We start from the raw sequence: 1,123,905 nt of genomic DNA, 5'->3' as shown, positions 1-1,123,905 counted from the left end.
CTTCAGGCTCCCTGCTGCCAGGAGGCAGTGAGATCAGAAGAGGTGGAAATTAAGGCTTTGAAGGAAGCAAAGGTAAACTTTTAGTAGTGAAGGGACTCCAGCTGCTGGTGCTTTCAGATCAGCCCTGCCCGGGGTGCACAAATCCCATGCCTATGGCTGGATGCAGGTGGAAGAGGGTAAAAATTAACTCCTTTATGGCTTCGGGGATGCAAATTTTCTGCCGCCTGGTTATCAAAACGGCTTTGTGGACAACCTAAGAAAACAGAGACCAGTGAAAGGCACGCTTCATGATCGTTACCAAACTCTGCAGCTCTCTTCTCCAGCACTCCTGAGCAGCAAACGTGACCCCTGCTCCCTGAGCACGACAAGAGGTAGCGGGACGGAGGGAAGGAGGGGTGGCGGGGGTGAAGGGGACAGGGGACGTGCAGGGAAGCGGAGCAGCCCTGAGCAGCGTGTGTCCCTCCTCCCCTTTCATCCCTGGGCTTGCAGCCGCTGCAACCAACTCCTCTGACGTGCAGCGAGCTGCTCGGGGCATCGAGGGAGCTGAGGGGCCGGGTGCGTGCCATAGCGAGGAGACTCGCAAACGCTGTCACCTTTCCCGGGCACCGCGGGGACATTCTGCTGCCGGGTCCCTTGCTTGGGCTGGGGAGAAGGGCAGGAGCAGAGGTGGCACTGGGGACAGCTCAGGAGGCTGCTGGAGGAGGATGCTCCCCATCCCTTGCTAGCCCACACGAGCGAAGCCTCAGAGGACACCAGGCTTGTAAGTGGACGGCGGTGGGGGCTTGGTGGTGGCTCTGCCACCCTGGGGAGGTGGCTTGGGCTGCAGGGAGCTCCGTGTGGGGGGGTTCCCAGCACTGTCTCAGTGCAGCGGGGACGTGGGCTGGGGTGTGCAAGGCGCTGCCTGCACCCACGCAGAGCATCACCCGTGGGCACACCATGTGGGGGTCACCCCACTGCGGGGCACGGAGGGCTAGCTGGGGGGAATTTCATCTTCTTCTTCCCTGAGGCAGGGCTGGGACTTTCCATATGTGCATGTCTGTGAACTGAGCGGGTGTCAGGCGGCGGGTGCGAGGGGTGCTGGGGCCAGACGAGCCCGCAGGGCATCTCACACTTCTTAGAGAAATCAGCTCCCAGACTTCACAGCTCCACAGCAGCCTCTGCCTGTAAACGCTGAGTTCCTCTGATGCTCTCTGAAACCAGACGGTAGCACTTGCCAGCAGGAACCTCAGCCAGGTGCTTTATTATTGATGTTATTATTTTTTTTAAAGAGCAAACCTTAATTTCCAGCACAGGGATGGGCGCTGGCCATGAGGTAAGGCTGCTGCTGGGGTACAAACAGCCTTGTACACACACAGCCTGCCTCGTGCTGCTGCCTGACATCTCCCCATGGGGCTGCCTGGTCCTTCCCTCCCTGCTCACCCCCCTGTCCTCACCGTGGGGCAGGCAGTGGGAGCAGTGCTGGTACTCGCTGTGGGTGCTGTTGTCCTGGCCATGACCGAGCATCCCTGGGGATGGGGACAGCACCTTTCAGGGGCCACGGGCAGAGCTGGAACCTCAGGCTGCTGTTCACCACCATCGTGTCCTGCTCCGGGCACTCCTGGCTGCTCTCTGCTCTTCCAGGTCCCCGGCGCAGGCGTGTGCCCGTGGTCTCCTCGCGGGGAGGATGACGGCCAAGAGCAATGGCCTGCACCGCTCCCCGGCCGCCCTCAGCCCCTGCCCGCCCGCCCCAGCCCCTGCAGGGCCCGACGAGGAGGGGACAGAGCTCAGCACCACCAGGTCAGGATGGACACAGCAGGGTGGTGCTGGCAGGGCCAGCTCGGGGTGTGCATGGCCGTGACCCCCCTTCTCCACACCACAGGACCTGCTCCACCCAGGATGAGGCCTCCTCGGAGCTGCAGAGAGGGGCTCCCATGGCTGGGGGGGAGCAGCCGGCTGCCCCCCTTTTCCAAGGCAGGCGAGCTCTGGCCAGGTACCCGTGTGTGCGGCTGGGCTGGGTGCCTGGGTGTGGGGATGGCTCCCAGAGTATGGGGAGGAAGCTGGCGAGCTGCTGCGTGGGCTCTTGGCTGAGCCTGGGCCTTTTGTGCCTGGCTTTGACACGCTGGTGGTGCGTGGGGTCGGGATCCCCTCCTGCTGTGTAGGACTTTAGGGCTGCACCTGATTCTGCCTCTCTCCCTGCCCAGGATAGTCCGGCTGGTGCTGGTGCTGAGGGACTGGGCCAGCAAGAGCTTGCACGAGGAGCAGCAGAGGCCTGACCCCTTCCTCGAGCGCTTCCAGGGCCCGGAGCTCCAGATGGTGGCTGCAGACGCCGGCAGTGATCCAGAGGATGAGGAGACCGAGGAGAAAAGCAAAAAGTAGGCTTCTTTCCCTGCGACTGTGCGTGGTGCTTGGGGTCTCCCAGCAGTGGTGGTAAATGGGGCAGGTAGGGCAGCAGCCGTGGGAAGGGTCCCCCCTGACCTGCCTGACCTTGGAGCAATTCAGCACCAAGGCTGGTGTTTGAACCCAGCCCTGGGTCCCTAAAAAGGGGTACCTGCAGCCTGTGCACACGTGGAGCTGGGGAGAAACTGAGGAAAGTGGGGTCGCCCCCCAGGAGACGCCAGCGAACCTGTGGGCTTCTCCAGCCTCATTCATCATCTCAGGAGGAAGGGAGATGAAGGGAGTGCGTTTGCTGCCTGTTTCCTCCACCTCCAAGGGCAGACACTGTGACGGCAGCTTTCTGAAAAGGCCCTTTCAAATCCAGCCCTTTCATCTCCTCGGCTCCCGCTCCCAGTGAAAAGCAATAACCTGGCTTTTCTTCTGCTGGCTAATTAAAGGGCAGAGCTCACGGACTCGCCTGGACCCTACCATTACACATGGTAATTAAAACACCAAGAAATGATTGTTTTCAATAGGAGGAAAATATCTGAACCTTGTATCTGGGTTTTTTACTAGTCGTGGACAAAAAAGCGCTCTGCCCTGTGGGGTTAAGGGGAGCTTGTTAATTATGGGAGAGGCACTGAGTGTGCCATCAGAGGGCAGCTCCCTGCCGGTGGGCTCCTCGCGAGGAGCTGTGCTGTCTGAGCTGAGGATGCGTCTGCGGGGGAAGCAAGAGCAGAGCCAAGTGCTGTCGCCTTACAGCCAGTAAATGCCAGCCTGGCTTCATCTAAGGGATGGGATGAAGATCTCTGCACTGGGGTTTGTATTATTTGGTGCTGCCCTGCAAACTTGAGAAAGGAGAACACTGTGGCTCACTGGGATGAGCTCCTGGGGAGATAGTGGCAACTTCTGCTGCTTTCCCAGTCCCAGGTCCGGTAATTCTGAGCATGGAGCTGCTGATCATGGCACGGAGAGCTCCCAGGGCTGCAGAGCAGGGTGCAGAGCCTTCAGGGCAGTTTTCCCCCTTTCTGGGCTAGTGCTGAGCTAGTCTGGGGTTTTCCAGCCCTGGCCCTGTGGCCAGAGCATGCATTGGCATAATGTCAGTGACTGCAGCACTGGTGATTTAAAGCTGAAATTACCAACCTGACTAAGGCTGTGACTGAGGTTATTAGTGCCTGTGATGCGGCGTTACAACAGTACTGCCTGGTGGCAGGTGCTGTACGTCCCAGCGAGCAAGGTGTCCCTGTCTCAAAAAACATCAACCCTTATCTGAGCAAAACGCTGTCATTTTCTCCCCACTTGCAATGGGAAGGTTGAGCCACCTGCTTGTCTGTGGCCGTGCCTGGGGTGTATGTGAAGGAGCGCCGCTGGCTCTGCTCCGAGCACCAGTCCCCACGCCGCGGGCAGCCTGGGTGCTGCTGGGGAGGGAGGCTTCAAGGCAGAGGTTTTGCTTTTGAAGCTGTTGGAAGTGGTGAGGTGAGCGCAGGGAATGTGTTGGCAAGTGGGCTGTTCTTCCTAGCGCTGGAGGGAGTTTTACGTGTTCAAAAGCTGGGAGTGAGGGGAGGATGGGAAGGGAGAAGGCGTTTTGCCCTGGCAGGTGGCAGCAGCCGTGCCTATCAGCCAAGCTGCAGAGTTGCCGTTCCCCTGCTCCTCCGGTGAGATCTGGCCATGGGAGCACAGGCTGCTTATCTCAGAGCCCCAAGACGAGCAGGATCAAATGCTTGGGAGCAGTTCAAAGGCTGGACCCCGGACTGAGCACTGACTGCAGGCAGGCAGTGTGGCGATGGCAGCCCTGTGACACCGGCCACCGCTCTGGGGCTTGGGCAGCCCCTCCTAGTGCTCCCGCTGATCTGCAGCATGTTTTCCTTCCTGCTCTAATTAATCTTCTTCTCTCAGATCTGTCTGGCACCAATCCATGCCTCATTTGGGAGAGGCGATGCCATCTAACAAGAAGTTTTCTGGTCAGCCTCTTTCATACATCTGTCTGGCTCTGCCTCTGAGGTGCATGTAGGCCAGCTGCTTTGTCTTGCCACGCTACAGTTTCTCTTCTGGTACGTTAATAAGCTCTGTTTTGGGGATAAAGGAACATAAACAGTGCTGGACGTTTTTGCTCAGCACTCCTGGGATTGGTTTTAACTTACAGACTACACTCGAGCTGCAGCTACGTTTGATCCAGTCTAGTGCAAAGGATGAAGGAGATGACTCAGATGGTTCCTTCCACACCTGTTTTCTATGTTTAGCCCTTTATTCACACATTGCCTGCTCTGCCTTCTCTCTGCTTCCAGGAAGAAATGGCAGATCTTTGTGGTGGACCCCGCGGGGGACTGGTATTACCGCTGGCTGGCTGTCATTGCCGTTCCTGTCCTCTATAACTGGTGCTTGCTGGTGGCCAGGTGAGCTCGGAGGTTGTAGGGTTCCTGTCTCCTCTGATCCTCATGTTCACCTGGCTGTTGTGGCTCAAGCAAGAATCAGACGACTGGTGCTGGTGAGGGGGGAGAGGGCCGGGGGGTGCCTAAAGAAAGGGACCTTCATCTCACAGTGGCTGTGGTGTGTAAACGCAGAGCACCCCTCATCTGGCCCTGGCTGGAAAGGACTGTCAGCTCGGGGTGAAGTTGCTTGCAGAGCTTTTGGGATGTGGTTTCAAGACATGGCTTTATGCAGGTCAAGGCATGGCAGATTCTTCAGAGAAGATGGTTTTAACTTCTCTGAGTAGAGGGGCAAGTGGCCAAGCTCTGTTGCAGAGTTACAAGCCCCAGAATCAGCCTATATTCAGCTGTAACAGGGACTTACTGGTCTCACTGCCCCATTGTATGGTCCTCTTCCAGGGCTTGCTTCAGTGACCTACAGAAGACCTACGTTGTCCTCTGGCTGGTGTTGGACTATGTCTCAGACTGCATCTACATAGGGGATGTAGTGATCCGCCTGCGCACAGGTAAGCAGCAGCAGCCTCCTGGCCTGCGATTGCTTTGCTTTGCTGCCCTAAAGGTGGAGGTGAACTGCAAGGGAGGGACCTAATCTGCAGCTCCATTAGAAGGAGGGTTTTGTCTACCTTGGCTCTAGCTTGTATGAAGCAGTCTCCAGAGAAATAATCTAATTAAGAGATCTGAGAAATGGAGTAAGTTTGAGAATGAAAGATTAATCATCCTAGCTTTCAACTTCACCTTTGAATAATTGTACAAAATTACCCACATTACTATTAGTATTCGGGCATAGTTGAAGGTCTGTATCTCTGATTTTGCACAAGTTCAGCTAATGAATTATCTACATGGAAAAATGGTAGAATTTAATGTTCTCGGAATGGGGCAGGTGGCTGTGCTTTCTGTCCAGAACAGCGGTAATTCACGACCAGAGGAAGGAAACCTTTGTGTCCCTATTACTTCATGGCAACAGAGTAAATCCTTAAGTGATAGCTTTGCATGGCTTTTGCCAGATGAGGAGCTTGCGTGACAGCAAAAGCTTGTAAACAGAGTAGATCAGGTGCAACTGGTAATGTTTGGATAACTGTGTATATGCACAAATATGCATGGCATATTCTGAAATATTTATCAGAAGCACTTACAAAGCCAGTAGAAGAGTTGAACATAAGCCAAGATCATTCTGTTATTTGCTTCTCTGTTAGGCTTCTTGGAACAGGGCCTCCTGGTTAAGGACCTGAAGAAGTTACGGGATAACTACATCCACACCTTACAGTTCAAGCTGGATGTTCTCTCCATCCTGCCCACAGACCTGGCCTATTTCGCTGTGGGGTTGCATCGTCCTGAACTGCGATTCAACAGGCTGCTGCACTTCTCCCGCATGTTTGAGTTCTTTGACAGGACGGAGACCAGAACCAGCTACCCCAACATCTTCCGCATCAGCAACTTGGTTCTTTACATCCTGGTCATCATCCACTGGAATGCCTGCATTTATTATGCCATCTCCAAGGCCATAGGCTTTGGGGAGGACAGCTGGGTTTATCCCAATGTAACAGACCCTGAATATGGGTATCTCACCCGGGAGTATGTCTACTGTCTCTACTGGTCTACGTTGACTTTGACTACCATCGGAGAGACCCCGCCGCCTGTGCGTGATGAAGAATACCTCTTTGTGATCTTTGATTTCCTCATCGGTGTCCTCATCTTTGCCACCATTGTGGGGAACGTGGGATCCATGATTTCCAATATGAATGCAACCAGGGCAGAGTTCCAGGCAAAAATTGATGCCATTAAACACTACATGCAGTTCCGCAAGGTGAGCAAAGACATGGAAACTAAAGTCATCAAGTGGTTTGACTACCTGTGGACAAACAAGAAGGCAGTGGACGAACGGGAAGTCCTCAAAAATCTCCCTGATAAGTTAAGGGCAGAGATTGCCATCAACGTTCACCTGGAGACGCTGAAGAAGGTGAGGATTTTCCAGGACTGTGAAGCAGGTCTACTGGTGGAGCTGGTGCTGAAGCTTCGCCCTCAGGTGTTCAGCCCAGGGGATTACATTTGCCGTAAAGGAGATATCGGGAAAGAGATGTACATCATCAAGGAGGGGAAGCTGGCTGTGGTGGCGGATGATGGCACAACACAATACGCTTTGCTCACTGCGGGAGGCTGCTTTGGCGAGATCAGCATCCTCAACATTAAAGGGAGCAAAATGGGCAACAGGCGCACAGCCAACATCCGTAGCTTGGGCTACTCTGATCTTTTCTGCCTGTCAAAAGAAGACCTGATGGAAGCAGTCACAGAGTATCCTGATGCCAAAAAGGTCTTGGAGGAGCGGGGCCGGGAGATCCTGACCAAGGAAGGGCTGCTGGACGAGTCAGCTGCAGAGGCAAGCATGGAAGGGAAGAGCGTGGAAGAGAAGCTGGACAGGCTGGCCTTGAACCTGGACACGCTTCACACCCGCTTCGGCCGCCTTCTGACAGAGTACAATGATGCTCAGATGAAGCTCAAGCAACGCATCACTGTTCTGGAGTCCCAGCTGAGGCAGCAGGATCTGGAGGACTTCTTCTCGGATAGCTCAGACAGTCTGCCTTAGGCTAAGGAAGAAGCCACAGCTGGTGGGATGCAGTGCGGGGGCGCAGAGACCAGCTAGGTGATGTCTTGCCCTGTGTGAGATGTTATTTCACATGGCAGCACCTTTGGCTGCCTTGCCTGGACTTCTCTCAGGTCCTTAGCACTGCTGCTGCCACTGCCTCAGTGGCAGCTTGGAAGGTGGCTCCAAATCAGGTGTCTGTCCTAGCTCCTCCTCAGGCCTGTCTCTGTTCTCATCACCTCCATGCGAGACCTTGGGCGTCCTCCCGGCTTAGCAAATGGTCTCTGCCTGACTCATTTCCCTGTTACCACTTGCCTTACCAGGAGGTGGGACATGACCCTCGCTGGAGGGGTACCTGGATGTGCTGCCCTCCCCTGTGTGTCAGGGAGGTCAGAGTCTCTGCACACACAACCTGCCACGTGCCACCCACTTATGTGCACCAGGGCAGGGGAGGCGGCCTAGCTGCTGCATTCCTTGCAGATAACAAAACACCCCACTGAGAGAGACCAAGCCACAGGCCAAATATTTACAAAGGCATTTTAGGTCTGGCTTTTATAACTCACTTCGTGTAAATACAGCGTCTCCACTGAGTGCCTGCAGACACCCGGTCTGCACGGAGTGACTCTGTACCCGCAGGATACCCAAACGCAGCTAAGAAAGCCCGATCTGTGCCTCTGATGTCTGCAAATGAGGAAGCCTGTCTGGGTCACTGTGACTCCATAGGTCAGCTTCACCTCCTACTCTGAGGCTGGATATCCAGCTGGAAGGGCAGGCAGCTGCTTTCTTGCCATTCTGCTCTTCTCCCTTCTGCTATATTCAGTGCTCGAGCTGTCAAACTGCCCCGGCACGAGCAGCTGGGTACCCTGCACCACACTGTCCTGGGGGACAGCATTCCTGAGCCCTCCTGCTGCAGAGGTGGAGTGATTTCCTTCTGGACTGCGGAGGGCTCAGATGACAAGTACAATATTGAGGTAGAGACCTCTCCGTGCTGAACGACGATGTCTGTTACGCCATGTGCAGAAGGACGACAGTAACTGTCTCTCTCATCTCTCTAATGATGGCTAGATGTGCCAGGAAGGCTTTGGCTGAACTGACTCGTTCTTTAGGAACAAAGCAGTGATGGGACCCAACTGTGCCCGTATTTGCTTTACCGTCGGTAGCTCGGAAAGAGCGCAGAACACATTTATTTTCTTAGGCAGGAGGTTTTCTTGAACTCGGTGGGAGTTTTGGGGCCTTGCAGGCCAGTTGCTGACTGTAGGAGAAATGAACGTCAGAGTCACGGGGATGTGCCTGCAAGGACGAAATCCTGGCACCTGCACAGCCACTGGCAAAGCTCTGCCAGGCAAAGCCCCGCGGCCTCCGTGGGGCAAGCAACTTATTGGCAAGAGTGCAGTGCAGGAAGGGCCACCAAATCCCTGCCAGCCCCCTTGCACAGCATCCTGAGCACTAATGCTACCCATGCCCCTAAAGGGAGCTGTGCAGGTGCTGGGAATGGGGGCTGCAACCTCCCTGCTTGCTTCTGCCACGCAGCCCGCCGTGACTGCATGCACACCCCTGGGATCTCCTGCTCCTGCCCACCGAGTCCGTGGGGTGGGATGGTTTACAAGGAGGAGGAATTGCAACGGAGAAGGGAATTTTGGGGGAAATTCGTGCTCTGGGCCAAACTCAGCTGATAGTTTTCTGAGATAATGCGGTGGGAGCACATCAACCCAGAAAGGCTGGTGGTAGAAAACCGAGAGGGTTTGCTTTGTCCTTTCTTTTCCCTCAAAACGAGACTGCTTTTCTTCGTTATGGGTGAGGCTTTTCTGTTTAAAATGAAACACCCTTGCTTTTTGGGATCGCTGGGCGAGGGAAGGTTAAATTACCAACACTAGAAAGTGGAGTGAGATCAAAACTCCTTTGCTGCCCGTCACCGAAGTGTCAGGATTTTCCATTTAGCTGCTACCCAGGCGGGTTGGGGGACGAAGCGGCTGCTGCTCTGCCTTTTCCCTGTCTTGACACCGGCATCCCGGCTGCTCGCTGCGGCCGCGGGCTGCAGCCCGAGGATGCCGGCACGGGGCCGGGAGAGGGAGCTGTGAACCGCGGAACCGGCTGCAGCTCCCGGGCATTGCCCTGCCACCGGCTTTGGGCACAAAATCCCAGGGTTTTGCTCCTCTGCTGCAGGGGATGAGGGTGTGCTGCGGGGTGCAGCCAGCCCCGGCTGGGTGCCCAGCTCCTGCCCCCTCCCCGGCTTGGGGAGCTGCGGCAGCTCGGGGGAAATCCCGGCTTCTTCTGAGGGATAGGAGGGGAGAGAAAAAATAAATACAGGGCAAAAAGCCTCTTCCTTCCCCAGGTTTAATCCGAGGTAATAATCCACTCGGGAAACTCGAAGCCTTCAGACCAATTACCCCAGAGGATGGCTTTGCAAATGCAGAGCAGATCCCGCTTGTTTTCCTCGTGGCGGCAAGCCAGGAAATCATAGATTGATGAACCGCTTGATGGGCCTGCTAATGAAATTAGCAGCAGCTCCATGATTTTTCCAGTGAGCAGGACAGGCAGATGCTGGCGAGAAGCAGACAATGGCACAGCTGCGCTTCTGGGCTGCCTGAATTCCCAGCCCAGTGGACAGGGGGCACGGCAGATGCAGCTTTGGGGCTGCCTGTTTTACAGGTGGCTTCAGTACGAGCCTCTTCTGTGTAAGGCTCCCCAGGAGATGGGGAACAGGAGCTGCCAAAAGCTGCTCCTGGGGGCTGGCAGCTGGGGGGACAAGCTGAGGGTGCGAGGGTCTGCTCAGCGCCCCGCAGAGGTTTGCCCCTGCACCGTGGTGCATTAAGCTGCTTTGGCTTTATATTATCCATACATATTTTTTTTCTAGATCTCTCATTGCAAAAAATAATCCCCAGTACAATGGAGGCTCGTTCTCAGCTGTGTGCTGTGGGTGGGAGACATCAAATATGGAGCCAGTTTTGCAGTTTTGCCTCCAGAGAAGGCAGACTGAGAGATTTGGGGGTGCCTCACCAGGCAGCCACCCCTTCCAGTGCCATCGAGCCCGGGGAGCCCCCTGCCTTCTGCTGCACTTTTCTGCAAACCTGCTCCCAAAGGAGGGTGTCTCCTCAGCCCTAGCCTGCCTCTACCAGAGATGCAGGAAAAGGACTGGGATTTTTGGGTGAATCAGCCATAAGAGCTCTGTGTGGCACCGGGCTTCCCTCCTCCTCTCTGAGCACCATTTCTAGGAAAGCAATCATCACTGGATGATACCCAGAAAAAGCTCTCTTGTGGGCCTCTGGGAAATGTAAGGACACATTTCAGAGCTGAGGGAAATGGAGCCATCTTGGCAGGACAAAGCAGCGATGACTCCTGCCTCTTGTCCACCTGCTTTTTGCCTTTCTCAGGCTGCTCATGAAGAGCTGTGTCTGCTAGGGGCTCAGCTGAACCGGAGTCTCCCGAAGCTGCGAGCTCTGCCCAGGGGTCTCCGGTGGTGCTGGGCAGTGTTTGCAGCACCCTGATGGGTGTTTGCAGCCCCTGGTGGGTGTCTGCAGGCTTTGAAATAGAGAAAACTTCCTGAGATGTTTGGGTGAGTCTTGATTCACTGAGGACGGGTCTGCCCTTTCTTGTGCTTTCTCCCCTGCTCCTTCCCTGCTCAAACACCTGGGTGCTGCCGCCTCCTCGGTTAAACAAGCAGAAGTACCCATTCCTCCTCATTTCTCCCCGAATCGGAGTCTGTGTTGCCATGACAGCAGCTCAGGGTGAGCAGGAGGTGAAGGCACCCAGCGGAGGGAAAGCCCCGGGATGCCTCCCCGACACACTCCTCCCCTCAGCCCACTGCATGCTGCTGGCTGGGAAAAGAAGGTTCCCAAGGTGGGAAGTTTTGGAGGAGCTCCAGCACTCCTTAGAGGAGCTGTTAGAGCATCTCCAAGAAGTCCTTGCCTGCAGGATCACCCTCCTGAGTCCTCGGGTGGTGGTGCTGCAGGTGGGTGCCCTGCTCCGTGAGGCATCTGCTCGGTACACGGGATTAGAGGGGCCGGGAGCTTAAAAAAATAAATCCACAGGGCACGCTGAGCTTGGTGAGTGTTGGTACGGAGCTATGTAATGGCAATCTGGGGGCTTCTCTGGCAAAGAAAAGACCTGGTGTTTTGGAGAATTGCCTCCCAGAGCAGGATGGCTGGAGGACGAGAGCGTTCCCCACGGCAAACAGGCGCAGGGGCACTGCAGCTCTCTCGTCCCCTCTCCTGCTCGCGGGCTCCTCATCCCTCCTGGCCCTCGCGGGTAGCTTTGAATGCCACATGAATCGATACTTTTAATTAGCTGCCATTCCTCATTTCCGCCTTATTGCTTGGGTAAGCAAATTAAAAGCCAGCATGTTGTGGTGAACGGTTCCCCGGGGCGGGCTGCGGGCAGGCGCTGCTGCTTGCCCCGGGGGGGCCGGGGGGCTGCCAAGGGCTGGGGACAGGGGCTGGGGGTGGCAGGAAGGGCTGGGGGATGGCAGAGGAGCTGGGGGAGCCTGTTCCTGGCCCTGCAGCATCCTTCCAGCCCTGCTCAGAGCTGGGATAATGCTGCAGCTGGAGCTGTGCTGTATGCAGGTGGGAAGCCCCAGCAGCCACAGGGGATGTTCTCTGCCCCAAAAAAGGATCCTGCTGTTCGCTGTGTATGGGACCAATCCTCCACCCCAAAAAGGGACCCTGCTGATCGCTGTGTACGGGACCAAAGGGCCCTGCTGCTCCAGGGGCTCAGCGTGGTGTAAAGTTCGCAGGAGCTGATCTGAACCGATGGCACTGCTGCTGTCTGCACGGGGACAGAGGTGCTTCTCCGTGGGCAGGCTCATCCCTAGCAGACTTTTAAAGCCTGCCTCTGATCTGGGCAGCATTAAGGACATGGCTCAGCCACCTGGAGCACGGATCTGGCATGACTGCTATCCTCTTACCCTGCCTTGCAGCAGTATCCCTTCTCCCTCCTCCCCGGTCTCTGCTCCCCGGCTGATGGCTGTCCCAGGCAGGTGTCCCCGTGCCACCAATGGAGGAGGACCCTGCACATAAAGTGACACGTAACAGGGACATGGAGACCATGTCCCCAGCCAGCAGGGACCCGGAGACCTTCCCTCCTCCAGAAAAGGCTTCCAGAGTCCGACCATTTCCCAAATCTCTGCCCTGCCTACATGTGGGACGCCACAAATCTTCCTATTCAGTGTGGTCCCTGCAAACCTCACCGCTGCCTGGATGCTCTCCTGAGCATCTCTGTCCTGCTACCTGGAGGATGCCTGCCTTCAGGTTTCCCACTGCTCCTGTAGCTTCTCCCTGGGAATAAATTTAATTGTAAGGCTTCGACTGTGTGAAGTCCTGCCTGGTGCTGATGCTCTTAGGTAGTGCAGCGGCCTTGGAGGGGAAACTCCATTAGGAGAATAATAAAAAAACACATTGAATGCAAAACCTTGAACGTAGCTGGGAGGCAAAATGTGGTCTGACAGTTCCTTTGGCTTGTCAGAGCCTCTGAGTGATGGGCGCCAGTGGGCTGCTGTCTTTAAAAGTGACCTTTTATGAAAGACAAATTGAGGGAAAATGTCTCATGGGAGAATAAAAAAAAAAAGCACCAAAAAACAAACCGACCAGCGGTTTATGGAAATGTCTCTACTGCAAAGCAATGGCAAAGGTTCCCTGCGAGCTGGCCTTGGCTTGATTGCTTTCTGTCAGACACGAAGGGCAAAGCGAGTGCTTTCTGTGAGAGCTCAGGCTTAGGGACCCGTTTGCACAAACCGCTTGGCTTTTATTCCTTTTCCCTTCCCCAATCCCTTTTTTTTTTTTTTTTTTTTTTTTCCCCAGCCTTTTCCTGGTAAATCCTTGGGTGGATCTGGCATCCTGAGTTTTTGAGGGGAAGTTCTACGTGGCATTTGGGAATGTGGTCATCCCAAATTGCCCTGATCCCGAGCTGTAAAACCCAGGGCTGGCATTTCCCAGCAGTGCTGGGTTGCAAACCCTTTTCTCTCAGCTGCAGCCTCCAAACCCAGCTCTGGCCAGGACCTTCAAGATCTCCAGTGAGCTACACAAGCTGCTGTGCTGCTGCGCATCGACCCGCTGAGCTTCCCTCTTGCTCCAGCAAGGGACATTGGCTGTTGGTTTCTCCTCGTGCCACCGTGCCCTCGCAGCCCCATGTCCCCAAAAACCTGGGGTGCAGGGGAGGGGAACCCCATCTGCTGGGTGAGCCTGGCATCTCTGGAGGCTTTCCTGGAGCAGATCCCAATGCCTTGCACCTCCCGTTGCCCAAGTTCTCCGTGCTCGGCCTGGTTTCCCTTTTTGGAGGGGACGGGCTTTGTGCTGTGGGATGTTCCAAGAGTCAATGAATTGTGTTGATGCTAATTTTCTCTGTAAATTCAGGGAAATTACCAGATGAATATTTGATGAGGCTAATTAAGGCTGAATGACTGCCCTGCTCCCCCGTTCTCTGCTGCTTTTATCTCAGGAGTGTGGGTGAGTGTTTGGGTCCCTAAATTGTCCTGCCCCTAAAGCCCTGGATTTTGGCAGCCATAAACCAGCCATGGTCCCTATAGGACCACAGCAGAATGTAAAACAACTCGGTCAGCTCAAGAAGCCCTCAAAACCTCAGTTTGCAGGGACATTGGAAAACCCCAGGGCTGCTCCCTCGGTGCACAGAGGTGCTGGGGCTACAACGTGGGGACAGTTTTTGCTGGAGGCATGAATCTTCTTGAAACCCTTCTCCTTCCCCCATTCCACTCGTGGACCACAGCCTGCATTGATGGTAATGATTTAATGAGCCGGGGTGAGTGACAGGGCTTTCTTCTTGGCCTCCCTTTTTCCCAGTTCACCTTTCCAGATGCGAAAGGTGAAAATCAAACAAGAGCAGCTCAGCGGGCACACCTCCACCCTCCCCTTTCTCTCAGCCCTTTCTCCCCTTTCATCCACCTCTCCCTGCTCCCTGCTGTGCCCCGCTATGCCCCGATCCAGGCAGCGCTGAGAGCTGCTGCTGCTGTCAAGGATGCCCTTATATGCAAGGGTATGGCTTGCCTTTCGGATTCGGAGCCGGCATTAGGATCAAGGCTCTGACTAATCTCCTCTGATAAGGCGTGCCACAGCAGGGCATAGGGTCCGACGCTGCTGCTGCCTGATCTGTGCTTATCCCCTGCCCGGCCACAGCCAGGGGGATGCGGCGGTGTCTTCCAAGGGGGTTTCTTCTCCACAAAAAGCTGAGTGTCCAGCGGGCTGCTCAGCTCCCAGCCCCTGCCCGGGAGCCGAGGTGAGCTGCCCATGGTAAAGCAGCACAGGTGTACTGCGGTAAATGGAGTGGCAGGCAGAAATAAGCACAAAAGAATTAGATGGATAGACAGGAATGAGGGATTGATAAAGCGAGACTAAAGATAGCAAGCGAGGTGCACCGAGGGCTGTTGACAGAGAAATAGATGTTGCAGCCGGAAAGATCCTCGAATCAGAGAAACATCGATGAGAGAGCCGAGGCTTTGAGAAGGGTCACTCTAAGTGCACTTCACTTAGGGCCAGGATTAGCCCACACAATACACGGCTAATGCTTCCTTTTTTCTCTCCCTGTTTTAACCCCCCGGAGAGGCAGGACAGGAGCAGCACAGCAGCCCCCTTTCAGATCTCCATCTCGGCACCAGCCCGTCGCACCTGCTGAAATGATCTTTTCCACGCTGGGATGCTGCCATGGTCCTGAGTGCCCCTGAAAGGCTGCTTGGAGAGATCTTGTGGAGCTGGGCTGCAGAACAGCCAGCAGGGACAGAAGGAAGGCAGAGAACAAGCAGCACGGGGCACTCAGGTCATGGGGGTCCTGCAGGACACAGCAGGACAGAGGGATGCTTGTCGGAGGGGAGTTTGGTGGGTGGGCAGTAAGGCTTCCAGGTGCTGATCTCTGGCAAGTTCATTTGCTGCACTAAGCCTGGAATTGACTGGATTTGGTTATTTGTCACCAATCTAATGGCCAGTGAGCTTGGCAGCGAGTCCTGGAGGCATCCTATAATACCTGTCCACATGGGACCCTGCTCTCCAGGTATTTTTTGAGCATGGCTCTCTACCCAAAGGAAACATCCGAGTCCGAGGCAGCCTCATGCTCTGGCGTTGCTTCATCTCTTTTCCTAAGGGCTGGTCTGGCAGAGGAGCGAAAAAGCTCAGCAGCTCCACAGCAGCTATTCATTTCCTCTCGTTAATTAGGTGATACACTCCCTCCCCATCTCCCTCCTTCTCTCTGGGCATTTGTTTAAACCCCAAGAAGCCACTGAAGGGAACTGAACTCCAGCTCCCTCTTCATGTACCCGGGGCAGCCCAGTGGGGCTGGAAGGGGTCTCTGTATGGAGGTGAGGGCGTGGAGGGGGTGAACCTGCCCTGCCTGGAAATGCTCCCGGTGTGGCCCTTCCCCAGGGAGGTGTCTGTGCTCAGGGCACTTTGTCCAGTGGGCTCGCAGTGATCTGGAGCCGTTTATCAGTCCTGATGCATATTTAATGCTGAAATGGTAAGCAGAAGTGGAGTGGTGTTTGCAGGCAGGCGAGCGGAGGAGCTTTGCCACGGTCGCTAACAGCCCTGCATTAATTATGATAGGATAAATAATTCACAGGGCTAATAACAAAGGCTTGTTTTTGACAGTTATGGAAATCCCGGCTCGCTCCTGGGAGCGGGGTGAGGAAGCAATGCCCGGCTGTGCTCTAAGCCAAGCAGGCAGCGGGGCGCGAGGGATCTGCTGGGGCTGCCGTGCTGGTGGGTGAAACCTTGGGGTCCCTGCGTGGCCCTGGGGTCCCCTGGCTCTTTGCAGAGCTTGCCAGTGTGTCTGGGAAGCCTGGGGGGATAGGGACAGGAGGGATCAGACACTCTGCTGGGGAGCAGGACAGCAGCCACCCCTCCTTCTTCCCACCTGGTGCCAAAGACTGCCTAACTTTGCCTTGCCATATAACCTTGTCCCGTGGGCATCGTGTGGACCCCAGCTCGGTGGCATCCCCCTCTGGCAGGATGCGGTGGGCACAGCCTGCATCTCTGCCCTTACTTCAGGCCGTGTCTCCCTCCTTTCCTTCTCTCCATAACCTGCTCTTTTGCTCCTTTAGGCATTAATATGGATGTTTTCTTGCGCCACTATTGTCCTTCAGCTTAAATAGCTTTTTTTCCCCTCCCTGATGTTTACCCTCCAGATGTATTTATAGAGAAAAAAAAAAAATCACATCACTGCCAGTTTGCTTCATCCAGGCTAAGCGAGCTCTGTTCCGTACTCCTGCCATACCGTGTGCCCTCCATCCCCTGGCTCCCCAGCAGCCCTTCTCTGCTCTTTGTTATCCCCCCTTAACGTGGGCAGCCCTCTGGCTGAGCCACCACTGTGAGAGTGACCTTGGGCAACTCATGTCACCTTTCCTGCCTCAGTTTCCCTACGTACAGAGCAGTGGCCCCATCCTGTGGCATGGGGTGGGCTAGGCGCTATAGCAGGTGCAGGAGCCTTCTCCTTCCCAGTGCTGAGCCTTTCCGGGGGCTCATCCAATATTCTGTGCATTTACATCTCAGCAGGAACATGAATCCTGCCCCAGCCCCTTGCAGGCAGCCACAGAATATCTGAGCAGTCCAAACGAGCACCCAGGGTAGGCTGAAGGACTCACCCACACGCCGCTGCTCATCCTGGGTCCTGCCAAAGACCTTAAGCTGGGGCAAAAGCCATGATCAACAAGTTTTCCAGGGCAAAACAACAGCAGCTGGGACCTTGTGTGATGCCACCTCTGCAATCGGTTGCATACGTAAAAAATATATACCAAGTATGTATTTTAACCACTTTTATTTATTTTTTTTTCCTTTTATATCCATGCTGCTCACCTCCCTACTGTTTTGCAGCCCCATATGCTGAGAGGGTGCAAGGAGCAGAGCACCCCACAGGCTGCCCGTGCAGGGGATGTGTTTGCACAGATAAACAGCCGCCCTTGGAGTGTTCCCAGCCAAGAAAACGGGGGGGCTGGAGGAGGCTGGGACAGCCCCAAGCAGGCTCTGTTGACACGGGAGGATGCAGCAGATTTCACCTAGAAAGTGGCTGTTTGAACAGAGGAGTGCTGCACAGCTCGGAAGTGCTTATGTCTGGAGAGTGGATGTTTACACAGGGGAATAGCGCATCTGCCTTGCTATTAGAGCACAAAACAAATGTTTGCCCAGGTAAGTGCAGGGCCCCAGCTCCGGTTTTGCACTGGGTGTGTGGCTTTGGGGTGTACACAGGGGGAGGCACCGCCTGGGTGCATTCACAACAAAGCCCACCTCACTCCCCTGCTGGCTCAAGAAGCAAGAACCATTAAGCTGGTGAAAAATTGCTTTTAATATATATTTTTCATTAGATGCAGTCCTTCTCTTTCTCTTGTTCCACAGGAATCAGTGGAGAAAGCCCCTGAGGGAAGTCCTCTCCTTCCCATCGGAATCAAATTAATGTATCCCCAAACCACCAGATTCTTATCCCACCTCCCTGAGCCTTTAGAGAAACTTCTGTGGCTGCCACTGAGGAGCAAATCGCTGGGAGGTGGCATCACATTCAGCCATGGCAGGACACAGCTGCAGATGCTCTGATTGTTAATGAAGACAGCTCCCGTCCTAACAGGAAAGGGAGTGGGCTCGGCTCTTTGCTCAGGAGGGAATGAAAAGAGCCAAACAGCTCCGTGAGCTGCACCTTCCTGGGGCCAGAAGCTGCCCCCCAGCCATCCATGCTGCCAGGAGCATCTCTGCAGCAGGGGGTCACTCAGGGGGTTGGGGTGATATCACGCACCCAGGTGAGGCTGCACAGGCTTTTGTCGCGGCAGACGGTGGTGGCTGTGGGGATCGGAGGGAAGCGAGTGCCAAGACGGCTGCGCTGAGGGCTGCTGTTGTGGTTTCTGTGCTGGAGCTTGTGGGCTGGAGAGGAGGAGGCAAACCAAAATATTTATACCATGAGATGTGCACTTTTTTTTTGAGCTGAAGCTTGGGCAGCGTCCCAGCCCCTCCATATGTGCTCGTAGACATGGCTTACCTGATTTCCTTCCCTGCCGGGAGAGCGCAGCTCGGCTGCTAGGCAGAGGGGGACGCGGGCAGCTCCTGCGGCTGGGCACCAGACACACGGGGGCTGTGCTGGCCGTGCTGCTCTTCCCCTGTCCTCTTGTGCCTTGGTGTCCCTGGCTGAAACACCATCCCCTGGCTGGAGCTGGTGGGGCTGCAAGGACTGGGCTGGGGCAGCGGGGAAGGTCCGTGTGGGGTGAGTGCACCCCGGTGCTGGCTTTGCTCCCTGATGAGGGGGCAGCTGCTTCGTGCCCCTCGTGCTGCCGAGGGGAGCAGGCTGCAGGGCAGGGAAGAAACAGGAGGTTTCCTCCTTCCCATGGCCGGGACGAGCAGCAGCAGAGCAGGCTGGCAGTGCTGCAGTTAGTGAGGGCTGTGGGAGCTGGGCTGGAGCTCAGCACCCAGTGCTCGGCCCCGAGAGCCTGAGCGGGGGGCTTGTTCCGTGCCCATGCTGCGGAACAACAGCGTTAAATCTTCCCGTCTGCACACCGGAGATGGCCCCTCTCATCCTCCCCCTGACAAGATTTAAGATGGTCACGGATAACTGGCTTTCATTATAGCTGTGCTCATAAATCCTTCCCATATCCTCTTTGGGGCGGGCTGCTGCCATCTCCCACACAGCGCCCGGGCTCTGTCTGCGGTGGCGGGGACCTCCCCTGCTCCCTGGCTCCCACCACCCCTATCCCCCAGAGATTTCCCCCATTTCCAGGTGCAGTTTCTGCTCTCACCCTCCATCTCTGGGCATCTCCCTCCCTCTCGTTTCTCCGATGGCAGCACAAACTCTGCAGGAGCAGGAGCAGCACCGGGGCGATTCCCCCTGCTGTTGCCCATCACTCCCCCACACCACGGCGCCTGGTGGCCACGAGTTCTCCTCTCCCAGGCACCGATCTCATGAACCCCATCAGGCCGGGGCTGCTCAGCCAGGCAGGGCACGCTTTGGCCCTTCATCGCTCCCTGGGGGTTTGAATGGTGTCTGTTACTTTCTTCCAATTCCCAGCTCGTTTCTGTCATGTTTTTGGCTCCAGCTGCCCGGTGGTATTGATTGGACTTCTTATGCCGTGAGGGTTCTTCCTGTATATAGTTATCATGCAAGATGCATTTCTGTGGTACAAGAGCTACAAACTGGAAAAAGAAAGAAAAGGAAAAAAAAATCACATAAAATCAGACCTTATGTTCTACTCCTCTAATTGCCTGTGAGCGGAGAAGGCAAATAAAAGTTTGTCAAGGTTTCTTATTTCATTTTAAGAGCATTGATTTTTGCAGACCTCTGGCCCTCAGTGCGGGCTGATGAAGGTTGGGTTGGGGTTTGTGGAGAGCCCACAGTGGTTTCCTCACCCCATTAGAGGACGGTAACCCTGCTCCTGCCTTTCCCTGGGAAGCAAAGCAGCATGGACGAGTATGGGAGTTTTATGGCAGAGGATGTATTCGAGGTTTGTGTAAGGGAAGAGTGATGGTGGTTTGCAGGGACTGGTGTTTAGAGGTGGCCATAAGACCCCTGCAGGTCCCTAAGAGCCAGCTCTGGAAAATCAGCGTTGCTGATGCGGCTGACACGGGGCAGCTGCTGTGTGAGCGTCAGGAGGAAGGGATGGTGGCAGGAGCTGATTAGCACTGACTGCTAACAGACCCCGGCGCTGAGGGGTCAGCAGGGGGAGGTGGAACAAGCATGAATCAAGCAGGAGGGCTTCACGGAGGGAATGGTGGGGAAAGCACGGAGAGCTGTGGCCGCTGCTTTGGGGATGCTGCCCAGGGAGCAGGGCCAGTGCTGGTGGCCAGCGTGGGGCCACCGATGCCTGAAACGGAGCAGGGATGGGAGCCAGCGAGGGAAGAGCTGCTGGGCACTGGGATTGATGTGCCCAGGTGAGGAAGGCCCAGGAGCTGTGTGGGGGAAGCCTTCCTCCCTGGCCTGGATGGGGACCGCGGTCTCATCCACACAGCCTCTCTCTTCCCACCCTGCCAAAACATTTCCATTTGGGGCACGGGCACCTGCCAGCCAAACTGGGCTTGGCCAGGGCAGCTCTCTGGAGTGGCCAAACAGCCCCGGGAGATGGAGCAGGGCTCGCTCGCCATCTGTCTGATGGGCTGCCATGCTGGGTCCGGCCGGAGCTGAGGCTGGCACCAGGACTAACAGGGCAGAGACCCCAGGGACCAGGTCCTGCTCTGTGCACAACGCCCCAGCAGCACAGATTGAGGCACTCGCGCCAGGCACTGCTGCTCACCCAGCTTGGGCAGGGGGCTGGTGGGGAAGGCAGGAGGAGAAGAGGAGTCCTGCATTCAGGGGGTGCCAGTTTGGAAGGAAAGCGTGGATCCTGGGCCAGTTTTCCACTCCATTTGGTTCCCCTGTGGCTTGATGGGGACACTAAATGGCAGGCGTTACGTGCCAGGCTTGGGCATTTCATGCCTGTGTGGAGAAGCTGATGAAGAGTAGTTCTCGGGCATGAACACATCTATAATCATTAGCGGAGCTGACTGTAGTCATCGAGGGGACTGTCTGCGGTGAGAAACAGCCCGTGTTCATCGCGGGAGCTCGTGGCAGGGGAAGTTTGGGTGTGAGACCGAGGGCTTGATCTGTGAGCTGCAGCAGTCAGGGGAGAAAATGCTTCTGGAAGTGGGCTCTGCCTTGCCGAGCCCCAGGTGGGCCATCGCCTTCAGCGGTGTGTGCTGGGGATGAGGGTGTGCAAACCCGGGATGGCAGCACAAGGACTGCACATCTCCTGTCTGCCTCGAGCCCAGCCTCGGGCTCTCTCTGCTCCCAGCAGCTGCACTCCAAACAAGGTGTTTTTCCCCCGTAGTTGTCTGCTCATCGACTAGATTTTCAATAAGATCACTGCAGGTCTTAAGCAAAGTTTCCTAAGTTAATCCCCCTGCACATAATCATCAGAGAAAGCCTTGTTTTTGCAAGGCTGTGCCTTACGCTTGTTAGGAGGTGAGCGGCAGCAGCTGTCACTGAATAATCGTTCTCATTAACTCATCTTTGTACCTTACTTTTGCCTGATGAAACCCTCTCTCCAAAACACAGCCCCGAGGGCTGCTCAGAAACAAGGCAGACAAACAAAGCTGGCTGACAAAGCAAACAAGGACAACCAGGGCTGAGAGGAGAGGAACCCTTCCACCTTCTCCTATGGAAAACGTGGATGGAGAATGTGCCCCAGTTCCTGGTCCCTGCCCTACAGGGGCAGACGGACCTGCTGCAGCAGGGACCCTCGTCTGTCCCCAGGCTGCAGGTGGTTCCTGGGCCTTTACACCACTGGGATTTTCTTCTCTGCCAGTCTCCAGCTTTTCTGGGGTCCCCGGGAGCCCCTCGTGAGATGAAGAGCTATCTGCCTCCTCCTGCTGTGGCTCTCAGGGACTCTGAGCATCTCCAGCTTTCCTGTGACCAATGGTCTCCTGCAGACAAGGAGCATACGGACAGGGAAGGAGCAGAGGGAGAAGCCATAGATTAGCCTTAATTGACTAGAACAAACGGAGCTGACCTTCAGAGAACAAAGCCATGAATCTTTGGACAATGGAGTGAGTGCTACACGGATTTACCGTCCTCTGGCTTGAAAGGCCTGACCTCCACCACCCCCCTTGTTCCTGCAGGAGGAGAAGGGTGAGGAGGATCTGCTGGGGAAAGCCCTGGATTACAGATGTCACTTAGCACATGTGAAATTTCACGTTTTCCTGCAATCTCAGCACTGGCTGGCCCAGAGAGAGAGCAGACAGGCAGATGGACATGGAAACAACACTGCAGTGGATGGATGGACACAGCCTTCACCGTGGTTTTCTCCAGGCTCCTTTGGTCCCAGATCTCTTGCTGCCTTTGGGACAGGGTGCTGTGCTTCTGCCAGGGCAGGGTGCCACCTCTGCCTCTCCCTCTGCCCGACCAGACCCTGTCCTCGAGGTGGCTGGGAGCACTGGGCAAGGCTGGCTGCCACTGGGGCTCCGGGGCATGTGTTGCATGGAGAGGGATGAGAGATGGAAAGTGATGGTAGGGTCCTTCTGTGCAGCCTCCTCCTCTGCAGTGCCTGTAGTCCCCAGGAACATGCTGTTGATGCAGGAGGACTCGTATCAGATGCTTGGTCACTCTGAATCAGGGATGCTGCGTTGATTTGTACCAGCTGCAGCCTGCCCCCCCTGCAGACTCCTGGTTGTGCTCAGTACCATGTAGGAGCCAAGAGAAGGAGGCACAAGGGGGAAGGAGAGGAAAGGAAAGGTGTTTGCACTTTTTAGGGTCTGGGAACAGCACATCTGGGCCCTGGGCAGCTTGCAAGGGCTATCAGGGCCAGGAAATCAGGTGGCAAGAGGGGACAATGTTAGCAAGGAACAACCAGCAGCATAGCTGCATCCTGAGCATGCAGGAAGCTCTGTGTGTGTGGTTTTCTCACTTCTGGACCACTGTGTCTTGGTGCTCAGCTCTCCTCTCTGCTCTTCCTTGGGGCAGGAACTGATCCTATGAAATGAGGGAGAGAAACTCTGACAAAACACATCTCCTGCAGGAGGAAGGCAAGGTTTCCAGAGGGCAGCACCGCTGGCTGGGCTAGTAGGCAAGGCAAGCTTCTGCCTGGCAGCTCCGTGCTTTGCCATCTGCAGGCGAGGAAGGAAGGAGGAAGAGGAGATGGGCAGTGACAGCCCCCTCTGGGTGGTGACTGTCTGCACAGAGAAGGCACTGGGGAAAACCCAGGACTAGCAGAGGGCCTCTTCTCCAAAGGCTTTGGACCATCATGAGGATGGCTGGGGACAGAGAATAGCAGGTGCTGATTGCTCCCCCAGGCAGCGATCAGACCCGTCTGAGAACCTTGAGCCCTGATGCTGCTTGGAGATCTCTCAGATTTTGCCGATCCTCAGGCACCAGATTGCATCTTCCTTGCCAGCACGCTTTTGAAATCCTGCCCTGTGCCACAGAGAGCCCTTTGCCATCATTGCCCACCCTGTGACGCATTGAATTGTGCATGGAGGATGAGCACAAAGGGAAGCCCCTTTTGTGAGAAGGAAGAGAGAAATCTTCAAAAGGCATGTCCAGGGTTTAAACAAGCCTGGGATCCTTCTGCCAATTACTCCTCTTCCAGTAAATTGGTTGCTGTTTGTGTATTCTTTTTCCCAAGCTTTCTACAGCCTTATACAAACTTCACATTATAAATATGCATTGAACTGGGGACTGCTGGGTTAAATCCTCCAAGTGGTTTTTATTTTCCTTCTGCCAAGTGGGACTTCTGGAAGAATGCAGTCCCCTGCACACATTTAAATGATGCAAAAGTGCAGAAAACCTTTTAATCTCTCCTGCCTCTGTTTTGTTAACCTCTTTGCTTTCTGAAGGACTGGCAGCCTCATAAGGGAGCAGATTTCCTCAGTACAGGGTGCTGTTTTCAAGCCTTTCAGGAAGTCTTACCAGAATTCAGGGCTTCAGAGTCTGCCTGCTTCTACTTTCCACATCCTAAACATTATTATTATTGTTCTTGTTGTTATTATTGGTGAACCTGCCCAGCTTTTCATGCATTTCTTCCATTTTCAGGTGCTGTTTCCTACTGAAGAAATACCCACAAGGAAATCCTCTGGTTCCTGATCCGTGACCCCCAACAGACTTGCAGCACCCCACTAACCTCTGCAGGGTCTCTCTGAGTATTTGCTCTGTGGTTTCCTTTGCTCAGGCAGTGGCTGGCACATCTTTAACTTACCGTTCTTCCCTGCCAGTCTTGCCATGCTTCAGGCTTACTCTCATTTTTAGTGCTTGTATACTCCTGGTTATACCTGCTCATACAGGGACGGTGTTTTGGTTTGGTTTTGCTTTCCCCTCCCAGACCTTGCTGAAGGAGCAGGTGTGATCGCACACGAGTGCAGTCTCCTTGCCAGCAAACAAGGCATTGTCAGTCTCCTTCCCGTTACGCCTTTTGGCTGTTATCTTGGCACAGCATAAGCTTGTAAGTCAGACTTCCCTGAAGAACTTCCCTGCTAAGCAAGCACGGCAAAGGAAGGCGAGGGGAGGATGCAGCATTCTGAAACGAGGTTTTTTTATGTTTGGGGGTGTGTGTGTAAGTTCACTGGAGATGATGAACAACTGGGAGTAATACTACATTTTCAATTATCTGTCATATTGCTCAAAACATACATATAAAATAATAAACTCTCAGTAGTCGTGGCTGAAATGATTGGTCTGAGAAGCAGTTATTAATTCTTAATCATTTGCATCATGTACTGTGCCTCACGACTGCTTGTACTGTTCAAGGCGGATGAGAGAGCAGGCAGCATGAGAAGCACGGCCCCAGCAGCAGACACCGAGAGCTGCAGCACCCCGCTGAATTTGGGAGGATGAAGCTGCAGAGCAGTTAAAAGGGATGCTAAACCAAGCTGTTCTGGGAGCAGCAGAACACGTGCAAGCCAGGGGGATTCTCCAGGGTCTGCAAATGTGGTTGTGCCCTGGCTTGGAGATGGGAAAGTGCAAGGTAGGATCTCCTCCCTCTGCCCAGCCACCCATGCTCATCACACAGGGGGGATGTTGATATCCTTTAGACCTCCTTCTCCAAATTTGACTGATCTGGACATTGAGGTGTGATGGTGGCTTGCAGAAACCACAGAGGTGAGCAGGAGAGGTCTGTCGGTGGCTTGGGTGGGCAACAGCACCTGCAAGGGGAACCGAAGATGCTCACAGGGGGCTGATGTGGTGGGTGGCTCCACAGCTGGTGGGCAGCACAACAGAGCTCCTGGGGCTTTCATCTGTGACATTCACAGGAACGAAATAAAATCTTAGATGCAAGAGTGGCCAAGAGGAACTCCTGGGAGGACTGTGTCATGGGTAGGAGGGCAGCTCCTACAGCAGCTCCCTGCTGCCACGTCTCCGGGGGGTTTGCCCACATATTTGCTGGGACACAGGAGAGGATGGAGCAGCAGAAGGAGGTAAGTGGAGTGGAGCTGCAGAAGTTTTCCAGTTCAGAAGAACATTTTGAAGCTAAAAAATAGAAAACTAAAATCCCCTATTGGGAAAGCCCTTGGAGGATATCAGAAAACGAGGCTGAGCAGAGTTTCTTTGGATCCTGTGGAATTTAACACAGATTTGTCATCTAGCTGTCAAACCCACTGGAAACGTCTCACCCTATTAATAGTTTCATAGATTTTAGAGATTTTCCAGCTCAAAGGACCATTCTGTTCGTCTCTTCTGGCTTCTTGCACAAAGCGGGCCGTTTCTGTATCAGGCCCTTCCACCCCGGCTGAACACAGCCGTATCTTTCGGAAGGATCTCCTCTGAGGTTTAAACACTTCCAGGCACAGAGAATCTGTCACGTACTTGGTGAATTCTCGCAGAGGCTAATTGCTCTCACAATTAACCATGTCTTTCTGAACGCATCCAGCCTTCCAGCTGCAGCTTTTGATCCTGCAGGCAGGGATTCAGCTGGGTTAAAGAGCTCTTAATCGTGAGGTTCGCCGTCTGGGGACTTGTTCACATCAGCAGCTTTTAGTCTGCTGACCTGCGGGGCCTTTCTCAGAGGGTCTCAGCGAGGAACCTGGGAGAGGCCGGCCTGTCAGGAGGTTTCAGTTAATTACACGCAGGTCACCACCAGGAAAATATCAGAGGTCTGATAGAGAAAAAGCCGACGCTGCTGGCTTGTGGGGCTTTGGAGAGCTAACACTGGGATGCTGGTGTTGCAGCATCTGCGCCCATGTGTTACCCAGGGGATGAAGGAGTGAGTTTCTGGAGGGAAAAAGGCAGAGCAGGGTGGCTGTGTGCTGGGACGGGTCTCATCCAGCTTCTCAGGGACCCCACCAGTCCCCATCTCTGCAGTGTGCAGCCCTAGACATGCCAACACACACACAGCTTTGTGTGAAATACGTTTGGTGCACGGAGCCTGCGATGTGTGCTCTGTGGTGTAACAGCCCATCTGCCCCAGAGGTGGGTGCACGTCCATCCCACCCAAATTCTTGGGGACCTGGGCCCTCGGTCCTTCCTTCCAGGTGCAGGAGCATGGGGAGCTGCCGCAGGCGGCGGCACGGTGCCGGAGCGCTCCTCCTCGCTGTTTTCCAGAGCACCAGCTGCAGACACTGGTGCCAAACCTCGTAATTAAGAGCCAGTAAAACCTTCCCCTTGCTGCTGTGGCTTCTCCATGTGGCTTGTTACGGCTGCGTCCCAAGAAGCTGATTTAGAAGTGTTATTGGGGCTGGGACATTTTTACGAGGTGCTGTTTTCACACCCTACGGCTTGGGAAGCCCAAGCTGCCTTAATTAAAGACCTGGAGGGACGCAGCTACTGGGCTAGTGAGAGATGCCTCTGCAGCATCTGTGGCCTGGCTCCCAATGCGGGATGACTGCTGTCCCAGGACCCCCACGTGTCCCACTCTGCCCCAAGGGTCCCAAGGGCAGGGCCGGTGCCTGGCAGAGCAGAAGGACACATCTCTAGTGCAGGATTGTTTTTCAGGGCTTGTCTTCTCAAGCACCTGGAGCGTGGTGCTAGTTCCGCCTGGGGATCATCTATCACAAGACAAGTCTCTTTGCTGCACTGGGCTGTATTTCACAGTGATTGTCCTTGGAGCCTGAGTAGTTTGGGTGTGTGACTCCAGCAGCAGTGAGCCCCAACAGTAAATGAATGCGGCTATGGGCTGGAGTGGGTCTGCTCAGCCTTTTGGTTTAATGTAACAGCTGTATTTTTTTTCCAAATTAAAATGTATTCTGTTATCAGCCATACCTCTGCCTGCCTCTTCAGCCAGCTGAATGCTCTGGTACATGACCTGCACATGGACTGTACTTAAAAAATGGTAACAAAATGACGTATTAATTTTGTTAAATTTCTTGAGACAAGCAGCCAGGATTGATATGTTCAAAGCAAAGATGATGACAATAACTCATATTTTCAAAAAGAGCAGCAAATCTAATCTGTCCTTTCTGATGGAGAACTTCATGAATTGCATAATCTCCGAATGCTCTTTAGTCATTAAATCTAATTACTGGAGCTAGTGACATCCAAATTTACATTTGCAACTAGGAAAGCAAGAAATCTAGGTATTTAAACAAGCATTTGTCAATTTTGTTAACTCTTCTTCTCCCCGCAGAGAGCCCTGTGAGGTGGAAGGACAAGTCCGAGTGACCTTGCGTACGGGAGGTACCCAGCTTTCCAATTGCCAAGCAGGTACGAGCTGCAAAGCTTAATTTCAGTAATGAGGCATCTTCTTTTAGTTTATTAAGAGAAGGTTAGAGGTGATGTGATAATGGTCCAGAAGTACCCACATCCAGGGGGAGCCTCTGGGAGGCTCTTTAATCTCTCAGACAAGAGCACGGTGAAACCGGAGAGCTGGCCACAAAGAAAGGTTAAAGGTAAAGCATGCGATGTGAGTTTAATTAGCCAGAGGAGCGGTTCTCTAAGGGCGATGTCTGCTGCTTTCAACTCATTTTGGGAAAGTGACGCAGCTTGGATATGTGTCGCATGGGAGCCCCAGCTGCCCTGCAGCTGCTGGTGGGGTCCCGTCCCCATGTGGGCAGAGCAAGCACGTGCCTCTCGGAGCCCATCTCAATTCTCAGGCTTCCAGGTGGGACTGGCATGTTGTATATCTATCCCAGGGCTTTGCTCAATTGCTTTATTTTCGGCTTCCTCTTTGATGCGTGGTTCATAACGGCTCCTCGGAATTTATGCGATCATGGGACGAGCTGGTGAGTCAGGAGGCAGCCAGTCATTAATTCCCAGTAATGCCTTGGACTGAGTTCATTACTGTTATCAGAAGATGAAATGATGTGGAAAGTAGATTTATTTATTTTTCTGAGGCTGATGCAGCTCGCTTTTGGAAGGCGCTGCTCTGGGGAAAAGCAGTGCCAGGATGCTGGCAAGCGGGGAGCCCGAGTCCTCTTGCAGCAGTTTGCTTGACGCAGAACTGTTTGCTGGGTTTGAAGCAAGAGGTTGTATCAAGGTCACCCCACTGAGATCCAGCTTTGCAGCCTCTATGAAAGCAGAGCTCTCAGCATCCTTGTAGATCTTTTTTACTCCCCTCTGCACGTAAAAGGCAGGTCTAGCAAGCTCTTGCAGGAAGAATAAAAGGTTCGCAGAATGGGACTCTTATAAAGTGTCCTGCTATAAAGGGCTGCTCTGAATCACAAACTGCATCTGCTCCAGAAACTGTCCCTGCCTTTCCCCCACCTTCCCTCTGGGTTCAGCCTTTGCCTCTGCTTTATTGCCGGGGGCAGCTTGGTGGGTGTGAGCGATTCAGTGCCGCTCTCCCGGCACCAGACCCTGCAAGGGGGTGGGAGGAACTGGAGAGACACCCATTTGAAAAGCATCTAGCAGATAATGATAAAATGAGTCTAGCAGTTGCCATAAACCATTTGAGAACTGTCCTGATGGAGTGTTTCCCTTTATTTTTTATTTTTTTAGCATCGCACGGTGGGTGCAGGGGTAGCGAGACCTGCTGCACTCCCTGCTGCCGGCCCAACGCAGGCAGGAGCTGCAAAGCCATTTCATTCACTGTCACACCGGGCTCAGGGTGTCAATCTTGGTTTGAATTTTATTCCTTTCCTTTAACTTACTGCAGGCAGAGTGTGTCCTGGTCTCCCTCCTGATGCCACAGCAGCCAGGATGCCCAGAGCCCCCGGCATGCAGCAGGACCAGCCTTAAAGCTGATGGGGACGGGGATGAATCCAGCCCCTGCTGGCACTGAGGGAGGGACAGGAGCAGCGATCCAGGCTGGAGGCTGGGCAAACAGAGACACTGATCACTGGAGAGTTTTACAGGGATAATAAAGCACATCATAATAAATGGCCATGAATATTTCATGGCAGGAGTAGCACTGATATGATGTATCATAGAGGAGCAACGAGGTTTTTCAACATTTGGATGCAAATGGAGAGCTTGCTCCATATTTTACAGGTTTCTCCCCAGACACGCTATGTTTTCTGAAAATCAGATTGACTGGGAACTTTTGATATGAGAAACAACACCAGGGCTCTGATTAGTTTGAAAACAACAGCAACAACAACAAAACCCAAGCAGTATCAGAGGATTGTCAGTGCTAGGGATGAAAAAATCATGTAGATGAAGCAGCTCATGTCCCTAAACACCAGGGGACACCAGGTGGGAATCACTGAAGGGAAATCAGCTGCAGTGCTGCGTTTGGAGCAGAGTGTGGGAGCAGAATACATCCCTATAACATCCCTATAAACACCCCCTCCCTGTCGGGATGCCGAAATGGTGAATGGTTGTGGCATGGCACTGGTACCTGGGAGAGGAGGTGGAAGCCAGGAGCTAAGTCCTTTTTCCTCATTTGCTCCTCACTGACAAATATTGGGCTTCTTAGGATCAGCCTGGGGCAGACGGTGCAGGAACCTCCTTCCTGGAGGGGACCAGCTGAGGTTTTGAGTTTCCCCCGATCCCACATACTGGCACCGTGCCTGCCTTCTGAACAGGTTCATCCGCAGGGACCCCTGCTCCAGCTCCCCCTCGCCGTGCCGATGGCACACACAGGGGTGCTGTGCCCAGGGACAGCCACCCAGCACCGGGGAGAGCCCCGCAGGAGGCAGCCCCGTGCTCCGGCACGCGGCCAGAGGGAGCTGCGTTTCTTGGGGTTTGTTTCTTGCTCTGCCAGCATATGTTTCTGCAGGAGCACGAGCATGTTTCAGGGCAAATGCTTGCTAATACATAATCCCTTGATAGCCTAACATCTCTATACCATCCCACACAGGAACACAACCACAGATGAGCACAGGCAAGTGCTTGCAGCTGCCAAGGCTGAGGCTGTGCCTGCATCCAGCAGCGCTGGGGAGGGCTGACAGCTCGCCGTTTCCTTCCCTTTGCTGACGCATTCTGTGTAACAGCAGCCTGCTCCACAAGCACCTTTTGCGTGCTTGTCCCGGTGGAAGTCCTGCCTCCCTCCTTTTAATGACTAAGACCACCAAACCCTAACAAAATGCAGTTGGGTGTTCACAAGCCTGCATGTTGCCAAACCAGCTTCTAACAGTCTGCTACCATCTCCTACCTACAATGTTGTCTTTCGGTACAGGTGGCAGTGTTATGGTCTGGAATGAGACAGGGCAAGAGGAAAGAAGCCTTTGCAAGGTATGATTTTGCCCTGGTGCTCATTCCCCAAAAAGGTTGCTCTATGTCCTTGCCCTCTGTGGTGTATTGGTGGGCTTGGGTGCCTCAGGGCCATGCTGCTGCCTTTCCAGGGGCTCATTCCAGCTGCCCACGCAGTGTTACCAAGGTCTCATTTCACTCCTGGCCACCCTGCTAAGGACACAGCACCTGCACCAGCAGTTGTTTGCACCAATGTGCCAGTGAGCAAGCAGGTCACAGCCCCCAGCGAAGGGAATCGGCAGGGCAAACCTCTGCTGGGGAGTTCAGCCAGATGGCATCTCAGCGGAGCCGGCCCCATCAAACTGCAAGTACCTCTCCCAAAAACAAACAAAACAAAAAAGAAAAAAGAGATTAAATGCACTTGTTTTTATACTCTGAGATTGAACGATGCTGTGAGCTAATTCTTCCCAAATTGGGTGTTGTCAGCTGATGAAAACTCTTCTGTAAAGGTGTTAAACTCACTGGCTGGATCAGAAGTATTTCTTCTTGGAGAGTGCTGATGAGATCGTGCCTCGATCAGCCAAAATGGGCCTGATTTTAATGCGCTTTACTACAAAGCAGTCATTACATTTCTCTTTAGGATTCAAACGAACATTTCCTCCATATTTCAGCCGTGCTGAACTGGCTTTGCAAAGACCCCTCCAGGCATTTGCTCAGGAACTGGTGAAATTACCCTGTCTAATGGCCTTCAGAAGTGAAGGTACCCAAGCAGAAAGTGTGCCACGCAGGTCCCAGGAGCTGCGTGAAGCAAACGGCACGTTGCTTTCTGTGCCGGTCTCAAGGTAGCAGCTGAAGCATAAACCGGGGATGGAAAAAGACTTAATACGCTCACACTCCTTCTTGTTTTGCTTTAGGGCTTTTTTTGTCCATTTATTTGCCAGTGCTCCTCCTGGAAAACGCGCGGATGGGAGGAGAGTTTGTCCGTTTGTCCCATCTGCTCTGCTCACACCTCGGGTCAGCAGGGCTGGGGCTGCTGGCAGCGATTCCCATGCTGAGTGCCCCAGGGCCCCAGTGGGGATGGGGCTGGCTGTGCAAGCAGGGGACCCCCTCCTGCCTCCTCTCTGACTGCAGGACCCCGCAGAAAAGTGCCTCAGGCTCTCGCCTGCTACAGCCAGCAGCGAGCTGGCAGCACGGCCAGGTAGGATGAGTCCCAACGAGCTGTTTTAGGCAGTGTTTCCTTCACGTGGAAAGTGGTAGGGTTAGATCTGCAGGGATGGACCACGTAAATGCCTGTCGGCTGGGTGATGGGTGATTTCTGGCTGGGGCTCTCCTCCTCCCAGGGCACTGCAGGGTGAAGAGCTCTCTCTGGGCTGAGCAACATGCTCAGGTTTCCTTTGTAAAAGTGTAACAAGAAAGCCCGTTTCAGCCCCAAAATAGCTAGCAAGTTCCAGGTAACATTTTCTGCAAAAATTGAATCAAATCAGACAGAAGATTTCTTGATTAAATCTCCCCAAGTACAGAGTTATAGTTAGGAGCTCATGGGAGTACTTACATGTTCTGGTTTGTCACTCAGAAAACAATTGGGGAAGAGAAGGAGAGACGCTGCTAACCAGCATCTTGTCACCAGCTGCAAGGCAGCTGCAGAGAAGTCAGCACCGTAAATATGGGGATTTGGAGTCGGTGTTGCCCCATTCCCCTTCACAGGGCTTCTCGCATTTCCCCCAGAGCAGGAGCACAGGTTTGCACCAGGGCTGCGGCCCCTGGCTCTGCAGGGGCTTCTAGACCTGTTGAGAGTTTCAGCACGTTAATTATGAATTGAGGATGTTAATTATGAATACCTGTAGATTTTCACTCAGAGGCTTCTTGACTTGAGGGCTCTGCCCTGGGAGGCGTGGGGTGCCGTGCTGCTTAACCCGGTGCTCCTGCAGTGACTGCCTGCCCATGGCGATGTGCCCAGGGGCTCAGAGGGTGAGATGTCCCATGCAGGGTGAGAAGAAGGTAGAGAAGCAGAAAGCTATATAGGAAGAAATAGGGACAGTTTTTGGGGAGCACCCCCTCAGTGGAGGGATGTGGGTGCCACTGTTTTTTGGGGGCTCTGCAGCCCCTCCCCTGGCAGAGGGCAAGGAGATGGTGGGCAGAGGCAGTGTTCTTGGGAAGGAGGTGTGCAGTCTCACTGCTGAAGGCTTCTTAATTTTTTAAAATCATGTTACCTGCCTAGATTTGGCAAGTGCTATCGTGCATGTGAAAGGGGGAAGCACAATAAAGCATCATCAGAACGAGGGCTGGCTGACTGGGAGCTCCAGCACCAGGCGCGTTCATCTTCTCCCTGCCTTGGTTTACTCAAGAAACTCTGACTTATTGCGGACCTCTGAGATTTGCTCTCCATATTTTTACAGTGAATAGCTGTAAAAGCAGACATCTTTTTCACTTCTACTGTGTTAAGCACAAATGAAGCACTTCCCTTCTAAAAGCATTTTAAGATGAAATAATTAAAAAGCAGGAAAACAACCACCAGTTTGGAGCCTTGTGAATCTCTTTATGCTTCCCTCAGGACCCGTCCTGTCTCTCATCCCATTTCTCCTGCTTCCCTTGCAGTTTACGGCCCTGAGCTGGTAAATCACATTCAGACCTGTGCCTCACTCCGCACGTAAGCAGTGGTGTGATCCCGTGGAAGAAATGTGTGTGATGGGAGCACCTTCAGCGATGTGCAGCCCTGCTCCCCCCCTGCATCGCCCCCGGGCTGGGGAGCACTCGGCTCGTAGGTTTATTATTTATCTCGGTGAGCTGTGCTCAAAGCCGAGGAACTGACTTCACGGCCCTGAATTACTGCACCAAATGTGTGCGTAAAGACCCGTGTTTCAGCAGTGACTGATATGAATAGGTCTGCCTGCAGCTAAAAATAGAAAGCACGGGGCAGGCTTCCTGGCAGAGCTGTAGTAACTTCTAATCCAAGGTGGCTCGGCAGCAGTTCCCATGGCGAAGCTCCCCTGAGGCGGTGGGGACGGCTGTGCCGTGCACTTGAGCCAGTAATAGGCAACACAGGTTCCTGTTGGGAAAGGGCTCGCAAGGCGCAAAGGCCAACATTGAGGTTTGAAGTTTCCTTTTTCCCCAGCACAAGGGTGCCGTGCCCTGGAGGGATGACTGCTTGGCTTTGTATCTCTCCGTGCCTTGGTTTCCCCTCTGTAAGGTGGTCTGGGTGCTGTGTGGATGTGTTTTAACTGCACGGTTTTCTTGCTCTCCCTGCAGCAGGGTGGCTGCGGTGCCTGGCCAGACCTGGAGACCCCATCCCGCTCCCAACGCACCCGTCCTGCCCTGCAGCATCCTCCTTCACTTCCACTCCTCCATGCAAGGGTTTGCTTCTTCCCCCACTCCCAAACCCAGGGAAAAGTGTTCTTTCTCACACCCCTGGCTGTTCTGCCCCAGCTCTTGCTTGCAATGAACTGTTTCCTTCCTTGCAAGGCTGGACATGTCTGTCGGAGCTCTGTAAATCTCCCACAGCACGCTGAGGTTATTTCTCTGCTCATTAGGCCTTATCTGCTGTGAAAATCTGCTCCTTCCCCGCTCCCCCAGAGTACTCGTGCCATCAGTCATGACAACGGTTCATCACGGCACTGCTAATCGCAGCGAGTGGCTCGTTGTCCCCCGTGCTGGAGCATATGGTCGCCTGCCTTACCGCTGCCCCGTGCAAAGGTTTCTGCACGAGGAGCAGCTGTGAGAAGGCTTAGCGGTTCTCCCCCTGGACAGCCAAATGTGATATCCGCAGCTGGACAGCTGGCACGAAGAGGCAGCAGGAGGGCAGGGGCAGCTCGTGGAAGCGTTGCTGCAGCCCCAGTGCGGCTGCCCCCATTTGCCCAGGTGCGAAGGTGTCGGAGTGCAGCTGCCTCTGGGGAGGAGGGTGGCAGCGAGGTGGCATGGGCACGGGGCTGGGCAAGGCAGGGGGAGGAGGAGGCCTCACTGCTGGGCTCGGCTTCGTGTTTGTGCAAAATGAAAAGTGTTGTGAGCCTTTCAACCCTGCCCGAACAGCTTGCCCTTGGTTTCTCTGGAGCCAAGGGGAGGTGTCAAGTGGAAGACATCCTGGGGCTATTGCACAGACCACAGGGTAACTAGTGGGGCTGGGACCTGCACCTGCAAGGGTGCTTAGTCCCTGTGTCAGCATGAAAATTGTAAATGTGTGCAGTGGAGAAAGGAGAAGTCACTGCTCCCCAGGCTGTGTGGCAAGCACATGCCCTGGGCTGGTTCCTCTCGGCTCTTCCCCAGGAGGGGAGAGACTTAACAGATGGGATCAATTTGACTTCAGATGGAAAACCACCCCTCTGTTATTTCATTTCTATGATGTATGATTTCCCTCCTCCTTGCACTGGGCTTGGATGCACGAGGTGTCTCAGGGCTGATTAGGGCTCATGCAGCATCATGTCTGCAGGGTGAAGTGAGCAGCTCCAGAGCAAGGTGGGTGCCAGGGACATGCAGGAGGAGAGGGCTGCCCAGGAGGGGATGCAGAGATTAGGGGCGTGCTGTGGGTAAAGAGAGACTTTTTTTAGGGATGGGAGCCCTCCAGACCTTTGCTCTCGTGTTCCCCTGTTTTCTCTCCTGTCCTCAGAGAGCTTCTGGGAAGCCCCAGGACTGTCACTTTCCAACACAACAGAGGCCGTGCTGGGTAAGCACAAAATCCTCCCGTAGGAAGGCTGTCACTTGCTGTTGTGCTCATGGTCCATCATTTGATGCTGTCTCTGCTGCATCCATATGCAAGGCGGGATGGAGATGTGCTTGTGGCTGCTCACGAGCCCTGGTCACTCACAGACCCATGCCCAGGGCAGCTGTGCTCCCCAGAGCCCCTGCTGGGGGGCTGGCTGGGGGGTACGAGCAGAGCCCGGTGACCTCCCCCATCTCTGCCTAGAAGGTTTGGCAGCATCTGTAGGGCACGTTTTGATGTTGCTTAGAGATAGACATGCTACCGAAGGTGCCTTCCTTGATTTGCTGTGATAATGGCTTTAGGACCGTAGCTGGCATTCTTTGAGTTGAAGGTGCACCGGGGGATTTTAAGTCATCTTTTCTCCTGCTCTGCTTTGTGTTTTTTTTTTTTTTTTTTTTTTTTTTTTTTTTTTTTTTTTTTTCCTTCGCTGACATTCCACATCCTCTCTTGTTTCAGCTCTCAGGGAGCTTTCCTGCCTGCCATGAGTAGGGTGGGGTGGATTTGTGTTCTGGGGGTCAGTGCTAGCTCCCCAGTCCCATCCCAGCTGAGAGGGGACACTAAGAAATTCCCTACACTAAGCCAGTGACAGATTCCACTTGGTGTCTTCAAGGGTGAAAATAATAGGAGGGATGGGCTGCAAGACGGAGAGCCTTGTATAGATATAAGGTGGTGGAGCTGCAGATGCTGTGGTTGCTGTGGCTTGCAGCTGGGTTAGGACGTGTGCCTGGGTTTCACTGTGAGACCCTTGTAGGATGTGGAGAAAATCACTTGATGCTGAATTTTACATCTGGACAGGGGCAGGCAAAGGGCGCCCTGGGCAGCTGAGTGCCACGTGTCTGTACCACTGCTCACAGCAGGAACAGGAAAGTCACACTGGCTGCTGCTGGGAAAGGGGTTGGCAAACACACCTCTTCTTCTGGTGTGGAGAAAAAGAGCTGAACAAATGGAGATGTGCAGGTGATCTACAGTTCAGGGACTTGCTTTCTGTCTTTTTTTTTTTTTTTTGGCTTGTTTTGTTTTGTTTTATTTTTTATTGGTGAGCTCTGAAGGGATTTGGATGGTTGACTCTCCCCAGCCTGCTGGCCTTGGCAAGAAAGAAGGCTTTAGCTTCTCAGGGCTGAATAAGATAACTGCGCAAGCTCGAGTGTTTCAGCCAGCTTGGACGCCGAGCTGATTTATTGCTCAATAGAGCCATTGAGGAACTGGAAATTGGATGTGATTTGTACTCAGGGCCAGCAGTGGCTTGCTGGGATGAATTCTGCTCAGGGAGTCACCTCTGTGACTGCCGCCTTCCCTCCCCTTCACTTCCAGAGTAATGGTATGGAAGGATTTCACAACGGACCCCCCCTTCCCCGTGGTGGGGACAGCTGAGAGTGGGGTCCCCACTGCTGCCCCCATTTCCTGCCCACACAGGATTAGCCAGCCCAGATATAATCTCTTCATCCCCACTGAACTGCTGAGAGATCCTGTGCTGGCTGCTTTTGGGCAAAGAAAGTTCTTTGCAAATTCACAACGTTGTGAAAAAATAACAAAACAAAAAAAAAAAAGAAAAAAAGAAAAGAAACTAGGCAGAATAATTGGCTGATTCCCGGCGTCCTCAATGGCTGCTCTTAAGCAATTACGGGGACTCAGCAACACCCGTACCACAGCACGTTCTCGGAGATTAACCGTCTGCTCAGCTGGCAATTAGAGCTGGTTAAATGGGAAGCTGCCACTTAGTTTTGACTTTGCAGCGGCTGTTTTCACTTCTCCAAGTCAGGCTCCAGGCTCTGAGGGGAGGGGTGTGAATACGTGTGGGGAGGATTAAGTGTGAGCAGCCTTTCCTGTGCTGGGAGAGAAAGGCTTGTGGACGTGGTGGCTGGCAGGGAATTAAAGCAAGGCTCTGGTTGCTTTGTTAGCCCCTCCGCCCCTTTTCCACCTACCTGGGAAGCACAGCCTGTTCCCTGCTCCCTTGTTTCTTCCCTAACTTTCCCTCATCTTTGTCTGGAACCTTGCAAAACGACCTAGCTTGCCGATGCCATCGGTGAAAGTGCCAGTGCTCTGTGTTTATGAGCAAAACTCACCCAGACAGGAAAATCACTGAGCTGAGATGTGGGCTCACCTCCCTGCCCAGGCCCCAGCCCTCCTGTGGGATCCTAGGGAGCACTGACATGGCTGCCTCGGCACCACAGCCTCTGGTGCCTGCCTCTGGTGCCGTGGTGCACCAGGGGGCCTGAGCGATAATAAATCCTTTAGCCCAAATTGTTTGGGTGACTGCTGGTGAATTGCTTCAGTGCTTCACGCAGCCACACTGACCCTGATGAGGGTGGCAAGCCTTCATCTCTGGCCTCTCCGGGGCTTTGTGGGGCTTAGTGCTGCACTGAGGTAGTACCAAGACTCCAGCCTACCTCCTTTGGAGGAGCCGAGTGTCTCAGATAATGACACTGCAAGGAAAGGGCTGGAGTACAGAAGCCACAAGACCCTGAACCCCAATTTCGCCTTATTTGCTGGCATGCAGAGGCTTGGTACAGCCCAGATCCCTGAGCGTGCCCTGGGAGCACGTTGCCTGTCCGGCAGCCACCTCTGTCCCGCAGAGAAGGTCCCCTGCTCGTGAGGAAGGCCGTGCAGCCACCTGCTTCCCTTGGCTGCAAACCATGCTGACATGAGGGGCTTCGGCAGCTGCCAGCCATGGCCAGGCACAGGCCGTGGTTCCGCTGGGCAGCAGGGAGGCACAGCGGGAGCCTCTCTCCTGTGGGCTCAGCAGGAGCCTTGCACTACGGAATTAGCTTCGTTTTTTTTTTTTTTTTTTTTTTTTCTTGCCGATTTCTCTTTTGAGCTTTCTAGGCCAGCTGTCCTCCTTTATTATCCTCACAGTACCTATTTATCTCATCTGCCCCCTCTTCTCCCCGCTTTCCTGCCTCTGGTTGCCTGTCCGTTGCTGAGCTCCTGCCCGCCAGCAAAAACAAGCCTCGGCGGCGGAGCGTGACAGACCCCGCTGGAGACACATCGGGCCCGACAGCCGGGACCGAGTCAGCAAAGCCGGTCCCCGCTCACGCTCCCCCAGCACCCGGACGGGGCATGGGAGGGAGCTCCGTGGTGCCCGGTCCCTGCCAGCTCCTCGGACACATCAGATGTCCTGAAGGATTGAAAGGGCAGATTGCAGGGTGGTGCTGGCCGCGCTGGGCACCATCAGGCTGCAGATCATCCTCCTGGAAGTCTTCAGTTGTCACCCATGAGCCTCTAGACACAGCCTTGGTGGTGATGGTACAACCCATTTGTACACAAATAGGAACATTTTGCATTTTTGTCTTCTGTGCTGGGCATTGGGGCTTTTGCCAGAGACTGGCCAAGGGGATGAGCTGGAGGAGTTTGAGGCCATGTGCAGATGAAATAGTCTTAGTTGTCAGACCCAGAGGGGCTGCGGATACAAGGCAGAGCCCAGGGCCCATCATCTGGCCAGCCAAAAATAAGAATCACCTGTGGATGTAGCTGCCACAAACACAGCCTTTGCAGCTGTCTGCGTTGACTCGCCCCTTGCTTCCACATCTGCTGCACTCCAGCCACCATGCCCAGGCGTGAACTAAACTGCAGGGGCCATTAAGTCAAAGGATCTGTGGAAGTAGAAAGATTAAACCCTGCCCCAAAATATACTGCATTTAACTTTGCTCCCTCGTGTCCTGCAAGCCAGCGGTATCCCACAGCAGCTCTCATCTGTAATCAAAGATGCTCATCAGAAGTAGCCTGGTGCTTCTGCGATGTGCTTCCACTGAGGCTGGAGAGGAAAACAAGCCTTCATTGCCCACAGCTGTAGGACACAGCTGCTGATGCCTGGCCCTTTCCAAAGGCATTGTGCCTGTGTCAGAGCTCTGCTTTGGGGAAGCTTTGGGCTTGCATATATGTTGTCTGCAAAGAGAAACCTCAGCACCTACGGGATCTCAGGGGAAGGCCAGAGGGCTGACTCAGGTGAGACCTTGTATTACAGCTGACTTACAAGCTCCAGCCCTCTGGGACAAGGCTGTGTAAACACATAACCATGACGATGCCTCTGGATGTGCAGAACACCATCAACCCCTCTGGCGAGGGGAACAACAATGAAATTGAGATTGAACTGAACTTTCCTGGTCACACTCCCTCCTTTATCTCTCCAGTCCCCCAGCAAACACAGCCAAAGCGCACGTGTGACTATAGGTATAGTAGGGTGCTTTTTTGTAGAGACACTGATCAGACGTAGCTTTGTGGAAGTCATTATCAGCAAGTCATTAGCTAAAAGGTTAGACTTGATGATCTTAGAGGTCTTTTCCAACCTACTTGATTTTATGAGTCTAAAATTGCTGTGTACCATTGCACTGGGCAAACTACACTGGGCAAACTGTCTGGCACTCTGGTGGGATCTGCTCTTACCTGGGATGCTGCACAGCTAGGACTAAAGCTCAGGGGAAGAAAGTCAATAAAAGGTGCCTGGTGCTATACAGAAGACAGGAGCTGGATCTTTCTTTTTCTTTCCTTTTTTTTTTTTTTTTTTTTTCTTTTTTTTCTTTTTCTTTTTTTTTTTTTTTCCTTTCCTTTTTCCTTTTTCCTTTTTCCTTTTTCCTTTTTCCTTTTTCCTTTTTTTCTTTTTTCCTTTTCCTTTTCCTTTCTTTTTTCTTTTCTTTTGGTTGATGGAGGTGGTGTGTTCATCTCTTTTCCCTCAGTGCCTTATCCTGCCACCAGAATGTGCGCTGAGTGCACCAACACACACATCTTTTTGCAGGCCACTTGTCCATGATGAGCTGGGGTACTTACGTGCCATTTTTTCAGACAGCTGAACTTCTGCAGAGATGGAGGGCAGATTTTACTGTAGCATGGGACTGTGGAGGCTGGGGATACTTGGGCTGCTTGGTGCCATTGAGTTGCGCTGGGAGCTGCAAGGGGGTGGTAACCTCCAGCAGGATCAAAGAGAACATGGAAATGAGAACCCCGAGTTTGGATTAAAGACATTTGAAAATCTCTTGTATCAGCAAGCTCTTTTCTCTGGAAGAGATTAGGCGTGCGGTTTCTCTCGCCGTGCTGTTAATCTGGTCCCCATGGAAACACGGTGATGTTAGTGGTGACGCGCTCCCCTGCACGGCTGCTTGGCAGCCCTCTGAGAGGGGGGAGCCTTGCTTTAGTTTTTCACCCAAATCTGATTAGCTTGTCCCCTGTCAGCCCCTGACGGCTGCTGCCAGGGGAGTTTTTGCTGCCTGTTCTGTGCTGGTGACACCTGCACCAAGCTCCTGTGCTGCAGGTATTTTCCTGGTGAGTTCACAGAATCGGGTCTTCACACCTCGCTCAGGCAGCCCAGAAAAAAACTGCAGATGTTTACACAATCCCAGCTTTACTGAAAGGCACAGGCTGTGGCTCTCCAGAGCTGTGTGTCTCTCACCCTCCTACAGTTCCCAGGGTGACAGAGGTACCTCCTTATCCTGAGACCATATTCAGGAGATGTACTGGGTCTGCTGCAGTGGCCACTCTTGAATGAGTATTGCAATGCAGCCTATGGACAGTGCAGCCAGAAGTCACAACACTTGCCTTGTCTGGAGGCAAATCCAACCTTGCAATGCCCAGCAAACACAGTTTGTGTGTCTTTGCTCTGTGCCTGCCGGGGCTGGGGAGAGGGGAAATGCCTGTCCCAGGGTCTCATCCCAAATGCTGGCCAGCCTGGCCTCTAAATGCAAACTGGAGGTGCTAATGTGGCCATCCAGGTTAAGGGTGAGGTAGTGGGTGGCTTGTAAACGTTCCCTGCGTTTTTCTAAATCCCTTTTCATCCTGATTCACACATGGAAGGCGTGTGGGTGAGTGTGAGTAGGCAGAGAGAGAGGGATGGGAGGGCTGCATGAATTTGGGTAAGCACATCAGCTATCAAACATTGTGCAAAATTGCTGTGAAAGCAAGGAGAAAAGATAAGTTTCATGTCACATTTTTTCAGATGATGAGCTACTGCTGTTAATATTTTCTCTGTTAGAGGAGTTAAAGTTATTGGCTTGGATATTGAGATGAACAAGGGGTTTTCTGCACCTCATATCTTCCTATCCTAACCCTTTCTTCTTTTTTTCTTCCCACTGCTCCACAGTTATGTTTCCCTGGAACAAGTCCATGGGTTTTTCCTAAAGAACCCACTGCTTTTTCAGCCCTCGAGAAAGTTCTTACGGAAAACATGCCTAGTCCAAATAGCCACTTCAGTTTTATTACACGAGAGAAGGCAGACAAACACCAGCTACAGAAGCACGTCCCAGCCAACCCCAGGGAGCTGATCAGAGAGGCCAGACCTGGTTTGGGAGATGGGGCTCCACACACCCTGCCCTGGTGGTCCTGTCCCAGCTCTCAACCCTACAGAGGGGTCCTGCAACCTCCTGTGTGGTTCAGAGTCATTCTGCTCTGAGAAGCAGGCACCAGCACCCATGTGGGCTATCCCTCAGCAATCTCTGTTCACCCCAGTTTACAAATAAGATATTTTTCCTTGACTGCTATGTCCCAGTGACATCTCCAAGTCAAGCTGTGATCTCCATGTCCTGTGAATCATCACCGATCACGGCGATCCTGCTGGCTGACTCCGACTTTTGCCAGCTGTACAGCACCAGAGATGGTGGATACACCTCACACCTACTTCTCCTCTAACTGGGGTCTGGATAACAGTTCTGGGGCTGTGGCAGGAGTCTGGAGAGCATTTACCTTCCTCTTTTAATATATGTAGGGCAGGCAAATAGTGGGAATATGGGCGTATGTAGTATGCTGCTACCAGCAGGAGCTGGGGATCCACCCATGCTTGTGCTGGGGGCACAGCTTCTGAAGAATATGAGGCTGTTTTTACATGGATGCTGTGCTCCCTGTATGCTCAAGGCTGCAAGAACAGCCTGGGGAAGAATGAGGCAGGGAGAGCTCCCTGGTGCTCAGGCAGTGGAAAAGGTCTCTTCCTTGTGGAGCACAGATTGCTGGAGGGATGCTCTTATGGACAGCAGGGTGGTACAACTCCCTTTCCCTTCTTAAACATTCATGCTTTCTCCTGGTGCCAAGACCAGCTGATTTTTCTCCCCTCTTGCCCTCAGAAGTGTTCACTGCCTGGCCTAAGTGCAATCGTCTCAAGCAAAAAGTGGAAAACTTTGGCTGTTTTGGGGCTTCAGTATCTCCTTCTGCTTGTCCTTCTGCATCATCAGCATCTTGGTCTCCATTCCTGTGGTTTTTCTCTGCTTGGTTCAGAGCTCGTGTAAGTTCTCTGCTTGTTCTGTGTCCTCTTTTTCCCTTGCTGCAAATACATTGCTCTTCATCAGAATGAAATTAATTTTAAAAACTGTGGGGCTTAGCTGCAGGAACTGGCACCAGCTAAATCTTGTGGTGTGAGAGACCAGAGCCTAAGCATTTGCTGTGCATCACTCAGATGATGCTGGAAGGACTGCCTGGTCTGTCCTGGGTCTGCTGCCTGCCTCTGCTACACCTGTCTGATGTGTCTGACGGCATGCCATTTAGTCGCTCTGCATCTCTCTTACAGCCAGGATCACAACACCTTGTGGGGGTGAAAGTAGAAGTTCATTGGCATTTGTCATCTACTCCGCTGCAAGCACCCAGGGGAGACCTATAAATAAGTGAGGGGCTGTGATTCAGCAGCCGCTGGAGAAGCAGCAGCTGCCACCATGTCCGTTTCATGATTACTTCAAAACCCTAAATGCTTTTTTTGATGTGGGGCAGGGAAGGCGGTCTGCTGTGACTCCAGGGAGGACGGTGTGGAGGTAACCACAGACATAATGACGCAGCCCATGGGACTGATTGCAGGCTCGCCACAGCACCCTCATTCCTTATTGATGTGCACCTGCTTTCATGTTTCTTTCTTCTTGTTTCCCAAGATGGGTTTTCCTGATGCCTCTGATCGCTGGGCAGAGAGAGGCACTAAAAGAAATTGTTTAGGTCAGGCTTGGGGAGAAGCAAACAGGTATCTGGATGGGCTTTGGAGGTAGCAGCACTGTTGTGTCTGCAATGACAAGGATGGGTTTAATGTGAAAACGAGTGATCTGAGCAAAAAGCAGAACTGTGTACACCTCAAGGCTCCAAGCAGCAAAATTGCAGCTTGGATTTAAGTTCAGATTGCTGAATTCAGCTTTGCTTATCTAATTCACTCAGTGCTTTGGGACATTATTGACAGTCACGCTTTTGTAAAGCTGTACGGGCCTGTGTCTGCTGGGATGTGCTGAAGAAAAGATCCTTTTCTGTGCTCACACTGGGGAGAAAAAGTGTCTGTGTGTGTATGACCTTCCGTCAGCTATAGCATCTCCATTTGGGAGGGAGGATATGTGTCCCTTCCTTATGTCAGAGTGTAAATACCCCCAGAGTCTGATGAGGTAAAGCTTGCCCAGCAGAGTTGTCTCTTTCCCCACTGATGAAGGTGGGAAGGTGTCTCATGGGACAGCAGGAAGGTGAATCAGTTGGTCCAGAGGGAACTGAACAGTAACCTTGAGAGCAGGCAAGAGACCTGCAACACCCTAGATGATCCTGGTGATCTTCCACACAGACCCAACCGCAGCAGCACCAAGCTCCACCAGTGGCTCAGAAGAACCCTGGCCATCAGTCCCATGACGTGTTTGCACCTTGGTGAACAAAGATCTGCTCTGCACCCTAGGCGAGAACGTGGGGAAACAGCCACAGAAGCATCGCACAGACTGCTTGCTGGAGCACAGCCAGCAGGGAGGGAAAAGCTCTCAGCCAGGTCATCCTGTGGCTCTCACCCTTACTAATGAACCTTTGTTCCTGATGGCCACTCAGCCCTTCTGCTTTCAATCCAACAAATTACAAAAGAGGTAAAAAGCAAAGAGGAGGAGAAAAAGACAGAATGATGTATTTTTGTGCACACTCTCCCTCTCCCTCTTCATTCCTTTGAGCCATTTTTAACCTAAGCTAATTCAGCTGGAAATATTAATAACCCTATAAGGACGCCACCTCCTTGTAATGAAGTGTAAAGGTCACTTCTGCTCAAATCACACAACTCTTTCATTTTGTTCTCTGCGAGGAACAGCTCCTCTCTTTAATTATTCAGTTTGCTTTTATATTGCAGTCGCTGCTCTCTTGTCTCTAATCTCTGACACTTTCCCATTATGCAAGTCCCGGGGAGGCTGGGCGAGGAGGCCTGTGGGCTCGCTCCGAGCACTGCGGGTGCTCTGAGCAGCAGCTGGGACCTGTCCTGGGGGAGGATGGAGAGGCTGGATGTGGAGAAAGAGAGGGGATTCTTGGTTTTCAGAGTTCTTTCTTTGATGCTGTGGGCCCACCAGTGTTTCTTCAGGGTGTGGGCGTTGTGAAATTTTTTAATTTTTTGTGGAGTTAAATCCGTACTTGTAGGGGCCAGTTAATGGAAGCTGGGCTGGAGGGAAGTTGGGGCATGAGGGGTTCACCCTCTGGGTGGCAGGTTTGGGGCTGGGACATGACCTCCAGCCCTTGGCTGCCCGCTGAGGAATACAGCTGCTGACAAGGCCCTGAGATGGTGCAAAAACTCTCATCAGCACAATGCCCATAGGCATTCCCTGGCCCATGGCTAGGAGGGACAGAGGGAGAGCTCACAGCAACATGCTACTGATGTGAGCCCTCCTAGGACAGGCCATGGGAGTCACCAGCATAAAAATGGATGGTGGATTTAGGGAGAGCCACTCTCCGGGGATGATTTTGGGATCACGGGCAAGATCTTCTGGACAGGTGCCCAACAGAGGGCTGGGGGACAGGGCTGGCAGGACCAGGCTGCAGCTCCCCATTGCTCCCAGAGGGGCTTTGGTTTTGCAGTCCCTCAGGGTCCCTCTGTCCTGCATGGGAAATCTGTGAGGCCCTGTGAGATCTTCAGAGGCTATTTCAGTGGCTGATAAGATTATTTTGCGCTTATTATTACTGTAGCATCCTAAATAATTAATGGCCATAGCTAATTGCATGGACACAAGAGGGGTGGAAACAATTTTTGTGGTGGCTGTCAGTCCTCCCTCCCCCAAGCACCGCTCCCTCCCTTCAGAACTTCTCCACGGTGTTTTATCTCCGTGAATGTCTAAATGATTTGAGCAATGTGGGGTTTCATCCATTTTCCTGTGGGACCCTTCATTCCCTGGTCTAATCGTAGCACCACGACAGCTATTAATGCCCACAAACACACACAGGCCCTCGGTAGCTGGATGAGTTAAGGTTTATATAACCATGTGAAGAACTGAGAGCTGAAAAGCTTTCCTCTGTGCACCGCATTAATCATTTAACAGGAGCTCAACTGATGGTTTTTACATGTGTGTGTGGTTATTTTCTTTTCTCCCCACTCCCCACGGAGCCCAGCTGTTGCTGGCTGTGTATGGCGCACTTAGCACCAGCCAAGTCATTGCTAAAGCCCAAACGATTTCTGCAGACTCGTGTTCACATTAAGCTGGTGAGTGCTGGCTAAAGAGCCAAATCATAGTCTGTGCTGGTAGTAAAGGAGCATACCGAGACCTCTGATGAGAACATGTAAAGGTTTTGCTTGCTGATGGTAAGATGTATTTCACAGCCTAAGAAGTTTGATACTGAAATGACAGAACTGGCATGGTTAACTCAAGCTGCCATTCTAAACTTTCTTCTCTCTTCTGTCAATCTGTCCTCTCAGATGTTGCCTGAATGCTAGGCTTCAGCAGCTCCCATCCTTGACACAACGAGTTGCAGAGAATAAATTTTGTACCAGCACCATCCCTCCCTCCACTTCTGTGATTGCTCCTGCAGGCCGTTAACAGCAGCACAACGTGCAGCAGCACAGACCAGACTGGGGCACAGTTTGCTCTGTTCGGGGTCCTACAAATGTAGCTTGGTTCCACCTGCATCTCTATAAAACCTGATCTTAAGCACACTCCATTCATTCATTCAAAATCCCACAATGACATAAAATCCAGAGTTCAAGCACCGTGACTTCCCAGAGACAGGAGAGGAAAAAACAGCTGTGATTTTGTAGGTGAAAAGCCAAAAACGTTTGACTGTGGTTTTGCAGGTGTGATTTCTGTGCTGCGTCCAGGATGAGCACTGGAGGTTACAACGTGAAGTTTGACACCAAACTTGCAAGCATGGCTTGTGGTAACAACATTTGGGGATAGCAAAAAGTCCCAAAGAGGTAAGGAAAGATAATTGTGGACAGTGTGCTGACACTCAGGGATGAGGCTGAAAGAGTGTGCAGGGACTATGCCCAGGATGGAGGAAGTGCTGCTTCCAGAGTCATCAATAAAGCAAATCCAGTCTTCCGACTGAAGATGTGAGCTGTTTTATAATGAAGACACTGGGATTAGAAACAGAAGCTCGGAAAGCAAGAGGACTTGCTCATGACTATAAGTAGCAATGCTCTGGGTAATTCGTGTCCTAAACCTGTTTGTTGGAAAGCAACTCTGCTGAAATTGATACGGCAGGTATTCCTACGGTAACCATATGTTATGGTGCCTTCTGGCCCCAGCCAGAGGCATTGCAATTAAGGAAACAAATGCTGTCTTTTTCTCCTGGTCTTCCTTAATGCTCCAGATGTCTGGTGCGGCCGTGTCTTGCTCTTTGGTAGATGGTCTGTGCTGCACAGTGACAGCCCTCGCCCCAGTGGAACTGCTAAGCTCCGGCATGCAGGGGCTGGTGTAGCTGTCTGTAACCTGAGGGAACAGATGGCATGGCCTGACAAATGCAGACTGTCCCCCCCTCTTCCCTGCTCCTTTCTGCTGCAAATTGAGGCCTTAAAAAGGATTGATGGGGCTAACAACAACCTCATCTAGGATGACTCTTTGGGGGATTAATGACTAGTCGCTGGGGAAAGGTTTAATGGTCCAAAGAGATCAGCAGTCTCAAGCCAGTTTATTAATCAGCTGGGGCTAAGGCCATTATAGCTTAATGGCTCAGCTTGCAAAGGGGCAGAGGGGCAGCAGTGATCCATCTCCGCACAGGAACAAACCAAACAAAGCAAGGAGATCCCTGCAATCCAGTGAAGACTCACTGGTGGGGAGGCTGGCTACCCAGCCAGCTTTGCCCCTAGCCATGGCCACTAAAAGTGGCTAGTGAGGCAGCACCCCGTGCAGTGGCCTGGGCAGTTGGGAACTACTACTGGGAGAGGAATTTTCTTTAATTTCTTTCTAACATGTTCAGAGATCAGGTTTTTGCCCTGCAGCATGAACACTGAGGTTCTTATTATTTTTATCACAGCAAGTCAAAGTACAGAAGCTATTCTTATTCATACAAATGTCTAATCCTACTCTGATTCCTCCTGAGCTGTTGCATTTGCTTTGATTACTTTTTCCCAGTTATAGCTAAAATAAATTTTGCAATATAATAATCTGCCTTTACGATGCAGCAGTCACTGGGATGAGGAGAGAAGGCACTGAGCAAGTCCTGCTAAGGACCATGTCCCACCTCTGGCTGCCCCGCAGAAGTTAGATGCTATTTGTATGGAGGAGGGGGAAGTACTATGCCTGGATGACCTAACGCAGGGTCTCAAAGCCCAAATCTAATATTTTCTCTTCGATCTAGACCCTTTGCAGACAATCTAGTTGTTTTGGGTCAGGTTGCCTGAATACGGTGTACAGATTAAGAGGTTTGCCCTGGAGCACAGTGTGGACCTGTGCTACTATTGCTGGGGAAAAAAACAAAACAAAACAAAACAAAACACCTGCTCTGAGGTGTTTGTGGTCTCTGGAACAAATTTAAATTGCCTGTGTGCAGTGGGATGGGGTAGGATTTGCTGCCTTCTTCTGGCCAGGTGTCCAGGAGCTATCACAGCATGCTAGTATGTGCAGCCTAGGGTCAGCAGGCTCTTTACTTGCTTGAAAGTGAGTAACTTTCTTCACACTCACAAGTCTGTTTTAAGAAGCCTACAAAGAGTTTGATCTTCCAAAGAGAGGCCTGGATTTGCCCTAGAATCTGATCACAGTGAGAAATTGCTTCTCTTCTGACATGTTTTTAGATGGTTAAAATTTTACTTTATTTTGGGCTATTTTTTTTTCTCCGTGTGCTTCACCCAAAGTCATAAACTACCTGTAAGAGCAGATGCTTTAACTGCTTTTACCAGAGGCCTTTTGGGGTAAAACTTCTGAACTCATATTTTGCTCTTCCTGTAAATTAATGTATAAGTTATATACATTTCTGCTCCCTTGAGAAAGAAGACAGGCACTAGGGACAGGCTGAATTTATGGGCTTCCTTATCTGGAATGCTGTGCGTGGAACCTGTTGCTTTTTCCTATCTTTTCACTAGAGGGACAGTGTATGTGGACCCAGTTTTGTGTACATTTGGAAGCCAAGACTTTCAAACTAGTTGTGTCTATTGCTTGAGCTAATGAAGAAAAGGGATCACTGTGTGTCACACCTGGAGCTGTGATCCTACAAAGTCAATAAAAGTTTGGTTATGAGACTTTATAACATAAAGTGGCAGGGCTTTATACCGCTAGCTCAGCTTACAAGGTGACAGTTCATGATCTTGCTTTTTATGGCTGTGGAGGCTCATGCTATTGAGTCTGATAATGATGTTGGCACACAGACCTATCACTGAAACTAATCCAATATAAAATCTGTTTTTTTTTCTGATCCTTGAATACCAACACCTATAGTGACTTGGGGAGCTGTAGGAGCCACCAAGTAATTCCTTAACATGGGCCTGAAGTCTCTATGCACTCAGTGGAAGTGGAATAGCAGAACTTCCTCAGATGAGGTACATTCATCCTGCCCTTAGACCAAAGTCAGAGGTTTCCTGGGAGACAACAAACCTAGTGAGGAAACCATGTTAGAAATATGCTGAACTATATTTCAGCTTGCCAAGTTTTCCCCTAATATAAACACGTGGACAGGTGCTGAATTTAAATTCAACTCCTAAGCACTGAAAAAATATTGGCTATGTATAGTCCACATAGAATGGTGACTCTGTAACCCCTGAAACCAGCAACATGAATTAATGACTTATCTGCAGTCTCCGTGGCAAACAATTCAGTCTCTTCAGCCAGAGAGAAGTGGGCTACTTTGTGAATATCAATGCAGATCAAATAAAACTTACCTCAAGGACAAATGTATTTGTTCCAAAAACTTGGCTAAAGAAATCAGAAATATTTCTTTAAAATGTATCAGCCCAGAGTAAGTTTTTATCTTCCTTTTTGATCAGTAAAACATGGTGACCAAGCCAAAATTTGAAATATGTGATAGGGTATAGTAAAATCAATGCTGCAGAAAATGCCTTGCAGTTTAGACACATGGATCTGAAGTTCTGACAAAAGCGTGCTGTCTGTTCTGCAGATATTGCACTGTTCTTCATTTGACTTCTTATATATGTAGCCACCCTGGCTTGCTTTGCACTGCTGACAACTGCTTTTGTATTCTCTTTGCTGTATTAACTTGTGTGGTGTTTGTCTGTTTAACACTGGGCACAACAGCAAATGTTTAGGGAAAGGGATAGTTGTTTTAATTCATGCACTTGGCATAAGTGGGCCATCAAACTCAGAAGAGCATATACAAGGTGGATAAGTAGAGAGATACAAGTATGCAATTGCTCTTTTCTTCTGTTACTTACAGAAAATGAAAGTAAATTCTAACAGTTTTTTTTTTTTTTTTTTTAAAATCTCTTTTCTCCTCTGGAATGAAATGGCTTGTGCCTGCAGCAGAAATAGGTACCTTCTTGCTCTAGGCTGCACACAGGAGTCCTGGGGCTATCAGCAGTGTTGGAATGGGAGAGGGAAAGGAAAGCTGATGACTCACAAAGGTTTCCCTGTTTAATTTTGTTTTGTTGTTTTGTGTTCTCTGGATGGTTTAGGGAGAGATGCTTTTCCCTCATCTATAATTTGTTGCTAGATGAATATATTGAAAACAGAATATCGAGAGATCTTGGGAAACTAATGGGAAATAACTGAATAAACTTAGCATGTTTTTCCACTGGGCTGTAGGCTTTTGTATCACAATGTCAGAGGGAGCATGCAGGGACTTTGAGATGGTTCCACAAGAGCTATGTGGTTTGTTTTGCTTTGTGGTTTAGTACCCACTTGGCCAAAGCACTCACACCTGGTCTGACTCACAGATGTAGTCACCTAGCATTGTACATGTTCCTTTTTTAAGGTGTGATAGTTCTAGCTCACAAAATTCCTCCTGCAGCTTTTTGTTCTTACACCTTGCCTTGGCTTTCTTCCCTGAGCTGTTGATCTCTGTTGGATGCTGCTGGGGGCTGGCTGGAACTGTGATAAAATGATTGGTGAAGGACATTTACGTGAGAGGAACAACAGAAGATCTCCATTATGGCACGGACAGGTTGCAGTGTGAATGCCTGACTTGTGCCATGGGTATGTCTTTGACCAGACCTCATGTATTTCTCTGGGAAGAGTGACGTATGCAAGGCAGCTGGTACTGCTCTCCCAATTGGGAAGTTTTGTCTCCAGCTCAGCTCTGACTTAGGTAGTGATTTACCCTGCAGGGGATGTAAACACCAAGAAAAGCAGAATAATGTGAGGGAAATGTCTGTGTTTCACCTTGCATCTGGAAAGAGGAAGTGTCAGAACAGAATGCCTTAGGATGTTTGTCAGGGCCAGTAACACATAAGAGGCACAAACCAGCCCAGCGACAGCCTGGGAATGGCTCACTTTCCCCACAACCTGTTTTACTCGTGTGTGTGATGTGTGACAGAAGCTATTGCAAAGCTGGCTTTCTGTGTTATCGTTGTACGTAAGGCATGTATCACCTTCCTTGGGCCTTTCCTGGTGCAGATTGATGAAGAGCAGGAAGCTTATGGGAAAAAAAAAAAAAGACATTTTCCAGCAGTTGTGAAACACAAGTCACTACCTGGTTTCTCCCTGGAGTCTGTGCCTGGGCTTGGAAGAGCATGCTGACAACCATGGGTGCACTCTCTTGTCCGCAGTGGTTGCTTTCTCTTGGAGCCCTACAGACCTGTTATGACATACGTATCATCTAGAAACTTCATTTGGGGTTACCCACCATATGCCCTGTGGATTTCACACCATGTGCAATATGCATTAATAAGAGCCCATGCTTTTCCCCCTGCCCCTGTACAGCTAGCTGGAACATCTTAGACCTGATGGCCTTCAGCAAAATGATCTGATTGCAGATGTGCTGCAGTGTCATTCAGGAGCCAAGGTAGGAACCTTCTGCTGTGGTTAACCAGATGGCTCTGCCATTTCATGCCAAAGTTGTCTGCCTTGACACGTGGTGTCCTGTGCCTTGATTTAGAAGGCACTCAAGAGGCCTTAGTCCTCTCAGATAAATGGCTCAGCTTGGAGCACTGTGGCTTGATGTTCCTGAAGCTGCTAATCCTAATTAACAGCTTTTCTGAGTCCATTTTATACCACTCTAGCAGCCCAAGTGGGCTTTAAAGTGAATGGAAATGACCCCATGGAGAGCTCTCTCTGGAGATGTTGCTATGCCGACCTGCTTACAGCGACTATTAAGGTTTCGGTTGCTCTCTCCCATCCTGGAGTGTTGTTACTGTCATATGGGCTCAGATGATGCCAGAAGTGTGGCTGGGATGGATGAGACCTGGCCTCTGTTATTTACTTTTTTTTTTTTGGAAGATGTGGGGAGAAAGTGGGACAAAAAAAGTAAGAGGGGTAAAGTCATGGCAGACAATGAGATAAAGAATCTGCAAAAGGAGGAGAAAAAAAAAAGAAAAAAGAAAAAAAGCTGCATAGAACTGAGATTCCTCTGGAAAAAATGGGTCAATTTTCTCATGCACAAGTTTTTTTAAAAAAAAACTTTTTTTTTTTTTTTCCTAAATGCACATCTTCACTGAAGGTATGCAGGCAATAAAGCATTCCTCCTGGTTTCTTCACCCAGTGTGATGGGAACACTGGGAGCTTAGACATGTTCCCTGCAACTTCAGTGCACCTCCTGCTCCTAATGGGCTGGCGTAGGTTGTGCGGTGCTGTCAGGCAATGAATGCCATTTCTCCAAGAGGAGTTCCTCTTGCTGGGAAGAAGAGGTCATGCCACCTCTCTCCACTGACACATTGCAGCAGAGAAAACCAATATAATGCTGTGGTGTAACAGTCATCTGGACACAGGTCTGGGTTGGCAGCACCCATCCCAAATCCTGCTGGGATTGCAGAGGTGGAATTGTTTCTGTCTGCCTTCTTGCCCTGCAGTACAGAGCTTGAAAAATTTTGGCTGTGCTCATTCTCCTAAATCCAATCTTCCCAGAGCCCATAAATCTGAGATATTAAGAGGAAGACATTACGAATATATTTTAGCAATATAGAAAGTAACGACTTAATATAGATTCCCCCTCATAATCTCATGTTTTTAACATTTAGAGAACTGTCAAAGCTTGAAGTTCTGAAGTCATGTAATGTGTGCCAGAGTGAGAGAAAGGAGGTTTTCCCCTTCTGGGATGGTGAGAACTGAGGTTGCAGAGAGTTTCTCCCCTTCTCAGTCCTGCTAGATCATGAACAGACGTAACTAAAGACCACTGGCAAGTAAGGACCATGTGCTGTGCCTGCTCTACTTTTTCTAGGGTTGGGCAGAGAAATGGTGCATTTCAGCAGAAAGGGAAGAACATCTTGTTTTATCATTGACCTCCCTTTGTATGAGGCACCGTCTGTGCAGCCCTGCCATGCTGGCCTGGCATTAAGGAGAAAAAGAAATTCACTTGAGAAGTGGCCAAGAGCTTTGGGACCCTTTGTCCTACGTGGGCCTGGCTGGGGCAAGCAGGCCGCTGGCAAGTGCCAGGGCACGTGGGCAGCCCGGCCTTGCTCAGAGACTCAGCACTCCCTTGCTGCAATTCAAGTAAAAATAACAACACCTCCTGTTAGCACTCAAAAGGTGGAAAAAAAAAAAAGAATAAAAAAAAAACACGTTAGAAACACAATGATTTTATAGTTTGAGCACTGGCAGCAGCTCCTGGGCCTAATGGTTTCCATGACAATGGGGAGGCCCTGCCGCGGCCCTGCTCCGCGCGTGGGAGAAATTGTCCTGGGGATGGCAAAATGCACACTGATGTACCGGGAAAACTCCGGGCAGCCCGGGAGCGGTGTGGGGCAGGAAGGAAGCCAGAAAACAAGACCCATCCCTAGACAGGCCCCATGTGATGCTTTCTGTATTAGGATGATTTTACTGTAGTGTTTTGGGGGGAGAGCTTTTTGATTAGCATCAACACTCCCTTTCTTTCAAAATTCCCCCAACAACCAACATTTTTCCCCAATTTAGAGTAAGAACTTTTTTTTTTAATTATTATTTTTTTATCCCCCCACACTCCCACACCCGGGGAAATTAAAATATTAATCAGCTCCTGTAATCACAATGGGCGGGGATGGGGAACAACCTGTAGTCTTCTTGCACCATGTGGATAGACAGTATTCTTGGAGACAGATAGTCCATACTGTTGTTTATTATCTATAATAAATATCATCCCAAAAACTCAGTTAAGGATCAAGCCCTAGAGTACTAGGCCCTGTACAAACATACAATAAGAGAGTCCCTGCCCTGAAGAGCTTACAGTCTAAAAATGGTCCCTTATCTGGTATAATTTGGAGGGAAGGATAGGAATTGAAGACAGAGATGTGAGAAATCAACTTTTTTTTTTTTTTTCCTGACTTATTTCTTCTTCTAAACAAAAGCCATAAAACATAAATGCTGAGATAATCATTTCCAGTTCCCCTCATTAGCCAGATGTTCTCAGGCTGTGTCCCCTGGAGCGAGCTAGTCAGACTCTGGTAAAAAGGCAACATCTGTCCCGGTCTGAAAGATGCTACAATACCACAACCCACCCCACTGTGATGACAGAAGCTACAGCATGCAGGGAAAGGCAGGTGGCTGATGCAGTTTTGGGAAGGGAGCAGTGGGGCTTGGCTCCCCCTGCCTGGCTGAGCAGGGTCATGTGTGGCTGCTGAGTGTCTCTGTGCCCTGAATTCCCTACACCTGTTTTCAGAAGACTGGAGCTTTGCAAAGTAATTTCAAAAAATGGTGGATTTTTCTTTCTGTCTTTTCTTGGCTTTCCTTTTTTGAGATATTGTTAAAACTTAACAACATGCTTGAATTCGTGCATGCCTTTATTTATTGAGCTATTTATGATGGGCACAGATTTCCCTAAGCCAAAAAGCCCCCTCCCTCCTCCTTCCCCAGCCTTAGTAATCAGCTTCCTTGTGCTTCAGCCCACGCTAGGCTATTTTCCTCTGTCAAAGCCTCCATCATTGGTTAAATTACCTAGGTGTGTGTTGGCTTTATCTTTTTTTTGGGTGAAATCTTATAATCTTTCAAGTCTACTTTGCCCAAGTCCCTGTCATCCTCTTAGGCTGCTTGTACACTGTGCTTCTCTCCTGACTCATTTTGTTAAAGGTCTAATTTCAACGTGCTGCTGCTCTCAAGGCTGAAGTCTTTCCTCTGGTGTCCATGATGATCATCTCTATCCATCAAGGCTCCCAAGTGCTCTGAGGCTCCAACGAATTGGAGATGTTTGGACTCTTTTGGACATGTACATTGAATTTCCCCTACAGCAGTCCCTTCTTGCATGTTACCTTTCCAGATTTTGCTGTCTGCGTTCACTGCAGCCTACATTGCCTGCACACCTTTTATGCCATAGTACTGTTAATGAGCATACTTGGCACAGGCCCTGGTTTACCGCCAGGGCGTCCCCTCCCACACACACACCAGCAGCTGCCTTCTGACATGTGGAGACACGCTTCACTCAGAGGCTGTCATGTGAGCCAATTTTAATCTAGGATGCTCTTTCCTTTTGGCTCCCCATAGAGATCACAGGTCCCTGTCTAATCCAGCTCCCTGTCAGTGTACAGTTGAGTCATAGGAGGCTTTTCTATTGCCACATCTAATAGCACTTTGCTATCAGGAGCAGAACATCAACCCGCCTGGCTGGGAGTCGGCACTGTCACCCAGCAGCCCTCCTTGTCTGGAAGTTGTTTTGATTCTTTTCTTAGACTTCTCCCTCTCTGTGTCTCTCTCTCTAAAACATTAATTTCCTCTAATTAGAACCTCCTTAACAATTCTTTTTCCCCCTCTCCTCAGTTAATTTCCTGTAATTAGAACCTCCTTAATAATTCTTTTGCTAAATCAATTTCCTCAGTTAGAACCACCCGCCATAATTTCTTTCCATCCTTTCAAAAGCTGTCGGAGTAGCTAAGCAAATTATGCTTCTGGGTAACCTTTATCTCTTACTTGGTATTTTAAAAGAACTGTAACAGGTTAGACAGGCACAATTTCCCTTTCCAGAGCTATGCTGGTCTGACCCCATTAGGTTATACTTAGCTGAGTGTTGTACTATTGTATACTTAATTAGGCGCTCTAGCTGTTCCTCTGCAACCAAGGTAAGGCTGTATTTATGAATGAATTAAACATGACACTTCATTATTCAGATCAGATTTAACAGTGTCAAAATCCATCTTTAAAACAGATCAAATTGCTGTCTAAGAATACATAAAACCTCCTGCCCGTGTTAGATGTCCTGCAAGCGAGCCACTCCTAACTTTTCTCTGCAGCCATGCCTGCTTTCTTCTCACGACAAGCTTTTTAAGTAGCAATTGTTTCTAATACGTGTGTTTTAAAAAGAATGTTTTTGTTTGCAATTTACACAGTAAGTAAATATTAATGTCACATTGCTTTTCACAATCATGCTGTGGGCACATCAGCAGTTGGTATCAATAGGGAGGCAGCTGATGTACACATTATGGACCTTGATTTGCCTTTCCACATTATACAGCTTCAAAATACAGTTGAGTCAGTATTTTGCATTTTGCTAGCCCTTTTCCTCAGGGTTGCTGATGAATCCTATTGCAGTGGACAGGGTCCTGACAAGCAAACGAGACCACTAGGAACCATCTCTTTCTGTCTGAGCTTCCTGAGAACTACACACTTGCTCCCCTTCCTGACGTTGGGAAAAAAAGGTGTAGGAATTGGTAACCCTCCAAGTGGAAGGAGCCATACAGTTTTATTGAAATCTATCTTTTCTTTTAAATATATATATATTAAGAAAAAAAAAAAGAGAGAGAGAAAAAAGAAGAAATCTGAGCTGCAGGAACTCTCTCTCCCCACCACTAGTAGGTGCAGCACTGATGATAGCGTTCCCTTCTCTAGTACCGCTTTCTAAGGTTAGCACCTATTATCATGCACAGATCTGATGGTTTCAACAAGTGTCCTTGTGAAAGAGAGCACTGCCTCTCTGTGATGCATGGTAGAATAGGGCCCTGCTCACACGAGACAGGCCAAAGACAGCTACCACTCAATGGACTTATGAGACTGCTTCTGGTCTTCACAGCATAAGGAATTTTCTACATGTTTTGGCTACGCTAAACATAAGTGGCATACCCCCTGCTCAAAGTCCTGATCACAAAGCAGAATACCACCACGGGCCCTGTAAAAGTCTGCTCCAGTAAGGCAGATAGGCACTCCAAACTTACGAGGTGCTTTTCACCACTGTCTGAGGAAAAATGCCTCACTGAGTGGATGCCTTGGTTGCCACTTGGCACAACAAGTGAAGCGATCCACAAGCAATGCTCCACAGATATCCTCTGGGGAGCTGGTGGAGGCTTTCAGCTACTCCATTCTTGTCTGTGCCACTGTCAGCTTTATGGGCAGGTTCAAAACATTTTCACCAAGCCCAGCTACTGTGGGAAAGCTGTATTGCCACCCTTGTTCACCCTGCTCTCCTTCTGACCTAGAAGCCCCCAGGCAAGCCTCTAACACAAAGTCTATTCTGGTCGAGATGGTTCAGAAGTTGTAAAATCTGCTTTATTTCCTTTGCAGACTTAGCTATGCAGAAAACTCCATTTATAATCATTTCCCATGAATTTTTGCAGTGGGAGTGGATGAAAAAATTAAACATTAAGGATTTAGTTCTTGACAAAATCCCTAATGTTTTGGGGAATAGAACTTTCTGGGCAATCTTACAAGGAGTAAAATGCTGGTGGTGCTGGAGAGAGGGTTTTGGGGAAGGGAAGATTATCTAAAAAGATAGAATCGGGGACTAAAAAAAAAAAGCCATCTGGTTCTTCTCAGAAGAGATGAGAGAGCAGGATGAAGGAATTCACCAGGCTGGATTGTTCAGAATGACAATCGACTAAATGGAAGAGACACTGTCCTCTATGCTCCTTGAAAAGCCTGTCTTCTGGCTTCCAGTCCGTTCCAGCTGAGAAGAAAGGACAGCTAGAGATAGAGATACGCAATCCAGTAGACAATGTTGAAGAGCAGGAAGGCGGTGGGGAAGAAGACACGGGAATAGGAGTCCAGGCGGGAGATATGGATGCGGACCCTCCCCTCCCGCCACATCCCTGTCTGACAGTCCTCAATGCAGCAGAAGAACCTCTCACATTCCTTCCCTTCCAGGCACGGGGAGCCAGGGTCTTCATCTTCATCATCCTCTATCTCTGGGGGCCAGTGCATGATGTTGTTGATGTTGATGGCAGTGAAGGATGGCATCACCTGTGCGCCAGCAGGTGGCTGTAATGAAGAGAGAGAAGTGGGTTAAAGAAAAAGGCAAGAGATCACATTTTAGACACCCAAATTTATCCAACTGGCAATTAGGCAGTTCATAACATAGGCACAGTTCAATGGAGGGAGGTGACTGATCACCCCCTATCTCTGCACCTGGTTGCAGATAACCACCTTGGCATGCTGTGAAGACTTGGCAGCTCCCTGCATGAATGTGAGTTTCTTTTCTGGCATCCTAGGGCATGGCTTTAGACAGCAAAGAGCTACTTGCTCTGATTCCCCAGCTCTGCCACTGCTAGTCAGCAAAGGGGCTGTTTGTTTTCAGCTGTGCTAGCCTCCTCCTTCATTCCTCTGATCTCAGCGATCTCTGAAGGCAGAGCACACAGTGCAGATGTCTTCTGGTTGCTCTCACCTGCTTGGGGGCACCTCCTTGTTTTCTGGGAGCCTCGGTGTTGTTTTGGTGTTGCTTTGTTGTTGTTGTGTCTCACTTTCAGGGGCTCTGACCCTGCACAGATTGGTCTGAGGACTCTATGAACACAACAGAGCCCACGCACTAAATAACTTCAGCAGTTTCCAGCACAGGCTCAGGAGGGATATTCCTAAATGGCTTGGGGTTGTAACAATAAGCAGCTCTGCTAGCCCCTTCAACCTACCAGCCTGGCTTTCCTGCTGTTGTGCTCCAGTGGTTTCTTGTTTCCCACCAAGTAGTTGAGTGTAGCGTACTCCATGAGAGCTGCGAAGACGAAGATGAAGCACACAGAGACAAAGAGGTCCATGGCTGTGATGTAGGAAACACGGGGAAGGTGCTTGCGGGAGATGGTGCTCAGAGTGGTCATCGTTAGCACGGTGGTAATACCTAAGAGGAAAAACGAGCTGGTTTGGGTAATGAAGAAGAGCACTTCTGTCTTCTGCATGCGCCCAGTCCCCAGGACACCTCTGTTTCCCTTCTCCTGGGGGAGAGAAATGCTTCTGGTTATCTTGTCCCCTTTTTTTTGCTCTGCTTAGCCAGACTGTGGTCCTGCAGTGACCTCTGACCATGCTCCTGTGTTTTTAGGATGTGGAGGAGCTGCAGTAACTCTTCCTGCACTCTAGCACTCCTCTAAATCCATCTGCCACCCATTTCTGTGCTCACCCCAATGGCTCTGGGTAGGAGCACAGCAAGAGCTTTCTGTATTTTCCTGAGGTGTTTGCATTAGCAGCTGCGATGTGACTTCCCATACATTTGAAATGCCAATGGAACTGGTCCGGTTTATGTCTCCCTAACGCAGGCTGACGGGCTTCAAATGTGCTGGGGATCATTTGTATAAAGTACAACAGGGGCTGCTGAGAGAATACATTACTCTTGATGTGCGGAGGTCACTTCCCACTGAGAGGGCCTGCCTTCTGGGGGAGCCTGCCTCTGATTTTTGAGACGGGCACCACAGTGGTGTCTTTTTGCCTCTTGCTGTTCATTCCTTCCCCAGCCAAGGACCATGGCATACCCTCACCTCCATTGGAAACAACACCCCAGTCCCTCTCCTGCCCTATTCATGGACACGAAATGAATTGGTTTTGATGGGGAGGTGGGGAGGGCTGGTCAGAATGGATGGACTTTGAATAGCCCTGCCTGATGCTGACAGCCCCTCTCCCTCCCTGCAGAAGCCTGCAGGCGGGATGGGAATACAACCTCCAATTAAAGGGAAAGTCAGCAGGGCTGGTGGGAAGGGCAGCGCTGGGAAGCAGAGCTTGCTGCAAAATTCAGATACAGCCAAAGAGCTTTAAAGATTTGTAAAGCCCTCTCCAGCTCCTATCAGAGCAGGATTCAATCAACATAAGCTTTATTCTACCTCACAGAGCAGATTGCAGAGCAGATTTAAGCAATAGGTAGATCTTCCTACCAGGCTTGCAGCTCATGCCAGAGCTTGGGACTCTGTGGATATGGCAGAGCAGCTTTGCTCATTAGCCTACAACCTTCATGTCACTGGACCTACTGAGCCCTGGGGAAGTCACGAGGAGACACAGAACACATGCATGTGTCAGGGGCCAGCATTGCAATACCACAGCGCACTCCTTCCCTCTCCTTTTTGGAGCATGAGAACACCACATTGTCAGCTTGGAAAAAGCTGTGTTCAGGTCTCAGATCAAGAAATGGTAGTCATTATTTAATATATAATTAGAGGACATTGCTACAAACAGAAAGATGCAGGAGTGGTACCCTTTATTAAGCTGAATAACTCTCAAGTGTTTTAGGAGTTTCCATACTCCAACACTCAGTCTGCTGCCCTTGCAGCAGTCAGCATGCAAAAGTCTGTCTCTTACCCAGAGATGTCCTGGCTGGTGTAGAGTCTCTCTTGATCCAGAAGGAAACCCAGGACAGGACAACAGTCAGGATGCAGGGAATATAGGTCTGAATGGCAAAATAACCCATACGTCTACTTAGGTCAAAAGAAACTGTCATCACCATGTACTCCCCTAGGAAAAAGGGACAGAGACATTGGAGTCATACCACGTGGCTTCCTAAAACACAGGAATAAGAACACTTCAGAATTTGCAGTGTTTCTGTGGCCACCTGTCTGGCAGGCTGGCTCTGTGCCTGCCTGACTTTCTGGCTTTGTGACCAGTTTAAGAACTGATTTTGTGCTTGCCTAACTGGCTGGTTAAGTGGCCACAAGGCTGCATTTGTACTGGCCTTGCTGTGTATCCAAGCACACTGAACAGCACACCGTCTGGGAAAGTTTCAGGGAAGAAATTGAAGAGAGTACTCAACCTCAGCTGATCGCTGCAAGGGCTTCTTTTTTTATAGAAAGCTATTTAGCTGTAGCAGACTACATGGCCTGACTTGTCAACTAACTACCTGAGCCGCGACAAAGGAGACGTCCTTCAATCACTTCCACTGACTCTGGTTCTACCCTTGGAAAAGACATATGGTGCTACACATCCTAATTGCTCATTTGGCAACTTACAGCTGAGGTTCGTCCTCTTTTTTCAGAGGCTCATAGTGTGTATTGAAAGAAAGCAACCCGACAGCTCTGGAGTTAAGATGGAGCTTGCAAGCAATTACCAAGAAAGAGAATTACAAACATCAGACAAACACTAATGCATTCAAGACACTTTCACTGCACCACTCCTATTCTCAGTTTGTGCTGCCCAAGTTAAAGGCTGGCTGCCAGTGTTGGCAATAGCAACATTCTCTGGATGGGAGAAACACTGCTTGAAGTTGCTCCTTCAGAAGGCTGAAAAATGTAAGCCAAAATACGACCCCACCTGAAGGAACCCAAAGAGGCTTTCCTCAGTTGTCTGTGGGAAGGAAAGGGGATGTGAGGAGGAGCTGAAGAGCCCCCATCCCCTCATTTCTTAACCCACACAACACTGTTTCTGGCTCTTAAATTAAAATTCAGGGGTTTATCAGCCCCACACCACTTTACATAAGGAAAGACTGAGACAGGATTAAGACCTGCAAGTTCTGATTTCTCCATCCGTGTTCCAGTTACAGTCACCCAGGGATCTACACAGCATGCCCATACTCCAGCTAGAGGGGACCTGAACTCCATCTCCTCTCCATTCTGACCCTTTGATTAGGGATTCATTCACATCAGCATTGTCACCCTACAGTTCACAGATGTCTGTAGTTCCAACCTACACTTGCTTCAGCATCCCCTCACCTTTCATCTCCATTACTTCTGCTCCTTCTAGCAAAGGTCCATCTTTTCATTCCCATGTTCCTCTAACTGTGCTCTTGTGACCTCTCTTCCCACCCACGGAGCTGTCTGGTGACTCCTCTGCATCCCGCGAGGTCTCCGACACAGTGCTGTTTCTGTGGGCTGTCTCCCTTTGCCTCACCTGCCCCAGTCCGGAGAACTTCCGAGGTGTTCCTCAGCCCTGTGAAGTCAAACTGGTAGAGCCTCCAGGTGCGCTGGTCAGAGACCTCAATGGAATAGCGCCGCCAGCGATAGACTATCTCCTCCCGTGGGTAGCCGTCTGGGAAAAGGGGCAAGGACACAGAGTGCATTATAGAATCATAGAATTGAATCACGTAGGCTGGAAAAGACCTCTGAGATCTTCGAGTCCAACCATAGAAGTTCAAAGTTTTGAGTCAAACCCTGATTACACAAGCACTTGCATCTCATTCCAGGTGCTTTGCTAACATGAAGTTTTCAGGCAGGTGTTTCTTTGGTCAGATTACCTTAGGCATCCCCACGTGCAATGGGAGCAGGGATTGCAGCTCCCTTTGGGGGCCACTTTGAGTCGTAGGGAAGAGTAAAGCAATGCTAGAAACAGAGCCTTTCTAAGTACTTCAATGGTGGGAAGTAGACTCGGACTCTCCCAGCCTGAGATCTTTTAGGGTTTCAGCATCCTGAGGCAACAAGGGGCTACCAGTCCTCATGGCTACTCTTCCTTCCCAGGCATTAGCACACCAAGAATACAAAGCTGCCAACATGAGAAGAAGCATGGCTGGGTCTGCTCCAACGGTCTCTGCACCTCTCACCCTGGGAGCTGATCTTTGTAAGGTGAAGAAGAGGTAATGCACCCTGGGTTTGCTCCATGGGGAAAGAGACCTGGCTCCTGTGGGCTGGAGCTTGGCTTCTCCTAGCTTTGGCTTTCTTGGCAAAGACATGAGCCTACTGTCAGGCAGGGACCTCAACACCTACAAGCAAGCTCCTCCGAGGAGGGAAGGAGCAAAGCTTGGCAGCTAACTAAAAGTGTGCTTCTAATTATCAAGAATGGATGGCATGCACTGTTAATTAGCGAAGGATGAGGGGTGGCGGGAGATGCGGTGGTGTTATCTCCTCAGCATGCTGCCTCCCTCTGAAGCACCTCAGTGCCATGTGAGCTACATCGCTTCGGTGGCAGGGGAAGTGGGAGCGGCCAAAACAGGGCCACCGTGACTAAATCAGATTTCCAGCCAACGCACGAAGGCAGGAATCTCTTGGTGCAGAAAGGCAAAATTACCAGTGGAGATGCGCCAACATCAGCAGCCCTGTCTACTGATGAGAACGTACAAATGGGGACTGAGGGGGTGTGTGTGTGTGTGAGCTCTCCTCCTTTTAATTGCCTTTGGTACAGCAAGTGGGCTTCTCTCTGAGGGTGGTGTCTCCCTTGGTCTGGAAAGCCAAGCTGTTCCCTTGGGGAGCAGAGGAGCGATGATGCAATGTAGCACTTGTGTTGTTGGTCTGCCAGCTGAAGGGATATATCACGTTTAGGAGGTCAGAGTGACCAGAAGGTCAGTGAAATAAACACCTCCAACTGTCCGCCCTAATTAAGAAGAAACCCAGAGGTCTGTGAATCTGCACCTGAATAACTGCTGGCCCAGGACTGTGGGGATGCTCCAGGGAAAGGTGGGTAACCACTTAGAAAGAGGGACATAGAGGTGAAAACGTAGCTAAAAAGGAAGATGGTTTCCTCTGACGAGAGTTTTACTCTACTCAAATTTCTCTACTTGCCTTCTAAAACTATTTCTGAAATATGGATACTCACAACTAGAGAAAACCAAAGGGCAGGAGTGAGTGTCCATTGGGAAATTCTGCAGCTGCAGCAGGCATTCAGCCTCGATCGTCAGCCTGAGAGAGAAAAGAAGGAGAGAGAGGGAGAGGAAGGCTGAGATTTTGTGCTGGTGAAGGTGGTTTGATTTCAACACCATAATGTGACAAAAGGATTCTCGCTTCCTTGAAAGAGAGACACTAATTTGTTGAAGATCAGTCTGTTTGCAGGAACATTTCAAAACAGCAGCAAAACCAAGCATATGTTTGGATATTTTCAAAGTGAGGAAAAACATCCAATTTTCACATTCAAAAAGGCTTTTTGTTTAGTGAGCTTTTCAGATTCATTTACGAGAGTGGAAAATTATGGGAACTAAAGCCAAAAGTTTATCATCAAACCAAAATAGCTGGAGTGACCAACACAAACATTTAAAGGATTTTGGTTTGGGAAACCTGTAATACTTTTGACCTCTTTATTGGTATGATACAGAAAAATAGTTTGCTTTTTTTGGGGGGACCCTTTGTCTTGGAAGAGGAGGCCCATTCTGTGAGCAGTGCTAAATGTATGATAACATCAGCCCTGGGAGGCATCTCCACTACTCTGCCCCAGGACAGCTGGATCTCTCCTCTGCCTTGATCATCTCCCTGGTCCCTCACCTCCGCAGGCAGATGAGGTGCCTGCTGCACCTACCTGAGCGTGTAGAGCACTTTGCCATCGTTCCAAATGCGGAGGAGCTGATTAGGAGTGGTTATCCAGTGGGAATCAGCCCGCTTGGAGTTCCTAAAAAAGGTGTCTGGGATCCAGATGCGGCTCACCATGTTGGTGTTCAGCGTGAGGGCCTTCAAGGTGCTGTTGAAACGGAGACGCCGGTCGTACCACGTCTGAGCAAAGAATATATCAATGGTGTATTCCTGTGGAAGAGAAGGAAAAAAACACATTTCTGAGAGGGATGCAGGCAAAGCTGAGCCCTGTCCCCTGGTCTGGAGGCCACCGGTTTGGAGTCACAGCCAGAGCATTTGCCTCTTTTGAATTTGGGAGCTGGTGTTGGCAACCACCGACAGCTTTCCTAGCTCACCTCTACCTCAGGGTTAGGACACGCACAGCGCAATTAGGCAGGCCCAAGCACTCTGTTGGCTGGTGGGCTGAGCTGTAACGTGTTTGGTCTGACCCACGGATAGCCCAGACAATATGAGCAAGGGTTTGGGTTTCCTCTTGCTAGATAACACAAGGAGAACACTCCTGAGCACAGGCACGGAGGGGCAGGGTGCACAGTGGCTGAACCCAGTCCTAAATTAGGCTACACATCTCACGCATAGGCAAGGAAAGCTGCTTGCCAGATTATCCAAGATAAGATACAAAAATTATTTGTTAGTAGCTCAGCAGTACACGTAGCAATAGTATTGGTGTACATAAACCTGCTGAAAATCAAACCTTTGAATACAGAACTTATAGTGTAAATCATTTATATAAAAACTTACAGCATTTATACTGTAAATCACTTTTATATAAATCTGAGGCACTAAGGGTTCCTGGGCAGATACCCCTTGCTGAAGATTAGAAAAGAAAGGTGGGGAGGAGCTGCTATGGACCCAGCTCTTTTTTTTTTTGGTGCAACCAGTTCAAAATTTGCTTGAGTATTTTGCAGGCAGAAAAGAGAGTTTCCACCAGACTGAGAACCTTTGGTTTTGGTGAGAGGCAGGGTGTCTGAGCTCACCTAGCTAGCACTGGCTCACTAGTTCCCGTCTGGATTGGACTGGCACTGGTCCACATCATTAGCCCACCGTTCTGCTGCTTGCGGCCGCTGCGAGTCAATTTGCTCCTTCCCCTCTTTTCCAGCCTGCCTGAGAAGGTGCTAATTAGTGCCGTGCAGGAGCACGTCTGGCACTCAGTGGCTGTCTGAACCAGACCCCCAAAATCCAGGTCCACCAGCCCATACTGAAGGTTTTCACCTGCTTCTGCCAGCTCCTCTCTGACTTGGACTTTGCTCCCTTTCACCCCTGTTAAACAACCACGACCACAGAGGCATCATTTCCCCCTCTCCTGTGTGCAAAGACGAACAAAGCCTGACTTGCCATCTCCCTCCCACTCTCCTCGACCCTCTATTGATTTATCTCCGTGGAATTTTTATGACCGCAGCATGTCCTCCCTCCGCTGCTCTCACTGCTGGTTCGGAGCTGGCTTTCTCAAACCGTGCCATTAAAATAGATGTGGTGCTCTTAGGACGCTCCCCTGGACATCGTGTCCTGCTTGGGGGAGGCAGAGCAGGGCAGCGCATGACTCCTGCTTCATTTTCCTTGCCCTCGTTCCACTGTCAGCCAACCGGTGATGAGTGATTGCTACCAAAAACGTCCCTTGCATAGAAATGAGATCATGAGAAAATAATATTTGCCATCAGGCGGTCAATTCACTCTCTAGGGTGATACTTCACCCTGGTTAGACATAGGGATGAGCCAAGGTGATGGGGATGAGGTCCTAATGTAGCTCTAAACAGGGACAGATGCTGCACATTAAGCTAAAGCATAATAAAAGTGATGGCATTGTCTCCACAAATGATTCAAAACAGATGTGAGGAGGCACAGCACTCCCTTTCTGAGGCACAGAGCTAGGATAACGGCAGCCCTCAAAGCCAGGCACATATCCACCCTCCGAACACAGGAGGTGGGGGGAGCCCACTCCTGCATTTGAGTGCTCTGGCTTGTCCTGGGTGCTACTTGGAGGCACGTCTTAAGATGTGAAACAGTGAGATAGAGCCCAAAGGTGGGCAAAGAAACACTGGAACAGCAGGGACAAGATCGCATAGTAGGAGCCCAAGAGCATGACATTGAAGGTGAAACCTGACTTCATTCTGCTTATGGGCATTTTCTTTTTCTTGCCAGCTGCTGGGGCCAAAATAACACAACACCTGACATATTCTCCCCTACCTGGGCAAACCCTGCTTGAGCCAGTATAAGCTTACACCGCTCCTCCTCAGGAACACCTCTGGTGTAGGAGAAAGCATCGAAAACTGCAACGATAAATCCAGGTTAGACGCCACCATCATTTTCACCTCTTAACTGGAACAACCTGTGAGAGCTCAATTCAGAGCTGGCTGCTCAGGTCAGAGGCCCTGCTGTGAAATTCAGTAGTCAGGTCCAGGATAACCAGTGCTAAAGTCCTGGGAGAGCTGAGGGTCAGATATCCCAGGGTTTTAGCACTTGCTGTCAAGCCCAGGCTTTCAGAAGGGATCAGCATTAAAGAGCTCCTCTTGTGCCATTGATAGCCCGCCTTTGCAAAAAGCACAGCACACAAGTCATTCAGCTCCTCTGTAAAATCTGAGCTGTTATTGTCACTGTCCTGTCGTTTGATCTAATTTTGGTGGCTATTATAAGCACAGTTATACACGAGGAAGAAGTTATTGGCTGAGGTAGGTGCCTTGCCTTTATGCAAGGAATCCTTTGGGAGATGTTGGTATTTACAAATGGATTTTCATTCAGAATTAGCCAAGGCAAAATTTACACGCATGCCCTGGCTTTTGGCAGTAATTCCTTCTAGCTATTATTATTCATAATTCATTGCCTTCCCTGGATGGCCAGATCTCTGACCCACGGATAACGTGCTTGCCATATTCCTCCTCCTTCCGAGGAGCCCTCCGTGGATACCTTGGCTAGTGAGGGGGGCACTCTGCGGTCGTATGAGGACCTTCTGACTTTATCTCCGTGTTATCAGAAGGCTATCACTTACATGGCTGGCTGCAAACTGCCCAAAGCACCAGCTCTGGGCAACAAAAACAGTTTGGAGAGATGCTTTTCCTTTGCACAGATCCTGCCTCAGAGATCTCGCACACTGTTTCGGTGAGATGCATTCCACAGAGCTACGCACCCAGAAAGCAACCTGCTGCTCTCCTAGGGACTCGAGGGCAGGATGAGCTCAGCCCTAAAGCTTACAGAGGTGCTGTTTGTTGAACTCCTGCACCTGCGGGTTCTCTCTGGCACTGCTTCATTCTCAGGCATCAGAAGGACACTTCTCTATGCCTCAATTTCCCCATGTGGAAAAAGGTTATTGTCAAATACGCCCCCAACATTACCATACCATCTGCTGTGTGGCACATGGAGGCTGTTAACTTCTCTGTAACAGCACGGGCTTTTTAGTTCTTTCAACAGAAGGAACTAGAGAAAGAAGAGGGATCATTTTTGGAGTTAGGCTGTGCCATATGGATCACGTGTGTAGTAGCATGCACATGTTGGCATGCATGCCATCTTACACCAAACTTCAGTCATAAAATAACACAAATTGCCAGTAAGGCAAACACTGAAGACTGCCTACCCTGAATACTATCACGTGAGTTTATCTGAAGCCAAGGAACACCCTGCAGCATCAGCATTGCTGGCTGTGTGGGCCTGGATCCAGCTCAGCCTTACAGCATGTCCCTGCTGGCTCTTGGGTACCCTCATCACCTGGCACTGCCGCACATCACTGATCAGTCCTCGTTTTCCTCATGTGGATGGCACAGATGCTGATGGAAGCCCAGTTTCAAAACTAAAAGGTAAAATTTCAAAAACATTCAACAGAAAAAATCAGTCCTGAAAAAGAGCATTTGGGGACATAAGGGGGTGTCACATAAATACAGGAATATTTAATCTGGGAAAGAAAAAAAAAGTCTAAGTGAAAAGCTATGGAATTTAATTGTGAAAAGCCATTTAAGAGAAAAACCTGACATTTTCATTCCCAGCAGCTCTACTTAGGATCAAGTCCCACCCTGCGTTCAGGGATGATGTGAGTTAAGGCCATCCAGTTTCAGACTAAGAGCTTCAACTCACAGGGTTAGCACGACACAACCTGAAATCCGCGTTTTGTTTTTTCAGGTTACCTCGTACACCAAATAAACAGAGCTGCACAGTGCCAGAAGATCCCTGTGTTGTGTAATTTGCAAATGGCTCAAAGGATGTTTGTGTGTGTAATCCAGCTGCCACCCCTCAAGGGTGCAATTAATGGGGTACAGAGAAATTGGCACCCTAAAGTCCCCCTGTATTCATCTATGAGATTCTTCTGTTTTCTTTAAGAGCTCAACTTTATGACAAATGCCAAAGAGAACGGGAAAGCCACAAGATGAAGATGTCTTCCTAAATAAGGATAAAGTTAAGGATTTAAAGATTTTTTTTTTTCTACTGCACTTTCATTTAATAGCAACAAGAAAACCTCCAAATAGAGGAGACAGAAATCTGGAAACAGGTTATTTCATTTTCCTCTACTTGAGAGAAACCTTGAAAAAATCCTAAATAACAGCCAGGATGAGAGATTAATACCCTAGCCAGTCTCACTCTAGCTTTTATTGTTCTGATATTTTTCTCTGTTTGTGGCACCCAGTTCCCTCTGCACCTCCAAGCAAATCCCTGGTTGCAGTGCAATAAAGCAGGCTGCTTGCCTGGGAAGCACAGCGAGTGTTTCGGTGGGCTGATGTGAACCTGGTGGGTCCATGCTGTCACTTGATAAAACACTTGCTAAACAAAGCAACTATTTCATGTAAACCCCTCGGGATGCTGCAGTTCAGTGATATCTCAGGAGTTACTGGAGGAGACCCAGGAACGGGATATATTTCCCTCAAGGGCTGGTGGGTGTCCCTGAGCAGCTCAAGGCAAGCGAGGAAGCTTCTCTTTTGGGCCGAACCGCACTGAGCAGCTCCCCACCCACACAGCCTTGTGCAGGCGAGCGTTTTCCTCTCCACGACATCCCACGCATCCCTCCCTGCCTGCAAACAGATCTAACGGCACCTGGGCTGCTCGCCGCAGCCAGCTCCACGTCACGGGGAACACTCAAATGGTCTAGAGAAACTCTCCACGCCCTGAGAACTAAATAAAAAAACCTTATTTCAGAAAACTCTTCGAATCTGGTGCACAACTTCTTGTCCATGCAGGGTGTGGGCAGACATGTGCTTCTGGCATGACACACGCAAGCACTGGTAAAAGGCAGTGAGCACAAAGTACATGTGCTAACAGCACAGGGAATGCCTGCCACTGAGCTCTTCAGCCAGAGGCAGTGTCAGGCTTCTCTCAGGCCTGCCACGGACCCGCCAGAGATGTAGGACACCCTAGAAAGCATCCCTTTCCCTGCTCTGGGACAGGTGCTGCTCCTCAATGCAGGGTGTGCTGGAAAGGAGGGAATCAGCCTCGGGGGCAACAGGGCTGTACAAACCTCAGCGTGCAGGGAGGCTGAGTTTTGTCTTCCCAACACAAAGAGCAAAAGAACGAGAGTCGAGGTTCCATTATGCCTGCAAGATCCTCCTCCCTCCAAGTGACACCCCGGAGAGCTTTCTGACCGTGACGCCGTGGTGACTGGGGGAGCTCACAAGGACAAAAGGAGCAGAGCTCTGCCGGTCTGTGTTTTCAAGGTGACACGCTGAACTTCCCATCTGTTTCACTTCTGCAGCAACACCGGCAGTGCTGTCCTTGTCTGAATGTCTTTCGCCTCTGCCCAGGGAATCTCAGTTGAGACACTGTTCTTTTTATAATACCAACTTGCTGTTAAAAAAACATCACCATGTCCTGCGCTCTTGCCAGGAGCCTTCAAACAGGACTTGCTGCACATGCTATGCTGCCGACTGCATACTCCCTGGTCATGGCTTGCTCACCCTTGGAGTCTCTGCAGATGGGAACCGGACCGGGCTCTCACATCCAAGTGCTGCCCTCTGAGATTTCTGCCCGCCAGGCCCCCCACACCTCTGCTCATGCTGCTCCCACACACGTGCAGGCAGGGACAGCATTCCCAGTCACTGCTTGACACAGAGAGACCTACACGTTGAGACACCCTTTCCATGGCACAGCTCCCTGTCCTGTTAAAGCTTCCTTCACATAAAACTGGCAAAGAAGGTGAGGATGAACCATAGAGGTACCAACTCCACAACACGTAACCGGGGTTCTGACATTCCCCGGTGCTGTAGAGCATCCAGGGCTGGCAGATTAATCGTTTCCCTGGCACAGAGTGCCCTGAGCATGTTTGAACGCTAGCTGCTTGCTGGCCACCCCACTTTGGAGTGCTAACCAGGAAAAGCACGCTTTTGTAACAACAGCCAATGACCCCAGCGTTTTTCTTTCCCCCAAATCCTTCCTCCTGAGCTGTTCCCCTGTAACACCACTTACTGCCCTTCAGCAATGCTTCTCCTCACGTGAAACCCCTGAGACAGCTGCTGATCTCCGTGGTGCTTGTTCCTCTTTTCGTGGGAGCACAGCCTGGCACACGGAGCCCGGCACCGTGAGCCCCAGGGGCGTGTGACCTAGACGTGTGCATTTTAGCATCTGATTAACAGTCATTACCCAAAGGATCAAGGAAAGTCCTTGAGTCGAGACATGACATCAGCCAGACTCGGGTTTATAGAAGCACGGTCTGTCTGCACTGTCCCTGACGAGGTTATTATTGAAAAGGCAGAGGCGCAGACACGGGATGCTGTATGCAGATGGGGCAGAATTAATTACAGGGGAAGATACTGAACACTTCAGTGAAGTATTATGCAAAGCACCACAGGGAAGGAGCTGCCTCCTTTCAATTTTTTCCCACCACCCTCAGGACAGAACATGGTCTGGGTGGAAAGTTCTGTGTGAACACCTCCTGATGCACACCAGGACGCAGTCCAGTTACTGTGATCTCCAGAAAATGCCTGGGCTGCTTGCAAAGCAACGCCACACATACCCAAAGTCTTGTCTGCCCATCAAACCTTGCTGATAAATGCTGAAATGCTCCCCACGATGCAGGGCTTGAGGCAACTGCGTGCCAGAGAAGAAAGCAGGTGTGGGGGGAGAAGAGGTGAGGACAGAAGCAGGTAGGATAATGGGAAGAGAATACCTAGCACTTTGAGCAAGTGCTCCTGGTTATTTGTCCTTTATGCTGATGAGGTGTTTGACAAGACAAAAACATTTCCTTTGAAAGGGCTAGAAGAGAAACCTCACTGCATGCTATCGACACCCCAAGGCTGCTCCTTCAGCACAGCTTGGCAAAATTCAGCCAAGAAGCTGGAATTCCTTTAACAGCACCTCCCATCCTCAGGCTACCTACCACGATAATAACGAAACACCCAACCAGTTGCCTGGTACTGCCCAGGACGGGGGAGCAGCTGCTGCAGCGCTGCCTCCCCAAGCCAAGGAAGGGCGGAGGTCCCGTGAATCCCCCGGGGTGTCCTGTCTTAAAAATTCATAGAGGTAGAGAAGTCCACTATAGACCTCTGTAAAGGTCCAAGCACCTTTCCCATGTCTGGTCAGAGACTTAACAGCCCAAACCTGCTGCCCAGTTCCCTTTGCTGTTATTTCATCTTCCCAGGGCTTCTTTGATTTTCTCTCTTTTCCCTTTATGCCCCATCCTACTCTTCCTCCTTCCTCCTCTCCAGGCCCCCCTCAGCCTGTAGCTCACCACCCTGCCTCAGCAAGAGGCATTTCCACCCTGCCCGTGCTCCACCACGAACAGAAACAGCACACATTATAACGGTCCTATTCAAGCATCACACAGTTTCCCACCCCCTTCCTATCTTCTTATAGGACTTTGCTTCATCTCGTAAGGCTGCAGGCTCTCCAGAGCAGGGACAGCTCTCTCTGTGGACTGAAACGTGCCTAATGATCTCAGCTGGATGCCAATTGTCATGCAAAGAGAGCAGTCCCTCCCACTCCAGGCTTAGTGATGAGAAATCCCTTCAGAAGCCGTGCTTTGAGACCAAGACAGAAGGAAAGGGTGGCAGGGAAAGGGAGCTGTAAGGGCTTTGTGGATCAGAGCTGGGATCAAGCTCTGTGGATCAGAGCAGGGAGCATTCTCCCAGCACAGGAGTCGCATGGCACGGCACAGTAGGGTGCAAAACCAGAGGGGGTAAGGATGGGTGGGCAATGTCAGGCACCCAAGAGAGAGGTGCATGTCCCAAACCCTGATGCTGCACTGTCCTCTCACCAGAAGAGGTGAGCACCCCTGCTGCCCATGTCCCTGGGTTGCTGTTCTTTGTACAGAAACGCCTGTGCTGGCCAGGAGGAAAAACAGTGTTGGCCTGTAAAAATCCCTTCCTACCCCTCACCCTCCAGGTAAAAATAAATAAATCAAAGAAAATATCTGTGGAAGTTCTGCTTTCACAAAACGGGAGGGGTTGTGCCCTCTGCACAGAGCATCACTCCTGGCGCTGTTCTCTGCTGGCCCAGGATGAAGAGGCAGCGTGTTCTGCTCCACTGACTCTTTCAAGGAAACCTGTTTCATGTTGTCTCTCATGCCCCCTTGCTGTGCTTGCCAGCTTTCTCTTCTGGCCCTGCCAGTTCCTCGATTTAGCTCCTTCTCCCTGCTTCATTTAGTTTGTCCTTTCTCAGTTCTTCTTTTCAAGCTACTGCAGAATCACGGCCCTTCCTGCGCATGGAGATGGGATGTAACAGGCACAATATTCAGTGTTTGGCACCAAGGCACAGAGAGGTTCTTGATGCGTGTTGCCTCTGGTCACCCACAGACACTGAATCCCGAGGAACAGCCTCTCCTGCACGTTTCTTGCAGGCAGATTTCACACCAGCCTTTTAGGGGAGATGGTAGGATGGCTTCATCTACTGAAAAAAGTTTTGCTGAAAATAAACTAAAAGCGTCAAAACCTAAAATGAATTACCTCAACCGTACCATTTCATTTAGAAGCTTTTTTTTTTTTCCCCTTACTTAAACTAATATTTTGCCCTTACCTGGTTCATGTCAACTTCTATTTTCAAACACTCATTTTGATGCTTTAGTTAGAGGACACCATTTATCAATATATGGAGATCAAATCAGAACAATCTGAGGATACGAAGTAAATGTTTTGATTGTCCATAAACCCATTTTCCCTCAGAAATGCTGAGGAACTTTGGTCATTTGTCCCAACTGGGGGAAGAATGCAAGTGATACACCCCAGATGGTGGCTGTGCACCCCCGACCAGAAACCCTGGCCTCTCAGCAGCACACTGACTTTGCTCTTACCTCCTACACCTTAAATATCCAGAGCTCTCCTGTGCAGAGATCTAAAGCCTTCAGCTCAGATAAATCAACCCTGCCTTAAAAATAATTCAGCCCACCAAGTGACAACTATCGGTACAGCTCAGAGCCTATATCTTTCAGATTTGACGCAGTAGCACTTTCCCTTTGACTTGGAGGAATCAATTTAATGAGGTTCAGAGCACAGACCAGTACCAGAATCAAACACATCCTTCCTGGCCTGGCCACAAATACACGTCTCGGTGCTGAGATGCTGAAGAGCAACTCCATCAGCTGACACTGATGTGTTTGCAATGACGATGGCTGCATCCGTGCTCTCCTCAATGAGCTGCGGCTGTGTGGCTGCCCTGAGCCCATGTCCCCCAGGCACATGCAGGTGGCATTCCCACCTCCCAGACATGGGGGCCATTGCCCATGCCTGTGCAGCCTGGAAAAGCCTCTTCTGATGTTCTGGCAGAGGGCAAAGCTCCTACTGAACCGAGAGACAGGTCACACTGCAGCTCGGGTGCCAGCACAGGGGATGTCCCTGCAGCCCCCTGCCCTGGCTACAATAAGAAGAGAAACCAAAGTGTGGGACCTCTGGAAAAGAAGACCCAGATGCAGCTGCTGCAGTCACAACCTCAGTTAGAAAAGTTTTCTGGGGGAAAGGGTGAGGAATCACACATCACAACACTCCCAGGTCGTGCCTGCGAGCACTCAGGCTGACCGCAGCGAGCATCCTTGAGGGCTCCAGGCAAAAAAAAAACAACTTATATTAAGACTGGCTGAAGAAATTACAGTTTTATCCAGAGGCTGGCACTACATAAATGTGGAATTGAGCCATTGCTGCCAGCAGAAGGCCAGAAATCATATCCGTGGAAGACTTTGCAGAAGCCACTCACTTAATTACATGTGTTGAGTTACCCCACATTGCCCGAGGTCCGGAGGCCACTGGAGCGAGGGGCTGTGTGAGGCACCTCCTTGCCAGGGCTGATGCTGCAGCGTAAGGAACCTGGCTGAGAACAGCCACCATCCCCATTTAGCACCTGCCTGGGGAGCACAGATGTTAATTAACTTTGGGGCTTTGCTCTCCAGAAACGCCTCTGAAGAACAGCACGTTTCCCCCCAGGAGCAAGCTGTCCACATTTTCTTATTTTATTTTGCTCCAAATTTTAGAGGGGAAAAAAAATAGCTTTTTGTTCATCTTCCCTGATAACAGACTCCTTGTGTCTTCTGCACAATAAACAGCCTATAAATAAAATACCAACATGGATGTCACACAGAAAATATCTGGAGGGGATTAGTGTATGTTCTGGATAATAAATGGAGCCAGTTGAATTATTCATAGTGAATAAATCAGCCCTTCTCTGGTTTGGGAGCAGACCCTGAAACTTGTGGAAGCTCTTGGGGTACATTCAGGATGGGAGAAACTCATTTATTTCATTAGACCTGCTGTGTGGCTCTCGGTTTGTCCCACAAGTCATACAAGATCAGTGCTATTCCTCAGTGGCCTCATGGTTGTTTTTTTTTTTTTCTTTTTCTGAAGGCTATGCCAAACGCTGGCTACAGGAGGGATGCTGCCCTTCTCTGCATGCCTGGCCTCACCACGTGAATACGAGCAGCTACATGGGCAATGGTCCCTTCTCCTGACACCTGGGCATGCGGGATTGGGCTCAGGTGACCATTCCCAAATGTCAAGGAGTCAAGAGAGACGAGCCCTCTCCAAGCACACAAGTATTTGTGGAGCTGCTATAAATGTTCCTCCAGCTCCGGCTGGGAGCTGCGCGGGGCCGTCACTCAGGCGTGGAAACCAATGGCCAGAAAAAGCCCCGGGGCCCTTCACAGCCATTTCCCACCACTTTAAATTTCCGTGATATACATCTTCATCACGGACCAAAACCCGACCTTGCTCATTACACGAGTGCACATCCCGTGCGACTCCGGGGGATTTATGCTGACACCCGGCCCTCGCTGTGTGCTGGGCAGGCCGAGGGGAGCGCACAGCCCTCGGCACAACGCTGCTGCGTGCTTCAGGCATTGCCATCCATCCCAGACGTGGGTGCTTCTGGGCTATTGCCTCCTAAACAGATGAATTGCGAAGCGTGTTTAAGTCCTTTCAGTTGAGAAGTGCTGTGCAACTGCTGGAGTCTATTATTATCGAGGAAGGAGGGGGGAGGTAACAAATTTCCTTTACCTATAGGCTTATCTCGTGCTCCAGAGCAACACATTCAAGCATCTTAAAAAGTGAGCCATTTTCATTTCATTTCCTCCCTACTTATTCCAAAGCAGCCGAAGCTAAGTATAATCAAGACTTAAGTGTTCCTCAGAGCCAGACAATTATTACCGGTCTCGGTTTCCCCATCTATTAAGAAGAAATGAAGATATTAACCCAAGCCTTGCAGCGGGACAGCAGGGCTGTAACCCGGGGCTTCCCACAGCAGCTCCAACCCTCGCTGCCTTCCAACAAAGCTCGGCTGCCACTCCTCGGGATGCGGCTCTGCTTTGGCGTGGAGCTGCTGCTAAGTGCCTAAAGGCTCTCAGCAAGGGTGGCTTAGCCCTGCAGAGCCCAGCTCCCCTCTCGGAGATCTTTGCTGGGACAGCTCAGCCGCTCACAGGCAGCTGCCAACGTGCCGCACGCTCCGATAACGCGGCACCGCCGGGGATTTTGCTCAAAGAGCCGCGAGCCAGCCTCTCAACCACCCGCAGCTCCAAGCGGGGAGGAAGCTGTCCTTGGAAGGGGTTGTGTGGACAGCCCCAGCCTTCCCACTCCGCTAAGGCAGCCCTGCACGGAGAGCACCTCGACAAAGAGCCCCGGGTCCCCAGGGAGGCGCGGTGGCAGCAGCCCCCCGCACAGCGCTGCCCCTCGCCAGCTCCTCGGGATTTACATGAAAGCAGTCAGTGGGGAGCTCTCCTCATTCACGCTGTGCTTACACTTCTAAATTATAAAGTGTGTCAAACGAGGGTTTAATTTATATTTAACAAGACAACGTTTGTAAATTAATTATTCATCAGCTGATAACGAATAAACATTCCCCCCTTTCCTCGCCCCCTCCTCGCCCTTATTTCCCAGGGTTTTCACAACTGCACCACACATGCACATCTATTAAATCTACCCTGCGATACTTCAGTCACGGGAAAATACGTTCTTCGTTCTCGATTTCGTTAGCGTGTTGCATGGTAACTACTGCAGCCAGGCTCAGCAGCATGAATTTAGCAGTGCGCAGCTTCTCCTTCCCAGGGAGGGAAGGGGGGGGATGTTCAACACGTGCACTTGGACGTCTCGCCCTCCTCAGGCTCCAGGCACCCCCTCGGAGGGGGGGCTGTGAAGGTCGTATGCTGCAGTAGTGGGGACAGGAGCTTAGTCTAACCCCGTGGAAATCACAGGGCAACAGAACCTGGCCCTTGGTGAATGCCAGAGACCTTTCTGTCTTTGGGTCACAAAGTAATGGGATTGGGGTGGTGCACAACCCCAGCAGAGGGGCTGTCATCAAGTCTGGCTACAGGATTTGGCACACTAGGGCATCTCCTCTGCTTCTAACACCCTCACACGTACCACGGAGGAGTCTCCAGCCCCGAAACTACCTCTGAGCCTGGGCACTCGAAGCAGTGACAAAGGTCAGTCCCTAGCTGAGAAGCACGTGTCCCTTTGCATGGGCCAGGAGGCACCACGCTATGTTGCAGTCCTTGAGCCTCACGCTTGGATTTGTGCAAGAAAAGAAGAAAAGGACAACTGCAGTCAGGGCTCCGGGAGGAATGGCAGAAGCTCTGAGCAGGACTTGCTCCATCCTCAAGCTAGGAACAGAGGCACTTCATCAATCCCACCCGTGCTGACTCTCACGGACACTTCATGGACGTCCTCGGGACCGAAAGACACAGCCCCAGCATTTGGCAACTGCCCTGTTTCTACAGAGTCATTTCCTGAGAGTCATCCCCAGAGGAAGAACTCGAGGTGCCCTTGACATGGCCATAATGCCATCACAAAACAAAACCAGGAGTAAATCCCTCCAGCAAACAACCAGTCAGCGAAAAATCTGAACCCAGAGCCTCCTCCCTCGGTCCCTGCTACCGCAGCCCTCCCTGGCGCCTCTTCCCGCAAACACGCTCGGAGAACCACGGCGGGTTTTTGTACCAGGCTTAGCGATACACCAAGGACACCTAAAACCTGCCTGCATTAATGGGAATCTAATTGGGCATCCAAACCCGTGGCACAGCTTGGAAAGCTGCGGCGCTGTGGGGGATAACTCATTTGGCTTGAGGTGCTGCTGGCCGGCACCCAGAGGCTGCAGGCAGCCCTGGAAGAGCTCATGGCCATGTACCTCCTTTCCCCAAGGGCACAAGCACAGCTCCCCATTGCCCCAAGTATCCCCAGGTGCCTCAGTGCCACCCAACCACAGTGGGTTCAAGGGCACAGGAACGCTGTGCGTGCCCCTTTGCAAGCCCCAGCCTGTGCGGTGACTGGGACCTGGTGGAAACATCAGCTTTTCTACAGCCCTCTGCTCTCAGCCCATCCTCTCTGCTCAGCCAAGCCCTGTTTCTCCGTAGACCACAAGCTCCTAAACCACTCTCCTGCCATTAACCATCTCCGTGCCTTCTATCTGATAACCGCCCCAGGGCTGGCACAGAAAGTCCTTTACACAGGGCGGAGGGAACATAAAATGTACTTGGCTACCTAAATGGGGAACAAGACTACTGTTCTCATCTACAACAGACACCAGGAAATCACTTTACGTTTCTCCCCCCCTCCAAACCTGCCCGTGTTCTGCTGACTCCTGAATGTTAATGTTATTTATGACAAGTGATTGATGATGGGGATGCAGAATCCACACCCGGCACAGGACATTTTCAAATCACCTATTCATTTTTAAGGACTGGAATCAGTTTTGCATCCTGACGTGATTTATCATGGGGAGGTTGAGCAGTGGCTACGCAGGACCAGCTTCCAAGCACTGACAGAGCATCACCAGCACGAAGGCAGCCACGAGTGGTTAACCCTTTGAGGGGTGAGCAGAAGATGACAGGACACCAATATCTAAACTACACTGCTTGGATTGGAGCCTTCCCTTCACCTGGGCATCAGGACTCTCCCGCAGCAATCAGCTTTGGACTACACTAACCTAAAATAGTAGCCACAGCCATGGTGATTTATTTCTTAAAGGAAGAACTGGATTTTTATCTTCTTCGTGGCCTGGCTAAGTGTGACCTGAAAAAGATCAATGGGACACATGTCCTCCAATGGACCTGCAGCTTTCCCAAGGCTCTGTACCTGGGGCAGGTACCACAGATTCTTTTAGGGCAGAGCACCTAAAAGAAATCTCACCGTGGGCTCTGGAGAGATATAGCTCCGAGTCAAATTCGGGTTCCCTTCCCATAGAAATATGCATTGCCACGACTGCAGCCAGTCGTGACCAGCAACACGGGACCCCACAAGCCCTCAACGCCCGTGTCCAGCAGTTTCCTGCCCTGCCCAGCAGCTCCTCGCCGTGCTGGGTGCACTGACACCTTCCCCAGGTGGGGAGGCTTTGGCTGGGTAAATCAGCTCCGGGCAGCAGCACTCTGCCTGCAGTTCTCTGGTGTCTAGTAAGGGTTGAGTCCTCGGAGGGAATGGCTGCTCTCTCCACCTCTTTTCACAAAATACTGGAGAAACTGAATATGCCTGAAAACCCCGCTGCCACATACGGCCGGTATTAGCCCAGCGGATCAAAAACCACTGAGGGGCTGGGATGGATGTACATACGTTCTCACATATGCATCACCATGGCATAAGCTTTGTTTCTTAGGAAACCAGCACAGCAGCAGTGTCTGGTAGCCCCGCTTAGGAGAAGGGATAAGCTCCGGATGCAAGAATGGGTTTTCTAAGCCACTTTCTGCCCCCTGCACAGTCATGAGTTGCTCCAGGAGGAGCGGAGTTTCCAGGAGGGGTGGAAGAGGGGAAGGGAAACAGATGAGGAGGAAAGAGGAGGCATGAGGACGTGCACTGTGCTTTGGCTTGGTTTTCTCAGCACATCCTTGGGCAACGCAAAGCAGGTGTCTGCAAACATATACCTATCAGATTTTCACTTTTTTTTTGGCTTAACAGAGGCTGGTTTTGTTTCTGCTCCATTTTGCACGGAAAGAGAGCCTCCCTACCCCACTGTCCTGTGAGCCAAAGCTGACAGAAGTCAGCTTTGTTTCCTGCTAGAAAACATGAAAAATGACTTCACACTGAAAACAATAATGGAAGTTTCCTGTAAAAAAAAAAAAAAAAAAAAAGGCAAACAATAGTTACTGTCATGGCCTGGAGGCTCTGCAGCGCAAAGAGCACCTCTGCTGGGTATTTCCAGTGCTCCCAGTGCAGCAGGGGCCTGAGCCACACGCAGAAGCCATCACAGGCATGGTGGCATCAGTCTAGGGTAGCAGGAGCAGAAGCAGAGCTCTTGCACCTGAGGCACCCTGCCTGCACCTCCCAGCACCATGGGCTGGCCTGGACACCCAAATATTGCACCTTCCGACCACTGCCACAGCAACCACCGCTCCCTCTCTCCCAATTATCACAGCATTGCCCAGTGCACTCCCTGGGCAATACAGAGCCAGCAGGCAGAGGTGTCGCTGGGGGAGGACACAGAGCATCTCTTCCCCAGGCCTGTGATGATGTCAGGGTCACTGAGGGCACCTATAGACATTGTTCCTAACCTGGGATGGCCACCAAGCCTTCCTAGCTCCAGCTATCAGCCTGTCAGAGTGCCTCGTCCCAAGGGAAGCAAATATATCCACCTTTCCTTGCAACACCACCACCTTTGCACCACCAGGACATGGCACCAGCGGCGGGCCAGCTGCCCCCATAGCCCACACTACAACCCTGCAGCACGGGCACCACCACTCACCATCTGGATGACAGACACCGGCCCGATGCTGTTCACGTAGATATCCACATCGATGAACGTGGGCTTGACTGCAGAGAAAATAAAAGAGATGTGGATGAGCTCAGGGCCAGGATCACTGGCTAGTGAAGGGCGGAGGGGCAGGGGAGATGGAGGTGAGCATCAGGGAGCAGAGGGGCTGCACCTGACCAAAAATCCCAACTACAGCAGCCACAAAAGTATGGAAAATGTGGGACAAAGCCTGGCCAGGCCATCAGTGGGGTCACTTACTGCCAATGTCAGGCCTCAGCTTGTTGTCATAGTTCTTCAGCAGCGAGTTGAGGATCTGCGTGGCATCAGTCTCCTGTGTCTTGGGGGTGAGGACCCAGGTTTTATTGATGCTGAGGTAATCGTAATCATACTCCTCTGTGCTCTCACACCTGGAGCAGAGAGACAAAAGGAGAGAGACATCACCGTGACATCTCTGCGGTGCGCTGTGGGAGTGGGGGCACAGCTGGCTTTCAGAGATCCTGAAGGGGGGAGGAGGAGCTGAGCGTGAGGAGCTCAGGGATCTCATAGCGATGCTCTAAGACCTTACCTGGCACCTTTGCTCACTTCACAGCCCCCAGACAGGGGCTGCCTGTTAGCTCCAAAACCTCAGCTGCTCTCACTGCTGCTGCACCTGAAGCGGGATTCCTGTCAGTGACCAAACAGCATTTTGGGGGAGCAAAATTTATAATAAAGGCACTTCAGAGAAAAGGGGTCCTAAAACTACCATGCAGACAGCAGGCACGTCTGGCTCGCCAGGCACCCAGCCATCTGCCCTGCACAGATCCTGGGAAATTAAAGCCTTACGCAAACTCCTCTGCCCTTGGGCCATAATCTGCCACAACCCATTCCCATGCTCACCAACCCTTCCACCCCAGCCAGCTCCCAATTAAAGATGCTCCACCTTTCTGATGGTCCAGTTCCAGGCCAGAAAAATTGTGTCCTCCTTCAGATGCAACGTACTGAGCAACAGCTTCTCCCACTGCCTTTTAAACACACCCTCTCCAAGCCCTTTGTGCCTCCAGGTTTCCTAAAGAAGTCTTCCTACACCCCCTAATTAAATTAGGTCCACATGGTCACAGGGGAAACTCCAACCACCTGCCGCCGATCTGGGCAGCTCGTTCGCAGAATCATCCCTGGAAAGACACAGCCATATGGGGCAGAGGATGCCGAGCAATCCTGCACCCGGCACCCCCCTCAACGTCTGCTGTGCCGACGTGTCACCTGCTGCAGTGCCTGCAAGGGGCTGGCAGCGGGAGCTGCCACGTCCCAGCTGGAGCCTCGCAGCACCGAGCAGGCACCGCGGGTGCACGGCTCCCTTCGGCACCAGGGGAGGCAGAGCCTGGCAAAGGCGCTGGGAGAGAGGAAGCGAGCATTAAATTGACACGTTGCAGTTAATTTATCAGAAGCTCCTCTTCTAAACCCCCAGATGGAAGTTGCTTTCACAGCCACTTTAAGACTCTTCGCATCTCCCCAGCTTTCAGGCGCTGGGACGCGGCTCCTGGCAAGGGCCAGGCTGCGCGCAGCTGCCCGCCTGCCGCTGCATGTTAGGTGTTGGTACATCAGCCTCTTGTTTCCCCTCTGATTGCGTGCTGCACTTCCTAACGAGGCTTAAGGAGTCTTAAGCAAGGCTGTCAGGATGCGCTTCCCTATCCGAGTGGCAGTGCGGGCTCGCTGCCTTCAGGATGCAGCCGAGCCAGCAGCTCCGATGTGCCCAGGGGCAGCAGGAGGCACAGGGATCACTGCTGCGCCCACCCCAAACCTGGCCAGAGCTGGCTTCCAGGGACAGGAGGGACAAGGAGGGGCACATCTCTGCCCCCAGACCAGCAGGGGAAAGCCAGCCTAGCTCCTTTTCTTCGCTGCCTCTAGAAGAGTGGGAACAATTATGACTAAACCTCATTTTAATGGTTGCTTGACCCTGCTGGAAGCCAGCCCAGGGCATGTTACCTGCCAGCACTGAACTCTGCCTGCCCTGCCGTCCCACCAAAATCCAGCTCCTGCAGCCCTAAGGCGGTACATCAGAAGATGTCCCAGGGGGATATTTAGGCAGAGCTCTAAATATCCCCCTGGGACTGAAAAAAAAATGCACTGGTTACTCCAACCTCAGCCTTCTGGATTTCCTCCAATTTCTCGTTGCTGCTGAACACCCTGAGGTTGGAAGTAGCATTTTCAGGGAGTCACATTCCCATTACAGATGCAGTGACACTACCAAATATATGCTTTTTTTTTTTTTTTGCTAATGCAGTTAATTCTGGGCTACTAAACCACACTAAGCCATTTTAGCATAAGCAAGCCAGCTTGTGCTGGAGAAAATATGCTTTTGCTGGGTGTATGCACAGACACACAGAGAGCAACTCTTGATGGTCAGGAGTGATTCTCGTGCCACCCTACACAGTCCCCTGCCTCCTCCCCAGTTCAAATCAGGAAGGGAAGAGTCCAGGAGCTATTGCAGAGAAGAGAAGTGAGGGGCAGAGGGCTGTGCATGCCTCTCCAGCTGCATCTGGGAATGTCACACTGCAAACCCACAGCGATGCCCTGTGAGCACTTGCTGTCTGGGTGGCTCTGTCCCCTTGCACAAAGCGACTGGCTAGGTGACAGGGGAAAGCCAGCTTCCGTATGTCTCCGTGCAGGCAGGAGGAGAGGCAGAGCAGTGTTTCCTCACCTCTGCTTGTGGAAATGTCAAAACAGACACCTTGCATTGCTGCCGCACGCAGCCCTGGGGCTGGGATGCAGCTGGGAGGAGAGCAGGCACGGGAGGGCTGGGGCACCGCAGGGCAGGGCTGGGGGCTGCCTCTGGCCGAGGCAGCGTGGCACAAAGGTGTCCTTTTGGATGTGCCCAGGTACGCAGATGGGGTTGGACAACCCTCCTTGGGCAGCCCTGGGCTTTTCTACAAGACATCACTGTTTGCCTTGCCTCCCGAACTGTGTTTCACTCGAGCAGGCACCTGTTTTACTGAGGGCTCCGAGCACACCGACGGGCAGATTAAAAGCAGGGCCAGAGAAGTTGTCCCTGCTGGCATCCTCCTCCTGGCAGGAAGGTCTGGGAGGAGATGCTGACCTCAGGCTGTGACTGTGCCACCCCTCTGCAAACAGCTCAAAGCCTCACCTGCTCCACAGGAACAGACAGAGACAAAAAGCAAGGACATTTCACCTGGGTGAAAAGCACGGTGCTCAATCCCAATTACCGCATGCTAATGTGTCCTTGTCACCCATACCAATGCCTCCGAGGGCTTGCAGACACAGGAATGCTCAGGCAAATTAATCTAAATTAGAAGCAGGCAGAAAAATTAGGGACAGAGGGCTCACTGAACGGTACCCTACCTGTTTCACATGTCAGCGTACCTCTCCTTCAACTTGCTCAGTGAAGCCCTGTTGGTTAATTCTGCACAGCCCCAACCATCCATCAAGCCCAGCTTTGTGGTGGTGTGATGCTGTGCAGGATCCTGCCTTCAGGGCTCTGAGCTGGGTGCCCGGGTCCCAGCTGAGGCAGAGCTCTGGGAAACGCTGGTGAATTAGCCTCTGTGGTGGGGAAATCGTCTGGGGAGTGCTGAGTCACCCAGCACAGAGCGTGCAGCCCACCCCAGCACCAGGGACAGGTCTTGCAGCACATGCTGGAGAAGAGCTTGCACACACTGCTTCGGTGTGGCACCTGCACCGTGCTCCTCACCCAGGCACCCACCCAAGTGCAGAGCAGCCTGCACGCAGGAAAAAGCAGCAAATGCAGGACAGGACCCTGGTACAACTTGCTCCTTTTCTCCTTTTTCTCCCCCAGGCTTCCTCTGCTGCTCCATCACCCCCACACCATGCACAGGCGCTGCTCCTGGCAGCTCGGTGAAGAAGCAGGCACAAGGGACAGGGCAGAAGGGAACCTGGACCAGTTATGGGGCAAAGCTTCCCACTCAAATGCACGTGAACACAGGACTTAAGGGCACCTCCAGGTGATTTTACCGCTTACAACTCACCCCATCAAAACACAGTGCTGGTGGCACTGTGCTGCAGGGACAGCAGTGCACAGGGGCTGGGACCACCGTGAACCCCTCGCTGCCCTCAATCCCCCAAATCCTGCATGCTGGAGAGGCTGGGGACCAGGGTGTGAGCCACAGGGCAGCTCTCGCTGTCTCCACGCTGGCGAGGCTGTGCCCTGGAGGACAGTGGCAGGGACGGGGCTGCTCGCACCCGAGTTCGGGGAAGCCTTGGCAGAGCAGACCGTTAGTAGCAGGATTCATGCTCCCTGCCCCTGCCTGCATTTGTAATGGGATTTGATCGGCTTTAAGGCGGCTTATTCTGCCAATTAGCTTCAGCCAGTGAAATCCCTCTTCCCTGGAGCCCCGGGGGCAACAATCTGCTGACAACATGTTCTTTCCCCGATCCAGCCATTAAACTCACCAGCAGGGCTGCCAATTGTTAAAAAAAAAATAAAGAAAGAAAAAACAACACCGAAACTTGAAAAACCCCCTTGTGCGTGGGGCCCTTCATCACCGGTTGCATTACAGCGCTCCGAGCCGCTGGCCCTGGGCGAGCACCGTAACGTGCCAGCCCCACGCCGCCGCTCGCCCCGGGGCCAACCTGTGGAGCAGGGCAGGAGCCTGGGCTTTGGGGTGGGCTTTTGGGGTGCCGCGAGCGCGGGACTACGGGCTCCTTCCCACCCACCACAGCTCCGCGTGGGGATGCCCCGGTGGTGCGCGGAGCCGCGGTGCCGAGCCGCCCCCGGCCGTGTCCCGGCTGCCCCCAGACGGGGCTCAGCCCCCGGCAGCACTGGGCCGGCGAGGGGGCGGCGGGGTGCTGGAAACGGGGTGCTGGAAACGGGGCATCCCCTCGCTTCTGGGCACGCAAAGCGGGGACCCGAAGTGCAAAGCATCCCCCGGGCGAGGCGCAGAGCCTCGGGGGCGGGCAGGATGGAGCGGCCGGGGGCACGGAGCCCGGCGACCCCCCCTCCAAATGTCCGCGACGGGGAAACTGAGGCAGGGAGCGGGGCGCACCGCGGCCGGCGGGGTGCTCACCTGGAGGGGCGCAGAGCTGGCCCGAGGGCCAGGCAGAGCAGCAGCACCGTCCCGGACATCTCGGCGAGGAAAGAACCGGTCCCGGGCGGGGGGGGGAGCGGCGGAGGCGGCGGCGGGGCCCCCCCTGTGCCCGCTGCGCCGCGCTCCAGCCCCGCCGCCTCCCGCCCGGCTCCGCGCTCGGCGCCGCCGGGGAGGCAGGGGAAAGTTGGGCATCTCTTCGGCGAGGGGAGGAGGGGCTCCGTGCAGGGTCCTAGCTCCACGCTCGGGGGCCCGTGCCCGCCCCCGGAGGGCCGGGCAGCAGCTTAGATGGGGGGGGGGCGCAGTGCTGAGCCTCCCCCTCCCAAAAAATCTGCCAGCGCTGCGCCCCCGGGAGCGAGCAGCGGCGGGTGGCACGGTGCTCGCCCTGCCCCTCTGCGGAGCCAGGAGTCGTCGCTTGCCATCGATACGTAGGAAAGAAGGCTAATTAAAGAAATAATTGAGGGTAATTATTGTTACAGCATGCAAGGCAGCGGGCCCCGCTGAGTTGCCGAGGAGATGCAGCCGGCAGCGGGTCCTCTCCCACCTGTAGGGCCGCTGGCCCGTGGAAAAAGGGTGGGAGCGTGTGAGTAGGAGCAGGGGGTGGCTGGGGCTGCAGGGGGCTGAGGGTGGGTTGTGAGTTTTTGAGCTCTCTGCTGCTGCTTTCCCCGGTTTGCCAAGCAGCCTTGGGCAGTTCTTTTCACTGCTGGCATCCGGCTTGTAAACATAGATAGCAGATTCCTCCTTGGCATGTTTTGGGTGAGAGTTACTGGGACCCAACTTTGTTACAGCTACATGCAGGAGCAATAATTGCCCTTCATCATCTGGTTACAGCCCATGCTTTGCAGGAGCCTGTCCCCTGAGGGGCACGGTCCTGCCTCTCCCAGAGGACCTGGTACCATCGATCACAGCTTGGGACTTGATACCATCGGATGTATTGCAGTGGCACCATGGACAAGTGGCTCTCCTGGCCCTGCCACAGCCTTTCCCACACAAGCACAAGCAAATCGCTTCCTTTTCTCTGCATCATGCCTATAACCACTGCCTCATTTGCTCAGCAGGACAGGGAGATGTCCCTTCCCCACACGCATTCAGTGCCTAATAGCCAGGGCTGGTCTCAGTGGGGACGAGGGGGCTACAGCAGCACAAACAGTAAATAACAGCAGCACACCTGGGTGATTTTTCAAGGCTCTTCCTTCACCAATTCTCCCTTGCCGATTCTAGCAATGATCACCTCAAGCCCTCGAGCATGAGATCTGAGCAGCATCAAAGCCATAGGAGCCAGCTGCAGGCAGCGCCGCTCCGAGATGGAATTTCCTCGTAGCGGAGCAGCTGCAGATGATGTTTCTTTTTAGTGCAAGCACAGGAGCCGCTCTGGGATGGTGGGTTTATAGGAAGCACATGTCAAAAGAGTAAATAACGAAATCAAAGCAACGACGAAGGTGAAAGAACCCTTTAAACTTCAAAGCGAGGCACCCGATTGCCCCAGAAGTTCTGCAGGGATCTGGATGAAGCTGAAGTTGGGAGAGATGCACCGGTAGCCGCGGGGAGGATGTAGCTGTTGGGAGGTTGTGGTCCTGAACGGATCACAGAAAACCCAGGGGTTCGTACATGTGCTCTCAGCTCCCCCTCAAGACGCAGGATGTGAAGTGGCACGTGGGGAAATTCACTGCACCACTTCGGTTTTCACTTGCACCAAAGGGAAGAAGGAAACACGTCGATGGCGCGTGGAGGAGAGCAAGAGGAGGGCGCTGCTTTTCAGACAAACACCTTATTTACCAACAGCACAGGCTGAGGCAGGAAGAAAGCCTTTTCAAATTCAGCAAATTATTTTGAACAGGAACGAACCACCCTCGGTCTGAACACTGAGAAGCACAAGATGTCCCACACCAGTGTTTGGGGAGGAAAGAGTCCCTGTTTCCCACTTTGAAGAGACATTTGTTTCAAGGTCTTGTCACAGGATTCTCCAAACTTAAACAGGAGACGAAATATTTCATTCAAAATACTTTTTGTCCCTTCTGGTGCTGTTGGACAGTCCCAGCCACTGTCCTTGGTGCTCGCTCTCCTCACAGTAACAAAACGGGGCTGTGCTGTGACCTGGCCATCGTGTGCTGTCCTCTGGGAGCCACGCAGGTTCCCACACCAGGGCTTCCAGTGGGTTTCCTCTCTCTGTAATGGGAGAAGTCCCAGGAGAAGCTGGCTACAGGGCCTCTTTGGAAAACTTCTATGATAAAACCCCATACGTAAGCCTAAACTCTCTTCTCTGAACTGGGGCACATCCTGTACACCAGAAACATTTGTTTACTCTACCAGGGCATTTGTTTGACACCACCGAGGCTTTGTCTGTTCAGCCTCACCGGGCACAGCAGCAGATGCTCATCGGGGCTCACACGACATCAATAACTGCTCCAGCTGGGCTCTGGCTTCCCACCGACACAGACAGCGATGATGTATGAAGCAGACAGGACACGGTTTGATTTTTGGGTGCAGGAGTGAACTGGCAGTGCTTGCGGATAAAAAAGAAGTGCTTGGATCCTGAACAAATGTGACGTGAATGTTTTCCAAGGAGAATGAAAGGAGTGGGAGGACAGCCCAGGTCATAGCAAGAGCTGCTGCACGTTGTCCTGGAGGGCGATGGGAGCGCTGATGGGAGCAAAAGCTTTGCTTTCAGCCTTGGCTGCTACATCAGGCCAGGCCTGAAGGAGCCTCCAACATCCCCTTCCACCACGGACAGTCCCTCATTCAAGCTACTTTGTTAGAAGAGATCACCAAATGGATATGTGATCTGATCCTGGGTGTCAAAACGGTTCTCACTGTCATCCCTGGATGGGAAAGATGCCATTGCCTGCTTTTTCTTTATGGCTCTGCTCTTTTGGCAGGCTCCCCAGCTCAGGGCTTAAAATGTTACATTCCTCCTCGGGATCAATACGTGAGAAGAGAAAATGTACATAGGAGAGGGTGGGGAGGGGGAGAGAGTTGGCAGTACTTAGCAAAAAAATAAAAAAGGAAAAATCTCAGCAAATTGAGCACGAGGTGCCTCAATGCAGTTTCAAACAGGAATTTGCAGCTATGCCATCCATCCATCAGATGTCCAGCACAGGACCACGAGCTGATAGTTTGGTGAGCAACCACCAGCATCACTCCCAGGAAGGATATTCCAAACGGTCTGCAACTCCTGACACAAACCCTGGGGACAAGCAGCTGCAGGAACAGGAGTGATTGCTCCTCATAACTGCAGAAACACTTCTGCCTCTGGATCAAGACAAGCTAGCTCCTTGTCAACATCAGTTCAGGGGAGGGGAAAAGGAACCAGGAAGGTCAAGGACAGAAGATGGTGCTCAGGACCAAATCCCATGCAGTCCCTAACCCTAACCAACTCTCTCCATGCCTGCTGGGAAGCTGAGGCACACCATCACCCACCAGCCTGGCAGGCTTTGAGAAAGGCAGAGGGAATCACAGTTATGTTTTTTGTTAATACCTTTAGGGCATTTCTGCCTGGAGATGTGGGAATTTCTTTCCACACTGCCTCAGGAACGTTTATCCAGTAGTAAATAATGCCCACTTGTGGCAGGGTTCAGCTGCCCGCAGTTCTCACACCTCTTTTCCTCTTGGAAGCTCCGAGGGATTGCAGGGTCTCTTTGCTTCCCTTCCCTGCGAAGCTCTGGTATCACACCAGCAGGAGGGAAATGCCCCGATGCCCTTTTCTCTCAAGTGCCTGAACCTGAGGGATGCTTTTAGGAGGGGCTGGATTTTGTCATGCCTTAAGGCAGTGTTTGGGTTGGTGGCGTTCACAGAGCCACCCCAACAGGGGTTAGTGAGAGCTCTCCGGGGAGGTGGCTGCCCTTTGCTGCCAGGCTGCTGGACCTGGTAATTGCCAGCACGTCGGCAATGAGAGATCTTCCCTTAATACTCGCTAAGCTCCAATCTTAATCTTGTTCGTCGCTGTTAAGTCTCAGGGAAACCGGGCCGATGCGCTGAAAGGAGGTGAAGTTAAAAGATTCGAGAGGAAACTGAAGTCTCTTCAAAAAAAAATGAAGAGAAATAATCTTCAAAGGTTCCCACGAGCCCGCACACCCTGACCTGCATGAGCTGCACAGATAAACACTGCGAAAGCAGCCAGAGCCTTGCAGGGCTTGTTTCTTAGCCTGATATTTTGTGAGAGAGACTATCTGAGGCTGGAATTGGAAAGCAGCACTGGGAACCAAGCATGCCGGGCTGGGCAGTGGGGTTATGGGGTGGATAAGTAGGTGTGGGAGCACACGGCAGGCTCCCCATGGGGTGCGGTGCTGGGGTGCCTCCGCTCTGGGTATTTCCAGACAGCCAGTGCCCTACAGCAGAGGTGGATTCCAGAGCCAGGTACTCATCACCTGCCATGGGTACTTTGGGAAGCCTGGGAAGGGAAACCATCAGCTCCTGGGGGAGCTTGGCAGCAAATTTCCCCCTTGTCTTCAGACATGGGTTTGGTGGACAGGGGACTCCTGCCTTCCAGGAGGCTGTTAGAGAACGCCTTTCAACAGCAGTCAAATTCACCAAAAAAAAAAAAAAGCAAGCCATAATTACACCCACACAGCTCTCCACACACTGCGCTAAGCTTCACCCCCGTCAGAAATGCACCCGCACTGATGGAGTGGATATGTTGATTAAAAATCCCCAAAAATGAATAGATCAAGAGAAATCTGCCATATCCCTGCAGCAAGGGTGAAGCGCTTTTTAATTAAGGACAAAGAGATGCAAATGTCCTGAATCATCACAAGCAAATAGCAAAATAGCACCTGTCAGAATATTAAAAAACAAGCACTCAGCGTTCCCTTGTGATCAGCTCGAAGGAGGCCTTGAGTTTAAAAAAAAAAATTAAAAAAAATAAATCCCACCGAGAGTTGAAAAATGTAACAGGCTGAGATAGAGGGAAGGGCTCAATGAAAACAAGCGGGTTCTGCTCGCTGCTGGTTCTGGTGCCAGAACAGAAGGGTCAGAGCCGTGCTCCTGTGTGAGACCTGCCAAAAGCAGAGGGGATTTCAGGTTTTTCAGGAAATGAGAGCAATAGGGATGGGATTAGGAGCTTTGCAATGCGACCCCTGCAAACCCTTCTCGTCTTTGTTGAATTGAAGTCGCAGGCCCCAGGGCCAAGGGGGACACAGGGACAGGAAAGGCAATGAAAGGAGCAAGTGTAGGGACGCACGGCAAGGGCTGGCACAGCCCAGAAGCAGCGACAAAGGGCTGTGAAAGGAAGGCAGAGCGAAAGGGAAATGCCTGGAATAATAAGTGACGGACGGATGCCTTTGAAGGGGACTCGGGTATCTCGGGTCTCCAGCCTGACCTACTTAAAACTGTCGTAATCTGATGAAGGAGCATCCTCTGGCTCTAAATATAAACTTCGCTCCTCTTCATTTAAATCCCTTCCCTCTGCCACCGAGGGTGGGACGGTGCTCAGCCACGGGGCACAAGGCGCTGTGTGTGTCCCATAGGTCCTGGGGTCATGCAGAAGGGTCTCCCACCAGCTGGGGACCCCAGAGGGGCTGCTGGGCTCTTTCCGCATGGGAAACAGAAACACAGCAGCAGGGGCATCAGCACGGGGCTCAGGGACGTGGCGATGGCATTGCATGGGCTTCTAGCAGCCTGCTTAGGAACAAGGGTGTCACTGTGCATTGCCTGTAGGGGAATTAAAGGTTGCAGTACTGTCAGGTAATGATTCTCGGTGCAAGCAACACAAGGGACCCAAAAGTAAGGAGGCTCCTCTTAGCTCCTTGCATATGTGTGGTTTGCAGTCAGACATTTCCGTGGTTTTAAATGAACCACAGCTCTGGTGCACAACAGAGGCTTGCAGCATTTGAACAATTAGCAAACTTAAGCAGAATTTGGCAATTAGTTTAAGCTAAAAGCAAAACAAACAGAACCACAATCCAAGAGAAAAGAGCAGCAAAACATTTTTTTTCCAATCTGTTTCGAAATGAAACATTCTAAGAATACCAAAACGTTTCACCAATCCTTTTTCTAAATGAATTGCTTCAAGTTTTTCCACCTCAGCACACCATCATTCATTTAAAACGTGACCTTCTTTAAATAAAAAGGGGAGAAAAGGAACCACTGTTTAGGTTTGAACAAAATATCAAGATGACAAGATGAATTTTTTTCATTTTTCCTATTTCACTGGAAAGCCATATAGGGGGGAAAAAAAGGAAAGAAAGAAAGAAAAAGCTTTTGAATCAATCTGAACCAAATTCACTCCATCCCTCACTCTGCTCTGGAGCAATTTCCACATCCGTAATGGGTATTCCCCAGGGAGCCGCTCACTGCAGCCCCTTGGTGTGAGAATGAAGGGGACAGCTGAGCGACTCGGCAGAGTGCCTGGGGCAATCTGGTCCCTGGCATGAGCTCGGGGAGAGCTGGCAGATCAGAGCAAGACTCATAATACTCTTTTATCAAGGGCTTTCATCGAGCCTTGTGCCTCCCAACTCCCTGAGAATACCAAGTTTCCAGCTCATAGACTCTGGGACTGTATGAGCTATTTGGGAACCTCCGCATGCTCTAACCAACTTCTTCAGCTTGGTGGTGAAAATGCGTGTAGAATTAGTAAGGAAAAACAATTACGTTAAAAAAATGTCATTACAGAAAACTAGCAGGCTGTACATCTCAGTACCACCAACAGACCGAGATGGGCTTATTCCCTTTGTGGAGACAGGCCCCGTTAATTTCCTTGGCAGGATCTCCCATGCTAAGACAACAAGGAAAATGTTTAGTTTGACTTTTTTTTTTCCCCCCCAGTGTTTATGAACACTGGGAAGCTTGGGGTTAAAAAAAAGCTCTTAATCTGAAATGCTACATACATTAATTTTTGCAAAGCTCAAGTTTAGGGTAAAATCTGAACTGACACATTCTCCTTGAAGGAGGAGGGGGGGCTGAAGATAATATTTACAAAAGAAAAAAGATCAAACAGGCAAAGTGGATTTTTTTTTAAGCTTGCAGGAAGATACTAAGCTCAATAATCAGACAAGAAAGGCAATGAGCAGTTATCAAAGCAGCAGCCGTTTTAAGAGCTGCGCTCATCTGAAAGCGACTTTTAGTTCTCGGGAAAACTGCCGCCTCAACAGCTGTCCCAATTAGAGCCAGCCGGAAATTTCCCAATAAACCAACATTTTGTCAGAAAATAATTCGCTGAGTCTGAAGCGCTCGGAGCTGGCTGAACTTTTGTTGGATGCCAACGCGGGGCTGCGGCGGGGGCCGGCGCTCAGCTGGCAGCTCTGCGCCACCAGCAGGAATGGGGACAGGAAAGTCAATTTTGGGGAGCAGCTGCAGGTGCCAGGAAGCGCCTAGTCCACGTCATTTATGCCTGGGATTTGGTTTGAAAAAAGATGAAAAGGCAACTGAGTTTTCTTATGAACTTGAACTCGAGCCAGGCGGATTCGTTCCTGCCACGATCCCATATGCCTGACCCCATTTTAGGAGCTGGCGACTGGATCTGCCAGGAAAGGAAAAAAAAAGGAAAAAAAAGGGAAAAAAATACTGTGGAGAGGCCAATGCTGGAAGTGTCTCCTGGCAGGAGGGGATGCTCATGGCCATGCCCAAGTCTGCCTGGCTCTGAGGCCAGCAGGTCTCCTGGGGGCTCCCCATCCTTGCAGTGGCCTCACCAGGAACCTCCTGATGCCTCCTTCCCCCTCTTCTTCATTTCTGAAAGCATAGCAAAGGCAATAGCTACAGGTGTTAGGCTTCTCAGCTGCATCTTTGAAAACTGATGTGTTACCACTGGACACCTCACTGGGCTTGTTCCAGCTGCCTCACTGCATGAGAAACTTACAAAAAGGAGAAAACCCACAAGACTTAGTCTAGAAGATCCTGCACAAAGCTTCACACGAGTATGGAGAGATGTTAGCTGGCTGTATTTAGATTATAAATTTTAAAAGACACCACACAGGACTGCTCAGACCACCTGCCACAATCCAAGGCACTTGCTGGGCCCAAAGAAGTCCCTGAGTAAAAAGCTGTGAATGCCTTGTGTGTGCCCTGACCAGCAGGGAAAAGCCTTTCTGAGAGCGGTAATCACTGATTGCTAACAATAATTAACCTATAACAGCGAGGACTGAGGCACACACCCCATCACATGCATCTCCAAATGAAAACAAAGCCCCTCCTAGAAGGGATTTCTTGTTAAAAACACCTGGAAATGTTAATTTGCAACACAAGCAGAGTTTTTCCCAGCACAAGGGAACCAACCAGGGCAGTTATCAGGGCACAGAGCCCGCCTGCAGGCACTGGTCCCCCTGCCCACAGGGCCGACTGCTGTTCACAGCGGGACCCATCGTGTCCCTGCTCCTGTCCCCCTGCACCCAGCCTGCCCACTTGGAGCTGCTGCCCTCCCTGAAGCCAGAAAAACCTGCATCTACTGCCTTCCCCATCTCATCTCACAAGCTGTGAGATCCCACCCCTCTCGCCGCCTGTCCCTGCTGACAGCCGTGCTTCCTACAGAGCAAATGGGCTTGCAACTCAGCAAGCAGAGTCATTTGCATTGATTTCCATGGCCTGGATTCTCCGCTTGGATTCTCCCAGTCCCCACAACCGCCCCGTGCCTCCGGAGCGGGAGCACCACAACCCCATCCTAGAGCTCTGCTGTGCTCCTGTTTGCTCCCAGAAAAGAGCGGTGACAGCGGCTCACACTCCCAAAAAGGATCCCTACAGCAGTCAGAAGAGCACCAGCACAACAGGAAGACTGTGCAAGAAACTTGAGCGTTGTTTTTTTTTTTTTTTTTTTTTTTTTTTTCCTTAGAGAAAATGCTTCTATTTTTGACAAAAGGACTTTCTGAGGTATGAAACCTCTTATGAAATTTCTCCCACGTCGGTGCTTTACATAAACTATTTTGCTGCAGTTGTGTTATTCATTGCACGCACTTTACACCCGTGTGAACCAGTTTATCTCAGGAGAGTGGAAAGTGAAGGCTGGCTGTAGGATGTCCTGCAAGTCCCAGATCTTCATCCTCTGTAGCCGTGCTACAGAGTGAGAAAAGGGTCTCACCAGCACAAACATCACCACTAGCCCTGCAGGAGCAGGGTGTAAATGGGCCAGGAAACACCACTTGGATGCACCGAGCCACAGCCCCTGCCAGTGGAAGCTGCAAGGGCAAGCAGCATCGCACCGATGTGCTCCTGAAGAGCCCGTGGCTGCCGAGCACGGTGAGAAGACATCCTCGGAGGGATTAGCAGGGTGAAGAGTCCATCCACCGCATTAGTATCGCAGCCTTAGTTTTTTTTCTCTGGGCCCGAGATGTCAGGGCTGATAGCGGCGCAGTTTGTTTCACACCAAATGTACAGCGATAGGTCAGGAGAACAAGTGAAAATGCCACCTTTGAGGGGAATTGGATCATTAAAATGTCACAGCAGTATCTTGGGAAGCCAACCGGAGATTCCAGCTGCAACTCCTTGCTCCCTCTGCTAGGAAAAATAAATAACACCTGCCAAGCGAGACCGGGCCTTTCTTTTCTAAAGAGATTACTGTTTTTTTTTTTTATATCACTATTTTTTTCACACCATCCTGCCAGAGAGTCGTGAGCTCATTTTCCATTGCCACAAAGTTCGACTTGGGGGGAATAAAACCTCTTCTCCAATCTGGGACTAATAGGTGAAGGCTACATCCTGGGGATAGTGCAGAAGGGAAACGTGCACACCACTCCATCTCCCATCGCATCAGAGAAAAATCAATGGCAGAGCTATGATGGGATTTATTCCCTTTTCTAGCTTTTCATCATCACTGCTTTTTTTTCAAGCAGCAAATTGTCTCCTTCTTTCTGCTCCCCCCCCCCATGCCACGTTTCCCACCATGGCTTAGGTCACACAGGATGGAGGTACAGAGCCAAAAATATCCCAGGGCAGCACCCAGTTCAGTCAGGCTCCCTGATCCATCCATCTGGTCACAGGACAGCTGATGGCAGCTGCTGCCACCTCTCCAGACCTTCCTCTGCTTCCCTCTCCTGCTTTCCCTCTGGAGGAGCAGCTCCAAACCTTCCCAGATCTCAAAAGACTCAGGCTCTTACAGTGGCAACCCTCTGCCCTCCCTCCGTGCTGTGCTTTGGTGCCTAATTGTTCTAATAGTTTCCCAAAGCCCCCATTCATCTTCTGCCATAATTCAGGTCTTTGTTCCGCACTGTGGAGCAGAGAGAGTAAAGCAGTGTGAGGACAATGACAAATCAGACTCCGAAGGGCAGATGACTCCTTCCCTTTGACCATGCACACAAGGAAAAATCAGAGCTACCTGGTCTATTGTTTGTCAACACCCATCTGGTCCAGGCAAGATAATAACCACAAAAGTACAGAGCTGGGGCACAAAGAATGGGGAGGGAGCATGCTATTGTGGCTGCCTGAGTGGTTCCACTGCTGGCACAACAAAACCTTTTGTCCACTGATTTTTTTTTTCCTTGCAGATTACTTTATTGGTTACCTTCTGTGTTTTCCCTTCTCTTCCCAAGCATCTCATTACTAAGTTTTGAGGAGGTTTCCAGAATTTTAGGGCTGGCCTGGAGAGGGCCATTCAAAGCCAGGGCTTTCTGGAGCTGAACCCCCACTTCTCTTTGCCCTGGAGCTGGACCACATCACTGGAATTCATCAGGGCAAATTTTTAACTCTTTGCCCAGTACTTGGGATAACCGATGTTCAGCCACTGATTAGCCACCAGGTTCATCCATCTGCAAGGTGATCTCTGTGCCGCAGGATGGGCCAGTGAAGCCCCAGCTCATCCTTTCCTGTCCTTGATTAGATGACGCTATGATTTTCTAATCAGGAGAATCACAGATGGCAAATAAATGAAATGGTGAAAAAAACAAATTAATATTTATTTATGCTAAAATGCATCATCACTTTTATTTGCAACATAACCATGCATCAGAGAGATTGAACTTTGCTGACTGGCTCAAGCCCTTTGTGCAGGAAATAAGCTAGGAAGATTTGGAGACAGGCCATACAAGCAGGTTCAAGGCGGAGAGACACCTTAAGAGATGAATATATTCACATCTGAGGCTTTTATTTTCCAATCCTACTCCTGGTGATTACAAGAAGGAGAGAGAGGGATTGTTTAACTTTGAAACTCCAAAATGGCCTTGGTGTCCACAAAGGTTTTAGAGAGCGCTTGCAACACAGCAAGAGCCAGGGATTAAGCTCTAAATCCATGTTTTGTCCCTGAAAAGCTGTCCTGATCACTAATAAAGTGAATTCTCTGCTCTCAAGAAATATTTATCTACATCATTAAAACTCCCTGCTATTGTTGGGCACGACTGGCAGCCAGCAGCCGGGAGCAAAACCATAAAAACCCTTTGGTGTGAGATGGAAGTGCCCCTGCTGAGCAGAGCAAGGGCAAGGGAGGATGGGAGAAGCTGAGTGTTGATGGGGACGGAGGGGCCTGACAGCACCATTAGCAGCCCCAGCCAGGACAGCAGGGAAGCTGGGGTCAGGGCAGAGCTGCAAAGGGAGGCTCGGAGATGGCAGCTCCGAGCACCCTGCTGCCCCCATGGAGCTTTCATCGGTCCCTCCTTTATGTAAATCTCATTTACTTCAAGTGCTGCTAACTGAGAGCTGCAGCCTGACAGCACTCTCAGTCGGCTTCTGCGAAAAGCAGCACTCTGCAGAGCAGGCTCCTACAGCTCCTTCTGGGGTGGAGAGCACCGAGGTGCTACAGGCACCGCTCCTGCAGCCTGTGGACTGAGCTCGTGTGCCACATGAGATGTCTCAGTACACTCTGGAGTCATCCAGTCTGATTTTTTGGAAATGTTGCCGCTCACAGAACTCATGCTCAGGTGCACTGCACACCCCACTGGTCACAAGAGGGTCCTGGCATGGCAGCACCCAGGTGCTCTGCGTGGAGCAAACATCACCAAAGGCACTCCAGGAAGCCCTAAGTCAGACACTGGGCAACAGGCACACGTCTGAAGGGCACAGAACTGGTACCACATTAACCCCACCTTCCTGGGCACATGTACGTCATGTTGCTGCTCCACACCTCTCACCTTCTGCTCAGGAACAGCTGTACTTGGAGGTATGAAGAGAAGAAAGCAAATCTTGCCTTTGTCCGCCGTGCTCAGCACAGCTTGTCCATGCCAGGTCACATCCTGCAGCCGTGGCTTCGCAGCTCCCTCAGCCCCCAGAGCCATGACTCCTCCAGCTGGAAGAGCTCTTACGTGGAGATGAAGGGCCCCAAGTCCAAGTGTATGATTGCATGAGGTAGGGAAAGGATGGACAAGGATCCAGGGCTCACCTTCTCTTCTAATGCAAGCTCACCAGTGGAGATGCAATGAAAGGGGGAGAAACAGACCCAAAGCCTAACTAAAAGTTCTTCATGCCACAAAGCAGCAGGAAAACTCCTTTCTGCAGGACGTGGACACGGCTGTTATGGGGTTACAAAGCTACTGGGCCAACTCACAGCACAGCAGCAGGAAATCCAGTGAGAACTATTAAGCACAAGGGCACATCTTTTACTGGCAAATCCCTGAGCCACAGATTGCTGGAAGCTGAGAAAGAACCCCAGGGAAGCTCTGCAAGATGCTTCCTATAATCTTAGGCTTTCACTGTCATGCATCTGCTGTTTGACTGCTACCAGAAACTGGATACTCTTGTGACAAGCATTTTGGCTCTCCCAGTATATCAGCTCTTCTGTGCCCATAAATTGTGAGCACAGGAATCACCTGCACTAAAGCTGGGCTAAGTTTTGGAATACCTGCCACAGAGGTGGCATACCATACCATACACAGAGCTGGGCAATAACTTCTCAGCAAATTACTTATTTACTTTATATACATGCAATTTCCAGGCACCCAAAGTGATGCAAAAATTCAGGTCAAATTCCCTGAATAGCTTCCACCACCAAAAAAAAGCAACCACCGCTCTGAAGGGTTGGGCAGATCACATGGAAAAGGGTTGGAGTCCTTCCGAAATGCCTTTTTTTTTTCCTTGCTGTTTCCAAAAAAGCTTCTATTTCAGGCACTGTCTATATACGCCAGCAAGAGGCTCCCTGCAAGCATGACAAGTGCAGACCCAGTTCCCTGCCCTCCCTGGGGTTACGTGCCCCCACAGCTCCCTCCTCACCACTGCCGCAGGACCTGCTCTCATCCTGCTGTGGCCAGTGCAGTTCTCCGGAGCTGCCCTGAGCATCCATCTGGTTGGGGAAGGGTCTTGAACAGGCAGGAGCTGATGCCAGCTCTGACATTGTATTCAGTGGCTTCTGCTCCCTGGGGATGCCAGCTGAAATAGCACCTTGTGCCTTTGCCCTGTGCCTTAAAGGCTGACTTTCTGTGCCTGAGTTTAGGTGCCAACTGATTCTTTCACCTCTGAAGGAAAGTCGACCCTAAATGACCACCTGATTCCAGGCAAAGAAAGAGATGCAGGATTTCAGGCGGGTGTCAGGGTCCAGATAAGTGTTCAACCCACATCCTGGTGGTGGCAGTGCACCAGCTTCTCCTTACACAAACAACTCCACCCGCAGACCTTTGGGTGCCCCCACAGACAATATTTAGGAGGCTGCAGAATCAAAGCCCCCAACCAAATTGCCAACATGATTTTCACTTTGAAATGAAGTCAGCACAACACAGCTTTCCCGGATGGCACATGGCATCTCCGAACTGGGAGTCTCTCGCCAGAAGCCCAGCCCTTCCCAGGCTGAAATGTCTCTCTAAAACCCCAGTTCAGGCTTTCTGATATCCACAGGGGCTAACATTGTCCAGGTCTGATTTTCACAGAAACCATGAGCACTTATGATGAGAATACTGTGTAATAAGCACAGATATCTAGCTATGAGGGAGCCTTCCAAAGTATTTTGGCTAAGGTAACACACTTTGATCCAATTTTTGGGAACAAATTGTTTCTTTGATCCAGATAATATAATGCACAACAAACATGGGGTTGCTTTTGAAAGCAATTAAAGATTTCTCTCATCAGATCTGCATCCATCCCTCTCCATGACCTCTGCAGGTGCTGCCCCCCACAGCACACAGGGTAAATCCCTTTCCCTGGGCAGCTGTAGGGGGGACCGTCACCCCTTGCAGGGAAAGGGCATCTCTACCAAGCTGTTTTGGGGAGCAAAGCAGCATCAGCACACCCTGACTGCATTAAACTCCCGTTAGTTGGCAGAATGCTTCATGAAACCTTCATTTTTAGAAAAGTGTTTTCTCCAACTAAATTCCGCCCCATTTTCCTCAGGCAATAAATGAATTTTGTTTACAAAGTATTTCAACACGACTTGAAATTTCATTTATGGAAAACCGGTCTTAGACTTCTGAGGCATTTGAAACCATGCTGAAATATGGCAATTTCAAGCACTTACCTGTCTCCTTCCCGCAAGTCTCCGAATCAAAGGTTGCCATGACAACAAAGCCCACTCTCGGTCCAGCAAAATGAATTGTTTTTAAGTGACGTCATTATTAGCCAGGACCCAACAAAATTACGCAAACGAGCTCCCCAGACAGCAGGGCTGCAAAAAGCCCAAACAAGCAGCAGAACAATTACACTCCAAACTTAGCACAGGAAGGGAAATGTCACCCAAATCCTACTCATTAATTCTTTAAAAACCCTATGGAGGAGGCCAACTTCCTCCCAGCACCCCTGATGGGGTGCAGAAGAGGAGCAGCTTTGCTCTGCCACAGGCTTGCTTTCCACCCTGGGACATGGCACAGCCACCTGCACATCCCAGCAGACAGCACTGGTGTTCCCAGTACTCAGGAGCTGGTTTGTGTTTTGCTGCTCCTCACCACCCTGAGCTCCTGTGACCACCACGTAACCCACCCAATGTTCCTACCCCAGTACCCAGACTTTGCACATCTCTGCTCCTCACCTAGGCCACCACACCACCTCCATGAGATAACAAACCTCCAGGAATTCCCCTGCCCAGGACCATTTACAAACCCCACACCTCTGGAGCAGAGCTCTCCCAAGCCAGCTGCTTGGAGAGATGCCTCCCTTTATAACCACAGTCAGCTGAACCCAATCCTCTCCTCCCCGAGTGAGGCCTTCCAACACCAGTTGCTTGAGGGGTCACACTTGGTAACGAGTGTATTCTGGCAGCAGCTGTTCTCTGGGAGAGGGAGAAGTAAAAGGAATTGGAGTTGGAATTGGAGTGGGAGTCACTCAGTGCTGCATCGCTATAGATGGTCACTCAAGCTTAATAAATCCTCCTTATCAACCCTGTCTCAATGCCCCTCATAATTTAAGCTGGATGTAATAAGGCAGCGTGAAGGTAAAGGCCAGCTTTACGGTCGAACTGGGGATTACAGTCTGGCGCAGATACTTAAAGATTCACAACAGCAAAGAGGAATTGTAAGAGGAGCCTAAACAACCGCCCTCGAGTGCCAGAGATAGGCTGATGAGTTACAGTCCTTTCCAGCACAGGGCTGTGCTGATGTATGGCTGAGCTGGGATCCGACCAGAGACTTACTGCTCCTTGTGCAAATGCAAAACCCATGTGTGCTGAAAAAATTGCACATTAACTTTAGAGGAGGTTTCTGTCTGTACCCTATGTATTTTTATCTCCCTCTTTTATTTATTTTTTTTTAAATCATGAACATTGCACGATTTTTTTCTTCTTCTGAATAAACTCAGCAGTGCTATTATGTCTCCTGTTCTCCCCCATTCCTCACAAAAGCCTAAGAAATACCTTTTCCCCTATAAGCGGCTCGCTAGGCAGCACGGAGCAAGGAGCTTTTTCTCCCCGATTGCCTCATTACCAAGCCAGCCCAGCCCAGCCCTTTACAGGCCTAAGCTTGAAGTTTATGGCACCAGATCAGAAGAGGAGTTTGTGGTCTTGAAAGCCTGGCTTCTTTTCCCTGGCTGTGCTATCTGGGTAATAAAAAAAATATTTCTTCCTACCAGCCTTGCCTCACTTATGTCCTTAGACTATCACGGCTGCAATACCACCTCTGCTGAAACCACTGCTGTCAATTCCTAGATTGCTATTTATCAGGGATCCCAAAATGCTTTTATAAAACGCCTAATGCTCAGCTAGCTCCAACGCCTCTCCCCTTCGAAAGGAAACCACCCAGTGCTGTTTTTCAAACGTTTTTTCTCTGGGAGCTGAAAGGGTGGCTCTCCCACTACCAGGAGCTTTTGTGTGGTTGAAACCCATGCCCACAGCTCCGGGCACATTGCCTGGCAAAGGGATGTGAGCATCCACAAATGGACCTGAGCAGGTCTGTGCTGGGAAGCAGCCTGTCTTGCTGCTTGGGCTGCTGAACCTGTACCCCTAACATGAAAAGGGAAGGTGCTGGGGGCAGGCAGGAGAGAAGCCGTAGCCACTTTTTGCCACCTCCAGTTCCCAGGAGCGTGTGCTTCAGGTGCCAAAGCCTGGGACCCCCCACGGGGCCCCCGCGGCCTGCCAACGTGTGAAAGCTTAAGGGAGAGTGAATCCCAGCAAGCCACAAATCCATCAAGCGCAAACGTTCTCCGTGGAGTGGGGCGACCGCAAAGTCTCAAATCATGTTCCTGCTGACAAGCTGCTGATGGATGAGCTCGGTCAGGAGGAACCGGGCTCTGCAGGCAGAAGTGTCGTTCACTCGCAGGCAGCAGCACAGCGATGGAAGAGCCCCACGAGTGGGAATCCTGCGGTGTCAGACCTACTCACATTATGGGGAGAGGGAAGCAGAGCTGAGAGCTCCTTCCACAGGGGGAACCCCAAGCTGATGTTGGGGTTTTTGATCCCATCACCCAAATGCATGAATGCTAACTCCCGGCTGGCTTTGGGGCTCTTACCCCACCCCAGGGGGAGGCTTCTGGAATAGCTACAGAGGCTGAGGACCCTTGAAGGGCAGAGGAAGAGCACTGCATCCCAGGGGACATTTTCCTTCATCCGGCTGAGTGGGGCTCTGGGCTGTGTGGCTGTCCGGGCACAGGGGACACATTTATCTGCTCCCAAATGTCCTTCACTGCAGGAGCCGTACATCAACAGTTCCCCCTCTGAGCGCTGCTGTGGTATAAGCACCTAATAATAAAAGCTGGCTATTGCTTCCCTAAGACACCTGTCAGCCGGAGTGTTAAGTGCCAGGGTAATAAATACTTGCTCTGCTATGCCTCTTCTTTGCGAATTCTCCTGGCTCTGCCTGTTTTCATTAGTATTTCTTTTCTGTGGACACTGCAATTACACTCTGTTCCTCTTCAGGGCCCTTGTTCCAGGTTCAAATAGAGAAGTGATAATGCAGGGAAGCTTTTTACATCGCTGTTTATTTTTGTCTCCTGAGTCAGGAAGATCTTTTCAGGCTGGGTCCAACCCTGTGCAGTTCTGGTGGAGGGAGGACTCGGGGAAAGGGGTGAAGGCTTCAGGTCCCAGCTTTTGTCATTGAAAACATAGCGGGATTCTTCCTCGCATGCTCTCGACGAGGTCACAGGATATGCCCCTTCCTCGGGAAGACATAAGTATGCAGCCTGTACCGCCAAGACCCGTGATAACCATCCATCTGCCACGGCAGCTGCGAGCTGCTGCTCCCAAGCCTCCTCTGTCTTCCGAGTCTCTAAGCGAGAGGGAGGATTCAGCTGAAAGCAGCAAATTCAAGCGTGCAACTTTCCTGCTCAAGGTTGCAGTATGTTTGGAGTTATTGTCCCACAGGCAAGTCCCTGGTTCAGCTTCCATCTGGTGCTCAGGGAACCCAGGGAAGAGGGGAAGGAATTTCACTCCTTCAGGAGTGAAAAACAGCTGGCTATGGCACTGAAATTATTTCCTTCTCCTGCTATTTCCCACTGGTAATTGGAGGACCAAATGAAGTCCCTATACCTTAAACTTCCTCGCTAACAAACAGCACAGCCCCCTGGCCACACACGGCTGCTGGCTGAGTGCCATGGCACGGTCAGCTAGGTGCTATTAAATCTCCAGAACCAGGATTGCCACAACCAAAACTCCCTGCTGCAAAGGTGTCTGGACCAGGGTGAATCCTAAGTCATGCCTGGAAGCTGTGTGGGTGACCAAAGTGATGCTGGCAGTTGTTGTAGCAGCTGAGCAGCGCAGCAGTGTGGGTCGAGCTGCCCTCAACCTGTCCTTGGTATATGTTCCCTCTACCACACGGCCACTGACATTTGGGTTGAGGGCCTCCCATGTCCTTCTTCCCACCAGGGTCTCTGTAAGGGATGATTCAGCTGAAGAAGTGTACATGGTGGGTGGCATAAGCCCGGGTTTTGGGCAAGGCCTCTTCTGGTCACCCCTAGAGTGGCAGAAAGCTTTGTTCATGTTGTACACGGAGAAACGCCAGAGAATTTTACTAAAAAAAAACACAAAGTCTAACCACAGGCAGCACTGGGGGGAAGAAGCACACCCCCAGCTCTCCCCCTGTCCACCTCTCACACCATCATCCGAGCTTTGGGGCAGACCCCCAGCTCCCCATCCAACCGGCCTCAACCATATCTTGTGCCCACCGCTCCCCTACCATTGGAAAGGAAATATTTTAAACACGATATGATGGAAATTAGGGAATATTTTCTCCAGGAATACTTATTTTTTCCCAGGTAGCTTTCCTGCTCACCACTGGGACAAACTCTCCAGCTGTGCAGGTACCCAATGCCCAGAGAGCTTTCTCCCCATCACTTGCCTTTGAGAAACAGACCCTGGAAAAAAAACAATAGTGCAGTGCTTTTTTAAAATATGATTTTTTTATTTGTTTTGATCAGAGTTCAAGAGAGTGGGTAGAGTGGAAAAGCGGAGTGATTTAGTTCAGTGAAAAGGTCTAGTCCTGCCTGGTGTGTTAGGCCAGGAGGCTGGTAGGTGGTCAGAAGAGTCCTCCTCATCCACTCAGCTTGTCGATGTTGTTCATGTTGTTCCGGTTTCTGATGTTTTCTAATCTCTCTTCAGAACTTCACTGTAAATTTTTGAGACATTTTTCTGTTGCTTTAACTCACTGAAAAAGCTAAAAGCTGAAAAAAATTGCAGGACTCAAAATCCTGCCAGTTAGAATGGGCTTTTTTTTTTTTTTTCCAGCAAAGGTTGAAAAATACGATTCAAAAATACAAACAGGCATTGAACAGTGCACCAAAAAGCATTTGAAACACAAATCTCAGAAAGAGAGAGAGGGAAAGAAAGGGAAAACACTGAGAGAGAAAGAGAGAAAGAGGAAGGTCACAGTTTCCATGAGAAATCCCTTAAGAAAGTGGCTACCAGCTAGTCAATAGAGAAAATAAAGTCAACAAAAAATTAAAAACTGTATTTTTTTTCTAGTCGTTAATTATTTACAGCTGTAATAACAGGATTGTCATGCATCAAACTGCTGCCAGCTAGATTCTTTCTCATAGTGAAGTGAAGAGAGTCTCACAAGATGGCAAACAAAACAGAAGACGTACCAGGGGCACGGATTCAACCTGAGGCAGTGAAAATGAGCGTATTTTCTGGCATTTTGTTGCAATGTGTTCTTTCTTTCGATGGGCTGCCCTAGTGTGATGTTAATGCAATTCTCCCCAGTGGTGTATGCCAGGGCTCCAGCAAGAGAAGCAGCAGGCACCTTCACTGACCCAGAGCCAGCTGACAGGGAAATTCTTGACATGGGGGTACTTGTGAGGAGCCCTTCGACTCCAAACACACCCTCACAAAGGCAATGTGACAGATGCTCAGGTTTCCCAGCTCTGCTCTTTTTTGCGGTTGCAAAAAAACAAATTGTTCTGTATAGGATTGCCTTTATGTTTGCTGGGTTCCCTGCAAAGAGACAGGAGGAACTGACAGACTTTTCAGAGGAAACAGAGAGCTGCCAGCAGTGTAACGTGAGCCAATGGACTTATAAAGTTGACAGGACCTTCAAGCAGCAGGGGAGAAAAGAGCCAAGAGCCGTCGAAGACAGCGAGAGCATCCTAACTCACGTAGCAAACTGAGGACCGGGTTTCCCTCTCCAGGCAGACAGCATCTTAAAAGTTGCTCTGCAGAGATGCTCCTACCTGCATCTTTCCTCTGGCCATCAGGATCCAGACAGGTTTTGTGTTCCCTCCTGAAGCATGCTCAGGGTGGGGACCTCAAAACCCCTCACGATGCTCAGCCACACACCCCCTGGTTGCGCTGTTGTGTGGGGCTAATGGCTCGTGGGATTCAGCTGTTGAAAAAACAAAGCTGCCTCCCTGGGAACATCCTAGTGTCTGGGGCAGGCATAAAAGGGCTGAACTGGAGAATTTGTGATGTGTGGCACTAAGTTTTCCCAAAAGGTGCTGGGTGGTGCTGCCAGCAGTGACCTTGGTCCCAGGTCCCAAGAGAGAAACTCTTCTCCTTTGTTCCCCTTGTTCCCTGTGCCCCCCAGACCTCCCAGAGCCACCTGAGCACCAGCAGAGATGGATGAACCTCTTCGCAGAAGATTTAGCAAAGAGAACGAGAGGGAAGTGAAACAATTTAAAGCTGCCATTTTCTCTCTCAAAAAGAAAAAGCTTGACTTTTAGATATACTTTGTGAGCATAAATATACACACACTCCCACATATATATGTAAAAACCTTGGCTGACTGAATAATTACAAGGTCAAACCGTAAATATTTATACCTTGAAGCTATCAATCTCATCTGCGCCGTGGCATCTAGCCAAAAATGCCTTCAGGGGTAGTTTAGCTTGATACAGAGAGAGGCTTGGTGAACCGTTCAAAGTTTTTCCCCCTACTTCAGCATCAATAGAGCATTTACACTGCATGAGTGTGCTTCTCGCCCTGGCTGAGCCCTCCCCACCACCAAGGAGGTCTGCAAAGCCCAGGTGGATACTTGGCGGGGTGGGTTAATGTGTGCTAGATTGCTCTGTTCCCCCAGCTGTTGCAAAGGAGCACTGCAAAGAGGCTGTTTTTATAGCAGCCTCTGGGAGAGGCAACAGCTCTGGGTTTTAGAAGGTCTCAGAGAGCTTCTCAGCAGAACAGAGGGTCCTCCCAGACAAGATGACCTGCAGCAAGAGAAATACCTTCCTGACCTGTGATGCAGCCCTATAACTCTCCCCCAGGGGGCAGCTGAGAGGAATCTAAGATGTAGATAAAAGAAATCAAGGCAGCAGATGAGAAATGGATGTACCTTGTGTCCACAGGATGGCTGCTTGCACAAACAGGCTGGTCGGGCCCTTGTTGGCATGCCGGGCTTGTGTCTGGGGTCAGCAAGCACGGGGGCTGCTCACACGGGGTGGTCCTACAGAAAATGAACCGGGTCCCCACCAGTGTGACTGAGCTGGTGGAGATCAGGAGGGGATGAGCTGTGTTGGCTTCAACAACTTGTTGTAGAAGTTAGGGAGCAGTGAAGCTGCCTTTGCTCACAGAGAGCCTGGTGCGTGGAGAAGAGCCGGGCAGCTGAGCCCCGGGTGTCACGGCCCTGGCTGGTGATGTTCAAGGAGTGTTTTCAGAGAAGTCATATGGGGATAACCCCATCAGCCCTTTAGAAGCACGGGTGGCACCCAGTGACCCCTTCTCCCTGTCCCTCACACTGCAGCACTGACCTGGTGCTTGCAGCCACCACGAGCTGCCTCCCCTGACCACCTGGAGGACCTCAACTCAACCATCCCCTGCCTTCCCAAGCATGAAGAGCACCCCAAAAACACACCAATTTGGCCCATGTGTGGTCTCAGAGGAGAGCGGGGGCAGGGTGCCAGTGCCAAAACACCCACCTGGCATTGTCAGGAGGAATGCAACCGCAGGTTGGGACTACAAAGCAGGAGCACAGGCTAACAGATCATTCTGGTCACTCTTAACGCCTTCTAATTCCTTCCTGGGAGACTCTCATCAAGTCAGGGGGCTTTGGGCCTTGCAAAAAGAAAAGAAATATTGAAGCATCGAGGTTCACAGTGAATGCAGAGCCCACTCTGTGCATAACTGGCTTTCTGTGGAGTAAACCGTCAATGGTTGCGTACAGCCCAGTTATAAAAGAAGGGCCCCATAGAAGAAGGGCCCATGAGCAGCCTCGTGTTAGCTGGGAGGGAAATGTCCCAGTTTGAGCCTCTGACAGATTTTAAAAAAAGAACATTATCTTCTCTGTGATGTCTGCTGGCAGGAGATGCTAAACCACTTATTTATAACTATCTTCCCGAAATGCTTCCCTGATTGGAAGCCAAACTACAAATCCTGTTTGGTTTGTTGTCTTTAACCAAAGGATGCCGGTATTTCTGCTTCCAGCTGGCAAAAAGACTCGGGGCCAGTGCCAGGCTTTGGTGGGAATAGACTTGGCTTTCAAGGCGTGCTAACACTGATCCAGGGAGGGAGCCTTTTATCCGGCAGGGAGCAAAGTTTTCAGAGCTGGGGAGAGCAAAGATGGGCCAGCAGGTGGGTGCCACCGGCAAGCCAGCCTGGCGGACTGTGTCCTGCAGAGGAACAAGGGTCTGGGGGCAGCAGGAGGGAAGGAGAAGTGGAGAAGACAGGCAGGAGGCTCACCCCGACTGTGCAGCAGGTAGGGCTGCCCTCAGGCAGAGGGGATTTTGGGGAATGCCCAGGCTAGTGGAGGGGGCTGAGGAGGAGACTCAAGTCACTGGATCCCATATTTAAGCTTGGCTTTGACATAATTCCGTTAGTAAACACAATATCCTCTTTGTTACCATTTTATTGTGTTTGTTTTGCTTTTTATAGGGTTTCTATTTCATTCACTTAGGCCTGAGTATTATAGTGACATGAATGTTTTATGAGATACACTTCATCTAGCTTATTTAAGAAATGACATCCAAGTAGTCTCCCAAACAAGCAGCCTGACGGCCGGTTAGCTCAGCGGTTACAGCCGGGGAGCTGGGGGGTGGCAGCAGGGGCACCCACTGCTGGAGGGGATTCTGCTGGCATGGGGGGAGCAAAAAGGGCACAGGGGTGCAGGGCAGTGCTGGGGCAATGCAAAAGTGGCGGGGATGTCCCCCCTGCCCAGCAGATTTGGGGACAGTGCATCCTCCCTCTGCTCCTCCAGCACAATGCTGGGGTTTTCCCCTCCTCGCTGCCTGGTGGGGAGCCCTGGGGATGAAAGGCACTGTAGAAATGTCGCAGGCGGTTTGGGGTGCGGATGGCACAGCTAGAGCTGGTTTCCTTCCCATCTGCTTGGGGGATGTGCCACATCTCGCCCCACGCTGCCTGCTGGTGGACGGGACACGCCGGGGGCTGAGCTGAATGTCTCCAAGCTCCTCTCCTTGTGCGCTGCTGCTGAGCCAGCAAGAGAGGTGAGGGACGGGCAGGACATGCACAAACAACACGCCTGCTGCAGGATGAAGCATCCTGCACTGCCCCGCTCCATCCTGCCGTCCCCATGGATATTCCAGGTGGGGCGAGTCCTGCGCCTCATGCTCAGCCCTGCTCCTGCGCTGGCAGGGGGTGCCGAGCTCGGCGCAGAGGCTCAAAGCAATGCTGAAGACATCAAGCTGGGGGTGCTGGGGCCCCGAGCTGGCTGCGTGCGCCCAAAATGTGCAGGGGGCAGGTGGAGGGGGCAGCCAGTGACCAAGGAAAGAGGTGGCGCATCCCGCCCCAGGAGCAGGGCTGCTGGCAGGATCAGTGCCACTTGTGGGATGGGGATGAGCACTCAGACAGAGGACATTGCTCCTTGCAGCAGGATGGTGTGTCCAGGGGTCCAGGCACCAGGGAGGGGTAGGAGGGACAGGGTTTGGATGCCACCAACTTGTGCTGCTGCTGGGAAGGGGGCAGCTGCTGGTTTGGGACCCTGACTGAAGGGCCACGAAGAGAGAAAAAGCCTCTCTCCGAGGTGCTGGAGGGCTTTCTTGGATGAGTTTGCAGGTATTAGAGCCGTGTCTCATCTCAGCGGGTTTGTGAGATGACATCTGGTCACACATCTCCCTAGGACAGCAGTATCACCACCACCACCCCATTTCAAAGATCCCCTTCTGCTGTTGTCCCCCATTGATGAGGATGCTCAGCTGCATTCACAGGGGACAGGGGGGTTCTTGGGGACTGACTGGAGCCCCAGGCACCCCCACAGGTGTCAGAATAGTTCCCGATGTGCTGGGGCAGGAAAGGGCCTGAACCAGCACTGCTGCTGCTCAGGTGCATGAGAGCAGGAACGCACCATGAGCTGGATGTCCTGGGGTTATGCTCCTCCCTGGCAGCGTGGCTCCCCTGGGAGGCAGGAGCTTCTCTGCCTAAATCCACCCACAAGCAGCGAGATATTTGTTACTGGGGGCTGCACAGTAGCCAAAGGAAGATGAATTGGGGAGCAGAGAAGTCAAGAAGGAGAAGTGGATTGGGCCAAGAGAAAGTGATAAACCATCTGTCTGAGCTCTATGGCTTCCTGGTGCTGAATGCGTGTGGCATCACAGCTCCTATCTCCTCCTAGGCATTAGAAAGCTCCAGTCTTGACCTCAGTCACTCACTGACCCTGAGAAAAATGATTTCTCTGGTAGGAAATATCCCATCCTCTAACATGAATTGCCCCAAGAGTGCAGGATGTCAGACAGACAAGACCTTTCTCACCTGTTCTCATCTGGGGAGCATGGAGGAAACCAGCAGCTGGGCTTGGTTGAAGCAGCTGGTGAAGACAGAGGAGGAAGCCTGGTAGATACCTACAAGGTGCTGTCACCCTGTTCCACACCTGCCATGGTTCTACCAGCCCCTGGCAGCTAGGGGCTCACCCCAGCAGGCAGTGGGCTAGGAGCTGGCCCATGCAACACCACTCCCTCTCCAGAGCAGCTCCCTGCCCCTAGGGGAGCACAGCCTAGCACAAAACGCCGGGCACTGAAAACCAGCCCAGTGACTGACTCTGGAGGCCTCCACATCCTTGAGCCCATGCCACCAGGAGTATCCACCACGCTAGGGCAGTCCATCGCAGAGGAGGAGGAGGGAGGCAGCCCCCAGCAGAGAGGAGCGTGAGATGGCAGTGGCATGCAGACCGTGGAGGAGGAGAGATGGAAGCACAGGGTGACTTGGGTGGGTGGGGACATCAGATTCACGATGTTAGAGGCACAACTTGTTATGATCCTTTTTTTTTCCTTTCATCATCAAAGAAAAACCAAACCAAAATAAAACAAAACTAAATGCATACGGGATTAAATTAAAATCACAGTTTTGTTTACATTATAAAAGAATTATCTAATAGTAATTTCAAATGAACAATAATTAAACAAAACAGGAAAGAAGAAAGCCCTGGAGAATTCCTGCCTGGGTGGTGCTCACTGATGGAAGGTTTATTGGACTGGTTTTATTGTTTGGGGATCATTCCTTTGATAGCTGACTCCCGGTTTACATAGGTAGCCCAGTAGACTAAGTTGAAAATGGCAAAGAGGACTGGAAAGACGATGCGGGACATCTTGTCTACCTTGCTGACGCTGTTGTATGTCTTCTTACTCTCTGGGAGCTTCTCCTCTAAGCGGGGCATCTTGGGGGGCACGTTGGTGGCCGTCGCGGTGGCAGCAGCACTCTTGGAGATGGTGGGCAGGCCGGGGTCCTTGGCAATGTTGAGGGCATATGTGGTGCCAACTATGTTGTAGGTGTTGTTGGTTTTCTTCGCTAGTGCCACCGGTTCTTTTTTCTAAGGAAGGTGGAAGAAAAACACAAGAGAGATGAAGTGACTGTAGAATTGCACAGAGAATATTTTGTCCTCTGAGTTTACCTGCCTGTCTGGATGAGAAGATGGAAAAGGGTGCGAGGAGCAAGAGACCGAGAAGGCAGCATTGTGGAAGGGAAGGAAGATGTGGTGAGAAGATGGCCAGAACCCATGACATCTGCCACATGAGGGCAGCTGGAGCGGTGGGATGTGCAGGTCTAGGGTCTCCTTCAGTTACACTGGCTGCTCCGTGTAAGCTTGGCACGGAGCACAGAGGTCCTGGACTGGCAGCTGGTTGTTAGGCATGGCTGCAAGCCAAATAACTGAAGCCACACAGCTGGGTTTACAGTCTCCTTGCAACCTCTTAGATGAGAGCAGAGGTATAAAATGGTGTGTGCAGCTGCACTTGAGCAGTAGCTGCCCAAGATGGGTGACTCCTTGACTGGCTGAGTGCTGCCAAGTTTGTGCTGTATATTGCTAGGCCAGTACAAGCAAACGCAAGCTCAAACTACACACGGACTCCTTGACTTCTCCCTCAGCTCGTTCTGTTTTCTGTTGTATGTAAGGTTCAGCCACGGAGAGACGAAGCAGGAACGCGTTCTTTAGAAAAGCATGAGACCCAGTGTGGTCATCTTAGGGGAAGAACTTGATTTTATGCGTAGCTGGTCTGTTTCCTGGATCAGGTGAGAGGAGGAGACATCACAGATGCTTTTTTTTATATTTTTTTTTAGGCAGAAAACCAGTGGCCTTAAGAATGTGGGTGACAGCACTGCAATGCTTTTGAACCATGATACTGAAAGGCCATATCTTACACTGCCTCAGTGCCCTGACCGTCTCACATGGAATACCTCAGAATTTAACGTCACGACGTCCACAACGCCTCTGGGATATTTTAGTTCATCTCATGACCTACCCAGGTAAGATACAGAACAGACAGAAAAGATTTGCAGTAGCTCTGGTTTTCAGAACTCCAGATGCTATAAGGGCAGAGGGGAGCCTTTCATCTTGCCTTCATATCTAAGGGTTGCTGCAAATCAAGGGAGAAAAGTGCAGCCCTCCCCCAGGGCTCCAGGGAGAGCAGAGCTGTCCTTGCTGAGGGTGGAGAGCTTGCACAGGAAATGGAAAAGACACACTTGCGTTTGACATGGTGCACTAAAGGATGAAGGAGGATGCTTAAGACAGACAGTTCCGATGTTAATGAAGATGAGTGGATGGGAAGACAGAGCTAGAGAGTCATGATGGATGTTTCCCCCACCCCGGGGATCTTCCTGTTGTTGTCAGGGACTTGAGACCAGCTGCACCATAGGCCATATTGTATGAAGCAATCTAGGTCTACCAGGAGATGCCTGTTGAATTAAATCTCTTCCTGTGCAGCTATCAGACACCCAACACATCCCAGCACCTGTGTGTGTCTGTGTGGTGTCCGCTGTAATTACACCAGGAGTCAGAGCTAGACACAGCAATCACTCACAGTGGGAATCTAAAATCTAAACTCAGAACAAGGTGTGACTTCTTATCTCATTTTCCATTCAAAAGCAACTGAAACACAAAATAATGTTCATTCAGTCATTTCCCAATGGTGCTTGGCACTGTCTTCTATGTACGTAGGCATGCAGACACCACGTGCAAAGTAAGGGCTGGGAGAAAGGGAGAGTGCACAGCCAGCAGGATGTGTTCATCTCTGCATCCTAGCCTGAGAACCAGAAAGGCTGGATTGACCATCTGACCTGCAGAGATACTCCAAGGGCTTTAGATTTCAGGCTGTACTTCCGTTGTAAATGTGTCCACAATCACCAGGGATATTTCTGGTTACCTTAGGAAATGCATTTTCCACAGCAATTTTCAGTGGGATGTTAAAAAAACAGACTTCTGCACAATCTTTCAGCCCCTCTCCAGTAACATCAGAGCTCTGAATGCAGCCTCATAGCAACTCCAGCAATTACAGAAATTAACCTGCTCTTAGAAGGAGGTCTAAATGTCTAGAAGAGTCCGGATCTGACTAAACCACTGATCAGACCATATTCATAGTCCTCTACGGATAATATGGGAGAGGTTGTTATGATCTTTAATGATTAACTGTGTGACTGATTTCTGCAATCATTAGAGCCATGTTAGCTGGTACCCCCTGCACAGGTGAACTTTTCCTGCTAAAGAGCTGATAAGAAGCAAACAAAGGACTAAAGATGTTTCACCTAAAACATTCAAATGTGCTTTAGCATGATTAGTTATTAACATAGCTACAGGAGGTAATAAAATAATTAATAGTACGCAATGAAATGAAAAACATTGTTTGTTGTTTGTAGAATGTAATTTGAAGTGCACTGTGATTATTTGAGTATTAATCAGCCATGTTACGTGAATAAGATGACTATTAGTGACATGACATTTTCAACCTGGCTAGCTTTTCTGCCCCAGAGCTTGCAAAGTGGATCTGTCTTGTCTAGCCAATGGCACTTGAAAACAGAAGGCTGAAATTGAGGAAATTCAGGCTAAAGTGAATGCTGTGGGTGTTGACAGCAAGCAACTGCTCCTATTAATGTGATTCAGAGGCCCCCAAGATTCTGCTCGGCTTCTCTGGACCTCCGATCAGGCTGTTCAGGTAGTGCTGAGGCTTGGGAGCCTACAACCAGAGACATTTTTTAGCTGTCCACAGTTGCCCTGGTCAGTGCTGGGAGCCTGGGCAGTCTTTGCTAAACAAGCAAAGTACATGTTTCTCATCAGAGCACACACGTGCAAGAAAACAGGCTCCTGAGATGTCAAAAAAAATGGTTCAGCCTGAAGATACTAGACTGTGCTTTATAAATAAATGTTTTAGGCAAGGTTTTGACAATCAAATAAAGCAGAACTTGCTTATTGCTGTCAGCTGCAAAGTAGCCCTCAGCTTTAATAACCCGGCACGCTTATCTATGAAGAGTTCCATGTTGTATTGAATCAGAAAGAAGGAGCAGAAAAATAAGAGGAAACCCCATATTTACACTGGAAAAACTGGCCTAGTTAAAATGTCTATGTTGAAAAGCTATTCTTGTTTTTATGTCCCAGTTTAGGCTCAGGGAGACTGAAGCTGCTGCAGAAAGTTATCTTCCTGAGCTGCTCTCCCAAGGGAAAAGCTATGAAATCTGGTCTGAAGATAAATATGGTCCCTGGATAGATACTGGAGTCTGACAAGTTCTTCCACAAACACACACAGTGGAGTACAATAGCATTTCATTACATATTCTTGTGCCCCAGACTCTCTGTTGAGGTGCTAAAGGCTGAACATGTGAAATTAGGGGACCTACTGGTTCTGCTGATGGTTTGTTGGAGACTGAGCTCTCTGCACCTCCTTCCTGGCAGCTCAGTATCTTTCTTGTAGTGAGAGGCCCAAACTGAACCCAGTATTCCAAGTGCATCACTCACCCCTCCCATCTCTTCTTCATTCTGCTAATGTGGAGCTGACCTCAATGATTTTACACTCTCTGTATCTCCAGACAAAAACTCAGAGGTTGTATCACCCCCAGACACCATTTGGACAGCGTGGAGAGAAATAGGGTGAAATGGAGTCAATGAATGTTACATGGAACCTAGTGAAGATGTTGAAAACATAAATCCTTTGCAGTGCTACGGGGAGCCACAGATGAATGTGAATGCAGCAGGACAAAGAAGACTGGGCTGCAGAGCATGGTCAGCAAAGGAAAGAGTCACATTAAAACATATTTACCATAGTGAGGCAGAAAAAAAGGGTCTGAATCACCCTGTGAGTCTTTGATTGAAAATTGTGGTCTATGAAGGTTGGTTCTAGCTCCGCTCTGTTGGAAGGAGGGGACTGAAACTAAGATGCTATACATTACCTGGTGCAAACAGCAAGCATGTCAGACACCTCCAAAAAACAAGGAAGAAAACTCAAGGATGATAGTATCAACACAGAGGTTTGAAGGATGCTCCTTATTGAATTTTCCTCGGTAAAAAGACATATGAAAAGCATATAGAAAGTTTGGGCCTAACGTTTTCACCAAGATCTACCCATCATGGTTAAGTTCTACCCAAAAACTGCTTTGCCTCCCAGAATCCTCCATCTAAATTGGTAGAATGGATGAAGGGGACAAAGGAAGAATAGAACCTGCCACGAGAGAGTGAACATGCTGGGAGTGCCTGTCAGCAACCCGCAGCTTTTGCAAAATAAGGATTTCTTTTAAATAGGATGGGAAGCATTGCTGCTGCCTGAATTTGAGGTGAGGGCAGGGCTGACATTTATTGATTTATTTTTTTTTTCTTGTTCATGCAAGGAAACAATCAAACCTGGAATGAGGGTCCTTGCCATCACATCAATAAAGAACATTCTTTTTGGCTTGGGGGAAGGCTCTCCAGAGACCAAGGCTCAGCCTGGGCTTGTCACTGGCAGTTTTACTCCTGGTATCAACACTTTAAAATGCCGATAGTTATTCTTTTGCCTCCTCTTTCTTTAGTGGTTTCAACCACCTGGCTTGTCAATTGTTTCAAGAAGAGCTAATTAAAGGCTGGAACTGAGCCAATGTGGCACCTTCCTTGCGTAGCAAATTCACTGCTTGGAAATATTCGGTGGAATAGAGATGAAAGCAAATATGGTGACGCATCATATTCACAAGCTCCCTGAAAGTCCATGACTGTTCAGGATGTTATCCTTGAATACGTGATTTCAGATGTGATTGTTTGCAGCATATATAAAAGCAAAATAGAGAGAATGAGGTAGAGTGAGAGCTTCTGAGCTGCAGAGACCAGGGTGGGTTAGCCTTTTGAGTTTGCATCAGATAAGGAAGAGGGTTGGCTTGAAAAAGAATCCACAAATTTGGAGTCCATTGCAATTCTTCAGGCTGACACCAATTGCAGCAAACTCTCCCAAGGAGCGCTTTCTCTGAAACATTTCCAGTCCTGCTTTGTTTTCTTGTTCAATTACCATGTGTGCAAACGTTCTGCCTGTTTTTACCCTATTGCTTCAGCATGGTTGCTTTTGCAGTGCTGGGTCAATAAATAAATCGAGGAAACTGCTTCTTTTATCATAAATTGAAGCTTTTAAGCCTTTGTTGCTTCTTTGGCTGTGCTCAGTTCACATAACTGCCCAAGGCTTTGTGAATCCTGACTTTGTGCTGATTTACCCATCCCTGAAAGGGATAGGGTTGCTTTGAGGACCTGCTCTGATTTTTTGTTCATGCCAATGACCTGAGAAAGATTCCTCTCATCTCTAGAGGCCCAGCTAGTGCTATTGCTAATGATGGATGTGGAAGACAACCAACAGTCCTCCTCTGGAGCCCTTCTGCCATGAGCCTGGTGCTCAGACCACAGCTGCAAAAGCAAATGGATAGAAGGAGTCCAAGAATCACAAGACAGAGGCATTCAGCACCCAGTGATGGCTATGGTTTTCCACAAAGCCTCCGTTCTTCTGCTGTGACCTCCATACCAGAGAATTGGCTGGCTGACGTCCTCCTAAAAGTTACTGCAGTTCTGCCAGGTATTTGCATAGAGCCCCACAACAATTTTAAACAACACATTGAAATGCAAAGGAGAAAAATATAGAAGCTCCAGAACCGAGAACAAGGACAAATGTGATTTTCAAATTGATTCAATAAATATAAACAAGGAGCAGCATGCTACAGTAAGCGATTTCTCTGCGCAGCCCAGATTAAATCAGTCAGGAGGGAGGGGGCACAGGCAGGGCTAGTGATGGCTGTCAGGAAGGATGCTGCCAGAGAGGCTGATCCTGAGCAGAAGGAGAAATGTGGGTGATGCCAGGCACTAATTTACTGCCAATTTACTGTGTGGCATGCAGGAGAGATGGAGCGGGGCATTTATGGGTTTGAGGGAAAAGAAGAAAGGAGACCACCACCAGAGCAAGAGCAAAACATGCACGTATTCTCATTCCCACCTGCAAACAGTCATGCAGAAAGGCACAGGGAAGGGTGAGCAGTCTGCTCTGGGTGTTTTTCACCAGCTGAGCACAGTGACCAGCCCTCCTCCCTCGTTCCCCAAGAACCGCTGCAGTCGAGACCTGAGCTGGGAACCCCAGTAAGTAGCACCCAGCCTCCCGGAGTGCTGTGGGGCTGCATGCTACCCACTCCTGGTCCCAGCGCAGCTCTCTCGTGCAGCGTTTCTTCACCATCCCCGGCCTTGGCCGTGGGGCTCACCTTCATCTCTTGGGCCTCCAGCACCTTCTTGCCATCCCAAGCCCAGCTGCGCTTGGTGAAGTAGTTGACGGTGGCAAATTCGATCAGCGCAGAAAACACAAAGGCGTAACAGACGGCTATGAACCAGTCCATGGCCGTCGCGTACGCCACTTTAGGCAACGAGTTTCTTGCGCTGATGCTTAGTGTGGTCATGGTGAGGACGGTGGTGACACCTGTGGGAACACAGCAGGAGGCAAGGATGCTGTCAGACCATACATTTGCACTCACCCACCCCCAGCATCTTTGTGCCCTGCCCTTTCAGGGGAAAAGCCTGCAAGAAACCTTGTCATGGGTCACACCAGCCTGGCCCACAGATGTACTGGCCCCTTGAGAAAGGGGGGCAACTTGTCCACCACACACATGGACAGGGATACAAGAATTGAAGAAAGCAGGCTCCTGCCCGAGGTGCTTCCATTGCATATGGATCTACCAATATCAAAAGTGATTTGGCCACAAAAGGGATATATCAGAAAAATACCCCCACTGCCCAGAGGGCAGGGAGCAGACCAGGCTTAAGAAGTGCAATTTGCTCCCCTCTCTGCCACTGACATTAAACCAGGCTTTGGTGAACCACTTCACATCTTTGTGCTTCACTTTCCCCACAAAACACACAGCCGGCATTTCCGTCACATACCTTTGGGAGCTGTCCTCTAAGCTATGTGGCCCAGGTTCCCACTGCAATTAAGGGACCCCTAGCCAGCACAACGTGCTGTAATTAAGGGACCCCTAGCCACACCAGTCCATGGTGCAATTTGCAGAATAACAAACAAGTTTGGGTTGAAAGGGAACTCAACTAGTCCAACCCCTGCTTGAGTCGGGCCAACTGCAAGGCCTTCTGTGGGCCAGTTCCAAATATCTGCAATTCATATAAACAATGGCACACACATTAAGGTAAGAGGAATCTGACCCAAACTCCACTGAATATATTTCTGCTCATTATAAAAGAGTCCTAGCTCAAAGCTGAGCACCCACATTAATTCAGGGAGTTTAATTCCTCATATGTGAATTCCCTGACTCTAAGCCTAGCTCCCTCACATGGAGGCTGGTGTGGAGAAGCCTCTTGTTGCTACTGCAATAAAATAAAACAACAATAACAATAATAAGGTACAGCTAAATAGTTAGGATTTAATGGAGAAGCAGAAACTGGCCACTCTCACAATGCAGATCTCAGAATATTCTGGAAGAAGTGTTTTGTGGGCTACATGGATGAACTGTGGGACTGCAGGCCCTGCCTGCATGGCCAGGCACCCATCAGTGGCCCATGCTGCCAGAAAAAGTGTCACAAGGATTTATCTTTTAAAATAATCTGTAGCAAAATGCCTATTAAAGCTTTTTTCATTAAAGCAAGCAACCCTTGCTATCCATTTTCCTCAATAATATGCTTTTCAATTAAAAATGCATTAAAAACATTATAAAAATATTGACTAATTTTCACTTCCCTTAAGCTATACTCCTGGTAATTGAAGAGTTTCAGTAATATCGTTGGTAATACTTTCTGAGAGGGAAAAAAAAAAAAAAAGAATAAACAATTGGAGTTCTCATTATTCTCTTAATAGCAAAGCAAAGCAATTTGGGAGTGAAGACATTTTTCACAAAAGTAGCTTTTAATTTTTCAATCAGCTTTTTCCTGACGAATCTGTGCTGCTACTTGAGGAAACCTGTCTAATTGCAAATATCAGGGTAACATGAGAGGGAATCAAATAACCTCATAGAAGGGCTCAGCCCAGGCATTGGGAAAGCAGAGGTGCTCCAGAGCTGGTGCAGGAGTTTCTTTCAAGAAACGCTCTTTGAGGTGGTGCAGAGCTTCACATCCTCCACTTTATGATGTGCAGGTCTGCATCCTCCCTCCAGCCTTTCCCTGTTGCAGTGCCAAGGCTCTCTCTGCCCCCTGGCAGTGGGGTATGGTGGGGTGATGGTTTGGGAATATAGATCCTGAACTCCAGGTCTTGGCAGGAAAGCACAGAGAAATTCTGTTATTATGTGTTTGCTGAAGCTATTAATACATGTGCAACGCCAGCCTGACACTTTGCTTCGGAGAGGGGGTCTGAAACCAGCTGAAGAAGATAATAACAAAATATTTACTGTGCAGTTAAACTGCTGCAGCTCAGGATCCTGTTCCGTGGAGTCTGACCAGGGGCACATTAGCAACTTCAAAGGTAGAGCATTAAATGCCTCCCCATGTACCCTCCCTCTCCTCAACTCAAAAGCTCATACAGATAAGCAGACACAGCCAAATGCATATAATTAGATGATCAATACCTTGATTACTGTTAATATTTATGGCTTGGCTTGTAGCAGAAACATGGACAGAAGTATTTTTACAGAGATTCTGTGGAAATTGAAGCACTGGAAAGACACTGAGAGCTATTATGGGAAATGGCCAGCGGCTTCACTGATGCCAGTCAAGGCTGGAGAAGACCAGCTCTGATGGCTGGTCCTTACTCCCCTTGTTTCCCAGCCAGCCCTGAAGCCTGCCTCTTTCTGTAGCCTTTCTCTTCCCAAAGAATCATTTTCCCCTCTGAGCCGTGCTCCAAGCAGGACACGCTGACTCAACTTGTGGCAGCCTGTGTGTGCTGGAGCAGGATTCTTGATAATTTAGCTTTTTCTGCCAGCTATGTATTAATAAGGCATCCCAGGAAAGGAGAAACCGTCCACTGGGGTCACGAGCCAGAAACTCTCTGTAAGGCAGCAGCCTACACTGCCTCAGCTCGTCTCCTTGCATGGGGCATGGACATTGGTATTTGGAAACCCAGACCTCACCAGCCCCATCAGCCTGGTGCCAGCTGCCTTGCAAACCCCCAGGCCAGCAGGGCAAGGGGAGCTGGCTCTGGAGCATGGTGATCTTGTCCACCAAAGGGATGGTGGAGGCATGGATGGGATGGGGAGGTGAAGAGCTCGTTGCATGCATCAAATTGCTCTGTGCTGTGAATCTGGACAAAGCAATTTCCCATTGCTTGCCTTTCTCCCCTGACCAGACCAGAAACCATGCTCCCAGACTCACCAAAAACCGTTCGGGCAGGGACGGACTCCCTGTTGAGCCAGAAGGAGACCTGGGACAGGATGACAGTCATAATGCAGGGCAGGTAGGTCTGGATGACGAAGTACCCGATCTTCCTCTTGAGGTGGAAGTGTGTGGTCATGACGACGTACTCCCCTGCAGAGACAGCCGGTTAGAGACACAGAGCCACCGCTGTGCTCCAGGATGGCACCGACTGAGCACCAGTCCCTCTCCAAAACACCAACAGTCTGTCCTGAGAAAACTTGCAAACTCCAAGATGAAATTCCAGTCTGTGAGTTTTATTGGTGCTGGATGGCACGATTTTGTTTTTTTTCTGACAATCCTGACAATATTTTGCCTCTCCTCACTTTAACTATCTCAAAAAAAAATCAGGGCAAGTTCTGTTATTAAAGGTCTGGGCTGTAGACCAAAGGAGCAGCCGTCTCTATTTTCCTCCAGTACCCTATTCCTTCACTGAAAGCAATGCACCAAAGCTTTGGATATTTCGCTGGGTTATTGTGCCTTTTTGTTGTGAGCGTTGCTCTGCTAAGTCATTACATGCAGGAGCCTTTAGCAGCTTTCTTGCCATTTCAGGTTATTCATCTGTACATTTTACTACAACTTAAGTAGAGAGATGGGCCAGATATTATGACATTTAGTCCTCTGGACTCCCTACATTTCCCCAAGGGAGGTGATATGAGTTGTTACAGACAGACACTATTAAAATCAAGTGCACCAGAGAGGAAATATTCTCAAATGAGAGAATTACTGGTGCATACAGAAGGAAAAAAAAAAAAGGCAAAGAAGAAAAGAAAGATGAGAGAAACACACGAGATAACAGAAACTATCAGTACCTGAATTCAGAAAGAAAGGGAGGAGCAGCAGATGGGAGAGAAAGATGATTAATATTGGTCATTAATCAGAGGAAACATTTGTTTGGAAGAATCTTCTATTAGCTGTGATAATATTTGTGTAAGCAGATGCAGTGAAAATCACACAACATCATGTTGCATTCACCTCTCCTGCCCGCAATGCTCTCCTGACAGGCTGAAAAGGGATCCAAGACAAATGAGTCTACAGTATCAAGGACCAGCTGGGCAAGATGGGGCAAATTTTCTGCACATCAGGTCATTTTAGATGCTTGAAATCAGTTTTCTAGAAGGTACAGGTAATCAGGCTCTCTCCGTAGAACCCACTAAAAGCTAAACATCTCAGTGCCTGAAGGTCACAGCCCCAGATGTCCTCAGCCATATTCTCCAACATCACAGGGCTAGAGAAGCACCATGGTCCTCATCGCCTCCATGTACTGCCTGCATAATTACGCAAAATCATGGCACTCAAAGCCCATGAGTCTGTCTTGCCTGACAGTGTGCTCAGCCCATACATCTCGTCATGGTCCCACACGTACCTGTGCTGGATCGAACCATCTCTGTCCCAACGACATGGCCCAGCAGGTCATACTGGTTCAGGCGAGATCCACCCTTTGCTACTTCCACTGATTTATCCTTCCCCAGAGTCCAGGTATAGATCACCTCTGTCTTTGTGTAGGCATCTGCAGAGGAGAAAGAAAAATGAAGTTCGTGCTTCTGGCTGACCTAAAATATACCAAAATTAGCCTGTAGCCTGCAGCCTCCTTGCTGTACATTCCTCAGAGCCACATGGCTGAGCACAGCCAAGCATGGCCAGAGACAAAGGCAGCTCAGCAACTGCTAATTGAATGAGCAAAAGGGAACAAGGGTTTTGGGAAGGGAGCTGGAAGGAAGATAGGGGCAGAGCAATGTCTCTGAAAAATGCTGTCGCCTTGACACAGTGGCTCTGCAAGGGCTGGCTCCAAGCAGAGGCAAAATAGGAAGGCATCCAGGCCAGCATGGTGCTGGGGCAGCAGGACGAACACCACCCTGCCATGCCAAGGGCTGGGACAGTTACGCGGTCAGCAGCTGGCAAGAGGGGTTACACACAAATGGGGTTGAATTTCAGGTTGTTTAGTTTAAAATAAATAAATGTAAAACTTTACCTTCAGGTGCAGCTGTCCCAGCCTCACAGCCCTGGAGGTGGTGTGCCCTCCCACCAGTGTGTTCTGTGCACTGTGCAACCCTATGCCTGCAGGGCAGTGCTGGGAAGAGCCTGCCTGCACGTTGCAGAAGACAGCAGGCAAGTGCTGCTGAGCTGCTGCAAGGGGCAGTGCTGGGCTCGCAGCCAGGGCAGCCTTCCAGCGACTTGCAAGCTTCCCTCTCCATCCTTGCCCAACACCTCCCTAAAACACACATGGTCACCATCACCTTCACAAGCCTTTGTGACCAAAACCCTGCTTGTTCCCATAACTGCTCTCTTTCCCACTTGTTCTCTCAGTGTTGCCAGTCCTCCAGTATCTAGAAATTAAGTTTCTCCAGGTTCTACTAGGTGCTACAACTCTCCGTAATGCTCAAGCTTCCTGTCCAGGCCCACTCTGCAGTAATTTTCTAGGCAAAAACAAAGTTCACTATCTGCAAAGTCATTTTAACAAGTGTTTTTCATTCATTTTTACCACCAGCTTCTTGTATTAAGATATTAAGACATCTCTGGCTAGCGTCAGGCCAAGCATTGGGTCAAGTCTACTATGGAAATTTCTCAGCTCATGCCTTGTGGATGATTGTGTCCTAAAACAGCTAGATTTCTCTGATCTTTTAAAAACAACCATTGTTATCCCTGCACTGTGGGTTTTGGCAAACCTGCTAAACACTAAGCAGGCACTGTGTGAAGCAGGGGGAGTGGTTTTGATGATCAGCCAATGTTGCTCAGCATGCCACGGTGCTGCTTAAGCACTTCAGATGCAGACTGGCACTTCTCATCTGATGTGCAACACTGCTTTTCCAGCTCCTCCTTCCATCTCTCCACATGCTTCTGGAGAGCACCTTCCTCCTTCAGGCTTAGGTCTGTACAGCTCTGCCAGTGCTCCTCTGCCCTGGTGGACAGCACCTTCTGCTCTGGCAGTCACGGTTCTCCCACCACCACTCTCAGTCTGCAGAGGAAACCTGTCCACATTTTCAGTTACATCCACTTTCCTTCATACGTGAAAGTGCAGGTTTCTTCTCATCTAGTTGTCCTGTTATACCTGCTGTCATGTAGCCACGGCACGGATAATTGGAACCTATTTAATGCCAGGAATCTGTTTTAGTTCTGTTCAATGACCCACTTGCAATGCAGTCTAGTCCAATCCAAGGACAGTTCTGTAACACTTAGTGGAGCTGATAAGTCTAGCAACATCTTCTGCTTTCCTAGTCTCAGCTGCTATACAAATCTCCTATGACTGGCTTAGAAACAGTTGTTCTCTGCTGTGCTCATTTATCTCTAGGGATAGTGGGGAGAGGTAAAGCCATCACCTTCACTACACTTCTGGCACAAGGAATGAAGTGAGCACATGGTGTGCACTTGGGCAACTGTGGCTCTCTGAAGTGGCTGATCACCCTACTTCTCCTGCAAGCTCTCTGCTTTCCCACTCGGGGTGCATGCCACTGTGGCACAGGGACAGGAGGCCTCTGATAAGCCATTCAGCTTGAGGGATCACTTGTCACCAAGGCAAATTTGGCTATCCTTTGAACAGCACGTCTGGCACTAGCACTGCCCTTGTACTTACAGAATCTGAACCACATTAAGCTTCTTGCAAATGAGCAGCTTCCAGCTATGGGAAGCTTTTTGGTGCAAACAGTGATTTAATCCTACTCCAACATAAGAGAGGTGAACTCACATGCTATGCAAATGGGTGCTTTAGAAATATTCATAGTAACATTAATCAAGGGCAGCTTTCTGAGCTGCTTGTGTCAAAACTCCCATCATTTAAAGGGCAAATCAGTAAAAAAATGCCCAGAAGAACCCCAAAGGGTGTTCCAGCAGGAATATGCACATTAGTCTCTTTTCCTCACCAAGAAAGTAATTAGATATAGAGTAATCTGCCTTCCTGAAAGTCTTGTAATAATCCCAAAGTTTAGGCCTGAGGTATGAGATTTTATATCCCTCCTCACAAGGTCAATTAACATTAATAATTCATCCTTCTCTAAGGCTTGCTAATTTACTGGCCTTAGTTATGTCTTGTGGCAATGAGTTCTACATTTAATAGAAGAAATTAAAATTGAGAAAATACTTCTTTTTAGAAGTTTTGAACAATCCAGCTTCATGGATGTATTTTGTCAGAAGACAGAGGGGCAGATGCACATGATAAACATGATTTCTTCTGGTGTCAATCAAATTCTTTCACTTTCCACAGATTTAACCACAGATTTGCTCCCTGCTCATTTGTGATGATGGCAGGAATTGTGTTTGAGATACCAGAAACAAATTTTTAGTCATGTTACCATTAGCAACTATGCTACAATTAATAACACCATTAATAAAATCATGGAAGACACTGGCCACGCGAAGGACTGTTCTTTATCTCTGAAGCTACCACCTTACAGGGGCTGATCGAGGTACTTACAGCTCCCAAATTTCAGTGGGCAAGCATGCACATCCATTGGGAAGTCCTCCAGGTGCATGGGGCACTCGGCATGAATTGTTAGCCTACAAGACAAAACACAGGGCATGATCAGAAACACACGGCTGCAGAAGCTCCCACCTGGCCCTTCTGCCATGACATCTTTACACCGCATCCATCAAAGGCCTCAACGTGGTCCCTAACTCCTAGGTCTTCAGGCAGAAGGCCATCAGCTGTGGAGAGAGCAGAAGGCATGCAGATCTGGCTGCCTTTCCCATTTTTTGAACTCAGCACTATTGACTGAGTTCATCTTTATCCACTCAGTGCAATCAGAAAATCTGCCAAAGGCCAGGACTTGTGTTTGCTTCTGCGCTGTGCAGAGAGCTCATTAACGCCAGGTGCCAGGGGACACCTCATGGATGGTGCTGGAAAGCAGAAGGAAGGGCTTCCAGGGACACCTAACACGGCCATTTCTTCCCGATGGGCTGGGAGGAGCCAAGGGCTGGCAGATTATTCACCAAAGCCAAAGAATTAAGGGGCATGCTGAGCAAAGTGAGAGCCAGGAGGTCGCAGGTGGCACTGCAGGGCACAAGGCCGCAGTGCGTGTGGGGCACCACAGCCCACCTCCCGTGGCGGTGGCATTGCAGAGGACGCACACAGGCAGATGTAGAAGTGCCCATCCCGGGGATGCTGGCAGGAGTGCTGGACTGCTTTTGTGCTCAGTGCATCCACCAAATCCCAGCGGGATGCCTCATCACTAAGTGGTTTCATCAGGGAGGCGCAAGCATAATCACAGCACGCTGCAGAACATGGGGCCAGGCATGAAAGGATCCGTTATAAAAGGCTCTAAAAAAGGAAGCTCTGAACTCTTCTTCTTCCTCCTTGAAGTACCGAAAAGCCTGCGGACTAGGAGGGAGAGCCAGAACAGATGGCTTCCCCGGAGACTTCTAATATGATCTCCTCTGGAGGAGCAGTTTTGTCAAAATGGACCCGCTTCTGATGGCTCAGAAAAATAACAAGGAACAAATAATCCGTGATGGGAGCAAGGGGTGGGTGCAAAGGGCAAGTGCACAGACTGAAGGCTGAAGGTGGCTTGTGGAAAACACAGGTCAAGAGGCACGGTGGAAACCTTCCATCAAGACATTTTCCTTTAGCTGGAAAATGGCCTTTTAACCAATGGGATATGTTCAGGTCAGTTATTCTCCACAGGAAATATTAAGGCTTTGTCAAATGCAAGACAAACCTCAAAAATAATAGAGGGTTCAGATTTTTCCTAGCAAAAAAATAAAAGAAAAGAAGAAAAAAAGACAAGAGAGGAAAAAAAAATAGAGAAAAAAGAAAGTTAAAAAAAAAAAAGGATTTTGTTTTCACAGGAGCAAGCCTTAAATGATTCTAGGGGGAAAAAAAAAAAGAAAAAAAAAAAAGAGAAAGAAGAAAAAGGAAAAAAAAAGAAGGACTTTTTTAAAGTTATCATCAAAGAGTCCTGCTGGATGACAGCAAACACTTCCCAAATCACTCCAAGTACCTCTGTAAGGAAGCATAAGAGTGGCAGCATGGCTTGGGGCCTCCAGAGAGGATGGAGGCGGCAGCGGCGATGGTGGCCGCAGGCAGCAGATGGTGCTGCGGCAGGCAGGACACGAGCTTTGTGCCAGGGAGGGCAGCAGCAGCAGATTCCTGCAGAGCTGCTCCACGTCAGCTGCTGTATCCTGGAAACTCCCCTCCAGCGATGAAGTTTGCTCTGCCACCGCGAGGGAACGAACCTCGTGATTTTGGAGCCACATCCAGTATCATCAGTTCAGTTCCTTTTCGAGGAGCTGCAAAAGCTGGCATCCTCAGCCAGGCAGAGGTGTTAAATCAAGAAGCAGAGGAGCAGAGCTGGAAGCTGACATAACCTCAATGGGGTAGAGCTGGGTGGCCAAAACCCTCCTGTGTGACGAGAAGCCCCCACAGCAGGGGTTTCAAACCCTGCAAACCCAGCCTTTGGGTTTTCTTGCATGAGATTGCAAAGGAAACAGGTGAGGAAAGTGGTTTCCTGCATGTCTTCTGCATCCATCCCCACCGTGTTTCAGTGATACCTCCCTGCTCTATAATGCGACAGCAGCAAATATTTTTTTTCTGACATTTTCCAGAGCCAGGTACAACTGCCCCATCTCCACCAGGCACATCCAGCCAGGGACAACTATAAAAACAGCAGCTCCCACAGGCAGGACGGGCTCAGTTCTGGTAAACAGGTCTCAGCAGGATGTGGCCCCATACACCCCGTGTGGATTGTTAAGGTCACATTTGCTGCTGGGTCTCAAGGGCTCTCAGCCCAGCCATGACTGATACGATGCTCCATACTCTGGCCACGTTAGTCAGAAGGGGTTTAACGTGTCTGCACAGACAGACTCCACGTCTAGTAGAGGAGGCCAGGAGGTGCTTATGGGGAAGTACAAAACCCGTGCATGTTCTGAGCAAGTCTCTCCTTGCTGTCCTCTCCCAGAGCTGGTGGTTTACAGCTACCACGCTTCAGAGGCTGCATTTAGGCTTTTGAGTGCACAAGAGACCAAGGACCTTACCTTGTCTGTGAATCCTTGCTGAGTAGGGGCTGGTGACCACCATGTCTGTGGGAATTGTTCTACTGAAAGAACGGATAATGACATTCCTACTTTCATTTTGTCTGGCCCCAGCTTGGCTTTCTCAGCCTACCCCACAACAACTGTGTGGACAACATTGCTTCCTTGAAAGCAAATCTTCCTCTGACCTGCTGATCTCATTTTCACCTCTGCGCTGAACATACGTGCCCTTACATGAGAGAAAAGCAGGGCTGAGCTTTAGGACGTCAGCCAAGACTTACTAATTTCAACAAGCCTATGAGCACATTGCTGCAATGACTTTCTGCTGGGGACCAAATGCCACCACCAACTGCTCTTTCACTTTGATGTTGCTTTTTTATAATGTGGGTGAAGATTAAGGTTTCAAGAAGTGGGTATAAAAACCTGGTAGCAAGGCGTAAGTTAAACAGTCTTGCTCCTCCTGTTCTGTTTCTTGAGTGATGCTTTCTTTTTTCCAGCTTGGAATTTACCTGGGGAGCTTTGTTGTTTGTAAGCATGTCAAGCATATCCTCACTGATTTTACCACTCAATTATTTCTGTTTCCTTTCCAACTGCAGTGGACTTTTTGCTTCTAGTATTTGTCACTGTCACTTGCATAAAGGAAATGTTGATGCGTCTGCATGCAAAATTTAGCATTCCACCTGTTTCCCTCAGGAGGCCACACAAGACTCTTCCTTTTAACCTTCCCATTGCTGCCATGGCTTCACTAACTGCTTTATCACTTCAAAAAGCTCTTAGCTGGGTGTTCACAAAGTCGGCTTTTCCAAAAGCCTTCTTCTAGTCAGTGCTTTCCTTCTGATTTATCCTGAACTGCCCCAAAACAGAATGGCCTTTTTCATCCACTGTTCTGGCTGCAAATTTTGGCTGTGATTAACAGCTACTAGGGATAAAGCTGAACATGGACAGCTCAAGGGACCACAGATTGTGGGTCCGGTTGCTGAGTGCCATTTAGAGCAGCCAGAAAGAGCCTCAGAGGGGGCCAGGACAGCAGCAGAGACCAGGTGGGCACAAGCTGGCCTTGGCCATACCCAACTGCCCACTCCAGGCCATGGCCAACAAGAGCAACTGTCATCAAGAGAAGGACACAACTTTATAACAATGCCAGATGACTCCGTGGCTGTGTGGGAAAGCAGCAGTCATAATTTAAATCTGAAGTGTGTCTTATTAGCTGAGCCAGTAAGCAACAACAGAACACAATAAATATATCAACAAACTACTGAAAAAAGCAACCTAATCCACCACCTCCTCCACCCACAACTGAAGAAGCTGGGTCTTTTTTTATCTTTTTTTTTTTTTTTTAAGTCTCCTGAAATTAAATAAAAGCAAAATGCCGTATCATCCCGGCGAGATGAGCGTGGTTCAGCAATTTCAACCAGCCTGAAGTCAGCACATTCATGGATAACACGTGAAGGCAGTCAGCTTCCTTGCTGAAAAGAAATGGAGCACGGGCATTCCCCCTCACAGCTATTCTCCTTGGCCTGAAACCTCTTTGCCTTTGCCCCGTGTCTGCTGGCCCCAAGGTGCTCTGTCCCACGCACTATTGCTCCTCCTTACCCCCACGTCCCTCAGCTATCCTTCACTCCCCTTTGCTGTGCCCTCTTCTCCTGCAGCCTCTCTCGCACACACTCATCGTTCAGAGCACTAATTAGCAGCAGCATTAGGTGAGCTGTGGCATCAATCACCGCTGAGGAAGTGCCTGTATTCCTCTTTCATCCCCCCAGCTCTCCCCACAGCCTCCCGTTGCTGGAAGAGGGCTCCTCAGCACCATATGCTTTGCCTAATGAAACGTCAAAATGTCAGGCTAAGAGGAATGTACCTCGCTTCCCAGACAATTACCACTGCCTCCGTGGTGTTTGTGCTAAAGAGCCTGTTACAGAAATTCTCATCTTTGCCCCTGACCCCGTACAAGAGAGCTCATGGCCAGATAGCCACAGAGGTTTGCTTCATTGCCCTGGTGTCCTGTTCAGGTCTGGACATCTGAGCCCTGAAATGCCACTGCAAAGCCTCGGCAGCATGTGAAAAAATAGCCAAACTGCCAGCAAACACATCATCCAGCTGCTGTATCCTTTGGCTCATCCATCCCAGTCACTAACAACAACTTCTGCAAACCTGTCTTGGGATGAAATCACCAACTCCTTGTGCTTTCCTTTGCTTTGCTGCCACAGCAGCACCAAAAGTAGAACATCCAGTGGAGAAGCCATGTTTTTCCTCTTTAAAGTCACGGGGAGCCCTTTGAACTGCTCAACACAATGGCAAGAAGCGTGAATCAGGCTAAACATACCTCTCCCAGGGCTGGCGGTACAACAAACCTCTTCAGCTGCGTTCTCATGGTTACCGGCAGCTTAGCAGAGCCTTTGATGTGTCATTAGAGCCCCCGTCGCTACCTGCCTCTGCCTCGTGCTGCAGGATGAGGGAGAGCCTCGGTCCAATTTCTGGGACGCAAAAGGCAATAATCCCTCGGTGTATGTGTGCTCCAAAAACATGACAGCACCCCGCACAGCGGAGCCAACTTTGTTTATGCCGGGGAGATTGCTTGAGTTTTGTCCTGATTTCTCCTCCAGGAGGTTTGTTAATAACCACAGTCAGGATGAATAGGTAGTGTTTGCGGTTTGGGCTGTGTGCAAATCTAGGTTAGGTTTAATTGCTGGGGTTTGAGTTTGAAAGCCAAGTTTTTTTCTAGGATCCTTGTGCTGGATCTGAAAACACAGAACTCACTTTGCAGCCATCCCCCGGAGATTTCAGCCCATGATGGCAGAAATGCAGGGAGATAAGGCGATCCCTGAAGATTTCTCCCTCCTGGGACAGCTTCCTTACGAAAGTGTGCCTGCATAAAAGCAAACCTGGAAAATAGGTCGTTTCTGCCTTTGGATCCACTCAGGAAACTGTATGGAAGGGAGAAGCTTCAAACTGACTCATAACATCTCACCTCATCTATTCAGGGGCTTGTGTGCTCAGCAGTGTAACTTGGTCTGCTTGGGTCCCTTTATGCTGTTGCCTACACCAAGCACAAGGTAGGGTGAAGCCAAATAGCTGCAGCTCTGTACTATGCAGAGGAGCTGGTTCTGGGATGCCTGAGCTACTCCTCTTGCAGAAGGGAGAAATATGGTTGCACCTCTACTGTACAGGAGGGTTTTGCAAGATGCAGCCTCCAGTTATCACAAATTACCCAGGGGTTAAAACAAAAAACAGGCGGTAAAGCAACCCAAAGCTTTTGCTGGGAGAGATCCTGCAAGACTGCAATTTCAAACAGCAGCCTGGGAGTCACAACCCCCTAAGCATGCTGCAGCAGGTATGGGGCTTGTTATCTAGGGCTCAACCACCTCGTTGGGGCTCCACGTGCCCTGGGTGCCCTTGTGCCCATCTTTCCCTAACGCTCTGCCTCCACCTCACACAGGGCTGCACTTGTCCTTTCCAGGTGCTCGTGCACTGCAGCTGAAGACTTTACATTGTCTTCAGCAATACTGGTTCTTCAGGCAAAGTCTTTGGGCATGCAGTTGAATGTGTCAGCCTGGCAGTTAAAGAAAACATCCTCTGAGTGCATAACTTGAGCACATATTGTCTGGGAAACACTCTGACAATAACCACAAAGCCTCAACACGCCACTCTGACAGTGCCTGTGAAAAGTAGAAGAGCTCTTTAAAACCTGGATTCACAAAGTTGAATCCCATCGGCACAGCATCAAGCTTTTGCTATTTTCATGTTTCAAGGCCAGGAAGAACCAGAACATTATCGATGTGCCCCACACAATTTGAGCCAGAGATTACATCCAGAGATTGCTGCAGCAGCTGAGTTTTTGTCTGTACCTTATGTAAATCCACGTGCAATCCCCGGTTTGTTGTGTTCAGCTCAGACACCAGAGCTTTGAGGCCTTAACTGGGCTTTTGTGAGCTACTTAGATCTTGTAGGAGCTCCAAAAACAAGACAGCAGAGGCAGGGCTACATGACAAAGCTGTGTTCCCTGCACTCTCTACGGCAGCCAGAGCAGCAGGGAAGAGGCAGGAGGATCAGTAATCCTGTCCGTTGCTCAGCAGCCAGAAGGAAGGGAAGAGAGAAATACAATTTTGTGCTGCGGTCACAAAGGCCATCTTGTCACCCAGGTGCCAAGGCCTGAGTCAGGGATCAGATGTCTGAACCATGGTGCCTAAGGGATCTGCGCTGTGATGTGACTAAGGGAAATCTCTGGACGCCCAGCTACAGCTGGTGTGCAGCTCCTCGAAGCTCAGGTCAGTGATAAAGAGGCTCTCTCCAGGAGCCATAAATATTGTCACACTGGTGTAATTTTGCTGGATGCATGTGTCAGAGTTGCTGTTCCACCAGAGCAACTTCATCTATAAATGTAAGCCTTGACTAAGAGAAGTGGGCTTTCACGGCAGGATAAATAGCAAGAGACATGCCTCTAATTGCACATCAGCAGAGCTGATCCCTCAAGGATATTGGCTGGTACAAGGTAAAGGAGGAAGATACGTCTCAGGAGTCAAACCGCATGGCAATGCACCAGCCTTGACTGAGCCTGCAAGCGACTGCATGGGACAGGCAGCACGCAGCCCTGACAGTGCTGGGAAAAGCTGATGGAGGTCAAAACTCACTCCCCAGTCAGCAGCACAGTGTGGGCCTTGGGGATTTGCACCTGGCTGGATGGCAGCTCTGTGTGGCTGAGACTGCCTTCCTGCTCCCTCCTTTCAGAAGGACACACGTGTGTGCCACTTGGAGCTAGTCTGGGATGAAGGAAGCACAACATAAAATGAGACTTCTTCCAGCCCTTTCCTGGGAGGAGGTTTCAAAGCACCTAACGAGGGAGGGCAATGCCATCACCATCGTTTTACAGAGGAACTGAGGTGCCTGTGAGTATCTACAAGCCCATGGCAGAGCCAGGTCTGGTCTCTGAGCCTCAGCCTGATCACACGCTGCGCAGCCTGTGCCCTTACATCTTCTTCTTTCTGAGCTCCCACCCAAAAGACCCTGTGTGGCCCTGAGTGAGCTTTTTCTCCAGCAGCAGGGAGAAGAACAATCATCAGCTGTGCTGTGACAGAGATCCTGTCCTGCATGTATCAAACAGCAAATCAAAAAACGATATAAAACCTGCTTCATCCCTAGGACACTGTTCTGTGCAGAGCTGTGCTTTCCAGATGCCTTTCTGGCCAGCTCTGACCACATCTCCAGCACCAGGCTGGTCCAACACTGCTTGGGGCCGCACTGGAATAGTTTCACACATGCTATTGGGAAAGTTTGCAAGTAACAAGCTCTGCTGGACAAGCAAGAAGTCTACATGCACTATGCCTCCTGGTACTGAGCAATACAACATGACATATCCAGTCCTCACCTTTGGGTATCTCTGAGTGGGCTCTTCACCTCCTGCAAAGACTTGGAAGTACATTTACGGGGGGCAAAAGCAGAAACAAAGGTAGGTCCCTTTGTGGTCTCCTTTGTCCCCCCTCCTTCCCTGGGAGACGGCTACACTGAAGGATGTGTTGAATTTATGTAAAACGCCCTGTGACTCCACTCCCTCTGAGAAGCTCATTCCCAAGAGCCTCGTGATGCTGGCACCCTGGCACCTTCCCAGCTCTAAACGAAAGAGCAAATTCAATACTTCCCCAGTCACACAAAACTTGCTGAAGGTAATGGTTATTTGCTAAATAAAGAACAAGTGAAATGATATAAATGCCCTGAAATTGGGTCCTTTTTTGCTGCTTTATGCCAGTAGCTCCTATAATGCTTTGCAGTCAGACAGGGATACAAACTGGGGGAGTGTTAGTCATCTGACATGCAGGTCAGACAGCCAGGAGCAGAGCTGAGCCCTTAAGTCAAATTGGGCTTCTCCCTTCATTTACCCCATCTGCCTCAGTAACGTGAGATCACTGATGTTCAGAGACCTCCACCCCCAGGGCACTGGCAGGATTAGCTCATATTTGAGAAGTGCTGCACAAGAGCAGAGCATTGTTTATCAATGTAGGCTGTAAAACTTGCTGACACTGTGTAGATTCACAGCCAGCTCAGCTATGAAGAGATGAAATCCTGTCTGGTCCTCGAACAGCAGAGGTGAAAGTGCAGCATCTCGGCACACAGCATCCACAATGAAGCGTGTTATTAGTTTGGGTTGGCTTGAAGATGGAGGCACAGAAAATAATTTTTGAAAACAAGGATTTACACCTTGCCATAAACAACTCAGTACCATTCTTCTGCATCTCTGAGTAGCTTGCTGTTTCATTTATAGGTCCATTTACCTTGGAAGGCAGATTAGTACATCAACCCCAGGTGGCAAACTTTAGTTACATGGGTGAATAGCTTCCAAGCATACAGGAACAACTCAGTAATTCCTGAACTAACATACAATTAACCCAAAGTTATTCCTCCACGTTCTCTGCCTGTTGCAGTTTAGTGGCAAGTGTATGTACCAGGGCTGTTCTTGAAACATCCATGATCCCCCAGGCATGGTTCCCCAACAGCAACCTGTGCCTGGAAGGAAGGCCCCAGCTTGTTAGATCTTGTTAGATCTTTTGGAGGGTTCTGGAGTAATATGCTAACAAATTCAGAGCTGCTCTCAAGCTGCTGGAGAATGCCAAATTCTCCCATCCTAAAGTTTTTCTGCTGTTACCAAAAACCTGACTTCATATCCCATCAGAGATCAGGAACAAAAATCACTTTGGTGGCAAAGAAATTGCTTAAAGTACAGATCCAAACCTGCCTGCATGGGACTCTCGTGTGTGCGGGGACCCGGAATGCCATGGCACGAGCTTACCTCATGGTGTACAGGAGGGTGCCGTTGTCCACCAGGCGCAGCAGCTTGTTGGGTGTTGTCATGTTGTGGGCGACAGATTTTTTCCCGTTGTGGAAGAAGGTGTCAGGGGTCCAGATCTTACTGGCCAGCAGGTTGTTCAGGGGGAGTATCTTCATGGGACCATCAAACTTCAGCCTCTCGTCTCTCCAGGACTGCCGGAAAAATACATCAATGGTGTATTCCTTTGTGGAGAAAGGAGAGAAAAATAAGTCTTGTATTACTTAACTCCTCATCGAAGTGCTTCAAGAAACGGTGAACATCTTCGATCATTGAGCAGGTTCTGTTTGGGCAGTCCTCAGTTGATAAGAAGCCTGATGCAACGAGAAGGGGAGAAAACTGTGAAGGATCACAAGCGTTTGCTGCGTTTTGGAAAGTGTTTTACATGTGATGCCAAAACCTGCGTCTCAGTGTTTGTGACAGACTGCAGACAAGCTGCAATTCAGCCTGCAGTGCAAAGCAGTTAGTCCTGGGGACGCACTGCTGCACCTCTATCCAGACGTCACAGCAGAGAGGACCATTGTGTGCTGCTGTGTGGGAGTTTGAACAGGCAAAAATGAAGTCCCATGATGTGCAAGTGGGCAAGGATGCCTGTAATTCTACTCCTATTCCTAAAACAAACATACAAATAAAGTTTCAGGACATCATTTTAATGTTCTTTTGTTCACCAGAACATCTCCAGCAAAACATTGAATCAAAGACCACATAAACTTGTCATTATACAAGATTCAGTGACTTCTGTTTTCTTTCTTTCCCTTTTTTTTTCTTTTTCTTTTTCTTTTTTTTTTTTTTTTTTTTTTTGCTTTTCTTTTTTTCTTTCTAATGTAGAAACCCATTTCCTAGGCTTATTTCCAGCTGGGGCAATTAGAAGCTATTTCTTTGAAATCCTGCAGCTAGAGACAGCTCACAGTTTCTCAGTGTTACTGACAAAATGGATTTTTGCCATCCAAGGAGAAAGCCAGAAAAATAAACACCAAATACACCTCAGCCTTCAGTAACAACATAATGTTGAAGGGGGTGCTGGAGAAATATAACTTCAGCAGTTACCTCCATGCCTCAGCCCCTCTCCCAGTGGCGGGGCATTCACTTATCTGCAGCTCTCGTACCGTGGAAACGGTGGCAAGGTGGAATCAAGTGTGCAGGGGCTGAAGGGTCAGCCCTGCCCCTGTGCTTCTGTGCACAAGACAAGGACTGTCTTCAAGTCCTTCTGAGAGGAGAGGGGAAAAACTGGGGAGATTATTTTCAAGTTGGGTGCAGAAGGACAAGAAGAGGTGCAAAGCCATACGAAGCCAGAGCAGGGCACTTTGTGCAGGAGGCAGGGCTCCGTGGTGATGAGCAGGTTTCACCTCACAAGGATGCTCCTCCTGACCATTTTATTAGCAGTTATGCAAGGTAGCGGGATGCACCCCAGCAAATATCACCTCACCGAGGTGGCAGACTCACGTCCCCAAGGCCAGGCTCACAGTGTCCTCAGCCTCGGCACCTGACAGAGCAGCAAAGGCACCGCGCTCGACAGACACCCCGAGGTAAAATTAAATTAGTCTCAGGTGCCTGGCATGTGGGGCTGCCATTGCCTCTGACCCAAGCCACTTGGCGTGCTCTTGGGGCTCACGGCCCTTGAGGGAACTGCCTGACCCCGTCAGCATGAGATGCTCCACTGCTCACCTCTGTGCACACACCTTATCTGGCTAACAAAGGATCTCATTAGCTCCCAAGGTTTGTGGAGAGAGACAGGGACTTTGGAAAAGCTGTCCCAGCTGTTCTTCCCCTGCCGTTGCAGTTTCACAGTCTTTATTTATGGGCTCCTGGAGGCTGCAGAACCAACTAAACTTATCATTGTGAGTGATTTCTTTCCTGCAGCTCTTCTCAGCAGCATTTAAAAGCTGCTGCACATCAGTTTCCTATAGGTCATAGAAATTCCTGCAGGTTTTGCAGCAGATGGCAGCTAAGTGAAAGCATCTCGGTAAAGAAATTCCTCCCTGCTCCCTGACCACAGAGCCACTTCTGCCCAAATGTGGGGTTTCTGGAGCCTGGCTTGGGGAAGGAAAGAGAAAAGACCCTGTGGTCACACAGGCTCTGCCCTGTGAGGATATTCTGTCCCTTCACAGAAGGCGATTATCCCTTAGTGGTTTTAAACTCAGTGAAAAAATAAACCCAAAGGAATGAGGCTGTGTCTAGTTCCAGGAGGTAGGTTTGGGAAAAGCCCTGATCAGGAGAAAAGCTATCTTATTCAGAACGCTCTGTTCCTACTTAAAAAAACAAAAAAATACTTTTCTGATATATTCCCAGGTCCTGCAGGTCTTCTTTTAAGCTAAGGAAAGATTCCTAAAGAAAAGAGAAACTGTGTACAGATTCTTCCCCTCTTTTCTATCCTTATTTCCACGAAAGCATCATTTCCAGGTTACCCCTTCCAAGGAACACGCTTAGTTCTAGGCTGTGCTCTCCTCCACCTTCTAGAAGTGGCTGAAAACATGAAGACTGAGCTCATCCATCAAAGCTTAAAACTCCTGGGATTTATTTATTTTTATTTCCTGGGGACTAAGACAAAACTGCAAGAGCTCACTACTGCAGATTCAGGCACATGTCAGGTCCCATCAGGCTCTTTCCTAACCAAACTGAGTCTAGAAGGCCCTTGGAGCATCTCAGGGAGAAGGCGCTCATGTCCTCCTCCGTGCTCTGTAATCAGCCGCTCTCCTCCGCGCTGCACGGCAGCTTTACCTCTGCTCCATCACCATCATCACAGCCTCTGCCTGCACCAGGACGCACTGAGCAGCTCTCCATGGCAGTGAGGAAGGGCTGTGGGAGGAACAGGAGCCAGATCAGCAGGCAGATGCGAGCAGGGAGGGAGGGACTTCCCCACGCCGAGATGAAAGGAACCACCGCAGAGGAGCAGGCTCTCCCACGCTTCCCTAGGAGATGGGGTTTCTCTCTCACACATCCGAGTGCATTTAACACCGGAATGGCACGCTAAAACACATTCGCTATGCATTTGCAAAATACACGGAACTAAAGCATGCAAGGGGGAAATAATTTATTATTCTTTAACTGTCTTCCTAATTTTAAATTCATTTTGTCAAATCACATTGCAGAGAATACCTTCCTCTTTCCAATACCTCATATTTCTTCTTCACAGTTCATTATACACGCTCCCTTAATCAAATATGCTCCACCTTGGAAGTAATTATCAGATACTCCCCAAGGGCTGAGATTGCTGAATATATTATGGGTCTCCGCTGCAGTAGGAAAGCAAGCGAGATAGAGAGAGAACTCAGATGAGATTAATACTCTCGGCTACACTGACATTAACTCCTCACCCTGGAAGGAGTGCTCCTTCCAAAGCCTCATGAGGCTGTGCGGTGGGGCTAGCACTGCAACGAGATGTAATCCTCCACTAGCTCCTCCACTTCCTAGCACCGGACAGTCGGTGAGGGAAGCCCCAGGTTCACAACCTTGTGGGCACAGAAAATGAAACCCTCCTGGCTTCCGAGGGGCTTCAAGAGCTGCAGGACATTGCTTCTACTTGCCCCAGCTGTTGAGAGCACTGTCTGCTCCCCCTCCTGTGGTGGGCTCCCCCCAATATCATCCCTGCCCACCTCCCACCCAGGTCACCCCAGCACCAGGTCCCTCTGGGACCAGCATGCAGAAGGGGCTCAGCACCAAGCCTGTGACCGTCCTCGTGGGGAAGCCCCAAAATGTTGGGCAGCCACCAACAGCCAGCTCCTCCCTGAGCGGCTGGGCGCGTGTGGAGTACGAGCTGCAAGAAACACTGTGGAGAAAGCTCACTATTAATTATGCTCCACAGTCCTGTTTTAATTGGAAGACAAACTGTTGTGGGAATACAAGCCTAGATTCAGACCTCAGGCCTTTTCATTAATAATTTTCCCTGAACATGTCAAAATACTGCAATCAGTTCGCTCTTTTTCTGTTTCCTATTTTGCCTCCTTTCTTGTTCAAGCACTAAGGACCATTTCTTGGTGGAACCTGTTCTCTCCTGGCATTGCCATCAAAACAAGCAAGGTTCTGGCATCCTCCCTTCTTCACATGGAGCACCTTCCTTCCTCCGCACATTGTCAGGCTGAAGAAAGCTGTGCTTACAGGAGATAAAAAGACCCTTGCAGTGTTCTTGAGTAGTGCAATGACATCAGCTCTTCAAGTTTGCGTTTGCCATTATCAACATCTGATGGGACAAACCATCCATGCCCCGTGAGGCAACCAGCCAGCAGCACTTACCATGTCTGTGTCTGAGACGGGGCCAAAACTTGTCACATAAATGTCTGTCTTGACTTCAGTTACGCTATCTGGAATGAAAAAAAAAAGGGGGGTGGGGGGAAGAGGGGGGAGGGCATGTTTAAAAAGCAATTAGAGAACAGAATTCATTTATCCGGGAAAGGTTTTGACATGGTGCACTTTCATGGCAAATGCCACCCTAGCGAAGCCCTTGGTGAGCTGGCATCACACTTTCTGCTGTACCCTGAAGAAGGGCTGATTTATCACTTGTAATTGGGCAAATTCATCTCTGAGCAGCTCTGCTGCTTTCCACTTTTACACCAAGGATGAGTAGGTCCCACGCAGCCAGACGACGTGTATTTGCAAAATGCATACAGCTATGCAGTACATAACGTCGTGCAGATCCACACATTTTCAATGTAGAGGTAAAGCCCTGATGTTCTGAAACTCCTTTTAATCTGCAATCCCTTTGTGTCTCCCAGCCTGATAAATAGCCTAGCAATGTTCCACTGGTTTTAGGAAACCCTGGTTTTGTTACAGCTCCAGGCTTATCCGTACATAAAAAGAATCAATATTCTGATTGCCTTTTACTCCCATCGCGCTTGTTTTCCTGATGAGCAGCTGCTGTTGCAAAGCTGCTGCTCCTGTGCATCACACGAACACCCACATGCCGACACACACTGCCCCTGTGGGTGCTGACCTCCAGACACTGCCCAGCAAGAGCCCTGAGCCCCATTTCCTGCCCTAAAACTCAGGGCAATCTTACTCATATGCCTTCAGGTGGAGATGGACCAAAGTGCTGCCCAGAACATGGCCAAAACAGCACACACAGTTCTCATTCTGGCTTCCTTCATTATGATCTCGGTGTGTTTCCCCAAAAAAATATCTCTGTTTGCAGGGAAATGAAGGTACAGAGTGGGTCATTTTCCAGGTTTACAGCCCTACGCTCTCTGCCCACTGGGTTATGCTGAAAAATGATGAATGAGATGAGCTTAGCACTATGCTACCATAAATCCCCATTGCTTTAGGGATAGATCATGCAATTGTGCTCCTTTTGTGTGGCATGAGCCGGCTCGGAGCTGCTTTTTGAATAATCAAATTAGAGCCACAAGTAAGAGCTCATGTTTTATCTGTAGTATCCCATTCTGGCCACCGCAGCAGTTCGCAGGTAGCCTGGATGGCCCATTGCTCAATTCAGTTATGGAAATCCTTCCATCCCCTGACAGTTATTTTGCAGTATTACGAAGCTTAGTCTTATGCTTCAAAGTTTTGTATCCAAAAATAAGATAATGCATTCTGGCAGAGTTTTCTCCTTAATGGCTAAAATATACATATACATGTCCTTAGTTATTATGGCTGGAAAGCATCTGATGCAGCCTGTGGCTGATATTGCTGTGCTGTATAAGTAACCCTTGATTCTGTCTCGATGTGATAAAAAGAAGGTTAAAGAGAAATATGTATGTGGTACACTTTCTGAAACACTCAGAAAGCAACGAGACAGCATCCTGAGCAAAATGAGCTACTTCTGTAAGACTCAGGGTATTCTCTCCATCTCCCACCAAGCAAGTCCTCAAATGAGATACACAGAAGAAAACTCTAGTGAAGCAAGGCTCTTTAACACATGCAGCGAGAAAACTAATTATATTTTAGAGAAAACTCGATCTCTCTCCCCTCCCGTCCCCTCCTCCCTTCCTAGCATTCAGCTTATCTACAACAAATAATTTGTAGTCACGGCTCTCAGAGCAGACCTGTGGCTGCCCATGCAAGGGGAACTGAGCTGGGCAGAGGGGTGAAAGGACCCCCACTCTACAAAGGGACCCTCAGGATCCAAGCTCTGGAGAAGGGATTTGGGGAGCAACAATGAGGTGAAAAGGCAGGACTAGTTTGGGGCACCTTTACATACGATGATGATGTCCTTATCATACTGTAACCTGGCTGTCACAGAGCCCACAGACCCTTTCCCACCCCATCAATCTGGCAAACCCAATCTAAGATATTTATTAAGATCCTGTGTTTATAAAAAAAAAAAAAAAAAATACATTACCTAGGACTGACAGACAGACAGACTGCTCACCCAGACTGTCACGGATGTTCTCCTGCCCAGCAGGATGCCTGCACCCTTCGTGGCAAAAGCCTCACAGAACTTCCCCATTAATATGTGCTCCTAAAGCAGGGCATGGACTGGCCGGGATCCAGAGGGATTTCTGAAATTAAATCGTTCCTGAGCAAGCAGGGATTTCAACAGAGCAGGGAAATCCTGAGATCGGTAAAACACCAGCAGAGCTCCCCTTCCTGCGTGGTGCTGCAACCCAGGAGCTCCCACACTGCTCTGAGCACCTCAGCCCATGATGGTGACACCTTCTGCTGCAGCGATGGGGAGCTGCTCAGCCAGCCTCTCCTCCTTGCCCTCACGTGTTCCCCCCTCAGCCCCGACAAGGGGAAACCTCACTTATTTTGCGGCAGCAGAGAGAAGAGCATCACCTGCCTCAGTTCAGGGACACCCTAATCCCCAGCCTGGCTGCTTTTTGCAATTCCCACCAAAGATGTGATAACTAAGGGCTGTGCTGTAGTTAGGTGCATTCCCTGGGCCTGCTGCAGAACGTTAAGTGGTGTTTTTCCTTTCCTAGCACTGCTGTTCCTTACCGCTTGAAGTTTTTTATATGCAGGGTGAATTGAGCCTTCAAGCCCACTGGGAGGCAGGTGGATGCTGCCAGCCCTATTTTATCGCTGGGGAAACAAAAAAAAAAAAAAAAAAAAAGGAGAGGATTGGCTCAGGTGGGAAGCTGGAGCAGAGCACAGAGCAGAACCCTGGGGGCTGCACCACTGCCCAGCACAGGGCGCGCTGTGCCTCTTGGCACTCGCACCCTCAAGCCCCACAATGGCCCTGCAGCTGACACCTGGCGACTGGGAATGAAAGAAAATGCCTCGAAGCAGATATGAAACAAGAAGAACAAGGGATTTTCAGGTTCAGTGTTTGAACATTGGCAGAGTTTAGTTACCCAGGTGGTGTATCCTGATCCCAAGCCATTCAAGGCTGGTTCCCTTGTCTGTGCCTTTGCCCACTTATAGGCTCGGTTTATTCCCAAGCCTCAGCACACCTGGGTTTCCAAAAGCGTGTGAGCAGGAGTGAGGCTCTGCAGGTCCCTCGGAGCTGCCCCTTCACTCACAGGGCACAAAGCCTGGCCCCTGCCTGCCAAGCACCGTGCTTCGCTCCTGCTGCAGAAATCCCCCACTGCCAGACAGATCTGCAATGCAAATGTAAAACAAAAGCTGCAACATCCCTTCCCACAGTGTTACCATGGCATTCCCTACACCTGCCTGCTCCTTAAAAGCTGCTCCTCTCCTTCTCCAGGAATTTGCCACACCACATCTAGCTGCTTGTGCAGGCAATAAATATCCCTATTAGCATTGCACAGAGGGCTGGATTCTGCCACCCCATGCCAGCAGGGTGGGTTGCCTCCCTTTCACGTGCAGGCTGCTGCGGGGGTGCTTCGGGGTTCCCATTTCATAGCACACGCTCCCCCCAGTCCCCTGCTGCTGCCCAGAGTCCCCTGTCCCCTCCTTCCTGCGCTGGCTCCCTGCAGTCCTCTGCAAGCGGAGAGGCAGAACCCCCCTTCCTGCAATCCCCCTTTTAAGTGCTCATGACTCCCTAGGCCTGCGAGGAGATCGTTATTATTTACAAAACGACCGAGTGCTATTTTTACTCTCTTCTTGGAAGCAGCGGCAGAGCTGGAATACAAATCACGCCGCCTCTCCCAGCCCGGCTGTCGATTGCAGGGCTGCCTCGACAAGTGATTACAGGAGGCAGGGGGGCACGGGGCGGGGGAGACCGAGAAAGCTCTTATTAAACATCCCGCTGCACTCATCAAGCGCTGTTTATTTAAGATTCTGGGCCGGAATATAATCGACTCGGTCGGTTGTGTTTCAGCTCTTGAGGTTTGCGGGTGTGCCGAACGCGGTCACGTTTTCCCAGCCGGGGCTTCCCAGAGGCTGTGCCGCAGGCTCGCAGGAGCGCTGGAGGTTCCCTGCTGCTGCGTGCTGCTGAAACAGGGGCAAAGCAAAGCTGCTGCGGCTCCGTGCCGGGGATTCCTGGCTGCGGCGCTGACGTAGGGGAGGCTCGCAGCCCTGTCTCGCAGCCGAGCTGGGTGAGCGAGGGGACGGGGATCTCCATGGGCTGCGGAGGCTGCGAGCCTGGCGGTAGCCGTGTTTCTGAGCCCGATGGCATGGATGGGGCTGGAGAGGAGGATGGTGCTGTCCCTGCTCTGCAGCACCCAGGGGTATGAACCCTAAATCCGCTCCAGAGCAGTGTCTGGATGCTGATGTTTCTGCACCAGGCTCCTACGAACTGCCACAACCTGAAAAGCACAGCGACAGGCTGGCAATGACCCTTAATGCTCCCCTAGGCTGCACTTAGCCTTGGCTCAAGACTTTCTCAGCTTGATGAGGTCCCTTATTCAGTGATCTTCCTCCAAGTACCTGTGCGGTGTCCCCTCAAACACACAAAATCCTCCAGGAAGGACTCCCACCGCCCTGTGGTGAGGGCAGCATCACCATGCAGAGAGAGGGGACACAGCACAGCTGTCCCACATCAGGCAATCCAGAGTGAGCATATGGGACAGGATGGGGCATCAGAGCCACCACAACATCCCCAGGAAGGGAACCACAGAAGAGGAGTTCGTACAACCAGCCTCCACCGCCTGCCTTCCCCCAGGCACTTGCCACACTAGCTAATTTTTGCAGCTGCACGCAAGCTTTTTGGGTGTCTCAGTCTTCGTTTTCTCAGTCTCCCACTGCAGGGATTTAATTTCCTTTCAGTTTTAGCCTCAGCCCAGGGCAGGTCCCAGGGGGCTCCCTCCCTGCAGAGCACAGCAGACACCAGCACTGGCCAGAGCCAGCAATGGGTCACAGAGGGATATGGAGGGGACGGGGCAGGTTTATTATCTCTTACAAGAACGTCACAAGAGACATTCAATAGAATTGAGCCATCTGAAATCAGCAAGGTGCTCAGCAGCACAGCGCACAGCCTGCACAGCCCATGCACAACGGCAGCCATCACAGCCAAGAGTGTCACCAGCAGGGCTGGCAGCTGGCCCGTGCTTTTCTGACTGGACAGAGCTAACGGCAGCGTCAAGTTTAATTCCCTGAGCTACCTAAAACACCATCCAACCCGCCGGAAATCTCACTTGGGTGGAGGAGACAACATCAAGAGACAACAGAGACCCTGCTGACTCCGTGTTGTCCATGGAGGGAGGGGGATCCTGAAGGCCACCCAGACCTGACACCCTCTGGTGGCATCTGCCTCTCTCTAGTGAGCAGGGAGGGACATGAGGGTGAGTAGGGTCCTGCTGATCATGGCTGGCCTTAGCCTCATGCTCCCACCAGCAAAAAGCAAGTGGGCATGGGGTTAAAGATAATGGGATGCTTGTCCACTGCAGAGTGGGTCAGCCAAGGACCGAGCATGGGGAAATTTGTACCCTGCAGAATAAACCACAGAGCAAGGAAAGAAACAATACAAATGTCTGAAACAAATGCCTTATCTCAGCAAAAGCAGGGGTGAGTAAGAGCCTGCAGGGGATTGCCAATGAGACCTTTGGATCAGATCCGTATCTGGCTCTGCCTATATGTCATGAACTATTTATTTAATGCGGTTTTGCTCAGCTATTTGTTTGTTTTCAGAAGTGGTCTCCCTGTCTCACCAAGCTGAGATAACTCAGCCTGCGTAACAGATCTGACCCCCCTCCATTACGCTCCCAGGGTCTTCTGAGGCCTTGTGATCAAAAAAGCACCACAATTGTAGAGAAAACGAGAAAAATTGCTGCTCTCCTTGAAAACATCAGGCCTGTCCCTCTGTCCTAGGGTGCCGAGGCATCTTCTCACAGGGATGCCTTATCACCCACAGCTGCTGTTTGAATCCCCCGGGACCACCAGCAGTTCCTGCACATCTCCTTGCAAAGATGCTGCTCCCCGAGCTGCGGTGACAAATTGTGCCCGGGTGCGATGGCAACTGTACGTCCTCCAGCCAGGCTCGAGACAAACCACTGCATCTGTAAGCACAGATCTGCATGTGGTGCCACTGCCAGCAGCGCTCTCTCCTTTCTACCCCCCAGCTTAGATATTTCAGCACAGGAGGGGCAAGAAGTTAAGAAGAATTTCAGGGAACCTCTCAAGAGACAGACAACAATGAAGCCAGCGCAGCCTGCAATTACAAGTGTTCGGTTTTTCAGCCCAGATGAAGCGAGGCGGTGCCTGTCACATCTCTCAAGGAGACAGCCTGCTGCCCTGGCTCTCCTGCTTAGCAGGGCCAGAGGAGAGCTGATGCAACAAAGAGATTTATGTCCTGTCACACACAGCTCACGGTGTATGCAGCTTTGTGACCCAGCTGCACCTAGTGTCCTCTGCAGGAGCTAGACATGGGACCAAGAAGTGACCCAGTCATCCCTTGAGCATGGCTTGTCCGGGATTAATGACACCACCGTGCCTAGGTGGTTGTCTCATTCCCAAGCGACCCCTGCTGCCACCTGGGGCTCGAGCTCCTCAGGTTATGTGGGGAATCTTCGGGACAGAAATCACCAAGTGGTCTCCAAATGCTCGTGGCTCTGAGCTCTCTCTATACCCGTGCAATATTGGCTGCAAAGTTTGGAGAGGCTCCAACAGCCTCCCCGAACAGACGGGGGCTCCAACCAGCCTAGGAGCGATTCTGCTCTACCAGCAGTGGGACCAACAAACCTTGCTTGCCTGCAGATCAGCTTTTCCTGCCTGTTTTGTCCTGATGCCTAACACCAGTTGATCTCACCCAGCAACCCTCTCTCTACTTTAGATCTTTTCCCACTCATCTGCATAATTTCACAAATCTTGCAGGGACTTAAAATCTTTGATATCTACTTTTCAGTCAGCCTTTGTTCAGATCAGGAAACCAGCTCAAGAGCTTTTAGAATACAAAAGGCAGAAGGAAAGACATAAGCCTCGCCCCATTAGGAGCCCAGGAGAAAAAAAAAAAAAACCCTACCACACGACTCAACAAAACCATGCTTACAGCTCAGGTAATTTAATTTAGCTTTCCCTCATTGCTCCATGCAGACAAACACATATTCTTATTACTGGGTTAAGTGAGTGACATTAAATACACATCCAGAGGCTAAAAGCAGTATGTGGTGCAAGCTATTGATAAACAAAGTCCAGGCAGAGGAGACGAGAGAGTCAGAAGCAGCAACCGCGCGAGGATGTGCAGTCATGGAGGCTTCACACACACCCCTCGTTCTCACACATCCAGACTACAAACAGAGACTACAAATTAGTTGAGCTATTTTTGCTACAGACAGAGATGAAAAAAAGAATGAACAAAGCTACTGTAGTTACTATTTTAAGGACTTAGGACACCCTCAGATGCTGTAAAGACAGAGGAAGAATACGTATGTGCGAGTGTGCTTTGAGAGCTACAGCTCTTTGAGACCCTGTGGTAATGGAAGAGATGCTACGTAAACATGTTTGTTATATATTATAAATACGATGAGAAGATGTGTGAATATAAATTAGCATACATAATTAAGCATACTCAGTATTGATGTCTGCCCGTGACGGCTAAGCCAGAGGCGCTTGGGGAAGACAACCCCCATGCAGACAGCTCGGGTTCCTCCATCAGGGAGCGTGCAGACCAGCCCTGGCAGGTTATCACACACTCCCTTCCTAACTCGGTTTCAGTGAATCTTTCTTTAACACAAACTATCACCTCTGAAGTCCCAACAGGCCACTCACATGCTTGAATAGGAGCTGCAAAGCTACAGATCATTGCCAGCAAAATCCTTCGCTTTGTAAAGCAATTACAGAGCTCTGTAATTCATCAGAGCTCAAGGCAGATCTCCAGGAGAAAAGATAACACTAGGGTGCAATACAAAACTGCTATTTCTAACCTGATAATCATTGATACATAGAAAATCACTGAAACACTGGAAAACAAGCGGGGAAATGCAAGAAAAATCAGAGAGACTTGCTGCATTACATTAATTTTATGTCATTGCAGAGAAAGACAGAATAAACAAGCCCACTAGAGCATGTGGATTGCAGGCTGAGCCCTGAGCTCCAACCTCATCAGCGCCAACCTGCCCTGAGAGCACAGTGCAGCTCTGCTGTGCCTCAGTTTCCCTGTCTCTCAGCCTCAGCACCGCCTTCCCATGCCTCTGGCTGTACCATGTCCCAGACTGCTCTGAAGGCTGAGGGCTGCCAGGCTGCATGACGGACAGTAGCATGCAAAAGGAAGTTAAAAACATAAAAATAAAGGCGGCTCCTGGGGCTTGCTGTACAGCTGAGAGCAAGAGTCCATTTAATTCTCAAGCCTGTCCCCTGAGGCCAATGCCAGGTAGTGAGACGAAGATACAAGAAAACCATAGCAGGGAGCAACGCAGTAATTTGCACACCGGTTCCCTTATCTCGCCCGCTAGCTCCTGCCTGGCACGTCCATCAGCAGGAGAACTTTATCAGCTCCTGCAGCGGCGTGCCTCTGGTGACACCACTGGCATCCATCACCACCCCCAGGGCAATGGCAGGCGGCGCGCTCCTGTCTGTGCGCACCCCGATGCTTTCTGTGCCATTTGGAAAGCTGGGCTGTGCACACAGCCAAGGCCTCCACCGAGCTGTCTCCACGCCGTGATGCATGGGTCACTTGGCTGCATGGTCACTGCTCATTTAGTTTGCAGCAACGCCGATATGCAGTGCAAATAATCTCTAATTCGCACTGCTTTGCGCTGCTCACTGGAGCTTTTTCCCTGATGCTGGAGTCCAGCCCACTGCCTCCCAGTGCTGCCCATGCCAGGAGCACTGAGGTGCTCCACAGCAGGCTTGTTTGTGTGCTCAGGCTGCTGCTTCATCCCCACATGAAGAAAACCTTCTTGGAGTAAGTTCTATGATGACTGTAAATCTTTTACTCCACAGCAGTTTCCAGCTAATAGCGTTGTTTGTCCCACGGACAGGGAGGCTCTTCGTTTACCACTTACACGAGGCAATAGATAGCAAGTTCTCTGTCCTACCCACTACATGAATTACGACATGCTGCACCGTACTGACACTCCCATCAGAGATGAGCAGAGGGCAGATACCTCCAGATGTGATTTTTAATTTCCTTTACTGGGGGGAATGTTTTCTTGTTTCAGTGACATGCACTCAAAGCGTTCCAGTTCCCATGGCAACTCCCTGCTTCCATTTAGATGTCATCTTTCATCCCATCCCTTCGGAATTAGACATCTCCTAGCAGAAGTTTTGAAGAAATGTCTCTCAAATATATATTTATTAGAGTCAGAGCGTACAAGTGTGCTTTGCTGACACGTTTCTTAGGCAATTCACAGCCTACAGAGGAGAAGCTGTCTCCAGAATATGCTGGCTGCCAAGCTGCCTTTTCTCAGCCTCTGTCTTCAGCCAGAACTCTCCCTTTTTTTCTGCCACATAAATATTAGTTAGAAGATACTCTTTTGCATTTTTTTCCTCCTCTCCCTCAATTCCTTGTTCCCTTTGCTCCTCATGCCCAGGCTCAGCCCAGCTCTCTGTTAGCCTGGGGGGTGCCTGCCCAGTTCCACACACTCTGGAGGTACCTGCAGGGCCTCCGGGGTATCCCTGTCCCACTGGGGTAGGGATAGGAGAGGGGAGAGGAGCTGGTGGCAGTGCTGCTGCCTGGGTACCTCCCTTGTGCCGTGTTGAACCTCTCCCACCAGATCAGAGAGAGGCAGCGCCAGACCCGGCTGGAAACCACGCTAGTGCTCCCTAATAGAGCTGTAACATCACAGCTTCAAATTGCCTTCCTTCAGGAGACAAATCCAAGCAAGCTAATTGCTGGGAGCCGAGCGGATCCGGAGGCTGATGGAGCTAATCCCAGGCATGTTTAAATGCAAAGGCCCAGGGAGTCTCACTCAAACCCTACGTGATCACTAAAGCTCGCTGCTCTGTCTGATTCTCAGGTGCAGCCTGCATGGAAAACACAGAATAAGGCAGAGAACTGGGAGCAACAGCTTCAAGGCCAAGACACTGGCCCTCGATGAAGCTGCACACAAGCCAAAGAGCACCAAAGCTGCACCTCCTGTTCACCCCATTGCAGACACCACGCAGATAAACAGCCCCGTCGTCCCTCAGAGAAGTTTCTACATGTTTTCTTAGCCCAGCTTCCAGAAGGGACACACAGGCCCAGGGGACACTTCTTGCTGACTCCAGACTTCATGTTAATTGTACCATCCCACCAGCCATTAATCAAATGTCTTCCACTGGCGTTTTTATTGGAAATCAATTTAATAAAGTAGGTGGGAGTCCACATGCTTCCATAACACCGGATAAATATTCATGGGGACTTGTGCTGCTTTAGCTAAATGAGTTTTTTAAATTTAACTTGTGCAATTTCCCTGTTCCAAGCTATACAGCTTGGCTTGCCCTTGGTCAAGACGCTCAGGAATAACGCGAGGTGGGACATGGCCCTGCGTTGGCTCACTCTCAAGCACACCAAGGAACAATCCCTTGCTCTCTGGCCAACATCTTTTGGCAAGGATGCTGTCATCTGTAATTGGAAATAGGAGTCTGCTGGGCTCACTGCAACCCCAGCACCACAGCAGAATTCAGATGTCCACCTGGAGTTCAAACCTCACTTCCAGCCCCTAAGAGTATGTGGCAACCTCCGTATGTTCACCATCTGATTTCTTCTTTTCCCTCACTGTTTAAGAACCTCATGTGCTCCAAAAGCAAATAAATGGACACCGTGGGAAATGCTTTTTCCTGATGCTTATTGAAAGAGATTAAGGAGCTTCCACCAACCAAAACATCTAACAGGCCAGTGAAAGGACTGAAATACACCCACACAAAGCTTTGAAATGCATGGGATGTGAGTCCCAGGAGAAGATCTGAGCACCAGGCTCACCCTCACGGAGAGGATCTCCCTTCTGCAGCCTCTGAGGGAAACATCTGCCCTGGAGTTGGCCCTCATTGCCTGCAGAGCCAGGACAGCAGCAGTGACCACGGCTCTTCTCTGCAGTTCTCCTCAAAGGCAGCTATTAGTGTCCAGACGGAAGAAAGTAAAGTCTGACACATTGATCAAATTTAGTAGAAAGGCAGGATTCAGACAGCCCTTATCAGCAAGAGATTTTACAGCTTCTAACAGCTTCATTGTTAACTGGAGCAGTGAGGAGCTGCGGCTTCCAAAAAGCAGCAATGCAGGGCAATTCAAGCGCTGCCAGGACTCCTGTCATGTTATCCTAGTGATACCCTTCTCTTGAAAGGCAGTGCTTTAGAAATCAAATGCATCATCATTTTGCCTTTGTTATTAACACAAACTGACTTGTTTTCATCGTTACAGCCTCGACCTAATTCCCTGCGCACACGTTCCCTACAGCAGCTCAGATCTCTGGACAGGATTTGCTTTCCCTGGGCTTTAATGACATGAAGATTGTGACTAGCCCCAGAGATGTGCTCAGAAAGTCTAAGACCAAGAAAAAGGTGCAGAGAGCATTTCTACCCTGTACACATCCTCACGAGCTAGTGACAATCATGTTTCCTATGGCCCAGCTCCAGGCTGGAGATGACACAAAGATGAACACAGCCCATGAAGAACCACCACAACCCCTTCCCCTCATCCCAGCAGCTACTGCTGGGGCAGAGGTGGGCATGAGACAGTCTACTCACTTAGTCCCATGAGATAATCTAGTCACTTAGTTCCTCCAAAACCACATCTGCTACATGGACAGCTCTCCTGCAAACCTCCGAGCCCTCCAATCTCTCCGATTTCGCCCCTGTTAAAGCAGCAGTCCTTCTTCTGGGAGATCATCCTTGCTGGAGACAAACTGCCTGTCAGCAAACAGCATTAAATATAGGGTATCATATTCAACAGATAATGGCATGCTTTTAGTTTATTCGCTCTTGGATGCAGGTCACACAACTAATGTCATCTCTAAACACTGAAATCCTGGATGTGAAAAGGTAAAGCTTAATTGCCTTGAACAGCAACTCTTGTATTGACTCCAACAGAAGGCCCATAAATATTAATACAGCTATATTTAGCCCCTTTCAATTATACATACAAAATTAAACATCTTTCTGGGAACAAATCAGTCAGGATAGGGTTCAGGGGTTTTAGTCTTTCTCTTTTTAATGCATCGTGCATCAAAATAATAATTCTGATAGAGCTGCAGCTCACAAAAAAAAAAAAAAAAAAAAAAAAGGAACAGTTGAAGGCAGAGGCTTAAAATACCTTCACCTGGCTCAAGCAACTCTCTCCACACATAGTCACAGGCACCTGCAAACCCTTGGTCCCACCTACGCTATGGCCATGCCCAGGCAGTGCCTTCTGCAGTTCAGGCCCATCTCATTTGTACAGAAATCACATCTACCATCCTGATTTGCAAATTAATTATACTTACCTTTCTTTGCCAAAGTGGACTTAATGGTATTAGTGTTACATGACAAAGGGAAGCAATCAGAAAGCCTCTCTCATAATGACAGCAAGATCAATGAGGAAAGAAGAGACAAGGTTTCATGCTTTCGTTCTTTAACCCTTCTACAAGCAGAAAGAACCCTTTCCTAGGAAAAGACTTTACCAAATTCTCAACATGTGAACAGGTGAATCTGTCCAACAGAAAGGGCTCTAATCGTTCAAACAAATACCTGTAATTCAATTCACACATATGCACAGTCCCTTTACAGAAAGGGCAACTTGTGGAAAGAGAAGTTTGCACCTTCATTTTTTGCATGACAGGGGCTTTATCTGGCTAAAGTGACATTCACAGCTCTACAGGCAATGTGTCTGCAAGTAAGTAGGAATTCAGGACTGCAAAAACCTTATCTGGTCTGTATGGATACAAATAACTTACTTGACAAGAGTTCAGATGGGTGCAGTAAGCCTTGTTCAAAGCCTTTGCCTCCTACCCCTTCGCAAATTGCTGTGTCTTCTTTATGGTCATCAGCTCCTTTCCTTGACAAGTTTCTTCTATCAGAATTGCAACTGATCCTCTAGAAAAGAGGCACCTGAAATGACTTTTACAGGGTTGAAATAGTGTCTGCAGAATTCTCAATTTATTTTCCTCCAGTCATGAATCATCCCATCCACTGATTCAGTCTGAACTTTGTCAGAAATAGGATCTTCCAGTAGGCTTGGGAAAAAAATCACTTGTTTTTTCCAAGCCTGTTGTTCTCATCGTTTTGGTTTGAATTATGTTCTCCCCAAAGGTAAAGTGAACAGGCTGTCCCTTTCTCACAATGCAAATTGTAGATTGAAAACTCTCTAGGCTATACTCTGTGCTTGTAATTCCCAGTACTCCACAAAACATGCTTAAAAAAAAAAAAAAGAATATTAACTGTATGTCTTTCAGAGACACGCTTTTAAAGTAAACTACAGGTTAGTATGCACAGACAAATCATTACATTTTTGGCCCCACCAGAGTCTGTAAGGCTTGCCATTTACCCTCAACAAGGTGAGAATTTCACTCTGACTTTTAGCAGTGTTTGGCCAAGGGACCCTGTACCATTCAGCCTGCACAGCCTTAACAGCAACGCGCTCCCCAAAGTCCCCTGCATCTTCCAGAGCCTCACGACCGTTCCAATACTTTTATTTAATCCAACAATAACCTTTAAATAAATGAAACAGCATTACCACAAACTGGTCTGAATCAGCAGCGTTAATCCCCCCGCCACAGGAGGCCCACATAGATGTGATTTGATCTCTCCTTCCAGATGGAACCAGGCTGAAATCCACCAACACAATCAATGACAAAACATCCTCCAACAGACGCCATCAGTGCCTCTGTATAGGTACATGAATGGCTGCAGACATACTATTTTCTAGCTCAATGAATAAAATACCTGCTGTTTTCTCAATATTTGACCAGTTGTTTCTCCATCAGCTTCCCTGAATAAAACAATTAAAGTTGTTTTTAAACCCCGTAATACCTAATATAAAACCTTACTTCACACTCTGAATTAAAGACACATTATAAATCCTTTACATTTGACTAAACGGATGGAAATTCAAATAAATGACTTGCTGCCATAGTCCAACAGATCAATAAAGACATCCTTGCAGGCAGTTTATGGCCATCTATAACACCATCTACTAATGTTCTTAGAGCCATCTAACACATGTTCAACATGCTTAAATGTCGGCTCACGCCTTCCGGAGTCATTACAAACAAATAGCATCATCCTGTCTCCAGCACATACCCACCAGCTTCCCTCAGGGCAGGGATGAGCTGCCTGACATTGGCAATGGCTCGGTGCAGGTGCTTGATGTAGGACTGAAGCTCTGAGTTACTCCAGTAAAATTTCTGGCATTAGAAGTCCTCCATAGGGGTTCATCCTCCTATAAACTTCTCACCCTTTGTGGAAATCTTTCTTCTTGCCCACATACATGGATATATGGAGGGGTTAGTGGGATGGACTCCTCACTGGAAACACACAGCAAGCTAAGCCACTACCTAAAGAGCGGCACACAAAGCAGAGTGACAAACATCTTTCCCTCCCTGGTCCCTGCAGCCCAAGGACTTGGTTATTTCCCCTCTGGAGAACCCAGGAGCCCAAGGACAGCTTCACTACGATGCTCAGCTTAGGCTGCACAGCGCCTTCAGGGACCTGATGCCATGCTTGTCCCCTCCACCTGGCCATGGCTCCGATTGCCCTGAGGGACACGGCGCTGCCCAGGTGCCATTTCATGCTAGAAATGATCAATCTTTTCACAACGGATTTCTGACCCCTCTGGAGTGTTTGTGATATCCCTGAAGCTCTGATACAAGCTTGTTGCCCTAAGCAAATTCATAACTTATTTAAGAGAAGACTTTCACCCTTAGGCATAGCTGTCAAGCCCGTACTCCTCACTCGCCCTCTGATGTGTACATGCCTTTACGCGCGGAGCTCCCTCTCCCTCTGCTCTGTGGATTTAAGCAGCAGCACCAGGGATTTCTACATGAGAAAGGAGAGCATCAGGGGCTGCACAAATCCACGGCAAAGCTGCCTTCAGAGAACTGCACTCGAGGGGAAGACAACCTCTTTTTTTTTTTTTGTATTTGTTCATAGATCTTAACTTCAGAAGTTCGACAAGACAGAGCAGGGTCCCCATTGCCCAGAAAGGTAAATAGAAGAAATCGCTGTTCAGGCTATGCCTCGGCTTCAAATTAAAACTCATCAAGGAATCTCAGCCAAAGACAAAAATCTGAGATAAGACATGGATTTTCTCTAAGAAAGAGTTAAATTCCTCCCTGGAGTAATCAGTGCAAGGCATGAAGTCAGATCAGAGAGAAAAGATGAGAAGTTCGGAGAGGTGGAACACTCAGAGAAAAACAGGGTAAACACAGTCCTGAAATCCTGGAAATCACAACGAAACACACTGGGTTTGTCATCTGGTGTTTCTCTTGCACAAACAGCAGATCAGGAAACTGGTTATGACGCAAACCGTACGTAGGTTCACAACACAGGTGAAAAGACAGCATCCTGGTGAGCAGAGGAGCCAGAGGGCCTTGGTTACTGGGGATCAGCTCCGCATCAACAAGGAGCAGTTTGGGAATTTTCCTACTCTGTCTCAATCCTTCCTCTTTGATGGTCACACAGCTGACAAGCCCCTACCTGCAGGTCAGGACAAAATAACAGAGGCATGAGGATGCAACACACCGAGCACCAAATATCACTCAGGTGTCTCTCAACCTAAAGAGAGGCACTCTCAACCCAAGACCAAAACTTTTCGGCTGTCAGCACTTGAATCAGGGAAACACAGGTGGCAAAACATGGATCCAGATGTTTCTTGCTTGCTTAGAGGCCATCATGCAAACTACACCATCATCAAAAGAAGAGAAGACACCACACCATGGAAAGAAAACAGGAAAAAAAAAAAAGTTGCAGTGCACTTCAGTTACAGAAGAATAAAGGGAATACATCATCAGGATAAATATTAACAGGTGGCTACAGATCAAAACCACTCACAGGGCAGAGCTGACAAAACAAACCCAGATAAAAGGCACCCGAGGCCCGTGGTGGGCAGCCCTGATCTGAGTCCTACTGGCAGAGCCCAAATCCTACCTTACCCAAATGGTGTCTGTGCTGAGCCCAGCAAGGGCAGGGAAATGCTGACACCGTGCCATGAAAAGCAGCCTGGTGGAGGTGAGAAAAAGGAAAAGAAGGCAGCCACGAGCCCAGGCTACTCTCTCATCCTGGTACACCCAGCTGTGAAGACACAAAGTGGGGCTTCCCCTCTGCTGGGGGACCTACTTGCTGCCAACCCTGAGGCCAAGGAAGGGGTGCCATGCTCTGTCCCCAAGAGAGAAGAGACCAAGGGGGCCACATGCCTTGTTCTCCTTGCAGGTGAAGCTTTAATCCAGTTGCCCGTGTTTTCTGGTCCTGGTAAATCCCATGCTCTTCAGAAGGCTCCTAACCCTTGTCACAGCACAGGGACACAGGGCAGCAGGATGCTTGTCCTGCCAGTGCTCCTCCAGCAGGACCAGGCCAGCCGTTTGCAGGCCCCAGAAAGATGTAGAAGCTTCTTCAGGCAAATACTGAGAGTTATGCTGCAGGTGATGCTGCATCCAGGAGGAACAACAACCATCAGTAGCAGCCCAGCTGCTACAAATTGCCATTTAATTGCAGCAAAGAAACTGGCTCATCTAGAAAGTTTGAAGCCTATCTTTTCAAAGAAAATGACCAGCTACTCTCTCCTTGTGGCAGCCCCTGGAAAAGGCCAACAACTTTCTGGAGTCGAGGCTTCCCTGGTCACCAGTATGGAGATTTTGTCCAGCGCTGCTCCACATGTTCTCAGGACCTCAGCCTCACACCAAACACCGCAGACACTGACACCCTCTCCAAAGCAGAGATCCTCTGGCTGAGAGAAGAGAAATCCCTACCCTGCTTTGCAAAGAGCTAGACACACACAATATAGGTGTGTTTAGGTTACAACACAGCGTACCCAAACTCCACCAGTTCGGAAATAAGGCTGCAGGAGGTGAGAGCTGCACAGGGACCACTGCTGAACCCCAAACCACGAAACCACAAGCACTACATCCCCTCTCATGGTGCCAGGCATCCATCTGGCTGTGTAAGGGTTGCACATCAATCACTCCTCACAGAAAGCAGCACAGGAGCATAAAGGGTTTTCTGTGCATCGTTCTCAGAGGATCACCCAGTGCCTCATCACTCACATCCCACTCCCTGAGCACCCTTTCTTTTCAGCTATAGGATGCCTCTCCCTTTGACTGCCATTTCTACGTCCACGTCTCCTGCCTCCAACCCTCACAAGAAAGTCGAGCTCTGGGTTCAAAGCAGAGACCTCTCTGCACGCCGGCTCTGCAGGGAGCCCCAGCAGCAAAGAGAATTTGTGGGCTATAAATAGATGCCCCTCGCCACAGTCCCGCAGGGCCAGGACAGGATCCACATGAACGCACAGATCCGGACCAGGAGGGGAGGCCAAGGCTGCCCACAGAAACTCTCTCAGCAGGAGATTTTCTTCTCCTGCAAGGTTGGCCGTGACAGCAGATGTCTGTATCCCCTCGGGGTCCTTGTCTGTTCCCCTTCTGACTTAATAGCCCATCTGCACTGTGTTTTCTCAGGGGAAAGACAGGTTATCTGCTGAAAGTTCCTTCCTCTCCAAGCCCCATAATGTGACCTGTTTATAAAGCTGCCCCTTTCCCAAACCCAGGCTGTAGTTCAGTGGTTGTGGGACCAAACTCAGCACAGGACTCGGCCCTGATCAGAGCAAGCCACCAGGTAGAAACAGGGAAGAAACTTTCTACCAGACATAAAAGACTTCCTGGTGACACAAGCGGTGGTGTCCCCACTGCTATGGGGTTGTCCAGCAGAAGGAAGGGGCTGACAGATACCTTCTCCCTCCCAGCCAGGAAAAACATCCTTCTTCTTCTAACCTCAGTGTGTGCTCACAAACCTCAGCGTGCCGTCAAGACTGCGAGGACTGCTGGCTCGAGAGGATGCCCTGAGCCCCATCCCAGGGCCAGGCACAGCACAGAGGCACAGGGACACCCTCCTGCAGCCCCGGGTGCTCCGAGCAGGCTCAGCGCCGCTGCGCTGCGCTCCGTGCCGGCGGCATCCCGGTAGGCAGGGGAGCGCTGGCATGGCAGCTATTAGAGTGGGTGGCAGCAGATGGTGAGAACAGAGGGGATAGGAAAATAAATACAAAGAGGCTATCTTGAGGGGAGAAGTCACCACATCAACACTCTGTTGCTTACACAGACTTCTCCCAAAGCCTAAACAAACATTGCTCAGTTCCCAGCGCGCGTGGAGGAGGCTCTGCTGGGTGAGGGGGCAGGTGCCTGGGCACACCCAGCCCCACAGCCTGCTCATATCCTGACCAAGGGTTTTCAGAGGGATGTCTGTGACAGAAAGCAGGGAAAATGGGGCCAAGAAGTGAGCCTGCATGTCCTGCTGCCCTGTTACCCACTATTTATTTAGGCCAGTCCATCCTTCCATTAGCCTGTCCCTGGCACAACCCCACCATATCTGCCCTTTTCAAATACCAAAGCAAGACTGCATGGTGTTAAGAGATGCTTCCTCCTGAATTCCTCACAAAGAAAAGCAAGTGGAAGATATTCCCAGGGGAAACAGCAAGAGCCTGGTGCTGGGTCGACATGGGTTGCCCCCTGCTATCTCACAGGCAAGCCAAGGAACCGTGCAAGTCACCAAACCACCCAGCAACACAATGCTTGTCGTGCTAATCTGGAGCAAAGCAGTCCCTTTCCCAGTTTTCACATAACCTTGGACAACAGAAACTCACCTCACGCTAACAATCACCCCAGAACTGCCGATTGACCCCTAAGCCTGCAGCAAGATGGTTTCTGCCCTTCTGGCCTCCAGAGCCCCCCAGGCCTGTAACCTTTGTCAAAACTTCCCACCTGGGTCTGCCAGAGTGCTCCGTGAGGGGAAATCAGAGGTGAAAGCACTCTTTGAGCGTGCAATGTCTGGTTCAGGCAAAGGCAATTTATTATGTTAAGCACATTATTAAAGGATCTAAAGCAACAGAGCAGAGATATTCCAAGAAAGGTTTTAACTTTCCCAGCAAGGGGGCTCCTGGGAGTCCTCTTGTTAATACTTTGCACAGGGTTGTCTGCAACCAAGCCTACAGTGAACATAAATGCCCCCTCAGTCCCCTCTCAGAACTCGTTTGAGTTAAATCAATACAGCCATCGGGGAGACTTGAGGAAGCAAAGCTATTAGTGGGACCGCAGTTAATTCTGGGGGAAAGAAACAAGCAACAAAAGCAATAAAGCTGATGGATGGCCTATGCAGATGCAGTAACCCTTTCCTGGCTGGGCTCTGCAGCATGGCAGCCTGTCAGAGGTGAGGATGCTCACTGGAAAAAACCCTTCTTCACCAGATTATGCATGGTTGCTGCTTGGGGCCATAGCTGTCCTGGAGAGATGTGAGCAGAGGGACAAGGCAAGGGCAGGAGAGGGGACTGGGCAGAGGAGCAGCAGGTGCAATTCCAGCCTGTTACTACTTCACCAGAGCCCCCATCAGTATGCAAGGGAGAGAGAAAGCTCATTCCCAACCCCCCTTGGCAGCCTGGCCTTCAGGGAATGGCAAACACATTGCAAGTCCAGCTCTGTGTGGGAATCGCAGTCCAGCAATGCACTGGGAGCAACATCTTCCCATAGCTTCTCGCTCCATATGCTATGCTAGGTGCGTGCCATAAGCATTAGAATTTGACCACCAATGTTTTTGCTTTCTAAAGCACAGCACACCGAAGAGCTCCCTAGAGAGTGGCTACATAGGAAACAGCTGAAAGGACATCAAGAGAGGCTGTGCAGCAAAGCCTACGATCTAAAACGTAATACCAACATGATTCAAAGGTTCTAGAGACTAGTAGAGTCATAATTTAGGACATCACAATATCTATTAAATTAGTGGAAATAAATAAAATCCTATTTGCTCCATCTACAGGCCTATCAATGTAATGTCATAGCAGGCCACAACACGCATGGAGACTTGCACCACTCTTCTCACAAAACACCGATGAGATAGCACAGACCAAAATTGGGGAAACCAGCAACGGACTGGCTCTAGCACTGAACCAGACTCTTCTCCCAACAGGGGCAGACCTGTTCAAGCCCCCTGGGCAGCCCCTCTGTCCTGAAGCTACGTGGCTGCGGAGCACGGCATCACTCCACCCAACTGACCTCCGAGTCCAGGCCTGAGGCGGTTGTCGTAGCCATCCAGCAGCCTGTCCAGGATGCGGGTGAAAATGGTGATGTTATCTTTGCTGTCATCAATGACGTCGGAAACATGCTTCTGAGAAAGCCTGGTGCATTTGGGGAAAAAAAGAGGAGAGAGAAAAAAGCCATGATCAGAAGAGAAACGTTCTTTATATTCTCCGAGCACTTATAGAAATGAAAAGACACTGATCTGTTCCCCAGCCTGCACTGCAACAGCCCCAAATTGCAGGATGTGGCACATCTGTTGATAGGACCACATGCACGGGACCCTCCGCAGGGCTCCTCAAACCAACCTGCCCAGCCTTAGGCTGCCCCTAAGAAGGATGTTGTAGGAACAGAGGCTCCAAAACCTCAGGGTTACCCGAGTCCTGGTTTCTCCTTGCAGAGTAAGAGGTGCCAGTAATTTACCCTATCAGCCCACTTCCAAGTACTCTGCTCCTGGGAAGAGGGATGGGAGGCAGAAAAACTGAAATCGGTAAAGCAGGATGGGAGGCTGAGTCCATCATTAAAACTGTGAACCGTTTCTGCAGTTTGTTGAACTTTCCCTGTTTATAAAATCAAATGAGTTCTCATGTACCTATCTCCACTCAGCCCAAGAAGCCCAGGAGCCCAAAATAAGATGATTTCCTTGGGGCATTTTCTGCCCCGGGTGGAATAAAATAAGCAGCAAATTTCTCAAACAAAACTCATATCACCAAACAAAATATCCAATGCAATTTTGCAAGCCCAAAGGGCTCAAATAGTAAATTTGCATTTTGTGTCTCCCTCTCAATCAACGGAAAAGGAGCCCATGGAGCCTAGTGAAAACAGCTGCTTCTAAAAGAGATTTTGGACAGCACAGGGTATCAGTGCTGCAGCTCCAAGCACAGCTTTTCCCAGCAGAAGTAGCTTTTGGGACTAAAACTAATGGAAAGGCAGAAAATTAAGCAACAGAAAACCAAAAGAAGTAAAAATCTATAGAGATGCAGAGATTGCAGGGAAGATGGAAAAGGGAATAAAACAGACACCGATTAATAAAAACAAGAAAAAAAAAAAGAAATAAAGAAATAAAAAAAGGCAGAAACCCACATGACAATGGAAGAAACCCAGCCAACCCCCAGATATAGATTCTGCTCTCCATTTTTCTGTATGGGAGGCACGAGCAGCCCCCAGAGCACAGAGCTCGCTCCAGCCCACGAGGCTGCCTCAGCATCCCCTAGCAGCTTGTGGGGTGCTGCCACGGGTTTAAGCAGGAAAAAGCAGGGACCGAGAAGTAATTATGGAGAGAAAAGAAAAGGGGGTGGGGGTGAGAATGTCAGTGAACCAGTTCAGAGCTTAATCCTGCAGCATCCCATCTGGTTAGACCAACCACCCCTGACACTCTGGGTCCATCTGCAAATACTCTGCAGAGGGCTGAGAGGGTGACAAGAAGCAAAGCTGGATTGGAGTTCTCTGTCAAAATGTTCTAACAGAAAACCCAGCTTCTGTTAGATAAGGGACTAAAAAAATGTTTTTAAAAAAGAAAATGGAGGAGGGAAGGGTGTGGGTAATTTTAGAGTCAGGCTGAATTAATGTTATTCAGCACGTTGTCACTAATTGAAATATTTCATTTGGGGCGATTTTGACATTAATCAGTCAATGACCAAACACTGTGGGAAATTGCTTTCCAAGTGTTTGAGGTTTATTTCTCTGGGGACCAGATCCCTCTTCTCCTGAGGCTTCTCGGTCTATAATTTTTGGCAAACCACTCACTCATGTTCTCATGTTGAGAAGTGGCCAAGCCAGGAAGCTCAGCCTCCAGAAGCAGGCGTGAAGTGCTCGAACTGCAGCTCCCATAAGCATGGGGCAGGGTGGGGAAACATCCCCCAGCCCCAGTGCAACCAAATCAGTTCTGAAACATCAAAACACCCCTGCTATTATGAACTGCATCGCAGCCTTTTTAGACTCACGTGAATCAAAACACGGTTTTGGCTTTGCACCTGAACTTGATCATAAAGCAGAATTGAAGGATCTGCACTCCCCGATGGTAAGGAGGATTTTAAGGAATTTAACAAACGTCTACAGTAATTAGTGAGGTTTCAATTGTGTCAGCTTTCACTAGATGTCATGGTTAAAAGCAATCTGTACCAGAGTATGCTGATGGGTATATAACCATCTATAACTTATGAATAGCTAGCATGCTCATGAAAGCTCATTCATTAATGTTTTATAAGCTATCTTTAAAAATTACCCATAATATAAAGAGGGAGAGGACAGATTTTTGTGAAGGAACTCCTGGCAGAGGCTCAGCAGCGATGGGAAAAGTGAGTTTACAAATTTCAAAGCCACTTTAGCTTAGCCTGACATTTGAGGCTTTGACTTGAACGCGAGCAGCGTGGGATCAGCTGGGGAGGCACCGTGGGAGCACGGTGCAGGCAAGGAGAGGATTGAGGGGCTCCGGCAGGGGAGAGCCACCAGCCCCACTGAAAAACTCAGAGGAGTTGTGCAGAGGTGTGTGGCTCATGGTTTAAAACCAATTAAAAGCCTTTAGGCAGAGAAGACAGTTTTACAGCAAATTTAATTAGGAGAGGCTCGAGGAAAAGTCATTGCCTCACCGCTCATCCCTGTGCACATGCTCTCTGGAGAGCTGGCTGCCACGCTGGCAGGTTAGTGTCTGAAGAAGGGGCCCCTCGTATGTGATTTAGGAAATTAATCCTGCAGTGGGGACGGCAGGTGACAAGGGAGCAGCAGCAGCAGCCATCAGACAACTGGAAGCAAAAGGTCAGCAGGAGGGAAGGGGGAGGCAGTGACTGCAGCTGTCCCCCGGCGGCCAGCACCACGATACCAAGGTCAGCATCTGCACGTCCAGGCATACACGGGATGCATTTGTTTATGCAAAATTGGGTGCAAGCAGCTGAAGTGGTAAGAGCCTGCAGCTGGGCAAACAGCTGCATGCAGAGGGGGCACGGGCAGAGCACTGAACCAGGACATTGGTTCCTGCATGAAAGTCCTCGAGTGCTGTTGGACTTGTACACAGCAGACATTTGTGTCTGTACTGAGCACTCTAAAGATAATTTTCTAATTCTCTTATAGAAGCCACATATTACTTGCATTTCTCCCCCCCAGCTGTGCCAGGGAGGGACCTGCCACGCTTCCTCAAAGGGCTCTCCAGGCTCCCCAAGCCTCAGCAGAGGCTCAGGCAGGACAGGAGGAGGGTTGCCAGGGTTGTCACAGTCTAACAGCCTTTCACCCACCCCTAGAGGCCAGGAAGAAAGGCTGGTGGCAGCGTCCAAAGCCAGGAGGTCTCGGAGGAACCAGGGGCAAGGCTCTGCATTTATATTAGGGCACCCAAGGAAACAGATTTCTTAGTATTTTACCCTGGACTGCTTCATCCAGGAACCAGCTCAGGTATATTCAAGCATAGCAAGGGGACTGCAGCCTTAGCCAAGGCTCTCACCACCTTACCCAGCATCAGCAGGGAGAGCAGAGAGCAGGACCAGGACTCCAAGGCCAGTGAGACAGACAGACCCCCTTCCCGGGAGCCTGGGCGCCATGGTCTCGGCACACAGCCACTGGGTCTTCACAACCTGGGCACAGAGGGGAAGGAGAGAAGAGGAAAGATGTTATTTATTGGCAGGAAAACAATCAGGTTAATTCTGTTTTTCCCAGCAGTTCGTGCCTGTTGGCCAGAATTCAGTATTTCTGGGGTCTCCAATGTGAAGTCCCAAAGGCCCCACAGGGACCAGCAGCACTGCCTGCAGCACTGCTGGCTCTGGAGAACCTTGTGTGGGGTCAGAGCCAGGGGTGTCCATACACAGAGCTCTCCAGGAGCTTTGACACCTTCGAGTCACTGCACAGTTTCACTTCCAACACCTCTTTTTACACCCATTTCTTCCCCCTCCTCACCCCATACACCCAACCACCATGCCCCCCTGCAGCAGCTCCCTCAGCTCATGCTGCTTGGAGACACATGTACAGCAGAAACGAGTCTTAAGACCCATTTTTTCCCCAAATGTCTTTCTGGACAGTTAGACCCTCATTTAATCCGGGTAATGACGCCACCAGAAACTATTACAAAGTCTGGTATGGAGGCCCAAGCAGTGGGAGTGTTCAACTGTACCACGCGTAGCACGCGTAGGTTTTTCATTAATGCTCAGTTTTCCTTTTATTGTGATGTTATTACACATTTAACTGCCTTTCCCCTTTTATTTACCCCATTATGTTGATGCACCTTGGAGCAGCAGCCTGTATAAATACAGCTTGTTGTGATGCCTGCCCGAAATAACACCTCCACTTGGCACAGGCTGGTCAGTGCCGCAGCAGCCAGGCACGACCATGAGCTCCCAGAGCCACCAAGGTGCCCGAAGGTGAAGGGGACAGCTGAGCAGTGAGAGGTACTGAACACCAGGGGTGTGCAGACATGGGATCCCCCAGCAGACATCCTATACAGACAGAGCAGGGTGGGAGGGATGGTCTTGGAATCCAAGTATTTGCTGACGAAGCACAAATTAGGGATTGAACATCTGCTCAGTGGGAAATTCCAACAGTTTGGGGAAGCGTGTTCCAAGTCAGAACAAGGACAGCTAAAATGTTGATGTTTCTTAAGAGGCAAATCCAGAAGTCCTTAAATTAGCAGCTCAACAGATTTCATTTCAATTTTCTTAAACTTGCATATTATACAATAGGATTTAAACACTTCTTTCTGAGACAGCTTCAAGCAGTAGCCAAAAGCAGAAATCCAGTGCTCGCTTCCCCCTCCCTTCCCACACCACCACTGAAAAGACTCATTGAAATCAACACTTGCCCATTCAAATGTGGATTTAAATTAATGGTTTGTTTTGGCAGGATTCGCGCTGCCAGCAGTTTTTGACCAGTACTATCCACATGAACCAGGACCCTCCAATTTCTCAGCAGTGCCTCCTGGTTCTGCAGGAACTCTTATTTGGTGAGACCACAGGCTGGGAAGATCATACACCAAGTGTGGGACAGAGCAGCTGAAGAAAAGAGGACCAGAAAATGAGGCACTGAGGTAATGCAGAAAGAGATCCGGCCAGGAACAGTGACAAAAGGCACTTCTTAGTGTCTGAGCCAAGAAGCTCAAGACAGCCATGTTTCCACCAGACCTTGTTCGTGCAGTTTTCCTTCATTATTATGTGAAGATGAATGGCTAATTTTGTATTTTGGATAGTTCTATTGAAGGTGTGAGCCAAGAATAACAGGGCTGCCTGAAAAGAAGTTAAATGCATGCTCTGGTCTCATTTTCAGCATCAGGACCAATTCTGCATACCTGCATTGGGACAAATTCTGTTTTCACCACTTTTCTGAGTGACTACTTTGCCAGACATGCCTGTTTTGCTATGGATGCTCTTATGGACTCAGGAAGGACTGTGCGGCATAAAAAATAGCTTGGCACTGCTTTCTACCTCTTTCCTTTGGTTCTTGTTCCATATTTGCCTGGGGGAGTTGGAGAGAAGAGGCTCTGCTGCATTTTCCTTGCTCTTTGTCTGTTACACTTAGATGGATTGTAAAACAGACCCAGTCCTGAGGATCATGACCGACATTCCTGACTAACACAGGCTCTCTTACTGTTGGTGATGAACCCTGGTAGCACTGAGACAGAGCCAGGGCTTGCCAGGCAGCGCTAGGACAGCCACAGAAGCAGTTCCCCCCCAGCACTGTTGCTCATCACCCCATTACTAGACAAGCACCATCTCTGGAGTGGTAAGGAAGCCTCTGCAGGGGAGGTTTTCACTCCTTTCCATAAGGCATACGGTTCTGGGGCTCTTTCAAAGCTCCTTTGTACATCCACCTTAGCCAGAGCCCAGTATTGTTGGTTCCCATAGCACTGCAGCTCCCAGCATCACCTCTGTAAGGATGGTGTATGCTCAAAGGGCTCTTCACTTCCCTATTCCATCTGCCCATGGCTCATTTCTTAATGGCACACTTAGCAAATGCATTCATCACTAATTCTGCAGTTGCTGGTAACCTCCCCAGCTGAATCAAATGCAGATTTTCTAAGGAGCCCTGCTAACATTTTGCAGCTGGGATTAAGCAACACTTGAAGTTTACAATTCAGTACACTCTGGGTTTTGGCAGGTTTCTTTACAACCAGATACCTAAAGGCATTGTAAATATACCCACTCCTCTCCAGCACATGCTGTCTGTCCAATCTCCAGAGCACCACAGCGAAACAAGACTCCCAGGAAACAGCTTTCCTCCTGGCTGTGCAGTTTTGGACAGAGGAACTGGAAAAGCTTCCCCAAAACATCCTCCAGCTCCTGTTCCTCCTGAGGTGGGTTTGGGAATCAAAAACACGCTGGTACCTTTTGGATCAGCAAGGTCCCCTAGTACTGATGTTAACATCGGGGCTCTCCTGACTTTGCATACCAGGTCTGATCCTTTCAGCAATCCTTACTGTAGGAGCCATTAAATATTCTGAAATGCCTTCCTAGGAAAGAGTGATTAACACAGGCTTAGTGCTGACAAGGAAAAGAAAGCTCTGGAGGTGGAGAAAGAGGTAAAGCTTTAAAAAAAAATAAAGAGTAGAGCTAAGAGAAGGAGAATGCAGGCAAAGGAAAGTAAATGAAGAAAAGGGTCCCCAAAACCCACATGGGTACATTTATGAGAGTCACATTAGTATCTCTCCCAAATTACTGCCTCCTTGAAACACGCGCAGCCAAGGGAGCAATTTGATTCACTTAGCAATAGTCTCATCATGCAGGTGGCACTTGTGAAGCAGCAGCCCAGAGGACACATCTGCCCCTGTTACACACCAGGAGGCAGCGTGCCTGCAGCATCACCGCTGGTGTGCCCACGTGCCGTGCCGCGCACCCATAGCGGTGCCATCAGCCAGAGGAGTGCTGAATGCTTACAGCTCCCTGCCAGCCCCCAGGACCTGCAGCTGCTTGGCATCTTTGCCAAATCAGGTACCTCAGGGGCATGTGAGCAAAGAAGGGCTGGTGCTGGGAAGCCAGCTGGGAAGCAGAGGCAGCCGCAGTTCGATGGCTCAGATACAAGCACAGGAGGAAGGGGGTGATCCAGCCCCAGTTGGTGCTGAACCATCCGCCCACCTGCACAACTGAGCATAGTGCTGTATGCGACCTCAGCACCTGCAGGTTTACCCCCAGATCAGGTGCACAAGCAGCTCCTCAGAGCTGCTCCCTCCCTCATTGCACCGCAGCCTTCACAGACCAGGTCCTCGGTATTCAGGAGAGGTCCTCTGACGTCCTTTACGGACTCCAGAAGCATCCAGCCACAAACTGTGCTGTCCCTGATCCTCTGCAGACACCCCAGCCTTGAGATCATTGCTGCCATGCCTCTTCCAGCACTGTTTTGGGTACAGCTCCGAGCCCTCCTGCAGCGATGGGCAGCCAGCAAGCACTCGGTGCAGCAGAAAAAATGCAGATGATGCACATGCTGCCCTGTGTCCCTGCTGGGGTGGGTTTGCTTCAGTTCTCAATCATTTCAGCTAAAAAGGAGGATCCCTTGGAATAAAACTCTCTCCTTTTTTGGGGTGCAGGGCTAGCAGTGAGCAGACATATTTTGTCTTGGAGCCTGGAAATGGTAGGATAACACTGTGGTGTTTCACAAGACCTTGGTCCGACAGGCTCTTCACATCCCTATGTTGCGAGATGAGCTCGCTGGGATGCACACATGTGCTGCACAGTGCAGACACCAAGCCAGCCTGTACTGGAAGCAGTCCAGCCCCGCTAGCAGCGCGCTCTACCTGCACCAGCTAGTGCAGAGGAAGGCTTGGTTTGTCCGCCTGGACTCTGCTTCCATCCAACTTGGCTCTCAGTTCAGCTCTGTGCTAAATAGATATACCACCAGAAGACCAAAAGCTACCACAGCATTTATAAGAATGTGAGAACAAGAACAAGGCAGCAGCGCCCTTGCCTACCTGAATCAAACTTGCTGTTTGCCATCTTAGAGAGCCAGCGCTGGCACACAGCAGGCAGCTCATGGCAGAGGAACCAGGCTTTGAGTCAAACGTGAAAATGCACCCGAGAGGTGCACATTGAGCAGTCCTATAAACACACACTGCACAAGCCATAAATCACCTTCCCATCAATCTGCCACACAAGGTACAAGGCACACGTGATGGTTACCAAACGCATTGTCTGCAGCTCTGCAGGAGACACCAGCTTAAGAGGACACAAATCCAGAGGCACAAGGGAAGGAAATGTAAAGGTTCAAATCAACACAGAAATTTTGAAAGCAAGCCTTAAATTGGGTCTCTCCTGCAGAAGGTTGGTGATATTGAGCAAGCTCCATGCCCAACTCTCAGCCCAGCTTTAATTTTTTCAAAATGGGAAGCCGCTTGACAATTTCTCAAAACAAAACTAATCCCAGTATTGCAGCTCTCTGCTTGAAAACACATCCAGAGGGACTGTAGAGTGACTCACACCCACAACCGCTACAGGAAACCGCTTGCACTCACAAGTGTAACAAGCCAACACTGATTCACCCACATAATTACAGGCAGACACTGATTCACGGCTACTGCAACTGCAGACAGACTGACTCACAATCAGAGCAACTGCAGACAGACTCCAGCTCCCGAGCACTACTGGAAATACAACCACGCTGACAATATCCACAGTCAGCAATCGTGTTGTATGTACACAAACCCCTGGAGAACTAGCTCACACCCTAACCAAAGCAAAGAGCTAGGCAACCCCTTTGCTTTTTACTGGTGCTCTTGACCTTCACCCCACAGCCATCTCTCCTTCCCCAGTGGAAGGATATCCATGGCTCTGTCGTTCCTCCCTGACCTCCTGCTTGCCAAGCAGTATTGTCAAAGGCTGGACCCAGGAGCAGAGCTGTATGATGCACGCTCACACACACACAATGCATGCGTGCACAGTGCAAGACATCAGTGTATGTCTACTTCGATACCATATGTGTGTGCTAACTGTGCTGACTTTGTGTTTCCATAATATAAGTAAAAGCAAGCCAAGTATAATACATTTAGCCCAGGGGTGAAGGAGATGGCAAAAGACTCACCACTGGGCAAAAGCTTGAAAGGCAGGATTATTTACTACACTCTCTGGCTGGGTATGCAATTATGTCAGCATTCAGCCTGGGTATTGTGCTACTTTTTGTAAACAGTTGGCAGGAATGCTCCTACTGAGATGAGGAGCTGGGCTTCTTCTCTAGTGTTGAGAGGGAGCAAAGTGAAGAGGACGAGGTCTACTTCAAGAAAAAGAAATGTAGGTGAAAGAATGGATTAAGCAGAAAAAGGCGAAGGGGAAGCTGACAGCGAAGTGGGACAGGTGGCAGTCTACAGACAAAGAAGAAAGGAGAGGAGAGGAGAGAACAGAAGGAGGAAAGCTGCGTGATGCAGACTGATAAAGCTCCAGAAGCAAGGAAAGGCAGCAGCCTCCCAGTGCTGAGCAGGTCTCGCAGCGGTGCAGCAAATGCGTGTGTGCATACCCCTAACACAGAGCTCTGCTGTGAACCGGGAGGAGGTTCAAGGGAAAAGGTTGCAGCCCCCAGCCAAGCATGTGCCATTGGCCCAGGTGCAGCCACAACTGCTCCAGCTGCTTGCATCTCTGGAAAAAAAAGAGCAGGAGCAGAGCATTTGCGTTCCCTTGCCGCCGCACTTGTGTGCGCACGCGTTGCAGGGCACCCAGCCACCACAGACCCAGGCTGAAGGACAGGCAGACAAACTCCACCAGAACAACAACATCACCTCAAAACAGCCGGAGATCCTTTATCCGCCGGGGTAAAGAGAAAGTTAAGAAAGACTAGAGAAAACAGATGACTTGCCTGAACCACACGCAGCATCTCCTAGTTGTAGGCTGGACCTGCCTCTCCACCTGTTATTTTTCTTCTTCACACCTCCCCCAAGGATCAAGAGGTGAGGGAACAAGCGTGCCCTGCTGCCACTGTCAGAACACCTCAGGTGAGCAGGGATGAGAGCTGCTCTCGCCAGTTGGCCCACGACAGCGGCAGTCTCACCAGAGGGTCCCGGATCCCCCCTTCTGCCCGAGGATGCTGCTGTGTATGCAGGCAGCCAGCGGATTCAGGAGAGAGACTATGGATGCAATTGGCCAGGGAAATGAACTATTTGCTCAATTATGCTTCCCTCATCCAGACTAGAATCATTCTGGCAGAAGGCAAAGCGAAGAACAATGGATAAACGTTGCAGTGGGGACTGTCTAATGCTTAATTGCATTACGCTACTCCCTTTAAATGATCCGTATCTCAGTCCCAGTAACTCGGGGGGGGAGGGGGAAGGATCTGGAGCTCTTTTCCCTTTCCTCCCGTACCAGCCTTAGAGACCGCAGCCCCACAAAACTCCTTTCGCCCTCCCACCTTCCCTCCCCACCCCAAGTCAGCATCAGTACCCATTAGGCCTGGCTGCAGGATTCAGGGGGAAATTTGACTTTGCTTTTGCTACGCCGTCCTCCCCGATCAGCCCTTCCCCTACATCTGCTGTCCGGCTCTCCGAACCGAGCTCGACACCGTCCTTTTGCAGACATTCCCCCCGCTGCCTCTTGCCCCTCTCCCCGCTCCCCAGGCGGGTGCCGAGGCACGGCTCGCCCCGGACCACCACGCTCCGGACTTGCTGCGGGAGCAGAGCGGCTCCGACCCCCCAGCCACCCCCCCGAGCCCCCACCATCGCTCTCCCCCCACCCTTTAAACCAAAAACCGATGGGGAGGAGGGCGCAGCTCCGAGGGTCTCCCCCAGCTGGGGGGCTCCGCACCGCCCCCAGCATCCCGATGCCTGCCGGGGGGTTGCCACCCAGCTCAAGGGGGGAGCCCCGGGATTTTTTTAGGGGGGGAGCCGCCGCGCCCCGCACGCACTCACCGCCGCCGCCGGCTGCCCCAGCGGGGGGGGACGGAGCCCGCACAGCTCCGCACCGCTCCGCACCCCCGAGCCCCCCGGGCCGGGGCTGCCAGCCGCCGCCTGCGCGCTCCTCCGGCCGCGGCGAGGGAGGGAGAGACGGATGGAGGGAGGGAAGCAGCATCCCCCCGCCTTCCTCCTCCTTCTCCTCCTCCTCCTCCCCGCTCCCCGGAGGAGGGTTTAACCACCCGCTTTGTGCCGAGCTGCCCACCCCGCGGCGCGGGCGGCGGATTCCCCCACCCCAGCCCATCCCTGCCGCCCTCCCTGCTCCGAGCGGTGCCCCGGAGCTCTCGGCCAAAGCCCGGCACGGCCCCGGTCCCCGCCATCCTTTCTGCACCGGAGGATGAGCAGAGCACGGCTGGCTGCTCGCAGCGTCTACCTGTTGAAGGGTGGGAGCTCCCCAAGGCGCTGCTGCTCTGCGAGGAGGGGGCCGGCACCCTAAAAGGCACCGCACCCCAAAGGGCACCGCAACCCAAACCCTGCCAAAATGCCTCTTCGCTGCCAGGCTCGGCCAAAAAGCCCCGGTCTGCCGGCGGGGCAGGGAAGTTTAGAGCACAAGTTGGGATTGCGGAGGTTTATATCGCAATAAAACAGCATGCGGAGGAAAACAAATGCAGAGGAAGGGAGGAGGAGGAGGAAGAGAGGTTAAAATGCTGCAAGGAGCAGGCAGAAAAAAAAAAAAAAGAAAAAAAGAAAAAAAGAAAAAAAAAAGAAAAACAAGAATAGGGTGGCAGTGCGGGAGTCCCCGAGGAAGCTCGGTACAAGACGCACTGGCCAGGGCTGGCTGGGCTCAGGAGGTTTTGTGGAGCCCCGCGACTGAAGCTGGGCAGACAAGAGCTGACAGTAAGGCGCACTCAAAATATATTGTCCCTGCAGAGCTCTCCTTGCGAAGCACTCTGCAGGACTCAGCCGCAGCTGTGCCTGGTACATAACCTCCACCCAGCGTGGAGGAGCTGGGATGAGATAAAGGTTCATAACTGCAAGTACCACTGACAACCTCAGAAATACCTCTAGCACTTATTTTTGAATATCAAAAGTAACGTGCAAACATCCTTCACAGCAAGAGCCCTGAAAGAGGGCACAAGAACAATTAAATCCAGTCTAGGAGTCAGTTCTCTGCATTTCTGTATCAGAAAGTGACCCAGCCCTTGCTACCCAGAAGTTAGACACAATCACTGTTTTACCCTGTTCCTAAAGACCATCCCGACTTTAGTGAGATAGCAGTATTTGTTCATATGTGCTCCTGAGCAGCAGGAAGTAAACAGACTCTTTTAAAGCAAAGAGTCAGTTCCCTGTGATCTGAGCAGTTTTTGCTAGTCCGTATATCCCTGTACCTATCTATACATCTGTTAGCAGCAGTTCAAATGCCATCAGAGTTCAGCTTTCCTCTACTACATAGGGGCCATAAGCAAGATTTGACAAGCCTCACGACACAGATCTGAAGACCAAAATCTTGACCAAGGACTTGAGGTTGCACCAGCACAGTGCCCCCACAATCAAGTATGACACCTCTCGGAGCAGAGGATGGAGAGCCAAGTGTTATTGCAACACTTGGATCTCTTACAGGGCCTTTCAGCTACCACAAGCCATAAGCAATCAAGTTTCTCCAGCCCTCGACACCACACCCAGCCCTAGCCAACAGAAGCAGACAATTTTGAAGCAAATAGGCCTCCAAGTTATGTTCTGGTCTGATAGGTATTTTGTCTGAGCTGCAGGGACCTTTGCCTTTGAGATCCCATGCAGACAGGTAACATTTCATTGTCCTTAGACTACTTCTGCATGAATGACAGCAACCAGTGTATGGTGCGGGGCTGTTCCCATTTTAAAAAATCTTTTTTCTGCATTGGAGTCCTCCTACAATTATCTAAAGCATCACTCCAGAGGAGAGTGAGCTATGCGTGCATGCCAGCAGAGGCGCTTTTGCTGTTCTCCACAATTGTGGCAAATCATAGGATCACAGGAAAATTCACATCGGAAGATATCTCAAGAGATCATCCAGTCTAATCTGCTACTCAAAGCACACTCAGCGAAGGAAGAGCCCAGGGAGCAACACAAGCTGGCCATACTTATTCACACCAAGTTTCTGTTTACTTCAAGGCTTTTTCAAAGGCACATCTCCTTCTGTTCCTGATTTATAGGCTTGCAAACAAGCGTTGGCAAGGGAACAGGGAAAGCTCAGAGGAAGACCCAAGGCACAGCCATTCACTCAACAAAAAACCCCAAGGACCTGGTCAACCACCTTCCTACTGGCTCCATTGGAGAACAATTGGAGAACGCTGCTGTGCTAATCATGCCCAGAAGTAGGACCATGCATAGGACCTGGCTAACTCAAGAACACTGATTGCCTAGGGGATCAGAGCAGAGGAGGCCCTAATACTCGCTCTCCCTCCTTTCCAAACTGACTCAGCTGCTGGCATGAGCTGCCTTGGGTAGGAGAACAGGCATGAAACAGAATCAGCGAGACAAGCATATCCGGAGACAAGTGACTCAGGATTTTAAATGGCTCATATTGAAGAACATTCCAAGATTTACAGGTTTAAGTAGTGCTAACAATAGTCACAGGCAATGGAAACCATGGTTCTCTTGAGGCCTGTTCATCCACAACCAACAGCAATACAGACTGCCCCAGGAACACCATAGCTCACACCACTCTGACATGCCTCCTCAGCTCACTCAGAGGTCTCCTCTGACACTGCCAGCAGCCTGAAATAGTCTTAGGCATGAGGCCCTTTAGTGAAAGTTGTTGCATTTTTATTTTTTTTTTCTATCAGTCCAAAATCAATTGAAGTCCCTCCCCTTGGAGCCATACCATGCAGCAAGTTCTCCTTGCGAAGGCAGAGAGAAGTGGCTGTGACTGGGTCAGGCAAAAGTACAAGCTAAAAAATTACAGGGATGTAGCCATACGAACAGTGAGCTGCTGCCAGCAGAGCAAGAGGTACCATACCTAAAAGCACCCTAAATTAGAAGGTCAGTGGACTGGCACACTGCAGCCCTCCCTGCTCCCCCAGATGTGCTGGATTCAGGCCATATTGGCTCACACAAATCCTTGGCAGAGCAGGCACTTGTGCTCCACAGCAAGGCCTGCTTCTAGCCAGCCAAACAGCAATAATCAAAATTTCACCAGCCAAATCCCAGCCATCACCCTTCCTGGGCAGGCTCCAGAGCTTTGTATGACCTGTGCCCCTTCTGGTTTGGCTGCAGCGATAAGGGCTGGCCAGTCCTTCCTGCCAGCTAGCCCTGCAGGGACATCACAGGAGGCCCTGGACAGGGAAGAAGTCATTAGCTAGCTTAGGAAGTCCGGCTACAGGAGACCTTTTCTGGGGGGCAGAGGGAAAGCAGCCTTATCAATAGCTGGCCTTAGTTAGCCAGAATTGTCTTGATCTTCACCCTGTTTGGAAGATATGTAACCCTGACCTGAGAGCATCAGTCTCTGTGGGGAGCATCCATCGATGTAAGAGTTATAAAAACATCCTGTGAAACCAGTAAGCAGTCATCTTTTAATGCATGCCTCAATCATCAGTATTTGGTTTATTTATTTCCTTAAAATATTATACACACCCCCAAATCCTCCTTCACTTGTTGGAATGTCTACCTGAACTCTGACACACTCCAGGAGGAGTCTGCTTTGAGGCAAAACCCTTCTTAAAGTGATCAAGGTTAAACCTTAAGGCTGTCACCATATTGCTGAAGAGTAATCTCTCAAAATGGGAGTACAGCAGCCTGGGAATATCTTGCTAATAATTAGCTAAGCCTTTTCCTCCTGCCACCCTGCTCAACCAGCCAGAATAAAAGTGTGCTTAGTTTTAGGTCCATGCTACAGTGCCCTTGAACTGAATGGAGCTGCAGATTTAATAACCGCCAGCCCAGTGAAGCTGTTAGACTGGACAGGTCTTTCTGTAGGTGCAGGCTGGAGCAAGGGATTTGGGATGTCCTCAGCTCCTTGGAGGCAATCTTGTGCCATCCCCATTGATCCCAGCTCACACCCAGGCCCAGCACCCATGGGAGCAGTCACATTGCAGCAGCCAGGGCAGGTGGCTGATCCAGGGAACGGGTGATGTTCCCCAGTGCTGCGAGGCAGAAGCAGCAGTGTGTGATGGAGACGTGGCCCAGTGACACACAGCTCCACACATAACCCCACACGTAACCCAACCCTGATCACGGCTATGAGTCCTGTGTGCCAGCCCTGCACCAGGCAGCCTCTACCAGCTGACATTCCCAGCCACCTTGAGGCCCACTCGTGCTGTGGGGGAAGCACCCAGCCCTAGGCACTAAGGGAGCGGGCTGCTGATGCAGGCAGGAGGCCAGAACAGAGTGCCCGAGCTGCACATGGGGCCAGCTCCTCCACCAAAGGCTGCCGGTCCCACACACCCCTAAGGAGCACCATGTTGAAATCCCCCTCCCCAAAGGGCTGGAAGAGGGAGGATCTTCCTCTCTTCACCTCCTTCCCTCTCAAAGCACCCAGAGCCCTCTCAAAAACCCTCCTGGTGTCCTGCTGTCCCGGTGCTCGCCTCCTTCCCCACCAAATCAGCTGCCCCTTCTCCCCACCCACCCGCTCGCCCGCTCCTTGCACCCGTAGCAGGGCCGCCATCGGAGCCAGCTGCTGCCTGGTGCTTTATTAGCTTGTCTCCATGGCAACTCGCCTACAGCTTAACTCCGAGAGACCCCTATCTCACCACAGCCATAAATCAGCCACCCGCCTGCAGCCTCGGTCGGGGACGGGGGTCACCGCTCACCCCGCACGCTGCCCGGCCCCGCTGCTGCCCTCGCAGCCTCCCCGCTGGGGCTGCCCCACGCAGGCAGCGGGCACGGCAGAGCTGCTCTGCACCACGTTTGCAGCCCTCAGGCAGAGTCTAGCCGTGAGACAAAGCAGCACCAAGAAGATGGTGGCTTTCCCAGCTTGCAAGCAAATTGGAAGCTCCCATGCAAACCAGCACTGATCTGGTACTCGTCCTCCTTTGGACAGGAGGAAGAGCCTTGGGTTAGGGCCAGGTGCAGTCATGCAGAACTGGGGTCCAGTTCCTACAGCATGCAGGAAGGCCATTCCCTAAGAAGCAAGCACAGCACTGGGCTGAAGCAGAAAGGCAGCATCTCCTTCCCTCAGTGTAAGGAAGCCTCCTACCTCTTCCACGCCAGCAAGGGCACAGAACTCCCCATATCCAGGGTAAAGCCCCCAAAGGGGACAAAAAGCCACCTGAAATGCTGTGCTCACTCTGTTCTCCAGAAACAGAGCAAAAGCAGCCTATGCAAAGCGGAGGCTCCCCTTCAAAGCATGCTCTCATCAGCACTGCCCTTAGGGTACCACTTTTCCAGCAAACCCACTGCCTGACATCTTGTTTCTGCTGGGCAGTTAGGAGGTGGTGGCAGGCAGGAATTTGCCTGTCCCTGCCAGCAGCAGACTTTCCCACACACTTGTTCCCTGTGGCCCTAAGAAGGGATTGCAGGACACACTGATCTTTCCATCCTCTCAAGCAGAGAAAACACATCCCTGCTGCTGAAACTCTCCAACCCTAAATATCAGACCTCAGGAAAGGAGACAGCTATCTCTACACCCCACATAATATATTATGCAGTCTGTGACTTCACTCATACATCTCAAGCACCTGATGTTGGGAATAAATCTTGGAAATAAACACAAAGGTAGTTTCCACCACAAGGAGTTTAGTTTACAGAAAACTGGCAAAGCAGACAAGAAAGGAAGCATCATCTGTAGATGTTGGTGCATTGCAGCACTGCTGGTGGGAAAAAGGAGGGCAATGGGCCAGGGCAGAGTTTTCTAGCGATTCACTTGAGATTGAAGATAATCCATGACAAAATAGATAGGTTTAGCAAGAAGATGGTTGTTTTTCCCCTCACTTTTCCATAATCCCAAGGGATGCTTGAGGTACAACACAATGTTTATACACAGCATCACAGTCCTTGCTCCTTTAGATAAGATCTGGGTTTTTACCCAAGCTCAGACATGCCTAGAAGTGGCCAGACATCCAAAGAGGCCATTGGGATGGCCATATACCTTCAGTTTATATAGATGCTCAGCTCGTATATCCACCCAACAAATCAAAGACCCCAAAAAACTTTATAGCACTTTGTTGAACTCCATGTCTGTGTCCTAGCAGATGCTGACAGAACAAAAGAGCTAGACTCTTGTCTCTATGACAAAGTGTGCCCATCCATATCTCCAGAAGGCAGACCCAACTCCATGGAGAAGTACCAGAGCTCTTTTAGCAGGGCTAGCTCACCGTCTTGAATTTCAAGAACTATAAGCTGGCAGTGGAACAAATTCATAAAAACTAATGGGCCTGAAAGAGACTGTATTTGTCCTGCAGTCCCTTGGCAAGGGCAAAGCTAAACCTGGAGAGAGACCTAGTCACAGACTTTCATCTCTCTTGCAGTTACAATAGCAGCATCAGTTCAAAAATCCCCCTGTGGAGTCATGAGGTTTTAGATGCTTCAGCATTTCTATTTCTAACACCACACATGCTTGTGAAATCCAAATTACTTAAGCATTTTAGGTACCTAAATACTCATCTAAATCATCTCTATGGGAAGGCTAGCTTTAGGGAGGGGCTGGCTTTTTTGTTTTTCTCATCTGGATCCTTCTGGATTCCTGTTTCTCTCTGCACCTACAAAACTGAACTCATTTTTTGTTTCAAAAAACTTGGAGACGGGTATGAAGACAAAACCTGGAGCTTGAAGCAGGGCCAAACAACAGAAGATTCACACCAAATTGCAGGAGTTGATAGCATCAGCTAAGGTCTTTGGAAAATGCCCTATGTTTGTATTACATAGAATATTATTCCAGGTCTCCCCTTCCCTTCATAGGTACCTTCCTCAGCCTTGTATATCAGCTTGAGCCTCTCCTTTGAAGGAAATCCTGATCTCATTACAGCTTGATAGAAATAAGCTATTTCACAGCTGGACACCAAACAGCAAAGCTCCTGGCTGAAAGACATCGCTGGGCTTTGGGTGCAAAGGCCATTACATCAATAAATTCCGAGGGAAGTACGAACTCTGTGTACACCAGAACTTACTGCATTTGGAGAATGGCTGTACTTTCATTGAAACAGCAATTTTAGGATCCTCTCCATCAAGCAAGACAGTTAGCCACACGATATGGTTGTAGATAAAGCCTGTCAGCAGGAGAGCAGAAGTTTCCTAAAGACATCAGCTGAATCTGCTATTTTAACAAGGGCTCTAAATGTCACCACATTGCCTGTGCTATGGTCCCTGAAAGGATTAATATCTTGCCATGTTTGGTAAACTTTACAAGGACTGCAGGAAGCCGAGGGACGGGAGACCGCCTAGCACCGAGTGGATCTCATCAGTGCTAATTAGCTGAAACAAAACAGCAGAGACCCAGGTAATAAGAGCTCTTCACGATATTAAGGTGAGTGGTGGCTGCAGGAGACAGGACATTCCAATCTCTGCCTCCTGGAGGCAGCCACATGGGAAGCCGATGTTGAGCCAGAAGCTCAGCACTTAGTGAAAGAAAGAACTGCTCAGAAAGGCTTGCATGACAGCCTTCTCCTGGCATGGGATGAAGCAACCAAAAAAGGGACAGTCAAAGCATGCTCAAGGGCTGTCTCCCTGTCACTCACACAGCTTCTCACGCATACACTATCTGCACTGCTGCTGCCAGGGGTGGAGGCATGCAGAAGCACTAGCTTGGCCACTAGTTCAAGTCTCCTCTGTCCATAACTACATCACCATTGACAGTGAACATTCACTCTCGGAAACACCTTCACATATATACATGATAGAAACCACTGCACCAGTTGCCCAAAAGAACTGGGGCAACACCAAGGCTTAGGTAAGCCTGATGGGCTGCAAGAACAGGGTCCTGTCAATCAGAGCCCTCTGGGACCCCTTCACCCTGACCCTATGCCAGTCTGCCATGCCAGCAGACAGCATCAGGCTGCAGGTCCCAGGGCAGGCAGCTGGGACTCCTCCTGGCACAGTGCTTCGGAGTACCCAGCTGCCTGTGGCTCTCCCAAACGTACCACCAACAGGCAGTGCTCTCCCACGGCCTGTCTCCTTCAGGTTTTTTAGTGTGAACAGATCAGAGACAAGCAGCAAAAGGAGTCGTGCATTTGATGACAGGAAGACACGGCAGAGCAAAGCAGCTATGCACAGGAGGAAGAGCCACAGGGCACTGAGGCAGGCAGATGTTGCGCTGCTGCTATCAGCTGTCTGGCAGTGGGATGCAGAGCCTCTGGAAATGCCTGTCAGCCTGAGCCAAATAGGAACACATGGACCCAGGGATTCAAAGGACACTCGATATGAGAAAAGGGATGCTCTAACTGCCCCAAAGCAGTGGTACTGAGATGAGGTTGCATGACCCTACAGAGGGAAGCCCTGAGGTTGGTGGGACTGCAATGTGGGTCACTGCTTCCACTCAGCCCCACACCCCACCCTCCAATTCTGGGAAATTTGAAAGAGCAAGTTTTAAGTCTTCTCCCTCCTACAACAGCTGGAAACAGAACTAAATGGTCCTATATTAGCTTGGTCAAACACCTAGCAAGGATCTAGGGTAGTCATTTCCTTCATACGCCCCCTAGTCCCAGGTCCTTGGCTATTAAGGGGACTAAATAGCATTAAGATGACTTCAAAAAAAAAGCTGATAGCTTGAGCGAGAATCCTGGCTCTGAGCTGTCCCTAGTTCTGATACACTTCATCTACAGTGCTGACTTGGATCCCAGCTGTTAGGAGCCAGCTGCAGCATCTGAGCACCAAATTTCTCAGGATTTACCAGAGCAAGCTTTATTTTGTTTCAACTGATTGCATAGAATGGGAAAGGATAACAGAATTAGCAGGATCCATTCTGCTTTTCCCAACCTGCCCCCATTAAGGATGAAAGCTCCTCTTGTCTGGGAGCCACTGCACACAACACCCTCTTGATTTGTAATTAGTGGAATAGGAATGCTCAGTCAGCTGGGAAATCTGCCTGAGTAAATGACATCCTCAAGTGTTTTCTAATCCAAGGCATGCAGCCTCTCACTTTGCTGCTAATGGGCTGCAGTGGGGAGTACCAAAATTTCTGCTGTGGACCCACAGGCATCCAGAAACACCTCTTTAGCTAATTCTCTCCAGGATTCATGCCAGCAGCCCCAGTCTGTCACCTGGGAGAACCTGCTAGGTCCTGCCAAGAGATCGTGTCAGTAATTAAACCACCTCAGTCTCAGCTCTTACTACCCCAAGGCATCATGAGCGTGCACAGTTTAAGGAAAGATCTTTGTCAAGGAATATGGGAGCTACAGAAAACCTGGGGGCAGGTTCAAGGATGGCCTGTAGTGCTATTAGCATGGACAGGACTTTAGATTTGGAAGAACAGAGGTTACGAATCAAGACAGAAGCTGTACAGCACCTGGAAAAATCACACACCAGAATATTAACTAAAATAACCTTCTGCCTCATCTCTTTTAAATTCAGATGCACAGGGGAATCCATCAAGGTAATTTATGGTGTGTAGCTGCTGATATGCCAATCAAAGGAAGCCCAGAGTAACAAGTGTGCTAAGAGACCTCATTGATCGTTATCTCCACAAACACAGGCTTAATTCCCTCAATCCTAGTTAATCAGGCTACTTTGTTACATTTCTTGTACAAATGGGTAAGTGATCAGTGGGAAGCATTAGACATTAGATACACAGCCCCCAGATAACTTCAGTCGTCTGGAGGCAGGATGTGGAGGTGGTGTTTAGGAGGAAGCCTGAAAGGTCTCCACCCAGAGGTTTTCAATAGGACATCCTTTCATTAGCAGAAATTTCTTCACATATGAAACGCCAAGATTTTGATGAAAACCTGATAATTTGCAGAGGTGGAGATTATTAGAAAGGCAGGAAAGAAAGCTTTGCTAAATTCTAAGAGCCCACAATCAACTTACATAGAAGGAGCAGGTTCACATTTTTCCAGAAGCCCAACAGATCTTGCTCAGTGGATTGCAGATCTGAAGATGCCAGAAGCTGCAGTGGGAAGAGTAATCACTACAGCAGCTTTTCTCCACCTGCTGTTCAGCAGTACAAGCAAAGGCCTCCTTGTCTAGGTCCAATATCTTTTTGTTCTCTACTTGAAAAGGAAGCAATTCTGACCAAATTGGTAGGGACATCCTCACAAGGAAAGATGAGCTATTGCATCACTATAAGCTGTAACGTAACAGCACACTGAGAACTGGGAAATATTGAGAGGAGGTAATGCACAGATCATGACTAGATGTAGCCTTATGAAATATCATAATTACTGATCTGGAAGAGGAAATTAGCAGCATATTAAATCTGATGAGGATCTGAAAGGAGTTGCCCATAACAGACTAGGAAAGCCTTCAAGAAAAAAAAACAATCGGGTGACAAGAAAGTAGAACAACCCATCAGCAAAGGAAAAGACACTTAGGAGAGGCTGTGGAGGAGGTGGGTTCAACCTGACTTCACTCTAATAGTCTCCAGAAGCCCCTTGCTCATCTTCACCTTCTTCCCAAAGCCTAAGCAGCTCCCTGTCAGAAAGAGCTTGCACACACCCCTGCAGTAACGTAGGCCTCCCAAGGTGGTGTGTTTTTTTAGCATCAGCACAATCAGGAGGGAATGACGGAAGCACTGTCCAAAATAAGATGGGAAACCACTGTCCACTTTGACTAAATTGCCCTTTTAGAAAGCCGTGAAAATTAATGCCACCTTCCTACCTTCTTTTACATTCCTCTCCCACTTCTTGCTCATATGCACGCTCCATAGCTCTGATGCTGTGCCAACCCAACCATCTATCCACAGGAAAAGTAATCCCATGGTATTGAAGTCCATGTCTGTCTTGCACATCCTTATTGCTGATGGAGCATTGGCCAATATCTGTATTAGCAGAAGTGAAAAGGTGAAGGACAAACACTTCCCATGTTGCTGCAAAGAACCGGACTCCACTCATCCCCCAAGCAACATTCCTGAGTCCCCCATAAAAAACAAAGGCTTAAGCACATCCTGAACATGCCTAATTTCAGATTAAAGGGAACAAGAGGGAGGTCAAGTAGGCCAACAGCTCTACCCATGAAGTCAGGGATAGGGAGCTAGGAACAAGAATAGGAACTGTGACAAGAATACATAGAAAAAAATGCTTGGCAGAAGACGTAAGACCCTAGACTGTAAAAAGCAGCCAGGGCATGCAGGGAAGAGATCAGATTCCATGAACTGCTGTGGCCACAAGTGCCTGATGCCAACAGTCTGTGAAGTCTCTCCAGAAACAATACCCACAAAGGTGCAGAGTCAAGCACTCAATCAGCAGTGCCAGAATTCAGAGCAGCCCTGCTGCCCTCATACAGACATAATTAAACTGTCCATAATTTGCTGCTCTTATGTAATCCTATTTACTTCACTACCGGACCTCCAGCTCTTTCAGCCAGATGCATCTATCCCAGACTGAATTAGCACAATGAAGTACAGCAGTTCCTGTTTACATGGAACTGTTATTTAATACAGATAATGAGGTATAAATAGCAGATAGCCATAAAGCTGCAGAAAAGATAGTAGATGCTCATCTAGTGAAGGGACATTACAGGAACAGGTTCTGCCTTTGTCCATTTTAGAGTACTAGGGGAGCCACTCAAATACAATTACTGTGCTCTGGTCTCCAGAGGCATAAGATCTCCTGGGTCTGCCTTACAGTCACTACCGTAAGTCAGGAGAAGCTTCACTGCAGTATTCACCTTAAGTATTCCAAAGTCATGACCCTACATATCTTCTGTTTGACAGCCAAAAGCATTCACTTTTTTTTTTTTTTTTTGCTCTAAGTTTTGCATGTCAGTTTTCAAATGTAAAAAAAATATCCTGACTTCTAGTCATAGCAGTGCGAAATTAAGTTCAGTACCATGTGTGATGCAACAGGGATGAGTACTACTGCTCAGCACTTGAATAGGCAAAGAAGCAGATCTTATAACAGGGGAAAGAAGAGACTTAACCACACTGAGCACAAGTACTGGGAATCCTTAGCGAGGCAGAGGTGCTTCAGAGAAAACCTATGGGGAGGTCAGGTAATTGGCCTATATTGATATATATGCACACCGTAGGGTGGGGGTAAGGTAAAAAGAAAGTGGTTTCAACTCCCAAACATTAGGATTCACTCCCTGAACTTCTCAGTAACATCAGCACGCAAAGTATAAAAGGGTTGCTAAAAAGAAGGTTAAAAATGAAGTTAAGAAAAAGGAAAAGTTGGGCGAGAAAGACTATTTCCTAGATTCAGGTGCTCCTAATCCCTTGTAAGGACATTGAGAAAGGATTGGAAGGGTCAGACACTCTGCAAAGGAGCAATATAGCTGAGGAGTCACTGCCAGGAACCAAACAGACTTCACTGCACATCAGCTGCAATGGGCTTCAGCACTGCCCTGCTAGCAAGAACCAGAGTTAAAAGGATGTGTTGCTGGCAGCTTCTTCACACTACGCTAGATTCTGTGGGATATTCTATCCTTTTAAAAAACTGACATCTCAGTGGCTTTAGAAATATAAAATGAAAGTTTCCAAAAAAACATTTTTGTTTAATGCCTTACATTCCTAGTTTAAGCTGTCTCCCAGAGCTACAACAGCAGTAAAACATTTTTCAGAGGAAACAATTTTCTTCCTTTTCATCATTCTGTCTCCACCTGAGCCACAAGGAACTCAGAATATTTTCTGAGTAGCTACTGCCTCAGCCCCTTTCCCCACTCTCACTTTACCAAAAGTAATGTGGTGTTTCCCATCACTGACAAAGTTGAAAGGCCTGATCAGACTGACAATGAGAATAAATAAATAAATCAGAATAAAAAAGTTTTATCAGGTGAAAAGAGATGAGAAAATTCAAAGAAAGCTACCTATTTCTCATCAAGAAGCCACTCACTTAAAACACCTTCAGCTCTTTATCTAAGGCATTCTCCTAAAGAAGAGGGTTTAGTACTTGCTGCTAAAAATACTTTTAACCTGGGCCAATATCAATTAAATCTGTAAAACCTTGTAAAATGAAGCCCTATGATGTACAGAGACAGTAAATCTGTCTTCACCACCTCACAGGAACTCAGAGCCCCAGGAACCAGGCAGTACTACACACTGATGGCTACACTGCAAAGCACAGCTCCACCCCTTGTCCTGGCCAGCAGGACAGGGCTAAAGAGCAACACCAACTGCACAAGGTGTTTCACAGAGGGGTTAAACACCAATGAAAGCTACCAAGAGATTGTGAGGGTATAGCCTGTATGAGAACAGCCTTCCTAAAACAAAAAGGGAAGGAAAGACAACTGGAGCGGCTTTGGGGTGTGCTGATCATGGCTTTTTTCCAAGCAGGACTGCCATCCTTTGGAAGTGACTGGCACCAGAGTGCCTTGTTTCAGGAGACCTAGAGAGAGGCATCCACGAGAAGGTTACTGAGGGATTCCCTCAGCTATTGAGGCACTGAGATACTTGGCAAGATGCTCTCTGGAAACCGCAGATACAGACGCTGTGCAAGCTCCCTCTGGGGCTTTTAAGTAGTGTCTGACTCAAATGGAAATCAATGCAAGGCTGGAGTCAACTACTCTGGAGAGGAAAAGCTCTATTCAGAGCCAAGCACAGGACAACCTCTGTGTACCATCTTGGGCTAAGAAGCAGTATCCCAGGGCCCCTGATGGCTTGTGGGGAGGGAGCAGCACACCAAGGGGAACCCAGAGGGGCTGCTCCATGTTTCCCTTCACCACAGCACTGAGTTTTCCCCATTTACCTGCCTTCTGCTCTCTTCCTTCCTTCTCTTAGGCTCTACTCACAGCCCTTCACCCCTATTCTTAGGGACTGGTCTATGTCCTGGTCCGAGTAGCCCATGACCAGAAAGACACAGTGTCATCTGCAAGGAAGCAGCAGACCTCCTCCTGGATATCACAGCACAGGCTGACAGGGTTTAGGAAGTTTGTTTTGCTTGAAAAACAGCCTCTTCCCCCCAGTTCTTAGAGAAGGCTGAAGAGGGGAAGTTGTAGTCATGCAAGGAAAGCCCCCTAAATTACAGCTGTATCAGGAGCCACTGCAGTAACAGCCTCAATGAGCCAGCCAGGCCACTGCCCCGCTGGGGAAGGACATTACTATGAAGCCAGTTCCTAACACGAGACAGAAGCGCATTCACTCTGGCTAGACGCACGAGCAGAATGCCTCCTGCAGATAGCACCAACCCTTTAAACAAGCACAGAGACCAGGACAAGGGGCATCACCGGTACCAACAGCACCCGCCCGCGGGCCTGCATATGGAAGGAGCCCAGAGGGACACGGGATAACAGCGGAGGAGCTCAGCAAACAGCCGGGCTCCCCGCAGCAGGCTCTGCCACCAACCGTCTGCCGGCCCCCACCGGGCAAAGCTCCCCAGCACCCGGGCCGGGCGAGCGGCGCGGTCCCCGCCGGGCAGGGCGCAGGGGGCGCGGTGCTGCCCGCCCCGCCCCGACCCCTTCGGGCTCCGCCGCCGTTCCGCGGCTTCTGCTGCCCCCTGCCAGCCACCACGGGGAAGTGTGCGGCTGCGGCGGGGCCGGGGGGAGCCGGTGCCCTCCGGACACTTTAGGGGGAACAGCCAGCCCTATACCAGAACAGACTCCCAAAACAGCATCCAGCAGGAAGACCTCCGTCCCTCCCCATCCGCCCCGCAAGTGGCAGAGCTCAGAGAACCACATATCAGCCAGGCCACAAAACACCCATCCAGTGCTCAGAGCAAGGCGCTTGTTTAACAGAAACTTCGACAAGATCCCTGGTGATAGCAGGTTACCAGATGAGCACCAAAGAACAAAAGCAGCAGGGATGTGGATGTACAAAGGCACAGCTCGTTTTATTTTTATTTATGCATATTTATTCCTGCAGTGAAGTGACCAAAGAACAAGCAGACAGGTTGTTCCCTGGAAATCATTGCCTAACAGGGATGAGATTTGTTTGAGAACTGCTTGCTCTCCAGAATCCAGCAAAGCCCCAGTTCTCCAGTTAAACAGACAGTCCAACTTCTAAGACTACCTCCCCACACACACTCCTCTCTTTTTACATAGTTCCTCTGGCAGCTCTTTATACATGCTTCCCAGAATATCTTGGCACCAGTCACTTGCTCCAAAGCAAAGAAAAACTGTAGAACAATAATAGCATCACCTGCAGACATGTGCCACAGCCATTGAGGTCAGACAGTGCATTTCTGGTAACTGGAAATGTCTCTGGGAGACCTCTGCTTTCCTGGATTAACTTCCACTTTAAAGTGAAGCTTATTCAAACATTTACATGCCAGTGATGCATGCAAGTGTCCCTCTTGGTAAAATGACCATAAGATGCTATTTTTGTATCCAGGCTTTTAAAAGCTGATCTTGATCAGCTAACTGGTAGCTTGTTAGCATTTTTCAGGGACAGTCAGTGTTTAACTTACAAGCTCCACTAACCTAGACAGGGCAGACCTCAGCCTGTAAATCAACCCAGTAACAAAAATGCTAAAGCCAGCAGAACTGCTGATTGCCCCCCCAGCCCAGCACATGGGTAGTTCCCCCAACCCACTCTGGCCCTAACCTTTGTCTGTGCCCACCATAAGCCACAGAGGCCCCTCTAAAAGTCTGCTTCTTCTGTGCTTATTAACCAGGAACCTCTCCAGAGTTTGTATAAGACCCTTGGTTTTGCTTCTCTTTCATATTAGGACTTTAATTACTACTCACAACTTGCAGGTAAAACCAGTGGGTTCAATCCCTCAGTTGAAGAACCTTAGTTTGATGTCCAAGAGGAAGATCAGTTTTTAAGAACTACTCAGAAAATGGCATAACAGGGCATCTATTTCTTCAGCAAATCTGCTTCCCTGCATTTGTTTGAAGTCTGACCTGATTATTCTTGCAATTGTATTTTTAATGCTCATCAGGTATCCTTTGAGAAATGGATAGTCACTTTTTTTTAGATCATGCATATGCAATCAGACAAACAATATATAGCTCACCTGCTCTCCACAGCCAAAACCACATCCTTAACAATTAGCTATTACTTTCTTTGGAGCAGTCAGATCGGACAGGGAATCACTTTCTGATCTGCCTTGGGCACACACACCAGAAGTGCCATCTGTCTTCATTGCAGGGAAGAATGCTATACTCATACTGAAATAAGCCAAAGGAAGTTGTCTCCCTGCCACTGTGTTTACTCTATTCATATTAGGTCATACAGTGCTTTCCTGTTTCCCTTTTCCCTAAGTAAGGGCCTCGCATTTGTACAAGACCACCTAGATGATTAAATTGGTCCAGCTCCTTCATTCTTTTATTCTTGTTCCATACTGTCTGTTAACCACTGCCTGGACATGGCACAGGGATGGTTAGGATCTCTTGGCACTTTACAGGGGTAACTTTGCCACTGGTGCACCAGTGAAAGGAGAGGCAGTGTAACTGAGCAGAAGCAGCAGCATTAGACACCAAGTGCTGAACTGGTGAGGTGATGCTTACACATGCTGGGTCACACATCCTCCCCATCAGGCAGTATAACCTTAGCACTGGGAAAATGAAGCAGAGGGCCTGTAAGATCTGCTGAGGAGGCAGCTGCTTACACTCTGCCAGACCAGCCCACAAAGGGAGCCTGAGACATCAGCTCCAGCCCATGAGCATGCCCCAAGCTCTTCTGATCTGAGGCTTGTCAATTTTCACAGTTCCAGGGCATACGAGATTGAAAGGCACCTCCTTGTGGTTGGGAAATACCACCTCACTCAGATGTCACATCAGCTCAGCCCCCAGTGACCCAAGGCCAAGTTTGCACTTCTCTCAGCCTTGTTGTTGAGCAGCTGTCAGATTGATGTCCCATCTCAGTTCTTCCCTCAGCACTCACAGTGCCTCTGTCATTGCTGTCAAGCCTCCCAATGAGGCTGGGAGCAGGGACAATAAGCCCAGGGATGCAGGGGAGCTCCACACACACCTCAGCAGCTAGAGCCACAATAACTTATGCCTGAAGGGGATTTAAGGCAAAAAGTTTGAGATGTTGTAAAGTGCTGCCATAAGCAGAAACCACAGACACAGCCAGCCTCTGCACCTCATAAATCATCAGGAGGGGGCAGAGAACTGGCCACCATTTCAGTTAATTACAACTGTTAATCATATTTTCATTAACCTGAAATGAAACTGCCAGCCTTCCCTCCTTCCCACCCTGCCATTACCACCCCATGCCCCAAATCCCATTTCTCAGATAGCAATTCCTTGTCAGCCAGGACACACGCTGTTGTTTGCAACATGCATCTGGGCAGCATCCCATTTACCAGGGCTTCTAGACCTTGCTGCTTTGCCTCCTCCACACCTGCATTCACACCCCTTCCCAGGCATCAGTACACACACACTGCCTTTGTGGTATAGATGGCGTGTTTATTCCCTACTCACTCCTTTTGCCCTGCTCCAACAAGCTCTAGAAGACTCTGCTCACAGCCACTGCCACTCTAACATAGCTTAGTGTGGAAAGCATATGAAGACCATGCTTTTTTTTTTTTTGCTGTTAGACTTCCTAATATACTAAACATGTTGCTATAAGAGAATGCCTGTCTTCCTCTTTTTTTTTTTTTTAGGGGACTGATGCTACAGGCTTGCTCCTATAAAGGACCGATCTCACCATACACACCTGTACACCAAGCTGCTCATCCCAGATATCCTACAGGACTGAGAGAGGCAGGAGGCATATGAAAGTCTTGGCCCTTTCCACACCCCAGGTCTGCTCATAATTCCCTGTCAGCTTCCACTTCTGCTCTCTCCATGAGAAGGGGGTGTTGATTAATGTCAAATGAAGACTTGAGACACTACATTTTCCCCCCAGTGTACAGAGAAGTAACTAGTATATTTGAGAACCTCTTTGCCTATGCTGTTAGAGCAGTGTACCTGAAGGGACAGCTCACCTCTGGGGTGAGATAGATTCAGCATCTCCCTGCCTTCACTTCTTGCCTTTTCCTGCTCTGGGCCTGGAACAAACCCTCCTGCAAGCCGAGGCATCACACCCCTCTTCTTGCCCTTCTGCTCTCAGAAAAGCAGCCCTTGAGCAGAGCCAGACACTCCTCAGAGGAGCAGCACTGTCTCCAGCCCTGCTATGCTGGGAGCACCATGTCAGCTGAGCAGCACTTAACAGTGCAGGAGAGGGAGGCAACTGCATAAGTAAGAGCTTGCTGCTCTGCTTGCTTCTTTGCTCTTTGTTTGCACAAGGTCACTCCCAAAGTGAACTAGGTGGGTTGAGAGGAGATCAACTGCTTGGCTGAAGCCAAGGGGCAGGACAGCACTTCCTCAGAGTGCTGCCAGATTTCTTATCCAGGGATGTCACACCTCTTCCTCCTCAGTTTCTTAGTCTCTCCACCCACTCTTCAAGTCCAAGAGTGAACTCAACTTTTTGCTGTTACATTACCTGCAGGGCTGAAAGGAGGTCAGAAAGCCAGCGAGGGAGGGGAGGAGAGCTTGGTTGTAAGCCAGGACTAGAGGCTCTAAGTTCCACAGCTGCTTTGTTATCTCCCTCTCCCCCACTCTCCAGGAGCATCAGATGCGCTAAGCAGCCTGTGAAGGTGTTAATGGAGAATGTATCACCTCTGTCACAGCTGCAGTGCAACAGGGCACCCAGCACAGAAATGAGGTATAAAGAGTGTACTTACTCTCAGTGTGAAAACTGCTGGGTTAAATATAACGGAGGCTTGCTGGCTCCAGCAAGCAGAGCTGATCTCTTCATTTGATGGCAGAGTGGTTACTTTGCCAAACATAGCCCTCAGTCCCCATGGAGCTGGCAATTTCTCCTGTGTTAAATGTGTATATACATTACCAGGTATGATAGAGGTGCATAAATTGCCTTCATTATATATATTTCCATGGAAAGTGTCACAACATCTCAGACAAGCCCAGCTTTTTTGTTCACTACAGTTTGATTGGTCTGAGTAACAGCAGTTCCTGCAGAGGCAGGTGGATTGCAAAGAAGGACTAAGAAACCTTTTACACCTGCCTGGCAGCCTTGCACTGAACTTGCCATGAAAACCCATTCAGAGAAGGGTCAGGAATTTAGGGAAAATTGTAGAAGGTCTGTGTTCACCTTGGTGTCCTGTTGAACAGCAAATCAAATTCTTTAGCTGAAAAGAAACAGATTTTGGTCTTTGTTAGTGTGCTCAGTTGAGTAGGAGGGAGGAAAGAAAGCAGAAGTTGGTCTGTTATAGGAAAGCTTTTTCTGACCCTATTTCCCAGGCTTCTTAGTCTACATTGCTCTCCAGCTCCACAAAATCAGTTCCATGTCCCAGAAGTGCTACATGAGCTCCTGCCCTCATCTCCCAGAGGCACCCTAGAAGTATGCAAGGTTCTTAATAGCAGAAACCACAAATCCCATCAATACCCAAGTTCTTCCATCTTAATGCCCTACCATAAACAAGCTACCTGACCTAGGCACATTGGTAATATACAGCAAAAGTGGGTTTTGTTTTGATTCTGTAGTGAGATAAACGCCCTATTCTTCAAGTTGATAGAGCCTGTACCTCCTCCAGGCAACTGCCAGGGCCTCCATCCCTCAGCCACACACAGCACAACTTTGCTGCAGAGGAACAGTGCCTGGGGAAGGTGTCTCCTATGACCGTACTGATCCAAGACCCTTATCTTAGGATAAGAGAACACCCAGCTGTTGAACTGGAGAGGCTTTTGTCCAATTTGCACTGCTGGCAAAGCATAATTAGATCAGAACACACCTAACCAGTGCAACAACCAGTGCTTTCAGTTTCATGACTTCGGCTTAAACTGTCCAGAAAGATTGAAGATTTAAGTTAATGATTCAAAGGAAGACACCAGGCATGCAACACCCCAACTTGCCCTCACACAGAACAGACAGTACAAGATGAGTTGAAGCTATATTTTAGGTGACCTTTCAAAACCAAAAGCTGGCACAAGACATGAAGAGAAGTACATTGCCTCACAAATATAACCACTGCATTCAAGCAGAGGCAACACAGCAGCAGACAAGCCTTGAGTGCACATACGTTTATTAATAACATACAGAGGAGATGCTCTAGTGTTCAAAGAGCAAGCCCAGTGCTTGGTTCAGAAAAGCGTTAGCAGCAGCAGCAGCTGTGCAGTGACACAGAGCCCAAGGGCCCAGGGAGCTCTGCTGCACCCCAGCAGGCAGAGCTGCTCTGCTAACAGACAGGACAGTTTTCTGCAGCTTTATTTCACAGCCCTGAGAGGCTCTGGCTGCACAAAACCAGCCCAGGTAGGGCAAGGACACCACAAAGAGACCCCAGGATTGCTGTAGGTCAGGGTCTGCTTCTGTGGCAGCCTTGACAGTTAGCACCTGCCTTCTGGTTAGAGCTTTAGCTACAGATTTCCTCAGCCCCTTTATGCTTACCTGACCCATCATGCCCCAGACAGTCAGAGTGAGGATAAGCTGCATTTGTAATATCCCATCACTCTGACAGCACAAACTACTTGGCATTCACCCTAGGTCTCCCACAGGATCATTTGTAATCCCTTGGACTTCAAGTCCAACACAGGACATCCTTATCAGCTACCACTGAGGAGAGCTTAAGTGCCAAATAAACACTCCATGAGTTACAGACCTGCTCTCCCAGCTAAGCTGCTCCCACACCTTGCACCTGTGCTAGACCACAGGTACTCACCATCATGTAAAGCTAACCTTCAAATTCAAAGCCCTCTAAATTTAGCAGTGAACTGAGTTAGTTTGTTCCTCTAGTTCCCCACAGAGAAACAATACTTGCTTGCCTCATTTCTGAAGTCAAAACTAGCCTTCATAGTTTGAAATTAGACAAGGAAAAAAAAAAAAATCAAAGCCAGCATTTTTAATGGCAAGGATAATTAAGTGTTGCATTCACTGCAACTGCATTCCCTATTTACCTGATTGCATGAGTTTGTGTTTATGAGAGGTCTGCAGATCTAAACTGCCCTTGCCAAACATACTCTATCTTCATCCACATGAAGTTATTGGGCTCAGCTGATGAGTGTTTATCTGAAATTTAAGGACCCACTAAATAGAACTTATCCAATCACCTCTGGCTTCAAGCTCCAAGAGCTCAAGCCTTGCACTCTTACCAGGAGTTGAGCTGCTAAGCAATTCCTTTTACCAGACTAACTACCAACAACATAGGAAGACACTTACCTTAAAAGTGCATTAATATTTACTAACTGAAGGCAAACTGCATAACAGCTCTTATCTGTGCTGCTTATCTGTGCCAGGTTTAAGAGCAACCCAATAAAGGCACAGCAGCAAGACTTTTTGTAGAGATACATTACATCTGACCCAGGGATGTGCCAAGAGAGCTTGTTTTAAGTGAGGATCTTTGGGAAAGCAAGGAGATTCATTGCCTTAAATGCGTCGTATAAAACTGGGTTAGACAGGACTGCTCTCCCTAAGGAGCTGGCTCTGCCAGTCACCTGGGGGAAGTATCTTTTAGATATAACTCAATAATTCTCAGTTACTGTCGCGTTAAAGGGGTGTAGCTGATTAACTGTTACGGGCCCGTTTGGATTCAGAGTACTGAACCAGTCGGACATTCACCAAAACTGGGGGTCCGTTCGGACATTCACCAAAAACGTATTAACCACCTGGGGGTCCGCTCAGACATTCACCAAAAACGTATTAACCACCTGGGGGTCCGTTCAGACACTCACCAACAATGCATTAACCGTCTGGGGGTCTGGTTAGATTCAGAACACTGAACTATCACGGATAACCACCCTCACCCTAGTTGCATTAATGAGAGCTATCACAATGCAATCAAGTATGGTTTATTACAGCAACAGATAATCAGGTTCTTTTGGATTGCCGGTGATAGTGACTATCTGCAAAAGCAAGCTAGTATGCATGAAACATAGAAACGTCGGTTCTAGGTGTCGGTTCTAGGTGTCGGTTCTAGGTGTCGGTTCTAGGTGTCGGTTCTAGGTGTCGGTTCTAGGTGTCGGTTCTAGGTGTCGGTTCTAGGTGTCGGTTCTAGGTGTCGGTTCTAGGTGTCGGTTCTAGGTGTCGGTTCTAGGTGTCGGTTCTAGGTGTCGGTTCTAGGTGTCGGTTCTAGGTGTCGGTTCTAGGTGTCGGTTCTAGGTGTCGGTTCTAGGTGTCGGTTCTAGGTGTCGGTTCTAGGTGTCGGTTCTAGGTGTCGGTTCTAGGTGTCGGTTCTAGGTGTCGGTTCTAGGTGTCGGTTCTAGGTGTCGGTTCTAGGTGTCGGTTCTAGGTGTCGGTTCTAGGTGTCGGTTCTAGGTGTGCAGCCTAGAAATAAACGCGTTAAAAGGATCAAAGACTCTATAGAGATTTATAAGCAAATACTCAGATCTCACCCAAAGGCATCCCAATGGGGGGGGAAGAGAGGCTCAGCCCGTCGACTGATCCCAGGAGTCAGGAGGTCCTAAGGATGTTGTATGTCCTCGGGATGGTATCTCCCCTGACGATGGTATCTTCCCTAACATCCCCTCTCTCTTGGGCCAATTTATATTATTTTCTATCTTTTAGGTGGAGCTTGAGTGGCTCTAGTCAAGCATATCTTAGTTATGATTGGTGTAAAGTTTTCCCGTTTCCGTTTAAAGTAATAGGCTCCGAGAAATTCAGAGCGCATGCTCGGTGAGGGGTGGTCGCACCTTGGAGGCGGGTAGCTTTTGGGATGGAGGTGTGTTTTGGTATTATAATGATATTATAATGACCAAAAAGTACACTAGGGTACAGCATTTGTCAAAACATGACAGGTCTTTGGCTTAGGGTGGCAAAAAGTGCAGCTTTGTGCACAAGAACAATCGAGGCCCCACCTGATTACAGAGCCTAGCCGTGGTGTCTCCACTCCACTCTACGCTCCGTGGTGTTCCTTAGAGCTAGCACACCAAGTTTCCCCAGCGCGATAGCATCTAAGGTTGGGAGCCTAGGGAACGCTCAGATAATGCAGTTATGACCTACCCTGAAAGCCTCTTCAAAGCTGTACCTTTTCCTTAAAAATGTGAATGTTAGTTTTATTTTCCTTCAGGCATTTACACCACAGTTACCCACTGCATTTTTAAAATCACAGCCCTCTACTAACCCAGCTTCCCTCCTTGGCCAGGAGCACCAGCTTGGCAGATGCCACCCTCAGACCCATGTTTTTTCCTAGGGTGAGTGGGGGCACACCACAAGAAAAGGCTACTGCCCTCCTTGCTCCCCTGCCACAGCCCACACCTCCACAGCAGCTACAGCTTCAGTATCCCCTTGCTTCGCAATATGTCAAACTAATCCAGGTCACTCTCCATAGAAACCCCAAGGAACAGCTGCTAGCACATCCCAGCCTGTTTTCAAGGAAAGGCCACGTACAGGGTTTGCCAGCTTTCTTATATCCATGATAATTTCCTCTTCATTTTAGTACCTAGCATCGTGACACAAAGCAACACAGCCTGTAGCTGGAACACCGTGCTCAAATTTTCAGCTGCATCTCAGACAGCAGACTCGCTGCCAGGAGAACTGAAAAGCAAGATGCATATTAGCCTTGTTTCTCCAGGCTGAAAGTAGTGCTTTGAAGACACAAAGGGGAAGGTTTCAACTCACCTGAAGCATTTTGCTAAAAATAGCTTCCCTAACCCCATCAGATACTTAGGTTAGACTGTTGGAGAATTTTAAAAGAAAGGCTATACATACAGCTTCCTTCCCTCACCTCACCAAATTCCTGATCAGCAGCTGCTGTGCATACACAACACCATAGCAATTCTGCCTTTAGGGCTCAGTCAAAATTTAGGTCTAGCTCAGACATAATACAGCTGCTATGGGGCAGTAATAGCTCAGGTCCCCTCAGCACTTCGCAGGGGAACCACAAAGCTTGATTCACTGGAGAAAGAAGTCTAAAATGAAAAGCAGAAGCAAGGAACAGCACCTAGCTAGAGCAAAGGCTAAAATCAGGCTCTGCAGTGCAGACACCTGCCTCTGAGGATATGTAGCTGCACTGCTGACACAGGGTCCCTCAATCCAGGTCTAGGTTTACTCCTCCTTATTCCACAGACCCACCACAAAGAAACTAAATCCAGCCTGACACCTCCCACAAAAAAAAAAAAATAACATAGCACCACCATACAATCAAGATATCTGATTGTGGTCAGCAGGTGATTGACTGCAGATTTACTGCAGTCTGTGGGCTGGATCCAGGGGCTCCCTACAGTACCACAGGTGGGCATGCTGCTGGGGGCTTGCACCTCCCTGTGGCTAGAGCGGAGATGGATGCTGGCAGCCAGAGCTGCTGCTCCCAGGATCACATTTGTTCCTGCTCGGACTGGGAGAGCCCCAGGTGAACACAGCACTTTCCTAAGATGACCAATGCTTAGAATAATTCATTAACAAACACCCCACCTGGAGAGCAAAGCCTTCCTCGCCTATGTCCTGTTTTTGCAACAAGATGTTTTTGCAAGAGGGTTTTTTCACTAGGCTTTAAAGTCATCTTGTCTGCTCCAGATCACCAGTGAGAGATGATGTTTGTGCTAATGCTCAGCTACATATCCCAGGGCAAAGGCCAGGGAGAAATACTGCAGGAGAGTGGAGAGGGAGGGAGAGGAATTCCCTGAGCAGAAATTATTTTGAGCAGAGAAAGCTGCAGAGCAGTGTGGAGTGAGGCAGAAGAAATGCAGGAGAGGGAGGTGGCTGTGCTGGGGGAGATGGAAAAGAACAGAAGAGGGGAAGCTCACAGGGCTCCTCCAGAGAGGAGGGGTGGGTAGGATGCTGCACACAGGGGCTCTGTAGAGGCTCCCTGTCAGGAGCAGGCTGGGCTTAGCCGTGCTTTCCCCTGCAAGGGGATTCCCTCTGCCACCTACTATTGGTCCTGGCGCAGTGACAAGCTGCTGGAGTGGATTTCTTTCCCTGCATACATGGTGGAGGTATAGAAAAACAGCAGCCTCCCTCCTCCCATGCAGAGGAGCAGGATTCCCTCCCCTGCCAGGAGGGATACTCCATGCTAGGGCTGGGCACTCACACAAATCCAAGGGACCTGTCCTCAAGAACCCACTGAGGGTTGTGCTCAGCCTGTCTGCAGGATGCAGGGGGAAGGGTCCTGTGCCAGCAGGCTGCTAGGAAAGGGATTCAAAAGCTCAGTCCCTGGTGACAGCCAACATCTCAGCCTGCTGACACTGAGATGGTCCCCACCTCACAGCCATGCTGGGATCCTGCCTGTCTATGCTGAAGACAACACCCAGACATCAACTTGCCTCACAAAGCTATCGAGCATGCAGAAGTGGCAAGCAAAGCTGCCCAGGAGATGCAAGGCACATGCTTCATGCTTTGCACAGACCAGTCCTTAGGGCTTCCCACATTTGTGAAAAGGGGCTATGATCTTCCATCTACGTATTCAAAATAGTGCCCCATCATAACAGAGTGCAAGATTTTTACAGCCTAAAACCCTACCTTAAGTTCAAGCTGCATCTTAACAGCTAACCACTGATTTTCTCTGACATAGACTTCCTGAGTGACATCAGGACACTCACTTCTATTCTAGCTTCTGTTTTTGGAGGGAAGATCTTCACGTGTTACCTTAAGGTTTGCTTAGGAGCAGACCCCTGCTCTGCCCAACCCCACTGCAGGCTCTGTTCAACTATGAAGCATTGCAAGAAAAAGTGCAGTGAAGGGGACTCAACAAATGTCTCCTTCCCAGGAGGACACTGGTACCTGCCTTTCTTTGGGGATAGGAGCTACAGAAGAGTCCTCAGAGGGCTGCTCCGACCAAGCACCAAGGAAGCAGCAAGAGCAGAAGAGGGGCAAACCAGAAACCAAGTGACCACAGTGCAAGCAGAGCCCTCAGCAGCCAGGGTGCAGCCCCACCATACCTGAACAGGGTGAGCAAAGTCCCGCACAAGGCAGTAACTCAGGCCCAGGATATCCAGCCAGAAACAAGGTTGCAATGTGTACCTGAAGGCCCTCAGAAAGAGAGATCCAAAAGCAGCTACAGCATGGCCCCAAAAAAGGAGGAGGTCCAGGAGGCTGAGCTTAAATGGAGCCGTGGCCATGGGTGGGTGTGAATGGGTGGTGGATGTCCCAGATGGGGCTTGTTAGGGCACTCAGGACTCTGTCACAGCTGCCACGTCGAAGCAAAACTCTCCAGAGGCAGCTGTGTCCTGACAGCTGTGCATTTTTCACTGTCACAGATGACTTTTCCTCTTGTCACTTCTTGCTTTATGCTGTTGTGGTTCAGGAAAGAGCAGCACACATGGAGCTGGTGTAAAGTGAAGGCCTTGCAGAGCTGTTGCAGAAAGCTGGGTGGTGCTCACAGGCTGGGAGGGAAACCTCACCGAGCCCTTGAAAGAGACCCAAAATGCAACCTGCAGCAACCTGTGGACCCAGCTGGGAGAAACCAGAGCTAGGTCAAAGCATCCCTTTGAAATACCTGGACAAAAAGCAGCCAAATATTTAGCCTGGCACCAAGAACTATGTAAAACTACCCCAAGTTATGTGCTTGAGGGTAACGCGTGCCTGCCTGCTGCAGGTGCACGTGCAAATTTCTTGGGGTCAGTAGCAAGTCACAAGCAGCATGGGAGCAGGGACACTTTCAGTTGCCATTTGTGCCAAAGGTCCTGGTGTCCTCACCAGCATTTCAGAGATGCTGTGTGGAAGCAGTGAAGGTTTTGGCCATGCAGATAGACCTGTTTTTTTACTGCCTCTACTTCTTCACTCTTCTGTTTCTTGGGGAACACCCTGCATGATTTCTAAGTGAATAAGTATTACCTAAAGCTTGAAAAACCCAGGATCTTGAACCATTTTTTTAAATGTAATTTAGGGTCCACCCTGTAATGGGGAAAGGAAACCAGTCCAGGGTGGTGATGAGATTCGTGGGATGCTATAGCCCAAACAGAGCCTGGGACTCATGCCTGCACCCCAGATCCTTGTCCACTGATTGACTTTGCCTCCCCAGGGAGAGTTGCTGGGAAGAGAACAGGGGGATATCAGGAAGAAAGTGGTGTAACCCTCTCTCCCCTCTCCCCGACAGCTTGGGCACAGATTATGCTGTTTTTCTCCCACCACAATAACATCGTTATTCAACTTGGCAGCACAAGGTGGAGTGAGTGAGTGAGAGAGGGAGAGTATGTGCGGCTGTGGTGGTTTTTTTTTTTTAATCTCCCAAACACTTCCCAGTTCTGCCGATTGCGAACTCCTGCCCGGCCATCCCCGCCGCAGCATCCCGCGTTGCCATGCCGACAGGGGCTGACATCCCCGGGTAGCAAAGGGAGTGCTCCACTTTGCTGGGGGCTGCAGGATGGGAGGGATGTGCATGTGCCCGACTGGTGCTGACATCTAACCAGGGCATTTTTATTTTATTTTTTTCCCCAGATATCCCAGCACTGGGCAATGATTTACCCCTCATCAGCCCCTTTAAGGTGTCTTCAGCAGCGCTTGACTTAATCAGGATGTCTTGGCATGATAAACAGCCTTCTCCTGACCCTGGTGCTCCCACTGTGAATTAAATATAGCAAAGCAAATGGTTCCTCGCTCCCTGCAATGCCTCACCACCTCCCTGCCCTTGTGGCTGCTGTAGGGGGTAGCAAGGCTGGAGGGAGCCCGCAGCTCAGGGCAGCAGAGCCCGACTGCCCGGCCTGCTGCCAGTATGGTTTCTTTTAAAGCGTGTTTAAAGCTCCAGCTTCCCCGGGAGATGTCCTACAGTGCTGGCCAGGAAATAAAGAAGAGAAAGTTTGATGGTTTTTCATTTCTTTCCACCAGGGCAAAGACACCAGCGGGAGAACTACAGCTGTAGATCTGAGTGCTGCCGCCAGGAGACAACAGCCTGCCCAGGGTGCCGGTGGGATCTGGGGAGAGGGAAGCAGTAAATCTGCTGCCTGGTCCCATGCACACACCAGGCTGTCCTTTCTGGAGGCAAAAATATCCTCGTGGCCATCTGGGGAAGGGACACAGGGCTCATAATGGAAGAGAAAGCAAGCACGCTGCTAACCAGCACTCGCCTGAGACTGGGAAAAGAGGAATCCGCTTGGATCAGGAGTGCCCCTTGTTGTGCCTGCTGGTCACAAGGCATGGACGGCTTGCAAGGGGAGGGGAGGTTGGATTGGACTAGGTGATCTCCAGAACCCCCTTGCAGCCAGTGTTTCTGTGGTTGAATCTCTGGGAATCACTGGCTTGTTGGTTCAGGTTTCTCTGCAGAACTGGGCAGATATTGGTGGAGGGACTGTGTGCTGATGATGAAGGGAAGAGATGAAGGTCTGGACCCAGCTTGAGCTGTGGGTCACTTAGGCTTTGCAATACGCTTCCACTGGTGGTCCCAGGGGAGGAAGCAGTGGGATTTGCTTTTATTCAATAAAAGAAACAAAACAGAACGCATCGCTAATATCTGCAAAACCAACATGGCCAGCTGCTGGCTTTAGAAAATCACAACCAGACAGACATGCAACCACACCATGTCCATTCTCTTTGTGCCTGTTAGGATTTCTGAGCCTAGCATCAGGCCACTTACTACAGCCTTTTACTTTATAAATGATGGCAGAAACTCAAAAGAAACAAAAGAGGAAGGTGAAGTTTCCAGGAACTGGGAGCTCAGGATCACACTTTGCCTGTGGGGTCCAGACCAGCCAGCCCCTGGTGTGGGTACCCACTGCCCACCCAGCCCAGCACAGCCTGCGGTCCTGCTCACCTGGGCTGCTCCTGCCTGCGAGCCCCTACCTGCACATCCCGCATCGGTGCTGAGTGCTGTGGCCACTGCTATTCCCATTCATAAAGGAAAGTGCTTTTCCATCCCAGAGGAGTTTTGTACTTAAACTGCATTGCAGGAACACATTACAGCTCCCTTTCCAGTCGCTTTGTTCTCCTGCTTCCCTGCAGTTTCCTTGGAAAAGTTCATTTTCCCTGTGGACTTCCTTTAGATTTAAGCATTTCCCCTCAACGGATTTGGTGAGCAAAGAAAGCTTCAATTTGGAATCTGAATAGAAACAATTTGTAGCACCTTGGTGTACAAATTATGGGCATACATTAAGAAAGCTTGTACACCTCTACCCATGTCTTGGTTCACAATATGTATGAGACACAGCCTCAATTTCAGTCAATAGCTTTCCAAGAGCTCTTGTGCTAGCTTCAACTCACTTTCTACTACTTTCTGCAGCAGCTGGCACCAGCATAAAACAAATGTAACATGCTACTAAAGTGTTATGCACTCACTTTAGGCTGGTGCTAGCTGCAGCAGGAGGTGTTGGCTGGTGGAAAATCAGATGTTTCTGCTATTGCTTCAATTATAGATAGCTCTTCCTGTGAAAAGACTTTTGTGCCTGAGAAAAGGGCAGTGGAGTGAGAGGACAGTGACCTGGCACGAGGAAGGCTGGGAGAAGCTTCACAGCTCCTCTCTGCCCTGCATGGGGAACATGCTGTAACCTTCTTCTTCAGACAAGTTTTCTGGCTATTGCAATTTAAAAATATATATATATACATATTTCCCTAACAAAGCTCACAATATGGCAAGGACAGGCATGTTTAGTGACACAGCTGGCACAGGCAGGCTCAGTGTGGCCACCACACATCCTGGTCTCCCAACTGCTTCATCCTGTGAGTGCCAACTTCAGCCCAGAGGAAAGTTCCCATTTGGCTCTTGGGCTCTGTGCTCAACCCTAATTTGTAAAGAGAAAACAATGGATTCATTTTCTCAGGAAACACTTGTGATACTAGATGGAAATGAGAAAAGATTGCACAGAGAAAGATTGATTTTTTTCCTAGATGTTCATGATAAAAGATTATAATACATTCTGTTCTGATAAGTGTTTTAGTCCATATCAGTTTAAATTTAGTATTGCATGATATTAGAAATTACAAGAAAGGTACAGATAAAACAAAACTTTATCCCAAACATCTTAGAAGTAGCTGCAGTTAGGAAAAGTTTTTGCTTTCCTTTCCAAGTTGGGATAAATCAAGTCCTGAACTTGGAATTTCCTGCCGGCAGTCCTGTTATAATGCTGTTTTCAGTCAGGCTGGATGGAAAAGCATCAAGATGGAAAGAACCGAGCTAAAAGGTTTATCTTAATTATTAAGACTGTGGAGCAGAGCACAGGGAAACCACAGTCTATTGCAACCCTGCTACTGCATCGCTGTGTGAGTGCGAACAAGATACCTTGTTTTATGTGTCCCAGAGGCAACATGGATGGATGCCTCCTCCTGAGAACACTGCGAGATGGTGTGCTTATGCTAAAAAAGCAAAAAGGGAAGCAAGAGAATGGCCAAAGGGACAGCTGACATCAGTTATGCAACATATTTTGTGCAGGGACAGTCTTGTGCAGGGTTTAGTGCTGAAAGTGTGCTGAAATGCAAGCAGAAAGAGGTGGGGAAACCTTGTACACAGGACAAAACAACATCCCCAAATATTTCTTTGGGATGCCTGTGGCAGAAGTCTGCAGCCAGCGCTTGTGGTGCCATGCTCCAAGGGGGAGAATTTCAGGCATGAGGTGCAGCGAGACCTGTGGCTCTGAGTGGGGTTACCCAGTCCAGGAGCATTTCTTGTGGATGGAAAGCAGTTGCTCTTGCCTGTTTGCCCATGCCTTATATTATTTTATCTTTTTTTTTTTTTTTTCCTTCCAATTTTAATTTCCAAACAATTAAAGTAAAGAAAATGGAGAATAGACTCACACCTTCTGTGCTGACTGAGCCAGAGCTGTCAGCCTGAGCATCGTCCTTTAGGACAGCCTGACTGGGGCTGGGTTCCTTTTGGGACTGGCCAGAGAGGTGCTGTTACTCCCAGTGAAGCCTTGTGTGGATGCTCGTTGTTCAGGAAAAAAGTCCCTCAGCCCAAATCAGCGCAATCAACCTTGAAACTTGGGTGAGGTCTCCAGGGATTGTGATAACATCAGAAGTTTATGAATTCCTAGGAGGAGAAGAAATACAATTCAGAGGAAACCTGCATTTTCCTTCAGTTCCTTGGGGCAAAGAGAGACCAGAGCTCTCCCTGGGAGATGACAGCCATGAGCCCTTGCAGCTCAGCCAGTGCCCAGGTGCCTTTCCTGGACCCTTCTTCCACATCCCCTTCTCTCTTTTCCTCCATCTTCACTGGAATTTCTCTCCGTCATGCTCCCTGTCATGTTCCTGTGTCTGCCTTTGCTCCAAGACACATCCCTCTCTGCCGGGGTGTGCTCCCCTTCCCTGTGCCACGTGCATGCAGCCGGAGGTGCTCCTCTCAGCACAGCCCTGCAGAAGGCTTGCCCTGTGCTCCATCCCTCCCAGCCTGTTACCAGGCAACACAGCATCACGCAGATCTCACTCCCAACCTCCAAAACAAAATGTCTATACGGGGGATTTTCCTCTTGCTCCTCCAGAGAGGAACCTCACAGACACGTTGGCTGCTGGCTGTGCCTGAGCACTGCTCTGCCTGGGGCAGAGGGGAGGCACCTGTAACTCCTGGCACCAGCTGGGACCATTTCCTTTCCCCTTCCCTGCATGGTGTGCCCATGCTTGACATCTTCTTCCAGCTCTGCATGCAGAAGGGATTGACAGGAAGGCTTCTGCCAAACTGGGGGACCAGTGCAGTGTTTGCCATTACACTGGTGCAAATACAGAGTAATTCAGTTCGGGTCAAGGCAGTTTCTCACCAGCCTAAGGAGGAACACAGAACTCATCTCAGTTGTTTTCTCTTCCCTGGCACGAGCACATGAATTTGGGGCTTTGCACACTTACACGGGAGTTTTGTTTTCATGTCTACAGAGTGCATGCTCAAACGACTTCATAAGTTGAGGCTTGACCAGAGCTTACTAGCTGTCAGCAGGCTGATGGACTGTCAGACCTATTTCAGGAGCAAGACACATGTCACACTGTCTTCTATCCTATAATGTACAAATTGCATTTCATGACAGCAATATAACACTCCTGAGAGCAAATTTTGGCACAATTATCATCCTTCTCAGGTCGTAAAAGTCACTCAGCTCTTGGCCACCTGTTTTAGAGCTGTCAGCCAAAGCCCCTTGCAACCTCCGCAGTGGCTGAACACCATGGGAAAGCACACATGAATATTAGCTCACAGAAAATACCGAGTTAACGAGGAGAACACATCATGTGCCCGGTGAGAACGTTTTACAAATTCCCTGTCCCAGACAGGAGCAGTTGTAGAGGAAACATGTATCTGCCTCAATTTCCCACTTGAAAAATAAAACTGAGAATTTATGATAAACAAAGGAGTAGGGTTGTTCCTTCTGCATTCAGCCTTGGAAAACTTGAAAGCAGTTTTGTGTTCTCTCTTTCGTCTCTGATCAGAGTAGAAAGCCCTGACGGGCACCTCGATGTGTGCCATACCAGTGTCCTTCACCTTCCAGTGGCCAGACTTCGTGCGTTTGCTTCTCACCCTGGAGCTCTCAGCCTTTGGGATGCTCCCTTCAGTAACATGTCTGTGTGGTCCTCCCGTGACATTGCCACTTGTTACTGCCCCATAGCATCACAGGTCATCTTTCTTTGTCATGTCCAGAGCAAACACTGCTTGGGTCCTCCCGAGTAGGAAAGGCGTGGGAAGGAGCCCCTCTGTCTCCAACCACTGGGTCACTGCCCATGGAGGAGGCCATCAGGATCTTTGGGATAAATACAGATGAAAACTTGCTCACTCCTACATGCCTGTGTAGATGGGGACTTGACCACCATCAGGCTAATGGGGCAATTGGGTCCCCTGCAGCATGCAGGCACAATTTCTTTTACTGCGTTTGCTGCAGCTCACAATGTATGAAGTGAATGCAGTAAAGCTTTGGGAGGAGACATCTTCAGGTAGAACCTGCAAGGTTTGCTCAGGAAACTCCCTGTCTCTGTGGCCAGCGAATCCCAGATGCCAATTTTTGGCTCCTCCTGCCTCCTGGGTGGTAGTGCTGAGAGGGCCTCAAAGCACAAGAGCTGCATGGGTAGAGGGAAACAGAGGGGCTGAAGCCATCCACTCCTCCATGTGGTGTTCAGGAACATTTTTTTTTACTTAGATCCTTGCAGCCCACTTCACTACAACTTCCAGCACATTTTTTTTTTTTTTTTCTGGGTCTGGGACTGCACCCAGGAGATCTGGCTGTGAAGGAGGCTGATCTGCTGATGCAGAGGGGAGGGAACATCCCCAGCACTGAGGAGTGCCACAGCCTCTGAAACTGGGGAATGCCCAACAGACACGCTCCGTGTCAGAGCAGATCCCCACCATTAGCAGTAAGGAGCGGGGAGGCGTTTTTTGTCACTTCTTAATGGTCTGCAGGGGCTGGAGCTCCTTGTCCTTGCCTTGGGCCCTTCGCACTGCCAGTGGTAACATGATCGGAAATGCCAGTCCCAAAGGGCACCGCTGCTGTTCTGAATCGCAGTCACGGAAATTAAACTCGGGGCATTTGATGTGCTAAGCTCCAACCCGAGGAAACCTTTCATACATTCCAGGGGTTCACAGCCCCGAGGTGGGATGTGCAGGTGGGATAAGCTGAGGACACGTCGCTGCAGTAAGCAGGAGCGGAAAGGCTCACATGGCCGAGGAGCTGGCCCCGATGCCCACGCAGAAGCCAGCATCCAGAGGACATAGAGCCATGCATGCACTCGTGAGAGGACTGAGGGTCTGAGCTCTACATCCCCTGGCACAAATGTAGGAACAAACTCAGGCCTCCCCGGGTACCCCAGCTAGGTTTCCCTGTGGACCCAACTCCCTCATCTCCCTCGTCACCAGCTTACAGGGCAGCTGCAGGTACGGCTGGAGCAGGTTGTCCCTGTGCCACAGGCCCGGAATGGTGGCACTGCCACTCTACAGGCTGTCCACATGGCTTGTGTGGTTGTGGCATGGGGACACCACCATGCAGAGAGCTGTTCTTTCACTGTAGACCCAGCAGTTAAAGCTTCTCAATAACCACAGCTGTCACAGCACTTCCACACCCATAATTGAAGGGCCTTCGCTTGGCCATACCGTTTTTCAGATGAAAGAAAGCTCAAACCAGACAGGGCTTGCAGACTTGTAATAAAAGATGGCTGAAATGGGAGGTGGTGCATGAACCCATCTCTGCTGAGAATCCTTCCTGCCACACTTTCCATCCTCTGGCTAAAGAGATTTGAGCACAGGCGAGATGCGCGGCTGCGTGCAAAGCTCTGCTCACCAGTTCACCCATTCACAGCTCCTAAAAATAGCAAACATTTCCGCTCACTCCAGAGAATTCTGCACTATCTTGCAAAGTGATGAAAGATCTTTAACTCAGCAAAGATGGAGAACCCCGGCTATAGACTATGCCTTTGGGATATTTCTTTGGAAATATACAGCTTCTAGCATGTGGTGTGTCCAGGCACAGCGGCTCACGGGGCTGATATGTTTGGGAGTGATTTGTGACAAAGGGCACAGATTTGCCAAAAATGATGGTCCCAGCTGTCCGAGCAGTTGCTGGTTGCTGCCTACCACATCAGTACATGGGGGTAGTGCCTTGTGGTCTTCTCTTCCAGGGCCAAAGCCTGAGGGTGATTACGTGGCACTATAATTGCTGGTGGAGCCTTTGTCCAGTGGGATGGCTTGAGGAAAAACCTTTCCTGCTGGGAATCCAAGTCCAGGAACCACAGAAGGAACAGCACCGCCTTGCTGCACTACTTGTGCAGCCCCTCAGGGCAGCGCTGATTTCTCTCTCCCATGGCACGAACCCAAAGATGGAGGGGGCACATGGACAGACATGCAGCAAGTGCTGGACAGTTAAACACCAATGAGAAAATTAAAAATAATAATAATTAAAAAAAAAAAAAAAGTGGGGGACAAACTGCACTGTGGTGGCTGTAGACCAGAAGCCATGATCTGCCATGATCTGTAGAGGCTTTTGGCACAACACTGTCACACTGCCTGTGACCCAGTGACTTGGAGCCAGGGGTGGCCACAGGATGAGAAGGAGGTCACGGTGTGGAGCTTGGAGCAGAGCAACAAGTAGGGGGGGAGTTCACGTGAGTGATTTAATAGCGGAGGACAGCAAAAGGCCATGAACAAAGTCCTTCATGGCCTCTTTGGGATGATTACAGCCACAGCATGTCATCTCCAGCAGCCTTTCATAGCTCTATTTGGATTCAGAATATGAACTTCAGGAAAAAAGAAACACTGCTGGGCTTCCTCTGGAGAGAAGAAGGGGAGGGAGACACAGCCCTTGGGGTTTTGGGGGGAGGCTTGAGGCTGCCAATCTTCTGGAGGGAGAGAAACAAACACCTCAGTGAGCATCTTCACGTATCAAATGTGCATCAGCCCTAATGAGACTCAGCAGAGATGGGTGACTAATTCCAGAGCAGTCATTTATTCGTGAACATGGCTTCAGGTAGATTATTCAAGAGCACACAATGGTTTCTTTGAATGCATTTGCTGCTAAGCAATTGGCTTCCCAAAGTTTCACGTTGTGGCTGAGTGGTCAGATAATTCATGTGACACGGTTTCTGCTCCCGACTGGGTGAACTTGCAAGCACAAATGTCACCATTTGTGAGCATAATTTTCCCCTTCATGTATACCTCTGACATTTGCTTTCCACTTACCTTTTTGCCAGTAACATGCAATCACAGCTGGTGGGATGGAGCAGTGCTAACGGGCCACAGAAGGAAGGAGGGGAGCGGCCCGGGGGGGCTAAATGGGGCCTCTGGTGCCCAGAGAGAGGCAAATGCTGCTCGGCTCCCCCAGGAGCTTCTCTCTGGTACCCAGCAGCTTAATTCAGAATAAGTGTTTCAGAAACATGCTGCTGCCAGGAGACCTGCGCACCACAGCAGCAGTTGGTGAGGTTAATACCACACTGTGCAGGGCCGGCAGCGAGGGGAGCTGGGGCTGCTTGTGTCAGTCTCAGGGGTCCCAGGGGCACATGTGCACGTGGGGGAACATGACAGGGTCCCCACGGATCAGTGCCAGGGCTGGCTGTGTCCTGCAGCACGGGGCTGGGCACTCTGGATGAGCCATGAGCAACCAAAAAGGAGACAACCTGCCATGTGGAAATGGTGGAATTGTCTGATTTGGGGGTTGGTAATGAGCCTGGACAAGCACAGCTCAGATCTGCTGGGCTGGTTCCTTTTCTGCAGGAAAATATCTGCAGGAAAATTCTGCAGCAATTTTCCAATTGCTTTGGAAGAGCCCCTTAGATAAGGTGAACCCCTCCAGCCACAGGTATGATGGGAGATGAGCAGGGCTCACTTTCCACCATCAGGGGTTTTTGGGCCTCATCCTGCCCAGCTGCAGCCTCACATCTGCTCTGCCCTCTTGTCCCAGAGGACTTGGAGAGCTTCCACACACAGGTGTCAGCCACTGTCGGCAGGGTACAGGGGAGGGGAGCCCCTCTCTGAGGGTCTGCTCCCAGCTGCCCAGACCTGTGGACAGGAGAGCTGGTGTGGTTCCTCCTGGGGCTGCAGCTTCTGCTCTGCACCCACAGTGCTGCTGGGTCTCTTCCCAGGAAGAATTCCTCCATGGAAATCCGTCACCACATGCTTGATCTAGAGATGTCAAACTCCTTAATTATGTTACTTTTTAAAGATAAAAATCAGAAGCTGATACAAGGAGATTGACTGTGAAGGTTTCCATAAGGTTACCATTTCAGGAGGCAAAACTATAGCACTGGGAGCTGATCCTCATCAGCATTCCTGGAAGTTTAGGCTCCCTTTTCCCAAACATTGTTGTACCTGTAATGTAGCGCTCCCTGGGGAAAGCTGAGTATCCCTGCTGAGATGGGCTTCCCTGGCCTGGAGAAACTCCAGAAGCTTCATTAGATCTTCCTCAGCTCCCCAGGAGTCCACCAGGCCCCTCTGCCCTGGGGCATGGAGGGACTTTCAGTAAATCATCTTCTCCTTTATGTCTGTGGCTGAAGAAAGAAGCCCAGCCTTTGCTGATCACACCATTTTAGACAACCCCAGCACCCAGCAGCTCCTGCAGCTCAGCCACTCTTGTCCAGGAGCATCCCACTGCCTGCCAAAATGCTCCCACCTTTCTCTCCCGACCTCTCCCTTGCTCCCACCTCCCCAGGAAAGAGCACAAATTCCCCTCTGCAAGCCAGCAGGGGTTAATGCTGTCAGCCATGACGTCAGGATCCCAATTTGCCCGGAGAGTCCCCCTCCCCATCCCCAAACTCCCTCTCTCCTCCCCTCCTCTTGTGACTTTGCAATGAGCAGCAAAACTCCACAGGAGCTGCGGCAACAGCACTAGGGAGAGATCCAGTCCTCCCTCAGAGAGCAGCCCTTCCCGCAGACAGGGATTTATTTATTTTCTACACATGCATATATGCATTTCTTCATTTACCGGGTTGCGTTTGATTTTCCCTTTTCCCCCCTTTTTTAACCCTTTCAGAAAAGCCCCAGGCCATCCAAGCGATGAGCCCCAGCTTCCCGTAAAATAAAACAACAGCACGGTGGGGTTGCCTTGCCTCCCCTTCCCCCCTGGAAAATAGAGGGAGGGGGGAGCAGGTAGGTAAAATCCAGAATAAAATTGTGTTGCTAGATAACTCACAGCTCCCCCCTCGCGCGCGCACACACACACACACACCACTCTCTTTCTCCTCCTCCTCTTCTCTGAAGGTGGGTAGCAGGAGCCATGCAACATCTGCAGAACCGGATGGCAAAAGAGCAGGAGGAAAAATAATCCAAGTGGAGTGCTCAGGGGACGTTGAGTTCTTTTTTTTTTTTTTTTCCTTTTTTTTTTTTTTCTTCTTCTTCTGCGTACCTGTGAGATTCAATTTCACATTTTGCTAAGCCCATTTTGGGGCATTTTATTTTTCTTTCTCTTGGGATTTTCTCCATTGCCAGAGGATGTCTCTTGTTGAGAGGATGCTGAAAGGAAGAAGAAACGAATTCTTTGACTGGCACTGAAGGAGGGGGGGGGATATTTTTCCCCCACATTTTTTATTTTTTCTCATTATTCTCTTTCTCTAGGAAATCACTAACTGGGGGGGGTTGGTTTCTTTCTTTCCCTCCCCCCCTTTTCTTGGAGGGGGATTTCAGGAGATCCATCCTTCTTTCCCCTCCCCTCCAAAGATTTTTTTTTCATCCTTCGTCTTTGTGGAAATGTGGACATTTCAGGCAGACAGATTGAGTGGAATTGTCTCTGCTTTAGCAGCTCTTTGTCTCGCCTGCTGTGCGCAAAGGTAAGGATTGCGATCCCAGCCTGCAGGGGCAGGGGGGCTGACACAGGATTTGTTTGTTTTGTTTGGGGGGGTTCTCCATCGATCTGCGTGTGGGAAAGGGGAGGGGGTCCTTTCCCCAGATCGCTTTCCCTGCTGCCTGCTGCTGTTATTTCCCAATCCGTGACATTTTAGGGGGAGGAGGGATGCTCATACATGAGATGTGGAGCAGGCTCGCTGCAGACGGAGCCCACCTCACAGCCCACTTGCAGCACGTCCCCCCCCCCTCCTTGCTTGACCTGGGGGAAAATGGCAAAAGGAGCTGTTTTGCTGGGGAACATGGTGTCCATGGAAGCTGAGAGAGTGCATGGCACTGAGCTGTGTGCATACGCAGCTGGGCACAGGGCTGCCTTGGCCATGCCTGTGTGTGTGCACACACGGTCCACACGCAGCCACACTCACATCCAAACGTGCTGTGCCTTTACCAGAGCCCCGGCTCTGCGGTGCACAGGAGGCGATGCCTACGTCTGTGACTACACGCAGATTTATGGCATGCCACATAATCATCCGGGGGGGGCAAGCCACTCAGATACATCCCTGCATGTGCGCATTGATCGGTGCCTGTTGGGGTGCACACGCATGTGTATCACGACACACCAACAGCACAACACGGGTTACCTGCTCTGTGTGTAGCCATGCAAATGCTCTAATTCCCTGCATACTCGAGCTGCAGCTGTTCCTGCTGCATGCCTTGAGCTCTCCGAGCAATCCCAGCAGCCGGAGGCGTAGGCACCAATCCAGCCTGGACAAGGTGTACGGAGCACACCTGTTTGCTCCGGCACAGGCAATTACCTGCCGCCTTCACACGCCAGAGCAGCGCTGCCTACTCCTCACCCTCCCTTCTCACGCGTGTGGGCAGGTGCCTTTGAACCTGTGTGCACCAAGTCTGCTGGGGTGGGAGCTGGGGCATTGCCTTGCCCAGCCACGCACGCTGAGCAGCGCGCTCCCGAGGCACATATGCAGGTCGCTGCCCAGGCTTGCAGATCTGTATATACAACGATTTATGTTCCCATAGTTATAAACACGCACATGCGCAGTCATGGCCACCTTCTCCACACCATTTGGGCATGGTTCTGCTGGGTACGGACGCACACACAGGCATGCTTAGAGGCGGTGTCCAAGCAATCATGTAAAGAGCAGTGCCCACATCAGTAGCCTGTGCTCAGACACGTCCTTGCATGTGCGTTTGTATCTGCTTGTATCCTGGACCGAGAGTCCCCTGTAGTCCCCATGTACATCCCTGCACATCCTGGGGACAAACCACCCTGCCATGTGCACATGCCTCCAGCTACTCCCACACACCCCCGCCAGCAGCACGGTGTGCATGTATGTGGCTGTTTGGCTGCAAGTGTACGTGTGTATGTAAAGCACATGCACACCCACTCAGCCAGGGACACGGTATTCAAAAATTCAGTTCACAGGCTGGATGTACGTGCTCCCTCGGCGGATGCAGACCCACATTTGCCAGGAATAGCACTTGGATGCAGCTGCTCGCCCACAGCTGGGCAAATGCACAACTTGCCTGTGCAGTGGGAGGGAAGTGGCTTTTTGGATCAAAAAGAGCACTGAGAGACATGAGACCTTGCCCATAAACATGATGCCAGCTTATACCCTCACAGGGCCAGCTGGTAGCTGAGGAGGAGGAAGGAGCCCTGCCTCCCTCTTCCCACTCTGCCCCTTTCTGTAGGGCCCCTGGCATGTTGCTTGCTGTCCCTGCCTCGGTTTCTTTGCCTCTATGAAAGAGGCAACCCAGCTTCTGAGCTCGTGGCCTGTGAGGGGCTGAAGGGAATTGTCTAAACCCCCCTGAGAAACACTGAATATGGAAATCTATGAATATGGAAATGTGTACCCAGGAGTGACTATCTAGAGATAAATAAATGCTGGTGCACACTATCAATCCACAGTGAGTGCATACACAAAAACACAGTGCAAAAACTCACCTACCTGCATAGAAATCCACAGGTGCAGCCAGACCTTGCAAGTACAGGCACTGTGCTGTGAAAATGTCCACCTGTGTGCACCTCTCTAGCCTCTTTTTCAGTGAACAAAGTGATGCAATCAAGAGCTATCTCTTTGTAAGCTGCCCAGTCAGGAGGGCAGCTCAGACACAACCCCAGCACAAGTGCTGAGCAGTTTGTCCACGCACAAAGCTGGGCCTGAGAGGTGTGCTGCCTCACATTCGCACATCACTGCTCAGCTGAGAAACCCCTGCACATCCACAGCCTGGGCATCCAGAACATCAGTGCATGCCCAGCCTCCCTGGTGGTCCCATTGCCTCCACCCACACCTGTATGGGGAGCCTGGCCACCCGGGAGCCCAGCCTCTGGCACCCATAAAAGCCTGTTTACATGCACCTGCACAAATCTCATCCACACCCCAGCGTGGACATCCTGACCTAACCCAACAGAGCAGGTTCTGCACCTGTAACCCCCTCCACACAGACCTGGAGGTGGTCACGCACATGCACACATGCTCGAGCACATCTGCCACAGCTGCAGCCCTGACATTTGGTGCTTTCCTGTGTCTGCGTGTTTGCGTGCCCACGCAGGAGCCCGTGCATTCCCTGCAGAGTCAGCAGAGGGTGCAGACCTGGCTGTGTGTGTGCAGATGCACAGACGTGTCAGCACAAACCCTGGTGTCCGGAGAGGTGCAGGTCTGCCTGGCAGAGGTAGTGCTATGGTGCGCCTTGCTTTTGCCTTGGATGGATGTGGGAGGCAGTGTTGACAAGGAGACATGCTGTTTTGGTGGGTGACTGCAAAGAGCAGTGCCTGTCAGCGGCAGGGCCCCTATTCTTATGCAAAACAAGGGATGGAGGTTGGCACAGGGGCTGGGTTTCAGATGAGAGAACCTATATACCCCGCAGCACTGAATAGCTTCAATATTTTTAGCATCCTCTGCATTCTGGTTTCCCACCTTCAGCTTTGCATTGGCTCGTGGGCTGCTTTTACAGAGAGCCCCCTTCTTGCTGGAGGGGCTGGAGCAGAGCTGGGGAGGGCAGCAGCCCCCTGCCCTGCTGTCAGAGGGCTGGGAGGGACAGGAGCCTGGGCACTGGCACACAGAGCGAAAGATGGACTCTCCTTCCCTTCCCTGCCTCTCGAGTCGCGTTGCTAAGAAGCCATGGTGATGCTGAGTGGCAGAAAATGAATGTTCACATGCCAAAGTCTGTCTGTGTGCTACGGCCAGAGGAGCGTTGCTTTTTCCCGTGCCTCAAGAACACGAAGGCACAGCTGGGCATGCAAGACAGCAGCGCTTGCATGGGGATGTGCTGGTGCAGGCTGCGTGCTGGGGGCAGGTGTGCAGCAGGGACATCAGGGCATGACGGCTCCACGTTGTGTTGGGTGAAATGAGAAGAAAGTGGCCATCGAGGTGGGCTGGTGGCCAGCAGCACAGGGCAAGCAGTGCCCACACAGGGGTCCTGCAGGATGGCCAGGACACAGACCTGCACCATGAGGCAGCATGGGGTGCGTGGTGCTGGGGGGTGCGGGACATTCTAGGGGGTCCTGGGGGATGCTGTGGGACATGAAGGGTGCTGAGGTGGTGCTGCCTGGCTGGGACCTCCACTCACGGGGCTGGGAGCACAAGGGATGACGAGCAACATCTCTGTCCTTTTTTGTTTCAGCCCCTCCACTGGGAATATTTCTGTGGTGAAAGAGATCGTGGACAAACTGCTGAAGGGCTATGACGTCCGCCTCAGGCCTGACTTTGGAGGTATGGTGACCGACCAGCAGCGTGCTCCCTCCTGCCTCACCTTGCCTTCTTGCCTCCTGGTTTTCCTCCTCCTCTCCATCACCCCTCTCCTCCCACCCTGCCCTTTCCCATCCCTGGCTCCCTGGTCTCCCTAGTGGAGGTCCTCCAGCTCCCGTGCTGGGTGCTGAGCTTCGTAGTGCTTGGGTCAGCCAAACTCACTTGGGCCGGGTTCAACCTTGCTGAGAGCCACTGGAGAGCAGAATTGTGGGGGAAAAAGAAAAAAAGAAAAAAAAATTCCATATTCACAGTTTCTGTACACAGATGGGGGATTGTCCATGGTGGGATGTTTCTGGGGACTTTTGGCTGGGACAGATGCTCTGGATTTTCTCTGCTCTGATATTACCTCCATCAAGGACCACAGGTTACACTTCTACCACTTCTGCTGCTCCCAAGGCCAGAATTTTTGGCTGTTTTTCCTGCAGAGGGTTGGGGTGTCCACTGGCAAGGCTGTCAGTCAGTCTGCCAGGCTGCACCCCCTCAATAATGATATTGGATAAAATAATCTGTTATTTGCCACCCTGGTGGGAACAAAATATGAAATAAACCTTGGGTATCATCATACTGCCGGGTACTGCTAAGGTCCATTGTTGGAGAGAAGCAGGCAGGGGAGAGCTACCATGGTGGGGGGATTTGGAGCACTTCTGGCTTCACCTCCCAGACTTGGCTTTTTCCTGGGCAATGCGAGTTCCTCCTCAGGAGGATGAGTGTGGAACTGGGGGAGCTTCAGCCTGCAGGAGGACACGAGCCATGGCCAGGTGTTCTCCAGGCAGCTGCTGGGAAGGGGATTTCATTTGTGGGATTTTGAGGGGATGCCAGGGCCAGGTCAATGGTGGGCAAGGAAGGAATTTTATCCCAAAGGGACTGATCCAAAGCTCTGTGCAGCTGGGGGCAGGGGAATATCCCCACTGATTTCATCAGATTTTGAAGTCACCCTGGTGCCAGGAGGGCAGTGTGAGGTGCTGCTGGCCCTGGCCTGGTGGGGGCTGTGGGGTGGGGGTGATGCCCTTTCCTCTGTGGGGCAGCTGGGTGGTCACCTCAGTGCACGGGGTATGGCTTTGGGGGGCTTGAAAGAAAATTGGATTCCCCCCTCTTCCTTTTCTCCTTTGAATGTGGGATATGGCTGGATTTGATTTAAAGGGTCTGTCCAGAAAACATAAAATGCCCTCTTAACTGACCAGCCCCAGTCACGAGAATTGGTGCAGTCACATTTTATGAGGGGGAAAACTGCAGAGGTAACATAAAAACTGCAAGGGAAACCACCTCGTAAGCCGCCGAGGTGATTACAATACAGGAAAACAGCAGGTGACCCGGCTCCATGGGGACACGGAGCAGAGGGGCTCTGGGGGAGCTGTGGGGAGCCCTGGGGGTCCTGGCACAGCCTGCACACCCTGCCCATGCCCCCAGGACAGCCAGCCCACCCCGGGACACAGCGCCCCATCCATCTGCCCAGGTGCTGGCCATGCTGCTGGGTCTGTGCAATGCATGGGCTGGGCATGCATCGCATTTCTGGCTGTAAGATGGATGATTTGGGGAAACCATCTCAGTTTATATGATTTTACCATGAATACCCAAAGTACAAACTGCATTCTCCTCAGACAAGCAGAGAAAGGGAAAGACAGCAGTAGCTCTCTTTCCCTGTATGCATCTCACCATCACCTTTCATCCTCTCTTGGCCTTCCCTCAGCTCAGGAGTGCAAAGTCCCGGCTGGCAGCACCCACAGTCATGCCACTGGTGCTCAGTGTGCAGGGACACCCTAGCTCTCAGTGTGTCTGGCCCTCTGCCCTTGAGGACGAGCTTCTGTGTACAAAAATTGCCCCTGCAGCATTTACAAACAAGGGAAGGGTGGGCTGAGAGGTGGGTCTGAACGCTGCAGATCGTTTGTGTTGCACACTCCTGGAAAAGGTGTAGAGGTCTCCTCGCACCATCGCTGTCCCCAGAGCTCACCAGTTCCCTGGGATTTGGGGCCAAATCCATTGCCAGGATAAATCCAGAGGGGTAACACGAGGGGCTGTCTCAGGGCTGGCCCCCGGTGACTGCGGTCTCTGGCTGGACAGGCAGCTGCCTGCAGGAGCGGGCAGGCTGGAGCAAAGCGGCTCCTCTCCCCTGCTGGCACTGAGGAACACGCTCCCCTCTTTCACTCTCCCACTCTGGGTTCTTTGCCTTCTCCACAACCATGATCGGACCCCGGTCCACCTGCAGTGCCAGGCTCAGATGGGTGCAGAAATCAGCCCACTGGCCTCAAAGCAGAGAATGCTGCTCCCCTCCTCTCCCTGCGGAAGAAAGGATTCCCAACAGCACCTTCTTGTCCTGCTGTCTCCATCCACAGGCCCTCCTCATACCAGCACCCCCACTAACCCCTGGGATGTGGTGCTTCAACAGCTCCAAAGGCAACTCACAGTTCCCCAGTCCTCTTTTATTTTTATTTTTTTTGAGAGAGAGAGAAAGAGAACTCCGACTAATGCCAAAAGGAGGACAGGCCTGCTGGGGATTGCAGTTCACTTTTTAATTTTGAGATGCCTCGTTAGCTCTGGGCCGAGCTGAGTGGCTGAGAAGCGTCAGCCACTCACTCGCCTCCCCTTTCCCCCACCCCCTGGAAACCCATCAGGGCACGGAGCAGGTCGGCTCTCAGGGGCCTGGGAGCTGAGCTGAACAGGGGAAAACATGGGAGAAAACGGGAAAGTTGGAGCCAGGTAGGGATGATGCCAAAATCTGGGAGCACCTCCTCCAGAAAGTCTCCCTGGATCAGCAGAGGCAGCCCAAGGGAGTCCCAAGCCAGGAGAAGTGGAGTGAAGAGGGTGCTGTTGAAGTGGATGCTGTGGGACCAGCAGGTACTCGAGTCTTTGGGACACAGGTGATAAATCCTTCTAGCCCATGGAGCCCTGGACATTCCCCTCTTACCTCCCAGTCACTGTCCCCCAGACCCCAGAGGAGCACACCAGGCCAGGGAGATGTAGGACACCGGCAGGGTGGGATATATAGTGACCACAGCTCCCAGTGTTCAGGGGCTGGGCAGGGACAAAGGGCAGGGTGTCACTGCACCACGGGTCTAAGGAGCTTGGCCAGGACTGTGGTGGGGCACTGGGATGCCCAGTTCACAGGAGGGATCTGCAGGGTAGGAGGAAGACCCAGCCAACCATCTGCTGGAGATCTCTGCCCTGGTATTGCAAGAATGTGGCAGCGGTGGGGAGCGAGGTTTTTTGGCAGGATGAGCTGGGGAGCCGGGGAGTCTGTCTTACTGGGACACCAAAGGGCAGGCGGGTGGGATACAGCTGGCCCGAGGGATGGGCAGCACAGGGGGCATTGCCACCTTGCAATGGGTAGGTTGCAAGCCAGGCCACGGTACCACAAGCAGGATGCTCGTGATTTAGGACTGGAAGAGCAGAGGATGCTGCAGATCAGGTCTGGGAAGCATTGCAGAGCTACGGGTGGGGGAGAGGGGGAGCTTTCAGCACCCTGTTTCCTGTAAATGCTCTTAAGTACTCGCTTCCAGAAGCATTAGTTCCATAGGAGGGGAAAAAAATGAAAAGAAAAGAAACAAGAAAAAAAAAAAAAAGAGGAAAAAAAAAGGAGAAAGTAAATGAAGACTGTCTTGCCCCAGGGTAGAGAAGGCAATGAAGGACTGGCAGGAGGATCCCACTTGAGCTCAGTGACTCAGCTGCTCTCTGTTGGTGCAACATCTCCAGCCCAAAACTTTGCAAGAGTTTCAAGCAGATCTTGTCTCTCCGTTTTTCCCAGGAGCTGATGGAAAGGGGACCCTGCATGGCTTCCCAACATCATTTACTGATCTTAGCTAAAAAAGTAAGGGGAGAATATTCTCTGCTCCTTGCCCCCAGCCCACCTAGAAATTATAGGGTTCCTAGTGTTTCTCCTGGGTGACATGCACAGTGCCTGAAAATGTGTGGTGAAAAGGGCATGATGGGGAAACCTTCAGGATTACGCTGTAATTCCTGTGTTTCCACGCCTGTGGGTCCAGCAGCCTCCCTGCTCATTTTTATTCAAACCTCCCTAAGGAGAATTAGAGCTTGGTGGGGGGTCTGGGATCAAAACAAACCTGTGCTCTGCTCCTCGTCTGCTCTGCAGCAGGGACCTGTCTTTCCAGCTTTCTTCACTCTGGCCCAGTATCACCACTCTCCTCTGAGACACGAACCCGTCCTCACCTGCAATACCTTGCCCTCCCTGCTCTGCTCCTCCTGCTCTCGCCCCTCTGCTCCATCACTCCTGCACCCTCTCGTGGTCCCAGCCCCAAGTTCAGCAGACTTGGCAGTGAAATCCTTAGCCACTGTCTGCGTAACACTATCCCTTGAAGCCCAGAATTGTAAAAATAAATGATTGCTGATGCATAAAGTGTTGCAGTGAAGCTCCGTCGGTGGTTCAGGGCTGGGGAACCAGCGGGGCTGGCAGCGGAGCGGCTGTGTTGGCTGGCACGACTGCGGCAGGAGGCGGCGGGGGCCCAAGCCCTGGCCCACCAGCCCTGCATGCCTGGGAAACAACTGGTCTTACTGGTGCTGTACTGGAAGGGAAGGGTATTTGGTGCCTTACGTAGTCAAGGCTGGCAGTGTTGCATATCGCTAAGGCTCCCTGAAAAGGTCCCTGTTTTCCACTGCGTATACAGCTTGGCCACTGAGCTTGTGGGTTTTTTGTTTTGGTTTGGTTTTTGCTTTTTTTTTTTTTTTTTTTTTTTTTTTTCCATGTAGCTAGCTTGCTTTGACTTTTCTGAGGGGAAGGGGGAAATTTTAGGCAAAATGATTCAGACATTTCTGAGAAGGAGCCAAGGCACATACGTGCTGGGTTTTTTTCCTCCTTCAAAATGTTGGGGGGTGAAGCTGGCAGCAGGGCTGGCCCTGGTGCATGCTCAGCCAAGTGCCCAGCACCACCACCAACCCAGCTGGCACCAGCATCTCAGCCCCACCACCTCCACCCCATCACAAAAGCCTGGCTAGACAGGAAATATCCCCTTCCTTCCCTGTACCCAGCTCTGGGTCCGAAAGCAGAGGGGTAAATATATAAATCAGAAGGGAAAAGGGAATAAATTAAGGAAGGAGAAGCCAGAGCTGTCTGGAGAAGTCAGCAAACCCCTGTGCCACCCAGGGCCAAAGCAAAGGTGGCTATGCCAGCAGGGCCACCAGTAGCCCCACTCCCCTTCCTAGGGAAAGGTGCTAAGCAAAGGGTGCTCTTGGTCAGTGAAACTGGCTGCAGCTGTGCAGCCCCCACTGCCTCCCCCATTTACATGACTTCTGGCTCCAGACCATGGGTCACATCCTCTCTAGGGCTAATCCAGAAGGAAGATGACAACCTCCTGCTGTTGTGTCTTACTTCATTAGCTGAAGTGGCAGGAAATGAAAGGATCCAGTCCTTCTTGGGACATATGTGGATGTTAACACATTGCCACATGATGGGATTTCTATTTTTTTCACTTTGCTCTTTTTATAGGAAATACATACTGTGATAAGGGCTTTGAGGCTGTAAAGTCTCAGGACTTCAGAAAAGCCAGAACTGAGGTTGCTCCCTGTCTCTGTGTTTGGTCCCCTTGTGAGGGTGCATCCGGAGGTGAGATCCAGCAACATCTTCCTCCTGCACGCCTCTCCAGAGGACCCAAGAGATACCTTTTATACATAGAGCTTCTCCTTCATGTTCCCCTCATTTAAAACCAGCCCAGGCTGGGAGCATGACTGTGGGGACTAGCTGAGGTGGTCACAGAAGATGATTAGGACAGGTTGAGACAACAAAAAACTGGAATGATCTGCAAGTCTGGTGCAAAGCCTAGGACTGAGCAGGCGTGAATGTGTTTACACTTCCCCACTGGGACACAACCAGTCTTGGAGAACAGGACCCAGCTACACAAACAGCTCCTGGCCTTTCCTGGAGGCCTCCCCCTCACTCGCTGCACGGCTATCAGGTTCTTCAGCAAAGCAGGCAGGGACCCCACTGGCAACGCTGTCCTTCGGTACATAATCCTGCGTCATCCTCGGAGTAAATCCATCCTCTATTGAACAAGGAAGAGGAATGAACAAGGATCCTGTGGATTGTTTAATTAAAAACTGCCTCCGTAAGATCCATGCAGCAGCGGGCATCATTCTACCTAAATTTTATCCCCTTTGTTTTTTTTGGGGGGTTCAGTAATATTTTAGAATATTACAGCAGTCCCTTCCTCCAGTGTAACAGAGCTTGCGACTCCTTTTTTTGTGTGTTGAGCATATTTATGTGTCCTTCTGTGGCCCCACGAGATCCTTATTTTCTTCCTTTGGAGACAGGAAGCTCTGGGTGGTATGACAAAGAGAGCAGTGAAGGTGGGTTCCCCCAGCTCTCAGCACAGAGTAAAATTGGATTTGGGTGTCTGAGCAATCTGGATGCCTGCCCTAGATCAGTGCTCGATAGCACCAAGTGTTGTTTGCTGGGTTTGGTAACCAGTGAAGGACATGGAGCCCTGCTGTCATCCATAGAGCCACTATATTTTCACAGCAACAGGAGCTGTTGATTCTCTTGTCTGTGACAAATCCGACATAGGATTATTGCATTCAGTTGCCTTCCTCCCTCCTTTTCTTCCTTTCCCTACCTTCCCACCCCTGACACAGCCACTTTCCGTGCTGCTGGAGCACATCCTTGGCAGTGCACTGTGGCTGGTGGAGGGCTCTGAGATCTTTCTCCCTAAAAGAAAGATGTCAACATTGTTTTTGCAAAGCATTTATTCCATGATTTTTGCCTCTTTGCTTAGTCTCAGATTTTTTTATTACCAAAATAAAATGTATTCAAGTTATTGATTAGCAGAAAAAATCCAATAATTCTTAATTAATTAACTGATCAAAAGCAGGCTGTTGTTTATAACCAGACTGGAAGATGCTTGCCATCTCACCTGGGCACATCTTTCTCCTTGATTAATATCTACATAACATTCAACCATTTCTGAGTCTATTCTGCCAGTAAACTTGCCTTCTAGGGACTGTCACTGCAAGCAAAATGTGAAAAGAGTGCAAAACCCATTAGTACAAGTCTTTTTGATTACTCAAAATATATTCCCACAGCCCTAGAGCTGTTCATCAGAGCAGCTTTACATATCTGCATTGTTCATTTCCTAAGACTCCCAATATCCCAGCTAGGCAGAAAAATATTTTTAACCCATAGAGCATGAAATGTAAAAGACCAGGGATAAGCTGTAGCTTTACTCTTACATGAAACACAGGCTACGTGTGCATGTCAGTTTTCTCACCTATGTCTGGTTCAAAGAAAAAAAAAAGGCAGGAGGCTATTAAAGTGTCAGGCTGAACTGATGTAATATGGTTCTTCAGCCATAGTGACAGCATTTGGTGTGGAAGACTCTAAGATTCATTCTTGCAGATAGCCCTTGGTGGGGTTTGTTAAGTGTCTATTTATATCTTGATATTTCATGTGAAATACCATGCACTTGTTAAAACATCACTAGAAACACGGGCAAGACAAATGAAGTGCTTAATGATGGCATAAAGCCCATTAAAGGGATTCACATCATATACGTGAGAGAGGGAGAAATGCTGGATGGTGCAGCCCTATAGCATGAATAGATCTGTCAGATAAACAGGTATTCTGTTGATCCAGTGATTGATCCTGTTCCCATTAAATGGAAAGCAACAAAGCTCTGCTCAGCCAGCCCTTCCTCCCAGGCTGTAGGTGCACTACTGTTTGCTTTGAGCAGGGTATGAATTTCAGGCTGGTTTGGAGAACACTGATCATGCAATTCCTATAGGCTATTCTTCTGATTTGGGCATTTATTCTTGGTTCTGTGTCAGAGCTAAAAACTCTTTTTCTTCTCTGATCTTCCCTCCCTCCCCTTTCTGTTCCTTTCTGTTTCTTCCGCTCTTTGTACTCCTGCAGGAATAGTGAGTGCTGTTAAGTAATTGTGCACTTACAGACGTCTGTGCTTGTGACAGGGGTGAGCCTCAGCCAAACCTACCAGGGCTTGAATTTCCCTCCCCAGACCTCAGGACCTCTTAGTTCAAGTCTGGGATGGCTCGGAGTACAGTTATGGTTGGAAAAGAGCCTCTGTAAAAATTACATCTTGTTGTTCCATATTTATTCTCCCTCAGTGGTTTCCATGTCAAATTTGCTCAGTTTACCAGTCAAAACAAGATATTTCTACCTGCCAGCTCTGCCAGCTCAGCCTGGGCTCTGGAAATCAAGCTGTGCTCTCTCTGCTCTGGACATCATCACCAGCCAAAAAGGATTCTCGAACCGGGGCTGAGCTGGATGTGATTTTGATTATGCATGAATATAATTTGTTCTCAGGTAGTATTATGGGCTCTGTGTGACAGCAGCGAGGCCTCTGTGCTGTACAAATATTGACTAACAAATCTTCCACACAACTGGTGGGCCGATGGGCTTCTGCTAGCTCCATTTTACATCGAGTGGACACCAGGAGCTGGCAGCCTGTTGGGAACGACACAGAAAAACCTGGGGCAGAGCAAGGAATAGAATTGGGAGGTTCTGCTTCCTGCTATTGCTATTTATTCACAAGAACACACCTGAGGGCTGTCAGTGCTCTGGTCCACTGCTTGGTCACCAAACCATGACCTTCCCTTTGACTGCAGTGGCCTGTGAAATCCCCGGAGGGAACGGGTACAAGTGCCCATTTCTTGCTGCAGGGCTTTCTTTAGGCAGCTTTGCCTCAGTGAGACCACAGTAGAAGACTTCTTCAGATTGGGGAAAGTTGTGTTTTGGGAAAGGCCAGTTTCAGAGGAGGTACTGTGGCTCTGAGCAGTTCAGCAAGGAATGCACACAGGAGACTCTTGATTATGGTTTCCAAAGCTCTGAGTGTAAGATCAGAGGCTTCACTCCATGACCAGAGGCCACCCAGGTAATTTACGTGTGGGATCTCACAGCTAGAACAGTGTTAGGTGAGGAAGGAAACCTCCTCCAAATGGGGAGAGGAAGCTCTGCTAGGCAGAAAGGCTGTGTGGCAGGTCTGCAGGAGAGCCCAGTTTGCTGGCCTCTAGGGAAGGGTCTCAGCTTGGCAAGAAATTTTTGGAAGAAAGGGAGAGGGTAGACTATGATCTGATTTTCTCTTCTTATTCTCTTTTCATAGCAAAAATAGAACATTCATCACAAGTTCCCCTACATGTTTTTCTTCTCTACTGCACACTAGCTCCTTGCTAGTATTTGAAGCTAGAGAAAAAAAAATTGATGAGTACTCAAGTTAATAATGCGTGATTATTATGTTGATGAATTGCTGGAGATGAATATATATGTAAAAGCTCTGCAAGATTCGCTCATCCATGCATCCTGAGTGAAAGCAATTATTTTGGTGAACAAATTGCAGTTAGTCGTATCTCTTAACAAGAGGTACTGGGGTAAAAGGTGGCCTGGGAACTGGTCCTGCTGAATCTCCAGGGCGTTTTTGCAAACTGTTCACTACCTGATGCAAACACCAGCCTGATGGTCAGTCTTTCAGAAGTGACCAATGTACAAATCTGAATTCTTCTTCCTACAATGGTCTTGCAATTTTCAGTCGTCACTGAATTTAGTGAGATTTTTTCTGTCTTGACACTGGGAAAGAAAAAAAAAAAGCAGAACCTGAACAAAACACATCCAAGAAATTAAGAAACTGGGAGATGAAAAAGTATAATCCCATATATAACATTTGGAAAGGGGGAGGCTTGTTTGTGTGTGTGCTTTGCTTCTCATGATTTCTAACTCAGGCTCATGATTTTAATGTGAATGTCATGATATTTTCAGACCTGACTCACTGCTTTTTTCACTGGCAATACTTGCACTGTAAATTGTCCTGACTGTCACAAGCCTTGGGCACTACAGGACCCCAGAGCTCTGCTGTTGAGCTGAGCCACATGCTTGGGAAGGTAGGGGTACGGGAAGGAGCAGGTGTGTGATACAGAGAGGTTGTGGGGGGAGGCATCCGAAGGCAGCATTAGCAAAAGCCCTAATAGCAGTGCCTATTGGGAAGGACAAGGTGGACACTGAGAAAAGCTATATATCCACTAAGGACTTGACAGAGATAATGATAAAGGAATGACCGACTCTCCCGTGGGGACCCCAGCCATCAACTCTGAGCTGTGTTGGAGGATGAAGGACCGTGCCCAGCAACAGCAGGAAATCACCTTGTGGGAGGGATGGCAGGGTGGCCACAGCAGGGCTGTCCACTGCTCCCCTGGGATGTCCCAGCCCTGATTTCACTATTTTCACAAGTTTGATGTGTCCTGACCTGGTCATTGTGTTTCCTTCAACTGGATTCAACCCAGGAATTAGAGATAGTGGCATCATTTAAAGACATGTCCACAAGCAGTGATGAGGACATGTGACTAACTCACTAAAAATTGAAAACAGGGTAAAAAGGAAAACACCTTCTAGTTGTCACTTTGATAAAAATGATAAGTCTAGATATATTGTTGTTGTTGTTGTTGTTACAAATACTTCCAAGACAGAGTAATAGATTGGATATGAACAGAGAAGCTTGTGTTAACCCATTTAAATTAATTTGGTTCGGCTCATTTTCAGCTAAGGGGATTAGATGGCTTGGGATTTGGTAATGTATGAAAAAGTGTTTTCCCAGAGAGGTCACATACTCAAGTACAGCCTTGGTCTGCAGTTGTTTGGGAGGTATTTCCAGGGTATCACAAAAGAGAACCTCCTCCACAAAGCAGACATTTACAAGTAACATGCCAGAAAAGCCCAGTGCTGAAGAGGTGAGGCAGGACACCTCTGTGCTCTAAGCCCTCTGATGAGATGGGAAGCAGACTGGTGGGCAATGTGAGTTAAGTTTCACCGGTTGTCAGCTTGTATGGGGGAAAAAGGACTAAATGGCCTCACCTTTGTGCCACCTGGAAGCCTCACCCAATAGGCCGAGGTGGGGTGGGATGCCCCACATATATAGTACCACCTCTGGGCCTGGGGGCTGTTTGGTTGTGGGCAGGAGGGTTGCAGTAGCTGCTTCTGTGGTTTTCCCAAATATTTATTTATTTATTTTTGTTTTATTTTACTTATTTTTGAATTCCCAGCTGCTGGGCAGCTGCAGATGTCCCAGCACTGGGCTTGGACCTAGTGGATAAATGCCTAGCTCTGTCTTGTGGAGTCCAAAATATTTAATGTCTCTGCAATTCTTTCTAAATTTCTGCCCCTGTCTGCATGTCTTACAAAGACAAGGAAATGGCAGCAGCAGGGTGTAAAAGGCTTCCCAGCCTGCCTGAGCTGGAGTCAGGTGGCTCTGGGAATACAAGAGGTGACAAGGAGATGCAGAAAACCTGAGCACTGGGGGCCTGAATAAAAGCAGAAGGGATGGGTTCCTCCTGAGTTCTTCATAGCTTCCCTGGGTGGGCAGAGCTGTGCCCTGCTGCTGTGCTGGCAGGACTTGCAGGGGAAGAGGCTTGCCAGGATCCTGGTGAAGGTAGGTAGGAGGGAGGGAGGGAGCAAGCTTTCTTGGGTGGAGAACTGTGGAGGTCAGTGTGGGTCTGATGGTTCACGTTGCTGATGGAGGAAAAATGCCTGACTTGGGTTGATCTGCTGTTGGTCTACAACATATGCTTGTTTGGGAAGCCCTGTTGCACTCCTGCTACCAGTTTTGATGGGGATTGAGAGCTGAAGGAATCTGGTGCACTTGGTGCTTCTGTTTTTCCAAGGTCCAGCTCTGCAGGAAAGGGTATAAAAGCAAAAATAATTAAAAAAAAAAAAAAAAAATTTGCTCTGTAGACTGCAAGGCCAGGAATCTGGTCTGTGTGTGTGCCCTGGAGGACATATGGAGGAACGTCCCCAGAAGGGAAGGGTGGGTGACTGATCCTTGCTCTAGCAACACGGTGCTTGTCCTCACCTCCTGATGGCTGGATGTGGATCTACCTTCTGCAACAGCCCTGCTCTAACAAAGAAACCAATGGTGGTGGCGGCCCTGCAAAGTAAACTTGCCGTGGTCTGGCCTGGGCATTGCCTATGTCGAGAGATGGACTGTACTTGGAAATTGGTGGCTTTGGTAAGGTTGTTCTTTAAAAATTGATTGCTCACGACCCACTGGTGATGCCAGGTTGATAACTACCAGGCTAGGTAAGGTGATACAGCTGTGTATGTCTGTAAATGAGAACAAATATCCAGTTTCTTTTCCCCTCAATTTGCTGTAACCTTGACAAATGTATATCAGCCAGGCAAAAGATAAGCCTACAGAAGGCTTTGGAAGGCTGTCTCATCACTGAGGGTGAAATAGCTTTAAAAGTCTGTCTCCTGAATGCTGACCTACAGTCTGTTCTACTGAGAACTCTGGGAAGTCAGGATTTTTTCTTCATACTGAAAGTCCTGTACATGTACAAGTGCTTTGCTGAACTGAGCTTGCCAATAGTACAAATGTTGTAAGGGTTGGTGTCTACTTTCTTGTTCCATTTTTAAGCCTGTACATTAAGATCTTGTTTTTATTCAGCCTGGGTAGCTGTCTACCAGCAATCTTTTAAAAATCAACCTTGATTTAGCTTCCTCTGTAATCCTTCAATACCTCTGGGACAACCTTTACACTGTTCTTGCAGCCAGTTGATTGTTGTCTCTCACTTCCAAATTTTCATGGGATATTTGCAATATCCCACTCTAATACCTACTAATCCATTAAAAATACCCATGAGATAGATTAGGTAATCCACTGTGCCTTGCAGATTGTGCTCCTTAGCTCTGCTTTCCCTGGAACAGTTGCAGAATGAGCATTACATCTGCATTGGGAGAGCATTGTTCCTCCAGAAGGATCCCTCAGCACTGGTTCCCAAGCAGGTACAGCTTGCTTGAGAAAATCTTCTGTATTCACGTCTACAGGGACAGACAACATAGTGAAACTGTGGCTGTTATTTATCAGCATTAGCCCTGTGTTTGCAGAGGGCATCATGGGGTAGTACTTGAGTGGTCAGTTCTGCCTGCTCTGCTGAAGAGTCAGCTTGATTGCTTGCTTAGAGATAAGCCTGTTTCTTACTGAAGTCCCCAACTTCCTCAGTGTTTGGATATTCCAAAGATCTGCTCAAGAAATATTCTAGTCCAGCCCTCCTGGCTTGTGAGTTGCCAGGGCCAGGAGATAGTATGACTCAGAAAAATATATCGCTTGATTATCCCTTAGCTGTTCCATCAAACTTGCGTGCCACCCTTGATGTCACTGTCTTGGCGAGAGCTTGTTCTACCTTCCCATTTGTCTTGGGAAGTCGCTAGTATTCCCTCTTGTTCAATGAGTAGTGCAAGTTCAGCCATCTGACTGGGTGAGTGAAAAACCAGGCTGTCCCACAGAGCAGACTGGTGCAGGCTGGAAATCCTCATTAGCCTCCTCACCCAGGGTTACCCTGTGTCTGGCCTGATGCGGATGGATGGCGAGCCTGGCAAGGTTAGGCACAATCTTGTTTAGTGTTAGAGGCTCAGTGGCTTAAAACGTGCCAAGCTATGTCCCTAAGAAAGCATGGCAAAAGGCAGCAAACCTGTCAGGAAGAAGAAACTGTTTTCTGCCAGATCCACATGGAGACCAGCTGAATCGGTGGTGGTGGATATCCCTTTGCCCCTGCTTAACAGTGGGGAAGCAGCAGGCGTGGCCAGACCTATATATTCTGGAGATCAGAGCCCTGTCTATTAGCTCAAAAACACACTTTCTTCATACGAAGTAAGCAGATTCCTTAGTAGCAAGAGCTCACTCAGCCCCAGTGTTCCCCCACAGCCCTGAAGGCAGTGTAGTAGTTGTTGATTTGCCATGAGACCATCTCTGGTAATGTACTGCAGTGCCTAAAGCCCCCTTTTGCTCTTGTAAATTCAGCAGATGTTGTGGAGTGACCCGGTAGGGGTAGTGGGAGATCTGATGGATGTGTGCGACAACTCTGGCTGTTGTGCTGAGGCTGGCAAGCTTACTGCACAGCTATCGGCTGCGGGTGGGGGAAGAGGTCAGCAGTGAGTCATAGAAGTAAGAATGAAATAGAGGAAGAAAAGGTTTGGATGATGTTTAATGGATATTTAAGCCTAGATTATGTTGGAAAAGTTTACGTAGGTGCTTAAGAGACCCTGCTGAACTTGGCACTTCCAGATGTCACCACAAATCAGAGATGCTGGATGAAAGCTGCTCCCAAAACATTTGTGCTCTCATGATATGTGGTCAACTCTTCTTGCTCATCCAGCAGTGTTAATGCTTACTGAGTTTGTGGTTAATGCTGTACCTAAGCTAGAAGGAAAAGAATGGGGAAGTTATTATTGGAAACTTCATGATTTGACTTGTGTTGCCTGCTGGGATGACATCTTGTAGAAGTTTCCTATTAACTGCTGTAGCAGAGCCTTGCTCTTTCTTGAGATCTATGAGCACAGCAATTATGCAGATAGCAATCTGCAAACTCCTCTTACAGTGTTCTGTTGTGAAAAAACAGGAGCATTTTCATTCCCATGGTGCTGGGCGATAGGTGTGGGCTCCTCCACAGTGAAGGAGCGCCCAGACAGTAAGCTGGGCTCAGAGTTATCTTCTGGGAAGATTTAAAAGAAACTATGGCCCAGGAATAATTAGTCTGTGAGCTGAATGCTATCTGAGAGCATATGATTTGGGAAGGGCAGTGGGATTTCTTAGGAGGTTGTATGGCGGCATCCCTGCAGCAGCCCCTCTGCTGGCAAGCTGAACATGGCCTGTCGTGCACCTCTGATACCTGGCAGACCTTGCCTCCTAACTAACTGTGTCTGTCATCCCTTGTATAACCAACTCTTCACTGCACGTAGCAGTGACGTGGGCTGTGGTTTTAAGTTGTAAACAAAGCCAGGCTGCCCTGAGGTTCAGTGCTGTGAACAAAGCAAGGGCAGTGGCTCGGGCCAACCTTTTTCTGCAGAAAGAGCAAGTAGGTACTGAACAGTTCCGCCTCCTGCAGGAAAGCAGGAATAACACTGAAGGAAAAAGTCCTGGGAGTGAAATTAGTCTGTGTGCTGGTCATGCCTTTGGCAAGCCTCAGAGTATCTTAATGGGGGGTAGATGGGGATGGTGACTAGGGGAAGGGGAGGGGAATCAGTGAAAATACAAGTAAGACACTGCAGTCCCATAGCAGATATGTACCAGGAAACCTTGCCCTCTCCATGTCTGTCTGTTCTGCCCTGTTTTTGCAGAAACATTTTTACTAGCCAATGCAGGGCAACCTTGTCTAGGACTTGCTGTTTCTGGGCTCTAGTGCCACAGCTGTCCTCTGTTTTTTTGGAGAGCTGGGGAAGAGGAACATGCATGGGCATTGTGCCCCTTTGTAGGGTGAGGCACAGCCCTGCTCTATATGTAGATTTAGTGGGTTAAAATTCATTTTTCTCTGACTGGCTTTGTTTATTCACCAGAAGACTTTAAGGCAGTTTTGATGGTATTGCAGGAATCTTGGAGATCAGTGATACCATAGGCAGATTCCAAACAGGGAACACTGGGGCTCATGCATAGAGCTTTGAGTGATCTTCTCTCTTAGCCAAAAGACAGTGCTGCACTCCTTCTTTCTTCATGTATTGCACTCAAATGGCAAGAGTGGGGCTGTCCCATTGACATCTCTAATCTCCTGCACAAATTAAGTAGGTCTCAGAATGGGTGTAGTGGATTTGGGTGTATTCATGCCCAGAAGCCTCTCCAAAGTGGTTTTAGGAAAATATACATTGGAGGCTTTTTTATTTCTGTGCTGGTGACATGTCATCTTTGCTTCAGTGTCTGGTTTCTGGCTACCATGCTTTAAAATAGAGATGTAGACAGATTGGCAAAAGGCCAGAGGAGAACAGCACTAATTGTTATAGCTCTAGAAAACATGACCTCTGAGGAGAGGTTGAGGAACTCAGGTGCATTTAATCTAGGAAAGACAGTATTAGTGGGGGAGGGAGAAGGATGTCATGGTTTCTCCGTACATAAAAGCTGTTGTCAAAGAAGGATGATTGATTTATTCTCTCACTATCATTGGGGGAATGATGAGAAAAAAATCAACTATACTTGCACTGCGGAGAAGGTTTAGTTTAGATATTCAAGAAAAGCTTTGAGTGCAGTGAAATGCAGGAGGAGATTGTCCAGGAGAGCTAGGGAATTTCTGGTATTGGTGGTCTTAAGTCTGTAGTCTGCTCCTGTGAAGGCTATGGTCTGTGTGACCTCCCAAAGTCCTTGCCAGCCCTTTGTTCCTGCATTTTGGGCTAACAAGTAGGCTTTAGGCTGATGCCTGTCCCTTAACAACTGCAAGCTTTTGCTGTGCCAGCATTGCCAAGTTCACGTGGTCAGAAATGCATGAGCCAGGCTCCTCAAAGCATTGGCTGTAGTTCATAAAAATGAGTGTCTTAGTAGGTGATAATATAATGTAAGTTCTGTTTACCTGCCCACTGTTTTAGAGCCTTGTCTGTGTTTGTATTGCAGTTGGACATCTGATGGCAGAGAAACCTAAGCTCACTCTAGTTTAACTTTCTGGGTTGGGAGTGAAGAGAGGGCAGTGTGGACTTTAATGCAGACCGGTTGTACAAGTAAGCAGTGAGCGTCTGGAGACCTATTACACAGAATTTTGTGCTGTAGTCTTTGCTTCTTCCTGCAGCTGAACTACCAAGCTGAGATCTGCAAGAGATGTCTTGATCCAGGTTGCCATCACCTTTGGCTGTAGTGCAGACAGACCCAGACTTGGAAGCATGACCCTTCCTCTGCGGTTGTGCTACAAGGATGGCTTCTGTAGCAACATGATTCTAGGTTTTGGGGCTTTAAAGCATTATAAAATAAAATGTGAAAGTAATAACTAGTTGCTGGAAAAATATTGCAGATTAGCACAACTTGTTCTCTACCTTGGCTGTTTTTGTATGTGACAAGTATCACTTGCAGAAAAAGGGCTGATTTTATTATAACTCCTTTGTCTGCTTCCCTTCCAACTTCCCCTGAGTACATTTTTCAGACGTCAAACTGTTTTGAGGACAAAATGTTGGTGACTTTTCCAGTGGTGATGAGAAGCGGAGATGTGTGATGGTGCTATTCACCGGTGGAAGTGGCAGAATTTCTCAGACTCCCTCACTTGTGGGCTTGCCTACAAAACTCTTCTACACATAAACATTTTCTTTAAGAGGGGAAAAGGTCTAGTTTGCATACATTGGTAAGGTACAGATAAAAAACATGGATCTTTAATGTCAGGATTTCTTTTGCATCTTTTCAGATCCACAAATGCAGAGCTCTGCCTTTTGGACAAAGTCACAGATGACGTTATCCTGTATTTTAAATACCCTAGTTTTTGTATCCCTCTTGCCTGAGGCTATTAACATTGGCAGAATTGATGTCCTTTGTTTATTTTGTGTACTACTTACAGCCTGAATGTTGGGCACCAGTTGGTCTAGTTTTTCTATGGTCTGCGGAAAGAGGTAGGGCAAGCTTGTTTCTGCTGGCTGTGTACGTACGTGCGCATTCATCCCTCTTCTGAGGAGACAGACTGCAAGTTGGTCTTCATGACAAGGATGGAGAAGGTGAAATGACTTTCCTGCAATTAAGCTAAGAGCAAATCCAGTAAGGGCAGGACTTTTGCATACCTTCATCTTGAGTGCTAAATGACAATCTTGTGCTTGTGCCTGCAGGTTGACGGATCCATGCTTGAGGGGCTGCAGGCAGGTGATAGAGCTTCCCATGTGCTGTGATAGATGGGGCACAGAGGTGTTGGCAGTGCCCAGAGGGGCCATTGAGAATATTGTTGACAGTGTGGGGGAGCTGGGTGCAGGTGAGCCCAGACTGATGGGGAGCTGTGCGGCCAATCTCTGCTCCAGCACTTGTCTTGGAGCTGGGAGGTCTGGATCTTATCCACGGCTCTGACACTGAGTCACTGCATGACCTCAGGCGCTCAGATACCATGGTGATGAACACAGCACAAATGTCTAGACAGATAGATTAGATTGGATAGACTCTGAATTTGACAAATATTTGTATATCACCACTGTCAGGGCTCCCTTGTTATTGCCACCCAGTCCAGTTGTTCAGTGGGTTTTTTGCACAGTAGGAGGAAGAGACCTAATTTTTTGCACCGAGGAAGGGACACCTAACCACAGTACCACAATGACCAGTGTTGACAAACTGGAAATAAAGCAGGTAGTAGGGCAGCTCTTGGAGGAAATACTGCATGGCAGAGGGGCTCAGGAGTGAGCTTTTCCCCAGCTCTGTGGCAGCCCTGATGTGGCCCTTCTTTTCTCCTGTAGATAATTAGTCTCTAAGGTCCTCAGGGTAGTGGCAAGTTCTTCCTCCTGCAATGGCTTCCATTACAACAGGGCCCTGGCTTCAGAAAAGAAGACAAACTACCAGAAGTGAGACTTCCTGAAGAGCTTCAGTGGTGCCACTGTCAGCTTCTGGCACAAAGGAGGATGCAAGATGATCGGCTCTCCTGGGGTGTCTTGTGGTTACTTTCCCACCTAGTTTCCTGGTCACAGATGAGCAGAAGAATAAAGCAAATAGATGGCCAGGAACCTGCCCTGCATGGGGATTTCTGAAGGCTCTGCAAAGTTTCCTGAGCACCCCTCTCTGGTACCACTGACAATGAGCCAGAAGTGCTGGAGAAGAGCACTGCCTCTTTAAGGGGATTTACATAGCAGGGCCTAATTACAGTTGTTGATTCTGATGTTTTCAGTGTTGTTCATATTCCATTAAAGGATAATGCTGCTTAATTTGCAGCAGAGGGTCTCGGTTAACAGTGCACCCAATCACAAGGCAGCCCTAATGACACTACTTCCCTACTTCTGGTAACACATAATTAAAAAATCACTTCATTTCCAGTTGTGTGGTTCTCCCCTCTCCCCCAATCTCCTAATTACTTTCTAAGCCATTTCATGATTATCTGCAAATATTTCAGCACTTAGATCTACTAATGAGTCCATGGAAGAGTTAATACCTTGAGTGGCATCGTTGTTTACCATTCCCTCTCCACTTCTGCATTGCAAGGAATCATTTTCCCACTGGCACGTGTGGGAAGGGGGGACTTGGGTTGTGGTGGGATTGTTTGTGCTTTGGTTTTGGAACTGTGGGGATAACTAGAGATGGGTGGCATTCAGAAACCCCATCTCAAGCTGCAGGAGGTCTTTTGCTGTTTTTAGTAGTTGCTGTGTATCTTTGCAAATAGTTTTACACAACTTAAATCCCGCTAAAGGGGCTGTCCTGTTGCCTGTCTGTGGGAGCTGCATTTGGACAAGAGGGCAATAGGTTTGGCTGTGACAAACCTTGGGTGGTATCTCTTCAAGCTCATCTTGCATGCTGCAGTCAGTGGCATTTACTGCAGTGTGAGAGTAGCTTGGTCGCTGGGTAAGGGAATATCTGCATTTCCCAGAGAAGTTGTATACAGATATCTATAAGAGCCCAGTGGCTGTGGGCAACAGGATGTGGGGTGGGATGTCCTGATACCAACGGTGAAATGGGGAATTTGTTCTCTAATCCCAGCTCTGCTCTGAAAATCCACCGTGCAAATGCTGCTTTCTCACTTCATGGGTCTGGTTCCTGTACTTGTCTGGTATCTTGGGTATTAAAACTCACTTGGGCATTTCAAACGGTGTGCTGCAGAGCTGGCAGGGTGATGGAGGAGTGATTTGGAGTATCTTTCCTGCCCACGTGTTACATGGGCTTGATTGCTGTGTTCTTTGTATGGTCAATCAGCAACACCTTATGCAAGTCCTCTGGGAGCTTTCTGATGTCTCTGAAGGCGTTATTTGGAATAACCAGAGATAATTGTATAACTAGGGGGTAATTAACTTCCAGGAATTAAAGAATCAAGCTTAGTCTGCGCTACCCCTAGGGGTGAGTCTATAAAGCTGGGAGTTAGAGAAATCTATTCCTCTTTCGTCATTTGAGCACATGTGACTTTGAAATTCTTGAGACTTGGGGAATGTGAGGCTGCTTCAAATCATATCGCAGCATTTCTAGTCAATGCTGTAATAGCAGACGAGAGGAGAGCTTGAATATGATTCTAATCCAGTCCGTTTGTGTTTCAGGTAACCCTGTCACAGTGGGAATGAGCATCCATATCTCCAGCATTGACCAGATCTCTGAAGTCAACATGGTGAGTCTGGGAGGAATTTTTTTTTAAAAAAAAAAAAAGCCTAATAAACTATTCTTCCTCTCTCTGGTTGAGAGGCACACCCAAGACAATGGTTCCTTGGAGTCACCTGAGATCTTAGGGTGTCCTTCTAAAAAAGAATAGCTACTCCCTGTTTCCATAAACTCATTCTGCAGGTCTTCCCTGCAGCTGGGAAGCTTTTGGAGGAAGAGTGGTACTTGTCTGGTATTGAATAAGTGTTTTTTCTTCTGATTTGGACACAGGATTCTGAGGGATGATGGGAGCTCTGATTTAAGACAGTTCTTCCTCACTAAAGCATATGCAATTCAAGCATGATTTCTCCATATGCAGTGGGATGAGAAGTTAAACATCACCAGGCTGTACTAAATGAGTTTTCCAAATTTCTTTCTCAGCATACTGGTTTTAGTCTGAGCCTTCCTCTTTCTGCCCATTGATTGGCCTTTGTCACTGGGACTGCCTGTCAATTGGCACCACAGCCCAGCTCCAGGCTCAAAAAAAAAAAAAATTAAAGTTTTGCAAGACAAGGTTGGCATGATGGACCTCTCTGGTACACTCTTACCTTTGCTGGCAGTATTTGTGATGTGATTAAAAGACTGTAGTTTGCTTCCAAAGGTGAAGTAAATTCTAGTAGGGTTAGTGAGTGTCTCCACCAGAGATGCTCCTGTGAGCTAGTGTCTGGTGTTGTGGATGGAGAATCTCAGCTGGCCTCTCTGGAGCTAGTTGTATCTTATGCAGGGCAGATTCTCATCCCTTATCTTTCTGTGCTAGTTGCACGGATCTCTCCAAAATATTAATGCTTATTCCTTAAAGTAGGTTCTTATATTTTTCCAGTGACACAAAGGCGGTAGTGGTTTTACAGTCAGCCTGTGATTCCTGAGTTGAAAAGCAGGCAGTGGCTTTGTATCCTTTCTGGTGGTAAGATCGCCTTTTCCAGATCTGTACTGGAAGGGAAGGAGTCTAATTGTGATCTGCTTGTTTGGGGTGTCATTGATAGGCTGGAGCTTTTCATACCACTGATGAAAAACGTCCTCTGATCAGATAACAGATTTTACCCCAAACCATTGCTAAGGATTTTGGTTATGGATGGGATCTGCATCTGGGCTTGTGCTATCTCTCAGAAGCCCTTAGCACGCAGCAGAGGACATGTATTGTACTAATCTGTCACCTAGCCCTGCCTTCCTCTCTCCTGTGCTCAGAGGCTTTTCTTCCAAGTTGCTTTGCTTTCCAGGAGGCTGGGTAAGGGAGGAAGGCTGACAGGGACCATCGGGAGCAGCTGTCCTGTTCCTCAGTTCCAGACCCATGTAGGAGAATCCTAGGCCAGTTTACAGCTCTTGCTCATTGAGCCAATTAAAACCTTGGTCTCCCAGTGCTCCTGTCCTATTTATCTGATTCTGTACTCTCCTGACCTGTTTCTCTGTCCCACCAGCTATTTTGCTGTCGCACTGGGGGAGGAGGGGAGATGAGACAATTATCTGACTTGTCAATTTGTTTTCCAAACTGCTTGAAACTCCTGAATGTATCTGTTGATACAAGCTGAAGGGATGACCATGAGTCTTCAGGTTCCCATATAGAACAGTTTCTTTTATATTTTCTTATACAGAAGAGGCTTGGAAAGTGGAGATCAAACAAACTTCTGGGCCTTACTGGAAAAATAAAGATGAGCAGTGCTGATCTATGGGTTAAATCACTACCAAATACTTGCTGTTTCTTATTATTTTAAGCTATGGAACATGCGGCAAATTGCAGACTCTCCATTCACCTAACCTTTACCATCATCTATATGGCATGTTACACTTCAGTGTTAACATACAGAAATTTGGGTATGGACCTATGGCCCCATTGCATTGGGAGCTGTGCTTGAGGTTAGGCTCAGCTTAGAGGAGACAGATGGCTTAACCCAATTGCATCTATCTTGCCTGTCAGGACAGAGCTCATCTCTAAGTCACCTCCTCCCCCGGTCTCAAATTGGATCCGAATTTTCCCATGTGGTGAACGAGCTGTCACCCTCCTTGCTAGAGTCAGGCTGAACACTTTGGGGTCTGGGAGCATAGTCTAAGACCCTAGCTTGCACAGACCTCACTGGAGACTATTTGCCTGCTATAATTGCCCTTATCTTCCACTACAGACATGAGAAGAGAGCTAGGTGCTGCAGAGGCAGGTTCAGAATGAAGCTCCAAGTGAAGATATGTGTGGGCTAATAAAGGCTGCTCAAGCTCTTTGCCATACACCTGTTGTCAGGGCATGCTGTGTCCTGGGCTAGTAGCCATTCTCTTAGCAATGCTTTCAACCCTTTCCTCATGAAAGCCACGTTCTCCCCTTTCTGGTGAACACCTTGTTTTCCCCTACCCCAAATTCCTGGGGCAAGAGGGTGTTTGGGGCTGGGGAGAAATCCACATCATTGTGGTATGCAGAGGAGAACGTTTCCCAACATGGCCCTTCAACGACGTGCTGTTCTGGGTATTACAGGGTTCAGGCAGCACTGTTGATGGACACTTTTTTTTTGGTAGTCATGGCTTTGTTATAATCAGGCTGGGCTCTAGGTACTCTGAGTTTATGCCATGTTCCTGTTGATGCTGCTATGGCACATCACTTCCATGCTTTTCTCATCTCTCCTGGCCTTCTGTACAAGTTGACAAGCACAATCTCCCAGCCATCCTTCATGTGTAAGTTTGGGAGGCTACTCAAGGTCAAGATCTATGGGCATCTTCAAAAGGGGTTAAAAAATCAGAATCATCTTAAAGAACAAACAGGGAGTGGAAGAGTTCTTGTGTGATGCAAGTTTCCAGGCTGCAGAGATTTATGTGCATTGTTCTTTTGTGTGACAGATGCCCTGGGGAAAGGGCTGTCTTACCCCTGCTCTGGACATGGTTACGGGCAAGAAAAACAAGACATTTTTTGGCATTGTGTGTGATTGGGGAAGGGACTGTGCAATGAATAAATTAAAGGCACACAAGTGGAGCTGGGTTGTCACGGCAACCAAATAGCTTCTATTGTTCCACAAGGAGTGTTATTACTTACTGCCCCTTGTAGGATAATTAATTAATCCTCAGACATCCTTTCTGGAACAATGGCCCTGGGGCTGGGCAGGCAGAGGAGAGCCCCCACCTCTCCCATCGCTGGGCTTCCTGGCACCTACTGGCTGCGTGATGGTGGGGAACAAGTGCTGCCAGGGACTTGCCACTGCATGATTCAAAAAGTTGTTTTCCATGGGAGTCCAGCTGGACACGGTGCTGTGGAGGAATACAGCTCCATCCGTGATCTAAGCAGCACTCTTTGCCTCCACTCCCATGGGAACTGTACTGCCAAAATGATGTGGTGACATTTCAGTCCCGGAGGCTACAGGGCTCTCTGCTAAGGCAATGCAGCTATGTCTTTATACTGGAGGTTCCCAGACACTGATACACGGAATGCATTGCAATTGCCTGTACAAGCTCAGTGTGTCCTGGTGCCTTGCTGTTACAAAGGCAATGCCTCTCCACCGCCTTGAGGGCCATGCCCCAGTGCCATGCCATGGTATAGTGCAAGTGGAGACGTGTCAGGTTAAAGGAGGTTCCTAGGTGCACTGTAATGATCTCCCAATGATGAGGAACCAGAGTTACTGCTTTTATTTAATAAAAAGACCCCTTGTTCACTGCAGCTGCTGCCTGTGTGGTCAGCCATATTTCCAAGCTCACTTGCTCAAGTAATGTTTTATTGCTGTGTACTCCTCTTAGCCCTGCTAAGCAATGCTGAGCTGCAGCCTCTGTTCTTGTCAGTGATTAGCAGGATTATTTGCTGAGCCAAGATCAGTGACATCAATTGAAATGCCTGGGAAAGAATGCCAGGGGCCAGGCCGAACAGGTATTGGGGAGGGCACGTTTGACTGGCAGACCCTCTGGGAAGTGCTGCTCCACGAAGATGAAAGGCCTAGCTGGAGACTTTTCAGATCCTGTACAAATTTGCAAGCTGAGGATTTAAAGGCAGACTGAAAGGAGAAATATCGTCACAGTGATGTTCTGTAGCTTAGATGATATGCTAAGCAAGGAAGAATGGTATCTCCCAGTTCTCCTTTAAGGAAATAGGCTGGATAATTTATCTGGCAAATGCCATTTTGCTACAGGTGGTTGAGTTGTTGTAAGTGTGCAACAATGTGCAGCTATTTACAGATGCTTGGTCACATATATTGGTGCTCAGTACTATGTTCAGACCTCTTACTCTGGTGTCCAGTTACTGAGGAGTCTAGCAGTACTTCTGAACCAGGAGAATGAGAAGTGCTGTCAGTCTGGAGCTCAAGTCACTGCAGCTGGAGAAACATGTAAATTTTGGTCCTTGTGGTATGTGGCCTTAATGCTGTCTAAACTCACCATCAGCTCGGTGCTCTGGGTCAAGCAACCTGCTTTGCTGGATCCAGCTCTGATGGTATCTACTCCCAACTGCTTCAGAAGGAGCTGGAAGTCTTCCCCTGTATGCCTCTTCAATGGACAGCTGAGGACTGGCCTGTTCAGGGTGGACTGCACTGGCTGCATGGTGGGTGTAGAGGTTGGTGCTTCCAGCCGCAGCCTTGTCTCTCTAATCTTTGCGGACATATTTTTCCAGTATCAGACTGTTCAGACTCCCTTCAAGCAATAATGAACTATTTCAATAAAGAAAACAACCAGAAGTTTTTTATGCATTTAAAATAAGAGATGGTTACCCTTCATAACGCTTCAATTTTCCTGCCCTATGATCTGTGCAGTCCTAAACCTGCTCCCCCCTGCGTTTCTGCATGCCATAAACAGCTTGGAGCACGCAGCCTTTGTCGTCGTGATTTCTTTGTGGCTCCTATAATTTATTCATCCCAAGATGCTCTCCTACATCTGCAATAACATTGTTTCAGTTTGTTATAGCACTAGCTTTAAAGTTTTATAAACCTGGTGACAAGTTGAAAAGTTACAAGAGAATTATTGTAGAGGGCTAGTGTAAGAAACAAGGCTTCCAAATAGAAATGTCTGCTGCAATATACAACATGCTAAATGAACGATACCTGCAGGATGGGTGATACCTTTTGCTGGGGGACAGCCTGCAGTACAGACGGGTTAGTGTTTGGTGCAGAATACTTGGCAAAGTGCACCTTGATGTTTTGCTTCATTACCTCCTATTCCTGTATCATCACCTCTTGCCACGTTGCTGTCTTGTGGGAGTGACTGTGCTCATGCTGGTGTGCTGTACTTGGTCACTTGGGGGCTTACAGAAGGAAGCATGTCTGCTATTTACCAACTTCCCAAAGCTTGTTTGAAAACAGTTGTCATGTTAAGAAAATAAGTTATCCCTGATCAGGAGAGAAGTAAACTATGCCCAAGAAGTCTGAAGGCTGAGCACTAGGTGTTTTAAATTGCCTTTTAACACAGGACAAGATGGATTGGGTGTGTAAAGATGTTCTTGACCAGGAAAGATCATGGTACAACTGGTTATGCCATCATCACTTGGGCACTACTCTTCACTATGTCAAATTTTCTCTCCATCAGGAATGTTTGAAATAGCCTTTGTAAAGGAATCTGTCCTGATAAGGCATTGCTGTTCTGTTTTCCCTGGAGTATGAATATGCACTGCCTAGCTGAATCTCACTTCACTATAACCAATGCACACTAATAACTTATTGTCTGCTGTCTGGTAGGCATAGCTGGTGAAAGAAGTCAGTGTGAATGGACAGACACAGTATGAGAGTCTTTGCACTACACAGCGATTTCTTAAGCTATTTGCTCATGGACACAGCTCTTGGCCTTTGATCCATTTCAGGTAGACCCTCTGTGTCTGCAATAGCAGGCAGGAAACACCTTTGCTGCAATATGTTTCTGAAAAGGATTTTCCATTGATATGGATATCTTGAGTTTTTTAAAACAAGATTTATTTATTAAGGAGAGGTTTCTGCTAGCAACATTTATACTACCATGTGTTCTCTTCAAATATATTGATAGTTTTTATTTAACTAAAATTGTTGACATATTTTTTTCAATGGAAAAATTACATACAGATATTTTCTAGTCAGTCTGTTCTATGTTTCTGGACATCAAAAGGTCTTAAAACAAAGGTTAAAGCATTTACACCCTACAGTTAGAGGCTTCTGCAGTTATATGTTATGAAATACAGCAATGAGTGTCCTGTCACGCTTATAACTGTTTCTCTGTAGCCTCAGGTATCTCCAGGCCCATGACACTACAGTCTGAAGTGTGTGTGTGTATACACTGTATGTAAGGTTGCTGAATATCGAAGACTGCCAAGATATTTGAAAATTAAGACACTCTTAGTGCTGAGCTTAATGGGTGGTGTGCTGTCATGGTACAGCAGAGGCTGTAGGATTGCTGTAGGCTCCTGAGGTACTGCACATAGCAGAGGATGCAGTGGTGCCTTGGTGCTGAAGAAGGGCCAGGCTCTCATACTGTGGCATAATGAGAATGGTACAGCTCTGATTTACAGTGAGATCCCTAGATTTTGTGCTGGTACGGATGGATAGTGTTGTTTTTCTTCATATGCTGGGGGCTTGTGTGTGCTGTGAGTTAAGATATTGCAAGCATGTGGCTGAGATAGGTTTCTTCAGAGCTGGCAATGGTCTGTGCCTTCTGCTGCCAATCATGGCTTCAGTGCTACTTAGGTCATGAGGCTATTGTCGCTTCAAGTCCTCAAGTGCAGCTCTGTAATGCACTGGGTGGCTGCTTGGAAAATCAAATGGTGGCAGTTCTGTACACAAGGCTTGGGGCTCAGCACTAATACAGTCTAAAAAGCCAAGATGTGTATATCTGTTCATATCACATTATATTTTAACAGATATCCCCCTGATTGTGCTGAAAAGATCCCTTGTACTAACATAGTACATGAGGACAAGCAAAGTACCAGACCTCAGGGCAGCTGTACTCTGTGATGGGATGTGGGAACAAGTACTGAAATTCAAACAATCAGTGGTCTCCTTTCTGCCCCAAAGACAGGGATAGTCCTTCCACAAGAGGGTGGGGTTCTTGTACAAAACAACTGAGAAAAAAGCAAACTACTGTGAATGAGTCCAAAGTACTCCACATTTATAGGTCCCAAAATTGGTTATGAAGAGATTGGCCTGGCTTAAACTAGAAAATAGGTCAGTGTGACTCATGTCAATATTTACTGCATTTCTGGCAACTTGTAGAAGGGAAAAATCTTGCGCCTTCCATAATATTTTGGAGATTATCCTATTCCAGTGACAAAATTCTCCCTGTGTCCTTGGTCTTGATGCTGGTTAACTGCAGAGGCAGCCCAGTAAATTCACTACATCTTAGAGTCAAGTTGCTAAGTAACAACCCAAAGATCACCACACAATCTCTTCAAATACAGTGGCCAGCAGAAAGCCAGCATCTTCACAAAGAGCCAGCAGTTTCTTCTGAGATGGAGGTATCAGATTTGGTGTGTAGCAGAGGGCAGTCAGGTAAAGCAGCAGTCCTGTGGGGAGGTGGCTCTGTGTGACAGGGGACAGCTTTAGAGCTTCTCCTGCAGAGGAGTCCCCTGTGTTTGTGCTGAAGGGTGCTGATGTCTTGGTTCTTAATGATGTCCTTGAATGAAATATTTTTGTTGGTTGGATTGTACTGTTTTGATATGGACATAGATCAGCCGATAATGAGCTGTGGAAACCTTGCTGAAACAAGCTCTCAGCTGAAGACAGACTAGGAACTGCTGGACTGGAGTATGACTCTTTCCCCCTGAGGCTTTCTATTCTACCATGCTGATTTCCTCCTAGAAATCCTGTAGCATTCACAGGATAGCTTAATGGGAGGGTTTGCAGGAAGCCTTTTATCTGCATAACTGGAAATCCTTGGCTATGGGCAAGCTGTTGGATGGACTGGCTGATTTCTAGCCTAAACCCAGGGTTTTTCAGCACTATTAAAACATGGTGGCAATGCTTATTGAGAATAAACATTGATGTGCTTATTTAAGTAAGCACCCCCCCTGCACATCTTTCCATGATGTTGTTTTCCCTAAGGAGCAGCTCTGCAAGTGCCCCAGTATCACAAGTTTGAGCCTCAGGAGGGCTGAGTCAACCCTGCTTCCAGTACTGAGAGAGTCCAAATGCCTGGCTCGCTAGGTGATTTCCCCAGCGAGAATATTTCTGAGCTTTCACTGAAGAGACTTAAGTTCACTCTGCATGTCGTAGATGACTCCACCCCACAGCAGGAAAGAAGTCATATTGGAGAGGATGAGAATCCATGGCTATATGGCTTGCAGCACGCTTTCAGCTGAACAGTGCTATGTATTGCAGTGCTCCATCTGTTCCTGTATCAGCCAAGTTATCTTTAGATCTGAACATGTCAGTGTATGGTGGTGGTATGAACCTCTTCGGTTTGCACTCCAGCATTCTTGTAGTAGTTAGAATTGTTACTGCAGAAAACTTTGTCCAGGATAAAAATGACTTTTTCTTCTGCTTAGGTTTTTATTCAGGTTTTTACACAGGCGGAACTCCCACAGCCTTTATATATATATTTATATATATATTTAAAAGCTGCATGTATTTGAGAGCAGTGTTCCAAATGGCCACCTGTTTCAATAGCAATGCTGCAGCATTGGAGAGGATTACTGCAGAATGCTAAAGTATCTTCCCCCAAGTGAGAGCTTTGTCTGGTTTGATTGAAAACTGAATTAGACCTTGAGGATCTGACCTGCTGACATCTTGTCATATATACATTTAAAGCGTGCAGCAATAGTGTACGTGCGCAAGAGTGCCAGCACCTCAATATAGAACCTAGATTGGAATACAAGTGCGTGCATGTCGTGTTGCTATTTGAATATGTAAATAAATGGGGCTATATATAGCTCTATGCTATGTACATGTTGAGTGAAGGTGGCAGATACGGCAGCTGAATAGCTTTGCTGTTTCTGAATGCTGGTAGAGGCTCCCTGCTTGCTCCCTACATCTCTCCTGCTTGCTCCTACCCCTATCTGCCTTTCTGCTATCACAATTTTCAGGCCTCTGGAGAAGATCGTGTGTGGGGACAGGAGCTGTTAATATTCTGAGTCTGTGCTGAGTTGCTAGGCTACAGAGAAAAATGAACATTCAAGGAAAAAGGATGGTGAAAGGGAGAGGATCTGCTGAGCTGTTTGGAGACCCAGAAAGGCCCTCTAGTCAAATGAAAGGGATCGTTTTGGGGAAGGAGTCAGCACATGCACGTGGGATGAAATGTGGGCAGTCCCTGCTGGCCTGGCACAAGCAGACTCAGGACAGTTCCAGACAGAAAAAGGGCAGAGGAAGAAGTAAAAGGATCCTCCAGCCCCTGCTCCCTTCTACATCACTGCATGCAGGGCACGTGCAGCTGGCTGCCAGGGTGCAATGGGTCACCAGGCTGGGGTGTACACTTTTATTCCAGGTTGGATGAGGTCCTGGGCAACTTGATTCAGTGGGTGGCAGGGGGTTGGAGCTGGGTGGGCTTTCGTGTCCCTTCCAGCCTAAGCTGTTCTATGATTCTATGGTTCTGTGATGCATCCCTCACCCCTTCTTTGTAGGGTGCTTCACATGAGGCTCTAGTGAAGAGGGAAGCAAACCCAAAGCATGTTCACAGCTTTCAGGTTGGACTTCATCTCCCTCTCACTGCAGCAACCTACCACCAGAAGATCTCCTTTAACCTCAGTGTGACTGCAGGGGAAGGCAACTCATGGCTTTTATCTCCCTGATAAAACCTTTGCATTCCTAGGTCATGGATACACAACGTACTGACCCTTTTATCCATCAAGAGTTTTCAACTGAGGTTCAAGCAGACTTAAGGGTTTATAACACATCATCTGCAGTCTGATCCTGGTTTTTCTGGAGCCCAATCTGGTTCCTAAGCACTGACCCTCTTCAGCTGTTCCCCTCTGTAAATGAGTGTCAGGTATGTAGCTGTAGAGGCTGTGAGCCATCAGACCTATGAGGTGTCTTGTCTTCCTCTCTTCTGGAAGGCTGGCTTTGCTCTGTGCTCCCATTCCTGTCTGCAAGATTTGTTCCCTCTCAATATTGCTGGCTGTATCAGAACCCTCAGAAAAATTAAACAGTGCCTTCGGGTATTTTTATTATCTGGATACTTTATTTACCGAGCTCACATGGGCTCCCTGCCAATAACTTTCAGCCAGCTCTGCAAATAGAGCTCCTTGGCTCCAGGACTGTTGGTCCTGGTACTGCAGAGAGCACTCACTCAGCATGGACAAGGACTGCAGCTTGTTCTCCGCCATCCAGTTGGCCGTGAAGTCAAAGTCTGCTTGCTTGTGGACCTCCACAGCCTGCTGAAATCTCTTCTTTAACTCCTGCGTCCTGTAATAAACTTGACTTATTCAGCAGGATTGGGAGTGTTTCATACAGCTGTATTTTGAATGCTATTGTCAGCTGCACTGCACCCGTCCATCAGGTTCATGTTCCCCCAGCCAAGACCTGAACAAATAAAGTGGCATAATGATGGCATAGGCCAAAATGTGTGCAGTGCTGCTGGTGGCACTCTGCTTCCCTTGGCTTTACCCTGGCTCAGCCAAAAGCAGACTAACCCAAGACTACTGGGGCTCTCTATTTCCTGTACCATTTCCACACCACCTTACCTGCTTGGTCATCCTTTACAAGATCAAATGCTTGGGCTTTTTAAAGGAAACTAACACCATTTTCTAACCTGTTGATCAAGCTACTCTGTGTCAAATTAACATTGAGTTGGAACAGATGCACAGGGGTGTTATTTTAGAGTACCTAATACCAGTGGGTTTCTAAGTCCATTAAAGGATTTTGAAGTCTCCTTTTCTACTTCCCTTTCCTCTAGCCTCACTTCATCCAGTCTCTGGCAATCAGTGTCTATGTGAAGGGCTGCAGGACCTCTCCTGTCTGGAGTAGGGCGTGATTAGATTGGTGTCCAGTAAAACCATTGGCAAGATGGTGAAAAGGATGTTTCATTAAAAAAAAAAATAGTTCTGGGAATATTCTAGTGAAATCACATTTTTCTGTTACCATGTTGCCGCTGATAGAAGCCTATAAAGTGTTCACCACTTGAAGTGAGCATTTCTCAGCAGGCAAGATGTAAGAAAGTCACTACAAAATTCTCTGAAGGTATGTGCAGAGGCCTTTGAAAGGGTTTAGGGAGCATCACTGGTCTTCCAGAGTCACTTTTCACTTGGCATAATCCAGTTTTCTTCCCCCAGCCTTTTGAGGGCTTTAGAAACTGATATCTTCACTAGTCACTGCTTAAACATCTCACTCAAATTTAATTTAGCTTAATAGGCTAGTTGTTGCATGTTTAATTAAATACAAATGATTATTAAAAACATATTTTTGAGCTTTAATGGCTGTATATTAGATACGCCCATATGTGTATGCAGCAGGGCACTGGAAACAGATGCTGTAAGGCAGAAAGGGTAGTGCCTGGTAAGCAAAAAAAGATGGGCTGGGGGAAGCTGGGTGGGAAATGGAAGAAGGGGTGGGATACAGGCACCAGCACAGTTCCATGGTTTGTGGGTGTGCAGAAGGTAAATATGTAGCATATCACAATAGTGCAGACAAACAGCAGCTTGCTGCCCTCCCTACAGTATCCTAAGCCAGTTACCTCTCTAATGTGTCTCTTCCCTGCAAGGAATTGCTCAGGTAGGGACTTGTCTGAGCTCCCTTCTGGTTTAAGTGAGCATCTTACCTGCTTTTAGCTCCCCCATGTACTACAAGGAGTCCTTACCAGTTTCCAGACCATCTATCAATGTAATTTTGATTGTGCAAGCAATATCCTTTTGATTTTCTGCCTGAAAATTAGTCAAACTCATGCATCAGATACTGAACTTTGAAGGTGTGACCTTGCTTCTCTGGCAGTAGTTAGCCACCTGGACAAAGCAAGCCCTTCTGCGCTGGCTTGGCGTGGGAAGGTATAGGCACCAAGCATGAATCTGACCACCTCTCGTTCGGTGACTCCTCACCGTGAAAGAGGACAACTTCTCAAGTTATGATGAGATTTGGAGTGAAAGCTGGCTGGTGACTCAGAAACGGGGAGACCAAACCATCCTGCTTTTGGGAGTAGAACAGGCTCTGGGTTTTGCCCAGCCACTAGCTCATGTGGAACTGAGCACAGAGACCAGACCAGCCGAAATAATATGAAATAACTCAGAGATTCTGGGGCTTAAGAATAGAAACTGCCTGGCAATGGTGTTAAGGTCTTGCCCAAGGAAGATGGCATGCTGCAGGTGGTGACTTTGGGTTTGCTGCCTGTACGACTGAATGAGGTTGCTGTTTTTTTGTTGTTGTTCTCCCAGCAGGTGCTATGCTGTAGTCTTCTGACTTTCTCCTTTCAACCTCTGCATCCAGCTCGAATGGGGCTGTTAAACAGACAACATACAGTGCTATTCTGTGCTCAGATGGGGCTTTGATACACAGGCTGTGAAGTCTGAAAGCCTTGTCATGGGCAGGCCAACCCCCTTTAGGCAAAGGACCCAGCTAGGTATGTCCTGTCTGACATCTGTGGAACCAGCACCAGTCCAGGTGCTGCAGAGATGGGGCATGGCAGGAGAGAAATAGGGCAACAAGATAACACTTCACTTTCACACCCCTAGTTGTGGAGGATACAGCTGATATGTCCCAGTTTCTGGACATGCATTCAGCAATTAAACACATGCAAATTACTACAAAAGTAGATCAGATCAGTGAGGAGAAACATCTCCATGCAAAGTTCTTCTGAGGTCCTAAAGAAAATGAGTTCAAGAGCACAAAGACCTGCTGTGCAGGAGGGCACAGCATGTCATATTTCTGTCCCCTTGCACTGTGGACAGGTTGTGGGTGCAAGGTGGTTTTCCTGCTCCCCAGGTCAGGTGGACAATTGGGTATTTGAAATTAAGAGATGTGGAAGGAGATTCTGGTTTTCTCACCTGCTAAGCTGAAGCATAAGGAGAAGGTCAGTATCTAAAATAGTTGTCGCTTTATGTATAACAGTTGTCAAGCAGAACTTCAGACTTGTAAATCAGGCACTGGCTTGCACCAGAAGATAAATTAAAAGCAGAATAAAAGCAGAATGTTGGCAGAATACTCTCCCTATGAAAAGCACAGTAAGTACAAGAGCTGCTGCCTCCTGCCCTAGGCAAAGGTGAGGATCTAAAGCAGACTTTGTGCTGTCTTGGAGCTGGAAAGATTGCTATCGTGTGTTTGTCAGATTAACTGGTGCTTGTTAAGGTCTAGAACCCATTGATTTGTCTTATCTACGTGGAAATGGACAATCCATTAGGAGGGCAAAGTAGTTTTCTAAAACAAGCTTGCTAAGTAAGGACTGTGGACACCTTGCTCTGTCCTTCCCGTATTGTCCTGTACGTTTTACACAGCTCTGATTCCTTTCAACTGATTGCAGGCACATTGTTTAAGGCTCCCCTTAAAAATAACTCTTATTTCCCCTAACACCTCCTTAAAATGAAACATACTCGAGGACTGCTTTGTCCTTTAATTTCTCTCCCAAGAATGACGGGAACAGGAGCTGGTGTTTAATCATCAAAGAAGTCGAAGCCAACAAACTGTTCATTAGTCTCTGGCAGTGGCAGCTTGGTTTTTACTAAGTCAGATGTTTCATTTTTCTCCCTCTTTCTGGAGCATCTTGGCTTTCCTAATGTTCTTTTATGATCTTGGACAAGGAGACCATATGTCATTTTCTTATATGGGGTAGGACTTTTATTTGGTCACTTCTCCAAAAGGAGGTGATTTATCAAAGTCAGGGGTGGAGGGGAAATGGGGGACAAAGTGAAGTGGCATGGCTAGTGTCAGAGGTAAGCTGTAAAGCCTCTTTTATCCCCCTCATTGCTTACAGTACCTTACGAGTGTTTGGTGGAATGCTAGCAGCCTGCAGTAGTCACCTTCACTTTTAAAACTCCCCCCAGAAAGGTACCAGCTGTTTGTCGTACACAAAGATGGACTAAGCACAGGAGAGATTCATATTGCTGGAAATAGTGTTCTGAGCAAAGATTTGGTCCTTTCTCACATAGTATTTCACACCATTTCTAGATTTGAGTCCACTGTAGCCTGTAACAAGGATGCAGACTTCTGCCTCTGGTAATATTTAGTACTGGGGGCTGTAGAGGTCACAGGACAGAAAAACAATCTGCCCCAACCTGCCAGTGACCCATATCTTCCAGCAGCTGTGCTGAGGGTTCATGAAGCAGCCTGCTCAGGAGGGATGCTTTAGGTGACTTTCTGTTGGAAGCTGGAGCTCCTGCCATGTAGCAGGAGCATCTGCATCCTTGGGTGGTTCTCCTTTCCTGTTAGTCCCTCCCCTTTTACGACTCGGAGGACTGTGTTTTCCACATTATGCCTACACCTTTCACAGTACTGCTAAGTACCTGACCTCATGCTTTTTCCATAGGCTCTGTGGAAAGTTTTTTCCATTACCTTGCCCTCAATCTGTTCTTATATAGCAACCTGCTGCTGAAAGTCAGATACTCTCATTGTACAGCTGTTTTGTTTTTAACCTGTGCAAAAGTTATTTCCCCTTTGCTGCTTCCCACTTCTGTCAGAGCCTTCATACTATTTTTGAATATTTACTTTTTTGTATACTGCTCAGTAACCCTCAACTATCGAAAAGTGTGAGACTCTGTAAGCTTAAGTAGCACAGGGTTATGATTACTTACTGACTTAATACAGCCACTACAGGGAATCAGATAAGAGTAAGTCTGGTCTGTACCTATTTTTAAGTGATGTAAATACAGTGGAGAGCTAAACTGTAGAATTTACTACCTACCACAAGGCTGCAGGTACCAAAGGCTGAGATATTCTGAGATGAGATAAACTCTCAGAAGAGAAACTGAGCATCTCCAATTAAGAATGTATCAGCTCTGGCTCAGGAGATCATTAAGCCTGAAACAGCTGCAGAATAAAGTATCGCAACACAAAGACCCCATTTTTTCTTATATTTCTCCATTCTGTTCTCTTGACTGGTGCTGGAGACAGGACACTAATGTGTGATGACTTTTGGTCCGACACAGTACCACTGTCTCCGAAATGAGCACAAGCACACTTGTAAGAGTATCACTTCGGGCATAATGTGTGCTCTGTACACTCATATATCACTGCATTTATTGTCTTTGGGGTTCTACAGGAAACACCTTCCTCCATCCACATCTCTCTTGTGCCAACATTTCAGCTGATTACTGTTGTGTCCTCTTACATCTTTTTTGTTTTGGGGTCTCTGCTGGGTTTCAGAAAATACTGTAGTTATCAGTCTCTTCCTCTTGCCTAGAGATGTATGCCAACAGCCCTGTCCTCAGTAGCTGGTAGGATGCACTGTCACTTTAGCATGTGAGGCCCCCAGGTAAGCTCCTCGTTGTTCTCTGGGGCTTTTCCTAGCCCCTGAGAGAGCCGTCCCCTCTCCTCATGGGGAAGCAGCTCTGGAGTGTGAGTGCCTGCTGCTCCACATGTTGCTCTCACCTCTGCTTTGTGGATACATCATGCAGCGAGGAGGAGAGAGGGAGCAAAGCCTCTGCAAAACCTGAGATGGAGGAGGCGCAGGGAGGGGAAGCTGGGGCTGACAGCTCTCCGCTGCTGGGCAGAGCAGGGTGAGCGGAGGCATGTGAAGGGGTGTCCCATGGGGATGGTCACGCTGAGCAGATTTCCAGCAGGCTCAGGTGCTATCTCAGCTTTGTGAGGGGCTGAATGGGAGCTGCAGTGCTGAGCACAGCTCTGCATGCAGCTGGGCCACGAGGCGTGCCTTGCAAGGCAGCATGGAAGTCTTGTAAATAAATAGAATGGAAATGGTGCATCGCTGGCTGCCTGTCCCACAGAGGAGAGCTGGGTACCAAGTGGGGTTAGAGGCTCCAGAAACTCAGGTGCTCTGCTCATACTGCAATGCAGGTCCAAAGTCACTGGGAGGGGTAACCAGAGAGAATATTTTCCTTAGCAGGGTCTTGACCAAAGTGAGAATGTTGGTGTCCCTGAGAGATGGACTGTGCTTCTGAAGCAAGAGCTTAGCAATCCTTTAAAAAGCAAAGTAACACAGTTTCTTGGCCAGAAACCTGTCACTGTTTTTGCTCTTTTCAATATAATACAGAAGGTGACAGATATAGCTTTTGTATCCAGACTACACCACAGATTCGCTCCATGACCTTTCAGATACGCATGTGGGTCTGGATTTCTGAATCATAGTTAGATACCCGAAAGCTGGCATACCCATACTGTGGGATTATTTGAGCTTGTTTTCAGAGGTGCTAACTCAAACCTGGCTTTGAGTAAAGTCAGTGGGAGAAGACGGGCAGGCAGGATGCCTCTCTGCTCAGCCCAGATGTTAGTGCATGAGCATGGTCCTTGCCAGCCCCTGGCACAGAGCTGGCAATGCAGAGCAGAAATGCCCCTCATGCATGGTCAGGAGGATTCCTTTGGCACTTTAAGTATCTGCTTAGGAAGAAACAACGTGTCTCTGGCCCCAGCAGTTCATTTGCATGCATTTGCAGAAAGCTTTTTATTTAAGGACTTGTGAAAAGTTACTGGCTTCTGTAAGGCTGCTATCAGCAAGACTTGTGAGCGCTGCTTACCCTGCCCACTTCCTAATCTACATCTTGTTAGCTGTCTTACCCCAAAAAAAATCTTGGCTCCTAGCCTATTTAAGACCTGTTGTGAGAAGATTTTTTCATTGATGTGTACAAGACCCCTTCCTGTACTACTCATTTATCTGAGAGGAAATGATTGTACTTCTAGCACAGTGCTACAACACAGTCTGTGGCTTTATGGAAAAGCTGATCTGGGGCCTCTGGGTCTCCCCGGGATGTACAGTTACTGTGCAGCATCTAGAATTTGTTCTGCAAAGCTGCAGCTGTAGGCTACAGAGCAGCTCTCCCTGCCCTTTGGAAAAGTCCTGACTCAGCAGAACTTTTAAGCTTCAGCTTTGTGCTGTGGAACAGGAAAGGAAGAGGAGACATGTATGGCATTGTGGTCGCTGGGGATGGTGAAGGAACTGCCCTTTACCCAGTGGATCATGCTCCACTGGTGACAGATTTCCTCCACATATGTCCCTCTCTGAGAATTGCACTGAACTCCCAACTTAGCTCATACGCCAGGGCAAGTGCTAATAGTTTGTCATGGTTGGCCGGGGTTGACTCTGAATCCTTGGCCTAGAGGTGAGATTTTCCATGTGCCTTTGGGAATGTCCTGAATTTCTGCTCAGAATGAAAGTGGACTTTACCAAGTGTATTGTTTCCATTTTTGTAGAATGAATCAGTTCTGCAAAATGAGTCCCTTCAGCTGGTGGAGGTGCAGACGCAAACGTTTGGGTGCCAACAAATGTGGAGACCCACCAAAGGTCTCAGCAGTGGCAGGAGGGACTGGACTGCTTTATGTCCCTGCCCTGAGGCCAGGCTGTGACACTAGCATGTTTCTCTCCTAGGACTACACCATCACCATGTACTTCCAGCAGAGCTGGCGGGACAAACGCCTGGCATACAATGACCTTCCTCTCAACCTGACCCTGGACAATCGGGTGGCTGACCAGTTGTGGCTGCCTGACACCTATTTCCTGAACGACAAGAAGTCCTTTCTGCATGGAGTGACCGTGAAGAATCGCATGATCCGGCTCCATCCTGATGGGACTGTCCTATATGGCCTGAGGTAAGTTGGAGGGGAATTCCTGTTGGTTGTGGCTGTGAAAGATGCCTCATCTAAATTTCCTCCATTTTGAAAGAGATTCTGGTATTTTCTTCGTGCACACTGACTACACAGATTCTGAAGTGTTGTGCAGGTTTAAGCACCTGCTCTTTCTCCAAGCTAGACGTGGTTGTTTCCTTCAGGCCTCTGAGGTTCCCTGTAGTGCTGTAGACAAATATTGGAGATGGGAATAGTTGGTTCTGTGTGTTTCAGGTCACTGTCATTCATGTTGCATAACACTTCCATTTGAAACACTCATTTTCAGTTCCTTATAATTTTCTGCAAGTTTGGCCTACGGAGATGAGACTTCATTACTCTGGTATCTAATGCTGAATACCTGTAGCACTTGAGTAAAATCACTTTAGTTATTTTTGAGTATGAGATCGTAGACGTTTTTGTACCATTTAAAGAAAAAAAAAGTCTCTTTACCAGAGCAATTTTGATAATTGAGCTTTGAAAGTTGGTATCTAGTAGGGGAATGGTCCTCAGCGAGGAGGCTTTTTATGGTGTCTGGAGTAAATTTACTGGCAAGTACAAAGGCTTTTTGAAAGTGTGTTTGTGTGTAGGGGAGGTGACAGAGTTTGGCCTCGCTGTGATATCTGGATCTGTAGAGGTGCCAGGGCAGGTAGGAACATCAAGTGGGAGAAAGAAGAGGGCTAAATGGGAAGTTTGCAGCTGTAGATAAGTGTGCACTTTTGGATGTTGTAGGTAAAATCTAAGCAATGATTTCCCCAATCCTGTATTTGTCTGCTTTGAGCTGTTTTCCTAGTGTGTTTTCTTTGTTTTTGTTGTTGTTGTTTTTTTCCTCCTTTTTGACTACCAAAATTCACAGCTGGCTTTTAGACCTGCCTCCACATTCACAACTGATTGTGATAGCAGCTCTGGGCTTACGTCCCAGTGCAGCAAAGGGGGAGGAAAGACCTTTCTCTTTCAAAGAGGGTACACCCACCATTCCCATTTACAGTATCAGCTCCTCTGCTGCTTCGTGTTTTGTGGCAAGGACTGACTTTCTATGATGATTTCTTCCTTTTTAAGTAGCAGGGCTGTTTGGGGGAGGGTGGGGCTGGATGTAGGCACACCAAAGTAGGAGGCTGCACAGGACATCATCCTGCTAGGACAGCAAGGTGGCTGTGCCCAGTGTTTCCCTGTGGCAGAGCTCCGGGGAGATGTAAGAAGCAGTGAATGCTTGTGCTAAGGGACAGGCAGGGGTATGCTCCAGCCTGTCGTGAAGGAGGGGGCACAGAGTGCTGTGAGGCTCAGGCTGCTGAGCCAGCCCACCTGAGCATGGAGCTGCCTCCCCCAGGCTGGTGGGCACCCTTAGCGTGTACCTGCGCAGTGCATGGCGCAGAAATACTCGTGTATTTTTATCAGCTGCCATTTAGTCAGCTCTGACAACGAGCAGTGTGGATCCTGCTGCCAAGCAGTGGAAGTCCATGGAGGGTTTGCAGGGCCAGGCTGTTGTCTGAGCACCTCCTGCACCGTCCCTGCCCTTGCCCTCCTGTGGGGCCCTGCAGTGCGGGTGGGGGAGCTCGGTGCCCTCCCAGACAGGGCCTGGGTGAGATGAGGAAAACTGCATCCAGGCCAAAAGAAAGAAAATGACAGCTGTTTGCCCCTGTTATTTCCAGGGCCATAGTAAGAGCCGCCTGTGTTGTTTTAACTTTTGGCTGGTTTTCCTGGAAGCTGCTCTCTTGCCCCTGGAGAAAAAGGCAACTGCAAAAACAAAGCAGTGAGCAATTGCAACTGCTCTTCCCTGGCTGTGCCTCCAGCCAGGGTGGCTGGCTTTCACTGCCCTGAAAACACTGGGGCTCTAGGGAACAAGCCAGGTGCCCTGAATGCTTGAAGTCCCTCTAGATTTACCCATAGTGGTATGGGCAGTGCTTTCCTTAAGGCTTGCTGTCTGGACTGACTCCTGCACCTGTGATTTTGCTGACAGCAAAGTGCTAGGTGCAGTTTTGCAGGTGCAAATAATTGTGGTCGTATTCAAAAATACATAGACATATGCACAGCAGGTGCAAGCAGGTAAGAAAATGGTCTGGATATTCACCTGTGCTCCCTTCATCTTGGTACAAATACACCCATGCTTGCTCTGCAAACAGGAAAGAAAGTGCAGGTCCTTCTCCTGCATTATGAAGCCTTGTCTTCTCTTGCATTTTTGGAAGGATCTTTAAAATGGAGTTGTCTTGATAGAAGAAGGCCAAAGGAGGCATTTTCATTTTTTTTTTTTTTCATTTGTTTACCTGCTTATTTGTTTTTCCTCAGGCAAGATGCCACAGCTCTGTTCCTTCTCCTGCTACCTTCTCACCAGTCGCTTCCCCCTCCTTTGAGCTGATCCTGTAGCAAAGTGACTCAATCGTGCTATTTGTGGCACAACAGTCATTTTTCTTTCCAGCAGCCTCTGATGTCAGAGACCGGGGAGGATGACACCCTGGCAGGCCCCAGCTTTCAGCGAGTGTTCAGGCAGGATCAGGCTCAAACCCCGGATCAGACCACAAGGTCCGAGTTAGCTCACATGGAGTCAATGGGTATTTCGTTTGACTTCAGTGAGGACAAGATCAAGCTTCAGATAACTTGTTTCCACGAGTAAATGAAGCTCTTTATTCTGCCGTTCTGCTCCATTGTGGAAGTTGCGTGTCAGAAAAGCATATGCTTGTTTTTGATAGAATTAACGAATTAGTGGATGAAGGGAGTGCAGCAGATGTAATACAGCTACATCTTAGGAAAAGCGTTCGATACAAAAGCTTACTCCAAAATTAATTCACACTGGGCTGGGATTAAAAGCCGGTTGCCAGATCTCCGACAAAAGGAATGCATAAACAGCCACGGGCTGTGTTGGGGAGGCAACGCTGGGCTGCGGGACCAGTGCTGGTGTTTCCCAGCTCCGTCCCTTCCAAGCTAGCAGATGGCCCAAATCCCGGGGTCTGGAGCCCAGATCCAGCCCCGGGGATGCTCCAAGCAGCTGAGGATGTGTGGTCTGCTGTGGGAGGATGCAAACCCAGCAGAGCCAGCGGGGTTTTAGGAGATGGAAGGTGGTGAGGTGCGGTTGTGTCCACACTCCTCTGACCCCCAGATACCTTGAAGGGATTAAAGGTACCTGCAAAGTATGGGAGAGGTGGTCTCCTGGAGCACACAGCAAGGAATGTGCTAAAGAAACAAGGAAAGGCTGCAACAGGAAGGGAGGCTTAAAGGAGCTGCCCACAAAGATGAAAAGCAGTCAACTGTTGGTGTAGGGGAGGGAGGTGGATAAGATAGTGAGGAAGAACTGTGTAGAACCAGCTGGATTTAATGTATTTTTCCTCCTAATGGCTTTTTGTCAGAAATTGCATTGGTTTCATCAAATTTTAAACAAAAAAAAATTAGGGAGAAATTTTTCATTTAAGAAAAAAAAAATGTTTCAAAGTGTTGATGTTTCACTCCTAATTTTATGCAGGGAATTTTTCACTTATGTCAATAATTCCCTCTCTATTTCATGCCGCTTGCACTACCACTGCTGGAATTTGAGAGTTATAGGGAGAAACATCGAAGCCTTTCTCTGAACCCCCAGAGACTGTGTAGCCTACCTCTGCCATAATATTCAATAAGCTTTACGTTAGCACACATATAAGCTATACATTATGGTCTGATATCTGTATTTCCTTTTCTAGACTATGCAGTTTCCATTTGGTAGTGAAGCGAGTTAACACTCATCAAATGTTGATGTCGTCAGTATTTTCCTATGTTTCCAGAGACCTAAAAATAGAAAGAGCTGTAACAATGCTGAAATCCTCATATGGTAATTTGAAATCGCATTTGAAACCGGCTTAAAAACACCCTTCGGGGAAATCTCGAAGCTATTTGATTTCGTTCCAATTAAGGACCAAACTGAATTCCAGCAGAACAGGTGCCTCGAGGAGCTCAGCATCCCTGCGCTCACGGGGGAGCGGAGGGCCGGGGCGCGGGGCAGCAGGCGCGGAGCTGAGTGGACAGCGAGCGAGATGCAGCGCCTGGCTGGCAAGGAGCCCAGGCGATGTGAGCTGAGCAACTGAAAAACTGCAGAGGAATTTGATGACGGAGACTAAATCCTGTGCAGGGAGAATGAGGGATCTCCTCCTGCGAAGGTGGTGTAGCGGTGGGGGTGTGCGTGTGTTTTGCTTTCTCTTTTTTTTTTTTTTTTTTTATTCCTGCCCATGATAGTCACCGCAGTGAGGTGTGGTTTGGAGACGAGGCAGTTTGTGTAGATGCAAAGGAGCCAAGGCACAGCAGGGCACTGAGCCCATGGGGAACGCAGACCCCTGCTTTCCCCATCAGTGTAAATGCCTGTTCAGGGCTTGAAGCAAGGTGGAGAGAGCTGTTATAGATCAGACATCTCAACACTTGCAGTTTAAACCCGAGCGAAGCTGGATGTATTTGCTTTGGCAGCACATGGTTTCTGCTTTTCACGGGGTTAAATTCCCAACAGCCAGCTGCTCCCTGCAGTGTAGCTGCTCCTGGGGGGTGTCAGCCTTTGCACTACAGCAAACTGACCCACTCCTGGGCCAGGCAGCAGCCTGAGCACCACTTGTAGCTCACCTTATTCAGGGCAGAGACCCAGGTGAGCTGAGGCACGTCCAGCATCCCTCCCACCCGCTCACCCTCCAGCCGGTTGCTGCGTCGTGCCTCTGGGGCTGCCCTCCCTGCTCAACATGGTTTGGGCTCTGCTGGAGCTCATCTTCTTTATAGCACCCATTTCCAGCTTGTTTCTTGACCAGGACCCAGCTATGTCTGAATTACATTCCCCAAATTCAGGCCTGGGATTATTGGTTCTCCAGTTGGTATAAAGGGTTCTCTCTCTCCTGTCTCGCTCGGAGCCTGCTGTTTGCAGCCATGTCCTTGCTCTCCCTATGGGTGTTCTCTGATTTTTATGGAGTAGGGACCTGGCAGGTTATAACTGAGCAGTATTCTCTACACTGAGACCCCTGAGCAGCAATTTTCTCCTTCCATCTTGCAGGCCAGAAGAGAAGAAATCTGCAGTTTTTCTCTTTGCTTCCCCCTCCCTCCCCAAGAGAGGTTTCTCTGGAAATGTGCGAGATGATTCAGTCTCTACCCTGCCTCTAGCAGCTCTGCCTGCTCCCTCCGCAGGTTAGGCAAAGGCAACAGAAATCTTTCCTTTGGCAGCCTGGGTGTAAGCAGCTGGGCTCGTGTCCACCCAGCTGGGCTCCAAAGCTGGTGCTGCAGCCTTGCACTGCTCACACCACCCAGCTCCAACACAGAGATCTGGGTGTGGGAGAAGGGTTTGTTCAGTGGGTGAGGGGAAATGAGAGTTCAGTTGGGAACCTGACAAATCCCCATGGGTGTTTTGGCCTTCTAAGGGCCAGAATGAGGGACTTAGCTGGAAGCACTAGTCGGGCACAGAAGTGCCTGCATCCACACTTCAATTCCTATCCCCTGAAAACACATGCTTTTTCCTCTCCCAGGGTGGAAAACAGGTTGATTTCGATTACTGGTACCCTGAATACTAGTTTAGAAGAGCTTTTTTTTCTCCTTGTCTAATTTGAGTTCTGCGCATACTGCTGTTTATCAAAGGATGCCTATGCAAGCACAGATGCTTTTGGAAACAGAGTGACCTTAGCAGGATTGTGCCAGGACTTATGGAGTCGGTTTTAGGCCAGCAGACACAAGGGGAAAATATTCCATATCCTTGCCTTGCTCTTGGTTCTAACATGACCTCCAGGAGTCTGCAAAGATCAGACTGTGTTAAAAGAATGGCAAAATCCACCATGGATTTATAAATCCCTCCAGGCCCTTCAAAGTTTGTGCTTACTGCCAGGCAGAAGGTGACATTTGCCAGCATGATTTTTATGACTGACTCTGAGAATGTACAGAGTAAAAATTTGATTTCATTTTTTCCCACATTCAGCAAAAGAGCAATTTTGCCTCTCCTACTCTCAGTTATCAGAATTCCTGTACAAGACTAACTTATCCCTTGAGGGGGGTCTGCACATGTCCTGTGAAACTCAAGCTACTTGTGTGCTTTCTCCTCATTGCTACAAATTGAGCTCTGGGTGTCTGTATCACTGGGGACAGGAGCATCTTCAGCTTCTCAGGTAATCTGAAATCCAAAAGGTTTCAAACAGCAACTTAAACTTTTTTTTTTTTTTTTTTTTTTTTTTTTTTTTTTTTTTAATCTTTAGCTGTGAGGGTGTTTGAATATTTGTGTTAGTCCCTGGGTGATGAAACTTACTCTGTACCTGCAAAACAGACAAAACTGTAAGTGTAGGCACATGCTGTTCCAGTACCACTTAACATTGACCCCAGAAACCAGTTTCAGGCACATTTAGTTCACTGATATACACATAGTTATGATGCAAACAGTGAAGTATGTCATTTTGTAAGGATGAGTTTAAGGAGAAAGGGACCCTAGTTGCTTTAGGAACCCCTCAAAGGTGAATGTCTTTGCTTCTCTCCAACCCAGTCCTCCTTAGAGAGGCTGGACCTGCTCCTTTATGAATCAAATAATGTTTTGGGGAGGTCATATTTTGTCCTTTACACTCATAGCTGATGAATTTGGTTCTCTCAACACACTGAAGATGATCCAGAGGATGAACTAGTGGCTGAGGGCCTCCAGAGCTGAAGTTTGGTACAGGGAGATCAGACCCGGGGAGCTGAAGGGACAGCTCCTGTGGAGGAGGCAAGCAACAGGGTAGGAGGGAGATGGAGAGGAGACATTCAGCCAGGGTAGGTTTTAATAGGTGGGAGCTCCACGCTGCTCTGTCTTTGAACTTATATAATCATTCTAAATAAGACAGAAGAAGCCATTAATAAGTAAACAGCGATGAGGAGGATCGGAAAGGGAATGAAAAGGGTGGTGGCGTTCAGGTCAGAGAACTCACGGAGGGCTGGTGGTGTGCAGGAGTCTGAGCTCTCCCCTTGGAGCTGCAGCTGTGGTGGGATGGTCCCATGGTGATGCTCACGGAGCAGGCAGCAGGCTGAGGCTGCATTGGTTTTCCGTGGCTGCCTCTGCCTTGGTGGTACCAGTGCCAGGTGGGCATCGCCGCCTCCTTGTAACAGAGACCTAGCACTTGCCTGGTGGGACTTGGAGTTTTGTGGCTGTCCTTCTTGAAACGATCCCTACCTCCCCTGGGGCTGAAGGACTCTCTCCATGGTAAGGTATCTGTGTTGCCTCAGCTTCTGCTTGGATCTGCTAGGTGCTGGCAGAGCAGGGGGATATCTATCAGCACACAGCCTGCCAGAGCTGCTTGACAACTCGTGAATGCACGTCCCTTCTTTTTCTTTTTGGAAATGTACAGTGGTTTCTCCCTAGCCCTGTCTCCCCTTGATGGACTGCCTGCCAGCTGTGCAGCAGAGTAGCAGGGAGGGCACTGAGGACTTGGCTGCTTTGAAAGCCTGCAGACCTGAGGAGCAATGATTAGGGCAAAGGCACAAAGACGTCTTTTTTGTGGGGAGGGAAGTGTGAAGGTTGTGATGCGAGGGGGATGACCTGGAGGCCTGCAGAGGGGACAGAAATGGAGGGAGGAGAGGGGGGCTGGAGGTGGCGGGTGGTGATGGCCAGGCTTGGATGCTTCACTGAGAGCATCGTGTGAAGGGCAGGCGAGCCTCTCCCCTCTGATAGGCAGCGTCTCTGTGAATCGCCATCAGAGCAGATGGAATTCACACCACACACATTTTTAAATTTAAAAGGGGAGGGATGGTGGGTAAAGAAGCAAGAGAGAGGGTAGGGAGAGGGAAGATGTGGGCTGGCCAGGAGCCAGCACCTCTTGCCAGTGCCACAGGGAAGGTGGCACCCTTCCCTGGCATCCCCTCCGGCCCCACACTCCCTGCTCTGCTCCACTTGGGTCACGTCTCCTCCGGGCACTGCACTCTGTCTAGAGCTGTTTACAGGGTGATGGTTTGTTCTGTCTCCTCATCTCCTTTCGCACAGAATGAGTATCCACTCTGCTTTCTGTCTTTTAACCTCTCCTTCTTCTCTGGCTTTCTTTCCCCAGGCTCCTTCACCTCCTGCTTCCCCTGATCCCACCCCTCTGCTCCCTTACCCCGGTGGCCTCCTGTCCTGCATTATCTGCTCTCCTGCCCCTCAGCTCTGCCCCTGCCTCCCCCATCACCACTTGTGCCATCATCACTCTTCTGTCTTCTGGGAGCAGGCAAACAGAGCAGTGATGCTGTGGGTCACCCATGAGCAGGGTATAGCAAAGGGCTGTTGGGGTACAGGATGTTTTTCAAGGTCCAATATATAAATAATTAAACATCCTTCATTCCTCTCTGTGATGCCACTTTTCTTATCCCAAGAAGGGTGGTTTATTAAACCTTAGGAAGCCCAGAGTCAGAACCCAGCACCTCAGGCCAGCTGCTCCCCACCTAGTTGTGCTGCAGGAGCCAAACACCCAGGTGGTCCCACGGTGCCAGTGCCCATGGCCTTGCTGGCTGCCCCTTGCTGTGGGTGCAACACTGCAGCTGAAATGCTCCAGACAAGCAGGTGGCTGCAGTCCAGTGTTTCTCTGCTAGAAAAATAGAAAAAAAAATCTGTGTGCTTACTTGGTCCCAGTCCTCACCTGTCCCAGCACTGTTATGTGGGCAGGTCAGCATGAACCTGGGGCCTCGAGCCAGCTGGGGTATCTCTGTTGGATGCTGAGCTGTGCAGTGTGGATGTGCCCACCCTTTAATTGGAGGGAAAGAGAAATTCTTATCTGATTTTTAAGGACTGATGCCCTCTTAATCTCATTTTTCTCCTTTCTGTCCTATCTGTCCTGAAGTTCTCTCCTTTTTGAATCAACAGGGATAAATCCTGCTCTGATGTAAATCTCTGCTGATGTAAATTGGTGTGATCTTGCAAAAATCATTGGAGTGGCTCTGGATTTATGTTGGCTGTTAGTGTGAGCGGGATTTGGCGCATGGAGTGTGGTAGCCATAGCTCACTGTGTCGTGCTCTGCATTTCCAACCAGCACTGCAGGTGACGAACAAATCCTGCCGAGAGGCACGAGGGTCCCTCTCCATCCAGAACAGGCTTCCCCTGGATGTCCTTAGCGCAGCCACGTTCGCCAGCCAGGCTGCGACTCGGGGATGGACACCGCGGAAAGGTTTTAGCCTGCAGGGTCCCACAAATGGGGTGGAAAATTTTCATTTAATCCGTTTTTGCATCGCACACTTTAGGGAAAATGGGAGAGCGCGTTTGTCGCCGCTGTTTCCCAGGGGTGCGGTATAATGCATACAGTACAGCCGTGTGCGGCACAGGGGATGACTCACACCCGGCCGTGACTCCCTGGTCTCTGCGCCCGGCCAGGATGGACCATGCACCTGCCACCGTGGGCTCTCCAGGCAAAGTTTGGCTCCCCCAGGTGTGCCTGGGGCTCTCCCCCGTACCCAGGTGGGTCAGGGTGGGAGAGGCATTGGGTTGCCCGCAGTCCTCCCCGAGGTGCCGAACCCGGGGGTTGTGAGATCAATGCGTGCAGTCCCAACGCCGCGGTGATAATTTGTACGTGGCTCCTGCCCTGTCATCCTTCTCCCCCCCTGTGCTTTCTCCTCCACCCCAACTGCATTACGGATAAAAGGGTTAAGAGCTCGCCCGGGCCCCCTGCTCGGAGAGAGGGCAGTTGCAGTGTTGTATCTAGACCCAGCGAGGATATATATAAATTCCCTCCGTCTCTTCGGATCTATTTATAGCACGGCAGGCAGTGGCAAAGGCTCTCCTCAAGGCTTCATCTCCTACAAACAGTCTTCACAGACAGCAGAGAGATAAATTTAGCACACGAGATTTCTTAAAGAGCCAGCAGCTCCGCGGGGCCGCTTGCCCGCCCTGCTCTGGCCCCCACCCCAGCACCCCCCGAGCTGTGCTCTCCCACGGGTGCTTGCACCCCCGTTCTGCCACCACCCCCCCTCCAATTTTCCATCCAGCTTCACCCTTCCTGCCCCTCCTTCCCCTTTCTGCTCTCTTTTTTTCTTTCATTGATGCTTTTTCTCTTTTACTGGTTCGCCATCTCATCCTCTCCGCTTTCTTGTCTTTTTTTCTCCCCCCTTTTCTCTGTCTCCCTGGCCACAGGGCTCAGAAGATAAAGCTTTCTTGTTAACAGTTCACTGGTTATGCCTACATAGTAAAAAATGTGTAGCTTGATTAATGCCTTCCAGATGGTTAATTGAAAAAAAGAGGGGGGGGAATGCACCAATCTCTCCCCTCTCTTCAGCACTCTGCACACATACACTGCATAGGAAGAAAACTGCATTGAAGGGTGAGGGGAGCAATATATTTGAGAAATGGGGGCAGCCTGCTAACTGTAGGGCTGGTAAATTAGCGGCTGTTCTGCTCTGTGCCTGCTTCCTACCCGTTCCCTCATCTACCCCACTGCAAAATGCCCCATCCCAGAGAGCGACGCCTCTCTGTAACACACAAGCACCCTCCTTGCACACACGTGTGAGCGCTCCATGGGCACTGAGTGGCTCTGACACCCCCAAAGCAGCACCAACCCTCTTCCTCTCCCCGTACTTATTTTTATAGGAGATGTGCACACGTGCATTCATGTGTCAGGCAAATCTTGCTCACGAAATCACTCACACAAGAGTGAATCTGTGAGCGGAGCCGCCAGCCCATAGTGCAGGAGCAGGAGGGCAGTAGGTACAATGGAAGGATTGGGACTGCAGTGGGGTTCTTGAGGCAATTTGGGAAGGAGAACAAGAGAAAAACATGGTCAGTCATTCTTCCCCCTAGGTCATGGCCAGGCAATTTAATTGATGCATTTTCAGTTTATGGACATGTGTCCTCTGCCTCTCTCTAATAACCTGACATGTCTCTCCCCCTCTGCCCATAGCTCTGCCTACTCCCAGTTTCTTTGTCTTTCTCCTGGAGAGACAGAGGAGGAACACAAATCCCTCCCCACCTCGCTAATAGAGACACTGCCTTGCTGACGTGAGTCACGAAGGGTTTAAGCCATGCAGTTGAGGGTGAGCTGCATCCAGCCCCCCGCACACCTCCCTCCCGCCCTCCCACCGCGGCTCTCCCTGGTTTCCAGGGAAACAGCGGCCCCAAATGCTGCCTGACTTTCACGTCTGCCTTTCATTTCTCCTTTTTTATTTTTTTTTGGTAAAAATAATAATAATAATAATAAATATATATCCTATTTTTTTCCCCTTCTTTCAGGATCACTACCACGGCTGCTTGCATGATGGACCTGCGGAGGTACCCCCTGGACCAGCAGAACTGCACGCTGGAGATCGAGAGCTGTGCGTATACCACACAATGCCATGCGCCAACCTGCCCCAGCCAAGCCTTCCCACCCCTGGGCTGCCTCCCCCGGGTGTTAACCCCCATCCAAGGGTGTGCCCTGGGTGGGACCGGGCTTTCCCATCCAAACTCTATTCCCTGGGGACCTCATGGGTGAAATGCCCAGGAAAATAGAGATCTAGCAGCAGGCTGGGCACTAAAAGCACCATTGCTTTTGGTAGAAAAGCCTCCCTTAGACCTAAGCAAGCCCTGGAAAGCTGTCCTCACTGGTGGCTGAGCCTGCTCTTCATGGGAGGTGGGACCAGAGCTCTCCACAGCCCCTCCCTGCTTGGATTTTCCTTGGACTCCCATGAAAAGCCTCCCCTGACCGTGCTGGCGAAGGGAGATTGGTCTCTCCCTCATAAAAATGCACTGCAGTATCCCCGCAGGAGCGGTCCAGAGCAGCAGATCTCACAGTAATGATGATGCAGCTTCAGTGGTGATTATCAGAGAATTGCTTTTTTCATAAAAGAGGTCCCACGGCATCGGTAGCCGGCAGGCACGGTGCTGCCTCCCCAGCCCTGCCCGCGCCTGGCAGCCCTGCTCCCGCTCGGGATGCGCAGCGATAGCAGTGCTTGGCGTGGTGGGTAATGGGATGTAAATGAGGTCCTCCTGGAGGCACTAATGGCATGTCATTTCTGGCACTCCTTCGTATTTTGAGAATAGTTTACGGTACAACCAAGAAAACAGAAGGCAGAGAATTACCCACAGTTCCCCATGTTGCGATTTTGTTCTTAATGGGACATGTCAAGCCAATTTGTTAGTTGAAGTTACACTTCCTTACAATATTTCTAAGATCTACGCAGAGATGAAGAGACTCATGGTTCCCTTCCTAAGAGCTTTTGTCTCTCACACTCCTGCACATCACAAATCCACAGGGCTCCATTTTGTTTGCTTCCACATCCACACAACTTTGGAACAACACTCCTTTCATGCCTGGCTTAAAAAAACACACTGAAAACAAATAAGCAAGAAAAACAAACACCAAAATAACCCTTTTGTGTTGCGGGAGCTTTGGGTTTGTGAAGCAGCAGCATGCAGCTGGGGTCTCCTTCCCCACAGCAGCCTGTGGCACTTGCCTGCAGGAGGTAAGCCCAGGCTGGCAGTGCCTGTTGATCCAACCCCCTGTCCCGAAAACAGCCCTCACCCCATAAACCCTCTCCTAGCTGTGTGCCAGGACTGAACAAAAAAGCGATGAGGCAGGCAACAAACAGGCCATTAATCTGACATTTCAAGACATTGTATCAATACTTTATGATATTTCAGGTTGAAATGACTTATCTTTGTGAAAGTTCTTTTGCTTTTTAACATTAAAATGGAAACTTCGTTTTCCTTTCTAAAGCTGCAAATCAAAGTGGAACGTTTATTTTTAGACTGAACAACCTTTCCCTTTAGAATCACTTTAAAAAATGGCTTCTCGGAAAAAAAAAACGTGTTTGATTTCACATTGCATAATAACCAAAAAAAAAAAAAAAAGATTGGTACCCAATATCAGCAGGTCGTAGAATAAATGGAATAGAGCTAGTTAACTGTGAGATATCCTAAAATTAGTTACTGTAATTTGACATTTTCATTGCTGATCAGGAAGTAAATTTGAAGTCACTGCTGTTAAATTTGTGGATGATGAAGATAGCAGCCTGCGTGGCTTGCTTGCTGCACATTTGAATACATCCCGCATACATCTGAACACAGCTCAATGCAGAGGTCTGGGCACGGGACTGAGGGACAGTCCCTGCCTGAGCATTGGCCGGGGGAAATGATGGAGGGATCGCAGCCCTGAGCATCATTGCTGGAGGTTTCGTGGCAGGGCTCTGACAGAAAAGGCTGGAGTGAGCCTCAGTTATATAAACCAGGGGAGCAGTGAGTCAGAGCAGGGAATCGATTGGCCTCTGAATATGTTGCTGGTGAGCCTGGGAAAGGGGTTCTGTCTAATTTTGGTTTCCATAATTTAGAAAGGAAGTTGAGAAATCAGAAGAGGTTGAGAAAAGATGCTAAAAACCGTGCGCGAGCTGGAGCAGATGTTTTGCAGTAAGAAACTTAAATAGCTCAGCCTGGCTTGTTTACTGCAAAGGAGGTGGAGAGGTGACTTGTTTACAGGCTGGGTGCACCTCTGCAGAGGGTGAGCGCTGGGTGGAAAGAGCTTGGTAACCTCAGAAAAACACAGAGCGACCACCAGTGTCTGAGAGTCTGAATTCAGGTGGAAACTCACACACGATGTTTGTAGCTGCGAGCATGTTTGAGCCACTGGAATCAAGTATCGGGAGCAGTGAGGGCTTTGCTTTTTCATGACCCTTTCCACACTTAGTGCCTTGCTCTGGGAGATGCTGCAGCCAGATGCAAACACCAGGTCCTGTGCACAAAGCCAGGGTAACTGAGGCAGGGCAGCAAGCTGTGACACCTCGGTGTCTGCAGCAGGAGAGATGACCTAAGGGTGCCTCTGAATCCCTGTGGGCTCGTGAGTCTGGGTGCTTTACCACTTAGGGCCATGGAGCAGAAGCAGCTGTCAGGGAGGAGGTGGAGGCCTGGCTTGACTGATTTTCACCAGCAGCAGATCTGGCACAGCGTTTGGAAAATGCTTATTACTTTTTTAGCACCTGTGAATAAGCGCAGTAATGACCGTGAGCACAGGACGTGGGCTTGGACACTACAGAGTCATCAAATAACTCAGTTTGGAAGGGACCTCAGGGTATCTCCAGTCCAGCCCCCAGCTCCAAGCACGGTCAGCCATGAGATCAGAGCAGGTTACTCAGGGCTTTGTCCACTCAGGAGCTGCAGCGTGACACCATCCTCAGAGGTTCAGATCTGAGCTGGGGGAACCCTTGGCACTTAAGCTGAGGTAGAATAATTCCTCCTCCTCTATTCAGCAGCTCTTCGTTCCCCTGCTGTCACTAACAACCTGGTGCTGGCTCTGGTGGCCACTCTCTGTAGTGGATGTTGGCCTCGCTGGATGCTGCAAGCCACCTGCCTCTGCTGCCAGGGCTTGTGGCCGAGGCTGGCCGTCGTGCTGCAGCTCAGGTGGTGAATAAAAGCTGTCTGTGGGTACAGGTGAAGTTTCTGCTCTGAACAAAGCATTCCACAGTGCTGTACTACAGCCTGTGTACGTGTTGGTGCTTCTCTGAGCACAGAGGTGCTCCCATGCAGCTCTACCCTTTGCTTAGAATAAGAGGACACCCCTTGTCCAGTACCAGCCACGGTGCTGCAAAGCCTAGCTTGCCAAAAACAATGTTAATTTTCAAGTGGAGATGACTCCTTGCCCACAAGGGCAATAGGCAGGGCTGTGACTATCGCACTAATGGGAGCAGAGCTGCATGACTTTGTCCCCTGCGCCTTGCTCCCAGTGAGGCCAAAGCACCTGGGCAGTCTTTCTCCTGGGACTGTGCCTGTGGGCTCCTCAGCATTTCCAGCCCATGCAGCCCTGCTATCTATAGTTCAGGGTCAAAGCACGAGGCTGTACCCTCAGCTGAGTTAACCTCTGAACAATTCCATTATGCTGAAACATAAGGGATGAGCATTCATCACCATGCTGCCTTCCCTTCCTTTCTTCTCTTGTTAGCGCTCTTTCAGCCAGTGCCTGGCAAAGGCAGTCTCCAATCTCAGAAGCTCTGTCCACTTCCCAACTCCAAATTTTGACTGAGAGTATTTAAAAGAAGGAGGTGCTCTGATGCTCAAATTCCTTTTCAATCACAGTTGTAAATATTTTATTTTATTTTTTAATCTCTTGGAGTTTTTAATACTTGGAGGCTCTGTTTACCTAGTCCATATCAGAATGTATTGTGTGATCTCCCCCTTCTGGTAAAAGGAGGCAGTTTATAAAAAGCAAATTGCGGTGTTTGGTGCATCTGATACAGGCTTCAGATGCTCAAGTCCCTGTCACATTAGCCATGGAGATTATGTAGCACAAGTCAAGACTTGGTGGACCATTTCCCACGTTTTTTTCCTGAATCCTAGCCAGAAGGGGGAGTTTTGACCTTTTTTTTTTTTTTTTTCCTCTTCTTTGGGGGACTGTACTGCTAAGCTCAGCTGAAGAAAAGTACGTCAGCAGGGAGGAGGTCTGCTTGCTGTCTGATGGTGTGGGCTTTCTTTTGGATCCTCTTCCAGATCACCTTAGAGAAAATGGGGGTGTCATCTGCTGCAGTTTGTCAGCTTAGTTTTCTCTCTGTGCTTCTCCACCTCTGCAGATGGTTACACGGTTGATGACATTGTCTTCTTCTGGCAAGGAAATGATTCTGCTGTCACGGGGATGGAGGTGCTAGAACTGCCCCAGTTCACCATTATCGAGCAGAGGCTGGTCAGCAGGGAAGTGGTCTTCACCACCGGTAAGTTTCTGCCCCAAGGGTGTGATCAACCCTCTGCTGATCTAGGTCAGTGTGGTTGCTCCTCTGATCTAGATGCTGAGGCTTTAACTTAGGATCTAGGCTTTAGTTTAGGGTCCTGTTCCTTTGAAAGAGAGGCATCTGCTATATCAACCACGTTTGATTTTTTTGGATGCAGTTGTTTTAATTTCTTAATCAAAACTCCAGCTGAGCTCAAAACAGAACCTCCTTAGAAGGTTCTCAGACTTTACCTTATTTTAACATGGTTTGCAACTGGCTCCTAAAGGCAATGTAGGTGTAGCAGCAAACAGGAGAATATTTCACTTGAGAAGCAGGTGGTCTGTGGAATGAAAGAAACCCATCTGCACACTGCAATAAAAAGATCTGGAAGGAACGCTTGGGACAATTCAAATACTGCCAGTTGGAAAGTTGGAGGGGTTTGGATTTTGGTTGCTCTGTTCACTTTGATCTGGCATGGAGCTCACTGCCAAAGCAGCGAGCCACACACCTGTTACATGGTTTTTGGAAAGCCGTGAAATCAAAGCCAAAGTCCATCCGTGGTGGTGGCAGACGGTGATGTTGCAACGGTACCTCAGTAGGCATGCCAGGGGCAGGGTCCCATTGCAGTGGTAATCTAGAGGTCTATAAGAGGCAGTGTTTCTCCAAAAGGAGTTTGCAATCTAGATAAGACCTTCAAAAAAAAGGACTGGTGAAGTACTGTATTCAAGCTGTACAAATGGCACACGTTGGTAAGAGAACATAACCTCCTTTTTCCGAGTCTACCTCCTTGATCATTAAAGAATGTTGTTCTCCTTTTAGCTTAGCTGCCAACCCACAATTATACTCATATTTCAGGCTGCTGTGTTGCCTAGGGAAGGAGGTGAGAAGGAAGAATGGCCTGGAAGTTGTTTCAATGAGAGGCACGGCTTCATCCCTGTAAAAATGACCATGCTCCAGTGGAAGGACAGTAAAAGTCCTTATTGTTGTCACTGTCCCCATTAGGTTCACTAAAAGATTAGGAGGAAGTTGCAAGAACTTAAAAAAAAAAAAAAAAGACCTACAGATTAACTAACAGTACTCTATTTGCATATGAATTTGCCCAGTATGACCATAACCCATTTTTAGAACAGCATGGGAAAAATACAATTCAGATCTTCATTGTTGTTTGGAGAAAAAGCTAGCACATGAAACAAAGGAAAATCGTCTCACTGAATCCAGATATAGGGTTAAAATCTCCTGTGTACATCTATGTCTTATTGGAACGTACCATAATGGCAGTTTCTGCTGAGTACTGAACAGACATTATCCCATGATGTCTGATATAATAATGTAACTTATGTAGAACTTCCTTTCTTCTTAATATTCTGAGCCAACTGAGCAGACTCTGAAGAGCCCCTCCCTAAAGCTGATGAGTCTGCAAAACCTAATGAAAGAGAGATTCCTCATTATCACTGGCTCTTGAGAACATTTTCCAAATAAAATTTCAATTTCTAACCCAAGCTCCTACCATAAATACAGCCTCACCCACCTCTCAGACAACATCTCCCTGTAATATCTCATTGACAGGTTCATATCTGCGCTTATCCTTGAGTTTCCGGATCAAGAGAAACATTGGTTACTTCATTCTGCAGACCTACATGCCATCTATCCTCATCACCATCCTGTCCTGGGTCTCCTTCTGGATCAATTATGATGCTTCTGCTGCACGAGTGGCGCTGGGTAGGTATCTTTATATTTTACATTGAAGAAGGTGTTTTTTTGAGGGAGATCAGACAGTGCAGCTCTAAGAAAGAAAACACTTTTTTTCTTGATGAGGTAGCAGCGAAACAAGCCGTTATCCCAAATGAAGAACATTTTTTCTGAGAACAAACTGGAAGCTTTCATCCTGAAGTGTGACTTTTTTTGTTCAGAAATATTATCTCCTAAGTCTGAGTCGGTAAAAGTTACATTATAGATTTTTGTAGGTGCAGGTTCAGACTCTGTAACAAAGGCATAAATGCTCACAGCTTCTCAGACATGTGAGATTGTGACATGCGATGAACCCACCAGTTCCCTCACTCTAGTTTGTACTTGTTTTCTGAAGCAGAGAAATCTGGGCACCTCTTGGCCAACAGGTGTGCTGGGAGCAGTTTAGTTAGATGGTACATGCTGAGAGTGGATGGCCAAAAAGCAGTAAGTATAGTGAGTGAATGGCTAAGCGTTTAAGAAAATAAAGAAAGTAGCATTACACATTTTTGTGATATTTTAGGCCCTATACAGACACTTTCTTGTAGCTGAAGACCTTCATAACCAAGTCAAATGTGGGACAGTAAAGTCCAAGTTTTTCTTAAGCATATGTTCCCCTAAATAGAGATGTTTTCCTACGAGAGGAAGAAAAAAAGAGATCTTTTAAGCAACAGAAGGGAAGTGGGGGTGGATTGCAGATGAGGATTTTGAAGAAGGAACAGGAGAAAAGGGGGTTGGCTGGCATATGAGAATGGGGCTGTGCAACATGATAGAAAGTTCAGAGGAAATAGGAGAGCCAAAGAGGGAGAAGAATTTCAGCTGGGGGGGGGAGGAGGGTTAAGACTCAGAGAAGCAATGAGGCACAGATAGAGGCTGGGTCTTACAGAGCAATTTGAGGGTTTAAATTAGCTCTAGAAGAAGAGAGAGTTCGTGAAGGCTCGGAGGAAGCGTGGTTTGTACAGAGACACATAAAGAGATGATTTGGCTGTACTTGTTTGGAAAGTCTGGAGCAGGAAGGGGACAGGAAGAACATGGTAAATTAAAAAGGTAAGTTGCAATGACAGGAGTATAATCAGTGAGAAAAGAAAAAGAGATCATGGCAGACATTGCTGGCACAGTGAGAGTATAAGCAGAAGGGTGGACACGAGATGCACAGCTGTTGAATTTCTGCTGACATCTGGATTCAAAGGAGAAGACAGAAGCAAAACATCATAGGTCAGAACTGCAACAGCTCTCGCTAAGCCATTCCTGACAGCTCTCTATCTAACTTGTCCTAAAAAAGCTCCAAAGAAGTAGACTCTGCAAACACCTCTGGGCACTGTACCTTCAGATTTGCCTCTTCATACAGTCAAAAATCTCTTCTTTGCATCTATCCTAGGTCTCCAGTGAAATTTGTCTGGTTTTGGTAGACACAGAGAACATTCTATTCCACCTCTCTCCTTCCTCCCCCCCCTCCTTTTTTTTTGCACAAAGCTTCTGGATATTGAAAGACTGTTGTCATATATCCCTTCTGTTTAGTCTTCCATGGACTGAAGACTATGTTTGTTTAAGATGCAGGAAATATAACTAGGCCTAAAAAGGAAAACAGAAGAGGAGTTTGTACAGATAACTGAAGTAGTGAGGGGTAAAGCTGGTGAGAGGAAGGTGCAAATGTATAGGGCCAAGGATGTGGACAGAAGCCTATGAGGCAGGTAAAAGGAGAGCCATGAAGTAGGAATCCCTTCTCTCTTTGTCATATTCATGGCACTGGAAAGACAAAGCAGATTAAAAATTCATGTCAAGGATACTGAGGCATTCAGTAGTGCCCAGGGAAACCTAATGAGTTCATGAAGTAGAAAACAGGGAGAAGAGTGAGAGACTAAGAGAAAAAATGTGTATTTCCTATCACAGTCAGTAAAAGAAGGACGATCAGAGAGCACTTGGAAAGCTGAGGTCCAGAGAATGTTGATCCACGTTGTTCTGATGATACTCAGCTTCAACATTTTCTCCCACTATTGATGTGGGTTTGTTTGTTTGTTTGTTTGTTTTGTTTTGTTTTCTGCATTAGGCAGGTGGGCTTAGAATAATGACAATTTTCTGCCCAATTGCTTCCAACCTTTCTGAGGTTCAGTCCAGCTGGGAGGAGTGATGGGGAAACTGAGATGGGCATTTAAGGAAACCACCCCACCTTGGTAACAGAACACCTACCCTCTCCTTACAGGGGTCACCACGGTGCTTACAATGACTACCATCAACACCCACCTGCGAGAGACTCTCCCCAAGATTCCTTATGTCAAGGCTATTGATGTTTATCTCATGGGTTGCTTTGTCTTCGTGTTCCTGGCACTCCTGGAGTACGCTTTTGTCAACTACATATTCTTTGGGCGAGGCCCTCGGCAGCAGAAAAAACAGAGCGAACGGATCAGCAAGGCTAACAATGAGCGCCACCGTTATGAAGAGAAGAGGGTGAGAGAGCAGGTTTGTCCCCTTCTTTCATTGTGGGAGGAGAATCCAGTCTCTCCACTGCTCATTCAGTCCTGGGTGAGCTGTGGTGCAGCCTTTCTCCTCATCATGAGAGAGAAACTTCAGTTCCCTCGTGTTGTTAACACAGATCCACTGAAGTTTGCAGACAGATGCCCAGAAAGACCTCTCCCAGTGATTACTGGGACTTTTTTCTCCTTGGTCATCATCCTCAAGCTAATCTCATCAGGACCATCCTCTTACAAGGACAGGTCTAGCCCAGAGTACCCCTGTGGCTTTTGGTCTAATCTGCTGGCAAAGTCACGTTGCCCCACTCACAAGTTTGCTGCAAGCACAGGCTCCAGCCTGTGGGCAACCAGCATTGATAGACAACCCTTGCAAATGCAGAAGACCAGCTTCAGAGCCCACTGATAATCCAACAAGCATTACTGGTACACAGAAAACAGTTCAAAATCATCCCTGGTGACATAGCCATGTGCACACTGTGCACAGGACAACCTTGCTACCTTTCTCTCTGTCTTCCCTGTTCTAGGTTGACCCCTACGGTAACATCCTCCTCAGCACTCTGGAGATGAACAACGAGCTGCTGGCCACGGACATGATGAGCAGCGTCGGCGACTCTCGAAACTCTGTCATGTCCTTTGAAGGCTCAGGAATCCAGTTCCGGAAGCAGCTGGCCTCTCGGGATGGATTTGGTCACCACCCAACCCTGGACCGCCACGTCCCGCTGACCCACCATGCCGCAGCCCGCAACCGTGCCAATTGCCGTCTCCGCCGGCGGTCATCTAAGCTGAAGCTCAAAATCCCAGACCTGACAGATGTCAGCACCATTGACAAGTGGTCACGAATCATTTTTCCAATCACCTTTGGATTCTTCAACCTTGTTTACTGGTTGTACTATGTAAATTGATGCCTGCAGCCTCCAAGAGAGATAGGGACAGACACTCAGACAATGACAACACAGGAGTGTTGTGGTCTTTTGGGTTTGGGTTTTACTCTTTACTATCATTATCATTTATTCCTTTGATTCATTAGATTTATTCTAAGCTTACTCTTCTCTTTTCAGCACATGTAGAACCACGGAGTGTTGGGGGGGATAAGGGAGAGAAGGGTATATGGGAGGGGATTTGGTTTCAGGGAGGGATGTGTTTGTCTTGATTTTGGTTTCCTGCTGAAGGACTTAAATCATTGTAAAAAAGAAAAAAAAGAAAAAAAGAAAAAAAAAGAAAAAAAGGAAAAGAAAAAAAAAAGAAAAAAAAAAGAAAAAGAAAAAAAGACATAAAAAGAAAAAAAAGAAAAAACGACAACAAAAAAAGAAAAAGTTTTAAATAGGGGGGGAGGGAGATTTAAAGAAATTGAGTCAAAAACTGGTGGGGGGGATAGGTTATCTTCGGCTGTGCTCACTAATGCGCTATCCTCACTTCCATTTCACTACTGAATTTCATCTTTCTCTTCTCAGTATTATTATATTTTTTTAATCTCTCTTCTGTCGCTGTTCTTAACCCCTTCATGTTTATTCTTTCATAGATTCATGAGATAGTGGGTTTTCATTCTCATGCTATGAGATTTCTCTTTTCTTTTTCTCTCTCCCTCTCTCTTGCTTACAAGCCTAAAAGAATCTTTTAAACCAACAAATAAAAAGAATATTTATTTTGGAAGAGCTGGGAAGGGGGGAGGACAGGGCAATTATTTGGGAGGGAAGGGGCAATGTGGGGAATAGGGGGGTGGGAGGAGGGAGCTTATCAAAAGCAAAGGCACATTTGCAAGTTGCCTTTTTCCACCTTCAGGAGTCTGCAAGATGTTTTTCCTGTGTGAATGGATGTGGGGGTGTGTGTGGCGCATCTGTGTGTGTGTGCGTGTGGATGTGGATATGGATGTGTGTGTGCAAGCATGTTTTCTGGGGTGGGGAGCTGGGGAGGGGGGTTTTGTAATGTCTTTTGTAGAAAGAGAACTCAGATGACATTTAACCGGCAGTGTTTTGGAGGGAATAGCAGGGTTTTGTTTGCTCATTGCAACTTAGTGAGGTTGGAGGTTGGAATCCCAGCTTGTACTAGAGAAATAGGGCTGGGGACAGTAGATTGTGCAAATATACTTGCTGAGGAGAGAGAGGGCTTTGTGGATCAGCACTGGGATGGTGCCATTGTCCACTGCTGGCATCTGATCTAAACTGGTTTAGTCCTGAAATGAGGGCTTGTTCCTAATCATTTCCACCCTGCATCTTTCTTACTGAGTTTTTGGGAGAAAAGCAGTTACAGGACTCTGAAAACTCAGCCATTTCCCCCCACTACCTGCTCTTTTTGCCAGACAAGGGACTTTACACTCCAGTCCACCAGGTAACCATAGCCTACAGCAAGGTGCAGGAAGGGGTGGACGTTGTTTAACTCGTTGTGCTTCAGGATGAAAAAAAATCCAGAAATGATAACTATTCCCTTTCCTAAGAACTTCAGAAGCAAATAGTGGGCTGGCACCCTCTGATGTGTACTGCTTCTATCTGGCCTTGCTTTGTGTCTGTTAAAACATGCGGAGTGTAGAGAAGAGGACTCTGTGTTCCTTCCTGCAGAAGATGCAACTAAGGATACAGTAGAGTTCTGTGGAGCATCATCCCTCTGGAAGACAATGGTCTTCAAAAACTGGGCAGGCTGAAGGTTGCAATGAAAATGCTGAGCTTGTCTGTGCTTGTGGAAGCCCCTAAGTCTGTAGCAGCTTACATCCACAGGCATGTTATTAAGGTACAGAAGGGTAACTTGGCCTTGGATGGCAAGGTCAACTTTTTTCCAAAGGAGCCAGTGACTTTCAGAAAATCACTGAATTATTGGCCACTTTGGCAATCACTTATGATTGATAATCTCCCTTATAATGTTAATAAAAGCCATGAATATAATAAATTCACAAGTGCAAAACTTTAACCTTAGGGTCATTCTGCCATTCCTGGAGTAATGATGAGAACCTTTTTCTTACCTGATAGAGGTTTTTACATGCCAGACACACAGACACAAACACATGGCCTTGAATCCAAACATCCCTTTATTTTCCTGCAAGCATTCTCTTCCTTTTTTCTTAGATCCCATTGTTTGGGAGAGCAGAGTGATCCGCTGAGACCAGGGAAACTCCTGTTTTTGAGATGCCAGATGCATCTAATGCACAGTTTCTCATTTACTAATTTATGTCTGTACAGTGCTATGAAAATGTGAATCACTATAGGCCTGACCTAGTAACACTGAAGTCACGGAAAGTTTTGTCTTGACTTGGATGAAGTAGGATCAGGGCTCATCAGAGTAATAAGTATTGTTATTTTTATATCAGTAATGTGTTTTATGCATTTTCTACTGGTAGAATCCTAAACATAAATGTAGAGCATTCATTCTTCTTGGTCATCCCCAATCTCTGTCTCCCTCTCATGTTCATGCATGCACGCATTTAGTCCAGGCCTCCCTGGACTCACCAAGGTTTTAGCACAACTCTTAAATCAGGATTAGATTCCTAGCTGCCCTGCAGAACAGTCTCTTGCTGGTTTCCACATTTGAGTGATACTGTTGAAACTGGGTTTTCCCAGTGTGGTTGCAGTTTATTGTTGACATGGGTCTGTATAGGAATAAGAGTGAAAAGTGAACAGAGCTGGATCATAGGACTAGTGCTGAATCAGGTAGTTTTGTCTGCCTGATACGTAGGAAGTTAAAGGTTGGCCAGAGAAGAAAGTTACACTTTCAAGTGGGGATAATTTGGAAATGGCTTTTAAAACCTTTAATGGAAGTCATAAAGTTGTATTTTATGACATCAACAGTATAACGTAGGTGGATATACGCATGCCAGATGGAGGCTGTCTAGCAGCAGGTTTGGTTTTTAAGGGGAATCTAACTAGCTGATTGGTCATTAAATAAAATATCTAAACACTTATCCTTTATATACGTGATTGCAGTGTAAAGGGTGGTCAGAATGACAGAAGGAAGAAAAAAAAAGGCAGTTGTAAGAAGCCTGTTAAAGACTGGAGGGAGAACAAATGGCCACATGGTAAGAAATGATGAAGCTGAGGGAGATGACTCAGGAACTCCGGTAATATGGTAGCTGTAGTAGAAACCTGACAAATCTGTGCCAGGAGTTAGGCACCTGAGAGCTCTCTCAGCTGGTCCCAAAGGCCAGCAGTGGCACACAGATGTGAAGCAAAGCTCAACTATGCTCTTTGCTGCTTGGGCACAGAGCCCTACAGGGAGGGGGCTCCTGCCAGCCACTTACAGACCCATCCAGCCCTGCAGGTATAGCCCAAGGCCTCCAGCAGCTGGAGATCAGGCATGGGGGCGCCTGTGTTTACTCTTTGAGGCTTCAATCAGAGATTGAGCCCAGAATTTCATAGTGACAATCCAAAAGCTTTCCAGGGAAAAAGCACTGCTCAGCTGATTTCTTCACCTGCTGGGATTCAAAGCCAGGCTCCTTTGCTATTGCCTCGGTTCTCTGTTGGCTGGGTTCTCTTTCTTATCAGGAGTCATCCTAGTTTCTCTCTTTGAATGTTTCTGACCTGTCATTGCCAGGCCAGTTTTACTTCATAGAGTCAGTCTTAGTATATCCAGACATCTGGACTATTTGGTCCTACACAATAATCTTTGCCAAAGAGTGTGCGGTCAGGACTTTTCACAGTTCAGGAACTGCCTTATAATTTCTGGTGACAGAGCAGGATGCTTGGAGAACAACTGAGTCCTGTAAGTCAGATGAGTAATAGAAAATGTGGTCCTGGATGAGGAAGGATTGCTGAAGGCCTTTAGACATGCCCTCCTCCAGGACCTAGGTGGCACCTCCATTTTCCCCCTCCATAGCTATGTGTCCACCCCTAAGACAGGCAACAAACCCATGTGTTGCTGTAAGGTCCAGTGATCCAGAAAGGAGACAGTGGATTAAAAAAAAAAGAGTTTTAATCAAAGAAGGCTGAGAGGTTTCAAGCCATCACAAGCATGAGGAAAGGAAAGGCACAAGCCTCAACGCAGTGGGTACAAAGCTCGTGTTATTGGAAAGTTGGAGGAGATTTCCACTCTGCACTTGTGTGCCCATTGCTGTCCACCCTTGCTTCATGAAGGGGGAGCAGTGGGAAGGAAAGAGTGTGAGCGCTGTTCTGAAAAGGAGCTGTTTCTGGCTTTTGCTGGAGTGGTGCAAGAGGCAATTCTGAGTGGAGCTTGGTTTGTCTGCAGCCTGGGACAGGGCTGCTGCTTGCCGGGTCTTGGTGTTTGGGCAGACTTTAACACGAGCATGATGGAAGCACCAGGCTGCCTGAGGGAGCTGGTCTGGAGAAGGTTTTGCACCTTTCCCATGCATAACAGCCTAAGGCAGGCATGTGGAGGAGGAGAAGGAAGGGGAGAAACAGAAATGAAATCTCTCTCAGGATATACATGGCCAACATAACTCTATCGCTTCATTTTCTGATACTGTATAGTGCTGTCACTCAGGGACCTTTAGGAACTAGGACCTTGGGACTGTAATCCTACCTGTCCCTCTCCTATCCCCCCTTCACCTTGAGAATTAAGAACTGAAGAGAGAACGAGAGAAAGAGCAGAAGAGGAAAATAAGAGCCCTGGTAGCAAACCCCTGCTATTCCATGGGTGAAAGTAAAGCTTTGGTTACTAAGGTAAAAGGAAAATGTATACCTTTATATTCATGTCTTCAAGCATAAACCAGCCCGTAGTGTATATAGGATAAGTTCACAGTGCATGAAACAAACAGGACTATAGGTCTTAACTGGCATCCAGCTTTCTTGCATGCACATCTGACACCATGCCAGCAGCTTATGTCTTGCAAATAAGTAGGGAACCTGCCAAGGCTTGGCACTTCCTCTGTCCAATGGACAGCACATCCACTTCCCAGAAATAGAGCCATGCGGGGAACTGATTGGGCCAGTCTGTTTGACCAGATCTGCTCCAGAGGCCCTGGTACGAGGAGATAAGGGGTGGGGGAGGGAGTTGGTTTTGTTTGCCTTTTTGTGGGGAGGGGGAAGAGGTGTTAAATCTCTGAGCTGTATCAGGCAGAAGCAAACCTCTGGAGCTGCAGACCAAAGGACAGTGGCTTTAGGAAAGGTGTTTGCTGAAATCCTGAAGGAATGGATGGGATGAGGAAGAGGTGGTTGGAGGGAGAGAGCTGTAATCTTAGAAGCAGAGCTGAATAGAGAGAAGTAGTGAAAATACATGTGCAATACAAAAGGTTTGAAAAGATTAGAGCACTGGAAACCGGGGACATGCAGTGAGCCAGACAGGCTGGGTGCAGCTGCAGGCAGCACTCAAGGAAACCCAGCCATGGCAGCAGTCCCTGGTGGGCACGGACCGCAGACTCTGGGAGATGGTGAGGGCAGGTACTGGGAAAGGAGCTGGAGACTCATGGTGCTCTGCTGTCAGAAAGAGCTCAGTCCCTTTAGGCAGGGACAATCATTTGCATCTGGACAATGTTGCAGGAGCTGGGCTGGGATATGCAGGAGAGCCACCGCCATCCCAAGCTGGGACAGCGGCCGAGCTCTGCCCTGGTGTCAGAGATAAGGGAGAACCGGGTCAGAAATGCCATGCAGGTTACCAAATGCTTTGTTGGAGATGAGACTGGGCTTACCAAGCAGGGTGGGATGTCTTTACAATAGGCATGGAAACTGGGTCGGGGCATGGGTCAGGCAAGAGATGTGAAATCTATGTGTTGGAAGCAGGACCTAACGCAGATGCTGGGAGGGAGGGAAAAAGGGTGGGAACGAGGGAGGAAGGGAGGGAGGGAGGGAGAGGAGCGGAGACTGGGAAGGAGAAGATGTATATAGTGTTGGGGCTTGGTTTTTATTTTGTTTGTTTTTTGTTTGTTTGTTTGTTTGGGGGTGTCTTTTTTATTTTAAAGAAAATACATGTTTTATTTCTAATGTCTTGATGTAAACCAAATAAAAATGGTTCTGTACATTCAGAAGTAAAGAACAGCTGAAAGGTGACAAGTGTAATAAAGAAGCACTGTCCTCCAGGCTGGTACGATAACGCATTTCCCCAGACTTTTCCCACAGGGGTTGGAGGGCAAACCTGTGCCTGCACAGAGGTGCAGCCTGCCGGGATGGTGACCTTACGGCTGGTGCCCTGATCCACCTCCGAGTGTAGTAAAGAAGAGGTGGGCAGTAGAGGTGGAAGTGATGGTATGTAAGTAACTTTTCAGTGTTTGATCCCACCACCCCTGAGGCCAATGGGAGAAGGCTGTGTATTAGACTGTAATCTCTTGCACATATGGTCTCTTCCTGGAGAGCCAAACTGCACTATGCCTTACTGTATCCTGGGATGTAGTAGCAAAAGGGTGAGGATGATATCAGGTATCACTTGCATAATGAAGTAATGCAGGTGGAGTGAAGGCAGCATAAGCCTGAACAGTCTTGGAGAAAATGCTGCTGCTGCTTTCTGCCTTGTGACTTAGTGTAGGGTGACAAGAGCTGGGAAATGCCCAGCTGCTCAGAAAGTTACCAAGGAAGCCCTTGAAGTTGAAAGATTTATCTTAAGACCCTTTACAATTCAATAGACCTTTGCCTGTGGGTTCCCAGCTGTTTGGGAAGAGATGGTGAAGGATGGGTTTGGAAGAGATAATACAAAGCAGCGACCTTGCATTAAGCTTAGCTATCTGTTTTAGTGGCCATTGGTCTTGCAGAGACAAATTCTTCAGCAGAAGTACAGAAGGTCAGAAGTACAAATGAGTGGGCATTTGTGTAGGGCATTGATTGAATTTGGTCTGAGGTACACCTGGTTTCCATGCGGTTTCCAATTAGCAGAAATGAATGATAGGGAAATGCAATGGATGATAATGGTGGTGGGTCTGAGACCTACTGATAAACCTCTGTATTATAGTCCATCTTTGCCTGGACTGGGAGGAGTGTCAAAGGTGTTTAAAAAAAAAAAAAAAAAAAAAAAAAAAAGACAAACTGCTTATCTGTTTTATCTTAAGCTTAGTGCTTTGGAAAAGCAGAGAACAGTCTTGCCTCCATGGGGCAGAAGTGTGGTTTCTACAGCCAGTAAATGTTGTATTGTGTGTATTATTGCAGCAAGGATAAAAGAAAAATCTTTGCATGGAAGTCAGACCAGAGGGAAGTCTCAGTCTTCTTAGGAATGGCCATTCTTCAGCAGTAAGGCTTCTCTCCACTGTAGCTGCCACTCCAGCTAGAGTGCATCGGTATGGGGCAGACTGCACAGCCCTGACTCAGCCTTGAGCAGCCCAGGCAGGACTGGTGGGTACACAATGACAAAATAGGAAGGAAATGTGTGAGCATGAGTTTCTGCACCCCATTGCGCTCTGGAAGGCCCTGGGGGGGGAAAAAAAAATAAAAAAAAAATGCTCCATCCAATAAGATTATGCTGTCATCATCCCATCTAGAGACACTGAATCTGCCATTCCACATCTGTTCTCAGCTCTGTGCTGTGGGCTGTCCACTCCCATCTAAAATACCCAAAACTTGTCAATGCCACAGGTAGAATGAACTTACTATTATTGAATATGTCTGACAAAATGGAGAGATGAGAGGTGGTAGCCTCATTTATGATACAGGGGTGAACATTTTATCATTTGCACATGCTGAGCTTGGCATTTATAACAGCATATTTTTCCCCTAGAAAGGATGAGATAACACAGAGGAAAGCAATATTATTATATGAAGAGGATGATGATTTCTCCTCCAATGTGTCTTAAACAGAGATGATATTGTTTTGCCTTCTGTAAAGGCTAATTGCCATACTCAGATGCTGGGTCCAGGTTTTATTTGGGGACCTCAATGGTCGTCCAGTGGATAGAGTGTTCAGGCAGGAGTATTGGATATTTTTTTCCCTGACCTTCCCACCCCTCTGAATGTGTCTTTGACCTCAGTGTGCGTCTCTGGGCAGGCTGTCATATGGCTCACGTTGCTCAGCTGCACACAAAGCCCAGATACTGCTGAGCCCAGAGGAGAGGACTTGGGGACAAACAGCCTGGGAGAAGCCAGGCCAGCAAGGAAGAAAAACGTGGTTGCCTTTGGTGTCATGTAGATACCTTGTGGGGATTGAGATGCTCAATGTCCTGCTTTTTCAGCATGAGGAACGCACTTGCTCAGGCTGGAAAGGGCATTTCTTTCCATGGCTAACTTCCACTGGTCTGCAGAGGAAGGAACTGCCCTGACAGATGCCCTGCTCCACTCTGGGAAGGACTCACTTGACCCCACTCAGTCCTTAAATGGGTTGTTTTTGTTTGCTGACAGGGGATGGTGGATTTGGTTGATCTCTCCTTTCTCACCACTACCCTCTGGCTGTGCACAGGGCTGTGAGGCCTGTGGTGTTGCAGCACCAAGCCTTGCTGAGGCAGAATGGCCGTTTCCAATGAAACCTGAGGGGCTCAGCAGTGACTCCTTGCTGCAATGTGACTGTCACACAATATCATGACATGTTAGGCAGGGGTCCAAAGAGGAGGCACACCTTGTGAGAGAGACTGTGCTGGCGTAGGCGGCGATGGTTAACTTTGTTTCTCCAAAGTTGGTGGCCTACAGGACCCATAGTTCTGGGGATCATTGTACTACCTGCCTCAGGGATACCTGGGGACCCATTATGGATGCTTTAAACAGAAATTTGTCCTTTGCTAATGCAGCTTCTAGGCCATTAGAGATCTCAACGGCCTTGTGCCCCACAAATTTGGAAGCAGAGAGAGGGGAGACATGTCCCAGGGCCTCTTAAAAGGGGAGACTGGGCAGAAAGAGTTTCAGGTTAAGACTAGGTGTTGTTGAAGAAAGTGTCGGGGAATGGGGTGTGAGGTTGCCCCAGCCTTTTCCCTCTCCCATTTTGATTGTACTGAGGCAAAAAAGAAATGGGCAAAGCAGAGGAACAGGGTAGGGCGCAACCCACACCATGCCCCAGTCCAGCAAAGCCCAATCCTGTGCTCACTTCTGAGCAGAGGAGCAGTTCTGGTGACTGCTCATCTGCTTAAAACCATGCCTGGATCCAACATATTCACAGGGCTGGGGCCTATGTGCTTGACAGACTAAAAGAGATGATCTTTAGTGAGAAACCCCATAGAAAGGTTCAGCAGATGTCACAGAGAAGAGTTTTGAACACCTGGGAAGATGACTAGCTAGATGCTCGAGAAGAAAATGGAAAAAAATGGAAATAAAGGAGAGCCTCGAGAATTACCAGGAAAGTATCACCGTTTGGCAAGTATATGTAACCTTGGTGGCATGACCATTGTCTGGTCTACGGTATTTTTTCTTTCCATTGCCTGGCATGTCATAATATTGTGTCCTTGTGTGAAATCACATCCCCTTCCAGAAGTGAAACTTGTTTCTGAAGGACAAATGCCCACTTGCAATATGCTCACCCAAAGGGATGTTATGCCAAGAGGTATGAAAGCAAACAAGATTAGACCTCTAAGTCTGGGGCATCCTTCCCAGGAAAATGTAGACCATTAATGCCAATGTATCATCCTCTCAAACTCCACTCATCCATCTTCCCTTCAGAGATGAAGAAGCGGCAATGTCTTCTCTAACTGGGGACATCTTATGTGGCCAGAATTTCAAACAAAACCTAACTGAACAACAATGACAACAGAACAGGGAGATCAATGGCAATGTCGATATATTATTAAAGGGACTGCTGTGAACCATCTTGACATACTCTGAGTGGCTGCGTTGCATCCTGTACAGCGTTACAAAAAAAAAAAAAAAAAAAAAGGCAACAATGAAAAAAAAACAGAACACCCATTTTTATGATCTTTAATTTGCATTTTCTGCATGAAATAAGACCTTGATCCTTGTCTTTTTTCACAAAAGCAGATTCTGCTTTAAGTAATGTAAAAAAGGGAAAGAAAATAATGTTTCTAGCAAAGTGATTTAGATGTAGAAATTTTTGTAAAAAAAAAGGGGGGGAAAAAGAAAAAAAAGGGAAAAACAACAAAGAAATAAAATAAAATGACCTAAAGAGCCATCTTTGTCTACTCTAGAGGTGGGAAGGTGTGATTGGTGGGTGGCACTCTGCTCTCAGAGCTGTCCTGTGTCAGTCAGAGGGGAGCTGGAGGGCTCCCAGGATGGGCGTGCTTACCAGTTACTGCCGGGTGCTTTCAAAAACTGTCTCCTTCCATCTTCTTGCAGAGAAAGTGGGCAGGAGGGCAGGGAGAAGGATAGGCAGGGGCAAGGAGAGTTGCCTTGCTTTTATTTTGGGGTTTAGTTTGGGTTATTCCTGCTCCTGCAATGACAGTTTTTGAAAGGCAATGATGAACAAAGTAAAAACAAACTTGAAAATAGTTTACAATTTTGTACAAACCATTATAAATATTAACAACAAATGTTTTTAAAAATGGTCCATACCAGTGCCAAACTAATGTAACGTGTACATTAATTTCTTCTTTCTTTCTTTCTTTCTCTTTCATTTTTTATTTTTTTTTTTGACAAAAAGTGTTAAAACACTAAAGATATTTCATTTTTTAACAAATGATGTATGTGGACATAAATGTACTTGAAAGCTGTTAATTATCAATTGGTTAGGAATCTTTCTTGGGCTTTTGGGTTTGCTTTCTTTTTTCCTACCCAGAACAAAAGTAACATATATAAAATACAATCTTTAAAGGAGAAAACAGTCAACTTTTTTTCTTCTGATTTGAATGTAAGAGATGTCCATTTTCAAGGCACTTTCTTTAGGCCAAGTCTGCCGTACTGATCTCTGAAAAGCAAAGAACGTTACCATCCAGAGATCTCAAACTTGTCCTGAACTGTGCAACATAACTGTTACGATGTCATTTAATATGTGTGTCCAAAGGTGTGTGTATCTTGCTAAGAATTGAGCAAAGTTTTCTGCATACCTATGTGTGCTGCTGGGTTGCACCAAGAACTGGGATGCACACAAGCTCTATGATATTGCCTAGAGCAGAGGGGAAAATTAAAATAAAACCTCAGTCTTATTTTTCCACCATGAGGTGAGTAACTTCCCATGACTTTGAGGAGCAAAAATCATAGATTACAATTTCAAAGGCTCTTAAGTCCTATCTCCACGAGCAAAGGAAGTACTCAAGTATTTCTGGACCTTGCCACTGCAGAGGGGGGATGCGTGGTCAGCTGTGACCATGGGTGAAAGAAGGTAACTGGCTTTGAATGCCTGCTTCCTTGTGGTGCACAATGATTTTACCACCCCACATTCCCTTGCCACAGCTGCACCAGGTGTCCATGCTCCATCCAGGCTGTGTTCTTCACAGGTCGGTCTGCTCTGCACCTCTGTGGCTTTGCACCGCAAGCATAGAGCTGAGGAGTAAAAATACAGGGAAATGAGTACTGCAGGGATGCTGGTGGTTCTGCTGGTGCTGCAAGTGTCCTTCCTGCTGGTAGAAACATCCTTGATTCCCTGAGGCAGAGAGACAGTGCTTTTCCACTGTCAAGTAGGGAGGAAAAATGAAAAAATTACATTCTCCAGCTGGGCATTCAGGTGCCTGTACTTCTTCTCAGCCAAGACCTACTGCCAGTGGGATCAGAGTGATGAGAATTCAGAGGATGAGAAGTCAGAAAAAAAAGTCATGTTAGGAGCTGGATTCAACATTGAACATGTGAAATCCAGTCCTTTTTCCCCTCTCCAATCCCAATCATAGAATCATTAAGGCTGAAAAAGACCTTGAAGATCATCTAGTCCACCTGTACCCCTCCCACCAATATTACCCACTAAACCATCCAACCTTTCCTTAAACACCCCCAGGGACAATTAGTTAAATCAGATTAGTTCCAGACTCTGTAAGAATGAGCTGACATTGAATTACCAACTTTGTGAGAGGACAGCCTCAGTCGAAGCTCACTACTGCCATTCAGCAAAATGACTCAATGGCTTTTGGCAGGTAACGGGGAGGAAGGTTTCTTTTTTTGCCATTGAATCTTTTTTTCACTGAGTCCAAAGCCCACAGATAACAGCCATGGTGGTGGGGTGGCCCTGACTCCAGCTCTAGCAGCACCCATGCGTTTCCTTGTGCCCCTCTGCCCCCCTCTCTTCTTGGATTTCCTTCCCACTGTCCCCATATTTGCTTAAAGCTGAAGCTTTTTGAAGCCAGTCACATGAGCCAGTCATCCAATCCTCAGTCTTGGGTGTCCAAACACTCGAGGGGCTCAGCCCTTCATGGTTTGTTCACCAAAATCAGAAATGAATGGCTCAAACTAAAGAGAATTTGCCCACCCAGTAGGAAAAGTAAAAGCTAACTACATAATATATTTGAAAGAGAAATAACAAGTGGATAGAGTCTGCAGTATTTATGCTTAAGTAATGGGAGAATAAGGCAGAGGGAAGCAGCACTATAGAAACCCTTTTGAGCTGTGTGGTGTTACAGTTCCTGCTAACCTGCCACTCCTGAGAGCTTCTATGATGTTCCTTTTCCTCCTACCTTCATTTTATTAAAGAGATAACTGTGTATATGTTTTGCTGCTGGAAAAGCTACTTCATCTTCCTGTCTCATTTAATTTGAAGTGCGATTTTAGCCCTGTTAATCTCACCTTGCCTTCCTGTTCTCTTCTGTTTAATCTATTGTACCCTGGGTTTCCATGGCAAGATCTCATACTGCAACAGGGAAAAGGCTTTAATGATTACTTCCAGTTGTAGTTCAGGAGAAGATACTAATAACCCCTTCACATCCACAGACAGTCTTTAGGGGTCAGAACTGCCCAAGATAACTGTCCTCTATCCTGTTAAAAGGAATGTTTTGTCTAAATTAGAATTTCAGCAATTTTACTTTGTTAATCCGTATCCTTAGTAAGCAGCACCAGTATATACCCAGCCTTCCTGGAAGCCCAGATAAGATAGATTTGCTGCAGCAAACATGCCATTAAATTAAATAGCTGTCTACCTCTGTTATGGGTAGTGAAAGGACTTTTGTTGCTAACATCAGGGATATTGTTAGCATTAATGGTGCTAGTAAACCTATGAAACATGCAAATAATGGTAGAGCTCCACATTTTCTAAAGCCATTAAGTGATTAAAACAGCCAAGTTCCTCTGACTTTTCAATAGTTTGGGCATTTTAGTTGTGCAATAGTAATATCCGACGTTTTTAAAAACATTAATATCATGTTCAGATTGGTTTATTCTGGAAATTCTCTTTCTGTTGAAAAGAAGAAATCCTCAAGATCAGTTTTGATAATACCATGCAAAAATAGGAATATACTCCCTCCTAACTCTATTTACAGGAAGTACCACTGCAGATCAACCTCCAAAAGTTTGAGAGGTAACAAGAAGGCAGAGCTTAGTGCATCGATCTGCCAGCTAATATACATTACAGTGAATACACCCTCTTAAATCTGAGAAAGAACAGAGATTCTAAAAAGAATTATTTTAGAAATTTCAAACTAATGTCTTTAAGGTAACAAAACCTTTTCTGTAACAAAAAGGTTTCATCTTTTGTTGATATATCTTTGGAGCATTCATGTCCAAGAACAAATAATGTTTTGACTTGTACCAACAAAATATGCATTGACTAATTTCAGGCAGGCAAAGACAGACGGAAAGAAATTCAGAACAAGAAAAACTGAGAGCATGGTTACAAAGCTTGAAATTAAATATTTATTTCAAGGCAGCTGAAAAACATTTCATTGGAATCATCATGACTTCACCTTCTTAAAGTTTTTGAAAGGCTGCAGATTTTTGGTGGAAAAAATAAGAAAAACCCACAAGCATTGTCCAGCCAGTTGCCTTGTGAAGTCTAACCTAATAGAACTTGTGCTGAAAAACCCTTGGAAGTCTCTCTGCCTGGAGAGAAGGAGCTGAGACGACTCAGCTGCAGCCCAGCCACGTGGTTTGAGGGAGCCTAGGCATTTTGTGCTGGCTGTTCAGATCATGCGGCTTTCCCCCAGACAATACACTTCTCCAAACGAGGGTGACGCTGAAGCAGCTGTCTAAATCGGGCACTGTGTCAACAGTTTAAATATTAACTGTTCCATGTGCTCTCACCAGCCTGTGGGAAATGCACTATCAGCCGGAGGATTCAACCTTGAATCCCTCACATGGATTTTTTCCCCCAAACAGAGCTGTTCAGTTACAAACAGCCTGGAGATAGCTCACAGACCCTTCCACAGCCAGCTCTGTCACTCCATTTTGTACACCAAAAGAGCTATGTAGGGAGACAGCCCTTTTCCATGGCTGCAGGGTCTGCTTGGGCAGGCTGCTGCAAACGCAAGGCAAAAGAAACTCAGCTTGCCAGGATGTGCCTGCTGAAGGGATGAAGGCTCCTTCGTGAAGCTGTTAGCTCCCAAAAGAGTAGGTCTTGGACCTTTGGCTTCTTGGCAAAAAAATAATAAATACAAATAACAAATAAAATAAAATAAAATAAAATAAAATAAAATAAAATAAAATAAAATAAAATAAAATAAAATAAAATAAAATAAAATAAACCTCCTTCCTATAAACCATGAGGCAGCTAATGTGCTTGGGGTCTAACAACCCAGCAGCAAACACTGCTGCCAAGCATAATGTTGGGATCTGTACCAGCTACGGCTGATGGATTGGCTTAAGTTTTGACATTGTGCTAGGCACAGTGCAGGAGTTTAGCATTGCAATAATGAAGACACAAATTACGAGAGCAAGGCCTGTAGCTGGAAAAAAAAAAAATCTCCAGAGGAGCTCTTGGTTAAAAAATGTGATTTATATAAGCTGTTCTTGATGCTGGTTTTGTATGATCACCTCAGTTTTAGGAATGAAAATTTGACTCTGATGAGCTGTATGTAAAATATCACTCTCATTCATGTTGTGTACTTACAGGTCCTAAATCAGGATTTGGATGAGCTTCCCTAAAACTTATTGCACTTCAAGAAAGGGCCTAACTTCAGCCTGTATTCATTATATGGAAGAAAGATCTACCCATACCTTTCCCTTGTATTTGCACTTGTGTGGTAACACAAGCTCAGATTTATCCATCACACATTCTCTTAGATCTTGTCAAATAAACATGCATGACCAATTAGAAAATATAATTCGCTGAAGTAAGAAGCAGTATCAGCAGATATAGCAGATATGAAGCTGCACTTTTCATGCTCCTGGTCCAAAATCTCTGCTGTACAGACCCCCAGGAAAAAGCTCTCTTCATGCAGAAAATTCCAGCTTCATGGTGGGAATAAAACCCCTCGTGACATGATGCAGAGCCCTCAGCAGAACTGCTTGGAGATGGCCCATCTACCATGTACCCAGTGCCACAGGGTAGATCCATCCTCACCCACCCACATCCTCACACTGTATATTCTCTCACTCTGTGGGTTTATTGGTGAATGATGAGTACATTTTCAACTGGATTCCTCTTTCAGTTGCTATGCAGAGAAGCACCCTCCTCAGGGAGCTGTGAAGATCACAACAGGAGCTGCTGCCCAGTTTGTTAAAACTCTGAGTTTAGAGACAGACGCTGCATGTACAACTGGAGCCTCTTTTTAGGAGAGGGGCACAAAGTCAGCACTGCAGAGCAGTTCTGGTTGCACTCCTGCTGGAGCAGGAATTGCTGCCGTGTCACGGTTCTGCACCTGGACATCATCACCTGACAACGACATCCCACCCCTGCCGTGCACCTGCAGGCAGAGCTGCTGGCGAGCCAGCTCTTCTGCGTAACATTGGATGACCAAAGAGGATGCACAGATACTATTACAATTTCATATTTCTATTTCTGGTCTCAGTTCCTTTTCCCAAAGGCAAGCTCTTTTTTTCACTTTTCCTCTAAAGTTTGAGCAAAATCCATTCTGCCATTTTGAAGTCAGATGAGTGAAAATGAGCCAACTTTAAATCAGAGTTGCCAACTGGTTTAATTTAATTTGGTGAATTAATCATGAGCCTAGTTCTAAGTCCTTCAAAAGAGAAAAAAAAAAAAAGAGAGAAAAAAAAAAAAAAAACAACAACATGTTCTTCGATTCATGGGAATACATCCAGGGCTGTGTTTGCAATTAAAAAACAAAAAATAAGTTTCTGTCATGGAGACAAGCTCTCACTGATGTGACTGGTGGAGGCTGTTATCAGAAGATAAATTAAAGGAATCTGCCATTAAATGTTTATTAATCGCATAATAACTTTTGAACTATAGGTTAAAAGACATTTGGTCAAAAACAAGATTTTGGGGAAGTGAAAAGGCAAGTAACTAATAAAGTAACTAATAACTACTGAATATGTGTCTAACAGTTTTTCTGTACTTATTCCTGTAGGTACAAACCAGTGCCTGACAACATTCAAGAGGCATTTGGACAATGCCCTCATTAATATGCTCTATTTTTTGGTTAGCCCTGAAGTAGTCAGGCAGTTAGACTAGATGATCTCTGAAGGTCCCTTCCAACTGAACTATTCTATTCTGTTCTGTTCTGTTCTGTTCTGTTCTAAATCTCCTGAGGTCCCTTCCACTACAACATACATGCATGTGTACACACACACACACATGCACACCACAGAATTTAACTTTTGCATCTGGGGCTCTCTGAACAATGCTTCTAGTCAGCTTTGCTGGACAAGGAATTGTCTGTATGTTATCTAGTGGAAGCAAGAGTGGCAGAGAAGTGCACGAGCGCTCATTTTTACATTTTTGTTGGATAAAGTTTCCACTTGGCTTCAAGTTATGAAACAGTGATGATGATTCACACTACGGGAGCATGTGGATGCCCCAGGAAGGATGTAAGCAGAGCAAGAAGGAGCACCCAAGAATGGCAGAGACAAGAAAAATAGAAAGTAGATTTAGGTCTCCAGCTTCCCTGTACTGTGTCCACTGGTGCACTGCAGAATCAGAGAGGGTTTGTGGTCTCACTAGGGAGTTTATAAGGATTCTGCTCCAGAGAAGAGCTTGCTCCCTCTGCAGTGGTGGTGCGGGAAGAGGAGATAGGGTTGTTACCACATCAGCCCATTTTATTTACTGGTTGAGCTGTCCAGCTGGAAGGGGGGAAGCACTGCACTTCCTTGGAGGCAAGATACGGTGTCTGCTGTGTGAGTTAGGGGGAAACTACTACAGAAACCTATTATAACAACATGAGTACTGCATTGGTGGAAGCTGTTGGGCACTCTGGGTCTCCCTAATGGTATGAAAAATTTATCCACAGAATGGCGTCAAGAAGGATGAAAGAGAAGAGGATGTTTCACCAATCTTCTTCATTCCCTATGTCTTTGCACATGTACTGACCCACTTGCCACCACGCATGCTTCCTAGACAAAGTCATGTAGAAATGTTGGGATAGTGAAAAGCATCTTCACAGACCTTAGAGTTGAGTGAACAGCGTTTTACAGCGGAGGTTTCTTTCCCTTCAGATCACCACCTTCTCATGATTGCTTACAGCAGGGAGGGGGTTGATGCATACACAAGCAAAAGAAAGATGAAACTGCTCGCTGCTGAAGAAGTCTTTTGTAATTTCCCCTCAAATGTGCCAAGTAACTTTTTTCAAAGAAGGTCATTCACAAGAAAATCCCCTTCCATATGCAGCTCTCTGGAGCTTGCTAGATGTTTCTGTAGTGCTCATAAATCACACAGGCAGCTGTTACCATCAGCATTTTCCTTCTCCCTTGAAGTACTAGCAGCAGCAGCAGCTGCTGAGCCTGAAGTTAATTTCACAAATTAACCTGAGATTCCCTCCACAGTCCCAGGACTGCAACCCTACCTGCTCCACGCACCATCCTGGGGGGACTGAGCTTGCAGCCTCAGCACTTCTGCAAGCTTTCAAACAGGAGGGGAAAACCTGAGGATGGGGAAACCTCAGCTGGCTAAGTGTTTCAGCCAGAAGGCAAATGGAAAAGACAGGATGCATTATGCAGCAGCAAAACACAGAGGAGAAATAAAAATGAGAGAAGAGAAAGGCTCCTAAGAGCATGAATGAAATAAAGGAGATGCAGAGTTACCAGAAGAGGAAAAATACTGCAGGAGGACGGAAGGAAGGAAGGAAGGAAGGAAGGAAGGAAGGAAGGAAGGAAGGAAGGAAGGAAGGAAGGAAGGAAGGAAGGAAGGAAGGAAGGAAGGAAGGAAGGAAGGAAGGAAGGAAGGAAAGAAGGAAGGAAGGAAGGAAAAGACAGAGACTGGGGCCAGTGACTTTTTTTTCCCTTCCTTTTTCTTCCTATGAGGCTAAAAAAAGAATTAAGTCTTCTGTACGAAATGACTGATTCAGTGTAAAGCCATTGACTCTTTTCCCACCCTTCTGTGAGAATTACTTTTTTACCTTGACTGACAAAAAATAGTGTGTTTGTGTGAGCACAGCCCTACTTAGAGGAAGAAATGAAACTTCAGCATCATCCACAGTTTTGGGCTTTGATATTCTTGAACACAATGTACTAAACGAAGAGTCCAAGCCACCCCTTATAAAGAAAGGGGTTATGTTTGGGATGCATATTTAGCCATGCAAAGTGTAATGCTGAGGGAGGTTGAGCACCTGCAGAGTAGGAACTGGTAGAGCTGAGGTGACACCGTGCAACCCTCGTTCTTGCGATGACCAGAGAGAGGAATTTGCTTCTGTTTCAGCCCTGCTGGCCCCTGGCTGCAGGACCTGAGAGGGATGTGTGCTTGAGGAGATCTGAGCCCTCACATCTACTTACATTTCTGCTTCCAAGAATTGCTCTTAGGTAAAGAACACTCATGCCTTCGATTAAAAGAACTAATTTACAAAGCAACAATAAGCAAAGAAAACCCTTCTGTACAATAGTCACAGCACCTCATTGCTACTGAGCTCAAAAGACCAACTTGACATTTTGTGTTGGCTCCTGTGCTGAAGCAACAGGAATAATGGGGACCAGCTGAGTTCAAGCAGACCTTCAGTCCTCCGGGTCCTTCAAAAGCCAGCAACTGTGAGAGGGGCCGTGGTTACCCCGGAACAACGTCCTGTCATGAAGCTCGGGGGTAACAGTCATTGTGCCCTTCAAACTCCTCTTCAGGAGGAGTTCCCTATATAATAGCTCATTAGATTCCCACCTCCTATCTGCTTCTCTATTGTCTTCTTTAATAAATATGTTTCGAGCCTCTGTTTTCCAGTTCTTTTTCTCTTCAATGTCTGTTCAGGCTTTCTCAGTCAGGGCCTTCATGGAGCATCATTGGTCTCACAGCTGTAGGTCCACACCTTGATCCTGCTCTGATACATCCCCTGGCACCTTTAGATGTCAGAGATGACATCCTCTGGCATCTTTAGGACCTAACAGAGGGATACTAAGGCAAAGAGCATGCAGCTCTAATTTTGGTTTTCTCTTCACACATCCCCTTCTGCACCGTTCTGGTGCAATTCATCAATTAATCCCCTGTTACACATGCTTCCACATAATGTTGCTTCGGTGACGTTAATTAAAGTGGTGACAGATGCCATAAATTTTGGTTTGCATTCTGTTTTTACCTTGGGTGTCCATGGCTGGAAGGAGAGCACCTTAGCTCCAAGTGGAGAGCTGTTGTGGTTATAGAGTGTGTGGTGGCACCATCTCAGGAGGCCTCTGCACAATACTGGAGAGAGGAGACAGTTCTGTAAAGGGCTAGCTTGTGGAGAGGTTGCTTCCTGAGGGTTGTATCAGTGTCTGTAGCTACACACATCTTGATCTGGAGCTGGACCTCCAGGAAGCCTGACTGTGATGCTTGGAGTGAACCCACAGTGCTCAAGGCTGAGGCTGTGCCGTGTACTCTGCTTTTCACAGAGGACTGAGAGCCCTTCTTGTGTCTGCATACACTCTCTCTGATTTAATTTGGTCCTAATTAATTTTCATAGTAATAGGATGAGAGGCAGAATCGCAACAGAGGAAATTCCATTAGATAAAAGGAAAAAAATTTCCAAGGTGGTCAGACATCAGAGCACCAGCTCAGGTAGGCTGTGGGATCTCAGCACCTGGAGATGCTCATTGCTTGATGGGACAGGCCAAAGCACCTAAGTTAATCTCACCTTAATGGAGGTGGTGTTACACAGGTAACCTGTGTTACTCAATGATGTGAACTGTTTCGACTCCTGCCTTGCTTTCCTCTGCTCCTTGCCCCATGCTGCCAGCTTTGAGTGCTGCCCCAGCACCACGAGGTGCCAGGACCAGGGTCAGACCAGGGGAAGGGCTGGGTTTGCAGGCACAGCTCAGGAGTGGGACTCAGTGAAGCACACTGAGCTGGAGGGAGGACAGTAAGCTGAAGAACTGCCTTTATCAGCTGTCTGTGTCCAGAGGCCAAGGAATTAAACCAGAAACTACACAAATGTTGTAATGGGAACTGGGGAGTGACTTAATCAGCGGGAATTAGCTCTGGGGTTTGTCACTTCAGCTTTTTGTGTTTGGAGTGATTACAATTAAAATGCAAAGATCTGACTGCTTAAGTGCTCCATGCTAATTGGGGGATCAGTGAGCTTTCTTTTCCTTTTCTCCTTTAATTTATTTTAAGGCTTTGTTTCCAGTGCAGAAAGTATGGCAAACCTAAGGATCTGAAATGAGGGAGAGAGGTGGGAAATACCACATCAAAACTGTGTGGGCAATCCCTCCAGATCTGGGGAGAGAGGGAATCACCAGGCTTTCCCTGCAGAAGGAACAAATCTTTCCAAAGGGGTACAGTCACCCTGCTTTCTTCTCCCCCAGTTACTTTTTAATCTCTGGTTGAAAAGCTCTGGGATTTAATTGAGTGAGATGGGTTGGTCAAGAGTGTGCATGTTTTTGCAGCTAGTGTATGGGCTGGGGCAAAGCACTCTTCTTCAGATAGAGCAGGCAGAGTTTTTTGTGATTTTTTTTTTTTTTTTCACTCTTGGGTGTCTTTTCAGTGGCAAGGTCCCCAGTTTTTGGAGACAGCAGCTGAAGAGCTATCACACTGATCTTTTTATAGACATGCTCTCATACAAGCAGCTAGCAGCCACGGCTGGCATTCATGCAGTAGGATGCTGCTGCTCTGATGGTGTGACCCAGGTTGGCTGCTGGACCCCAAACCCTTCTGGGGACAGCTGCATGGCAATTCTGTCACCACTTTGCTTCCAGGCCCTGACAGGCCCCTGCTGGCTGGCCCGCAGTCAGCTGGGCACGCAGCGAGTGCAGACAGCAGCTGTATTTCCACTTGGGTGGGTGTCTCAGCTGGCTCTGCCAAGCACTGGCTCTCGCTGGGGGTGCCAGGGTGTGTTTGGGGTGACAGAGCCAGTGCTTACAGCCAGCCAGAGCAGATGGGGGGTCTGGAGCAAGAACCACATGCAATGAAGTGTGGAGGGATATCAGGAGAAATGACTTCATACACACAGCTCTCACTTCCCTGTAGCCTCCAAAGCAGGGGGTTTAATGTGACATGGCAAGGCAGAGCTGGGATGAGGAGGAGAAGCTGTGGTTGCCCTCCTGGGCCAGACCAAGTGGGGTGTTCCTCTGGATGTCTCCAAGCTGTGGAGCACAAAGTGCTTAAAGGTGCTTGTAAGGGAAACCTAACATGGCAGCTCATGAAGGCCAGCCTGAGAACATCCCCAGCCTGCACAAATGGAGAGAAAATTGCATTCAGAGAGGACACTTTTTGCAAAGTGCTGTTAATTGTTGTTGCTGTTAAGGGTGGAATAGAAAAGGGAATGTTTTGCCCCCAAATGAAGGTGAAAGTGGAATTCCAGCTCCTGGCTCTGGTAATATCTTCTGACTATGGTAAGCCCATGTAACTTCTCATGAGGGCTGGTTCCTTACCTCAAAAGTAATTGGGGCAGTAAGATGGGGTTAGCCTCTTGTGTCTCATTGCTGCCCAACAGGACATGTAACATGAACCACCAGCACTTGTTCTGTTTTGAAAGAAACTGGGAGCATCCCCAGAAGCCAAACGGTGCCTCTGTTGTGAGGCTTTGGGCTCAGCTGTGGCTGGCACCGAGGTGCTTCTGGAGCCAGGAGGGAGAGCAGCCGCTCAAAGAAAAAGTCAGCTTCCTTGTTCTCCTGACAAATGAATTTAAATTGGACCAGAATTTTGAGTGAAGCTGATAATAGCTGTGCTATTTTAATCCATCCGTGTCTCCCTTGCCTCAGCATCAGCGCCGACGTCAAAGGCTGCTCAGCCAGGAAAGACCCCGGCTGGATCTCCTGGAAGCTGGCGCTCTCAGCAGCAGCACGGGAGGGCTGCGATGCACAGACGGCTGCAGCCCTGTCTCTGCTAATTGGCTCTGTTCCTCTGGATGCTGCTGGTTTATGCCCAGCACTGTGAAGCCTCCGCAACTGAGCAGAAAAAAAAAAATGTTGAGGAAGTTTCCTCCTGCAGCAGCAAATCTCAAACCCATGGAGCCTTGATAAATAAATAAGGATCCACGTTCTGCTCCCAGATGTCACTGTGAAAAGGCAGAATAAGTTCAGTGGATGTATTCCAAAGATACTAGTGTCAGGGAGAGCCAAATTTAGCCTGAATGGCAGAAGAGGGAAATGGGATGCTTTTGCTCACCGCATTGAAGCATAAACATAATTTCCCATGTGAAGTTTTATAGTGATCTTCTGAAATATAACAAAAGGAAGCCGTGGCTCCTCAGCATCATTTCTTTAGCTGCCCATCACTGATGGTACCAGAAACGAGATGTTACCCACATGCAGCACCACAAAGGAGCCTGTCTTTGGGACTGTGAAAGCCCTGCGTGTCTCGGGGGAGCTCCCTGACGTCAGCACTACAAGTCACGGCACAAAGAACAGCAAAATGAAAGACCTACCATGACCCTGCCCACAGGCTCTTCTGCCTAAATTGAAACCCCATCTCTTGTAATAATCAAGAAAAATCTCTTTTTTCCATGAATTAGGGCAAAGTCTTCCCTGGTCTTTGCATGAGGCACATCAGCTGAGTACAGGAAAGTTGTAAGAAAGGCAGAGGTAATGTGGTTTTAATTCATCAGCCAGTTTTGCCTTGTAACTTGCCCCCTTTCATTTCCAAGATTATTATTCTGAACTCCATTATCTTTTCCCTTATCCAACCTAATATTTATCGGAAAGTTGTATAAAATTAAATAAATAAATAGCATAAAAGCCAGGAAACAAAACAAAACAACAACAAAGGAAAACAATGCAAAAGAGTTTCTTTGTAACCAACTTGATGCCAGCATCTGTGGAAATGAAATATTTAGCCCAAGATTCAGTGCTTGTCCTTCTGGTGTCAGCTCTAATCTGAGCCACAACGTAAGAAAATGAACAAAACAAACAAAAAAAAGTAGTTTAACCTTTTCCCTGATGATGAGAGCTTCAAAGATGTAAATTCAGGACTTGTAATTATCATAATGAGTCTCTCTGCATTTACCAGATTGTTCGGGGGAGCATGCGATGTCCCGCCATGGCTTCTGCGCCTTGTCTGCACACCTGCATCTCATCCCTCTCTGCCCCCAGCTCCCTCTCCCAGTGCTCCCACCCCAAATGCTGGTGCTGACATGCCCCATGGGAGTGGGGAAGAGCAGCTCTGGGCCCTCAGAGAACCGAGATTTTGGCCCTCAGTAGCTTTGTTATTTGCCATCACTGCTGCCCTCACCCTCCAAAGGGTGGCTCTTGGCTCTGGTGGGCAAGGGAGTGTGCTGGCAGGGAGGACAGGGACTTGCACCTCTCCAGGCCCTTGGAGAGCTCCAGGACAGGTTCCCCATAATAATACATCTTGTGGGGACTCTAAACTGACCTTTAAACTCTCCCTTATGGGATTCAGTTGAGGGTTTGGTTTTGATTTATTTCTGGCAGCAGCAACAACCAAAAACTCAAATGATATTTTTAGCTTTGGGCACCCCAGGAGCCTTAAAAAATCCAAAAATATTCCTGAAAAGCAAGACAGCGGTGGTCTGCTTTTCCCATAAAAGCCACAAAAATGCTAACCCCAGGAGAAACATTTTTTAATGCTAAAAGCGAATGTATTTTCAGCCAGAATAGAAGCTGCTGTAATAGATTTGACCTTTCTCGCTTGATCCTGCATGATGCTTGTGCTTTTTTGCTAACACATTGCTAATCTGGGGCCTCTCCACACCACGGTGTAACCTTGCTGTATCTCAGACATAACATGTCCTCTTCCACGAGGCAGTGAGCCAGAGCTGGGGGTGCAGAAGGGCCCACCAGCTCCAGGATTTGCTCTTCTTGGGGGGAACCCCCTGAATCTCTGCGGCTGGCAATGCTGAGGACATCTGGCCAGCCTTCCTGGGGTCCCCTTCAGGAGGCCATTGGATTTCCATAAGGTGGTGGGAGCTTTCTGGGCAGTCCTGCTGCTCAGCACAGGGCTGCCACATTCACTGGACCGGGTCAATGTGGCTTTGTCTTGTGATAACCCAGTGAAACAGCAGTGGTGATGGGAAGCTAAGGGAATAACAGGATTTATTTCTTTTCCAGCTGAGGATCTTGCACCAATTATTTATCTCTTGCGACAGACAGGTTGGTCATTCCCATTTTCCAGGGTATGTCGGGTCTCCTTATTCAGAGGTCAGTCTGGGCAATGCCTTTACTCGTTCAAACAGGCTGGTTGCCCCCACCTTGGAAAAGTCACAGCCTCCCCAGGGAGCTGCCAGCTCTCACCTTGTCCCTCCGTGTGTTGGTACTGGGAGTCAGCATGCTCTGTTTGCTTTTAATGACCACAGCAATGTTCTTGCTGCTGATGAGCCTGCATATGTTTAAGGCAGCAAAATGAAAATCCCGTTGTCCCCCCACCCCAGCCCAAAATGAAAGTACATCAGAATTGGAGGGGAAATGGCACAGATGGGTGTCCTGAGAGCTCACCCTTGCTGGAGGCTCCCGTGGGGTTTCTCAGAAAGGTGACAGTTCCTACCCAGCCCAGCCATGTCCCCCAGGGCCAGGGAGGGAAGGGGCACTGGTGGGCACGAGGGGATGGGCAGCAGGGCAGTGGGGACTATGGGAAGGACACGGAGTGGAGAGAACCAGAAGTGGGTTGAGAGGCTGTGAGGGAAATTCACCATGCCATTAAAATGATCAGCTGGGAAATCAAACATAAAAATTACCAGGACAATGCTTCAACAGCCCAAATGTGCTTATTTGGTTCATTTTAGAACTTTTTTTTTCCACTTGAAATTTCCATCCCCATTTTGGCTGAAAAAAAATGCATATGCAACATGGAAACCACACCTGAACTGGAAAATATTATTTCCCTCTGCTTTTGAATGGCTCCTTTCCCAGGCTGTCAGCCACCCACCCAGCTCTTTGCAAAGTCCCCTTGGGCACAAGCAGTCTGCCAGCAGCTCATTTCTGCAGTCCCAGGCCTGCAAAGCGCCACTTCTATTCCCAACCAGACCTGACGTCTCAGTGGGATGCCCCAAGAAGCATCTTGCTGATAAGCCACCGTGTGCTGCTGGGTGCACGCTGCTCCCTGTGCCCCCAGCCTGCCTGCACCTGCCTGCAGTGCTGGGCTCCTGCCAGCCAGAGGCTCGTGGTGCCGGTGGCTGGCTTTGTGCCCTGCTCTCCACATCCCTCTCTCGGGTTATGAATGTAGTGTCACAGTCCTGGCCATGGCAGGAGCTTGCAGAGCCCCTTGCAAGGCCAGTGGTGCTGCTGCAGCCACCTAGCTGAGGGCACTGGGGGGCTCTCCTGGCACCGTGCTCCTGACTCTGAAAGGAAATGAAGCCGGTAGGTACCTGAGCCTTGCTGGCCAAGGGAGGTAGGACTGCAAGGGAGAGATTTGGGGCTGCTGTTCCCTCACTTGGGGCTTGCAGTGAAGCCCTGAGATGAGCAATGCTGACACTGGGAAGCAGGAGGAGGTGCTTCTGGCGCTGAGAGCTTGCACAGGGGGTGCCAAGAAGAGGGTTTGTGCAGGTGTCTGTGCTGGCTGCAACTTCGTGTTATGTAAAACTGATGCAACTTGCTGTGCAGATGGAGTCTCTCCTGCGTAGAAAGGGGGTAGGGGGGATACAGGTTTGGGAGAGCACAAGGAACAGAAGGGGAAGGGTGGGGATCTCTGGCCCATCACTGGGAATATCAGCAGCTGCAGAACAGCTCCTGCGTCTTGGGGAAAGGTGACTCTCGCCCCCTCACAGGACCTGACTATGCCAAAACCCAGCTGTAGTTAGAGCAGACAAAGGTGCCATTCTGTGCTTTGGACCTCTGTCTCCCTGGGACATGTTACTGCAAACCTCAGCTGCTCCTCCCCAGACTCCCTGAGGAAAGCAAAGCAGCTTCTTGTCTCCAGCTTTACCTACAGAGCAGAAGGGACAGCCCATGTTAGACTGAGCACTGTTTAAACTGGACACCAGAAAAACAATCCGGGATAACTCCTACCCCTGTATTCTGCTTTGTGCAAACAGCTGACAGCCTGGACTGTTAAAAGGACAGGGGCCAGATTAAATAGCTGGGTGGGTCATTGCTCTCTGCGTGGTGAGCAATCCACCCCCACCTCCCTCAGGTTCTGCTGCACCAGTTACCTGGAGAGGTAGCTGCTGCAAGGGAACAATGTCTGTCTGGATGTGCTCAGCTTGGGTTAAAAAGTGCTTGATTTGGAGGCAGGCAAGTTAATTTTAATGTTTTCTACATGGATTTACTCTAAATTGCAATAGGAAATTAGGGCATCCTCACAGCATTTGCATAGGTCTAATGAAATGCATCTAAAAGCTTAGGTTCAAAGCTCATTTAGGCATTTGTTGATTTCCTTTCTGAGGCTGGTTTAATTATATTGGTTTAGAAAACGAGGTCTTCAGTGTGTTGGATGCTTCTGTGAAAAAGTTTCTCTTTGTCTAGTTATTTCACTAGAGTTATGCTGCTACAAACACTTCACTGAGCATCTGGAAAAGACAACTGGGAAGGACCAGAAGTAATCAGGACCCAAGCACACAGTCGCCTACCCGGATCACTCCAGCATGTTTACGTGAATATGCTTGACCTGCTGGGCTCAGCCTATTGAAGTCAAGGCATCTTGACACTGGGTAGGTGACTGCAGCGTGCAGCTGAGCTCCCCAGGGCTCCCCAGCTCCAGTGCAGACTGCAGGGAGCACCACGGGGCAGGTGCCACGGGCCCTTGCATCTCCTGAGATTCTTGGACTCTGTTTTTTCACACTGACCAGAGCTCAGAAGCAAACACCAAGAGCATGTTAAACAGCAGGCATGTGAGGAAAGCAAGTTAATTCAATTGTATTACAGCCTAAGGTAGATTACATCTCCACAAAGCCTGGCGCTGGCTCCTATTTTTCACACCAAGTGTTCTCTTCAATCTTATAAATGGCTTTGATATGTGCAGAGCACCGGAGAGGCTGTGATCAATTTGCTAGAATGAGTTTATTAAAGAAGAGAATTCCCGGAAGAAGAAATTGGGAATGTGGCACTTGTAATTATCTCCATCAATTGAGATGGATTCTGAAAACAGGAGTTTCCTCTCTCTGCCTTTCCTGCAGCACTGGTATTTTGCACGCACAATGCATCTGTGAGCACTGTACCTTGTCCTCTGAACACTGAGTGATACCCTCCTCTCCCCTCCCCACCACACCAGGAATAATCAAAATAAATACACTAAATTGCTGGAAAAAAAATGTTTTTTTGAGATAGGCACAACCCGTGTGTGAATTTGGGTCAAATTCCTCAAATGATTTCAGCTGAAAGCAGGCAGGACATGTTGAAATATTTTTATTTTGACATCAAACTGAAATGTTTTGAAATGGCCTTTTTTGAAATTTCAAAACTGATGCAAATTTTGTTTAGCCCAAGATTAAAAAGCAGACGAGATAATAGAGGAACTTTTCATATTGAAGGAACCACTTAAGTGGTCCTTGACTTTAATGATCTTCAGGGTCTTATTTTGTTTTGCCAAAATGTTGACCCAAATTTCCTCTGAATTGCTGTATATTCAGCCACTCACATGAAAAATAGTCTGTGCACCCAGATGTAATTCATACATCTCTTCCAGTTCCTTGCCTTCTGCCCTGGCTCTCCTCCAGCACGGTCTGTTTGCCGCCGTCCCCATTTGATGCTGGTCCTCAGCAACCCCCCTCCATTTGTGATATGCTACCTCCTCTCCAGGCTGTTTCTCGGTGGAGGGTCATTTAATTGTTTGGCGTAATTCCCTTATTATTCAGCACCACACATGTATGTACACATAATAGGAATGAATAATGGATGCTAATAATGCATAATTAATTAACGATAAGTGTCTGTTACAAAGGCAGCATCAGGAGTGGGATCACCGCAGGGAAATTCCCTGTCTCCTCCTCAGGTTCCTGGCGAGGGGCTGGAAAAAACCCCACCGAACTCAGGGTGCCCATGCCTGCTCCTCAGCCCTCCCAGCCCAGGACACGGCACCAGATCAACAGCAGCTGCTCTCCAAGCTCCCACCAACATCAGGGAAGAGGGGCAGATCCTGAACAGAGCCCTAGACCTCCTGCTTAACTGTGTTTGTTCCCCCGTGTCACCATCAGTCTGGTTGGCACTTGCAGATGACAGCTTTGATCTTCCTAACTGTGCTGCAGGAGGCTGGCAGGGCCAGGGCTGCCTGCTGGGGACCATTAAAGCCTACTTGTCAGTGTACCTGGTGGCTGAGGCTCTTTGCACCGAGTCCAAGAGCCAAGGCTAAGCTTCGAAACGAGCACATGTGAGTCCCTACAGCCTCCGACTCCTGCGCTGCTGTCCAGGGAGCACCCATGCCTCCTCCATCTCTTCTGCTTTCCACCAAGCACGAGCAAGGCCACAGATGGCCTCTGGGTAGGACCGGCCAAAAGGATTTGTGATGGGGAAGGAGGTTCCAGCACTAAGGTACTCTGCCTCCCTGAGCATCACTCTCTGTTCAGAGCTAACAGGTCCTGTCCCTGTGAACAAGGGCAATATTCCTCTGGAGTTCACAGGACCTGCTTCTGTGGCATGTATGGACTGAGAAGAGTTCCTAATTTGTTCCCTGGCAAGAAGGCAGAGCAGTTTTATCTGAGTGGACTGTAAGCGTCACTGAGACCATGATTTCATGCCCCTTCAGCCTATGCATTTCTCACTCAGTTGTGCAGAAAAGAGACGCAGTGCAACATAGGTGGTCTTGGTGATGGCCTGGAGAGGAGCTCGGCCAGGCTCTGACCTTCTTCACAGGCATGCAGGACCCCAGCACCACCCACCACCAGCTTCTGAAGGCAGCAGGCATGGGCTCTGACTCATGTCTTGGAAAACCCTGCTATCACCCTGCTTCCACTGCTGCAGCCAGGCTTGTGAGGATCAGGGACTAACAACAGCTTGAGATGTCCTCACAACAGCACCAGCGATGCCAGCGCTGATCAGCCACTTGGAGCCTTGGCTGAGACATTCAGCAGCTCCTCTGCTGTTCCCTTTCCCCTGACCCTGCTCCCACATGTCCCCATTCCCAGTTCAGCTGATGCCAAAGCTAACAAGCCGTTGCAATGCTGCTGCTCTCCATTGCTGCTCCTTCTGCTCCTCCTTCACGTTCAGCCCCACGCTCCTTTCCACTTGTCATCACCAGCAGTGGAGCGGCTGCTGTCAGCCAAAGCCTTCCTTTGGGAGAAAAAAAGTTGCAATTGCTCCAAGAGGGACTCTTCCAAAGGTTGGCTGGAAGAAAGTGAGTTTCTTAACCAAATAACCTTCCTTTGCACACTGCAAAAGGAGAGGCAGGAGGCGGAAGAAATCCCCCACAAGATGGATCAGATCCTGAGCTATGCTGAGGACCTGACCTGTGCAGGACTGCCCTCTCCAGCAGAGACAGGAGGGCTTGGGTCGGAGGCGGGTTGTGAAGAGCCCTAATTAATGGACCTGAGGGATCAGCATCTCACCTATGGAGCTGCAAATACATTTCCTCCCAGCATAGCGTGCATCCAATTTCCCAGGCAGAGCAAGGCGCGTTTATCCCACGCTGTGCAGGCAGCCACCTCCTTGCCATGGTCTGTGCATTCTCACCACGGCAAACTGCTCTCTCCCCAACCTTGGCACATGCTGCCTCCAAACTCCCTGCCTCAATGTGCTGCGATACAGCACCAGCATGCTAAAGGTCAGGTTTCCATTATAAGTGATTCAAGGCATCAAAGCTGTACCAAGCACAGTAAAAGCTCGTGATTTTGCACCACGTTAAAAAAAAAAAAAAAAAAAAAAAAAAAAACTGTACAAATGCAAAAATGTGTTTGACAAATCCATCAAGCTACATCAACATAATGCCTGGTGTTTCTGGATTTCTCCATGCAAGCTACTGAGAGGAGTAGGAGTCTGCCAGAGGCTTTCACCAAAGCAGAGCTGCCCCCTGGAAATGCAGCTTTCCGCAAGCTAAGCCTACACTCATGGTCAAGCACATGAGCTGGGCGGTCTTACACCCTCCATCTTTCTGAGGTCAGTTAAATTGCTGTGCATAGTACATGAGAAAGCCTGGTTCATTGTATTCCCCAAGCACCAGCTGACTTATTTCTTTAATTTGTAGATTTGCTTGGTTGTTTGTACAACCATCACAACCTGGCTCAGCCTTTGCTGTTTATCCACACAGCATGAGTGTGGGGGCAGGATCTTTTTCCTTCAGTCCTTCTTTTCCCATCTTGCCTCTCTGAAATCTGTCAGGAAAAGAAACCAAGGAAAGGGAAACCATGCTGTGCCCTGCAGGCAACCACAGCACACAGCAGCAGCAGTGCCCTCACCAGCCAGGGTGCAAGGCCACCACGTTGAACATGGCAGACTGGTGACAAGGAGAGGATCTGCTGAGCCCACGGTCACCATCAGACAAGGCAATATGTTTGCCATGCAGCATTTCAGTCAGGAATAGTTGAAGGCAAAGCTAGAAACTGTGCCAGAGCTTAAATACAGCTCCTGGACTCATGGGTGGTGAGGGAAGCAGGGGAAGGGCAGGGATGCTGACAGTGCCCCAGGTGGGGAAAGCCACGCAGATAGTTGAGTGAAGCACGTCCTATCCCTCCCCATAAAACTCTCCAGATACCACTCACTAAAGGGAAGGCTCGGTGAAATGGCTGGGAATGAGGTGAATTGAAGTGCTGGTGTCAGCCCTCAGCCAGGACATGGTCCGTATGCCAGGAAGAAGCAGACCAGAGCCACCAGGGGCCGGCTGGCTGCCACCAGGTCATTGTTCCCCCAGCACGGAGCTCACAGCGCTGGGCCCCCAGCCCATGCGACTGCCACTGCCACAGCTTCTGCAGGGGCTCCTCGTGCTCTGACAGGGACACAGAACAGAGTACAAAGGGTGAGAGGCTGGCATCCGAGAACAAGGCATATGAGCTGGACATCAGACATCACGGCATGACAGCTCTTCAAAAGCCTGCCTGGAGAGAGATGCTGCCTTCAGACAAATCCGGGCTGGGGCAGCAGAGCCAGCTTTGCTGCATCCAGAAACCCTGTGTGTGTCTTTCCAGCCCCCAGGATAAACACAGGTACTATTTTCAAATAAATATTTAGGCAAAGAGTAACCTATTATTTAAATCTCTGCTGCTTCTCCTTCCTGCCTGGCTGCCAAATCTCTCCTTGGACAAATCTAGTTGTGTAGTCGGTCCTGCACTGGCCTCACTGGAAATGCTCCACTTCAGTTTCCCCCAGAACCACTGTAATTTGGGGTAGGTGGAACAAGATTTCCCCTTGGATGCTCACTTAGAGAAACACCAAGGGACTTGTGGCCATCTGGCCATGGATGATAGCAGGGCATATTTCTATGGGAACTGTATGCCAGGGTGGGGGTAGTGTCAGAACGTCTCGATGCTCTTGACAAGAAAACTTATTATTTTTCTTTAAGCGGTGCATTGCATGTGGTTCCCTCGCTTGAATCACTCGGGTATCACGTTGGATCACATTGTACCCAAACTAATCTACTGCATCTATCAATCCATCTGTTTGTGTTGAAGAATTCCCAGAATGGGAACATGTCTTCAAATGTTTATTTAAAGTATTTGGCCTGGTTAAAGACTTCATATAGTCTTCAGGGAAATGAAGAACATTGCCCTGGGTTCAGCTGTGCTGCAGATTGCAACAGTAAGTGAAGGGCTGTGTGCTCTTCTGGGCTAGGAAACAGCTAGATGGGCTGGAGGGAAAGGGAAGGTGGATTGCTTAAGGATAGGAGATGACAGATAGCTTTGACAACTCACAGATTAGGAGCGATATGGAGAAGGGTATTTGTTGCTAGGAGAGTTATGTCCCAGTCCCCAAACTATTTTAATGCTGGGAGCAAGCAGCAGTAGGAGCTTTCTGTATGAGACCTGCACACACTTTGTGGAGAGGCATCAAGCTCTGCCATGCTTCTATATAAACAGTGCTTGCTAAATGGGAAGTATGCTTCTCCCCAACTTCCTAAAATCTCAGATTTGGAGAAAAAATAAAAAAGATGGTGTGTGATTGTCCCCTTCATGCTTCAGGAATACCTCCTATCAGAAGAGCTGGTGTTCATATGCACAGGGCTGCCTGTCACCCTGCTGCTCACCTGCCCTGTTCAATCAGCCCTGTTTGCTGCAGCTGTCCTGAGTTAGAGATAAAAGGGGTAAATCCCACCAGGCAGGGTCTGCTTTAGGAGGAGGGTTAAGCTGGTGGTGGGTCTTGGCAAGCCTTCAGGTGAGTGTTCAGGTGTGCTGTGTTGCTTTGTTAGCTGGGGGCTGAGTTGGGGCAGCAGGGTTCAGTGTGAAGATGAGAGTCTGAGGATGCAGAAGTTGCTGCTAAAATGTTGCCTGAGATGTTGGGTGAGGTGGTGAGGAGGAGCAAGAAAAATCAGAGAAGAAAAGGAAAGGTAAGGAGTGGCTTGGAGAACAGAAAAGTTGTTTTTTGCTGTATCTCAAGTCTGCAGATCAGAGCTGGGGGTGCTTTGATTTATTTGTTTATTCATTTCCCACCTACAGCATGGTTGTGGGGGACCAGAAGTGGGAGGAGAGTTTGGTTTTTACTGTGTTCACCATGTACCAGCTCTGTCTGAGCCTAGCCTGAGAGAGCCTGTGGAGCTTGTGGTCTCTTTCTTCTACAGCGTGATCTCTGCTGGTGGCAGTTTGATTGTCTGATGCTCTGTTGACAGTTAATGATTGCCACAATTTAAAAAAAAAAAAAGTTATTTACCAATTTTCTTTCCCGTGGAGCTGAAAATAATAGCAAAATCAATTTAAACCACATAACGCTAAGAAAACAAATAGATTATCCAAGATGACCAAATTAAGCTGCTCACAGAGCTCATGGTGATTCCGTTCAGTGGCTGTTGTGGGGCTATGAAATAATTACTGCTGGCTGCTGACTGTATGTTGGGGCTTTCAGGGGAGCACTGGGTCTTCAGGAGGTCAGAGGGCTACCCCATTCAGTGGGAAATGTGAAGGTAGTTGCAGATACCATGTAGGCTTAATAGCACTTTTTATTATTATTTTTAACTATTCAAGAGAAATACACATATAACAGCAGTGATATGTGGGGTTCTTTCCAAGGTGAAATGCAGAAAACAAATTCACAGTAGGAACAAGTTTGTCTGGTAATGGTGTGAAGAGTCAGTTTTCTCATAGTAAAAGGCTGCGTGGGGTGGTGGGGAGCCAAAAGAAATACTAGAACAAAAACATATTTTAGGCACAAAAGCGGAAGAAAGGTGAGGAAGAGAATCAGAATTGGTGGTGGTGGTTGTTTTTTTTTAGGCTGTCTCACTTGCAAGGCCACATTAGCTGTGGTAGGGTCAGACTGCTAGATCGCATGCTCTTGAATTTCCTTGCTCTTAATGATTTGCTCCTGAAACACCGGTTTCTGGTGTTAGAGACTAAGCTGAGATGCAACATAAGGGAAGGATGAGGCCTGGAGCACAGTGGGTTAGTCAGAGAGGGGCTTCTAATGATTAAAAAAAAAAAATGTTCTCCTCTCTTTGGAGAATGGTAAGTCTTTAACAGTGACAGTGTTGGGCTGTCACTCTGTGGGGTCAGAGAAGGGAGGAGAGGGACAATGCCAGCTCCCCTGAGGGGACAGCTGCAGATGGGGGCAAGAAGTGAGGGCGCAGTCCCAAGGTGAAGCATTTGCCCTAGTGCCAAGCCTGGGGTGATGAGTTTTGTAGATGTGAACTTAGTCTTAGATGGGTTTGGGGCACAGACTGTACCTTCTAACTCAAAACACAGCAGCAGCAATCAGCACTTTGAATCTGGTTTGCTCAGGTATTTTTTGCTTTATCCTCTTGCACACCTGAATGACTTAGTGGTGATGTTAGACCTCCCCTGGGTTGTGTGCTCAGCGCAGGCCAGGTCCTTGTTCCCAGCAAATGCTGGTCACCTGCCTCAGCTGGGCAGCTTTGCAAGATGTGCAGTCTTTGGGTTCAGCATCCTGCCCAGCATCGATTGCCTTTGCATCACTTGTGATAGGGCTGGCCAAAAGTCCAGCCGGGTTGTGGGACCTTGTGAGCAGCCAGAGAGCCCTGTTAGAGGACTCCAATGGCCTGTGTAGTGCTGGGCTGGCAGAGAAGCTGGGAATGTCTGCTGGTTGCCCAGGGTCAGGGGAGGGGTGAATTATTGTAAGTCACAAGGGCACTGTCACCACAACTGCTCATCCCAAGGTTGAGAGGTAGAGGCTGGTCTTTAAGGAAAAGCTCTAAGGAAGGCTGAAATGTGGAGCCCACCAACAATTATTCCGAAGCCTTTAGGCCTTTTCTCCTCCAGTAAACGCTGAGACACCTCTCTCATCACACTATGGCTCTGTCCAAATATAATGCAGTCCCATTTACACTTAATTTATTTTTCTACTACTCATGTCCTTTCATAGAGAAGAAAGACAAACTTGCCTAGATTTAATAAGAACAGTTATTCTTTTTCCTTTTTCTAATGACACGGCTTGAGGAATTGATGCAAGCTTGCTGACTTTCTTCAGTATAAAAAAAAGAAAGAAACAGTTGAAACAGTTCCCTTGGTAAACAACAGATCTAAACACCTGGACACTTCAATGTGAAGTGGCATTCTTTATTTGAAAATTGGCTTTTTTTTTTTTTTAATGGGGGTGAAGTAACTCAAAGAGAAATAGAGTATCAGATGAAAGTGCTACCTTGAGAAAGTGCTCCTACTGCTAACTGCCTGTCCTGACATTGGGAAGATGCACAACTCTCTCCCTTCTTGATGAAAGCAGGTGGCTTTTTTTTTTTTTCAGTCTTCATAGTGGAGAGGAAACTGCTTTTGGAAAACTTCTGCTGCTTTCCCTTTGACACCTGGGCTTCTGCAGCTTAAGGTTGCTTTTAATGTTATTGTGTGTAATTAAGTGGAGGAAGAAAGGGGCTTCTGCAACCACAGTGACGATCACTTGAATGTGGAGTACACTTAAAACAGGATTAGCAGCAAGCTGATTTAGGGGATGGAGTTAGACAATGCAATCCTCCCAAATCTGGCTTTGCATATGGAAAAGCAGCTTGAGGAAGAAGGGGCTGAGGGCAATCTTGCTGCCTGGCTAGTTCTAGGGGGGCAGCCTGGAGGAAAAACCCATGGGCTCAATGGGGAGGCATGAGCCTGGCAGTCTGGGAGGCTGCTTCTGCAAGGAGAAAGAGGCTGGCTTGCTGAGGGCCACGGGATGGGTGGGTATGCGCATGTGGGGCTGCAGGTTGGGTGTGAGCAGAGGAGGACATTGAGCAGGCATTGTAATGCAGCGCACCGATGCCTGCTCACTCTGTTGCTGCACCTCCGAGACACTTGCTGTCTGGCCAAGGGAGATCTGAATGTGCAGCATCTTAAAGAGGTGCATCCCATCTCTGGATGTGCTGTGGCATTCTCTGGTTGGGGATGACTGTGTTTACTGGTTCCTGAAACAGCAGACCTCCCACAACTTCTGATAGCTCATCACCTCCCCAGCATGACATGGGGATGAAAAGAAGCCTTTCCTGGAAAGATTAGCTTTCAGACAGGTAGGATAAAAGGAAGCAGTGTGTTTATCCACAAATCAGATTATAATTCCAGGAGGCAAAAGGGAGGTGTGAGAATGCTTGGAGTTTGAAGTTTAGATTTAAAGGAATAATTAAGGGTTTTGCCACTGAGCGATAGCAATGAGCTGGCTGGGAATAAATCAGATTGCACTTGGAGGAAGTGACCTGGAAATATATTACTGCCTGTCCTCTAGCCAAACCTCATCACCATAGGGCGTCATTGAGTGGTGGTGAGGTAACCCAGGCCAGAGCTGGGGAGGGCTCTGCCAGGGGCCAAAACCTGCTGTGCAGGGCTCTGGGGACTGCTCAGTGGCCTTTGTTCCTCCAGACCACAGAAACCTCTGCTCTGAGTAGACCGGCCCTTGTTGGTACAGTTCTGTCTCTCAGAAATGCACACAATCTTTTATTAAAAACCCTACAGATGAGTTAACAGCTGGGAGAAGCTGGAATATGATTAATGTCTTGTGAATTAGCCCTGGAGGTGCTTTATGGAAATAAGATTTACAACACTATTACACGTGGTCCTGAATGCATTTTACATTTTTAAATGAGGAGAATGAATGTTTCTTTGCTCTGCTCCCTTCCCCTGGGCTCTTGCAGAAGTATGTGCCTGCCCGATGTGGGACAGGAGGCTCTGGGGCGGGGGGAGGCACTGGACCGTGCAATTAATTGAATGATCTTACTGGCCCTGGCGCTTTATCAAGCAAGAAATCAAAATGCACCCTGACGTGTAGGATGTGATTACAAGTCATTAACAGAGGAATTATAGATGCTAGGATGGAAAGAAGGGATCTATTGGGCTGCTTTGTCCATCCTCTTGCTGCCAACACAGGATTGCTCTTGACAGCATATGCTTCGGTGCTTCCAGAATAATTTCGCTCCTGACACCTTCCGAGCAGCACAGTGCTTCAAGCTCTCCCATTTATTGCAGCGTTTCAAATGCTCTAGTTCTGAGTTTCCTTTCAGACTTCTCAAGCCTTTCTAGAGGGAAATGGTGATCTCTGTGGAGGCCCTGCCTGGGTACGTGCCCCCTACTGAGGGGAATGCTCCTGGAGACCTTTCTTGGGATGAAAGACCGCTCTGGGCAAATATCCCCTCCTGGGAGCCCTCTGCAGCCAGACCCGTGGTACCCTGGGCTTACCTCACTACCAGAAATAGAGTGAATGACCTTATGTAGCAGTAGCAAAACTCCCTCATTCTTTGTGTCACTGCATCTAGAAGAGGAGATGGACTCCTCTAGTCATCTTTGGGGGGAAGGTGACAAACCAGAGGCATCCACTTGAGTATCTCTAATAAAGCAATTGTTTTATTGGTGATTAGGTGGTGGAAGAAGAGCTCTGAACTGGCTTTGAGCTCATACTGATTTGGGAGAGCTTTCTGTGCCCCAAATTCTGTAATTTTCTAAGAGAACCTAGTGTTTTACGGAGTTGCGTCTAGGTGGAGACTTGCCAAAACACCTTGCCATCTGTAGGGGATGCTCAGGCTTGGCAGTGAGCCTTTCTGCTGAAGTCCTGGCTCTGCCCTAGGTGATTATATTGCCCCCCTAAATGATGCTACCCTATTAAAGGTCCAAGCAGACCCACCTCCTTGTCTGGGATGATACCCTGCCACAGGCAAGCTGCAGGCTATAGTTACCCACTGGCTCACAAAATACTTTTCAGTAGGTGAATCAATCCAAGAGGAATCGGGATCCTCGTGAGCAGCAAGAGAAGCCCTGTTGGAGCAGCATAAAATCCAGATAGCTTCTGGGAACAACCATAACTGCGTGCACATGGAACCAAAAATGTGCCCAAAGCTGCTCAGCAGCAGTGAGCAGGGGCACTACAGGGCACGGTACCATGGATTAGCTTTGTCCTAAGAGCAGTCTGACTGCGGCAGGAGGCGGTCTCGTCCTGCTGGGCTCCCAGGGGACCCGTCTCTGCCCCCTGTGCTCGCAGCAGGGCAGCGGTGCGCTGCTGGGGCGCTCTCCTCGGGGCTGGCAGGGGTGGCAATGCCTCGCCGATTTTAGTTTGTTTTTTCTTGCCATCTAGTGGCAGAATTTGGGAACTGAAGTCACCCTTAAAGTTGTCTCAGAAGGTTCCATGGTATAATCTCATAGCACAATCACGTATCAATGAGGCTCTCGCCTCTTCCCCCCCCCCCCCCCCACAGATTTTATCTTCCATTTGGTATTATTCTTCCATTAGCTGTTGCTTTCCCACACATTCAGCCCGGAATCTTCCATGTGGAAGGGATTACATATGTTAGTTTAATAACCCATGGTTCCCTTGGTGTTTCAGCCCCTTGCATTGCACAGCTTAAAGGCAGCAAAAAAAAAAAAAAAAATCCTAAAGATGAATATCCTGTAAATTTTCTGGAAGACAATTCAGAATAGATTGAAGAGAAGCAGCTGACCAGGGACTCCAAGTGTGCTAATGTGCTATTTTTGACCTTACCTCTGTACTAGTTTAGGCAAAAGAGCACTAATTCTGCAACTAGCAAAGCTCACATTGAAGTGTAACAGATAAGTAAATATTACTGACCTTTGTTTTTTAATGACTTCCAATACAGCTATGTATCAGTGTATTTCTAAGGTGTATCTCCACTTTGTTTTTAAAGTCCCTGGATTAAAATATAAGTTCTGCCCCCAAGTATCATATGCATTCACACAGGCATACACCTGCAAACTTTCTATACCGTTGCTGACATGAAGTTCACAAGTCTTTAATCTGAAATTGAAATCTTCCAAGAACCCCTATCTGAAGCAACATGAAAGTCACCAGGCACAGACCTGTGCTTCTACCACAGAGGCAAATAATCCTGGAGATGTACTTCTATAAACTCTGCACTATCTACTGCAGCTCTCTTGAAGTTGAAGAAAATATTCCAGGCAGAAGGTCTCCATCCTTGCTGTTCTTCCTACAATAATAAAAAGGATTAGTGATGACTGTGTTTTCATAATTATAAAAAAAAACTTCAGAAATGTTTGCTGGACGTTCTATACCTTTACCATAAATCCCAGTGTCGTAGCACTTGCCTTCTGGAAATCTCTTCTTGTGGCCCTGGATCCACTATTCTCAGACCCTCTACGGCTAATCATGCCATAACTGACCAGATTGTACACATGAATATACACACACACGGTGCTGATTGATGTAGTGTAGTTTGATTTATGGCAATTGATTTTGTTGATAGTTAACAGCATTACAGCAACTAGAAGCAAGTAACCTGCAACAGGTTGCTGATCCGTGACTTTGTGTTTTTACAAAGGGCTCCTAGGGACGCATGTCAGGCAAAGGTGCTAGAGATGGCTTAGCAACCTCAACTATTTTTTTTGGGGTTTGGGGAGGAATGGAGGGGAAAGAATATGACTATTGGACAGAAGAGGGTCTTGCTGCTAAAGGTACAGTAGTAGAATAATAAACCTGTCCTTAATCATACATATGAGTGGGTGAAGATTGCAACTCAAAAGCAAAAAAGTTGGAAATTACTGGCATTAAAAAAAAAAAACAAAAAACACCACCCCTGCTATTTCTTGTGAGGCAGCACAGCTCTCTGTGCCTGTGCTGAAGAAATGTGCTTGCTGCATGCAGGAGTTTTCCATAAGGTGTGTTAGGATTTGCTACTTAACTCCTGTTGTGTGTTTTGGTTTTGTTTGTTTTTGTTTTGTTTTGTTTTTCTCTCTGTATTTATACAGTGCCCTGCCTGACTCGGGGTTGCTGGATATAATGAACGATATGGAATTGCAAAACCTGAATTTCAGAAGAAGTACAGAGGTGCCTGGGGCATAGTCTTTGCACATCTCTCCAAGGACAGGCGTTTAGTAAAGCAGTTGGAGGAAGCCTTCTGTCTCATGCAATTTGGGGTCTATAAGGCACTGTTTTACCTGCAGTCACACATGCAGAAAGCATCTTTCTGCTTCCCAAAGTTCACTATTTAATGGTTTCTTTCTGAATATTTAAATGAGAAATACAGCTGATGGAACAAGGCTAAGTGAATGGGGATAGAAAAGATGAGGTGCTTCACTATTGGTTTGGGGTGGATTTTTTGTTTTTGTGTTTTTTTCTTTTCCCCATATAAAATTTTGTCCTTTCTTCTCCACAGCATTTGATACTGCAAAGCATGCTTTTATCAGCTGCCAGAATGATGCGTGGTCTTTGGGTGTGCTCACAGAAGTGGATATGTGTAAGTGAATCTGCCCCCACCGTGTCACAGTGTGCTATTGCCTTGTAATATATCATATTCCTATGTATATAGGAATTTAAAACAGCAAACACTTCTGGTTTAAACGTGCAGTGTCCATACCAGCATTTTAGCCAGGCTCACATTGTTGTTTGGACTCTGATGTTTTTGATGCAGTGGCAGAGGAGATGTTTAATGTTCCGTCTCAATAGGCGTTTGGAGGTGAGGTGGGCTTTGGTCTGCCCGGGGAGACTAATGGTCAGTGTCCTGCCAATTGGCACAACCTCTTGAGGTCCCAGAGGGTTTTAGGAGGGAAGTGCAGTTTGCATTCACCCTGCTGGGCACCCGGAGGCTCTTGGCTTGTGGGGAGGACCCCAGCTGCAAAGGGAGTTTCACTGGTGAAGCCATGGGCACCCATGGGTGGGATGAATCCAGTTCCTTGTTCTGCTTCAGACATGCATGGTTCAGATGTCTCCATACAAAGCTTTCACCCAAAGCTGTGTTTGTAGGCTTTAAAGAGAAATAAGCACTTCTAGAAGATGACTCCTTCCAGTCACTGCAGGGAGAGATGTGTTGTGCTTTGGGAGTGGTGTAAAATCCTGTCTGTCCCTCTTCTCAGCCTGTGACTTTCTTAGGTCAGGCAAACCATTAATCTATTTTGTGCCTTAACTCGTTCATGATGATAAATAGAAAGTATGTCAAAAGGGCTTTGCTGCATTATAATGAAGTATTCTGTATTTCCATCACACTTTCCTGCTTTGCATCGTGCCATGAGGTTAAGACCATAAAAGCCATGTAGGAGATTCCGACTCCCCCTTAATGATCTTTAACTTCTTCAAATGGTTTTTGTAAATCTTAGCTTACGTTAACTGCTAGCCTATATTTATGGCTCAGCAACCATAAGCAAGTTATAGCTGATAAATGAGGCAAAAGCTAAAAAGGGAAATTTTCTGACATCACAACGGATTTAAAAAAAATCATTTGCATCTATTCTGGGAACTCAGCTGCCATGCTGGCACTACATGCATTGTCGCTGCAGCTTGAAGAGCTGTCGTAACTGTATGTGGAGGATTCAGGCAAGCAGGATTCAGTTTTGTCCCTGCTATCCCATTTCCTACAATAAAACACCTGTAAATTGGAAAGAAGTAAAGCCCAGCCAATGTCTGGGGTGAGGGCAGTTGTTCTAGCAGCCTTAGCAGTTTCTTACAGTCGTATCCAGCACTTAAGGCTACTTCTCTATCATATCTGCCTCCATTTTGTGTTTTCACTCCAAAGGGCAGCACAGCTCTGCCAAGAAGCAATGCTGCTTGGTGGTGCTGATGCCTAAAACAGCATAAGAAAAGTGTGGCCACCTTCTTTCCAGTTCCTCTGGCAGCAGGACTGGGTGGCTGGGTACTACAGGGACTGCCCTGTGTCTCTGGGCTGATTCTGGAGATGTGGGTTTAGCACATCCCACTTCATGCACGTGGCCAGCACTGAAGAATGGTAACTTAGCAAAAAACACAGAGCTGGCTTTTAAAACTGAGACATGAAAAATAAGTCAAGTGCACTTCATGCTTCTCTTTCAATAGCTTTCTTGCTAAAAACACTACCATGAGAAAAACATCTTTCTGCCAACCAGTGCTGTACAAAAATGTAGCATGCAGGCATCTCGAGGCCTGCAGAAGCCTTCAGATGCTTACAGTTTGCTGGCTATACTAATGTTTTGCCTTGCCTGACCTATCTCCCCAGGGCAGCAATAAATATAACCAGTTTTAGTCCACTACTTGGCTGCTAATAGTCCACTTGTAGATCTCAGTCCCAGCTGGGCCTGCTTCTGCCCAAAGGCGGTTGTGTTCAGTAAGTGGCTGCGTGCATTTGCGAACAGCCACTTACAATAGAAGCAGGTGGCTGCCATTTTTCATGCAAGAAAGCTCTTTGGAGAAAAGGAAAGGAGGGAAATGGAAAGAAGAAGGGGGAAAAAAATGCAAGGCATCTATGAGAGGAAAGTCTCTGTGCTGCCCTGGTTAAAATGGATAGAGACAGAAAGTGTACGTAAATTAAAAGATAAAGAGAAGCACTTTCTCAGGACATAGGAGGGAGAGGAAGAAATGCTGCTTCCCTGCCAACCACAGCATCCAGGACAACCCTCTCTGTTTTCAATTTCCATCAGTATGCAACACCTAAGTATTTTGCAGTGAAGCTGCAGCCCCCTGTACAGCTAATTTAAGCCTCCTGATTATGACTTCCTTCAGTGAGTTACCTTGTCTTGACAGCTTACAAGGAGTAAGTATTTTCCCTGAGGTGCTGCAGACCAGAGGTGGAAACCTGCAGCTAAGCACAAAGAGAGAAAATGGCAAGAAATCACTTCGCTGCAAGCTTCAGAGCTCTTCTTCCTTGAGTAGGCGAAAAAGGAAACTTCTAAACTGCCTGTCACATCCTCTCACTGGTAACAGCCATCACCTGGAAAGGGGACAGCACCGAGCTCATCTCTGGAAAGAAACAATAGAGGGAAAGTGCTGCAGAATGTTCTTGTTCAATGCCACTGCTGAGCAGGAGCTGGGTTTTTTGTATCAAAGGAAATTCTGCTATTTTTATTTATTTTTTAATGCATAAGTGTCAAAAATGAAGTCTTTGAAATGTCTTTGCCTTGTGACAAGTTGGGGGGAGGCACTATCAGTCTATCAAAAGACTTGATTTTGTTGTAATATTACACTGAATTCCAGTCTCTGTTCTGTTCTACTACTCAATACCTCATCTATATGCCCACATCATTTATTTACATGAGCAGATTAGAGAGGGTGGTTAGCCACTAACCTTTGACTTCCCTTTCACTACCGCCATCTGAAGGCATCACACGAAGCCCCCAGGAGCTGGAAGCAAACCAACGCCTGTGGTTCTTCACTTGGTGGTAGCTGACCCATGGGTCTCCCTGCAAAGGGACAGCACAAAGGTAAAAGTTTACATAGGATTGAGGGGAAAATGGAACTGAAAGGATTTTGAGAATGACAGAAAAAGTATTGCAGTCTTGCCCTGCTCTTATCTTCCTTCCCTTTGCTGTTGGTTGATGTTAGGAGATACTGGGACCGGTGAACAGTGGTGTGAGTCATTATGATGCTCTCAAACTTAGAATTTTGTCTTATGAATTTTATACAAGTATTCTTTACTATAAAAAAGTACTTTACTTTTGGAAAGTAAAAGATGAATTCTTACGAAATACTTTAACTGATGTGTTAGAGTATTACCAACTAAATGTTTTTCATTCATCTTTTAGAATAAAATGTCAGTTTTGCATGTTGATATTCCATAATTTCACAAGATGTTTTTACCTCTAAGCACACATCATTTTTGAGCCACAGTCAGTCCTAGGTCAGGAATTTCTCAGAACAGTGTTTAACATCAACTCCTTAAAAAAATGAAATGTGAAAAGCTATCCTGGGTGCAACTAAGATTTGAATGAGTTGTAAATGCTAGTTGTACTGGTGTGTAGATCATGTCATTCCAAAATAACTGCAAAAAGTGCACTTTTCAGGGATGTCTGGATTGGGGGAACCTGCTTGAGCTACCATAAGAGGGATTTTTCTAGTTATGAGTATCTCATGACTCTGGTAGTCAGAGGGTACAGAGGCTTCCCTGCTCCTCAAAGGGCTGAGGTTAAGACTGACAGTTGGCTATTCCCACTGTGGATTTCATAGCTGGAAAGTACAGCCCTGCTTGTTCATCACTTCTGGGCAGGAGTGTTCAACACCACTGGTTGTGTGTTCACACAACACGCAGCTGCTCCTTGCTCCTTAGCAAGCATTGGCTGGGCTGAACACGGAGGGCTATGCTTTACAAACTGGGATGCGTGCTGAGCAAAGAAGGGTCTCTGTGCAAGCTCACCAGTGATTCTGTCTCCATGAACAAGTACAAAATCTGTTGTTGTGTACCTTACCTTACAGGGAGTCTGAAGATTGATGGAGATGTCAGAAACTGGCTGGAGCACACCCAAAGCAGCAGGAAGTTGAAGATTGCTGGGGTGTCCTCACTTTCTAAATCACAGGTGATAATTTCATTATTACTTTTGCAGATGTATCTGTGGGTATCCAAGCAGTAGATTTCTTCTTTACTCTTCTAATTGGGATGAAGAAATAAGAGGCTTTTTTTATTCACTGGGATTCGGTGAGGATTGTGGAGATGAGATGGATGCTATTGCTCTGTCAGACCCTAACAAACTCTTTCCTTCCAGGGAGCTGTGAGCTGCTTTTCTGCTTGGGCTGGACTGACCTGCAGCTGCCTGGAGCTCTGCAGCAGCACCCAGAGCATGAACATGGGGCAGTGACAGACCCTTTGGACCTTCCCTGCTCAGTAAGTCTAGATCTGCTTGATGCATGATAGATTGAGACAGCACAGAAAGCAGTCATAGGCAAATCACACAGTTTGAGAGTCAGCAGAGCTCTGGAAGGAACAGCCTGATGAGAGCCACACTGAGCATTACCTCTGCCATTCTGGCCATGCCCAGTTGCTGCTTACTAACAGAGGGAGGAGAAAACTTTTTTTTTTTTTTTCCTCCCAGCCTAGATCAGCTGAAGCCAGTAACAAGCTTCCATCCTTCAAAAAATTATGTATAACTCAAAAACTATGAGACTCAGGGATTAACACTAATTGTATTAATATTTGCTCAGCAGATTAGCTCTGAAGAGCTGATAATTCATCAGCTCTTTGTTCACTGTGGTTTAGTGCCCATAAATTCCCTCTCTGGATGTGGCTTGCTGCAGCATTTCTGTCTTTTGAGGTCAATGTGATGAGCTGCGTGGGTGTTTTTAAGCACGAATCACATGCAAAAGGCTTATTTTTTTCTGACATACTAGAGAGCTTTTTTTTAATAATAATAATAAAAAAAACCTCCAACTTCCTTTTCAATTGAAAAACAGTGCAAAGTTTCATATTCGTTGATTTATTCTCTGTGCTCAAGAGCTGTGTAATTTTTCATTACATAGAAAGGGCTGGTGTTGTATGGTTTCAGAAGAGATGTATCCAGTTGTTACAGAAAAGGGAAGCTGCCTGGGTGTTGGGTCACCTCCCACCTGCAAGAAGCTTCATCTTGATTAAGAAGTGGAGCAGCCTCCCAGAGCCATGGGCCCTTCTCTGTAAGTTGCATGGATATACATTATTCTGTTGGTGCTGTAGTGACTTCATTTTGGGTCTAAGCTAGCAGTTTGGTCATTTTTTCTGTGCTGTTTGTGTTGTCATTATTTAAACTGGGAGTTGTCTGACTGAAGCTTAGGTCTGTTTGATGAGTATAGTGACCCTGGGGCCACAAAAATTAGCCTCGCATGTTACCTGCATCTGTGTGCAAAGGAAAGGTAACGGTTGCTGAAGCGAAGATAGAGCCTCAAAGGCAGAATAGGGATTATGTTCAGCTTGCATGGTCTTCACTTTCTGGTGGACCATGTGCCCAGTGCAGAGAATATAGCCATTGAAGGCAGTTGTCACAGGGAGGTGGAAGAGCCCTAGTTTGCCATGGCTGAGCCTGTGACGCTGGTCCTTCTTGCTTTGATCAGCTGAATTACAACCTGCTTTGTGGTGTTTGTGGGCTTGCTGTGTCTTTCAGGAAGTCAGGAAATAGATTATGTATGTCTTCAATCATAGCTCAATTACTGAGCACTGCTGACTCCACAGGGATGCTGGGGGCCCCTACCTCTGGCTTTTGTGCCTTGGGTACCTGAACTGAAGCACGGATATTCACAGTTTCTCAGTTTAATTCCAGCTAATGTAGGCTTTGGGGTTTTACATTGGTTAAAATGACACTTGTAGGATTGGAAAGCATAAGTGCTTGAAGAAGAGATATCATCAGGTATTAAACTCTCATTTGAAAGTTATAAATCCTTAGGCAAATAATATCTTTTTTATTAAAGGAACACTGGCAAGCATCACCCTGATACTATATTTAGCTTTTAAATTAAGCGTTGTCTGAGATCTTCATTTGCTGAGTGGCCTAAACCCCTTGTCTGCAGCACTGAGGCAATAAGTGCTGTATCTGTGAAGAGCTCTAGGACCTGTGGAGACTGATGTCAGAGCAATGCTGGGAAGAGGCTGCGGAGCTGCAGTGCCCTTGGGGTGAGATGTTTAGCTGCTTTTAAGGTAAGTCATGGTCCGCAACCTCTCTTCCATCTTTCACCTTCTGGAGTGGAATAGTTATGAAGAAGCTTTTAGTGTCTGCATGTGTTAATACTTAAATGTTTGGGCATCCAGACTTATGTTTCTTTGTGACTTGGAATGCTGAATATCTTCTTCTTTGATTCAGGAAAGAGAGACTGTGAGGAAAATGGACACATTCAGCCTTTTGAGTAAGAAGTATCCTAGAGGTAAGGTGAAGCAGGTTGGGGGGACATGCAGACGACACACAGGGACATGTGTCACCTTTAGTACCTTGCTGGTGTGGCTGCCAGGCAGAGGAATAAGCTTTTTCAGATGTATTTCTGTAGTGTTTGGTGTACACCCGGAGCAGATCTACATGTATACAGACCGTGCACTGAGCAGTGGCAGAGGGATGGGAATACGGTAACAGCTTCTTGGCATGAGGGTACCATTAGCTGGCACAGCTTCTGAGCTGTGCTGCTCTGTGCCCTCCACTGAGTCAGTACAGCTTCCTGAGGACAAGAAGGCAATTGTTAAATAGGCACCAGTTTCTGAACCGTAGTGGGTAATGTCATAAAATCCCTGGGTATGTTACCTAATGGATCTTGGTATGTCCTAGGCTCACAGCTGTATCCCACTAGCTATGAGAGATACCCAACACACAGAACATGGTGCATCACTAGAGGAATTAAAAGGGGTGCCCATGATGGGTCAGAGGTGTTTCAGCTTGAGAAGGGTCACTCTTTCCCTTTTCTTACAGGAAAGTATCCTTTTCTTACAGGAAAGTATTGGTGTGGAGAAAAGCATGAAGAGGAAACTTTTGGACACCTTGGAACTTACAAAGAATTTCTTAAGCTGCCATCCAGCAGGTAGGTATAAATGCTTCCTAGACATTTGTATTTCTTAGGATACATCTCACAGGCCTCACTTCTGAGCACAGCAAAGGAAGCAGGAGCCATCCTTGTGTTTTGCCACGAAACCAGATGCTCATGTCCAGCTCAGTTATTGCAGGCTGTAGCACTGGCTGTGGGCTGACGACTGCCAGAAGGGGACTGCAAAGCTTTCTGTAAGATTGTCCCATACCCTTAGTATAAATATATATATTGCATAGTGCAGAAAAGACCACAACCTGACTCTAAATTACTCTGTTCTTAGGATATCCATGCATATCACCTATTTAAAGACTTAACATGTTACTGAAATGATGCTATCCTGGATGAAACTCAGGCTTGTGTTGTAAGCAGGGGAAAAAAAAAAAAGGAATGTGTATGGGCACGGGAGCTGCCAAGGGGAAATCTCACTGAAGAGTTACTTCCTTCTGGCTGCAATTTTGCTTTTTGCCTTTTTTTTCCTTCTTCTCACAAGAACCTTTTGTCTACACAGATGATGCTGTGTCAGTGCAGCAGAGATGGAAAGAGCTTGAAGCCTCAGCCAGAAGCAAAACCCCAAGCCAGACAAGGAGTGCTGGAGGATACAGAAGAGCCCCGAGCCGGTGAGTGAACAAATCTAAATCCTAACGCCAGGGACGCACAGCAGAAGCAGGGCATGGCATGGCTGAGGCAGCCTGCTAGAGCAGCGCTCTTACCTTTGGGAGCATCCTTGTTGTTTTGCCTACTTACTTTAAACTGAAGTGCAAGGCCCAGGTGTACCTGTATGGGTTGCACAGCCCCATTCCAGCATGAGATACCCTCCTGGTGCTAGGACAGAAGAACTTGTCTTCTTCTGAGGCTATTTCTTCAGTCTCTTGTAACTAGGTGGTGCAACCCCTCTTCACAGAGTGTTAAGCTTTCTCTTTGCTTGACTGACTGCACTGTGGGTAGAGTGAAAGTGCCTGGAGCATCCACACTTCATGTTTTCATATTCTGAAGACCAGGCTCTAGACTTGTCCCTAGTTGCAGTCTCTGCGTTACCCAGGAAAGAGGTATTTTTGGACACACAGGTACTTGTTGCTGTTGAAGAACCCATAACTGATCTCTTGGCAAAGTTTTGACTTGCTGTTTGGGACCATCTGGAGATTTAAAAAAAAAAAAAAAAAAATGAGCTTGTTTTCCAGATAACTCTTCAGAAGAAGCAGTCGCTAGACTTGATGTGCATTCATTACACATCAAGAAAATGCTGCAGAAGTAAAGAAGCAAGCCCTAAAGCATTTACTTCTTGCAGCACATTTTGTGTTACCCTCAGGCTCTGCCTCCGGCAGCCTGCACTCCCCTCACTCTGGAGCTGTTCCCACAGGAAAAGCCAAGAACAAATCCCATGTTAGCAACATACAGCATCATTTGTGCTCTTGGAAATCACATTTGGAGAAAACCACAACTAAGCCAACAGGACACTTGATTTGTTTAATGTACTACTAATATTAATTAGTAAATAAGTAGTGATTGATTGAGGCTTACTTATTTAAATAATTTAATTATTGTTTCCTATTGTAGAAGAATCCCAGCTCTCAGAACAAGAAACGACAGCTCACCTTGCTCCTCAGCTGCTGCTTGCCACCCATGTCTGTGTTGGGAAGATCACTGCTGTGCTGCCAGAGCTGAGAGGTAGCAGCTGCCGGTCACATTTGTCTCCCAGATGCATCACTCCTCTCCTTTCAGCGCATCACAGCTGGAAAAGGAAGTGGCCTCCCACTGTTTCCTTCCCTCCCTCCCTCCCTCCCCTTTTACAAATGATGTTATTGTACCACCTTGACTCTTTCCTTGTTTTTACAGGTAGTCCTGACAGTAATAACTCCAGCTACTTCCATTAACAGGTTCTATCTGGAAACCTATAAATTACTGTCATAAACTGATATCCATGTCACTGTTTTAATATGAATTGGAAAGTACTGGAAAGTGAAAAATCCCTCTGTTTTCTTTTCCTTGTTGGAGTGTTGAGGGAAGCAACTACCACTCAGACATGTAAGTTAATCTCTGGCTTTCCACCTTTCAGAGCTTGAAAAAAGAGTCTTAGCTCCAATTAGGTCTGAGTGCCCTGCCTACACTTCCTTCCCCCCAAAACTGCCACCTTAATCTCTCAGTGTGGCCAAAAAATGGCTTTGTGGAGTGAAATGCACTGAGCTGGCTGGGCAGTGGCAGTGCAGGGAAGCACAGCCCTGCTCTCTCAATGTGAAATGGTCCAGCAGAGCCTAAGGACAGACTGGCTTGTTTATCCAACAATTCACTTACCTGCAGTCTTCAGCATGCAGGGCATGGCTTAAGCTCTCTCACATCTCCAGGGAGGCTGAAGTACACCTGGTCTCTTCCCCACTAGACCCTCAACAAGACTCTGTACAGTGCAGCTGCTGGAGGCTCATGGTGCCCTGCACCCCAGGCTCTGCTGGGACAAGGGTCCCAAACTCCTCTGGGAGCCCTTCCCAGCACAGCTCAGCTCTGGCAGGGACTGGAGAGCTGCCCAAGCATTGAAAATCCCGTTTTTCCTGCTGGAGAATTGAGACAAGGGAGAAAGCTAACAATCAATCCAGATCAGAAGGCTTCCTATTCATTAAGCTGTTACTACTGAGGTAATCAAGTTCTTACTGTGCCCTGCAGCCTTCTGTCAGCCACATGATGGCAGAAGAAACAAAGATCTGCTTTTAAAATAGCTGCCGCAAATAGGGGAGGTACCTGCCTCTGGATGTGCTGCTGAAAATACACTTGTCTCTTACAAGCCCAGAACCCAGCAGGAAACCAGCCTGGTCAAGAAAAGGGGGTGGGAGGGGGCTGTGCTACCTGTCAGTTCATCTATAGCATCTCCACAGAGAGGTCACAGCTGCATTTCTCGTGCAGAAAGCCTCACATCACATCATCATAGAATATCCCGAGTTGGAAGGGACCCATAAAGATCATTGAGTCCAACTCCTGGCACCACACAGGTCTACCCAAAAATTCAGACCATATGACTAAGAGCACAGTCCAAACACTTCTTAAACTCCAAGAGGCTTGGTGCAGTGACTGCATCCCTGGGGAGCCTGTTCCAGTGCATGACAACCCTCTCAGTGAAAAACCTCTTCCTGATACCCAGTCCAGATGCCACACAGGACCCCTGTGAGTCTCCACATCACCCAGTGACCAAAACAGCATAAAAAAATATAGCTCCAGTATTTCATAACAACAGGCAACTGGAAATTCAACAGCACAAGGCCCTGAGCCACCTGACAGAACCAGACCTGCTTTGTCCCGCAGGCAGTTGGATGAGTGACCTCCAGAGGTCCCGTCCAACCCGAATTACTCCATGGACCCATCTGTTCCAGGTCAACCTCTGCAGACAGCTCTGCCCCATCCATCTCTGCACACTCTGCCTTTGACAATGAGGTGTCAGACAAGATGGGTTTGAACTGGAGGGGCAGTAGAGGTCACAGGTTATCTCCTTACTACAAAACTATTGCTTTAAAAGCCCACAAGCTATGCTCACAGCCTGGAACAACAATGCTTTTCCTTCAATCACCTCACAGGGAAGAAAATCCAGACGCACCAAGTCACATTCAGGAGATGTCTTTTCAAAAGAGACAAGCTCCGCAGTAGAGCCCTAGGTGCTCAGAGTAACAACCTCTACATCAAGCCATCATAGCATGAAAAAAATGTACTGCCCACCATCATATGAGAGAAATCCAAAGGGCTGTCAACATTTACAATTCCAATGACTGTCTATGCCACCAAATACCATGAAATCCAAAAAATAGCCTTACCATATGCTGGTTCAATTGCATGTTGTTCCAAAGACAAGATGCGTGTTGGTCAGCCTTTCACCAGCCACACAACACAGGAGAAACATCAGCATGTGTCTCCAGGGCTGGGGGGTGAAGCCGGTCCTTTCTCTTCTGCCATGTCACATCCATTCCTCCTGAGGTACCGAGCACCATCTGAGTGAGGAACCAATGCTCAAAAGCCTGCGCTGCTGCCAGCACTTCAAAAACAGTTGCAGGACACTGCAAATAACAACAGTATTTGAAGAAGGGTCTGATGGACAGTTCAGTTCAGAAAAGCTCCTGTCAATAAAGGCAGCCTCTGAGTAGCTCTCATTTACTCTCCCACTCATGCCCCTGGAGGTCTAAAGCTAACTGACCACTGCTAACCAGCACCAGTTTCTGGTTTATTCTGCTGCCGTGGGCTTACACCAAAGGCTCAGAGGCTTGTTATTCTCTGAGGGGATTTTGTTTGCCAATGAAATTAACTGTAACTGCTTACCATAATGTGCCAACTGAATTGGTTTCAGCCTAAGTAAAAACAGCAGTCTGCCTCTTCATTTCAAAGAAGCAAGTAAAAGCTCTCTGCACAATTTTTAGGTCTCAATGAAAAGACTTTGAGGCAGCTGCTCCCCAGACTGGTTCCCAATGCAATGAGGAAAATATTATTCATTCTTCAGGAGAAAAAAAAATCTGCTAAAAGGCTATTTATATATATATATATATATATATATATGAGATATATTATATTATACATTAAACATATATGAAATATAATACACAATATATAATATATAATATATTCTATTATATTATTATATATTACATATTATATTATTATATATCATATATTACATATTACATTATATATTATATTGTACATTATGCATATTTATGTATATATACAAATACTTTTTATATATACATATATATATTTATATTTATTTATATATAATGTAAATATAAAATATAAAATTATATTAAAAATATATAAAATATAATATAATTAAATATATATAATGTATATATAATACATGTTATATTTATATTATATTGCATATAATATAAATAGAAATAATATATAAAAAATAAATATAAATATATATTACATAATTTTATGTAATATATAATATCCATAATATTATATATGAGATATTATATATAAGTATATATTATATTATTATAATATATAAAATATATACATTATACATATTTAATACATTATATATATTATATTTATATTATCTATATTATATATTGTATATTACATTATTTATATTTATTGTATATTATATATGTATTTATTATTATATTATATATTATTATATACTGTATTATATATGTTTATATGTATTTAGTATATATTATATATATTATATTATATATTATATATATAATATTATTGTATATTATACAATATTTATGATTATATATAATTTAATATATTATATTATATTATAATATAATATATAATATATAATGTATAATATATAGTATATATTATACATTATATGTTATTATATATAATAATATATTATATTATATATATTACATTTATATATTATTTTTGTTATATTATATATTTATATTATATATATTATATATCAAAATATTTATGTATTATATATAAATCCTCCTTTTTAATATATATACATATATATATTTATATTTATTTATATATAATGTAAATATAAAATATATGTAAAATTATATGAAAAATATATCAAATATAATATATATCATATAAATATATATTATATTCATATTATATGTTATATATAATATATATTATAGTTTATATTTTATATATTTTTATATTATGTTATATAATATATATATTATTTATATCCTGTATAATATATTATGTATATTTAATATTATATATATTGTACATATATATATATATACAAATCCTCCTTTTCAATATATATACATATATATATTTATATTTATTTATATAAAGTGCCTATCGCCGAATTGATAAACACTCTTTGGATATACTCTGACGGCTGGGTTAGAACAGGAGTTGGCCTGTTAGTACCTCAGCACTTCTGTTTCCAACAGAAAAAAATAGAATTTCCAATAGAAAAAAATTTCCAATAGAAAAAAAGAAAAATCAACAATACTTTGATCCTTTAAAATAGTCCCCAGATGAAGTCCCTTCTGAAAACTCTGAGAAGCACAGAGCTTACTTACCTGCACATCCAGGACTCCAAGGGCCAACACATGTAGGAGCCTTCTGCCACTGCCCAGCCCCAATATCTCCGCCAGCAAGCTGCTGTAGCAAAGCAGGACATCAGGACATCATCCCTCCTGGCCATACCGGACTCCAGATGTCTCTCATCTGGCAGATGATCTCACATAGGGACATACATTACAGGGTAAGATGTAAAATTAAGGCAATAAAAGTTGAGAGAGGATCTCACACAAGGGGAAGGTGCTGTTTAGCTGTGGTCTCTCTAACCAAGGTAGTACAACTCTCACAGCTGTAAACTTCCACAGATTTCATCTGTTCAGACACAGCTGGGCAGGGTGTGCAGAGGTGTGCTGGGGACAACTATCAGCTTATGTGCACAAGCACTGGGCAGGGGAGGAGATCAAGATGTGCAGGACAAAGCCGCTTAGACTTCACATGCCAGCAGGCCCATAGCAACTCAGTGGCTACCAGGATTTGGAGCAAAAACTGCCGTCAAATTCCCGAAACAGTTTTACTAGGCCTTTGACCTGGGCCCTGGAATGTGTCTAGCAGCATGCACACCATCACACATCTGTCTCACTGGGGGCTGGCTCTGCACCGCAGAATGATGATGCTTCAGGGTACACAACAGTCATACTGAAATGCTGACTTTTCAGACACTTGCATACAGAGCCCCTAGCATGCACTTTGACAGACAAAGCAGGGCTGCTGTTTTCATGAGCCACAGGAACAGAGTGTTGTACTCCTAAACCCTCCAAAACTAGACTAGCAGCTCACAGCTGAGGCAAGGTAGCCCATTCAACAGCCAAGATTTTTGTGTCACTGTGTGGAACAGATGATTCACTATAACTTCCTTACTCAAACAAAAAAATGCTATTTTTCCAGAGATATGCAAAGCTTCTGGCTTGCACATAACATACATTGCTGGGACAGTCTAACAAGCTTTGTTTTTCACAGCTGTGACTTCTCATCACAACAGTGGTTAAATTGCACCTCAAACACTCAGTTTCTTCTTCACGATTGTCTAAGCTGACTTCTATAAAAGAATGAAGAGGTATCAGCATTCATACTGAAATTACATCACATCAACCTGGTCTCTACTGAGATTCGGCAGCAGCTAACAGCCACAAACAAGCATCTTTTAGCTCAGCTGTTAGACCATTCCCTGCCTGCAGCGAGGGCCAGCTGCTCTCTTAGACAGGGAGCCAGGATCTAAGGGAATAATACATGTGGCAGGACAGGACCTCACCAGCCAGGACTCATCCCACCATCCCAGGGCAGGAGCCAGGCAGGCCAGAGGGGCAGTGAGAATCAAGCAAGAGCCCAAATCACCAAACACATCTGTGGGAACAAGGCAGATCCAAGGTTAAATTGGGAAGCCAAGCCTTAGGTTAGGGTCAGGTCCAGCAACAATACCTAGGGCCTGACAAAACCCTAGGGTGGCCAAGCAGGGCCGTGGTGATGAGGCAGATCCAGTGCCACTCCTGGACATTAGCCTGGGCTACCAGCTCACTGAGCAACAGGACTGAAGCACAGGCAGCAACATAGCTGCAGCTAAAACAAAACCCATCTTCCCTCCCCAGCAGCTCGAGCAGGTACTGAAGGTCTGGGGTTGGGCTGAAATAGGGTTCCCAATCCCTGGGGCAGGGTGTGGACAGGAGGCCACAGGTGAGGCTGTTCAGGATCATTAAGGCCCATTGGTGCCATCTGGGCTCTGACACTCATTGATCAAATTGGTCTGCAAGATCATATACTGCTGAGAGAGTCCTGGCTGCCAGACAGATCATTTTTAACACATCATTTTTTTTTTTTGCCATTCATCTTTTAAAACAGGAAATTAATATCCTCAATTTATATGAATTAAGATTTTCTTCAGATTAATAGTGGTGATTAGCTGCTCTCTACCTGCTGAAATGATTGTCTAAAGGCTTAGGTTACAAAATTTCACAAAATTTTGGTACTTGTTTTAGATCAAGCACTTATGAACAATGTCAGTATAATAGACATCTAAGTAGTTTCTTACAAGAAAAAAAAAAGAAAAAGAAAAAGAAAAGAAAAAAGTAAAAATAACTTTTTAAAGCTGCTTTGAGCTTGCATGATAGAGCCTGCTCTGCCAGTTCTGCTCTGGGGCTATCTATTGCACATGGCATGACTAGAATTCTGCTTCTGGAAATGAAATGAAATAATAAAATAAAATAAAATAAAATAAAATAAAATAAAATAAAATAAAATAAAATAAAATAAAATAAAATAAAATAAAATAAAATACCTTCTGTTCTTGTTTGAAAAACCCAAGCAGAATAAGATTCAGGCAGTGACTCCTTTTCCCTAGACAGACTGTATTAATCCCACCAGCGCTCCTCCCTCTGTGGCATTGTGGACATCAGTGACAGCTACAGAGAGCATTAACTGAGCTCTAGGTTTTAGCTGAGCAGTTAAAAATAAGTTTGGAGGTGAAGTTAATTGAAAATATCACTGCCTGCCCCAAAAGCGCCTCGCTCAGTGCGATGCCTGCGGCAGGTGGCGCTCCCCATCCACAAATACAACAGAGCCGGTCACCGGCTGCATGCTGAAAAACAGAAGCTGGGTGAAAAAAAGTGTGTTTCCTTCCCTTCCCAGCTGCAGTGAGGAGCCCCTCGCTCTTATCCCTACGGAAGCCACAAACTGGATCCAACCCTCAGCTGTTAGAAATAAAGGCAGGATTAGTGGTGGCATTGGACACCTAGAGCCTTTTGGACAGCAAAATGAGAAGGGTAAACTTCAGGCATTTTGTGTTCTCAGAAGTCTGGGGTTTTTGGCAAATACAGCCACACAGATCAGCAATGCTGCCTCCTGTAAACTGAAATGCCCTCTTAATTCCCCTGAAAAGAGAAAGACATGAATGCAGTAGAGAATAAATAAGAAATGGTGCTAAACATGGGAACATTGTGCTGTCATGAGCAATTATCACCCTAAACATCACTGCTGGCATTCAGCATCAGGAATTGGTGACCTATGATAATGAAAACCCTTATGCTGACTTCCTCAGGTGGAGGCTTGCCTGATTTCTTTAGATGAATAAAAATTAAAATGTAGTAGAAATTTGGTGACAGACATGGAATACATGTATGAAACATATCAAGAAAAAATCACATGCACTATTGTACAAATATATCCAGCTGATTTCCCTGTGCTTTTCCAACTTTCACAGAAGTTTGGATTCTGAGGGCTATGATGGGTAACATTAGGTTGATCTAGTCTTATCTCCTACATATACAGATTACACAGTTTTTGACAGAAACTGAATTAAATGTATCTTGGAGATGGATTCCAAACAATGACAATCTTTCTCATCCAAGCAAGATAGTTCAATGCACCAGTTCAATCTTGCTGGTAGGAAATGGCACCTTCACTGAACGTAGCAAGTTTCTGCTTCCAGCTGTTAAACCAGACTAGGCCTTTTGTCAACATAAACAGCAAGGTCTCCTTTCCAACTCTTGTTTTATAAATAACTCAATGGACAATTTACCTCTTTACTATGGTTTAATAAACTGAAAAGAGACAGTTTCTCAATTTAACTTTAAAGACTCATTTTTTTTGTTTGTTTGTTTTTGTTGGTTTATTATTATTATTTTTATTTTTAATTTTTTTTACATTCCCCTTTCAAGTTCCTTTGAAATCTCTCAAGGTATTCCAGATCCTCCTACAAATTTCTATGCCAGAACTGGGCTCCCTTTCAAATACACAAGATCCTTTGTTTGATTTTTTTTTTTTCTTTTAACTAAAATACTGCAGCTTTGACATAGTCCTCCACTGACAAGCACGTGCAGGCCTCTGTACACGACAAACCCAGTCACTGCAGTTCCACCTTTGGGAAATGCTGCCAGTGAGCTGCCATCTGCAGTGGTGCGTAGCAGACCACATCGACAATCCCTGAACAGCACCTCTGCACAAGAGGAGCACAGCAGATGAGAAGCAAAACCAAAACAAAAAGTGGCAACCAAAACATCTTTAAGTCGCATCATCAATTGGATGTGTTTCATTGATTACAAACTTACAACATTAAACAAGTAGCAGCACTTGCGAGCTCTTTTTTTTTCACATTATTTTGCCTACCATCTGCAGTGAGCTGACATTTGTAGGTCAACGTAGTTAAGAAGGACAACAAAGCCAAACCAGGTGCAAATTTGTGTGCCTTCACTTACTGAAGGGAAATGACTGACTAGAAGCAGTAACATACTTTGAGAAACTATCAAACTTACTCAGTGTTATTTATTTTTCCCTTTCCTTGGGATTGGCATTTTGGGAAACAAAATTCCTCCTTGGTGTTGGTAGCTATTAAGCTTTGCTCAGCCCCATGTGTCAAGCAAGCAAGCACAACCATCTGGAGAATCTCTTTGCTTTGAAACCTCTTCCTTGCCTGGACTGAGTCCGTCCTTCCTCTGTGGTGCTGCTCTTTGTGCACTGCACAGCTGCCTCTATTGACTCCTGTGACTTCCTTGGGTACTGCGGGAGATGGAGACAATTTCTACTTGGGTTAATTAGAAGAAAGAATTTTTAGCAGGAAGAACAAACAGCAGATGGATGAATGTGACTTACGTCTCCAGACCTAGGAACAGGAGCCATGCTGTAGGACTGTTTCTTACGTCTTTGTGTCACCCACACCATGTTTGTTCCTCAGACCACACAGGCCACCAGCAATGCAGGTCTTCTACATCCTAAAGCAAAACACAATCAAAGCAATACTATAAAGAGAAATGGAAGTTTTTTGGCACTCAAGAAGACAGAGGAAAAGAAGTGGTGTGGGGAGGGAGCAGGTGAATTTACTCTACAGCTGCTTCAGAGCATGAATAAGACTATTTGTGCTACTGGCACATTTTATATTCATGCATCTGATACTGAGCCATTTGTGCAGTGTCACTACTAGGAATTAAGAACTAGGAATAACAAATTGTGCTGTTGGTCAGACACGTCTGGAGAAATCCCAACATATATTTGTGTGCTTAAAGCAAGTGACCTGACCAGAGCCAGAAAGTTAAACTGAAGCTGAGAAGTCTCCACATTGTAAAACATTTAAGTTGGCAATACTGGGCCAAATTTACTCTTGTGACAAGCAGCACAATTGTCCTTCAGTAGACATACTTCTATCAAACCCCAAAATCATCTCTATCACTGTTTATAATTTAGTTTGTTTAGTACAGCTATAGAGCAGAGCTTAACATGTCCTTTCCAAAAGCACATTTTCCATTAAGTAACTTTTTTTCAAACAAATAACTTTTCATGAGAAGATGAGGGAATCTGCCTAATGAAATATTGACTCCCCCGATACATATTAAATTTTCAAGCATCATTCAACAACTCTGAATTGACTAATGGCCATCACAGCAAATAGATTTCCACCTTAATCTTTAGTTCTTGTCTGAATGATATTAATACACACTGTTTATCACTAATGAGCTCTAGAATATGATGTTAACAGGAGCAATTAAGGGCCCACCATAACTGTCTGCAACACTGTGCTCGAGCTGAATATACAGCTAATGAATCACTTCCACAGTTCTGTTCCAGTTTCCTTACTGGAAATTATGCTTCACATGAGTTACGCTCATCTTAGCATCCAGGCTGTTAGTTTTATCTTTAAATGCAAGAATTTCTATTAAATCACTTGTGTGTGTTTGGAAGATTGCTTACGTAAGAAAGAATCATATAGGTCCTTTGAAGACCTGTCCTATTTGTTTGTTTGTTAATTTATTGTTCAGTGATAGCAGCTACCATCAGTGAGAGGTGCCACAGTTAGAGTAGCTTTTCCTGTGCATGGCACAGATTTAAAGTTCTCCTAAGGTGCTTCGGTTCAGGAGAACAAAGCTCGATTCAGAGGACTGTTTAGCCAGGACTGCCAGAGCCTGACTTCCTGTGCAGATGACCACAGCACAGAGGTCAGGCACATCAGGTTTTTTCAGGTCACCTGGTTGAACCCCTGCTCAAGGCAAAAGGGCACTTCTCTAAAAGCTTTGGTGAAGTGCTGGCTTCAGGGAAATATCTGCCTATACAATCCTTCCATGCCACTTGTGGTCACAATAATTTAAAAGCTAGGATTTAAGTCAAGGAGGAAAGCAAAGCACAGTGCTGCCCACTCTATTTTGTTTTGCACTCTTCCCCTGTCAAAGGTGGGGCATCCCTGTCTTTAATGAACTATTTTAAATGCTGAATCTTCAAGGTAATCTGGAATTGTCTCAGCCCTAAGAAGGAAACAAAAGCAGCTACTCAACAGCAACATTCCCAGAAGAGATCAGAATTGCTGAAAGCCTCTAATTTAATGACTTGATCCTACACTTGAAGTTAGACAATTTTTAATGTTCACATCTGTGGGAATCTGTTGTAAAGAAAGCTTATCTTGAAACAGATGAGCTTTCCTATGTTCTGCTATCCTGAGTAATCCACTCACACTATCTAGTCTTGAAGGTGAGTGAAGAAAACCAGAAGTATCATACGACACAGTCATTTGATCACATTCTGTGAGAAATTGCTGAGACAAGCCAATGCCAGTTTGAATTTGCTGTTCTCATATATTTTGGTTGGAGGCTCAAATTCTGCCTGAAGGTCCTCTGTCAGTTGAACTGAGAGAAAGCTACCGGCAATTAAACTCTTTCTGTTCATACACTGAGCTTTGTGCTTCACTGCAACAGAGCTGGCATTCTACAGCTGTGATTTTGCCTTAAATAAGTTCAAAAGAAACAGTTTTGCCAGTCTGCTCACCTGTCTGGGCCAGGCTGAGCTGCAGTGCTGTTTCTCTCAGCCCCAGCTCTAGCTGGTGTTTTTAAAACATCCATCTGAAATGCAAGTTGAAATGTAGCTCTTCAACTAGCAAAGTGGAACATGCAATTTCTACCTGTCTTCACCTACAGATGTTATCACCACATCTACAAGCACGCTCTGCGCTTTGACATTTTTGATCTCTGACTGATGCTTAGTACCAAATTAGTAAGCAGTTCCTTTTTTATTTTTTAAGGAGTTATCTATCTAAGGACCAAGATCAAAGCACCAAGAGCATCATTTCATTGTGCTGACTTGAATTGTAGTGTCACTTTAATTTGCAGCCACTGAAGCAAAACCTTACGAAAAGCAAAGGAAATACTCCAGCAATTAGCCTGCACTCAGCTCAGTGCTGCGCTGCTGCAGCGTTCAGGCTCCTGAGCCCTGGGCTGCCTCCACTGCCCAGCAAAGCCTGCAGGTTAGGGCACAGCTCTGGAATAATGGAGCTGTGTCACTTGGGAATGGGAGACTTGCTGGGATGTTTTAGAACAAAAAAGTTCTGTAAAGGAACTTAAAGAAGTCAAGCTTGTATTGGTTTGTTTGCTTGTTTTTGATATGGTGTATAAAGGGGGGTTGAAAGAAGCTTATTTCATGCAAATTTTAATTCGGTAAAAGCAAAGTTATTGAGTGACTTCTGAGCATACAAGGCTTGTTGGTTTACCCAGCAGCAAACTACGCAATTCTACTGAAAGAGAGCAGAATAGAAACTCCATGTTCTAAGCGCTGGAAAAAATGAACGTTAATAGCCAGTTACACGCCACTTCTAATGGCAGGTGGATAGATGAGTTCCCTCTTCCCCACATCCTGTTGGTGCACTTTTGGGCCACTGTAAGTTCTATAGCTGCCTTCTGGATTTCACAAACCCAGCTCAGTACTGCTGGATCCAACGGGGGAAAAAGTCACTCACAATTCAGACATGGAAAACAGCACAAGGTGAAAGGGTGCCACTTTTATCACTGCAGGATGTGGCACAGCATGCAAGCCTTCTTCATTACCTGCATTACCATTACCACTAATTCATTTTATGGCAGAAATGTTGCCCTATGCTGGGCATTGTAAAATCTCACAAACACAACACCATCTCCCCAAACGTACAGTTCCTACAATTGAGAAGAGGCGTGGATACAGAAGAAAAACCTTCATTATATTTTACATAGAGGCAACCGAGACATCAAGTGACAAAGCAGTTTACTCAAGATCTGCAGAAAACCTGGGATACTACTGCAGTCCAGCTCCCCACCAGCCAAGGCCTAGAAGCAAATAGGCAGCCAGTGCCCCCTGGGGCCAGCAACAGCACAGCCCCCCAGTGCCCCATGCCCTCATGCTCGACAGAGGCAATATGGTCTTGGTGGCCCATTAAGGCGATGGGAAGAAAGTTGAGGGCCTTACAACTCCCTGCACCACCTCCTCCCTATCTCCTGACACCGTAGGAACCCCATCCATCCGTCAGTGCTGCCACCTATTTGCAGCACATCAAGCCACCAGCAGCTCAGCACCCAACACCTCACACCAGCCCCAACCACTGGCAGGCGATGAGGCTTGCCAAGGAGGGTCTGAAGCAGAATCCCCCCCCTCTAGAAAAAAACTAAAGACCACAAGCGACTGCGCCTTGCACCCTCGCACCGCTGTGGCCTGGTGCCTTTGTGCAGGGCCGGTTCTCAGGGGGGGCCGGGGGGGCCATGGGTGCTATGTGAGGCACCTGCGGCTCGCACAATGGGCTGTGGGTGCTCGGGGGAGAGACAGATTGATGTATTGTGTGCGGGGGAGGAGGGCTGTCACTTGAATCCATGTGAACCCAGGCTTTCGGGGCAAGGAAGATTGACAGCTTTTGTAGGTTGCAGCTCTCTTTCAAAGCTCTGCTTTACAGACAGTAGGTTAGGGGGCCCGGGCTTTCACTCTCATAATTCGAACAGGGCAATCATGAGCATTGAGAATTTCTTCTCTCTCCCTCTCTCTCTCTCCTTTTTTTTTTTTTTTTTCCTTACCCCCCTTGTTATGCATTAAATGATTTCAGTGGAGGAATGTGCAGCATTAATTAGAATTGGTTAGCAGATACCAAGGGGAAAAGTTTCTTCACAACAACTATAGGAGGTGTCACTGCCACAAAGCCGGTTTTGTTTTCGCTCTCCCCCGCATTATCAGTGCAATATGTAAGGTAGCGATTCTTTTCATTTAAATTAAGTGGAAAGCTACTAAATCTTGTTTTATTCTCAAAAAAAAAGAAGAAAAAAAAAAAAAAAGAAAAAAAAGGAAAAAAAAAGGGTCCTTAACACTTATCTTTTAACTTCTTTTATTTTGTAAGGTTAGTGTTTACTTTTGCTTTCAGTCCTCCCCATTAATCGGCCTGCAAAGATGTGTATCCAGTTTTGTGTATCATTTAGCTCTTACAATTATAGGCAAGTACAACTAATATATAAGGATTGTCTCCTGATTAAAGCAGCAACGTTACCATTTAAAATCAAAGGCGCTCGTCTAGAATGACGCATTGAAATTCAGAAGTGTGGCTGGCTGTTCTCTGCGGGGATTTCCTAGTTTCTTTCAACTTTCTAAATAGAAGTTAAGCTAAAAGATGGGCTTGGGCATATAAAGTAAGAGCTTAACAGAAACACACATTAATATATTTATGTATATTGTTTTTCTTCTTAAAATCTTTTCCCATCCACAATGCACAAACAAATTTTAGCCCTGATAGTTTTCAAATATTTTCTCCCCAAATAATTAGAAAAAATATTTACTTTTTTTTTTAAATCTAAAATGTGTTTAAATATTTGACAATAGGCACAACCCCATATCCTACACCATGGGGTAATCTTCCATTCTCTTTTTTATTTTTATTTTTATTTTTTATGTTATGGGTACTAGGGAAAGAGTAATTCTTGCTCACCTCCTGAGGGAGAGCTGGAAAACACAGGCACAGGCAGAGCTGCCCAGCAGGACGGTGCAGGTATCCTGAGAGGCTGTGGTTCACCCGTGGGGCCGGTACCAGTGCTGAACTTTTTGACTTACCTATAAGCAGACAGTCTGGCCTCTGTATTGCACAGTCAAAACCAAAGCTTAAAATGGAGCTTTGTTATTATCTATCTTATAATATCATCTCATATTTTCATGCCACAGCTAAATCAGGAGTTACTAGTGGGAGACAATGTTAGGGCATTATTTAATGCAGCTCAGCACCAGCCCAACGACTTCAAGTGCTGAGTAAAGGTAAAATAGAGCCTGTAAAGGAAATGAGGAGCAGTTTCTACCATACATGGGATGCCCCACTGAGTTTTCTAAACTCAATAAATTTAACTCAATAAAAAGCCAACTAGAATATTTCACCTTCTGGCTGGACACTGTTCCCCATCATGAATAGGAGCAACAACACTGTTACATCTTTCAGTCCTACAAGAAAAAGAAATAATAATAATAAGAAACATTATTTTTCCCAGTGCAGGGAAAAAGAGAGGCAGGGTACCAGCTTCACTGGTTGGGATTTAAGCCCCAGAGGCTGCCCCTTCTCTGGGGATCTGAGGGCAAAGCAAAGCCTGTCTTGGAAGGAGGCGATAGCCCTGGAGGCTCGAAGCAGCATTTAACATCCCCGCAGAGCACCCCAGAGATGCGATAATACTGCTAGGCTGGGCACTCTTGCCCAGTTTTCCCTCGTCTCTTGCACCCTGGCCCAAGGGCTGTCTCTCTCTCTCTTTTTTTTTTTTTTTTTCTCCCTTTTGGACCACAGCACCTCTCTCAGAATTATGCATCCCTCATGCATGTAAATGAGAGGGGTCCAATTACACGCGAGGGAGAAAGGGTTTAATGAATCGTGAAAAAGCAAGGGTTGCATAGAAAAAGCTCAATCCCAGTGCCCCCTCATCCTCCCACTTGGAAACATGCATTTCTCATTTTTGAGAGTGACAAGAGAATGCAGAGGAGTGAACGGGAGAGAACCACCGCTGAATGAATACGACGTTTGTTTGCATGTATTACAGCCTGCACTTGAAATCCGTGATATGCACTTTTAAAGAAAAATAGTTAAGCACAGAAGTTATGTTCCTCTAGGCAGCACAAACAAATACAATACAGGATTGCCATCAGTTCTCTCAATGTTCAAGTTCTCCATCTGAAGTTCATTCCTTTTTTTTCTCTCCCTTCCTCTGTGTGTATACATAAGGACTTATACGAATCTATAAAGGGCAAAGAACATGCAGAAACTGGTTGTTATTAATGAGGGCCTGTAAAATAAAGCCACAGGTTACACAGTCTGAGTCGCATAACAGATTTCCAAACCTGATATTAATTGTTTATCACTGGCAACACCAAGTGAATGGAAACATGGGATATGATGAGCATTGTAGGGCACACTATTAAAACAATATTATTAATGTCAGGTCTACTTTCACGGGATTACATTTAAACAGACATTATAACAAAATGATTTGTAAATATTCTGGGACTCTTCCCTGGTCTTTTCTTTCTGCTTTTTTTTTTGTTTGTTTGTTTTTCCCTCTTTATCGTGGATTAATGATTAGTCACTCACTGTTGCTAAAATGACATTAATGTCTCAAAATATGGCATATCGAAAGTACCCAGTGCCCTCAATGGAAATTAAACAGCTTTGTGGTCCCAAGCTGTGAAAAGAAACATAAATAAATACTTGAACATGAAGAAGGTTTACTCCATACCAATGAGGGACTCACAAGGATTGAGTGATTACATCTCCAACCAAAATGTAACAGTAATTTTTTGTTCGATATCTTTAAAAATTAGCCTCAAAGTTTCCTGCTACATTGGGGTATGGAAATACCTAGGAAATTACACATGGCGGTGATCTCTAATTAAGGCAGGGTGCAGCTATAAAGAGCAGATCCTACCACAGAATAACAGCAACAGGATAACTCCACGTTTACACAGGAATAGGAGTAACTTGTGGAGATACCCCAAGTGTGCTCCAATCTGTTACTAACTTCATCTAGAGCTCTGCAGGGAATATGACAAAATGCTCAGGAAGGCCATATATAGGTTTTAGCAGTTATAAATGAGTATTTCCCATTAGGAGCTTGTGGAATAAAAGTTAAAAAAAAATAAAAAGCACATACGGTATAGACCAAATTTTCATATAAACCACTGGTCCTTTGACTTTGACCCACAGAATGACTCAGCCAAATAAATACAACCTGGCTCACAAACATTTATAGAAGCACAGAAGGAAGAAATTCCATCTAAGCCACAACTTTCAGAGATACCTGAGGGCCTGTACAAATCCTCTGCAGGCTTGGGCTGCTGTGTCCTTTGGCCACCTTTGCTGTGAGTTCAGTGGCACAACCTTAGTGTACCAGGAGTGTCACAGTGTGCCATTTTACCAGGGGCCTGGTGAAAATGCAAAGTTTAGGTTGGGATTTCAGAACTCGCTCTAATGAACAATTCTCACACACCCATCAGACTCTTTTCCCTTTGAACTCATAACATTTATATGCATCATTAAAAAACAACATTATATACAAGTAGTACTGAAAAGAGGCTCTCTGGAGCTCATAATTTGAATACATTCCATTGGGGAATGTGGGTAAAACAATACATTCAGTTACTGATTTCACTAACAGGTAGCTAAAAGGATCAGCCACAATTTGGTATTGAAGGATATTCCTGTGTTTTCCAATTGAAATTTTGTTTTAAGCTACTTAAGGTCAATGCATTCTTAACATATTTGGGGAATATCTTTTTTTTTTTTCTTTTTTCTTTTTTCCTTTTTTTTAAATAAAGAACTAGGGAAGAACACAGTACACCAGTAAAAAAGAAATATTAGTACAAAATACCAACACATTCATGAGGTGTCTTTGTCTTATCTTAACTTTCCAAACAAATAAAATTAAAAAGCATAAATCCACATAAATGCTCCATTCCTTTGTTGATTGACCACACCAACTCTACAAGTACCATTTACTACGTCAAGTCATACACCTACAACCGTCCTACCCCATCGATTTTCTCCATACGATTGTTCCCTTGTGCTTTTACCATGTTAGTATTTCTCCCCTGGCCATGCACAGCAGATGCATGTGGGGTCATGGTTAGTTGGGTTAGAAAAGCTTTCATAGGCCTTCAATTTGACCTCCACCTCCTGGAAAGGTGGTGGCACCTTTCTACAGTCTCTCCTCAGTGGGGTGAGAGGAGATCCAAGGTGCTAAGTTCTTGCCACTGAGGTGTGCACCTTTTGCACACTCCCAGGCTCTCTAACACAGCCCATTTCATCCCTGTTATTAGCTAACTTGGTGGTAAAAACACCTTGTTCTTCAAACCCCCTGTCTGTTCCTGTGCATGACTGTCACCAAGAAGAGCACAGGCAGTGATCCAGAGGGGAATGGCACAATTTACAGACATCAACAATGGAAACAGCAAAGATCTCTCTCAGTTTTGGTCCACCAGCTTTGGCAAATCTCCTGTAAGATTAAACTGCATGTGAGTTACATTTCCCTAATCGATTTTGATTTTTACAACCCAGGCTTTGACTATCTGCTTGAAAGCATGTGCTTTTCTTTCAGTGGAAAACATATTAAGACACACTTTAAAGTTGTTGCAGATTTTTTTTTTTAAATGGGGAAACATTAGGTAATTAAGGAAATCATGCACCATGCCATGTGGAGGCCTCCTGACAAATACAACTTTGGTGGCCATGACCCTGGCCAGAGGAAGAAGGCTGTGATGTCACCTCATCCCCAAGTCCCAGTTTCACGGATAGTATCTCTGAAAGGAATTGTCTAAAGGAGATTGTTCCTTATGAAAAGTTCACATGATGGAGTCTGAAGGGCTTGTTTCACTTGAAGCCCAGCAGGACAGAGCTGTTTGGAAAGAAGCATTCAGTGTGTTCTGTTTTGCTGAAAGCTGTCACAGTGAACAAGTACTTAGCAAACAGCATGAACAAGGATTTGAACTAGAAAACTAGCAGGGCCCTGACAACATTGTAATAGTGGGCTTGTCTGTTCAGAGCCTGTACAATGATGCATGGGGGCATGCGAAGGAAAACAGGGTAACTAGATTTTCATATTTTTAATTATTTTTTTTAAATGTAACAGTTTATCACTGGTCTGCTCTCATTCGCATTATTGTGGCTGCCTTCAGCATCAGTGGAAAGGGAAAGCATCCTGGTGAGAAGGGGCACGGGGCAGAGGCACCATGCACAGCCCAAAGGGTGAACTGATTGATTCACCAAAAAGCAGTCAGCTCTTTTTTTATTACCCTGTTTTGTAACATTTTTACTTCTGTTATGATGCTCTGTTTAAGCTGTCTCTCTTTACATCTGTAATCCATATTTAGCAGTGAACAAAAGCTGCCTGAATCCCAGGCTCAGAGAGAACCTGCCATTCCACATCTTTCCAAACAAGCCCATCCTGGCACCTAGCTGCTGGCACCAGGAGCCTAGCATCCACTAAAGGCTCTGCTCCCTCTACCCTGTCATACAAGAGACCACTGAATGCAGCAGAAGATTCAGCAATATCGAACAAGTAGGAATTTAGATCAGATAAACAAAAACTCTCAGTTTTACAAGATGCAACCCTCTTATTTCTAGAGCAAACCTCCACAACACTAACCTCACCTTTTCTCTGTGGTTATAACCACAGTTGTCTAGTTTATGACAAGAAGAATTTCAAAAGCTGTGATAAATAACTTCTTATTTATCACTTCTAACATGCTGTGCATTTTCCTAGATGTGGAAAGTCCCTAACTGATGTCCTTCTTTGTTATCCCCTTGTCAGGTTGTCTTCTACTGAATCATTTATGCAAAAACCCTGTTTTCCTTCTTTCCTTTACGAGGACAGAAACTTGCACGTGATTTAAGAGCAAGGCCCAGCACAGCACCCACCTTTTTCCTTATAGACGTCAATAAACTCAGGATTAAAAGCACTTTTCTGACTCATAGGGAAACTTCTGGCCTTTTATCAGGTCCTGGGATATGTTCCCGGACCTGCCATTCATTCTCTTTGTGCTCTGTGCCATGGCTGAAAACTCCTGCTAATAGCTTGTGTAAGGAATGCAGGTGGAGGAAAACAGAATGAAGAACCACATGCTCCTATCTAAGCTTAATCCTTGGAAAAGAGGCATTGCTCAGCTAGCTTATTGCTGGAAAGCTTGATCATAGGAACTCAATCACTAATGACATGGATCAGAGCAACTGCATCGATCCTGACTCTCTTTCCTCCTTTCATGCTCAGTAATAGTATTAGTGTTTCTGTCTGTAAATTGGGATCTTAATTTATAGGACCAATATACTCCACTTCAAAGTAATTATAAAGAATATTTTGTCTGGCCTCAATATGGCCCATATGACATATGTAGTAGAACTTGGCATCTAAAGAATATCTACTTTTAATCTGAGGACTTTTATAGAACTGCCAAAACACTTTTAGTAATCCACGTTGTTCCTGGGTTGTTCCCCACAACCCTCACTTCGCAGCACTGCTATATACCTCAGTTTAGGAAGAGCTGTGTTGCAGGGAATCCAGAATTAAGACCACCAAAGTGACAAGTCTGTGCTGGTATTACCCAGATATGAGGAACACATTCTATCGCTATTATGATACTATACATGTATTAGTCCTCTACTAGAAATGTAAACTGGGTATTAGATGTTTCTTCAGGTTCCAAAATATCTTGTGAGGTTGAAATTATTGCTGTGATATCCAAAGTAGGCTCCCCCCCCTGACACCCCCATCCCTCAGACTCTGTAACTGTATTACAAGTTTCTTATCACCATTAGTGTAACGGAGTTTTTTCAGCAAAGCAAGTATCTTTTGCAAGAAGACCAATTATGATAAGAGTGTTCTTCCACTGATTTTTTTTTCTGCTACTTCCTGAGCCAGATAGCATGTTTTCACCCTGAAGAAAGAAGTCACTTTCCCTGTTTTTTTCTTTACTTTTCCAACCCACATCTCCTCTCGTTTCAGGTATAATACAGCATATAAGTTTGAAAGGGAAAAGACTGGGCTTTCTTAAAAATGCCAACACGATGTAAGGATTTATAAGCCTTAGAGCCCAAATGGCAGCTCAGAATCATGCTGCACCGAAGCAGAACAGCCCCCGTTCACCCAGCTGTGCCGTACTCACCAGCTCTCACCCGCAGCATTCCTACCGCAGACACGCATCAGTCTGTGTCAGCTCACTGTCCTTTGAACTCAACTTCTCCATTCAAGGGCCACGCTGATTTGTCTAGAAAGGTGAAATCCTTGTCATTAATAACATCCTCTGGAAACCTTTCCCGTACTTAAATTGCATTGAAGCAGCTACCACCCCCTGTCCTTTTTGTAGGAGACACGGGCAGATGTCTGCTCTGCAGGCAGCTGTTGCCACAGTCCAGAAGTGACCACTTTCCAGCTGCTCGCTACCATTGTCTGCTGGAGGTTTCCAGCCTCATTTACTTGATTTGTGGGATGATTTCTCTGAGTTCTCTCAAACCGCTCCAGGAAAAACTTGGATGGGTTAATTTAAACATTTTTAACAGGATAGCTTGGGTTAGGCCAGCAAATTTTGTCTGAGAGAACGCCCACATTATGCCTTCACCACAGGCCTGAGAGTGAACTCCCATGCCAAGGTGACCTCCAGGTAGAACTGGTGACATTCGCAGCTAGCAGAGCTGGCTCTAGAAGATGCTGCCACTACAGGCTAGTTCTGGAGAACTGCATAAGTGCACATCAGCGTGATGCAATCATATCTCACCTCCATCTCTATAGAACAGCCAGTGTCCTTTTTATGACTGGTGTCTCTGGTTTTGGCCTCTAAGTTTGCAAAAGCACTTTGCTCCACCTGCACTCTTCCTTGCAGCCTTTGTAGCACCACAAACAGGACAACAGCTAGAGATCTGCTGTTAAAACTGTTCCTGCACCATGTGCTTACCTAGAAAATAACACTCAGCAGTATGATTTTATGTCCTCATGTATCATGAGGAAAAGGTATTGTTTCTCCTTCTCTCCCCTCTCCACAGATAAACCACATTACTCATCTTCATGTTGTTTTATTCCCAGGCTAGCCTATTTTTAACCCATGCACTGTTTGAAACTGTAAAATACAGAGCTCCTTTCATGCAGGGAGGGATGTGTTCCTGCCAGCTCCCAGTGTTCTAGGGAATTTGCCAGATCCCTCAATAATCTGATCCCCTGCCTTTTGGCTCCAGTGTTCAGAGCTGGCTCTTTGGTGCGAGTTTTCCCAAAACAAGCTCTCCATCCCCTCCTGTATCGTGCTTTCCCCACTGCCTGGTAACGGTGTGTAAGGTCCATCTCCTCCAGTATTTCCTTCCCCAGCAGAGCAGCCTGAGGGAGCAGCAGGAGCAGTCAGCCCCAACAACACAGGCATTTTCAAGAACGAAGGATTGCTACTTGCAGAGTCCCATTTAAGTTTTCTGGCACTTAGAGCAGCACAGAAAATACACTGGGCTTGATTTCCCCAGCACAAAGTACCCCTTATGGGGCTGCAAAAGCCAGCAGAAGAGCCAGGAGCAAGGAGAGGCAGAAGTCACGTAAAAGACAGGTTCAAACAGGGCCTGAGAGGGGACCAGGTGCAGCTGGTCATTGATAGAGTCACTGGTTACTTATAGACCCACTTTCCCCTTGCTGAGGAAGTCATCTGCACATACCAGGCTTAGCAGTCAAAGGTAAGGGATGTCCCCTACCCTCTGGTGTTTGCGTGGGAATTAGGGTTTAGGCTAATTAATCACAATGGCTAATGCTAAGTAGAAAGTCTATGCCAGTGAGGCTGTGATATTGTCAGCTGAGGAGAGAAGGGGGGTGTCACCCTGTTTTGCTGTTACAGCAGTACAGATGCAGGAGCTGAGGATATTGCTGCTCCAGACAGTTATCAGCCACCTGACAGGCTTCTCTTGCAAGCTCTCATTCCCAATTCTATCCAAAATGAACAGATTTTGCAGAAAATGAATGTAATTTTAAAAGTCCCAAGTTAATCAAATGCTTTAAAAACACAGTGCCTGCAATACAATGGATCAACTTTGTCCTGGGTGTCAGCCTATTCACTCCGGCAAGCTTACACCAGAGATGAATTTGCTCTGGTGCCTTTGTCAATAAAATTCTAGATTAAAAGAGCCCCTATATAGAGCTGGTCCCAGAGGTAATTGCTAGTTAATCAGCCAATTAACTGACCCAACGAGTAGGAAAAGGGGAAGGGGGAGCAAGGGGGAAAACAAATCAGTCAAGGTATGGTAGAACATAATTCTTTAGGAGTTAACGTTAGAAACCTTTTCAAAGGGATTACAGCCTACCTTGACTCATTCCCCCCTTCTTCTTTCCTTTCTCTCTTCTTCCCAATTTGTAATTGTTGGCTCCCCTAATTGGCTGATTAACTACTTATTACAGGCAGACCTGGAGGTATGTGGGATCCCGTTAGCCACGGAACCTGATTTCATCTCGTGAAGCAAGGCTGAATGCAGCAGAGCATCTGCATGGGCTGTTTTTTTTCTAACCAAGTCTGACTGCTTAGACTTAAGCAGTATTTCTTTTGAGAAGTTTTTTTTGTTGTTGTTTAACTAGCTTCTATTTTATTTATTTAATACAACCAGGAAAATGAAGGATTTCTTGTTTATTATGCAAGCAAAATGTTTTTTTAGCAATAGATTTTATACCCTTCAAATTAACCTATTTACTGTTCACTGATACCCTAACATTGTTAGGGTATTTTAATGAATGAGCTGTTACAGCTGCTTGATGTTTTGATAAGAAGTAACAACAACAGAATTAGTATCTATTATTCTTTGATAGCCTTATCAGGCTGATTTCTACCAGTAGCTATACTAGGAGATGAGTTCCAGTGGTGAATGGTGAGAGCTGAGGAAGTTACCTTAATTTCCTCTCCTTGGAATTATATGAGGGAAATGCTCAGAGCTCACCTTTGCAGTTGTTGGTGTCACAAAAGATTGACGTTAGGTCACAAGGGAACCAGTCCAGTCTCCCACATCCTGAAACCAAACAACCAAGCAGAAATTCAGTTCCTCTCCAATGCTTCAAAATTTTTGTTTATTGTTCAACGTAAGGCAAATATAGCAGCATCCCATTAATGCATCCTATCTAGCACCATGCAGACAGAGACAGAGCTGCTTAAGCAACAACATCGTAACAACAACATCATAACCTGACAGGTCACTAAGTTGCATCTCTCTAAAATTATACCAATCACTGTGCATGGCTGCATATATTGATGGAACGTTTTGAGCTCTCACCTTCCTATGATTTTTCATAAATAATATTTTTCTCTCCTCATTGCTTCCTGCTTGGGCAGCAGAAACCTGTGCAAAGCAGTAACTTCAAGAGTGTTTCTGCAGGGAGATGGGCACAGGACAGGGTTCTCCTAATGTAACCTCTATTGCATAAACCTCAACTCCGAATTCTAGTTCTCTCCTTTGGCTTAGGATGAGAGTTTGGGATTTTAGTTCTATTTAATGTTTGTGATGATTTATTCCTCCTACCCCTCTTTTCTCCTTTAGCAAAAGAACAGGCTGAGCCCAGGCAGCCCATCCTCAACTGCATGTAAATCACAGTCTGATTAGGAAGTGATATATTCATCTCTAACTCCTGCATAAAAGTTATTCAAGTATTTTGACAAAATAAGTGCTGTTTACTTTATACGTTTTCTGCTAATTCTAAAGATTTCTGCAAACCTAAAGGATCTCATGGAATTTACAGGCTTGTGGCTTTGCTATTGAAAGTATAAAGGCATGCTAAATTAAGTTGATTTGCCTGTGAAAGAAACACGTCCATTATTCATGTCAGGGCCCTGTCACATCAAATTGAGGGAGCGAAGAAAACCCTTTTTTATCAACGTTTAGAAGCAAGGAAAAAACCAACCATTGAGAGACTGAATTTCAATTGGGAGAAAGTCAGTCTGAAAGCAAGGTTAAAAAAAAAAAAGTTGGGGACATGTCTAATGTTGGAAATCAGCAAAGGGTGGATTGATTTAACTTTGGCTGGAATCTTTCAAACAGAAAGCCAGGAGGAAACTTAAAGTAGCAAGTAGTACACAGTCTCGATGTCTCTCATGTAAACTTGTCAAAAGTAGTTATGCTAATTCAGATTTAAGTCTTTTCAGACACATTTTTCTTGGATACTTCAGAATAGTAGTAAAAACTGTTAAACAGCTAGCAGATTACGTTTGCGTACTACTAAAAATTTTATTCACTGGTTATTATGTGATTTAATCCTTATTAGCAGACAACATATAGTCTTGCATTTTTTTCTTATAAGTCTGATTTGCTGACAGAAAAATTGGAAAAAAAAATGTGTTCAGTATGGTTGTTCTATGGCTGCACACAGCTGTTACAGGGGCACTGACAGGATCAAAAATATTCAGGACTGTTTCTTGTCCACTATAAGATGCAGTACTTCATGGAATCAGAAAATCTTGGCTGATTTTTAAATGACATTGTGCAATAGATACAACATAAATTGCATGTGTATACATGGCATTTTTTACATTTAAAAAAAATGTTTTGCAGTTTACAAACTATTCCAATATAGAGAGAATTAAATGAGAAACTGCAACGCAAATTGTTTTGTACGCTGAAATCCTTCTCCCTGCCTGATTACAATTTATTGTGTGGCTCTTCTATTTAACAAAGAAAAAAGCTTACAGTTCCTTCTCATTACAGTTGGTTGTTATAAGCTTAAAAACAGCATGTTAAGTGGCATTTCACAGTCTCCTGCTTAAAGCCTAATTGGTTTAGACTGGACACCTTAGAGATAGTCTTTAAAAGTCCGGTTTTCATGTCTCTGACAATATAATATTGTACAAAGGATAATTCAGCAACTTGATTGTCTTAAATCATGTTTCTGCATACCAGACCTATACATCATTTCTTGATGAGATTTGTTTTCCTACCTTTTGTTTTTCCCTAACCTCAGAGCCCTTGGGTTAACATGTTTTCTGCTTTAAAGCTCTTATTTGAAAGACACTTTACCGCCTCATGCAAGCACTCTCTCAGGCTTCCCAACTTCAAAGTCTCAAGCTGGGAAAGCAAATCTAAGTCCCAAATGCTGGACCCTGCAGCTTCTATAGGACCCTCTGCTAAAGTTAAGTTCTTGTGTTTAATTGAAAATTGCAGCCAGTGTAAATAGGAGTTAGTTTGTGGCAATCTTGCCACAAAGGAATTACCTTGTGGAGTGGCCACATTGGGGTAAATAGAGGGGATAAAAAAAGAAAAGGGGGAAAAGAAAAAAAAAAAAAAGAGGAAAAAAAAAAAACGGGTAAAAGAGAGAGGCATTGTACTGTGGAGGTAGCATCAAGACAAGGATTAATGGCTAAAGGAATTGTATTTTGTGTGCTTTCAGTGACATTACAATCTCCCAAAAGTAAGTGTTACTAATAAGTGGGCCAGTAAAGGGAGGTTAGCGTATCAAGGGAAATGGGAAGATGTTTTTGCAATTAACAGAAGACTTTTATTCCATAAAGACCAAGCAAAGTGCTGCTGATTTGTTTATTTTTAGTAATTACATTTGGATCGATTAACAAAGTTAGTTTCTTATAGAGTTGACAAGTGATGAGAAGTGATTTATACATACCGCAGAAATTATATTTTCTGCCAATTTATGCTATTCCTAAGTGCTCCCAACTTTATTCTACACTATTGCTGGCAGGGAGAAATTCAGTCTGCATTTCACTGTGGATATGTTGTGCAGATCTAACGTTGAAATTCATGCAGCCACACGGGAACCCTGTCAGCCCCTACCGCACCAGCACAGCGGGGGCAGTGGCTGTGGGAAGGAGGGCAGGTTCCCCTTTCAGCGCTTGAATCTCTGCTGCCCTGGGATTATGGTGCTGATAGAGGCTGACACAACGTTATCTTTGCAGTTACTAGAAAAGACATGGCAAAAATTAGGAGAAAGCAGTGGTGCTCCTGTTTTCCTTCCTCCCTCTCCCAGGAGCAGGGGTGAGGTGGGTTTTTTGCCTGTTGGACTCCCTGAGCTGGCTCAGTGAACGGTCAGGCAAGCAGCAAAACTGGCAGAAGGGAGTGAACAGGAGGAAATAAGGTCTCCTTTTTCAGAGGGAGCTACAGTTTTAGTAGCTCAGCTGTGCTATGAAACATGTTATGAAACCGCAACCTGAGACTTGCTAGATTTGGGCTCAGTTCATAATTTCTGTACCACTTCCCAAGCGAACCTGGCTACGTCATTTGATCTCTTAATTATGGGCTTCTCCACCTACAAAATGGGAAGAATAACTTCTTTTTTTCTTCCAAATTTCTGATCTCTTCTTTATAATGCAAAGCAAAGTATGGACACTGTCTTCATGGGAATCTATTCAGCAACTGCAACAAAATTTTTTATTAAAATTATTATTATTACAATGATAATTTAAGCAAATGTAATGACCTCTATTCTGTCTTGAGCAGACCACTGATACCATGCATTGCATCACCCCATGACAATAGAAACAGTTCAGTTATGGAAACTTTGGATATTCTGTAAAAGTAAGGGTAAGGACATTATCAGGCAGTAAAATTGTTCCATTGCTATCACTGCACCTGCTGTTAGCTTTGGTGGTTTTTTGTTTTTTTTTTTTTGTTTTGTTTTTTTAATAATTCATAGCTCATCATATTCAAACTACTGTTTTGAATGGAAACCAATGAAATCAGAGTCTAAAAATAGAGTGGAAGCATAAGTGGGTTTATTCATACATAATGCAGAATTACAGGAAACTGTAACAGAATTCAGTGAGACGCTCCACAACATTTTTTTCATTTTACATAACCTATTTTTAATAAAATATAGAATCTGTGAATTTAAGCACACTACTAATACAAAACAGAACCATTCTGTTTTAAAACAGAAAATTGCATTTCTACACACTTTTCAGTAAGGGGCATATAAGTTGAAGCAGTTCAAAACTCTTTGAAAAGTTTCTGTGGTGTGAATCCATTGGTTGTACCTGTGAGAAACAGTACTGATTAAATATTTAAAAATCCTAATTATTATCTAAATAAATTACTTTAATAGGGTAATATTTTTGGAAGTTCTAAAATTACACACTTTGCCAGGAATTCACTAAGACTTCTCTTATTCTTTCTTCTTGAAATTTACTATTCACTTAATTCTTGAATTTAAATAGCATTTTAACTTATTTACTGTCATAGTAAATAATTGAATTGTACATGGTGTGAGACTCTCTCCATGTGTACACAAGTGTCAGACCTTTCAAACAGGGATCAAAATGAAGTCAGAGAAGGAAAACACTTAGTTTGAGACATTGCCCATTACTATTCTACTTACAGTACACACTTGGGAAGTTTTCATGTTCATAACTCACTGTCTGTGATGCACATACCTCTTAAAGATATGCAAGTTCATTTCAGCATTTATCTGCTCTTTTCTCCTCAGGAGTTCGACTGTTTTTCCGCCTGATGGTTAGAATGAATTGAATATTTTGAACTCATCCATCAGATTTGGAAATGATCCCTGAATTGATGAGAGTGTTTAACAGTTAATTGAACATTTCTATTGTGAACTTTCATTGTTCCAAAGTGCAAAAATACTGCTCCCAGGAACATGGACAAAGAAAAGAGGATCCACACCACGCTCTCACACCACAAATATTTTCATCCTCTAGAGAGCAGCAGGCATTTAAGTAACAGGGCATCACTCTGTTCTCAATCTTGGATATGGCAAGGAAGGGTGATCTGAAAAGGACTTTCAGAGGTCCTGAGGGCTCCCATGTCTTGTAGTAGGAAATAATCCCACATTTTTCAATTCCATGTTTTGTCTGTGCTTATCTCACACAGAGTGACCTCCCTAAAAGTACAATTCAGCCATCTCCCTGCTTCCTGTAGCCACGTGGGACAAATGTTCATAGCAGCAGTCTCAATTATTCGTCTGCCTGTGTGACCCACACAGCAGGGCTGATTTTCTTGTGTTTGTAAATTGGCATCTGCAGATACAACACACGCTGCAGCTTACAGTGAGGCTGTTTTAGTTGTTTTTTGATTTTAATACGATTTGCGTACCTCATTCTTTGAGTTTTTAAAGTTCGCCAGAAGAAATCAGGACCTAGGGACATTAAAGTCAGTTTACTGCAATATATTTCTACTTACGCTCAAAACACCCTCTGGACAGTGTCAGAATCATTTCCAATACACTACCAATGAGAACAGGTCCATGAAAATAGGTAAGTATGGTTTGGAGGGGGTACTAGATTCTGTGGTAGCGTCATTTTCTGTGGGTTTGAAAACCAATCATTGCCTTTAACGTACTGCAATACAGTACAATCAGCTCTAGCTGTCTGAACTGCATTTCCCTCCAGGTGCTGTGCACTTTTCAAACTCCATAAAATCTGTTTAATTTTCTGATTTTCCAATCATTTGGGTAATTGGTAGCTCCCTCCTCCCCCTCTGCTGCATGGCCAGCAGAAATGCAGGCAGCGAGCCTAATTCTTACTGTGCATGGGCCGCTGGCTTCATCCCTCTGGCCATCTTGTATTTGTGTACATACAGAAAAATATTTTAGCAATGTTTAACCAGGTTTTGATAAAATCACTCAAAACTTCATATCAAATCAATTCTATAGGTGCAAACTGTGGTTTAAATACACATAAAAGCATCAGAGAGAGTTTTAGCTGAACTGAGACAGTTAGATAGCTATAAGTTACCAACAGGGAAAGGAGTTTTTAAAAACTGTGTTAACTGTGTTGTCACAGAAATCCATCAGAATGACATCTCCAATTTCAGCAGTGCAAAGGGTCCAGGCAAGGAGGAACACTTTGGAAAGAGGTGGACCGATGTACCCACTCTTATCCTTACTTGCTGCTTTATACCCACTCTGACTTACTCCTGAGTGGGAACGCCTCAAAGCTGCAAATGCCCTCTAGCCCTTGGCACACTGGGCCTTTCAGGCTGAGCTGTGCCTTCCATAGCACCAACAGCAAATGTAATGACCCTTAAGTAAGGAGCAGGAGCAGAGATTGCAAGTTCATCAGTTGTAAGCAACAGAGAAAAGGAAAGATGGGGCGGGAGGGAATTCCTAATCAATCACAGGACAACAAAGATGGACTGAAGTGATGCAGCTGCAAAAGAAAGCAAAGGTGATCCCAAGCCCCAGCTGGTGAGGGCTGTGTATCTATGTACTACTGCACTGGGGCCCGCTGAGACCTCACCAGCTAAAACCATGCATGATTCTGTTCAGGAAGGTAGGATTCAGCCTCAATCCAGGACAAAGAAATTAAAAGCAGCTTTTATGCAAGGAGATTAAAAGAACTTCCTGCTAACTACAAGTGAATTGGGGTAAAAATCATTCTTTGGAGATACAACACAGGCAAGAACTGTCCAACTTACTTCATTTATGGTACTTCCAGTATTAATATTCAAACATTATTAGTCCTACCATGAGGCTGGCCTAAAATTAATTCTTTCAAGTACTGATAGAAAAACTCTAAGGTTTTTATTCTTTTTTTTTTTTCTTCATCCTACTATTTAAAATACGAGTGTGTATGTTGTTCATAGGAGCTAGCTTCTCTTAACAATCATGGCTTGCTTTTAAAAATATATGTATATAAAAACACAAGTTCCTTGGGAAATACCTTAACTCTTCTGACTTAACAACAATTCCTCCCCAAATTAAAACATGGTGTTTTTTACTGTATTGAATCTGGATACAATTTGTGAGCTGGTGATGTTTAAATAATAATAAAAAAAAAAAACATCAATGCAATAATTAAAATGACTGTTTTCATATTGATATTGAGTAATGTTACATACTTCTAACTTGAGCAACTTTTCTGCTAGTAGCTCTAGAGGAGCATGTAGGAAGCGCAGGAGGTGTTTGCAAGGCTGCCTGGTAAATGCAGTCCTGACACCACTCTTCCTACCACCTAGTGCAAGACACCAAGGGGCAGTTATGACACAGTGGGTGTGGGAATAAAGGATTTCTACCCGTATCCAGTAACTCCTACAATAACAGCTTCAAGTGCTGTGAATATTTCTTCCTGGTCCCACCCCCGGTGTTTTACCGGGCTGTCAGGGGTGCAGATTACACAACAGATTACTTCAGACACCCTTGCAATTTGATTCATATCATCTAACGAGATATGAGGGGAGGAGGGGCAGGGTTTACACCCTTTGAGAGATTTGACCACATCAAGACTGGGAGTAGCTTTACAGATCGTTCAATGAGAGCCTTAAAAGGTATTCTGTATCTTTATGCACATCCAAATATTTACAGATCTTTTAAAGATCAAGACCATCGTTATCAGTTTATGTGCTATATATTGGCATTATCCAGCGTGACCTCAGGAAAGCCGATGCCCTGCAGCAGCAATGCGATGGTATGTTCAGCTCTGCTGGATCTCCATAGAGGGGGCTTGGAATGCACCAGGGAACAATACCCAGGACTGCACAGAGCAAAGAATGAAGGGCAGCAGAGTTTGATAACCACATTAAAGCACCACCAACATCTGTTCAAGCCAAAGACAACACTATCTCCAGGAATTAACCTTCTGAACCACTTAATCATTAACCTCAGCAGAGAGAAAGTTAGACAACAAGAGCCTATTTGTCAGCAGCCCCTCGCAGATATGTGGCGAGCAATATTTTACTGAGAACAGCGTGAGAAGGGCTTGCCCAGCTTTATAAATTTTAAACACAGAATATATTTGTGTGGGAAACAAGAAGACAATAGATGTAAATAAACAGCTGATCCTACCTTGAAGCCTTCATCCATTTATCCTGTTTGAAGTAGCTTGCCTGTTTTGTCCTCCATTGTGTAATAACATTTCCTCTAAACAGTTAGAGATGCTTCGCTTCTTGTTTAGAAATATTCCTGGGCTTGGAAAAAATTACAAATGGATAGGATGTTAAAATTTTAAACTTGCACCCATATCTCCAATATTTCTACTGAAAAACAAATAGGTGATTATCGCTTTGCAAAAAGCAGAAGAGCTAGAGAAGTAAAGCAGTTTTGTTTAACAATTATTTGTCTATATATACTGCTTGACATGTGAGGTCACCCATTCAGTTATTCTGCTATAACCTGAACAAATGTCCTCCCTTCACAAGATTACAGTTGTTACAGATTTTGTTTCTTTTTTTTTTTTTTTTTTTTTTTTTTCAGAGGAAAGGCTTTGGTTTCCTCTAACTAGAGTGCCCCAAATTTGTAGCAAAACTACACTGTGGTGTACTGGGGGCAATGCTTTATTTCTCTGGACTTCACATAATCATTTACCAAGGGGGTGTAAAACACTGCCACATAAGAATAATGCTGTTTAACACCCACTTTGCACCAACCTCAGTGGCCACACAAGGTGTAGGACAATGCATCATAAGGCTCTGTATGGCCTCACAGATATTGCCACAGTTAGAGGGGGTGGGGAAAAAAAATAAAACTGTTGAGAAGATGAGCGACAGAAGAGCTAGCTGACAGACTGGTCTCTACTGCCCACATGGGTGGCTCCTGTCTATTACTACTGGAACTGCTCAAGAGAATTATCAGGTCTCTGTTGGCTGCAAAAGGGATGGTCTAATCCCAAGGGATGAGGGAGGTAGAGCTCAGCCATCTGTTGTTTTTTGCTGGATTAATTTTCTGTTGGTGAGCAAGTTGAACCATCTCAGTCCAAAGCCTCGTGTATGTCCCAGCACACGGGTAGGATCATTCAGCCAGGGACAGTCACGCTTGCAGGCAGCAGCAAGATCTTAAATCAGCTCAAGCCACAATGTGTAACTTCAACTTTATATATTTGCTTACAAAGCAGACCAGTAACAGCAATAAAAAAGATCCATAATGCTTTTTTTTTTTTTCCTAACAAATGGTACACTATTTGTACCCTTGTTAGAAAAGCCCAGGTTGAATGCGCATAGAAACTGAGTTATGCTCTCGGATCAGGAGTCAGACTGCACCAATAGAAGCATCAGTCTGGTCTGTCTTCCCTTACCTGTGCCTGTCCAGACTTAAGACAGAGGCACTATAGTCCAACAGCAATCTCTTACATCATGCATGAATTATGTCACCCAGCTCACCTGACCTTAATTCTTTCAGTGTGAGAATCATGGCTGATGTGCTGACCAAAAAAAAAAAAAAAAAAAAAAGCATAATAATTACCTATTTTTAAATTACCAAAAGGTAAACAGTATTGTCTCCTCAAAGATGGTCATTTACAAACACACTGGGAAGATGCTCCTCTGGTCAAAGCATCTTAGGGAAATTATTTTCAGACAATTCATTTCTCCAACAGGTTTATTCATCATAGTCTATATTCCCACAAATTGATTTCTCAGGGCTTATTATGGTAATTTAATCCTCACTGATGACTGTCGGGGCACTTCGGAGGCTGAGCAGCATAACTGGGTTTTAAAGCACTGTCTGCTGAGAAGACTAAACTGGAGCAGCAGACAAGGCACTCTCCTTTCACTTGGGTCGCTGAGCTCATTAATGTGGATAATTAATTGGAGCTTTGTAGCCCTCCCTTTGTACACCGACAACAAGCAAGTCACAGTAGCTGTACTACATCCCCCCCTCACCTGAGCACTCTTGCACAGACACCTGCTGCTCATAATTAAGATCCATTGCCCAAATTTACATATCCTGATTTGTATCACTCAGCTCCTGGAGACAAAGGATCGCATTTACTGTGGGGAAATGACAGCTCAAATTATGCTTCTCGTGTACGGCTTGCCTGGGCAGCTGCTTGTGCTAAAGGACCCTGACATGAAACACCAGAGTGTTTCTATTTAAAAAGTATATGTTTGGATTGAATTTAAAGAAAAGCACATGGTGATTTCCCCCTTAGGGGGATAATAGGCTTTTCATTAGATAACAAGTGTCAAAAGATGCCATAAACTTCCCCGCAGGCTTTGTTGCCGCGCAGCGCTGCACGGAGCGCAGCAGTGAACTTGCAGGGTCCCCCCCTCTCCCCCTTAACCCACTGCTCACGTGCATGCATTGGGTTTAGGAAGAGCAGGCATCTCACACTCCACGCAGTGAAGACCATACCCTCAGCTCACCAGCAAAGAGGAGGCTGAGCACCGAATCCCCAATTCAGCAGGGCTGATACGGCACAGGAGAGAGCACAGCCAGGCTTCTGACTGAAAAGACAGTCAAAAATGCCAGGTATTGCCATGCAGAGCAAATGGAGTGTGAGGCTCCCAATGACAGTTCAGATGGAAACAGTTTTCCATATACACATACAACTTTTGCTGCCACCTGTTCCTCAGATTTTGGGGCAATGCAAATAGCAAGAGTGAACCTACTGGTGATAGCCCAAGCCACCCCTTACTACACTTTTCCTCCAGGTTTATTAGGTTGCTAAAATGCCCATGTGCAAGATTCAGCCTTCATTCAAAGACCTATAAAGTCTTCACTGTGTTTGAATCAGTCATCCAAATGATTAAAATAATTCTAGATCTGATTTATTCACATATCACAATTAACGTTAGGTACATGGGGTCTAACCCAGAAATGCTACAAGGGCAGGACCTTGTTGTCAGTGGGACTGGCATTTATAACTTGCTTCAGCTCATTTTCAAATCTGGAACTCACCTTCAAGAGAAGGAGTTAAATTAAAACTATGAATGCCAAACAGTAGAGTGAATGCAGAAGAGCAGAGAGACTGTAGATAGTACAACTACAGCTACCTGGGTTCCTAGGGCTAAGATGATAAACTACACACACCTGAGGTTTGATCCTGTTTGGCTATTCCTTTTTTTCAGGGATGAAAGCAAATATTTTGTTCATGGTATCAGAAGAGCAAAGTCCCACACTAATTCTGAGTTTCTTTCTTTAAGGGAACTTTTGACAGAATCTGACATTAGAGTTACCTAAACATGTCTGCTCCTGAAAATATTAGAACTATGGATATTTCATTGCTCACATTTGAGAAAAACAGAAAGGAAACTAATTTCTAATGGAACTAACAGCTACCGAACTTCATTAAAAATAAAGACACTTCAGAAGTAGAAATGAAAATGGTACATTATTCCTTATCTGTGACATAACTTCAGAATACATCCATAGGAGTACCTGTTCAGCAGCCTGTGGCAAATGAAAAAGACAAAGAAAAACATTGCATTGGGAGTCATTAATTGAATTAATTAACCTAGTGACATTGTCATAAGAAGAATTTATCTGGCAACCAGCAGGAGCAGATCTCTAATCATTTCACCATGGCTTCTTCCACAGATTAACAGTCACACAAGCCCCTGGCAGCTGGCTGTTAACATTGCAAATTATCAGAAATTAATTAGATAAATGCTGTGCACCCATGTGGATATTTTTGTTATTTTTTTAAGTAAAGATTATGAAGCCAATAGCTTGTCTGATGATTTATTTGGAGAAAACATCATTGTTTAAACGAATAGGTTGCAGCATGGCTTTCTAATGGGAGAAAAGAAAAAAAAAAGGGGGGGGGAGGTGGCTTAGAGCAAACCATAGTAACAAAAGCCAAACACTTGTAAACAGGAATTAAACAATCCACCCTGAAAATAGGGACATACACAAATGAATTCAGAAAGGTCTATTATTTTTGGAGAATAAAAATAATACCATTTGCATACTTTTCAGAATAATTAAGGTCACTGCTTCAATCTATTAAGCTGGCATCCAACTCTTCAGAAGTACTTCTGCAAGATAGCTTTATTCATCCAGAGTAGCCAGCATATCACACACGATAAACAGAATTTTAAGGAAATTGAAAGAGGCTACATAAAGCTTGGCCTTATTATTTCCTGAAACCTCTTGTCAGAGTAACAGGCGATGTAACCATCACACTTTAGAAAGACTCCTTTAGATACTGCAGTGCTTCTTAGTAGTAGTCAAGGACTTGCCTAAAATAAAGTCTTAATCTCCATGTAATTCAAACAAAAGCAAAAGAGATTCATTCTTGCTAATGGATTTCAACTGTCCTCTTAAAAATCTCTTTTATTTCTACCTGACAGTGCTTTATTTGTATGTTTTTTATTTAAATAGACTTTGAAAACTCCCAAAAGCAGCTTTTAAACATGCAAAACCGGCACTTTACAAACAACTGTAACTCATTTATATTTAACAACCTCCAATAATCCACTCTTTTGGAGGAGTGGAGTTTATAGAATACAAACAATAACAAACTTAGCCCAAGAATCTGCAGATTCATCTGGACACAGAGCTGCTGTGAGGGCAAAGGGGGGGCAGGGGGAAAGGGAATAGGAGAAGAGAAAGATGAGAGTGGAGACTAACGTTCTTGGAGGATGTATGGAAACACGGAGGGTCAGGAAGGATGTTGCTGACACTCAATACTGAGGCACTAAGGAGGCAATCACAGGTCTGAAATAATATCTTGTAAGAGACCCCAAGGGAAACCCAGCCAGCCAGGTTATCATTCCAGGCTAATGTGATATTCTTCCCACTGGGAGCTGTAGGCTCACAGTCTCAGGTTTCCAGTCCCTGGGGGAAGATGAAGCTGCTGAGGGTCTTTCTGAGGACAAGGAAGCTCACAAGGGCTGTGAGAGGTCCTCACGCAGCAGGTGTGGAGCTGGACAAACACAGCAAGGGCAGCGCAAAGCGAAGGGATTGGTGATGCTCTCCCTTCTCACAGTGAAAGCAAAAATGCCCTGACACTCAGGAGCACTGCCCCACCTGGGCCAAGCTATTCTCCAGCTTTCCTCCTAATCACTGGTAGGACACGTCACAGACTCAGAAAGCTCAGTTATGTTTGGCTAAAAACAGAAACAACAGTTTTGGGGAAGTGGAGATTTCCACTGTTTCATTGTGCATGGGAACAAAGCCCTCATCACAGAAACTCCTTTAAAACAGAATGCTGTGCTCAGTGCCCGTCTGCAAAGTGAGGATGTTCACAGCCAGTGCATGGGTAAATCTGGCAGCTGCCAACTTTGTCTGTCCCCTACCTGCCCACCTGCCTAGCAGGCTACGTCCATGCCAGGTATGTAGCTGGGAAATGTGCCTGCCTATGTGCCTGCCTATGCACAGGCAGCCATAAAGGCTTCCCTGGAAAATACATAACCTCTAGAAACCTCAAGTTCTCAGACATCAACAACCTCCAGTGCTATCAAAGCAATCCAGGAAGTACCAGCCATTTCCTCGTATATTCCCATGCTCTTGCTCATGGATGTACAGTCACTTGTTAACACGTGTACTGGTCTAATTTTAAACAGCTGCCTATCTTCCTATGCTTGACAGGTGACTTAGTGGATAAATACTGCAGAAGCGAAATAAAAGACAGCTTCTTGAAAGCTGATACCTCAGCTAGGCTCGGTTTCTTGCTTCTTGAGAAGCTGCTTTATCACAGCATGAATCTTACTGTTGCACAAGACAAACTGTCAACTCAGAAACTTACAATTAAGCCCCTAAATCCATGTTTATGCAACAAAAACAAAATATCAAATGCTGATTTTTCATTGCCAGGCTGCAGAAACCTGAACTTTATATGTTTATATCTATACATTATATCTTTATATTCTGACACAAATAAACACCTCCTTAACTCCAGAGTTAAGGAGGTGTTGGGATAAGGCTACATGGAGTAAGACGGATAAATAGAAATGCAGACATTAGAACCTGATCACGTAATTATGATATGATTTTCTTAGGACGTGAAAATTTCTATTTTTAAACCGTTTAATTTCTTTTATTATTGACTACCACAGGAATTCAAATAATCAAGAGCTAAGCTGCCTAAACTCTTCATATATATATATGTATATTTATGTCTTTTGGTATTTGAATTCTTATGGACCCCTCTCAAGCATTTATCTTAATGTCAAAATTATGTAATTTAAAAATCAGTTTTTAACTGAAGATAGCAGTTATCATTAAAAGAGAGAAAGAGAGAGAATTCCATTACAAAAACAAGCAGTAGCCGAACCCTTCTTAGCATAAGCTTGTGAGGTATTTCCAATTATGCTGCACTTCAGGAGAACTGAAAAGCCCACTTAGTATAATAAGCATGTGTACAAGCATTTACAATATTTTTCATGCAACAGTCTGTGTGCATAGATGCTCAGGCAAAGAAGCAGTTGAAGAAGACTGCACTTCACCCTGAGAATAATTTTGAAAGCCCTTTGAAAATGTTGTGTATCATATCATGAGCATCGTACTGAGACAGAACTAAAGAGGAGACTTTTTTTCCTCAGTGAAACTCCAGGATTTATATTTTTCAGCATTCTTGTGCCAGAACTGTCTTATGTGAGTACTTTCAAGTAAAATAAATCTTTAACATGTGTGATATACTGCCATGCAAAGCTAACTAAGTGTCTAACTTCTTTTGTGGATCTTGTCAAAATCCCTTGTGCATATATGCACGTGTGTTTGCCCCTACACTACAAAAGCACTGGAAGTCTCTCTTCCAGTTGAAGTTGTGCCTCTTCATCTCCTCATATCCAAAGAGAAATGATGTTCCCAAAGGCTTCCACTAGGAAAAGACTGCAAGAACAATTTTTGCATAAGTTTTACTGTGCCGAGATGACAATAGCTTGTATTTTTTCTACATCAGAAAATCTTTTCATGTATCCTTTACTCCCCCCAACCCATTATAAAACTTATGTTCCTCAGTGTAATGCAAAATAAATCATGGGAGAAGACAGTAGCTTTAACCAGAATTTTCAGGGGGAAAAAAGAAAAAAACAAAAAAACCATGTTTTTTATTTTCTTGCACTTTCCTGGGTGACTTGTCATGTCAAATAGTGTCAGTCACATCTGATTAGGTGACTTTATGACTCCAAGACATAAAGCTACATGACTGATGCACCTCAATCCAATGTGCTGCAAGATGACTCCCCCTCTGGGAAACTTAAAACAATGCACTTTTCAAAAAGCTTAACCCTTAAAGCTCAGAGTCAAATTCCACTAGCATGCTTCCATTACAGTGATATGATAGATGGTGACCGTTGACATAAAGGTGTAAAGAAGTGTTGCTTTTCAGAAAGTGAGCTGATTCAGTATAATGTCTGAAGAATAAGTTGGTGAGTTTTTGGCTTGGTATTACTGTCTCAGACAGTGGCTCTATACCCTTATAAAAATTGCTTTAAGGAACATATTTGATTTCTAATAAATTCTAAATATTTTGCTCAAGATTTACATGGAATAAACAGGACAGGTAATTTCTTTGTTTCAGTTATCCAACCTTTTAGTTTGTAAAATCATATATACTTACAGGTCATACATTACATCTCTAAGTCAAAGAATTATTAGCAATGGATTTATGCATCTGCAAATAATGAGGCACTATAATTGAAACAAAAGCAGCCAGTTCACAGAGTAACAATTTACAGGTCATCATGGTTTTATCATAGTATGTTTTATGCCTAAATATGAGAAGTTTTAATAAAATGTTAATTGGTTAATGAAAAATCTCAGGGGAGAGATACATTAATTGCCACCTATGGTTATTTCCCCCTTTTATTTAAACTCATTGATAAGACTGGGATGCTCTGGGATATATACCCTGAGGAGTAGCATTTTCATGATATTTTGAAAGTAATTTACTATTTATTTTAAGCAAGAGAAGAGACACACAAAGCAATAAACACACATGGTATTATTCATCACGGATTTGTGCTTTTTTAACAAAAGCTAGTCCAGATATCTACTCAGATATAACCTAACAACATGGAAATAATTGTGCTACATCAAAATAATACAGGTGTTTTACCTGTAGAAAGTAACACATTTCAGCATTAGCTATTACCATACCATAAAGTAATATTATTTTCTTGCAATACATGATGATTAGATCTCAAAAAATCACCCTGTTTATCTGCACAATCCTCATTTTAGCTCTTTTACCTATTTAAAAATAATCCACCAGGAAAAAAAAATGGAACAGGTTGTAATGACATTATTTTGAGAATTTTATGGAAAAAGTAAACCCTGTGGTGTCCAAGGAAGAAATACTGCAGCAGCAATGAAGGACCTGCACTTTGCCTTAGGTGCCATGGACAGCACCCATCTCCCTCTCTGGATCTTTCCATAAACTCTGGGATGCTGAACCTAATAGCCTTCTACCCAGGAGAGTCAAACACCACAACACCTACTTAAGATGGACTAAACATGGAAAACGTTGGCCCAAAGCTAACCAGCATCAGTTGATCTGCAATTTATACTGCTGGACTGATTCAAAAAGAAAAGTCTGTGTGTCAGCAACTGATGTAAAGTCTTCGTATGTCTGTGATGGCTTATGGGTGACATCCTGATTAACAAATCATACCAATAAAAAACTAAAATTACATAAATTAAATCGATTAATAGGTTCCTAAATGTAATTATAAATAGCAATCTTGTCTGACAGCTTTTTCAAGTGCAGTCCCTAAGGGTCTGTTCTGTGCTACTTAACATTTCTATCAATGACTTGGGAATAATATAAAAACATTACTGAGAAAGAATGCAGACTGGGGGAACATTCAATTAAAAAAAAAAAAAAAGAGTAAACCATTAATGCAAAGTGAGCTGGACGCCTCTGTAAATTATGCACGAAGAGCAAATATATGTTTTAGTAGCACAAAATATAAAATATGAAAATTATAAAAATATAAAAATATAAAATCTGAAAATTATAAAAATATAAAATCTGAAAAATAAGTATTCAGGCCAGAGTAACATGATGAAGAATCTATGCTGGAGAGCACTGACTTTGAAAAAAATCTGTGGGCTGTGGATGAAAATTATTCTCCTGCACAATGAGTTATCTAAGGGGGCCAGTATAATCTTGGGTTATATAAGCAGCAGAATCTCAACGCTCTTTTACCTTTTTACCTGGTATTGGTACTACCAGGTACTTCCTGAAATCTGTCCACAGCTCTGGCATTTACAATTCACTAATGATGTAGAATCCAAGAGCCCAGACAAGTAAACGAATGAGTAAAGTGCAGGAAAACGTGTTTTGTGGTGAAAGACTCCAAGAGCTCATTCCAAAAAAGATCATCTGACTTGATCATAGCCACTACACAGAACAGAAAGAGGAATTTCATAGCTGATGCTGCTTTGTTTTGGATAAAAGATACAGTAGTAGTTGGATTTTGAAATTTGATAAATTGATATTAACTACAAAGTTCAGATTTCACACCATCGTTGAGCTCATAGAAGAACAGTGCATTTTTTTTCTTTACTGTGCACAGATGGCTCTGTGAAGACAATATTTTAGTTGAAGCACAAGTACTGACCTTGCAGCAATGATTCATGAAGGCAATCCCACCACTTAGGTTATTCAGGAAGTTAAATTAGATGATCATGACCATATCGCTGCTGACCTTTAAATCTATGATAGTAGCTGAAGATTAGACCCCAAGTCTAGAAGAAAAAAAAAAATAATGCTCACATTAAAGATAGTTAGCCATTAGAAACTACTCTAAGGACCATCTGTAGTGTTCATATTATTAACCATGTTTGTCCTTTACAGCCATGAGTTGGCTAAAAAATCCTAAGAGAAACATGGGCAGAAAATTTTCACCCTTACACAAGCTGCACAAAAGGATCAAGAACAATTGTTCCCAGTGGGAAGGGGAAAACTGGAACAAGGGAATCTTATGAACCTTGCACTATTGATTAGTGGCACTCAGCTAGGACAGTAGTAAATACTGATGGACCATTGCCTATCACTGCTAGTCAAGGTTTCCGTGTGCACTGGTGTAGAAGGGATACGAAGCATATGACACTTCACTGGACAGAGGACAAGACTTAGATTTGCTGAAAATGAGTTGCATTCAGTTATTTAAATTGAGTCCAAATTTTTACAGCAGCAGAACATATTTGGTTCTGCAAGGAAGACAGGACTGAAAAACAGACACCAGTATATTTTATTTGCATTTATTCTGATATTTTAACATGAGAGGTGACTGCGAGCTAGCCCAGCATTATGCCATCTGTATCTGTAAGACCAGCTATAGCCTTTTTATATTTGTGAGGAGGAGCTGACTGATTCAATTGCTTATTATTCCACTATATCACTTCCTTTTTTTGCTTGCACTCTTAATCTAGTAATAGCAAGACTGAGATTCTAGAAGCAGGCAGACTCCTACGCCATTACAGCCTGAGTGCAAAAAGACACTGCATGATGAATTCCCACCTGCATCAAACACTCTTATCTTCTTCCCATTTCTTGTGCCCTCTCCCACTCACCTGGAACTGAACACTTCCCCTTTGCTTTATCTTATCTTGAAAACAAGGAAATACCGCAAGGTACATGTCAATATGACCTCTGTGAACTAGGAAAAAGCTGTCTAATGTAATGCCTTGTGGCTCCATTAAACCAATTAAAGATGCATCTTGAATTCTAGCAGTGTTGGGAAAAGAAAATAAGCTTTAGGCTGTGAGTTTAAAAAATGTAAAGAGACTAAAGACTTGCTCTTCTGCTCAGAGATTCTTCATAAAATGCATTTACATAGGAGATTTCTAAAAATTACTTCTACATGCTGCGTTTTCATTTATTGAATATTTACACCTTGTTTAAATGTCACAGATTAAACCGAAAGTCTTAGTGTTCTAGGCAAGCTGACTGGGGAAATAAGAAGTAACCTTGAACAAAATGATTAGAAATTTTCTTTCCATAGTTTAGGATTTAGTAAAAGAATAAACAGGACGAAACAATTGCATTTACAGGATTGCCTTTGCCTTATTAATGTACAAATTACATACATCAGGGAAGACTGAGGAGTGAGTTTTGCCACTATCTTTCCTCCTATGTTTCCATATTAAACTATACTTTTTGACCAGAGACAGTTAGGGTATGTTAAATACTCTTTAGGTCAGAGAAGATTGCTATACTTTTGATTAATGACTGGTCATCCCACATTGACCATACTGCAGTGTACATAGCAGAGTAAATCCAATGTGGAGAAGCAAAGGCAGGATGCTGGTTGGCTTTAGGAAATCTGAAATGCTTGTGGAGTCTCTGGACTGTGCAGGAAGAAAAAAATTATAATAATGAAAGAGCAGTCTTGAATATCCTGCTTTTCTGCAGCTGGTATTTACCTTTGAGTGGAATCAGCACCAGAGTAATACTGTCTGAAGCTAGGGATGGACAAGTCTAAGGAGCACTAATTATCGAGATGAAGTGAATTGGAGTTTGGCATGACTAACTTAGATCCTTATTTGCCAGGAATGACTCATGTTTCCTTATGCTGTGGAAGCAAAAATGTTTCATTTAATGATAACATTTGAGTAAGCAAAGTCAAACAGACCTTAAAAACTTCTTGGTATCTCTGAAGAACTGAGGAAGCCCATGTTCCTGCATCAGTCTTGCCCTGCTAACATCCAGACTGAATGACTTCTTGATCTGAAGACAGATAATATTAGATATATGCCAACTACATTAATAGGAATTAATTGGACGAATTAACACGGAGACCTTTTCTACACATGACTGTTGCAATAGTATACAGAATTCTGGTTGAGGATGTAATCTACAGAAACAGATGAACACTGGTATGATCTTTAGCATAGGCACCAATTTAAAGACCACCTTATTGGGTTTCCTATAGAGTAACAGATGTAAGGAATGCTTGCAGTGCCATCTTTGGTTTCTGACTATGCCACTGTAATGATACTGGGATTTAGGAAAACAGTGTAATTGCTGGGTGCAGGGAGTGCGTTAGTGTCGGAGAAAGCCTTTACAGGAAATTACCTTTGATTATCTTCAACAAGTGGCCTTTGGTTTCAGCCTGTCTCATACAGGAACGTGATTACAAGACTGTTAAAATGTATAATGTAACAGAGGTGTTTACAGTTTACCTGAAAATGTATTGTTTTATTTCTAAATTTCCACCCCGCTGTTGAGGTCAAGAAGCCGCTTCCCTGTGGGCCTGTCTAACTGCAGAGAGGATCTGTAGCCACTTCCGAACTGCATCAGCAGATACCCAATCTTGGATGAAAAGAACTGGTGAACTTTTGATAAATGCTTTCCTGAGATGAAGTCTGAAGACCTGCCCTGAGGTGTGTCAACAAGATGCTTCTGCAGATATCCCACGGAAACACAGATACTGCTCCATGTGATGACATTAAACTAGAATTACATTTCATCAGCTTCATTGTCAGTCCAAGGTAAAAGTGAAACATTCACTAGGCAGAATCCAAAGGGACAGCATCAGCAAATTTCCCTCCTCATCCAGTCTGTGCGACAGAACTCTCTTCTGAGAGTGGAAGATAGTTGTTTCTACAGCCAAAGTGCTGTAATTGGTAGTAAGGGAAATAAGAAATTTGTCCATCAAAGATAAGTCAGGTGGGGTGGAGCTCATCTACTAGTAAGTGAACTCAAATCAACCTATTACACAGGCCACAGACTATGATTGTTGCTTTTGGTCCAGAGCATCACCTCCAAATGGTGCCACATTAAAAAGGAAGAGCCAGTCTTACATATACCCAGCTATCTGCACCCAGCTTCCCTATTCACATCTGCAAAGCTTTAACAGCAGCTTCCATAGGCTCCATCTACCATCATAGCTCACCTACATCCCAATGGTTAGCAAGAGCTGTCCCTGTGCACTCCTGGCCCGGCCGATTTGCATCTCAGCCTTAATGCTATTTACTCACAGTCCTGCTGTGACTGTTATCAGACACGCATGGTTTTGTGGTCAGCTACTGTGTATTGCTCTCTTCAGCCCTTCAGGTTTGACAAGGATGGATGTGAAAAGAAGTGAAAAAGTAAGAAAATGCAGTGTACTAACAACAACAAGAACAAAAACTCTGGTAGCTTTTTGGCATTTGCACCTAACTCAGACATTTTCTCCGAACAATAAGAAGTCAATAAATCACAATAAGCCAGTTGGAAGTGAAGTGTTTAACTAACTAAACCACTGAGCCTTATCTGTTAACAGATAAGTGGGAACCAGATTAGGGAGATCACTAACTTTAAAGACAGGTAGCATGGATAGGAGGAGCAAAAATGATCTCATTTTCTGTTTCTCTGGGTTACAATAGCAGCAAGGACATAGAAACAATGCATTTGAGAGAAACTTTTCACTAAAATAAAAAGTTATGCTTTCACCAACACTTTCAAAGATTATCTAGTTTGCACCAGTTGATACAAAAAATGATATCAAAGATGACAGCCAGTGCAAAACAGTCAGCAACAGATACCCTGCATCATACGATTTTTTTGTATTCTTTCACTGTTTGAAATTAAAATTTAAGTATTTTTTCCCACTACAGAGATATTTATCACTATTTCTGTCCACTAAAACAAAAAAATATGGATTGCCTTGTATAATACTGTATACTACCAAGGGTCATTGGCCTAGGAAAATATCCAAATGTTTCTATAAAACCAGTGGAAACAAAGCCTTATGATGGCTGTTCTATACTGCAATTGTTCATATATCCCAAAAATCTTTTGAAATGGGAGAATATGAATCAGCATATATTTTAATAGGAAATTTTAGGGGAACATGAACCTCATTTAGCTGCTCTGCAGAATGAGTAATTTAAACAACATTTACTCTGAATAAAAATGCAGGTATTACTTCCTGCTTCTCCTTCACACCACACATGCACAAAAGGAAATGTGTTGAGAAAATTACTTTAATATTGATATTCTTCTTGTAATAGAGTCCTTGTTACCGAGGCAGGACTCAGAGCACAGCAGCGCATTATAGGGGCTGAAAGGTGAAGGCAAATTGATGTTTAACTTTGCGTTATGCTTTGTAAACTCGGAGAATGGAAATGTGAACCAAGATCAGGAAATGCTATTACTGGTCATAGAGAAGGGTGCTGGCGTGCTGAACCTCCTGCGTGTGAACAGTCACGAGCAAGCAATGCTGCAGGAGCTGCAGCAATCCAGGGCCAGCCACAGGGGGAGCATGAGAAATGCAGTTCTTTGACCAGCTTCTCATTTGCTGTGGGCAGAGGGGAAAGGAGATGACACTCTTCTGGGGTGAAGCAGTGAAGTAGGACACCCCTAAAAGCAGATTATTTGCACTGATCAAAATGAAAGGCAGGAGAGCAGTGAAGGGTTTGCCCAGCTAGGGGAAGAAAAGGGAAAGTTACTAGTGATTCTTCTGTAATTATCGTTTGAGGGTGTTGTAACTCATCTCCACACTTTTTATGCATCTGGGATTCTGTTAATTCAGGCAAAGAACTTCACATTTGATAGACTCCATGCCAGTGGCACAAAGCTTGCCTAACCCAAGTGAGCCTGTAGGACAGTCCTGCAGAAGCAGCAGCGGGGCTAGGGATTTGATCCTGCATTCTGCCCTGCTCACTGAATGCATCCCTGTTATTCCATCCTCCCTTCTGCTATGAGCAGAAGCTTGAAAAAACCTTTGTGGAGACATAAAATGGGATCTCTAGCACAACCTGGGGCTTTGCACTCAGCTGAGTAACAGGAGAAGCTTAAACAACTTGCCTGAGGTTGTACAGCCAGAGAATGGCTCAAAACAAAACTTGTGTGGAGGAAGATTCTCGATCTAAATAGTGCCAGTGGGAAGGAACAATACCATTGCCCTCAGTGACTCCTACAAAACATCACTGCTGTCATGAATTCTCAGAATGAGATTAGTACCTATGTTCTATATGCACAGCATCTTTAGCTGAACAGCTCGAACTGTTGTGGACCCAGGATACCTTCACTGCTTAGCAGGAATGGAACTAGACTGAAAGAAAAATAGTCCTTCTACAGAAATCATGAGAATGAACTCAGGAGAGCTTTACAACTATTTACCCACACAATACTTTATGAACATTCAATGGACTCTACTTACAGTGCATGCAGCAATATAGAGTAATGGCTTAATGCTCCTGGCAAAACAGCCTCTTTCATGTTCCTCCCATGTTTTGCACACTTTCTGCAATCAGGCCCCAATTCTCCTTGTTGACTCCAGCACACTCTGACTTCCATGGACTTCTGCAGAACCAAAGAGAAACAAACCTTGAGGATCAGAGCTTTACATTGTGAATTTCTGTGTTGGCCTTCTGTTGTTCCTAAAATGCCTCTAGTGCTCAACAGTGTCCAGAAATGACAGTTTCCCTAGGAAAGGTGAACCACCAGAGGTAACAAGAGAAGGGAAGTTCGAGAGCTCAGCTAGGCTTTATTTTAATCTGTTCAGTGATTTCTCATCACATCCCACAATGCCCAGACATATTAGAGAACACTGCTATCTGCATGAAGATACTTAAAGGACTTTATCTACAATTATGAAACAAAGAAAAAATGAAGCAAAATCAAACTCCATTAATTTTGAATTTTCATAATAGTATATTTATAGAATTTGGCTTAAGGCAGAGTATTGTTGTCTTTGTGTCCAAAAAGGTTTAGGGATGACTACTTGATAGCACACCTTCTAAAGCAGTGTTTTGGTGTCTGCTGATGAAGGCTGTTTTTGTCATCATAGCCCTGTAAATATGCACATGTAATACATCTAAAACATATCCAAAATACCATGTTTAGAGATACTGTATTTACTCGATCCACCATCTCACACAGAAATCAGTTCCTTGTAATCAGTCCTTTGTCTGTAATGCAATTATTTATTTCAGTGTTTCTTACACAGAAACAATCTTGCCTCTACTGCAAGTCACACACACCCTCTACCTAACAGCACCAGGCTCACTCACTAGTCCAGTTTCTCAGGACTCTAACAACTTAGCTGTTCAAAGACAGCCCAATAATTTATACATGGTTTTCAGTTATTTAGATCTAGATCTCCTCTTGTGTCTGTAGATAGAGCATCCTTGTCTATATTTGGGTGCATTCCCTCATTATAATCTCTTCTGGAGTGGTTGTTGGTTTGAATTTAAGGAAAAAGAGGGAAACATGAAAGCTGGAAAATGTTGCTGGGAAGATTATTGACTGATAAATTGCATGATACATGTGTCTGCAGAATGAGAATCCAGTATAGCTGCAAGCCGTAACACTCTATAGGTCACACATTTTTTAGTGTAAATAGTCTTAAAAGTGCTCAGTATAACTACACCAATGCTTCTGTTGATTATAAATTCACTGTCATTTTTTTCACCAGGGTAGGAAGATATCTAAAACAGCATCTTTTTGGTCAAGACTTCATCTTGTCCCACTACCACTTGCTACCTGCAATTAATTTGTAATTAATTCAAATAAACCTTTTAGGAATATTTTCACGTATAACTATAAGAAGAAATTAGTAACTTTCCTGTTATTTCATGACTTAGTTCAAGAGGGTCCTTTCTGACTCATCCTAGACAAAGCTCCCACTGAAATCACTAGAAAAGGAATTCAAGATAGGGCATTTTGAGTTTTCCGTTGTTCCGAAAAAATCCATGAAGTAAATACAATGTGGAGTTCCAGTAAGTGATAAAGTTCCTACTTGGTTGATGTCATTCAGCCTTTCTCTTCTTGTTGCTTAGTCAGGATTCTCTAACCACAGCTTTTCAGTGTCTCACCTAACATTTTCATTGATGTGGTTATTCATAAGGATGCTATTCATAATAACCAGCTAAAACCAGATGTCAGGAAAACACAGGAACAGAATTACTATGTTTTCAGAAGCCTCTGATTTTCTATGGGAAACCTGCAAACTCTAAGGGGGCACTTATTAGGTGAGGTTAATTTTTATCGAGTATTGAGAGTGAAATCTGCCTTAATTGTTCTGAAATAATTAAGACAATAGTTGTCTACATCTATATGCTTCATGTTAAAGTATGAATAAATGAAATAGCTTTTGAAAGCATTGAATTCCCTGAACATTAGAAAATGTGAAATGTTATTCATCTTTCCAGATCCAGACATAGAAACTCAATTTTAAGTCATTATTTTGTCATACCTTGCAATACAGCTTACATATTTGGGAATCAAACCAAACTTTTGAGAGAGGCTTTTGACCACTAATGTCTATATACAGTAACAAAATACGAAGTTGTTTATTTTACAACTCGCTCTTGCAAGACCTATATACTGTATGCTAAGGTGCATTGACTACACCTGCTGGTAAGGGCTGAGGGACCTGGTTTTTGACTGGCAAAATCAAGAAAGCAGCTAGTGAAGCCAAATGTCTTCATGTTTGTAACTGTCATCCAAATTATACAGATCAGGACAGCAAACAAATCTGTGAGGAACCTGGATGTGCAATTAGACCTACATGGATAAAAAATATTTTCTTTTGGACATGGAACATCATTTCAAGTGGAACTTCACAACATGCTGTGATTCACATTGTGAATATGGTCTTGTATTGACCCAGCTCAGAAGATCCTAAGCCATAAATAAGATTTCTGAGAACTAAAATAATAGTCATTAATTCTGATCACAGCCACATAACAGCATCCTATTAACTTGGCCAAGAATAAGACATCAACATCTCCCTGAAATACTAATCACCACACCTGGAATGTGTGCTCATCTCTGCTTAAAATCTATTCATTATTTAAAACAATTATATTTCAATTAATCAACTGGCTTTGTTGATGTTGAGCATTGTTTCACTTTCCTATTTTCATCACTTCTGAAAGGTATGAAGAAAACCTCCTGCCTGAGAGGGTAAAATAAACCCTAACTGGCATTGAGAAGTGAATTCCACTTCTGTCAGAAGAAACAGAGCCTGTGATATCAGGGATATCACACAAGTGTATCCTCTAGATCAATTTGGCCCACAAAAAGGGAACGTATAACTTCAAAAATTGTTTTATCTTTAAAAAATCTACTAATTTAGTGAAAACATTGTTAATATTTACAAACCTAGTTTGCCTGCATTCACATTTTACTTGCAATGAATCACTAAAAGGATTAGGAGGACAGTCGATCAGCTAAGAGGAAGACCAAAGTTTATGCAGACTATTTTTAGATTTGCAAGCCCTGTCACGAGGATGCTGCTGGCTCTCGGAACAGCCAGAAAGCGCTGCACTTTTGCAAATAAGCTATGGTCCAGATATATTTTAAGGATGACTATTTCTCTCCAGCTTTGTAGAGAAAATCAATATCTTGTTTTCAGATGTGTAAATGTAGTCGTCTCTCTAAAGTGCCCCGGTCAGTTTACCACACGTTCAGCAGCTGCTTCTTTCCAGGCTATCCCACGATTCCCAGCCTATGAGGATTGACAAGGCAATGATAAACTAATGTGCCCCCTCAGCTCTGTGCACGGCCCATTGTTCCGGCAGCTGAGACCCTCTGCTTCTATTTGCTTTCTCCCACATACATTATTCAACAGCCCAGGAAAAGGCCAAGAACCTCTTTCATTCAGGAATTTTGTATTAAAATAATCAATTTCAAACTGAAGCGGGGAAAGGAGGCTTGCTACAGGCAAGGCCTATTAATAAGCCACCAGTCTCTGCCATTTGCATTGGAATCATGCTATCATGAGATAATATATTATTATATTTCTTATCCATAAAAAGAAGAAACCTAAGAATGCCTTCCTTTCTTTTTTGGCGTAAACATTAATTAAAGCAACACCTTCCTGATGTTATATTTTGGCACACCATTTCCAACATAAACACCTCATTTGTGAGGGTCTATGTAATAGGCTACCTAGGCTACAGTTTGATTTCGAAAGTCGTAGGAAAGGAAGGAGATGTATAGTTTCACAGAGGACAGACAAGCCGGATATTAAAAATAACTTAAAACACTTTCTGTGAATGTTTTTACAGATGATTAAAATCCAAATTCATTATTCTATGCAAAAGGTTTGCTGGCATTACAACATACTATGTCATGCCAAAGAGATGTTCAACACTGTTAATTCATAAACTATAAGACTTTCAAGTGCAGTATTTCTCCTTACAGCCCTGCCAGGAAAGAACACAGGAATAAAGGCAGGACAAGCCGTTACCATTGTACTTCACGACCTATGGCACATTTAGGGAATATAAGATCACCACCTTCAAAAAAAGCGGTAAGTGTCACTTCCACAGCCAAAGAGCAGCAATCACACACACACACACAAAACAAAACAGAACTACAGAGGCATTGCTTTTTACATTATTAATTGAGTCTATTGATCAGAAGCAGTTCTGTCCACTTCCCAGTTAAACCTCCCTATGGCACTCTTAAGATTTCATTCAGTGCAACTTTTTTCTCAGTTTTCTAGAGACGTACACATTTATGGCTGCAGCATTTTACTTTGTCCATGCTTGACATCTTGCATGGACATTAACATTAAAAATAATAATAATAATTAAAAAAACAAAAAAACAAAAACAACAACAACAAAAAAAAACACAGATACCACCAGCAAGAAAGCATGCAGAAAGCAAGCCCAGTGTCAGTGGAAGTTAACAGCAGTTATTGTACGGCTTTCAAATAATGTTGACCAGTGCCCACTTCTGTATTTGTGTTTTCTCCTCGTCTACTTGAGGTACCACGATAGCTCCTTGCTACGACTGTTCCATCCGCTGTTTGATTTTTCTGCTAACCAAGAATGGTCAGTATTGTTTAAAAGTGATTTTAACCTGATAACACTGGTGAGATAAATATTGCATCTACTTAACCAGCAGCAGCCTTGTGAGCACCAGGGTGTGCGCAACTAACTAAAGGTGGTTGTGGACAAGCTCTGCTCAACTTCATTAAGGGGAACAACAGGCTAGTTCCAGCCCAGTATCTTGGCTGTGAAGTGAAACAAAGTATAAGTACACGCAAAAAGTTAGATGCTGCTGTCAAAAGTCTGAACTTGCATCTCAGTGGGGACGTAGCAAAATAAAGGAATTTACCCAATTCTGATAGCAGTCAGAGGAATTTTTGTTTGTTCTGACACTGGCACCAAACATACTCATTTGGAGATTCTGACAGGAAAATCCAAGAAACGTTTGATGGCGGAAGCACACAATCTGAAGTCAAAAAGGTTAAATGTACTGGGATTTGTGCTCATGAGTCACTTCCACAGCTCAAAATGCTCACTCAGTAAGTGAATAAAACATTCCAGAAAGTGCCGTGTACAGCATGAGGCATCCAGCTTCAATAAGCAGATATTTTTTGCCAGTGGATGACCAGTGCCACGTAACTATTCAAACTTTTGTTTTGCACTCCAGAGAGTTTAATTTCAGAACTCTGCAAGGGATGGGAGCGAGACTCATCTCCAGACGAGGCAGTAGATCATATCATTGTGTCCAGGTTTCCCATGGTCTGAACATACCAAAACCTCATATTTTCACTGTGCAAAACAAACCAATCCCTTCTGCTTAGCATTCATAGTTTTGAGGATTGGAAATCATTCCTATGACAGAGGTCGGCTGCTATCTGCTCACTCTGAGCCAAGTCAGAGCAAAATAAAGGACACCTCAGTCCCTTCCCCTGACAAGCCATGGCTTCGACAGGAAGGAAATTTGGAAGCATGAGCAAAAGACTGACGGGAGACTGAGCAAGTCTGAATGATCAAGGGGTCAGGATCTTTTGCCCACTCTGATTCCTAAATTTTGGCCTCTCTCTTTTGTGATGCTTGTGTGCAACTACCTTTATCTGTTTAGAAAAGAAAAAGTGTACAGCTGGAGTCTGCACCTGTGCCAGCGAGACCAATGTCAGGTCTAGTAACACAGACGTAGTCTAGAACACTTTTACAGTACAAATTCAACTGTATCACCTAGAACATGCTCAGTTTCTCAAAGCCTGCCTTTAAAAGATGGCTAATATTCAATTTTAGCATGGATGTTCTCTGTCAGTACACGTTTAAGAGTTACACATATTTAATTTTTACTCTACAAGTGCATCAAATGCCATACTTCACAAAGTTGTATTTCTGAACATAGTTACCCAACAGCATTAAATCTCTGAAATTAATACAGGTTATATAAAACATAGAAGCAAATCCAGAGTGTTTCTAACCTAAACAAATTACATTTCCACACCAAAGGTTGTCTACAAACCTGTAAGTAGTTTCTAACAACAGCTGCTGCACAATTATTCCATAAAGAATTTACTATCTACAAAGCCTCCAAATCAAACCAACGAGGCTAATAATATAACTGGGGGTAGGAAAATTTGTAAGAAATCAGACTCTTGTTTTCTCAAATGACTTAGGACTTAAAAGGATGAGGTATATTGTAACTTGTGCCAAGATCTTGTAGCCACTGTAAAACAAACTCTACTCTTTAATTTTCACTTAATGGAATGATTCAAAACCCATATTGATATAAAAATAATAATATAGTTCAAGATTCCATATAGGCATACTATACAGTTATTTTTCACAGATATTTTTTCCTTTTTTTTTTAAGTGTCTCTAAAGAACTAAAGAACTAAATACTTTAGTAACTGTGGGCAGCTTCCATTACTCATTATTAGATCTTTGATGTAATTCTTCTCTAGTATTCAGCATGTGAATTTACTCTGCAATTTGCACTCAATGCTTGCAGTAAGCCAACATGTACAAAGACAAAATGCTGTCAACATTTATCTGCTGCTTTACACATGCCTGGAGCAGAGCAAAAGGAAAGGGGCAAGCATTTATATTCCTGAACTCAAAGCAAGCTACATTCACTTGAGACAGTGCAGAATAAAAGACAGAGTAGAAGAGATGAGAAAGTAAACAGGAAGTGAAACACTAAGAAAAGGATAAGAGGCCAAAAAAAATCCAAAAACAATTCAAAAGAGAAAGAAGCAGATAACGGAATGGATGGTTAAAGAGAGAAAGAAAGCAAAATCTTAAACATAAGCTCAGACATGTAACACAATGAGTTCACCCAGGAAGATGGCAAATTCCCCACCACTACTACTGGGAGCCCGGTGGTAGTAAAAGGCAGGTCTGAGCACTGCCAACCTGGATGACAGCAAACACCAGCCCAAACAGCACCCAAGGGCAGTAATTCACACCAAGCCCGGGGCGAGCCTCAGCTCCATCTGAACATAGGAGCAGGGAGTAAGAAAGGAACAACTCTCTGCCAAGCGGACATGCACGAACTTATACAGAAAAGGAAATTTAATTCTCAAACTTTCTGAAAATTCACCAAATTGCATGAAAAATGACCATGTATCTCTGCAGTATAATGAAAAATATGCTGGTACAGTTAGAAGGGAGAACATCGCAGAATAGGCAATTTGAAGAACAATCCATATGGGTCTTGTGTCGCTCGGGCTAGTTCAAAGCACAGTTTTTCCTTGGAAATTGGTACATCTATATCAAAACCTTAATGGGAATGTATAGATTCCTTGTGTGTGTGTGTGATGTTTTTGTTTTGTTTTCTGGAAAATTATCGAAACAGGTTATTTCTATAAGTTGCAAGCAAAAGCATATTTTTATAAGATGTCACTATATTCCAAATTCCAAGATTTTGACCTTTTGTCCTACATGGTAACAAAGATTTTGAAGATTTTGGATTTGCAGAATTCTTCCAGTGGTAGAAGATGTAGTTTTATTCCTATTCTGTTTCTTCCTTCCTTTCTTAACAGACTTTTTTAAAAAACAAGGAAGTAAGAAATTGTATGAACTGCACTTGCAGATGAGTTGAATCGCTAATTACATCTCACAGACCAATTCCATAAGGTGCCAAATCCTGCGAAAGTCACCCGGCAGTGCTGGGGCTGGACGGTGCCCAGCACTTTGTTAGGAAGATCCTTGCCAGTGCTGAAATGAGCTGCATTGTAATATTACATGCTTGCTGCTAGAACTGATCCAGAGAAGGGCTAAGTGTCCTCAGCTCTGATTACCTCTCATTGGGAATTGAGAGCACTTGGCAAGATCCAGCCTTAAAGCTGTCTGGCACATTATCCTATTTCATAGAGTGATTTATTTTAAGTGAAAGCATATGGATAGCAAGTGTCAATGGTGCAATAGTGCTAATGTTAGGTGATGCACCCATCATACACGAGAAGAAACGTGGTCGCTCCAAGCAGAAGGTAGCAGTGCATATGCTTCTGTCAATAAGATCCCACACACATTCCCGATGAGCACATTTATGAGCTTCTATTATCATCAGGGGGAGGGGGATGGGGGACGTCCATGTCTCTACGTGTTTTCTGTGCTAATCTGAGAGCTGGACCAAATCCCAGTACTTGGGTCACTTGTACACAGAGTTCTCATTGTGAATCAGGGGTAAAATGGCAGCCTCTCAGTTGTGCTTTGAAACTATGCATTTTTTAAAACTTGTGTATGCATAAGCCTCTTATTTAATGAATGACTCCCTTTGTATTTACATGTTCCACCATCCACAGAACAAATAGGGTTTAGTCGTTTGAGAATGAAAACTTCTAGTCCTCAAGGGAGAGAAGGGAAAGAGAAAAAATACTTGCAGCTACTTTATGGAAGTGGTAAAAAAAATCAATTAGCCTCTTAGTTTTATTTAGATCTTACCTGGTCTTCAAGGCACTATGTTGACAAAAATGTGCTCTTTCCTAAGTTGCATTTCTGATTTACTCCACAGAAAAAGAAGTTCTGATGTAAATGTAACTGAAACATATTGGTTTTGATGCAGCTGAATTCAGATCAAAAGTGGTCATAAAAGTTATTTTTTGCTACTCTTTATCATTATCCCAAATTAAAAGTATCTTCCAGACCTGACGGTTTCTTAATCTTATTAATTTATTATTTTTTTCTTCCCTTTAAATTCAGCTGGTCAATGAAATATGTGAAATAATAAATAAATTAAAAATATATGGCAGAAATCATTTCAAAGGATTTAGCGGCCAAGATAGGAATGTACTGAAAGCAGCATTTTAAGTTGTCTTGGTTTCCAAAAGGAAATAGTTATAAATTAGTTCTAGGGCACTCTGACTCATTTATAAGAGTGGTTCAAGAAACTCTTCAATATTAATTAGTAGCCTGTGAATTCAGCCTATGCAATTATGATGAGACAGTTCTTTGGGTATGAAAGAGCTAACTTATCATATTTTTGAATTCACCATCTATAAGCTTGAATATTTTTGTATTTCCATATTTCTCAAGTAGCACTTAATTTAATCTTATCCCCATTTCTTTCAATAAACCATTGTTGCATCTCTTAAGCAGCACAGCTTCCTCCTCTAACTCATCTCCCCGTGAAATTGGTTTAATGAAGCAGAAAGGTATGAAGCATTAACAACACTGGAATTCATGTGGTAGCACTTCATTTTTCAGAGGCACTCACATTTCCTACCTAATTTATAAAATCAGCACACAAATGATTTTTATCACAGCCATTACATCAGTATAAATTACTGCCTTTTCTATAACACGGCAGTTAGTCAAACTGTTGAAATGATATCTATTAGTCATAGAGAGGAGGAGGGAAAAAGAAAAACCTGTAGGAAAGATTTAGTGTAAAATAAGGACTGATAGCAGCCTTATTGAAACACTAATATTAATTTACCAAATGAGCCCAAAGTGCATATATTTTGCAAGGGAAAATTAAAAACACACAAAGTAAAGCAAATGGGTCAATTTGTAAGGAACCAAAAAAGAAAGTCAGCAAACAAACTATTCTGCATCAGAGGCAGTCAGAAATGTAATTAGGAAGATCCTCACATCCAAGAAGGCAGGAGATGCCTCACTCCCAGTCAGAGCCCCATATCCATCCCAAGCTCCCCTGTTCACCTCATTGCTCTAGCACTGGTGTTCTGCTTTTGCGCACTGCAGCTTCTCCAAAGTCATGGTTATCCTCCTGTCTTCTTCCACATGCACGGCTACCTGCTTGTATCCTGACTGTTCCTTTCCATCCTAGTGGAAAGCAGCCCCTACCACCCATGTCGCCACACAGCAAAAAATATAATGATGCTTGCTGGGAAAATTATGCAGTGTCCCTTGCTTTTCCCAGTGAGTATAAATTACTTTTCCAGGACCTAAATCCTGACTTGCAAGGTTTAGCTTGTAAAAAAATACCTGCTCATTCTGCAGATGCATCACATACTTGAAAATACTTTGGTCTTGTACTCCTCTGTAAACAACACCTGTCTCTGCTAGCAGATCTGTTGCTGGTCTTACAAGTTTGTCCTGGGCCTCCTTTCCTGTTTGCTATTCTTCAAGCATGACTCCTTCCAGGATTGTTCTGTAAATTCACTGTTACCTTCTTTGTCAGATCTCTCCTTCAAATCTGCCTATGTGAAACAGCCATCTGATAGTGCGTGGACAAAAGGTCAGCAGGAAATACTCTTTCAGAATCACAAAGATGCTCCAGGACAATCTACTCTTCCTATAACTTTTATTTTCACCCTCCTTTTCCCAATTATTTCCCCTTCATGTACTTTCTCCCTCGTATCCGACTGGAAAGGCTCAGAGGCAGGGACCACGCCTTCTGATTTGTCCTCTCACAGCAGCACACATAATAGGACACAAGACATCATGGACACTGCTTGATGCCATTGTCATTAGGGACACTAAGTACTGAAATCATTTAAAAAAGGAAAAAAAAAAAAAAAAAAAAGGCTGATTAGGTCGTCAGTGCAACCACATAAAACCTACAAAGTGTACACAGTTCAAGCTGTCTTTCCTCTGTGTTTTGCCTTATATTTTGATCTCCTTCTGCTTACAGTTTTCATTAATTAGCCTCTCGCTCTGTATACCATTAGGGACTTTTTGCCTGCCTTTCTCTGATTGTAGCAGATGTAAAACTGGTGTATAAGTGTCTACTGATGGCACCTTGTGGCTAAACCAGAGAAATGCTTGGGAGTATGAATGAGAACGAGGAAGCCAGGAAAATATCAAGAAAATGAAACAGGCTGAGGACCATATCCCCGCCAATAGTGACAGCTGAAAAAAAAAATAAAAATAAAAAAATAAAAAGAAAGAAAGAAAAAAAGCGGTGCAACGCTGTGAAGTTTTGCAAATACCTCCTTGGCAAGGCAGTGCAAAACCCCTGCCTGCCTGCTGCTCCCCCATCCTCCCCAGTCCCTGCAGAGTGCTGGAGCAGTGGGCGCAGAGACCAGCAGTGCAAGGAGGGGATTTTGCCTTAAACCTCATCCCAGCAGGAGGCAGGAAAAGGGGGAAGGGGCCTGAGGCTTTCACTTGACTAAGTGAACTGGCAAATCCATCTAATCCAATGTGCGAGGGGGAGGAAGGAAGGACCCAGGCTTTCCCTGCTATCCAGAGCTCCGTGAGTGTTAAAGCCAGTTTTGCTGGGTGCCTTTAGACTCTGCAGAAGACAACGTCAGCTCTAAACCCAGTAATCTCTTTCTGATCTGCACTGTTCAGCAAAAGCACTGACCTCCAAAGCAGCCCTTTCTGCAGCTATTTTAAGAGGCACTGCAGTACCTGCTGCCATGGGTGGGTCATAACTGCTCTGAAAAGCTGATGGGTATTGGAGAGAGCCAGAACACCTGCTGATCTCTGTTTCTGGAGGCACGCAGCAATGCATTCAGTCCTCACATCTCTCGCTTCTCCCCTACAATCCCAGGTGCTGACGGGAGGTCCTGAGGGGGCCCAGATCTGCCAGTCAGCCAGGATCCAGGAGGCAGTGACCAATGATGAAAAGTCACTGGGTCCTTGCTGACTAGTTCAGGCACAAGCCCTGCTCAGGACGAACATCAGCAAGGCATGACCAAAGCCAAGTGTATGCCAACACTGGCTCTCTCAGTATTCATGCAATAATTTCTCTCCCCCACAGAAGTAGCTGACAGGATTCCCACAATGCAAGGAGTAACAATGGTGGGATTAAGGGACAGAAAAGGACACGTACCCTACAGACAAAGGATCTTTGGCATCAAGCAATATTACCTGAGATATGTCCTAGGTAAAGAGCAGCAAACCAAGAGAGCATGCTAAATTACAGGCAGATGGGATAACAAAGCCAACTGAGGGTCTCCCATGAAATGCTGTGGCCACAAGAAGCAAGCTCTGATGGTGTCCCAACCAGTAAGCAATAGCAAAGCTGGTTTAAATCAAGACTGCCTCTCATTTACAGTGTTTTCTGGAATTTGGTTATGTCTGGTCAATTCTTCCTAAACAACCCAGCTAGTTTCCCTTCATGTCTCTCTAGGTCCCACTCTGTTCCGTGTTATCTTTAATACTTCATTAGCATACTCCCCAGTCCTTTTAAGACCTGACTCAAAGTTTCTACTCCCAACAGTATTTGGTATAATTAAGCAACATATTTGTCATTTGGGAACAGAAACAAAAGTACTGTGGTTTGTTCAAGATCACCCAACAGATCAGATCTCCTGAATTTCAGAGACAGGCACATGTAAACACGGGACCCAAATGCAAGTCCTTATTCTAGAGGAAAACCTCCATGATGCAAAATCAGGGAAGTTCATTTCATTCATGAAGGCATGGAAATAAACCATGAGAAAGCTGGATATTTGAATCCAAAAAAAAAAAAAGTAAAAAAAAAAAAACGGTGAAAATTATTTTTGCTAGCTAGACTTACAGATTCTCAGCAGACTTGATCAAGTTTCATGCAGGAAGGATGTCAAGCGAACATCTCTATATGCCTTATATAAATGCAGGGCAGAAGAACGTACCTTGACTGTCCATCCAGGGGTTGGTGCACTCCATATTAAAAGACAAATGAGGCTCTCAAAAACCAGAAAGCTTTAGGAGCAGCAATACAAGGTAAACAAAAAAAACATTTTTGTGCCAGACCTCTACTGCAGCTATATCAATTCTCTTTTTCATGGCCTATTGCAGTACTATAAACAATGAATCTCAATAGCTTTAATACATATGGATTTTGCCTACAACTGTACAACTGTGTCTTGTCAGGCAAATTTGGGGCTTTCCAATCCAGTAGAGACAGAAGTCTCTTTTACTGATTCAAAAAAACAAAAGGCCGTAATGAATAAACAACACCCTGTGTTACTAAAAGCACAATGATATACTTAAGAGAGGGGGAAATCAGTAGTACCTGGCATAACTTTTTTTTTTTTTTTTTTTTAAGAAACACCTTTTTCTCCTCTACTATAAAAATACCTTTTGCCATAAAATGACTCTTTTACTTTTGGTGTTACATTTTGCTGTATCTCTACTTAATACTAAAACAGAATTTAACACCAGCAGATAAAGAATAAAAGTCTCACATCAAGGAGAATTTTTGCGTGGAAAAAGGAGCAAAGTGAAAGATTCAATGAAGCCCACGAAAGACTTTACTATTCCATATTACCTGGAAGATGTTCAGATACCACTGTGATAAGCAGCCTTACAAAAACTTGGGAAAGGTTGATGACTGAAATTGGAATCTTTTTCTTTTTTTTTTTTTTTTTCCTCCAAAGTAGATGTTTTACTGCTATTTTGAAATAGTAAAGCTAAAGGCTCGTCTTTACCTTTTTGTGTAAATAACTTCCTTTGCCTGGGGTGTTCATCATCGGTTTGACCTTAAAATGCATGGCAGCGTTCTTAGCAATATTCAATCAATGGCAGGATTAAAGGTGAAATCAGTTACACAGAGGAAGCCTACTGCTGTTACACCAGTGTGGTGGCTCTAATCTCCCTCTGAGAGACTAAAGATCATAACTGATTTACTTCTCTTCCCTGGGGAACAATTTTCTGTAGCCTGAAGCAATCAGGAAACAGACTGAATTGGCTTTAATACCCATCTGCCCTAGGGGGGAGAGACTGTGAAAAGCTACTAGGTTGTTTCTTCTTCATACTTGTAATTAAATAAACTATGACAAATTTGACAGGCAGAATTTCTAGCAGTACCAGTTGTCTTAAAACTTCCTACTCAGTGTGTAATTGATATACAGCAGCTATTCCCAAGCAGAATTGGGGAATACTGTAGCATTAAAATCAGTGATCTTCTCTCCATACTATGATTTAACCTATTGGCAACTTACCTCTAATTTTCACACCTGCCAAGAGACAAAAATAACTTTCAAGATTGTAAGATATGTAGAAAGCAAGGTAAATGTCACTTGCTTTTCTTTTTTCTTTTTTTTTTTTTTTTTTTTCCCTTGACTGGGATCTTTCTATGATTTCAAAAATGCATGGCATGTGAATAAGATGGTATTGATGCAATGGAGAAACAAATCTTAAATGTGGTACCTAAAGGGGTTGTATATCAGAGAAGGACAACCTAGGAAGTATTTTCATGTAGATTAACAACAAACTACATACTACTAACTGGTTAATCAATAAACTTCTGTTATTACTACTGTTCAAAACAGCATCAGAGACAAGGAAGATGAAAAGGCTTTCTATAACAAATTTTCTGCAGTTCAACTCATTTCCCAGAGTTGCTATAATAGAAAAATGATATTTTATAAATAGAGCCCAGGTTTTTATTTTATAGTTTCTAGAAAGCATAGGAAAGATATCAGAGTTGCAGCAATTACAGTCATTTCAAACATGCTTCTGTCTGCCTTTCTTATCCAAATACCCCAGCATGACACATTTTTAAATACTCCATGGGGAAGACAAGTGGGTTCATGATTTTTAAGTTTACTATGTTTGAGTCAGAGACATCCTTTTTTACATGACCTTAGGTGAGACACCTTATGGTCACAGACAATTCTGAATTTTTCTGAATTGTTTAACTAATTTTAGGCTTATTCACATATAACCAGAGAAAATATAAATAAATAAATAAATAAATAAATAAAATAAAAAGAAATGTGTTAGCTTCTTTGCCCAGATCTGTTGCCAAATGATACTGAGGCCTGACATCCTGGCATTCAGAAGAGAAAGACCTGCTACTACACCTGCTAAGTGTTTCCAAAGCACAGTACCACCCGCCACTTCAGCAATGGCATTGTTTACCCCTGATTTACACACAGAAACACAGACGTGGAAATACAATGGCTGCTTTGCCAAAACATGCACTCATGTTCCTGCCCAGCTTGAGGTAACTCACTGATACCTTTTCAGTAAGTGTCTACACATCTTGCTATAACGCCTTTGAAGAATAACTCACATAATCTGAGTCAGGCTTCCAAAATCAGCGCCACTGAAGAGTTTGTATATGAAAACAGTTTAATCCTCTCTCTGGCCCACACTGCCTGCTGGTAATCAGCTACCTGGAGTGGATTTATAGGCTCTGGTTTTAAACAGTCATCTATAACAACAAAGTTATGCACAGCTACTCCAAGTTCAGATAGGGATCTCCCTATCTGAAGATCTATGGGCTGCTACTCCTAAAACCATTTTCCAAGAAATATAAGTCAATGTGCAAGTATAGACCCTGAACAACAACTACATGAAAAATGGAAATTCTGTGCTATAACATGCACCAACATGGTAGCACAGGACAGATTCAGCAAGTACCATGTACTTCTCCAGTGCCTGAAATACCATGGACACATTTTTTGAGGCACCAGTCCTGAACTTGTAATTAATTCTCAGAGTCATCACGTTCATTTCTTCCTAACAAAGAAAATAAACAAGAAGTTTAAATAAAACAAACAGCAAACATGAATTGGATTAGAAGCTGCTCACCTAGAGATTTGTACTTTGTCAAATTGTTAGCAGAGAACTGGCAGATATACTTATTTGTTGAACTCTGCTTAGTTTTTGTGCTACTCTACAAAAACAAATTGTTTTAAAACATGCCAACTGTTTAAAATAGCTATTATATATATATAAATATTTGTTGTTGTTGTTGAAGAAACACATACATGTATAGCCACAAACCCTTAAGACAGGTGAGTCATTTTCCTAAGCTAAATATTTACCTGTGTGTGATTAATAGTGATACAAGGGTCCAACAGTGACTGCTAAAACCCTACTTCATGCTGAGATTGCTGATAGAGAAAATTATGCTGCAAAGAAAATCTGTTGTCAGATTTTTTACTAAGATTTGAATAATTCAAATATATTCAAAGGGCTATAGCTAGCTATAAAAAACTTAGTGTTAACATGTAAAAAAACAGCCATTTTAAAAAAAAAAAATCCCATTTCCCCTATTTCTCTTCTGCACCTGCTTTTTATTGCAATAGCCACAGGCTGTAATAAGACAGCAGTGTGGCTTCAAGCCTTGATACAAAGGAAGCTCTGTCTGAGCCAGTTACTCATCCACATGACATGATAGCTCCCATTTCCTCCTCAGTCTTGCTTTCCCAGAGCAGTGACAGAAGCCACATTGCAGAACTGTCAAGATCCTAAAACCTGATTGTTAAACACCAATTACCTTGATTAGGTTTCCTAAAAAAAAAAAAAAAAAAATAGAGGGGGGGGGGGGGGGGAGATGTGAACCAAAGATTTACCTGCTATGCTCTAACTTGGTAAACTGGAGCTCAAGCCTATCTTCCCTGCTCACAGATCCCACAAAGATCTGCTCAGAAAATGTGGCTATTTCACTTCAGCTAGGAAAAATGCAGCCAGGATCAATCATTCAGATAAACTTTCTGATTATTTTTAAAAAGCCATTTGAAAGTCATTTTCCTCTTCAATGAAGAATTATCTATAAAAATGGGCATAAAGGTATCTGAAGTTATTCAAAATTTCCCAAGGGAAACAATAACACAAGTTCTGGGCAGGAAAGTTAAAATTAGACTGACTCTCATACAAACAGGAAGCATCCAAGTGTATGGGTCTCTGAAATTTGTAGAAACGGGGGATGCTCAGTATTTAGAAAACCTGAACCTAACTCTTTATCCTTCACCTGAAAGGATTTGCAACCAATTCCTCTGAGACCAGCTTCACTACAACCTGCACACAGAAATTGGTCATCAGTCCCCAGATCTGTCTATTTGGTGGCTAACACCAGAGCTGATGGCAAGAAGTTAATGGAACAAGGCCAGTCTGCACAACTCCTAACCCACCACGTAATGGGCAATGCCACAATGGTGCACAGTCCCTCTTGCCTCCCCGAGTATAATCACAGAACCACCTAGGTTGGAAAACACCTTCAAGGTTATCAAGTGCATAAACAGAGAAGGAAATTGTGTGGGGCATAACTTAGCATCGCAGATGGACAGATAATGGTCTCACTGCTTCAGGACTGAGTCCTGCCATGTGCCTGACCTGTCACCTTCCTCCTTGGTAACTGGGGCAAGAGGTAAGAAAGGCCATCAATGTTCGTCAGCTCCACAAGCAGAGCAATGGCACACAAGGCAGACATTATGGAGGAAATCATTTTCAGCCATCCAGCTCTGTTACCTGCTGGCCTTGGGATAGCCCTGTCTGGGGGCAAGAAGGGAAAGAGGGCACAGTCAAATGCAAGTACCATATCAATCCTTCAGTGAAGTTATGAGAAGTCATTGATTATCTACACCCACTGACATCCTACCTTCATTGCAAAGTAGATTCTGAATGGGTAAATGGCTTAAGCTAAAATCTAACACCTGCCAAAACATTTGGTAGATACTACTTGCTGAAGAAAGGGGCAGTCACAAGCAGGTCTCTGACAAAGCCCTTCCTTTATTATATATTACCCTATTTATTTACATTCTCAAATTCTGATATCTTACTACAAACACTAAAAGTTTCACCTTAAGTTAAACTGGAGCCTGGACTCTGACCCTGCACAGGCAAAGCAACAGGAGCCCAAACCTCTTCTCTTCCCAGCAGGAGTTTTCCTACATGACCAGCTAGCAGCTACAGCTGAAATTCAGCTCAGGGCCTAGTTAGCTGTGTGGTCTTGTAAACAATCATGACACATATTTTCAGACAAAAAAAAATTAACTGTTACACCTACTACAATTACGCATGACAGAGAGGGCAAATTATCTTGACCTTCACATCAGTATGCCTCCCCGACCCTCTATTTCTTCTTCTTCTTTTAATTAATCACCTTTACTTTCTGTTTCCCCCTGGTCCATCTGTGCAACGGTGCTAATGAGTGAGCTAGAACTGCAGTTGAAAAAGGAAAGGGGATGCTCATCATTTTTATTTAGTTCTGTTATTTGCTTCATTGTTGAACACAGAAAATTATTTTTCATAAGAAGGGTTCTGGCTCATCGGCTGAGAATAATCCAATTATTTTCCCTTCAATTATGTTTGAAATAAATTATTTTTAAGAGTCCTTACCACCACTTTATCACCCACACATCTCCTGCTGTGTATCAGAAGGTGGTAGACCAAACAGCTGAGGGGTTCTGCACCCACCGTCAACCTGCCTCAGAGACAGAATGCCAGGCACCTGACTAGATGTGACTGTCCCCTGGGAAGAAGCACACACTATGACTTTGTCACCAGTGGCATAATTTAACCAATTCTTCAAGACAAATTCTTGTCGCAACACCAACTGCACCCAGTCTGCAGTATCATGCAGTATCAAAGCTTCTTTGCTCTAATAGACCACCAAAGAACAACGTTTGGATACTACCACCAAAGACAGGTTAATAGGATTAATTTAGATCGGAAAAAAAAATACAGTCGATGTGATCTGACTCAGGAGTCTTGTTAATGGACTGCTTTAATGATCCAAGCCTCAACCCTTCCAGGCAGGCACATCAGAAATCTGGATCTGAATCCTAACACTAGCACTACCAAGTAACCTGACATTGAGGGTTGTATTCACCGATCATGGTTTCATCTCAACTACCAGCACAACTGAGTAAAACAAAATGCTTTTGTAAGACTTGAGCAAGGGGAAATTATACACAAGAACATCAGTAAAAGTAACTGTTCAAAAACCCACTTCTTTCTGCAAAATAAGATGTTAAAATACTACCACAATAACTTTTTAGTAATAGATGCTTAGCTTTATCATGGAGCTTTGGAAGAACGAGCTTTCAAGTGGAACTCTGTTCTGTGAAAAAAGCAGTTAATTTTTTTTCTCAAACACTTGGAAACATCAGAAAGTCCCTGAGTGCCTGTATCTGTATTTATAATAGGTTAACACCACAAAAAACTCGGATATTTTCCCCAGTTCCCTCTACCTTTGTAAGATAAAACAGGGAGATGAGAAAGTTGTGATGTTCTTTTGACCTTCTGCCAAAGGTAAGGACCACCTGTCGATTTGAATTTCCCTTGCAAATCTGCTGGAGCTGCAATACTGAAACTGCACTGCTGGTGCCTGCTTTATCTCTGATTAGCCATCATTTGGGACCACTGTTCAACTGATGGAGCAAATGACTGCACTGAACTGGCATTTCCTACCTCCCCATCACACAACTGTTTAGAATAATATCTCAATGCAACTGAAATGCAGTTTTATTTCTCCTCTCTCATTCTGCCAGAAGAATAAGAAAAATCTTAATACAAAGGTTTATTTTTATCTTATTGAAGAAGGATGTTGTATGCGCTGATGAACAATACTAGGATTAAGGTGGTCTCAAAGAGATGTTTGCAGCTCAGGATATGCCCACTATGCTCAGAAAGGATGTTTCTCTCCTAGGGGTACAATATTGCCCAAGAATATAGTTTTTTTTTTTTCTGCTAGCAAGATTTCTCAGGATTTTCCTGAATAGCTGACAAAAAAATAAAAATAAAAAAAGACCTAATGGTTTGCTGGCTGTATTAAATATCAGCTGGCACTCCCCAATTTTCTCCAGAGATGGCTGCATTTTCTGTGGTAGACATAGCAGTCCAGGAGTATATTATTTGCACCCTGACAGTGCTACAGTGGAGTCAGGTTGCTGCAGTGATTACAGACACTACTTCCCATCTCCCCTCTCTTTCTCTTTCCTTCTTGCACTGGAGTATACCAGTTTAAAATGGTCTTGACCCTTTGTCTGCCATAGTGACCAGCTGTCATTATGTGTGTGTGCTCAAACAGGCCTGGCAATAGACAGCCCGCTGAGGTTGGCTTTAGCTTTCTGCCACAAACTCCCTCGCTTCACTCTACACTGTGCATCCTGTTTGAACATGACCCCAGGTAACAGAAAGCAGACTGGAAGTTTAAGGTGCCTCAAATTAATTATCTGGTCCTGTTTCACCAGTATAAGCAAGTTGTCCCAGTTGGGGCAGATCTGAAAAGCTGCTGTTTTGTGATGTGAAAATTTGTTGTTTTATGAACAAATTAAGTCTGTTCCAGACATGACTCCTGCTCTGAAAGACTTGAGACCCAATGTTTGCAAATATACGTTTGATTGACAAGCCAATGAATGATGTCCTCTTTCAAACATGTCCTTGTACACTTGGAAAAAAAAAAAAGAGAGAGGTGTGGTTTATAGATTTCTGATTTATGAATTAAATAGAATCTGGGAGCTATTTAAATGAAATCTCCATGGAAACTTGTATTTCACAAGATAAGCCTGTGAAAGAAAGGAGCAATGACAGCTTAAGAAGAGAAAATAATCTTAACAGATATAACTTCCTGTAAAAAAGGACTAAATGAATGAAAAAATCCACTAGGAAAGCTGAAGCAAGCAGGTATTCACTGCACATGTTTTGCCAGAACTGAGATATTTCTTAAATAATTAGGCTGAACCAGCAGGTTCCACGTACAGTGAATGAGAAAATCCCAAACCAATCTGCAATAACTGAAAGCTGTTTTTCTGAGGTGGTAAGAGGGCTTTGGTAAGCCACTTTGACTTTGGAAAGTCACTTATCAAAGCTGCAGTAGCTGTGCGTAAACACATCTAATATACCCAAAAATCAAAGCTGGATTTTGGGGACCGAATTACAGGAGCTGTGCTGGAACAGTGGCCATCAGGAGCCCATGCTCAGCTCACAAAATGGAGTGTATGCACATAAACCTTAGAAAAGATACTACTCAAGTACCTGCACATCTACCTGACTGCCAAAGTAAATCTGTAAATATTGCTGTAGATTTCACCCACACAAAGCCTGGCTCTGACATGGTAGAGTCCTCATCTCGACAGATAACCAGGACACTGCCCCCTCCATATAGATCTGCACGCTTATTTTGAGGACACCCCCTCAATGGCAAAAAATATTGTGAGTCTACTGGTGTTGTAAAAAGTTATGTTAAAATGCATTCTAAACTTATACAGAGTTAAAAGTTAACACTGAAAGAGCCTACCCCACTGCTGGCTTCCAGCACAACACAGACAAGTGTGAAGGGAGAGCTAGGAGAGTGAGACTTCACAGACCCCTGGGACGCAAAGGTGGTGTTCAGCTCTTCAGGATAATCTCACTTGAAAAATGGGTAGGACACAATTTCAGTTAATTACACGGCTTAATCCATAGTCCCAGCTGTGTTAGGATTTCTCAGTCTGCGGCATACACATGGCATAAATGTTCTGTTGGGAGACAGCCGGCAGTAAGTAGACTAAACACCAGAGGCAATCCATGGTATGATACACACTGATTCAGAAAGAAAGGGTTTTCTTGTATCAAAATGAACAGCCTGAGAGCAGTACTACATCCTATAACAGAAGATAACGAGTAATTACAACCACGTTAAAAAGCTAAATCTGGTTTTCCTGTTCAGGCAAATTCCTTTAATTACTCAAAATCCTAGATACTAATATTGCTTATGCAGGTCTCATCTCACAATAAATACATCCTAACAATAATAACCTGTGTCAGGTATCTGAAGAAGCTACTGATAGTTATTTAAAAAGAAATCATCAGAAACAGTATAGAACAGCACTTCACAGTTGCCAAAATTGTTACAATGCCACAGAAACATGATTATATGGTTATCAACTTTTTTTTTTTTTTGTAAAGGAGAAAGTACAGTGCAAAAATAATGCATTTTTGCATTATTTTTGGCAATAATTCTAATGACATTTTTAACCCTGTTTTTTATTTCTAGATTTCACTGTAAAAATGTAGCCCTTCTGAAACACAAGATTAGAGCTATAACAGAAAGAAATGAGAAGCTTGAATGAGTGCCAGAGAATTCTCACAAACTTTGGTGACTTTTCCACACACGATACCATCTATGTATTTTGCAGTATTCTCAAATTATGAAAAATGAATTGATTCCCTTTGAGGATGCAAGGATATGCTATGGTTTTCCATCTGTTGAAACACAGACAGACAGTCCCATCATAGCAACAGGCCATAAATCTTTAGTGACTCTGGCAAAAATGAATGGAACTATTTCATATCTTGAAGTAATACAGAAGAATCTTCCACTGTACCACATTTTTCCTTGATTTCAATCATTAAAAATCATTATTTGGTTCTGTTCTCACCGTTCATCACAGACAGTGAATTTTTCTACTCTTTTCCTTTACTAAAGAGGAAAAAGCCAATGAACTAGGGGCTACAGGTGACAATTGCAATGAGGATGAGACTGAAGGATTTCAAACATAGTATCTGTGAATGAAAGATGAGAACTTAATTGCCCTGGTCCTTTACTATAAACTAGCAATTGTCCGTGCTTCTAATGGTTATCTGATATTCTTCAGTAATTTTAGATCATCAGGAAATACCCTCTCATATTCCAGCCTACTACTCTGAAACAAGTAATGCCAGGAATTCTTCTCTAAAATGTGACAGCAAGCAGCTAAACTTACTACTGAGGTTATAGTACTTTTCCTTTTGTAAGAACTTCCTTCCATGTATTGGTTTTAACTTTTTTATTCCATAGAATTAGCCAATCATCATTTCTGAACTAAGAATTAATTCCCAACTAAAGTATTGGATTCAGACCACTTGAGAGTCAAGCTTTGTTCTTTTTTAAAGATCATCTGCCTAGAGATGCAGGATTTTGCCAGCATTACAAAGACTACTGGCACATTCATTTTCAAGAACTTCATATCCAACAAAGTGAAAAAAAAAACAACCAAGTTAATGTAACTAATAAAAAGTATGCATTTATAGCTTATGGTTTAGATAGCAGGAGTATTTCTGAGTAATTTCCGTGGCTATTTTCTGTGAGTTATGATTATTTTGCTTTGACTTGCTGGACTCAAAATCCTCTCCTTTCCTCAGTACTTTCCAGAAAGGTCTTCACAATAACTTTTATTTTCCAACTACCTCCTCAAACTGACCATCTGACAGAAGCACCTCCCTTCCTGATGGGACACACAGCATCCTTCTGTCACTGTGCTTCACCCACAGTATAACAGAGATCTGGAGGTGACATGGGTAAGGCCAGTGAATCCACAATTCGCACACTGGTCCCAACACTTGGGTCTGGTATGTAACGTAATGCACTCCTGGGGCTCCTGAGCAGGTGGAGGACTTGCTAGAAAAAGAAAAAAGTTCTTTTGATTTACAAGGGATAAGTTCTGCTCTTCAAACACTACTGTGTTTGAACATGGAATATTTTTTATGGTGTGCCTGTTAATTAACAGTTATTGAAGAAATATTTATCTCACAAGAGTTCTAAATGATACCATCACCTAGAATGAACGATGGTGCAGGTCAAGGTTCAGTACTAATAGACTGAGGAAGAAATCCATTCGTAAGTGCAGACAGAAAAAGGGATCGTTTTTGGACAATTGCTCTGTCCAGGTGACAATGTTGGCTGACTTCTGCTCAAGGCTCAAAGCCACAGACTGAACTGTTTCAGGCCACGTGGCCTCTTCCAGCTGCTTGTGTGCCACTTCAATCAAAACAAGGTCAGTTAGCAAAAAATAATAATATTTTCATTACCTAAGCTAACACAGCTTATTTAGACTAAAACAAGGAATACTCACACCAGCACTGAGTAAAAAGGCCTGCCAAACACTAAGCAGGGAAGACAGAAGGTAGAGAAATAAAGGGAGGGTAAAATCCTACAGCTGAAATAGTTGAAAATGGAAGATGGGTCTCCACAACACCATTTCTGCTGATTCTCTGCATACAGGGATTGAGGTGTTTTGTTGTTGTTGTTGTGTTGTTTTTCTTCAATTTTGCTACAAAAATCTGTTATATTCAAATGAAACACATGATTATTCTTAAAAGGCACGATTCTCTGTTAATACTTGAAAGGCAAAGAAGACTCCCAATACCCTCCAAATATTTAGAAGATCCCCCCTCCTACTTTCTATATGAACACAGAAGTTTTCTCAGAGCTATAGTTCACTACCACATTAAAAGTGACAGTCTTTTCTGAGCTGGTTATTTCTAAGAGTCTTAGGGACTTACTCATTAACAAGACAGTAGATGCAATAGGGCTTCTCAAAGCAAATTCTTGAGGACTGGATTTATTGCTTTGTCACAGTCTGCAGGTTTGAATGTTGCTTTACAGGATGGTTTCCTTCCAAAGGGTCTGGTTGGAGCATTTTGATTTATGGATGCAACATCATTCACGGACTCAGAGGCCATCAGATTCAGCACTAAACTCAGGATTCTCCCGAGATCTCTTTCGGCACTTTTATTGCTCCATCACAGTTGCTTTCAAATGCTTTAGAAACACTTATAAACTCAAACAATGGTATAAGTTAAACCTCTTTTCTTTCACAAGAGGGGTATCTGGTGCAGACTAAGGTTTTTTTGGCTGTATACGTGTGTGAGCAAAGGGGAGAGAGACCAAGGGGAGAAAAGCTCATGGAAAGCCATTTATATCTGGTGGGAGCTCAACGGGCCTTGCTTCCACAGCCCTGAAATCCCCACAGAAGTTTTCTTATCACCTCACATTTTACCACCATATCTTTGCAGCAGAGCTGTCCTTGGGGAAATGACCAAGTCAGTGGTGCAAAGGGCTTTGAATGCTAAGGCAGAGACCTTGAACTGCACTCTGCATTACAGAATCAGTCCTCAGCGCAGAACATCAGGCTGATGTGCTCACGGTAATGGTTGTTGCTAAGCAAAGGGAGCTGATGGCTGTCTTTTGTACTGAAGTTTTCAGGATGTGTGGCCTCGCTGAATGGTCGGGAGGTCAGGAATGCATAGGTCATCCTGGTCAGACCCAGGCCCAATTGAATGGGACACCTCTGATGGCAGATGGAAAGGGGAAATTTGCTGCCATGGTTGTAGGCATCTGCAGCAGCAAGGAGTTCAAAAGAAGCACAAGGCTGCATACGGTCCTAGCCCAGTCCCACGCCTCCCCACCTTAACCTCTAAAGACGTATCTCTCCTTAAAATATGCAGCAGAAGGATATCTTGACTTAATACAACCTCAGCCCTGCCAAATTAGATTTAACATAAGGTCAACCAAGAAACCATGCTGTGAATGCGTGACACAGAAGGCAGCAAAACAGTCTAGTGTATTATTTGCTGGCACTGTCTTGATTTTCTCCAGCTCTTTCACTCTCTTTACACTCCAGAGAATTGTAATTATGCAGAAGAGTCACAGAAGATGGCTGAGCTTATCTACAGACCTACTGGTGCCATAGTCCCAATGTCTCTGCTCCTATTCTTTACCACACAGTCACACCCCATCACCTGCGCCTGTTATGACTCTCGTGCTCAAAAGTCAGTCCAGTTCACTAAACTGATAGAAAACTACACATTTTCAGCAAGTTTTTCTACCAAAACCAGCCCTCACTGGCTCAGTAAATGACAGGACTGTAGAGCTGAGACCAAGAAGGATATAAAGATCAGACCTGCCCATACAGTAGGGGATTATAAACTGTACCTGAGCCTTCTAAGAGTGCCTGGGGCAGGAGCTGCAATCACCAGAGAGCAGTCTGAGCTCAGGGGAACTTCACTTGCTCAGTCTAAGAAATAAGGCCTGACCCATTTCAGAACATTTCCTTTATGCTTGTACAGCTCTGGGAAATAGGACAGCCAAACATGCACAGGGATCAATAATAGCGAAGTGCTACAGCGAGTCCATTAGGATCAGCCCATCCATCAGGGCCACAAGAGCTCTTTCCATGCCTTGCTGTAGCCTGAGGCCTGGCTGAGACAGATCTGTGGTGTCCACCCCAGCTCTTGACTGGCATGTTCAGAAAAGAGGGCTCTTGGCAGAAGTTTACAAAGCCACCCTTCGTCAAAGCATGAGTTTTCAGTCCTTACTACCAGGATATTGCAATATTTCGGAGTCCCTCAGTAAAACATAATCCAAGAATATGGAAAGAGCATCACTGAGCTGTAGTTTCTCCACCTTTCGTAATAAAGGAAGTACATGGGGGGACGAGGAGTGCGGTGACAGTTCTTGGGTAGGGAAGGCAATTTTTTTTACCTTTTTTCTGGGGAAATGTAAAAAGAGTAGTTTGAGTTCTGCAAACAAGGATTAACACAAATGACAGTCTCCTAAAGTGACGGATTCCACCATTTAATCTAACGTAAAGTCACCAGCATCTCTGATGACTTTGGGTGTGATATGGCAATATAGTACCAGAAAACATCCTTCCCTTAGGGCTCTGCTTCTTTGGCAATTTGGGGAGCCATTCAATTCATGGATTTTTAAGGTGTGGGCATGCAGTGGTTTGGGGGGAGTTTGCAACATTGCCTAGAGTGCTAATTCCAGTTTAACATGAGTAACTATGAATTTATTCTCCCGTGGACTCAGCTCTTTTGCATGGGCAATGGCTTCAAAGATGATAAATAATGAAGAATCCATTACACCACTGGGTGAGTTATTTCATCGATCTTCACTGCTAAAGATGCACAAAACTCAATGAGCATTTCTCACTTCATGACTTAGATTCAAACTACTCCAACGCAGTGGGCAGAAGGGGCTATATCACACAGCAGGGTTTTTTTGTTTGTGTGTTTTACAGGTAGATGATACCAGAAATGAGCAGAGGGTCTATTACATTGTAATTGTAATAAACTTTACAGCTGAAATCAAAATCCACGTCTAAACACGCACATTTTTAAAGCCAGCTATTAGGGAAAGTAAAATAATTGCACCAGTGTTACCAAAACTTCTACAAATTACGTGTGGACTGTTTTCTTCTTGCTCAGTATGCTGAAACACAGCAGGACAACAGCAATAAAGAAAGGCAGGCACACATGTGCTGTCTTCTAGGAGATTGTTCCCAGGGAAAACAACAGTTAGGGATTCTTGCAAAGTCAGAAGTAAAGTAGGAAGGCTGTACTCATCAGAACCCCAATCTGCATTTGTGCAAATTAAAACTCAGAAAGAGAAAAAAAAAAAAAAAAAAAAGATAAATAGGTTAATCTGTTGTAAACTGATTTTGACCCTGAAGGTGATCACAGGTACACAGCATTACGGCACTTTAAACTGTTTTATGCAAAGCTTAAAAAAGACCCAGCAACAAACAAAGCTTTTTTTGTGTTTGCTAAACAAAGCATGAAAGAATAGTGACAAAAGTAGGAGGAGCCGAGTTTGTCCGGACAAAGCCAGGAGGAGGAGCCCTCATGCAATGGAAATGCAGTTCAGTGGTCCTGGATTGATATGCTCATCCTTTAAACCCCCAGGGCTGGGAGATCACAGGGCCTGAAAGTCCATCAAAGAGCACTTCTCTGCATTGATCCAGTCTGGAGCGGAAGGCTGGTGGGGGTCTGCACTTCTGTATGAGGCTGCCTCCGAAGATAATCAGCTTTTCTTCCTTGGAAATTAGGGAATCCTAAACATCAAGAAAGTGTTATTTCAAGTATGGCATCTCTCTAAACCTACAGAAGGCTGAACATGTGTGGGGTTTTGTTGGTGGTGTTTTTCGTAAATAAAAACAAAACAAGCCAGCGTGTAACATTATAGATCAGTAAACATTTTAACTCGAAATTATGCTCTTAATGCTTCACTTGTTTTTTCAAACCTGTCAACAGCACAACCTGCAATGGAGATCTTTAAAGCACTCTAACACACTTTCCTATTTCTGTTTGGATGCTCCAGCAGCACAGCATCACCCACCTAAACCCAAAACAGAATGTCTTTTACTCGCCCAATGACTTGTTAGTTTACCTTGTACTGCAGGCAGGCAATTACACCTCACTTCAGCTTCTTAGTTTAAGACACTTCAGGTTTGACAAAAGTGAAATTTCCAGCCTGGGGAACATTTAGCCCTGACAGCTAGCACTGTGACAGATTTGCTTTAGCTTCCAGGTGATGAGCAGCTTGGCTGGGGAAGCCCTGCTCTACCTCTCCCAGCTTTGCGTTGGGTTTATTTGAACTCGTATAGCCAACATGCCTATGTTAAAGGCTTGAACGGAGTAAGTGCAAGTGAAATCAGGCAATCTAGCACTCTCCGGTGTAACTAGAGACTGAAAGTCATTAATCAGCAGTTCATTTGACACTGGAAACTGTTAGGATATTTTATTTATTCAAGGGGAGCAGTGTTGAACAAACAGAGGATGATACGCGCTTCTCCATCACAGCATGTGCAATCTGACTTGCTAAAACTTTGGAATATTTTAATATCATTAAATAGCTATGTTTGGCTACAATAAATCAAATGGCTGACAAATTTGTGGATCCTAGAGACCCTGACTGGTGACAAAACAATCTATGATATTCTGGTATTTGAAACTATTTCAGGTGTCTGTATCTACTGCAAAGAAATATGGTTAAAATCACTTCTTTACCTTTAAGCATTTACTAAGCATTACCTTTCTGGGTGTACAACCACAGTTAAGAGAAAGAGCAGTAGCTCAGTTGATTGCAGTGGTCCATTTTGTGATTTTTGAAATGAGAAAGTGTCACAAATAATGCAATTCCCCCAAAACACTCAGCACTGGCACAGTGGTGGTGTTATTGGGATTATCAGGCCAGCAATCTGAGGGCTTTTGAAATCACACCCTCATACAAAGTACTTTGCTGAGCAAATTTCGACCAAATTCTGTGCGTGCTAACTAGCCTTGGGTGTGTTACATAGCTAAAAAATTAACAGTACAGAAAGATGTTCTCTTTTGCTCTCAGAACACAGATGATTTCACTTTCACTTTCTTCTGGAAAATAATCATTCACAGTACAGAAAATAGCAGTAATCAGAAATAAGAGATTTCCCTTCTGTTATATGCACACAGCTTAACTCTTAAATGTTTTTAAGGATATTTATCATTGAAAATAGTCTTAATCTGCATGGGTAAAAAGTTAATTAGCCAACATAATTAACTATTTTTATTATGCCAATATCTATATCAGCCTCCAGGAAGTTTACTAATCTAATCATTACACAGTGTAGAAAACAGCTACTGACTCAAGAACCTAGTAATCTCTGGCTTCTTTTACAGAGGGAATTTTACAAGTAGCATTTTCCCATTTGAATTATTCTGATTTATTTAGTGTAGACTTACGTAGTAATAACTACTTATGTAGAAATGATACAGTAAACTGGAAAAAAAAAAAAAAAAAGGTATTTTTGTTCTGGTACAATCACATCCAAGTAGGAGATCATGCTAGTAAAATGAGACAAGCAAACACCCTACAAACAACTGTAGGAAAAAGGTTACTGCTCATCAGTCTGCCCCCAAGCATCTCTGCAACGCCATCTGCCAAAGGTCATCACCTCCTCAGCCACAGCAGCGCTACTCGCCTGTTTGCTTCCAGAGATACTTCGGTCAGAGCAAGCCAGGTTAACTTGAACAGTTTAAACAGACTCAGGTTTGCTTAACCTAAAGTTAACCTGGAAGTGCTCTTGTAAACAGCTTTGCTGGTGAATCTGGATTATAAAGTTATGTACACCTGGTACCAGCACAGACGGACCTGCAGAGCAGACACATTTGAACCCTAATTAAAGCCAGAGACTTCCTTGGGTAGGTTTCCCTAAACCTGAAGTACATACCTACAGAGCCAGGTTGTCTGAGGCCAGATGGATAAACATCAGAGATCCCTATTGTTTCTCTCAGCCCATTTTCTGCTGGTAATTTCAGAGCAATCAGACAAGGACAAGCAGGTATAAGGAGGGTAGCCACTGAGATGGCTCTACAGCTTGGCATGGGGAGGGCATTGCATGCCTAAGGACTTGTCTCAAAGACAAAAGCAGGCAATTGGGATTAGCTGAATTTAAGAAGGGCGATAAAAGGTAGGGGATCAACTGCTTACATGAGAAGATATGGAAAGGACTCAGATGGAAGTCATTAAAACAGCAGTTAAAGAAGACAAACTTAGCACAATTATTTTGACTTCTTAATTCTATATCAAATCAAAGCAATACGGTACAGGGTGAGAGCATTAGCAGGATCTGTTCAGATTTACAAAGAGCTTGAAATGAAAAGAAAGGTTGAAGGAAAAAAACAAACAAACAAACAAAAAAAAACAGAAGATGACTACTGTGCTCTTGTGAAGGGCATCCCAATGTCCAACATATTGAGCTCAGTTTTGAAATGAACTCAGTTTCAGATACATCATGAATTAGTGTGCATATATGTAAAAGTGCTTACACGTGTCAGGAGGCAGCAACAAATGCTGAGTTTGTTCCACAGTCTCAATGAAAGACTTTCAGAGCATTCCCACAAAGAAAGAAATGTGTTTGATGCAAGATACCAAACCAAAGCACATCCCACCATAATAAGAATCTGAAAAAATATACAAAACTGAAATAATCACCTCAACTTTTGTTAGATTATTGTAATCACTGGAAGGATTTATTTGAAGCACAAGACAGCACTGCAGTATGCTATCTTTTTGTTTAGCACAGCTCGAGAGTTTGGGTTCCTGCAATGCAAGAGCAGAATTCCATCCATTTCTAGGTCTGCAAAGGAAACTCACTGCATCTGTAATTGGAGAAATACACTTGGTATAGGTGATACTTTCCATTAGCATACTTGGCTGTATACTTTGGTATACTGTTTTCATTATTTACACAAAAAAATAAGTGCTAGTTTTTCTACTAGGCATGTTATGTGAGGGAGTAATGCGTAGCTCTGGTCAAAGATACAAAGATGTTGAGAGTTATAAGAGAATGCTAAAGGGAAGACAAAGCTGAAAAATCAGCTGAAGCAAAACAAACATTGCTCCATTTAAGTACAAGTGTGTGTAAAAGTAAATGTACTGTCTTTTTCTAAAAATACAGTGCATCTCTTTTAAGTAGCCAAATCAAAACAAGCATGCTCCCAACTGGACAGAAACGAGTGCACTGCTAGGCTTCCCTTGCTTCAAATAACACCACAATACTTAGTTATAACTAAGAACAGACCCAAAGTTTGCAAGTTCAGCCTTTGGTTCAACATGCACACAGCATCCAATCTGCTTTGCACCATTTTAGATATTCATGAAGCATGCAGCGTGAAGTACTTTTCATTTTTGCTATGCTTAGTAAATTAGCCAGCGAGCGGGGAGTAGACAATAACAGCCAATTCCTATTTGATGACTGGGTTTGATTTGACGCATCTTTTAGTGTTTTGATCATTCGGACTGAAGATAAGATGCACACAATTTGGTAGCTGGCAAAGTGGGATTTAATAAGTCTGCTGTAAAACACAGCATGTATGCAAACAGCCCAGAGGATTAGACTCCACTTGCTTAGTTTAGAACTTGGTGCAGCCAACCTGAATAATCAAACGGAGGAACAAAAGTTGTGAATCCCCTCAATGCACTGCTTCATTAGGATCTCCTTACAAAAAAAAGAAAATGGGACTCATCTGATCAGCCAGATTTTATGGCATCTGATTAGACCACCATTTTCTCAGCAGGTCCCCTTTCTTTAAACTGTTGACTATGGATGGCCTGCTGAATAGGATGAACTTTGGACCACTAAATTGCAGCATTATGGTTATTTAGTGTAATTTATGAAAAAGAGAGAAGTCGTGATCACCTACTTCATATTGCTAATGATATCTCCATTTATCAGAACACATATGAGTTTGGATCATCATTTTTGCCTCACAGTCACAGGACACTGTCCAATTAGGTATCAAAGAAATTATGTTTGCCAATGGGGCTGTACGAATACTAAATTAAGATTTAATAGTCCTTATATAATCATTTATTACTGTTGACTGTTCGCTGCCTTGCATTAAGTTCCACATCATCTCAGCATGTTTACTTCAAAGTTTCCTTCATTTAGTATTTTCTATTTGCATTTTACTGAGACTAGCCTGAAAATTAAAAGAAAAAAAATCTGAACTTTATTTTTCTGCTCAGCAGTGTTTCATCTAAATACCAATTAAAACCAGAATAAATTAAAAAGATGCGATAAGAATTACATTATTATGATTTCAGTGTAGAAGTCCCCTCTCACTGAATGAAAAAAGACAGATTTCTAGTTTCAGAAATTATCACTTTGTCTTTTTTCCCTAACAAATAAGACTGCTAAACACTTCTCATAGAGGCAAATTTCTAAATTGCTGATTATTACAGGTAGTGATTTATTCACTATATCAGTTCCTAACTATCCTTATAAGCTGGAACTATTCAAGCTAATAACGAACTATCAGGGAGGACAGGAACACCACCAGTAGCTAATGCTACTGGGCAGAAGCCAATTGAATAGAAGCAGAAGCATACAAGGACTGAACAAGTGTCCCGTCCCAAATCCATCCAAACTACTGGAATGTCTCCAGCCCCTTCACAACTAGCTATATGGCATAAATAGATAGATAGATAGATAGATAGATAGATAGATAGATACATGCAGCTGTATAGTGGTTGACACCTGCCCCTCTGCTGCCAGCAGGAGGCTGATGGGCACTTCTAACCTACCTCAGTCCCAACAAGTCAGGTGCACATAAAGCCCTAGAAGTACAGCTCAGCCTGGAGCCTAATTCTGAATCCAACCTCTGGAAATATATCTGTTGCTGTCATTTATTAATAAATGGCCATAAGAACATTATTCTGGAATAACTAGGAACTAAACATGGTATAATTATTCCGGCACAACTTCGGGGATCACTTCTGGTTTGAATCCACTTTGGAATAGTGAAGCTACTCACAAATTTCTTCTAAAAGACAAGTTAATTTTGTCAGCTTTCTCCTATACTTAAACTATGGTTCATTCAGTGTCTTCTCAGCAGATTTTTCTGCTGTCACACCTAAGATTCAGTATACTCTACTGAGCAGTTTTTACATGGACCAGCAACAGCAGCTTTCTCTACAGCAGGAGCTTTGTTCTCTGCAATATTTTGTTAACATGATGATTATTTCTGTATTTTTTTTCTGTGGGTCATAGTCCATATTTGCTGTCACAGAGACCTTGAAATCACTGTGGGCTGCTGCATGCTCTGAATCTTTTGATTCTGCTAATCAAAATCCAACACCAGCAGATACTGTGAAACACCCCCAGAGTACATTTAGGCAGGATGGAGAGAAAAAGCAGCAACAAGTGAGGAGTGTGTGTCAGCCCTACACCACAACACTACCCCTCAGAGGCAGCAAAGTTCATTACACTGGACTAAAACCTAGAATGACCTAAGTTTTATCTTCTTTCCCATCCCAAATTGCTACTTCTCACTCAACAGCAGAAAACTTGCTACAGCAATATTCTCAGAATATTCTCAAATCTAATAAAACTTTTTATTAGATTTGCTACAGTTTGTATCCATGAAGCCGTTAGCGGTGGAACAACTGTGAAGTTATCAGCACAGCCCCAGCTACACAATATAGCCCTGCTCTTTGTATGCAAAAGTGGTCCTCATCTGTCCTCCTCCTTATTCGGCACGTGTTGTTCAAACAGCTCCTTAGGAGAAATGGAGAGGAACTCTGTACAAGGTAACATCATAAGATGACACGTCTCCGGTGTTATTCTCTGTAATACATATTCATCTAAGATCAGCTTTGTAAATAAATGGTTTTCTTGTAAAAAGCTATTTGGTAAGGAAATCAATAAGGGAGTTTCTCAAGTACCAAATGCAGGTCTCCTGCATCAGATGCTGATGCCTCCCATTTTGCAGCATGCTCAGCAATGACAAAAAGAAGAGAGGAAGCCAGAAGAAAGCCATTCGTTCAGCTGTCAATGTACATAAGTGTCCACAGGTGTCATCAAGTGTGAAGAAGCAGTGGCAGCCATTTGGCATCGCTGCTTCTGTGGATGAAATTTTTACAGCAGAGGCAGAATTTGCAAAATCATGCCATTCTCCTGCCAGAATTCATCAGCTCTTGGGATGTGAAGCTCAGGCTAAAAGGTCCCCTGGCAGCTGAATAGACAGAAACCAAGGAGAACTCTTGGGCAGGATGAGCAGGCAGAGCGCAGACCTTCACTTCTGCAAGCGGCAGGAGACAGAGCTCTACTAAAGCTCTCTGAGCCTCCTGTCATTGTAGCGTTTGTGTGCTGGTTGTTAAATACAAGCATCGCTCTGAGTACAGAGTAGGGAAATTGTTCTAAATGCCTTCTGTTGAGACAGTATAGTGTTTGGGGAAGAAACCTCCTGTCTTGGTAATTACTTGCTTGTCTTAGAGCCTTTGCAGAGCTCAGCATCCCTTTTTCTAAGGCGACTCTGCATGAAAAAGATGGTAGTGGTGGTAATGCACATTACAAAGCTGAGGATGAAAAGAAAGCAAGGTAAGAAAGCAAGCAAGAAAGTGAGGTAACCCATCCTCTGAGAACAAGTATTTCAGGAAACAGGATAAATGAAAGCATGACAGTTCTGGGATAACCTCTGATGCTGAAATCACAGTAGTATCATCAAATGAACCTCACATAAGCAAACATTTTCTGAGACCAGATAAAGTTTATGATACGCAGTGAAGTCAGCTGAGAACATTTCTGTTTCCCTATAACCATCTACTTGTCAAATCTCCCACCTAAGCAATGAGAGTTGCTCTTCTGAGTCAGAGCACCCACACTCTTGTGTTAGCAGGACAGAAAAACAGATTTTCTCCCCAGCTGGCATGCTGGTACCAAGCTGGAGGCACTTAGCACCCTGTGACGGTACACATATATAAATACTACTCCACATACACCCTGACTGTGTTCATGATCCCAGTAATACAACAAAATTGAGGCTGTAGGAAGCTAGTATTGCCTAGTACAGAAAATAGAAAAATCATCCCTATAGAGCAGCAACATGTAGCAAAGGAGTGGGAAAGGATAAAAATGAGACCTGATCTTCTGAACTGCTGTGGCAGGATTCCCAGAACTCCTTAAAAGAACAAGTAAACAAATAAAACAGAATTACAAAAAACACCAAGTGACATTAGTATCCCATGCATAGGTTTTCAAGAGGCAGCTGACATTTAAAGGTTTTCCTTTCCAAACTGGTACCATTATGCAGGTTTGGATGTAGACACGACGTGACCAAGGAAGTGTGTAGACACCTGGCTGCTGCCCATGACACAAACCAAGGCTTAAGCACTGCACACGGTTGCATTAACAGGGCCTGAATACAAACCACCTTTGCTATAAAGGGGTGTAGATAGGCGGCTGGAGCTGTTGCTACACAAAATGGCTTTTGCACAGATTGCACTGAACTGAAGTGAAGCCAGAGAGCTTATTTGAAGTAAAACTGAAATACCTCAAAAATAAAAAATAACAACAAAAAAATCTTGACTAGCAAGACTACTTTCTAAGCCTATAATCATTTCTGTACATCAGTAGAGTTTTTACATGAAGCAAATACTTCTGCTTTTTGCTCAGAGGTCCCAAATGGATACAATGTGGGCACACAAAATTTACATGAGATGTAGAGGTTCTACAGTAAAATTTTAAATAGCACATCACTAACAGGAACAGCAACTTTTTGACACTTCTTACTGCTGCACATACATTTCATATTTCCAGTGTAACACAGAACAAAAAAAAAAAAAAGTAAGGGATTCAAGTACTTAGAAATTGCATTTGGCCCAGAAATAGACTGAGAGTTGTATCATTTATACAGTATAAGTAATACATGATCGTCATTTTAAAAGCAGGTTTTCAAAAAGGCTCAGATATGTTTCAGTAAGACTTATTTTCTCGCCTGTGGAAAAATGCAATGTGTATTCTAACAATTATTACACCTTTATTCTGTGCATCAACTCTGTTTCTAAATGTCTGAACTGACAGCATGTCTGGTCACATGAGTCCAGTCGACAAATTTGGCTAACGGTAACGCTTTAGGACAAAATTATGAAAAAAATGACAAATTAGTAATGGCACCTAATCAATAAATGACACAATATGGAATCCATGAAGCTGATAATGCAACTTCACAATTCTCTCATTTCATAAGATACATTTCTAGAGGTAAACATGTGCAAGAAGATGTCTCATTTACGTTGGCTTTCCTCCAGCAAATAATACATTTATCTGGAATTACATAGATTATGGTTCTTAAATGATCGGCAATACGGTACTTTCAGAACCTGGCTACTTTTAACCCTAAAACAGCCACTAATAACTAGTCTACAAAGTGCACTTGCCTTAAGATACCCTCTGATGCAATAGAGTGTGCTTCAGATAAAGTTCCCGTCTAGAATATTATCACTACGCTAACATACCTGTTTGTCTTTTCTAAAGGAACTTCATAACTTCTCCACTTCATTGAGAAACTACCACCACAGCACTGTCATTTTGGGAAGAACTCTTAAAATATTTCAAGATTAAACTGGCTTTTAGATCAATTTTCCTTCACTGCAGTCAAATGTTACGTTAAAGTACTTCAGTCATAATACTGGGAAATTTGAAATTACTTACCTTTATTCTTACAACTAGTTTTGGTAACTTATCTAAACTTTCCAGGCTGACATTTCTTGTGATGTTGTTTGCACAAAAATGAATTCTTCTTTAAAAAAATGAAGAAAATTTGTTTTATGATTTTGAAACAATCAGAGAAGAAGCTGTTAATCACAGCAGAGAAATTATGGTTAGGACTCCCCCTTCTGCTGTTTTCTCATCATTCAGAGCAAATCTAGATGTAAAGAGCCCAAATCAGCTGTGTATGTGATGAGGTCAGGGAAATGTTCTTTGTTAATTTACTTATCTGGAGAGGTACAGAAGGCACCCTCCGCTCCTATGAGCTGGCAGCAGCTGAAGGGCTCTAAAATAAACTCCTCAAGCTTTCTTTTTATATTTCCATTGCGATACTGGTATGCTTAGAAGGACAGATGAGATAGACATTTTAAAATTACAGAATTGACTGTTAAGGACTCATTCAACTGACCACTGCTGTTATTTCCAGGAAATAAGAAAAACACATTACACCAAAACACCTGAACTTTTTTTTTAATTTGTTGGTTGAAGTGCACAAATAAGGGGAAAGCACTACGCAATAGGCAGATTTTTGCTATCCTTCTCCTCTCTTCCCTGACACATATCCTCTCAGGCTTTTTCCTCCCTTAGAGATTGCAGCTATAGCCTAATTGTTGGAGAGGAAAGAGGGAACAGAGCTTTCAGCTCATGGAATAACTGAGTGCTGCCCACCAGTGCATTTTCTTCTGACTGTTCATGGGTATCAGAACATACACACAGTTGAACAAAAGCAACTACAAGAGCTGAGCTTCTTATTGCCAGCATACATTAATGTGTTCAACAAAAATTATAAAGTCTTGCTGTTTAGAGCAATAAATATAAGTCTATACTTCTCAAAGTTTTTAATGGAAGGAGGGAAAGTGTTTTAACTGAGGGAATAAGAAAACATATTTCATCATGGCAAAAAAAAAAAAAAGTTGAAAAATAAATATATAAAAATTATTTCTTTAGACGTTTTTTCTCAAACCCAAAAGACTTTGAAAACAGAAGAGTCTATTAAAAGAAAATAATAATAATAATAATAATAACAACAACAACAACAACAACAATAATAATAATAATAGAAAGAATGCTTTAACCTCCTGAGAAGGAAAAATGAGGATACTGACTCACATAGCCAAGACTGACCTGTTCGCAGCAAGGATTGTACTTAACCCTGATCCCGCAAAGCTTAAGCACATGCCTACCTTGACTGCTAAGAGCACTCATATTCCACAGCAACAGAAAAGGGCACAGACAATAAAGGTAAACAAAACATACTCTTGCTTATCTTGAAAAACTGGCAAAACACGCACAGATGTATTTTAACCAAATCCCTTAAGCACACAATTCTGACTATTACACGTAACCTTGAGGCAGAGAGCATCACAACTTCCTCAACCACACCTACAGGCACAATTTCATTGCTTTAAATCCATGCTACACTAAAAGAGCTCACAACACAATTCTTACTCACAACTGGTCTCTTCTTGCACTGATATTAGCAAGAGTTTAATCCATCTGGATTGAAACTGGACCTCAGGGCCTCTGAGCATGGGCACTGCCACAGCACAAACATTAAGTCAATAAAATACCATATATAATTAACAAAATGCCAGCCCAGCACTTGAGGGTGTTTGGCAGGAATAGATCATTCCTTCATGCTTGGATTCACACCACCCAACATATGCAATGATGATCTTCAAGTTGCTGTAGTATATTTTGGGTCAATTTACACACACCTCTACACAGGATCTTGAAGAAATCAAATTTCTTCCAATAGCATTTTACTACCACCTATAAAAGGGGGGAGGGAGGGAGGAGGAGGAAGTGCCTCTCATTTGCAGAAATACTGATTCAATACGTGCATCAAAACTCAGAAAATCCTTAGCAGTCAGATGGAAACTCTGACCAACATCACCAAGAAAAGTTAGCTGTTACAGGTACTGCGATGTCAGCTCCACAAAATGCTCTATGAAATGTTTCTCTTTTTCCTGTATGCATCTGTTCAAGCAATGCCAAGTATCCAAACTTACTTTCTAAACAAATGTATGATTTTGTATATAGCATGAGGGGGAGAAGAAAAATAGTTTTTAAGTATGACTACAGGTTCTTTTGAAAATCAAAGCAGTTATTTTCCAAGCCCTTGGAGAAGGCTGTCTCCAGACAAACATTTAGAACAAGAGGAGGTTGTATGTACCCCTAATTTATATTCATTACAATGAAATGTGCCTCTATCGCCTCCCATCACCTTAATGAAGGGTTAATTTAAAAATCTAATTGGGAGCTAAAAGTGCTGATGTTTTTAAGCTCTCTGACTGGAAGTAAACTTGCACAGAGACAAAATATCCGCTAAAAACCACGGCCAGATCTGCAACTCCTGATTGTGTTCAATGTCTTATATCTCTGCTAAAGTAATGCCTGTCACCTAAACAGTGCTTTCAACCCATAAACACTTTTTGAAGGAGGTTAGCAGTGCTGCATAACACCAAAGATCTGGAAGCTAAGGCATACAATAAACAAATAAATAAAGTCATGTGCATAGCAGATGTAATGACTGATCCTCTAGAAAAGATAAAAGAGCTTGCAATTACCTTCTCATAGAAAAATAATATATATATATATAGTAGTGCACATCAGTCTGGACAACTACACTAACCAATAAGTTGATATCATGGTTTTCCAGGTTAAAAATTTCTGTCAACCTTAAAAATAAACTTCTCTCTACCTTTGGTATTATATGTAATGCATCAAGTCCTCTGCTCACTTACCTAGCAAACTGCAGCCCTATAGCCAGAGCTCAGAGAACGGGCCTTTGCTTCCATACAATCCTATAACCTCCATATCACTTTTAGAAATATTGATACAATTAGTAAAATAAATAAATAAATGAATAATTCTCATGTCTTGGACATTCTTGGCAAACACATAATTTTAGAGAGGCTTGGATTTCTTGTCATGAAAAGGTGATTTCACAGAGGCACATCATAGTACAACAGGAGGCACCACTATGTAAGATGCTGTCCCCTCTGCAAGGAGGTGCAGAAAGGGGAGTGAAGAGAGATGCTGCTGAGCAGCCCTTTGGAGAAGTCTAGGTTATCACAAGAGCCTTTTCTGATGTGTCTCAGGGAATCGTTAATCAGCTATGGTTAAGCCCTCAGCATCTTTTTCTTTTCCTTTTTTTTTTTTTCCCTATTTTCCTAGTCATAGCTTTATTAATCCTGAGTAGAGGAGGAACTGTGGATGTCTCTTTTCCACACAAGAAGGGCTGGGGGAGCACGTTACAAGGTTACCTGGATATTGCATGCTCATCACCAGCACACATGAAAGCAAACCTGCAGCTTCAGACTGGGCTCCACCCCAGGGTGGAAGGGAGCAGAGGAATGCAGTCCCCTCCCAGCAGCCAGTCGAGGATGGGCCTCAACCTCCACCTCCAGCTCCTCCACCTCACCTCCCACCTCCACCTCCCTGGTCAGCACATTTCACAGGGACTTCACAGATGAGGGTGTCCCTGGCCATCACTGATAACAGTAACACCGAGTACACAAGAAGATGGCTTTAGGGCTCAGTAATGGGTTTATCACACTTTTGACTTAGAGGTCACAAGTTTGACACATCACCCAGGTTGGCAGTGTCCCAAACAATGAGTCAGCTGGGGAGAACAGTGAACACTACGGTCTCCAGCTCGTGGGCTTGGGGGAAGCCACCACTCCTGCTGGAATTGCTCTAACAAGGTTGATTATAAACACAAAATTCACGTGAAATTGTTCTCAGTACCTCTGAGTTTTCCAAAACACTTCCCAGCATGGAAGGCAACGCTGCTAGAATGGCATTCATTACCTGCTTGCTTGTAAGTGGCTCCTGGAAAAGCACTGCTTGTTTTTTAGGGCAGAACTTGACATCTTCAGGCACTGTCTGGAAAATAGGGATGGCACAGCATGGGTCAGCTAAAGCGGCACCCCCTGTGGCACTGCTGACCTCAGGTATCACACAACTTTTTCAGACAAGCCAAAATCAAACTGTTTCCTTCTGAACTGCCACAGAACACGGTAACTCAGCAAGTGGCTGCTGAGCTGTCTGGGTGATGTGGGTGGGGTGGACAGCTGGGAGGGGTAAACTGGTCATCACCTGCAGCTGTAGATCCCCATGTCAGTCCCTTCACTCAAACAGCCATCAACATGCATCTGGCCTCCATTCAAATCCCGCCTCTAATTCCTTCTGAGTGCTAGAACATGTGTGTCCTGATCATAATGAAGCATGATTTGCACTTCCAGGTACAAGGATAAGGAAGAGATATTTAACAGCATCTTCCCTAACCTTCACTAGTGCACCGAGCATGGAAGCCACAAGCCAGAAAAACTCAGTGTCTGCTGCAACTGTTACCGGGATGCGGGTACAGAGCCCCCCTCCTGGTGGTCCGCAGCATCCAAGATAATTTTCAAAAGCACCCGGGGCTGCACTGTCTTTTTAATGGGTCATCAGGACCAAGTTTCCTAGTCTTTAAAACTGGAATTACAAGACTAACTGTCTCCATAGTGTTCCTTGAAAATCATTGCACAAAGCCCTGCAGTTTAACAGGATGAAGGTTGCATCCAGTGGCACCCCAGATGACAATTTCAAGTCCTCACATCCTCGAGCACCCTCTGGAATTGACTACACTGCAGTGTGTGGATTAGTTCAAAGTTAGCTATCAAATAAACAAGATCTGCACCCAACTTTCCTCTCCTGAATGATTTCAGAGCAACGTACCAGTATTTGCATGCTGGGTGGTGCTACGATCTCCAAGAAGTTGCATTCTGCACTGTTCATTTGGGGATTAGAAAAGGTGCTGTACATCCCTGAGGGCCCTGACGCACAACTCCCATCGGATTCAGCAGTGGAAGCCACAGAGATCGCTTCCCTCAACCACTATGTAAATATCCCGGGCTGTGAACAATAAAGAAGGATAATGGCGGTTTATGTTAACAAACCGAGCTGTGAATGGCAGCACTTCTGGAGCACATCCCTGCTGCAGTTCAGCTTTAGGCAACTGGTAACCCCAGGCAGAGGAGCAGGAAAGACGGCTGAATTGTTCAGCATGTCCCCATGCTGTTGAAGAGGGTGTTCCCAATGCATGTGTGTACGGGAGTATTTGCATAGGGTCAACATTTGTGAAATTAATTGTAATTATTCATCGCTTAAACCGTCGCAGTGTTATAATGCCTTAATATTTTTATTACAATATTTGAAATTCCACAGAAGTGTTCAGAAGTGTGCTCAGAGCACAGAAACCAGAAGAAAATAAAAACCTAACTTTAATGCTTTTTCTAAGTCCAATGGGTTTTGTTTATTTTACAGCAAGCTTCCTAACACCTTTTCTAGTACTTAAGACTACAGTGTATATCAGTGGTTGGTATCTAATAACTTAGCCACAGGTTGTGGGCTCCAGTATAAATGTAAACGCAATCCTTCAATTCTGTCTGTTTTGATGTGTCAGAAAAGCTCACTGTTTTTTAATTACAGTGCTGTTAGACCTGCCATAGTGAGCTTGGAAGGCAAATTCCTCTGTGCCACAGGGAAAAGCAAAATTTACCACAGAAGGTTGAAAGCCATGGGGAACATGGTTTTGTCTTTGGGGGCAAGATAATAGAAGGCAGATGTGAAGACATTCGGCACCCACCAGATAACAGAAAGCTAGAGAAAATACAAATATATTCATCTTAGAAATTAAGGGAAAGGATGGTGTAATAAAGGGAACTGAAAGTCTGGAAGCTAATAAATGACTTTTCTAATTCAACTCTGCCACAGGCTGTTTAGTTGGTTCAAGGTAAAGATTTTTGAAGATGAACTTTTAAGGTACTTAAATCTGTTCAGGTATGTCTCAATCAGTTGCCAAAATCTCAACAGGGAAAAATATACATAACATCTGTAGAAAGATAAGAAATTGGTGGCTGTCTTGGGGGGGGGGGGGGGGGGGGGGGGGGGAAGTATAATCTATTAAGGAAGATGAGTAAAATGCAGTTTATCAAAAACTGTACTACTTCAGCTAAAGGCATGATCTTAAACTGAGTTATCTTCTGTGCATGAACACACCCTCTCTTTATGCATTCAGGTTCAAACATTTTGGCCTTATCATTTCCAAGGCTATGCGAAAGCTACATATTTCTAATCTCTAAGGATCTCTTATCCAGGGATGTTGTAAAACCACCAGGATTCTGGGCACCAGGGAATACAGGTACTTGTGGCTGAATTCACTGAAGTCTGCACAGTGATTTGAGATCATTCCTGGCTGGAATGTGACGTGGGAAAGGAAAGCTTGTTAAGATGTGAATGCAGATGCAGGATGCCATCTGACAGCTTCCAGTCCCTCGATGGCTCCTGCATTTACTGCCACTAATAGGGCACTCTGGCATCCATGAGGTTAACCCAGTGATAATAAGGGCATTTTGCATTTTCTATCACCATGCTGTATCTTCCATTTTAACTCTGAACTGTTCAACATTCATTTAAGGGTGAAAACAGCATACTCATTTGGCCTGTTGTGAGCCTGCTGCACATCACAACTATACTTTTCCATGCTGTACTGTGAACAAAACTGACCAGCAACTGAGGAAGTGTTAGAAAAAAAGTCACTTAAAAGCAATGTCCTCAGTGTTCCCTTTAACTTAAGCTTTTTGCAGTGCCCAGCACTGGTAGTTTTTCCCTTGCAGCTATAGCTAACCCTCTCCCATTGTGTTTTTTTCCAGTTCTGCATTTGGTTGATGGACTGTTTTGCTCTTTCTTCTAGCCTAAAGAGTCAGGAGGTTTAGAGTCATGGACTGAAATGAGCCCTTCTGCACAACACATTTTACAATATTTCAGTCTTCTCAGATAGGCTAGCACACCGAAGTGCTCACATCACACACTGGCTGGAGAGCTGTGTTCTTTTCACTGAAGATTTGGGATCCACAATATCTGCAAGTGCAATAAATACAACGGAGTAGCAAGTGGCAAACTCCATCCTAGTATTTTCTGATAGTCCTATTTGTAGCCAGAGGACTTAGTCCTATTTATCCTTTTACCAAAGACCTGTGAAAAGCTCTTCCTCACCCCTCCATTCACATATGATGTAACAGTCCTGAAACAAACTGCCACAACTTTAATTCTCACATGTAAAACGCACGTTAGGTGGTTTTGCAATGTTCTGCTGGATGATATTGCAGTTGTAATTCTGTCCCACTATAGGCCTTGGAAGAGGTATTGAAACCTACAGTAAATTTTGATTTTGGCCACACCTTTGTAAAACTAGTTGTTCCACACAACATCGTATAACAGAGATCAAAATCTTGACCATCAGTGCTAGAAGCAACAACTCGCACAGATGATAACCTCTGGGTAGATTCCCAGCTGGGACCCAATGCTTACATGAAACTGTCTTACTAAAGATGTACATCATACATGTGTAAATATGTAATTTTAGTTATACCATGTGTTTTCTGAAAGGGAAAAAAAAAAAGCTAGACCATAAAATAAAAATTGTAGCTCCCATGTATATTCCACTTCCATTCCTGCCAGTGTCTATCAGCGCAGTAGCTGACCTCTCCCAGCCAATCTCTTCCAGTCACATCACCACTCAAGTTAGCAACTCAAAACACAGCAGAGACGAGATGAAGAGATAAGCACCCAATCCTACATTCCTCCCACACCCACAGCTCCCAGCCAGAGGGCGGATAAAGAGAAGGGGGCCAGCTCCCAAGAGTAGTTATGTTTGAAATCACTCAAATGGTGTTGCTAAATGATATGGTCACAACATTTTAAGACTTTTGCAGGGGGTCTGAGTATGTGCTTGACTGTTGATCCCTCTGCCTGGGCTTGTGTCCATTCTTGATGGTCCATTTGGTAACTGGCTTGCAGAAATGCCTGATGTCAGTTGACTCCAGGCAGTACACAACACAGACAGAAAAAAAAATCCAGTGCCTTTTCCTTACAAAGGCCCAGTTCGTTGTGTTTTAAAGCCAGGTTGTATACTTTAAACATTAATGAGGCAAGTGAGCAGGCAGCCAATATTAGAATATTTTGTCTGGCTGTATATGCAAAGAAAGTGGATTCTAAATCAGTAGCGGTTCATTCAGAACACACAGCATAAAGCCATAGAATTTAACCAGGACGTTTTGGTAGTATACAGTACGGATGGGTCACACAGAATGAAAAGGCTGAATAAATCCCATGGCCAATTACATGGTCACTGAATCATGAAAAGGCCAGGCTCCTGGAATTTTGCAGCTGCTAGTAGATTCAACGGATGCATCAAACCATCAGCAAACTCAGCTACAAGTTTCTCTGCCACAGAACTGATTTGAAACTAAATAAATTTGTAATCAAAACCCCATAGCTGAGAAATTTTGCAGGGGAATATCAATAGACTTTAATTCTCATTATATTTGATTGAGTTTAGGATTTATTTGTATATTTTACTGCAAACCACAGAGAGAGGAAAATGGCTTCTGTGTTGAATAGCATGATATACACTTCAGGAGAGCTTACTTTTAGTGAAATTAAGCCTAGAATTTAAGTGGGGTTGTTTACTGAGAGAAGGAAGGATGTCTTAAAATTAAAAACACTTGGGTGAGTTTGTGTTGATTGGTTTATGAAGTTGCACCTAGCTTGTAGCACGAAGCACCCCCTGCAGACTACAAATGCACACGGGGTTGCCAGCACCAGGTAGGGCATGCAGTACAGCCCGCACCATCTCTTTCAGATCTCCAAAGCCATTGCACAAAGCCTCCAAGGCTCAGGCAGTGCTGAGAGGCTGAGTCACCCTCTCTCAGTACTACTTTGGCAGTCCACAATAGGGGAAAAATAGGAGAAAAACACATATCTCAGCCTCTACACAGAGTGACGAGGCCCATATAACACAGTAAGGTTATCACCTCTCTAGCATAAATAGTCCAATGTATCTGAAAGCATGATTAGTTTAAGCTAGCACACATAGGCTGAAGAGCTGGCACATTTGCATTTCCCTCTCCAAAGCCAGTAACCTCAGCAGAGATGTAAAGAGCATACTGGGAGCAATTCCCTCTTGGTTGCTGAAGCTCCTCTGGAAGTATTGATATAGAGAAATGCTGCAAACAGACCTAGGAAACCAATAAGTCCAGTTCTGACATATCTCTTCCAAATGGTGTTTAGAGCATCAACCTGAGACAAGAAACTATTGCCACTACATGCTACTGCATATCCCTTCAGGCCGTCCCTGGACCATTTTGCAAATGTAATTGAGTTGCACTGATTTCCTTTGTAAAGTGATCTGAGATCCAGCAGAGGAAACAGACAAAAATAGGAATTATTATCCAGTCACGAGTTCTGTCCCAGTACAGAACTCCTGAGTTTCCATGACATTCAGGGACGCACCTGATCATTTACGTTTCGACCAGAGCAAATCAATTCTTTTACAAATGACTGAGTGCTCTAATTCAGGCAAAACCCGAGTTCACAAACGAGAACAATACAGAGAAACTTACTGGAAACACAAGTCAAACCGACCGGCCTGTGTTAACTGCCAGTGCTGACTCAGAGAAATTACGTACACAGAACAGCCATGAAGCACTGATCTCTTCTTCTTCCAGTGCAAGATGCTTCGATACATTTCACAATATTTTATTCAATCTTGGTTTAACATTTGAAACATTTTCCTGGAAAGAAATTTGTATGCCCGAGGTTTTTTTGTTGTTTGTTTGTTTTTTGTCCCCCCCCCCGACATTCCTTTGATAAAATCCTGCTTAAATCTAACCCATTTTCCTGGTTGTGCCACAGGGCACCACCCAGCAAAACTAGTTTTTCTTTCTTTATCCCTCAGGTATTATGCAGATTTCCTACTCCCTTCACTAGTCAGCACTTCGTCCTATAAATCCTCCTCTTCGTATCTTTCCTGAGAATGTCTTCTAGACATTCTTGCCCCAAAATATGTTTTCATCTGCAGTCTCAAACTTCTCCAGCGACTCTAAGTGATGATGTGGTGCAGCGACATGCACCTGGAATATATAATTCCAAGTACAGATACATTGGAAGACTCCATAAATATCCTGCTCACCTTCCATTTACCTTTTCATTGAAAGCCCATACTCTTTTCTGCATGTCTGTACAGTGCGTCCAGCACAGCCATGACATTTGAGAGATTACTTAAAAGCAAACGACAAACGATTATTGTATTGAGAAATTGCCATCTTCTCTACCTGCCAGCAAAGATGCACAAATGCACAGATCCCAAGGATCTCTGGTATGCAGGGCTGTTTCTACATCATCTCAAGTTTCGCGATAAAAATAGTTTCCTAGCCTATTGGCTCTAAAGACACCTCGACAATGCAATCCTAACTCGTTCTTTGGTATTCAGCCATCAGAGTCATTAGCACTAGCTAGGTGTTATCTTCCCTTTCCCTCCGAAGTCCGGAGCCTGCAAATGTTGAAGGTACTTAAGGCCACTTACACAGCAACATTGTCAAACATTTAGCAGCTGCTCCTACTGATATATATCCCGATCCGAAGATGATGCACTTCTCTGGACCGAGGGAATGAGAATGTATTCAGACACGTTTCAGGTGAAAAAGTTACTATTTTTGGTTTATGATTTGTCAGGTTTTGCTAGAGAACTCTTACTAATGTCCCTCCTCAGGTTACATTTAACAACGAATGGGAACAATGCCATAAAATAAAGTAGTAGGAATATGGCAGCGCCATTTGAGGGATAGCATGGGGACCTGAGAGTTATGTATTTGGTTTTGGCATAACTTGAGTCAATTTAAGTAATGCCCTGTATTTTAACAATATTTTTTGTAGGATTGAAAGGGAGTGTACATGTGTAGTATATTTATGCATAATCTACTGATACTTTGTGTGCCAAAAGGTGTGTGTTCATATATGTATGCCATATGACACCTTCAAGTAAGCATAGGACCTTCTTTTTGTAGTTTGTCTGTTCTCTCCTATCCTCTATTGTGGTCATGCTGCTCCATGCTGTGTCTTTCTTAAGCTTTTAGACAGCAACTTGTCAGAGAAGACACCGTAGGGGGAATCTGCTGACTTTATTCCTGAGGCCAGGATACCATCCTGTTATATACTCACATATTGTTATAAACTTATATATTTTAAGGTCAGAAGGAACCATTATGATCCTTTACCCTAGCCCCCTGTGGCATAGCTGAGACTATTAAATTTTACCCAGCTGTTCCTGCAGAGGAGAGAATTACTCTCTCCTACTGCATAAGTGAACTCTACTGAGCCCAACAGCTTGCTATTCATACCGTAAGACAAGCAGCACCTACCACAATTTGAGTGATGAAATAAATAATAATGCAGCCAACCAGAATGGGAGACAAACTAGAGAAATCCTCATCGAAATTCAGAAGATTTGGACTAGCTCCCTCCGAAAGCTCCCCGGCCTCCCCTTCACAGAGATTTTAGGGAAAAATGCCAGTAGATCTCTATTGTTCCTGTTCAGTCATTAGCTACAACTGATTTTTATGTTGTGTTCCCATTTCAAGGTAAGGATAAACTAGATGCTGGTCACATTGTGCATATTGAAAAAGGAACTGTGAGACATGCAAAATACAGATGCATTTTAAATACAAAATAATATTGTGTTGTTTTCTTCATGGTTTTAAATAATCCTCAGTGATGAAACATACATATTTCAAGGTGATAAACTCCTTTCATCCCATTATCTTTGGGCCTTCCGCTTCCATCTCCATTAGTTGTATCATTCTCCTTTTTTACATCTAACCTCCCTGCCCAGACTTCACTAAAAGGACTCAGAAAAAAAACACTCCTGGTACTGTTTATCACACTGCCATTTTTCTACACACATACTTCTCACGTCTGCAGCAAGAGAATGACTTGTGATTAAATCATAGAAGCCTAGTTTTAAACTGGTGTTCTGTCTCTAGTCCTCCCTTCCACTTGCATCACTGCAGATCATGAACACAGCCTTACAAGGCTTCAAAGAAAAGGAAAGGGTCTCAGTTTAGCTGGAACAATGCGTTTCACAGAGCCACTGCTTTCACTTACCTCCCATGCTGTGGGTTACTATTTGCTTTCCCACACTTCCTTCTGGGCTGCCAGTCTTTGGAGCTAGAATTAAGACAGGCACAAATGGTGATTAAACCTGCTTAGGTATATGAATGCGTGTGATCATCAAAATCACATCTAATGCTGTAGGAGTTGGGAGAAAACAAGTTCTGTTCCTCTGAAAAATTTGCAGTCAAAAACACATTAAAGTAAAAAGTGCCAAAGGGTTATTTTTGCAACAAAACTTATGATGCAATTTATTAAAGTCACCTGCTTCCCCTTTGGAAGCCTTTTTTTTTTTCCCCATGAAACGACAAAGTAGTACTAAATCCTCCCCTGTCACCCGAGCTGCTGTTATAACCCTGACGTACTTATGACTTGTTTCTCTGCCTGCTGAGGAAGGTCTGCTCCACTTGCTTCTCTCCCCAGTGCTTCTATGGGCAAACCAAGGCAGAAATCTTAAAACACACATCTGGCAGTGGTTCTCATCAGGGATTGTTCAGGAGCTTCCCATATGGGTTGGTAATGATCTCTGCAGTCTCCATTTTGAAAATCACCAAGAAGGTTATGCTACTGGCTGCTTCTCACTCCGGGATCACATTCACCTGCTTCCTTGTCACAAATCAGAGCACACAATCCAGTGCTATAACCACAAAGTACTTCAGAAACCATTACTGTGTACTTAGTTCAGTATTGAGTTGTCCTTCTGATACAGAAACCTCTGGTTGCACTTTCAAACCCAAAACGACTTGCCTGTAAGTGGCAACAGAAGAAAAATAAATAAATAAATGAATGAAAGGACTTTTGCTATTCATCTACCTACTTTGCACTGAAAATGAAGCAGATAAAGCACCAAATGTCTGTCAGTGCCTTCCCAGCACCACTCCTGGGCAGTATTTGCACTTCCTCCTCTTGAGTCCTACACTGAACCAGGCACTGAGGTGCTCAGCACCCACCTCCTGCAATATGATCATGTCAGCAATCTCTTTACATTTGAATGGTGACAGCATCTGAAAAAGCATTCTGCAGAAATGCCAGCAACAGGTTAGGGGCTACCAACACACTTCTGGTGGGAAGCTAGCTGAAACTAGCTTCTTAGTTCTCTGATGAAAACTAGAGATCAGGACTTCTCTTAGGAAATAAGAGATTTTTTCCCGTGGTGAAACCTTGTAGCAGAAATTCACTTTCTCAAGCCTGTGTGTAACAGAGCAGTATCCTGAAGTCACTGGCCTAAATTCTAGTCCTCTCTTGCCTAATTAAAGAGAAAATGATTGTAGGAGATGCTTCCATGTAAGAGGAAACCCATATGATTGGCTAGATTTTGGCAGTGCCGTTCTCCTCCATGTAGCTCACCAGTCCCCTTCTATTGTTAATTGGCTTGTCAGTCATCAAAGAACAGAATAACTCCAATGCACAGATGGACAGTTCTGCTAGAGGCCAAAACAATAGTGTTTCCTACTCCAGAATCTCGAGCAGGAGACCTTTCAATGCCAGCACAGCCTAAATTCTTAAGTGATCTTTTTGTTATACCGATGTCTAAAGAAAAGGCAAAAGGATAGTCCTTATTTTCTCTCGATTCATCCAAAATTATCACTATTTGCTAACTGAGGACTTACAAATCAAAACATCTTATTTTTGGCTAGAATTATTCCCACACAACACAAGTAGACTGAAATCTCTTGAGGAAAAAAAGAGCAGAAGAGTTATTGGAAAAGAAAGGAAAATACTTTCAAGAATTTAGTATCTTTACCTTGAAAATAGTTTTGTTGTTGTTTTGTTTTGTTTTTAAATCTTTTGTTATAACATTGCTTGATCTCCACAAAATGGGCCTAGTCGGAAAAATCCCCTCAACCATATTTAGGAAATTCCCTGAGAGAATGCAGATGGGGCTAATCCTTACTGCAGCAGCTCCTGCTGCCCCTGCTGAATGCCTGAAAGGCTACACAGAATTACCTTGACACATACGTTTGCCACTTTGCATATTCAACTCCTTTACTTCCTTTTACTTTAAGGGCATGACAATTAATTCATGTTACTATCCCAGCTCTGGTATGCTCTTAAAAAATTCACACCTGTTTCACAAATGTTCACCTGTTTTGTAGACTAAAGTATAAAAGAAAGATACCTTTTTGCTCAACAATGAATGTGCAACTTAGTGCTCATAAGGAACTGCTGCTATAACATGTGCTGTTTGCAGGCTATAAAATGAAAACTGCCCCGTGAATCTTAAAGGGAAGAAAAGAAAGAAAGAAAGACAGAAAAAAAAAGAAAAAAAAAAAGAAAAAAAAAAAGATTTAGATTAAAATACCTTTTCTTAACTTTGTGGAAGAGAAGCTTTTCTGACTAGGCAGCACAGCACAATGAAATTGAAATCAATGCCAAGTGCGTTATCCTGAACTCTGAATGGGCAAAGTTCCCATTGACTTTCAAGATTTCTTCCCTTGCAAATGGTATTCAAGAACAGACGTTACATGCACCTAAGCCACGTCCACCACTATGTTCTGTCTCTCCTCTTTGTGTCAAGTAGATGTATAGAATTTCTGAAATCAGCACAGCAAGCTGTGAATGATGATGCACAAAATGAATAAGCTGAGTCTAGTACAAAGGGGAAATCCTGAAGGCTGGGTGCAATCACTGCTATACTATTTCCTATGGCCTGTATAGAAATGATGCATAATATTCTTCAAGGAGACAAAGAAAAAAGCTCACCAAGGCCAGAAGTCTCAATCAGAAGCCCCAGAAGAGATAAATGACAGACAGAAGCTCACAAGTTATTAACATTGCTTAATTTCCCTCTTATTCCTAGCCATTCCCCACTCATGCCTGACTTTTTTCAAGCTGTGGGCTGCTCTGCACGTGGAGCATACACACAGCAATTTGGGGCTCTGAGAATCTGCTTCACTTTGCATTTCTTTGGAAGCAGCGCAGTTTATGCAGTAGTTTATGTTTCACACTTCTTTTCTCCCTGTCAGCCGAGGTGAGTTTGCACCAACCCACCAGCATGTGAACTGTGATGGCCAAAGCACTGACAAAGCCAGAGCGATTTCCAGGAGAGAAGCTGCGCAAACAGCTCTGGGGCAGTAATGTGTTAAAAATCCCCAACTGCTTCCTTGCGTGGATCAGACACTTCAGCTACACGAGCACAAGGGTTTTTAAGCCAGGCCAAATCGTGCTCGGGTTGATTTCCCTTTATCTGATGTACAACCAAAGAGAAGTAACCAGGCATAAATACGGTTTAATTGAATTTAGCAACAAGAATAAAAGAATTCTCATAAAGATGAGCATCCTGTGAATAACACTGTCATAAATAGCATTTAAGTGGTATGTACTTTGCTTATCACAGAGGAGGGATGAATGCGTCTCTTTATGGACACGCTGTGACAAACCCCCATTCACTCACACACTCGCTCACTGCCAGGCAGTGCAACCTGCCCTGCTGCACGACGTAGGTACAGAGCTCATTTTAGAAACTGGAAGACTGAGGTATAAACTGAATAAAGAGCTTCTGAGGATGTCTTTGGAGGAGGCAAATCTGAAATCCTGTTTACTTGACTAGCAACACAAAGAAGTTGGCTGTGAATGGTATTCACAGCAAAGAATAATTAATTCCTCATCCTGAGGACATGCTGTTGTGAAATAAAAGTCACTGTGTTGCAATTATTGTTGCATCCAGTGGCATCAGTAAAAAGTCACAATAGAAAAGCATATGGGAAACTATTCTGGTAAACTTAATCTGCATTAATCACTAATTTACCCCATGCAAACAAGCCTGCAATAACAACTCTCCAATCCTTCCTGGGAAATCCTAGAAGTAATTAATTTAAATTTCATGTCTTTCTTTTTAAGATTTCTGCATTTTGTCACTCTGCGTTTATCACAGAAAGAATCTGACTCTGCACCAGGTAAATTAACTAGAGTTGACTACAGCAAACATAGAAGGAAACTCTAAATAAGTAGAAATCATACCCAACTTCTCACTTTTGCAGGCACTGCTGGTAACAGCAACTTTCCAGTCCTGAACATCACTTAACTTCACCTCTTCAGCTGTATTTGTTCCTTTGAAATAATTCTTTCCGTGAGCATTGGGAAATAGTTAGACATACTCTACGTTAGACTGTCTTTCTAATGTTAATGAAAAGTATACTTTCTTAGTCTCACATTTGACATAGGAAAGCACTGATTTATAAATGCTTTCTTAAAGTGTTTGTGCTAATCACATGGCTTTTTCTTCATGTAATATCCATCTCTTTTAACAGTGAAAAAAATAGAAATGCAAAAAAGGAGGTTTAAAAATATTCCCAAAATGGCCACAATCAAAGATCTCTGCCAGGTCCAACCTAACCAGACTGTATCTAAAATTTAATTTAAAATATTTTCACTTCTCAATTTTTGTGGAAATAAATTCTTTCTGCAGCTCTCTGGTAAAGGAAGGAACCATCTAAATGTAACCCGAGATGCTGTTTCTTGACAGACTAACATTAGCGACAACAGCGATCTCCACTCCTCCATTCAAAAAAGTGTTAACACGAAAGCCTAAATATTGTCATTACACTTAAATGCTAACATCGTTAACCCCTCCCCTGCCAAGTCTGTCTTTCTAGGGGTAATAGATGCACTTGCCTCAATTCTAGACGTTCCAATATAAGGCTGTAGTTTTTCTATGGGGCAAACACTTATGATTTTGCACTCAGCATTTCACTTACAGTCCTGTCTGTGCTAAAGATTGCTGGAGTGAAGGATCCTCTGCAAAAACATCTTCCACAGAGCTAACACATCACACCTGTTTGCAACTTCACCTGTTCTCCATCAGAATGTAGTGGCTTGATCCTGATCTCTTACACGCAAGCAGGAGCATGAAATCCCTCACAGGCATTGCTTAAGAGACACTTGGATTTAAAAGCATGCAGGATGTGTCTGAAATTAACTGAAATTTTAAAAATGAAGAGTGGAACAAATAAAATACACCTTCGTTAATTCTCAAGGGCACGTGTTACTGCATTTGCTCTCCAGGCAAATTCCCTGAATCCAAGCAAAAGATGTAACAGTGATCTTAGGGGAAAAAAAAAAGTAAAAAAAAAAAAAAGTTGCCTTTTAGGCAATGGCTCCCTGATGGAAAATGTGTGTGGAGAAGAGGCCATTTCTGTACTTGTGCTTATGTGCAAGGCTGGGTTCATTACTTTCAGTTTGCAATGGGTCTCTCCTCATCCAGCTGTGTGCCTGTTCACAGGACTCTGCCCACAGCCAGCAGCCAGAGGCTTTTCAGCCCCGGGATAAAGTTCAGCTGCAGGAAGCTGAAAGCTCTGTCGAGGATTTTGTCTGGGTATCTTAAAAGCAATAGCTCAGTAAAAGCCCCCGCAAGCCAAACCACTGAGGTGAGCTTCCACAGAGAGCTCATCAGTTAATACAGAGGAAATCTTCTGGTGTCGCCTCAGGGACTTGCTCACCAGCTACATTTAGGCCCTGACTTGTGGAAAATGAGGAGGATAACTTGAATTCAAATGCTGCAAGCCTTCTGAAGAGTCGGGCTTCTCCCCTTTTACGGCAGAGAATCCATTTGTAGAGAACTCAGGTGAACAGAACAACCTCCTATAGTGACACAGCTGCCATTCAACTTTGAAGACAGCAAACACAGTTCCAGTGCCGCAGGTCAGGAGCCCTCACTTTTGTCAGACTCGCATCGCAACCCTTTCTTGGAAGGCTGGGTTTTCAGGACCTTCTTGCTTCCCCTCCTAGCATTGTCCCTGCATTGCCCGTGGGGAGTGCTGGGGGGAACTGCTTGACCCAGAGCTGAGATGAAATGGGACCTCCTGCTGCCCCTGCATTTCCCTCAGGTAGCACCACCGATCTTTGGGGTACGGGGCTGCTTATCCTGCCAGGGCTGGCAGCAGGCCCGCTCCTACCTGAACAGTGGCAGTGCGAGCAGGGGAAAGCAACACCAGAGGTTTGCCAGAGGCGTCACCAGCAGTGTTACAGGAGTTGAGCTGAGTGTTAGACACACTGGGTTCAAGTGTGCAAAGTGGTTCCCCCAGCTCCTGCTCGGCTGCTCCAGAGCAGAGGGCACCTGTGCAGTGCCAGGGCTCACCTGTGTGGGATGGAGAGCATGGCCCTGGGCTCACAACCCTGGGGCTCGTCTGTGTAGTGTGAGTGGCCCGGGCAGGGACCCGTGGGCCTACAGCAGCCACTCCGGGTGCTCCCTTCTCCGGCTGGCTGAGAGCCTGGCCCTACACCAGAGAAAGGGACTGGTGGCGCAGTCTGCACAACACTTGCTTTTTCCTCTTGCAACAGCCAGAGGAAGGACCTGGCCAAACTCGGATGCGTGTCCCAGTGGAGACAGTGCTCCCACTGCCCCCAGCAGATCCCAGCTACTTTCAGTGGGCAGCGGAGGGACGCGAAGCCTTCCCAGCACCACATCTCACAGGGGGCAAACGAAGCAGGCCCCTCCATCCAAAACCAAGGCAAACAACAAGAACAGCCTCTGTTTCCTATCCCTTCCGTGGGAAGACAACCAGCGAACCCATTAGCTGAAGCAAAAGAAAGGCAGAGACTTTGGGGGCTTTGCACTACAAGACACAGAGCCCTAAGGTGCTGCCCCCACAACTGGGGGTCCAGGACCATTTGCCACCAGGCTGCAGCAGACCCAGTGGAAGGATGCGGTCCGATGGGGTACAGGGCTGCAGTGCCCCCAGAAAAGAGCTGAGAACAACGTGGGCTCCTAAATTAAAAAAAATAAAGAAAAGTTGTCCAGACTCAAAACACACTCATCAAACACACTGAAAAGATTGAATTATTTATTTCCTCTGGGGACTCCTGTAACCATTCATTTTTAATAGAGTCTAATTAAGAGTTCCCCAGCGGGTTTTACTTTTGTAAATATTTTAGATGAGGTCGGGTTTCTGGGCAAATCCTCCAAAGAAAAAAAAAAAAAAGAAAAAGAAAGAAAACGAGGCGCACACGCTTAACCCCCTTCCCTCCCCGCCAGCCGGAGCGGCAACAAGTGGTGGCGGCTCAGAGAGCGGCAGCACATCGCCTCTCGGCAGCGAGCAAGGCGAGGGCTCCCAGGAGAACCCAAAACCGAGGCCGGGACGCGATGGCAGCAGGAACCCTGCCGAAATGCTGTGGTAGCCCCCGGCCGGGCAGCAGGAGCCGGGCAGGGAGCAAGCCCGCACCGCCGCCGTGCCCGGTACCAAACGCGTTGGTCGGGCTCTTCGTTTGGGAAGGGGAAGAAAACGAGGACTAGGAACAGGGAAGAAGTCTTTCGATTACTTTTTTTTTTTTTTGGAAGAAATCCGGTAAACAAAAAACTAAAACGTTTCTTCATCTGATATGTCAAAACATGGTTCACAGTAAAATTCACAAACCAATTTACATAAGTTTACAGTTTAAGAAAAAAAAACAAGACACACAACTTACTATAAATAAAAGAAATGCGTTTGCGACCCGCACAGCTCTTTCCCACCTCCCCTTGTTTTTTTTTAAGGAGCAAATCCCTAAAGTTAAGAAGTCGTGAACGCTACAGATTGCAGCTAGAAACCAAGCAATACTCGGCGAGGTGGGAAGAACAACACTTAAGTAACCACAACGAAAATGTAAACAACTGAACAACTGAGTTTAAAAACAAGAGCCCGCCGGGTTTTTGTTGCTTGTTTCATTTCGTTTCACGCTAGAAATCAAACTGTGAAAGATGCGAGACTTTTTTGAACCTTTGAAGCGAACAAAACAGTGCCCAACCTAGCAGAAACCAGAAGTTGCCGTGGTTTAAAAACTTCACAGGGGCTTCTAGGAGGCAGGAGTTGTGCTCTATTAAAATAACAGCTTGTTCAAATATGGTTTCTTTTTTGTACAAAAAAATAAAATGACACAGCTAACGGATTTCCTTCTTAAAATGTCTCCAAAGTTAGTATCAAGTCTGCTAAGCCGAGGAACACTGCCGTACGTCCCGGTGCGGTGCAGGAGCGGGATGAGGGATGGAGGCGGGGAGCCGTCTGCAGGGCCAAGTCTATATGTGGGTGAGCGGTACGGTGCCATTGACGGCAGTCCCGGCGCTCTGGTAGTGCTGGTGCACACTGTGTAACCTGCTGCCCTGCAGGGCCGAAGGGTCTGTGGCGTCCCCCCCCGGGGGCAGGTACATGCTGATCATATCCCGCAGGTCTCCCAGGCAGGCCCTCTGCGAGTGGGAAGTGATGGCCGGGGGCGGCGAGCTGGGCTCGGATTTCACCACGGAGCCCATGGAGCCCAGGCTCATGGCCGTGGAGGGCTGCTGGCCGTAGGCGGCGGGGGACATGCTGTAGGTGGAGGCGGCGTTCATGTAGGTCTGCGCCGTGGACATCATGGGGCTGTACTGCAGGCCCGTCATGTCGTAGCGGTGCATCTGCTGCAGCTGCGGGCTGTTCATGCCCGGGTGCTGGCTGTAGCCCAGCTGGTCTTGCATCAGGGAATAAGCCCCGTTGGTCCAGCCGTTCATGTGGGCATACGTGTCAATCCTCTGGCCCACCCCGACGGGGCTGCTCACCGTGTTGCCCCCCCCGGGGGCCAGCAGGTTACCGGGCAGCGAGTATTTGTCCTTCTTCAGCAAGGTCTTGGTCTTCCGTCGGGGCCGGTATTTGTAATCCGGATACTCCTTCATGTGCACAGCCCGCAGCCGCTTGGCCTCGTCGATGAAGGGTCGCTTCTCGGCGTCGCTCAGCAGCTTCCAGTCGGCCCCGAGGCGCTTGCTGATCTCCGAGTTGTGCATCTTGGGGTTCTCCTGGGCCATCTTCCGCCGCTGGCCCCGCGACCACACCATGAAGGCGTTCATGGGGCGCTTCACCCGGTCCTGGTCCGAGCCAGCCCCGGCTCCACCGCTGGCCCCGCCGCCGCCGCCGCCTTTGCCGGTGCTGCCCGGGGCCGGGTTGCCCCCGGCGCTGCCCGGGGTGGGCTGCGGCGTCTTGATCTCAGCCTCCAGCATGCTGTACATGGCCGGGGCCGGCAAGAGGTGCGCCAGGGCGGCGGGCAGGCGGGCACCGGCAGTTCGGGGAAAAATTAAAAAAATAAAATAAAATAAATCAAAAATAAAATAAATAACAAAAATTAAGCAAGAACCGGTCTGAGCGGCCGCGACGGGAAGGAGGAAGTTTCTTGCCGCCTGGCTGAGAGGTGCTGCTCTCTCCCCGAGGCGCTGCGGTGCCGGCGGGTGCGGAGCGGTTCCGCGGAGCGGCTCCCGCGGGCAGCACCGAGCGACGCGCACACGGCGGCGGCCTTTGATTGACGGCGGCTATAAAGGGGCGGGCGGCAGCCAATCGGCGGGAGGCTCCCGGCAGCCCCGACGCCGGTAATGGACCGGGGGGGGGCAAAAAGTTGGTGTTTTGGGGATGCTGGGGCTGCCACCCCCCCCTGCTGAGCCCCCTGCCGAGCTCTGTTCCCGGCTCTGGGATGGAGGAGAAAGCGCAGGGTGGGATGCGGGGTGCGGGGTGCGGAGAGGGCGGCGGGGGTCCCGCAGCTGCCGGCGGGGCAAGGGGACAGGAGGAGGAGGAAGAGGAGGGGGGAGGAGGAAGAGGAGGAGGGATGGGGAGGGGCGCTGCGAGCGGGAGCCATGTGTCCGCCGGGCACAAAGGGATTTGGGGCTCCCCGGTGGAGCCGCAGCCCGGTGCCTGGAGACGGGGCGAGCCCGCAGTGCGCGGACACCCCCCCGCATCCCCCCTGCACCGCGGATGAAGGAGGGGGTGGGATTAAACTCTCCCCCCCTGTCCCGGAGCGCTCTCCGGGCACAGAGCCGTCCCCCTGCCGGTGCCAGGGCACGGCGGCTCCCTCGGGTACGGGCCGGGCTGGCTGCTGCCGGGGCAATGCCCCCCCGGCCCCCCCTTCGCCACTTGAGTTTTTCCACTTGGCTGTCCCAACGGGAGGGGGAAGGGGCATGGTGCTCGCAAAAACCGTTTTCATGGCAACAGCAAAGTTCCCTCCGTGTGAAAGCAAACTTTGTAGGGTTGGGGTGACGGGAGTGGGGCTGCGCGGAGCTGTCAATCACGGCCCTCCCTTTCCGTCCCTGCCCTCCCTTCCCCTCCCTTTCCCTCCTCGAGGGGGTCCTGGAGCCGCGGTGCTGGAGGAGGTGGGCAGCGCCGCCGGGTGGGGCTCGGAGCAAACCCCCCGGGCTTGGGGGGGCGAGGGGGGCCGTGCCTCGGCGTCCGGACCCCAACCGGGGGAGAGGGGGGGCTCCCCCAGCTTGGTGCCCCTCGGAGAGAGAAGAGCGTGAGGATAACGGCGCTAATTGGCACGGGGTGGGACGGGACGCCTCCGGGCAGGACCCGCGGGCACAGCCCTGGCCGGTGCCAGCACTTCGGAGACACCCTGGTGTCGGGCGGGGGGGTTGTGGTTCTGCAGTTCCGTAGCAGTTTTTCTGGCTAGATCATCTTCTGAGCAAAGCCGAAGGGGAAATAAATCCCGCTTGGGACTCGCTCGCAGTGAGTTTTGTCTTTGCTGTTGTTCGGTTTGCTGCCGTGTGGGTTTGGATGGGGTAAAAATTGTGCAGGGTGGCAGGAGGAGGTTGTACTTCAGGCGCTATCACTAGAAGGCACGCTGCAGGAGGAACTGCGGGAGGAACTTTTGCAACATACTGGAAAAGCTTCAAAGAGCTTTATTTAAACTCAAACCCCTCCAAGTATTTTGACCGCTCCAGTTGAGGTTTGAGACGCGCCAGACTGGGATGGGAAACGGAGTGGTTAGGTCCGGACATTTCGTTTAGATGACTCGATCGTATGAACGTCGGAGCGGCTGAGCCCACTTACACGCAACGAAAAACGCGGCGGTATACGGCGTTAGGACGGGCTGAAAGCCCTGTGAACGGCGCTCCTTTCGGTGTCTAAATTATCTAAATAAATATTAGCACGTTAAGTTTCGGACTCTTATTTAGCCCTACAGTTTGTCTTCGCGCTGCCTGAGACTCAACTTACGTCGTGGTGTTTTGTTTTTCTTTTATTTTTTTCTCCAAAGGGCACACAATTTAACATCTTAAAATCCACATTATTTCAATGCCAGGTGACAATTCTCTTCAAACACCGCTCATCTCTTTACCTATGAACATAAACCCGGCTGAATAAAAAAGCACAGGTTTGTATTTCCAGACTTCGCAGGTCCCCGGAGCACTCTCGCTGCATCAGGGATTTGGTGCCGCGCACGTTGTGCAGAATACTTAAGACTGGGGCTGGTTTCTGTTCCCAGAAGAAGGGACGAGCAGGGCACACAGCTGGGAACCCTCTCTCAGCACTGCCTGTGGGTCCATCCCCAGGACTCCCAAGGGGATTTCTTCACCCGTTTGGGAGTGCAGGAGGAAGGAGCTCGGTGCCCAAGGGGCTCCACCGCGGCTCCTGCCCAGCCGTGCACCCCCGGGGTCTGCGGGACAGCAGGATGGGAGACTCGGAGCATCCCACCACGGGCACCCCAATGCAAGTGGAACCGGGGCAAGGAGGAGTAAGCAAGCCCTCCTCCACCAGCTGCGATTTCCTAAAGTCATCTTGCGGAGCACTTGCAAAAGTCCGACCCCCCGGCCAAACGGCTTGCAGCCACCAGCGCCTGGTCCCTTGTTCCCTGTGCCCCACACCCGGAGCCATTTTCCTAAATTTGCTCTGTCAGGACTGGGGGAGAAGCTGTCCGGGGATAGGAGAGCCCCCTGTGTCTGGGGCACATGGGGGCGTGAAAATACGTATGTCAAAGGCAGAGAAGCTCTAGTTGTTTTTCCTTTTCCTTTTTTTTTTTTTTTCTTTTTTTTTTCTTTTTTGGTGATAAAGGAGCGTGAGGCGAAATCAGGAGTTTACAGCACAAGCCAAGTTGAACGGGAGAAACCTGACGGCTGAAAAGGCACGTTGGAAAAGGGACCGCCTGCTTCTCAAGCAATCAGCGCTTAATAAGCAATAGCCATTAATATCTGTTAATTGCAGGACCAGCAGAGCTAGGGGGAATCTTGGAACTGTGTCAGGAAAGATCGCCGGCTTGTGAAGAATAACGCTACGCACCAAACCAGCCCTGTTAATCCTATTATTAAAACAATTCCCTCGGCCCCCAGCGTAACTCCCGACGAGCGGTGGGGGCTTGTCCTCACAACTTGCCCCGTTCGTTTGGACCACTGTTAGGATGATCCCCCGAAAATGCCCATAAGATGCTTAAAATCAAAGTTCACCTGCTTTTTTGTTTAGACCTTGTTCTAGACCCCCCAGCCCAGCGAGAGGGGCATACACCACCAGTTCCCACCAGCCTTGCCGCACGGCTGCGGCTGTCCCCGCTGCTCATCCATACAGGAAAGCGAGGGATCCTCTGGATGACATCATTAAACCCAGCAACATTTAGGAACAAAAATCTCAGGAGCGTGGTAAAAGCCACGTCGTTTGGGTACAGATCGATTCCTTTGAGCCAAGCTTCCCGGTGCATTCAGGAGGCAGCGGCAAATGTTGTTTTTAATCACTTTTTCCCCCCAGCTGAACTTTTATTTGGCTTCTGACAACAATAGCGGGCTGCAAACAGACCTCTCGGAGCGCCCGCTGAATAGACTCTTTTCTAGCCCGGATTGTTTCCACCGGCACAGAAAACAACCAGTAGCTCCGTTTCTTAATTGGGTTGTTCCTGGCCCTCGTTCATTCAGGTGTTCGGGAGGAATTTGTTTATTAGCCTCTGACAAACAGCTCCTCCTGGTAATCGCCTCATGGGGCTGGCTTCTGCCGGAGAGCAGGGATGCGGGGGGGAGGGAGACTGCTAATAAGGACCCCCTCATCTCCAAGTTACCAATTAACAGGGTTGTAGAGGGGACCACCAGCACAGGACAACTCACCAGGGCTCGCTGCGGAGCCCCAAGGAAGAAATCAGTTTAACTCACGTGTTTCCATGCAGAAACACGGAGTCAAACCACCCAAAAACGAGCATGAGAACTGATGCTAAAGAGACGAGCGCTGCACTAGCGGCGGTTGCTGTGGGGCAGCCTGCGTTGTATCTGAGAGAAATCCCTTTTAAAAGAGAAGAGGCAGTAACAGGAACTTCGCAACTTCTCTCCACTCCTCCAAGTCCCCACAACTCTCCTCCTGCGGGTCATTCCCGTTGCCCACAGCTGCCACCAGCAGTGCACTCCCTTCCATCCCCGCACTCCCCCGGCCCCAAACACCCCAGATGCACCCCCACACACACCACGTTGGGTGGCCCAGGGTCCTGTCCCCTGCGAGATGGGGTTTGGATGGGACACAGGGACAAGCGTGGGGAGAAACAAACCTGCCCCCAGCACACTTTAGCGGGGGTCTCTCAAAAAGCCCCGTCATGCTTGCCTCTGGCTACCCCAAGGGGCTGGAGCCATCCTGGGGGGCTTGCTGTGGGCCTTCAAGGGCCCTTCCCCTCCCGCTGGAGAGGGCTGAGATATCACTGCTCTCATTCTTCAGAAAAAGAAAAAAAAAATCCTCAATCATCTCTGCTTTACCCATTTAAAAATTCGCAAATCTATCTTTCCTCTAATGTTTTCTATACAGTTTCAGTAACCCACCTTATTTGCTGGTACTGATGGCTAGGCTCCTTTTTATGAGTCATATTAGAAATCAGACATTAATTGTAAAACTGTAACTTGCTAATTAGCTGCAAATAAACTATTAATTAGTGGCAAATTAAAATCAAAACACACCTTATTTCTACTCTCTGACATACAATTTTGAAGGCACATATTGTTTCAAACTACAGCCTGTATCACTGGCAGAGCAAATTGAGATCCTGAAAGGTTTCTCTCCAGGATAAATAATTAAAATATATTCTCCTTTAATTGACATTATAGAGGACACAAATGAGGTTTTCCTTTTAGAAAGAAATAGCAGTTTCTAAATAAAGCTTTGCAGGCTGCAGAATGGAGGTTTCAACCAAATGAATAGTCATTACTACCTTTTCAATGATGTGGGCCTTTTGATCAGAAAAGAAATTAGCTCTAAAGGACAGACAATAGGAAGCCTGCCCTGCAATAGGAAGAAAATTAGATGGCTAAGGCTCTTAACAACACCTATTTCTATAAACCATGGAGCTTCTTGCTTTTCAATTACAGCTGTTCATTTCATATAAGGAAAGTGGAAAAACACAGGGGGAATATAAACTCTGTTGCACCAAAAAGCCCAAGGCAGGGCAGGCAGAGTCTCCTCCTATTTCCCTTTAATTTTTTTTTTGTGTGTGTGTGTGTGTAAATAGTTAACTAATATTGTATGTTTTGTAACACCAGCACTATCCAGTATAGTGTTCTTCAGGTCAATCAAGCATTAAGATGAACTACTTTCAGTAAAGGAACTAGTAAAACAAGAGAAACTGTAAGTTAGGTAGTTGGGTGTTTCCACAGCACACCAAACAATGTCTTTTACACATGCATCACGTTCTTGCATGCATTTCCTGGAGAAAACAAAACATGAGTGAAGAACTTGAGGAAAATAAATGGCGGAATAACACTCTGCTGTGTTTTGGTGATAGTCAAAATTAATTCCAGTTCTTCTGAACTGAAATGAATGTTCCTTCATTATGCTCACTGCTGAGAGATTATTTTAGATATGTTCTCCTCACCTTTAACTCAAATATCTCAGCTATTTTAGCATATTCTTCCTTTACTTTTAAAACTTTAAAATAACTTACTGTGTAATAACTTTTAAATGTGTTCTCTTTCAAATTATTTCATTTGGACATTGTTTTCTGAACATTGTCATTTTTCCAGAATATAAAACTTTTATAAGTTTTCCTGAGTCTTAGACATAACCATAAAAGCACACTTCTATTCCTCTAGCATTTCTCCCTAGTCATACCTTCATGATACAAACAGATGACAATTTGTCATTAACCATGCAACGTACTGTAATTAAAATAATCTTTCAATGATTATTTGAATGTATATGAGTCTCAAAGCTTTATCATAAACAACTCCTGTTCTCAAATTAGCTGGAGACTATAAAAATCTCTTTTAGAAATAAAACACAAAATCACGGAGATTCTTCCTCCCTCTTTCTCCCTCTTTCTTCTTTTCTTCCTCCCTTCCCCTTTCTCCCCTTCACTCTCTTTCTCACTCTTTCTTTTCCTCTTCTCTCTTTTGCCCCCACTCCCCACACTACTTGCTTAGAAATAAGTCCACATGGTTAATTCAAAGAACAAATAAATACATATATACAAAAAGATCAAATATACACAAATTGTTTTTGCTGTTATGTCTTATAATTATCCTTCTCACCTACAAACAAGTAAATGTTCAACTAAAAATTGCTTTCCCTCTACAGAAAACTAAATCACATTAGAAGTGATTTTAATATGAAATATGAATGCCAGCTTTTCATTCAGTGCCTGTATCCTATTTTAACCCTGCTTTTCCCCTGTGATCAGGAATATACATACAATAAGAAATAGTTTAATCTGTTAAGAATGATCTCCTCGGTCACAAATTGGAGGCACTGATATCAGTATTTGAAGCAATCTCCCTTCTTTATAGTAGTTAGAAGACTATGATTAATGCGAGACTCTTCCTTACTTCTTACTAAGGCAAAATTTTCCATTTGTTTTGTAACACCTTTGTTTAAATTTTATTTTATTTGAAATGAGAAAACATACCTATGCTAGCTAGTGGGAAAGACTTCCCTCCATGTAAACAGGCAGTTCAAGTGTCATTGAGACTTCTGCAGCTCACAGCACAAAACCTGCATCAATGAGATGAAGAACTACAGAAAATCCAGTAATGATTCTGCAATCCTCAGTCCAGACCACACAGCAACGTTTTACTTCTATACTATTTTCAATTCCCATGAACAACTGGAGAGCAAAGAACTTCCTTGACTCTCAAAATCTGAGTCTCACCTAACCCTGTCAAAGTTTCAGAGCAATGAGATTTTGGAGCAAAGTTCTACTAAGAATGAAGAAGTAGGGAACCAAAAGAGCTTTGAGAACAAGAATGAACAAGAGTGAAGTTAAATGAGTCTACATTGGAGGGATTGGACATGATGGGATCTAAAAGAAACCAGTACATGCATATATAGCATATATATGCATACCAGTACATGATATAGATACCTATACATATACAATAGGTATAAAATATCAGAAATAGAATTCACTGAAGAATCACTTCTTCAGCCATGACTGTTTTCATGGCTCAAACCACATTTCTGATCAGAGAATGAGTCACAAATAACTACACCATTTAAATTCATATCCAACACTCATCCTCTATTTCCACAGTAGCTCAAATCAGTTACATGATATTGAAGGTATTGTCCAAGAGCCACTCAATCACCAGCTTCACCGAAGAATGCAAGGACTCATGACTAATCACTATCAAACTTCTCTGGCAATTACTGCTTCCTTATAGATACAATGACTGCTTGAAGCTATGAACAAATGAGAATATGCTCAGGGGTCGCTATTATCTGTGTTAGTAGTCAAGACTTCCACTGACTCTGTAGGTAACACCTCTTCTAGTAGGAAAAATACTTGCAGAGGAAGAACTTACACAATGATACATAAGTTGAGGACTTGGAAAGTTGGTATTTCAAGGCCATTTTGGAACAGGTGGGCTGGTCACACAATGTGTATGTGGAAGGACACCCTGGATCTTTCTGCTGGTGTAGAATCTGATCAAAGCCTAATTCTCTTTAGTTAAGAGGCTCTTTTGATTCCACTAGATTTCCTTCTTTCTGCATCTCCATGTGCCACTGTAAGAGGGAATAGTAATCACACATTGCTCTTCAGCAAAGGTCCCCCAGCTCCTGGGCAGTTTGGCTAATAGGATTATTTCCTAACCCAGGAGAGGGCACTCTGCACTTCCCCTGGCATTCCGTACTTCTCAAGTGCTGCCACTGGATGCACAGCTACCAGGTTGTACATTGTCATGCAAGGGAAAAGTGTTACTATTTTTCCTATTCAAAACTAATCATGAGCCATAGAACATATTTAAATTTACAGTGTTATTATTCCTTTGGATTCCCTTAATTTTAAGTGTCTGAGGAAATGAGAGAGAAGATGTCAGTGATGTTGTATAGCATGAAAATGCACAATCAGAATTAAGGGACAATCAAACTTCCCAGACTAATCATTTTCCATTGATAACTGTTGCACCATGACTGTAGATTAATCAAGTAAAGACACAATCTTGAACAAATTACACATTTTTACGGTTTACTACCTTATGCTAGAGAAACCTGCACAGTTCCAGATTGGAGACTGATGTGAGACCTATTGGGTTTACACGACTGATACTTATGCTGTTACAGTTTGCTTAGAAAACTATGCTTTTAAGTATTACGAGCAAAACCAAGTTCCATAGTTTGCTGATATATGCTAACTTCCCACCACCAAAAAGGACAAGATGCCACAGAGGACATGAATGGGTCAAAAGAAAAAACTTTATTTCTAGGTCTTTGATTCTGATCCCATGGAGTTACTATAGAAAAATTAACAGGTAGGCATTGCTGGCTTATGTATCCTCAGTTCTTTTTACTCTGAACTCCTTTTTGCATCATTAACTCTAAACCAACTTGAAATTATAACTCAGACATTATGAACTGAATGTGGTAAAAGGGATGTTAATAACTGTCCTGCACATAAAGAGCCCTCCAAGTTAAATTTCCAGGAAAGTATGGATGAACAGGTCTCACTCCTGTTCATATCATTACAGTTGTGGGAAAATAGAAGACTTTTGAGTTGAAAATCTTGCCAGTAAGGCATTTTTCCTTATTCCCATGTCAATATCACACACATAAAAAGTAACATTTTGACACTCAGAAATATATCTGAAAAATTGTTGCCACAAGGTAAAGTAGCATTATTTTTTTTCCTTGCCTTTTATGGGCTTCTGGCCCTGCTGCTGCTGAATTTGTGGCAGCAACAAATTCCAGTGTTGCACTCCATGTCATTGGAGGAACACATTTGATTGACTTGTCATTGGGTTTGCTAGACAACTAGCAACATGAACTATTTATGTAGAAACCTGAAGAAATATCTAACCCTGGGCTTATTGCCTAGAGTGAAGCTGAAACACTTGTACTAGTAAAAGTAAAACACCTGCCATTTTTGTCAGTTACGTGTTTGCAAACTGTGAAGAATATTTTTTTTTAATTCTGTTTTTTACTGATTATGTGCTTGGCATCAGGCCAGGTCACACATTTTGCTCAATAATGTGTTTCAGAACCGTGATGATTACAGCTTATGTATTTCATGGTCATGCAATATCTGAAAGATGGTGATGACACATACTAGTAACATGTTGATCAAACATAGACAGATTACACTGGTTGATAGTGTGACCAGTACTGCTTAGCTTTTCATGTTATGTCTGTTATGCTCCCAAAATTCTAGTGTTTACAGATTGATAGAAAAGTTACAAGCAGGAAAAATATATATGTGTGTACACACACACAACCTGGTAGTTGCAATCACTGAGCAACTCAGAGCAAGGAAAACAGTAAACTGAAAAATCTTTCCACTTTGTTTATGTGGCAGTTGAATCAGGATTCCCACTGCACTAATAGTGAAGTCGTAGGGTAGGCTGTATGTAGACCCCAACTTTTTAATAGCACTTGTAATTCCCACTAATTTGTTTTGTGAACAGTTTGCATTATAATTTCTAAGTTATTTGTAGGAGTGAGACAACATAATGTGTAATAGCTCCTTTCTAAAAGAACAGATGTGTCCATGTAAATGGAGACCACATAAATTACTACCAAAAATGTAAATGGCTGAACAAGAAAAGGATTGCACATACGATAAAAACGTTTTAGTACAAATAATAAAGTGACATTCCCTGCAGGATTTATGGGTCTTCAAGACATGGGTACATATGTAACAATGCATGTAATCTGCATGTGAAATTACCATGACTGTGTATGCATATGCACTATTAGCAGGTGTGAATGGCCAAAAAGGTAGCTGTCTATTTGCATCATGGTAAACAGACACAAAAATTAAGCTTACATCTGCATATGCATTATGTAGCCAGGACGGTTTTAACTTTTGAGTACCAGATCTACAAGGTCCAACTGTAACATGGCTGAAGTCATATTACATTCTAAAATGAAAGAGTTGGTGTAAACATAACAATCACTAGGTTTTCAAAATGCATACTTGCATTTCTTTTATTACTGAAGTCAGCCTTCTACAGTGTTGCATACAATTCATGAGCAAATGGGGTATGATGTACACCTGCAAACCTTGATACTAATATCAAGAAAACTCAAATACACATTTTGCCTAGACTCAGAATTTAATCTAATTTCTTAGATAAATTAAGCTTTTTTTTTTTTTTTTTTTTTTTTCCTATTTTTTTCCTGTTGTTGTTCTTTGAGAGAAAATATTTTATTTTAGGACATTTATCATGTAGCCAAACAAAATCAATTGCATTGAAACTATTATGTTTGGAGTAGCATCACCCAGCTTTGTGGAAAAACATGAACTGGAGCACAGCCTCTTGACAAACAGAAGATTGACTGCTGGAGTAATATTAAGTAGCAAATGGTGACATCTGAAATCTAATGCTTGTATGTGTTATGTAGTTAAGGAATGAAAATATAAATAGAATTTCAGAAGTGTTTTGGGCGAATTTGCTACACAGCTTCTCTCAACTTCAGTCAATGTGGGAAAGTAGTACTAGGCACGGGGTCTTTGCTTGTACTAGTAGACTAGATAAAGGAACTTGAGATAACTGGAATTGCACTCATTCAATTCTGAAAAAGTAAATAAAAATGCTATCTTGAATTTTTACTGCCTTTTAATTGCTTACTACTTCCTAATTAATTTCTCCCTTGAACTGATCATCTTTTATTGCATTTTCTGTTTTATAGCTACCACAGTTCAGTTTTCTTTTGCAAGATAAATTTTACTAAGTTACTGGATGACAAATATGTTATTGTGGTAGTTGTCATGTCACCAGTAATTAATAAGCATTCACCTCTATTTTTATTATTTTGTTGGTTTCTGAGATTATTTCAAGGAAGCAGTTTCCCCTTCTGCTTGCTCACAGAGCATGCAGCATATTCTTAATGTTCTCTCACACGTTAATTTAACATTCCTGGTCTCACAGCACCTGTTTTCTTAAAAAATATTTACTGATCTTTGGTTCTGATACCAGGATACTGAGTGTCGGATTAAATGAGTTCTGATGTGAGTGTAAATCCAAAGACACAGCCTGGCTTCTGCTAAGTTACTTTGCATTTATCTCAGTAGCACTGAAATCCAACCAGAAACTGGAATCTATTTCTCTTTGCATAGGATCCTGATTTTCTCTAAGCATATCACTCAAAGCTAAAGAAGGATTTATGTCAGGCATTTTAGATTGGATTCTAGATTTCCTGAATCAACAGCAAAAAATTATGTAGTAAATTCGCAGACTGTTACGTATAGGTCTAGCTCAGGCAGTTCAGGGCTGTGAGCCTCGTACCCAAAGTAACCCTGCAGGCACATACAGAGCACCACTCGTCTCCCATCTCTGGTCCTGGCCCTGTCTGGAGCTCTGGTAAGGTCCACATAAAGTGTGTTTCTGAAGGATCAGACTCTACTATCCGTTAATGTGTGTTAATAAAAAGAAATCTATTAACAAATTACCTTTAAGCAAAAAAATAAAAATAAAAAAAAATTCTTAATCCTCCGTAATAGTCATGAAGCTGTAAATGGCACAAGGGAAAACGTAGTCACAATGCTGCAATCCTCAATTCAGACAACAAAGGACAACAAAAGTTATACTTCATTTTCCTCAGGAATTACTTACAGTCATTTTAAAGTCAGTACACTCTAGCTAAGTAGCTAAAACCACTAGCTATCTATATGAAAAGAGTAACTAAATTATAGGCATTTCTTTATTCCACCATAGACTGACATGTACTGACAAGACAGTTTGTTTGCTTTTATTGTTCAAAAGCCCCAAAGTCTTTACTGTCTGCTTCTCCACTTGTCTTAAATGTTTGATTAAGCACTGTGAGAATTGTCAGTATTGATAAACTTCTTTCCAGTACATTAAGCACTCTAATCCTTTACATTCCTACTCTATCTCCAATGCCAAGTCAGCCAGCTTCCTTAGCACTTGATTTTGGGCCAGTATTTGCATTAGAAATGGGCTATAAATAAAAATGAATGAAATAGCAGGAAAAATTGTTTTTGTGCATCCGAAAAATTCTGACAGAAACCATACGCAAAGGGCTCTGCTGGTTCTGTAATCACAGGAATGAATTATTTCATGCTATCTAATACACTAATTAAAACGGGTAATTAAACTCAGCACTTTTTTTCCCCTCATTTTCAAAAAATCTTAATTTTGATAAGTGGCAACACTATTTATCCTTCCTTCACGAGCATGAACTAAGCAGAAGTCTTCTGGTGTCTGGATTAGAGTGTGTGTTTATTGTGATAATTTAATAGCAGGAGATTCAAATCAGGAAGTTCAGAACTCAGTATGAACTCCTGTCATTTTTTAAAACAGTTAGGCAGCATTTTGGTTTTATTTTTTATCACATTCCTTTCTCCCTACTGTTCTAACACTGAAATTTCTCTCTTAGACTAGCATGTGTCAAAAGCTATTACCAATGCATAAGATATTTAATTTAGAATGAAATTTGACTACATGTCACTTTATTTCCACTTTGTCTTTGAATTTTTCTTGGTTGAACTCTGAGAACAGGAGCACATTTCAGGGCAGCAGGGACATGCTGTAAATAACGTGCATTTATCTCAGTGTTACACAAACATAACTAAATTTGGAATTTGTTTCCATACAATTAATCAGGACAATAATGCGAACTATATAGCTGTGTCAGCTAACAAAGTTTGCATAGCATATTTGTGAACATTTCCCAAATTCAGAATTGCATGATTTCATCAGAATCAGTAATTCTGATTATCATTTATCTCTGGCCATACCATGAGCTATGTGAAGCAGCTCATGTTGTTCTTTTGTTGTTCTTCATGTTGTTCTGTTATTCTGTTGCCCTTGCTGGGTGCTTCACTGATTTCCACTTGCTAAGGGTTTGGCTATATGTCTATAGGATGCTAACAGAAAATGTTAATACCTTCTCTTCTATATTTTGTGAATGTAAAACTTCTGTAAACTTAAGTAAGGAATTTGTATTCAAAACTTGTTTAGTCTATCAACATTAGAATCGATTTGGAAAATAGTCTACACTCACACAAGCTTAACCTGCCTATTTATCACAAATGCTACAGAACCATGCCATTTCTAAATAAGTCCTGGTACACATATATTTGTTCTCAGCAAAGGCTGACCAAGTTCAGTGCATCATCTCCATGTTTCTCTCTCTAAAACATGACTTGGGAATGCCACGTGCAACATGGCGAACAACAGTGGTTAGCCAGGGCTAAAGTGTAAATACCAGGTCCTAGCCCTGTAATCTTTACATGGATGTTTCTAAGGACCACGGTAGGTATTTTGCCAGAGTGAAGGCAGGAAGATCAGGCTCCACAGTGCAATTTTATATGAAAATGAAGTGGATGAGATACTTCTATCAGGCTCATTTAAAATAAAATAGGAGGGCTACCTTTTGTCTGCACTACTAATAAGAAAAATATGCTCGAATAGAAGGTAATCATAATAAGGTATGTCCCCATTTTCTCAATTTTACCCAGTTTTCTTTGATATGATTATGGATTTCAGATATAAATGCTATTTCTTCAGGGTGGATTTATAAATTCTGGAGATATAGATCCTTCTAGTACATATGTAAGAATTAACCATTTATACATGGGGGAAGAGAAAGTGTAGAGAGACATACAGAAAACAGACCGTGTAGCAAGGAACATTGTGTCTGCAGCATTCTTCATAAATAACTTGAATCACACAGAATTGCTAGAGATTATTTTAATGGCTCGACCCTTATGCTGTTATGGTAATTATAGAAAGAGTTTTAAGCCCCTCCACCAGGGAAATTATGCATTGAAATAGTGAAATTTTGTAATGAATTTCAATTGTTATTCAAAATTCTTTATCAGAACTTCGGGGATTAATAGTTCCAGTACTTTTTTTCTTCTGAAGAACTATAAACAGTGCTTAAAAAAAAACAGCAGAAAACATGCAGTACATCTAAAATTGATGCAACTCTATTGATTTCAGTGAAATGGTGCTGATTTACCCCGAATGAATTCCTAGCTCATCTTTTCTACGTGAAGGAGAAAACTATTTTAGCATGAAAGGCTCCTGGATATGTAGGGAGGTACTTTAGGACAGTTAAGGCCATTTAAGTCCACTGTTTGCCTGCTGGGTTAGGGAATCAGTTAAGGTTACACATGTCCAAAGATTCTCAGCCTGGCCTTTTCTTTCTTTCCTTGTGGAAATTCTTTCCAGGAAGAATTTATGAAGTTAGCAGCTTTCTCTCTGATTTCTGCACATCCAGCAGTTAGGTCAGACCGGCAGCAGGTACCTGAGCACTCATGGTGTTTTGTACCTCTGCACTGACTTCAGTCTGGACAATAACAGACAGATCTTTGGCAACCCGTGGTGATTCACCATGCCACAGTACATTTTCTGTTTCGGAGTGAGGTACTGAGCAAGCTTACACAGTCATTTTGGCCTTTTTATTTTCTGCAGCAGGGTTGATGAAGTAGAATTAACGACTACCACCTCTGGTTTTGCTGCAGAGTAGCTGCTCCATCAGAATGGAGATTGCATTCACTACATTCAACAGCAAAGACTTTACTCCCTTGATTTTATTTACTTATTTGCGAATGAGTATTTAACTCTGCAACACATCCTATTAATTTCAAGTTAGAAATTCACATAGTGCTACTTATCACATGAGGATATAATCTGACTCTGTAAAGTTTAAATATATAGAAATAAAAGGTCTGTTTATAGAGCAAGAAAGCTATCATGAAAGGTGCTCCTGTGAATGATCTGATTGTAGGAGTAGATACTGCACAGTTGAGAGACAGAAAGGGTTTGTCTGCATATGGAGATGGTACTTTCCAGTTCTCAATAAATTGATGTTGCAACTTAATGTTCACTTGCTGCCTCTTGTAGACAAGTCCTGAGATAACTGTTCATATTAAAGAAACTGTTATTTCTTTAATAGGAATCTTCTATCTCACTGAAGCAGTACATTAAAGACAGATTAGAGGAAACCCCGCTAAAAGCTGCTAAACAGATGTAAACAAAAATGCCAGGGTATTTTACACACATGAGAATAATGATACAAGACTTTTCCAAGTACGATAACATCACTCCTTGTATCACACTAAATTAATAACATCTCTCAAGCACCTGCCCAAACCAGAAGTCTTTCCAAGAGACTAAGCATAACCTCTCTCATTAAATCAGCATTCAGAGGGCTAACTAGCAGATGCTGCTGACATGAACCCAAATGTAATCTCTTTAACCTTGTCCTGTGGGGAGCAGACAAGTCATGACCGAGTAATTCCAACTAAATTAGATTTTATGTGAAAGTGTATAATCTAAATTAAATTTGATTAAAATGATTCACTGATTTGTGTTTGCTTTTAAAGGCTCTAATGTAGCCAAGGTGACCAGTTTTCAGTAATCTATGTAATCAGATCAATTTATTTTTACATGATTGGATCAAGATTTTTTTTATCCAGTAGATTTTTCTATATTAATCATATTTCTCTTGAATATCTCTGGATAGATTAGGTGTTTTCTATTCAGACAGAGGCTCATTGTAATTCAATTTTCATCATGTTAATGAAGAAAATGGAGAAATCTAACTGTGTGGTGAATATAAAAACGTGATGTAAAATATCGAGAAATAATTGCAAGGAGAGAATCATCAGGTCATCATCTGATCAGAGGACAACATCAAATACAAAAGGTTGAATGAGACGGGTGAATCAGAAAGGGCTAGGGGAGAGATTTCTTCTGTTTTCCTATCCCAAAGTCCCTGTTTAGTGGGAGGTTTTGCTCAGCATAGACTCAGTGCAGCAATGGGAGTGGAATTCTGCAGCTGCCTGCTTGGGTAGTAATAAATTTCCTGGGCTTAACCCCTTCACATCCCCTTCCCAACCTAGGAACTTATACAAGTGGAATTAATCTTGGTCACTTACTTTATTAACATTTAACATCTCAGTTGAATATGGTGAGTATTAGTTAGTAGCTGTACTAGCAACACTTATCACAGTCTGCAATCAACAAAAAACATATAGGTACTGATTATGTTTTACTAAATTAATTTATAAAATTAATGATAATTATATTTAGTGTATAAAGTCAGGGGTTACTGTGTGCTGAATGTAACTGTTTAAATTTCAAAGGGAAGAACACGGATCCTATGCAAAAATTCTTGTAATCTATGAAAAGCAGCAGCTGTGACCACTTTTTCAGACACTGTTTGTCTTATGATGGCTCCATTTTTTTTCTTGGGCATCATATATTTCCACATATATTTCCAGTTTGGAGGCCCTGCTACAGATCCACAGACCTACAGTAAACAGGAAGGTTCTAGGTCATTTTTAGAGACATAAATTTAATAGATCTGTAACTGTGCCTAGTTATGATAGTATGCTTGAAGTTTGTGCTAAGTTTTACACATATTAAAAAGTTGTAATTCAATGTGTGGAACATAAACAATAGTGAAGTCATTGGAGCCACTCTGATTTTGAAGGTGAGATACAAAAGCTCTTTGGGGAGTTAGGAAACAAGAATGGATGAGTCCAAGGAAGCTTATAATAACCCTGTTGGAGAGTGTCCAGAGGAGGGCTACGAAGATGGTGAAAGGCCTGGAGGGGAAGACGTATGAGGAACGGCTGAGGGCACTGGGCCTGTTCAGCCTGGAGAAGAGGAGGCTGAGGGGAGACCTCATCGCAGTCTACAACTTCCTCGTAAGGGGGTGTCAAGAGGCAGGAAACCTTTTCTCCATTAACACCAGTGACAGGACCCGCGGGAACGGGGTTAAGCTGAGGCAGGGGAAGTTTAGGCTTGACATCAGGAGGGGGTTCTTCACAGAGAGAGTGGTTGCACACTGGAACAGGCTCCCCAGGGAAGTGGTCACTGCACCGAGCCTGTCTGAATTTAAGAAGAGATTGGACTGTGCACTTAGTCACATGGTCTGAACTTTTGGGTAGACCTGTGCGGTGTCAAGAGTTGGACTTGATGATCCTTAAGGGTCCCTTCTAACTCAGGATATTCTATGATTCTATGAACCCTTTGAGAAAGAGATATCATCAAAATTTTGCGTACGACAAATGCTCTTTCACTGGATCTACACCAAAGGGTAACAAAAGTAATGAAAAGAGAACCTGCAGGTCTTAAAAGCAAACACGTAAATTTTGCACCAGACTAGTAATTTCAATTACATTCATTCAAATTCAAACTACAGGTTTATTTTGATGAAGTTTGTGACCAGCAAAAATTAAGTCCTTTGCAGAACTGTCTTAAACAATTACTAGTCATTGTTACTATAAAGAATAGCTCCTTAGTTTTCATATCTAGAAGATTGAACCCTTCACCATGATTAATAAAGTCTGGTTGTTATCTACTTTTGTCATAAAAAATGATATACAAAAGAAACAGTCCGAGAAAAACAAAGGTAAAATGCTTGCATGAACATTTGTACTGACACTGCTAATTAAAAGACTTAAGTTATTAGTCTTTAAGAGAAAAAAAAAAGAAACAAACAAGTATAATTTGGTGGATTAATTTTATGTTCTGTTCTATTTAATCAAACTATACCTTTTAGTGAAAATGACAAATCTGAGTTGTCAGGCTATGGTTGATAAGAAAGATAAAGGTCATATATTTTAATGTCATAGAAGGTCTTATTAAAGGAACCCTAATTACATTAGGTATCCATGAAACATTAATTAAATACTGTCTGAAATAATTAGGTCTAAGATACTGATGGTTTAATTAAACTCAGTTTTTTATTTTATAAGAAAACTACAGGTCCGGTATCAGTCTGTTGGCAGGATAATTGATAACGTGTCAGAAGAGCAAAATAGTAACCTTGACCAGCCACATTGGAAGGACAATACAGTGAGCAGGTTGTCCTGCTAGCCACACCTTGGGGGGATTAAACACACAGTGTGATGGATTTATTTCAAAAGGTACAGAAAGCAGAAGAATAAGGAACAGAAAGTTTGGGGCTCACATTCTCAACTTGTATAAAATATCACAGCATATCAGATGGCAGTTCCTAACCTTTTAGCTCTGCTGAGATTCTTTGCAAATTTTGGTGAAGATTCTGTGTCTTATCAAGTAAAAGGACTTCTACAACATATAGAAGATTCACACCTGAAAGCCTGGTTTTACATGTCTAACACATGCCCCCAAAAGTTGCACACCCTTCTCCTATTCCCTTATATGAGGAAAAAATAACTGTATAAACAAGCTAATGATTCCATTGCATTCAGGAGGTCCTGACAACTGCATGGTTATATATATATGTAGATAAAGCATGGCTGGTTGCAGATTAACTGGAAAAGTGCTTTCCTGATCTTTAAGAATGAAATGTCATCCCTTATCTAAATGAAGTTCATACAGAAAACAGTATCTGAGATTATCTGAAAAATGAGTACTGGGAAGGCAAGAAATATATATGGTAAATGTGTGCATGGACTAAGGCTGTGATGGCATTTTGAGGAAAAAGAGCCTCTTCCTGTCTCTGCCATGACTGGGAACATAGTCTATATGTCATTACAGAGATGGACTCTGTGTCTTGCTTCTGAACACCCATTTCCAATGGTAAGAGAGAACTGAGCTCTTCTCTTCTCTTTGATTTGCCAAGCTGGTTGGCTGATCTCAGACAAGCAAACCTTCACACTTCAGTTTTTCCTCTTGTAAAACGCAAAGGAACATCATAATTTGCCTCTTAATCGTAAGGAGGACTTCCTAATGTCTACAACGGATACTTCAGCAGAATTATTATAGAAATACATCATCGATCAGAGGCAGTCTCATGCCTGCAGTGAAGAACCAACTTCTTCAAGATCAGCAATCACCAAGAGTTACAAAGACAGTTAAACAACACCATTTCTCAATATGTACACTGTCTAAATAAGAACAATGTTCCAATTAGCCTGGACAACTAACACTGGTGACATTTAGGGTACCAGATAAAGAGAATAGGATAATCTCTTTATAATTAAAACTCACATGCCTCCTAAACTTCACTTTCCACATTGAGGACTTTTTAGTTTTTAAAGGGAATGTACTTGTCACTATACAACTAAAGAGATTTAAAAAGATAAAATATCAGACTAGAAACCTCTTCTAATTTCTATTATACAGAGTAAAGCTGAACCAACAAAGGAACAACTATCTTACCCTCTTGATAAAGTTGTACCAGTTCTCATGTCCACTAAAATCAGATCATTGAAGAGATTATTATTTCAACATCAAAAATAATAAATGTTCAAAGAACCAAAATTTCATCACAACTATAATTGGGAGGATGTCATCTTTTTGCTGACTACAGTCATTGTTATTATGGCACCTGATGAATACCCATATTTTACAACAGATATGTGAATGGTTTCAACGCGCTAAGGAAATGTTAAGCTATTGACTCAATAACTAGTCCATCTCTTAATTCATTTCAAAAAGATAGCTCTACAATAAATATAGCAATTGACTTGTCAGTTGTACAGTTGTGCAAAAGGCAGGGTGTTTTATATATTGTGTATGAAAAATGTGACAGTTGTACTGGGCACTGTACCTTTCTGTTTACTGCTGCTTTCATGTCTTTCTCAAGATGTTCATCAAACATTTCTCTTAGTCTTTCTCAGTCTTGAATCTCCTTTCATTAAAGATGAAGACTGAAATATAAAGAAAATCAATTTTTAAAATCAAATGGAATTGTTGTTTTGTTTGTTTTTTAAAGAAAGCTTTGTTCAAGTCATTCAAAAGACAAAAATGGTATTTAAAGTTTAATTCTTTTCCTCTGCAAATTCTGGATGACATTTATTCCTAATTTGTGATGTAAAATAGTCCTACATATTATGCTACCTAATTGCTTGTGCCATCTGTGTAATGCTGTCTCTACAGGAATCTGTAACCTCTCCAGGTAGAAGTATAATTTTTTAATGAAGTTTTTCATTAAATCCTATCCCTCTTACAGGTAGTGTTATAGTAACCAGTATAACAATGGTTAATGTGTAATGTTTCCAAACTATTAAAACTATAAGCATAATAAGCATACTAGGTACCAATGAGAAACATAGAAAGAACACTTTTCTTATTAGTACACCATTCAAAAAAATTCCATCATCGCCCCAGTATCAGAGTATGGGTATAAAAATGACATTTTTTTATTCCCAAAGTTTTAATTTCCACTTAAATTGCCTTTTCAAATGTTTCTGAGATACTTTCTGAAACACAGAAATCTTTAATGTATTTGACAGGAATATAGTTGTGTAAATACCACTCAATAAGCATTACATGTCTACCAAAGAGGTTGCAATCTTATGCACGTACACCCACACGTATATTGAAGGTATTTAAAGGTCATTGTTTGTCTGCAGACAGGACACAGACAAAGCAGACAGAGGCACTGAAAAGAGTCCAGGATTTGGGACAAAGAAGCAAGCAGATGAATTAATGTGAAACTGATAATACTGCGTCAAACACAACCCTGTTAGATAGAACACTGATAGAATACCTAGATATTCTGTCCAGAAGGGTACCCCACATCTCAGTTTTATTTGTTTGGTGTCTAATGCCAGTATTAGTACAGTACCCATTCTGGTATGTATGATCTCTTCCCATACTCAGCAGTATCTTTGGTTCATGAATATAGCTTCTCAAATCACAAGTCGGAATCACTACTTTTGAGTCCTTACTTATATTTTTCTTTGACCGTGATGAAAAAAAAAAAACAAAAAAACACCAAAAACTAAGTATTTTAAGTAAGGAATATTAAAGGTGATGCATGGTGAAGGCATTAATTAATTTGTTATACAAGATGATGGGCCAGATACTGCTCTCCTAATTTAGCCAAAATACTGGCTGCAATGGAAATTTTGTTTCAGTTTCTCCAACAGGATCAGGTACAATATACAGTACTATCCCTTTACATCATTGTAGTAATCACATTGTTTAGAGAAATGATCTCTCTTAGTTCTTTTCAAAGTTAAATTAACTGTCAACAAATGAGATAGAGAATAAAAGGAAAAACAGCTGTGTTTTACCTGTTTTGCCACCTGTTAACTGAAATGCATGAATAAAATGAATAGTTTTGAGGAATCCTTAGATTTCCTGAAAATGGCATATAGAATATTAGCTTCCATTCAAAGATACATGGGTGACTGAGTTTATATAAGCTAAATTACAATTACCCCATACGCAAAATAAAATTATATCAGACTGTGAAGACAAGGAGTTTAAAGCAAGAATGTTTAAAAAGCTTTTAGTACCATAATTCCTGATAGAAACAAGCTTGAACATTAAAAATAACACATCTTTTACTTGAAAATTCATAAGCTGTGCATACATTTGCTACAATTTTTCACAGATATTTCTGAATATTGCTTTTTGACTTTAAAAGCAATGCAGATCCAGTATGATTTTCTTTATGTGAGCAAAGATGTTTTGCTAGAGATGTCTCAGGGCACGCAGCTATCTACAAAACTGTAAAAAGTCCGCAAAACAACCTAGCAGAAGCAGATCTACAATTAACAAACAAATCTGACAAGGCAGTTGCTGGATCTTTACTTATTTTTACATTACAAGCACTTACCTGATGTCTCGTGCAATATGCTATAAAGATATTTCCTAAAAGATTTTGGCAAATGAATTATGTAGCTGAAATGTAATAACGAAGGTAGAAATTTGTCCTGTTATCAGTCACACACATTCAAGCAGAAACCCAGTGCAGCACAGTAGATAGAACTATAAGCTCTGGGATCTTCTCATTCAACCAAGATTGCTTCATACAAAAGTTGACAATACACTACTGAAAGCCATTGTTGATATTCAACATTTTTTAAATAGCTGAACAGAATAGACAATAAGGCATGAAGGAAAACTTGGATAGGAGGCTGGCCTGGAGTCTGGGTTCAGATAGGAAAAAACATTAAAAATGGACAATAAATATGTGATTCTCATTTTTAATTGCTCTGTAAATGGCAATTAACTGATCTTCACCATGCTGAAATTCCACTCCTTTTACAGGAAGAACAAAATACAATCCATATTTTTTTTCATCTATTAAAGTCTAGGTACAGTTTAAAATACTGGCACTGAGACATATGCTTCCATGGTTCACAAACACCATTCGCTAATGTAAATTAAGGAATTTACAAAATCACTGGAAGATCCTCCCATCAATTGTTAGAGACCCATCTGTCCAGGCTGAGATTATACATTTCAATCATTACATCAGAAATGGATTCATCTGAAATACTTTTTAAAAATCTGAAAAAATATGTATTTTGTATTATCTCCTACCCCTCTATTTCCTCAATTAAAAGAGATCATACCACTATGTCTATTACAGTCCTTGAAGAATTTTACAAAACTTTAGAGACATTGGGGATCATGGTTTATTCAATCAGCTGTTTGTATTGTGTTTGTCTAAGGTCTTGGTGCTATATATAACATTCCCTGTTATACCCTATATAACTCTGAAATCTGAAACACTACAAGCAGATGTGTTCTTTCCTAAAGACACATCTGGAATACATGATGCTTAGCAGCTGCTAAAGGACATATATGAGTTTAAATTATTTCATATCTAGATATTCCAGCAAAACTTTTTGTACTTTTTACTCCATGGCTCACGTGTATGCTTGCCTCTGGTTCGTCTTTGGATTTCATTGTGTTCTGCTTCATCCATGCTGTTTTCAGCCTTTCTCTGTCCATTTTTAATGGAGAACATCGTCAGATTATTTCAAGCCAAACCGAACAGTTAATGATGTATGTCGGCAGAGTAATTTAGCAGGGATTTTTGTTAAAACCTGTTGCACTAACTATAGCTTTAAATTTAGACTGTGAAAGGTGACTGCACTTTACAGTGCATCTTTCTCTTTTGTTTTCAGCTAGTCTTACAAGGTTTACTGCTACAATCTAGCCATTACCTAGGATACTTAGACTTCCTTGAAGAAAGGACATTGCTTGCTTTGTCTATATTATATCTGAGCTGCTTGTTCCAGGAAAAGTCTGAAAGCCAAGATGTGTCCAACTGGGCACCAAGCCCGCACATTGTCCTCTTTGTCAGTCTGAATTCAGTTTGAAATCGAGTTGCTTACAAATATTGTCTGTTCTGCAGCAAAACCCTTCCAGAACCATCTCATTTGCCACTGGTGTGACTAATGCAAGGACTGATCTACTGATGATTCTGAGCAGACTGCCAGGCAGCAGGGAAGAGTAGGCTTGAGTATGTTTTTAAAGGACCTTCAGCTGTGGTCCTCTTAAAATGCTTTCCCTAAAGGCAAGGACCAGCTGATGAATACTTTGCTCTCCTGCAAAGTCCAATGGACACAACCCTTCAATTATGAGTCACATTCAAAGGTGACAGTCCTAGAAGACATTCCCCATTTTAGCTGTATTTGACAAATTGTCTATCCTGACATGTATTGAATTGAAGACACTTTAGTTCAAAGTCCACTGTATAAACCAGAAGGTTTGCTCAAGAAGGTTTGCACACAGCAGCTGTGAATAGAAGTGCTCAAATCACTTTGTCAAGCCCAGAATGCCAACAGAAGCACTGAGTGAGAATTACACCTATAGGGCCTTTACATCTCTACAGCTGAAAGTGTCTCATAAACACACCTGCTAGATTTTTGCATGTTAGAATTTTAAAACTAAGAACACAGAATAGATAAAACTACACTGATCTTTGTAAAGCTAACACATTCTAAACAGTCAAATCCTGCAAGGTGTCCAGACTACCATGAGAAGTGTTTTATAAGTTAAAAAAAAAAAAAAAAAAAAAGCATTTTTTTTTTACATCAGAAAGAAATCAAACACAAGCACAGTATGTTTTGCTTTACAACTGGCTTTCAAGTCTAAGTCACACAAAGGTACGTATAAATTAATTTAAATTAGTTCCATTGATTTCAATTAACTTATCTCACTGATGTCAGCGGAGATGTTCATGTGCTTGCAACAAGCCTACAGAATTGCCACTTCGAATATGACATCTGTATTGAATACTATTGCCTTTTCCCTTGTTCCTATAAGATTACTATAACAACTTTCAGCAAGAAACCTAAACATAAAATGTCAATATATAATTTATATTATCTTATTACATGCCTTTCTTCCTTCTTGTTACTTAAAATTATTCCTTTTCATGGAGATTTGCGATCTAAACAATTACATAAATATCTAAATTTCTCTGGGGCACTAAACACTAACTGGCTGGGGCAAAAACTGTTTTTGAAATAGTGCTCATATGGAAACTGAGTTCTAAATGCACTATGTGCTACACTCCAAAGGTATGTGAGAAGAAATCAGAATATGAACCTGGGCTCTTTTTCTATCTTAACCAAAGTGATGAATCACAGCACACCTCAGCTTTCGCAAGAGGCAGAATATTTGAATAAGGAAAGGAAACTGCCACTTGTTTTCCAGGTCAGATTCTTCCTGTGTTATTGCATAGATGTTATAGATACATTGTCTGTTTAAAATTTGTCTGTTCTTAAAAGGATAAAAAATTCTGTTCTCAAACCCCCAGTGTTTCACACAGTGGAATTCTAAAATTGTCAGTAATAATTCTGTAAATTATGTCTACAAGAAAATTGCAGTTTTATCCTTCTGAAGGAAAGTATTATTTTACTTCATAGTTCAGTGTTCATCTCTGAAAATAACTTACTGGGTTGCTCTTGGCAAATTCACAAGCTGCAGTTGTCAGGACTATCATAAAGTTGTATGCAACATCAATTTAACGATAACATTACACTGGTTTTCTCTCTAGTCTTGCATGGAGCCTGTGAATTTGTGGGAAAGAGATATTCAATACCAATCTATTCATGAACAATGAAGAAAATGACAGATCTGTGTTCTGAGGACATAACATACACCTTGTCCACATTTCATTTGGATCCTTTCAAACAACTGCCAATCCTGCTTCCAGATAAGCATAGAACATTACATGTATTCAGTAACTCTTTAAATTATTTTAAAGTTTTAGGTTACCACTTTAATTGCAAAGTCTTAATTTTCCTCTCTTACTAAAGCCCTGATTTGAATTCTTCTCTCATTGTTATAATTTTCTGTGATATAAGCCTGCTATAATTTAGCACTCAACTGCACTGAATCTCATTATGAAGTCTCATCTTATATCACACAGAGTATATCTGAGTATAACACACAAAATGCTTAGCTTGTAAGGACAGGGAGCTTGTCATCTCTTTAATTTGATCACCACTGTGAAATTTGGGATAAAAAAAGTTGGACCATAATGGCAAGATAATGCAAAATATCCAGATTTTTTTAAATGAGTGACACCCTATGCATTTCAGAGATAGAGATATGTGTGACCTTCACAGAAGTTAATTAAATATAGAGAAAAGCAGTATGAGTTTTTTTTTTCTCTAAGAAGCTTGTATTTCAAATGTCCCTGACCCTAACTAATAGATGGGACAATCCAATATGTCTGCTATTCCCCATACAAGGTCCTCTTGAATAATTTCCTACTAGAGATCATCAGAGTGAGGATGCCCTCTGTCGCTCAAATTTTTACACGTTTAAAGGAAATTGTCTTTCGCTAGTCCACGCGTGACATTACATTTTGTCTGTTTCCTGGTTAGATGTTAACTTGGACGTTTGTGTTGGCCTTGAAATACTATCTAATGATTTATTCCCCTAATGACACTATCTTAAATTAGCAGTAATAAGTATACAGACTTTGGTTTACTGAATTCTTTTAGAGCAGTCAGAACAACTGTTAGGAATAACAATGCACAGACCAACATTTTTGTCTCCTTGGTGGAGTAACAGTAACTACAAGAAATCACAGACTGAAAATCCAGTTTATGTCTTACAGTAGTACTAAATAAATGATTATGAATAAGCTAATATGTCAGAGTTTGCTAGGCAGTCTTTTCAAACTTGAGGCAAGTTATTTCTTGTACATTAATTGCTTATGAAGTATGCAACAGCTAAAATAAATTACTTGAAATGGCACAGACCTATATGAAAGAAGGAAACTCTTAAAAGTTGGATGGGGGAATAACTTTCTCATTCTACTAAGTGCTTCAGTATTTTCCCAGACTTCACATTCTAGACTGACGTAGAACAACTAATAAATGCCTACCTCTACCCCCAAGAAAACTTACAGAACAAACAACAGCAAGAAAAAAAACACTCCAGAACTCTGAAGCCTGCAGCAAAAGCAGCACTGGTATTCAGGTGCTTACCGATGCTATCAGAGACCTGGTTCACATCCTTGTTTTCCTAGCCTGTTGCACAGCAGCTGAGTACCATAAGCACCATGCTTCTAGGCAGTCTGAGACAGCATCCTTTTGTCTTCCTTATTGGACCTCTTCTACTTTGCAAACTAATTAAAAAATATTTCCATAAGAACTAGAACACAGATCTACTACATGTCAAGAGAATGATCTAAGCATGGCATGAAAGACTCTGCATATATTGACTATATATTTACACCTACAAATACTTCAAATACTTTATACTTCTATTTTGGAAATCACATTTATAAAAACAATTGCAAATACATTTTAGTTGAGGAAAGTTAGAAAATGCTAACAATAAGTGGCTAAATATTGCCACTTACACAGAGGCACACTTTTTTCTAGCACAGTTACGGAGCATTAAGATGTGGAGGTGGACTTTGGGGAAAAGATGCAATAAACAGTGGAGTCTTTTTTTTTTTTTCAATAATTTTTCATAAAAATATCTACGGAGAGGCCAAGTTACCAGTGTTGGATGTTACAATGTATTTGATTAATTTTTTCTTTTTTTAATATGAAATTGTCAGATAATCTTGTCCTGCAAAAATACTACATTTTAAAATTCACCGTAGAGCTGTCAGGCACCCACAGCCTCTCAGAGCTAGAGCTGGTACTGAGCTTGTGCTCCTTGTCAAAATTTAATGAGACGACCAGTTCTAAAATAATTGAATTTTCATATCAGAGCGAGCCAGGATTACTCAGACAATAAAAATGCTGAGTCCTGTACTGTTACTGGCAAATACCTTTTGCTTTGCTCATGAAATCAGTATGTAAATGTTCAGGGTTTGTATTTAAGGCATCTTATGCATTTAGAGTTGTAGTACTAGCAATAATTTCAAATGGTGCCGTTGATAAGTAGCTGGGTGGGTTTTTTTATAATGTTCAAACTGTAATTTGTTTGGTGAATCAGGATAAGCACTTGGTTTATATTTTATATAAATGTTAATGCAGTTGCAGTTTAATTATGTTTCTTAACTTTTAACATTTCAAAAGTAGAATTTGAAGAAGACCACTCCATCAGATTGTCTTGCTTTCATGGAATACTTGCATGAGTACAGCCCCACTGACGTAGGACTTTAAAAAGTAGAGCTGTCCAGAAAGTTAGTGCCTGCTACAGGCCAGGAATATATCCAGTGCTCTGTATATTTCTCAGCTTGCAGGTTGAAAAGTCAGAGACAAAAGGTCCCTATCAGAAGTAAAAAGGAATTTTAAAACAAAACAAAACAACAACAAAGGTACAGAATGGTTTAGACGACTTATATGAAAGTTTCGAGCAAAAATAAAACATACCTCAACAATACAGCAATTGCTACTACAGAAATGGTGAATGGAAATGATTAAATGGATCCTCAGTATATTGTAAAGCTGTTACTGACAACTATTTATCTTATTGTTTTCCAGAGGTTACTATGTAATGTGAAGTATAAAACTGTAGGAATAAGGGTATTCAAAGTTTTCAGACAGGCCAGCTGTCTCTGAGTGTCTTAGGAAGAGGAGTTTTGCACGACTGCTCAGTTTTACTGAATTGTAAAACACGTATTTGGCCAACTATAATTCATGTGCAAGAGCTACTGAAGATCTCATAGCATGTAAATGCCTCTGATCCATTATAACATCATACTTGCTAGTACATATCTACCCATGATACACACCAACCCATCATCATTATTTAAAGCAGAATTATTTAGCTGCACACATTGTTTTGTTTCCCAGCTCACCTAGTTTAACAGATATTCATGTGTAGGTGCCTGATACACTGGAAAAATCTATAAAGGAGGAAGGAGTACAGAAAATACATTACCAAGCTCAAAAAAGTTTGTGAAGCAAATTCCAGTGACTAATAAAAGATTAAATGGAAAAGAAAAAAAACACCTCCATGGTTGTTGTCCAGCATCCTTCCATTAGTCAGGGAGGAGACTGCATTGCTTGATGGGAGATGTAGTTCAGTCCTGAATGTCAAAATTGAACAGTGTAGAAATGTAGGAAAGATGTAATGTAAAATAATAAGAATCTAGCTGTTAATAAGAATCTATCAGTGTCGCTGTTCTTACTAATGAGGCATCACTACACCTTCTACTCGCCTTTTGCATTTACATGGGATTAACTTCCCTTAAAAGTGATTCTGTAATAATATATCGTTTATATGTACACTTATGACCTTACCGTGCTTTCAGTGAAAAAAAAAATGCTCATTTATATGTATCAACTGCAATATGCATTTTCTCCCATGGTGGAAAAAAGGCAATGAGTCACTAATATGGTCTTTTAGCCCTAAAAGACTTTAATACCCCTTTCCTTATCTTAGATCAACTTTATTATAATACAGTAATTACATAGAAAAAAAAAAAAGTAATGATCCTAATGTCAGCCACATTTAACCTCCTTTGATCTCCCAGGATTCTTTGCACTAGGGGCTCAAGGAAAGGCCTTCTCTGACTTCTTGATAACTGAATGAGTGATTATCCTCCTTGTTAATGGGCAATGATATAGGAAACTCTTCCATATGTACCGAATATTCATGAGGGGCTGCACAAGCTGAGATAAGACTATAAGATGCCACAAGCAATCACTTATAAGAACACTAGGAAAAAATATTCACACTCGAGGGCACTGCTAGACTTGGGGTTTCTATGCTGAGGGAGATCTAGGGAGGAAGGGAGGAGGGCAGCTCCACTGCCATCCCCCTGACAGTTAATTTGGAGAGAGGACCAGCTTCCACCGATTGGCATTTCTATGGCTGACTTTTACTAGCGAAGTGCATATAGCAATGTGAACACCCTCACTACTGTGTCAGAATGAGATTTAGTTTTACCTGGTAACTTAGCTCCAAATATGCACAACCAAGACAAAGCACAATTTGTTGAAGACAAAAACAAAACAAAACAAAAAAAACCTGTTTAGTTTCTAACAGCCTCATATCCCACCTAAAAGAGGTTCCAAAGCCGAGGGTTGCAACTGTTCTCCCCTGATGATTCCCAAAAACCAATGCAAAGGCAAACAAATGAAACCAAACAAAACTTTGATTATTTTATTTTCCAATCTAAAGCTAAATCTGAATTGATGCCCTGAAGTTACTTCTGTTGAACTCAAACCAGACCTGAACCAAAACAACTTCAGCCACAGTAAATTCTGAAATTAACTGAAAGATGCACTGGTTTTACATTTCAGCATTTACAGATTGATGGAAATTGATGAGGAACTTCAAGTGGACAGGCAAAGCAATCTATTTGCACAGTGTAAGCCTGAAACCCAGATTAAAAATACATAGTCACCAAATGGAGAGGCTCCTGCCTTTGCATCTGAGAGTCTCTGGGAGAGAACCTGCCTGTTGCAGAGAACTGAATGGGCGGTGGTTGCTCCATCTTCATGTTTTATAGTTTGTAAGCATCTTTCTTTTATCACTGCCAACAGGAGTGAGCCACAAGTAAGTACAGAAATCTTAATGCTCATTTCTGTGCATCATGTAGATATTCTGAATAGTATGATGCTGTAGTTCAGAGATACATATATATGTTGGGGCAAGGAAGAGGCTGAGGATTTCTCAGTATACCAACTGCTGTACAGTGCACAACCTGGGCTGAGTGTGGACATTGCATCTGTTAAAGCATTTTTACAGAGGTTTCAACTACTCAGGTCAAGTGGAGCTGTGTTTAGGGGCTGCACACCAGTCTACACTGGCTGTATGCGTGTGAATCAGGACATGCTTTTTAGTGCAGCACCAAACAATATTTAGCCTTCTTTATGCATACGAAATAAATTTTATTCTTTATTTCCCCTGTATCAATAGAAACATAATTTTTGTAATTTCTAAAAAAAATACTAGATTTGAAGACTATTTTTGCAAAAATCCTTTATCTGCCTCCCTTCAGAAGTGCTGCAAATCCTAACATGATTTATCGAATGTCCTTACTTCCGAAAGGCATTGTGGCTACTGAAATAATGAACTACTTGAAAGTCACATTTAATTTACTTCCAAAGAAACAAGCTAGCATTGCTCAAGGTTGCTGGGGAAACAGGAAAGCTGCTTTAGATCAGTTTGCAGCAGAGAAGACTTGCTGATATTTTGCAATTTGAACATGTTCATCATAACTTTAACAATCTCTTATTTTCAGAAACCTATTTCTGACTTTGAGTTAAATATTCATCTTCAGACCCACAGCGTCGCCTTGTTTTCAGTTGTGGATTCAGATTCATAAATCTGACTTAAAGATAAGCTGTTTATCAGAATTGTGTACATATTTTCTTCTTTTAGGGCCTGTTTAATCAAAGAATGCATCCAATTTCAGCCCTAGAGAAGCCCACAGCAGGCACAAAATCTCATTTCTTGGGTTTCTACAGTACGAAAGTTGTATGCAATTTCAGCTGATCAGACCCTTTCCAAAATCTTTTATTGGTCACTCTTAGACTTCCCTGCTTTAAAGAAAAGTTCTAATAATTTCCAGAGTTGTAAAATGAAGTTACTGCATTCACTTACTGCTCTCCTATAAAGAAAGAGAGAACTGCATTTGAAAGCAACATGCAAGTCTGTTGAATTCCGCTAATCCTTCTACTGGAGATAAATCAGAACATCTTTTTCTGTCAGTTGCAGCATACAGATATGATTTAATATGCACATATCCTCTGCTATCGAGTTTATTCCCAACTTACTGAAAGTTACAGTACTGACATCAATGGAGCAACAATGCCTCTCATCAGGTAGCCTGTCTTTGACAGTAATGGAAGCTAATAGATGGAGGCATCAGTCAGCTTTTGATATAGATAACCTGACATAGTTCCTTTAGGTATAAAACTATGCCTTCCCTTGTGCAGCTGGGTTAACCATTTATAATGAGCTTGGATTTTACCAAGTAATTGGTGAGGCTAAGATTAGCTCTCAAGCTCTGCAATGCAATCAGACCTATGCTTATAGCTGGAAGAACATTTTCTCACAATACTCAGTTTTGTACAAGGGATCGATTCACTAAACTCATGTCAGTCATAAGAATTTCATGTGTAGGAATAAATGAGTTATCTGTGCATTATTGTTTAATTATTACATTATCTCCCTTTTAGAATCTCAGAATTATATCAAGCACAAATTAAGTTAAAAATGAACAAAGAAAACTATTAACCAAAATTAAAGTGCTTAAAATGATTGATGGTATTGAGTCCAGATTGCTTTAAATTGGTATCATAGGAACACAGTTTAGAAAATAGCCTAAAACAAAAGATATATAATACCTACCTCTAATGGAGTTGCTGTACACATACGACTTTTTCTTTTTATTTTTCTCAGATACATAGCTAATAGATATATACCATCAGATAATTCTCCAGTTTTCCTGTCAATATACTTTTGGTTCAGATACTGGTAAAGAACACTACATTTTATCCCTATTGTTTGTTTTTTTTTGAATTTGTTGTGTTCATTAACTCCCCAGCTTCCCTCCATACAGTTCATGACAGTGCTTTTCACATTCTATGCCTAATTACATATTTTGAGATTTTTTGTGATATTACATCAAGTCTTTGTTCTGTTTTGGAGTCATTATGGTTTACAGTTACGGTGGCGATGTTTCAGTTTACTGCCTTATTTCATTTCCTTAACTCTTGAGTGCCATCTTTCACTAGGATAAACTGAAGAGAGGAGAAAGCAGAGAACAGTGAAAGGTTAAGTAACCAGAATGAAGAACAGAAACAAGGGGAATAGCAGATGAGAAATTTGGACCATGCCCCATTTGAACACAACGTAGATAATAAATAATAGAAACAGTGAGGGTTAAGCGGAAAAGTCTGTGCAATTGAGGTAAAGGGTTTGTTGCAGAAAGGCTGATCTTAGAAGAGAGAGAGCTATACTTTCCAGAGGAGTCCTGCCTGTGACCTTAACAGAGGAATCCTGCTGTGCCTGGAGGGAACAAGGGCTGGGGCGCAGCAGGAAATCTCTCCTTGCTGCGGGGCATGCATGCTTCTGGCCACTGCTGGGGAAGACAGGTAGACTGGCTGCCTCCCCGAAAATGTGCAAGTGATGGGGAGCTCTGGAAAAACTGTCGCATGATGCTCAGAGTTCATTGATCATTCTCTTGCAAATGTAAATGGTGCTGTCACCCAGCCTGGTGACAAAAGACATATTGCTGACATAATCAGCAACAAAAGTGGCACATAAAGGGGTAGCCAAGCCAAATTTCAGAAAGAAATCCTGATACCTATTTACTGAAATACTAACCAAAACTGGGAGGCATTGGAATCAACTCAGGAACAAGTCACCAGAATATACTAACTAATATTGTACTACATCATTCAAACAATTCTGTTCTTAGTATTGTAGCCTCTCCAGTGCTAAAATCCCAGAGAAGGAAGTGGGTTGTAACAGAGACAGTATATTCCTATACTTTGATGCTATTTCTCATTGCTTGCAAATAAGTGAACTTTTACACCAAATTAATACATAAATTAATACAAGATTTTCTGAGGGGAAAAAAAAAGTGAAGATTGGTCATTAAGGAGAGTAAGATCAACAATAAGGTCAGATTAGTTCCAGAGATGATGCTCTGAGGATCAATGCTGGCATATCTAGGTTTATTTCACAGTAAAATGAGTGTACGTTATTTTGTTTTCTACCTCAAGGCATTATAGATTATAAACAAGTATTGGGAACACGGCCTTTGGGAGCACCAACATCCAGCCTCTGGCACAGCCATGCTTCATTCATTTATGGCCAGGCTAAGCAAGCTGCTCCTGAGACAGAGCAGTTTGGTCAGAAATATATGCTGGACTTGTGGGTGCGATGCAGGCAACTAAAGTGAACTACTGTTATTTGACAGGTCCTCTCAGAACATCAGCTATAGCCTTACTAATATAGATAATTGGTTCAATTGTTTGCAGACACGCAAAAAATTACATACTAATACATCAGATGAGTGTAGGGTATTAGTGCTAATACACTGATTTTAGCCAGTGGGAGTCAGCTGCTTTGTCTGTGATGGATTAGGACATGACACATCACATCAGAAACACAAAATACAGTAAATATTAGATGAAAACCAATTTTAAGAGTAGAAAGTTCTCATTCAGGTCTGTTGGCCATCTTACATGTTTTATCTTCCTATTTGTATTGCATTTCCTTAATTCTCTATTGTTTCTGATTGAAAACTATGCTCTAATTTGAACGAGCAATTCAAAACTGCTTCATGTGTTTAAAAAAATCCGGTTACAAGTTCCAAGTATCTACTCATAATTTTTTAAGAGATCAAAAGCAGTCGCATAAAAAATTGTTTGCTTTTTGCCTGTAGCAGCAAGCAGTTTCACTAAAAAAGTATTACTCCATTATCTTTAAGATAAACTATCACAAATATCTGGGAGATAACCTCCCTTTCTTGAAGAAAAACCTCCTTCAGCTGCCATTACTCTGAAGGGCATATGTGTTTTTCATACAATACACCTGCGAACAGCCAGTTTGGATTCCTTACACAAAGAAAGATGGGTAACTAATCTTTTGCATTTTATCTGGAATACCAGGTCATTCTACTAGATGAATTCAGATTGTATAACACTGAGGTCCAGCTGACCCTAGGCTCTATTATGGCTGGCTGTACAGATTGCAAGAGTTTCTGCTCCACAGACCTTCCAGTGCAATATAACCTACAAAAAGAGACACTAGAGAAGGAAAAAAAAATAAATTACGTAGATACACAGCAAAACTTACCTCATTGAAAGATTACTATACAGATTACACAGCCTCACAAAATTACTTTGTATACTCAGAATAGCTTTCACCTAAAACTTTCATATCTGAGTATGTCTTTTTCCAATTTTCATCAAGAGAAAAAGACACAGAATAAAGAAGTGGCACAATAAAGGTCATGGACAGATGAGAAAGATCTCACTAGTTTTTTTTTTTTTTTTTTTTTTTTTTTGGGTGCTCCTTTACTATAATGATCTTTATCATCCAGAGAGAGCTTTAAAAATGAAATAAAAATGGAGATGTGAAAGGATGTTCTAAGATGAAAAAATGCTAAGTACAGCTTGGTTAGCTCACAGCTAATTTAGAGCATAATCATCTATCCTACCTGAAGCCTAAACTATAATTTGGTAAATGCTTTCTTTATCTGCTGGAATAAATACAGGAACTTAGAACAATATCAAGAAGGAGAAATCAGAATTTTGTACCAGGAAAACTCCATTTATCTACAGAATGCAAATTTAATACTTTTGTGAAGTGCAGACTCCCTCAGGCCATGAAGCTAACTCTGCAATATCTCTAAGAATGATGCAACTATGAACAGTCACACTCACTATATGGTCAAAAATAGATATTTCCACCTCTATTACATTACAGTACAAATCACCATATCCTGTAGCTCTCGAAAGTAAGCTAGGTATAGATTTTTTGGCTGGTGTAGAGTTAGCATACAGTAAACTGACAAATTATGAGAACATAACAATGCAAAATATTGCCTTATGACAAGAATATAAAAAAAAATAAGGAAGAAAAAGGAAAAAATAATCAGGGAATGCATGACATGTAAAAAGTCTTTTACTTCTATGGAAAGAAGAACAGTAATATGGACAACAGTGCTCTTCTGTGTAATTAGTATAGTATATTAGGGTGTAACAGAGAACCAAAACCAAAAAATAAACCATAAATTCTACTTGATAATGTCAGTTTAATTTAAAACGCTGCTAATTCTCCCAGTATATGTTAGTGTGTATGTTAAGATTGGTGTGTACATAAAGGCACTCCAACAGAACCACACAATGCAATGCTAATAGGGTTAGGTGCTCAGAATATAAGGTAACATAAGTGCCATTTGATGCAAGAGTTGCTAGGGAAGGCTATTTTTTCCTGTCTGTTAATTAAGTGAATTTAGGGCTTTTGAAAGGTGCCAGATTGACAGTCCTGAGACTGAAGTCCTCTATTCAGGGAGCAGCGAGACCCAGGCAGCAGCAGCAGAACTGCCTCACACCGCCCCTCAACCTTGACCCGCAGGGCTCACCTCTAGCGATGAGCCGGGCTGGCAGCTCAGTTTCCGAGCCTGCTCATTCTCTGGCCTCTCTGGGGAGGCTGCTGATAAAGGTGCTAATTAGGGCCAATTGTTATGGAGGGTTTTGTGCTGCGAACACCTGTCCATTAAGAACTGAACTGGGAACACCAGCTTTTTTTTTTTTTTAATATATACAGGGCGCACCGCAGACTCTAACAAGTGCGGATTTTTCAAGCACTACTGACCTAGGGCCAGAGCTGAGGTAATACGTTTGGGAAAGACAGCTTAAGGATTGCACCAAATTTCACTCCACTCATCATCATCATCATCATCATTATTATTTTAAAAAAGTTTTCAAAGATGATCCATCCAACTGATTCAATGACTCCTTTTCTAGGCAGTTGAGTCTTGACTTTTTCCTTTAAGATAGGTTGTCTTTCACATCTGTTGAAACATTTAAAGAAAATGCGAATGGTTCAGTGCAAAACCAAAGAAGGTGATAGCTAATTCAGCAGAGCAATTGATGTTGTCTAAGTCCTCTGTAAATCTGGAGTGCGAGTGCCTGCACATCCTCCGTTTCACTTTACCATGAAACGATCAGGAAGGGCTGCCAGTTGAAAAATGAAGCAATGGGAAGGGACCGTCACTGAACAGAACACTTCAAATGACCAACCTGTCAATTTTATGGGTAGCTTGCAGGCAAAAGGGTAGGAACACTGAGTTTCTCAGAGCCAAAGACGCTCTGAGCACCTAAGATAGTAGATGCGCATAATGACATTTCAGATAATTGCTTTTCATTCCACTGTTATGTATTTTTTCTTTCATACTGTTGATAACTACTTCCAATGTAGAAGCAAAACTCCCCAAAACCTTGAGTCACTTAGCCGTTTGTAAGATCTTCACTTGATCTAGTGCAGGAAAGATAAATAGAAATTTTACTGTAAATAAATTGAAAGTTAAGTTGAAGCATCTACAGTGACTAAGACAGCACAGTCCAATTTAAAATAAAAGATTCTTTAAATGTGCTTTTTTTTCCTTCTTTTGCTCCAGAAGAGGCTGACTTCAAGCCTTTATTGTCTTTCACCTCCTTCAAGGTGCAATAGAGAGATATAGCAGCTTAGTGTTCTTGACATCAGCAGAAAGGCTGAAAAAACATTATCAGGGAAGAACCAATCTCCTATAACAGTTGAATAGTACTCACACTGATGATAAAGGTTTGGGTGAAAGATGAAATGAAAAACATGGCTTTAGCTGCTTGTAGCAAAACATGCTTTTCTGTAGCACTTTTGCCCCCTGTCTTGAGTGTTTATATTGAATGAATAGTCAGTGCTTTATATGACTTTGTTGTTGAATGGAGCAGTCTACTTAGCATGAACTTTTTGATGGCCTCACTTTCTGAAATGATGTACAAAGGTTTCATGGATTATGCATTAGTTCCATTAACTTTCCACTTGAAGATAGCATGGGCAGTGACAGGGCTGATAAGGACTGAACAGCACCAACCCCCTGAAATTTTTGCTCCTAAAGGAATAATTTCAAGTGTTACCTGCAGTGACGTGCCTCACCTAAGTGAAATACATGGCATCACATCTGATGAGGCAGCCATTAGATCATTTTGGTGACGTTTCCTCAATTTTCTCAACTCTCCTGTGAAAACTGGGGAATCTCCTCTTGATTGCTCTCCAGTGTTTTAACCTGCAACAACTAACACCTGTATTCACACATTCAAATACTCCATCTCTTAGCTGATACAGCTCAAAGAAGGCTACCGCATACAAGCAATACAGGATACAGGATTATGAGCCAAGACATACAAAATTCTTCTGGTCTGCAATAGGCTTGTGGTCCACCAGTTTGGAGGTAACATTTAAATACTTGACCAGAGACAAATTCATATGTAGTTACCGGAGGAATAAGGCCATAATTCCAAAAGATGAATGGTAGTTGAGAATGCTTTAACAATTACAACACCTACATTAAAATTGTTTTATAATATACTCTCTGCAGATGTGATTGGTGTAAGTATTAGCTTAACACAAGTTCTCTTCATTATTTCACACTGAGGTCATGCTGTGACATCATTCCTGGTTTTCTGTTTGTTTTCATTAAACAGCCCCATGGGAAGTGATGTGCAGCCAGTATGTTTGGCATACCTTGGGAATCTAACTTTCATAAGAAAAGTCAAGCTACAATCTTTTCTGTCTTGTTCACACCCTTCTATTCTGGCACCCAAGCAAGCAAGCAATTGCTACATCCTTAGTGAACTTCTATAAATAAATATTAAGAAAGGCTGTGGAACAGAAAGCTGGGAAAAACTCAGTCTTTGTACAGAAGTTCAAATGTAGATAGGAATACTGGCACAAAAAGGTGCATCCTCTTCCCTTTGCACTAAGGCAGTCCAACTCTTATCAATGATGACCATCTCAGGAATCCTCTCAGGGCATTTTCACCCACAGATGTCCTAGGCATTTTATTGGCATTCCTTGATCATGAATTAAATTTTAGAGGTAACTGACACACAATGCTTAGGACAGTGCCAGGAGATAATGAGGTGTTCATCATAGTAAGTGGTCTCAGTACAAAAAGCTGAGTAATCTGGTCACAATTAACAGCTATAGTGAAAATTAAGGGAGGCATTAAAGGATATCAATCCTATGAACACTGACACTGATACTTCTGCTGTCAACTGACAAAAAAAAAAAAAAAAGTAATTAATTGTTCTAGTAGACAAGGTGAAGACGACATACACACTAACCCATAGACAGCCTGGAGTGAGAAAGCAACACATACAGGACAGGTCTCTTTTGAGGGCTCGAACTAAAGCTGATTGTTGAGGACAAAAGGAACAGCACATATGAAGCAAGGTCAGAAAGGTGAATAAAAATAAGGCAGTTATTATGTCTTTTCTGAAGGCAAAAGCAGATTAGAAAATAGGTCAGAGAGTGCAGGAAAAACATTATTTGTATTCTGACAATTTGTAAAGGACATGTATATCCGAATGTACTGAATTTGTAGGAACCTCTTATTTTAGTCCCAGGGAGTGATGTATTCCATATTACTTCTTCTTATTAGTAGCATTACAATGGGCTTGTTTGTTGTCATTTGTTTTTCTAAAGATCTTTCTAACAAAATCTAAAACCTACTGTGATGGGTGCTGCACAAACAATATGAGAAAGACTGTCATGAAGAGCCTATAGGCTATGCAGGACAGGCAAAGTAGGGCATTGGCAGGAGGAAGGGATGTGGTTTGTCAGCAGTCATGTACCAAAGCAGGAAACAGTCTGTCTCCACATCCCAAACCAGTACCATACCCAAGAACCAGGTATGCATTTAACAGACTTATAATATTTTCCATTTTCTCCCAACGTCTCAAAATGACTACCTCATAACAGGAGCACCTTTAGCTGTTTGGAAAATGGAAATTCCTCATCTTGATCACTTCCTGCTATTTTGTTTTCAACCTGCTTTCCTTAAGTAATAAAACTTAAGGTCAAGGTGCACAAGAGGGAAAACCTTTCCTAGTCATGAAGTTCAGACAAATCTGACATGGTAGAATTTTCAGATAGTCTACATTTCAAAACCTTCACTGATGAAATCAGACAGTGAAAACAGATGACACCCTCTTCCACTTAACAGACCAGTAATTATTACCTTAATCTTTTTCAGACATCGAAGATTTCCCACAGCATTCCACATTGGAAATGTACATAGACATTCTATTACTACTACTGGAACCTGCCGAGCAGCTGAGATGTGTAATATAATCAGGCTTCCCAAACAATGCTGGAACCCTCAAAAGAGACCTAAAAGCTTAGACCCACACCTTTTCCTTTCAACCCATTCTAACGTATAAAGGTGTTTTGATTTAGTTCTCTTTTCTACTCTAGTGTTAACACAGAAACTAAACAGACAAACAAAACTAACAACCAATTACAACAGGGAAATGAAAACTGGGTAGTGAAGAAGTTCTCAAAACCATGCATGAAAATATGTTTTTAGTACAAAAAACCTCTCATACACAAAGGCATAACTTAAAAAAGCTGAGGAATTTTCATTGTTTTAAAAATTTAGTTTAATTTTCTCTCACCACCATATATCTTCTTTAAAATCAAGGAAATTATTTTTTGGTATGTATACAATAAAATGACCAAAAAAAAGGGTGAATTTCAAATATTTTTTCCCCCCAAAATAATCACAGTAAACAAAATATTACTTTAATATTTGTGTGTTGACATGAGAAAGTAATGTATTTCTGTAGTAAGAGACATGAATATTATCTGATTTTGAAAGTAGTGCAAGGTTACTTTAAGACCACATTTCCCATTTATTATATAAGAGAAAAATGTAAGTATTTTTTTTTTTTTTTTTTACATCCATACATAATGCAATAAAGGTCTTATAATTTCGTTGTTTAGTTTTCAAAGAAATTCAAAGTAAGTTTTGCTTTTAAGAGTCCACTGCCTTTCCTGCTTATTTCCTCTAAACTTCTGCATGTTGGGGAAATGTTTTCTAGAATGCAGATTTTCTTGTGGACGTGCAGATTACACTTGCTTAGCCTCAAGTATCAATGACTGAAATCTTATCCTAAATAAGCAACTGACGTGTAACTGATTTTCAAAAGAAATTTCTTTAGGCTTATTATCAAAACAACTGCTTTTGTTCTTAAGATTTGAGCAATATAAGTAAAAGCAATTCAATTACTACCTTGTATACAAGCCAAAAATGTAAGTAACTTCTAACATCTTCACAAAAAAAGCTTTACTGTTTTTGCACTGTATTTCTAATGGGTATTTACTGTGGAATAATGTAAGGAAGAGTTTCCAATGTGTTGCTATCGACCACTAGACACATTCAAATTAATCATTTCTATTTTCAGCAAAATAATTCACATACTGTTTAGTCAATAATAAAATATTTAGTGTAGTTACAAACCTAAATTCTTGAGCTTTGGCTGTGTAGAATTTGGTTTTAATTTTTATTGCTATCCTTGACTTCTAACCTCTTCATGCAGGCTTTCAAAGGAAATAATCAAAGCAGCAGAAAACTAATCAAGATTGCAGCAGAACAAGTGTATAGGCACAGTGTCTTGAATTTAACAAGCTCAGTGATTAAAAAGTTGTGTTCATACAATGATTTGTTTCCATTGGAAATACAGCCCTCAGGATCATTTTTGAACACAATAATTTATAAGCTTAATATTTAACATAGTCTTGAAATTAATTTTGTTCCTCTCAATACTTGTTGGTGTTTAATTTTCATATGACTGTTTTATTGAACTGAGTTATAACAATGACACTTTAGAAACTTTAAGGTGGCTGTCTTTCTCTGCACTGGTTTACCCATAAATACTGCAGAGAAATGGGAATAGAAAGTCCTCTAAAAAATAAACTGCTCCTGTACAATGAAGTTATTAAAATTGTAGATACACAGCCCTCAGGTTAAGCTGCTCTATAATAACTGTAGCTGTATTCAGCAGCTACAAAGGGACAGTATAATTTCTTTCGGAGGCAAAGACATTCCTGGGTAGAAATGAACGCAGAAAAATTCTCTGGCATAACACAGGGCAGCGTATGAAGAGAATCCTAGCAGAACATTAATCTGAATAGGAAAATTAGTTTCAATACTTGAGGATATTTACTATTATTCTCTGCTCTCCCATTTTGGTTGGGAATAGCATTTTATGAAGGACAATGCGGACTGAATAGTTTTCTGGCAACGAGGCAATTCTGCAGATTGAAAGGAGACTATAATAGGTTTGACAGGACAGAGCAAACAAAACTGTGGTCTGACTGAAAAAATACTTTTCCTTAAAATTTTAACACCTTTCTTGAGGTGTCATCTGTAATACCATGTCTGAGTGCAACATGTTGCCAACACACTTCATACAATTTAGTCTGAGAACCTTTGCTTTTCCCGAGGAAGAAAAAAGCAAGAGGAAGAAAAGCTGACAACTTTGTGACTATGTATAGTTCTAACAATAGAAACAAATTACAATTATAAAAAATACAGAAACATACATACATATGTATCAGAAACATATATAAAAAATAAAGTAACAAGAAGAAATGAGCAACTAGAACAAGATTTGGACAGAAGAGATGTAGATTAGGATAAATCTGGATGTTAGGGTTAAGGACAAAAAGGCAGGGGAGTTAAATACTGCTGTTAACTATTCTGCTATTCATGCCTTGAGCCCAAACAGGTGGAATAATGTACAAATGTTCTTCACTTGGTTTAACTGCTCAGCCATTTGACAGGAGTAGCTCTGTCTGCTTTTGGAAAGGCAAGGTAAATGCTGATGATTACATATGACTGTGAAAGAGGTATAAGATAACCTGCCTCCTTTCCTTTCCTCTCAGGAACAGTCAGATTAGAGTTGTTTACAATTCAGGGCTGGACTATGAAAAGAAACATAGTGAAAGCAATTTCTGGAAACTTGATTAGTTAATGTGTGAAGTCTATTGCTTGGGGAAGTCCTACACAATGTTTCTTCTGGTCATCATCCAGGAAGGACCAATCAAGTTAACACTGAGATTTATAAAGTATAGAAAATCTTTTATTTTAAACTGTGGTATACTAAATTCGGCAGCTGAAACATATGGATGGTGGGAATCCCCATGACTGAAAATAACCTCAGAACTTTATCTACTGCTCACATCCGAGGGATTTGCCTGAAAACTTGCTCCATTGACCTTGGCAAACAGGGAGTTCCCCTTCCTCTTCACTTATTTGAGGATTTGCTACAGCACTTAGACACTGAATTACTAAAAACTCATAAAATGCTAGGAGATCCACTGGGCAAGCAGTTTACTAATGACTAGAAGAACACGCATCAGTGGTCGTGTTGTCTGAGGTAGACTATTCTCATCCTCAACATTTATCCAAACAGTGCTCAAACCTGAACCCTTACTTTGTTGCTGGACCAGAGATCAGCCTGCTCCTGATTTAAAATGCATGGCTAAATTTAAAACTTTAGTAAGGGCCAATCTCTGAATAATCCTTTAGGGATTATTGTAATTAAGGGAGTAATCCTTAGATGCTTCTTAATTTGTGTCCATTTTAAAATCGAGTGCCACTTGTTGCATCACAAAAGAAAGAAGAGGAGGTGAAAATGGCAAAGGTTTAAACATTAACAGCCCTTCCTGTCACCTCATGCATCTGAGCAATACAATCAGGTGGAATATTTAAAAACAGAAGGCCACTAAAAGACAAACAAAACCACAGAAACCCTACCCCCCACAAATAAATACACCAGTGGAAAACAAGGGAGATTTCAACCATGGAGAGAATGGTTGATCTTCAGAAACATTCTCTATACAGACGAAGTAAATACTTGAGGACATGCAACTCGTGGGCTCTCTTTGTGTGGGTCTTCATGTCCCTGTCAGCATAAACCCTCCCTGACAAGAAATGGTCATTCTCCCCTTGAGAAGCCCCTCCTGAGAAAGCATCAGTGACAGCAGATTTTTCAGTCACTAGCATTTATAGGGCCTCGTTTATGTTAACAGGGTAAGAATTAATTGGACAAAAGGGCCAAAGGAATTTTTAAAATTCAGCAGGGAAGGAGATATTAAAGTCACTGAAGTAGTGATACACACGAATAAAGCCTTACTGATCTATTTAAACCTTTTGAGATTGGAGACAGATGCTGCAGCAACATGGTGCACAAACGGTGGAATGAAGCAACAAGGTAATATGGCTGGGCTAAAACACCCTTCAGCAGTACACAGCCTATAACTTTTCATAAGCTATCACTATTTAGAAAGAGAGAACATTCTCTCTGCTCTAAGCAATCCTGTTCTAAGTGAGATGAAAAACACGGCAGGAAAACCAAAACAGTGCTCACTCGGACAGCCTCTACCCGATGTTGCTGCTAGCAGTCAAGATGTTAGGCAAGACACAGAGCTGTATGCCTCTGTTTCTGCATCTGTTAAGTGAAAATATTTACAAATGTTTACAAAGGAGTTCAATAACACTTCTGAAAACAAAATAAAAATTTAAAAACAAACAAACAAACACCAAAACACCATGAAACAACATGCTAGGGATTACTGTTATAACTAGAAGAGTGAGAGTCAAACAACCTGTGCAGCTGGTGCTGCATTACACTTCTGTAAGCGAACTCATACAATTCCGTATGAATTGCAACAGGGGCATAGCAAGCTTTCAAAACAGGGTGAGAAATCATTAGAAAGCACGAGAAAAAAGGCTTTTCATAAATGATCCACTATTTAATGGGACAATTTTGTTTGTGGGAGTGTGACCTCCATGCTGGCGCAGATGCCACATAGGCATCTCAAGGCTGTAGGATACTTAGGCTGCACTATGTGGTGATACAGTTTTTTGGGGACAATATAGAATGTAAGAGAAAAGACGGAAATCTTTCTAATCTCTTGAAAGAAATTCCTATGAAGAACTAGTTAAGAAATTAAAGTGCATGCTGTTCTCTGGATATGCTCTTTAAATCAAAATAGGATGAGACTAAGTTTGCGATACTGCATTCTTGTTTATATCCTTTCCAAATAACATATACTTTTTTTTTCCCCCTCCCTGAAACATATAAGTGTTACAAAAATGCCATGCTGGATTATTTGGCAGGCCTTCAGAGGCAGGTGTTCAACATGTAATTATCTTACAGACTCCATAAGAATGATTGCTCCATGATACACACTTATCTTTAATCTAATATAGTTTACAGAGGTTTTTCCCCCCCCCCCTTTTTTTTTTTTTTTTTTTTCCAATGACAAATTACACTCTGCTTTATGGAAATGTAACATTTTGTATGAATGGCTGGGTGCAGCCATATTGCATACTAATGAACAAGACAAAGTAGCTCCACTCCTATTTGCAACTGGCACAGACCTTTCCATTAGCAAATTAAAATCTGTTCAAATTTATTTACTAATATATTAGGAGAAGCTTCAAGCTAACCCCTGTTGACCCGTATTATATAGCAAACAACTGTAGCAGTGAAAATAATTAATAGAATGTATTGCACCTCCTGCTTGTTTCTCCATCACACCCTGGGGTCAGCTGGATAGTGGGTTTGCCATCTGCATTCTGTTACAAGGCCACATTTACTTAAAAATTATCAATTATATTTTGAAATGACTTCCTTTAATTGAACTCTCTTTATTCAATCTATCCTCTGTTTTTAAAGCTTCTGAAAGCAGGCACATGAAACCTTTTCCATCTGAAAACCAAAAAGTAACTTTCTATATTACCTGCATGTTGAAGCTGAGCAAATACACAGCCACTTGTTACAGTAGTAAATCTCACATCAGTGACTTTCTGAATGGGAAGCACTGCAAGAAACTTTCCTAAGCCTTACGCTGGGCATATTGCTATGTAAATCAAACTTAGGATAGTTTTCCCTAAACATCCTTTTGTGTTCAGGGCTCCCCCTCTTTCCCTATGTAAATATACTACAAGGTACTGAGAAATTTAATCATAATTATTCTGCATTTTTATTCTTACTGCAAAGAAACATGAAAAAAACTCCAGCGAATTTAATGAAGTCAATGCAGTAACATTAGTTCAATGCTACTATTTTGAGCATGGAACATGACAGGTGCCCATTAAAAGTTTGGTATATTACCAGAAGTTTAGTATATTCTCATTCAGAGAAAGCCTGGTAGCTAGTGAGAAGGCAATCTGCAATACATGAGAGTCCATTGTATAAAAAAACAGGCAAGAATGCTGTACTTTGCTGACCACTTTAACAGGCCAATGAAATATATTTACACGTATCTATAAGGAGTCCCAGGGCTAAATGTTACCGAAGGTGTCAAATAGCTGGCACAAAAGGTGCACTCCACACATGCAGTTTGTGCTGGTTTAAGTCATCAGCAGAAAGAAAGCTGCAGTCTAAACCATGACTGGATGCATCTGGGGATCTGCAGATGTGTATATTCACTTAGCGAAAACACAAAGATCAGTGCAGTGCCTGGATATACAAACGAATTTGCAAGTTCCTCAATATATTAAAGTATTTCACACAATGAATGTAGGCCTAGTTTATTATTATATGAATAAAACTGACCGTATCATTTAGGAAAACATGTTTCCAGGCAATTTACTTAAATAGTTTTTGAAAATTTTTCTTTTTTTTTTTTAAAAAAAAGGAAACAGCAAATAAACTTTCCAGAAGTAATACTGGATAAATATCTAATGTACAGAAAAAGTGATTAATAATGTTATCAAGTACAAACAAACAAACAAACAAAAAATCTCTAAAGTGACCAGAAAAACTAGTTCATGTATTTCAGCAGAACGTCCAAAAAGGGGCTATTACAGGATTACGTTTCACTGCTGACCTCTTGTGGTCACAGTGCAAGACTGCACACACAAGCATCCGACTCACCGAAACGCTCCCCCCACCTTAAAAGGGACAAAACCAACGTCACTTCTGATGCATAAAACTGGAATACAAACTATAGATACCTGACAGGTGTATTTAAACTAGTTTAAACAGTTCAATATTAAAAACAAATCAGCCATTCAGAGTAAAACTTTTGGATTAGGAGAGATTTGGAAGGGAATATCTAAGACCAGTGGTTCCTGAACTTTTTGGACCCATTTATCAATCTTTAACATTTGTTGAAAATAACAGATGGACTACAATGAGCTCAATGTGTTTTCAAATAAGGAAAGAAAAAAAAAGGCAAACAAGAACACCCTCATAAATGAGAAGTACAGAGACAGGAAGGGAGCAGAGGCAGGTGATAGGGAATAGATGCAGATATGCAAGGTTAAGTCCTGTCCAGCACTGCTCATAGTCGGTCTCTTACAGTATATTGCCAAGAGTTCACACGAGATGAGTATACTGTAGTGATGAAAATGAATTCCTACTTCCACATCCATGCAATCGAAGCCAGTGCACAGTTTTATATGTGAACCTAGTTTAACAAAGGTGTTCTCCTGCTACGGAGCAGTTTTGCTGTCAATATAGCTACACAGACAGAGCCCTCTTGTGGAAATACAGCACATATTTCCTCAGTTATATCCATGCAGCTGCAGAAAGCATTTATTCACATTACAGGAGCACATGGTTTCTTATACCATGCAAAAACACAGCTATGCCAGGAGACGTCATTAGTTTAGGTCTGATGTTACAAACCCCACTGATGCCAGCCAGGTCTTTCTTTTTCCCCTTCCAAAAATAAAATAAAAAAATAAAAAAAATAAAATTGAAAATGAGCACAATACAACACGGTGTTCTTCCACTTTTCTATTAAAGTATCCAGCTATCCAAGAAGTAAAAATTAGCAGCAGCAGAAGAGACGGTCAGTTATGTGGTATGTAATTACTGTGCCAAGGTCTCTGGAGAGCAGTGAAAGCAGCTGTGTTGTGTCCACTATTTCAGCAGTTTGAGTTAAGTTCTGTCGTGTTTCCTTATTTACCTGGCAGTTTTCACCCTTCCAGAATGGCCAACACAGGTAATTATTTACTTATTGTCAGCTATTGTTATTGTATTTGAACTTGTTATTTTCTTGAGACAAAGTGTTTTGTTTTGAAGGGGAAAGGAGAAAAAAAGGATATGAGAAAAAAGAGAAACTGATTACTTTTGGCACTGATGAATTCAGCATTTAGACTCCTCCACAGGGAAGATAACCACAGGAAGCTGCTAACAAGAAATCATTTTCTCTGGAAGCTCTACAAGCTCTAACTTTTTGTGCTAATGATCACTCAGAATGCCACTACCAAGATCATTTCCCTGTGTTAGGATTTGATCACAGTGTCCTTGAAGAGAAACACATTTTGGTTGCTCTTTGTAGGTGTTAAAACAAACCTCACCTTTCCATCACTTCAGATCAGGGTGTTCTAAGTTTCTGCTAGAGCTGTGCCATAAATAACAGTGTTCCATCACTCCCTTCATATGACCAGATTTTTTTTTTTCCCCTCTCCCATGGCCACTTCCTGTACAACTCGGTTCACCTTACAATCTGTGAGGCACATCTTTGCAACACAGCAGTGTCCAATTAGGCAACATTAAGCAGCACACATAGGGGTATGGATACTGAAGAAAAGAAACACTGAGAAGTTACATCATTTGACCAACTTCATCACAGATTAAGGACTTGACAGGAGCCTCTATAATTTGGTATTTGAATGGTCACCTGCCCAGGAATCTTCCTGTTTGGTTCAGACAGGTTCTATTTATTTTCATTCTTGGAAAGCTTCCCTCCATTATCTTATTTATTTTTAAATCTTTCTTCTAAATCTAACATCAGTTATAACCTGAAGAGGTATGATAATAAGGGTAAAAAACCAGCAGTGTTTAATTGTCCTTCTCAAAAGTAGGAGGCCTTATTGGGTTCTTGGGCTACCTAGTAAACTGATGCTTATTGAATCATTTACTTTGATAAGGTTCAGGAAAGTGTAGTAACTATCTTGCAACACCCAATTTACTTTTTTCTTTTTTTTTGCAGGACAATACAAATGAAAAAAATTGAAAAAGAAAATTGCCCTGCTCAGAATTTACAGACCCCTTAGAGGCAGACAGTTGGTATCTGATACTACAGTGCCAGTGCCAGTTATAATGACAAAAGCCATTCAGTTTTTATCTGCAATCCAATGAATACTTAAAACGCTACCATTTTTATAACAACATGCTGGTAGACCGATGAAGACATTATAATGACACCAAGAGGCAAAGATACACCTGTCTCTGATTGCATAAACCATTCCATTTTGAAAAAATACATTGACATGAGCCTGTTGAAGGGAAAGTTTGCATGCATTTTTAGCAGTTCACAGATCATCATCCTAGAGCAACCCATCCATAAAGCACACTCAGAGACTTAAATGAAAAAAGTGAACCTTCTGATCGATTAGGCACAAAATCACACCTGAGGGATAAATTGTTCAAGCTTTCCAAAGGTCTGACAATAAGCTTTGTGTTTCTCGTTGCCACTCCAGCTTCCAACCCTTGGACTCATTTCCAAAATGGAGTCTTTTTAGAAGGGATTCTCAAACAAAATGTTAAACATCTGACTTTCTTCATCAGTGTGATAACAAGAAAAAGAACTGAAATTCACCCCATGCAAATCAACAGCTAGCACTGATGTGGAAAAGAGGACGTTTTAGGACTACAAGTCCTAAATTCCTACAAGTTTTTTTTTTTTTTTTTTTTTTTTTAAGACCTCTCAAATTATTGCAATTTGAAATAAAAAATTGTAGTGTTATTAAATGAAGCATTATTCTATTATTCTATGAACTCACTGGCGCAGATTGCCAGAACAGAACATTTTGCATTTAGACATCGAAAGCATTTGGATTTTCAAAAAAGCTTAAAATAAGGGGTACTTTTTGATGGTGAGTCCTGTTGAAAATTGACCATAAAAGCCACAATGAGACAAATGGATGGAGAGAGTTAGTGGCCATTAAGCATAAGAAAAAAATGACTTTGTTACATGATCTTAATGACTCTGAATTGAATGGAATTTCTAATTAACAAGTGTGTATTCAAACGTTCACAAAGTCCTTACTCCAACATACAGTACTGGTTTTACATTAATGTCACGTTACAAATATATATATATATATATACACACATATATGTATATACACATTTAAAACAGGATACTTTGAAAAAAATTTCTTTAAGACAGTGGAACTTACAACTATAAATCTCTTACCTCCAAATATTTTTACACTGTCTTAAAACTTGCAGAAATCTGGTGGTTTTGATATGCAGGAGATATTGTAAGATTTGTATGTTTTTGTTTCTTCTCCCCTCCCACCCATTCTTTAGAAGAATATCTATCTCCTTAATTGTTTCTGAGAAGCAAAATTTTATTTTCTTTAATAAGCAAGTTTATCAGTGACACCAAGAAGTGACACAACTACAAGACTTTTTTCTTTTTCTTATTATTTATTTATGGTGAATTTAAAATATAGATGTGGAGAAACTTCCCTAAAGAATACTTTAAAACTTTATTGTAAAATGAAGGCTGGATAGATGTCATATTCTACCATCTGAAGACTTAATCACTTTCATTGACATGTATTCCATTTCCATTAAGTATCAGGATGCAAAAAAAGCTTGGAAACAAAATGCGGTTTTGGATTCTGTTCTCACATATTTTCATATATATATATTAGGAGCCAGTGAAATGACCTAGGTTTAAAATAAATGTTAGCTGATGTGTCATCACACTCAATAAGTCATTTCAATGTTATTGAAAGAGTTTGTAGTTGTATATTCAAGTGAAAGCTATTTGAGAGTTCTAGAGTACAGTTTAAATAAGACTCCAGCAGAGCTCAGTGCTGAACAGACCTTTAGAAACTCATCTTGGCATATCATCTGATGCCTTACTAGGGAAGCCAAGAACTAAAATTTTAGTGAGAGGAAAAAAAAAAAAAGCAACATTGTTTAATTGTTATTAGATAAAGTATAAAAATAAAGAAGGTAACTCCATCTCAATAACAGCAATCAGAATATCACTGAGAAAGCAAAATTCAGTTAAGCTACACAGCTTAGGTAAAAAGCTCTAAATTTGCACTTCTGGGCCAAGCAGGAAAGAGCTGTCAGTGGCACCTCAGTGTAATTCTGCCCTGCAGCTGCATGCTCCTGCTGCTTGAACCATTGTAAAGATAAAGCATTCTGGAGCATCTCTCCATTAGGGAGGTTGCTGTATCAGGTGTTACAGCAGCCTCTCTTATATGAGCAAGTCAGCCTAACGTTTCCTAATGTCATATTTTAAATAAGGCTCCCCAGGTGGTCATAACTTTGATCCAGGCTTTAACTGTACAGGATACCACTCTCCTCCTTGTCTATGCACTTTTTGCTTGACATGCATTAATACATTCCTTTCTTCATTAAAAAATAATAATATATATTTACTAACCACATTTAGAATGCTGATGCTGAATTTCTGTAACTAGACTCTTATACCTATGGAAAACCTGAGAAGAAAGCACAAGTGGCACCTGTGCTTAGGTCCATCTGTTCAGATCTGATTGCAAATAGCCCTATTAATATTCTGACAAGACTGTATAATTACACACTAGAATAAACAACACAAGCCAATTCCACGTAGCACCACAAGAGTAATCACCATAAAGCCAAGACCAAATATTTTCACTTAGGCTAGTTTTGGATCACTGTTGCATAAAAGGAAAAAGATTCTTACTGACTAAGTGAATAAAACAGGAGCTTTCAGGAACAGTGAGATTTTTAATTAGACACTATTGCTAAAAATAATAATAAAAAATCCATATGATTTGCTTTTAAGGAATTATTTTTCCTAAGGCAGGCTCTGACTCAGACCACATCTACATATTTTAATTTTCTTAGCAGTTTTGTTAGCCTTCTAAACTGGACTTAAAATATCTCTGTGTATTAGTTATGTCTATATATGCACATACCATGCACATGTGACTATGATTTCTATATATATATATATATTTTTTTTTTTTTTTGTGGGGGGAATTCACTTTTAATGTTTTTATTTATTTACTTTTTCCTTCTGAAGAAAGGAATGTAGCTACATACTGATAATTCAAATGAAGAGCCAGAGCACAGAAAAGACCAATCATAGGAAGACTCGTGATGGACTAGAGGGAGTTGGTGATATTCCCTGTCTTCAGCAGAACAGGGAACATTCCTTAAAATTACCTAATAGGCATATCTGCAACGGCGTTGCTCAAAACTCCTAGCCTTGATCAGAAGTATGCTGGTAAGTTAGAATTTCCTTCCAGGAGATGTTTCTTCAATATTTCCTTTCAGGTATATTCTTATAAGAAATTCATGCCTGGCCTTACAGCACAGAAGAGGTGGCATGGTAGAGCTATACTACAGGACTTTCTGTGGGAGTTGCCGGCACATATAAAGATTTTATATCTTTATATGCTGGCACATATATTTTGTTCACTCTTATTTACAGCTGGGCTAGCAGAGCCAGTTTAAATCCCAGCTTAGGAGAGTGAGGCAGTATTTGGATCATCCTCTATATAGATGTGAATAAGCCTGCTGCATTAACACAGAATATACCACAGTGAACCACAAATTGAATTATACCTTTAAAAAACTACGTGTCATTTTTGCCTTTTGCCTTTTTTTCTTTTTCCTTTGCCCAGTGTTTTATTAAACAAAATTCTACATCTGTGACAAGCCTGTTTTACCATTACCAGAATTGGATTAGCCTTACTGCTAGAAACTTTGGATGGAGATCAATATGGATTCATTCCAAGGAGACTCTTGAAATATTGATCAATTGGCAAATGGATCAGCATGTTTCATGTCTAAAATATTCAAAATATTCTAAATACCACCTTTCCAGTTTTCTTTCCTGCAAAATAAGCAGCTGCTAAGTTCAACGTGATGTGTAATTGCCTTTTACCCCTTTCCTCAAACAGATGACAGGTGCCTTAATGACAATTTATCTGGGATTGATTATATGCCACCTTTGCTGAAAGCTTATTTGGAGAATATGACTTCATTTCATGACAGGTAACAAAAAACTGTGAACCTTTGCTCCAGTGGCCTAATCTCCTGAAGGAGAGATGAGGCTCTAAATTCTGAATGAGGCTTCTGCCAGCCCAGGAGCTGTCACTGCCTGAAAATTCTGCACTAGATGTCCATTAGAAAGTGGCATAATGACATAAATCCGGATTACCCCACTCATGACCCATGGGACATTTATCACTCCTAAAGTTGTGAAAAGATCAGGATGCACCTGTGATTTTCAGTTGCTAAAGCATTCCCTGCAATCTTTAAGTAAAAAACTTTCTTTACAGGGGAGGCTTAGGACACTTAAATCAATTTCCCACTGTTTCTTGCAGTCCTAGGACTATCCCAGGTGTGTGCTAGAAACATTGTTGACAGTAGTTAGTGTTATCTCTTCTTACTGGTCTTTTCCAAATTCTTATGTGATTCTATTTTAGATGTCAGGAAGGATTTTTTCCCCCCCCCACAGAAAGAGCACTTAGGCACTGGAACAGGCTGCCATCCCAGAAGGTATTTAAGGGAAATGTGGATGTGGTGTTTAGGGACATGGTTTAGTGGTAGATTTGGCCATGTTACATGATGGTTAGACTTGATTGCACTGGTGTTTGCTGATCTAAATGATTCTGTGATTCTGTGTTCTATGACTCTCTATCTTACATAAACAAGGAGAATCAGTAATTGTTTCAGTTGGATTATGTTTTAAAATTCGGAATTCTTGGGAGGCAAAACATGACAAATGATTCCTTCTCCAGTTTTTAACAAGGGAGCTTGACCTTAAAATGTCTCCCTTAGCCAGGACAGATGGCTCTGGCCAGTTATCAGTTGTACTCCCTTCCTATCCACTTTCCTACAATTAAAAATGACCTTTAATGTTTCCAGTACAGGATCAAGGTCACAATATCTCACTGTACAAGCAATCCAGAAGACAAGAATGACACAACAGGCTAAACCCATACTGTAATTAAAATTGATTTTTCACTGATTTCAGCTGAAAAGTAAAAATTAAATAGGAATTAGAAGCATGAACACTTTAACAGTGGCTGGACTGTGTGCATGCAAATTACAGTCAGTTGAGGACTTCACGTACAAGAACAGTACAAGCCCAGGACTCCTGCAGACTGTTAGAAGTAAACACACCGTATATACCCACATTTTTTCCATCACTTTTCTTCCTTACTAGCTGGTTTTATTTTCTTTGAAATGGAGATGAAGGAAAATAATGAACACCTACTGTGCTGTCTCTTTCCCTGTAGAGTATAACTCAGTAGTTAACCTGAACAGGAGCCTATTGTGGATAATTTTGATTTCAAGTCACACAGGTATAGGTATCTGAGATGTATACTTTCATTCACTGAGGCTCGCTGCTCGATTTAGGCCTAGCATGTATTTGTTCATTATCCTAGGTTTCTTGTAGTTGACAATTCAAGATGTATCTGTGCACAAAATCCTAGTTACACACACTGAATCACACACTACAGTGAAGCCAGGTACAGGCAAGTTATTTTGCTCATAATCAGAAATGAAATTCCACACAATAAAAAAGAAACAGATGAAAAAGGAAAAAAGCCTTAGTTATATCAAATTATACTTTGGCCCATCTCTAACACTCCATATTAGATGGTTTGGTTTCATATTTCAAGGTATGTTTTCTTGGTTACGTTGTTTTTTCTGACCATGAGAAGCAGGCTCAAATTAGAAATTCAGAAAGTTTTAGCTCAGGAGAATTGTTTCCTCTCCCCAACTCCCCCTCATGAAACCGTGCTTGTACCCTGGTGGGCCACTGCTAGGCTACCACATATTTGACCACCACAGCTCAGAAAGTTTCTATCCTAATGAGCATGCATATCTCATCTGCAGCACAGATCTCAGGCCACAGGCACTTTATGGAGGCAGATCCAAATTCCATATACTTTTAAATGCTACTTTCACAACATGGATTTTAGACCAGTCAAAACCTGTTCTCAACTGGACTCAAATAGATATCAGTTTGTGGCTGACACATTACCATCTGATACAAACCTCCCATACATCCCCCCCTCCCAAAATGGGAAAAACAATTGTACTGATAGGACTTTTCTTAATGTGATATGGCAACTACGAGTCCATAAATCACATGATTGCAAACATGTGCCACTATATCTATCTTTCAATAATACATAGTGCCTTTAAACATCTGAATATGAAACTGCATTAGTAAATATCTAAAGTTACCAATTCTAAAAAAGTTAGGTGTTTTCAGTCTTACAAGAGTGCCCACTTATAAAAAAGCTTGCAGTGCACACTGAATTAGATTCAAATGATCATATCTCAAGGCTGCAATTTAATTTTTATTTTCTTTCAAAGAAGCTGCAACATAGTATAGTCATATGAAGATTAACAGTACTGTCTTCTGGGTCTTATTAGAAATGCTGGCTTTGTATTCCTGGGAGAGTGCCTAACACTCTTGTAATTTCAGATCTCTAGCTGAGCAGTTTGGGCACTCCAGAGACCAGCTGTTTTCCATTTTCTGTAATAATAGCAGCAAGAAGATACAGAGTTCATATACCATAAGGAACATATTGTATATACATCCAGGTTGGATGAGGTCCTTCTAGGTTGGATGAGTCCCTGAGCAACCTGACCTAGTGGGTGGCATCCCTGCTCATGGCAGGGAGGTTGGAACTGGGTGGGTTTTAAGGTCCCTTCCAGCCTGAGCTATTCCACGATCACTAATTAACAGTAGTGACACAAACAGCATTTAACTAGCACAGAAATCTATATTCACCTCACTTAACACTGACATAGTACTGCCTTTACTACCCGGACTTATTTTGGGCAAAGATGACACTGGTCCCAGCTCACCATCTTTAAATTCAAACACTTTGCTTGATATTTGTATCAGACTGTAAGCAGTTTCAGAACGTTTCTCCGACGTAGCTTTCATCTTCTTGTTTGCAAGCTACCTGCTTTCAATGTTGTCACATGAACGTAAGATATAGAAAACACAGGAATTTACAATGCCACAAGCATTGTTGCAGGTGTATAAGATAAGAATTATTCTAAATGAATATTCTATACACTTTGGCAAAAAATATTACTAAAAATTAACAAAATTAAAAATGACTGCAATATATGAAGCTGTGTCTAATATTCCTCTTTTCTATCGTGTCTCACAGTTTCTCTGGCCCACCACAAGCTCAGTAGCAATATATCACCTGTTTCAACCAAAAACGACCTCTTTACTACATGCGATAGAAACAGCATCTAGCCACAGCTTAAAAAGCTGGGTTCCCATGTAGGAGAGCAAGCATGCACACAGGAATCCCCTAAAGTGAACACAACTCGATTGATTTCGAGACGTGGTACTTCACACATATGCCACTAGATGGCAAGTTATGATTACATTAGGCATCTCATACTCAACTGTAGCAATGCAGTCGATAGGAATGATCAAATTAAAAGCACTGGGAGGGGGAAGGTGAATGTCAAAGAACCATTTATGTGGTTCCAGTGCTCCTTCATCAAGCCTGAAAATAGTTTTAAAACTATTATTTTCTTTGTCTTTAAGCTTTTTAGAGTTCTCTGTTTTAAGAAGCAAAATAAGTGAAATTGAGTGATTTTTCCCCCATTTAATAAAGATATCCTAAGTAATTTAGAAAATAAATAAACAAACATGCTCTGCTTTCTTTCTGTGAAAGAAGCCATGAGTCAGAAGCTAGAGACTAACAACAACATTCAAGAGCAGGAACACAAGAATAAGACTGCCTCTCCATTGCTGCTCCTCGTCCGGCACAAGACTGGTTTTGATGGTTTTGGCCAGTGCTGACAACAATGGTCCACCAGGTAAAATGTTAGAATTTAAGAGAAATGCACTATAAAACTACAGGGTAATATAATTGCTGATTTGTTTTTTAAACCTGTAAAACTAACATTTCAACAGGAAACGGGCTAGATTCTCTACGCTGCATTAAGACAAGGATCAACTGACACAGTTAAAAGTCAGCTTCACAGGCAGTGTATACATTAAGCCAAAATTGCTTTGTAGGGAAGAAATAAATATAGGAAACAAATAGGAATTCCTAAAATTCACCTTTTCTTTAGAAAGGTATTTCTTCAACAACTGGCCTTTGAGACAGTTCTTAGCTTGCACCCAGTCAGCAAATGCAGTCCTGGGTTTCTGAAGTTCTATTCTAAGCTATGTTCCACAACAGATATGGGAAATGCTAAGTGCTGCACACTTCCTCCCCATTCCCTCCACCCCCAAAAAAGGTTTATGTAGTATAGGCATAATATTTCAAGAATTCTGGAGCTGAATTCCCTTGTTTAAAAAAAGAACTCAGAGGAAGGAATCCTTTCAACGGAGTCTGAGAAAGCAAATGGTATTCTTTCAATTGAAAGATAACCTTTAACTGCACAAACTGTAAGGAAAACAAAATCCTTTTAGGAAGATGGAGCCTTTCTACCATTCTGACTGTCAGCATAAGGTAATGATTTTCATTCATTCTAAAACTTTATTTGCCTCTGTGAGAATGTTAAAAAAGGAAAGTACTGAAGGGTAAGGAGGAAGATGGATGGTGAGAGGTGGCAATAAGTCAACCATTAGGTTTTCCAGCATGAAATAAATCTACATTAAGTGCTTTGGTATTACCTGCATGTTAAAATATCTGTTTTACTGAATTACATATAGCCACACTTACCTGTACAAAATAGCAATGCTACCGAATCATAATTATCTAATCATAATCACTTGATATCTACAGTGAGGCAATAGTCAGATTCAGAATACGTGACTTGATCAGGCAGCTCATTTATTTTATTCGTTACAAAAATCCTACCTGTAAGATGATACAATATTTTAAGCCATTGCTAGTGGTTTCTGACAGCAGTCAATCCAATTGCCAACAAGAGCATGAGGCAGAAGTCACCTCCATACATTTCTCATTTAAGTCTGTAGGCAGTGAGGTTTCTGTTGTACAGGCATGATGAAGACAAGTACATTAAATAAAGCCATTGCTCTTCTCCCCTTTATCTGCAAATTCAGAACAGTTCAGACAGTCTGACCTCTTCAGTGATCCCAGAGGTCAGCATAATACCATCCATGTTGTTGATCTCTTTCAGAGGTTACATATATATATATATATTTTTTTTTTCATGTGATGTTTCTGAAACCTCTAGAAAAATACCTTTTTGGCCACTTTACACACTAACTTCAACAGCTTGACTGTCTGCTTGTCACAAGGATTAAGTCTGGCCAAGCTGAGTACACAAACCCATCTTTCTGTCATTACACAGCCTCTGAAAATTTCACTGAACTCGCAGAAATATATTTAGACACTGTTCAATGCATAGGGATGCACAGGAGATGCTCTGCTTTGCAGAAAATTATATACATGTCTGAGAATCATCCCTGAAAGCTACATGCCATAGAGCATAGACCATATTTCTCTGTAACATGAAAAGTAGCTGTGCATGTCAAAAAGGCACATGTGTGAGGTATGCATTCATTAAATGAATAATATTCCACCATTAAACCTTTCCACAAAAAGCACAATTACTAATGAAACAGAACAGATCCATATTCAATAAAAACATAACAGTGTAGTCAGCAAGTTAAGACAAGATGTCTGTGAAGGAATTTAAGGATGAAGTGAAGAAAATTTCATGATTAAGAGTACTTGAATGGATGAAGGCTGTGAAGGAGAGTAATTTCTCATTGAAGCACTCACACCAGTATGGCAAATACTCCTTACAGAAAAAAAAAAAAAAAACAAAAAACAAAAAAAGGAATGAAGCATGCTTACATACATCATTTCCTAGGCAACTCTAGAGAAAGTAATAAAAGGAAACATTACTTTTGTTTACTACAATGGCTGTTAGTGACACCTGAGTGAAGTACCAAACTCCACAAAGAAGTCCTAAAAAGCTACATTATATGATAACTGATGGCAAAAAAGATACTCAAATATATTTGAGCTGGAGGAGCTTGGCTTCTCTCCAAGATTCAGACAGTTCACCATAACTATACTCTAATGTTTCTAACAAATCAGTCAGTCTGAAAGCTCATTTCAGTTTCTAATTATTCAAGAGCTTATTAAAAATAACATAATAAATTCCTACAAAAGAATCTTAATTTCACATTCAGTTTTCAGATAATACAGGGCCAAATTACTCTCAAAAACCAAAATAGGGATGCTGGCAGCAAAATAGAGGAAGAAGGGGGCAGTCCAGTCATGAAGACATTAAATAATGTCTGTGAAATGCATTCAGGACGTTGTTCTGAGACTTTCACAGGCTGTTTCTACATCTCTTGTGACCAAATCCTTCAACCATGGCATGGAAGCAACTATATTGCTCTATCTCAATGATGCTTAAATAGCACTTTTGAAAAGAAAGGCAGGAAAGAAGAGAGGACATAAAATTTGGAGGAAGCAAGCATCAAGAGTAAGAATCCAGAGTGAAATCCGGTTTCATTAAAGCTTAAGGGAATTCTGCCATCAGCGCCAAGGCTCGTAAGATTTCATTTGCCCACAGTGTCAACAACCCCTGTCAAGGCTTATCCCTGCCTATGTCTGCTGCTTCTTCCTCAGGTAACTTTGCTGTGTATCATGTCTGTTAGGATGCATTAGCATTTAATAGTGAGAAAACCCCTCAAACTGCTCAAACAATGCTCCTCTAGCCAGGAATGACATTTTCTGCTCCTGGATTTGAGTGACAGACAGTATCATGGTACAATGCATCTGTTCAGGAACATTTACACTGCTTACCTCCAACCTTCCTTCTTTCAGCAACACTTAACTGACTCAGTGACAAAACAGCAATATGTGACCCCTGCAAGGGAGACAAGTGGTGATAACCAGCCTGCTGAGATCCTTTGCTGCAGGCACTTGTGTGCTGGTTTAAAGAATATCATGAGTAATACACCTTCAGTACAACTCCATTGCTGCCAGCTTATCTGGGATGAACCTTCAAGGCCAAACAGAAGCAAGTCAGATCCATGCAGGAATGTTGCCCTGGTTTTGGAAAAGTGGTGGTGATTTTCTGCCTTCACTGAAGTCCTTTATAACTGTCCATTCAACTTCAACAGAACCAAGATTTTGCTAAGTGCTTCACTTCAGCTGCCTTGAAACATCACCTGCTCACAGGAAGCTGAGTTGTCACTGGTCTGTTTAGCTTACTATGAAGAGACAGGACTGCTAAATCAGGAGAGCATGTGCTCTAAATTGCTGAAGATAAATTAACTTATTCATGCTTTGCCAACTCCTTGCTTCCTCGAATTTTGAGTTCTACCTAGAGCATGAAGTGCTGCATTTTTATGTGTATGAATTTATAATACTCCTTCACAGAAATTACCATAGGAAAACCTTTTTTCCTCCACTGAGATCTGAATAAGATGCAGTTACGTTAGGTTAGCCACTTCTCTCTACTCAAACACTATGTTCTAATGCACCCCAAAAACCAACCCTGATCCTGACAACTGCCAGGACAGCAAGGCAAACCTGGTCCCAAAGGGGAGCTACCTGTGCTGTGCTATTCCAACACCAAAATTTACCATGAGCATTCTTCCCTCAAATAAACAGTGTATATTTGAAAACCTGACAGTGTCTGCACTGCAGTCAAACATCAGAAATTCAGTGCCTGTAAGTACAGCCTTGACTCAGGTCCTTGCTGCTTTTACTGTTGTCAGCATTAAGGATAAACCCCATCCAAATAAGTTGTCCCATATCTCACTGGACTTGTACCATGTTCAAGTTAGTGTAGGACTTCAGTTGACTAAGACTTATACATATTTTATGGTCGTATCTACTACAGTTGTCTTTTAAGATGTGACATTGATTCAGTAATTTATACAGCAAAAATATGATAATTTTCAACACTGATCTATTTTGTTTAGATCACTTGAATCAAATATACAGTTCAAGCCCCAATTGCCTGTGCTTGCTTTAAAACAATCCATTAGAATAATGTGAAACCATCAATAGCCAATATCTGAATCAGTAATAGCAAAATAAAAAAATACCTGGAGCACAGCTATCTTGAACAATAAAGGGGTTTCTAGCAAGAATAGAATTATTTATCAATAAAATGAAATGCAAACTACAGTGAAGATTAGGACTCTACAAATGTCCTGTTTTGTAGGATTGACAGTGACCAGTTGAATTAACTAATAGGTAAGAAGGAGATTTTTTTGCTGTAGACAAATGCGTTATTCTTTTTCATGCAAAATTAAAGGACATTTATTCTAGTATAGTTTCTTAGCAAATACCATTGTTTATCATTACAAAACAAATATACTGGAAATTTAAATATAAAAAATTCTGTTATAAGAATAGGAATCACAAAAATAAACTTGGAGTTTACATTTATATGTTGAAAAGTTATGAATATCATGACAGAATATTATATAAATAATATTACTCCCACATCTTCCTCAGTGTTAGAGTGAAAACTGCAAAAACATGTCTTAGAAGTCATTGCCATACACCTATTTTTACATTAAGATGTCCTGTACTGTTCTAATGTCTGAATTATTCATTAGCTCCATTTAGCTATAAGAAACAAATATTTAAGTTTTATGTACAAGTAACAGTACATAAAATGTGCAGTTATATTTTAGCATCTTTCAATTAAAGACAGTTAATCCTAAATGCTAAGATTGATTCCCTCAAGACTGCTAACTTTAAAATTTGCTTACAACTGTTGAATAGAATTTGAAGACACTAAACTTTCAACCCTGAAAAACACCACTTTTTATTTAAATTAAACTTTCATGGATTTAAAATCCAATTTAAATATTCATGACAAATACACTTCTTATTTAGAAAGAAATGCATGCATTAGAAAGCATACTGATTAAATTCAATGCAGTTTTAATGGAAACAGGTAAACACTTGATTAGTGGGCAGCAAGAATCTGTTTTAATTTACATTAAAACCACCTCTTCTCTTTGAACTCAAGGTCTAGCTTGCTTAATTTTGTGTTGCTTGACATAAATAATTTTAACATTGTTATGCTATTAGTAATGACATTCAGAATCTTATCACATATCCCCACACAGGGTTTATAACTTTAACGTTAAAAAAAGTTAAAGGCAAGACAGCAAAAGGAGTTTTTTGCTACATAATTCATTTTAAAGTCATTCACCCTAAACTATCAGTGACTGTTTACTTGGAGCTCTTGGTTCAGAAATACCTTGATTTTGTGGAAAGCCTGGTTTAACACATGAAATTTTGCAGTGATTTCGTGTTAATTAGGAACAATGAATTTATGAATATGTTGCTTTTGGGTCCCAAACATGCAGTATGTGAACCACAACCAGGAATCTACCTGAGGATCTTGGAGATAAAGAGGAGGATGACAAATTTACATGTTAGGAATGGACTGGAAATCCTCAGCATTTTGAACATATTCCTAAGATGGTTTTAACAGAGTAATGCTAAAAAGTCCTCAAAACAGATAGCATCAGCCAGCATTAGTCACAGCTGTCATTAATTTATTGCGCATCAGAAATAATCTGACAGCCTAAGAAAAGGCCTTGACAAAAAGGAAATTCAAGGCACGAAACAAACATTTCAGTCATCACCCAGCTACAAGAAGATGCTTCATCTTCTAAGCACTAATTTCTGTAAGGATTTTTGTCTCTACATATCCATAAACTGAAGTCTTCATAAAAGGCAATCTTAGTACCTGTTACTCAGATCTGTTTTTCCCCTAAGGGAAGAAATCTTGACTAGTCAACCATTCAAGCTAATCACATCTTAGCATTTCAGGCTTCGAAGTGATTGGTATATACATTTTCTTTCCAGAACTTCTTTCTAGAAGTTGAAAAAGACTTCATTAAAAATAGCTCTACTTAGAAACAGAGCTAGTTCTATCCATCTATAATAGCTCAGATCTTTTTGTGATAATGGAAATATAATAAACCCAATTAACAGTCATCTAATGATAGTTTCTAAATGGTGTCAGTCAAGTACAAAAGGATATCGAGCTGGCTATCCCTTTTAGGAACATATAATGTAACCATCACAATCATGTCCATGTGCATAATTTACATGTCATTTCACAAAGACTAAAACTGCAGGAGGAGAATTATGTTCAGGGAATTTGGTGGTTGTTACAGTGCACTCCCCCAGCTCAGTGACGCAGGTGCCTGGGATAGCACTTCAGAATCAGAAGTGGTAACATCCGTGCATAGGTATACAGATCTTCCAGGAGAAAATGAAATCAAGACCCTGTAATATCCAACTAATGCTTTATTAATGCTTGGCAGCACATTTTCTTAAAGTTTAAATTGAACATTTATTGTCTTTCCTAACTCTCGGGACTTACTTCATTTAAAAATACTCGCACCACGCTGTAAAAGCGAGTCATACAGTAACGTGCCAAAGGCCAGAAATCCCACCAGGCAGTTAGCTAATGTGATTGCTACTTTAGCTTTTAAAGGGGTGGAGTTAAAATAGAAGACAGAGGTTAAAAATAGTTGAGTAACCCTTGAAGAAAGCTTTTTTAATGCAAACCTCATATGATTTTCATACCTATTATATTGTTCAGTACTGAAATGTATTTTTGATTCCATCTAGAAAATTCTTATACAATATAGAAGACTCCTTTGCTAGTCTTTTCCCATTTTGGGAATTAAGGCCTTTGTCAGAGGTCTACTGAAGAAAATCAGGCCAAGGAACAAAGCTCTACATTTTCAAACAAATCAGTCAGCTGTGTGCCCAATGCCTGAAAAACATCTGAGAGATGATACATATGACATCTAGCTTACTTCCATGCTGATGCAAGTCTTCAGTGCAGTGCCATGGGATTATTACAATGGCAGTGCTTGAAACATCCAGTGAGAAAGGATCAGGCATTAGATGTCAGGTCCAGGGAATTTGCCTGTTAGATGACCATCAGATGCAGCACACCCCTGCATGGCACAACATTTGCTGTACTGCCCTGCTTTACTGGGACCTCCCTACGCTGAGAAGAGACTGTTCCCACAGAAAAGTCACAACACTGATGTATGGCAGGCTGATGCTGGAGCAAGGAAAACTAGGTAGGGAGAAATGAGGTGGATAATGAGCTGATACTTCAGCTCAAAATGACTTACGTTGAATCTGGTCTGTTCTTTTTATTTTTTTTTCTTTCAGATTTTGGGTCAAAGAAAATATCACAAAAGTATTACTACTTCATAAGGACAGATAGGGAGGCCTCCTTTATGTTTTCAGGCTAAGAAACTGCATCAGAAATGATTACCAATTTGCTTGCAATTTTAGAAAAAGGCTTCAATTCTTTTTTTAAGAAAAAATAAAATACTGAGATTACTCATTTTTAATGGCCACAGCCTACATGCAGTACACATCACTGAGCAATGTATTACTTGCATGCCTTGCTGTTCACATCAAGCACTTTCCAAGGCCCTGGGGAAGATTTCTTTGGAGTGGCTTCCATTAGACTGATACAGAGTGAGGCAGTATAGGGAAGATTAACTAGATTTTCTTAATTTTAGTTGTTCACTTCAAACTTTTTCTTCACATACCTTGTTAATCACATGTAAAAAATAGATCCGCTAAAAGCAGAGACAACCACAGCCTATAGCTAGAAGGGAGAAAGATCTGCAGAGCATTGTGACAAATATTTGAATACGCAAATAGTCCTGTTTTATTTGGATAGCAATTTGTGTAAATAAAAATTCTGGAAAAATATTCAGCTTAACAGCTAGTAACAGATTTAATAGACTAAGGGAAAACAAACAAACAAAAAAACCCTACAATTTCATTATTAAAACAACAAGTTGCCTCCCCCCCTTCAAACTGTAAATTCAAATTAAACAATGAAAGTATCTTTGCCTTTACCCAGACATGGTAACACATTTCAATTTCTATTTATATCAGAATTTACTTTCAATAAGTAAATTTCAATTTCGTTTATCTTACCAGTCTGAAAACAGAGATGACACCATAATTTGATTTTGCAAAAGAAAGGCCTGATGGATGTTTTTAGAGGTGCAGGTTTACACATTTTTCAGCAAGTGAAAGGAAACAAAATTATATACACAAATCACTTTGTCCCAATGAAAATTACTTAAAAAATCAACAATTCCTGTTTTGTTTTACATACGTTATGAAAGGAAAGAAAATGTATCACACTTGCTATGTGTTAGGACCAAAATGAAGCATTACTTTTTAATAGTGTACTAATACTAAGTTATAAGAGGGAATTCAAAGTGAAGTAGCAGGGCTGGATTTTGTTTATATATTAGGTTTTGTTTTCAAAGGCACTATGTTAAGTAAAACTCAAAAAGGCTGAACTGGAATTGATGGCAGAGCCACCCAAACTCATGATGCATTTTAACATGTGTAGAAATAATAATGGATCTCTGCAGAGTGCAGGGACAATGAAATAGGAGATATTTGCATTCAGCTGGGACTACTGGAGAGAAACACACAAACCTACATAACATGTGTCAAGCTTTATCTCATAGTTTTGATAGAACCCTTATGAATAACTTGACAGATGAATTGCATTCCCTGGTAAACTCACTACTGCAGGTCAAGCCCAGTTTTCACTTCTGTGTATGCAGAAAAATATGAATAGCAGACTATTTTCAGGCACTTGTCACACATCTTAATGTTTTGAGAAGGTGATTGAACATACGAACATACCTGTATTTCAAATTACGGTCCATCCTTTGGTCAATGATGATCCTTGCTCTCTGCACAGAATGAGAGACAGAGATAAAAAAGGTTAGACATTCAATTTCACTATTGTTTTAAACTATAACTCTGTTCCAGTTTTGCAAATATTTAACTAACAATCCTGTAACAGCCACAGCAATTGCTGACACTGAAGAAAAACATCTGATGTATTTCTAGGTTATCTGAAAGACAGAAAAACTAAGAGCTAGCATCCAACAATGAATGGATTCTCCACAATCAGCAGCAAGACGTCTTTGAGACCACTAACTATACCTCATTATTTAAACCACAGAATTATTCAGAGATATTGAAGAATATTTTCATCATAAAAGAAATAAAAACATTAATCTCATTAGCTTTATTGCAATAAATATCTGGCACAGAACTTGTACCAGAGTTGAGCATAAGGAATGTTGACAATATGAGCTCGACTCAAGCTTCCTTACCTACTCTGAATACATGAACAATTATGTCATATTGGAATTCCTTCAAATTCCTTCAGGAATTTGGCACATTTAAGTTAAAATAGCATTAATGCCTCTCTGCAGCAAGCTAGGCTGCCTTTTAAGTAGCCCACCATGATTTTTTTTTTCCCTCCACAAGATATCAATGTCTCTGGTCTAAGATATACTGTTCCAAGCATTATATTATAAGCACTTAAAACAGGAATTCAGATACATACAGAACGGAAGGAGCTGTAGTCAGCGTACATCTTCTCATTGACTTAGTATTAGGTCAGACCTGACAACATCTGATCACATTTGTAACAGAACATAAACAGCATACATCAACTAACCTGCAAAACCCCACATAATACGCAGGGATGACAGGGAAAACAGGGAAAAGAGCACCAATAACCAGAAAGATACAGGCAAGCATAAAGAACACAGGAAGCTTCTGCACAGGATATCATTTTACAAATTCCATATTACATGCAACATGATACAGATGTTAACAAAATATTTGCTGTGTGGGCAAACATGGTGATAACCTAGTAATACAAGAGTAAAATAGTCTAGGAACAGAATTCTGTGTCACTTATGGAAACTGTAAAAGAGTGTCAGGGTTATGGAGGGCAATGAGAAAACAGTTGCAGTAATTAATCCTAGAAAGTAACTGTGTAATCATGCCTGAAGGATTTGCAAATTACTTGTCTTCTGTCATGAAATCAGATCTTGTGCCTGGGTCAGGCTCAATTAAAAAAAACAAAAACAAAAACACAACATAAAACATTACATGTTCTCTGACGAATTTTAGTGGACTTAAGAAACAGTGACATGTAATTATGAGGTTTTGACAGTTTCTCAATAATCAGACCATAAAAGATAGTATAAATATACATTTTTTTTTCCACATATAAAGGAGCCAGAGAATCTTAACTAGAAAGAAATATTAAAGCAGGCAGGATATGATTAAGCATTTGAATGATCATCTCCAGAGAAAGCCAAGGTCATCTTTTTAGTGGCTCTTGCACAATCACAGTTGACCCAGGAATTTTTAGCCTTTGGAGACAAAGATCCAAATGTTCTCACAAATCAAAGAATAGGTTTAATCCATGAAACAGGTAGTTTTAGATTTCATTCCATTCTCTCTTTCTACTGGTGATTTTTTTTTTTTTTTTAAATATATATTTTAAAAACATTTTTAATGTGTATTTGTTCAGTGTAACATTTCAATTTGGGATTCTGGATACCTCTGCAATACAAACAATAGGTTTAGCAACCACTACCAAGTCTTCTTATTTAAAGTGTAAGATTCAAAATTCAGCAATGAGATGAGTTCTCCATTTTGTCAGAAATCAATATCTTTAATCAATACCTATTTCCTTTAGCAGTACTTCAGAAGCAGAATTCATTGGAGTTAACACTATAGTGGATACCTTTGCTAGCTAATTCATGGCTTGCAACTCAAAAATGTACTTCTGAAGTAGAAAATATTACACGAGTTTGTTTTAAGGAAAAGTGTTGGTTGTTCGTAGCAGAAATTTATTTTCTTTAGCAGCTCTTTTCTCATAAGAACCAACTTCTCTGTGTTATTACACTGATTACACTGCCCATTTTGCAACTGGGTATAGATCTCAAGTGCTTTGGGGCAGGGAGTACATGCATGGTTCCCTGTCCCAATATTTGGGTCAGTTACATGTCAGATAGGAAATTGAGTCATGTTTCTGACCCCAGGAAGTGACACATTCCCAGTAGAAGAGAGTGGGCACAAAACTATCATAATTCCTGAAGTCCAAAATAACTCAGTCTGAGAACTACACTGGAGCAAAGAGAAAATTTTGCAAATCCTTAAGTAATTAAAATTGAAGTTGGATTGCTCTCATTTGGTACAGAAGCTGTAACGCTAGAATTGTTGTAGAAGTAGAAACTAACTTCGTTCCTATGAATAAAATCATTTATTCTTTGCATCTAAAAAAAAAGGAAAAAAACATGAAAAAATTACAAGTGCCTGAAAATAAAATGCTACATTTGAGGTCAAATGGACTGTTTTGCATTTGAGTGAGATGAAATTTCATCTTGCTTGTTTGAAAATAGTTTTGGATACTGTACAATTTTGCAGGAAGCATAAACGTCTTTGACAAGAAGAATCTCACAAATATGGAAAAAAAAACACAATCTAGGTGCTATAATACAAGTGAATGCTTTATATGCAAGTGTACAGAACAGACAGTTCTTATCTAAATGATTTAAAAAAGCAAATTCCAGAGTCTGGCAAAGTTCTGAATTGGAATTAGGACAATTTTAAATTTATCAAAAAGCCTTACACTGTAAAAGCTAAATGTCAAAATTGTTTCTGTTCCTAGTAAATATATCAATCCAAAATAATTTAAAATAGCAACAAACTGCCATAGCAAAAATGTTGAGACAAATATTGCAACAGCCAAAGCTCCTCCCAACACCATTTTTCAAAGCTCCCAGAGGAAATCCCTCTAGAAGATTTGGATTCCTTTGCTTGATGCAAGATGCTGTAGGCTATTCAGTCTCGAAATACTCAAACTGGCTTTTTACTGCCCTCAGAAGGAACATCAGATTGACGGCATAGCTGAGCAAGCCGAGATGCTCTGTGCTAATTTAAGCCAGTTTATATTTGAGCTCTGTTACCCTGGGACCAGCGTGATAGTTAATTATTTCAATTCTGATGATATTTCAATTCTGTTTGTTTCATTAAAGTTTGAAATTAAGATGTATTACATACCAACCCAATGAGCATTTTGAAGACCTAATAATTCATTACTACATTTTTTAATGCATCCTCACACCGTATGAAGACATTTAACCACATAAAGTTTATCAGGACCTTCCAAATGAATTATGAACTTAGTACATTTTTGGTTTTACCTATCATTAGGTATTTCTAAAGTAAACCCCCAATGATGCAGTCTCTTAAATCTTGACTCCCCAGTTTAACCTTACTAATATCCAGGAGAACTTAGATTTCCTGGTTTTGGTGATTAGGTACATTTTCTCTTGATGATATAAAATCATAACCAGTACCAACCACAAGATGACACTTTAGGACTACTGGAAAGAGATTATCTCAGCAAAATAAAATCATTTTGACAATGGAATGAACTGAGCCTATTATTAAGTACACAGCAAGTTGGAAATCAGTCTGTCTTTTCTAAAGGGAATTGATTGCTTGGCTGCTAAAAAGCAGGCAGCCAAGTGGTGTATTGACCCATAGAAGAGGAAAGAAACTCAGCAAAATTTTATTGAGGGGTCTAGCTTCCTGTTATCAAAGCCATAAAACAAATTTATTTATAGATATAAAAACAAAAAACAGTGTGCATAACTTGATAGACTTACACAAGCAGACCATCCCCAAACTAGGCACTTAGAAGTGGCAATATGAAATAAATTTGTGTGGAGCTGTAAATTAACCACACATCCAACAAGTCTGTAGAACACTGACACCTGTTTCAGTAACTGTTCTCTAAAAAGATGTTTCAAGTGAAAAATTAGGAGGGAAAACACCTTTTTACAGAGTGCTTACTGGTCAGCGTACAATCGATAATGGGTTTTAACAGCAGAATTTGACATTACAAAATTCTTAGATAGTCTTTCTAGAAAGACATCACATCTTAAGTAAATCTTTGATATCATAATTTAAATAAAACCCAACCTTTCTACAACAGAAATACTGCTATAAATATTCAGCATAAAAATGAAAATAAAAACCAAACATCTAAGGACACTCCTATGGCTTCTTTTCATGTCTCTTCCAGACCTTTGAATCCTTTCCCAAAATTATCTTCCCCAAGGATGCCAACAATTTATACCCTTGAAATGTTAAGATGCTATGCTCATTACATTTGCAAGAAGTGCATTAGGCTCCCCAGGCTGGCATAGGAAGCTAAGCTAATCGAACTAGCATTCTCCTGGTTCTGCCACTCAGATGAGAAGTGATCCTGGAGCACTTCTCATCTGGAGCATATTTGGAGTATTTGTTTGCTCTAGTTGGAAAAGTCAGATACTGGGTAACCTCATGTAGCTCCTTTAAAGAGAGATGTAAGCTTTCCTGCTTGTTCATCTCTTACTTTCTACAGCATTGACTGCACTGCTGAGATAGGTAAAGAGATAGAAGGACTTAGGACTTCCTTGGATTTTATTGTACTGCATTAGAAAGATCAATGAAAACACTAAGTATTTTTGCTGAAGTCCCAGCACCTGTAAGCCAACGGTATGCAAAGCAAGAAAAGTGAGCAGTACTTTACTTTTTAAAAATCTGAACAGTCGCTTAAAAAACAAAAAGCCAAACTCAGTAAGTTTCTTAGGTATGGAGAAAAACTAAAGTCATAGTGATACCATTTTTTCCTCTACAAATTTGATAGACTCCTGGATTTTAAGATACTAATTTTTTGCTGGTAATTTTAGTGAACTCAACTACTAGAAGAAAAATTTCCTTTCCGTACTGACTTTATCTTTTTCCATTCAACAACTACTGACTTTTTTTCCCCCCCTCCTGTTTCCCATAGGGAATAGACTATCATGGCAGAGTTTTGTTGATTTGTTTATGTACTTTTGTATTATTAATAAGCGCTGGGAAGAGGGTTTGTTACTTAAGTTCCCTCTGCTGGCTTTCCAGCAGCAGAGAATGCAGTAAATAGAAGGTTCTCCCTTGTATTCCCTTTGTATCAGGCTTAGAGCTAGAAATCTGCTGCTGAAGTTAGAGAACAATTCCTCCACAAAGGAAGTGCAGAAGATCCAGAATACTAATGTAATAAAGAACCTACTTCAACTAGTGACAATATTATTATATATAAAATATTACTTAAGTCTGTACTTACTGCTTTCAGCTCTCAGCCTCAGGCACTGTACCTACCAGAAGCTGAGAAATGCATTTTCTCCCACCTTCCTTCTCACCAGCCTAGGGTTTAATGTTGTTTGTGTTATTTATCAGTCGGTATCTCTCTTGAACACCTCAGATTCAAATATTTCACCCTGACCTCTGAGAAATGTTAACACATGCGCAATACATACTTTGAATGTGAGATCTTCACTAACATTTTACTGGCATTGTAGTTTCTCAGATTTAAAGAAGTACTACAGCTCAGAAATTGAGAGTATATCTTTACAGAAAACTACATATTCAGATGCTCATCTTGTAATGACTTCACTGTTTATGGCAAAATCTAATGAATGACCTCTTTTTGACTAAACACCATCAGAAAGTTAAGTGTATTTCCAAGTATTTTAAGTATTCACAGTCCCAATAAAATGTAGGGACTGTCCTGCCTGAAGTATCCAAGTACATTCTTCATCTTCCCACAAATTCAGTCCCATCAGTTAACAGGCTCTGGCTGGGCACACAGTCACATTAAGCTCTATAACAGATGAGCCCCTCCAAGAGGCTGCGTTAGATTTCTCCCTCTAGTAATTCCAAAGGAATCCTGGCATGATTACTCTTTCATTTTAGGTATTTCATCAGGTTAGTTCAATCTCATTCCACTTGTCTGTTCAGCACCCAAGTGGATGGTAAAAATCACAAGTCTCTGATCTGGAAAAATTCCATTTTCAAAACTGTATCCAATGGATTAGTGCAGAAACTCAAAAAGGTTCCAAAACCTAGATACTTGCAGAATTAAGGACTAATGTCCTTCTCCATTCAGCTCCTTAATAGAATGCCCATGTAATTTCAAAAAGATCAGAATTTTATCTTAATCTGCACTTTGAAATTAATTTTTAAAATATATGCTTTATAATATTGGAAAGAAAAATTAACAGATCCTTATTGCAATCTCAGAAGGCATAGCATTTGTTGTCTATATCCCTTTAACAAAAAACACTTTTTTGGTTTCAAAACAGAGGCAAGTAAACAAACAACCCTCCCCTCACCAAAAGAGGGGAACAGTCTCATCATACTTGAGCTGCCTAATCATTAGTATAGCGTATCACTACCTATACGTTTGCAGAAGTAATTTCTTTTCTACTGATTAAAGTTTTTTTCTCAAGCAATCGACAAAGGTTTTGCTGAAAATTATGATCGCTACCATCACATTCTAATTTCTGTATGTCCCATTTCTTGTGAAAAGGTCAGCTATTACAGCTTTTCCTTTACCAGATGTTGCTGAAACACATAGAAAAAAAATCAATTTTCAAGTTGTTCCTTACATTTAGAGTAAAAGGGTGTTATGAAGGGTATTCTGTAAGAAGCAGTGTAATGGTCTGGAATACCTTTTAGGCCAAACCTTTATGAATTTTATATTTTGTAATGAATTAAGTTAATAATTAAAATACTAATCTCTCGAGTCATAATTCATTTTAGCTTGATGATAACATAATTCCTTTTGTGAGAACCTCATTCAATAGCAACAACAACATTAATTTTATCTAAAAATCTGTCTTCTCCCCCAGTGAAAGTGTGTTTTATTACCTACATGGTAGAACTCCTGCACCCATCAATTCAGCTGCCTTAGGATTACAGCATGCTAATTGTGCTGAGCTCCCCCATACAAATAAATGCTTTAGAATAGAAAGTGAAGAATACGTGACAATTGGATAAGGAGGATGAAATTCTAGATAAGCTAGAATTTAGCCAAAATCTTGGGGATGAAACTGCCAATCTATCAAAGGGTATGAGGACATCTTTACAGATCAGGTGACCAACGATCAAGACTCCAGCTAGAAAACGGCATATTTATTGCTAATCTCATCAGTCATGCTGGGACACTAATTCAACTTCATCCACACCAACACGACTTTCTCTTTCACCATGTCTTTAGAGACCAAATTTTTAGTTAGGACAAGGCATGGCTACATTAAGCTTACGGAAAATGACATGTACTGAACTTAGTAAGTATTGATGATCTTCACTTTGATCAATGCATTGCCTAGGATTCTTCTGGAGAGAAAAGAAAATCTATAAATAGTGTGAAAAATATGAACAGGGTAGTTAAGCTAGCCAGCAAAATTAACTAGCAGTAGATTTAAAAACAAATACAGGTTGTAACTCAAAGTATTTTTCATACTAAGTATAAATTGTGGAGATTGTGGAAGATGGAAGGACATTAATATGTTAAAAGAGAATGCCAAATTCATGGAATAATGTCCTTCAATTGCTATTATGCTCTGTAATCCCCCAACAGCTTCTAGATAAAGTCCCCATGCTTCCCACTGACAAAGACAAGGAATACTTCTCAGGTAAGTTGCCCAACTTGCTCTGTTTCTTATTACTCTTGTGCCATGACACCTTACTTATTAGCTTAGGTTATTAACACAGAAGGGTGTGGGATGAGATGAAATAGCAGTTTAATCGAGTTTATCTATTATTTTGCAATACATTCTTTTTTTTTTTTTTTTTTGCCTAGGAAAAAAAAAATAAATCTATCTCCCTGCATACTATATACTCTTTGAAGAGAAGCATAACCTTCCAAATCTATAAATAGCGGGTAGTATTTTGGGTCATTGCTCAGATCATTTTGATGGCTCAGTTCCTCATTAGATAATTAAATATTCAAAGATGACTGCTTTTATACCCACAGACAACTATCAGACAAATATCAGCACAATGCCTACAGTAATTTCTGTCAAAATTTAGAGGACAGATCACAGAAAGGGGAAACAAAAATAGTGTTTCATCTAAATGCACAATATACTTGAGACAGACAGTCAGAAAGAACATTTTATATACCACATATACTGTGTCAAAGTATGTACTTTATCCATAAAAGCAAACTATTTCAGAGACACAGTAGGAGAAAACAATTACACTGCATTGTGTGAAACAGTTGTGTGAATCATTTCCCTCAGGGAAAGGAAACAAGCCTGCAAATTATCAAATGAAACTACTGGATTAAAGACAGTAGGTCAAGAGATAGGCATATGTTCACACTTCACCACAGATTCTGGAAAAACACTCTCCAAGCCTTCTAAAATATGCTAAGTGTATCTAGAGAAGTCATATTAAAACCAGTCAGTTTTAGGTGGAGAAACACACTGAAATAGAAAAAAGGGGGGGGTGAGGCAGGAGAAGGGAGAACAGAAATATTTATGTACATTCATGGCTCATGTTTGTACCAAGAAAGCTCAAGTTTACTTTAAAAATGTAAAGTACACCTAGAAGTAAAACTGTGTTGTGGACAATGGTAATCCGGTCTGTAACCATCTTTATCATTTATAGATGATAAATGATATTTATACAGCCCAAGCTAGTTATTTATTTTTTGAGAAGTCAAGAGAACACTTCTTCTTCCTCCATAAACGTGCTCTAAAATCACATGCAATAATCTCAGTGTCGAGCCATGACTTCTAGTTGGCCCACAGTGTTTCAAAACTAACTGTAATAACAGATTAAAGCAGTCTTCACTGAATATTTACACAAAAAATAACTTATTTTCCTGCAAACTTGTGGATTTTGATCCAAGTGTTCTGCCAGGACTTGAAAGAAGTTGCTTTTACATTCCCCACCCCCAAAATCTCTAGGATTCTATTTATTCTAAAATCTACAAATGAACAAAGAACATAATCTAATATTCCTTATGATCCACAATTTTATTACCCAATTTAGATGAGCTCTACAAATGTAGAGAGGATCTGGTATAACTCAGGGCATATCACTGAAGCTTGACTATTAAGGGTGTGACACAAAAGTACCCTGAAGAACACTGGAAAAGTCAATCTGTTGAAAACAGATTGAAAAAAGGGACATATAAGATTAAAATCCATAAGAAATTAAGAATGATTATTTTGGTGTTTGGTTTACATTTCAAATAATTTCATCACAAACGCTGTCTGAATATTTATTCTCCTGGGGAAGAGAGAAATATTCCCAGTTCATTTCTGTTGTCAGTAAATAATACTTTAAGTCTTTGAAATCTTCACCTTCTCTAGGAATTTAAAGATATGACAACGCCACTCCCAATTGCTTTGCTGAAAGGATAAGGAACAGCCAGAAGGTTTACAGTGCTCTTCCCAGTCTTCCTCCATCCTGACCTCTTCCCTCTTTCCCCCTTCTCTTAATGAGCTATTTATAGATTGTAAGCTATCTAGAGCTAGCTTCATCACCCTATCAAAATCAATACAAGTTTCCCCATTTACTTCAAATGTTGCCTAAAGGTTTAATTTGGTTAATGAACTGGTTCCTTCAAGTACGACGACCAGGCCTGGGTATACAATGAAGAGGACTAATGCCAGTTCCTAACTAGTTTCACGCACACTGATTTTTCATCATAACACTTGTACATAAAACAATCATATTAATATGCCTGGCTCAACAATCAGAATATAAATATATTTCAAAAACAACATGCAAAACATTATACAGATCTTCACAGAAGGTAGGGATGCACTGGGAAGAGCAAGATGGCCTTGGCTTCAGGGCCTTCTGACTTAAAAGCTCTGATCTTACTGCATTGCTTCTTAGAATTCCCATAGCCCTGTTTTTAACCACAGTAAACAGTTGCTGAAGCCTTAATGAACCATATGTTCAGGATGGCAAACGCTCCACTCCAAGAAAAGCTCCAAGTTCGTTTACATTTTTCAAAAACTCAACAATTTGCACTGAAGCATGAACTGACTGTAAAGTGTAAACATCTCTTTCCAAGAATATAAATTAAATTTGTGATTTATCGTACATTTCATGCTGAAGCACAGCCTCAGAATAACATCACTTCAAACACCGGGGGTAAGAGCATTTCAAGATTCTCTGGGCTGGAATCGTGAATGGGTGACTCACAGCATTTCCAGATCAATGATTTAGTTCTTGGTACTTCCACAAAAGGCTCCTCCTGGCACACAAGCAGGACTGTCAGATTGTTTCCAGCAGAAACTCAATACTGAATCTCTTCCTGAGCAGAAATTCTGCAAATGAACTTTTCATTTATTTAGAAAAAATGATGCAGAATCCTGGGGAGTCTATCTCCAAATCATGATTTTGGAGTTGTAGTCTTATCACATGTATAGCCACGTGTGTAAGCATGCTGATTATCAATACCTCATACTATTTCAGAGGTAGTGCAAGCAGTCCAAGAGGCGGACAGATTCTGTCTAGTCCTGCCACTGATGCCCTCTTTGGATTCATTTATATTTTTTATTTATCCTGTAAACTTCTCAGAGTAGGTACAGTCTGTTAATCCATTTGTTCAGTGCCTAGCACATGCAGATTAGTGCCTGAAGTAACAATAACAATGCTGCTTCCAGTGGTTGTTATCTATTGGAATCAATTTTAATGCTTCCAGCAGAGGTCACAATTGCTCAGCATTTCCTCAGATTACTTTCCTTACAAAAGCAATTTCTGAAATAAAAGCTATAAGCTAGCATAACTAATACTTTTCTGCAACAAAACATGCAATAGATTATTTATCAATAAGGAAAAAAAATGCATATAATTAATAGTGACCTCATTTTGGGAAACTAATGAAATAGCTTTGCTCTTATAAAAATAATTTGTCATAAAAGATGACAAAAAAAAGATGTCTCCAAATTAAAGCAAACTACTTAATAGGTTAACTGCATATCGGTAGTAATTTGTTTATGAAAAGGATACTTGTAATTATTTATTAGAGGGGATGGATTGTGGTTTTAAATAGTTAAAGAGTCTCCCTGCTGGCAACAAAAAACTTGAAGTTTAAACTCTACGGACGTTTAAATTTGATAATAGCAGTTTCTCTGTTCTGACACTGTATTTATATCTGCTTTGGTTTATACACATAGTTTGGCTTATACAAACAGTTTCACTATTACGGGGGGGGGGGGGGGGAGGAAGGGGGGAGGTATTTTTTTATATAGTAGGAAGAACAACAATCACAAAATGAAGTTACACAAAATGGCATCAGATTTTGTTGAAGAAGCAAGAAAAACACATTGTGGTCAAAGGGATCCTAGCTGATTTAGTGGAAAATATTGGGCTAAGGCAAGAAGAGAAAGGAAAAATAGCTAGTTGAAGAACAGTTAAGACCCATGGAAGAAAAATAAAGGACAAAAAATAAGTAGTATGAATCAAACTATTCAATACCATGTTCTACACCACAAACTCATACAGATCACAAGAGATCTACTGTGACAGTCTCCTCCAGTTGTCTCTGCTTAACTTGACCCATACTGCTTCCTTTCATGTTGGCATCCTCAGAGTCACTGCAGTGCAAGGCTGTTTGCATTTCCCACTCTGCAAATAAGTTTGTCCTTCTTATCTGATGCTTCTTTTGTTGCCTACTGTTATGACCTTGACTTCCTAGCACATCAGAATCTCCCACTCCAGATTATCTAGTAGCTTTGCAATTCCCATCTCTTCCATCTTCTAGGGATCTGTTATGTCCTTACAGTACAATTTTAAATTATATTTATGCATAATTCTAAAGAAAATGGCAATGCAGATGTTCTGGTTCTCATCGTGTGACAGCTCTCACAAAATAGCATTACAAAAGCAACAATAAGAGAAGGCTGCAATTCCAGAGTTCATCAGTGTAAGGTCAGTCAAAGGTAATGACAACTATGCAGGCTTCAAAAAGCCTTTTTCCTGCATTTTATTCTCAAAACAGTTACAGACTGAATGAAAAGAATTGAATAGCTAGGTGATGAAATTCTTACCTCAAAAATTAATTTCTGTCTTTCTATAACACACCACAAGGCAAAATTTGATTTTAATCCTGGCCAGCAACTTTTTTTTTTAGCATCTGCAAAGATGAGGAATAATTACGTGCATACCTGCCACAGTGAAGTTAAAGTACCTGCCAAGCTCTTTTTGATATTACAATACATGGGGGAAAATAAAGTGTAACCACATTTTATTATTCATTTATTTATAAAAAAAATCTGTCATGTTCATCTACCTTACCAGATTGCAGACATGAAAAGGGAAGAACAAAAACTGTTTTGGGTAAAGTAGTCTGCAGACTAACTCTATTGCTGTACTTAACAAATGACTTACATCCTCTGCAAGGGCAAGAGGAAAAAAAAAGAACATCAACTGTGAGAGAATGAGATTTATTTTATCATTTTAAAGTTTCTTGAACCAAGTTTACAAAGTGATTTAGTCTACTATTATTTATTCAGTCCTCTCCCAAGGACTATCAGTTATAGTAAGCTGTATAAAACTGTTTGGATGTTTTTCCCATTTCCTTTATGGATTGGTATTTGAAGTCTGTAAAGAAACTTTACTTTTTTTCAGGTATTAGTTCAATGGAAACAGAGATAAGCCCAAATCAAACTAACCACTAGCAGGTTCCTGGGTCTACAAAATACCATTAAAAATTTAGTTAAGAGAAAATTCCAAAAAGACAGAAGACTTATGTCAGCCCTGCCATTAATTATTTATCAGATACTCTGCCTATTAATTTGCCTATTTGAATTCAAGGTCCAAGCATATTATCTTAGAAAACTTCAACTATACTAATCCCACATACAGACCAGCCTGATCTTTTCCTGATAGGTGAGCCAGAAAACCAGCCAGAACTCATGTGGAACTAATAAGGGTTCTTACACAAGACTGTGAATGGCAGCATCATACAGGTCTGAAGAGTAACACACCATTTGGAGAAAGCCTTTCATCCACAGAAATCTATTCCCTAACTTTAAGGACAACAAAATGATGTGCAACAGAAGTTACTTACAAGAATGACTTTGCCTTATAAATGAAAAAATATTGTTTCTTTGGAATCTTTCCTACTGTTAACTTGAAAGCATCAGCCATAAACACACGTTTCAGTCTGTTTACACCTACTGATGGACTGAAGATACAGGAGTCTGCTGGAACAGAAGGGTGTGCTCTGATAGTGTGACAGAATTCTGACTGGAGAATTACAGGTAAAAATAGAATTTTGACAAGATCTCATGTCTTCTCCCTTGGGGTCTCCCTCTCCTTGTTGCTTCCCCCAGCAGCACAGCTTAACATCTATTCAGGCAGTGATTTAAAAGCATTAACTAGCCTTAGGCACAAAATGCCTAAGAATTAAGTCTGTTTTTTAGACTTCAGTGCAAAGCAGTTTTTTTTTTTTTTTTTTTTAGATGTTGGCCTCTACATCAATTACTCTAGGAAGAGATAAAGTTTGTTTCATGCAAGTGCAAGGATCTGTGATGTAAGATCTGGGGAGATAGGTAATAACAATAAAAGAGATAGGCATGCAACCTCCACCAACAGAATATCCATGTTTGGTAAATCAGAGTGATGATTCTGGCCCACTATATTTCTGTAAAGCTGCAGCTGAGGGAATCCGATCCTAGTCAGACTGTTGCAGACTGCTGTAATACAGATTCCCAAACTTAAGCAAGGGAAGGGTACTTTTTTAGCAGCAACAGCAGAGTAAGAGCAAGCAACTGCACATTCACACATCAAGCATTTCTATGACCTTCAGATGCACAGATTTTGATCTGGAAAACAATGAAAGAAAATAAATGGGTAGAACACAGGTGCTGCTTATCTGTAAAACTTGGGAGAAAAACCTTGCTCTCAGGTGACTCCAGGCACTGCTGTCCCCATTATCTTTTGAGCTGCTAAATAAAACCCAACTGAATATGAGAATGAGATCTCAGTAGAAATAAAAATCCAAAATAAAAATAAAGTGTAGAAGAATAAACAAATTTCTGCAGCAGTCTGGGCACAGCCTAAAGAAAGAGATACCAACATGAAAGATTGTTCTGCAGAGAATATTCTTACCAGTACATACTCATTCTTCATAGCTATGTGGTTCACAATCCTATGGGAAAGACTGTTTCCAGCAAAAAATACAAATCCATTAAAACAGGGGGCAAGGTAACAGAAGGACTCCTAAAACTCATAGCACATTCTGTGTGCAGACAGAAAAGCATGTGGATTTTTAGCACATCCTGTACAGAGCACGGTAATATCATAAGATAGTTTGAATCATGGACCTTTTACTAGCCTGAATGCAGTTCAGCCAAGATGCTGAAATGCCTTAACCACAGGCAGAACTCAACCATCAGAGAATCAGATGAAACTGAAAAGGCTGGTTGTGCTTTTTCACGAAGAAAGAAGTCGTGTCAGACATCACTGCCAGTAGTCAGTACGTACTACATGTAAAGACAGTCAGAACTGCTCATATTTGTTCTTTGGCCTGAGAAACAGTTGACCACTGAGGCATCATTGAGCTGTACAAAAGTATGAAAGAGGTCCTGGTTAGTCTCTGATAAAGAAACTAGCTAGTCACCATTAGCCAAATTAACTATTCAAGCCTGTCGTCTGAAAATGTCTCTTATCCAAACTCAGTTTGCATGGAACCAGAGAGCATATTTCATAAACAGGAGTAGAAATGCAAGTGCATTTGTTGGGTGTATATTTGCAAGACAGGCTAGAAGCAGCCCCATTACTTATTACAAACAGAAAAAAATACAACCAATCAGAGGAAAGTCATTTCATCCCAGTCAAAGACAAAACCAAAATACACTCCTATTGATTTTTTCAAATGGTGAAACCTGGTTTGATTTCTTAATTAAAAAGGCAAGAGTCCATTTAAAATAGGAAATAAGTCACAGTAAGTGTGACTTTAAGACCAAATGTTGAAAAATAGCTTCTAATTTTCACCTGCAGTTTAACATTCATAATCAATTATGGTAAAAATGAGTGATTACACCTGGTAGCCAGGCAGCCACATTCCACCCATTGCTTATGGGGGAGAACTCCAATTCTCTCTCAGGAATGATGAGGAGCTGGAACACTTACACCTAGGTATTTACTGTGCTTAAACGCATCTTTGTGTAATGGTGCCTGTATATTCATGTTAATATATATTTTGATTTATTTTGCACACAGTTATTGTAAATATTATTCATTACATAAGTTTTGTACATAACGCTGTTATGTACAATTTTCTATCTGTATGTGTATCTTCATATAAGTATACACACAGATCCATACATGATGTCATGCAGAGACACTGAAACAACATTTGTTCTCATAGTGTCAAAGCTATGGGAAGTACATTTTAAATAGATTAAACTCTTCACAAAAAGCTTGTAATGGAGTGACACATGGATGTTGCAGAACAGAGCAAAGTAGAATGATCTGCTCATAAAAGTCCTTTATAAGATCTGATACTATACCACAATATTATTTCAGTTTAAAACATGAAAAAAGACAAATGTAGATGGACAGTTTCATGTTATTTCCGGCTCCCATGTCATGCTAAAATTTTCTCTGTTGAAGCAATTATCTACTCTGGAATAAGCCTGATAATGTTGTAAGAGGTAAGCTGGAGACTACATAGCAAGGCATACATAAACTTAATGACCACAGCTCCTGCAGCAGGTTATAAAGGTAGTTTGGTCCAGCTGGAATAAGAGACAGAACAAGAATATTGCCAAGCAAAATGTCTTCATTAGACTTTAGTTAAGAATACTTAAGCAATAAAAGGGTTCAGCTTGCTCTTCGTAAATATCCTATTTATACTGTAGCCAAAGAAAAGAAAACTTCCCATTTTAGACCACTTTAATGATTTTGTTTTTACTGCTTCAAAGGCAAAAAAATAGTAAAATGAAAGAAAAACAAACAGCCATTGCTAAACACAACATCACATAACAAAAGAACCTTTTAGTAATTTAAGGAGTGTAATTTTAAAAGCCAGGGGAAGCTTTTAAGAACTTCATTTAAAAATATTAATATATATATATAATTTGGAATACTTCAGTAATGACTCCACCTGAATACAAATAAGAAAAAACTAAAAGCTTGTACAAAAAGGCATGTTTACTAATGGATACACTGATCATTGAACTTTACACAGCATTAAATTTTAACGACCTTCAACGATATGAGAAGCTTTGGTTGTTTATGTAAAAATTCTAAAGAAAAGCATGGATTTACATTTACAGACTACTTATCTCTTTGTAAATGACAACATATTAAAAAGAAAATGAACAAAACCGGAAAAACTGTTTCCGATTAACACTAATAAGCTAGTAAAAGCAGAAAAACCCAGGTGGTAAGCTATTTCTCTCTTGCTCTGTTCAGAGGGGAGAGGGAAGGAACGGAAGCATAATTTTCAAGGGGTCTAGATCTGTTATTCTTACTTCATTTACAGCTTAAGTTAAAGGGCCTCATTAAGGCTTGCTATCTGAACACAGAGTAATGAGCAAGGCAAAACACGGAGCACTAGGATGCTCGTAGTTTAGGATTAGGACAAACCAGTGCAAACAGGCAGAGCATAGTGACAAGAAAAACTGTTGAGGGTCAGAACAGTCATATCTCAACATAAGTCCAATTAGGAACTCAAAGCCAGCTCAAAGCTTGCTGTGGGGAAATGCAGGTTCTTGTTCTTTAGTGGGGTTACTCCCAGACTTTATTCATTCAAAAGGCTTTTTTTTTTTTTTTTTCTCCAGCTTAGTCAGACACAGCCATCCTTGCAGTTCCCCCAGATGTCTCCTGTCGCCCCAAGGAATATTGAATAAGCTGCTCACCTACAATGGAGAAATGAAAACTAGTTTCCTGTCAGACTAATCCAAAAATCCCACTCTGACTGTTGGAGTGTGCTTTTTGACATTCTGCTAGAAAGCTCATTTTGTTGCTTGTACTTTTCATATTCAGAGGTGAATTTGTCCTGGTAAACCATACATGTATACTCCATACATGTATACATCCTCTCATCTAATCATCTGAAAAAGCCTATTCATGAAAAGTGTTGAATAGGAATACAGAAGACAACAAGAATTGTGGTCTTTGTTTTTGAGAAGGAACAGTGGGGCAAGTAGAGACTCGTTGTCCCAAATCATTATGATGATGGCTTTCAACTCAACCAGTGCAGTGACCTCCACTTCCCTCTGCTACCAATATCACGCTTAAGGCCATATCTGGGCCCTCTTGATATTTATTTGGAGCTTTACACTGACTGGCACTCTGAACAGAGATAGCAACACATACTCCCGGTACTTGGTTCAGCCTTGTGGGATGTACCTTGAGGTGCAAATGGAAGAATGTTGTAAGATTTTATTGTAAAAGCTTATTTTCAGAATGCTATTGGCTGGAACACTATTTTTTTTTTTTTTTTTTTTATTTTTTTCAGCCAAGAAAATGCATGACTACAGACAACATAAAACAAGTGTAATTTCATTGAAATTACAACAGCTTCCATTCCTCTGGTGTGGCAGCTGAACTGCTTTTTCTTTCTGTTAAAGACAGATTTTGAAATTGCAATGCTTTTATTTATTTACCTTACCTGAAGATATTCCACAAGTTACAATTAAAATTACATCTATTGTTGCGGTTGCAGGTTCAAACTGCACAGGTTTTAAAATTATAGTTCAATAGTTTGTGTTTAAAATAGACTTTTGGAAAACAGATTTCTTCTGTACTGCAACAGAACTGCTCTTTTTTAGAGAGCCATTGGTATATCTTGGAAAGAAGTCCATGAATTTAAAAGACTTTAGACTTTTAAATAAGCAAAGAACAAACAGATAAATTAGTAGTACTGTGCCCTAGTTACTTGACACAGAAACACATACCCAAGCAAAAATACCACTGAATTCAATGAGGTTCTCTGGGGAGAATGGCAATTTATATTGCAATTATATATGAATATAATATACATTATATAATACTATATATTATATATATTTAAAATGGAAAATACAATTTGTATTAAAAAGGGGCTAGAGATACTTAGAGCAGATACATGCCATTTTGGAAGAGTTAGCATGCCTCCATTGCAGACACTAATGAATTTATATTGCTAATACAGGTAATACTATGCAAATATAAAAAACTGTATAGATGAACAAGTTTTATTATTTAAAATACAAATATTACAGTAAAAATAAAACAACTGTCTAATGAAAAATAAAATATTGATGTTTAGTAATTGAGCTCTAAGGCAAACTTTGCTATTTGTGTCCCAACATGGTGGATTTTCTGGTGAAGTTATAAGATTCCCACCTCACTGGAAATACCCTTATTTAAAAACCAGTTTTCACAGACACAGAGCCACAAATGCCTAAATGTGTTACTCACTAGCATTCCTTCTCTACTAGAAAGATGAAACTTTTATTTAACCGGTAATGAAAGCATACAATTTATTACCAAAAACCAATGCAACAACAATAACAGAAACAACCAACCCCAAAACTTTCAATTGATAGTGTTCTCTTGAATTGACTGGACTCCAAACGACAAAACTTATTGGGAATTTGAAAGGTAGTCTTAAAAACCTCTAAGTAGATAAAAATATTGAAAGCTCTAAATTAGCTACAAAAGTAGGAATGATGTTGCTAAGATAGCCTAGTGAATAAATAGAAGCAATTTACTTCAGATTCGTTGAAAAATTCGTTGTAATATTGCTATTACCACAAATCTCAATTCTTGAGTAAATTTTCTGAAAGCAGATCGCATAAGAACAGTGGCTCTAGGCTACATCCTGAGCTCTCGAGCACAGACAGTTTTTTCAACACAGGGTCAAAGATTAATTACTTGATATTAATATATTTCTTAAGCCAATATTATATGAAACGGTAGGGTAACAAGGCTGGAAATTGGCTTTATATTGCTGGAAGTATATTACTTTATTCTACTACTGCACAAAACCCTCCTTTAATAAAACAAGGATTTTAGCTATAAAGTTCAGCACTTGATAGGAACTAATGCAAACTTCATAGATGTTCAAACCTACATTTAACTGTTTTATTTAAAATATTATCAGGAAAAAGTAAATGTGCAGAGGATCTTGCAGGAAAGATAATATGAACGAGGTCTGGAGACAGCTACAGAATTTGGGACTTGGCTAAATACAGCTTGGGCAGCTACATGAAGGCAGAAGCACTTCATGCTTGCCTTAGCACAAATCTGAACTGCTTTGCTAACCTGGTACTCCCTTAGAGACTGCGCCACAATGAGCTGTTGACAATGTACAAAAGCATAACACTACTACTGACTATATTTGTCAGATTCTAACGATATCTAGATATAGGAAAAAAATCAAAAGTAAAATATTTGTTGATGTAGTGAATCTCAAATTAGAATAATTACCATGGCAACCCATTTAGCCTTCTTTCAGGAAAGATTCCCAACATGTTTTATTTGCTCCTTATTTAAAAGGCAATCTGCTACTCGTTAGCAACACGTATCACTTCTCATATCCTCGAAGAAAATCCGGCATCTTCAATAAGTTAAGTAAAAAATAAATAAGTGAAGTGCACAAGTCATATGAAATAACCATACATAAAATAACTGCAAATATGTTTAGTGAAATTAGCATGTATAAAATATGTTCTGCTTTTTAAGAGGAATTTTGTTTGGGAGAGTTGAACCTTGTGCAAGAAAGGTACCACCTTCAGTTTCTAGTACATCATGTGTATATTTTTGAATGTAATTAAAAGTCAATGATTCCTTTAGGAAAGCTATAAGGCTTGCTCTGTCACTTACTTTGTCACCTTCAGTATCTTGTTGCCATCTGAAAAAGGCTTGCTCCCTGATGAATACCCTAGCACTGAAACATCACCTGTTTAGGTCCCTTTCATCCACTGCACGTGGGATAGTACAATGAGAAGATGCCACATGGCTTCAAATGAATCTCTCTATTCTGTGAAAAAATTACAAAGATACTGAGTTGGAACTACTTTCTCACTAGTTATATAGAAGAGAAACTGTTCAAAAAGAAATTCTCATCTGAACTTTTATTCCCCAGTTCAAGGTCCATACAGGTTTCTAATAATGAAAACTTTCTATGACAAATTCCTGGCACCACTTACTGCCACAGAGCATTGCACATATCAGCAAGTGCATCCCTGAGTCAGGCATTCACTGCCACATGGCTAGAAATCCTCTGTCTTCAGCAGGAAAGAGCAGATAGCCCTGGAACTTATATAGCACTCTGTTGCGACTGCATGCCTAATCTGAGCCAGCTGCACAGATGGTTAAATCTCTAGAAGCTGTCCTCAGGAGCAAGGACACAGCCCTGAACTCTTATTCTCTTCATATCCCTAGCTCTTATCAGAAAGTAAATAGATTCAAGTGTTCTCTCGCCTCCTTTACTGTATTACAAAATGCTTTGTTTTCATTGGAAAATTCCTGGTACTGCCAGAAAGGTACTTTCACCCCTTCAGCTATACAAATCATGACTCAAAACATGAGGGGTTATGGAAATGGTCAAATAGGAACCTAATTGATAATATAAAGTGATGCAAGGAGCTCTGAGCATTACAACTTGCCCTGTGTTGTGGTTTAACCCAGCGGGCAGCTAAGCACCACACAGCCAGTCACTCACCTCACCCCAGCATGACGGAGAAGAGAATCAAAAAGATAAAAGCATGAGAACTCCTGAGCTGAGATAAAGATGGTTTAATATGAAAAAACACACACACACAGATTAAAGTGATGCACAATGTAATTGGTTGGGCATCATTTGGATGTTGGCAATCAGTCCCTGAGCAACAGCAGCCCCCCTGCCAGCTCCCCCCAGTTCTACTGTTCCACCTGACACTACACAGCATGGGACATTCCTTCTGCTGGTTTGAGCCAGCTGTCCTGGCTGTGTCCCCTCCCGCCTCCTTGCTGGCAGGGCGGTGTGTGAACCCAAAGAGTCTTGGGCTTTGTATAAGCACTGTTCATTAACACTAAAACATCGGTGTGTTATTGATATTTTCCTTCCTAAACACAAAATACAGCACCATACCAGCCCCTATGAAGAAAAACTATCCCAGCTGAAACCAGGACACCCTACAATGCCACAGACAGAGGCAGGTCCTTGTAAAATTGTGTTGTGATAATCTGTGACATGCTCACAGATTCTGCACAATCCTGCTTACTTCCAGTTTAGTAACCAGTTTCACACTGCTATACTGCTTCTGAAGAGAAGACTATATCACAGATTTTGGTGAGCAAATGGTGCAGCAACCATTTACTTTAACCTGATTTCTTAAAGATTCCATGATTAATTCTGATTTAACCTTATGGCAAGGTATAAGGTTGCAAAAGCATCCAGGAGCTCACTGGGATCGTAAATGATTCCCTTCTCCCAGGATTAAAAGTTGGATAACCGCTGCAAAGACTCACTTAAGCATTAGCTGATACACTAAACTTCCTTTGAGACTCAGTAGTTGTGTTAAGTGAGCAGACAAAATATCCAGCTTTAAGACAGGGCCATTATGTATAAAATGTAATTACATTGCTAGCACTGTTTGAACAAGTGCATTGACTATCTCTGCAGGTGTAGATGGTGCTGGCTCCTACCCCAATATATGAAAAATGAACACAGTAAAATAACAGCTGTTGCTTAGAGATATTAACATTTGAGAAAAATTAAGGGATCAAACCCAGCAGAATTCACCCCCAAGTCCTCTGGACCTCAAAGCAATGACCCATAATTGAAAGTGATCAAATATGCATGATTTGTCTTAGTTTCTGCTCTGCTAATATAATGGAACTTTACACTAAAGACAAAATGAATACCAAGAATGACATTTTCTGATTGTATTGGTTCTCTGGTGATTTTTTCTTTGGGGGATGTTGTAATTAAAGAAAATTAGAGAAAAGTTAAAGACAACTTTGTTACACAATAAGAAAACAAAGGCAGGATTCTTTTATTTCAAAGTGAATTCTTCCACACTTTTATTGAAAAGGCATGTTTCAAACTAAAGCTGATTAAAACCATTCTTGCCTAAGCTTTCCATGAAAAGTTGCCACTCTAATTGGCCTGACTGGACTCTGTCCTGCCTGATACATGATGCCTTGAGAGCAGAGAATAGGAACAGAAGGCATCCAATTACATTCCACAGAAAATATGGCAACATTTCCTGAGCAAAAGAGCATGTATCCTTTCTAGAGTAAATATTTTGGTTAACGATGAAAAAGTTGATGAAAACAGACACATCTAAAGTTTGTTTCTAAGAAGACCTCACAATTCTTATTAATAACTTCCTATTTGAACAATACTCTATAAAGTTTAGATGTATACAGCCACATGCTAAGTGGCCAAATACCTTTATTTTCTTGATCGTAAATATTTAACCACTATGAAACTTTCCTCACTTCAATTTTCATGCAAATATTTACTTTGAGAAAAATCTGTAGGCAGAATCCTAGCTGACAATGCAGTAAGATTCCACAGCTTTAAGACAGGATCACATTAGGACAGAGGTCTTCCCATAAACATCCAGTTAAGTCCTTGGTGACTCTTTCCTGTGTCAGTTTTGAGATACAACCCAGTAACTTTCGGAAGCTTTTTCTTCATTAATACTAAAAACCTCTAGCAAGTGAAGTGAGGTTTCCAGTTTAAACACAGTTGGTCTGAGGTCACAAATTGGCTCTACAACCTTTAAGAAATGTGTCAGAGCAGTTACAGGAACTCTATATATGCATTACTACAGTGGTTGCCTGAGTTACAGCAGCATTTTGACATGACAACTGGTGATACATGCATGTTGTTTCAGCACTAGATCAAGTGCAGTCATGCTAGCTAAATATAGGAGGGAGAACAAACACTTCTAAGTTCTGACCTGGTCATTTTCGTAATTGCTTTGCAGGTTACTCAGTGTCAGAGAACCAAGTACCACAATTAAAGAAATGCACAATTTTTACAGACCTAAATAGGACAGCGTGACGACCATCAGCACAAGTTAACTTCTATAAAGTTCTTAACTACATTATAAAGAAACAAAACCAGGAGGAATTTTTTATTAAAACACAGAAAGGAAGAAAACTCAGTAGTGGAAAATTTCAACTGCTTTTTCAATAGCATTTGTCACAGATATTTGTATATGCATTAATACATTTTAATAAGGATTTATTAATATTCTAGAATAATTGGACACATCAAGACAAGTATTTAATTGATTTGTAAATCTACGCATCTATCTGAAGATCTCAGAATACATCTGGTGTTGTTCCAAAACTAATTGCAGTCTACAAACTATAAGACTATTTATTTTTACAGAAAATTAGTCATTTTGCACACACTATTGAGAGGCATGTGAGACAGCTTGGCATAATGAAAGCCAGAGGTCTGACAGTTTTATACTCGTAGCTATGAGCATATACATTATGTTCCAGATATATCTGAAATTGTTAATATTCTGTAGCTATTCATATTAATGTGCAGGTGAGCTAAATCATGTCTTTTTTCTATGATTTTAATCTTTTGTCCTTGAGCTAGAAAAAGCTCTCCTTTCTCTAGAATATAGGCATATTTTGCTTGCATTTAAAGAATTTTTCTAATGACAGTTTTCCCAAGTAATTTTTTCTTGCTCAAAGTGAAAGTCATGCAACCATAGTTATCAATAGCAATAAAAAGTCAGATAATAAGCTATAAGCTATTAATATAACAAATAAGCTATATTTTTAGATCCAGCAGAAAAGATAAATCCTTTCTAACATGGTTTTTGTTTTCTGCCTGTAATAATTTCCTGTATTTACTTATGAATAGGGACAAAAATAATGTGTAGAATAGTTAGGTTGATGCCTATGAAATTAAGACAGAGAATAAATTTCCAGTAACACACTGTAAAAAACTCACCAAACCGCCCATCATAAAACCCTAAATACATCTCTACCTTCTGTCCAGTTATAAAAAGTGGCTAGGAATTTTAGCTCAATTTTATTGTCTGGGAGCCAAAGGACTTTCACCCTTTGCATTGGTATTCTAGATTTCAGCTGCTGAACTTTTAAAAGAAGCATGCCTTGATGAAACCCAGAGGGCAATAAAAGCATCACATCTTTGTCAAAAGAGAAAGGTAAATCAAAAAACAGTAGATCAAATTCCAATGTTGTTTATCGTGTGTACAATCCATTGCCCAGGTAAAAGAAACAGGACAGGAGCAGAGATCTGCCAAACCTCCTCATAGCACTTTCCATGCCTACCCCGAGATTTAGATGCATGTCACAGTGCTGGCAGACTCTGCCTGGCTATCAGTAAGTTATTGTACACTGCAGATAACCTATTTCATGAAAATATTATAGATAAGAGCTTCTATGTATTATTTCCTTTCATAGATGCAATCACAAAGTAATTAGTAGCAACAGTTCTCAGATTAACAATATTTAGATAATGTTAAAATAAAACAGACATGCCTAATGCTCTCAGGAATTTATTTATTCACATAACATTGTTGCTAAATAAGTTAATTTACAGCACTTATATACTCCTAGGAGACAGTTCTGGAAACAACTAGAAGCAACAGCTATAACTTTGTTACACATCTCAAAGTCACCACCATCAGCTGCGTTCTAACAACTCAGACTAACACAGCTTTTAATCAATTAATTACTTATTTTGTCATGACTACAGGTACAGCTGCGAGGCAACAAAGCCTCAGGTTCCCCACTAGAGGTGCTCCCACCACATGGACCCAACTGTCTGTGGTGCAGGGCAGGCCTTGCACTTCCTGTCTCACTACAGCTAGAGGGAGAAGCTCCTGGGCTCCCACTGCACAGTAAAGAAAAAACTGTAGAGCATTACCTTAAAAACAGGAGAAAGAAGGGCTTCTCCATCTCCTTATCCTGCTACTGAAGCACTAAGACACTCTGAGAGTGACCTTCACCCTTCTAAGAGCTGATCACTGTTCTCTCCCCACCCTTATGAGGGCCAGGCTTGCCCTCCACCACAGGTGGCACTGGGCCTTCTGAACACGGGTGCAGGGGATAAAGAGCCTGTTTTTCCTCCTCATAGGAAATAACTTGACTCTTCAGCTAGCAGGCTACTAAAGAGAGAACTGTGTAGTGGCAAAGGAGCTGCTGGGCTATGAAGGTCTACAAGCTGAATCTGCAGGAGGATAGCAGTATGGCAGGAGCCTGGGGTGTGCAGGTAAGTCCTGTGGCTGTCTTAGGAGTGGGCTGGTCATCTCCATGTCTCCCTAGAGCACATAAAGGGAAAAAAACTAACAGTTTACTGCTCTGTTTGGCTTGGTGAGTTGGGTTAGGAGGTGAATAGTAAAGCAGGATGACTTGGAATGTATCTATAACTTAATTAAGGACAGAAGCGTAGGGGGATTATGAGGTTTAATCTTGTTTTGCTCTGAGGACTCCCTAAAGTATCAAATGAGAAGGTTAAGGACATACATTTGAGAAATGGGCTCTCTAATATGCTTGCTATTAGCACTGGATAAGTTGCTTTCTCTCATTTTCTTATTTAGTGTGCAACTTGAAGTGGGGTCAAATTAAAGTGATTAACTAATGCTTTGTAGATTTTTATTAGGAACACCTGTTCTACACAACTTTCTGGTATAGGCATGTGCTTTTGAGACAAGCCAGTTTAATATTGTAATTCATTATACATTGTAGGCTATGTTGTCTATAATATCTACCAATAACTTTAAAAAATATGTGTGTATATATATATTTGAACTTATTTAAAGTTTATTATTTGATGGTGCTCAATTTCCTTTGTTTGCTTTTGGAGACTACTTGAGTGACTACTTGAAGTACTTAAGTTTGTTAGCGTAGATCTTTTAGAAAGTGACTCTGTCTTAGACAGACAAGAGTTTCCCAAAGCAAAACTTAAACAAACATTCATTCTGTAAGCATTTTTCCATATATCTAATTGGTTTGTAGACAACATACACTTTGAGACTAGTAACAATGAGGTAAGAAACCTATATTTTCTAAAGGTTATAGGCAACTATGGCACTGTAGAGCTGTTTGTATGGTAAATGCAAATATCACTTATAGAAATAAATCTGCTTGTGCGTTTGTAACAAGTGAGGGAAAAAGCCCTACATTTCAAATAAATTATTCGTGGTGGGTGATTCAATCTCACTGATGTTAATTTGACCTTGACTTGATTTTATTGTGATGTAGAGAAATTATTCCTGTGCTCCCTACAAACGTGTTAGGGCTTGGAAATGTCACTACTCCAGCTTCCTCTCTGAACTCTTCTGTCATTGCTATTTAAAGAGAGACTGTAACAGGTATTCAGGAGAACATTTACATTTATTTTGCATAAAAACAAAATACCTTAATTCCCCCATTAGTATGGGAACCATGTTTCTTGTACTGGTTGTGATTTTTCTATTTTTGAAGCTAGTGGAAATTGTAATTTAGGAAGTAGTCTCATACGCTATGTTGAATGTAGTTAAACTGTATCATTACCCTCATTCATTAAAGTGTCTATATTTTATCTTGTCTTTGACCCTCCATCCACATCTTATTTCTGAGATAAGCACTGTATGCTTTGCATAACACATCACATAAGCAAGAGGTCTTTCATTTTAAACAGCTTAATGCAGCTGTTGGTTTTACCGTACAAACCAGAGCAAATGTGCAAAAATGGTTATATTGATCTTTTATTTTCTAATTTCATTTTTTCTTTATCAGGGCAACATTGTCTGCATTAAATGTTATTAGTGTGATACCTGTGTTTTTTTTTTTTTAGAAGGGATTTCAGCAGTCAGACATCTTGTTTATGATGCACTGTTTAAAAGAGTCTTGTTTATAGTTGCTTGTATCGATAAGGTGTCTTATACATGTTGATTTTCAGAACATACAATTTATGTTATGTCTGAACTACATCTTGAACTAATACTTGACCTGTATTTGTGCTGTATGGATAACTCCTGATGAAATTTTAATTCATTTTATCCATGTTTTTGACATTGTGCCCCATTGTTACCGGTATGGATGATTGCAAAATATTCTGTTTTGGAATTCTGGAGTTCTGCCTTACAATTCTGTTATCTGATTGAGCTATTTATTTTTCAAAAATCTGATGGGTTTTCAAATACTAAATGCTATGTGAGTGCCAGAATAAATATCATACCTTCTTAAATGATTTCTGTAAAATGTGTAAATGTTAGTATATGTTATGCTATGTTATTTATATTCAGACGAAAGTTCTCTGTAATGAACAAAGCAATGCTTCATCTTTTATAAGATTTTCATAGTTACTAAAAAAACTATCAGTTGCATCCCAATCACTTGTAACTCTAAGTACAGAATATGTAATTTAGGATAGTAGCTTTCGCTATTATACTTAAAATATTTATGTTGATTTCTTGGCATTATTATATATATGAAAAGGAAGCCATTATCTTTCTAATGCTTTCCTCTATTAGTCTTCTGTTATATTGTAGAATTTCTTATTTTGATCCGATTGGTGAGATTCCAGGTGCCAGACTCTATGTGGAGGCATACAATCTTATTCTACTTGACAATCACAATAAAGTTGAATTTCTGGGCTGTGTCACTCACTAGAGAACACAAACAAGAAATTATAAGGCTAACATTGCTTACATGCTCTTCCTTGTACTTGGTTTTGTGCGTTCATACCTTCAATTATGAAACAACAACTGAGTCTCATATGCCAACTACCCTCTGTTTCTCTGATGTGTCTCCAGCAGCTCTAGTTCTAAGTATTAATGGTGCAACTAATTGAATGAATTGCTTTAAGTTCAGGTAGTAAAAAATTTTGTCACTGTCGTGCAGGTAAAACTCAAAAGTTTGGTCAGACTCTGCTCTTATCTTTTTCAATAACTAACACAGATGTTACTGAGGACAGAATTATCCTATCTGTGGGAGGCTTATTAATAGTAATGTTAGGAGTAATTTTGAAATTTCTTATCAAACAAACTGGGTGTAGTGTTCTGCTATTATTATTAGTTATTAACATAAAAATAAATTGTATTATAGTATTTGAGTTATAAGTCTTCATTTATTCCTACTTAGCTTATAGTTGGAATGAACTCAGTAAAATTTCCTGTATTAATTTATTGCTACTGCTTAAACACAAAGTGAGTTACAGCTGAACATTACCAGAAAATTACTGATCTAATCAGGCATACTGCGCAAGTTGCAGTCACTCGTGTTGAGGAGTAATGAATAGAGAATGAAATTGGAAAACAGTTCAGGGGAATTTTGGGAGAAAGGAAACTTTGTCATATTAAAAGTTTTGTCATAGCAAAAAGGTGTCAGTGAATGAAACAGAATTTAGAGGGAAATATATTGGCCCAGAAGCAGTTGTGTATGAACTGGATAGAAATTAGATTTTTTTTTTTTTGCATATCTGAACAATAAGACTTACTTTGGGGCAGCAGGGGTGAGGGAGAAACTACTTCTTAAGACAGGTCTCTTTTTCAAAGTGATGTTGTCCATGTCCAGCTATGATAGAGTAAGAGATTCTGTAATCCTAACAAAATGGCATCATTTGCAATCCTTGTAGTGTTTTGTAGTGAGAGTTAAAAAGATTGTCTTATAATTGAAGTGGGCCTGGATAAATTCTGGATACTTTGCTCTGAATTGCTGATTCCCTTTCTATTGCGTAATATTACTTGACCTTCCTGTATTTTGCAAATACAGTTGTTGTGTTAAAGGGGTGTAGCTGATTAACTGTTACAGGCCCAGTTGGATTCAGAGTACTAAACCAGTCGGACATTCACCAAAACTGGGGGTCCGTTCGGACATTCACCAACAATGCATTAACCGTCTGGGGGTCTGGTTAGATTCAGAACACTGAACTATCACGGATAACCACCCTCACCCTAGTTGCATTAATGAGAGCTATCACAATGCAATCAAGTATGGTTTATTACAGCAACAGATAATCAGGTTCTTTTGGATTGCCGGTGATAGTGACTATCTGCAAAAGCAAGCCAGTATGCATGAAATACACAGGTGTTACAGGGGTTCTAGGTGTGGGTTCTAGGTGTGGGTTCTAGGTGTGGGTTCTAGGTGTGGGTTCTAGGTGTGGGTTCTAGGTGTGGGTTCTAGGTGTGGGTTCTAGGTGTGGGTTCTAGGTGTGGGTTCTAGGTAGGTGTTACTGGTGCGCAGCCTAGAAATAAACGCGTTAAAAGGATCAAAGACTCTATAGAGATTTATAAGCAAATATTCAGATCTCACCCAAAGGCGTCCCAATGGGGGGGGAAGAGAGGCTCAGCCCGTCGACTGATCCCAGGAGTCAGGAGGTCCTAAGGATGTTGTATGTCCTCGGGATGGTATCTCCCCTGACGATGGTATCTTCCCTAACATCCCCTCTCTCTTGGGCCAATTTATATTATTTTCTATCTTTTAGGTGGAGCTTGAGTGGCTCTAGTCAAGCATATCTTAGTTATGATTGGTGTAAAGTTTTCCCGTTTCCGTTTAAAGTAATAGGCTCCGAGAAATTCAGGGCGCATGCTCAGTGAGGGGTGGTCGCACCTTGGAGGCAGGTAGCTTTTGGGATGGAGGTGTGTTTTGGTATTATAATGATATTATAATGAGCAAAAAGTACACTAGGGTACAGCATTTGTCAAAACATGACAGGTCTTTGGCTTAGGGTGGCAAAAAGTGCAGCTTTGTGCACAAGAACAATCGAGGCCCCACCTGATTACAGAGCCTAGCCGTGGTGTCTCCACTCCACTCTACGCTCCGTGGTGTTCCTTAGAGCTAGCACACCAAGTTTCCCCAGCGCGACAGCATCTAAGGTTGGGAGCCTAGGGAATGCTCAGATAATGCAGTTATGCCCTACCCTGAAAGCCTCTTCAATGCTGTACCTTTTCCTTAAAAGTGTGAATGTTAGTTTTATTTTCCTAGTTACTTCAGGCATTTACACCACAACAGTGTACGAAAATGTTGTAATAGTTCTAATTCCTTTGTAGAAAAAGCTATCTCCAGATGATCTGAAACGTAGCCTATTCATTGAGCATAATATCATAGGGTGCACAATGATGACCATAACTGCAACAGAAATCCCTCTTGTTGGCAGAGGGCAGTGTGAGTAGGATGATTGTTATGTACAGAGTTAATAAATCCCTGATTTCTCAGGGCAGGTGTAACCTCAAGTGGGTACTGCCACTGCTGAAGAGTGAAAATAAACGGGGTTAGAGCAGGCTGAGTGAAAAGTGCTTTCTGACTTTGGATGCAAGTTTGCCAGTGTCTCGTGTCTCACATGTAATCCACAATATCATGCATTTGTACCTTACTAACAATGCATTTTTCTTCTGAACTCATGTCCTGGTATCCTGTATTGCATATTTTTCAGGTTGAAGACTTGGAAGAAATTAGTGTTTTTTTCATACCATGAAATTAATATTTTTACACTGTTGAGGAGACTGATCTCCTTGTGTATGCATTTACTTCTGTTAGAGATTGAGAGCTGGGTAAATGTGTGTATGTCTATATATGTGTGTGTGTGTATATTTTATATATATAAAAAAAAACAACCTCCAGACAAGCTACAGCAATAATCAAGAGAATGAATGTGTTTCTGCAAGTATTTGTGCCCTCTTGTAAAGAATGCCATTGACCAAGATGCACTTGAAAAGAAAGCTCTGTGGGAAGTAGCATACAAATTAATTATTCATAGCAGTGTGGTCATTTAACAAATATCGTTTAGTTATTTGCACAACAGAAGTATCAAACTGTTTATAAAGTTTTGTCTTCCTTCGTCAGTTTCATTTCTTGCCTGAGTAGTACCACATGATATGAATACTTATAGCACAGATCATTAATAATACTAATAGCACAAATATTACAAGCTTATTTTGCAAAGTGTTATTTAATAAACTTTGGTGTTTAGCAAGCAGATTAATAAAACAATCTCTTTATGAAAAGTGGTTAAGCTGATCAGATAAATTGTTTCATAATATGCTATTTAACTAGTGCAACCTAAAACAAACCTGTTTGAATTGATATAAATGTTATAATTGAAAAAGACTAATGCAGAACCATGGTCACTTCCTTAGGAAGTGGAAAAGGGATGTTCTTGGGGGAAAATATCGAAACTACATAGAAAGAAACTAGTCATTTCTTTTCATTATAAGATGGTCTTGTTTGTACTACTTATCCCTCCATACCATAAATCTTCACAACCCTTTTCCAGACAACTAGTAGAGAAAAAGTTTACAGTAGGATGTAAGAATACATCCTACTTTTTTTTTCCTACTACTGAATTTTTCTCTCAACCCAGTCAAATACAGGCATTCCCCTAAACTCATCTTGTCTTTCTCACTCTGAATTTGAGCCATTCCCCAGGGTTACGTTACTAATTTAATTTTTAATTCCTTCTGTTAGATCCTGTTGCTTGTTGTGAGATTGTCCATTTGTGGAAGCTCACTTTGTTTGATAGTGCCAAGTTGGATGCACCTAGTTTAGCCACCTTATGATTAGTTTTGCTGTTCTGAGAACAGCAGTAATGTAATCCAGCTGAAGCCACTCTGCTTTATTTAGTTACTATAAGATCACTTATTAAAAAAGATGAAGCATTTTTTTTTTTTTTAAAAAAAAAGGTCAGATTCAGGTGAAGTTTATTTCTGTTCAGTTGTGACCCTGTTGCTATTCCACACTTTGAACAGCAAGTCCAGGTGGCCCTGTATCTTTGACCGTTAAATCTTGGGTGACATACATACTGTTAGCCACTGAGATTTAGTTCTACTTGCTACTCAATATATTTGAGAGACTCCTATTGTAATTTGGGGACAGCTTAAGATTCTGAAGGCTTCTTTTAGAGTTTTTCCTGTGTGATGGTCAGGCTCTTCTTAGCAACTTTTATAGAATTTCATATAATTCTTAGCCACGTGCTCTTTGTTCATTTTCAGAAAATAAACGTTTGCTTGTTGCTACGTGATTTATCTCACTAGAGTTGTGTCCAAAATGACTGATGTATTTCTCAGTCAATTATTCCTTATGGCCCTATTTACTCTTGCTTTGCTTGCTTTAATTGAAAAAAAAACAAAAACAAAAAACACACGACTAACTAGAGATAAAATACATCAAGATTTGTTTTGGAATTTTTAATTTCACCATTATTGATGGTGAGTCATAACTTGCTCATTAAGCAGAAGTTTTTTTTGACAAAGTTTTAAAGCAGTACATGGGTCGTTGGTATTACAATTGTACGTTACCTAGCAGAACATCCAGAAGCAAAATGTCTCATGTCTCCATTTAATAGGATAATGCCCATCTCAGTTGGTATAGTTTTTAGCTCAAGAAATAAGTGTCTGTTCTGGGATTTGAAGTGTTTACATCCTCTTACACCTCTGTAACAGCAAACTGTTGCATTAAATACCAAGACACCAAAGCACTGTACTGTTCTGGTCAGTATGGATGCAAAGCAATCTTTTTGTTGTCACTGCAGGAAAAAAAGATTACAAGGAAGCTCTGCAAGTAAGAAATTTGCATTGTCATGTGTGGAAAAGAATTTGTGCTCAAGCAGTAACGTTTTGTTCATGCCTTAGCTTTAAATTTGTACTAAATGCATGTTAGGTGTAGTAGGCTGTAGGATTAAAATTTCACTGAGTTGCATTTCTGTTTCCTGATTGTTTCAGTATGCGAAATTACTGAAAACATTGTTATTACCTGTTGTTTTGGATTTGGATCATTTTCTTTAAATGTGGAGCTAACAATGTATTCTTGCATTCAGGGTAATTTTTACATGCATATATAACCCAGACTACAGTATTCATTTCAGTTATGATATACAGATATACTAGGTAAAATGGGATAAACAGGCAATGAGAAGACAGTCATTATATGCTGCTTAGATTTTTCCAATCCCCCCCTTTTTTTTTTCTTGCATGATAAAATAAACTCCTGATGAGAGTGAAGATGACTTAAAGGGTGCAGAGTAGGAGTTGCTTGGTCTCTGACCTCTTGTGGTATTTTAGGAATATAGTGTCTGGGTTAATCTATCAAAGGACACTTTTTCAGGACATCTGTTGTGACTCTAGTCTTACAGCATGAACACAAATGTACTTAAAATGTTAATAGAATAAATCCAGCTTTGAGTGTTTGAATCTATTCTGTAAGGTCCCAGGAGTATTTAACTTTTGCTCTGGTCAGGAAATGAGCATTTAATGCCTACAAAGAAATCTGTGACTTGCAGAGTCAGCCTCTTTTTATGTAATTAATAAGCTTCAGAGCTGTAACTCAAAATTACTGGCACCACTGGTAGTGGTAATGCTGTTGAAAGAAGATACCAGTATCCTGGTGATTAACGCTACTCAGTGGATAGATGTTCCTAAATACCATTTAACTTTGTCTTGGAAAGGTTGTATACTTAATGAAACTTCAAACCTGTAGCAGGTATTACAATGGAATTTACTAGTGTATCCTAATTCTAGAGGTTCAGATAGCACCAGTTCATAGCTTGCTTAAAGGCTTAAGTAGCAGAATAACAGAAATGATAAATCACACCCTTCCAATTTGATTCTGGTTTTGGATTACTTACTTGTATTAGATAACATTTAGTCCCAGTTGAGAGGTGCAAAGGGTAATTAGCCAGGCTGGGAGTCATTTAATCCAGAGATGTTCTCTAACCTGGATTCATAGAAACAGGCATTTCTATGACAATGCTTCTCTCTACTTGCTGCAAGGCTTACCTAGATATCTAATATGCAGAGAGATGTGGATGCAGGCTGTGGGTGAGGTATATGGACTATAGAAACCTGTCTTGCAGTAAGGACCTCTATTTTTTTGACATGGTTTTAGGTGGGTTTGTGTGCAGATGCTCAGGCAACGGTGAGGCCATCTTGCAGATAGCCCTGATGATGGATTTTAGACTCCAGCATTGGACTTCAAGGAGTAACGTGGTTTTTGGATAGGACTGTCCGGAAAACAAACTTTGATACTAACTGCACCTAATTTCAGATTAAAAAATGTGTTCACTAATTGTGTGTGTGAACAACAGTGAATAAATGCACTGAAGGCTTGCATGTAGATCTGTAGGAAAGTAATGGCATGCATTAGTACTCCAGATACTCACCTGCATTTGCTAATTGGACAACAAAAAGCAGTTACGCTGCTCTTGGTTTTATTGAACTAAAGGTTCTACACTTTGTTTCACTGAAGAACTCAGACTACGTGCAATTTGCAGCAGAAAAAAAGATTCTAAAACTGTGTTTCGTGAGCTATGAGAATATAGAATAACTTAAAGTAGCAGGTCAGGCCCTAGTTCGTGTTTTGAGCCATGACCTCCTCAGCTTATTTTAGGGTTTATTTTTTTGATAACACTTTGTCTATGTTATTTCTAGTAACCTTCTGGCATTGCTAGAGGAAATAGACTTGACTGATTCCTGACTTCAGCATAACCTTTTCAATCCCATAATCTTCCCCAATTACTCCTGCTGTGTCAGGTTATGAAGTGGAGCTTTGTTTTGCTTTTGGATTGTGTGGAGATTGGGGGGGGGGGGGAAAACACTAAAACCAAGAAACAACACAACAAAACTGTTTTTTTTTTTTTTTTTTTTTTTTTTTCAGAAGCATTGCTGCCTTTTTCAGCCTCCATAAAGCACAGAGGTGCATGTAGTTTGTAAGCATCCAGTGAGACCTGGAGTGGGGACAGTGTTGCAACAGTTGGCTTTCATATATTTTGATTTTTTTTTTTTGGGTAACATAAGTAAATATTTAGGAAGTAAGTTATTCAGTTTCCAAGAGTGCATGGAGCTCCAAATCTGTCTGGAAAAAGCTTTCCATTAAATGTCCTTATTGCTTTCTTGTTCCTCCACCCATATATGAAATACTAAACTGTTGGGGAATGTTGGTTGTGCTGTCTGACTTATGTTTCTGTTAGGACTAGTAAGCATGACATACCCATCTGATGGTTCCCCATACTATAAGGGGTATTACTCAATTACCAGCATATTATTCAAGTTTATTAATGCTTCAGGGAAGCCTTGAAATAATAATTTGCTGTTAATACTGTTAGGATATAATGAATATTTCATACCAAGATGAACATAGGTTCTGAAACTAAAAGATCATGTAGTACCAACCTTCGAATTAGGAAACTAAGTGTATTTAAATTAAATTGAAGAAGATGCTGATTAACAGCTGTTAGCATTAAACTTGGCATTTTATGAAACACATGATACATGCTCAGTAAGAGTGCTTTATCTTCCTACATGTATTTTTGTATATATTTGTTGTCTTCATGCAGTTCTCTTTTACAGAGAATTATCTGACTATCTGCGTGTAGTCTTCATGGTGTCAGAGTGACAAATGTGCCTCTTAGTGACTGCTCTACCTGATGCAGCCATTGCTAATTCTTGAAATACTTGAAGTTTGATTCTGTGGGAATCCTCTTGCCAAGGCTGAGCATAATTTAGAATGCGCTCTCCAAATCCAGTCTTTGTGCAACTCATCTTATATTTCTTAACTTTAGAGTAGGCTGATTGCCTTTGGAGGAAGAGCTGGCTTTATGCTAATGCCTGCTGTTGGGGCCAGTGAGAGCTATGACTCAGTCCTCCCGCATGCCCCGTGTTCAGTAACTCTGGGCAGAGAACCAGAGCATGCAGCATCTCTGAAGTCTTATCATTGTGGGCCTAGACCTCTGTGTAGTTACATGGACTGTGACCTACAACTTAACCTGTGTCTTGCCATGCTTACAAGATGCACATTAAGACAACTATCTTTATATGTATATTTGTGAAGGATGAGAACAAAAGCCTTTTGAAATGGGAAAACAAATGGACAGTGTATGCCACTTAATAGAACTAGTTTTATTTAAGCTGCAGCTGGTCTACTAAATTTCTGACCAGACCCTCTTGATCATGTAAAACAATAACTTGCGAGAAAGTGGAATGCCTTATTTTTGAAACAAATGAATCTGAAAATGTAAAAGATACGTTTAATCTGTAGCTGTTTGTCTTTAGCACCAGATTAGTTTCCACTGTAAGCAGCTTTAAAGCTACTTACAAAACAGTAAAAAAAAATAATAGTGATTTCAGTGTAACGGACAGGTTCACAAAGAAATGTAGGGGACCTAATATCCTGGGTATCAGAAATGGGGGGGGGGGTCCTTGTTATGTCAATAGAAAATAAAAGCAAAAATCCTTGTATTGGATTAATTCAAAATTAAAATGGGAGATAGTCCTATTAAAGACAAAATATGTTTTAAATAATATGGTGGTGAGAACTGCTTCTAAAGATAAATGTTTGTCAGTTTCTGTTGAGCTGTAATAAGTCATTGCTTCATGTAAGATGGGTAGATATTTCACCTTTACAAGTAATGTGACTTCTTACATGCTCAGCCAATTCTGCTGAGTAAAGCTTCACCTTTAATTTTTTATTTGGCAATGTCTATTATCTGTAGGTATAAACTGTGTACAGGCATATAGATGAGTTTGTCCTGATTTTTATCAACAGTGGCCTGGGTTCAATGAAGAGAAAAGTAATGCAATCTCATCGCCAGATTTACTCACAAAATGGTTATAAAATTATCCGTTTGTAGAAGTTGACAAATACATTCCTTAGGTGAATGAACAAGGAGTGAAACCTATTTCAGGGATATACACTTTAAATGTTGCCTGTTACTCCTAGTGATGAGATTACTGAGTGTTGGAATAAGAGGCAACAAAGTAAATATTTCATATTCCAGGACACGAAGCATCTAGATGATAAATGAAAACTCAAATTAAACCTGTTAGCAATATTTTGACTTCAGAAAGTCTGCATATAGTAAGGTGTTATATTACTGCTTTGATAAGCTGTATGAAAAATAACATCCTTTGGAGATGAACTTGATATGTGTTTGGCTGGCTTATAACTAGAACTATTCAATAGGAATTGGCCTATTAAGCTTTGGTGGGGGATAGCTGGAGAAGATTACTGTCTATGATGATCTCATGCAACAACATAAACGAAGCAGTGCATATGAACTGATCAGTTTTTACGTATATTAAAAGTAGTGATGATCATTGTTAACAAAAACAAAAACTCACTTTTATTGTGAATATTATGTAGTTTTAAAAACTAGGCAGAGTCCCTAAGTAGGAAACTTGATGTTCTCATGAGGACCTCTGTACAGCATATGGATATACTGTATCTGATCTTAAAATAATAAGAATACAGCAGGTTAAACAAAATCCCACAAAAGGAATGAGCCAACAGGAATGTTATTGCACAGACTGTTTGGAGATTACAATCGCTTTTATCTATTGTAAGTTTTATAGATAGAGCATATTATAGTACATTCTATTGCAGTGACAAAATGTGTGTTTAATGCATTCTCCAGGAAGAGCACTTCTGTGCATCATGATTTAGGAGGAGAGGCTCATCTGTTCCCATGAATTATGGAACTTTAAGTTGCTTCTCTTAAAATCTGGCTGCAAATAGAACTGCCAGTTTATTGAGGCCAGAGTGTAGCTTCTGCTCGCTGATGATAAGAGGTGGCTGGCAGCGCGTGCCATCTGATAGGGTGAGGACAGGCTGAATGTCAAGGCTGTAACACGAGGCATGGTAGCAAGTCACTGAAAGTAATGGCTTGGAGAAATCTCTCTTGGTTACCTCCAGTGTGGTTCATTGTCTGCCATCTGCTCAAAGACATCAAAATAGTAAGATAAAACATGAAATTATTGGCATACCTCATTTGCATAATGAGGATGTAGATATAGTTTTGCAGGCTAGCCTTTCAGTGTAGGCAAAAACAGGTTGTCATTGGCCACACATCGCTAAAATGTAAATCAAAACTAGGAACTTGGAACTAAGAGTGAGTAGTGTTGCAGGAGGTCAAGAGGAACAATTTCAAACATGGTTCGTTCAGCTTCCTTTGGTATGTTCAAATAATTCACTTTTATAAAAGCTTGATTCCCAATACTTCTAGGGAGGGCTAGTATATAGACAAGGTGTGTTGTCAGTCTGAATGAGGTCATCTACAGGGGATTTCCACAGAGATTAGCTGGGAGCAGAGAGATTGTCAGAAAGCCCGTTCGGTATCACTGGAAAATACAGCTCTGGAGCAAAGTAAAACTTGTTCAGCAGACTAGCAGGGGCCAGAATTGTCAGAGCCTGGTCCTATAAGAGAAGAAATTAGCTCAAGTCAGTCAAGAAACCTTCCTCCTGCCTGGAGGTAAACTGGAGTAATGAGCATGGGGTATTTGGCTGGCTTGCTGCTTTCTTTAAAGAAAAATATCTAAGAGATCTTTATTCCTTAGTGGCTGTCCAGAAAGAGGAATGAGGAATGGGAAGTCCTGTATTATGTCTTAAAATGACTTAAAACCGTAGGTGCAGCTGTGGATCCAGACAGTCAAAGAACAAACGTGTTTTAACCCGTAGACTACCTTGTTCCAGCACCTGTGTGTTAAACTGGATGCTATATTGCACATGCATTTCTTTCCCGAGGCTTCTGCAAACTGCCACTCCATTCTAACACCCCTGTACAAAGTTTAAAGTGCTTAAGGTGCACTCAGTTGCTTTAAAAAGAAAATGTTTGGCTTTGATAAGTAAGATTTTGCTGTTAATGTGTTTTTGAGACTGTTTTTGTGGTAGGACAGAAATAACCTGGTAAGCAATGCACCACAAGGTGGCACTGGTGTGTGATGATTGTCCTATCTGAGACCTGTTTTAGACATCTTTCTGGAAATCTGATCACATGCAGAAGGTCTGAACTAAATAATTCCCTTTGACCTACCTGGGAATTACCTGTATTGTGCAAATAGACTCTGAGGAGTGCATCCTTTATCACATAATGTATGAACTTACAGTGTGACAGATTCCAGCACCGTCTTAACTGGTTACGTGACTTCAGGAATGTGAAGAGGCTAGTAGAATACCTGGAAAGGGGAGAGATCTGGACTTCAATCTCAGTAGATTTCAAATGTGCTTCTGTAGTAATGTTTTCTTTACTGATTATGAAGATGGCCTCATGAGTCTTTTTTTTTTTTTAATAATGGTCCAAAGAAAATGAGAAAAATACTGACTCAATTTGGATTAAGAGGCTGCTGCAAAGGGTCTTTAGATTTGTCTGCTTTACTTAACTGAGCAGTTCTGTACTGTGGAAGTAACCTCATACCTTCAGATGTGTAGGGCACAATCTGTTTGAATTACTTTCCCCTTGTAATTGTATTTCATTTTATTGATTTGACTTCTCCTTATGAATTCATATGGGGAAAATACAAAATAGCCTTGTATTCTTCCTTAGTAATCTGATCTGACTTTCATTTCCAGGATGCTTCTTCCTTTAGAATCAGAGGAGAGCTAATGTCAGAGCCAAGACTGCCTCTTCCTCCATGATGCAATTGTTTGTATGGCCTTTAAAAAGCATTTCTTAAGGAGCTGCCAATATTCTGGCATAGCTTGCTTCCAATTCTCTTGTTTTCTGAGAACTGCTTTCCTGTGAGGCAAATTGTTTTTATTCTTGTGTATGCTTTTCTTGTGTCAGTTTTTAAATATGTAATGTATTGTTATATAATTGCTGTGTGGGTTACATTCCACCTTGACGCCTTCAGCCTGTACCTTGAACACAGTGACAGCAAGAGAAGCTCCTTTTCACCATCACCTTTGTCAAAAACTAGACACCTGTGGGATTCAAGAACCTGCTGACTAGTCAATGTCCTGCTGTATTGCTTTTCCAATGGCTAGCTCGCATAGTTAAAATTCTTTCTTTTCAGGTAAGAAAGACCCTACCCACCAGATTCTTTTAATATTGGGATCTACTATATATGCACACCACTGATTATTTCTTTGACCCTCTGACTTTTATACCCCCTCTAGTAAGTGATCTTCAACAGATAGAAATGATTCTATTTAAGCTGAGCCTCAGGGCAAATGTACCTCTGACATGCTTTTTTTCCTTGCTTGTCCTTTCTGAACAAGCTGTTTTTATATTCTCTGCTAATATATATTATCCCAATCCTCTGTACTAATTATTTTAATTATGTATTAAGGTACCTAGTTCATACATATGAATACTAAATGCAGCAAGCATAAGACACTTCTGCCTTCCTATTTAATGGCCCTTCTGTAATCCTACTATTGTGAAGAACCATCCATCTTCTCTGTTTATTTTGGTTCTTGTCCAAATAAGCATGACTTATTTAAACTGTATTTTTACTAAATGTACCCAAGGTAAGCCCACTCAGATTTTCAGATTCCCAAATTAGGTTGCACAGAAAACTAGAATCCATTAATATCTTCAAGGCAATACAGCTTGTCCTAGCCCTGCTAAACCTGCTGTATGTTATGTTAGTGTTGGGAAAGTTAATGCCTTACAGGACAGACCAAAAGCCTGCCATGAAATAATTCACAGCTAGCCCATCTTATTTCCTATCAAAGCCAGTCCAAAATAGTTACATTGCTTTCCTCAATACAGAGCACAAGAAGTCATCTTAATCTGAAGAGATATCAGAGTAACCATTATGATAGACTTTCAAAGGAGAATGAAATAATGGAATGAAGTGTTCTGCAGCCCTTAGCACTGAAGACCTGTAGGAGAGGTTAGACTAACATTTGACAGAATTTTCAGAGCTTTTTCCCTTTGGATCATAGGGGTCTACTAGACGATGCTTCAATTTTTGCCCTGAAATATAATTTAATACATCATTTTAATGATAAGAAGGGACTAATTGACGGATTTATGATGTTGCTACTACTCAATTCCACTCTACCTGGTAGTTAATGCCAGCTGAATGTTTGTACTCTATCTGGGCTAGGAAGATTCACTTGGACTTCTGTAGCTCATAAGCAAGAATAGAGGGAATTCCTTGAGTCAGAAGTAAGCAAATACAAGTACGTTATATTCCTCTGAACAGACAGGCAGGGTTTGACAAAGGCAAGTAACATAACTCATAAGGTGTCACTTGTTGCTTGGTATCATGTCAAAATCAAGCTATTTGACTTAGCTGATTGGATTCAAAAGGTCTTGGCATTGTGTGCTGTACTGTATTTGTTGGGAACCTTGTTCATTTGTAACAAGTTTGCATACTTCCAAGTTGCTACTCTGCTAATATTCTGGAAAAATAATGGAATTCTGGTTGGCTTTGGCTAATTAGGTCCTCTGCTGTGAAATGGTTTCTGCTTCTGCTAATTTAATAAAAATTGTACCTACTGCATGAACTCTCTGCTTGCCACAGGATGGAGGTTGAGCATGTTTACTTTGATTTAAGAGGTAAGTGGAACAACTTGAGTCCATCTTGACCCATGAACTTTTACATCTGTCTGCTTTCCACGTGATAACCTTGCAGAAGTAGAAGGGTGGAATCCTACAGATGTGGGAACAATCCTGTATAATCTGCTGAGATTTTTGGACATAGTAATTAATGAGGAAAATACTGTATATTCTTGTCCTAGAAATACTCTACCTGGGCATCTTACAAATAACCTTAAAGCTGGCTAACCATTGTACACTGTTTTCTTTAGTGACAAGAATATCTCCAGACTTGCAGACAGAACATGTAAGACCTGTGTGATAAGAATTAATCTGAACTCTAAAGATTTAAAGCTTAATTATAATTCTGTTCCAAGGCAATGGACTGTGTGAACTGCTGTTACTAAACTGTACCATGTAAACACTGCATACTGATAGAGTTTGCTTGTCAACCCCAGTGGCATTTCTGTGCATTAAGCTTGTTGTTCTGTCAGCCAAATGCATCATGGGAAAAGATAAGTATCTCAAGGGAATGTGATCTGCATTTTTAATAGGAAGGCAACCTCAAAGGTGCCACAGAAGGACTCTAACGCAGATTACTTTGTTGAATAGACAGTTGGTTTATTGGCTGTAAATTTTTGCATGCTTATGTGAGGATGTTTATGTTGCTAGAACTGACAATATATCTGTTTCATTGCTCATGTGCAATCAGTGAAAGTTCTTAATATAGTGTTAGAATTTAAGAAGTAATCACTAAATCCAAAGATTCTGAGAAGTTACACACTTGTTCCAATACTTGATGCACACAAAGGAAACCAAACTTTAGATTTGTAACATCTTCCCAAATGAAGAGTAACATGACTCCAGAAAGGTATTCTGGTACAATGAGTACAACAGCAAAAAGACCAAAATTATCTTATTAGAGGATATAAAAGACTTGGGAAAATTTCTAATTTGTTCTAACTTCTGAATGAAACAGAAGTCAGAACACCAGTAAATGTGGAAGGATGATGTGTTCCATGTTAGAAAACAAGGCTCTTCCAGATTAACTTTACAGTACGTAAAAATGACTGAGCTTCTTCAACGTAATCTCAAGACTTTACTCAATAATGTGTTTTTCATGTAAGATATTAGCACTTCAAAGAAGCATCAAAGATGTTCTGTCTCAGATATTGTTTTTGGTGAGGAGGGGCACTTAAACTGCGAGTGCTTGTCACAGTTTGCCACGTTTACTGTAGCATACAGTGGTGTCTGATTTTGCTTCTTTCCAAGGTGATGGGAACATTTAATTGACTTTGCTATTGGGGAAAAAAAATGGGCCAAGCATTTTGAGTTAAAAATATCATTGTTTTGAAAATGGAAGTATTGTTAAATTGCAGTGCTGACAATGGATTATCCCACATTAAACAGGCTTTATGTAAGTTTTTTATTCTATGTAGGCTAGTCTTTGTGATTCAAAATTTGTGTATCTAGTATACTATTAAAGTTATGCATATATGTTAATAGAATTAAGAAGTCCCTTAATGCTTCAATATGCCAAATATCTGTAGCAACCTGCTGTTCACTATACCCAGATTGCTTCTTTGAAAGTAGGTATCAATCTTCAGTACTTACTGCATTCAACCTTTCCTCGTTTCTGATCAGGTTCCATCTGTTTGACTGTATTTGGTAGTGTGGTTTTTTTTTTTTTGATGTATGGCCTTCCAAAATGTTAATTTCCAAGTAGTGCCTGATCCCTACTGTGTTGTATTTGTCAGCATAATAGTTTCAAACTGTGGAGAGGAAGTCATACACTTCCAAGTAAGTGCTTTGTTTCTTGGTTCTCTTTGTATAGTCAGGATGGGCTGATTGTGATAGAAAGGGTAAGATTTTGCTCTCAGTTGTACCTTTATGAACTCCAGGAGGAAAAAATCATGCCATTTCCTTATTTACAACGGAATAAAGCCAATGCATTATTTCCTCTATGGCTATTGAATATTGAAATACGACACCCACTGAAAAATTGTGGGTTTGATTTTGTTTGGCTTCTACTTCTAACAGTAATAAACTGTATCTGAGGAAATGTGAGAAGTGTGGGAGATCTCGTCTGTACACATATTCATAACCCTAAATAACTGATTTGCAAATACAGTTTGTATAAGAAGTATTGATAAGTTCAGATTTAAATAACATTATAAACAGGTGGATAAACATACTGGTTCTGCTGGAGTAGTTTGTATTGTGATGTACCACCTGCCACATCGACACAGTTATGTCCCTAATCAGAATTGCTTGCAATAATGAAGGACAGTGTCATCTGAAAAAAAAAAAAAAAAGCAAATGGTTTGTGATACTAGGAATTTGACATTAGTGTATTTGAACCAAAACTCAACCCACTAAAATACTGCAATTGATTAGTGATACTGGAATGGCAGGTCCACAGATGTCTGACAGCTTGTAGTTGTATGGGTTTCACCATAATTGTCAGAGTGCCTAAGTGGAACCCACAGCATCCCCACTAAATAGCATGCTTGACACCTGGCCTGTTTTAAAACCAGTTTATAGGTAAAGCTTCTGTTGTGAAGAAGGACAGTAAAAATCAATATTTTTGAAATCACTGTGACAGTTAAAAAAAAATAAAAAAAAAAAAATTGAAGACATTCAAAAATGACATGAATGCATTTGAATGTGCAGTAAATTCTTCCATACTGTTAGTATTCCAGAACATGGCATTTAGTCCTTCAAATAAGCATTAAACTATTTTAAACATTCACTTTATGCTATGAATAGTCAACCACCTCATCTGGATATCCTTAGCAAGTCTGAAGTTAGAGATTAAGCATAAAGCTTTTAAATAAACTAACTTTTTCACTGAATTATGCAGATCAGCATAAAACTGAAATTCTAAATAGAATTTATTTCTCCACGTTTTTATTTGCCTACTGCTTTAGGGTTAAAAATGACTATTTCATATTCATTCTTTATCAGTAACAACTGAGACGTTAGTTAATAGTGTACATAAAAGATTGTATGTAATACACTGCAGGACTGCTGTATCAATGGCATGAACTAACCATGAATTGTACTTCTTGCAGCTAGTGTTGTGTAACTTTGTAGAGGCATGGTTTCTTTTGCTATCCACAAAATGTATTATGAAAGGTGTGAATGCTCCCCTTCCTTAAAAAACAACAAAGTGTTACTACAGACATGCTGAAAAGAGGTGGACTTCATGATATTTGACTGGAAGCTCTTTCAATCATGAATGGACAGTTCACTACAAATGTTCAGCACCTTGGGGCTGGAGAAGCAGCAACTCTGCTGTGTCCAGTTGCTTCCTGTGCTGGTGGAATTATTTGTCAAGCTAATGGTTGCACTGCTTTTCAGTTGTGGTATCTATTCAGATAAGGCATTTCAAGTGCTTTCAAGGGCTCTGACTAGTTATTCACATCGCCAAGTTCTTATTTTTCTTATCAGTTACAACATCATTTAAGTTTTTTTTGCTGTAACTTCTGTTTCAAGGTCTTAGATCTGTTATAAATCTTTGTACAGTGCTAGTGTTCAAAATAGCTGCTTCAACCAATGGGTTCTGCTTCTGGAACAGTAATTCAGTTCATAATATTTCCATTTTTAGTTCAGTCATAGACTTGACGTCTTTGGCTTTTCTGAATTTGTCAGCAGTAGCATTATTATTTTAAATAAGATTATTTTTTTAAATGTCAAAATGTTAACTTTATCCAAGAAGAAATTGATTAGCACAATTCAGGCTTCTACAAATCATAAGTTAGAAAAGAGGTAGGATTGATGTGAAAAAGAGAGAAGGATTTAAATAGAATACAAAAACAAAACAAGACAAAATAAACTTCTAAAAGGATGTTATTTTCTTAGTTTCATTTTGTCACTTTCAGTCTCTACCCTGCTTTGCACTGGAAAAAGTTTATAATTTTTTACATGCTTTCCACAACTACAAGTTTAGACATAATAAATGCATATAAAGGTTAGAGGAAAATGATTTATTTCACCTTGCAGTGATGCTGACAAAATCTGAATATATATACACACAATATATGCAATCTGGGACAAAATTTAGTTAACTCTTGCATTTTCTAACTTTTTGTTGTTAATGTCAACCTCACTCTTGACTTTCAATGATTCTATTTTTTAAAATACTGCTGTTTATAATAATTTATACTAACTACCTTGTTTAGGATGAGTAAATAGTATTTGGGATTAAGACTATGTTATGGAGATAGGTGTAAAAGACCAGTTTTTCCGGAGTTGTTTCCTTTAAATAATTTGGTTTATAGATAGATAGATGGTTTATATGTAAACTGTAAGTAGTATCACAAGCTTTGTTTTTCTTGCTCATATGACATGTTTGTTTTTCACATTATTCAAAAAAACCTCATGCCTTCCAGTTTGAGTTGTAACGTGCTCTATTCAGAACTTCCCCTGTTAGTGGAAAAGGTTCTTTCTAAAAGATATACTCTAAATCTAGCAGAGGTAATGATGACATTTCTGCATGCCCTATGTTATACATGGCATCAGGCTGATCATCTCTGGGTCTCAGGAGCCCATGAATCCAGTAAGCTATAGTAGAATAGTCCAGTCAATGAGAAGCTTAAATATAGCCTCATTAATGCTGGCATTAAAGTGTAATTGGGAACCACAGTGGGGAAAATGCAGGCCATTGGGTACTAGCAGGATGTACCTTCCTATCTGTAAATCTAATTACCTGCTAAGGAGAAAGTATTAGCAGGCACACATGTAACAGTAAACAAGCAAAAAACCCCAGGAAACAAAAATAAACAAAGAAAGGAAACCAAAAAACCCATGGTATTAGTGCGCATAAAAAACAGACACAAGTATCTATTGTGACAAAAGGCAAAAACTGAGCAGGTAGAATCCTGGTCTAACATAAGCTGCTCAGTATTGTATTCAGTAGTGCAAGAGGATGATGCACTTAAGTGTAACAAGTGTGCTGTATTTTCCAAGTGAGCATATCTAAACTTTATCATGAAACAAACTTCTGTACTCAGGAATATCTTCTGTCAAGAACAGGTGCATGTAATGGAAGCAGGCACTTTCATTATGGTGGCATGCATCATGATCAGAAGCCCTTCGAAGAAGTGCTTGTGACAGTGGTGTGAGTTCCTGATGATGCATTCATCATCCTGCCAGAGGGGAATGCATGACTGCAGCCCTCTGCAGCCAGCAACAATTACTAGTGTTCATACCCTGAACTGAAATGAGATTGTCGGTTTAACATTAGTGCTCAAACCTAAGAAGGGTTTCTTAAAGTAGCTAGAAATGGGTCAAATTCTTCTCAGTCAAGGTCAATAGTAAGCCTGCCTTTACTAATTAAATCATGATGATGCCTCTTATAGAAAGAAAATTAAATATGAGCCTGCTGCTCGCATATCTATTGCTTACTACCGTTGCTACCAGATATTCCTATTGCCTCTGCTTAGAATTCCCTCTGTAAGGATGTGTGGCCTCTATCATGACAGCATTTCTTGAACTTTCCTTTGAAAAGGGAGCTTCTTGGGAGGAATAGGATTCTTCCCGATACCTTCCTAATTCTTCCTAATACTGCAGTTCTTGCATCTGTTTTTTTAAACTGGGAATAGTGTAAAACTTTATAAATGAATTTGAGATTTTATCAGTCTTGACCAATGCATGCCTAACTGTCAAAAATATAAAGCTAGCATTAGGGAATATCTTTTACAGACTTCCTGTAAAAGAACACCACAAATTATTAAAATATTAAAAAAAGTATTTGTCTGATTTAAGGATTTTAAACTAAAATGGCAAAATTACAGATGCTGTTGTATATATAAAACATTTTAGAGATACCAGGATTAAAAAATAATATATGCTTAGAGGAAAGACGTTGAAGAATACACTGGAGATCATGCCTGATTCTCATGGGCTTTTTAATAACTATGTAAAAAGGCAAGTTTTTGTACGGGCTGACTGCTTAGGTAAGCAGTACTTGAAGCTTGCTTGAGATTCACTAAGGAATTCTTTTTGCATGGAGAATTTCCATGAACACCACCTGGTAAATTCTCTGCAGTTTGTGATGTCTGCCTTAATTCTCCCTAGTGTAAGAGAGGTTATACTGAATATACTGAAGAACCTGTGAAGTTCAGTTCTGCTATGCCCATTCTGGGCTTGAGCTGCATCCTGTCAGGCTTGTGCTTGAGTGGAAGGAAAAGATTTTTGGGAGCTGTATCTTCTCTCTATCTTCAAGTGGAGCTCAAACAAAATGGAAATGAAGACCCAAGTTACAAAGCACCATATTCTTTGTAGTCTGGGAAAGAATGATATCTTGTTTTGTTAGTGAAATGAATCCTATATTTAATTACTTAAGGAAAAGAATCAGCAGATTTAAATTCTATTGACTGTTTGTGGCTTTATTCTCTGAAAAGCCCTGCTGTGTCTCACGTGCCTGTAGAGTAGGCATTCACTAATATTAACTGTGTTTAAGGAAGACTGGCACAATACATCAAAGGGAAACTGAGCTCATTTTCAAACCCTAACTCAATCTGCTGCTAATAGCACATTATTTAGGTGTAAGCAGCGTGTTTGGCAGGGTCTCACAGCTGGTATAACATAGCTGCAGGCTTTCTTTCTGAACAGACCTGTTCATGCCTCAGAACTGAGGATAAGTAATGTGAACTTAGCGTAGCTTATAGTTAAAGCTCTTTGCAGGATTTAATGACTTAAAACTTGATGAACTTAATGGAGGGTCATGCAAGAGAAGGTGCCTGCAAAAGAAACAGTTGACTTATTACTAGTAAAACACTGAGACGATATAGTTTGTGGGTGTCTGGAATTGGAGTTTTTCTCCTCTTATGCTCAAAACAACAAAAAAAAAAACCACAACTAAATATGGTAGCAACCATATTTGTGCAGCGTATGAGTAAATACCAGAGTGAGGTGAAAAATGAACTAGTCTGGAATTGTCGTCCCATGTATCAGTGCTGTCAGAAAGTTGGTGGTGGCTGCTCCGTTTCATCTTGTTCAGTACCTCAGTCAGGTTTTTGGCATGCAAAAAAAAAAAAAAGAAATAAAAATAAAAATCAAGAGTCAAAGTAGTTCTGAACTTCCCTTGGAATGAGAAAGCATAACTGCAGTAGTTATCTGTTATTTGATATTTCTTAATTGTTCCAGTTGATTTTTTCATATTTACATAGGCAATGTCTTGTGATACTGCAAAATGAGAAATTTTCTGAGGGAAATTTGTTTATTTGGAGAAGTATGTACGATTTTTATATCATGTACAAAATTTCTTTAATGGAAGCCTTTTTTTGTAACATGAAATTTCAATTCTAAAGCATAGTACTTAGATTTTGTAAACACTTTCCCTATTTTTTCCCTATATTGTTTATAGGTCAATATATTTTATATTCTTAACAGTGATGGTTTTAACAATTATAGTTCTCTAGAACAGCTTTCAAAGATTAATTTTTGTATCAGTTTTCTAAATCTCTCCTTAAAGACAAATGGTAGACTTATGTCGAGTAATTACAGAATATATTAATTTTTCCACTGGAAAGATGTTATAACAATATTCAGATGGACATTCATATTTACTTCGTTGTGGAACACTGAAGTAGCTGCTCTTGTTCATGAGTTTCTTTAACTCAATCTTTTCAAACTCCGTGTTTTCTTTTATTCAACACCACATTCTTTTAGTTTGTCTTTTTTATCTGCTCTGGATTTGTCATCTTGGCTCTTTCTGTTCTTCTGAGTTTATTTGTCCTTCAGGACAGCAGAGCACTACATGGGAGAGATCCTTTCCTTTACCAAATATTCTATGGTGACTTTTAACTTTCTCAGAGCAGCAGCAAATATCCTTTGTACTCTCCACTGCTCAGATATGATATATATAATGTATGAATCTCTTTTTCCACTGATTTTTAGAGAAGCAGCTTTTTAAACAAAACTCAGATTTAAATCAAAACACTTCCTGTAGCTAAAACCATTGAGTGTACCAGGATTTAATGTTTCAAAAAGTTCAGTTATGCTTCATTTAAGATATTTTAATATATGGAAAGATGCTCAGTCCTCTAGCTTATCTTAATCATTTGCTGGACTCCTTTAAGTTTATAAATGTCTGTCTTATCCTGGGAAGACCAGAACTGCATATAGTATTCTAGATGTGGTTTTGAGTGCCAAATCAGTTTTCTAGACCTGCTCACTGTTGTGGTCGTACAGCACAACTGCAGTTAGTCATGATCACCATCTGGGCCTACAGAATCCTTAGGTCCTTTCTCCAGACCTGCTTGCCAGCTTTTGGCACCCAGCTTATACTGCTGGATTTTCCATCTGCAGCATAGAAGGTGATGAAGAATTACGATCTTTTATTCAGTGGGGTTGAAAGCTTGTCACACAATTCAGGTGACTAATGAGGTTACTGGTTGTATTGTTCATGTCATTTCACTGATTAAGACAAGGCTACCTTCACTAGGCTAGCTTGTAAAATCCAAAATTTAACAATAACTTTGTTCTCTTATCTCCTGCATTCAGGGGCTAATGGTATTTCTACAAGAAATACTGCTCCTCAGCCTTCAAAAGAAATCTACAATAGTGTGCTTGTCAACACTAAAAATCTCAGTGTGAGTCACTGTACTTAAAATGTACTTAAAAGATACTGAGATGAGGAAGTAAAACAATAAACAGTGGAAATTAAAAGCTGTAGAAGTACACAATGACTCTTAATAGGTCTGAGGTATGATGTGGTTATGTAGCAATGAAAAGTTACAGCTTCACATTCTTTTTTACATGAGACAGTGAAACTACATCTGGAATTTCAGAGCAAAGAGTGGAGTGTCTCTGTTTCAGAGACAATGTACATAACTCCCTTTCATCTCAGTAGCTGCTTTTGTAGTAGGACTGGGCCATGTGTTTTTCAGAAAATAAAAATTTGTGTTAACACATACCTGATGCTAGAGCTTCCACACTTGAGTAAATCTGAGTTCGTTCCATGATAACGTTGTTAGCTCTAAATTTATATAGCCGTGTTTTCTGTTTGATGGAAGAGGAGCAATGAAGGAGCTCTAGGAAATACAGGGGAATTTTCTTTTGTTACTACTGAAACACTGGATGCAGACCTATATGTACACTTGGTGTATTACAAAGCTGGGAACAGGATTTAAAGCTTGCAGAGTGACAAGATGTAATCTGGCCCTGGACTCAAGTCCATTTGAGACTGGCAGTGGTGATTACCACACAAGAGAATGTCTTACAGTGAAGAACTCAAAAATAAATATTTTGGTACTGAAAAAAAAGTAAGGAGTCCAATAAGAAAATAACAGAAGGTCTTCCAGGCATTTCAATTTGTGTTCTTCTTTAGTATTTTTCCACTGGCCATTATTCATTCAGCTTGTGACTGGATGTGAACCTCATTCCATTTGCCAATGGGTGTTATCTCTGACTACCACTGTAGTGTCCTATTGTCAGCTTCAACTGAGAGGCCACTTGGTTAAGGTAAGGCAGAAATCCCTTTTAATCCAGACAGGTTGCTCTTCCATGAACTAGCAGAACAGCATGGTGAAGCTTGAGTTGTCACTACCTGCAGCTGGAACACTTTGGTAGCCAGAGCTGTCAGTTGAGAATATTTTATGAGCTCTGAGTTAACTTTAGAATATAGAAAAAGGAAGCAAGGGCTTGTTATCTATGCTTTGAATTTTTATATGCAGCTTGAAATACCAGCCATTTCTGAATATGCATGTGTTTTATTTAAGTACCATATGGTTTTACTGAGCTATGCAATGTTGATATTTCCACCCTAATTTCTATGTGATCCTCTGTGCAGTGCCTGTTTTAGTTGTACAAAAATGGCTAGAGTACTGCTGAGTCAGTGCAGCTGGAATAATGAGTTGACCTATTTTTTGTCTCATTGGGACATCAATGCATTATTGGAAAAAACCTGCTAAAGATGATAATCCTTTCCACAGTGAAGTCCATGTGGAAAATAACTTCACCTAATACTTTTTTTCCCTTTGCATGGTACTTGTCCATAAACCCAGCCATAAAGCAGTCTACAGCAATAATGCTAGGAACAGCAGCAGCAGAGAAATATGAAAGTAGCTTTCATGTGTAACCACTGTGCAATCCAAGGTCATAAAGTAGAGCATCAAAATAGGGCCTGCTTCAAGCTGTGTCTTGTACATTTTGCTGTGTAATGGTGAAGATGTGAAAACTTAATTTTTTTCAAACTGTAATGTCTTATTAAAATAAAAGCTTTTCACTTCTAAAATGGGATGTGGTGGTGTGGCTTATGGGGAGCAACAGCCCTTCCAGTTCCACTGGGTGTCTTCTAATGCTTTGACTCACACCATTGTGGCTGCAGCATCCTACTTAGTTCAAGTGACACAAGGAGGGGCTGCTAACAATGGGTCCTCCCCACTGACCCTTGAGTTTCTGTGCTATATGAAAGAGAAGGAGCCTTCCTGCAGAGAGCAGAGTAAGGGCTAGTAGGGATAAATTAAAGGCGAGGTATAGAAGCTGTCTAAATCAATTTCTGTAAAATCCAAAAGGAAGGGCGAGAAGGAAGGGTGTGTATCTGAGTGCTGTTGCAGGGTGCTGAGGTGGCCAGGGGGTGGCTTCCTCCTCTGGCCTGCCACATGGGCTGCACACTGACAGGTGCCAGGACAGGAACTGCTGAGGGTGCTGTGGTGGGTGGTGTTTTCATCTCCAATCTCACTGGGTGGCCTGATTTCTTCCCATGTCTGAGCCAGCAATAATAAGTACCTGGGGAAATGCTCCATTTCACCAGCTAGGATGTTGCTGCTCATAGCATGAATAGTCAGAAAATGGGTTTTCATTAGCTAAGAATGTGTACCTCCATTTGTAAAAGCAAGAGTTTTAGTCATTTTTATTATGACCTTTTGATGAAACCTGCTGTAAGAACATTCCCTGTAGTTAGAACTAGCTCTGCTGGGCTGTGCTAGCATCAAAATCCGGGCTCGTTTATTAGGACTTTATCTGTACAAGGGCTGGAAGTTTTTGGCTTATTACTGTTAGCCAGAGTAGGGGAAAGCAGACAGTGCTATTCTAAATGGATTTGTATCAAGATAAAATAATATGAAAGTGCTCCTATATATCTTTCACCACAAACAGCCTGAAACAAAGAAACACCACAATGATGTTCTGAAAGCAGTCAGGCCTTGTTCTATTTGCAGTATAATGCCTCGTTGGTCAAGGACTTCCTACCTAAAATATCAGGCAGTGACCCTAATTGGCACAGTGAAACATCAGTTGTCACTTCTTTTGAGCAGCAAAGGTAGATGCACAAGTACTAAAAGCTCTGCAGGCTGCACAACCCTTCTCAGAAATCCTTTATTGAAAGAACACTTTCCAGCTGAAATCCTATATGCAAGGTGTTAAAAGGGATTCCAAGAACAGTAGTGAGTTCCCCATGATTACCTTTCAAGACCCCCATAAATAACCATCTTTAGTGTTTTGCTTTTGATAAGTAGCTGGGTTTGGGTAGAAGTCTGAGCTTTCTGGTTTCTTTTTGAGGAACAAGTCCTGAAGTGATAATCACTTCTGTGATAATCACTGCTGCATGTGTGATCTCTTGTTTTAAATAAACAAATAGAAATCACTGTTGGCCAGAAATCATAAGCTAATCATAAAGTAGATTCATTTCTGAGTAAGAAATCTTATCCTTTTCTCTCAAATAATAAATATTGCCTAGACTCTATATTCAGAGTCTGGAAAAATAAATAAAGGACATGGGCTAGGATGTCTTGAAAAGCCATTTGGTCCATTCACAGGCAAGAGCCAGTGGACACATACGTAAACATCTATCAGGAATTATTTAAGTTGTTCTTAAAGCTACCAGTAATAGAAATTCAGCAGTGACCAACTGCTCTATTCTGGTGACTTGCTAACCTTACCATCACTGGATAGCTTATCTTAATGTTTAGTATAAATCTTGTTTCAGTTTAAAAGCATTATTTTAGTCTGTTACTTCAAGTAAGAGAAGAACTTACCTTTTTTCAATAAGTTAATAGATTTATTATGTATATATGTGTATGGCAATCTACTTTACTTCACTCATCTCTGAACTGTTTCCTTTTAGGAAGATCATAATTTTAAGAAATGTTTTCTGTTCTTTTGTGGTAATACAACAAGTTTGGTTCATGCTGTTATCCTGACCACTTGCAGACTTGGTTTTGAATGGGGAATTCTGAGGCAATTTCCGTCTTGAACCTGCAAAGCTCATTGAACCTGATGGGTGAGGTTGGAGGAACAGATGGTCCCACTGCAGTGGGACAAGACAGGTTCAGTTCCTTTGCCCAATAACTCCTATGTGGGCTTAAACAAAAAATAAACCTTATCCCTACCTTGGAAAAAAAAAGTCGATAACATCGTCAAGGTGCTGAGACAGAATGGTTTAGGGACCCTCCCAAACATAATAGTTCAATTCAAAAAGCTGAAGCAGTCTGCTCTTGATATTGGCAGTCAGAGGTGATTATCTGCCTCTTTTTTAAAACGGAAAAAATTGTATGAGGGAAGTGTGTGTGGGGGGATGGAGAAGTAATGGGAGGGGGAGAAGGAAAGGATCACAGTACTGGTAAGCTTAAAAATACAAAAGCGAAAAGGGCACTGCTGTGTAGCTCTTTTTAAGGTTGCTACACTTATAACAATCTGCATTTCTTACCCCAGGAGCAATCAGTAAAAGATCATTAATACCTCATGAAGAATTTGGGGGGGAAAAAAAGTTGTAGGAGAAGTAAGGAGAAATAGTGCTATCTTACTCCAAATGAGTAAAACAGGCCAAGATCTTTTCCAAAAATCTTGTTTCTTATCTGCATTTCTTATACTTGTTTTAAGGTAATGCTGTGCGTGCCATTAATAATACATGTAGATGGGTTGCAACAAATATGAGCTACTTCAGTAAAAATAGGTCTTGATATGAGGGGGTGTAACCACCAGACTTCATAAAGTTTGTGTCATATATTCTACCTGGGATACAGAATCTTGCCAGAATTTATCCCTTCAAGATTTTCACTGCTGGCTAGGTGGAGGTGATTCAGTAAAGTGACTTACCTACTGTAGTGTGAGCAGGATAGTGCCAAAAACTAGCATGGCTTGGTGATGCCAATAGTCTTATCAGTTTGGGGATATCTATGCTGGGTGCTGCCTCAGATTCCTTCCAAAGCTAATGCTGGGAGAGCTGCCAGGTCTACATAGTGAAGTACGGTTTCCTGCAGATGCTGGCTCTGATCCTGGAAGTGGTACACAGCATCCGGTGCACCCAGCGTGCTAGCCCAAGGCAGTGCCATCCTGATGGTGTTATGCCACCTCCAGGTCTGGAATGAGGTTTGTGTTCAAATTAGCAGGGTTCGTGGCATGGTGCATCCCTGCACAGCACTGAAGTATCCTTAACGTGCAATCCTGGCTGACCATCTGTGTGTTAGATCCCTGCATCCTGAGCATACTGATCAGCCAGGGGAGCAAGCTTGTAAGCCAGTGGGGAATTTAGTGCTGTAGAAGAGATGACATCAGAACGGAAAAAGGAGCACCCAAAATGCAGGTTTTTATGTGGAAATGTGGGCATGAAAATTAAATGGATAGCAGCCATTTTATTGGTTAAGTCACCCTGGTATCCTGTTTTTCTGGAGTTCATAAAACAGTATAAATTAATGATGCCAACTGCTTGCATGGAACATATTTCTGGTATTTGCTGTGCTAACACTAGCTTTCCTATGTAGCTACTAAATTTCTGAGGCTATGTGCAGAGCCCTGTGTTCCTGCCAGACCACCAAAATGCAGCATCTGCTCCTCTGCTGCCAGCAGAGTCTGGCAGCAAAGCCAGCGTGTCTGGCACAGGAAGATCAGCCCAGATTTTCTTCCTGTTTTTAAGCAGGTTTACCTGCTAGTCTGGAGACTCCTAAGCAATGCTCCTTCATCCATTCAGACCCCAGAATGAAGGTAAAGGTTGCTGCTCATCTGTTTTTCTGGCAGATGTAATTTCATGGTCTTTATCAACTTAAAGCATCTCAGAGGCTGCCTGAATTTATGTCTATGTACAGTGGTCCCAGGACTGTAGTATTGAGTGCTGAGATTTATGAACTACCTTTCCTGGCTCTCTGTGACATTATATGAATCTTCCTCCTAAAAAGCTTTATTTGGGTAAGGGACCACAGCCTTTGCTGTTTCTATTGCTGGATCAGCTGGCCCCTTTTCACTGCATGTCCTGATTGGAAAGGAACAGATATGTCCTTATCTCTATGGACCATTTAGCTGCTGCTACGTTTCAATACATTTCAACACTGAATATTAAAGTCACGGATGGTTTATGTAGCAAAACAATAAAACATTTATAATTCTTCTCCCTCACAGGAGAAATAACACAAGCGTACAATTTAACATAAATCTTCAGCTAAATCTAGACATATGTAAAGTTACTCATTATTATTAGTTTTGCTCTTTAACAATCCAGTCACTTTCTTTATTCTCCTCTGAGATTTCTGCCTGTGATTTCATTCTAAACTCTGTATTAGATATTCTGTTTCAGTGCAGTTCTGGAAATTGTGCATTTTTATTCTAAACGGCGTGTTACATAGGTACTGACAACAAGCCATCGGACAGCGCTTCATTGGGAAGATAAAAACATTTTATAAATAAGCCATCTTTCCATGCTTGGGCTGAACAAATTTTGATCAGGAAGAAAAGCATTTGCTATTCATATTATAGAATGTATTTCCAATTTAAATACATGAATGTAGTAGAAAAACTGGACTTCAGCATTCATGGTCTGATTTTTTTCCTCAGAAACAAACTTGATCTTATGAGCTGGGAGCTGCAAAGCTGTAATATTTAGTAGTGTTTGGGAAATATTGTTGATATTTGCTGCTAAGTACTCACTTAGGCTGTGAATTTATCCTGCATGCTAGTGGATTCATTCTGGTGGATTAACGTGAAGATAAGAATATGGGCACATATAAAATGCATAAAGGGAATGACAGATATGTGGTAAGTACACCTTGAGTTTTGAGTGTGGATGGTTTGCGTCTGAAAGTGTTAATGAAGCTCCACAGACCTCTCTGAGGAAAGGCTTCCTTTTAGAAACAAACCCAGAGTTCTGCAGAAGAAAAAACACTGAATCTGCCCCAGTTCTGCTGTGTGAGGGGAAGTATTTGGAGACATTTGGTCCTTTATGCTTGAAGAATTTTAATCCTATCAGGAACTAATCTATATTATAGATGCATATGAGGAAAGGAAAGATAATTTTGGAGAGTGAATGCTCCCAGTGAACTATTGATGACTTCAGTTAGATTCAATCACCTTTTGTAAAGGCTAAATCTAATAGATCTATGTTTTCCCCTTACACACTTACAGATCTGTTTACAGTGTTTAAGGTCAATAAAGGTAAAATCATCCCACTTATATGTAAAATACTTGTCGTTCCCTTGCATTCATGCATTTGTAAGAGAAATGTGTTTCTTTAATAGCTTCTGAACTGTCCTTATTTCCGTGACACTTTTTTCCTATTTACAAGCATCTATTTTTTTCAAGCGACGCTTTGTATTTGGATGCATTTGTGTTTTCAAGAACTGCAATGCAGTCCATTTAAATGCATTGAAAAGCATGCTTGATGGCATAATTAAAAAGAAAACACAATATCATTGCAAGATATGTTTCACTTATTTTTAGTCAGGATATCAGTAATAGAGCTGTGGTGAAATGTAACTTGAGGTGCTCTGGTTGAAGTGTGTCACACTGTTTTTTCTCAGTGCAAAACTACAAAAGTTATCAACTAGTCACAGCAGTAGTCTCTGGGTGCTATAATAGTGCCCTTCCCGCTAAATCTTATTTAAGACACTTAATTGAACATCACACTTTTTTGTCTAATACATGTTTACCTAACATTAAAATAACACCTCCCCTCATTTTATTGCTTTTTATTTTGGGTCTTTCACTGTTTTCCATGAATACCAACACTTCACCATCTTTGGGATTTCTTGAAAGGCCTACGTGAACATTTTAACATAATTCAATTACAGTTACATGATAAAAACAACTTAAAGTATCTCCAACTGTACATGAAGCTGTACATTTGTCCAAACAAAGGCCTCAGATTACATATATGTTGCGTATTTTGATGTTGCGGTAGGTTTTGTTACACCCTCATAAAAAGTGAGTTCTGCTTAGAAAAAGAGATTTCAGTAAAATGAAGAAAACATGATTTAAATGACCTGACTTTAAACTTTGCTGCTTCAGAGGCATCCCATGACTTCTGCAGGAGAACTTCACTTTTTTTAGACAGAATCTGTTTGCAGAGAGATGGATAGTTCTGTGCAGTTATCATGATGGTTCTTACAAATCATAATGTTAGAGGCATAAACTATTTATCACCTTAGCTATTAGAACTATTCTTGCTGTAAAAACTTTGTGTTTCTGCTAGCCTTATTTCTGTCATCTTAGTGGGAAAGAAAAGCTTGAGGGTTTTTGACTGTCTTCCTTCTGCCTCAGACAGCTACACCATATGATCTTCCTGTGCCAGTTAAGTCCTGCCTTGCTGTGGAAAGGCTGTTCAAATACCTCTTCCCTGGGGGGTTGGAAGCCTTCTTATTAACGAAGGGAGTATTACAGAGAAGGCTTCTGGGCTTATGAATCTCATCCTGATTACAAATTTGTTTTTGCTGGTTGATGTATTCAGAACAGTATTATTCAAAAACAACTGTCTATTTAGGAATTGATAGAACTCGCACCTTCTCTCCATGTTTTAGTAGGTCAGGTAAAGAGTGTTTAGATACAGAGACAGGTAGAAGAAAAATGTGGCATTTTTACAATGCATTATCAGGAATACACAGATGACTTCATAGATACAGACATCCCATTATATTGCCCGAAGTCCCACACTAAAGGACAGTGTTCTGAAGCACACAAAGCTATGCAGTTATTGCTAATAGTGGATTTGACTAAACATTTTGCACTTGATCACAGAGCCAAATCTCAAGGCCTTTACTCTTACTTCAAGAAGTGTCTAGTTTAAATTTGTCTTTACAGATACTACTGTTCAATTTTTGCTTACCTGGTGTTTGTGTGTGTAACCATCTGCTTCTGTGACTGTTTTTCTGACCTGCTTTGCCTCTTGTTCTTCTATCATTGTTATACCCAGTGAGTATGTCACCTCAATTTAGCTTCTGAGCTCCTTAGGGGTGGTACTATATTAGGCTTTGTATTCAGTATCCAGTGTCATGCAGTAGAAATTAGGAGGTTAAGCGTGAGTCTGTGTATGTGATCTGTGAAATGGTGAGGCAAAATTTGACTAGGAAATACTTAGTATTAAATAAGAAAGAATGACTAACAAGTGATAACAAACAAATGTTTAGCAGAGTGTAACCATTCCATCTGATGTTTCTGAAGATGCAGGTTGTGCACCTTTTCCTGTACAGCCAAACAAGCAATTTTGTATATAAGTTGCTGCAAGGGTTGATGCAACTTGTTTCTGGGAAGGAAAAATTTAAAACAATAATTAAAACTCTTATAAACATTTTCAAGAGCTTTGTTTTTGATATAAATGTGAATCTACTTTCACTTGAAGACTAACAACTTTTATTTTAACACTTTATAAATTTGTGAAAGAGGTACATTTTGAGTCTCTTTTCAAAAGATCACTTCTTTTGTTGTAGGCCCATTAGTCAGTATATGATGCTTTACAGTCTGTTTCTGGGAGAGCAGAACCTCACTTAAATGTCTGTATACAATTTGGGATGTGATATATAGTCTACCAGGGAGCCCACTCTTTTGAAGAAAATTGGGAACACAAGGTAGCAGACACTAGTCTGCTAGTGTTACATTCCAGATATTTTAGTATTTTCCAATGTGTCAGTTTTTTCCTTTTAACAGAAAGACAGCGTTCCAGAGAAATACTGAATTTCAGTTGCTGTCAGGATGCCCTTAGCTTTATCAGTGTGAGTTCTGATGTTGGCCAGCACAGCTTGTTAACATAGGTGATAATGGCTGTGTCTCACTTAAGCAGCTCTGCCAGTGGAAGGCAATGATGGGCTGTGGTGTAGGGAGAATAACTTCTCCAGCAGGCATGGCAACTACTGGAGGACAGCAGGCAAACAAAGCTCTATCAGTGCTCTGCTGCATTGCTGCCATTTCCTTTTCAAGGTGTCGATCATTACAATTAAGCACTTCTTTTAGCTGTTTTGTGTAGAGGTATTGTCTTAGTGATTGGTGTCTTTCAAACATGATGTATTTAAATTTGATTACCACGTTGACTGTGCTCCTTATGTGCAAGTGACGAATTGAAACTCAGCAAGTATTTATCCTTTTGCTGTTTCATAAACTGTCAGCAGCAATTCAGAGGTCTTACAGTGTCACTGGGAAAATTGAAGGTGTTCAAGGACTAAGAAAGCAAGGATAACTTAGCTAGCAGTCTCCTTGAAAACACAGAGCAAATCTATAAGAAACAGCTATACAGATAGTGTGTTATACTGTATGAGAATAATGCTGTGGAAAATTGCATTCTAGAATAAAGAACTCATATACTTAATAGTTTGTAACTCAGCGTGACTGTAGCGGCACCTAAATGTTTAAAATTGCTTTAACTGCTTAAAATATCAGTCTTTGAATTAGATAAATATGTAAGCAGATTGAATATACTAGATCTATTTTACAAGAAAGATTGTTTTGTGGCTTAAAATTTGTGAGAAGCTTTATCTAGCTATGTACTGTGATTACTTCACTAATGGAGTTGTGAGGCTTTTAAGGTCATATCAGTATATTTTGTAATAAAATTTGTATTCAAACCTGATCTGTATCTTCTAGAGCCTTAGTATAACTAGGCCGTGTTACAATACCTGGTATCCATTCACTTTTCTTCTTACTACTTCAGTGAAACCTGCTATCAGGATTAAGCTACTGAAAGTTTAAATAATTTTTTCCTTTTTCTTAGGACATCATTTAAGTTCAGTAAAAGGATGTAATGTCATGACCCCAGCAACTATATTGCCTGTTCTTTTTGCAGTACTTTAATTTGAATAATCAGGATTTAAGTTGTATCTTAAAGGGATTCTTCAATTATGGTACTGTTAGCAATTTAAATTACCTTATCCCTGAATTTTCATCCAAAGTTATGTAATGTCTTAAACTACACAAAAAGCTATCAAGTAATAAATTCACTTTACACACAATCTCCAGGTGAAATATTTGAATAAAAATTTTAGTAAAGTACAATGCTATGAGAAGCAGAACACTTAATTGAATAGTAAAAAGTATAGCAATTTAAGGTATTTATATAATAAGCAATAAATTACACCAATGAAATAACTATATGAAAAGGCATCTCCTTTATGTAGATCATCAGGGATTTGGTAGTATATTTCTTTTCACTACGTACAGCTACTAACAGGAGAGGTTCTATTTTATTTTGTTATACATTTTTTTTTTAAACTCTGTAAACCTGATTTTATTTGATCAGGTTTTAGTTAACAAAATAGTTCAAAATTACAGATGGATCAGGGGAATATCTGCTGAAAATATATGTGGAGCAGGAAAGCATGAGCTGTTTCTCACGGAAATTAGCAAGTCGGAGGAGTAAGAACCATCCAAACAAAAAGAATAGGCACAGAGAAGCCATCTGATATATTCATTTAGCCTGGAAAGTTCAGTTTGAAATTTTAAAGCCTTGGTCTGAGGTGGTTTGGTTCATAGCTGCCTGACAGCTGTACTGTGACTTATCTCCCTGCACCACTGGACTTTCTGGGCAGCAGGAGATCCAGCTCTGCCCTTACAGGGAGAGGAGGCACTAAGGTGAAAATGCTGCTTTGCAGCCCCTGGATGATAATCTGTCTCCAAATGAGAACGTTGTCTGGGAAGAAGAACATAGGGGCCTTTTAAAACATCACAAAAAGTATGTGAAAAACTGTCAGGGAATGGTTGTCACAGGATGGATTTTTATAACCTTGGCCATTTAAGCCTTCTAAGCAGGAGGCTATTTGAACAGTTCTGGTCATCTTTCTTCTACTTTTTTTATGTATTAAGTACACTTTCACCCTGTTCTGTAAAAATGATTTTTTGAGTTAGAGCCAAAAGCCACCAGAGCAAAATCTACTGCTCCACTGTTGAATTTATGCCAGGCACAGTGCAAGTGGCTTTTAAAGTGGGAGCATCCTAATTACCTAGAGAAACTCTCAGCCTCTCTTATGGCTTCTGCTGGGTGGCAAAAGCAGGTACTTAAACATCCCCTGTCAACTGTTGCAGCCTGTGCTGTGCATGCTAGTGGGACTATTTTTTTTTTTTTTTTTATAATTCTCTGAAGTCCTGTCCTTTCAGGAACCTAAAAGCGTTTTGTTTCATGTCTGTACAGTACAAAGGTTCTGGGATTGGTTTCAGTCACTGGTCCCTCTGTTAGCAACACTTCTGAAATTTTCGGGAGGCGGTGCAGTGCTCCTTTTGCTTGGCCATATTAGATTTGTTTCTCTGTCAAGATAATGGGAGGTCAATCAACACCCCTCCTTCCATCCTTCAGTAAATCCACTCATTTTGTCTCTTAATTCCTGCAGTGGTCATATTCCTCCCACACAATACTACAGTTCTGCTTAGTAGTGCTGTTCATTTCGTCTACATTTTTTTATTGTTGCCTGCAAGGGTTCTTCAGCTCTCCTTGGCTTGTAGCTCCTTTTTCTTCTTGCTTATGTTGCTGCTTCTGTCTAATGATATTTTTTAGTTCACAATAATACATTTCTTGCCTTTCAATTATTCCATCCCAAGCTGTTGATTTGATGCTGAATGCTTTAGTCCTAGTACTTAGTATACTTAAGCAGGTGTTCAACTTTAAGCACAACTTGTACTTAAACAATTAACATTTAAACACTTTTCATAATTGAGTGGCAAGTACCTTTAGTACTTTTCCTGAATGGAAGGCTAAAAGCCTGAATATGAAGGTTTATTAACTTAATTAAATCTTCAGTGGTTATTGAACACTCACCTAGGTTATCCATGTACTTAGGTGTTTCTCTATTTAGAGGTGTTTCACCCTGATTTGAAATTCTTTCCAACAAAGAACATTTTTGTTTTTCTAATTACCTGTGGCAAGTTACCAGGGAAAGAAGTACTGCTTTTACAGAAAATTAGGAGAGGGTTTTGTAGCAGTTTGCTTCTCTATTTTCTCATTAAGCAGGCATCTATTTATCACTTCCAGATTCTGTAGCCAAGATGTTCCTGCTGAGTAGATACAAGTGCAAGCTATACTTACACAGAACTGTCATCTAGGCTTTAGTTATAACAGTATTTTGTTATTGGATGCTGTTCTAGAATTCCTCACATTAAAGTATGTGTACTTGCTTCATCTTTCAATGATGGAGAACATCTGATCCTTCTTCATAACTGTAAAACTAATATTTAAAATGTGATCTTAAAGTAGTTCAATTAAACTTATTATTTTAGCCTCAATGATTTATTTTACATACACTGTATATAGATAATTAATATCCCACCCCCTATTTTTTTGAATACTTTGCTTTAATTCACTGGAAGTATGCTTGTGGAGTGCAGAAAAAATCAATAAGTTGGTACTATTGTGATAAAATTCTTAAAAACATAAGTTCCAAAATCCTCTCAAAATATTTCATGCTTGATTTGCTTTAAAAAAGTCGTCTGAGTAGAACGACTGAAAAATGGTATTGTACAGGAAAAAAACAAGTTATGAATGCCTAAAAATTTGCAAGTTATTTTTGAATAGATTGATTCATATTCAGATTAGCTTCCTGCCAGATGGAGGGAATTTACAGTAAATCAGTGTTTGGCAGGAGAGAAATAAATGAACAACATCTGCTTATTTATAAAGGGTATCCTATTCTTTCTTTTAGTTGGACGTGCATTACTTATCCAAAGAAAGTTTTATTACCAGTAAATTGTGGAGTCTTAAAGCCTACAAAGATGAGAAGTTATTTGTGTTTACAAAGAGGTTGACAACAGAGCATGTTTATATAATGTAGGCAGTACATTTGCATAATACAGCCACTGCTGTTCAGCACCTTCGTATGTATTTAATTTCTGCTTCAGCAGTGGGTCTTCGTGCAGGAAAAGCTTTTGAATTGCCTGAAGGTATTTTAAGGCTTGCAAGCCTATCTATGTAGGCAAACTCATCAAGGTCAAAGACTCCATATCCACAAGGAGAAAAAGGAGAAAAGTCAAAATCCTAACAGCCTCCTTTTCACCCGTACAAATCAAACTATTGTATGGTCCCATTAATATTTCTGCTCATAAATGCATACATTGCTTTGTAAATGGAATATTCAGATACTAGATCAACGTATCTGGCTGCTACTTTGTACTGACCTTAATATGAAGGGTATACCTGAGTTCATAATGAGCAGTTCATTTATTGTATTGATTGTTCCATTCTGACTGTATCAGAATATCCAGAGTTGAAAGGGACCCACAAGGGTCGAGTCTCACTCCTTCACCACATATTAAAAGAGAAAGCTCAGGCCTTGTGATGTCCAAAGTGCCTTCTCAGAACTGTTTAGTCATCCAATCTTCGAGTTCAAGTGAGGGTTAAGAGCATACTTCTGATGTTCATTGCTAACTCAACAATCCTTCAGTAACTGTAATTCAAGATCAACAGTAGCTGGAAGCTAAAGGTAATGAGGGCAGTCAAATGCTTACCGTACATTGTTTACCATGCTGTGCTTGTATAACAAAACATCTATAGGTAAATAGTGCTACAATGACTTTATTCCCTCCTTTGGAGATCAGAGAGAACCTGCTTGGAATGTTGGTAACATTTCTTAAAATAGAAAGCTTTCTATTTGTTTCCTATAAGTAATCCCTACAGGCATCTACTAAGACCCATATTTATGTAGCTATGGAACAGGTATTTAGGGAAGTAGATGTCTAATTTGAAAAAACAAAACAACCTGCTGTAAGGAACTTTGTGCAATCACACGATGTATGGGTGTCAAACTAAATGATCTAGTAGTTCTAATGTACAATGTCAGTCACTTCAAAGCACTTTCTTTGCATTGTGCTTTTTAATGTGTTCCTAGCAGTAACAGTAGAGACACTTAACCAATAGAAAAGAGCCACCACTAGAAGCAACAGAAACATGGTATAACAGAAAACTATGAATCTTGATGTAATCTCTGATTTAGTTCAGAGAAAGTCCATTTGTCTTCTAACTTTCTCATGGTTCTGAAGACTTTGTATACCCACAACAAAGGTTCACTGTGCTTTCTGCATTATTATGAACTAAGAAAATTTTCTTCATGTCTTGTGTTTAAAATACAATAGAAGTGTAAAAATAACAGTTGTGAACCATTTGTGATTTTTGCTCGGAAGAAATGATATCAATAAAATGTTTTTATCTAGCAGAATGACATGTATTTAAATGGGAGAGCTTCTGTAAAACTCAATCACTAGCTAGTTTCTAGTGACTTTGATATCAGTTTTTTGATATGTAGAATTTCTCTCTAATGTCTTAGCATTCAATATACAAGACCACACCATGGCCCCACCAAATTAAAGTGAAGTTATTCATGTCTAGTGATTTTTGCATATCTGTGAAATATTTTTACTACATTTTAACAGCAATAGTAGAGGAGTTGCAAAATGTTAGAGGAATAAACCTACAGAAAGCACTACAGATTAGGTATTTAAGCAACTGTCCCTACTATTATTATTGGGCATTCTTCATCACCTTGATGCAGTCAGGATTCAGTCAAAAATCATTACCATACATTCAAGGGAAGGCATGAAGGCATGTCTTGTTATAGGAGAATGAGACACCGAGGTACCAGTTCATTTATGGAACAATGGTACCCATTCATATTGTTCTTCCAGCTGCAAAGGCTCTAAATGTCTCAGACACATTTTCTCTCACCCAGGGAAATTGGAAAGGCCATTTGGCACTACTTTTCCCAAACCTCCTACTTATATGGCATTAGGATGGAGAACTTAATGGATATTCTTAGCTAAAGGATATTCTTGGCTCTTTGGGTTTAGTGGGCACCTTAGAGGAGTCGTTTTGATGGTGGAATCGAGGTGAAGTTGAATATGAATGATATTAATGTCATGGATGGTGTCTTCAAATTAGACTGTTGGGGGTGGGAGGGGCATGAAAGTCATATTTTCTAGAGAAAAGACCTTTTCCACAGTATATTCAGTTTTGTTATTTGCTTTTAAGATAAACGTTCTGGAATGTAAGTGGAAGAGATTTATTCCATAGCTCTATCAGATATGAAAACAACTTGTGGATCTTAACTGTTGCTCAAAATCTTTACGGAGTAGTTTTCTTCATTGTTGCTATGTTATTTGAGCATTGCAAAACACATTGCTGGTAATAAAATGGTAAATGTTTGCTAAAATCATTAGGTTCTATATGCTTATTATTAGACTAAATTCCTGTATGTTCATTGCCAGCTGCTTCTCCAAATGTAATAATGCACTATAGAGACACAGTGCTGAATCCAGCAAGTGTGTTGAAAAGATAATGTCACTTGTCTTGTGAAGAATCACAGATTGGAAGAAGCATCTTCAATTCAATTATGGGTTCCAACCTCAATTACTTTAAGAATTTTTCTTGATAACTCACAGAGTTGCTCACAGGCAAATATTCTTAAACATAATTACTCTTCATTTGATAACAGAGGAAGCAAACACAATACTGTCCAAGTCTTGCATGCATATGTCAGCTGCTAAATACATGTTATTCCCAGAATACCTGCTTATCCATGACTTTAGGAATGGTTTAACATCACTTCCAGAATAAGTTTCTCCTCCCCCCCTCTGGATGACTGGTTTGTAATTCTGCAGGAGTGCATCTTTGGGGACCAGCACTTTTAGATCTGACAGCTCAGTGATGGCAGCACTGTTCCTGTGTCAGCTAGGTAGAAAAATGAACAGCAAAACTTCTACTCTACTGCTCATCCATCCGGGCCTCAATGCAATTGGTGAATGATGAATTTGCACTCATTTCCTGCCTTGGGAGGAAAATTAAAGCGCAAGTTGTACATATGCCAGTGTAGTAGGTAGTAGTGAGAAAGGTCAGGGAAAATTCTGTTTTTCAGCAACAGGAGCAGGAAGGGAATTCTATGGAGTTGCCCTCTGAGAGTCCTTCTCTGATCAGCCTATTGCTAAATGGATCTTGTTCTGTTTGAGTGGAATTAAATGGCATTTGGATCTACAAAGAACCATCTGTATCCCTGTGCTTTTTTTTACTGCCCCTTAGGCTGATGTCCCTATCTCCAGATCCAATAGGGTTGTTGTCTTTGCCTAGGAGTTAGGTTTCCTAATTCCAAAAGTAGCTACCTATGCAGGATCAAAGATTCTGGAACCTGTGATACTGATTCAGTAACATCTTCAGATTCTGGATAAACTGTTTCCATAATGGGTTGGCTAAATTGTTTTATGTTTCTTATTTCATTTTTACAGCTTTCCAGAATCCTTAGCTGTTTTCCTCTTTCTATATTTTTTCCACCCTTATTAGTATTGTCCTTTCTATTTTTTTCTGCTATTACTTACACTTTTCTGTGAGATTTATTCTTTGTGGCGGAGAAGTACTCTACAGATCATCTGAGCTAGAAAGTGCTTAAAAGTGTACACTGTCAACATATTTTATTACTAGAACATTGTTTAAAACCCATTGAGATAATCAAAGAAACTTCACTGATTTCACTGATAGCCCTTTATGGAAGACATTCATAAATTAGGTGTTTAAACAAAAAACTAAATATAAACCTTTCACATTTTCTATTTTGTTCCTCTCATTTATAGGAACAATTAACCCTCTGAAAACTTGTGATAATTTACAGGAACACTTCAAATAGATAAAGTTCCAAGAGGAACTTAAGCTGAAATTTTTCTGCATCTCTGTATGCTTTTACTATGACTTTTTAAAACTGAAGTATTGAAATTACATATTCAATTGAAATTACATATTCATTTTCTTGTACTTTGTTGTCTGGCAAACTCTAGATCTGGCTCACAGCTGGAACCTCTGTTTTCACGAGTATACATATTAACAAGCATCATTCTCAGATACAGATTATACTGTAGAAGATTTGATACCCACTGCTCAAAAGTTTGAGAACCCAGCATGTGATGCCTGTGCACTGCAGCATCCTTTCTGGTACTCCAGCCCATGTCCACACACAGGAGACATTAACCTTTACAGGAAAAGCTAGTTTCCCTCACAGGTGAGAGGCTTTCAGAAAAGTTGCTGTGGTAAGCGTGCTTAGTATCCCATTTGCAGGAAACCATAGCCATGCTTTGCAGTAAGCATTAATGACTCTGCTTCCAAGTTTGAAAGTCACTACCGAAGTCACAACACAGTCTTATAGGACAAGTGGCTTATCACATATGTCATGAATAATGCACTTGGTGTGACTGAGTATCTGTAATGGCAGTGCTTATGTATTTTAAAATATGTTTTTGAAATGGTATGGTAATAAACAAAAGGTCTTATTCACCTCAGTGATAAAGATTAGTGCTGCAGTATAATTTTGTGACACAAGCTGTATTTATCTACTTAGATCTATTAGGATGAAGGAAACTGTTCAGAAAAACATAAGAGGCATGTTACTGGAGTAACAGATGTTGTTAATGCACATACTGCATCTCCAGTTGCATGGGCTGTGTTTACCTGCAAAAGGAACGTGTTAGCTTTCTCTAAGCGATGCTGGAAGCAGCTATCTTCTGATGAGATGCCTCTTGTACCCACTTTCTTTTCAAGGAACACTTAGATGTCTTGGTGCATTTTTTTAGACAGGGTTTACTTTCTTCACAGAAGTAGAGCTGCACGTTGATACAGCTTTCTGTATTTTCTCAACTTTCTTTGTGGATTTCAGAGAAAACTAACAAAACCCACCTAGAAAGCTAATGTATGTGGCAGAGAGTTGGAAAGGAAGAATTAAGGAGGCATCTGCAAGAACTGCTTGGAAAACAGCTTTGAAATCCTAAACAGAGGCTTAGTGGGATCAACAAAGAAAGAAATAACTGGATACAGGCGTACTAGCATGAGAAAATAATCCCATTTACAAAGTTCTTAGGAGAAGCCGTTCTGGGGTAGACTGGAAAAAAGTCTGGTAAGCTGTGTGTGTAGCAAACATGAAGCACTCTGTGTTTCTGTCTCTGCTGCTGCAGTTCTCTCCAAGCTGAGTGGCAGGCTCCTGCCCTGGTTTCCCTTCTCTGCAGCTGAACTAATTACACTACTGGGAACATACTCAATGTTTGCTAGGTAGTATTTGGACAGCCTTTTTAAAATGCAAAGACCAGCAGAATATTATGGGGGTCTGATAAAATTCATACCCCTGGGCAGTTAATGTTGGAGTCTTCATTTACATTGGCATTATGGAATTTCAGTCTTGTGCTTCCTGTAAGTCAACATGAGAAATTATTTTTTCTTACCATTATGGTGGCAAGGTTGTTGTAAATTGTACCTTTATAATTTATTATATGTTATAAATTTACAATACATTATAAAGGTATACCACTATAAAGGTATAACCTTTTAAGTCACAGAGTTCCAGGTCAGAAGAGATATGGATGCTATTGTTTCTTCATTATTGGATTTCTGCCTGAGGAGTTTTTTGTCCTACATTGAAGCATATTCTGATTCATTCTAAACTGACTTTAAGGCACCTGTCATTGTAACTGTCGAATTAGTCCACTCTTAAATGTGAGATAGAAATTATGTTACGGAGTGAAGAATTAATTCAGGTATGAAATTGGTGGTCTTAGCAAAGAGACTGAATGGACATGTAAAACGAATGAATTCCTGGCTTTGATCCATTCCATTTAAAGTTAGTTTATGGGTAACACTTCTGTAGGAATACTTTCTTGGTTATATCCTCTGAGATGTGTTGTCTCTGTTGATAAATGTGGTGCTTTCATTGTTGCCAGTGTTCTGTCATCTTTTGTATACAGCATATTCCCGCAAAATAAAAACAAAATAAAAGCAATCACCTAATGGTACACTCTATATTTTTTCCTGTTTTTTCTCTTTATTATTTGAATTTGTCCCCCAAGTAATTTTGTTTGGATTTGTATTTTAAATCCAAACCTATTTTTCTGAATGAAATCTCTCATATATGAAGTAGCTTAAATGTGTACATTGTGTATTTATATCAATGTGTTTCTCGTATAGGTTGGTACTTCTATACTTAATAAATCAGGAGATTTGAAGCAGGTTTATAATAATGTGTTGTCATGCTAAGCAATCTAGTAACTCACTGTCTCTGTGACTCTGCTACAAATGTTTGCTTTTCTTTGAAAATAATTTGAATACTCCTGCGATAAATGCAAGTGAGGATTTCTTCTTTTCTCTCAGTTCAGAGATCTGAACAGCTGCTTATTAAAACATGCAGTAATAAAATTAAAAAAACAGTAGTTAAAAATTATAAAGCTGAAGCTAATGTAATTCTCATAATCTTTAAGAGCTTCAGTTTCTTTATATCAGACAACCAAATTACTTTGTATGCATTCTCCTTCAATTGCTTTACAGCACTTAACTAATAGTTTGTAAGGAATAAAGAGCCCATGTGCTCTTCCTTGTGAATTGTAACCTTAAGATAAGAACAAAGTGCCAGGCAGTGTAACCTTGCAAACAGAATCTGTGATATATTGAATCTGTGATGTATTACCTCCATCATGAAGATCCAGTGGTTAATTCAGCTGTACTAGCAAATGTCCATAAAGCAGCTGTAGCTGTCATTGCTTATGGTGATCAGACAAGCCTGCTTGTAGTATCTCTAACACGAGTGCAATTTTAAAGTTTTATTTTAATAAGCTAGTATTCAGTTCCCTATGACCAGCTTCCATGTTTTTCTTTTGGTAACAGAATGGCAGTTACAAGGCTTCTAGCTGCAATGTCCAGAAATCTAATTTCAACCAACTCATCACAATCTTGTTAGCTCATTAGATCACCAAATCCATTTTTTATTTTAAATTAAGAAGATTCAGTGTTTGCAACTTCATTTTCTTCTGTGTGGCTTCTATTCGCTTGGGTATTCTGACTGCATGAAATAATATGCATGAATTTACAACACTTAAGCATGACTAAAACTTGAATAGTCAGAGGGATGAGATGTGAATCTTTTTTATAGTATAATAGCTGTCTTACTGAAATAATACACAGCAAGTTAAAATCATCAGGATCGAGTAACCCATACAGATTTAAACTAGAATAGAAATCTCATGGCTTCAAAGTTTGCCCCAATATGTGAATAAACCATGATGAACAGTTCTTAATATGCTGTGTCAAAGACATCTGCATAAAACTGGAAAGAGAATGAGTAGCAATTCATCAATCAGTTATCAGGGAAAATAAAAGATTAAATGGAAAGGCTTAAAAAATATTTCACCAGCTTTCATTTCAAGCCTAGAGTATAACAAATTGTCATGGTGTCTTAAACTCACTTACTGAGGAATTAAACTTGTAACTTTGCTTTATAGGATGCATTCAAGAACCTTGTGTACCATGTGTTTTACAACATAGAAGAGAACCTGTATTTTAATAACACAGTCTGTGTTCATTGCACCATGATGTGACATGGTGTTAGTGAATACCAAGCTTCCAATACAAAGTGAAGGGGCTAGGGCAGTTTGCTGCAAATAAATTAGTCCTTTGCAAGATAACTGCATCTCCACACTCCTGGTATATCCACACTCCTGCTATGGAAGGTGTTCCAGGCTGGGAAACCTTTGGTGACACTGTTGGTACCACCTGCTTTGGCTACTCTGAGTGTCTCTGGGTACTGCGGGCTGATTCCTACCTGTAGAGGTTAGTGCGCCAGTATTAAAATGATCTCCCTATGCTCACTTAGTAATTCCTCAGCTGTACCACTTAAGGCAGAACTGTGCTTTGTGTGCACAGAAGTACCAACAGATTATTTCAGGGCCACAGAGCCTGTTAAGGGCCACCCAGCAAATACTGTACAGCCATGCATAGCATGTGGCTGACAAATCGTTTCAGTCACTTTAGCTGCATGTTTGCTATTGCAGATGCTGGTTTCCTTGATATATTACTGAGCTGTAAATAAAACATTATCTTTTTGAATTCTTTTTGAATCTTGAGTATGCTGTGTTTCTGTATAAATATCCCTGGCTCTCACCTCTGATCAAAAATTGCAGGTATGCTGTTTTGGGGTCACAAACCACTTTCTTCCAAATCATCAGTAATCTGTCTATTGTTATAGAAATATTTTTTTTTCACTGTTGACTCTGTTTTTAATTATGGGCCTGTCAGTAGTCTTGCATTTATCTCAAAGGTCTGAAATGTCCCTTCTTGTCATGGTTTTCTCCTTTGATTAACTCTTACTTTGATAAGTGTCTGTCTGGATTTGAGCATGCATTCTGATCACTCTACTGGAAGTCTGATAAATCACTTCTCAAGGTGTCCTGATTCAGGAAATACTTAGGGATATTTTTTCTGAATTTGGTACTGTAAGTTCCTGTGATTTTTAATTACATGTCTAAGTACCTATTTTGGTGAAAGGACAAGTGGGTACTCATAGATCATTTTATGTTCTCATTCTGTTTGATGATTTAGCCCTTATCTTGAAGTTGCTGCTTTAGTGCTTAGTTGTTAAATCCTTAGTGTAAGCTTAATAATATTTGGTGTAATTTCCCCTTAACATGATTATTTCTGCAGATTTTATGAAAAAATGGTAAATGTGTAGTTTTGCTCATGAAATCAGTTAAGGAAAGACTCTGTCTATATTATGTTGTTCTGGAGAAAGAAGTTGTAAAACATACAGAAAATGGATAATCTCCATCAAACATAATAGACCATAGTCAGAGATATATTTGGACTTCTCTGAACAGATGCTCATGAACATTAGGTAAAGATTTAGTAATGGATGCTTCTAGTGGTGTCTATTGACTTTAGAATTGTTGTGTTCTCTAGTATATCTGTACTCATGCACAGAGACATAAATGAGTAAAAAGTGTTTGCCTTTTATTTGATAAAATTTGCTTATTTCAGAGCCACGAGGCTAAAATACACTTGAATTTGAATACAGTGGTTTGTGTGTAGGTTGTTTTCTGCTTATTCATGGTTGTTTGTTACAGTGATTTTCCTCCACCTCTTTCAAAGATGTTCTGATTAATGATGTTATCTCTTTACATGGAGACTACCATAATTTTATTTCACTCCCCCACATGTGTTTTACTTGCCAATAGAATAAGTTGCGGAATAACTATGGAAGTAGGAGTTATATTTTCAAGTTCATTTTTGCAAAAAGCTTCCAGAAAAACTAATGGAATTACTTGATTTTATTTGCATTAACTACTTTTAATACTACTTTTAATTATTGACAATATAACTTACTAATAGAATTCCCCAGAGTTTTCCTTTGATTGGATGCATAGAGAGTTTTGCTATAGGATTTGTCGAAAACAAATATAGTTTATAATTATGTAATACAAATTTTTTTTTTTTACTAAAAAAGGAGAAAGTCTCTGCCAGAAAAGAAAGTTGAAAAACTCCTAAATGTGACCTTTCAATAATGATCAAGGAAACAAGTATCCCGATGTTACCCTAAGACAGGATATTAGCTGACATAATTGTCAGAAAACATTACAATGGTTTGCTTACATGAGCTATGAAATACTGATCCTAAATCATAACAGAAACCTGTTAGTGCAGGTTTATTATCATAGAGTGAAAGCAGGCTGAGTCTTCTGATGCTACATGTTAAAGAAAATGGAAGCCAATTCTATTCTGCTTCCACCAAGTGAGTTTGGGAAAGATTCTTGACTAAATTTACCTCACTCATTGCAGATAATTTTTGTTGAATTTTAAAATTATTTCTTAACTTGATTTATTGATTTCTTCCTTTACATATGAAATAATTATGAAATACTTACTATTCATGGAGTGAGGCTGTTACTTCTGTGAACTGTGACGGTTGGGAAAAACGCTATTGCATTTACAGGGTTGAATTGTATACTTGAATTGATACTGAGTAATGTTTTACTGAGACTTGCTCAACTTCCTGGTGTAGTGGGTTAACTTTTTACTATTAAGACTTATCAATAATGAGAAATAATTACTTAAAGTTTAGTTCATCTAAACATATCCCTTACTGCTCATGGTTTTGCGGTTTTCCTCAAGCATATCAGAGTCTCATGGAATACATGTACTGCAGTCTTTCTGTAGGATGCCTGTTGCCCCCATAGCAAGTCTGCCAGTGCTGAAGTTGAGTGGTTGAGTGAGGTTGTGCCTAGGCTGAGGTGGATGTTCACATTTATTTACTGCAGTCTGGAGAAAAAATTGCTGCACGGATAAGTTTTGCTAAGCATAAAATATACAGGCTAACTTAACTGCAAACAATCCACTAATGGTTTTATTTGAAGTGAAACAGTTCTTTATTTTCAGTTTTATGGCATAATTGGCTTAGAGAGATGTCACGTCTGCTATCATAATTAAAATAAGGTAACATGTAAAACAATAAATAGTTTCCCTATTTTTATGACTCACTGATTACAGGATACAAACCTTATTCAGACGTGCTTTTGCTTGATAAGATTGCATGACTATAATTGACTTTTGTTTGATCCAGTGTTTCTCTAAATTAAAAAGAACAGAGTTATCAGATAAAAAGTAAATAGCACAGAAATGTATATTTCATAATCCTTTTTGAAATGCAAATATGTTGCAAAACATTTTCTATATGTTCTCAAGTTATGTTTGATTCTTATAAAGATTGCCCATCATTGCCTTCAGTTATAAGTTCATTTATAAAGGATAACCTATCTTTGATATCATAATTGATAAATCTATACCATTCATTAAGATGAGTGAAGACTTCCCTAAAAACAATAACAGTGCCAGATGGTCTCTAAAATAAAGTGGTTTTGATTGTTACAATTTTAATGTAGACACACAATACAAATTTTTAGCAAAATGTAAAGCAAATATCCAGTTTGCTTTTCTCCTTCCCTAAAATACACTTTCTATTTGCTGCATGCATCTGAGGTAAAATAGTTGAATAAATAAAAAAGTAAATAGTTTCTGATGTCGTACTTTGCTTCCAACAACATTAGTCAATTTACTCGTGATTTCTATGGCAATAACTTTCTGTCTAGAGTAGAACGTTATAAAGAAATGTCACTAATTTAATTTTGATATGACAAAAAGACTACACTTCATTCTGCCCCTACTGAAATATGTGGGAATATTACCATAGTTTGAATAGCATCCACAGTGTGATCTGTCTTTACTTTTTTAATATGTTTCTTTACGTGTGGGAAATAGCACGTAGTGGACAGCCGCCATCAGTTGTAGTGCCTACTTCCCATGTTTGTTACAGAACGTCTGAACAACACAGGCACATTTGTAGTCCCCAGGGGCTATCACTGTCTGATCAATGTGTATTTTTGTGTGATAAATGAAAATCCACAAGAGGTAAGTTTGATTTGACATTTTGTGCTACATCTGAAAGAATCAGCCAGGGAATTTATATTGTAAGGAAAGAGCCTGTGGAAATGGAAAGTTGGTGGTAGAGAGAATAATCTCACAACAGTTTATAGTGTCGTACATCTGTTAACCCAGGTGGACATACTTCCAACTCCAGAATTCCTGGCAAATGGAATGGTTCAAAACAGGAAAATGTCACATGGAAAATAATGTTATTGTTCTACCCATACTGGTCCAATATATCAGTTAAAATATTTAAGTATCAGCAAAAATGGTTAAAGCTAAATACACAGAAAAGAGCAGGGGTGTAATAGAATAGCTGCTGGCCTTCCTGTGGTGCTTTGTATACCCAAATTCTTACTTTGTCGTCTTTTGTTTCCCTGGAAATGTCTTCCCACTTGTTAGCTATTCTGGCTCTTGTCCACCGAAGCTTCCAGCAAGGTTTCTCAGCTTGGATAAACTGCTAATGTTAACACAGTGATGCATCTGGCCAGCACTAGCCTAGTTTGGCATCCATGTAAGCAAATTCATTTTGCTGCTTGCACTTGAAAAATGCATTCCCTCTGCTAATGAAATTTCAGTTGCATCTTTTATCTGCATGCTATTTCTCTCTTCACAGGTACTAGCAAATTGTCTCTGAAATGCTAAAGCATGCACTACTTGGTGGTTCCTATCAAAAACATTAACTTATTTTTCTCTATGTAGTATGGGTTCTGTCTACACAATGCTTGGAAGCTTTGGTATGAAAATGGAGTGTTTACTTCTTGCCCATTCCTCTGTGCCTTCCCCTGAAAATATGATCTTTTCAATGGTTTGGCAAATGAATGCAGAAATACAATTTTTTTAGCAGCTCAAAACAGCATTTGTTTCTCAGTCAACAGTTTCCCATTGATTAGATGGTAGATTTTCTAGATTAACTCCTGACCCCTAAAGCGGTTTTATTGTCTTCCATTCTGTTGGGATGGGGGATTTCTCTTATTGATTTAATTGAAGGAGTTTTTACTATTTTTTCAGCTGTACATCTGTCTATTCCCCCTTAAGTTGCTCACTTTACTCTTTTTTATCATCTTGTGGGCTATGATGATTTTTCCTGGAGATTATGAGTTATAACAAAAGCTCAACTACTCTTCAAGGATCTACTTCTGATTAATCTGACTTTAACATACTTTTCACAATAAATCTATTTCGCCTATGCTACGTACAGAATTTCCCTGGGGATATATATGGATTAGTCAGAAAAATATGAAGGTAATTTCACTTAAAGAAAACAGGAATAAGACATTAAAATGACCTAATGGCAGCTTCGTGTCATATTTGCTTGGAACTTTGTATGACTTAAAGATTTTTTCAGCTATTTCTTCAAATATTAATAAAGCACAAGTTAATAAAAATATTGCGATACAAAGATGGTATTGCACGAGTACAAAGCTCTTAATCCTTGCTTTCCTTTCTCTGTGGGAGTGGTAGTAGGGACATAGTAAAAACCAGGGTTGTTTTGTGGTAGACCAGACAGTGCAATTGTTCAAAAGTTGTTTGTTTTTCCTCAATGTAATATTTTCGGTTTTGTGAAGTTATTGAAATGGGAATGCAGGATCTGCAGTAGCACTAAAGAACTTGTTTCAGAATACAAATATTGTTTGTTAACTGTTCTGCACAACATATTAAATCATACTGGATAATTTTGAGACTCCACATTTTTGTTCTTATTATAGCAATCTTAAGCGATTTGCAGTTAAGCAAAATTGCCAATTGCAACGATAAATAATAGCATATGGGTGTGTGCATATACAGAAAACAGCCAGGTGTTACATATGCGTATAATACCACTCCTATAATCTCAATTAAACTAGCATTGCAGAGTTATCGAAACTTGCTATGCTGCCAAGAGAGTTTACACATTTTTATTTAAATTAACAGAAACTGTGCATCTGAAGTTTTAAGAAATCCCTGAGTTTTTCTGCCTCAGATGTTTGTTTCTTCATGTTCCAAGTCAAAAGAGGACAATTGGGATTATAATGACAGGAGAATGATTTGTTCTTGTGACTACATGTTTGCTACATCTGACCACTTTTATTTCTGACTATAGATTTTTTTTTTGAAATCTAATTCTTTTCACCTCTAACTGACAGAAACACAGGGTACAGAACAGTTTTCCCATTGTGTACATTTATGTAAAAGATAAGAAAAAATAAGAAAAAATCTAATGCAATAGAGTAGTAGAGGTAATAATTGACTGAAACAGTTGCAGACCCACCAAAGAAATCAAAATGGAAATTTTGGTGTAGCATTTTCATCTTTTAAGTTCGCACTGTTAAAGAAAAATAGAAAAATAAGACTCTTATGCAGATATACTATTTAGATGTTTTATTAAAGAATAAATTTGATTTAACAGGAAAATATGTGGAAATTTTCATCAAAGGAATACATTAGAGACCTCTGAATCTTTCCAGATCTTTTCTGTGCATGTGTAAAATGCATTAGTGACCTCAACAGGGAATTTGGGGTAAAAAAAAAAAAAAAAAAAGGTTGTTTAAAAAACTTAACTGCTATAGATTTTTCCAGTTCCAATATGGTTTCTATTTAAAGAAAATCCAAACATAAGTAAGATAAGGCTAACCTGTGGTAAGTCAGAATGTTCATATAGCCCAGGATTATCTTGGACATGGTCAATGCTAAAAGTTAGTTTAAGATAGTTTGTTTTTAAGACCTATGGGTGCCTCAGATCTTACTGAGCTGGAAACAGTGAAAATGGTATGATTCAAAACTATGGATTTACCTTCTATGAATTTTATCAATTGCTGAAGTTGTGTGAACATTTAGCATCTTTGGCATTCTACAACAGAACATTTCAGTGCTTGAAGGCTTAGATATGTTTGGAAGAGTTTTTTTTTTTTTTTTTTAAGCTTCATATTTACTTGACCCTCTGTTTCTTAAATATGGCATTGTTAGCTATCAGCTCTGGTAGCAAAGGCAAGATTTAAGTGAGAGGTTATATAGTGTAGTTTTTTAAATTTTTTGTAAGTTACTTTGGATCACTGGTTAACTGCTGTGTGGTTATGGCATTTTGTTACTTTTCATCTCTTCTGTAAATTCTGTAAACTCTCCATATTAATATTCCCATTTGAGGTAAATCCTTCAGTGTTTTACCTTGAAATTATTCAGTGCATTACCTTGAAATTACTTTCTAAGTATGAGTACCTTCCCAGATACTGCATTGTTGAATAGACCTTGTCTATTAAGGACAGTTATCTAGTCCTCTGATCATCAGATGACTCTATAGTCCCTGTTAGGTTTCCTGGTCTCATACACACACACACACACACACACACACACACACACACACACATATACACACCACATATAGATATATACATGTATATAATATATATACATAAAGTTTTATGTTTAGTTTTCACTCCTCCTCCAAGCTGCTGGTTTGTTTTACTAGGATTTTTCATTCAACTTGCTAGAATTTTTTTCTTGCTTGGAGAAGGCTTCAGCTTTTCTGGGGGTCTTTATTAGTTATAATAAATAAATAAATAAATAAATCTTCATGTATTGTGGCGATTAATTGTTCCATATTTTTTTCCCCTCTAATTTTCTTTTAGTATGTATGTATTCTGACCCATTAACATACATTTAAAAGATATCTTCTGGTACCTGCAGACAAGATGACTTGAAAGAACTTCTCACTGCTAAGTGTGAATCCTATAATAACTATGTTCATATTACCAATATTACAACTTTGTTCAGTGAGACACACTTCTGGTAGGTACAGAACCTTAAATTCAGCTTCTATAGTCATAATTCTGTCTGTCAAACTCACTTTGTTACTTGGGCATGGAAATGCAAATGTCAAGCCTCTAATTTACAAGAAAAGCATTAAGGCCAATGGATGTCAGCATTCAAAATGTATCTAATTATCTAACTAACTTTAAAGTAAGTGAGAAGCCCATCAGAATACACAAAAGCCTTGGAGAAACAGATTTTTTGTATTTGTTTCCTAGTGTAAATGAAGTAAATGCACAACAGCATTATGTAACTTAATCTATAATCATTGTTAAAATTCCTGTCAACCTGCTTTTCTTTTCACTTTTCTTTAGGTGATAGCCAAAAAAGTAAGAGAGGATAATTACATCTATTCTTTTTTCCAAGTCTGCAAATCATTGCAAATGCTATGCCTTACTCTAGAAAGGTTATAGTCCTATATCTTGCAGTTATGAAACTACTGTTTTATTTGCATTTTCAATTTGCTATGCTAATCATCCTTCATTTCAAATCTACCAGTTACAATTTGTTTCTCTTTGTACTGTAATGAGGCATATAATCAACAGAATTTTGTCTTTAAGATGTCCTTAACCTTGGTTTACTTTCCCACTCATTTAGTCATAGGTTTTCTTGTCTCATCATGTGCATCTGTTGCCTGCATTTTACTTTCCTCCATCCTCTTTTGGTTTCTCCAGAGATATATTAAAATAAATTTTGTTTTAAAATAAATCAATCCTTTAAAAAGAAGGTAGTTCAAATTTTGACAAAATATTTATTTCACCTCATCTTAGACCAAAATCTTCTAACATAAGACCTTTATTTTTTGTGATGTTGGTTTATTTTTTGTGATGTTGGTATCTTGAATTATTATTGTTTAATGGGTCCAAAAAGGAACAGGTTTATGGTGCCATGGGTAAAAATAGATATAAAACAAAGTGGCATTGACCTCTAGAAGTGATTAAAAAAAACCTGAAAGGACAAGAGAACTGGAAATGTTCAACTGTCTTCTCACCTGTATGCAGTGAGATACCTAAGCCCAGAGTTATGAAGGAAGCTCTAGGACTTCTGGGTTCTTAGCTCATAGCTTCCACTAGGGACAGAAATGCAAAGAATAAGGAGTCCCTCTAAAGTTAGCCCACCTCTATTAATTTAAAAAGACCACCGAGATATTGGTCTGATGCTATGCTTATAAATTAAGAGGAATGTTTGTATACTGTAGCTTACAGAAGAATATATGTCACATGAAAAGAGTGTTTAAAGGACTTTTAATTGCTTTAAAATCAATTTCTCCATCTAGTTAACAAAACCCCACAGAATTTCATAACTTCAGAGCAAACAGTTTGGCAACATGTGACAAGGGATAATGACAAAGTGACAAAAACCATGTGCCCAGGGCACTTCATGGCTTCATCCTCTGTGATTGTTGTGCAAGTAATCCCATGGCACTTTCCAGTTTTATGGACTGGATTTCTCTGACTTTCACAGAGACAACAGGTTGGGATATCACTGGGTGATTTCCTGTGAGCTGCATGCTGTCTGGAACATGTCATAATCTTCAGTGCCCATTGCTGTTTGTCGTTATTCCTGCCTTCAGCTTGGAAGGCAGAAATAAGTGCACAATTGACATCTTGATCTAATTCTGTGAAAATGATACAGGTGATTTTAAATACTTTCAATTGTTTGGTTGCTCCATTTTTAGCTCAAGTATATCTGGAGGAATTAGTTTAGGGATCACTCTTTGCTATGCCAGTAGACTGGGGGAGTACTAACCTGACATGGAGAAAAATATGAGATAATCAAAAAATGAACGGGCCTGGGCTGGTTCTTTTATACTCCTGAATAGCATGTAGGACCAAAACATTTAGACCTGTTTGAAGAATTAGATTGATTTATGCTTAATGCACCCCCACCATCACATCACATAGCACATCAGATTGTGCTATTTTGTTAGGCTTACAAGTGGTTCACAGGCTGAAGCCAAGAGATGGATGATTCCATTTCCCACAAGGCTTTATAAAACTTAAGAACTTGCTTTTGGATAGTGACTTTATCAACAAGGTTATTGCTGAGTAGTTTTAACAACTTGTTTGAAGACAGTCCTGACAGCAAGAAATTTGTACACCATAGCAAAAAAAGCTTTAGATGATTTAATGACAAGGGCAATATCCCACATATTTCTGGAGGTGTCAGCAAATAACTGATTGCAAGTTTCCTAAAGGTTGCTATATGCCATACTGAGCGTTTAAGTGGCTGCTAACTGACAGCAATTGCTCACTATGCTGTTGGTCAAAAGGGATTATGCGATGAAGTGACATCTTTAGTGCGGTTACTGAAGTTTGTGAAAACATTCCCTTGAAGAAGCTCTTTTTTAATGACCATTAGTACTGCACTGAAAGTGTTTTGTGACTTGTTTTTGTTCTGAAAGTGAAGTATCCAGTATCCAGGTTCACTGACTCTTTGCTAAGAGGTACTTTGTCTAAGAGACAGTAGCAAGGATTTGGAGAGTGTCCTGGAAACTGTTGCCAAAACTGTAAATTGGACTGTGGTCTGAGTGCTGAACTACTGCCAGCTCCAGGCACTCCTTGTAGAAGATCAGTCTCAGTACTTAACTTTGCTATTATACAATGTCATATGGCATAGCAGGAACCAGAATTTGCTGGGTTTGTAGCATGGCTTGATGAGATAAGGCTCTTTATTTTAAAGGTTAGAAATCATTATTAGCTGAGAGAAATGGTAGGTTATTATTGGTTTTTGTTTTACCATAATGATATCATAATGCGTACAGTGAACAGAAATGTGAGCTTTAGGAGAATATACAAGAAGAAATTTTGTTAATATCACGCATGACATTCTTTAGAACCATGAGTGCTGATGATTAAACAACCTCTACTGTGAATTTTGTGTTGCTGGACTCTTACTAGAAAGTGATGGGAATAGAGAAGCCTGTCTAAAGAAGTCTTATTTACAAGATTGTGTATTTTGTGATTTTCCTCAAAGACTTAACTTTTGTTATTAGCATTTCTGTTTTGCACAAACTCAGTGAACTCCTTTTTGAGTCATAGAATCAGAATATTCAAGTTAGAAGGGACCCACAAGGATCATGGAGCACAACTCCTGGGTGCCTCTCATTTGTGAGAAAGAATGAATTAGATTTCTGAATGGTAGAAAGCAATTTCCTGTGCCTAGATATGTGATTCAGTACAGAACAGTTTAAAAGATGGAGCCATACAGCTTTCAGTTAAGTAAAATTGTTTTTTTCTTTGCTTGTTGTTCATGTGCTGTGAGGTGCCCCGTGGTTGTCAGGCTGCACTTCCCTTTGCTCTGTAAACATATGAGGACTGCTCTCCTCAGTGTTTAACTTCATCAGACTGAGCTTTCAGTAGTGTGTCAATGCCAAGCACTAGGTGTGTCTATCAAAAAATCACAGAAGACTTTTCAAGCAAATCTCAGTGAAATGTGAACAGTCTGGAAGATGGTGGCTTCTGAATGTGCCACTGCTGTTTTACCACTGTTACCCTCCAAACCACAAAAAAAAGATTGTTTAGAAAATCTGTGTTCCTAGTGCTAAAGGTTGCTTGTTTCATGTGGACAGAGTTCTAAGCCAGCTTTCAAACAGCTGCTTTGTTCTGCACTGCATGCTCCCAATAAACTCCCCAGATAAAGAACTGAACTTGAATTCAAATTAGTGCTGTCATGTGTCTTTGAAATTAGAAATATTTTCAGAAGCAGAAGATTATGATGGCATTATGGAACCCAATACTTAAGAATGATAATGTATTAATGACTGTGCAGTAGACTGTCTCACTTCTTACATGTGATAACATACAACTATTTAAGAAACATGCTCCAAAAGTTTACTTGCTTGTAATTTAATAATGATATTGTAAGATATAAATGTACTTTTTTCTTATGAGTACCGGCGGTAGATAGAAAACACCATTAAACTTTTCTCAACGTTGATATTTTAATTCATCAAATATCAATACAAAAAGGAGAGTGAGAATATATACTACAAATGTCCATATATTGATTATTCTGTATCCAAAAGCTTCTTGCTCACTGGGCATTTTTAGGGAATATGGAAAAAGAATTATCACATGAACAGATTAAACCAACTCAGGTTTTGTAAACGGTTTTATTGACAGCTCTTTTATGTACTGACAGCCTCTTTTTTAATACTGACATAATGCTTTGATAACCGGCAGGGAATTTGCTACCCATGTAATTTATGGTGATTCAGGGGTGTTCGAAGTGGTAATTAGATTATGAACAGATTATAGAGAGACAGTAGCATCTAGTAGGTGTTGTTCTACTCTATGGTATACAGTAGGTAGCTTTTTCTGAAGTAGAGATGCTTTGCTTAACATGGAAGTTTGCCAACATCACTCCCACTCACAAAGACAGATTTGGCAACTGCCAGGCTTCTTATGACCTGTTTTTTCTGCTTTTATAAAACTACTGAACAGCCAGCAAACAAACATACCTGTCCTTTCTACTGTGATTTACAGAGTAATACACTTTTAGCACTTTTGCCTGTGGTTAGTAAGCTAACCTGTATCCTGAGCTACCTGCAATAAAGGCATTGCAGATTAGATACTAGATTAGATTCACTAGATTAGATACTACTAATCTAGTGAAGGGGAGCACTGCTACTTCTAGTCTAGTTCCTGTTCTGCAAGTGCTTAAGTTATGAAATCTAGTGAGAGTTGTAGTTAGAAAAGCAGTTAATGGCAGAGCAGACACCACATCCTTTGTGTATACAAGTCATTTTACCTCTTTGCTTTTCCTCCAGACTTTGTCTGTCTTGGCACAACAGCTGTATCTTAAACTGTTAAATTTAGGAATGTATTGTGACACATATAATATGGTAGGGTATATTCTATCTAAAAAAGGGAATTTTTTAATCATAGCTCTGCTTCTTGTCTTTAGTGGTTCTTCAGTGTTTTCCAGCCAGAGGCTTCTACCTCCTCACAGCTTGTTTTTAAGAGTCCTTCCTTTTCCAAATGAACCAGAATGAGCCTGCTAAACTGGTGGGGTGTGGCTTAGTCCAAGTGAGCTAAAGCAGCCTTTTGCACCTTCCCTGCTGAGGAATTGCAGCTCATGTGTTCCTGGTGCAGTGTATGTGATGCACCACGCTGCCTGGCTGCCCTGCTGTGCACAGGGGCCTAGAACTGGGTGCAGAGAATGAGAATCCTCTCGTAGTCTCCTCCTGCACAGGCATGTGTTTTTGTGCAGTTGGATGTTAGTTTCAATTCTTATCAATCAGGTATTTAACAATCAAGAAGTTTATATATAAAAATAAATGACAGATGACAAGATTTTAAGATTATATAGCTCATATAGCTATTTGTAGGGGTACAGCTTTCAGTTTGACTAGTGTGCAGCATTACTGAATTGTTAACGCTTAGACTGAAAATATATTATTCTGGCCTACAGTATGTGAAAGAAGACAGTTCAGGAGGATCTGATTTCTCAGCAGCTTACATTCTTCCACCTAATAGTGAAAGTCAGTTGTTAAACAAGTTGAAGAATTGTTTGCACATTGTAATAGCATTAAACGGAATCAGGGGAGAATTTTATGGGTAAAATTATTGTTCTTAAAATGTTATCATTGTATAAGGCAGTTCTAGAAAACAGTCCAGGTTGCAATCTTTACTGTGAAAAAAATCTATACTGTGAAGACAGATGATTCCTTAAAACATTTAATTTCCTCTATAATATTTAAGTGGCCTTTATAGCCAGGAAGTAAGATCTCTGAAAGTGTACATTGAAGTTACACTTCTACAAAATCACTGGGTTTTGAGCTCACATCTTTGTATCTAAAAAAAGTTCTTATTTAAGTACTCACAAAAAAGAATGGATGAAGAATTCAGCTATTACTTCCTTAGGCAACTCATTTATTACCTAGATAATACAAATGAGTTTACTATTTGATTAGCAGAAATGTAAGCAAGAAACCGAGAACGGGTAGAATTTTATAATTATCTTGCTAAACTACATTATGTCAAATTGTATTCGGCAAACAGGCTATTCTTCTGCACGCTGTGCCCTTGAAAATAAACGCCAGATTTATCTGAAACATCTGAGCAAATCTGAAAGCTAATATGGATCTAATCCAAATGCTACTGAAGCAAATGGAAAGATTCCCACTGACTCCAATGAGCTTTGGCTAAGAGCCAATGAAAGTAGCATTTAAGTTACCAAAGATGGAAGCTGCTGAAACCAAGTAAGAAATTTTTCTGGTTAATTCAGAAGCTTTGTGTGAGTGACATCAGCTGTCTGGATTCTTGCAACAGAAAGAATATTTTTGGGATGCTGTCTACTGCTGTTCAGATTATTTATTATACGTGCAGAGAAATGGCCATCTATAATGCAGTTAGGTAGGCTATAGCTATTATTTGCAGCTCAAGAGAAATCAGTGGAATCTCAAAATTGATCTTTGCTATAGCAAAAATTAATAGAGATGTCAAAGGAACAGAACTACAGTTATTGATAAGTATTCATAAATGAGTCCAGACTCTACAGAGTGCAATTTTTAAAGCTAATGACACTAGACTATTTAGTCCTTTTTTCTGTACCATAAAGTATCTTTTCTATAATGCTGCATGTTCGATATGTTGAAAAGTTTGTTTTTTCTGTCACTACATGTCTCCTGTGACAATGGTAACTCCTGCAGGTGCTCATTACTAATATGAGACAAACATGCATATCTTCTTGATGGAGATTCTAGACAGTTGGTGCCTAATCAGGTCTATTTTATGTCAGGTGGTAAGGTTTCCAATTTCATTGCTAGTTACACTTACCTGTATCATTGGTGACTTTGACAATGATTTATAGAATTTTTTTGAAAATGCCAGCTCTTTGCTTAATACTAGGCTGTATTTGAAGTAGAAGTTAATTCCCTGTAGCTTCTGAAGTAAAGACTTTTACTAGACATTCAGAATTGGGACTCCTAAAGAGTAGATGTATACAATAAGCAGTTACTGAACTAATTATTTAACTGGGAGGGTAAGTTTTAATAAACAATGCAACACTATGCTAAACAAACTCTGTTTAGGCTGTGGTGTAGATCTTGCTTGTCAATATGCTAAACAGAACTACACTCCTTATTTAACTTAAACTCAGACAAAATGCAAATCAAGTTTTATTCAATTTTTTTGATTTTCTGAAGTTTTTGCAAAATCCTCATTCATGGACAGCTATGATAATAAGACAGTACAAAAAATTATTTCAGAACAGGTTGTATGTAAAGCATTCTTGTACTCCACCCAGGGAAAGATGGAAAAAGGCTTCTTCAACAGCAATCAGGAAGGTGCTAGAAATAACTAATAAAATTATTTGATAGCTCTTTAGAATTCTACTACTTAAACTGTGCGTGTGGGGAGGGGTCATTATATTGGTCAAGATCATCTATTTTTTTTCTGGAGATGTTTTTCTCACTATATAAAATGGAGGGCCCTCTTCATATATTTATCAGTTTGATAAGCTGTAGATTTTCTTTCTAATATGCAGCTACTTTCAAATCCATGGATAACTCTTCTTTGGGAAAAGGAGTATATGCTGTTACATTATGTTCCTTCTAGTTTAATTGGAAAGGAAAATTATTTGCAAGTTCTGCCAACAGAGCAATCTCCAATCTCTTGGTGTGCTAAAAAAAAGCAAATCTGAATATGTATCCACATATTAGTAGCTTGTGTGGAATACTGTCTAATAAATAAATCCTCATTCTTAAGGTATACCTGTTGCATTGAAATTATAAATACTCACTAAACAGTGTGGCAACTGTTAAATACATTCTTTTTTTGTGTATTGAGATATACTGACAAATCTGAAATCATCAACAAGCAGGGTACTTTCTGCATGTGGTTTGAGAAATCAGTAATCAGGCCTGTTGCTAATCAAGAATGTTGATTCTGATGGCTCAGGGAGTAGGAAATCCCTGTGCTACCAGCAAATGTTATAAACAAGAACAGGTAAACAATGATGAAAACAGAGGGAATCAGATGATTTTGTAAGCTAGACTCATTGAAACAAAACAACAACAACAACAACAAAAAACAAAACAAAACAAAAAAAAACACACCAGAGCCAAATGGTAAGTTCTATCCACAAAAACAGGGAATTCAAGTCAGACTTAAAGATGACGAGAAGCAGTAACTCTGAGAAGGATGTGAGTTCAATACCACTTGAACTCTCTTAAGAAAGAGCTGTCTGTACAAAAGGACAGTATGTACAGTAAAATGGGGATTGGGTGGTACTGGACTCCTGCCTCCAAACTGATGAATGGTTCTGCTAAAAGATGATGCTGAAAGGGTCAAGAAGGTACAAAGAACCACAGAATAACAAATCTTAAGAAAATGTCTGGAAGGTTAGACTTAGAAGAGCTTTATCTAGTCACATGGAAAAAACTTCTCTAGTCATGTGAAAAAAATGTGAAAAGAATAGGTTATTTAGTACAGTTGAAAAAAATCCATTCTCCAGTGTCTCTGAAACAAGTGGATGTCCTCCTGAGAAATGGTTTAGACATAATTGTTTCTTTTTTGGAGGTCTCTGTATCAAAATCTAATGGTTTATAATCTGCAGGAAGCAAAGCCTAGGCTAGGTTTTTATAAGATACCTTTGCTGTTAATCACAGGTTAGTAAGGAACAGAAGTTACAAAATAACTTGCTATTTCTTTACTCATCAGTAAATCATAGAGAATATTAGAAAGCCAGACATGATGAGAGCATGTGGAAGTAAATTGGGCCAATCAAAATACTTAGAATTATTGTTTCAGGTTGGTCTCAGGATCAGTTTGGCCTTGCTGCAGTTTGTACCAAGTTCTAGTTTTTGTGCTCAGACCCATGACAGCCAGAGATCTACTTTGTTTTTTTTTTTTTTTAATTAAGGATTTGAAGTACAATATCTTTCAGATGAAAATGGCAGTTCACATACTAGCCATTTTCAATTTCTGCCTATTCCTGAAAATATGGCCTTTGAAAAATCTCTTAAAAAACCAAACCAAAACAAACAACCAAACAAACAAACAAAAAAAAAAAACAAACGAAAAAAACAGAACACCCAAACCAGTCTCTGCATATGGATGCGTTAAGTATATCTGGTTGAGAGGATCAACCTTGATCACATACATAAAGTTGTATACTAATGGGCTGAGAAGACTGTTTTTTTTTTGTTGTTGTTGTTTAAAAAAAAAAAAATCTCCCTTTAGGTTGACTAAAAAAGTTGGGTATGATTTATGGGTGGTGGCTGCAATATGCAAGGACTGGAGAGTCAACAAAATATCCGTGTAGTTCCTGTGAAGATAAATGTGTCTGCAAAAACATCTGTACTACTTATTCATCTGCATACATGCCTGTAAGGGTCACTCTAATGATCGCAGGGAATAATTAAGGTTAAACTTTGAAAATATTTATATATTTTGCAGATAAGTCTAATTTTAGTGTGAAGAGCTGTTGCCTCTAGGGGAGTAGGAAGTAAGTAAGTTTTTTGCATTTTGTTTCTTCAAAATCCCAGCTTTTCTGAAATGGAAATGGAACCAGTTTATTTATGTTTTATTTTAAACGTAGGTAATTTTGTCTAAACCACATTTGAGAAATGTCAGATTAGGTGTTTTTATTTCTTTCCAAACTTTATTTCCAAACTACTTTTCGAGCATTTTATATAATGACATGACATACAGTGTTGGGCCTACCATGGATGATGCATCCCTTAAACACCTTTTTGAATTTATTTCTTTAAACACCTTCCTGATCTGAACCATTAAAATGTTGTTTCAGCCTGCAGTAAGCCCATCTTTTGCTGTAACTTTTTAGCTGTTATGTAACGGTTTAAACAGTGAAGTCTAATTTGTTAGCGAAGCCTTATTTATAATTTTATTTATTATAGTTTTATGGAAATTATTTTTCCATGTCATTGACTTCTATTATACCTGAATCTAAGTAAATGTTGCAAGCACCAATTCCTTTTCAAAGCATTTTTTGTTTTTAATGTTTTGCAGAAACAATAGATAGCAGCATGTGCTACTACAGAAATGTACATTAAAAGTGATAGTTTTAGTTAACATTATGATCCAGTTCAGTAATCAGTAGCCTAACAAAGACATTCTACATCAGTGTTTACACAGGGATCATGACATGTTTAGAAATCAATCCTGTTTTTTAATTTTCATGTTCCCCTCAAGCTTATACTCTCCTGGGTTATTGTTTGCCATTTTTAATTCCTTACTACGTTCTGCTGGCCAGTTTCTCAATATCATTGTTTTATATTTAATGAAGGCTTATTGGAAAAATCAAGTTATTGAAAGAATTCCAACCTTTCACCTGAGTACCCCTGAACCACTTGTACTACTTGTATATCACTTGTGTATTTGTGATTAAAATCTGTGTTCTAGGTAGCCACTTATGGCGGTTGCTTAGTTGTACAACCATGCAATAATGCTTTATTATGCTGATAAAGCTGTATGTGCAGTTGATTTTGCTACATACTTCTATTGTCACATTTCTGTGCTGATTGAGTGTGTGGTGTAATATTCCAGGTACAAATTTGGCTATTTTCTATGTAACTTATGAAATGTATGTCTTGATCCAATGTAGTATTTTACAGATTGAGCCACATAGTCTCCTCCTACACAGCTTATTAGCTGTACTATGCAAGTAAAGAAGTACTTAACTAACAATCAAGGTGTACAAATTACTAAATCTCCTTCCATTTGTGATACTAATGTACTTAATAAACACAATCCTTTTTAAAATTCAGCTTTGATACTCAATATTCTTTTATAGCTCCAGTCTGGTTGGGAAGATTACTTAGAAACATGTAGTGTAATATAAGACCATGTATTACTCCTATCATAACTTTGAATAAGCCAGCTGAAATATTGCTAAATAGTTTTTTTAAAACAAACAAAAAAACACCTTAATTTTGAATGCTTAAGTTCATTTTAAAATATCTGTTTTTAATCTGTATTAAACTCCTCATTTCATGGTCTTGAGGTTTCTATCTTGTTTCTCCTAATTAACTGCAGTCCAGAATAAATTTTCTGTTAATAACGTTCCAAAGGTTCCAGTTCCATGATTTTTTCTTGTTGGTCAGCTAAGATTCAAATGTAAAAAGTGAAACAACATTATTAAAAGAATTGAATGTATGTCCTAGAAAGTTGTTCCCTGACAAGTAAGGTATGTGAGACCACACTGAGAAATCTTGCAGCTTAATTGAACCTTTTGCCTAATTAATTGGTTCAGTATCTGAGTTGTCTATGGATCAAAAATGAACAAGCTCTCATTCATCTATTCTTGTTAACAATAGCATCTTTTATCTTTACTCAAAGCAAAGAAGTGTTTCATTTCCTTCTTTAATTTTTTCATACCCGAAAAGTGAAACACATTGCTGGATTAAGAGATGGATGTGCATTTGTTCATGTATTTTAGCAAAGCTGAAAACTCAGCAGTACCTGGAATTGACTGCTGCTGTAAACTAACCACTTGGAGTGCAAGAATATTGACAATCTTATTGGTTAAAAATAACTTATAAGAGGTATCTCTATGTTCACAATATCTAAACCTAGATATCAGCATATCCCCCATAGCAAGATTATTTTTATGTATTTACAGCACTGTGATTCTTGGGATATTAGAAATACAGAAAATAGCATTGAATTGAGAACACATTAAGTTCTTAAGAATGCTTCTGAGACCTACTCATCACAAATCAGAAAGATCACAAATGATCTTTCTATTTTCTGTCCTATTTTGAGTGCATGGTAGAAGGATCTTGGCATTAGTGTTATGGTCATTGTCAATGTATTCATTCTCCCCTGGAAGTGCAACTTCAAAAAATAACTATGTTGAAGTAAAGAAGCTAGATCAAGTAGCCCTTGCTGTGATTTCAAGTAAAATCCTGCCATCTTCAGACTGACTCTTCTACTATGACTTAACACATTGTACAACAACTCAGTAGTGTCCGTGCGACAGGGAGAACATGGATATAGTAAAATTCCTCTGCATCTCTAGAGTTATTCTATGTATTTTGTCATTGCTAAGGCAAATCTAAGGTAAATAATCAGAGAGAAACTGTAAGGTATTAAAGCAAAGGATATTCCTAGGGCATTTAAACTGCTTATCATATGCAGAAATAACTTCTACAGCAAACTTAAAGCTAAGCAAGCTTGTAAGCAAGCATGGGATTTAACAAGGCAGATGTTTTACTGACGTGCTAATTTGAAGCTGACATAGGCAGAAGACATAAGATATTGTTTGCCTCGAAATGAGTACAACATTTGTCATTCTTGTATTTGATTTATCGCCAGCAGATCTGCAATTACCACCCTCTAAAATACTTAAAACATTCTAGTCAATTCTATTGTCTAAAAATATGTCAACTTTTATGTCGAGTGTGAAGATTGAAGTTGTCACTTGAGCAACTGAAAAATCACTCTGCTAATTGCATATTTAAAGCAAAAGAAATATTTGAATTTATTTAACTTGGTTTTAAGGAAAAAATGTGATTCAACAGCTTCTTGAGTTTGATATTGGTGCTTGATTTGACTAAAAAGTGAATCTACAGCCAAAAAATTCACAGGCCAAAGACCAGGCAGTTAAGATGACAAGTAATTCATCATGGCTCTTTTCACTTCTTGGGTGTCCATAGAATCTTAGCAACCTTGTAAAAGGCTGAAAGTCATTCTGACTCCTGGCTCTCTGGAAATCAAAAGCAACTGACAGTCCTATGCCAGGCCTGGCAGTTGTGATCCCTTTCAAGAGGTCTATTGATTTCCTCTGGCAAATAAGTTATCATCCAGAGCTAATTGTAAAATTCCAGATTTTAGTCATTAAGTGAAGACATAAATTATAGACATTATAGGTCAACCAGAGGTTCAGAGGGGACAAGAATTGAGGGCAGCTTTAAAGACTCTTTCTGTCAAGGAATGCTTTTCTGTTACTTCTGGAGGGTGTTGAATCAGATTCTGAAATGAGGATGAAATGGGAGCTTCAGTTTTATCTGTGCAGTTGTGTGTCTGGACATAATTAGATCTAAGCTGGGTTTGAACCTGGAACTGGAGCTGGATTGTGGAAGGACTTCTGCTGCTTCAAGTAATGCAAAGAGGATTGTAACCAAGTAGCCATGAAACTGGCTTTCTGTGGATCCAGTTCACAGTGAACTATAGACAAATAGGCAGTGAAATAACTTTCCTAGTTCTTTAAAGAGCGAGTCATTGTTTCCATACATACCTTTAAGTGTTTGAAGGAAGTTAGCTGTCTTGTAGCTGGTATGGTAGACTTGATGTTTTAGTCTCATAGTAAAAAAAAAAAAAAAAAAAAAAAAAAAAAAAAAAAAAAATCAAAATAATAACACTAGCGAAATTATCAAGGAACAAAATGCAAGCTATTCTGAATTTGCGTTTGCCCATGTAATTGGATACTTTTGATGTTACTTTCATTTGAATTCCATTCAGTATTACAGGACAGTAGGTATCAAAATATAAGCTGTAACAGTTCATACTGAGGTACTCCCTGAAGGGATTTATATTTAATCTAAACATTTTCCTTCACATGCAAATTTTAAATATCAAAGGATTAAGCATGCCCATTATAGAAGAGAAGCTTTATTCCATGTTTTGAGACTTTCCTTTCCTTTTTTTTTTTTTTTAGAAGTTATCAAACACATGTTTTGCAGGGGTATGGATGCTGATTGCATAATCCCTGCTCTTTTGAAAGAACTGAGTGGGAAATCAACGCAATTACAATGGATAGAAAAGTCAGACTGGATGGAATATCGACTGACTGGCACTTGCAACAAATTCTTGGCGAGTGCTTCTGTTCTAGTGCTATCAAGCTAAATATTAAAATGGGGGAGATTAGAAAACTTGGTGTTAGATGACAACCCTGATAGCATAAGCATCTCAGATATCAGATCCCTGTTAGAAGTAGGATAGTCAATGTGCTACAGTGTTGTCAGCTTACCTGTGATACAGGAAAGGTACAGTATGATATGCTGGTGGAGTAGCAACATTATGAAGAATACAAGGAAGGGTAATAGTATTAAAAAAGAACTGTTATAGTATCTTTGTGGAAGAGTTCTCATACTTTCACAAAATTAAGATATTGGGAGGACTGCACTGCAAATCCATCAGGTAGGAGATTGACAGTGGTGCAGAAATGTTAAGTGTATTAGAGAAGCTGCAAACAGAGGGCAAGGAGTAATGATGGAATATTTCAACTACCCACATGTAGACTGAATTAGTGACTTATGACATGTAGATGCAAATTTCGGGTGCAGTTAGTGGCTGATTCCTATATTATTATTAGTCCAGGTTATTTACCAAAACTCAACAGAAAACAAAATCTTAAGAGAAATATTCCCCGTATATACTAAAGGCTTAGTACTGAGACAGGAAGCACATGTAGTGATAAAGCTGTAGAAGAGAATCTAAATAAACTCTGTACATTGGTTTTTACTTCTGAAGATTTTGATTATGAAGGACATCACTATAGTCTTTGCAACCTATATGCTAGTGAAGTTGAGTCAAAGTGTGTATGTGGAATAAGTAAGATCAAATATTAATGTTCAATGCTAATGAATTACTAGAACATGATAGCATTCCCCTGAGGAATACAAGTATGAAATTGCAGAACTGATGGCCAAGGTGTGTAACCTACCATGACAAATAGTCATTGAACCAGAGGATAGATGGAGAGCCAAAGTAATTCTCATCTGCAGAAAGGACATGAGAAGTTATCCTGGGAACTACCAACTTATAAGCTTCATCCTGGATAGATGTTTGAATTTATAAATCACCGAGGGCATGGATAAAAGTGGTCAATCAGGAGAAAAGCATTCTTTCCATAAAGGAAAATCACTCCTCATGAACATGCTGTATTTCTATGAGGATTTCAAAAAAAAAAAAAGTAGATAACATCCAGTGGACTTCATTTAGTTGGTTTTTCTATAAGCCTTTGATAAGTTTCCATTTCAAGAAGACAATGGACAGTAAGGTCCACAAATGATGTTAAGCCCTTTCATGATACAATCCTAATAGTATAGGGTTCCAGAAGGAACTTGCTAAACTTAGTGTACAAGATGAAAGATCAGTCAGATTCCATGTAGTCAGAAGTAAGGTGATATATCTAGGGGAAAAAAACTACACTATGCCTACAAAGTGCTGAGCTTGGAATTGTCTTCAAGATCTATGTACTGAATTATAGCAGCCATGACTGACAGTTCTGTGAAATCAATGCTTAGTGTGCAGCAACAGCAAAAAAAAAAAAACCAAACAACTAACAATGTTTGGGGATATCTGGATTAAATTAGTGTTTGTAGATGAGGTTTAAGGTTCATGTTTACATGAGTTTTCTCTGAATATAAAATTTACTGAATTTCTTCATCCTTTGAATTAGATAAAATTCAGTTTCACACTATTAAAAACTGAACAGTTTTTTTTCCAAATGGAATTTGGTGCCAGAAAAGATCCTTTTAATAAGAGCTTATGCATAAAATTAATTTTAGCACTTTTGTTCTTAGCTAAGAATTCTGAAGACGAAATACTAGAGCAAGGCCAACTGAGCTGTCCTTGCCTTACCACAGGCAAGGACAGTTAATTTGCTGTGAATAATTGGAAAACAAACAGCATATTTATATGCAAAATGAAAGTGCAAGCTGTGCTTACGTCAAGCAGTGGACCAAGGAAGAGATTGATGTTCAAGGTAGTGTGCTCTACCTCTAGAATATTTTGTAAACTTTATTCTATTAAAGGGAAGCTGTTGAACTGTGGATGAGATGCCCAGCATTATCAGCATACAAAGTGAAAAGATGAACTGAGAAAGGGAAAGAGATGGCCATAGATAAATCCATAAACCTAATCTAATTATATGTTTGTGCAGCCCAGTACTAATAAATTAAATAGAAAGAAACATCCCTGTATAGCCTAGTGAAAATCACTACTTGTACTAAAGGGTGAATTGATACTGTGTCCCTTCACAGATTTTCAGTACACATCCATAAGTGATGGTAGAATTGGGAGATGTCACAGATTCTCTGTGAGAATTAGAAGAAACCTGGTTTCAGTGTCTAAACAGTCTTCTTTTCTCTGGATTTGGGAACCCACGTGATCCTATTGCAAGAGTACTTTTTTGAGTGGATTAGTTCTCCTTCTGAAGTAAAACATGAGCTATTCCAGAGGAAGAGGAATAGTACAGGTTAAGGAACCTGAATAATACTGATCAGAGTGCATAGGACTCCTCTGCCTTGAGCCACTTGTACTGTTGCAGTAATGGGACATGGTGGGTAAGACCCTTTTAAAGCAGGAGAAAAGGAAGCTCTGCAGTTCTCACCAGGAACACTGGAATTACTTAGCAGTCCAAAGACCAGTAGCAAAGAAGGGGTAGGGATGTGAAATCCTGTTTAATCTTCAAACTAATTCCACAAAATTTCCCTTGCATCAGATGGTACAAACTACTTCAGCAGAAACGTTTGCACCTGGTGCTCATGAGCTGTTTTCTCCAGTAGCAGGTGGTGGTATGTTTTAAAGGTTATGCCTTTTGATGAGGCTTCTGCACATGTAGAGCCTGTTGTCCCTGACAAACAAAGTGTCTCACTCTTGTTTGCTCCCAACTGAGGGTAGTCACCTGCTGTGCTTGTAACTTGTGACTGCATCTGCTCTTTTCTGCACAGATGCTTATCTCATTCAGTTGGATGCCTAATGATAAAATGGATTCTTGATGTGCATGTTCCCACATGGAAACTTTCTTGTTCTCCTATGATATACTGTCTCCACCAGAAGCCATCTGTGTTTTGGATCAAAAGAGGAAAATACCACTCTATTTTTCTTTTCAGGCACTTGTCAATGTTACTGGCAGCACTAGAAACTTCCTTCTGTCTCTTATTCTGTCCACATTTGAGTGACAGTTTTGTCCCAGCTTTCCCAGCTGTTCTCCACCAAGCTAATAACATCTTGTTCAGATACAGCAGAAAATAAAATACTTTAGATCCTCATCCATTGATATTACTGCATGTTTTTTGTAGCTGTATCTTTAGTATAGATAATAGCAACAGACTAATATAGCTGCATTGTACCATAACAGCATGAATTTTACTTCAATGCCATATCCCTGTTCCAACCATGTGTCCAAACTATCTCAGTACATGTTAGAATTTCACTTCTGCCATTGGTAGCCAGTGCATGTTACTTATTCCAATACCATGAATTGGAGAAGGACTCAAAAAGAATGGCAATACATATTAAATATAGATGACAAAAATAATATTCTTCTGCCTTCTCTAATTCAGAACCTCTCTCTGCTGAGTATGGAAATAGAAGTTCCACCTCATCATGAATGTAATTCAATATATATTTATGATCATTGTTGCATTCTGTTTGCACATTTTGCATTTTGTTTGCATGGTGCTATAGTAAGCTTTGTAATAAAGGGCTCAGATCTCTCTATCAAACATACGGGAAATTCTAAAAATACTTTTCTTATATGTATCATTTAATGTTTACCTGAATTTAATGATTATGTAACTTACATTATTTGTTGGCTCTTAAAAAGCCCATGAAATGGGAAATTATTAAGACTAAATTGCCTTTTCATAATAAATATTTCACACTTAAAGTCCAAAGCATAAGAGTTTATATTTTTACATAGCTAGATATAGATATGTACTGGGTTTAATGAAGGCCAGCAAAAAATGATTTGTCGAAGGCCTGTTGAACATAATCCAGGGAAAGTTTTCCAAAACTAACTGGGTTTTAATATGCAACCTTTTCTTCCTGTAGTCAGAAAATGGCCTCTATCCATTAATCCATTTGCTTTTTTGTTAGCAAGTTAGAATTGGTTCAGCTCATACAAGATTATTTCTGCTTAGATTCTAATACTTGAGCTAAATTTACGCCTATGAAAACTTGTAATTTTCCTTGTTTTGATCAATGTGTGCATTCTGAACCAATCCTTTCTAAAGCACCCTTTACTGAATAGCCTGTGAGATGGAAATTATTTCACTTTGAAAAACATCTAGTATATTATTAAAACCATTTCCTTTGTCATATCCCTACTCTGTTACTCACTGTTCTCTCCACAGAGGCTAATTAAATGTTATGCTGCTAATCAGTGTTGATAGATACAAAGTGCTGTAATGTCTTCTAGCTTTATGGATTATGCTAATGGCCATCTGCCTATTATTGATAATTTGTTCTTCACTTACTGGAGGGGGAGGAAGAAGCTGTTTGGTTAACTATAAAGGGGAGCTATTTGGTTTATGATGCATTCAGCTGTACCACCAGTTGTCTTTAGCTATTAAAGTTACTGTAACTGCAAAGAATACAATCTCATCAAGGTCTGAATTTTGCTTGGTAGTTGCATATGAAATTTATAGGTTCAGATGTCTAGAATAAGTCATGAGTGATAAGAGCTTGATGACAATGAGCATATTAAATACTCAATATGTTAAACAAAATGTAGATAGATACATGATTAAATTTCATAGTGAAGTTCTCTAAAATACTATGAAGAGTATTGAAATGAGTCTATGAACTTAGGCCATGAAATAAGTCTAAATTCTGTAATATGGGATTCTTTAAGCACATCTGTATGTATAGGGACTCCCTCAAATAACTGCAAATCACATAGTATTCCACTGGTAGCAGGCAAATGTCAATTAAAATAAATTGGATGCTCTGCTCAGAGGTAAAGTGTACACCTCCTTTTTATGTGCTGTGATAGCATCAGATTGTTTCCAGTATGAAATGTATCCAGTAACAGTCCTTTAGCAGCCTATTAAATTTTTGTAAAACTTTCTTGGATTTTACTAAAGACTCCAGTTTAACTTAGCAAGTTTGCCTGTCTTGCTGTTCATCCAGAGCAGACAGCTCTGAGACAGACAGTGAGAGCAGATGAATGCTAGGTGTTGTCAGTTCTGGAGTTAGCTGAAAACTGCCAACAATTATTTCAAAAAGTGAGTTTGGAATTCAGTTTTCTGTAACCCTTTGTCTTGCTTCCTGATGAGGTACTGTCACCTCAGGAAAAGGTGAAACTAGAAATTTTGATATACCTAAGAATTTTGATTAAAGGGAAGCAGAGCTTTTTCATTAAAGGTGTTTCTAGCACTATTTGGGAATCATGTGAACCTTTTGAAAATAAAGGAAAAGTTCTAAGCAGTAATCACATTAAATGTCTTACTCATTTGCCTTTTCTTTAAGGAACAATGCAAGTGTGAAGCTTTTGTGCAGATGAATCTTGATCTTTTTCCAAGACCTTAAAATTATACTAATCTGGGAATACTCCATACTGAGAGAAATCTTACTTCCACAAAAGTTGAAAATTCACTGAAAGAGATCTAGGATTGTTCCATGAAAATGTAGTCTGACTCATGGAATAGCATTTTTTGGCAAAAACACATTTAGTGGTGACTGTTGTACATTCTTTAGATACTGTTTCTTATTAGACTACTGTACAGGATTGTATATGAATGGTAGATTATGTTCATTTTGAACATAAACATAATGTTTTATGTTCATTAATGAACATAATTTTCCTTTGAGGTTACCAGAACTTCACAAAAGCAAGAGTTTGTATCATAACGACTGTCAAACAAAGGCAGTGTTGGAAGTTCTCTCAGGCAATCTGGACAAACTGTTTGAATTCTGTAAATGCTTTGAAGTGCCATTGAAATGCAGCATCCGTAAACTGGAATACTGAGCAGTGCAGTTTTCTCTGAATAAAATTCTTGTTATATGCACTGGCAAAATCTGAGCAGCTGGAGTTGTCATAAATGAAATTATTCCCATATATATATATATACAATCTCTTTAAAATTGGCTATTTTTTTTCATGCAACAGCAATGCAGATTTCCTAGATATTTCTTACAAGCTTACACTTTCCTTATTGAACTGACCAACTGGCTTCTCAGAGCCCTGATGACACTGAGAGGCTGCTGGGGTGCTGATGAGCTACAGCTGGGGTCTAATGGGCCTCCAGCCCTCCCCACCCTCACTAATGGGTCCAGGGTCCTTGTATAAGGTCAGCCTTGGGCTTTTGTTTTCTATCCCTTGACTCCCTGTCCTTAAGGGAGCAGCTGGGCTTTACTGATCCCTGACAGTTTGGTGCAGAAAAGGCTGGGAGGAAAAGTTGTCCTCTAACAACTTATTTCCCCTTCCTGCTATATTCATGTTCTCATTTCAGCCGGTTGTAGGGTAGACCAAAGAAGCTGGTGCTTCACCCTATACTTGTCCTCTTTTCTAGTTTTTTTTTTGTCTTGGAGGTATCTAAGATTCCCTGTGTGTCTGAGGGTGGAATATTGTCTTTTTCAAGTATACCTCATATTTGTCTACCTGGGATAAAGACAAAAGAAAAATACAGTGATCAGGGATCCCCATGACTGATAACAGGTTTACACTTAATAGTGCTCCTGTTTGTTTCCCTCAGGCTCCTTGTTGAATCCAGCACTCCGATAGCTCTTCAGTGGGGAGAGAGGGCAGAGGAATTGTTGAGGCTAGTATTGCTGTACGTAGCTGCATGCTTAAAGATTGCCCTGAAAACATTATCCACTTCTGGAGGTAGACCAGAATTAAGAAGTATTATATTGTTGTTGCTGGATAATACAAATTGCTTTTGGGAAGAACTGCGGTGTGAGATTTTTTTTTCTTTTAGGTATTTGTTTGAAGCAATCTTTCTACTCATGGGACTTCTTAAAAGTTGTTATTTGTTATAGATGCCCTGCTCTAGGTGGTGTAAAGTGTTGGTAGCGTTGCAAAAGAGTCACTCTGACTCAATGATGCTGTCAATTTTTGTCTTGCTTGCAAGAGTGTGTATAAAAAAATGAAATCTTACTAAAGGCAGAGTCATGCATGTTGTGTTTATGCTTGATCACAAAATAGCAAATAATATCAGACAAAATCTTGCAGCCGGGGTAGGTGGGAGACTTCTGTTTTTAATACAAGAAGTTTGTAATTCATTATACTAGTATTTATGAGTAAACACTTTTTTTTTCTTTTTTTTTTTTGATATTTTGAGGTTTGAACCGAGGTGAAAGGATGTCAGTTTTTGCAGTAGGGAGGAAAGCAGTCTTTAAGAAAAAATGCTTCATTTTATGTTAGGAAAGCTTTCAAACGTGTTTCTAAGCTATAACTATTTACAGTGATAGGTAATTGCACTTTTGCACTTTTTAATCAGACTTCCATAGCAATCCCTTAAGGAACTTGCTAGGTAGAAAACTCTTCTCTTGCTTCTGCTTGTGCTTAGATTGCAAACATGGTTTACAGACCACCTGTCTGCATTTTTCACCCCACAGACATTAAACACCTTTTCTGTTTTTGGATGAGTGCTGAATAAAACCAAGGAGGTAACCTCTATGTTTGCGGAAAGGAGCATAATCAGAAGCGAGAGGCTTGCCAATAAGGGTAGACATCACCTCTATGAATCGCTTACTTAAAGAAAAGTGAAACACCTGCAGCAGATAAGAGTAAGACTGATCAGAACATCCAGGTTCTTGTGTATTGCTCAATATCAGCCTATGACCCTTTGTTTATTAAAAGCATCAGTCAACTGAAAATAAGCTGAACTGCAAAATGTGCTTGTGAAAGTATTGCACAGATTATTGGGTGGCTGCAGAAATTGTGTGTTTTCCTGGGAGAAGTAAAAAAGACATGTTATACCCAGATGAATATTTTCAATGGCTCATGACTGAAGTGAGATGCATCTGTCTTCTATGCCAGTTTGAAGAGTTCAAAAGAAAGGCTTGAAATTTTTTCAATCCCTTGTGCAAATGAACATCCTTGGGGATTGATTAAAGTAGTCAAGAAAAAGTCAATGCTTGAACTTAAGTTCACAGGAGAATAGATGTGAAAGCACTGTAGAAGGTAAACTGATCTTGATATGCAGCATCTCTTCTCCAGAGATGATCCGTGTCTCTGGACACTGATGATGAGCAATAAATGCTGAGTAACTGACCTGAGAGCAGTTTGTGATGCGAATGATTTTTATGAAATGGTTCTTTGAAAGGCCCTCACAACTTGTCAAAGAACAAGTTGAGCTTTAGTTGACCACCTAGCACTGCAGTTTAAAAGCAATTGAACAGAATGAAGCAAATTGTGTAGGTTTTTTAAAAGCTATTTGTTGGGATATTAGGCTCATGAGTTGTGTTTAGCACAGAAACCAAGTTGGTGGCTCTTCAATGAGACAGGTTAATATGACAGAGGTATGGCATCAGTGTACCTTTGCTATGGCTTAAACAGTCATGGATTGGTTGAGCCTAATGAGAAAAAAATGCATCCACACTGTTCTTATGGGCATGCTGCTGTCATGCCCTACTTCCATGGCAGCCAGCACTGTCCCCGTGAGAAACTGAACAGTTCTTTGGAACCATATCCCCGTGATTCACAGCTGTATATTTCTCATCCTGTACTTTTCACTCACATCATCTGTAGAATTTGTCTGCCCTCTCAGGGGATAACAGCAGGAAGCGTTCTTGTTCAGGAAATCCAAGAGGTGAATGCAATTCCACAGGGCAGGCTGCGTTAGTGTGGGAGTCTGCCTTCTCACCACTGCTTAGGATGGTGCCTAATTCATCATAAGCCAGACTGTCAGGCTACCGTGGATTTAAAAGTTCTCCTTTGGCACTGCAAAATATAACCTTGATGCTGATCAGTGATGGTCAGTGTAGGGCCTTGTGACTGACCAGCAGGTGCTGAGCAACAGTCTTGTGAGTGTAACATTGAACCTTACTAGCAGTTTCTTGCATTTAATTGTTTCTCCTGAAGAGGAGAAAATCTGCAGAAACCACAAGCAATTTAGCATTGAGGGTGCTGAACATGAAGACAAATAATAAATAATTTTTGGTCAGAGCATATGTGTCAGTGTAGTTCACAAGTAGATTACAGGACCACCAGAACACAAACTTAATTATAAGTTTTAGGCTAGCTTACTGCTAGTAAGGAATAAGCTCTTCAAGGAGCACTCTTTACTTGACTGTTCCTTCCTTTTCACCAAGGCTTGAGGAAACTGTAAAACCTGGGCATGTTAGACTGGAAAGTAACATGAATCTAAGTGAAGCTTTCTGTGAAGGTAAGGCTGAGTTGCCAAACCTTTTCAGCAATGAAACCTATTGATCCTAGTAGGATACAACGGTTTCCTACTGTCAGTATAACAGTTCACAAATTCCTGGATTCTTCTGAAATAGAATATATGAGTAAATCACACGGTGCAAATTTACACTACAAAGATAGTACTTTAGCAGGAAAGACAGCTCATTTGGTGATCAAGAGAGACAAACTGCTGTGTTAAATAGTGGCTACCAGGAAGGAAATAAATGATCTAAATATGGTATGACGGTAGACATGCAAATTTCCCAAAGGTATAAAGAATTCCTGGTGGACAGGTAGATTCTTGCCACTTTTTTTTCCATTCAGTTTTCTTCACTTCAGCAAGAGTTTCAAATATTACGTGACCTTTTTCCTTCATCACTCTTAGCTCAAGCACTCTTCTATGTGCTTAACTCTGATTTTTATGGGATTTTGACATGGTATGAAGTTAAGTGCATGTGCTTTAATGAAAGACCTGACCATCTCCCTCATCTGTAATCAAGCTGCTAATCCAAAGAAGGCTGTGGTTATGCCTGTAGTGCAAGCAAAATAGGTGGCGAGACTGCAGAGAGCAGTGCTGGGAGTGAGTTGTTCAAGTGTTAGCCAGCATGTGCAAAGCCAGTCAATGCAGATGAGAAAAGCATGTAGAAGCAAAAATCCCTTCAAAGCAGAGCTGGAGTCTGAGAGATGTTCAATGCCTTTTTTTTTTGCCTGACATTAACAGAAGTGGACATTGAAGAAGTGGAGATGAAGGTTGAGGAAGAGCAAAGCCAGGTGTGTGGCTCCCTGAAATTTAGGAATTAGGAACAAACTGAATAATTGTGTTCTAAGATGGTGAGTGACCAAGCTATACAGATGAAACTGGTCACAAAGTATCTCGTATCTTAGCTATTGTGCTAAGACGAATGGAGCCATCTGAAGCTGACTAGTGAATTCAGAGTTTCAATAAAGGTAATGTAATGATTTCAGTTTTCAGTTAGAAGTAGCTTTGGCTTGGGTTTGGTTTAGCAAAATATCTCACAGCTCCTCTTGGGGACTTTTTTTTTTTTTTTTTGGGTAGAAGAGCATATCCTAGTCAGTACTCAGTACTAATCTGTTAACAGTATGGAAAAAAATTAGTTAAAATTTCTTTGCTTCTGTTCCTGATTAGGAAAAAACTTTTTTGCTGAGCTGTTGCAGCTGAAGGTTCCCACAGAAAATTCTGTCCCTTTCAGTTCTCTTTCAGTTCTTCTGCATGGGCTTTTTAAAGAGAAGTTCTGTTAAAAGCTTTGGACACAAACTGAAAATAGAATAATGTCCCCACAGTCTTCATTTCTAAATATACAGATAGGAGAGACTTATGCAATAAGTCTCTGAGCCACAATGATGTCCCCTTTTAAAAGCCTTAAACACTGTTTTCTACAAAGTAGCTACATAAATCGTTGGGCAGAAAAGTGAAGAATAACCTATTCAGACTAGAACTGCAGGGGGCATGTTAGGCAGACTGACTATAATTAGCGAAAATGGGTTTTGGCTAGGACATTAGAGTTAATTAAAAAATATTACAGGATCCTAAATGACCAAAAGTAGTCAGGATCCTGGCATATGTCACACCTGAATGATGGCAGGTCAGTTAGAGCACTGATCTCTTGCTCTGTGGTGGGACACTGGTTCAGAACTGACTCAGAGGAGGGAGGACACTGTCTTGCCTGATTTATGCTGGAACTGGTGTGTGTGTGTGTGAGAAGTGTTTTTTGGAGCATTGTGAGAATGATGACTTTTCTGTATGCTTGTCCTATAGTATTACAGGAAGTACGCAGCCCAAAATGTGGCAATGTGTTTTCAGTCGATGAAATGAAAAAACAAAGTTCAGAAGAACACAAGTTTATTTTTAGACCTTGGGAAAAAAAGTACTTAAACTTGGGGATTAAATTTGTCAATAAAATAAAAATCTAAAGCTTATTGCTTTGCAAAGTGGAGTGAAATTTTGGAAGAAATTATTTGAAGATACTGAGAAAACAGCACTATTCAAACTTGAGCATCTTACAGTAACATGCTGTAAGGTTGTAGTCTTCTTATAGAACTAAAACTTGCCTATTAGGAAACTGCTGATCTATTTCCTTCAATTTATTTCTAGTTCTTGAAGTATTTGATGAGGGACCTACTGATGAACAGAGAGAAAAATGTCCAGGTCTCTGGTACATCACTTTTGCTGACCATAAAGTTAGAGAAAATATCCATGCTTCCATCTCCCTGTTTTTAAACTAACATCTAGTTAGATAGAGCTAACTTCAGAAACAGATTTTTTTTTCTGATTTTCCTTCTCTTTCCTGAGAATGCAGGAGTCTGTAATTTGGGAATTGATGCAAAATATAGCTATATAGCTATACTATTTCTCTTTATTCTTTCAAAAATTCAGTCTAGATGAATGGAGTGAAGAACTATCCAACTATAATAAATGCACTTGTTCTGCAAGCCAAGTATTTTATAATCACTTTATATAATCTGGGCCTTATGTTATTGAAGATCTTTTTATGTTCTTTCTGCATATGGTTGGTGCATGGCTCTGTTGTAGTGTAGGGTTTGAGGCCAAAGACAAATGCCTTATTCCTTTTTTCTGAGTGTGGATCATAGATTTTTTCTGTTCTGTTCAGTGTGTTAGCTCAAAGGGGTCTACTTTCCAGCTTCTGATCATCATCAGAGTTTGTCAAACTAACAGCATCTTTTATGTTCTGTGTACTTTCTACAACGCTTTAGTGGGAATGGTTAAAACATGCCTTTTTAGTGAGATCTTTTATGTTCAATACAAGGAAGAGAATTCTTGTCTTTAATCTCCTTCCTATAGATAATGGACCACATGTTCAGCAAAATGACATATATTTTGTTTTTGTGCAATGTCTATCAAATATGTGGTTGTGGTAATGCTTTTGTTCTGTAAAATATGCAGTGAATTTGATTAATTGAAAGTTAACAGTAATGACAACTTAAATCTTACCTCTAATTCATCCTTACTATTTTCTGTTGGCCTTGGAACCTGTCCCTGGCAGGCAGTTACTTGTGGTTTTGAGATGTGTGTCCTGTGTCGTCCCCCCAACCCCCCCAGTAATTATGATTTCCAAAATAACATTTCATCTTCTGTTGGTAGTTTTCTCCCTCCCTCCCTTTCTTCCTTCCTTCCTTTTTTGTAATGAGCTTCTTGTCAGAATATCTGCAGAAAAGCTTTTCTCCTCCTACGCAAATTCCTGCCACTACATAAGCCCAATTTAATCTGCTCCATGGACAATTTGTAATAAACTTATGGAATTGATTTCAGTAGTTTATTTGCTTACAGTGAAAAGCTGGTATCAGTCCTTCTTATTTCCCCTTTGGAGGAGCATGATTCTATTTGTTTTACAAATTGAGAGATGTTTGTCTCCATTTTTTTCTCAAAACCATTGGTTTTGTCTTGAATTTTTGTTCAGTTTAAAAAGAGAGGACTTTTTATCCTCTCAACTATGTATTCCCCTTCAGAATAAACATTTAGCACCGAGAACTTGAACCCAAGTCACTTGGACATTAGCACTGAATTAATCATGTTTTTTCTTTTTTCCTGGAAATATATTAACTGTACAGCAAACATGAAGCAAATAATCACTGTCAGAACTATTCATCAGGTAGTAATGAAGTACAAAAAGGTCATGGAAGTCATTCTGCTTAAGGAGTGCTGTCTCCTGTTATAAATCAATGATGGTTATAAGCATGTGTCAGATGGCTGCATTTGGCCTTAGAAGAAGGTTAGAAAAAGCAGTCTTCATAACACCGTTTCTTCTGTATCTTCTGTATTGGGAAACAGAAGACTGAGAAGTGGGACTGGCACATTGAGTCTGTTATTGGCTTGGCTAGAACAGCTGGGTAGCTTAGAGCTACATGGAAGAAATAAAAACTTAGGGGACTGAGTGTCCTGAAGACTAAGGATACAGGGCAGTTATACAGTTGCTGGGGATAAAAAAAGGAAAAAATGAACTCAGAATGTAGCTTAGGACAGGTTAAAAAAAAAAAAAGACTGTATAAGCTGTGCATATAGGAGACCAAGCCAGCCCCTTGTTCAAGTATTGTCTTTGAAATGAATTTTCTTATGGAATGGTTTCCTTTCAGTGCAGAATCTGTGCAGAAAACAAGCATTTCAGCTCCCCTTTCACCTAAAACCCCTCAAAACACCTTGTGCGTTGGAAAAGAAATATTATTGAACACTATTAAGGGGGAACATTATTAAAGGACTTGAAAATTCTCCTTGAACCGTCTGCACCACCTGGAAAGTGTTCTTCTACCTGGACATCTCCAAGCTAGGTCCAGAATACTGCATACTTAAAAATGAAAACCATGTCAAAAGAAAGCAATGAGCTATGCTTCCCATCTATACCTACCTTACATTACATTCTCAGTCTACACCTGTCTGTTCACCTCAATGTAACAACCAACTGTGAGACAGAAAATCCCATATGGCTATTATTAAAGTTGTTTTCTGTAGCACTGTTTGGGTGCCTAACAGCATCTGTGCCTGACAAAAACAAACCAACGTTTCAAACCACCACCACTACCGCCAACAAAACCCAACAAACTTCAGCATACTTCCTATGTTCATCAGAGGATACCAGAACCAGATCTTGAATTACCCGTGGCATTTTTTTTAAAGAGTTTTGAAAACATTATGGGACTGAGGAATTTTTCTAGTGTACATAAGGTGAAGAGGCTTTGCACTGAACTTTCTTAAGTCCATATATAAAGGAAGCTATTTCCCATGGTTTAAGTATGGCTGTTTGCAAACATCTAGGGACAGAAATATGAGGTTTTGAGATGACACCTATTGTTTGATTTTGATAAATTCCTTGTAAGTGCTCTGAAGTAAAGAGAAATGTAGTAGTAAAGGGTTGTTGACAGAAAATACAAGCAGCAGTGAGAGGACGGAGGAATTGAAATTGGAAAGCAGGCTACATAAGTATAAGGCAATACAAAGGAATTGAGAGCGTATGGCAAAATGGTCAAATGGCTGATAGGAGAAGCAAGAGGAAAAACGGATTGAAGGTCAATGCTGAAAGAAGACAAGGTATTGTGGAAGGGACAATAAAGGAAGAGCTTTGTACAAGTGAGGGAATGAGTACACAGAAGGCTTATGAGAAGCCCAAACAAAGAAGACTGGTATAGTTTTCGATGAGGAAGCTTTGTGGCATCTCAGGGACACCTAATCTCAAAGGCAGCCTGTGTACTGCTGAGTCTGTACGGAGCACTGAGAACAGCCTGTAAAAACTGCCTAAGTCAGAAAATTTGATGGGAAGTCTAAGGCAGCATGGGGTAGTTGAGCAAAGGTCTCAACAGAACTCAACTGAAAGATCATTACAGCAGCCAGTGAAGCTTAGAGATGTCTGCAGAACTGCTTTCAGGAGTCCCTCTGGGACTGCTGGCTGCCTGGCAATGTCCCCTGGGCATCAGGCCTGTAGGGAGGAGCCTTCCTAAGTGAAAAAAGGCAACAGCCTCCAGAGGATATATGTTGTTTTTCTTAGTTGATCCAAGGACTTGGAGCTGTTCTGAGGTGATTGGCTACAGAGATGAGTACTCAGTTTTAACAAAAGATATGGTATTCTTTATACTGCAGTCATGAAAGGCAAGTTTTAAAAATTCAGGAGCATGGCACAAATAGAAGCACATATCCAGGCTGCTTGGCTCTGTGATCTATTTCAAACATGCTTGACAGAGAAGCACAGTATGAATGCTTCCAAGTTTTTCCCCTAATAATTTTTGATGTTGTCACCGTATTTCTACAGCTGAGGTTGGCAGCTCATATGTTTCCATTAAAATACTACAGGTTTGTGAAAGTGTCAGAAAAAATTGGGCATAATTCAGTTTAAAAAGGCTATCTATCAAGAGACTCAAATCTATTGGAAATGGGTCTTCATTAGTTCCAGTGCTCAGGCAACTGTTTGTTCCCTGAAGCAATCTACTAAGTTTTAAAATACAAACCATGTTATATTAAAAATGGTAGAAAACAAGGAATATCACACTGAACTGCAATTGGATAACATTCTGAAAAGGCCTTTTCTTTTTTTAAATCCAATACAGCTGGAACAAAGAAGTGCTGTGTGGATGAACTTGAGGTTACCATGGTTATTCTATGCTGGGTTAAGAAACCAAGGTATTGCCATTAGGATGAGGCTGTTTGGACCTTCCCAACAAACTCAACTATTCATGAACCTATAAGAAAATTCCTATTTTTCAAGCATTCCACTCTCCTCTGAGGAGAGGCTGAGGACGTTTGTGTTGTCCAGTTTAGAGAAAAGGAGGCCGAGAGGCAATCTCATTGCTCTCTGCAGCTCCCTGAGGAGGGGCAGTGGGGAGGGAGGTAACCGTCACTTCCCCCGGTCACAAATGACAAGACATGCAGGAATGGCACAAAGTTGTGCCGGGGGAAGTTCAGATGGGATATTAGGAAAAATATCTTCAGTATAAGGGTAGTCAAACACTGGAACAGGCTTCCTAGTGAGGTGGTTGATCCCTATGCTTGTCAGTGTTGAAGAGGCATTTGGATAATGCCCTTAATAATATGCTTTAACTTTTGGTTAGCCCTGAAGCATTCAGGCAGTTGGATGATCTTTGTAGGTCCCTTCCAACTGAACTATTCAGTTCTAAATGTCATTAACTTTTAGATTTTGTATACAAGTGCTTTTTAGAAGAAAGAGTTTAGAAGAAATGCTTTGGGCAGTGACAAAACAATTAAATGTTTTGAAGATAAGCAATACTGTTTGCATTTCATGGTATATTTGTGCAGCACCTAAAACTGAGAGGCTCAGATCTGACTAGTCACAAACATAATAATTTGAATTTACATTTGTGTGTTGCTTAGCAGAGGAAGAGGAATCCTGTTAGACATACTAGCTGAAAAGAATACACTGATGCCTTAGAATAAACATGTATTTGGAGGAAGTGGCCTTGCATCCCATGTTAAGTGGATTGTGTGCAACAACCCAGTCTTTTCAGTCCAGTTCTGATAAAATTGACCTGATAGATGTTTTAAGGATGTTAAAGACAGACCACAGAAGAAGAACTTAGAAGAAAAGGATGTTTGAATATAAATAAAGATTGAAGTCTTAGTTATTAAGTTCCTAACTTTTTGGTGGAAAGTACACTAAACATAAGTAAATGGGTGATATACTTTTAGCATCATGATTTACTGCCTTTAAATAGTAAATTGGGGAAAATAAAACATGCATGCATGAGTTTTTCGTTTTTCAGTACTGGCCACCTTGTCTGTTGCCAACCTTTTTCTGCACAGGTTATAGAAGTGAGAATTCCTAATACACTTCTAAAATTTGAAAAATATGCCTTTAGTCAAATTTAAAAACCTGTTTTGAAGAACTACAAAGAAGTCATCTTGATCCTCTTTCAGAAGATACCAAGTCTCCACATACCTGTCTGTATGAAATTGAGAAGACTATCTACAGCATAGTTTGTTTTTGGTCAAAAAAACTTTGTCTTAATTTTAAGGAAATTCTCATTTTGGAGTAGTTAATCATTCAAGGGGTTTCACTTGCAACAACTTTTTAAGAATACTGTCTGCTCTGTTTTTGAAAGAATATTCTCAATGACATGCTTGCATGGTGTGGATGTTTGCATGTGTGTACTTCGTAGAGCCAACTGATCCTCACCATTTATTTCACATTTTCTGAAGGTTTCCTTTGTATCTGACGATGCAATAAAGTTTTTGATATCTCTAGCCTGACAGTGAGCAGCTCCATTCATTTAGGGTTAACTGTCAAGAGCGAGTGTCTGAAGTGTGATGACCTGCAACTGCATGACTTTGTGAATGCTGAGATCCTCAAAGCCAGTGTAGTTCGCAGTTACATAGCCCATGCTGTGCAACTGTTCTTGCTATGAAACTCATTCTCTAGAGCCTATCATAAGAATACATTAGTACAAACTGGAACAGATTTTACTCATTTGAAAATTCAAATAAATCCATTGTATGTAGTTCAGGTAGTTAAATCAGTGTTGAACTAGAGAACACAGAGCAGCAGTGCTTATAGAACACAGTGTAAACACTCAGAATACTTTTCTCATCTCTTCAACCTCAAATTTTCCAAAGCACTTCAGGATTTGTCATGTGGAGTTGGAAATATTCTTCCTCCTATGGGTTTTCCTGCAGCAAGACTAGCATTTCTTGCATGTCTTCTCAAAATCTTCAAGCATTTTCAAAATTGCCCAGAGCATTACTTGCCATGTGCAGTTTAAATGGATACCTTTTTTTACTTGCTGCCTGTCATCACTTCAAAAAGCCAGCTAGGAGGATACTATATTAAATTCAAGTATGCATGCCTTAGCAGATTAGCCAGGTTTGTCTCTTATCCTTAAACAGACAATATTACAAGTCTGTAATAACTTCAGAGACATTCAAATCAAGCAGTTTGTTTAATTGCCTTAAATTATTTTGACTTACCATGAAATGAACAGATTAAGAAAGAAACAATTTTTCTTTTTATTAAATTCAGTTGTCTCAAACAAAACCACCTAAATGTAAGGTGCTATAAATTAGGTTCTCATTAAATCAGCAGTAGGGTGATCACAACTACTTTGATCTGTTGTGTTTTATCACATCAGGAAGGGAATGTATCAAATTAGAAAACCATCAAAGGTTTTAATTGTTCCAAACAGAAGATAAGCAGAATGGGAATGTCATATGTATCATGCCTTACTTCAGCCTTTTGATTGTTTACAACTCAGGAAAAAGTAACATAATATAGCTGTCGTCTTTATTTCAGAAATGGCTATGTAGTTATGGATGAATGTACACCATAAATCCTATTTAGGTTGTCTCAGGAATATGCTACTTTCCCTGGGGTTAGTGCAAAGGTACACTCAAAACATCTTTCACCTTGAAGAATGCCTTAGTCTAGATGAGCAACGTAATAATCATGTTATTAGGAATATTATTTGCATCCTTGTCACTACTGTTATAGGACTATAGTTACAGGTGGAGATGAGGTGTGTTGGTAAATATAATGGATTTTAGGAATATTTTGTTTCAGTAAATTTCATCTCTCTATTACTGTTGATCTCTCTTCTTTTGTGGTTGCTCAAGGATTAGATCGAGAAGAAAATATTATAGCATAGAAGGCTGAGAAAAGGAAGTACTTGAAAATAGTGTTTTTAAAATCACTCTGGTGTTTTGACCATGATCTTTCTGACCTTGAACAGTGGGTTCCTTCCTTGTAAAGAATCCAGTTCTGATGGCTTTCTGTTATTGCTTTCTGGTCACAGACTTCTGTGAAATAGGAAGAACTTCTGGAACAGCCCCTCACTGAAATGGGACCAAACTTCAAATTTACATCAGGTTGTTCATGGCTCTGTCTAGATGAGCTAGAGTATTTCCAAAGATGGAGATCTCACAGCTTCTCCAGACATCCTGATCTGTGTTTGATTTGCAAAGAGTTTTCCCTTATATGTAACTGAAAATGGCTGTGCTCCAGTTTACAACTATTTTCTTTTGTTTTGCTAATGTTTTAATGGCTAGTAATGTTTCACATTATCATGCTTTTATGGAGAAATCTGATTTCTCGAAAGTTTTCTCCTTTTCTCTTTTGTGTGATGTATGGTCTTCCCAGGATTGCTTGGTACGCTGAAATATATAAAGAAAATATTCAGTAGTTGCTCAGTAGGATCAGACAAATTTATCTGCTTTTGTGCTCATCTAGACTAGGCAGTACCTCAGCAATTCTAGGTTAGTAGTTTTAATTTTGTACCACTGCTATTAGAAATGAAAGAATCAAACTTCTAAAATATAAATTTAAGTGTTCATATTGCTTCCACTATCCTGAACTTACTTTCTAGCTTTTGAAAATCTATTGGATGAGCTGTGAGCACGGGGGTATAAAGCTAGTGCTTTGAAGGCTAGTAGTAGAAGTGGTAAAAGCCAGTAGTTGAAATATGTCATGTTAAATAATCCTGCATTTCATTTGTTATTTGTAGTAATGTTTGTCAAGTCTATTTTCTGTTTAATAAATCCCCTTGCTCTTTTTCAATCCTCTCCTGCTTTATTGGGAGCTGTAATAGATAGGCCTGTTATTTGTAACAAGCTCATCTTGGTTTTTCATCATGATGAAAAACCCTGCTTGTGCATAATTAAGTGCAAAGTGTGGTTCTGAATTTCTTCTCTGGTAGACAGAAGTTACAGAAGTAACAGAGGATGCTCAACTTTGTGTGTGTGCGTGTTACAAAATCAGTGACTATTCTGACATTTTTCGTAGTGGTGTTAGGTTGATCTCCATTACTTTTTTTTTTCCTTCCCTAATATCTACTTCTGAAAAGTGTACCTATGCTATCAGACAAAATTTTGTAGTAGAGAAGAAGAAGAGGATAGACTAAATTTGATAGACAGTGCAAACAATTTCCATTTGTAGTTAGAACATAGGGGGTTTATTCTCTTTCATAAGAAGATAGAGTAGAAATAGAATTATTAAAATAAATAAATATTGTAACAAGCATTCTTTCTTGTATGTTTTGTGCTCAACAACTGTTATATTGATTTGAAACCCGTCACTGGTAATGTGTTCTGTTCTTATAAATCCTGTATTTACAGAATGCTTGAATTTGTGTGTTTCTAATTTTTATAGAGATTTACAAATGTTTTTGTTAAATTTAACTTTCTTTAAAGGGATACTCTTCATGTGTGTTTGTATCAGTATTATTAGGACATTAGTAGTTTTTAGGTCCTCCCAGACTATGCTTAACCCTTACAGACTACAAACATATGGGAGAAGTACATTGTTCTGAGGATGCTTTGGTCTAAATAAGATGGGAAAGAGATGGGCACAAAAGGATGCATCCTCTAGCTTTTGGTGACAATCTGAGCCTTGTAGGTTTTAGAACCTGATAATAAAGAAACATGGCTGGGAAGGAAGAAATGCAGTGCTCTAGGGAGGCAATTAGTTAATCTCTTCTTTCCAGGATTTCATAATGAAAGAATACAGCATTCATACTCTGCTAGTTTTTCATTTGGATTTGCTCTTACCTTTTCCATTTATTATTAAATTCTTATTTTCTTCTGAGGCCATGTCTTTTCTAGACTTAGCATGAAATAGGTGAGCTGTAGTCAGAGGTCAGTTTTGCATACCTGAACTACTCAACTGCAAGAAAAAGTCCCTGGAACCTTTAAAGCTTGCCAGCATTCTTCATGTGCCATCACTTCTGACATGCTATGAAGCATTAATTGTCATGTAACTAAGAAGATAGTTATATGATGTAAGATACAAGCTAGCGGGGAGGAGAAAGGTGGCCACTGAAGTAAAATACAAATATATATCAGAATATATCATGTTGCTGCACAAACATCTTAAGCACTTCTATTGTTGAGAGTGCGAATGCATGCATTAATGTTTGGAATCCTAACCAAATTGGGATGATTTTTATGATCAGGGTATTTTCAATTGAACTGAATATGGTAGCTTTGCATAGATTTAAGTTCAAATTTAATGTGTTTGTTGCACAGTTGATTGTATTACACAGTATTCACAGGCAATTGAAGGAGTAAAATGTTGGTGAGTGTCACAGCAGATATTCTTGCATAACGTTTTCAAAAGTTGGAATTTTTTTTTCCTTTTGCAGATGGCTTACGTTGTTTGTTTTGTTTGCCTCTATGTCAGCTTGGAAGATAATCAAATCAACGTGGAGAGTTAACAAGTAAGTCTAACAGTTGAATTATTAGATTAGTAAAAAGTTTTGATTTTTTTCTTGACCTAATTTTACATTTTCTGTGACAAAACAAATGGTAGAAACTTCCTTATTGCTGCTGAAAACATGTTAAAAACAAGCTTACTAAAAAAGTCTTGTGTGTATTTTGTTTTCTTACAATTAATCTGGTCCCTTAAAATATAGGTGTAATTCTTCTTGAAATTTGTTCTGTTCATTTTAAGATTCCTTGGCTAGTAAATTAGATATACGCAAAGTGAGAAAACAGGAATCATTTTCTCCCATTAGAATTTTCTGAGACCTCACTTCTGTTGTGATGTTTTGTTGTGGACAGAGGGTTCAACTTTCCTGATATCAAGCAAGTTCTAATACTGGTATTCTGGAGTAAATCAGTTGCTTATCATGTAACTGACATGACATGCAAAAATACATTTCTGCATCCCCCAGGATGAAAAAATACACAATACATGAGAAAATACAGAAAAGGTAATCTGGTGCTCATGGGAGTACATAGATAAAATAGAAGCCTGAGATATCAAGAAAACTGGATAGTCAGTAGAAGCTTTAGAAGTTTGCTTCTTCAGACTTACCTTTTCAGAAGATTTTTGTTGAAATGCTGTGGGACAGTGTGAAAGATGGAATACTATGGCTTTGGGGATGTTTTCAGATGTACTTTCATATTTTATCTTTACACATAATACAATAATGTCCTATTTCTTAGGAGTGTCTAGATAGTCATAGTTCTATATCTATTTTTAAAGACTCACCTTAAATCAGTAGCACTGCCCTGGGGCAAGTGGCCTGTTCCTTTTTCTGTAGCTGAATTGAATCAATTCTGAATTGTTTCCGTGTGTGATTTTTACTGGTCTCTCTGAATATTTGTAACAAATGTGGGTAATCTCTTAAAAATGTGGGTAATCTTTCAGTAGCATGCTATAGTTCAGTCTCAATCAGTGCTTGCAGCTATCTAGAACAGTAAAAGTTAATGATTGGGTGGTTTTTAGATCTGCAAGGAAGAAAAAACTGATTTTGATAATTACTTCTTTCATATTAGCAAAAGTAACAGGATAAATACATTAATGTTTCTTCACTTCATTGAATAAATTTGTCCATCTTGGTTTCTTCTCTTTGACTCTTTAGTTTTAAGTTTGTGTGCTTGGAGCAGATAGGACTTGAGTACATCCTAGTACAAAAAACTATATTATGTGGTCTGAAATGCTAGGGGAAACATGATTACTAATAGTATAATATTGTGTGAAATTGAAGTACCATTTAAGATACAGCTCATAGTTGCCTAACCTAAAATGGGGATGTGACAGGAGAGAGGCTGCAATATTTATGATTGTGGGGGGGGAAACCTGCTTTCACATCGCTTTGATTTTTCTAAAAGCATGTTTTTAGTTTTATTTTTTTCCACAGTGCATTTTATTCAAAATTTGACTACCCACGCATCTCCAGTTAATGCATTCCCTACCGTACACAACAGTTACTTTAGTTCTAGTCAGTGTAATGTGTGGATGATGCTAATTTCTTTCAGGGCTCTTGTACCTCTTCTAGAAAAGCATGTGTGATGGTTTCTAGTGTTCTCTCTTTGTACTTAAACGTAAACATAGATTTTTTTTTTTTTGCTTGGTTTTGTAGTGGTCCATGCATTCACTTTTCCCCTACAAGGTTCAAGAGATTTTACTTGCTTGTCACATGCATCAGGTAGCAGTTGGCATTGTTGATGTGTTCTCTGAAATGTGTACAGCATGGATATGTCTAAACTGTGATAATGCTATGCTCTTGTTGCACTTCTCTTACAAAAAATAGCACAGGTACACAAAGCTGAACTGCCTTCAAATACATTTTCTCAGTACTCAAATAACAGAAGAATAACACATTAGCATTTCAATAAGGCAATTGGATTTTTTTTCTTGGATTTTTAATGTCATTTTCTTATTTTTCACTAAAAATTTTGAAGAAACTAGAATTCATATTTCAGTCTTCATGACATGCTTTATACATTGTGTATTGCATACTTCTAGTTTTTCTTCTGCTTGATACAACAAAAGGTTTATTAGCTCAGTTCTGCTGTTTAGCTGCTGATTTCTTTTTTAAAATGCTTACTGCATTTGAAAAATTATTCTGAATTTTGTGGCAGTTATTTGAAAGCTCAAATTCATTTCATAACTGACTGAATTCTGTAAGTTGGAGCCTGCATTCCCATACCTGAGCCACAGTATGTGTGTGTTGCTTGGGAGAAGCTTAAGGGCTTCAATAAGGACGTGAGTACTGCAAAGAAAGAATAAAAGGTAGTGCCACATCTAGGCCTTCTTGAGATCTTAATTGCATCCACAGGTTTCAAGAGCTTTAGCATTCTAACTAGAGCTAATGTAATCTGAGTTCGTAAATAGCAAAAGTAATCTACAACTGGTATCTGTTTATTTTGAGGGAAAGTATTGTGTTTCTGTAATAGACAATTCAGCAACAATTGTACTTGTTTACCACCTCTCTGTCTCCTCACTTTATTTTTTATTCACAAATTCCATTTTTTTTTCCTAGGACCTTTGTGTTTGAGTGGATTATGCCAATTAACTTTGAGTATTCTTAGGGGATCTTTGGTTTTGTATTTTTTTTCCTTCAACTAACTTCATAGATAGTGCTGTGAGCCAGTCTTCAAAGCTACTGAACAGGGAAAAAGCTAAAGAACAGAGAAACACCCAGGGAGTTTAGCACCCTTTGAAAAAAAGACTGTATGTTTATCTCCTCTATTTGATCAGCAAGCTTCTTATGTCAGGATTACACAATATCAACTGGTAACATTAGCTTGGCTCTGTACACAGCATAACTCAATTTGGCTAATTTTACTTTCCTGGGTTTGCATGCCTCCTTTTTTCTCTGTGCTCTCTCTGTGGATCAAACTCTTTTCTTGGAGTGAGAGCTAAAAAGCTGAGCTAGCTAAATCTCCACAGCAGTTTCATTCAGGATTTGATTATGATTCACAGGACTTGGCAAAATGAAAAACAAACAAATAAATGAGCTTTTTCAGAAATGCTGTTCCCCCGAGTGACTTGTTTCACCTCTCACAAAGAAGTGCAGAGATAAAGAAGTTAGGTGGACTATAAATTCAAAATCTGAAGGACAGATAAACAAGGAAAAAAACAACACACTTTTTAAAATCCTGCTAACCCTCTGTCTCCCAAGACCTAACTGACTCTCTTAAAGTGAATACCTTCATTTACACAGCAAAGATACCCACACTCAGTAACAAAATCATTTAATACAAAATTACAAGCAGCTTCTCAGTTTTACTTTGTTCAGCTGTATATGGACATACCCTGTTTGGTTTGTGGATTTAGAGAGTTGTTCTTAGTCAGAGACACATATGCAACACATCCACATGTATTTTGCTTTAAAATGGCCAAATTGAGGAGTGGCCTATTGGAAGAATTGGCAGACCTGCTGGAGCTAAAGAGCTGGGAGAACAGAACTGCTGTACTGTGTTGAACATCTCCTGTATCATCTGTTGTGTAGGCAGAGCCCTTTCTGGCTGGGAGAAGGGAAGGTGGGCTGCTCCCAGCTGACTTGAGACATCAGAGGCCCAAGTGCATGCTGTTCTGATCCATCACAACTCCTGCCACAGCTAATACCCTCTCTTACACTGTCTCTTTTCTTTCGAATATGCTCCTTCTCAGTATGGTCTGTCTTACTGGGATTGCGACCATGCCCATGGAGCAATTACAAAATAAAGAGCATTAGGGTCTGCAGTCCGCCTGCAAAGGCAGGGACAGAGCTGGACCTGCTTCATACAGTTTTATGTGAAATTACTCGTGAGCAGTGTATCAAAATTATATAAATAATGAATGTTGAAGCTTTCCTCCTTATTTCTCCCCACTGCCCCATCTCCCCAGATCTAAGAGATGAAGAATCAGCAAACTGAACAATGGTAGCCTTAGGCAAAGTGCTGTGGAGATGACGGTAAAGGAACAGAAGAGCTTGCTGAAAACTTGCTTCACAGTCTGTCAGCCTTGGGCACTAAATATGAACCTAGCAGGCCTGGAAAGACTTCATCAGTGACTAACTGTTGTGTTCTTCCCCACAAACCTTTTGTAATACCTGCTGTGAATTAAGTTTTGATGGTTAAATAAGCATATGGGGCAACTGAATGTGCTTTATGGTATCTCTTGTGTATATGTTTTGCCTGTATTTTTCAATGGATCACTTGTCTGTACTGTATTACAGCATTGGAAAGGTTTGGCAGAGCTGTTAAGCAGCGTCCATGTGGGAGTTAATATAACCCACCCATTAGATACATTTTCCCCTTTAAAGAGACATTATGTGCTGGCAAGCCTCAGGGTGAGCTATGAAAGAATTAGAAGTTGAAAGAATTTAGAAGACTAACGAAAGTAGTATTTCAAACTAATGTCATTGTAATAAAATAATTATGTGGGGTACTGGAAGACTTAGACTGCTGACTAAAACTGTGCTGCATCAAAATGCTGTGATACCATTATATCAAACAATACTGCCTTTGAAGTAAGCATACTTTGAAGCTTCTGGGCCATATTCATTAGTATATTACTTCCATTTAAACTGGTATGAAATAATCAGAGTATGATAGGCAAAAAGTTTATTGCAGTATGGTAGAAAAAGAGGACTATGGTTTAGGGTTTTCTCTAAAGAAATAGGTCAAATATTGCTTAACAGAAGATTTGTCAGTAAGACCATAAATGTAACGCAATTCTTCCCTGGTGGAGATGGGCAGAAAGCAAAAACACACTGCAAATCTCTGAAAGGGTTCTTTCAGGTTTGAATGTGCTAAAAAGATATTAGATTTTTTTCTCCTTCCTTTCCGTCCTTCCCTGGCAGATGATGCTGTATAATTGCAATATGAACCATCTGGAAAATATTGCTCTTTTGTGCCAGGTGCTCCACTACTATCCTCTCATTTGATTGCAGCACTTCAGCTTGCTTCTGTCTGCTTTAAGTATGTCTGTCTCAACAAGACAGCAAATAGATTTAAGTAGGTATGAAATACATAGCTAAAGGTAGCTAGAGATAATTAACACACAATATTCTATGATTATTCATAGAATAATAAATTAACATTATCAACCATGAACAGATAAGGCTTTTAAAATTTGTACTTATTTCTTGACTGATAGTTTTTACAAAGAATATTCAAAATTCAAAGTGCTTGCTTAGAGGCATGGGAATTCTTTTTTTAATTTTAATTTTTATTGTACCTGGGTCAGATATCTAGGGCAAAACATGAGATTTTAAAAACAGCCTATTTAGTCCAATAACTTTGCAGAGTAGGCATTCATAAACATTACCAGCCATTAAGAAAAGGAAACAAAAAGGCAAGTAAAGCACAGAATCAACATAAACTCATTAAAAACAGAAATATTCAACTGTTTCTTTCATCTGATTATATCTGAAGAATGATAATTTTTGGGAGGGAGTACTTGTTTATTAGGAGTTTATCTTTGAAATCATTTGTTATCTCTTTGTTCAAATCTAATCCTTTATATCTAACCACATCAATCATACACGTGAATAATTATTTTCAGTGTGTCATGATCCATTTTCTCTGTATGCATAATTTAGCTACTGCCCATGGGAAAAATAATCAGAAATAAGTATTTTGGGGGTTACTCAGGCTCTTGATGAAAATCTGATATAAATAGGTATAGAATGGAGACTTCTAATAGTGTCTGTGCTCACAAACTTTTGTGCATTCTCCTCTCAAAATCTCTTGCAAAAAAAAAATTATAGGAATAATAGAAAAGTTAGGGTAGTATTTCTCAGTACATCTGACGCTCTCCAAAAGTATCTGTAATATTCCCTTGATGTAGATTTAGGTCTAGTCTTCCTATGTTTATTGTACTCCTGGGAAATGACCACAGAAATGACTGGGGTCTCTACTTGTTCAGATTAAGATAGTCAAACTAGCAACTTCAGTCCCAACTAAGAGCCAGAGAGTCCATTTGGGCAGATGTGAGCATCGTTCAGCCCATTGCAGTAATGCCTTGAAGAAGCATCCTAGGGCCTAAATGAGTTATTCGGTCCTATTCCTTGTTTCTTATTTTTGCTTCTTATTTGCAAAGGTTTTACTAGAATAGAGGAAAGAAGCCTGTTTTTTTATCTAGTGATAATACGATTTGGCCAAATCTCAAGTGCAATATGCTTGAAAATCTGAAGGGCTTGAAACTACTTTTAGAATTATATCAGGAAGAACAACATAAAGGAACATGCCCATATTCATTGTATGTATTAGGAAATGTCTGAGAAACTTCCCCAGTGAAACCGAAATGAGATTTGTAAGGCAGTACAGGTGATGCAACAGAAACATCTGAGATCTACTTCTGAGAGACATCTTGACATGCCAGTGTTAACAGCCAACTTCTGACTTCTTTCATTACAAATTTATAAATCTTAAATCTGTTGTATATTATGAATGTGTAAGTTGAAACTATGACCTCTTTAATTCAGAGCAACAAAAAGCATACAACTGAAAGCAAATCCTTACAGAGCTGGTAACTGACATGAAGTATGCTGATGAAAATAGAAATAAGACATGTTTTTTCTTTTCCTTACCAAAGAAACCCTTGCTGTGTTTTAAACAAATATTTCTTTTTAGTTAATATCTAATGTCATTGTGTTGGTTTCCAACTTACATGACAGGCAGCTGCCAGAAATGTCATATGAGGCTACGGATAATTACTAGAGCTCAATTGTAAGCTCAGATAAAATGCCAATAAGGCACTTACGTAGCCCATTTTTTCCTTAGAAGGGAAGTATTAAGTAGCTGTTCTCTGCCTCTCAAGATTTAATAGTCAGTTGCCAAGATTGACACCTGAGCTAGTTATTAGAACAACAGTTTTGCATGTTTTCAAGAAGACCTGTCTCCAGGTAACATTGACATCTGCAAACACCCAGTAAACACCCACTGTATTTTTTTCTCTAAAGTTAGATTTGGGATTGGTTCACATTTATAGAATTTCTGTGAGCTTTCTTTATAATTCATTACTCTAATATCCCTATCTAAAGGAAGAGTAAAGAGGGTTTGCTAATGTAGGACCAGATTGATCCTACTACAGATACCTTAAAAAGTAATGAAGAAATGTGGTTTTCTTTCTGTCTGCTGGTGGCAAAGACTTGGCAACTCTAGTCATTACAAATTTGGAAGCAAAAGTGCCCATATCTTTATATACTGATCAAGAGATGTTATGTAAATTGTAGGGTAGAATACAGAGGGAAACACTGAAAAAAAATCTTGAGTAGGAGCTCCAATCAAGCATATTTATTGGTTGTTGTGAAAGGCAATTAAGCTCACAAACTATATATTCTGTATGTGAGCATTTTTGTGGGGTGTGGAAAAAAAAATAAATCCAATTTTTAGAAAGCCTTGAGTGTACCTTCATTTTGCAGTTGAGTGACTAAACTATATCTTAAAATCATGACCCATCTTAGAAGAAAGATTCCACCCAGCTCCATCAGACAAAGCCTCTGGGCAATATTGTAAAAAAGTTTGATGCTATTAATGGAAAAATAGTATGCAGAACTTTCTTTTTTTAATTAGGCAAGTAACTGAGTGGTAGTTTTTTTTTCTAGTAAACAATAGCCTCTTTTTCTTTGTTTTAATAATATCCAATCACAGTGTTTATTGCCTAATTTATATAAAGCTAACTACTACAGGGTGAAGAGATGGTATTTATCTTGTTACCCAAAGGAGATTTAATGATAATGGATGATCTTTAATGACGTTAGCATATCTCTAAACCAAATAAAGGAGTTGAAGTCTCTACAAATGAGTTCTATGATCAAAGCTTATGAAGTGATCATTTAACCTGAATATTGGCTTTTCACCCAAAATGCTGCACTGAAATGAATCTCCTCTATCAAGTACATGTGATAAAATGGTAGCTATATAAACACATGTTTATTGAATGGGTCAGCACTGATTGTTTCATTTGCACTAATTTTACAATGAATCTATTATTTTTATTTTGGGTTCCCCTGGACTTAAAGGGAAACTGAAGCCAATTGCTCTGAATTGACAATGTCTTGCAATGGTTGAGGAACAAAATGTTAGGTTTCCTGTCATCCATTGTAAGCTTTTAAAATTTAATGTGAGGGTATTTCAGTTAATTAATTTGCAATTCAAAATACCAAAATATTTACATAAAGTATTTTTTAAATGAAGTAGTCTACAAAGTAAGTTTTATGCCAATGCCAGCTTTCTCAAGCTGTAAAGCAAGAATGCTGTATTTTAAAAGTTAAAGCTCAGTTCTGTAGTTTAGATATTCTGCTTATGAAAAATGCTGCTGTATAATGTATACATCAGAAACATTTTAAAATGTTACAGAAGCTTGAAACATTACAAAGGTTAATACTACAACTAATACAGTCCTTGCTTCCTTTTATTCTTACATACATACATAGCTCCCTTGACTTCCAAGGACTTAGTGTGGGAGCGTTACGATCTGGATGGATAGGTATGGAATGTGATGAAATTAGAGGCGTCTGAGTTCCTCTGCATATTGTGTATCACGTGTGCAAGAGCTCTGAAACCAACAAAATGCTGCTGATTGTTCTTCTGCTGGTTCTCACTTCGGAAAAAGAGTGGAAAAGTTGAGACAGGTTGAAAAAAATGGAAGATTTGTGCTAATAAGTGATAGCTCCCTTTTGATATAACAGAGGTATTTAGATATTGAAACTTAATGCCAAGATCTCTTCTGATTTCCTACATCTGACTTTGCGGTCATATTCCATAGCATGCCAAATTCTCTTGTACTTTGGAATATAGCCAAGAGACATTTCAGAGTGGGCTGGTGTAATAAAGTGTATGCACATAATCAAATTCAAACCAAGACTTATGTGGAAAATCCCTGTTTCATGCTCTTGAACGGTGTGAGGCTGAGGGTTAAAAAGAATAGTGTCTTCATAAAAACCTGCAGTAAAGCTGCATGTGTTTCACTGAGGCTGCGTTTCCATCCTGTAAATCTGCAGTCAAGTGCTGATTCTTGTATTCTGGATTGTTGTATTTCCATTACATCTTTCATATAACCAAGCTGAAAGAGTCATGTTTACTTCATAGTTTCATCTGGTTGAAGGGAATTCAAGTTGTGGATATATTGTGGTTTCTCGATCCTTTATTTTCCAGAATGACTACTTAACTATTAATTTAAACGTACTTTCCTGTCTGACTGCTTGCTGCCTTGTTTTTCCTTTAAATTGCAACTTTTGAGAGTACAAGAAATACATTTTTTTTGTACAGCATTTCACTGAATAGATTACTGAGAAATGGAGATGTGATCAAACTTGATTCTGGGGCTTGGAGAAATAGCTTATGCTGCTACAGAAAGAATTAGTAATTGAGGTAACATTGAAAGTGGAAAAACGAAGTTCCATAATTCCGTGAAAAATCAGGTTAAAGGTGTAAGTAGAAAAAAAAAGAATGTAATAGAGAAAGGAAAACCTTAGGCAGAGTAGGTGATCTCCTAATGTGCTCCATGCAGTACCAAGTACACAGGTGCTGAAATGGTTGACATGACATACAGGAGAGCAAAATTAATGTAATGGTTAAGCAAACCATGAAAAAAGTCATGTTTTAACCAGAGTTTGGTCCGTACATGTTATCTCAAATCCTCCTCCAGCCCTCCCAGACACAAGTAAGATTCCATATATTTTACCTGTGGAGAAAAGGGCATGGTTAAGTTCTATTAGTTTGAAAAACAAAGCACTAATTTATTCTTTTGGCATTAAGCTGTCTGAGCTCTGGTAATGATTTAACTTAATGTTGCTGTGGATATAGTAACAAATCATATGGACTACCCATTTTATTTTTATGACATTTAAATATGCCCTTTAAAATCCTTTTACCCTGTTGTTCTGTAAGTGACAAAAATGGTATCTTTAAAGTACTGGAAAGAGTGAGATGAATTGTGTGTGCTTTCATTTAGGTAAACTGACTATTTCAATGCAAGTTAGCACCAAATAACAAGTATTCGATGTTTACTAAACCAAGTTCACTTAGAATATCACTTATTGCTTATTATTCTTCTAAAGGCAATGCTAGTGCACTGCTATTACTGTAGCTATTATAAATAAAATCTTTACTTGTATGGTATTACCCGAGTGTAGGTTTGTGTCTCTGAAGTCAATTTTTTTTTACTTTAAAAAATAAATAAGATTAATTTTAGTATATTTTAGTTGGCAAATTAGTGCCTTTGTACAAGGGGCTTTGAATATATAGTTGCTTTCTGAAAATGTTGTCTTATTCTGAGATCTTGAGTTGAATAAGTTTTTCTTTCCAAAAGGATTAAATGAATTTGGAATACAGGATTTACTTTTGTTCCTTGGTAGGGATGCAGATTTTCATGGTTAGTAGCAATTAGGTAATTTTGAGATGTATTGAATTAAAGGTCATTAAGCATGTCCCATAGTCCATGATGTACTTAGTTTAGCAGACCCTGACTTCTCTAACAGTGTCACCTTTGTTACAAGAAACAGTTTGAAAATATGAATTCTGAATGTTCAAAATCAGAAAGTCGGTAAAGAAGACTAAGCCTTGTTAACCTGAGCCAAAATGTTTATTTTAAAGTCATTGCAAATACAAAAGAAGATAATTGCTCTTATGGCACATTTCACTTCATTTTTGTCTCAGTGTGTTTGGCTCATTTATATTATGGAAGACAACATTAAAATGAAGGATGAACATGGAATTCTAATGAGAGCAAGCAAAGTACACTTCTGGAAGATGCTTCTAACCCTAACAGCAGGTAACTTAAAAAGCTTTATTCTTATAAGAGAATGTACACAATGTAAATTCCTTATGGCAGAAATCCTGTTTTCTGCAAAATATTCTGCATAGTCCTGAGTTGTGAGTTTGTGCTACCTAAATATCAGGAGAGCCAATAGAAGTAACTAGAAAATCTTGTCTTGGGTAAGAATCCATCAGGGGAATCTAATGAAAATGGGGAGAAAATGGCATGACAACGGAGATGAGTAATGCTTTTTGATGCATCACTGTTAAGTGGGGGACCTGCCAAGGCATTTCAAACAGTGGAAGAGAAGGGATAAAGAATGCTTAGAGAAGTGCAGTCTTGCTTTTAAGGAGGGTGGGAGCAGTAACAAATAGTCTGGTTCTCCAAATTGCCAGATACATTGTACAATTGTAAAGTATTTAACATCTGCTTCCTGCACGTCAGGTGGTGAAGAGGCTTACATACCTAAGAGCTGTGGAACTGCTGCGTGGGAGAGAGATTAGCAGGAAAAAGGGTATTGAAAACAACCCATCCATGCTTTTTGGAGAGAGATATAGGTCAAATCATCAAGCCATGTGGGTGTGCAGCATCAAGCAGGGAATCAGAAACTGATTATATTAGACAGCACTGCACTTTGATAATGAATTTCTGCTGTGGAGAACAGGAAGCACACAGAACCTTAATCCTTGGGGCCTGTGAGAGAACCATGACTGCCAGGTTTTGTGGGATTCCTATAATTAAAAAAAAATAATAAAAAAATAGCCAATGAGAAGACAGACCAAGGTTTGACATCCCCCTTGTTATAGGCCTTTTTATATATTAATTTTCCAAAATCCTTCAGTGAGGAGAGAACCTTGCAATAGCTATCAGGATGGGTTTGTGCTGTCAGAATGGCACAGGGACAGAAGAATCCCATTCATCTTTCTAACAGGCAAAATACATGTATGAAGTACATCAGATCTTGTAAGGAGCCCCATTCTCTATTTACCTACATACAAATTATTTTTCTGTACTTCACATTAACATTTTAAAGAAATTAGTTTTAATATCAGTTCTTTAAAATTTAACCCCCATAATATTAAATCTGTCTTACACTAAAGGAAATAATTAGTAGTCATTTAAGACCATTGTCTAGATTTTCCTCTTATTAGAATGCATGCATTCTAATTATAAATGCATAATATTTATACTATATAAGAAGGAACCAGTAATGTATGTATAAAGTTCTGTAAAGACCTTAATTTGAAAATGTAGTGTAGTAAGAGGAGGAAAAAGCATTGCTAAATGGTGATGCTTGGTGAAGAGAGTTCTGCAATTCTAAGCATAAGGATGAAGTAATTTTTTTTTTTTAATGACATATTGGTAAAGGCCTTGATCTTGTGTATATGCATGTCTGGAGATGACATATTTCATTAGATTAGTTCTTCCCACTCCTGTAAACGCTGTGTACCCTCCTCCCCGTTCCCCCAGAACACTGGGCCGAATGAAGAGAAAGATAACAGGGCTGTAACTTCCTCATGGCTTTGACACAATTTTGATTCTCCATAAACTCATGAGAAGCTTCACATGTCAGTAGAAATAAGTGTGAGCTGTTGTCATTTGGATTTTCCTCTGAGCTCTCAAAATACTAGGAAATTTCCTGTGCTCATGAGACCTTTATTTCAGGTTATTTTTAATGTATTTTTTTAACGTTTCAAATGAAAAAAAATAAATTTGCTGGTATCTTCTGAAGCTTAGTGCAATTGTGTATAGGTTTGAAAAAGGCCATACAACTAGAATGCTGCCTTAACAGATGATGCACATTCATACGAATTACTCATTGAAATTCGTTTGAACTCAGAGGGATCCTGGAGCAGCAACTGCAAAATCAAGTAAACAGGCTATTGAATTCTAACAAAGCAAAATGCGAAAGACATGTGTTTGTGTGTTGGAAGTTGGACCTTGTGGAAGCAGGTGCATACTGAATAACTAATCAACAGAAGGTTTATTCGTCAAGGGCTGTTTGCCATTCGAGTTTTTCTGTATAAGCACTTACTGGTTGACCTCAAATAAAGCATTGAATCCTTCTGAAGTGATGGCATATTTTCAGGGTGTTTTATCCCTGGGTGACTGGTGTCATCACAACTGAATTAATCATGTATATTTACTTCTGCTACAGTGTTAAGTTTCTTTTTTCTTTAAAAAGATGTGAATGCTCCTACTAATGTGCAAGGACTGTGTAGGAAAGGAGCTGAGATGGTAAACAAAAAGATGAGAAAGGACGGAATAATGTGGCTACTAAAAATGTATGTAGAAAAATGATCATGCCCATAACATCGTCATTTATTCTTGTCTGCAGAGGTATGAAAATTATAGAGGTATGAAAAGTATTTGTATTTACATAAGTAAGGATTACAAATAAATCAAAAGCCAGCACCCCTCTCCCCTCCCCCCCCCCCCCCCCCCCCCCCCAAAAAAAAAATAAAAAAATTAGGATGTCATGTGGTGGTGTTTCTTGTTTTGTTTTAAAGCCTTTTAGGCATAGTTAGTTGGATTAAATTTATTTCAGCTTTGGGGTCAGTGAGAGCTGAATGTCAGTCAAGGTGTCTCTGTCAGGTACTGCTGCTTCATCTTTGCTTTGAGCTGGCAGTAACAGCACAGATGGAAGGGGAGAGAAGAAATGAAGAGAAGTAAGCTATAGAATTGCTTCATGGCAAAAAGGACAGAAGTACTTAGTTATGGTAGCACAGTAAAAGTTAAAAATGCTTCAAGGTCAGTTCTTTTGGAAGCAAACACACTGGTTGTCTTGGAACCTTGCATAACTGTGAGCAGAATAAAGGGAACCAACACGTTTATGAATAGAAGAAAAGTCAGACTAAAAAGTCTGTCATTCCACAGATGTGGAAAAAAGGTTAAGAACTCATAAACCAACACAATTTATATATAGTATGTGAATTTGGACACTAAGGTAAACAAACAAATTATGAAAACCTTATTCTAAAGCACCTCAGATGTTCAATGGAAACTCAGTTTGAATTATGCTTGAATTGGAGTGTGATATCAGAGTGGAAGCCCAATGTAAGACATTTTTCATGATCTTAGCCACAGTCATTGCATAACTGGTAGGTTTAACATTTTTCAAAGCAGTTTGATTTTTTTTTTTTTCCTTCCCCTTACATGACCTTTTAGTTCCTGAGCAGTGTGACATTTTTTCCAAGAAAGATGAATAAAGCCCACAGCAACCCGCTTTTAGAAGCTGATATAAAGAATATACTTGGTTGTGATAGGTTGTCTGAACTCTCAGCATCATAGGTGACAAAGCTGTTATTTCTCTGATTATACCGTGCTCTGTCCATAGAATGGTTTGGTGGTCTTCCTTCTTAGATGATGACAAGCAGTCTCTAAGGGATTAGATGCAGTGGTAGCAGCAATTAGCAATGTCTTGAACTGTGTGGTGTCACATGCACAGTACAGGACTGGTCATTGCTGTGGAAGTTACAGTTAGCACAACTGAAGATGGAGCAGTGGCTCTGAGTGACAGTGACACCTTCCCACAGGCAGAAGGGGCAGCCTGGCAGGGAGTGTGATGAATCTTTTGAGGGGACCTGAACAGTGGGGGAGTGCATGGGAAGGAGTGACTTCAGGGCGTTTCATCTCTGCAGCACCACAAGAGTGGTACTTGGCCTTAATGCACAGTTCAATCCCTATAACTATTTTAGAAGAGAAGTGTATTAATTATACTCTTCTATGTGGAATTTTTCTACCTGCAAGCCTTCTACCTCACTGAGAAGGGTATAATTATGTTGATAAAAATAGCAGCACTTGAAATCCTTCTCTTTGAAACAATTTATTTTAAACAGATATTTTAATTTATGTTACAACACAGATGCGAAAAAAGCCAAGTTTATCTGCAGCTTTGCTAACTGGAGCCAGCCCATCATTATGCTAAGCGTTATGTAATGTTAACAAAATAGAGCTGGTGCCTACACATCTTATGCTAACTAATGCACTTTACAGAAGTATAAATATCAATTTACCAAAGCAAATAACTGCAGAACAAACAATAAAACATTAGTTCCCATATTGCCACACTAGCACATGGAGCAGCATGAGTATTTATGAACTTGCAGAGCAGTTCAAATGCTGGTGCTTATCCACAGCAATGTAAGCAGGCATGCAGGTGCTGGAAAACAGAGATGGCTCAGGGACGCCACCCAGGTAAGTGGCCTGAACAGCCTCTTAGCCTTGTTACCTGCAGACACAAACTGGAGCTGGCAGTGTGCTGCCCTTTAGGAACGGAACACTCAGGTTCATGGTTTCATGTTAGAAGGTGATTCCTATACTGTTTTATATTTTGTTATAAAAACAGAAACTAATATCAAGATGTTACTGTTCTGCATGTGTTTTAGCATTGGAAAGTGATTTTGGTCTTCTGTGGCTTTCAAGTTTAGTAACTTACCAGTTTCTTACCAGCGCTCTCATATTGCTTGGGCAGCATCAAGGAAGCAATAGAATTGGACAGGATCATACTGGTATGAAATAATTCTCTGCTTACTGCTGGAAGCACATATATATCTTTCCTGAGATTCTGCTGCTTCACCTCACCAGTCTCTCACGACTCTTCTTGGTATATTCTTACTTTCTGCAAGCTTTCTTGTATCTGACTTCGTGTCTTTGAAACACCGATCATTTTAATGTAATACATAGGAAATATAAAATTGCAGGAAAAAAAAAATAAAAAGGAAGGACTTTGAAGTTTTTCTTACCTTTTTATGTGTTCCCAATGCACATAAGATAAAAGCAGTCAAAAATATTTCCACACCCAATTGCTTTGTAGTGTTTGCTTGATTCTCAAGAGGAAAAAATTAAATTGAAGTTCCTGTTCTAGTTCCCCTTAGCCTTTTTAGAAAGTGTAACTGGGTTTTTCCAGAAACAGAAAATGGTCAGTATCTATGCAACTGAACATGGCAATAAGGTGTTCAAGCACGTTTTAAGAATGTAGGCCCCAAAATAGAGGACACAAATGGGCAATCCTGAGTATTAATTTCAGTCTACCTTCCTAGTCTTTCTTCCTTTGCACATTCTGGACTTGTCCTGAAATGGTCCATTCAAGGCCACATATAGAATTCTGGTAGATAAAACTTGGATCAGAATCTCCTATTTTCTGCTTTTTTTTTTTTTTTTTTTTTTTTTTTTTTTTAGCATACATACATGTATACTTGGATGAGGAGCTTGAAGGTGATATTGTTCTTGTATTTTGAAGTGCAGGAGGGAGCAAAAGGGTCTTTCTGCTGCTTCCTTCCATTGCCTGTAAGCAAGATGGGAAATGTCAGAAGTTATAAAAAGGCACATGAATAATTTAAGGAACTGAATTTATGTATGCTCTATGAATGTGCTTCTGCATGAGTTTTTGGGACCTAGATTGTAAAACAAAAGTAATATGTCAGATTCTGTGCTATATTATTTGGTCTCCCCACTTCCTAGCTGCTGATTCCAACTGCTACAGTTTCTTAGGACTTCCGTTAAGACTACTAGTTAGGCTTATTTTCATGAAGTTACTAATTTACCTGATATTTACTGAACATGAAATGTTATTGGCGCCTTAGTACCATATTTCATTTTTCAGAAATGGTAATTAACAATTCGAATTATGTAGAAAAAGATGCCAGAAGCTTTTCATAAATGCTAAATTCCTTTTAAGAAAAAACTGTTAAAATCCAGTTAGAAGTAATAGCAATGCCTGAGTTTAATAGTCCAACAAATATAAATGATCATAGCCTGGCAATTAACAGGGGCTTCCCTTAGGTGACTTGGGATTTAGATAACAAATCTGTAACCATTTCACAGTTCGTATATACAAATTCTTAATGTAAGCCCTGAAATTTCGTTAAGAATAATGCATGTGTTCTAGAGTAGGAGGTTACCCTTTCACCCCGTCAGGTGTGTGTACTGGAAATGCAGATGGTTCATGCAAACTTGCCAGCTGTCTAGTCACTAATAAATTCATCACAATTCAATAGACAAAAGTTCAATTTTCATTTAATCAATAAGCTGTGATACTCATAAATGTGTATCAGGAAATTTCTAGACTGTATTTGTCTATTTATTACTAAAGTTATAACAATGGATAAATTTTCAGGAAACTAACTTTGATGTAAAAATCATTGAGTTTTGTAACTTTTTTTATTTAATTTTCAGCCACTATTTCACTGTGCTTTAAAATAAAAACAAAACTAGAATGTTATTATTTTTTTACCTGAAAATTGAAATGTGAGTACTTATAGGCAGGATCTAATTACAGACTTCAAAAACCTGTGTTTTGAATTGAAATTTAATCAAATTACACTTTAAGTGTGTAAGTCCAAATAACAGAGAGGAAAGCTCTGACAATTAGCCTCTCTCCTCTTAACCCTTTCTCCTCTGACAAATGCTTTTTAACCTGAACAGTCTGGCTGATGTCAGTGGTTTTGGTCCTCATCTGCCTCAAATTATATAGCACAATTCAGAAGGAAATTAGCCTTTTACATTTTGACAGACTGTTATGGCCACATAATGTGCCTGCATCAGTCTTTCCTCTCCATGAGACACAGGGAAAAGTTTCTATACTGATGCAACGATAATGGAGACTGTAGCACTCTGGAAAGATTGAGGGGGGTTACTACATTCATTTGAGACCTCATACATCTGAGGTCTGATCAATGTGTGTTTATATATATTTGGAGCCACTTCTCTACAGCATGCTGGGGATTTCCAGGCTGATAGCAGATGCTGTGGAAATATCTGATGATTCACAGCAGGTATTCAGCCATTATATGTAAATTTGTAGTGGTTTGGGAAACAGCCATTTTGGGGGCCAAGAAAAGCCCACAAAACCAAATTCAACAAACTAACTGCTCAAGAATTCAACAAATGCAAGTCCTTTTAATCACGCCAGAGAAGACTGCCAGGCACAAAAAGAGGACGCGACTGGGGGGAAAAAAAGCAGATGTATGATAGAACTAGTCACAAATGCCAAGTATAAATAGGGACGGATTTGTTAAGAAGCAGTTATTGATTCTTGTGCCTTTCCTTTCTGCTTTGATTGATGCCTTCTATTCCCTCTTCCCACACACAATTATTCATTTCTTATTTTTCTTCTTATAACAGTATTCCCAGTTTCTTCTGCATGTAAAGAGTGGCTCCTTAGATTTCAGCAAGGCTTCCACTTACCCTTCAGACCTGGCTTTTCTGTATTGTGTTCAAGTAATTAGTTGACTAAAATCAATCAGGTGTGTGGGAGTGCTTACTGGTAATAAGGAAACACTAGACAAGAATTGTATGTTTCATTCTCCATATGTTGCCTGTTTCTTCTTTGTATATTCCCTGTCGATGCTGTCTATTAGGAATAACTGTAACCCAGGTAAAAAATCTGGCAAGAAATTGATTAGCTCTGATCAGAGCTGGGGGATAAGTATCCAGATACTTATCTTACACATCTTAGCAGGAAAGCAGAGAGAAATAAATTTTAAAATAGGCCCAAATGGAAATTCTGCAAATACGTTGTGATTTAACCCAGCTGGCAGCTAAGCACCACACAGCCATGCACTCACTCTTGCCAGGTGGGATTGAGGAGAGAATCAGAAAGGTGCAAGAACTGATGGGTTGACATAAGGACACTTTATGAAGTAAAGCAAAAGCCGCATACACAGATAAAGCAAAATAGGGATTTAATTCTCTGCTTCCCATTGGCATGCAGGTGTTCAACCACTTCCAAGAAAGCAAGGCTCATCATATGTAATGGGAAGACAAACACTATTACTCTCAACATGTTGTCATTCTCCCCTTCCCCCCAGTCCCCTATTGTTTATGCTTTTTGTTCTGGTGAAATAAGAAATTAAACTTAAGTTGACTCTGAAGCTCCTTGTTTTATATGCGAAACATGTGTCTTTGGGTTGTTTTGCTCTCTTAATTTTATTAAATTTAAATACTATTTCAGAGACTACTTCAGAAATTTCCTTCCCCATATGTTCAAGTGAGGTTATTCAATAATTTGGTCTGAATTTAAAATTTTCAAGTGCTAAATGTTCTTTTTAAAATGCTCATTATAGTGCTCAGTGTCAAAACACCCCAGTGTAGTAAAATAGGTAGTTTAAAATAACAAATAATTAATAGCTTATGGACTAAATACAATCCTAGTGTTTGTGTTCTATTTCCTGCATACATAGTACAAATACCTAAATAAGATCAGTCAACCTGATAAAACTGAAACAAAAAATTGCTTTAACCTTTTTGAGACAGTACGTTTTGACATTTTCAAAATGAAACAAGTCAAGATTTCATGTAGACTTTTCCCTCTGAAGCTGTCATAAAAATCAACAAGTTCTCATGACACATTCGGAGGGAGAAGGCATTATGTTTCGTGTTTTGAAAATGTTACTGTTGTTGATCAGTCTTTTTGTTATCTGACTCAACTGTTAAAGAGATTTGATATCTTTGAGCTTGGGCCTTTCTTGGCTTTTATTTGTTTTTAAGACTTGAATTTGCTTAAAACACTTCTTCACCTTCAGCAGTTGAAGTCATAAGGTAGAGGACCGTTCTACAGCATGGATCCAGTTCTAATCCAGAGTTTAATTTCAGCTGGTCAGAAGAGCCACAACCCCAGCAAAATGCAGTGGCATAATGATTATAGAGAACAATGGTGTATCAGTCCTGTACATTTTAAAATTCTTCCATGAGATGTATTTTAGCCAATAACGTGTTCAGTGAGTACTAAGGGATTTATTAGAGGTAGACGTCTCCTGAGTGAGCACCAATTCGTTTGGAGTTTGAATGTGCTGACAGTGGTTCTGTGCTTCTGCACCACAGTCAGTGCTAGGTCCCCAGATGTCTTTTCATGGAGGGAGATGGAATGGATTCATTTTTTTTTTTTAAAGACAGCAAACTTCATTAAAAAATCTTCATTTGAGAGATTGTTACCTATGCCATTTATAACCATGAGTAAATGTTCAAGTTACAATCATGTGTTTCTTTTATTAAAAAAAAAAAAAATACTGTAAAGATTTTTCTTTTATTTCTTTTCTTCTTTAATATCTCAATTTCCTAATGTTACAGTCAGGCACAAGCAAGTTTGACAGAACATTACTGAGCTTGATTCTTTCTGCTTTATTTGTCTAAAGCAGAAGTCACTCCACTGCAGTAAATGGCATCACATTATAGCAAAACTGGTGTTGGAGCAGATTCAGACTGTTGGAATAGAAGCCTGCTGATAGGTTAAATCCCAAGGTGGTGTTGTACTGAGAGGAAAATGACGAGTGGCTTGTCAGAGCTAAACCTGGATAATAAATCTGATATTGGCTAGATATGGTCAGAGGAATGAAAGTGGTTACAAAGTGAATGCTAATTAAAGACTGCCTGTTTTCATCTCTGAAGAGATTGTCTACTATTTCACATACATAAAGGAAATATTGCGTTTTTCTTCTGGTAGCTTTGATAGGAATAGTTTAAAAGAATAGTCACTAATTTCCCACAGGACTTCGTCGTGTGACAAAGCCCCAACAACAAAAACAAAACCATCACCTATCATGTTTTATATCATGAAGTGGCATTTAAGGAAGACAGTCTGCATCAGATCCATTTTTTTTTTTTTTTTAATAAATGCAACTCTTTCCCTCGAGCTCTTTTAAGTCTTAGAAGAAGCTCTTAGCTGAAGAAAGAACTTGAGCATACTTACCATTGTAGAAGACTTAGAATATTTCATATTTTTTTTAAATTCTGTTGTACTGCTGTTTCTTGTTAAAATTTCTAACTATTTTAGGCTTAGTGTAGGAGCATCTGAGTCTGACTTGAGAAGTCAAACTAGATGGTTTGGTCTGAAAAACTATTCAGCCTTGTTATTATTAAGAGCTCCAAGGAAATGATTAACTGCTGTTAAAATAAACTGATGCTCAAAATAAAACACATTCCTTAGTTTCCTAATTATAATCATTTTTCTTTTTGGTGTTCAAAATACACCAACAAGATAAATCTATTGTTAAGTAAGCCTATTGTGCTATCTAAAATAAGTAAAGCTATTATTTTACTTGCATCAGACCTCTCAGACATACCATTTTCATATTGATGTATGCCCTTGGAAGCCTGAAAATGCTGTATTTGTAGGAATAAATTTAATCTGAACGAAATAAATTGCCTCTTAATTTGTATTATGCCCAAATTGCTGTCTTAGTGGTGAATGCTTCATATTCATATAATTTTTCACCACAAGAGAGATGGCATGGTATAGTACAAGCCCAGTGGAATATGTAAATTTCTTGTGCTCTATCATGCTTGTTGCTAAATGCAAAATGGGGTTAAAAATAATGTTCATATCTAGATAATATTCTGATTGTGGTTTAAACTCCATTTTGAGGTTGAGCCGCAAAGGACAGCGTTTGGTAGGAGGTGACAGAAGTCTTGTTCAGAAAGTTGTCTTGTTCTTATTTAGGTATTCAGCTTTAATCATTTTGTTTTTACAAAACCTTAAAGAGCATAAAATGGTTATACTCTTATTTTAGAGTGTCAGGAGTTCTATTTGGGTTTTATTTGACTTTTTTTCTTCTCTCTCAACATTCCTGGAAAAGAGTTGAAATTCATTAGAAGAGGAGCAATTTCCTGAGATCTAGTAATTGCCAGCTGAATGATTGTGTGAAGTTGTAAAAGATAAACTTCTTGCTCATTCCAGGACAAAGACAAATTAGGAAATTATGTCCAAAGCAAATAATGTCCAAACTGACCGTGATTGAGATAAAGGAAAGATGATTGTTAGAATGTGACTAGGAACAAGAGTTTGTTTTAGACTGTGACGAGGAATGGTTTGGGTGTTAGTATCAGGTCCAGTGGCTTCACTATAGCCTTATTTATTCAGTACATATGTGAAGACCTCGTGAGGTATCCTTTAATAGAAACAAAGTTCTTCAGAAGTGCAGTGATAAATATTTTTAATTTGTATAGAACATCTAAAATGCTTTTTTGATAAAGTTCACATGCTTTGTTATCTAGGACAAAAAATATGTTCTTAAGGTCTTAGCATAACACAGAGCCCTGCATGTCATATTTTGTCTTTCTTGAGAAAAGGTAATCTGTAATTACAAACAATGAAAACCTAATGAAAATCCTTTTTTTTTTTTTTTTTTTTTTTTAAAAAAAAAAAAAAAAGCTTAAGATAAAGTAAAATACTTCATCAGAAGTGCGTAATCCATCTGACTATCACCACTCCTGTAATGTCTTTCAGAGGCTGGCAAGATAAGTCGTCCTTTGACACTGGGAAAATTAGTTTCCAACTCAGTTCGTCCTGTTACCATGCCAAATGAGTGTATTCAATGCAATTAATTTTATGAAGATCATGGCTGGAATGCTTATTGGCATGACTTGAAAACGAAATAAAAATATTCGGATAATCTGGCTATACTTTTCTCCTTAACCAAGAAGTCTATTGTATTGACTACCCTTGTATTTGGTATTCTGCCTGAGATGATGTAATTGCTTTTAGTCTCATATAAGGATAGTTTTGGTAGGTGAATTTTGCCATCTTTACATTTATAAGTTTATTAATTGCTTTAAACATGTAACAGGGCTGGCCTGTGGAAGGAAAAGTTATAATGTGTGAAGTTATTTTCTGTCTTTTATGTAATGTAATCATCAAATTTAACTGAAGCTTCCTAAACCCCTCCTCACCCATCCAATAATTCTGTCTTTGATTTGCTGTTATTCAGCTGTCTTTCTGCTCACTGTACAGGCTGCTGCTTTTGTTTACTCTCTAAATACTAATAAGCTTAGAATTTTGCTTATAATACTAGGTTTGACTCAGTCTGCTGCATTTCTTCATTTTTTCTACTTTACCATCTTAATTAGATGATTTAGAACAAGGTTTTAGGGTGGCTTTCTTTCTTTGCTATTCCATTGTTTTCCTTGAAAAAAAACACAACAAAACAGCAAGAAAACAGTACACAACTTACATCTTAGAATATAGTCTAATGTTTAAAAGAAAAAGATTAAATTTTAGGATGTATGTATCTTGGTATCCAGTCTTCTTCACTATTGTCTGGAAATGTCTTACACATTACATTCTGTTATGTTTGTTCTGAGTTCTTAGCTACTGCTGTCACAATAGCACACGCTGTCTTAGGTGCTGCTGACATTAGGCATGCCATTTCTAAATTACTCTCCAAAGTTAAATTTAAATTATGACGCTCTTTTGCTTTACAGAAAATTGCATGACAAATTCTGTCTTGCAATCTCTTTTTTTGCCCCCCATATATTTCTGCATTTAGCCTTTCTGCCATCCTGAGAGATGCCTTCATTTTAAGGTTAACATGGCCCAAACTGGAATGTTAAGGTCACTCTACCTGAATCTTTGGAGAACCGTGTTTTATTACTGTTTCACCAAAATTGCATTTTTCAATTCAAGTTTATCAAGTATGAGCATCTCCCATAGAAACTTTCTCCAGTTTAACCTTTAAATACCCCTCTTTATTTGATTAGAGCAGGAGATTCTCTGTACCTTTCTACTAGGTATCTTTAATGTGCCTCTTGTCACAACTAAGAAGCTCCCACGTTCTATGTGTTACATATATTTGTATCATATTATATTTGCTCTGATGGTGGGAAAAAGTTAAGAACATAATATCTGTAGTGGGAATAATGAAAATGAATAATAGAGTTTTAGCATCTATAAGAAATCAGTGATGATAAAAACACCAAGTTATATACACAGTACTGTGTGTGGAATACTAGCCACAGCCTCTATTCAAGTAATCTAACACCTGATCTTCGTGAAAAATGAGTGACTGAGTCTGAAGGTAGCTGGTTGGAAGAAAGATGGCATAGATCTGTATGTGAGAATACAGCCAGATGCACAGAAAATGATTATAAATTTCTCTTTAGTTTCATACATCTTGCTACTGCTGTCTTTTTCTGTGCTTGGTAGGAAATTAAAAATCGGAAAAAAAAAGTATGGCTTTTAGCTTGGTTAGCTAATCAAAGTAGACCTGCAACAATTATTTAGCTGTTTCTGAGCTGAATGAAAACTGTAGTAAGTAGGATGTAGATATACTGACTTTCTAAAAGGAACTGTCACCAAGTTTAAATAAATAAATAAAAAATTGAAGAAGCAAGAGATGTTTTGCAAGTGACAGTAAAGCAAGTATTTGTGCTAAGGTCAGATTCAAACTTTGAACTGAGCAGTCCAATATTTGGGAAGGGGGGGGGGGGACAGTTTTCATATTTTGTTAAACATATACACATTTTTCTTTCAGGAAAAACATCTCTTTGCAGGATTACACATACATACATCGCACCCTTTCTCTGTGACTGTCCTTTATGTGTATGGTGTCAATGTATAAAAAGAAGTTGCATGAATTCAGTGATGCTGTAATACTATTAGACAAAAGTCTTCTGTCTTGTATATTTTTACTTTTTGTGTGTCCTAGAAGAAACAAATATTTCTTACTTCCATTCAGAGTCTTGTAAGTGGAGAATACGTGGCCAGTCAATTCAACAAGCAAAATCATCCCAGAAAATAAATGCTCAATGTACATGCATTGTGCAGGACACTTATAGTATAATAGTGATGTAACTTATCAAATAATGATGCTGTGAGATGAAAATATATAGTAAAATGCTAAGATTTGATGACAATGTACTTCTCTTAAATATATAAAACTATACAAATGTGTAACACTTTCCACTTAGGTTTTCACTACTGATCTATAACATTTCATTTTCTTTTAATGACTAGGAGCTGCTGCAGTGTGCCTTTTTACATTCAATTTGTGAGCTGCAAAATTCCGAGACAGGTGCACAAATGTCATCCAGGTACTTTGTTTTTGTAGGCATTATGTGCCTATCTTAATTTTGTGCACCATGGTAGAAATGCCTGCCTTAAGTACGTAGGTATTAAAAGAAATTTAAAAGAAACGAGAGTTATGATGATAATGCAAATGCTTTGCATTTGCATAGATTTGAAAGCATTTCCCAAAGGTATTTTAAAAAGATCATGTCTGTTTCACCAATAAGAAAAATAAGGCAGTAGGGTTGGCCTAAAATCCAGCATGAATCTGTTATTCAAGAAAAAATATATGAATAAGATCCAAGAGCTTGGGAGACATAAATTTTCATAGCTCTGCTGAAGTCAGCTGTATCCATTTCTACTGACTGGAAGGATAATACTTATCTCCAGAGTCTTGATGCAGAATCCAGTTTTCTTTTTTTTTTTTTTCTTTTATCTTTTTAACAACCATAATACAGTCCTTTCACACTCTGTAGACTCTCTAGCTTTAAAACTTCCCTCAAGTTGTTTTATTTATTTATTTATTCATCCCCTGAGTAATGACTTCTGGTATTTGATATTGTCCTTTGGCAGAAAGCTGAAGTTGCATAAAAATAAAAGGTGAAAAGAACCAAAACTCTTGTTTCAATGATGAAGCAAGGAAAAAAGTGGCAATGTTTCATAAATCCAGCTTTCCTCTCCATCTACGTCTCAATGTGAAGTGTCTCTGCAGGATCACTTGGTTTGCAGCAAAGGCAATTAGTCCTAATCAGTATTCTCTGTTTTATCAAGGACACCAGTAGACAAAGTAAATAAGAGTTTTACATGTGGGTGTGATGATGGAAGATGGTAATTTGGGGGAGAGGGAGTGGGTCCATGGATTTGGTGTTTATAACTAGGTATCATATATGAAAAGAACCAGAGTTGCAGCTCATCCTCTCTCAGCATCTCTTAGAATGGATATGTCTAGTTTTAAGTATTTTACCTGAACATACAGTGCAAGGAAACAGTCCCCGCTTTGGAAAATGCATAGAAACAAGAGCCTTTTAATGCAGATCTGCTGTAACTATTATATTTATAAAAACTTTCCTAGAATCTATGCTGAAGAATGACTTCTGCCTGTGGATTGGCTGTGCCAGAAGATGGGAAAGGCTTTTTCTATATGCCTGCTTGGCTGTTGTTTTTCTATTGTTTCCTTTCCTTCTTAATATCACTACTTCGCCTAGACACATGGCAACATCACTCCCTGCTTTTTAGTTCTAAGGTTCAATTATAAAGGAAATGGAAATGATTAGGGATTACAGTATGGCTGTGCTAAATCTTTGTTCAACAGCCTATTCTTTGCCACATTCTTCTACCTGCTTTGGCACTTCACTCAGTTTGTTACTAACCTTCTTCTACTTTGGGGTATTTTGCTATCAGCTATTGCTGTTTAGATGGTAATAGTGTTTAATTTTATTTTCATTTACCAGTATTCCTACAGCAGATGGTAGAGACAGGTGGGCAGATATTTCCTGGGCACCCACCAGGGAACCACATATATCATTTATTTTGAGGAAATATAATGAATATACTAAAAACTTCATCTTGGGGAAAAAATGAATATCCTGTGCTTTACCTGCTAGAAAACTTGCAATCTGATACGTGAAATGAGTGCTGTTGGACCCGTCTCTCTCAAACAACTAAATGCAGCAAGAAACATTCTCACCAGCTAACCTGGCAGTGAAAAAAATGCTTTCAGCTGCTGCTTCTCAGGTCTTTCTTGCTGAAGTTCAAGGTTTTTTTTGAAGATCTTTGACCCTATGTCTAGAGCCTCTTTGCTTCCTGGTAGCTTCTAGCTGCCCAGTTTCAGTTATAAGAAGCTGCTCAGACAGTTTCTTCCTTTTAATCTTTTTTTTTAACAACTGGTGAACCTGAATTCTGCCCTTTCTGCTTCTTGGCTCTGTCTAGCTGCCAAACACCAGCCCAGCTCCCTCAGCGATTCTTGGATCTGTTACAAGAAATCTTGGAGAGTTAGTTGGGATAACTTTCTTTTTTGGAGGCTTTCCATGGAGCTTCTCTTAATTCAAGTCTTCAGAGGCTCACCTCAACACACACACACACACAAAATTAAAGTAAAATGTTCATGCATTTTACCTCAGTAGTTCTGTCCATGGGGTAGATGTTTTGTCTGTCCCCATTAGCATCATGCACTCAGTATTACTGAAGTGTTTGAGGTTTCTGAAGACTTCACTCTGTGTCCCTATAACGACTGATTGGTCCTCTGGGACAAGTGGGGTTCATTACTCCCCAAAGTTTTTATAAAGCTTATGAAGGACACGGAAGGGTTAAGCTCTAGCTCTGTCCTTGTCCCACTTAACCTAGCACTGATCAGTTCCCTATGTAACCACAAATTTAATTACTTCACACAGACTTTGTTTTTACTTAGCTCTTTGCTCATATGTCCTGTTGACATCATTGGGGATTTGGCTGTAGGCTGCTGAGAGCAGACAGTCCCGCATCTATATTCTGGGGCACTGACCATAACTAAAAATGGAAACAGCCCTCTCACCTGAAGTGATTTTCCAAGCCTGATCTAGTTTCTGGAGACAGGGCTGAAAGTCAGTAATTGTACCTAGTCTCCTGACACTGCCTTGTGATGCAACCACCAGAACATGCTTGTTTTCTCCCAGTGCCACTTGGCAATCGTTGGAGAATAAATCTAATAGAAGACCTTTTGAATATAAGAATTATCATTTTGCAAAACAGCGATCACTACAAACATTACCCTTTAGCTGCTGACAGCAAAGTTCAAAAATCTCATCATGTGCTGGTTTCACAGCAGCTGGTAAAGGTTAATAAAATGGATGTTTAAAAGGCAGTGTTTCTAAATTTTTTATACTCAAAAAGGACGATTCTCATTATTTTGGGTTGACTTAGCCCACACATTTTCTTCACGTTCAAACTGTATGACATCCATTCTTGCATTACATGGAACAGTAAACTATAGGCCTTGCTGTTAGAGCTGGCAGAGAGAAGATTGCACTTTCTGAAGTGAGGTGGTGTCTGTAAATATCAGTGCAAGATAAGATTTGTGCAGTGGTCTCTAGAGAATGGAACACACCTGCCTCAGTGAATTATTGGCATTAATTTATAGTTGGGTCCTGTACTGTATTTCTAACAAGAATTGCTAACTGACTAGTGTTAAGATTTTGTATTTTACTTATATCATGTTCCTATGTCACTGGACATACTAATCTACAGTATAAGTCAATGACATGTTCTGAGAGGGAGATTTTCTAGAATTCTGTAGTTTAGTTTAAACTAACTACAGTCTTTAAAGTTGCTTCTAGTTTTATGCCAATTTGAGTGAGTAAAGATGTGTACCTTTTGTCCCATATCTCCTTAGTCATACATGACAAGAGAGGTTGCATGAATTTTTTCAGGATGTGGTAATTTGACATGCTCCTCTTAGATGTATCTTTAAATTATTATATACTTTATGTAAAAAGATGTATGTATTTATCTGGAATTTATGTCACTACACTAGACGTCATGGTGTAAAGCCAAATTAATGAATTATTGGACTGGGCCCATTGCATTCAAAGTTTAGTCTCTGTCTTTTCAACTCTGTTGGTAGAGATGAGCCTAACCTGAATTACTAATCCAAAGACTGGTTAATAACAGTTTTTACTGAGGGCCACATCAGAGCCCCCTTGAAGGTTAGGGTAACAGTACTGAAAATCCTGGTCTAAGTTCAAGGGAAATTAAGTTTCTGGTTATGGTTTTGTTCATTGTATTTGTAAAGACCTCTTATGTGACACAGACTATAAATAACAGGCTATAAGACTAAATTGATCCTGTGAGCACAGAAGTGATTATTAATACTAACTTCATAGTTGATAAGATACATGAGATGGTTTCAATTTTTCCAACAAGTTCCACTTGAAATGTCTTGATTAATATTTGTGTCAGGACAGAATTAGGACAGGGGTGAAATAGAATGTTAGGACTGGCCGCGGTATCTATGCAGTTCTGTTGTGCACTATAATTATTACATGTTAATTATGTATATAGCATGGTTCATCCAAATTCACCCACCCCTGCTAAAGCAGTAGCCCAAGATCTTAAGTGGTCCAATTTATCATCTTGAGAGTCTACAGCTGTCCACCTATTATATTTAAAAAAAAAATAAAATAAAAAATGGTCTGGCCAATTTCCCTGTGTTTCTGTTGGAATTAACTGTATTTCACACTGACACTAAAATGATCAAGGCACTTCCCACAAAATAGAATTGGTGTGACGCTATAGAATAAGGTGAAGTAACTCAGCTGTCAGAGGTGGTTGGACTGGTAATTTCATTTCTCTGGGAAATTCTTCAAATTGTCATGACATGTTGTTCTGTAGATCATATATGAGAAAACAGGAGTTTAAATCTAACCAATGGCTTTCATCTGTGCCCTCTTTAAAAGTACTGAAGATAACTGGCTGTAAAGTTATTAACATGCCCAATGTATAAGATAATTGCAGAAATCACACAACTTGCTGAGGGCTGTGTAGCGAGTGGAAAAAAGCCTAGTGTACTGATGTCTGACAAATGGTCTTACCAGTAGACTAAAGTGGTCTGACATAGTTACCATGAAAATAAATTCAATTTTATTTTTTTCTTTTCTTTACTTGAAGTGACTGAGGGACTGCATAAGCTGAGAAGTTAATAAATACAAAGGATCTTTTTAATATACAGCAACTTGATATCTAAATAAGATTAAAATAAGCAATAAAACTGCCAGATATTGTCACCAATAACACATGAGGTTTCAAATAATAGCAGCAAAAATGTAATAATAATAAAATGCAGTCAAAACTTTAGCAATGAACAAATGTTCTTGTTGGTAACAATTTTAAAGAAAACTTGCATTTTTAAGACCAATTCCTTTATTATTTAGGCCTGTTTGCTGTAGCATGGCAGGAGGAGCTGACATTTCAAATAATTGCTGCCGTAACAAAGAATGTAAGCATTTATCACAATATGCCAATTAAGCTTTGAAGGCTATTCAGTACGTTTAATGAAGGCTGAAGATAACCACCCCAGTAATCTATTGTAATGTATTACGCATCCCTGCCCCAAATACTGTTTTGATCTTTAAGATTCCTTTTCTTTAATGTCATAGTTTTGAATTTACCAAAGTTAGAAATTTTTGATGCATAAATTATGTATCTAATCATGCAGATCAGTTAATGCTTGGAGACAAACATGAATACAATCAGTGGTATTCAAAAAGGGAAAACTACTACTGCATCATTGTATAATTTGAGTGATTTATGTCTTGGTAGGATGACACTACACATACCATTTCTTCTAATGCTGCCCTGTTGAGTGCACAGCTTAATAACATTTGATCTTTTCAATTTATGGTATCTCACATATCATTTATGTTTGCTATCAAAAGGATAATTTGTAAAGTGAATGTTCAGTTGATCTGAATTGTCAGAAGCATTTTTCAATCTGCCATTTTTTTTCTATTTAAACAAAAAAGAATTGAATTGATTAGCCTATATTTTTTTTTCCATTATGGTGGGTTAGTTGTTCCACTTTGCTTTTGCCCAGACTGTGGAGTAATTCTTTAAGACCTGAACGTGAGTGAAAGAGTAAAATATTTACATCAGATTTGAACCTGCTGTTGCTAAAAGAACTGTAAGTGAAGTTGGCTCTTTTTGCTTATGGCTTTTCAGAACAAGGGGAAGACTTTGCTGTTAACAAGGAAGGAGTTTGTCTCACTCAAGATACATGCCAAAAGCCAACTGTAGCTGATCCAACTAGGAATGGAAACTGTCTGTTTGGGTTGAGGAGTAAAGGATAGGTGAACACGTGGCTTAGTGACATGTTGCTCTCTTAACAAAAGCTGTTGTGCCTTAACTATGGTTGCTTACTTAAGCCTAAGTTAAGTAATTCCTGACAGAAGGAAAAGGTTGCTGGGAATAAGGCAACTAATGGATTTTAATATATTTGTGAATTGATTCTTCAGAGAAGAGTATATTTTATAATAGTGCATGGCATACAGTGTACTGATGCTAAATACAAGGGGTGAAAAGACACATTTTCTTGAATTCAAATGCTAACAAAAAGTCCTGTTGAAAGAAAGCTGACAAAGGTGACAAAGACTTTATCCAGAACTAAGACAGGTCCTGCAGCAGTGTATTTCTGTTTGTGAGATGGCTATATTTCTTTGTTTTTTAATGAAACGTCAAACATATTTTGAGTCAAGAGTAATAATCCCAAGGTGCAAAGGTAAAGGAACAGAAATATTGATATCTTGAAATGAACTAGATCCTTTGAGTGGTGGGCAATGGCGAATGATACTAGGTGCCTCCAGATTTTGTTGTCTCTTATTTGTGTCAGTAACTGTCTATCACCACCCTGCAAAACAGCTTAGCCAGCTTTGTCCTTATGTACTCTATTCTTTGCACGTCTTTCCAGAGGAGGCAAGCAGTGAAATTGCTTACATATTTCTCCTTCCACTCCCCTGCATCTACTGTGATATTTCCATGGCCTTATGATTTTGTATTTCTGTTTTGGACTGGCTTGATATACTCCAAGTTTTTCCAGATACATTCAGCTGTTCCAAGTGATATTCTCAGTCGTGCTCTACAAGTCCTCACAGTGGATGAATACCAGGCAATGTCTGCTTAGCACAATTGCTGTTGCCAAGTCATCTGACAACTGTTCGCATGTCAGTACCTTGATAAGTAATGTTTCTTTCTCTTTCTTGAAAACTTCCAGATCTTTTTTCCAGTGTTTTTTTCTTCCTTTGCCTTTCTGCAGTATGCAGATAATAAGTGAGTGTAGTTACATCAGGATGCATACTGTGTATTTTCTCTTAAAATGGAAATCACCATCAAATATTTTTGATTACATATAAATTAGAATTAGCCTCTGGATTTTGGACTGAACTCGGCCCTGCTGAAAGTAGTCATAATTCTATTTAAATAAATTGAAACAGCAGTTGGATTTTGTTCTGTTTTTGACCTGCTACCCTATCCAAGCAGGAGTGGTACTAATGGTACAAATACAAGACGGTACAGCTCTTTGGCTACGACAGGGCCATATCAAAAACACTTTTTGTGTATTGTATTCTGTTGAATCTGAAATTTTCCTGAAAACACCATAACAAAAAGTATAGTATTTAAATACACAAATCTATAGAGTTCTTAAAGAGAGGCTAACAGAAAACCAGAAGGCAATATACAGCCCCAAAGGTGCTGGAAGAGAAGATTCTGCACCGGCTCAGCTCTCTTTCTAATGCTAGAATTTAAATATAACATTTACAGCCTCATATTGCCAGAAACATTGTCACCCTAAAGAGACCTACAGCCACATGCTATAAATTGAGAGATCACAATGAGATGACAAAAACTACCAAAAGTTGCACTTCTTCAGTAAAACACTGATTGTGTATTCTTTACAGAGAATATCCTCTTTTAAAGATTAGTGTATGAATTCCTAGGAAATCATACCTTAAATTCAAAACTCCATGGTTTTGTTCATTTATGCTTCATGTGTTCAAAAACAAATTATTCGTATCTACTTATTTAGCATGTGTGGTGATAGCACATGTTTCTGTATAGGAAATAGGGTGCATTTGAGAAATTAAATAATGTCACGCTACAAGCAGATTAACTCTATTCTTTTGTGTCATGCACTTTGTGTTCAGTCTATAAGAAGTCTTCAGAAGGTCTAATCACTCGAGTCACTAATAAAAAACCATGCACAGTATAACGCATTTTCAAAACAAGGTTATACAGAGTAACCAAAATCAAATGATTCAGTGATTAGAAGAAATAGCAGCATATAGTTCTAAGTTTTTTTGTTTTGCTATTCACACCTGGAATTCTGTCTACTTTTGCTCAGGTAAATGTGTCAAAACACTTTGCTTTTTGGTGCATATCTTATTTCCTTTTTTTTCAGGTTAAAAATAGATTTCAGAGTGTAAAATATAAAAATATATCTAAAAAATTAGCTGTCCTGCTTACATAAATATGTAAGTAAGTATCTATCCTTAAAAATAATATATTAACTCCCTGCTGGGACATAACAACTCTTGATAAGCCATAGAGGTTTCTTGTATGAACACCCATTTAGAGCTTTTAAAAATGCTAGCTGTGTACCTGGGAAATGATCTTTCTTGCCTTGGGGAACCTTTAGATCTACACGATAAATTTGCATTTAGGGACCTTTATGAAGCACTTTAAATTGATATTACATTTGATCTGATTCAAGCTACTTTGCAGCGGGGAAAGTTAGTAACGGAGATCTGTCATGTCTATTGCAACTTGAACCATTTCTGAGAAGAATCAGTCTTAGATTTTGTTTGAATTTCAAGTGACAAAGTTTCCATCTAATTATGAAGTGCATGTGTAAGAGCCAATCAGATTTTAAGGTTAGAGATGAAAGTTATCTATAATTATTTATTTAACCATGGTGCTCAATGCTCTGAACACACTTGGGCTGAGTCATTTATTTGAAGCTTATTTTAAAACATCAAGAAAAAAAACACCTTCCTTTTAAGCACAGCAATATATAACTGAATATTTTTATACAAAACCTTTTGAAGTAATTTTCTCTGCCTCTGTGAAAAGAACATAGGAATTATGTCTTTTGAAAAAGTTGGAGCATACATAGGTGACAAGTGTCTCAATGTGATCACAAAATAATAACAAGAAATGGATCTGGAAGAAGCATGCTTACACAGCAGCAGTAGAAGGTAACACACTGATAAAAGGCTCTGTTGCAATGGGTTCTTCTTAGGGTATATGCTGCTTCCTATAATTCCTATTTTTCTTGCACCGAGGCACAGAAGAATTATGTTCCTGACTCAAGTGGCTTAGTTAGTTGCACAAGATGTCTGAAGATTCATCCTCTTGTATTATGGCACTCTGTTAGAGTGGTCATTTCACTTCTCCTGTCATTAAGTATGCATGGCAAGTAAAAATGACACAGGTATGCTTTGACATTTCATTCCATTGCCCTGTTTGCTATCATCAAGAGAACATTTGGATATTATTCCTCTGGGCTGTTATATTCATTCATCTTGGAACAGGATTCTTCCCCCTCCTGTTTGGTGATCAGCCTAAAACTCCTAGCCTATGGTAATGAAAAGTTATGGGAAGAAAAAGATGTGCATAAAACTGTAGGACTGCAGATTAAACTCCCTATTGCAATTCATGTTATGTTAATGAGGTACATAAGATCATTCAGAGCAGCGTAATGCTCTGAATATTATCAAGAAACCTACATAATTTACTACAGGGAGCCTTTACTTAATACATCATATTTCAGCAAGAAACTTAATAAAAAGAAGCTTTATACATTAACACCACCAAGAATTATGGAAGATAATGCAGCATTTGATCAGACTAATCTATAAACACTATTGTGAAACCTAATTTCCAACAAGTTACTGGAGAATAAAAATATACATATTGCTTATTGTTACTGCTGAAACAATAGCTTAATAACTAAGGATACCAGAAGTGAGGCATAATAAACATTTCCTATTATTTATATTCTCCAATTGCCTATAGTGGCACTATAACTTAATATTTGATTCAGAGATCTGGATGTGAAAGCTATTTTCCTTGCAAACTATTCCTAGCACTCAGCTGCAGCACAGCAAGAAGTGTTTCCATGGTACTGTCATGAGGCTTATCCCATGGTATTTTTTTCCTTGATTTTATTGATGCTTACATTTTTTAAAGCCATTTGGTTTCATTGAGTAGTATACATATTGTGCTATAACATGTTTTGACTTTTCTCCCACCAAGGGTCAAAAGAACATTATTCATTTGTTCAGATCAAGACAACGTTACTGGTTATTATTAGCATTATAAAAGAGTTTAATACCTCTTTGAAAATCTGGGATATCCATTTGAACCTGAGACGTCATTTTATCTTTTACTGGTACCTACCCTGTAGAAGTGTCTTTCACAACCAGGTCAGAAAAATGGTACGAAGTGAAAAAGACTTGAGCAAAATTACAACTATATGATTTAAGAGTTGTGGACTCATTGTTTAGGGTTCATATTTTCCTTCTGCTTTCTGCCTGGAGATAGTGACCTTGCATGTGAAAATATAGTTAACCTGAAGGTGTGAGAGAAATATCAAATCCCATGACTTTATCATAATTCAGCATCCTTATTATTTCAGTCAAAGGGATTCTTTTCCAATACTGTGTGCATAGGACATTCTTTTATTATTTTTAGATTAATAAGTAAAAACTGATTTAGGAAAAAAACTCTTTTCAGCAGAGGCTAGTTGAAGCCCGGAGGATGCTTTGCAGTGGGTAACGTGAAATAAAGCTGAAATTCATGCTAAGTTGATCCATCAGTGATGATCTAAAGAAACTGTGATGGTTCTGAATTTGATCCCTAATTACACTGGATTAAATAAAAATGATTCCATAAAGGTCACTTTCATAAAAGAACTATCTGCTACAATGTAATGTGGCTCTTTATAAAAACAAGAGATAAAACTAGGTTAAGTGGAATGCTAATAGATCTACAAACTAACCTGCCATTTTAAGTCCTTGTTATTAGTACTTACATAATCAGAACATTTTCAAATTTTGAGTAGTAGAGTGCTCGAGTCTTATAAACTCAATGTGGATTCTGTGCTATTAAAGTGTGTACGTAAAAGAATATAATTGACATTTCACATGATACATACATCATCTTCTAGACTACTTAACTTTACACAAAAAAGCCATTTTTATGAAAATGATCAACATTAGTTAAATGTCCTGAGAGTCTGGCCAAATACATTCAGGCTTCTTTCTCAATAAATGACAAAATGTTTGTGCTGTTGGCCATTTATACACAAGCAGACAGAAGATAGTATTAACTATTCTTCATAGTGTCCACAGTATCTGGAAATTTAGCAAAAAAAAAAAAAAAAAAGTAAAAAAAAAAAAATCACCCCCTCACAGAAAAGACACTTTCTCTTAAGCACCACTTGTCATCAAGAGCAAATTATTAGGTCTGATTCTACTTCCATAATTATATCTCACCAGACAGAGTTTTGCTTTATGCATATAAGCGACAATGTAGAAATAACCACTTTCCAGCTCGGCAACATGAAATGTGATGTCTAATCATAAGGTTATCTCATTCAAAGATCACCTCACCCACATTTCTTCCGTCAAGGGAGATATACATTGACATTAACTTCATGCTTGCATTCCTTGCAATGAAGTCTTACTTGCAGCAGTGTGCTGTGGGCTTTCTCCTGCTCTGGCTTTTTGTATGCCAGCTGCAGCTGGTCAATTCCATCCATTAGCCATGAGCCAGCTGCTGCTTTCACATCCCTGTCACTGCTGTCACACTCCTATGCTCTAGAAGAGTCTTTCTCCAGTTGCTGTCGGCTACTATAATCTCTCCTCTGTCACTCAGCCCTGCTTGGTCATGTGCTCCCATATGAGCAATCTTGGGTGCTGAGAGAGAAGGAACTCAGAAGATTTGGCACTGATGCAGGCTTGCTGGCAGATTCTTCAAGTGTTGTTTGAAAACCCACTGAAACTAATGGTTAAGTCTCTGTCTCACTGAGTTTGAATCAGGTCCATGCACCCCTGTTGATAAATTTTCCAAGATCTGGCTCTGTGGGGAGTTAAGTATCCAACTGGTAGTTTTGAAACTCTGCTTAAATTAACCCTCTTATTCCAGAGATGTATCTTATCCTTTACAACTCTATAGGGCTTTGCACTGAGCAAGGGATCTAACAGGCTGAAATGTGCCCAGACCCTCACCTTTACCTGGCTACTAATTTCCACAAGAATCTGCCCAGCAATTAAAGGTCAGACCTGAACTAAGTGAGAGGATCATGGAGAAGAAAAGTAGTAGCAGGTTAGGTCATGCTGATGCCCCACTGGATGGAAGAATAATTGTCATCAATAGCAAGGGCTTCTCCTGTCACAGGACTAATACCTCTTTTCTTTAGTAGATGGACTATAACATGTTGCTGCAAATAAAGTAATTCAGCAGGCTCAGGTGAACAGAATTTGGTTCATTTTGTGTTTGGCAATAATTTTTTTTACTTCTTAAATGGTAGGCATGTAGTTGTATTTTGGTTAATTAGTTCCATATGTTTGGTCTTGCTTCAGCTTTCCCTTTACCAGTTGTTGTTTCACTTTCTCCTTCCTAAACTTCTTATTTTAATCTTACATATGATCCCTCTTTGCCTGTCTGTTTCCTATCCACATGCTAATCAGTCTGCCAGGCCATTCTCCCCAGGGCCAATGTGCTTTTAGCTGCACTCCACAACCTCTGCCCTGTGTCTTTCTCAGTATTGCTTAGATGTCTTGCTTTGACTCTGTGTTGCACAGTCTTCAAGAAACCTGTTTGACTACGGAGAAAAAGGCATGCAATGAGGCATCAATAAAGGGACAAAGATCAGGTACCTTGAGGAGGTAGAACATCAATAAAAGAGGAAGATAAAGCAGCATGATTCACAACTCTGGAGAATGCTAAGCAGGCATGAAATATTTGTAAGGTAAATAATGGTCTAAGATCAAAAAAGAAAACAAAAACAGATGATGCATAGTATCAAACAGAATTTAAATTGTTAGCAGGAAAATCTTTCTTGACTCATAAGATACAGAACAGTGTGCAATTAAAAATGTGTGTTTGATCATCTCATATGACTACTTTAATAATGTTTTGCCAATTTTGGTGATATTGAGGCCAGAGGAGCTAGTATCCTGGGCTGAACAAGATTTAAATAACAAATATTGTGCTGAGGTCAGTTAAAAATAAATAAATAAATAAAAATCTTTAATTTACTTTAGTGGAACTATCAAATTGCCTATTCTTGGAGCTGAAAAAGCAATTTTTAACTTGACATCTGCCATTTTATCTTCCTTATCATTGTACTCTTGCATGGCATTGTAAACATGAGAACCAGAGCTGTGCATAATGCCTATGTTGGGGAAATCTTTGAGTCCTTTTGTAGCCAGGCATGCTTTTGAGCAGTCAGGTTCAATCTATCCTATGTGACTGTTAAGAAACATTGCATAAAAGCTTGTGCATTGGGCATCTTTGCCTTGGGCTTCATTGGGTGCAAATTAGAGTAGCTCATTCTAGTGTACAGCTGGACTTTTAGTGTTCAGTTGAATAACTTTTGTCAGAAATATATGGTGATTGTTTAAAAACAGAGGTACATAGAATATTTTTTCCCTCTTTTCTAGTCTTCTAGATTACTTGTTCTGCAATAGTAGAACAAGTAGAAAGGCAAGTAGAACTTGTAGAAAGACCAAAGATCTTTACATATGTAATTGTTATATGCCAACATTAATTCAGAGGTTTATCAAACATATTTTACCAAAGGGATGCTCCTCATTATTATTAAAGCATTGAATTAAAGTCTTATGTACCAATTGTAGGAATTGCTTTTCTGCATAGTAAATTGTTTACAAATATCGGTAACAATTTAACTTTAGGGTTTAGCTAGCATGTTATGGGTGAAAGAAAAAAGTAACTAAAAGAATGTACTCATGTTTATTCTATAAAGTCAAATAAGTGATTTAGTGATTGTTCGGACAATCACTATACATCACTGCAGACTGTTTTCAGCAAGCATCTGAAAATGAATCTGTAGTCCTGTTTAACATATCCAGGACTGCCAGAGCACTTGCCTCACATAAATCAATTCTGCTCATACCTTAACTGCTGTGAAATGTAAGTCTTGATTCTCAGATTGCCAAATACCTTATTTTAGGGAGGAAAAACTAAATACTGTGGAGAAGGTGTTCCACAACAACAGCACAAAACCTCTGGTTTGTAAAGCCCTTAGAAGAATTAATAAGTCTAGTTTGTTCTATGTATTTTGCAGTGTACTTGGTGCTGATGGCACTTAAGAAAAAGGTGATGATAGGTCCTCAGTGAGTCATGGGTATATTTTTATGAGGCTTTTGATTATGTTTATGTAATTAAAAAAAAAAAAAAAAAGCTTAAGTATAGATAAGCAACAATGGAACTCTTGAAACAGAAGATACGAGACTTCAAATTCCAGTCTTGGGTCCTGCTTTTATAACATAACTACATTTTTTTGGGTTGTTTTCTTGCATATTCACTGTATACCACTGGCCTTATCCCAGCTGAGTGTGTCAGGGAGCAGAGGCTGGTAAGCAGCTAATTTCCTCCCCTGTCCCCCAAACTCCATGGTGTGAGTTGCTTTCTGAATAAAAATCTGTTGGAAGTCTCTGGGCATAATAGTAGTACAATACTCAATGGCAGCTAATAATCTGTTAGTTTTAATACTGTTTCTGTAGCTGTAACGGAGTATCTGTTTCTCAGTTTCTGTTACACTTGAGCAAGGTACATTACACATAAAATTAAGCATGATTAAATGATAATTGTGGTCTTTTTGCAAAGTAATTCCATGGTTGTTTATGCTTTGCAGAAAATAGATGACATTTATTTTGCATGTGTCAAGGAAAAACTCAAAATGTTAAAGAAGTTGCTAAGGAATAATTGCCATAAATTTACAAAGGAATTACTTTGTTATGTATGCCTGGGATTGAATAAGGTACTACACAAATTTCTACCAAGATGCAATTTTATTTACAAAAAGGCATTATTTCTGTATTATTCCTGGAAAAAAAAAACACCACAACTCACATCAAGTGGAAAGATCTGTCTTTTCTTATGGCAGTATGTTATTAAAGTGTGCTACCATGTTCTTTTTATTTACAGAAATACTCTTTTGTCAGCACTACAAAAGACCATTTCTACACCTAATTCCAGAAGACATGCAAAGCATACACTGAGGCTATTTTGCTTTGATATCTCTTCTTTTGAATGAATACGGGGTAATACTGCAAGTGAATACTGCAAGGGTCAACCTCTGTACTAAACTTGGACGCTTTATAAGTTATTAAAAATAGCCTTAAATATCGTCTGCTTTAATTTTTTAGATTTGATCAAGGGTGCATCTGTGAAGCAAATCCAGTTGTCCCCACTCACTGCTACTTGTTTTACATCCCATATTCCAGTGCAGTCATGGATCAGACATAATGGATTCAAATTAACAGACACAATGGATTCAAATTAACTTCAAATGAAGTTAAACTGAAATTGCTCCAGGAGTGCACCTAATTTTCTCCAACAAGAAGGTCCGAGACATAGGCCTAAGCTGAACTAAAACCTCAAAACATGTTTTGTGAAGGTGTTGAGTACTTGTCACCATCTTTCTGGCTCTGCAGATCTACTTCTTTTGCCTGCTACTATTTCCTAAAGAAAGTATACCCTACATAGCATTTTGGGCCAAATCCTGGATGATGTCAAAACCAGGTCTGAAAGTCTTCCTGGTGTGGAGGTTACAAATTCCTATTTTCATGCTTCACTTTTTTTTTTTGTGGAAGCTTCTGTGTTTCTCCCTTGATGTGATGTTTGGAACATGACTGTATATAGAGTTTTCAAAAATCTTGTTTCTCTCTGGAATATATTTCAAATTAAACCATATTTCTTCTAAATCTGAAGGAAATAGTCACAAGAATAATCTTGGAAACAGAATTTCTCTGAAAGGATTTGGACATATATCATTGTCCCTGTTTACTTAGGGACATGGTTTAGCAGGTAGTATTGGTCATAGGGGAACAGTTGGACTAGATATCTTGAAGGCTTTTTCCAATCTTAATCATTCTATGATTGAGATTTATATTTTGTTTAGAATAGAATTTTGTGCAAACAAAAGAACAGAAGGCTTATGGCCTTTCCTTTCTAGTACTTTTGTCTAGTAAGTAGTGCTTTTTTTCTAAGAGTTGTCTCCTTGGGAGTAACTTATTTGACATTCTGTAACGTCAAATAAGTTACAGAAACCAAGATAAGTATGTCAGGTGTATCCCAAGACAAATGCTATTAAATACAGAAGGTCTCTGGATGGGAGACATGCTGTGTATATCCTGCAACAACTGAGTAAAAAAAAAAATACCACTCAGGTGCCTAAATAACTAATTAATCCATACTACATTAATTATGATAATGAAAAACTAATCATAGCCTATTTGCCTAAAAATAATGCAAGTGAATGGGAAAATTTTTCAAGGCTGGCTGGTGGCCCCAATTCAGCTTTGAAAGTCTGCTGGAGGTACCAAGCAGAAATGAGCAGTGACTGGAGGCACAAACAAATCCTTTTTCTTTTTTTTTCCCCTCGTACTTTCAAAGGCAATGAAAAAAAAAGCCAGCATTCTCTTGATAACTAATTAAAGATTATGTCAGTCTTATGGAGCATTTATGTAAGCTTTTGTTCATTTCTGGCATTGTGTGACATTTATGGCTTCTTCAGATATCCTTACAAATGTGTTTATCAGAAGAAAAATTACATTATTGGACAATGTGCTTTTATCTGGAATATTAAAAATTTTAAATCTCCATTGAAGCACATGTATACAGCTTTAGACAAGACTAGCAATCTTTTAATGATTAAGAGATATTTCTGTGTTGTTTTTGACTACCATGGTAGCAAATTATGTCTGCAAGTGACAGAGTCAAGTGTATCTCAGCCAGAACAGAAGGCATGATAAATCTGGGATGCCCTTGTTGGTTTGCATTTCCATTTTTCTGTTTATCATAGCAAATTACAGTCCTGCAGAGACTAGTTTGGATCTAAAGCTTAACCTACATTCCCTTAACATCTGCTCCTAAGGAGGAAAAGCATATGAATTTGTACATGCTGATTCATTTTCAAAGGGAGACACTTCCTATGAAAAACATTTCTGCTAGTTCTCTGAAACATACTCCAAACACTATCCAAGGGACAAGAATGAATAAAATAAACCAGGCTGAGATCAAAATAAAAATAGGAATTGGGTCAGGGATTTTCACAGGAATTTTTTTTCCCCACCCCAAAGCCAGTGCAGGTAAACAAACAAAAGGGTAAGCTGATGCACAAAACAGAAATGAAGAAGTTTATGAAAATAAAACTCAAAGGGAATAAAATGAATTGAGGAGCACAGCACTGTCATGTGACAATCAAAAATAATATCAAAGAACAATGTTGAGGTGCAAATTCTGAGAGATAAAGCAGCTCTTTAGGAAGAGAGAGACTATTAAGTCATAGTGGAAAGAAATCAAACTGAGGGCAGCAAAGAATGATCCTTGACTTAAGTCAGTATGAAAATAATACTGCTATACTTCATGTAGGTAAAAACAAGACTAGATAGGTTTGTGAAGAGGCACATTTTTCAAAGAAGTGAAAGCATTATCGCAGATCATCAGCCAGGGACAATTTCAATTCTTGTACTTTAGGTTATCACAGCATTAATGCAGTGGTGCAGAATCTAGCCTGGAAATTACATAGGCACTAATAATAAATGTAGAAGCTGTTTCTTTATTGTTGTGGGTTATATCTTCCTTGTCACCAGCATGTAGAAACAAATGGCAAATATTTGTATACTGATTTTTTTAACCTTTGTTTGATGTTGTCTTACACAAGGGATATCACCTTGCATCACTGGGAGAGAACGTTTTCTTTCTGTTTTTAGTACGAATAAAATCTCTGTTTTTAAGAAATGCAGTTTCTTTCACATCTGCTGCCTTTATAGTTGAGTTCCTGGTAGCTGGAAGCATTTGATCCTTGCGTTGCAGCTGGAGATAGAAACTGTGTTCAAAGTTGCTTTCTTTCTTTTGAATGTGAAAGAGAAATTATATCTCTTTCCAAAATGAGGGATGGAAGCCAGGCTGAAGAAGGGGTTACATTACTGTTTCTGTAAGTATCACTTTGTTAAGAGCCTCCAGATGGAGCACAGCAGTGTTGAGGCACTGAAAACACTATGCTCACAGACATGTAGATAATATAGTTCAGTATCCAAGACATCTGTTTCTTCTAAGGTTTCGAAGATATTTGGAAGGAAAATGCTAAATGGTAGAGGAAAGGACTCGGGGTGGAAGGAGTCTGATACCACCAAGAAAATGTATATATAAATTTAATGGAGCAGGAGAAAAGCAAATGGCTTGATCTAAATGTATTTTACTGTGAAGCATTATGTAATGTACTCTCCTTTTCCACTGAATTTTCCAGATGTGAAAAGGAATACATTCTACAGTATATTGTAGAATGTAATTCCTACCTTGTACACCTGGTTTGAATTCAGATGTTTTTTTGGAAGTTCTTAAGGACTTAATCAGGTTGGTCTGAATTCAGTGTTAACTATTTTGGGAGGAAGGCTGGGTACTTGACTTCCTGAGACCTCTTGAGCCAGAATGATTCTGTCACTCTAAAAGTGAAATCACTTTATGGAAAGGAAAACTACATTTGTAAAAAACTAACCATCTCTGTTTTAAATGCTGGGACTGTTTGCTTGAATTCACTGGCTCTTTACCAATGAAACTGCATTAAATGTCTTGTTGCAAAACTAATAGAGCAAAATGGATAACTTGGCATTTTTTCCAAAATTTTGCCTTGGATTTAGGTCAAGGGAAGAATGATTAATTTTTAAAATTAATCATTAATTTTTGGCACAGTGACTCACACATCTTTTAATGTACTTATATTTGAAAAAGCCTTCAGCTGGAAGCTAGGTATAGCCTAATTGTACAAATAGAATTATGGAAATATATTTTGCATAGCTGTAAATTGTTGTAGTTCCATTGAAGTAAGTGTACCTAAGCACTAAGACGCATAGCTTCATGAATATATATATGTCCAGGCAGCACAGGTCTATGAAGACAGCAACCTTTTCTGTCTGCTGGACTATTCCAGTTCCTTAAAGTCAACTGATGATTTTGGCTATGTAGCTGACTTGCCTTGGTTGTTGACTTAGGCAGAACAGCACTGTTTGTTGTTAGCAGCCAGAGACATCCTTGTTAGCAGCTGGAGACATTATCTTAATTGAAGTGAATTTTTCATTTGCTTCCTATCCATTTCCGGTATCTGGTTATCAATATTTTTATTGGCAAGTTACTTTATTTACTATCAATGTGTATATTACTTCACTTTGCTTCTGAAGGTCTTATTCAATGCCTTTTGGTAAGGTTAAACTTTCATTTAAGTATGTGTAATTTCTCTTAAGGAATTGATAGTATCAATAAGGTTGAAAAAGACCTCTAAGATCATCTAGCCGAACCATCCACCTATCACTAATATTGCCCACTAAACCATGTCCCTAAGTACCACATCTACACTTTTCTTAAACACCTCCAGAGATGGTGACTCCACCACTTTCCCAGGCAGCCTGTTTTAATGCCTAACCACTCTTTCTGAGAAGAATTTTTTCCTAATATCCAACCTGAAACTTCTAGGACAAAATTAACTTTTATTAGAGGGAAGTGTCCTTATTTTTCTATGTAACCTTGAGCAAATTTGTGAGCTACTTTCTTCCCTGGTGAAATGAGGATATAGAAACTTTATTTATGAAAGTAATTCAGGCTTCCAGCTGAAAATCACATAAGAAACAGGCACAGTTAGTTATCAGAATTCATGCAGAAGAATACACTCCATCTGTGGATCTTTATGCTGTATCAGGACAGTTTAATGATGTCACTCATTTCTCTAAAATGTAAGTCAGCTACTGTTTAGACCTTTCACAAATAATTCATATGCATATCTTAAAACTTCTGACAATTAGTTAACATGTTTGTTTTTCTGATCAGAAAACAAACCTTACCAAAATAGAATTGAACAATATGACTACTTTGTGACCCTATTGTGATATAAAAACCATGGTATCTGGGCAGACTATAGTGAATGATTTGAGGTGATATATTTTCTTTTACAGTTTTCCTTTCTTCCTTGAAAATATACCCAGTAAATTATTTTATTTTCTCTAATATCCCCCCCCCCCTTTTTTTCTTTTGTTCAAGCAACATAAATCTGATTTTTACATGGTTATTTTTCACGACGTTTAGTTATTGCTACAATGTAACACCCTGGAAGTTTAGGTATTATATATATCTCTGCCTAGTATGATACTGTATTGGATGCCTAGTGAATTTATCCTGGCAGCTGCAAGTGGTTTAGTTCTTTGTCAGGCCTCTCTCTATTTCAACAAAAGAAATAATGAGCATGAAGATTCCTTCATAGGCCGTGAATTTATTTCTGTTCAGAAAACTGTCTTTTATAGTGAAATTAGTGGAATATTAAAGGTCTCTCTGACTTTATGGCATATCAGTTGAATGAGCTAGTGTGACTTTATTAAGTACATTTTGATATTTTGCAGGCAATTTTATGTCCTAGCTCAAAGAAGGTAGGGTGCCTGTTCCTTACAGCAAGCATGAAAAATAATATAATTTTACAAGAAGTTATTTTAGGGTCAGCTTTTAGAAAACTAAATTAACTGGCAGTTGCAGTTCCCAACAGATGGCAGATAAAGTGACTAATATTACAAGATTTGTTGTAAAGATTCTGTTCATGTTTCCACTGGTTTGCAGATGTTCTGTGAAACAGAACAGTTTCACTTAAAACAACAGTATTAATCAAAGTTGTAAAGTCTGATATTTTTAAGCGTTCTGTCTGAAATGTCTCCTCTTTTCAGTACTATACAATATCAACCAAACGTAAAGCATTCTGGTTCCATTCTCTCTCCTCACTAAACACCTCTATTATCTCTATTATACTTGACTTTCTACTGCCTCTGTTGTGTTCTCCATCAAGTCTGCCTTTGGACACATTGTCCTTTTCTCCTGTGCTTGCTGACTGATTGGTCTCTTTGGTAATACTTCATTTTTCCCTCATAGTCTTACGGCTGACCTTCTCTTCCACATCTTCTGATGGAAATCTTGTTGCACCACAAGTTTAATCAAACTGATGTGGGCAACCGAGTTTTCTCTAGAAATATTGCCACCTCCTATTTTTCACCCTATGTCCAGCGTTACCAGCTATCATTTAAGTAGGTATTGATTCCTTCCATCCCTTTTATATTACCTGCAAATTGTCCTGCACCTCAGTCTCTTTATATTTTTCTTGTCCTTTTAGGAAACTCTTCTATTAATTATGCCCATTTTGGTTGATTTTTAAGGTCTAATCCTTGATTTTATTATAAAGTGTATTTTATTTTAAATGCATATATAGAAATACATTATTAAAGACTAGGCTGCATTATTAATTGTTCAGTTTCTCCAAAATCCAGTCCTTCTACCTCTGATTCTGTTTTCCTACCAGTGTTTCAAGGTCTCATGTGTGCCTTTCAGGCCTTCTCTCTATGCATTTATTTCACTCTTTTCCTATTGAAACAGCTAAGGTCTTTGTGCATTTTTTCTTTTGTTTTCTTACTTAAAGTTACTAGTATTTACCGTTTAAATAGACAAAAGTAGATGAAGCTTTTCTGTTTTGTACAGAGATGTACAAAATTACATTTTTTGGAGTATTGGCATGGTGCTAACTAAGGTAAAATTAGAGAGAAAAGCATTGACAAAAATCTCTTTCATTTTCGTAGTAGTAAGCCTAGAACTTATTGACTGTAAATAAGGACCTTGAATATGCACAGTAAAGTCCTTTCTTGTTCACACTTTAATTTGAAGGGAAGGCCTGAAAATCATGGTCTGAAGTGATGGTGGTGGAATAATATACGGTGAAAAATGTTCAAATATTGGATGAAAGCAGGTGTGAAATAAAATTTTAAAGGGTTATCAGGGAATTGGGCTGACAAATCAGGACAGTACCTTTGAGTTTGTTTACATAGACCATTCCAGGAATATCATATAAATAACGGTAAAGTGATGAGCATGCCTGAAAAATATGCTTTAAAAGTCTTTTGTGGCCACGTGTGAAATTCATTGTAGCTTAGTATTTTGTTTACTCACTGAACATTTTGTTTCTCATGTTTTCATAAACTGCAACACAAACCGGTGCTCTGAGCTTTCAGTAATTTAATTATTTTACATATCTGTCGTCATCCTTACTTTCTGGGTGTTAAACATCAAGTTCATTCTAGTTCTTCTTTTCTATTTAAATAGTCCCTCCATGAAATAGGCTTAATTACATGTATTCAAAAATCTTGTTGACTTCAGCAAAACTATTTTTAAGTTGAAAATCAACGTGTGTATATCTGGATTAGATGGTTAGTATGCGTTAAAGACACTTCCTGTTCAGTGTTAGAAGTATGAAGAATTCCAACCAGAGAAGTTTGTTTAGCTTTTGTTCATAGGAATAGAAAAAGTCATAACTTAAGAATAAACAAGGTTAGCACTGACAAAAAAAAAAAAAAACAAAAAAACAACAAAAAAAAAACACAACCTGGCAAACATATTGTCTCTCTTTTGAGAGCCAGATCATGCTGCTTTCTTCATACTGAAGATTGTTTTAAAGTAGAATCTTAAAGGTAAATTGTGATGTCCCATCTGTTTTGCTTGCTCGTTTTAATTTTAAATAGCTTAATAGAAGTTGTTTTTTTTTTCAGTGTTTTCTTGAACCATTTCATCTGTTTTGACCAACATCTGCTGTTTCATTTTAAATCATAATACCCCAAACTTAACAGGCCTATCATTTCACTTATGCTAAATATTCTCAGTTGTTTTTGTTTGTCAGCAGAACCACATCTACAGAATCACATTGAAGAAAATCTTTTGCATCCTTATGTGAAAATAAAGATGTTTAAAGTCTGATAATCTATAAAAATGTTATTTGATATAGATGTGAACTCAAACATAAAATCTCTTGCTGTCTCTAAGAGTAACTGTTAACAGATACTGTAAAGGTAGGCACCGCTGGCAACAGGCAAAAGAACAAAACCCCTTCAATTGCATTATTACTTTTAGTTTTGCATACAGGAGCTTTGGGTAAAAGCTGAGTGCTTCCTCAGGCTTTGAGAGTTGAGGGGAGGTTTTGAGAGTTTCAGAAAATAACTGGGAATTCATGTTGTGGAGAGCTGTGTACCTATTCTAAGCAATTTTCAGTATTAGATGTTCTGACAGCATGAATTAAGGGCTCTTCCCATTCTCAACATTTTGAGCACTGCCCCAGCCTTACAGAGAATGGAGTTTTGGAAACCAAATATAGTATCTCAAGTTATATGGCCATGTACTCATATATATAATACCTCTAAAACTGAATGAGTATATTTGTTCTTAAAGAAATTTGGCACAGTTCACAACTGGAGTTCTATTTTTCTATTTTGAGTCTGTATTGATAATGAGTTCTTAAAAGTAAAGCAAGCAGTCTGCTGTTGTCTGATCACCTTCAAAACTGTAATATTTAATAGGTTGTCAAATGACTTGGAGAGGCTCTGATTTTTGGCAGTTCCTACTACTTACCCATGGTGGGCTATTAAATTAAAGGCTAAGGCAAGTAAATTGCCTCTCAGTTTTTCTTCTGCCACATATTTAATATGTACAATATTTGCATTTTCGCAATAAAACATTTTCACAATATTTACTTAGGTTTAATGATTTATAACAGAAACTTAACTCATGTATGCTCAAAACAAAATTCCTCACAGCACAGAGGAAAATGAGTGGAAATTCACCTGACTTTTCACTGCTAGATAAAAGTGACATCTGTGAAAATCACTTCTTATATGAGGTAGAGCTTTTGAGATCTGAAAGAGATTTAGAAATGAAGGAGAATGAAAGCTGCTCAGATGAAAAGCACTGAAAGAGAAAAGAAAGCAGAGAATGTAAATAATAGTAATCATGTGATTGAAATCAGCAAAGAAGAAAGGGTGCCTATAATAATTCATTCAGGATTAATTGTAGATGTGGTAGAGGTGGACAATACTAAAGTATTGTTTTTGCAGCATGTCTGTAACCTGTCAGCAAAGTAGAGAGATTACTTTGCCAGTTGGAAGGAGGTCCTGTGAAAGTGTCTGAAAAATTTCACTTGGCCTTAGGGGAGGAATGAGCTGCAGGTTCAACCTCCCTGTGCCAGAATACCAGGAAGGAACCTTGCTTTGTTATAATTATTTTATTCTGAAGTGGAGGAAGCTTGATGTTGCAAGATGCAGAGTATACCTTCCTGGACCAGCTACCCTCTGCCCATGGGGAAGGGACATCAAGACCTGGTGACTTTATTAATGAGGGGAAGCAAGTGAGTGCATGTAAACATCACGTTGGGTAAGAGCTCTAATCTTCCTGGTTCCAAGGAAACAGCAGATCCACTCATCCCAAGCACCAAATGATAAGATGAGGGAAAATGGCCCAGGGGAGTTTTAGTTTGGATATTAGGAGAAATTTCTTTACTGAAAGGGTTGTATGGCTTTGGAGTAGGTTGCCCAGAGAAGTGGTTGAATCACCATCCCTGCAGGTCTTCAAGAAATGTGTGGATGTAGAACTTAGTAGCAGGGTTGAGTGGTGGAAATGTCAGTACTAGGTTAAAGGTTGGACTAGATGATCTCAGAGATGTTTTCCAACCTTAATGGTTCTATGGTCGTACACTTTCCCTGCTGTGATTAAAAACCTGGTAAGTTTCACTTCCTAATAAAAAGGAAATGTTTTCAGCATGTGGGTGCCCTGAAACATACTGGTCTAGACACCCTGGGACATACTGCCCTGGGAAGTCTGATAATTAATAACAGAAAACACAGGGCAAAGTCTAAGATAACTGGAGTTTATTTGTTTAGCTCTGCACATATGAATTTGAAAGGGATGTGGAACAGTGGAGAATTGCTGGGGAAAACATGTGAAGAATTTAAATGGAGAAAGTAGCAATTGAATATAACTCTTCTGGTAATAGGGGAAAAGTTGCTTGCAGTTCACATCTTTGTGTTTGACAGGTCATGTTACCCAGGAGAAGCTTTTTGCTTCAGAGTATCCGTGGGTGGAATCATGTGGTTTAGAAGTTGCTGCTGTAATCTTCTCCTCATCTCTTCCTGTGGCAGGTTTTAGGATATTCTTGGAAATAGAATAAATTAATGCTCTTCTATCAAAGTAATTCTTTCAACTTTGGAGAATTTAAGATAGGTTTGTGGAAAAAGTAAACAAGGCAACAAAAGCTCAAGGAAAGGCTAAGATTTATGCTGCAAAAACACTCTGTGAGAGCAAATGAAAAGCAGGAGAAAGCAACAACGTGCTGTTCTTATGAGTCACTGGAGGGACTGAATAGTTAATGAAATAGAAGTAGGGGTTTCTGGTGTATTAATTAATAAATATTGTTAGTCAATCTGCTGAGAAAACACTGATTTTCTGTGGTGGCTAACAATTTATATAAGAATCTGAAACCTTTAACCTTTATAAAAAAAAAAAAAACCTTTTTCTCACCGCTGTTATTTTTTGAGCTTTGTTGTATGCAAAAAGGAGAAAACGGCTGAACAACACGCACAAGACATTGCATTAATAGATGAATACAGTGGGCATTTGAAATAGATTAATGAGGAATGTACTGTGTGCAAATAACATTTCACAAAGGGCTTGATGTTCAGGTTTGACCTTGTCTGTCTTTGTTCCTTTAGAGTATAACACCCATATGGGTTTGAGCAATGAGTAGAAATGCTGCTGCTGTCTTGTTCTTGCTGCCTGAGATTTGTTGCTAATGGCTTGACTCATTAGAATCCACTCCTACAGAGATGGACTCAGAAAGTCTGCAAAATAAAATAGGCCTGCCAACAGCTACCCAGGTGTAAATAGATCAAAATACTAAGTAGCAGCTTGCAGCTACTGTTTATTTTACCCACCAAGGTCTGTTAAAGCTGATTTTTCAATCTGCTGAAGTCACTTAAACTTACCTGCTTACATCAAAGGATCTGTCTTATTCCCCAGTACTTGTTGTCATTACAAAACTTTACATTTCTTGATAATTGAATGATGCTGTATGCTCTTTATTCTCTATTTTGTATTAAACAAGGGATATTTCATGTATCATTAGAACAACTTTGTAACATTTGTTCCATAAAGTATATAGTATTTCTACATAAAGTATATAGAAAATTACCTTGCACAGTTTTGTCATTTGTCTGCTCTATATGTTTTTTTTGTTGTTTGTCCACAAGAGTTGGATTAACCCAAGATGTAATATAAACTAGAAAAAGAGAATTCTTTTATTTTCATAATATGAAATAATATGAAATAAATTTTCATAATATGAAATAAAATTTTCATAATATGAAATGGTCACAAAAATGTAATTTGTACATTCCTGTGTGCTAGTCACTAATGTGTAGCCTATGTTCAACTGTTTGTACTGTTGTGCAGCAGCAGTAAAATTTTTTCAGGCTTCTCTAATTGTTGGTCTTCGAGGCCATCACTTTTACATTATTTAGTTGCAAAACTGTTTACAATAGCAAATACTGTAAATGCATTTATATGATTGTAGTGCAAGGGGTAAACTGAACAGTAGGAGTTGTGATACAAATTTCAAAGAAAATGTTCACCATGATCATAAATAACAAGTTTTAACTGTGTTTACAGTGGTGATGCTTTCTGTGAAAAATTAAAAATGACAGGAACATTCAATAGACAGTAAATACTTAAAATAAATAAATAAATAAATAAATAAAGTCACTGTTCCCATTTAAATAAATATAGGAATGTAGAACTAGTTTATACATTAAAAATACCCCAAGTCTCTCAAAGGTTTTGTGAATACATGTATATATGACACATTCTATTCACTATAATTCTTTATATCTTTTAAAAACATAATTGGACATTCTACAGATCAGTGAAAACATTTGAAACTAGGATATATACATATATATATTGGTCACTCTGCTATTATTAAAGTCTAACCTAAAATATAGAGCAGTTTTTGTCAAAAATCAGATTGCTGAGTAATAAAATGTCCATAGACTCAGTAAATTGAAAAGTCTTCTAATAGTAGGCCCTGTAAGAATTTATTGGAGAATTTTTCATTTTGTCAGAGCACCAGGCTTACATGTCTATCCATGCCTAGGTATGTGTATAACCAATCAAAGTGAGAAGAATTTTTTGTAGTTATATCAACATCTGATTTATTTATAAAATTGTTAGGAAACTGGAGCTTTTTAATACTGAAAGGTGCTTATTGTTTGAACATGTAGAGCCCTTCTTTTAGGGTGATATGCTTTGAAGTAGAAGGAACATACGTTTGTCAATATATAATCCCTCTCAAAGCTTTTCTACCCTCCTGGGTAAATAGAGGAGTTTAACAAGAATGCCTGACAATGTAATTATTTGCCATTGGATAAATTTGGGTCTTTGTAAGGCAACATAAAAAGGGCTTCACAGTACAGGCAAACCAGTTATTTCTTATCTTTCTGGTGCTGCACTGTTTATCTGAAGCTGGTGTTCCTAAAGTTAAATTAAGATGGAGTATTGCAATTGCAAAAGAATATCATTGTCATGCACGTGAATGCATTATTTACCACTCATTCATCATCTGAAATCTTACTTCTGGCACTCTAATAATGGACATATTGGAAATGCCAAGCTCCCAGTAAAGCTACACAAAGTACAATTAGTGACCATCTACTGTTGGCAAAAGAGTGGTCTGCATTAGAAGTGTGTTCTGTATTGATATATTAAAAGTAAAGAAAAAAAGAAAAAAATTAGTGATCTCTCAAACACAAAAAGTGAAGCTTAGGTGCATTTTTATGTTTGTTTGGCTTTAGTCATGAGATCGTTAGCTCTGATTTGTTTTCAAATCTTGTTCTGAACTATTTATATTTATATAGCTAGTTTATGTACAAATGTCAATTTTACCTGTTTGCAAGTGGTCTTAACAAATCCAAGAAATAAAAAGTAAAAGTGAAAATTTCCCCATTCATAGATGACATAGAACTGTAGACAGATCTAATCTGATTCACCTACATGGTAAAAATAATAAGTAGGTGGTGCATTTTCCGGTACATTTTTCTGCAAATTAGGCTCAGAATTGTCAGTCTGAGTCGCAAGTAGAAGGTGGAATAAAGCTGAGCTGCCTGCAGAGGAAGTGTTTGCATGCAGAGAGATGCTAATGTTCATTCAGGAACTTAAAACTAGATCAAGAATTAAACTGGATAAAATGTCTTGCCATTGTGTGCCTCATAAAAATAGAGTTCAGCAATTCTTGCTGTGGAGCCTCTGGAGTGCTGCAGAGCACATATGGAGTCTACTCATGACTCAGAAAACAACAACAAAACTCATCTCCTTTGTCAGATGTGGAGCTCACCCACTTATGGCGTTATAAACAAGGAATTAAATGACTGTCTTGCACCTGATATGCGGCCCCTTCTGCATTTTCTGCAATTAATCTTTAAAGAAAATTTTCAGATTATGCTCTGAAAACAATATATGCTTTAGTGCCAGTCTATTCTGGAGCCTTTAGAAAGACAGAGCTTGTCAAGTTTGTTTGCTTGACTTAAATAAGAAGGGAAAATTTGATTAACTCCCATGACTGCAAATATGCTGTTAGGGAGTCAGTGGCGGATAAACTCCTTGTAAAGTTCACAAAAAATTGGTTAGCTTTTATTTATCTTTTAAAGTAATTCAGAAAACTAGGGAGGAAAAACTGCATAAAAATTAACTCATGGAAAAGACTTCACTAAGAGAGTGAACTGACTGGAGAATACAATTACATTTTCTGGTCAGAATATTGAAGGTGAAGAAGCCAAAACTGAAAAAGAAGTACTTGACAGTCAATGAAACTTCAGCATAGAAAAGACATACAAAAAAGAACAGCTGATATCAAGTGACAGGTAGTCCCAAATTGGGAAAAACAAAACAAAACAAACCATCTACTTAAGAGACAACAATTATTGGCAGTCACTGGAATAAGTAATCCAGTAATATGATAAAATGTCTGTAATTTAGACTCACTAAGATGTTCATAGACTCACTGTAAGAGTGGATGCAATAAAATTTATGGCTTATGTTCTGCAAAAGCATCACCATTTATATGATGAAATAATCCTAATTACATATTGTAAGTAAAGGCACCTTTTTCTTTTTTTCCTTTTGTTTTGGTCACGTAACAGAAACCTGTGTGTTGTCTTACCGGACAAGATATCATGAGACTATACTGCAACATGTTCTCCTTTCTGAGAAATCAATGAAAATTTGTTCATGTAACAAATGTAAAAAATGGAGATGTTAGGTCATTCTTTCTATGTGAGGAAGGGTAAACGAGAGAAGTGCATTATTAACCACAAGATTAATGTTTAAAAGGAGTAAAAGATCCATAAGGTCTGTTTCTGATCAGATGGGAAATGTGGTAGTAAATGTTAGATAACTGTGAGAAGGGTGGTGTACCATTTGCAAGGATTTTGCAGCAGAAAGGAATTGGCTGTGCAGTAAAAAAAGAACATGTAGTTGATTTAACTGTGCTGCATTTCTAAAGGCTTGCAAATTAGGAGATTTTATATTGAAAACTCAAGAAACAACTCAGCAAAACATTGTTCAACCTTTAAGGATAACCTGTCATATGAATCAGGAAGGCTCTTCAGTATCTAATGTTGTCATTTTTCCTTTTGACAGTACCGAAACAGGTGGTAAATTTCCCTGACCATCGTCTTAATCCTTCCCTGAAATCGTAAACTGTCTGTAACATCCCAGGATGGTGCTTTAGAATTGAATGTGTAGACAAATACGTAAGCTCACAATCTTGACATAGGCTCAGGAGGAAGAATTTTGATATAGTCTGAGTTTTGTCAGTGATTTGTTTTCCTTGTGATGGGTATGTGGCAAGTGAGTGAAACAGGAATGCGTATTAAAACAAAAAAACACATAGTGCCCATCCCGATTTCACTTTAAATGAGTTCCTGCTAGATACAGGACACAAGAAAATTTGGTCCTAAGCATAGGTCAACAACAACAAAAACCAATAGAACAACCCTATTGTTTATACAGAGCATTATTTATGAAAGAAAATTTTCTTATATCCATGCTTTTATGCATTGATAATTCTCTTTATAGAACTTCAGGCACTGGAAGGGACATCTTGAGCTGAAAATCATGACAAATCCAAACCTAAGTCACAAAGTCACTATACTACCATCTCATATATATCCCCGTTGACTAAAGCAGTTGGAAAGTGCTGACTGTATTGAACTGAAATAATAGTAATGGGGAAGGACAGCTTGTATACTCAGTCTCAGATTCATCAGTAGTTATTTAATTTTCCATAAGAACCACCACACCAAGCACTACAAAACTTCATTCTGTTGCTGGTAGATTCGTTGATCATGGTGTTCTGTTTTCTGTGACAAGATAGATGCAGAAATGTATTTTTAACCAGATTATCCCCATTAAGAATTTTTGGTTAATGTAGAAATACCTGATTAAGATATTACAATATAAATTATTGATATAATTGTAACTAAAGTGGGATTATTCAGGGAAAAAAATTTCCAAGAGAGTAGAAGAAAAGCATGAACATCTTATCTGCACTATTTGGAGAATTATGTGCTAAGAGGACAAGTGCCAAGTTACTTTTTTCTCAAACTTCTTAAGGAGATTTTATTTCTGATCTTCAGTCAAAATCACATGAATTAAAGATCATTGAAGTTTAGAGATGTGAAGTGAAACTGTATTACCAAGAACTTCAGTGGTAAATATTACCAGTATTCAAAGAATTACGTGCATTTGAAGAAATTTTTGCGGTACATTTAATGGTGCAATTTTTCCATATTTATTTCTGTATGTGAAGATTTTAACCTAAATGGATCAGAATAGATTGTGATTGTGCTGTAACAGCACAATCCATTCCTTTCCCACTGTCAAGGAAACATATAAAATAAAAATACCAATTTATCTGGTTACCCTAAAAGAATACAAGCTTTGCCTATTCTTTTCTTGACAGAAATATGGGTACTTCGAATCTATAATTTCACAAAGGGTTCTTCTGATGTAGTAGGATTCTGTCTGTACTTTCAGCCTTCCCTTACATTTCAGTTACTGTCTGAAATGTAAGGAAAGGATAAGAACAAACAATACTGGGAAGTATATTTCCTTAGGATTAATTCTCATTCTTAATCAGACTGTATTAATCTAAAAGTCGAGACCTAAAGTAGCTTGTGTCCAGCTCATGCACTGGGGAAGAGGGATTATGGCAGCGTGGGTCTGGAACCAGTGCTGCACACAGCACTCCTGGGGCCTCTGAACACCCTTGGCCTCAGTGCTCCTTTAACAAGCTGCTTCTTTCCCTTGAATCACAGCTGCTATGACTGAACAAGACCTGAATCTGTGTTCATTAGTTAGTAACTCCCTTAACCATATTGCCACAGCACCTTGCATTAATGTAAGCAATGTATGTGTGTGTTTTTCCCCTCTTCTTTTTTTCCCCAGACATCGGTGGGATTTAAAACATAAAATCCATTTGCACAGTAACTGGGGGCTGTGCAACTGGATGTCTTAATCATCTTTAACTTCATTTTCACATTTTCTGTTTTCATACTTGCCCCTCTCCTGATTTTGTTATAAAAATGCAAATAATTCCTTGGGGAAAAGAAGTAGTAAACAGTATCTAGTATCCCTTCTGTACCAAGTACCCCAGGTGGTAGTGTATTTTCATAATGGCCTGTTCAGGTTTCACATCCATAAACAGATCTTTAAATTACCAAACAAAAGCTCATTTCACAATTTACCATGAAGACTATGAACACGCACATTCTGATTTGACATTGGTAGGGATGTCTTTTCTTTAGGTCTCTTAGCAGCAACAGAGTTGCAAATAATACATGCCAAAAAGAGAAGAAAACACATACGCAAACTACACAGTTACTATGGTAATCATTGTTTTAATGGAACCACTTGAATGATATTTATCCTTGACGTTTTGAAGGGGAAGTTCAGGCAATTGTGTAGAAGGCAATACAAATGTATACATTCATTCTTACTTCAAGGAATAAGCTTTGCTTTGATTTTTTTAACCATGTACTACCATGAATTGAATTCCTTTCTTTTTTTTCCCAGAACTTATTTACCCATCCATGATGCTTTTAAAATTAAACACGAAATTCATCTTCAACCATATGGAATTCCTGTCATTGCCCAAATCTGTACTTCAGATAATGACAAAACAAACAAACAAAAATACCAACAAAAATCCCTACCTATAAAGTAGAGAAGACAATTTATCCAGCTCTAATTTTCATTTAATGCTTCTGTAATAGGGTATAAATTTAACAAAAAGGTTTTTTTTGTTTTTTAAACCAGTTATAAATCATCTCAGAAGTTCACAACCACTTAACCCATCCAAATCAGTATTAAGTTTCACTCAGCGCATCTGCAATGAACAGTATCTGTATTTTATAAATGTTTACAGACTCTTCTCTGAGAGCTCCCTGCCGAAAAGCAATAAATGCTGATGCAGGCAGATGCTGCAGTATCAACTACTTCATATATCAGAAGTCAGAATTAATTCCTGCAGACCTGGACAACTGCTTTAGCAATTACTGTGATTACTATAACCATGCAGTAGTAATTGCAAGAATTTAATACATCACAGCATTGAAGCTTCATGTGTGAGAAGCAGAAAAACATGCAGAATAGGAAATATTCTTTGTCTTTTCATAGCATACTTCCTATGCTATGGTTTAGTGGTGTGGGCAGGGAAAGTATTTGCAGCACTTAAAAAGGTTGGGGCAAAGAAAGTTCTCATTGGAATAATTAGCCCAGAGAGGGACCAAGCCAGGAGAGCAGTGGGGTGACTGTGAAGAGTTATAAAGGGGGAATACCAGATTGATCGAAAAAGATATTGATATGTGGCAAAAAGGCTGAAAAAATCCACAAAAAATCCACCACTGCTTAACTGCCATAAACCCAGGAATATGTCTAGGTACTGAAGTTGTTGGTGCTTTGTCCACTTCCTCCTGAGAGCTGTTTCAAATAGTGGAGGAAGTAAGGCTTCTCTGCAAGACGAGTGAAATCAATAGGGAATAAAAGGGAAGTTGATCAGATAAACATGACTAATTTATTTCTTGGAATTATTGGGAGAAAAATCTTTATATACATTGTGTTCAGATTTGTAGTAATAACTAGTTCTCTTTAGAGGAAACATTTTGAAAATATTTTCTGTATAAGGGATAGAAAATCAGGACTTGAAAAATTCTTTGAACAATCCTCTTTCTCTAAATTCCAGCTGAGAACAATCAAAAGACAGTTCTTTCCATTTCACCTTTTTTAAGACCATAATTGTACTAGGTATTAAAAACAAATGCCATTACAAATTTGCTTCAATTTTGTTTTTATTTTTAAAAAAATTAATCATGTTGACAGTGGCAAAGATTTGCTTGAATGCTTTTTGAGTTATACAATATGAGAAGTTTGACTTCCAATAAAAAAATTTCAAAGGGGAGAAAATTTATTTAAAAAAAAAAAAGTTTTGAACACCACTGCTTCCATTTAAAACATGAGTTAAAAAACATCAGAGCAGACAAAAAGTAATAATTTTCTATCTAAATCTGTAACAGAAGTTAACCTCTGGATGCTGAAAACTTTGGGCACTATTTTTATTTCATTTTATGTTTGTGCAGTGATTTGATATAATAGTTTGGGAGATTCATAGGCTATTAATAGCCAAATATAATAATTTAATGAAATCTCGAAACAAAGAAACAAAAAAAAAAAATGAAACCAAAAGCCATAACCCACACTGCTGCGTGTCTTCTCACACTGAAAACCAAGTAATTTTTAATATGTTCATCACTGCTTAATGTTGTCTACTAAAATTTAGAAGTAGACTGATAACACTGTAGTTTAGACTTGAGATGATCCTGCTCTCAGTAAATAAAACTCTCGGAGCACATTAACAATATTGCACATTGGCACTGTGAAGGGGGCCCTCAGCAGTGTGGTTTCTTTGAAGAGAGAAAGCAAAGGGCAGAGTGTTGTGGTGGAGGCTCGGTCCCAGTGAGGATAAGAAGCCTGTCTCCTCTTACAGCACCTGTACTTTCTGCCTGATGTTATGCTCCCTATTTCCAACTCTTTCTTTTAAAAGAACTGTTTGTTTGTTTGTGTAATTCTTCTGCCTAGGGGAGACATAGAGAAGGGAAAGGAAGCCTATTCAGAAATTTAAAAGTGGTTACTGTTTTTTTTTTTTTTTTTTTTTTTTTTAACCCCACTGTCATGTTAGAAGACAGTTCCAGACCTCATTTCTGTTAGAAACTGCCTTTTGGTTTTGTAGCTTGGAGTTACTCATGGTAAGTTCATCTGCCTTTTGTTCTGGTGAAAAGATTGCCCTTGAGCTTAAATAGACCTTTTTCTTCCTTAGTCCCTTTCTCTCTCTTACGTTTTAGTGAATGATCACAGCCTCTCTCAGTGTGAGGCTTGCTAACCTGAACCAGCAAACTGCTTGTCATGAACAGATGACTTTTTGCAGAGCATGTATTTTTGCTTCCAGTCACAATGAAGGACTATTTCGTTCCCTCAGTACCAAGGCCTGAGACACACATGATTTTCTTTCATTTTACAGCAGTTAAAGAATGGATCTGGGAGGAAAAAACTAATTAGAGGGCTAGTGACTGAATTTGGTTTTATTAGAGAAAATCCCTTCACAGCATTGACAAGAACTGCTGTTGGTCTATGAGGATGGCTCGACTTTGCATTTGCAACTTGTGGTCTCCTTTACAAAGTTCTGAAAATCAAAGTTCAAGCTGTGCTTGCTGCAAGTTACTGTCTTTTGCTGAAACTCAGCCTCTGGCCAACAGATAGCAGTGTGCCCTGGAAGGAATAGGAGCTGGGAAGCAGAACAGATTCCAGGGTGAAGTTCTTCAGAAATCCTGGCAAGATCTGCCCATGGTTACTGTAGTATTTTCTTCTCCTATCCTCAGCCATGTAGTGGGTGGAACTTTTAACTGGTGTGTTGCTGTATTGAATTTTGGGGAGAGTTTTTCCCGATCAGCTTGGCTCCCTCAATACTAGTTATATAGAAGTTTCAGTGTCCTGTTTCAGTCATCATCAGTCAGGTGCCTGAAGTTAGGAAGTGCTCACGCTTCCCAAAGTAGCTGTACAAGCACTGGGTTCTGCAGTACGTCCTTAGGGCTGTGTTCAACTTTTACTGCTTGACAGTAGCAGTGAATTTCATATGGGCCAAAAGTGTTTAAAGCTTTTAGATATCAGACTGATTTGGTCCTCAAGCGGAGGGAAAAAAACAACCAACCAACAAACAAAACTACAAAAGCCTATACCTTTCAGATGTTGGATGGTTGAAGGTCTGTCATTAGCTTATTAATTATTGTATCCAGTAATAGGTTCTGCTGTGTTGAGGGAGATGAAGCCATGTGGTCTTTGTCTGCTTTGCTAAATGCTTCATTATTCTTCACAGCTGGAGCATTACTGTGCGTGTGTTTGTTTTTTGTACTGCATTATAAGAAGGATATGCTGCTGCGGGGCTATGGCAACAAGCAGGCTGTGCACTCGCTGTAAGAGTGAGTCATTTTTGTCCAGAGACAAAATGTGTGGATAGTAGATTGACTGAGTATATGATTGTCATTAACTTGTATTTGTAATGGATCATCCCTGTGGCTAAGTTCTAACAGCAGAAAGTACATACATCAGCCTGGCACGTATCAGCTACGGCATTTCATTTGTCTGTGCACACCTGTGCAATGTAACTCATCTGGTGTCTTGTACAAAAGTATACAAATCTGTGACTTTAACATCCATTTGTAAAGACTGTCTGCTCAAAAGGGGAGAAAAATTTGGACATGGAACTAGTTTTTCAAAAGCATTTAAGTAGGCAATGGTGCAAGTAGATTGTTACTGAGGTTTTCATGGAGGCCTGAAGAGGCTGTGCAAGTAACTTATCCTGACTTTCTGGAAAACACAATGTGGGCCTCATTAGTGTTTCTGTAGGTCCAGCATCGCCTGCCCTAGGTTGAAGTATGGCCCATGCTAGTTAATGTGGTAAATTCTACCATCCCTGAAAATAAATGCTGACGGCCTTACTTGGTCTGCAGTTACCACAGAAATTTTTGTGTGTCAGAGAAAGCTAAATAATGTTACTTGGTCTGTACCTTTTCTTCTTTCCCAGTCACACAGGTTTCCCAATTCTCTCCAGTGCAGCATAATTATCAGCCCTCTTCTTTGCAGAAGCTAAGTAATTTCTGCAGTACCCTGTAGTAAGTCAGTGAAAAGCAGGGACTAGAGTGGCCTGTGACGCAAAGCAGGATGTGCTGCTGAGCTTTCTTTCAGCTGGAGCTTCTACATGGCTTTATTATGCCATATACAATGTTATAATAATTAAGTGCAGAAGCTAAGTATGTGCAATCCTGTTAGGCCAGTGATTATGCTTCAGAGTATCCAAAAGCATGAAAATCTTCCATACCTGGGACTTAACGTGGTAGAGGTACAGAAGCTCATTATCTCTGATTGAAAACTGACAGGAAATCTTACAAACAGTTGACCTGACATCAGATAAGAGATTTACTGTAAATCAAAGTAACAGTTTCATATGTTGCACTTACTGAAGGCCCGTAGCCCAACTGACTGTCAGAGGGTGAAATGGAACAAGAGGAGAATCTCTTTTCAGGTAGCACCAGCATACATATACAGCATTCACATTGATCTCAGTTACGTTCCAGTCTTTTAGTACTCTGATAGAGTATTAGGTTGGATAACCCTTATATTCCAATTTTAACAGTATGTGGGAAAAGGCAGAGTATCCATTTCACCTAACCTGTGCAATGTGTACACATTTCAGCCAATAAATTGCTAAGGGAGTCTAAGTTAAAAATAATACTATTTACAGTGTTTGTGGTTTCTGTTACATATCAAGCAGGTTTAAAGAGGTGTGAATTAAAGGTTAATAATCTGTGTTGCTGAAGTGAGAGAATTCCTTGTAAGAAAGAGCATGTACTATTTTTATAGTTACAAGTTAAAAATACTAGGTATAATTATATGCATCCAAAATCACAGCATCTATTGCTTTGCCTTCTATTTAAGAGAAATATTTTTCATGAAGTACAAATTGCACCCAGACCATTCTAGATTTAAATTAATCTTACTGGAACATATACAAAGGATGAAATTCACTCTGAGATCTGTAGCTCCCTGATGGCAGTCATTCATGCTATTAAAGGACACAGTGACTACTTCAGATCAGACAGTCTGTATGGTGGAAATCTCCTCACACAGAGATTACAGTTCTGGTCTCAGAAACTGCAGTACTTTATTAACTTTTTATCAGACTCCGGCACATATGTGGCTAAACAAATTGTAATTTCTCAGAAGCAAGAAGTCTATATTGGTCATAACAAACAGGCTGGAAAGATGTGCTTTAAGACTTTCAATAGAATCCTTAAATGAAAAGAATCTTAGAAATCCCAGGAGATGGACACTCCATTTAAAATTTTTATGACTTATATATATAAATATATAAATTGGAAATTGGCATTCTATTCTATTTCAGCCCTTTTATAAAACCACACCAAAAATTCTATTAAAGTGAAATCAAAACGTGATTATTTTTATTCTGAATCATATCCACACTGAACTGACACAGCAAGTACTCGTGAATTTAAAACCTTGATAAAAAATATGATTAGCATATCATCTGGCTCCTGCCTGAGACCGTCTTGCAAGAAGCAGACAGAAAGGAAACAAAGCAGAGGAAGAACTGCGAGGGTTTCTGGGCAAGTATAGCCTTTGGTTTGGTGTCGATTGCTCTAAGTATTACATTAGAAGCATTATGGAGACCAAACTAGTCTAGAATGCTCAAGCCATAGCCTTGAAATAAAGGCATTAGAAGTGAAACACTTTGTTACATGAATAATTTTTACTGCAGAGTCCAAGAAGGGAATGGTAATGTACGATGCCTTCAGTCATTCTTACAGTGCATTCATTTATTCTTATTACTGTAAGGAAGCAAAGGTGAAAGAGCAGATATACAGTGCAGGATGCATAAATGAGGAGCCATACTGTGGCAGAGAATTTAAAAAGCCATTCCAGTGTATTGGCTATGCAGCCTGCATTGCAGCATCTCTTTCAATCAGCTGTGCTGGGACCAGACTTCGACAAATACCTATGCAAAGAGCTGGAGCTTTAAATTTCTGCCTCTCAGGAAGGCAGAGAGTGCAGCAGCACTATGCCGCTTTTTATTAAAGTAGGAACTCATGGATATCATCCCTCAGTGCAAGAAATTCTCCATTGGAGGGAGGCTGCATTAAAAAGCTGCTACTGTGTCAAATATTAAACTTCTCATTCCCAGCTCCAGCTGAGGGCATTTAAAGCAGCCTGATGTATGTGAAAGTAGCTTTAAGGCACCTTTGCATTCTTCTAATCCTGGGTCAGGCTTCCCTGGAGTGAATTCCACTTTAAAGGCTACTGCGTCTTGGACAGGCTGTCAGCAACTTTGAGGGACCATTAAAGAGGTAGGGAAATGTAGTTTGGCCACAGCCCTGGCATTCTTATTTCTTAAGTTACTGGAGAGCTGGTTATGTGTGTTGTTAAGCACAGGCACTTCTACAGAAGGTCTAACCCATATCAGGGCCTTGCTAATGAAAGATTTTCACATAAACATAAAAGGTAAGCAAATTGTGCAAGACTTCTTCCCAGGTGAAAATCTCTCCAGATAGCTGATAAAGAGAATTTTTCTGTAAAGTGAATGTGAACTAAGTGGGGAAAGAAGCCGGAAAAACTTGAAGTGAAAACATATTGCTTATTCTTACTAAATTATTAGTATACCCTGACTGTTTTTAATAAAAGTTTTTGAAACAGTAATTTATCATAAACTGGCTCATGTTGCTAGCCTTGGTACACTGAGCCTGAATTTTCTAGGAGTGCTATTAATAACTTCACTTCTTCTGTCTATTTATGGTTTACCATGAGATCTATTAAATGCCTCAGCTTTTTCCTAACTATTGTTTGTGATAGTTTATATTAAAGAAGTATATTTGAAATCTCTTATAGTCCTTATGGTTTAAATCTCTGGTGTAATGGTGTAACATGCTGTTGGGCTCTTGTTCAAGTTAGATCACTTGAAAAACCTGGAAGCATTATAATAATTTGAAATGAGCTGGTGATGCAGTTCGAAATTCTGATCACATCAGATTTGGACACCTTATGAAAAATGTAACAACGTGCCAACTGTGCCTTCTGCCATGGTGAGTGACTTTCTTTTCCTAGCATCTTTGTTGAACACAAATCAGTTTCACCTGGAGGTGCTAGTCAGCCATGCAACATGTGAACATCATCTGGTGACACTCATGTTTACTGTGGGAGGGGGACACCTGCAGAACAGGGTTCTGCCTGCAGCAGCACAGTTCACTGCGCATTAATGTGACTGGGAGCAGCACAGGAATTTCCCAGTTTGCCTACAAGAGCAAAAAAATTCTGAGTCTGTCAACATTTTAGGAGATAATTTAGAATGGAGTTGTAGAGACTTTCTCCTATCCTGTTTTGTCATTCTTCTCTCTTATCAAAACCACAAATTTGTTCTGATCATCTCTTTATCTCCTGATTTTACACTTAGGTGACAGTTTTGACTAAACCCTTCCAGGCTCTTTTAAAATATTGAAACAACCTTTGCAAGCAATCTTTCAATTGCAGAGTACCTTTAATTCAGCTAAACGGTTGTCTGCAGACATGTTATATTTGTATTTAGTGTGACTCTCAAGTATTTATGTATTTATTATTTTTTAATAAAAAACAAACAACGAAGTCTGAGGTAGAATGACTGCAGTTTGAAACATGCTGGTAACTAAGATGTGGTTGTATGATTTAGGCAACTAGGTAGTAAACAAACTGGGTCAAATATGAAGCAAAGTAGAAACAGCAAAACCTAGGCAGATTCTTCAGTCTTCTGTGTTCACAAGGTTGCAGTTGTTTCTTAAGAATAATATTGGTCAGGTTAGAGTAACAGTAACGTTTGAGAATATGAAAAGGAGATAAAATAAAGGAGCACAGCAGTTTGTAGAGCTCAAATAATGTGAGTGTAGTTTTGTGATGAGATGCTCACTCTAGCTTATTTTAAAACAATGAAAAAAATGTTCATATATTCCTTTTTTCCTTGTTACTGAAAGATGCCCCTGAAATAATTTGCATTGCCTTTATTGTTCTCTGTCTCTCATCATCATCACCCTAATGTATACATGCAACGATATTTTAAGGCTCAATCATTTTTCTGTTTTTTTTTTTTTTCCTTGCTACAATAACCTCCCCCCAACCCAAAGTATGAACATCTCAGCAACTGAATGAAGAGCAAAATGGGAGTTATTAGTCATGAAAAAAGCAAACAAACTGTAGTCCTTGCTTGAAGAAGCAATTACAATAATCTATTTCTATTGTCATAATTTTACTGGAAACAAGAAAACAAATGTGGCTACTTGAAATTGAATAATGCTGAAAGTAATTTATCAAGACAGTTATTGTTATTATAAAGCCAGTGCAGAGTAAGAAAAAATATATCAAGTAGAGAAGGAATGGATGCTTCGCAAAATAATTTATGTAATATGAAAGTGACAATATTCTCTGGTTTTCATCATTAGAAATGCTTTTCCCAACATCCCATTTTGCTCCTAACTATTGTAGATATCTTGAGGTAACTATGCTGCTTGTATATATGTACATCTATGGGTGTGTGTCAACCATACTTGAAAATATTTTTCAATAGATTAGTGTTTTTTAATCTCTTTACAGGGCTGTGCAGTCTTTATATATTTTTGATAGAATATAATTCCATTATACACCAGAATCCAGCTTATGGAGACTGAAATGGCAAAAGTGTGCTACACGTTTCTGTGCATGCTACTTCCATCTAGAATGTACTTTCAAAATAATTTCTCCCAGTTGGCATATGTCCAAATACCTTAGTTACTTGCTTTATATCAAACTACTTAAAATAATGGTTTCTTTAAGTGATTTTTTTTTTCAAGGAGGACTAGACATCCACATCTAAGATAATGTATGAGCAAGATTTATTAAAAATTGCAGCAAAACCCACCAGATATCCCAAGTTGCATCCATTGGTATTTCTTTTACAAGCGTGAAGCTGTGACAGGGAAAGGTCAGGATGGATGTTAGGAAAGGTTCTTCACCAAGAGGGTGGTTGGGCACTGGGACAGGCTCCCCAGGGCAGTGGTCATGGCACTGAGCCTGTTGGAGTTAAGAAGCATTTGGACAGTGCTCTCAGACATATGGCTTGATTTCTGGGTGGTCCTGTGTGGAGCCAGGGGTTGGACTGGATGATATTTGTGGGCCCCTTCCAAGTCAGGATAGTCCATGATACTGTGACGTCAGCTTTTGGCTTTTGTCCTCAAGCAGCTTTTGTACTTCTGGCAAAGCATGGTTTATTGCATTGCCTTATAGCTCAAACTCAGTTTGTGATGTCAAGGTGAGTGATTTTCAAAACCGGTACAGTGTGGGTTCCTTGTCCATCATGTCATTAGTGATGTTTCTGGTATTTTAAAGGCAAGACAAAAATGACTGAGCTGTTTTCTTTGCTTCAGCAAAAGAATTTTAGCTGTACAGGCTTACCGAGCACTTCAAAACTGTTTACATATTTTTAGCTAGAGGACTAAGGCTGTGGAGGAGCTGGATTAGCATAAAAAGCCATCATGCTCCAAGCTCCCATTTAGTTTATCAAGTCAACAATAACTTGTTTTGTAAGAAATGAAGTGCAGTAGAAGAATGTTCAAGAGAAACATGTTTCAAGAGATTCTGCTTCAGAGTCTTTAGAGAAGAAAAGATTAAAGGACTGGGCTCTTTCTGCTTTAGAAAGAAGCTGCGTGTTTATGAATACTAACAACGCTCTGGGCCTGTAAGCATACCTGACTACTGCTCATGTCATGCACCCACTACTCAGCCAGCATAAATATGGAGTTTGAGCTACTCTGCTTTTTCTAGAGGGCTACAGTGCTTCTGAGACCTGCTGTTTGCTTATGTATTGATGAGGCTACAGCACTACAGCATGACATCTTACGGCACTGCAAAAGGGTCCCTGCAGGTAACTAAACCACATTCAAAGGGCTGCGGCCTCTCTGCACTACAGACAGGGAGGCCCACGGGTGTAAGATGGCACTTACCGACTGCAAGATTTTCCCTTGGTGTATGTTAGCTGGCCTAGTGCTGGTCCTGGACACACTGCACCAGGTAAGCTGTCAGCTGATGTCGGACTTTGGCATCTGGCATGGTCTCACAGCCACATCCTGTGTGATACAGATGTCTGCCATTGTGGCTGGACCATAGCAGTTTATAGGATTTCTTAAAGAGAAGAAAGGGACGGATGTGGAAAGGTGAAATGACGGAAAGAAAATGGGCCACACCTGCAGTGTTTCTGTTTTATCATAAATTCCGCTTCTTAGTCCCATATGTGGGAAATCAGATGCTACATTTGGTAAAAACATGCTAATGCTTGTAACAGGCCAGTGAAGAACTAATGATTCTATGATTCTACAAAGGGCAACTAAGAACAGATCTGTCAACATGCAAGCCTTCTTACACGTATAAGTCTTCTACAAAAGCTTTCATTAACAAAACCTGTCTCCTTGTGGTTTCAAGTATCAGAGCCATCCCTGGTATTCTTTGACCTAGCTGGTTTGTGATGAGGTCTATAAGGACTTCTCCAGACTTCTTCAACATGCACTACCATGTATCTGGTATTTTTGAAGTAAAGGCTCTAGCAAACGCATTCTAATATGGTTGGTATGTCTCGTTTGGGAGTTAATCTGTTTTTGTGACACGATAGTTAAGCAGTAAAGACATGTATGATGTCCATATACGACATCCGATTCTGGGAATAGTGATTCTGGGAATCATTCCTTCCAGGGTGTATCATGTTGTACACTGTAGCTGAGAGGAGTTAAAAATGAATGAAGCGCTGAAGAAAATAGTCACATGTAAAGTGAAAGGAAATTCCAAATGCTTTATAATATGCAGACAAATTATAAAAGTGACTAAACCAGATTTTCTCCTTCCTGGTTTACTAGGCTAATTCTATTTTATTTGCTAACAAATGGGATTGGGTATTCAAAAATAGCAGTGGCAATTGCCAACTATTAGCATTGCAATTCTGAAATAATTGTGCAGGATCTGAGAATCATGACCTCAAAAGCTGTGCATCTTTGCATATTCAATTTTATACAAACAGTTGTTACTAACAACCAAATATTTACTTTTAAATTAGCCTTACAGGGAATTTTACATGGCATTTGCTGTAGGAAGGTGTCATTACCACATTGACTGCACTCTCTGTTATTTGATACCATGATGGAAGTTGCTTACGCCTGTATACATTGTTTCTGTAGAGTGCTCTAAGTGCACTTTGGCTTGTGTAAGCAGAGTCAGAAAAACGGATATTGAATTTGTTTGGTGTATTTATTCGTACCCTTTAAAGTGTCTTTCCATCAAATAGCTCACATCTAATGTAGATAATGAAGTTTTAGGTGGGTAATAGCATTACATTTGAAACATATTTCACATTCAAATCTCTACTATTTTCTAATAATCTTAGCTGCATAGTAGTCTCTCTAACATGAGTTTGGTGCCTACTCAAGTTCATTTTATGTTAATTCGAAGTTTGGTAAACGTTAGGATTTTTGAAATAATGTATTGTCACTTTTTATTATGAGCAGAAATTTTCCTTTCCTTGGTATTACCACTAACCTTGCACTTAAGCAGGCTGTTGTTTAAACACTTTGTGAACTGATTTTTGTTGTTGCAGTTGAAACTTCCTTCATTTCTTTTATCTCATATTTGTGCAGAGTAGACTTAACAATCATCCTCTTCTTTATTCTATAATTGAGAAACAGGTCCTTCTTGTTTTTACTAATGCTATAGCTTGTAAATGTTTGTTTTCATTTAGCCACTAACATAAGCTTAACAGGTCCAGAGGGATTAAACCCTATTTCCCTTATGGGTCATTGCCTCTCCTTGGGGATAAATAAAACCATGAACATTTCACTCTGAATAAACAGCAGTGCTATAGAGTGGCTGCACATTGTGTGCTGCTAAGGTAGCACAAATCCTGTCAGATCAGTATACTAAAAGTTGGGCTCCTGATGTTGCAAAATAAATTAATTTGGGAGCACTAATGTGAAATAAAACAGTTTTTCAAAAGCTGTGGAGTATTTCAAACCCCCTGAAACTTGAGTGGAATTTGAAAATCTTCACTGTTCTTGAAAATCAATGCTCTCATACTCAGATATGTAAAATTATGGCTATGGGCTGTGGATTGGACTGAGATAAACATATGAAGCATTAGAAAAGGTGGCTTATATTAGAAAAGGTGTCTTTAATGTAACCTATAATGAGGGGCTTGCTTTACCTATCTTTAAATTTCTTCATACAAAGACAGTTCTCAAGCTTCTTTGCTCTCACTTCGTTGTTTTTTAATTTAATTCTTCAGCTGCTGCATTAACCACAGCTATGTACACTGCTTCTCTTTTCAGTATCTGTAAAGATATGAAGTGTATCAGTTTGGGTAACACTCACTGCTGCGTGCTATCCATGAAAAACTTGTCCCTCAAAACATTTGTCTGGAAACAGAAGATGGCATAACCTGGTATATAGTGAGAATGCTGGAAATCCGCAGCCTCTGCAGAGCAGCCTTTTTCTTGCTTGCCTCTCATTAGCGTTGATATGTAAGGACCAGCTAGCCTATTGCTATTAACTCTGACAGAATTATTCAGTTCTTAGAATTTCTAACTGAGCACTTGTCTTGGAAAATGAAACTATTCTGCTCTTTTACTAGAATATGGGCTTTTTGTTGTTATTTGCACTGTTATATCTTCTTAACAGGATGATAACTACTAGGAAAAACTTTGATCTGAGTAGTCATCTGATTCCAAAGTCTGCTAATGTTGTTTACTGACTATTCATCACAGTCACAATAAAATTAGATATACACTGATTCTACTTAGTAAGAAATTATTCAACTTTAATGAAAGTGAACCATAAGCTATCTTTAATGAACTGCATATTACATGTTGCTTTGCTTCATAAATAAATCCTTTTGCATTCAAAATTGTAAGTGAACACTTCTAAAATATATATTCAGATAATTAACAATTAAAGATTTCTCTTTTTTCCTTTCTTCTCTTTAGGAATATTTTAAACAAGAAGCCCTTGGCAAAAAGAGAGAAACATCAGTGCTCTAATCCTGTAATAACTCGCATGAACATTCAGTTTTATCCACTATGAAATTAAGTAAAGGACCTGATTCAAATCCCATTGAGGTCCCTAGAAATGCCTTTACTGGCAATGATGGCTTTGAATCAAAAATGCAAGTCTGCATTTATGTTTTAGGATTTATCCTGTCAGGATGGTACTCAGACATATCCCAAATAAAATCTGCAATGACAGTGAAATGGTCACTAGAACTACTGTGTTTTCATAAATCCATTTTTTTCCTGGCCCTTCACGAAGATAGACTTTGGATGCAGGCATAAATTCTTTAGAGGATCATTACACTCTTGAATCATCTAGAAGCACCTTTGTTTTGTAAACAACTTCTTACAGCTGTGTGTATTAGCTTTCACTTGGGCTTGCATGTAGGTCCATATGCTATTACCTGATTCTAACATCATTTTTTGCCTTTTCTCTTTTAAGTGTTTCATTGCTAAATAGCACGTTAGACCAAAAAAAGGAGAATATAGACCTCTTGATTTGTGAAAGCTGTGCTGTGCTAGAATCTAAATATTTATTTCAAGCAAAGGTATGAAGAGAAAGGAGAGCATGTTATTAGGATTATGATAGGGAAGATTTGGTAATTCACCCTCTGAGAATCATGTTTTATCAAATGATTGGAATTGTTTTCAGCTAATGTGTGTTATCTCTATATGGAACTGAACTGATGTCCTGAAAACAAAATGAGAATGTGTTTTTGCTTCCTTACTATTGACATATCTGATAGTCTTTCAAATTTCTCATGAGGAGAAATAGATGAATAAATTGGTTATTTTTACCACTTTTGCTATACCTATATCTCTAAATTTTCCAGTAATCCCAGCTGATGTTTTCAAGGTCATTTATGCTACTTTAGCAACTAATCTGCTATGAAATGGGTTAAAAATCTCCTCCTTTAAATTCTAGAGCTAAAAAATTATGAATTTGTGACTATGAATTCACTCTTTAATCTCAGTCTGAGTTGGTGAAAACTGGTACCAGATTAGTAGAACCTGGGCAAATTGCTCATGGGATGTCTTCCTGCTATAAAAGTTATACAGGGGTCTTATGATAGTGTTTGGGTGGTGGAGAGATTTAACTTGATTTCTTTCTTATTTGTAGTCACAGAATCATAGAACAGTTTGTATTGGAAGGGACATTAAAGATCCTCTAGTTCCAACCTTCCTAGCACTGGTCAAATACAACCTTTTAAATTTAGTTTGTGACTGGCAGTAAATTCAGTCAGAATTGTTGAGAATTTTTCTTTGTTGTGGAGAAAAAACTGAGAGGAAGCTAACAGCTTCCCAATGAACCAGCTGGCACCTGTTGTGCTTCAGACTACTGTGGTTATGGTCCTTAGATATTTTGTTTCTTATGCTTTATATTTCAGTGAATGACACTTTTTTATGGTCTGCTGTCTCAATTTTTTAGAATTAGTAAGACTTCCATGGGTGTCATATGACTGGTATACATCTGTCTGGAGAAAAAGTTTAAAAAATGTAGCAAAGATTAATGGTCCAATTAAGTATGTCCTCTGTGAAACTGTTTAAGGAGGTTTAACACAGAGTTTCGTCTAAATTTACAGAAAGCCAGCAAGAAAAACAAACCAAAGTTGTTTTTGCTATGCTTTAACCAGTGCAAACTGAGCCATAAAGGCAGAATGTCATGAGTTATTTCAAAGTATGTTTACATTCCTTAATACGAAGTATGCACATTTTCTAGTTCTCTTAAGAACAAATGAACTCCCAGCTTTGTTTTGTTTTCTGTCAAGTAATCAGGTGAAACAAATTTGGCTTTTACTTTTTCCAGGAATACTAACTACAAAGTAGTATAAATATTACCTATGAGATTAATTTTCCTTTGTGAGAGAGATGTTTTAGAGGGAGATTGTCAAAGTGAATTTATATTCTGTCTGTAAATATGCTTTAATCTTAAAAGCAACAGTTAAGAATGTAACTCCACCATGAATCTAGAACAATAGGATTTCATTTTTTTCTGTGTTAAATGGATTTTTTTTTATTGTTTCACCATTATGTTCAGCTTGTTTTTTCCCCACATGTGAGTTTTCTTCATCAAAGAGAATTTTAAAAAATAGATAAATATCATAGTGAAATCAAAAGAGTTGGAGAGGGTTTTTAGGGAAGGTGTAAGAGAACAGAAAACAAAGTGTCTTAAAAAGTTGAATATGAAGGAAGTAAGAAACATGTTGACAATGAACTTGTGCCAATTTCTGAGTCTATTGCAAGGAAAAGAAATCGAATGATTTCCACGTATTCTCTTTGTCCTAGTGCTTAAGTGAAAAAACTTAAAATCCAGTCTGCTGGGCCAAATGGCTTAACCTTATCTGAGACTAGGGATAGCCTGTGTTTTTTTCTGCTGTCATTATACTGACTGCCATATGCATTTCAGTGATCTAAAGATCAGACAGGAATAGAATATGTAACAAGTGGCAACAGAATCTTTTAATTCAGTGGAAGTATTACATGCCTATCTCTCTGACTCAATTTGTAATGATACTAAATTTCATCAAAGCATCATTTACATGGAAATAAATGCTTTGAGTTATTTGCCCAGACTGAACTAACAAGCATCTGCCTAGATGTAAGAGTTCCAATTTCAAAAGTCAAGTGTGTGAAACTCCAGGTACTGATATTAAGAGTCTTATATCATTGGCATTCAGTCCAAGCTCTCTACCCTAAATATGTTGCTGCTGTGCTTAATGCAGTATTTCATAGTAAAAATTATGTGTAATTGCCACAGCACAGCTCCATGGCTCCCACATTCATTCACAGAAGAAAAAAGTACCAAGGAGTGAAAAAAGTGAAAATGCATGGAAATGGAAGAGGCAGAGTGAAATATCAGTGAATATGCTCATTTCTGTCTTTTTTCCTTTCAGCATCTCCTTTCGGAGATCACAAATGTGCTAGCAGATAAGTTTTATGTGAGGCTATCATCTCTAAAACTGTTAGTTCTGTGCTGTTATTTTATATCCTCTTGCTGAGTGAGACAGGAAAAAAAAATTCCTCATATGCATGGAAGTTTATTTTGCCTGCATTGGAATGCTTGACAACACATGTATATGTACTGAGAGACTTTGTGGATTGCCTGCCTTGAACAGAGAAGCTCTAGCCTAGCAGAACACTTGAGTGTATGGCTACTTGCACACAGACAAGCTATTCTTTAAGCCTTGAATTCAGGGTCTGAAAGTACATGTTCTGCCACTTGTACAAAAGGACTAGCTTGATCATCTGTCATGAGTTTGTCTATCACTGAGACAATGAAGCTACTAAAACCAGAAATCTTCGTAATAGATTAAATCACCATTTTATTACACAGGCATCTGAGGACAGTACTTGAGCCATGGTTAGTTACGGCTGTGGTAAATAAACAGTTTCCCTCATTAGGTTGCATCTTGCTCAGTTATGCGTCTTGTATTCATGTTGTTTCCAGACTGTTGCTGGTGGGGAACTGGGAGGGAAGTTAAATTCTTTGGTTGACACTGTGAACCTGCTGCCTTAGGGTTTTTGATTGTAAAATGGTTTTAAAGGGCTATTCAATTGCTATGGCTATTTACTTAGAATCTATGGAGTTCCCTGTGCTGTGACAGATGTCACCAGGTTTCCATTTTAAGTTTTCAGGTAACAGTAAGATATGATTCTAATACGTGATTTAAAAAGGAAAGAGGGGTCCATTAGCAAGGTTTGAAAGATCATCTTTAAGTATATGAATAAAACATATATGCATAATTTGAAGGGTTTTACTGTTGAATACCAACTAATGGAGACTGTCAGAGAGGTAAGAATAAGGAAAAATACAAAGCTGACAATGTAAAAAATCAATAATTAATATGTGAGAGTTTGAGAAAACTTAAAATAGGGCTTCCAAGCTATTTTCATTTTGGATGTTGTTTTTCATCTGGATAAGGTGATTAAATACATGTTAGAGGTTTTGCAAATAGTCTACTGTGCCAGTAAATCCACTGGTTCAAGACAGCTTAGCTCTGAAGCTTGTGGGGTTTCAGACGTCTCAACTGGTTAACAAGAAAAAGATCTGAGAAAATGCCATGTACTTAATGAGATAAAGGCAAGTGCTGTCCTGGGATGCATTCTGAGAAGGTAATGTGACAGATCCTGCACTTGTCCTCACTATGCAAATTCTTAAACATCATTTTGCGTCATAGTTCTTTAATCATTCACCTAAAAGCAGATAAAATGGAAATGCTGAAAGGAGCTGATTGTGGTCAGATTTTCTTTTTTGTCTCTTTCTGGATTGTATATTACAGCAGTCTGTTACACCTTTTGAAAGTAATTTATCCATTGTTTTTATATGTGGTTAGCTAGAACTATTCTGCCATAGCATATAATGGAGCCAGGTATGCTTTGCATTTAGCTTTGCATACAGAGAACAAATTTAAGACTGACATTTTACCAAAGCTAAAATTGCACCTAATAATGAAGTCCAACTAAAATGCGAATCAGCTTCTGACTGATTTACACCTGCAACTCAATACTATTTAATTAGAAGCATAAGTATCTGGAACTGCACCTGTGCTTGAATTAAAGTTGGAGAGACGCATTGCCTACAGAACAGGAGACGAGCTTGTGAAATTATGGCATTCAGTTCTGAGACACATACAGTGATAACATTTAAGGGATCATAGAATCCCTTGAATCCAAATGGCTTGGGTTGGGAGGGGCCTTAAAACCACTCACTTCCAACTCCCCTCAACCACATCAAGTTGTCCAGGGCCTCATCTGACCTGGCCTTGAACACCTCCAGGGATGGGGCACCCACACCTTCTCTGGGCAGCCTGTGCCAGTGCCTCACCACCCTCTAAATGGGACGTTCAAATGGCTTTCCCCAGTTCTCAAAACAAAATATTTTATATTATGAGCTTTGTGCACTTCGAACTGGATGAATGGCTACTTAGTCTTTAGGAAAATATGAATAACATTTTTAGTTATTGTATACAGCAAGGTAAGCAGCTTTGTCTCCAGCTGCTGGTGTATGTTGTGTGTACCCCTTTGCACATAGTCAGCCTGCACAAATAGAGAATCCATGTAATTTACAGAAGATCGGAGCAGTCTAACGATGCTCCTGTCTGTCTTTATACATAAAAATCTCTCATTTTTAATGGGAATTAGTTTCTCGGGTTTGTCTTTCAGCTATTCTGTCAATGTTTTATCTTTTCTCAAAACTTCAGACATTATCAACTTACATTATAAGCAGATTTTCTCAAATTCACCTCTAGTTATGAAGTTAAAATGTGAAACTGCTCTTCCATAGAAATTAGAATGAAAATGCATAACTTTGATGATCACAAAGTTAAACTTTTGCACTATTATAAATTCCTTAAGGTTTTTCCTCAGTATAGCTATGACGGTAAAAATCAACATAATCTGATTGCACATAAAAATTCAGAGTAAACGAAGTCTTGATTTTTTTTTTTTTAATTGCAGTGTTAAGACCCAATTTAGCAATCCACTGATCATTGAGATTCCTCTATAATTATCTGGGATAACTGACCATCTCTGCCTATTTATAACACAGAAACATATAACTGCAGCTTACCGGTCTGTTTTTTATCGACTATTGTATTTCATTATTTAGAACTTTTGCACATTGCTATAGGTGGTTTTCAGAGCTACTTTAGATTCTAATAGTTGGAAGTTTAGAAAGCTTGGAGTGATAGAAATTTTGCAATATGCTCTTTTTGAACTGGTTTGAAAAACAAATGAAAAATGCACATATACTGTGCAGCTTGAAATGTATAACTGCAGAGTCTTCTTCTATTGACTTTTGAGTCAGTGACTCTCACTAAGTAAATAACATGGCAAATGATGATTCCATGGCACTGTCTGTACACTTCTCAGTGCACTCAACAGGAATTTTTCATTTCATGCATCATTTATAATTTGTTGCGGTGGCTATGAGAAGTCTTTCTCTTCCTCTCTCAATGTATATATACATGCATGTGTACATATATAAATTTAAATATATATGTATATTTTAAGATTAAGGGAATATGCCTTGTCAGCCTTCTTTAAGCTGTGAGTCTTTTCTTGTGTGTAAAATTCAATTGTATAAATTGTATCAATGCAAATTTCTGCATGCATTTATCATTGGAAAAGAACACTAAAATAGTTGATGAAATGTAGAAATTTAATTAGTAGTTTTGTTTTGGCATTTCTGTAACACCCCATCTGCTTCATGCAGAATGAATTCAGACCAGAAAATGGAGAAACCTTGAGAAAATGGAGATCATGAGGAATAACACTGTTAGAAAGGTTCTCCTTTGTCTTTAGAACTTTGTATTTGGTTCAGTTTCAGAAAGACTAAATTGATGATCCTGAAAGACTAAATAGATGACCCTTTGCCATAGTCTTGTACAAGAAGGTAACTGATGGTTTCTTTCTGATTATGCTTTAATTCATTAAATCAACAAAGTTTCAAACTTTCTTGCTTGCTTGCTTTCAGCTCAAATTGTGTGAGACACTGTCCCTTTGATCTGTCTTTTATTGGGGCTGTTTCTATAATTCTTTAGATGTTTTGGTACACCACAGAAGATTTTACCTGCCATCATTGTTTGTGCATTTGGAAGACAAATACAATAGATTTCTATAACTTTATGTTGGTTCCACTACTGCAATACAATGTGAAGCTGAGTATTGATAAAAATGTAGCTATGCACTTGTTTAGGCTTCCCAGAATGTTAATTGAGAGACAACAGGAGGCGTTTGTTTGTATTTGTTCTTTCAAAATTTAATGAAGTCCTTAAGTTCTTGTTGGAAGCTAAAGTACATTGCAGTTCTTACTGTGGATGAACATGTGTCACTTTTACCAGTGAAAACAGTCCTTCATACCGACAAAAGCCAACATAAGAATTCTTGAGGTGCAAAACTAGTTATTAGCATGAAATATGGGTATTTTTCACATTGACAAATGCAAATAAATCTAACTAAACAGGAAAAGATGCTGACAGACAGGAATGGTAGCTTGAACAGCCAGGTTAACCAAGACGCAAGTTTTTTTTGACTGCATGCGGTGCTTAAGGTTTGCTAAGACACTCATGGGAACCATGAGGGGAGAATAAGGCCACATTAGACCACATTCTTGGTTTAATGAAATCTAAAATTACATGTTTACAAATAAAACTTTATTTTTAAGGAAAAAACTCTCAGCCAGTGTACTGATTATTCCCTCCATTTACTTGCATATACACACACACACACACACACACATATATACATATATATTTGATGAATGGTCTGTCCAGGACAGCCAGCTGCTTCATTCTCTGGACCTCTACACTTCCCCTGTCAGAAGCTTTTCAGTGCAGCATCTCCCTTTTTCTGGTTTTGTTCACCTGGTCTGAGATGTCACAACTCTTGTGACTGCCTAGCTTTGATTGATCTCTGGGTCTGCAGCCTTATGAACAAGTTTGCTAAAATTTACAGCATGAACTACTCTTTTATGCTCACCATTTTTTCTTATCTGACTGATATATTTGATGGCGTATCAGTAAAACTGGGCAGAAGCTGACCTGGGCAGAGGTGGTAGACCTGTAAGGTGAAGGTGCACAGATGTCTTAAAGATGTCATATTCTTGCCTGATCTGCTTTAGGTCAATCCAATCCCTCTGACACTGTGTGAGTTGAAATACATCCCATCTCTCGGTCCCAAAAGGAGCACTCAGAGAGCTACAGATCTCCAACAAAGAGCAGCATTATGTCATTGCTCTTTCTTCTTCCCTATTTCTTTTTTTTTTCTTCTTGTGTGAATGTTCTAGTGTACTATTCTAAGGTAATGAAACCAAGACAGTAGCTTTTATGTATGCTGCCTGCGTTTGGCCAACTCTGTCTTTCTTCTCTCCTCTCAAACCCAGAGAAAGCAAAAAGAGAGGTTATTAGGGATTCCAGTGAAGAAAGGGCTGAAAACTCCCCTGTAATCTACATGGAGAGAAAAAAAAATATTGACTATATGCCAAAAAGGCTTTGATCAGACAAAAGGAAAAAAAATAAATCCTACATCTAGTAAATCCACATTAAGACACAACTCCACAGGAAACCAGAACTCACCAGGAATCAAATCCTTCTTACCAGTCAAAATATGAAGGCAGTTTGTAGCTATGAACACAGCATCTCTGTGGGCAAATGTTTCCTTTTGCCAGTTTAAATATATAACCCTGTGCTTACTCATCCCCAAATTTTCTGTTTTATTTCAGTTTTAATAGGACAGCCAAAATGTATAGACAACACATTCTAGTCAGCCATGCTTCATTATGGCTTTTGTTGAATGAGAAAAATAACCCATTTAATCCATTTTACTCTCAAAAGAAAGTGTACAGTAATCAATATCTCAGATTTTTCAAACTTAGAAGAGCTATGGTTCCTGTTTAGAAAACATAAGGCAGTATTGGAGAAATTAAATTAAATTGCTCAGCTATTTAGTTTGCTTATAATGGCAGCAGAACAAGTCAGGCTTAAAAAAGTTCTATAAAGAATGCTATGTTTTTCCAACACAATTATAATTAAGGTTGAAGGATTGCCAAGGAGGCAAAGATAAGCAAATTTCCTGAATAATTTTTAGAGTTTAGTTCACTGTCTTCTAGTTTCAGTTGGCAGAAGTATACCTACTGTTACACCATTAGCACCTACAGATGGGCGAAGCAGGCCAGATAGCACCAAAACAGCTCTAGCCTTTTCTCCTAAATCAATTCCTACTTGACCTTTGGAAAGAAAAAAAAAAAAAAAGTAACTAAACCTCTAGAAACTTTTTATGTTATACTTCTCTAGGCTTCAGGTTGAGTGGTTGAGCCCTGCAGTTGCTTTAGCATGCCTATAACCTCTCAGGTGTTTTCATGTGTGCTTTAGCTATGTTTGAGGTTCTGCCTCTATTATCACAGGAGTTATTCTGGCAAGTGAAAGCTACTGAGCTGTTGTCACATCAGTTCTAGAGGAATGTGGCTTTGGATACCTGTCAGTATATGGATGCTATTTACTCTGTAGTTACTGGTTTCCCTAGACTAGGTAAATTTGCATGTATGGTCTCTCCTCTGCTGTTTTACAACTACAAAGAAACTTAAAGGGGTCTTCTGAATAAAGACAACAAGCACAAGGCAGGAAAAACATCATATGCATGCATACATGCATATGTTTTTTGCAAGAAATTTGCTACTTTACTTCTCTGGAAGTATCTTCTTTCTCTTCTCTTCATCTGCAGTAGTAAAAATGGCTTTGTAGAGGGTTTCAGGGTTAGTTTCATGGAAAAAGGCATTTATGTTAGCTTGTCTGTAGTGCCAGTACAAGACTCTAGAGAGGGATATAAATCAAATATGTATAAACATGCAGTATTTTAGTTTTTATAAATTATTCTATTCCATTGTGCTTAGATTTGTTATGAGTGTTATGGATCAGAGAATTGTAGAACTGCATGACTAAAAGAACCTAAAAATTGATGCATCCCAGTGTACTGAGATAGAAACACCTCATGGACATTTATTTTGTCTACTTAGCAAACAGCAACTTAAGTGAGACACTGCTGACTATGTAGAACTAGTAGACGTATTCACTGTCATTTTTCTGAGAGTAGACAAGACAGGTCTGACTTCACAAGTATGCAGATATATGTATCGATTGTCATATTCCGCAATAAAACTTGCTGAGAATGTAAAGAGCTATAGAGTGGAAGATGTTATTCAATATCTAGCGTCTGTAATATTGCTATGTTTTAGTAATGGGACTGTTTTGCTTTATATGAGATGAGGGTGCTCTTCTATGTTGAAAAATTCATAAATCAAATTATGTGCATATTAGGCAACTTTTAATAGAATTAACGTCAGTGCAATTCATCATTTCTGAGTTCCATGTATGCCAATTCATCAAAACAACAATCTTGTCGGGGACTGTCTCAAGAAATAATTATTTCTGCATCCAATCCTTCTAGAGGGCTTGTGAGGTTACTTGCTGATTCATCAGTACTAGTGTTGAGGTAAACCTCTTCTTCAACAGAATTGGACTTCATCAGGGTGATATGTATTTTCTTACCCTTCACAGAAACAAAAATGTGCACATTTGATACTATGGAAAGAAAATACTTGTACGAATATCTTGTGAACAACCTCTATGCACACATGCCATGGTATTCATCTGCAAACTCCTTTGTTTATAGGAACTCTTTGATAATCTTAGGAAGTATGTTGTAGCACAAAATTTTACTTCTATTGCTAGGTGAGCAGCATAGGATTGAGCAGCTGGAGGTTCAAGTTGTGCTCTCTCTTCAGTCAGAGACTTAAAATGCTGAAAAAAATATATATGTTGACATGCCTCTTTGTTTTTTTTTTTTTTTTTTTTTTTTCAAAAAAAAATTTCAAATTAAAACAAACCAAGATTGCTAAAATATTCTGATCATCTCTGCATATAAACATCATATAAACATCAGAATGGTAGTTTATGAAACAAAACAAAGCAAAAAAAAAAAAAACAACAGATGTATTAGGATTAGGTACTCAGCTCCCAGTGAGTTGGAAGTAAATGAGCAAGCTAAGTATTACTACTTCTAGTTTATGTTTGAATAAACTACAAGTGTAATGAGGGTAGGTAATGTACTTGAGAGAGTACTCATCAGACTGCAAATGGTACCTTAAAATCCTGGAAAGCTATGAAAGTGAGTCATGTCTACATAATGTAGAGACCTAATCATAGAACAACTACATATACACGTATATATTTATTAATTGGTATTCATTTTTTTAAAATAATTTGAGCATTTGAAACAAACTGAAAAAATGTTTAAGCTTTGAAATTCAATAAAAATATATTTTAAAACTTAATTATTCTATAAGGGCATTAAAAGAAAAGTAAAAAAAAAAAATCATGCTACATTTCTTAAAACAGATATTTTAGTTCTGAAATATTGAAAGATGTTCTCATGGCTCCTTTTGTTTCTAAACTCAGAGCTTGGTGAATTTGACTGAAATGTGTGAAAGATGTTGCCAAAGGTGTATTTATTTCTCTTTGTCAAACACTAAACACACTGGTGTTCAGCCCTCGTATACTGTTGGTACTGATTGCATTGTACAATATTTTGGGTCTGATGCAAAGCAATCAGCACCAACAGTACACAATTACACAAATTTGCTGTGTGCATCAGGACTATTTTTGGTAATGTTTTAAATCTGTAGGTGCATGATTAGCAATTAACTCAGTTAGCCCTGAAAAGCCATTAACCAGCTTTACTCATTCTGATAGATGTCCTGACATATTGAAGAACTGGTGTGGTGTGTGGGGCTGTTAACTACTGGCCACACAGCTCATGCTTCTCTGCATCATTCCTCCAGTTATCAATGAGCCTGTACTCAAGAGGAAAATGAGATATTCTGCAGTCATTGAGAAAACACTGCAGTATGCATGATGACACCTAGGCAATCAAAACTATCTCCATCAAATTGCAGGTGACATTTTCATTAGCTCAACAACTTCTGGGCTTTGATTAGGAAATTACTCCTGGAAGAAAAAAAAAAAAAAAAAGAAGATAGAAAAAAAGAAGAAAGAAAAAAGAGAGAAAATAATGTCATCTCATAGTTATGTCACAGATGCGGCACTTTTTAAAAATATTTTTTTCAGCCTGCCTTAGTACTCATGTTCCAGCTCACAAAGAAGTTTTATAATGTGTGGGACATTACTGGGATAGGTGGTGAGGTACTTCTGCTAGCATCCAGGGAAGATTTTACTGTGGGACCATCTGTACACAAATATTCATGAATATTACAGGGCATTACGTAAAGTATTTCTAGGAAAAAAAGAGCATAACTAAAATTTTATATTTGTAATTCCTGCACGTGTTCAAAATACAGTTTCACTGAGCTTAAAGACATGCTAATGTGGGGTCTAGCAAGTCTTGAATATGAAAACAACATAAATAAGTCTAGACAGGTGCCAATGGATTATTTATTTTTAGCTCTGCTTGTATTTGTGAAAAACAGACTTGGTAATAATATATTATAACATTGACCAATATGAAACGATGATGTTTCTTTTTCATGCATCTTTATACATCTGGAATCTTTTTGTCATTCCTGGGCCCATTTCTGATTGAAGATTTACAATGAGTGGCACACACGAACAGTTAGGAAATTGTGTTCAGAACAATATCCCTTCCTCCTCCTAAAAAGCATGCAATGTCAAAACACCATACAGCTGCTAATTATTCAGCACATTTTTGTGAAGTAATTTAGTCTCATCCCCGCTTTTCATATGAGGCAACGCATCCGACTTTGATCTTGACACTGAGATGCTCAGCAGCAATTCAAAGTAGGTTGGCTGTGATTCTTCTCATCGCTGGGGAGGTGGTCATTGTTCTGCCTCTCAGACCCTCAGATTAAATCAGCATAGGAGTTTGAATTTGGGGTACCTGCAAACGCATGTTCTGTCCCCCAGCTTATTGGCTATTCTGGACTGGCACGGTCCCATAGAAGCCGCTCTAATTTGAATAAATAATTAAATATTAATTGGAGCGGAGACAGACAGTCACAGTGAGCCTGACTTACAGTGCAGCAAAAAGTGTTTGGTTTGAATAAATAAGCATTTCTTGTTAACTAAATGCATTCCAAGCAGGAAGCTTTCTGCTGCAATAAAAGACAGTCTGATTACATAAATGTAAAGCAAAACCTATATGAAATCTCTAAAAAAGACCACAGACAAATAAAAGATGAGGAAAATAATATTTGAGGTTTGTTTTTGATAGGCTGTAAAGCATCTGTAACTTTGGTTTCATGATTCTGCATTCCTTATGTAAATTTATAAAATTAAACACGAGACAGTTTGAGGAACAACAGCATAAATGACAACCTATTAAAAACTGGAACAGCTGAGGAACAATGTCCCAAAATGGACTTTGTAGGAATTCTGTATGATTTTTTGTAGCTCTCAAAGGGTCTTTAAACAAATTCTAATTTTTGATTCTTTTTGGTAGAGAGCAGCTTGAAGTAAATGAAAAAACAGCTCTTTGGCAAAAAGAGAGGAGGAAGCATTGCTTTAGTAGAAATGCTCATTTCTTTGGTATGAAGGGGGCAGGAAGAGTGGCTTCAGATTTGTCTGGGGAGGGCAGGCAATCCAGAGAGCATCCCCATCTGGGCTTCACCTCTGACAGCTTGCTGCTCTCTTCTCGCAGCAGGAGGGTGGGTGAGTGCTTGCAGCTCACAGATCCTCATGACTGAACTGTAACAGAAGTATCATTGGTTATACTCAGCTATCTAGTCCTTGTGAAATACCAATTCATCATTTTCATGGGGAAGTAGTCACTCTGATTCATTTACCATTTTGCAAAAAGTTCTAGAGCTGTCACTCTTTTCTGTTTTGACATTCTCAAAATGGAAATGTTCCAGGATTTTGTTTCAAATAGGTTTTCTTTTTGAAAGCTAAGATAATTCTTAGTTGGAAATTGTGAAGGAATAACATTAAATGAAACACAAAATATTGAAACCAAACATTCCAGATGAGCCAGCATAGATTTTCTTTTCTATTTTCAGCTTATAAAATATTTTTAGCTTTTTACTTTTTCTTTCCATTCTCACCTCAGCGAGATAGTTTTCCAGTCTATTTCAGTAACATACGAGTTCCTGATCTGATGATTAATTCAGTAGTAGGAACAGCCAAGGATTCATCTCTTATGGCTTTGAACTGAATTGTCCATTTGAAGTATGTAGAGGCAGTGCTTTGGGACACTGAGCTCCAATATGCAACCTTGGTCAAGTGTTTGATGTTCGATGGGGCCAGTCTGGTTTCTGCTCGTCCTCTTCCCCACAGTGTCAGGGATGGAGTCAGCACTTTCAAGTAGAGAAATCAAGCCTGTGTGGTACAAAACTGTTGAGGACAGTACAGCAAGGCAGGAGCTGAACATGCTTTGGGAGTGAAGAGTATGGTCATTAGGTTTCTTGGCCGAGGCTGAACTTAAAGGCTACAGCTATTTTTCTGCTTATTAATCCTGCATATTCACAGGCCTTTTACGCCTATCATGAAATGTTTCTCTAAAGTACTGATGCGCTTAAAGCAGATGAGTTCCTCAGACCTATAACAAAATGAGGCGTGATTAGATGCTGGAGCGATGCTTCATTTGCATGCTAACTATAACTGGAAATAATTCTCCGTGTGGATGGTGCAACATTTCCCAGTTATTTTATACCCTGTTTAAAAAGAAAAAGTAGATTAACTACTCAGCAGAAATCTCAGAAAAGATGTCTGTATAAAAAAGAGTGAAACTTATCACAAAGGCTGCATATTTCTTCTCCCTTAATGCAAACACACATTCACATTCTTCTGTGTCTCATTGCGGTATAGCTTTTAAAATGTGCTGCTTATTTTCTTACACAACATTAAGCATTTCCATGAAGACTGGGTGGGGAAGAAAAAATGTGTATTTTGTACATTAGATTACTACTGAAGTCCTCCGTATTTACTTGGCTGATCCTGAGAAAGCACAAACTAGGAATGGTTAATGAAAACAAGTAGTGTGGGTGTTTTCAAAGTTCTTCCTGAAGATTATGAAATTTTAGTAAAGCAGAACATTGGTTACTTCTTTTGCTTCAGCTGTGAGGTTTGTTTTTCAGCCTCTGTTCGTTTTTCTCATACCTGCAGTCTTTCTCCTGGCCAGTGATTCTTTTTGCTCTGCAAATCTCATTAAAAACACTTTGTAGTTGGTGTTTCTCAAAAATTCGTGTATTTTCCAGGATCTGGCAAAGCTTTTTTGGTCTCATTGTGCAGCATCTGTCAAGTTCTCTGCTTCTTTAACTCCAGTTCAACTCATAGTACTGTCTGAATAGTTTTGATGGATGACTCTGACAATCTCAGCTTTCGAGTACAATAGATTTGGGTCTGGATCTCTGGGTGAAATACTTTATCCTGGTATTGTAAGAAAACCTGGAGCAAACATACCTAATCTGGAAAGTAGCCTCGAACCCATCTGGAGATGAATAGTAAAATCTGGAGATGAATAGTGAAATCTGGGCCTGTTCTTTCAGAGGACTGGTTAGTTTGTAAGTGGATTTGGTCCAGTTGTCATTGTCTGTGGGTATTGTAACAGTTTATTTGTGGGGTTTATCCCAGTTTTTTTTTTGTTTTGTTTTGTTTTGTTTTTTGGTCTTTTTCTCTATTTGTGTAACTCTTTTGTAACAGATTACCATAATTCAGTTGTTTCAATACAGCAAGTGTTCACCTCACTCCTGTGAGTGCAACATAATCACCCAGTAAGACAAATGGGGATACTGACCTCTGGGCAAATACTCTATTTTTTATCCTCTGGTGCCAGTCTCTCTGTAATAATATAATCATTTAATATCTGATGGCTTCAACCAGGGAGGCTTTTAACAGTCCATGGGTTTCTGGCATGAATTTGGCATTTTTATCTCTTTGCTTATAGTTTCATCCTCAGTGATGGGTCTTATCAACCCCTGGTCCTGTGGAGAGGACAGAAAGCTCTTCTGCTGAAGCTTTGATGGTCTTATTTGTCCAAATTTGCACTTCTGTCAAATCCTTGGCTGCAGCTCTACATTTCATATGTGAGGCTGTTATGATCCATTTAAATGCCTATGGGGATCTCAACAAGCTTTTTGAAAAGATTAATGACTTAGCTGTGGGTTTTATGATAGTGTTTCTAAAGAAAAGCCTGCATACCTAATAAGGTTATTTCTACAAGCCAAAATTTGCATTGCTTACCATAAAAGATGTAGATGGACTTTAACTACAACATCTAAAGGTTTGTTGCCCATTTTTGTCTTTTGCTGATCAGTTTTGTGCAAGAAAAGGGAAATAAAGAAGGGAAAAGGGAAATAAATAAGTGCATCAGCTTTAGAATGACAGGAGAAGGGACTTATGGATGTGAAGAAATCTTAATTTTAGAATCATACCATATGGATATAAACCTTTGTTAGAATTTTACTTTATAGTCTTTTTGTTTGGGCATGACTATAAATAGGAGTAATTTAAAATAATGCTTGAACTTTCATCAGGTTTATCCAAGATTTATGAGGGTGGTTAGAAAAAGATTAACTGAATCATTAGCTAAATTGTCTTTCATAAGGCAACCACCAAACAGCAGCCTGGAAGGAGAGAGGTCACATTTGTGCTTTTGTTAAACTGTTAACCTAGACGAGCGTGAGTTTTTAAGTACAGTTGAAACTTGTTTGTTATAGTCTTTAGTAAGTGTTAGTTAAATATTAAATATCAGAGATCATCTCACATGCTACAACTGTTTTTGCCTAAAATCTGACTGATACTTATTGTGATTTTCAAAATGTGATGTGTTTGCCTAGCTTAAATCTTCATTTATTGTTGAGAGACATAGTGTGGCTTCATTTATGAGTGGTACCATGGTAATGTGATCAGACTTCTGGTCCTTAATTTCTTTAGTTTACTATTTCTTTTATTTTCCATATTACTAAAGTTAAGGACTTAAATAAGATTTTCATTTTCAAATTGTAGACAGTCTAAGCTCAATTGATAGTTTTTATTAGCACTTCTTTTAAGCACATTCTACCGGTGTATTCCTATAGGACTAGTAGACAAATCTGAAATTAGAAAATTAAATATTTAACTTGAAAGGAAACTTATGGGGAAAATAATAATTTTAGACACTGTCATCAGGTATTACACTCACCTTAAGTGTCTGAAAACAGTAATTGAATCTCTATTCTCCCAAATGAATTTATACTAAAAAGATTACCTGCATTTGTATTTTTTTTTAAAGGATCCTGATTATTGAGATATAAAACAGAGCAAAACAGATACACAATTCAGTGTCATTTATTGGTGTTTTTCTGAAGTTGCATTTCTTTTTTTCTAAGCAGATAAACTTTTTGGTTTTGTTGTTTAAGCTACGTAGCCTGTTTAATTATCATATCCTGGTTGTTTTATAAGAAAAATGTAGAAATTATAGTATTAGCTGCTGAAAATATCTTCCAATATTTGCAGAGTAAATCTGTTTGGAACATAACACGTTTTCTGACTCTAGATGCTATACATCTGTTGTTTGATTTGCTGCTACAAACATTAGATGTAACAGAGAAAAAGAAATATGGTTGCAGACTTGCTTATGATACTGCATGCCACTTCTCACAAATGCTGACTATGCCTGGGTTAAAACTTTGTCAGATGATGAACAGACTAACAGGAGAACACAGATGTCTGCCTGGAGCAAGCAACGAGGAGCTGTGGATTCCTGTCTCCTCAACCTGCTCCATCAAAGGACAGAACACATCTGGAGTGTGGTGCCGTTTGCCCAGGGCACTCTTCTGCAAGGCCAGAGTGGTGTCGCTGTGGGAAATGTAACGGAGGCTGCTCAGAGCCCCCGCCGGGTGACACACATAATCACATCTGCATCACACAGGGACATTGCAAACCTGTAATGCCAGCACAAGACCCAGGAATGGACCTTAATCCTATCAGTCATTCTCCAGCCTGCTTCCCACTGTGCTGTGTCAACTGGGGCTACGTGCTGGGCACTTCCTGGCTGCTGGCCCAATGTGAATGCATGATTCTGACAAGTTCTGTGGAAAATGGAGCAGCATCAATGTGACTTCTTTTCCTGACACTGTAAAGAGAAAAGACTTTCTCTCAAGTCCCCTGTGAGTTTTCACATAAACTGTCTTTGTGCCAAAGCAGTTAATGCTTGTGTGTGCAAAGCTGGGTTTTAAAGGCAGGTATATTCTTGTTTTAGTCTTTCAGGGCTCATTTGATGGCCAGGAAGCTCTTTGTTTTTGTGTGTGGCTGTATGTACATAGTTTTCTGCTGAGGCTTCTCAGTGTTGTTTTTAATCTGAGTGCTAAGCTGAATGAAGTCAGGAAACTGTGTATTACTCATCGAGATGCCAAGGTCACAGAAGCTTTGCGTGAGTTTTACACTCGTCAAAGTCCTCAATTATTCCTGATTTGCAAGTCTGTCAAGAAAATCTCTTCCCTGAAGCACAGTGCAAATTTACAAAAGCAAAAGAAGGAGCACAACAGAATCGCCTCTCAAAGCATGGGGAGCAAATTAAGAGTCTTTGGTTTTGAATCTTTTGCATTATATACCTTTACAAAAAAATATAAAATAAAATAAAGAACAAAACATGTTTTCCATACTGCTGACACTTAAAGGTTAGTTGTGTGTTTCTCCTTCAGTGTTACCATGGTGATGAGAGTACTGTTAAGGCAGGTACTAGATTAGACTAAAATCATTTATCCTTCTTTGCACCTGCAAAATGCATGGCCACAAGATGGATAGCATCATTTGGAGCACTCATTCCTCTGACAGGCTGCTGTAAGCTCAGTCCCAGAAGTTTACATTAAAACACGGATAGAAGTTTTGCAGGCCTAAATGCTACTGCAAAAGGAGGCTGGGTTTCAAAATATATCTAAAAGTACAAGCATATCTCTTCAATCAGTAGTAAAACCAAGCAACAATAAAGCCCCCAGCTCTACTCTGTCTGCTCAAGAAGAAAATAGAGAGGGAAGAATATGCAGGCAGAGGAAGCTGAATGATTTCTTTTTTTAGTGATGCTGAAAATGTTACTTACCGCGATGCCTCATTAGCTGTCTCTGAGGCAGGACTCTCCCAGCTGCATAGGCTGTTTTAGACTCTCAGTGCTAACTCTGATGCTGATGAAGTTGCCCGGTTGTGTTAGGCTCAGGTGTCTCTCCCCAGCTTTCTCTGATCCATTCACTATTTAGAATAATGCTACTGATCTGTCAGAGATGAACCACAACTACACACTCTTAGGAAAATTGGTCTCAAAAAGACTTCAAAATGCCTTTTTTTTGTTGTTGTTGTTGTTTTTGTTTTTCTTCTGTGCTTCTCTCTGCATCAAGCTCTCAAAGCCCTTCAGAAAGCTACAGCTACCTTACTGATCCTAGTTTTGAATTACTCTTCCTATGGTGGCTTTGTATTTGAATACAATTTTAATTTAATTTGCTTTACAATATGCATCTAAGTAATCAATCTTCATTTAATATCAAGTAAGTGTGTATGGTCTGTTTTCTTCCATCACCACCCCCTCTCTCCAGCATTTATATTAGTTCTTAATTTCGTAATTTCCCTATCATATAAGCTGTGACATTTGTATTTGTACCTTAAAAATGTATTTAGATGCATAGAGTTATTTATTTAATTGTTGAGAAACTAACTGCATTGTGGCACATTCCTCTTAAGCAGAAGTGGAAAGATGTTAACGTCTCCTTCATAGGCTTGTTTATTTGTGGCATATGCAATTAATGGTTATTTCTAATGCCTCTTATGTAGTAAGTAGATTGCCTAATTCCATCTATTTCATTTCAAATATCTCACATTTTCTTATTTAGGATCATCAACATATTTTTACATTAATTATTTAACTGCCATTTCCAATCTTTTAGTCAGGCACACTTCTGCCTACTCAGGGCACAATTAGTCACTGCATTATTATAGATTTATACCAGTGTAAGTGAATAAAAAGCAATTTGCACATTTTGAACAGTTACATTTTGTTCTGATTTTTTTTTTAACCCTGAAAATTGTCTTTCAACTTCACATTAAAATGTTTTTCAGGATGGGATAAGCAGGACTTACGCAGCTGTTTTCTTATTTTAGATCCTGAATTAATCACCTCCTCTTGACTATTGAACCCTTCTCATCCACCATCAAGAAAACAATACAGTAAGTAAAATAAATCTGAATTAATGTAAAGGGGTTAATAAGCTGGTCAACACACAAAGATTATTTACTGTACTGGTTCTCATTGGAAGTGCCATATGCATAGCTACCACTTTTCTATAAATGTAAATTCATAGCTACTCTGTGCCACAATGTGTGGTGTACTACAGCCATTGCTTCCAACCTCTTAGCCAAATTATTTTGTTCAAATAATGCTCATGGTTGTTTGATTCAGTAGTTGGTTGCACTTACATTGTCAGAAGTTGGGAGAATGAAACTCCATGTATGAGACAGAGTTAAGGTTTTGTTTTAGTTTAAGGTTTATGTTCTTGAGTCATAGGTATTACTATAATACTATTCATAAGAGAGTGTAAGTTCATAAACATATGTTAACTTGGTAACAAGTTATGCCCTGATGCAATTTGGAAATGAAAAATAAAACATGGACATGGTATTTTCTAAGCATTTTCAGATGTTTTAAAGTTCAGAACTGACATAGTGCTGGAGTGTTCCTTGTCCATAAGTAGCACAGTAGAAGGACAAAAATACCTAGCTTGGACTTAGATACACTAGCTGATGGCTTTTTCAGCCAAGTGTTGGAGATCTGCCTTCTTCTATGGACCCCTTTGCTCTTTCTTTCAGGCCTGTAAGATGTCTATTAGTGGAGGGAGAACTTGGCATTGGCACCTGTAGGGACTACCTAATTTGTAGAAGCCTCTGTGGACACTAGCCGGGGAGTCTTTACATGAGTCAGTATCAGCAATGATGCTTTCTGTGCAGGTGTTAGTGAAGTCCAGTAAAGTTAAGGCTCTCTTTGTAGCTTTAGTGCTAATAATTACCTGTATCAAAGAAAATAACCCAGCTCTTCAAAATAATTTTACTGTTTGGAAAACTGCAATGTTCTCAGGACTTAATTAACCATTAGGTGTGTATTTGGACTGAAAATATGCGTGAGTAAGTTAAAAATATTACAAGATCTCTAATCTGTTTTTTAGAAAAGTTTATTTTATTATAATGGTTTCATTAAATGTAAGGATTTAAGAAGGATCTATAATAAGTATGAAATAATACTGTGCTAAGACATCATATGAAGATTTTGCACATTATTCCCAGTTGATTAAGTCTTTGAATAATGTCAAAAATAAATAATTCTGTCAGTGGACAAAGGTTAAATATTTTTCCAACTGGTGATGCTTAGAATATAAATAACCAAATGACACTTTGACACAAATTTCATAGTACATACAAATTTCTCTATTTTTTCCTTTGTCCTCATGCAAATTATGAGTCTTCCTTCATAAAGGTATATTATTTTATTAAGTACTAGACAGCTGCTATTTGTCTTGATTTCAATCTGCCTTCTTTCACAAGGAAAGTCAGTGGAACTTCTGTCTGTAACCTCTATCATATTGTATTAAAGTTTCCTAAAGTAAGAGTCAGCAAAACAGCAGATAACAAACGCCAATGAAGTGTCTCTTGTGAGACTGCCAGCCCTTCAAGGCTTTCACATGCTTCATGAATTAAATGGAATCATCATTGAGTTATCAGGACTCTGAAAAAGGTCTAACATTAAAACAGCACCATTTGTGCTAGCCGTGCTAGAATTCTGTTCAACAGTTTTATTCCGAAAACCTCTTTTTAATGGTGTAACCTCTTTTGCACAGAACATGGGTGTGACTGGACACCTCACAAAACATCTTTTTTTTTTTTTTTTCTGCAATTGCAGGAGCTTCTTGCCTCTTTTGAAATTTAAAATTGTTCAGTCTCAACTAGCAACAACTTGACCTTGAAAAACATTACTAATGAATATAATCCGTCATAAATGCAGAGCTACTTGTGTGTATAATTATCCCTCATATGAATTGATATGTGCAGTACTGACCTTTCAAACATGCTCTCTGGGCTATCATAACTTCAGAAAAATAAATTTATTTTTCCCTTTTAAATCTTGGTGGCAAAGCTAGCAAATAATTTACAGTATGAACTAACTGTTTTTCTTATTCTGAAAAACAAATAATTGACTTGTTTTATTTTGCCAAGATATTATTCAGAATATGGAACTTTTCATGTATTTTTTTATAAAAAATTTAGTGATGCTCTTTAATACCGTAAATGCATTTACTGTGTATCAGGAGCACCCACATTAACCCAGCAGACTGAGACAGCTCCATCCATTGACTCAATGGACTGTGAAATAAAAACGTTCTCTCTATAAGCATTGACACAGTATACCACAGTGGATTGAAGCTCTCAAGATGAGTTCTCAAGTTAATAGTATTCTAATAACCCCCTTTTTGGTCCCTGACATGACAGATGTACAGTACCAAAGAAATAAAACAAAATCTCATGTTTTTCAAAATTCTTCAGTTTAAGGTATATTTGATAGTTAACGTAGTTATATTTAGAGGTCATTTCAATGATGTTTAAGCTACATGTGAAATATCCAAAAATTTTCCAAAAATGCCTCTTTTTTTTCTTAGGAGGCTAAAGATAATTTTCTGTAGACATCTGGGGGACAGACATTTGCCATTGCAAATGGCTAGAGCAGATTTTATGTTACACATTTGTGCCAGCAAATAGTTACCATCTCTCTGCAGCATTAGAGTAGAACCAGGAATGGATTGAATGAGTCCTATTCATACTTCGGTGTGTTTTGTCTGTCAGTCTACAGATCACTGAAAAATCTTTCAAAACCAGATTTTCACATAACAACTTCAGATCTGCAATCGCGGCCTTCGCAGACTATGGTCAGGTAGACTAAAAAAGAATATAAGCTTAAGTGGGGTGAGGCAATCACTGCTGCACTGTTATTCTTAGGCATCCAAAATATGCATATAGCTACTAGTATGTATGAGAGCAGAAGTCTGCTCAGTTTTTCTTGCCGTGACCTTCAGTCACTTGTTCTTGACTGAATTTCATTTTGATGGGACTGTTAGGATCACATTGGCTTAGCCACATAACCAGTTCTTGTGATCCCTAAAAGGAGCTGTTAGGATGGGGGCCTCTTCCCAGTCTCTCTGAAGTTTGTTTTCTGCTACACCCCATTTCCTTTTGATGTCAGTCATAGTCTGCGCAGCCAGACCTGCATCAAGTCTTTCTGTGCATCTGAGGAAGTAGCAAGGCACCTTGATGGGCTGTTCTGCTGCACCTCCACATCCTGGCACAGCTCACAGGGCGTCTGTTCCCACCAAGTGTGGCCAAGGAGTGTGAGGAATGTTGAGCTGTGGAGGATCTTTCTGTGCACATCCCACCCCTGGAAACACAGAGTAGTAAAAGTCCGTCTCTACACAGAGCCTTATCACTTAATTTATATATTTAAAAAATATATGTTATTCCACAACCGTATGGGTCCCAAAGGCAAAATATCTTTAATCCATATATAATCATGAGATAAAATACTGCAGGAAGCTGGCCATCATAGATAATCAGGATGTGTATTTTTGTGTTAGTGGATAATGCAGGAAAGTGACCATTCCCACGTATGCCTGCTGCTAACCTTGTACCCCAGGGGATAATTATTTGTAATTAGGTCAAAGAAGAAAAGAGATCTCTATTTCCTTGTCAATAAACAAGCTAGAGAAATGTTCAAAAGGATGCTGTGATTGTGAGAATTTTGCTGTAAGCCAAGTTTATCTATACATAGTGTAAAATAATAAAAAAATTTCATGAGATAGACCAGATAAGTATCTCTGGAGAGAGATGAGCACTGATTGCTAACTTCTGCACAGAATCTCCATACCCATGGAGACTAAAGCTTTATAAAATGAAAAGCAGCAGATAAAGAGTCAGCTTGCTGTGGAGATTGGGGATTATTTTATTAATTTAAAAATTATAATGTCTTAAATTTTATCTGTTATAAATTGAATGAATTGAACCATGATGCATAGAAGTGTTAATAAGATTTCAATTAAACTTTGCCACGATGTTCTTACTCAGTTATTCTTTCCACTACCCACTAGAAGGAGCCTTTTTTGTAATACAGCTGTAAATTCTGGACCCCAATGGCCACATTATAATGCAATGATAATATAATGTACATTCTGCAAAATATCTGTAATTACGTATTTGTGTGTGGCTTCACAATAGCTCCTCTAGTATTATGCAGTTTTAAATCTTTATTTACATGAAGGTTATTTCTTAGCATTTACATTATTCTAATGCTAATTTGTATTTAATATCATACTGTGTCTGCTTTTGATTATGTTTTATAATAAGATGCAGCAGGATTAGTTATCAGATGATTCTTAATTTCCATAATGAGATAATTAAATCTTCTGAATTTGGAAGTAATCATCCCAGAACCTTGTTTTGGACAACCCGTAGTCTCCAATATCAGGGACAAATGCCATGCAAAGGGAAGTATTTAGTAGAATGTAGGGCAATTCAAAGTAGAACTTCTCAAATCCCTTCTTATGGTTCATATGTCCCTTAGGTTCATTTGTCAGTTTTGAAAGAAATCATACATTTAATAGGTGGAAAATAATGGTAAATTCCAGAATGCCATTTTTAAGATGATCGTCAAAAGGTTTGTCTTTCTGAACTCTTGTTTTAATCAACCAGTGTCCCTGATTTCAAAGTGCGCTCCATGTCTGCATGTGAACTTCATTTTAGGTATCTTTCTCTTCTATATATATACATATGCACGTATGTATGTTATGTTTACATTTGTTTGTGTATATTAAATTATATGCATATTGCATATATTGTGTTTATGCGTTAAATCCCTCAAAGTATATATAATTAACAACATTATAAATGTTTATGCAGGATGAGTTGTCTGATGTATAACAACTGAGTTTCAGACCTTGAGAAATTTCCACCTCTCTCTCTGAAGCCTGAGCAACAGTTTGACATGGCTCACTTGGTAATTCTGGGGTGCCATCCTTGTCCTGAAGTAATTTATACAGGCTGGCAGTCATTCTGATATGTGGCACATCCTCCCAACTGCTGGACCTAAATCCACTGCAAATAGCGGTAACAAGGGTAACTCTATCTTGAACCTGTATCATTTGCTACACAATATAATTAATGTAAGAAAAATATCTATTTGAAAGCTGTTATGCTTGCAGATTTCACTGTATCACAGGTGCTAGCAGGATTTAACTCAGTGTGCAGTGCTCCCTGTTGTTTATTTGGGTTTGATTTTGTGTGTGCGTAGGTGGTGTTACTATTCCCTTTTCTTTTTAGGAGTCATATATATATATGCAATATAATGTAAAAGATATATATATAGGTAATATAAGCATATTTACAATATGTACATTATATGTAAATATCCACACACACATATATATATATGCATATATAGGCTTCATGCACCCCTCCTATGGACGGATAGCAATTCTGACTCATCTCACTTTGAAGTTTGCCCCACATGATCAGTTCAGGTCTCTCATGTGCAGTTGCAGGGCCAGTATGGCAACATTAACATAATTTTAAGTTCCACATGAACAAACATGTCTCAGTCACATTTTAAAAATGCTTTAAATAAGTGTTAACTCAGCAGTGGCTTCTGTGAATTTTATGTGGAGTATTAAAGTATGCTTCTAAACAACTTTATATTAACAAAATACAGCAGTGCTCTGTTTTTCTGTTACATGCAATTTTATAGCTACTTGTTTTTAAATGAAATTGCATTGAGGATCATCTGCCCTAGCATGTATGGATGGCACTATTCCTGTGAATATTCCTCTGCGCTAATCTTAGGGAGCTAGATCAAGGATTTCCATGGAAGAAGAATAACTAGGAGTTTAGGGAGGAATCAGAAATCATGTCTATTTCCTACAATTGCTATCTCAAGGTCTCCCTGTCAGACTGTGTGTGAAATAGAGTGGGCAAAGGCGTTATTCTCCTGATTCAAGTCCCTCAGATCCTTTTAAGTTTTCATGAAGATACTGTCTCTCTTTCTCTGTTATATCTCCAAGTCACTGATCTAACCTGATGGAACCAAGTTTCTGCTAAGCAGTGGAAAAGAACAGCTACCAAATTCTCGCTTCTGAAAATCGAATCCCTGACTGTGCACAGTGAGTTCAAAAGATGTAATCTAGTGGTTAGGGCACTGCATTAGGATGTGGAAAACTGAGTTTTGCTGGTCAGCTCTGTGCTCCTTTGAAAATGACTTTGGGTCAGACCTTAATGTACGTGAGCCTATTTCTTGCTGACAGTGGTGGAATGTATGCAGTCAAGATTCAGATTCTTGCAATCTTCTTTCCTTTCTTTCCTTTCTTTCCTTTCTTTCCTTTCTTTCCTTTCTTTCCTTTCTTTCCTTTCTTTCCTTTCTTTCCTTTCTTTCCTTTCTTTCCTTTCTTTCCTTTCTTTCCTTTCTTTCCTTTCTTTCCTTTCTTTCCTTTCTTTTCTTCCTTTTCTTCCTTTCTTTTCTTTCTTTCTTTCTTTTCTTTCTTTCTTTTCTTTCTTTCTTTTCTTTCTTTTCTTTCTTCCCTCACCAGTTAAATCATAATAATAGGAAATTATTCTGCTAGAAATAACTCTGCTGCTACCCTTGGAGAGGTATTATGAGCACAAGTATGTTCAAACAGGAAAGATCAACAGAGACAAAACCAACTCAGTCTGGGGAGAGTATGCATACAAATAGCTGCTAGATGATCTTGACTTGAATGACTGAAAGCACAGCAAACGTCTACTAGCTAAACTTCACAGGGTTTCTTTATTTTAGATATATATAAAATGAAAATTCTTTATATTTGGTTTTAGTTCAAAATAAAAGGAAAGCTCCCCTAAAGAGACTGCTGTTGTGTTGCTAATTATGTATGTTTTGTCATGTCAGGATTTCAAGAAAAGGGAATAGACAGACAAATCCATTGTTTAAAAAAAAAAAAAAAAAAAAAAGAAAAGAAGTACCTAAATGTCTGAGCTTGTTTTCTGGAAATTGGCTGTCACCAGAAAAATGTTTCTGGTTTTTGATGCTTTTGGGGTTCTGGTGGTAGTCGGTTATCACATGAACTGAGCAATCTTGGGCAGTACTGAGAACCACTAGTACAAGTGGGTAAGTTAGGCACCTTGATCAGGCTTCTCTGTTGAGTGATAGGGAGGAAAAGCATCTGTAATGACTTTGAATTGCTCAAAGTTACTTTATTCACTCTCTTTAATTTAAAAGCCAGAGTTACTGGCTTCTGAGTTAGTTACATTTGAGTTACTAGTGCTTCGTGCAGTTGATGTGTGTGTTTAAAGACTTCCAGCTGGATAGCTAAAGGCCTTGACATTTTAAAAGAAATCTCTAGTACAGTGGATTCCCCTCTAGAACAAGATGATAGAACAGATTTGGAAACTTTAAATAAACATCTAGCCTTAAGAGCTTATTCTCTAAACCAGTGTTACAAAATTCTCTGCATTCATTAGTATTTTATAGTTAGTATTTAGTCATCCAGTGTTCAAATTAAGCATTTTTGTCACAGCAGAAGCTTGCAGTCTGAGAACATGATCCCAAGGAAGCGAGGCATGACTGAGACACTGGCAGACAGATTATTGGCTGGTGTGCAGGAGGAAGTTTCTAAACTAAGAACCCTCAATCAATAGAGACAGTCTGTACACGGCTGGGACTGGGAGGCTGCATGCTTCTGAACCACAGCTGGTGGTGGGAGTTAGAGCCTAGAAGCTACAGCTAAAGATTTCTTTGCTCAGATCGCAGATTTTGATTCTGAGACACATCAGCTAAAATGTATCCTAGGATGTGTGATCAGCTCTTGATTACATGTCTGCTGGATGTCTGAATCATATCTGTAGGAATCAGCTGATAGTGATGGATAGCAATATGCTCGCTGTGGGATCTAAACCACAGTGCCCTTAAATGACTTGCTTGATTCCCTGCCCCCCTTTCCTTCCCAAAACAGAGAACAGAGTATCCACCATGACAGTATTTGCCTTCTGGTGTGCAACAACTTGAAGGGATGCTGACAGCAGTTCTACCTCTGAAAAGAGGCAGAGGCCTGGAGAAATCCATTTCTTGTTTGTTGTATTGTCTTGCTGGGAAGGGATGGTGAGTGAAGCCCAGGAGACTGCAGATATTCTGTACTAAGCCAGTGCCATGGAAGTCCAAGGCTTCTGGTATGATGCATAAAAGCACACTTTAGCAATTTGTACAGATAAGCTATTCCATTTACTACTGTAAGGGCAGATGGGCCAGTGGATGCAATATCTGTGAAATTTCAGGGCTATGTTCTAGAAAGTTTACTTATCCTTCAGGCAGTTTTGAAACATATATATTTCTTCTACTGTAGTTGATATGGGACAGAATGGTGAAAGTTCTTCTTAGGCTTAGATATACAACCAAATTATCCTGGTTTAAAAAACTACAGAGGATCAGCTGTCTTAATTAACCAGCAGCTTGCTATCAGTCTGCAGGAATTACCACTTCAGCCTAATCTTTCTCTATAAACATTAAGCTGCTTCTCCTTACCTTGCATGCGATGCGCTCCAGGGACACCTCCACAGAGCCATCTGCCTCAGGTGATGGTGGCCACTTGGGATATTCTGTGCTCACAGAATATCCCAAGTTGGAAGGGATCCACGAGGATCATCGAGTCCAACTCATAGCAGTGGTTGATATCAAATATCAAAATGGTCGATAGCAAGTGCCCCTTGGCTCTGTAAGAACTTCACTGCTAGTCCTAATACAAACCAGAAAGTAAAATATCCTTTAGCTTCTTACTCAGAAAACGCTGCTGGTGACCTCATAGTCTCATGTGTAAGAAATCAATAGCAAGTTAATTTATTTGGAAATGGTTCTGTTTTGCCATTTCTTAAGGTCACTATGAAAGTTTTATGTAAAGAGAAGGTGGTGCTCTGCTTATAATTGAATTCAGAGTGAATTATTTCATTCAAAATATCTTAGGGTTAAACAGTGCGTAAGCTACAATATATTTTTCTAAATGATCTTTCAGTACAGAGCACAGGGTGTCTGTAGATCACTTTCATGCTGCTGAAATACAAATCTGCCTGCAGACCAACTCATAGCACTACCCATCATATGAATGCTTCTTTCTAGACATGCTGAAGAACTAATGCACAGGGAATTAAACAATAAATATAGACAGAGAGCAATCTTTCACATCATTAGTAATAGATTCTTACTGTTGCTTTGCTGTTTTAGTCAAATTATGAGCCTGCATAATTAGGTAGACATTTGCACAGATATAGAATAACCAGAATAAATTAGGTGAAGAAACAAAAATGCAAAAGCAACAGTCTTGATCTAAATAATATCCCTGCTCATAGCTTGGCTAATTTACTGTGGTAAATTACATGATAAACATATTATATTGATTTCTTCCGTACTAGAAATTTTTCCTCCAGGGCTTGCGAAATGTTTGTGTATTCCTGTCCTGCTACAAACAAGAATATTTAGAAATATGTTGCAGCACTATAAACTTTCCAGTTACTAGTATTTGTCATTTATATTGCAGTAATGTCTATTGCCTACCCTCTGATACAGATGGAGGGAAAGTTTCAAGTCCAGCCTAACTGAAATACAGAAGCTTAGGAGAATCTCCAGTTTTATGAAAATTTAAATGGTTAATGGCAAAAAAGATTTCATAACCACTTATTTTTGTTTATTGCCATCCCTTTCCTTGGAAACTTACTATGGTGTTTTCAACTTGCAAAAATGTCATTGACAGCTGGCAGTGTGAAGGTTGCCTCCAGAAAGTCATGTTCAGGCTGGCTCTACTTCTTTGATGATGTGCTGCAGTCTTAGTTTACTCTGTGGTGGGATATGTTTAGTTTAGTTGAGTTTAAATGTTTTTCAGTAGATTTTCTGTTTTTTTGTGGGTGGGGAGGGGGTGTCTTGAACTCAGAAGGTTTCTATCTGTGTCCTTGAGTCAGTCATTGCTTCTTTCCAGGCTGTATATGAAATAGGAATAAAGGTGGTTTTTCTACATAAGACTGAATTATCTGTGGCAGAGGTGGCTCCATGGATATTCATGGAGCCTAGTGTAACCCTGCTCAAGATTCACATGGAGCAACTTAACACAAATAAACAGGAATGACCATAGTTTGCTTTTGTCATGCTTTTTTTTTTTTTTTTTTTTGATGAGCATTTCTTGTGTTTTTTAGCAGGCTTTTCTTGCATTTTGGGGATTTCATTGCTCTTTTTTTTTTTTTTTTTTTTGGTTGGTTCTTGAATTTATGGTGTGGTTTCTTGCCATTTTGGGGGACGATTTTTTTTTTTACACTTTTGGAAGGTTTTTCTTTTTCATTTTTGCAATACAGTATGGGATTTTGTGGGGCCATGGGATTTTGGCATTTTTGGGTCTTTGAGTTCTTGGAAATGTTACTTTTTCTGAATTTTTGGTGGGTTTTGGCATTTATGGCATTTTGGCAGGTGTTCTGGCTTTTTTTTGTACTTTTTTCACTCTGTCACAGTGGTGTTCTTTGATGAGTTATTTTTTGTGTTTGTGTTCTTTGGCAGGTATTTTGCATTTTTTTGGCAGTTCTTTGCCTTTTTTTTTTTTTTTTTCTTTTTTTTTTTTTTGAGTTTCTTGGTTAGTTTTGTTCCTGCAAAACACACAGCTGTATGTGTTAAGTATTATGGATCTGGCCACCACCTCATCAGCAATTCATCAATTTGAAGAGGGGAACTAAAACAATTATTATGAGAATGTCCCATTAGATTTTCTTATGGGTCAAAATATTGTTACATGATACTGGACAAACTGAATGGGATATCCAGAGCAACCTGCAAGAAAGGTACCTAGAAACCTGACAGTTTCTTCCAATTCACTTAAGTTCTTTTGAATGCCTCTGGCACACACATGATCTTTTGGAAATAAAAAATTCTCTGTTGGACATAAAGAAATTTCATGTCTCATCCAGCTCTCAGAATAGCTCTGCCCTTTCTCTGTCACTCAATGTTGTGTCTGAGAGGATGCCTAAAACACCTGGAAAAACATTGTGGATTCTCTGAAATGGTCGCACTCTTCCTTTTTTTTTTTTTTTTTCCTAGTGATTGGACTGGCTACTAATTAATTTAAAAAAAAAAAAAGTGTAAAATTTCTCAGATCACACAAAGAGCTTTTTCCTTGCAAATGCATCTGCTCTAAATTTGTTCATTTCATTCCACAGATAATAGAGGGGAGGCACTGGTGTGTTCCTATAGATGGTATCTGTTTGACTGGGGGGCTGCCTGGGCAATTGTGTGCAATTTCTGTGGCAGTCACTGGTTCTTACTGAAAACCTTGGTCTGTCATACTGATAATAGCTTTTATAATTCGTAGAGCAGGAATGCCCAGAGGGCCATGAGCTGACTCGGGACTCTCTGCCATGAACTGCTTAAAGGTGGTGTAGCAACATTTACAATTAAATTAAGCCAGCTAAAAATGGGAACCTCTCTTGCGTGCATAGCAGGAGAGGGTGGAACTCCAAAGCCAGCTGGAATTGCCCATCTGCTCATAAAGGCAGTTTTCAATATCAATATGGCAGTGATCATGAGAAGTGTTTCTCAAGACCCTGGGTGGGGGTGGTATTGTAAATTGAATTCATACGTAAAGCAGGACAGATGTGAAATGCTTTACGACCACAACCAGAGTCCCTGGTTTTAAATTTAAGTAAATGTGCCCAACAGGAGGTAGCCCTGGTGGTTGGAAGTCCATATCAACAAGTTGGACAAACTGAAATCATAGTTTCTCTGTTTGATATGGGGAAGTTAAAAATAGTGAGAGTGAATAGCTTGCGTTCACAGAAGAGATGGGTGTCAAAGATGAGAGCCAAGCAGCCTAGACCCTGAGAAACAGAGTCATGCTTTCTATGAGTATATCTGCACTGTCCCATCTTGCTGATACAAATGTAGTGATCGCTGGAGTCCTGAGTAAGATACAAGCTCAGGTCCTGAGAGCAGCCCAGCCTGGTTGTTGCAGTGCTCTGCCCCAGAGTGGGCCGAGTGAGTCGAACCTCAGTGCTGATGGACTACAAATCCAGATATAATTAGTGACAGCCATTGCCTAAGTGCGTTTTGCAGTGCTGACATGTCATTACTTCACGTAAGAAGAACTACCCTGTAATTCCTTTTGAGAAATGTATGCAGGCTTAACTCTCATATTGTGAAGGGATTGAGACTGGTGTTAATTTTGATGGAAAAAGGCAATGTTGTTGCAGTATACTTCCAACTGGCATTTCCACTGAAACTATGGGGACTACAGAATGCAGACTGGGTTTCCAAATCTTAATTAAATGCGCAGTGAACCAGAACAACAAAATAGCAACTAAAGATGACACAGGTTTATATATATTTTTTCTGTTTGTTTTAATCAGTGGTTATTTAAATGACAAATAATAATTCTATGAATGCATATGGTAACTAAATGACAACGTGAGACTTCTTTCTGTTATAGAATAGTTGTCTTCAAAAATTTATCCATATTTGCAGTGACTGTTTTGGAGAGATAGATGAACACATTAATAATGCTGAAATCATAGTTAGAATCATTTATGGCCCGCTGAGTTTAACTGCTGGGTGTTGCATTCATGCCCTAGCAATTTATTTAATAATGCTTTCCCACCTTGAAACATACTGTATCATCCCAGATCATCTGTTTGAAATGGTTGTTTCAATTGCTCAGTTGGCTCTTGCTAGTGTAATTTAACATTTTCATTAGCTCAGTAAAAGAAAGAATTTAAACTCTTTTATGTTTCAAAGGCATAATGTGTGTCATAGTGGGAATCAGGTAGGAATTACTATTGTTTAATGAATACTTTATGGATCCTGTAAAGTAATTATATAGTGTAATTAAATTATTTGAAATTCAGTTTCTAACTTTGTTTCCTGAATAGACTTAATTTGATCTTTGGGTAGGGAATAACTTTCTTTCAGTTAAATCCTCTGTAGGCAGAATAGAGAATGTGTCATTTGAACATAGGTGGCTTGGGACTTCATGAGTAGGAAAAACAAAGAGCTTCCTTGTTTTGATCTATTCTCTGTTTGAAGGCTTGTGTTCAGCATGGGGAAGTCACATAATTGCTATCAACTGCTCACTGAATTAGCTTATTTAAAATCTTTTTCAATAAATATATTATGCAGCTATTAACAATAGACTTTTAGGTGAAATAATACTCATGCTCAGTTTCTCAATGGGAGTTTCCATTTACTACAATAATGCATGCAAATCCTCCTACAGAAATTGTTCTTCAAAATACAGCACATAGAGGTACTCAAATACAAACCAAATATTTTAAGGGCCTGATCAATTAACTCCTTCTGAGACAAACCAATGTAGAACTCAGTGGAGGTGTAGCAGGTGTGCTTTGAGACATTTCTAGCTGTTTTTTCACGCCCTCTTTGGAAGAATACTAGCTGCATGAATTAAAAAATAAATGAATAATAAAAAAAATCCTATACTTTTGTTCCTTCCCCTTGGAAAATAAGGGAAGAATTTCTGTCTTGGGTTAAGTCAGGATTTTTTCCTGTTAGCTAGCAGGCCTTCCCAAGGACATCAGTTTTCTCCTGTACCTAACTCCATTGCTGTTCTTTGTAGAACCCCATTCTGACACAGAACATGAACCAAGACACACAGGTCACCAGGTATCACTGGTCCTCTGAACAGGTTCTATGAGTGTCATAAATGGGTATTTACCCATTATTTACCCAAATTAACCATTTTATTTCTCATCTTTTGGGGTAAAAAGAGGACTATATTCAGGCACCCCAAAACAAAATTTTAGAAAAAGCTTTGCTGTCCATACATAGCGTCTGAATTAGAGCACAGGCACCACCTGGAGACATAAGTAAAAATACATTACAGTGATTAACAATGTACCTATTTTCTTGCATAGAAATAAGGTTGAGGTCTGAATGTTTGATTAGAATGTGGAAAGCTTTTAACTTCAAGTGTTGTTTCGGGTCCATCTTTCACTGTGCTTAGCAGTAAATAAAAAGGTTTTCATGGCTGATTAGAACAGTTAGGTGGGCTGAGCCAGCAGCTAAACAGTCAAGGTCTGAGTATATCACAAATGGCAGGGAATGAACTATAGTGCTGAAGGAAGGAACCAGCTGCAGAGTGTGCACTGTCTTTGAGGCATTAATCACCTATTTACTGCAAAGTCTGCATCTTCACTTCCACAAAAATGGGTGCTTTTAAAACACACTTTAATATAAACAATGCTACTTTTTTAAAGGCAGATTTTTTTTTTTGTTAGAGTTTTAAGTAGGCAGCCCAAATTAATTTCTTTGCTAATTCAAGTTTTAAAAATGTGACTGTGTTCAAGATGGACTATAAGAGAACGCAACCTGCCAGCTTAATTAAGTTTCTGGAATGCTTCTGGGCCAAATTAATATATGTGGATGAACGCCAAAATCAGCCTGACTGAACAGATTTTAGCTAGCACATAGCAACTCTGAGAAACACGAGGACCTTAAAGTACCCAGCCTAGCAATATTAATTACAGTGGTTAGAGAACTGTCTATCCTTTTTGTGGAAGCCAATTTGCATTTATTGTTGTTTATATCCAAGCCAATATGGTTATCAGAACAATCTTGGACTAAAATTAAAAATTAGAAAATGATTTGCCATCATTTACTGTTTCAAACTCTTAATAAACAGCAGCTGATGAAAATAGAAAGCTAGACTTGCTTGAATAGTCTGAATGTGAAACTAAATTAGTTCATAATGCAATAAAGGCCTCTGATACTAGTGTTCTTTGTGAACATGGCCTTTGCCTCTTCTTAGAAAAGAGACTCCAAGTTAAACACTTTCTTAGTCTTGTCACTACTCACTACTCCAGAGTCAGTTGGAGTCTTTGTCAGTGTTTCACGTAGGCTGCGTTCACTTGCCATGGGAGATGAAATTCAATACAGCTTCCTGCTGTTTGATTCCCTAATTCTTCATGTCTGTGCCTTGCCAAGATGATAGCTCTACTGCAGTCCTATGGACCTCAGTGATTTGTTTTGCAGCAATAACGTGGACATACTGTGGCAAGGATAGATCTTGTAGTTCAGCAAAACCAGAGAACTCATCCTGATGTCTTTAGTGAAACACAGGTCCCATTGGCAGTAGAGGAAGGATTACCCAAAAAGAAGTCCAGGATCACACCTTTTCAAACTTGTGTTATTGATCATCTCTGGTGAGCAACCATGGGACGTTCACATATTGAAAACGTAGCATTGCACTGTTATATGCATATGGTGGTAAATACAGAGAAACTGATTAACTGATGTCATTACAGAACACTTTCTGGTCTTTAAACAGCCTCTTCCCCTTCTACTCCCCAAACAAAGGTACACTACCAATCTCTCTTCTGTTAAATGAAAATCTCTACTCTTCTGTGAGCATGGTTTTCATAAAAGCTCTTCTCCTCAGTTTAAAGTGGCCTCAATATAAAGTGGTGAAGGCTTCTTATCAGAGAAATTTACAGTTACTGAAGATTCTGGAACCAGAAATTCTCTCCTCTGCTGCTCTTCCTTTGCTTTGTGGTTACCAGTAGGAACTTGATATTTATCAAGTTCAAAACAGTAACTTGTTCACTCAATTTTCATCTTTCATCAGTAGATATTGAGCTTTAAAAGATAACCACTGATTGATTAATGGCCTATTCCTGAGAACTGTCCTGTCATCCTGAGGTGACAAAAGCCTGTCCGTCTGAATGGGGTACTTTCAAAAGGAGGAGAAACACTGGAGCCTGCTTTCCTGTGCTTTGTGGTGCTTGTCTGGATTTTCTAACATCTAAGTTATGGGCTCTTAAGCACTCACCACCTGACAAACACACACCATATAATCACAAACATTTCCTTTCCTTAGAACACTATGCTGAAAGTATGGGTCCAGTTGACCACTACGGCAGTTCAACAAATTTAGTGATGCCAACTTGTTCTACAAGTGCTATAGTGAAATTGTGGTTAGATTTATAGCTGAACACTAAAAAGACTTCAAATAGGTTTTGAAACAACAAAGATACATATTTTCTTTTCAAAGCCTTGAATCATCTTCTAGAGTACAAAAATAATACTTGAACATCATGTCAGATCCCTCTTACTTTTTCCAGTCTTTAGTGCATTAAGTGTTGTGAATAATGTAGGAAGGAATGTAGGAATGTAATGTGGGAATTCTTCCCAAAGAAGTCTATAACAAAACTCCTACTGATTTCAATAGGCAAGTTTGCTCCCAGGGCTCCGATCAACGAAGTTACGGTGGTATATTGCATACAGAATTTATAAATACTTGCACAAAAATACACACACAAATACTGAGAACATGATATTATGTAATAATGTTAAAAATGAGTCTGACGTTTTTATCTCATAATTTCTAATCACATTTCATTAGGAGTAACAGCACCTTATTTTCCTTGTGTTCATGTCACAGTTGGTTTTAAGCCATGTCTATTATGTAGCCTGACAATTTTTTGTGCAATTACTTTTCAGGAAATAGTATAGCTGAGCAATAAGCTATTAGCAAAATAGGCACTGGTCTACCTAGAATTAAACATAAAAACGCAGTCTAAATATGGTCATTTAAATGTTTTTCTTATGAGTTGACGTTATTTTAAAACTGCAAGGTGTTTTAAACTTGAACTCAGTAGGCTATTCTTTTGAGGTTCTTTTGGATTACTGAAGGTTATATGTGGATTTTCATAAAAGCATGAATAAAAGTATGTAACCTCCAGACATACGAGCAAATTAATTTAGACAAAATAGGACAATTTATCCCTGGGGTAACTGCGTGGAAGCTGGTGGCAGTGCGCCAGACACTGATTTGGACCATCAAATATTATATTGTTTACTTAGAAGTTATTTCCAGTTGGAGCTGGTTTAGTCCAGTTTGGCCATGTTGAAGCTCATTTGAGAGAGCTGTTGTCTGCAGACTTTGTTGAGGGTCATGGTCCACAATTCAATTCCAATAACGTTGAGGATTACAGCCTTTGCATGGAGGATTTTACTAACTGGTTGAGACAGCTTCACTGTTCTTAATCCTTGTGAATATAAAGGGATATAAATATTGGGGAATACATTTTGCAGAAAGAAATAAGCTTCAGGCACAACAGGCACCGTTATAAAATATTAGCTGTCTTCATAAGGAAAACGTTCCTCATTTTTTACATATACTCTTTGTGGCTGTTCCAGCTTCCTTTGAAGTCAGTTTTGCCTTTGATTTAAAGGGGAAATCTATGGGGCACAGGCAATTTTAGTCATCACTTTTTCACATTTTCCCCACTTCATTCCGACAACTCATAGTGCTGACAGCTGCGTGGAAACAATATCCGGGCTCAGAAGCTTAGATTTAGGTTCATACCTTTCTCTAATGGTTCGAGTTGGAAAGTTTTGAATTTTGGACGTCATTTAAATTCGCTTCCATGTTTTTAGTCCCAGTATATTGGGGCATTGAAATTCAGAAAAGGCAGACATGATTCTAAATTCAGTTCTGAGGCGTTAATAGAGCTCATTGTTTCTCTGGAAAGCACTGGTATTTGTACTATATCAGGAAAAAAAAAAAAGTATAATTTAATGTTTGTAAAGTACTTCGAAGGTTAAATGTGCTATCTAAATGATACATTATCATTAGTTATAGCAATACTACAGTATGCCTCAAGAAATAATCATGGAACTTAATAAGAAATTAATTTTCCATAGATTTTTTTTTTAAACATCCCATAAAAATTAATAGGAAATTACAGCCCTGTTCTAGCAGTCTAACATAATGGTTCAAAAGACCTGTAGGAAGGTGTACTGGGTCTGGCTGGAATGTTAACTTTCCCTGCAGCAGCCCATACAGTGCTGTACTCTGCACTTGTAGCTGGAACAGCAGTGTTATCACGCCAGTGTTGTGTCTACTGCTGAGCAGCACTGGCACAGCATCGGGCCTCTCTCTAACCCTCCTAGGGGGTGGGCAAGAAGTGAGAAGAGAAACATCACTAGGGCAGCTGACCTAAACCAACCAAAGGGATATTCCATACCATATGATGTCACACTCAGCAATAAAAGGTGGAAACAGGAAGAAGAGGGGAGGGGTGGGCCCTGCTTCAAGGATGTGGTCAATCATCGCTCATTTGTGGGAAGTAGAGAGTGATTTCTTTCCTCTGCACTTCCACATAGCCTTCATTTATTTTATTTGTTTGTTTTCCTCCCTTCTTTTTATTTTCCTTTTCCCCCTCCCTTTTCCCCTTCCCCTTTTTATTTCCCTTTAGTTAAATTGTTAGTTCATAATAATCTTTATTTAATTATTATTATTATTTCCCTTTAATTAAATTATCCTTATCTCAACCCATGAGTTGTTCTTTGCTTTACTTCTCCCCCTCCTCATCTAAAAAAGAGGGGGAGTGAGAGAGCGGTTGTGGGGTTTAGCTGCCCAGTACAGTAAAACCACCACAGAAGAGCATAATTCTGCCTTTGGAGAAGCTTCTTTGAAACTTCCCTACAGCATCTAACAAGTTTCATTTCTGCTAAATACTACAGGTGTTTTATTTATTTATGTATTTATTTGTTTATTTTTTAAATGTTGCAATAGAGTGAGAGACTGTTTATCCAGGAAACTGTTTTTCACATGCTTTACAAAATTGTAAATCAAAAAATTAAAGGCTTCTCTTAGAAGAAAGAGCAGCATTTGTGGTCAGATTTCTAGAGAGAAAAATAAAATGACATTTCTTTTTACCTGCATGTTTTAGCATATCAAGAGCAGTTACAACGTGTTTAAAATGCATTTATGTAGGGTTAGTTAACATCAGTTAAACTGTAGAATCTTTGAAACCAATGGAGCTAAGGAGAATTTTACTAGTCAGCATTAGTCTCACCCATTTCCACAAAGCATAAAAGCAAGCACATCAATTTTATTTGTATGCTGCTTTTTCCTATAGTCGCCATTTTCCTCTGTGTTCCCTGTCTTTTTCTGCATTGCTCTCTGTATTTTTCAATTCCTTGTCTGTATTATTCCACTTCTACTTGCTAATGAGAAAACACTTTACTGACAAACTGTAGTATTCCAGCAATATTTTATTACTTCTGGAAGAAACATTCAGAGAAATGAAATAAAATGTGGAAGTTACTGAAATGAGAAAAATGAGAACATCATCTATTAACTAGGTTCCATTTTCAGAACTGACTTTTGGCTTTTGCTGACAGTCCTTGCTTTTTAAAACAAAACCAAAAACAAATAAATAAAAACAACCTCACATTTTAAATTCAAAGCGTTTGATGACTAGAATTAGGAAGAACTACTAGAGTAGTTCTTTTCTTATGAAGTTGAGGATTGTTAAGGGGTACTTCATTAATTTCAGTCCTTTGCAAAAAGTCACCAGCCTTGAGACTATTGGTGCAGCAAGGAATTTGAGAAGTACAAATGCTCAGAATACTCTGTGGAGAGTTTATCTGCATATTGTTGTTTGGTTTAATGGATGTGTGGAGGTCTTTTGACACTCACTTTGCCTAGCTTCAAATTAATTGAACTTTGCCCCTGCTAACTGCCTCCTCAGAGTTGTGATGTTAGCAATCCTCTCCCTAAGGCCTGAGATACAAGAAAAGAGAAAACAAAAATAGTCAAAGCAGCTTTCCCTGAGATAAGAATAATCTTTAAGAAATAAGGAGCATATTGTAGAATTTACAGATTAACTAATCCCAGGATTTACTGCTCAGAACAAAGAACTCTGCCTCAAAAATGGGAAGAATGAGACTGTCACACTGCATTTCAAAAACCAGTTTAGCAGTAAATGAGTCTACAATGAAAGGGCATGGTGAAAGCAGAGCTCTGACTGGATCAGAGAGGTTTGGGTTGTGCTTGGTTTCTGATATGGTTATGCTTTGAGAAAGACATCGCGTGCCAGAAGGGGTTTGTTGGCAGAGTTCAGAAAGGGGTGAGCCGTGATGCTGTGGGATTTGGAAAGTGTCTTGTGCCACAGAGATCTGCACAGAGGAGCAGCGTGTGGGAAGCCTGCTCATGCTGGTCATACTGCTGTTTGCCTCCCACACCGAGTCTTTGAGCAGTAAGAAAGAAAGAGACAGCTTTTTCTCTGACTGCTGAGTAAAGCCCCAATATGAAATACCTGATGATATTACGGCATTGTTGAAAAGCAGTAATATTAAGCACTCAGTAATGCAGCAGTCTTAGAGATGGAGTTGGGATTCTTTGTACCCCTATTCTCCACTATGGGGTCTGCTTTTCCACAAAATATGTTTCCTGAATTTCTGTCAAAAACTTTTACTGAAAAAAGTCAATTTTTGACCTGTCAAAACTATTGTTCCCTCATCTTTCCCTAGTTCATGTCATAAAATAACTACATTGTAAATATATTATTTTGTTTATAACATATTCCGGCCATTCCTTCAGCCTTATTTCATCTCTCATCTGTGTAATTTCTGAAAGTCTCTTACATACAAATCTAACAAGTGCAAGACAAAACTTGACTCATGCCATTGTTTAAAGGGCTTGTCAGTCAAGAATTCATGTGGCTTTTTCTGAAAAGGCTGCACTACAACAACAATTTTGTCATTTTCAACAGGGAGAAATTTGTCTTTACAGAAGCAGCTGGGAAAACAGATGGAAAGTCTGTTTTTTTTTTTCTTTTTTTTTTTTTTTTTCTTCTTCTTCTTCTTCTTCCCTTCTTGTTTTAACTAAGTTCTCTACTGTTGGTGTTAGTTTGCAGATCCCTTTCTTGGGGTATAGATGTAACTGATATATACCCAGTATGAGGTTTGAACATCTCCTCCTCTTTAAGAAATTCTGCGTAGTGTCGCAGAATTGCCAGGTCAGTCTGAATTTATTCCCCTGTTGGAGCAAGTGCATACAGAGCAACCTGAGAGAGCCAGGAGGTCACAGAGAATGCATGTAGAAAGCAAGGGATAGTCAAATTCTGTCTCAAGACTTCTGTCTCTGAATTGACTTTGAATCATTTTTCCAGAGAGAGCTCCCTGTAAAAGCAGCATGTTGTAGACATTTACTTGAAATAAGGTGATTTCTCTTTTCTAAGAATTTTGTATCATAGAAGATAGAATCAGACTAGTTCAATTTGGTTCCTTAAGCTCCCTAACAAAATAGAGGGAATTCCAGCTCAAGAGTATACACTTTTTCAAACTGTTTCCAGAGGTTTGGAACTAGCTTTGGAAGTAGCACACCATTCTGGATCCACACCATGTGAGGCTTCTTTTTTTTTTTTTTTTTTTTTTGATGGTACCAATTAAATCCTGAGCCTTTCATCCTTCCCACTGTGGTATGTCAGTGACAGTTTGGAAAACAAAAGCATATGTATCCTTACCCTTCCTGAGAAAACTAAATAGTACTGAAGTCTGCCATACCAAATGTTTATGTGTTACTTGTAGCTTTGGGTATTTTTGTGTCTGATATTTCTGACTTGGATGTGCTGAACCAGTCTTAAGTTTTAGTAAGCTACATACCTTAATATGCTGCTTCCTGATATGTCTAAGTATATCTACTGTCCTCTAGTGTAGTCAAAACAGAGCAAAAACTTCTAAATTTAAAAATTTGATAAAATTATTGAAAATTAAATTAGTTACTGTTTAAATAATTGTAACTGTATCCTCCTTCCATTCATTTAAATCTTAAACAGGCAGTTGTTTGCTATATTTTAGTGGCTAAAAGGCATTTCTGATTGTCTTTTTTAATATATTTTACCTGGGGATTTCCTTATACAATTTGTTGTAAGTACCTAATTTTGCTGATTTTAGTTCAGCAGGTGGTAAATTTTTCTAAGAAGAATGTATCAGATCCTTTGTTCTTCATGTGACAGGAAGGATAACTCCTATAATTTTGAAAAAATGTTATAGAGCATCATCATTTTACATCTTTCAGTGATATTCAACAGGAATTGTTCTTTTAGACTGTGTTCATTCTTCTTTGCCTGAGGTATCAAACTTAACAGTAAATTAATGAACTCTGATATTTATTGTCTATCAATAATTCATTGTCATAATTTTAATTACTATAATCACACAAATTCACATGCACCTTTGCAAGTAATATTGTCACCTTTTCTAGCCTTTTAATTGCTACAATATTAATCTGTATCTTAACCCTTACAAATTATTCCAAGACCTCATTTGCTAATCTGTTCTTTTCTGACATCATCATGACACTGACACAAAATAGCTGCCTGCACAGATGTGAATTCAGCTGTGATCATCAGCAGATGGAGCAGATGTGGTCAGATTGTTGGCTGATTTTTGTCTCCCTGAAAAGGGATTTGGGAAAGCGGCCTTTCCATTTTGTCAAGCAGTTTCTTATTCCATCAACAAAATGCCATTTTGGAGTGATTTACATAGCATGCAGACATACAGGCATGACTATGCCAGGTACTTTGTAAAATGAGTGAGCACTTGTGCTAAGCACCACTCGCTGTTTGTGGAGGGCTTATGTTTCCGTTTGTGCAGGGTAGCGTTGCAGGTGAGACAATACAGGAGCATTTGCAAAGTCCCCAGCGTGCAGGACTTCCATGTGGAAATGTAACTGAGTGGCAGCATATTCAGATCAGAGTGCAGGCTATCCTGTACTACCTTGAAAAAGATGGAAAAACTTGTTTTTAAACACTAGCAAGGGCATCACCCTATTAAGAGTCACAGAGCAATGCTTTTTCTTGAATCTTGCAGAATCGAATCCAAACCTGCTCACCCACTACAAGTCAGTCTTGCCCACTGAAGTCTGTACCCTCCCTCCTCTTCCAGTAGCCATTGGCCATGTACTAAAGATATACCAGGCTGCCTGGGGTCTGCATTGATTTATTTTTTTCTCTGTGGAAGGTGCAGATGACAGGATATTTATTTACCTTGACTGATTTAAAAGTGTGTGATACAGGACTTAGAGCTTTCAGCCTCTCTGTTTCAAAGGCAGAGAGTGAAACAGCAGAGATACTGTCCTGCTAGTCAAGGCAACTTACCAAATCGCATCTGAAGATAAAGGGTTCGTTGACATGTTTGAGCAGAACAATATGTCTTGGCTCCTTGGCTCCTTGACCCTTGTTTAAGAGCCAGATGGTAAATGTTCTCTTGCCAGGGTTCTATGTGGAAAACAGGCAAGTTGTTTTGTTAAGGAAATGGCAGGCATGTCAGAATCAATAGACTTGGAAAGCTCACAGTATGTGCCTCCTCCTGACAGATCAAGGGAAGCTGAGGATAGTGGTGAGCTGTAACGAGGCAGTCGAGGCAGTCGTAGTAAGAGGTGATTCTGTTCAGCAAGTAGGGTGATTTCTTAATGGTATACTATGATACAGAATGGGATGATTCTATAATTTTAGCCTCTCCTATGGTGCTGTGCTGTTTACAGAACTGCTGATTGTTTCCATTATTTGTGAAGGTGTCATGGTTACAGATATGGATAAATATTCAGCCAATCCTGTCTGAACCTGATGATTTTCACTTGTGGTCAGTGACTCTGCTGCCTGTCAGGAGGAAGGTGCCATGGGCAGCCTAGCTTACAGGAACTTCCCTCTTGTACAAAAGAAAATGCAGGAGAAGAAGAAGAAAGTGAAGTGTAGAAGCTGACATGATATTTAATGCGTCTAGAGGATGCCATTGAATTGGGAGTTTTCTATGTTTTGCCCGGTAATATAGGCATAGAATAGATTTATGTTGGCTCCAGTTTGAAGCTTCTTTAAGACAAATTGCTGACAATAATGGATGAAAATGTTTCACACGTTCAAAGAGAAATGGGAGAGTACTTAAATATGATAAAACATTGTGGAATGATTTACAAGATTGTTTTGGGGTGGGAAGATTTTAAATCACTTGAATCCTAGCATATATTTTTTAAGGTAACTGATATGACTACAAACCTCTATGATTGAATTCAGAAATATATTTAAATTCAATTCTTAGCCATGATGAAACATTTTTAAAAGCCTATGGAAGCAACTAAGATGTACTAGGTACCAGATTCTCAGACATGCTAGCCAGGTTTGGAAGTAAAACAAACTTACAAACAGGAGTGTGGAATTAATTTTAAAAGATTTACCAACTCATGAAACGAGGCAGAGAGATTTAATTAAAGTCAGCTGAGATGAGAAGTAGCTCAGATTAATCTTGGAGTCTGGATTAGTTGGTGAGTGTAGCCCTCTTGCCTGTTATTAGTTGATACTAATTTCTAGTGCTGTATTCATTTTTCATAGAGATATGCTGTGTATTGTAAAGATTTTCCACTACTTGGGGTACTTAAACATTTTTCATTTTATTTTGTATTCTGCTGATGGTTTGCAATCATCATCTAAGTCATGAGATGACTTATCCAAATTCAGAAGATAGCCCTATCAATTCTTTACCTTATGTGACTGCCTTCAAAACAAACCATTTGTAAAAGCATCCACCAAATGGAGAATACCAAGCATCAAGTATAAAAGAATTTGTGATCCTCACTGCTGCCAAAAAATCAATTATTCAAAAAGAAAAAATTGAAATAATAAGCCACTCAATTATAAAATATACATGAAAGAAAGTTCAGTCACCTCAATGTTACGAGAGTAGCAAATATAAAGACTAAAACCACAGTTGGGTATAACAGTTTGGAATCCAACCAAATCCTTCGTAAGCAAGAACCAGGTTCCCTTGAAATAAGCCTTTAATGAGTGAAATGTGTTTAATGTTTCTCATGGAGTCAAATGTCATTGTCTGTCCTGGACAATGCAATTGCATGTTCAGACTAAAGTCAAAATTTGTTCTTACTGCTTTCAAGAGTGCTTCTATCTATGCTTTATGGTATTCATCAATGTTATGATGAAAACCTATTTCGATGCCTGGACAACAATAGAAGCACTATCTCAATAACAGCTCTTTCATGAAAGCATGAATGCCAGTTTTTTAGGATTCAGAGTTGTTTGTAATGTAGGAAAAACACTAATTCTGAATGTTTTTATTATTATTATTATTTTTAATAAGTTCAAACGTTTTTTTCATTGACAGGTCATAACTTTCATTCAAAACCACCTCTCACACACACACATTAGTTTTTAACCCTCAACATCTTTTGTTCTCCTTGTAACAGATGGCTTTTGTTCATGACTTCAGCTAAAAAAAAGTCTTTTTCTTATATTTTTCAAAACAGCATTTTGTTGAAAGTTCAGTTCCCATATTTTTGCTGTTTGACATCATGAATGATGAGACCATAAGGTCTCAGCAAGGTTGACCTCTGCCATTTGTAAAACAGTTAATCTGACCCACCTTGCTGATTTTAGCAATAATTTTCAAGGAGGAAGGCTATCTTTTGCATGTTTATGTAAATGATAAGCATTAAGGTAAGCATAAAAGATAAGCATAAATATTCTGTAACATATTTCAAGAAAATACAAAAAACCAATAGGTTCTTTTGTTTCACAGACATCTCGTCCTTGCTGAATCAATTTCAGCTTGGAGAAGGATATGGATAACTGAAAAAAATATAACTAAATGAAAGATTTCTACCAGAGTTACGTAAAGCAATACAGTCATTCACTTGTTCTTCTCTAGTAACTCCTGCTTCCTTATTTTTTCTTATTTGGTTTGGTAGTGTGCATATAGAGGCTGACATCTAACAGGTATGTGGGCAGGTCTGGAAATTAATAAATGCCTTTTGTCCAGAAGCTGTCAGGAAAACAGCAAGAGGCAAACTGCTAGGGATAATTCAAGTTGTAAGTTTTCTGCTGCCTGAAGAACCAGAAATGCTGTATATTAGAACCAAGTTTATACCACAAACAGAACTATTAGACTAACTACCAATTTATATTAATTGCTTTGTCCTTGTCATAGTAGCTATATTGTTAACAAAGCTTTCTGAATATATTCTGTGTATTCTTCTGTCCAATACTAATTTTGTACTATTTGATTAATACTTTCATTGTTCCCAAGGAATTAAGGTTCAAGGTGTTTTATTTATTTATTTATTTAATGGGGTATTTCCAGATGGTGCTGAATTTCTGCATTTTTATGTTGTCACGGTTAAGCAGAAGGCAAATTTGGATTTCTGAAACCAGTATATTAATTTTTCACTATTGCTAGTTGTATTTCAAACATACTTAGACATGCTTAAGCTATGTTAACATACACGTGTATATGTACATTAATTACAGTCATTTCTCAAAGTTGCAAAGAGCTTGTGTATTTGGAATGATGTTTCCTGTTCTTCTGCCATCTCTGATTTTACCAGAGGGAATCAGCTAAAAGTAAGATGAAGGTCAGGCTTTTGTTAAAACTTAACCAGTGCTGTTGGCATGTAATTGCATACAATGGAATATATTAGAAAATAGCCTTCCCTAATATTTCTAAATTTGTTGGTGGTGGCACAGCACAATCAGGTATATCAGTATTTGTTAGACTCCATTAACAAACTTCTCAGTGACTGGTTACACTGAGATATAATAAATAGTAATAGGAGTGCCTGCCATTTTCTCAAATGATCTGCTTCCAGTGGGCATGTGAAGCACTGCTTAGCAAGATAGCCCACAGTCTGTGACTTCCATTTCATGCTTCAGTGTTTTACTGTTATGTGCACACTTAAAGTGCAACGAATGCTGCTTGTTACCACTCAAATGGTGATATAGTATAAGAGTATCTGTTAAAGAAGATTCCATTTAAACCGTGTGCTCTTCACTAAGGCCATTATACGTGTGAGTTCATTATAAGTGATAAGAGATTTGCTAACCTTGCACTTATTTTATTTTGTTCTATTTTTGATGGTGCTAAAATGAGGTTTGGCAATGCCTTAGTATCTGGGTTTAGATTCACTCTGCAGCTGGGCATTGGCCATACATGGCAACACTTTTCTTTGTTGCTCATTCGGCTACCAGACCGTCTGTCTGAACTGCTGTTCTTGGGCAGCTCCATAGGGTGGGTAAAGACTTTATCTTTCTCCTGGGGTGCATTTGATAGCCCAAGTATATGTGCCAGGCAAATTTCATAGGTAACAGGCAAAAGGGTTTTGTTAGATTCAGTTATGTCTGTGAAAAAATCTTTTTTTTTTTTTTCCTTTCCTTTTTCTTTCCCCCTGCCTTCCTCCAGACACCCACTCTTTATTATAGAAGTAGCAACTTCCAATGAAAAGGACAGATTAAGGACAGTTCCTTGAATTTTTACTAGATTTGTGTTTCTGCACTCAGGTAACTGTCCAAGAAGAAACTTTGTAATTTTAAATTTGTAAATAATTTCTCAAACTGTACTATGCCTGTCTACGATATGATGCTAGTTCTTGTTTGCCTTTAAATTAATTTGTTTATATTGCTGTGGTACAAATATTATGCTTAATTGCCATCTAGACAGTATTGAATGGTGTCACTTTGCTTTTCATAAAGAGGCTATTTCTGCTTCATTTTATTCTGAGAATTGTCCTTACTTAGCCATTTTATTTATAATTGGAGAGTGAAATGATAAAAAGTGATATTACAAATATTGTAAAATCCTTTAAAAGAGAGACGGTGGTATAAATAGACATAATTGTATTGATTTGACCACAGCCCAATCTATCAGTACTTGCAGAAAGTTTACTACTTTACTGGTGCAGGGACCTGCACCAGCAGAAATCCCTATTCAGATGAGGCAGTAGCAATTTTACTATTAAAAATACTCCAAAAATCTAAGTGTAGAGTTCAAGAGCTATTGTGAGTACTCAGTATTATAAATTAAATTCAAATATAAGGCATGGAATAAAAAAAATAAATATTCTTCAGCCTTGTATCTTTGTCTCATCTGGCTCTGAAGCAGTGTGAGCTCAACTAGCTCTTTTAGTGAGCAGAAAGAAAAAGAAAGCAGTATTCTTTGAGAAAGCAGGGAATAAAAAAGTTACTGCTTTAGTTGATGTATTTAACACCAAGAACTTTTTTTAATCTCCTGCCCTGTAAAACAGTGTTACAATTGCTGTCTTATATCCTGGAACTTATTTTGAGTTCTACCTTTTTGGTGGGCTAGAGAGGCTGTGACAGAACAATGTTTGCTGTGAGCCTGAGACTTTGCATCCAGCAGAAACACAATCAGTGATTGAGGCTGGACATGAAGCAAATAATGAATGCTGCAATTAATGCTAGAAGGTATTTTGAAGTATATTAATGCAGCCCTGTAATCCAACAAGTCTTGGGAACCGAGGCCAGGAACCTCCCAAGGTGCAAGGCGAAAAGCAGAGTATTTTTGAAGTTATAACTTACTAAATACTAATTAGTATGCTAATGGCACACTATTCGCTTTCCTACTTCTGGGTCTGCTTTGCACAAAAAGGGATGTTCTTACACAAAAAGAGGGATGTGGACTGTACATGATCAATTAAAGATATTTACCCCAAATATTGTTGGTATGCCATTTGAATGTTATATGTATAATAGTCACCTTTTACTATGTATGCTTTGACTCTACATCTGTCTATCTTCAATGTACATTTTTGAAAACATCTAGCCTCTTGGTGCATCTAGGAGCACGGAGGAAATGTATGGTGACTATCTAACATGGTATGATAATTCTAATGAGCTTAATTCTTAGATATCTGTCATTCTACACCCACATATGGAGACTCACACATAATACAGCAGCCTTTTATTGCATAAAAACATTAAATATACCATCTAAGCCCATGCGAGAAAGAATATCACTCGTCATAATAAAGGCAGTATTTTTAATTCTAGGCAGGTATTTCACAGGATTGTTTAAATATTCATTACACATATGCCTAAAATGTCAGTACATACTCTTAAAATTTCACTACTCAGGTTTTCAAGGTCCTAATTAAAATAACCATATGCAGTAGCTGATATCTTCTCATTCTATACTTAACATATTTCTGCATTATATCTGCAGTAATCTGGATCAGGCTATAAGAAAGGTGAATGACTTTTATTTCTACCTGACAAAACCCACATTACTGCTGGATGAGAAATATGTACCAGTGCCAGCTTTCTTTTCCTCCTTAGGCATGTGATGTTTTTTCCTTCAGTAATTTGTTTCTTACTGCTATTAGCTTTTAAGGCCACTTTGGCTTGAAAAAGGAGCGTCACGCTTAACATTTAATTGTAAAAGTGCAAAAGAAGAAAGACATTCTGTTATTTCAACTGTGAATCCTCTCTACATTGATACTGAAGGAGATAGAGATGGCAAAAACATACACATATGAAGCATCTCATCCCTGCTAGGCAAAATGCAGAGCTTTGTAGTATCACAAAGGACCTGACTGCAATTTGAAGATTTTCCTCTGGGATGACTGTGTTTCAAAATAAACTCAAAGCATTGTAAACTTCAGAAAGAGCTTTACAGGCTTGGTCCGTGTCAGTGAGCCCTATTTGGCAGCCACAAGAAACATTTGTGGGATTTGAGGACCTGCCGTGCCATCTTAAGGGAGTAGCAGAGCTTCCAGGGAATGGTGTAGGACAGGAGGGTGAGGGAACAGCTGAACCTGCTGCCATGGTCAAAATCTGTGTTAGAAAAACAAGTAAATGGTTATACCCCCAAGTCCTCTTTGCAACTCTTAGAGAGAAAATGTTTGCTTTTGATTACCTCAGATTTAATTATTTTTCAGCCGTATCTCAGGCAGTCTGTCATCTCGGCAGCTCCCAAGCTATTTGGAGCAGATATAATACTGTGCAGTGTGGCACTCTGCAGTCGTAACTCACTTGGCTCTGAGCGAGTTGCCCCCAGGACTGTGCAGTTATGGTGCAGGTCCTGGGCTAATTTGACCCCAGGGAAGTGGCTGTTCTCTTTCAAGGGCTACTTCTGCAACAATGAATGGTGTTAACTAATCTGAGTGTCTCAAATTTAGCATGGCTCTGTTTGGTGTACCTGCACCCCTGGGTGCTTCTGAGATTATAGCCAAAATCTGTAAGTCTACCTGGGGACCTATAGATGCCATCTGTAGCAAATAAATGTTTTTTGTTTGTTTCTTTGTTTGTTTTTTTTTAATGTTATCCACATATATTTAGGTCTTTGGACACTTTCAAATATTACCCAGATTATACATGTATATGTATATTTTAAGCACATGAAAAAGATCGTTAGGATTCTATACCAGCTGAAAGCTGCTTAACACCTGTCTTCTGAAACCGGTGCTGCTTCTTGCCAAGTTCATCTCTGCTGGTTTTGTCCAACTGCAGATATTGAGACTGTTCAAATTTCTAGTCAGATAACAGCAACACTGAGTTGGCTTTTATTAAAAAATAATAATGAAACCTAAATGAGGCACATAGCCAAATAGGTGACATTTTATTCAGCTAGTGACTAGCCTAGAAAAAACAATGGCTTGGGAGGTTTTAACTGCCCATTCATCTCAGTGGAGAAATCTATTTGGGAATCTGTAAAGCAACGCTGATTTAATGTGTTTGTGCCCTTCTCCTTAGCCACCTTCCCTTTATCATCCAGAAGAAGCCTTTGTTTTCTGTGCCTCAGCGTCAGCAGTCCCAGTAGCTGTAAATGTGATTATGTATCCCAAATTTGTCCACTATAAATATTATAAGAAGTGAATTATAAGTGAAATCCATGCACACTGCAAAGCCATATTGCAGTCAGTGGAGATAGTGAAAAATAAAACTAATGCAGCTCACTGATCAATATGTTCTGTGGTATCTTGCCAGAATATTTTTTCATTTTTATGGGAAATGTGCAGAATTTCCAGGCCAATATTCCAGTATATTACAGTCTGCAGTCTATGTGTGTGAGGGGCATTGAATCCTACCGTTCTATTTAGTTTTCCTTTTTGACTGTTCCCTTCTAACCCCTTATGTAATTCTTTTTTTTTTTTTTTTTTAAACTGGTTATGACATGTTTTCCCACTTGCTCAGCATGCCCACATTTGTTATTTTTTTCACCTAGGATGTATATATCTACTAGATGAATCTTACCGTGAATGCAAATTTTCCAAATCTTTGATTATTCCAGCCACAGGACTCATGACCTTGTACCTTCCCCAGTGTGTTCACAGAATACACCAATAGTCTGTTGTCAGATGTGATTAATGTTACCTTTAAAAAAATGCCGAATGAGCCCTGCAGCATATTTTATGTCCAGCAGATTTATGTATAGACTGTTAACTTAGTTTTGGCCAGTCTCCCGCTGTTAATGAAGTGAAAAACAGCCTATGCTGAACAGCTTGTGTCCTGTATAGACATACCAGTCCACATATACTTCTGCCATACCATGACGTAGTAAGCTATTAGTGGGGTGGTGGTCAGCAGTTGCTCAGTGTTTGGGTCTGACTCCATTCTCAATAAATCAGAAAAAAAGGGCTTGGATTCAAATCAGTGACATGAGAGGTCAGGATCATATGGTTTCCAAATTTAACTACAGAAAAATCTATCACGCCTCTCTTCAGTGTAGGGAAAACAAAGTAATGAGCAGGTGTAACTCAGAAGCTAGCAAACGTCACCATAAATCCTGCAGCAGCTGCTATTCCCAGGAGTCAGTGTAGTCACATAGAGAAATTGTGCCTTTGCAAAGGTAAATCGATTGGTCCCCTCTGTTTCAGTACTGTTACTTATTCAGCAAGGGGAATGTGTACTAGGCATCAGAGAGGTGAGTAATGCATTTAGTAGTTGGTGATTTAAATATTAGTCCAATTGTGTGTTTTAAGCCATTTGGATTAAGTTGTCATTACTTGTTAATAGTAACTGGGCTGCTGTTGGAGGCCCTATTGTAAGGGTTGATTGCATTGTGCCTACCAAGGAGTTTGCTGTCAGTTTGTGCCATGGCCACCAGTTTTTTGAGCAAGCTGAGTTCTTCAAGAAATGGGCTGGATCAGTCCTATCATAATGTGAGCAACAAGGAATGAGCTTGGGTGAGACCCTCCTTATTCTCCCTGTTCTGAGGACAGCAGGCAGAGGTGCAAGAATCTGAGAGACAGAGAAGAGTAAAACTCACTCTGCGCCTCTTTTCTCTCAGAGCACCAGAACTGCATACCACTTTGTGATGTCTGATTTATTAACTGGGTTTGACCTGCCTTTATTGAGTTAGTACAAGCAAAATCACGTCTGCCAGCTTCTGCCACTCTGGATGAAAGTTAATGTTTTAATGTGGGTACCTTAACCACAAACCTCCTGAATGTTTCTGTTTCATGACCTGTCCATTCACACAAATGACTCTATTACTTATTATACAGAGATTGGTTTTGCCTAATGTTTCTTTAAATATATTTGTTCATAAATGTTGTATCCAGTTCTATATCTAGTTCTCTCTCTATATATATTTATATACACAGCCTGGTACAGAATCAGAGAGCTGTTGATAGCAAGCAGTACAAATATTTACGATCCAAAAAGGCAGGCAAAACATGTTGTTCTGCTGTGCTAACTTACCATTGGAAGTATGTCATGCATAGCTAAACAACAGAGCGTTAAAAGCTGAGAAAATGCTAAATGGTGTTAATAAACAGAAAGGTCCCTGAAGGCCAAAGATTCAAACAGATTTAGTCCATGAAAAATACAATCTGCATCCAGACCTCTTTACAAAAGGAGCTTTAATCCATTAATCAGTAAGACTTAAATAATTATTTTTATTTATAAGAGCACCCAAAATGTTTAGGCTGTGTTCAGCCATATGGAGGCACAGTTTTTAAAGACGTCACTGACTTTGTAGATTCCACATGGGAAGAGGAGAGTACAAAGCAAAGCAGCCAAACATAGCCAAAAATGTGTGAGAAGGATGACTGTTAGTATGCATCATGTGCTAAGCTGGATGCTTAGAGTAAGAGTTGGTTCTAGAAAATGCACTGGATTGTGCGAACAGATCTGAATTTCATTCCCTTCTCTTCTAGCAGTATGACTGAGTCCCCTGATTTTCTGCAGCTTGCTTTCTTCCTAATTCCTCTCTATTTTGTAAGCTTTCTGTAGCAAAGCCTGTTTCACACCATGTGTGTGCTTTGCTAAGTCGAATAGAAACCAGATTTCCAGTGGGGCTGTTGGTGCTCCTGTATTTCCAGTGGGAGAGCTGTCTACTTGCAGGAGCAGCGTGTGTTCTGGAAATTATATTCTATTGAAATACTGCTGGTCTAGTGTTCCCAGCCTTAATGAAAACTCTGCAAATTGGTATTTAGTGAGCACCATTTGTAGTCAGAATGAAAAATGAGTTTGGTTTGGAGTACTACAGATAGAACTAATCATAACACCACCCCACAGGGAAACCAAAACACATAAAAGTTTTAGTAAACATTCCCAACTAAAAGTTGCAAATTTGCAGACGGCAGGTAGCTGAGATTTCATAGCTGCCCTGACTGTATGATACAAGTTTTCTGTTTATTGTAATCCTAAATCCCTAGACTGTTTTGCAGAAGTCAGGCTGGTTTCTGAGTACCAGGGCCCTATCCCCCCTGCGCACTGAAGGAAAAACGGTTACATTTTAGAAGGAAAGGCAATGAAGTTTCTCATCATATGCTTGGCAAATGAAGGTGGGAGGCAGCTGGGAGTGTTGCTTTACTTTGTAAATTGAATAGAATGTAAATCTATAATAAATCAGAGAGATTTTAACCTCTTAAGTAAGGGTTGGAATTTGCATGTTCTGTCCCTCAATAGTATTAGAAAGCTCCTTTTTTAGAACCTGGGAACAAGACTGAAATGAACTAGTCACGTACTGCTGGATTGGAAAATGTAAAACATCCTTCCTTCAGTTTGACAGAGTTTTCTAGAGATGCAACAAAAGGCAAAGCATTTTTCTCAAGACTGATATCCCTCCTCAACTCTAGATATGATTTTTTTTTTTTTTTTTTTTTTGGTGAGTTTAACTGAAAGACCTCATTGGAAGTCATTCCATAGTTAGGAACTGAAAAATCCAATTCACCTGTTCATTGAAAAATCAAATTCGTTCTGTTACTTCCTGAATGATTATTAAGTCATTGCAAAGCCCTGGGATTTCAGCTTTCATGTTAACAGCACCATTACTTTTCCCTTGTTGCCAAATTCTAAGAAGCTGCCATTCTCTGATCGTAGCTGGGACTTTCTGGCATCCAGTGTCATGTTCTATCATGTGATAAATCTGCCATTTCTGCATAAAGACTGATTAAGGTTACTGTATGTAATTTCAAGTGTTTAAATGTAAACTCAAATGTGGTAGAATTTATTTTAAATGAAAACATATCCTTAAGGTACAAGGTAAAGAGGAAAAACACAGGGATGGTATGAGGTGAAGTGCTGTGTAGACAGAATGAAAAAGAGCCTGGAAAACAGAGCTCAGAAAGGTTAAGGTAAAAGCCAATAACACATTGCACATTTTCTTTCTACAGGAATGTTTTCTTTAACTAGAAAAAACTGAGTGTGTTTCCTCTAAATCCCTTTAGAAGAATCGAAGTTCAAATTACATGAGATAAGCATTATCATGAATCGGTGCTTTGTAATAAAAAAGTAAGCATTTTTTTTTTTTTTTTTTTGAAGAAAATGTCAACCTCTGAAGCCTCTCCTCCTTCAGCAGCACTCCACCCGCTGGTACTAGCGATGGCTGGGTCACTGTGGGCACTGAATTTCAGAGGAGGAAACAGTACAGAAAAATCAGAACTGGCCAAGATCTTTAACCTGCCTCTGCCTCTTTGAGTCACAGGTTCAAATCAGCATCCAAAAGTTTACACAAAGGCTAATCACATTTTGGACTCTCTCCTTAAAGCCAAAGAAGTATTTTTACTTTTATTTGAATCTTTAAGGTGCAGTTGTTTTCATGTGTCCCATAGAGTGAATAAGTGCCTCCTGTTCACATGGCTTATCAGATTTAATTAGCGTTGGTCTGTACGGATGATTTAATTAGAAAGTATGCCATGTGTGTTCCAGTCAGCATCAGTGAACTCCAAGCCTATTACTGTTGTGTTTATGACTACTAATACATTATGTTGTAAATACCAATAAACTGTCTTCTGCAGAGGGTACAGGTACGACGTGCCTGACTATGCTCGAAGAAAACTGAAGTCAGTTTTATTGCCAGATAAAATAATTTCAAGTTCCATCCCCTGAGCAGGGTAGATATGTTGTGTTATCAAGTTGTCAGAACTCCTATATGGCTTCATTTATTTTCTTTATGGAATCTGAAAGTTGTGTCTGTGTTTGCTATTGTGGCTTAGTTTCTGCATAGATCTTTAATGTATTTGTGGAGGTCTCATTGACAACAATAAAAATTAATACTGGAGTCAGTGGAATGCAAAATACCTACCTGCAAAACAGCGACTAATCCCATTCAAACAAGGAATGGAAAGTGTTTGACTGAAGAGAGTTGTGAGGGGATGGTAGCGGTAGGGGAAACTGTAATTTTGCAGGATAATAAACTAGAGGAAAAAATAGAGAACAAAAATGTTCATGGTAAAACGAGAACAGCAAGTATCTTGAATGAGTTACCCTCAATGCTACAATATGGTTTCATATAAACTTTGTGATAAAACTGCAGGAGAAAGTTGGATGTATATAGGTCCTTATGTATTTAAAGTCTGATTAAGTTTGAAATGTGTATGCAGGAACCTGATAAATGTGAGTCCCTTGTGACTGAAGGGAAGGAAGAAGGGACAGTGCCAGGAAAAAAAAAGTGAAACAGTATAATAAAGGAAAAGTAAAATGGATAAATTCTGAGATGAATAGCATTGTGCAATGAAGAAGTAAAAAAGATGAAAAAAAAAATCAGTGAAAGGGCTCTCGAAAGTGGATTGTACTGTTGTGATATTTCCTTCAAGGCAGACAGGAAAAAATAGGGTTTGAAATTGCAGTGATCAGGTTCAGCAGATGTTTGCCGGAGTATTGCAATATTTATATAACGCTGGCTATTTGGTGATTAGGAAGGTCTTCCCAACAAACTCTTACATTAACCCCTTCATGATCTTTTTGAAAGGATGGATAAACAGTCATATAGTAAATAAAAAACTTGACCATGACTCCTGAAAATGTAAGTGAAGGAACAGAGACCACGAGTGCTATTACTTGCTTTGGAGTTTGTATTCTAGTGTTTGGCAGCCCCTGGACATCTGTAAGCAGAACAATTCAAAGTGGACTGTAAAAAGAGTTGGGGTGAGGCATTTTTACAAATCACTTATTAGGGATCTGAGAATTCTAATTATATTTTTTACATGGGAGGATTTCCTTAACCTTATTCTGTGTCAGGTAATGATGGCTTCTGTTGACAGAGCACTAGAATAACTGGATTAAGAATGTGAACCGCTATACTTCTTCTCGTGTTCCATTGAATAAATATTTCCAAAGCCTGCCCAAGGTATTGCCCGATTTGGTTCCACCTGGCGTTTTGAAACACGTTTCATTTAATGTGGTTAGTATAGAATTACAATTATAAGGCCAAATGCAGAAGTGAGACTAAACTGGTGCGTAATTCACACCTCTTTCTACCATGTATGCTATGCCCTTCGGCTCGGTGCTGAGTTTGGCGTGGAGAATTTGAACAGTGTATGTGCTAGATGTTGCAATGTGTGGGGAAACCCAAACGTTGCTTGAAAATGTGCACAAATCAAAGAAAGCTGGGAATTACCTAAGAAGACCAAGTAGGCACCAATATTATTGGGGTTATTTTTAATTTCTCACTGATTTCTTTAATTTAAAAACCAATGTGACTCACTGTATTCAGATCAGTTTGCCTCAAAGTCTGCGTTCAAGAATAATATATTTCTAAATAATGTTTAGAATGATTTCATGGCTCTCCCACTTGGTTTATTTGCTAAAGAAAATAAAAATGAAAATGACTCTCTTCTCAGCTGCAAGAGTTTTAACTGCACTCCATAACCTGTCTCCCTTTAGTACTATATTACAACTGCATGCATATAGTAAAAATATTTATCAGTATTTATAGTAAAAATATTTATCAAGCACTTCTCATTCAGAAAGATCCAAAAGTACTTCATAACCTTGAAAAATTATAATAGAAACGACTTCAAGGCATGCTTTCCCCCATCATTGAAATGCAGGCAGGATGCTGGATTTGATAGAGCCATCAGCTGCTCTGATACGGCACATCCTGCGTTCCTGTGTTCTTGTAGCTGCTCTGGGGAGTGTATGCATAGAATTAGAAATGATGTATTGTACTTCCTATGTAACTTTTTGTTTGGGGTTGTTAAATATAAATCTTGCAAAGCCAATTCTGTCATAAGCTTTCTATACTATAATTGTTTCTTCTAGTTGACTAGAATATTAAGTGTTTGGCTGGAAGTATTATGGGTCATTTGCAGCTGCTGGACGAGTCACACCTGCAGTCCTGACCTTCATCTAGCAATTCCCTCTTTCAACCACAAGCAAACATTTGTGGAGAGTAAAGAGATTAATGAAAACTGTCCATCACCTTTCTCTAAAGTACTAAATAATTGTTTTATAGAGTGAAATGCATTACTGGCTTTAGGTGAAGCACCTTGTCATTTTACTGACTGTTAGGATTAGGCCTCTGGTGTGAAACTGAAGGGTTCTTATTAATACATATTTCAGTGCAGCTGTGGGTGCTGATGAGACACTGAATTTACTGTAGTAGTTACTGTACAGTTTCAGAATGGGGGTTTGTCCATGTCCTGAGAAGGTTATAATCCAAATAGTTGAGACAGTTAAGAAGACGTTAGTGTTTGGATAGGTTGCATACAGATGAGTTAACTCTTCTTGATACTCGCTTGTGATTTTTATTTTTTTTTACTTCCTCTGTCTCTGTAATCTCTGTGTGATTGTGGGGTTAACTTTCCTGACACTTACTCCAGGAAAAAAGTAATGTAAGAGAAGATATAAAAACTGCTAAGAAAGGCATCAATTACAGACAGTGTCAATTCATTCTTGCCGATATCAATCATCTACTCCAGGCACCTCAGAGACGGTATGCTTTGGATGTGTAGTTGTACCTCATTATTTTCCTCACTTTCCGTGGAGTTTCCTTCTGGTACAAAAAAGCTGATGCAGAAATAGCAGAATACAAATGGACACTTACACCCTTCCTGATGGCGTGACCTGCCTCTCCGTGGTATAGTTGAGCTGTAAGGGCTCAACTCATGACAATCAACAAATATAAAAATGTATCGAAACTCTGCCTGTGCTCTGAGGCACTCTATGTTTTCCTGGGGGCAATTCAGAGCAGAAACAATGGATTATTGCAATTGCTCCCTATGGGAGTTTTTTAGGAAGTAGATGTATACTTGGGATTCTCAGCATGTGTAGGTTTTACCAAACTGTAGCTTCATTTAGTCAAGGATATTTCTAAATTCAGTTTTATGTACTTTCAGTTTTGCTAATGGTATTAGAGATGATTCAGGACCAACAAAGTGGTCCAAGATTCCCAAGTTTTGGGTTCAATTCTTTGTTGTGCCAAGTCACCCTTTCTAACTTTGGACAAGTCTTCTAACCTCTCTGGCTTGGATTTATCCAACCTAACTTCCGAAATTTAATGAGACACAAAGTAGTCACGCTGCTGCCTGCGGCTGCCTGAATAGTTAGTAGGAAAAGTGTGGCATTTCTTCATAGCTAATCAGCCCTCCTAAGATCTGCAGTGTACCGATCTCTTCCCCTTGAGTATACAAAAAGCCTCAAGCTTCTGTATTCTTAACTGAGGCATTTCAATTAGTTTGACTGTATTTAGGTGGTATGAAACTACTGGATTCCTTGCCTTTGCTGCTGTCTCTAAAATGAAGAATGCTTGCCTTTTCTCATCTATTTTTCCTTGTTGTTACTATCTCAGGCAAGCATTGTGTGCAACAGTGTAGGTTTTGTAATAAATAGAGCCTAAATTTCCATTCTCTAAATACTGTAGTGGTGCCCTTTAATAGCTGTGATAATATGAATAATAACAGAAGCTCTTGCTATTTGTTTGGCATCAACTGGATTACATTTCCATGGCAAAAGTATGGGGCTGTTGAATTTGCTTTAACACAAGGGAAGCTGTTAATAATGATTTTGGAATTAAATATAGCACCTTAGTCCAGTTTTAAGCTAATATATAATGGTGGCAGAGCTTCAGGTGATAGGAATCTGTCCAAGTGAATGACTGGCATGTGCACTCCATGAAAGCGGTCCTGTTCGGTGGGTATTGTTTCCCTCCCTATTAAGTAGCCTTCAGTCTCTGTTCAAACTAAGCCTCTATTCCTGCTGACGATTAATTCTTGTTACTAGGTGCTGTGTCGAGCACTTTCAAAAGATCTAAGTGCCTGAGAACATATCACCTGCCACTTTATATATGCTTTGGTCTCATGGAGATACAAGGAATGGGTGAAGCAGGTTACCTGTAGAGTTCATAAGTTTGCTGGATTTCAAGCAGTTGCATATTTCCAAGGTATCTTCTGAACATGCAAATTAAGAATCATGTTCTTTTGAACAGTTTTCAGTCTCCTCCTCTCTATTCAAGCTAGGATTCATTCAAGTAGTAGTGCTTTGTTTTTCAGAGTTCCAATTCTGAAATTTCCTGGTTTCTAATTAACTCCGATTACTTAGATTTTTCTGTATCAATTTAAGTGCAAAAGTCTCTGCAATTTTCACACAATCTCATCATGCCTAAAAGCCAAAAAAAACCAACACAAAAAACACAGAAAACCCAACCCCCTAACCACAATAGAAATTACAGCACTTAGACAGGTTGACACAACAAACTATTTCCTTTTCAAATGTCAGTTTCCTTCAACAAAATGATCCTAACTATGTTATTCTAAATGTTTTGTTATTGGCACTTTGCACTGATCTTTTCAACTAGTTTTTGTGGGGAGAACATAATGCCATGGCTCTCTGTGGATGCACAATGTAGAAAATGACCATTGTACCTACAGCTTTTGTCTTCAGACAAGCCTGACTTCTAGACTGTTGTCAGAAATAAATAATATGGTGGCATTTTTGCAGACTGAGCCAGAGTGATTCTCTTATTTTAACACAAAGGAGAATGACAGCTACTGCTCTGAGAAGAAAAGCTTAATCAAAGCTTAATTCACTCTTATAATTAAGTCTTCAAAATTGATACATGACACATTCAAGCATGGCATTTTTAATTTAATTAATTATCTATGAACTAAAAGAGTAACTCATAAAAAAACCAACAACAACAACAAAAAAGTACATTATGTTGAGCAAAACTTTCAGAACCATACAAAGAATTATCTGCCTGTGATGCTGCAAGAGCCCTGTACGCCCTGGAAGTTATGGCAGCACCAGAGCAGGAACAAGAATACAACCTTGTGAATGCCAGGCTGGTTTCCCTCTCTGCACTTTCTTGCAGAGGGATGTGGGGCACCCAGCTGAAGGGTGCATGGAGGAGGACTGGAACGAGATCTCGAGTAACTGTATCACGTTGAATTATCCCTGTTTAAAAAGGGCTTATGCTAGGGTTGCATCAGATATCCTTGCCTGAGGGTGAATGGACCTCAGTGAGAATAATTCCTGGGGATGCATTTGTCTGTATTTTCTCATTGGCATAGTTAAACCATACATTTTATTCCTATTGCTCTGATGCTTGCCTTGCTTCCCTTTCTTACATCTTCAATATCTGTTCAAACCACAAAGTGAGTATCCAGTTAAAAAATCAAAGGTACAAATGAGCATGTGCTGTTCAGAACTGTTACTGCCTAGCATTTGTGTCCATAAATTCTCTATCTACTTTCACGTGCTTTTTATCCTGCCCCACAGCTACAATGAATATTTTAGTGCTTGTCACATCATGAAGATTATACAAGGTGGATAGTGATGGAGAGAGTATTTTAAACCAGACTGCATTTTTGATTTTCTTAGTGAAGTTTATAAAACTTCATCCTTGTAAGACAAACAGCCAGACTTTGAAGTGGAGAACACTGTATGGGGTCATAGTGAAACTGTGCCTTTTTGAGAGTCATTTGGAAGCTCTTTTAGCTTACACCTCTCCAGTATAAAAACTTTTGTACATCTCCAGTAGGTGTCCCCATGTGATAATTACCAAAATCAAAAATGACCTGGCATAGATGTTGCTCTACTGAATTCGGTAGAGCTAATGCATGCTCATTCAAAGTAAATGTAGGGAGTAAGCTGTTAGGGATCAAACTGTTTCCAGTTCTCCATGTGTTGCCAATTTCAAATGCATTATTTCATGAGAAACTGAAAGAACAGCCGACAGCTGTCTGAGAAAATTCTTTTCTTCTAGATTTTGGCAAATTTCAAATGTAACTGTGCTTCTGTTGAGACGCTAGCAATATTTGGTGTTTCCTTGAATCGTGTTTTCTATATTATTTAGATGTAGATGCTATGTGTAATATTGATACTTGTCTTCATAATACATTTCAGGAAAGGAATGTACTGTGCCTAAAGCTCAGTATTCAGCCTTTAATAATCATTCTTTGATGAACAGATACCATGTGCATATCCTCACAAGAGCTGTTTCAAGGATGTCTTCTGTTTACCCTGCAAACTGCTTTGAAAAGTTCCTGCTGCAGAACTAGACCATACAGATAGATGACAGTGCTGAAATGAACCAGAATGCTTTCCCAACGTTTCTCTAAGATGATTCATACTATAAGAGCTATAGTTTGTTCTTAAATAAGAAAAATAAGAGCATTTGGGTCGCAATTTATTGGCAAGGACTGAAGAATTAGGAATCCAGCATGAAGCATTCATTGCCGCTTGTTCTTGACAAGCCCAAATATCTGTTCATACACTTGTCTCACTTTTTGTGATGCCTGGACTTCCGTTTCTTGAGTTACAGGCAATTGAGCATCTCTGGCTTTATCAGCTCCTTTCAGCAGAGATAATTTGTGTCTTGGCGCTATACCCACAGAACAACAGCAGATTCTGTTAAATTGCTGGGAAAAAAAGTGTTTTAACTAAGTGATATTTTCCAGTTCTAGTAGTCCCTTTCAATTTAAGCCATCCTTCATATTTCTCAGGATTTGTGTGAGATGATAGCTCTTAAGTAAAGCTATATGCTGTTTGTTTTCTTGGATACACAAGAATCAATTTCAGATGATAAGGATGATAACTTCAGAGGAGAACAGACCAGTTTCACATAAAGGAACAAGAATACTTTGTCTTGAGTCATATTTGCATAAGGGTATGCTCAAATCAAAAAGTATTAGCTATGTCCTTCCTGGCTAAATGATGTCTGTATGGTTGCAATACCACACTACGACTTGCATCTATCCTCATTCTTTGTAAGAGCAGCAGCTGGTGTAAGCTGATGGCCATAATTAGACAGGTTTGCTGATGTTGACAGTGTGGATGCTGCATTATGCTTGAAAGGGTTGCCACTGCTGTTGAGTGGTAAGGGCTGCAAATAGCTAGTGATCAGTCACAGAAGAGAAGTTAGATTCTGTACAGCCATCTTGTAATACTGTAAGTCAGTTGAAATTATCACTTGTTAAAATTAAGCAAATTTTTGGAGGGAGACCTCTTATTTCTGGCACTTCTTCTTACTTAGTAACTATTTTCACACTATGTTTCTTGGGACATGCCCTTTTATTTTTGAAGCATCTGATCCCAAGTTCTTTACTATTAGAAACAAAAAAACCTTGCTATAACTACTCAGATTCAAAAATAAAAATAAAAATGGTGGCAAGAAATCGTTGTCTTTGTTTTGATTCAGTTGTATGCTGAATAGTTCATGATTCTTGGTGATGTTATTTAGAAACAGAACAGGAATAGAGATCAAACTCTGAAACTCTAACCAAAGTCTTTGTTTTCAGACCTCTCACCTCAGAAAGATGTGCCAGCAGATCATTCTTCTGTCATACTTGTACGTGATTTTTCTGATAATCATTGCTAAATATCGTCCAAATTCTTCACTTACAATGAGCTAGGCAGGTAAATATTTTATGTACTTTTTTTAACAATATCAACATTGTAGAAAGTTAAAATATTGAATAGATGTGGTGCCATTCCATCTCACCTAGCTAGGATCTCTGCAAAAGGAATATCTTTCATTTTACCCTATTAAAGTAATTCTAATTCTTGCTGACAGTATGCATTCACTTTCCTACAGAAGAGTAGCTCTGGGCCAAATCAGTTCATAGCTGCAAAGAGCATGTACCGTTGCATGTGTTGAATGGCTGGAAAAGCTCCATGTAGCAGAAAGCAAACTCAGTCTGGATCTAATAGCCACACTACCAGCAGAGTGCAGATTTAAAGTAATATTTATTAATTCTGAGCTCATAATAGAGTAGTGGCATAAAAACATAATTCATTTAAGTGCCAGTATATATTGGTGATAGTAGTTTCATTAGATGATGCATGTATCACTCAATTTTGCTCAGAAGTCCAAAAGAATTCTTTTAACTCTGACGTGTTTTAATGTGAAAGAAATTAAGAAAGAAATACTTCGCTAAAAATACTCCTGAAATTTGACACCTTTTATTAACTAAAAATTGATGCTACAATTAATAGAGGTTAAAATCAGATGCAGAAACATGAATGCAAAACCCCATTAAAGAGAAGATATAATATTAGGTATTTGCTGGGATTTCCTGTGACAAAATATATTTGGACAACAAAGATCATGAACTGCTTCTGGCATTTGTAGAAGCTAAAATGAATGAATCAGCTGCTAATCCAGTGCTTGAGGCAAACTGCTTGTGCTGATGACATTTTGAATAAGTGACACTCAAATGTTTAAACTATGTGGACAATAGTGGACTTCCTACGGGATCTTTTTCCAAATATTTTGCTCACCTTGCTGTAATGTGTTGTCATCTTGAATATAGCTCCCTTTCAGCAAGTCCCAGACAACTGAAATATTGTTGGTAAACATTTTCTTAATTGTTATTTCTAAGCAGTTCTGATAACCATGAGATTGCAAAAGAAAAGCTTCTGAAACAGCATTATATAGCTCCACTGAATTCTAATGCTGGGCAGCCATGTCTTTTTAATATGTAACCACAGTTACTTGAAAGATTGTTGCACTTAAACACATGGAAGGTCAAGGGAAGAGAAATGGAAATAATTCCATAATAGTAATATCAGTTGGAAACAATGGATTTTTAGGAAGTTTATATACATGCCAGTTTAACACTAGCTGCACTTTCAGTTAATCTCAGTTAAAAACTGCTATAAAAAACCGCAATAAATAGCTGATCTGAAAGTCTGGATATTATTTACTATCTTCCAGTGAAAATAGGAGTCATTCTTTAAAAAGAGGAATGTACCAGGGTAGAGCATGGGAAAAACTCTCATTTCAGATTTCGCAATTTCTGAAAAACTAAAAATTTGAAAAAAATCTCTCCGTGTTTAAGAAATCCAAGTTGAAAAAAATGTTTATTAAACAATGTCTTTACTAAATTTATTCTTAAGGCATGGATTGTTTTAATGGAAGTGATATAGTCTGCCAAAGAGAGAATAAATTGAGGGGTAGTCATGCTGCAAGTAGTAAAAGTAGTCGAGGGAACTACTGCTAGGACTGAGTGAATGTCTAGCTCTTTGTGGAAACTTGGTCGTTGCTAAAATGTGTTTGTGGAAGTTTGTTTGCTCACTGTTGAGCTTAGATAATTACACTGTTTCTGTAAATATTGTATCGGGACTTTTAAGTGTTTTTTCCACTTAATCCTTGTTGGTAGAGAAGAGGCTAAACAATGGAACACTAACTCTTCTGTATGAAAGGATGTAATTGAAATACTGGGGTCTAATTATTAGTCTTTTATACAGGAAAAAACATACGGGGGGTAGCTATTAATGCATGTATGACTACACATACATTCATGCACAAGCTCCTTTTAATATTAGCTTTACCCCAGTGTCAACTATAGCTTTTATGGTTTCAGTAAGTGCTAGGCTAATCTAAGTGTTTTAGCACCAGGTTTTTGAGAAGTGATTTACGTTGAAAAATCTTGCCAATGAACCAATGGCAAAATGTTCATTAATTTAAATAAGGAAAATCTGCACTCCCTCCCTCCCCCCTTTTTTTTTAAATAGGAGTAAGGATTGCATCATTTATTTGAGGAGCAAAAAACTTGTAAATCAAAAACTCATGTTTACTTGCAAGAGTTTTCACTTAGAATTAACTTCAGATAAAAACAGAGAAACTTATAATGTGGTCAATCATTAATAATGTTCTATAGTGATAATATCTCTTTCATACATCTTTTATTATTTTTGTTGTTGTTGAATTACATTTCTTTTCAGAAAGACTTTAACTTTTCTTACTTTTCAAATGAAAGTTAAGAATTAAAAGAACACACTTGCTTGAAATTGTTAAGGTTTATATAAAGGATCTCTGAATTCTTAGAACTTTTGAAACAGTTCAGTAAGAAAACCTTGAAGTAGGCTTGAAATATGTTTTAAATTAAAAGTCTCTAAGTTAAAAGGAGGTCAGTTTTGTGCTTACTGAACAACATTTTTTATGGATAAAAGAATAACCAATTAAGGAAAATTTATATCTCCTTTGTAAATTCTAAATTCTTTCATATTCCTAAATTCCCGTGTCTCTGTTTGTTGTATCTCAAAGAACGCATTTGTATACAAAGACAAAACAAGTGTAACATAATCAGATTATAAAGATGAAATAAAATACAAACTTTTCTGTTTTATTAGCTTTAAATAGTGTAACTCAAGAGATAAAAATGTTCTTCTAGTCTTATATTAAAACTATATTGCTTGCTATTCAATATTGTTTTGAAGGTCAGCTTGAAAATGCAGACTGAATTTTTAACTTGTATGATACCTTTAATAGACTGCAGAATAGACTTTGCTTCCACGCTTTCAGTGCTGAAAAAGACTCCTCCAATTTTAAAAAAATGCTGCTATCTCAGTGGTTGGCAGGCTTTTGTGGTTATAAGTTGGCTAAATACTACATCAAACAGCAGAGCATGTAAGTGATTGCAAAGCACTGTCTGTAAATTCTTTTTCCACTGGGTGGGCAGGGATTTCTCATTTCATACATCATTCACAACTTGCCGCAGTGATTCCACAAAGTCACCCAGGAGGCTTAAAACAGTTAATGGAAAAGAAAAACTTCCTTTTAGTTTGGGATGCTTTTTTCCTCTTCTTTTAGCTCTGCAAGGTGGCTCTGTTCTTTGCCTGTCTCTATTGGCAACACTGGTAGAGCTTCAAGTGATTGTTTATGGCCAAGGTGTTTGATGGAAATCTTTGCAGGCCTTGTAGTAAGAAGTGGTTACAGAAAGAGGCTGGAGCATCAGCAAGCAGGAATAGCTTTTTCGCCATAAAGAAAGACAGCCCAACAGGATTTGGTTTGATAAGAAGGTTAAGTAAGTGATCTGGACAACTAACTCCAAGCCTGTCTCCATGGCCAGGACAGCCAACACTTTCCATCACTGAAAAAGGGGCTGCCTCTGCAACAACAGTGTTTTTAAAGGGTTGGTAAACAACAGACGTTAAGTCATGTAGCGCATGTCTTCTCACAGAAATAACTGAATTTTTTGGAGACTGGAGGCATTTTACAAGGATTCAAGGTGTATTAGCAGTCTGTATGCATTAGTGTTACAGATGCAGATTTGAACACTAGGCCTTCACAAATTAGTACACATAAACAGCTGATGTCATTTAAAAGTAACTTCACCTGCTTGGTATAGTGTTTCCCATTTCTATTTCAGGTTTATTGGAAATAACATTCAGCTGTTTATGGGCTATATTTTAATTTTGCTAATGTAAGTGATAAACAAGCAGCCGGATACCTGTCTTTCTTTAAAAAGAATATACAGCATCAGGAGTTCCACGTAACATAAATGATGGATTTGTTACCACATGTCTGTGAAAATGCTTTGTGTAATATGGATTAAAGTAGGACTCCGAATTTGACCTAAATTATGGCAGTATAAAAGTGGAATGATTTCACTGAAGCTAATGGGCTTTTCTGGAATTATACTTCTATAAATGAATTCAATATTGCTAGGTAGGCAGTTAACTTAGAGCCATTTTGCTCTTAAAACAAACAAACAAACAAAAACCACACACACACACACACACACAAATCTGAACCTTGATTCTGTACTGCTGTGCCATCTTTTTTCTTCCCAAAGATTAGTATAAAGTGGCACGCATTTTATAATCTCAGTTCAACCAAAGGACTCTTAACAGCAATGCTAGTAGTAGTGTTTGTAACAATCATGGCACAACCAATGTCAGATGTATGCCTGTTCACCTCAGTCATTACAGGACTTTGAGTAGGTCTCTATAGCTGACAGCAATTGAAATGCCCAAGAAACTTCATTTATGTCCGAGGATCATACCTAGGTGTTCCTGCAAACCTATGATATCTCTGTATGATTAGATACTGTAAGGTAATGCAATCATTACACAGTAGCTAGCACTGTGTTTTCAGTAGTGTCTGGTTTACATTCTCTCTTTCTCAAGCTAGTCCACTAGATCTTCTCTGTCTTGGATAGTAAATAGTTGATAAATTTTTATAGGTTGCAGTAAGGGTTGATAGGTTGCTGACAGACAGGAGCCATCCTTATCATCCTCTGACTGTATATTTATAATCATCAGAAATGCATACTAGTCACACCTTGCATGACCTGTTATCAGCTATTAATCATTTATAATTCCCTCCAAAAGATATGTTAATTGAGCATGAGATGTTACTCTATCATACTTTGTTATGCATAAACAAAGCAGGATATATATATATATTTCCTTTCAGTCTGACGTGTTAGTATTGTGATTGCTTTTAGTCTTATTTTTATCTGTCTGGAGAATCTTGGCTTTTAACTTGAGAGGCTAAAAGCCAAGTGGTTTAATTTAGTTGGTGGTTAAGATCATTGAGCTTCTCTCATAGATTTTGTTCATGAATGTGTCCAGGAGTTGGACTCAATGATCCTTGTGGTTTCCTTCCAACTCAGAATATTCTGTGGTTCTATATTCACATCCAATGTGCTTTACTTTATTTTCCTTGCCTTGTTGGAGTTTCAAGTAGTGCATCACTCTGATGTTTAGCACTGTGAAGTTACTGCCTCATTGAACTCAGCTGACAGATATTCATTTGTAAGCCAATGAAACACCAGTGCTAAATTCAGAAGCAGTAATGTTAATGTGTCCTTATTTCATCTTTTCTTATTCCCAAAATAATTAAGGTTAAAATACCAATCCATAGTATATAGCATAAACACCTTTGTGTCAAACTTGCTATTCTGCAGGACAACAGTCATATTTATTTTATGAATGTATTTTTTGTGTGTGTGAATTTGCACCATTTACAGATATACCTTGTTTGCATTCTGTCTTTTTGTACAGCTGTATTAGGATCGTGCGTATGGAACATAGTAAGAGTCAGGCACAGGATTCTGTGCCTGTATGCTGCAGAAAATTGCCAGAATTAAAAATAAATAAATAAAAAATAAAAATAATTCTGGAATTTATGATTTTATTTTGGAAACTTATTTTGCAGCAGTTAATTATTCATATACATGAGGCAGAACTATTGGGAAAAATCCAATAAAAAAGTTCAATTAAAAACCTAAATTACAAGTTTAATCAGTATCTTCGACAGTACAAATACTGATTTGCATATAGTCTCATTGAAGAATACTTTGTGTAAGATGAACATTACACTTTTGTGCAGTCTCAGCTCTATTAGTTATTTCTGCTGCATAAATGATCATATATCATTTTATTGATGGCAATTTTCTCTGTGGCTGCAATTTCTTAAAAAAAAAAAATAATCTCTTCATCTCCATACTGAAAATTCAGAGGGTTGTTCTTTTTTGTATATGAGCAGTATCGGTATCTAAATCAACACGAGTTAAAAAATCCAGCGAGTGTTCCAAAGGAAAGCTGTGCCTACCCAACTGTTTTGTTTCATTCTACTGAATTGTTGGCCTGCCATCATAAAAATTACACCAATACATGAATAGCAGGCTTCAGAAAAGCTTTCTTGTTTTGACTAAAAGCACATAAATCTCTGAGAGTATCAAACAACTGATTGGGAGGATTAGTTTATCCAGGCTACCGGTATAGAAGTGAGAGCTCCCATGAAAATTGATATTATTAACTATAGAGGAAAATTACTTTAAAAAAAAAAAAAACAAAACAAAAAAAAAAAAAAAAAAAAAACACCTTATTTGTGCTCTCATGCCTCCTTCTCTTTGTTTAAAAGGAGGTATGAGATCTTGCAAGAGCAGATTCTAACTCAGAGTGTTTGCAGAGTTAGCAGTGGCTAAACTCTGCAAGTAAAGAAGCATTTAGCACAACAGGTTGTTCCTCTGATAGAAGAACACATTTATTATGTAGGTTCAGATTTAGATGCATTTATTTTTTTTTTTTATTTCCATCTTTCTTCCCATGCAGTATCCTCAAGCTTAATGTTTTTATCTCAGTTATGTAAATATGTTTGTCAAGGGGGGATTTGATGGAGATTTTGTTACACAGAGTGCTGTGTATGACTTTTTAGCTATACTTATGATTGGAAAATGTTCTATTTAAGAAAAGCATATGACTAATAATAATAATTTGTGAACAGAATAAGCATAATGCAATAACTGGAAAGAAAAGCGTATGTATTTGTTGGTATATATGTGAGAGGTTGCTTATTTCAGGATGAAAAATTGTTTCCTCTACAGTCATTGTGGTTTTGTGTGGCAGAACTCACTGCATTCATTCTCTAAGGCAAAGTTGCCAAGGAACAGTGATCACTACAGGCTCCATTTTTTGTACAGCCCTATCAGTCAAATAATTCCACAGCTCCCATAGATAAGTTGCTGAGCAGGAGAGATAATATCACTCTCATCTCTTTTCATCTAGCAGCAATGCAGAAGGCTTGGATGATCAACGTCTGTAATGAGGGCTGTAAGAGTGCACAGATATTTGGATCAAAGGGCAATCTCTCTCTTTTATGTAACTGTGGAGCCTCACATATCACTAGATTATTCTCTGCACTTGCTGTAAATAATTCTCCCCATCAGAGCTAAGCACTTTGCAACCATTGCCTCTAAATTATAAGATGATCTATACTGCTTCCACCTATGTGCAGTTCCCTGACCTGAAGCTGCTTATTTTCACTCAGTTCCAGTTGCAGATTTATGGCCACAGTAGTACATTTTATCTCAAGTGGACAATACATTTTTCATATCAAACACAATTTGTTTGTAATGTAATGTTTTGTCATCACCTGTTATTGTTATGCTTCAGAAAGCACGGTGCCCAGCTGAAAGCATGAATTTACCTCTATTCATTAAATAGCTTAGAGTTATGGCAGGGATGGAAGCAAGGTGTGGTTTCCTCTGAAGGATTTTCAGAGAATGGGCATGACCATGCTGTGAGTGTGCTCAATTGCCTCTTTGGGTGGCTTCCATTGGTGCATAAAGTGAAGGATGGAGGCTTAACCTCAAAATCTTTTATTTGCAGCTGGATGCTGTGGTGCAGAATCTGCAGACATTCAAGGCTGGATGGAAAACCCTCATCACCTTTGTATCTGAAGAAATATGCAAGGTTACCATCAGTTACCCTCCCGGGTAACTGTATAACTGTGAGGTCTGAAATTAGTACTGTGCAGTGGTTTTGCATCATTGTGATGTTACCCTTTGAGGAAAAATAATGTATAACAATATGGATCTATCAAAGGACTCTGAGAACTGTGGACTAAGGTCCATGAGGTTGTTGTCAGAAGATCTAGAAATCTATTTTAACCTAACCAAGTGACAGCATAATACTCCTTTGAGACACAACTTGGAGAAAGGATTCAATTCATTAGGAAAAATCAAGCATAAAACAGCTGCTGTGTGGTGAGTGTCAGAAATAACCTCATCTGTCCAAAAAACAAGAGGCATAGTACTCCTTAACTATAGTTCCTGTTTGAGGTTCAGCATGCATCAGTCATGTATGGGATAGTTTTAATAGCTAAGTTTTTACTTATCTCATGCCTTAGAAGCAGGTGATCAAGAGAGGAAGAGTTCCACCTGTTTGGTAGAAATGGGGCCTTTTCCAAAGTAGTAGAGTATAATAAGCCTTCAAGAGCAATAGCACATGCACGGTATCCTATTCAAGGTTAACAAGCTCTTCTGTTTGATTTATATATACCTCTGAAAAGAACAGAATTGCAAGTAATATAACATCAGCGGCTTGCTTGCCAAGCATGATTTAAAAAATAAAATACTATAAAAGTAGCAAAGGCATCTTATTTCCAGTTGCAAAGCTCAAAAACAATGCAAAAAAAAAAAAAAAAAGAACTCTTTTCCCAGTTTTCTTACATGTGAAAAAGTTTATTAATTTTAGAAGTTGTATGCTTTAAAATGGAGTTGACAGAAGAGGCTTCCTACTGCTTCTAGTCATTCCCTTTTCACCAGCTTCCCATTCATGCTTCCCTTCACATCCCCGTCTCTGTTTGGAGGCAAGATTCAGTCTAATGTTTCATTTAAAAGACATAATTTGCCCTCCTGGATATCGATTTTTCCACAGCATATTACTTTTTGCTCTGGATTTAACTCCAGCAATCTGTTATCATTCTGCTACCTCTGCCTGTTATGGCCTCCTGTTTGGCAGCTCCTCTGTCAGCACCACCCTGCTCTTTTTGTAGAAGGGGATACGAATTGGTCTGAATGGCATTTCACCTGCCTTCTTCCCAGTGCTGAACGGCTGTAAAAATGCATGAACTTCACTGCATCAATAAATCACTCACTGATAGCTGGAGAAAACACGCGATCACAGCCTATTCCTGGTACAAAGCTCCCTGTCCTGCTGACCTCGTGTTGGGGAAGCTGGCAGCAGGTTGGTGTGCACGATCCGGGGCCGAGGAGCCCAACAGTGTCAGGAGGATGCACTGCTCGGCCGCGTGTCGGGTGGCTGTCATGGAGACAGCGTGTAAGCACAGAGTGCCATATTTAACACCTCGGAGATGACAGTTTTGTAATGTGCCTTTTCACAGCGAGTGCTGGAGGTGAGAATGAAGACAGTGGCGCTGAATGCTGCGGCTGTCTTTCCTTTGGTTATAAGCACTTAGCACTGCTTCATGCACGCAGCATTATCACTTACACCGAACAGTCCACCTCTGCCATGCCCTGGCCATCATGCCAGTTTTCAATCAGCTGCATTATGATAGTCACCTGCTGTGGTGAATTACCTCTGAATACACCTTTATGTGTCAGTTTTTGTTACGCAGTTTCAGATGTCATCAGCCTCTTGTGATAGGTGCTGTGGTAATGAGACAGATAAAGGGTAGAATAGAGCATTCAGAGGGTAATGAAAAGAGTGAAATACAGAGCGTACACTTTGTCAAAGGAGCAAGGCAGTTGCTGTTATGATAGAAGAAATTTACTGACAGGCAAAATAGAGATGAACCTCTTAATGCTTCAATTCTAGTGGAGCTGAATGCTCGTGATTGCTACTGTTCTGTTAACTTCCTCTTTCAGAAAATAGGTGCACTTAGTACTCCTGCTTGTGTCAGTGTGGGGGGTCCTGAAAGACGCTTACCCAGAAATGGTGCACAGTCCTTTATACAAGAATCTGGCTACCAGAAAGTAGCAGGGACTTAACTGGTGCAGTGATACCAAAGCTACGCGTGACAAAATGTCAGAACAGAAATAAATTCAGGAGAAACATAAAGAACTGAAAAATATGTAAACTGGAAACTAATGAAGCATTTGACTAGTTGTAATGAAAAATAGAATTTTTGTGGTGAACAGAAGTTCAGCTGAGGTAAAACTGGAGATGCTCTTCTCGTGCAATTGGTTAAGGATATGTAAGAAATGAACATAAGAGCTTACTCAGCAAAATGCTAGTTAGGATAGATGAAAAAGGGCTAGACAAAAATCTATGGAGAGTTACATAATGCTTACTTAGGGCATCTTATCTGGCGCTTTAAAGAACCTAAAAAGCTTAGCTGTGCACATCATTAGCAGTGCTAGAAGCTACAGTGGCCTTTCCTGGAAGTAAAGACAACTGCTAGTAGTGCATGAGCTGTGCATGAATTATCAGACCTGATGCAATCTCCTACTGTATTAAAAAATTCTGTAAGAAATTTAAGATGTTGGAATTTAAGTCCCATGAGCTGAAAGGAGAAAGTAAGACAAAGTCTGTAGTTGATAAACATTCTCAAGGTATATTTTTTCTCTATATATTTTTTTCCCTTTGCATCTAAAAACTATTCCTACTCACCGCACTCACCTATGATAAAATGCTACGTGTTTAGAGTAACTTATAATTATGGATGGTCAGTAATTTTTTTCACAATTTTTTAAAGAAAATTTGAGTTGCAACTCTCTTTAAATTTATGGTGCAGTAAAAGCATAAACTGAAAGCAGGATTAAATGGTAAGTTTAAAATAATTTCCAGGTTTTGAAAATTAAACTCAGTTTTTTGGACAGAAAATATGAAAAAAATCAAATTATTTGGTATTGGAAGCATTTTGAAAATTTCTGGGGCCAATTGACATTTTTGGGAAAGCTTCTTTTTCCTATTAGTTTGGTTTTCTTTGTAGTTTCTCAATATCTCTTCTTCTCTTCCATATTTTTCTCTTTTACTTTAATTCAAGGAGCATGATATTCCAAGATTATTGTCTATAAGATGGTTCCTTTAATAACAACTGCTGTTGAATTGTATGCTTTGCTTCCATCTGTATAGAATGAATAGGCTTGCGGCTAAAACCTAACAAAATTATGCATTAAAAATCAAAAAATTTGGAAAGACAGATCAGAAGTGTAGCTTTTGAAGTTAACTAAAGCTGACAACGTTCATTTACATAGTTCAAATGGCAAATGAAAAACATCTACACTGAAGCAAAAGGAAGAGACCCATCTTTCATATGTAATTGGAATATCTGAAGGTTTAATGCTCAGACAGGAGGAAATAAAACAAAATGCCAAATGTAAGGGATATTACTGGTGACTTTACACCACCAGCTGAAGAACCGATATGAACAAGAGAAGAAACTAAGTCATGGACAAATTTAGTTTGTTGTTTCCATATGTATCAATTATAGTGAATTTCAGTGATCGAGGTTGTGATGTCATGTATTTTTTGCTTTATTTTATTTGGTATAATGCTTATTTTGTGATACAATGCATGTTTTATAAGTTTTTAGCTAGTAGAGTATTCTAAGCACATGTAGCTTTAGACATGGACTCCAGATCTTAATGAGAAACAACATCAAGGGTAGAGCAACGCATTTGTTTCTGAATTTGGAGCCTTTATTCCTGCACCCCAACAGACCAACTTTATTTTTATTTATTTATTTATTTTTGGTAACATAGGATTGAGCCTGTGATGCTACCAAAGGCTTCACCAAGGGCTGTCAGCCACCAAGACCTGTAATTTCAAAAGAGTACTCTAGTTTTCATAACCTCATTTTCAAGTGTTTGGTTTTGCCCTTTGGGGTATTGACCATCACAGATGTCAAATTGGCAGCACAGCATCACTCAGGAGCTCAGAGCCATTCTGCTAGGGAACAGCTTAGGCTAAGCCTAAATGACCCAGAGCAGTGAAGGGGAGCAGGAAGATACAATTCAGCCTCCTGCAGCATTTTCTGTCTTGTTGCACTGATGTTGCTGGCTCGGAGCCCTTCACACCGAGTGCTGTGACTGCAGGATTGGCACAAACACAGCTCTCCACCACAAAGGGCTCTCCATGCAATAGGGGAGGATTGCACAGGCTGGTTTCTGAGGGCCTTTCCACGTGGCTCAAGTGGGGGATTTAAACACAGAAGCCAGATCCTGTTGTCATTTACACATTGCACATCCTGTGAGTTTTTCATGGAAGCATAAAAGAAAGAGCTTGATGTCTGACTAACAAGTACTTTCTCAGGACTGTCTGTGCTATTCCTATTGCTGATGGTTGATGCCACCTGATTCAAAGCATCTGAAAGGTTTAAATGATACAGAAACTGCAAGAGCAAAATCATAGACCAGACAGGCTCTCTAATTGAAGTGGTGAATGTCATATTTTAATATTTTGAAATATTAATGAAGAGTGGAAAGGGGAAGGGAAAAAGGACACATGAAACATTGTCTGGCTAAAGGTCACCCCCCAAATAGGTGAAAAATACAGCTATTAAAATAGGAAACAGTCTGCTGCCTCTTGGTATGGGCATTTTGTATCATGTCACCTGAGTAAAAGAGGTGATCTTTGCCTTTCACCTTATTCAGCATATGTCCAAACATGATGGCCTAGCTTGTGGAAGACACCAACGTACAGCAAGTCTGTCTTACGTTCTCCTTTCTTTTCAGCACAGAAACAGGTTGGATGATTTTGAAAGTCTTCACTGAATGTCTTTCTTCATTTAGTATATGCAACAAAAATTTATGTCGTACAAGTCACTCCTTAAGACATGATTTAAACTTAGACATTCTGAAATTACTTACAGCCAAATTGATTTTATCTGTCAGTCAGGAATACTTTATAATTGGTAGCTGGTTCATATTTTTTAGCAAATATCAAGTAAAATCAGGACTTCTTCCCTTCAGAGATTAGTCCAATATGTCTTTGATAATTCTGATTGCAGAACTTTCTGTTGTTAATTAGTATGCAAATTCACATTTCAGTACTCTGCAGTCCGCCACTGAATTTTAATGGGATAGCTAACTATTCATAATATAGTACTAAATGAATGAAGGTATGTGTAAGAGGAAGAATTTTCATATGCTTTCACAGGTGTCTGGAGGGTTTTTTTTTTTTTTTTTTACCCTGTATCCTAGTGTTTCTGTATATTATGAATGTTGCACAGATGATGTGACTGGATTTACTGTTTGTCCCTTGGAGGGGACTGAGAGGAAGACCTAAGTGTGCTTTAACAGCACAATAGTCAGAATATTTCATGGCAGCCATCAATTGTAGACTCTTCCCCATAAAAACACTGTGTCTGTCAGTATAGATGCTGACATTGCATCCTGTATGACCAGACATTGCTATCTTGCCTTCTGTGCATTTTTCAAGAGTATTTATAGCATTGCTACAAATGCTTGAGAGGTATCATGATAGGTATGTATTTTGTTCACCAGAAATATTCAGTAATTTCTATCTGGCTGAGATGGACAGAGGCTAATCCTTGCATAGAAGAGTCTGGCTAACGCATAAACCTGTCAACAAAACACAGAGGAAAATATTTTGTATGTTTTGGTGTGATCTAAATCAAATTTCAAGCAAAGAATATTTATATATGGGTGTCCTGCAGGTTTCCAGTTGAAAGACTAAAAGGGATCTGTGCTCATAGATTATGAATTATGAAGTTTTGGTGCGTATGGACTGCAAAAGTTGTATGCTAGACTTTAGGCAAGCCAATATTTGGCTTGGTTGAAAAGCTCCGTAACACTGTTAATAACTTTTAAAGGTAAGAGAGAGGCTGTATAAAATGGATTGCAGTTGCTTGAGAACAAAAGATGGAACACGCTAATGATAAATGAATGGATTTGTAGCAAAACAATCATTTGTGGGGTGAGGGGGGAGAAATCTGAAGTTTTATGTTGTAGCCTCAGAGACTCACTCAATTTGTTTCTGAGAGGTTTATGTGTCTCATAACTGATATAATTCCAGTTTCAGGTTGCAAAGGTTTTACAGGAAAAGTCTAGCAAACTGCATTGTGAAATACCTGCCAGGTAGAGAGGGGAAGGTTATATGCAGGACCAACCACTTGCCTTTAGGCAAAAGTACTGGTTAGTTGGAGGAGAAATGCAGCATTCTAGTAAAGAAGGCAGGTCATGCACTGCTGGTATAGGAAAAAAATGATTCAGAAGTGTGTAAATGACCGTGGCCCAAATGTAGCAATGCTGGAAGTCAGTAACCTCACACCTGTCTGCACAAGAGCTGGATTTGACTTCATAACTCATAGAAAGCTGAAGAAATTACCTTTGTGCAGACAGTAAGTGAGGCCTAAGCTCATTTGTGATGTATTATGAGGATATATCTTACAGTTGTCAGTAACAAAAGTGAAGTGAAATGAAGATTGTTTATCTAACCAAGCTTTCTAAGATCTGTGCTGTCCTTAACAAATAGCCTTAGTTGAGAAGGTTCTGAGAATTTCCAGGAATTTTCTTATTATATTTCAAGCTCAGATACTCAACAGTACACATTCTTCAAGAGAAAAAACAGCATGTTTTGAAGATTTATAATAAAGATGTTGGCTGTGTATTTTTCAGTGTTTAATACAATGAGCTTATGACTTGAGCCACCCTGTCCTTTTTTTCCTTAAAGGATATAAAGACAAAATGTTCATATTTTCCAGATACTATTCTCTTCTACTTTTGGCTGTGTCTGTCTATGTACACATCCTTTAAGAACAGACTTTTGGGCAAGCAGGGGGAGGTTCTGGATACTATTATCACCTTTTGAAAATTAGATGTTATAACCACAACAATAACATCCAGGAGGAAGCAATTACAAGTATTTGTCCCTCTTCTGTATTAAGAGACGTGGTTAAACAAGCACAGTACAGTGCAGTGGTGATACTCTAGCTTGCTTCGTGTGAGATAATGTATAGAATCATTTTAGCATGCCTCCACCTATGCTAATTTGGAAATGGGGAAATGTAGGGGGTCATTTCCCTTGGTCCTCAGTATTACCCACCTAACAAAGAACTTCAAATAGCTCTTCCCTGTTCACCCCTTTGCTGCCCATCCTCCCTTCACTACCATAACAAGACTTCTCTTTCTCTAACAGGGGGTCCTGGAGTTTTAAAAGTCCCTCTGTAAGAACTGGCAGAATGTCCTTTATTTTTTTTTCCTCCTATTTAATGAAACATTACAGTTAAGTGAGACTGAAGAGGAGGAGGAGTTGTACTTGTCTGTTGTAGTTTTACATTCCTGGCCAGTGTAAGAAAGTTTCAAGCCTTTTGATGATAAAACCCACAGCATGCTGAGTCACTTGGGAATACGCACGGAGCACAGATATAATGTGCTTTCATGAGGAGCACCATTAAGTCAGTGGGCTGCTTTATTGCACATTAAAAGTTTGACACTGCTTATTAAGGCTAATAGCAACGTTTCCAGTACATTCAGTGAAGCACACCTCGGATCAACTTTCTGAAGTGACTTTAGGTGTGGTTCCTTGGAAAAACATGTAAAAGACTTCTGCCCTGGGTAGATTTTATAGTACCTGCAGTGATGTAACTTCAAAGGGAGGAAAGAACTGGGGAATGATAGCTTGGACTATACAGAAGTGCCAATTTTTAATTTTTTGGGGGGAATTTTTATTTCCACTTGAAATGCTATGCAAAGTCCTGAGAGTCTACTTACAGAATAAGATATTAATCTCTTTTGTTCATCTTTTGTTCTCTCAAAAGCATTTCTATTATCTATTCACCTATGTGCTCACCCTCTATTTCAGTTTTCCTGCAGGGACAGGGCCTTTCACAGCAATGTTCCAGAATCTTTCTCAGGGAGCAACACAATTCACTTGTACAGCACAAGGTGAAAACTGATCTTTACATTTTCATATTCCTCTCATGCTTTCATGCTTGGACTGAATTAAGACTACAGAAGGAGAATTAATGCATATTAATATTTGTTTTCATTCGTAGTGGTCTGATGGGACAGATCAATACATTTTGTGTTTGAAGCCTCTAGCAGAATAAGGTGCTAAGAGCATCTTGCTCTTATTGTCTCAGCCTCACATTTCAATTGTTGTTTGTTTGGGAACTGTCATTTTTTTTCTCTGCTTTGTGACAGAGTCATTATGTTATTATTTGACTTAATAATAATTGTAAGAATTTAAATTTAATAAAAACCACAGGACATGGTTCTGCTACACGTTTTAAGCTACCTCTCCATCCTTGTTTACTGAGTTCTGGGGTTACAGTACGGTATGTTGGATGATGCCTGCAGCTTACATATCATCTCTTTCTGTTTTTTAAATCAAACCCTTCAGTAGCACAGATCTCAGCATTTTAGCAGAAGTTCACTGAAAGCTCTGTTTGCCCAGGGGGGTTCTTTCACTGTTGCACACTACATCCTTCAGTAGAAATATAGAGCTGTCATTGCAATTTGTCTTATGTATATTTGTATGCATCCTTTATCAGTGAAGGCTTGTCTCCTCTATCTCTTGCCCTAAGTGCTGTGCTGGTCTGTATCAATCCCAGTTCCATACACGTGTTGTATTGTGTAACACTTCCTAATAAGCAGTTTAGGAGGTGACATAAGATAGCCATGCTAGGTTTCACTATACTAACTTCCTCCCAGTCTTCATGGGAGATCTACTCCAGTGTTTATGCTGTTATTGATGGTCTCTGTTTGTGCTCTCTTCCCAATTCTCTCTCCTTTGTTCTTCATGCTTTTCTCATTTTCTTGTTTCTTTACTCTCTTCATCTGACATCCTCTTTCAGTTTGAAGTGCCTGTAGAACCCTGATACATCTTTGACTCGTTAAATATGGCTTTAGGGCCAGCCTGTGAGGATGTGGAGTGAGAAACCAAATGTATGACAGATTTGGTCAAGGCTGGAAAACTAATGAGTGCTTTACCTATACATTTGATTATTACCCATTATTGGTTTAGAGCCACATCACACTTCTAACTTGCCTCTTCTTACTCTGTAAAATATTACCTTTTATGTGTATTGATAAAGGGTAAACTATAGGTTTAGAAAGTGTGGGATTCACATCATTATGCTTAAGTTGCCTGAAAGTTAAGGATTTTGTCTCTGATAGCTGTCTTGAGCCTTCTGATTTCCAGTGCATGTCCCATCCTTAGACTGGTGCTCGGAGAACCAAAATGAACTGCCCCGCAAATATGTTTTGATGTTAACAAAGTAAGAGTCAAACACACTTGCTAGGATTATTTCATATACTCTGAAATATAAATGACTGTTCGCCTCCTTATCTTCCTGACTCAAATACATTTTGATATCTGTTTCAGCGTGTTGTATTGTTTGCATTCTGCTGGCAGGTAATGCGATTATTTAAATAAAACAAACAAATGTGTTTTATGCAGGTTTCTTGCCGGTATGACCATGAACATATGACAGGTACTAGACACTTCATTTTCTTTGATTGCAATGAAAGGAAAAGCTGTACAAATATTTTCTCTCACCAAGAAAAAATGCTAAGCAAAAATATTGTATTGCAATATTTTAGAAACATGTAAACAAATTACTCTCCGAATGTTATGGGTTTGACATTTTTTTTCCCAAAGATAACTTGGTTTGCTTTCACTGAAACATCTGAGGACCCGGAGAGATGAAAATCCAAGCCAACTTCCATTTGCTCCTGCATGTTTTCATATTAGCTGGAAGGTCAAGCTTGTGAGGAAACATGTAGTTACCTAGGAGTTCAAAAAGCGATTTGGTGGGCAATTTAACAGCCATTGTTTGAGAAATTGATGACAAGGCTATCAGAGGCTAGGAAGATATTGCTACCTTTATTTGGCAGTACCTATGTTTATCCATTCTTTGTAAGATGTAAAAATAGTTAAAAGAAAGTAGTGAGTATTGCAAGGGGATATGCTAAAAGCTGTGATTGCAGAGTGACACAAACAGTGGTTTACAGAACCACTTATTTAAGAGAAGGTGGCTCTGAACAATCTGTGATTGGTGTAATAAGGAGGGAAGGTCGGAAGATTCATTCTGCAAGTTTTTTTATTTTCATTTTTTCATACTGAAAAAGTCAGTGCAGGAAGAGGAAACGAGTGGTTCTGTTAAAGAAGGACAAGGAAGGAGAGAAATAAATATAAAGCCAAAGTACTGTCTTTTTGCTGTATCTTCTGTGGCTGAATTGCCGTAAGGGGAAGCTCAGACAGTGCGTCAGCAAGACCCGAAGGCACAATCTGATGGCACTAAGTGGCAATGAAACATGAGAGAAGCAGCCATGTCAGTTCAGGGAGTTTTTGTCTATTTCTGATCTCATTCACTTCAGTGTATGATAGAAACCACTCCACAGGAATCAAAAGAATTGCACTGGGTTAAAACTGGTGTGGGTTAAGTCAGAATCAGGACTTTAGCCTCCTGCCTAAAAACAAATGTTCTGACTCAAATCTCTGTAAACAGATTTAAACAGGAATGGTGGCTTAGGCTTTGTAACAGCACTGTGGATGTTGCAGCGGTATTGACAAGTGGCTATACAATATCCTTTTTCTTATTATGGCCATGATGGTCTAAAAGCTGCCACAAACCCATTATGCATGCTATTGATAATTAATCAGGTTATGCTTTATGAGGTAGGAAAGTTTTACTGATATCAGTACGTGGAGTGCAGGGGGACTGCAGCTGAAGCGGGGTGGCCACGTAATCGTTAGAGCTGCTGTTCTTCACAGCGTCAGCTCTGACATTCTCGAGGCTGCGTGGGCAGCTCCTATTGCACTTGGATAGGAACGCCACTGAAAGAGGAAATTATCCCAGACAGATCTGTAAGTTACAGGACAACAGCTCATCTGGGAATTAGAGACATTCATTTTCTCTAATGCTATCATTATTACATTGCTATCCCAGGTAATTTCTATTGGAGGAACTAGTAGCAATTCTTATACTGCTGCGGCTTGCCACTTCCTATTATGGAGGGTTCTTGTAACCTTTATTTGAACAGTTTCAACACCTCAACTGCTTGTAAAAGACCTTTGAAATTCAGTAGGGTGGAAGCCCTCAGGGTAATGAGTGTTTTCAACGAGATTCATCTGGGAACTTTCTGTAAAAGATTTAGAGGGTTCCTGTTTGAAAAATGCTCATTCCCCTTTTCCAATCCCAAACTTCAGGCAGATGCAGGATGGAAGGTCTGGTCAAAATGGGAGGTAAAGACATACATGAAATGTCCAGTGTCCACAATGAAAATGAAACAGAAAATCACCTACTTGAGAAGTGCATTAGATGCTTAAAATACTTAGAATCTGTCATATGGGAGGCTCAGATTTTAATTACTGCTCTAAATTAATAGCTTGAACATGTACTTTTAATGCACTAGATCTACCATAATGTCTGAGCCTTGGGATTTGTAGTTATTCTTTCCCTCCCTCATTACAGACAAGAATTCTCTCTTTGATATGTATTAAGTTGCTAGCAGCACATAAACTGTGCTAGGCAGCTGCAGTCCACTCTGTGGGTATAAAAACATTGGCAGAGGAAGACAGGCCTCACTGAGACCAGCAGAAAAGTTTAGCCTCACCAATAAAAACACTGAGTTACGTAGGAGTGAACCATGTCATCTCAGCAGAACCAATTTAAAACGAGGGAGACACTAGGGTACGAGTTATTGCAGGACTATATAAAGACCACAACTTGTAATGCCTGTGGTGTGATCATCCCCAGACTGGTAGGTCTATTTTCAGCAGAGATAGCATAGCTTCTTCTGTGACAAGATGTTTTCAAAACATGTTCTTCTGAAAGATGAATCTATTCTGTAACTCAACACCAGCAGGGAAAGGTTTGTCAGTTCATAAAAGGTGTTACTTCTAAACTCCAGTTTATATGGTCTTTAAGGTGGCTGAGTTTATTTGTTATTAATTATAAAGTGTCCTCCTCTACAAGTACTTGGATAGTTACACTTTAGTAGTGTTTCTCATATAACAAATGAAATGGACGTTTCTCCAATTGCTTGTTTGCAGCAGGTAAAATCATTAATCACTTGCAGTACCCTTGCACTGCAGCATGCCAAGGGATAATAAATGCCCATTAGAGACCAGCAGTAACAGACGATTCTTTTCTGAGCTGTATTGTGCTACATAATGAAAATGTTAGTCAATAGAAGCTATTTTACGCCCATCAAATTTCTTTTCTATTTGAGAAGTGAGTTAAATTGTCATGGAAAGTGTTCAGATGATGCCTCTATGAACTTGCATCCTCTGTTATTCCACAGTAGTGATATAACAAGGATTTTTATTACTTCTGGCCAGGTAGACCAGCTTTATAAGTCAATTTTTGGTGCAGCTGCCACATCTCCTTTGCGCTGAGAAAAAACACAAAGGAATGTAACTGAGAGGGGACATTTGTCTGTTGAGAACAGACCATGGTCTTTCAAATTATGCAACAAGCAAATGGGAAACTGAAAGGAAATCAGTTGTGATTTTTATTTCTATCATTTGCTTTCTCTTGGGAGTCCTGGGTTTAAGTCAGTGATATTGATACTTCCAAGTAATTTTTCCATGTGGTGCTTCAGTTCCTCCTCTATGAAATGAAAGAAGCATCATTTCCTTACTTTTCTAAGGCTGGAAAAATTTGCTACAACAATTTGGGGCTGAGGAGCAGCATATTTCTTCCATTCTGAAAATTGCTTTTTCCCTAATTTATTCAATTTAATCCTACTCTTTATTTCTATCCCTTCCCAGTCAGATCCTTGCTTTTCCGAACAGTTCTCAGTGAAACATTGTGTGGTTGTTTCACCCTGATGGGCAGCTGAACTCCACTATGGCTGCTCTTTCATGCCTCTCATCAAAGGAAGAGGTGGAGAAAATACAATGGGAAGCGCTCAGAGGTTGAGATAAGGACTGGGAAATGGCTCACCAATTACCATTATGGGCAAACCAGACTCAAAGATAAGGAGGTTAATGTAATTTATTGCTTATCACAAGCAGACTAGAGCAGTGATAAACTAAAAGCAAACCAAACCCACCTTCAGCCATCCACCTTCTTCTGCATCCTCCCCCCAAGTGGTGCAAGGGAATGGGCTCTCCACGGACTATAGCCTCCTCCAGGCCACATCTGCCTGCTCCACAGGGGCTCCTCCATGGGCTGCAGTGTGGAGATCTGCTCCATGTGGGACCCATGGGCTGCAGGGGGACAGCCTGCTCCACCAGGGGCCTCTTCACAGGCTGCAAGGGAACTGCTGCTGCGTGCCTGGAGCACCTCCTGCCCTCCTTCTGCGCTGACCTTGGGGGCTGCAGGGCTGCTTCTCACTCCTCTCTCCCAGCTGCTGTTGTGCAGCAGGTTTTTCCCTTCCTTAAATGTGCTCTTCCAGAGGCACAACCAGCATCACTCATGGCTCAGCTCTGGCCAGCGGCAGGTCCCTTTTGGATTCAGCTGGAGCTGACTCTGATCTGCCATGGGGCAGCTGCTGGGCTTTGCTCACAGAGGCCACCCTGCGGCCCCCTGCTACCACAACCTTCCCACATAAACCCAGTACACAGGGGCCTGAAAGCAAAGTAAGTGAGGAAAACCTTAACAACATGTGACTACAACATTTACAAACCAACCCATATTTACAATAAAGTGCTGATAGTTTCAAGATGATTGCAATGAACAGATGATTGCTAGCTATTAAGTTAGTACTGTGCATGCATATTACAAGTATATCTGTCTGTATTTAGTCCATCTCATATAAGAAGAAAAAAATCTCAAGACAAATAACACCTTAAATTGCAACAGCTTGGTTTCTTGACATCCTCTGCCTGTAACATTCAACTATTGCTTGTTTTTTTGGAAGCAGAAGGCTACAAGGGAGTCTTCGCAATAAACACTCTGTGCTGAGTGCAAAGCAATTTTCTCATTATCCTTTCAGTAAAGGTCTCTCTTGCTATTGTCTTTTAAATGGCTCACTGCAGACATATTTTAATATCTCAACCAATTTCCTCTCCTCCTTAATTTCTTTTAGAGGACAGAGTTTCCTCTGTTTTCAGAAAATGATAATGCTGCTTTGATGACATATTAGGTTACCTTTAAAGGCCATAGCTTTGATGAAAGTTGGTGAATTCTTTTTGCAGTAGATGTAAGTGTAGCTAAAAGAATTTAGCAGAAAAAAAAAAAAAAAGATAAAAAGACAAAAGACAAAATATAGAAAAATATAGAAATGATTTTTTTTTTAATGGAGTAATCATTGGCTAGTAATCATAGCTAGTTCCCCAAGTAAGTTTAGGTAACAAAATTTCTATCTGGATGACAGTTAGGTGGGTGCTGGCAAAAGTTAGATGCTTACATTTCTAGCATCTGCATTTTAAACTTGGAGGTACTGGAAATTCCCAGGTACCTAATGTATGTCTGTGGCTCTGGTCTGGGACATGTCCAGTATGTGACTACAGTGGCGCCGAGTCATTCCAAAGCAGATGTGGCTGCCACAGCGCTGGGCACTGTGGTACTCAGCTATAAGTGTCTCCAGTGTAGAGTGAGAATTGAAGTCCTACAGTCTTTATACAACACATAGAAAGATTTACGTATCTTAGGCAGGCGTTCCTAGCACTTAGTAGCCTTTCTGGGGTTGTACCTTAGGTAATCATAGGTATACATTAAGGATAGGGAAAAATGAAACCCTCTTGTGAATCAAGCAAGGCTGAACTTCTTTGGAATATAAGCAACATGAAATGGAAGCAAAAGCCTGAACATGGATTTTTTTTTAGATGTAGGAATGATCTCAAACTTCTTAAGTGTTTATTTTTCTCTCAAATATGTAAGAGCTTCAACTTATTCATGAAATCATCTGTGTCGATAATTTTGTACATATACATTCTGAAGCCTTCAAACAGTAGTTTACAAGCTTGTTTATATAAATTTCTTTTGTCTCTGCAAATTGTTCACCTTTTTGTAGTCTCACTGGCATAAATTAAATGAAGTGTGTATTAAATCTGCAAGCAGATTTAAAAATCATATTAATGATACTTTTGTAGGAAAGCATTAAGGTCTAGGAATAAATTACAGTTTTCAATGATCTTTGAAAATCAATTAGTAAGTTACTTTAGACTATTATATAATGCACTTTCTCTTTTGTCTAATCGCTTTTAACATGCTTACTTAAACAGTAGAAAACATGAATCAGACAGTATCGAGATTGCATTACAGGCAGAACTAAACACAGTTTTTAAAAACTTACAATTTATTACAGATATCTTTCAGCTGAAAGTTATTATGCTCTTCCTCCAATATTTTGCATTCCAGTTTCCCAGTTCTTCTATTTTGTCTTTGCTTTTTTTTTTTTTTTTTTTTTTCATCCAGGAACAAAATGAAATGCAGATTAAACATACAGTAGAAAGCAGATTTTTGCTCCCATCTCCTAGTTCACTAGCTATGTGCAGAGTATTAGAAAATTTCTGTCTGTGCCTCGATTTACCAAGCTAGATTGTATTTGTTAGAATCTTTATTTTTGCTAGTTTTTGTTTTCTTTCAATGAAGTTCTGTCTATAAATGAAAAACCTCCAGTACAGCACTGCATTGGAATTGTTTTAGGAGCTCAAATGTAGACTAAAGGTAGATTTCAGCTGACATAAATCTTTCTTTAGCTCCATGGAAGTGATAGGTGAGTTTATTTCAAAAGGGTATCAGGCAGAGAACAATTTGGATGGGGAAAAGAAATGATTTGTTGTCTACTTAAAATTTTGTATGTATAAGCTATTTGTTTAGGAAGACTGTCTGTCTTAATCCATTAGTTTAAAAGAAGGTTACTGGATAAAAGAATCAATAATGGTTGTTTAAAATGTAGAGGCATTCAGGAAATACGCAGCCAAGATAACTGTGTCACTTTCTAAACCCCTGATACCTTTAAGAAGGTGCTGGAGGCTCCTAACTCCAGTGGGCTCAGCAGCAGCACTTGTTTCTCACAGCGTGCAAAGTGACCTGAGGAGTTCCTGAAGTCTTTGCTGTTGGACTAAGGTGTTCATGCATGAAACAGGTGTATTTTTCAAGGCAAAAAATTCCTCTTCCCATCCTCTTTGTGTCTACCAGGAGGGAGCTGACACCTCTTACTAGTGAAGGAGACTGCTCTCTGCAGGAGAGCATTTTGCCAGGGCCCTAAGCACATCAATACGCCGTGATTGCCCTGAGCAGTCAAGCAAACTTGCCTCATCACTATTGGAAACTGGACTCATAATCACTGACCTTTGTTTTTACTCTGGAGAGCTTTTGGCCTTTAGATACCTCAAAGAATTTTAACACGTTCTTAACTATTAACTTGTTTGTGAAGCAGTTTCATTTAATGAGCTATTGATCATCAGAGGAAAATTTAAACATACTCCAATCTGTCATCAATTACAGGCAACACATAGTTGTTTCTTTCTTGAAGGATGATAGAACAGTAGAGGAAATGATTATTGATACCAGATGTTCACAAGACTACGTGATAGGAGATGTTTACCTTGTTAGGTCTTGGCTTAGAAAACATTGCCATTCATAAAACTGCTGGCTTTTAGTAGGAGCTAAAATTGACAGTGATCTCCAGATTGCTTTCATTTTGGTACTTCAACCTATAAAAAACACTGTGTTTGGGTGTTTGGTTCCATTTTTTTTTTCTTTTTTTTTTTTTTTTTTCTAAGGAGAGTCATTTATAATGATAGCTCATGAATGATGGCCAAAATAGCTTGTGGAACTATGAGCTTGATCCTCCTAATGGTTTGAGCTTAGGGCATATCAAAGGGTGACATTATGTAAACTTTCCTATGCAATTCTTTCAGTCTTTCTAAATGACTCACTTAATCTTTCCTCTCCAGCATTAAATCTCTGTCAGAAGCTCTCCTATACCACAGAGAAGTATGCCACTGGAGGTGCTAGCTATAGAAGAAGAGATATTGTTTGTATGGATATCTACTCAGCATGCATATTTCAAGTGATGTTTGCTGCATATGATAGATTCTGAACTGGCTGAAATTATTATAATATCATGTCAGTAAATGGATCGCTTGCTTCTGTCCCTGCTGATGTTCTCTCCCTTAGTATGTATTACAAAGAATTAAGTTAACAATAGCTTCATGGTTATTTTCAGTGTCTACTATGAGAAAAGTGTGTTTCTCTTTTGTTATATAGCATAACAGTTAGTCTGCCTAAAGAATTTTGTGACCCTAATTTATGTCTGTTTTCACTGGAACCATAAATCAAAGAATTAATTTATAGACCTGTTTTTATGAACTGTTTGTGATATTGAAAGACAAGTTTTACAGCTTCATCTAGATTCTGCTTTTAACTGTTAGCTATCAACAGTCTGAAATGTTCCCTTTGTTAAACAGGGATCCATATCCAAACAATGCTTTTGATGTTCTGTGGAAAGGTGACTGAAAACTGTTTCAGTCTTAGTTCGTTAGTGTTTTGCTTAGTGATTACAAAATAGCTGTTGTTTTTATGATGGCAGGTTTAATTGCGTACTTTTCATGATCATGATATTACCTCCAATAAGTGTTCAAAATCCACTGTATTTTAATGTTTTAAATTTGATTAGTTCTATTTTTTCCTCTCCTGACACTACAGTTTTATTAGGAATTGCAGGAGGCAAAATAAGTATTCCAGGCTAGAGTCTACCGACATTAACAGCATTATTCCACTGCAGTTACCTAACAGCATGGTGCCCTTGACAAGAGATAATCCTGACAGGTTTGTTCAATCCATCAAAAGAAACAACAATATAGGCATGTTTATGGGCAATAAATTACACAGGTATGTGATGACCTGAGAACACAGAGCGAAATCTTATGTGTACCTGTATTCTGAATTAAGTCCATCAGTAAAGCAGAAAAAGTTTGCTTTCCTGAAAACATTAATATGTATTGAAAAGCAGCACTAGTTACGCTGTAGGCACTGTCTTGAATATATGACAAGCTAGCAGTAAAACTTTTATTCTTCTATTAATTTATTGTTATGCGGTAGGAAATTTCGTTAAACATTTTCCATTTTGCTAACTTACTCTCTTCCAATGACACAGTGCTGCCTTTTATAACAAGAGAAAAGAACAAAGTTTTTGTTCCTATCTTCTTGCATGTCACTTCTTGTACTCAGATTGCCAGGAAAGCCACCATTTTCTTTTGTAAACTGTACAAATGCTGAGCTCTCACAACTGCTGAAGTATTAGTGATTAATTAATAAATAATAATTAAGTTCTTCCAGTAAGTTTTGTTGTTGTTTTGTTGAATTTTGAAATAGTCAGCTGAAGTCCAGCTTTGTGAAATTTTACAAGTCCATGTATTTTATCAAAGTAAACTTATCTGCTGAAGATCAGAGGCGGTTTAATACAAATAATTGTGTTAGTATCTGTATGAGTTAATTTCCCAGAGGATTTACCAAGAAGAGTAGATTGCACCAAAATTAATTACAAAGTCTGCTATAACTTATTTAGCAAAGCCTCTGCTTATTTGCAAATAACAATTGGGGTACTATCAATAATAGCACAACCTGAAGTCATTGAAAAAACTAATTAAAAAATTGTTTACATTTAGTGAAACATCAGTTCAGATCAAAATTGCCTTCCCAAGTGATAATTCATTGTCAAGTTTTTTTCTTTCATACACTAGCTAATGTATGCAATGAATGATTCGAGCTAATTCTAGCTTCGTTTGAAATTCATCAGTAGCTGTAACCAGGGTAACCTGTAATTCTAATCTTAGTTCACTATAAAGTCTTATGCTGTTTTCATGAGACATTATGTTGAACTCTTCATTTATACATCAGACATTCATTAAATCGAGTTTGTATGCCTCTGTCCATGGAACTGACAATTTTCTGCAAAGTTCAGTGGTGCTGGCTCTGGACTGCAATTGCTGGGGCTCTTGGGGTGTGTGCGTGTGTGTGTGGCATTGCTAGTTAGCATTTCATTACATTCAAGTAATGCTTTCCAATGTATTAGCTTGGTAAAAACTGAATTTTAAAATATATTTTCCTGTTTTCTCCATTTGTAAAAGTGAATGCCAGAAGCTACTGTATTTAAGAATGGGAGCTGAGGCACAATAAATTATAGATTTAGAAATGTAAATAGTGCTCCCATGCTCTTTGTTGCTGGTGTTACTGTGTGGAGCCATGTTGGTGATTCCTTTTGTCAGTTCAGTTAAGGGATAGTTGTTGCATATCAGTGGTATACATGTCTTTGCAAGGGTCAACCCTAAGTGTGCAGGGCCCTATGCACTTGTTATGAGTCAATACATCTTATGAATGCATAAACAGACATACAGTGGAGAAACAGATGTGCTAGTGTGCACAGATATGATTAATGTCTCAGAAGTGTTAAAGCTAGTAGAATGATTGTGTGTTAAGAAGAGAGTGCATTAGATAGAAATTAATTGTTTATCTTCTAGCAAGAAAGGTGTGCACAGGCATAGAAGAACTATCAAAAGTTCGTTTGTATAATATCTTGGTCTTTTGGGAAAGCGTCAGTCTTCTATTATTAATCCCTTGGAGGGGAGACTTGCTTATGAGCATCCTGATAATTAGATGGTTGTCAGTATGATTTAAGATAGATTTTTTTTTTTTTCAGAAGGGATGATTACTGTGTGTTTTCAATATTTATTTTTAGCTAAATGAAAAAAGCAGTCTTGATTATCCAGAGTTGTTATACTGTTCACACATGATGGATATGCTGTAGAGAACACAGTTAATTTTCTTTCTAACTGCATATTGTACTTCCCGCAGTGTCAGTTGTACTGGATGATAGTTAGATTCACTTTGGGATTTCATCTTTTTTTATTAAAACTATCAGCTTCACCAAAGGGAACAATCAAAACCCCATCAGTATCAGTAGGACCAGCACTGGTCCCCAGTGAATGTTATTTGTGTCCTTCTCTGGCTCTTCATGCGTATCACTGAGCAGATCTACATGAGGTCATGCATGTGAAATCTCTCTAAATATCAAGAGAGACTCCTCCTGCCAGAACTGTTCACTGAATTCTGTGTAATAGTCAGCTAAATAGAACAGGAAAACTGAGAGAGTCACTCTAACATTTACACAGAATATGCACTGCAGAATTAGCTTGCTTTCCATATTCCTAATCAGCTGTTCTGGTTTCTTCTTATTCATATTAGGTGACTTTTTTTTTTTTTTTTCTTCCTTTGAGAAAATAGCTCAAATGATTTCTCTTCATTTAAAATGTGTGTTTAAAACTTTCATTGCTGGTATCACTGTAGAAGTTAAAAATGAAGCAGCCCATTGTGGACTACTGTGTAAGACTGGGATAACTGTAAGTTCTTCACTGTCTTGAATTCAAGGGCTAGAGCTTCTGGTTGTGACATTTCTAGCAGGGCTGAGATGCTGACTTGAAGTCAGTCTCTTTGTGCTGGTGCACAATGAAAGCCGTGGAGACCCAGAGTCAGCCAGCAGACTCTCTCTCCTGCAGGGGGGATATTAAATATGTGCACATGGCCAAAAAATGGCCTTACTTCTTAGGTGGTGATTGCTTAATCTCTCTCTCTGCTGGTGAGCTGCTGTGCTGTTCACAAATACCAGAATCCCTTCCTCCAGTGAAATTCATTCACTCTTGTACAAATATGCTGTATTTATTTTAGACAATGCACAGATCTGAATGACATCAGAGTAAGACTGCAGTAACCCCAATTAATTTCAGAAAGCTTATTCTGGATTTATCCTACTCAGAGATAAAAATGTATATTTATCTTTGAATTGCATACCACAGAGGATAATGATAAGACGTGTTGAGTTTCATTCTCAGCAAAAATTAGTCCAGGGTAGTCAGTGAAATAATATTGGTATACACAAGATTGACAAGCTAGATGTTCCATTATCACTTTAGTCAAGCAAAATATGAATTCTAATCAATCTGTTTTGTTCTATCATGGCTTCCGAGAATGAAAATAGACTTCTAAAACAATCCCCCCCCCCCCCCCCCACCACCACCCTTCTTTAATTGTTCAGTGAACATTGAGGATACTTGCTGGCATTTGTATGAAAGAGAAATAGGATTCTAGATAGTTGGACAGTTCTCTTATGGATTAGCATTTGGTTAATGGGAATTGGGTTCTTTCAAGAGAATCTTTTTGCATTCCTTTAAAAATGGGAAACTCATAAATGTGCTTTTATGGGTCCTCATCTATAAATTTTCAGAAGAAAATGATAGTAGAGAAATCAGGTTCATCATTGCATTCAAATTTATGGAACAGATTCTTTACTGATGTTGTGTGCTACTTTACCATCACAACCCTCACTAATGCAAAAACATTGTGGTCCAACTAGAGTGGAAGTATGTGTATCTCTTGAGCATGTTGTGATGCAGTGATAATGACTTCTGAATTAAAAAAAAAAATAAAAAATATCTGGAGAAAATTGGCAGGGTTTAGGTGAAAGAATGTTGTTTTATTTTTTATTTTTTCTCTTCCTCTGTGCATTCATATAACAATTAAAAAGAACTTTCTTGATCCTCCTTGCCCTGTGATCTTTTTCATGCATCTCTCATGTGGGAACTCTGACTTGAGTGACAGTTCTCCAAGAGCATGGAGAGGATTCATTGTGCACACTGCAGACCGTATAGTTGAGTTACTTTGTAGTGTAAAGTTTCTTCTACTGGATCTTTCCTGCACTGTCCCTTCTCTCTTGTATTGGATCAGGAAAATGTATTTGAGAAAACAAACAAAAAGCATCTGCAGTTTATAAAGGCAAATATCCTGACTTCAGTTGGTATGTTGAGAGTTTTTTATATGAAAATCTATGAAATTATTTCACTCACTCCTTTTATTTTTAAACTCTAATTTTTATTTTCAACCATCTTTTATTTTGAATTTCATCATGTTTCATTTCTCACATTTAGAATATGTGTCTGTTATAGGTGTTCTGTTTTAGGCTTGGCAAAGTACCACATAAAGTTATGGAGCTATATAACTGTGTATTGTCTCATTTTAATAATAATATTGCCTTTGGTTCAGATCATTTTATTATTTCAATAAATATGCATTATATGGAATTGGTGCCTTCTTGTCTGTGGATACTATTTTATCACCATTGAATATTCAGCAGTTTTAGAAAGTAAAATAAAACTGCAATGCAGTACAATAGCCTTTCTCACCTCTGTTTTACTCCATGATTTGTTAATGTAATGTTTGGAAATTCAACTGTTGGTAAAATATTTCTTCAGAAACATCCTTTGGTGTTCAGGGGAATTTGGGACAGAAAAGAATTTGACATTTTAATAAAGAAGTGTGGCTTTATGCTGCAGTCAGCATGCTTGCCTAGAAAACAGCAAACCATGCAGAGATGATAAAGATTTTTTTTTTGGTCCTTTGACTTGAATCCAGTAATCAGAAGAATGTTGTAGTTCTACGACCTAATTTGAAGGTAAAAATGTGTTGAAGACTTTTTTAGGTGCCTATTTTAAACTATAGGGTTCTGTCTGCTATCAGAATGGCATTCTCATTGCTCTGTTATGCCTGAATGTTGCAGTTGTTGGAACAAACTTTGACTTTAGGACTGAATTATGACCTTAGGAACACCCTTCCAACTGCCCTACTCCCACCCGTAATCCAAAACACCACCACCTTGTTGCATGTATTGTAGTCCAATCACATTCAGTATTCGAGATATCTTTATCCTTCAGATACAGAAGGTTTTAAGCGTTAGGATAATAAATAGGTTCTGCTCTTGGAATAGTCTCTGGAACACGAAATGAAAACTCAGTTTTAAACCAAACTCTTTAGTAAGGTAAACATACTAAAAATAAAGCTCTTTACATCTGTTCTATCAAAAACACATCCTCTTATATCAGAACTTTACTTAGCTCTTTCTATTACACTGATCTGCATCGGCTCAAAAAGCTTCATGAGAACATTGCAAGTTTGCATGAATACAATCCTACTAAAATGTTTTCAAGCTGGAAATCATATTTTTTAAAAGAGCAACTGTTTACAATCATTATTCAACATCTGTGTAGGTCACTGGGGTAATATTTTCAGGTGTTGATGCTTAACATATATAAGCCCTATAATTTAAAGGATGTAAATCTGACTCTGAGGTCAGAGGAAGTCTTCTATGTTCAATATATGCAGGTGTTTGGCAAATCAAATTACTTTTAAATGTGGAATGATATTCAGTGATCTTAAGAATCAGCAGCTTTCCTTGTAGGTTCTGTCTGGTACTACAAGAAGGTATGAGAAGTGAAGAGATGATGGCTGCTCATTGTCTAAACAAATTGGTCTTATTTTAATAATGATCTAAATGTGGGTATCATCGCTAAGCCTCAGTGACCTAGTTCAATACTTTCTGAAGATGAATAGACTTGCTGCTGGCATTTGGGGCCTTCATTTGTTCCAAGGAATCATATTTTTTTCCCCTGCCTTTTGTTTTTGATTTTTTCTCTCTCTCTCTCTCTCTTTTTTTTTTCTTTATTTTTTTTTTTTCTTTTCCCCCTAGTACCAGTTCTTAAATGCTTTTTGGATGCTTCCTTCACAGTGACCATTAGTTTCAACTCTGCACTAGCAAGAGCTGTTGCTTAGATCAGGGAGCTGGACAATAAATTTTCTCAAACTTATACTTAAAACTGAAACAAAGGTCAGATGTCAGACTAGTCCACTTGATCATGCAGTGATTTTGAAATGTTCAGCATATAGTACCATAATGTAATCATGCTGATGTTATTTTGCACTTTGTAAATGGTGTCCGAGTGATTGTATGTTTGTGTTAGACAGATGAGAAAGCCTTCAAAACATGGTGAATCGAAGTTGGCAAGCAATTCTTATGTCTGAATGCTCTTGAATTCGAGCTTTACTGTATATTTGTTCAAGTATTATGAAAATACTATTCTTAAGGAATTTAATATATACTTTTTTTTTTTTGAGAGGGGATTTTTGACACTTTTTTGGGGAAGAACAGAAGGTGATGTTTGACTTGAAGCACTTTCAATCATGTTTCAAATTAATGTGAAAATGTTACCAATTAAAATCAGGTTTTGATTAATTAGTAGTTGACTTACTAGGAAGGAGACAAGAAAGTCACAAATGCTGTTAGGATGCATTCAATGCAAATCATGGGAGGAAAGTGTCACAAAAACGAAGCCATCAGTGTCTCCAAGGACACTGATCATTTTGCTACAGGACATCCTACAGCAGCCTGTTCAAATTGGTTTAAATGAACTGACACAGAAACCAGCTGTAATTTATAAGTAGTTTGAGGCTAGTAAGAATAGCCCTCCTTGAGCATGAATGGTCCAGTTGCACAGAACATTTTGCAAATGCCAGACTACCACACCAAAGTAAATGTCAAGAACGTGCACATCCTCAATCACTCAGAGTACCAAGTAAATTAATTTTCTCCTCTTATTTCAAGAGATGTGTGGTGTCTGCTGCACCAAAGGAGAGACTTACTTTTGGAAGTAAAGAAAGGGTATTTATTGACTGCATCTCTACTTCCTACTTGTTTCAATAGATTGGTAGTGCTAGCATTTTCTTTGTCACGGTGACACTTACGCAAAGACCTTGCTGCTATCATCATACAGAGTTTGAAGATCAGTATCTGTGCTATGTGTGTCACCCTGAAGATGAAGCTTGCAAATGGTGTTACTGTAGCATTAGGAGAATATTGCTATGGCCGCAGTTCTGGAGGTCAGTGGTGTGGCTGCCTGTAGGATTAGGGAAAAATCCTCTTGACAAAGAACAAGACGCTGATAGAAAATTCTTTCTAGTGCTCATTGGAAATGGAACTAGAAACTTTAGAAAATCCAGGAGATCCCTCGTGACTGCTAACTTTAGCCTTCCTGGTGTGTAATGTTTTGGCAGTGCATGACCTATTTGTGTAAGTTCCTACCAGCTTGCCCTTTGTCTGAAATAAAACCACCAGATTATGGTCTAGTTTACAGTAATATGAACTTAAGGGAACTCTGTCGTAAATGTGAGCATATCCTGGCTTTGATTTTTTTTGTTTTGTTTTGTTTGAATTGACAGGTGCCTCTCAGCTCTTTTTGGGAGACTGCTGTTTCATGTCATTGGCTCTCTTTTTAATGCTTATGTTCAGTGCAGAATTTTAAGGAAGGTCTTGAACATGTGGAGAAATCCACTGGTGAAGTCAGGATGTCATTGGTCATGTGAAACCACAGACAAATCACAAGACTGTGATTTTCCAAGTTAGCAACTTGGAGATAAAACACATTTGAAGTTGTAGAACATCTGTGGTCTTAAAAGGGTTTATTCAGTAGACAAAGATTATTTTAAAATATCAAAATTAAGATGCATCATTCAGTAGTCTTTCTAGTAGATAGTTTAATTACCCGCCTTATCACAAAAGAAATTTGTTATTTGTGAGATAGTGAACAGACGTTGGATAACTTGTTCAACAAATAGGAGTATCTAACAGGCCTTGGAATATCCATGCTTATTATGCTTTCATTTAGTTAGCTTTTGGAAAAATATCTTTATTTAACCATCTTTGTTGCAGATGTTCAGCTGTAGTTGCAGACTATTTGATGTACTTGAAAGTTGGAGCAGGAACTAAGATCCTACTTCTAGAAACCCACATAAAACTTTCTGTCTGGACATTTTGATCTAGAAAGAATATATCAGTTACAAACTTTTCTGCCAGCTACTATATGGAAGTAGAAGACTTATTTTTAAAGGAAGGATTTCTGATGTTTTCTGAGCAGAAAACTATTGCAAGTGACAATGATGAAAGATGGCAAAAATCTAAAGCTGGTGAAGCCCATCTAAGAGTTATTTTGGTGGTACAGACAATGAAAAAATACCATCTTTGACACAGAAAGAAGTATCAGATTAAGTTTAAAACTTTTGTATCATGAAAACACTCATAAAAGGCTACAATACTACTGTTTATTTTTTTTCTTCATGTGAAAGTTGTAGCCTTGATAAGCAAATATCGTTCAGCAAAGTGAAATTCATCTTTCATAAAACTTGGGTGAATTTGGCCCCACAATACATTCATTTTTTCCAGTCCAGATCACAACTCCAACACAAAGCCATCATTGATCATTTTTTTCCCCCACAATATTTTAACATGTAGTCTGCCTGCCTTCTTCCTTCTATTTCCCATGCAAACCAATTGCTTCTTGCCTGTTACTGCTTAAGATGAATTGCATTTATTTCTACTCAATTTCTTGATCTGTCAGACAGCAGTAGAAGCAGTCAAAAACCTTACATTCAGTGTGTCATTTGCTCATTTACTTGCCCTACTCTAATGTCATTGTCTTAGTGGGACTAACAGCATGCATAACGCACCACAACATTATGCCTTCTATTCTACCTGAAATACCAATATAAAATGGTCTTGGCTTTAAGGGAAGCAAATGATTGACTGCTTGGTTGTTTCTGGTTATTTAAATTAAAAATTTCAAGTGGAAGTAACAAAGACTGCTAATATATTATCCAGAATTCAGAGGAAATCAATACAAACCTTAATGACCTCCCTGCACTGCTCTTTAGCTTGCGTTAGTCACATCTTAGGAGAGTACTGTGGCAATCAATCAAGCAAACAAATTACTTTATTTTCATATTGTGAACTTAATGGCAGCTCTTGCTTAATCTTTCCAAGCTAGTTCTGAAATTCTTCATGAAAAATAGAACAGAAGAAAGCTTCTGAAAGGATGATAAACTTTAAAGAATATACAGCTAGTAATTCAGACACAAGATGAACTTTAGAAAGCCAAATTTTTTTTTTTCAAGAATAAAATGATCTAGGCATGCAACCCTGTGCATTATTGTGTTAAACCAGGACAACAAATATAATGGGAAGAGAGATGTAGCAACCATACAACAGTAGATGAAGTAGAACTGCTGCCTAATCTCTAGGATCCCTGTGGGTTACAATACAAATAAAATACTTGGTCAGAATAACAAATATATTTTTAATCCAAACTTCTGATGTAATTCAGTTACTAGTGACCTTTCACAAACTTTGATAACTTTCCTGAGTAAAAACTCAGTTTGAAGTTGTTCTTATGACTATTAATATACATGTATACATCCTGACAAAGTTTTGTTCATTCATTTGTCCAGCTTCCTACAATATTTGTAGGGCAGTTGAAGACTTGAGTCCACAGTCCCTACAATGCTGGTAATGATTAGAACAGGAATAAAGAAGCAGGACAACAAACACAACATTTAGTAAATGTTTAGTAAATTTGTGGTAAATTTAGTAAATTTGTGCATTGAATTTTGAGTAACTCACTTGCAATGAAATCATAGAATCATAGAATGGTTTGGGTTGGAAGAGACCTTAAAGGTCATCTAGTTCCAACCCTGCTGCCATGGGCAGGGACACCTCCCACTAAATCAGGTTGCTCAAAGCCCCATCCAACCTGGTCTTGGACACTTCCAGGGATGGGGCATCTACAGCTTCTCAGGGAAGCATGATTAGCAGCAGGTTTAAAACAAATGAAATGAACTGTACTGCACAGGGTAAATTGAGTTAGAGGCTGCAATTTTAAGTTATTAGAAGAGGGATGATTAGACAAATTTATGGATACCGGCTCCATCAGTGGTCATAAAACACAATGGTTTGGATGCTGCCTCTACTTTATTTCTTCAGGAGGCTATACTATCAGAAGGATCACCTTATACTTATCCTTATTTCTTTTATGCTTTCATTAAGCATGTTCGCTATTGCCAGAAAATAAAAGTACAAGGCTATTTGGTTTATCTACAGACTTTATAAGCTTTTGTCCATCTTCTTCTCCATCTATGATAAATCTGTGTATATGATTTATCTATATATGTACAGACAGTAAAACCTCTGGATTTGAGAGGCCAAGACCTGATTTCCAGACTTAAAGGAGATTGTATTTACGCTTTGTGGCTAGTTTCTACATAAACACACAAATTACATATTTGTTAAGTAAGACAGCAGTATTCTGATTTGTGTTTGTATTCTCCTTTTCAAAGAAAACTGTGTTTTTATTTGCTGCCAAACCAGAAAGGTCCAAGTAAACACTGCATATTTAGGATCCTATCCACCTTTTGCTAAAGTAAACAAACTTGTCTCTTTCCTCTCTGAGGGGATGCTGATGTGCCAGTTTGTTACTCTGGGATCAAATTAAAGATATTTTCTTTGATCCCAGGGGACTGATTACTTAAATTTCACTGCACAAAAAGTTCAGTTTCTAACAAGACTTATTCATTAAGGTCACAATCCAAACTCCTGATTTAGCTGAGTAACTGTTTCTTCTTATTTACCAGTGTAAGGTTGTTCTGCAATTGCAATGTTTTTCATGGCTGGTTTAATGAAGGAAGAAATTATATTGCAGGCAAACAAACAAAACTATCGTACCATAGTTTTCTTCTGCTTTCTGGACTGTTTGGGGTTATTAAATATGTCATTCTGTTTTGTTGTCAAAGCTGTTATAACTCTGCTGGGTAAAGTCTTTCTATTTGTTTATTTAAACTCAACAAATCTGACGGTGAGGAAAAAAATTTTTTTCTGGTAGTTTCCCAGATCAGTCTTAGATAATCACCTGTGTCTCCAGCCTTCCCTGCACCTTCACTGTTCTGATAATCAATGCTTTAGCCTATCATACGTAAGACAACTGATGCTGAACTAATAAATTGCAGCAATTTCATTGTTAGTTTGTACTAGAGTAGTTTCCTGTCATAGCAGTTGATGCACTTGGCAGAAATTCTTCAGGTTCTTTTTGTGGTGTCTGAAGAGTAGTTTATGCTGTGCTCTGTTCTCTTGATGCTACTCCAGAACAAATAATAGCATTAATATTAATTGTATCCAGCATAACAACTTCATTTTACTGAATTTGTTCTCCATATTCTATTGAAGGGTCTCATATAATTAATTTTCTCCAATGTTATTCCAGGAGATTTTTAATATGATCTAAGAAAGGAAGCCTTACCCTTCTTACCAAGCCAGCTAGAATCCTTAGATTTCAAAGAAAGTTTTATCTGGTTATAATGATTAATGGCTACACTTTTGCGGCTCCCAAATGTTCCAGTGACCTTCAGCCATGCCTGAACCTGTTCTTGGAGATTTCCTGTATGTATGTGAAATGATTTGGGTCTTGAGGACAGTTTTAGAAATATTTTTATCTTTCAGTGTAAAATACCACTTTAGTTCTCCATTTGTAAAACACATTAAAAATCTTTTCTTTTTCATATGTGTATTTAAATTCAACAGATAACAACAACAACAACAAAGACCACAATATAAAAGCTTTGCCATTGCAGTCATAACAAAGAGAATGTTCACCACAACTACAGTCTGTTCTTTGTAAATTTGGCTTATTTTCCTTTAGGCTTTCATAGATTGGTCTGTAGTTAAGAATTTCATCTCTAATTATGAAAGACCTGACTCAGCTATTTAGAAAACTTTTTTATTTTATTTATTTTTGGATTTTCTTTATCTAATTGTTTCACCTGCAACACCTGCAAGAAGAGTAACATGGAAAGTCTGAAGACTAACATTTTTGTTACAATTCCTTACACTCTTTTTTTTTTTTTTTCCCCACAAGAGGAATGTAGTAGCTTGTCACCAGTCATCTGAAGAGTCCAATTTCATGGCATCATGTGGGTAAAGTGGATGGGATGAGAATCCTAGAGGAGACTGGTGAACTGAAGAGATGATGAAGCAAGTGATGAGGAATGGGTATGAGAAGATAGAAACTCTTTTGCTTTGGAGTTCTTAACTATAAGAGAAGTCACAGAAAACTGACAATTAAGCTATTTAAGGCAGAGGGCACAGGGCATTTCTGTTTTGGGAATAAGTCAGTGTTGAACAAAACACAAGACTGTTCTGCATGTTGATCCTATGTTAGATAAAGCTGGAAGATAAGTTTTCTGCTTCATTAAGTACATGAAGTGAAAGATAGCCTTCTGATTAAAGCAATTGTAAGCAGCTGAGACTACAGCCTTCATAGGGCCTCTGACGGGATTTGGATGATGCTAGAAAGTCACTTGAACACCTGTATCCTCTTTATTTTTGGAGTTGTTATCTTGAGGCATTGGTGGACGTGCCAAGTGGCAGCAGGAGCTAGTGGGTTATGGATCTATGTAATAAGTAGTCAGTATAACTGAAAAACTGGGGGAGGCATGGAGAAAACATACTGCCTAATTTAATTTCTTAGGTGGTAAGGCACATCTCCTTCGGTTCACAATAGACCCAAATGGGGGGATGAAAGAGATTCTCACAAAGCAGCTCAGAATAGAGGCAAACTGAAAGATGACAGCAGCAATGATGGCAAAAATCATCATGGATTTTTGTGTTGATATTCTGCCCTGTATGACTTCCTCTTTGTGAACTCTTCTTGTTTACTGGGGGGTCTGACAGATTGTACACTGGAAAATGTCTGTCATTCTTACAAGTTGGATCCCTTGGACACATTACTACGGAGGTAGCTTTCATTTATCACAGAAATATCATGATCAAATTTATAGTCTTTTCTTCCACATCACTTGAAAGTATCACTGTAGTTTCTCATCCTTGGGATAACATTAAAGGAGCTAAGTTTTTCACAAGAAGCTGAGAAAAATGTGTTAGTGACTTAGTTCTAATTTGCATGGTGGCACATATTTTTAAAATACAAGCTTTCCAAGCTAAATACTTGAATAAGACTCCATGAACTATGTAGACTTTTTCCCAACCAAATTTAAATCTAGTAATTAGAAAGCAACTGGAAGACAGCTTGTGAAAATACTGTTAACAGAAAGCTGAGAGTAATAGTTTTCCATGCTTGGGTTGCTGAATTGATTTTTGTATTTAGAGAGATAAGATATTTGCATGTTTATTTTAACTACCATTTGATTCACAAATAAAACATTTTAGAGCGTTCTTCCAGAAGCACTTACACTTCCAAGTCAGTATCAGACAGCATGCGGACCCCATGCAGCCAGGAAAAAGCTGAGATTCTCAGGGCCAGTAGAGTATAGTTATACATTGCAGAAAGCATTTGTTACCTCCTCAGGGTTTGTAATCTTAATGTCACTCCACCGAAGTGAAGCACTTCTGCTAAAGATTTTTTAGTGAACTCCAGTTTGTATTTCTGGACATCTCTGCTGGCTTTCATGGGTAATGCTTACTTCTTTCCATGCTATAAATAATTGGCCTCTTAATGACTCACACTAGGAAAACAAAACAAAAGAAAATAGAATCAATTGATTTCTTAAGAATATCTTTGTATCCTGAATGATAAAAGAACAATGCTCCCTGTTCACTGCATCCAGCTCTAAAGCAAAAACCAATTTAGCCTGAGTTTACTGCTTTGACCTGATAGATAGCAGTATACAAATATATTACAAATGAAAAATGATACACTCTTCTTTTAAGCATCATTGGGTATACCTATACATCGAATACCTAGGGACTTGGATAATAAACTCAGTTTCCTGCCTTTAGAAGTAGAGTTAACCGAGTGGGACCCAAGGCAGCACATGAGCTTCTCAGCTGACCTTACTTTGAACTCTAAATGCATGGCAGGTTTAGAACATGGCAGGATAAGCTAGTCGACCACGACTGTTCCTCTCCAGTGCCAGTCTGCAGACATTAAAAGTATATCAAGCAGTCCACTGCTAATTCAGAAAGGCAGGTCAAGTTGGAAACAATTCTACGTTTGAATGCAATTCAGACTGAAGGTTAAGTATTTTTACAGCTCTAAATGAAATGCCAAACTTTAAAAACTCAGTCATCAGACGAGATAATACCATGAACACCAGGATGGACTTAATTTCTCTTTGAGATTTTTACCATAAGAGCATTTTGTAAATTCAGCTGCATGTCAGGATGTTCCACTCTTGCTTAGATGAATACCTGTCCCTGTAGTTACAGGACTGGTTCTGGACCAAAAAAGTTTCATTCCAAGTCCTGTGGCTCCACAGGAAGTATGATATTCTCAGTGACTGTTGCCAGATTTTGACAGGTATTCTACATAATACATACATAGCCCCCATGAACCTATCGCATAAAAATTACAAATGGTTGCACTGTGGCTACTTCCAGATTTACAGCTTTCTCTGAATGCTAGCAAATTCAGTAAGACTTTTTTTCTTACTGATGTCAACTGACTCTGAATTAAGTGCAGAAAGTTATGCCACATAAAAAGGTACATACTGGTTTGTCTGAGTCCAGGTTATGATATTGTGATAGTGATTTTGTTTTGTATTTATATCCTTTCATTCCCACTACCTCAGTCATTCTATAAGAAAAGAATTTCCTCCTGGATTTCATAATATTTCTCCTTACTCATAGAATTTTCCTGGGGTGATACATAGTTAAAATGTAAGTTGCATTTACTATCAAAAAATTAACTGTGTTTTTATAGCTACCATGGCCATGTATTACCATTATTACTATTCAAGTATATTATGTTTGCACAAAAGAAAGTACATTGACAGATTTAGGGTTGGGTCAAATGTAATCTCATTCCCATTAAACAACTGTTATGGGAGAAAGATGAAAATAACTGCAGAAACATGAGGAACAACAAAGATGAAAAGGAAGATGTGAGAATAGGATAAAAATACTTCCTTATTTGTAGGATGGACTTAACAGGTATCCTTTTCAACCCACCTGGCATATATGTTCAGATTTGTAAATTAATGAGTGGCTATATGTATATATTTGGCACAGGGTAGGCATCAACAGGCAGACTTTAAGACTATTTTGCAGCTGTTCCACAGAGACACCTTTTCCCACAAATACTACTCTACAGCATCTGAATCTGAGCTGTTGCCCTTATTCTTCCTCTTGATCCTGACATATGAACATATTCTTCGCTCTCTTGCTTCCTGAAAGTCTAAAGTAATCATGCCTTCTATATTTGAATTTGTTTAAAATCTTTTGCACTTCATGTGCTTTTCTCTGAGGCACATTACAAAATATGTCTCAAATTGATCATTTCTGTTTTTTTTCTGACTTCTAAGATTAAAAGCTGAAAGAGTCAAAGGCAAAATCATCCAATCAAAATTCAGTTTGGTCAAGCAGATTTTTTTTTTTTTATTGCAGTGGTTTATCAGCCAGTTTGTATCTTTCTTTACCTTGATTCAGCTTTTGTTTGGTCCTTTTATGAACTAGAAACTTGCCTAATGTTGCTACATCAGTCAATGTGATGCCATTATCTCAAACATCCTCATAGCTATTCCAAAATATACAGGTTCTTTGTTGCTTCCAGGGCTTTGTAGATGGGAAAAAAGTTTGAATATTTCTCCCAGATTGGAGAAAATCCAAATAGTGTGGAAGCTGAAAAATTGCTTATTGTTTTCACATTTGCTATAATCAAAACAGTCTCAGACTAGATTCAGGAAGGGTCTTTGTCTTTTCAGGTTGGATTATTTTTTGAAGTGCTTAATTTTGAAGAGTCAATGCAAACAAATATCCTACTGATTTCTCATGGATATTAACTTGTAGAAGAATGGAAGAGAGATTGCTCCAGTGGGATCCCTTAAAATTTCATCTGCAGTTGCTGCCATTTTGCTTTGACTTCTTCATGATCTCAGTCATATTCTGATATAGTCTCATTCTGATTAAAGGAAAGTTAAGGTATATAAATCAAAGGATCAGTGGTCAACTGCTGTATGTTGGAATGTTAGCAAGCAAAAGATGTTGTCTCTCTCTCAAACAAGCTAAGTTTTTCATGGCAGGGTATTTTCTATATTAGCCTCTGCTAGTCTGATCCAACTCTCATTATGAACACAAGTAATCCTTCCACTGACATTAAGAAGATTTGGGCTAGAACTCAAAGAACAGTCTTTGTAATTTGTTTGGATTTGAGCACATTATTTATATGACAACTGAATAACTTCAATTGCTAGTTTACACTGGGTATACATTTAGTTTAGGTCAAACTTACTGTTTATTACACTACATTTGAAGAGCTCAGTTCAGCTCATCCTAATTAATTGTAGGGGTCTACTTGAAGTAGGAGGATTAAGGAAAAAAAGCTTTTCTTACAGCTTTATTGAATGTTTTACCTTTAATGCATAATTTATTAAATGACATTCCTGCTTGGCAAAAGGCTTAAACTCTGTAAACTTTCATAACTATTGATCTGTTTTTAAAGCATGGAAATCCTGCTGTGATGATGTTATGCACACAAAAAATTGTGTCATGATCTTTATTCCATTACAAACTCTGCAGGTTGCAGGTACACTACAGTGTTATATTGTCTCTCTAAGATATACAGGACAATCCAGACTTGATAACATTCATGAAGTAGTAGTTATACTCACTGTTTACCAGTATGTAGTCTTTGTTTTGATTTTTCCTTGTGGTAGCTGCTGTGTGGTATGTTACTGAATAACTCACTAATATTCAATAATATTGAATACTTAGAAATCATCTAGGTAATGCTCAATGCAATTCGAGAACAGACAGGAAAGTGTGAGGGAGCAGTTTGCTCAGGGAGAAAAAGATCAAACTAATGTGTATTGAGCGTTCATATCTTAAAAGTGATTAGATTCATAGATACCTAGATACCTTAGGTCTGACTTTCATGGAAGCCTTCTGTTTTTTGTGTGTAAAAAGCTTGTACAAAGCCTTCACTTTAGAGCTGAAATTTCCAAGATGCTAAGGGGTTTTAGATATCTTTTATTCATTTCAAGGAACAGACATAAATCCTGTTGACTGCTTTGTATATTTCAGTTTAGATGTCCAGTTCATATCTGCTCTTTGCTGTCTAAAGTAAAGGCAAAATGTCCCGAAATGTCCTTGAATTTATAAAGTGATTAGGGATAAAGTTGTAAATCAGATGTTCAGAGACATGTAATGTTTCTGGGAAGAGTATTAAGACAAATTCTTCTCTGTACTCTATTTGATTATTTTTTAAAATATAAGAAGTTTTTCTTCCACCTTTTTCTAAAATACAAGTGAGGGATTGAAATGATGAAGAGCTAGCAGAAAAATGTTATGCCACCTTAAACAATGGACATTGTTATCTGTGGCTGTTTGGATGGTGTGAAGGAAATACTGGAATTTTTTTTTTCAAGGCAATATGACTTATGGATCCTTGACAGCCTCTCAGTTGTGCAGCCACTGAATATTCTCTTTTTATAAATAGTGAAGCTGTGCTGGAAAGAATTGCCTTTTTCATTCAGAGGAAAAATGTGGTTACATTGAGAATACTTACTGTGCTTCCAGATGTATCAAAGGTAATACATTCCTTCTTGGCTAATAAATCACTGCTTTGAATTTCAGAAGATATCTGTAATATTAAGGAGACCAGGTTTTTGTTCTCAATATCTCAAGTTTGGATTAAGTGCTTAAGCGGTTACAGTGAACAGTGTGTTTGCTGAGCTGGAGGATGCATACCAGCTGTAGTTTTCTCGACCAGGGTCATGTTCCACCTCAAGGACACAACTTTTGTGTCCACAGAATAGGCCTTAGTTAAGGACTTATTGTCTGTCTCTATTTCCCTCTTTGGCAGCTCAATTTCACTTCTCTTTTTCCTCCATTCAACAACTTACTTCCCAAAATGTCCTGTCTTGGAGATTATGAGCCTACATCAGTCAATTGAGAAGATGCTTTTTTCTCAACCAGTACTCTTCTGAGGTTTACACCAGCTGTAAAAAGTCCATTATAAGGAGAGTATTTGTCATTTCTGAGTAAATTCCTTCATGCCAAATAAGAAATATTTAAATAGGGAAAATGGATTGGTTTTGGTATTTGACTACCTCATGTTTTTAAAATGTCAAGTCATTTTTCTGTCTTGGATCACTGAGTATTTATAACATCTAAATATAAAACAACAACAACAACAACAAAAAAAAACAAACAAAAAAACCCACAAGCTTCTAAACTTGTATGTGTGTGCATTTGTGTGTCTGTACTTGTGTATATGCGGTAGCTTATGCTGTTGTCACATAAACTGACTATTCAGCTATAATATTATGCAGTTGAATGATAATTGCAATGCCAAGAATTAGGGGTTATTTAAAAGGTGAACGAGTAATGGTGAAATGGCTTAGAAGAGCATCTTAAATTCATAATGGTCATTCACATAAATAACACTTTACCATTTCCCATCTGTCATCCTCTGTGAAGATTTGTGGTACCCTTTGATCAGATGACTTGTCCTTGAAGTACAGTTAGCATTCTAGTGTGAAATATCAACTGTTCTGCTGACAGAATGAGTTCAGTCAGCAAGCATCAAACACTTTGTATGGTACTCATCATGGGAACCGAGAATAAAATTGTTTCAGCCCCCAGGCAGAGCAACCTGCACTAATAAGTGTTGTATTAGGATTATAAAAGCCTTAATTTTTAAAAGTGAATTAATTCTGCTGGCAACAATATTTACAGTTAATATGCTTTAACAACCAAAGCAATGAAGTATGGTTGTCTGATGTTGCCGAAGTAGTCACCTCTTTATTTCAGTAGCTACTTTATTACTTTTTCACCCTTTTTATTTATTGATTTTTTTGAAAGTAATCCTTGACTTTAGTTCTAAATGTATTATTCTCCCCAACTTTACATTTTTGTATAGTTTGGTCTGTATTATTATAAAAGGAAGAGCTGACTAATCATGCTGATAGGTAGCGTGGCAAACAAAGCTAGATGATTTCTAATGAAAGAAAAAAAACCTCTCTCTCTTAACAGGATATATGAGTAAGTTAGGTGATATGTGTTCAGGTTTTTGAGTTCTTTTGATGACTTGATACTTGAAGGAAATGAATATGTACTAACTCATTAGTCAGAAAATATAGAAGTTAACAAGTCCCAATATGTTGGTTGGTTGGTATAAATTTGATTGAATTCACTGACTTCTGGATGAACGGTTGTCATGATACATGTAGGCCCTGACTATGCTCTGGGACAGTTGAACCCTGTAAAGTATCTCATAGCTTTCATGCTTTTGTCATCCACAGCTTCCTTCTGGCTTAAATACTGAGCTGCCTTTGTGTGAAAATAAGGGCATGTGCATGGTGTACTTCTGGCTTTTGCTTCCCACATGGAGATAAAAGTAGCTTCTAGAGACATTTGGAGCCAGCAAACACTTCCACTGCCTACAGTGTAGCTCTATCTTTAAAGTTTGTTCTGACCCCTTACATTTTCTAAAATAGCTTTTACACTGATGGTGATTAAAGCCATCTATGGAGTTTACCTTGATATGCGTTATGATGCTTCTTGTGTGGAGCAGGGAATACTTAGAATATGCAGAATGAAAAGTAAGGGTGATTTTCTTTCAAGGAGAGAGTCAGCTGCTTCCACAATGGGATTGGAAGTCTTTTATCCATGCCCCTGCTACAAACATTAAAAATAAAGATTTCTTAACTGTGAAATACTTCATATGAATGCATATCATGTGTCAAAGCAAAAGCACCTCAATGGGAGCTATGGTGCTTTTGACTGATGAGAATGCTGCCATGCCACTGTGGACTACCTTTTATTTTTCCATCACTGTGTAGTCTAACACAAAATGAGAAACAATTCTCTTGATATTATAGTGCTGAAATCATTACTCTGTTGTATGCAATGAACTTTTATCCTGATATTAACTCCAGTTTTCATTTTGCCTGTTTGAGGAAAATTAAATAATGACTATAAATTATCTCTTACAAATTACAAACATAACATTAACATTGTAGATTAAAATTTGCCTTTTAGTTTGTTCATTCAATACACCTTTACTTATGTTATTCTGATACGGATACATATACTGCAACCTAGCTCTAAATATCTGAGGATGTGCTTCTTTGCTACAAAGTATGAAATTGATGTAGTGGTTATAAATGTACTAAGTCTTCCAGCATCAAATTTAGCTAATGAGTAGATTTAGGATGAGCTCTCTATGAATTTTGCCACCAGCAAATAAATCTTTCCCTAGATGTCTGGATGACCCAGAGCAGAAAGGTATTTTAATAAAGTATTCAATGTTTACGATAGACTCATAAACTTACACATAAGGAAAATAAAATAATCAATTTTATGCAATATAAGTGTAGTCTTTGTTCCTTTTTCAGAAAACCAAAAGACTGTTTAGTTTACTCAGTAGGGAACTGGTATACTGTTTCCACTGAGACTATGATTTTAAAGACCAACAGGTATATCAGTGACATTACTCGGATATCTGGAGCCCATTCAATCCTCTTCATAATTCTTAGATGGCATGAAACATTGTGTTGGTATTGATTTTCAATTTTTTTTTTCCTCTTTCCACAGTAGCAATTGAAGTGAGGAATAATTCAAAGATCCGTCAGTTTCCCATAAAAATTCATTGTCTTCCTTTCCTAGTGGGCTCTTCCCCCCAAAGTCTCTAGAGAGGCAAAAGAATAACTAGGATGAGTATGCTTAGCCCCCTGTGATGCTAATCACCGTTGTCATGTCTTTTAAAGGATGGTTACGGGACTGAAGGGATGTGTCAATCCCTACTCAGATACAATAGCTATGAAATTAACAATGGTTAGAATTTTTTTCTTGAATCATAATGTATTCATTATTCATGATATTCATCTTGGTGAGATGAATGAAAGTAACAATTTATTGTTGGAATAATTTTCTGTGGAGGCAAGATATAACTTTAGCCACTCTTCTATGTGACGTTTTTTTCTTTAGTGATCACTAATAGCTGAGTTGCTGAAACTTCCATTCCTCGTAGTTTGAAACAACCCATATCTGTGAAACTTTTCAGGAATGAAGCAAGACTTCTGTTTTATAGGTAGTTTTCCACATGATTAAGGGGCAACAGAAGGTGTTCTTTCTTCTAAAAGGATAATTGTATCGCAGTAGGGCTGATTATTTTAATACCGTTAAAACACTTAACACATATTAAATATTAAGAATTGAGAGCCTGAAGTATGTGTCGTTTTAGCTAGATTTTATATGCATAAGTAAATCTTCTTACTACAATAATTATAATCATATATTGGGTCTTATTCTGCCTTTGTTCAGGCAGAGCTCCCACTGACTTAGTGGCATAGGTTCAAGACACTGTGTATGGTATGTATATTAAATGAATACCTGTATAGTTTTTCAGACAAAAGCTGCATTAAGTTTTCCTGGTGTGACTTAAGCTCACAAAAGGTTGAAAATTCTCAATATTAAGCTTACAATTCCTCGCTGCAAAAGGGTGCCTTGAAATAAAGTTAAAGTGGTTCCCTGTTGTGCTGTGATCCTGCTTGTGAATGTCTGTGCTTTTGTCGGTGCAGACAGAAGTCATCAAACTGAAGTCCTTTTAGAAGTTGGAGGAGGGGAAGAAAAGAGTCCCTAAACCCTTATAGGATTATAAAAGTAGAAAGGTCCACACTGGCTGGGTTTCTCAGTCTCAGAAAATTTCCTTTTTATGTCAATCTCAAAGGAATACATAGAGCTGAACAATCGCAGTTGTCTTGAAGATACAAGTTTATTAACAATTATACTGTATATCAGGAACCACATAAGATAATTGTCCCGGTTGCCTGCTATAGCACCTCAAGGAATCTCCATTGTGAAATGGCTATTATTTGGTGATTTACCAGTGTCTTCTCATTAATTAACTAAGCCTAATAACTTACAAGAGCCAGTCTGTGACTGTACTGATAGTTTACTGTCAGAACAAAACTGTGCCTTTTTTCTTTCCAAAGGCATTTGTTGGGGGGGGGGGGGGGGGGGGAGGAAGAACAAAAAAAAAATAAATCATGTAAAGTTATTAGCCAAAGCTCTGTGACAGATTCTGCTATGCAAACTAGAAAGCTGACAGATCAAATAAAGTCAAAATTTTAAGGATTTGTGTTGTGTGGTCTCAGTAACTACAATTTTAGTACAATGGAAGGAGCAAGTTTATCAGTTGCTGACCTTGCATAGAACAAAACTGTATTTATATGAACTTTACAGTGGTTTACTTGAAGACCTTGATACAATCCTAGCTCGCAGACCACATAGATGATGTAGAGAAATTGCAGGATTCTTCTCCTCGGGGCTAGAGTAATGGTTCTGAACTTGGTAACTACTGATGAAACAGTAGTTTGCTCCTAGGTCCATGCTATAAATACTTACACTCTCACCATCAGTTCAGAGGAAGTTACCGTAGAGGCAATCAGTAGAAATTGATAAAGGTAAGAATTTTTAATGCAACCCACTTAAGTGAAGCTTCTCTACCACAGCAAAGGTTAGGGAATAGGACCTCTTCCTAAATCAGACTGATTTATATTTTATCAGTTTGGCTGTGCAGCTAAGACTGTGTTGAGTTCAGTGTTACATCTAGCCTAAAAATAAATGACTCTATACATCTAGAATACATTACTAGAAGAGAATAGAAAACTATGTTTAAGATTAAAATCAGTTATTGATTGAAACTCATCCTCACATTCAAACCAAGTTTGCATTTTATTTGGTTTTATACTTTTTTCCCCATTGTCTTATTAGAAACATACCCTGTTAGCTAACAATTGAGCAGATGAAATGTGCTTTAGCAACCTGAGTGAAATATTTCATATTTCACATGAAAAACTGTACTTAATATACATGTATTTTTTCATCAAGAAACCTAAATGACAACTGTGACTCAACTTTAAAAGCAGAAGCAGAGAGAATATAGGTGCAAAATAAATAAACAAACAAATAAATGAAAGTGCAAAGTGCTCATTCACACTGCTGGAAATAACTTTTTCATTTGTTTCATTTTAAAATAGTGCATCTCTTAGAAAGATCAGCTTGAATATTCAACCTTTTAACAGATGAAAGGACCTTTTTACATAGAAGCAATCCATTGATGGACTAATTTAATTTAGAGCTATTAACTGGTTAAGGGTCAGTCTCATTTTATGTTGTATAATATTATTTTCATACTTTAAAACAGATTGGAATGAACTGCTGTATCAAGAGGAATTTATTTTAGTGTCAGTTCATCCAATTGACTTAAATTGCCTATGGTGGATTGACACCTTGTCTCCAAAAACTATTTTACATATCTGATGACATTACTTTTTAATTTGTACTAGAGGAAAAATCAGAAAATAGATTCTAGATCTAAGATTCTAAAGATCTCAGAGATGCTTTGGAGACCAAATAAGTCTCAGGTGTTGCAGGGAAATGCAATTTCAAATGGACACGACTGTTTTAAAAACTGTAGAACATGACTAATCAGATGCTTTTTAATTTGCTTCTTCAATAAAACCTGAGAAATGGAGAAGAACTTTGGCATTCAGCAGCTTAGTGAATATGACGTTAAAATCACTGTTTATATGCAATGGTAATCATAGTGAAATTTCATTTTTTTCCACGAAAGCAATGAGGAGCCTGGATTTAGGTTCATTGCATCAGTAACCTGAACTACCATTAGATATGCTTCTTTATGCACAGTAACAGTAGAGGTATCTCTCAAACTGATCATTATTACTGACTATTCAATTTCAGTGAGTCTTCCAAATGCTAGAAATGGTAACTGACTTCATAAACCATGTGTTTTACAGGAATTAATGACTGCCATTTTTCCCTGGTTACACTAGAAGTCGTGAACATATGGGTTGAATTAATGTATAATAATAAGTAATGATGCTCATACTTTAAACTATATAAATTTAGCTATAACTAAAGTAAATCATACCATGTCTATGTTTACTATTTTCTACCATTGATTGCTATTAAATAAAGTGCAATTTCTGGAGATGAAAGTATTGTGTCCTGGAAGATTTCATTGGCCAGTATTTGTCAAACATCAGGATGATGCATCAGACTAGATGGATATTTCTTTCCTTCATGAAAACTAAATTTCCTTGATATTTACAAGGACTTTAATACATTTTCTCAGGATCCGTTCCCCAGTTTTTCATACTTCATAAACTTCAGCTTAAAAACCAAAAGGTTTTAGACTTGCTAAGTGAATTCCTTTAGAACGATCGGCCTGGTTGAAAGATATAATAGAAAGATCCTTATGGTACAAGAGAAATCCTTGTGGTGTTGCCTTTTTTTCATAAATATGCTTTTTAAAATGAGACAAAGAGTACTTGATGGCAAAGTTTGGAAGTTTTCATTATGGAATAATTCCTCTTTGAGCCACTGGGGCTACTAATTTGAATAAAGGCTATTTTGTGTTTAATGTGAAAGGTTTTCCATGTCTGGAATATATTTGGAAGCATGACAGGTTGAGAAATATTTTTACCAAATTACTGTCTAGGAAGAAACAAAATTAAAGTCTCAGATACAATGACTTTAGTACAGGAGTAGGGTAAGTGTGACTATCATATTTAGATGCATTCCTAGCAATGACAAAATTAAGAGTAAGAGCTTGCACAATAAAGCACGTGGCTGTGTTTTGGCTACAAAAAACTAGATAAATGAAGTTTGTGAAACGGTTTGGTTCATTTATATATTTAAAAAAGAAAGTTTTTTTTAACCCTTTTGTTTAAATTGAACTTAATTGTATTGGCGTCAGAAAATTAGCATGTTTAAAAATTACGTGGCTAATGAGACCCTCACAAATCTATCATAATGATTGATAACCAGCCCAGAGAGGCGTTTAAGCAGGAGTTACAGCAGAAGTTGTGGCCAGACCTCTGATTGATTGACAATTCTGCGGTAGAAAACAGTTACGTTATTTAGGCATAGAATAAAGTAAATCCACTGATCAATGTCTGTGTAATCATATATTTAACCTTAAGAGAAGAATATGAACAGAAATTTCATGTCACATCTCACAAAGTCATCTATTGAGTATTTACAAAATTTGAAATTAAAACTGCTTTAAATAAAGTGATGAAGATAGACAAAAGACAAACTAAAAATAAAAAATTGGTTTATACAGATGCAGACTTCACTGTAATAAGACTCTGTGGAAATATCCATTATATATTGGACCCTTCCTGGTTTCTGTCTATGTGGATAGCATCAGAAAGAACGCTGCCCTCATTTCTAAGCAGCCTGGGTGAAAGGTACCTATATTGATATGCCTGAAGCTATAAATTCATAATAAGTATTCTAAAATACAAGCTCATTTCTGAGCTCTATGAAGTTATTCACAGTCTATGTAATTAGTGTCCCTTTGACTGTAAATAGTATGCCCTCAAGTAGTATTTGAGACTGTGAATTTCACCATGTAAGTAGGCCTATGTAAATTATCATTGCTATCTATTTTGTTCATGCTGTTTCCTTGTTCAATTCCTCAGAGCTTCAGTAAGACAGTGCATGTTTATGGAGCTACCATATACATAAATCGAGTACAGAAAGTGGTTTGTATCCCAAAATAGTGTTAACCATTTTCTTTAAAATATTTTCAGATACACATGCTGAAGGAATAGTCATTCTTTTATAATCAATAAGTAATTTAAAAATAACATTTAGATTCTGATGAGTTGCACAAATGAATTATTACCTTTTGCCCTTTGTGTGGTAAAATTCATAGCTCTAGATTTTTTTTCCAGTGATCTACCATTGTTGGAACTGTCAATTTTGCTTCTATAGCCAAGCGTGTGGCTCTGAGTGTTAGGGTTTCAGAGGCCATGACTTTTATCTGTGGTTACGAAATTCAAATCCTACAATTTCCATCATAGAAAATGGTAGCTGACTAAACATGGATCTAGTGCAGTTTCATTTGTAACAGTGAGAGAATACTGTAAGGATACCAAAACCCAAGTGTATCTCATGTTGATATGTGCTGTTGCACTAAAGAAGAACTAAGTATGTTCTTGGGATATAATATGCACTTCATACTGAATATTGGATTTTAAAATTAAATTTTACTTTTATCAATTTATTTTCATTTTAGTTATTGCTTTCAGATGTTTCTGATTAAAGTTTAATTCTAACTGCAATTCAAGAATTGTCTCTAAGTACTTAGTATGTTAATTACTAAATCCCATCAATATTAATATGGGTGTAATATATTTCTATTATGAGTTCCTTGGGTAGCACACATATTTTGTGCTGGATTGTGCTTCATACAGTCCTGATATAAGTATTGTAGCAACAGATAAATATGTTCCCAAAGTAAAATAAACAAAGACATGGAATTTTGGTTAAGTCATATATTCTAACAAAGTTAGCTGTGGTGAGCAGGACAAATAGAGTTTTTCCCCTTCTCATGGCTATTTGGTATTTTTAAAAGTCCAGCCTTCCCCTCAACAAATTTTAAATTAAAAACATTGTGAAATCTGTTTTCCACATTTTTTTTTTTTTGGTCTTTTTCTCTCCCCCCTGCGAAATACCTTATAGCTTTGTGGGTGTAAACAGTGTGCAGGCTGGGAGGACTGGGACTGCTGGACAGGCTTTCTGACAGAGCTGGCAGTGTAGATAACTACTGACTCTACTTGTATTCTCAGGCAGGTTTGTACTCAAGCAGCATGCTGTAGTCTGGAAGCTGAAGAGCTCGTGTTCCTTGCCATACTGAGACAGTATTTTGAGATTCAGTTATGATGAAACTGAAAACCAAACCAACCAACCAACCAAAAAACACACAAAAACCCCTCCCTGGTCTTGCTAAAGCAAGTCATCCTAAATCAGAAAAGATAATTTTGACAGTTTCCTATAATTTCAATTTTTAGTTATGATACTTTTCTTGGCTCAGACAGAACAGAGGGAGCATAGTTTAAAAAAAAAAAAAAAACTTGAAAGTGGGCTGCCAATGTCCTTCTCTGTCAGAACATGGTGAAGTGTCCTTGAAGGTATTTTCATTAGTGCTCTTTTCTCCTTTATGCATTTAAACAAGCTGACACCTTACAAAGTTCTGCTCTCAACAGTGTTTAGAATGGCTCCCAGACTCCACATTTTCTCTGCAATCCTCCAGCAGCTGAAATGTTTGCCACATCTTTTACCAGCCATCAGGAGAAAAGCCACAGCCAGTAATCAAAGGGACAGACTGTCAGTGACACAAAAAAGCAAGCCTGATTCAGAGATCATTAAGTCTTTTTACTGCATTCAGCCTCCACTAAATCCTGTTGGAGAGGGTATGGTTTCATGCCAGAGGAAATCAGACACTGGGGGTTCTCTTCCCAACACCCTTAGACTTTTTACGAAGCTACGGGCACATTATTATCATCTGAAGAGAAATGACATCTTGAAATTTTGTCTCTCATTTCACTTGTTATGAAACTGTTCTTTTTGTGTCTCACATTGACTTAGCACATACGCTATTACCATTTCCCAAGCTGCACAATTTAGGATATAAATAGAAAATACTTCTACAGTGTGCATTGATCATTAATAAGTTGATTAATGATTAACCAGCTTTCATTCTCTTAGTGTAATACAGTAGCATCCAGATATCTACCTTTGTTGTTGTGAGCCACCCCAAATAAGTTCATGATGTGTTTACTTATTACATCACAGCTGATAGTGTAACAAGACCTTACTATATTTTGCTGTATTAGTCCACTAACCTATCAGTTCTCAAGCCAGCCTCACACCATTTCTTGGCAGCTGAACAGTGCATAGTTATATGAGCAATGCTCCATTTACTTTTATCAAATCTACTGCAGTGCATGTATGATGTACTGTGGAGTATTACAGGCAGCAGAGCTCTCAGAATAGCTCAGGTTTCATGTCGCATGTATCTGTTCATCTCTCTGAATTTTCGTTAAACCATTGAGTTTTGCTGTAGACTTCCATGGGTTTAACTAACTATTTATTTCATAATCTGTGGTGTAAAAGAGGCTCCTATAATTTCCCTAGGATAATGAAACAGCACGCACAGGAGGGGTCTCACAGAAGGTTGTGTGGTTGTGGTGGTCTGCCTCAGGACAACAAAGCCCATAAAAGCTGTAACTTCATGAGTCTGTTAGTAAGGGTCCTGACCTCACCTATTTACTGCACTTAGCAGGTATTAAGATCTGCTTCAAACCTAGCGAATTGAAAAAAAAAAAAAAAAAAGAGGAATTGGGGTGAAAAATTCAGGTGTCCAAGGCAAATGCGTTAGAGGAAATCGGTTGTTACCCACAAAACAGATCTGGTGATAACTTTTAATCTTCTCTTCATGTTTCTTTGCTTTCTTTACTGCCACCCCTGAAGTGCAGCAAGGCCATGATGGCAGCGCAAGGTGCCATCTTTGCCTTTCTTTATGGATGGGCTGCAGCAGGTGCTGCAGCGAGATGGGCGCTGTGGGGCAGGGGGCAGCCTGGCTCCCTCAGCAAGAGCTGCCCAGGGACAGTACGGAGAGCAGGACCCTCTGCAAGGAGGGTGGCAGCCCAAGCAGGTGGGCCCTTGCGGTTGTTTGCAGGCCCTTGTGCTAGCTGAAAGGCAGAAGGAGTCTAGAAGAGTCTAGATTCCTGGTAGGAGTCTAGAAGAGTCCATGTGGTTCTGGAAGCCTTTACGAGTCTGGGCTGGGGAGCAGGCCCACCCTGAAGGGGGTGGCATCTTTGGAGACTTTTTATTCATCCGGACTCACACATTGGGTCTTATTTATCTTATTGTAATCTGCTGTTTTGTGTTCTGTTAAAACAGGTCTTTCATGATAAACAGACTATGCGTGCTTTTGGCTTATAGTTTAAACAGGTTTTTCCTCAGGGAGGCTGGTGGGGTCACCAGGTGCTTGGTGATCCTGTCATGAAGAGAGTCCTAAAGTAAATATTCTTCCTTTCTTCTTCTCTTTAATAATAGTGATAATAGAGCTGCTCTTTTCTGTGATTTTAGGTCTGTTATCTAAGGAATCTCTCTGTGAAGTAGTCTGTTACCAGACAGAAATCTTTTGATCAATTTATTTTTTTAATCAGAAGATAGTTATTCTGAGGAAGGCTGTCTATCTTTTAATTAGCAGAAGAACATCAAAGGTTTTGGACTTCATCCAGTGTAAAATAAGGGCATTCTGAAATCTCAGAAACTTTAGTGAGAAAACTGTCTCAGTCCAAAGGGAAATTTGTGGTGGAACAAAGTCCTCAAGAGGGGTGATCTAGGGGAAGGGGAGGGAGGATAGTGTGAGTTAGAGCATATACCTTTTGCATGGCAGAAGCCTTGCTCACTGAGCTGAACTTCAAAGGCGTTTCCTGCAGATAGCCTTCCAAGTTAGGCAGTGGCTGAGGAAAAATTCTGGGAGGAAGTTAAAAGAAAATACTCTTTTTCAGGGGTAGTAGAGTCAATGGCATCTCTGGCTCTGTTTTTATTTGCTTGTAAAGGATAGCTCCCATAATGATGGAATTGATTTTGTGTCATTTTCTTTGGGCCTCTAGCATTTCAGACAGTAGATGTTCAGATTGTAAAAAAATCACACATTTTTCCAAGAATTAATAATTATAGCTGCCCAAGTGATGGGGAGGATGCAAGTTGTTTTGGAACATCTTGTTTATTCTGAGAAAAATGGCAAGTTAATCATTGGATTTTTTTTGCAAATAAAGAAAAAATAAATCCTGTTAGCGGCCCAGGGAAATTGAATTAGTAGCTCAGTTTAATAATGGAAAGAGAGTGATTTAGGCAAAAAGTTAAAAAGTCAATTAGCAATGGTTAATGGAACCAGCAAGCTGAGAATGAAACAAGGAATTTGCAGGAAATGTATAAAGTTTTCATTTTGTTTGTTTAAAGATAGTGCCTGACCTGGAAATATGATGCATACTGAGAACAGCACTAAGGATGATTAGAAGACTGATGGAAACAACAAAAACGAGCAACTACTGAAATCTCAGGAAACATTACGAAGTTATTTAGAAATGAAATTGCCATCTATAAGAATTACTGAATGAGCCCATTTTTCCAGTGTTATAGATAGAATTAGAATTGATGAGTTCAGATAGGGGCTTGAGGACGTGCTTGTGTAGACAATACTTACAACTCAAAATGGACAAAGTTGCTTTTTTGTTAGTTCTGATTTTATTGTCAACACAAGGAAGATGAGGAAAAGTTAGTAGAGATAAGAAAAAGGGGCTTGTTCGATTAGTGAATAAGGATACTGAAAGAGGCAGAAAAAGGAAATGATGGGGAGAAAACATAACTCCTCGAAAGTCATAGGAAGCAACTGTGATAGTAAAAATGTATACAGGAAGATTGAAAGCCTCTGGGAAATAGTCTCTTAAAGTTTGTATTGGGATTTTATCATTATTATATGGGATTTTATCATAAGAACATATGATAAAATTTAACATAACATTCTTGTGATTTAACATAAGAACATATGCAAACCTGATAATTAAAAAAAACACCCTACATGTTTCTCTGTCTAGATCATTGGTTAGGTGCTTCACTTGCAGTCTGATGTGATGTTGATATCCTTGCTGATGTAATGACTGAGTAGAAATCCAGTCTGATCTGCATTGGTTCATATTAAGAATCAGTTTGTGGGATGTGGGGCTTTAAAGCCTTACCCAAACCCTCTAGAATAAACAGGAGTTAATGAGGTGTTTCAGTGCTTACCCACCTGTATAAATAGATTTCATGTCACTAACCGGCACTGTAGAACAAGGTATATATTTACTAAGAGTGATTTCACTGTTTAGCATCTGTTATGCTAAAGAGAGCCATGAAAGAATATCAATGCCAGCATCCTAAGGAGAAGAATTCAGAGCATTTTATTTGTGTATGGAAGATCTGGCATTTAATGACTTGGAACCTTCTCACTTGAAGCAGAGAATATTTTATAACCTCCCCTTCCCCCAGGCACTGCAGAGTTATGGAAAGTACCGATGTGCAAGAGCTTATAGTTACCTGCAGTTGCAACAGGTATTTTGTTACTTTCAGATGCCTGTTAGAAGTTTAAGAAGAGCACTTTTGTTTCAGCTTTTGTTGCATCAAAAGATATAATCAGCCATGGCATTGCACTATGTTGCCTAATAAGAAATGACAAATCTTGTCATGTCAGCAATTTAGCAAGGAAACACTTTTCTCCTCCCTGTATTCCACCCATTAAACATGTATACATTACATATTAAGGACTTTGAGCACTCGTGTCTAGTTAAAAGGTACAAGAGTGTGCGATATCACTTTAGGATTGCCTTTCTGTGCAAATTACAATCATAATCAAAGATGTACATGGAATATTTGGTGTAAAGAAAATGGAAACAGTTAAGTGAACTTGCTATGCCTCTATCCCGTGCTATATAGGTTTTTTATTTGTCTTCCTTTATACCAGCATTTTGTCTTGATGGAGAAATGACAGTTTGCTTTGAGAAGCTAAAATGGAGATATATTTCTGACTGAGTGGGTTGCTTTCTATTAATCTAGCACAATTCATTAGCCAAGAGAAAAAGTAAGAGGTATAAATCAGACCTTAATATTTGGAAGCTTGGTTGCCACTAAGAGGTCTGTATAAAGAAAGTCTGCTAAGAGTAAGAGTAAATTTTTATTTCCTGTAAGTAGCTCTCTTTGGTATATTAGGAGTTATAAGAGCCTATACTTTGTTTGGGCCTTTTAACAAACTCCTGGGTACTTTTTGGCACTTTGTTGCCAATGACTTGCAAGGTTTTTGCTCTTGTCTCACCATTCTTTCTGAGTACCACTTAAACTCAACCCTAGGCCTAGCAGCTTTACAAAGGCATGACTCATATCTACTTTGAGACTGTCCTTTACCTTTTAGAAGACCCTTCTTTGTGGCAAAGGAAACAATGAGACTTGCTAAGTCTATCCATCAGTGCAGTTTTTGAAATTAATTTGTCAAGCCAACGTTTATTTGTTAAATAAAATTCCCGGTATAGAGCTATCAATGAGTGTTTCCAAACAATACAAGGCTGCTGTGGTGGGATTCATTTCATGCAACTTAAGATGTTTGAAATGTGCTCTAAGCCTAGCTGTCCGGGCTCTATTTATAATCATCAAAGGAGGAGCAGAATGATTCCATTCAATTACACTTAGGTATATTGAGGATATGCTGTCTGATGACAAGCTCTTGCAAAACATCACAATGGAAGCCACTGCAGATTCCCAGTAACCAGTTAAATAACTTGCTTTTGAGTCTGCAGATTTGTGGTGGGAGGATAAAGCATTGCCTTAGGTAATTGCTTTTAATGATAAATAAACTGAGGTGGATATATCTTCCAAAGTATATAACAGATGGAACTCAAAGACAGTACACATCAGCTTGTTATACTGCATTTGTGTCTTTAAATGAGGTATTTTAATCAATCACTGCAGTGAATAGCATAGGGTACAAGCAATAAAATAATTCAAATTTGAAAGCTGGTCGCAGCAAATGACCGGTTGTGTACAGTCTTCATATCAAGAGATGAGTAATCTCTGGTTATAGGATAGGATGTAGTATAAACAAGATAACGGTAGATTTAAGAGCTCATCATGGGGAAATACACATTTCACAGCTGGTCAGGACTAAAGTGAATCAGGGAGTATATCTTTTAGCTAGCTGTGAATCCCTAAGGGCATGCATAAAACATTACAAGTCATGTAAAATTACAGACTGATAGTGGAAAGGGATTGTCTGATCCCATAAAATTCTGTCCTAACTCTGAGTCCAATCTTTTTCCTCTTTGTTCTCTTTAATGATGGAAACTATGTTTTGGAACATTACTTCTCCCGTTTCTGGAAGATGAATTGTCACTCAGACAAGTGCTATGATTAGAAAACTGAAAGTGTGTATTGCAGAAAAAAAAGGTAGCTGACACTGACTATTTAGACAATGATGTACAGTTCACTGAAGCAGAATTTAAATGATTCAGCACCAATGTGGAGGTAGGATGACTTCCTCCAAGTACCCACAAAGCAATGGGAAGAGAGAGTTGTCTGCAGAAAGAACCAGAGAGCAGGCAGAAATGGCAAAATAGAAGGAAAGGCCTTGTTGGACCACCCCATCTGTCCTTAGATCTCTGAAATCTGAATCTGGAGAATGATAGAAACTAGTAAGCAGATGTATGAGTGAGGCCTATTCAGAGGAGCAGACTGATTTAGCTTGGATCTCTGGCCATCACAGCTGGGAAAGAAAGTTCAGGTTAAATACTCAATCTGGGACATAAAACAGCAGCAAAGGTTATGTGCAGGAAGACCTAGACAATAAGAGGCACCTGTGAACTCAGGACTGTAATGGACATAAAAATTTAGGTGACTGTGATGCATTGTTGGACTGCTGTTACACACAGATAAACAGAATTGTTGCCAGGACCAGAATAACTCAGCCTTCAGTGTGTTTAAAGCAAAAACGGTACCAAAGACTTGCACAAGCAGTTATGATGGAAACTAGAAATAAATGGATTCTAAAACACTGTGTTTTAGAGATTGTTATGCCTACTGAGGCACACTAAGGATTGTACAATTCAAATATGCCTTGTAATTATAATTGCTGACCATCACCCTTAATATGCAAAGCAGCTTTTTCATTAGCTGCAGTTTGCCTTGCTGAAAAATGCGGGTACCTGAAACAGCAGAGAAAGTAAGAGTATGGAGGAGCAGTCAGGACTTCTGTTGCCATGCACATTCCTTACCCAGTACCCGTGCTTTTTTTAATTAGTTGCTCCTGTAATATGCGGACGGTTAAATTTTATAAGCAAGGGATTCTTTCTCATGACTAGCAACACGTGTAGTAGAGCCTTGCTTTGAGTTTAGTTTTGGGAAGAGTTTCAGTCACCCAGCCTACAGTTTAAAAGAAAAAAAAATTTTTTTTCCTCTAGCCTATTTGTGTATATTTTTGAGAGAAAAGACAGCTATGCGCCATATTTCTATAGGGAAGGAATCTTTTTGTGATAGTACTCTGAAGTATTCAGTTATAATTCATACAGAAAACAGTGTATATTTAAATGTACACATAACGTAATTTGCAAATTCTAATCAAGAATGTAAATTCCAGATAATTGTTCAAGTCAGATGTCATCTGAATTTTAAGTCGTATTCCTATTTATGATGTTGTAATATTGAACTTAAAATAATGAAGTGGAACAGAACAATTTTTATTTTAGTAAACATGCGCAAATTGTCAACAGTTATGCAAACAGAGAAGTCATTACAGTATGTGTATGTCACATACATGGAATTACTATAGAAACAGTCTTACAATGCATATATTGGTCTGTCGCGTTAAAGGGGTGTAGCTGATTAACCGTTATGGGCCCGGTTGGATTCAGAGTACTAAACCAGTCGGACATTCACCAAAACTGGGGGGCCGTTCGGACATTCACCAAAAATGTAATAACCACCTGGGGGTCCGCTCAGACATTCACCAAAAACGTATTAACCACCTGGGGGTCCGTTCAGACATTCACCAACAATGCATCAACCGTCTGGGGGTCTGGTTAGATTCAGAACACTGAACTATCACGGATAACCACCCTCACCCTAGTTGCATTAATGAGAGCTATCACAATGCAATCAAGTATGGTTTATTACAGCAACAGATAATCAGGTTCTTTTGGATTGCCGGTGATAGTGACTATCTGCAAAAGCAAGCTAGTATGCATGAAATACACAGGTGTTACAGGTGTTCTAGGTGTGGGTTCTAGGTGTGGGTTCTAGGTGTGGGTCCTAGGTGTGGGTCCTAGGTGTGGGTCCTAGGTGTTCTAGGTGTTCTAGGTGTGCAGCCTAGAAATAAACGCGTTAAAAGGATCAAAGACTCTATAGAGATTTATAAGCAAATATTCAGATCTCACCCAAAGGCGTCCCAATGGGGGGGGAAGAGAGGCTCAGCCCGTCGACTGATCCCAGGAGTCAGGAGGTCCTAAGGATGTTGTATGTCCTCGGGATGGTATCTCCCCTGACGATGGTATCTTCCCTAACATCCCCTCTCTCTTGGGCCAATTTATATTATTTTCTATCTTTTAGGTGGAGCTTGAGTGGCTCTAGTCAAGCATATCTTAGTTATGATTGGTGTAAAGTTTTCCCGTTTCCGTTTAAAGTAATAGGCTCCGAGAAATTCAGAGCGCATGCTCAGTGAGGGGTGGTCGCACCTTGGAGGCGGGTAGCTTTTGGGATGGAGGTGTGTTTTGGTATTATAATGATATTATAATGAGCAAAAAGTACACTAGGGTACAGCATTTGTCAAAACATGACAGGTCTTTGGCTTAGGGTGGCAAAAAGTGCAGCTTTGTGCACAAGAACAATCGAGGCCCCACCTGATCACAGAGCCTAGCCGTGGTGTCTCCACTCCACTCTACGCTCCGTGGTGTTCCTTAGAGCTAGCACACCAAGTTTCCCCAGCGCGATAGCATCTAAGGTTGGGAGCCTAGGGAATGCTCAGATAATGCAGTTATGCCCTACCCTGAAAGCCTCTTCAATGCTGTACCTTTTCCTTAAAAGTGTGATTGTTAGTTTTATTTTCCTAGTTACTTCAGGCATTTACACCACAGTCCTTCAGGTGGAACATGACCCTGGTCGAGAAAACTACAGCTGGTATGCATCCTCCAGCTCAGCAAACACACTGTTCACTGTAACCGCTTAAGCACTTAATCCAAACTTGAGATATTGAGAACAAAAACCTGGTCTCCTTAATATTACAGATATCTTCTGAAATTCAAAGCAGTGATTTATTAGCCAAGAAGGAATGTATTACCTTTGATACATCTGGAAGCACAGTAAGTATTCTCAATGTAACCACATTTTTCCTCTGAATGAAAAAGGCAATTCTTTCCAGCACAGCTTCACTATTTATAAAAAGAGAATATTCAGTGGCTGCACAACTGAGAGGCTGTCAAGGATCCATAAGTCATATTGCCTTGAAAAAAAATATTCCAGTATTTCCTTCACACCATCCAAACAGCCACAGATAACAATGTCCGTTGTTTAAGGTGGCATAACATTTTTCTGCTAGCTCTTCATCATTTCAATCCCTCACTTGTATTTTAGAAAAAGGTGGAAGAAAAACTTCTTATATTTTAAAAAATAATCAAATAGAGTAAAGAGAAGAATTTGTCTTAATACTCTTCCCAGAAACATTACATGTCTCTGAACATCTGATTTACAACTTTATCCCTAATCACTTTATAAATAACACCACTAATATGTTGTGATATTGATAATCAGGTAGTAAATAATAGTATAATTATATATTTTTTCTTTTGAATTTATTCTCTCTCTGATCTTCTGTTTGCAGAGCATAAGAACAGCAAATGTGGCAGAAAAACGTGGGAAGACAACTGGTAAGATTCTTCTTTCAGTGTGTACATGTACATACACGCATATATACACGCACAAGCTGAATTAAAAAAAAAAGTATAATTTGTTTCTGATCTCACAACAGTAGAAAACAGTTAACCTGTGACAAGCTTTGACTGATGTAAATAAGAATATAGTCTTATAAAGCTGAATTTAATTCCTTCTCCTTTTGACTGTCACTCCAAATCCATAGTTTTGGAAAAAAACTTGACAGATTCATATGCACCCTTATTTTTATAAAAGGTCTTTTCTTTTTGTTTAATTTGGTAATACAGTTTCCATGGTGGAAACATAACCATTTCGTCACTATCTGTTCTTGCAGTGTTCAGTCTAGAATAAAGATGATAACTGTAATAAAAAGGGCTGAAATGATTGTTCAGTTTTCTCTTTCCAGGCCTGGTATTAAAGACTATCCATTTCCAAATTTCAAACAAAGATATCTCTATGTTCCACAGTACTGTTATATTTGAATCACTAAGGTAATATATAGATTTCAGTGTGATTTACATGTGTTGTAAGGCCGACCAATACCACAAACATCTTTAGTTTGGAGAGATGAGGAGAAGCTATGGTGAAAAAAAAAAAGTAATAAAAGAACGTCTATCTTAATATTTCTATTTGTAAAAGCTGAAAACTGTTTCTTACTCACATAAAGCTGATGAAAGCTGCCTTAAATTTAAAAAAAAAAAAAAAAAAAGAAGCATTGATATGCTTTGAAGATATCCTTAAAGGTGGCTATGAATTATGCATTGTTTATTTTTATTAAAATTGATATTTCTATAACTGTAATGTGAATTAACAGATTGTGTTTTGTGCTAGCTTTCAGCAATTTCTGTATAAAAGAATGAAATTGTGTTTATATAAAATACACACACATATAAATATTTATATAATATGTAAATACACAAGTACATGTATAAATGTATAAATATATTTTAGCAAACTGAACAGGAACTTGTTCTTTATATAGCCTTGTTACATCACCAGAGCTATTTGTAGATGTGTGTCACAATTTGACTTCTGTGATTCTTAAGCACAATATATGATTGAACACAGTTAAAATTAAATTAGGAGGTAAGATTCTAGCATTTTTTAGCAAGTATCAAAGCAGAATCTAGGCATCTTACAAGCCTTTCCATGGATAGGCTGCACAACTCCTATCTGTGCAAGGGACCCAGGTAAGCTCAGTGAAGAGTCCTGGGAGAAAAAGCCAGTGGCTTTGCACTGGGTCAAGGCCTTTAAATTCTCTTGGAACTCAGGGTTGCACTCTGTAACAGCCCTGTAAAACTAACTGCAGCAGGATTCTTTTGCTCTTGCAAAAGGGAACTGTGCCTGATGATTTATTTTTAAGCTCCGGTTAAACAAGTTAGTGAAATGTAAAATTCCCGAAATTCTTGGTCCCATAGATGCTTCTGTCCTGACTGTGTGACTGTATTATCTTCTGATAACTGCCTTTTTGGCTAGGTGATAAAATACATTTCTTCTGCTCTGGCTTTCTGAAAGGAAGTATGACAGCAGTGCAGAACAGAAAATGCAGCAGAAAAAGCTATGAAAGTGCAGCAGTGTAGCAACAAATATCATGGTGTGCTACCAAGAATAGTTTGGAAGAAGAAACATAGGGAATAATGTAAGACCAAGAATTTGCATGCTTGAGCTCTGATGCTCGTATTATTTCTTGAGCAAGGAGATTTACTTGGCAAAATCATTTCATTTCAAAGCTGTTTCTCTTTGTGTTTGAGAGTCATCAAATAAATGTTTGGTGCCATCTTCATATCATTGCATACTCAAAGATTACTAAAAGTTCTTTAGGAGTAATTTAATGAAAACTAAAGTGGGTTTCTTTTAAAAAGTGTATTACTTAGCAGTGAGTTGAGCATCAGTACCATCCTTAGCAAGAGAATGAAGCTTAGCAGACATGAATGAAAAACAAGTATCTAAATGCTTTGAGACCATACACTAAACATATTCTAGCCTTTAGGCTGCAAGTTTTGAGACTTAGAAGTTTTTTGTTTTTTTTTTTTTGTTTTGTTTTTGTTTTTTTTTGTTTTTTTTTAAATATATTTATTTTAAAAATGTTTAAGCAAAAGAGAACCTGAACTTAATAGAATTAATGACCTAACAGGTGGAAAATCTGGAAATCACCTGTTTTGGTAACAAGTCAGTGCTGATTCTGTAGGTGTTTCTCTCTGATGTGTGTCTTGTAGTAAAAGTACATCTCAGACCTGAAGTTAAGTGAAACCATTGGCAGCCTCTTCCATTTATCAAACCTATTACACCCTAAATCAGCATGGTTTGATTTGGAAAATATAAGTGATTCCAGCATGTGTGTCAGTTCCTGCATCCTACAATAGCTTATGAACATATTTACCTCAGTGCTACATTTTAAAATAAAGAAACTCTAGTTTCCATTTCTAAATTAAAGTAACAAAGCTTACAATTGTTGTGGGACAGGGCAGTTAAGGAGTGTTTTTGGCTTAACCAGATAATGTCTTATATTGTAAGGCCTAGGTATTTTATCATAAATGCTTTGCATTTCCATGTCTTAAATGTGATGGGTCACCTTATTTTACCAAAAGGAATAATTGCTTTGCTTATGGTAACAGAAACTTAACCTAACCTCAAATATTATGTTGAAATCTGTCAGAAAGACTCAGGTGAATACACACACAAAAGAGAAGTATTTCTAGCAAACAGTTGTTTTCTGCTCATCATTAAAGTTTATCAGAAATCAGAAGAAAAACACAGAGTTGAAAACCTGTCAGGTTTTGTCATGGTTCTGTGATGTTTCTTTTCACACTTTGTTTTCTGCGGTCAACAGATTTCATGAGAATCTATTTTTATTTTCAGTGAAATTGCTTCTAACTGTTGTTTGGAGAAAGTCTTGAAAATATGGAACAAGGACACCTGTTTAGGCTAGGCTTAGAAAAGCAAGGGGCAGGGAAAAAGCTTTACATTTATTTTTCAAGTGAAGTCTTGTGGCTTCTAAGGAAATATTAGGATTCTTGCAGGGCATTGAAATGGGTGGTTTTTTTCAGTGTTTGTGCTTGGAAAAGCAGTTCCTGGGAATAAATCATGAGGAGATTTTGGAGCTGAAACAGTGTGCAACTCTTGGCACTTTTGGTCTGCCTGGGAGAACGTTACCTTTTTATAAAGCAATGGTGATTTTGTATACCCTGCAAAAACAGACCCATGATTTTAAAAGTAATACAGTGTGCATGTAGAATTATTCTGTTGCTCAGTAGTGGAGCAACTATCACATAGGTCTGTGGACATCAGCATTAATATTTTCCTATATAAAAAGCGTGATCTTGATTAAAAATGAACTTCATTTTATAGTTTACGTGCCCTGAAGTATGTAACCAAGTTTCAGCAGCCAAACTTTGCCCTTAGGTTGATTGCACTGTTTGGTTTTAATTTTTAGTGTTCCAAAGAGCAACTGTGATCCTTGTCACGGGTTTGTTTTGGCAATTTTTGCAGAGAGTTGTGCTTTCTCTTATTAGGATTTCAAGATTTATCTCACTAGAAACCAGTAAACTTGTACTAGCTGTAATATAAATGAATGGAAAACCCAGATGTGTTGTTTGTCTTTGCAATTCATTATACTTTAGCATTGTGTAAGCTTTTAGTAAATCCACATTGGAACTACTTCATATCGTTAATAAATCACTTCTTCCCAGCTGTATGTTTGCCAACTAGTTATTGCAAGATAAACATGTAGCACAAAGAGCATCTGAATAGCATGAGATGTCCTTTCAGCTGAGGGATGTGTTAGCTGTAAACAGGCAATTTTCTGCAGATTTCAAGCATTTCATTCATGGAAGTTAAGAGTTATTTGGTGTTGAATAATATATTTTCGAGCATGATATTGCAGGAAAAAAGCAGGAGAGGGGAGGAAACTGTACACTCTTGTTGTTTTACGGTTATGCATTTGGATTTCATGTATAGTACCTCCCTATAACTGAGATCAAGTGAATCTTATCTATACTTGTGAATGATTTTTCAGTAACAGGGAAAATAGGCTTGAAATTTTCAAGATCAGCATGGAGTTATTGAAGAGTTGTTATAGTGCCTGACTAGTGAACACTTTATCCCACTGGCATAAAACAGATTTTTTTTTTTTTCCGGTGTTTGCAAGCTGAATAATCATATTGAAACAGCCTAGGAAAAGTATTTTTAATGACTGAGGAAAGCTATTCATTGTGGCTGAGCAAGAACACTGCACAATATAATTCTAAAAAGTCGAATTTGTAGCAGGACAGAAATGCTTGATTTCAGTCACAGCCCTTGCTCTGTTTTTTCCACATACATCGGATGGCTTTTTCTAACTGGGGAGTCATCTATTGGCAAGAGGTATCAGAATAAAGTGGAATTATATTCCTATGGGTTAAATGCACACTTGTAATTATTTGAGGTAATTTTTTTTAAACAATAGTTTAAACCATATTTCATTTTGGATGTCTTGCTTACAGTCTGCATTCTGATTCCTGAACAGATTATTTTATTATCATACTGGCAGATTACTAGCACAGATGCATTTAATGGGATTTTGCTTGTTTCACAGAGTGAATCTTCCAGAGCTGTGAGGCACCAAGTACTGTTCACTATATTAAACATCAGTAGAACATGTGCAGCAGTAGTGTGCATCGTATTAATGAGATGCATTGTTTTCTTTTCCCTGTCTTGCCTAAAAAATAAGGTACTCACAGCTTCCCAGTTGTTTTATTAGCTTAGCCCCCAAAACTTTGCTCATTCAATTCAAGTCAACACCAGCTCACATGCCCTCATGCAAACAGTAGTAATTAGGGTGCTTTAAGGATATGTTGCAATGACATTATCATTTGTCAGCAGGGTACTATGGTTGTCATGGAAAATGTACGTTGGCAACATTAGGTAGGATGTTTACTGGTTTCTTAGTGAAGTGCAACAAACTATGCCACTGTACCTTGTCTGCTTTTTAATAGAGAACATAGCATTAGTGAGGCGTTGCAGTGTACCATGAAAAAAAGCCACCCAACAACATTGTTCTATCTCTTATGACTTTCAGCCATTTTCTTTGATATTATAGGTGCATGCATTTACATCTGCTAAGTATCCATAAAAATACAGTTTCATTAGTTTGAGTCATAACTGTACCATGCATGTCAATATTAACTTTATCTAAAACATTCTGAAGACAGAAAAGAAAACAAGCAAACATACAAACAAACAAACAAAACAAACAAACAACAACAACAAAAAAAAAACACACAAGGTGTTTAGAGGATGTGCAATGGATTCTCATTTCACTTAAGTAAAAAGTTGTGGCTGAGATCTAGGTGCTCAGACCTGCTAAGTAGGTGCTTCAGTATGAATCAAAGGTCCTGCAGAGTCCTTTTCCTAAAGAAAATACACTTTCCAAAGCCAAGTGGTAGCTCCTATGAAAATCAGTGCAAGTATCCGAGTTCAAGGGACTGTATCAAATCATAGAAAGAGCTGATGGTGTACACTGAAAGCATAGCTTTCAAAAGAAAAAGATCCACCTTTTCACATTTAAAAATTGCTAATATTGCTGGGAGAGTTTGAATGCTTGCACTGTTGGCATCAGGAGTTGAGAATGACTTTAACAGAAGTCAAGAACTAAAATGTAAGGTGGAGAGGGATGGTGGGAACAGGGGGAAAGAAACTAAATTGTATTTAGATTATGAATCCATTCCTAAGAAGAACTCATAAGCAGCTTGTACACATGGACCCACCTGACTCTGCTAATGGGGTAGTGTTTATACATTGGTTGATTAAGAACAGCAAAGGAGGGAAGTGAGTGGTTGGAAATCAGTACTAAGTCCTGACAAGGAGAAACAGCAGATAGACAAGTAAAGTCTTCCATGGCAATTACAGTCCTTGGCAAATACAGTCAATGAGAGTAGGCTGGATAAAACTGAGGGTCATTCAGAAGTGAAAAAACACCGGACAGATCTGCTGCTACAAGTGAACACCACATCTCCATTTCTCTTGAAGACATAATAATTTGGAAAGCAGGAAAGAGGCTGAGCGAGGTTTGTACGTGGAGGCTGCAAGAGCACCGTGCCTCCTTGTGGAATAACGGTGGAACTGACGCCGAGTTCAGCCACAGCAGCTGTAGCGTGCTCGTGGTTGATTTGCAAAGAGCAACCATTTTGTGCTCGGAGTCCACTGAACTGCCAGGTTAGTATTTACTGAAATATGTGTGTGTGTGTATATATATATATATATATATATATACACATATATATACATGTATATAAAGGTAAGCACAGGCCTTAGACTGTTGAGAACTTGAAATTGTCACAATACCCTAACATCCATTGAAATGTAAGAAACTTTGGAGTCCAGCTGAGAAAGACAGGACTTTGATCAGTTATTTTCAACTTAGAAAGGTTTAAAATATGGATATTGGAAATCAAATATTGTAGTAATTACAAAGGGGAGAGTTTAGTACTGCATATTCCTTGTAAAGTTAGATAAGTATTTGAAGGATAATGTGAACTGTGCATTAGTAAGAATTTGGAAGAAAGTCTGTCACTCAGTTCTCCTTTTTTTAAATTGGAAAGTGATCAGCTATAATTTACTCATTATTGTAGTGTTGTGAATCATTTATGATGTATAAAGCATCATGCACAAAGTGTTAGTTTAAAATAACATTAGTATTGTGATTCATGGTTAATATAATTTCTGTATTTGTTGCAGTTATAATATTTTTAACAAAAGTTCAGCAGATTTAATTATACTTAAGTCACGTACAGTGTGTAAGAGGAAATAATGAAGTGTTATAACAATCCATTAAAATAAACATAAAATGGAGCAGTGGTTCTTTTTGAGCTGTTTTTAGTTGTTGATATTAAACAGGGTTATTAAATTTACCATCAGTGGCAAGGGCTATGGGAGCAGACCATCTAAATGGTGTTTGTGTATTACTGTGTTTCTAGACTTTTTTTCATTTTTTTTTCTTTTTCTCTACTATTTACCTGATGGGCATCCAATTTCTAAGCTTGGATTAAAACATAAGGATATGAAAACCAATTAATGTATATTACTTTTTATTTGCCTTCCCGTTTTTGAGTCTTTGTCCAACTGATGTTAAGAAACGTATTCATTAAATAAAAGGTGGAAACAAACAAACAAACAAACAAACAAAAAGCTCAGACGTAGGAATTCAGGAATCAGAGAAGTGACTGGGTAGCATGGAATCTATCATTATTTTACATAACATTTATTTATGACTTGATAAACTTGATCACTTCCGTATGTTCCCAGGAGCCCCAAGGAATTTTGAAGATCAATGTTTCCCAAATTTGATTTTCATTATTTGCATCTACCATTCATATAGAAAGTTTAATGCTTTCACAAAATTGTGCTATTAAAAAATGGGCAATTCTAGTTCAAGAAATAAAAACTTTTTTTGAAAGCTATTCTCTATCTGAAACTCTAGTTGTGATGTGAAGTGGTAGGATGAGCTGTCACATTATCCTTTTATTGTTTCAAGGAGTCTGTACTGACATAAATTCAGTGAAAGATTCTACTTTCAGTTCTTGCTCCACCAAAATCAAAAAGTAAAGCTTTTCTTTCAAAGTTTGCTGAACTCTTTTGTGGATGCCCCATCCGAGGAAGTGTTCGAGGCTAGGCTGGATGAGGCTTTGAGCAACATGGTCTAGTGCAAGGTGATTCTGCCCATGGCAGGGGGGGCTGGAACTAGATGGTCTTTAAGGTCCTTTCCAACCCAAACCATTCTATTATTCTTTTGAATACGGTCAGGGGTATTCCCTCAGATCAAGACTGGCTGACCACTTGATTAATTTCTGTACTACTCTTGTCCCATGTTATGTCACACAATGAAACTAAAAGACAGTAATAACAAACAAAAAAACCCACAACTTTCCAGAAAGGCTGGGTAATCATTCTAATGTATACCCCCAATTCCTCCTCATACAGTAAAATGAGAAGCAGGAATAAAGTGTGAAAAGTGTCTTACTGCAGCAGTTCTAACACAATCTTTGTTGCTGATCGCCTCAGTCTAATATTCCTGCCTAATATTAGGCACCAGCTGCATTGTGACCAGCTTTTAAGTCAATAGAGACAAAAGTCTCTATTTTACTTCCTCTATTTTAATTTAATTTGGGAAAATCAAATACATGGTTGGTGATGTAGCATTCCAGTGCACTAGTCAGCTAAAACATTGGGTTGAAGAAACCTAATGGCTTTGGAGTCCGGAAGAAAATATTTATGAAGCTTTAAGCAGTGTTTTAAAAGACAAAGCTGTTAAATATGCCAATTCATAAAAGTAAAATGATTCTTGGATACAATGCCTTAGTGTCTAGTACTTGTTTGGTAGTGTTTAGGTTGTGCTGTCGCTAATTATGAGTCAAGAAAGTAGTAGCAGATAATTGGAGAAATGTTTGAAGACACGGTGCTTATCACAGGTTAAATTCTGTCTCAAGGTATGCAAGATCAATATGAGGCTCATTTATTTGTTTGACAATCTAATCTTCTGTAAGTGTTCTGCCTCTTCAAGGAGGATGCTATTGAGTTAGTAAATATTTATCAGTGCTTTTTTTTTTTTTTTTTTTTTTTTTTTAAACTGTGTTCTTATCTTCATTGTTTAAAGATAACATTTACTGGCCTGGGGGAGGAGGACATGAGGGAACTGATTATGTTCTTTTATTTCTCCCAATACTCAAGCAAAAATTATTTATAATGTATTCCTAGCTTTTGCTGTTATAGAGAGAACTTTTGGCCTCTTAAAAAAAATGATTTTTGGATGTGTAATTATATTTGGTGTAGTTACAATGTTCTCCCAAAGTTTGCAAAATAGTCCTTCAGCACCTTGATGCACGTTATATTATATAGCTATTAAACATGGATTATCTTTTGGAGGAGAGGCAAAGATTAATGACTCAAACTAAAATGATAAATTAGATGTGTGTGATGAGATGCAGTCTCGCAATGATGTAGGAAATGGAACCAGAGAAGGCAAAAACATTAAAATGAGATTAATAGAGCCACAAGTTTAAGTAAAAAAAATTAGCTACCAATTCTGCATAGAGGGGGGGGAAAAAAAAAAAAGAAATGCTTGTCTTGCACATATTAAATGGGCATATAATGACTTTTTGAGAAGTCTGGCTGGCAATTACAGTCTTTCTTACTTTGCAGTAAGCCTGCCTGCAACTTTGGCAAAACAAAGTCTTCCTGGGAAGAGAAGAGAGACTCTGCAAAGACTGTTGATCTACAAAGTATTCCTGAGAATTCGTAGAAGTGAGTATAGACAGAAATAGATTTTTTTTTTGGTAAAGCTTACCTATACAAAGCTAAATCAGATGCCGGATGTGATTTCAGTTTTCATTGCTATATGGATTAAGTTTCAGTTGACTTTCAGAGATCACCTTCGCATTTTGTTCTACAGAGTTACAATCTTACGAGTAATGCAGGTAGGATAATCCCACCTCTGTGGCTGTGGAAGCTGGAGCCCATCTGGGGGTTCTGCCTAGCAGCCTGTGGTGTTAAAGGAAAAGCAGCAGCTGTTCTCAGCTGTTCATACCAGGCAGAAGTTCAGGAGGAGACAGGGCCCCGGCTTTGTTTTGCATGATCAGAGCCATATCTTAGGTTTCAAACATGAGGTGACAGGTGCTGGGAGAGGCTTATGCTTCTGCACTGGCTCCATCACTTGAGCAGCTGTTTCCAGTCTCCTTGTGTGATGGGGCAGCAGACCAGCCCTGGACCACCAGTTGGCCTGCTAAGTGAAACGCTTGCAGTGCATGATGCAGTGTGACAACTTTTTCAGTTGTTAGCTTCTGATTTACCTGCAGACTTAGAAATCTGGACTTGTGTTGGTGTCCTGTTGGTTAACCTTCTCTAAAGGCTGGTGTTTGCACTCTCACTGACAGCAGTGTTGTTGATACCAATTATTTTATATCTCAGCACTACAGAAGATGCTTTGTCTTCAATGTGATGTCTATAGTTACCTGATTGTTTTCTCTGCTCAGATGAAACATCTTTTTTGTTGGTAGTGTTTAAGGAAGAGCTAAAGGAAGGTAAGTAGTTTTTATCTGTAACTGCCAAGTAGACAAGTACTGCAGCTTCTTCCACTGAGTTAGCTAGATCTAAAATGGGATATATATGAAACCTTTTTTTTTTTTTCTTTTTTTTCCCCACTTCTGTTGTGAAGTTTGTCCTTATAATTAGATATATACTCTATTTTTCTTCAAAATGGGAATTAAGTGAATGAACGGAGTTCTCTTGAATTCTGTTATCAGTGGTGGACCTAATTCAGAGATAGTGTGTAATGGGTCATGTTATAATTGTTATGCTGGAAGAAAGTTCAGAAAGTTGGGTTTAAATATATATTGTCAGATTAAGCTTGTGGTTAATATAGGGAAATGTAAATGCAGTTATTTAAAAACAAAACAAACAAACAAAAACAAAAAAAAACCCTCTATACTTGTTTTACTTCTAAGGCAAGATTCTCAAGCCAGTAGATCAAGTCCACCCTTCCCTATTAAATACATGGATTACTGTTGGCACGTTGAGTATGTCTGACTGGAGAATATTCTGTACACTACACAGTGATTCAGTGACTAATGACTACTCAATTCTTTCTTGCCAATTGTTTCATACTCATTTTCTGAATGTATTCCTAAAATCAAAGTAATTGATTTCTGGTATATATTATTCAGTTTAGTTCCTTTTTCATTGTGGGTAACAGGTATATCAAGAGAGAAGATCGATTAGATGGCTCACTGCCTAGCGTCTCCCTGTCTTAACCGTAGATTTAAAATGGCATTAAAGTGTATTCCAAGTTATTTATGTTTTAATGACCATTCGTTTGACTTTCTGCTGAAGTTGGGGGACAATTTTCTTAACTACCACTTCCCGGATATCTAAGACAGAGTCTGAATTACTTCAGAAATGTTGTGCCTGTCTCCTATACTTAGTATGCCTACCTCCTCATTCCTTTTGGTATCTTGTCTTGTCAGCACAAACCAGTTTGCTTACTCTGCTCCAGAGAATGAACCTTCCCTACTTTTCTACTCCCCGTTTCACCCACCTACACATGCACACAGACCATACTCAAATATATACTGAAGTTTGCAGTAAAGTATAACTAATGTTGCCTGAACACACCTAAAGGGAAAATTCTGAACAATATGTTTTCCTACTGTAGATTTGTTTTCTGCTTGGCTCCAACAGCAAAATCAAGGTCTGCTTATTTCAGGCAGTGGGGTTACTGGTCCAAGTAAGGGGCATGTAAGCATGTATTTTTACAATGGTATTCCATCAAAAATGAAGTTTTTTTACGCAGCAGTCTAATAGTATTTGAACGTTAGTGGTGTGTCTCTCTTCAAATAGTGTATGGGCTGTTCCTACTCAAATGCTTCCTTGCACTGTTTGCATGGCCTATGTGCGGTAGTGGCATTACAATAAATGTTAGAGTCCTGTACATATAAAAGCTGCAATGGTAGTAAAGATAAGTTTCCAAATATTTTTGTTTATCTTGGCACAGAGGTAACTGTGCCAAACTGGGATGTTTGGAGACTGCATTGTTTATTAAATCAGTATGTTTTTTTTTCAGCTGAGTATTGAGACCTATTTTAGGGTTGTGGAAAGATCAGCAGTTCAGTTCCATTAAGATGTGGGAGTGAGTAAATACTTGCAGACAGTAATTACAGCCTGTTTTTGTTCCCCTGCTGAGGAGAAATGGAGGTGCTGATGCCTGGGGAGGAGGAAGGCTGGAGGGAATGGAAGGGTGGCAGGAAGACTGATGAGGCAAAAGTGGCTGCATCTTAAAAATGTTTGAAAAACACTGTCATAAGTGATTATACAAAGTTTAATGTTAGCTTGCGATAGAGGAAAAACAGCATGGAACTGCTCAGTGATTGATGACTCACTCAAGATTCAGTTAGGAAAAAAATCATCTTTAAATAAACTGTATGGCACTTGAGATGCTCTGATACTGAACTACTTCAGGTATAAAGAAAATACTGTGCAGCATTCCAGTTTGGGATATGACTGCTCTGAAAATTTTGTCACTGCTGCCAGTTTGTTTCTAGCCAGAACTGTCTGGTCCAAATAATCATGTTGTTCATATATTCTCATTCCAGAACTTTATATGTAGCCAGAAGGGTGCTTAGCTTTTCTGTTTGAGAGTAATGCATTGGCCATCTGCACTATCTGCTCCTGCAGATTGAATACAGCTTTTGCCTAATGGTTTCCTCTCTGAAAGAACTTAATAAAATCTGCAGTAGATGAAACAGCAGCTCACAGTTGCATAGTTTAGCACATACTGTGCTTATCTCACAAAAAATAGGATGCTTTGGTCTGAGTTAGGATATGACTGAATATGACTCTCATCCATTATTTTTTAATACAGACCTCGGGTTGCCTGCAGTGGGACTTCCCCTTGCAGAATGATAGGAGAACACATACAATACTCTAAAACATCCTTAAAACCAAGTGCATGCCAAGTGCTTTGTTTCATATTAAATACTCACTTCTGAAAAGAGGGCACTGGACCCACTCCAGCAAAGCACTCAAACATGGACTAAAGTGTAGGCGCACAAGTAGCTTCTGTTGACTTGGCACAAACCCCAAAATTAAGTACCTGCCCACGAAGGGACTAGGTTGGAACTACTGAAGTCAGTAGGAGTTTTTAAGTGTGCTTAACGATAAACACATGGATGAGGTTTAACCCAAAGTGTTTGGCATCTTCAGAAGAGATTTTTCTGTTAACCGAACTGTCTGTACTTTTGCCAAGAGAATGGTCACCTGTGTAGAAGTTCAGCATGCTGTCTTCACATGGCCCTTTCTTTGAGAGCTGGAAAGACAGCCTCAATTGTGGCAGCAATGTCATCTTAATCAGCTGGGTTATAACTGTGTTTTTCAGTTTTAATTCGTGACTTAAACCTTAATGGGAAGATGCCTGATAAAAAGTATTTGCATGAGCTTGTGCATATGTATATTGTGAAGCCTAGTTAATAAAGAAGGGCTGAAAAAAACACAGTTCTGTTGCTGGTTTTCCTTATGACCTGTACGTGAACTTAAGGACAAGGTGATTCAGCTCCTTTATGGATTGGTGCTACTTGGGATACAATTAGGATTATGAAACATACCTTCTGAGTAGTGTAGACCTGTTTGCACTTCTGCCTCTACTGGTAAGCTATAACACCTTCGGAAAATGATGTCTAGCTCAGATGTCTTACAACTGGGACTGAACAGGAGGGACATGGCTGTCTGTTTGAAGACGAATGTTACAAAATACTGACAAAAAAGCACAAATTCTTCATGGCTTTTGGCAGAAAAAAGAGGAAGGAAGGCGATTTTTGTAGATGTATATGAATTCTGAAGATTCCAAATTCCTTATTAGAAATTCAGTTTAAAACAAACAAACAAGCAACAACACACACACACACTGCACAAAACTCCACACAATCTGCTAAAACTGTATCTGATCTAATTTCACAGATCTGCCAGGATGTCTGAGATGACTTGAAGTTTTGGGAAGAAAATCTCTTGTAGCAACAGTTAGAGCTGGGATGTTGTTATGGAGGGTGCTTTGAATACAGATCTCTCTTCATAGTTAATGATTCAAAATCTATATGGCATTGGAGAGTGTATATATATATCTATTTTTTTTTTTTTTCTTCTGCTCTTGGTCTGTGCCTTACAGACAAGTTCTGAGCTATACCGTACTGTAGACAAAGAAAATTTCCACTCAAGATTCTTAAAAATTAAGTAGAAAAGGTGCACCAAAAAAAAAAATGCTATCTCCATTTTACAGGTGAAGTTACGAAGCTGAGGAAGCTTCTTTGGAACTACACAGAATGTCAGTGGTCCTGCTGAGAACTGAACCAAGTCTGAGATCCATTTCTCTTTTAGTACTTTTAGTATCCTACAGGTTATGCAACCAGGTCATGATATATTTTCAGATCCCTTCAGAAAGCCAAATCAAAACCTTTTGCTACAGGATATAACCTGTTTCCTGCCTGACATGGTGGTGGTATTACAGCTCATTAGAGTAAATCATCAGTCTAAATTGCTTCACCACTTAATCCCAGAGAGTGTCACCTCCAGGATGCAGGCTTCTGAATCTGTTTCCCTCATGTTTTCCTGCTGTGACTTTTAGAGAGTTCTCCTCAAGGTTTATTGGCAGGCTAAATGATTCCTGTGGTGCATCAAATCAAATGTTCAAGATTGCTACACTTTGTGTGAATGCTTTTTCCAGAACCTCTCAGCAAAACCTCTTTGAGGGTATTCCAGCTTCAGGAACATGAAGCGGAGAAGAGACAGCAGTTTGCCATCACTGTTGCATTATCTGCCAGGTTCTGAAGAAAGGGGGAATCCTTTCAGGGGCCTGAATCACAAACTTGCCAAAACTGAAAAATGCAAATGCACAGTTTCAGAGTTTGAGACATTCCTGTCTCTCCTGAATTCTGCCATAGGTTGCTGCTGACTCAGACCTTGTAGTGGAGCTGTTTTTCACCTGCTTCTTGTAGAAAACATTTTTTTTTTGAGGTTTAAATAGTTGTTGTAACATGCAAATGCTTACACAAATGCATTAATAAGACACAAGTTATTCCAGTTCTCACAGTATCAGAATTAAGCACAGGACTGAGAGAGCAGTCTGGAAATGGTCGGAAACTTCAGAATTGTTTATATGGAGGCACACAGGGTGGGTTTCTGATCTATGGCTATTAAAACAAATAATGCGTAAATGTGTTTCTTGGAGAGACGTAATGATTTCAAAGATGTGTCTCAACAGGGATCAACACTCTACAAGCACTGCTTATTAGCAGTCTGTTATGTTCTATATATTTTCTGTTTCATTTATAGCAGAAACAGATCACAGAAATAATGTATAATGAGAGTGATTCCCACAGCAATTTCAATTTTTATGAAAAGTTTATTAGGATATACTTCTTAAGAGGTCAATATGGCACATGCCATGTTATACCCGGAGTACAAATGCAAGTCTGCTGACATTGCTGGAACTTGCTTCTAATTTGCTTACTTTGTGTTTGTTCTAGTCTCAGGGTGGAGTTGAGATTAGTCAACTGTCCACAGAAACACTTTATCTTAAAATTTAAGAAAAAGAATTAAACCATTCTTTTAAAATAAAAGTTAGTTTTCTAGAGTACTACAGAGCATACTTTGCTGTAGTTCAGTGTTAGAGTTCACTAGAGGGTAGATTTGGTTTCAGATCTCTGTTTATCCCATGCCAGAAGGTCCCATAATCTCAATAACTGTTAGTAAAATAGTTGCTTCTGCTTCGTCTACCTTTTCGGTAAATGATTCTACACAATTTTAAATTGGAATAATTAACAGGCTAACGTGGAAATACAGCCTTACATAACTGAGGGCACAGTAACTTATTGTCAAGACAAGCAGCCGCAGGACAAGCAACACGTGTTTTTGATGGATAGTACCTCTTAAAATGGAGGTGCTGCCGAAGCAACCCGACTATGGCAACATAGCTGTAGAGCCTGTTGGTTATAACGGGATAACTGCCTGTTTACATACTCCTACTGTGCAGTGAATACAGGCATTTTATCTCATACTGAAGACAAATGAGTTAGCTTGTAGGTGGATATTCTCATTTGTGGCAGTTTAAATTTGATTTAATGTTCCAGGGTCTACAAGCATAGCTACTTCTTGAGTTTAAATGCTTTAGGTATTTAACTGATTTGTCCAGGACATCTGTCAGGCTTGACTTGGATCTTAGGTATATTTCTCATTTCAGTCTGCTTAAAGACTTTTATATGTTCTTAATAATTGGTGGAATAATTTCACTGTTAGATTCTCTGCCTTGTATTCTGGCAAAGAGAAAGCAGAATTCTGGACGTGTTTCTTCTGCTACTTATGTAGAATATTAACGTATGTTGCTTTGTTTAAAGTGGCAATATGTGAACTAAAATTAAAAACAATTTAACAAGAGTTATTTTCAAAGCTATAGGAAGTAGAGATGAGAGCAATATCTTACTGCCTATATTCTCTTCCAATGTTCTTTTATTAATGGATTTTAGGAGTAAAATATGTGATATAATCACTTAATAAACAACCCAGTTATGTTTTTACATATCAATATTGTGATAGCTTTTCTTACACTGGCTGAATTTTCCAAGAACAACAACAGACATTATAATCAAGTGTATTTCTTCAAAAACCAACCATCCAAAACTCAAACCCTGAACCATTCTTCTACTTAGTTCTTCAGGAAGGTTTCTGTTATATACTTGTACCCATCTCTAACATCCTGAAGTTGTGGCCAAGTTATGATGGAGGTTGCTAGTGTTCTGATCACTCAGCACATTATTCAGATATAGAAGCAGTTATAGACACTGCAAGGTCACCTTGAGTATAATGAAAATTTAAGTTTAGGCCTATGATGTATTTGTGGTTCAGACCCTACAGTGCTTTACTGTATCCAGCATCTTTGGGAGAGTTCTTAAATCTCACTAGCTTCTTAATGGTTGAATAATTTTCCACATTGTCATAAAAGCACCAGTCCAGAAAAGCACTTAAACGGTTTTATAACTTCAGGTGACCAGGTTGTTTGGTGAGGTTCTCATGCTCTTAATTTTGTGCATACTTAAGATGGAATGAGCCTTAATTTGGGTTCTTTGAGAGTGTCCTTTAAAGTGAACTATAGTCTGAGCTAACAGCAATATAATCAGCAATGTTGCGACACTAATGAGTGCCATGTCTTGCATCTAATGTTTTAAAAGTGAGAGACAAATATTCATGATCCCTCACTGAGGATAGGATGGAAGTGAAAGAAAATCCTTCAAACTTTTTCCAAAGATTTCACTATTTGGTTGAAGGAGAAACTGGGAGATGGGTGGAGGGAGAGTGTCATTAGGATGCATTCAGCTTTGGTTTGTTTTTCTCTGCACAGTGACTGGAATGATAAAGCTTACAGTGCTTATGCATGCCAACTGAAATCTCATATGCTAGAATGGCCTTTGTTTACTCCACCTTTTAAAACAAAACAGCAAACAAACAAAAAACCCCTCTGACTTGGTACCTGTCATTCACAAAGACAGATAAAAAAGTCACATACAAGGTAGCCTGCTGTCAATAATAATTCTTGCAAATAACAAAATGAAATAAAATAAAGAGAAGCAGTTAATTTTGGACAAGAATAAGTACTGAGTATTTACAACCACTGTTTAAGACTAATTGGAGCTGTGTGTCTCTGCCTGTTAATAGGGACAAAACCTGCTTGGAACAAAGTTAGTTACAAGTCACTCATTGACTTCAATTGTGTAGGATACAAGCATAAAATAGTAAGTAGCCATGACTGTATGTGAATAATGCAGAGAGATAATTGAGGAATATGGCTAAATTGAAATAAAGCAATGAAGGAGGTCTTCTAGCTATTCTTCCTGAATACTTCTAGGTATCTTTGTGCAAAAAAACCCACAAAAATAATACGGTATATCTGAAGATCGTGTCCTTCAAGTACCTCTCATCTCTCTCCTTTGGTTTTGTAATGAGTAGGAAAAAAAACAACAGTGTTTTCCTATGAAGTGTTTAGTGAGCTGGTTCTGATTCACCTAATAATGTTTTTTTTTTTTCTTTTCTTTTTCTCTCCTTTGAAGTGCTAGTGCTCTTTGCACTTGACAAACAGCAACAGAGTTATCCTGCTCTGTTTTTAAAACATTTTAGTTCCATTAAAGAATAATGTTGTTCTGCTTTTCCAGAATGTTGTATCTGCACAAAGATGTAAGGCATTATCTTGGAGCAAGAGAAAAATTGAAGGGTTGTGTCAAAGAACTTAAAGAAAACATTTGTAAAGGTATCTGCTCATGCCATCTTGGATTTGGTCAATTTATAGTTCTGCTAGGAACCTGAAAGTCACTTCCTGCCCCTTCAAATTAAATATTTTAAATTTATAAATATAATTTTGTTTTCATACCTTTTTTTTTTTTTTTCTCCCAATGAATTCCTGAATGGTCTTTTAAATAAAAATGAGTCACATGCTTTTAAGTAGTCTTGTTAAGGCACTAATCTTTTGATTACATTAAGCAGATGGATCAGAGCAAGAAGACATTTCAGTGTGGGGGGGTTTAGGATCAATATTAGGTTTTCAAAAATCTACAAAAACTATGGAAAGTCTATGGAAAGAAAGGAAATTGGTATCTGAATTTAGACCAATTAATGCCATTTTATACATATAGACACTGTTTTGATTAATGGTCAAGCCACATCACTGAAATAGCCTGGGTTGTTAGGATTTAGTGCTTCTCTGCCTGTATTTTTGATCTATCAAAGTCATAGAGGCTAACAAGAAAGGGCTGTGAATTTCAAAAGAACTGTGTGAGGGAATAAAATAATGTTTTTTGCCTTTATAGTTTTTTTAGGGTTTCTCTCCTCCTCCTTTCCTTCCTCCTTCTCCCCTCCCCCCCCCCCCGTTAATTTCCAGCACTATCCAATAGTAACAGCCTTCCTCATAAGAAAAAAAATAATAATTAAATCAATGATATCCTCAATTAAATTGTCAGATTACTTGGAACAAATATCTCTGAGTGAAAGAAAGATACTAATTAATACAATAAATTGTTTTAATTTCTCTCTCTTAAATAGATTACCACATTGTTACCATTGTGAAGAACATGTGAATTATTGGAAAACTATTGTTTGAAATATATAAAGCAAGTTTAATGAGCTCACTAAGAGACTCTATACTGAACCCATAATTGAAGATTCATATTGCACATTATAGGGATGAACAATTTTCACTGTCATTGCAAGAAGCCCAGCCTTATTGTGCAGTGCCTCTCCTTGGATGTTTTTGATGGTTTTAACCTGATATCCATTTTGCATGCACAGAAGCTACATTTATGTGTTTCTGTGCTTACAAATAACCAAGAAAATATGCCTGAAATCCTAAGGTATTGTGCCTGCAGTGCCAGCACTGGCAGAAGTTGGTGTGCACGCATTTTTTCTGTGTTGAACTGTCGTCATTGTTCCCCCTGTCCCCCTCTTGATTTCTTGCCTAGCTTGACAAACTTCCCTCAGACAGCCAAAATTTCTGTAATAGGTAAGAACATCCTGGATACTGCGTGTAACAGATTTTTGCCTTTGGGGCATGTAACATTAACCTTCCTCTGCCATTCAGATGAGTTAGGACACTGTCCTGCTTTAATTGGGCCAGATGTTTCAAAGTAGCAGTAGAGGCTCTGCCTAAACAGCATGATTTAGATGACAAAGCAGTCCTACGCTCTGTCCTTCTGTACTGCCAAGTCAATTAAGAAGATGCTACTCTTCCATCACACCAGGCTATAATCTGTCAGCCAAGTAAAAGAATGACTACAAACAGGAAATACAAAGGATTATGGAGTTTGTGCTTGGGGTTTTACTCAGAAGGGAGAAAGGGCTGGAAAGTTGTTTGTACGAAGCCCAAAGTGTGTCTTGTTCTTCTAGATTGGGCAGCAGGGGGGAACATCCTCAGTTTGGACAGTTGCCATATGTATAGTTCAGGCTCATATGAATGAAGAGCTAGCGTCTTTTTGCTTCTATTCACACCTTAATGTCTTAACAATACCGTGCCAAGGTATTTTAGTACAAATATTACTTGATTTTTCTGGTTCAGACCTTGTAAATCAGAAAAGCATTTATGTTAATCATGTACAATTAAAGAAAGTTGGATATTTCTTTCTGTTTATTTTTGGAGTCATCTAAATAAGGGGTAAAGATATTTCTATGTTTACGTGTCTGTGCATAACTATATGTATTATAAATATAGCTGAAATCCCCCAAACATATGGGCCTTAAGAAAATATCATCTGGGAAAGAATACAAAGCCAAGGTATGGGTACAGATGCAGATTTTCTATATCCAAGGTAGAATTATTGCTGGGTTCAGAGGTTGTTAAGGACACTGTGTTAACTCCAACTAGTAACTTAATTTTGGTAGCATTTCATGCCAAATTTGCTCTGAGATTAAAAAAAAATAAATTTGAAGTGCAGTGTTCATTTGCTTTGAGCTGTTTTCATGCTGCCCCTTAGAACAGGCATTCTCTCTCCCATGTACAAAATACAGTACTTTTTTAACAAAGGTTTGAGTAAGAGTAATTGCAACATTCACTAATAAAGATTTAATTTCTAAGATTCTAATGAAAAACAGTGGCAATGAAATGAATGCTTTGATCTTTTAAATCACTAAGGCTGCTCAGCATCTAACGTGATAGAGGTAATCCAAAGCATATGTTTGGGGATCATTTGGTCTTTCCATCTTGGTCTTTCCATTTTGGTCTATATTTTGTGGATGCAAAGCACGGAAGTCTTATGTGCACAGACAGCTTTCATCTCAGGAGACTTATTTTGGACAGTCCTTTTGATACCTCCAGCCTTCTTCCTCATAGACTGTGGCATTGTTAGAAAAAATAACATTTTAATTCTGTTTTGTGTGCCAAGTACAGCTTTATGCATTCAGATGGTAATTCAGTGCAGAATCAAGATATTGAGGAGTGCCTGATTAGCAACAGAAATATTTAGTTTCTGAGACATTTCTTTCCAAATCCCCTATTTTTACTGACTACCGGTTTACTGAATTTTCATTTGTTAGGTCTAAACTCCAAATTTGTTTTGGATAGTACCATCACAAACATTCAGCTAGGTCCATGATTTACAGCATAAGAATATGAGGAGAAGGGTATTTTCTGCTGTTAAGAAAACGTTGGCACTTTTTTGTGTTACATAAGTCTAAAAGCCTCTCTTTTAAAGCATCAAGCTCAGCAGGAGGCATGAGTAATATGCGCTTTGCCTTGTTTGAAGCAATTGGTTTTGAAATAACAAAGCTATGCAAACTTGAAAATACTCGTTTGTGGGAGCCTGGCAATATGTTCATTTCCTTCACATCAGAGAGGGAACCAAGCACAGAGATGCTGTTAACTTTCCTTAAGTGCTGAAATGGTGATGAGGAATGAAGTCTTTTTCCTTATGGGATTATATATTATTATATAATATATATAAATATATATATGTTTAGAAGTTAGACCAACACATTTGATTTTCCTGTTCATAAGTTTTGCTAAAATACCATTTTTTTTTTGGATAGGACAAGAAATTTTTGATGCAAGTCAGTTTTTCCATCAGTTCATTAATGTATTTGTCTAATATACTATACATTTATGCAGGAGATAATCTGTTCCAGAGCTAGGGAATGATGTGAGGGTATAAAAAGTAATGCAAGGACAAAGAATATGTTTCTCGGCAGGAGACTGGGATAGCTTCACAAGTGGGTGTGCTGAATGCCTGTTAACATGGTTATGTATCTGTTAGGCTGCTGGATTCATATACTATTTTTTAATGGAAAACTACAGTGAACTTGATGAAGCAAGACCATTATGGAGAAGTAGTATATTTTTTTTTCTTTTTTTTTTTTTCAGTAAGAGGTGAAAGATGTTTCAGAATGTTTTTAGGAAAGAAGAAAAGAAAAGTTGAAAAAGAGGGTACTGGATACTCTAAAGTGTCAACTCATGGATTTTGACATTGTGCTGAGGCATGTTCTGAGGATCTCTCTCTATTATATATATAGTATATATTAAAGTGTAGAGCAAGAGAGCAAGACATCTGTTTATATTTGCTAAAATTGATTCTATCATGCCACAGGATGGGAGGCAAAAACAATAATGCTGAGAAAGAAACAGTTACATAATGCTGTTTTGCCAAACTCGGACCCATTGTATGTCCTCAACAAGATACAGGGGCATGGATCTTTGTCTTTTATTGCTGTCATTCCTGAAGGTGTTAATTCTAGAAATTTGTCTTCCTAAAACAGATTCTTTGATACTATTAACAATGCAGTGTTGATTGGTCACTGCCTGGATACTGTTTTTTCAATGCCTTCCAGGGCTTCTTTCTTTTTTCTTATTTCAAAAGTTAAAACCTATGGAGTAGGAATAGTGAGAACTCAGAGTACATATAAGTCAAACTTCAGTATCACAAAGGACAAATAGAAATAAATGAGGACTCATTGCAAACTATTCTGTTTCTGAGTGAATGCAGAGAAGCTCCATCTAGTTTTCATGAGACTTGATAGGGTTCTTAATTTTCCTTCTGCCTTCCAAAGCTCTGAATATGGTGGAATCTGGGTTTTTACTACAGCAAAAGAAATATCTTGGTTAAACATTATGCCATGTGTGTTCTAGTATTCTTTTTCAAGCAATGTCCAGAGTCAAATCTATTCAAGATGAGTAGAGGTAGTCTTGCAGATAAACTGCCCCCAGTGTGTTACTTTTTTTGGCTGTAATATCTTCTGGTTTGACTTCTGCTTTGAAATTGCAGATTTTGAATGACAGGTGCCAGCTTTATATGGAAATAGGAAGGAAGGCATAAAAAGCACTAATGAGACTGGAATTTGCAACACAATTTAGGAGAACCATCTAACATCACTGCAATAACAAAATTAAGGAAATTCTTCATATCATTACTGCTTCCGATTTTGGGCTTTCACCATGATCCACTGGAGCTGAATTGGGACATAGCAGCTCAAGTAACAGCATGTCTGCACTGTGAACAATCGACTATCTAGTCAAATCTGACTGTTAAAGAAGATGGAGGATGTCCAGTAAAATGGAAAACTCAGTAATTCACAGAATAACTGAGTCAGAATAACTGAAAAACAGGAAACCCTAAGGCAAGGAAGCAGCATAAAAGATGAGCAACAAAGATGTTCATGGCAGAAGTAATGAAAAGTAGTATTATTTTGATGATTCATCACCCACTTTAGTACAGTATGATTTATCAATGCATATTGTAATATGTGTAGATGGCAGCTAATAGAGAAGGAAATACAACATAAGAAATAAGTCCCAATCATATTTTCGAGATACCAGTATGCAAGAAGCTTTTTCTGACACCATATACTCTTCTAGTAGTCCGAATGGCTAAAGAACTAGAATCAAGCTGGAAAACTGAATAGTTTTTAAGGGACTTCTTGCTGCCTGTTGCTTGCAAGAAGCTGAAAGGCAGATTAGATAAAAGATTTTTGTACTATAAACAGAGCTAGCTGAAACTTGAGTATTTGAGGCTTTTGATTTGAAATCCTTGCAGTCCCACACCATCTGGTGTTTAGGGCACAAAGAAAGTGCTGTTATCCCTGCTGGACCAAATGTGCATGCAGTCGTGTTTGTTGTATCTCCTGTGTTTCCTTCCCTAATTACTGCTTTTTTATTTATTTATTTATTTATTTTTGGCTATCCTTTGTACATTTCTTTAAGCTGCTTGGTGTAAAGCTAACCATTCTGATTTCATTGTTAACACATCATAGGTAGAATTCAAGTAACCTCTGGATAAAAAGTCTCCAGGAAAAAACACCAAAGTGTCTGTTTCAGTGCTTTTCAGTCCCAGTTTAAAAATAAAATAAAATAAAGAATATAAAATAAAAAGAGAGAGAGTATTGTTAAGTCTCAAATTGACAAAAGACCACTTGTGATTTAATAACTAAGCCAATAACTTTTGGCATTACTGCAGTATTTCCTTAAGACATAAATACTGTGGAGAAGAAAAACACTTGTTTTTCACTTGAAGCTTCTTTTTCCCTTTAGAAGTCATTACAAGCTAATTACCAACAAGGATTATCTTTTTCAGTAGGTTATTCTTACAGTGTGTCATTTTGAGCTGAACTCTGACTTTGAACAAATGCAATCATCTGAAAGAGAAAGCAGAGATTAATCAGCTAATATTGAAAGAAACTTGATTACACAGAAGTGGCAAAGCATAAAAACGTTGCATTTGCAACCAAAAAAAAAATTAATTAAAATAATTAAGACTAAGAAGTTGTGACTGTGAAGAGCTTTGTTTCCTTTTTTTAGAAATGTCTTCATTTGCTTTACTTTAAGAGGCTCTTGAAATATGTGATTGAGTTTAAGACAATCTTATTTCTGTTCTTAGCCCCCATAAGTTATTCCTTGGAGGACATCATCCAGGACTTGTTTGTTTTTTCTCCTTTTCAGCTATACAGAGGTTTTAGTGTTAATGCTGTAAGGAGATGAGAACTGTGCCAGGTGAGGGCACGGATCTCATATGGATCAGGGCTGTGAGACAATTATGTGCAATTAAAAAAACTATCCCTCTTCACACCTATGTTTTGTAATCTGTTCCTTCTCCTCTCTTCATGTAAGGAACAGGTGGAACGTAGATTTTCCAGCAAACAGAAACAGGATCCAATCTTATGTTCCTGGGGTGCAGAAATACCTGTTAAAAAGTGATGCCTGAGAAATGGAAGTCAGACAGAGGAGAAAGCCCTGGGTAACAGAAAGAGAATGGAATCAAGGCAGTCAGAGACCAGTCTTCCCAAATGTTGTCTAGATTGCTGTCTGAACTCTGTAGTTCTCTCTGTCAGTGCTCTAGTGCCTAAGAATGAGGAGCAAACCCATCTTAGCACCCATCAGCTCAGGAAGGCCAAGGAGCTGAGCAGCATGAATCCGTATGGAATGTAAACTTGGTAAGGTCAAAGAGGCAGAAAGGATAGATATGAACTCTTCCAATTCATGGATGTTTTCTGAATGAAAGTTTTTTAAATTGGGAGTATTTCTTAGGAGATCTAAGGATCATTATGAAGACATTAAAACAGATTTTAGTGAAGTTCACAGCAATGGAAAATAAAATCCTGAATTCTTCTTAAGAATGAAGCAGAATGTTTTATGCATTATCCTCTAATACTTTTGTGTAAACCAGTATTTTCTTTCTTGGTAATCATATAATTTAGATTTGATTTTATTATTTTAGATGGAAAAAACAAACTGTACATTCCCATATGTACTCTGGAAGAGCAAGAGATGAAGGAAAGGACAGTAAAAATGTTATAGGTGTATAATAGAAAGGAGAGAAGTAGAAACACTGTCATAAAAAAGAAGAACCAAGAAAAAAGACATGATAGTTTCACAGGAGTGATGGCACAGAAGCTCTTCTGCTGTAACAGCTTAAAATATATTCATAGTTTTTAAAAAGAGATGTAATCCAAAGTCCATTTTTTTAAATTTCTCTATATTAAAAAAAAAAAGAAAAGTACCACTTCTTCTATATTACCCAGTGAATCTCAAAATATGGGAGAGTCTGTCTATTCAAAGTTCATTGGCATTAGTTCAGACACTCTTGTTATCTGAAGACATAAAACTTTTACTTTCAAACTCTAAAATAGCTTTATTTTTGCTACACGCATTATAGCTTTATACTTCACTGACAACATGATAACCAATAGATGTGCTGAACTAGAGCCACAACAGAGCTGAGAGAACCAGCTTCTTCCCCCTTCTGCCTTCCCTTTTGTTCTTGTATTTTTTAATAATAAAATTCTATGCATTGGAAAAATTGCTCCAAAATAAAGTTATATAACATATCTATTATTTTTTGAAACACACAGGAGAAAAAGTCTATTTTTTCTCATATGCATTAATTTGTAATTAAATGTAACAGATTGTTACATATGCTGTGTGTATTGTTATGTTTTTACCATGGGAGGCTAGGTAAACTACCAAGTGGCAGTTTCAAAACAAGAAAAGAAAATGTTAGTTTCTTATTGTATGAAATTGGGGAATTCTTTTCCATATAATCCTATGGATGAGAAAAAATTTCAGAGGCTCGGAGAAAGGTGTATTGAAAAGAAATTCATTAACAGGTACCAAATCCGTGGGAACTTCTTTTAGGTCAGAACATCCCTGAACTTCAAGCAGAGATTTGAGGATACTTCGAGAACCTATTGCATATGCCAGCACTAGTCTTACATTCCCGTTCCATACCTGTTTTGGAACATGGGCAGTGGACTAGACTGAGACACTAAATATCCTTCTCCTCATAAGAAATCTGCAGGTTTACAGCATTAGTCCATTTGTACTGTTTGTAATTACATCTACAGAAATTCTCATGAGTTTATCACCACTTAGAAAATTGATCTTATTAGTTTCTGTAGACTCTTATGGTACAATGAGATTCCTGTGATCTGTCTGACCTGCTGATTTTGGCCAGTCAGCAGTACATTTTATATCAAAGGCTTGTCTTATTTTCAGGCATTCTATTTTTGCTTTTTAGGCATCACATAAAAGTACACTGACTTTATTTTTGGCCTTGTGCCTTTTTCTGCTCAACTCTCTTCCTCCTGATTCCTTGGAGGAATTTAAATCAGTGATAAAGTTGGTCATTTCTTGCACTGGGTCAGGTATGTGTTCTACCTATTCTTTTACTGAATGCAGGAATATTGCTTTTGTTTCAGTGTTGTCAACAGATATCTTCACCCTGAGTGATTCTCATCATTAATTAATTCCTGTTATAGCCACAATAATTCATTACTTATTTTCTGAGGGGAAATTAATTCCAGTTAGACCCTATCCCAAGGAGGATTTTCAGCAAATAACAGTGTGTAGAATTTAGCATCCACATATATTTTTTGAACTGAAAAGTTTTTTTATTTTTGTTTTTACATTATGATTTTTTAAATTGAAGTCTTTATTTATTATGATTTTTTAAATTGAACTCTCTAGAGTTTTGGTCACGGAGGCTTTACTTTCTGAAGTCTGCTGGGTTGTTTAGCCCAGGAATTAGAAGTGAAATGGTGGGCTCTGAAGAGAGCTAAAGCCAAGGCAACCATGCTCTGAATAAAATACTACATGTTAGCAGAAGTGATAGTGAAAGTATTTTTCATAACTAATCAGGTAGCAAGAAGAAAGCCAAGTTTTTTGCTCACCTTGGGGGATGCTGTAGATAAAAACAGATTGGTATTTGAATGTATAGTTTATACTGCAGGGATGGGAAGAAGATAATTTACACCTGTAGCCTGTACTAACCTCATAATTTCTTACACAGAATTTCTTTTCTGGGGAGAATTGTCTTTTGCTTGAGCAATAAGCAAAGGATAAACCTATGTCTCTTCTGAGATGCTTACACAGCTAAAGGTTGCTCAGATAACAGTTCTGCTCAATACTTCATAATGGGATGAAAGGCAGGAAAGGACAAAGTTAGTCACCAGGAGAAGGAAAAGCAGAAATGCAAAACCCCATTTTGTAGATGTTCAAACCCCAAATCTATGTTTCAATATTCATTATCTTTGCCTGTTGGAGCCTTAGCCTGGGTTGAACTGGGTTGAATATAAAGTGTGCATGTATCTGAATATGCTAGCTGATGGTTGATTTTGGATTACCCACAGGCCCTTACTCAGCTGTTTGTTTTTTTTTTTTTTTTTTTTTTCCTAAATCTCGACTTCTGTCACTCACGCTTGCTCTTGGAGAACAGGATTTTTCAACCTTACCAATACTGATTTTCCCCACACAAGTTGTCAAATTGATGATTCAAGCAGTGAAGAACCTACAAAATCTCTATAGAAATTTTAACTGTGCATTATTAGCAAATAACTTACAATTAGTTTCACTTCTGTGAAGAAAAATACAAGCACTAGTATTTTATTGCCTGCAAAACTAAACAGGGAATTGTAACTAATGGTTAAAAAAAAAAAAGGTTTAATGCAGTGTAACCTCTAAATGTACATCCTCTTTTGATGATTGACCATCCCTCATCTCATGGCTGGCTGAGCAAGTAAAAGTCTTTTTAACTCTGTCAGCAATGCGGTTCTTTGCCGTATCTGAGGCCATAAGACTTAGTAGCAGAACATATAAGCATGCCTTTGTATCAAAATCAAAAACTGTCCTTGAATGCAGAGGACCTAGGTTTGCAGTGGCATTATGGAAAAAGAACGTCTGTACCAAAAACCATTGGGCCTGCATATGCAGTGTACACTGGTAGAAGTCACCATTCACCCTCTGATATGCTTCAGTAGCAGCATACTGGCATGTCATCTTTAATGCAAAGAGATTTTAAATTGTCATTTAATTTGCCTTTCTTTCTCCCTCTCTTGCTATTCACCTTTGACAGTGAAATGTAAAGAATGAGGCAAGATAGATGGCCTGTTGGACATTATAAAGAGTCATGTTATCTTGCAGAACTGCATTTTTTTTTTTTTTAACCCTTAAACTATGGGATATGGGTTTTTGCTTACATCTTTTACACTTTGCATAGGTCTTATCCGCCTCATTCAACTCTGCAGCAGTTTCCAGAGGAATCTCTGTGGCTCTGCAAATTCCACACTTTTATCAAAATTCTTACTTGCTACAAATTGCTAAAGATTGTGGGTTTAGGGATTTCCCGTTTAAATGAATGACTGAGATCACTCTGAACATTTGTTAGAAGTTTTCATCTATTTCCAGCTGAGCTGTCTTTGGCTTGGAGGTGTGGCTGTCTGGCTGACTGGGTCACGCATACTTTTCCCCTCTGTCCTGACAAGCTGTCAGTTCTGTGTTGATATCTCTATTTGGTCTCTTTCTTGTTTCTTTTTTTAGAATGCATTCAGCATTTCTTTTTCACTGTTCTATCTCAGTTCAAAACAGCTTTTCTTTTTTTGTTTGTTTGTTTGGTTTTTTTTGTACAGCAAGGCATAACAATTGGATATGATACGATATATGCAACAGTATTTTTTTCCGTATCCTACCCAGCTTGGGTTATGCTAATAATAACGTTTAGCATTTTTATACAGGTTGAAGTCATTGCACAAAGATTAATTAATTATTCACCACAGGGAGGTAAATAGAGAAATAATTATCCTTTGTCTTTTAAATAGAATGAGAGCTGAAACAACTCACTCAAGCATTATAATGAGTTGGGATCAAAGTAGGAAGAAGATCTGCATTTTTCTTTTTTTTTTTTTTTGAGAAGTATGGTTATAATGCCTTCCATGACAAAATATATTTTAGTTACCTAACATATCAAGATAGACTTGGTAAATATATTTGCCTTTAAAGTGTCTTTTCATCTGAGCATCAAAATGTTTTCTATAAAAATCTATGAACACCTAATGCAAAATACTGGATAGATCTGAAAAATCCACTGTGATTTGAAAGGTCAGGTTGTTTCCATACTGATTGATTGTATAAATAAAATAACAAGTTAATGATTGGTCCTATTTTCTACTTTTGTTGTCTGGAAAATCAGGAAAAGTTTTCAGCTTTATGCTTTTAACATGGCACAACCACTACTTCAAAACTTAAAATCAAATTAAAAATACACACTTTAGACAAACAGAAATACATTTCAATCTAGGGTGTTGCTGAAGGAAGTCAAAAAATGGAGGGAAGTTGTATAAGTGTTCCAAAATAATACTAGCTTTCCTGAGTCCATTTCCTGTGGCTACTACTTCAGGACAGTAGAAACAATTAATAAACACTGAACAAAATTTAATGTGAACATGTAAGAAAAAGTGCAGAGTTTTATATAGACTTTTGCTTGATGGCATAAGGCAAACACTTCTGAATTTTCTACAACTGATTAATTTATTTTATTTTTATTTTATTTTTTATATCCATTTGGGACTCTATCCTTTTTCTCAGCTATTTGTAAACTCTGTATAAGTTAACATTTGAATTGTTTTCTCTATCCTATCATTCCAGTGTTGATTGAAAAGATGTCTAGAACTGGGTCCAGGACGGACTCCTCTGGAACTCAGCTGAAAATGCATTTCCAGTTGGCAGCAAACTGTTGCTTACTGCTCTTATGTGAAGTTTTGTGCCCATCTTCTGTTGTCTTCATTGAAACCAAATTTCCTAGTTTACTCATGAGAGTGTCCTGAGGGACAGCATCAAGTGCGTTACTAAAGTCAAGACAGATTGTCTCTAATGCCTTCCCCTTATCTGCTAGGCCCATTACCCTGTCACAGAAGGAAATTGGATCATTTTGATGTGATTTGTTCTTGACAGATCCATGTTGGCTGCTTTTTATCACCTTTATTATCCTGTAGGTGCTTTTAAATTGACTCTTAAGTGATTTGTTCTAGTATCTTTTTGAACATTGAAGTAAGATTGGCTATCTATAATTTTCCAGGACCTTTTTCTCATTTTGGAAATACTCATAAAGTTTGCCCTTCACCAGTCCTTTAGAGCTTCTCTTTATATCTTCAACAAATTCTCAAAAAAATAATCATTAATGACTCACAGATTACATTGGCTGGTTTTCTGTATACCCTAGGGTGAATTGAATCAGGTGCTGTCAACTTGGATGCATATAATTAATCCAAATATTTTTTCACCACACCTTTTTTTTCCTTTTCATTTTGTTTTCCAGCACTGTGGACTCATCATCACCTATTCTGCTCTAATGCACAACTTTTTAAACAAATGACTGATAAACTCTTTAGAGATTTACATGCATGTATTTTAAACATGCATTCTATTTTACATGTATATCCCCTTTTATGCAAGTTATTAACATACATCCCATCGAAACTCTTGACCTGAGCTTTACAAGGAACTTGAATGGTATTCAAATCTTAGTTATGCACTGAAACAAAGAAATTGCATTACTGGGGAAATTTCAGTTCCTGAAATTCATCTGTGATGTACTAGTAGCTGACAATACATTTTAAGAATTGCAAGTGGAAAGGTGATAAACCTTCCATCCCCAAAGCCTTTTAATGAATAACTGAGAAGCAAGTTTAATCCTTTAGCATGATTTTTTTTAATAACCCCACCCAAGTATATGGCTTTTTTTATATCTGATTTTTTTTCTATCAGCTGTAAGGATGAGTTCTCCATGAATCTCTGATTTTATTTTATTTTATTTTATTTTATTTTATTTTATTTTATTTTATTTTATTTTATTTTATTTTATTTTATTTTATTTTATTTTATTTATTTTATTTTATTATTTTTTTCCTCAGGCAATATTTACAGTGACTTTAAAATTTTGGTACTGTTTTTACTTAGAAGAGCAAATAGTTGTAATGTGTTATTTTGTTTTGGTTATTTTTGCTTTATTTTCTATATACATAAGGTATTTTTGTATCTGTGTGGGTCTTTAGTTCAGATGCATTCTATATTGCTTAGTTTAGGCAAACTGTTTGTTGCTATGGATTTTCAAGATTGTTCAATTTTCTAGGCTTGTACAAGAATCTCCCCCTCAACCCAAGCCAATTTTTCAGCCCTTTCCATCCAGTATGCTATGCATCATTTCATTTAATAGTAGCAAGGGGAGTGTGCAGTGTTCCTAACAGTCCCAGAGACACTTTATGGAACAATCAAAATCCTCAAGGACAATTTGCATGAAGTCAATACTGACTCAGTGGAGTTCAAGGTATCTTTTAAAAATATATGTAACCATTGCCTATTTTGAGCACATTTGCTTGTATAGTGGCTTGCAGAGAAACTTCTCTTTGTATTCGATGTGTTATCAAAAGTTTTCAAAACACATACATAGTCTGGGATGCGGAATTCATTTAAGCCCTGTTACTTTGAGAACTGATATAAAAGTTAGGCTTCTGTATGTTTATGTTTATGGGTGAAAGAGGTTTTTACTCTGAACTGACTCTGGAGTTTCAAACTGAAATGATATTTGGAGTTTGAAAAAGAAGAATTTAGTGCAGCTGAGAAAGGTCCATGAGTAGAGAAACAATGCAACCATCTCTCCCCTTGCTGCATGTTGTCTTTGAGTTGCAAACTCAACAGCACAATGTTGTCCAAGCAATGCACAATGTTTTCCAAACTGTGTACAGATTAACCATGGCATCAGTAGTTGTGGAGGAAATATTTTAGAAGGGAAATTCCCTCGGGCCTTCTGAAGGCCAGTTTTGGGTTAGCAGCTATTTAGATGCAAATAATGATATGGAGCATCACACTTGAATATCTTTAGTGCCTATTTATATTTTTTCTGGACTACATACCCTTGACCATGAATACACACCTTGAGCTTTTTGCCACATCTTTTGTGTTCTGTAGCTCAATAAAGCAAAGGCTTAAACCCAACCCTCTGTGCTGTGAATCAAAGCCATTCATCTGCTTCATCTATTTCACATTTAGATTGTTAGCTGGTTATGTCAGGATGGGGTCTTCTTGAGAAAGCTGAGTTATTCTGCTCTGCAGCATGTTCTTGAGCTTTGTAGTTTTGTTTTTGTTAGAACTTAACTGGAAAAAAAATAATCTGAATGTTTTGCTGTGAAAATGGTGGCAGACTGAAGAAAGCTATGCGTACCAACTGGCTGCAGATGTGAGAAGGAGATTTAAGTCCTGACTTGGAAAGATCTGCAGTAGAATACTCTAGCTGAAATACAGCAAAGTATTTCATCCATATCACTCTAAATAAGGGACTTGAACCGGGCTTTCATCCAGTCTAGACTATGTTTTATCTTATATAGTGTCTTTCTTCCATTTTTGCCCAGCAGTCCACATGTGCTGTTGAAATAGAAATGTTTTTAGCTTCAGTGAAATTTCACTGCAGCAGAAACAGTTCTGTCAGTATTTCCTCTTTATCTGTCAGCAGTCCTGCATTCTGTGGGGGATCCTAGCTTTGAACAACAAGCACTGAACAACAGTCTTTGTTGGCTGTTACTGCAGTCTTAGTTTTACATTACTGAAAAGTCTCGCAGTCAATTGTGTATGCTCAAGTCATGAATTAAAGACCTCTAATATTGAACATTACAAATGTATAGAGAGATGTGTTTGCAGGGAGAAACTATGAATATGTGAATTTCTGTTGAAAAGTCTTTTAGCCTGCCTTTAGCCTAACTATTATTTCATTTAAATACTGATATTTTAAAAAGTATATATTTCATATTATACTTAAATTTTCTTGGTAGCTTGTAAATGGTGCAGTTGTATTAAGTGATATATCATGAAAGGGATGTTTTGTATTACTTCATATGCAGTAGTTTCCTTCCCTTCTTTTCTAGATGGGAAAGAGGCTGTCTGGGAAAACAATTTCTAGCATACACTTTTCTGTCTGCGTACTTCTAAAGATCAATTCCCTTATGTTCTGTGTACTGGGAGTGTAGATCCAAACTAAATCATGGCTGGTCTGAATGTAGTAGGTCCTTCACCTTGATGTATATCAAAGCAGACCTCATTGCATTGCAGTCCGTAAGAAAATTGCTGCCCTGACCACTTACACAGTGTTTGGGAAATTGTATGGTTAGTACAAGTTTAAATCTGTGAATCCAGGAAACTCACAGTGTGTATGATATCTTCACTTAATTCTGTAATTCAGAACATGAAAATGACATGCTTCTGTAAGAAGTCTTTGGTTAAATGTACTTAGGAAAATTGTACCCTTAGTGCTCAATATGTCATTATTTAGTTACCACCAACTGCAATTTGTTGAGCTTTTTCTTGCTGGAGGTAAATCCTTCCACATCCACTCATTTAGTCTCTGAAAAAATGAGGAGAAACTTGTGTTTGAAAGTGAGTTATCCCTCTGTTGTCCATTAGAGAATTCAGTTTTACTTACTGTTGCCATGCTGTTCATTTCCAATTGTACCAGTAGTCAAAATTACAGGTTTACCTTGTCTCCTATGTGCAAAACATAAATTGTGTATCAAATACCCATGACTCAGTGATAGGTAATGAGAAGCAGGGGAATGAAACAGCCAAAGTAGCATTCAGAAAACACAAAGAGATTTGGTAATCAGGATGTAAAGGCAAACAGGTCTGAGAGTGAAGATAATTACCTAAATCATGCATTATTTGATTGGATCTTCAGTGTATTTTATTTTATTTTACTTTACTTTTTACTTTATTTTTATCTTTGAACCTTGAGAAAGACAGTTTGTGTTATTGTTGGTTCCTGTGCAACACTGAGACAGTTATCTAACATGGAGACTGGAGACACTCAAAAAATCCAACCAGCCTAAATCATACCTTTATTGACTTTCCATGAGATTAGTGATTTTTAGTTAGTTTGTTTTTCACCTCATGGAAGAGGAGAACTTTAATTTATGAAAACTTTGTTTTATGCCAAGACAAAAGGGAATGTTCACCTTTCTCATCTAATTAGAAGTTAATTCTGGGATATGTAACATGAGTGACTGTTGAGTGTTGGACTCATTCTGCCACACTGATTATGTAGAGAATTGTTGGATAAGATGTCAGAAGACAGGGCCGCTGTGCCTTTTTGTAAGGGTTAACAAAGAGTAAAAGCTTGTGTAAGCTAGCTTTTAAACAGAACATAGCTCCAAGTTGAGATACTGTGACTTTATAATGCATTTTATAAATGAAAATATTTTGAATTGAAATTTATCAGTTATATTTTATTAACGTTTAGTATCTGCCACATAATGGATATTACAGTAATAAAATAGCTGAAAACTTCACTCACAAAGCAAAATTTCATGGACATGGAGCTATGGAAAACTCCCTTTCCTTCCTGAAAATATGAATGTTCTTTTTATTGGGTTGGAACATAAAGAGGAGCAGCTTCTAGGCTGTATAGCTTTTCTAGCCCATGTCTCTTACATAGATGGCTTGTGAGTCTTGTACTTGTGCAGAACAAGAAATAGCCCAAACTAAAAGTGATATAGCCCAAAGTATAATAAAAGTAATTGAGTATTTCTCAGTAAACTGAGAGGCTTATGTGCCTGAAGTTGTTTTTAACCAAACACTTTGTTCCCATCTCCTCTGTCTGCTTACTCCTGTGTTCTTAGCAAGCTCCTTAGGCAAGAAATTTTCTGCCAACCAACAACCTCATAAACACAGATTAAATGTCATTAACCTCTTTGTCTTTAATTGCAGCCCTTTATACTCCATGCAACTTCAGGCTCTCTAAGTGATTTCTATTCCTTTCAATACTATCACATTTTCAAAAGTGAGTAAGTCCTTGGGCAACATTTTTCTAATACCGGTTTCAAAGAGAGAAAAGTCTACACGGTTTTGCAAAATGTGGCTATATCTTTAGATGAAAAAATATTTGGAAACATTAATTAATGCATATCTATTTTTAAAAGTTAATTCAGAGATCCTAAATCACTTGGTGCTTTTAAAAAAATGTTTATTTCATTTTAGTATTTGAACAATATTCTTTCTTTTGAAATGAAACTAATTACCTCATTTTGCAATTTATATATTTTTACTTTTTAAATAGCAAATATTTTAACGTAATGGTACTTGATTTTTGTTTTAAATGTATTTTAATTATGAATATGACTGTTAGGAAGTCAACTATTGAAAATAGGATAGTGTTACAAAAATAAGGCTAAAAAACCACTATTAACTGTGAAAGACTGCAGGAATATCAATGGGACAAGTTTGTGTTAGGTAACAGAAGCCCAAAGGCAAAAGCTGATATATTATAAAAGACAGTATTTATGGCTCATTAGATAAAGTCACAATTCAACGCAGTGTTCAAACACATGATGCTGATGGGGAAAAAAGGCATGTCATTAATCAGGTTATGTAGGAGAAAGAAGACAATTAAAGGAAAACTCAGCTCTAAAGTCAAATGTGTAAAAGTTTGGCAATAGAAGCACTGTCTAGTTCCTATTCTGTTTTAAGAGGAATTTGGTATGCGGAAAACACAGGATAAATGAGTAATTTCAAAACACTTCAACACACTAATGGTAAAGAAACAGTTTTGCAGAAGACTTGTGATACATTGTTTTTATAGACTTTCTGCCTCAGGTCCCTTAGGCTCTGTTGGGCTAGGTACTTTTTATTGTTGTGTGTTTGTGAAATACTTACTCCAAGAACTTCCCATCTAAACAGCCAAGAAGTTGAAGGGGCACAAGGGGCCAAGGGATGCAGCAACAGTGGCAAAGCAAGTTGTAAACTTCAGGCGGCAGTTCCTCATATCAGTTATCTTGGCAACTAGTATATAGTGCCTCATTTATCTTGTTCCCCTACTGACGGACACAGGCTGCCCGATACAGCTGCCCTTGCTCTCTGTGCACTGCTTGGGAATTCAAAATTGATGGGTTCTTTGAGCTTTGAACCTTTGCCTGGGATGTTTAGTATCCATTCAGAAGAAGGGAGGGAAAATACATTGTTCAGTGTAGGAATTCCTGGGGAAGAACCTACTTTCCAGTAGCTGCACTTTGTATCAAGTATTTAAAATAACACCCCAGCCTTATTCTTTTTCAGGACTGTCATGTTTGTGCTTGTTGCAGAGGATACTTTTGAACATTAATTGGCAGTTAAAGTAACCTTGTCCAATGCACTTCTGCTGTTGCTTTTCCCTTGGTTGCTTTTCTCTTTTCATTCTCTACAGTTCTAATAAATATTTTAAATTCAGTTGTTGCTTTTTATTGCACTTTGGTCACAGAAGACAGAGAGCTTGCCTTAATCTGCACTCTAGAAGATAGATAAGCAGAAAAAACAAGAGCAGAGAATTCCTGGGGAATAATGGCACAAATACAATGCCACAAAAACTCTTCTATAACTCTAGTTTCAGTGAAGCTACAATTGTAAATTTTGATTTCTTTGGTGATGTATACATTTATACATTTATATTTAAAAAGACTTGCAGCAGAGATATCAGAGAAAGGATGAAGGGAATTGTGATGGAATGCAAAGGAGACTATAATGAGGCTTACTTTTCTTTTCAGTGTACCTATTTTTTTACGTGTCTGTTCAATCATTTAAATCACTTTTGGCCTTTTAGTGATTGGCACATTGTTAAATAATTAAGAAATTATTTAGATTTATTTTAGAAAAAGATAAAGATAGATTCATGAAGAGGTGGGATTGGGAGCATGGGTGGATTCAGTGGTTGGTGCTCCAGCCTAGGATTCACGTGCAGATGTACAGGGGTATTACATATAATTAATACTAGGTGCAGAGAATGATCCTATAGCAACAGAGCTTCTGTGCTGCCAGCAATGCAAAACAACATTGAAACACCCTTATTCCATAACTTCCTGACCTTTCTTTTAATCTTTGTAAATAAGTACCTCTACATGCTCCCACACAACCTCTCTTTTTAGTAGTAGAAACACAATTCCTTGGTTAGCCTTAGTGTACAAAGTGTTTTTTTTTCCTTTGCTCTTCTGCTGACATTCCTGTTTCCTTAGATGCATTTTTAGATGAAGAGCACGAAATAAACATTACACTCTCAAAATTTCTAGACCAATGGTCGATCCTTTTGATTTTTTATTTCTCAGTTTTATTTTTTGCATGTTTTTAAATTATGTATTTGTGATTTAATGTCTAAATAAAGTGATTTGAAACCAAAATTGTATAAGTAATTTCATACAAGTTCTGTAATGATGCAACCTTTTTGCATGCTGACTTTCAGAAACTCATAAAAATACTTGGATGTGATTTGTATATAATTACATGCAAGAATAATTATGACTTGTTTGGAATGCACAGTAAGCTAAAGAGTGATGCAATAAATCACTAAATAGTTCATTATATATTTAATAAGGTGATATCACTATGGTTGTCATCTATTATATTACACCTCAAAGCACCAAATGCATCTACCCCAGGCAGAAACTCTGATTGTGTTTGGTTCCTGTGCAAAGGAAAAGCAGTCCCTCCTGTTACAGAAGTTCTACAGTATGTTACTAAATTGACTCATGTAGTATTCAAGAAATGGTAATGAAATATGCAGATTAATACAAAGCAGAAGAAAAGATAATTGCAGGTGTTCAAGAGGTGTATGGAGACTCATTCAGTTTACAATGGAATAAGGGAATTTTTTTTTCTGACGTCACTTGAATCTTGTATTACTCCACTCTACATTTTACAGCCTCAAAGGACCTTCTTTTGAAAGACTCTCAAAGGAGTCTTTTTTAATGTGGCGTTGATACTCAGATACTCTTGATACTGTTGTCCTGTCCTTCTCTCTTCCACAGATAAATTGTAGAGTATTGAACTTAATCAAACTGGTTTAGCCAGGTTAGTGGTAGAGAGGCTAGTACTGGATGAATACTCGAGCTCCCTTAAGAATGACAAAATTAAAAAGATATATGTATATATAAATTTGCATTCCATTTTGACAAGAAACTTTATAGGCTGAAAGCCTGCTGGCATAAAAACATATGTTAACTGAGATGTGCATTCTTCAGCACAATGTTTGGCTTCATTTTTACATAGACTTCTCTTCAGAAAGGGAAGACACAAAACCAGTCATATGTTCACTGACTATGCCAAAGGTGCCCGAATCTCTGCAAGAATTCTGAAAGGTTTTCCTAATGCAGGCAGTTGAACGGACTCCTAGATGGAAGTGGTACTTGGTACGGTTTTCCTGACAGGTAGACTACAGCTTTCTTTGAATGGATTTTATTATGCATACTCTACCCTAAAAAGTGAGGGAAGAGAGGTATGTGTATGAGCTATAGGTACACACACAGAGTTAATTTGCTCTTGATTGAGTACCTTAATTTGCGTTGCATCTATATGCCTTCATCCTGGCTTCCAAAATACATGAATCCTGAAGATGAATCCATGGCTCCTCTGGAAGACTAAACCAAATCTAGGTCTGAATGCTTTTGTCACATCAGTCTGTGTGGATAGGCTTCATCTGTGGTAAGATACATGCCACAATTTTTCATGGTTAAAAATGGAGAGCAGCCATTTATTTCTTTTATAAAGCTTTTACCATGTTTCCTTACTGATCCTTAAGATACAAGATTGGAGAGTAGCTTTCTGTTGGCTCACACATTTCTTCTTTAGTCACCTCTGAAGCTTATACTTTTATTTCCTATTCTCTAACTACTCACTCCTAGATGAAATACATTATCTCACTTGCTGCATATTCCTGGAACCAGATAGCCCACAGAGGAGTGTGTGCTGGGAAAGTTAACCTACAGAGTGGATCTGTAGTCTAAGTGAGTTTAATTTTTACATATTTTCTGTTATCCTACTGGGCACTGTGTTGTGATGACCCTGTTATGTGAACTCCAAATGAGCTGGGTCTCTCCTATCAACTATTCAAACTCCAAACCCTTGCTGTGGGTTTTTCATGTTGCTAGCACAACTTTGTACAGTCAGAGTAGCATTTAATCTCTTCTGATGTAGAGGTGCTGTTCAATTCAGACTACCAATTTTCCAGAAGTGGTTTTATGAATCATCTCTCATCATACTGTTCTGTGAATTAAACGAATAAAACAAAAAAGAAACCCTTACCCAAGTCAGTGGTCTAGCTGTGGTTGTAGGACTCTAAGATCCTTGTGTTATGATGCAAGTCATTTCCTGGGGATCATCTGATACTTACCATTTTCAAGCAAAGTAATAGACTGTATTTCCAGCACAATCTCTTGTAAGTCAGTTGCTAGCACCTCATGGTGTTAGGTTGCATCGACAAAATTTTCTTTCAGGCTTTGACGAGAAAGGCATTTAAGACACTGCTTGTGTCTGAGGCAGAAACCTTGGTATTACCTTGAATGGCTGCAAAGTTGCAAAAAGGAATTTTGTGCTGTGAAATGGGGAAAGCCCTCTGGATGTCATTAATATCAAGCAAATCTCAACTGTGTGTAATTCAAATGAGATGACCTGTGTAGTATAATGGAAAGTTTGGTATGGTTCATTTATGTTAAAATAAACTTGAAATTCTATGACATGAATGATGATGACAGAGTGTCATAGCTATAACTAGGAAATTATTAGGCTGCTTTGCAGTTGTGAACAAAGACTGACAAATGCTGTGAGAATGAAAACAAAAGCACTGAGTGTGAAAGAAAACAGTTCAAACATAAGAAAATACCAATATACAGTAAAAACAATTTTACTGCACAGGAAACATTTAAAAATAATTGCTGCAGTTCAGCATGATTAACGAAACCACAACATTCTATAGAATCATAAGTGATGTTGAATAGCAGGAACTTACTTGACTTAGCATCGTCTGAGATGTATAACACTATCATGAGTTTAGTTACATTAATTACAAGATAAAATATTCTCTATGTAGAGATCTTCTGCCTGAACCTTTTAATTTAGTTTGAAAGAAGTTTTTGAGTTATTGAAAAATACTGGAATAAAAACAATTGATGGCCTTAAGATAAGAAATTTTGCCTCTTCTACAATGGCTTTTTTTTTTTTCTTTTTTTTCTTACATGCAAATTGGAAAAATATTTAAAAACTATTTCAAATTTATGCTATTATTTATGCTTTCTGTTTAATAACATACCAACACTGTAAGGAGTAAATATGAACTTCTGTAAATGTGTAAGCAACTCTTTAAGAGACTAGGAAGGAAATGAGACTAGGAATAAACTCCTTGTGAAGATGGAGCTTGGAACTACATGGTTCTTAAGATCCCTTCCAATGCAAGCCATTCTATGATTTTATGCTTGGATGAATTTGTGTTAAGTCCAAGACAGAGGCAGGGTCCTTCTCATTTTCTATCTATGTTCTGATGTTTACTGTGTAATCGTTGATGTTAAAAGTCTGATGTTTTATAAATAAATTCAGTTCAGACTTGGAACTCTCCCTCACCAACTAAACAACACAGTTTACTTATATGGCAAATCACTTCATTTTACCTAGGTTTAATTCCAGTTGAGAGTTGGAGAAGAAGATTCATTAATGTAGACCCTCTGAAACTGAAATATTGTGCCATCTTTTACAGATTCTACCCCTAAGTGTTTAGCTGCATTGGTAAATCATGATACTCTGATTGGATACCAAGAAAGCTGTAGTCAAACACGTCTCAAATTATTTCCTCTTTGCTTCTAATCACAATTCTGCCTTTTCTCTCTGCATTTTTGTTTTCACATTTGAAAATTCCAGATTTTAATTTTACCATGTCACTTGTAGTTTGTAGCAACACAGTTCCTAAGCAAATATACACAAGAGTGCTAAGGATACTGCCACAAACTGAGTTTTAAGAACACTGTTGATCTAGTAAACTTTTAATTTTCAATATATATACCAAGGGCAAGAGAGTCACTTATTTTATTTTTTTTTTTTGTCTCTTCTGAGGGCTGCAATAGTTTGATATTATAATCAGGGGAAAAGGACAATTTGAAATGATGCTAAGCATTTTAAACTCTACTGAAAGAGAAAAGAACAATGACATGCTTTGAAAAGTAAAATTTCCCTGAGTAGGATTATGTCTTCCAGGTGGAAAAATTGACAGAAGTATGCGAGAATGAAGGCAGTCTGTTAGCCTCTTGTTCTGAGTTTCCAAAGTAACAGGCCAAGTGCAGCAGGCTGATCTGGCTGTCAGTGTCTGGAAAAGATTGTCTATTCTGTGCCTCTTATTTGAAGAGGACAGTGTTTCATAGTGATGAACAGGAGAAAGGTGCTTTCAAGTCACCCTCACAACCCAAAAGGAGCTTCTGAGCATTAGTTTCTTAAGCATATCTGAATGAAATGGGACAGGAATCATTTCTTATTCCTCATGTACCTATACAGGTAGTAAGCTCTTTCTGCTTATATTTTGACATCATTTAATGATTTTTTTCCTTTTGTTTTCTTTTCTTTTTCCAGGACTTGACATGACTCTATTTTTCTCTATTTTACAGTTCCCTGATCTAAGAAGTTAATGGTAGTTGTTATCCAAAATTTTCAAGTACATATATCACCTTTCTTCATTTTTTAATCCAAGCTTTATTCTAAAGGGTGTTCGAAATGTTTACTTAACTGGTTGAATGAAAGCCTTGCAGTTATTACACTCTAATCATCTCCTTCTCAGGCAACAAGACTTGAATTGTAAAATAGTAATTTATAGCTAATATGGTTTAAGCATGAGGCCAAATCCAAGTGCCATTGACAGTATTATGCCTGAATTATTTACATCATCATTCAAAACCTGAAGCAAATTCTGTGCTCATAATATGATTCATAAAAAAGAATGAAAAGCATTTTCATTGATGCAGTTAGTTTTCTTTAAAAAAGTAATTAATGGAATAATGCATTCTACTACATCCTCTCGCACTATAAAAATAAGGTTTATTTCTATTTCTGAAGATGATATTACACAATGCTTGAGCAATTTCTGCATTTCTGGAGGTCTTCAACTCTCATGGGTTTCTGTTTAGATAACATTTGTGCAGCTATTCCTAACAATAATTAATTAGCAGAAAAAGATTCGGAATTTGAATAAAGTGAAAGTATTATTACTCACATTTTAGTATTTTCTCAGTAATAAGTAGTAGTTAGGCCCAAGTAAAATAAAACAACAAGATGCAGGGGTTAATATCAGACAAGTATCTAAGAAAATATGTATGAATGCCTATGAATAGGCATGAACCTCTACATTACAAATTTTTATTTATTTTTTTAACTGCAGTCCTGAAAGAGGCATCTGTATGTGTAAGTTTAACTAGGGATTACTTGGAAGTTTGTGTCCTTCTTGGTGACCCTGTGCAATTCAGTCTTGCTTCACTGTACCTCAATTTCTCTAAGTATAAAACAACACTGATTTTAAAGTGTTTTGAATTCTGATGAAAAATTACGCATGTTATGAAAAGTCTTATATCTCCAAGGCTAGCAAAACAAGTTCTCTTACTTTTTTCTGCTTAATGTTTAGGACTTGGTACATTTTATTCCTAAGGCTTGTATTGGGATGTTGTATCTTTGCTAGAAGGGAAATTGTCCATATTTGCAGTTCACCTTTATGCAGTGCAGCTACATTGTTAAGAGTATACTGTATACTTATTTTTAAAAGCCCCAGAAACAAATCCGGACTTTTAACTAGCAATCTGCTTTTTCTTTCTTTCTTTTTTTTTTTTTTTTGGTATGAATAATGGCATGACTTGAAACTCAAAAAAATATTATTAAATGACAAGCACTAAAAGTACACAGAAATATCACTTGCTCTGTGAGTTAATTTCTATGCAACAAGAAAAAAAAATCAGTGGAAACTTTTGTTATGGATTGTACATAACTGTAACCTACTGACTAATTTATCTGTCAGGTCTTTTAAAGATAATTTTTGCACTCAGCAAAACTCAGCAGCTTTTAAAGAATAAAGCTGTCTTTTGGTCAACCAAGTGTATCACAGTGATATAAGCAGGTCAGAAAGAAAAGTTGTGCACAAAGAAACAGAAGTCAGTAAGAATGACAAAAAGAATATCATCATGCTGAGTATACCTACATATTTCTACTTCATGGTCTTTGGTTCTACAGTCTTCTTTCTCAAAAGCATGCTTAGTTTTTACTTCCCCAGTAAATTCCCTATATTTACTTCCTAAATCTAGAAGACAGTAATGATTACCTTTAATCCTTTTTAGTTTTTATAATAATCACCCTATAATATAAAAATGAATATAGTCTGGACTGAGATAAATATTATTCATTTTATATACCTTAATAAACCCCTCAACATCTGAGTAATGAGTAAGCTTAATTTTTCAATTAAATTTATACTCTAAAAATGCCTTTGTCAATTTGTTGTGTTCTGCAAATTTTACACAACCGAGCCATTTTCTATGTGAATTAAAAAAATAAGGGATTAAATTTACTGAAAATCTTTTGAAATTTGAGGAAATTGTAGACAGTAGCTCATGATCATTAAGCACATTCTATATGCTGCTTTTCAGATTATTCTGATAATGTCTGAGTTCTCCTTTCAAAACTCCAGTATTTCTGACATCCAGAAAATGCTCTTCTATAAGAAGAAATTACGTAGGAAGCTTTCTCCAAGTTAAAAGCTTTTAGTGGAACAGTTAAAATTAATAATGCTTAAAAGCCTGTATTACAAGTAACTTTTCTAATTGCCACAGGGATTTGTGGAAGGTTTGGCCTTTTGGAACTGGAGGTGCAGAATATTTTGATGGCAGTTTACTGAGATGTAATTTAGAGTGTGGAGGCCTGTAGCACTTCATTTGCACCTCTTCAATAAGGATGGCATTGCTAAATTAGTCAACTCGCTTCTCATTTCAAATCTCTCACTGAATGAGATTTAAGATTTCAATTGCATCAATTATTGGAGGACCTGTAGTTTGTCCAGTAGTCACATAGAAATAAAATGGTGTGACTGTAGCTGATACCTTTCACATACCTTCACCGTACTGTACCATCAGCAATTGGAAAGAAATGTAGATTTCCAGAGGTATGTTTATGACTGTTGATATAACAAAGAAATGCTTTAAATCCTATGCTTTTCTTGTCATCAGCTAGGAGGCAGAACATTATGAGCTTTACTAATGGTTTAGTTTTGGCATGTTTAAGACTTTTTTTTTTAAAAAACCTGTTGCATGGCTTCTACATTTGGGACAGTTGCTCTTTTATTTGGAACTGGGAACACGGAAGTGAGTAAGTGAGCACCTGATTAAAAATGCCTCAGTGGTTCTCGCTAGAGCTGTTCAATAAGCTATTCCTTTGTAGGGCTTGGAAAATAGAAAAAAAATCCTATTTGCCTCAGCCTATACTTTATCCCCTTTGTCAATAACTTAAACAGAACCTATAGATTTTGCTTTGAAATGCCTGAGGCTATGGCATCTGTTCTATTGTATCGCTTATTCTGTGGAAGCAAATGCCTTTTTCTACGAAGACATTTAGACATTTCAGAGAAGTTTATTAAAGCATGTTGGGTATTTTCTTCATCCCAATATGTTTTCTTCTGTCTCTTTCTTGATTAGTTTAGAAACGTTCTTCTGTTGGCATGACTTCTCTTTCTGGCTCTGAAGTGTTCCTTTGATTCAATGGTCCAGGTGCTAGTAAATTTAATAAGTTGCTTTGAGTTGTTGCATCTTCCTTCTTTTTGCATCCTGAGCTAGATTCTCTTTCCTTATAGTTGACTGAAAAGTCAGTCCTCCTCCCTTTGATTTGAGTTGTGAGTTTGAGTTGTTGAGTTTGAGTATGAAATAGGTACTAGCTCAGTCCTTCTTCAGGAAGAGTCTGATAAGTAACCGTAGGAAATATCAGCAAATTTTCATTTTCTCTTGGTAGAATAACTCTCAGGTGTCAGCTTCAAGCTGACCTCTGTAACAATAAGGGTGTGTCTAATGGAGATTTTAAAACTACTAAAAGGAAGATTAACTGTAAACTCCAGAAAATGTCAAGGAAAAATGGTCTACAGCAAATCTATGCTTTATCTTAAAGCATCTGATAATAGCCATTGGTGCATGTGATCTTGCACATCCTTTAAAATAAGAGATGATGGAAGGTATTAACTAAGCATGTTAGAGAAGAGAAAAACAGAAAGAGTTGATGAAAGAGAGTGTAGATGAAAGAGGCTAGAAAAGGAGTTCTTGAAGTAGGAGATCTCTATTGTGGTCAAGACTACTCATGAAACTAATCTGTGATATGTGACTTTGATCAGAAGTTTTCTGTTTGTGACGTGTTTGCTTCTTGTAAAAATTTCCATCCCTTTATAGATGTGTCAAGAGGTAAATATTACCAGTCTAGGTTATTAATTTTAATTTTAAGCAAAAAAATTAAAGCAGGAGGAAAAAAACGCACAAACTGACTTAATGTAAAATTATACGAGACTCTAAATTTGAAACATGGCAATAGCATAATCACAATGCAACTCTACCAAAATAGAAAATAATGTCCATCTTTCATTTAAGCAGTGTACTGTACAAAGTACCTCTCTTTGATCTGATGGCCTTTTCACAATGAAGTGATGAAATACAGAATGCCAGTATCAGAAACGTGTTAGGAGTGTTAGGAGTTGAAGATTTTATATCTTTCCAAAGGCTCCATTTGTGCTCCATCTTCTTCCTATCTCACCAGCACTACCATCCTTTCTTATTAATAGATATTTCCTAAAACAGTCAGGGTACATAAGCTGCGTTGAATTGCATACCCTTAGCTTGCTCCCAAGATCTGGGGATTTTTGAGGAAGAAAGGAAAAAAGTTATGTTTAATGGTTATACTAGCATCAGACTGATCCTCTGTGGACCATCTGAGAAGTTCCTAGAACATAGCATACACCCAAAATGTATTTGACATGTTTGACATAGGAAGAAAGTTGTGAAATATGTTGATTAATAATGTGTGGTTTAGCCAGATGCAACAGAAGCTTTTTACTATGGATTGCTTACGTAGGTGTAAGAGGGCAGACCCCAAAAGTTTTCAGGAAACAGGACAGATAACCTCTAACATGAGGATAGACGTTTCCCGTTATGTAAATTAAAAAAGTACCCAGTTCTAAGAGGATAATGCAGTGTCAGGGTGAAGTAGATCTAAGATGAAGTTGCCAACTGTTGTGAAGAAAAATAATGTTGCTTTATGAATTTTTACTTTGTATTCCCTGTAGATTTGGCTTTTGAAGATCTGTATCTTAACAACCCAGTTCTTCAGATATGTAGTGACTTAGAAAAAAAAGCAACAGAAACCAACACAAAATCTAAGTAAAATTGCATGATCTTTTTCTTCAGAGGCACAACAGCCATTACGTTTGAGACAGTTAGAAATGTAGGGTTTAAATTGATTTGCACTTACCAAATTCTAGTCCACATGGAGTTCAAATGATCTTTATCAACACAAAGTTGTGCAGAGTGCATTGCAAGTAATGATAGCTTGATCTAAAAAAATAAAAATTATATAAAAAAAGAAAATTGGAACTAAAAGACATGATGTATATGCAAAACAAATCCCTCTGAGAAGGCCACTTCGATAGAGCTATGTAATTACCCTATCTTTTTATTCCTTTATTTTTGATGCTGTGAGTGTCAGCAGCTTAATGTACAGATGAGTATCCAGCACTTTTTCTGCTTTGTTTTGCACATGGCAATCGGACAGATAGTCCCAAAGGGTTCCTTTTTATTATGGATTATACTCAATGAAGGCCCTGGCTGTAAGCACTCTATGACAGCAAGGTTATTGTAAAATGGCTTTTTTTGCCCTTTGAAGTAGAGCTATAACACCGAGAATAACTTTTATGAGGCCTTGTGGGAATCTTGTTCTTTATGAAACTCAGTGATTATGTTCAGAGGCTGGAATAAATGTTCCTGTGAACTTTTAAAAATAAAATAAAGGAGGAAAAGAAATGAGAGCTTTAAGGGCCAGGTACTCTACCACATGCAGTTTACCGGATTTCCTGCTCTAGCTTTCACCCTAAACTGAGGTTAGACACACCTAGGGAGCAGAAGTTAACTGATACTCTGTACCAGCAGGAAATTAGCAAGTAGTTCCAGCCATTTTATCTCTCCTGTTGTGGAGGCAGAACAACAAGGATCTAAAAAGAGGATCCTTTCCAAGGTATTCAGAAGAGAAAGATCAGTATTCCCCCCACCCCCCCCTTTTTTTTTATTAGAAAGAGTGGAATGAGTGCCATAATCCTGCACTAACTGTTTTCAGTGTGTAGGATAATGCTGAACAGCTGAGCAGCAAATAAAAGGCTGGGAAATCAGCCTCTTATCATTTTAAACTATATCTTCCTTTAGCTTTTGCAGTTTTTAGGTATAACTTTCCTCTTGCCCAGACATTTATGCCTACAAAGACACAGAAGCAGAGAACCTAAGACACCATGCTTCTTGTGGGTCTGGTTTGAAGTAGCTTCAGGAAAGCCTGTGGTCCTAAATATGTGGAATACATGAGGGAATGCAAGTCCTTAGTTGAGTTCCTGTCAGCAGTCATGAACTGCAGTTCTGGTCCTTCCACGTTCTATCCAACCTATCCCCCAAATCCACCTAGAGAGAATTTTTAGCTTTTCCCAAAACTGAACGGATACTTGTTTTCTGTGATGTGCTGAAATGGCTTCTCTCACCTTACACATCTGAGCCACTAACAAGCCTTCTCATAGCAATGGAGAATTACCTCTGATGGTAGGTAGAACAAATGAATCTGAGTCCTGTACCATCTGCTGTACCATCCCTGTCATTTACCAAAAGGAGAATCCAAAGAAATGTCAGAAAGGAAAGCTATAGGTTAGATAAGAGCAGTGCAGAAAGAGCCTTTCAGATCATTGTGGCAGAAGAAAGGATGTGCAGGGAAGATGCAGTGAATTCATTGTCATAAAGGTAATCAGCCATCCTTCACTGCTCTCTGCCTAAATGGAGTTTTATCCTCTTTGTATATGTGAACAAATGGAAGCCTTAAATAAGTTAAAGACAACACAGACCTTAAAAGAAATCTCAAGAACATCTCAAACATAGTTTCAAATTTCTCCACCATTCATAGAAATTAGTTGATAGGAGATAAACCCACCAAAAACAGTGTGAAACCCTGAAAAGCAATCTTCAGAAAAATGAATGCTGACATTGTTAGTTATAGGGTTATAAGACTTCATCTCCTGACTAAACAACACATAGAAAAACAAAAACAAAAACAAAGGAAGAGGTGAAAGAAAGAAAGCAACTTATACTGAAAATCTTTTAAGCTTCTTGTCATGCAGCTGTATTTTTTTGGCATTGGTGAAAAATGAAATATTGCTGAGCTGAGAAACATCACTGAGTTCAACCCTGAAAGAATATGCTGACGAATCACACAGTTACAGGGCTGCAAAGGTAGGATAGTTGAACACCCAGTGGAGCATGTTTTCAGAATCCACAGCTATACATGGATTTGCATTTTCATGGGAGATCTTAGAATGGAGAGAATGTTAACACTACCAGAATATTTAAAGAGTTTTTTTTTTTTTTTTTTTTTTAATTTTATTTTACTTTTTAAGAGAAGGATTTATTTCATTTTTAAACAGAACACAAATAGCAGGTATTTTCTGTCTGTGAAAGACACTGCATCACTTATTTAGATGTTGAGAATTAGCCATGATATCTCTAAAATATATTTCCCTGAGCAGAGAGGAACTTATTATAGGGGTCAGTGCAGAAGGTGTGCAATATAGAATTTGTGTTTTAATATGAAGGGAACAGGTTAGGTGATGAAAGACTAAAATATTGATCTGTTAGTTGCTTCTGGATTCTGGAATTCATTCTTTCAAAGCTTGAAACCTAAGAATTTCTGTCCTTGATCATCTTTAACCCTTTTCCTCTGATGACTGGAAAGAAGATTCATTTGCATTTCTTTGCTTCTAACTGAGATTATATTGGAACAACAGCAGGACTCCAAAATGTTCCTGATACTGGAGTCTTCCTTCTAGTATGGTGGACGAAATCCCATTAGAGAACTATTGCTTTTCAGTGAGGCACAGATTTCCTTTGAAGTTTCCATAGTGAAGAGTACTGTTCTCTGAAGCTTTGCAACCCTTGCATTTTCCTTCATCTAGAAATTCTGCCTAGAAATTTTGTCCTGAGAAAGAGGACACTTCTCCCTCATCTGATTTTTACAAGCCAGTTAAGAAGGGAGTTAATAGCTAGAGAGGACGATAAGTTTGTGCTATGTTCATGCTGGTGCATGTTGTTGCACTGATCACTTTTGGAGTGATTCCCTCTGTTCACTCAGAGATGTACAGCAGCAAGGCAGTTTTCCTTGCTACAGCCTTGGTTATGTCACACAGAAGTTGATGTATTTTAGTGTCACACTGAAAGTTAAGCATGTGCATAAAAGTCTTAGGATCAATGCGTTTCAATCCATCAGTTTTGAGAGACTGAGGCCCTTAAATCAGACTTAATTTCTTTGTCAGCTTGTTCACAGGATGTAAGACTAAGAATGGGGATTTTACTAGTTAGTTCAAGCATGTGCTGCTGAGGAGCTGGTATTTGTGCCATGCATTAACAATGTAAGAGCAGCTCCCTGTCTGGAAGTTGCTGTATCATGAGCTTTTGAAAGGAAAAATGTGCTTTGCATTCTGTGCATTGACACACACATATGAGAGAGAAGTTTGGCTATGAAGCTTTGCACAGGAGACAAACTGGAGTCTAATCCTGTATATTTCATTACTGCTGTGATAAAGCAAAACTATTCTCTATGTCAGCTGCTAATAAATGCTGCTGCGGGTCTTTATGTGATGCATCATTGGTCACCCTCTGTATCTTTGTATTTGTGAGTTGATGAGGCCCTAATTCGTGGAGTCCTCAAGAGAGGGAGCCACTGGTGCAGAAAGAGACTAAATTCTTCTGTTGCTTGACAGCACCAATCTTGTTAGAATATGCTGTTGTTGGAGAAGGAGAAAGGAAACAGAGGAACAGTGAAGGAAGGTCATAAACTAGAACTTTTCTTATTCGTGAAACAAAATTTTGGGCATTATAATCGTGGCATATTTTTGCAGTTTCTAACAAAAGAGATTGAAACACAATTTTCTTAATAGAAGTTACACTTCGTAAGAGTGAATCAGTCTTGTGTGTGTATTTTCTCAGTGAGTAAGGCAATGTTTGAGAGATTTCAAGTTCAAGCTGTTTTAATGGTAGACTTCTGAGACAGATGTTTCTGTACATTTGTACAGACTTCTAAGAGAATCTTCCAATATTTTTGTTTATGGCCCATAATTATATTCTTTGCTATGCTTCTTTATATATATAAATATATAAATAATACAAATTTTAATGCAAATTCTATTGATATTTAAGCCACAGAGAAGTACCCATACAGAGCTCTACACTGTTATTCACTGTTGCTCTATACTATCACAGTATGTGATTGAGGAATGCAAGTGAGTACAGTATTGAATGTGTGAGTGTGAGTTTACTGTTACTCTCAATAACATTGTCCAACTTTACAATTTATAAAACTTTTCTAAAAAGTCTATATTGGTATTCTTTTTGCTTCTTTCAAACTTTGAGGCAACGTTTATGGAACAACCATCTCAATATAAGTTTACATATTGAAATTTCACTCTCTGCTTCTATTGGATATGAAACATGAAGCTATAGGAGTTAACTGAGATCATATTGAGGAGCTTTAGCTTTTAATGGGAATGTTGTTGGCCTTTAACCTCAATTTGAGTATTCAGTTTTGGAAGTCAATTTCTAGTGAAGCATTGTAATTATTACCGTACATAGGGTTTTCATTGAAACACTGTTAATGACAATAATATTATCAGAAGGATATAATGTATGCTTTATTAGAAATTCCATTTGTCTGCACTACGGAGATCATGGCAGTTTGTGTTAAAAATGTGTCTTAATAATCTCTTCATCACAACAAGGAGCCTCTTTCATAAACTGTAACTTTTTAAAAATGCCCTTTTTCTGCTCAGCTTCCAGATACTCTGTGATATAAAATTGTTCTTCATTTTCATTAAGTGCAAACATAATATTCTCTTTTGGTAAACTATTACTACAATTGAAACAATTTTTTTAATCAGTTGGTGCATTTGATTTACCAAAGGTTGTGTGCTTAGAATTACTTTACATTTTAATTAGAGCTGCAGTAATTTGTTAGCTAGCTCTGAACTCTGATGAACACAAGTCTCTAGGCATGTTTGGAAAAGCTCATGAATTCTCTGCCATTCGCCTAATGAGCTGTCGGAAAGGTTCCATCAATAGTGTCGAAAAATTTGTTTAAGGACCCTCCAGACGTGTTCAAGAAGCTTGAATGAGCAAGGGCTAATACAAAATGTGTGCCATTGGGCTAAATATTTCTGGAAAGGTCCTTTGCTGCTAATATAAGGAGAATTAAAGGTCATCGTGAACGTTTGCTTTGGAGAGGGTGTTTTTGAAATGTGGATTGTAAAACGTAGCTATTAATAGCTTCAACTCTGGAAAAGGACAGTGTGAAGGTATATCTATCTGACAATCTCCTTCCCTGCCACAATGCAAGGGTGTATATGGCCTTTTCTATTCTCCACTAACCACAGCACAGGGATTTGAGGAATACAATAAAAAAAAAAAACACCTCCCTGTGAGGATAATAATCTTTTAATAGGCTAGCAAGTCAATGGAAATCTAGTACCATCAGTGTTTCCACAGTGTCACACAAATGCTTTGTAGAAGAGGAAGAGTTTTTGACAGTTCCTGCTTGAAAGAAGCTGAAAGGCACAAGGTGGTGATCTCTTCTCATGTCATTGGCCTACTCAGATCACTGTGCTTCTGGGAATTCACAGAGACACAATAAATCCTCTGTACTATTCACAGCACAAGGGTTATGGTGCAATATCCTCTTGGAGCTTAGAGGATATGTGAATGTCACTCTTCAGGATGAATTCTGAGGAATATGTCATGGAATAGTCTACAGTTACTAATAGTCCTGTAAGTCATTTCTAAATGAAACTTGTTAACTACCTAATACCTTGAGTTAAAAAAGTAGGCATCTGTTCTATAACCATATGTCAGTAGTCTCACTGCTGTCATTAACAGAAGTCTGTAAGAAGAAACGTGTAAATATTTTAAAAAGTAAGAGCATATACAGGAATATTTACTTCAGACTGAGGCAGTGAAGAAAATATCAGCTTCTTATAAGCCAAGATACAGAGCCCAAAAAGATTCCAGGGAAACGTCAAATCACACTAAAGCTCCAAGGTTCTAAGATAATTTATTTTTTTTTCCTTCTTCTTTAGTATTAGCAATAGTGTCTTAGTCTGTAACTCCCTAAACAGACCATTGACTGTTCTTGATTAGAGAAATAAAAGATTATTTGTTAAAACTACCTCTTTTAAGTCTTACTTTCCTAGCTAACAATACAGACATAGTTTCAGAGAAACAGACAATAGTTTATTTTTTTTTCTTATGTGCAACATCCAGTGCTGTTAAAATTCTTTTCTTATATAACCTGCTGATCTTATAGGCCATTCTGAAACCATAACATCAGACTTAAGGCTGAAAGGAGAGACTAGATGTTGCAGAATCTTTAATATTATGTGTATTGCTGACATAATTTTTCCCAAGATCATGCACAAACATTTTCCTTCCAGATAACATGTTATTTGCAATAATGGAAAAATGAAAGTGTGGTCTTTTTTTTTTTGATTGTTTCAAGTTTTCCCATTAAATCAAAACCAAAACAAAATTGCTTGTTGAGAAGTATTGTGTGAAGCTTCCCCTCTTCTTATAGACAGTAATGCAGAGATTCTGGTAACAAGGCTTATCCTCAAAGTTTGGAAATTCCTATGTAAATCTGCATCAAAATTCTAGTAGGTGATCTGGAAGTATTAAAAGTGCTTTGGATGGGAAGTAGGTATGATTGAAACATCTTAGTTGGTACTGAGAGTTTATCTGGGAGAAACACAGAGGTTATCATTTACATATTGAATGTTTGCAACACTAACACAGATCTGGATTCAAATTAGGTATGTGATTAAATCTCTAACTTATGGAAGTCAATATATTAACAATTAAAGCTTTTTTTTTTTTTTTTTGGTTGTGTATGCGTATACTGAACTGTAAATATCTCAGATGCTTAATGGAAGGCTTACAGAGAAGAGATTTTCATGAGCATTTCTCAGGTATCGACATTCTATCTGTGCCAATGCAAAAGCTCCCAGCAGTATACATCTCTGATCAGTTAAAAATGCCAAAGTATATAACAGCCGCATTTGAAGAAGGTTCTTCAGACATTTGTGTCATTTATTTTATTGTCTTATGGGTACGCTGATGCATCTGATTATGAGTTATATGGGCATGTATAAATTATCTGTTTAATTTCTAAATATAAATGGTTAATAACTCTAAATGAGATTTCATTTACAGTAAAAAAGGATTTATTTTCTTAATTCTTTTAAAATGCAATATATAGTACCAAGTAGTTGCTAGCACAACTATCTTCTGTGTTGATAGCATTGTTTGCATTGGGCAGAAGAAATGAATATTTCATTAGATATGTCATGTACATATAAAATGACCTGCCCAAAATCTATAACAAATAATTGCCTCCCTTTTAATTAAAAATGTGGGAATTCCAGTGGACATTTTTTACACATTTGCTGAAAGTCTACTGACAGCTAGTGATTATGGCTATTGGTGTCAAAATTTTTTGTCTTTAATACATATGGAAATACAGACTGGAAAGATATACTAACCTTCTACTGAACTATACTTTATCATGGAACAGTAATTTCTGTTTTCCTTTGTTGCATTTTCTAGGAAGATGTAAAGTTTTTTTTTTTTTCTTTTATCTGAGTGACAGTGATGCATCAATGTGATGAATGACATTAATTTCAGTAAGTGTATGCATTTGGACCTGTTGCAGACCACCAGACTATGTAACTGTATTTTGTTTGTGAAGATCATTTATACCACTGGATAATGTCACTGCCCAACCCCATCAATTAAGAAAATCCATGTATAAGTTCTTTTTAATTCTCTGTCTTACACATGTATATACACAAATGTGTATATATATTTTTATATATACAAAGTGTATATATACTAGTATATATTCATATTCATATATACTAGTATATATTCATATATAAATCTTCAACTCCAGTGTTGCTTTCAGTAAAAGCTACAAAACTTCAGGTTATGTTGCTATGTTTGTGTGGGTACCTGCAAGAGGCAGTGGATAGCAAGAGTACATGCTTTTGATTTTGTGGTGATTTAGAAAGTAGTTAAGTGTGATGTACATAAGCATGGAGGACACTTGAGTGACAGCCCCATAGACTCTGTATCCTTTGCACAGTCTGCTGTGTTCAGTTTACACTGCATATGATGTTTCTAAAGTGTTTGCCAATTTTACTAATGAATGTTCTTCAGCACTCATGTTGTGGCACTGATTAATCTTCCCCCATTTTTATATTTTAAACTGGAAAAGAGCATCACCCGCTGACTTAAAGGGCCTGAACATCCTCTCAAATTAAATTACCTTACATGGATTATCTGGTACAGTTTCACTGCCTATAACAGGTACAGAAGGGTTTTAAAGGTGATTTAAAGACAAGGAGTAGAAGAAGGGAAATGTAATGTTTAAATCATCTGCAAATGTAATGTTTAATCATCTGCAGGGACACTAGGATGCTTAAACTACAAACTGTTTTTAAGGAAAATAAAAGCTGTATTCCCCTGCCCTTTTTTCTGACTTCAGAATATGAGTACCTGTGCTGGATTAAGCCAAAGAACAGCCCAATTCAGTGTCTCTCAGAGTGGCCCAAACTAGTTACCTGAGAAGATGTAAAAGACTAGTGAATAATTTGTGGTGTAATAGTTATGAAGAGTATGTGTGGTAGTAATGTGGTGAAGGGACAAAATGTGGAGTGTGTGTAAATGGTCTGCTTTGTCCACAATGTGATGATATGTTGATTTTGATGTGGGGAATTTTATTTATTTATCTATTTTTGATGTAAATGAAGTTTGTGGAGGCTGTTGGTTGTGCCAGTTGGTTGATTGACACATTGGTTGTCAGCCATCACTTTGCTATAAGCGTGAAGAAAGGATTGCACTCTTTTATATTTAAAAGGGGAAGGGAATTGTAGATGGCAGATGGCGGTTTACAATTTAGATATGTCAGACATGTTATCCATTTTACAGAACAAGCATGGTTTGCTAAAAATGAAGAAATACCAACTCAAGATTATTTAGGTACCAACTTCCTCCCAGGCTTAAAGAATGTAATGTTTGGTTTTCATTGACTACTGTAAAGTGTTCATCTCAAAGGGTGTTCAGATAACCTTCATGGATTGATGAATGCAACTGATAGCTATTCCTGGGGAACTTAAAGGCTTAAATGAGTAGGAAATGATAAAATGATCTATTCAAATAGCTTTCTCTTAAATTCTTGACATTCATCTGTAACTATTGTTTACTTATTTCATAGAATTAAATAGTGTAATCTATGCTTTATTACATTGTTGCAGCAGTTGTAATTTGCAAAGCACAGCAAATTAATTTAGTGAATAAGATAGCTAAATACTACTGAAAGCTTTCCTTGGAAAACAAAGCAACTTTCTTGACAGAGTTGATCATCTTGAAAACATACCAAGTCTGAATATGCCTCTTGGTAACAATGTCTTTAGTTACATTTTCATATGTTTTGTAGACATTGATTATCGCAAAACATATGCTGATGTGTTAGCATCCTCAATTTTTCTCGAATTTCTTTGGACTGTAATCCCATTAAGATTATAGCTCTTATTTTTTTTTGCATAGTTTTTAAACTTTTTTTCTGAGGTATCATTATCATATTCTCTACTGTTCCTCAGGCAAATGGAATTCTGATGGAAACTTCATTAAAGGAATCTTCTTAATCAAATGTGTTATGTTTGAGCTTTACTAACCCAAGGGGAAGTATTTCCTTCTGTGATTTACTCAATGGCTTTTCGAACCTAGATGAACTCTTGGTATCTGCACCACTCTTGAAGCAGTTAATCCCAATGTTTCACTACAGTGTGTGTGATTAAGCTCCACCATTTCTTTATTCTGAACCTGCCACCTGAGATTTTCATTTAAGAATTCCAAATTGTTACTCATGAAGACATCTATTAAATACCTCCATGGTCATTTCTTTTTCACAGCACGAAGTCCAAGTCTGTTCTCCATTCTGTAGCTTTGATTGCCCTTGCTGCCCTTTTCTTACTTTTTTTTCTTTTTTTTTTTTTTTTCAGATTCCTGTATTTAGTTTTGAAAGGAAAGAGTAGAACTGAACACAGAATCAGGTACGCAGATGTACTGCAAGTCAGTACAAAAACAACATGTGGTTTCTGTTTGGTTTTGCTGTTTCTTTCCGGAAATGCAGCATTCTTGGCTTTTTAACACTACTGGGTGTTTTCAGAGTTACAAGTATTCTTTCCTGTCTATGTGCAGATAGGACTCTGGTTCGCTTGTTATTTTGTAACCTGATTGCTCAGTACTTTGAGGTCTTCTGCATTTTTTTTTCCCATCAGCCTTAATTTTTAAAACCCCTAATACCTTAGGATCATCAGTGAATGCTAGCACTTTCTTATTTACCCCTTTTTCTAGAACTGTCAAGTTTGATGTTTTCTCTATATGAAGCATAGATTTGTTTAAACAATTTTAAATTTTATGAAACAAATGTCAGTAGTGATAAAGTTGCTGGAACAAAACCAATCTGATCAGGGCAAAAGCTTTCTCTTACTCAAGTACAGCATGGTTATATAATGTTGGACAACCTTTGCTGAGGGTCATATCAAGCATTTAGGCTCACATTCTCAAGGTTCCCAACTCTTACTCAGTTCATTAGCTGCATAATGGAGAAAAGTGAAGCATTTATAAATACAGTTCTAGTTGTTGCCAATTCCTAACTACTGTTGGGTATGGAGAATAGTTACTGATCAGTGAAAATGGAAACACCACAGCCTCAATGCTGGAAGATATTTAGCTATTTAATGCCCATAAGGCTTTGCTGATTAGGCCTGCTGGTTTCTTCTTCCTTTGTGTATGTTGCTGTGAAGCTAATGAGTATCATCAAAGTTTCTTGATTTTTGCTTGATAGCACACATAAATGTAGCTAAATAGCTCCCAAATAAGTAGTGCTTACTACTTAAATAGAATATTTGAGTTGCCATCACTGAGGAATTTGATTTCATTCTTCACTGACAAGTCTAGCAAATTTTGTTTTACACTTTTGACAGTAGGTTACGTGTAGGCAATGTGTGCTGTGTTTATAAGAGATGCACTTCATCACCTGAAATATTGGCTGTCATTAGAGCTTCCATCAGTCACATCTGACTGACATAAATCAAATAGAACTAATTCCCATATTTGGAATAGTAATTGTTTCAGCAAGTGCACTATCACATAAAAACATTGTCTTGAAAATAATAGAAATACATCTAACTTTTGAAGCTACATCCATAAAACTGCAAATAAAACTGACAATAAATGTCAATGTAACAAACTGTATGTGTATGGCCTATGTTCTGGCAGAAACCCATAATATAAGGTGATGTAACTTACAGTGAAAAACTGTTACTGTTAATAAATATGAATAGTGTGACTGAAGAGACTTCAGTGACAGAACTTTTTTTTTTTTTAACCACAAAACCAAACACCAAAGAGTGGAGCTAATTTGACAGCTGATGTAAAGGTGATACTTCTTATGTAATAGTTTGTGGTGCACAAGTATGAATCTCCTCTTTTTGGCAATATGGTGATTCCCATGAGTAAGGTAAACAGCTTTTTCTTTTCCTGGCTTTTCAGATGATACACTGTAGATGTCAGCTGTACTGCAAATATCAGATTGTGGTATTTGTGAGAAGTACTACTTCAATAGCAGCTCCAGCTAACGAAGCATAAGTATTTTTTATGTGATTCAAACATTTTTTTTCTCAGAAAGCTATGAATGTTGATATGACATGACTGTATGCCATGTTATCTGATCCCTGTCAGCATCGAGTTTTGAATTTCCTTATAGCTACAAAATTCACCAACCTAGAATTTGTTTAAAACTAAATGGGTGATCCTACCTTTCATGGACAACCATTAATGGCTTTTGAGAGCAGAGAACTTCACTCTTACTTCTGCTAGCACCTATAGACATTTTTCATCTCTAGATAACAATTCAAACTGTTTCATAATTAGCAGTTGCTGATATTACTCATCTGTATTTTGTGTGGAGCTAGCCAGTAATTGAAATCCTCATAAATCTTTCTCTGTCATGAACATTTTGATGTTGTGAATATAATTAAATGCAAGTTACTGGTATTTCAGTGTTTTTCCAAAGAAGGTATCTCAGTGGAATAGTTGATCCAAGAATGAGTGAAATTATTATTGAACTATTTTCACATGTGGCAAAAATAACTTTTCTTGCAAAGACTGAAGTTCAGTGTCATTTATGCAGAATGTGAAATAACATGAAACACCTTTGTGTTGGTGCAAGTCGTTTTTAAAAAACTTCTTAGGGGAATGATTTCTTCTGTACGGGATCCAGCCATAACAGTAATCAGCCTATATGACAAGCTTTCCTATAAGGCTAGAATTCAAAAAGGATTGGTATGTTTACTGTAAATGTAAATAATATGGCAGGCATTTACATGTTTATTGAGCTATTCATTAACAAGTTCAAATGAAAATGTGGAAGCACTGACAGACGATTTATTATTGCAATGAATTTATGAATATGGAAGTCAAAATCAACTGAAAATTATTGTAATGGAGATGACACTTAATACAACATAAAAACAGTTGTAAGAACAATTTTATAAAGAGAAAACATGAACTGAAGTTGCTGATATCATTCAAAAAAGCAGCATTTAAAAATAGGTGCTATTTTGTACACTAAATAACTTATGTTATCAATGAAAAAGGCCACTTTTTCCATTAAATTGGGGTCATAACTAGTGAATACTCACTTTTGAAAAACTGTTTTAAAAGCTTATGAAATTCCAATACTTCCAACCACAACGGAAGCATAATTAAAAAAAAAAAAAAGGCAGGGTATAGCATGTCATGTAATTGAGCCATTAATTTTGAGAATATAATAAGAGGCCTGGTAGCATTTATTAAAATGTTATTATTAACTGTACTGTTTTATAGTCTCTGCTATGTGTAAAATAAAATATTGGTAGGTTTTCTTCTAACTCAGTCTGCTGAGTTAGAAGATGGTAACAGGGAGCAAGATGAAATACCTATAATCCGATAGAAAACTGTAGGTGACCTAGTACATCATCTGAACTTTCAAAAGTCTCTGAGACTGGATGGGACTCATCCAAGGGTACTGAAGGAGCTGGTGGAAGTGTTCACCAAGCCACTTTCAATAATTTATCAGCAGTTGTCCAGGATGCCTGTCAATCTGACTTGGGTACTAGGAAAAGTCATGGAGTAGATCATCTTCAATGGCATCTCGTGACACATATGGGATAATCAAGTGATCACATTCAGTCAGCATGGGCTTATGAAAGGCAGGTCCAGCTTGACTAACCTGATCTCCTTCTATGACACGATAACCTACTTCGTAAATGAGGGAAAGGCCGTGGATGTTGCTTACCTGGATTTTAGTAAAGCTTTTGATACATATGGTGCCACTAGTTCCATTCAGTTTAATGAGCATTCTAATTTACTGAGTCCACCTGCAAAATAAACTGAAAACACCATGAAATAAATTGAGTCCGAAATCCTCTTTCACAGGGTTTAAATTCAACATGACAAAACATTATTCAGTGTTTCCTTTATAATGAAAAGCGAAAAAAAAAAAAAAAGGCACAAAGATACAGCTATTTTAAATGGCCTGTATAAGAAAAACACCCTTCTTTTTTGTTTGTAGGTGTTTTATTATTATTATGTAAATTAATTTAACTGAATGAATACTTAATGTGCAGCAGGTAGGTAATTAACTGACTCCATAATATAATCTTTTATAAAATATTCTATGCATATGTAATATCAGTGGCGGTTAAAAAAACACACAAAACTTTTAATCAATTTCAATATATTAGCATAAAATATTAATACGCTTGTGATTCCCCTTAATTGTTGATCTTTTGTTTCATTGCCTACCATAAACTTATGAATATTTTGGGAATTTAGTGGGATTTGACTTCATAGCAGAGTTGACGTTATGTTATAATTTTGGAGTTTCTGCCCTACACGTCTAATGAAATTGCCTCACTGGATTTTTCTGTCTTCAAGCAGCATACAGTTAGAACTCATTTCCCTTATAATGACAATGTGAAAGATTGCTAAAGTGGCTACTTTTAATCCAAATACAATCAGAGTAACTGATATTTTACTATTATTATCATTAGTAGATTTTGCCAAGCTAAAGCATTTGCCATAAACCCTATGTGCTTAGACCTAATAAAAATCATACACGGAGCAGTCTTTCACATGTGAACCATACACCTGGCCACACATGATGCTTTGATTGTCTAAAAAATAACTTTATATCTGGTAGCATTGCCCTTCATTCCAGTGTGAAACAGAAGGGTCTAGAAATAGCATGATGGATTTGGCTGCTGAATGACAAGACAACATGAAAGTGATTAGTCTGTAAAGCTCAGTCTTTTTATGGCAAGTTAAAGTAGGAAAGCAGATCAGAGGAGGCTGAAGATCTCTGTACTCTTCAGAAGCCAGGTGAGCTTTTGACCCCAAGATAGAGATTAAATAGTTGTTAGAGAACACACAGTAGATCCACATCATTCAGCACAGACAGATGTGAGATCTGAAAATGGTATGATAAATGTGATCACGTAGAGGTGCATGTCAGTCAACCAACTGCAGCACAGTACTCTGTTGCCATGTAGTGGGAATCAAAGACTGTTGCTCAAACAGTTTTACATCTCAGATGGCTCTGGAACACTCGACAGGTTGATTGTTAGACCCCTTCATATTTTCAAGCAGCATTATCAAATGGTCATACCAAGCCATAAATAAATATTGCTGATTTTGATGAAATGGTACCTTATATTGTTTGTTACAGAGATAAGGATATGGAAAATGGACAAAAGCAATTTTGGATTGTTTCACAAAAAGGGATGGTACTGTTATGGTACTGGTACAGTTGATAGCAAAGGCCTTCAGAGTTAAGAAAGTTAAGAAATCTCAGTTACTTGAGATAAAGTAACTGAAATGCTATGTATTTGTCCATTTATGAGATCCTTGCAGAACAGAATTTCAGCCAGGTCACTACTAAAAATGTTTAAAAAATATTTTTGTTTGTTTGTTTGAATAAAAGATTCTAACACAGAGCACTGCAGTAAATCCTTAATTTGGAGTTCCCAGAAAGATGTGCTTTCAGTATGAATTCTGAAGCAGAGCTTGTGTAAGAGAAATTTCACAAAGTGAATTAAACTGATGTGTTGTGTTCTAGACATATCTTCACTTATAAGATGATGTGTCTCACAATTTCGTAGCAGAAAATTTGAGGTGACACTAACAACAGGATTTTTGAGTGCCATTTTTATTATATATATATTTTAATTATATCACAGATAACTAAATCTGTAATGAATATTATCTTGGTGTTAGATTACTCTACTATTCATTGCTTGTGCTATCTGTGAGACATGAGTTGGTTGTAATGGTTCATGCAAACACTGAAAGTGCTGTCATATGGTGGGCAGTTGCCTGGCATGAAAATTTACTTGGTTTTATACGTAATGATATTCACAGTGACCACAAATTAGCAAGTCTTTGCATGTAGTAAAGATAACAGTTTTATTACATCCTTTTTCAGATGGAAATTTTAAAGCTACAGTTCTCTTCTGTAGTCGAGAATATATCTATATTCATGTTTTGTAAATATGATAGAAGCAATCAATTTAAGATTGTTTTAAATATCATCCAAATAATTTTAAATGTAATCAAAATATTTTTTTTTCATTTATTTAAACAAAGTCTCATTAAACTTTCATTTTATGACTTGTATGCTACTAAAAGGAGTAACTACAGTGTATGTAAATCAAACGAGCTATAGTTTGTTATATTAGTCTTTCATCTATATGGACACATATGTTTGTTTAACTAATAAATGATAGTATTCACTCCATTAGCTCTACTGTCTATATTAGCTAAAAATAATTCTAAACCACATACATTTCAAAAAGTTATGATCTTGCTTCTAAAATAGCTTTAAGATCAATGGCTGTGACAATGCCTTAAGTAGAAATAATAAACGGACTCCTCAATCCATGTTTTCTTCTAGCACATCTGTGCATTTGATTTCAGATGAAGGTAAAGGTCATTTTTGTGTGAAAGTGCTGTTAGTTCATTGATCAATGTCATTAAGCAATCAGAGCATGCCTCCATCTGACGTTGTATGAGTGTCAGGCCTCTGAAAAGGGATGTGTTACTTCATAAGATTTTATAACCTAATTTAAGATTCACAAACATTAAAATAAGCAAAAAATTCTTTTGGTGAGATAACAATAGTAGCATTGTTACAAGGCTCAGAATCCATTTTCTATGCATTGCTTTCCTCTAGAATATTAACATCTTTCATTCCAAGTAAGGTACACTGATACAAATAAGAATTAGCTTCTTTTTCCTGGAGGTTCAGGTAAAAAGACAACATATTTTCTATTTTTGATGCTTTTTTCTTGCAAAATGTCTGAAGTAGATGTAGCTGTGTTTCTAAGTCCATTACAATTTCATGATCTTGTCCAGCATCCAGTTTTCTTTGTGTTAATGATGCAGTTTGAGTTTGGCAGGCTGTCTATGCTATACTGTTTTGATATTAAAGAGATGTGATAGTAACTCTCCTTTTTTTTTGCCCCAAATTGTTGTTCTTGCTGAGGATTGTACCTGCCACTTATCTCTTAAATGGAGGTTGATGGGCATATTTTGAATATTTTGTGCTAATTTGGCAGATGCAATCTGACTCTAGTTTGCCATTCTCTTGCTTTCAGTCATTCCTGATATTATAACTTGTCTGTACGACAGCCTCATCTCCCTAATAAATCCTCATTCTCAACTGATACATCTTCACACATTTTTATTTAGTTGTGAATTTTGTTTCCATGTTCCATTCTTTCCTAGGTGGTGAGTCTCTGTACTGTAGCTGGGAATTTCAATGTGAGCAAACTCATCATTACCATAGGCACTTTGATTTTATTGATTGGTGGGAAGAGATGTGGGTAAACACCTGATTGTTCTATTCTTCTCAACTTCAGGTGTGTGAATAATCCTGTTATCAATATAACTAAAGTACAGATTACATATTGTCTCTATAACTATTATTTTAAAAGCTTGAAAATGTGGCACCATTGTGGAAAGTGTGGATAAATAGGTCAAGTAACCAGCAGTGCAATAAAGCAGGTCATGTAAAGCATATCTGTGGAGGTGGATGGAATAGTTCTTCCCATATTTACTAGGGATGTCCTCAAAAACTGCTATATAGTAAGATCCCCAAAGCCTTTAGTTAGTAACAAAATTACTTATTATGACAGATCGAGTCTGACTTGCTTATTGTATATCAGACATAAAAATTATGTTTTGTCATCACATCTGGCTGTCTATTGACAGCTTGTCCTGGTTTTGGCTAGGATAGAGTTAATTTTCCTCCTAGCAGCTGGTATAGTGCTGTGTTTTGGAATTAGAATAATGTTGCTAACATGCTGATGTTTTAGTTGTTGCAGAGCAGTGTTTATCCTAAGCCAAAGACTTTTCAGATTCTCACACTGCCCTGCCAGTGGGTGGGCTGGGGGTGCAGCAGGAGCTGGGAGGGGACGGAACCGGGACAGCTGACCCGGACTGGCCAAAGGGAAGTTCCATACTTCATGGTGTCATGCTGAGCAATTAATAGGGGGTGGCTGGCTGGGGTGAGGGGACCACTGCTCGGTGCTGGACTGGGCATCGGTCAGCAGATGGTGAGCAATCACATTCACATAGTGCATCACTTGTTTTGTACACATTATTACTATTATTGTTATTTTTATTATTATTATGTCCTAATAAACTGTCCCTATCTTAATCCACAAGCTTTTCCTTTTTTCCTTTTTTTTTCTTTTTTTTTTTTTTCAATTCTCTCCCCCATCCCACTGCGAGGAGGAGGGTGAGCAAACAGCTGCATCGTGCTTAGCTGCTGGCCAGGTTAAACCACAACACTGCTATTAAAAGTAATGCTCATGTTTAATTGCCTGAAATGCTTAAGTGTTGTTTAATTGGAGATTCTTATGATGGAGTTAAAAAAAAAATCTGGTTTAGATTGCAACTAGATACAGGTCTGACTTCAGAGATACGGGCTTTATTTCTGACTCCACTGGTGGGCTGTTGTCGACTGGGGGCATCCACTTTGTCGTATTCAATCAGGTAACTTATATTAAGGTATTAACCTTTCTCTGCTATTGCAACCTGGATGAGTCAAGAACTCTCTCTCTTTGTACCCTTCACAAAGGCAGAGATCTAGGCACAGTTGTAGAACAGATAATGTTTATGAAGGGATAAGGATGGGAAGACTGCAAATAGAAGAGAGTATGTGAGGACATGGGTACCAAAGATGCAAAGGGTAGGCAATCAGGAGAAGGAAATAGAATTAGGCAAGCAGTTGTGAACTTGGAAAAAGAAGGAAAAACAGATTAAAGGTTTGAATGTTTTATTTCCTGTTATCTTTTCCTCTTTTCATCCTGTTTGCACCAGTGGCATATTTAATGTAGAACCTCAGGGCAAATTTGAAGAAAAGTTAATTCAGCTGCATGTTCACAGGAAGCAATTAGCATCATTTCAGGTTAGTTTTACATACACTCCCAGCTATCTGGGGTGCTTATAGAGATATGCAAGTAACAGACAGAATATATGGCAGCATGATAAATGCTAAATGGGATTGGTGGACCTGTGGGTAGGGTGCAGTTACCAGGAAACATATTCAGTTGCTGTTTACAGGTATTAACTCCAAAATGATGTCAGACTCTCATTTGTTTTTCTCTGATGATATTAGTAGGCTTTATGTCTCCACTGAAATCAGCAGGTGAATGGAACAAACTCTGTTACAGTGTAATTTTTGCTTTAAGATGGATGTTAAACAATACTTGGATCTGCCAGGCATTTCCTTTGGCAAAGATGTGAGGGGGCAGCTGACAATGAATTATAAATAGGCACCTTGCTTTGTGTAGTGTTTTGTGTAAGATCTACACAGTCTTTCAATTCCCATGATTACTGATATCTGCAGTTTTCTTCATAACATCATGTGTGTGTGGAAATAACAGATAACAGAATTACAGCCAGTATGCACAAATGTTCTTCAGGCCTGAAGGTGTTTCGCAAATTCGTCTATCCCCAGTTGACAAAGACAGGTGCAAAATCGTCTGCAAGTGCAGCATTGCTGTCAGTCTATGATAGCAACACTACAGTAACTCAATAGGAATGTCTTCCTGCATTTACACACTGTGTTGTAATTAAAACTAGTTTTATAACATATATTCAATGCCTTGAAGGTGTTATTATCCTAATTTTTTGCTTTATGCAGCATGAAAAGGTGAACGAAAACCTTATATTTTGGTCACAATGATATAGTCACATTAAATAACATTTTACAAATATGTATCTAATCTAAAAAAATAATCTAATTAATAAATTAATCTAATTAATGAATTTTAAATTCACATGAATTTTTAGATTGTTTCCAAAATTATTCTGTCTCCTTTTCCTTGCTCCGCTTTTGGCCGTGTGCATCCGTCCTTGCTTCTGTTTCTGATTTTTATGGCCATTACAAGCAGTTTTCCTTTGACAGGTTTGGAGTACATTATTAAGATGAGTTTTTGGCAGAGTTTCCTGGACAGAGAGTGCTGAGAATGGTACTCATGTTGTCTGTACACAAGGTAAATGTGCCCTGTGCAATGGTATTGACTGTATCTTCATTGCATGTATAAAATGTCCCACCAGCAAAAATGAAAGTAATCAAAATGTCCCACCAGCAAAAATCAAAGTAATACAGTACCTGTCATGTTGAGCCATATTTAATAAAGCATAAAACTCAAACCTTTGATACAATTATGAGTAAAAGATAGGCTGAAACAGAAAGACCCCAAAGCAAGGTGCGAAGGCTGCTGGAAGGAGAGCTCCCAGAAGCCATTGATAAAGCAGAAATTAATGTTCCAGCAATGCCAGCAGAGAACCAAGCTTAAGATATTCATTAGTAAATGAATTGAACCTCCTGATAACAGTGTGTGAGACAGGGTGTATGTTTGGATTATATAAGTGGATCATATAAGTGATAAGTGGATTATATGGTGATTTTGGGAAACACCTGAACAGTTGCAGTCTTAACATTTGAAATTCTGTCCAGGAATCTCAGTCTAAACCATTTGTCCTATAGTGAGTTCTAAATGTAATGATCAATCTTTCAAGTTTCTGTGTATATCTCATGAGGCATTTTGAGAAACCATTGCTAGCATGAAGGTACTTTTTCTGTTCTGACAGATTTGTTAATGCACCACACTAATGATTACCTGGTTTTCATTAGAAATTCTATTTTGTTTGTCTCTTCATTTAATTTCAACTTCGCATTTTACTTCTATACTGCATTATTAAAAATTAAGTAGCTTGTCTAAAAAGAAAAAGAAAACAACTGCTTTGAAATATGGAAAGAAAATGATCTTTTATCCCTTTTGCTTACAATCCTCTGCCAGTTGCTGTGCTGCAGAGATTCCACTGAAAGATATCACTGGGATATAATACGTTACACAGCACAGCAGGGTGCAAACTGCTTGCCATGCCAAATACATCTTGCAGCAGACAAGAGTTTTAAAGGATATACCCATGAGAGACTATTAAATGAATGCAACTGAAGAGTCAAGTTCAGGAAAGAGCCTTATTCTAAAGATGTAATGTAAACATGAACAGTTGCTGATGTTAAGACAAGTAAAGAATAAACTGGTCTTGTGTGGAATAGACAATATAATGAAAAGGTATGTGATGGAGTCCATCATCAACAGTGTTCAACAAATAAACTATTTCTTTAACTAGAAATATTAACGGACTTTGAAAAGGTTTCTGAAAAAAATGGAAAGAAAAAAATATCTAAGAATGTGGAAAAAGTTGAACTGGTTCTTTTAAGGGGGTTTCAAAGAGATCTTTTTTCTTTTTCTCCTTTCTCTTTTTTCTATTTTCCATTTCTTTTCCCCCCAGCTTAATATTGAGAGTATCACAGAATGCATCTACTAAGTGTAGTGACTAGCTGCACAGAGAATCACAGACATTTGTGCAACACCTTATCTAGTTTTAGCACTTCTTACAGCATGGAGCTTCATAAATGTATTTTCATTGCTTCTGTTCTGCTTTTTCTTTATAGGTATTACATGGATGCTCAGAGTTAGGTTAAAAAATGTCTCATGACAAGTAAATTCATGTGAATGTTGTTGTACTTGCCATTACCACTGTGTGAGAGGAGGGAAAGTTGTATTTATATGAAATGGAATAAAGGAGCTAAGAGCTGAGAGGAATGTCAAGGGGAGGAAGCTCTTGAAATTGTGGGGAATGTCTTTTAGAAGTTTGGGGTTCCTGGAACAAAAACTACAACATGCCTGTTTACAGTCAAGAAAACCACTCTTTGAAATGCAAAATAGACAGTGAATTAGTATTTAAGTAATGCAATATAAAAGCAGAAGCTATACATGCAATAACTAAGGAGGAGGAAATCGGAGGTTCTTAGACACTTCCAGTATATCAGGTCTAACATTTCCCTTTCTATCACATAGTTTTCTGCTAAGTTTTTATGTCCCACATTAGGGATAGTCATGTGCCAAAATTAAAAAAAAATCTACTTACATTCTTATTAGAAAATAATCATGGTAACTAAAGGGTAATCACTTAAAGTGAGATTTCACCATGGCATCTTGTTTTAATTTTTTTGCATCTATCTCTGCAGATGTCTTATATTTATCCGGTGTAAATTCCTCTTTTGGAGGGGATGATTTCCATATTTAAGATCCTTCTCCATTTTTCATACATAAAGTTTACTTCTTTAATTTTAGGTCCTTGGCTGTAGTTTCCTTCTAGATAATGGAGAATTCCCTTGCATTACAGCATAGATAACACAAGTGCTGTTATTAGTTTCTCTAGGACCTGAAGTAACCTCTCCAGTTCCCATTCCTTTCAGTTTTACTACTTTATATGCTATTTCCTCTTATAAGCAGAGAATGCTATTTCTGTATGCTAAACTTCCTGACTAGATGTTGATGACACACAAGGACAGCAAACCTTACTATTCTCTTTCTGAAGTAATTACAGAATTATTGTCCTCTCATTCCTGTGTTCCTGGCTGCCAAGTTAGGAAATTTTATCTTCTGTGAAATATGGAAGAGCAAAAGACACAAAATTGCAGGCCAAGGAGAATCTGCCAATTCCTAAAGTGATATTTTTGCATACCAGAATCTCTAGTAGGCAGAGGACTACCTAATTTGCACATCTATCTCGTCTAAGTCAAAGTGGAGCTGTAGTTGGACAGGACCATTGGAATCGTTCCATCTCTGTTGTAGGTGGTATGATTCCTCTAAAATGCTGGTAGGATTAATAGTCTCTGAAAGACCTGTGTTGCACTGGGAAAAAAGCTGTTTGCAACATACTTGCCTCCTGCTGAAATTTTTGGCCTCTGTAAGTGAATGCCATAAAAACAGTGGCAACTGTTTCACCAATTGCTTTCCATGCCATATTCCCTATATAGAGAAAATGTTCATTTGACATGCTAATCTTGCACGTGAAAGCACTGGCGATTAAGATGCTGGTGATAATTAATATTTAAACTTCTGTTTTCCCCTAGAGCACAGATAAGGAGTTAATTCACAAGAGTTTAAGTTCGTTCACAAGATTACCCAAATGTGATCATCAAATATCTTTGGCAGGCTTTCCAGCGATACAGTGGTCATTGTCAGTTGAGTATTTTTATAGCTAGCATTTCTCCAGCAGAGTATTCTTTGGTTCAACACCTGCTGAAGCAAATGGAAACATTCACAGTGACTTTGGTGGGAACTGGATTACGTCTTTGCTGATCATTGTCTGTAGGCCTGATGTTGTCTGACTGCTACTGAAAACTCTTTCTTGTAAACTAACCCCTTATGGGTGTGATGGCACTTCAGCTCATGAATCATTTGTGTTAGCCATTATCACTCTCTCCAGAGTTGTGAAAGCTGGTAATTATGTAGCTGAGAGCATAGATAAAGATTTTTAAAGCAATATTTAAGTCTTGTCTCTTAGCCCCTTAAAGTAAATAAGTAATGCAATGAAATGGGACTGTATGACTGAAAGGGCTTTGCATTTCCTTCCAAGTTACTGCTGGTATATGTGCAGTAACAAAGTTTTCTAAATGTTCAAGTTCATCTTTCATGGTATGATTTAAAAGGGAAAGAGTTTCCAGTGATTGACTAACAGTTATTAAGAAAAATATTAAAAATGCATTACAGTCATTCCCATCTCTTTTGAGGTCAAGGTGTGTGTTCACACAGAGTCCATAATGTCAGTAATGACCATCCTCTAGAAAAGAGACAGAAAAGGCACTCCAAAAAGTGACTGATTAAAAAAAAAATTGCTTTTCAGAGACCATTGTTTCTCTTTCTTCTCTAAATGAGGTTTGAAGGAGAACTGTGCTCTATTTTAAGCATCTACTAGGTGCCAAAAATTAAATAGAATTGAACTGGATGTAGTTCTTCTAGAAGGAAATTGTGGAGCAACTCATCATGTCCTTGTGCTGCTGCCATCACAGATCTCCCTCATAGGAGATTTGCCTGAAAACCTTAAAAACTACTAACCCTCCTTCTCACTGAAAATTTATTAGGATAAATTGTTTGTTGCTGCTATTTTGCATATGTTCCACTGGGTACAGCACTACATGGGAAAGTTTTTAACTGTTTTAACTTTTTTTCTCACTGAGTGTTTCTTTCAAGTACTGAACTTCTGGAAGTATTGATTATATTTGTCATTATCACTCCATGCCTTACTGTTCTTAAAAATTCTCAACTAGATTTAAAATAAATAAATAAATAAATGAATGAATGAATAAAAGTGCAACTTGAATTACAGATCATTTGTAAGCATAATGAGATACTTATCCTTTTTTTTTTTTAATGTGAAATATATTGTTTTTATCTTTGTGAGCTTTGATTTTTTCATTTGTTCAGGAATCATATGCTTTACTTTCACTTGTCAAATTTTTTAAAAATGAGAATTCTGGAGAATAGTCAAAAGAAACCAGCTTTCATATTTTCTTCTGTGTTTCAATGTTGTGCTATTTCTGAAATCTGTACTTCAAGAAGTTTTCTGGGGATGGGTATATTTGAGCTGGTGCCACAATTAAATTTCATTTAATTTCTTGAAAGTGTCATGCATTTTAGAGGATTAGATTCATTGCTGGGCTGTCAACGTAGTGCATAAGATCAGCCAGCCAACCATTAAACTAGACATTATGAAGTTAATGTTTTCGATCTTTTTTAGGTAAGTTTAAATCAATAAGAATGATGTGTTTACTCTGTTGGAATTGAAATGTTCACTTAAATCTCTATGGCACTAATGTATATCTGTAGAAATGTCAAAGGATCAGGACATCTCTCATTGCACAGGTTAGGTTTTCACAGAGCTTACATACGTGGCCTAAATAAAGATGTCAGGAGTTAGATTTGCTTTTGGTCGGTCATGGGGGAAACACTATACTGAGTCACAAGTTACTGATGAGGAAACGTTTTTTTTTTGTGTTTTTTTTTTTTTTTTTTTTTTCCCAGAGCTCTGGCTGTAATATTGATACTGTATATGGGGAGATGGAAAAATAAAGGACAATGCTTCCTTCTTCATCTTTTCACATAGCACACCATAATATGTGATTATTTAAACCAAACCTCCATTTAAAGATTTCTTCAGAGAAAAGAGGAAGGAACTTTCTGAGAAGGGAATGACATGTTAGTGTTGCTCATGTGAGAAGTAGATGTGTGCCTTTGCCTGGTCTCTTTGGTAAAAGAATCACAGAGGTAGATTCAGTGATTTTATTTATTTATTTATTTAATATGGAATATCAGCTGCTTTAGGGTCACTTAGGTCCGGAAGTGTTAGTTGAAGTTCTGCTTTGGATTTGTACTGTTTTTCATTCCATCTGTATCTACGTCAGTGTCAGCTATTAAGACTGATATGTCTCATTACCACTTGAATACAGCACTTGTATATGACTGTCTTTAGAAACTGGGAAATTTTATCATACTGTCCTGGTGAGCCACCAGAGTCTGCTGAGTTTTTTGTCATTTTCTTATTGATTCGCAACTGTCAATTTTCCTCAGACATTAAAAATAGCTTTTTAATCTTCCCTCTAGCTTCTGAAACCAGAGAAATCATTAATTGTTTCCTCACTTAGAACAGGACGAATAGTTTAATTGTTTAATGATCAAGAAATAATTTAACAAAATGCACATATCACAGAAACACAGCAAGGTTCACGGATTTTCAATTTAATTTTCAATTTTTCCTGTTCAATCTGTGTATATTTTTGCAAATGCCACACTATATTGCTGCTGAGTTTCCATGGTACTTCATAACAAACATAAAGAGACTTTAAAAAGGGACTGCTTTTTAGTAGCTGAAGAAAAAACAGATTTTACTAATTAGGCAATCTTTGCTTACAGTAGTCTGTTACACAATAGTGCTTGTAAGGAGATCTGGATAAGACCTGCATTCTTACTCAGTATTACTGGTGTCCCAGGAAAATTATTGCATTGATTGTTCTGGGAACTGACTTCAGGGAACACTATTCCTATCAAGTTACTAAAGCATGATTCAAGGGGCAAGGTAAACTATATATGAATAGTGTCAGAGATTAATGAAACAACCAGCAACTAACTTAAGGTCAGATTCAGCTTTCAAGACACCACTTTAACCCACTTCCAATATCTGTTTTTTTTTTTTTTTTTTTTTTTTTCTGTTTGTTTGTTTGTTTTTGTCACAGTCCCACTCTGTGATTATGTGAGAATGCCACCTTTTATTTTTTAAAGGTACTAGCCTGTATGGTTCTTGGAAGAAAATTGAAAAAAAGTAATTTTAAAGGGTCAAACAAAGAAATGAAACTACCTTGCTTCCTTGCTTGATACTGTTCATTAAAAATACGGCATTTCATCATATGGAGAGGTTTGATTCATTATTTTTATTTATTTTTTTAACACGATTGCAACAGTGGGCTTTACAACACCAACTAGCAACTTTGTAAGTTACTTTTCCCACCTAAGTGACAACAGAATTTATCTTTATTTATTTATTTATTTTTCCTCACCAAAGCAGGAGGACAATGGGCAGGAAAAGAGCAAGGCATTTACATTTAATTTGTGAAGATTTAAGTCGCTGCAGAAATAGACCTAGTTGTATTAATTTCCAAGGAATAGTAATTTAGCCATTAATCTGGAAATGATCCACTTCTAGAAAGGAACATTCATCTTTATATATAAATGCATGGCTATTCATAGCAAAGTGATAATCAATTTTACAGCAACATGCTAGAGCATATTTAATTACTTCCTTTAAAGTTAGATGGAATTGCCATACAGAATAATATACCACAGTGTCCCTAGAATAATTGTAGTTGTCCATACTGTGCTTTATAAAGGAAAACTCTAAAAATTGCTAAATCAGTTTATGTGGAATGTAGAAACAAATTCTTCTTAGTGGCTTCTATATAAACTTGAACATCTCTGTAGATACCAGTTAAGCTACTCTGGATTTAAATAGTTATAACTGGAAACAAGCTTTGTCCAAGAATTGTTTTCAAAGCATACAGATTACTAACTTCCATTAAAAATAATATGCAAAGTCGCCTGTTTCTTTAAGACTATGTGCTGTTTCACAGGTAAGAAACAAAGGCTGAACTTTTTCTCATAAGCTCTTTTATCATGACCCTGACTTAATGTTTCAGACAAGAATCAGTGTAAAATTCTGCTTGCTGGTATTATTTGTACCAGTATTGCATCTAAGATAGAGACTTGTTGAAAGGTGTCTTGGTTCCACTGACACTGGGATGCAACAGAGATAAGTTTTTCAGAAAAAAAAAATAAATAATTTTTTAAGCAACAAAACATTTGTAAAATAAGAGCTTTCTTGCTTGGAAGTACACCGTTGTGTATGGTGTAAGACTCATCTCATTATGATCCAAGATTCTATTAAATACCAGGTTATGAAACTAATAGCCTATTTTATTTAAAATAAAAGAAGAAGAATTCTACATTTACAAGATTTTCTATATAATGCATTCCCTTCAAATGCAATCTTGTACTACAGAACATTGGGCATAAAGACTTTCCTCCTTGTTTTGTTTTGTTTTGAACCATGACTATCCTTCCTTTTCTGTATTTGAGTAAATTGCAAAGAATAATTCTAAATAACTGGAACTGAGAGGAACAGAGAATGAATCATAAGGTGATGTTTTTCCAATGCTTGTATATAGTTTACTGGTATGTTTCAGATGTACTTTAAAATATATCTTGATAAGAATTGAAAACATTTTGTTTCTTTACTATTTTAGTTTGAAGACCATGCATTGTTCAGCTTGCTGATAGGGTAACTTGTGGCCTTGAATATATGCTTTTTTTTTCCACCCCTGAACTTTTTTCTTGGAAGTATATGTACTTGTATGAATTTTGTTTGTGATGCCATTTTTCTTCAAATGGACTTAGCTGCTAGATGGTGCAGCACAATATAGGAAGAGATGACAACCAGGTAGCAGGTCATCATCTGAGCCTGGAATAAAACATGACCTTAACTGCCATTTACCTCTTTTTATCTCTTTAATACTTGGACAATCCTGATGATAAGATTTTATGTGCATCTCTTGCTACATATAAATATTGCACCTATTACAACAAGGGCTGATTTCAGTTGGTGTCTCTAGGTACTGATGTAATTCATATTGATAACACGAAGAAACTTGACTTGCCTCAAAAAAGTTCCCTGTCCTGCAGTCAAAAATTTGCTTGAGGTTTTGAAGGTTCATGGAATACGGTTTCCACAAATGTCTGTCATGAAAATATCCACATTTGGACCCAATTCTGCCAACATTGTTCTTTTTATAGGGTGATGTAAAGATGATAAACCCTGACTGACTTGCTGCTTCTCATTTAGAATAATGCATATGTCACTTGCAAGAATACTTGTTTATAGTTTTCCTTACTATGAAAATTACATTCTCCAGAAGTTCATAATAAAATTTACTGTATGTTTTTTACAGTAAGATTGATCATATGTGAAATTAAATTATACAATCACATATCTACAAATAAAATGTTCTTGTGTTGCTGGTGCACTGAACTTTGAGCTATTCCTTGGTAACATTGTAGTCTATGTATATATAATAGCTTTTATTGAAATACAATATGTGAAATCACCTGTCACCTGTTATTCTCATAGACAAAAGTTTTCTTGCAGGTGGCATTAAATACAAACTAAATTTCTGTAAATATAGTTGCATACTATACTAATAATTCTTCAGTAATATACCTTAATGATTTGTGGCCATCTGAGGAATTACTTTGTTTTTATTTTAGAGCATGAGAAGAAATCTTATTGTTGAGGCACAAGAGTAATGATAAAAGGACATGTTATCAGAGAAATCAGGTGCGACTCACTGTACCTCACTATGAATTCTTCCCTAAAATATCACACATCAACAGCAGTACACTTGTGAAACTAAACTTATTTTTGGAGTCCTGAAGAGAAAGCCTTTTGAAGTTAATGGAGCTATACTTGTCAGCTCCAGTGCATCAGGACAACTGAAGTGTTTTTGATCTACTACAGACTGTTTTGCAATTAGTCCTTTTTCCACTCTCATTTGTTTTCAGCTTCAGGATCTTGATGAATTGAATATGTTTAGGCTACACCAGCACAGGTAGCAGTAGCATCTAATAAGCTGAAGGTATGAGAGGAGGAACAAGAATTTTCAGAAAGTTCAGATGAATATTGTTCATTTTTACTTTTTCAAGGTTTAGAAACATACCTCAGATTGTTGCTGAAACATTTATAGTCCTGTATACAGGTAGTAAAGCTGGTGTTCAAACAGGCAAGTTATGTGTTGCTGCTCTCTGATGGAAGTGCTTTTCTCTTCAGCAGAGAACACTGTATATCATGCAACAACTTCATGCTGTGCAATAATAATCATCGAGCCATATGTTCTATACACTAGTGGCATGGTATATGCGTTATTTTTCCAGAAAGATAAATGAATAGGTAGACTGACCTAGAGTGTATGGGGGGTTGTAATTTAATGTTATCCCAGAGCTAATCTTGCTTTGGTTAACCTGGCTTTATTACTCAGTAACTTTGATGAGAGTTACCTGGATGAATTCTTTAAAGATAAGCTTGCTACATCTCAATTTTAAGGTCAGAAACAAATCATGCCTGTGTTACAGGAGCAGCAAAAGATAAAGGATTCATTTAAAAGTCCTTAAAGGAAACAATTTTCCTAAAGCAAATGACAGTGTTTAAATGTGGGCTGGCATTTTTGTTTGTAAGAGACAGATATTTCATAACATATCCCATCAAAAATCTTTACAATCCAATTCTTTCTGCTTCCTTTTCTCAGCCAAGAAAGCATCCTTACCATAATTTGAAGGAAAATGTGAGACCTTTGCTCAAGACAGAATGGTCATTATGAGTTTGCACTGCTAAAGCATATTTCTGCTGTTTTTCTCCCTGAGTAATGGGGTTTCCTTTGTCAGTGAATAAATTACGAAGTGTTTAGTTTATGGTCAGCTGTAAATAATTGATGTGAATCATTTAGTTGGAGAGAACCATACTGCGGATGGCTTCCTGAATGTTGAGAACGAGCAAAATATGTCTCTTTTGAGCATTAGCGTGTTCAAGCAAAATGAAATTCTTTAATAGAAATGCTAATACAACAACCTGGAAGTGGTTATAACATTGTGCTCTACATCTTTTGGGAGGGTTATCTGATAAATTTTGGGTATTTCAGAATTTGTGTAATATTGTTGAAATGTTCTTCATGCCATAAACATGTTCATGTGGAGACAATTTATAAGCCATGCTGTATATAGTCTCTAGTGGAAATCAACAGCCAACATTCTTTTCTTCTTGATGACGTCTGCATTAGTTATTAGATACAGCTAATGAATAATCTCCCATTCTTGAAGAAAACTTGTTACCACCGGGACTGAATGTTGGTAGAGTCTGTAGGTAACGGTAATAAATTACTGAGAGAAAGCAGTGAGAAAGCTAAATCTTGACCCATTTTTGTCTTGATAATGCTGATCACTTGAAAATGTGAGTGACATAGCTCACCAATAATATACAACCACAGCAAAATGAGTAAGGAATAGCTTTTTCATTTGCAACTGTATCCCACTGGTAGTAGGGCTTTAGTAGCAATCCCACAATGTTCACACCTACACACCCAGGCACTGTATAATCCATGCTGCAGATGAAACTGTCGTTAAAACTAAATGGAAGAGTTTGAAATTCTTGGAGACTGTAAAGCTATATATATATATATTTCCTTTTAGGGAATCAACATCCAATTTAATACTTTCTAACATGCAGTGTTACTAGAACATACAAGAACACAGTAATTACGTATATGTAATCACAAAAACAGTCCATGGTTTTGCTATTTTTAACAAGTTTCCTTCACTGCTTTAGAAATGCATCTTGTTATAAGGAAACATACAGACTAATATGATCAAGTCTGGAAACTATAGTCATATTTTCAGTCTTTGCTTTGCTGTTAATATAGCCAAGATGTTGGCAGGAAAGACATTTGCAAGGCATATGCAGTAAAGTGGGAAGATGAAGTTGTGGCTGAGCATGGTGGTATGACAACTGCCATGAGTTGAGTGAATGATGAAGAAATAGATGCAGAGAGAAACGAAACATATTTATGATCAAATTGAATTTTTTTTTCTTGTTTGTTTGCTTCTGTTTGTGCATGGAGTTTCTTTGGTGGTGGTTGGTTGGTTGAATTTGCTGTTGATTTTTAAAAATATCTGCTTAATTTGTAAAATCATAGAATGGCTCAGCTTGGAAGGGAACTTAAAGATCATGCAGTTCCAAACCCCTGCCATGGGTGGGGATGCCTCCCACTAGATCAGGTTACCCAGGGTCTTGTCCAATGTGGACCAGAACACCTCCAGGGATAGGACATCCACAACCTCTCTGGGCAACCTGTTCCAGTGCCTCACCACCCTCTGAGTGAAGAATTTCCTTCTAACCCCTAATCTAAAAATCAGCATATACAGATCCTGCTAATTTGGCAAGGAGTGGAAAATGGGCTATCAGGAGAAGTAAAGCTAGATAATAAGACTCTGCTGCTGTATTTCATCTCTTTTTGTCAAAGAGCTTTTTCCATTTACATGTTTTGTTCTACTGTTATCTGAGTTCAGTACTTAAGAGTACTCATTGAATCTGACTCAGAACTAGTTACTTGTCCAGTAACAGCAAGTTAGACAGGCCAGCCAAGACTTCTTTGCATGATTTTCCTTTGCCAGATTACCTATGGCAGAGCTGGTAACCTGTAATAGAGACTTAAATCTCTTTTGTTATGGTATTTACATATGGAGCTCTTCAGAAGAACTTTAGGAATGCATGCAACACAGTGTGCATCAGAAACTTTGCCGCAAAGGATAAAACAAAGGAAATAAATTTAACTTTTTATTGGGTTATCTTGAATACCGTTAAATAATAAAATACAGGTATGCTTGAAGGAACAAAAAGTGTGGAAAAAAACCCAAACACCTGCATATCTCTGTTTGCAGCTTTACTATGGGGAAATCTAATCCATGTTTGCTTAGATTTACTGTAAGAAAAGACCTTGAAAATGAGACTATCTTTGTTCCAGTAGTCCTATTTAATCCATACATGACTGGATAGAGATAAGTCTTGTACCTCATTGATTTATAGACTTCCTCCTCTATCCCTGTCACTTCTGAAGAGGAAAGACTTATTCTCTGTGCAGAGAAAGTGTGGCTGGATAATAACTGCAAACTTGAAAAGTCACGCCAAACTATAGGGCCTCTGACTTTTCAGTCAGAATCGATTTTCAGTTTCATTTCATAAACTGCATCCTATTCCCCACAGATTTTGGGTCAATGATGCTCACTGAACAGTGATGCTGTCACAATGCTTATGCAAGGCGAGGATGTGACAAATGCCCACTATCTTGTTATAATTTATTTAGATCATGTGATATTTACATTTTTACACCTCATTGCTTTGTATATACCTCTTGGGTATGGATTTGTGTGAGGGAAGTGTAGAAAAGTAGTTGTAGAGATTTCATTTTAATGAGTTTCCTTGGCCACCACTAGGACTGCCATAAACTGACTTCAGAGAAAAGGATAGGAATGTCTGTATTCCTGCTATTTTCCATTTGCAGCAGCAGAACTGGTTTTATATAGGGGGCTAAGTGAGAAAAATCCTCAGGGCCCTAAAGGGCAGGATGCATGCCAAACCTATCTTCATCCCTGCTGAGCATCGAAGGGGTGTGTACTTATGAGGAAGCCACACTGTATAAAGCACCCTCTACCAACTGTTCAGTGGTGGAGCAGAGACTGCCAGGTTAGCACACCAGTTAGGACTTATTTCTTCCTCTCTGTACTTTGGGTTTTGTCATCAGACACTTGCTGAAAGCCGGATTTCATAAGACATTCAATATAACATCAAACCACTGTGTTGAGAAGTGGGTTTTGTGAGGAACAAAAATTTTCGAACAGATGGACATCAGGAAAGCTGTCCATCCATCCATCTAATCAGTCAATACATCTAATTGATCAATCTAATTTTTAACAAAATGTTTTCTTTTTTCTTTGTTCAGCTTGACAAGCTTTCCTGCTGCCCTCAAAATAAGCCTGGCTTCTTCAGAAGGGGGCGCATTCAGAGACTGTTCTTTATTAGCTACATTCAGTCTCTGTGTGTTACATCCACTTAGATTAGCAGTAGTCATATTAACTCCAACATACGTTTATTTGTGTAAGAAATGGGAAGCTCTTAGCTGTCATTCTAGGAAATTCTTAATAATAAAACCTTGCTGTAATACAAGAATTTTTATTATTATAAGGGGTTTGTCAAGGAATTCAGTGTCTGGGATGTGGCTTTGAAAATTGAGAGAATTACATGCAGAAAATGAGAAAGAATATGAATGAAAAGTCAGCCTTTCCTTACCACTTCGAAGCAGTAGCAGAGTAAGACTAAAGATCTGTGCATCTGTACTCTCAGCTCCTCTTGAACTAGCCTCTAAAGTTTTCTACTTCAAACTTTAACTAAGCTCACCTTTGTATCTCTCATTTTTATACATCAATCTATTTTTCTATAATAATTTTGAGTTAAGTGAAAAGTGTGCAGTTGCTCTGGCCTCTGTAGCAATATCAGAGAACATTCCATCTAAGTAAATTTTCTACCTGCCAGAGTCTGTAAAGAAAAATAAATCTCATATTGTTTAGTGAGAAGGATATACTGATGTGTTTTATGTGTTTTATAATGCTGCATTTGTTCTAATATTCCAAGGTTATAGTCTGCAGCATTGGGATATGAATGTGGACAGCAGTGAATCTGTTTTCTTCAGTTTGAGGTTCAGTCTTAGGGAATGAAGCTGAAATAGTTTTCTTGTCCACCAAGAACAAGAAAAAACACAGTAGTGCATAGTCCAGTAAATGAGAGGCATTAGAAGAGTAGATTGTAAATAGAAAAGGTATAAATATCCCAAATGCAAAGAGGGAGTCTGGGTCAAATATGAGATTTTCCTTTTGGTAAAAGATGGTGACTTCACAAGCTACTGTACATTAGTTTTAAATTACATTATTGTGCAAGTGGGGAAGCAACCTTCATGATATCCCACAAAGGCATTTTGTGCTTGTTAAGCCTACTATATAAAGCGGTTATAGTCATTATGCTTAAGCAAGGGGGGGAAGCATAATTAATGGAAATAAGTATGAGATGAAGAGCAAATACCAACCAGCTCCCCTAAAAGGATTAACCTGTCTTTCCCTCTACACTGCATTTTCGTTTAGAAGTAGAAGAAGCAGTTCTGCAGTGATTTGTCATGCTAAAATTTTGACTGAACTTCAGCCAGAAGAGAAAATGTATTAGGACTTTATATTTTCTACACCATTGCCAATGCTAGGAAAATACAAATTTTAAAGTTTGTTCTTTTGATACTCATAAAGAAGAAATATTAAAAAACAAACAAACAAACAAAAACAACAATTGCACATTACTTTTAAGTGAATAAGATTTTGTAAACATTTAGATTAAGGGTGATTTCCCTCAGATTTAGACCCATAATCCTTTATAGAGGAAGGAAAAAGTAGATGGGAGGATAAAAGTTTTGGTTACAAACTATTTTTAGTGGAGTAATATAAGGTATTTAAGGAAAATAATTTAATCTCAAAACCAAATCTCATCAGTCAGAAAGAGTAAGGCTCCCATTATTGATCAAGATTTTTCTAGCAATAAAGCTACTTTTAAACTCCCTAAACAGAGTGCATAAGCACAGTGTGTTGCATCCTGAACTTTGCTAGGAAGTACCAAAGAAAATGTTACTCCTGTCTTATTGAAAAAGCCACTCAGGATTGAATAAAAATAGTGCTTCAGTTAAGGAATATGCTAAATGTGTAAGCGAATGACTTCTGTTTATTTTGAGGGAGTTCGTGACACTTTGATCTTGTTTCCCAACTACAATCTTATTTAGTAAGACTGGGGCATAAATATTTTCTATAGTTTGTCCTCCTAATCTCAGAGTAGGTCTATAGTGTAATCTAAATACCAGATTGCAACGAGCAAAGTCAGATTAGAATTTGCTAAATTAGCTGGTACTTAGAGCAGTGCAACCATGGCAACAAGGAGGTTAGTGGACACTAGATCCCTGAACTTAGGTTTTGTGGCCTGCATTGACTTAAATGCTACCATAGCAACATTCCTGTCTGCAGCAAAGCTAGTTTATTTAAAGCCAGCATCAGAATGTCTACATAAACTGCCAGTAAGCCTTTGAATTTCATAATATACACACTCTTAAGGATAGTGGATGTCCAACAGCTGTGAGAAGTGAGTTTGGAGCAGTTTTTTTCAGTTTCTGACAATGTTTGGTAGATTTAACTTAACATGATTTTCAGGGTAATAAAACCAACTTAGTTTTCATAGGTAGGCACAGAGATAATTTTAGCTAGAATAAAGACACATTCTCTTTTTGTTGGTGAATGTTGGTTTTTACTTGGTGAAAAAAACTGCTAGGATTAGATAGGTTGTATTGAATCTACTGACTCACTTGGTAACGTTGTCCTGTGATGAGATAAATATAATCTGCAGTTCTGCACTTGTAAACTGATGTGTTTGTAGTAGATCAGAGAATACTTAGGTTAAAAGACAATTTACATGTAAGTTAGAAAACTTGACTCTCTAAGTAAAAATTCTAAGGAATAGCCGTAGCCTAACGTATGTCCTAGAGGTCATAAACCAACACAATTTCGTATGAAACATACCTGGATTTCCTATTGACCAGTGTGCTGCTAAAGATCTTATAACCATTACAGGGATGAATGGTTTAACTGTCACATATAATAGTTCTAAATGAAAAAAATTAATCATGTCTAGTTGGAGGTGATCCTCATGGTTTCTCAGCAGTTACAGCTATTGAAGCTCAGAGTGTGTTTAGGATTTCCTTTTCCAAAGCTACTCATACATCACAATAATATTCTTTATCTTATATTCTCTGCTAATAGGTTCCTTGGGCCATTCAAAGTATTTATCATTCTGAATACCACACAACCTGACACCTTATGCTAAATTTATATTCTACCACATAAGCCGAATTCCAAGTGCTTAAAGGTTGGCTTTCATCATGAGGTCTCTGGGTCAAGAAAATTTTGATGATCACCGTGTTTTGAGTCCTGAGATTTAGAGAAGGAATATTGGCTATTTTCCCTCTTCAGACATGTTGATAATGCACTGAATTTGAAATCTGAGTGATTTTTCCGTGAGTGAAAATGGGCAAAATTAGCAAGGCAAAAGAGTTTTCAATTGTGACACACTGTAAGTTGAAAAAATAAAATGAAATGTGCACCTGTGTACCTTTCAAATGAAAAAGTGTACCTGTAAAGAGGAAAAGCTTCCATGCAAGGATACAAAATCATACCTGGAGCTGAGCAGCTGGGGTCTTGTCCTTTGTTATGTCATGCTGTAATGTTGCTCTGCAAATTGATTACATGATGTTGAATCCAGCTGATAACTGGCCTTCAGTGCTCCAGAAGAAATGTGGTTCATAAATGCCACAGAAACTTGCATTTTCTGTGAGGTCAGTATATTATGTCAGGATAGGGGACAAGAGTAAAAGGATGAAGACATGATTGCTGAGATAGCCTATTCAAAGATTTTTGGAGAGACAGAAAAAAAAACCACGTATGTGCATTTTTTTTTCTCTTCAGAGTGTTTTCTTTCTCTTTGAATTTTCAGGTAGTCACAAAAAATATCTTCAGTATAAAATACAAATTGCATCGATATTTTTTAGAAGTGCAATTAAAATACAGCAGTTGTTATTTTGAAAGACAATTAAAGTTAGCAAAAATGTTAACTATTATTCATGATTAAAGTATGAATGACCAGTTAGTAAAATAAGTAGCATTTTTAAAATGTTATGTTCTTGGAAGAGAATAAAAATGCTCTTGAATTTAATCAAAAGAAAAAGATTAATATGAGACTGTGTTTAAAATGGTTATGAATTTTAGAGTAACAGGTGGTCCTGGAAGCCTGAGGGGAAAATTGATAATTAAAAACTAAAAAGGACTAATTAGAGTTTTATTTAGGCAAAGTTATTTTGTATGATACAGTTTCAAATGATCATCTGCTACTCCCTGCCAAAGATACATTTTTGAACACGATCAAAACCAGGTGAGAAATGGTTAAGAAAAGTAGCTATGAATATTAAAGTATTTTTTTCTGGCAGCTTTCCTCTCTGCTGTATGTAAGCAATTTGTCTACATGATGGTTGTACTGCACAACTTATTCTTGCTTTTAGCTCCAGAAGTGTCCTTGTGTTGCTTTTAACCCTGTTCCTCTGTACTGTGAAATCTTTTCATTTACACAGAACAAAGTTTTCATTTGTACTCTCTTAGAAATGTTTTTAAAAGCATTAAGTCTACACATCACGTATTTGATTTTAAGTGGTGACACTGTGCCAAGAATTCAGTTATGTAGAATCTCAGGGAGAAAAATTAAGACAATGTGTTGTAGGCTACCTCTGTTATTTTGTGTAAATCTAGTTTTAAAGAAGTTTCCACTTCAAATCAATATTCAGAAATATCACACCACCTTGTAAAAATGTCTGAATTTCCTCAGGAGTTAAGTTGTTATAATCTATATTTTTATGCATTTTATATTTTTATTGTATTCATTTATTTTCACAGTTTTGGTGATTTGTCATTTTCTTGCCAATTTGCAACCTCAAAACACTTCAAAATTGTTTCCAACGGCATTACGCCATTCCCCACTACACAAATACAGAATCAGGAACTCTGCTATGTGATAGAAATGATAAGTGGATTCGTACACATTTCAGAAGTAACTCTCCTCAAATCTAGAAAATAAAAATTAAGGTAATAAGGTGAAAAACTATTTTAGATATAGTAGGTAACTATCATTGAATGGTGTTCTTGGGGCATCACAAGGTCTTCAGTCGTGGACAAGCAGATTTCTTTACTGCGGTCTGTATGTTTAAAAATAAGTTGTCAGTTGGAAAGAGTCATCTGTTTGCTAGTGATTCAGCTATAAGATTTTGAAACCTATCTTTCAGAACAACAGCATTATGGATCTATGAACCTCTTATGCTTAGAGACCATACAAGTTTGCTGAACTAATTAATCCAAGCAGTAGGATTTACTTTGATTACTTAAAATACAATTTTTTTCCATGACCTATGGGATTTACAGGATGCATGTTGACAGAAGTCAGTAGTTGAGAAGTTGTTCAAACCGTACACTGAGTTTGCCTTAGGGAGTGCCCAAGGAGGTGTTTGAAACAAGCAAGATCTCTTGGATTTTATGGATAACTAACTTGTTTATCAAATCTGTTATTTGCTGGAATTCTCAAATGGCTTGTGCTTTGAAAATTTCAGTGCTCCAGCAGAAACTTGGTCTGTAAACACCATAGAAACTTGCATTTTCAAAATTAATGACATCACTACATTCTGCCAGGATAGGGGATGAGAGGAAATGAATAGAGACATGATCATTGGGATAGATTTTTCAAGTATTTTACTACCATTAGTAAAGGTAACCTTTATGAATGATGCAACACCAGAAGCAATAGAAATAAAAACAGAATATTATGCTAACATACAAATTATGCTTGTTTTTTTTTTTTTTTTTTTTTTTTTTCTTTCTAGGTAATGTTGATAATATTTGCTTTCTATGTAATTTTTGTATGACATGAAATATGTAATTAGCACTTGAGCTTCAAATTTTAGAACTTCCACTTAAAAGCTGGATCAAATATTTATTTTTATAATTGTTTGTAATCCATCTCTGCTTAGTGCCTTCCCAGTATTTAATCACCCAAACCATAAGACAGATATACAAAATCCATGTTACTTTGTCATGCCTTTGCTGCAAACGAGTGCAAAATAACTGTTAAAAATAAGGTTATGTTTCTGCTAATGAGACTGCTACTCAGTTTTGTGAGTAACATCCAAGATTAATAATAGGGTCGATAGATATCTGTTATAATTATCACACCGTTTTTCCTCTTTTCCTGTATTCTTCTCATGCTGCTTTTTAATGCAGTTCTGCTCAAGTCAAATCAATTTCTCAGTAGGCAAAATGCATGAAGAAGTGATGATTTGCCTTGGATCTACTTACAAATAAACTGGAAATCTCTTTTTTTTTTTTTTTTCAATCAGAAGCTCATGAAAAGAACAATAACTGAATTTTAAAATGCTTATATTTACAGAGATAAAATATACATTAAGAGGAAAGACTTGAAAGTGCCAATAATACATTAGTGTAATTTTTTTTTTTTTTTTTTACCAAGCACATTCAAGCAGGTCAGGTTTTATCAATGAGCACAATAGTACTAAAAGGACAGATTAAAATGCACTTTGAGAAGATGAAAAAAATAAGGGGCACATACAGCGAAGACACATGCAGCTCTCTCTGCCTTCTCTAGTAAATGAAAAGACAGAGAGAGCTGCATGCCTGTCTTTGGCTCAGTCCTTTGAATGGTATGCAAGTTTTGTACAGTGTTGCCAGAAAAGATGACTTTTACCTTGACTGTGAAATAACAAGATGATTTGAGATAAGTGCATCAGAGGGATAAGAATAGTGTAACCTTGCTGTTAGACACTGTACCTTACAGTGTGTCATGCTTGCAAACTCTTGCCTTGCTAACATGTGCCTGTTTTCACTCACTGAAAAACATAAGCTGGCCTGAAAATAGTGGAAGACACGAAGTAGGGCTTTGCCATTGAATAGTGCGTGCTACTGTCTAAGCCAGGTCCTTCATTGATTTCCCTTGGCAGTAGCTAGCAGTCTAGTAGCAGGTGATGCAATTCAGGTGTTTGCTTCTTTGCGTTGTCTATACGTTGTAAACCTGCCGGTCTGGGAATGCTGTTCCCAAGAAAAAGGTGGACTGTTGTACTACTAAATATTGAACATTCAGAGCTGGAGCTGCTCACGACTTTTTCTCAATAGGGTTCTGCTGACAAGTGTGCTGAATTGGAAGGATTGTTATGGGATATATTGCTTCAACTGAAACCTTGTTTTTTAGAGACCTAAAAAACAGACTTGTCAACTGATTCCTGACAGTCCATTCTCCCTTGGAGACTGTTACTATATCACCTTCAGTAACTGTGTTCAGTTTCTGGTTAGTATTCAAAGAGCCAAGATGCTCAAGCTAGGTACCCCTAATCTACACATAGCAGCAGAAACTGGGGGTAAGAATGTGTCATTGAATCTTAGCTTTCTGACTGGCGAGCTTGTGTTACCTTGCATGTGATTATATCCAGTCAGTCACTATGAAGTATCCAGGAAGTGGAAGAGCAAGCTGGAACCCTGAGCTAACATAAAGGCTGATTATGACCCACTAATGATCAACTTTCAGTAAATTTCCAGCTACCTGTGCAGACATCTTGATAAAGCAATACAGCATCTACCTGGAAACATATATTACAAGGAAGAAGTTGTATTTTTTTTTTAAATGTCTTTCTGAATTCTTCAGTAGTCCCCTAATCTTTCTGGACTGAGGTAACTGACGTAAAGATAGTCTTTCCCTTTTCATCTATCCCTTTCTATTAGGGAGTGCATTCTTACAGCTAGTTCTTGTGGCTTATCCAGATACTCTATAATGAAGAAAAGAATGTCTGCCCAATGCAAGACATAAAATCATCCCCTGCAGAATTGAATCTGGGCATCTGCTCAAACCTTGCAAACATGAGCAGCAGCACTCAGCAGCCTCTAAACCTCTCCACCTGCTGTTTACTCAAGTCTTAAATTATACTATGGAGAAACCCAAGGAACATGAAAAGCAAAAGAAAAAAAAAAAAGTTGAGGTTTATGCTTCATTGGTGCTTAATAAAGAAAAACTCCAGGGAGTGTACTGTGTTGAGAGCTTGGGGTAGGGAATTTGCCTATTCATTCATTAATTTTGCATCAAGTGTTCATAGCAGGGCATTGTGGATTTTAACTACAGCATAAATTATGAGCTTTGGAGACCAATTATGGCAAATAAGAAAATATAAAACAAATTTCAGCTGCTGTTAATGCAGTTTGAATGATTGGATCATGTTATTGTTGCTTTTAAGGGCACAGCAAAAGCATAGCAAATATTGGCACTCAGTTCTTCCAATAAGACAACTGTAATTTCTATTGGGGTCTTATTGCTGGGGTCAAACAGCCTTTAGGAAGTCCATTCCATGCCTCCCTTTTTCCAGAAAATGGTGTTCAGCCACTAAAGCGGAACCCATACGGTGTAAAGATCGGGTTAAAGAAGAAAACATACCTTAGCAGATGTAAGGAAGAGTTGCTGTGATTTGATGCTATGAGTATCTCACACTGTATCTTTCCAGCTCTGGAAAAAAATGGAAGAACTGATGCTAGTACTGGCAGAAGAAAAAAAAAAAAAACAAAAAAAATTCCCTCACTGCATTCATTCTCCTCTACTCAATTACTAGGAAGAGTTCTACAGGAATAAGATGAGATGGCTGACTTCCTTAGCATTTCAGTTTTTAGGCTGCTTGAACTGGACCTGAAACGATAAGTATTGGCTTTAAAAAAAAAAATAAAAATTCCAGGAGTTCAGCAAAGCTTTTTAAACAAATCTTAAAAGGGAAGATGGTAAAAATCAATCTAAAATATTTTCTGTTATCAGTTTTAGCTTTGTGGAACATTTGACATTTCTCATATTTCAGAGTCTTAGCTGATATTCAAAATTAACACGATGAAATATCTAACAATATATGTCACCAGAATTATGATTCAAATTTGAAATTTTATTCTAATTTGAATTCTAAATTGAATTTTATAGAAAAGTCAGTTTTAACTAGGAATAAAAGTGAATCAGGTTCACATAAAGGGTCTTCGTGATCATAGTAAGAACAACTTTTGCAATTTTCTTGCAATTCAGCATCTGCGTAACTGTTTCCATCATTAAAAATGAAGATTACCTTTTTATAAATGTCAGTGCAATCACTGTTTGTATATACTGAATTTGTCGGAAATAGACATTTATATTTGAGTTATATTTGACCACCAGTGGTAGAATTTCAAAATTACTGAAAGTGTAGATGTCAAGTTTGCAATCAATGAAAACTGTAAGACTAGAGTAAACACTTCAGTATAGTGGAGAGAGAATGATTTACATAAGTTGGAGTTTTCAGCACTTCTGTGTTTGATTGATAGTGTTCTCAGTATAGCATAGCTTACAAGGCTAAGGATTTTTTTTATTTTATTTTTTTTCCCTATGTGAAGGAATATGCAATGTGAGAAAATTCTAGCAGAGGACAATTCTACATGAAGAACCTGAATTAGTAGTAGTAGCAGCCATGGTATTAAATAAGGCAACATTGCCTCAATATCCATCATTAGTGATTCAGACAGAGGAAGAAATGACAGAATTAAAATGTATGAATGTATGAATATATCACGTGATCTAAATGCACACTGAGAGAGAGAGAGAAAGAGTGTATAGCAGGTTTGAATCAAGTTGCTTTTAAAAATTTGGTTGAAGTAAGTGCAACAGAATATTTCGGTATTTTTTTTTTTTTTTTAAAGAGAAGAGCACCCTCAATTTTGAAGGATTTGGTTGGTCATCCTTTCTTCACTGTTACGTGTTTTGCACAATCTGTGAGTTAATTCGTTCTCAGGTTTCTAACTCCTACAGTAAGTGATACACCTTCATAATGAAGATATGATCAGAAATCGCTTTTTGGGTATGAGTTGACTGAAAAGGAGAACAGACTTTGTTGGGCCATAGGATTTGTTTCTAAAGGAGGTTCTGAAAGAATCTCCAGAGGTTTCTGGAGCAGTATAAGGAGTGGATGAGGAGCACAGGCTCCCAGTTAGTGGAAAACGAGTGGCCTGATACTGATTGTTTTGCTTTATCCATGGACTAATTGGCAGAGAACATAAGCTCCTGAAGCAGACTTTCATTGGAAGAACCCTGGTGATGGAACGTGCTGGGGAAATAGAGACAGAGTTATTGAAATTATGAATTCCATGAATTCATGTCAAGTATGTGTGCATTGGTCTGCTTGGTCTGTATAAATTACCATCTAAATTGGTGTTTGTAAATAAAATCCTGCACTGATGTAGATTTCTTTCCATTGATTTAATGTATTTTTCCAAAAACACAGTTTTTAATATCAGAGATTTCATGCGAGAGCTCATTGGGATGTCCAAAACTAGAAATGGCAGCAAAGATGCTGTACTAAGCTTACTAATTTGCCTTCCATATTTCTCAAGGAAAAATGTTTCTGATAATCTAGTGAAGTATATTGCAAATAAATGTATTTAAGAGATAGCAGCCAGCCACAAAGGTTAATGTCCAAGTTAAATAGTTGCAGAAAATTACAGCAGCTTAATGGACTGGAAATAGGTTAAAGGGAAAAAAAAAAAAAAAAGGAGTAATCTGTAAAGCAACCTTTTATTCTGGAAAGAACATTGTATTATTATACGTTCAGAGAAAGTCCTGTTTTGGTAAATATGTGTGTGGTTGGCAAATTCAGTTTAGAATGGGTATAAGTGCAAATAAGGCACTGGAAAACATTGGTATGTTTGGATTTATATTTTTATTCAGAGGATGTTGAAAACACCAAATAAATACATTCAGGAGGGAGCTTTCAGAGAAACCACTTGGCAGTTATGAGTCTGGGTACTGTCGTGATTCACACAATTCTTGTGGGAACTATTTAGAAATATGCAATTTTGTAACATTTAGGCTTGGAATTGATAAGGAAAAATCCTATTAATTTGAAGAGTCAGAGTAATCCTATTTAATTATATAAGCACTAATCCAATTAGTTTAGAAGTCCTCAAAACATTCCACCAACATTTTCACCAACCACCACGGCATTGCCATCAGAGACCACTAATGCTCTATTTTAGCTTCCCAAGAGTAAGACAATTAATACAGTTATGACAGTGTTCTGAATGTTTTTCTTGGTGAAGCCTTAAATTGCTTATTTTAGTTTGCTACTCATTACTGTTAGTTTACTATCTGTCCTGACCTGTTCCATCTTCTTAGTCTATGTACTACAGTGGGAATAGTTCAGCAAGTTCCAAAACCACCTTCTTTTGATTCATGAACTTCTCTCCAATCTTAACTTGCCCCAGATAGGTTTTCATGGAATGTCCTCACTCCCAGTTGTCAGCTCTATTCATCTGTTTTTAGATTCTGTCAGTACTGACAGCATGAAAGAGTTCAGAAGGATCCTTTAGTTATTGTCAGGTATGATAGTTGCTGGGATGGCTTGCAAAATCAGATACCTCCTCTGGCGCTTCCTGTTTAGGAGATGTCACACGATTCTTGAGCACCACCTGAGATCAAAGTTTATGATATACTGCTAGGACTTAAGTGTTGAAGAATAATAATTGTGGAATCATGTAGGTCTGAAACTCACTGGTACTGATTTATGACCCAAAGTCTCACGTACCTACACCAAAAATAGCCAACCAAAAAGCAGTATTGAGACAATCAGCTTCTTATACAAGAAGCGCAGAGAGATGGTCTGTCTCTGAACACAGATGCAAACATATTCCTTGAATTAGAGGAGCTGTTCTAAAGTATTCACTATCATATATATGTTGTACAGGCCCAAGAAGAAATATGAAATTCATGTCTCAGTCCTGATACGAAATTGAAAATTCTGCCACCATGGAATATTATTCCATTGTAAAAAACAACAACAAAAAACCTACCCAAAACCAGAAAAACTCTCATTAGAAACTAATAACTCGTTCGTGACTTTGTTTTGAACTTAGCTTTGCTGGTTTTTGCTTTGTTTTCTTCTGCTTTTTTGGTGAATGGAAGTGGAAACTCCCAATAGATCCCTAAGCCATGCAAGAAAAATTTTAATGTTTTAACTGTTACACCTTTAATCTCAGTTGCTTTGATACAGATCTCTTCTAAAGTGTCAATAATTTAAAGTTTGTGGCTGCCCAGTGTCAATTTAACAGGTTTCTTTCCCTTGTCTCTTTTCCCTTGGAGGAGAGTATAATGTAAAGAAAATTCAGAGGGTAACAATTTTAGTTCTTGGCCTGATACATCAGTATACAAATGAAGTTGAGCAGATGTTTGCATTAACATTTAATTGAATTTATAACAGGATACCACATGTTACATACATAAGCAATAAGTATTAGCCAAAATAAAAGAAAATATTATGCATGTGCCCTATGTAGCAGCATGACATGTGCGAGAGAAAAGATCCCTCAGCAGCTGAAATTTTTACTGTCGGTGTGATCAGAGGTGCAATTCAGCTGTGTATGGCTGTTGGTGCTTTTTTATTTCAATTGATAAGGGGATTGGGCATGATACAGTTGACTTCAAGGCCTGCTTGGGCCCATAAGAGGAGGTCTGAAGCCTTGCCAAAGTGAAGAATAATTACAGTGAGTCCTCAGTGTATTCTGGAACTCTCAGTTCAGAATGAGCCTTTCTACACATAGGGATGGACCTGAAACCTGTTGAAATCAAATGGATATTTTCTACTGGCATCACTAGGTTATGAACTCAGTAAAGAAATACTTTCTATCACTCAAGAGAGGCACAGGCTACTATAGATGTCGAAAAGTTCTGAGAGGGGATCCCACAGGAATAGCAATAGGGAGAGCTGATTTTTGTGTCGTCTTTTATTGAAGTGGGAATAGTTTCCAGACCATAAGTTTCCTCTTAGCTCTGTTTATATCTTATCTAAAATTTCTGCTTGTATGAAAAAATCCCATGTCTACTGACTGTGTTTGATTTAGCAGTGTACTCATAAATTGTCAGCAGATCTCTAAATTATGGTGTTAGGCTTTTCTTGTTCCCTGTGTCTGTCTTGGAATGCTTTCTTTATGCACACTTTTTTCACTTTTTTTTTTTTTTTTTTTCCTTTAATCAGCTTTAGGCTTAGCATTTATTAGGTCAAGGCTGATATATCCGACATCACAAGGTTTATTCAAGATCAATCCAAATCCCGCATCCCCAGATTTTCCACTTCTGTTTTGTAGGTTATTGTGCTCTGTTTTGAAAATAGGACCGTTTTCAAATAAGGTGCTGCATGAGTGTAACCAAATCCTAATGTCAGTCCATGAAATATGATTATAAATAAAAATGTCAGAACCCCGCACCTTCCTGTCTATTTTTATTAATGTTCTGAATGGTCACATTGCTCTCAGAATGGTATCTGTCTTGTTATGTAAAGTAGAAAAATTTATATCACTAAAAGCAGTGTTCTTATTTTAGCTAGTATACTCATTTACTGTTATTATCATGTCCATTTCTGTTAGCTGTCAATATATTTCCTTTTCTTTGTCATTTCTGAAGATGGAAAATGAATGTTAGTGATCCAGCTAGTATGAAGGAAGCTGGTAATAAGAAAATTATTAGAATTATTGGGGTCTCCACAACACCCTGAAGACCCATTTAGTAGAATTATAGCTGTTTATGCAGAAACTCTCGGTAAGACTTCACCCTTCTGTCAGTTGAGTATTATCTATCTATAGGAAGGCATAAATACCTATCATATTGGTAGCAAACCTTAAAAAGAAATTACTTTCAGAAATAAGTAGGGTTGTGTTTCATGATAGAGCAAATTCTGAAAACTGTGAATTGTCCTTTTATCTCAGTGAATAGTTAAATCTCATATTTCAATATCACATGCTGAGCACCAAAGCTCCAACGCAAGCACGCTAGAAAAATGAAAATTCTCTTCCCACCATATTTACTTATGTGTTTTAGTTGCTTGATTTTCTTTCTGTATTCTGTTTGAGTTACCTTTATGGCAGAACAACTAAATTCCTGAGTTTAGAGATGCAATCTTTGCCCAAATTATGAATTAACAAGATACATTAATTACAGTAAATGTAATTAACTCACTACCAGCAAATTTAGCTAACACAATGTTGAAAACTAGTTAAGCCCTATACTATCTTATGGATACTATGATTATTGATGTGTGCATAATTGTGTTCAGTTTCAGAACAACTTTTGGGGTCTGAGAAACTCAAGTATGCAATGAATATTCTACAATCTATCATATATCTTTGCTGTTATGAAGAATAATATCCCATAAAGTAGAATCTCATGTCAAGTACTTTGTGTCGTGTCTAATATGTTTGATGAAAAGACATTTTGACAATATCCTTTTCTGTTTATTATATACCATGTTATTCCCAATGCAGTTCTCTCATACAAAGTAATTGTAGAAGACTGCTTTTTTGAACTTTTTTTTTTTTTTTTAATGGTTCCTCTGAAATGCTTGTAAAGAATCAACCAACTACTAAGGAGAAAGTCAGAAGATTTATAACAGTTGAGATTACTTTTTATAATGTCAAATTGATACAGCTATTTAAGAGCTACAAACATTTATTTATTAGTCATCCAATCTTCTGTTTGGAAATGGTTCATCATGTACTTTTTTGTGACCGTAGTAATATCCTTGTACTTCTTAACATATGTTACTGATTTTACCTAGTGGAACAAGATCTGGTTTACTGAAAAAAGCACTTGTTCCAAAAAAAGTATGCATTGCTCTGATCTGAAGTCATTCTGTGACTTCAGCCAGAAGAGAGAGAAACATACCCTAACTTAGCAATAAGCTCTGATATAAGACGCTATTAAGCTTAATGGAACTTCATGTGCTCAAAGGTGAATATATTGTAGTGTATGTTTTGGGGCAGGAGGTCATGGATTGGACTCTAGGATGCTCTATTTATGTTATGTTCAATTATCTTCTATCCTGGAAAAATGTTTTCTATTAAGAAATTGCTTGAATTAACGTGATGTAGTTAGTGCTGCCTTTGGAAAAGCAACTTTTGGGTTGAAATTTCTTCACAGAAGTGTTAGCATTTTTTGTTGTTATTAATAACAACAACAAAAAAAAAAACAAACACAAAGAGTACAGCAAGAATTTATCTTTGTTTTAATTTCCTAATATATATTTGATATACTATTATTTATTTTCTTGTATATTTTCTTTTTTCAATAAACCCTCTACTTGCTATAAAACAGTTTCTCAAATAATTGAATACAGTATTTATGGTTTTATATGGATTTAATAAACACAAAATTCTGTGTAACTGGAAGGTCTTGTGAAATAAAAAGGAGTATTTCTTTATCTGTCATTTCTTCTATTGTAAGCTGTATAGAATCAACACTATTTTTTTCTTTGCTACCGGTATAATTATTTTTGGTTACCTATGTATAATGTTTTGGAGTTCTTGAATATAGCAAGGTCTTTTAGAGGCGTTACTTTGCCATGTTGTACTGAAGTTTTTTTTTTTTTTTTTCTTTTTTTTTTAAAAGGGCTTTCTAACTTCATACTGTGAGCGTGAGTTTTCATTTGGCTTGTCAATGTCCAAGTTTGCTGACTGTGAGCAATAAGGAATATTTTTACACTCTTTGCTGGAGTGTGATTTGAGGGTGTAGGAATGTTTTACTTCTCTTAGTAGAAATGCTTCATGCTTTTCATTTAATGCTGTTGCAATTTGTATGGCCTAAGTTGTTTGTCCTGATTCAACAAAAGTGTAAGCAAATTTAAAAGTTTTGCTGATTGTTTTGCTGTGTACCCGTTTCTGCAATTCTTATATTAGCAAAGCTCCTTTTGTGTTGATGAGAGTTGTGTGCTGGAATAAGCATTAAAAACTTTCTTTGTTATGATACAGTCAAAATACACATACAGTAAAATTTCTTTTTGTAGAAGAAATTCATTAACTTCCATAAGTGTCCTATGATTAATGGGAATCAATGGGAAGCTATACAATATCATAATAACTAACCTCTTATGGTAAATGTAATATTTTATAATAGTTTATTGATGGGGAAAGTTTGTAAATTTTACAAGATGAAATAATTTTGAGTGATTCTGTTTGTTGTATAGTCGTGTATATTTAAGGTTTCTGTCAGTAGCTTAAGTGGATTTGATTTAGTAATACTGAAATCCCTAGATGACACTGTGAATATTATCCAGGATGCAGAGGTTAACACTAGGTAACTTGAAATATCTCTAGAAAGATTTTTTTGGTCCTTGGATTTGGTGGAACAAGGGTCAAGAAGAGGAATTAGTTTATTAGTATTCTGAATCTTTAAAATGTAAGATGATTGCCAGAAAGTAATATGTAGATACTCTTATATGGCCTTCACAGTAGTTTTAGATACACAAAATAGAAGAGACAAAACAGGTAGTTTTAAAGAGTTCAGACGTGACTGGGTCAGCTAAGTCCCTGTATTCTGAGAAAATTAGAGAAGATTATTTTAGCGTGTTAGAAGTTTGAAGGTGTTTTTTTTTCTTAAGTTTTTTTTTTTTTTTGAAATAGCACAGATACAGATGATATTTTAAGATAAAATGTAATGTTCCCTAAAAGGGAGATTGATTTATACAGCCTGGATTCTATGTGAGGGGGTGACATGATGACTGTAACACAGGAACTACCAGAAAAAAATGAAAGCTTAAATTAAGCCCAATGTATATGGAGCATACTGCTGGAAGATGTATAGCAATTTCTACCTTGTAAAATGAGTGTTTATTTTCTTTAGAAGATCTTACTGAAGGAGAGGATGGTAGGTAAGATTTTATGCCCATTTTGTTCCTGTTATCAACTCTTTTTCATGTCTCAATGGTTTAAAGGGCTTTCTAAAATCATGGAGGTACTGAAATGCTGTTAAGTATATAATATGCATTCAGTGCTGCCCAGGGTACAGAAACAAGTGTGATATTCATAAAGGAAAAATCTAGGGCCAAATGCTGTTCATGGTAACATCGTTTGAAGTTTTGTCACTGAATTCTATGTGATGAAGATGTCTGAGAATAAAATATTTGTGTCCCCCATTGTTCAGTTGCTAAGCTCTCTCTTTTTGCTAAGACAAAAATAGGAATAGTTTCTTCTTAAAAAAGTATCACACAACTCTTTAACCCAAAAACATTGTATTCCAGTGTTCTATCCAAACTTAAAAAAAAAATAAAATAGAGCTGCTGATTTACTTGTCATCCTGTGATATACTGCAAAGAAACAAAGTGAACAGCTGCAGAGTTTTCATTCAACAAAACAGAAATTTTAAAAATAGAAGTGAAGGGAATACATTAATAAACTATGTAGAACTGAAAAGACAATGAAGGTACAATACAGCTAAACTGTTTATTCAATTAATAACAATCTATATTAATTAATAACAATGAAGTATTCTTAGAACTAGAAAAATGGGCAATACTTCACGGACTTTCAGTCACATCTGGAGAGATCATACTATGTAATGAGATACCTTGGTTAATTTTCTGGTTTGTGGTCTTACACCAAACAACTATTTGCTTAATAATGATGCATATATGCATGCAATGTAATAATATTGCTCATGTTTTCCTAGAGATGAAGTAGTTCAGCTCCGTGATTGTGGCTGCTATTTATATCATTGGAATTAGAATTTACGTATGATATCTGATGGCTGGAAAGAATACTTACATAGCAGCAGAAGAACAAACAGCAGGAAAAAATATATTACCTACATTTTTCAATACTGCACTACTATGGCTAGACACTGTTTAGTTTATCCAAGCGTATTGTTTTTAATTAAAAAAGATAAATCATCATCATTATATACTATAATTTTGCTATATAATTTAGCTCGGTCTTTTCAAGCGACATTGATAAAATGGTTGCTGCTACTAGTAACTGAAGGCTGAAAATGATAAGCAGCGTCAGAAAACAAAACAAGTTACAGAGCATCAGGGAGAATAACAGGAGACAGGAAAGAGTTCTGAAGTTTGGGTTAGAAAGAAGTGTTCCCAGATGTAGAAGGGAACTGAAATAAAGACAGTCCATGTATGTCAAACTTAAATGAATTCAGGAGAATTTAAGAAATACACAGAACTGTTGAATCAGTAAAAGCAATTTGTTACTGTTCATTTTATTGATCCATTCTGAAGCTTTTTCTTTCTGCTGATATTTTGGTTTGAGGTAATTACTCTTTACCCTCTGTGAGGAAAGGCACTTTGAAGTTCTAGGAACTCCTTCCTTTTTGTGGTGATGTAGATGGCTTGACCAACCACCAAGTACACAGCAGCTGCCAGTTCTTTCCTGTAATCCTGCCAAGCGTAGAGTCCTGGCTGAAGAAGAAAAGGGAGCATTGCTCTTAGAATTCTCGGGTTTTTCCTTCTTAACAGTGAAAGAAAGAAATAAAAAAAAACAAACAACAAACCAAATGCAAACAAACAAAAAACAAACTTGAAAGGTCTGAGAAAATGGAACTGAGCTTCATACCCATGTGAAAAAATGAGACGAGGGACTACATACTTAAGACCTGGTTAAGCAGGTAGGCAAATTTATCTGGACTGGACTGCTTCAGATACCATTGACAGCTAATTGACCGTCAAAGATGTATAAGGTGTAGATGGCTATGTTACACTGCAGCATGTGAGTTTTGGCGTGTGGTATTACAAAGGTGAATAAGAAAGCAAACCTTCCTTTATAAATGTAACAATAGGATGCTTCTGGAACATATTATAGAAAGAAACCTAGGAGTGGACTCAGTGAAAAGGGAATGAGAAACAAATTACTGCAGCAATTGATTTCCTTTTCCGGTGAATAGAAATGTCAAAAAAAAAGAACAACAGCAACAAAAAATAGACTACAAGGGAGCAAATTGTAGAGTCCCTCGAGACCTCAAAATTGGCGCATCAGTCACTGATGTGAAAGAGACAGGTTTGCTTGTAGGATTGATGCCATGTTCCCATTCCATCTGAGCTCTGACTGCAAAAGCAGCTGTGTTCCTTTGCTCAGGAGACTTCCCTGAATTGGTCTTTCCTCTGAAAAAAAAGCTGCCAAAGTTGATTATGTCAAAGAAATTACACACTTATTTTTAACATAAGTTAGAAGCATGATTGCCCTACATGATAAACACGTAATGATTCCTCCAAACACTTAGTGAGGTTCCTTTAACTACTGGATGAAATAAAAGGCTGTCTGACTAATTTCTGTTTTTCAAGTCTGACTGTTGGTACAGTGTTTGGCTAGATAAATTGCTTGAGTGAATTTTACTGTGAAGTATTACTTTTCTGTCCCATATACTCTTGTCTGTTGCTTTTAAAGCAAATTTAAATGCTTTCTTTTTATTATAAAATGCTGATCTTCTGTTTTATTAGATTCATTAACTCACCATGTCTCATTCATTAACCCACCATGTCTCATTCATTAACCCACCAAGTCTCAAAACTTGAACTAAATTGCCATTTGGTGTATACAGTTTTCACATCTACATGTGCTGTGAGATTCCACAGTGCACTCCCTACATTACTCAGGTATGTCAGATATCAGATATCGATCCCGTTCACTATAAAGTCAATCTGTATTTTTACAGAAGGTTCAGTGTGATACTTCTTGAACTTACTGCCATATATTAAATCCATACATTTAAGTAGAAGGTTTTAAAATTCTGCTGTTGGCATAGGGTTCAACACGAAAAGGAAAAGAGCAGATGCTGAGAAATCTTGCATAACTATGTATTATTATCTGTTACATGAGGAGACTGGCCTGGCATAAGGGTCAGTGTATCCCTTCATTTAAATTAGATTTGTTTAGGGCTCATTCTATTTATAGTGGTACTAAAGCATTGGCAACAATGGAGAATTCCCACAGAGTTATGTGCAATGTAGATCTTTTATACATTTTTCTTCTTGGCAATTCAGTCCATTCTGTAACACCAGTGCTGTCCCCTAGGTTAGATATACTGTGAAAATAGAAAATAGCTATTCCTGTTTTTGAAATGCTACACATTTTAATTACTAGAGAAAGTGTGATAGTATTTTTTTTCCACATTGGTGAAATGTGTCTAGATGGAGTTTCCAGTGTAAATAGTTTTAGTAACTGAGAAATTCTGAGTTAACAATGCACTTGCATCTCAAAAGTGATTCATGTTCCAATAATGCTTTAGTACACTCATATTTAAAACACCTGTGGTTTATTTTTTTTATTTTGTTATGTATGTGTGGTTCTCAGAATGTTGTGGACTTTTTCCTTAAGTCTAAAATTACAGCTTGTGGGCAGGAACACAGAATCATAGAATGGTTTGGGTTGGAAGGGACCTTAAAGATTATCTAATTCCACCTGCCTCAGCCATGGGCAGGGACACCTTCCACTAGGCCAGGTTTCTCAGAGATAGATTTTTAGTTGCTCAAGATAGATTTTTAGTGTCTGTTATAAAACTTGTAATGAATCTATCCTGTTACTAAACATAAAATAAATTACATGTCTTTTTAAAATAGTTGAATGCTTCATTATGCACAACACTGAATTCTCTTGATTATCCTTTTCTGATAGCTGGTTGATCCTCAGTAAATACGTTTTTTTATAATAAATTGAATAATCATAAATTTAGAAATTTAATTTCTTTAGTTGGAGGGAAGAATTGTTAGACTTCACTATACAGTAGTCTAAGAAAAAATAAAAAAATAATCTAGATGTGCATGTTTTTTCTGACTTGACAATTATTAACCTCTGTGTAGATATACAGATTGTCTAGAATTATTATTATTATTATTTTGCTTTAAAAATAAGTCTCTTCAGCTGAACAATAATTTTGATGAGTTTCTTTCCCATGAGTAAAAAACAAAACCACAGACAGGCTAGGATGATGGATTAGGTTATAGTCTTCTTATCTGAAAAGGAAGGATTCTATAAATCCCTCAGAGAATACTATTTTACAATATCTATTGTCCCAGGTTGACTATTGGACTTTGGGGATACAATAACAAAAATAAAATGACATTCAGCATCTGCAGATTTCTAAACACAAAGCCTGTTGCAGTCAGTGAAACCATGCTCTAAGAGCTGGTCCATTGCTATGCCCAGCAGCGGGTCTGATTGCACAGGATCTGCTTCTTACTGCTGTTCTTCCCTGCTTTTGCAGCAGTGTGACATAGCACATCTGATAACTTACATGAATTGAGTGAGGAAGAAGAATGTAGCTTCCTAGTGTTACATTACCTGAAAAGAATAATCCCAAGTGTAACTAACACTGCTGCTGGGGTGTTACCACTAAACGTTCTAGTGAAGCTGAGAAATGACGTTGGGATGCTTCAGAGAAGGCTATGTGCAGAAAGTGAGGCAACCGTGTATGCAGCTGATTGCACACTGGGGAAATATGAAAAAAAAAAAAAAGAAAAAAAAAAGTGTCCAATGACCATGACCATGACATATTTCCTTCATTGTGTCCTTGCTGTGGACAGACGGGTAGGAAAGGCTGTGACTAAACCAGTTAAAATACATTTCCCTCAAATGCAACACATGTAGGAGAGTCTTGTTTTATGGTAGCTTGTTTGGCTTCATCTGCATGATTCATCTTCCATCTGAGGTTAGCTAGCTTCCAGAAACCCTGATCACTTTTGGGCTGAGAACTTTCTGGAATTCATGGTAATTAGTCTGATTTCAGCTGGACATCATAGTTCAGCTCACTGAATTTATTGAGCCGTCTGATAACTATTTTTACAAGAGTTTGTTTTCCTTCCAAAGAGAAAAGCTGTTGGTCGCATTTGATCAGAACACTCAAGCTGGTGAAAATTGCTGGATTCACTACTGTCTGTACCAGCTGAAGCTGTAATGCAGTGCTTGCACTCTTGAATGTTTTTGAGAAATAACATGACACAGAATGTCCATAAGGGGTAATTATCAAAATGTGGTATTCTTTTATCCTTCAGCTATATTACTGATATGAAATGTGTGGAAAATATAATCATTCTAAATCATATTTTACATGGAGAGTTATCTGATTATCACCAAAAGTCTTTTCAGCATTTTTTAATTTAGCCTTATGCATTTTTAACATGACAGCTGGAGCACAGCATGCATATGGCATACTAATGGTGAAGGAGACTAATAGTTGGTACTGTCTATCTGTTCTTGTAAAGAAAAAAATAATCAGGAAATAAACAAAAATGTTTAAATTGTATGCTGCTGGATAAAAGGAACAGACTGCATGGCAAACTGAAGCAGTGTTCAGAGATTATTTCATTATTCAGTCTCCAGTTTGTTTTTCAGAGACTAGCTAGCTTTTTTGTTTCCAATTAAACTACTGCAGCATACATTGAGAGATCTATCATTTATGTATAAAATAGGAAGTTGTGCTAGAAATGCAGCTTCACTGTAAATTCCATTTTCTGTTGCTCCTCACTTTGTAAACAAGAAGTTCTCTTGAGCTGAAATTTCCTGTATTTGATCATGACATTTTGGTGCTTGTTTGTTTCTGCAAAACTGGGTCTTATTCACCCTTTTTGAAGCTAGTGTTTAAAACAAACATACGCTAAGCGATTAAGAATATGAAAACAAATGTTTCATTTTATTTTTCATTGATATATATTTATTTATATATTTCATTTTACTGGAGAAAAATAGAAAGAATGTAGAAAACTCATCGTTTTTAGAGAAAATAAGCTCACAAGCTTTGAAATAATATATATGCAGCTCCCCCACTCTCTCATGATATTCACAGTGTGATTTTTCTGGTAGGTTCCTTTTTGCAAACTAGATCTTGAAATGTATTGTGTTTATATGTGATCTGCTGCATGTATATTTCTTTTTACAGCTATTGTGATGAAGTGAGTGGATTCAAAATAAGCTCTCAAAACTCAATTACATTGAAGGATATTGAATGCCAAAGAAATGTTAAAGACATAATAAACACTCTAAAAAGTATGAGAAAAATAGCATTATTTCTAATCATTCTTCTTTTTTTAAAGGAGAAAGGAAACCTAATGTAAAATGAAAACAAAATGTTAAGAAATCTTCATCAGTAAAGAATTTCAATTTGGGGAGTGTAGCATTGAATTTAATAAATATCAAGTTTCAATTATAGCGTAGATTAAACATGAACTTTCTCTAATTTTTGATTATATAAAGTAAGGAAAAGAGTGCTTTTCAGAAAATATTTCTAATTCAAAATTTTACACAGTTACAGCTTTGAGAATCACAAATATTTCCTTTGTCTTGTGATTTCCTCACAAATTCACTGGTATTCTGCCATATTACAGTGATGCAGTCATCACTGTAGCTTGTTAGTCTGCTTTTGGGCAACTGAGTCTGTTTGATCCCATGCACTGCACCTGCATTATGTTCCTGGCTTTAATACTGGCAAACTGGCCAGCTTGCAATGAATTTCTCCTTTCTTATTAGAAATAATGATCCTGAACTGTCTTTGTAAAGTGTCTTTGAATAACACATATGAAAAATAGTATATAGCACCAGATGCTATTTATTTTGACTTAAACAGAGTTCCTTTGCATCACTGTGGAAAACGAGAGGAAAGTCATATTAATATATCTATAATGCAACATCATTGGCTGAACAAACAAGCCAGCCTTCTGAAACGTGACATTAAATATCACTGGCATTAAATACACGTCATGGAACTGTTATGGGGGATGCAATATGCAATAGTCTTCATCTTTAAGTATCTGCTGTTGGTCAATGTGACCTGGACTCAAATTTTCATTGAAGAAGATAAATAAAGAGAAAATTTTCCCTTTATGGGCTCAAGTTGCCTACCTTAAAGTTAATGACTTCTAAATCAACACTTGATTGTTTAGCACATGAGAAATTCAGGTAGAGGTGGAATACTTTAAACACCTATTGACATTCTGGAGCAGTTTGCTTTCTGACCTTTCATGACAGAATGAGTTCAGCTAGCAAACAAGAGAATGTCAAAATCTGCTGCAGAAACAGGCTGTAATTATGAGACTAGAAAAGCAAACAAATGCCTTAGGCAGTATTTTTAGATAGCAGAATGGTGGGCAGATTATGGATACAGTACTTAATAGTGAGATGACATGCAGGTACCCTTTAAAAGGTCATGCTTATCTGAATTGGGAGTGGTTTAGTTTGTAGTGATGACAGAGTGTCTTGTCTGAGGTAGTTTCCGTATATGATGGGAGATGTCACCTGTGTAAAATTCCTGGAACACAGAGATCCAAAAATAGTATTTCTGGAAATTGGATTGTTGTTTGACATACATGAGAACATCTTAAATACTGTTGCTAAGATGATGGTAATTTCCAATTTGATTTCTTCATTGACACAGGCCCATGTTTTTGAGCTTGATCCTCAGCTGGTGGCAATTGTTCTTTTGTAATGTAAACCCATCCAACCTAAATCACCTGGTTTGTGCCAGTAAAATGTCATTTAAAATAGATATTACCACATCTTCTAAATGAATTGTGCTCTTAGTCATTGGAAGTTTCATCAAAGAAAATGCAATTAGGATTTGCTAAAAAAGATTGCACAAATACCTAGAATCTCTATTTACTTTCTCTTCTCCCTACTGTTTGGGCCTTCTCTAAGCTCTAGAAAAACTTACTGAATATGGATCAGACCTTTCACTGTCTTGTTTTGAAAGAGGGTAATGCAAACACTTTTCTTGTCCATTGATTTTCTAGGGAAATCAGAAAAACTATGTTCTTTCTTAACTTTAGTGTCTCTCTTATTTGATGTGTGTTCTGACAAAGAAAAAAAAAAGCCTTATAAGAACTGTAAAAAATTTCTCAGATGAATGTTGCATCCCTCACACTTTTTCAAATGCTTTTTATTGTTATGGTGGCGTAGCAATGTAATAGAAAATGATGGGGCTCTGACATCAATTCTGTAGGATTTTTTCTATCAGACAATGAGAAATGTGTCCTCTTTAACTTAACTTGTGCAGTAGTTTCGGGTCTGCCTACCACGTGATTAGAAACTAAATTGTTTCTCTGACAAGTGTTGGTATTGTGGCACAGCTGGGGTTAGTCTTGACTGGGAGCTGCCCTGAAGGACAGTTCCATTGTGTATGCAGCTGCAGTGCCACAGAAGTTCAGTTAAGCAGAATTTTTCACTAAAATAAAATGGACGTTTGGAAGGGATCTTGCAAGAACAAGATTCACATATACAAAATCATCCCTCATCTCCTTAACTTGCATCAAGTATGTTTTGCACCATATTCCTCAAGGATAAGAGAGGCAGACAATGGCAGAGTATCTTCAGTTCCCAGATATAACTGTCAATTTAAGCAGTCATTCCACTGTAGCAGTCTCAAACTTCTTCACACAGGTGCGAGACATATGCAGGCTTGTAGTATTTTGAATTTTTAAACAATATTGGTTTCATGTAATCAGCTAAAACTAATCCACAGTGCTACCCTAGTGATATGAATAGTATCTGAAATCAAGAAATAGAATATATTCAGAATAGCTGAAATATTTTGCTTTTCTGATTGGCTTTGAAGAATGTTATGTTTATAGAATTGATCTGAAAAAAAATAAGGCTCTGGATTTTTTTCCTTCTTTAATTTTTTCTTCTGTAATAATTTCTGTTTCGGAATAATAAGTCTCTGCAGGCAAAGTACTTCTTGAGGATTATTTCACTTATCAGTTGGCTGTAAGTACTTGACCTTTAGTCCCATGTGACAACATACCTGAAATATAGACTTAATCCTCTAGAAATGCACTATTGTGTTTAATGCTTTGAATATTGCCTGCCTGCTTTTGATAGCATAACAAATTCAAGTGCTTGCTAGGATGAATACATTTAACTCTTACTTTACAGAATGAAAATATAGTCACTATGCCTACCGCAGTTATTTTTTGATTCATCACAATACTGTGGATAGTCATTTTATGGCAGACAGAATAAAGGTGGAATAAGGTGAGGAACAAAGTTCTCAAGGTCAAAGGGAGAATCTCCTCTTCTGCCTTATCACCCCAAAGGAACTACTAACACCTAAAGGCAGTTCCTTTCCCTGCTCCCCATGGGTAAGTCCCACTGACTTATTGCAGACCAGTCTGCCTCCTGGGCAAGAGCTCTGAGTGCTAATTCAACTGCAATGAGAAATCATGGAGTAATATTTGGATTGGAAGGCAAATGGCAGCAGTGTGGAGTTTTTCTAACTATAAAGTTTGCATAGTAGATTCTTGTTCACAAGGTCATTTTGCCTGCTTCCATGTGACTCAAGTGCTGTATCAAGCCAGCTCAGGGGAGGGTAGATGTCAGAGTTAAAGCTGCGTTTCAGAGTCTGGAACACTAAAGCACTGTATAATATTTGCTGAGGGACACTGGTGCTTAGATTATTCGTCACAGGAGGGTTATGCATACTGGCAGCCTTGAGGGTTGTGCCACACATCTTCCCCAAATGGGATCTGTGTGCAAAGATTCTGTAAAGGGAAGGATGGCTCCCCAGATGCCTATGGACATTAGTCAATAGTTTTAAAGTATTCCTCCCTATCCAGAATGCAGCAGTGCAGAACAATGTATCAAATCCTATAGTGCAGAAGAATCTTTCTCTTTGAAGGAAAATGAGTAAAGAAATGTGAAACGAACTGAGCAATATGAACAGCCAAGCATTCCCTACTACTTCATAATATCAAACTGTGTGTTTCTTTTTTCCGTGTGTTACTCCTAAGAGAAAAGTGTGTGATGCAGAATAAGGCTTATTTATGTTTTTTGTTTTTTAAATCAAATGCCAAAATGCTGGAGCGAACAGCTAATTTGCACAACTTACTGATGTCTAGAACAAGCACCAGAGAATTTTAAAGGATATTTGTGTTTGTATTGCTGCCATCAGTATGTTGGTATTGTAATCAACAGGCTGATTGTGTCCCATTGCCTTCTATAGGACTAAACCAATTTCACTGCAGTGTGACATATGCCAGATGATAATAGGCTAACAAAAGGCAGTATGGTTTTAAGTATTAAAGGGTAGAAGGTTTTCTTACATACTGAGTGGCTGTAACACACAGCTTTGAAGCAAAATGAAAGAAGGTTTTTCTTAAAGTTTGTCTTTGGAATGAGGGAAGGAGGACAGAAAGTCCCGTTTTACAGGTTGCTTCACTTACTACTCCCTGATCTGTGCTGTCTGCACCTGCCTCTTCTACTCCTGGCTGAGTAAGGGATCTTGGTGGAAAGACCTGCAGCTCCAGAAAGGTCTGGATCCACAAAGGCATTTAGAAGCCAGTTGACGTAGAAAGAGTTAAAAGCCAGAATGCATTTAAAGATCTTTGTTGTACATCTTCACACTTAAGTACAGAAACATGTTTGTCACTGTGGTCCAGGGTCCTTTTTTCAGTAGCAATCTTAGCCTTAGCCCACTGGTTCTACATCCTTGCTCACATATCAAAGTGCAGCTTGTAAATACAGTTCTGAGGAGGATTGGAAAAGGAAACTGAACCAAAATTCTAAGTCTATGATATAGTCTGCATGTACCAAACTTCACAGATCAGTGAGTTCAGATTCCTGCCCTTTGGTGCAGGGGAATGATAAAAGATGAGGAGTTTGCTACTATTTCTAAATTTTCCCAGTTTGCATCTATCATTATCTACTTTCTTTACACCATGTGCTAAAAATATTTTACGCAATACACGATTAAAATAAATTAGAACAGCACAGATGTGGAATGTGGAATTTGTATACCTATTATTGCTACTGTATTAATGCATATCTATGGACAAAATTAAATATTTTAAGGTTTACTCTGACAATGTGCTGATATTAATCACCTTGTCATTTGATGAGGTTAGAATAGAAAACACATTGTAAATATATATACACACAGCTCTCTACAATTCTAACTTACTGTACCCAGTTACTTAGTAAATATAATACATTATGTATGATGAGTAGAAGGAGGAAAATATGGTGAGTGACAAATCAAAAAGCAGTACTCTCTCCACTGAAGCTGTGGAGCATCCTTAACTCTGAGGGACAATGCTTGTATGCTTCACTTCTGTTCTTGTAAAGGTTGTGACTCATATTTATACTTTCTTGTTACTACCTTTGTATTTTTCCAACATAAGTCATTTTACATATGCTGGATACCACTTATTTTTCTCTTTGTTATGCCCTCAAACTAGTTCTAGCCAACTGTCAAGGTTACATTCCTTTAAAAATTGACCACTTGTGTTTAGATGCTGCAGGCCTTTGGCTTCATCCTGTGCCTGTATTTTCAAGGTCTCTAGTATGTGCTTGTACTCTTGGGATCCCTACTTTGAGGTGTAGAGAACATGTCACTAGTCTTGCTGAAATGCTACTGACTCTCTGCAAAGATTCAATTTGTTTTTTAGGTGATACGCTAAATGGATGCTCAGCTAGTATAGATCAGCGCAGCTGCACTGACCTTATCAGTTAGGGCTCTACTAACTCCAACCAAGATCTTACTTCTCTCTTTGAAGTTTGGTTATTTATTTTTTCTAAGAAGTGGTATAATTTTGTAGGCTAGTCCTCACTGAATTTAGATCACTTCTTTAAATGAACAGCCTCAGTTAATTCATTATCCAATCTCATTATAAGATTGTTACTGAATATCTTCTGTTTTCTGGGTTCCTTACTGCACTGCAAGTATGAGACACAGTGTTGTATCATGCCAGTCCCTTTGTCATACTTCTGTAGCATTTCTCATTTTTTCTTTGCCAAATATTGTAATTTGGGGCGTGTGCGTAGTGAGAACTTTGCTATGACGTCTGTGAAGGCGTCACTTTCTCATTTGGACAAATAGATGATGTCGTATTGTTTTATGTAACAGGCCACAGAGTATGTAGGCAAAATTGCTGCTCTCATCCAAGCTAGAAAGGTATCACGCATGTTACTGGTAACCTCTTTATCATTTTGACTGAAAATTCCTGTGACAAGGTATATTTAATTATAGTAGGGAACCAGTTGTGCTACAGTTAAAGTTGAGAAACCGTTATGTTGAAATGTTGACTTTTCTAAATACTCTAAAATCTGCACATTAATTCTCAAATCACCCTGGAAATTACTGTGCCAGATGGAGGACCAGAGTTAAGGTTTGAATTTATTGGAACAAGGGGCTGCTTAGACACATTCCTTCCAAGTCAGTATTTTTTAACATTCTGTTAAATTTATTTGCACATCTCTAGAGATCAAATTGTCTTGTCATCCTATATTCCCCCCCAATTCATTTCTTTTGCTTGATTCTAGTGCCAGCTTTTCTAGGATATTGGGCAGTTGCTGGAGTAGCTGTTATCATGATATCCCCTGGCTGAAGCCAAAGGCAAGATACAGCTTTTTGCATAGTGAGTTAGAAGAAGTTAACCTCAATTAGCTTAATCAGCACAAACATTTGTGCTTGAGAATCATCCCTGGTGCAGCTGTCCCTTTTGCCAGTTGGTGACTGCTAAATCAGAGCAGTGTCCAACTCTGAACAGTGCCTAAGGGCTCCTACAAGTGAGATGCATGCAGTGACAAGCCAGCGTACCCAATAAACTAATCCCTTCCCATGTGCATTTGAACAGTAAATTATACCCATCATTCATTTGGAAAGCAAGGCAAGTTTTAAAGTGCATTTTTCATCTCAGTTGCTATATAGCTTTAAAACTAACTTGCCTCAAACTAACACTGTTCCATAAGTAAAGTCTTTTGAGATTTTTCTCCTTGGTTTATAACCCTCTCCCTGTGGTGGATTTTTCAGAGATTCAGTATTGCCTATTGCATTCTTACACAGGTCTTTTTCCAGGCTTTGCCTCAAGTCTGCTGGCTAGCCATCAGCACGGCACTTGTACTCCAGTAATTCAGCTGTTCTTCTGTAAATGAAATTACCAAAGCTGACATCGCTTTTCTCTGGGAGATCTTACAGCAAAGTTTTATTTATCAATAAAGTGTTCCCTAATCTGGTGGTGTAGACAACTCTGCAAATCCATCTGAATCGTATCCTTCCTTCTGGTCTCTGATTTTCTATTTTTTGTATGACTGAATCTGAGAGGACTGCAAGAAGCTACAAGTAGCTCCTGACAGGCAGCGTCAGTGTTGATCTGGAGCCCTGGCATGTCATGCAACTCTGTTTCTTGTATTCATCAGAAGTCAAAGTTCTTAAGTAGCCCCCTCCAAAAGAGAGGATTAGGTACCAAAGGTGTATTTAATTACTGCCCTGAAGGCTTGTTAGATGAATGATTTGTCAAACTGACACCTTATATAACTTATCTCTAACTGAGAATCTATAGCTTGTATAATGTCTGGCTATGCCAAAACTCTTAAGCATGACACTGAGACAACTAACTCAAAAGCTCAGAGCTAAGCACGTGCTCAGATGCTGTGTTGGGTCACTTCCCAAGTCTTCTTGTTAGACTTGGAATCAAGTAAAGGTCTTTATAGAGGGTTAGCATTTGTCCCCAAATTTTTTATCTGTATGTTCTTGTATTTCTTACAGTAAAAATTCCTAGTAATTCTGCCTTCTGGTGAAACAATATTTGCTTTATTATTGTCTGAGAATGGGCAAATGTGTTATATATAATCACATTTGGGAGAATATAATTTGAATTCAAGGGAGTTATTTTTTCCCCACAGCAGATGTATAATTCAATTAACATAAGTGTTAAATCTAGATATCACTTTACCTCTGCTGCACCATGCAGGTAATTACTTTCTGGTTAACTTAAATTCCTTTCTAGTTGCAACAATGAAGTTATTCTTAGTGCATCTAGAGTACTAAGTCTTGTTCCTACAATTAGTGAATCCTGTGTCTGATTCTGCACGTTCCAGTATTGGACTGCTTATGAAATTATGTGATTCTCTCTACTGTATGTACTCTGATTAGAAACAGTGTTAAAATGGATTAATTAAACATTCAGTGTTAAGAAGTTCTGGCTCATGGTTGGAGTTTGAAAACATTTTGCCTGTCCCTAAATAGAATGTCTAAGTTTTATATTTCAGGACAGCATGTTCACTGTTAAATTGAAGTCAGTTGGATTTGAGAATATGCAGAAATATTTCACTGCATCAGGATTTAGTTCTTTAAAGGTAATGATCAATCAATGTGACATATGAGAAACAGCCTCCAGAAGTCTGTCTGTGCTAGTGACAAAAACAGCTGAAAGACAGTTGCTGAAAAAAATCTGTGAACTGGCAGTTGTTGTTGTTATTTTTTCCCCAAAGTAGTTGTTACCACATAAATATACTGAGTGTAAGCACTAAGAGAAGTATTTGAATAGCAGGTGTTATCTTCTTACTAACATCTACTTATTTATTTATTTTCAAAGGGAAGAGACCAAGCTCTTGTATGATTCTGTGAAGTATCTTCCACCTTCCCTAACAGAGGGGAAAGAGGATTTGTACCTTTGTTGTTAAAGTCCCAACTTTATATGAACAGTCATCTCCCTGCATACTGATTAAAACAAAGTCTTCTTGGACCCCTGCTTTTCCCGTACAACTTTTTAGTTGTGTCTAGTCCTACTCATTGAAACTATCTCTTCTCAAAAGTTCATCTTTCAGTTGACAAGCTTTGCTGGAATAATGTACTGACAAAAGGCCAGGAAGTCTGTCTGAATTATTTTTACTCTTTTTTCTGATATTCTCAGAAGTGCTTTTGGAAAGGAAGGCTTCTTTTAAAAGACCAATTGATATGTAAAAGCCACAAAATATACACTTCAAGGTCCAAAACCAGTTTATTCTCTGATAAATGGTCCTTTGGGGAAAATCAATTACAATGCCAGCAGATAAAAGTTTAATCATGTCTTCTGAAAGGGCAAATGAAAATGAAAGGTCATCCTCAAACTTATCCCTTCTCAGACAGTAAATGTTTTGTGCCTAGAACTGTCTTGGCCCCATACCCACATACTTACTTTTGTGTGTATATATATATACATATACACATACATACATACATATATGTATATATATGTACATATATATGTGTATATACTTGCATACACATGCTCTGTTCAGTACGTTCTGTCATGCAATCAGGAACTCAATCTTCAGTTACTCTGATTTATGTTTTGCAGTGTACTGAAGGATTTATAACTGTGATCCCATGAGGGCATGACAGAATGGTAGTTCTGGCAGGAGCTCCTATTTTTGACTTAACACCTTCCTCTTTTATAAAGAGAAACATGAATAAGGAGGGAAAGCAACACTGGGCAGCTTTTTCACAGCCATTACAAATAATGCCAAATAAGTTCATTAAGTAATCCTAAAAATCTAGGTGGATTTAAAACTGCTTCTGAGAATACTAATATGCTATAAACCTGTATTGTATTTTGCAGTGGGATTAAGTTCTGCAATCTCTTTCCTTCACCACATAATAGTATATAAGGTAGTTCTTAATTGTTGCTCTAGGTGTAGGTTTATAGATTTTCCTCTCGGATTTAAAGTTTGGTGTGGCCCTGCTCTGCAACCATGTTGAAAACTGTGGAACCTTCAAAGTTGAGAACTGAGTTTGTCTCAGTTCTTGGTATAAAAATCTCAGTGTGGGAGCTTTGATCTTAGTTTTTGAGGTGTCTACCTTCATGTTGCAGAGAATTTTCTTCAGTGCAAAGACAGCTAGGTGAAATTAAATGGTCTGTTCTAAGTAGGAAGTGAAATACTAACCACAGTACTCCCCTGTGGTCCTGAATTTGTGAGTTCCCTAAAATCTATAACACTGTGTAGTCTTTGATGAATGTTCACCATGGTCAGTGCCCCAGAAGTTAATCTATGACAAGTTTGTGTAGAATGGAGGGGAAAGTTAGGAGACATTTCTTCTCAGAATGAACAGTCAGATGTTGGAATGGGTTGCCCAGGGAAGTGGTGGAGCCACCGTCCCTGGGAGTGTTCAAGGAAAGGTTGGACCTTGCACTTAGGGACAAGGTTTAGTGGGTGACATTGGTAGTAGGGGGATGGTTGGAGAAGATGATCTTAAAAGTCTTTTCCAACCTTAATGATTCTATGATTCTAACTGAGTGTATTCAAGCTCTTTTAGACCATCAGTCAAAACCACTTTTTTTCCTAGACTCTGTCAGTTTCTTAACTAACTGAGAAGTAGGTAACCAAGAGGTAACTTCTGAAAAGTACGTTTTGTGTTTAAAATGCTCTGTACTTTATTAGTATGATCTGCCACTTACTCACTTTCTTATTTTAGTAGTGGGTATCTCATCCTTTATGGGCTTATACAAATTAAATTTATGCAAACTTTGCCCTCAGTGCCAGTGGGACTGAGGCAGTGTTGAAGTCTCAAGCATGTGTATTTGTACATGGGTTTCTTTGCAGAATTACAGCTTGTACTTTGAAAGAACATGGACTGTATTTTGGAGACTGTGTGGTCCATAGATGAGGGATACCATTTGTGAATGTTGGTTTTATGGGTGGCATCTGAGCTCTCTTCTTATTGTGTGTGTCCTTGTAGTTATTCACCTGCACTGATTGTTAGAGGAATTCAGAATGGTTTAGATCCTGTTTTCTTGGTGGTTTTCTTCCCCTTACATATTGTGCACAAAGATGGACTGCTCTAAGGAATGACTCCATGGAGGTGCCTGTCAAATTTGCATTATCCTATGAATAAGGTATAACACTGTGATAACACTTTAGAAGATGAAGGAGATACTGTTCGGTGAAATCATAGAGCAGGATACTAAACTGCATTGGAATGTTTAAAAACTGTTTTGCTTTGCAGTAGCTTCAGTAATAACTCCATGAGCCCTCCTAAACTTTTGAACAGGAAAGCCCTTGGGCATTTAGAAGAATCATCCGACCTTTCCTTTCTCTACTGAATGCAAAGATGAGAAGAGCTTCACAGGAACAAAGCTGGTATAGTCCTGAAGTAGAAAGTCTGAGAGGAATGGAAAGCTAATTTCTTTTATTCCTAGATTATTTTATTTAACATAAATATTCCCTGACTAATCAGGAGATGATTAAAGCATCTCAGATAACTGAAAAGTTTTGTCACCATTATCATTTGTAAAATCTAACTAGATATAATTTTACAGAGAAATCTTTTTTCCTTCACATAAAAAGCAGCAATAAAAAACTCATCAACTAATCCAGCTAGCACTTCATATTTCACTCCTAGACTGCTATAGTAATCAGTTATCATGCCATGCCTCATCCTAATGTAACCTAACCACTCAGCAAAGAGAAATAATCCAGTTAAATTTTAACATCTTCCATGAAAGCAGGTGAGGTTGACCTAAAGATTGTTGAGATAATTAAAAATGTTTCCTTTAGTTTCACTGAGTTTTGAATTGGGCCCTTTTTTGATAAATAAAATACTTAATGTGATGAGTAGGCTACACCCCCCTCCCTGGCCTTTTTTTTTTTTTTTTATACCATAGAATATAAGACAGAACTGAAATAACATAATGCCAATTCCTAAAGAACCTCAAAGTTCAAGGTTTTCAGAGGTTTTGCTGGGGCAGATATTTCCTGGACAATTTTCAAAGCTCTACTATTTTTTTGCATCTTTGCTAATATCCATAAATGGTCAGTGCAGGTTGTGTTTTTTTTTCTTCTATCAGCTGGAGTTGCTTCCTTTATTATCTTACAGTAGGAATCAGAAATGCTAAGCCAAAAGTAAAGGTAGATATTAAAAAGTTGGCCTGTGGCCAAGTTGACCTAAAATATCACTTTGGGGAAATAGTTTATTTTGGACATTTTAAATGTACATTAACCACACAAGAGGAAATAGCTGCAGATGATAAGAGGCTAATTACTATGAGTGATACAAAGCAGCAAAGATATTGTCAAATTAGCCTACCTGACTGTGTCTCATGAACAACTGAAACACTGATATGGATTGTGGAAAATAATTAAGTTTATAATCAGACACGGTAAATAATATGCTATTTCAACTATTGCATTTAACCCAATGGTATTAATTGGTTACCTTTAAAATTCAGTTTTATTACATGCTAAAATATAAAGAGTCACATAATATTGTGAATAAAAATGTTAGCCAGTTAAAATGTATGTCCCACTTCAGTACTCTGGCCAAACCAGAACTATGGCAACGTGTATCCTATATTATGAAAAATTAATTCATAAACTAAGCCAGATCCGAGAAAAGACTTTGGCTGAATCAGTGTATTTAATTTCAAAACCGTGATCTTGTACACCATATCATAACTGAACCTGCAGATGCCTAAAGCATTTCCTCCATTAAGTTCTTATGTCTATAGTCACACTGAAAACTACTTCTTGGGGATGATTATCTGGAAACTCAGCCAGAGTCTAGAAAGATATATTCCCCTGTTTAAACTGCTGTGGAGGTTTTGTGGTGGAGGCTCTCAGTATGCACCTAGTAAAGGATCACAGAGTTGAGCTCCAAATGGTCATTCGTTAATTACAAAGGAAGAAGTAATACACTCTTTTCACATACTGTGGTAGTAACTAAATCATTTTTCCGGGAAATGGGAGATATGGATTATTTTTTTTTGTCTGCCAGGGATATTTAAACCATGGTTTCTCAGGACAGCAATATATTTAGTGAGGTTCATTTGATGTTTTGAAAGGAAAAATTATGCTCCTACCTGTAGGGCTCAATAGCTTCCAAGGTTAAAGTATGAGTTCTTGTAGCACTGACTGAAGGTTTTCTTCTCCCATCTCTCACCAGATATGCAGTCCCTTTTGTCAAGAGCCCTTTCCTATTTGCAACATTCCAGCAGCTTCCAGTTTTTGGATTTTGATTTTTTTTTCAAGGCATTTAACTCTCCAGGATGCCACAGTGCTTACTAGAACTTTCTGTACCTGAGCCTAAGCACTTACAATGGACATAAAGCTGTGACTAGCTCAGGTGACTCAAATCTGTTATTAAATCTGGCCTACAGCAACTATCAAAGGTGAAATTTTCTTAGAAAAGGTGTTAGATAGCTAGGTACCCGATACAGATCCTGGTGATCACAAGGAACTAAGATAACCTGTGCATGCACCCTGTTCACTCTAGTCCCTATTTCCTCCAGTTGGTTTCATGAAATGAATGCTGGAAATTACAGAGCAAAGCTCTGCTCTTCTGTATCCATCCCTTCTAACATTAGTCAGGAATTAGCTTTTCCATTCATGGGTGGCAGGCATCCAGCTGTCCATCTCAGATGCATAGTTTATTTTATGTGACATGGGTAAAGGCATGCCAAGAGAATCTAAATCCCAGAGGATATGTCTTTACTAACTGTTGTCTCAACAAAAGCTTATCAAGGACTAGAGATTTATAACTGCACTGCATTGTTGACTTCGTTAGAAAAGATACATGAACCTCTTATAAGCTTGTAAGCTATGTGCACTAAAACCAAGGCACTAGGAATAACTTTGTTGTGTGGCAGAACTTCAGAGTATCATGATCAAGGAAGTCTGTATGCTTACGAGATTCAGGATACCTTACATTTTTATGACAGTTAAAATTCCTCACATCAGGAAACTCCTTCAGAGAGTCAAATAGCAAAATGAATGTGTAACAAAATTTCAGATGTTTCTTTGCCTGAATTTTGATTCCGCTGATATATGCTTGGACTTTTATATGTAGCTCCTTAACTTCAGGCCATTCTATTCCCTGCTGAGATGCAGCATGTACTCTCTCAGTGTTGGGTTAATGAAACTATAGGCTTTTTGAAATATGGATACTGTTTGCTGTTATCTGCTTAAAATACACTGTGCAGAAAGACATTCCTTATGGCTAGTCATCCTCCATTAAGTAAAAAGCATTTTCATATATCTATACTCTATGGCACTTTATAACTGTTTTATCACTTGTTGAAAATAACTGTAACTCACTCCTCAAAGTTCTGCTTCTCATCAGCCAGTGAAATCTCCTATTTTTCTGATAATTTGGAATATTTCACAGGATATATTTCCTCTTCATTAAAGTTTAATTCTGTTAGGCTGCACTTACACATTTCTGATTAATTGGACAGGGTGTCTTAATTACCAAACTTTGGTAGAACTCAGGCTATAATTTAGGTCTGAAAAAATGCTACTTTATCTAAATTTGTGATTCATTACAACATAGGACTTTTGAAATCCTACGTAATATCTCTTTTCAGTCTTTGCATCAGATAACACAAATTTTGTCAAAGACTATTGTACTTTTGCCTGAACAATTGAAACCAGCTTGTCTACTCAAAGCAAGGTAGTGAACACTGGAAAGCCTGAGGAGGCGTTTGCATCAAATGAGTCATTCCAGAATGAGGTCATTGTTGTTTATGGAGAAACTTAGAATAAGGTTTGAGGTCATCTGACCCAGACTTTCAAAGGTATATAAGCAGTTGATCTCACTTATTTTAGTGGAAGTTGAACACTGTGCCCTTTGTGTTCTGTCAATCACGTATCGCCAAAAAGTCTGTGGGGATACCAAGTGCTAGGAACTACTCTAATAAACCAGAAGTGTGTAAGTTAACTCACATGTTTGTGACAATGTGAAAATGGAAGCTGGCAGAAAAAAAAGGGCCAAATTCTCAGCAGTAATTCCACTGAATGCATACAAACTAGATTTCTTTGTTCTGCAGGGAGGACTGACCAGCCTTTAGGGCCTTTACAGTGGTTAATAAGTTAGTGTCTGACTGAAGTAGAATTTTGTAAGAATTTCAAGCCATATTTGATGGAATACGTAATAGAAGTATGAACTGTAAGTTTTAATGTTTATACATTTATTGGATTGGTGTGAAGCTTAGCCATGCGCTATGCCATTTTGCTTTGTAAAGTATTTGCTTTCTCTGAAATTTAGGAAAGGTATTTTATTTAAGGAGCAGATAGGAATATCATTACAATGTTTCACTGCTCAGCATGTAAAACATCTGTTTAATTCATGTAAGTCTTTAGCGTCCTTGTGGCTAAAGATTTGACATTCACAAAATTTTATTAGACAAATCCATGCTACTAAAATACTCATTTTTAGTACTGTATACTGTAATTCTGTGTTTCCATTTGTTTTAGCAGCTGCCATAATGTAATAATTTTATACTGTGATGTCCTTCAGTTGTCCTCAGCTGAAACCTGAGCTGTCACACTGAGGTGCAGAAGACAAAAGGTAATTTTCAGATAGATACATCTTGGGAAATGTTAGACAAAACAGTTTTGGTTGACAGACTTGTAAGCTCTAAACTTAGTTGTGTTTCACAGTGAATGAATCTGATATTTCTATTTGTGATGTATTGCTGTACATAAATATATGGAAAGCAATTTTTAGAATATTGATCTCTTTCTAGGTAAAATAGAGTCATTATTTTAACCTTCAGTATGATATGTATGTAAATCTGCCTTCGTGTGTTTGTTTTCTTACAGATATGCACTCTTTCTCTCTATACATATGCACACACAATGGGATTGTTTAGCCTGAAGAGAATTTAATGCAGAGCTGCCATTTTGATGCATGCATTAGTTTAATTTAGTTGTAACTGTCATTTGGTGCTCTGGGGAGATTTTGAAAATGAAAATAAAAAATTTGTGACATCTTATAGCAGGATAAGAGATTGGATTTTTTTAAATTATTATTTTAGGAACAGAAAAGCATCATTGCTAGTGTTATTTTAGAGTGAAGGGCAAGCCATGAATAGGTGTTGAATAGATACATTTGGAAGTAGGAATCCTTTGCTTTTCTAGAGGTAAGATTGTATTTCCCACATAACAACTGTTTCACATTGCTGAAATGACTTCAATCACCAATAATCACAACATATTCTTTCCTCACCTTCTCATGTAAAACTATGGTTATGGTTCAGAGATCTAAGGACACCCACTGAGATGTTCTTACCTTTCTAATATGGGGAGCTTTCAAGCACCATGTTGATGCACTACTGATATAAACCCTGTAGTAGACAGGAGTCCCTTCCATGGTTGCGTGTTTCTGTCTCTCTCTTTTCTTTTTTTTTTTTAAATTCTTATTATCAAACATTTTTTTGGAAGCATTTTCATCAATATATTTATGTATTCTAGATCAAAGTAGAGACAAACACAGATTACTTCTGGCAATCACGCCACAATTTTAGTTAGCTGCAGTACTTTTTAATATTTAATATTTCAAAATTTGTTGAGAACAACTCTTGGTTTCCAAACATATGGTGAAAAATGTAAAGGACTGGGAGTCTGATCCCAAGGTCCCCTCTGAACAAAGAGGATATTTATTCCTGTGGGTTTGGTGTCATACTGTTTGTAAGCATTGAAGTCATCTGTAGGAAATCAAGAAGATGTTGTTTATACCACATACAGTATCGCTGTCATAATTTGTCCCCATACAGATATCTTTCAAATCCATCAATTCTTAATTTACTCCTCCCCCTCTTTTTTAATTAGTTATTGTTTTTAATGAGATTCTCAAAGTGCCTTCCCAAAAAGATGGAAGATAGACATTCATCATGTCTGAAATATGGTTTTGCAGGTTCACATCCCTAGATACTGCCTGCAAGTGGCAGTCCAGGCAAGGGTGTAGTGAACCCTTAGAAATTATGGATAGAACCAGTAAAGCAAAGCCATGCTCTTCTAGTCATCAGATGCGCTTATATACTTTGAGAAATATCTAAAAGAGTTCCAGTGCAATTTTTGTCACACGGTAACGTGACAAAATGGATCTGTATCATACAGTGAATACTGCAGTTAGTGCTGCTGTCATGCTGCACTGTTGTATTTAGATTACCAGTACTTTTTGCTAAATATTTTTAATACATATTATGCTTCTTCAGTATATTACACTCACTCGTAAAAAAACATACTGATTTAATTTCTAGAATATACTTTTTTTTAATTATTTTTTTTTCCCCCAGGTTCCTTTTAATCAAGGTATGCAGGAGAAAAGAGCAATTTCAACTAAGTGGAAAGTCTTAAAAATGAGGCTAGATTTACCGTATAAATGAAAAGTTCATCAATAAAACAAATCTATTTAACAGGATTCCTGGAAGCAAGAAAACGTAGATTATGTGACAAAGCTACATTTCTATTTTCTAGTTAATTACACTGTCTGTGTTTTACTTTTGTAAAGGTTCAAAAAGCCATTGTTTTTTCAATGAGCAGAATCTGAGCAGAGTAGATATCTTTTTTTTTTTTCTTTTACAAAGGGAAATAGCTTTGAAATCTTAGAGAATAACTTAAGTGGTGCTGTGACACTGAGAGATCACTGAGAGATCTGAAGGTACCGCAATAAAAGACAGAGCCAGGACACTCCCTGTGGTGCAAAAGAAGGGAGCTACTCCTCTGTCTGATGTGCAAAAGGTACCTCAAGCACCTAGCCTCAGATCCTGGTGTTTCTTCACCAAAGTCTCAGGAAAAAATGTAGTTTATACTCTACCTGCATTCTCACAACTTCACGGCTATACAGTGGATGCAAAGGAAGTGGGGAAGAAGTTCAAAAACTTTCTTTTATTTATTCCTATTTTAGGAACTATCTGCTTTGACTTTTCACAAGCACTAATGTAACTAAACAGGATCACTTTACCACCTAGTTTTCTGTGTGGTTTTGTATATGGACAGTCGAAGGCTTTTTTTTTGTGATTTTTAAAAGAATTGTACAGAAACAAACAAAAACTTTCTATTTATTCATTAACATTGAACTTTTATGACTGAAAGCAGAAAAAAAAGAAGATTAGTGCATATAAGATGCATTACACACCGGATTGGAAGTGTATGGATTTTGGAATAAACCTTTAGCCAAGAATTATTTCAAACAAATTGTGCGTAGCAGGTGTAGCTGAGTAGAAAGAGATTACTTGGAAAGGGGAAAGCGTGTGACCCTGTTCTGGGTTCAAACCATCACAAAGGCATGCTGGTAGAAATGCTGCCAGTCAACCAAGGAAATTGATGCTCACATTTTGTACAAAAGGACAAATGCCAGGTATTTTGAGGGAAAATGTTCCTAGGCACAAATAGAAACAGAAATTATGCAAGTTAAAAAGATGTGTTGAATGAAGTATTGAGTATTGACTGTGAAGTAATTGTCAAGTGCTACTGTGATTGCTGGTTGTCTTTGTTACTATTTCTGCTAAGCCTGCAAACATATACACAGTTTCTGTAGGATCTGGTAAAGTTCTTATCACATAAACTTTTCTCTGGTATGTTCTAAATAAAAACAAGATAAGCACATGAGCATGAGTTTGCTTTCAGTTTTGAAGTTTAATGATGACAACCTAGAAGGAAATCAACAAAGAAGCATACAGGGAGTGAACAGTTTTTGTCTTAGCCCCAAAACATGCAAAATTCAAAAGTGGGACAGAGTTGTGAACATTTATGAAGTGGCAAGGTCTTTCTTGTTTTCACAACATGCGCTTTGAATGTGTCCATAAATTTGATTCTGCCCTTTCAGAACAGATGGATAAAAGAGATTTGCACCAAAGGTCTAGATTTATGCTTACCAGTTACTGAACCCAGAAGCACTGAAAGATTTGCCATTGTAGTTTGACTTAACTAGCTATGGCAGTTTCCATCAGTACAACTAACTGTTGTGCAGTGTGAGCATGAACAGTTATAAAGACCATTTTTACTGGGGCTATCTGAAAGCCATTATTGTGGAGAAGGTGAGAAAGAGCAGCTGTTACCTCTGAGAGAGAGCTCCTGTTACTGCACATGCATGTGATTGGACAAGGAAGGATCTTCCCTGAAGCTGTTTACTTCAGCATAAGCTGTGGAACAAAGGAATAGGGGAATAGTACGAGTATGGGAGAATAAATAGCCAAAGGCCTTGGCTCTGTCTCTGCCAAACCAGTGATAATCACTATTGAGTGAAAGTTAAGTGAAATCACTAATTTTTAGGACACTGTTCCGTTTCTGTATGAGGCATTTCGGGAGTTGACATCAAGACAGGAAGAGGCATTCATCAGAGTATTCATTAGGTCCATGCTAAGAAAAGAGACACTCAAAAATGTCAGCTGCTTATGGTGTCCCCAGTGGGGACATCACCTCTGGATGTGATCCCTGTTTCCATTCCTTGTTCACAAATGAGATTGAAGTCAAAAAGTTACCTGCATGGAAGGAGTACTAAATAGCAGATTTTTCACTCTGCTAATCCAAACTTAATCAACTTACCTGACGTGTTGCCCCAGGCCTGGGTAGTTAAGATGGTTTATTATAGCCTATGGCTATTCAGTATCCTCAAAAGCCATGCAGTCATTTTCTCTCCTTGTATGTTATGAAGCGTATAGTTGATGAAACATGCATCATGACAGTGATGACAACAGTGACTCTAGCAAGCTGCCTGACAGCAGCAGCAGTAGTGAGGCTGATGTACGTGTGTACTTCATATCAAGAGGTTCAGCAATTGCAGTTGGGACTGAGAGTATTTCAAAGGATGTAGACCTCTGTGAATATAAATTAAGATGCTGTTTACCACCTGACTTAGAATTCATTGCTGAATAAAATGAAAAGTCTAGCAAAAATAAATAAATCACAACTGAATTTAAAGAGGCACAGATAGTGTTCATCTGAATTACTTTTACTGAATCTCTATTGGACTAGGCTTGCTGATTCTTTTCTGTCGTTCACCCAATTATTATGCAGAAATGATCACTGATTAGAGAGATGCAAGAGATTGACCTTACTGTTATTCACAGAGCATTCTTGACTCCATGTAAGCAACATGTTGCAGGAAGTGTTGATCTAAACCAGTGCATCGTGTTGTAATGTAGAAGTCAAAGGCAGCTACACTGAGCTGTGTACAATGCTTTGCCTTTGTGAAACGTGCTTTTAAGTGGAAAGATATATTGGTTAATTTCTAGGAACTGATGCATTTTTGTTTTTCTGTTAAAAATGTCTTGGGCAGTGGACAATGTAACTTTTGTGGTGGTTTTACCGTGCTGGGCAGCTAAACTCTGCAACCACTCTCTCACTCCCCCTCTTTTTAGATGAGGAGGGGGAGAAGTAAAGCAAAGAACAACTCACAGGTTGAGATAAGGATAATTTAATTAAAGGGAAGTAATAATAATTAAATAAAGATTATTATGAACTAAACAATTTAACTAAAGGGAAATAAAAAGGGAAAGGGGAAAAGGGAGGGGGAAAGGGAAAATAAAAAGAAGGGAGGAAAACAAACAAATAAAATAAATGAAAGCTATGTGGAAGTGCAGAGGAAAGAAATCACTCTCTGCTTCCCACAAATGAGTGATGATTGACCACGTCCTTGAAGCAGGGCCTCAACGCACGTAGCCGGTGTTCAGGAGGAGGACCGACGTTTTCACAACAAGAGCCCACCCCTCCCCTCTTCTTGTTTCCACCTTTTATTGCTGAGTGTGACATCACATGGTATGGAATATCCCTTTGGTTGGTTTAGGTCAGCTGCCCTAGTGATGTTTCTCTTCTCACTTCTTGCCCACCCCCTAGGAGGGTTAGAGAGAGGCCCGATGCTGTGCCAGTGCTGCTCAGCAGTAGACACAACACTGGCGTGATAACACTGCTGTTCCAGCTACAAGTGCAGAGTACGGCACTGTATGGGCTGCTGCAGGGAAAGTTAACATTCCAGCCAGACCCAGTACACTTTATAAAAGATCTCTAAATGAAAAGAAGGAGCAAATTTGGATTCAATTCAAAGCTCTGTTTCCAGTATATGTGGTGACCTTAGATAAGAGATCATGTCTACCATATGTCTTAGGTTGCACACACCAACTTTTTTTATGTACAGCCTAGAAAAACACTTAGCTACATAACAGGTGAGAATGTTGTATGTTGGGAAGATGGCAAACATATGATGCTTTCTACATTTTTAACTACATTTTTATTTTTTTTTCATTTGATGGGCTTTTTAGTTCTGATAATTTAAGTGTAAAAATATAATCTTTCTTTTTATAACTTCAACTTCATATCAAATTAATTTTTTTTTCCTTTTCATTATGTATACATCACTCTATCTTCTAGAATGTTTGATTTTTCTGTCTATAAGGTGGAAGGATCTAGTTTAGATAGGGGTGAAACCTAGAGACAGTGCTTGTCTCAGAGCTGAGTGATTAAATACTTTGAAATTCTCAGATGTGTGCTGCCCTTTAGGAGGAGCGCATACTGTTTTAATGAAGACCAGGATGCCTGAACATATTATGAAGACTTTTTCCTTCCCACAGAGCAAGCCCTGTATGCAGAATTCTGAAACCAATATACAGCCAGGAAGTAAGTCTTAGCTCTGATTATTTCAAGCTTTATGTATTTGTCAGAAAACATATGGCACTTGCCTTTAATATGTTTAGTGTCTTAGTTAGCTTACAACTGCTTAAGAATATTCACTACTCCACAGTAACACCAGTTTGTATATAATGCTGCATCCAATCTGTAAAAAATGAACAATAATAAATCAGTCATCTCAAATGTCACTAGAGGGTGGATTAATAGGCATTAAGGAAGAGGTCATGTCCCTGTAGATGTGGGAGTCCACATAGGAAACATTATATACACTTGTCCTGAGCCTCTGCTCTTTTCTGTCAATCTCAGCCACTGTTGGAGGCAGGTCTTGAGCTAGATGAAGTCGTGATCTGACAAAGCACTGCTGCTTTCTGTTACATTATTGCGTTTTAGGTGTGACGACAGAGATGTTTTTAGACAGCCATATATTCATGCTGCCTGTTAGCAATGATTTGGGAGACCACCAACTGCTGTGCACGGCACAACACAGTTGTGTGTCTGAATTAATAAGCCATGCTGAATTCAGTGGACAGAGAGCCATGCTAATGTGTCTGCACAGCTTCCAGACTGAAGCTGGGTCATGATCCATCAGAATGAGTACTGGCAGAGCAAACGTGATTCTATCTGTTAATCTGCGTTGCTTGTTGCTTGGCAAACTGAGGAAGTCAGTACTGGATCAGTAATGCTTGGGTCATGTTTGGAAGACTCTTCTTCTAAATGTGATGTACTGACAATGCTTCTTTTCCCTGTCTTCCCCTTTTCAAAAGAAGAAAAGAGTGTGTATGAAGTTCTCTATAATCCTTAAAACTCATGTAAATACATCAAGCAGTCTGCTGTTTAACTGCAAGATGTTTGAGATGCCAGATCTATATAAAGATGAATTATTATAGCAGCACTGTCATTGATGATGATCTAAGGGTATATGTGGGGTGCAAATGAAGGTATTAATTAACATGTGAAGTTATTGAAAAATGCTGGCCATCTTTTGACACATAAACCCTTCCTCAGTTTGGATAGCTATTTCTATTTCAGACTTACAAATAATTCACATACCCAAAAATGTGTCTTATGTTTCTGTAAAAATATCAGCTGGTCCAAGATGAAAACATGGCATCTTCTAGTATTTTCAGAGTGTGCCTGGGTCAGGTCTGACTCTAGGAATAACCTCTGTCTCATGCTTTACTACCCAAATTCCAACATGCAGCCTGTGTTAAGTGTGGTCCTGTCATTCTAACTTCTACTGAAATAATCCATTGTAAAGTCAAGAGAAACCCACCTTTGCTATTCATTCTGTAATTTAAAAATTAGAAAGTTTGTAATTACAAATTACAACAGAAGTTAATAGAACTTGCACTGCTTTATAAAACTTTTCAAAGTCCCTGTATTTAATTTTTAAGGAGAGAGCATTGCTTGGATTTTAAGAATATTCAAAATCTTTTGTGCAGAACAGAATGGCCTTGCTGTCTAACAGAACATATTTTTTCACCTAAAATACAGCTGTCTGGGGTACTAGCATTCCAGGGTAATTTGCATAAGCCAAACAGATATATTTGTAATACTGGGAATGGAATTTGCTAGTTTATATCTCAGAATGAGTTAGGCATAACCCACAGAAATTTTACCTTTTTCCACTGCTGGCTGGTGAAAGATAAAGATCAGTTTCATTCTGATCTGTAGGTAATCACAGATTGTGTAGATTTAAGTGAATACTTCTCTCTTGAATGTGCTGGTTCTCAGATTAATTTGCATTACCTATGTTTAGTTTTCTTATAATCACTTGATTTTCATTATTTTTATTTACTGGATTCAGTCCCAGAAATGTTGATATTTTATAGAAGTTTTCAAGAAACAAGTTAAACATAAGCACCTGCATTCACACCCAGCCCTGAATAGAGACATGGCATAACATTCATGTGAATCAAGTCTACATTTTTTCTTTATTTTGCACGCAGTTCTGACATGAGTAAAGCCTGCTAATGACAACCAAAGATCGTACATCACTTCACTATATGACTTCTTGTGGGTGGAAAGATAGATGTAATGAAACAGAACTGATAGGGCAGTATTCCTTATAGTACCGGTTACCCATGGGATTGGTGTGAACTAAACCAGCTGTCAAAAAGCAATGTCTCTTACATTTAGTCAATCTAGGAGATGTCACTGGGATAAGTTCAACCCTGTTTAAGTCCACTGATTGATAGGATGTTTTCAACAAATATGAACGTTGGAAGAGCTAAGCCATAGTTACTTGCTTTTGTGATTTGGATCACTGAATGCTTTAGTCATGATATATATATTTTTTTCTTAATTCATGTCTGTTAGAAAAGATGCATGGCTTTCACAAATCCTTATTAAACATAGAATATATGTGGGTCAAATATTTCAAGAACATAGGTCACCATTAAAAGAATGGTTAGAAAAATGAATTGTTGATCTGTAAGAAATTGCCAGAGATTTTTTCTCAAAGAAAATTCATTTTTTTTTTTTCATGGGAAGAATGCATTATTATGGTCACGTTAACAGCAGCCTGACTGCTGTAGCATTTTCACGTGGAACATGAGACTGTCAAATATAGCAGCAAAATGCCTAAAATTCCAAGGAATAATTGATGACTTCAGTTCTGAAGCAGAATACTTGGCTTTGTAGCATGGCCTCTCTACAGAGGCCTTTATTGAACCTAGGAAACAGTGGCATTCACAAATGCCAAAAGTGGCATTCACCAGTAGGGGCCACCACACACCTCATGGAATGAATGCATTAGAAAAAAAAATATAATAAACTGAATCACAGAAAAGAGCATATGGTGGAATTACCCCAAGGGACCTAAATATAGTGCTCTGCCAGATGGACTACAGGAGAAACACCATCTGATAAGAACAATGTAGGCTTTTCTATACAATTGTTGCTGTGCATGGACTTGTCTATGCTGGGATTATTTACATATTTCCCACTAGCTTGTTTAGGAAAATTCTTCCTTTTGCATTGCTGTATCCCATCTTTGTTTCTTCAAAGCTCACTGCTTTGAAAGGCTTAGGGAGAACTTCATTAAATTTAATAGAGCAGTTGCAACAGAGGGGAAAAGAAAAATTAACCACTGAAGTATGTTGGCTTTTTTTTTGTTTGGTTTTGTTTTGTTCTTTCTTTGTGATTAGTGTTGCTGTCAGATAAAATTGAATTTCTCAGATATAAATATTGGCATCCTTCAGGCTTTACTCTCTCTTCCAAAGCCCACTGGACAAACAGTAGAGATTGATTATAGTTTTCTTCAAGGCAGGCTGAGAGCTTTCTTCATGAGGGTTCAAATCTCTGCTCACGAGCATGTTGTGTATACTACCCACAATTCATTTTGAGATGCTTCATTTTAGGTGGCATTATAACAAATATATTTTAATTGAAGTGTTTGCAACCTGCTAATCTTTAAATGCATTCATCACTACACAAAACAAGTTCAGAAAATTACATACCTAGTCTTATCATTAAATTTGACTCTGCCTAAGTTATTGGACTAAATGAGTTGGATTTAATCTAATCTTTCAAGTTTCCGGAACTTCTGCTCAAAGTATGAGAGTGTTTGTCATGCATAATTGTTTCTCTTTTGTAGTATGCTCCATTACCTGTTTGCATTCCGCTTTTTACATGGTCTAAATTCCCTTTTAAGCCATGGAAGTTATTTCAACAAAGCAGGAAATTTGCAGTTTATAAACGTTTTGTTTTGGTGTTCCTTTTTTTTTTTTTTTTTTTTTTTTTTTTGTGTCGCTGTTTATAGAAGTCTTAATTCTTTATAAAAAATTGTCAGTGAAATCAATGGAAGCCCTTGGTGTGCAGAAAATTAGACACCCAATCCCCTGTGTTTTTTGAAGCCTTTTCTGTTTGAGAAGACTTGAAAAGACTAACTAAAATTTGGTTACCTCTGCCTTTGTGTTCGTGGGTATTGAGAGCTCTCTTGCACTGTGTGGTACAGCAATCATGCATCCACCTCTGAACCTCCAGCTAACTACGTTTGGCTTCGATCAGATCAGTCCCCTGAAGTGCTCCCCATGAAGCATGCCATTGCTGGTACTTACACTCAGACCAGCCAGGTACTGGCTCGTGCAAAGCTCATAGGGCTGCTGCAGGCACTGTGGGTTACAGAACCCTGCCAAGCTACTAGCAGTGGTGATTGCTGTGGTTTATCCTTTGGGTTTAGCTTGTTTTTAAATGCTTGAATGTTACATGGCTTGTTTTAATTAAAACACTTGAACAGTGAGGAAAATTCACCCTTTGGCACTAGATTACTCTCAGAGACACCATAAAAGTAAATATGCATTAATCTTCACTAGGGAGAGTTGTACAATTAACATCTTAAGAGCCAGAGCTGTAGTCCAGGAGTCAGTGGCAGGGAGTTCTGCACTGGTGAGGTTTGAAACATATAAATGTTTTACAGGAGGCTTTACTTTAATGGTAAGAATTGGAGATGGTTATACTGAACAGCAGGTTGAGGTGTTGTACTGTTGGTCCTGGGGAGCAGACATGCTATGTTGCAGAGAAAAGTGAAAACAGTCCCAAGCATATATACCTGTGCCATTGTTGCTCTGGTTGTCATTGCCACACTGTAGTACTTTCTCTTTTGGAAGGTTCATGTTTGTGACTTGCATTTTTACTTTAAGAACAGAACATTGGTATATGCAGTCCAGATTCATAGAAAGTCTCAAGACAGAATTTGTACTAAATCCCTCTGTCAGGAGACAAGAAGCTGCAGAATGAATCCCATTGATGTACATTGCTACAACATTGCATATTTTCTCAAAGTAGGAAACAGGAGAAGGGGAATTTTCAAGTTCAAGCTTCTGATCATTGATGTGATATTCAGGACCTCAGCAATCAGGTGAGCTGAGATTCTTGGCACTTTTAACATTGGTAATTAATTCTTGCTCTTGCTGTTGGGAGCTGAACATGGTCATGTGTAGGAGAAGACCTTCTCGTAGACGTGATTATGCAAATGTTAATAAGCTCTGGCCACAAAAGCTGAAGTTTGTGACAGGTTTTGATAGATTTGAAGTTGAAGAATAGAATGTGTGTGTTTTGCATACAGAATTCCAAGACTTGGGATTCCAAGACTTTCTCCTTTTTTAATCCTATATGTACTTACCCCTAAATTTAAAAGTGTGGTAAGCATTCATCATTGCTGAAAATCCTGGGGAACAGCAGGGATAAAGTCTTTGTGGGTACTCTGATGCAATTCCCCTGAAGAGAAATATTAAAGACTAAAAGTAGAAAGAATATGGTGTTCCAAAGATGAATTTTCTGTGCCTTAATTTAAATTTATGGTAATTTCCATCTGTCTTTTAAATGCCTAGTGTCTTTAGGGAATTAATAATTAATAAAATTGTGGTGAGTGTTTTGGTGGTGCCTGGTTATAAGAGAAAAAAATACAAAGTGACTGCTTTGAGTATATAATTCAGCCAGATTTTCTGATCAAGAGAATAGCTTGCTAAAACTGAAAGGGAATTTATGGTGTGTGAGGTTGTACATGAAAATTAGCGTGACATGGAAGATGAAATATAAAAATATATCCTAGAAATATATAGTTACAAAGTTCTTAGATTAGCTATTATTTAATAAAGCCCATGTGTCTCTTATGGTAAGGAGTACTTTAAAAATAATTTCAGATTAAAGCTATGGTTATTTTCCTCACTTTGTTATTTTATACCTGGTACAACATAAGAAACTTTTATGTCCATCAGTTCTTGAGTTTGTGACCATTGATGGTGCACTCAAGGCTGCTTTTGAGAATTCCCTGGGAGCTGGTCTAGACTTTTTATTATTATTATTATTATTATTTAAGTATGGCTTTGAATTTGGATTTGTATTCTGAGAAAAAAATAAAAATCCATATTTTACGTTCCAGTGTTTAGCTAAAGCAGTCTTGCTAAATAGAGATCCTGTAGAAAGGTGACTGCTGTTGACTACATACTATGAAACAAGAATCAATTTCTGTGGTAATTCTTTTCATATTTCCCATTTATTATGTTGTTTCACAAAAATTGTACTTAAAAAAAAAAGAAAGGAAAGTCACTGGAAAAAAATATTACCTGAATTTTTGCCAAACTTTTGCTTAGCTGTATCCTAACTAGCCAAGTGTATACACGTATTCCCTGGAATAAGAGGAAGCTGTGAATTTAATTTAACCCAGCATTGTTCAACCTTCTAATGGTGATTTACTTCTCCTAGCTCATGAGATTATTGATCCAAATTAGAAATGTTCTTCAATTCCTCTTGACCCACATAAAATCCCAAGCAGTCATCTGGAGGTGAAAGGTTCCTTACCTAGTTGCAATTGCATGTTGAAAACAATTAATCGGGATGAGGACCTTTAACCAAGTCACTCTGGAGGTTAATATAATGAATTTTCATGAGTACCAATGTAAATCTAATTTTGAAAAACATGAGTGAGAAGACCCTTGAAGAAGTTGCAATTGATTGTATCATCCATCGTTTTTAGATCAACATCACAAAGGTTTAATTCATTTCTATTCCCTGCCCAATATCTTGAAGTCCCCAGTTACAGATACTTGCAGATAGATTGGACTCCTCCTGTGATAAATAGTTTTTCTTTTAAGGACCATGTATTACCCTTCAGGTTTAAATTGTGTGAGGATGGCTGTAATCCCTCTAATGATTGATACCAAGGTCACAGTTGTAGAGGGTTAATAAAGAGTAGCATAAGAAAATATAAACTGGCCATAGTTATAGCCAGTGAGTGTATTACAAACTCACCTTCAAGCAATCAACATGGTACTAGGGAAAAATATTCACTAGAATATATGCCTTAAGCTCATCTAGGCAACTGGCCCCTAAATTTTCAGTTGAAACTTACTCTGCAAATTATGTCCTTTGTCTAAAAGAGTAGTATGAGGGAGGAGAGGAAGAGTCTTCCACAATTCTCCTGTGACGTTCTTCCTAGATCAATTTGTCAGGATGACAAACAAGTTTAGACAGAATATAGGCTCTCCTGCAAATGTGGAGGTGTAAGATTTCCACTCAAATAGATGTTAACAAGTTTGGAGATCAACGTTTTAGACAGGCAGATAGTGATAGGACAAAGAGGAACAGTGTTAAACTAAAAGAGGGGAGACTTAGAGGATGTAAAGAGGAAATTCTTTACTCAGAGGGTAGTGAGGCACTGGCACAGGTTGACCAGAGAAGCTGTGGATGTCCCATCTCTGGAGGTGTTCAAGACCAGGTTGGATGGGGCCTTGGCCAACCTGATCTGGGGGGTGGCATCCCTGTCCATGGCAGGGGGGTTGGAACTAAGTGATCTTTAAGGTCCCTTCCAACACAAGCCATTCAATCATTCTAGGATTCTAAGGTCACCGATTGAATTTCAGTTGCTTTTTCATGTCTTTGTGTGATGTCATACCACACATCTGTGGCATAGTCTGGCTTGGAAAGTTTTCCATACGTCTCAGCAAAGGAAGTGTGATGGCTCTATGCAGAGAGGTTACCTCTTTATGAAAAAAAATAAAAAATAAATGCAGTAGCATCATCTTATGTGACAGAATAGTAAAAGTGAAAGAGCAGTGGAAGGGGTGTCTCAGAGTAAAACTGTGTGGACATCCACAACTGGACAGATAGTAATTATTATTGTGATGCAATTCTATAAGCTCCTGAGGTTGCAGATAAGAAAGAGTTAATGGAATGACCAATTTTTTCCTCCACCCTCATTGCTTCCCTCACTGTGATTACGAAGCTAATTAGTGACAACTCTCCTAAAAGACCGTAGCCTAGCCACAGAGGAACAGCCTGGCACTTGGCCAGAGAAATGTCTCAGTAACAAGATTAGCTCCACGCATTGTGGTATTTTTCTGTGAGAGGTGATGGCAGACAGAGAAATTAACAGTCGTATTTGACTCCCTGTCCCAAACCCCTTACGCTTGACCCTGCAGAAAAGCCCGGGTTTGGTTTCTCTCTTTCTCATCCAGGGGAGGAAGTAACAATCACAACACAAAAGCAATAAGTGTCAAATGGGAGAAAACCTAAAAACTGTGTTTGCATTTAGAGGCTTGTGTGAAATTATTTATTTATTTATTTATTAAAATCCAGAAGCAGGGAGAACAGAGAAAGCTGCAGAAATTATCTCCTTTTTTATCCCTAGATTTTTAGATGCTGCTATAGGAGTTGCGGACACCAGGGGGTGCAATGACCACTGCCTGAAGTGCTGAGGACTCGAAGGTGCAATTATAACCTCCATATGTAGGTTAAACAGAGGAGAGATTATTCTGTGAAATGTAATATAACGAAGCTCTCTCTGTAATAATTGTTTTGCCAACAATACACTTAGAAAGCTTACTTTTTTATTATACAACTTCAAGTATACTCCTCTGTGTATCTATGTGTGGGACTGAAAAGCCAGGAGAGCTGAGACATTCTGAAACATCACAGTTGATTCCTGCACCTAAATCTGTTGCAGCCTTGCCTCTGTTGTTCATGGCAGAACTAAGCTGTGCAATGGAACTGATGAAGGCATGCATGGGTGATAGAATGAAATGAATTGGAAAAAAAGTTATTAAATATATGTTAATATTAAATATGAAAGGATTATTATTTACATTTGCCACTCTTGTGCTAATTTTGCTGAAGTGAAAAATCCCTTCACATTATTGTCAGGATGCAGCTTTCCATGCAAAATTAATTCTGATGATAACACTAGTAGTTGATCTCAGAAGGCTGTTCCATTGTGTTTGTGAAGTCAATCCCTTATTACTTGTCTATAGAAATTCATATACGATGTGTTGAAAGCCTGCAGATAAATGGTTCAGTGTACATCATTGCATCTCTTATTATGGAAATTGCTGTGATCATTTAGATGTAATAGATTTGGGACATTTTGGTTAGCAACAGTTTCTGCAGAATAAATGAAAGACAAATATTGATAGGTAAACTTGGTTTATTGAAATGAGAATAGCGTAAAACATTTATAATAAAGCATGACTGTTCAATTAAAAAAGCTAATAGTAAAGGACATATCTGTTTGTGAAAAACAAAGCAAACTGAGCAGAATTTCCACAGTAAATGCTGACAGACAAATTGAGTAATAAATGGTTTGAAAGGATTTGTGTTACTTATTTTGATCTAAAGAAGCAAGTACATAATTGTAATTGACCACAGTTTAACCCATTTGCAGTTCACTGTTCAGTGAACATTTTTAAGATACGTAATTTGAGTTGTAAAAGCAAAATGAGATAAATGTGATACAGCTTGCCTTAGTGATATCTGAAGCATAAAATGTCTGTTTTCAACCTATAACCTCTTAAAAATAGAGCTAATGTAAGTGAACATGGTGCCATTCATTAGCATGTCAATGGTGATTCTCTAACACGGTGCCATTAAATTACTGTGGTGATAATTGAGACATTAAAAAAAGACAGATGCTAGGTCTGTTTCTAGGCTCTTATAACCCTTTAGCAATTAAATTTCAATGAGCTAACATAACACAGCTATAGCAAAAATTAACAATTGGGAATATTTTTCTGTAAGATTGCCTTCCTCTAACTGAATTAATATTTTTGCAGGGCCAGATTTTCAGTTCAGACTCTTCTTGACTGATGTGATTTTGGCATTGTTAAACAGGCCAAAGGCTGGCCTAAAAAAGTGCTGATTAGGATCCTCATAGTGGGGAAGAATGGGACATGGAGGGTTCGGGAAGTCATTAGATGATGTAAATTCAGTGTATTCTCTGCTTAAAAAACATGTAAATGGGAGAATGCCAGGGCTAAGCCTTCAGTTAAACAGAAGGTTCAACTAAAAGTGCACAAGAACAGAGAGGTAAAGAGAGAAGTGGGGGAAAGTGAACTGAGGTTTTGAATTTGTGTCATTGCAGAGTAAAAGTGATGGAGAGGTGATGTGGACCCTGCTCATCAGTCCCACTCTCAAGCAGCAATGACAATCTGGCCATCCTGGTAATAGGCTGGAGGCAGCCTAACCAGAGCTGGTTGAAGAGGTCCTTGCTTGCGAAAAGCTGCTCCACCATGTTCAGCATATGTGAGAAGGAGACAGAACTGATGAGCAAAAATCTCACAGCAAGAACAAGATAAGGAGATGTGAATCCCAGTGACCCCCATCTGGAATCTGAATGCTCTATCTGAGTAATTTCATAGGTTCTTATTTTGATTATACATGTAGAGGGTTTTCTTTTCTACTGCTGGCCTTCCACACTGTGATGTGGTAGTCAAAATGTTCTATTTTTAGCAACATGGGCTGCTCAGTGCTGATGGCAATACCTTGTCTTCTCGGGTAGACCTGAGTCCCCCCTTTGCATTGTAATGAACCAATCTGATGTACTGACACAGAGCCATTGGATGCTGTAGTGCAGGCACGGTATAGTTAGAAGCACTGGCTGCTAGCTAGAACCACCTGCTGTCGATGCTGCTAGCCCCGGGCATCTCTCTTGGTTTCCAAATTCTTTCCCAAATGGTGCTCAGAGTCTAAATGTTGGGTGAGATGTTCAGGGGACTAAAAATCATGCTATGCACTGTGCAGTGCAACACATTATTGTATTCCTAACACAGCTTAAGATATAAATCTCATGCAACTGTCAAGCCTTATGACATATACTTCAATTTATAGACAAACTTTCCTGTGTCTGAATGGCAAAGAAATTTACAGGGATTGTTTTATTTCTTGTTTGGTCATATTTGATTGTGGAGCACCACCTGTGCTTGCTAAGATCTAAACCCAATGTAGGTAAACTCTTTTTCTTCCCTTTCAACTTGCAGAATTTGGGGGCTGGTAAATTCCAGAAACTTACTGGGGAAATGGACAGGGTAGGACTGAAGGAAAAGGTAGCAGGATCTCTTTTGCAGTCCCCTTTCTTTCCAGGCAATCTGTTAAATGATGGAATTTACTTGCTGGTAGCTACGAATAACATTGTATGTGAAGGCTAGTCCCAGTCCACATATTTAGAAAACCTGGATTTCCTTCCTTTCACTGGAATGTTTGTTTTATGCATGGTAAGTAAAGCTGTTATTTCATGGACCACTCAGAAGTGGCAGTGGCCCATGAAATGTTTGTACAACGTGTTGTGATGCCTTCCAGTGGATCCAGTGTTTGAAATTTTCCACAGCAGATTTTATAAAGAGTAGTCTATTAGCTGGAGGCTCCCTCTTGTAGTCAAATGGAACTTCAGGAGATGAGAATAGCCACTTCTAAAGGTTAATAATTTTCTAGTTGTTAGGAATAAATTGCATTGTAAAAAATCTACTTACAGAATATGGGTCATACTAATGCAAATCATCTTATTCTATTCTTTTCCTGTGAGGTATACTTATTTACACTGAGTAGTTGGCCTTATCTATATAAGCAGTGATGGCATATGGCTTTCAAAAACTTCATGCTGCTGTACTTTAAATCAGAGTGATCATTTAGCATCTCAAAAAGCATCATAGCATAGATTGAATTGTCTGTAATAGCTTCAATATGGAAACACCTGGCTCAACAGGTGCCTGAAGTCACAGCAGGCCATCTGTTAGTGGTCCAGTCGGATGCTTTCTAAATGCATCTAGCAAGCAAGCAAGGACGCTGGGGAGTAAGGCTGGAGAGGGGGAATCCAGCAACCTGCACTCGAAATGCCAGGTACAGAAGCACAGGAGGAATGTGTATTGTAAGTAAGGCTTTTCATTCTGTTTCAGTCTGCTGGGAAGATTGGAGGCACTGTGAAATTTTTAAATAAAAGCTAGATATAAAGTTGGAGACAATCACCAGCTGTTCATTTCTCTTCTGCAGCATGCAGAGGAACAAAGGCACATTAAAGACCAACAAAAGGATTGAAAGAGCATAGAGCAGCATCTGCGTGGCATGATTTCCACTACCATGGGGACCTCTGTCTTCACAGATGAATTTCACAACAGTGATAGGAGATGGCTGGGTAATGTTATTGCCCAGTGTTAAAGATCTGTCTGATATATAAATCCCCGTTTATGTCTGTATGCTGCTCTGATGGTATATGACTATAACCAGTAGGATGACTTGTTCTGTGCTGCTAGAGGGCTCTGTGGCAGGTCTGTGAGGAGTGAACCTTCATGCAGGCAACATTGGCTGTAAAGCAATCCAATGCATAAGAACTGCTGCTTGTAGTGTTAAAACTTAATTCTGTTGTCTTTGCCACATTCTCATGGATTAGCAGCATGGCCCCTGGCATGTAACAGTGTGCCAATTGAACATACTGTACTGGCAAGAGAAAAGACCAGCCAGAATACAGAGTACTAAGAATTTCAAGGTCCTGAATGGCCATTAGTATTGAATAAGCAGATCTGGCAGACACCATCCATTCTGTTTGTTTCTAGTGCTGTTCCTTTTTTTTTTTTTTTTTTTTTTTTTTTTTTTTTTTTAAGTCAGAAGATAGCAGAGGGTGGATTGCCTGTATGCTTTATCTTGGCTCATCTGGCACTCTGGATCAAGCCATGTCTTCAAGGGAAAGAGCTGCTGCCTTCCCCAAACATGCTTCCCACGTAGGAAATATTCTGGTGCACAAGCACAGCTTGTATGGGACTGATTCACTCAGCTTGGACCTATAGAAGAAGAGCAAATTAGGATACTCTTGAGGACAGTTAGAACCAAACATGCTGCCAAGCCTCTGAGAGTAGGAAAGGAAGAGATCTTTTCAAGGGACCCAGTGGTACTGCAGGAGCTGTTGTCCTGAAGAAGTTTTGCCCAGTGAGGACATATGCAGAGGGACAAGTTGTATCATTTTCTGCTTGAGCTGTCAGGTCAGAGCTTTTCCTATATCAGAAGTTTGCTTTGTTTATGTTCTAATGAGATTCAGAGCTCTCTTCTTCTGAGCTCCCGCACTGCCTGGCATCTACAAACAATTCAGCTCCTCTATGTCATTTAGTGAGTAGTCTTCCCTTTTCTAGCAAGTTCAGCTCCAGAGAGCACTAATTTGGTTTCACAGAGAGCAGAACAGAAGTAATATCCATCTCCCTGTCTTTAGGAGGGCTGGGCTTGGAGGGAAGAGTCTGCTACCCTTTCTGTCCTTGCAGCATTCCTGCTGGTTTCAGTTCCTCAAGCAATGGGACTGTGCCATGTTGGCTGGAAAGTGATTTGTTCTTTGTTACTTTTGGCTCAGCAGCGGTTTAAGTGAATCATTCACAGTCAGTAAGTTTCACGAACCTGTTTCTGTCACGTATTGACATAAGGAGTAGACATTATTAATTTATAAAGCAGTTTCATACTTGTGTTCTCAAATGCCCTTAACATTATAGACACAGGAAATCCATTTAAAATATGTTGATTTCATATACATTTTCTTATAAAGTCAATGTAGCAGTGTTAACTTTGTATCATGAAGAGAGTCCAAATTGTAAGACACTTTACCCATTACTGACAGTGATCTGTATGTGAAAATCCCCTGCCTCCTCCAGCGTTTGCAAGGGATTTCAATCCTATTTTTCCATGTATGAAGACACATGCCCATTTTTCCATATGTACTCTTTCCAGGTTTGCACAGTGAAACAGGAACATAAATTTTCTTAGTACACGACTGCGGTTCATTTCACCAAGCTGTAATTTGGATGAAGAACAATAGCAGTAGTGCCCAGTGTTTTAAATAATGGAAAATGCAGTGTTGTATATGAATTTTCCTATTGCTTTGTTGAGGAGCACGTAGCCTCATCGCTAGCACAGTGTGCACTGCACGATCTGCTCAGGCCTTTCTGGCACACACACATCTAGCCTGAGTAGGTGGAACTGAGAGCCTTTATACTGGGAAATTTCCCTGGTATGTAAGTGTTGTATAATGATGGTTATTTTGGTGGTTAGTTGTGACATTAAAAGTGTAACAGGTGAAAGCTGAACATGTTTGCTGAGAGCTATCTTGTAATTAGAGGAGAAACGAAATTGGCTTTTCCTTCTTACATTGTTATTGGTGTGTCCATGCTAGTAAGATCCAAGCTTCAGAGCTTTACATTTGCATTAGTAAAAGCTTTCAGGCCACCTCCTCTACTATGAAGTGTATCAATGAGAAGGTATGTCCTGGTGACATTCCTTCCTCTGAAACACAAGAAAGACCAAACGGCATCTGTCTCTGAAGACAGCTCATCCTTGCAATGCAGCTGGCAAACACAGAGGTTCTGGATTTGGCAACCCCATGCCACCTTTGTTAATGATCTCCAACCATAGGATGTGTTCATAGGTAGAGATCTGTCATTCATTTCAGTATTTTCCCTTTTCTTTTGTAGAGATGCTAACATTCAGATATGTTTACTAAATATGCAAAAATTAAGTTGCGGTATTGCTTTGAAAACCATTCCATTCTGTGAGGATTTATTTATCGTATTTTAACAGAGGCTAATCAAGATTTTCATTTTTGTTCTGTTTTCCAAAATACTTCAGATCCTAGTCTTGTGTTTTAAATGCTAGTTTTAAATGCTAATCTTGTAACCAGAAAATCATGCATACAGTTATATTGCCTTGGTGTGGGGTTTAGCAGGCACATGCCTATGTTATTTTCAATGAATATTGAAAAAATGCACAGGTGTCAAAGCTTTAGCCTTCATAACGATTGTTACCTACTCTCTACGGGACATGCAGACCTTTTTTAAGAAACCCATGTGGTCTGTTAGTGTTTTATATGAGAATTTGCTGACTTTCAGATTCTAATAAAAATATTTAGGTAATAGTTGATAGGTTAATTTTCTGTGTTTGTTTTGCTGACATGGCAAATTACCTAAGAGGAACTATTAAGCATGGTGTAAGAAAGCACAGAATTTGCTGATAGTTTAAAAAGTGTCCATCTACTTAAGACCTATGTAGTCTATCTTACCCTACAGTGTTAGCCTCTATACTCAAAGCTGTCACCTAGCCGTGAAAGTTGTAAATGTTCAGTGGACTGTGAACAAATGGAACACAAGTCTCTCAAGTCTGACAAACACAAAGGAGAACAGTTTAATGGGGTAGGTCTTCTGGGCTGGTGCAGCCCAACCATGTCTTTAGTCAAGTTTCATTTCTGTAGTATGAATACCATGATGGTACCATGATGACCAAGCCATCTTTTGTGAAAACATTGCTACTTTCATTGCTGTTTGTCGAAGATTTATTACAGGAGAGCATGAAAAACACTGGTAAGATATCAGGCATGTGTATAGTCACGCTGTCAGCTTCTGTGTGTGAAAATCATAAGGAAGCAAAACTGTCATTCATGTGTTGTACTCCATTTGACTGGGTCTGGGTGGTCTGATGAAAGTAAAAAAACATCTCTACACCTAAGGCTGTAGGTGGTTTTGATGAAGAAAATATGGGTTTTCCCTTCTCAGTGTTTGTATTTTGAAGAATACAAATTTTAGATAATGTATAGGACTGATTAACATTTAAGTCTATGCTTTGTACTGTCCTACACTTCACATTATCATTTATGCTGTCCATAACACATGCATGCTGTGATTATTCCAGTCTAAGAGCAGTTCCAGGAGTTCCTTAATGAAACATTAATGTGGGAGGCATTAAAAGATGCCTCCGATACTTGCTTAATTAGCTTTTTTGTACTACCACGTCCCTGTTACTTAAGGCTGCTGTAATTTAGGGAATAGATTTACTGACATTTTCATTACAATATTGCTGATGTTTTTAGAAGAACATCCCAATTTACTGCCCAGATTAACCTGTACTCCACAGTGGTGGAGTGATTGTCACCAGACTCTCAGCTCAGACAGTGATTGTGATAACTTCATTTAATTCCCCAAGAGTGCCAAGGTCATTGATTTGGAAACAGACCTTATTGCAATGAATTCCTAGGTGGGAGCAAAGTTGGATATCCGAGCTTGTCACCTTCAACTTCAGTAATTCAGGTAAAATGAATCCAGATCCAAACCATTTTTCTGGGGAAGGAGGTGGTGAAGTCTATCTGCTGACCAACATGTTTTTTCAGTGACTAAAGATTTACTTATTACATAATGGAGACAAGAAGTCAGATGCAGCCAAAGGCAGAAAGGAACATGAGTAGCAGGTTAATCTGTTGTGCTGAAAAACACTGCTGCTAGCTTTACAAAGGGTCAAGAGAGCAGCACCGAGGATGTTCTGCCTCCTCCAGATTGCTTGAATGACAGGAGTCATGAATTTTAGAGTGTAACAGCTTGAGTGGCACTTGGAGATACGAGATTTGAACTTTGGCTGAGAGGAAGAGTCTGTTTCCCTGATTAAAAAAAAAAAAAAAAAAAAAAAAAAGGGCATAACATGGCTTTGGTTATAGTGAGAGAGATTTGAAAAAGGGTTTTATGATTTGAAATCATGTTAAACATTTATTTGTATAAAAGAGCAATATGGAGGAAAAGAATGTGAACTGTGGGTATCCAACAATGCTTGATGGGTGTTCATGTTGGGGTATCCAGTGGGTAGTTGCTTGTTCAAAATGAACAAGAAATTGTTAGTGGAAAAAGCTGAACAAAACAAAAAATGAACTTTATCACAAAAGCATGGAATTGAAGTTCCTCCTGGGAAGATCCTGAGTAATTTTTTCTCCTACTCTGGCTTGAGTTTAAATATTTGTTCCAAATCTCAAATGGGGCAGACTGGAAAGAAAACAAAGGAATGGTGTATGTGTATATGAAAATAAATTTCAAAGTCCTCTGATTTTCATGGGTATTGTAATAGAACAGCTTATTTATACCTGTGTGTTGATAAGACTGAACGGGTCCATCATGAGCCCAGAGGGATATACACACTCTACAGTTTTCTTTTCTCCTGGAGAACGATTTTTTTTTTTTCAAATGGGAATGCAGGGGGAAGAGAATGGGAAGTTCACTCTAGTTTATTAAAAACTGTTGTCTTCTGTGCAAAGAGAAATGCACTGAATTGTATTCCAATTGGGAAGTGCACTGGCATAAATATGTGCTGTAATTAATAGCTGTTCATTCAGTATCTGCTGGGCAGAGCAGACACCAGGGCCTCCAAACCACCATTTTTGGCTCTGAATGGGCAGCTGCTAGTTTAGTGTCAGCCTTGGCATAGATTTTAGATAGTTGGGGTCTTCTTAATCACTTTTAGTGGATTACAGTATCCCGAGAGACAAATGCTATCTGAAGATTTCTAGAATAGTGTGCTGTCTTTCAATGAGAGTCAAGAGACCCCTGCATGGGAAGTATCGTTTTCTGTTCTGTCTGTTCTGGATGAGGTTGAAATTGAAAAGTAACTATAATGTTTGTTTGTTTCTGTGGCGAGTTTTTTTTTGTTGTTGTTGTTTGCTTGTTTGCTTGTTTGTTTGTTTTGGCTTATGGTCCCTGTAGCATTCCTAAGATATATAGAAATATTCTTCTGTAGGTTGCTCAGTCAAAAAACAACAATGTAGGCATAGGTTTGTAAGAAGTAGGGGATTTATGTGTATCTGTGTATGTGTGTGTGTTCACCTTGAAAGTTTAGTATTAAATATTTTATGTTTTCCATTTTCATTGCTAGTGTATTCAAGTGTACATGTATACTGGAGGCTTGGTAATTACAGAGAACAGAACAAAGAACATATGCCAACAAGGAAAAGAATGTCAGTAGGCTTTTGTAGTTGGTCTACACCAATATAAAGGATAATTCTTAAATTGTCTGTAGAACAAAGCCAAAGACAGTACCAGTATTTCATTATGCAGTACCACTAATGGCAACAGTGATAATTAAATAATATTCTTTATTACAGAATTTCAGCAAGGCTGTCCATACACTGGGTACTGTTCAATTAAAACAAGCACCTTCTTAAACTTTTAAGTAAATCTGCATTTTTAAATCCAGCATTTAAAACCAACATTTTTGGTGAGATATTCCAGCACAATAACACTGTATTACTCATGGTGAAAGATAGTTATTTGGTATTGTGTATTATTTGGGGGTACAGTTGACTATGCAAGTTACTGGCTGTAAATTAAAATATAAATTTTTAAACACATTGTGATTGTCTTTATACATCTAATGACATCTAATGTTGTCAAGGAATTGGGATATCTCCCTTCCCCCTCTACCAATTAGAAACAAAGGAAGATCTCATCCAAACATGCTGCAGCTCTGTGCTACTGGGTATGTAAAGTGTTACCATATTCTTTTCACTTGCATCTTTTAAATATGTAATTTTTGGAACATGTATTTAGTAACCTTGTTGGTGAAAGGAGATTGTGTTTGATATTCTTAAGAGGTAAGAAATAATAGTCACAACTCTGCATGTGTGGTGGTAGTGTTCTCATCCATATGCTTCTATTTTTGTAAATCTAATACTGACATAAGGTGAAATCTTCAGTACTCCTAAACTACTGGATAATCCACAACTGCACTCTTAACAGGAAATCAGGCTGGAGGCTACACTGTATTTTACTGAAGCCTACCGAAGTCGGTAGGAGGCTTTCCACATATTTCAATGGCTTTTAGACCCAAGTTGCCTTTGAAACCAAAATATAATGTATGTTGTAAGAGCAATCAAACCAATATCCAGATGGTCTCCCTACTTAAGCTGTTTTATATTGACAAACACATTAACTAGGGTGTAGTCTCCTGAATGCTTTTTGATTCTGGGTCATACATGTGAAAACTTTGTCATTCCTTTCTCTTCTTAGTAAAACCAAACAACAGAACAGATAAAACCATAGCTACCAACGTGCATTGTGATTGCACAATTCATTCTATGCATGCATTTTTGTCTTAATGCAAAAATACTTGGTTTCAGGGCCTGACTGCTCACATTGCATAATTTGATGCTATTACAGTTTGACACTAGTAGTCTGTTCTTACAAAGAACATGTAAAGCACAACTTGAAAAAAAACCATTTTGTTAAGAATTGCAACATATAAATGAATGTGTAGCCTGGGTGAAATTTAGGTTCCACTCTCTTCAAGAAAGCCATTATGCCACCTGCCTTTTCTTCTTACTTTCCCACCAAGAATACGAAGAGCAAGAAAATAACAAGCTGAATAACATACACTTCCTATTGCCCACATTTCCTAAAGATTGCTGAGATAAGAAAGCACTAAGAAACTTGAAGGGCAAAAAACATATTTCTCATTTGATTATGTGTGTTTGTTGGGCTGTGGTGGAAGAGGAGGAAATGTCTGTTATGTTGTTTGCCTTATTCTTTCTCCTGAGGAAAAATAAGGAAAATCTGGAGAGCTCCTGAGGGAGGAAAAATATATTTTTTGTGAAATACTTTGCATGAGTACCAAAAGAATACTCAACATCAAAAATTATATTGCTGCTACACTTCAATTCTTCCAGATGTGTTCTAAAATTATTTAGGATTTAAAGGACTTTTTCAAGTTAATGCCACTATACTGCTCCAATGCATATATTCTATGTATATCTATATCCCCTGGAGCCATGTTTCAATGAATATGTAGGAATGACATGTTCATTTTCCAGTTTTTGCCTCTACAAAATCTAGTTTTCTTCTGCATCAGCTTTAAAGAACTATGCTTTTTTTGTTGGTTTGTTTTTGTTTTAATATGGGCTAGAGTTCAGAAGTATTATGTGAATACCTTGTTGCTTAAAAGTCAATAATATTGATGTTTTGTATTTCCACTTCTTTTTTTCCTTACCTTAGAAATGTCTACAGGCAAACTGTACATGTAAATACTTCAATGTGCAGAACAGTTCCATCTCAGTTATTGAGTGCATTTGTTGTTAGTGTAAAATAATGAACATATAGGCATTTATTATATAAACCTGCCTAGCAGTACTTTGTTTCATAAAAAAATTAAGCATAATACATTTTTTGCTCTGAAAGTACTAAAACCTTATTTTCAAAGAGAAAAAAATAGAAAATCTAGATATATTTGTAATTTTCCAGAGTAAATTCCTTATTTTTTCTCTTAATCTGATAAAAATTGATTTTTATCAATTTTATCAATCCCTCCAAACTTCCAAAAACTCCCTCTCCAGATAAATAACTTATGGCATCTGTATAAGGATTCCATGCCTACATATATTGAACACTAATGCTGCGATTTCTTAAATCTCCTCTTATTTAATGGAATGGCCTGTTTATGCTTCAGTGTGTTTTTGTGATGTTGAGAACTCTGTTGCAGATTCTTCAGAACCACCTTTTCCATCTTTTGCATTCGCTTTTCATAATAGCTCACTCTTGGCAAGAAAGCTATTATGGAATTTAGTTCCTTACTGCTCCACAGTCTCTCTTTCCTTTCCACTTCTTTGCTAGTGTGAAATATTTGTTCACTTATAATTTCCATATAATTATATGGAAATAATTTCCAACCTCTTTCTCACCTTTTTTCTCTTCGTGGTGCCTCCCTTATTGCTGCCTTCTCTTTTTTTTCCATCCAACATCAAGTCTCTAAGCTTATGAATAAGCCTCCAGAATTTGAATTTTTCTACCTCTTCTCCAACCAAGATGAGTTCAGATTTTATGAATGGTCTTATCTATGCTTTTACTTACAAGGGGACAACATACATGACAACAAAAATGTCCTGCAGTTTTCTGATGCTGGGAATGAATATAAGTTTATTTATTTGAGGGACTGGTCTGAAAATTAAAATAAAATAAAATAACCCTCACATACATTGATCTTTTTATTTTATAAAATAATCGATTTATTTAATTTTAAGGTTACCTATTCTAACTGATGCTAGAACTATCCCAATCCCCATCTCAAACCTTCAGACTGAAAATTAGCATTTATTTGCTTTTTTCTTCAGTAACCTAATTTCCCCAAACACAAATGTTTTCTATCTGTATGCACTCCCCTCTCTGTGTATCAAGTACCATATTGCCTCTAGAATAAATTACTGACTGAGCTAGACACCAGGAAAGAATACCCTTTTGTGCCATTTCACTGCAAGGGATTTCTAGGCCTGAATATGCCTCTTTGTTGTACAATGGTGAGCTAAAGTTGCCACAATTAATTTTGTGTTGAAGCTGACCTAATCCACAGTGGGTTAATGAAAGGAAAAGTGATCAAAAAGCAGGTAAAAACAGTAGTTCCCAAACATGACAAAAGACCTCAGCTTTTACTGTGGTATCATCCCTTCTCTACTAAAACCAGCTAGATTCTGACAGAACAAAGGTAGTAGGATATTGATTAATGTTAGCATCCTAAATGTTATCTCTGTAGTCAAAGTTGTCTGTCCAAGCTATGTTTTGTGGAGAGGAATGGAGGCAGAGGAGGGCCTCTGGTTTGCAGAGGATGTCCATACTCCAGGTGTCTTAATGGACACATACATGAGGATGAATCTCCCTTTGCAAGATGATGGTGAGTAGTGTACTGGAGCTCTAATGGGTAAACTCAGATTTTAGCAAAGTTTTTGGAGTTACTGTTTATTGAGGGTTACCATCCTTGGAGTGAAAATGGCAGGAAGGGTGCCATTTCTCTTTTCAGATGCCGCAGTTCACAGTCTGCTATGTTGTGTACAGAACCTACAGCCCTAGTTTAATTAAATGCTTTGATAATACACCGTTGACAAACATGTCATTGTTTCCAGGGTAGAAACTTCCCCAAAAGGATTACAGTAGACACGCTAGGATAGTATCACACTCAGACTTTGCCTAATCTTACTGTGTAGTTATCTGCAAAAGTCCTTATACTTTGTGTAGCCCCACTGAAAATACTGAGACTAATAGCAGATTAAAGCACTACTCAGTAGGAAATTATGCGGGAGTACTGGGACACTTTGAGATTCCATCCATATTAAAAAAATCTTATTGAAAAGAAGAATAATTCAACTGAGAACAACGATGGGCATTTTCTTTTCCTCACCAACCCATGCACAATAAAAAATCAGCATTCTTCGTTCAGCTGGGAACTAGTTCTTATTGCAACTGTGTTTCATCACTGTTGCTTGTGTACTGGATGCATGCTGAATGAGCCTTAGCTCCAAAATAGCAAAGCAAGAAATTGTAACGGCAGATTTTTTTTTAAGGATAAATAAACATTTCTTAAACAACTGTGGACCTGGATTCAGTTTTGGCCATTTGTTTTGGAAGAAGGAGGGGAAAGGAAAGGAAAGCAGTACATTTCAGTTTGAGGTGGTATGTGATAATCTTACTCATTTAAACCAGTATTGGAAAGTCAGTGCTTTGTACCAATTTGTTCTGGATATCTTTCACTGTCAGGTAGCAACTAGTGCGGTGCAATGAGATATGTGGAAAGGGAGATGGCACAGGCTTTACATCAGCTGGGACTTGCATGTTTTGTAAAGCAGAAGAACTGTGTTTCATGCGTTTCATAATCTGACCTTGCTCATTTTGTGCATTACCCAAAGCCTGCCACAATCACTGGAAACATTCCCATAGCCTTCAGTGAGGTGTGGACGGGATTAGGTCTCAGCTAGCAAAGAGGTGCTTGGAGTACTCGACTAGCCTTGCTTTCCATAGCTCTCAGTCCTGTATCTGTGTTTGTGTTTACAGTAAAGAGAAGGAATAGAAAGATCAAAAGTCCCTGGAGACTGCTTCAGAAACCAGTGCCTGACTTCTTTTGCAAAAGCATTTGCTTTTTTTTTTTTTTATTTGACTTTTTTTTTTTTTTTTAACCTCAGAAGAAATAAGGGAAAGGGACATGGAATGTAGAGATGCATTTATTTGTTTGATGAGCATTTCCAGTGTGTCCATATTTATAATTCAACCTGGTATCTCAATCTGAACGTGTTTTATTGTTGGTGTATGGGAGTAAGCTGTCACCCAAAGTGCCTGCTAGGAATTTCCTAATTAACATGCTAATCAAGGTTTGCCTGAAGGTGTTGTTTAGATTCACTAGCAATACAAAGAAGTAGCTAACAGACACATGTGGAGGGACTTGTAGAAATAATGTTTCCAGAGAATACTGTCAACTTGTACTGAGAACATCAAGGACACAAAAATATCAAATTAATTAAAGTGAGTTATAGTTAGTCACAAGGACGCATTAAGTAACCGGTCTTAACAAGATAGTATTAAACTGAGCTGTGAGGAGAGAGAGGGGTAAGGCGCTTCCCTGTGAGAGTGCCTTAGATACGGGAGAAGTTTTGGAAACTTAATCTCGTGACAGAAGAAAGCAACCTGGAATAGTGGGATTTTGCAAGTGACTGCTAGTATACTTCCTGAAGAGGGAGCAAGACTCAAACAGCTCCAGTTGGGCAATTCTCTGCTAGCAGCTGAAGCTGTATCATTCCATGCTGATAGCCGCATCAGTCTCCCTGTAGCATAATGCCACCAGCTAGCAAGTCCCTTTAGATGGGGCTGTGCACTAGGCTTTTCATACCAGGTGTAGGTCTGAGTCTAAACAAAATGCTGGCAAGTTGGCGTGATGGAAAGAGAATTTCCTCTGGAGAGGGCCAAGAGACAGCAAACTGAACTATAATTTTGCAGAATTCAGGAACCTCTTCTGTGTCACAAAATATTTCCTAAACAACAGGGCTCTGAAGTGAGCCAGCTCAACCTGGCTGGCTGGCTGCGAATACACAGATGGGAACAAACAGACCGCCAGAAGCACCAGTGCTTCCCTCTGTGGAGTTACAAAATGTTTGTAATGTCTTCCACATGTTAGCATAAGAGGCACCTTAGAAACATGAATGATAAATGATAGCAGCACAAATGATGATTTCCATTGTAGGAAAAGGCATTTGTAGGCAATAATTTGGCACATTTATCTATTAACAACAGATTAGTAGGAAGCTTAAAAAGAAGATGGGGTGGCATAATAAGGTTAATGATCTCACCATGCACCTAAATACATTCAGCTGTGTGGAATTTATATTGCTAATTTACTCAGTGAGAAAGCCTTCTGTTGGCCACTGTGGACTCAAGCAGAGTGCAGCATTCTGATTTGTTACAAGGAAAACCATCAAGGATTAATTTTGAGTTTAGTGTGTATTTGAGTAATGAAAGCAAAAGTCTGAAGGCTATTAGCAATCTCTTTGGGAAGGTAGTCAACTTCTATTTAAACTGTAAAGCTAAAGTTACTAACTATTGAGTATGCTGCAAGTAAGCTGACTACACAGTAAAATATGGAAGTGATAGAATGTATTACAAAGGCTTACTATAAGAGTTACTGTAAGAGTCAGTCTGTAATTCAAAAGCTTCCTGTAATGAATTTTTTTTTTTAATTTAAAAAAAAATATTAAAAAAAAAAAAAAGCTGTTTGGTTTTTACTGATGAAGTAAGAAAATTCAATATGGTAGCCAACCGTTATGAATGCATAGTTTCCTGACTCTTTGAAGGATGTTTGAAGCATCAGCAAGATGTACACACATTAACAGATGTGCATGTATTCTCATTGTCATGGTCCATTCTGGTTCAAGTAGAATATCATAATCTATCAGAAGAAAATCTGAGTGTTGCCGGTCTTTATAATTTTATTTGCCGTGCATAGTTTTTTTCTCATATCAACAAGAGATGACAGGTTGTAGCACTCATTGCACACAAGGACTGTGCAGAGCCTTGGAAGCACAATTTCAAGCTTTGTTCTTGGCCTATCCCTAACTGTTTTTCAGTATAGCACCAGGGTTTTATATTTTGCTCGTTTGCCTGAGAAATGTTAAAAAGAAATTACAAACTTAGAATACCTGTATAATCATGTATAATCATAAAACCTTGCTAAAGGTTTTAGGCAAGTTGTAAATATTTGTTTGGAAGCAAATAGTCCTGGTGTGAATTCATGTTATTAGCCTGTGTTTGAGTAACAGTGAGTCACCAAGGTCAGAGACATTCTGTCTTATCATATTGTTTTTGAGGGAAATAAACAAAAATGGCTGTAAATTGCATGTGTGTGGATGGCGGGAAGAGGGGGCAGGCAGCTATGGAAGATATATTTGTATCCTGTGGCCTGTCTTTGTTTCCGTAAATAGGCACAAGATGATAGATAATTTACATAAATAAATACATTTACTGTGCTATGTCAAGATGTAAGCATAACGCTTAAAGCTGCGAAATTGAGACTGTACTTTTGGATGAGAGGACTTCATAAATCTGTAACTATGAAACAAACTCAGAGGACTAGAGTATGGATGGATATATGGATTTACAGTTTATTTTGCTTGCTTTGCTCTGCAGAGCTAGATATAATCTTGATACTTTTTCCTGTGAGGTTATTGCCCATATGAGCCTAGGAATGATACTGCATTTGGCAACACAGCCTATGAGAGTATTATGTTGGAAACTAAAAATGATTAGTAAAATGAAAAGTCAAGTGAAAGTAAAAATGAGGTAGTTATCTACAAAGAAGCAGGAGACCTCACTGAAGGCATTAGGCATGCTAAACACGTCTGGTGTATCTATTTACAAGAAAGCCTAAACTGTACCTGTCTTTTCTCAATATCATGGAATACTGTGGCAGGTAAGGTATTGCTGTATGGCCATGACAGCAAGATGCTTCCAGATCTCTGTGCCTTTGATCCCAGTCTTACAGATTATCATTTCAGTCTTCAAAGAGAACGTGTCATCACACCAGAGAGACCTAAAAAGTGGTTAAAATTGTACTAAAAAGAACAGTAGTAGCATTTCCAGCAGAATCTGGCTGAGCTTTAGATGCCCAGAGATTTGGTGTTGAGCTGTATTGTTTCCACTGTCCTCACACAATTTCTTTTTTTTCTGCAACAAGGTTTGTGTTCTCAGTTTTCTTATTCTAAATATAAGTAGAAACAAGTCTAAGCAATTTGTTAATTCACTCAATTGTACACAGTTCTTGTCCAAATCTACTGTGAAAGTAAGAACAAAACAAACGTGACAAACTAACAATTAAAACAAGCTGAAACAGAATGTGCTTTAATATTGTATCCAGACTGCAATAAAGGAAGAAATTCTATGGAACCGGATGATAAGGGTGTTGTTTTTGTTTTTTTTTTTCTTTTTTTTCTTTTTTTTTTGCCCCTAAATCGTCAGTCAATTGTCAGCATTGACAAGACTTTTTATCATTCACAGAAGACAAGCAACATTAGTACTTGTGTTGCAGTTGTCCATATCTCATTTATGAATGTCTGAAATCAAATCTAACAGAAATATGAATCAACTGCAGTTCTATAGTTGCACAAAATAATGAAAGCTCTTTGGTGTGACTGAAGCAGTATCACAAAATATGGAAATTTATTTTGATCACATGAATGAATAAATAGTTTGGAATTGTTTTTACCTTTAACAAACATACATAAAAATTACACACAGTCATTCAGTATATTATAAGTAGATTGTTTACCTACTTTATCAACTGCAGTCTTCATAATCCTGCTGTTCTAGGTTCATCATTGTATATTTTACTATGTGTTAGCCTGTAAATATCATCGTATAAGCCAAAAAGATCCAACTACTTATTAATGAATTTAAAACTACTTTCAGCACTATCTGGATGTTTGGAACTTTTGTTTCTACTTGTGATCTTGGGGATGCTTTTGCAAATTCAAAATAGTTTAGGTAAATATACTTTAACATTTTGCCTTGCTTTCTCAGTATAATCTTCTCAAATCTTAAGATAACTTTACTAGATAATGCAATATTTTAATTCATTCCCTGAATGGAAAATTGTAACTATTTCAATTTTAATAGAGCGTACTTGAATATAGTTTAATTTTAATGGTGCTGTTTGAGTGATCTGTCTATAAAACACTTTTACTCAAGACTCAAAATTTGCCAGACATGGTTATACAAAAAATATTTTTTCATTTTCTTCAGGTGTTCACCTAGTTCCATTATTTTACAAAATAGTTACTGCAAAATATCTTTTCTTTCCAGTGGAGGCTATCTGTGAGTAGTTTCCTTGTCCTTACTAAACACAAAAGATAAACTTTCTGAACAGTATTTAAGAAGAGATCTCTTGCTACTCACCATCATGAATACAAAGAAATATGGCTCCATAAAATCAGACTATTTCAGGAAATTTGGTCTTTCTAGTAAGCAGGGAAATAAAAGTATGGACTATGTGCAACATATACAGTTTAGGACTATTTAAACTCTAGTGTATCTAACAGAACACTAATCTTACTGGAATTACAGCCAAACGGCTTTGTCTAATACCAAAAGCTAAAATTATTCATGTCTACTAAGGTCATTACCTTTTTATTGTAGGTAGCGTTGTCAACTATGTGTTAGTTTTTTGTTGTTGTTTGTTTGTTTGTTTGTTTTTACCTTCTAAAAGAAGCTTTTATCGGCATGTTTTCTCTGACTGGACACATATATGCATTTATTTTTATGTTCCAGCTGACCAGGACTGCTAAAACATTATTTCTTCATGAAATCTTGAAAATTCTAACTGAGGAGAATGGATTACTACTTTTCACTCCTTTTTAGCCTTACCTTGTTGACTGAAACAGCTCAGACCTGCATTGTTTTGTATCTCTATTCTCATATCACTTTTATTAGCAGAGGGTTGGTAAAAAATAAAAATAAAAAAATAGAAACACTAGTAATGTTTCTGTATTACCAATTTGCCAAAAGACTGCTCAGTTAACCTTATTACACTTACATACTTAGTTACAATAGCATGTTAACTGGAAAAGGCTGCATAATATGTTAAGTGTTATTAAACTGCTTCAATTAAAACACCAGCACATGATAAATACAAACCTTATCCTCAATTGTTCACAAAGTACATCAGTGCTATATTATGTGAGCTGTGAAATTTTAAGTTCAGTTGCTGCAGGTTCATCTTTATCTCTCAGTAATAACTCATGAGATATTATACATTCTGCATTTAAGTGGAAAGTACAGAATTGTATCAAAGGTATGGAAAAAACAACAACAAAGAAAACAATCATTAATATTTCTATATTTTACAATCTTGGTTGACATCAATGATTCATAGCACTTTATAGAAGTTTTTAAAAATTCATTGTACTTTAACTATTTGGATCATTCATTGTCTTGGATCTTTTAGATTTTGCAATTTTAACAAGTGCCAAGTAAGGGCATTGCATCTGTAGTTAATATGATTAATTATTAAACTACCAAGAGCAGTCTTGGAATCTCTTTGAATGAGTTTTGTTACAACTATAACAGTTGGCAAACCTGTTCTGTTGTAACTAGTTTTGAGAAAATAATGTGCTAGTGTCTTCAATTATTTTCAAAGTCATAAAAACAAAGAGCTCTAATATAAATTAAATCTTAAAATGTCAGACTTCCCCCCTCAAAAACACCAACACATGCCTTTTAATACAAAGTATTTGTTGTCTTTAACATTTGCCTACAGACTCAAAATTTACTTTAAATAAACTATATGGTCTTAAAGCATAGTTCAGAGCTTAATTGCATAGTGACTAACTTCCTTTGGGAAATCTATTGTGTTTTATGGTGACTATCAAGAGACTCATGTTGCACAGATCTCCCTCCTTTCCCCATGGGGACATGGATGATAGAGTTCTTTTTGTTGTTGTTTTCTGTTCAGCTTGAAAGTAGTCTGTTGAAGCTGCTGCATTGTTAATGGAAACATGCTGTGTAGTGCCCAAGATACTCTCCTTTGAAATAGGAAATTAAATTTTAAAAGCTTAATTAAGATAATGCTGAAGATCCAGTTTACCTACAAACAAATGGTATCAGAGTTAAGGGAGTAAATGCTGCTATGCCAAAACGATTCCAGGACAGAGATCTTCAGGCTGATCTGGTGCTGTTTTATTCATAAGCAATCCTGTAGTTTTCTTATTTATTGCTCATCACTAGCAAGGTAGCAGATAATTTAATTTGTGATATCACTGACAGAGAGGCTTCCTCATTACCATCAAGTTAATTTGTGCTATTAAAAGTGTCTGTTACCTTCCCACTCGTATTATGAGCCACCGTAGGATGTGTTCTATTGCAGAGCAGCACGTTCCATGAACTCTTGCTTATTAGAGAAATGTAGTGCAGCCTGTGATTAGAGTATTTAAATTTCAGAGTGTTCCAAGGACCTGGTATAAATTAAGAAAATACTGAGTGAGCTTCATTTATGGAAATTTTGCTTAGTATCCAGAGATCCACTGAGGAGTTGTGGGATTTGATCTAGTATGCAAATACTGATATGATATTAGTGGTTTATGAAGTAGATCATATGTTTCTTTGTAAGACCATAAGCAGAAATTCAGACGTTGAATGTCTTAGTCCAAGAAGTCAATAAAGCTTTATGTGCTGACAGTTCCACTACTTTTTCACCTGTTGATTACAGAATTAGGATTGTCTTACAGCTATCTGAAAGGTCTCATGTACTCTGAAGGACCTAAGAATGCAAATGTCTACTACCCACTAAAATAACACAAGAAGTATGTTGATTAGGTCTTGCTGGGGTGATATCTGAATAAAATTTTATTATTATTATTTAAATCTTTTAAGTATTTTGCCTTTAAAAGTATTGCTTACTGTATTGTTTAAGGAAATCTGAGTTCTTGTAATTTGTGTTAAAAGGTGGGACAGAAGAAATTCTGAATATTTGATATTGCTTGCCAAGATCCAACTATAAGAGTAGGATGCACATCATTATCATTAAGGATGTGGAGTTTATGTGAATGAATGTTAAGATGTGTAAACTGCCTGCCTGGAACAGGATCCATAATCAGCACCATTTTTTCTGTTCAGAAGAAAAGCTTCAACTGGATGAAGACTACCAAGCGTGATTTTCCAGAACAGCAAAAAACACAAATGGATTGGGGAAGGAAGAGGATGGGAGAAGGGGAAACAGTAGGCACTTTCTGTCTTTCATCTCTATACCCTTTACTGAGCTTAAGCACAGAAATGTTCAGGGCTTCATTCCCTGCTAACTAAAACTTGCGGTCCTTGTGTCTAAGTCTCTTATGATCTCATCTCTATTACAACATACTCTTTAAGAGGAGGTACTTATAAAACAGCTCCCTGAAATAGAAGTAGTAGCAGCTGGGGATAGTTGAGCCTGCTGTAGCAAGCAAGCAAAAGCTTGCATTAAAAATATGAAAGATACAAGACATCTTATGTGACACTTTTGAGGCCTATCAAAAGGCTTGTCTCTGTACAAGCAGATGCAGAACTGGGAAGCTGAGTGGGAACCCTTCTGTGAGACTCCTGAGCATTATTACAAATCTCACCTGTGCTTGTGTCAGTTAGATACTGAAGGTTCTTCAGGGAATATGTCAGAGTGACATTCAGTGACAACACCTGGAAATATACCAGATTATTAATGGTAGGCAATTCTCACAGGCTGCCTGCTTTCCCTGCCTGCTGTCAGCCAAGTGATGCAGGAATCCTCTCTGACACTGGTCACAAATAGGAGTCTAAATCTTCTTATATTGAAAAATGTTCCATGTCAATATGTGTTAGCCAGATAAACAGTATCAAACAGAATTAACTTTAACTTGAGGCAATGTTGCAGTATCTTGCTGTAGGTAATCAATGCAGACTCAGGTTTTTGCTCAGAGAGGCCCCACATTCACTAAGCTCAACTCTGCTCCAATGGACATACTCCTTTCTGTAGGGCAAGCCAAGGCTTCAGACCCTATTAAGCCCTAAGTCTCTAGTGAAATAAGACTTCCCCCTAAAAAACAACATTCTCTCTTGCTTGCTTTTTCATGCAGGCTACGTTTAAAGTTACAATTCATTTCTCTGTCTCTCAATCACTCTTCTGGGGTCAAAGCAATTTCTCAGTTGTAAACGCCTGGCCTCCGCAGATATAGCAGTTGTGTTTCCTGATTAAAATATTTCAGAATTTGGTCCTTTAGGAGCACACAGACCAACATGAAAATCCAAAGCTAGAGCTCAAGGGAAAAAACAAAACAAAACAAAAAAACTGTCAGATGTGCTGTGAGTCACAGTTCATGAGTATCTGATGATGACATTGATAGCACACAGTAGATTTACCAACAAAACAATACTAGCAATTTGCATATACCAGCAATGAATCAAGTGGGAAGCTCTATACACACACACACGCTTACTCTCCTCCAGGTTCACTATAGCAACTTGGCTTTGAGATGTCATTCATTTCCAACGCAGTCTATAATTTGAGGTTGCCTGAGATCAGAACTCTATTTTGGGCCTTCTCCCTCCCCTCGCCTGGACTCCTTGCAATTGCTGCATTACAAATTTTCACCTTGTTCCTGTATGGGTGCACAAGACAGCTGGGGGTGGGTCCTGCATGGGCAATCGAGAAACCCCTCTTTTTCTTCCCTTGCTCTATCTTTGGCCTGGAGATGATAGTCATTTTCCTCTGTATTTGAACATTAGACTCATAAACAGAAAGAATTGAGTCTGTTGCTTTTTTTTGGCTAAACTTGGATGGGTCTTGATGGATCTCCTTATAACCTTATAATCTCTTATGGTAACAGTAATTATTCTTTCACAGCAGTTTTTGCTCTTGTGCTTCTGAAATACTCTTGGCAGGTTTCAGCAGCTAAGGAAGAATTTCTCATGCAAGTTAGACTGACAGAAAGATCTGTGAACTCTTTTCACATTAATTGGAGAGTATAGGCAGGATTAAAGTCCGATATGCCTGATTGTGATTTGTTTCCAGCTTTTAACTGGTGTGCAGTGAAGGTGAGGGTCAGAAAATGATCACATCCCAGAAGGACTTGCCCTTAGTATCTTGGAGAAGGAAACCTGAGGTTCTCACATGCACAGCCTCCAAAACACAAATATGCCCCCTTTGAAAGAAGGTGAAAGAAAGCTTTTGTAAGTATAAGGCAGAGGCTGGCTGACTTAGGCTGTTCTTTGGTGGTTGTTAAAGCAAAATAAAGGGAGGTAGGTTTTAGCCATATGACTGAAGAGCATGGTTGTGCTTTTCATCTTGAAGTGTATCCATTTGTTTTATTCTCTTCAATCCACTGTTCTCTGATTTATACATTAGTCAGAATTATTTGTAGGCTTTCCATTTTGTCTTTTAAAGTCAGTCATTCTGAGGCATTCACAAACACTCAATTATGAATATTCATTTAGGGAAAGCATGTGGCAACTTTACTGTCCTCTGTTCAAATGACTTACAACTAAAAGCAATGTGAACCACATACTTCAGTGTACTATCATTTGCAATTCAAGCATACAGTATTAAATCTTTGCAAATACTTGAGCTAGGGAAGCTTTTTCACTGGAGTATTTGGGAAACACAAACAAAAAAGAATATGAACAAAGCAAATGAATATTCACATAAAATTTTTAACCTGTTCTGCAGGCTGTCTTCAGAGATTCTTTTTTTTTTTTCCTGTTTTATCAATCTTATATTTAAAAAGCAATTAAAATAATGACTGACACCAGATCAGATTCTTTATGCCTAGCCACTCTTTCAGGTCTTGTGGGTAGATTTTTCTAATTTTGCTATTTCCAACTGAGGATTCTCTTAAAGTGGAGAAATCCTAGGTGACCAGGAACAAATGAGATTGTTCTTTATATCTCTTCTTCTGGAGCTCCTGGTGCAAGCAATGCCAAAGGAGATGATGGCAGCTGATAAAATTTAGAGTACCCTAATGCATTTTGAGCTTGGCCTGGAACTGAAAGCAAGGATACTATGACTTTTCATTCAGCTTTGTGACAGACTGGTTTAGCTGTGTAAATAGTAGTAGTGCAGAGACTTTATTTCTTCTTTAGTGTACTTCAAAACATATTCCAGATTACATCTACAAAACAACATCATGATATTTGTAGATCTCTGTACACTATGGAAAAAATATTGAAAGGAAATAAGTGAAAAGTTGCAGTATTACTTCATTTTCTTTCAAGCATTAGGTATATTTTTTTCTAAACACTTTCTCCAGAGATTAATAAACCAATGATGGTATTAAATCATGGAAACACAGGTGAGACCATGAAAAAGAGATTTGGGTGGAAAAGGCAACCAAATCATATAGGAAAGAACATATTACTCATGTGTCAGGTAACAAACATTAAATGGTAGAGCATAACAACTGAATGTAAGCTTTCCATTAGTTTCTAAATAGAGGCTATAGGAGTGTGTGTATGATCAGTCATGGAGAAATAGGAACCTTCTTCAAAAAATTAGATGGTAAGGTGCAGTGGGGATTATGCTTTAAGTTATATGAATTGTTGACTGGATACAAGAAGAAAATTTTTCACCATGAGGAGAGTGAACAGGTTTCCCAAAGAGGTTGTGCAGTCTCCATTCCTGGAGACCTTCAAGGTTAACCTACATAAAACTCTGGGTAACTTGATTGAACCTCGTAAGTCACCCTGCTCATCCAGGAGGTTGGAGTAGAGACCTGTTGAGGGTCCATACAATGTGAAATATCCATGGTCATATCTTGTATTGCAATATGTTAATGAAGCCAGAGGGAGGGACCAACAGGGAGAGAGTCAAATGTAAAAGACATACCAACAGAATTGTTCACCTAAGAGTGAACAGATAGATGCAAAGAAAAGATGGACAGTGCCTAGCACTATGTAAAGTAAGGAGGGACAAAAGAGCACCTTGTACAATGTTGAAATAAAGTACACTTTCCCTGCTTCTTTTGTGATAATTAAGAAAAGATACTCTGCTCTGTTACATTCAGTTATTGCATTATCCAATCCAGCATTATTTATTTAGAAGCAGACTGCCAGTGTTGAGGGATTTAGAAGGCCTTAATGATAGGAATTAAAACGACAGCTGATGACCTGCAAGTGAAAAGAATGTGGCATTATCCCCCAAGATATAAGCTACATTTGTGCATTGGTTTATTATTTATTATGATCTGTCATGTGCATCTGAGAAATTGCACATCAGGATCTATAACTGTCCTACAGCGTATTTTGTAAACTTTGGCTGCTAAACTGATAACCTTGTTGTTATGTTTATTTTTTCAAAACAACTCAACTTTGTTTGCACACCCAATCCCATCCTCTTACCCACCAATTCTTGTTTGGAAATAAGAAGATATTTGTCTCTTAACATTAGCTCTTTTGAAAGACATCATACTGTCTGATTCACCTAGTCAAAACCTTTTTTTTTTTTTTTTTTTTAATTTTATTTCATTTGGGCATTCCTTGTCAAACACCAAATCCAAACCTAAGTTATTGCTGGCCTGGGAGCTCTGTTTCTTTTATGCACTCTGCCAAACTCTGGCATACAGCCCAGAAGGAGCTTAAAGAAAACTTATCTCATTTCCACTGAGGTCTAATAGGTATGGGAATTCCCCTGAGATAGTATAGAAGTAATTTTCTCATCAGCTGTCAATGGTCCCAATCCACATGACACAGATAATTTAAGCATCTCAAAAGGGTAGCTTTAATTTAACAACATCTCAGACTGGGTCTATGACCTTGAACAGGAACATGTGTTTTTCCCTGGTTTGTGAAACTCTGCTGTATTTTATTGAACTTCTGTTTTTCTAATGAAATTGGTCATTTTCGTAGGAGATAGACACGAGGTATTCCATGAATTCTTGCAATAATTATATAGTTGAAGACCAATTTTACCTGTGTAGAACAACTCTTGACATTCTATGGAGTTTGGCTGAGAAGGGGGGCATCCTGCAGAAACTTCTGTCATCACCTAATAGAAAAAACATTTTTTTTTCTCACTTTTTCTCATCTTCACCTTTGCCTGTCAAATGACAAATTCAGGCATTAGAGACTGCTGAGCAAAGAGCTTTTACAGAAAATGATGTGTTATATGTTTGTAGGTGATGTCCCTGAGATAATATGTAGAACTGTGTGATAAATGTGCACTGTACTTTGCCTCTGGCCAGGGTTGACTGCAACGTTCAGTTTAGTGACAGAACAAAGGAACAGGAAAAGAAGAAACAAAAACATCCAGGTTGCCTAAACCTGAATTGTTCTTCATTTGTTGCTTTTTGTTTTTCCTGGGGGATGAGAGAAGAATAAGTTATTGAAATGAGTTTTGTTTTGTTTTTTGAGACATTTTAAACTATTTTGTAAGTGAAGCAATGGAAGCAAAAGCCTTATTTTGGACGCAGATTTTAAGTATTATTCACAAAACACTGAAAACATGAATGCGATTTGATAAAGCATGAATATATGATGTGATATGATTTGGGACTGGGAGAATAACGCTGAGGTTCAGTGAAGACTGCAACAAGAGAGTAATGGGGGAGCACTAAGCAAAATGCACTTACTGGGAATTGGAAGGTCCAGATTTTACTGAACCAATTTTAGTGCAAGATCAGAATATGCCAAAGGAAAGACTAGATGTGTGGAAGGAATATCTCATGGCTGGATCAAGTCATTTCCTGTTTTCAGCAAAGCACTGACAGAGTAAATAGTACTTACATAGAGAATACTGAGAGAGCAGCACAGTTTTTTTTTAGTGTCTTCTCATTCTGTGTCCTAATATATTATGGATATATTCCATATCATATTCTTTTCCTACTGTGTTTGACACATTATAGCTGAAGGTATTTTTGCTTTGTAAAGGAAAGACAAAAAATAATATTTTAAAAACACTGTAAAATGTTATTTTCTACAAGAGAAAATGTACACAGAACACACTGTGATTGGAAGGGTGTAAAGATTTTTATGGGAATTTAGTTCTTCCCTGAGTAATGCAGCCATCCCAAACTCATAAAAGCCTTCCTGCCTCTCTGCACTGCCATGTATCTTGTTTCTGGAAGGCCATAAATATTGACTTTCATACATTTATATTCTGGCAAATATGTATGTATGTATTATATGTATGTATTATTAAATTCAAGTGTTGTGTTGTTTTTTTTTTTTTTTTCTAATTTTTATATTTCAAGATCCACAGGCACATATTTTCTAGTAGGAGTACTTGATTGTCTTGGGAGTGGGGTTGAGAGGAAAAGAAAAAATCAAACTGGTTTTAAGATAGAGCTTATTTGGTGTCACTGGACTTGTCTAAGAGAGTAGGAGGCCAAACACCCTGTTTGTTCTGTTCAGGTGCTTGCATGTCTTGTTGAAGCCTATAGTCACTTCAGAAAAAAATGTTTTCACTCAAAGGTTTAAGCATCCTTTCTTTAATTCAAAGCAGGAGTTTGATTTTATTTTTATTTATTTGAGTTCAATAAATCTCGAATGTTTCTAAAGTTTGTGATGCTATGTTTTTGATTAGCAAATTCAGATTTTCAGAAAACAGATATTTGATTAAATGGCTCAAGAAACCAAATTCATTTTTCCTTACTAAATCCTACCAAAATGTTGCACGTTGAAATATTTATAAGTTTTCTTGTTTATTTGTTTGCTGTTCTGTTTTGTTTTCTTTTGTTTTGTCTGTGATGCCAAAATGAATAGAATTTAACAGTTAAAGGAGTTTTTTTTCAGTACACTCAGTCCAATAACTGACTTTTCTTTATAAAAAATCCAGCTCTGCAAATGCGGACAACTCTCTATCTGTGGGATTTTTTCAGAAAGAACAACATAGAAACAGAGTTTTAAGCTAATTGCTGACAATTTTAAACTGTTCTGCTTTTGATTTGAAAACATTCTGTGTAAGCTAAAGCTTTCAGTTTCCAGAAAGTGTCTCACCCGCATCCGTAATTTTCCTCCTTCTGATTGTAGAACAGAGTATTGTTTTTCTAAACTATAGCATTTATCACTGATGGTCATAACAGTTTCTTTTGTTTAAATTTCTTTTTTTTTTTTTAAACAACTCAATTTAAACACCATCAAGCAAACAAGTTAGGTTTAACTTTCCTAAAATAATTTAGGATTATCTTTTTTGATTTCCTTTTGGTACTCGTGAGACCACTCTGAGTGACTGTGGTTTAGGACCACCAGTGTCTTAATGGGAAACAGCTCTCAATCTGCAGTCCGTTTTTCCTATGTTCCCTAAAATTTTGATTATAAAACCCTAGCTTGTTTTTGATGATAAAACATGATGATGATGTTTTTGATGATAGCATTTTGATGATAAAACCCTCGTAGCTCACAGCCAAGCTTGGCAGGTGTTGGGTTATGCTATCCTGATCATCAAGGCCAGGGAGCCACAAGAGAATACTGGTCTGAGTCTTAGCACTGAGCTATGGTTAAAACAGGACATCACATTGAATAGTGGGTTTCCTCTCTTGCTGCATGTACCGCAACTGTACAAATAACAATATTGAGTGGTTTTACTTCTTGCGGGAGGTAGCAAACTGATGTTTTATCTGAAGTCTAATTTTTAGGTCCTAGATCCAAATTTGAATTCCAAATTTACCTTGATGTAGCTGAACACAAATATTAGTATGATAGTGGGTAGGGACATTGAACAGTGTCGGACATTTAAAGGGACATTTCTAATACTGACTTCTATTGTTTGGATTGATTGCTGGTACAAGGAAGTCAGCCCACAACTTTCCTCAAAGTGATTATGACAGAATAATTCACTTAGATGTTTTATGACAATTTATTTATAAAATATTTGCATGTTAAATGCAATTGTTCTCCTTTAAACTAAGTTTACATTAATCTTTTAACTAAGTTTCAGGAATGATATATCGAATGAGCTAAGCTTCCGTAAGTTCCAGTATTCTGCTTCATGAATAAAACTGTCAAAGTAAAGCAGCCAATAACTCTCTGACTTGACGTTATGTTCAGTATAACAAATAAATCTTTAGAATCTCGGCAGACCTGGCAACTTCATTAACAGTTATGCCTGCAGCAGAGAATGAAAGAAAATCAATTCATGGAGTGCGATATTTTAGGGTTTACAGAAGAGAGGGGTTAGTGGATTGCTGATGAACCTCCTGTGTTTTAGGTTAACCTTACTCTTATAGAGGGGAAGAAGAATATAAAACTATACGAGGTTAAACTTTGTTTATCCTTTATTGTCTAGTAATCAGCAATTTACAAAATCAGTCTCTTGTCAACAGAAATATAATATTCATGAAGCAGATGATTCTCTCTCCCTCCTTCTGTTCTTCTAACTCAACAGGCCTTTTCAAAACAAAGTCTTTTGGAAAAGATTTTGAGGTTTGCTGTAGTTGTCCTGTTCTGCATATGTTTAATTTTTAATATGGAGTATATTAGCATTGAACCTGGATTTTCATAATGGTCTGCATGGTCCATGAGGTTCACACAGGAAAATAGATCACAAATTGAGAAGCTGAATATATAAAAATTATCTTTGATGAAATATACATGATTCCCAAGGAACACTGAGCATGGCAGCTGCCTTCTGTTTGGGTTGACTTGAAACAATCTGTTTGCCTAACTGCTACATACGTAAGTCCATCTTTCTAACTTCTGGAATGAAATGATTCTATTTTGGAATTCACACATATGGCCACATATGGCTTCATGGATCTTTGATTTCCCATTTTTATTATTCTTGCAACTCCTGATTTTTTTTTTTTATTCTTGCAACACTGAATTTTCATTTGTTACAGAAGGGTAAGAGTTGTATGCGATGATTTATGGAATATGGCAAGAAAAAAAATACAGTAGAAAATCCTTACAGAGCATCGTTAACAAAATAGCTGGAAAATGAATAGCTTATGACCTTTGGCAATATGATGTAGAAAGGTAATGTGTCATTGACAGGGCTTATGCTTAGTTTCTGGATCATTGTTGTTTTAAGGAGATTATAATGTATACCCTGAAATTTAAAAATCTTATGCCAGGAGTTTTTTCTCCTGAAAGAAAATAATACATATTTCTACTCAGTAAAAACAAAATGAACACCAGCAAGAGGGTATAACATGAAGTTTCAGTATTTTTCTCTTTATAAGTATGATCATTCAAAATGTAATGGAAAAAGGATTTCTATTTCATATCTTCTGGGAAATAATGTATTCTTTTTAATGAAAATGCATTTTTACTTAGTTCTCAGTTGTGCTGAACTTACTGGAATGATGGCAGACAATTTTTTACTTACTTAATGAAGTAATTTGGATTTTTTTTTTCTATTTTATCCGTGTTGAATTAAGACTGTGTAGAATCTTTGAAAAACAAACAAACAAACAAACACCTGTAAGATATGATGTACTTTGGGTATATCCGCCAAGTTCATCATTTTAAAAGTGTTTTAAAAATTGAGTTGGTTAGTCTGGTCACCAGCAATATGGATCAACAGAGAAAAGATGATCTTCCCTACAAGATAAGATTCAAAGTGTTTTCTTTTCAAGCATAATACTGAAATCAGCATTCACATCCTAGCTTCCAGCACATCCCATGGAGGTTGGTCCCAATCTGAAAAATGTTTCTGAAGTTATTTTATTTTTACCAGTTCAGGATGTGATTTTTATAGCTGATCAGAAACTGAATCCACAGGTTTCATTTTTATTTATTTATTTATTTTTGTTAAATGTGTCTTATTTCTGCTTTCACTGAACATGTTACAGTTGGTTTCAGATGAAACACGGGCCAGTATTAAGCACATAACATTCTGATGTGATTCATTGCAAAGTCAATAAATCTCTTTGGCATAACAGAAAGTATCTCCAGCAAATGTCACCATGGAAGAATTTTGTAGATTCTAAACTTTTTTCTACTTAGAGGGTTCAATATGTATGCCTGTGGTCAAAAATAGAAGTAATTGTTGGATATGGTGGCCAACCTGGATCCTAATAGTTTGGCAAAAGATTGGCTATTGGCTACCTACTGAACTGAAAATTACACAGGTAAATAAATAACTCCAGTAGCATAATTCCTTTAAATCAAAAGGAATGGTTATGTCATCATTATCAAAATACTAAGTTGGGTATAAATTAATTGACTTAAATGTCACTTCATTTCCAGTAATGTAGTGTCTAATTTACATAATTTACATACTGAAGGAGATCTTTTTAGCCTCCTAGATATCCTGGCAGACTAAGGTTGAGGGAACACTGCAAAAACTTCAAATTCTGGGTCAGCTCTAAACATCTTCTCTTATCTGAACTTACATATTGGCCTTATTTTGGATTTTTTATTGAAAGTTATTTTGGGAATAATGTGCAATGTCTTGCAGTGACATAGTACAAATTCATAATAAATTATATTTCCTAATTCAAAAAGCTTATTGAGAAAGGGGCATAGGAGTTGAATAAAGTAGTAAGTAGTTTGGGATGGCAGATAAATATTGTAATGAAAGCAAGTCATTATGCAATCAGCAGCAGTGATAATTTTGCTTGGCATTGTTTTATCACAAACACATTATTGTTATTGTTGTTGTTGTTGTTGTTATTATTATTATTATTATTTAACATAATACAGCATGGCTTTGCCCTAAAGACTGAAACACCTAGTCAGACAGTTTTCAAAAGTAAGAGATCATACAGTGATACTAATCCCTTTATACATATAACTTTTGGAGGATCACTTTAAGCAACGGATCTTTGTCATTTCAGTTGGGGAGAACATTAAGACATTAACTGTAAATGAAGTTCACCTAAAGGATGATGTGTGGGCCGAAGAGAAAAGGGAAGCACATTTTCTTCCTTTTTTCCCATGTGCTCTCAGGACACAAAAGGAGTCAAAGTTGTTTCTCCAGAGAGAGAGCTTGGAAGGGTAAGCAGACTCTTGGAGAGCTTTTTTCTAAAAGCTAGTGAAGCAGTATGAAAAATTAAGACAATTTGTTGACTGCCTCAAATAATCAGTTCTATTTTTTCAGTCATATTGAAATTGGCATGTGTAATCAGGCTTAAATTCTTGTTGGATGGATTTTCTGAAGCCGCTTTCCATATGTCTGACAGGATCAAGAGGAAATTAAATTCATTTTAATTCTCCAGTATGACTAGTTTTTAACAAGTAATTGGTCCCAACCGTTCCTTACTAGTGTTGAGCACTTTGAGCTGCTTGCTTGTTAACTATCCACTTGAAGAATATGAAATGGAACATTTTTCTTCTGTAACATAGTTCAGCTATCTTGAGTCCATAGAGGCACAGGTTAATGGATGCTGACTAACAGTGAGTTATTAGTATGAAGTACTGATAAAAATGATTATTATTTATGTAATTGCCACTTTTTGGTAAAATTATTGGATAAATATTGATTCTGGTAGATGTGGTTCTGTAAGCAATGAAAAATGAGATATCTTAATGGTATAAATGCTTTGGGGGTAGGTCATCTGGCATGTTCTAATGATGCAGGGTCTGCTCTGACCCTTTTCTTCTATGCTATCTGTCCTGTACCTGCTGACCAATAGTCATGAAACGTACATTAAATTCTCTGAAATCACTGTCTTTGATCACATTTGGTTTAAATCAATTGCTAGACTTCTAAGTTTTTGAGGGAAAATGGAGAGGCTGAGGAGAAAAAATCTTCCACATTTGTGTCTCTCCCAAAATACCTGGAAAAAGCCCTGTGACGTCAATTTCATAGTATACACTGAAGAACTTCAGATATAAATAATTCATCAACACAGGGAGGCTTGTGATAAATTCTAAAAAGCATTCCAGATCCCTGTTCCTATTCTTGTTTATGATCTCATTTTCTTTAATGAAAAACAAGATTAATGAGAAGCCTGCTCATCGAGGCTAAAGGTTCAGCGTTGCAGATGGCTGTATTAAAAAAAAAAAAAAAAAAAAAAAAAAGCAATACTATCTACCTTCATACTGGAGTTAAATCCTTGGAATGACACAGCAGGAACAAGAGCAGTAAACATTTTGGCCAGCAATAGCTGTGGGCTCATTTGCTCTGTGGTAATATAGTGCCCATTCAGCTCTCATTTTCATTGGTGGGAGAGAATGACACAGCCAGGTCACTACTGATCCCTGTGTTTTTGTTATGTTTTTTTGTTATTTCTGCTGCCCATGTGGCTTCACTCCAGTGAATGCATGCCTGTGATTTAGTTTGAACACGTACCCTGGGAAGCACAGTAATAAAAACTTGACGAACATAAGATGAATAATAAAACATCCACTCTGTATCATGCATATACCTCCCTATCCTCCACCACACAATCCTGCACCATTAGGGCAATAGAAATGTTAACATAACTTCTTTGGCAGTAGGGCAGTGCTGGACAGTTTCAAGTTTGTCAAAAGTTGGATATGCAACAAGATGCAGCAAAGCTGGCTTTATGTGCAAGCTAAATGGCCAGCCACCCAGGACAAGCCACCGAGAGCTACACAGCTGTAGCCATCCTGCTTGCTGCGTCTGTGAGTTGAAAAAGTTGTCAGCCCTGGTGCCAGCTGCTGGGGCCCCCATGGGCTGTAAGGCATGACGGCCACGTAGGCGGCTGCCTTTAGCAGCGGTGCCACCCCATCCAATGTCCCACACTCACAGCAAGGGAGCGGGGACAGCAAGTTGGGATCCTTGCAGCTACCTCCAGGTGCCTTTACCTCTGAGTCTGTTTTCTCCTTTTCATTCCCCTGCCATGGCAGGAATGACTCGCCTTCATTTGGAGCATCTAATTTGAACTTTAGTCTATTTTATTGAGGAAGCTAGAGCCAGCTCTGATGCACAGGGTAAATGAAGAGTTACTCAGTGCTCTTGAAATACATCCACTCTCTCCCTAACCTAACTGCTGCAATCCTTTTGGTTTAATACAGCCTTCCCTGTATACGTGGCACTTAGGAATTGATTGTTTCCTTCCCCACCTATAAACAGTGCTGAAATTTCTTCAGTTTGTTGCCACATAAATGAGAACAAGCTCTGTGTATGCCACGAAATAACAAATACCAATCTATTGTGACTTTCTTTTTATATGGCTACTTTCATCTGAGGATATTAAATCACTTTACAACTATCTGTTACCTGAGAACAGCTTTTCCTGCATCTCTGAAGTTAAGAAGTTGTGAAATAAGAAAAAATTTCAAATGTTATTCACATTTTTGTTGCTTTTTTATTTTTTACATTGTAATTTCAGAGCTTGTTGAACTCTCACAGACTTTCAGAATTATATATTATCTGACACAGAAGGACACTTCAAGCCCAGATTGCCTCCAAGCCCCCATGCAGCTTTGTAGGTCTGTAGCTTTGCAGTGCAACCACCAAGCTGGGCTGCTCCAGCATATGCTTTTCTACTTACAGTAAGAGCATATTCCTTGAAACAAGAGGTTGCATGAAACTGCAGTATATTTTTTCTGTATTTTAGAGAACCCAAATGGGTTTCATATTTCTTAAAGTCGTATTCTGCTCTTCACGCTTCCAAGAATGCTGTCTTTTCCAATATTTATACTGGGAGGGGCAGGGGACAAAGATCACTCATTTTAAACCCTCTTCTCGCCACTTTGCTAAACTAGAGCAAAACAATGTTTTGAGTATGAACAAAAAGTTCTCTGACATGTCTGTGATGCTTTGGTTATGTCTTTATATATTCTAGGTACTTGGCTATCAGACAGAAAAGCTAACTAGAAATGATACTTATATTTGAAGTTCATCTTCATTGGAGTCTGCACAGGCAACAATTGCCCACTGTGTAGCAAATCAAACAGGACCTTCTCGTCTTTAAGAATGTGTTTAAAATCATTGTTCCATGTATTTTCTGTGGCTTGTTAGATTAAGACAAAGTACTCAATGCTGCTAAGAGCTCAGTGCTGCTCTGGGGAATTTCTCCATGAAGGATGTCAAACAGTTGCATGTCATGAACTTGCTGAAAAATCATCATCATCATGTTGTGGGTGCCTTCCTTATGGGTAGGTTTATCTCAGTGAATGTCTCTGTACTGTCATTTTGATACCTTTCTCATTACCATCCTTCACTTGTTCAATGCAAAAAAACAAACTTTTTTTTTTTTTTTCCTGCTGTCTGAGTGATAGGGTTATCTAAATTGTTCTCCTCCTTGGTTTAGCACTGCAATTCATAATGCTCTGAGTAAAACAAATTGTTTCCCATTTCTCCATAAATTAAGAGTCTATATTTGTTTCTAGTGGATTTATTGAAAGCAGTCAAAGTAACTTTTAATGGGAGTTGGGCTCTTATTTGTCCTTCTGTGTCTTTGAAAATCTTTTCCTTATGTCATTTACCTTTGTGATGTTCTTAGAAGAATATGGATAAGATTTTCAGCAGCAGTGGATTAGATTCTTTTTCATCAGACTTTCAACCTCCGTTCATTTTCATTTTCCCTTCTTAATTGCTTCAATGCTTTAAAAACTTTATCTTATGATCATATTGTCTTTTAGAGCCTTATTGACCAACCATTCCACAGTGTTAGGGCTTTCCCTCCCTCCCCCAGCTTTCTTCTGCTTTGGCTTGGAACAATTAAATTTTTTGGAAATTTAGTTTACCAATGGAAATAATGGCATTCAGGAATGCAAGCTCATTATCACAAGAATCCCTTTGTATCATCTTAAACTGAGTTCCATATTTATCCCAGTATATACAGATATAAATATTCAGCAATGATTCTTCTGTTTAAAAAATTGCACTTAATTCTTTATTTGTACTTGATTACCTGTGAATTGTTAGGCATGTTAAATATATATCTTAATTTTTTATGGTATTTTTGGTCAGTTGCTGAAAATGACCCATGCATACTGCCATAACATTACATTTGCATAGTTTGCTTTAACAATAAATAGTTCTGCATATGCAGCTTGTAGGAAGATGAAAAAAAATAATTTTTCTAAGGTCAAAGTCAATATAAAATCCACATCAGCATTAACATTTGAGTGTGTTATTTAGTAGCCTGAACCTGCAGTGTTCAGTGATTCCATATGATAGTAAAAGGGATAATTTATCAAAATCTACTGCACGATCAATTTGTAACAACTAAATTGATGACTTTATTGCCTTGTTTCAGAGCTATTGAATAATCTGCATTAAATGGTGTGACTACGTAAAATAAAATGCTTTGCAGGAGGCATCTTCTACAAAGTACTAGCTACTTTCCCTAGTTCCAAATAAAACTGTCAGTTCAAGAAAGTGTATCAGTTTCAATAGGAAATTATAAAAGATTTGGGGACTAATTGAAAGTCCTAAGTTCATTCCACATTAATTGACATATTTTCAAAACTTCACTCATGAGATTTGAGATTTCCAGAAGTGTTTTAAGTGATATAGGACTAAAGTGTATAAAGTGCTTATTCTCCAACTCACAGTTTAGAAGTCTGGAAATATTCAGCCACCAGTTGCAGGAGGCAGAGGAGATGTCCCAAAGGCTTCCTGAGCTTCTGCTATGTTTTGTGGCCTTTGAGCCATGTCCTGTTGGTCCCTGCTAGAGACCAGAGAGCTGACTTTCTTCCGACCTCTTCTAGCAAGTTTCATGTCCTCTTAAAATTGAAAAGTAGAAACCTCGTAAAACACATAAATAAGTAAGTAAATGGTGAAAAGAAATATAGAATATTTTGTTCTCAACAAGTTTTAAACCATTATGTTATAATCTGTATTACATGAAGTTAAAACAGCACAAGAATTATGCATTTTGACTTTACTGATCTGTTGTGAGAGAAATTCACTCTTTCTGGCAGGTTTAAGGATGCGGATACAAAACTGCTCTGCCAAAACATTTTCTATCAGATTGACTGCAATTGAATGGGATACACATTGTAGGTAATGTACGGCTGGATTTACAGAGTTATTTCAGAAGGTGAATGAAGGTCATGGAACTAACTGGAGGCTAGGTGTGTAAATCCTAATAAATGTTTAGTTGTGGTACTTAGACTTTTACAACACAGTTTGCTCAAGCAAACTCAGCTCTGGCTGAGCTCCACCAACCACCAACACTCTGGTGGGCTGTGCAGAAAAACTAGCTTCATGTACTGGTGTGGTACTAGCTCTCCTTTTCTCTTCATTATGCTGTATCATCTAGATGTACCTAGTAATTCGGATAAAACCAATGGATTACTAACTTTTTTTTTTTTCTTGTTACCAAAATAAATGCATGAAACGATCGCTGGAAAGGCAGGGAAAGGAGAGGAGCATGAAATAATAATCAGTATAGTTTTGCTGCCAGTGTTTCTTGACTCTGGCTTGGAGATCTAATACAATGTCTGATATCCCTGTAACTGACTATTGCTCAGTTAAAAATGAAGAAAATGGGTAGAGAAGCACAGTCTCATAGGTCTGTATTCTGGTATTCTGGGAATGGGATTTACAGTGTATGCTTATGAAATTCTATCTACTCCATGCCCAGAAGGCAGGAAGTTATTCTAATTCTTTGATTTATGGATCACACGGAAAGTGATTTTGTGATAGGTGTAAATTAAAAAGGAATGTCAAATACCCAGAAAGCACCTTGCTGAGTGTTTTTTGTTGATATGTGATTGCCTCTTTCTTTTATCTGGAGAAAAAAAAAAAAAAGATATCAAGGAAAAAAAGTGCTGCACTTAGTGTATATTTATAACTTCTCACATGAGAGTCTCCAAGCACCTGAAGACAGATAAATACTAATAAACTATGTTAACAATACTGGTGTGAATCCCCTGAAATTTGTTACATTCAACCCTCATGAAATACCTTGCTTGCCAAGTGTGAATGCTCACACAATGCACTATTTTTGGAGAATGTCATGTGAATACCTGCATTTGGATTTGAACAAAGGCAGTTGTGATCTAACATTCATATTTGTTTTTTAATATCTGTTATTTACTATTTTCCTGCTTAGGATGTTTCAGGCATCTGTTCAGACAGCAGGAAAAAAATAAATCAGTTTTCTTAGATCACAAATCCCATGCAATGAGTGACGTATAGCAGGCAGTTGAAGGGAATGGTTTGGAACTCCTCAGGAAGGCTAAAATTTGGTCACCAAAATTTCGTCTTTATCACTGAATATAATGAAGTTAAAAGCAGAGATATCTACTTGCCAGTGTTACACAAATAAAAAGGGTTACATTCCATTACAGAGACAACCCCCATCCAGTAATTTTATCAGTCCTCTAATACAATGGTTTGAGATACCTGTGAATCAAGACTCCAAAGCTTTTGGAAATTTAATTTATATATCTATATATTTTTAGGCAGATCTATAAACCGAACTGATTTCTCTATCTTAACACAGCAATTCAAGGACTAGAACAGAAATGGAAATGAAACTTCTGATTCTGTTTCCTTAGATCTAAAGTTTCAGTGTCTTAGATGAGTATTCTGTAGTCTGTAAAAGCATATGAAATCACTTTAAAGGGAGTATTAAGCTAAAATATTACAAGATTATCATGATATTATAGTCTGGTTTTGTAGAGAAATCATTTAGAAAATAAAGCTTTCTAAAAGCACTAGTATGCAAATAAATATTTTACATATTTTGACTTACCGTTTTCTTCTGTAGCCTTTTGAACCTCTTGAAAGTCTAATATACAGTTTCTGGTCAGAAGCACCAGCTCTGAACTGCCTGGAGAATCTTCTGTGGTCTTATTTGATTACATAGAAAATAGAGAAGTCAGTCACCGAAAAAGCTTCCTTCAGTGTTGAAAAAGGCACACGGTTTAGTCTTTCTATTTATGAGCAGAGTAATAGATATAATGTGATATTTACTGAGTATCTGTCTCTTGGTAGAGTCTCACATCTTATCAGCATTTAACTGTTTCCCAGGTAATAAAATTAGAGGTCCTCAGAGTTAAATATTAATGGCAGCATCAGCCAAAAAACACATGATCAAAAAGAAACATATAAATCTTCAGCAGCTACAGCTACATCTCAAGTTGCATTGGCAGTAAAAATGTCCCATTAACCAGCTTTTCATGCAAAGAATGGATCATTTAAAAATATCCTAATCTAATTACTGCCTTCCTTTATGGGTGCAAAGATATTAGAGGCTATAAAGACTCCCCAAATTGTTTTTGATGACTGATTGTTTCTTTCCCACCTTCTGTTTTCATCTACTGTGAAATCAGGCATCATGGTATATGAAAAAAAAAAAGGTGGGAGCATGGCTTTGTTACATGGTTAACTCCAAAAGAAAAGGAGCTGGATATTGTGACCAAAGAAATCTCATCTAGTCTCCTTAGCCTATGAAATGTTTTGGCCAAGATGAAAGGCTTCATTTACTAGTGAGGAAGGTATGCCACTAGACAGCTTTGAATCAGCTACAAGGAATAAGTCAGAATAATTACTGAAGGAGGCAAGAAGCCAGATGATTTTAAGTTATTGAATTGCTATGAATCCTTTTAAAATTAAGGTCTAATTGACTGAAACATTATTTATTTTCAAGTCTTGTTATTTTTGCATTGTCAGGGAGGCTTATCAGAAGTACCAAAGATGAGTACTGGTCTAAAATGAACCTGGCTTATGTTAAATCCCCCATGAATCAGTCTATTTGTAACAGATACCACTACCAGCTAAATGACCGTCTAAAACTCCTAAGTCCTGTAAAGGAGAAACAAAATGAAACAAAATAAAAGGCTTGTTTTTGTTTTCAGTCAGAGACCTCAGTTTATATATGGACAAGTGATCCTTTGTGTTTAAATGACAAGTAACCTGGCATTTCCAGAACTTTTATTTTGACTTCTTATAATCAAAATCAACAAAACTGGCTGAAATAGCAAACTGAGCGAGGCTGAAGCTGTTAGAAAAATGCATCTTTTTATCCAAAGTGAGGAAAAGGGACTTTTTCTTTTTTTAAATATGAAATGGAACCATAATTCCATTTGGAATGAAATGGAACCATAGTTCCGTAATATAAATATGGAACACGTTCAGGATAGGATCCTATGATTCCTGCTTGCTTCAGGTTAAAAAATAAAATAAAATACGAATTTCTAGAAGTAGGCCAGTGCCTTTGGATTGTTTTGGGGGTGCAAAGTTGGATGTACTGTATTTCTAAGTCCATAAAATGATCTTAGGAAGGTTGTTAGCGATAAACCAAAATAAGAAAGCTTGAAAAACAGTAGAAAAATAGAATTAGGCCAAAAATGTTAAATGAAAAGGGGAAGAACTTGTTTCCTAGTTTACTTTGAATACATTGTGGCTAAAGTTTGGGAGAGGCTACAGACAAGACAAACATATTGGCTGTACAGCTGTTGTTTTTCAAATAGTCCACCCCTGCACTTCCCCTCCCAGCCCCTTTCGTAGAAGATTTTGTACTTGGACATTTTTAATGCCACTATAATGTAATGCTTTGTCCTCTTTTTTTTTTTTTTTTTTAAGCAACAATTTCCAATTGTGGCAAGCTGTTTGATGGTATCATCATGTGAAATGAACAAGACTTAAAGATAAGGTCGATGGTATCAAATTCTTTTAGACAGTAACTCGTGCCGAATTTGACCTGTACTCTTCAAAGTTGAAATGCTGTCTGAAAACTATGCCTTTGTAGCAGTATATAATGCCCAGTTGCTTTTCTTGCAGATGGGAGATGATTTTTGCTGCTGTTTGTAAATTTGGTGGTAGGAGCAAAAGTTGTCTAATGCAAACATTATTTTAACTCCTCTGTCTTGCCCCCAGTGTTGTTTCTCTTGTTAATCCTATAAAACAGCTCTGCACGAAAGAACACATCTGTTTCCCTGTCTTTTGATCTCTGCACGGATAGCAGTGTTCACCTCTTTTGCTTCATCGGAGACATTTGGACACAACAGAAAATTGAGGTTTGACAAAGGGTAGACAGTCTTATCTCTCATGATGTACATGCAAAATGAAATTAAAGATGATACAGTGACACAACATACAGCAGGTAGCCTGAAGACAGTAGCAGACCAAGAAAATATCTTGAGTCACTGTAGGATATAATTAGGGCAGGGAGTGGGGTGTCAGCAAAATTTAACAAAATAAATAAATATATAAAATGTCCTGAATCTAATTTTTACCCTTTGTTTTATTTTACCATCTATTTCAGGATTAACCTCATCTCAGTTCAGGTCAACTACTACTTTGTTTTCACAAATGAGAACACAGCAAACCAGGTCCAAACACAGTATGTGCACCTAACTGAGCTCAGTTGGAAAGTGGCAGGGCATGTAGTTGGTTGTGCAGAAGTAGCAGGGAGATGCTCATATGTATTCACTCAGTCAGGGAGGAATGATGTGTAACCTCACTGACAGTCTCATCCTCTAGACATTGCTTCAGGAATTCCAGAGGTTATGAAACCCTCTGTGCTTAAACCCATTCCAAAATCCACTTCAAGTTAACTTGTGAGACCATTGTTCTGCCTGTGTCATCTCAACTTTATTAAGAGTTACAGAGGTGCAGCCCTCTAAGAGATACGGAGAAGAGCACAAAGGTGCTCAAGCAAATCTTTCTTACCAGCAGCTCTACTGAAAGTCCAGTAGATTTGTTAACTGTCCTTCTGGAGAAACTTCCAGGGATGACAACATTGCTGGAGGCCAGATGATTATGGAAAGCGCATCTGCTCTGCTCAGCATAGCTGATGGACAGATATCCTTTTTTACCACTAACCTGTTCTCCTGCCTTTTCTCTAAGATTCAGCATGGAACTGTATAAACTCAGTTGTGAAAAGAAAGTTGCTAGGAATCGTTGTTATTTAAAACAGAAGTGTTTTGTAGTGACAGGCAATTAAAGAGACAGTGCTTTCTGAACATGACGTATCACCTAGTAATGTCACTGCACATAATGGAGGCACCACACTGTGAGACGTGTGATGGCTTGTGATATGTCATGAGGCAATTTAGTTAGAAATTAATTTGTGTCTAATCTGATCAGTAGGCAGTTTAAGGTGATTCAGTCAGTGAAAAAGTGTTGATGGAGGGATATTTTCTGTGGGTGGGTGATGGAAGGTGACTATTCTGCATTTTTTTTATGCTAGAGAGAAGAAATTTGTTGTCTTTCTCCTTGCCTTCAGGTAAGATGTCTATAATTGATCCCTTGAAGGGAAGAAAAGTAGAACAGAAATAAATACCTGAACACTTTCATACACTCAATTATTACATAGTGGACATTAAGGCCACACCTTGAATAACATAAATCATCATGGCTGTACTGTTTTTAGTGCAGTTTCATCTCTCTGAGTGTTAATTTCCAGGTTCTTATATCTATTTCATAATCACTTTGCATGACCATAATGTTTCAGTCTTCAAATTTATTCACCAGACAATTTTGACCTGGAGAAATACACCCAGTGATTTCATTTCTACTGGTTATTTTGAAAATTTTCCATATCAATAAAGATGTTTCTGTGTGTTCATTAGGTTCTTGTCCTGGCCCATATGGCATATCTCAGTCTTCTAAGTATTTCATTAATCTATTATCCTTTAAAATTTGTTATTTAACGCTGCTTAAATGGACCTAGAAATGTTTTTGAATTTAAAAGGTGGGAACAATTTTGCTTTACTTTCTACATATAGATTTTGTAAAAATTAATCTTGTATTAAACCTAAAAATAGTTCAGCTGTTTCTGTAGCCTTTTACAATTTTAAAGAGAGGAGTTGGTGCTTTGGTTTAACATGCCATGCTGTTCTTTGTAACATGGACTTTGTAACAGTTCATTGTATTTGGTATGTGGTGATCCAAATCCATAAACAGTTCCATGTATGTTGAAAGCAGCTGAGTATTTTTTGTCCCATTGCCAAATGAGAAGTGGGGGACTAAATGAAGAAATATCTAGAAAACAGAAAACAAGAACAAGATTTTTAAAATGCAGCAACCTGATGTTTTAATGCATAAAATAACCATACATAAAATAATTTTACACAAAAGTATACATTTGTGTTAATTTGGCAGCATTCCTAGCATTGACTTGTCTATTTAACAGAAAAATATGGTGATCTTTATATTTCAGATCAAGTACATGTTTTGTAAGACTGCTGATGAAATTGTTTAGTTCAGTATCTAAATCTCTGAAACTAATATTTGTATTGAATATTATCTTGTTACCCAAATGGCCTTATTTAATTCAATGGAACCTTTCCTGGAGCAAGATGTTCCTACAGCTGAAGGGTAATCTCACAATTATCAGTTCCTTCCTCTAAAATTAAGATCTAATTATGTGTTTTCCTTACTTGAACAGTCTTGTTTACAGAGTTCAGTTCTTGGTTTTTAACACGCAAAAGGGAAAGGGGTTCAACTTCTTGCACTGAAGCCAGAAAATGATATTTATTAAAGCCTAGATAGAATTTTCTTCTTGAGAAAGATATTAATGTGCAGTGGGAAACTTCTGTCCTTTTGCACCTGTAAATTACTATTCAGTGTGTATGGCACTATTGGAATATTAGTGTCAAATAATTTTAATTCCTGCAGTAGAAAAATGGCTATTTTCCTTGTTATGCCAAGGAGAAGAGAGACTACCTATTTCTGTTTAACAATGAAGGTTATTAGTGGCTGACGGCTTTCAATACCTACTGTGGTCATTAACTGTGTCAAATAACTGTCAGCTGCAGGAGGTAACAAAGCTGAAAAAAAAAAGGTTCTGACTGTTTTGGAGAAATGAATGCAGAGGAGTGGATTGCTGTCAGAACCACTGAGGTTTTACTCAGATCTCAAACCCTACTAAATTCACAAACCTTGTTGGTCCTTTATGAAGTCTAACACTTTTCCATTGTGCCCTTTGGAAAAAAGCGTCACCTCCATTAAGTGAAGACCATACAAAATCTAAACAGACACTCATAAATGAAGTGTGGGACATTTCTCACCAGCTTGTTTCCAGGTTTCCTACACAATCCTGAATTGTAAAAGCAGACATGTCTATTTCCTGCTAGTAGCCAGTTAAGATTTTCTCCTTTTTTTTTTTTTTTTTTTCCTGAAAAAAAGCATCATAGATGCTCCTACTTGATATTTCTATAAGTGCCAAGGATTTTATAGAACAAAATATATATTATTAATTATATTATTAATTGAAAAACAAACAAACAAACAAACAAAACCCACCAAACAAACAAACAAAAAAAAAACAGCAACAGTTTGACAGTCTGGCAAAGAGAAATTCTAGAGATATGAAGAGTGGGAAGTGGAAAAAATGGGAACCAATTTGTGAATGAAATAACTATTTCATCAAGCTCACATAAATGAAAGTCTTCCAGTCCTTCCCAGAGCTTCCTTACACAATTATATCTTCCATGAATCATTCTTAGCTGAAATTTTTCTTTTGTCCCTTGCCAGTGCTTTATATCTGGCTTATGTAGGTTTTGAACATCTTAAAGCTACCATCAAGTCATGATCCTTGTTCATTTGATTCAGCACAAGCCAGATTTCTGAAGTAAAGCACTAGGGTGTATGCATGAGATTAACAGCTACTTTGTTACAAGGCCAGCAAACCATTCTTTTCATCCTGTCTGAGAACACTTTACAGCAGGTAATAAACTCCCATCCTGCTCTCCTGTCCTTCTGAAACACTCAATGAAAGGAAAAGAGTTTAACCCTTCCTCTGGTATGCTTGTGACTATCTTCCCCCAACTTATTCAGAAAGGTTTCCACCTCTCTGTTCAGTTTGTAATTCCATTCTTTTGCATTATTTTTTTCTTTAGAAATTGTCTCTTTTTCTTTAGAAATTCATGTTTTTTCCTTTTTTTTTTTTTTTTTTTTTTTTTCCCTCCTCTTTCTTGATTATAACATTAACTCCCAAAGCCTTTTATTTAGGAAATGAGTAGACTTGGCAAACAGTGTTTATAAAGATAGTTCATGCATTTCATCTTACTTGTCTTTAAGCATCACTATGAGATTACTAAACACTTCTTAAGATGTAGGATCTGTCTGTACTGAGAGAGTTGAAAGATATGAAGTCCTATACACATCTATGACCTAAAATCATATTCATAGAGTCATACTAAAATCTCTGCTTGTCTGGTCTTAAATACAATATAGTGCAGTTTTCATCAGTCTTTTGCAGGCACCCCTAAGATGCTGTGTGATTTCTGAACCAACTAAAAGCCATACTCACAGGGTTAATGAGGCATTCAGCCCACACTAATAAGCTTGTCAGAGAAGCAGGAGATGTTAACTCCTGTTTTTGCTAATACAGTCTTTTTCAGGCTAATACAGGCCTACTGCTTCTGGTCAGCTGAAAGGAGGAGCAGAACATATCTGCTTATAGTATACATAGACAATATGTTCAGGGTTACTTGAAAGTCATGTACTTTGGGGATAAACTTCTAGACATGATAGTAAAGATTCAAACTGTTGTTTTTTCTCAGAATAGTTTAAATATGCAAAACGTTCATCTGTCTATTAACATAGCAATGAAATTCATAAAGCTTGTCGTAGAGGATAGACTATTTGTTATCTCAGCATTTTTTTCATTTTGCAAGGGCATTTGATTGCATGCCAATCCAAGGCCATGTGTTTTAACTGTTAGGCGTGACATCTCCCCATCAGTCAGAGATGCTGAGTGAATAGTAAACCATATTCTATTTGGTTTCTCCACCCTAAAGGCAGAGTAACTCTTATCAGTGTCAGTTGAGTTATTTTTGATGCATATGTGGTTGAATATAGGCAAAGCTGAGAATAATGATGCTTTTCCATGCATTTCCATGCACTTTGCAACTTTCTCTTGTTTCTGTTTTTTTCTTTTTTTTTTTTTTATCCAGACACTTGGAAAAAACAAAGAACAACAACAAAAACGCAGAAAATACCACAGTAACATCACAATTAAGTTTGTAAGCTTAACCATTGTGTTTCTTGCAATACTGTAAAGTTTTAACTATAATCTTTACTGTGACTGACAACTGTAATAAATCGCTCTAATCAGTAAGTTCAAATGCTGAATTATGTAAATGATATTAGAACAGAAAGAGAGGGAAGCCACTATTAAAACTGCTTGAAAGGCCACAGTTCTTTCCATCAGGCTTTTCATCAGACTCAGTAGTCCACAGTGAACATTAAAACCCTTCGGGGACATCCAACTGTGAAGAAAAACTTTTTCAAGAAGTTCTACTTAAAAAGAGTAAAATTCAAATACTCATCAATAAGCACTTTTCTAGATGAGATTTGGTGAACAGGATAACCCTAGGATAAATCCTGTGGTGGACATGTCAGGCAAATTAGGAAAGGAATAACTATTCACTGTCAAATATCAAATACCTGTGAGTGCTCAGTATGGTATCCTTGCTGCCTCACAAGAACTCAGACAATTATTAAACTTTTATAATTTCACTTGATTTGTAGCCAAACTGAATAAGGCATGCTGCTGCTCAATGGTAAACACAAGGCCCTCTGTCAGTCATTTCTGTTTGATAATTTACCTGCTTTCTGCTGTTGACAGCCCGCAGTACTCTTTCTGTTCAGAGTTTGTTTACTGTATTTTGTCATCCCAGGAGTAATTCACATGGTGCTGATTAGTCTTCATCATCCAAAATTTGTGTCTGTCCATGTTTGTCCACATCATGACATTTTTCTAGAGAGGATTTTCTCCCCCCTTCTCCCCCTTTTTTTTAAGTTCTTTCCCCCAATAAAGTTTTTCACTTAAATTTTACATCTGATTATGCTTATTATTTTATTTTATTTTTTTCTCTACTGCAGCATAAAGCTATAATTTTCCTTTTTGGCAAATTCTGTACTGGTAGTACTACTGACTTTCATTTGATTGATGTGACAAATACTTTACACTTTGTGTTTTAGAAAAGAAACACCTGTATGGTAGTTTAAAAGCAGTACAAATTGATACTTGATAGTCATACAAGCCAAGAATTTAGCCGATAAAGTCGTATTTTGTTTGGTAAATCAGTGAATTTTTTGTTCCTTAAAATGTATTTTGGATTTTGGCTTTCAAATACACTGCAAATCCACCTACATTTTACCGTTTCATTGTAACTGAACTAACTAGCAATTTCTCCCTGCTACTTGTCAAGGTGTATGTATTCCAGGTTGTATTTAATAATGCAGTTTCCTAAGGTGTCCTTTTTTTTTTTTTTCCTGCATAAATTTTGGCTCTGACCTTCATTTTCACTAAGCTCAGTTCATTGCATATTCTGTCTTACTTGCTTCTGTACTCTCTAGGGAATACTCTCATTTCAGTGCACAAGGGGTTTCACTGCTAATGAAAATCCCTAAGCATCACAATTAAAATTTACTCGGCTGTGCTCAGTATATGAAAAAGAACAATGTGTGTTGCAGTTAATAATCTAGATCTCATTAAAACCAACCTGAGTTATTTCTCTCCATGTCAAGTCAAAGTCATTTATATGCATCTAGTAAAGTTACATCAAAAAGGTTTAAACAAAATGAGACAGATTCTGGCCTTAGTCTCACTGGAACCATATGCATCTGTTCCAACATAGCTGACTAAAGATACTGCTCCAAAATAAGCTACTTCTGTGTTTCTTTCTTCAGATAGTCATAACAAGCCAATGTCACCGTTACAGAGAAGGAAGACTTACTCCATTATTGTGTATCTAACTGACTGTTAGACAATGGCTCTTTGGCCACTTCCCATACTGAGGATTCTTCCATGAAAGATCTTGAAGTGTTTTAGAGTAAAATCTGTCTTCTAGAAAATCCGTCTATTTCTTACATTGTTCTGACTATAGAATGGAATGAGTTTCTAAAACAAGTTTCATTAGCAAGAGTAAATAAATTCTCAGTATGATGGAGATAAATGGTACAAAGGGATTGGCTTTGCCCATTTGGGTAAATATGAACAGACATTTGTGATAGGGGCTTCTGTGATGTAAGTACTTCTGTATTTCACGTCCTTGTACATAACTCTCTTTCATTTTTCCTCTCTGTTGAAAACATTTCTCTGGATTAATGGCAGTTTAGTTATGATAGGGGTCCAACTCATCTCAATTTATATCTCAACAACCTGACACATAGTCCACAAAAGCTGTAGAGAGAGCAGCTGTCTCTGCCTTCCGAGTCACTTTCATGGAACACCTATACAAAGCCTCTCTGATGTTGGAAAGGAAGCGAAAACATGCCTTTAAGCCAATATTCCCCCATTTCTTTCCTGTCCCGAATGATCTGAGCTTCCCACTCTCAGAATCTTGGGCAAAGATCTACACCACTGACATTTCCTGAAACAACCTACCAGGCGTTGCTACAGCAGCAATGTCTGTGACGTTCAATTTAGTATTTATTCTTCCTTTAGGAATGTATCCATGAGTCAAATCTCCATCTCTGCCAAAGTCTTGTTCTTGGCATCAGTGCTGATGCCTTGTCCATTTGGCATCAGCATCAAGCCTCTACATGGGCAGCAGTAGATGCACTGATAGCATTTCTAAACTGTTTCACCATCATCTCTGTTAAAAATACATGGAAAAGTAACTGATTTCCATATATTTAAAAGGGAGATCCTTATTTGATCACAATGCATGAGGGTGTTCTGTGTATGTATTTTTTAACTTAAGTAAAAAATACATATTTTAGAGCTACCATTAGGGAATTAAGTTAATCAAGTTGAGTCTTAAATAAGTTTAACAGGGATGGTAAACTATGATGAAAATGTGGTATGTGTCTCATGAGTCCTTACTCAGAACAATATTAACTTATTTTAATTCTTCATTATAACTTTACATTGAAATGGTATTTTCTCTTACAAATATCAGAAGTTATATTTTGTTTGTAAGATACATCCAAAACCTGTCATTACTTTCTTAGTGCTTGATAACCTTTGATCAAATCAATAAATATTCTTCCCTTAGGAGGACTTTCATAGGTGTTAAGAGTCAGACTGTAAACTAGGACTCTGACACTCTCCGAATATGCAAGGCAATGAGGCTCAGTGTTGGCAGAAGTACCAGGAAGAATAGCATTGGACACCCAAAGTTCCCATTAGAGTTTTACTTCAGAAAACACAAAACTACAAGAAGTCTTCAAGATACGCACCCAAGAAATCTTATTTTTCAAGTCTTAACACACTTTAAAATCTGGAAGTCAAAGCTCAATTTCTTTTCCTGTAATTCATATAAGAATTACACTGGGAGTTGTCACTGGAATGTTTCATATGCAGACAATTTATTTGCTAATTTATTAATGGAATTTGAAGAGTAAAAATCTTGTATCTTTTCATTTAAGGTTAATCAACAGGATCTTCATCACCTTGTTGTAAATTTTTAAAACTACACAGTGAGTAATGCATAAAATTATTAAGAGGTAAGGTTTATTTACTCTATTGTGTTAGGGCATTTTGTATTAGTGTTGATATTTTCCTACTTCAGGTTCCAGTTTGAAATCTGTACAGTATGATTGCATTATCTCCACTGTTTTTCCACAAAAGATTCATCATGTGACTAAAAGACATTTTGGGCATATAATACATAAGGATAGCAGTGTTTCACAAGGCAGAGTTCTGCCAGGACAGGTGCAAAAGATGAAATCTCAGTTTGTGAAATAAGTGTTAAATAATATTGTGAATGCTGCAACATATGGAGGAACCATTACCAAAATAATTATCTGGAAGTTTTGCCTTGGTTTTAGGCACATGTCTTTAGGCTGTCTGAGAATGTACATCTGTCTTTAGAAGTTGATCAGTGTTCTATTATCAACTGGTGCAGAGATGGTCTGAAAGCCATTAACAGCATGGTGTATATTCCTAGTATATATAGTAGCTTTGTCATGGAAAGCAGCAAAAATTCAGATTTAAAGTAAAAGTGAGATTTTTATGGTAATTTTTCAGAAATAAGGGAGACAGATATTTTTTTACATTTACATGCAAAATGTAGATCTAATGTGAATTCATAACTGCATTTCTTCTGGTCAGCTTTTCTCATTGTGCTCTCCAGTGAAAAGGATCTAAGGTGTATTGAGTCTAGCCAGAATCTTTTATGTGTGTATTTGTGGTCTATAATAAACTTGGGCCTCTGGGGAGGAGTTAGAGCAAAGGAAAATTTTAAAGAAGATAAAATCTAAAAGCTTTTTAAGTAATTTTATTTTTGAAATTTCAGTGTGAGGACAACTGACTAAATGTACCATGTTGCTCAATTACTAATTTCCTATTCCTGTGCAGTGTAAGATAGTCTAGATAAAATGCATCACATCATTACTGAAAAGCCCAAACACCTATTTCATTAAAAGATACTGCATCGTGAAAAGCAGGAAACAGCCTCCTGAAAGTGCTCTGCAATGCATACAAAGCACTTTTATTTATATCAATTCAATTTGAATCTCAAGCATTGTAAACTCACCAAGCTACATTTTCCTTATCAACATAATGTATGAAGTAGACTTTTCTGGTACTGAAGTTGTTTGCTTAGTCTCCATTTTCTCCTCTATTCTCAGTAAAATAATCATGTTCATTACTCACTAGCAGCACAGGGAAAAAAAAAAAAAAAAAAAAGAACTCTTATTCCACAACAGCTTACAAAGTGTATTCAACTTGACTTCCTACACTTTAATACTCCTTATTTACTCCATACGCTTTATGGGTAGAAGTGTTCATACTGAAGTTTTCTCACCTTTGAGTAATTAAGTGCAATATCTTAAAATGCTATAGGAATCTGAATGTAATAAAATGTAAAAAGATTCTGCAAATAGTTACATTTTTCATAAGAATTTTTAACCCCAGAGATTAGGAAATGTGTCATACTGAGGTCTCCAGTTCTTATACATTGGCCAGCATGATTCAGGCCTGGCAGGAGCCTCATAGCAATCTGGCTATAGCTTGGGATCTCTCTCCAGAGAACAAATCAAGTGTCAGTGAACATCTTTATGTTAGAGTGAAGCAGGTATAACTTACTATTTCAAAACCTATGTTTCATCATTGCAAACCCACAGATAACTACATGATTTGAAATTTTAATTGCGCTCCCTGACTCCATGCTGACATTGATGGGATTCACTGCAATATGAACTGTGGACAGAACTAAGCCGGGCTCTGGGAGGTGTAACCATCACCAGCTGCCTTTTGCACAGCCTTGTTCTGAGTGCATTATGAAGATATGCAGACTGGTAAAAGAACTGCCAGAGAACTGAAGAGTCACAGGTAGAAACAACCTGAAGTCTGTGCTAATTTGTACTCACATAAAGCCTCTTTAAAATGACTGGAATATCTTTTGTCAGTGGGAAGCTGGGTACCAGATACTGAACCTTTCTTGGACACAGAGATAACAAAATACCTTTGAGGATACAGGCCTACAAGATGCAGAGATGCAGAAGAATATAATTAATAAAGCAGATTTCATTCTTTCTAGGACAAAGATTGTCATCTTCATCTTAGAAGAGGATATTACAGCCCTTGCTTGCTCTGGTGTTCCAAGAATAGCCTAAACTCCTACAGTAAAATTACTACCATGGATAAAGCAACTTGAGCTTAGATTTGTGCTTTACTATTTCTATGAAAGCACAATATCTAGCCACTAAGGCAAAAGCAATAGTAGTATGAAATAGAAGAATGTCATTGACTTATAACAGCAAAGGATTGGTATGCAAATCCTGTATGATAGCCAAAATCCAATTCTCAGTCAAGGAAATGAATAATAATAATAATAATAATAATAATAATAATAATAATAATAATAATAATAATAATAATATATTAATGATATTTAACAAGGTGGTAGAAACATCTAATTAGAGAGGAGTTTGTTGAAGCCTTTTGCAGCTGAGTCGTGGGATGATTTCTAACCCCAACAGGTTGTGACAGAGTCCAGCAGAGGCCTTTCCCTGCCATGTTGGCTTTGGGGTAGTTTGTGGGCAGAAGAGTGTTTTACATTACTTTTAGAAATATTAGCAGAGTAGTTAAGTGTGAATAGTTGTATTTGCCTCTTTGTTCTTATCAGCTACTGTTTTTAAAAATGATGTCTTGGAGCATTCACAATAAACTGTATCAATTGCTTCCCATTGCCATGCACAGCCCAGGGCTGCGTGGCTATGCCAGTGAATACCGCATTTACTGGGACTCCCTGTGTTGGTTAAGGTAATCGCTGTGGAAAAAGAGTGAAATATTGGGCACACAGGTTGCACAAGAAAGGCGATTTTTTTTCTGTCATTTCTTTTAGCCTTCAACAAAATTAAAAATTAAAATTCACAAACAGCTAGTGCTCCCGTATTCAGGTCCTACTTGCCTCATATCTTCAGCACAAGAGACTTTAACTTTTCTATGTTAGTTAAATGTTATTTTTAAATATTTTTCTAAGTCAGTTTTGGTGTCATACTTTTGGTGTTGTGATTGGGATACATAATATTTTCAAAAAAAGTTTGTTTACCAGAAAATAAAAAGAGGCTGAAGAGGAAAAAGTTAAGGAATTGAAAATAGTCTGTATGCATTATTTATACAAAATGGAAGTGTATGGATATTAGATACATGAAATCTAGAGCTGCTGAGAAAATGAAATTTCTGTCCAAGGAAGAATTTCAATATTTTGATGTTTGTTTTACCTTAGAGGAAAATGATAATAAAAATATTGTTAAAATTAAAAACAACAACAACACACACAAAAACAAAAACAAACAAAAAAAAACCACAAGCATTTATGTGAAAACATTTAAATATTTGACATAGATCATATGGAGTATCTACATACTGTTTTTATACAAAATATTTCAGAGCTGTACATGGCAAAATTAACTGAAGTGAATCACTCTAAGATTCCTTTTATTATTACCTTTTAGATAATACGTGATATTCCACTACTATTCTTTAAGTAAATAAATAGATAGATAAACAAATAAATAAAATCAGCTGTTGTTTTTGCCCTCTCTTGGAAGAAGTCTGAGGGTTAATATAAAAAAATCATTTACTGTATGGTTGTGGTGGATTCCTCATGTAGTTTGTATAAAATGATTTTTAATAATTTGAAATAACCCAAAGATTTCCAGTCTCTAAATACAGTCTCGGCACTGCTATCTGCTCTTTCTGTGAATTACTTGGATTCTTGGATTCTGTTTTCTGCTTGTAGTCCTAGAAACTGGGTCTGAGATTTTCCCAGTGGATTTAGATCCTGTCAAAGAGTAGAAAGCCTATCTAAAGAATTAAGCTGGCAGTCCAGCTTTGACTACAATCATATTGCACAAAATCTTGTTGCAATAAGCTACTTAAAATGCATGCTTTCATTTGCTTGCTGTGTTCTAAGCAGTAAGCTTTACACTTCTATAGCTTAGAGATTCAGCAGACATTCAGCCATTTCAGATGTATTTTAACCTTGTAAGACTGTTATTGAAGATGACTGATAGGTTGATTATTCTGTGCCACATGGACAGTAAAAGTGTTTCTTATATTCTGTGTTATTTACACTAAAATACACATGAACAACCTAAAAGGGGAAGGCTCAAGAAGGAAGGGTTATGAGCACAAATGATGAGGTCAGAATAAAGTAATGCCTTACACAAGGTCTTCATTACATGCCAAATGTGAACAAAAGGATCAGTGACTATCTGAAAAATTAAATGTTGGTATTTAGTAAAAAATCCAAAGAAAATATTCCACAAACAATCAATTATTTCTAAACCAGCCCTGTGGATGTGTTGTTTTTTACGATGAGGAGAAAAGATACATATGGAGACACACGGCTCAATAGGCCAAGGTTCTGCTATAGGCTCTTTAACTTGTTTGTACGTTACAAGCTCTTATAACAAGTAAAATAATAGACAATACTTACAACAGAGACAAACTGAAGTACAGATGCCAAAATTTGTGTACTTTTCTATTCAGACTGGAACACATTCACTTATAGCCTGGCATACACCATGATTGATTTTCAGATGTTAAGAGCCATCACTCTCCTTGAGCAGAGGCAAAGATCCCCATTTTTCTTCTAGAGACTGGGTTAGGTGCTCAGTCTTGGAAACTGTTTAAGCACATATGTCAAATTATATCTGTCCATGAGTGTGTGTAAAAAATACCTAATATTGACCAACTAAAATATTTACCCATATCCTGTGGTGTTCCTGGTAAGATTTGGTCTTTGTGTTTTAACTTCAGGCATTAAATTTTGCCTTAATTAACTTAATTAATTAGTTAAGTTGTCTTAAACAATTTAAACCAGTGGGCTTAGCTATTATAGGTGAAGACAGCAAGATAATGAAAAAAAAATCTAAGAATATGATAAACTAGCAATATACATCTGCCTTTTACATCAAAAGGAAACTTAACTTTTCTCTGTTCTTTAATTTTTCTCCAAGTTGTCTCCAGCTGCACCATTTCTTTCATGTTGTTTTTATTCCAAAAAAAAACTATCATGAATGCATAGCAAGCACCTGAGAAGTCATGGGGAGGTTTATTTACAAGATCTCTCCTCTCCTCTCCTCTCCTCTCCTCTCCTCTCCTTTTTCCTCTTTCCTCTTTCCTCTTTCCTCTTTTTTTTTTTCTTTTGTTTTTGTAGAATTAGTCAACACCCTGATAAATTTGGGTTAGTTTTCTTAAAGTTTGCAACTTCTCCGAATTAGAATTAGGAGCTTATTTTCTATCTTCAAAGCTACTAATAATATACAGTTACTGTAATTGTCAAATTGTCAACAAGTCAATTTTCCACCTTTGTTTTGGAGCTGTCTTTGCCCTGCATGTCCTACAACTAAATTCAGAATCTTTGTATATGTGTAAATTTTGTCAGTAACATTTAGAGTTTAAAATGTAGAGCATCTATGTCATTGCTTTCTCCCTCACAGAGAAGCCACCCTCTAAGGCTCTGAACATCTGCTGTCATGTAGCAGAATGGCAGTGTTGATGTCAGAGTGTAACACTGGTGCTGGAATTAGGGACAACTATATTCTAATTCAGCATATGGCAACATGTGTTCTCATCAGTCATTTATCTGCTAATATGTGCCTACATCTGAATCTTAATAAGGGGGATAGTAATGAGTGAAAACCTGCTGTTGGATACATACAGTTCTCTTGAGTTGTCACATACAAGGTTGAACAAAGATCAATTGATAAGAGTTCTCCCAAAAGTCCACATTGCACATTCACATTTACCACTAATTTCTATGAGTAATTAGAGATCTTTTGAAATTTCTGTCATTTTCTATAGACTTTCTGCAGATTCTGAATTTCTACAGATTCTACCATCACAAAGGAAATGTTCAAATTACTGTTAGTAACCAAGATTATGTCCATAAAACAATGACTAGAAACAGCCTTAATTGAATGAACTGTGTATTGGAAAAAAAAGGAAAAATTAAAAAATATCACTAGATGTTACTTGAATAATGGAAATTAAATAGTATTCCTTCTGTTGTAGCTGTATAATAATCTCTATAGAAACTGATGAAATGATTCACTTCACTAATAATTGTTCCACATTTATGGGAAATAAGGTGATAAAAACAAAACAAAACAAAAAAAAGACACAAACAGATCATCTTCAAATAGTTTGGCTGAGATATTACAACTGAACAATAAATGTGAGATAGTCATAAAGTCAAATTGATTCAAGATTATATGACAACAATAAAGGCTTTTCACATTATTTTCTTTCATTTGAAGACTGAAGAGAATTTACAGTTTTGTGTAGTTTATAAATCTATGTTGTTGAAATTATTATGTAAAGATTCACCATAGTTTAATTCACTGCATCTCATATTTGGCTGCTCTGCATTATAGGTGTTAAATTGCAAGAAGTTTGGAACCAATACAAAATTTGAAAAGAGCTGGCATCTCTACTTGATGAGATGAATTTCTTTATAATCAGATACAGGGTTGAATAAACATCAACAGGCCTGATACAAGATCTGCCATAAGTATGGTAAGATCTTGTCCTAAGAGAACAATTCAGCTCCTGTTAGAATGAATAGAAAGGTTTCCATAATCACAAATTATCTCTGGATTGGATCCTAAGCTGTTTCCAACTGTATGCATGTGTTAAGTTTTACACAGACAACCTTTTTCTTTGAAAAAGCCACACACACAAGTGATTCTTGGTAGTTTAGAAATGCAGTTTGACCTTTGTGTGAAAGATAAGTCCAGCTGGAATTAAAAAAGAAAATATTTAACTTATTGCAAGCTTGTTTATCAGCTGCTGCTTGACTAAGGAATACACCAAGGTACCTGGCTTTCCTTTTGATGCTAGAGACTATTCCCACATTAAATCAATTAATCTTCCTTTGTACATATACCATGACATTGAAGTCTGCTACTCAAACTCTTCTAATGTTTAATGCTTAAAAATAGCCTGGTCTGTTTAAATGACACTTTCAGCTTTTGCACTCAGAAACAGATTTCACAGTAGAAATGAAGGACAGCAGAATAACCAGGGTCTCTCAGTCCTAGGAGATTCCTGAGACTCTTCTGATCTTAATGCGATGTTAATATCACTTTGTGTTACAAAATTATTTCCCTGAAACCAACATTTTTTATATAATTCTGTGAGGAATTGTTGACATTTCTATTGGGAATTCCAGTATTACAGAAGATGATTTCCCAAAGAAGTGTAAGTCTTTGAGTATAGAGAAAATTACAATGTGTCAGTCTGTATAGTCTTATGGCAGTAAAAGTCTATACAGAAAGGAGACATCGTGGGGAATGAAGTCACCACAGATAATTTCTTGGTGGCAGCCAGAACCTCCTCTGGCTTCAGTATCTCTCTAGTGGTGCCAGTATAATATGTGGGGCCTGATGCTAAGTCATTAGGAAGCTGACCTGTGTTAGGAATGGACCACCATTTTGTTTTGCATTTCCCTCATCCTACAAACTTTTCTATATAAGATAAATAGGAGTCCAGTAGATGTACGAACTGGTAGTTAGGGGAATAAGGAGTAGAGAAGGGGAACTGCATGTTTTGAAAAAAAAATGTCTCTGGTATAAATGAGCAGGTTGAACTTGAGATTTTTATTTTATTTATTTATTCTGATTACATTGCTATTCATCTTTCATTCAAATACATTTTAAAGCAAATTAGACTTTCTTGTGACAGTTCCACAATTCCACAATGGCTACCTGAGCCATTATGTTGGTCTTAAAATGTCTCTTGTATTCACAAATCAATAGTCCACAGCACTGTGTTTCTAAGCCCACGAAGATACAGGAGTGCATGCTCTCAGCAAAGCAGTGAGCTTTGTGCAACTCCCATTAACAGTGAGTTAAAAACATAGCCCAAAGCATGAATCCAAGATAAACACCAGATACAGAGAATAAAGGATACCCTTTGGTCTATCCTTCATCTGGACACCTGCAGTTTCATGACTACTTCCTAGTGTATTTCTATTAACTTGACTTTCTATCATGCTCAGCTTCTTTTCTTGCTTCTCCACTGGTGCTCCCTGTGGGGCAGATTGTTCTGGCTGTGTTGTGCAAGCGAGGTAAGTACTTTGTTTTCTTTCTTTCTCTCTTTCTCTCTTTCTTTCTGTCATTCTGTCTGTCTGTGCAACATCAGGACATGGCTGCATTTCCTGCATTTCCCTGTGACTGTTTTCTGTTTGCTTCTTGAAATTCAGGGAATATTAAAGGCAATAGGGACTATATAAGGTCATGTCTTCAGTTCCTATCTAACATTGTATTTGGTACAATGCAGACAGTGGTGACAAAACAGATATTCTTACCCATTTTCATGGGTACTTTTGTTACTTAGTCATCTACAATTAAAGAATGTGGATCTGATGGGGTAAGTGATCAGTTCCAGCACTACATTCCCACCGTCTGTCACCTCATTATATTCTTGCTGGGGGAAAATAGTCAAATTCTTTTTCTACTATTATTTATTTCAAAGAATAACATTCTTCCCTGGGCTGAGACTTTGTATGACAAGTTTCAGTGCCATGTGAGTTCTTTATGCTTGAGCTATAAACCAAGCCAGGGAAGAAAAGATTTTCATAATAGAAATGCTCACACATAGCATTAACTGTACCAGCATGAACTGTGGCACTACGATAAAGGTTGTTTTAATTTGACTGAAAATGAATAGATTGCTGCAAATCAATTGCAATCTAATAAGGGTCTTACTGTAAAACCTACTGATAGTATGGAGTGGCATTGTTCTGAGCTGTGCTTCCTGGGAATAAGATTTCAAAAGAACTTAATGCTGACTTTTATAAATCTTTGATCAGTGATAATAATGGGAGTTAGAAACACCTATCTCCCAATGTTTCTACTTTTCAATAAACCATTGCCAGATTACAATTAACAAAGAATTTGGTTACTTAAAGCTTGAGTCTGAGAGGGACTGAGTCACCCCTGGTTAGAGATGTGTACTCTTAACTCCTATAGTTTGTAAGGGAAGCTGAGGTTACTTAGCAGTTCACAGAATTTAGCCCATGAGCACAAAGACGCAAGTAGATTGTCTCACTATATAGCATGTATCCACCCCTTTTAAGCAAAAAATGTAAAAGACCTAGAGGGAATATGCTGTATTTTAGTCCATATCTGATTTCTCTGCATACAGTTGGCTTACTTCATCCTTGGGAAAGACTGGGGAAAAGTAAGGCTCATCTTTGCTCATCTATGATGACTTTAGCAATAACTACAAAATCAGCCCATCTCTACCCACTGTCCCAAACTGCAGCCTAAATATCCGTGTTTTGACTAGATGTGTATTCTTTTTGCATGGCTAAAATTAGATAAGAATAAGAATCACAGTCCATCTTTGTGAAAATACTTTTACTCAGATTATTAAAATTAATCAAACAGCAGTCCCACAGAGAAGAGATCTCCTTAGTTCTATTGTTTTTCTATTTTTATTACTCTATTATCCTAGAGGTTTTTTTCTGTTTTTGTTGTTGTTGTTGGTTTTTGCCAATGCTGTTTTTGCTATTTAAGAATCCAAAATTTCTCTTTCATGAGTAGAAATTTCAAGTCTATTTTACTAATACTTTTAGACATAGGTAGTCATTTTGACAGCTTTTTAGTGTTTCTGTCTGTATTTATCCTGAAAGTTTTGTAAATGGCTGTTTGACTAAGCCTTTGTGCCAAAAAAAAAAAAAAAAAAAAAAAAGCTGTATTTGTCTTTTGCTATTTTGAAACTGCAACAACAACAACAAAATAAAATTCAATATAAACATATAAAAATATCAGGAATATTTTTATAATATGTCCTGAAACAGACAGCATTAATAATGATGATAACATTAGAAAGCATTTTGACTTCTGCTTGAAGATGTTAACCACTTTCTAGCTGGTAGAGAGTTCAGGCAAAGAACTGTATTTCAGTTGTCTGATTATTTTCCTTCTACAGTTACAGATTTCTTCTGTCTTTTGAAGGATCAAGTACTGACAACTGTCAGATGCAAAATATTGAACTATATGCAAGATTGTTTATTCCAGGGTGGCAGATTCTATGGTCCTAGAGGGTTTCCCTCATTTACAATTCTCACATATATATATATATATATATTTTTTTTAAAGCCTTTGTCACACTGTCAAGAAGTAGAAATAACTCTGAGTGATTTAAGTGACCAAATATTTCAGAAATCATGAAAAATTACTACTCCTATAATAAATGGACAAAGAAAAGGAAAGAGAAGAATGAAAATTAAATACCCAGACTATGTCGCAAACACTTATTGATAGCAAATGCATTTGTGGAACTTAGGGATGGCTCATGAATATCAACAGAATGGTGATAGATTTTGCTACAAATAGGATCAGCAGCAAATAATTTGAAAACCTTGAAAATACAATGGGTGATATTCTCAGATTAACCACTTGACTGAGGATCTATGGTTTAAAGTAGTAGTCACTAAATTCAGAAAATCTTGTTTATCTGAATCAACTTGACCTAATTGCAGATTTATTATCTGCAGAGTGAGGTGAGATGCAGAGGAACAGGAGTTTCATCTCTTTCCTCTGGCTTTAGAAACATACACAGTTATGTTTTGTGCACTTATTTTGTCTCTACTTATCTTGGTCCCAGTCAGATCCAGAAGAATAAAAGGTAAAAAAATGTAACTGAATTTAAATTCAGTTAGAACTTAGTTGTCTAAAGATTGGTTTATGTTTTACTTTAACATATTTGCTTACAGACTATTTATAATGTCCTTCAAAAAAACAAATAAAACAGTCTATCACAGCATTATGTTACTTAGAACTTCACATATACAGCCACCTTCTAGAGGAGAAGCATCCATTCACACTGCCACACTCTCCTTCATACACCGAGAAGTACATTAAAATTTTCTGTCTTTCATATTCTTCATTAGTGATCTGTAAAGCAGAGAGACATTAGGTTAGATTGACAACAGGAGCTGCCTTGGATATATGTACCAGGAGAGACTTATCCTGTCTTCCCTTTGAAGTAAATTTAAGGGTTATTGTAAGGAAGATTGAGAAGATCGGCAAATGAGACCTTCTATGCACCAGCACAGCTGTGTTCATAAATGACCTTTCTAGGCTGTGCAACCTCTGGAAAAGCTATGTCAATGCTAAGAGTTTACAGGTTAAATTTCTCACCTGAGATGTGGAAAATGTTGATTAGATGGTTGTTATCCTGCTGATAAAGAGCAAGGGTTTAAATTCAGGATTCCCAGCTTTTAGAGGATGTCTGAACATGACATTATGGGATTTTAAGGGATGGAGTTATCCATCTTTCCTGTAAAAATTGCTGTTCTGCTTTGAATACAATGCATAAATATTCACCGGATGAGAAAGAATAAAAATAATTCTTTGGCCTCCTGTTTTGGTAGACTAAAATTTTAAGTCCTAAAACAAAGAATGTACTATTTTGTGCTGAAAGATCAATTTCAACAGGAGAGAAATTGAGAAATATCCATCCCAGGAAATTTAATAGCTGAAGATTTAGGGCATTATTTTGATAGCTGAAGGAAGGAGAAGGACACAACATTGCCCTGGCCCACACCAAGTGTATAGGTGCTCAGACTACTGGACCAGAAAACTTACAGGAAAAACACGTGCCTCTTCTTGAAGAAACTTGTTTGAACCTGGAGTTAAGCATGAAACAAGTCAGGGGTCCGGACCTATAGAAAACACTAGAGGGGGAAGTAATTATATTGTGCTTTCCACTGGTGCTTACAAATAAGGTAGAATGAAAACTTTCCAGCATCATTAGGGTTTAAAAAATTCCAGACTTTTGCAATTGCTGAAATGTAGACCCTATGGGATTTTACAGAGTAAGCCACAGGTGCCAGAAGAGTAGGAGTAACAAAGAAGGACCCACATGGGAGTCAAGAAGGATATGTGGATCTTCTAAGTGGAGGAGGCTTGTTTTTTTCAAGGAGAGGGCTGTCTAGAAGGGAGTATGGATATGAGGTTAGGAGATGTGGAAAAATTGAGCAGGCATGGCTGAAAACAGAGCAAATAAAAAAAAAAAAAAAAAAAAAAAAAAGGTGGGACAGTAATGAATTGTTTAACCAAAAAGGATCAAGATAAGGTGATTAATGATCAGTCTCCTTTCAGCCTGCCTATGGTGCCAAGACCACATTAAATCTTTAACAGTACTATTCAAGGTTTAATGTTGTACATCACCATTACGGGATTTTCCAAATGCCACCCAAGTCTAGCAAGTGCATGAGTCTCTCCTCTAGTCTACAAGCAACAAATCACTTGAATCTTTGTGTTTCTATTTATGCTCTTTGACCCCAGGGTCTTTGCCAATAGGCCCTAGCTTAGTACAGCATTCCAGCAAATGCTTATTTCTGATCAAAATCAATTTGATGTAATTTGCTACATTTCTTATTACTGTTTTAGCACTAGACTCAACCTTACTTCCAGCTAGATATATGTACTAATGAGCATGGGGTTGGAGTCAGTGACATTCCTTGCAGCATCTCTGGAAGTTTTTCACATTTCCTAGCTTCCCTGGAAGTACTGTATATAATGCTCCCAGCTTGCCTTGCTCTGGGAACATATTCTGCTGACTATTGCAGAATAGCAAGATGTTTAAGAAGGTAGCCATGTGGACAGATCTGATAACTCTTTCTTCATAATTAACTGATTTATTCTTTAGCCATAATAGCAACTCATTTCAAGCACTTTCCATTCATTGAGAAAGCTACATCACTCATGTGTGGTGTATAGATTTTAAATTTTCTCCTATAAGTGCTATATGATGCTTGTCAATTACCACTTTGGACTAAAGCTTTAGGAATTAGATCAGCCACATTAGTTAAAATAGAGCAAAGTAATTTCGAAGTAGACTCTGAAAATTATGTGCTGAGCAACTAAAAACGATACGATAATCTAGAATAGCTGTTTTCATACTGATAGAGTCAGACAGGCTTTGTTTCCTTGAAAAGTTATGTAATGAAATTCCATTCAGATTTTTATAGACATAACCACTACACTTGAGAGTAAGAGCGAACTGGCACTTGCAGCTGTTACAGGTAGCAGAGTGTTTCACTTCAGAGTCTGACCTTGACATGTGCCTCTAGCTTTGCATTCCAGCTCCCAAATATTCCTACATTTGACAGTACGTACAGCTTGATCTCTTTTTTAATGCCACATATTACTGGGCATATGTGAAAGCCCATGGGGGCAAAAAGAACTTTATTTTAAATGTGAATAGTGTTAGAGTTATATTATAATGGTTTGCTGAATGAAGATGGATTTAACTGTTGCTTAAATATTTTCCTGAGTCAGTGATTTGGTTTGGTCCATTACAATATAAGGCCATCTGTGAGTTTTAGATGTAAATCTGAAGTCTGGGAGCCTTTGGAACAGAAGAACTGTGTGTTGTGGTTTTTAAGATTCAATGTGAAAACTTTAGAATAATGTTGTTAACATTGTTTGCAAAATAACTTGAGTAGCTATATATTCTGTCTAGTCCAGATGGATAAAATCTCCAAGGGACATTTGTGTTTATGGCCTCTAGCTTATTATTTTAACGCCTAACTTTTATGAGGCAAACTCTCATTATTTTTAGCAGTCTTTTACTGTCTCTTAAATGCAGTGAAAGGCAAAAGAGGACCACAAATCTGTTATATGTAAAGCTACTGTACTAAATTTCAACAGTTGCTAGACTATATTTCTTAAATAAAATAAAAATGAGGGTAACAGTCTGTTGACCAACATTTTTTTCCCTCTCAGAATAAAATGCAGTCATTGTATCAAGGATTTGCCTGTACTATTGACTCAATGCTGTTTGATGATAACATTCTATCAGGCTGTGTTGAAGTCAGTGTAATTTGGCTTAGTGTTCAGCTCAATACATGTGATGTATAATAAGTAGTCTGTATTTTAGAGTTGTAAAAAAAATAAGAAAAATCTGGTGAAGGGCACATATCCACAAGAATAGAAATGACCTCAAGAGGTCACTGATTTCCTTTAGATTCAGCTTTATCTAAATAATATTTAACAGCCATTTTTCTAACCCGTTTTGAAAATACCCTGAATGATGTAGAATCCCCAGCTTCTCTGAATAGTTGTGTTTTAGCACTTAACTGTCTTGCCATTCAGCATTATGTTAAATCTCCACTGTGGGAACTTAAATTCATTACTTGTCCTGGAGAATACATAAATACTTTCCTCTCTTTGCCAGCATTTTGTTGATGTCAGCTATCATTTGAAGTCTGGAGTCATTTTTCCTTTCTCCCCTTGGTCTTTTCTCATCTAAATAAAGCCAGTACTTTTCAGCTTTCATCACAGGTTTTGCTGGAAATATCTCAGTGCTTCTTGCTCTTTTCTGGACTTTCTTCAGTTGATCCAGCTTTAATGTTGTGGCCAAATCTAATGTAGTAGTCCATCTGAGTCACACCAATTTTACAGAGTCTTCAGGTGTCTGTAGGCACCTACACACAAGTTGCAGTACTTTAAAGCACTGTGGATGTGTGCTTCATGTTTGGTCCATTAACTCTGCAATCATTGTCAGGAGAATCATTTCTATTATTGTCCTTCTCTGTCTTGTAGCTATGCGTCACTTTGTATTTAACACCACTGAATTAGTTATTATTTTGCTGATTTCTCCACATCACTTCAAATTTCATTCTTGTCCTTTAAAGTAGCTGTCATCCCTCCTGTCTTGTTATCATCTTCAAATTAAAAGTGCTTTCCATTCTGTCATCTAAATCATCAATAATGAATCTAACGGCTAAAGTACAGGACATACATGTAGATTTGGGATGGCAGTGTTCTGTTAATGGCATACTTGAACAAGTTCTCCTTGGCATCCAGTTTCCTTCCAAAATGATTTGCTCATTCTACTTTTACCTTTATCATTTATTTGTGGAGTAGCAGTGCTCACAGTTCTGAGAACTGGCACTCTCATGCCACATGGGAAGATGTCGCGTTAAAGGGGTGTAGCTGATTAACCGTTACGGGCCCGGTTGGATTCAGAGTACTGAACCAGTCGGACATTCACCAAAACTGGGGGTCCGTTCGGACATTCACCAAAAACGTAATAACCGCCTGGGGGTCCGCTCAGACATTCACCAAAAACGTATTAACCACCTGGGGGTCCGTTCAGACATTCACCAACAATGCATCAACCGTCTGGGGGTCTGGTTAGATTCAGAACACTGAACTATCACGGATAACCACCCTCACCCTAGTTGCATTAATGAGAGCTATCACAATGCAATCAAGTATGGTTTATTACAGCAACAGATAATCAGGTTCTTTTGGATTGCCGGTGATAGTGACTATCTGCAAAAGCAAGCTAGTATGCATGAAATACACAGGTGTTACAGGTGTTACAGGTGTGGGTTCTAGGTGTGGGTTCTAGGTGTGGGTTCTAGGTGCGGGTTCTAGGTGCGGGTTCTAGGTGCGGGTTCTAGGTGCGGGTTCTAGGTGTGGGTTCTAGGTGTGTGTTCTAGGTGTTCTAGGTGTTCTAGGTGCGCAGCCTAGAAATAAACGCGTTAAAAGGATCAAAGACTCTATAGAGATTTATAAGCAAATATTCAGATCTCACCCAAAGGCGTCCCAATGGGGGGGGAAGAGAGGCTCAGCCCGTCGACTGATCCCAGGAGTCAGGAGGTCCTAAGGATGTTGTATGTCCTCGGGATGGTATCTCCCCTGACGATGGTATCTTCCCTAACATCCCCTCTCTCTTGGGCCAATTTATATTATTTTCTATCTTTTAGGTGGAGCTTGAGTGGCTCTAGTCAAGCATATCTTATGATTGGTGTAAAGTTTTCCCGTTTCCGTTTAAAGTAATAGGCTCCGAGAAATTCAGAGCGCATGCTCAGTGAGGGGTGGTCGCACCTTGGAGGCGGGTAGCTTTTGGGATGGAGGTGTGTTTTGGTATTATAATGATATTATAATGAGCAAAAAGTACACTAGGGTACAGCATTTGTCAAAACATGACAGGTCTTTGGCTTAGGGTGGCAAAAAGTGCAGCTTTGTGCACAAGAACAATCGAGGCCCCACCTGATTACAGAGCCTAGCCGTGGTGTCTCCACTCCACTCTACGCTCCGTGGTGTTCCTTAGAGCTAGCACACCAAGTTTCCCCAGCACGATAGCATCTAAGGTTGGGAGCCTAGGGAATGCTCAGATAATGCAGTTATGCCCTACCCTGAAAGCCTCTTCAATGCTGTACCTTTTCCTTAAAAGTGTGAATGTTAGTTTTATTTTCCTAGTTACTTCAGGCATTTACACCACAGAAGAGAAGAAGGAATCATTTTGAGCTGACTGGAGTTTAAAGATTACTATTTCTAATTAGTGCTATTTTTTAATTAAAGACCAATACTGAGTGAAGAAATAGATACTACTGAACAAAAGTGACATGGTTTCTTTTGTCTTTTAATGTTAGATAGACGTGCAAATCATTTGTGAACAAATTCTGTTGTGGCTTAAACCAATCCACAGCTCCACTTGCAGGGTGCCTCCTTACACATGCTACTCAGACATTATTTCATATTTTCTTAGTGCTTTTAAAAACATATTTGTAATCCTTTCACATTTTTTATTTCACATCTTGGTACCATGACCCTAAGCACAAGTGTAACCCTACAGGAATTCTTGGGTAACTGAATGATTTTTTTGTTTGTTTGTTTGTTTAATGAGTAATGTACATAATTTCACTAAAACGTAGTTTCAAAAACAAATTCATAGCACTTTGGGCTAAAAATTATCAAGAAGCTTTTGTGTGTGTGTGTGTAATTTTTAAAAATTTGTCCCCAAAGAATTTCATTTTCATTTTGACCAAAATTTAAAGTAGAAGCTTTGGGGGATTTGAATCTTATTGTCTAAATCAAATTTCTCACGTTTGCCTGCCATAAAAATATTCCTGTTAGTGTGTAATAAAAATGAAAAACAACAATGTTTAATCAGATTTTATCTGCTAAAGGGAATGATAATATTCACATTTTTTTATACGACTATTTATTTTATTAGCCTTTTATAGCAAAAGACTGAAAGACTACATATGCATGTATTTTATACTCTTACGGAAATTATACAAGCCAGGACTTTTACAGCCTTCTAAATTGTCTAGACTATCATAATATCACCAAAGAACACAGAAAATATTTATGTTTCTGTAAACCTCTAGAACAGTAATGTTCCTGACAAAGTTTTATTGAAACTGAGAGGAGTCCTTTAATCATTTCCTCACAAAGGTTCACTACTAAGTACTGAGCACTACTGAACTACTGAACATGTATCAACATTTTTTATTTATTTTTATTTTTTTTGTAAAACAGCATTACATGTGAAAGCAAGGCCAACATAAACCTATGAAATCCTCCTATGGAAATTTTGAGTGGCAAAAAAAATATTTTTGATAAATGTACTTTATTATTCCAAACAAATTGCCTGGTTTTACATCATGTGTAGTCCAATATAATTAGATCCTGAGTAATGTGTAACCGATTCTATCTGAAGAGCAAACAGACCCCAACTGTGATACTGTAGATCAGAATATTGATGAGTTCAGATGAAAAAACAGATTAGAGACACTGATGGCATAAACGACCATGCTGACACTACACCTTTCTGAAGCTCTGCAACGCACTAGGGTTATAACCCTAGGCTTTGTAACTGCTAAAAGGTGACCAATATGTGACACTAGGTTTCTGTTAATTATTGGAAGGTACAAAGGCATCCATAAAGCAGACAGCCCATAGCCTATGTAGATACCAGGAAAAAAAAAAAAAGCAAAAACATTAGCTTTTTCATTCCTTGATGTCAGCACTGCGCTTGCTCTTTCCTGAGGAAAGCACTGTGCAGAGATGCTACTGTTGATTCCATAGCAGTTCTGAGCCATTTAATGCTTAATCTCTGGGTTAACAAATTCTGTCATAAATTCTCAAAATGCAGAATAAATGTCAGGTTTTACATTTGCATTGTTGTGAAAATGTGTTCTCTGTGTACTAATCTTAGATGTTGACATGAAATGTTCCTTAACACACATCCAGACTGAATCCTCTTGACAGCTGGATCATAAAAGAAATAAAATCTAGATGCTTTGTTATGTAAACATGCTGATGGACTTTTGCTGATCGGTCTCAGATTAATTTTGTATACCAGCCCACCTCTGCGTACTGTGCTGTACAAGTCCCTTGTAAAAAAATGTAACAATGAAAAGGAAGGATTTTTCAGACAACATTTGCAGGTTCATTTTTATTTTCAGTGTTACTGAATAAAGTGCAACCAATTAACAACATGAATGTATTAAAGAACATCTGTGATCATATTTACTTAAGTAGGTATCACTCACTGGTCTGATGCATTGTGAATTTGTAAGGCTGTTAAAGAAGAGGTTAAAGATGCAATGGATTTTTATTTTAGGAAGAGATAAAGGAAATAAATACAGTGTAAATTTAATTATGTGAACAGGATGATGCATTTTAAAAATGGTTTTGGCGAAGTGCAGAGGAATGGGAAATTAACTGAGTTATGTAAGCACAAAATTGATGGGCCTGTTCTGAGATTATATTAAGAAGGTGTCCTTTGGAGGCATATTTAGTTCTTCAGGGAATGAAAAAGACAATTAGAAAATATTTGAAGATGTAGAGTGGGATAGGCATGGTGATCATTTAGGCTCATTGAGACATACTTAGAATGAACTTTTTGTAAAGTATAAAAGGTTAGTTATCAGTAGCAGTTATTTAACTGTAAGATTGGACAGCTTTCCCAAAGGATCATTTTCACAAACATGATCCTCAAATCTATTTTATAAAACCATAGAGGAAGCTACCTTTTGGGACTTGGGGCTTAAAATCCAAAAAAAGAAATTCAAGTGAAGATAAATACATAAGTAGATATAATTACTTATTGGAGTTATTGGCATTTGTATCACTAGCTGAATTCTCTATCACATACTGTCTTCCATCCACTCCACCTACCATTCTAGGGGAAGGCTACAGTTAATAGATCAATCTGAGATTCCAAACCTGGTTTGTACAATAGGGAAGATGAACTGATTTTGTATTCAGGCTCTATTCTTGTATTTAAGATCTCTCTAAAAACATTTTTTTAACTACTTCTATTAAAAAGATAGCAGAGAGACACTAATCTAATAATTTATCTTTTTTGTTGTCTGTACAGTAACAACACTATAGATGGCATAATTCAGGGTCAAACAACAACAGAAAACCAGCTATGAGCACTTGACCTTATATTATGCCATATTAAAATATATATGTGATAATACTTAATTGTATGTCATTCTCTTGCCTTTCCAATGAGTACTCATTGAAGAGCTGGTTCATGCATACAGAGTCTTAAGATACATTTCTAGTATTCAGGGTATTTTGGAAAAACAGTCTGTGCCCTGTTGGACTGAAATTCTCTGATGGAGCTCCAGAAATGAGTCTGTCCCATTCTCTGGGAATTGTAAAATCACACTCAACCTGGAAGTTGAATTTATTTTTCATATATCTTTTATCTCCAAGTTGACCAAAGTGTCAGACCAACACTCAGAGAAAAAAAAAAAAGATACAGTCCCAGTTTAAAAATTATTACTCATAAACCTTCTCTTTGAAGACACAATTTAAAGTTTAGATATGAAGGCATCTCTGTAAGAGCACACAATTTCAATTGAAAACGTGGATTCAAAAATGCTGCTCAGCCTCACCGTAAGTAATTGCATAGCAAGTATTTTACAGCAGTCTGTGTGATAAATTAATTCCGGCTGCTGTATTTTATTTATTATTTTATTTTATTTTATTTTATTTTATTTTATTTTATTTTATTTTATTTTATTTTATTTTATTTTATTTTATTATTCTTTTTTTTCCTTGTGGAAGGCAGTGAAGAGAAGTGCATCCCCTTTTTATAGAGATGGGTGATACAAGGAACAATACACAAGTACATCTCACCTAATAATTGTTTAAAGGGGCTTTAAGTTCTCTTCACACAAGCAGGATGGGTTTATGTGTACACCAATATGTGCTGTGACATGTGGGGGAGAAAAAAAAAACACATGAAAATTGTTGGGAGTAAAACAGAGCACAATATGAATGCAAATGAGGGAAAAGGTGAAACCTGCTCAGATTTGCCTGGTGGCATTTCATTTTTCAGAATGCTTTGAGGCTATAGAAAATGCCTGGCTATTGATCTGTTCATTAGCTGGCCTTAAGCAGGTTATATATCAATTACTTAGTAATTCCTACTTTCTTTTGTATTTCTAGGACTATGTATCTGGAAGAAAAGCTTGGTCTCCATTTCTATAATGAAGTGATAAGTAATTGAGAGTATTTTGGGGAATGGAATTATTCTGGAATAACTTAATTTAAGCAAATTGCATCCTTATATCCTTAATTTCTTTCTTCCGACAGAACAAAAAAAAAAGCTGAAATAACCGTCTAGAAAGGCTGCTAGGAAAGGTAACAGACTACAAAATGGGGGGTGTTTAAGAAAAGATTAAGTATCTTACTTAGGGATGTGGTTTAGTGGGTAATATTGGTTGGGGGGGGGAGGGGAGGGACAGTTGAACCAGGTAATCTTGGAAGTCTTTTCCAACCTTAATGATTCTAAAACCTAGCCCACATTATGCCAAACTATACGGATAACTAGACCTGCGTGAATCCATTGTGGCCTTAGGAAAAATACAATCTGCTTTTTTAGCAGAATTTTTCTGTGAATACTTAAGAAGTACAAAAGGCTTTGATGAACAGTCAAAGACAAATTATTACGTACAAATCACCGGTAGAAACAATATCTTTGTTTTATAGAAACACAATTGCAAACCTGGTTGGCTATATTTACCACCACTCTGTTTTAGAATTAAAGCCTCATCTGTAGCCACAATGACTTCGGTGCCCATCACCAAGTTTAACTTTAAAAATATACAAAAAGCTTCTTCTAAGATATACTCAAGGAAACCAGGATAACTCATGTGCAGCTACCTCTAATCTCTTCCATTCTCTACTATGGAAATGTGGCCATTTAGTTGTGAAATTTAGTAAGTTCTGTTTCCTCAGGCAAACATGCTAATGCTATTAGGGACAACGGTCCTTGCATATCTGCAGATACATTTCTGAAATATATCTACACCGGTTCTTCACTGTTTCTCAACATTACTGTTTCTCCTCTGAATCCCATTATGATGTTTATACCAGGTTTTCCCAAGTGAAAAATGCTTTAGAATCAGAAGTAATATATTACACAGCAAGCTTCCATGTTAGCTGAGATTTGGGGTCTTAACTGGTATATTGTTTGCTTGCTGGTTTAATGGTTTTTCGATTTTTTTTTTCTTCCTGCCAGTTCAAAGTTGCTCAATTTTAAGCCCATTAAAAAAAAAAAAATCAGGTTTGAAACTCATACCAAGTATTTGCTTTTTAGTTTTTTTTTTCTGCCCCAAAAGGAGAAAGAAAGAGAGAAAGAGAGAAAGAAAGAGAGAAAGAGAGAGAGAGAGAGAGAAAGGAAGAAAGAAAGAAAGGAAAAAGAAAGAAAGAAAGAAAATGTGTGGGATTTTTGTGTGAATTTCATTCTTTTGGGGGTGGGGGTATTTTTTATTTTTCATTTTTAATTAAATACTTTTCATATTTTATTTTATTTTATTTTATTTTATTTTATTTTATTTTATTTTATTTTATTTTATTTTATTTTATTCTCCAACAGGTCTAAAAGTTGTGTGTACATAATATTGTTCATGTTAGACTGGAGTATCTAGTGGTCCAATCTGGCCTTAATCTTTGTGAATGTAGCAAAGACAACTCTCTTTCTTTTACACTGCTTGGAGAGAAGGATGTGCATCTTTGCCTTGAGGGCTGAAAGCAGCAAGCCTAGCCTAAATAAAGAGATGCGACCATGGGAAGGTTATTCTCCGGTTATATTTTCCTGGCCTTTATGAAGGTAATCTGTATAAGGAGAATAATAGCAGTAGTAGTTATTGAGTATTAGTTGAATGCTATGCTAATAGTTATGTTAACATAACACCTATTGGAACAATAGTGAATTCCACAGTGGTAGACTTTATACAAATATGTAAAGTTTTACACAAACAAAAACAGCATAAGTATAAAGTAGAACTAAAAGTGTTTTTTCACTCAGAAAGGATTTAAAATGAAAAATACAGATGAGTACAGAGGGACTGATGGAGCAAGACAAGAACCAATAAGGTGATACCAGTCTTCGTGCTCAATAGTATTTCTGTGTGCCAGCAGCATACCCACAATCAGGTTTGTTTACACATCATGTTCAAGCATGTTTCTGAGAAAACTTCTGAAAGAAAGCAATAAGTTAGTTGTACAGGTATCTGTAATGTTTTTCTCCCAAGCAAGAAGGAAAACACAGGAGCAAGCAGAGTTTCTATCAGAAATGTTAAAATGGAGTTATCTATTGTTAGTTATTGTATGTAAGTTCATGCAATCCAACAACTTCAAAGAGTTTAGCTTAAAAATGAATCTTTTTGCATACGCAAAGCATTTATTCTTCAAGCTAGCTCATTCCTGAAGTAGATAAGATAAAATAAAGCAAAGTTTATCCTAAACTGCAGGAGAATTATTCTCATGGAGAGGTATTTCCTGGTGCAGGAAATTTCTACGATCCATAATTTTGGCAATGATCTTATATGAGTTATTTTTCACCTGTTCTTCATCAGTGCTGTAATTTCTTGGAGCTTTTTTGAACTCTGTGTGTTGCACAGAACTTCTAAAGTTAAGGTGTCCTCAGAGTAAATTGTTGGAAGCCAGTTCAAAGAATAGCATGTAGGGTGGCATTTCCTGTGTTGCATCTCATTTAATGAATGCCTGCAAGTGCAGTCAGAAAGACAGCTGAAATTAAATTTCATAATTGGGCCCAGAACCTGAAATCAACTTACTTCCACAGAAACCAACAATTCTGTAACCACAGTAGTACAGAGCCTGGGAGTGGGTGAAAATGTGTAGGCAGAAACAGAACATAATTTTATTCTGCTTTCTTGGTGCTGGTAATGTCATAAACATCCTGCCATTCTGATATTATTGTGTTAATGTTAAAATATTTGGTTGATGCAAATAGGAGTCGAGATGTAGTATTCTTTATATGGCACTGCCCGGAGCAAAGTAAGAAAACCATGACAACAAGTAGCCTGCAAGCTGTCATGTTATTTGTGTTCAACTTGCAGAACAGCTTATAAAAAGGCATCAGCTGACAGGCATCCTGAACATCAATAGTAATTGAGAAAGAATAGAAGAACAGCAAATGGTGAACATGAAAAAAGAAAAAAAAAAAAAAGTACAATAATACACCCTAGGAACAATGCTTTTCCAAACACTTTAAGATTTCTTAAATGGTAGTCATTTATTAAAAAAACTACAATTTCTCAAATAAAACCCTTGAATGTAACCACTTTAGCCTTCAGACATCGCCATCCCCCCATAGAGAACTTTACTAATCAAAGATGACAGCACACAAGACACACTTCTAAATTATTCTGCTGAACAAAACTATCAAGCAATTATAAAATTGACAAGTCTACAGGAGCCTGAAGAAATTCCTTTTAAAAATATAAGCGGTATATATGTTACAGAGAATAATATAGCCAAAGAAAAACAAACTATGTGAATGCTAATGCCATGTTTAAGACTATTGGCCATACAGTTTATATACCTCTTAAGATTAAGCACCACAGCAGTTATTCATGTATATTTTTTTATACTAAAATCATCACTCATTGTTTAGGATTTTGGACTGGTTTATTACTGTATTGCCACATACAGAAGTACTAAATGACTATGAAGCAATGCACCTTTTGTATCAGTGAACATGATCACACAGATCACTGCTCTGCAGAAATTCAGTTCTAGGAAACAAACATCAAGCAAGAGACCAGATATTTCTCAACTGGCATATTTTCAATTGGAATATTTGTGAGAGGATCTGATACTTTAACTATTATTTCTTTTGATTTTCAAAGGATATGAGGAATTACGTAGCTGAATATGTTTTAAAATCTGAGTTTTTACATATAGCATCCCACCAAGCCGCCAAGTCACTAGAACTTTATGTTGTCCCCCAACAAATAGACTATTCTAGATTGTGTGTTTGTGTGTGTGGGGGTGGCGGGGGGAGACTTTATGTAAATCTAAAAACAATTACTGATTGGCTCCTGGGTTTTTCTGTATCTCTTGACATCTAACATTGGCATATGTCAGGAAATACAGAGATGCACTACTACTCTCGGAGTTGCAAAGCAGCATTTTAGAACTTATTCACCTGTGGAAAAATAAAATTTGTCAGAAATAATGCAAAGAACCATTAACATACGCTACTGGAGAAGGATGATTTTTTCGATGTCACAGATTCAGCATAACTGGTTTCCATGAATGACACATGGGATCTAATAAATTACTCTTATAGTATACAGCTCCACTTATATAATACCAGGGAGCTGAAATCGCAAGCTTGTATTTGGCTTCATTAATGGTGTACCCTCCTAGAAGTATGAACAATTCGGATGACAGACCATCTGTTTGCTGTCAGCTAGGAATGGATGGCGTGGCCCTCAACTACATCATCTGCAGAGGAACTTCTTGAAGAATTCAGTGAGCAATCCCTAGAAAGTAAACTGCTTAATTGTGCTTGTCTTAGCTGCCACTGTAAGAAATTAACATCTCCATTTTTCTCTGGATGTTAAGAGAAAGGGAAAAAAACACATGAAATTTAAAGATACATTATTCATGCCAGGGAAAGAGAGAGGCAGTGATGGAGAAAGTAAGCAAACAGACTGTCAAGGGTAAGTTTGATGGGTTTGGACCTAATAAATATACTTCTGAAGTTCACAGTGCTACTTCTTCCAAAATACAAATTGTCGATCATGTTAGGAAGCACTGCTTTGAAATCGTGAGACTATTGATGCAATTACAATTCACCAAGTAAAAGTAAAGTTGTATTACTTCAGTACATATTTTTTTGTCATGAGTGTAAAAGAGGTTTAACAGAAGTTAATGACCAGATTTTCTTTGGTATCAAGGGATTTTAAAATAATGTACATTATGTTTAAAAAGAGGTAGAAACGGGTCCCATGTTGCAGGGTTTCAGATAATTGCTCTAACCTTCAGGTTAGACATATAGAGGTTACTGTCCTGTCATGAAGTTTGTTCTTGATTTTAGAAAGAAGACAAGGCTTCTCTTCCAAGATGATGTTCTAACTGTAGTACTCTGTGGGTGATCATTTACTGAGACTCCAAGTGACTTCTCACACCAGAAGAGTAGCAAAATTCCCTTATTATCTGGGTAAGTCAGTCTACTTCTTTAGATCTGTTTTGAGGTGACAATAATTTTGTCGTATAGGTACTGCTTCCACCCTACCCCAGTAATTAGATTACACTACAAAACCCAGATAACTTCAGTTGGGTGTGGTAGCATTCCTGTCCCTATTTGGATTCACAGCCCTGATGAGCTATGCAGTGCCAGTAACAGACCAAGGGCCAGAAATGGGGACTTCATCATCCTGGGTGAGAATTCTAAGCACTGAGCCATTATACATGTATTGCAGCACTGAGCTTATCCACACCACAGCCATAAACTGAAACTGTCATTGCATGTCTGGCCAACTCACAACATGACAGAGGAAATGTCATTTGGGCCAGCAGCACTGGGATCTCTAACTTCTGTGAAAGACAGCAGATTTCTTTCTGCTATCACCCTAAAATCTCACCTGAAATAAAATTAGTTTATTAGAATATAATTTATGTGCTTCAGAACCATAAACAGCTGAGTCAAACCTGCTGGCATTTCCAGCAGGAATGTTGATCCAATTATTGAAATTGTCAGCTGCTAGCACCTAGCTGTAATAATAAAATAACATCGATTTACCCAGGGCTTTTTGAGAGCACCTTTCATTCCAAGCCATCCCCAAATGTGCTGTGAACTCATGCACAAGCTATATATAGGAAGAACTTCACCCACCCGTGACAGGCAGCCACCTACGGGATGAATCACTGAGCCTTCTCACGGCTCTCATCATCAGGATGCAGCAGAATGGAACGTGGAGCAAACATGGATGGTACAGGGCTGATCCTCAGCTCCCTCACACTTGTTTTTCTGCACAGTTATTCAGGCCCTCCACTAATGGAAAGCAAAGCAGTTTGTAACATTTTTTTGTTTCATTATGTAACGACCAGAGTAGTATGTGTTCATTTATTATTAAAACCCCTCTTCTTGCAAATAAAAAAAAACAAATAGAACATCCCTTGATCATACTTGGTCACATTGTAAAGTTAAAATTGCCCTAAAATTGCAAATGTGATCTATTCACGTATATTAACATATACCTCAATATATCTCATAGCTATTAACGTTTTGTTATTATATTTATATAGAAGAAATATTTTCCAACACAGACAAAAAAAAAAAAAAACACCTGAAACAAAAATCAACACTCAAAAACAACAACAAAACAACAAAAAGGCACCTTTCTTTTAGCAGCACTATCTCCAGAACTGTTCCATCGATTTCTCCCATCTCACTCCACTTAGCCTGTGAAATGTTAACACTGACACACTGTGGGGTTTGTCAGCCCTGAGAAGGTACTTCTCCATTGCCATTACACTTGTTTCTCAAAGAAATAATGTAAACATCCAAGCCACCATCAGCTGTAAGAATCAAGAAAAGCTCTGCTCACACTGTGCTGCTACTGGCTCGGTACTGAAGTGATACTGTTGAGTCTGCTGAGCCCCAGCACATCCCCAATACCTCCTGATTGTCTTCACTCAGCAGGAACCAGAGACACATAGCTTTCCATCCTGCACTAACCATGAAGGAGTCCTACTAAAAGCCAGAGGCATCACTGTCAAGAGATTTATATTTTTCTAAACCTGAAACAAGAATATATTTCTTGTGGGACCTGCGAAAGCCTAGTGGAAGCAGCATAGCCTTAATTTTCAAAATCTAATGTTTTACCAAAGAAATCTTTTAAACCTTGCAGAATATGATTTTTACAAGCTAATGCATATTTTTTTTGGCTTTTAAGCACCGAGAAAGAGTCTCTTACATTTTTTAATAGTGAAAGAAACTGAGAACAGGCTGAAAGTATATGCCGAACTCTGAAAACAGCTGAAATTCAACCCATTTTTTGGCATATGCTAACTCAAAGAAAGCTCATAATTTTCAAACTGTTTTCTCAGAGGAAACAGTGTTGCTGTTTGATTCAAAAGACAGTGTTATTCAAAATTTATTTGTTTGGGGATCTTTCACTCATTCTGAAATTCAGCCTAATTTTCTCTCACTGAAAATGCCACATTGGGAAAAAAAAAAAAAAAAAGATGCAGATCAGATGCTGAACACTTTCTATTCCTTTCATCTAGCACTGTCACGTCTTGCAAACTATTCTTATGTCATTATTTGCATTCAATTAGTAGTCTGACTGAGTCAAGGAAGCACAGCGTGTGCTGTGTCTGCTAGATTATCAACACTCAGGGTTAGAGTTTTAGACTCAGGTTTTATTTGGGCACCTTCAGAGTGCAGGATTTTAGATGTGCAAACTTCATCATTTTGCTGAAGCACCAATAAGAGTCCATATAGAAAACCTGATAGGTCTTTTGGTCACAAGATGTTGGTTGTAAAAATTTCTTGCCCATCCTATAAAAAGGAGGAACACAAAGTTTGCATGCTTCCATGCTTCCATGATGAATATAATTCATGAATTTACTTTAACTGGTGATTTTCCTACGTGGATTATTATTTTGAAGAAACAGCACAACTTACTCCTCATTGAGATTCATGAACCTAGGGACCTGTACTGAGAAAATGTTGCCTTATGTAGTGAGTCCCATGCCAACCCTTGCTCACAGTAACATCTATGAGAAAGCTGAGGCACCCCCAGAAAAATGACAGCTGATGTTGTATAGGGTGCCTCAGTTGGAAAACCATGATAAAATTTCAGATTTAACGTGACAGGGTGTAAAATAACAGGGCATGGCTTAATGGCTCACTTCTGCCAGCTTTTTTGGGTGTGTTCAGATTCAATTTCTTCTGTGGTTTGCAGTAAAATATTGCAGTTTGTTTTAGGTAAGATCATTCCTAAATTAGCAATCACTGCACCAATCAAATAAGACAGCATAAATTCTTATAAAAATAACCTTAATGATTTGGAATAAGGTAGAGTTTTTTTTCCACGATTTCATGATTACTAAAACATTTTTATGATGCTGTACAATAACTTTATTCTTTTTTTTGTTTGTTTTTGTACAGACATTTTCAAAGTGCTGTTAATACACGATGGAATAGGAGACTCATTCTGAATTTAATATTCTATCAACAGTTATATTCAGATTTAATCAAATTCTGTGATTTCTGGTTAATGCTTGTTCACCACCTATATTTTAATACCTGCTTTGGGGCTCTGCTAGAAATATAGAGAAACAAATGTGCATTTTGTATTATATATCCTTAATAGAGTATAAATATTTCGTAGAGTTATACAACAATATGATAAGCCATAATGATTTCTCAGAAAACTAAAAAAAAAAAACAATCACAAACAAACAAACAAACAAAAAACCACATTAAACTACACCTTTACAGAGCTTAAGTATGCATTTATTATTCTTGTCATAGCAAATACTATTTAATTATAATGTTTAGCAAATGTATTTATGTTGCATTTTGGTATTCTAAACCAAGAATCTTTAACATCTTCATCAATGATCTGGATGACGGCATTGAGTGCACCCTCAGTAAGTTTGCAGATGACACCAAGCTAGGTGCGTGTGTCGATCTGCTCGAGGGTAGGAAGGCTCTGCAGGAGGATCTGGATAGGCTGCACCGATGGGCTGAGGTCAACTGTATGAAGTTCAACAAGGCCAAGTGCCGGGTCCTGCACCTGGGGCGCAATAACCCCAAGCAGAACTACAGGCTGGGAGAGGAATGGTTGGAGAGCTGCCAGGCAGAGAAGGACCTGGGAGTGATGGTGGACAGTCGGCTGAATATGAGCCAGCAGTGTGCTCTGGTGGCCAAGAAGGCCAACGGCATCCTGGCTTGTATCAGAAACACTGTGACCAGCAGGGCTAGGGAGGTGATCGTCCCCCTGTACTCGGCTCTGGTGAGGCCGCACCTCGAGTACTGTGTTCAGTTTTGGGCCCCTCGCTACAAGAAGGACATCGAGGTGCTTGAGCGGGTCCAAAGAAGGGCGACGAAGCTGGTGAGGGGCCTGGAGAGCAAGTCCTACGAGGAGCGGCTGAAGGAGCTGGGCTTGTTCAGCCTAGAGAAGAGGAGGCTCAGGGGTGACCTTATTGCTCTGTATAAGTACATTAAAGGAGGCTGTAGCGAGGTGGGGGTTGGCCTGTTCTCCCATGTGCCTGGTGACAGGACGAGGGGGAATGGGCTAAAGTTACGCCAGGGGAGTTTTAGGTTGGATGTTAGGAAGAATTTCTTTACTGAAAGGGTTGTTAGGCACTGGAACGGGCTGCCCAGGGAGGTGGTGGAGTCACCATCCCTGGAAGTCTTCAAAAGACGTTTAGATGTAGAGCTTAGGGATATGGTTTAGTGGGGACTGTTTGTGTTAGGTCAGAGGTTGGACTCGATGATCTTGAGGTCTCTTCCAACCTAGAAAATTCTGTGATTCTGTGAAGAAAAACTAGTAGACAGGATGCCTTTTGACAAGAAGTAGTATATATTCTGCATTCATAGACAAATACCATTAAGCTGCTGATTCAACTACAGCTTTCATTTTGAGCTTTTGGACAGATAAATATGTGGTCTACTACAAGTGTAGCTAAGACTAAAATATTGATCTTCAAACATGCTGCTTGTCATCTCACTCTGGAGCCATATAATTTCTCCATGCACAAGACAGTCCTAAAAGTGCATCTAACCCACTCGGTTGCAAAGTCACTCTCTCTCTTAGGCCCTATGATCAAATGATTATTTTAGTGATTTACAGAAAGTGGAACAACTTTGGAAGTGAGTGAGGAGAAGTGTATTGAAGATACCTCCTACCTCAATGTACTGGCACAATCAATCAGGACTACTTTCCTAAATTTTCTGTTTGAAGATACGGAGCTAAGTAAGTTTCCTGACTTGAAAATAAAAGCATTTTTATGTGAATCCTGAATGGAGGGATGCATCATCCTCCAGTACAAATTACAGGCTTTTCTTCTCAAGTAGTTTGCCATAATTTCCTGATTGTACTCAGCCCCTGACTTTCCAAGGCTAAGTGTTGCAAAGATGAATTTACATCTTGGCAAAGTCTTCTCTTTTTGTCTCCGTTTTAAAAATGAGAAGACTGCTTCTTTGTTTTATGGCAAATAAACATAGCATTGGGAGGACATTCTCAGATGTAGGCCCACAGGACTGCACTTATAGGAGGGTCTTAGTTGTCTAGGCCCATTGTAATGAGGCACTGCTCCTCAAAGCACTGGTAAACCATGTTTATGACTTTGTGTCCAGCACCTTAACTCACTGTACCTCATGAAATTCATGGGCATTTCCTTGGTTGTTCTGAAACTCCTGGAAACTCTGGGAAACTGGTACTCATGCAGTATTGATTTGTTTCCATCTGACCAAATTCTGTTCCGTTTCTCAAATATGACTAATGTAAAAAATTGTTGTTGTTGATTTTGCTTCCATGGGAAGTTTAGACAACTCTACTTTCATCTCCATACTGAAATAAAAACTTGGTCAAAATATCCTAAATTCCCATGAAGCAAAACTGAATTTCAGCCAGCTTTGATCTAAGCAGTAAAGCCTTATCCAGCATTAGAGTCTAATTTAATCTTTTAAGGAGCTATTAAAATACTGAAGCCTTGTTGTGATAAATCTCAGCCTGTAGAGGGAATTTTAGTGAAAAAATTATAATCTCATGAAAATGCCGTCAAGGTCATAATAATACTACTATAAAAAGAAATGTGAACAGTTCACCTCAGTTTTCACTTGTTTCAGGATACCTATGGGCTCTTGTGCCAAGCAGCCTCATAGTAACTAATGCTTGATTTTGTGAAATTACTTTAAAATCAAGGCAAAATGGAATGACTTCAAACACTCATGAACTGATATAAAGCACAGTATACGTCTGCATAGTATGGATATCTTATTCCTGATTACAATGCCTCACTTCATGTATAATAAAAAAGAACACTGAAGGTAAGTTAATAAAATACATATTTCTATTTACAACCTTGACCATGGAGGTTGACTTGGCCATTCTAAAGACTCCCTTTCTCCTTCTAACAGCCATTTGATCTGGAGTTATTAGACCTACTCGGATTACCTATTCCTTCAGGATATAATCCAGAAGAGTACTTAGGCACCTAAATTGTAATGTATGTAGGGAGGGTATGTTAAAAGAGAGAAAAAATTTTACTTGTACTGAAAAGGTGAAAACTTCCTCCGATTCTCAGTGTTATACTGCTGTGCATTTCCGTAAGTGCTGCCTTGGTACTCAGTTTCCACATGTGGTCACTTGGAAGGAAACATCATATAATAGGTATCCCTCTGACTACAGATACTCAGTCTTAAGTAGGGGTCAAAGCAAACCATGCTTACATTAATTTGTCTTCTAAGCTTTCTCCCCAGGTGTAAAGTGAGAACTACTTAAAGTCCGTGCCTTAGGACTGTGGCTTTACTCATATCCAAAAACAGTTAAAGAAATAAAGCCTCTAGGCTGGGGTATGGATAAGGGACAAATAAAAATAAATGACAAAATATATTCTCTGTTTTCAGAACAACTACCCTAAACCCAGCAGGAAACTCAAATCTTTCTTTGGATGTGGTTGGGTGGTGGGATTCAGAACACTGACCAGCTTTGCTATCAAAGATACCTGCTGGGAGAAAGACAATGGGCTGAAATCATCTGGAGGCTGTAAAGCTCTTAATTGTGCAACAGAAATGAATACTCAGAGACCCCTTAGCGAAACAATTACTAATGTGCATTTCAGAAGAAAATGGTATAACCTTCATGCTCTTTCGTGTTTCTATTCCTCGTGTATCCTTAAGTTGCACTTTTTTTTTTTTTCCACTCCTCTAACAAGGAGATGATAAATTAATGCCTGAGCATTTTCCAGTCTTCTTCAAAATGCCTTCTGGTTCTCTTTGTCCACCCATGTGTGTAAGAAATGAATCTGGCTCTTTGTGCCTCTGTCAAATTTGCACTAAGTAAATAAAAACTGAGTTCATAATTTAGAGCTGGTGGCAATAGGAACTGAGTCAAAAATCAAAACTAAATTATATCAGGCAGATATAATAACAGAAAGTACTTGGCAAGTATCTCAGGCAAAGGAAGTCCAACAGCTTCCTCTTGACATGTATAATATGCTCCATGCAAGACCTGCAATATTTCTTCTGTGCAGGATATCTCCGTGATTGCTCAATGTGGAAAGAAAGTATCAGTGTAAAAAGAGAGGCAACTGCAACTCAACAGGGGATGTCATGAATATTTTTAATATAGTGTGTGGGGGAAGGAGGTTCCATTTAATTGCCTCTTATGGAACAGGAGATAATATTCAGTAGATTTTTTTTCTTTACTTTTTAAAGTATGGAGGTGGGTGTAGATCCTCCATGGGGCTGATATGGTAGGAATCACTGTGATATTGGGAACTATAAACTTCTAAGGCTCTGTTTGAAGAAATCTAATCTTAGAGGGTGGGTGCTTCATCAAAACCTTGTTTGTAACTAATTGTTTAGCTGTGTAGGTTGGCAGTATAAGCACAGCACTGAACTGATATCTTTGGGAAGAGGGATATTTACATGGACATAGTGCAAAGATATTCGTCCTTTCCCACTTGGAAAATGAATGGACTTTGAAACTTAAAGGTCATTGCATAAACTTGTCTGGTAGTTCAAAGCTATTGCTAATATTTAAAACAATGCCTTGAAGGATGTGCAGAAAAGAATTTTTGGTGTATGTGCCCAACTGCATATTTGTGTATGCACCCTGTTTCTAGTATTGCAGACTGTTATATTGAATATGTCATAATGCCCTACGTAGACTTCTGTGCCAATTGTCACTGTTCCCTGGTGGCATAAATGCATATATTTAAGGATATTTAACTTCTGAAATTTATCCCATTAATTTCTTTATTTTTATTTATTTACATTGGATCTGAATGTGTATATAAATAATTATCCTTTTAATTATGGCAGCTTTGTAAGGCACTACGTATTAAACAGTTGTTCAGTCAAAAGGCAAGGGAGACATTCTGGGTTTACATTGTATGTAGAGCCTTCTGGCCCTGAGTATTAAATTCCAGTATAATGAGGACCTTGTGCTTGCTGTATACTAGACGGGGATTCAGCTTATACTGCCAAAGATCTGGCACCGATGAAAGACAGAGCAGCAACTGCCAAAAATTACTCGATATTGTGTAAGCCCTTGTGCTATACAGTCTGATAGTTGAAAGGGTTCATGTGCAAAAGCAGAATCTGCAGATGAAATGTATACAGTAAAGAAACATTTGTAATAACCATCTGTTATGTATCCCCTCCTCTTCTTTTATGCACACACACATATACACACAAATTGCATAGCTATAAAACACTATGTGGCCATATTAGTGCTTTGGGATAAATAATATGGTGAAAAAATGTAGTATTTCCCTACACAATCTTTTTGTCTGTGGAGAGGAAGAAAAGTTATTTGAGCCTCAAGGAAGTGGAAGCTGAGATTAAGCCCTGCAAAAATGATAAATTTACAGTGGAACATCTCTGTTGAATTTTTTTAAGTTTGCAAAGTGGACCTCAAAGTTTTGAGAGCAAAAGTAGGTTTGGGGAAGCCAGGAGAAAGGAGTGGTTTAAATTTTAGAATACAATCAATTTCCTTTCTAGAATAAAAGTAATGAAAGAGCTTTGGCAAATTACACCAAAGATCATCCAAATATTGTTGAACCGGTGAAAAATTTTCATTAATTTTTAAGCCAAAAAATACTGAAAACTTCTCCTATGTAACTCCTGCTGTCTTAAGTGGTTCTAATTAGCTGCTCTTAGAGAAGTACTTGACAAAATTAGTACTTGTGTACCCTGCTTATTTATCCAACCTTTCTCCAGAAACTGAGGCATAGATCATTTTAACGTAGCTGTATAATATTATGATTTTAACCTCTTTGCAGTGTACACTATGAGATCCTGGAATTTTTTGAACACAAGCACAATCTTGATTTATTCTGTATTTACATTTCAACATAGTTAGCCTGATTACAGGAAAGCCTAAAAAAAAAAAAAAAAAAAAAGATAGCCTTTTAAAATTAAGTTTAAATAATTCTTTCACCCTGACAGTTCTTCTGTCCTTGGAGCATCTCAAAGAGGATGAGATGGAGGGTGACAGTATTGAAGGAAATTAAACAGATGAAGACTATTTGTAGACAAATTGCAGACATACTAATCTTGGTAATTTACATTAAAGCCTAACACTTATCCAGGCCTCTGTCATGTCAAAAAGAAACAAAAGAGAAAATTTCTAATTTCTCTAGTGCACTTCAGTTTAAATTATGTTCTGCTACATCCACTGAGGAATCATATTAATATATGTTTGTAATTGCAATCCTGAAGTCAATTTTGGATATATATATCTATATATATTATTTTTTTTTTTTCTGGTGATATTAGATCATTGTTTTAGTGTGTTTGCTTCCTCTTTTTCCCATTCTCTGCCAATTGCTTTCTTTTTCCCAAATGTTACCAATATGATAATCACCATCATTATACAAATTATGCAGAAGGACTCTGTGCTTGTATAATCTTATTCCTACCATACACTGTCACATTAGAGGAAAATGATATAGTCAAAACAACTTTGACTCATTGTTGTCTGATAAGTACATACAATCTAAACTAATTCTTGTAAGCCATGCTGGTGACAAGAATTTGCATGTCATTTGTATAGAATGTATCTCACCTAACTTTGGCTATCCAAAATTAAATATCTTGTCATATTTCATCATCTGGACTCCGTGTAAATTGAACAGTCTAGAACCTACAGAATATGGTTCTTCTCAGTGATTCCGGATATCTGCATTAGGTTGAGATTTACCAGCCACACGTCCTGGGTTCACAGGAAGCCCAAACACAGATGTTTCAGCCATTTCAAAGTTAGGCATCTAATCGAAGTTAGGAAAGATTAAATCTCACGCTTAGAATTACTGGTTGGTGAAGGTGGTGGAAAAACAAGTTTCCCAGCCTGATCTTTCTTGGAGCCACAGTGGCACACATTTTGTGTGATTTTGAAGGTCTAATCCAAGCTCTTGGTGTTGCATACATAAGAATGAATGAATTAGCATTTGGTCTACCAGCCTACTCACACCAACAAGGGTCCATTTTGTTAGGATCCAGACACGGCAGTTGGGTGAACTTAGAGAGATCTGGGACTCCCTAGGGGACCCCCCAGGGCTTCGACACAGGACATTCTTTTAATGTAATCAGTGTACAAACTGTAGCACAGGTTGCTACAAAGAAAAGTTAGGCATCCCCATTCAGTGACTGCATATTTTTCATGTGTTTCTATTTACTAAGGACAGCAGATGTACATTTTTAGCCTTTAGTAAATGCAGAAAAATTATATACTACCTGACTGATCCATTAAGATAGTTTCTCCAATACCAAACAAAAGTCAAACCAAGATAAATGTTTCCCGCTTACTTATGGAGGTAGTACAGAGCTGCAGTAAAATTTTTGGCATTGGTAATTCCCAAACACTTATCATACAGTGTCTAAGGAAAAAAGATTTGTCATTTTCTTTTAATGAACATTCTGAGTTTTTGCTAGCTACCGGTAGAATTACTTTAACAGGCTGTTGGAACAGAGGGGGAGAAATGGACTGCAATTCTGTAGGAAATCATTAATTGTTCAGACCACATCTTTCTGTAGATTTCTACAGGTAATATGAAACTATTTTTAAGCAGTGACTTGGAATAAGTACCACTGTGAAGAAAAGAACTGTTTTACACAATTTCCTACATCATCTGAAGTACAGTTATAGCATTTTAGAAGAATGACAAATGAATAAACATATATTTGAATCACTATGAATTGGTGAAGTGGATTAACATTAAGTAAATTTGAAATGAAGACTAACAAATATAAACCTCCTTAAAGCCAGAACAGAAATGTAATGTAGCCATTCTCAAATAAGTCTGAGGATTAAATGATGAAATATTTGTCAGAAGCTAATGAGCCATCATCACAAGCAATAGGGTATTAAAATGGAAAAAGGGAGTTGCTATGAAACACATTTTTTCTGATTAATTTTTAGATTTTTCTAAGCACATTTTTTCCCACATGCATATGAATTCCAAATTGCAGCTTTCTTGCCAATTTGGAGTTGAAACTAATGGCTTGTGACCGTATAATGAGTTGTAATATTTAACTTGGATTCTGTGATCCCAAATGTACTTGAAAGTTTTGATATTTTTGTTCTACATGTGGCAGTGCAGGGAAAATGTCTTCCTAGTCATCTGGAGTTACACAAACATTCATTATTACGAGATACAAAATTTATACCTTCATCCTTTCTCTTCTCCTACCCTAGCAATGAGAAAACAGAGACTGCATTCACAGACTTCTCACAAGCACTGTGGTTTCAGTTCTCAGCAGGTGAATGAAACATCTTAAAACTTCCCCACAAAGGCAATGTGGAGTGGTTGTTGGAAAAGGTGACTCAAGTGACCTGCCTGTTTCAGCTTATGTCTTACCATGACATGTTGGCTGAAGTCACTTAGGAAAAGCTTTTCAAAGTCCACCAGCCTTGATTTCTCTCTCCTGCTGCTGAGGTCAATGAGAGAGTTGGTGTTCTCTTGGTTCTCACTCATAAATATCGATGTGAAAACTCTCATGAACTTCAGCAGAAGTGAGGACAGCAATGTTAGACGCTTTTGAAAATCTCATCTGCTGTGCTTCTGTTTAATGCTCCATAAAAAGGAGCAATGACTGTACTGAATTATGTGCAATGAAGGTTCAAGTACTGGTATTTGAAAGAGCATTGAATTAGTTGAGATAGGTAATAGGTAAGTACCAATTATTATTAAAATTTCATCCCCTGTAAAAACATATGTGATTTTTTTTCTCAACTGGCAGGTGTAAAGCATACATGCAGTGGCCTTGTTTGGATATAATTGTTTTTCATTTGAAGAGAAGTCAGAAGACAATGGGTAAATAATTGCTACAATAATTTTGAACCACAAACTTCCTTCTATCAAAGTTATCTATGTCATTCCCTTATTTTGAAATAAGTTCCTGATAACAGGTCATAGCATCTAAAAATGATTATTATCAGAAAATCAACTTTCAGATTGTTACACTGCAAAAGAATAACCTTTCTACCACGTTTTTTTTGCCTATGGTTGGAAACCGTTTTCAGTAGTGTCCTTGATACAGCACACAGCTAGCAGCTAGCACAGTTGTTGTTGCATTGTGAAAAGGCAGACTATTTCTTTGCCTGATTTTTTATCACTTCAAGACAGTTTTTCTTGTCTTTGTTTGTTCCTAAAACCTGGCAGTCTCACCCTTGGAATGTTGTATTCTCTAAAGAAGTCATTCTCCTCTCAGGCTAAGTGATCTCACACCTCTTACTTCCACCATCATGTCATCGTGGTTACACCAAACCTCTCTGAATCTGTAGTGCTTAAAAAATCTGAGATCTGTCTTTCTGCACCCAACTGAAGTTCATTCTCTCTAGGCCTCCAGGCATGGTTACTGTCCTAGATATTTAGTTTTAATGCTTCTAACTCCTAAGACGCTAGTTTGTGTGCAGCCTAAGAACTGAAAATACTCTTGTTGGGCTAAAGATTCATAGTCTTAGTGTAAAACTGCTGCTTATGGAATATTTGGTCTTGTTTACAGTATCAACAAACACATCAGTGCTTGGATTACTATATATCTAAAATGTTCCCTTTAAGATGTAGTCAAAAAAACAGTGCTAGACTGTACTGTGATATAATGTGGGAAAATCTCAGCCACACGTGGTAGTGCTGAAGACATTTACCCAGGTCTAATCCACCAAGCCTCCTGAGGACTACATTCATTTTTTAAAAGATTGCAACAATCAATAGAAAATTAAAGAACACATCTATAAATTATTCATGACAATAAATCTCAATAATTGAAGTATGCCACATGATGCACAGCATTAAAAATTTGCATTGCTTGTCATTTCCAGATCAATATTAAAGGGATTGTTGAATTGAAATCAAGGGAAAATAGCAAACATGGAAAAAAATCAAAAGTGAACCACAATGTAAAATCCATAAATCACTCAGTCATAAATAATTAAGAACAACCCTTTTTTTTTTTTTTTCCCTCCCTCTCTCTCCAATATACAACACAGGGATCAGCACTTCTTTTGGTGACATTTCAAACTGTACACTATGCAACTCTCTTGGTTTTACTTTATGTTTGTTAGCAGCATTAGTTGTCCATTCATTGCTATTTAAACGAAAACTGAGAACCACATTTTTAGCTGATTTAACCTTATTTAACTCTATTAAAGCTGCTGCAATTCTTACCCAGAATTTGATGTATTATACTACCCTAAAATTTAGCTAGTACATTTGGTTAGACTTTAAGAAGTAAACACTTAAATGATATTCAGACCTACCCCCCAATCTGCTGAAACTGATGAAAAGCCTTCTACTGGTTTTGGACAAGGCCTGCTATTATCATTTAATTCTCAGATCTAGCAATTCTGTGATCATTCATCTACTAGTAAGGATAGAGAACAATATGTCATGAACTTTCCTCTCCCTGCCCTTAAAATATTTGACGTGATAGGCCAGATGAATTATCACGGGACTTCTTTAACTGGTGTGGTGTTTATGGTGTTCTATATCCCCAAATAATGGCATCTAATTGCTCCTCAATGTTACCTTCATGCCTTCAGTCACTGATATCCTGGACATACTTTGGCAATAACAGGTCCAGATTCTTCCAGAAAGGCATGAAAAATGCAACTGTAGCTGTGACACATGCAGATCTGTTTATATGTCTTCCTTCTCATAGCTGAGGTAGTTCCATGTCCTCTCACATTACATCCTGAGATACAAGTGCTGGGTTGGGTCACATCACCAAGCAGAGGCTATGATGCTATGCTGAGGCTGACGTGCATCAGATGGTATCAACGGTCAGCTACAATTCTCTAGATGATCACAGTTGGGTAAAAAAGTAAGATACTGCATAACATCACCCTGGGAAAAAGCTCTTGAAGAGCCAGTATACCAAAAGCACTTGTTTAACAAAAAAATAATAATAATAATAAAAAAAGCTTGACCTAAGTATTGTCACATGGTATTCACTTCTAGAGAAGCAAAAAGAGATTATTTGCAGATAAAGAATTCTGCCTATGAAATTACTCTAGAATTTAGAATTAGAGCCAAGGTAAAAGTGTGTTTGTAAATATAATACACACTGGATTTGAATTAAGCAATAGATAACATTTTCTAGCATAGCAAGTACTGAGAATTCACATTGTATTTTCTGCAACAACCTCTGAACTGACAGAAATGGACACCTAATTCCTTCTGAAATGAATGAACATGTGGTCTGCAGCACCCAGAGGCAGACTTTGAGAATCTTAGCCTTGATCATTTTTGATTCAGTGGCTTCTGTTCTAGTCACGAGTACTAAAAGCTGAATGGAAAGTTGTGTTTCTCTTGCTTTCTGAGAACCATGTTTAAACTATTTCTGTCAATGCAGAGTGACCAAATGTACCAGTCTTTTCCAGTACATACTGTTTCCTTTTTCCACTTTTGTCCAACCTGGTCTAGCTTCTGGTTAAATACACAGCTTAATAATAGACTGCATTACATGTTAAAAAAAAAAAAAAAAAAAAAAGCATTCACACGTGTGACGTACTAATACTATTTTCTAATGTGGTACAAGCCTCAGATGTATTATAACAAGCATCTCTGTACTACTTAATGTACACAACTATTTTCTAATCTCAGCTTCAGGACAGAAAAAGTAAATTTTTCAGCAGTGTACTATAAAGATACCCAAGGGAAATACTTTCAAAGGAAAGCCTTTTTGGTTCTGGTTATAAATACCAAAACCTTTGGTTGCACATGAAGCTCTACTTGAATTTCTTTGACGACATTGTGTATTTGGGGTTTCTGTTTAGAAGAGGGTCTTTCCTGTTTGTTCCATTTATTTCATCTGTTTTTTTACATGCTAATTGGTGACACCATAACAGATAAAAGCAGACTGTGACCAAGCCAATGGCTTATGCCTTTCAGTAGACTCTCCAACTGGAACATTTCCAGATTCATTTTACAAACAACATGTGTTGCTTTAAATGAAAGTATGCGAGCATCATATAAGCATGTTTTTTTACACTAGCACACAAACTGACTAGTGTAACACCCAGTGTCATCAGCAGAGACTTGACTATTTATGCCATGGACAAACTCAGATTCTTCTCCTTTCTACTCAAAGTCTCACGCTTTTTGTGTTTAGTTGAGTGAGGTTTCAAAGCACTCAAGAAATTCTCAGAACCAGAATGAGCCCATTATCATCAAGGATCTGCAGAAAACAAACTGCAGGCTGGAGCTGCACAAAAGATTTTAATGAAGTCAAAGTCTGCAGCAAATGTAGTATACAAGGCAGCTTACAAATGTTAGGGTTTGATTATGAAATAGTAAGGTGGGTTGTACTATGTTGTGCTTAGGAAACTTCCCTTGAGAAAAGGGGAAAATATTGAATGAGATAGGGAACTTCCATAAACATCATCATCAACATTATGACCACATCTACAAAGCAGGCATTTGTTTAGCTTTTTGTTTGTTTTCTTGCTTGTTTTATTAGCATCATTTCCCTCTATTCTTTCTGTTGGCAGAGCCATACCTTCCAAACGTATAATCTTAGTGGGGATTTCAGACAGCAATGGTGACAAAGAGCTCCTTGTGAGGTGTGGATCCATCAGGAAGCGGAAAGCTATCTCTTCAAGGAAGATGGCTGATGACAAGGAGCAGTAACACAGATGTCAAAAAAGAAAATTGTTCTCAGACTTTCTGATGAATATGGAAGACATTCCATTTGTGAAGAATACAGGGGGAGCAATGTGTTGCCTGTTCCAAGCAATGTGCTTTGCTAACAGATGATGGATTGCCAAATGCATGGGCCACTTCAGCTGGCAGAAAGCCCTGGTTAAATCATAATTTGGCAGCAGTGAATTTCTAATGAACTGCTTTCCTAATTTCATAGAGAATGGCCAGTGTGCCGCAATGGGAATATTGCAGAAACGATAGTGTCAAAAACACACCTAGAGCATGAAAAAGCAACACTGATGTATGTGGCTTTTTAGGATCAATATCGTTGTCCCAAGTGTTGACCTTCAGCAAGACCACACAGGAGAAACTGGTTAAGTTAATCATCCCCTCTGCTATTTTGGACTCTGGCAGACTTCTCAGCATTGCCATTCAGCAATGAAACAGCAATACTTTCAGTTTTGACCCTTGTATAGCTACCTTGTATAGGTAGCTTTCTCCCTTATATACAAAGGAAAATGGCAAGTGATGGTGGGCAATCTATGAGGTTTATTGCACAGTGTGTGGGCTGAGCAAGCCTAGATGATTCAAAAGCAAGGACAGTCGGGCCTGGTGGCTACCTCTATAAAGTCAGGTCTGGGAATTTGTATTCACTATGTGAGAGTACAGACCATACTGCTTGTGGCAGTTTCTCTTTGCTGTGGTGTAGTTTATTATGACAGAAACCAGGGTTAGTGTTATCTTGCCCAGCTGCTGAGACAATGATTATGTGCTTTTCCTTGATACAGTGCTGTCTCTCCCTTTAAGAGAATTGGTGTTTGCAGGGTTTCTTTGTTTCTGTAGGAATTTTGCCAGCATCTGGCAGATAAGCCCTGCAATATGCACCTCTGCAGCAAGAATAAAGCCAGCCACAGAACCAACCTGGGGCAACCAGAAAGATCACAGGTGAGACCAGTCCTTCTTTTCCTGGAAAAAAATACCATGTCCCCTGCTAGAAACAGTAATATAAAACCAAACCAAGACAAAAAACAAAACAAAACAAAAACAAAACTGTACTATTTCAGAACTAACACAAGAGAGAATGAATCTTTGAGAGGGTTATCCCTTCCCTTGTTTCTGCCTTGTTGATGCAGGATAATAAAGTTCTGGTAAATCATCGTTTTGTCCCCTCCTGTCCAGGTAAGAGAGGTGATAGGAGAGAGGCACAGACCAGAGGCACAGAGAGTGCTAGTGAGTAGCCTCTGCTCCTGGATCTCATGTAGCTCAGTGCTTGTTCTTTCTACCTGTTATTCAGTTATGCAGCCTTATCAATCACAGTCTTACTGTGAGTGAAATATCATGACGTGATTCTAGCGAGATATATAGAATCTGGATGGAAGGTTGGTTCATTCTTTATTTACTTTTACATAAAGATTCTTGTCATTTTACTAAAATTAACCTTACTAAGAAACACACCACAGTTCTCTTAAAGCTACAGCTTCTGTGCAAACAGAATTCATTATGCCCCCAGCCAACCATGCACAGAAAAACAAGCTCTGCTTTTCTCTTTCTTCACTGTTTCTGGAGATTAACGAACAAGTTGAAACCCAAAGCACGAATGGAGCACTGTCCCAGTGATGCGACAATGTTACAATAAGAAACTGAGAAATGAATGTGAACTTCAGATTTCCAGGAAAATAAAGAGGCAAGTCTACACTAAGACAGCTCAGGGAATTTAAGTAAAGAACACATTCTAAGAGAGTTTTCTATTACTGTCAACTAAATTGCCTTATGAGTTCCTAAAAATTCTAATTTAAGATTTTGATCTTTATTTGCAAATATTTAGTGACATAAATGCATGCAAGTTTACTTTTTAAAAGAAATTAAGATGTATAATGGTTACATATTGGAGGAAGACAAAGAACATCTGTGGCATCACAGTGCTTTTTACACATAAGAAGATTGTTTGGGGGATTGGTTGCTTACAGACACCTGCTTAGCAATGATGCCAAAGCCAGCCTGCTTCATTAGCTCTGACAGATGACTGATACCACCTAATAGCCTTGATTCTGACAGACAGAACAGTTGCTTTAGCCATATAAAATCTATATAAATAATTGATAAAAATTGACATATTAAAAAAATAAATAAATTGAAACAGGCTTTTGAATATTGAAACTTCAAAAATTTTTTATATTATTAAATTTGACATGGAACAATGATCAAAATTTAGACTTGTACAAAATAAATCCCCTGGCTTACTCTGCTGTTCTTTGGGCATAATCAGATAATCTTTTGCATTATAGTTGGAATGGCTGAAATAATGACCACCTAGGTATTTCTTATTGCCTCAGTGCTGAAAAAAGAAGGAATCCCAATATGTAGGCATCTTTGTGTAACTTGTTGGAGTTGCTTAATTTTGTCATTACTTTTTGGTTTTGTCTTGTAAATATGAAGCATATATTTATCAAGAAGCAACTATGTTTAATTTGATTTCTCTTCACATTAAAAGGTCATCCTTAAAATATATTATTGAAAAACATTTATAAATGTTTCTGCTACATCCGAATAATGCACTGTTCCCCAGAAATAAAAGTATCATGGAACTATGAATTACAATTAATTGTGGTTAGACTGCTTTTTTATTTCTCCCTTTCTAAAATACTTCTGCACTAGTGCCCATGTTTTATTCAAAGGTGTGAATTCTCTTTTGCTGGTGCATTTACATATTTTTCTTCATGTTTAATGATTTAATCTTTTTTTTTTCTTTCACTCTAAGTGAGTAACTGAAGTTTGTTCAATATTTACATTTCATTGCTGTAGACCTCAAATCATTTTACTGGTATTCAGTTTAATGATGTAATGTTATGGAAGTTCCTCACTTTCATGAATATTAATAGAAATGGAAAATGCATCAAATTATTTACCAGTTTTCAAAAATTAAATATTTGGAGAAAAAAACTCATAATGAAGGCTGTATTTGCCTTGAAGTGCCTGCTTTTGGGAAGAAATTGATATTACTGCCAAAAGTAGATGCCAAGCGTGAAACTACACTTTGAATTATACCCATCAACTAAGTACACATCACGTTCACAAAGCTAATTCTTAGTATTGCTTCTACAACTTTATATTCAATTTGTAATGTCTGTTTTTCCTCTGCCGTAGGGTAACCATGCAAGCCACAACTTCAGCTGCTGTAAATCAGTGTAGGTTCACTGACATCTGTAAATGTAATAGTTTCCAACAGTGAATGACCAAACCCAGTTTTCTAGAGGATGCTGTGGTGTATCAACATCTACTTTAACTATACAGCCCTAGGCACTATCTTACACAAACCCAAGAAATCTATGTCTTGTATGCGCTACTAAAGTTTTCTAACAATCCTGTTGTAGTCACAGGCACTGAATGTTCCTGCCAAACTGATGAACTCCACCAGCACTGCTAAAGAGTGAAAAGATTAGCAGAAGTAGACTTCCCACCTCCCAGGTTTTGCTTTGGAGGTGGCCTAAGCTGATCTAAAAGTTGTGGTCATCTGAAAGATGTTTCATCTGAAAAGAAGTGCTAGCTGAAAATCAGGCATTACTTTAACTATTTATCCTCTCCCATGGCCTTTGTGTAGCTACCTTTCTAACCATTAAAAAAATTCACCACATACTACGATTGTATTCACAGTTTTGAGATGAGCACTGTAAGCACAAAGGATGGACAGGTCTAGAGGACAAGCATTCTTCTCATTCCCAAAACAATCTTATTACAAAACCCAGAGTACAGCAAACCTCTTTAGATACATAAAAAATGAAGAATCAGTCCCCTTAATTTCAATGGCTCTAGTCTCATGTGTAAAAGCAGGCAGATGCCTGGGGTTTTACCACATTATGGACGTGACAGGGATAGGGAGTGCTCCCAACACAGCAATGCTAGCGCTGCTGCTAATGTAGCACTTTTCCGGTGAATAAATTGAAGATTCTGCTCTTAGGGAAGGTTAATCTAGCACCTTTCATGGGCATGGTACTCATTAATATGTATCTTGAATTTCTAAAACCCTGGCTTCAGCTAAAAAAAACCCTCTTACGCACAGTTATTCATATTGCCTTCTCATAACTTCCTGGGGTCTTAACCATGAAGAAAATTACTGCATTGCATTAGTACATTCATAAATGGCAACGAGCCTTTTTAAATGTAAACACCACTGTGGATTTACATATCCTTTGAGAGCAAATAAGATGGGAGAACTTTGGAACCCAGCGTATTTTTATATTGGTTTGTATAAACTTACCATTTAGTTTTAATACTCTGTTCTTGTCATTATGGTAATTTGGATCCCAGTCCAACAAGGTGCTGAAGCTCAGGCCTAACTTTAAACCTGTGTCTAATCCTGCTGCCTTCACTGGGACTTGGCAAGAACCCAGGCAGTGCACAGAATTGGAGTCTGAAGGATGAGGAAAGCTTAGGAATTGCATATAAAGAACTTGCAGTGGCATCTGTCTTAAGCAAGATACCTGGAGGTCAGCATAAATCATGTTGCTACAGAAACTGGTCTCAGATATAAGGCAAACAAATCTGCACTGAGTACATTTGATATTTTAAAGTTAACTCATAGGATGGAGGTTTGCCTATTAGGGATTGCTGTTATTGCAGATTTTACAGCTGAAACCTACGTTTAGTATATGAAGACTTTTGCATTAGTATAGCTGTTCTTGATCCCAGGTAGAGAAGCAGGAAAGGGAGGGTTGTCTCCCACCATCTTTGTGTTAACATTCCTGACGACTGCACTAAAGACACTGGAAAAGCACCATACTGCTAATGCTGCCATCTGAGCAATAAGACATGCCAAATTCTAAAAAACACCTCCCTGAGGGGAGCAACTGAATGCTGTATATAATAGACCAGAAATTCCTGTCTGAGATTTATCAATGACTGTCACAGGTGAGAAGTGTTTACTAACAAAGCCAGAACAAGTGACAAAGAAGGTGATGACTCCTTCAAGATGCTCAGTCTTTGGTATAACTCATCTTTAGCAAGCCTTAGTAAGTCCCTAACTGGAGCTGTCAGCAGGCCAGCTTGTGCACAACAAAAGCACTACCCTCCCTGGGCAGATTTAATCTAGCCAAACTGTAACTGCGGCTGTCCTGAGGCAGCAGGGAAAATGGATCAAAGTAGACCTGATTCTTACCTCAATGAATGTACTGCACAGCTTCATTTCCCTACATTTGATTAGCTTGAAATCTTGGCTGATGGTCAGACCTTCAGACAGATATTAATCTTAGCAACTGAGTACTGTACACACATCCTTTTTTCTCCCATGTATTTTTATAATTTCTTTAGCAGTATGAATCGCATGTATCTGGAGAGAAAGGAGGCTGAGCTCAACAGTTTCAGAAGCAAAGGTTACTGTCCTGAACTATTGCTCTAACACACATAGCCTCAAGTTACTATCATTCTTGGACAATGCATCAGGGACTTGCTCACAAGATCAGTAGCTTCATCCATATTTTTCTTGTCTATATATATGCCAAATTCACAGAATCATAGAATCATTAAAGTTGGAAAATACCTCCAGGAGCAGCTGGTCCAACAATCACCCTACCACCACTATCACCCACTAGACCATGTCCCTCAGCACCATGTCCAACCTTTCTTTAAACACCCCCAGGGACAGTGATACCACCACCTCCCTGGGCAACCAGTTCCAATGCCTGACTGCTCTTCCTGAGAAGAAATGTCTCCTCATATCCAACGTAAACCTCCCCTCATACAACTTGATGCCATTCCCTTTAGTCCTATTGCTGGTTATCTGTGAGAAGAGGCTGACCCCCAGCTCCCCACACCTTCCTTTCAGGTAGCTGTAGAGAGCAATAAGGGCTCCCCTGAGCTTCCTCTTCTCCAGACCAAACAACCCCATCTGGGCACACTGCCAGCTCATGTTCAGCATCAATCAGCACCCCCGGATGCTTTCCTCTGCACAACTTTTGAGCCATTCTCCCTCAAGCCTGTAGCACTGCATGGGGTTGTGGCCAAAGTGTAGGACCTGGCACTTGGCCATATCAAACTTCATCCCATTGGCCTCTGTCCATCAACCCATCCTGTCCTGCAGGGCCTTCCTACCCTCCAGCAGATCAGTGCTTCCCCCCAGCTTGGTGTCATCTGAGAACTTACTGAGGGGTGCTCTCAATTCCCTCATCCAAATCATCAATAAAGATACTAAAGAGGATGGGCCCCAACACTGAACTGTGGGGAGCACCACTGGTGTCTGGTTGCCAGCTGCCTTTCACTCCGTTCACCACCACTCTCTGGGCCTGGCCATGCAGCCAGTTTTTAACCCAGCAAAGAGTGTACCTCTCCAAGCCATGGGCTGCCAGCTTCTCCGGAAGAATTCTATGGTAGAACATGTCAAAGGCCTTGATGAAGTCTAGGCAGACTATGCCAACAGCTTTTCCCTCCTCCACCAGGTGGGTCACCCAGTCAAAGAAAGAGATGAGGTTGGTCAGGCAGGAAAGAAATCTAAAAAAATAAAATAATAATAATATAAAAAAAAAAACTACAGCAACATGCAGTCACACACTCAGGGCAACTAAATCAATGTTTTTGGATAATTTTCCGTATTCCAAAGTTTCACCTTCACATAAGCGTATGCACAGGTCATTGGAGAAGAACTAGCTTTGATTCAGAAAGAACAGAGATCAGACAGCAAAGATGCCCCCTTGACCAAATACAGTGAGGTGAGGAGAGGGAAAATAGATAGCAGCAAGCATACAGTAACTTAGCCCATCCATAAGAAGTAGTTCTTAGGCTAACAGAGCATTAGGAAATTCTTGGAAACTGCTTTCAATAACTGCATGAGGAAAATGGAAGCTTTGCCTAGCTGAGGACTGACCATGTACTGTGTCAACTGTATCAGAATAAACTGAAATATTGTCCTATTCTACTCTCAAAGTTCATACATGTGTATTGAACTCTAGGAACTCAGAGGAAGTTGCAGCTGGCAACTAAAAAAGAAAACTGGGGAGTTCCTGAAAGAAGACTTTTTTGTTAGATAGCTCATTTATGTTAAATTTTGATTGTTCAAGCAGCTGCTCTTTAAAAAGAAAATAAATAGAACTTTAATTCCAGGTTTGCTGCAGTGCCTCACAAATTTTTGAGCTTCCAGACACTGCTTCTTTCAACTTTAGAAAGCGTCTTTCAAGCCTTGACAAGTATCTTCCAGGAAACTTGACTTCAAGTGCACTTTTCTCTTCTCAAATAAAACACCAACTGCCATTTACAAGCAGATTCCTTTAGAGAAGACCAAAACCAGCAAACAAGCGTGCATTGCCACGCAGATCTCAGCCCTTCACTTCTTTAGGAGTCCAGTTGCAAGTAACCCGTGCCATTTGTATAAGACCTATCACATATTTGCCTCATTCTCAATACAATATAATCTTGCTTCCTCACCACACAAACACACACTGCTTGTTACAGTCGTTAAAACGAGGGGAAGAGCACTACACAAGGATGTATATCTTTGCTGTTCTGTGGCCCGTATTAAGTTTTCCTATTAAATGCCTGTTATAAAATAAATATTTTTCAACATTAGTTGAAAGGAAAATAATACAAGGAAAATAGAATGTGACTAATACAAAAGGTGCTTCTAAAGAAACTGTATTTCTTCATATACTTTTTTTATTATTATTTTTTTAATTCTTGAGATCATCATTAAGCTTCTGCTTCTAGTGGAGCTTCCCTGGTGACCTAGACTGCAGAGCCTTAGCAAATGTTGCTAAAAACCCATCCTTTTTCCCAGAATGACTCCCCTGTTTTGATTGGAAACTCTTTGGGAAACAGATGACCTTTACTGCATAGCTTTAGAATGAAACAAAATTGAGCTCTAATCTTGGTTGCTGTTTATGTGCTGTATCTTATGTAGTGCTAGATGAATAAAAGTTACCCATGTTTTTACATCAGTATCTTTACAGTGTAGTTATACAGAAGTTGCCCAGCAACACGTGCATTTAGAAGCTTAAAACAAAGTTCCGTTGGAACTCCTCTAGGTATCTTGAGGTTACAATACACTCTGATAACCAGCAGTTTGCAAATGGTAGCCTGCAGCCATAACAAAAAGCTTGCTTGATTTCTCTATTCAAGAGATGGAAGAGTAAAGCAATAAATATGCATTGCGCTTTTCTCTGTAAAAAAAAAAAAACAACCAAACAAACAAAAACAAACAAACAGGAACAGACAACATCATGTGGAAAAAATGCTACTAAAATAGAGATATGTTGCAGCCTTAGGGCACTAACCTGTTTTCCCTTCTACTGTGTAGAAATGTTGCCTACAGGATTCCCATTCTGCTGAACTATTTAGCATCCACTGATCAATGGATGGACCACATCACACCAGATGAACCTTTACACTTTCTTTCATCTTATCATCATCTCCCTGCACCATAAATGAAACCAATTTCCATTACTTGGCCTGGATAAAGTTACCATTTCATCCACAAACTGCTTGTGCTGACCTACATTCTAGGTGTTTTTTTGTTGTTGTGTTGTGTTTTTTTTTTCTTTTTATTTATTTATTTCCTTTGCTTGCTTTCCTTCTTTCCTTCTTTCTTTCCTTCATCTTAGGTTTTGAAGAGTTTTAAAAGGGAAGAGGGAAAGGAATAAAGACATCTAAAATAGCAATAATGAAATGGAGTGACAGCTATTAAAAAAAAAAAAAAAAGCAGTTGCATGAATTAGGCAAGATTCATGGCTACTGAAACAGAATATGACTTCACTGACATCAACAACCTAAGAAATGCATACATATATATGTTTCCCTTATTGCTATATATAGCATCAGCATTACCAAAGGAATCCCGTTGACTTTCCACTAACACTATTCCTCTCATACTACCAAATACATTTATATCTAAATCACATAATTTATTACTTTATATTTCACTTTCTGACACACATTCATGGCTGATTCTCAGGGTTACTTCTTCTCTAAGCAAAAAAACTATGAATATCCCCCCAAGTAAATATCTAGAGAATTTATTGTAAGAGGAAATGGCTGGACAAATACAAACCTCACAGCAATTTAATCTATGTATCAAAACAGTTGCCATACTGAATAAATTGAAAATGGAAAGCCTGATGCAGATCTCAATTTGAAGTAGAACCAAAGAAAGTCACTGAAGTAGTTCTGCTCTCCCAAATTGAAGTACATTTGATTTCTAAATTCAAAGCTATGAAAAATTCCTTTCCTGTGGGCACTGCAGATAAGTATGTTTTTTGTTTCTTTTTAATGACAATGGACAGCCTGAGCCTGGACTTCTATAAAACCAGATTATTTTTTTTGTCTTTTTGTTATTTTTTTTCAACTAAATTACAAATTGTATGCACTATAGGGAAGATGATATGTTATAGCTTCAGTGAAGCAGCAGGATATATTCTAAAATCTTACTTCAGAAGTGGAATGAAGTATTGATATCAACAACCCTAAAACAATATATCATATATTTATTTCAGAAATGCTTAAAATTTCCGGTCTATTACAGAATCTAAAGTATAATCTGGCAAGATTGAGTTTAATATATAAATGAGGAAAAATACATTAATACAAGGTTTTCAACTTTAAGTATTTGTAGCTGTAGGTGTTTTCTATATATAAAAACAAATGGCAAAACAACACAAGCACAAGGCAGCTGAATGGTTGTATGTTGTTACTTTCAGAGAGACTTCTTTTGCTCCACTAACAGCAGCTTTTTTTTTTTTCTTTTTTTTTTTTTTTCCTAATGAATTAGAAATTGTCTTTCCTATAGCCTGAGGCAGCGTTTACTGCTCTGCTGGGTCATACAACAGTGTTATCAGTAGATACTTCAGCACCCAAATGCCATGTCATCTAGTAGAGGAGAGATCAGGACTGTGGAGCTTGCCTTTATTTTTAATTTTACAAATTAGTTTATTTTGCGCATATGCACATCCTGAACCAGGGAGTCTTACAGCAGGCAAGTAATTCAGTCTCACAGAAATCCCAGCTCAGCACAAAAACCTGGTAACAGTGGAGTCAGTCCACCTCACACCCATGCTTTAATCAGTGACTAAGAATAAAAGCAACTTCTCCTGCTGTTTGCACAGCTTTGTCCCCATTGCTGCGGCTCAGAACCTGAACCATTAAAATACCTCAGTTGCAGCATCAGCACACAGCACCTAGGGACAGAGATGCCTAGTGGCGGCTGCAACATAAGGCAGGCTGCAGCAATGGTGCTTGGGAACTACAGACTTACAAGAGCCTACTGTACAGACCTGTCCATTTAAGAGAAAACCGAAATCCATGGCTTCTAGATGTTATAAAAGAGCAAATTAATGTTAACTGTGAGGATTAGATAATGTTGCCCTATTTTCAAAAGTGTGCTGGCCATGATCTTTAAATATAGCTGCTTGGTAGTTGCAAGTACTTAAAGCACTTTGACGGTTTGAGACTTGCTGTAAATACATGCAGCTTATGTTCAAACTGTCACTGAGCTCTCTGGATGCCCAATGAGACACGAATTCTTTCAAAAATCTGATCCCAGCTGAAAAACTAGTTTTGCCTGTAAGAAAACTCTATTAGCAAGCAAAAGAAAAAATGTAAAAGGTACAAGCGAAGTACAAGCACATCCTCTTGTCTGTCTCCCTAGTCACTTTAAGAAAGCCTGAGCAATTTGGGATGACCAGATTTCTGCATGTTTTGAGGTAGCACAGTCTTGTCTCAATTCAGGATTGTGAACACAACAGAGATATGCATTCTGGCCATATACTAGTACAGTACTTTCTGGTTTTTAGCTTGTGAAGAAACTGTTCAACCATAAACTGAAAGCAGCAGTTGATTGCATGTTGTCCTTTTTTTTTTTCAGGATACAGCATATTTGCAAAACATCTTGAATTCTTAAGAGGTTTGTCCCCTTCCACTAGAGCCTTATGGCTTGATTTTGATTTGATTTTGATCGTTATTGTGTGTTTCTTTTTTATTTTTTTAATTTATTTTTTTTTATTTTTAATTGATAGAAGTACAAAAAAAAATGATGGCTACAATCCATATTCTATTACTCTTACATCGATTCTTTAGCTTTTACATCCTTATACATCTGAATTGTTAGATGGGTATGAGTGTTTTTACTGATGACAACAGTATTTGACATTTGGCTTATAGTGAAACATTTTTTGATGAAGAGTTTCCCATACAGTAACAGCACATATTTCGTAGTGCTGCTGAACCTGTGTAATGTTGGCAGAATCTATTGTGGCACTGCCTCTGCTGAGGATACTTGGGCAAGTTGAGAAGGGCTGTATCCGAGGGTGCAGCAGTACATACTATGGACTAAATACCAGGTGATTCATGCTGCTACTTACATGCAAGAATCTAGTGAACTCTCATTACTATGAAATCATATTATAGCCTGAACACTTGAGCTATCCTCAAACACAGCATCCAATCTCCAATTGTTGTATTCTCTATGATTTTTAATGTTTCCACATCTGCATATGCTTGTGTGTCAAGGAGATACATTGTTCTAGAAAGGTGCTATATAAGCCAGACTCACTATTGATACTCTTAAAAAGTGTAAGCTGTAATTTCTTTCCTGAGGGGACTTTAATGTACAAGAAAAGTACAATTTTCCTGTATGTGGCTTGACAATTTATAAGGACCGACAAGCTTTAGTCCATGTATCCTTACATTTACAACAATGTGATCCGTTGCTCAGTACGATTAGCACGTACCAGATCTACAGCCCTGACAGGGCTTCTTTGTTCATTTCTTAAAGGACACAAACCATCACTAACATGTGACTTATCATTCTTTATCTGAGTCCATTTCTGTGAAGTCGGACTAATAGTTATCCTGTATAAGATGCATCTAGATACACATATACACAGGCTTTTAAAGTCTCCTATGGTGCTTCATCTGACAATCTAGAGGATGAAGAAAAATAAAAAACAAAATATTGATCTATTTCTGTCCTTACTTTTATACAACCCTGGGGGAGAAGGGGAGGTATTGGTTATTTCTTGGGAATATTTAAACCAGAATCATTACTTTTGTATGCAGAGTTGTTAGTAGTCATAACTCAAATGAGAAAGCAAAATCCACTCCCATTTCATTTAACAGATGATAAAATTGTATTGAATTATGTCAATTCCTCTCCTCTGCCTTTATTTCAAATAACAGGTTCTATTTTAACAGGACCAAAAATGGTCAAACAGACACAATTAGTACCCACTGCTAGGCCAATAGAGAGCAACTCTGTATGCATGGTTAACTCTGTGGGGAAGAGTGGGGTAGAGGTTTCAGCAGTCGTCCTACTTCTCAGCAATTACATAAACAGGCTTTTGAGCATGCTTGTACTGGAAGGTGGCTGTTCTTTATGGGAATATAAACCTGCCAAAGAAAATACAAATGTGTAAATAAAAACATGCAAATTCCCCAGTTATGCACGGAGCACACCCAAAAAGTATGCATTCCTATCAACAGTCAGACTAAAAAGGTCCTACTTACCTAGTTTAAGTTCAGAAAAAATGCCATCTGATGATAAAGCACATTACTGTCCATCAGCTAGAAGGGTAGAATTCATTCTCACACTTTCTCAGTTAACAACTATGACTAAGAAATAGATCTGCAGAAAATCAAAGTCTGTATGGATGGGGTTCAGAGCCAATTTTATTAGTAAGAGTAGTTATAAGTTAATTCATTATGTTCAGCAATCTACAAAAAAGCATTAGCTTTTTTTTTTCTTTTTTTTTTTCTTTTTTCCCAACCACATCATTCAGCATATCTCCTAAGTCTTGCAATAAAAATCTCACCTTAGTGTGTAAGAACTTTTTGCTCATGGCTGTACTTTTTGACCAGCAATCAAGAAGGTTGAGCTACACTACAAATAAAGCCTCTAGGTTATGGATTTTTAATTACTCTCAATTAGTGATTCTTTTCTTTGATCCCTTCCTGCTTGTTTTTGCCAAACAGGATCCCAGTTCAACAGCCATTCAAGTCAGTGGGAGTCATCCATTAATGATGTTTTGATCTGTACAGCTTTTTTCAGTTGCCTTACAGATGCCCAGGATCAAATCATAGCCAAACGATGTGGTAAAACAATTTACCTCAATAGCAGCAGAAATGAAAAAGTCTGGCTTCCAGATAACTCCTGCCCTATTACTCCCCCACAAATATGTCTCTCCACAGCTCTACCACAGTGGCTCTGCCCTGCAGATTTCCAGACCCGTACTATAACTGTCCTCTCCGACAGCAGCTCCTTCGTCCCCAGGGCCTTCCCCTGCTATAACCTATCCCAAGCTCTGCCTTGTGCTACACTAGCAGCAGTTGCCTGAAGGCTGACTGGTTGCATGGCTGCTCTAAACTGAACCCAGAGCAATGGAGTTTTCACCGTTTTTCTCTCACTAAAGGCTCTTTCCCATGTACCCAGCTTCCAATTTTAACAGAATGTGTAGGAACTTAACATCTTACAGATCTCTCTGTGCTATCAGATTAGTTGATATTTGCAATTCTGGTTGCAGTTTGCCAAGAAAATCAAATGCTAGCAAGTAACTGACTCAGATAGATGGACAACGTCATCACATAAGTTGTGTTTCCTTAGCAAGCCAGACAAAAATGTTCCCAGAAGAAGGTTCCAGTCTTATAAAATCAGAGACCAGATATGAATTATAGTTTGCTGGCAGCCAAATCATTCATTTTCGAAAATGGGGTCATAAAAGAAGAGTTAATTTGCTCATGAGAAATAATTCTAATGCACATTTGCAGGAGAGTGCATAAAGCTCTCAAGGTTACTCAATGTGCTGTGGGGAAGGCTTGTTTCCAGCTCTCCGACTGCAGGTCATTGCAAACCCAAGCCAGTAATCACAGTTAAATAGCTAATCCTGTTTATTCTAGAGTTTAGCTTGAAATAGAACAGAAAATCTCAACTCCCTTGAATTTTGTATCTGGAAACTGAGCTGAACATTAGCTTGTAGGTTTACGTCTTTGCAAGACTGAATTGCATTCTGAAATCTGAGGCACTCAGTTTTAGGGGAATTCTTTTCATTTTATTTTATCATCTCCAAAGTCTACTTCCCACTTGTGCTTTTTTACAAGGAGAAGAAAGTAAGCTTTGCTTATCAAGAGAGCTCATGCAGAATGTCAAACTGTTGTCCTCCAGCTATACATTCAACAGATGTTTACATCTGCAAGTTCCACTGGAAAAATAAACACACTGAGCACAATATTGCCATCAGTTCGCAAGACAGACCGTGCATAGCTAAATATCAAAATATGTTCCCAGTACTCTTATTACTATGATATGACCAAATAGTCTTCACATTTTAATGATGTTAGCTTCTAGACTGATGATGATAATTTCATCTGCTTCAGTGGAGACAATAAAACAGCTTGTACTTTTACACATCTCCCTGCTGTCAATACTGGAATTTTTCCACATTTTTCCTTATTCTATTCTAAAATGATCTGACTTTTTTATAAGACCAAGTCACCACCTTACTAAATACAAATAGTAACTAGTGAGCTGAGATAACCCCAACTAAAAATGATTATTTTAAGATCCCTGCATCTCTCTTCCCTGTCCTTCAAACAGAAATAACTCTTAAAAGTTAACAAAGTGAATTCTCTCTTGGACATACACAGAAACGCCAAACAATGCTTGAAACAGTGCCCACATCTGTGAAACTATATCTAATCAAATTCACGCCTGCTTCGGTTGCCTGGGTAACAATCAGACAGTCGCTCATACAAACAAACTGCAAATAGCAGAAGAAAATGTGCATTAAGTGGAAGCATCTACTTCTCAGAGCTTAAGCCTTTTTAATTTAAGAAATAATCGTATAATAGTATCTTATTCTCCCTCTATTCATCCATTACCTTGTGTATATTATATACTGATTGGCTCATTCACAAGGATAAGAAGGACATGGGAAAGGTTGCGAGCAACTGAATTTAAAAGCCCAGTTCCATTTTTATTATTCTTTCCTTTTCTTCTCCCTAAGAAGCACAGCATGGCATTTGGATGTAACTATATGTCACTGCATAAAAGGGTGATTCATTACTTTCTTTTAAGCACACAATTTAAGTTACTGTCTACGTCTTCCCCTCATAGCACAGAAGCTTAATTGATCAGCTTCGTTTTAGACGTCTCCTAATGACATACAGAAGAGATGGCTCTTCTGAACGTATAGAGATGCAGGAGGCTCTGCAGACAAAGGCCCTTGTTTCCACAGCAACGGGGACCATGCGGAAGCTCTGAGTCAAACTTCATCTTCACCCCATCCCTCCCCCCTTACTCCTGACCACACAGGTTTCCTTCTTCACACTTATCGCAGATGCTTCCGGCTACATTTGGATGGGTGAACGTCCCTCGTACACTTAAATGTAGGACTTGGATAGACCAGCATCGCCTTCCAGGCTTACATGACTTTCAAACCATTCTAGGCTGTTAACCTCAACCATTTGAAAATTAGGTTTTAAAAATTATTTACTTTTTAAAAGTCTTCAGACACGAATAATGAATTTCTCCACACGCAATTTAATTTGGCTTCTGGGTTATGAGACTTACAAGCCTCTTTCCACCCTGAGGTTGGCTTGAAAGCTAGAGGGTGTGCTTGCTGGTGTTGTTGCTTTAAAATAATAAAATGTAAGCTTCTTACAAAACAAGCTAGAACCAGGACATGGAGGATATAATATAAACAATCATTATCATAGTATTTTTAGTAACATGCTGTAAAACGGCAAATTGCAGTTCTGCTGCAACATTGGTTTAAAAGGAAAAAAAAAAAAAAAAAAAGCATGTTCAAAGGGATGCTCCTTATCGAAGCCTGAATCACTTGCCTGCTAAAAGTAAGCCCTGCAGAGCACACGTTTTTTGCTGCAGCTTCTCCACACAGCTACGTACAGTGTAAAGCCCTTAAACACTGCCTTGCATCATGGGTTTTCAGGCTGGTGGGCGTAACTGTAAAAATGAAATCATCAGTGAAAATCAAATATAAAAATGCTGTTTAGAAGCTAAGCTGACATCCTAGTCAAGGTAGCAGAGCTAACAGTTGCACTGAAAAACAAAACTAATGTGGGAAAGCTACATCAGCAGTATGGTTCCTCACTGCGTCTTTGAACAAGCCAGTTGCACTAGCAAGGATCAAATGCTGACTTTTCTTTACGGTCAGTTCTCCCACTAAGTTCATAAATCTGTATATTTTGGGGAGGTTGCTTTGCTCTCAAGGAAGCAGTAGCAACACTACATTACATCCATAATGCAGTGTTTATATGGCACAGACCAACAAAAGCCAACTGAGAAGTAAATACTTTCTTCACAAACCTTTGCACTTATCATGTTTGTATGGTAAAGAGAAGATTTTGTAAAACCAGCAAACAAACAAAAAAACACACAATAACAACAATATAAGAAAAGCTTCACCTCTGTGCATGGGTTTGCACAGACATTGCCACTTCCTACTGGCTACAATAAGGGCCCAAATTGCCTTAGACCCTGCTGCAATTCCAAGTCAAAGAGAGTTCTTGATCATATGATGTTTAAGTTTAACCCTTGTTGAAAACAGAGGGGCTTTCGGAAAGGCCAGTAAAGCTAAGGGAAATCTCTTTTTTTCTCCATCAAGACCTCTGTATCCAGACTCTGGCTGTGTTATGGGGGAAGAGGGGAATTTCAACCTCCTGGTGCTTTAGGATAAAATATTTCAATGTAGTTGTCTTTTATGGCTGCTAGTTCATGTGCTTTTACATGTTGAATTAAATACAGAGGAAAGGGTATGGCAAAGTTGTGAACATGAACAAGCAAATAAGGAATATGTCACAAATACAAGAATAGGCCTGAAGTTATTAAAGTTAGGGCTTCTACCATATGTCTCTGCTGATCTTACCTGGACAATCATGCAAGGTGGGATGAGAAAACTATTATCTGTGCTCACTGAAACCAATGACATACAGAAGTTTGTTGGAATTTATCAGGATTACTTCTTTTTTTCTTCAAACTCTGGAAAGATCTGGAAAATCTTCCATTTCAAAAATAAATAAATAAATGAAAAATCCCAATAGGCTTTGGCATCAACCTCAATCAGATTACATTATTTTCAGCAATGAAAGATGAGATTTTTTTCAGTGGCTTAGCAATTAACACTTTGAAAAAAAAATAAAAATGATTTTGTTGCAAAGCAGCACATTTTAAGTGTTTTTTTTTGTTTGTTTGTTTTCCCCCGAGCTTTTTTTTTTTTTTTTTTTAATCACCTCTATGTTCCCCTGCTATGATTTGTTAAGCTACACTGAAAAACAACAGGTCATGCTGATACTGATGAATGGCTGGGAAAGCATCAGAAGAAAGAAAGGGTCTGTTTCTTTGGGTGACTTTATCCTGAAAGGTTTGGGTTCTTTTGTTTGTGTATGAGTTGCTAGAGCCATTTATAGACTTAGCTGGGCATCCTTTCTAAGTCTAGCATAAAACTAGAATGACTAAATTGCATGAATGAATGAATGAATGAAGAAGACATTAACCTGGGAAGCAGAAACTGAAGCAACAGGATGTTGTACTATGAAGTAGTACAGAAAGAAACAGATGGCAATTGTTGATCCTAGAACAATTCATTTTGTCTAAGGAAAAGAAAAAAAAAACTCTCAAAAAATAGATTAAAAAATAAATGAAAGATGCCCTTAGTAGACTGCCTTATGTGGGGATTTATGTTAAAACATAACAGGCATAAGGAGAGAAAACATAATGCAAACATAACAGGCATGATGTGTATGCACTTACATTTTGTTTTAGAAATCGTATTTTTGTAGGACAGTATGACTTATTTGCACTTGAAATGAGGAATCCTGGGGAATTTATATTTCAGAGCTGTTTTTTAACCAATGAACTGTAGTTGCTTGATGCAATAGCCTCTACAAAGTTACCTCTTTGTCAGCAATTTGCTGCCCCCCCACCTAACATTAAATATGAAATTGAGCCATCAAAGTCTACCTTGCCATCACAATCTGCTGTAGTCAGAGAACAACTGAAAGTAGAACACACAACGGAACATTCTTTCATAAGCACAAAAGAATAGCATTATTTTTCCTTTTCATCTCCGGCACATATGTCCCAGGGAGAACTCACAATCTGTGCTTCCCATTTCTGGAAATAATTCACTAAACTTTGTAAACACTAGTCTTTTGCACCATTTAGGTATCCGTGGTTACACAGTTGTAAAGAACTTATGAATTACATCCTGCTCCTTTGCTAGTTTCTCTGCCAGCAAGAGTTGCTGCAGCAGCAAATACCATGGGTCTGAACCAGAGTCCACCATTGTTGACAAGGAGGTAACATTAAATTACAAAACTGATTATCTGAATAAATTAGGCACCTGGTCTCTGTTTATCTGCAGAGTAAGCAAGAAAAGCAGAGAGGAACAAGCTTTAGTTAGTATAAGTCATTTTCTCAGCCCCCATCTTACCATGGTATCCACTGGAAAAAATAGTGGTTGTTCTCCCACACATTACCCTTCCAGGAGCACTGCTGTGACACTGCTGAGCCTATAGCAGTAGCTAACAGTCATCCTTGGGTCACTGGAGCCCTCCTGGCTGACTCCAGCAGATACAGGGGATGCCACACCAAACGGTTTCCATCCTCCCTGCTACAGAGGGTCAAGCCTACCTTTTCCATGCTCAGAGTGAAGGCAAGGCTGAGAACATCCTCAGCTCTTTGGCAGTGAGCAGTGGGCTCCTGGGTGACATGGCTGCCTGGAGACTGTCCTGCAGGTTGTAAGATACAAGCACACTTACTAACAACATCAGCAAGGAGCAGGCCTGCTTGCCCCAAGCACCTGGTTCTGTAAGATTAACACAGATAATACGGCTCTCTGTCCCTTCCACTTAAAAGTCTGTATGAACTCAGGGCAAAAAATTCTTTCTTGGATATATTCTGTACCTTCCACTAGACATTTCAGACTAGATTTTCCTAAGAAGCCAAACTCAGCATTTCCTAAGCTCAACAAATTGACTAAAAAGTGATTCTTTTTTCCTGTTGCACCCCTTCCCTTCCCAAGTACATATCTACTGACATTAAGAAACACATCCACTGATGCCTTCTAAGTGGTTACAAAAATTAGGGTAGGTGAGATTGGAAGTCCATATACACCCTTTGCTTCTCACTGTGTTAAACCAAGGGACTTCACTATTCACATATAAGAGTTAATTATCAAAGAAAAGAAAGTGCTGTGAGTGAGGCTGAAGTTCACTACTTTTGTAGAGGCTAAAATATGCAGTGGCTCATTCCAGCCTATGGTGTACTGAAAACGAAGGTGATTTGTGTTCTGCCGCCCCATTCTGCAAATTGCTGTTTAGTTTTGGATCAGAGAAGGGCTTGACAACACCTTGCTGTAAAAATAAAATGATAGATTTGGGTCTGCATTTTACAGTCCCACAATACGAGTCTTTGATATTTCTTAGGAAAACTTTCTGTTTGAGGTTTGGAGGTGGTTTTATTGTTTTTTCTTTCTTAGCAAAGATTTATTGCTCATATCCAACCTCTGAAATCTCTTGCGCACTCCCTGTAATGCTTTCTTTTTGTTTGTTTGATTTTTGTTTTTAAAGAGCATTTGATCTTGCAGAATAAATAGTGTAAATAATTCAGGAGAAAGACATTTTAAAGACCGATACCACCCTTCATTTCTTCCTGTACTTTTTTATTTGGCATTAAAACTATTATAAAAACGCACATTTTGGTAACAAGTAGACTCCTGTGAATAGTAGGAGGGCCATTGGTTACAGGAACCAAACCGTACCCACAAAACAGTCTTACATAAAACATTAGAACAATAAGGAATGCCAATGTAGTATTGATTTAGGCTGTTCTTGAATTATGTTACGACTTTTAATTCCGCGCTCACTTTTGCTTTTCCTTAGGACTGTATTTCGTTATCATATACCTTCTTGAGACCTCATACTACAGCGAGGGCATCTGAAAACAAAACACCAGCAACCTTTTCAGGTTTGTGAATAACATTATTCACTTCTTCTAAACACAGGGCTCCACTAATCTGTCCTTATAAGCTAACAAGTGTTTTTGTTGTTGTTGTTTTGTAATGTTACACAGCACATTATTTAATAGTTATTTAAAGTACATGACATATTTCAAAAGATTAAATTTATCTCATTGTTTCTTGAATGGTGGGCACTTGTCAATATTCTATACAAGTTCCAATGTATTAACATCAGCCTCCAAAATCTTTCAATCCCAAAGCACGGCAAATTATATTAGCTGCTCCTTAGTAAAAGGGAGCAGCTTTAAGAACCCATCAAGAATTTGTTCTACTTCCAGACCATTACAATTGTCATTAAAAGAGGAGCAAGATTCATTTTCAAACATGCTACAACAGAGGCTGGATGAAACAGCAGAATGAAAAGTCCTGCCCACTGTATTCAGCCCAGCCATGGCTGTTTCTTGGTGACAAACATGGGAAGACTGCTGTTCCCTGGCTCTGTTCCTTGTAGATACTAGGGAGCCTCACAGGCTGGATGACACTTCCTTGCAGAGAAGGTGACATTCTTCCCTGGAAGAGGAGCAATAAGGAGGGCGAGCATGATCCCCAAATCTGTAGCTTCCCAGGGAACTCAGAACCATCTGACGGCCTGGAATTGCTCAGCTCTGCCTCTCCCTTGCTTTGGAGTACACCTTTCATCAAGACTGCTGCTCTTACAGCTCTCCTGAAGGCTCACAGAACATCAGGGTAAATTAGCCCATCTGTTTTCATTTGGCAGGGATTCAGCAAAACACAGTTTAGCAAAGTGCTTAAACAAATGCTTAACCTTAAGCTTGCTATTAAAGACCTAAGAAAGCTCTTTGCTGGATTAAGAGCAAAAACTACTGGAAGAGGAAGAGGGAGGAGTTCATGGTCTGCCACACATCAGGAGGCTTGAAAAGCTGGGAGGGAGACTGCTTTCAAGATATGCCAGGATTTGTGCGTGGGACGTAGGGGGTGAAGATGGTGGCCACGTGTGACCACAAAACAGGAGACAGAATGTGGCCAGATCTTACACATGACATTGTCATAAAAAAGGAAGGGAAAGAGGTTGCACAACACTACTTGTTGATAATGTTTCATCTCTACTGTCTTGGGCTGCTAGGTGATAGTAGCCCGTCCCAAGAGCATGGGCACCATAGCAGCAAAGGCCTCAGTTCCCAAGGGTTCACAGACTTAACTGCACTGCCGTTGGTCTGGGAGCACAAGCACGAAGAAACTGTGTAGCTTCTGTGTCTTCCTTGCACTAGGGCCTGAGCTAGTATCTTAAGTCCTCACAAAATCACTGCTCTGTCATCTGTGGGAAGCAGAGGCAATCACTCTAACCTTCGAGTCATGATGAGGATGGTGGAGATTGTTGTGGCAGTTTCACTACAGTTTCATAATAACTACCCCTTTGCTATACAAATACTGCTGGTGCTGACCCCTGTATCTGTTTCTAAACAGATACAACACATTTGCACATGACTAATCACTTTTTAATACATTTTACCATCTGCAAATTGGACATAAATAAAATTATTTTTCAAAGGAAGTAGAGATCTGCCAGATCTTTATATACAGATTCTTGTAGACAACACAATCCATCACCTTTCCATTAAAGAACTATACAAAATGAAATATTTAATAAGTGATAAATTAAACATTAATGGCCAATGCATCATAGAGATCTCTGAAAGTTTACATGAGTATATAAGTTGGAGTGCACATTTCTATAGCAGCTCAGCCTTCTTCCACATAATTCACTGATTTGCTTGCTAAGTGCTTCACAAGCGACTAAGCAATCCCATGGTCCCAAAGTCACCTCTAGCAAAAATTCCAGCACTGGATCTCCAAAACAAGGAGGAAATGCTTCATTTCCTCCCTCAGTGCCTCTCAAATATCTCCTTACCTTACCATGAACTTCTTGCCTCATTTGTGTCTGTATCCGTCATCTGCATTTTACTTTAGTGCATTTGGAGGCTGTGGCAGAAGGATGCTGGCACAAAGAGAAAAGATTAACCCCTGATTATCATTCAAACCTGAGCAAAACCAGTTCTCAATCCTCTTATGCAGAGGGAATTGACAAGTTCTTGTAGGAAGCATTGAGCAGGCAGAGAAAGGAAATGTAAAGAAGATTCAGAGCAAAGGCAGTTGGAGAATGCCTTGTGCAAAGGGGAGCTCCCTGCCGGGATAATTAAAGAGCTACTACCAGATTTATTCGAAGATCAAGGCCCTAAACATATTTAGTTATTTAACTCCCAGACCTTTGAAGAGCTGCACACAAAGGATATCTGAAATGCCTGTTGTGTAGGAGAAAGAAAAAAAAAGACTTAAAGCCCTGGCTCCAACAGAACTTGCTGCTGAGCTCCTGAGCCCTGTACCTAAGGTGATGCTGAAGAGCTGAGGCTCAGCAGCTCAGCTTTCAGCCAGGGCCCAAGGATGGTCCCAATGCTGGTTTCCACTCTCGTGCTGACTTGTAACACAGCCAGATTCACTTTGCCAGCCACACATTTTTGTGTCTACTTCGTTGTGACTCCACTAGAAATGCTTCACGTAACACCTCTCCCCATGCCCCGCATGACTGTCATCCTTCCCACCGCAGAACACAAGCTAAGGCTGTCTGAGGAGGCAAACACTGCTTGTTAATCGATCAGAGGAATCTGTGCCAAGCAAAGTAAATGTTGTTTTCCCTCCCTCCCAGCATACCAGGCCTAAGGCTGCTGCTTCTCAGAAAATAAATAAATAAATAAATAAAAATCCCTGATGGAAGAAGGAGCAAGCATGCCAGCCTGATCAAACAGACCAAAGAAAGGGAAGCTCCACGGCTATGGGGCCAGGCCCTTCAACTAGAAATGACACCTCAGTCTTTTGCACAGGTTTCCCTGAAGTCACGCAATATCTGGCTGGTTTTGCATCACCCTGACACAGAAACAAGTCAAGCACCCCTCAAAGAGCCTAACCCCTTCTCTTTCTGCAGCCCAGTATGTAAGTACATAACATGGGGGGTTTGAAACCCTCACCTCCTCCCATTATGGCTTGCTGACAGAGAGTATTAGGTCATTTGGGACATCAGCTGTCTATTATGGAAATCAGTGGGTTTTTAAATCCTGCAATTTTTCTCAACACCAGGGGGAAAAAAAAGGAAGAAAAAAAAAAAGCACTGTAGTGGCAGTTCACACAAACAGTTCCACCGATTTCAAATCCTAAGAAGGATACAAGTTTTCCAATTTTAATCCCCTCCAAAATTTCTTAGGCATACATGATGGAAGTAGCTGTGAGAAATAATTGCTGCACAGGGGCCCAATTACTCACACACTTCAAAACAAACCAAAACTCCCACCTGATGTGAGTGAAAGGTTTAAAAGGTATGGATAAAGAAATGGATAAAGAGATTATTTTAGACCTATAGAACTGTCAGTTTAAATCTCTTTGTTTTTCTCTATTCTTGCTACAAATTGACTCTTACCTATCACTGTCATTCTTTGTATGTGTGCACTTTTTATTTATTTATTTATTTTAAACTGGAAGGCGGTATTTCACATGCATAAAATCTTCCAAAATCTACAGGAAACTGAATTTTGGAAAGTTTATATAATAAAACCACTAACCATGAGGCCCTGCCCTGTGACCTACTATGTCTTTAGAGACTTGCTTAGAGACTTTATGATTTAATGTAGTCCTTAAAAGTTACGGATAAGGAAAAGTGGAAGGGATATCCTTTGTTATCTTTTCTGTTTCTCTTTAATTAAACAAACAAACAAAAACTTTCAACAATGATCAACTATAAACTATTCCATGTAGTTTGGGATGGGTTGGAATCTCCTTGCAGATAAGTCCAAGTAATTGAAACATTTCTGCAGCCTTAATTACAGTAGCAGTGTCAGGTGGTGCTGCATGAAAATGGACCTTTTGCCTCATGTTAGGTGAGCTAAATAAATAAAAAATCATAAATTCCTAGCAACAAACACAAACATATCTTATCATTCACTGTGTGAAGTTGTTACTACAGTGCCATCTTCAGTGCATTACATAAAGTGGAGTTTCCCTGTAGAGGATTTTTCATTGTTCCTTATGGGTTGGAAACGGACTAAAGGAATTTCAGCTGCACAGAGGGATGAGGAAACAAGGAGAAAACCTTTGTTAACAAGAAACAGTGTTGTGATAATCATTTATTCATTTTTTGAATATTTATAGGGCACAAGACTCAGAGTCTGGCCACTGGTCTGGTTTTGGGGTTAAAAAAAAGAAAAAAAAGATCGTGTCTACTGTCAGTGTTACTTAGCAATAATGAATGGAAATGACAATTTTGTATGTGGACATGCATTATGGCTGGTACATTACAGAATCATTGAGCATTATTAATGCAAGTTTGACTGTACACTATATACATAGAGGGGAAAAATACATCTACAAATTTGACACAGGTTCTGGTTTAGCTGTATTGTGGAGGACAAGTATGGTCAGTCAAGCTTTTCCATACTGGTACCGAACTTTAGATTTAGAACTTTAGATTGGACCCAGAAAGGAAGACTGTTTTTCCTGGTGTAAAACAGGGACCCACACATTTATTGTAGTAGCAGGCAAAAAATCTTATACAGAGCTGGTCTGCTATTCTTCTCCTGTTCCTTTGCTTCCCTGCAATGTCAGAACAAAGAGTTGTTACAGAGCCCTGCTACAACTCTGTTGCCTGTCCCATGCCCAGGACATTCTGGGCCATGCCAAAGAATTTTCCTTCAGAGGGTATAGAAGAAAACACTTCAGCAAAATGCATCCCCATGCTTTTGTTGCCCCTGGATGCATCTTGTTTGAGAAGCCCATGGAAAATACCTGCATTACTTTCACTACATTCATTACCAATGAATACACATTGGTTCATTTGACCCCATATGACCCTAAGTGACACTAGGAAAACTAACCTCATGCATATATAATGTCAAAGGAAACATTTGTGTGGGTAAAGGAAGTAGGAACTGACTCCAATTCCACATCTCAGTCCCATAACTAGCCAGCATAAGCTGGAATTACCACAGGTCCCAGTCTTGTATTCTTGAAAAAAAAAAAAAAAAGTTATTTTATTTTTATACTGAAGATATTCTCTTTGGAGGGAACTTATTTGCTTATCTTTTTTTGGCTTATAAATTTTCTCGTGTATGGTTGAAAGCTGTATTGCTCTGTATAGAGAAAACGGGTCTATTCAATGGTTGAAGGAGAAAAGTAAACAGAAAGGAAAACCCAGCTTATTCATTTTCAGTGATATTTTTCAACCTGAACAATAGAACACTATGTACATTACAATGGTATTCCCCTTTTGAAATGGGTTGTATGCTGATAATACTCATGGTTTGCATACTGCTTTCATTTTGAAAGCACATTACAAATGTAAGGAAATCCTTACCAACATGCTTTAAAATATGTAATCCTTACTATTTTTTCTGTTGAATACTGAAGTGGTGGAAACATTATACTTTACATGACAAAACTACAGAGAGAGTGTATAACATTGCTGTTCTTGTTGGCTATTGCTTCTAGTTGCTGACCATGCATGTTATCATTTGCAACAAAATCACATTCATGGCACTGCTCCAATACCTAAAATAAAAGTTCAAATTCTACTTAAAAGATAAAACCACTTAGTTAAAGAGAAAAAAATTTCCATTGAACAAAAAGAAATCTTAAATATGGGTTATTCATGATGCTGTTGTTCTTTATTTTCATCTTGGAAAAAAACGTGCAAATTATTTATTTTTTTTTTGCTGGACACTTAGACACCATCTATTGATCACATCTGGAAACCTGCTGATTTATTGAATCAATCCCAAAAGTAAAGATCTTAACTAGGATCTGTGCAACTGCATGGCAGAATTTAAGAAAGAAACTATAAAAATACCAGTTATTTCAAAGCATTAACCCCATCCAAAGACATCAACCCTTGTATGACATTTGCACTACTGTTGCCAACTTCAAATTATAGAGACACCTCTAGCTGCAAGAGAGGAGTTTGAAGACCAGTCCTGAAGAGCAATGACTGATCTAACTCCTTTTAAAGCAGAGAGGGGAATGTTCCATAGCTTACATTTTATTTCTACCACACAACAAGCAGCAAGACAGTTAAGATAACTCATGCCCTGAGCTGCACATGCAAGTTCCTTGTCTTTCAAGGCATATACTAACCCAACAGTGGAGCAAGTTGAAAAGCTGCATGCCAAAAATATGAAACCAACTACATGCTTTCTGTCCTCTTTACTAAAATACTTTATGAATACAGAAATATTATCCAACAATGTGACCAATCTTTAAAATTGGTCAATCTTTAAAATTGGTATTTTTTTTTTTCAATCCTGGAAAAAAAAAAAAAGATTCACCCCCCACTCTTCTCCTCAAAATTTATTTTTGGGTATAAGCAAACACAGACTGCACATATACCAGACTGGTGATCTGGTGTCTTATTTGTAGTGTGTAGACAAGAAGAATACCCTGCTGAGAAGGACTCACAGAGCCTCTGAAATCCTGCCGGGGAGCAAGAGAATCTGCTGTATGGTACATTGTTTCCTGCAGTTTCTTGCAGTGAAGAGCTCAAAATCTGTCAAAACATTCTGCCCTTTGTGACTTTGCTCATTGAGATGTACTTACTGTGCAGTGGCTCATATTCAGATGTGAGCACTAATGTATCTCATGAAGAAAGTCTCTACCCAAAAAATTGTTCAACAAATACTAGATATGCAGAATACTCCCTACTGAAACAGCAAACAATGTACACACAAATGTCTCCATATCCCACTTAAAAGCCTCACTATTTTAGTCTAAGTAATTTGTCCAAGACTCCAGTGAATGGTAACACCAAAACCTACCTCTGGTAAATGGGTGCAGATGTCTGCATGATTTAACCTGCAGTCAGGATTCAATTAACTGAATGACATTTCCTTTACGCTCTACACCTTACAGTCATGAAAAGCCATGATTGTCTAACTTCAAAAGCCCAGAATGAATCTTCCTAACAGAAGCTTAAACCATTTCCTATTCCTCTCTGTTCTGGATCACATACATCATCTGACATGACTCAGAAACCATCCGTTGCATTTTTTATTATTTTTTAAATAAATTGAAAAATCCTGTTCATCTGCCTCTTTAGAAACAGCTATTAACCACTGCTGCCTAAACAAACATTCTGCTGTAAAAGACTTGGCACACTGAAGATGAAGTGACAGCATGAAGTCCAGTCATAGTGCATGGTGCACACACTTCAGGAAATGATATGAAATGAAATCAAGAAATGAAATGCTTGTGGATGAAGGAAACTGACTGAGGACAACTTCTTTGGTATTGTACATACGCCAAATGGCTATAAAACCATATAGAGATCACCTTTTTGTTTCTGATGAGACAAAGACCAAAGCGACAATAATGTAACACTCATAGACCCATTTTATGTCTTTGCACATACACATATAGATGCATATTTATACATTCATATACACACATACATAAAATTCAGATTTATTACTGATTAGTTTTTGTTGTTGTTTGTTTGTTTTTATCCAGATTGTTACTTGTGGCTTTAAGAAATTATTTAGTGTGAAATGACTACAAAACTTCCTAGCAAGAGAATGAAAAATCAATATAATAGAGCATCAGTCTGTGACTAATGACTGATATTTTGGAAATAACAGACTGCTCAAAATGTTTTCCAGCAATGAATAAATTATATGAAGTATTACTAATAACCATGAATAAAATTAAAAGTAAAATAAATATACTTGCAATAATGTCCCTATTTGATGAGTAAGAGGAGCAGGGGGTGTTCCACTAAAGGGAGAAAATAACATGTATTATTACGATAGCATTTTTTTTTATCTGATATATATTCCAAGTCTAAGTATTAAAATAACAAATTTAAATAGTTTTGCATCTATACTAAATCAACAGGATGCCCACAGCTCTTGAATCAGAATAGATTTCCACTAATATCAAACAGGCACAGGACTATACCTCTTTATATTCTGTCCTGCTGTTATTTGAAATTAAGAACAGCTCTACAACACATATTAATAGAGCAAAAAGCAAAATTACATTTTCTTTCAAGTTAAAAAAAGAAGAGAGAGAAAAAAGTTTATTTCTGATTCCAGTGACAGAAAGATCAGATAAGATCCTCACATAATAGGGTAAATTTCTGTTTTTGTGTTCACCATGGTAAAGATGATTTTATTCCATTGAAGTCTGATGAATTACTCTGGATTTACGTTAGTATGTATACATAGGTATATTCAGCATATACTAATATATAAACTAATGTATATCTACATAGTATGTTATTGAAAGGAGTTTGTTTATGAGAATTAACATTCCTACTTTTATTTTTCAACACAGCACCAGTCAGCATACATAAGGATGAATGAGTTGTAATAGAATTAAAGACAAAATAATGGAGAAAATATACTAAAGGAAACTGCCACGTTCTTCTGCACTCAGGAAAATGCTGCATACACAGTATTTTCAAACCAAAACAAAAAGAAAAATCTTACTCATACTCCTAAAGTTTTTGTTTAGAAAGAACTCCTATGGAATATATACATAGGCCTTCACTATTCTGATTAATGTGATGGGTTTGCTCCTAACATTATATTGATAGCAGGAAAGCATCAATAGATGCAGAAAGCTGATAGCAGGAAAAAAATCTACACGAAGTCCTGATCTGCTAGTCTGTCCCATATTCTGATTCTCCTTCATCACCATATAATACATGTTAAACCTTGCACAGCGGGGACATAATCTGCACAATCTAGACATAATTTTGTTCTTGATCTTCTGTCTTCCAATGAAGTTTATTATTAGGATTTGCAACTTTTTTTTTAAAAAAAAAAAACTTTTTCTTTTTAAGAAAAGGGGGAAAGATTGAGAAAAATCCCAGTCTTATGGGATTGTCTCTCTAACCTTTCCTGTGTTTAAGATCTCAGAACCCAAATAAAAATTAAATTCTGCTCATGTTATTAATACAAAAAAAAAAAAACAACACTGATTTCTGAGGGACAATTTGTACAACAAAGGCAACCAGGATTTTGTTAGATAACAGAAAATATGGTAAGCTATCATAAAAAAATATAAACTGCCTAAAATGATTAAAAAACATTAATGTTTAACTACATTATAGATTCTCTTTGTCCTATATAAAACTGTTCTGAAAGAGAATATTACAGGCGTTTAACAAAGTCTAGTTTCAGAAATATTATTGTACCAAACAATTTTATTTATACTTCATACAAACTTTAAGTCAACACTGGCTAATATTTTGACGTTGCCAAAGGTAAACAGAAGTCATAAACAATAGTTTTCTATCATTTTACATTGGATTGGACTTTATAAATAACTTCTTTAATTATAAACTAATCTAGAATAGTAATGATTGAAGCAGGGTAAAACCAATACACTTTGTCTTCTTTATTTCAAAATAGAGTGATTATAAATACATTCTTCTTGTATTTCCTGCCTAACTCTTTGGATGCAACCAAAAAGAAAACAAACACAAACCAAACCCCCCCAAAAACAGCCACAAAAAAAAAAAAAGCAAACAAACAAAAAAAAAACAAACCTCTCAGTGTGCTCATTTCATACATCAATGTACAAAACATGCAAAAGATATAATATATATTATACTATCATCAAGTTCTGGATGTCTTTTGTTGATTCAGAAACATTTGTTAACATTTTTCACTAGGCTATACCTTTTATAATTTACAATGTCATTATGGCTTTTTTCAAATAAAAATTATTTTTAAAAAGATGTTTTTATATTACATTTCTATATCGTTGTCAATCTTGAACACTAAATGCAAAATGTAGGTCATTTAATGGCCTTGCGTTCTTGTACCACAGTAGTTGCTTTCTGATAAAATTACACAATTGTGTTTTTTTTTTTTTTATTTTTTCAGGGAAATGATTACACTTTATTAATTGCATTTAAAAATGGAAACTTCTTCATAATACAGTGAACACAACAGGTTATGTTAACACCATCGTTGATTTAGTTTATGTCTATGGGTCTTAACAGCCATTTTGCAACCATGCCCACTCAAACCGATATAACAAACAGACAGATCCGTAAAGCCACATCCAAAGAGTCACTTTCCCAGACAGACTGACTGTAGATTTGAATGGACATTACACTAAAACTGCTGTACAGACACGTGCTGTTTTCAAAACATGGAGGAAATAAACTGACATTAAGGTTGCCATTCAAAGTAACAATATCACAGAAATATAGTGTTTTGCCAACTTTGCAATCTTTACTCACACTATTATGCCTATATAATGCACCATGTATGTAAAATACTCAGGAACAATTTCTACAGGAAGGTCCAGACTGTGCAATTTTTATTGATGCTGGTGAACCTACACTCAACTGCATAATCCCAAAAGAGCTACTGGACAACTCATGGGAGAAAAGCAACCAAAAGTTCATGGTTAGACAACTGGTCTCCATGTATTACACACAATACTTCTGTGCCTGCTCTTTTGGAAGTCAACAACAAAAATCCATCTAAGCCTCATTCTTGAGCAGGTATTTCATTATTAGATCAATAATAATAACTCCATACATGATTTAAGTTAAATTTAAATGCTTTACTGAATTGGGACCTCCATGAGGAGGAAAATCTGCCCCAGTGTAATGGTACAGTATAATAGCTCAGTTCTTCCTGTCTTAATTGGAAAAGTAAATACTGCAGACCAAGAAAAAAAAAAAAAAAAAGGAAAACAATAGAAAGAAACTAACTTAATTTATTTAGCTGGGGAATTTGGAATTTGTTGAGTTAATTTGTCATTAACTCGGGGCAACACTTGCCATGAACATATAATTTTTTTTAACATCACTTAAATCTATTAGCTTATTTGCTATTTTTTCACATTTTAACACATTCCTCTAAGCAGAAAAGTATGGGACATGACAGTCTCTGACAGTGCACTGAAGCGTCAGAAGCCTTATGCTTTGGCAAATCCCTGTGAACCTTGACATATCCTCAAAGCCATGCAGGACTATGCAGAGCAGTCACAGCGACCCATTATTCTCAGCCTGCTGATGGAACCATTATGGTCTATCATGTCAATGTATCTTTAACACTCCTTAATCCATAGACTCTTGACACAATGAGCTCAAATGTTTTCTTTCAGGTCTTGGCCATGTATTGTGTTACTGGCCAACTAAGAACATTTTATGTCAGAAATGCATATGTGCATAGTATCCATCTCCTGAATATCCCTGTGACAGCTTGAATGAAGTAAATTATTGTGCATAGATAGCAGCAGCTTTTTGAAAGAAATTCAGCCATTATATTAATAATTTTATTATCTGAAGTAATTTATATACTTCAGATTACAGAGAAAATAATAAAACAACCCTCTTTCTAAGTTACAAGAGCATAAACAAATGTCTGAAGGTAGAAAAATCTCTTTGTTTTCCTTTCTCTGGAATAAAGAAGCAGTGTGGGTTTTTTCTTTTATTTCTTTTAATCTTTGTAAAAATATACTGCAGGCTGTTTGCCAAGTATTGTTCCAGAATAAAAATTTTACAGCAGTGTCATAAAGCACTGAAATTAGCAGTTTATAATGGAAATAGCTGACACAGACTTTTCCATAGTAGTATTGTTGGGTCTTGCTGTAATATTTGCTAGTTCTGAATTCATGACAAAGATTAGTATTTACATCCTACTAATCTTGATTGATTTATGTATTGATTATAAAAGGTGAATGAGGGGAAAAAAGGGCTTTGGAAGCAAAGGAGTTAGAGGGTCTTATCCAACGGTCAGTGAAGTGCATGGAAAAATTCCTGTTCATGTCAAGAAACTTTTGTTAATCTCATAGTATAGATTTTCTGTACGATGCTTTACCAACATATCTCCATTCTCATCTCAAGGTACTAGTGAGATAACGTGGGGATTTTCCATTCTCCTGACTACTTTCTTTTTTTCCTAGCTATTCAGATTCAGCTTTCATAAAAGAAAGTTTTTACTCTAGATAGGAAATACACAGTACTCTGAACTGAGACCACTATATTCATTTTACACTGTTGGTTTAAACAGAAGTCATTTGCCATATTGTTTTCTGTTCTGATCAGTTTTTCTGACTGACAGCAGACAGACAGATAATAAGAACAGAAAACTTATGCATATACAATTAAAATATTACCCTTACCATGAATTCCTGTAAATACATGTAGTGAAAAATATATAGATTAAGCTATAGAACCCTGAAAAGCAAGACAACTGATGGCAAATAATTGCCTGAGACACGATACTAAAAAACTAATGAATCTATTTCAAAATGCACCATTGGTAACAAATCTGAAATAAGATAGTATGCTAATTTCACAAGAATAGTACAGAACAATTTTATTATTATTATACCTGATCACTTATTTCTGGATAATTCTATACACCACATCCCCCGGCTTCTGTTTGGTATATTGTTCTGGTTTTATTTATATTGAATGATTAATGCATTGCGATCAGGAAAACAAGTCAGGCATATTAAATACATATTAAGGAGTACATATTTTCCTATTTAGTATACAAAGTATTTCATAAATATGAATTATATTACAAAAATAATTTCTGCTACGCTCACACAGTAAGCACTTTGACAATTTCGGACAACCCGTTAGAGTTGCAAGTGTTTCACATAACTGAGAAGGAACTCGAGTTTTAATTGGAGATGAGTCTTACAGCAGATTCTGCATAAACATATTTTCTTCAGATGCCACAAATACTGCAGAAGTCAGGTTGAACTGTTTTCTTACCTTTTTTTTTTTAATTTTATGTATAGACATGTATGTTTCAAGTGGTCAAATTTATTTCATATGTATGTAATTCATGGTATATTTTAAACAAATATTTGCACAATTTAACATTATAATTCCAGTGGTTTCAAGATGCAGGCCATAAATGTAACCAATTTACACATACTATCGAATGTTCTCTCTTTGCATGCTTGTTACTTTTCAGATAATCTTTAAACAGTGCCATTACAACACCACAAAAGGATTACTCCAGTTCCACCAACTTAAATCCACGTGCAGGATGAAGGACCCAGCTGAGGTATGAACACCAGTACCAGGTTTCTTGTGTTTGCTCTAACAAATCACAAGGAGACGATGGTTTTGCATTTAAGGTACAAAACGTATATGCCTCTTGAGGTTAAATTCAGTGTAATGTGTATAAAGCATCCCTTTGGCAATAGAGTTTGCAGTATCCCTATAGGATTCCACAGGGTATGAGCTTTATGTAGTAAAATCTATTAAGGAGATTCTCCTCTACTTCACAAGTCATATGCAGCTACAGTTAATCAGACACCCCTGGATACACCTGCCTCTATGCCTATCAATATAATATAGTATTTGGAAGTTAAAAGTCAACAAAAGGCACTTTCATCATTAAATAAATGTCCTCTGTAGGCAATAAGATTGCATGATCTATATTTTATTCAAAGCTGTTTGTTCTTCAAGGACTTGAAGGTAGTCAGGTGAACCTTGAAGTTTAGCTTTTAGTTCAAAATATTCACTTTTCCTTTGTTCTACTACAATTTTACTATGATTACCACCTATTAGAGATTTCTTGTTTTTTTTGTCTTGTTGTTTCTCTGGGTAACGTATTTCAAAGCCACTGACCCCTATGCTGTTGTATTCTTTTTTACTTTCAAGGAAATTTTGAATAAATACATTGGAATCCCTCCCAGGGAATAACTCGTCCAGTTCATCGATTGTGCTAAGTCTTTTTCTTGTGTCCACATGCAATAAATCCTTCTCCTTGTCATTAATATTTCTCAGAATGACTTTTTGCCCTGGTGGATCAGCAAACGTGAAGCCCGTTTCAGACTCCTTTAAGCCACAAGTATGGCTTTTACTCATCTGCTCAATGGTTTGAGGAATGAAGGCCTCTGCGCCTAGTCCGTCTTTTTTGTTTGACTTGTGATCGTGCTTTCTTAGCTGCAGTTGCATAGAACTGCATTCTTGATTTCCAATCCCTTCATGCTTTACAGTTGGTTTTTTGTTGCGACGAAGCACAAAAACAAGAAGACAAAAAGCAACAAACACTGTTAAAATAAGCACAACTAATATGCTTAAGATTAGGATGGACAATGGAACTGGGCCACCAGGAGGACTCCTAACCGGTCCCAGTGGTGTAGTAAAAGAGACAGCGGGCATGGGACTAGTGAACAGAGCAGATGGCTTGTTTAAAAGTTTAGGACAGAGGATCTCATTTTTCAGAGACTTAAGTTCAATGTTAGCAAACTGTACAGGTGTTTCACATTTTAATTCCTTCACCACAATACCTTCATTTAGTTTTTCAAGCCACAGTTTTAAAGCAACTAAATCACAAGTGCAGTCCCACGGATTACCTTCCAAATCAATTTGTGTAAGAGATTTTAGCTGATCAAGAACACCACTTACAGGTAAGTACATGAAATGATTGTTCCTCAGATTCAGCCTGGCAAGCGGTGCCCCAGCAAAAATGTATGCTGGCAAGCTGCGCAGAAGATTGTTGTTCAGGTAGAGCAACTGCAAATTTGGCATCAAGTCAAAGGTGCCTGCTAAGATTTCTTTGATGACATTGTATTCCAAATACAGATACTGCAAGTTGTGGAGGCCAGCAAACATTTCTGGGCTCAGACGCTCAATCTGATTGCCATTGAGATACAATCTCCGTAAATTTGTAAGGTTGCGGAAAACTTCTCCTTTGATCGCTGAAATCCGATTGCTGCCTAGATGTAGTAAATCCAGCCCCTCAAATTCAATGAAATCTGTAGTGTCCACATCCTTAATATAGTTGCCATTTACATGCAATTTCTTGGCATTTAAAGGTTTTGGTAGGAGTTCAGCCATTGACTCTATATTTCTTTCTTGGCAATTTACACTTAATCCCAAGTCTGAAGGATGTGTTTTGCAAATGCAGGGGACTGGGCAAGGAGTTAAAGGAGGCACCCTGGTCTGATAAGATACAATTTGACTGAGATTACGATTAGACAGTGCTTTGCCTGCTACTATCCCCGAGATCTTTGAAGGATTTGTAGTCTTCGGCGGCTTTGTGACTAATCTGTGCACTGATGTTTGAGTGGTGTGGCCATTTGGTGTGCTGTAACCAGGCTCCAGCTGCGAGGGAGGTAGAACACGCACATCAAAATCACTCCCTGTCCCCATGGAGCACAGCTCTTGCTTGTTGGTTTCTTTCAGCAACCTTCCATACAAGTCACTGGGAGTTTCACAGATAGCTTCTCCAATGTAGATATTATAGGGCATGTTCTCCAGCCATGCTTTCAAGGGCAACAAATCACAAGTACAATTCCAGGGGTTGTCTTCCAGCTGTAATTCGACAATTCGCCCAATGTGTTCCAGGACTCCAATGTATGGAAGCTTCTGTATTCGATTCCCTCGTATATCCAGATGGGTTAGAGAAGCAAATCGAAAAATATTATCGGGAAGGAATGAAATCAGATTGTCATTAAGGATAAGGACTTTCAGCTTGTGAAGCTTATTAAAGGCTCCCCGTTCAATAAACTTGATTAAATTGTAGTCAGCTTGGAGATACTCCAAGTTCTCTATGCCCAGGAAAGTGTCAGCTCGGAGAATCTTTAATTCATTGTTGTTCAAGTGCAACTGTTTTAATGCACTAAGACCCATAAAGGCCCCTCCCTCAATGTTCTGTAACTTATTATTACCCAATTGCAAGGACACTGCATGTGTGAAATTAAGAAAGGTATTTGGATATAGAATAATAAGCAGGTTGTTTTGAAAATTTAGGTGGTAAAAATTAGACCATGGTGGTTTAAGCTGATTTGGTCTGTAGACTGCAACCTTCTCACAGTTGACATAAAGTACATTCTCAACTGACACACAGGAGCAAACATTGCAAATTTCCACAGATATATCAGCATCTGCAGTTGTAGAAGAAACTGGAGATGACAGAACCAGAAAGAGCCACAGAAACATCTTCTTGTGATCAGCAAGCAACCTTAGGCTCCTGAACAAAGATAAAGAATCTAAAGAAGAAAGAAGGAAAGAAAAAAGAAAACGTTTTTCAGTTGTCATTGTTCCAAAAAGTCATTTGGGTTAAAAATTGTATTCCACTGAGCTACTGTACCTGCCAAGGATTATAGATAAACTACAAGCATTGAATTTAAAATAACATGAAAGATTTTAACAACCAAACAAATACACAGGAGCTAGAATTTCAAATACAGAATGTAAATCTCTGTAAACAAACACAAATAACTTTAAGGTCTGTCAAATATATTTCTATCTGTTGTACATGACAAACATGCATAGCTAACAAAGTAAAATAACCAAAGGAGATTCCAATTTTATGCATATTTACTCTCCTCAGCCCTGCACTGCTCATATGTTGCTGTGCGTTTCAGGGATATTAAACATAAATGCTGATGTTATGCATGCCCAAGCATCTAGGTTGGGAAAGCACCATATAGAAAGGATGAAGATGCAGGCACAGAAGAGAATGTCAATACTCAATGTAGGTATCTATAGCGTTGACGCATACAGGTTATCACTACAGTAAGAGTGAAATTCACTCAAGGGATACACAGGCATGCACAAATATAGTTTCTGTCTCTTGTTATACCCAGTTTAAAAGAATTGGTGGTACATTGATCACAGAAATACAATGAGTTATCCACAAAATGAGAAGATCAGCTCCGGGTGACCAATGCAAGCACACAGATATGGAAGAAGCATGCACAGGCATACAGCCCCATCCCCCGGAATAACAATACCCTGACTTGCAGGGTATTCAGCCACAGTTTGCCAGTTTGACACTATTGAAACCTGCCTGAGAGGAACTTTTTTTTTTTTTAAAAAAAAAAAAAAAACTTATGCAATTTGCTCTGATCCCTGCACTGATACGCAGTGGCTTTCAAGAACCCTCCACATATTGTCAGGCCAGCTGAGCTGCCATTTTTCACGCAGAACTGGAGCCACAGCATTTCCTCTGAGTTAGAAGCTGGATTTCCCCCCGTCCCCCTTTTAAAAAAATCAGTCAATAATCGATGCATTACTCCCCCTCTCATCCCACTCCCCCATCCCTCCCCCACCCCCAGCTTTCCCATTGCCCCATTTCCCAACTTGTTGTCCCTCTCAATTCCCGCTGTGGGAAGCCACCGAGTTGAAAGGAGGGAGCCAGGATGGAAGTGGAAAAAGCAGGAGCCAGCTGGAGGGAGGAGAATCGGGCTGGAGGGAGCCGCAGGGAGGAGAGGATGCGCCGGGGGACCTGGAAGGGAGGGCAGAGGAGGGACAAGGGAGGAAGGAAGGGAGGACAGAAGGACAAGAGGGAGGGGGAAAGCGGAGGGAGCAAGGAAGGGAAAGGGAAAGGGATGGCTGAAGGGGTCAGGGAGGCCCCGGAGAGGGGCCAGAGGGAGCAGAGGGTGCGGAGCAGCAGCTGCTGATCCCCGCGGGCTGCCGGCCCTGCCCGCGGCGAGAGTGCCCGGGGGCAGCCCCGCGCCCCCTGCCCCAGCTCCCCCCGCCGTATCCCTGCCTCGCCCACGCTCGGGTCCCCTCCTCTTCCTCAGCCCCGGGGCCCCGGCCGGTGCCGAGCGGGGACGCGGCGCGGCGCTGGGGCGGCGAGCCCGGCCAGGAGCGCAGGCACTACCGCAATTTTTTGCCGCAACACGGTGGCCGGAGCCGGCTTGCCTGGTGCCGGCTCCCCCGTGCCGTGGGCGCCCCGTCGCCCTCTGCCTCCCGGCGAGGGAAAGCAGGCGGGGCGCGGGCGCACACGCTCCGCGCACACCCGGCGGCTGGGAGCGGGCACAGCGCGGCGATGCAGCCCGGCATCCCTTCCACCCCTCCGCAACAAGGTACAGCCGTGTGCCCCCCCCCCGCTCCCCCCCCTCCGCCTCTTCCCGCACCTTTGCAAAGTCCAGCCCGCAGGGCATCCATCCTCACGCCCTCTCCCCCAGCCCCGCCGCACGGATCCTGCCCTCCCGTCCCTCCCGCGGCTCATGCAGCCCCGCCGGGGCTCCGGGAGGCGGCCGGCTGCCGGGGAGAGGCGAGCGCGATGGAGAGGGCTCCGGCAGGAAGCCACCGTCTCCTCAGCTTTGCACACCCCCCCCCCTCCCCCTTTTAAAACAGCAATAATCATTACAGTAGTAGCAACAAATTCCGAGCAATTAAAACGCCACCGCAAACGCCGCGGCCCCCTCCCCGCCCGCACTCGCACGCCCGGCGGGGCGGCCGGCCGCCCCCGGGGACTGGGGGGGATGCTCGGCGGCCGGCTCGGCACCCTCCCTACCTCGGCGGCCGGGGGTCGTCGCGGCCCCGCCGCGCTCCGCTGCTCTCCCCTCGAAGTCTCCCCGCCGGCAGCTCCGCGGAGCCCCCCTCCCCCGGGGCTAGCACCCCCCGGCGGCGCCGGGTGCGGAGCGGAGGCGCTGCCCGGCGCTGCGGTAGCCCGGCGAGCTCCGCCGCATGCAGCAAGCGCCCCGCCGAGCCCTGCCCCGCCACCGCGGTCCTCCGCACACATGCGGGGAGAGGATCCCTCTGCACACGGGCGCCCGCTCCCATCGCACTGCTCTCGCCCACCCCTTGCACGCAGCAGAGAGCCCCCTCCCCTTCGCCTCGCACACAGACGCACACACGCTCGGAGAGGGAAGGAGACGCCGCTCCGGGGAGGCAAGCCCAGCACATCGCAGCCTCCAAAGCCTCTCCCGCACACGCCGTTACCTTTCCCGGAGAGATGCCGGGATGCGCCCCCGGGGAGCTCGGGCGGCTGCGGCGGGGCGGGCGGCGCCCCCCGGGGCGGTGAGAGCGGCGGGGCCCCGCTGCTGCTGCCATGGGCGGCCGCAGCCACAAGTGCAGCCCGCGGCACAGCCGGGACGGGGCCAGCCCGCCCCCGGCCGCCCAGCACCGCGGTGCTGGGAAAGGCAGAGAGGGGGAAGGAGAGGAAAGAAAGGACCCCCCCTCCTCTCCTCGGGTTTTCTGACAATTCCCCCCTCCCCCGCCTTGAAACAAAAGTAGAGGTGGAAACTGAGTGGGCAGGACGGTAACATTTGCTGCATTCAATGTGAATCGCAATTATGGAACAAAATCACTGTGAGGAGACGTAACCAACCCGTTCTTAAGACAACGCGGCTATTTGTGCATCTTATTCTTTGTGGTTAGGTGAAATTCCTCCTCTGCTTAGGTAACAGCTGCAGTCTGATGAAAAAAAAAAATCCTCCAATGTTAGGCACTTGTGCAAAACAGATTCTGCTAATTTAGAACTCCTATTTACTCTCCATTTCATAATATGAGTTTAAAAGGTAACGAGTAGCCCTGAACAAGGTGACATCTCTTTCCCAGGCAGAAGAGTCAGTTAACCAAATGAAATCTTGCAAGGGGAGTTCAACTGTTTGTCCTTTACTGTGAACGCTAACATAATTTCACATAGAAAACTGGTCATGTATTGCATCCATACCAGTGGTAGTTTGGGGTAGTAAACATCAAGGAATGGAAAAACAGCAACTGCTTTCTTCATTTACAGATATGAAATAAATAGCTTGCTCTGAAAGCTGTCTGCATCTAATTGAAATAATTGCAGAATGTTATTTTGCATTATGCGGATAGACTGATACCTGAAAACAAATGCAGCTGAGACATCAATAATTTGCATATCACAACAGAACTGAAAGTGATCTATGATTAATATTCAGCCAATTAAAAACTGAAGTCTTTAAAATGTAAACTCCCTTAATTATTGAACCATTAACAAAGTACTATTCACATAAAAGGGAATGCATGTATAAAAAGGGCCCTGTTTAGAAGGATTTGCTTATAGTTTAAGCTGTTTTTCTCTATTGCTTTATTTAAATAAACTTCTAGAATAGAGAGAATAGGTTTATAATAAAATTAATTTAGAAAAATATCTGGCTTATAAGTATATTTTAACAGGCACAGAAATGCAGGTGTACAGATGAAGGTGCCGGTTTTGTTTAACCAGCTATATTAAGCCGGATGTTAAAAACTTCCTTGCTCATTTAGTAGGTGAAACACCATAAAGATGATATCAAAGACAGATCCCTACTCCCACCACCATTCCTTGCTTAGAGACTGAATCAAAAGTCAACCAAGGAGCATAACAAAAGATCATATTTTGACCAAGTAAACCAAGAAATGAAGAAGCATTGAAGAGAACTGCAATTGCGCTATAACTAAATAATTCTTGATGTTTGTATTACAAGTGGCTATTGACAATGACATATGTTCATGATGCTGTAGAACTTATCTGACAATGAAACTTAGTTATGCAACACAATTTAATTGTTCAGATTTTAGTATGCCGTATAGTTTTTTTTTATTATTTCTGATTTGCAGTCATGAAAAATAACTCCTCCTCCAAATCTTATTTAAGTGGTTCTAAGCCACTTGTCCTAACCCACAACATGTCAGACTCACTAAGATTTAGGCTGATACATCAGGACAACAAACCAAACCAAACTGAGGATAAAGTATAATATAAGCATGAGCTTAAAGTCAAGATTGTGATCTAAGATGATTGCATGCTTAAGGAATAATTCAGTTTAAGGGGTTACATCCTAGAATCCTAGGGGTTGTACCCCCTTGAGATCTAGACTAAACTTCTGTCATCAACAGTAGAAATTTTCTAGGTAGCCTGGTGGTAGATAGTAACTGGAAGACAGAAGAGACAGAAAGGGCAAGTCAGACTATCTAGTCTGGTTTCCTGAAGTTTCCAAGATTACTTCAGGCTACACACCATGCCCATTATTGACATCTCTCACCTTTTCTTAAATGTCTAGTTGTGATGGAACCTCATTTATTCCTCTTGATATTTTTTTTCCTCTGGCCTGTCTGTTGTTTGCTACAGGAACATGTATTTTTCTTCAGTTTAGAAAAAGGAGAGCAAAAACTATCAAGCAGATAGATTAGTAACATGGTATTTTGCAAAGAGACGTATCAGGAAGAAGTGGAAAGGTGAGATACACCACTCCCCACTGAAGGAGACATGCACGAGTGGCATTCAGTAATAGTACAGTTAGCTTATAAATCATGTCATTACTGCATCTAAGAGAAGTTAATGGCAGAGCAAGGTAATTTTTACTTTTGGCTACTGAAATTCATCATGTAATCTGCTCAGAAACTATATTTAAACTTATTTATATTTTGCTGCCTTTCACATTTCTGTGAGAGCTTCTATATAACATTTTCCTTCTAAATACACAGACATGCTTGGTCACCTACCTCTCCCAAGTTACTTCTGGGCTGTTGCAAGAACCTTAAACTAAAACTGCATTTGATGTCTGTCAGGAGAAAAATCTTCAGCAACACAATCATCAAAATGCAGAGGCCAATTGAAATGCTGAATCTCCTGCCCACAGCCCAAAACTTTGGAGAGCATTTTCCTTAAGCTGCTCAGTACACAGGAACATAGGATTTCAGCTTAAGTTAAGGGAAGTACTTTTCAATGAATTACTTTTTTATTTCGTCCACAGTAATTTTATGAAAAATGAACTGACAGGAAATGAGAGCTAAAAATCCTAAGCATTCTTGGGAGATTTACCTGCACATTTTAAGTTTGCAGATGACACCAAGTTAGGTGCATGTGTCAATCTGCTTGAAGGTAGGAAGGCTCTGCAGGAGGCTCTGGATAGCCTGGACTGATGGGCTGAGGCTAACTGTATGAAGATTATTATCTGAACTGAGGCTGCATTTGTACATATGTGTGGGGTTGTTTAACACAATTGCTTATGCCCCATAAATGCTTATGTCCTGCTTATGGCTGCAAGAGCATCCTAAATGATTGTTCCCCATGTACTGAATTGCATGTTTCTGCTCTCTCCCCAGTTTGTCTGTTGCAATCCTGAAATTTAAAAAAGGGTTAGTACCCTCTAGTTTGAACTAACAAGAGATACTGATTGCCCACACACCTGTGGTTCTTGAAATCTGAAGACAAAGACTAGAAATTGCAATTACCATGACCAGCTGGGGAGCAGGCCTTAGTTGTTCATGCATTGACTTATGTGCTGGCCAGCTGTGAGCAAGCCTGGTGTACCCTGCTGCCAAAATCATACCTGGGAGAGAAGCAGTGTGCACACAGTTATGTTTGGGTTGCTCTGTTTGAAAAGGTTCGTGCCAGAAGACGAAACTCTCATAAAAGTCACCACAAATTACAGGGAATTACTATGAATTGGACTCTAATTTATAATTATTATGTTAACACCACACATTATGCCTTCCTTCTCAAAAAGAATGATAAAGACAGACCAACAGTTAATGTTGTGATACTTTGCACAGGGCCCAGGTAACAAAGAAACTATTTCATTTAATCACATGGGAAGCTGGTTAACAATGCTTTGAATAAAAAGTAAAGGCTCATGTGGGCTTTGTCTGCTTCTGGAGTTTCCATGGTTAAACAATTTCTGTTTAACAAGTCTACAGCATGTTTCTGCTCACAGATAAATCAGTAACAACTGCCATACTCAGCAAACAACAACCAACACAGCAAAATACAACAATGACTACAGAGAAGCATCTTATAATAGGGCTTCAACTGATAGGACATAGCCTTTTGAGGAGGAAAAAAAAAAAAAAAAGGCAATAACTCTACTCATTGTCCTCGTCTCCTGTGTATTTAGCCAGACTGTCTGTCAGAAAAGGGGGAGGGAGAGCATCCTTGAAAACTCTGTATGTACTGGAGTGAGTCTCTGCATGTGCATCCTTTTAAAGGTACAGTGTGATAGGAAACAGTGTGAGTCTGAAATACACTGAAGGCAGAACCACTGTGAAAGAGTACTGTGCTAAATAAGGTGGAAGAAATGCTGTCAAATACACGTCTCTGCATGGCTCCATATTATTTCTACCTAACTTACTCCATTTTATCTAGGAGCCCTCTTCAATGTGCAACAAATAACCTATCACCTGCTCCAGGAAAACATCACCCAAGAAAACACTGACATATATGCATCCCTTCAACGAGGATTGGTAGGGGTTTTTCATTCCATTTTTTCCTAGTCATTTGCAATGAGTCAATTTCTTGAAAGTTTGATAAAGTAGGCATGCTGCTGGTATTGGGTCTGCTGACTTTGTAAACTCAGCCTGGGGGGATGTGCAGCCCCATAACAGTACTCTTGCCAGATATAATGGTCAGGGCACAGTGGGCAGGCATTTAAATTCATTAAATTGCAATATGCCAGTGCAGTGCCATCAGTACATGTTTACTTATTTTCTTTCTCTATGCTTGTTTACCCAGGGATTGTTTAATCTCTAGCTCACTGTTAGAAGCTCAAGCCAAGCTTGGCCTATCCTGCTGTCCCCTGAGACAACAGAGAGTGTGAAATAAGAAGACAAAGAAAAACAACAACAACAACAAAACAAACAAATAAACAAACCAAACAAAAACTAGTGGATGCAGAACTTATCTGAAATATTGCTAAGTAAGACTGCATGATCTAAGGTCAAATGTGAAACATAGAAGCAACTGCTGTTATCCTGCCCAACACTTGTAAACTGATTTCTTAGGAAAAGGCATATATTTACAGTAAGGATTCCATGCCACAAAACTCTGATATTATCAAATATTTCTGAATTAGGAAATAATACTATATCCTCCCTGAGTGAATGGCCTATGAAAATAATATAACGATGGTGATGTATTGCAGAGGAATACCAAGTTTAAGAAAATTTGACCCAGGTTGGAAATGATGGAGGACAGAAAGAAGTGCTCTATGAAGGAGAAAAAAAAATTATCATATGACAAGGCTTGTTTCTTTGGTTGCTTCTAGTAACATATCTTGTCTACTACAATGGAGCAGTTGTAGCTCTCTTTCATGGCATGAATGCCATAGCTGTTAGGCTTCAACCTGGTCAGGTTTGATAGGTTGAGGTCACATAACATTAACAGAATGTGAATAACTTATTTAGAATACTCTAATATAAATTCTCACTGCCTCAAGTTTTTCTCACATGTGAGACTATCCCTTATCACCTTCCAGAACTCCAGAAATAAACTTCTTACATGGATGAAGATGGAAGGTATAACCCTCTTATCAAGCTACCTGGAAGCAGAAAAGTCTCTTACTTTATTTCTTAGACAGTTCATGAATAAAGCTGCATGACAAAAGAGAATAAAGTGATTTTCATCCAGTCTAAGAGTGGAAAAAAACAACACACCTTGCTTTCATAAAAGCTTAAGCTGGTTCTGGATCTTGGATGAAGAGCCTCAAGCTGTGACTTTATGGAACAGGGAATGAGTACAGAGCAACTTGTTAGCTAACTACTGTGTCTCCCAGTATGCTGGGAGGACCACCTCCCAAATACTGACATTCCTTTGCTCATCAGCTGAAAGATAATTGTGGCAGAATGAACAGACATCTACAGAAGAAGCCAGGTGCATTTCATTTGGTGCTTGGTTTAGGGAATGACTTACATGAGGGAGGAAATATCTAAACCAAAATTAAGATATTGCATGAGTTTGCTTGCTGCTCTACTTTAATCTTCTTTTGCTTCTGGGGTTTCTTTTGTAGCTGCCCTAATTTCCTCTAAGTTTACATGTCCTATTAATTTCAGTGAAGACCTCCATGAAGCCTGAAGGCTCATAAACTGACAGACTTTCCATTACTGTTTTTAAAAAATAAGGCATACTCTAGCTTTCCTATTACCTGTAGCTTTTCACAAAGGAAGGTTGGACCACGGTCTTTCAAGAGAGCAGAAATCACAGCTACTTCATTAACTGAGTGGTGACATGTTCTTAAACCTAATGATTATAGACCACTGCTTATCTGATATAAACAGGCTTCAGGGAACAAATGCTGAAAAAGTAATCAAAGAAGAGATGTTTGCTTTGAACAACAAATATTTTGATGCCAAATCAGAATGTTCAAGGAAGAAACTGAGATTTATATGGACATCTCATCTTTTTCAAGAATGTCAGCCCTGCCTGGGTGGAAGGGGTTTTCTCATTAGCTGGCCGCTTCATATAGCTCTCTCCAAGGCCTAAACAACCAACTTAGAAAGTTACAATCCAGGTAAAATGAAATCTCAACAAAGGTTTAAGCACAGTAATATGTAGAGACAGCTCTGCTGTGTTCTCCACTGGATAGATGCACCAGGGAAAGGAAGCTGAATGATGAAAAAGAAGACGGAAAAACACAGAAATATCTGTAAAAAATTAAAGGTAGGTTTTGAGGTGAGTAAAGTGATTACTTGGGGCAGTGAAGACTTTCAAATGACTTGAGAAGACTTTTTTTTTTTTTTTTTTTTTTTTCCTTTCTTTAACTCCCTACAGCTTACAAACTACTTCAAAAGAAAGAGAATTCTGATGATATAACAGTGCCTTGTAGTGCCTTGTAGTCATGGCACTGCTAAGGGTGTCCTAGCTTTTGACAACATGGTATGTCTGGCATCTACAGATAAAAGTGAGACAGGTGCCTAGAAAAAAATGACAGAAAAGTAGGTGTGTCAGTAGGAAAGGTCAAGCTCCATTCACGTTTCTATTTACAGGGCAGTTTCATGAAAGAGGCAAGATACCACAGACTGTCCTCACTATTCCTCCTTTTCATGTCCCTACCAGCCAAAGGGGCTAGTCATAGTCCTCCCTTGTGCCATCTCTGTCATTTACTAGAGACTCCTTGAACCACTCATTAACCTCAAAATATTTTTATTTTTTCCTTCTCATGGTTAGGTTAGTTTTCAGCCAGATTAGGGAATGGCATTGGTTTATAATGAGCTCCAGTAGGTGTCAAAGCCTAGCTCCTTACAAGGTGGGAGAGACATGGAAGGATGAACTGAACACTAGCAACAACACATATTATATCATTTTTACAATGTCCTTTGCAACTTCACAGTCATATAAATACAGGGGAATTCAATTTTAATCAAAGTTTATATAAAAAACAAAAGAAGGAAAGTAAACTCTAGAAGAGTTTGTTCCACTAGAACAAGGTCCAGATTTTCTCACCCTTGGGCCCTTTAACATTTAAAAAGGGAAGATACCTTTTCTCCCCACGTGTCCATGATATCTAATTTTCAGAAGAAACATTTATGCATATTAACAAAATAGTGAAAGATCAAGAGAGATTTATGTGAAAAGTCTAAATCAATGCCTGCATGATGGAAACATCACGGTATAAAGGAGAATTCTAACCTTATTTGAATCCTCTTATGATGAGAGGAGGATATGCCTGTAGAAACATTCTGTATAAGCAAAGAAATCAAATACAATGTCTTTGCTTAATCTCAAGATCTGTGACCTGAATGCTCTTCTGACATACAACATTTCAGGTCTTTTCCAAGATGTGAAGTTATAACCTGCCAGACAAATCGAAAGCCAGCAAGCTCTGAACATAAGGGGAGATGTATTTAATGAAACAAATGATAAAATGCATTAGCACATCCATAAAATAAGTAAGAAGCATTGCAAAAGGATTAAGAAGAAAAAAACCTTGACGTATCTTAACAAGAAGACCCTAGCAGGGATCACATAAAACAACTGAAGAACAGACGAGCAGCTGGAAAGAGCAGCAGAGGGGAAAGTTTTAAGAAGTGTGTACAGAATTTAGGAGGTTGGCTAGGAGTGTATGAATAATATTCAGATAGACCTTTATCCACTAATGGAACTGACGGCAGCTGACAATTATAACAACAGTAATGAACCTATCTTATCCATTTTAAGACACCTTGTATGAAGAATTCAGACAGGGGAAAAAAAAAAAAAAAGATTATTCTTTGGTTAGTTAAAATATCATAACTTCAAGGGATTCCCCTTCTGTTCACTCTAAATGGAAAATATACAAAAGCATGATAATTGCAGAACATTTAAATAGGTCATTTAAAATAGATTCTACAGAGTGAGAAGGGAAAAAAAAGCCCTCCCTACTTTAAAGTCATTTTTGAACAAAAAAGGAAGAGGATTACTTTCTATTATCTTCCATGCTTTAGAAGACCAAGAAAGCCTGTAGGTTTACTTTAGAAAGCCTGTAGATTACTTTATATGGCTGCTTTGCCTTAAGATTAGCTGAAATGTGATGTCTTCTTGATGTTTACAGATGCCAAGAGATCTAAGACATCTAATTTTCCCCCTGTTCAGTTTGTTCTGAATACATACTGTCTTGACTTCATGCCTTTTTCTTACCCTATTTTGTGCCATTTTCTCTATCCCAAGACTGTTGTCATTCCTGTGTTTACTGAAAGAAGCTTTCATTGATGTTGCAATGGATATCACTAGATTATAACTTCCCTTGTCAGCATTCCCATTAGTAACTGTAGCTTTCATGGGGGTCCTTGAAGTAATTTTTGGACAAAGTCAAGGTGTAATGCATCTTTCACTGAAGCCAATGAAGTCACATTTCATTTCGTTTAAAATGAGGGTTTCTGATGTTTTCTTATTTTAGTTAAAAGATACACGGCGTAATGACTGTTTGAAAATAAACTTCCATTTCCTATGCAAATCAGGATTTGTTCGTACTGTAGGTATATAAATTGGTAAACTAATAGCATAAAATTCTGTTCAAATATTGCTTACATCCTCAAGTCTCAGCTTGTTAGTTCTGACTGGTGCACAATATCATAAAACATTCTGAAAAGGTTTGTATCTCCATCTCTTTGGACCTTTAAATCTGCTGTATAGATGGAAGGTCAATATGGATACATGCATACAGTGGTCCAAGTTTCAGCTGAGGTCACTGGTGAGTGGGGGTGCAGCCATCCTTTAAGTTTCAACTTGGCACCTGATTTTTTGAGACCAGCATTTAATAACATTTCTCTACCTGCACCCACATCTAACTGGGCATTGAAAAGTGCAATTTAGGAGCCAGAGTACAAAACAATGAAGTCAGATAAACTCAGAATGCTCAGTCAGACTGTTATCCAATTTTTGGAAGTAGTTATCTATCCTGCATTATTGTTCTGTTTAGTTCAGGCCTAATATCTCACTAACATCTTATCTTGTTTTTATTCATGTATTTGTTTTCTAAATCATGGAAGAAGACTATCTCAATTCCAGAGATTTACTGAATGGTTGTTAGAATATAGATATTTTTTAGTCTACCAAAGCCATGGTATTTGAGAATCAGTATTTCCTAAATGCATCATAGAGCCTAAGAGCTGAATTTTATGGCCTTTGTTCTGTCAACAATCACCTTTGGATTTATTTCAGATGATGTGACATCTCTATCATACGAAAAATCCCTACCCAACATTTAATCATTTTGTTGTATTTCCCTTATGAGTTATACTGTAATTAATTAGGTATATTAAAAGGAAATATTTTCAATAAAAACTAATTTTCAGCAGTACTTAATACTAAGCAGAGCTGGTATCCCTGAGGTAGAGATGTCAGATACAAAGTACAGGAGATCAGAGTGGGGAAACCTACTCTAGAACATTTATCCTGGGACTCTTACGTGGCATCACTACACAGTTCTTTCATAAAGTGTCATTAGGTTCTGAGCTCCTTTCCCCAGATGAAAGAAGTACAGAGCTAACATGTATGTTGGCTTTGTATATTTTACAAACTTTCTGCATCTGAAAAGAATTCAGGAAGAAAATGAACAAACATTTGGAACAAGCAAGCAAAACAGATCAGAAAACACACTGACAGTTCAGTTCAAATCACTTGAAACTTTACCAATGTTTATAGCTAAAATTTAAAATTTAGAAAACATTTTCATTTTCTCTGACAATAAATATTACAAACTATAATATTAATCTCAGCTGATAATGTTCTTTACGGCACATTTTATAAATCAACACAGTTCTCTGTTTTTAACTCCTTATCATTGAGTCTCAGAGGAGAATGAGAAGAACAGGGCTTGAGCCCATTTTTTTAAAACCAGGTGTAAGAAAACTCTTGATGCAATGGCAGGCTTTTGATGTAGGCTTTAGAACAGATTCCGATCTGCAAGTGTCTCTAGTTGCCTAAGTCACCTAACTCTTATTCAGATGTGTAATTTCATTAAAATTTATGAGAATTAGGTATGTTTTTTTGTCTTATTTGCCTTTTGGGGGAGGGGAGAGAGGGGAAGACAAACATTGGGTATGGTGGTATAATCTGATCAAGGATTTCAGTTTTCAAATTCCCTACTATTAATTCTTTGTTCAAGCCACAGTTTCCTCAGCAGGGCTGCACACATCTGCCTTTATGCTGGTCTGTCTGACTAGAAAATCACATCACTTTTCTTTGTGAACTACTTTGAAGGTTTCAAGTGACAAATAACAGGGACTTTAATCCTCTCTTTTTCCAAACAATTTGTAAATCAGAACCATCCAAACACATGTGCAGTGAGAGAGTACGGCCTGTGGTTTGAAGAACGTTATGGTTCACTGCATCTCTCTGAAGTACTTTGAGCTCACATTTCTTAGATTTCATTTCAACAACTCTCTTGTATTCTCTCCAGCCTGCTTTTCTGAAGAGTGGAGCAGCAAACACAGATACACAGAACAACACTTGATAAGACCATTTGTTAAGTAAAATTCTCATCATTACATTCTTGCAGCTTCCTATGATTACGTATAGGTTAATCAAAGACAATTACAGAGCCCTAGTGAAGCTGCCAAAAATCTATTCGGACACACAGAGGAAGACCATATTAATATATACAAAGGCAAGTGTTACATTCTTTGAAATCATTATTTTCACTGCAATGAACAGTAACAAAACTAGGTTTTGAGAAAGGGCAAGCAGTGATTTCTTTGGTGAGTTACTGTTCATTTAATGGCTCCTTAAAAATGATAAGTTTTTCACACTACAGAAAATTGCCTTCCCTTGTATCTGTGAGATAGCATTCTAGCAGTCTGGAAAATGCCCTGGGGGATTGCATTTGTGTTGAAAACACAGTGGGTATCTGCATATCACTGCACCAGGGTGGCCCTGAGACTCTCCCTGTGACCCAAATTAGGTAATAAGCAGACAGCAAGTGGATGTGCTGAGACATTCATTGTCAGTGTATGGAGCTGGCATGTGCATGATATACAGCCCATGTGCAAGGCACCCAGGTGGGTAGGAGGTGATGGTGAGAGCAAGAATGTTTTGCTCCTGGTATAGGCAGAACTGCTCCAGTTTTGCATCTGCTACCTCATTCCTTAACCTGACACTTGAGTGCCACAAGAGAAGAACCTAACCTGCACTCTTAGTTCTGAGAAAACAAAAGCTCTACCTGTGCTTCTAGATAGCAGATTTTGCTCCCCATTGTGGTACAGGATCAATCAATGTAGATTCACGGCCCAAAATTGTACCTTACTGTGACTTAAGCTCCTCTTGATGTCAAGAGGTGCTTAATATTGGCAACCCATTTCCCACCCACCTTCTAGCCCCACTTTGAATCATTATCATTACGTGGTGTTTTTTTTTTTTTTTTTTTTTTTTTTTTTTTTGTCTGTTTGTTTAAAGGGTAGAAGAGGTAAACTATATGTACAACAGCAAATCTAAAATAAAAAAAGCTCTTAGATAAAATTGGACTGCCAAAGTCCAAGGGAAGGAAATTATCTGCAAGTACTTTACCCTGTCACCTCTGCGAAATGGAGGAATTGTGCTGGGAGTCAGCTGAAGCGACTGAAAGTATCTTGCATTTCCAGCTGAAGGGAAAGAACTGGAAAGGACAGATATTCCAGACCTGCTCCAGATTTGCTTATTAACCTAGTGCCACCATTTCATGTCTTCCAGAGAAACTGGAGTTGGAGGCCTGGAAAATCTCTGGCAGTGAAGTTGTGCATTTGGGTCACTGAAAAGATTGGAGTCAGTAGCTGAGCACATTGCTGTCACATTTGATGTGACTGAATCTGCCAACATTCCCGTTTAGGAATCTAGGCCTAGGCCCTTCTATAGTAGCAGACAATCCACACTTCCTGCAGGGCCATTTTTCTCACCTTGAGCAGTAGGGCAAGACTCATAGGCCATTGGACTCAAACTCTGAGCAAGTCAGAGACCATAGCTCATAAAGCCTTGTTTGGAGTCTAAGAACAGGCTAATCTGCCTGAGTAGATATATGAAAACTATTGAAAGGCATTAACAACCTCTAAACCGAAACTCTTTGGTGAGACTTTAACTCCTAAAAGTATCTGTTTTGGAAGTGTAACTTTAATGCTTTGGGGAATGTTACTGTCTCTCCAACTTGTGTGTTAATGCCTATGAATGTCTACTACACTATCTACCATTGCCAGACCCTGTGCAGTGGCACCCCCTGTCCCCACCCAACTCCCCCCATTTTTATTGTTCAGCATGCTGTCATACAGTATGGGTCTTCCCCTTGGCCAGTCTGGGACAGATGTCCTGGCTCTCTCCCCTCCTAGGTTCTTGTGCAACCCCAAACTCCTCCCTGGCAAGGCAGCATGAGAAGCTGAAAAGTCTTTGGCTTAGTGTAAGCACTGCTCAGCAACAACTACATCAGCATTATTCACGTCCTAAATCCAAAACAGCACCATACCAGCTACTAGGAAGAAAATTAACTCTATCCCAGCTGAAAACAGGACAATTATCAAAACAAATGACTGCTAAGATAGCTAGCATGACTTCTAAGCTGTTCCATGGGGTAAAAAATGAAGAACTTTTCAAATAGCAATCATTGTTAATTATATAGGAACTTGTAAAAAGGCAGCAATGAAATTAAAATAGGAACTCGATTTAATATACTTGAAAGTCCAGGCATTAATATCTAATTGGGAGGAGCTTTGAATTACACAGAAGCAAGTTCCAGAACTGGTTTCTTATTATTCAGCAAGCAACTTATTTGCAATATTTAACAAATCAGGCATTTGATGAATAATTGTTGACAGATCTTGTCTGCTTCACTGCTTTTCACAGAACTGCAACAAGAAAGCTAGACACAGCATATGTCTAGGAGGTCCCACAAACTTTCTTATGTTTTTTTACACTTGATTTTTGAAATCCACCAAGGAACTATTAATATCGTCACTTATACAGAATTGCCTGTTAATAGCTCTGAAGGAACTAGAAACCTGCTAAACAGTTCTCTGGTACTGTTGCAAGGAACTGTTTGAAGGGCTCTGTGTCCTATAGGACTATATGTTGACCCAAATCCTGCCTTCAGTTAACACATTAATATACAACATCTGTACACAACTTGCCACCCGCATTATGTAAATGAAAGTAGAGTTTTCCCCCTAATAATAAGAAGGTAGAAAAGCTACTCTTTGCAACTTACACTATTTGTAATGTTTCATTCATGAACAAAATTATTCACAGTATATTTTTTAAGTGTTCAGCCCTTAGATAATATTTAGTATTTGGTAACTTCTTGTGGTTTCATCTGATAAGAATCTACTTCAATTTGCTCAGATCTTGCAGAGTGTCCTCAGTCAAGATTTGGGCTCTGAAGAATAAGGAGAATAACATCATGCTGTCACTGAGTGGTGGCCCTGCAGCTAGTCTACTATGAATTGCAGAGACCTACAGAGCTGAAAGGTGACTAGGCACGGGGAGGAGGATGAAGGACCACCTATCAAACTAGTTACAAACCGAACAGCATCTGGGGGCTGGCCACAAACAACAGGGGAAAAAAAACTTCACTGAAGTCAGTTTTTAATCAGTAGTCAGCTAGTTCTGCGTGCCTAAACCAAGCTTCCTCTAGCTGTACAAGAGCTTGTTGTGATCTAGAAACTCACCCTTGAAAGATCTTTGAGACCTGGCACAGGGATTTTATTTTGTATGTTCTCCTCTATGGAAGAGGAGAACATAAAAATTATTCCACTCTCCCTATAAGAACAGAAACAAAACTCCCCAAGACCAGGCAGCCAAGGCTACCCTTGGCACTAGAAGAGAAGAGCTGGCCTGAGTGAATACGACATTTCATTACTCAGTGAATCAGCTGAATGTTTTGCAGAAAGTCATGGAAAATGCATAAAACATCAAGCTGCATGGTACCTTTCCATTTTTCACTTGATATCTCTATATTAGGAGCAAAACATCTGGATCATTTTAGTAAGCTAACCTACTCGACTTTGTTTACACTGCATTTCGTACTGTACCCACATGAATTTGTTAAAGGTTTCAGAAAGAACCTGAAAATTTCAGTGGGCTGAACTGCCGTGCCATTATTTCTGACAAGCCAGTCTGTTCATCCCTTACTCAACAACAGTTTAAGTCAAAAGAAGCCTAGATGACTTCAGTGTGCCTACTGGGCATCTCAGAGTGCAGTTAGACAACATTTCTGGGCCAGCAGATCTCAAAATGAGGAATTTCCTTACCCTCCCCACTCCAGGTTGGAGTGTGTGTTCATGTGCATGCATGCATGCACAAACACACACACAAACCCAGGCACACACAGAACAATCAAGATGTTTAGCAGCTTGGTTTACTACGCAAGAACAGACAACTGACAGAGGTGCAAAAGGACAGAAGTAAGTGATGAGCAAATGTGATGCTTAAAACAGGTCCCAGAGGATGTGTTTGTGAAATGGCAAATTAAGATGCTTCCTGGGCCATGGTCTGACAGTACATCCTCCCAGCTTCCAGTACCAGATCAGAAACAGTGCAGTCACAGGATGCAAAGTGCTGTTCCCACTTAGTAAAGCATTAAGCTCACTTTGGTGGTTCAAGTTAGTTCAGGACATTTCTGTTAGACTAAATCTCATGCTGACTGTTCAGGCACTAACCACTTTAGCTTTGTGTTTTATCAGATGTGGCTTGTCTTCTCACAGCCAGTAGGAACCCAGAATGAAAACTCAGAGCTATCACAAACCCTTTATCATACACTGTAATTTAACAGGAACTCATACAAGTTTATGTGTGCACCTGATTTGCAGTGTTTTTGTACCGTTTGGTAATCTGACAGGGAACCAATACAATACTAATAATGCTATAATGACAAACAAAAGCTAAGCAGAGGATCTGAGTTTATTTTATAGTTATTTATTGGAGACAGCTGAGATTCAGAGTGAACAGAGAAATAACAGAAATTTGTGTGTATGATTCTACTGATAGAGTGTGCTGGATGCTATGATGCGGCAAGTCATCTTTATTTATTTATTTATTTATTTATTTATTTTTACTAATTTATGGACAGATTGCACAGAACATGCAATTTGTTAAAATTTGTTATTGGCTATTAATAGCTAAGCATTACTGACTTTGTCTCTGTTCCAAAACTGGATTGAAACATAAGCTGAGGGAATGTTCTTAATCATTTAGACTCTCTAAATATAAGTTGTGAATGATCTTTACTGGCATCCAAAATATTAAAATTAACATACTGTGATAAAAATGGTACATTTTCCACTACAGGAAACCATTCCCTACTAAGAAACCATCCAAGTTAATATCTGCTACATGTTATCCCCTGTAATATTCAAAATAATATGCTCCAGGGAAGTGCATATTTGGATTCTACCTGCCTTCTGATACACTCCCAGTAAGGTTGTTGCTGTTTATTGGAGGGGAAGGAGTATCAAAGTGCCTGCAGCTTATAGTACTAGGTCATTTTTGTGCACTGGTAGTGATTCCACTCAAACAGGTGGAGAAAAGCTAAATCTGTATTATTGTAAGTACAGGTCGTCTTTGTCCACGAGATGGCACCCTGTTTGCCAATTCTGTGCTAGACAGGACTGATTACAGGTGAAGTATAGCAGGCAGAAATGAATCCAGCCATACTATGCAGAAAAATAACGCTTATCTTCATTCTTAATTTATTCAGAGAAAAAGGAAATCCTCATAATTTTTATAGCTGGATATTTCAGCTGTATCAAACTCACCTTATCAAGGAATAAATGGACGTTTTTCTTCAATTTCTTTTTTTTTTTTTTGCCCACAGCTGTGCATGCATTCACATTCATTGTTGATAGGGAACAATTTCCACATAAACACACAAATGTTACAGGCTGACTTAGAAGTTGCTGAACATTCACAAGCCTTTTAGCGTATTAAACTGGCAACGTGCACAGTTTAATAACAATCATTTCATTATATATTTTTTATTTTATTTTATTTTTTTTTAAATATAAAACATTAAAAAAGCCTTCAAAGGAAACACAGCAAAGGAAATATCATAAAATGACTCAAAGACCCTGGTGGCATCATGTCCCAGTTGAACTAAATACAACACAAGACAAACTTACAGGCATCTCTATCACATTCATCTTTAAAGCAATAGCACAATCTCTGATAGATCACATTAATTGATAATCTCCATGTAAACCTAATGGTTGCAACAAGGAAAGAAATAGCTTTGTTAAAGAGTAGCTAATGTTGTTCACGTTATTATGTATAAAATAAAGTATTGTATGCTGCACTTGGGACAATTAACACAAAAGACCACCTACCATAGAATTGATATCACTCGTAATACACCATTAAAAATGGTGAGTCCTAAGCAAGGGGGTTTGTTCTTGCCAGAGTACAGCGACCCACTGTGACTACAGAGCAGGCATTGCGTGGAGATCAGTAGTGGTGCCAGGTACTGCAGGGACAGTTCTGCATGCAACATGCAGAGGAGAGAGGTTTATATAACAGATGTTCCCAAAGGGAATATATGGGGAATGATAATGCTGAGGTAAAGTGTCACACAATTACTTTTATTGAGGAAGGTACCTCACATACAGTCATTCACAGCATAGCCTGCACCCTTTGAAAAGTGAGCCCAGAGCCCCAGCAGCATGTCCATGGCAGAGCAGCTCAGCTGGATAGACTTAGCTGAATATTGTCAGCCTGGTGATGAGGGTCTGATGGCTGCTGCTGCAGGATGGGGTTGATGGTCTGGGTGGGTTTCTGAAGTGGGAGTTCCAGAACCATTTCTGGAACCACCACATACAGCCATCCCCTGGCACGTCCAGACCCTTCCTTTCTGCTGCTGACAGCAGCAGCTACCAAGGCATCTTTCCAAGCTCTAACATAGCCAAGAAGTATAAGCTAATTGATAGATATCTTGCACCCTCTGTGCATGCCTGAGTCCTGGTATCCTTGCTACCACAGCTAACCATTTCTAGAGCCGCGATGCAGTAGTGATGGGGCCCAAGTTTTCCTGTACCTGTGGTCTCTGTGGCAGAGAACAATCTAAGAGAAGGGTCCCTTTCCTTGACCATATAGAAGAGTAGGGAGCATGTATAGGATGTGCAATATGCCCTGAATATCAGAGTTCCAAAAGGGTCTTCTTCCTTTTAGCAGAGCCATGCTAGAGCTATATCAGTATCTGTGGTATGATATGGAGGAGACAGTCACTCATTGCAATGCTAAATATCCATGGAAGTTTTCTCAATCTTCTTGTACTTATTTTAACCTTTAATGTATTTTTGGTGTCTGTGTGTTTGGAGGTTACACAGAATGCTTAAACACAAAGAGGGCAGGGAGATGTTAGAAGCCCGTGTAAAGACAATGAAGAAAGAAGTATTCTTAGTTTTGGGGGAATCAAACTATGTATTTCTTCTCAATTGTTTCTGTATCTATTTAACTGACTACTGATACACATGAAATTCTTCAGCAGATGGAAAGAGGATGGTTACAGCTGAAGAGGAGGATACGGGAGCAAGCAGAGAAGTAATGTGGAGGGGCAGACACAGGTGTGGGATACTGAAGCAAGAGCTGCCAAGCCTCAAATCAAAGCACTATACAAAGGCATGAGACAGGTGCATAAATGCAATAGTTTTTTTTGGGGTAGGAGTTGTTCTTTCTTTTCTTATTCTTTTTTTCTTTTCTTGAGCTGCTCTTAAGAGGTGCTTTAACCGTTGGCAAACTCCTGCCAAATAGTGGTAATATAGCACAGTAGATACAAAGCAGGATGATTTCTCACGCTGGGATTGAGCAGTGGGAACTGGGGAGAAAATCACTCTGTGTTTATGTGCTTCTGAAGTCATCTGAGTTACAGTTGAGTTTGAGTACAAGGTAAATTCTGACAAAGAAGAACAAGCAGTTTTTTCCCCATAGTGACAGAGAGGCCCTGTCTGCTCATACAGGTACCATACAGGAGCTACTGTGCTCATGCAAAGCTCTGTGCAACCAATTAATCCAGTCAATGAGAACTGCAGCATCAATATAAACTAGGTTATGGAGCTTGCATAAACTAAGTACACAACAACTTTCAGAACTATGCTGGTGTAATTCCTTTTTGATATGATTGCTGTGTAGGCAGGAAACCCACACATTTAACATCTTCTGTTGTACCCTAACCTCCCTCTGCATTGCTCCCCTTATGTTCTGAAGAAAAGCCCTGACTCGTCTAATTTTGCTGAGTAACAATTTTCTCATCTACAGACCAGATCTATTTGGACTCTGTAAACTTTTTAGCTTACGTGTGCAGTTTAATTTTCTTTTTTTTTTTTTTCAGTAAAAAGCTGTTTTCTTTCAAGAATTGCTCTGACATATGGTTTAACCAAATCCCACCAATCAAACATTTAAATGTCTGAATGTAGGCACAAATAGCAGTTTACTTTTATGGAGGTTCCAATCCCTCTTTTTTTTTTTTTTTTTAACATTTTTTTCCCTCCTCCTTCCCCCCCTAATTTTGACTTCTGCATCTAAACTCATACTGGGCTCTGTTTTTTTGCTTGTTGCAAGGGATATTTTTCTATTTTTTTTTTCTCCTTTTCCTTCTAAAAGAAATCCAATACAAGGACCATTAGAAGAAAGAGTATGACTTTGGCTGTCTGTGGAAACTTGAAATCACTTAACATGCTTGTTATATTTTTTTTCTACCTTTTTTTTTTTTTTTTCCTCCATCCTAGTCTTCATAGGAACCAATAGAGTATCCTGTAAGAGCTCCTGTAATCCCAAGCCTACCTATTCTTCCAAAAGGATAAAAAAGATAAATTATTCTCTTTGTATACAGTAACTTACATTCTGCTCCTTCCCTGGAGTTACTGTTGAAGTTTGCACTGAAGTGCAATATTTTGCATCTATGTTTTTCTCCATATATTTCTGCTCTGCTTCCAATACAGTTGGTATGAGAAAATTTCTCTAAAATTGTTGAACAAAAATATTCAGTGTCTTGAACTCTGACTTTGCTCTATGATGAAAACAGAACATTTGTTTTTGTTTTCTTCTTGCTCTACAGAATTACTGCTGCAATTCTAGTGGACTGGTTGTCAGAAGCTTATACATTGTTTGATATTTTAATTCTAATGAGGGTCTCAAAATTAGAACAAGCCCTTTATAGTGACAGTGAATGATGACTCACCATATAAAAGAGTCTCCTAGACAGATAATTATTTAGGCATGTATTTCAGGGGATCATCCATTAGGTGTCTCAGAGGAAGAGATTATTTTTTTATCAACAGGGAAGACAAGACAGTGAGTTAAATTACCTTGAAGGCAATTCTGACTCATGAGGAGTAATAGGAAGTGATTTGAGAGATACAAATATGTCCTGGCTAAATCTGGCTTTTCTTGTTTGGTATGTGGCACTCAAAGCTTGCTAATTGTCAAGACTTTCTTACGCATATTTGAGACAATCCACTAGGTCTGGCTTAGGATTTGTTGCTAAAGAGATGAATAGTCTTAGTAGTGATTGCAGTTTGACACTGTCACCCCAGGCCCAGCCCTGGGAAGAATTATGGTTACAAGCTCTACATGGGATAACATGGTCCAAGCTTCTTTCAGTGATGATTTCTATGGTTAGAAGCTGTGGTTACAAACTGTGCTAACAGAGCAGCCAAAATAGCCATTGGTATGTATGTTCAGTTTCATTCATCCTGAAAGAAATCATCACAGGCTGAAGGAAATTCATGACACTTTTGAGGTGTTTGAAGATGGACTTCAAACAGTTGGCTGGAGAATTGTTGTCTGAATGATTTGACCATCATGGTGACCTTATTACATTTAGGTGAATTCATTATAATACTAACAGGGGACTTTGTATGGAATCAAGCTTTATCTTCTGTGGTAGCTCTGGTACTCACTGCAGTTGTACTCAGGGGTGTTTAGCCTGGAGGAATTGTGGAGGCTGCCTAGGCTGCCTATTTACAATATTTTGAGCTGGCCTGGCAGGGTATACTGGAAAGTGCAAGGAAGTGAAAATGGATGCAACATAGTGATTTCTGATATGAGGCAAACAGTATGCATTTTTCAAATCCCTAATGAATATTTCCTCTTTCTGTATGATGTGGATGAATATAAGGTATTTTTTCCAATGAATCTTGTATCCATATGATCTTACTTTTGTAGCTTTTTCCAACATTAATCTTACTACAGCAATGTGTAGGTCAGCTATCATATCACAACTTAACTTTCAAATATTTACAATTACTGCTGCATCAAGTTGCCATCAAGTTACTTCCTCTTGCCCCTGAAATTGTGCTCTTTCACTCTTTTGCATTTCCCTAGTGACCAGTCTCATATAAATACTCTTTTAGAACAGCCATAGGATGCAGCAGGGGGGAAAAAGTGCTTTTTTTTTAAACAAACAAACAAACAAAACAAACAAACAAACAAACAAAAATAACCTTGGTACTGATTAGCTACACTGAAGAACAATTGTGGTTGTTGTGACATGAAGGCAATGGGTGGCCTTTGGGTTATGACTTTCTATAGCATTCTGGGCAAATTAGAACTTTAGGGCTGAAAAATCCCTATATATCCTCAAAACACCTCATCCCTGGAGCTTCTTAGTTCATTTCAATCTTTATATTAACAAAGGTAAGAACACTCTTAATGTAAAAATATAAACATAAGACAAGGCTCTTCGTATTTTGATAAATAAGTCTACACTTAAAATAAAAAAAAGAAAAGAAAGGAGAACTTTTTACAAAAGTGAAAATTAATGTCATTCTTTTATGCAGTCTTTGATAGTGACTCACTTTGGGTTAATTTGTCTTAATTTTAAGTGCTTGCACGGTTCCATATTTTCACTTTCTTTATCTACTCACTGTTCAAGCATTTTCTCCACATTTTTTTTTCTTTTAAAGCAAGAAATCTTGCTTATGCTAGAGTAGCTTCATAAAATAGCTCACACTTGAAAATAAAAACATATTTCTTTTCAAAGAACATGCCAATAATTGCAACAATAATGTAACAGACAATGCTGGCATTTGTAGGCAGCTATCACAGATCAAATTCAGGAGCTTCACTGCAGAATAATCACTTGCTCTGTGAGACAGAAGCAAACCATATTGGCATTAGAAATGGAATGGAAAGAGAGGAAAGAACAAAGCTGTATGTACCAGTGAAGTTCCTAAATATAGTCACTAAGTACAAATCTGTGATACTGTTTTGTGTACACAGAAATGCAGTTTATATATTAGATCCAAGTATATTTAGTATTAAACTGATGGATAAAACCTTGCATTATAATCTGATACTACTACTTCTACTGGAGCTCTAAAAGAACGCTCTAAAGTAGGCTGAACAGGTCCCACCTCAACATGTTTATTTGGCTGTCACCGTTGAGATAACCTGAACTGAAGTGCTGCTAATATCATTACCAATACCAAACATCACCATTGCCAGCCATTCTAAGCAAATAACTATTTTCCTGTCTTTCCTGTCCAGCCCTTTCTATGCTATAATGTGCTACTTCTCTCACATGAATTGAGAGCTACCTAGCTATGTACATGCTTGATTAAAACAAAACTGTTTTCATGGAAACCGCCCTCTTCAATTACTTTAAAAAATATGATATTACTTTTGTTGTTGTTACTGTATTTATTGTGAAATTTCAATACTTATTTCTATCAATCCCTTCTCATTGCACATATTCTGGATTTAATTTCTGTTGAAAGTAGTTTCCATTTTCCTTCATTTATGCAATCAGTAGTTTTAGTCAATGTGCACAGCCATGAAACTGTGGTAGCTATGATTAAAACCAGCAAAGCACATTAGCATTTTCCCATCTTTGTGTTGGGGAAATAAATGTAAACAGTCCTTTCCCCTACAGAATTAAGCAATCAAAAAGTTGCTATTCAAAATAAATAGCAATCAAAAGAATTGCTATTAAAACATATCCAGAACGAAAGTAGCAGCAATAAATAGTATTTTCCAAATGTAATGATTTCCATATCCCCTTCAAAAGTGCTTGAAAACCGATAGAGTTTGTCCATGTATAGATGATATGTGATATAGTTTTAGTGCTTGATCCAGACTGCTGACTGTTTGTCACTCATGCTTCAGAAAGGAAAGACACCATGATCTGCTTGCCTAAAATGAGATCCATAATTTGGATGTTCCAAATTTTAGCACACCTAAAGAAAAAAACCCTGAAAAGAATCTGCAAAGTCAATTAAGAGAGAGAAATAGATTATGCAGAGTAAAAACACCACAAAATACAAAACCAAAATATTTTTACCAAAAGCAAAAGCTGAAATAAAAAATGGCTAGTCTACATTTTCCAGATTCTGAAATTTGGAAATACAGAAACTGAATTTTCATGAGTGAATAAAAAATGGAATTGCTGTTCTCTTTATCATCTTTTCTAGATTAATCTTGAGTTAGTGGATAGTTATAAATTTGACAATTTTTCATCAAAAGTAGAGAGCAGAATATTCATAAATTTAAAAAAAAAAAAAGATAATAAATCCAGCTAGAAAACAATCACAAAAATCTTAAAACCATAATGAATTTTGTTTAACCCTGATGAAATAAACAATACTACAGAAAAGCATGAATCAAGAGGAGAAGCAATCTGAAACATATCTAATGGCAATGGCTTTTGGACTGAGCAATGATTAGGAAAGAGAAACTATGAGCCTGAAACTATGTGTATCTCACTGAATGTGTTTAGAAGTAGGGCATATACTCTATGGATTAAAACCATATCAGCACCTTATAAAACTATATTTCTGGGCATCTCTGTATTACAGGGAAACTAAAATATACATTTGAAATAGCAATCTATCTACATCCACATAACCACAAACAAATGAAATTAATCACCAAAGAGAAGACAAATAATAAATGTGAAAACTTTCTGGTCTATAAACACAGTGGAATAGTATGATTTGTTTGGGTTTGTACACAATAATTATAAAAAATGCAAATAAGTTGTAGGCACACACCAGACAATCAAGAAAAACTTGAGAGCTGTTAGACTGTGGAATTAGGGAACATATTATTGGCTGTAATAAATCTTTAATTCAACCAAAGAAAAATCACAGGTAAATATTATAACTCAACAATAGAACTGAAGCTAACAGATCATTTAAACTTGGCAAGAGAATTTATTGTAATAGATTCTTCAAACTCATTTCTATATCTTGTTTGTGTCTTGTATTTATGATGTAGGTTACTGTACAGGGAATGCAAAACTGCTGGAAAATTAGAAAAAGAAGATAAAAATAATTCAGTATGGCACCTGAAAAACCGCTAGAGTTGTTTGCATCATTTTAATTCAGCTATTCTGTAATATTCCTGACAACATTTGCATCTTAATACTTAACTGGATGACCGCAAAGCCAAAGCTGAACAATTCATTAACTTGTATTTCTTTCCATTTAACTTCATTGAAACTTCACTTATCCTTGCAAAAACATACACTGAAACACTGCCAGAAATGGAATAGGAAAATGCCAAAGTAATCAGCCACCAGAAAGGCATTTGAATGCAGTGAGAAAATGTCCTTGAGCCTGAATAGAAGGCAAACACATAAATAAGTGTGCGTATAACAACAGATGATACAGAAGCTGGTGAATACTGTACTACCTGCCTTTTAAGATAGATAGCCAAAGGGGGGAAAAAAAAAAAAAGAAAGAAAAAAAAAAAAAAGAGGGAATACCAAGAAAGACATATTACACGTTTCAAGAAATCAAGAAATATCAACCATTATTTGTGATCTTTATTATGCTACCAGGTACTGTGAAGGCATCTTTGCTGAAATACTTATAAGTGATCAAAATGCTGTGGGAAGGGCATATGTCCTGTCAGAACCACAAAACATTTCACAGAAATTCAAATTGGGAACGAAGGAAGTTTAAATCTCACAGTAGTTCTTAGGCACATGAAACAATACTCTGTGAGATTCAACTGTCTGTTCTAACACATCAAGGCCTTGCTCCTACTGCCTGGGAAGTCATTCAAATCAAGTCCAGTGAAATCCAGGCTCAGAGTCCTCATATATATAAGGAAACAGATACTGAATTTGATAAACATCTCCTTGCTGGAAACTTCACATATACAGTTCTCATGTGTTCACTCAGACTTTGATTTAACATTCTGGTAGTGAATTGTTTTGTACTAATCTGATGATAATTTTAATAGAATGCAATATATAATTTCATAAATGAGAAAAAAGTCTTCAGCAATCCCATAAAACTCATAAAAATTCCACTCCGATTTGTTTTGTTGATAGCCCTGTATATTAATGCACGTTACAAGGAAATGCACTACTAGTGCAAGAATGAAAAAATAAAAACTAACACAATGACTGTCCTATTTTATCAATGTTCCTTGTATACAGTAATGCAGCTTTGTGTAATAATGCTGATTTCGGGAGAATGTATTTTCAAAAAGCCATATCCTAAAATGTTGTGCAAATTTTCTATAAATTCCCAGATGAGCTCTTATCTGTACATCTGGTAAAACTTGTTTAATAAAAAAATAATAATAATAAAAAAAACAACCAACCAAAAAAACAACAACAAAAAAAAAGCAACCTTTGATTTATGGGAAAACATCAGTAATGTTTTTAAACAACTGGAGGGAAATGTTTTTATATGGTAACACTATCTTGTAAATGTATGACTAAAGAAAAAGAAAAACTATTAGTTAGTTCAACTGGTTCCTTGTTGAACTGGGATTTCCAGTAGTGGTTCCTAAAGAAGCCTGTCCATGCCCTCACACCAGTCAACATTTCATTAATGACTTTGATGATAGGATAAGCAATATTTAGAGACTGTGTCAAGTACTTACTAATTTCTCCTCATTTTCAGCAAAAATGGTTTATGTTTTATATACAGAAAAAAACCTCCATCAGATGATTAGTGAACCACTGAAAGAGGTTATCAAGGTACTTTATCAAATCTATTAGACTACAGCTTTTAAAATAAACCTTAGACAAATAGCATGAGTGTACTTATACCTCATCCCAGGGAGATGGATGAGATGACATCTGACAAGATAGTATCTCTCAGCACTTCAATTCTGTGAGGCCTCCTAGGACTCCTATTCCTCACATCAAAAGTACACAGAACATGGTGTGTTTCTAAAATACAACTGAATTTTTTGGATATTTTGGATATGAAGTAGTGCTGAAGATTTGATGCAATAAAGTGGGGAAAATCAATAGGATGATTTTAAAAGACAGTGTATTGGCAAAATAATGTGGAACTATTTAAAAAATTTACTACCAAGCACAGTTTGTGCAATTTGCACAAATCCATAAATTTTAATATGGTTCTTAGTTTGGAGATTTTAGTGAAATTTATGTTAAAATGAACAACGTACATTAATTATTGTTAATTTTGGGGTTTGAACAGTTTTTAATTACTGTTGTTTTATACTCCAGAACTACCTTTAACTTAGCAAGATTTGTTTCTTTAGTGAGTTGGTCCGAAGCAGTAGAAATAAGACAGATCTCATAATGACTGGCATTCTTTTGGCATCCTAAGGAAGATAAAATTTTTGACATGATACTAGAGTAGACAGAAGTCACTATCATCTTGAGTAGCATATACTTGTTTTCTTGCACTTGGAATGAACCATGAATCTGGAAGCCTAACTGAAATTGTGGGGTACAGAGAGGGCATCAGACAAATCGTGTCTTGGGGTCTGCACAAGGCAGAAATAACGAAAAATGCAGTTACTGAACTCTGTGCATTCATGAGAGAAGTAGAGTTATTCACAGCACATGAGTAAGTGAAATAAAATATCATTTGCTGTGACAACATATCTTATTGTGTATAAAACATGACATTCTGTATACCAAGAGTAACAGTGTTTACAAGACTGAATTTATAATCTTTCTCTCTGATTTTCAAAATAATTGAAAAAGCTTCAATTTCATGATAGATTTTCAGAGATCCATCATAGATTTTTTATTAATTTTTCTTTTTAAAGATTGAAACAATGAATGAAATTGAAATGGTTGGGACACTCTCCAAAACCAGCCTGATGCATCTTTGCATTAAACAAGTCTTTTTAGTGAATGACAGATTTTCTCTGTAGAAAGTTATTACAGTTGCTAGATTCTGAAAAATAATTTCAACTAGCATGAGCAAAAAGACCTAATAAAAAGCACTGGTTTGATCTGATTAATAAATGTTTCCAGTGCTGCGGCTTCCTTTGTATTGAGTCTCAACTTCAAAGTAAACACAGGGGATGTAAAATCTTTTCAAATGAAATTAAATGAGTTTCAACCCTCCTCAGACAAATATTGCCAAAATGTGGAGAGATGCTTGTATTTGTTTCTCATTCAAGCTCTTTGGGGAGGTCTGTTCTCTAGAACGAGAAATCAGATTAAGTTTTCATCCACATAATGTAAGACAAAATCCTTCTTTGGTATAAATTATTTTCAGATCATAAAATATTAGTGTGGACTCTATTCAAATAAGTCATATATTTATAGTTATCAACAATTTCATGCTTTTTCAATGGCTTTTTTTTGTTTGTTTTTATTTTCAGTTGATACATTTAGTATTGCAATTTATCTCATTAGATAGAATTATTAATAATGTACAACTTAATGCAAACTGACACCGAGTAAGCATCCTTTCATGTGGGTGAATCTTTGTTACTCCCATTAACTTCAGCTATCAAATTTCCTGCTTTATCTCATTGTGTCTTAATTAGTGGCATACAGCTGCTCAGTGACTAAATCATAGATTCATGGAACGGAGATTAAAAGAAGTTTAAATGAAGATTCCAACAGTAAAATTAAACAAATTTAACCTGTAGGATGGCTCAACAGGGCCTGTCAGAACTTGGCTGGAGTGATAATATGCCTGACATTTTTGCACAGAAACTTGCAAAAAAAAAAAAAAAAAAAAAAAAAATTAATCATTGCAACAGTAACAAAGAATAGGCTGTGTGATTTCTTTTTTTTTTTTTCCTTTAGTGTATGACAGAGTTTAAAAGGCAAATATGGACTGCTGTTGTGGATCTGTATTTAATGAAATATACACAGTGTGTCCTGTTCAGCTTTCTTAATTCTAAAATGATTGCAAGATGAGAAAAAAAGAACTTGTTAACTCAATATATAGAGACTTCATATATGTATAAGGTTGTTGACTGCCACCTGCATTAAAGAGAGAAAATATTTCAAATGTGCAGCCTTCAGAGTCACAGAAATTCCAGTGATCACCTAGGGTTAACCAAACAAAACTTCTTGGTTTTGGAGAATAGTTTTTGAAACCTGATTGGAGAGGTTCCTTTTCCTATGACTTTCCTGCAATTCCATGTCTACACCACACTTCTATGGAGAATCAGAAGTCTGATTCTTGTTTTTAAAGACAGTCAAAGCCTGAGGACATTTTAAGAACTGTTTCCTAAGCAAGTAAGGTTCACACTTGCAAGATGTCCATTTGCACACCAGTCTGTCAGTCCCTTCACTGGAAGCTGGAAGATAGCTGCTTTATAATGATAAGGGAAAGTGGAAGACTGTTTATGTGAACCAGTAAGAAATCAAATTTCATTAATATTCTGAGCAGCTTGCCTACTTCCATAAACTGATTTACTCTATGAAGCTCACTGTGAACTTCAACAACAGTGAGAGATATGTATGTATCTCATAGGAAAATGCATGTATTGAACCTCTTGGAATTTTCACGCCACTCTAAACCTTGAGTAAATGTATCAGTAGAAATGCATGAATCAGACCCCATCTCTCACAGGTTTCAGGGTTTGCTCCGGCACAGGCCTTTTTTATTCGTTATCTGAGTGTATGACCACTAGCTTCACATACTTCACAGACCAAAGTCATGACATCTCTTCTTTGCATAGTGTCCTACCACAGGTTGTTAGAGAATCTGGAATCTGTCTGTTTGTCTGTTCTCTATTTCTCCCTTTCTTCAACCTCATGTAATGAAACTGGTAGTTCAGCAGTGTTTGAGGACTCTATAGCATCTGAAACTAGGAAGATTTCTCCTTAAATAAGTGTATTTGGAGCATTCAGTTACTCTACTTACTAGCTATTCAAATTACCTGTGGGAATCTAAGGTATTTCAAACAACTTCTCATCTGCTACACCATAGATTCAGACACTGCTGAACTGCTGTTATGCCTAATTCTTTCAGCGTTGTGCTGAGGAATTTGCTTGCATTGATAATGTAATCATTAGCCTATGGGGATTTCTGGATTTTTTAAAAATAATTTGTATATTTAATAATCAACCACAGTGAAAAATGCTTGATATTATTGTACAAACATAAAATAAGACCTCAAATTTGCATTTCACTTCTGTGATCTCTTATCTTTAAAGGAGGATTAAAAGCTAAGCCTCTTTACTGAAATCACTGAACATATTCATTATACACAATATAAATAATTTAATTGCATACAGAGAACAGACTTTTCAAAAGTTTCATACATACTTCTCTTTATATCATGGAAATTACTGTCAAACTAAAGCAAAATTTCTCTTAATACTTTCCATGCTGAAAATCTCCCCTGCTTAACTGTTCAGTTGTAATATGATAATACATAACAAAAATTGCTAATGCTCTCAATGTGTAGTAACAGGAAAGTCCATTAAAGACCCAGAATAGCAAGGAGGTTATAACACTCATTTGCCTCTTGATGATACATAAGGTCAGACGTTCAGCTGTTTAACTCTGTCTGACTCTACTGAAGTCAGTGAAGCCTCACCCATATACCAGAACTGAGACTTTTTTCCAGTGTTAGTGGAGTCACCGTGAAACCCTTCACAAGAAAAACTTAGCATAGTGACTTGCCCCCTGTAACTCTTGCTGTGCACCCATTTAGAACTCAAAAATAGAGTAACTACCAGCATATCCCCATTCTCTGGATAAATGCATCAAACATATTAGAGTGAGTAGGAGATGGAGAAAACATTATGACCTTAATGCTTTAAAGTGATAATGTATCTAGTGTAAACAGTAGCCTTCAGTTCCCCTTAAATCACATGGAAATGATTGTACTCATCAGCTGTTTTATAGAAATATGATATTTGCCAAAGTAAGCTGCTCAGAATTACTCTTCTTAAACTATACATTTTACATAAATGATTATAACTTCATCATGTTTTTATTCTCTCACGTCTAACTTCTGATTTTAACCTTTAAAAAAGTAATTTTCTAGAGCCAGTTTGCTTGTATTCTCTGTCAGAACATGATTTCTGATTTTTATTTTTGCAGATTAGAATCAGTTCAATTTGAAAGATAAGTTCTCCAACAGTTCTTCTGAATATTCCTTTAAAATTGTAAAAACTAAGAATACTGTATCAAACTCCTTTTATGAACATGCTGGTTTTGTTGCTGAAAAAGTACTAAAGACACCAAAAGGCATATTATTCTGTGGTGTTCCCGTTGACAATAATGGGCAACCTCCATAGAAACAGAAGAGAAACGTATCAGTGCACATTCATGTAAGTAAATTAATAAAAAGACTGTATTCCATTGTTGTAGCTGTATGTCATCTTGACTGAGACATACAGACACAGTTTGACCCTTTTGATGCCACAAAACAATTTTCTGAGTTTTTAATGAACTGAAGTTAGAATTCTGCTGTCCATATTCAGTCTCATATTTTCATATTTTGATCAACTAAACACATTCGTCAGATCCAGTGAAAGCATTTATTTCCTGCCCATAGTACAATAACATTGCTGTGTAGTATTGAACAGCTGTTGAGCTTTATAAAAAAATGGATGATAGCTGTGTATCTAAACACGTCTCTTTCTTTCACTGTTCACTGAAAAAACAAAGAAAGTGGGATGTAAACATGAGATGTGGTTTACTGAAAACATAATTTCCCAATTTTTATTATTCCATTCTTTCCTGTGCCCCTGTCATGAATGTGGAAATCACCAAGCCTTTTCCCCAAGCTCAACACAAAATTATAATAAAAAAGAACTTTTCCTCGGAGCAGAGTTGCTAAAAATCATTTGAACATTTTCATATGATCACCAGAAAAATGAGGTGCTCAAAATGCAACAAAGATAATAAACCTTTCCATTTACAAGACGTTTGTAAAGGATGTATTCCTATTGTCATTTTTACAAGTATAACTATCAGTCTCTTCAAGGTTCTCCAATGATCATACAATTATTTTCCTTCATGTTATTTTGAATGATTTCCTATCTGGTTTATTGTTAATGCCTTCCCAGAAGTATGAAGTATAGACTTATGATTTTTCTCTATAAAAATGTAATAGATTCTCTCTTTAGTAACAATTCTCTCCAGTAAATGGCTTAGTGTAGCTGCTGTTTTACTAGAAGACTTTACAGTCTTAAAGCCAAACATACTTGATTTTGAATGATAATGTTTTTCTAGATAGATGAATTAATAAACATAAGTCTGATCATTATACAATATAATCAGACAGGATGTAACCCAAATCAAGAAACTTCAGAAGGCATGAGATCAAAGTTCTTATCTTACTCCTTCAGACACTTTATGTAGTTTCTTACTAGGTACATATGAATTAAAAAGCTATTTCCTTCATAGTAAGCAGAGTATCTATCAAGTCAAACAACACCCTATAATTCTAAATAGCTTTGTGGATAGCATTTATTTTTCTAACTCATCCTTTGCAAAAATGATATAATTCTAGTTTTTGTATCACTGTGATTTTAAAGAATGATTTGAAAATTATGTTGCCCATTTACTGGTGAGTCATTTTATTAATATTAGTGTCATGTGCCTATAGCACTTTGTAGAATAAATAAAAGGACAGGGTTATGCACTGTATGGATTTTATGATCTGGCATTTCTAATATTTTGTGCTACAGAGCAAAGAAAGATTAAAAAAAAAAAAAGTTACACTGGATAAGACCTGTTTTCCATCTGACAATGGTATCCCATCTCTGAGTGAGACTGTTTTCCAGGATACATTGGATTCAGTTTATACACTTTCATGCTTCTTGAATTGGTAGAGAGTATGGCTTTCTATCTGAGCAATCCTACCATAAACTTTGTAACACCTCTGTGAGGGAACTGGACCTGGGTCACCTGTTATAAATCAGAGCAAAAAAATCCCTCTGCTAACACAAGAAGAATAGTTTCTATTCATGGCCTTCATAACTTGTTTAACCAGATCATCAGGAACAAGTATATGGGTAGGAAAACAATATAAGGATAAATGATGCTGAACATATAACAAAATATTATTTTTTAGTTATGATTGTATACACATTTAGAAGGAACTTATGTACTTGAGATCCATCTCATCCTTACATAAGGAGAAAGAGTTACCAGAAAATGAAATACTTTTTCTTTCAGCTAAAAAGGGGAAAATATACTGAAGTTTAAAAAAGAATGAAAAGCATGACTCTACAGACTCTGCAGCACTTTATAAAGTCATTTATACTCATGTAGATGGAACCATTAAGACTGCAACTTTTTGGAAGTTTTCTAAAACTAGTTTGATCTTATGTATGCAATACCTCAAGGCAAGATAAAAAGAAAGGTGTAGCATGCACATTAACCATGAAACAATCCTTATCTATACCACCTGTGCCTGAAATGAAGAACCACTCTATTTGCAACCATACAATGGTTAAAAGCAGTATTGATAAAGTCAAAGGATGTCTTCTTTAATCTTTAGATTTGAGCAAAGTACTTGGAAATGTTGAGGTACAGGTTTTGAAAGTTTGAGTTTAATGGAAAAAACAAAATCCTACATAGTATCCTGCATCCTTTTCTCCATTAACACCAGTGACAGGACCTGCGGGAACAGGGTTAAGCTGAGGCAGGGGAAATTTAGGCTTGACATCAGGAGGGGGTTCTTCACAGAGAGGGTGGTTGCACACTGGAACAGGCTCCCCAGGGAAGTGGTCACTGCACCGAGCCTGACTGAATTTAAGAAGAGATTGGACTGTGCACTTAGTCACATGGTCTGAACTTTGGGTAGACCTGTGCGGTGTTGTCGTGGTTTAACCCGGCCGGCAGCTAAACACCACGCAGCCGTTCGCTCACCCTTCCCCCTCCCTCTCTGGGACGGGGGAGAGAAATGGAAAGTGAAGCCCGTGAGTTGAGATAAAGACAGTTTAATAAGACAGGAAAATAATAATAACAAAACAATAATAACAATAATAACAATAATAATAATATGGTGATAATAGGGAAATAATATGTACAAACAAGTGATGCACAATGCAATTGCTCACCACTCGCTGACCGATGCCCAGCCTAACCCCGAGCAGTCCAGCCCCCTTCCCCCGGTTAGCCACCCCTATATATTGTTTAGCATGACGTCAGATGGTATGGAATACCCCTTTGGCTAGTTTGGGTCACCTGTCCTGGCTCTGTCCCCTCCCAGCTCTTACTGCACCCCCAGCCTGTCCATTGGCAGGACAGAGCAAAAGGCTGAGATGTCCTTGGCTTAGTATAAGCAGTGCTCTGCAACAATTAAAGCATCGGGGTGTTATCAGCACTCTTCTCATCCTAAGCCAAAACACAGCATTCCACCAGCTACTAGGAAGAAAATTAATTCTGTGCTAACTGAAACCAGGACAGGTGTCAAGAGTTGGACTTGATGATCCTTAAGGGTCCCTTCCAACTCAGGATATTCTATGATTCTATGATAATATTGCTTTCCTAACAAAAATGCTCCCTAAATTCTTCCCTGTTTTTTCTCCTAAAATCTTAACTTCTGCTCATCAAAATGATTCCCTCTCATTCTAATAAGCATAAGCTCATTTGGGCAAAGGCTGCTGATTTGTATGTTCTTATGAAATAATGCACCTATGTAACTACACTCAACTTCTAAGTAACGTTGCTATTTCTGCAAGTAACTCTGTAGGTGCATTTAATTAATACTATTTAATACTAGATGAGAAAATAATTTTGATTGCAAGCTCCGAGCTGTGACTCACAAAAATTTTACTCATTATAATGGTCCTGTTGACTTCAGTGACCAAATAATATTTACAGAAATGCTCCTTTGAAGAATCAATAGTCTTAACACTTTAAGCACTCATCTCACTGCACTGCACTGTATGATCATTTACTTTAAGAGAGCACTTTTTTCCATATTATTTATTGGAGTCTCCCTACCATATCCAACCAAAATCGATAAGCCTTTTGATTGGAAGTGAAAAAATTGAAAGGGGGAATGTGATAAAAGGCCAAATTCTAACAATATGCCTGGAGCTATATAAATTACCCCTTTTAGGTGAGATGTAATCACCACGTCGCAGCTCTGTGTTCACTTTCAATGCTAGGAGAGAAATCATACATTCAGTCACCCCCAATGAACTATACTTGTTAGTTCTGTTGTTATGTCATTTTTTTTTCTCTTCTGTATAAGAGAAGATGCCCTCAAATACACTTCGGCTGCAATTATTTGAGTAAACTGAATCCAATGCTGATCTCAATGTATTTTTGAAGTACAGCCAATTTAAAGTTAGAATTTTTATTATTGTTTCTGCTTCATAAATCTCATTCCTACTCCTGCTTAGATATAGGCATAAGATATTGTTAGCTACAACTCAGTGAAATTTTCCAGGATACAATAATACTGAACTGTCTCATTCAATAACTGCATTCAGTTTCTTCTTGGAGAATGAAAACGTCTTTTATGTTTCATTACAACTTTCCTTTGTTCTTTATATGATACCAAAACATTAGATGGAAATTATCTGAAACTACTGCCTGCCAGCAAGTTGGCAATAACAGAGAAAAAGCAAGAAGGCAAGAAAATCTGATGTGTAGTCTGTATGGTAGGTCTCTGTAGCTGTTCTTGTATGAGAACTCTGGCAGAACTCTGATCATTGAAATGCAAAATAACTAATGTTTATAATAAGCATTGAATTTAGGGGTGTGAGACATGAACACTAAGATTTGTTGAAATCTCTCTGATTAGAGTAGGCTTCAGTTCAGGATCCTCATGGACAGAAAAGTAAAGGAGTGATTGCACTGAATTAAAGAAAAACACAGGAGTTCAACACATCCATATAGATCTGTTGAGTCATGGCTGTTAACTTTGTGCTAGTAAAACTGGTGATTTTCTACTTAAGTATTTTTTTAGTGGAAAGGACACTTCCTAAAAATGTTTCTTTCACAAGATGATAAAATATTCTAAACAACAAATCAATTCAAAATTGATTGTAAAACATGCCTTGAGAGGGTTATAATGACCTAAGATGAAATATTCAATTTTCTCAAACTAGACCCCCTAAATCCAAATCTGTTTAGTCTTAAACTGTGTCAGCTCATGGTGCTGCAGTGTATATATGTTGTAATCTGAGTTAACGCCTCTACTTCTCTGAAGGGCCAAGACTCTTTCAAGCCAATGGACAACATGCTTTCCTGTTTTCTACTTCAAAGGAATGTACCTTTGATCTTATTTGAGACAAACAGCTCCAGGGATCATATATACCAGTTATTTGGGGACAGCTCTGTTAATGTCAGTGAGTTTGAGGTGCAATGCAGCTTAACATGCTTTCTAGAAAAGACAGGTCACTGTCAGACTTGAGTCAAAGGATAAATATGAATAGCCACAAAGAATTTGAAGATAAATAGTTTTCTTAAGGCAGAATACATCAAATTCCATTTGGAGTACTGATTAAGAGCACTGTTAAGAGTATTTAAAAAGCTGTCAAACATGAGTAAGTTTTTTCTGCTATGCTTTGTGGTTTGTTGCTTTTAAAACCTGATTTATTTTTTTTTAAATGAATCTGAACAAAACATGAGGTGGTTCTCATCATTCCAGCAAGAAACAAATAAGTGTGTTGTGGATGAAGAGACTGAAATCAGTAATGGAAATCAATTTTATTTCAATGGAGTCAGAATTTCAATTTTATTTTTTTTATTGCCTTTTTTCTAACCACAGTGTCGAAGAATATGGTAAATAATTGTCATAGCTGCCAGAAAGAGAAACTAGAGTGAGCAACGAACATAAGAGCACATTTATTCTCCAGAACGGTCCTTGCACATAAAAATGTCTAATAAAATCTCCTGGCATTGTTCAACTGTGAAAATGATTCTTGATTCATTTTTCATAAATAATGAGTATCAGGGAAGAAGAGAACTCAAGCTTTAAGTTTAAACCAATACAAGAGGCTTTACAAAAGGGGTAAAGTCTTCTAGTAGCTCTATCCAAACATTTATTTGGAACCTGATCTTTCATTCTTTACGCACAAAAAATCCCCACTCACTGATCTCAGCAGGAACTTGGCAGCTGGGTGTGCAAGGAATGCAAGATTGTTCTCTAGAGTCGTTAGCCTAAAATAATAGAGCCTTACGTTCAAATTTAGCCCCACATTCTCAGGTGCCCAATGGTAAATGCCAGCATAAAGACCCCCCCAAAAAGATTAATTTTGCCATTTAGAAATCCAGAATTTTTCCTCGTATTTCAACTCTCCATGGCTACTTCCAAAAAAAAGCATTAGGCGTTACATTTATATTTCTCTAGCAATAAAGACTCCAAAGTCATTCTTCATCCTGACTGATGTATTCAGTAAGGAGCACTTGCATCTTTTTTCTTGTTACTTTTTTGATTTGAGACCAATTGTATCTTGGGCCAATTCCTTACATAATCTGGAAGATAATATGAAAGGGATATAAATAGTCTGGAGATAATAAACGTTCAGCATGTCTCCTTGAGTACATCTAACCTGTTATGTCACGTGACTAATGTAAAAAAACACCTAATTGCCAGGTTACAACGATGAGAAATTTAAATCAGAGTTTCATTTTGCTTTATTTGACAAATGTTTTCTTTTGTGACTATTAAATAAATGACAGACGTAAGACTATGTTATGTGTATAGATTGTGAGCTGTATCTTATATATGCACATAAAAGTAAATTGTACATAACATAGATAGGCGAGCTCAATTCAATTCTACTGCCACATTCAACTTACGTGCATCACTTTAAAGAAAATATCTTACATTCTGATGCAACATCTAGTGACTATTGAACCTTTAGGATCACAGGAAAGCAGTGTGTCATTGTTCTAGTTATAAATTGGAGTAAATAAAAAAAACCAACCAACCAACCAAACAAACAAAAAAAACCCCAAACCACTTACCTCTAAGCCACCATAAACCTCATAAAATAAATGTAATTGATTTTCTCATAATAAAACATTTCCTTCCAAGAACATAGAAGTCTATACCCTCTGCCTATTTTTTGGGTAATAGATGCATACTACTACCATCTCACTGATTCTCCTGAGAGTTTGATTGATCAATGTGTTTCATGACAGAATGATTTGTCTTCTTTATCTGAAAGATTTTAGTACTGCCTGAAGTCATACTCTTTCAAAAACCTCTGCAGCTGTTCCTAAAGCTTATCTTACCTCTCAAATTCTTCTCCAAAAATCAATGTCTGTTTGTGGGGTAAAATACTATTCATCATAAGTTAAGTAGATCTTCATCAAAAGTTCCAACATTATTCAAAAAGCAGTATATTAGGTTGAGTATATATCAGAATTTATTCAAGTGTCATTCTGGTGCTTTTCTCCTCCATGTCTATACCTTATAACACAAAAAAAACCAACAAAACACATAGATGTTTCTAAGATAAAACTGTTTCAAACATTCTCACCAAAGATGTAATTTTTTTTTGCAAGTTTATTTCATGAACTGTTCTTTTGGAGGGAATGGTGCAGCTGTATAAAAATAATAATAGACTGACCAGCTAGGCTACCAAACAGATTTTACAAAAAGTCTTCTTCCTGCTTCAGGCTTTCAGTATTCCATTCTAATATTAGATATAGTAACAGGAAACCATGCCAAAATGGATCAAAAATCATAAATGATGACAGTGAAATGCCTGCCTTGAGAACCCAGTGTCCATAAAAGAGAGTTTTCCTCTACTCTCAGAAGAAAAGAGCCAAAGGCTGTTACACGCATGAATAATGTCAGATAAATAAGTAAATGCTGCCACTTAGGAGTATTGACGAGTTCAAAAGAGGGGCTTTGATAATTTCTCCTTAGATGGAAAATTCCTTTTTTACTAAAGATTGGCAGAATCTACTTCTCTGAAACACTGCTATGAAACAGGAGTCTAAAACACACAGTGGGTATGGCACTTTACTTTGTACAAGGAAATAAGTATAGATGGGGAAACAAGAGGTATTAAATCACCCATCTCCAAAACTGCACAACCTCAGTTCATATTCTGTGCAGCACTGCATTGCAGTTGGAAATGCAATTAGTAGGATAAGGATTTTTTTTATTACAAGGTGACCATTTAAGATCAAGTCCAACTTGGCAGACCATGACCCCAAACCACTATGATCTAAGTGTTTGATATGAAATAATTTAGCAATTTCAATCTAAGACCTAATAGGTATTCATATATAAAACTTTTCTAATCGACATCAACTAAATTCCTGCTATAGTAATGCAGCAGCACAGATTGAAGCATGTTAAAAACTGTTCCTGATGATGATCTTACTGGAGAAGTATATGGCATTTCAGCCACAGGTTTTCAGATGACCTGGAAAGGCTGAAGTAACACAGATTATCAGACATTATTCAAAAGGAAGAACTCTCACTAATTTGGGAGAGAAAGTGAAAAAGTATCTTTGAGATATTTTTAAAAATCAAACTTCTGTGAATCTTTACAAAAAAACCCTACACCATAAGAAATGATGAGCCTCAGGCTTTTCTGCAATGATTTCGCTTACGGTGTCTTTTATATTCATAGCATTCTGCTTTCACATCAGTGGTACAGGAGCAAGCAATGTACCATGTTTTATTGTGTCTTATTGTGCCAGCATCACAAAATATATGAAAGCTGAATGAAAGGCATTATTGAACATATTTTTGTGTTACAAATCTATACATTCGACACAATATTACAGTCTGCAAGACTTAAACAGCTACTTCTAGCAAATGGAGTTTTAATTAAAAGAGAGGCTGAAAATGATGCCCATAGGTAACTGTTGCAATGGGGCACTTATTAATAACTTAACTCAAATCTTGATAAGGACCATGTTTCTTCACCTTGAGGATCCTTTTGCCTCCTGAGAGTATCATCTGTGAGGTTGCCTGCAAGGCAGAAGGTCAGCATAATTTCCTTGATATGCTGTTCTTGTTTCCCCCAAAAAAGCATACTGAAGGATTTAGCACTGCAGGAGTTACCTGACTTTTTACACTGTGGGGCAATCAACCACATCTAAGCCCTTTAGGAAACCTTCTAATTGGGCTTCCTACCTGCAAGGCTCTAACTCCAGAACATAACTTGCTATCAAAGTCATGGAGCATGGAATGCTAGCTACAGAGAATCAAGCTTATCAAGCCTTATAAGGCTCTGAATAATTGTTTTGAAACCAAATCAAAAGATTGGGATTCACTTTAAAGACAACCAACCCCCCCCCCCCAAAAAAAAAAAAAAAAAAAAAAAGTAAGAAAGTTGCATTAAGGTATAACCTGTAATAGGTAATAAGAACATCCTGGTTATTATCCAAGGAGTTCAACTTTTTTTCAGTCCTATGTTCTACTTATGCAATGACACAAGTATAGCATTGATTACAACCCTCATGAATATTCATTAATAGCCTCTGATTAATTTCTACCCCTCCCCAATCAATTGGGCTTCACAGCTCTGGGTTGGGAAGGTGCTCTATGCAACTGTGTGGTAGATGTATGCAACATTTATTAGAGAGAAGTATATCACTAATTGATCCTCTGAATCTTTTTGGTGGAAAAAAAGATTATAAGGATTATAAACATTTTTCAAATTAAGCCACTTTTTATTTTTCTCACATGACTTAAGTAAAAGAAAAAAGATGTTTGAAAGCAGTAGAAAAATGGGTTACTTAGAAGAAACATTCTGAATATAGTAGAAAAGGCCTAAAAGATACAGTGTAAGATAAAGAAACCATTAAATAATGACAGATGGAGTTGATCACTCTCTTGTACAGATAGTTGTATAGGCAATGGTCATACTGTAGGAAAAAATTCACAGAAGTGAGTACTTTAGATAGAGTGGCCATCTTTCTTACAAGTGTAGATACACATGCAGTAAAAACATATTCGTTCACTATATGTCAGTTGTAGACTGCATTTACTAGTTTCTGCTGGTGTTTCTCCCTTCCTCTCTTTGATCCTGTTTCATACTCATTGGGGATTTGATTTTTATTTTGCCAATTCACTGCTCCATTCCTCACTCTTTAGGGGCAACAGTCAGTGAAAACAATTTAGAAGTAAATCTGAAAACATTGTACTCCTTTCCTTTTCCAAATTAAAATACTCAAATTTGCACTAATCAGGTGGATTGTCAAGTCTGTCTATCCCATTTGTGACACTGGAAAGATGCCTGGATATCCTGCCGAGCCAGGGACATGCAAGCTCAGAGCCAGAGCAGCCACAGGGAAAGACAGGGAGATTAGCAGATCCTGCAATTCATAGAAGACCTGAAGTACTGGGTAAATGGAGGAGAAGTTTAACTGTAGAAAGCATGGTAACACTGAAATAAAAGTCAGAAAAAAAAAATAATCTCTCTCTCTCTCTCTCTCTCTATATATATATATGTACACTTATTGGGCTACAACTTTCAGGAGACCCAATAAACACTCAGAGTTATTACATACAGCTTGGGAAGAACATAGCTGTAACACGTTGTGGGACTAGCAGGATAGGAAACATTTTGATTTGAGTGTAATATAAGCAGCTGACTTTTTCTTGGTTGACAAAAAGCAAACTGATTATGTATATATCTGAAAGACAGAAAATGGTGTAGCTGTAAGATACCAAGTTAATGTTATGTGAGCTAGTCTAGGTAATGAGAGCTGCATAGTCATGACAAAAGAAAGATGGGGAAGGTTAATTTACCTTGATCTCAGCAAGGTCTCCTACTATCCAACACAGCTCATTTAAACCTCAGGTGTGGCTACAGTATACTTTAGTCTGCAATGTAGACAGTTTTCTGATTTTACTTTGATAAAGGATAGACAATAAGGATAGCTACTAAACTTACAAGATATAGTTAATTATGCAGTAGCTTATTCCCCATCTTGGATAAATTGCAGTTTAGATTTAGACAAGGCTAAATCTTACACATTTATCCATATCTTGATTTTTTTTTAAAAAAATCCATGTCTATGTTAGGAAGCTTGTTCTTACCAACTACTGCCAGATACCACAACAACTCCCTGTTGCTCATCATATTTTTTTCCACCCCATCTAAAACAACACTCTAGTGTACTCATCAGAAAGCACCGATTTGCTCTCTCAGACCAGGAACATGTGACTAGAGGTTTTTTAAAAAAAAAAAAAAAAAAAAAGAATTACTTTTCAGCTGATAGTACCTATTCTGAAAATCAGAGCTATTGTAAGAATGAGAGCTCAAATACATGAAAGAGCCTGAGTACTGAGCTTCAATAACACTCCTCACAAATCCTGCTGAATTTACAATGATCTGTGCACCTGAAGTTTTCTTCTATTTAGCTTCCCAGTGGGGTTTGATCCACCAGGCAGACTCCAAATCTATTTGATGGGCATTTATGAGCATGAACTTCATTTGACGCAAAGTAACCATTCAAAAAAAAAAAAAAAAAAAACACCACAGGAAAAAGCTGGTATACATGTACAAACATATATACATGCATGTGTGCATATCTGTACCCATACATAAATGTGCACTTATCAGTAGAATGACCACCAATTTCTCCAGAAAGTGGGATGAAACTTTTAATTATCTTTATATAACCAACCCACCAAACAAACAAGCAAAAACACAAAAAACACGTCTCAGAATACATGAGACATGTATTCTACACTTTTAAGTGTAGAATACATGTCTCATCTCCTAGTCAGCTCTAGAATATCCCCTTCACTTTCCCTAGCCAATAAGTCCTAAGACTATTTCTTGGCATACAGAAGAGCTTCAAGGCTGAGTAGGGCATAAAACCCAAATCTTATCTCTTTGTGGGCATCTGTGCTAATCCCAAAGACATTTTACAAAGGCAGCCACCACATTCCGGTTCCAGCTGTGATATTAAAAAGGCAGTGAGTTTAGCTAAGCCTTTAAAAGAGCTGATGTTCAAATTCAGAAAGAGGTCTTCAATGTACCTTCAAACGTATGCACTGAAGGGGATGCTTAAGTGACTCACTCAGAGCTGTGGATCTCATTCCAGAAACAACACATATAAAAGGCATTGCAACACCCTAAGCAGTAGTACTTGATTTCCATAGCAGACCCAACTGTCTTTTTGGAGGGAAGAAAGGAGGCAAAGAGGGAGGGAGGATTACTTATTTCAGGTCTTTTCAAGCAATGACGCTTTGGGACTTAGGGTATCACTGAGCAAAGAATGCAATAATAGAAATTCCAACAACATAAATATTCACTCAGACTAATTAATTAGGCATCACAATTGCATGGTGTTGGTGTCAAATACTTTCTGTCATCACATTTCAAAAGGACTTTTATCTTGTTTCTGTACAGGAATAAGAAAATGCAGCAGTGTAAATATTTTAAACTGCTTATAATTAAAACTTCATGTGTTTGGCATGAAACTACTCTAGCAAAGAAGGCCAACTGTGTACTGGTTATACTGCCAGTGTGTCCTCTTTCATGTTAACAGCTGGGCTGTAAATGTTGCGTGGCACTGCTTTGTCATTAAAAAAAAAAAAAAAAAGGTATTCTTAGCATGCTTGTATTACTAATGAAATCTTGTCATCATTCATTAATATCAAAGAAAAATAGAAAAATAATCAAATGTTCATCAAAGGCCCCCCTCTGAACACATCCCCCCCCCCCCCCCCCAAATCAAACATACATTTGGCAATAGCCAATTTCTGTGAAGGAAGCAGTAAAATGCCCTACCTGACTGATGTTGTCAGAGTGATACTCTGCATGAGAAAAGGACTAAAGGACTAAAGGGCTGAAATTACAGATGGTATTAAATGTTATTTTAATGAAGATGCACTGTAATATGAAAGAGTCAGCCTGATGGAGCTCTCATTTAATTTGAGTAGCACAGGACAAATTCTGCTCTCAGTTACACCAATACAGTACTAATTAAATTAATAGAAGAAAGTAGAATTTGACTATCCCTTCTGGAAGAAAGAATAGCAATCGGAGATGGAAAAGGAAAGAAGCAAAAACCATGCAGCATACTTTTTTTTTTTTCTTTTCGTTGAGTAATAGATTTAAAAATCTAAATCTCAAGTTGCCTTGGGGGACTGTGCCACTTAAATGACAATTTCTGCAGTACCTTTTCTGAGTCTTGGAGCTGCTGGTTTAACAGTTCTGGAATAAGAAGGACTGCATACCCTTCACCCTTCACCTAAGTGACCATCAAATACACATACCCACAACCCATTCCACTGCTCAGCAGCATCAATTGCAAATGTGCTATTTACCCAAAATGGGGACTGGAATATTTGCATTAACCTCAGCAAAGGCATCCTTCCAGTCTCTCTCTCTCTCTTTTTTTTTTTTTTTCCCCCCCCCCAACAGTGCTTGGGTCAAATTTCTGTCACAGTCACATAAGCAAGTCTCACTAGCTCCATTTTCTTAATTGTAGTAATAGTTAGGGATTCCTTAGTTACTGATCTCATTTGGATTACAAAAATCCTCATTCTAAGGCCACTTTCCATCTCCACTCTGACATCCCTTTCTTTTGTTCTAGCTTTTAAAACCATTCTCAATATTTATAACTAGCTGCTAATACAGTTGCATCCATTCATTCTTGCTTAAAGGCAGCCAGTGCTAGTATTTTTTTTTCTGTCCCCGTTTACTGTTAATTACAAAATTCCATTTCTATAGGCTAAATCATTCATAATAGCAGTGAGCCAAGGTCCATTCAATTTGTAGAGCTGCACGCAGCCATTTTATTATTTTTACTAGTGCAATTATTTTCTTTCATCTACACAGTGAACCAAGGTTAAAGTCAATGATATACAATTTGCTTCTACTCCAGTTTAATAAGGTCAAATGCATGATGATTCTGTGGTATATTATCATAAATTAATTTTCCAGAAGAAAGTTAAACTGATTGGGATAGTGCAGTATACAAGTTTTGCACACTGATTCATATCTAAAATCAGTCTTTCCGGTCAAGTTTAGTCTGTATTGTTTGTTGTGTTCATATCTACCACATACTCTCAGAGAGTGAATATAGGAGTCAGTTAGTTATTACAAAGTATTTTAAGAGCATGATCAGAACTCACCTCAAAAATACGGTGTTACCGTACAAAATCAACAGAATTAAGCAAATCACGGTAAAAATGCTATCTCATTTCAATGTAATTGCACATGGTAATACCTTTGTAACTAAAAGAATCATGATGTTTCTTTGTGGAATATAGCTTTTTAAAGAATGTATAGATTTTCTTTAACATTTATTATGGAGTATAACATGGAAATCACTTCTAGCAACATAGAACATAAAACATAGCAATCACTTCTTTCTGGGAAACTGAAACTTAGCAGTTTCAGCAATTAAAATAAAATCAGTGCCAGCACTCTAAAGTTAGAAAAGCAGTACTTAACAGTATCTTCTTTTAGTCTGAACACAATATCCTAGACATGGAAATATATTGTATTATGAATTTGCGTGCACACAATAGCATACACTCACAGGAGTTGTCATGGTGAGTGCAATGAATGCATATGAACAAATATTAGACACCTAAGGCCATTCACTGCTATTACCCATGATGAAGTACCCATTGATGCTAAAATAATGAAATCATTACATTGGCTGAATATTCTTAACCGTTTAATTTCGCAAAACAGAAGACGGCTTTGTGTTTTCATACTAAGTACTCTTTGATTGTATTAATTTGTTTCTTGGACTCTTCTCTTGTCCATGACAGATCTTCATCAATATCAGTGTTGGATCCACAATTAACCATAATATTTAAACTATGTTAATAGAAAAACAAAATCGACTAAATCTGCTATTTTGATAAGGGAATAAGCTACCAATAATACCAATAACATTGCCTTCATATCTGTTTCCTAACACCTCCAAAAAAACCTCTTGGATTTTTAGAAAGATGCGTATTTGAGCTGAATAAATACAGATTTCATAGATAAATGAGATTTAATATATTATTTTAAAATGTAGTAGTTACTTTACATTACCTTACATTGTAATGAACCATGTTCATTACAATTTTCAGCATTTTAGTATTAATTTTTAAGACATTAAAATACTAAACACTGTGGGCTTCTTGTGAAAAGTTAAATTGTTTCATTAGGAAAATAAAGCAAGATGGTTTTTTTTTTTTTTTTTTTTTTGGTAAGAAGAAAGATTCCAAACTGACAACCAGGCAAAACAAACCAGAATGAATGAACATAATATATATTTTCCATCTTACTATATCATAGCAATATTTTCCCAAGAAATCTTCACACAACATTATTTTATTTTGAGTCTTGAGGGCTTACAAAGCTTGTTTATTTATTTTTTCATTTGAAATTCTTCTAAAATATCAGATCACATGAAAGAATATTCCCCACCCCAATTCCAAGGCAACCTGCAGGCTTTCAGTATATCTAGTGCAACTTTACAGAAAAAAGGAGAAAAAAAAAAAAAAAAAAAGAAAAAAAAAGACTAAAGTATATTCTGCTTGAGTAGCTATGCAATAGAAACAGGACAATGTTGCAGACCATTTATATGAGTATACGGTAATTTCTCAGAAATCTATGTTTTTTCAGAGCAGATTTGCAGCATTATCTTTAGAAAATTTCTGCAAGAAATTCTTATATACCTGTGAGAAACAAAGAATTGGAGTTGCTGATATAGCTAAAGAATGTTCTATATATTTAGATTCAGCTTGCTCTTTTAGGCTTCCTTAGCCAGAATGTTCAAGTGACTAAGAAGGAGGTAATGAATGTTTTCCCGCTCGCTGTAAATACTAAAGCTGAGGAACTAGAAAGACTTCAAACAGTGGAAAATCCCTATGATATGTGCAAAATAAGTACAAACCAAAGTGACTAACCTTTGTTTCTTTTTTCCTATTTCAAGCAAAATACCTGGACTTGGAAGAGCCTTTTCTTTTAAAATTATGCTATAATTCACCAAACTCCTTTCACACTGATTCATCAGCATATGGCATCACTGCACTACTTGTCTTTACAGACCATAGTTTAGACAGGAAATGTGTGTTTCCAGGGTGAGGAAAGAGGCAGTAATCATCACAAGAATCTGAATCAGCAGAAGATATGCAAGGTTATCTGGGCTACAGAAGCCCAGAAGGAGTCTTAAGCCAACCCCGCCGTAGATAATCTTTCCTTTCGTACGTCTTGGAACTTCTAATACACAGCAATGACAAGTATGTTCAGGTAGGATTCCAAATACAGAGACAGTATAGCATAACGATTCTTTAAAAAAATCTAATCATATCATTTCATTTAAATTCAAAGTTCTGATGACAAGGTTCCATAATAACAAACAAGTCGTTCTGACAGACAGACCCCAACTTCAGCTAGTGGCTAGCTTTCTGCCTCATATTAAACAGCCCCCTATGTTCTACTTACTGATACATAACTAGCCCTAATTCTGAAGAATTCTCTAGCTGCATGATAAATTATAACACTCTTCAAATGGAAATGCATAAGCAGACAGCACCATAATAGATAAAAATATGACAGGGACACAGTGTAATTTTCTCAAGACATCACACCATCTTAAATCAGATCTTCTATTCTCCTTTCCCAGAAGGCTCTTAAACAATTTGGTAATTATTTTCTTCCCAGAAGCATATGGTAATACTGGCTGCTAATATAGCTATGGTCATATTTGTGGGGAATTAACATACTAATTACAAGAATTTTCTTAGAGAAACAATACATGGTTTTAATTGTTATGGTTGTGTTTCTTCTGCTTTTATTGAAACCATAAACAAACAGTAAATAAATTGCACAGAAAACATGGCATTGAATGCAAAGTGTATTAAAGGTAACCTCGGAAAATTAGAGCTAATCAAGTACAGAAGTGGCGTTCTTAACACACATCATGTTGCAAGGTCTCATACTGATGCCAGAAGGTACATGACCAAGAGCAGATCAAGTTGCTGAATTTTATAATGAGGTGAAAAAAGGGAGAGAGGCACTGAAAACTTGCTGCAAAACATTTTTAACCAGGTAGCGTGCAGCAAGATAGCCACAGAAGACTGGGTGGCAAACAGTCTGCTGGAAGGTAGCTGTGGTCTTTGCAGGAAGACTACCTGCAGGAGCAAATCACAGCAGGGAGCATTTGCAGCCACAGATGTATGGTAGAGCAGAGCAAACTGCAGATCACAAAGTTCAGGAGCCCTGTTGAGCTTTTCATCTAAACATGATAATGTTCCCCTGCAAAAGTATACCTTTCTACAAGTAGGTCTTCTTTGCCAGGGGTACACTGTGGCCAGCAAAAGAGCTCTTTCAACTGAGCTACTGCAAAGCTGCGTCAGTGTAACTGAGCACTGTTGTGTTTTCCTTCCCTTTCCTCCCCGTCTTTGATTATTGCCCAGTAGTGGCCATTTAGATTTTTCCTGGTACTAATGACATTTGAGAAAGCACTGCAGTTAGTAGATGTGTAGAATTTCAGAGGAATTTATCATATTTCATATGATAAATTACTGTAGTATGACACAGAGAGGAGGTCCCCCCTGAGCTGAGGATGCCATGCACAGCACTGCACTTCACTGGCAGTTCACATGCTGGAGGAATGCTTATGCAGGACTGCCTTCTAGGTGTTATACAAAACAAGGACAGGAGGCTACCAGTCAGTCAATTTTAGCATACTGAAAGCATACAGATATAAGATCTCTGCACATCACTCCTTCACAGGAAAAAGAGCATTTTTCCTGTGAAGGAAAAACATTTTGTTCGATGTGAAATTCTAAGATTTTTCTTGGATTATACTATAAAGAAAACTACCTTTAAGGAAAATTATGTCTATTCCCTCTGAGCAAACATGACTCAAGGCAAACTCTGGCCTTGCACAAAAGTCACTGACGTCACTGACATTAAAGCTATGAGTAAAGCATGTAGGATTGGGACTACTGTCAATTGGAGTTAAGTGCCATCCACTAAAGGGATTTATATTTTTGTACCAATTTTTAATGCAAGATGATGAGTACTCTAATTAAAAGATATTTTTTACATTTGATTTTATGTACACTGTCATAAAACTTGGCAGACACAAATGGAAGAAAGCACTGCCAATAATATATTTTACAAAAGATCACTGTTCTTTGCTGTTGCAATAGGGGATTGACTTTTTTTTTTAAGAAAAAAAAAGTTCCTCACCTCCCTCTCACATTTAATTTTTTACCTATTCTAGAATAGGATATATGAATACTGAATTTCATATGAATGGAATGCCCTAATCTTATTTTCCCATATGTTCCTGACTTCCAATTATCTTTGTGTATGTTGTGGCAAAATTAATTGATGCCTATGGATTTTAGCTGATTGAGTTTCATCATAGATAACTTATCTTTATACTAATTACTTATTGCTAGTATATGATAAACCTACAGTACAAGATAAAAAAAAGAAAAATAATGGAGTGCAATACAGGCACACTGGTTATGGATTGGTTATTAGAAACAGCAGTGCATTTGTGGCCTGGTGTTCAACAGCCATTAAGTCCTTTTTGGCTAGGCAATTCCGCACAGTTTGCAGCATTGCTAGGCATCTACACTCAGTTTGTGGGCCAATTACTTTCAGCTCAGATATTACTACAAAACCTGCAATCTCAAACTTCCTATACTTTCTGGCTCAATGCAAAACAATTTGGTGGTGCTTAGCAGTTACCTATAATTAGACCATGAACTTGGTGCTCTCCATCAGGAATTAAGTGCATACATATGATTGAGGAATGAAACTTTTCCTGCATGTAGGAAAGATACATTTTTAATTTCAAATAATCTGTCATAATCAAAGTGGTTATGGAAATAACCTGAAATGCATTTAAACTGCAACAAAACTGCATTTTCTAAAAGAAAAAAAAATCCTATTAAAAAAGAAAATATAGATTAAATGTGAAAATAATATGCATATTCCAACAGGCATAGCTCCTACATAACATTAAGTAGCTCCTACATGAATAACATTGCTTGTGGGGTCAGTTAACAGAGTAAATGAAGTCAGATGATAGCTCAAAATAAGACCTGGGCCTTATGTCATCTTCTAAAAGTCATTAGGTGTAATTTAACAATCAGTAGTAAAAACAGTCTCCATTTAAAACTTCTCTAGAAGAAATAAAACAGTAAAAAACAAACAAAACAAAACAAACAAAAAAAAAAAAAAACAGATGCAACTTTTATAGGTCTGCTATTTGCTGTAGAACTTCTGATTAGAGCTGAGTAAATCCATAGGGTGAAGGAGCCTCCTTTTCTAAATAGCATCAACTATATTTCACATGCCTATGGAGAACCTGGTCAACCTTAAATAAAGCAACAGGCATGTGTCACTTAAGGAGAGAGAGCAGCAGCTGCACACATACAGCTGTTCCTCAGTGCCAAACAGGTGTTTCCACTTTCATTTGCTGCTTGACATTTGCTTCTCTGCTTTCACTCTCTTCCTCACTTTCAGATCACTACCCCTGCAGTACAAGTTTGATAGGCCACAGGGGAACTATCTGACAAAGAACAGGTTTATGTTTGGTGGAGGGGGGAATGCTGGCCAGCATGTATGCTGCAGATTGTAGCAGGAAAGACTGCAGTATCCTAGTTTACACTTACAAGTTGATACTTCAGGTGGAGGTGGTGAGACATTGGAGACCAGCTGTAAATTGAGGGAGTAGCCCCATGAATCTGCAGGAGCAGTGCCTCTGACAGCCACCAACAGCTCTCCTCCCTATCTGGACATCCTGTCCAGAGACTCGTTGCTAAGAGCTTGCCAAGTGATGTGGAAAGTGAAAACAGTCCTATGAACCTGAAACTCAAAATCAAGGAATATACTCCCCTTCTTAGACACATGGGAAATGCCATAATATGTTACCTGAACCCATCACACGCTTGCACATGGAGGAAAAATATCTGGATTTATTTGTAAGTTAAAGAGCCACCTCACTAAGAAGAGAGGATCTTCCTAATTCTGCTACATAAAATGTAGCACAATAACAATGCTAAATCAAACAACTACTAGCTCAGAGAAAAGTGTTGAATGAAGACATGACCTATCAGCAGGCTATATGCTTTTTTATGTCTCCAAAAAATACTCAGACTATAAATAATGTTAACTGTTGAATTCAGTAGGATGGAATGTGTTTTGTTATTAGGAAATACAACCTCTCCTGTACTGCACTTATGCTCTGAATACTTCTTTCCAGGCAGATATGCCCTGCAGTTTCAAAAATCTCACCATCATTTATCTTAGCGTCCTTGCTTTACTTTCTGCCCCACAGCTCTGTGCATGGTAGACAGCCAAATGTGTGTTTCTAACTTGAGATCCCATTATTTTTCCCCTATACAGATTGTGTTTTTGGCAAGACTTCATACTAATCTTATTATTCAGGGTCAAATAGAAAGAAGGCAGCTGATGTGGGGCCTTGTCATTGTGCTTGTTCTTAATCTAATGTGTAAGTATATAACGTTCAAGCCTTGTATGGCCATCTTCTCCTCAGATAGTCTCAAAAGCTCACTGAAGCATTCCTTGCTTTTTCTGGGACCTTGTGTCCTGCCTTTAATTAGTCAATGCTTTTCCAAATGTTACTCTCTTATTTTCACAGTGTTTGTACAAGCCTGAGCAACATTGTGCATGGGTTTTTAGCTAGGTTTCAAAATTAACGAGTACAATTTTTTATACTCAAAAATGTCAATAACAAATAATTACTTTATGCTATGTTCTAAGGTCAACAGTCCAAACATCAACGTGTGACTATTGCTGATTATTTTCTATGTTTCAGGGACTCAGAAACAACGAGGACTATTGCTAAGCAGTTCCAACTCCTCCCCTCTCTTAGAATTCCTTTGATGCAAGGAGGAATCTGCATTTTTTTAGCTAAGACATTTGTAAAATATTACCACATTTTCTACATAGCAAGTGACATACCCCAGCCTGAATAACCTTACTGGGCAAACTGTTAGAGACATTAAAAACAACAACAAAAAACAGTACTATGCCCAGCATCACTGCCAGAGAAAAAGCATGAGTTGAGAGACATTGCAGCTGGAAGATATTCCCAATTCTGAAGTGAAGCGACAACAGCTGCACAAAAATATGCTAGTTCATGGTGTGTTCCCACGTTCTCTCTCATTTTCATAAGCTTTTGTGTTTTAAATGGAATAGAAATTAATTTGATAAGTTTTGGACTTTCCCCTAGTCTTTACACTACCACATGTGCTTTCATTCTAAAATGAGAGAAATATTACCATTAGATGTGCCTGGAGAAAAATAACTCTGGATAAAACAAACAAACAAAAAACAACCCTGTTTTAGACTTTGATCCATTTCCAGATATGGAGCATGACATCCCATTGCATCCTATAAGCTAGGCTTCTCGGTTAGAGCATATTTTTTATGATACACCTAGAGCAATTCCTCATTTCTGTCTAAACCACCAGATAAAGGGCCCTCAATTACAACCCCCATAATGCATAAGCTAAGAAAATGTAGCTTACATTTGTTTTGAATCAATTAAAAAGTGTTTTATGCCATTTTGCTGTAATGAATCATTCCAATTTAGGCTGAATCACTGCAGAACACTTTGCTAACACTGACATTTTCCAGGAAAAAGCTTTTTCTTTTAACTAGACATAGTTACCTAACAAGCACAACGCAGTAACATATTCTTCTGCAGGTAAAGAACAGAGCCATCTGGATTCATGCACATAATAAAATCAATACCAAAGCTTTTGAATAGAAGTAAATTTACACTTTGGCCTTTCTATTCACAGGTTGTGATTTTCTGGCATTTTTAAAAATATGAAATAGAACAAAAAGGAAAATAAAGAGAAGAGAAATATTATTTTGTAGGTGATCACATAAATGTCCTTTTAATCAAATAATTATATGCATATTAGAAATGGGCTTGACATACTGTTCTTTGTTAACACCACAATAAGAATTCAATAGAATTTATTTATATAAGATGTAAACTGGTCTCTCGCTATATATTTATTAAATTCCCTTCTCATAGAGAAAGGCAAAAATACTAAATCAGATCACTACTGAAATGGGTAGACTACAAAAAATGCAAGTTCTTAATTTCTTATGGTATAGCTGTGAAAAATAAAGCCATCCTGCAGAAATTGGGCAAGTAGAACAATTTTAAATTAAACTTTGATTAAAATAAAAAAAAAAAAAGCCAGGTGGATGGCCTTATGCCCTTCACCAGGGACCTAAATAAGGTTTTTAAAAACCAAAATTATAGGAACTTACAGTTTTCTCAGGTTCCAATCAAATTGGAGAAACCTTAACATCTTGGTTTGCTAAGATTCTTATTTAAGTTCCTTAAACACATAGACCATCTCTATTTTACATCTGAACACCTAACTTACCTATTTTTCCTTTTTAATTTTGTAGGTTCTGATACTTCTACACGGCTGCTTAATGGGTTCAACAGCACAAGATACTTTTGCCTGCTAGCTTAAAGGTCATAACCCCTCTAATGTGACTAATAAACAGATGCAATCACCTTCTACAGACATGAAACTTGGAAGTATGCAACATCAGCTTCTGTTATTGCACAATGAGTAAGATGACTCCTTTGACTTCAGTGCATGAACAACTACAACCTATCATGCTAGTAGAATAGGTACAGCAGACAAAGAATTGTCTGCAATATAGCTGTAATAAGTAGTAGTTGAGAAGTAGCACTTCTGAACCCATGGTAAGGAATACTTAAGTAATATCATTACCAGAAAGAAGATTGAATTTCTCAGTCAACTACATACACATCATGATGATCTTCCCATGAAGGAATTTGCATTCTTAACATAAAGATTACTGTTTGGGACAACCATGAAACAAACAAAGCTTACAAGTGCCTATGAGTTTTTCTAGTAACACAGACATCTGCAAAAGTGATGCTGAATGAGTGATGTTTCAAGAGACCTTGAAAGATCCTCTGGCTGAGGCCTTTGTTCCCCAGGCAGAATCAACTGTAAACATAATTTCTAAGAGATACTGATTAAAAGACCACTGGTGGAGATTCCAGACTATTATTCCAGACCTAATCATCAGAAACCTTTCCTTACTAACACAAAATCCCTTGTTGCAGCTGCTCTTCAGCTCCCTTCCTACCTCAGTAGACACAAAGAGCAGTTTTATCATCTAGCTCCTATAGACTATTGCATAAAAATATCATGTCTTCCCTAAGTTCTTTATTATATCAAACCAATGCTTCACCATAGTTCAGACCATGAACTATTTAACTTCTTCTAGATTATGAACCATCTGGATACATCTTTCTTGAAGTGGATAATGTTTGACAGTGCAGAAACATTGCCTTAGCCAAGATGCTCCTGGTATTGGAAAATATGTATTTCCTGCAAATCTCCATATGCATCAAGATATGTATGGTACATTTGGAGATACGTATCTTATGACATTGGTTCACGAGTTTGATTTTTTTTTTTTTTATCTTTTTTTTTTTTTTTCCAACACTATATCTGGACTGAACTTTGATAGTATTCTTTAGAATGCCATTCGGTAGTTAAACACTGTTCACTATTATCAACATGGTTTCCAGGACTTGCCTTGTAAAACTGTTGGGATAGTAATGCATATCATCCTTTTTACACCTTTAAAATTCTGACCTCCATTCATTGACATATTCAAGATATCTAGTTAGTGCAAGAGTACAAGATCAGGTAATAGTATGGGGAAACTGCAATTTTTTATTTAACTTCCAACATCTCATTTTACTTTGAGAAGACAAGTTATGCAGAGGTGCTGAAGAAAACCAAACAAGGATTGCAAATATAGGGTTGAAAGATAACATGAGGAAGGTACTCAAAAAGCTGGAGGAGGAAAATGAAGCAATGAATGAACACAATCCCAAGCAAATGGAACAGTGAAGGTTATAAACCTCTGTATTCCCACCACATAAAATAAACTAGGTCAGAATTTGAATTAAGTTAACTTCAGATAATAAATTAATCTCTATCCAGGTCTGCTGCACACTATAGTTTGCTTGTGCTGTGTTTTTTTTTTTTTTTTCTCCGATTTGCTACAGCTGGAGTTCCAAAGATGGCTCAAAATATATAAGCTTATTTTAAAAATTTCAAGATACTAGAGTTCAAATGCATGAATTTATGGGCTTAAAATCAACATAAATATAGATGAATTGTCTTTTGGGTCACAAACATTGTAAATTTGAAGCTGTTTGGAAGATTCTCTGGAGTTGTCAACAGTCATTTTAAGATTATTTGAATTAACATCAATCATTCAACTGGCATCAGAAGGCAGAAAAATTCAGAGACTATCCACCTTGTTTTAAACAGTATGGTATGGGGCCATCAGTATCCTACACTCTGTTCTGAACAGCTAGCTAACAGAACAGAATCCTTCTTCTTACAACTGTAAACCTCATTCCTATCTCAAAAATCCTTCCTTATCATTTGCGACAATTATCATAGCAACCAGAAGTATTTTTACCTTATAATTCTGGAGGTGCAAACAAGCCCTTCACATTTTGTGCTTATTTTAACAATGTCACCAGTAACCTTCAATAAAGGATTGAACTTATATTGTATGGTACACGTTATTCCTGTTCGTTCAGTCGTAAACCTTTTGGTTCTGGTTTGTCCTTGGAAATCAAACAAAGAACGTAGAATCTCAGAGCCCAAGTGTTTTTGCTGGAACTAGAGTAACTCAATTAAAAAAGTTCTTCTACTAAGATGAATCACCAAAAAGTGAATAATAAGGGTATGATGACTCATTAAAGTGAGTTCTTTGATCTAAGTTAATAACCAGTATATAGTCCAGTATTTACAGAGTGACACTACATTTAATAGAAACTCTGTAGGTTATACTGAGGTAATTTTTACTTTAAAATTATATGTAAATTGCTTGTACAAAGTTCAAAACAGATAAATAAAACTAGAAGATTATTATAAATTCAGTCATTGTGAAAGAAATAGCAAGTATTTCCCACCCCAAAACACAGAATCAAACATTTTAATACTTCGGCCAATGGAAGGTGTGTTAGCTTGACTCTAAAACAAATGGATGGTAACTTTTTTCCCTGGCTTCCTTTAACATCTGTGCCATGGTGCTTCCATACAACTACACAACAGTTCATAAACATTGGTGTACAACTGTTAGTAAGAAATATCATAAGAAATGTCAAGGAGACATTTTCTTTGCAAAGATACAACTGAAAAAATAGGATATTTCTACACAACTGCTGTCATTGGATAACTGCCAATTCTTAGGAGAAGATCCATGGGTTTTGGTACTTTCTGTACTCTTCCATACTGCCTACTACGAGATATACCCACGTTCAAAGCCCTACTAAGTGTAAAAGAGGTTATTGCTAACCATTGCCATCCTAGCTGCTACGATCAAGAACAAAATAACCCTTCTCATTTGCATCCAGAGAGTTTTGGATGAAGCACAAATCTGCATGTGGAAGGAAGCAAGAGGACTTGTCAGTGGCATCTTTCACCACTTTGGGTAGGTACAGGTGCCAGTATGCCCCTAAGCACAGCTAACCCATCAACAGGAGCTGTACAGTGCCAGAATTGCAGAATAATCCTCAGAACATTCAAGAAACAATTTCAGTATATAAAAATCATGGGATCCTGAATGAAATTTCACATTTTTCCACTGACTGTAAAAGTGCTTTGTTGCAAATCTTAGCAATGTGAGTGCATTAATGCTTGATTTGTGTGTCATAGAGTTGGTTAAAGATCCAAGTCTGTGCCCTGCTGTCCATATTTCATTGAATTTAATGAGAATTTTGAGATTACAAGGTATGAAAATGAGGCCTTTAACTGAAGAACTGACAAAGCAAACCGTTAAGGAACAGAATGCTGAGATCTGTACATTGTATTAACAGATATGAAGGTATCAAATAACCATTGTGTACTTCCCATTTCAGTAAAAAAAAAAAAAAAAAACAAAAACAAAAAACAAAAAACCAAATACAAACAAACTTGAATATCATACACAGCGTGATACACATACTCAGAGGTGACAAGGCTGGAGATACATCTCATGAGTATTGACGTCTTCCATGACATCAACTTTATGACACTGGACAAACTGGATGTCTGATAAAATAACTAAATATATAACATCAAAATGCATGTGATCTGGATACTTTAATGCTTTCTCCAGGGTTCTCACATCTAACAGTGGTATGTAAATCTTATTTTGTCAAATTTAAAGTGGATTTTAACTGGATAGATTGTACTAAATGCATTTTAAAATTTTAATTTATCTAATTAAATAATTTTAATTTATCATTAATTTTTAGTTAATTTATTATTGATTTTTGTTATTATTAAGACCAAAGGTGAAAAATAAAGCCCAATGACTAGTAAAAACTGTTCCTGGTTTCATGCTGGTTTGATTTATGCATATGCATGTTAAATGATACAGGGGGACTTAAGCATATAAGTCCTATTACTGTTCCAGGAGTTACATATAACAGTCTTTGCTTCACAACGTGCCCATAGCCGGAGGTATTTTTTTTTTCCCATTACAAAGAATTAGTACCATACCTGTTATCAGATACTGCCTGAGCTAAAGGACAGGATATTATTAAAACATTCTAACATAAAAGATTGTCTGATCATATTCCAAATTTAATCTGTATCCATCTGTATGTTCTTTGCATCTTTCATCTTACAGCCCTCTGTAGATTCTCTGTATGGATGAATGTGCTCTATATGGATTACACTGCTATTTAAGTTCATTCAATCTCCACTGGTTTATATGGATCTTTCTTGAGAGAGCAAAGAATATTATATATGCTCCCAAACTATATAGCACAAGAATGTTTTAGTTTGGATTTTTCATATTATCTAGTAGTAGCAGGTACCACTTGTATTGTCTTTATTAATTATTAATTAAATCTATTTAGCAGTTATTTTCCTGAAACTGCTAATAATGGCTTTAACAGAAAAATAAAATTACATAGATTGAATCAAAAACTGAAGGATTTATTTATTTTTTTAGTTCAACAACAGAATATTTAGGAGCAATCTTTAATGAAAAAAAATAATGATAAAGAACATTTAATAAAATTATAGCTTGCTGAAAAATTATAAGTGGCATTCAAACCCTTTTTGTCTGACCAGGTATAAAAAGAACTCTTAATTATATTATCTGGAATAAAAACTACCCAAGAACTGGATCATCAAGACCACCATAAGACCATGTCCTTTTGCATTATTAATAAGATGATGAAGACTCCTTTGAAATGGAATGAAAAATCATGCAATATCACAAATTTGTTTCAAACTTCTACCTTAAGGCTTTTTTTTTTTTTTTTTAATAATTTATTTCTTTTTGTAGTGTTAAGTAAGATTTATTCTCCTTCCTGCATAGAAATAGAAAAGATTAAATGCATAGAATGCATGTCCCCAAACCTACAAAATAGTTACAGGTTACAGTAACATTTACTGCCCTCTCCTGAAAGATGCTCTATTTGTGTAAATGCCACATCTTGAAAAGCTAACTTCCAGTGCTAGACACTCAAGTGTCCTCCTACAGCGAGCAATATCCTATCCCACCAAGGTGAAATACTCACATTTTTCTCTACTGAATCTGTCTGCTCTCTAGTTATTATCCTTCCAACAAGAATAATTCTTTGTTCCTAAGAACTCTGTGGCAGCCCATGTTGCATGCTTTTTCTGTACATAAATGTACAATTACCTATTTACACATTCTGAATTTAGAGCTGTAGATTATTTGTTAGATGTGATTCTTTCAGTTCATGAGGATAAACACAAAGGACAGTACCTGACAGAAATGTAATACTCAGTAACCCATACGCCTTTCCGATTCAGCAGATAGTAATTCTCTTTACCCTTCAGCTTGCTTTCCTCAGGGCAATACAACAGATTCTTCATTTACCACACATTTTTTCCCTAGTTATTTATTTCAAATATAGAATTTCTATATATATAATTTCCTCTTCCTTTCCTCTATACAAATTTTCCTACTACCTACTAAGGAACATTTAAGCATTTCATTTTAAATGATTTCTATTAGATAATTTAGCTGAAAACCTCAAATACTGAGGGGAAAGAGAAGGGAACATAATTCATGTATTGAATTTCTTCTCAGGTTTTCTTGGGAATTCCCATATTTGGTTTCTTCACAGAATTCACAAGTGTTTTTTTTTGTTTTGTTTTGTTTTGTTTTCCCACAGATGAAGCTAAACTAATTGACCTCTAAATTTCTGTTCAGTTTATTGCTTCCCTTTCTTACATATTAGAATCTCTGTGGCCTCTATCAAATCATCAGGCCATTATTTTTCTGTATTAACAGATTTCAAAACTGCTCTTTGCCATTTTTGTTCCACCTGTTTCTACCCTCAGTTCTTTTAGAACTGAACAGCACACTTCCTTTGTTTCCACTGCTTAATTATTTTCCTAGCATTTTTTTTTTTTTGAGCTTTATACCAATTTAAGAAACATTTCAAATATTATCTTTATGATCCTTAATTTCTACCTCTCTGTCAGTACATATCTCACTTTTGATTTAATCCTATTAATACCAACAGAAAATTCACATACTACATGTCATTTCAGATTATTAGAATTAAATGCCTACAATGTGTATTAAGTGTAATCCAAGTGGATACTATGTAGAGAAAGAAACATTAATTTTACACACAAATAAACAGACAAACAGAAGAATGGCTTTAGATCAGGCTATAAACTAGGGGGTAGAACTTCTAACAGTTCAGAGACATATATTAAGGATGAATGTATGACCTTTCATGCACAGATTCTTTCACACCATTCTAAAAGAATTATTTTCTTTTTTATAATAAGAGCTTGCCTATTACTTTCATGGTTATTTTTCCCTCTTGTTTGAGGAGACTTTCAGTAAATTCTGATACTGGGGAGTGTGAAGAGGAACAAACCAATTGCCACTGAATAAAGCTTTTTATCCAATTAACCACTGCCTGTATTTTGAAGCTGCCCAGAGTCATTTCCTTCCACAATGTCAGCAGTGTTATTCTCAGCACACAATGCTCATCAATGTTGTATACACCATAGGATGCAATAAATGACCCCAGAGTTGCTCTAACACTAAAATGCAGCTGAGTGATTTGATAAAATCAATAGTAATTTACTGCAAATGTGTGTCAGTGCTATGAACATTATTCTTTTTGCATAAGAGAGAAAAGCGAGAAGAAATCCTAAGGAATAAATAAATAAATAAATAAATAAATAAATAAATAAATAAATAAATAAGCATTTGATTGCTTCACAAGATTTTACAAGAGCTCCTGGGATTTTTCTGGCAATGCTCATGAGTTTGTCACTATTAATGTATTATCAAGAGAAGCTTTCTAGTATGTCAGAGGGGGCAATCCACAAGGACCCACTGATTCTAGTCTGTCACATGGATTCCCCAAGTATAGCTGGAATCATTTAGCTCTTGACCTTCTCAGTTCCAGCTGCATGTCTTAATTACCAGTATGTGCATATGGTTTTATTATTCCAGACTCAAGCCCATCGTAAAGAAGCAAGGTGTCAAATAAGAAGTTTGAACACTCTAACTGCATAGATGCATTACCTACATCTGTTGGCTCAATGCTTGCAGTATAGCTTAAGTGGCATTGAGAAAATTCATATGAATCCTAAACAGGGTGATGATGAGACCAAAATCCCTCCAAAATGGTGAGGAAAAGGCATATAAGCCAGCATACCTAGTATTCTCAGAGAGATGCTGATTTCTTTGCCTTTCTTACATGGTCCTTAAGTGTTATTCTGCAACATTGCTTAATACTTTCTTGTAGGGAATATTAAGGGGTGTAGAAACCCTTGAAAAGTAGATATGAATCTCAGACAGACTTTTTGTTGCCTACACTACTGCTAGCTACCTCCATTTCTAAATGAGGCTCTCTCTCATTAACAGCATGCTATTCCAGTATCTCCCCAAGGTTTGCTTAGCATCCTGAGATCAGCAACATGGCAGCTAAAGAAGAACTCATTCCCCTCTCTACAAAACCACACTTCTTAGTAGGTGGTCATTTTATCGTAAGGAGGACAAAAAAATAAAGCTACATAGTTATTTTTTTTTCCTTCCAGTATATCCAAGATACATGAGCAGCTAAGAAAAAAAGTAATTCTCAAATTTATATTTAGATAACAAGTAACAAGGCTTAAATTTCGATGTTTTCTTACATACTTAGGTAAACTTGTTTCTAATGTTGCAAATCAATTAATTTTATTTTTTAATAAATAAATAATTGTTTTCCACAGGCATAATAAATAGTATGAGTCACCTTGGATAATACAGAGCGTAAATTCCACTGATTTTTCAGAAGAAAAAAGTTCAAATAGACTATTATTTTTAAGTCAGAGAAACGTGAAGGAATAGAGTTTTTCTTCCACTAAATTCTTCCACTAAATTTTGTGTCAGATGAAGGTTGGTGTCATTCAGTAACAAGAAACACCAAGAGTTTTTTTTTTATGACTGAAGGGCCAGAGCACACTGAAATCCTACAGCAGTAGCTATCCACTTCATCAGAATTGTTTTGCTGGAAGGAGGCAGCAATGTTTAAAAGTAAAAGTCTTGTGATGAAATTCAACCTCCCTAAAAAACTTTTCAGAACACATACATCCTCCATGTTAGGTATGGCTGATAGCTGTCAAACAGCAAGATGAAATCACTTTTAGTCCTATCTCCAAAAAGACCATCTTTTCAGTTCCATGTATTGCAGCTGTAGTGATTAGGGAAAAAAAAGCTGTAGATCCAGCTGCACCAGCTGTATAAATGTTACTTGGTATTTTGGGGAAATAGATTCACTCCTTCAGCTCTTCCGCTTATACATCTCAAGTCATCGGTATTTATGGCTAAAGTGACTTTCATTCTAGATCTGTGAACTCTTAATCTTGTATCACATGCTATAGAAACACTGAAAATTTTATTATTTACACACCTCTCTTAAAAAAAAATAAAATAAATTAAAACAAAAGCAGTAAAAACTAACAAACAAAAATTTTGTCGGAGACCAAAGCACATTCCCAAACCAGAATGCATTGTTATGAACAATTCATCCCAACCCTTCAGTGACCTTATTTTGGCACTGTCTGGTCAAGTAGCTCAGATAACATTGACTGACATATTTAAAGAGGTAGATCTAAACCCATGAATGCCTTCATCAGTAAAACTCCCTGAGCTTTTTGTGTACACAAGAACCAGCAGCCACAATTTTTTCCTCAAAAAAGTAAATCAATAGCAAAGTTACGTATTTCAGCTTTTTCCTAAATAATAATATTCTTTTCGGAGGGAGGCATAAGGTACTGTAAGGTATGGAAGAATGTGATTGGGATTCAAAAGTTCTAATTTACTGCCACTATGTGCACGATGTATTTACAGCAGCTGTCTGAAATCTGTGATTACTCTGTGCTCTGTGTATGTATTCAGGAGCTTTTAATAATGGTTTTCCATTATATTTTAGATAAGAAGGGATTTGTCTCTCTGTAGTAACCACAGTTCTGCTTACTTAGGATTCCCCACCCTTTCTGCAGTTGCAAACAGTGTATGATCTAATTTTTTCAGGATCCATTAACATTCACGTAAGTGTTTCTTAAAATCCAGAAAGTTAAACTCACAAGAGTCTTATTCTAACTTTCTTTCTCTAGGAGAAATAATCTATCATCTCTATGTTTTTAAAAGTTTCTCTTTAATTAAAGAGACTACTGACAGGAAACTGAGAATTGAGACATGAGTTTATTTTCAAGGTTAGAAGTTATTCTTATGCCCTCTGATAATGTGCAGTGCTTAAGAAGTGCTATGGTTACAATGGAAGATGACTGTCACAAAGATTTCATCACAGGAGAAGCCAATACATACCAAACACGTTCACTTGGTTTAGATGTAAGCAATCTCTAATTGCCTAGATTTCCTCTAATTAAAACAAAGCTGGCTGATAAACGTGCTTTTTAATCAATAAATATTTTGTATATTTTATTTAGTTTTGTTCTGCATACTGTTGGTAGTAAAGAACAAAGTTGTTTCTGTATGATTTCATTCCAGTTTAACTTTGCATGGAACTTCAAGGTGGCATATCCAATTTTCATAACTGCTCCATTTTGATTTCATTTCATAAGATCGTATTTCAACCAAAGAGATACTGACACAAAAGGTTTTGATTTTTTTTTTTTTTTTTTTTTGCCAATACCATTTTTTCCAAAAGAGCTTTTTAACTATGGGTTAGTGTGTGACATAGACTCAACTTAATTTCGCTTGATCCTATAACTTTCATAAATTTGCAAAGGTTATATCTGTCATATCTGTTTTGAAAGTGAGCACTGATAACTAGAAAAACTGCTGTTATTCACAAGCATTTCTAAATCATCTAGATTTATCTAAGCAATAAGTCACTGCAGATTCGACCACTGATCTAAAAGGCCTCACCTTCTCATCAGCATCTTGCTTCCTTCAGCTGAGACAGGAGAATGGCTCAGACTGATATTCCTCAGCTACAGCAGTGTAAAATCAACAGGGTTAATTTAAGCAGCTTTCTTTGAAAGTTGAAGGTAAGCTTTTACTTGTTTTACAGTGTAACAAGGAGTGCTCTTGTGGTCTACTGTGCAGAATTCAATGGAAGGCAGTAACAAATCACTGAGAGGACACTTCCCCTTAAACCAGCACAGCCATTTCTTCAACTATTGGCAGAATAGAACCTCCACTGAATTTTACCTGTCTGCTGAGTAGTCACCCATTTGCTCCTCTTCGCTTATCTCTTGGTAAGAGAATTTGCTTATCTTTCCAGCTGAACAAACAAGGCAAGGACTGAATCTCTAGCGTTTTACTTCTGAAATGATAGGTTTATCCTACTTTCCTTTAAAAAAGCCCAAGCTACTAGTGCATCACCAAAAGAGAAAAAGGTGAAATGAATGTAAGTTTAAGAAAACAGTATTTTTACCAAGAAACTGATACTTTTGTTTTGAATGGGAGCTTATTAGCAATACCATCTGGTACAAAATTGAAATATACACTACTTAAGATTTTGTTGAGAAAAAAAAAATCTCAACCTCACCAACACATTTCCCAGTGATCAGCTGAGCAGGTATTCAAACCATCTAACTTACAGAATAAAAATGTCTTCTCACTGTTCTACCCTAGCAGGATAATAGCAATACCCTTTAAACTCTACAGAAAGAGCAGAGCTAAAAAAAGGTTTAATAAAGAAATGCAATATAGTAAGTACTGTAAGCATATACCTCCCTGTCTGCCATGAGTAAATGATGTCTAATTATGCCTTTTCATCAGGCTGTTTTCCACAGAACTACTGTTGCATTTATCATTTTTGAGCTGCCAGAAGCAAGGAATCAAGCTGTGAACTGCTTGTCTTCTGCCTGGGCTGCCAGAAAGGGATACTAGGTGCCTCTTGGCAGTTGCCTCCATCCCTGTTGCTATGGGATAAGAAACAACATCAGTACTGCTTCCCAGCTACACAATAAACCTCTCCCACTGCTTATTCCCTTCCTCCTGTAATATCATTGCTAATGCCAAAGCTGACCCCTGAGGCTTTGTCTAGAATGCTAAATTAAATGTGCTTGATGTTGGGTTATCCAAATAAAAGCTCATCAAATTAAACACAAAGACCCTGCAAGGATCATAGAAGTGCAAACAGGTGCAGGAATCCAAGTAACCGAATTAGTGAGGAATAGAGTAAGCCTATACCACAAGGGCTACTCTTACGACTGTCAGAGGAGAATGGCTGTCCCCAGTGAGAAAACTACCAAAGTGACTCAGCTTGAAACTCAGGCAAATGAAAAGGGATTACTCCCTAACAGGATATAGGACTCATGAGACATAGGGACAAATAAAATTATTGATGGAGGAGAGAAAATGTGGGGATCATACAAAACTTCTTATGAGATGTTTAGGGGAAGGGACAAAGAAGAGGAAAGGAAGGGAACAAAATTGAGTTAATTTATAATCATAAATTAAATATCCCTAACTAAAATACAAAGCAAGAGTTAAAATACACACAAAGCAAGAGTTAGAAATGAAGCTATATGTTCCATCAGTGTATTCATATTTCACAAAAGATGAATTCTCCATTGGCAGGACAGAAAACGTATACTGAAGCTCTACAGCAGCTTTACTAGCTAGAACTTCCTGAGGTTGGAATAGCCAGAGCCCAATCACCAGAGCTAATTATACTTACTGGCATATTTTGGAGGTTACTTGCTTCATAGAAAAGGGAGAAATTCAAGAAGAGAAGGCTAAGAAAAATATTGCATTGCAGAAAACTGAGATGGGAATTCAGGTGGGACATCAATCAAATGGAATGACCTCAGGATGCTTTCGCGCTTAGCTCCAAGGATTTAAGAATGAGTGGGAGGAAAGAATTTGAATATTACTTGTTTTTCTAGAAAGAGTGAAATCTGAGAAACACCTACATGAAGACCAAGAGAATTTCTAAGTGGATTTAGATATTATTAGTTCTGCAGAGGTCAGGGAGTCACTTGTTTTTGAATGAAGATTGGATTTGAAGAGAAATCTGCAGTGGCAGCTAATCTAGCAATTACCTTCCTGATTACTTGTGAGACTATCTAAATGATGCGCTTATCTCCCATGATTGCACAAAAGGGTAGAACAAGCTTGTTTCAAGGTGAGAAAATTTGATCCTTTCCTGATAAAAGAGGTAAAGGAGAAAGAGAGAGAGCTCACAGAGTATGAAATTGGTTAGGGAAATGTGCCTTAAGCACATGAAGATAGCCACAAGGGAACTAGAACGAACTCCTCTGAATAAATCACCGATGGTAATAGGTCTGCTTCCTTTTAGCAAAATTACTTTTAGGATGTGTAGTAAAATGAAAAGGTAGAATGATTTTGGGGTGTAACTTACCCTAACTCTCATTTAGATGAAGTCAGTATCTTGAATATCACCTTATGCAAGTATTGCTAGAAGTTTTTTATCACTTCCTTACTTTATGGAAAAAAGCAGAATGGTGATCTCTGTACACAGAGCTACTGTCAGAAAGGGTAGCTAGAAGGCTGCATTAATAGAAATCACTGTTCCTTGATGACCATCTATTCTTCCCTCCCCTCAGGATTTTGGAAAAGGTACTTTAGATTCATAGACGTGGCAGCAAAAAGGAGCAATTACCATCATCTAGTCCAACTTCATGCCTCCCACAGGCCAAAGAACATCACCCAGGAGCTCTTACTTTATGCTCATAATTGTCGAAGTATAATGTATTTTAGAACACTATCTACTTCTGATTTAAAGACTTCAAATTATAGTGAGCCATCCAAAGAAACTAAATTAAAAGTTGGACTTTATAATAGCCATTAATATATATTTTTTTATCCAGTCCTTTTATGTGGAAGAGTCCTATTAGCTTGAGGTATAAGTTTAGCAAGTTGTATTACTGAGAGAGGATTTATTTTTAAAGTTACTCAAATCATTTGACAACTTCATAAGCAGTCAGTGTAAAGAATGCCCTGCAGTATTACATGAACACATCTATTTAAATTAGAAAAGAATTTTTTACTTAACTGTGAAAGGTATTTTTCAGAAAATTGAAGCATTCTAAACATCTTAACTACAGAGACAAACTATAATGATATTGCTCTATTCTTGTTAGAATATATAACGTTCCCTGGAAAAAAAATCAGATAGCTACTTAGAGCTCTGCCTCTAATGTCCTCTGAGTAAATCACAAATATATACATCAGTTTTGCTGTCTATTGAAGAGGTATCACAAGATTAACCATGCAGAGATAAGAATATGCATCTTTTCCAGTGATTGCTAAATAATCAGCTATTTTAGAAAGATAATGACAATGTAATAGGACTGTGTACCATTTTCAGTATGGAAGCTTCATATGCACTTGACTTCACTAATATATTCTCTATTAAAAGGCTGGATTACCTAAATAAATCTAAATGTTCTTTATAAAGTTGAACTGCCATTAGATAATAGCCTATAATACTGTTTAATGAAATCACAATTGTTTCATTTTATATTAAAAATAACATTTTTTGTCTAAAGTTTGAAAAATCCATTCATGACTTCCTATTCTTACAGAGACCTTGTAAAACATTAATCTTCTATCACAAAGTTTTGTTCATGAAGGAAAACAATAACAAATTCAATTTCAAAAAGCTTTGATAAATCGTCTTTTTTAAAAAGCAACTTGAATTTCACAATAACAAGGAAAAAGAAAGCTATATTAATTCTAATGAAATACTAATTCAAATGACCAGAGTGTAATTTTCTTGTTTCAACTATTAAGAACAAGCTGCACATATATATGAGATAATATATATTTCTTATTTTATTTCTTATATCATATAAGAAATAGATATAATATAATTGCTTTTTTATTTAAACCAAACCTGTTTTTACTTGTTTTCAATTTCAAACAATACACACCACTATAGGCATTTGCATTTAATGTATTTTTTTTCTCTTGCACATATTTCCCAGCCACTACCATTTCAGGGGGCAACATTTTTTGGCAAAAGATCAGGAATACCTCTCCTACTTGTTGTGGGTGGCCCTGGTACATAATGTTACCTCCTATGTTCTCATGAGAGCTCAGATAATAAAAAGTGCTCCAGACTGCTAGACATTAACCATGTGGTTCACCTTCTGTGGGTCACGCACTGTAACCTTGGATGTAAAAGATGTACTTCAAATGTTAAACCATTGATTCTCTCCCCTCCTCCTGCGATACACTCACAACTCACTGATATTCATAAATAAAAAAGGATCTTCAGATCCTTTACAGTAAAAACAATTACCTTACAGACGAAAGCATAAAGACAAAACATTAAAAAAATGGTAATTTATATATTTATGGTATTCTTTATTTTGCCAGGTTATCAGGAAAAAGGGCGACTTGCATTTATAGCTATGCTTATGTCCTTTCTTGCTGGGCTAAACAATTAGAGTGCGTTACAACAGACGCAACCATTCCTTGGATAAGATGAATTTAGATTAAAAAAAAATAAATACATTCAGACACAGTCACCAGATAGAGACACAATAACTTTGATTGTTTTGCATCTTTTAAACTAAGGAATCATTTTATACACAAATGTTACGTATGAACTTAAACAATTCTGTACCCATCTGATTGTGCCAATTTATGGTACAGTCCTGTTTATACCAAACTTTTTTTTTTTTTTTTTCCCAGAGGGAACAGTACTTGGCCTGTATAAGCTATGCAGTTTTCACAGTCTTTTTTTGATTGAAGCAATATAACAGTACACACAACCACACAAGAACGGCATGCTTATCAAAAACATTCATGACTGTACTAATGGGAAAGCTTAGGCATCAATGCGACTCAGTGACTTAAATATACTCATTTTCATTTTCAGTTTTCTCTAAACTAAGTTAGACTTCATCCACTGCTGAAATAACAGCTTGAAGTATTTATTGATTGAAGGTAATATACCTTTCTGCAGCATAAAGGTCCAATAAAAATATGTAAAGCAATAAAATTATTAATTACATGCCCACTAAAAAACATTGTTTTTAGGCTTGTGGAAATCTGACAGAACAAAGCAAATTATCTCTTTAAGGAAGGGTCCATATTAAATCTTACTAGAACTGTAAAAATAAGTTTTACACTGACAAAAAACAGTTTTGGGTCACAGATGAAGAGAGCAAAAGAGTATCTTATGAACTGTACTAAAACACTGACAAAAAATGCAGTATGGGCCAAATTCTGCTCTCATGCATGGCTGCCTGATTTCTACTGAAGTTAATTTTATGTGCTGAAAGAAAGTTAACTTACTGGTACTGAGGAATCTAGTTTTCCCTCTCACTTGTGTTCGGATCCCAGCATCAGCAGAAAGAACAAGACGATTTTTTGTCCATTCAGAGTGTATTCCAATTTATGGGCTCCCACTGATGAGGCTATTATTTGTCCTTCAGACGTTCTCCTTCTTTGTATACTATTAACCCTGTATGGATTACAAGTATATTTATTTGTATACAGTATTCACTTCGCAGAAAACACATGAGAAATACAGTGCAAAATAATGCAAAATAATATAATGCAAAATTTGTTTTGCTTCCTTTCCAAATTTCACTTCAAAGAAACTATGGGGACAAACATAATTTTAGACTTTGACTTAGATGGTCTCATTTCATGTAACAGATTGAAAGGTCTAATTGCTGAGTCAGCATTTGTTCCTTGCAATCGGGTCCTATTCCAACCAGTAAAGTAACGGTGTAAATCTCAAAAGCCAATTTGAGAATGCCGATCCCACCTTATCCATTCTTCAATTTTAATGTATTTTCTTCCATATACAAAGAAATAGACAAGGCATAATTTGAGCGAAATTCTTATTTCAAGAAGCTTGTGTACCATCTCAGTTCTGTTCTGTTCAACAGTGGTAATCCTAATTTACCCCATTGTGAAAGCTAGAATCAGGCCCTTTGTTTAAAAGCTTTGCCTTGTAATTAGGTAGTCACACACATGTAGCTAAAAACAAGATCATAATACTTTATACTGAAACATATAATTGAAACTGGGACCGGGTCATGTATTCAAAAGCCACCTTTTGTCTTTTATACAAGTATTTTTAGACTTTGTTAGTATGCAAATACACAGATGTGCCTACATCATTGCACTGTGCTGAATGAGTTATGTCAGATTTAACAAGCACTGCATCTTTGTTAATTACAATACTTAGAAGAAAATTGTAAAGTATGTTGCCACACAGTTAATATGTGGCTTTAAAGCTCATATTTGTACTGATGGGAGGAACTGGCTAGATTATCAAGACCTATATTTTACTGTGAAGCAACAAGACTGTTGCAGACCCTGAACTGACTTGACAGGTTGCTGGCAAGCATGTAAGAGTGACAGAAGAACAACCACACCACTACACCACTAGTTAACCAACTTACTCCAGACACCTTGTCTCCATCCTCTCACCCAAGGGTACAAAACCAAGGTACCAGAAAGATTAAGTTGGGAAGAGTTCACTCTTACCTTGGCACTAGAATCATTTGCTTAGTAATACAGGCATTGGAATTTCTACTCAACATTATCTGCCTATAGAAATGCTTCCAGAAAATCATTGTGAACTGACACAACATGAAGGATGCAGGAAATAACATAATTCAATGAAAGGCTTACCTAAGAGAGTTTACTTTACTTTCAGCTTTTGTACTTGTTTCATTTACAATATCAATATATTCTTTAAATTCGCCCCTCTTTCTTAAGAAACAGATTACTGCAGTCAAAATTTCATTACTATAAATTCAAATTAGTCCTGATTGCTTCTTATAGACTTCAGGTTAATTTCTGATATTTTCTAAGCATCGAATTCTATAAATTTCAGTGGAAATTATGCGTGAGAAGTGAAAATTAGATCAGAATGTGTCCTCGGTCTATTTAAGGGAGTTGCTTCTTAAGAGCAGTTCTTTTAAGAGAAATCCTCAAAAAAATTATCTACTTTCAGTTTTACTCTTTTGTTTCCCAAATCTCCTAACATATTTCTCTTACTTCCCCCAGAACCAATTTAGAGTTGTATTCTCCCTTTTATTCCATATTTTCTGCATGATTTTGACTGCATTGCCATACGAGACCTTTTACTGCTTGTAGTTCTTTCCTTCTCAGACTGTTGTGCCATCTGAAGTAGCCTCTTTCCACCTCATTGACTTCCTAACCCATTTCTAAACATATCCTTGCCTTCTCCCTTGCCTACAGCTCTTAATTTCTCATTCTCCCTCTAATATTCATTTTTTAACTTGGTCATTTTATTATTTACAACCACTCTGCAGAGCACTTCAGGATGCAGCTATACAAAAATAAATAATATAATAAATATAGGCATGAGTTTCACTGCTTGGAGGTGAAACATTTTGAAGTCATCTGGAGTTTTCCCTGAATGATGGTTTCAGGTCCAAATGCAAAAATACTCCTGCTTTTACTCAGTCTCCATGGGACACGATTGTTTTCTGTTATACTTAAGGTTCCGTCTTTGTGAGCACTTTGCCACTTGTAGAATCAGTTGCTGGACATGAATGCATACAGAGTACTAGCTAATTATAGTAAATTACTTTTCTTATTGACTATTATATCATGCTGAGGTTTCTTTAACATTAATTTTTAAGTCCAGCTCTTCCATTTTTAATTAAAATTAGATATTTGGACGTAATATTGTTTCTGGAAAAAGTGCCTCTGTATTATAGTTTGATGACTGTAGGCTGGGAAAGACTGAAATGTGGTCCAATGAGCTCTTCCTCTGGGATGTGAACACCAGCAAAAAAATCCCAGAGCATTTACTAGATCTGGTCATAAAAAATATAATTTCCTCTCTGTTCAGGATCACATGCAAGTGTGGAAGTTTTCATAATGTACTGGTAGACAGAATTATTCTGGAGTAACAGGAATCAGAGGGAAAAGATTATGAAACTGTATGCACCCTAGACTCTTTCATAACATAATTCCTTTAAGTAAAAGACATTAAGAGCTTATGTAGGCGTATTGGGTTTGAAAAGATCTCTTTATGTCACAGGAAAGATTGCCAACTGTTCTGTTATGCTGGGAAAAGAGAGACACTGTGGCACCTCTTCAAAATGAAACGTGTTTAGTTGATCTGGGCCACTGAGTGTGTTCTGATCTTCCCAGGGTGTGAGACTTAGGTTGAAACAGGCACGCAGCAGAAGAGCTGCTCGTTTATGGAAGCTGCTATCTGCTTAGTAATCAGCTACCAATATTAAATATTTTTGGTTTAGACTACCTACATTCAATTCATACAGCAATCTGGTTAACTAGCAAATGTCCTTCTACATTGCTTACACACCTACAGCAAAAGAGAGAGAAACGGTGGCAGGACAACTATTGAAGAACTTTTTTCAGAGACCCAGAAGTTAAAAAATTCACTGTTGTTATGAACTCCTATTCTTAGAGGAGAAGGCCAAATCTTTCACTTAGGGATTGAACAAGGCCTTATATAAAACCAGTGAAAAGCAAATAGCTAACCCCTGCTTTACTATTTTAGGGGATTTGAACAGCAGCCTGTAAATGATACTAAATGATATCTTAAGGGGGTAGAACAGTTATGAAATACATACCACGGAAGGAAGGTTTATTCTGTTTAGATTAAAAACTTTAAAGTTTCTTTTTGCTAAATCAAATGGTACTATTAATAACACAACCAAGGGAAATTACATAAGAGCCCTTCTAAAAAATTACTTGTCATGGGAACTTACATTAAACAGAGCCTCACTTTGTTTTCAGTGAAGGAGGTTGTTTTGTCAGCTAGGAAGCACTTGCTTATAGTAGCAATAAACCCTGCCATCCCAGGCTGCCTACCAAAAGACAGTCAAAAATCAACTCCACAAAGGACAATAAGGAGCTAATTTACACTATTTTCCAGAGCTAAGAGGAGCAAGGAAGCAGATATGGCTGAGTCATAATTTATTTTCTGTACTGCTGTGGAGATAGTTCAGCTATTAGCATATTGTAATGCTATGCTATAATGTCTGTCTTCATTCAGCAAACATCCTGCCTGCTCCCCATGAGGTACTGCCTGGCAGTAGAGTTTAAATAAAAAGCAATATTGTCAAAACATTATAATAAGCAAGCATTGTAGGTTAATCAGCATAATTTGAAAGTTTCCTTTAGTGCTTTTTAAGAGTTGGTCATTTAGATTAGAACTGTAAGTTGAAGTTTTATTTAACAAAAGGCATACAAACTATGACTGGATTGGGTGCACTGCAGAATTCGCATAAACACATCAAGGCACCATGATGCTCTCTTTCTGCTCTTACCATACACACAAAATGTGGTAATTTATAAGAAAAGCCTTATTATCATTTGAAACCCCAAGACAAAGATTAGCTAACAAGAAATTAAGCAATTTTGTTCTCTGAAGCCTGTAATTTGGGGGTGACCAAAAGCTTCTTTTTAGAAAGACTAGAAGGGTAACATGAAAAAAATGTCCCAAAGCATCTCCTACATCTTTTTCTCCTTTCAAGCTTTGTCTGCCAATGATAGTCTTTGCTTTCATGGAAATTACGGTCATATTAATCAAGTCAAACTTCAAAGTACCACAAGCATTTTAGTGACTGGGATTCATACATTAATTTTAATAGAGGGATTGGGCATTTCTCCTAATATAATAAAATATGAAAGAAGCTGCAGGAAGAGCTGCCTTACATTCTTGCTTTTTCCTTCTAGTCATCTTCCTCACTTCTTTTCTCCTTACAGTCACATCAAAGGTCACATTAGTCAAACGCACATGAGCTAAGGTGGAGTAAAACAAGAGTCAGTCCAACTACATCATGAATTTTTTTCAAGAAGAAAGACCATCTTTTGTTGGCATGCTACAGCTACTCTAGATTTTTTTTTTCTAGCCTTTGTTTTCTAGTTCTTGTTCATCTGAACAAGAATGCAGTAAGGAGTCTATTAAAGGGAACACTACGTTACATGAGGAGGATAAGGTTCGAAAACACACATTGAAATGAGCTTTGGCTTATTATCTTTTAGTTGCAACAGTTAACTGAATATATTAGAAAGATATAAGGGAAAGCATGCTTATCTTGTTAGGAAATTTTACTCAGCCTGTTCCTAAGGAATGAATGTGGTCTTTTTCTTGTTGTTGTGCTGACTCGTATGACATGGGAGAACAGGTAAGTTTTTATTTAATCCTAGGACTTCCTTATCTGTAGACAAACAAATTTAAATGTCAATTTTCATATTCACTGCTGATATCCTGGTTTCTCAAGAGGTAAATCGTGCTTGTGAAATGTCCATAATACATTTATATATTTTTTATATTTCTATACACATATTTATATTTTTTTCTCATATTTTTCATATCTCACTGCAGTGTTTTGCAGCAGTCTTTCAGGTGTCACTATTAAAAACTGAATCACTGTTTCTAATTCTTTAGGATTAAGAAAATAGAAGACGATGTGAATATTTTCTCTGATAGTGACGCATGTGCCAATTACTTTACCCATCTATGCCAGTCCAGTAAGCTCTTAAAACAGCAGGTAAGGGGGATTTTAAATGGCTTCCACCCAAATAATCCAATCTCATTAGATTTAGAATTTAGTTTGTACTACAAAACACCATTTTGAATCTGTGCTGCAGTTTTATGATGAGTATTAACCACTTCAAATGCAGAAGTAATAAAGCAACTTCCTGTTCTTGATATTTTGTATTCTGTAATACATTCCTGGAATACGTGGATGTCATACTTGTGAGAAAGAGGATTTCTACAGACTGCAATAAAATTTGCAGGCTCTTTTCAAGAGCATACAATAGCTAAAGCTGATGACAAATGATTGACCATGAGGCTGAAGAGGCATCAAACAACTGAACTGATGGAAAGGTTAGTTTCTGAGTACTTTTCTTTAATACTCGAAAAATAGTATTTCTCAGAAAATGATATTACCTTAAATATGAATATTAGTAACTCAATTCAGAATACTAAGACAATCTGTAATTATTTGTCTGAAATACATGAGTTTTTCTGCCATTGACACAGCACTAGTGATATAATTTAGTTAAAGAGCCCCTCTTGTGTTTTCAGAAACCTTGTAGAGAGACTGCAACAACTGTCAAATGACAATTGTCTGCAACAATTATACACATAGATCAATGCCAGTAATGTTTAGGATCCATGCTGGGATCACTACTCCATATATGACCAAATGTATCTGGCATAAAACCGTTTGCAGGTGCTACACAACAATCTCTCTTGGCCAGCTATCCTGCTTCTGCTAGGCACATGGAACAGTGTCCTGCTGCTCTCAAGTGTTCCTTATTCAGATGACCTCTCTGTGAGCCTTTTCCCTGCAGTCAGAATCCTGGTGCACAGATGTGAGGGATAATTCATCATGGAACTCAAGGACTCCCTTTGAACAAGGCGGGTATTTTGATTTACAGTTTCTCTGTGATTGCTTTCTTATTTCAGTGCCAACTCAAAAACAAACAAACAACAACAACAACAAAAACATTTAAGCAGGTCTTAAGCAATAAATACTCAAGCTCCTTGTTAAAAAGCCCCAAACATTAAGGAAAACGTGCCAAATGTTGAACACATACGTATCTCCCAGAACTGGGTGACCCAGACACATCCTCTAGTGCCTAGCTGAATTAACAGCATAAAGTTCTGTTCTAAATAAAGGCACTCATGAACTGGTACTTTTTTGCTTTGTATATCTATCCTTATTGCAGTGCTTCATACCATGCAACAGGGCAGCTTTATGGCAGGACAGTGCACTGAGATCACCCACAGAGACTCAGATGCAGGCAGAGAGAAGGGTACAGGTTCCCTTCCTCCTCCTCTCTCCCCATATCTTCCTTACAATATTCAGTCTTCCTCTCTCCTACCTTTATAGAGAGTAGTTGTGATCATTCATGCTCCACAATGGCTCAGATATTTTAGAAAAAATTCTGAGACTAAAGCAACTGAATGGGTTTACAAAGAGGTGTAAAGTTGAACCGGCCCTGACAGTGACTCTGAAGAATAAGAATAACCTCATCTTAGATCCAATACAATTCTTTTAAGGAAGGTGATGACTTGGAGCTGTCATATAAAACAATGGCACCATTTATAGTGCTACTGAGACACGGGAGGATAAACATGATAACAGAAAAGAGCTAGTAAAATCAGAAGCATTTTAAAATGTCATGGTCTACAAAAGAACGGACATTTTATAGCTTTGTCATGATCATAAAAGACAGTAGATTGCATCCTTTGCATATTAGTTTCAAACATCATTGCCAAAGAATGTAAAAGACAGGCCTAGAAGGACCAACTGAAATTCTGTCAAATCACTATAAGGCTCTACAATATGCCACTGTAAAATCAGTAGTTTTGCAAGAAGGAATCACAAAATAGCCAGACTGCACCTTCATAACATTTGTAGCAGTTTGTGTCAGTATTCATTTACGAAGTCTTTAATCTTTATATGTGTAGCATAACTATGAAACAGTAATATTTCTTACTAAAATTATCTGCTACCCCTGTTCTTTATAGCCTTTTCCTCAGACATTTTGCTTGGTTTTAAATACCAGAAGACAAGAGGCTAATGATGGCAAACTCCATTTGAAAAGTGAATGCTCCTTTGTATCAGAATATTGTGGTGAGCATCTGGCATCAAATTTCTGGTCACCCCTTCATTTCAAAAAAGGGACAAACTTACACTGTTCATTAGGCAAGAGCCACAATTTTGAAATGGGTGCCCAGTGAAGCTTGATTTTCTGAGAAGACACTCTTCCACCTACCCTCAGAAATTCATGATCCTATTACCAGTCTAAGCCAGAAGGGTATAACTAATCAATTGTTTCTAAAAACCTTAGCTTTTATTTTAAGTCAGTGCAAGCAGTGACTGTGACAAGATCCTGTATTGCAGCTTCCTGCAGTCAATTATGGACAAAATTGTAAAGCAGCAAAGATAGAGGTTCATAATGGAGATGATGACCTTTAATTATGAACAGCATGAAGAAAAATGTTATAATAAAATTAGTGGAAA

General features: G+C 40.4%; 6 protein-coding genes and 6 long non-coding RNA genes across 39 annotated transcripts; 6 read left to right on the top strand and 6 right to left on the bottom strand.

Annotated features, from left to right (window-relative positions):
* Positions 1-1,359: 1,359 nt before the first annotated feature.
* Positions 1,360-11,653, top strand: CNGA2 (cyclic nucleotide gated channel subunit alpha 2). The gene is made up of 6 exons (XM_068696799.1): positions 1,360-1,776; positions 1,859-1,969; positions 2,181-2,351; positions 4,638-4,745; positions 5,178-5,284; positions 5,972-11,653. The coding sequence occupies exons 1-6, from the start codon at positions 1,664-1,666 to the stop codon at positions 7,357-7,359; spliced, it is 1,998 nt and encodes a 665-aa protein (XP_068552900.1). The 5' UTR covers positions 1,360-1,663; the 3' UTR covers positions 7,360-11,653.
* Positions 11,654-15,375: 3,722 nt separating this feature from the next.
* LOC137863792 (uncharacterized) lies at positions 15,376-32,793 on the top strand. Of its 2 annotated transcripts, XR_011101145.1 has the most exons (4): positions 15,376-15,804; positions 17,157-17,468; positions 27,341-27,417; positions 28,808-32,793. It is a non-coding gene; the product is annotated as an uncharacterized lncRNA (long non-coding RNA). The 2 variants fall into 2 exon arrangements; XR_011101144.1 differs by lacking the exons at positions 15,376-15,804; positions 17,157-17,468 and adding an exon at positions 17,501-18,070.
* Positions 32,794-53,256: 20,463 nt separating this feature from the next.
* On the bottom strand, positions 53,257-84,922 carry LOC137863692 (gamma-aminobutyric acid receptor subunit gamma-4). 4 transcript variants are annotated; one of them, XM_068697059.1, is made up of 10 exons: positions 84,587-84,908; positions 80,137-80,220; positions 79,830-79,978; positions 79,563-79,630; positions 63,469-63,689; positions 62,776-62,858; positions 61,141-61,278; positions 59,620-59,772; positions 57,975-58,177; positions 53,257-57,330 (listed from the first exon to the last, which is right to left on the bottom strand). In XM_068697059.1, exons 4-10 carry the CDS (start codon positions 79,563-79,565, stop codon positions 57,037-57,039), a joined length of 1,095 nt encoding a protein of 364 aa, XP_068553160.1. In that variant the 5' UTR covers positions 79,566-79,630; positions 79,830-79,978; positions 80,137-80,220; positions 84,587-84,908; the 3' UTR covers positions 53,257-57,036. The 4 variants fall into 4 exon arrangements, with proteins under 4 accessions (XP_068553160.1, XP_068553161.1, XP_068553159.1 ...); XM_068697060.1 differs by lacking the exon at positions 84,587-84,908 and adding an exon at positions 80,491-80,615; XM_068697058.1 differs by lacking the exon at positions 80,137-80,220 and having other exon boundaries at positions 84,587-84,922.
* An 18,251-nt stretch (positions 84,923-103,173) lies between these two features.
* LOC137863664 (gamma-aminobutyric acid receptor subunit alpha-3-like) lies at positions 103,174-193,989 on the bottom strand. 4 transcript variants are annotated; one of them, XM_068697014.1, is made up of 10 exons: positions 193,865-193,989; positions 160,783-160,904; positions 157,324-157,445; positions 137,207-137,274; positions 132,941-133,161; positions 123,614-123,696; positions 120,572-120,715; positions 119,167-119,319; positions 116,127-116,338; positions 103,174-109,977 (listed from the first exon to the last, which is right to left on the bottom strand). In XM_068697014.1, the coding sequence occupies exons 2-10, from the start codon at positions 160,869-160,871 to the stop codon at positions 109,648-109,650; spliced, it is 1,422 nt and encodes a 473-aa protein (XP_068553115.1). In that variant the 5' UTR covers positions 160,872-160,904; positions 193,865-193,989; the 3' UTR covers positions 103,174-109,647. The 4 variants fall into 4 exon arrangements, with proteins under 4 accessions (XP_068553115.1, XP_068553116.1, XP_068553114.1 ...); XM_068697015.1 differs by lacking the exon at positions 193,865-193,989 and adding an exon at positions 168,549-168,754; XM_068697013.1 differs by lacking the exon at positions 193,865-193,989 and adding an exon at positions 168,134-168,289.
* An 11,103-nt stretch (positions 193,990-205,092) lies between these two features.
* LOC137863712 (gamma-aminobutyric acid receptor subunit beta-4) lies at positions 205,093-270,003 on the top strand. 3 transcript variants are annotated; one of them, XM_068697091.1, is made up of 9 exons: positions 205,093-206,066; positions 209,722-209,810; positions 229,729-229,796; positions 247,121-247,341; positions 258,477-258,559; positions 262,778-262,915; positions 264,479-264,631; positions 266,838-267,082; positions 267,630-270,003. In XM_068697091.1, the coding sequence occupies exons 1-9, from the start codon at positions 205,987-205,989 to the stop codon at positions 268,005-268,007; spliced, it is 1,455 nt and encodes a 484-aa protein (XP_068553192.1). In that variant the 5' UTR covers positions 205,093-205,986; the 3' UTR covers positions 268,008-270,003. The 3 variants fall into 3 exon arrangements, with proteins under 3 accessions (XP_068553192.1, XP_068553191.1, XP_068553193.1); XM_068697090.1 differs by having other exon boundaries at positions 205,095-206,066; positions 266,838-267,094; XM_068697092.1 differs by lacking the exons at positions 205,093-206,066; positions 209,722-209,810 and adding an exon at positions 220,758-221,215 and having other exon boundaries at positions 266,838-267,094.
* A 35,808-nt stretch (positions 270,004-305,811) lies between these two features.
* Positions 305,812-508,750, bottom strand: LOC137863596 (uncharacterized). Of its 11 annotated transcripts, none has more exons than XR_011100986.1 (19): positions 489,090-489,216; positions 483,767-483,816; positions 439,028-439,127; positions 362,206-362,348; positions 356,677-356,803; positions 347,237-347,358; positions 343,872-344,002; positions 343,397-343,475; positions 342,753-342,855; positions 339,445-339,513; positions 336,660-336,761; positions 330,903-330,965; positions 325,368-325,486; positions 320,789-325,274; positions 317,097-318,835; positions 316,400-316,536; positions 311,747-315,940; positions 310,630-310,744; positions 305,812-306,570 (listed from the first exon to the last, which is right to left on the bottom strand). It is a non-coding gene; the product is annotated as an uncharacterized lncRNA (long non-coding RNA). The 11 variants fall into 11 exon arrangements; XR_011100985.1 differs by lacking the exon at positions 330,903-330,965 and having other exon boundaries at positions 317,097-317,350; positions 318,596-318,835; XR_011100984.1 differs by lacking the exon at positions 330,903-330,965 and having other exon boundaries at positions 320,789-320,870; positions 325,031-325,274.
* Positions 310,647-316,917, top strand: LOC137863597 (uncharacterized). 2 transcript variants are annotated; one of them, XR_011100994.1, is made up of 8 exons: positions 310,647-310,765; positions 311,754-311,854; positions 312,041-312,159; positions 312,792-312,941; positions 313,710-314,159; positions 314,714-314,801; positions 315,316-315,424; positions 316,362-316,917. It is a non-coding gene; the product is annotated as an uncharacterized lncRNA (long non-coding RNA). The 2 variants fall into 2 exon arrangements; XR_011100993.1 differs by having other exon boundaries at positions 313,809-314,801.
* LOC137863600 (uncharacterized) lies at positions 389,093-401,856 on the bottom strand. The gene is made up of 2 exons (XR_011101001.1): positions 401,699-401,856; positions 389,093-389,453 (listed from the first exon to the last, which is right to left on the bottom strand). It is a non-coding gene; the product is annotated as an uncharacterized lncRNA (long non-coding RNA).
* On the bottom strand, positions 417,374-419,655 carry LOC137863763 (transcription factor SOX-3-like). The gene has a single exon (XM_068697175.1). The coding sequence runs from the start codon at positions 419,371-419,373 to the stop codon at positions 418,417-418,419; it is 957 nt and encodes a 318-aa protein (XP_068553276.1). The 5' UTR covers positions 419,374-419,655; the 3' UTR covers positions 417,374-418,416.
* LOC137863598 (uncharacterized) lies at positions 508,456-1,043,509 on the top strand. Of its 5 annotated transcripts, XR_011100998.1 has the most exons (9): positions 508,456-508,602; positions 508,839-508,973; positions 596,758-596,832; positions 685,838-685,903; positions 789,222-789,296; positions 789,815-789,860; positions 994,672-994,794; positions 1,030,329-1,030,413; positions 1,043,416-1,043,509. It is a non-coding gene; the product is annotated as an uncharacterized lncRNA (long non-coding RNA). The 5 variants fall into 5 exon arrangements; XR_011100997.1 differs by lacking the exons at positions 508,456-508,602; positions 789,222-789,296; XR_011100995.1 differs by lacking the exons at positions 508,456-508,602; positions 789,222-789,296; positions 789,815-789,860; ... (1 more) ...; positions 1,030,329-1,030,413; positions 1,043,416-1,043,509 and adding an exon at positions 752,825-754,199.
* Positions 1,039,647-1,049,266, bottom strand: SLITRK4 (SLIT and NTRK like family member 4). 4 transcript variants are annotated; one of them, XM_068696881.1, is made up of 2 exons: positions 1,049,133-1,049,266; positions 1,039,647-1,046,446 (listed from the first exon to the last, which is right to left on the bottom strand). In XM_068696881.1, exon 2 carries the CDS (start codon positions 1,046,394-1,046,396, stop codon positions 1,043,883-1,043,885), a length of 2,514 nt encoding a protein of 837 aa, XP_068552982.1. In that variant the 5' UTR covers positions 1,046,397-1,046,446; positions 1,049,133-1,049,266; the 3' UTR covers positions 1,039,647-1,043,882. The 4 variants fall into 4 exon arrangements, with proteins under 4 accessions (XP_068552982.1, XP_068552981.1, XP_068552980.1 ...); XM_068696880.1 differs by lacking the exon at positions 1,049,133-1,049,266 and adding an exon at positions 1,048,705-1,048,859; XM_068696879.1 differs by lacking the exon at positions 1,049,133-1,049,266 and adding an exon at positions 1,048,322-1,048,668.
* On the top strand, positions 1,047,842-1,059,290 carry LOC137863599 (uncharacterized). Its single transcript, XR_011101000.1, has 3 exons — positions 1,047,842-1,048,270; positions 1,053,289-1,053,386; positions 1,053,655-1,059,290. It is a non-coding gene; the product is annotated as an uncharacterized lncRNA (long non-coding RNA).
* The last annotated feature ends 64,615 nt before the right edge of the window (positions 1,059,291-1,123,905 follow it).

This window comes from Anas acuta, chromosome 13 (assembly GCF_963932015.1).
Source record: "Anas acuta chromosome 13, bAnaAcu1.1, whole genome shotgun sequence".
Classification (NCBI taxonomy): domain Eukaryota; kingdom Metazoa; phylum Chordata; class Aves; order Anseriformes; family Anatidae; genus Anas; species Anas acuta.
Note: the sequence above shows the minus strand (reverse complement) of the source record. Positions and strands in the feature narration are given on the sequence as shown.

Bases quoted from the DNA above. Each gene is read 5' to 3' on its own strand.
- LOC137863712 (XM_068697090.1), top strand. From the start codon at position 205,987: ATGTGGACATTTCAGGCAGACAGATTGAGTGGAATTGTCTCTGCTTTA. The intron at 262,916-264,478 runs GTAAGTTTCTGC...TCTCATTGACAG, and splicing joins GGAAGTGGTCTTCACCACCG to GTTCATATCTGCGCTTATCC. The intron at 267,095-267,629 runs GTTTGTCCCCTT...TCCCTGTTCTAG, and splicing joins AGAAGAGGGTGAGAGAGCAG to GTTGACCCCTACGGTAACAT.
- LOC137863692 (XM_068697058.1), bottom strand. From the start codon at position 84,645: ATGTCCGGGACGGTGCTGCTGCTCTGCCTGGCCCTCGGGCCAGCTCTG. The intron at 79,631-79,829 runs GTAAGTGACCCC...TTTTCTCTGCAG, and splicing joins GCTGAGGCCTGACATTGGCA to TCAAGCCCACGTTCATCGAT. The intron at 62,859-63,468 runs GTAGGTGCAGCA...TTTCTCTCTCAG, and splicing joins AAAGTGCTCTACACGCTCAG to GCTGACGATCGAGGCTGAAT.
- CNGA2 (XM_068696799.1), top strand. From the start codon at position 1,664: ATGACGGCCAAGAGCAATGGCCTGCACCGCTCCCCGGCCGCCCTCAGC. The intron at 1,777-1,858 runs GTCAGGATGGAC...TCCACACCACAG, and splicing joins ACAGAGCTCAGCACCACCAG to GACCTGCTCCACCCAGGATG. The intron at 2,352-4,637 runs GTAGGCTTCTTT...CTCTGCTTCCAG, and splicing joins ACCGAGGAGAAAAGCAAAAA to GAAGAAATGGCAGATCTTTG.
- SLITRK4 (XM_068696879.1), bottom strand. From the start codon at position 1,048,352: ATGGATGCCCTGCGGGCTGGACTTTGCAAAG. The intron at 1,046,447-1,048,321 runs GTGCGGGAAGAG...TTTCTTCTTTAG, and splicing joins GCGGGCTGGACTTTGCAAAG to ATTCTTTATCTTTGTTCAGG.
- LOC137863664 (XM_068697014.1), bottom strand. From the start codon at position 160,871: ATGGCGCCCAGGCTCCCGGGAAGGGGGTCTGTCTGTCTCACTGGCCTT. The intron at 133,162-137,206 runs GTAAGTGCTGCT...TTCTCCACAAAG, and splicing joins CCGTCTCAGACACAGACATG to GAATACACCATTGATGTATT. The intron at 109,978-116,126 runs GTGAGCCCCACG...CACCTTCCTTAG, and splicing joins TGGAGGCCCAAGAGATGAAG to AAAAAAGAACCGGTGGCACT.
- LOC137863763 (XM_068697175.1), bottom strand. From the start codon at position 419,373: ATGTACAGCATGCTGGAGGCTGAGATCAAGACGCCGCAGCCCACCCCG.